The sequence below is a fragment of the Anabrus simplex genome, chromosome 11 (genome assembly GCF_040414725.1).
Source record: "Anabrus simplex isolate iqAnaSimp1 chromosome 11, ASM4041472v1, whole genome shotgun sequence".
Lineage (NCBI taxonomy): Eukaryota > Metazoa > Arthropoda > Insecta > Orthoptera > Tettigoniidae > Anabrus > Anabrus simplex.
Window position 1 is genome coordinate 8,213,758 of NC_090275.1, and position 1,153,433 is coordinate 9,367,190.

General features: G+C 40.9%; 1 protein-coding gene across 1 annotated transcript; it reads right to left on the bottom strand.

Annotated features, from left to right (window-relative positions):
* Window positions 1–67,196: 67,196 nt before the first annotated feature.
* Window positions 67,197–664,986, bottom strand: LOC136883488 (uncharacterized). Its single transcript, XM_067155833.2, has 8 exons — window positions 664,263–664,986; window positions 277,783–277,839; window positions 165,918–165,992; window positions 150,417–150,638; window positions 136,982–137,236; window positions 131,675–131,884; window positions 72,204–72,561; window positions 67,197–70,822 (listed from the first exon to the last, which is right to left on the bottom strand). The coding sequence occupies exons 1-8, from the start codon at window positions 664,404–664,406 to the stop codon at window positions 70,605–70,607; spliced, it is 1,539 nt and encodes a 512-aa protein (XP_067011934.1). The 5' UTR covers window positions 664,407–664,986; the 3' UTR covers window positions 67,197–70,604.
* Between the last annotated feature and the right edge of the window lie 488,447 nt (window positions 664,987–1,153,433).

The window sequence follows — 1,153,433 nt, forward strand, 5'->3', positions numbered from 1 at the left end:
TAAAAAAGTAATGTTTTGACAAATTGCAATTACACTAAAGGATAAAAAATATTTCACATAGCCATAATTCAATTTTTATTTTTATGATGACGATGAGAAAAATCCAATTGCTCCTGAAATATTCCATATATTGTAAAATGTGCATATCAGTTTGTTATTCTGTTGTATCTGAAACAATCTTAAGAGTTTCGAGAAGACTAGTTGAAAATTGTGGCATGAGGAGCATTTTGAATCTTGAAAAGTGCTGGGGGGAAAATCTGAGAAAAATGATATTGAAATTTTAGAGATGAACAACCGTTCAGTACCTAAATCCTTCCTAGTCTCACTAGCAGTTTTTGACAGTTTTAGTTTCCTTTGAACAAATCTACGCTTGTCCCTCAGTACACTAATTGTCTGTCCTCAGCTGGTAACTTAACACTACTGTAACACCCGTAACACTAGCTTTTAGTTTCTCACTTGCTTCACAACCCATCTTGAAATCAGCAATTGCTGATGTTACAGAAATCTCCAGTTTTCTCTTTGTCACAAACACTTCCTTCGGGCATTTAGCTCAAATGACACTATGCCATAAAACATGGCGTATGGCTTTTAGTGCGGGGAGATCCCAGGACGGGTTCGGCTCGCCAGGTGCAGGTCTTTTGATTTGAAACCGTAGGCGACCTGCGCGTCGTGATGAGGATGAAATGATGATGAAGACAACACATACGCCCAGCCCCCGTGCCAGGAAAATTAACCAATGATGATTAAAATCCCCGACCCTGCCGGGAATCGAACCCGGGACCCCTGTTACCAAAGGCCAACACGCTAACCATTTAGCCAGGGAGCCGGACACACTATGCAATGATTCATTGGCATTCTGTGTTTTACCTACTGTGCAGTGTGCTAAAACCTCATTCGAAGCAAGTCTTTGATACACAGGTATTATTATACTACCTGTGGAAATAGTATAGTCTTCATGTTCTACCGTCATGTTTTGGTGAATCTAAGAAAAACAAAACTAAAGCTATTATTTACGAGAATACTACTTGCGTAGGGTCATTTAAATGGCCGCAAAGCGCTTTAAATGGCTGATATTTAAATGAAACAAAGCGCAAAAGAAAGTACAAGGTATGCACATAGTAAAAACGTAAATACCAAAGATGGAGTTTTTCCATCATTTTCACCTTACGTCACCAATACACTGTCTGAAACCAGAATGTCTTCATGGATCAGAAACGCTAATTTTGAACAGGAAAGCAGAGACTAACAAAGGGAACGCAAAATCGTAAGAAAAATTCTAGGCCCAAAACTCGCAGACAATACCGACTCAGACTCAGACAAGAAATCAAACAATACACAAATATTCACAGAGACATCAGAAAACGCAGGCTAAAATTCTATGGACATATTAAAAGAATGCATCCAGACAGACTTACCAAACAAATAGTCGAATTCTATGAAAACAAGAGTAAAACTATAACAGACACAACGAAATGGATTCGCGAGATCAAAACCGATCTGAAACAGGCTGCAATTACACCAGCAGATGTCCAAACCCAAAATTCACAAAGGGCAAGCTGATCAAAGGTAAGACCAAAGAAAATCAAATAAGAAAACTGGAACAACCTGGTCTGAAGACAGAAAGGAAGCCCACAGTAAAAGAATGAAAGAAATACAGTATGGGCAAAAAGGAAGGCAAAAATGCACACATATAACTACTTCGTGTAGTCCTGGTTGGCTTATAAAACTAATCATTGTCGTTTCATACCGTAGAATAAGGGTGGTGGTGGTGGTGGTGGTGGAAGTACAACTGGGATAGCATCTTCTATTAACACTAATCAGAGGGAAGAAAGCTCCCACAAAAGAAAGACAAGGGCCACGAAGGGCGTGAAAGTGACACTTCCTAGCGCTCGGAAAGAACGAGAGTTGACCACAGAAGGTCAGGGAGGAACGAGAGAAACGAGAGGCGTGACACAAGTAAGTAGAAGCCATGCCAGACTCAGCTACTTCCAAGTTGTGAGATCTTGGTCCCACTTTTTAGTCGCCTCTTACGACAAACAGGGGATACCGTGGGTGTTATTCTACCCCACCCCCCAGAATAAAGTGAGAGAGAGTGAGCAAAGTAGAGAGAGATGGTGTTTCGGCTCAGTTCTTAATAATTTAATGATAAGACATGCGAAACTGAAAGAGGCTACAGAGCTAATTGTAAAAAGAGGATTGTGCAGGCGCTTAGTTCATTCACAGAGACTTGCAGACCGAACGCTGATAGGCACAACAGTATGTAATGAAGAAGAATGTCCAAACGTATTTTGATTACGAACGTCGATTCATTTCATTCACAACACGTAGCTTACTCATGAAATATGTATCTTGCTTTTTATTATTAAATCATCTCCTGTACTGTCTGTATCACATCTCATCTCGCCATGTGAGTCACTGACGTAGTGTCCCAGTACACAGTGTAGTACGCACGCAGAAGGAGAGTTCGTTATGGCCAGCTGTCAAACGCCGCGGCAGTGGATGACCTTGAATCCCTCCTAGAGTAATGCAGCATGCGCGGCGAGCCACCCATCGTTAGGATGGAATAAATGCTCATTGGTCCTGGAAATTAAGTGTTTAAATGTGGGCTATGCAAGGTTGATTTTTGATTTCCACCAAAGCAAACAGTGTGGGAATGGGGTAATGGGACACGTGTCAGGGGGAGGGGCATTATTCCAAGGAGCCCGGAAGTTTAACGGACTGATTATGTGATTTGAAGCCCAATACAAAATGGCGGCACAACGCATTTAGCCTAGTTTTTCAAACACGTCTCTTGATCTATAAATTGATTGCTTGTGTTCGTCATGGAGATTTAAATTCAGATGACTGCAGGATCAGCTGTTTTGATTCAGCCAATATTGTCGTGAGATGTTGTAACTCTGTTTCTGAGGAAAAGAAACGAGTGATTTTGTGACTGCCAAAATGAGAAAATTCAGAATGCCACCGAAAATGAATATATGATACCACATTAATGTGCCATTGGGTGTGACTCCTCTTCAAAATGGAGCATATGCATATTACCGTACTCAGAATTGTAAAGTTTATGTTAAGTAGCACATTTCATATTTTATCTGTTTAGAATAATTAAATAAAGAGCCCACTTGGTGGCAATGACCGTTAGGCAACCATCAGCTCTATTAACACTGATCAGAGAGAAAAAATTAAGAGATCCAATCCTTCGAAGAAAGGTGTCGGTAAGAACAACGAACGGCATCAAAATGAAAACTCCCTTCGGGATCGGAAGAGAAAAAATTTGGTTAGTCGAGGTCGGATGGGAAAAATTGATGTGAGGAGACTAGCACAAGGAGTCAGACTCATCCTAGGCCTCTCCTCTTACGACAAGTCGCAAAAGCCAACGAACTTTTTCAAATTTCAGCTATCGATTGTGTTGAATTCACTGATGCCAACTACTAAGGCTTCAAATTTCAAGAATTTGTGTTTCCTTTTGCAGTTGAATGTTCATTGATTGGAATAAAATAGCGGCTGGGGAGAGAATATTCATATTTAGTCAATTATTTTTTCATTACCAATAAAATTATACTTCAAACAAAATAAAAAGATCATAAATATATTTCCTGAAAATATCTTGTTAAAAATAATCGCAAATAAAGTTCGTGAAGCATTAACTAAATCATGAAGTCTAGAATAACTCTCAATATTTACTACGGGCATCAGCTCTCGCTATATCTTCCTCTGATTTCCTTTCACATATTCCCTGATGATATTTCATAATTTTGTTTAGTGTAAAGTTGATTTTCAGTTCTACATATATCTTTCTCATCTAAATAATTATTATTATTTTGAGCTTTCTTGTAACTTCACAACCCATTATTAAGTACACTTCTTGCATGCCTTTATTATGGAATAATAATAATAATAATAATAAAAATAATAATAATAACGTAAATAAAATGGCTTTTAGTGACGGAAGTGTCCAAAAACAACTTCGGCTCGCCTGATTCAGGTCTTTTGATTTGACTCCCGTAAGCGACCTGCGGGTCGTGATGAGGATGAAATGATGATGAAGACGACACATACACCCACACGCCATGCCAGCGGAATTAACCAATTATGGTTAAAATTCCCGACCCTGCCGGTAATCAAACTCTGGATTCCTGTGGCCAAAGGACAACACGCTAACCATTTAGCGACGGAGCCGAACGAGCTTGGAGTATGTGAGCATCTTCAAATACCACCGGACTGAGCCGGGGTCGAACGCAGCAGCTTGAGTTGAGAAGGTCAGCGCTTCTACCATTTGACTCACGCAGCCTGACTTGTGCAAAAGGTATTGCATTTCCTTCCCTTATACCTTTCTTGTTTTATAGCCCTCTTAACCACCAAATAATGATTTTCAAATACCACTTAAATGAAAACTTTTTTTTTATTATATAGTTTTACCCACATTACTCCGACATAGTAATTGAAACAAATATGGGTATGGCCTCCGGAAAAGGCTGCAAGTCTTTCGAGTTAACACCCATGGGTGACTTGTACGTATGTGAGGTTTGTGCCCTCGCTACAGTAGAATGAAACCCTCGGACCAATCGGCATCTAACTGTTAATAACTAGTCCACATTTTATAATTGTTAGAAAATTATTAGAGTAGTAACCAGAAAAAATCAAGTTAACAAGGAAGATATGATTTCTTCTTCTTCCTCTACAATTTGGTTTACGTCGCACCCACACAGATAGGTCTTGAGGCGACAATGCGACAGGAAAGGGAAGGAAGCAGCCGTGGCCTTAAGGTGCAGCCCCAGCATTTGTCTGGTGTGAAAATGGGAAACCACGGAAAACCAACTTCAGAGATGTCGACAGTAGGGTTCGAACCCACCATCTCCCGAATACTGGCCGCACTTAAGCGACTGCAGCTACTGAACTCGGTAGATAAGATTCTAGCTGTTATGACCTGTCGATGTGTTTACTATGTGGAGTTGAGCTGATATATTGTTATGCTAGCAGAGGTTAAGAGATATGAAAAAGTAACCCCACCGTCACCTTCTGGTTAGCAATTCTGGCGTAGAGCAAACAGTAAGTAGCCTCCTTGGTCTAATGTTCATCAAGACATTCAGACGAAAGGTGAAAATACGTTTTTGCACAATACTTACCAAATAAAAAGTTATTTAAAAAATTCGTAGAACTGTTACGTGTGGAAGCTTTACTCACCTTCACATAGGACGACGTTCTTCTGTCTGCTCACGACACGACAACGTAAATCGTTGATATAACTTGTATCAGTGAAGAAATTTATCGTCACGTAAGTGAGAGAAGATATTAAATTATAATTTCATCGAATTTCTTATTGATTTGAAATCATCCTGTCAGTCGTCCATGGCATACTTTATGATGTTTCTTGAGAATTAAAGTATTTTTAAATCATCATTTTGTGTGCGTCCAGTGCCTTCGAACATACGGAGCACTCGAAGTGTACCACAGAACACAAATATATAACGAAGTGTACTGCCAGTGACAAAAGAGCATCGCTCTGCGCGCAGAGAAAACCATATCGCCCTGGATCAAAGAACATCGCTCTGCTCGCAGAGCAAAGAACATCGCCCTGGATCAAAGAACGCTTGCAGAGCACACAACATCGCCCTGGGCCAAAGAATATCGCTGTACGCGCAGATAAAACAATATATACGTGGTCAAATGTATTTCTACATAACGAAGGGGGAACACAACAGTAAAATAAATTATTATTTTCAAAGAAATATCCGCAAACATTTATATTTAATGTCCTTTGGAATGACTTCATAAGCATTTTAAGATTAAACATCGCACTAAGGTGGGTTATATATTCAAACAGTCAATACTGATATGCATTTAGGCCAGTCGCCCAGGTGGCAGATTCCCTACCTGTTGTTTTCCTAGCCTTTTCTTACATGATTTCAAAGAAATCGGAAACTTTTTGAACATCTCCCTTGGTAAGTTACTCCAATCCCTAACTCCCCTTCCAATAAACGAATATTTTCCCCAATTTGTCCTCTTGGATTCCAACTTTATCTTCATATTGTGATCATTCCTACTTTCAAAGACACCGCTCATACGTATTCGTTTACTAATGCCATTCCACGCCATCTCTCCGCTGACAGCTCGGAACATACCACTCAGTCGAGCAGCTCGTCTTCTTTCTCTCAAGTCTTCCCAGCTGAAACTTTACAACATTTTTGTAACGCTACTCTTTTGTCGGAAATCACCCAGAACAAATCAAGCTGCTTTTCTTTGGATTTTTTCCAGTTCTTGAATCAAGTATTCCTTCTGAGGAACCGTACTATGGAACCATACTCTGGTTGGGATCTTACCAGAGACCTATATGCCCTCTCCTTTATATCCTTACTACAACCCCTAAACACCCTCATGACCATGTGCAGAGATCTGTACCCTTTATTTACAATCCATTTAATGTGATTACCCCAATGAAGATCTTTCCTTAAATTAACACCAAGGTACTTACAATGATCCCCAAAGGGAACGGTCACCCCATCAACGCCGTAATTAAAAATGAGATGATTTTTCCTATTTTTGAAACTCACAACCTGACTTTTAACCCCATTTATAAACACACCATTACCTGCTGTCCATCTCACAACATTATCGAGGTCACGTTGCAGTTGCTCACAATCTTATAACTTATTTATTACTCTGTACAGAATAACATCATCCGCAAAAAGCCTTACCTCTGAATCTACTTCTTTACTCATGTGTATGTTTAGTCCTCAGCACGAAGGCCGGCCGGATCCTCAACAGCTCCGCCATCAGCTGTCATAAATGGCCTAGGCATCACTGAAGAGGCGTACTAGGGAAATGAGGAGTGAAGTAGTTTCCCGTTGCTTTCCTCACCGAGCCAGAAGCTGCTATTACATATCAGTCTGCCAAGCCCACTGAAATGCATGCACCAACTGACCCTATGAGCAACATTTTCACACCATACATAGCAGGGACTGGCTGCATAAGGAATGGCATTACTAGCATCACTCATACCTCAGTCACTTTCATCTTGTCAAAGCCAAGGATAAAGCTGAGACAGATCAATGAAAGTAACAAAATTGCTCTAGCCCATACCAGAAGACATAGTGCACTGTAAACACAACGTCCTGCCAGCAAAGGCAGTCTTTACTCATATCATTTATATATATAAGAAATCATAAAGTTCCAACAATACTGCCATGAGGAATTCCCCCCTTATTATTACAGGGTCAGATAAAGCTTTGCCTACTCTAATTTTCTGAGATCTATTTTCTAGAAATTTAGCAACTGATTCAGTCACTCTTTTGTCTAGTCCACAGTCCATTTGACCTCCTGAATCAAAGATATTTGCTATCTCCTGCTGGAATCCTACAAGTTGAGCTTCAGTGAAATAACCTTTCCTAAATCCGAACTGCTTTCTATCGAACCAGTTATTAATTGCGCAAATATGCTTAATATAATCAGAAAGAATACCTTCCTGAAGCTTACATGCAACGCATGTCTAACTTACTGCCCTGTAATTTTCTGGTTTATGTCTATCACTCTTTCCTTTATACACAAGGGCTACTATAGAATCTCTCCATTCATTTGTTATACTGTAGCTCCTTCAACCAAACAATAATCAAATAAGTACTTCAGATAAGGTACTATATCCCAACTCATCGACTTTAATATATCTCCAGAAATCTTATCAATTCCAGGCGCTTTTCTAGTTTTCAACTTCTTTATCTTACTGTAAATGTCATTGTTATCGTATGTAAATGTTAATAATTCTTTAGCATTAGTCACCTGCTCTATCTGGACATTATCCTTGTAACCAACAATCTTTACATACTGCTGACTGAATACTTCTGATTTTTTAAGATCCTCGCATACACACTCCCCTTTTTCATTAATGATTCCTGGGGTGTCCTTCTTGGAACCTGTTTCTGACTTAAAGTACCTATATATACCCTTCTATTTTTCACTAAAATTTGTATGACTGTCAATTATGCTTGCCATCATGTTATCCTTAGCTGACTTCTTTGCTAGATTCAATTTCCTAGTAAGTTCCTTCAATTTCTCCTTACTTTCACAGCCATTTCTAACTCTATTTATTTCCAACCTGCACCTCTGTTCTCCACCCACAATTCTGCCCTTATTGTTCTATTATTGTTTGTTATTACGCTGAATGTTTTGTGTTACTTTATGTATCAGACTACGGCACGTATACAACATGGTGGACACTGGAGTTCAAATCGGACTTATATTAATCCTCATGAAAAATTATACATAAAAATAGTAGTGGTAAAGAGTATTCTAATCTTTTATATCTTTTACTATATTTCGTACAATGAATGATATTTGTAATTTTAATGAAATGCAAGTCGGGGTGTACTGGCCCATAAAATTTACATAAGTAGGCATGACCAAACAAGTGGTTGTGCGATTTGTGTGACGTAGTTATCAGCTTGCATTCGGGAGATAAGGAGTTCGAACTCCACTGTCAGCAGCCCTGAAAATGGTTTTCCGTGGTTTCCCATTTTCACACCAGCTAAATGCTGTGGCTGTACCTTAAATAAGGCCACGGTTGTTTCCTTTTCTATCCCATCGTCGTCATAAGACCTATCTGTGTCGCTGCGGCATAAAGCAGATTGTACTAACAAAAAGGCGTGAATTAACAGAACACTTCCAGACACCCTAGAACCTTAAAACTTGGTGCGAGAGAGTCTCATGCCCACACGGTCCCTAGACAAATCGAAAATCTCCAAAACTCGACGAAGTGGCCGAGCCTTGTGTTAAAAATTGGGGCTAAGGAACAAAAAAGCGTGAGTCCGCAGGTGTAAACATTTTTTCACCCAATCGGAAACTTATGGCTGTGGACATAAACGTTTTCTGAAAGTGCTGAGGGATATTTTTGAGGTAGACTAATAACGAATTAGGGATACATACTTGATCAAAAACGGAAACCCCATTGAAGTGATCCCATGGTGTGGGCGGAGGCGGTAGAATACATCCAGGGGCTGTCATATTGGTTGTATTGGACCCCTATCTGAGCCTGGTATTGTCTCCTCATTTCAATGTCCGCCTAGTATTATTAGCTGCCGTGCTCGGGGGTCCGGGTTCGATTTCCGGTACTGTCAGAAATTTAAAAATGGCACGAGGGCTGGTATGGGGTTAGCAACTCTCCTCCATTGGGGGTGTGTCTGAAAAGAACTGGGTAGGAGGTCACCTCACTTTAATATTTCCAATCGGACCTTCCTTGGTCAACTCTTCTTCTCTTCCTACCTCCGCGGTATTTTGCCGAATTCTGATCGTTCCTATGTTGGATCTCTTCTATATTTTCCTCTAATAATAATTTGATGTAGCCTTCGGAGAGGCCTCATGCAAGGCCTCATAGACAACCTGCTCGTCTTTGACATGGTCCTACCTAAGATGAATTCTAATGTTGAAAACGACACCGACATTCAGCCCCCGAGCCAGAGGAATTAACCATTAAAATTTAAATCGCCAACCTAGTCAGGAATAGAACCCGGGACTCTTTGCAGCAGAGACCAGCTAGCTGATCATTTAGCCATGGATCCGGACAGTTTTTCCTCTGCTTGGTGTTAAGAGAGAATAATTGTCCAGTAGTAGTTCCAAACCAAGCCCCTACTAAGCGACAACCGCTCAGCCCGAAGGCCTGCAAATTACGAGATGAGTAGTAGATCGGCCGTTGTTCTTGGCTTTTTGGTTCGGCCCAGTCGTACTTCCCTTAAACAATAATCATCATCAGCCCGCGGTAGGCATTAGGCGAAGAGACCTGCGTCATCTACATAATAAAAAAATTATGAAAACTAAAGTCAGTCAATCCGACCATTCTAACCGGTCGATTTCCAAAATTTTTATAAACTGAAAGGTATTCATGCAGAGATTTGTCCTCAGGTACTATAAGTCACTTAACTTCCGCCTTCCTCAAATTATTTTATTTTTTCAATTTTTTGTATACTGGAAGCAATCATATCTTTGGTTCTAATTAAGGTACGGAGTTCGTTTTGGCCTAAGAACACTCAGTGGATCAAGCTCTTTCAATTCAGCTCTTAACTATTCAAACTGGTTGATTCTGAGGAAAGTTATGAGTGCACATTCAATTTGTCGTCTCATTTCTTCAACATTTCTCTCATTGAAGCAATCATATCCTTCGTTCTAATTGAGGTACGCAGTTCGTTTTGGTCTAAAAACACTCAGTGGATCACACGTTTTCTTTTGAGGTAATAACTACTTAAATTGGTAGATTCTGAATAAAGTTATGAGTACATTTGTCTTCATGACGAAGATCTTTGAAGGACTTTTTAACAGTACGGCGCGTAGTGTTGTTCCAAGGAACGTTTAATTCAATTTCTTTGTGTGATGTATTTTCAAGTGTTTTGTTGACATAATATTACATTCTATTACCACAGCTGATTATGTGCTTTATATCATTAACTCGAAACTTTGCAAATACATCCGTGAGGATAGTAACGAACAACACCATACTTTGTACACTGCGGGCGGAGCCAGCGGGAAACTGCTAGTTAATATGAATTAAGTCCGGACGTTACTGTCCAAATCAATAAACGTCAGGTTTAATTAAAACAACTCAAGTAAATGGTATAAACTTCACTGGAACTGGGGAACAAAGTGCATGTATTGACACAGAAGTAATATAAGTGCCCGCCTCTGTGGTGTAGTGGTTAGCGTGATTAGCCGCCACCCCCGGAGGCGCGGGTTAGATTCCCGGCTCTGCCACGAAATTTGAAAAGTGGTTCGAGGGCTTGAACGGGGTCTACTCAGCCTCGGGAGGTCAAATGGGTGTAGGTGGGTTCGATTTCCACCTCAGCCATCCTGGAAGTTGTTTTCCCTAGTTTCACAACTCTTCTCCAGGCAAATGCTGGGATGGTACCTAACTTAAGGCCACGGCCGCTTCCTTCCCTCTTCCTTGCCTATCCTTTCCAATCTTCCCATCACCCCACAACGCCCCTGTTCAGCATAGCAGCTGCGGGAGCCTGGTCGAGGTACTGGTCATTCTCCCCAGTTGTATCCAGCGACCCAACGTCTCACGCTCCAGGACACTGCCCTTGAGATCCCTCGCTGAGTCCGAGGGAAAAACCAACCCTTGAGGGTAAGAATTAAGAAGAAGAAGTAATATAAATGCTAGATAAATTCATAGATAAGATATAATGTATATACATACATCTTTAGTATAGACTGTTACGTCTTTCGGCGTACAGACTGCAAGCTTCTGAGAATTAATTAAGCGCCTCCATAATTGTCAACGTGTAACTAGTTGTGTAATTATTTTTCAGATATGACTTATAGAATGCTTTTTTTTTCTCTCTCTCTCTCTCTCTCGTATCTTTCATATGTGTTAGAGAACACGTTATATCCTTCAGAGATACATGCAAAAATCACCCTCACCGCGCTTGAAGTACGTCCAGGTGTTCCGAATCACGAACCTTGTCCTTGAACTTGACGTATGCTCGACTTAAAATGGCTTCCACGCTTGATATAGGTCTACTGCGCAGCAGAGATCTGAAAACAAATGAGTATCACCAATACACATAATCTCTTTGACAACGAACTTGACATGTGCCATCGGGCATCTTGGGAATTCTCAGTACAGCAGTTTCGACTGCAACCTGTTGAACTGTGTGCGTGGGTGTTACGTATATTTTCATGTATTTCTGTCGTGTTCCTTTTCCATGTGTGTTTGTGGTAATATTTTGTTTCATATTGTGAGTGTGTTGAGAATTATACTTACACGGCAAGTGCAGAGTAACTAATACGGTAATCAAAATGTTCCGAGTGCACTGCATCGTCTACACAAAGGTAAAACATATAACCTACTGTATTTCCATTACCATTATAACGTTTAAACTGTTATTAGAATCTTCATAATTCGTAACTCACTGGTGAATTGTACGTGAATGTTTTAAGCTATGAATGTCTGCCATTTCAAAGTCATATTGGACACATGGAGCAATTACTGGCAGGAGGAGAATGATGCTCCTCGCACAAATATCTCCGAATTTGCTCCTTATCTAAACACATTTTTCCTAATTACTGATATCCATGTTGAAGAAATAAGGATTATAACGTTAGTATCATTAATATGCTATAAAGAGCTTAATATTTTTCCGAACATGGTGATAACTCGAATAATAATTCAGCCAGTTATAGATTCTGATGTTGACCGGTAAATGCTGTGCTGACCCACAACTCATGCAACTTCGACGGATTTCTTTCTTCGGTCACATGGCAAATTCTGAGTAAATCCTAAGTTTCGTACGTGGTTTATTGGCTGTCTCTATTCTGACTATATCGAAGGTAGAGTAAAGTATGCATTTCTTTGGTCTTCCAACTTAGAGGGAAACACCATTGAAAGACCGTTATATTTTTCAGTAGCAGCGAATAGGGGGAAGGTGAGGAGGAGGGGAAAAATTACATTTTAGCCACCTGAAACTGGGAACTGTTGAAAATCTGTTGTCTTTTCTGCTAAATCTTTCCTTTAATTTCTTTAATTATTATTGTTTTGTTTAGTGGTGTTATTAACAATTGCATTATATTTTGCTGGGGTGTCATGAAGATAAAATATAGCTATTTATAATTGGAACACTGATTTATGAACTACTGATCCGTTATTAGTGATTATAAGTTAAAGTTACCTTAGGGATAACAGCGTGTAATATTATTTGGGTTCTTAGAGACAAAAAAAAAATATATATTGCGATCTCGATGTTGGATTAAGGAATATGATTAGTTGTAGAAGTTTAATTAATAAGTCTGTTCGACTTATAAATCCTTACATGATCTGAGTTCAGACCGGCGTAGGCCAGGTCTGTTTCTATCTTTATAGTTGGAAGATGTTTTAGTACGAAGGAACCAAATATCTGAAATATTTTTAAAAATGAAAAGTATATAAAAAGTATTTTCTCATGAAAGTTCATTGTATTTAGAATTCAAAAATGTAAGAATATTACAAATAGAATTGACAGTATAAGTGTTAATATTAGGTGTTGTTATATTGATTGGGGTGGTGGCGTTCCTTACTTGTTGGAGCGTAATGGGTCAGGTGAGGCGAATGGCGGAGGACAGCTTCCCTAGAGTAATAATGGACTCTGTAATGGAGGGTTTAAAAGACTGGTTAGACTCAGTTTCTAATGATTTAAAGATAAGAGATATAGAACTAAACGAGGACACAGCACCAGTTGCAAACAGAGGATCGTAGCGGTGGTTAGTAAATTCACAGAGGCTTGCAGACTGAACGTTGAAAGACATAACAGTCTATAATGAAGATGTGTGTTTAGGCAACTATAGTAGTAATGCCTCAGCTGCCGTCGGTTCAGAGGATCCCGCGTTCGATTCTCGGCCTTCATTGGTTAATTCCAGTGGCTCGGGGGCTGGGTGTTTGTGCTGTCCTCAACATCCCTGCAACTCACACACTACACATAACACCATAATAACACGCAGTTACCTACACACGGCAGATGCCACCCCCCTCATCGGAAGTTCTGCCTTATAAGGGCTGCAGCCGGCTCGAAATAGCCACACGAAATTAATAATTCTACCAGATCTCTGTTGACAATCATTAGAAACTGAGTTTCAGAGTATGACGAATTTATTGTTTAGTTCAAAACCTTTTTTCCTGTTAAGAAAATGTAATATACATATACATAAAAATCATTAGTCAGTCATAGATCACCCAACAGAGATCTGGTAGAAAAAGGTCAATAATAGGGGGACGTACGAAAAACACATAATACTGCAGGTCGCTAAATCAGACAGACTTTTGTCCAAAATAGAACCTTGCATATGGAGCACATCATTCTGCATCCTTACTGGAGGAGTTCTTGGACTAGTCGTCACATAGGAGGGGTGAATGTTAAAATGGAAATATGAACGAAGAGAAAATAGGATTTTATATGTAAAAAAAAGTATCAATGGTAAAAATGCGAAGAGAAAATATGAAGGGAAAAGAAAATAACCACGACCCTAATATATGCTCTTGAATGTTCTATGTTACGTCATTCGAGTGAACGGTCTTCTCATTTCGATAGTCATTTGATCAATACGCGCACGAACCACCACAACCGCCACCATCATTATTATCGACATCGTTCGTTAATGACTGAACAAGCTATCAACGCCCCTTAATACTATCAGTCTAGTAAACATTGTTTTGTGTGTGTGTTTTTTTGTTTTTTTCTTTTTTACTTTTGCAAAACTCTCCTGAGGGCGAACCCAGGGTGAAAGGGGAAAGGGAAAGGTAATCCCCGGGTCCACCGCCCAGAGGTTTTTTCACACACACATTCACACAGGCCAATGAAGAAGGTTATACAACGGCGATTTCCATGAAGGATACATGGCCGCTATACCCGATATGGAAATCTGGAGACTCGAACCTCACAAGTTCTCCCCTCCCAGTCGTATAACCAACACCTAAACCGCTCGGCCAAAGCAGCTAGGCGATGGGGCAAGCGAACAGCAGGTACTTAAGTACAACCTGCGTCACTTCAGCGTAGCGCTACAAGAGGGCAGGCTATGCATTTCTCCGCACAGCACAGCAATCAGTTCCGAAGTGTGCTACAATGTGTATGTCTTGGGAAAATAGTTGTTCCCTTATTGATTCTTAACGAGAAGAATTATATGCACATAACATATTATTTTACTCCAAATTAATCGAACCAATTTGTCTTGAAATCTGCGTATGCCAGCGTGCCGACTTCGGGTAATTATTAGCGGGGGGGGGGGGGGGCGGGCGCATGATTAACACGAACACAGGCAAACATTCCTATAAATACACAAACAAACAGAAAACAGAACAATAATAGAGCTTGGTTCTCAAAAATATTTTTGAACGAGTCTTATGTGTACGGAATTTTCAATAATATTCACAAGAAAACAGAAAAATAGAACTTTTCAGAAATAAATTTTTTGAAGGAAAATTTTCTTTGGCGCCAATACTCCTTTATCCTCCTGCTTGCTGCTTCTTTCCTTTCAGCCGTCCATTGTTATTTCTTCTTGGTCGCTGTTTCTGGCTCTAGGAAACCCTTAAATGTGTGTAACTTTTTTTCTGAAGGCGGTTCTATTGTGGATGTCTTGATGTGTGGTGTTCATTTCTTGCAAATCCTTCTCCGTGTTAACAAACCATTTTTCATAAGAGCTGCCTTTCCTATTGGGCTTATTGAAGTGGTTAAAGATTTTCTTGGCAAGTCTGTCATCAGGCATTCTTGAAATATGTCCAAAAAATTTAACTCTTCGCTTTCGAATGGCATCTGAAATCCTACTGCATGTTTTATATATTTCTTTGTTACTGCGTAATCGATATGTGTCAGTACATTTCTTTGGACCGATGATTTTTCTTAGAATCTTTGTTTCTTTCTTCTCAATTTCTTCAATGTCTTTCCTGGTTGTTAATCCCAGGCATTCTGAAGCATACAAGCACTCGGGTCAAATTACTGCCTGATAGTGGTGTAGTTTTGTCCTAATAGAGATCGCTTTTTTGTTGTATGTGTTTTTTTTAAGATGGAATGCAAGCTCCATTTTTCTGGCTCTCTCGCGGTTTGCTTCTTTATCAAGCCCATTAAGTTGTATCATCTAACAACTTTATCTATCTTATCATTGTTTGTTGTTACTATGTATCTTGGGGCTTCGTTAATGTTGGTCATGAAATGTGTCTTTTCAAATGATATCTACATGCCGGTTTTCATTGCTGCCTTTTAAAGTGTTAACTTGTATTATCGCCGATTCAATATTTTCTTATAACAGTACAAGATCGTCAGCAAATGCTAAGCAGTTGATAGTGGTGTTCTCTTTCTTGTATCCTATCCTTATTTGGTCTTTAATGCCTTTTTCTGCGAGTTCTTTTTCCCATTCTTTGATAACTTTATCCAGGACACAATTGAACAGCAGTGGGGATAGGCAATATCCTTGCCTTACGCCTGTCTTGATTTCAAAGGGTTCAGATATCTCTCCCATAAACTTAACCTTTAAGTATGTGTTTGTTAAGGTCTCCTTTATTAGCTGTAATGTCTTGTTATCTGTACCCATTTCTCTAAGGATGTTAAACAATGTGCTTCATAAAAACATTTTCTCAATAAATGTCCTATCACACCAGACGTACGGCCTGAACAGTCTCCACTGGGAAATGTAGTTCTCTGAAGGAATGCATGCCTTCTAATGTCATTTCTTGTTATAAAACCATCTACCACCTTCTCCAGATTTAACACCTTAGCAACTTCCGAAGACTACAAAACTCCGCATATTCAGGGGACTTAACACCTAACAGGAGAATTGTTTGGGGCCACAAAATGGCACTCTGCCCCTAAGATCATTTTTGGGGCGGCAGAAAATATTGTGCCTCAAGTCGGCGCCGCTAACATAGGCACATTCATACTTGTAAACTTTTTATTTATTATTATTCAATCCGTTTGCCCTCCAGGGTTGGGTTTTCCCCGCACTCAGCGAGGGATTCCACATCTGCCGCCTCAAGGACAGTGTCCTGGACCGTGCTTGGTGGTGATGGTAAATATTTTAAGAGGACGCACTGGCATTAACACTACTTGAAGTTCGCTATCTGAAGCACTGACTAACAAGTGTGAGAAATATATATATAGAGACGATGGTTTTTTGTTTTTTACAGTTTGCTTTACGTAGCACCGACACAGATGGGTCCTATGGCGACGACGGGACAGGAAAGGACTAGGAGTGGGAAGGAAGCGACCGTGGCCTTAATTAGGGTACAGCCCCAGCATTTTCCTGGGGTGAAAATGGGAAACCACGGAAACCCATCTTCAGGGCTACCGACAGTGGGATTCGACCCCATTATCTCCCGGATGCAAGCTCATAGCTGCCCGGTGGACGCTGTTCTTCGTACGCTTGCAAAATAAACATAAATAAGAAAGAACTAACTTCGTAAAAGCGAAATCTACATTGACAGTATTTATTGTCTCACACCGTGCTTGGCAGGTTCGAGTCCCGCTGGTCGTCAGAATGTCGGCCAGCAGGAGATCACTAGAATGCGTGCCAAGAGTCTGGATTCAATTCCAAACCTCTCCGCAGCGGAGTGAGGGCATATGATGCTGCTGATGGCGAGTTTAATCTTAGAGCAGATCCCTTGTTGCTCTCCGATATGAGTAGGCTATGTGCCAGCACCTGGTTCCACCCCGTCCCTTTCTACTATCATGTATCACGTCATTGTCCGGCTCCTTGGATGAATGGTCAGCGCAGTACTCTTCAATTCAGAGGGCCCCGGGTTCGATTCCCGGCCGGGTCGGAGATTTTAACCTTAAATGGTTCATTTCCTTGGACCGGGGTCTGGGTGTTTGTGCTGTCCCCAACACCACACATAATATTATCCTCCACCACAATAAGACGCAGTTCCCTACACATGGCAGCTGCCACCCACCCTCATCGTAGGGTGTGCCTTACAAGGGTTGCACTCGGCTAGAAATAGCCACACGAAATTATTAATCACGCCATTTATTTCATCTCATTAACTCCTATGATAACGTTCAGTCACTACTGATCTGCATTTAGGGCAGTCGCCCAGAGGCAGATTCCCAATCTCTTGTTTTCCTACTGTTTTCTTAAATGATTGCAAAGAAATTGGAAATTTATTGAAAATTACATCTCCCTTGGTAAGTTTTTCCAGTCCCCAACTCCCATTCCTATAAACGAATATTTGCCCCAATTTCTCCTCTTGCATTCGAACTTTATTTCATATTGTGATCTTTCCTACTTTTAAAGACACCACTCAAACTTATTCGTCTGAAAATGTCATTCCATTGACAGCTCGCAACATACCACTTAGTCGAGCAGCTCGTCTCCTTTCTCCCAAGTCTTCCCAGCCCAAACTTTGCAACATTTTCGTAACGCTACTCTTTTGTCGGGAATCACCCAGAACTAATCGAGCTGCTTTTCTTGGGATTTTTTCAGTTTTTGAATCAACTAACCCTGGTGGGGATACCATACACTGGAACCATACTCTAGTTGAGGTCTTATCAGAGTCTTTCATGCCCTCTACTTCCTTACTGCAACCCTTAAACACCCTCATAACCATGTGCAGAGATCTGTTCCCATTATTTGCAAAACTGTTATTGGGATTAACCCAATGAAGATATTTCCTTATATATCTATATATAGTTTTGTTTTGTTTTTTTGCTAGTGGCTTTACGTCGCAGCGATACAGATAGATCTTACGGCGACGATATTTCTTTATATTAACACCCAGGTACTTACAATCATCATAGATCATAAGTCACATTCACATATTAATATTAGAAGAATGCTGAGTTACTTCAGAAAATATTTGAGTAAAGATGCATCGGATTATTTATCAGAATTACGAACTGGTTAAAAATTATCTACCGGGAGTGCTACATATTTAATACAGAATCAATTCCGCCACCCACAGTTTATTTCGAGAAGGACATATGAAAGAGGGACAAAAGCACACATTATCAACAATAAAACCCACAACGTATCAATCGTAACTTCTTTCAAATTTTGGCTGTCTGCCAGGCTGAGTGGCTCAGACGGTTGAGGCGCTGGCCTTCTAACCCCAACTTGGCAGGTTCGATCCTGGCTGAGTAGGGGTGGTATTTGAAGGTGCTCAAATACGACAGGCTCGTAAAGGTAAATTTACTGGCACGTAAAATAACTCCTGCGGGGCTAAATTCCAGCACCTTGGCGTCTCCGAAAACTGTAAAAGTGGTTGGTGTGACGTAAAGCCAATAACGTCATTACATTTTGCCTGAAATTTTGTCACTCTCCTTATCGAGATCTACCTGCTTAGTCTCTTCCCCTATGTGTAAAACACAGTTTGATAAACTTAAAATAAAAATTGAACAATACCTGCAAGCCTGGCTTAAATTGATTGGACTAGGTAGGGTAGACTCGTTCCTTTCTATACTGCGAGAAAATACATATTATTTAATGTTACAGGTCACACACTTCTTCTGGATATATCATACATCTTGCTCCTTTAGTCATAAGTCGTTAAAACTAGCAACTGACTATTAAGAGCAACTTGAGAGAATTATTGGTTTCATACCACATTCACATCTGGAATTTTTCCATTCAATTTGATGTATGGTTCATTCATTTATTAATATTAACTGACTAAAAATTACGAGTTTTTAAAATAATTTGTTTAATATTACTGCATAAGCCACTACTTTCTATTCGCGGCAACTTGCTGAGTTAAAATGCAATAACTCTGATACTATTAATTCTAGAAACTTGTGGGTTGCTAGTCCGGTAAAGAAGCCGAACTTCACAAAATTTTTAACCTACCATGTCCAAAGAAGGATCTTAGATGCGAAAATTAGATTTTGCAATTCGTACGTAAGTATTAAATGAAGTCATCTGTCAAGCACTACGATTGTTTTGCCATGGTATCCATGTTGATGATGTCATCGTTCATAGTGCATCCCTTCAACCTGTAGGAGGTCGGCCATGATGAAACTATGACGTCACGAGCCAACACCTGACATTTAAATGTGCATAAAAACACGAACTGAACATTGTATGGGTAAGAGCAGAAAATGATCACTTCACTTCACGAATTTCACACTGATTTTATAAATTCACCATAGAAATGTCAATTCATAGTTGACATGGAACCTGAAAAATACTGGAAATTAAAAATAGAGCAACAGAACAGGAGAGGTCGCTTCGATATCGCTTGAGCAACCATTATGAAGCAATTTACGGACGCGGGTGCATGTTTAGGAATGAGAAAGGTATATACAAACGATATGAAATGATAACGTGAAGCAGCAGTGAGAAAAGGTCCTTCCTTTTTGCTTGACAGGAACCATCCGACCGAGCCGAAGAAATGCTAAAATTAAAACGGCGCCGTTACATTGCAAGTTCACACCGTAGCAAAAGTAGGAAGTAGTGTGTTCAAATGGTACTCACAGGTTACTATAGAAAGTATCCACTGCACGTACTGTCGGAATCGTCTGCAAAGCCAACATACTTGAATTTCAAATCACACGCGAGGTTAGTTCCATTGCACTGTCATACGCAATTAAAATTCACTTAAAACAAGGCACATAAATTCGTTTTGAGTATGAACGAATCATTTGTTAGTTAGTTAGTTAGTTAGTTAGTTAGTTAGTTAGTTAGTTAGTTAGTTACATACACAATACCGCACAATGTGCATACACGAGCCATTAACTAAATAAACATCAAATCTTGAATTGACAGTAATGGTACCGTTATCAGTGACCACTGCTTCCTGAATCTTCCTCTGGATGTTCATAGTTTACATGGATCATCTACTGGAAGGTACACAGTGGTAGGAAGGTATTCAGTTAGGTTGTCATGAAGTAAAGAGTTTGACCTATACCGAGGCATTGCTCTTAATATCAGGTTATGCTGAAAGGCTGCAATCTAATATCTTAGAACTTAAAAGTTAGCCTTTCCAATACTAAATAAACCTACTGCAACATGTAAATAATTTCAAGTATAATGGATGTGTGTTCTCCTCAGGATGTTTGTATAGTAAGTGATATTGAATCAAGGTGCAGCAGTTGCAATCGACAGTATTCTGTAAGTGGGAAGTGTGTTTTCAAACCGACTTTGCTTTATGGGAGTGAAAGCTGGGACTCGCGACAAGTTATAAGTAACGATCGCTGGTACAAACAGGTGGGTATTTGGAATGGGGGAGACAAAGGCGAAGTTGAGGAATGATCTCGATTGGTGAAGCTGTACCAACAGCTTTGGTGGTTAATGTATACAAAGAAACTAGGCAAATTTTATGTTCGCCTGTTTGTCAAAAACATGTCCTTTTGAGTTAAATTTAAGATCAGGCCTGCTCCCTACCGTAAGTTAAAGGGCCGTGGTATGCAAAGGTATCATAATCGTTAGTCTCTTAATTGAAAGTTGGTATGAATGATATGACGAAACGTTAACTGTCTCTTTATAGCAAATAGAATTAAACTCGTGACTCAAAAGGCTTAGATGAATATAAAAGACGAAAACCTTATAGATATTTATATGAGGGTGTATTTGTTTCGGTTAGTAGTGTTATTAACAACTACATTATCGTATTTTTCTGGGGTGTCATGAAAATAAACTTTGTACCATCCCCAGAATGTGACTGTGGAGCCCCTCGCCAGACTATTCCCCACATTGTAAGCGAGTGTCAACTGCGGGCTTATCCAGGTAGTTTGGAAGACTTCCTATCTCCAACAGCGGAAGTCTACAGTGGATTGAAAAGTTGGACATTCAGATATAAGAGATAACACTAATGCCTGAAGTGAATCAATGTTTTTGTTATTGTGTATATATTGAATATTATGGATATAATTTCCTTGCCATTCGCTAATAATGATAATAATGAAGATAAATATAGCTATTTATAATTGGAATATTGATTTATAGATGACTGATCCGTTATTAGCGATTTTAAGATGAAGTTACCTTAGGGATCATAGCTAAATGGTTGGCGTGCTGGCCTTTAGTCAGAGGTTTGATGCTCGGCAGGGTCGGGAATTATAACCATTATTAGTCAATTTCGCTGGCACGGGGGCTGGGTGTATGTGTCGTCTTCATCATAATTTCATCCTCTCAACGACGCGCAGGTCGCCTACAGGTGTCAAATCAAAAGACTTACACCTGGCGAGTCGAACATGTTCTCGGACACTCCCGGCACTAAAAGCCATACGCCATTTCATTTTGTTTACCTTAGGGATAACAGCGTGATATTTTTGAGAGTTCTTATCGACAAAAAAAAACAGGATTGCGACCTCGATGTTGGATTAAGGAATATGATTAGTTCTAGAAGTTTAATAAGTCTGTTCGACTTCAAAATCCTTACATGATCTGAGTTCAGACCGGCGTAAGCCAGGTCGGTCTCTATCTTTACAGTTGGAAGATGTATTGGTACGAAAGAACCAAATATCTAAAATATTGTTTAAATGAAACATATACAAAAATATTTTCGCAGGAAAGTGGATTGTATTTAGAATTAAAAAATATAAGGATATCACAAATAGTATTGGTTGTAGAAGTGTTTAATATTAGGAGTTATTATATTATCTTTATATGAATTGGGGTGGTGGTTTTCCTTACTTTGTTGGAGCACAAGGGGGTCATGTGAGGCGAATGGCGGTGGATAGGTTACGTAGGATAATAATGGACTCTGTCTTGGAGGGTAAGAGAAGTAGAGGGAGACCGAGATGACCCTCGTTAGACTCAGTTTCTAACGATTTAAAGGTAAGAGGTATAGAAATAAAGGAGGCCGCAGAACTAGTCACAAATAGAGGATTGTGGCGGCGAATAGTAAATTCACAGAGGCTTGCAGATTGAACAGCCTATAGTAGAGATAATGTATGTATGTATGTATGTATGTATGTATGGGTTCAGGCAACTATAGTAGTAATGCCTCAGTCACCGTGTGCAGCATTTTGATTTCAAGCCATTTAGGCTGCTACTTGTCAATTTCGACGTTTAGTCTAGCAGATCTCTGTTGGGTGATCTATGACATTGTTGTAAGGCACTAAAATTTTAATGATTTCTTAACAGGAAAGAAGGTTTTGAACTAAAGAATAAATCAGTCATACTCTGAAACTCATTCTCTACTGATTGTCATTAACAGAGCCTTCTACATAGAAAAAGTCAATAATACATAATATTGCAGTTCGCTAAATCAAACAGATGTTTGTCCAAAATAGAACCTGTATCTTTACTGAAGGAGTAATTGGACTAGTCGCCACATAGGAGGGGTGAATGGAAATAGAAAAAAGGTAAAAAAGAAAAGTATCAAGGACAAAAATATGAAAAGAAATGAAAATAACCAAGACTCTATTATATGCTCTTAAAATGTATATGTTACGTCATTCGAGTGAACGTTCCTTCTCATTTCGGTAGACGTTTCATCTTTTTTTTTTGCAAAACTCTCCCTCGAGAGAAACCTCTGAGGGTGAACCCAGGGTGAAAGGGGAAAGGGAAAGCTAATCCCCGGGTCCACCGCCCAGAGGTTTTTTCACACACACATTCACACAGGCCAATGAAGAAGGTTATACAACGGCGATTTCCATGAAGGATACATGGCCGCTATATCCGACACGGAAATCTGGAGACTCGAACCTCACAAGTTCTCCCCTCCCAGTCGTATAACCAACACCTAAACCGCTCGGCCAAAGCAGCTAGGCGATGGGGCAAGCGAACAGCAGGTACTTACGTACAACCTGCGTCGCTTCAGCGTAGCGCTACAAGAGGGCAGGCTATGCATTTCTCCGCACAGCACAGCAATCAGTTCCGAAGTGTGCTACAATGTGTATGTCTTGGGAAAATAGTTGTTCCCTTATTGATTCTTAACGAGAAGAATTATATGCACATAACATATTATTTTATTTAAAAATAATCGAACCAAGTTGTCATGAAATCTGCGTATGCCAGCGTGCCGACTTCGGGTAATTATTAGGTGGGGGGGGGGGTTAGGTATTATTAACACAAACACAGGCATGAGAATTGGGGAACAACCATTTATTAATGCAAACATTCCTATATAATAACAACATTCGCAATCAAACAGAAAAAACACAATAACAGAGCTTGGTTCCTAAATATATTTTTGAACGAGTCCTGTGTGTACGGAGTTTCCAATAATATTCACAAGTAAACAGAAAAATAGAACTTTTCATAAATAAATGTTTTGAAGGAATGTTTTAGTCCGCCTCTGTGGTCTAGTTGTTATGGTGATTAGCTGCCACCCCCGGAGACCCGGGTTGGATTCCCGGCTCTGCCACGAAATTTGAAAAGTGGTGCGAGGGCTGGAACGGGGTCCACTCAGCCCCGGGAGGTCAACTGCGTAGAGACGGGTTCGATTCCCACCTCAGCCATCCTGGAAGTAGTTTTCCGTGGCTTCCAATTTCTCCTCCAGACAAATGCCGGGATAATAGTCCACCGCAAGGCGCCTGCTCAGCATAGCAGGTGAGGCCGCCTGGGTGAGGCACTGGTCATCCTCCCCAGTTGTATCCCCCGACCCAGAGTCTGAAGCTCCAAGATACTGCCCTTGAAGAGGGAGTCCGAGAGAAAATGACCCTGGAGGGTAAACAGATAAAGAAGAAGGAATGTATTATGAAGGATATTCATAAGTAAAAAAAGTAGAATTTGCTACATAAATATTTTTTCTTAATAAATGTCCTGTTACTGTAAGATGTATTATGCATTTCATGATACGAAATATGAAATGCTCTACCAGCAGAACCTGAACCGTCTCCATTGGGAAATGTAGTTTCTGAAGGAATGCCCGCTTTCTAATCTCATCTGTTGATATAAACCCATCTACCACCTTTTGCAGACTTAACGCCTTAGTAACCTCCGAACAACACCAAACTCCGCGTTTCAAGTGGACTTAACATCTAGGAGCAGATTTTTTTGAGGGTGGGTGGAATGGAACTCTGCTCCTTAAGATCATTTTGAGGGGGGGGGGGGGAATGTTTTGCCCCCACCCCCAAAGTCGCCGCTACTCATGTATACACATTAATACTAGTAAACTATTTATTTATTATTATTTAATCCTTTTACACTCCAAGTTTGGATTTTCCACCTACTCATCGAGGGACTTTACATCTACCGCCTCATAGGTGGTAGTGGTGATTATTGTTTTAAGAGGAAGCACTAACACTAAACAGAGGAGAAAAAAATCGCGTGCCAAAGATCTGGATTCAATTCCAAACCTCTCCGCAGTGCTCATATGGAGTGAGGCCGTATGATGCTGTTGATGGTGATTCGCGCGTCGGATGGAGACCTGAAGCCTTGAGAAGACCCTTTGGTGTTATTCGACAGGAGTAGGCTATGTGCCAGCACCGGGTCCCACTCCATCCCTTTTTGTTATCATATATCACGCCGTTCAATCAGTCGCTACTGCTCTGTATTTAGGGCAGTCGCCCAGGAGGCAGATTCACTGTCTCTTGTTTTCCTGGCCTTTTCTTAAATGATTGCAAAGAAATTGAGAATTTTTTAACAACTCCCTTGGTAAGTTATTCCAATCCCTAACTCCCCTTCCCATAAACGAATATTTGCCCCAATTTGACCTCTTGAATTCGAACTTTATCTTCATATTGTGATCTTTTCTACTTTTAAAGACACCGCTCAAACTTATTCGTCTACTAATGTCATTCCACGCCATCTCTCCACTGACCGCTCGGAACATACCACTTAGTCAAGCAGCTCGTCTTCTTTCTTCCAAGTCCTCCCAGCCCAAATTGCAACATTTTTGTACCGTAATTCTTTGGTCGAAAATTACCCAGAACAAATCGAGATGCTTTTCTTGGGATTTTTTCCCAATTCTTGAACAAGTTTCCTTTGTCGAGGGTCCCATACACTGGAACAATACTCTAGTTGGGATCTTACCAGAGACAAATATGCCTTGTCCTTGACATCCTTACTACAACCTCTAGAACCCTCAAAACCATGTATGGAGATCTGTACCCTTTATTTACAATCCCATTTATCTGATTAGCACAATGAAGATCTTTCCTTATATTAACACCTAGATACTTAAAATGATCCCCAAAAGGAACTTTCACCCCATCAGTTCAGTAATTAAAACTGAGAGGAGTTTTCCTATTTGTGAAACTCGCCTGACTTTTAACCTCGTTTATCATCATACCATTGCCTACTGTCCATCTCACAACATTATCGAGGTCATTTTGCAGTTCCTCACAATCTTGTAACTTATTTATTACTCTGTACAAAATAACATCATCCGCAAAAAGCCTTGTCTCTGATTCCACTTCTTTACTCATATCATATATATATATATGAAAACATAAAGGTCCAATAGTACTTCCTTGAGGAATTCCCCTCTTAATTATTACAGTATCAGATAAAGCTTCGCCTACTCTAATTCTCTGAGTTCTATTTTCTAGAAATATAGCAACCCATTCAGCCACTCTTTTGTGTAGTCCAACTGCACTTATTTGTGCCAGTAGTCTCCCATGATCCACCCTATCAAATGCCCGAGATAGGTCAATCGCTACGTCAAGAACGCCACCCGGTCGTAAAATCTCACTTCATACCCCAGCCCTTGGACAAGGGTTGGCTTTTAGTGCCGCGAGCGTCCTGGCCTGGTGCACGTCTGGATATGGGATGATGATAATGAGACGCGGAGAGAGAGAAAACCCGGTGTCGGTATGTAGCCTACTCCTGTTTAATAGCAACAAGCGGTCTGCTCAAGGTTGAACGTCGCCATCAGACGGGCGGAAATATGTCCACTGGACACCCCCTGTCTTTCTGTGCTTTTGCTTTACGTCGCAGCGACACACGCAGGTTTTATGGCGACGATAGGTTAGGAAAGGGCTAGGAGCAGAAAGCAAGCGGCCGTGGCCTTAATTAAGGTACAGCCTCAGCTTTTGCCTGGTGCGGAAATGGGGTACTACAGAAAACCATCTTCAGAGCTGTCGACAGTGGGGTTCGAACCCACTATCTCCCAGATGCAAGCTGCCAGCTGCGTGGCCCAATCCGAGTGTCTGGTTAACTTACTTGGCACATGGAATCGCAGGTAGATGTTAGAGAACTCTAGCAGTAAGTGGAAATAGTTGCAAACTGCTGGCTGGGAAGTGGTATGTTCCGAGCTGTCAGGGGCGAGATGGCGTGGAATTACCTTAGTAGACGGTTAAATTTGACTGGTGTGTTTAAACGTAAGGCTTACCCTCCAGGGTTGGTTTTTCCCACGGACTGAGCGAGGGATCCCACCTCTGCCGCCTTAAGGGCAGCGTCCTCGAGGGTGACAGTTTGGGACGAGAGATACAACTGAAACAAGGACCAGTACCTCGCCCAGGTGGACTCACCTGCTATGCTGATAAGCGGCCTGCACGTAAAATAAATTCTGTGGGACTAAATTCCGGCACCTCGGCGTCTCCAAAAACCGAAAAGTAGTTAATGGGACGTAGAGCAAATTACATTATTATTATTATTATTATTATTATTATTATTATTATTATTATTATTATTATTATTATTATTATGATTATGAAAAGGAAAGGAAGTGGTCGTGGTCTTAAGTTAGGTACCATCCCAGCATTTGCCTGGAGCAGAAGTGGGAAACGACGGAAACCACTTCCAAAATGGCTGAGGGGGAGATCAACCCCTTCCCCTCTACTCCTCCCGAGGCTGAGTGGATTCCGTTCCAGCAGTCTTAATACTTTGAAAATTCCGTGGCAGAGCCGGGAATCGAACCCGGGCCTCCAGAGGTGGTAGCTAATCACCCTAACCACTACACCACAGAGGCAGACAAGTTGGATTTCAAGAGGGAAATTTGGAGAAAATATCGTTTATAAGAAGAGGAGTTAAGGATATAAATAATTTAACAAGACTGTAATTTCAAATTATTTGACGTTATTTAAGAAAAGAGTAGGTAAACAACTGATAGGCAATCTGCCACCTTGGCGACATGCAGGTGAGTCGTGATTGTAGGAATATTCAATAACTTATCAGTACTATCGCATCTATAGGACATAAACTGTATGTAGCATTAATTCTGAGTATTTAAGGCCGCTCATAGAAACGGGACTAGTGGTGGAGATGGTGGTGATTATTGTTTTAAGACAAAGTGCCACCTAGTACAAAGTGCCACCTAGTGCGTGAAAATGAAAGACTCCCTAGGCCTCGCATGCTCTAATACCGTTGGGATAGCAAAAGAACAAGAGAGATCGGTTAGGATACGTGAAAGTAAGGAGCGTGGCACAAGTAAGTGGAAGCAATGCCAGGACTCAACTACTGAAAGGTCACCAACCCACGCTCCCAAGTTCAGAGTCCCAGGGGCCCCTTTTAGTCACCTCGTACGACAGGCAGGGGTTAACATGACGGAGGGACTCACCCTACACGTCGTCCAGGGAACTATACAGCGTCAATTCCCATCTCTTGTAGTCTTGAATTAGCGCAGCATCACTGAACTTGTGATGAGAGGAGAATGAAGTGACACAGGAATTTCCAAAGCCGTAGGAAAGTAGGCAAATCACGGAATATTTCAAGGATGTACACTCGAAAATACAGGACAAGTAATGAAGTGATCGCTTTCAACTACAGTAGTGGCGATTATGGGTGTGAGGTCAATCATTATCCCTCACCCCCCCCCCCCCCCCCACTTTGTGGAGAAAACATTATATTTTATTCCATTTTAGCCGGCTGGAATTTGAACAAGCCCTGTTGTCTTATAAGATAACATTCTTCCCTTTATTTTCTTTAATTATTTACAAAATTATTAGCGGAAATACGCACAAAATGTCGTTCGTCGCGACTAACAGATTTGTACAGCACCACAGCAAGCAGTGGAGACTTTGCCTGTGCTGTGAGGAAGGGTACAAGTTGTTTTACGTCGCACCGACACAGATAGGTCTTATGGTGACAGTGGTGTAGGAAAGAGCTAGCAGTGGAAATGAAGTCCCAGCATTTGCCTGGTGTGAAAATGGAAAACCGCGGAAAACCACCTTCAGGGCTGCCGATAGTCGGGAATTCCTTGTCAAATGATTAGTGTTTTTTATGGCTGAAGTCATGAGCTTCACAGTTACAGGAACAAGAGCAAATTTATTTTGCACACTCTCAGGTGTGTGCAGTATTACCGTATATATCTTTATAGTATTTTACAAAATGCTTCTAGTCGATTAACAATATCGTGAAGCGTTTAGTTATAACGTAGGGTTCCCAAATTAGGCCTATATATTTTAACAAGTCATTTCCATATATTTTACTTTAAAATCTGGAACATTTTTTTAAAGAACTGCACATAATAAATTAAAAGTTCAGAAATAAATCAGTCATGTATCAATCACTAGTGATCTGCATTTAGGACAGTCGCCCACGTGGCAGATTCCCTATTTTTGTTTTCCTGCCTTTTTCTGAAGATTGAAAAAAAAAATCCGAATTTTATTGAACATCTTCGTTGGTAAGTTATTCCAACCCCCAACTCCCCTTCCTATAAATGAATATTTGCTCCAATTTGACCTTTTGAATTTCAACTTCATCTTCATATTGTGATTTTTCCTACTTTTCAAGACACTACTCAAACTTATTTGTCTAGTAATGTCATTCCACGCCATTCCTCCACTGACAGCTGGGAACATACCACTTAGTCGAGCAGTTCGTCTCCTTTCTCCCAAGTCTTCCCAGCCCAAGCTTTGCAACATTTTTGTAACGCTACTCTCAGAACAAATCGAGCTGCTTTTCTTTGGATTTTTTCCCCGTTCTTGAATCCTGGTGAGGGTCCCATACACTGGAGCCATACTCTAGTTGAGGTCATACGAGAGACTTATAGTCCGCGCACCTTTTAGCGACATTTCTTTGTCCGGGGGGGTGGGGGGTGGAGGAAGGAGGGAGTTCTCACGGTTCCGGTTATACTGCCAAAAGAATGGAAATGAAATCTGAATTGAATCGATAATATGATCGATCGATATGAATTTTCTAAACCTTTATTATCTTAAGCCAACAACTGTGTGATACACAATTTATATAACATTATATAACATTTCTCGATGCCAATCTTGTTCCCAGCATGAATTCTATTGTTTGGCTTTGCTGTGTAAAGAACAACAGTACTAGTTCGTAAAGTGCACGCCAGATGTCACACAGCGATGCATAAGCGATTCATAGTTTGTGTTTCAAAGGTTGCCAATCCGAATCTCGAAGATACCCGAGGTCGACCTATTCAGCACTAGGGTGTCCATGTATCGCTAAAAGGTGCGCGTACGGTACGTGCCCTCTCCTTTACATCCTTACTACAACCCCTAAATACTCTCATAACCACGTGCAGAGATCTGTATCATTTATTTACAATCCCATTTACGTGATTATCCCAACGAAGATCTTTCCTTGTATTAACAACTAGGTACTTACAGTCATCATAAATCATACGTCACAACCACATTTTAATTATAAATATGCTAAGTTACTTCAAAATACATGAGTAAAGATTCGTCGGACTATCTATCATACTTATGTACTTGTTCAAGAATATTTATATCTACCTGGAGTGCTACATATTAAAAATAGAATAAATTCCGCCGCCCACAGTGTATTTGGGGAAGGACATATGAAAGCGCGACAAAATGACACATTATCAACAATAAAACCCAGGACGAATAAATAGGAACTTTAGACTGGGAACCCTCAATAATCATAGTTTGAAAATAGAATCATTTTTTTCAAAATTCTACTTTCACATTTTGGCTGAAATTTTGTGTTTCTCCTCATCAACAGCCACCTGTTTCGGTTCTTCTACTAAGTTTACAACACAGTTTGTTAAACATAAAATTAAAAGTGAACAATACTTGCAAGCCTGGCTTAACATGGACTAGGTAGGGGAGTCTCATCATTTCTATATTGTGATTAATTACATACATACATACATACATACATACATACATACATTATCATTATAGACTGTTATGCCTTTCAGCGTTCAGTCTGCAAGCCTCTGAGAATTTACTAAACGTCGCCACAATCCTCGATTTTCAACTAGTGTTGTGGCCTCATTTAGTTCTATACCTCTTATCTTTAAATCGTTATAAACAGAGTCTAACCATCGTCGTCTTGGTCTCCCTCTACTTCTCTTACCCTCCATAACAGAGTCCATTATTCTCCTAGGTAACCTATCCTCCTCCATTCGCCTCACATGACCCCACCACCGAAGCCGGTTTATGCGTACAGCTTCATCCATCGAGTTCATTCCTAAATTAGCCTTTATCTCCTCATTCCGAGTTCCATCCTGCCATTGGTCCCACCTGTTTGTACCAGCAATCATTCTTGCTACTTTCATGTCTGTTACTTCTAACTTACGAATAAGATATCCTGAGTCCACCCAGCTTTCGCTCCCATAAAGCAAAGTTGGTCTGAAAACAGACCAATGTAAAGATAGTTTCGTCTGGGAGCTGACTTCCTTCTTACAGAATACTGCTGATCGCAACTGCGAGCTCACTGCATTAGCTTTACTACACCTTGATTCAATCTCACTTACTATATTACCATCCTGGGAAAACACACAACCTAAATACTTGAAATTATCGACCTGTTCTAGCTTTGTATCACCAATCCGACATTCAATTCTGTTGGATTTCTTACCTACTGACATTAATTTAGTCTTCGAGAGGCTAATTTTCATACCATACTCATTGCACCTATTTTCAAGTTCCAAGATGTTAGACTGCAGGCTTTCAGCACAGTCTGCCATTAAGACCAAGTCGTCAGCATAGGCCAGGCTGCTTACTACATTTCCACCTAACTGAATCCCTCCCTGCCATTTTATACCTTTCAGCATATGATCCATGTAAACTACAAACAGCAAAGGTGAAAGATTACAGCCTTGTCTAACTCCTGTAAGTACCCTGAACCAAGAACTCATTCTACCATCAATTCTCACTGAAGCCCAATTGTCAACATAAATACCTTTGATTGATTTTAATAATCTACCTTTAATTCCATAGTCCCCCAGTATAGCGAACATCTTTTCCCTCGGTACCCTGTCATATGCTTTCTCTAGATCTACGAAACATAAACACAACTGCCTATTCCTCTCGTAGCATTTTTCAATTACCTGGCGCATACTGAAAATCTGATCCTGACAGCCACTCTGTGGTCTGAAACCACACTGGTTTTCATCCAACTTCCTCTCAACGACTGATCGCACCCTCCCTTCCAGGATGCCAGTGAATACTTTGCCTGGTATACTAATCAATGAGATACCTCGATAGTTGTTGCAATCCTTCCTGTTCCCTTGCTTATAGATAGGTGCAATTACTGCTTTTGTCCAATCTGAAGGTACCTTAACAACACTCCACGCTAATTTGACTACTCTATGAAGCCATTTCATCCCTGCCTTCCCACTATACTTCACCATTTCAGGTCTAATTTCATCTATTCCTGCTGCCTTATGACAATGGAGTTTATTTACTATCCTTCCCACTTCCTCAAGCATAATTTCACCAACATCATTTTCCTCCTCCCCATGAGCTTGACTGTTTGCAACACCACCATGATGATTTCCTTTTACATTGAGAAGATGTTCAAAATATTCCCTCCACCTCTCCAGTGATTCCCTGGGATCTGTTATGAGTTCACCTGAATTACTCAAAACACTGTTCATTTCCTTTTTCCCTCCCTTCCTAAGATTCTTTATTACTGTCCAGAAAGGTTTCCCTGCTGCTTGACCTAGCCTTTCCAGGTTATTACCAAAATCTTCCCATTACTTCTTTTTGGATTCAACAACTATTTGTTTCGCTCTGTTTCTTTCATCTGCGTACAAATCCCTGTCTGCCTCGGACCTTGTTTGGAGCCATTTCTGATAAGCCTTCTTTTTACGTTTACAGACTGCTCTCACTTCATCATTCCACCAAGATGTTCGCCTTTTCCCATCTTTACACACAGTTGTTCCTAGGCATTCCCTTGCTGTTTCTACTACAGCATCCCTGCATGCCACCCATTCACTTTCTATATCCTGAACCTGCTTACTGTCTACTGTTCGAAACTTCTCACTAATCATATCCATGTACTTCTGTCTAATTTCCTCGTCCTGGAGATTTTCTACCCTTATTCGTTTGCAGACAGATTTCACTTTCTCTACCCTAGGCCTAGAGATACTTAGTTCACTACAGATCAGATAATGGTCTGTATCATCGAAAAATCCCCGAAAAACTCGTACATTCCTAAAATATTTCCTGAATTCAAAGTCTGTTAAGATATAGTCTATTATGGATCTGGTACCCCTAGCCTCCCATGTGTAGCGGTGAATAGCCTTATGCTTGAAGAATGTATTCGTAACAGCTAAACCCATACTAGCACAGAAGTCCAGCAAACGCTTCCCATTCCCATTAGCTTCCATATCTTCCCCACATTTACCAATCACCCTTTCGTATCCTTCAGTTCTATTCCCAACTCTCGCATTGAAATCGCCCATTAGCACTATTCTATCCTTGCTGTTGACCCTGACCACCATGTCACTCAATGCTTCATAAAACTTGTCAACTTCATCCTCATCTGCACCCTCACATGGTGAATACACGGACACAATTCTTGTCCTAATTCCTCCCACTGACAAATCTACCCACATCATTCGCTCACTTACGTGCCTAACAGAAACTATGTTGCGTGCAATGGTATTCCTGATAAAGAGCCCTACCCCAGACTCTGCCCTTCCCTTTCTAACACCCGTCAAGTACACTTTATAATCTCCTATCTCTTCCTCATTATCTACCCTTACCCGAATATCACTTACTCCTAGCACATCCAGATTCATCCTCTTTGTTGACTCAGCCAGTTCTACCTTCTTTCTTCCATAAGCCCCATTAATATTGATAGCTCCCCATCGAATTCCATTTCGTTCGCCAAGTCGTTTCCAAGGAGTCCCTCGCCTGTCAAATGGGAGTGGGACTCCATTACTCCCATAGGTCCGAGGCTTGCTTAAAGTGTTCTGAGCTCGGTAAATTCATGAAGCAGGATGCTGCCCTACTTGCACATAGTCCAAGTGAGGATCTCTCCTCTAACGGGTTATGGACCACCGGTGAATTGTGTAGTCCTAGCCGCCTGAGCACAAGGAGGGCCACGACTCAGAATATGTCCGAGATGCCCACTCCCATTCCATAGCAACTGGTATCCCGACTCTCAGGACCACTTACTAGGCCACTCAGCCGTTGCCCATGGTTCACGAACTAGGACGTGACTACAGTAACCCACAAACATGTTACATGTCATATACTTTTCTTGGATACATCGTGCCTTTTGCTCGTATTGATTCATAAGTCGTAAAAACTAGCCACTGACTATTAAGGGCAACTTAAGAGAATTATTGTTTTTATACCACATTAACATCTGGATTTTTCTGTTCAATTTGATGTATAGTTCATTGGTTGATAAATATTGGCTGACTAAAACTTGCACGTACTTTTTTAATAATGTGTTAAGTATATTACTGCATAAGCCATTTCTTAGTATTTACGACAACTTGCTGAGTTGAAATGCAATAACTCGGACACTGTTCATTCTAGAACGGTGCGATAAAGAAGCCGAACTTCATAAATGTTTTAACCTAAAGGGCAGATTCTACCATGTGGAAAGAAAGATCTTATATGCGAATATTACACATTTTTGCAATTTGTAAGTGAATATTAAATGAAAATATTTGTCAACGCTACGACTAGTTTGCCATGGTAGCCATGTTTATGACGTCATCGTTCACAGTCAGTGCATCCTTCAACCTGTAGGAGGTCAGCCATGATGAAACTATGACGTCGCGATATTTAAATGTGCATAGAAACACAAACTGAGCACCGTATGGGTTACAGCAGAAAATAATCATTTCATTTCACGTACTGCACAGTGATTATATAAATTCGCCATAGAAATCACACTGGTAATTTAAAACAAAGCAATGAGATCCCTTCCATACCGCTTGAGTTTCCGACCGTTATAGTGCAATTTACGAACGCTGATACATGTTTAGGAATGAGAAAAACATATATTCTACGAACGATATGAAACGATACATGAAGCAGCAGTGAGGTAAGATCCTTCCTTTATGCTTGCCAGGGACTCGATCCACCCGATTACTTATACAGAAAAATTAAAACGGTGACATTACATTGCAAGTTCACCGAGTAGGAAGTAGTGTGTTCAAATGGTACTCACAGATTACTATAGGAAGTTATTATGATGTCCACTGCACGTATTGTCGAAATCGTTATCACTCGCGAGGTTAATGTCATTGCACTGTCATAAGCAATTAAAACCCACTTAAAACAAAGCACATAAATTCACGTTGAGTATGAACGAATCATTTGTTAAATACACAATACCGCACAATGTGCATACACGAGTCATTAATTAAATAAATATCAGATCTTGAATTGACAGTAACGGTACCGTCATCACGAGCACAGGGTAATGGCGAACTCCTCCTTCAACCTCGAGACTTTCTTCAGAAGTACCAACTTTAAAAACGGTTACCACTTGGGGTAGAGGACGCGAAGTCACAGATTGTAGAACGGTGGAGTGTTTTAATAGCATGGAAGTAGAATACAACAAAATCATGCAATGTAATAAGCAGTTTACTCATCTTATTGAGGATACTTGTAAGAAATCCCCTCCTTTCAACCCCTAACAACACTACTTACCTGTTCAGAGATGTAGAAAATTTTAATTTAAAAACTTGATTATTTTTATACGTCATAGCATGCGTTTTTAATAACCCATTACGTGCCGCGGGAATGTGCATATTTAGATGAACCCTAGCTCGTAATGGTTACGGGTGTTACGCCTCCTTCCTTCTGCGAGGAAGAGCTGGCGGCCCTCGCTAACGTCACATTCCCTTACTGCACTGTTCAATGTTCGATATGTCAGGTAATTGTGTGAACACTCAGTATTTTCGCACCTCTACTCGTTCTTGTGCCCTAGTGAATATTTCTAACAGCATTTCACAGGGCCTACAAATGAACTGGCGGTGTTCGGGTTCTGTACCGTAACCCAGAAGGGCATCATAAAATCATTTTTTAAATTGTTCTTTCATATTTTGAGTGAAATCTTGGGTCTTTCTTAATCAAGAGCTATCCTGATTCTGCTCTTCTTCTATGTTTACAACGCAGTTTGAATAAAAATAAAATAAAATATGAAAGTAGCTTGCAATTATTCTGGCTTAACATGGACTAGAAAGAGTAGTCCCAATCGTTTTTTAATGTTACAGGCCATACATTTTTCTTAGATACAACCTACCTTTTGCTCATATAGAGCCACAAGTCGTTAAAACTGGCCATTGAATATTAAGGGCACCTTAAGCGGAGTACTGATGGGGTGAAAATTCCTTATTGTAATCATTGTAAGTACCGACGTGTTAACATAAGGAAAGATCTTCATTGGGATAATCACGTAAATTGGATTGTACATAAAGGATACAGATCTCTGCACATGGTTATGAGGGTATTTAGGGGTTGTAGTAAGGATGTAATGGAGGGGGCGTATAAGTCTCGGGTAAGACCCCAACTAGAGTATGGTTCCAGTGTACGGGACCCTCACCACGATTACTTGATTCAAGAACTGGAAAAATCCAAAGAAAAGCAGGTCGATTTGTGCTGGGTGATTTCCGACAAAAGAGTGAAGTTACAAAAATGTTGCAAATTTGGGCTGGGAAGATTTGGGAGAAAGGAGACGAGGTATTCGACTAAGTGGTGTGTTCCGAGCTGTCAGTGGAGAGATGGCGTGGAATGACATTAGTAGACGAATAAGTTTCAGTGGTGTTTTTTAAAGTAGCAAAGATCACAATATGAAGATAAAGTCGGAATTCAAGAGGATAAATTGGGGGAAATATTAGTTTATAGTAAGGGGAGTTAAGGATTGGAATAACTGACCAAGTGAGATGTTCAATGAATTTCCAAATTCTGTACAATCATTTAAGAAAATGATAGGAAAACAACAGATAGGGAATCTGCCACCTGGGCGACTGCCATAAATGCAGATCATGGTTGATTGATTGATTGATTGATATCTGGAGTTTTCTGTTCAATTTGATGTATGGTCCATTAGCTCATTAATATTGGCTGACTAGATCTTATACGTATTCTTATATAATTTGTTAAATATATTCGTGCATAAGCCATTTCTTTCCATTCTCGAGCACTTGCTGAGTTAAAATGCAATAACTCTGACACTATTAAATCTAGAAGGGTGTGATTTGCCTTCAGTTATAGTGAACATAGCATTGCATAGGTTGGCTGAATTGGCTGCTATGCAATCATTTTATGTTTGGTATACAGCTTGGTAAGGACGTATGGAAGCACTTACGTTTTGTAAACAACATACGATAGTAACTTGACTGAATTCTGGAAAGCTACCTTTTCTTGCAATATTTTCCATTTTCTCAGCAACTAGTCCTTAAAATGTTTACTGATTATTCACATTCATAATTGGTGTACTGTCGATCTTCAAATGTCACCATAAAAATATATTTTATGAAAAAGATAAATATTATACAAGTACCAAAAGTTAACTTGTTTCGTAGTAATAGTATCGCCAATAATATAGATCAGAGAGCGTACAATATTCTACATCATATAGGCCTAACATTTTTCTTACATTATGGTATATTTAACAGTTGCACGGAAGAGGGGATATTAATTTACTAAGTAAAACATTGGTGGTATAAACCTTTCATAATCCTCTTGCACTTTTAAAATATACGTGCAATAAAAGTCAACAAAAGATATCCCTCAGGATGTTCATCTAGGCTACTTTCAGGAGGCAAAATTTAATGCAAAGTATTGGAAATAAAATCAGATCTGAGAGGCTTAGGCAGATAGGAAACAAAAATTTCGAACGACTCTACTCATTTCATTTCGTCATCATCTTCGTGGCCTTTTCCCTCATTATCTGCGGTCGATACTAATGAATAGACCGCAGATGTTTATGCCACGTCATATTTTATTTCTTGATATTATTTCCGTGGAATATACAAGTTAAGCATTATTTTATCTACCGTGAGTAAAATTATACAATTTTCACGGGTCATATAAAGTCATGTTTTGGATCTTTTAACGGTTTTTGTCATTTTCCGCTAATTTTCATATTATGGTCATATTTCCCGGTGAACGTTCATGTTTTGTTCATATTTCTATATTTTTCTTCCATTTTCGCGTACCTGCTTTCAGTCGTCTCAAAGACGGATTTTTCACATCTCGTAATTGTTGTTTGTAATTTCTTACAATTATCTTTCTTTTGAAATGAATTAGGAGGGTAAGCTGTATAGAAAGAGACAGAATAGTGAGCCTCAAGTGAATTGTAATGATTTAACGTATAGTCTAATAAAATCCTGCGATGTTGAGCGGTCATTTTTCCGTTGCAAGTCAATGTTGCGTGAAAATAGGCAATCGTTCCTATATGAAACATTTAAAATAGATGTAATTTGCTATTGCGGTTCTCCCTGAGTCCTCCTATGTGGTGTAGTGGTTAGTGTGATTAGCTGCCACCCCAGGAGGCCCGGGTTCGATTCCTGGCTCTGCCACGGAATTTGAAAAGTGGTACGAGGGCTGGAACGGGGTCCACTCAGGTCAAATGAGTGGAGGCTTGTTCGATTCCCACCTCAGCCATCCTAGAAGTGGTTTTCCTCTAGGCAAATGCCGGGGTGGTACCTAACTTAAGGCCACAGCCGCTTCCTTCCCTCTTCCTTGTCTATCCCTTGCAATCTTCCCATCCCCTTCCTGGGCGAGGTACTGGTCATTCTCCCCTGTTGTATCCCCCGACCCAAAGTCTCACGCTCCAGGACACTGCCCTTGTGGCGGTAGAGGTTGGATCTCTCGCTGAGTCCGAGGGAAAAACCAACCCTGGATGGTAAACAGATTAAGAAAGAAAGAAAGAAAGAAAGAAAGAAAGAAAGAAAGAAAGAAAGAAAGAAAGAATTCTCTCTGATCGCGCGCATGAAAGTGGAACATTTATTTCATTCTGTGAAGAGTCGTGAGTTATCTCTGGAAATGAGTAATTAAATAAATTCAAAATATAATAAAAATAATACTATTACTTGTGTATTATTATTGAATGTTCTAGATGTTCTAGGTATATTTTCAATATAATGTTAATTTAAACAGCGGCTAGTCATATTTTAATACACTTTTAGTTTATAAATGCTTATATATTTCTAATATTTTAGGTCATAAACATCTGGGCCCTACTAATGAAGACATATGACAGTTTTACGGGCGGATGCCCTTCCTGACGTCAGCACTGTGTTAAAGCAGATATTCACTATTGCTTGTTTCTGTGGTGATTGGTTGCATGATGCGTGTTAAGACGAGCACAAACACCCAGCCTACGCGGCTAAAATCCCCGATCCAGCTGGGAATCGAACCCAAGCCTCTCTGAACCGAAACTGTATATAAAACAAAGCACAGAGCGGGTGGCTGCGAGGTTTGAGTCACGCAGCTGTCAGCTTTTATTCAGGAGAAGGTATGTTCGAACCCCACTGTCGGCAGTCCTGAATGTGGTTTTCCGTGGTTTCCCATTTTCACACCAAGAACAGGCTGGGACTGTACCTTAATTAAGGCCACGGTCGCTTCCTTCCAACTCCTAGCCCTTCGCTCTCCCATCGTCGCCTTATCACCTATCTGTCTCGGTGCGACGTAAAGCAAAGTGTAAACAAGAAAAAACTGAAAAGAAAATAAAGCTTAGGAATCCTATATTCACTATACTAATAGATTTCACTCGTGTTTCTGTTCACTGTGGATCCTAAGTACCTCATTAGTTAATAAATAATTACCATGCTTGAACATTACGCAGAATTAATACATTGGCTATCATTCTCAAGCATTCCAGGTATCATGAGTGAGTCTATAATGCAAACCGGTTGTACGCCCTGTACAAGGTTAATATTTACTCTCTCATTCTACTCGGCTTTGCTTGCGTTTTTACGAGAGCGCGGTAGAGTTAGGGTGACGTCAGAGGTGACTGTAACTGGCCGAGAACATCGGTTCATTCAGTCGATTTCAGCCTGAAAGCTTTCTGGAATACCAACCAAAGGAAAGGCCGCTTGTTTTTCACATCTAGACTATATTAATGACTGAAAACTTGGAATTTCAAAGCGGCTAAATATCATGTTTAAAAAAAGATGGATATATTTTGACGTCACCAAGAGGAAAGCACCAAAGCATTATAAGAGGAACCAAGTCCAGAAAATGTTCACGTGAGTTGCGTATTACTGCTCACCTTAGCGTTGGTGTTATATCCAATGGCTTTGAAATATCTGTGTGTGTTGAGCCCAGTTGCTATTCGCTTGCCGTTCGTTATCCGAGATGACAACTGTACTTCATAACTGCCATAACACGGAAGAGACGTGTTCAACTTCGCACAATCTATTGGCAGTTTTCGTTCGGGTATAAATGACCTCGTATTAAATGCAGAACCATCTCCCAGGCTACCAACAGTAGGATTCAAGCCCATCATCACGCGAATGCAAGTTACCATGATCTATACTGCGCAGCTAACTCACTCAGCAACTAATACTTTACGCGCTCCGTGCGCTGCTGGGAAAAATGCACCGCCGCGCTGCGAGTGGCGAACATTGTAAGTTCATGCGATCACCACACACATATCTCTATCGTTTCACAGAGCGTTGCCATGGCCAAATAAATAATAACAGTGGGATTTCAGAGTGTTTTATGCAACAACAATCGGCCAAATTATTCCAAACTTCCAGAAAGTGGTCATGTATTAAATTTACAAGAAAAACTGTTCACAGGAAATAGCAACAGAGCGAATAACTGCAAATATGATAAGAGAAAGAGATAAGAGAAAAACGTTAGTTCACTAGAGACACTACCATTTCACGATAGAGGCAACATAGTCATTTATGTATTATTTGTGGTGATAACGAGATTAATTTTCATGTACACATTCAACAATGCTGTCTTCAGAAAAATAATATTTGGCCTATCTCTAATACGATATCATGTTAGAGTAGGCTAACGTTGGGAGGGAGGCCTTGGTAAAAGAATAAAAAAAATTCCATAAATGTAAGCATATTTCTGCTGTTATTTATACGGTTTATTCAGAACATGTCACCTCGTACTGATGAACTCTGTGAATGGTCTGGACCTCGCATCTCAAAAGCGGGGAAAGAGAAATACAACAGGGAGAAGAGCTTAGAGGAACTTTTCCGATAAAAAGGCACAGATTTGATGTTGGACCAATTGAAAATATCAGAATATCTTAAAGTTGCCAATCAATTATTGTGTCTGGATTTATATTATGATCGCGACCACCTCTGTAATATAACGGTTAGTGGTACTAGTTTCCTTCGTCGAGGGCACGGACTTGATTCCCGATACAGACAGAAATTTAAGATTGACATGAGGGTACATGCAGCTCATGTTCATTAGGGGTTGTTTGAAAAGAGTTGCACCACCTCGGGGCGAGGACAGAACTTTAGGAATGTAAAATGCTGTATTTATGTTAGCTATTGATATTATGTAACGGAGGCCTATTTCTATAATTAGCCTATATTTGTCTACTGCCTTTTTAAATCCATTTCGTGAGGTTGTAACAGAATACTATAAAATTTCATATTGTGGTCTGTACTACAGTACGGTATGTTATTCTTCTCCTTCTTTATTTTGCACACTTTCGTGGTGATGATATTCAAGCAATTGTACAGATTTTAGGAAACCAAAGCAGAATAAACCTTAATTTACACTACAGTTTTACGTCGAATTTGAACCCATAAATTTTCGTACAATTCCAGTCGTGGCAATGACCACCATCTTCTGCATGGTCTTGTAGATGGTGTTGACATCCAACTCCTTCATTATTATTATTATTATTATTATTATGATTATTATTATGATTATTATTATTAAGACTATGTTAATAGAATACAATATATCTGTAACAGTATGATGTCTGTGTGCTTTAAAAAAGAAGGCCTTTTGTAGCTTACTTTCAAATTTAACGTTGCTATAATAATTTGTAATTGTTAACCTTTACACCGTGTAAAGAGTTGTGTGTTAAATAAATGTACAAATCCTGAATCACTTCCTGTGATTTACTGCTAAGATCCACCGTCTTTTCAAATCCATTTCGTGAGGTCGAGAATGAAAGCTCTGTACTACGGTATCCATTAATGCAGCCAAGAACAAGCACATCATTCTGTCGGAACGTTGTGACATCTGAAGACAGCACGGTAAAATAACTGAATAAATGCATGTAAACGTCACACATATTCCAGCTTATTGTGAGCTGTTGATGAAGATGCCCCTGAGTAGTTCTCGTAGTATCCACCCGCAGCAGCACAGTGCTATCCTTGTGCAGATATCTCCAGTGTTCGAATGTTGGGACCTTTCCATTTTATTTTCCCGTCGGCGTTACGAGGGGATGGTTACCCAGATGTTCTTCCAAGCTTATCCAGGGAGAATCCACGGGGCTCCAGCTCAGTCTGGCATGGTTTCCTCACTTTCATTTTTCCTATACGACTTTCATTGGTCAGCTGTTGTTCTTTTCCCACCTCGACGGTCCTTACTGAGTTTGCGAGGTCTAGGAGAAGTCTTTCATATTCACGCCCTTCGTGGTGCATGGCTTAATGGTTAGCATCCTGGTCTTCAGTTCGCGATCGGGCCTGGTTTAGGGGCTGGTGTTTGTGTCGTCTTCAGCATTAAAATTCATGTTAGGTGGGGCCCCATTATCACATACGTTCAAGTGCCCTGTCTCAGCCCTTTTCCAGACTTTCGTCTGTTAGATTACTGCGTGGATTGCACGTATTCCGTGTCCTGTAGTTTGAACGAATGAGATATTCTTCTGTATTTATACATTGTGTTTTGCTAATCTCTCGAAATGTTGATTTTGGCACTTAGCCCCTTTGGAATTTCAAGTACTGTATTCAGTCAGGTCTTAAAAGATCAGGTTTCATTCACTCTATCTACAACATTCACCCTTTAACATTCTTGAAAAATACGGGTACATTATCATGGCAGAAATAATGTCATTAATTGTTGAAATGTAATATTTATTATAAACATAGATTAACGTATGGAGATATATAATACTCAACATTATTCACAAAAGTCTGCCTCTGTGGTGTAGTGGTTAGTGTGATTACCAGCCATCCCCCGGAGGCCCCGGTTCGATTCACGGCTCTGCCACGAAATTTGAAAAGTGGCACGTGGGCTGAAACGGGGTTCGATTCCCGCCGCAGCCATCCTCGAAGTGATTTTCTGTTGTTTCCCACTTCTCCTGCAGGAAAATGGCGGGATGGTACCTAACTTAAGGCCACGACTGCTTCCTTCCCTCTTTCTTGTCCATCCCTTCCAATATTCCCATTCCCCCCACAAGGCCCCTGTTCAGCATAGCAGGTGAGGCCGCTTGGGCGAGGTACTGGTCGTCCTTCCTAGTTGTATTCCCCGACCCAAAGGCTCACGCTCCAGGACACTGCCCTTGAGGCGGTAGAGATAGGATCCCCGTTGAGTCCGAGGGAAAAAGCCAACCCTGGAGGTATAACGGATTAAGGAGAAAAAGAAAGAAAGAAAGAAAGAAAGAAAGAAAGAAAGAAAGAAAGAAAGAAAGAAAGAAAGAAAGAAAAAGAAAGCCAGATTATTCACAAAAAATGAATTAGACAGTTTTTTAAACAACCTATATTACAATTCTGAATAAATTTGTCACTGCCCCCCCCACAGAGGGGTCACATTTTCAGTATGCGGCAGGTAACTGAAAAATGCTACGAGAGGAATAGACAGTTGTTTTGTAGATCTAGAGAAGGCACATGGCAGAGTAGCGAGGGAAAAGATGTTAGCCTTAAGTAAGTATTTCAAGTTGACATCGTATAGGCGACCTGAGGATGGAGCCCTGCCTATGATCATTCTAATGATGAAGACGTCACACACACCCACCCCGGAGCCATCGAAATTAACCAATGAAGATTAAAATCTCCAATCAAACCGGGAATCAAACCCCGAACGCTAACCATTAAGACATGGCGCCGAGAGGTAGGAACTCGAGCAGATGAAGTCCTCTTTGAAGAAGTTGGGTGAACCTCATCAACTGTTCGCATTTGCAACACTCGATCTGCCACGAGAGTTTATTTTTTTATTTTTTTTTTAAGCTACACTTTCATCAGAAATAGCGAAACTAATTTGAATATGGCCTGAAAGTTTATCTAACCATAAATTGTTAAGGATACGTTCTTTCCGGATTTTACAGTATCCGTGATTAGTACCACTAATTGCGGAGCACCACGGCTTACGTTGCCTGTGAGTAGCACCGTAATGTGAGAAACACCATAGGTCTGCGTTACCTGCGCGTATTACATTACCTGTGAGTAGTACCACATTAAGTCTACGTTACTCAGGATTAGTACCGCTACGTGAGATATATCATGGTTCCTAGCGCTGGTACCATTGTGTGCAGTTCAAGCGAAGGGAGCGGGGTAACATCAGCGTTGGTCTGGGTTGTGTGCAGTTCAAGCGAAGGGATTGGGATTACGTCAGCGTTGGTCTGCGTTGTGTGCAGTTCAAGCGAAGGGAGCGGGGTAACGTCAGCTTTGGTCTGGGCTGTGTGCAGTTCAAGCGAAGGGAGGGATGACGTCAGCGTTGGTCTGGGTTGTGTGCAGTTCAAGCGAAGGGAGGGATGACGTCAGCTTTGGTCTGGGCTGTGTGCAGTTCAAGCGAAGGGAGGGATGACGTCAGCGTTGGTCTGGGTTGTGTGCAGTTCAAGCGAAGGGAGGGATGACGTCAGCTTTGGTCTGGGCTGTGTGCAGTTCAAGCGAAGGGAGGGATGACGTCAGCGTTGGTCTGGGTTGTGTGCAGTTCAAGCGAAGGGAGCGGGGTAACGTCAGCTTTGGTCTGGGCTGTGTGCAGTTCAAGCGAAGGGAGGGATGACGTCAGCGTTGGTCTGGGTTGTGTGCAGTTCAAGCGAAGGGAGCGGGGTAACGTCAGCTTTGGTCTGGGCTGTGTGCAGTTCAAGCGAAGGGAGGGATGACGTCAGCGTTGGTCTGGGTTGTGTGCAGTTCAAGCGAAGGGAGCGGGGTAACGTCAGCTTTGGTCTGGGCTGTGTGCAGTTCAAGCGAAGGGAGGGATGACGTCAGCGTTGGTCTGGGTTGTGTGCAGTTCAAGCGAAGGGAGCGGGGTAACGTCAGCTTTGGTCTGGGCTGTGTGCAGTTCAAGCGAAGGGAGGGATGACGTCAGCGTTGGTCTGGGTTGTGTGCAGTTCAAGCGAAGGGAGGGATGACGTCAGCGTTGGTCTGGGTTGTGTGCAGTTCAAGCGAAGGGAGGGATGACGTCAGCGTTGGTCTGGGTTGTGTGCAGTTCAAGCGAAGGGAGCGGAATGACGTCAGCGTTGGTCTGGGTTGTGTGCAGTTCAAGCGAAGGGAGCGGGATGACGTCGGCGTTGGTCTGGGTTGTGTGCAGTTCAAGCGAAGGGATGACGTCAGCGTTGGTCTGGGTTGTGTGCAGTTCAAGCGAAGGGAGGGATGACGTCAGCGTTGGTCTGGGTTGTGTGCAGTTCAAGCGAAGGGATGACGTCAGCGTTGGTCTGGGTTGTGTGCAGTTCAAGCGAAGGGAGGGATGACGTCAGCGTTGGTCTGGGTTGTGTGCAGTTCAAGCGAAGGGAGCGGAATGACGTCAGCGTTGGTCTGGGTTGTGTGCAGTTCAAGCGAAGGGAGCGGGATGACGTCAGCGTTGGTCTGGGTTGTGTGCAGTTCAAGCGAAGGGATTACGTCAGCGTTGGTCTGCGTTGTGTGCAGTTCAAGCGAAGGGAGCGGGATGACGTCAGCGTTGGTCTGGGTTGTGTGCAGTTCAAGCCAACCAAAAATGTACGGGCCGGTTTTTTTGGACCACTATTCATTAGCTGCTAAAGGAAATCCTTGTCCACGGGTGAACTGTGGAACTTTTCCCCACTATCAGCCAACATTGCTCGGTGGAACTAGACGTAGAGTAATGTTTCAACAACTTAGTGTTTTCCCTACCTGGAAGTGGGATAGGTGTTTGAATTAAGTGAGGCAATCGAAGAAGAATAACAGTCTCGACCGTGGAGGGTAAGAGAAGCAGAGGAATTGTGTTTGTGTTTAGTGATTTTTTTTCCAGTCATTGTAAGAGTCCTCCGTCCACCTTTTCTCTCAGACTGAATGCTTTGTTCCTGCCTTTGTTACGCCGATGACATCAGGAAAATGTCTCATTATTCTGCCTTTCCTGATAGGCATCGCACTGCTGTGTTATAAACTCAGACCTACTACGACCATGTGTTGGACTTGGGTGTGTGAATAGACCTCTTTTTTTTTCCCTACCAATTCATTTATTCAAATGTTACATTTTACAATTATTTTTCCGAATATTAAAATAATTATTTATAACTCAGCGGCTTGAAAATACAATGTTCACCATTGTATATGTGATAATCAGCTGCTTATCTATCGAAGACGTAATCTTTTTTAAAATAGAAACTTTAGATCGGCCATTGTTCCTCGGAGTAAGGTGGTGTTGAGTGTCCCCAGTCTCTGGCAGGTTCCCTATCAGATTGTACCCCTGTGTGGGGACCGCGCCTATATAAACACATGCCAGCCATTAAAAAAAGTGTTAACTAGACAATACAATGCTACCTGGCGTGGTCAGTTGTAAATCATTTGTTTTCATTAATAAGAGTCCAACCAACCAACGACCGATGGGCGGCCTTTGTAAACTTGATCTGCCCTTCTTAATTGTATCGTGTGATTTAAGTGATAGTCACAGAGTGCAAGGGGTTAGCGTATCTCGAAGCGTCCCCGTTTACTAACAAAACAAATTTCATTTTGACAAAATCAAGAAATACTTCGCACAAAACAACTCATATTCATAGGAAACTAGCGGATCGTACACCTAGACCTTATAAAAACAGTAGTCAAAAAATGAACAAATATTTTTTTATACTGTTGAACTGCCTCCTCACCCCCTGACGTACACTTGACAACAAAGATAGAATATCACCCACGGTATCCCCTGGCTGTCACAAAAGGGGCTCCAGGGACTCTAAACTTGGGGTTTACCGGGCGAGTTGGCCATGCGGTTAGGGGCGCGCAGCTGTGAGCTCGCATCCGGGAGATAGTGGGTTCGAACCCTACTGTCGGCAGCCTTGAAAATGGTTTTCCGTGGTTTCCCATTTTCACACCAGGCAAATGCTGGGACTGTACCTTAATTAAGGCCACGGCTGATTCCTTCTACCGAACTCGATAGCTGCAGTCGCTTAAGTGCGGCCAGTATATAGTATTCGGGAGATAGTAGGTTCGAACCCCACTGTCGGCAGCCCTGAAAATGGTTTTCCGTGGTTTCCCATTTTCACACCAGGCAAATGCTGGGGCTGTACCTTAATTAAGGCCACGGCCGCTTCCTTCCAACTCCTAGCCCTTCCTGTCCCATCGTCGCCATAAGACCTATCTGTGTCGGTGCGACGTTAAGCAACTAGCAAAAAAAAAAAAAAAGTAGATTCCTTCTCATTCCTAGCCCTTCCCTGTCCCAACGTGGCCATAAGACATCTGTGTCGGTGCGACGTAAAGCAACTTGCAATTACATGGATCTGTGCTCATGAAGGCGGCACTTCACCAGGAAATTGCTGAACAAATGCATCGCGTGCCCATCGAGCAGACTCGCACTTAAAATCACTTTTACATACGAAAATACGGTGTTGCATTAATAACTGTTTCACCATGTTAACAGCTGAGATTCAGACTGGCTATTGATGCTCCTTGCAAGGTCAAGAACTGTGCGCGCGCCTCCAGTACAGCTGCTTAGGTCTGGGAGAGTAGAAACGCCGCTAGACGGTCTTTGTTTTCGTACGAAAAGTTTAAGATGTGTTTTCTTATTGATTGTTAGATATTTTTATTGCTTGATGAATAGAAACGTGCAGGAGTAAATGATTCCCTCATATGAAATGCTGTTCTGCTCTTGGTTAGCTAATGTCAGTGTTCAACACCGAAATAAGTAAGGAATTAATTCGTCTTTTTTCGTGGCGAAGTTACGGCTCGAGGACCTAAATGTTGTCGTTGAAAGGATTGTAAGGAATTATTTTCCAAAAAATACAAAAAATCACTGCATATACTAGAAAGCTGACATGTAAGTTTTAGACAAAGTTAGAAATGTGGCCTCACTCACTCGGAGCTGACGGAGGCGGTAATCACTCTGGAGATACGTTGGCCGTAGCAAAGACCGGTGGGATGGAAACTTAACTACCACAAGCTGTGGAGAGGTGAGTAGTGTTTTTTGTTTCTTTGTCTACGCTTGTGCACTTGTAGGCTCGAAAAATCCATCTCGACAAAAGAATAAATTGAAGTATCGTAGACAGAAAAGGACAGAAACATTTCATTGTGGATGACAGACCTAAAATACAGAAGAATTAACGTCCAACCCATTATAAATAAATAGCGCGTGGCCTCCAAAGAGGCCTGGGGCAGGTCTTTCGAATTGACGCCTTGTAGTCGACCTGCGCGTCTATGAGGATGGGGCCCTGCCTAAGATGAATTATAATGTTTAAAAGGACACACACACACACACGCGCGCGTATCTTTGGAATTAACCAATTAAGGTTAAAATCCGCGGCACGCCCGGAAATAGAACCCGGGCCCCTCGGACCAAAGGGCAGCACGCTAACCGTTTAGCCATGGCGCCTAGTCCCTCATACCACGAAAATCAAAGCTAGCCGTTAGGAGACGAATCAATTTATGTCCAAGGAGTCATTTGATTCGCGCAATAAATAAATAAATAAATAAATAAATAAATAAATAAATAAATAAATAAATAAATAAATAAATAAATCAGAATATATGCCCGTCCATCTGTTCCTTATACAAATCCATATAGTTCCACCAATCTCAAACAAATTTCGTATACTTTTAGGACCCTGCGGGCAGCGCTGTCTACAATGAATTTAACAGTCCTACTCCTAGGCACTTTGGCACATTAACTTAGGCTAATATAGCGGAAATATCGGATTTGTCGTACAAGAACGAGACAAAGCTCATTTTAAGCCTCACGACGCGAAGAACAAAACTCGTTAAGGCCCTAAAACTAACCATTATGGAGATATCGACACCACACTACCCCTGCTCCAGAGATCGGATGAAGCGGCCGTAACCATGGCGCAACAGTAGCGAGATTATGGATGTACCCAGTATGATCCAGAATAGTTGTCACTCAGAATTGGTACGTGTATGACTTATCTGAAAAAAAACTACGGGGGTAAGACATCCACTGCACCCCTTAGGACGGGGATGGAAAGTGGGTGAAGTGTAATAATAATAATAATAATAATAATAATACAAATAGACCAATATTAATGTAGAATCCATAGCTTTTGCGATCACTGAGTTGAATAGTGACACTCAAGATAACGCATAAGTCCAAGTTCAGCCCCATCGGCACGCAGTAGTCCATAATGACAGAGATTACGAATGAATGTGTGTATGTTCCAGCATAGTTCTCAACCAAACTTGGTACAATATGACTTACTATCTGGAAGACATCCCTAGCACCCTTAGGGGAGGGGATAACATATAAAAATAGTCGAAAACGACCGGCATTAGTGTCGAATCCATAGTTTTCAGGATGAACTGTGACACTCTGCATGCCGTTGAAGTCTCCATCCACATGGTGGTTCGGAAGGCGTAGAAAAGAAAGTGACCAAAATGAAAGACGAGAAAAGAATGTTGATTCCATAATCTCTGGGTCCCTGTACGTCATATCTATAGCGCGACTCGTAAACAGTTATAACTTACTTTTCTTAGGTTCGACTAATTCCCAGACAATCTGATGCGCCACAAGGAAGTAGTTTAACACAAAACTAAACAGTCTCGATTAAACTAAAAATTATACACACAATATTTCTAAATCTACAAAAGAGCTTGTACATTATGAGTCAACGTCACAATAAAGATATTCACTTCAAACACGTAATAAAAGTCCTAAAAGTAAACATAAAGAAACGTACTCCAGCATCTAGTACATAGCCTCCGTGGCTCAGGCGGCAAAGCGCGCCGGCCTCTCACCGCTGGATTCCGTGGTTCAAATCCCGCTCACTGAGCTGGAAAAAGCGGAGGCGGGGCAAGTTTTTCTCCGAATACTTCGGTTTTCCCTGTCAGCTTTCATTCCAGCAACAATCTCCACTATCATTTCATTTCATCTGGCAGTCATTAAACATTGCCCCAGAGAAGTGTGACAGGCTTCGGCAGCTGGCACCATTCCTATTCTCGCCGCTAGATGGGGCTTCACCCGGTTGAATGACTCGAAACAGGCTGTGGATTTTCATTTCATATATTTCCACATACATACATCTTCATTATTAAGCGCAACAAACGCTGTGGCCTCGTAGCTTGATACCTCTTATCTAACCATCTTCGTCTTGGTCTTCCTTTGCTCCTCTTACCCTCCATGGCAGAGTCCATAATTCGCGTGGGTAAGTTTGTTCACAGTGTACCCGCTAGGCGCTTTCTTCTGCTCTGGGCTTCAGTCGAAGATTCTCAAACTACCCCCTGTGGGTGGGGGACGCAGACGAAGAATACATCCACGGTATCCCCTGCCTGTCGTAAGAGGCGACTAAAAGGGGCGACCAAGGGATGATCGAATAAGAACTATGAGACTACTTGTAATTAGTACCATCATGCGGGGAACACCATGGGTCGCTTTTACTTGCGCGTAGTACCACTATGTTAGGTACAAAATAGGTTTTTGTTTAGTAGCAAGAGAGTGCGCTTCCGGCTTTTACAGTACCTGTGATTAGTACCACTATACCACTATATGAGCGACACCATGGGTGGGCAAACACCATGCTTCTGGCTTGCTTATGATTAGTAACCATTCTGTGAGGAACACCACGGGAAAGTACGAGTCCCTGTGGTTAGTACACTTCTGTGATGAACACCATAGGTTTTCGTTGCCTGTAAATGGCGCCGCAGGTTTGTATTACATGTGCGAATTTCAGTATCTGTGAATAGTACCATAATGTGTGGAATACCGCGAGTCTACGCTACTTTTGATTAGTACCGCAACATGACAAATACCATGGTTCTACTTTACTAGCGATAAGTACCAACATGAGGGGCGGATGACTTGGATTTTGGACCCCTCTAGACTGCGAGCATCATCGATTCAGTAATATGCTATAGAAGCAATCCCTTGGTCAGCAATACTCTTGTTTTACATCAGTTTCTGTGAATGTGCGGCATTGCGAGTCGGATCCACTGTTTGTTTAAAATTAATTTCCATCCATTCATTCTTCGTCCTCACGTTTTGAATTCTGATCAATGCAGAAATTTGGACTTTTAATTTTTCATTACATTTAGTCTCATGTCGTACCATTAGGAGGCGATGACCTAGATGTTAGGCCTCTTTAAACACCAAGCGCCATCATCATCAACGATTCTCAAACTGGTGTGCTACTATGGTTGCAAGATAATTTTGGGGACAGTTCCAGGCTCTCTCAGTAATATGAATTGTGATGCTGAAGACGACAAACACACACACAGTCCAGAGCCATCGGAATTAACCAATTAAGGTTAAAATCCCCGACCCGGCCGGGAATCGAATTCTCAGCTGTAGAATATACATATTTTACAACCTACTTTACGTCGCACCGACACTGATAGATCTTCTGGCGACGATGGGATAGGAAAGGGCTAGGACTGGGAAGGAAGCGGCTGTGGCCTTAACTAACATACAGTCCCAACAATTGCCTGGTGTAAAAATGAGAAACCACGTAAAATCCATCTTCAGGGCTCCCGACAGCTGCAGAATCCTAGAGCTTGACCAGTAGCTTTGTTTGCATCTGTAACCTGGTTACCTACTGCCGTGTGGCCGGTATCCAATATCACACTTCTTGATCCGAAATCAGGGTAGCGCCGGTTGTCACCCGAACTGCGTGACAACATCCGATGGTCAGTACTTGACGACATAACGCATGACTCTGATGGAATTGGCAATACCCTGCCTTTCTGCAATGAGAATGACCTTTCTACATCAGTATTTTATGCATCATTAGTAGCGATAACTGAAGCAAGTATTTTGGGCATTAAGTGGATGTACTTTTTATTACTTCTGAGTCGATATTTTCTCATTCTTGTATAATAATGTCCTTCAAACGTGCTTTGGACCTTTTGTCGTGGTTTTAATCAATCAAACAATCAATCAATCAATCAATTAATCAACCAACCAATCAATCAATCACCATTAATTCGCGTTAGGGCAGTCGCTCATGTTCAGATTCCCTAGCAGTTGTTTAACTAGACTTCTCCATAAATATTTCGAAGAAGGTTGAAATTTATCCAACATCAACTTTGGTAAATTATTCCAATCCCCAATTCCTCTGCCTATAAACGACTATTTTTCCTCTTGAATTCCACCTTTATCTTCATATAGTGATATTTCCTGCTTTTAAAACTCCACTAAAGCCTATTCATCTACTAATATCATTCCAGGCCATCTCTCCATTGACAACTTAGAACATACCATTTAGTCGAGCAGCTTGTCTCCTGACTCCCAAGTCTTCTCAGCCCAAAATTTGCACAATTCTCGTAACAGTACTCTTTTGTCGGAAATCACACAGAACAGGTCGTGCTTATTTCCTTTCGACCCTTTCCTGTTCTCGAACCAAGTGATTCTGGTGGGGTCTCGTACACTGGAACCGTGGTCTAATTGGGGTCTTACGAGCGACTCCTTTACATCCTTACTAGAACCCCTCATCAGAAATTGAGGAGATCAGTAACGTTTGTTTAATAATGTGAGGTCGTTCCTTCCGTAGACCTCAATAAGTCTGGAATATCAAGAATCTGGATATTCCTGTGGTTCGTTTAGACTTGTGTCTGCATTCCCTTGCATTTTATATGCATTTCCTGAGCCATTTTTTCAGCCTGTCGTAGTCTCTCTCTGTCCAACTCCTTCATGGCATTGATTCTTCCTACTTTTAGTTCTAACTCCTGTAATATATGACATTTGCAATGTTACCTTTATTAAAATTGGACACTGCATCCAGAACTCCAAATCTTAATGTTTTATGCCCATAAAAGTGGCTTTAGGAATGCGAGACCATATAACATTGTTTACCGATTCATTGGGGTTTTGACTTTTGACTTCTCCAACAGCTGGGGACTGGACCTATCTCTAAAAATGGGCTTATTTCCTTCATACAGGCAAGAGGAAGATGTGTTCCGAAAGGACATAGGGAATTATTTCTTATTTTGGTTTTAAATATATGCACCAGTTTTGGCAATGTAACTCATCTCGTTTTCACTGGCATTGGTGGCAATTTTCTTATTGCTAGCGGACATTTAAATTAAATTTATGGCAATTTCTAATCGTTACACTACCATGTATTATACACCATTCTAAGGGGCAGACTTCAGGGATTCATGATGATTTTGACCATTTTAACCGTTCCGTCACATATAAAACAGGAGCTGGGCTTCATAGTGCATCCTGAACTGGAAGGTTTGTCAACTATGGCCTTAGCTGATAATATAATGGTTAATGGAAGAAATGAAGATTCGGCTCAAAGGCTTATTAATCAGGCTATTAACAGCCTGGCTTCAATGGGTTCAGCAGTAAAAAAAGGTTTCTCTCACATTACCTTATTGGGTCCTTAGGAGAAGACGAGATAATCAAATATCTTTAACAGAGAAACATCATTCAGTATTTCACTCTTTGGCATATTCTACCGTATTAAAACCAGATCATAAATCAGTTCATTTGGTCAAGAATAATTTATAAGCTACAGACAACACCTATTGGGGAAAATTACAGAATCTTTCATGGATGATGTGGATAAGACGACTAGATCATCAATTAAAGAAATCTTGAGCTTGTGACATGACTGTCCGAATAATGCATCCAATAATGTGAGGAGTTTCGGCACCTTTAGATCTACCTGGGAAGCCATTTTGCAGCATTATAATATTATCAAATAATTGATTCTAATAGAGGATGTCATTTGCACAAAAGTTGGGACTTCCATGATGAAATTAGATCTGCGTTAATCAAACTAGAAATTGCTTTTAATGAATGAGGATACACTGTCGCAAACTGGACGTCAGTTGAGAAACATCCTTAGCAGTAAAGGTAAAGGTGTAACTGTATACGAGGATGAGCAGTTGAGCAAATCCTGGATTGGCGGTAAACAAGATATGCCGTCTTCGGAATGGACATCTGCGATATCGATGTAGTGAAACACAGCAGCGATACGCTCCGTTCCAGGAAGAACGTCTACTACTACTACTACTACTACTACTACAGTTTCCCAGGATGTGAAGAAGTCGAAGCATTGGGCCATGACCTAGGATGTTGTCCAAAAGGCGAGCGGATGAGGAACACTTGGCATCATGTTGTTCGACCTAGAATTGCTGAGGCTTTGAAAAAAGGCGAAGTGGGTAGTACATGAAGAGGTGCATTGCTTGGCGGAGGACGGCAGCGACAGACAGGTAGAAATTGTAGCCAGACGTGCCAACTTTCAAAAGTAAAATATCAGGATATTTTTTGCGGCGTATCCCGATATGGTACGGCACATCATTGATGACGTATCTTTGAAGAATATTGAACACATTATACTACTCAGTTATGTAATTTATCTTTTTTATTAATTAATTAATGTATAAATACTGAAATATTGCATGTATTTTAGTTTATTATTCATTCTGTCACCAATACACGTTTTCCAAAGGACACAGAATAGCTCACACGTTCTTTGAAAAAATAATTGAATTGCTGGTTTCGAAAAGAAATATCAGTGTACTGAAGGATATGAACAATTTTTGTGCTGTCAGGAGGAAATTAAATACTACGTTTTCCATACAAATGGTTGCGTATTATTGCCACTGAGAATTTTATAATCGTGGAAACAATTTTGCCCAGTCTGTAAAATTTGCCGCCATTCGACAAAATTTCTGGGGATGGTCCGTCAAGCACCCAGAAACAGTCCACTTACTCGTATGTTCATACAACTCTGTAGACTTTCTGGGAGTACGGAATTGTTAACGTCCTGTTTTTCTTTATCTACGTCATCTGGCTGGGAAAGAGAGTCTTCAAACCGTATCGTAGGGTCAATGATTTCTGCTTCGTGTTATCTCCGACTGATGGCAAATTATATCAATACCTCCACCTTGTGCTACACAGTGGACTTCTGAACTGCTGCACGTGTCCGAGCTTTAGAACACATGACTCTACATGCATTTCTCAACTATATTTAGGCTCAAAGCACTCGCCTTGTTGAACGGGTTTTAAGGTTCAGTTTTTCCAGAATTCTTTTTCGGGAAGCTTTGATATGAATTGAGTTTTTATTCTTGTAAATATGCTAAAAAGTAGTCTCACAGCTGGCATTGCTGTTTGGAAATGATAAAACAAAAAGCATTACGTTAGAGATTCTGTGATATGCGAGAACACCATCTGTCTTGCCAGAGCCACTGAACATCAATTCTGTCCAGCTACTTAAAGAACTAGGAAAAAGCTGGGATTTTCAAAAAAATACAGGAATACTAAATCTGGAGATAAGTCTCTGCGATCGGGAGAGAGGGAGGAAGGAAGGACCAAAACAGCGCTTAATAGGCCATTGAAGAGAGCGATGATTCTGGACCGCACAATTCGCTTTGAGAAGGATGTTCACTAGGCTACTCAAGTCTCTCCCGTATTCCTCAGATGGGAGTTAAGAGATCTCCTCTTCGGTGCTCGTGGGGCATGAAGTCGTTGAGTGCCCAATAATGTACAAAAATTCTCAAAGGTATTTTGCAGAGTGAGAGAAAATCCGCCTGATAGCCACCCTTAGGGACTCGAAATATTCGACCTCCTGTGCTTTGTATGAAGAATATTTCATTTATCTGTTGTTTGGGTGTAAGGGGGCTTTGAGCTGGAACTCAAAATTAAAACTGTCAACGAGTAGAAGGATTTTGTTGGAGAAAGGAAATCCGATAGACTACATTATGTTTCAGGTCAGGGAGTACAAAATAATGGGTGTTTAACAATCACCAATGGATTATTACTGTTTTAGCACAGTCCGCTATGGCCTAGATGATGGTATCGAGGATTTTTCAAATGTGAGGAGGTTCAACGTCTCCTATGGAATTGTCCCTCTAGAGCCTATCATAAATCTGTATACGGTAAATAAAGGTGTGGGGGTTCCGCTGTCTGTAATTTCATTTCATTTGCCAGTTTTTCATATTTCAATCAGTTTTAGTTCTACTCAAGACCGTATCAGTGGTTTTCAGCTTTTTGGTCTGTCTGTACGTCTGTTCCACCATAACGGCGAAACGACTGGACAATTCTCGACCAAACTTCACATTTATAGTATACTCGCCCAGGAGCAGTTTTAGATATGTATATAATTTAAAAATCACTGAATAGACTGGGGAATTATACTAACACCAGAACAGGGTTTTTTTTTAAATTTTGTCCTATACTATTGTTTTTCTGTAAAATTCTTAGAACGTATGGGAAACTTCTCTTCATTTTAAACAACTTTTGTTATGTACATAATTTCGCTTACTCTTGAAATGACGGAGAAAATTACTATTTTTTGCCTGTTTCATGCTCTGAATAGAGTTACCGACAACGAACCTACCGGTTACCGGTCTCTGGCTGCTTGTCAGCAGGGACAGAACGTAATGCCATTTCCGTCATTAAACTCGTGTTTGTTCGTTGGGTAGAAGGCGAGAGAGACGTCAAGCTGCTATTCTGTGGGGGTTTTGCTGAATATCGTTGGGGGTTTCAATCGTCTTCGAATAATACTAAGGGAGGCTGTAGGCCATTATTTCATATCGTGAGGTGTCTTATGGCATTTACTATAAATTTTACTGTATTTCTCTCCTACTTTCGTTCTCTCCTTTTCCTTCTTACCTCTGCCTTGCCCCTTTAGGCTTAAGTAGTAACACCATAAGTTATCTTCTTATCTAAGAATCCCTGCGCCTAAATTTCTCTTCTGTTGCCGTTTTCTTAAATCTGTAACTCACATCATTACAATTTAGCTAGGAACATTTTCCCCCTGTGTGTGGGGGCGGTAGAATAACACCCACGGTATCCCCTGCCTGTCGTAACAGGCGACTAAAATGGGCCTGAGGAGCTTCGAAATTGGGAGCGGGGTCCATAGCTGAGTCCTGGCATTGCTTCCACTTACTTGTGCCAGGCTCTTCACTTTCATCTATCTTATCCTACCTCCCTTGGTCAACTCGTTCTTTTCCGACCCCGATGGTATTAGAGCACTCGACGCCTAGAGAGTCTTTAATTTTCACGCCCTTCGTGACCCTTGTTTGCCAGGCTGAGTGGCTCGGAAGGTTGAGGCACTGGCCCTCTGACCCCAACTTGACAGGTTCGACCTTGACTCATTCCGGTGGTATTAGAAGGTGCTCAAATACGTCAGCCTCGTGTCGGTAGATTTACTGACACGTAAAAGAACTCCTGCGGGACTAAATTCCGGCATCTCGGCGTCTCCGAAAACCGTAATAGTAGTTAGTGTGACGTAAAGAAAATAACATTATTATTGTCCCTTGTCTTCCTATGGCCGATATCTTCATTTTTCGAAGTGTCGGATCCCTTCCATTTTTTCCTCTCTGATTAGTGTTATAGAGAGGATGGTTGCCTAGCTGTACTTCCTCTTAAAACAATAATCACCACCATTGAGGGACATATTATTTTTCCAATACATCTGCTTGGTATTTACATATTTTTCCTATCCCGCCGTTCTCAGTTATTATCCTATCTTCAATTAATGCCAACTTTCTTAACTATATTACTTTCTTTCTTAATTTCTATGTATGAGAGTGCGAATCATGAAAACTAGACTCTCTTTCCTTAGAGAAAACAATCCAAGATTTTTAATTGTGTAACTTTTTGGCCCTGAAAAATATCGAAATATGGAGGCAATTTGAATGACGGTGCAGACCTTCGTTTCGGGGAAATTGGTGGCTGAACGGTAAGTCGTATCAAAAAACAGATAGCATGATCGTCTTTCAATATGGAGAGATTTACAACTTTGGTCCTATGACTTTCTTTGCAACTTGCTTTACGTTGCACCGACACAGATAGGTCTTAAGAAAATGGGATAGGAAAGGTCTAGGGGTAAGAAGAATTCGGCCGTGGCCTTAATTAAGGCACAGCCCCAGCATTTGCCTGGTGTGAAAATGGAAAACCACGGAAAACCATCTTCAGGGCTGCCGTCTGCTAGGCTCGAACCCACTATCTCCCGGATGCAAGCTCACAGCTGCGAGCCCCTAACCGCACGGCCAACTCGCCCGGTGTCGCGTCCTATGACTTTTTGTCGTATCTTTATCCATTATACCGTAGTAGAGCTAAATTTCTTGATTATAATCAAATCTCTCCAACTCGATTGTGCATGACATAATGAAATGGGGCTTGTCTTTATAATGAAAACTCCTGGTCTCGATTGTGAATAGCAGTAGGCACGCAAGCCTGCCCTTATAGTAGAAACTCCCGAACTAGATTGTGAATAGCAGTAGGAAACGTGGCCTGCCATTATCGTCAAAACTTCCCGACGCTCACCGTACATCTGAAGCAACGTATGTGGTCTTCCAATGGTTTTTCATGGATAACGCTAAGATACACGCAGTAATTCACGTAGAAATCCGTGTACAATGTAGAATAGCACGTAGAGAAGCACGGGTACATGTGCTAGTACATAAATAATAAAAAATATGCTTATTAAATACATACTTTAAATCACAATTTGAAAAATAATACATGAACTTTTCTGTTGATATGTTCTTTCTTTCTGTTGTAAACAAAGAAGCAGATCTGCACAACACAAATAAAATGTTTATTGTTGATGCTTTTTTACTATGTACAAAATAAAAGTTTCTCTGTCTTGCTTATTTTACTAAATGCACATTAAATCCTTAATCTGAATAAGCTTGAGGATGCTTTAGAAAAAGGATCACATATACAAATCTAACCTAATATGTTCAATAAGTTTCTCGTTGCCAGAACACAATGAAAAATCGATATCCCTATAATTGACTGCCTAAATTGATCATGAGAAGAGGGTTTTTTTTTTTTTGCTATTGGGTTTATGTCGGACCGACACAGATATGTCTTATGGCGACGATGGGACAGGAAAGGGCTAGGGCTGGGAAGGAAGCGGCCGTGGCCTTAATTGAATCGGTGATTGGAAAAAGGAAGAATGTCCAATTTTCTCAAATTTAAGCTGAGATATACAGTTTGCTCGCGATACATGGACGCGTCGATTGGTAGATAAAGGATGAATGTCCGTGTAAAACGCAGGGATCTGTGGGCCATCATAGTTTCGGGTGAGTGGAAAAGGGAAGATTGTCCGGACTTTCGTCTTTGTTCCACTCACTGCCATGAACAGCGCCACTGTACGGGAGCGCAATCTTACGAGGAGAGAGTGTTCTTATTCTGTTGGTGTTGGATGAGTTATTCACTGTCAGTTGCAATTTATTGCTGGTGAAAAACAGTAAGTTTAAAAATATTATAGTGACGAATAGCGTTAAAATGAGCGAAAGTGAGTCTGTTGACGATCAAGTGCTACCAAGAAGAAAAGGCATTAGAAAACAGCTGCTTATAGCAAAGAGAAACGCAAGAGAACCAAGTCCTTGGGCCAGCAATACATTACTTCGAAAGGTGTTATTGTACCGCCAAAATCTACTGGACCTCAATGTCGGTAAGTACCGTGTAGTTTCGTTATTTCAACAGTATCTATAACTCGGTGGTATTTGTGAAACTCGGTTATCGTTTAAAAGGATTTTGCCCTTATGTGTGATAATGTTGTTTATTATGGATATATAGATATAATTTATATGTACAACAACTTTGCTTATATTTCCCTAATATCTTTCTCTTATATGTTTCTTGCAGTTGCCCAAAGAGGTGTTTTGACAGAATTACGGAGGAGCAGCAAATGACTATTATCTCTACAGTGTATGATGGCAGAACTAAGAAAGAGACAGATTTGTACCTTATGGGACTGATAGAGTATACACCAGTAGCAAGAAGAAGTAGAAAAGAGGAACCAAGATTTGTGAAAAGAGGTACATTTAAATTTTATGCTATGAAGGATTCTGAGAAGTTGCCTGTGTGCCGGACAGCTTATTCAAGTTTACATGCTAGAAGTGATAAAGCTATTGTTCGCTTACAACACTACCGGTACTCGTTAATGGTCAGTCTCCAAATGATAATAGGAGACGACACCTCAATAGAGGAAATGCTCCAAAACCAGATGTTATTCTCAAGATAGATAAACATATTAGATCTTTTCCAACTCGGCCCAAACGAGGGTGCACCTTTTTGTATGATTATTTACGTAGACTTCCTGACACAGTTAGAGAACTTTACCTTTTTAGTTATTCCTGTGCTGGACAAAACAGGAACAACACTGTTGTTCGATTTTTGATGTATCTTACCATGATTGGAAAATTTCAAACAATTCAACATTATTTTCCAATACGAGGTCACCCTTTCTTGCCTTGTGACAGGGATTTTTCTTTCATCAAAAGAGTGTTACGAAGACGAAAATGGGTGTATTCAGTTGAACAGTATGTTGAAATTATAGTGAATTGTAGAAAGAAGCCTCATGCATTTCAAGCCAAATTCTTGAAATATGAAGGTATGGTCTAATTTAAGCAGTGTGTGTCCATCATATTTCAAGAGAAGTTGTACTGCCTTGGATAGCGAAATGAAAGTTAAGTTCTCTCTTGCAAGCTATAGACATTTAATCTACAAACCAGAGCTACCAGGCTACATATGTGTATCGGAGTTTATTGATGGAATAAACTTCAGCTCCTTCAGGCTTCTTAAGGGACTAGAAATACCGACAGGTCCTGAGGACAAAGCATACAAAGAAGTAGTTCCTCTCAACCGCAAGAAAATCGAAGATGTTCAGAAAATCATCAAGTACATTCCTTCAGAGTATCAGGGATTTTACAATAATATTGTTCAGTGGTCGACGAGAAGTGATGATCAGTCTGATGTAGAAATTGAATAGGACAATTAAAACAAAATGTTTTCATGTAAGGAATTGCAATTTTGAGTGGTATGTGCCGAGCTAAGAAGTTTTCCTTGTATGTGTTGTGGATTTATATGCAATAAACTAATTGGTTACGGTGACATAAACGAGTGTTTCTCTTAAAAAAATTTTCATTACCTTCGAAATTTTGAATTGTTGGAAAAAGGAAGAATGTCCAAGGCTTTAATCAGTTGTGAAAATGCCCTCTATCTGGCTGTCATAATGTTCCTGCTGCATAGCTTTACAACTTTGCAATGTATCACAAAACTCCAGGACCAATAATATGAATGCTATTCAGTTTTTTCCAGTTTTCTCAAAACAGGGCTGCTTGGACATTCTTCCTTTTTCCAATAACCGATTCAATTAAGGTACAGCCCCAGCATTTGCCTGGTGTGAAAATGGGAAACCACGGAAAACCATATTCAGGGCTGCCGACAGAGAAGAGTTCTAGCAGAAAGCTTTGTAAGTTTACAATCTTAATATGAGTGATGTGAGTAAAGAAAATGTATTAAGTGATAGAGCCTTGCAAAGCAGGTATGATGAGGCTAGAGGGGAAACCTCCCGGCTGACGTTCTGGAAAGTTGATACATTATTTTTCAAATTGTGATTTGAAGTATGTATTTAATAAGTATTACATTGTTTGTTATTTATTATTTCAGTTCGGTGGGCATGTTCAACAGGCATGACCTCCGTGACGTCACAGTCTCGTGAGGGTGCTGGCAGGGAAATACGTCGTTTTCCCGAAGACTCGTTGTGTAGCGCGCTGACTTCACAAACAGGTGAGGTGGTACCACAACACTCCTGTTAAACATAATTGTAGTACTGTACCTTAATTTAATGTTTTATAGTCCTAGACCTCAATGGTTACAGGTACCTTCTTCTTTTCTAGCCGTATATGAACCCATAAAACGGTCATTCTCGAGCTCACTCACGGTCGGCTCGTCTTACTCGGAGAGAATTTGTCCGACGTTCTTGCACCAGATCTAATGGCACTTTAAGCAGCCTCAGCAGTTTGTGCCCTCTTCCTCTCTTCGGTTCTTCAGCGGCACACAGTTTTCTGTACCAAATGGTGTTCATTTCTTCCTCTGACGTGACCATACCAGCGCAGCTGTGCACAACTTTGATAGATTCTCGCACATATTCAAAGCGCACTTTGTCATGCAGTGACTCCCGCCGACCTTCGCAACATCCGCATCTCTGTGACATGCGTTCGATGGTCATGTTTTTTCTGCCTTGTCCAACATTCGGAGCCGTACATGAGGGCAAGTCGACTGGTATCCGCTTATCGCACAAAACACCAGTAAGAGACCGCTCTTTCATCCAACCAACACTGATGCGATGCTTAACGCCTCTGTCGATATTACCATCAGTTGTGATGACTGATCCAAAATATTTGAACTTGTTGGTCATCATCAGTGCTTCTCCAGCAAGGAAGACAGTGTTGTGTAGGCTGCACAAATTTGAAGAACATATACTCTGTCTTATAGCGACTTATTAGTAATCCATTTGCTTCCTGTATTACTCGCCATCGTTCCAAGACTACCTCAACCTCCTGATATAACTCACCAACCAAAGCAATATCATCTGCGTGAAGTATGGTCTTGTCATCAGTTGGCAAGTGCCGATTTTGGCTAAATAAATATACACTAACAGGTTATGAAAGTATGACACATAGCATCGAGTGAGAGCAGAGAGCGAGTTCAGAAGAAATAACAACTGTAAAGGGCGGGCAATCGTAAATCTGTAATGGCTGGCAACCACATATCCGTTGAAATTATCAGAATATTTACACTTCTTCCAGTATAACCCTAGACCTGTTTTGTTTTGTGTAGGTAAGAGCTCGAACATCTTGGATACATCATGACCCGACGATACCTAGCAGATGTATTGCTGACTTGGCTGGCTAGTTGAAACGGATATTTCTTGGGTGTTCCTTGATAGGAGTACCAATGGCTCGGCATGTTTGGTCAATGTATAGCTTGCCGCAAGTACAGGGAAATCCGTGCACCTCTCAGGGTATAATAGTGGGGACAATGTGTCCTTGTTTTTACTGAATGCGAGACCAATTTCGGTGACGATGCCAAACACAGTTTTCTGTATTGTGCTTGCGAAGGATCTTGGCTATGGTACTGTGGACAAAAGAAAGGTCCCCATCACTTCTTCGATCTGTGAGCTTTCCTTAGTCGTCCCACTGGGATGTAGCGCTCTATAAATTCTTACATCGTTGTAACCAATACTTTTAGTATGTTAATCTCTTCCTGGATAGTTGATGGCTCACAAATTCGTTTCGCCCTCGTGGTTAGTGTCGTGAGAATACCCTGTTTCTGTGCTGGATTATGTGTAGGTAAGCTTGCGATAGACGGTGTGCTATCAGGAGCCGTCCGACTACAACATCTAAGAAAGAAAGGAATTCGCGCGACTCTATCTCCATAGTGAAGTTAATTCAAGGATGTTGCTGATTTAGGAGGTCTAGAAAGAGGTGAAGTTTCTCCGGACCTTATGCCCAGATCAAGACTAAACTGATGTCAGTAAGTAACAAACCTACGATGGTTGGACTCACTTTCTCAAAATTTAAAGATTAGAGACAAGGAACAAACCGAGGTTACAGAACTGATTGCAAATAGAGGATTTAGAGTCGCTTAGTAAGTTCGCAGACGCTTGCAGACTGAATGCTTAAGGGCATAAGTCTATAATGAGGAAGTAATTTTATTAAACACATTTCTAGCTTTTGTGAGCACGAAGACTTATTATTCACATGTTTTGTGGCGATAGTTACAAGTGATTTAGTTTGTGTTGGGGTCTTCTGGTTACGTTCGAAATATTTTGTCGTTAACTGAAGTTTCGGGAGCAGTAAATTGTCGAAATGGAGAAAAAAATGTTCTAGAAATATGGCCAGTTTGTTGCTGATCTTCTAGGCAAATTTTGATTAACAATTTATTTTGCATAATGTTTCCGAGTGTGTATTATGTATTGGTATTCACTATTTCTTTTGCGTTATATTTCCTAGTATTTTTCTGGTCATATTTTGATATTTTTCGGGCAAAAATGAATACATATTTCCTGATTTTTAGGTTATAAGAATCCGAAGGTTACTTATTATATGATTCCTGGACTTTTATAATAGGTACACGTGTATCACTATAACCCAGATTTAAAAATATATAATTTGCTTTACGTCGCACCGATACAGATAGGTCTTATGGCGACGATGGGATAGGAAAGGGCTAATTAAGTTACAGTCGCAGGGTTTGCCTGATGTGAAAATGGGCAACCATGGAAAGCCAGTTTGCTCGGTCTGAAAAATGTGAGGGGGTTTCAAAGTAATAATAATCAGTTTCACATTAACTTATTTTTTATTTCTATTTACATTACAAAGACTTTTTATTTTACATTTCAAAGTCTTCTCAATGTTGTGTTTTTGATACAAAAATAACTTACACAGTATTTATATACAGTAATTATGTAAATATATTTACAATAAATTAATAGTAATAATAATAATAATAATCATAATAAGGTATTGACAATGTTTTTGTTAAACATTTTGCTTAATAAACAATCTACGGGCAGACACAGTAGTACATTCATAGTTCTTGGGCTGATACAATAGTCAAAGCTCAAAAGTCTAGGTCAGCAATATTAATATATATTTTGATATTTCTGGATGCTTCTACTAGCTAAATATAGAGATAGTACACAACGGCAGTTGTAGTTTATCAAACAAAAAGTAACAATACTCTGAGAAAACAAACGTTCGGTTTTCTTTGTTAGAGTTGGCAATTATAATGACAATTTATTACACACTAGGAAAGGCTCGAAAGATCTGAAATAAACAATGAAAATTCTATGATATGATAATTTTAACAGGAAATGCAAATATGAAGGCTTTGGATTTACTCTAATAAATAATTATGACCGACTACATGCATACATTAGTTCATAAGTGACACAATCTATCCCGATGAACCAGATGCTATTTCCCTCTCAAGAAAGAAGGATCTCAACTCGTCAGCATGGGTTTTGTCATGAAGCAAGATTATTTCTATACGTGATCTGATAAGCAGTTTTCGGGAATGGAAATACGATAACAAACTGCCGAACAGATTATTATGAGTGAACACTCATTTTAAAGTATACAGCCTGAAAGACTTGGGAAAAACTATTTTTTAGAGGACTGCCGATTTTTCTACATAATTTTTGAATTTCCATTAAGCAGGTCCTAGTTGCCGTGGTGCGCGGCGAGGTAGAATGGTGGCAGCTGCGCTAGTTACAACACCCTCCCCTACGTACCGTGTAGAAGCTTCTATCATTGTGTTTCAATCCAGTAACGTGTTAGCGTACTGTTTAGACGGTAGCGTGAGTTTACTACCAGCTGCCGCTTCAAACTTTGTTATGGAATTACGCAGTTACATTCGCTATATCAAATTTATTATTCAAATAAATATACTGCTGTATCTGCAAGACGACGCTTGCATAGCCGTGGCTGATTCCACAGTGCCTCCTTTGACAGAAATGATAAGCCCGGAGTGATTCATCGGCAATAATTACATCGCAGTTTCGCCCGGTATTCTTCTTCTCCATCTTATTGTTATTTGCAGCATACGTTCATTCTACTGAAAATGTCTTAAATCTGTAAAAGTTAAGGCTTTGTGTAAAATGAAACTACTCGGTGTAAAGAAGAGGGTCACTCGCAAATGACACATCCATTTCTAAAGCATTTTCCTAGGATGCTGTTCCTAAATTTCGAAATTCAATTTTTGTGGAAAACTCGAAGGATATTAAAATCGATTCTATCTTGCAAGCAATGCAACACGCATTTTACAGTGATCCTCTGAAAAACGACTGTACATTCAGTGCTATTTCGCAACCTTCTTCGTAAAATACGGTATTGAGATTTTAAAGAAATCATCATAGTTTTACGTCCCAGTAGCTAGCTTTTAATGGCTTTTGGAGAGACCGAACTGACGGAACTTTGCCCCGCTGGAGTTCTTTTACATTCCAGTAACTCTAGACACGAGGCTGACGAATTTGAGCACCTCAAATATCATCGGGATGAGCCAGGATCGATCCCACGAACACCGACTCAAAATGCCTGAGTTCTACCATCAGAGCCACACAGCCCACCATTTTTATGAAATCGAACTGAAATAAATTCTGATATATTTATGTCACCCGAGTAAAAAATTACTTTTTTCGGCTTGTTCCACGTATTTCTGGGGTCGTTGGAGCCACCCAAACACTTCTTGAGATAAAATTATCGACCCAGGATCGATCGAGATTCGGGAGTGAAGCAAGCAGCACGAGAATCATGTCGTGTCTCGTTCATAACTGCATTATGGGTATACGCTTTTCCTGCCGAGATACTTGACTGCATCAGCGAAGGTTTTGTTTACCTCACCGCATCATTCACACATTGCATGTACTTAGTTGCTTATTATACGGATGACATATGAGCTCACACTCACCGAGCCAAACATAATTGCCAACCCTTGACAGTAGAAAACGGGAAATAGCCCCCATGATACACTGAAAAGCAAATGACAAATGCCTATTTAAAAAACGAGGGAAAAAATCGAAATCAGACATACAAAGGACAATGAATCTGATTTTTATTTTTATTATTATTGTTAAAGCTACAAGGTGAGACCTCTGACGTGGATTAAATAGACAAATCTCTGCACAATGGCGTAATAGCAATATAAGCAGGGGATAATGAATGACATTTAAATCACAATACGTCAGGGGTGGTGGTGGTGAAGGGATGAAAACGTGTTGAATAGAACAATCACTGAGGGATTTCAAATGGGGACATATGAGGGTGGTATTTTTTTTAGGGAATGGTAGAAGGGTGAGAATGTGAAGCAAGCCCTTGTTTGGAAGTCTGAAGGGCCGACTGATTTTTTGACAGGGAGGAGGAAAGGGAGATCAAAATAATGTGAACATGAATTTTACAAGTCATCCATTTAGGATGAAGTATTTGACACAAATTATATTATTTTTGTTAAGCTTTCAAACTTTCATGGGTGCTGTCGTTCAACAACATTTTGACAAAGTTCTATTCCATACATCAGTTATCATAAGACTAACAAATATTTTTTTAACAAATGGATTCTAGGTAATTGTGCATTAATATGATCATCCCCTCCCTCTTATTTGAATTTTTTAAACATACAACACTGGTGCTAAAGAACAAGCAATATTATAATAATGTCTATGGGATTTTCAAAAATTCTATTAATAGAACCTAATGTCAGCATAATTAATACATCATACTGAGGAAATTTTGACACGTTTCCTAGTTATAAACCATTCATCATAGAAAGTACTGTTAAGTTTACTGTCACGCAAAACAATGCTTCACACAGGCACACACCACAAGGATATATTATTAGCAGATATGATTGCAAATTTTTCATTCTTTTTATATTAGTAAAAAAATTCTAATTTAGCTTTTAGTACAATAAAAAACGGGCACCCAAGAATGAAACAACTAATGCACACAATGGATTGATTTGTTCACAGAAAAGAAAATTGACAATTAATTAATTAGGCTAGTACTAATTGCCAAGGACCAGCATTTTTCGCCTTTGCGATAAAACAGATTCTAAAAAATATCCCAAAATGTTTACGAAACAGCTTATAGGCATGATGTATTCTAATAATTCGTAAAGTAAGTGTATTTTTTTCGTGAAATGGAATACCAGTAGTAAACGCGAATAAATCAAAAGTATAAACTTCATTTGAATAATAGCGCGAAATCACGTTGGTCTGATATTTTAAAAAAATCTTCGTCTGCTTCGGTCATTCAAATCTTGTGAAGTGAACTACAAGGTCAGCGGACACGTTTTATGTAGTGTTTGCTTCACAGCCAACGTAAGTTTAGTGGCAGAGCTCCTAAAAAATGAGTGAGGACTGTGACAGTTTCCTTTCTTCCTGCTCAGCGACATCAAAGAAGATAATGTGAACACAATGGCAATTCTCGCCTTTCACAATTAGTAAACGCAAAATTGTGAATTTTACTTTTATGATATTTTGCCTCTTTCAGTGATAGCTGACAAGATAAAAATGCTTTTCATTTATAACAACTCAATGTCATTCAATAAATGTAACGCGTGCAAATTTACCTCTAAAAATCACAAAATCTTTTAAATGTGTCATGACCTCACCGAAAAACTACTTTTTAAAATTACACAAATCACCTTCAAAATATATCCAAATTCACTTAAAAAATAACGTAAAGACGAATGCAATAAAATACCGTTTTTAAACATGAAATTAACAAAAAACGCAGGTCCCTGCCCCAAAGGTTTTTGAAAAGAAGACATCTACAGAGAAAATACATGTTCTATTAATGGCATTCTCTTTTCCGGGCACCCTCTGCATGAATACTGTTACTGACTTCATTGGCTTATTTGGAACATATCAATGCCCTAATCTTGTAATATATATGTACATATACAGTATATATACCTTTATATACTTGGAAGATTCATTGATTACAACACTTTTTCTGTCTCACTCTAGATGATACCATCTCTGTATATTTGAATATGCATTGATTAAACATATTTCTCATGAATATTATATTATATTATCAGTATAATTATTGCGAATTTTATATATATGTACAAAAGTAAGCAAAAATTACGTTACATAGACTGATTTTAGATGATTGTTGCATTTCTTTCACTACACGGTCAGAAAGAAACAGTTTTCTCTGTTAGAAAAAATTCCTAGTTACGTATATTGACCACATGATCACAAAATAGCTTCCAAAATTACGAAGCAATTGGTAATATGTATACATACTTCCATGTACTTTATACGAGCAATATCACTAAAACATACATAATAGTGCGTTTATGTATATTATTTATATATGTACTAAAATCTTTGGAAACAAACAAATTGCTTTATAAATTTTGCAGGCATGCATATAGCGCAGCAATGACTCTTTCTGTACACATTTTTATCTTAAATTGTCACAGTATAGTAATTAGGTTTTTTACGTAGTCGTAAAAGTCCACAATGTAAGAACTGAAACTTATGAAAGTACAAATAAACATGTCAACTAGTGGAGAATTCCAGCTTAAGAAGTTATATCTGCTCTAAGCAGTTCAGAAGTTATTCTCCTGATGGCACACCGACACTTTACAATGTGTTACCTTCCCTTTCCGACAGCTACAGTAAGAACTTGGGCTATTTTACGAGTACCTTATACTCGTTGCTGATACAAGAAAGTAATTTTCGGTTCCTCGGAAATGGAGACTAGACGTCTGAGTGTTTGTTTTCAGGCAATTCACTTCAAACCAAATTTTGCGAAATTTACCGCGACCTCACAGGTCTAAATTATTTTGGAATTATGTCACATAAACAGAACCCTTTCAAATAGGGTGCAAATGGTGGCATGAAGGCTACGAACAAGTAATATATTTTTCATCAACAAAGTGCCAAAAGTTAATAAAGCAAAATATGCACTAAATTAGTTTTAATTTTCTACTATTCCTAAGAGCGATGATATTTAATAAAGCACTGTCAGATGTCCTCATTAATATCTCTCTTAAGAATAAATTGGTCTTAATCGTGATATTGCCTAGGAACCCATTCAGTTTCCTTGTTTATATCATTGTATGTAATGAACTGAGACTCTGACTCATTTCTTAGCACTGCAACTGGAAGTGTACATAGAAAATATGTTGATTAAACTACTTTCATGGGGCTAGAGTCCGTATTAAGCATATCCCAAATATTATATGTGAAAGGGTTGTTCAGATGGAACATAGACAGAGCTGACTGGGCAGCCAAGAGGTGGCAGGACTGCAATGATACGGCTTAGAATCTGGTCAGTCTGAGAACAAACTTCGTTCTTTGCGAAGGGTATTGGAACTCTCTCGAGCTATCATCACTATGCTGACGATGTCCAATATATGTAGTGTTCGGAAGTTTCTAAGCATAATCTCTTTCAATTGAAAAACATCAGAACTATTTCTTATGAGAATGAGTTTAAGTATAACGTTGTATGGACAAGCTCTAGGTATTGTTGATAGTGTGTGTTCGAAGTTGATCATGTCAACAATATGTCTTAACTAAATATCCAACTAAAATTGGTAAAAGCAGACCTAATGTTTTCGACTATATATGACCACACATGATTAATATAGGACGTGATACAAATTCCATGTTTATATTCTAGATCACAAAAGTGCTACATTCAGTATACAACTGACAGCGTAAACTAAGTATGCTGAACAAAGAAACGCACCATTTTACAACTTATTATACAGGCATGAAGTTAACACACATGATGTTTACACCACTTCTTCATGGAATGCCTTACTACACAGTGCTGTAGCAATAACAGATCTACAACTTCCACAAAAAATCTAAAATAAAGATTCCCATACAAAACCGGTATATATTCGACGGTCAAACCGTTAACATCAATTCCATAATAACGATGTTTAAGACTAAAACAAAATCACACCGGTTTTGAACCGCTTCCAATAATAAATCCTTATTCATTTCTTGCATCATGACGTTCGTTATGCTATACAAACTCTGTGTTGCCACTATGCTGTCTAGGAACTGTCTTTATTGATTCCTATTGGTAACACTGTCCAGACAAGCTGAATTATATCCAAGTGATGATGAAAACAAATTATAAAGCAAAACAAATGTTACACACGCTCATACACACACAAACTCTCACTCACAACAAATATTTTATTATTAATGCAATTTTTGTTGAGGAATTGCGACCAATTGAATTTCCTTGCACAATATTTTTATGCGAAATGGAACAGGTGGTAGAATGCAATTATATAGTCGACAATTTCCACAGCAAGAACCACAGCTAATAATAATATTTAATAAACAGCAGTAGCAATGAAGATCTATAACACAAAAGCTGTTTTTCCTTGCCACACACTAACATCTGTTTCGCCTAGGAACATATCCACTGATCCTCCTTTATAAAACAGTCAGACTCTGAATTAGACCAAAACCGCTTCATGTCTGAAATCTGTTCATGTATTCCTATGTCAATCAAATTGATACCATTGATTTCTTTATCAAGCTAGGGTTTGGTCCAAATCATTCCTATTACAATGGCAACACTAAAGGGTGTGGTGATATATTTATTTTGCCTAGGAACTGGTCCACAGAAAGGGCACGGCGGTATCGCTATGACGTCACACTTGTACTTCATTACGTGCTCCTCGCTGAGCTGCCTTAAGGAACCGAGTGGTGGCAGCACAAACATCTTCAGGAACCGCCGACAACTGATGGTGCTGCAACAATGGGTTCGTCACTCCTGTATCGGTACGGAGTTGAGGGTTTGTTGAAGTCGCGGCAGGCTGAGATGGCAGACCTCGACATGCTTTGGCAAGCGTGATCACTGGCTGGATACCTGCAACAGAGAGGAAAGTCATGAATCGAACATGAAATTGCAAGTAGTCGATGCTTAGACTTAAGGTGGCCTTAAAATAATCATAGGACAATCCCTATCTGCCCTGTTTCATGATCATAATGAGTCACTGCCAGCTTCGTGTGCTATGTAAATTTAGTTAGATTTATTGCTTGGAAGACTGGAGTACCTTCCGAACCTCTTCAAAATTTGATCAACAAAGTGCTTTATTGGTTGGAAGCTATTAGGGTGAAACAACCCTCTGTATTCCCTGTAACGCAGAAATATCGCATTTTATAGCTAACATCTATCACGAATGTGCAAGTTATGATACCCAATTTTACTTCCGTGGTCTCCTTACGAGTTATCCCGCGATATATCATCTTGTACCCTTGAAATATGACTCGGAATGCGCAAGATGTATGTTTATTTTATCCATAATCAAAGAATGATTTCTATTTATTTTGATTGCTCCTTGCCATTAGCTCCTTTACTCGGATCCCCATTCCCTTGGTCTTAAAACGCACATAGCGGAAGATACAGCACAGTTGTCATGAACTATGAAACGACTCATGTATTATACACGACGTTATGTTTTGAATCAGGCGCGGCTTGTCGTTATTAGATTCAATGGTACACTAAAGCCCCTGTCACCAAGAGGCCACTTAGTTTTATGATTAGTATTTTCCTAAGAGTAAACTCAGAAAGGTCATTGCTGTTTATTCGGCTTTCTTGGGTCACAGCATAAGGGATCTGTGACCAGCCTAACTGTGGCGCCATTCTGCAAAGTGAACCAGCAAGAGCTTCTAAATAGCCCTAGGCGGGGTACAAGTATGGAAATTATCAAACTAATGCAGAAGTCGCAACAGAAAGTTGTGTCTCATTTTTTAAATGTTTTTTGTTTTTACAATTTGCTTTACGTCGCACCGACACAGAGAGGTTTTATGTCGACAATGGGAAAGGGAAAGTCTAGGAGTGGCAAGGAAGAGGCCGTGGCCTTAATTAAGGTACAGGCCCAGCATTTGCCTGCTGTAAAATGGGAAACCACGGAAAACCATCTTCAGGGCTGCCGACAGTGGGGTTCGAACCCACTATGTCCCGGATGCAAGCTCACAGCTGCGTGCATGTAACCACACGGCAACTCGCCCGGTGTCCCGTATACTCCCATCTCTCCGAAAGCAGTGTTCGTCTCTGTTTTGCTAATACTCAAAAGGGTGGAGGATTGGCCGATAGATATATTAGAAAATTGTTCACACTAATAGTTGTAAGGTTGCAGATTTCTGTTTACAAGTAAAAACCTGTGTTAGCAACACCCTCAGCTTCCTCATTTTTGGCTTAGGTGAGGTTTATTTTATCACCTGAACCCCCGTTAAGAAACACTTACCTGCAGAGGGCAGGTCCTCCACTAGTTTGTGGGGCCTCATTTGCCACGCAGCTCCTCCTCGCCGTCTGCAGTGCCACACCGTGACACCGAGCACGAGCAGGAACAGCAGGATGGCTGCACCGGAGCCAGCGAGCAGCTCAAGCTGTAGTCGCCGGACTCCTCCCAGCTGTTTGGCCTCCATCCCAGCCTGGATATCGTGCTCCTCCTGAACAGCCTCCTGGCTATCCCTGGGGACTAGCATGGACAGCAGGGACGTGCTGGTGGGGGATGATACCACGGGGGGAGCACGATGCGTGTCCAGACGTAGCGACGAGCTGCGCTCTGCGTGACGACCCGCAGGCCGCGATACCAACTCCACCTGCAAACAAACCACAAACCATGAACATCATTTCACACATTTTCTCTACCACAGAATAAGTTCCTTCGGGGAACCTACAGCGCATGCGTATTCTCAGTCGTGGTCAGTTACTATAAACCATTGTGCGAAAAATAAGCTTATTTATGTATTTTAAAACCCATTAAGTAAATAATAACTGTCTCTTAGAATAAAGTAATAATAGTAATTATCATGGCGTGTGGCCTCTGAATAACCCTGGTGCAGGTCTTGCAAGTTGATGCCCTACAGGCGACACGCATGTCTATGAGAATGGGGCCTTACCTAAAATGAACTTGTAATGATGAAGACAGCACAAACACCCATGCCCCGATCCTGAACAATTAATTAATGAAAGTTATATATCCCGTCTTATCCGGGAATCGAATTGGGACCGCCTTACACGAAAGATCAGCACGCTAACCTTTCAGCTATGGAGCCGGACATGATAGTGATCATTACAAGCACAATGTAAAAAGTTATATGATATTAATAAAACAATCGTTCGAGCATAATTATCTTGGGAGGGGATGAGTAAAAGTTCCTTTAAAAAGGAGGGAGGGAAGTAGGATGATAAAATATTATGGTTTGTGCCGTTTTATTGTTATAAAACGTATTGTTGGTACTGAAAATTTCAAGAAGAACTGGAGTAAGGTTCCCTGCAAAGTGGACGTTGCAATTTCATCGTGTTTTGTGTCTAGACTATACCGCAGGTTAGCGACCCACCTCGATTTCAAACGGTAGCAAGTATAGTAATTGTCTTTTAGAATTTGCTTTCACTCGCACCGAAACAGACAGGTCTTATGGCGACGATGGGGTGAGACAGAGAGCGGAGAGTGTGAAAGAAGCGGCCGTGGCACAAGCCCAGCATTTGCTTGTTGTGAAAATGGCAAATCACAGATGAACTTCAGGTCCGCCAACAGTGGGGTTCGAACCCACTATCCCCCGAATGAAGGCTGACAGCGACTCAGACTCGTTCGGTATAGTGACATTTCTTTGTATATGACATTAGTGTCTTTCCTCCTTAAGTACGTCAGTGTGGTTGGCTAGCTGTACTTCTCACCATCAATACAGCACAGGAGGGACGGGGAAACTAACCCCAGTCCATCAGGTGCAGATTCAGTATACTTACGTGTCTATATTTCTCTAACTCTCGGTTCAAGAGTCGCTTTACAAAATAGATCTTCACATTTTAAATCGAGTTCGCTGCTACGGATCGTTTTGTAAACAAAATGTATTTCAATCAATAGGAGAGTGAGAGAGAGATACCTCTTCGCCTCGTCCTCAACAGAGCGCGCGCTAGCTCTTAAAAACTAAAAATTCAGACATAGGGGGAACAATAGCGTAGCATGACACCAGCCCCACCTGTGATTTATGGCACATAACTCACTCACTCATAACCAACACCCGCTCAACTTCGCGACAATACAAAGCACAACCAACACGAACTTGAGGCGTGTTCGGGAAGTTCAAAATTCCTCCACTTACTCCAGAAGTTGTTCTCCAACAGAAGGGAATTTTACTTGTACCTCAGACCAAAACACTTTAGAAACCACGAAAAGGGCAGTTACAAATGAATACAACTATTTTACTCAAATATTAAAGAGCGAATGCCTTCCAGCCGATGGCAGACTCCTTGGCTGAATGGTCAGCGTTGAGCCCTTCGGTTCAGAGGGTCCGGGGTTCGATTCCCGACCGGGTCTGGATTTAATTCTTCTGGCTCGGGGACTGGTTGCTTGTGTTTTTCCTAACACACTGCACTTGCAACCATCACAGAAACACGCAAAAGTGACTACATCGCTCCACATGGGATTTGCGTCAAAGAAAGACATCCGGCTGGTAGGCAGGCAGCAAAACACAAGCAATGGTATATATATTCGCCTGAAAATCTTAGATTTATAAATGGTATGCATTTCCTACAGCAGTTTTACAAGGAAAATTCGTGAAGTGGCTGGTACATTACTGCCATCTTGTGGATATGTGTGAGAATTAGACGCAAAGTTGGTGTTGGAGGTTGAACCACACTGAATTACAGTCTTCATTACGTGAAATACGTGAGGACGAAACAGAAAGTGCGAACACCATTTTCAGAAACTTGTAGACGCCACTATCACTGAAATCCTGGAAGGTGAAGAACTGGTGCAAAGATGATGTAGCTGAAGACTATGTCAAGCTAAGGACGGCCAAGGTCACCAGCTTACCTATCACGTTATCAGAGATATTATGAATAAATGGCACTAAAACATCAGAAACTCAAGGTCATATCAGAGTAACTGGCAATAGCTGTGCATGCTATTGATACGTATAAGGTGGAGGGCGTGCACGGAAGCAAAGAAAATACGTTACATGGTCATGGGTTCGGAAACGCTTCACTGCCATACTAGAACTCTGTACAGTACATTAATCACGGGACACACACAGGAACAGAACGTTCCAGCTTATCACACGACATGTTCAAAATGCCTTCCGAGCCGTCGCATCCTATATTTACTTTTGTGTGAATATTTAAATTGAAAATAAATTATTCTATGTAATTTCTACGCGACTGGTTTTTTAATAATTAATGCGTTACACTAACCCTAAGTAATTTGTAACAGGCATAAACTGTGTTTGTGTTCATGTATTTTTTACCACTTTCGTTGTCGTGAAATGTCTGGTTTAGACATGTCCAAACCCTTGTCCCGTTTTTCTACGGGCTCGGGTATGAAGTCAGTCAGTAGGAGAAGTTCGTCAAAGTTTTTATGAGCGAGTGTTACTCGACAATATTGATATTAACCTCCACAGCCATAACTCTCATGCGCTTATCCATAATTAATTCAGTGCCACAATATTCAATAACATGAGCAAGCATGTCGATAAGAGACATTTCCAGTTGAAGTGATGCCTTTCATGCGCCTGACAATGCTACCTGTGGCAAACCCCAACTGCTCAAATGTGCAAATGTAAAATTCATCCAGTCTGTTCATCAGAAGAGTTGATGAGATGAAATGAATGACCTGATACAGGATAGTAGGAAGGGAGAGGGTGAAATCCAGCGTCTACTCCTGTCCAATAGCACCAAAGGGCATCCGACGGACGAATCACCATCAATAACGTTGTATGTCCTCACTCCATATGAATATTGTGCAAACGTCTGAACTGAATCCAGGCTTTTTGCACGCAATCTAGTGACACCTCTCCTATCCTGCAGGGCAACATTGTGATGGTGGGACTCGAACCGGCTAACCACGGTGGCGGACCGAATAGACTACGCGTCTCAAATCATGGCCAATAAAAGTCATCCTGAACTGAAGTAGTTCGGTAAAGCAGAACAGTGAGTGTTTCATTTGAAACATTAGTATTCATAGTCCTTCCCTATCTTCCGCTGGTATTTCCATTCCCGGAGGGGTTGGGAATCTTCCTGTAAGTGCAAGGATTAATATTACTAGGATCTAATAATCTGAACCTTTTCCCTTAAATAACGATAAATACACAAACACCTTGTTGAACTATCTCCTATTACATTACTTTTCTCCAACTACACTGTTCGGTGAATTTTCATCCTGTCAGTATCTTGCATACAGAATGGGTATGACGCGAGGGATGAAACTGTATCGCTTCTACTTTACAGTAAGAACATATTCAATCAATACATTTGAAGCATGCGTACGAAACGGTACAGGGTATGAAAACAAGGCAAGAAATCTCCTAAGAGGCAAATTCTCTTTCCATTATATTATTCGAAATGTATCAAAATTACCTCTGAAGGTTAACTGATTACAGGCTTCCTCCAATGAACACTCCAGGCAATACAGCAATTTAAAAAAGCAGTCAACAAATTCCCCATTAATGCAGGTTTGAAAACAATAATTGAACTAACATTTGACAATACTTGCAGATCTGCCATAAACCAGCTGGTAGCGCGTGCTGGCGTTGTTGTTCAAATGGGAGCCACAAACTGCAGATAACATCGCAATAAAACACAGCGCTCTTTTAAATATATATTGCTGGCTAGTTTGGTGATCTCCACAACGTTGTTCGTATATACTGCCCGCTTGTATCGAGCCATAGATCAGCTTCGTATCATCATGTACATGAAAAACAACTGTGCTGTTTTAAAATCCTCTTTTACTACTTCAAAATGGTATCATTTGAAAGTGTGTTTGATACCATCGGTGCTTATCCGCAGATGAATGTATGAATCACATCATACATTTAAAAGACGAAAAATATACTTCACGACTGTAACAGAATTCAAGCGGAAGCACGATCCAGATTTTTCACTGTATCACGGATAAACGTAACAGAAGAACCTGGGGTCTAGTGAGGGTCAGAAAAGAAACAGTTCTAGAACAGGGAAAATGAAAAGAAATAGTCCGGAATAAGTAAAAGGCGAATATGGAAAGATGTTCTGGATAGATTGCTGAAAAGTAGGGAGGAAATGTAGTAACCAGACTGTCCTGAAAGTCTGCAATATCTTGGAGTGATGTTGGTAGGGGAGAAATCTAGGATGGTCGGGAACACAACTGAATCATTTCCAGCCCTCGTGATGTGTATTCTCCAAGACAGCCTATACACTCGATGGATGAAATTGTATGTATAAATCGGCTTCAGTGATGGGGGTTACCTACTGAATAAAGGACTCTGCCAAGAGGCTAAGAGAAGTGTGGAAAGAGAGAGAGAGAGAGAGAGAGAGAGAGAGAGAGAGAGAGAGAGAGAGAGAGAAAGAGAGAGAGAGAGAGAGGGGGGGAGAGACTAAGACGATGGGCACAGTACTGTTTTTAAAAATGAATAACTAAGGGGTGTGGAACTAACAGAGGTCATAGAACTGATTGTTAGTAGAGGATTGTGGAGAGGCTTACTTAATTGACACAGGCTTGTAGACCGAACGATGAAAATCATGGCATTGTGTAATGAAGGTATACGTATTAAAATGCATTTCCTTTCGAAATTAAACGGTTTGCCAGGAAACTTACAGTACAGCTGCTCCTCTCGTATACATCAGTATTAATGATGTAACGGCTGTTGTATTTATCACGAATTTCTGAGGAATTAATTTCTTTAGCAGAAGGCTGAATCACCTTGCCACCTTGTGCTGTGTATCCTGCGCTTATTCTCCTTTTCTGATAACGCAATTAGCTTGTCCATTATTTTGGTTTTTATCACGCAAAACTTATACCAAAACGTAAATGAATGTTTTTGTAGGAAACTGAATTCTAATTAACTAGGTAGACTCCAGAAAGTAACAGTTTCCCAGATGTACTTACATTCTACTCTGATTTGCTTCATGAGACAGCGAGCGGTGTTTCTTTGGGACGCGATGGTTCCATCTAACATCCAAACACGGAGTGGCCCAATGTTAGTAACATTGTGCAGTTTTGACTCTCTGAATAATAATGTGAATATATAATATGTGTTCCCTACATAGTGACCTGAAGTAAAGGGATTCTCTTCATTCTGATACAAGTTCCTTAGAGGGATGCCAAGAGAGAATAGTTTAAAAGTTCTAGCAACAGAAGTTTCAGACAGACAAGGAGAAAGATTTGGCAGTTTTAATAACGTTGAGACAGAATATGTCAGAGGCTACATTCAAAAGTAGCTTCCACCGAAGTCTGCCTCATTTTTATTGCTGTGATGATTTCAAGCTGATGAGCTTGTACGTAAGAAATGGGCCCGATGGTGCATCGGTTTACCACCTGAAATATTTCCTGGTTTTCAGACGTGTATTGTAAAAAGTAGCAACTAAAAAAGAAGTAGATTTAAGAAAACGGATTTCATTACGTTGTAAATATGTTGAATTTAAACTATATTTTTGCCTATCTAATTAGGTCTATATAAAGGTTTTATACATACTGTAGAGTACTCTATATATTTTACCATTTACCATACTCTCTTTCTCTTAAAGAGTAGCTGATATTGTCAATGGAATTAATTCATATTACATTTTGCAATATAGTAATTATTGATATATTAAAACTAAAATCGTTTGTATTTGAGGGGAAAATAAAATAGTAATTAGTCATTACGTAACGACCAATTGAAGCGTTGGCTCGGCGATTGCCCAGTTCGTGCAAGCAGCAGGTAGGTGGCCGAAACAGAAGCACGATATTAATGATGACTACGTGGCGATTGGTTGTTCCTTTCTCAAATGGACAACGCGCGGTCATACGCAAAGATGAGAAACTATATGTCACCTTCGCGTGAACCACTTGTTAATTTATGGCAGCTCCGTGCGTTCTGTCGGACACAGTCATTAGTCATCGAAGACAGCCTTCAGAAATTCTTTTGTGCGACTTCAGAGCCTTGTTCCCTTTCTTATTTCGTCTTATGCCTCTGGCTCCTACAGGCTTATTTACGGAGCAAGTGTCCGAAGTCACCTCATTGAAGATTTTATCGCAGACGATTTCGCTACGGCCGACTCTGTTGCGGACCTGATAAGGTGACAACATACACGAACGAGCATGAACACTCGAAATTAAATTATGATCCTCTTCTGGGAACGCAGTTAGAGTTCGTAAGAAAGATCGGCTAGCCTGTGGTCATCTTGCACATGTAGAGATCGATACACCGAGAGAGCTGAATGCGGGGTTCGCATCCTGTAGCTGATACCTTGCATTCAGGCGTTGGTAATTTCAAACCCCAGTGTCGGCAGCTCTAAAGATGGTTTTCTGTGGTTTCCCATTTTCACACCTGGCAAATGCTGGGGCTGTATCCTAATTAAGGACAAGGGCATTTCCATCCCAGTCCTATCCCACTGTCGCCAAATACCTATCTGAGTTGGTGAGGTGTTAAAACAATCCTAAAAACCCAGCGAGACAGTTAACTACCCGTAGTTGTAACAAGATGCGCATGTATTTCCAATGTAGCAGGCTCTTTCACACTATCCAAAACACAGGAATGAACGTATCCTATTTTATTTTGCGGTACATCACCCACAGCACTCTCTTCTTCCTGCTGCAGCATTAAAAATTCTAGCCATAACTCTTACGGAGAGAAAGTGAAAGCCAAGCAACTCTGCTCCCTCGATACAGTTTGTCGACAACAATCTTCAGAAAACAACTAATACGGCCGTCTCAGCAGTATTGGACCTGTGTTTCTTGCGGGGGTAGAATGTACTCCTGCCTGTCGTAAGAGGCAACTAAATGGGGCTGTCATTTTGGAAGCGTGGGCTGGAGACCATGGGGCCCCTGGCTGAATCTGGCATTGCTTCCACTTACTTATGCCAAATACATTCCCTATTCGATCTCACTTGATCAACTCTTGTTCATTTCTAACTCGGACGGTATCGCGGTTTCGAGGCCTTTCCCCTCTCATTTGCCGATACCTTAATTCTTCGAAGGGATGGACCTCATCATTAGTTCCTCAATAAGTTTTAATATAGAGTTGTACTTCCTCTTGAAAGAACAACGACAATAATAATAATAATAATAATAATAATAATAATAATAATAATAATAATAATAATAATAATTGTAACGGTAGTACGGCTTCTCCCTAGTTGCAGACAAACAGAGGCGAAATCTCACGGAGACAACATGAACTACTCTTTCCACCTCCACTTAATTTACCGGTGCATTACAAGATCTCACTACTGTTGTGTTTACTTGATTGAGAATTGTTTCTGTATTAGGTGGCCCATACTGGGTGAGTGTCTTATGTTTTATGTAAGTTGCCACTACTGCCATTAACATCCAATCAGCTTACTCAACACCTCCTAGATAATAAGGCCTCACAACAGCGCTGTGACGTCACGCTACGGAGGCGATCGCAATCCAAAGAAACGCAAAGCATGGTCACACACAAACATGATTTTAATGCTTTTAGCTTGTGGAATAACTTATTTACCAACAAATAAAGTTTAAATTTTAGAGGACATTGAATGATATTGCCGTTATTACCGTATCTTAGAGAGACTGTCATTAAAGATATAAACAACACACTGTTTTAAATCACGGCAGCATTTACAATGTTAACTTACTCCAGGCTGACACTGAACTGAAATTCACAAACATATTTCAATTGGCATAGGCACTGAATAGACAGTAAATGATTTTAAAATAAAAAGAGAACGCATAAAATTAGTTTAGGCCTAACATTTAGACTGTACTACAAAAATATGATACACTAACTTCACATTTATTTACAAACTTCCATTTTGGGAAAATTTAGAAAGACACTGAGTTCATAATATTAAGGAAGAGGAGCATAACATTCACCTGGTCTGTAGGTAGGCCTAGGTCCAAATTATAACATTGGCATTAAAGTTAATAAGATATATATCATCATATATCAAGCATGCTAGTAATGCAAAATGACTTCGATACTTTTGCCTATTACATGAGTACTGTACACACCTATTTTGAGAAAATTACAGACTTTCTTGAATTTGTACAATATTTTGTGGATTCATTAGTTTTGTTCCTGCAGTAGTTATTTATTAGAATAGTTGTACACTTCCAAATAATGTTGTAATACAAATATTCTGAAGTGTGCTCCGTACATTCATTCCTGTCGTCTATACATTCATCAGCTGAGAGAACAATTTGCAGGGTCACATCACTTACATACTTCTTATGGTTATTTAAGCTAAGGAATTTTCTCTCACTTTCTGGCCTCAACATCTTTTTTATGATGACATATGTGTATGTAACTAAGTGTACAGCTGTTTCTGCAGGATATTTCAAATTGCCCCTATTGAGGCTGTCAATAACATTATGATGACTGTTTCTAACAGTAACATCTTTCAAAACTAAGAAATCTGCACGGTAATTACAATTTAATTTCTTGAGAAGAGAATGACAACAATAACCTGCTATGTACGTTAAAACACTTGCAACACCAGATGTGCTGTCAAGATCTGAGTCTGTTACATTGAGCTCGCCTGTAAATGTTTGAAATGAGGAAACTGCACAATAATCATGATCTAACAGTATATCTTCATCAACAATATCATTTACAACAATTTTCCTACCATTAGAAATGGGAAGTTCAATTGAATTCAAGATTCTTATTTTTTTCTCAATTTCAAACACCTGTCTAACAGAAACATGGTATTGGCCACCTGCAAGTTGCCTGTATTCACCAAATCGTGCCTCTAATGCATCTGTCTGAAACTTTCCAGGAAGAAAATATGACCATTTCAGTACTTCAGAACAAAACTCTGTTAGCTGTATAAGGCAGTGAGTTGTTTGAGTAAGAGCCCTATGCGTTTGACTAGACAATTTGCCACATTTCAGACCTAGATTATCCCAGTGATCTAACCACAGAACAAACTTCATTAAAAAACCCTTCCGTTCATCACCAGGTTTGTTGGTGAGAGGCTGTTGAAATTTATCATTAAGTCTTACACCTTTGAAAGGGGTCTTTACATTAACAATCTGCCACCAGGTAGTGATTACTTTTACAAATTCAGCTGTGCCCTCATATGATGTTAAATTGTGCTTTTCTCCTACAACTAGTAAAGCATTTACTATATGGTCATTAAACAACTGACACACATATTTCACATTTTGTCTTTCAAAACTTGAAGGCCATAGAGCTTTGACAGTCAAACCATACCCATGCTTTACAAGGTCATTCCCTTCAGCCTCAAACAAGTCCCTTATAGCTTTGAAAGATGCAACTTTAACTTTAGAAAAATCAACAAAGTCAGGATACACAAATTCCAAACCATTAGTTTTCTGGTTGAGCCAATTATTTCTGATGCATTTAAATAAATGCACAGTGTCAATGAGATAAAAAAGAGACTTGTTAGGATTTCCAGGATTACAATACTCAGTTTTAAGTTGAGGTGGATTTGAAAATTTTGACATTGCTTTGGTGTTGAGAGCATTATTATCGGTCACAACAGCCAGAACATTAAATCCCATAGATTCCAAACCAACAATAACCTTTGACATGATACTGTGTAAATCATCACCTGTTAACTTGGACACAGGGAGAATATGAACTACTTCCTTCTTTGATGATAAAATGCTCTGAATCATAAATACATGTGCTGATGTAGCAACATTGGTAGTGTTAGCACATGAGCCTACAATGTTCCCTCCCTTGAAGTCCATGTATGGTTTAATGTGAATTTCATCTACCATCAATGTTACAAATTTGTCGTTCTGTTGAAAACCTTGAACTTTCTGTTTTATATATTCCAGAAAATATGTAGGGTTCTGTTCTAATATTGGGCTACCATTCAGACTGGAACATACTCTTTTCAAAGTATTAACATGTGGCAAAATTAAATTACTTCTATGTCTCATAAATTTGTAAGCATGAGGAGAAATCAGTTGGAATATTGAACAAATAACAAGAAAATCATTATCATACTCCCTTTTGTGTTTAGGAACTAAGGAAAGTTTTAACTGTGATTTTATTAAATTAAACGTGGGGTCATCTTCCTCAGTGATCAATTCACCCACTAGGCCTAGAATTAACTTATTTGTTGTATCTTTCTGCACACTGTTACACTCATTCCCTGTAATGTACATATGGAATTTTGTAACTAAAGAAGGTACTTAATTTGTGTTGGTAATTTTGTCTACATTAGAAAATTTACACTGCAATAAAACTCCTTTAGAATACACTTTTGAGGTCATGTCCTCTTCAATTATTATATATGCTATGCAATGTGGTTGCTTTAATGTATCCATGTACAGAAAAATTACTTGCATTTCCTTCACAACAGTACACCAACCATCAGGTAACATCAACATGTTTATTTTACTTTTCAGTTGTGTTAGATTGTGGACTGAAATTCTGTCTGTGTATGAGGCATGACTGTTGATACTATCTTCAATTGCTCTGTTTATTGATTCCCTCTCTATTCTACTTCTCTTTTTGTCCGGTTCTTCTCTTGAACTGGTAGAATGTGAAGATAAATATGATGGACAGTTGGGAAAGATACAGGGGACTGCATTCTCTGACGGTCGTGGGCTTGGAAGAGGAGCAGTTAAAGTTTTTCCTGTCTTTGAATCAGTAGCAGTTACTTCCCACAAGACATCACTGGCTTTGAAATGTCTGTGGCATACCTATAAAATAAGATACCACTGTGAGCCAACTTCATGCATTTACAGAGTGAATAGGCCTACATATGTAGACATGTAGTTTAATGTGTATAATAAATCTAATTCGGGTAATAATAATAATGTATCCCTTGATTGTAAGCTAACATAACCTCATATCGTACGAGAGTAAACATACCTACATATCACCAGTTGCTGCGTGTAGTTTAATACCTAATAGGCCTATGTGCATTATGATTATGTGAGAATGTAAAAGTAACAGTTACTCACCACCGAGTATTTAGTAACTCTGTAATCTTGTCTTGGAATTGCACGTAACCATCTCTGCTGCATAACCTCATCTTTCGGGAACTTAAACACATGGACTTTGTTATCATTATCGTAATTTCCCTTGCAGTTGGGCACACAACACTTTAGCACCATTGTTCACAACGATTCGCAACTGGTACAATTAAAATAATTAAAACACTTCTACATAATTGCACCAACACGTTGCCACACTCATTGCTTTCTTAACACTGAGAAGGTTCAAGTTTGCCTCCCGGTAGTGACGTCACGGTAGACATGCCGAACAGTTGTGAGGCCTTATTATCTAGGAGGTGTTGGCTTACTGCATCGAAATGCCATTTTCTACCAATAAGCACCCAGCCCGTCCCTTTATCTACAGCGAGTTTGAGCTTAATAGGACTGTCTTGATCTGATCTAACATAGTGAGTTTTCCTCGTGGGGTAGTGGCAGTGAGAAGGCAGGCAGCAATTTCATCTAAAATCTCAACTTTTCTACGTTTGGCGAAGGGAAGATATCAGCGTTCCCCTCTAGTATGTAACAGTTAGAACGTGCAGCGATTACTTTCAATTTTAATGTAGGGACGTTTTCTAGGCTCTCTACGGACATGGTGTAAACCCCTTAAACGGACCATGTACATTTATGGACGTACGAGCATGTAACCTCCTTTCCCTTATTCACTTTGCTTTCTGGTGACTGAGTTTTCAAACTCTAAATTTATATTGTGTGTTTCGGTCTTAGCCACCTTGTAGTATGACTTATCCTATGCGCCATCGGGCCTTTAAGCCCCATACGTTTTTTTTTTTTTTTTTTTTTTTTTTGAAAAGTCATGTCACGGGTTTGTTTGAGGTGTTCAGCATCCCTTTCATTTTATTCTAGGCCCTTCCCTTAACCTTTCTTTTCCATTTCTTGGCCTATAGTATGAACTTCGGTCCTGTGTTTCTGTATCTTTCGATTCGTTATTTGTGTGTGGCTCCCTTAGAGAATAGGAGTAGCGAGTGTATGAGCTGTGTAAGCTTTTGAGTGTAGTAAAAGGTGTTCTGCTGTGAACTCTTAAATGTGATTTAGAGGTACCGTACCTAAAATGAACTCTTAGGCCTTTAGGCCTCTCTAACTGTAGTTCAGGGTTCGAGACTCTTCTGACATGCAACTCTTGTAATTGAGGGTTCGATTCCCGTCTTGGTAACTTAGTCCTGGAAGATTCCGCTTGTTTTTCATTTTGAACAGTGTAAGGTTTGATACTGTCTGTGCGGAGGAACTTAATTCCTAAAGGCAATATCCCATCTCCTTGTCACCAAAGATTCGGAAAACTTGCAACACGTTTTGGTCCTGTGAAGACTTAGACTTCTTTGGAAAATGGGAGCCCTTTTCTACCCGGTGGTATACTAAGCTAAGCTTCAAAGGTTTTCTGTTATTCATTGTTGTCCCATTCCAAAATGTTATTTCCTGTTGAAAACTCTCTCTTGTTGTCTGAGATGACTATCTACCACACACACACACACACACACACACACACAGAGAGAGAGAGGATTTTCAGTAAATATAGACTACCTTTCAGAATTTAATGTTTTGTGTATGCTTTGTCCAGCTATTTAACCCTCACGTTTGTTTATCTCTGATCCACCAAAACACGGTAATAATAATTGCATTTGTTGACGAACAAGAACGGCTCAAGACTATTCGGACATAGTACTTCACAAGATACGATCAAACTATTTTATTTACTTATTGTGACAAATTCTGCATTCAGTGAGGACGTGCAGTCAGTTCCATGTGTGGCACCGGGCTATTCTTCAAGTGCTCTCTCAATCTCAACTCCAGGAGAATGCTGCATCTTTTCGAATATGACGGCTGTCCCTTAACAGTACCAAAGCGAACGCTTCGATAACTCTGTAGCTTCTAGGGTGAACTACTCGATTACAACTATCTCTACCAAGCGAGTTGGCTACACATAGCTAGAAGTTTACATTCGGGAGATTGCGGGTTTGAATTCCACTGTCAGCAGTCCTGAAAATGACTTTCCTTGGCTTCCAATTATTTTACACACCAGGAAAATGCTGAGTATGTTCCTTAATTACGGCCATGTTCGCTTCCTCCCCACTCGTAGCCTTGTCCTGTCTGTATCGATACAGCGCTGATGGACCTACAGAGTGCGAGGCTTCCCGGTGAGAGGCAGGCACGCGGCGGTTTAGGGCCCGGTAACTAATTCTGCGGTTTTCGAAGACACTTTTACGTGCCAATAAATTTAACGACACGAGACCATCGGACTGAGCTGGGGTCGAACCCGCCAACCTGGGCTCTACCGTCTAAGCCACTTAAGCTGCAGTGCACGGGCGGTAGTCTATGAAGGCAGAAGCTGCTAGCTACAGTAACAGATCTCTTGTGGTCTTGCAGGCCTTAAGCCACACAGAGCTAACTTATCTTCTCGAGGCTACCAATAAACTACAGTACAATTCTAATCGCGGTTGTAATCTATAATGAAGTCTTCTCGAATTGCCCGATAGTTGCTTCTCCATCTTCTCTTGTACTGTATCTTATTGGACTCTCTTATCCCCGCATTCTACCATCCGTCTTCTCACCACAAACCCTGCCTTGCTCCGCACCAGCGCATTCTATATTACGGCACACTCCTCGGATGGGGTCTGGGGAAAATGTGTACCAGCTGGACGAGAAGCCACGATTTAGAATAACAGATTTTCGCCTATCACACAGGATATACGAGTATCAAGAGAAATGTGGCCGAACTGTTCGCGAAATGCAGAAGTCGGCTTGCTCTTCGGAGACAGCGGGTTCGAACCCCACTGTCCGCAGCCCTGAAGATGATTTTTCCGTCGATTCCCATTTCTAGACCAGGCAAATGCTGGGTTATGTACCTTAGTTAAGGCCACGGTGCTACCTTAGTGATCCTAGTTAGCCCTTTCCTACCCGTGGGTCACGACGTGAAGCCCCTAGCGAGGAAAACATGTTAACTTATCTAAAGGCAATACAAACTGCGGAGATTATCCTAGAAGCGAAACCTCTCAACAGTAGTTTGACCTCCTCGTCACATATGAGGGGGGAACTCAAAATAGAAACACTTACTGCATGATGGTCAACAACTTTCTCTGAGGGAATGATTGATTGATTGATTGATGTTTGTTGTTTAAAGGGACCTAACATCGAGGTCATCGGACCCTAATGGTACGAAATGAAACGAAATGAGATGACAAATTATAAGTCAAGAACCCTCCACTGACCAGAATTTCAAAGCGTGAGGACGAAGAATGAATGGATGGATGGATGGATGGATGGATGGATGGATGGATGGATGGATGGATGGATGGATGGATGGATGGATGGATATGAATTTAAAACGATCAGTGGATCCGACCCGCAGTGCCTCACATGCGCAGAAGCTCGCACAAAACAATAGTAATACTCACCAAGGGACTGCTTCTATAGCACGATGCTGAATCGATTATGCTTGTTATCGAAACTGGTCCCTGAGGGCATGGCACAAGAAGAAGAAGGTAATCTGCTAATATTGGAAGTGGCCTGGTTTACAGCCGTGACTTTAAATAGAATAATTTGAAAAGCAGAAGTAAATATATTAATTAATGGTCAGCTATGAAGGAAAAAGCGAATTTTGACACAAACAGATGCCATTTTCAATAATCAGTGAGTTTCATAACGGTTGTGAAATGGCTAAATGGTTAGCGTGCTGGTCTTTGGTCCAGGGTGTCCCGAGTTCGATTCCCGATCGGGTCGGGGATTTTAACCTTAATTGGTTACTTCGGATGGATTGGGGGCGCGACGGTTGGAATCGTGTACATCATATCTACTGTGCAGGGCGTGAATACATAGAGTTATAACTTATATTATTTGTCTGAAAGGATCCGCTACTTCCCTGGCAATCAGGGCTGCCACAAGAAAGTAGTTTAACGCGAAATTATAATCTCAAACTAAAACTTAAAATTAAACACAGAACAATAACTCTAAATTTAAAAAAGAGAGTTCGTACAGTATCAGTTAACGCCACAATAAAAACTCTAAAAAAATCACTTCAAACAGGTAATACAAATATTAAAATTAAACATTCAAAGAAAGTGCTCGAGCAAAGAGACGGGTACTAGCTCGTGACATAAGAATGGGCGTGGAATGGAAGTGAACTATTAGGACTTTCAGTCTGATCTGTCTTGCTTTTAGACGAGTTCTCGTCGGTTAAACGTGTAGCAGATTGCATGCACATGCGGTTACATAACTGCATTTTATTACCCACGGAAGGAAAATACTCCAGCTGCCTGCTCCAAGACATGGCTCCATTTACATTTGCCTAATTGCTCGCCAGCCTGAAAGGATTTAAAAATCTCGACTCTTAAATGTCTTCACAGTACATGCTGTTATGAACTTCACTTCGAATCTTATCGTCAGTGAGAGACTGTCTTTTGTGTCAGTCGATTGTCACAATATCGATTCTGCTATTACTACTTCCATTAGGCTGCTAGACAATACCTGCTACTAGCAAGAAGAATCTTGTTACGCCTAAACGCTTACGTACGCTCTCCGCTAACTCCATACGACATAGACATTTTAAGAGAGAGAGAGAAGACCGCCATTACAATTGAACGCCACATTAGATCTTGCTCTGTTGCACAAGACGACCATCAAATTGTTCTCGAAGACATTTGAACTGAAAGCATTTTACGAGCTAACGATTTGAAATTGCGCTATGTGAAGAGAAGAGAGACTTTTCTTGTAGCCAGACAAAATGTATGTGAAGCAGTTAGCACCTTAACGCTCGTCCGTCCAACTGCACACGTAGGCGTTCTTCCTGAAATGTCCTTACACTAGAATAAAAACAGAGAACTGGTGAATTAACAAGACATATCCGAGGTTTTGCTTCTTAAGGCGTTGGCACCGGGGTTAGCCGGTTCGAGTCCAGTTAGTGGAGAAAAAACTACAGTGAAAGCTCTACAATAGGCGCCTGCTTAATCGACTATTTCGCACAATACGCGGTCCCTGCACATCTGAGGAGGCGTGCGCTCTACCGCCTGAGTTGGTGGGTTCGATCCCGACTCAGTCCGTTGGTATTTTAAGGTGCTTAAATACTCAGCCTCTTGTCGGTAATTTATTGGCATCTTAAAGAACTTCTGTGAAACAAAATTGCAGCATCTTGGCGTCTCCGAAAACCGTAAAAGTACTTAGTGTGACGTAAAACGATTATTATTATTATTATTATTATTATTATTATTATTATTATTATTATTGAGGAGCCTCCGTGGCTCAGGCGGCAGGGCGCCGGCCTCTCACCGCTGCGTTCTGTTGTTCAAATCCCGGTCACTCCATGTGAGATTTGTGCTGGACAAAGCGGAGGCGGGATAGGTTTGTCTCCGGGTACTCCGGTTTTCCCTGTCATCTTTCATTCCAGCAACACTCTCCACTAACATTTCATTTCATCTGTCCGTCCTTTATCATTGCCCCAGAGCGAGTGCGACAGGCTTCGGCAGCCGGCACATTTCCAATCCACGCCGCTAGATGGGGTCTTCATTCATTCCATCCCTGACCCGGTCGAATGGCTGGAAACAGGCTGTGGATTTTCGTGTTCATGATTATTATTATTATTATTATTATTATTATTATTATTATTATTATTATTATTATTATTATATAAAGCCCTTAAAAATACCCCGAATTCTACACTCGAATCCCACCTGTTACTTCATTCGTGGAATATTTTCAACTCTTTTTAATAGTGCTTGGAAGAAAAGTTAAATACTGATTGCTTGTTCTCGCTAGGGTCATTAATCTGGATTTGCAAAGTAATGATCCCGTTACCTGCGCTGTTTGTGCAGAACAATACCTGGACCAGGTTTCTCCGGAGACCACATGGCATCAATCAAATCAGGTAGACACTTCAATATCCACTACAAACAACAATATGAAATTGACAAGAGGCACGTTCTAGAACTATGGAATAGGAATCCGAGTGTGAAGGTACTGTAATAGATTGGGATTAAAGTAATAGGTTTTATTTGTATATTAGTGATAGCAGGTTGCAGACCACCTTCTAGACTGCGGTGTGTGGGGAGCACCGTATTGACACAGCACTGGGTCGGGCCGGGCCAATGGAATAGATTCGATTTTCAAAAGCCAAATCAATTTCTAGAACACCCTTCTCCCCCTCAGACTCCAGAAGACGCTCAAGAAGGAGCCCGTGACGTCAGGCGACCTATCGAGACATTGATCTCGTCCCAGTTCGCGCTCACACCGCGACAAGCGTCTTTATCTTTCTTCCTCTACCCACAGGCCATTAGACACACGTGCTAGGGTTTATTGCCATTGTTTCTTAAGTCTTCAAACAACACTACACCGCGCGATGGTGAAGTTTGTCACTGGACTCAAACACACTAGTCATTGCTCAGCACCACCCACACAGAGACACTTCGCTCTGGCTTATCACGTCATGTTTACAGTCAGCTGTTGCGACGCCAACATCCTCCCGTCTTCACCCTTCTTACGAAACACGGATAATCTCACTTTGTCCCTTCGAACACAACCATTACCGAGCGAGCTGGCTGGCTACATAGCTGTGAGCTTGCTTTCGAAACATGATGGCTTCGAACCCCACCTCCGACTGTCCTAAAAAGGGTTCTCCGTAGTTTCCCATGTTCACGTCAGACGAATGCTGGGGCTGTACTTGAAGATCACCGTCACTTCCTTCCAGTCCTAACCTTTTTCTATCTCATCGTCGCCGAATACCAATCTGAGTTAGCGCGATGATTGAACAGCTTGAAGAATAGAAAACACTACTACTACTACTACTACTACTACTACTACTACTACTACTACGTAAAACCCTATCTTTCATGCACTGGATTTCTGAGCCCAAGTTGGCGGGTTCGATTCCGGCTCAGTCTGGTAATATTTGAAGGTGTCAACGTCGTGTAGTCAGATGTATCGGCAAGTAAAGGAACTCTAGTGAGACAAAATGGTGGTAGCTCGAGAACCTACAACAGTGGTAGTATTTCGAACGGGCCAACCAAGGAGCACATCGTTCAGTTTTTCATCATAGAGTTGGCTTTGATGTTAAGCTTTTCCTTCGTGCACTTCATCCACAGGGTTTCTGTATTTTTACGGGGTGATTTGTCTTTGTCTCAGTTTCCATGCTAAAGGTTACTCCCATACACGGTTCCCTTAGCTGAGTCTGGCATTACTAGTGTCATCATTCCTATTCGACCTCACTTGATCAATTCTCGTTATTTCCCGACCCCGGTGATGTTAACATTTCCAGGCCTGGGGAGACTTTCATTCACATGTCCTTCGTGGACCTTGTCTTTCTTTTACCGATACCTTCGTTTGTCGGACCTCTTCCAATTTTCCCTCCGATAATAAAGACTTGTACTTCCTCTTAAAACAGCAATCACCACCACTGTTACTCCCAGTTTGATCACAGCTGTTAGCCATGGTGCAGGTGAGAAACCAGATAGTCATATCCTTGACGTATGTCCGTAGAAGGTTAAAGGGTTCTTTTTTTTTTTTGCCACCGTATAACTGTACGCCTCCTGTGTGTTCACCATCTACTTTGGTTGGTCCCAGTATCCTGTTCTCCTGGACCTCCAGTGGGTTCGAGTGTCCTGAGGATGGTTTTCTTTGGTTTTTCCATTTCTACTTGCAGGCAAATGCTTGGACAGGCCACAGGCGATTCCTTCCACCTCTTTACCAATTTCATTTCATCCTCATTAGCTCCTCAACTGAGGTTGGCGTCAGGAAGGCCATCCGACCTCATCCCCGAGCCCGTATCAAGAAACGTGGACATACATACATCTGTTCCATTCTGCCTTTTTATTTACAGACGCGCTAAGCAATAAACGAATGAATTATATTGATCCATGGCTACTTTTAAGACTCAGCGAGTTCGCTATGCGTAGCTAAGATGCTGCATCCAGGAGAGAGAGGGAGTTGGAACCCCACTGTCCGGCAGCCCTGAGTGCGGTTTTCCGTGTTTTGTCATTTTCACACCAGCCAAATGCTAGGGCTGTATCTGAATTAAGGGCATCTCATCGTCGCGACGTAAAGGAAATAGCAAAAGTAACTAACTCTTGTTAAAATGGATGATGCCATCTTTGGAACTTTAACCACCTGCACATTTCTTAGCTATGCTTATCAACACGAATTATTACATTCACTGTCCGACTCGTTGGCTGAACGGTCAGCGTACTGGCCTTCGGTTCAGAGAGTCCCGGGTTCGATTCCCGGCCGGGTCGGGGATTTTAACCTTAATTGGTTAATTCCAATGGCATGGGGGCTGGGTGTATGTGTTGTCTTCATCATCATTTCATCCTCATCACGACGCGCAGGTCGCCTACGGGTGTCAAATAGAAAGACCTGCACTTGGCGAGCCGAACCCGACCTGGGATATCCCGGCACTAAAAGCCATACGACATTTTTTATTACATTCACTATAAAAATGTTTATGCATTATGTCTACATCGAATTTTAAAAGAGTTAATATACTGTAAATCCCAATCGCTGTTTTTACATATTTTTAGATATGAGGTTCCTTTTATCATGTGAGTGAACGCTGAAAAATATGCCTTGCTTCTTAACAAAATGCACGTAATATCGACTGAGCTAAATCTCTCTGTTGGTGGTCTAAATAAATAAATAAATAAATAAATAAATAAATAAATAAATAAATAAATAAATAAATAAATAAATACAGAGTTGCCTGCCACTTTCTTTACATAACGGAACTACACTAAGTGCGTATATAAGAGTAAGACAAAAACATATTTTATTGCTAAAAGACGGTAGGAGGTGCGCAAAGCGAGAGCCCGCAAGTGGTCAGTTGCTCACGGTCTTTGCAGAAAGATATTTGTAGTACGGGTACAATAGTGGAATATTACAAAGAGAAAATGTACGAGTTTGAACAGGGAGGATAACCTCAGAGACAACTCAATAGTTCTTTCACCGTTAAACATTATTTCTTCAGGATTATTGTAACGTACCTATGCTAGCATATCGGAGGAACAGGAAGTTTCAGGCATTCTGCATCCGAAACGCTTAAAAGTTCGTGCACTCGGAATTGTACATGCAGTTTCTTCCGAACTCTACAGTTTCGGAAGGGAAAAACTGCTTTTGTTTGTTTATATGCGAACTTTTTCCGAGAACATCAAAATAATGAGTAATTTTTTACAATTTGCTTGACGTCGCACCGAAACAGACAGGTCTAGGAAAAGCCTAGGAGTGCGAAGGAAGCGGCCGTGGCCTCGATTAATGTACATCCCCAGCATTTTCTTGGTGTGAAAATGGGAAACTACAGGGCTGCCGACAGTGCGGTTCGAAGCCACTATCTGCCGGGTGGAAGCTCACAGCCGCGCGACCCTAACCGCACGGAAAATAATGAGTAAACTGTCGGTCCTGTATACACTGTACGTGGACCGCGATACAGATCCGTGGTGCGAGAGAAACTTGGTTATGTTGGAAGGCGGAGGCCAACGAAAGAAAATGTGGAGCAAGCCAAAGGAAATATCCCTGGTTGGTCACACTGAAATGTTCACTATTTCTACCAACAATCTGCAAAATCTAATTCTGGTTTCTAATTCTTGTTCATCTTTGCTATCTGGCCTCTCTTGGTCAACTCTTGTTCTCTATCAATATTCGATTTGCGAGGTCGAGGGGGTCTCATTTTCACGCCTTTCTTTTCCCGATATCTTCATTTTCTTGGAAGGTTGGGGCCTCTGCTTACAGCAATAATAATACTACTTTGGAAATAAATAAATAACGCCGACAGTTAACACCTCTCCTTTCAGAAGCAGCATGTGAATGGTCCTTTGTGTCCGGTGCCGTACGTGCTGTTGTCGTGTTTAGCTTCCTGGGGGTAGAATGGGACATATTTTAGTATTGACACTTTCAATGTGCGGCCTAATAAACGTAACGTGTCAGAAATCAAAAAGAAAACAAGTGTGTGGGTTCCGTATGAGCTATAAAGCGTATTGTGGCATTTCATAAGCGAGGGCCGTAAAACGAAAACAGCGTGACTTGTAATGTGAGACCAGGAGCAGTTCCAGACCGCTCACACACTCTCACGAGGATTGATTACATAAGTTTACGTATTTATTTAGTTCCACAGCAGTGTGATTATTGCTTGAGCAGTTCTGCATTCATCAACCGATCAGTAAAACTTTTGAAGCTCTCACTACCTTTTATACAATGTACAAATAAAAAAATTAATTCATGACCTCCGATTCAAAACTGAATGGTGTGCTTTACGGTGTCGAAGGAGGGGCACTGGAAGCTTCGTCAATGGATCAACTGCAGGTATTTAAAATGTGGATGTATTATACAATGTCATAGTAGAGATACTCCGTCATACCAGCCTGATACAAGCGATCATAGAATGCAAGAGAAACGTTCAACCTTCGACATCCACGATACGACAATTCTGATACGGTACAGAAGAGAACCTTCACGATGGTTTGCAGCATTCTCTGTCCAGTTGTGAAGAAGACACGATATCGTTTAGCTAGAGTGGCTTAGGTTCATACCGAAATACGAATGAACGGATTGATTCCTGCACTCTCCCTGCCAGCCGTGAGACGCGACTAAAAGCTCTCAACTTGGGAGTGTGACTTTATTCAGCGTATGGCTTCTTTCTACCGCCCGCAGTAAAATGACTGAATGTATGTCATTCTTTCGTATTCTTGAATGTTTAATCTATTTACTGTTAAGGGTGAACGGACACCCAGTTGTGGTTCGCCTTAAAACGATATACCACCCTGTCATAAACTGTGACAGAAAATTAAGTATTTACCAATGAGTCCAGCGTCATTCCTTTGTGTGTAATAACGCAGTTCCTAGGTGTACGTAGCATGTAAACTAATACGTCTACAAATATTAAATTCTGCACCCTCACTTACGACTACGCGATGACAATAAACCTCTACAACTGTTAACGTTTGATAGTTAAACATTTATATTTTTTGTAATTACATTTGAATTAAGTCCGCCTCTGTGGTGTAGTGGTTAGCGTGATTAGCTGCCACCCCCGGAGGCCCGGGTTCGATTCCCGGCTCTGCCACGAAATTTGAAAAGTGCTACGAGGGCTGGAACGGGGTCCACTCAGCCTCGGGAGGTCAACTGAGTAGAGGTGGGTTCGATTCCCACCTCAACCATCCTGGAAGTGGTTTTCCGTGGTTTCCCACTTCTCCTCCAGGCGAATGCCGGGATGGTACCTAACTTAAGGCCACGGCTGCTTCCTTCCCTCCTACTTGCCTATCCCTTCCAATCTTCCTATCCCTCCACAAGGCCCCTATTCAGCATAGCAGGTGAGGCTGCCTGAGCGAGGTACTGGTCATACTCCCCAGTTGTATCCCCCGACCAAGAGTATGAAGCTCTAGGACACTGCCCTTGAGGCGGTAGAGGTGGGATCCCTCGCTAAGTCCGAGGGAAAATCCGAACCTAGAGGGTAAACAGATGATGATGATGATGATGATGATGACATTTGAATTAAGCAGCGTACTAAATATTAATGGATCTCAATGAAAATACTTTCTTTAAGAAATAAATAAAATGCCTTTATAACACAAGTCTCTGCGATATTTCAAGAGCTCGTCTTTTTAACATCTCAAGTATATCCCAGTTTTGTTCTAAAACCTAGAGACTCTCGTACTTCAGCGGAGTATCTGGCGAAACTGTGTTGACTTTGCCCCAACAGATGGCACGCAATGTAAAACAGCTTCATTCGAGTGCTACGTTACGGTCGCTCTTTGCTTAATAATTTCTGCAATAATTAACCTCAACAATTTTTTTACCTTAATTACTGTGAAGATGCTGGCAATTTCTTGCAAATGATAAATAAAACCTCATGATTACTTCTCGTCAGCTTTGCCATCTTTCTCCACTTTGCCCTTCCTTAATTATCTTATTTTCTTCCAGTCTCAGTGTCATTACTAGGGCTGAAACATCGCAGAGGGTGCTGGATATGATATACATTATTTTCAACTCAAGACCAACGAAAATAGCTAACGTATATTTTGCATTTTTACTGTCTACCGTTCACTTCTGAGGAAATGTCATTCTTTTATAGCATTTTCTTTCTCTTTAGCTGTCGAAAAGACCTTTTCAAACACTGCTGAAAAAACTATCGTGTAATTTCTTATCTATGAGGTGACCTAATGATGTTAACGCTCCTCGCATACCTACTGTGGGACTTCCCACTGCTTCAATCCAACAGTGCTGTAGTGAATGACAGTTGGTACGAGTGAAGACGTGTAAAAATGCCGAAAGTCTAGGAAGTTTTCTGCAACAATTGTGTCTGAATTCGGAGACAGCGTATTTTTCACAGACGGAAGAATATTAGTTTGTATGTTGTGTGATATTAAAATAAGTGCAGAAAAACGTTTTACTTGCAACATCACATCGGACGTCTCTAGGCCTATACGAGCAATAGAGAGGAAGACATCGCAATTACCGAGCTCGATAGCTGCAGTCGCTTAAGTGCGGCCAGTATCCAGTATTCGGGAGATAGTAGGTTCGTATCCCACTGTCGGCAGCCCTGAAGATGGTTTTCCGTGGTTTCCCATTTTCACACCAGGCAAATGCTGGGGCTGTACCTTAATTAATGTCACGGCCGCTTCCTTCCCAGTCCTAGCCCTTTCCTGTCCCATCGTCGCCACAAGACATATCTGTGCCGGTGCGACGTAAAGCCAATAGCAAGAAAAAGAAGAAAAAGATGTTTTGTCAATTTAATTAAAGCTGAACAGCAAGCGACAGTGAATCGTGTTATGAGCTGTGAAGATTTTGATAAATTTGCAAGCAATGATTTCAGAATGTTACAAAGCGACAGGTCATCATCATCAGAGTACACTTAGTAATGAACGAAATAACCAACAAATAATCTGCAAATAACATTAAATGTTTTATTTGTGTCATATTAATTATGAATTCAGAAATCTGTGTGCATTTTTATTGAAAATTCTATCTGTAAATGGAACTTGTACTACTTGTTTTAAAATCTGAAAACCCATTATTCCTTCCGAGGAAAATGGAACGTATGCACTGAGCGCACTCGGGACTCGAACCCAAAACAATACTTCTTATCCTTATCTCAACGACCACAGCATAAAGACTTAAAATTTTAACTGAGCACTTGGTCACATTGTTTTGCTGTAAGGAAATCAGTCGGTATTGAACATGAGTAAGGTACGTTCAAATTTACTAGTTTGATCTGGCATAAAGCTAGAACAATTCCCCCAAGACAAGAAAAGGACAGCTAGAAATCGAGTTTCCAATATGATGTTTAAAAACCTCTACATCAAACACTGAAGAAAAACGGAAAAAATTGCCTCACACACAATTGCGAGGGTCAAAAAGTCAGGAAAAGAGCAATTACAGGAATATCGACCAGAATAGCACATCCACATGTTATCCAGGAATTGGTAGCCACTATAAGTTCAATCGACAAAGAAATTCATTTTAAATAATTGAAGGGAAATAGAGCAGAAGGTCGTGCGGCCTTAAGACTTTGACTGAACTTGGGAGTCAATTATTTACCAGGAGGAGGCGGAGGAAGAAAAATAAAGGAAAGCTACGTCTTAGGAGAGAGCGAAGTCGAAAAGCGAGCTGGCGGGGAAAGACAAATCTACCAACTCTCACTACAGAAGCAAATGAATCAAAGGAAGTGTGGAAAAGAGGTTCAGGTACTCGAAATAGAAATATTAGTGTTCATGACCGAACAAGTTTGAATTAGAATAATTTAGTATCGATTTTATATGAGAATCAGACAATAAGCTACCTTCTTGTAATTTGTACGTGGAAATGCAAGAACCAAATAGCCCTTGCAATACATTAATCTTAGAAAACTGAGTAACGGTGAAACGGATTCCACGTCCCGATCAAGTTATATTATATGCGTGATCTGTCTCGTCAAAGAGGGTAAGTTTTAGTTCCTGTATTGAGGATGTCGAACCACTCTCTTCGAACACATCCACGTACTTAAGATGAGACCTAAATAGGCTAAGGCATCACGTGATTTCACAGCATAACTGAGTACATCCTCGGTGGTCATCTTTACGATAGGCTAAATTCTTATGTGAAAGGTCGGTTCACTGACGAAGACTCTGTCCACCCTTGGACGCAATGGTGCAGCTCAAGCCAGTGAGATTCGAATCAGAGTTCACGAACGCTATTTCAATGGTATTTCATTTAGGGTGATTCGTAATCTATTACAATGTTAGAACCAAGTAACCATTCCAGTAATGCATTCGGGACACTGAACTCAGAAAGCTGGGCAGTGCTGAAAGGACTACACGTCCCGATCGGGAGGGATTTTCTTTTCGCGACAGCCTATGTATCTTATCGTATCGTATCGTATCGTATCTGGGGTGAAAGAAATTGCCTTTGATTTCATTTCATGCCCTCTTTGACGATCTAAACAAAAATGATTGTTTAAAATATCAGGACTTTTAACACTATTAATAATAAAAAGGAGAGGAAGAATGGTTTCAACTGATCTGGAGGAGGTCAGAGCGTCTCTTGCTATATAGATGTCTCGCGTCTCGGCTAAGCTGACGACGGACGGTCGAGTCTTGGAATTGATTTCCTTTCGCCTGTCTTTGGCGGAATTAAACCGTGTTAAGTGGCTCTAGCTGCTCGGTCAGCAGGACCTTCTTCCTAAGACTTTTCTGCAAAGCCCGGATTAATCTCGGCCAGCCCACAGACTCCGGCTTACGAACGGCTCTGCCGTCCTTCTATTTTATTTTGTTTGTCCGTTCAGTAATCTTTGACTTGACCCCGAGCAGAGCAATACTGATGAAGAATATTACTACCTGAGCTATCGATCACAAAGAAGCAGCACTCCCTGCTTACTGTTAGATGCTTTAATATCCTCATCATTTTGTATACATTCCCACATAAATAGTAGGCTACTACCAGTCAATCTTTTTTCCTGTCTGCTTTACATCGCATCGACTCAGGCGGGGAGGACAAGGAAGGAAGCGGCCGTGGCTTTAATTAAGGTACAGTCTCATTTGTCTGGTGTGAAAGGGAAAACCATATTCAGAGCTGCCGACAGTGGGGTTTGAACCCACCATCTCTCAAATGCATGCTAGCAGGTACAGGCCTCGAACTTCGGAACCAAATTTCTCGATCTCTCTCATGCTACTGCAAGCCACAATGACAAGAACTGAAATTATTTAAGTTTCGAGCGAGTTACAATATTCCGTCGATAGACCGAGAGACAATGGGGCCGAATCCCACTGTCGGCAGCCCTGAAGATGGTTTCCGTGGTTCGCCATTTTCACATCATGCACATGCTGGGGCTGTACCTTAATTAGCAATTATTATGTGACGCTACTTGTAATATTAGTGAATGTGTTATTTAGTGCCGACGTCCACTTGACAGTTGATTACCTAACATTTTCTTAAATGATTTAAAAACGTGGAAATTTATCGAAGATTTCTTTTGGTAAATTATTCCAACACTGCTCGTAAATAATATTTAATGTTAATACTTGTTTGTTCGAGTCCTTTTTCTTCCATGTTCATGTAACTTTGTGTTTTGATAGAGTTTCTTATAATATTTCCATTTTCATGTTATTCCCTTGTATTTTGTTGCCGTTGTGTTGTAAGCAAGCACTGCCACCAGAAAATCCCCCAATTGCAATACATTTGTTGATAATAATAACTGAAGATGGGGCATTAAGCTACATTTCAGATTACACCTGTTCTAATATTATTTTCCTACCATCCGAGCCACCGATTCCACTGTAAAGACCTTTTACACATAAAGTAGATAATAGTTCAGCCTTAAACTTTGAACCAAAGGCACATTTATGATCTAACTAGGAGAGTTCAAACATGAACTACTGGTCTAGTGTTTCATGTTTTCCTTCAAAAGTTTTATTTCAAACATTTCTCAGGAATGAGATAAAAATTTGAAGTGTACAGATAGAATGTATGTATAACAAATTACAGTATATCCTGGCAATGTGTGGCCACTTATAAACTATAAACAGCTACAATTAGGGACTGCCAACTCTAATGTGACTGGATGTGACATGCAAAGATAGAATCGAAAGTAAAATCGTAAAAGTTCCCATTTGAGAAAGAGATCGTTGCGTTATAATCCAAGGTGCAGCAACCCACACACCACCATGGTTGAACTACGGTACCTAGGGCTGCTGCTCGCCTAGGTAATCTCCATGCAACACACAATCACTTCAGAAACAATAAAAGAGGCCTATAAAGCGTGTGTATGGCGGCCTTACTAATGGATGCAATTCCATTATCCCGACCGGCCACTTCTGAGAGACACAATAGCATGTGTTTTTAAACTCATTCGTAATGAGATACTAACTCTATACTGGGCATTGCTGTAGCGAGAGACTGCAGAGTATCGGGTTCAACCTAGCACAATGTTTGAAGGACATCCCAAGTCGTTCTCGGTAACACATTTGATGTTTACTTAAAACTCAGTCATACATCAGGTAGAGTAAAACAGCAGGCAGCGTCAGGCTCACACAGTCATGGCAGAGTAAACCGGCGGTCTGTAATGGATCCACAAAAAGAGAAGTAACTTAATACAGTGCAGTCGAACGAAGTTAGGCGATCCAGATTAGGCAATGAAGTTTTAAAGGAAGTAGATGAATATTGTTGAAGCCGTTCGTCTGGAGCATGGCACTATACGGAAGTGGAACATGGACAATATCTAGCTTAGAAACGAAATAGAAACCTTTGAAATGTGGGGTTCCAGAAGAATAGGCCTACTGGGTAGATCGAATCACGAATGAAGAGATACTGAATAGAATCAGTGTGACAAGAACTATTTGAAAACAATTGACCAGAAGAAAATGTAGAATGATAGAACACCGAGGACTTGTTCAGTTACTTTTTGAAGGAAGTGTAGGCGGTAAGAATAGTAGGGGTAGACCAAGATATGAACATGACAAACAGATTATAGTAGACGTAGGATGTAGAAATGAAAAGGTTAGCACAGTATAGGGTGGCATGAATAGCTGCATTAATCTAATATGAGGGACTGATGACCAAACAACAAGAAATTTCTTACATGGTGCCATCGTACGAAATGGAGCCTACTAACCCTGTCTGGTCCACACACTACCTCTAATCCACGAAGGGAGCCATAAGAGAAAGTTAAACGACCTTAAACAAGAGATCTGGAGATTTAAACAGCAGGTAAAAAAGTTTGCTGTGGACTGTACAAGTTTCTCCACGTTACTGAAAGCCTTTTGCTTGTCGTCTGGTAAATAATTGACTTGCCAAGTTCATTTCGAAACTTTTAAGGCTGCAAATACTCCCTTTCTACTTGTTCTCTCTCTCTGCCTTGAATTTTAAGAAAGGCTCCTTTCTGACCGATCAAACGAATTGGGACACACGTGTACAGAAGATTGGATTGATGTTTTATTTGCCGATTCCTCGTGAATGGCATTTTCTCTTTCTGCGCTCTCCGATCGTACAGAAGGAACATTTACAGTTCATGCTACAGCGGACGTGTGGAGAAAGCCAAGGAATCCGGTGCTTCGTCGTAAAAGTTGACTAAAATGGGAACATCAGGGACTCTCAACTTGGGAGCGTACGTCAGTGACATTGATTTCAGTTACTTCAGTCCCTATGTGACCTCCTTTGGTCAACTCTTGTTCTTTTCCGACACTGAAGGTGTTAGTTTTGCGAGGCTTAGGGTGTGTTTTACCGATACTTGCATTCTTCGACCATAATAATTCCAAACGCGTGGAGGAAATGGAGGTGTTCTATATCCCCGAACTCTTCGTCGGCTTCTTATGTCATTTTCACCAAGAAAATATGTACGTAACCATGCATTTTCACGTTCCTAAAGAACATGTTTTCATGTAATATGTCGGAATTGTCTGTTTGGTACCAGTTTCATTAGCCACGGGTGACTTCGTAAGGAGAGATTTCTTTGCGAGATGATTGGACGATTTGTCGTGGGGCGATATGTCTGGGAAGAAATTATTATTATTATTATTATTATTATTATTATTATTATTATTATTATTATTATTATTTTTCTTATTATTATTATTCTGGATCCATTTTGTGAAAAGTAATCACAGATATTTGTCCCGGGTTGACTTTCCGGAAACCACACCCTCGGGTTGGTTAGAACGTCTCGCTGAACGGCTCAGAGATATGTCAAGTGCAGTTTAACAAGAAACACACATTACATAATATTTTACACTCGTCCTCGGGAAGAGAGAGGATGCAAACTCTCCGTCATGTCCCCTCTCATAACCAGAAGGCACCACACCCTTCAGCCCCATGCCTCAAGGGGGTAGCGCGAGGCTATTGTGGCAAACATGTCACACACATCTGGTGAGAGTTTGTGTGATACCAATTGCTGCAAGCATTGGGGAGAATGAGAATGCCAAGATTCACACAAATCTGATCCAGCTTCTGCATTAATTCTACTCTTTCTATATGATCCTTTGCGCACGCAAATCCAGAAATACAATAGCAATCGACTCCGCCCGCCTGTTTTTATTTCTTGATGGATGCACTATTTTTTCATCCGACTCTAGGTACAAGTGACGGTAAAATGTAGTTTACATTGAAGTGTCTGCTAAGGTGTGAGTGGTGCTGAGTGCAGACTAATGCGCCAACAATACGGGTGGCAAACCTTGCCCGCCGCAAGTGCAGTGCCCGCGCTGTGCATGCAGGCGAAAAGTTTCTTCCCCACGTCGACAGGCTACAGTTACCTGTTTTGGTCTACAAGTATTGGTTGAAACATGCAACTATATAGCCTGTGGCATAACAATTAACACAGTGATTTGTTAGTATGTGTTTGTATTTGTGTACTGCACTTTTGTATAAACACGATTGCACATGCTAATTTTATCGTAGACCATTTCCCCTTTTTTAAGTTAATACAAACATCACGTTTTGCCATAGAAGTGATAGAGTAGCGGTATAGTATTCTGCATTGTCGTGCCTCATAACTGTTCATGTTAAGCCCCTAACAAACTGAACGCCTTTAATTTGGTACTTTATTGATTATGGTAACCTTTAAAGTGATTATTTTCGTGCAAACGCCACGTTGAACATAATTCATTACGTATGTTCTGATAATAAGGAAGTACTGTAGAAAATACCGTAGTTTTGAACTTGTAATGTACACCCCTGGACTAGCGCTCGGAACAGCTGTTTCTCAGGAACGGAGAACTGTCAGTTCGTGCCTGCCGGCCCTGCTGCAATAACTATGCAGGCTGTGGCACACATTGACTCAGCCGGATCAGGCTACCTCATCTCTCGTCATTATTGCTGCTGCTGTTCTTCTTGTTGTTGTCTTTGTTAGTAACAGTAGACTGGACGCGGCGCCACCATCGGTTTTTGCAGTTTTCCTATAACCGTCAATGAATCATTTTGAGGATTCAAACAGCCTCTTCAGTGAAGACTTGACAAGCAATCGATACGCGGTACTTAACTGACAACCTGTACTGTCGTGGTGATTGCAGCTAATCCTTTGTATACAGAATGCGAATGACCGTATAGCTTCAGTTACCGTGATGGCTGCCTGCTCCTCAAAATGCGTTTTATTCCACGCCCACTAGGTGGCAGAGCAAACCGAATCTCTCCTGGGCGTCTACGGCTGAGTTTTAATGATTTCTTCCGGGTTAACATGAAATGTATCACCAGAGATCTTTTATGATATCGAGTGTCGCATGAATTTTTGTCCGCGCTTGCAAAATGAGACTACCTCTGCCGGATTTGAACCCGCGATCTGAGGATCCGGAGGCCGTCACACTGGACTGAGTTTATGGGGATATTCATACTCTTAAATAGCGTTCACCTCGAGCTAGTGTGGAAGAGGCAGATCTTAACTACCTGTCAAAACAGGCAACTAAAAGAGCTCTAAATTTGTAAGCATGCCTTGACGACCACGGGGCGCCTAGCTGAGTCTGGCATAGTTTCTACTTTTGCCTCCATGGGTCGAACCTCTTTGATGTTTCCCTTTGATTGTTAAGGGAAGATGGCTGCCTCGTTGTATTAACATCTCTCAAGTAAAACTAGTGGTCATCTGCTCCCTTATACTGATAAAATGAGCTTCTCAAACTACTCTAACAACTGTAGTTTGATGTACAGCTTTCGCCTCAGTACACAAATAATGGAAGAACTCGTGTTAAAATGATTTTGCCAACAAGATCGAGTTCATGCAGGGAAACAACGGGATAATAATTACTTTAAAACACGATCTCATCTGATGGAACTGTAGACCAGAATTGGCAGCCAATCTGACGTTCCGATTACACTACTATCTAGGAAGGAAATCAAAACGCGACTAGATGGCTTCTGAGGCCGAGTAATAATGTTTTCGGACCGACATTGACTGCGCTCCCGTAAGTATTTAACCTGCCAACGACTAACAGTGTGTCAAGAATTTTTACCATACAACCACCTCGACGGAGATCAAACCAATGGTCTTCTGACTTTAATCAATCAATCAATCAATCAATCAATCAATCAATCAATCAATCAATCAATCAATCTTGTGAACATACAAGGCTCGTCAAGCTTCTTGTTCCTCTTTAAACACCGTACAGCAGCACACACGATGTATGCCGATCGTGGTTTTCATTTCCACATCCCCAGCCCATTCTTGCGATATGCAGCATCAAAGTGCTCCTCTTTCCGTCCGGGGTGATAACGTCTCCTCGCTGATTGCTTACTTACTTCGAACAAGCACTGACCGTTATTTGAACTATTGCTAACACCATATACTGAAGTCTAACACGGTCAGTTCCACCAGCTACATATTCTTGGACAAGAGGACGACTTGCGAGGGCAGCCAGTGACACGAAATCTAAGCCATGCAAGTATAATGCAATAAAAAATCCATCAAAGTAACGCGCTTTATTCTCCACTGAGCATGAAATACGTCATTTAGAAACTCTGCTCTTGGTGCTCGGTGGCGGGGAAGGAATACACAAGATTGGAGGTTTATTCTCCCCTTATCTTCTCCTTCTGACCCTAGCGAATCTTTACTGACCTGAGGCGACGGGAAGATTTCCTTCCCTTCCTGTTCCTGGCCATCTTAGGGATTTCTTCTCCCTTCTGCCCTTAACCCAGTCTAATCATTTCTGCCCGCTCCATTTTCCCCAGTAATCCCATCATATTTCTGCCCTCCACCTCACTTTACTCGTTCCTCTTTATCCCCGCATTTCCTCTTCTCCTTTTTCTGAATTCATCGTTTCTCCTCCAAGTATCATGTCCTCAAAAAAAAAAAATCCTCTTTTCTACCCAACCTCAAATGGAATCTATTTTTTTTTTCAAAAATAGGCTAAATTAATACCAAATGAGAGTGGGCTACATTTATATCGGCCTGACAGATCTGATAGTTGGAATCTATGCACCGATTTTATCCAGCTTTCACGAGCTAAATAAGAATTTTAACGTTTCAGTTTTCAAACTCCAGTTATATGAAAGGATTCAGAGAAGCTTTCTTGTAGCGTAGTGGTCAAGGCGCAGGCTCCGTAATGTAGGATGCACACCATCGATTCGCCAGCCAATAATAAAAATAATAATATACTAGCAGTTTCCCGCTGGCTCCGCCCGCAATGTACAATGTATGGTGTTGTTCGTTACTATCCTCACGGATGTATTTGCAAAGTTCCGACTTAATAAAATAAAGCACATACTCTGCTGCGGTAATAGAATGTAATATTGTGTCAAGAAAACACTTGAAAATACATTACACAAAGAAATTGAATTAAACGTTCCTTGGAACAACACTACGCGCCGAACTATTAAAACGTCCCTCAAAGATCTTCGTCATGGAGACAAATGTACTCATTCATAACTATTCTCATAATCTATCAATGTAAGTAGTTATTACCTCAAAAGAAAGCGCTTGATCTACTGAGCGATTTTAGACCAAAACGAACTGTGTACCCCAATTAGAACGAAAGATATGATTGGTTCAATGAGAAAAAATGTTGAAGAAATGAGACGTCAAATTTAATGTGCACTCATAACTTTGCTTAGAATGAACCAATTTGAATAGTTAAGAGCTGAAATGAAAGAACCTGATCCACTGAGTGTTCTTAGGCCAAAACGAACTCCGTACCTCAGTTACAACCAAAGATATGATTGCTTCAAAGATACAAACAATTGAAAAAATGAAATAATTTGAGGAAGGAGGAAGTTAAGTGATTTATAGTACCCGATGACAAATTTGTGCATGCATACCTTTAAGTTAAAACAAAAATTAAGGAAATCGACCGGATAGAATGTCCGGAGTGACTGACTTTAGTTTACATATTTTTTTAATATATAGATATTATATTAATAATATTATAATTTTCCGGGAAAATAAGCTGCGTCCTCGTGTAAAATATCTCGAAAGTCTCTTCCTATGTTTACTTCGAGGCTACGTACATTGAATCCTGTATTTATTTAGACGGTACATAATTTGCATCATATGTTTAATGAGAGGATTGAAAGTTGTTCTTATGTTCATGTCGAGGGTGCGTAAGTTGCGTCTTGTGGTTCTCTAAAATTAACGTGTGCCAACATTAATTAATTGTATTTCTTTATTTATAAGAACATGCTATATTAATTAAGAGTAATTACGAACATGTATACAATGAGTGTGTCGACTAACGTAAACACCGATAAATTTCATGGTCCAAATATTTGTGCAAGTCACTATTGCAAGGTTATTCAAAATTATATTAACAGTTGATAGTAAAAACCATGTATTCACTATCTCAAGGCGACACTCCGGAGATAAAAAATATATTTTTAACCTAATCCATGGATTTTCACGAAACTTTGTGGGAATGTCACTTACATAAAAGTAGAGATATCACGAACATTTCTTTCGTATACAATTAATAGTTTTTCCAAAATATTTTTTGAAACTTTTAACTCAATTTTTCATGAAATTTAATTAACATGTTAATGTAAATTCGTAATTAGGTAGATAATACTTCTTTTAAAACACTACGCATCGATTTATCTGTACATAATTTATATAAGGAGATATATCGTACTAAATTTTGTGCAATTTTTATGTTCTAAAATTTTGGACTTAAAAATTCGTACTACTTGAAAAATTCTGAAATCAAAAATTCCATACGCAGGTTTCTTAATATAGCTGTGATACAAATACCATACAAATTTTGTCGCATTTGGCAGAATGTTATGGGAAAAAATGGGATTTAAATGTAAAATTACAATTGGCAAACAAAGCATCATTACAGTGATAAACTGTTTGAATTCAGTGGAATAACTTCGGGACAAGAAAAAAAAAAAGAAACTCAATCCTTTCAATTGCATCCGGGAGATCGTGGGTTCGAATCCCACTGTCGGCAGCCCTGAAGATGGTTTTCCGTGGTTTCCCATTTTCACACCAGGCAAATGCTGGGGCTGTACCTTAATTAAGGCCACGGCCGTTTCCTTCCAACTCCTAGGCCCCTCCTCTCCCATCGTCGCCATAAGACCTATCTGTGTAGGTGCGACGTAAAGCCCGTAGCAAAAAAAAAAATTAAAAAAACTCCTTTCAATTTCAGTCATTAAAAAATCACCAAAAGTATCAAAATATCGATTTTTATCTTAATATTCCCTTGTAGATAGACGTAGGCCATCGGCGACAGACTAATGGAGCAAACGAAAGTGGTTGCAAGCTTGGTGAAATGTATGGTTCGCCAACTGTAGTCCGACAAAAGTTTGCACAACGTTTAACGGTTTATAACATCTGTTTGTTGAGAACGGAGCGATAGCGGACAACTACCCAGGAAATTCGGGACGACCCAGACAGGTCGAAGCGACTACAATATTGCCTTTGCGCAGCAATTCCTGTTGAAGGGTCTATGCAAATCAACCACACAGTGCAGTTTGAAAACAGGGATTCCGCAACCTACAGTGTGGTGAATCTTCAAAAAGAACTTCGGGATGCGAACGTATCACACTCAATCCGCGCAAGCTTTTAACAGCTATCGAAATGACGGATATTCAGCCAGACATTAGATATTTGATGACATTCATCTATGAAGCTGGACATGTTAACGTCATAACACTATCTTCTGGGGAAGGCAGGTCTATATAACCCGACAAAGGTGAATGTGACCGTCGCTGGTGTAATTGGGCCCTACTTTTTTCGACACCACAGCAGTGAAGTCGGACGTTCCTTCACTACACGTCCGACTGGCGGAGTATTTGCACCTCCACACTATACCCGTCTTAATATCGACTGCACATTTCCAGGCAGATTGATAGGTCATGGTGGACCACCGGGGTGGCCTCTTCAGAGCCCTGACTTGACGCCGTGTGATTTTTGGCTAAGAGTTATGCCCGAGGACGGGCATAGCAGAAAAGTTCGTGATGGCAATGACTGTGGTACCAAAAATCTCCTTCCCCAGACATGTGTGCCTGGGCTTTAAGGGATTAGTGTTGTTGAATCTGTTGAGAGCATGCAACACATGGCATGTGTAGTATGAATGTTAGTGAATAGTTTCTACCATTAAATGTTAATCGAACTTTGAAACTCGTGGGCACTGTCTCATACAGTATATGATATCGCAATGTGCTTAATAGCGGTAGTCTTAATAAACTGATGACCTGCCATTTGTTGTTGAAAATAAAGCATTTGCTTCCGCGAGAACTGTTTCTTATTCATTCTAGACTTACCTCTTCTCGGTTTTCTTGAACTGCTGTACGATATGCAGGGTGTTTCCGTAAGGGCGTGCAAAAATTTAACAGGACACAGAGAATGCTCCACTGAACAATTTGAAGTAGGGAACCTGCGGTCGGAGAAGTTGGCTTAAGGAGATATGGAAGTAAACTTGTCTACCATTACTCTTTCCCAGCTTATGCGTACGAGTTTACTCGTACTGTGCTGTTTATTTACATGTACATTCATTATTTCCGGCAAGGAAACAAGGAGGACGTCGTGATGCAGGTTTTGTTTACTTCACCTGTCCATAAGGTGGTTCTGTTGTATCGTATTTACATCGTCCCATGACAGAACGTCTTATGAATCACGCATGGCCGTCAGTTTGAGCACATTTTGTAAGATACAGTGAAAATGGCACGTTCATTGTGTCAATCGTCCGACTCGTTGGCTGAACGGTCAGCGTACTGGCCTTCGGTTCAGAGGGTCCCGGGTTCGATTCCCGGCCGGGTCGGGGATTTTAACCTTAATTGGTTAATTCCAATGGCACGGGGGCTGGGTGTATGTGTTGTCTTCATCATCATTTCATCCTCATCACGACGCGCAGGTCACCTACGGGTGTCAAATAGAAAGACCTGCACCTGGCGAGCCGAACCCTTCCTGGGATATCCCGGCACTAAAAGCCATACGACATTTCATTTCATTGTGTCAATGATGGTATTTGCAGTTAACTAATGTAAGTTTAAAAAGTACACAATAATGTGATTGTATACCTAATATCTCCTTACGGAAACACCCTGTATATGCAGTCTATGTGATTGAATGTCTTGCAGTAAGTGAAGTTCGGTATGAAGGGTGAATTCATAATCATAAGTACTTAGTTAGCTTGTTTAAAAGAAACTTGGGACACTTCCTGTCAGATGCAACTTCAGTGCCTCAAATCGTGAAGCCCCTACATACGACACAGCTCACCTGCTCCCGTATAGGAATTTTGTTGTAATGAATGTCGAACCACTGCCGCGAAGACTTCGCGCGATTTCCCGGCACGTACTGGCAGGTCTAATATTTCGCCTCGCTGGAGACATGTAGTGTTCGCGGGTGTCCACACTGTTGGGAACTCTGAGAGATAGACAGCACTTGGGAGCCGGAAACAGAGGGGAGAGTTTATTTCCACATCTCCGAGTGATGTTTACAATGTCAGCGCGGAGCAAATAAACAACTTAGTCTCTCCACACCTTCAGTTAACTGCTTATCAATGCCGTGGAGCTTCTGGTCTTCAACTCTTTAACAATAGAACTTGAACTTTTAGTGAACAAGCAGCTCAAAACTGGGACACGCCTCAGGTTTGTTACATCACGGGAAAACGGCTTAACGTAATGTTTCGAAAAACGTATTTATGGCCGGGCTTTGCACTAGACAATCTATATTTTTATCGAGAAATTGTACATCATACAAGTTGTGTAAAATGTAACTTCCCGTTTTTTACCCTACGAGGAATAATAAAGGAGATACTCGCCATTATTACATTTTTCACAAACTCCCAAATATTTCCGGAAATATTAGTTCAATATGAAAAGTGTACATATTTTTATATAAAATATTTATTTCCAATCCGTTATACCGGATACATTCTTGCCGTATGGGCTATAGCCTAATCATATATGTTGACGAATTTAATTTTGCACCAATGGCGTACTTCATTGATTGTTCAGTTATCATGGTAACGGACTTAGTGGTAAAAATCCGGCACTGATCGGGAGGATTGTGAAGAAGCGATTACTTGAAGAATGAGAAGAAAAGGAATGAAACTGGACCGAGGTGTAAAAAGAAGAGAAACTTAGCAACAATACCATGACATGTAACGCATATCTCCGCTGGATGGGTACACAGTGTACGATTGTGATATTACAGCATACAATTCCGAGAACATCCTTCTACATGATGATGCCTTAAACATCTTAAATGAAAGGGCAGAAACATAGTTTCTTTACTAAAAGGTATTTTTTAATATTTTTTACAATCCTCTTTACGACACACCGACACAGATAGTCCTCTAGCGACGACGGGATAAGAGTGGGAAGAAAGTGGCCTTAATTAAGGTACAGCCTGAGCATTTGCTTGATGTTACAATGGTAAAACACGGACAGGGCTGTCGACTACCCTCAGAAAGCAAGATGATAGCTGCAAGACCCAAACAGCGCAACCTGAAGTCTATATGCTGCGCGAGCTAGTCCTCTTCCACTTCCTGGGTTACGCATTACGAGGACAAGAAACAAACACATCGCCGACCGGTCTATAACTCCCATGGGCCCATTAATACGATGGTACTAGTTCTTCTCGAACCGGTTGTCTATGGAATTTATTGATTGTTCCAGGGAACAGCTCTTTACAATATTTGGTGGCGAACATGACATAAATTAGGACAGGGTGTGTGTCTTCAACATTACCTTCCATTTTACGCACAAGCACATAAAACACAGTTTTCGCTTGTAGGAAATATTTTCGGTAGCTGTAAAATACATGTGGTCTTCCTTCATCTCTTGTAACATCAGACAAATAAGAAGGCTGAACGTTTCAACACAGTCAGTGGTTTATATACTTCGTTCACATCCTATGACTATCAGCACTAGTTCTCCCACCACCCACCAACGTTTTCGAATTTCTTCCTCAATAGCACCGGAAGAATTCAACTGAATCCAACTATAAGGAAACAAAGTATCGAATAACTTGCGATGCTTACGGTATTGTAAAAATCAGCATTTCCAAAGCTAAAATGGCGCGGTTGATAAAACACGTTGCCAAATTAGAAATAAGAAATTGGAAGAGGCAATGTGTTTTAAGGAGGCCTATTTAGGACGAATGTCACGTTCTGCCTGTGGAGTTGAGACGCCTTTCCGTCTGTCAGTATCCCGCTAGCTATTCCGCTCTCACCACCAGTTTCACAAGTTTCGCAGAAGGTCTACAACCACGTATTGAAAGGAAGTACTTCCCAGACATGATGCTTGCACTGTCTGTCTTCTATTCCTTTAAAGATTACCGTCCTGATATTCGTCGTACTGTCCAAGAATGGAAACTAAAAGCTTCGCCAAAGAACGTACTTGAGGGCTCTGAAATGTGTTTGTGATTTGCAGAATACTGAAGATGCGCTGCACAGACCACGTCAGTCATCGTGCCCGGGATTGATGCGAAGCCTTGACCCTCGCAAAAAGCAGGAAGACAGTCACATGTTCTGAATTGACAAACACCTGATCATGGGAGGGAAACGAGGACGACTGTGGTTGGGCATCCACGATACCCTTGATGTAGTCTCCTCGTAGAGGACGTCCCTTCTTTTTAAAGCAACCTCTCCTAAGTTACACTCGTTAAGGAACAGCTGCACTCACTAAATACCGGTACTTAAGCATAGGAAAAGCTCAACGAACAGATGACTGCAGTAATAAAAAAAAGGTACATTCCCTGCATTCTTCTAACGTTTAAATAAGACAAATCTTCTCGTAAATGATTCCTAAAACAGCTGCTATAGATCTTGGTCTAAGGGGTGTTGTTGCACCGACAACGCCTGCGGTCGGGGTACAAAGCGCTGCGGTAGCATTGCCATGAAATGTATTTTCTCTCCAAAGTGAGCGGATGAATCACAGAACCAATCTGCTCTGTGCGTAGTGAGGGGGCGGGATCCAGGTCCTTGTAGTCCCTGTCTGTCTCTCGAACGAAATGTGCGGACACGTCCGCCTTCACCAGAGTGTTCCCAAATTCATGAAAAAAGTGCGTTTTCACTCGGCATGGTGTCGCTTAAACTGTACAATACCACCAGAGGCGCACACAGAATTTCGTAACGGGGAGTAAATGGACTCTACTGGTATTTTAGTTACGTTTCGTGCTACAGCTCAGCGTTACTAACGTACAAACTATTAAAAATAAATTGTTTGAATTACTGGAAGTTTGAAACGCGCTATGTTGGCCCCACCTGTCTCTTACACGGACACTTCGGGTTCGATTCTCGGCCAGGCCAAGGATTATTTTTACCTGGATGTGAGGGCTGTTTCGACGTACACTCAGCCTATATGAGAACGACTGAGGAGCTAACTGACGGCCGAGAGGACTGGTGGTGCTTTACGTCGCACCGACACAGATAGCTCATACGGTGACGATGGCATAGGAAAGGCCTAGGAGTGGGAAGGAACCGGTCGTGGCGATAACGTACAGCCCCAGCATTTGCCTGGAGAACCATTTTCAGGGCTGCCGACAGTGGAGCTCGAACCCACTATCTCCCGAATGCAAGCTCACAGCTGGGCAGCCCTAACCACGCGGCCAACTTGCCCGGTGAAAGTTACTGATATTAACGAAGAATACATGACGGTGATTTCACACTCGATGGATGTTGCTCTATTCCAATATGTCTATTATTGTGCTGAATACAGATGCTTTCAAAAAGTGCCGGTACTTCGTCGCCGAAGCTCGGAATCGCAATGCAATGTCCATCTCTTCATTAGTTCCGCTGCACCGACTCCATTAGGTTTTTACCTATTTGTTTTACGTCGCCCCGACACAGATAGGATTTATGGCGAAGATGGGATAGTAAAGGCCTAGGAATGGGAAGGAAGCGGCCGTGGCCTTAATTAAGGTACAGCCCCAGCATTTGCCTGGTGTGAAAATAGGAAACCACGGAAAACCATCTTCAGAGCTGGCGACAGTGAGGTACGAACCCACTATCTCCCGGATGCAAGCGCATAGCTGCGCGCTCCTAACCGCACGGCCAACTCACCCGGTATTAGGTCTTTTGACGACAATGTGCCAGGAGAGGCTAGGACTGGGAAGAAAGCGTGTACGGCCTGGTGAGAAAACCATCTTTAGGGCTATTCGAGCCCACAAGATCACAGCTACGAGACTCAAACCGCTCGGTCACATCTGTTAACCTTGTATTAGACGGCGTAATGTTAAAACAGATCGTTCATTTGTACATGTTGACATTAACTAGTACGACATCTACAGCAGTTCATCATTCAGTGCTTTATGTTTCAATTACAACTCGATAAGTTCAAATGTTCAGAGAAGGAGGGATTCAACCAATCAACGTGCACGTCACTGCACACCCCTGTAACTCTTGAACCATACGTTAAACTGCTGTACTTCCCGGGCGTGTTGGGGATTGTAGCGGCGTCACAAGGACCATCCTGTATCCCAAATGATCGAGAAAAGGCTAGCAAGAAGATGACACGATCACTTTTAGAGCCTTATTGCTGAATGGCCTGCATGTCCATTGCCTATTGGACGTTTGTGCGCCTTCATCCTGAGTAGAGCCCCAGCCATTAATAAGAACGCGCCACGTTTTCGGAACGAATTGGTAGGTGGAGGCACAGACGGACAATGACTGCAGTGGCGGCTGTTTTATCCACATACATTACGTCTTCATTATAGACTGTTAGGCCATTCAGCGTTCATTCTGCAAACCTCTATGAATTTACTAAGCTCCTCCAAAATCTTCCGTTTCCAACTAGCTCTGTGGCCTCGTTTAGTTGTATAAATAATTAGAAACCGAATCTAACCGTTGTCGTCTTGGTTTCCCTCTACTCCTTTTACCCCATGACCGAATCTATCATCATTCTAGGCAACACACATGACCTCACTACGGAAGTCGGCTTATGCATACAGCTTCATCAGTTGAGTTCATTCCTAACTTAGCCTTTATCGCCTCATTCAGAATACCCTCTGCCATTGTTCCCACCTGTATGTACCAGCGGCCATTGTCGCTACTTTCATGTCTGGAGCTTCGAACTCAGGAATAAGATATTCTGAGGGGCCAATGACTACATGTTAGGTCCCTTTAAACAACAATTACCATCTCATCCGAGTCCACCCAACTTCCAGTCCCGTACAGCAATCTTGGACTGGAAACAGACTCACTCCTCCGGGAGCAGACTTGTTTCTACAGAATGTGTTGATCGCAACTGCAAGCTCACTGCACCTTGATTCAATCTCATTTACTATACTCTACATTGCAGTGAACAAGTTATTAATTACAATATATTAATTGTAGTTACATTTATTTTACATTTGCAAGTATTTAACTAAAACCTTTTTTCTATGTGAGGCCAGTTTCAGCTATGCTATCAATAGCCACATCCATCTATGGCACAGTCTTTTGTTATGGGCTAGATCAAGTTTTACTACTTTAATTTCTCGGTTTGATCCTTGACTTGACTGAGGTCAGTCCCTGTGATGAATGGCTGAAAGACATCATCTTTGGGAATGCAGATGAAACTGTCTTCCCAATCATAATGGGACGACTTGCCAACTGGAACTACGCCGCTGACTGTTCTTGGATTTGTGATAGCAAACAGTGATGAACACACCACAAAGTCTGCCAAGCCCTACTGCTGTAATAATAAGTTTTAATTAACTGTGTGGTGTTAACACAGGAAGCATCGGACATGGACTGTACTTATTTCCGCCCTTCAAAAATCGGACCACTTCTGCCGGGTTTGAACCCGGAGGCCAACAGTGTACCACTGACCCAGCTTCTACTGAACACACTGTACCTGTACCTACTAAGGTAATAATCACGTCACAGACTTTCATATAAATGTTAATGCAGTTTGTGGCAGAGGAATCGCGCTCATATTTCTGAGTTGGGGGAGTTAGTAGACGTGTGATATATTACAAATGCCGCATTTCCGTAAGTCGTAAGATTTTTCTCCTTTAAAACGTTGTAGGAGAAGGCAGAGGAAGAAGAAGGGCGAATTTCACCTTTTTCTTTCGTCTCTCGCAACCTTCTAAACATTGAACCCCTGTAGTACGCCGTCATTATTTATACGGGCTTCATCCCACCTCCACCTTTCGGATAAGACGTCTCTTTTCCTTTATTTTATTTTTTTCCCCGTAAGAAATCTCTCTTTCTCTCTCGTGGAGCCCGCCTGTTCCATTTCTTTAAGCGGGCTCATTCCATAGCGCTGCGGCTTGTTTTAGGGATGACCAAAAGTGCGCCCTCTTCAGGTATGCTGACATGAGGGGGCTTTTTTGGTCATCTGCCCACACCGGTCTACTTCATAGCGGCGAAAACAGACAGAGGAACCTGTCCAGTGCGAGTCATTATCCGTAAGCACACTCGTCAGGATGCTGCCCTTTTTTAAGTTATAACACCAGTCTGTTTCACCTTAACAACCCTTAATAAATAATCCCTGTCTAGAAAACAAAGAATAAGGTCGAGAGGATTCGTCGTGCTGACCACACGCTACCTCCTATTCTGCAGGCCTTCGGGCTGAAGTCTATGGCCCTTCGGGGCTGTTGCTCCATGGGAATTTTATTAAATAAATAAATAAATAAATAAATAAATAAATAAATAAATAAATGTTATTGGCTTTACGTCTAACTACTTTTTTATGGTTTTCGAAGAAATTAATTAAATAAATACATACATACTATCGGCTCTCAGGACAGGCGATGCGTGTAGTCTAAATGAATGTGGCATTCTATTCGAAGGAGAGGTATTATTATACATTTTTATAAGAGCTGCACTTTTAGCCAGCAATATCCTGAAAATATGCTGTAATTCTACTAATAAGCACACTACGACAAAGAAAGACATCTCGTTATTTCACGACAGTCTACTCGTTCGCCGAGAATTGCGAAGTAATTATATCTGCACGAGTTAATAATATTATGAAAATTAGAGGGAGAAGGGTGTATTTTAATATATATATTTATTAGATGTATGCTTGACAAGCTTCTGCCTTTCAGTGTAAGTTGATCATTATATTTATTTGGATGAGTGCGCGGAATGAATAGAGCACGCGAAGGGGGAGGGGGTAGCAAATCAAAATGAGAACCAACCATCTCTCCAAATGGCCCTGAGGTGTGAATTAATTAGTTGAAGGGGAGGGGAGGGGGGATAAACAGGATGTCCCTGACAGCGCACGGGTGCCCCAGGGTACGCTGATGTTATTACGGTGGCCTAGCCTACAGGCGCGTTACTCATTTCGCCGTGGAACAACGAGAGTGCAACGCAACGCAAGAGTTTAAATTAGTCTGGTAATTGGCCGAACCCAGGACAGGGGTCACTTTCACCTTGTAATATATAATAATAATAATAACCGTATGGATTAGAAACACTGCAAATCTAATGAACATGCGCGGTTCATTTACATCAAACAATGCAATGCCTGTTGCGAAAATGCTGAATTCTTGCAGATGATGCCATCGATCAAATCTTCCATTCAATACACAGAAATCACATGCCACATTTCGAAAGTGGAGGTGGAACGCTCACCCCAGATTTCGTAATAATATCCCCAAGGAGAACAGTGACGCTTCACAATCTTAATGGCACTCAGACGAGAAAGGTCATCAACAACTCACCACTTCTTTGAACAGACGAAACTTTATTGAATCCCAAATTATGTAATATATCTGTATGTTCGTGCAACAAAAGTGTATTTTAAATGTTCATTTACTGTAAATATGGCAGCACCTTTACCCCCACCCCTCACAGATTTTCGAAAGTGTCATTTTAAAAATATTTATATAAACATTTCTGAAGAACAATAAACTCTAGAGCAAATTTAAATTATTTAATAACGATGTTATTCTTTACGTCCCACTAAACTACTTTTACGGTTTCGAAGACACCAAGGTGCCGGAATTTTGTCCCGGAGGAGTTATTTTATGTACCAGTAAATCTACCGACACGAGGCTAACGTATTATAGCACCTTCAAATATCACTGGACTGAGTCAGGATTGAACCTGCCAAGTTGGGGTCAAAAGGCCAGTGCCTCAACCGTCTGAGCCACTCAGCCTGACAATTTTAAATATTTAAATGCCAAAATATTGCGAGGAAAACTTGCAAAATGTATAATGACCACTTTCATTATGCAGAGAAACGGAACCCTGTTGGGCAATCTACGGCTGGTAAACACGTAATGAGAACTTTAACACGCCGACATCGTACGATATTAGTGCCGAATGAAATGTTTCCACCTTACCGAGCGAGTTGGCCGTGCGGTTAGGGTCGCACAGCTGTGAGCTTGCATTCGGGACATAGTGGGCTCGAATCTTACTGTCGGCAGGCCTGAAGATGGTTTTCTGTGGTTTCCAATTTTCACACCAGGAAAATGCTGGAGCTGTACCTTAATTACGGGCATGGCCACTTCCTTCTCACTCCCAGCCCTTTCATACACCATCGTCTCCATACGACCTCCCTGTGTCGGTGCAACGTAAAACAAATTGTAAGAATTTCTCTGCCCTTCATAAATGCGACCACCTCTGCCACGATATTGGGATTTGAAGGCAGGCACTCCACTGTAACCCTACTGAATGTATTTAAGCTACATTCTCTACGTTTTTAAACCCCGGCGCTACAGCCCTGATGGATCTCGGCTTACCAAGCCGTTATCTTACGATCACGTAGAAGTGAGTAGACCACAAATCAGCCCTCAGATCCGAGTAAAAATCTCTGACCTGGTCGGGAATTGAAGTCGAGGCAAGGGCCGCCCTGTGGGTGGAAGAAGTTGAATGCATCCACGATGTCCCCTGCCGGTCGTAAGAGGCGACTGAAGATGGATTTCAAGGCTCTCAACCAGGAGCAGTGTGCTGGCGACCACGGGCTCCGCAGCTGATTCTTACATTACTGCTACTTGTTACATCCTGATTGCTTTTATCCCCCTCCATCCGACCCTGACGGTATTAGGTTTGCGAGACCTGGGAGTCTTCAAGTTTAACATCCTTCGTGGCACTTCCTTTTCTTTTGAAGATACCTTCATTCTTCCAAGGGTGGGACGCTTCTATTTTTCGTTCTGATTAGTGTTAATAGAGGATGGTGCGCAGTTGTATATAACTGGAGAAGTGTAGCGAGCGAGGGAGCGACGACGTTCAATTGTGTCCATTATACAGTTAAACTAAACACATTGTGATTCGAACAATGGTTAAGAAAAACAAGAGCTGATGAAACAAAAACAAGAGTAGCGGAGCGCCGAGCTGAATTACATTTCGCATCAAGAATAACAAACTAAGACTGCAAGTAATTTAACGTCAATTTTATAAACAATTAAAGGAGCCACTGCCGGGGAAGAGATGTGGATTTAATAAATGATGTGGAGAAAATGTCGAGGGGAAACTGAATGGGGAACAGAGAGAAAAGAATATTTCTTCACTCGTTTTGGAGCAGCCTCGAACTTTCCGTCCGCGTGGATAACATTTCCAGACGGTTGCCAAATCACATAACCAGAATGATATTTTATGAACTAAGTTTCTACTTTAGGTTGCAAACACCCTGGATGGACATTTCAAATACCTACGAAGCTGCGATATTACTACTACTACTACTACTAAGATGTTTTCATTCCTCTCCTGAAGGGGGAGGCGGGCCTCTTAGACGGTGACGCCGTCTCTCAGGCCAGGGGATTTGTTACGGTGAAGGAGATGCTCGGGGAAGGTGAGGGAGTTGGCGACCGTGGCCTATACTAGGCACTGTCCCGGCTTTCGCGTTAGTGCAGGAGAATGGAAAACCACGGAAAGCCATTCTCAGGACAGTCGACGGTTGGGGCCGTCTTCCGAATGCAGAGGCGTAGATCCCTCTGCTCGGTTGGCCAGTGAAGTGCAGAGCTGTTGGACCACGCACCAGCCGGGGCCACTTGTGGACCGAGACCCACTCTGCATCTATCGGCACTGCAATGCGTGTGTTTGTGATACGCCACCGTGCTGTTGTGTGTTACCTGTGCTTCGAAATGTGAATATATTGCAGAATGTGTCACGTCACCACAGAAGGCCGTTCGACATTCGACATTCACGTACATGTTAGACGCAATCACATGAAATTAACCCATTGCCTTGCAATGACGGAAATTTCCGTCATTGTCCGCGGATTGCCATAAATGCAATGACGGAAATTTCCGTCCAGCCTCTTTACTGCTTTGTTGAGGTTTCCAAGGATACATATCGATATTTCTTTGCAATCCCAACATGTCTACGAGATGTTGGTAATCGTATTTCAGCTATCTTTGCCCTTCAGCTACGTATTTCGCCGCCAAAGTGTCTAAATACGATCGAGTAAATTGCAGCTTTAGTGAAGGTAAAGTCAACGTCATGGCCGAGTCGGATGAAGCTCGAATATTACGTTTTTTGGAGGAAAGCGATGTCAGTGACGGTTTTTCCGATGAAAGTGATACCGAATTACCTTCAAGTGACGTTAGCAGTAGTAATTCCGTAGAATTAGATGACATTATTGAGGAAAATGAAGACGGGAACGCAGGTGGGCGTGTGCATAACCTAGAAAACTGAACGTGTACACAAACAGACAATGTACCAAATAATATGTGGTGTAATCTTCTTGCTACCACAGAGTTCAGTTCTCCAAGGCCCATAGTTTTTCTTCTGCTGAAAGAAGGTATTGATCCGGTTTGTCAGTCTTGTATTTATTATTATTATTATTATTTATTATTATTATTATTATTATTATTATTATTATTATTATTATTATTATTATTATTATTTCCTTATGCCCAACTAATGAGCGCAATTGAACTTATTTAGCTGATGTCGTTGACTTTTCCTTCTCCCAAAATGTCTTCATCTTCTCACTGTGGCTTTTCTTGTGAGGTCTGCTATGACTGCAGAGGAAAAAATCACAAGGGAAAGAACAGGGGTGAATCCCGCTATGAATGTGATAAGTGTAAGGTGGCACTGCATGTATATGAGTGTTTTAAGATCTACCACACTGTGTTGAACTATTGTTAGAATGTGAACTGTGTTTCAGTGTGTTAACTTGCTGTAGCAAAAGTGATCTCTTTTAAGTCAGATTAAATTGCAATCAATGTATATTTATTTTCAAGAAAAATTGCAGTTCAATGGGTTAAAGTAGAATATACGAACATTGTCACCTAATTGCTGCAGCCAGAGTTGTGACGTCACTCGTGCTAAGCTCATATTTAAAGACAATTTTACTATTGAAACATCGACGCACGTTCAAGTGTCGCATAGAATTTCCAATGAATATGTAAAGAAAGACCAAAGGAGTTGCTAAAAGTCTTCTTACTCTATTGTGAATACTTGAATAAGTAGAGACGTCTTATCAGATGGTCTCTTCATTCATTCCATTCCATTTTATTTGAGACTACTTGAGAGGAAGGAAGGAAGGCCGTCGCGAGTGTGAGGAGACGACCATAACTAAAATGATCTCTGTAGACAAGCGCTTTGAGACTCCTTCGGGCGGAAACATTTTCGTAAATGTTCCTCTCTCTTTGGAGAGTCCTAAAGCGGGCGGGCGAAGGAAGATCAAGGAGACGGACAAGGGTCATCACCCGGTATTGGAGTCAATAAAGTGCCTGTTTATTTCCCGCCCCAGGGCTTACGACACTCTCCAGTATTTCTGGTATACGTCTCATGGAATCTCTCGTATTATTATAAAGTGCGAATAAACCCATTAATGAGCAAGTAAAGTGCTTGAACTGAAACTGGGTGAATGATTAATTAGCGTATTCTAAAATTAATGCCAATAATCATTTTGTAGTAAAACTGGATGGCTCGGTGTATTCAGCAGTGTAGGAATATACTCACAGCTCTGTTTTAAAGTTACACAGAAGAACACTTTGTACCGAAAATGAGAACATTATTCCTCGCTCGACAAACCTACTTTACAAGTGCAGTATACGAATACATCAAAATACTTGCGTATCGTTCATAACGGAAGATAAAATTGTGTGTAGTATGCAGTGTTAAACTATGTTTCAATAACCCAAACGAGAAAAGTGACCGATTTCTGTTCAGCATAACTGTGTGCAGCCTATGTAACAGCGATGTTGATCATCCTATCAAATGGCCTTGCAAACTGTTCCCCCACCTGTCGTAAGCGGTCAACGTCGACTACCAGCGTCGTATTGCTTCGACTTCAGCATCTGAGTCTTCTTTAGCCGATACCTTCATTCTTGGAAGGATCAGTCCTTTCCTATGTTTCCTCTGGTTAATGCTGCACGAGGATGGCTGCTCAGTCACTCTTTGTGAGCGTGTAGTCATAAGCCTACCGTTAGTCACGTTTCAAGCAGGACAATTGTCGATCAGTAGTCTTGAATTACGAGAGCTTGCTGACTATAGGCTGGAAATCTTTCAACAAAATAAAAACTTCACTCAAGAAAGGAAGAAAGAGTGTAGAGAACGTAGGACGACGAACACATATAATTATTGAAAGAGCAGACGAAGAGGTATTTAAATCTTAAGATCCCATCTCGAAATCTGACGGGCGTTCTTATTAAATGTTGTTTTCTTTATCTGACTTCGCACCTAGGAACAATGTATATCACCCCTACAACAAGAGGGCGAAGGGTTGAAGAGACAATCCCCCAAAAAACCAAGCCCACCCGCCGAGCACACAGGAGAAATGTAAATAAGACGGCATAAGTAATGCTGGCGAGAACAGGGGTGTCCGGCGCTCGCAGCGCTAAACCAAGAGTCGACAAAAAGTCGAAACAGAGTATTTCTCAATATGCTATAAAAATACAGCCTACTTTAAACTAGAGTCAAGTTGGGTAAAAGGTTCGAAATCATGTTGCCTAGACAGAAGAGATACTTTTTGCTTTACGTCGCACCGACACAGATAGGTCTTATGGCGACGGTAGGATAGGAAACACGAGGAATGGGAAGAAAGCGGCCGTGGCCTTAATTAAGGTACAGCCCCAGCATTTGCCTGGTGTGAAAATGGGAAACCGCGGAAAACCATCTTCAGGGCTGCCGACTGTGGGATTCGAACCCACAATCTCCCGATTACTGGATACTGGCCGCATTTAAGCGACTACAGCTATCGAGCTCGGTACAGAAGAGATAAACTTCGGGGATTTCAGACAGGCAGCTCTTATTGGCTAAAGGATTATCGTCAATAAACACGAAAATGTTGGTAATTCATTTCGGTAACTTAAAACTAACTCACAATTTTACCTTTGATTTTATCCAAATTATAACACGACCTGTCTGGAAAAATATTGAATCTCTATTAAGTACAAATTTCGCACTTCCATCTACATAAAATTAACGTATCACAGTACGCTGACCAGTCAGCCATGCGCCGGAGAGACTTCGTTCTCTTCTCATAAAAAATATTCCTTAAGATGTGCAGATTCGTTACTTTCGCATCACTAAAAAATACTGTTGTTCTCTGCAAATGTTCTGAATGTGTTTGGAAGTGTTTTACAGTAGGAGACTCCGCCCGTCTATTTGTACGCACCAGCTGATACGAATTACCACGTTAATATGGGGATCGTATACCTATTACTAGAGAAAAGTGTAGCTTCCACCTAAATCTCTCATTTATTTCTGTGACAGCATGGAAGCTGCTGGCCAATGATGACGTCTAGTGTTATGGGAGAGGTTTCCTCGTGCAGTAATAGCTCTTTATGGCCCAGTGAGAAACCTCGTCACTCATCTCGCCTAGTATATCGCCATCGAGTTTTACGGCTTAACTTTCGGTGGTACTAACAGGGCTGATAGACCTAACAGGCAGACCTTATACATAGGAGGCAGGTAAAACCTCAAATATACGCTATCCCGGATAATACGCGCTTTTTTTTACCAGTCCCTAGGTTTCCCGTTTAAGACGCCCTTTTTCAAGGGAATATTCTTCGGTTAATTTTTCGCAAAACTGAGAAGTGCAAAGTGTGCCTCCACACCCAAAGAAACCCGTCAATTTTAACTGGAGCTACAGACTAGGTAGAGTATGTTGATATTCAGACCTCGCAATCAGCTTATCTCAATCTCGGCACGTTCAGTCTGCAGTGTGTACAGAATACTGTAGAGGCGAGGAGACTTAGAAACTAGTTGTTACATCCCAATGTAGAAATCATCGACAAAGAAATAAGAGAAGACACCTCCCATCACATCCGTTACTGGTTTGCCTGGCCATTCCTTCCATTGTGTTCAATGTATTCAAGCGCTTTCCTTACACAATACATTAATAAGTTTGCTAAAGCGCGACGACAAAACTATTTAAACCAGAAACAGCTCGCTTATAAACTAGGAATTCTACCGTCTACATTAAGGACGATATTTATAAACCGTGATTCAACCACCGCAGCCGTGACGTCAGGCGAATGTAGTACTCTATCTACAATATGATGTACTGTATTTTATTGAAATAGTATACTGTGTTTCAACAAAATGATACGTTACTATACAGTCTCCTTTATAATGAGAGACACAACATTACGTAATTATATTAATTTATCGTCGCTTAATGCGCCTTATTCATGCGATCCGTTGCACAGAATTGTATCGAGGTTTTACTGTGCATGGGAAAACAAGAATCAGAATGACTCAAATTAGCCAATGGTGCAGTCCAAGATACAGTTGTCAAACCATTTCTTTTTCCCAGTGAACCTGCCAGGAAACATCTGTGAATCCTAAATACATTGCACTGGACTGGATTGGTAACTGATCACGGGTATTACCACCTTATTCGCACCTCACTTGCAATGACAGACTTTTAAACCACCACGACGTCAAACTGATCTCTAAGTATGGATTGATTTTGTTCGTTCGTTAACGAGCGAACGATATTTATACCGCTCCAATGCTTGCGCCGAAACTCTCCTCCTGGCTTCGTTACTATGCTCTATTGTGTTCGCGTACTGCCTTTCTTTTGTTTCTCATTTGGGCGGCTGTAACACCGAGGGAGGACATTAGAACGTGGTCTATATTAATGGCACACAAAAGAATGCCAGAGATTAAAGTATATAAGAGATGGATAATGAAACAATGAAAGGCAAAGAAATTAATTCAAATAAAAAGAGAAAGGTTCGCATTGTTATCAGCGAGTATGAAAGAAGCAGAGTGTAGGAGGAGAAGATAACAGGAGTCCACGAAGTCAAACCTAACCACCTGAAGTCTCCAAATGAACAAGGTGACAAGACGAAAAATATGTCTCGTAATCTGGAGCAGAGTTCTGGACAAAGACCACTCAACTACTATCAAGATTCCATGCTCATACATAAAGCAAAAATATATTACTCTAAACCATAGCTTCCGGTGTGGATCACTGGTGCAACTGCCGCAGGTCCATTCGACACCCTATATCGTAATATCCACTGATACCCAACATAGGTTTAGCGAAAACAAGGCGCAGATGACACTTAGACACGTTAGCCAAGGCCATTTTTTTGCTATTTGTTTTACGTCACACCGATACAGATAGGTCTTATGCCGACGATGGGATAGGAAAGGCTTAGGAATGGGGAGGAAGCGGCCGTGACCTTAATTAATGTACAGCCCCCCAGCATTTGCCCGGTGTGAAAATGGGAAACCACGGAAAACCATCTTCAGGGCTGCCGACAGTGGGGTTCGAACCCGCTATCTCCCGGATGCAAGCTCACAGCTGCGCGTCCCTAACTGCACAGAGTCCATATTATTATTATTATTATTATTATTATTATTATTATTATTATTATTATTATTATTATTATTATTAACTTCGAAATTTTCGCTTTCCCATAACTTTTGAAATACAGGGTCCGTCAGAAAAAAAAAAAAAAAAACGAACAAAGATAGTATCTGCGAACTGTTTCCAGAGTTGCACTGAATTATCTGTGGAATACATAATACGCCGTTTTCTCAACAGATGTCTCTACCCGTACGGCTTTTATGATTTAATGACGTATGATGGTGAATCAAAATGGCCGAAGTACGCTTTAGGAACGTCTGAGGAAGCTCATTTTAAACTGGTGGTTCCGTGAAGTGTGGGGAGGCATTAGTTTGGAACACAAACTCCACACGCTTTGTGATAAGTTTGAGACTTATGGTGGCATTTTCTGATGTGCACAAGAGAAGATCCAGAAGACTTCGCACAGTATAACGTCGCCTCAGAAGTGTGCTATATAATTGCGGTCAGTATCCAGTAATCGGTAGATAGTGGGTTTGAGCCCCATTGTCGGCAGCCCTGACGATGGTTTTCCGTGGTTTCCCTTTTTCACACCAGGCAAATGCCGCGGCTGTACCTTAATTAAGACCACGGCCGCTTCCTTCCAATTCTTGGCCCTTTCCTCTCCCATCGTCGCCATAAGACCTATCTGTGTCGGTGCGAGGTAAAGCAAATAGCAACAACATGAGAAGGGTGCTACACAATGTGTTCGTGAGACAGGAGTTAGCAGTGCGAGAGTACGAAGCATTCTGAAAGTCGTGAAATTAAAATTATTGTTACGTCCCCAGATTATTGAACGTATTAAACGAGTACAATCCTGAGTGCGGAGTGGAGTTTTGCAGAATATGCAGAGACAAAGACTTATTTGAGTTCCCAGCACGCGTGCAAGACTTCACTGCTGTGAACTTTTACCTTTGAGGGACATTGTAGGATACCGCGTATCGCAGAAAACAGACCTACACTAGAGGCCCTTCGTCAAGAAATTATAGAAGCATGTGCAGAAATCCCTGCGGACACATTGACCAGCGTTGTTCAAACAATCATTCGCCGTTATGAATGTGCCTAGTCGCTAACGTCAACCGGAAGTAAGTGAACAGGTGCAGGAAGCTTGTATTAAACCTGTCATATCAGTACTAACATACAATAAAGAATTGTGTTCGTTAAAACTACGCACACATTATTTCGACGGCCCTGTTTTTGAGCTGGACCAACGCACGGCTATCAGATAAGTGAACATTTGACAGAGCAAGAGATGAGGTTCCTCCTAGCACTCTAATTTTAAATCAATAATAATAATGTTATTGGCTTTACGGCCCACGAACTACTTTTAAGGTTTGCGAAGACGCCGAGGTGCTGGAATTTAGACCCGCAGTAGTTCTTTAACATGCTAGAAAATCTACCTGAACGAGGCTGACGTATCTCAGCACCTTCATAAATCATCGGACTGAGCCAAAATCAAACCTGCCTAGTCGGGACCAGAAGACGAGCGCCACACAGCCCGGCATTTTAAAACATCAATTACAGAAATAGTAATTTTAATCCACGCCTTAAAATTTTGGTAATTTGTTCCTACAGCATGGATATTTCGTATGCATATACTTCTAAAAAGCATTTTTAAATAAATTTTTATAAAATGAAGGTACGAGTTCAAGAGGCCATATTACTAGTTGGAAACAGACGACGTTGCAAATGCATATGACCATCGAAGCGTATAGTATATTAGCAGAAAGTTGCAGACTGAATGCTTAAAGACATTATAGTCTATAATGAAGATGTTCAGTATTATTATTTAATACGCTGCTAAATTTGATCTAACATCGGAATGAGATTTTCAGAAAATCATGGTTCCTAGGAGTACGGTATGGCGTGAAGTCTGGAAGATAGAAACGTGACAGTCTTCGAAAACTTTACAGACAGGGTCTGGATTACAGCCTGATGGGACGCTAGCAGCGAAATAAACAAAAAGCTTTATGGCCGAGAGTTGATCCCACGTTCCACCAGTTGGGAAATTGTAAATCAGCCGTCAGGGAACATTCGTGCTAATAAACAAGCAGAGGCCTGCCGTATTCTGGATAATATGTCTACCTCCCACTGATTTCACATTTCTCCGCTCCAGCGAACCATGGTTCAATATCTCACATTTCAGATGATCCTTTCACATCTCTGAACATTTCTCAACACTTCTGTTTGTTCTCCGTCCACAGTCACGAAGATATAAGAGCCCAGCTTCTTGCCAATGCTCGTTTCAGACCAGTAGCACTGTGCACCTACTGAAGTTTCAGACCAGTAGCATTGCGGACCTACTGAAGTTTCAGACCAGTACCATTGTGCACCTACTGAAGTTTCAGACCAGTACCATTGTGCACCTACCGAAGTTTCAGACCAATAGCACTGTGCACCTACTGAAGTTTCAGACCAGTACCATTGTGCACCTACCGAAGTTTCAGACCAGTAGCACTGTGCACCTACTGAAGTTTCAGACCAGTAGCACTGTGCACCTACCGAAGTTTCAGACCAGTACCATTGTGCACCTACTGAAGTTTCAGACCAGTAGCACTGTGCACCTACCGAAGTTTCAGACCAGTAGCACTGTGCACCTACCGAAGTTTCAGACCAGTACCATTGTGCACCTACTGAAGTTTCAGACCAGTAGCACTGTGCACCTACCGAAGTTTCAGACCAGTACCATTGTGCACCTACTGAAGTTTCAGACCAGTAGCACTGTGCACCTACCGAAGTTTCAGACCAGTACCATTGTGCACCTACTGAAGATTCAGACCAGTATCACTGTGCACCTACCGAAGTTTCACACCAGTAGCACTGTGCACCTACTGAAGTTTCAGACCAGTAGCACTGTGCAGCTACCGAAGATTCAGACCAGTACCATTGTGCACCTACTGAAGTTTCAGACCAGTAGCACTGTGCACCTACCGAAGTTTCAGACCAGTACCATTGTGCACCTACTGAAGTTTCAGACCAGTAGCACTGTGCACCTACTGAAGTTTCAGACCAGTAGCACTGTGCACTTACCGAAGTTTCAGACCAGTACCATTGTGCACCTACTGAAGATTCAGACCAGTATCACTGTGCACCTACCGAAGTTTCACACCAGTAGCACTGTGCACCTACTGAAGTTTCAGACCAGTAGCACTGTGCAGCTACCGAAGATTCAGACCAGTACCATTGTGCACCTACTGAAGATTCAGACCAGTATCACTGTGCACCTACCGAAGTTTCAGACCAGTAGCATTGCGCACCTACTGAAGTTTCAGACCAGTAGCACTGTGCACCTACTGAAGATTCAGACCAGTAGCACTGTGCACCTACTGAAGATTCAGACCAGTACCATTGTGCACCTACTGAAGTTTCAGACCAGTAGCACTGTGCACCTACTGAAGATTCAGACCAGTACCATTGTGCACCTACTGAAGATTCAGACCAGTACCATTGTGCACCTACTGAAGATTCAGACCAGTACCATTGTGCACCTACTGAAGTTTCAGACCAGTATCACTGTGCACCTACCGAAGTTTCAGACCAGTAGCACTGTGCACCTACTGAAGATTCAGACCAGTACCATTGTGCACCTACTGAAGATTCAGACCAGTATCACTGTGCACCTACTGAAGTTTCAGACCAGTAGCATTGCGCACCTACTCCTCCCACCTCTCTTGGACAACTCTTGATCTCTTCCGGTGCATGCATTTTAATTCGACGCCATCTGGCTGCCTGCTCGCCAATTTCGACGTTCCGTTTTACTCTAGGCCTAGAACACGGCGTCAATCATTTTATCAGGTAACCACCAAGTGTGTCCGGTATTAGATTTGCGAAGCCTTGTCGATACCCCCATTCTCAAAGTAGTGTTAACATAGGGGGACCGCTCTTAAAACCATCAGAAGAGGAATAACCTTAAAAAGGATACGAACAAAGGAGGTGGCGGTCTCCCCTCTGCATCCAGATCTGTAATCCCAAAATCCACGAACCGTACAACAAATACCATCATTGCAAGCTGACCTGGCATTTGTGATAGTTAATCTTCTCTCTACTACTAGTCCTTAAACCGTCAATAAGGAAAAAGAAACAGAGTGAAGTAACAGGATCATTTTCCACACAATTACATATAAACACAAGAGAATAAAAAACATGGTATCTTATTCCTGAGACAAAGAACAGAGCGGTCTGTTTTTCTTTAATTAATTCTTGACTGTTTATTTTTTCCTTCTCTTTTCTCTTAAAAACGTTTCTGCTCGTCATTTGGTCCATTTTAACAGTCACCGGACAGTACCGCGCAGAGGTCGGGAAGACTAGAAATAGTATAAAGAAAATGAAAGCGTAACAATTTTCCGGTCGAACCCGCCTTAACTTCCAGATCGGTGAAGCGGCTATTTTTTCCCTTCCTTTTTATTATATTTTTTCTTCCCCCTGCTCCACTCTTCATCCAGTCCCATCCCACCGAACTGATAAAGGCTTAGTTCGTTCCTTCTGTTCGATCTCAAATCTTTCATCTTCCGCCCCTCCTCATGCGCGCCACACACACACGTCTTTCTTTTGCTGTCTCTAAACTCGCACTTCTCCTCCTTACCTACCATTCTTCTACTAATTAAGTTTTTTTGGCTGGACTGCTTTTCACAGTATGCTTTGGCTTATTTTTATCATCATACCTCTTAACCCTAACATCCTCTTTAAATTCTCACGTTTTACATTCATTAAGATCTGTGGACTGGAGATGATGATGATGATGATTTTCAGAAACCTTGAAAATCAAAACAGAAGTAATAAATAATAATCATATTCAACCTTTTGAATTATACGGCAGAAAAAGCAAGACTACGAATTTCTTTTGTCATGACAGAATTTATGGCGAACATAACCTGGATGCTGCAAAATATCTTCGAAATACATGAGCCGTTACAAAAGAAACAGATGCATGCTCATTATTAAACTGTTCGTTATGCAGGTGGTAGCACAATTGTCCTAACTTCGCAAGAATCACCGCGGACGGAACAGATGTTTGTAGTCAGGCTGTCAGACTTGACACAGACGCATGCGCGGCAGTCGTGCTTACCCCTGACTTCTCGTCACACGACCATAGTAAGTCCCTGTATGTAGTTGAATGTTCGGTCTCAAACAGGACATACTGAAGAACTAGAAAAGAAAGACACGAAAGTATTATGAAAAGGAAAAATGAAAAGCTTTCGGACAGTATAAAAAAAAAAGGACTTCCTTCCATGACCACTGGTCCAGATGAATCCAGAGAGACTAACGAAAAGAATATTTGAAGATTTCGATAACAATCCCACAAGTTAGATAGGATATGGCTGAGCTGGGTATCACAACAAAGAAGATGTTAAATAGAGCTATTTACAGAAAAAGGGATTAACAAGTTTGGGGGTTGCAGGAGAAAGAAAAGAAGCGAAGTAGATCTCTGTGGACGGAAGAAAGAAAGAAACATAGTTAAAGAATAAAGAAATACTGGAAAGACGGGAAGGAAGGAAGGAGATTTCATGTGGTCTAAAGCTAACCAAGATCTAAGAAATAAAATAAAATTATATAGCGTCAGCTACCGTGTACAGGCTTTTTATTTCAAGCTAGCAGTCTACCTGCGTGCCAATTTCGATGTTCCTTTTTACTCTACCAGATGGCAGAGAAAAGGATCTCGTTGAGCTATCTTTAGCTAAATATAATTAATTTTGTGAGATAAATACAAAATATATCAGCGGAGATCTTTTCCATGTCGACATTCCAAATTGATTTTTTTTTCGCAACTCAAAAATCCGACTCCCTCTGCTTCATTTGAATCTACTATCTCCAGATCCGGAGGCTCCAACCTACCAATGACCCACAGATGCAGCAGATACAGTAAAAGATAAGAGGACGGACTCTATTATTCTATAAAAGCAATATAAGAATGGCGCAAACAAACGTTATTGGCCAAAATCAATCAACCAATCACGTTAGAGACACCCCAATTTACACATCATCGCTTTCATGACAGAGTCCCATACTCTGATACTTGATTTGCAAAGAACAAACACCAAAATAAGGAATTCAAAGAAGGTAGGTAGGTAAGGATTACACCTCCGCAGAGGTGTTCCTGAGCCGGAGTTTACGTGCAGTCGGGTGGCCAGTTCCTTTCCGCTCCTCCATTCCCTTATCCCCCACCAACAGCGCGTGGCAACCCATCCAACTCCTGTCCTCGCCCAATGTTGCTTAACTTCGGAGATCTCACGGGATCCGGTGTTTCAACACTGCTACGGCCGTTGGCAGAATCCAAAGAAAATCCTACGAAATTAAAGGTTATCAAGTGGAAACAGCACATCGAGTGAGTCGTGATATGAACAACAAACCAGTATGCCTGTGTGGAGAGAAAACACGAATTCTGATCAGGAAAGCATTGAGAAAAAATATCCTAGGCCCAAAACTTACGGGCAAACAAGCAATTCACACTCGCATCAGAAGACTCACATTAAAATTTCACGGATATATCAAAAGAATGAACTCTGACAAACTCATGAAAGTAATATGGAAATAGTAATAAAGCTGAATAGACAGTATGAAACTGATTAGCGAATTCACAAACCACTGTAGGAAGAACACAAGGAAGTATCAAAAACAGACAGTTCGCTAGACACATTAATGGGATTTGTTCAACGTTTCACCGACTGATGATAAAGGGCTGGGAAGGAACCGCGTAACTAACTCGCTCGGTGTGTTATTTATACAAAATATTATTGCAATTGGGCGAGGTGATATTAGTGTTTGGAGGAAGGCAGGACTAGATATACAAAATGAATGGAATGTCCTACCTGTATGTGGTAGACGGTATCGGGCCACAAGGAGAGCGTGACACAGGTACTGTCCGTGAAGAGGTTTCCCTTCAAACCTCCGCCGTCCACTTCCCACGTGACTAGGTACACACCACGGCTCACTCTCGGCTCCCAAGCCACCTCGGCGATCACCAACACCTTCTGGTGGATCAGAGACACCTCTCGCAGGTCCCACGAACCAGTGACGGGCTGTAACAAACGACAGATCAACTCCATGAGTGCTTTTCTATATTCTTATAAAACAATGACGATATTTTACAGCAAGGCTCTAGAAACTAACTTTCTGAAAATTTAGTACGAAGTAGTATGGTGTGATTATTTTACATGAATTTCCAAAACAATTTGCTAAATACGACGCTTCTTCAGAGTAATTCAAAGAAACATGTTTACTAAAACAACTTCTTCCTTCCTGAAAAGTAAATAGAAATGTTCAATTTACCAAAAAATGACAGCAAAATCAATCCAGATGAAAATGAAAATTTTGAAAGTTCAGTGTTATAAAAGGAGACATTCATTTCATATGATCTGCTCTTTGCATGCGGAGTCTTCCTTAAGTATAAGTACATGCAAATGTGTTTCTTATTCATAATTTAGAAAAAATCAGAATCCAAACATAATAATTCTTCTTCTAGCGCTGTCTCCTTGCAGGAGGTTGTTGACTGTCATGGAGTACGATTTCCTATTTTGTGTTTCTCGTATTGGATGTTCACGTCCAGGATAATCTTCTCAACCGAAGTCGACGTTCCCGTTCTATCATCAGTTGTATCACGCTGTATTTCTCATTACTTCGACTCTTACATGACAACATGTGTGGTACCAGAACTGGAGAACGTTGTGAGATCACTACTGGTGTAAAGCAAGGATGTGTAACTGCTCCCGCACTATTCTCAATTTTTGTGGGAACCATGCTTCACCTTGTTAAGGGTGAACTACCACAGGGCATAGAAATAGAGCACAGGTGTTTGAAGGAGGTTTATTCAACCTTAGCAGACTGCGTGCCAAGACCAACATTTCTGCTGCCTGCATTATGGAAGTCCAGTATGTAGATTAGAATATTGTTCTGCTCAGCTTAGAAGATCTACAGGGCATCCTAAATGCTTTCATAAAAAAACATACAAGAGCATCGGTCTAAGTCTCAATATAAGAAGGACTCAGATATTGCATCAGTTTGCACCCAAAGCCAATGCTACTGCTCCTATCATCACAGATCACGACGAGATCTTGCAGAACATCCAACACTTTGTTTACCTTAGTAGTCACCTCTCAGCAAATGCTAATATAGGTGCTGAAATTCAATACCGCCTGAAATGTGCTCGTGCAGCATTAGATAGTCTACGGCGAAGGGTCTTTGATAACCATAAGATCAGTACTCAGACACAACTTCATGCATACCAGGCTATTGTGATACCAAGACTCCTTTATGGGTACGAAACTTGTACGACTCTCGGGAGGCCTGGAGAAATAACATCAGCGCAGTTTGATCAGGATCCTTAGCTTTAAATGGCAAGACCACCGAAGTAACATCAGTATCTTGGAAGAAGCCTGTACTATCAGCATTGACCATGAAGTATCGACTTCGTTGGACAGGCCATGTCATTCATATGCGTGATTTTCGCCTTCCAAAGCAAATTATGTATGCTTAACTGAAGGGTGGACACCAGGGTGCATAACAAAAAAAAAAGTTCAGGGGCGTACTCAAGTCAGACATGGTATGACATGGCATGAAGGATTGAAATAAAAGCAGCTAACCGCCTGGTATAGCGACGTCTTATCCACGAAGGTCCTAACAACTTCGAACAACAACGCCGGAGACTTGAAACTGAGAATACAATTGCTCGGAAAGAGCGGGCGTTCCTCAGGATGAATAACGCTGGCACTGTTTGCCACCACTGTGGAACAGCTTCTGACTCGAGGACTAGCCTCTAGAGTCACTGAAGAACTCAGTAACATCCGAGGAAGACAATCATACTCGTCAGCGAATGAATGCCTATCATCACCATTCCTCATTTCAGAAGATATGGTCGAAATACGCTGCTTCCCTGAGTTTTGCAACGGTTATGTCTCGGTTGGATCGAGTAGCACGTGGTCTGCCCATGGCGGATCTTCAAGATCCTGCTATACATTCACATTTCAAACGCCTGCAGTCAGTTTGTTGATGAAATCACTAGCATCGTTAACGCTGACACGGAGATCACAGTTACATGTCTACACCCGGATCCCATTTGTGTGTTAACTTGAAATGTGGCACCCTTTCAATTATTTTTTTTTCCATCAAACACAATATTATCATAATTAGAATGATACATTTTCATCTGTTAACAATAAACGTTTAGACATAGCAATAGAATAAAAATAGTGGATATCTTCATCATCAGAGACATTCACTCGCTGGTGAACATAAAAGTCAGTCACGCTGCACTAGATAATCTGAGGACGACTATGACAGTTCTACAGAACATGCATATCAGAAGCTTCAATTTACTCCAGGATAAAAAATAAAAATGATGTCACTTGAACGGCTCAACTGCCTTGAGGCACTGGCAGTTCACTTACTCGCCAGCATCTCTAGAAACGTCGCTCTCGCCGACTTCTCCATCGCCGAACACCATAGTCTTGCAGCAGGCCTTGCATAGAACAACATGTGTGATTTAAATGACACTGAGAATCAACTACACTCGAGAGTATGTTCCAACAACTATTCCTTATTTTATATAGTTGTAATATTTAATAAAACTCTGGCACTGCCCGATTAATAATGAGCAGAAACTATCCATATTTTAAATACAATGTTGGTATTACTGCACCTCACTCCTTCCCTCAAGCGCAACTCCTGGAAGTTTCTTTAAAGGAAAAATCCATATGATGTTTCAGTCTACCCTATAATGTGTATTCCCAAGTACAACATACTAATAATAATATGTTTGAAGAACTTCAAAGACGACTCGTGTAAATTCAGGTGAGGATGAGGATATACTGTGATGTGGCACTAAGAATAAATATTACGAAGATTTCAGAGAATGTCCAGTAGAAAAACATCTGAGTAAATTATAAACTGTTTTACCACTTAACAGCTTCCCTCAGAGTATTCTTTTTCATTATTAGAGGAGACACCGCGTCGAGCAGTTTTTCACTCTTAAGATCTGCTAGCCGTAAAATGTTCTCATACCATGTGGAATCTTCTTCTGTCACCTCCGTAGTCGGACACGCAGAGGCTCGTAACTAATCCAGTCTAAAACCTACTTCCGTTTTCTTATTCATAGATGAGTATTTACGCACATTACTGTCTCACATCTGTCAACTAACTTCTGAGTACCTCAAGCCTAATAATACCAACAAGACATTTTGTGTTCATTCACATTCTGAGAATTTCTGCAACATCTGGCCTACTAACTGCTCCTACACTAGCCCGGCGTGACACACGCTTTAGAATTGTCTTTAGACGGCATCAATGTTGTCGATGGGTTCCTAGATCAGTAAAAAAGAACAATTTTAGAAAACGCAAGCTGCAATGCTTGAACTACCTTTGCTTACCCCTCAACAGAGTCTCTTCATTGCACCATGTTGTTTTTGAGTTACTGTTAAAGATTTCAACTGTTTTATAATTGCTAAAAGCGTCACTGGTGTGAATTAATAAATCAGTAATATCATTTTAATTTGCGCAGTGAAATGTACCACAAATCTCGCATTGAAATTAAATGTCGTATGGCTTTTAGTGCCGGGATATCCCAGGATGGGTTCGGCTCGCCAGGTGCAGGTCTTTCTATTTGACTCCAGTAGGCGACCTGCGCGTCGTGATGAGGATGAAATGATGATGGAGACAACACACACACACCCAGCCCCCGTGCCATTAGAATTAACCAATTAAGGTTAAAATCCCCGACCCGGCCGGGAATCGAACCCGGGACCCTCTGAACCGAAGGCCAGTACGTTGACCGTTCAGCCAACGAGTCGGACAATCTCGCATTCATAACGTGCTATTTTCCAGCTTCAGTTTGTTTTAACAGGACACTCCATTATAAAATCGCTGCCCCGCTACAGTTTACAAACAGCTAGTCAAGCTGTTGAAATCTCAACAATTATTTTCCATACATTAGAAACAACGTTTGGCCACAGATTTGCAAATCCTATCACACAGTTCTCGTTTACTATCTAAAGTGTTCTCAAGTAGGTTTGGCAGCAAACACTTTGGTAATTCATAATTCCCCCCCTCCCCCCACAGGCCACTAACCAGTACCACGTCTGCCAATCCATTCAGTGAAATTATCATTAAAGAATTCGCGAACGATTAATCCACAGCGCACTGGTGCAACGTTTTGTTGCCAGATGAATTGATGCCTCTGTCATAAACAAGATTGTTGTCTAGGTTAATACTTTTTTGATCTAGCCTCAAAAATACGAACCATGCACGTCATCACTGTATCACCTCTGACACCAGAACACTTAATTTTTCTGACGATTCTGGTCAGAGTAAAACACACAATATCGCTTGTGTTTAATCCTCCGTTGTTGAAACACGCCTTGATAGGCTCTGTCGCTCTCTGGTGGCAGTTATTAAAGTGAGAATACGTCACAGCAGGTGTCAATTCAATGCTAACGTTACAACGGTGTAGCGACGAATGCGGTGCACTATATTATAGTGTGGGTTTACTCTCCATTACGAGGTTTGTGGTTAACAGCCGACCGAGCATCACGGATTCAAGAATGAACGTGCAAACGCTGTTGAAAATGAATAACTTACACAGCAGTAAGTGGACTGTTATATGATTATATCCGTGTCCGATCGAACTACACTTCAACTGCAGCAGCAGACATGGCTACATCACTGGCTTGCACGATATCCTGAACTATACAGAGATGTTCACGCCATGGGCAGATCATCAAATCTTGCACTGCACGCTGCACACAAATCCTCATGCGGTTCGAAGTCCTCTCTCTCTACACAGTCACTGTCGGGATGTTCTAGTAGCCTCTATGAACAACAACCTCTGAAAATATGTCGGTGGTGTTCACTTCAACCCTGCATACAAATAGGAATTAAACCTTAATGCCCGCAGCAGGGACTACCCTCGCTTGATTAGTAAAGGTTTTCATCTCGGAAATATTGACCTTACTTAAATGTTAATTTATAGATACATCTAACTAGTGCTCCTCCACGAGATATTAAGTATGCATACAGCAATTGTTTTGTTAAGCGGACACCTTTTATTCAAGCAACACAAAGGTCTAAAAGGAACATTATGGACCTCCTTGTTGGACCTCCTTGTCTTGTGCACGATTTGAACTTACTGTAACAGGTGTTCTGGCGGTGGCAGGGGTCACCTCAGTATTGATCTTCTTGCGGTGTCCAGCCAGCACTTTGATTACCGCGCTGTCCTCCAGTTCCGGCAGGGTGTGTGTGTCGGGGATGGCGGATCCAGATGGCACTGTGGTTGTCAAGGGGCTGTAGATGGTGACCAGGCCGTGCGGGTCCACCACCAACACCCTCACGGTAGACGGGGCGAGAGAGCCATCAGCAGGCAGGCGAGTGCCCAGTTCCACGGTCTGAAATAACAAAAAGCAAAAAAAACGACCTTTATTACTATTGGTCTCAAGCCTGGTAACTACCCTATACTATCCCACAAAAAGGTTAGCAACTGTTTAAGCACAACCGGCACAACATCTCCTAAATATGAAGCAATGTGTGTGTTGTGGGTGTAACCTCTCACCCTGCGGATGTGCACTGTTTTGAGGAACAAATTTAATGATGTGAATGAGGAGGATATGTGTTGACCAAGAAAGATAGTGGGGTAAGAAACAGAGTTGGAGAGCTTCCACTAGCCTGTTACACGTAGCCCTCAATTTCTCGGCCACTTCATGGTTTAAACAAGTCACCTAACGTAACACAGGTAAAAGATTCCTAGCACGAGGAAACGCAAGTCAATGGAACTTAGTCCGCCGCCCGTTTACATTGGGCAGTACAATGTCTGGGGGATTAGTAAATAACGCGCCTTCAAATCCGCTATCCTGTCTGAGTCTGTAGAACATTGCCACATACCGACAGTAATCGTCTTTCTCCGTACCTTCAGATACTACCCATATGAGGGGCTGCACAAGCTATTTGAGAATGTGAAAGTGATCGGAATCAAATTCTGAGAAACAAAGGTTATCAACACTAAACAAAAGTGAAGAGGGCTATGAAAAAGAAGCAGCTATACAGAAAGGAGTACTCCCCTCCCCTCCTTTTCTGCGGTTATGGAGAACAAGCTATAACGGAAATCAAAGAGGAATTTGGAAAACGAATCACAATTTAAGGAGATGAAATCACTCCGACATTCGCCGATGATACTGAGTCTGTAGAAATCTAGATTAATATAGCCACAATCTTGGAGTACAAGATAAAAATAAACAAACTGAAAGGAAGGTAATGTTATGTAGACGAAGTCAGGTGATGTAGGAGATATTAGCTAAGATAATGAAGTCTTAAAGGAAACAGATGAATATTCTTACACTAACTCAACGATAGTAGAAGTAAGGAGGGCATAAAATACAGACTGATCGATGCAATGAAGGCCTTTCTTAAAGAAAAAAAAATACCGAGCTCGATAGCTGGAGTCGCTTAAGTGCGGCCAGTATCCATTATTCGGGAGATAGTGGGTTCGAACCCCACTCTCGGCAGTCCTGAAGATGGTTTTCCGTGGTTTTCCATTTTCACACCAGGCAAATGCTGGGGCTGTACCTTAATACCACGGCCGCTTCCTTCCAATTCCTAGCCCTTTGCTGTCCCATCGTTGCCATAGGTGCGACGTAAAGCAACTTGCAAAATAAAGAAAAATTGCTTGCTTCAAACATTTTTTTTTAGAATTTGTTTTACGTCGCACCGAGACAGATAGATCTTATGGCGACGATAGGATAGGAAAGGGTTAGCCGTGGCCTTAATCAAGGTACAGTCTGGTGTGAAAATGGGAAACCATCTTAAGGGCTGCCAACAGTGGGGTTTGAACCCACTATCTCCCGGATCCAAGGTCACAGCTGCGCGCCCCTAACCATTGCTTCAAACAAATATGCATTTTAGAAATCCATATTTTTAATACCTTCTTCAAGAGCGTGGCGCTGTGTGGAAGTGAAACATGTACAATAATTAGCCTACTGCAGGAATGAGAAAAATAAAAACTTTTGAAATGTGGTGTTACTCAAGAATACTAAAGAATCGAGTCACAGGTGAAGGAATACGGTACTGTATCGAGTTGGTAGGACGATTTGGCGAAATTGAACCAGAAGAAGGGACAGATTGATAGGACATATCTTGACACATCCAGGACTTGCACACTTAGTTTCTGAGGGAAGTGGCTAGGACAAACTGTAGGATGCACTAATGACGTAGAAATTAAAAGGTTAGCACGGGAGACTACATGAAACCTGTTTATCGCCTGATAACGCTAACAACAGGAGCAACGACAGGGAATATCGGGTCGATCCAAGGGTGACCAAGTAAACGATCGCGTGGACTTCTCTTGAACGTGTTCGCTGCCTCTCGTATCAGATAGCTCAGGAGACTGGGTAAACCTCGTCCCTCTAACTATTTTTACGGGTTTCGAATCGGCCGATGTGCCAAATTTTGTTCGGCAGGGTTATCTTCAATTGCAGGCAGCAACTGAGGAAATCGTTCCTCCCCCTGTGAATGGGGGAAGTTCAATAAACCCATTGTACCCTCTGCCCGTCGTAAAAGGCGACTATAGAGTGCCAAGGGACGTCATTTTGGGAGCACGGGTTAGGGACCACGGGTCCCCTAGCTGAGTCTGGTATTGTGTTGGGCTCCTCGCCTTTGTCTTCCCTTGGCAACTCTAGTTCTTTTCCGACCCCAATAGTGTTAGCTTTGCGAGGCCCATTCTTGGAAGTGTCCGATCAGTGTTAATAGAGGATGGATGCCCACCACCACATAACGTTCCTAGCAGGGGCTAGCTGCAGAACGCCGCAATGCTATCGATAGTGCTAATCGATACTGTCTGCAAGCTACGATACTCGTCCAAATATGTAAACTATTTCCCCGTTTCAAGCAATAAATACTGCACGCCCGCCTTTTCCAGAAGGAAGCCGAGGTATGCAATAAATACTAATGTTATGGGGAATGCAGACAATAAATACATCTCACAGCAAGCTTCGAGGATTGTAGAAAACCTGCCGAGGCACATCCAGAGGCCAAGATCACCGAGCATTCGGAAGACAGTGGGATCAGACCTTGCTTTTACACCAGGCTTTAATTAAGGTTTCCTTCCCACTCCTAGCCCTTTCCTATCCCATCGAAGCCATAAGACCTATCTGTGTCGGTGCGACATAAAGCAAATTAAAAGAAAAAAAGAAGAACCTCCCATCTAGCCAGGCTGAGAAGCTCATAGGGTAGAGCCGAAGCTGGCGGGTTCGATCCTGGCTCAGGTCTGGAGGTTTATGAAACTGACTCGAATATGGCAGAGAACCTCGTCTCGGTACATTTACCAACACGCAACCAAACCCCCATAACACTATGCGCCCTGAGCGCAGTTCAGCCAGAAGGTCCGCAGATTACAGGGCGACGTGTGATCAGCGGGACGAATTATCTCGGCTCTGTAGACCGCGGTCGCGAGCTCACAGTCAGATAACTCCTGAACTGTTCTCACGTAGGCTGACTGCACCTTGAAACAGTTCCGTGATTTAGGTAAAATCCTTGACCTGGCTGGGAATAGAACCCGGGATCTCTTGGGAAGAGTACAGGCCAACTAACCCCACACCCCGGGGCCTAAGTAAAAATATTTCCCTGGTACGAAATTCTGACCCCACGGCGTCTTCGAAAATAGTAAATATTGTTAATGAAACGTATAATAATAATAATAATAATAATAATAATAATAATAATAATAATAATAATAAAGAAGCGCAAGCTGTAGACATTAAACAGTGGTTCTCGACCTTGGAGGACCATGGCCCGAACTCGTAAATACGCTTCCCTTTTCTTTAATGTTCATACCTACATGTAACTAGCGTAACTATTACTAAGTATTGCGTGATGTTAAAACGAACACAATGAATATGATCCGACATTTTTAAAGAAAAAATAAGCTCCAGTGTGGTATTGTTTCTTGGAGCCGGCATCACTTCTTAATTTATGCTAATTTTCATTGACATATTATCCCATTCTGACCATCAAAACATTATAACGCTAATCACTGTGCTAGAATAATGATGTTAGTTTGTAAAAGGATTCTTACTGTACTTCCCCATACAAGTATCGGAGGATCAGCGAAACACTACTCACATGCATTCATTTATGAATCTCAATTCTAAACACAATGATGAAAATCACTGTCCTTAAGAAGTCTCTACTATACAACATTCATTCGTAAAAATGCTTAGAGAAGTAACAAATTCCATAGAATATCTCGCGGTCCGGCGCTATATCCTGCACACGAGCCGTGTTCAGTAGTGTCGTAGTTTCGCGTAACTACCAGCTTCTCCATGTACGAGCCCAACGATTAAAAGGATTGACAATCTTTGTTGCAGTCATATTTTTCAAGAACGGATGCTGTTCTCGGAATGTGAAGCGTTATGTCGCCAGCACCACATTTCAAATCCCTCGATGCCATGTCTCTAATGCATAGGACATAACAGGGAAGACAAGGGTGTTGACAAGATTAGTTATTGAAGTGTTCCACAATGCATCATAGCAATTGGGGGGGGGGTTATAGTAACACCCACGGTATTCCCTGCCTGTCGTAAGACAGGCGAGGCCTCTCAACTTGGGAGCGTGGGTTGGTGACCATGGATCCGTTAGCGCCAGGCTTCTCACTTTCATCTGTTCTATCCGACCTCCCTTGGCCAACTCTTCCTCTTTTCCAATTCCGACGGTATTAGAGCATTCGAGCCCTAAGGCGTCTTTCACGTTCACGGCCTTCGTGGTCCTTGTCTTTCTTTGGCCGATGCCTTCATTTTTGAAGTGTCGGATCCCTTCCATTTTTTGTCTCTGATTAGTGTTAATAGAGGATGGTTGCCCAGTTGTACTTTCTTTTAAAACAATTATCACCACCACCAGCATGCGGCTACGTATCTCCGGCTCACAGTTACCGTTCATCACCTCGTATCTGCCGATGTGACCCGATTCATGTCAAGAACTTGTGGTTTTACAGGCAGTAGCGCTCTCTAACATAGTAGCTCTACAACTGCGCATCATAACGTCGACACCAGAGGAATTGTGCTCAATTTACAAAATATCTTCGGCCTAAATGGATCATAAAGTACGATAAACGCGTTCATCAGGTTAGAGGGAAATATAATAATAATGTTATTTGTTTTACGTCCCACTAACTACTTTTTGGTCTTCGGAGACGCCGAGGTGCCGGAATTTAGTCCGGAGTTCTTTTACGTGCCAGTAAATTTACCGACACAAGGCTGACGTATTTGAGCACCTTCAAATACCACCGGACTGAGCCAGGATCGAACCTGCCACGTTGGGGTCAGAAGGCCAGCGCCTTAACCGTCTGAGCCACTCAGCCCGGCGAGGGAAATATGAGGAACCGAGTAAATCCTAGAAGTGTGCAGCAGAACGTGCCAGAGAGTAACTCCAGATCCTCCCCCGTTCCTTCTGCGACTCTCGCCTCGCGAAATGAAAAATGCCTCCTTTTTCTGGATCGAAGAGGTTCCACTATTCACCTAGACTCACTACCACTGTGACATCTAATTCGACCTACGGGACGGCATTAAACACGTATTTAGTCATGTACATGATTTACTATAGGTTTGAAAGTGCAGTCTGCCCACGAAATGCTCCTACTGTATGTTTCTCGTATCGTAGATATGGTCCAGGGTAATCTTCCCTTCTCTCAGCACTTATCAGGCTGTATTTGTCATTTAAGAAGGAGTGACCGCTTTCCTACGTTTTATGAGGGTTAAGATTTCGCATGATTTCCCAGCTCCACCGACGGACGTGGTTTATTCGCGGGATCTTCAACATTCTGCGAAGACGTTACTGCCCACCCTTCGACACGGTAATTTAGTTTCCACGGTACCAGGCGAGCTGGCCGTGCAGCTGTGGGTTCGAACCCCACTGTCGGCAACCCTGAAGATGGTTTTCCGTGGTTTCCCATTTTCACACCAGGCAAATGCTGGGGCTGTACTTTAATTAAGGCCACGGCCACTTCCTCCCCACTCCTATTCCTTTCGTATCCCATCGTCGCCATAAGACCTGTCTGTGTCCGTACGACGTAAAGCAAGTTACACACACACACACACACACACACACACACACACACACACACACTTCTTATTCTGGTTTTAGTTTCTACATACGGATCCGGTTTGTGTTACGCAGCGTACTTGAATTGCGACACCATTTCAATGGTTTTTGCTTCCAATGTGATAACAGTCTTTGTCATTTTAAAATGACTCTCAAATACCGTGAGGTCAATGAAATGCCTTATGGGTATACATCCTTAGGGCAGGTCATTACGTGCATGTCGCCTTAATACAAATATCATTGCTGATAGCGAGATTATTGTCCTATGTGATCTAAGCTACTTTAGCCAGACACACAAAGCTCGGTTATAATCACAGCCACACAGGAATCTGTTTTAGCCGCCGCTCTCGATCTGAGCAATTTCATCTGGAGTTTGATAAAGTCTTCGGGTTTCTTCCTCGACCTCAGTTATCGATTACTCCCTCTCCTGGAATGTAGACGTAATTCCTTGCTTTATTCCATTTCGAATGAGCGATGGCCTCTATTACGCCGGTGATTGTTTCTTTTATCTCTGATCGTTCTCCCATAAACGACACAAATATTTGCAACACGAAACGATGAATTGTAGCTAGTTCAACCGTGCATAACCCGTTCACAGGCAAAGTAATAACGATAATCTGTAATAAACACCCAAATAAATATGTACACTAATACAGTGACATGCCAAAACGTCATGGGATAGGGGGTGTAGTATCTTGTAAACCCTGCTCTAGCTCGGCCAAGTCCAGCAGCTTGTCGTGGTATCGATTTCATTAGTGGAAGAAACACAGGTGGAGAGATTCTGACCCATACCGCTTGGACAACTACTTACAGCTTCCTAGTATTTGTAGATGCCGGGTCTTCAGTGTGAATGGACGTCGCTACCACTCGCCGATAGCGAGATAATTGTCCTGTGTGAACTAAGCTACTTTGGTCATCACATTAAAGTAAAAAGGCCAGACATACAACGTTCGGTTATAATCAGAGTCACACAGGAATCTGTTTGAGGCGCCGCTCGCGATATGAGCAATTTCATCAATAAATACTCGACAGGAGTCATATCAGACGAACAGGTTGGCTACAGCAGTCGTTAAAACACTCTAGAACGTTCCTTGAACCAAACGTGGACACCTTGGGCCTGATGGCATGGTGCACGATCCTGCTGGAATAGGCTGTGGTGCATTGTTAACAACTGGAGTAAATTGCTTTATGGGGCTTGCACCATATCTGAACCCCTACTGTCAGCTCGAAACTACTCACTGGACCAAGCTGCGCGCCCAGTCCTCAAGGTAGCAACGTCACGCGGTCAGCTGGTGTAGTGGTGCTCCCATATTCCGCTGACATTAAAGAACGCTGCACTGACGTGCTGGATATGCGTTCGGTACTTCCTGCATTGAATGTGAATATAACGCAGCTAATCGCCATCATTGAGCCACTGCAGGTGTTAATGTACTCCCGATACACGCGTGACAACGTTGATCGAGGAATGCTCGGCAATGGCATGTTCAATCCATCCGGCCCCGTTCGAAAGATGCCTTACCACGACCATTCACTGTCGAGATGTCAGATGATACCCGCTACACGCCACGGATTGTTACATTTAAATACAGTTATCCCAGGATTTTTGGCATGTTAGTGTATATACAAACATCGTTCATGTTTGTTACTTCCATCCTGATTCTCCCATTCGGTCTGAAAACCGACTGATGTAAAATAGGTTCGTCCAAGAACTCGCTTTCTTACCGCTGATCGCAACTGCGACCTCACTCCATTAGGTTTGCTGCACCTTCATTCAAAATATATTTTAAACAAAATACAGCAACAGCAAGACAATTTGTTAGCCGATCAGAACTCGACGATTACAGCTACGCCGCCAACAAGTACGGAGAGTTGAGCACTGTAACTGACAGGAAAGCGGGAGGGAACAGTACAGTCACTCTGATACTGAAACACCGCCACGCCTGATGAGGTCTAGCGAGTCAGTTTCAGGGTCTTCCCTTTCTTTTGTCTATAACCTCATTCTTCAAAAGGGTTGGACCCCCTCTGCTTTCTCTCTGATAAGTGTTGTTAGAGGTTGGTTGTACCTCTTCATAAAACAATCACCACCACCACCACGTTCATCCGCCCACTGAATTACGGCTTGAGTTAAGCGAAACCACGAATTACAAGCGACAATACTAACGGAGAAATAGCCGTGATTGTATATTCGCATGCGTCAGAATAAACCCGATACGGTTATCTGCTGCGAGTATATTTTGTTTTTATCAGCGTGATTTGTTGCCTTGTCGTCCATTTAATGAACAAGATATAACAGAAATAGATAATCGAAGGCTATAACAAGCACGAATTTTGCAAACTGCGATCAGACAGCTATACATCAAGCGAAGGGAAATTTTATAACTTCCGGAACCAAACATTTGACCTCCTCCGAGCCAACGTGGTCTTTCCATTTCTTTTGCTAATAAATGCATATAACTTCCGGAACCAAACATTTGACCTCCTCCGAGCCAACGTGGTCTTTCCATTTCTTTTGCTAATAAATGCATATAACTTCCGGAACCAAACATTTGACCTCCTCCGAGCTAACGTGGTCTTTCCATTTCTTTTGCTAATAAATGCATATAACTTCCGGAACCAAACATTTGACCTCCTCCGAGCCAACGTGGTCTTTCCATTTCTTTTGCTAATAAATGCATATAACTTCCGGAACCAAACATTTGACCTCCTCCGAGCCAACGTGGTCTTTCCATTTCTTTTGCTAATAAATGCATATAACTTCCGGAACCAAACATTTGACCTCCTCCGAGCTAACGTGGTCTTTCCATTTCTTTTGCTAATAAATGCATTCTTTAAAGGATTGTACCTCTTCGCCTGATTAGTTGTTAGACCTCTGAAAGCAATCTCCACCTGTCTGTTACAAGCAATAATGGGGAGACACAAAAATCGACGGCGGCCTCCACGATGAATCGTACAAGGCATGCTGAGGAGCGAGGAAGTTTGCCGTTGCTTTCCTCACTGGGTCAGAAAGTGCCATTGCGGCACCAACTTTCCAGACACACCAGCCGTGTTCTGAGTGTAAGTACCGTCACAGCCATAGGCTAAATGGGGCTGAGACTTTAGCGACTTTCGCTCTGGTCTGTGCCAAGACATAACAACACACACCTCCACCACATGTAATGGGAATACTTGGCAATGAAATCGGTCGAGAACAAGAGTAAACTGTTCCATGTCGAGTTTGGGGTTCCACAGTCACTCCGGTCTTAGACATTTTCAGTTATCTTACAACTGGGAATTGTCTCCTTTTACCTACAGTCACCAACAAGAGTCAAACATGTTGCTGGAACCGATATCATAATACCAGAATAGTAAATACAACGAAAAGGCGCACTTGTCAGTATCTTGGGCCCCAGTATCGAAAGACGCACTAACACATCGAAGGTCTTCGGTGTCAGAAGGGTGCGAGAGCGCTAGGAGTGGGAAGGAAGCGGCCGTGGCCTTAATTAAGGTACAGTCCCATCAATTGCGCGGTGTGAAAACGGGGAACCACGGAAAACCATCTGCAGGGCTCCCGACTGTGGGGTTCGAACTCTCTATTTCCCGGATGCAAGCTCACAGCTGCGCGAGTCTAACCCCAATACCACCTCGTTCGGCAATATGGAAAGAAAAACATTCGGTTTGTGACAAAACCAAAGAAATGAAGTAACCTCTTCAAAACAGTTTCCAACGAAGAGTAAGCGTGTTGGACCTCCACAGACCCTGAAGCACTTGAATGCGACGAGGCTTGGTCAGTATCAGATCGTTGAGGGAACTGTCCCACTCCTCGATGGCAGTATCTATTAGGACCTGAATCGTTGCTCTTTTAAGAAAGCTCCAGTTCCATGCCCGGGGAAGACTGCGGATCCCACGTCCCTCGAAGTATTCATTCACAGCTGATTTACGAAGAGGACGAGTGTTATCGATCTGTGGAGTAAACCCTTCTCCTACAGCTTCTGCAAAATAAATTACGATTATACTGCTGCGACCATGTTTCCTTGAATACGAACCAGTAGTGTAGGGCGGCCTGCCGAGAATAGTGCTGGTGACGTTCTACTGACAGGGATTCATTGCAACGTTCTCCTCCTGCGCAGACAATTGTCACCGATTCGCTCTTCATCAGTGAAGAACGTACAGGACTACAGTCTGATATGCGAACGCGAGCCACCCTGCGATGTCGAAGTGCTGAATACAATTCTCCAACATGCGCATAATTTGGATACTTGCAGTAGTTCCTGTGGCGTCTCGAAGCTCGTAGCGCGGAGTAGTAGTATTCCATGTACGGTGACTACGTGCAGATATACCTATATACTGTGGACGGCCCTCGCTATGTCTATCTGCAACTGAGTGGCTGTCTTGGAACATTTTTCACAATCTGAAGTCAACACTTCGATCCCAGGGAAGAACGCTGGCAATGCCAACTTCCCTCATGGTCCGTTCCTTCAAAGTGATTATTATGATGCGATTCTGTCACATACAGCGTATGACAAGGCATTTGAGTACACAATGCATAGAAGCAAGGCGCAATGACAAGCTTGTTTGGACGTCATTTCAGCACTAGTGTACTGGATTTGTTTACCAGTCGTGAGTCAATGCCCCTAGCTGTCAAGACGGCAGTGTTGCCATGATTAAACATTGGTGGTTAATCTCCAAATATCGTGAACTTTTTATTACTGTATTTAGGGACGGTTAAACAAAGGTCCAAAGTAAAGTTGTGGACCAAAACACAGAGACACAAAAATAGGCGTACTCATTTTCAGCAAATAAATAAATAAATAAATAAATAAATAAATAAATAAATAAATAAATAAATAAATAATGCATGAAATGAAGCCTCCATGGCTCAGACAGCAGCGCGTCGGCCTCTCACCGCTGGATACAGTGGTTCAAATCCCGGTCACTCCATGTGAGATTTGTGCTGGACAAAGCGGAGGCGGGACATGTTTTCCTCCGGGTGCTCCGGTTTTCCCTGCCATCTTTCATTCCAGCAATACTCTCCATTCTCATTTCATAGCATCTATCAGTCATTAATAAATCACTTTGGGAGTGGCACCCTATTGTGCTAATAGCCTATATCTGATTCATTCATTACATCCCTGACCCGATCAATGACTGGAAAACATTTCCATTTTCAATACATGAAATGAAACTGTACATGGGAGCGATATTTTTTATGGGTTCTTTCCGCCGTAACTAGGAAGCAGTTGCAGATTATTTAATGACATTTCCTATACATTTAGCGACATTGTTAAATGTTATCCAGTCCTTGTTCCGTTTCTCGACGGGGTCGGGTATAGAGTGAGATGAATCTTCGTAGCAAGTTTTAAGACAGGATGCCCTTCCTGACTACTCACCATCGGCAGCGTCACACGTTGTTAAACTACCATGCAGTGTGTCCGTATTATGCCGAGTCCTTCCACCTCCTTACCCATTTAATGAGGTTGGGATCCGACCTCATCCCTGTTTCCGTACCAAGAAACGGAACTAGGGTAGAACAAGTAACGTCTGACCTTGACCTCTGGCATTTTTCGAACGATTGTAGATAGAGAAAAAAACATCAATGAAAGTTTTTCCAAGGGCAATTGGTAGTGAAACCCGACACTTCATGAATCGATTTTAGACCATGGAAAGGCCTTTTAAGGGAAGTATTTCGAATGAATTATTTCTAAGATTTCGTCTCAGAAAACACTTAGTAAATAAATCCCCCAACTACGTGCAGGCTGGCAGGTAGGAGCCCGTTCATTCAACAGAACAGCTGGTCATGTTAGAAGGCATGGTATTGAGAGGTTTACCAGAATAATTAGGATAATTTATAATATCGAGATATGTTTAATCCCTTCATGTTAAGTCTGGTTGAATCCTAGTAGACTTCAGCTTCCCAAGAGTGAACAACAAGAAAACTGTCACAAACTTTGTTTCCCCTGTATGAGTGGTGCTGGGGCATTTCGCGGCTCAGTTAATACTTCACTCACCCATCATGCTCGCCTCACTTTTGGTTCTTGGACCTTTTCCAACAACTTTTGGTGCCACTTAAGGATGTATCCGCCTCCAAGCTGAACACTTAGCAGGCAAACTTGGCGTGTCCAGATCACGCAGTTAATTCAGTCAGATATTCTGTATTTATTTTTCAGCGAGGGTATCCGCAGATACATGTGATGTTTTAGCGGCCTTGGAGATCGCGGTCCTGAATTAATTCATTTAGCAAGAGCACTGGCGTTTATCTCCTTGGATTGATCGGACCGTTCACTTACTGAGGGTCGTCTCACGTGCCATGCATCAATAACATCATTATTACTATCTTTCTAATTATCTTCAATCTTGATTAGCTTGCTATAATAACAATAATGTTGTATTGAAAGTTAATATAAAATTACAATATAATTAATTATAAGGCACAAAAGAACATGCTGTCACTCAAAGTCAATTTAAGTTTGACGGTCCAGATATCCCCGTAATAGCTGACCCGTCGAGTTAGTGCCACGCTCAAGACTCATAGGAAGTTGACTACTTAGTTCGAGGCGTGTAGCTGTTGAGCTTACATTCGGGAGATGGTGGATTCGAAACTTCCTTCCCAGTCCTAGTCTGTCGTCGCTAGCAAGTTACCGGAGTTTATGGGATGTTAAAGTTTTATTTTCTTGATTATTTATCGTATACCTTTTGGTGCCGGGGACTTCCAAACAAATGCTCGGCTCGTCTGGTGCACGTGATGTTCATATGCAACCTGCGTGTCTAGCTGTGACATTATGACGAGGTAGGGACAGGGTGAAATGTCATGTCGGCACATAACCTACTTCTGTCAAATAACATCAAGGGGTCTGATCAACTCTTAACATCCGTATCCGACGGACGAATGATCATTAACAGCGTCATATGCTTCAGTCCAAATCAACAGTGCGGAGATCGAACCCAGGCTTTTAAACTGATTGCACCCCAACCTCTGCGGATCAGTTGTAGAGTCGTGTTCGACACTCCATATTGTACGATGCTAGCATGTAAAAAGACTCTGGCGCCACATTTAGTGTTCACCCGACAAAATTACTTAAAATTCAGTTCCGTTTCTTTGCCGTCTGGTAGAGTCAGGCTGCCTGCGCATGGCCACTCTTAATACAGACATTTTACAACCCCTGCCGGGTTTTAACCAGCTCCACTGTCGACGCAGCCACTCGGACAGGTTGTGGCTACAACTCGGAAGTGGCCGTGGCATTGATCTGTGTATCGACGCTATGTTGTTTCTGATTCCGAATATAAATATCTAAATAAATAAATAAACCGAGGTACAGTGCCAGTATTTGCTGGTGTGAAAATGGGAAACAACGGAAAACCATCTTCAGGATACTAGCACCTGAACAGAGGTAATGACGACAGGAATGTGTTTACATCTCTCCTATATCTCCAAGTATTACAAATTCTGCTCTTTGACCAGGTTCACCGCACGGCTCGTGGAGCCATGTTAAAGCATATTACACTCACCTGTGCCAACTGTCTCCACGTGTTGGTGCCGGCCTGTCGCTTCATGACCAGGTACACCAGAGGTCTGGTAGGGTCGGTGGTTGGAGGACGTGGCCATCTCGCCGCCGTTCCCGTCACTTGGACCACCTCTTCGCCCCGGGTGTGGATCACCGGCTGGCTCTGCTGAAGTTGTTTGCCAAACGTGTCTCGATGAAACCTACACGCCTCCTGGCAACCAGGGAACTGGAAGAGATAACAAACACCACCTCTATAGAACTCCAGCGGTGCAGTGGGCAAAACCTAGAACAGGCTGAGAGCTGCAAGCATACCAGAGGACATCACAACATGTCAAGATCTACCACCAGTCGACACAAAATGTCCCCAGATAAGATGTACAGTATTTGGTAAGAAAATACCATCTGAGACTACAGCATGCAACAAACAAGTTAAAACATCCCGACACTGAGGGAGTCTTCAACCTACAAGTACGTGAAACAACAGAACACCAAGCATGCCGAGCACCACCAGTCTACTTGCAATCCAATGTTATTTCTCTAACAATACACACTACAAAAAAGTTTCGTAGATTCATTTTGGGTGCTCGTGAAGGATGTCCGCTGTGGCAGTTGTCTTATTAAAAAAGAGACGTCCGAATGCAATGTAACGTCACTTGTTAGGTGAAGGTGAAAGTACATGCAACCCCAGGACAAAACCGAAGAGGGTACGAACCCTTGGGTACAATATGCACGGAACGCAATCTGTAGTTGTTGAGTGTGCCTCATTACAGCATTCGATCGTCCGATGTGTCGCCAAGACCTCCCCGTGAGGAGATTGTCCACACGTAAAACCGCTATCATGTGAAAGAAATGTTAAAGATTGTTCTCAGAGTGGTTACCTGCGGTTAACAAGAGAAGCTGATGACTGCTACTTCTAATGGAAACTAGGAGGGCTGTATCTACTGCGGAGAGCTGCTGAGTGACAAGGACTTAACCGCGAGGTAGGCAGCATGCCAAGAATAATCAAAACATGCTTCAATGCGTGCGGTAGAGTAAGATCTTACTGTGACGCAGATTGTGACTTCAGGTTTTGACAGACGGATACACTTTGCCAAATAATCCGTCGTGTTTCTATGCTCATTATTTAAACCAATCATGTTAATCGTCACAACAAAAAGTGTGTATATTCCTCCCATACTTTCGCTTGGGACGTAAGCAACTTAACACCACAACAATGCAGGTGGTGCGATGCTGTAGAAATGCATGGTGGAAGCTGAAACTCTCCAGAATCAGGGAATAGCGAAGTGCTTGCTTAGCTTCCACGTGGAAGGTTTAACCAAGCAGCATAAGAATAAAATATAAATAAGCAGATTATATTCTTTCACAAGTAAAAATAACACAGGGATTACTTCAAAACAAGAAACTTAACCAAATCCTCTGTATTGTACTGAAAGAGCGTTGACGATACTTTGTAATGTTCAATGCCGTAACGCTGAATGAGAGCGAACCATAAACATACAAACTAATGCGCGGAGAAATCAAGAAGTAGAAAGGAATCCCGAAATGTTGCGTGTGAGAGAACATCAATATCACTGGATCAAGGCGGACTCGATATTTGAAAGCAAATACTCAAAGCCACGCGGAACAAAGCACAAAATTCATTAAAACGAGTCCAGCTAGTGTGAAGCAAGCAGCGTTACGCACTCAACACCACAGCATTAATTAAATGTATGAGATACGCTATTTACTGTGTCCAAAACACACCTGGTGATATTTGAAAGTCATTATTAGGATCATTACCGCCGAAAAAAGATTCATCTCTAATAAATATGTCAAGAAATAAAAGATTCAAGATCAAACGGAAAATGAAGGAAGTTCTAGCATCGGTATTGTCAAACATTGCCAAACGTCTAGACATTTTTAACAAGTGGGGATTTTTTTTTCAACATTCGAAGATTTTACACCCCTTATTAAGGTCCTACTATAAATGTGTTGCGTGAAAGATATTAAAACAGCCCATGACTTTCCTTTAGTGTTGTGCCAACGCCACATTTTTCAAATAATGATATTATTTCGCCACAAATAGTGAAATTTGTCCTCTTACATCCACTACTAATTTATCACTTGAAGTTAAGTTCGAATATCACTGTACCGACGTCTTTGAACTAGTTTCAGCGAGTTCTCTTTTTCTTTTGTCGGAGGTTTTGCTTGTCAATGACTGAAGCAAGTGTCCAAAGTAGTAGTATTTTTGGCAATGTACAACGTGACGAGATTTTAGCGGCAGATACTGGCTCCAAGATTAGTAGCCAACACCTTTATGAACCCTACTAATAGAGACATGGTATAAAGAATGGCTTAAGGTTCCTATAGCCTGTTATACGAGAGTTGTCCAATGATAGACAGTGTTACTGAAAGATTAGTTTGTTGAATACGACATTCGGATATCCTTATAAAATTGGTCACAGCAACGGTGTTTCACTTTCCGACAAAGCAGCAGCAATGTTCATCCATTATAACTTATGTATTTGAAGACCACTGGAATGTGCTTATCAATAGTCCGAGTCCTGGGCAAGGGGCAGTCTAAAAGTAAATAGAAACAGTTTTATCAGAGACAAAATGAACTTGAACCTTGTGCAGCTACAAGGCATGTTGTACAATCCTGAACACCGTCAACACCCGGATGTATGGCTAATTCCTGCAATCCGGTTCCTTGGCTGAATGGACAGCGTTATGGGTTCGATTCCTGGAGTCGGGGATTTTAAGTGCGTGTGTGTTTGTCTTAATACAATTGCCATATACATACAAAACACCACACTACCAACCACTACAGAAACTCGATAATAAATGCATCCCTCCACACAGGGTTGGAGTCAGGAAGGGCATTCGCAGAGGCGGATGTAAATAATAGGTCCACTAGATTCGTGCTTGGGACGGCGAACTTTGACTAATACTACGTATTTGATAATTACTAGAAAAGTACGTTTTGTTTGCTTTGAATTTAGAAGTTAATTTTCTTATTAGGGTTGTTTATAGTCGCTTTAACTTATCGCGACTCTTACATATGATTACAGAATAATAATAATATTGTAATTAGATTTTGGAGTGCAAGCCAGTGTCCTTGAAGTTGATGACTCAGTGCTGGAGAAGCCAGTGTCACTTCCATTTCCTTAGGCATGTTGTGGTGTTGGCTCCAATTGTCATACAGTTGACATTCTGAGAATATATGCTTGACAGTGAGGGAGCAGTTACATTTACTGCAGGTGGGAGGTTGTTTCTTTTCTAGGAGATAGTTGTGGGTGATCTTAGTCGGGAGATTAAGACTTGTTCGTGTCTGGTGATGTTTTCGAGAGGATATGTTCTCGTAAATATCATTTTAATTTTTTGGAAGTTGCAGAAGTTTTTTTTTTTTTTGCTAGGGGCTTTACGTCGCACCGACACAGATAGGTCTTACGGCGACGATGCAGAAGTTATTTGTTTGATCTTCAGCTATCTATTCTTAGAACAACACAAAACCTATGTGATATTATACAGCCAAGAAACGTGACCGTTTTGATTTTGAAGATATCGCTACTGGCACAATCGCTAAAGGGGAGCGGCTGTGACAAGCCGCTGTCTGATTGGTGGCTAAAGTCGAAAACTATTACGGGTGAGATTTTCATCTCTAAGTTATCAGGTTGTGAATACTTGGGTTTTGAGTAATTTTAAATATTATGTGTACGGGGTACCATATTCTCTAGTTATTTTGGGTACTTGACTATTATTCTTGGGGTGGGGGGTCATGGTAAAATTGTGCTTAGAAGTGCAGAAATATTAAATACGCCACTAAGCATCCAGCCGTAACACTGGGTCAAGGTTACATGAAGTGGAGACCCTAAGACATTGTGAAAACGCCAAGAAGAAGAAGAAGAAGAAGAAGAAGAAGAAGCAACTCGCGTCTTCTGTTACAATGTCACCGATATCTTTGTGTGAGTGGACGCAGTGCTACACATGTTACTAGTCCACGTTATTTGTAGGCTTCAAGAACTTGATCTCCGAGCAAGTGGCTGCATGGTTTGGGTCACGTGACTATCAGCTTGCATTCGGGAGATAGTGAGTTCGAATCCTACTGTCGGCAGCCCTAAATATAGTTTTCCATGCGTTCCAATTTTCAGATCAGGCAAATGATGGGGCTGTACCTTAATTGAGACCGGTGTAATCGCTTCCCTGCTAATCCTATCCCATCGTCGCCGTAAGACTTGTCTGTGTCGCTGCGACGTTAAATATGGCCAGCAAAAAGCACAAAATAGCGATTTTGCAGCTTACTTTCCTACACATCTGAAGTATACACACCCCTTGGCTCTTTTAAAAACAATCAACTCGTTCTAGAACATTACCATTCTTCAGAGATTAAAAATATGAATTTCAACGAACCAAGAAAATTGTTCTCAAGACTTTATTTTTAAAACTTATTCCGACGAAATACGAAACTAACTTCATTTTGAAACTTTTACTTGTGAGGCATCTTCAACAAAAATTTCCCTTTAGTTTTACCCTTTATTCTTTTCTCCCCTTCCCCTGCAATTACTAATAAAGTCTCCGCCCGACTCGTAAAGAAATAGGAAAAAACTTCTTTTCTGGGAAGTAAAAAGTCATTAAGTAATACTGATCAATTAATTTAGAATTCAAACCTGGTTCATCACGGACACTTTAAGCGAGGAGGAAACTAATTTAAAAGGAGAGGATGAACCCCTAAGAAAACATACCCCCTACTTCCTCCTTCGTTCTTATGCAGGGGTTGGAAGAAGGAAGTATATAAGAAGAAATTAAGATGAACAGAAAATTGTAGAGGAAAAATATGGAGAACTTTTTTACTGTTCTGCATAGAAGGGAAGAAAGTTGGACGAAGGAGACTGCACATTCTCACACGAAGTAGGAAGAGGTTAGGGAGGCGGGAGTAAGATAGATTGTGAAATGAAATGAGAAAAGTGCCGGCTCGCTAAATTGAAGCTAGAAAAAGAAAGCGAGGAAGAAGAAAGAAAAGAGAAGAGTGGGGGAGGGACAATTCTTCAAGCTGTCAAGCAATTCATTGCCAGAGTCTTCCGCCACCAAAAGATTTGCACTGGAAGTTTAATTACACAAGATAGTCAAGGTTCTCACAACAGCTTCCTGGCTTCTTGCTTCACTATTGCAGTACATTCGTTCAGGGGGTTGCAATGGAGCTGACATCCCGCCTCTCAGAGTGAGTCGGCCTATACTGATAGTGAAATGTAGCCTGCAGCACCATACATGTTTTATCGGTGCCTATACTGCAGTTGTATACCTTCTCTCAGCGATGCTTCCTGTAGGTGGGGGTCGTAAAATGCATTCGCGGTATATCCTGGCTGTTGTAAGAGGCGACTAATACGGGTTCCAGAGATTTTCATCTTGGGAGCGTCAGACCGTCTCTTCTCTTACGATCCCGATGTCGTTATGTTGACAAGGCCTGGGGAGTCTCAATTTCACACCCCTTTCTTTTCCGAATATCGCCTTTTTCGGTCTGATAACAGAGCACAATTGTACATCCTCTTAAAACAGCAATCACCACCTCTCTGCGGTTTTCTGTCAGATGATTTAATTTGTTGTTGAGAAGAGCTTGGCATCACTCACAGAATTTCCGTACCAGTCCAATAAGTGGTCAGAAAATTAATTTGCACGGGTGAGTAGATGCGATCAATGTGCCTATTTCATGCGTGCCTGCACAGAGACTGTTAAACTAACAGTACTTACGAATAAGCCCATTTGGGACTACACAAAGCCGTTTCCTTGCATCACTTTGTGGCCATTTTTCTTCGTGGGCTTCTTTTCTCTGTATGGTCCGAGTTGTTTTCTTCGGACTGTCCATTTGGTACTTCGCTCTTGAAAATTCACTTTGTCAACTTAAGGCCGTTTTCCTTTCCACAGAGTCTGTTTCCGCTTTTACTCATGTTTTCATACAATTAGACAGTCCGTCAGGATTCATTCTTTTGATTGAGTTGGTGAAAGTGTGTATTGTTAGAATTTTTGTCTGAGTTTATCTGCGAATTTTGGACTTTGATTTCGCGTTCTTTCTTCTTAATATTCACCGTTACGATAATTGGGCAAGAAGTAGTCACCACACAATAGGAGTGTGTACATAAAGATGTTCATAAACAACGTGGAAGAATACTTGAACAGTCAGAGCTGGTAGGAATGCCTGGAAGATAGATTACCGGCACGCCAGGAATTACCGCAGCAAGAAAACAGAGCTAAGGAATGTTGAGAACACAGCATTATCTTCATGAAGGACACAACAGCATCGTGGTCTAATGACTATAATGTAATGTTCGAAACCCGGAAATACAGCAGCAAAAGAGATAATAGCATCGGCTTCCAACATTTATATTTAGGCCAATAACCTAGATATTAAGCCTCTTTGAAGAACAAATCACCACCATCATCAATTTTTTCATTGATACTACAGTCAGAAGAGCCTCCGTGGCTCAGATGGCAGCGCGTCGGCCTCTCACCACTGGATACCGTGGTTCAAATCCCGGTCACTCCATATGAGATTTGTGCTGGACAAGGCGGAGGCGGGACAGATTTTTCTCCGGTTACTCCGGTTTTCCCTGTCATCTTTCATTCCAGCAACAGTCTCAACTATCATTTCATAGCATCTATCAGTCATTACTAAATAACTTTGGGAGCGGCGACCCATCGTATTAATAGCCTACATCTGCTTCATTCATTACATCCCTGACCCGGTCAATGACTGGAAAACAGGTTGTAGGTTTTCATTTTCATGTATTCACTACCGTCAGACTACCCGCATCCTGTACATTAAGATTTTCTTTTTTGTATATGTTGGTACTGTAGTGTGGAAACTACATTGTGAAATTTTATAAGCTCTTGTCGCTTACCAAATAACGTCTTTATACTGAGGGTAACAAAACTAAATACTCAAGTTCTAGAGATGAGAGGAGACTCATCAGCTGTCATGGATGGCCTAGGCGACACTGAGGCTCATACTAGGGACACGAAGGGTTGATGTAGTTTCCCGTTGCTTTCCTCACTGAGCCATATCAGCCTGCCACGCCCGCTAACCGACCCTATCACGGTATTCATAACAGGGCTAGCATTATTAACACTGCTCACACGTGAGTCACCTTCAGGTTATCAAAGCTAAGGATGAGACTGAGGCACGCCACATTGTAAACACTGAGGTTTTTGCAGCAAATATTAAATGAGCATAGGTCGGAAACAGATAGAGTTACTGTTTTGACGCGGTGAAGAAATTATCCGACACCCAAAACAACATCATTCCAAAAGTTTACAACACAGAGCTTTTATGCAACATGGGCCGCATCTGTGAACAGTTTTCGCAAACTAATTCGAAATGCAATCGCTAACTCGTTACTATCACAACTATATTTGCCACTGATGGGATTTGAAATAAAAAGCTAAATTCGTGAAAAAAGGTCAGCTTAGCTCGTTGGCTACGGTGAAATCTGACCAAATATAAACGTTTGAAAACTGGAATTTATACTTATTTAGTTATGAACGTTCTTTTCTTTATGTGTTCGGCAAAGATACATCAATCTCTGACTTTTCTTTCGTTTCGGCCTTTGACAAGTTTCGCATTATTTTTAGCCCTTTCTGCCTTTATTCTCTGCCAGTATCTTTCCATCACTCCTCCTACTTCCTTCGTCTGTATAGGATCTCCCTTTCCTCACTAGTGTTTCCTCGGTCTCCTGGAAAACGCTGAGCGTTTTGACGAGTTGTCTATAGTCTGTCCGTTACGTATTTCATCTTCCGTAACCCTCGTCTTAGTCACTTCTCGAAACCTGTCTTCCTCTTTCTGAAGAATTCAAAGTTCCTCTTGGTCATTCTGTTACTATTCATCGTTAACATGTGTCCATGGAACTGTACCCTTGTCTTCCTCATCAATTCAACCATTCCTCCTGTTTATTATTATTATTATTATTATTATTATTATTATTATTATTATTATTATGCCTAAAGTTTGTTTTGTTGTCGGGTAACGAGTCACTTTATATTGTTTAAGTTAATCACTCGTCCAAGGTAATTACAACTTTCACCGGGCGAGTTGGCCGTGCGGTTAGGGGCACGCGGCTGTGATCTTGCATCCGGGAGAGAGTGGGTTCGAATCCCACTGTCGGTAGCCCTGAAGATGGTTTTTCGTGGTTTCCCATTTTCACACCAGGAAAATGCTGGGACTGTACCTTAATTAAGGCCACGGCCGCTTCCTTCCAACTCCTAGGCCTTTCCTATCCCATCGTCGCCATAAGATCTATGTGTATCGGTGCGACGTAAAGCCACTAGCAAAAAAAAAATTTTACAACTTTCTTTGCTGACCTATTATAAAGCGCAAATTGATAGGTAATTCGCGAGCAATCCTCCAGTAACTCTGAATTAACAGGAGTGATTTCTGTTTGTGGAACTGTATATCTTTTAGGAGACTGCATAAGTTGCGTAGCGGAATGTCCTGGTCAGACACACACCACGCGGGTGGTAATAAATCCGAGTGTCGGAGGTGGACAGCAGGCGGAGTTACGGCTGAGCGCTTAATAAGGGGCAGGACGAAGAGGCGGGTCATCATATTTCAAGTCGTGTATCTTATTAGCCCCCACCTCCTCTCATGTACATACTGTTAACAGCACGCATTGCTCAAAGAGCCTCATTTCACATCATTTGCTGCTTCATTACGTCCAAACACGCAGATTTTCCTCGCTGGGTGACAGACACAATCTTCAGCGCTTATACACTAAATATTGTGCCCAAAATATCGACTGGGAATGGAGACTGTCAAGCACTTTAATTTGACTTTCAGTGGTGTTTATGGGTGGTCCGTAGCCACTCCAACTATTTGAGCCAAGGTCTCGGTGAGGTGTTCTTCTTCTTCTTCTTCTTCTTCTTCTTCTTCTTCTTCTTCTTCTTCAAGCCGTCTCAGTCTGGAGGTGGACGATCGAACCGATGACAATCCGCTGAACAGTGGCTGTGAAGGTTACGGAAGAAAGGTTCTCCGTATCAACGATGGAAATCCTCAACCCATTAACTGCCAAACAATTTATTGTAATTTGAACTGTTTATTAGGTTTCATAACACCAATCAGACATTTCGAATAACTATTATCTACGTATTATGAGCCCAAATGGAGACTGATCTTGAGGTAACCCCTGCCAATCCCGAATTACAATAAGAAATAAACTGCGAAAACAGAATGCTATTAGATTAGAAGGAACAAAATAATATCCTAGAATTACCCGAGCTCTTATTACAAGTTAACACTCCACTGCTAACTTTCACAAACACTGCATGTACAGACTTGAAAGTTCTGGACAACCTGAGGATTGCTTCAATATTTCTGCAGCAAGAAATATCCCCAAATGTTGACCAAGGCAGGGAATGGTTAAGCCAGGAATGTCTTCCTCTCGACGATGATTTCACCTCCCATGATGTGTCCTCTATCTGATAGCCGTTAGACGGTCTCTACTTCTAAACATCGGTCTAAGAGCTATTCTCTTCTGTCGAGGATACATCTAGTAAGTTGCTCGCTACGTGGACACGGTCGTTAAGGACTGATAGACTGGTTAGCCGGTTCAAGTCCAGTTGGAAGAAATCACAATGTGGGCCGTCAGGTTGGAGAGATGGTGGTATACAATTTCTAATCACTTGATTGCGTGACCGTGTCCATATGGAGCAAGCGCTCTTGATGGTAATTTGTCCGTCAGATGGGGACGTAAAACCTTAAATAAATCCGTTGGTGTTATTCCACAGAAGTAGGCTATGTGCTGACACCGGCCTTCACCGTCTCACTACATCATCATCATCTCATACACAGACACGCAGGCCATCCATAGGCATCTTCTATAAAGACCTGTACCAGACCTCTACGGAGGCAACGCAACATCATTCAGCGTCCAGCTGACGAAACCACACAGGGAAAATATAACAGCGGACTAGTAAAGAGAGTCCCCATGTTGACGAATAAATTTCTGGCATACTCAGTCCTTTCTTAGGATCACATGAGAGTTCCTAACTTCAGAAACAACGCTTTATCTACAATCTAGTTGAAGATTTTTACAAATCGCGGGTAGTTTGGTCTTGGGAATGTTCTGAACAAAATAATTTATAGTACACTCCCCAGAATATTCAGAGAGTGTGTGAGAGAAGAGAAACAAATGGACACAGAAGTGGTTGTTATACAGCGAAAATTTACTAATACAGAACTTGTAGCTCAGAACACATGGAAACCTTTTGCAAAACTTAACACACTTAAAATAAGGCAGTTGAAATAATAGACGACGTCTTGCACAACAACCATATTTTGTGTTAGTAGCAATTATTTTCGACACGTTCACATTCCCATGCAATACATTACTTTAAAATCAAGTAGTTAAAGAACTGGAAAATAAATAGAGAATTCAAGACAATGTAACATTTACCCACTACAAGAAACACAAATCATTAACAGATGACTTTTTCCCGACGCATGCAACGTTATGTCAAAAATACACGAGACTTTTACAATGTGATAAAGTTTTATACAATTCAAAATTCACACAAAAAGTTCTTCATTTACAAACGTAAGTCAAAAAATTCTATTCTAAATCACATAAATGGACATCCGAGTCCACAACATGAAAAATCATTTTCCTGTATTTACCGACAGACGACTACATAATGTTACCTGAAAATTGAAGAAAAAATAGAGTGAAATACGAAAATATATCTGACAGATAAAGTTTTGACTTCCTGGAAAGAATTTCAAAAGTGACAAATACTGATGTTTACACAAACACACACAAAACTACATCATTCATTACTTTTAAAATTGAAGAACACGATTGTCGATTTAGTTGCATTCACTTGATTACTGAACATCTATATTGATTTCCCTAACATTCACAAAAATTCCATACAAGGAGGTCCAAAATGAATAATGTAATCAGCTAAATAACATATTCTTGGAACTGAATATAACTGTACACATAGGCCTATAAACAAATAACACACAAATAAAATAACAGAGTCCAGTGACATGATTAGTTTGTGAAACAAACAGCGGAGTATTCCCAAATATTTGAAGTACTTTAGAAACCTCATTCAGTGCACTGCCAACGTCACTATGTGATTAATTGCCGTGTTGAGTACAAACCTCCGCTGATTTTTAAATATCCTGCAAAGAAATCTAAATGTTAGATAAATATGTGTAATTGTCTAGAAGTAAAAAATATTAATTTTGGGTGGGGGGGATATATATTTCTTGTTAGCTAATATTCCTTGCAAGCATATGTTTATGGCTGTATTATTTTAGTTTCAGGTCCGCGACGAAGGGCAATGGTTTTAGAAACAACGAAATATACGCAAACTAAATATTTCTATCGCCTTAACTTCGTGAACAGCAACGTACACATTGCTCAGTTTTCGACATGTTTGCAGATTTCACTTACTGTTCTCCTCTTACATCATTACCAAGAATTTTGAAGTCGTTCACAAAGTCATGATAGTGACAGAAAATTGGCCAAGTCATAAATATAAAGTAGTACCTTGCACATAGAAGACAACATTAGTCTCTTATCCGCGATACCATCTTCCCTTTCGTTTTGGTCCTAATCACTTCTTGTCTGATAAAAAGAACATTATGAAAAAACAATTATTTCGAATTAACATCATTGCAAAATGTTAAATCTGTAAGTTTGAAATGCAAAAATTCAATTATTTTAGAATAAACTTCATTACAAAATTTTGAGTTTGTAGGTTAATTGAAAACCAAATCAGTAGATAGATACAAGGACAGATCTTTCCATTAATTTGGAAAATATATTTACTATATTCTTTTCCAATGATTTCCAAGGAAACTTATCAGAAAATACAATTACTAACGTGAATTTCTCCAGAAAGCTATTCGGGATATACAGTGCAAGTGGTGATTCCAAGTGAGAAGATGCAACTCAAAACTACTGAAGAGACACTACAATCACTACAACCACCACCATTAGTCAGCAAGTACTACCACCGCCACCGTACTACCACTACTATCACCACTAACACCATACATTCCAAATGGCATTTCGTTGAATAAAATTCGATGTTTGTAATTTGTTTGCCAGGTGCAAATACGTATAACAACAATACTGATAATGCGATTCATACAACAGATGCTGAAATATTTAACCCTACAAGAATAATTTCACTCACAAGTAATTTTCTTTTAATCATTTACAAATTGAGTTATCGCTTTAAAAAATGTAACCAAAATGTCGTAGGATTTGTGTTATTCTGCTGAGAACAGTCAGGATGATTCTCCGTTCAAGGTTCATGATTTGAATATGTTCCAGAATATCTTTGATATTTTAAACATATGATTTGTGGTGGCTTTTTGAAAAAGTGGGCGAACAATGGGGCATCATTAAATTAAATTTAGTGAGATTAACATACTAATTGTAGTGTATCAGCGATCATTTTTACACAGTAACGAATATTAGCAGTTAAATAATTTAAGAATTTAAAAATAACTTTTATCACCACACGAGCGCGATATTGTGCAGCATAACCTCAAATATCACGACCCGGTGGATATATTTACTGCCTAAGAAGACGAAGTTGGGAGACGACTTTAATCAACCAGGACGGAAACCAAGGAAGTTGCAGATGGTAGGTGTGACACCTGTAAAAAGCCAAGCGGCAGCACTACGGCTGCACTAACGTGACTAAAGGCGAATAGGACATGATAAAAAGAGAGAACTGCAAGCTAATTTGGCTTTGCGTAACCCGTAAACCCAAAATAAGAAAAACACCTGACAGAGAGGAGAAAAAATGAATGAACTTCCTACACATGCATTTTCCGAGTCCATGAAGATCAGCTTGGAACATGAGATTAGAGAAGAAATACACACGAATTTGATCAGACTAGACTGTAATTAAATATAAAGCGCCGAACAATCCAGAGGCAAGTGATGAAAATACTCCGTCTAATGTTATTACTGTCCGGTATAAAACCAGTAAATAGTAATGATTTTGTACCACCTCAAAGGAGAAAAGAGATACGCAAGGTCTCTGTTACCAGGAACAAATCCACGGTAGGTCCGTAGAGCAATAACACTGCAATAAGAAACAATGAGGAAAAGACCATAAATTCCGAAGAACACACCATACAAACACAAGAGACAGAGGAAGAAATTGTAGAATACGGCCCTAAAATATGGGCATATGTAGTGAGATAGAAGATATTATACACGAGGCCTGCTCAGCGAGAGCAGGAAATCGTACAGCGTGGTTATAATCTAGGAAAGCTACACTGTCGACTACAGAGATATCCTGCGTAAGAGAACATGGAATTAGTGAAACTGTGTGTATAAAGTTGGACTCCAAGAGAACTAATACGGCTTTCAAGATTGGGATACTGTTCAGCCATCACCAAGACGTGTCTGCAGTTCCGAGTTCTGTTCGAAAGGGTATAGAATGAGACTATAATTTTCGGTGCTCACACGATAATGGAATCCGACTCAGACTTGGAGATGGGAGAGGATCCAAACGAAGGAACTGACGTACCACTTATGTGTCTGACAAGAAATATAGAAAGTTTAGAGAGTGCAGTAAGCAATTTACCCATAGACTCATTTAGTGGTTGTGATGCTGTAATTTTGAGAGAAACTCTTCACACAGTCGAGTGGTCGGCACATACACTTTACTCTGTTCATATTTCTGCTCAACAACACAACACCTGTCGCCCCTAAACAAGATATATGCTCTTTATCAAGCTCAGGAATGACTGCATATTAGGGCTGACAACCCCGCATGATATAGTTTCAAACAGAACTACAAGATGTTCAGGTAAGAAACAGTCTGACAATGAGTACTGCCGCTCTCCGAGCTTGTAATAGTAGGAGATGATCTAAACTGCAAGACTGACTAAGCCTGAAGGAATCATAAGATCACCGTCAAAGTGATGACAACGTACAAAGCTGTCAAATGGGTAGAAGCACCATCGACACTTTCTTCAAGCAGAACCCTGCCGAACATTACTATCAGGAAAAAAAGGTCAATATTCTTCAGTGCAGTATTAATAAATTAGACATACTGAAGAGATAAGTTTGATTACAAAATGTTACACAGAAATTACCGGGAATGTTAAGTCGCCCCAACACATCGGAGGTTTTCGGCGCGCGCGGATGGGAAAGGAAAATTAGTGGCCGTGGCAGCGCCAGCATTTGCCTGGTGGGATTCGAACCCACCTTTCTCAAATTGAAGCTCACAGCTACTCGACACTAACCGGATGGCCAACTCGCTCAGTATTATATATGGACGACATAAATAAAGTTACGGTGCAGATAGAGAATATTATTATTATGGAAGCTAATATATTTATAAACGAATATCACAGGAAAGAATGTATCACATCTTCACACAGAGACGGACAAACCGGAATAAATTACGCTGTATTAGAGTATGCAGAGCTAAGGTATCAGTATAAGGCCATTGTCAAAGAGCAATTATAGATTTTGCCACAAAAAGGAGAAGAAAATGTTAGAATGGGTAAAAAGAACAATTGGAGTCCTTCTCAATTTTGAAAGAATGTTCGCCGAAGTTCCCAAGATATAATGCATACGAGGTATATTTCTCCTGTGTTTTACAATCTAGAGACAAGAGAAAATACTTTCCAGCAATGTGTCCACAGAAATATTTCAAAGTATACACTCGTACGTTCACAAATGGTGTATGAGATGGCTAGAGAACCCTTCTGTGTAGAGGATGTGAGGTTTGAGATGATGCTACCAACACTCTATTGCAGGTGTTACAAGAAGAGAATAGCATCTTCGGAGGCCATTACTTCCGAAGAGTGGACACACACAAATTATGGAATAAGGCTTACTCTCACACGCTTTGCAGTTCATGGATTTCCCTCAAAGTGCGCTCAAACAAGACATTTCATGAACAAACCCTAGCTTGCCTGTGCGAGAGGTGCGGAAAACCATGTTATAAGTTAGTATCACTGCGTAGAGAGCAAGTTCAATACAGGTGACTTCAAGTGCATGCAATATGCCCGTTGTGCGCTTTGTAATTAAAATAATTGATTTGAAAGAATCTGAGTATATTCTTACAGAACGAAATATGTCATCGATATGGAAACTGTGAATTAGAGAGTTGGCTCCTATCCTTATGTTAATTCGCGCGAAACCCTTTACACCGCCACATAGAATACTAAACGCTGTTTTTCGTACATACCATATACCGACAGGGAAATCCTTCTACCAACCGAACACAAAGAGTTACACTTTCTACTTTTTGACGAAGAAATACTTCTATAAAATATTTTCGTTTAACTTGGTGTGGAAATCATCATTTGTTGGTAGAACGTTAAAAAAAAGGTTGGAAACAATCATTTCTATAGTAGCATAGGATACACAAGTAGCCGAACGCCTTATCTCGACCATGAGAAAGATGTTTTGTGTTGTTTGGGACTTGATTGCAGTCTCGCAGACAAATCACTGGAACAAGAACCGTAAAACAAGTAGGAGTCAGAACTTACACAAATGCTCTTCTCGGAGCACATGGCGCCCCAAACTGGAAAGTTAGACTGCAGCAGCTCGCAGTTCTCCCAACACTGAAACAACAAGAAAAAAGAAAAATTATTTACTGTGCACCACCTGATGTGAAGTTATACAGTAAATTTAGTAAACATCTGCATGAAATGGGGGTGGAAATTCATTCACAGTAAACTGAAACATTCACAAACTTAGTGTTAGATGTTTAAAACCAGATAATAAGAACGAGAAGGTGAAATCAGTCAGAGAAAAACTGACAAGTTACGACTAGCTGTTGTGTATCGGTCATGAGAAAACAGCAATAGTCAGTCAGTGTAATACTGTTATGTTTCAGGGGCTTAGAACACATTTCGTTTTCTTCATGCTCGGCGGTACTAGTGCATTCATGACTCCGTTCGTTTTTCAAGTGATCGTTCAAGCTTTTTCTTATTTTGTCATTCACATCATCCGGAGGTAATGACCATGTCTCAAACATCATCGCGATAACGACCACTACCGCGACTGAACAATATTTACACGTTACCGAAGCTCGCCGTTGTAAAAAAAATCTCAATTCTTACTTAACGAAGTGAGATAAAATAGAATTCCGGATGTCTTCAATACTGCCAATCGCGTGTTGTAAAAGATCGTGTAGAGTCTGCAACATTTTTGATTCTTTATCACTATTTTCAAACGTTTAAGCAAAATACAGTGCTCAAGAAAGTTTTGTATAACTTGGTTTAGTGCAGATTTTACTTTGCTGTGTGTACTTACTCAGTCAAAATTATCGGTAGCACAGCGTGGTTAATATTCCGGACTGTCATGTGGGAGACCAGGGTTCGATTCCCGCCGGGCTGGTGGCCGTGATCGTTAAGGTATTAATTTGAGTCCCGTTGGTCGAAAACATGTTCACCATCAGAATGTTGGCCGGCAGTGCATCACAGATCATCAGATTGCGTGCCAAAAGCCTGCAGTGCTCATGTGGAGTGAGGGCATATGACGCTACTGATGGTGATTCGTCCTTAGGATAGGGACATTAAGCCTTGAGCAGACCTCTTGGAGCTATTCAATAGTAGTAGGCTAAGTGGCGACACTGCGTTTCACCCTCTCCCTTTCTACTATCAAATATCACGTCATTAATTGCATTTTACTAACTCCTCTGATGAGGCTCACGTCAAGAAGGGCATCCGGTCGTAAAAAATCCCTAAAAAGTTTCACCTCCCTTCATACTCGAGCCCGTACAGAAAGGCGACAAGGGCTGGACATACACACTTATCATCTCTCAAAAACATCGTACTATGCAAAAGCAACAGGAACGTAAGAAATGCATATAGTTTGTAACGTAGGAAGAAACTGTCATTCATTATATAGCAAAAGTCGTCTCGGGCCCTGAGGCATGCTTGAATACTCAACACCAAAGATTCGAACTCGTTTTGTGACAGATTATTCCACCCATGGATATCACTTGCTGGATTAGTACGGTGGGCAATGTTCTTCTCAGTTCACCGTGCAAGTTCAACACAGTTCATGTCCGCAGAATGTGCCGGCCATGAGTCTCAAGGCTCGGTAGGGACGAACACCAGCACCCACTAGTGTAATGCCAGTTAAGATCTTGCCACACTGGCAGCAAGTCCTATACCAGACAGGTCTGTTACCTTGGATACGAATTAGAGGCGCACGGCGCCCAAACAGGATCCTACCCCAAAACATGGCGGAAACCCGTTAGTATTGAAAGCTCTCCAGGATCTCTCACCGGATCATATAGTCTTCAGATTCTAATGCTAATGCTGTACGGGTGCCAGCTGGTGGTGATCTCATCGGAAAAGTGCGCAAGGGTCAACTGTTCCTGATGCCATGGCCATGATCTTAAATGAGCTACTCTAAGGTGAGGTTTAAGAGGAGCTTTTATTGACGCAGCCTTCTATGTCAGTGATTCACCTATAATTAGCCCAAAACATTCAGTAGCTTTTACTCTAGGTATTAATAGTCCAAAAAATGTAAATTGTAAATCTAAACAGTAAATCATTTTATGTTCATGAAATAAAATGAAATTGGTTTTTGTGAGATTAATTGTAAATTGATAGTTTCACATATATGTTGCAATTAAATTCGAATCACTCTGGATGTTTTGTTGAAGTTTGTGAATGGTATCACCGGTACCGATATGGAATATATTGATGTCATCAGCAAAAACTGATAATCTACCCCCTAAAATGTAGGTTACCCATATTGTTAATTAAAATAAGGAAAAGTTGTAGCCCTACCACAGAAACCTGTGGGAAGCCGACTGAGATTTATTGTTAGCATTTGTGCAAGTGGCAAACTGTTCCCTGTCTGTAAGAAAGTCTCTCAACAAATCCAACACAACACCTATATTAATTAAAATATCACAATACTGTATCAATTCTGTTTTTTATTTTAATATACAGTATAAATACACCCAAGACGAATTTGTCTGAATCCATGACTTCTAGCGGTTTAATAACAATATTTTCAACAGTATTATTAAATACTTTAATTTTACAATACTTCTCATCTTGTGAAATAACCATGTTTCAACAATTATGATATGTCATAAATTTGGAAATAATTAATTTAGAGAAATGACTGGACTTGTAACGAATACTTTGGGGATTTGCACAAGCAGTTCGTAAGTTATTTCCTCTTTCCACCAGCTTTTCAGACGGCAGAGAGGTACGAATCAACATGATTACGTGTACCATCGGTAGAACATAAGTGCGTCTGAGAACGATGTGAAACATAGAAGCTTTTTTAAGGAGACTTAAGCCGTTGAGCTTTTTTGAGTTTCGGTGCTTTGGGTTACTTGGTGGGTCCCTTGGGGGCCTTCTTAGCCTTAGACGAAGCCTTCAGGTTAGGTTTAGGAAGAGATCATTTCTTCTTCTTGCCAGCTTTCTTGGAGACTGGCTAATAGTCTTCTCATATGAGCAAATGATATACCACCAGTGGTACATGCCGTCGAGACCGTATTCCGTTTATTTGTTTTTAACTCTTTGCTCGGAGATCTGGGGATAGAAGACCTGGAAATTATGACGTGAAGCGACCGTCACGTAGCGCGCGGAATACCTGCCTGTAATTCGTTGTTTCACGTCTTATTACGAAACTACAGTATCAGAGTTTGACCATGCCAGGATGCAAATGGCGTTCACTGGAGTGATGAGCTCCATATTCTGATCAAACACGGGAACTTTGTCAACTTGAGCTGGTCGGTGCGAGCTCCGCGTCTCCCAACATTCATTGCGAAGGACAGCGAACCTCCGCAGCAATTTACTTCCGCACCTCTACTTTAATGGAGAGAGGGAGTGGGATGGGGCGATGGCGCTATCAAGGCCTTCTCGGATTCAATTCACAGCCCCTTACTGACGATGTTAGGTGACAGATGTGTTACCCCTGCGGGTCGCACATCCAATATCTTGTCTCCAGGGGGCGACAAACCTGATCACCTTCACACTGGTAGTTATATGATAACAGTAGAATCAGATTTTTACCATCAATATGTCAAGAAAATGTCACACTGAAACGCACTTGTAGAATAATAATAATAATAATAATAAATAATAATAATAATAATAATAATACAGACAGACTGACAGAATGCTACTTCCTTCTGGTGCCGTCTTTTCGCAGAGGGTGACCAATACGGAGTAAGATATTCCCTAACAGACTTGTTATATCGTGATATTGAACCATTGTCCGAGGTTCATATCCATATGCACACATACCTTCTATGATCAGTTGTATCAGGCTGAAGATGTGACTGAAATACGCTTCCCTGAGTTTCTGGAGGGTTAACACCTCCTCGCTGTTTGTGATGCATCGACATTTCAAAGGCCTGCGGTCGTTTCATTCACAAAGCCTTTGCAGTCTGAGGCTAGTAAAGAAATGAAATAGCGTACGGCTTTTAGTGCCGGAAGTGTCCGAGGACATGTTCGGCTCGCCAGGTGCAGGTCTTTCAATTTGACTCCCTTTGGCGACCTGCGCGGCATGATGAGGATGAAATGATGATGAAGACGACACATACACCCAGCCTCCGTGCGAGAGAAATTAACCAATGATTGTTAAAATTCCCGACCCTGCCGGGAATCGAACCCGGGACCCCTGTGACCAAGGGCCAGCACACTAACCATTTAGCCATGGTGCCGGACGCGACGGGAAGACTGGTTTCGCGGTATAACCTTGACTACACAAAGTCTCCAGAAAGGGAGGGGAATATCCTCACATAGGCGCATTATACCGTCGGAAATCAAACACGTACACACAAAGATGGAATAACATTCCACGTGTTGAGACATTTTTGTTGCGCATACGTGATATTATTTGTGCTTCATTAAAATTTACTGCAGTCAGAATTTGATCTACCGCGTTTGTTCCTCACGGACACACAAAAGAGGCGACAATTCGCATATTAATGCATTTTAACAATTATCAGACATAGAAAGGGCGCGATTATAATAAAAATAGAATATAACAATATTTTATAGAATATTTATTGCATTTTTATTGTTGTTTTTTCTTCTCCCCGGAACTTGAAACATGTTTCCAAACAACTATTCAAATGTAAAAGTACTGCAACTTTCTGTCTTGTTTCTTTCCCCTCTTAGAGACGCTTGGCGACAACTCAGCACACGTTCACACGCTCTCGTGAGCAGAATTCTAAATGTTCCTTATTATATCGCGATACACCGCCTGAAGAGTGGAAAATGGCATTCTGTCACTTAAGTGTCGCACTGCAGTTCGTGTTTCTTCGTCGTTGTCACTTACGTCTTGAATGTATCCTGAAAAAGACCAGCGTTACCGCGGGAATACGCAAATGTTCCTCACAAGTGAAGAAACTTTCCGTCTTCGGACACGGATAATGAGAAGGACGAGGATACATTATTCTTCCATTATTATTATTATTATTATTATTATTATTATTATTATTATTATTATTATTATTATTATTATTATACTGTGCGTTGGGCTTCTCGGCTGAATGGTCACCGTAGTGGCCGTGGGTTCAGAGGGCCCTTGGTTCGATTTCTTGCGGGGCACGTCTGGTTAAATTATGTATCACGAGGCTGATTCTTTCATCTACACAAAATACATCACACTACGAACTACGGCAAAAAAAAAAAAAAAAAAAAAAAACAGTGAATGTATCCCTCCACATAGGGTTGGCGTCATGAAGAGCATCCGGTCGTCAAAGTGACCTAACAGCCTCAGGCAGGGAAGTTTGCAGTTTGTCAGCGAGGATGATACGAAGTACTGAAGCATAGCAGTTGATGGGGCTTCTTGGTGTTCTCTTCCTCACTTCAGTTACTAGGCCTGTCTTTCTAATCAATATGAGCTGATGATCATGCACTCTACGGATGTGTGTGTGTGTGTGTGTGTGAGTGAGAGAGAGAGAGAGACCCGATGCCGGCGTATAGTCTACTCCTGTCGAATGACACCAAGCAGTCAGCAAAACGTTTCACGACGCCATCCGACGGACGATTCACTCTATATGAGCACTGAGGAGAGGTTTGGAATTGAACCCAGGCTGGCAAGCAGTTTTCCCGTCACGTTCACAAGCAAACAAAAACAAACAACCTAAAGCAGACAGACAAATATTGAACTGAATAAACTTTCCACTTTTACATACCTAGTCGGAGAAAGAAACGAAGTAAGAGGCAAAAGTTTGAAGTCTGCAGATAAAATTGCATTTCTATTTATTTGCTCTTGCCAAAATTCGTCTTTCTCTAAGCCGCTGAATGGTGTTATCAGATATCACAGCCATTCTGTAAGCATATACTTGGAATTTTGATGTTAAGACTTCCGAAAGATCATTATAGATCAATGGGCCGTATTCCAATACAATCTTCCCTCTCCGACTTCCCTTATTCTGTACTTTTTCTCATACATTTCGAGGCTACTAGGTTTAGCAGACCTACGGTGTCTCATTTTCACGCCCTTCGTGACCTATCCCTTTTTCCCCCCGCTTATATCTACATCCTCTGAAGGATCAGACTTCTTGCTTTTTCTCCTCTAATCCGTGTTAATAGAGAATAGTTGCCCACTTGTGCTTCGTGTTAAACAGTAATTACCACCACTACCACCGCTCATCCAGGACGTTGTGCTCCTGATACCGGAAGTCCTTACCACATTTCATTGAGGTGGCCCAACTTCTGACACCACTTGTGCTAATCTCCACATCTAGCAATGCTCATTAATGGCATGCCGTGATATATCACCTCCTTGACTATAGTAATCACCATACCATAGGGCCATACAGGAAGCTGATTGGTCAGCTGATGCTGGCTCCAGATTACATCAATAGCCAATAACTAATTCATTCCGGAAATAGACATACAGTATATTTTGTGCTGATAAGACCGTGTCAGATTACATCCCGTATCATCCTCCAACTGAGCAGATTATAGATTATCACAAAGGGAAAATTGCTAATTGCATTTCTGTGTACTTTTGTGTGAATAAACAAACAGCGCGATACGGCTGCTAAAACGTACCGCAGCCGGGTTTATAAAGTGCGATAAACTGTTGTACGGTCTGTCGTTCCTGATATAAAACAGTTTTTCCCAGTTAATCACGGATAAGGATCTGCTTCAAACTTGGTCATAACTTTCACTTGCCTAAGTTCCTGAACACAAGTCACAAGATTGAAGTATGTATCTTCCTGAATATAAGTTTTGTCAAGCCGTATCCCGCTGTGGGTGGAGGCGGTAGAGTAACACGCACAGTACTTCCTACTTGTCGTAAGCGGCGACTAAAATGGACACCGGGGGCTCTGAATTACGGAGCGTAGGTGGGCAACTACGGTTCCTCCAGCTGCATCTGAGACTGCTTCCACTTGTGTCAGGCTCCTGGCTTTAACATTTCCTATCCGACCTCTCATGGTCAACACTTGTTCTTTTCTGAACCGACGGTATTAGGTTTTCAGGCATAGGACCCTCTCCACCTGTGAACCAGGCTTGCTTGGTTTTCTATAGCGGAAGAGCACGTTGAGATCAGAGCAATATCGCACAGGTCTAAAACGAAAGCCAGGTCAAAGAAAAGCACTTTGAAATTTTGAATATGGAATGCAGAACATAAGTGTATTTGTCGAACAGGACGGGAATAAACAGATTTATTTATCGATCATTTGGAAGAACAGACTAATGAAACATATATCAGCCAACCTCTAAAGAACGGCAAGTTACGCAATGTCAATGAAACATTGACACACACAAACCGTGACGAATAATTGAACAAAAAGAAAGTCTAACAAGAGAATTACTTTTAACTCCCGTAGGAAAGAGAATTGTAAAGAACTATTACAAAACAAGGCAAGTCAAGATAAAAAGTGTGCCGCGTGACGGGGAAGTAAATATAGCATGAGAGAGAGAGAGAGAGAGAGAGAGAGAGAGAGAGAGAGAGAGAATTCAGTAAAAAAAGAAACAAGGAAAGGGTTCCACATACGGGACTTCTACCACACAATTACAAGCCCAAACTGTAGCTTTCGATTTGATAAAATATTACACTAGCCTAGGAATTTCGATTTCATGAATACTGCGTAAGCGAAATACGTGATTTCACATGATACTGATGCGCCAAATTTGAACATCGAACTCGGTTTTTGCTATCACGTACGGAATGTTGGAAATGCACGACGTTTTATTCAACATAAATAATTAAAACATTATTTGTCTGAATCCACACCTTTAAAATAAACACAGATTAAATGAAACAAAGAATCTCTTGAAATGTGTGCTAGGCTAGTCCATATATCTTAATCAGTATATGTCTATCAGAGCGTGAGAGACCAAGTGTTTAATGAACATGAACCCAGATGATGAAAGTGGTTTTCTTCAAGACAAACGGAATTAAAATGAACCGTTTGTGAACCATGCTGCTGAAACATAAAGCACAAAGGTATATGAAACAAATATAGGAACACATTGACATATCAGGAGGGTAGAAGAAACAAGAATTGCAAGAGCAATGCTCGAATGGCAGGAGTTGTTGCTATACCGAGGGTATTCAGAGAGAAGTGGTGGAGTTACAGGTTGCTGGTCCATAATCCTACTCGACAAGGATTAGGTTAACGTGAGCAGAAGAACATTTCAGTCTGATTTCCAAGGTGTTCATCCTGAAAAAACCTGCTCAATTTTGGCGTCATTACCTGAATAAAAACCAATCATAATATTGTCATGTTGTCAATGTGGATTTGCAGAAGTTACAAACATTTTAGTAAATTCAAGCCCAGTGTTAAACAATCGGTACGTGGTAGAATACTCTGGCCCTTAAGGTGAGGCCTACACAGGGGCGTAGCCAGAGGGGGGGGGGGGTTACTGGGGGTCAGAACCCCCCCCCCCACTGAACTTTCACAAAAAGAAAATAAATAGAAACTGACAGTAAACAATAAACTTCTTTTATGTGATCAAGATAAACTCCCTGCAATCTACTGCTTGTTGAGAGTGTTTGCCACCCTACCTGTCACCACTGCAGCCAGTGAGAGATCATTTTCAACATTAAGACGCCTTAAAACCTACCTCAGAAATACCACAAGTGAAAGTCGACTCAACGGGTTGGCTCCCTTGAACATTCACAGAGACATAGTTGTAAAACCAACAGATGTGTTAAATTTATTTTCTAGGAAGCCTCGAAAATTAGATTTTAGATTGTAAACTGAACATACCGTTTTTAGATAAAACTGCTGACCTCGATCATATTGTTCTTGTTCTGTATTTTAAAGTAAGAATTTTGTAGTGTATTGCAATCTGAATATCACATACAGTAATTCACTCTTGTATCAGTATCCTTATGACAGTCATGCATGCGCGTACCAGACACGCACAAGCACAAGCACTTTCATTATGTTATATCTTAATTTTGTAACTGTAAACCCCCCCCCCCCATTGGCCGATCCTGGCTACGCTACTGGGCCTACAGATATATACATTTCCCAAGTAATGAATTCATCGCAAATTAAACTCTAAAATACAAGTTGCATTTTGTGTGAATATTATTAAAATTATAAATTTGACTTAAAAACTTTGTCACATAAAGACCTTAGGTACCATCGGTTCAAAGGCGTATGTACGGAAACAGCAGGGAATACGTTCAATGAAACTTACCACCGTAGATGACGGGCTAAATGTATGGGGGTGGGAGTGAAATGTTTTCTTGCTAAGATTTCGAAAATCAGCTTCATTTAGAAATGTTTAAAACAAATGTTACTTGTAGACATGATATAGGCTCTTCCGTTTGGCAGGGAACTTTGCTAAGCCCAAAAGAACGGGCCGTGAAAGCATCAATGTTACTTGTTTTCTATATGTTTTACGGAGCGGGTGGCTGCGCAGTTTGGATCACGCAGCTGTGAGCTAGCATCCGGGAGATAGTGGGCTCGAATCCCGCTGTCTGCAGCCCTTGCATTTCCATTTTCACACCAGGCAAATACTGGGGTTTTACCTTAATGAACGCTACGGTCGCTTCTTTTCCTATGCCATCGTCGCCGTAAGGCCTATTTGTATCGGTACGACGTAAAGCAAATTGTAAGTAATAATAATAATTTTCAATATTTTGTCATGCCAGCCTCTTTGATATTTTGTGAGATCTGAAGCCATTTCTTTTCCGAGTATAATACTGTTGCTATATTTTATTTTACAGCCAGTTTATACGTTCAGGCCCATCACCCAACATTAGCTTCTTTGACAGTCAAACATAACGGAGATATCTGCTAACTGCTGATATCTTGGAAATGATATATTTTTAGTAGAAAAGTTTCAAACGAAAATTACTTTAAATTGAATTTTGAACATTTTACGTCAGTACAGCTTTTGTGGTGGAGTCAAACCTAACAGAGATACTAATGCAAATTTGTAATGGGCTATGCTAATATGATCTTTGTAAGGAAAATATCAGGAAGGTAAAGAACATGATTAACGCCTATCGAAATGAGAAGAAACACGTCAGTATCGCGGAGCCGGAAGGAAACAACACGTAATGTTGTACAGCTCACTGTTGGATGCCCCACACAGCTCCAGTCAGAGTCGCAACGCAGCAAATGTTTTCGACATTTTAAATGTGAGACGTCTCCTTCTTATAAAAAGAATAAAAACTTTAGTGAAAAAAGAAACGACGGTGTAAACAAAATTAACGAACTAAGAATTATAAAAAATACATATTTAACAACAAAAGTTTTTCGCTACTTGCATTAAAAAATAAGAGGATTTCCTAAAGGAGACAAAGGAAACATCCTCCCTTCCTCTTTCCTTATCCGCGTTCTCTCATTTCCCTCTTCCTTCTGAGACGTGAAACAAGTACACAAAAGAAGAAAAAAAGCATTACCCATCTGAAGCAGCTCCTTCCATGGAGCAAGCAAGCATACCAATTACAAAGTCCAAGTTGTAATTATTTCTGCAGAACATACACAGCGAGAGGAAGCACACATGTTAGTTGGGTGGCTTGCCACAAGGAGCTCCTACACAAGACCAGGGAATATTTTTGTAAGGACAATTTACTTTCAGATGCTAAATGGCTCCCTGTTCGCTTCAGTGATTAAAAAGGAAGCAAGGTGTAATTAATATTGAGGTCATAAGCCACGGCACCGACAGTTTTACGTCAAATCCGAAGCACCAGGGCGTAAAATTTCGGAATTAGGACATTTCTTCGATTTGCAGCTGCCAAGGAATTTCTATTAAATATGCATAACTTCCAGAAATATTTTAAGCAGTACCACACACTAATAAAAATGTTAAAAGGCAAGAAATAATATTACAGTTTATTGCTTTAACTCCTCTAACATGGGAACCATCTGGGTTGCAATCAAACCCGGTATGATGAACAGCACGTCAGAATGAGTGATTCTCAACAGGAATCCTGGAGTTTCCTCGGTTGTGCTAATATCACATTAAGTAAAAAGCAAAGTCATCTCCGTACAGGCCATCAAGGCCCTTGGAGGGGTGAAGATAAAGGCTTCCACTATCCATAACCTCGGCACTTGATGGGGTAGAGTTGTTAGCTGTATGTATGCTTCCCACCCCCAGGAAATAACCTGGTAGCCTACTCGTATTTGGTGTAGGCTGCGTTAACCTCAGGGCCATATGCAGCTCCGAAAGCGGAAATGTCCTTTCTTAAATATTTTGACTTCGTGACAGGAAATCGAACCCACTTCTTTCGAGGTAAACCTTGGCCACGCCTGTATATATGTGACCTATGTTCCTTACCTAGAGATTTTTATATATGTTTTATAATATTTTACCAGCCGTGTGTGCCCTAGAAGCCCTAAGATTCGACTCCCGGCCAGTTCAGTGTTCTTGTACATCTACGTTCTGAAAAGCTAACAACAACGGCCACAACGACTCAATCCGCTGAGCAGTGGTAGTCCAGGGAATCTTTTTATATGATTATAAAAGATAGAGAAGAATTAAAACTGTCAATATTTTGATAATTCCTACACAGTACTATACTTGATAGTAAAATAGGGTATAGAGCATGATATTTTTTGGCGTCGTCAAAATGTAATTTTCAATACAAAAGTGTTCTATTTAACTTTAAAATACAGTTACTGGTATATTTCTAGAGTGCATACGCCGTCGTCATTATCTAACAGCTCCGAGCTGCCCAGGTTTTTCCAGTAGTTAATTAGAAATCTAACGTTGATTTTACAGCAAAATGGTCATTACCTTTAAATTCAGGATCATTCAGCGAAGTGCGCAAAGCTCAGCCACTGTCCTCCTCACCAGTAGTAGAGTACTCGCTGATTAACTGGAACGAGCTGGTGGCGGGTTACGCGTGAGTATAGATTTAGCATTAAAGGTAACTTTATTATTAGCTCCAGTACGAAACCTTAAGATTACCGATTAGACACAAGGGAAGAAGCGACTACAAGAGGAGATTAAAATCCACCGCTACTTTCTTTGGTAAAAGTTACATCTTTGCTCAGAGTACAAAAGCGGTAAAAGAACCTACGGATAACAAGCTGAGAGTAGCCTACATCGACCATAAAAGGTAAGTGGCGATATTAAATACTGAACACTAATTAAGGATTGGCTCCATGAATGAAAGGTTCAGAGGGTCCAAGGCTCAGTTTGCGGCTGGGTCGGTTAATTCTTATGACTCGGAAATTTGTGTGTTTCCCAGGTAACACACTAGCTCAGAAACACAGTACATCCCTCCGTAGAGGGCTGATGTCAAGAAGGGCATCCACCCGTAAAAACAGGGACGGTTCGCACCGGGGTGAGGGAAACATGGCCTGTTATTTCAGCACGGGGCTCCGAGCTGACAATATTAGATTTGCGAGGCCTGCGGAGTTATTTCGGTTTGACGCCCTTCATGACCCTAACCCTTCTTCACTGTTTCTATTTTCCTCTGGTTGGTGATAATAGAGGATGGTTGCCCAATTGTACTTCTCTTTAAACAATAATCATCACCACCTGGTGTGCTATAAAGATGATTCCAGCTGGTTACTGTACTGCTCGCATAGAATAAAGTAAAACCAACATTCCGAAATGACTGGTAGAGCCGAGTAGAGCCTGGAAACGATTCCACCAAAAAGAAGACTACGGAACATTACAGTGTGTGGTTAAAACGAGAGAATCACTACCGTTCAGAAAAGAATAGATGAATATCAACGATGTTTTCAATGAATATGGATCATAATGGCAGTAACTTAATTACTGAGCAAGGGAGGTCCAGGAACAGCTACATTGAGATCACAAGAGGAAGATAGAATCTTTAATTCCATACCTGGGAACAATGTAACATGCAAGCCTTGTTTCACAAAATTAAAAGAGGAATTTCAAAGCATTCTACTAATTACTATGAGAAACTTACTCCAATGAATATTAAGAAGTGCATTTCATACTTAAGCTGAAGATTCTCAACCCGTGACGTCTCGAACAATGGCGGTGTCGATGCCGGACTAAAATAAGCTGCTCCCTAAATCTCAAGATTCACTCTCAGTAATAACAAAGAGTATGTTTGTTTAATCAGCGAGCAGAAAATATCTTTAGTTGTAATCACACTTGTTGCGAACGTCTTTGGAAGCTGTCACAGCGCATGTGCGCATCACAAGAATGGGATCCAGATGCACACATCGAAACCAGAATCTATACTGTAAGAAGTGTGTCAAAATATCTTGTGTTCCGGCGGAGGCCGTGAACCTCGCACAGTGGTTCGACATCACGATACGGTAACTATGATACAGGAAAATAACTCCTTGGTGGTCGTCAATCTTTTATGAGGTAGCACAAGAAGAAGAAATAGAAAAGAGGAATAAGAACTTTCTATTTACAAATCAAAAGAAACGGGACAGCCCTGCCTTACTGCTTTCTCAACAGATATTTCTCTATCAATATAATTTTCTCAAACATCACAATGCATGAAACTGCTCCCGAACCATAAGGCGAGTGCTATCTAATACACAGTGAATAGCGCAGCCGCCGGAAATGGACAGCGATCAAACTTTCATTCTACACTTCGATTTGCCCTCAGACCAGACACACCTCTAGCTTCAACATATTGCTGACCAGTATGTTTTATTCATCCGTTAAAGATGTTCAAATCGTTTATAAAAGTGAAGATGGAGGACAGCCGTCTGAATCACGTAAATAGGTAAAGTTTTACTGTCGCTTCTGTGAGTTCTTGACTACACGTGTGAAGAATTGAGAACACAAGTACTCCGCTCTCACACACATACGACATATTTTATTTCATGAAAAACTTGCTCCGGGTCCGGCAAGGCAGTTAATTTCACTAGATGTTTCAAGCGGAGATGCCCAGGTGCTACTCGGGAATATCTGACTTATAATAATCGAAGTTGGTTTAGTTCGAACAATGTCAGTGTAGTACAGTGCTGTAAAGTCTAGTATTCCGATACCCAAAAACAATATTGCAATGGCTTACTTTGAAACATAATCAATGATGATGATGCCTGTTGTTTAAAGCGACCTAACATCTAGGTCATCGGCCTGGAATGGTACGAAATATAATGACAATTTTGAAGTTCAAAATCATCCACCGACCAGAATAAAAAATGTGATGAAGAATGAATGGATATGAATTTAAAACAATCAGTGGGTCCGACCCAGAAACTGTTATATTACTGACCAAGGGACTGCTTCTAAAGCACAATTCTGAATCAAGGATGCTTGTTGTTAAAGGGGTTCAAAATCCAGGTCAACGGTCCCTCATAATGGCAGGTACTTATCGGTAGTAAAGTACAACCATGGTCGTTGTCATTTTGCGGTACTAATCAAAAGTAGCGTAGAATCATGGTGTTCCACACATTATGGTACTACTCACCAGTACTGTACGTCACACAGGTAACGCAGACCTATGGTAATAATAACAATGGCGTATGGCCTCCGGAGAGGCCTGGTGCAGGTCTTTATTACTACTACTGGATTAGTACATATCCTCTCAAAACAAACTAACAACTGACATAAATGTCATTAACTCCACTCAAGTTATTGCCTGAGAACGGCTAGCGGAAGTAAGACTATTGTCTTCAAAACTATTTCTAAAAACGTGTACCACTGTTGCTCATCTTCACAGAGGAAGGTATTTAACGTGGACAACGTAAGGAAGGCACGAGGGGGGGGGGGGGGCGGAGTATATTATTTTCCTTCCTACGAAAAGTCAGAAAAAGTGACGTAGTTTCTTTCTCTACTGACCAATTCAATTCAATTTTACTCTTGGGGGAACTGCTTGTGATATATAAATACGTAAGATTTTTTTCGACAGATATCACACCAGAAAGAGTACAACGTCCTCACGAAAATAATTAAGCTCTGTAAAAGTCGTGCTCCGTTCTCCACCACCAATTTAATATCATGACCCAATGACTACGTCTATAGCAGACAATGCTGCACCCTAGAGCACTGACGAACCAGCCTTACGCAGAGCCTTTCTTTCCTCTCCCGTCTCATTACAAAACCGAACACACTCGCCTGGCGGCGAGAGAATGAATTACGACGAGAGAGAAAAAATGTCACTGAAGCTTGGTGTGGGTGGAACACAATGCAATTATATCAGTCGCACACTGTCCCGCACATACAATAGACACTCGTCCCTTGAGTCCGCCAATATCCCCAAGGGAAAGCCTCTGCCCTTCCTCACGCCAGTCATCATGGACAGGCTGTATAAGGCAATCTGTCGACTTGCACATCGTGTGGTTTATGATGACGCGTTGTGGGTTCTTCTTTCAGCAGGGAAAAAAATGGAAAGGAGAAGTAAAAATGTGCGGTTCGTTTGTTATGCATGAGAGTTAGTCGACAGGCGAGCAGCTCCGGGACTAGGAACAAGGGTGGTAATGTTGAGCCCAACAAAACTGGCTATTTTCTTCCTTTTGGCATACATACGTCAATCGTATTGACCCCCTCGGTAAAAATCCGTGTGTAAAGACCTCTTTCAAATGATTTCAAATTTATAAAAAAAAAAAAAAAAAAAAAAAAAGGAAAAATATAATAATCAGTTGAAGAGACGAACGCCCAAAGAACGTATGGCGCATATGGTGAAATCTGAGCTCAGTGCATGCACTAAGATTAGTATAACTCGAGACCGCCAGGTGTCGTTTGTTCCATCTACGCGAGATCTATCGATGGATGATATTTAAGAGGAAATCTTGAAAAAAGTGTGTGAACAATTGTGAAATATTTGTGCATTTTGTGGAAATTCCGAAATATGTCTTATTGTTTAAATAAGGTCGAAGCAAATGAAAGAAAATAATCGAACGACTCTACAATATTAGACCCCAGCCTGGTAGCCGTGATCGTTAAGGCCTGACACCGAGGTTAGCCTGTTTGAGTCCCGCTGGACGAAAACATTTTCACGATCAGAATGTTGGCCGGCAGGGTAGGGGAGGTGGTGGTATACAATTATTTATAATAGATTAAGTGCCAAAAGCCTGGATTAAATTCCAAAGCTCTCCGCAGTGCTCATATGGAGTGAGGGCATATAACGCTGTTGATGGTGATTCATCCGTCGGATGGAGACGTTAAGCCTTGAGCAGACCCCTTGGTGCTATTTTATAGGAATAGGCTACGTGCCGACATCGGGTTTCACCTTCTCCCTTCCTCCATCACGTCATTCATTTCACCTCATTAACTCCTCTGATGAGGTTGACGTCAGGAAGGGCATCCGGTCGTAAAAAACCGCCACGACAGATGCATCTCACCTCACCTCATACCCGACCCCGTAGAGAAAAGGGACAAGGGTTGGAGAAACTAACAAACGTACAGAGCCTTTAGACAAGGTAGGAACCCCAAGGAGGCACAACTGCGTACGTCTAGCCCGAACGTGGAAATTGGAAATATATTCACAAGAGGAGAACCAACTCTTCTAACACCTTATGATCGACGCTTCGACATACGTATTGCTGCACAACTACCTCTTAGCATTAAAATATTAAAAACTAAGTCTTATTCTCCTCCATTCGCCTCACACGACCCTACTACCGAAGCCGGTTTATACGTACACCTTTATCCACCAAATTAATTTCTTTTTTTCTATTGGCTTTACGTCGCACCGACACAGATATGTCTTATGGAGACGATGGGACAGGAAAGAGCTAGGAGTGGGAAGGAAGCGGCCGTGGCCTTAATAAGGTACAGCCCCAGCATTTGCCTGGTGTGAAAATGGGAAACCACGGAAAACCATCTTCACGGCTGCCGACAGTGGGGTTCGAGCCTGCTATCTCCCGAATACTGGATACTAGCCGCACTTAAGCGACTTGACCGTATCTCATTTTCAGTACACTCCTACTATTCACATCTATCATTCATACATGTTCAAGAGGAAAGCAATGGCAAATAGCAGGCCTCATTTTGGCGCTGCGATCTGCTTTTGCGGTTTCCTTATAACCGCATAGCATTTGGTTGTGTTATATGAGGATCCAATCAGCCTCTGGGCTGATAACCCTGTCCCGTGCAGCAAGTCTGTCTGAAAACATGCCCATGTAAAGATAATTTCGTCCGGGAACTCGCTTCTTTCTCGCATAATATGACAAATGTGAGCTCACTTTGTCTACTATCATGCTGGGGGAATAGGCTACATATTGTAAACGCATTGAATTTCATTTTCGATATCTCCGCAGTACTGGACATCTCCTTGTCACCTCCAGTGAGAACAACCCTCTTATGCAAATGACCTCGTTCATTGTTCATTGATTCCATAAGAATGTATTTTAGTAATATTCCATTGTGTGCAGGTATGGAAATACAAAGCAGGCTACATTTCTCGCGGCTAAACGAATGATTTGTACTTTTTCTTTTGTTGTCTTACCATTGTGTGGCTGAAGGAGGTTATTGAACAAGTTTTGCACTGAATGCAGACAATCGTAGGCGTGTTGGCAATCATTAAGTATGAGTCATCAGATAAACTAGCACAGTATTGAACTCATCTCTCAGTAATGCGAAGAATAATTCAAGTTCTTGGCACTGATGACAGAGGCTTCACCCATATCATCCGTATCTCATCCACAGCCCGAAGTTCAACGTCGCGCTAGCAATCGTGGAATAAGGCGTCAAACCTGCACGTTTCCTACGTTCTTTGCTCACCTTTTAACTTCAGTAGAACAAAATACATGCAAAATATCAGTCTGTCTGCCTAGTCCGGCTACCAGGTTTGATTACCGGCCGGATCGGGATTTTAACAGTGTGTGGTTAATTCCTCTGGCTCTGTCTGTCCCTACACACTCTTCATATTCACACAACACACACACGGCATGAAAGGAAGCCCGCGACCCTTCTAATCAGGTATCTGACGAACACTTTCTACATTCTTCAATCCCAGCCAGAGAGGTACATATACTGTTAAATACACACAAATAACGTGTTTCGTTGAGACGTAGCATTATATTTTATTCTCACGTCATTTTGTATGGATTCCAATTATTTTAAATTATTTCTCGATTCAGCGAACACTACGTACACTCGTAAGAGCTTTCTCTCACCATCGCCTCGGCTTTAAGAAATAAACTGCTCCACTGCTGAATTTCTCACCAAGAAATTTCAATCTCCCCTAATTACACTCTCTTTGCAAGGTAGTTTCATCAACCCAACTATGGCATTTATAATTAGTGATATGGATTAAAAGTCGAGATATCCAGTCAAATAAATATCAGGTTCATTATTTTCAGTAGTTAATGTTACCTGAGCTTACCACCCCCCTCTTTTCTCATTTCATACTTGCTTTCAATTAATATCTAAGATTATTTATTTTTACTGCTATAGAACAAACAACATGCTTTCCACATTCAGTGACTGCCAAAAGACAAAGCCTACCATATATTAAGATTTCGTAATTTAAAATCAGAGAGTTTGGAAAAAATCATTAAAAATACTTCGTAGTTTAGGATTCATTAAAATTACTGCGAAATATTGTAACTAAGTCTTTGAAAGCAGTAACTGACGCACATTGTCCTTGCAGAACTTCGTGAACAAGCCTGGGATCGAACCTCTCGCACCGACCATTAAGCACGTTTTATTTCATATCGTCCTTCCGGTACTTCATTTAATCTCTTCTTAAAATGTTTCTCCTCACCAGATTCCTTACACCTTGTATTTTTACCTTTTCCCTACTTGTTCGCACCGAGATAAATACGTCTTGTACCGACAATGGGATAAGAGCTGGGATTGGGAAAAAAGTGACCGTGGCCTTAATTAAGATACAACCCCAGTATTTGCCTGGTGTGAAAATGGGAAACCATGGAAAAATCTCTTCAGGGATGCCAACAACCTTGAAGACAGTTTTCAGTGGTTTCCCGTTTTTATACCAGGCGAATGCTGGGGCTGACGGCCACTACCTTCCCGTTCCAAGCCCTTCCCAATCCTTTCGTCGCCAAAACCCTTCCGTGTCGTAGAGCGACGCTAGCACTAGGCCTACCCGTTTATCAGAATGTCATTGTGTATGTTCTTATAAAACCTTCATTATCACTTAACTTAGCATGAGATACAACGAGAATTACATAATCCCTCCCCAAATACAAATCGAGAGCCACTTTCCCTTCTTTTCAGAATATTGAAAGGTTGTCGCTCTTCATCCCAGGACTAAACAAGCTTACTGAGAGGAATAATGCAATCCACCCCAATTCTTGTCACTGCAGAGAGACGGACGATATTTGTCGATGACTCACCCCCTACAAATGGTTAAGCTAAACAATTTAGGGACAGTAATATACGCGTTTGTCCCTCAAGGGCTTCTCTATTTCTCACATTTTCGCCGCAAAAGGCGAAAGGGCTGAATGAAAGGGGAGTGCAGAACGCGACTGATAAGAATAGACGCTCCACCCCGGCACAAGCCCTCCAGGGAAATTGGCGTCGTGTGCGTCCGCTCTCCTCTTGGAGCAGATAGCAAAGGGAGATGAATGTCCATTGTGTATTCCGGTAGTCAAACTGTGGCGCACGTCTCGCAGGGGGAAGAGAAATTTAAGAAACGGATTTCCACTAAGATTCTGACATCACACAGGACTTAATGTAGCGACAGTAACAATGAAGGAAGGGAAATCTTTTGTCATCCACTGATCGACGATCGGCTGACACACACACACACACACACACACACACACACACACACACACACACACACACACACACACACACACACACACACACACACACACACACACACACACACACACATGAATTGCATATCAGGAAAATACTGACGAGCCTAAAATGGCACTAGCCGGAACAGGGAACTTACACGATAAAAAGAAAAAATCCCTCTGCCAACACCGTGTCGCAAGCGAACCGCTGGCGAGACGATGGTGAACGTCACATGCCATGTGATACTAAATGTTCCGTAAAGGCACAAGCTACAAGGGAGAAAAGCGAAAACTACATACATCAATAGCTTTCCAAAGTAATATACCGCGAGACGACTTGTCCCTTCCCACAATCCCGATGCGTGGACGTGGAAGCTGCATGTTTCCAAAGGCTATTCTGTAGGATCATACCTCAGAAACTACTCCTTCCAGGACTAACAAATTGGCTTAATACGCAAAACGTGCATGCATAATATAAACTTTATCAACCGGGATGCAACCAATCACACTCAAAAATTCAAAATTCTTACACAGATATTATTGCTTTACGATATATCTTTTTTTTTGTTTGTTCAAGTTACTATCATTAGTCCCTACAATAAAGACTTGCAATTTTATTCAAGAAGTATTTTAATGGCTCTCAAAAATAAAATAATTTCCCCTCAAACATTTAGAGGCTGTTGGTGTCCTACATCTTACATTTTAGGATACAGTTTGATACTCTTTCTTGTAGCTCTTACGCAATTAAAAATGTATTGAGTTTGACTGCTCTGCCTCTTACGCTTCCTACAAAAAGTGGACCTAGAGATGGAAATGTAATGAGGGACGGTGGAGTCGCCATATTTAAACAGCTGCTGTTACAGGAACACCCACACATTATATATTTTTCGATTCAGAAAATCTTACTCTCTTCAATTGAATTTCCACGTTCAAGTGCCCTAAGAAGGAACATTACCTCTCGAAGCGACGCTGTAGGAGCAATACTGCCTGCACCCACTCTTGGGGCAGAAGCAAGGACGCGATAGTAGGTTTTCAGGGAGATTTATGATATTACAGTATGCTATCCTATTTTAAAGTTAGCCCCAGTGTTTTTCACCTTGGTGAAGTGCTGACACATCATGGCGGAAAGTTTTTAATAAATGTATGACCTATTTTTTGTACGGATTAAGATAAATATGTGACAGGTGATTTATCAAGTTTTTGGCTCCGGCTGGGAAGTTGCTGCCAGTGTGCAACGACCATTAGCATGCGCTGTTTGGCCGGAGGAAGAAAACTTGAACATCAAACTCCAGTAGGATGGAATCGAAACCAGAACAAAATGCCTTTTTTAAAAATTAAGACTTCTAGTGTTTTTTCTTTTTATGCACAATGCTATTTATACATCAACCAAGTAATTTTCCTATTATGTGAGTATGGGACACACTTTGAATACAAAAGTTGCGTTTCGGAAACAGTACTTCCATTTATCAGGAGCTAATGAAAATCACAATATGCAATGGAAAACTCCATCATAGCAGTATAATAAATCTAACTAGCATGCCCTAGGCGTTTCCAAATTAGCACAACGAAAGGATATACGGATGCACTTCTCTTACAAAATACTCAGTTACCGGTCTGATTTTTGATTTGGTATTGGAAGCCACTGTAGTGTTGTAGAGCAAATGGTTAGATACTTACCAAAACCTTGATTTTAAATATGCTAAAAGCATGCCTTTTATAAAGAAACATCTATTTTGATTGTTTGTTAATTTTTAATCGCTCATGTCACTTATCAGAAAAGTAACAAGCTTATTTTATCAAATTGTGTGTTGTTGACATTTCAGGAAAAAATAATGAACATAACTGTGCAAGTAATAGAACGTATAAGTTAAAATTATTTCTATTTTGAAACTCTTCTTATGACATAACTCTCCGCAAAATGAAGTACACGAAATAGAATTCTGAATTCAGAGATTTTTTTTTTTTTGCTAGGGGCTTTACGTCGCACCGACACAATTCAGAGATTTAATATGTGTCATGTTCATGTACCAGCATCTTTAAGGGAAAACTTACATTAGGCTGCCCAATATCACCACCGGAATTTGGAATTTTTACCCACCATCAGTATTCCCGTCTCCCTTTAGGAGGTCATAGTGCTAAATAACTGGTTTGTCCGACTCATTGGCTGAATGGTCAGCGTTGAGGCCTTCGGTTCAGAGGGTCGCGGGTTCGATTCCCAGTCCGGTCGGGGATTTTAATCGCCTCTGATTAATTCTTCTGGCCCGGGGATTGGGTGTTTGTTCTAACACTTTCCTCTTCATATTCACACAACACAATATACTACCAACCACTAGGGGCCAATGACCTCTGATGTTAGGCCCCTTTAAACAACAAGCATCATCATCATCATCATCATCACTACCAACCACCACAGAAACACTCAATAGTGATTACATCCCTCCATACAGGGTTGGCGTCAGGAAGGGCACCGGCCGTAAAACAGGGCCAAATCCACATGTGCGACAGAGTTCGCACCCGCGACCCCATAGGTGTGGGAAAAAGCGGTAGAAAGAAAGAAGAAGAAGTGCTAAATAACTGGTTTCAAAACCGGAGAAGCGAGATAGGTTTAGTGAGATGGGGGTGGCGCATAGACAGCTTAAACAGAAGATAACACAACAACGAACACCGCCGTCGTCTGGATGCGCGGTAAATGATCTGTGTGCCTAAACCAAGTTTTGAATGAATATCGCGGAGATTATGAAAGACAGAAAAATGTCATCCATTCCAGTAATATCGTGTGTTCTTGTGAGGTATAAAACGAAAACGCGCTTGCTGAGAGTGAAGAGAGTTGTATTTAATTTGATTACCATCATCCTCCAGCCAAGTATTAGAGCAGGGCGTCTCAGAGTGCACTGCGCGGCGCATGGTGCAACAGACGACTGTTAGGTTGACCACAGTGCAGACTCCCACTCCTGGACTTTAAGCAATAGCGCTGTATCTCTCTTTCCCTACGCCTGTCTCCCCAGTCCGAGTCACCCCGAAACAAAACTCTGGTCCGAACCGAGCCTAGTCGGGCCGATGCACGGTGCACAGAACCTCTGCGCATCGGTTTGCACGCGTGAGATTTTGGGCGTTTTAGATGCCCTGTATTAGACCATATGGTCAATTAGGGTTTTATCTTTTCATCGCACTCCAATACATATTTTCTCCAATGGACATGTAGCCTATTGTAGTGTTTGCTCCAGTTCCAACATGTCTCTTCCAGTTTGGTCTCCAAGGCTCTACGTTCAAAGGAAACCCTGTTTTACTTTTCAGGTGAACACATATGAGTGTAAATAAATAATTTATTTAGTTCCATGTTTATTTAAATGTTTTCAACATATTGGATTTGACTGACACTTTGTTGACGTATGCTTATTGTTTAACTATTTCAATTTACAGCCTTGTTTCAGTCACACATCATATTTTCTGTTAGAACTGGTCACTATATTACTGTGAATTTTTAAATCCTCTCATTATTAAACTTATAATCGAATTCTATGTCTTATGACTTAACCTTAGTATTACAATTATTCACCACAGTTCCGATAACAGAAATACGGACGAAGTAGTGAAATAGGGCAAGCCGATACCACACACATTCGTTCAATATTTGATTTACTGACGCACACATTTACTTTCTAGAACACTTTGAAGATGTTTAAAACATGCCCTTTGAGACTGCATTGTGATTGATGATATGCTCAATTATTATGACAGTTTCTGCTATCTCTGTAGGGCAGAACATACACAGCAGTCTCTATTATTCATGAACTTCGAAGGAGCATCTCGTGCATGCCAAGAAACATTCGCAGCCTACTTGTTCTATACTTCCTGTATTGGAATATTGGTCAGTGGTCTTTAAAGATCTTTCGAATGCCCTTAACATCAACATTTAACACACAGAAAGCGGGATTCAGATTAAGTCTTGATATCCGTAGAAATTGTCACGTAACATCATACTTTGTTCAACTCCAGTGGCTTAAATAAAGAAAAACCCAAATGCTGGCAATATCAATTTTGATTAGCGCCACTATGGACCGCGGAATAACAACTTCAACACACTTCTCTTTCCTCCATTGTCTTCGGCTGCTATTTCTTTTCTTCGCACTTCTCAAAGACTAAGAAAACCCTTTGAGATTTTTAACCGTTAAAATCAATTTTTAACTGCATCAATTCTTAGTGTTTCATACACATTTTCTCCATATCCTTATGGGCTGTTTTCTTACGACGAAAATCTAAAAATAAGAATAAGTTTTAAGATAACCGATTCCTTTGAAGATATCTTAGTTTTAATTAGAAAAACAATTATCAAATATCAGTATTTGTGGCAATACTTGACTTTCCACAAATATACTAAAACAATGCTTGCAAAATGCGCCATTAAAGGTTCCTCCAAATTGTTAGAAATTACCCCTCTAGTACTGCATACCAACACTCTCCACTATCATTTCATTTCATCTATCAGTCATTAATCATTGCCCCAGAGGAGTGCGATAGGCTTCGGCACCTGGCACAATTCCTAACCCCGCCGCACGATGGGGGCTTCATTCATTCCATCCCTGGCCCGGTCACTGACTGGAAAACAGGTTGCAGGTTTTCATTTTCAGTACTGCATACGGGAAGGATTAACTTCAGAAAACTCTGCATGGTTAAACATACATTCAATAAAATGTGTGTCAGATTTAGGCAGCCTATCACTGTAGGAAGTACAAATAAATAATAGCACGAACTATCCTGGCATACAGCGCGAGACGCTTGACAAGTGAAAAACAACTGAGCATATACGAATAATTGTGAGCAAATGATAGGCACTATTCGCCTCGTGAAGTGTCGTATTATATATTCATGAAAATAACCATATGTCACACTTGTAACACGTACGATAGATGAACACACAAACCAAATGCCAACTTATAACTGATTACCACATTAGGGATGAAGCACCTCCTGGCACTTTGGAGAATAAACGCTAAACTTAACTATTGAATTCTACGCACAACAGGTGGACTACAATATTGTGAAGTAATTTTGACATCAGGGTACAAGAACTTCAAGCTTGATAAATTACTGAGCGTAAATTGAATTCCCAGTTATTTACATTCACCGCAAACCTCTGAAGACAACTTTGTCGAATTCTATCTTAGAAATTTTAATACCGAAAGCAATCCTCATTATCTTGAAACTTACAAGGTTCGATCCTAGCTCAGTCCGGTGATATTTGAAGGTGCTCAAATACGCCAGCCTCGTGTCAGTAGATTTTTTTTTTGCTAGGGGCTTTACGTCGCACCGACACAGATAGGTCTTATGGCGACGATGGGATAGGAAAGGCCTAGGAGTTGGAAGGAAGCGACCGTGGGCTTAATTAAGGTACAGCCCCAGCATTTGCCTGGTGTGAAAATGGGAAACCACGGAAAACCATTTTCAGGGCTGCCGATAGTGGGATTCGAACCTACTATCTCCCGGATGCAAGCTCACAGCCGCACGCCTCTACGCGCACGGCCAACTCGCCCGGTTGTCAGTAGATTTACTGGCAAGTACAATAACTCTTGCGGGGCAAAATTTCACCACCTCGGCGTCTCAGAAAACCGTTAATATAGTAATTGCGACGTAAAACGAACTTCCCTATATTCTTCTTCTTCTTTTTCTTCTTCTTCTTATTATTATCATTACAATTACAAGGAACTAAACAGATCTCAGTGAATCTTGGGTGAATGATCAATTAACAAATACTAAATTTAGTCGTACTAATCATTTTGCCGTGAAATCAACGGCAGTGACATAATTTGTGTTGAGAATTATATGCTATAAAATCCCAAAACTTGACTTGACAAACTGCTATTAGCGACAGAAACAACGCTTTCTATTTGTAATGTAACAATCTGTGATTTCTACAGTGAATTTAGCTCTGTTTCTTTAATGTAAGCTGGCTACATCGTTATCTTTATCTACCAGAACGCAAACATAAAATAGCAAACTTTTCTAGCGTTTATTTTGCGTGTTCGTGAATAGCGTCGTGTGTGCAGTCATGTCTGGCGCAGTGGGCATCCCTTCCTAATTTATATATCTGTGTAAAAGTAGTTGAAGGTAAAGTATTTTGTAAATTTCAATTTCGCAGCAACTGAAATTCTGACCAAGAGTTTGTGCGCACGCGGATGTTGGTTGTTTACTCCTATGTGAGGCAAGTGCATGTTACTCTCAGTAGCATTCTTATTATTTCATTTGAAGGTGTCGTTCCATGTTTTGGAGCAAATACTTGGGGTATGCCCCACATATGTTTTCTTCATTTTTCTGTTCATGTTTTCAATAATCTTCCTAAAACTGGAGTTGATTTAAGTAAATATTTGTATCAATTTATCAACTTATAAATTAGTTTCAACTGATAATCAAAAGAACGATTTTGTACAATAGCATAGTTAAATACTGTAACTTATACATAAATATGGACTGTTTGTACCTGCTGAATTTACCGGCGCGACCAGTAGAACAATCACAGGCCGCCACTGATATATACACGAACAAACACGTTTCAATCGTCTTAATTCAACTTAAAACAGGTAATTACCAAGACTGAACACGACATGCGGCTTCTTTAAAAAATATGGATATGCAGAACAACGGTTATGATTAATAGCTGGGCGGCTGAGAGCAGTTAGCTGATGACTACGTATGCATTACTAAAATATATCAATAGTTCTATTTTTAGTTACATAAAATACTTTATACCGAAAATGAGATTTCGACGACACTAACTGAATTTCACGCAATACAAACCTGTTTTACTAACTCAAACAGTATATGAATCTAATACTTGATTGCCTTGAAATGCCGTCGTAATCGAACCCAGCGACTTAAAAGAAGTTAGAGTAACAACAGACTTTCAATGTCACTTTAATTCTAAATCCTACATTTAGGCTCCTTTTTCGATACCATTGACAGGTTACCGTTGTTTTGGTAAAGCAGGCAACAAACTGTTGGCGTTAGGAAATACAACACATGAACAGCCATTGTGTAGAAGACTCGCTGGGCTCGGACTAAGAGGTCAAGGACGCACACATTTAGACCTACAGCAACTGAGAACGAATTATTGAGTGATTTGCCCTCCGTATACAAATAGACTAGTGGTTGACCCAGTCGTTGACAGGTTAGGTTTTGTAATTGCTTTCTAGCGGAGAAGAGTGGCAGGCGAAGAGGAAGAGCACTTCTCAGAGTAATGTTGGTGTTGATCAGTTCCTAGGTCATCGGGCGAGTCGGCCGTGCGGTTAGGGGCGCGCGGCTGCGAGCTTGCATCCGGGAGATAGTGGGTTCGAATCCCACTGTTGCCAGCTCTGAAAATGGTTTTCCGTGGTTTCCCATTTTCACACCAGCCAAATATTGGGGCTGTACCTTAATTAAGGCCACGGCCACTTCCTTCCCACTCCCAGGCCATTCCTATCCCATCGTCGCCATAAGACTTATCTGTGTCGGTGCGACGTAAAGCCACTAGCAGAAAAAAAAATGTTCTTAGGTCAAGGGAGTCTTTCATTTCACCACTTTTTTCTGACATTGGTTTTCTTGGCGTTTTCCTTCTCAATTTCATTCTGATCTTAATTATATTCGTGATCAATGTTAGGTCTTGACCTAACATCACCATTTTACTCGTTAGCATGGCGACTAAACAATACTTCCATGTTCGGCGTTGTTGGAATTAGCGCTAAATTCGTGAAAATGTTTAATATGGAGCGTGCGGTAGAATTATCGTTTCTATAATTTCGATTACGAACAGTCAGTCAAAAAAAAGAAGAATGAGGGCATGTGTATCGCGAGTACACATTGCTCAGAAACAACTGAACCTGGGTATCCATAGGATTAGTATCTGCATGGGAGGTGAATTATATTTTGATTATAATTAAAACTGCATCTGATAAAATATTAATGCGAGGAACACACAATACCATGAGCTCATTTTCTTTTTAGTGACTGTTCACATATTTGAAAATACATGAAAACGTCTTGCGAGGTAAAAGAGCACAAAACATAAATGGTCAGAAACTGTGTTATACACAACTTTTATAATGTACATTAACTGAGAAGTCTGATTTAAAAATAAAGTATGAGGCAAACATTTGGAGCGTAAGACTGCAGTTTATCACGGGCTACACGGACCACGGCGGTGACAGTGGGTGTCACACATTCATTTGAAATAATTAGGGACTTTAAAGACAAGCATGTCATTGTCCCAAGAACCTGTCGTGCGCGCGAGACTCTCACAACAAAAGCTCTTCTTACACCAGACCGATGTGGTGATTTATTAAGCGTCTCGCATGTGTGAGCGTAGACGAGACGAGAAATTCCCGATAACTCAGCCTGGAGCACGTAGAGCCAGCCTTCCCTTTTCTATACTAAATCCCTCAACTAATAAATTGTCCGCCAAGGTTCTTTTCATCCCCCTTCTTTTCTCCCTTGCCCTGGCCTTCACATAAGAAGAAAGAGAGAGAGACGGATGAAAGAAAGGAAATGAGCCTAAAGAAAAAGACACAAACATCTATTTTGGGGAGGTCTGAGGTATTTAGAATTTTTCGGGCCAACGCGTTTCAATGCTCCTTCAGAAAGAAAAAGTCAGCGGCAGGCATACAAACTACCTTCCAACATCATTGTACGAGGTGAGGAAATATCGTTAAGAAGGCGGTGGGTTCAGTTGACACCGCAGGTGCTGTTTTACACTTACGAGCCTATTTCACAGAACGAAAACTCCGGACAAAAGGCCGACCTTCACGTCAGATATACGTACACAGTTCTGTGATAAGGTAGAATTTAAGTTTAATATTCCTCGTCATCATCTGTGTCCTGGTGTGTTACCGTCAACAATCTGGAAGCGTTTGATCACACGTGTACTTATTAACTACCGTCGCACCGTCACGAACAGCTATTATGGCGATGATGTCGGCTAGGACTGGGAACGAAGCGACCGTGGCACACTCCCAGCATTTGCCTGATGTGAACATGGTGACCATAGGAAATCATTTTCAGGGCTGCCGACAGTGGGCTTCGAACCCATTATCTCCCTAATGTAAATTCCACAGCTATTTAAATCAAATCGCGTAGCCCACTCACTCTGCATACTTAATAACTGGTGAGAAAATCTTAAAAGCTTGTTAGTAAATGAGAAGCTGTTTATGATTTGTAATAACTTCCTGATATTCACAAATATTGTAATTACAATAGGAAAAGAGAAAAATGTATATTTTACTACCCACTGACACAGGTCATTTGCTCCACCGTTGAAATTGTCGATGTTTGCATTAGTTCATAGGCGGTTATTTCAGATGTAAGTATTTATTTTGCCATTCTGAGTTACGCTTCCATCCAGGTTTCGTAGTCCCTGCTTCATCAGTTAGGCATAAATACATGAAAAATATTCTCGAAGGGTTCCAATGAAGTAGGGCAATCACTCTTCGTGAAGTGACCGGCGCATACGTTGAACATTTATAGAGTTAAAAAACCAAATACCTGCGTGAAGCTGGTTTCGGACTATCAACAACGATCTGTGGACTCTAATCGCACAATTGGTGCTGTTATTAAAGTTAATGTTATTGTCATAATACGGGCATTACAAAACACATGTCACAAAAAGTAACTGAAATATGCATGCACTTTCACAACTATTAGTTCTTAATTCTTTTAAATACCGATAATCGAAGTTACTTCGATGAAAATTAGTATGCTTTCAGTGTTTCTGTGCAATTCTAAACTGGTGTAAAATAAACAGAGTGCTTATTGAAATCATATTTTATACAAAGTCATATTTTATACAAAGTTTCCATAATTATGGCCATCGGGATATATCATTCCTCGTCTCAAGTATTCGACCAATTTTACACTACGCCAGTATATTCTCCGCAAATGTGTCGCAATCAACTCTTCATAAGTCAGACGTAATACTGTACCGAACGACTTGGTTATGACATCCTCGCCAACAGACGCTCTTCTGATCTCTCGAACGACAATTATTACCAAATACGAGTATATTTATAACTTCGGCGAGCTACACTGAAGTATTTTTTTCTCTTGCCGAAGGTGAAACTAACAGCGGACACTTTGGATTTAAGACCAGCAGAACGTATTCAGCAAATTCTAGCCCTCGCCAACAGCTACAAAGAATTGAAATATATCATACTCTTTGTGTTGAGCGATACCTCCATTCCAGGCTTGTGCTATCCATATAAAATATCTCTTCTTCGACGTGCAGGATTCTACCTCCCTGACTACAAACGCCACTCCAGTAAAAGGAACAATAGCATAACAGCACTCAGCCAATAGATCTGGCCCAATCGACGGTGCTGGATATGCTTATCACTGCTCTACTCTGAATATTTCTGAAAAGCACTCACTACCCTAGGAGACGTCCATATTTATGGCAGAAATACTCGCTGTTCGTGCTGCAATCGTCTCTGTACTTACACAGCATTCACGAGGAATATTAATTCTTATGGATACCCAAAGTGTTGTACAGCGACAACACCCTTAGTGGACCGTAAAATGGAATCACTACCTTTTCGACATTTAGCAAATGGTATACAATGCAAAAACCGGCGGCATTTCCTTCGGCTGTAAGGGCACGCTGGCATAGAGTATAACGAAACATTAGATCAACTTGCAAAGCGGAGCTTCTCAGATGGAATCTACAACGCTATGGCGATTCCGTACACGGACTTCATAACATTACTACGCAGCGAATCTCGCAATGATTGGTTGAATAATTGAAACATAACGCAGGAGGTTAAAGGAAGACACTACACTTCTCATCAGCCTCACGCCCCTGGTTTGACAAATTACGTCTTAGTAGGAGACAGCTTACGTCCATCATATGCCTCTCTCTCGGTCATGGCTGCTATCCAAATCATCATCATAATCGAATTCGAATAGTGGATTCTCCTATATCCGACAAGGAGCAAGAGGAAATTACCGATCTTAATCACATCATTTTCGGTTGTAGTAAATATCGACATGCACAAAGTGTGTCTCATGTCCCTTTTCCTACCAGTATAATAAGTTTACTACGAAGATCTAAATAAGACATTTCTTTGGCGTGCTGTGAAGTGAATAAAATTAGTTGTATTTCCTTTTCTATTGAGACATTTAATCTGTTTCATGTATTATAGATATGTTATTTTATATATGGTATGTACATTTTTGTATTTGTACATTATATTTTGCTGGCTGCATGGCTACTTGCCGAATGCCAAATATATATTTTTAAGTCTCAAGTATTCAATTGCATCAACTTTCACGCATTATTCAAAAACCGATTATCAGACAAGTACCATAGGTTGATGGTCAAGTATTTGTAGTCCTTGAAGGATATTCTGATATGTGTCATTGAAAAGGACACCATTCCAGTTATATTTTATGAGAAGGCTACCGCATCATTATAATGTACTCATCCATTTCATAAGCTTCCGTTAAACTCAGCCGTGTGAGATGGCTGTGATCTATATGGAATTCAGCTTACGTTAAACTCAGCAGTGTCAGATGAATATGATCTGCATGGAATTCAGCTTAAGTTAAACTCAGCAGTAATGATGAGATGGTGTATGGCTTTTAGTGCCGGGAGTGGCAGGTGCAGGTCTTAAGATTTGAATCCCGTAGGCGACCTGCTCGTCATGATGAGGATGAAATGATGATGAAGACGACACAAACAGCCAGCCCCGTGCCAGAGAAATTAACCAATGGTGGTTAAAATTCCCGACCCTGCTGGGAATCCAACCCGGGACCCTTGTGACAAAAGGCTAGCACGCTAACCATTTAGCCATGGAGCCGGACAACTCAGCAGTGTCAGATGGCTATGATCTGCATGGAATTCAGCTTACGTTAAACTCAGCAGTGTCAGATGGCTATGATCTATATGGAATTAAGCTTACGTTAAACTCAGCCGTGTCAGATGGCTATGATCTATATGGAATTCAGCTTACGTTAAACTCAACAGTGTCAGATGGCTATGATCTATATGGAATTCAGCTTATGTTAAACTCAGCCATGTCAGATGGCTATAATCTATATGGAATTCAGCTTACGTTAAACTCAGCAGTGTCAGATGGCTATGATCTGTATGGAATTCCGCTTACGTTAAACTGAGCCGTGTCAGATGGATATGATCTGCATGGAAGTCAGCTTACGTTAAACTGAGCCGTGTTAAATGGCTATGGCTATATGAAAAATCAGCTTACATTAAAGACGGCCCTGTGGTTGCCCACTTGTATATCCTCATAAAACAATAACCACCATATCGTTATTATCTTTATCACAGTTAATTTGAAAGCTCAGATGTATCCCGGGGTAATGAACAAACTCAAAGATAATTCGTATGTATTCGTGTTAGAATCGTTGATCACCATAACCTTACGCTGTTTAAACTCACAGCTCATTACAGCTAAAGACGAGTTTGCCTTCATTACCCATGTAAGAGAGTAGCCTGCGGTAAATTAATGATATCAGACGTTATCTCACGTAGTCAAACATGACAGGAGGGCTAAACTGAAATTCACAGACCATCAGAAATTTCATCTGGCTAATACTTTACGACCATATTAAATAAAGACTCACGCAGGGGATGGTACAAAAGGGAACGTGACAAAGTTAATTCATTTAAAACAGAATCCATTCCGAGTTCACGCGTAACTGGCTCTAATGTGGACTGAAAATGGTCAGCTGTCATATCGACTGTGATTGGGGTATCTGTTTCTCGATACAAGTGACAAATAATTGCTCCCCCTGGCATAAAGAAGTTTCACGCCATTTCTCGTCCTGAATAGAGGCCGAGGAGCGGTCCCTACAGGGCGGATAACACTGTCATTGTGCACGGCCGGTCTTTACTCACTCCAAACAAGAAACACCTGGCCTCCCTTTTGAACTACATCTGCCACAACGAGAAACTCCTAAATACCCCCCACAAAAATGTCACCTACTGTGAAGCAGCGGGGACTCACGGCAATCTGCCAGTATACAATAACATATTACTGATTGACGCGTCCAAAACTTGATACTGACGCGCTACACACTCGTAGGAAATCATCTTTTCAAGAAGAAATTAAGAAGAGCAAGCAAAATAATAATGATAGCATGACCTTAGCATTTTGATCTGACGCCATCTAGGGTGTCTTCGTTCCGACTTACTGTATCAGATGGCAGAGAAACCTATATATGTGTCACCAGAGATCCTGTACATACCGACATCGTACGACGTGGAGTCCGACTACATCTTAAGATCGGAATGCCAGGACTCTGTCACTGATGCACAGCGGTATTTAGTGTTTCGCATTAGCAACAAAAGCAATAAAGTAACCATTAAACGTGGGGGAAATTTACACAAAAGTTGTTTTGTGGCGAACAGATAATTTTCGTGAAAAGAATTGGAATGGGGCCGTGTCGAGGTCAGGTAGTCAGTATGGGTTTGAAATGTTATTGTCGACATCTAAGAAAATGTACACCTCTCCAAGGCCATGAGTTCCAAATGATTTTCCACGTCAGCGGTAGCTGATACTCCAGAAGCGCGGAACTCGCCTCACGACACTCTGCCACCTTAACTCTGAGACCTCCCGACAAGCCTTCTGGCGCTTCTTCTTGGAATTCTAACAAACCACTAGAATTCGATTTCGCTAATACTGAATCGATTTATTGTGTATCTCCTGCACCATTTCACGAAAGGATTCCCCTTCTTCCCCCCCCCCCCATTTCTTTGCACTCAATTTTCTCAAATGTTCACTAGTTATTTGTTCCAGTGTAGAACCGACTGAGACAGATGCAACGATGTGGCCCGGCCATTTTAGTAGCCATCTCTTGCTGCTCTTTACATTGAGATACTGTCGCCGCAACATATTGTTAATAGAAGCCGTGCGACAGAGGGAGTGAGAGTTATGCCGCCAATCGCCTTCTTGTGCCTGTACAATGAGGTTTACTACCGTGGACAGTTGAGGTGGTGGACATCTCTGGGCGTTCATCCTGCAAGTCCATGTGAATTAACCACTTGGTGGGTATATACTGTGTGGAGATGAGAAGAATGCAAGAATGAGGAATGTGGCCTGCAAGCACGAACTTCCTGCTCTGCCCAGACAGATCGGCTTTTATCTGCTCTTATCTGCTACACGAAAATATTTGACTCAACTGGCAAGAGCGAAGAGCTGCCAATAGAAGACAATATAAAGTCGCCTGGGTAGTAGCGGAGTTGCTATGGTAACCGTTGCTGGTTAAAACCCCTTCGCCCGTACCTCACCGGGCATGTGCATTCTTCTGATCTCCCAACAATACACGCGTTCGTGCGACAGCTGTTTGCAAGATTGTAGTTGGAACGCATTTTTTCAACGTTAAAGAAACTGATGAATACCCAAGAACTGCGCATGGTCTAGTCTCCGTCACTGTTTTTATATTGTCCACTTACTGTCTGAAATTTCAAGACGCATAGCAAACTTTATTTCCTCTGTTGACAATAACACCTTTCATCCACCACCCTCGTGAGCTTCCCGACTTTTATTTGAATATGTAATGTATGAGAATACAGCTGGCAGCAGCCAACTGTACCTGGAGCCAACAACACTCAACTGATGGTACAAGACCGATGGATGGATGGATGGATACTCGTAGATGATAAGTGGTACAGATCGGGCAGCCTTGTCAAAAGACGGCTGTATCATGATCGCGTATCAATTCTCGATACAGATACGCTGATCTGATACAAGTGTGGACGCACCGTTAGGGAGAGCTGGTAATGCTGAGATACGAGAAAGTTAATAAAAAGGGTGGTGTGTGCGACAGGCAAGGTTTGTCACCGCACGACATATGGGGCGGGAAGGAGTGCTCACCACAATCCAGTTAAAATGGAATTGAGAGAAAGTTCTCTCCGTGTGTGCTACGGGTAATTCTATTTGCAGTCTGGAGCTCACGAAACACAGCCACAAATGTACTCCAGTTCGAGGAACGTACTCCTCGTTTAGAGAAACAACCATGTTTTCTACTTCGTACAAAGAACGCTGCTTTATTTCTGGCTCACTCTTATAAAGTTATTCGAGGATTTATGATAAAGTAAAGCGAGTATCTGGAATTCTGTTCGTTAAACACCTCTAACTCATCAGTGGTAGAAACGAGGGTGCCTCATGAAGTTGCCGTTCACGGCGCCACTTGTTGATCTTCCTTTCCGTATTCAGACACATATCTCCTGCGAATTTTGGCGAGTTTTCGTGTTTTAAGCCAACAGCCGTGTTGAAACACCGGATCCCGTGAGATCTCCGAAGTTGAGCAATATTCGGCGTGGCCAAGATTTGGATGGGTTGGCGGAAGGGAACCGGCCACCCTACCGTACGTAAACTCCGGCTCTGGCACACCTCTGCGGAGGTTCGGACCTGCCTTCGGGCAGAGTACACCCTTACCTTCGTGTTTTAACATGCGGTGCCCAGCTCACAGTACCAAGGTGCGCCTGTGCGATGGGGACGAGTTCTTCACAGCAAAATAAGCAAAAAATGTTGCAAGAACTGCATCCAAGTTAACAGTCACAGTTTAGCTCGTCGGAACATACACAGTATATGAAAAGTCAACAGTCACCGAGAAGTCGTTACGAAGGTGCGATGTCCACGTTCCAGAAGGAAAAACAAGAAAGGCTTCTTCTTAGATTTAATATCGTGATCCGAACCAGAGGATCGTCACGTTTCATTTCAATAATATCCCACTTGCAAACTACGGGTACTCTTTCTGAATCACATCAACGAAGTAACCAACAAACCAGAAAACTAAATTAATGTAATCTCATACGCTGTTATCGCCCTGGATCTTCCCCTCCCATTCGAAACTCGTAAAAGTGTCCGGAGCTTCACTAAGAGCTTCGCCAGTGCACCTACTGCAGAATTTCGAAGATCACGTGTCACCAACAAGTAGGTTCTACTCCGTCGAGCCGGGATGACACAACTGATCAGGAGGGCGACAACCGTTCGACATTACGACACGACACAAAATGATGGTCTCACCAGACGATATGTCGGGCTCCCTTAATTTCTCCAGCCACGCCATCCACGGGCAAAACCGTTTGAAAGAAACAGTGATATTAATGGAATATGTCTTTCGAATGTTAAAGCTGGAGAGAGCAGACCTATATTAAATTTTAATATTTACACAAGACATTTGAATACGCTAGATATTATATTACCTTTTACAGGAAGGGTAAACAAAAGGTAAGCTTTACTCTGACCAAGCGAATTCATCTATAAAGACGAAGGAGGGAAGAAATGAGCAAGAAAAGGCACGAAAAAATATTTTAATATTACAAACGCGCCGAGATTACTTCATCTCATTCAGTTTGATTCCGCCTGTCATAAAAATCTCTCTCTCTCCTACTTTTTTTATTTCCATTACGTCCCTTCATTTAGTCTTCTATTTCCTCCTTCCTGTTCTTTGCCCTCATTTCCTCCATTTCCACATAATTTCCTCACAGCTCGCAGCGCCCTCCCTGGTGTAAACACGTATGAGCCGAGCGAAGGTTAACTCTGAAACTTCATTAACAGCGAGAATTAATGATGTTTAAGTCTGTGTCAACTTGGCGTTCGCTTCTTCAGGCGAGTTTAGTTTCAATTACATACACGTAATAGGCAAATAGCTCGCTTTTAAATGCGCTATCAATTTATCACGACTTTCGGAACTTCTGATTGATAGTGCATCAGACAAGAGAGAAAAAGTTTAAAGGTGCGCGGTCATTAATCTGTAAAAAGATTCCTTTCACAGCTATGATCCTATTCTGTGTATTATTATTATTATTATTATTATTATTATTATTATTATTATTATTATTATTATTATTATTATTATTATTATTATTATTATTGGGTGAGTCACGTATGGACTAACGAAGTTTATCAAACGATTTGCAGCTTAGGCTTTCGGGGCTATTTGTGGTTCTTGAGTGCTTTGTCCTTGGCCCTATCTCTTTCATTACTTGGCTTTTTTGTTGTTTAATTTCTACAGACTTCTTTGGTCTCAATCCTTTCTTAAACTCGATTTGTGAGTTTTCTTGCATCACTTTTCGGGAAACTTTTCTGTTATATATTAGTGTTTCAGGGGTACTGAAGATATTTTTTCACCTGTTTGTACCAAAGCGAAGTTCTTTTCTTATGTGAGCTGGCTCTGTGGATTAAACTTATTAGCCTTGATTCTTCCATACTTTCTAGGTGCTTATGAACAGTTGAAATAATAATACAGTTGCTCGTTCGCTCAGTGGAACCATTTTCCGTTTTTGGGCCTATCATCTTTTCAAGATAGTTTATTGCCTGGAGCCGCAGTTTCCACTTCAGCTTTAATTACCGTATTACAAAGTTTGTTTTGCATTGCTTTATATGGCTGTATTGCAAATCTTCCTGTATAGATGATAGCCTGAATGCTCCAGAATGTCTGAATGAAATTCACTTGTTGCTTTCTTTGAAAAGTCCGTACATAGCTAACCCGGATTTTAAAACAGGCGCTAGATCTAGTTGACATCACTTTCTTTGTAGTACTCATGCCAGAGAAGAAAATAAAACCCAGACCTAACTAGCGAGAAACGGCAAAAATTGAAGTAAGTAGGCGGCTACCAATGAATTTAATTTGATGGTGAAGTGTAAAGTTCCCCTTCAAGGCTTGCCTGGCTACGAGCTTGGGTGTAAGAAAGCAGAATCGATGACTGTGCCATTTTATGGGTCTACTGCAGCAGCTACGCTATAAAACACTGTGACATTTATAGATTGTGAATGTTAAAAGTCTCATGTCACATTAACAGCAAAATTTAGTATTTACAATAACTGCAATAAACACACAAACGCAAACACACGTGCAAAAATATGAGATTAAGTACACTTGAGGTGACGGAGTAACTGCCGCGGAACTGTGACACTTGTTTTATGACATGTATCTTGGTGGAGAGTATGGCCGTACCTCCCCCTGGAATCCCTTTAGTGAGGCGTTGTGTAGGTCAAAGCTGGTACCTTGGACTGGCTAAAATATACTAACGACCAACTGAGTTAGAGACAGCTGCTGAGATATCGTGTAACAGGTGAGACATGAGACCTCGGCCAGATTGTCGGTGCCGTACGTATGGGCTATTCCATCTCCGGCGTCGTGCTGCTCCTCCATGGGCCACTGTGTCCAGAGTGTACCAGAGTACATAGAATTGGTCCAAACCAGAACCGTCAGGGGTAATCCTCGACTGATTTCGATGGTAAGAGCGGATAGACGCATCACAGTGCAACAGATTACCCGCGAATTCAGTACTGGATAACAAGGAAGTGTGAGCAGCCACACCATCCAGGACCACCACCTCGTTCCACTCGGCACGTGACACCGCTGAACTCTCAGAGCACACAGAAAGGTCCCTGCTACTGCTGCAAGTTTTCATTCCGTCCCTCAGTCCAAGGAAATTTGATTTGGAGTAGGTGAGAGGATTGACGGCCGTCGCCTATGCTAGGAACTCTCTTAGTGCAGGACAGGGCAGCCAACGGTAGGGACCAATCCATCTCTGGTCGGTCGGAATGCAGAGCTGTAGAGCCAGAGACCAGCCGCCTACCGTTCGGAGCGCCAGACTAAAAGTTTTGAGGAGATTCTGCATGTTGGGGTGATGTGAAGGAGCAAGTAGAAGGGGAGTGTGATGTGTAATCGTGAAGGAGATGGAGAGACCTTCTTTCTGACCTCTTGGCTAAGAGCTTTATTGACATTTCGAAGTTGGACAGTTATCAGAGAGAAGCTTGAAGTAGAATATTGGTTACAGATGTTACATTGACTGGGGATGTTAAAGATATTACAGTGATTACAGACATTACAGAAGTTATATTGTTGTTAATTACAGAGGGGCATTTTATAATAGGTCTGATAGGCCCTATTTAAAGAGTGTTTAGAGTTATCATAGTGATACAATTTTTTACGTCTTCATTTCTGACTAAAAATAAACAAATGTACACATAAAAAATGAGGTAGGATATTGGTTATAGACGTTACGGCGGTTAGAGGCAATGCAGATATTACAATGGTGGTAGTTACCGATTACAGATGTTAAGTTACATTTTTATTAATTACAGGAGTGTGTTGTTACAAATAGATTGAATAGCCTTCACAACTGAATGTCTAATTGTCGTCACTGAGACACTCCGTAGGAGTGGAAACGGAACCGTACACTATATAAACCCTGATGCAGTAGCTCCCAACTGAAATAGTTAATAAAGATAATCTCGTAACTCTTACACCCCATTAACAACTACCTTTCTACCATGGCCTTCCCACCCTGTAGCAGTGCTATGACTGGCCTCATGGCGAGAAGATATTGTACCATCCCTATCTCTACCACCAGTCACTACCCGCTGGCCAAATGGTGTATAAACAAAGGCCATTACTGTCAATATATATAAATTTTTTTAAACCAAACCGTACAAGACGGTTTATCAGACTGAGCAGTTAACTTCGTCTGGTGGATCCAGAGAAATAATAATAAATAATAATAATAATAATAATAATAATAATAATAATAATAATAATAATAATAATAATAATAATAATATGGTTTCAGCTAACGAGTAGCAGACCTTTGCAAGTGTTGCTTTCTAGGCCGGGCAGCCTCAGCCGAATGCCCTATGACGTCGAAACAGAAGTGCCCGATATTGTGGAGCGGACGCCTTATCAGTGTCGACCCGTTGCATTACTGATCATGTTTGTTCATACTTAAACAGATTAAATTTACACTGATGTTAACATTATTTAATATACCGTGCTTTAATTTCAAAATTTCCCTCCTTGAATAAATGTAGTTCTTATTGAGTAAAACACGTTAGTTTAGACAGGGTACGTAGCATTGATCTTGAACTTCCCCTCGAACATTGAACTGACGTGTTTTACCTCAACAATAACAACAATACAAAAATACCTTAAATTTATTCAGAGGGGGAAGTTTTAAGATGAACGCCCGGCATATTAAGGCTAACTAACTATTTCCAGTATCAACCAAATTAATTATTTTACAATTGCCATTACACCAATATATTCAGCAATTTCAATAAATAGATAAATAGTTCCCCATTAATAATTCAACATCCTTATCTTTTATAAACTTCATACATACCCAACTCTTCTCCTTACAACCGATACTAGTTTTGGTTCTTAACGTTAAGGAGAGAAGAAAACTGAATATAGTGAAGAAATATATTTTAGAATTCGATTGAATTCTTTCATATTATAATACACAAGCCTACAGGCGATGCCCGCTCGCTAACACAGAAGGTGCTGCCCGCTTTTCCTCGAGTTGAGGCGACCTGGCTGGTATAAGACCGATATGCTGCAAGTGGCAACGTTTCTCCCCACAGCACTTATAAACCTCGCTCCAGATGACTATCGAATGAGAAGAAGTAAGTGAAGGAACGAACACTACAAGAATGAGGGGGAAAAGGAATCTTTAAGGAGGAGGGAGGGGGGGGGGCGCTCTAATACCACAAAGCAGGAAGACAAACTGTCACGGCCTACAGTGTCCTCCGTCTCTTTCATAGATATGCCGTTACTGTTAACAAAAACCTAACCAATCAATGACGTGTACAACGCAAGTCCTGTTCCTAGTGCTAAAATTTAGTCACAAAAATCGGACGAAGCACCGTGTGACTCTGCCCTCAGATTTCTTATAATTTATATTGTTGAATCATTCTGTACATTTCAGATGAAGACCATACTTAAACAAAAAGGAAAGTCAGACTTTTGCAGCATACCTAGGAATATTTCAATTTAAATTCAATCAATCATTCTATGAATGAAACTGTTCTGAGACGTTCGGCAAATAAAGAATTAAGAATCTGGCATCTAAAAAAAGAGAAGACAGAAGATAATCCTATACAAAAGGAGAAACTGAGCCATTCAAAAGAAGCAACACACCCTATGAATTCATTCCTTACACCAGTCGGAGATAATATTTTCCTTCACCGCCTGATAATTTCGAAAAATCACACATAAGGAATGATGTAGATGCAATGATGACGTTCGATAGCTCACCGTCAGAACGCATTAGAGAGCGTTTAAACCCACGCACACATCGTGAGGAATAAGGACATTCAAAACATACAAAATCCAATTCAGAGAAGAAAATGTGTTCGTGAAAAGTCGAGGCCGCCTCTTTAACGACCTTCTCAACGCATGAGCACCTGACTTCTCGCGTAGTTTTGAGATAAAATTAAATTATGTTTGCGTAAAAAATAACAAGCACAGTAAAGCTAAAAGAATTTTTCCACGATTATGATATTTTTGAAAAAAAACTGAGGCATACTTGAAACATGAGCTCCAGAATGTTTCGTTGGTTTATATTCTTCTCTGCGTGTGCGTAATTTGTTAGCTCAGAAACTACCTTTTGTTGAAAGTATTATGCTTCAGAATTCGTTCTCCGATAATGCTGGTAATATTCAGGGACATCTTTTAACGCTCCGTGGCTAAATGATTAGCGTGCTGGCCTTTGGTCATAGGGGACCGGGTTCGATGCCCGGCAGAGTCGGGAATTTTAACTATAATTTGTTAATTCCGCTGGCACGGGGGCTGGGTGTATGTGTCGTCTTCATAATAATTTCATCACGATCATGACGCGCAGGTCGCTTACGGGTGTCAAATCAAAAGCCCTGCATCTGGCGGACACTCCCGGCACTAGTAGCCATACGCCATTTCATATACCACCGTAAGGTAGAAATGTAATATTGGAACAGGCGCAATCTGATATGTAGGTCAGTGGAAGGAGAAGCAGGATGCCAGAGATTAATACTGAACCAAGGAGAGCCAACAAAAGGTGATTTATTGAGAGAGCTGGCAGCATTCGGGAGATGCTGGTTGCGAACCTCAGCGCCGGCAGCTCTGAAGAAAGATTTCCGTGGTATCCAATTTTCGCACCACGCAAATCTGGGTCTGTACCTAAATTAATGCCACGCCCGCTCCGCTGCCAATCCTAGACTTTGTCCACCCTGGCAACGTTAAACTACTTGCAAATAAATCAGTTTACAAAAATGTGGGCGGATATGTACTTAGCCGCAAACGTATAGGTAAAGAATACTCGTAACTGAAGAAATAAAGGCTTAAACGTGTGTTCTGCTTCACGGTTTACAATTTAAACTAGCACTGTATTTCCATCAGCTTTGCAGCTTAGTAACATTTGATGGAATGAACCAACATAAATGTTATGCATACCCTTGTCCTTAATGTTTCTAGACTTTTTGAACGAAATGTAACATTAATACGTAGCGATCTTGCTTTCAAATCCAGTTGAAATTTATCGAAGGACTTCTTTTAGTAGGAAAAAGTGAACTTTGACCCCCCTTGTATTTTGAGATAAATAGTCCGGTTTTTAATTATTCCGATCAAAGTTTCTTAACATTTCGCTCTCCTTTTTTCCAAACGATACCTCATTCATTCCGATGTCATAAATAGTGAGAAAATTATTGAGTCTCATGCGACCTTGCGCCAGAACCTCTCACACAAGGACTTCATTTTAAAAAATAAAATAAATACACATATGACGGATTCATAATGTCTATTTTCAAAGCAGCCAATATCTTTTCTATCCACTTTTTTAGTTTGAATGGTTACTGAAAATGGATCTATTCCTTGTGATGATGGGAACACGTTTACTAAGACCCTTCAGCTTGTACTGTTGGCACTTCCTAACCTTTTACTGGTATGTTTAAATCACATCGACTGTAAGGCTTTTCGTGATAATGGGATAGGAAAGGGCCAGGACTGGGAAGAAAGGTACAACTCCAGCATCTGCCTGGTGTTAAAATGGGGAAACCACGTAAAAATACACCTTCAGGGCTGTCGACTGTTGGATTCGAATCCAGCATCTACCGAATTCAAGGTCATGTCTACGTACTTTGATCCGCGTAGCTAAATGGCTCAATTTCTTAACTTGCTTGTTACGGTGGTGAATAGCTCTCCTTGATTTAAGAGTATCTTGCACATCCGCAGTAATTCTTATTATAAAAGTACTTCGCATATTAACAGTAAATCGAAAACAAGGCAACGGAATTTAAATATAGTATTACGTTGTAAATCAGTGTGTGGTTTTAGTCACGGAGTCCAACGACACTTCGGAAATCAAAATCTCTCGACAGACCGCACTTGTGTCGACATCCTCTATATTATATCAGTCCAACCACAAGCCACAGGTGTTGCGTGGTTCTATTTGTTAATATATATATTGTTAAAAAAGGGGATCATGATTCACATGTCAACTGTATACTGGTAACACTGATGAGGCAAACCTCGTGTTATATAATAATAATAATAATAATAATAATAATAATAATAATAATAATAATAATAATAATAATAATAATAATTAGACAAGGCCTACCATGCCTGCAGAAAACTATGTTCCTCAAAGAATTTGTCAAAGAATGTAAAACTGAGACACTATAATGCAGTAGTCAGACCATCAATCCTCTACGCAGCAGAATGCCTATCCCTAACTAAAAAGATCCCAGTGAGAGCCCTGGAAGTGCAAGAACGGAAATTCCTGATAAGAATAATAGGGCCAAGGATCCTATCAGATGGAAGGCGATGGTACAAACCCAACAATGAGCTCTATCAGCTCCAGGAAAACCTCATAGATGGCATCAGAAGAAAACGTCTGACTTTCTATGGACACCTATACAGAATGGATCCTAATAGATTATCCCATAAGATCTTCAAGGTTGCTAACAAAGGCAAAGCTACTGGATTCCCCTGGACCAAACAAGTGAACAAAGATCTTGCAGAATTTAATATTAATCAAGCCGCCATTACTAACAGGAATGCGTATCGTTTAATGGTCAAAACTAAACCTTTCCTAACATCCCTTACATCAGCTAGCCACAAAGGAGCCGGGAATTGGTCAGAGGAGCGCAGGGAAGAATTCAGCGAGAAAATGAAGGAGTACTGGGCCAAGAGGAAGGCTCCACAGGCCGCTAAGAACACAATCCAGTACGCCAAAAGGGGCAGACGACGACAAAAACACAGCTAGAACACAAGCACCGTGGTCCATATATGGCGTAAACGCAAAGAAAATAATAATAATAATAATAATAATAATAATAATAATAATAATAATAATAATAATGAGATGGCAGAGGGCACCCATCTGCTGCAGTCCCCACCAGGATCCAATTAACACTCATCTCTGTCCGGAATGACAATAACCGGGAAGGGAAGGGAAGGGGGGGGGGGGGGGGAGGCGTGCATCAGTTTCCATCACGTCTGATTCTCACACGCGCTGATCCCATGGCAAACGTTATCACAACGGGCAATATTAATTTACCAAACACCGAGCCCCCTCTTATATCGATACAACGGTCACGTGACTAAGCCTTCATAAGCCCCCCCACCCCCTCCACCATCCGGTCCCCGGCTACTCCCCTGCCACTACGCGTAATAAATTATAGGAAAAGGGATTTTGTGCAGGAAGTCGGTTGCAATTCAAAAGGATTTGCCGATGTGGAGCTCAGGAGATCAAAACATGCAATCACCGATCACAGCTTCTCCCCCACCCCACCACTATCAATCAACATTTAATTCTATAGTCGGCCGAGGTGGGGGTGTGAGGGCCTACCGCTACACTTCGTGCGCAAAGGCGCCTCATTTCCTTCCGTTTAACGTTCGCCTTCATTCCCACTGTCCGCACTGTTTGAGACATGTCAACCTAATATACGAGGACGAATCAAAAAGTTACACCTGATTTTCGTAGATCAAGAAACTTGTGTTGAGGTATGATACCAGTAATATATGTGTAGTACTGGTTGAAAAAGTAAAATCTGTAGTCTCTTACTGCGATCTAGCTGTTACTGTTTAAAACTGTGGCTGAGATGGTACGGTTCCATTCTATGTTTGACTTCAACATGACTAATCCGCGATAACTTTTTTAATTTGTTTACGTCACACTAACACAGATAGGTCTTATGGCGACGATGGGATACGAAAGGGCTAGGAGTGGGAAGGAAGCGGCCGTGGTCTTATAAGCTCATAGCTGCGCGGCGCCAATCGCACGGCCAACTGCCCAGTCTAATCTATGATACAAAAGAGGTATTACCACTGAGAAATCTCGAAACACGGTTTGAGTCACGACGGTCTGAGCTTGCATTCGGAAGATTGTGGGCTCAGAGGTGAACCTTAATTAACATCGTGGAAGTTTTCTTTCGATTCTTAGCGCTGTCCCATCTCATCGTCGTCATTACATCTGCCATGAGTCGTCGTAACGTAAAACAGGTAGCCTAACAAAAAGGAGGTATCGGGCAAAAATTGCAAGCCCGCTTACAAAAAAGACCAGTTTTATACGCACAGTCCCGTATGCTGGTGGTGGTGATCATCGTTTCAAGAGGAAGAAATTCTGAACACTAGTTAGAGAAGATGAGAGAGGTTCGATGCTTCGAAGAACGGTATCGACACAAGAAAGAGAAGCGCCATGGTGGATGTTAAAATGAAAGACATCCTGGGCCTCGCAGCTAGAAGAGAACAAGAGATGACCAAGGGAGGACTGATAAGAAAGACGTGTGGGTGACAATAAACACCTGTTCCATCCGCGCTGACTTGCGAACTAAGGTGGTGTTGTGTAACTGTGCCTTACTTACACATTTACTGTACTTACTGCATAAGGAACAATGCAATAATGAACATGCATTCATTTCTTCTGACACGGCCAATGTTTATAATGAGTGTAGACTTCTCGTCAGGTGCAGGCACAGTTAGATGTACTGTGGTCGTCAACCCAGGACCCACCCCAATGTATGTAAGGAAGGATATGTCCTCATCCACAGGCGTTTCAGTTCTGAAATTAGCTCGCTCTAGAAGGTTGAAATAATAATAATAATAATAATAATAATAATAATAATAATAATAATAATAATAATAATAATAATAATAATAATAATCGTAAGGCTTCAGTTATTTTCTCCAAGCATTTTAATTTGCCGCCACTGCTTCAGTGTCAATGTCAATGTCGACGTTCAGTTTTACTCTATCAGGTGGCAGAGAAACCAACCTATGGCTGAGTTTGAATTAATTTTATCAAATACCAGAGATCCTATGACATGGAGTGTCACCCTTCAAACATTCCTCTCTCTCTGCCGGGTGTAGACCCGCGATATTGAGATCCTGATGCCGACACACCGCTAATTCGCAGATGGAGCTTCAAGAAACGTTACTAAACTTACATACTCAAGAGAGAATCTTGTGATGTTAGCCATGCAAGTAGACTCGCTCCCATCAAGACGTCTTATAAGCCATCATAAAATGCCGAGATATTGTATGTTGCTGGCTCACGAACTAGACTGCAGGATCATGTTCCTTCAGACTGCCAATAAGTTATACTGCGACAATAAATCTGTCACGGGAGCCCCCTCACAACAATAAAACTACCCCACGGCTGGGGGGATGATGACAGGAGAACTGTCTGGGGGATACAGGGGTGTAATGAAGTCCCGACACTTCTAGTGAGAAGACGTGATGTATGAACAGATATAATGAACACACTCATCAAATTTCGCTAGCCCTCTTCTCAAATCAAAATTCTCGTCTTATTCACTGAGAGTGTTTTAATGATCTGCATTTAACATAAATATTGTAATCATATAGTTCCCAGTATTATATTACAATGAACAGGCTTCTGTTCCCCGCTGGTATTCTCTTATGTTCACATCCTTCGTGGCCCTTGTCTTTCTTTTGCCGATACCTTCATTTTTCAAAGTGTCGGATCTCTTCCACTTGTCCTGCTAATTAGTTTTGGGCAGTTTTACTTAATAATCATCTCCTTATATACATCACAGGGACATTACAAGATAGTAACAAATCCACTACTTAAGGCTAGTTTTTATTAGTTGCAAGGGAAGAGACAAAGAGACAAAATACGACCTAACACTCAGCTAGGGCAGCATTTGCTCGTTGTGACTGTAACGGATTTTTCAAGAGCACGTATTTGATTCAATAAATATAACATGATTATTAATAATACAATGTACATTCAAACGAAACTAATCTATAGATTTTCTAACTTGAAGGAGTTTTTCCTTCAGTGGCAACCAATTTTCTATCCCTTTTCCTTTGTCACTTGACCATGTCTCAGGTTCTCTGGGATACACTGGGTGGTGCGCCCTAACACAGGAGTAAACTACAGTGTTCTATAACCAGAAGCAGTGAGGGACATGTTACTACACCCTAAGCATGTGTCGAGGAAGAAGGTTTACAGAGTTGCCGCCTTTCCAGTAAATCATCTGTTTGTGCATTTTTATTAGTTCATTATTTCTCTGATATTCTTGAGGAATTATTATTACAGTATTATTGACCTGCAGCACTTATTTATTTTTAATCCAATACCACAGACATCAGTGAAATGAAATCATAACACAAACAGAACATTATACTTTTTATTGTAGACCTGTAAACGTCCCTGTATAAGAACTACTCTCCCTCGTCCGAGCAAGCCGACCAATGATTTGCGTACATAGTATTTTATCATAATCAAAAACAGACTGAATGTTCGTAAAACTATCTGCTACAATGGAATCTAGCCTCTTCAAGGTTTTATTTTCACCTCACTGCGAGCACGTCATCCAGCAGTCATTGGTCGACTTTTAAGTTTGTGTGATATCATTTTGCGACCATACCATCTCAATTGGGTTGAGAACGTAGGTACATGGGAACAATGTGAGGCATAATATACACCGCCAACACCACCATCACCTTCAACAATGATTGCGACCATACCATCTCAATTGGGTTGAGAACGTAGGTACATGGGGACAATATGAGCATAATATACACCGCCAACACCACCATCACCTTCAACACTAAATAAATACGATACTGTTCCCGTTCGCACAGCAGTATACATAGGCGTACAGTACCGATAGGAACTGAGGATATATTCCTAAAGGAGAGAAAACTGACAAGGTGGCTGGTGCTACAGTGACAGCTCTCTCACTATACAGTGATACGAAATTAGCCTTCTTCAAATTTCCATTCCTAGCCACTACCGTGAATAAAACACAAAAATTTCAGTTGGCAAAAAATCTAGTCAATCCCTTGAACTACTCGTATTTTCCAGGGTTTTCTTCACGGACTTGATTTAAAATGAGTTGGAGGAGTTAATAATCCTGTGGACCGCTCTCTATGTTGTTCACAGCGAACTGAAAGTACGAGCCCGGACACCTAGCAGTATAGCGGCACGGCTTTAGTAAGGCTGTGTTATTTATCTCCTCTTGTAATTTCTCTGCACTTGCACTCGCTGTGGTGTAGGTGTCTGATACACGTGTCGGAACATTCTTTCAGAGAAAGAGATATCTTTAAATCTGTGAGATTTTACCGGAAAAATTATTCCGGCATACATATAAATAAAAAGAGTTATAATTATGTCTATACACTTGAATGTTCGCCTCATATTTCGTTTTTATATTGGGTTAGGTATACAGCAGTCAAAAGCGAGTTCAGCTCAGGTTTTTAAAAATCTGATTCACGTCGCATCGACACAGACAGGTCTTATAACTACTAGGAGTGGGAAGGAAGCGACCGTGGCCTTAATTAAAGTACAGCCCCAGCATTTGCCTAGTGTGAAAATGGCAAACCACGGAAAACCATAATGAGGGTTGGCAGTTAGAATTCACTATATCCCGAATGCAAGCTGATAGCCGCTCGCTCGGTCAATTTTTGTTTTCGTTTGCGACAGTAAAACGACTTCACAGATAGCCGGGGCACTGGTCGTGTTTTGCCATACGCCGGACGTCTCGTCAGTGAGTGGAGGTGACACTGCCCTCATCGTTTCGGCCTGCATCCTAGAGGTTTAATTCTTCCCCAGTACTCCCGGATACGCTTTCTGCGAGTGTCCTTTCCTTCAGCAGTCCACTTGCCTGTTTTCAACTTAAAGCATTCCAGCGATTCTAAGAAAGCCAAAGTTCCTTCACAAGAAGAATACGTTCCTGGATGTCTTCATGTGTGATCCTTAGTTCTCGAAGGTCTTTTTCAACTTTTTTCATTACAAATTGTTATGCCTTTCACCGTTCTGTCTCAAAGCCTTCACAATTCTCTGTCTGCAACTAGCTCTCTGGCCTAGTTTTATTCCGCTTCTCGTATCATTAATTATATTATTATTATTATTATTAATATTATTATTATTTCGTGTTTTTCTTTCACGAACTAAAGCGAATATCTCTTGCTCATAATAATAATAATAATAATAATAATAATAATAATAATAATAATAATAATAGGTTTTACGTTTAACTTTACTGTTTTCGGAAATGCCACGGTGCCGAAATTTTGTCTCGCAGGAGATCTTTAACGATGTATGTATCTACAGACACGACGCTGTCGTATTTGAACACCTTGAAAAACGACCAGACTGAGCCGGGATCGAACCCGCCAACCTGAGGTTAGAAGATCAGAGCTCTACCGTGTGAGCCACCCAGCCCGGCAGGTGATAAAATTTATCCCTCTTCTTTAATATCACGCAGAACAGAGAACGATGTTAAGTTATTATTTGCAACTCACAAATTGACCAACTAGGGACCACGATAAGTTCCATGATACATTCTGGCGTTTATTCAATTTTCGTTTGATCCAGAAGGTTTTCATCCGACCACTTTGCACCAGTTGTCCATTTCTCATCCTGGAAAGTCCCGAAAGTCACGATGCTTGTTCAGAAAAGGCCTAGTTTGTGCGCGTCTTCTGGTCGTAGGCCCATTTTTTCGAGGCCTTTCTCGATGTTAACGTACCGGGGATTTATTATTATTTACGTATTTATTATGTCACCTGGTGGCGTCGGGTCTAGACTATATGGTCTGAGGAGGTTAGCCAGTTCGAGTCCCGCAGGTGGAAAAAATATCGGCATGACAATGTTGGCCGGCAAGTTAGGATAAGTGGTGGTATACAATTTCTGTTTTTCTGTTTGTTAGTCCAACTCTTGTCCCGTTTCTCTACGGCGTCGGGTATGAGGTGAGATGAAGCTGTCATGGAGGGTGTTTATGACCGGATGCTCTTCCTGACGTCAAACTCATCAGAGGAGTTAATGAGATGAAATGAATGACGTGATGTAGGAAGGGAGAAGGTGAAACCCAGTGCCGGCACGTAGCCTACTCCTGTCGAATGGCACCAAGTGGTCTGCTCAAGGCTCAACGTCTCCATCCGACGGACAAATCACCATCAACAGCGTGATATGCCCTCACTCTATATGAGCACTGCGGAGAGGTTTGGAATTTAATCCAGGCTTTTGGCACGCAATCTAGTGGTTAGGAATTATATACCACCACCTCCCCTACCCTGCCGGCCAACATTCTGAAGGTGAACATTTTTTCGACCAACGGGAATCGAACCGGCTTACCACGATGTCAGACCTTAACGATGATGGCTACCAGGCCACTACGCAATGTTCAAATGGAGTAACGCTACTGATGGTGATTCGATCGTTGGACGTGAATGTTAAGCCTTGAGCAGTCTCATTGGGACAGAAGTAGGGTACGTGCTGGCACCGGGCTTCACCCTTTCCCTTCCTACTGTTATGTCACGCGGGTTGCAGAACAGGCTTCGTCCTGCAAGTGGCCACGGCTTTACAACCGAGCAACCGAGCAGAGGAGCGGTAGCAACAGCTCTACGCCTCTGCATTGGGAGATGGATAGGTGCTGATCTCCACCGCCGGCTGTCCTGAGAATGCTTTTCCGTGGCTTTCCATTCTCTTGCACTAAGGCGAATGCCAGCACAGATCGTAGCATAGGGCACGGCCGCCAACCCCCTCACTTTCTGGGAACATCTCCTTCACCGTAGTAAATCTCCCTGCCTGGGCTGAGAGACGGCGTTACCATCTAGGGGGCCCGCCGTCCCCTTCAGGGAGGGACGGAAGGAAAACTTATGTTGTAGTTGTCATGTCTTCTCAAACTTCTTTGATAAGGTTTCTGTCAAGAAAAGCATCCGGGCATAAAACCTCGCCACTTCATTACCGAGCCCGTATAGAAACGGGGCAAGGAATGGACATTACTATTATTATTATTATTATTATTATTATTATTATTATTATTATTATTATTATTATTATTCGCTTAAATATATCAAACCTAGCTCGTTATCCAATGATGACAAGATTCAAGTTTCACATTGGGTCGCAGAATCTGCTGAGCGAGCGCCTGCCATTGGTAACTGTGCCAAGTTCTTGACAAAATAGCTAGAATGAGAAAGGCACTGCAACTGTTGAAAGCCCTACCCTAATCTCTTTCTTGCCCCTCACAAGGGACAAATTCACCCCCACAGGTAGCCAGCCACTCCAATGTCAAGGAATATTTCTTCCTCCTGACAAATTTAGTAGAAATTGCAGGTTTTGTCCCTTCAACCTGCCTTTTCAAAACAACAAAGGGTAAAAACCATTCACTATATAGTAAGTGCTATTCTGTGGCACGCTGAAAGGGAAGATTTTAAGTATGTTGAAAAGAGAATAATGTTTACAATCTCTTCCCGTTCTTGTGTTGTTTTTATGTCTTTAAAAGTTCTCTTTTCATCGGACTGCCGGTATAAACGTTTATAACCCGAGAAAGGTCACAGGGCTAGCCAAATCACCGTCACAGCCACTGTCTGGGCCGATTGTGATCAGCGAGATCGCGGCTCACATCTTCTGGTTGTGCTGGAAGTTCATGTGAAGTCTTAACCGTCGCAAAGCGCAAGAAAGTAGCCTATTTAGATCATATCTACCGACTGAATGCTCAGTGCTCAGTCCTGTGGTCCAGAGACACCGGTATGATTCCTGTCTACGTCTGGGACAGAGTATTTGTCCCAACATACCACAAAATAATACACCTTCACAGAAACATGCAGTAGAAAATACATCGGCATTAGGACGGGCATCCAGTTGTAAAACAGGGTCAAGTCCACACAGCTTGCACGGGGGTGTGCGAAAAGCGAAAGTTCGACAAGTTGGATAAGCGAGGATTCAGACAGACATTTGAACAGATACAACCTCACCGAGCGACCCATCAAGGGATGTAGAAATCACTCCCCTACGACAATTTAGTGGCTCCATCGGCTAACAGCTGAGAAAATCCACCCCTAATAATTCTCGTCCTCTAACCAAGTCTCGTAAGAACCATACAAAAATGTACTTACAGTATAGGAATAATTCTCCATTGGTTCCTTGTACACCGAGCTCGATAGCTGCAGTCGCTTAAGTGCGGCCAGTATCCAGTATTCGGGAGATAGTAGGTTCGAACCCCACTGTCGGCAGCCCTGAAAATGGTTTTCCGTGGTTTCCCATTTTCACACCAGGCAAATGCTGGGGCTGTACCTTAATTAAGGCCACGGCCGCTTCCTTCCCACTCCTAGCCCTTCCCTGTCCCATTGTCGCCATAAGACCTATCTGTGTCGGTGCGACGTAAAGCAACTAGCAAAAAAAAAAAGGTTCCTTGTACTGAAGAGAACTAGTCATTAGCATCCTCACGACCAATGAATATTACACATCAGTCTTCAATCTAAAAGTTATAAAGTTTGGTTTTTACAAATACTTACTAAGCAAGATGACCGACACACAATAATGTTCTATGAAAATTCAAAAGAAACATACAATAACTTATTCGACATGGCGAAGAGTGAGAGAAAAGATGTTAATCATCTTCTTCCCGCCCTTTTCCCCAATTTATTGAGGTCCTGTTTTACGGTGAGATGCTGTTTCTAACGTCAACCCTATGTGTAGAGATCATGTGTTTCTGTGTTTAGTGTCGCTGTGGTGTATGAACACTAACACCTACTCCCCAGCATCCTTTCAGGTATCGAATGTACGGCCCTCGACTATTCGGCCAAGCACCTGGACTAAAAAAATGCATTTTTAACAGTATACTGAAATATAGTATTGTATCCGATGGTAGACCTATCCACAGTCAGCGGACATTTACCGCAAAAGAAAACGACTTTTTTTTTTCTATTTGCTTTACGTCGCACCGACACAGATAGGTCTTATGGCGACGATGGGACAGGGAAGGGCTAGAAGTGGGAAGGAAGCGGCCGTGGTCTTAATTAAGGTACAGCCCCAGCATTTGCCTGGTGTGAAAATGGAAAACCACGGAAAACCATCTTCAGGGCTGCCGACAGTGGGGTTCGAACCTACTATCTCCCGAATACTGGACAAGAAAAAGACAAGCGTCCAAGTGGGCTAGATGCGTGACGTGGGAATTATCTTCCTTACGCGTATGAACTAGGCTAACTGCCCGAGCAATGGCACATTTCACTTCTATCCGACTCATGATCCACGAGCAGGTTTGTAACCTAATGCATACATACTGTACGTCGTACCGACACAGATAGGAGTGGGAGTGGAAAAGAGCAGACCGTAGCCTTAACTGAAGTACAGCTCTAGCATTTCCTTGGCGTGAAAATGGGAAACAACGGAATACCATTTTCAGCGCTCGAACCCACTAACTCTCGAACACAAGCCGATAGCTGCCACTTGCTCGCTAAACCGGACATTCCTCGGCTGTCGACATCAACAAGCAAGCTCCGGGCCCTCTCTTACGCATATCCACATATCAATAATATACAAGTGGTTAAAACTTACAATAATAAGAAATACACTGTTATTTAAAAATATTAACTGCAAAGCAATAACTACAACAAATTGAAAAGAAATACTAATAATATTTTTTTTAAATATTCCAAATACCCGGATACAGACTACTAATTTGTGAAGTGTGCTTCTTTTGTTACCGTAGCTTACAGAACATTTCAAATTAACAGATGCATGCAGATTTTTATTTAAATTAATTTTATATAGACTAGGTCTATTATTAAAAGATCAAAACACATTCGAAAGAAGAATCGCGCAGTCAATCTAGTTGAGACACAAAAATACCAAATACTGCAGAACCAAACTTTTATTTCAGATACTGTATTGTGATGTGATGGCGTGTGGCCTCTGAGTGAGTGTCATGATTATGTCCATGAGGTGGGGAGACGCTGAAACCCGGTGTCGACACGCAGCCTACTGCTGTCGAGTAACACCAAGGAGTCTGCTCAAGGCTTTACGTCTACTAACAGCGTATATGCCTTCACTCCATACGAACACTTCGGAAGGGTCTGGAACTGAACCCAGGCTTTTCGCATGTAATGTAGCGATTAGACATTCTACACCGCCATCCCTCCTACCCTGTCGGCCAACTTCTGATGGTGAACACATTTCCAGTAACGGGACTCGAGTCAGGACTTTGAGCACCACCGCGGGATAGATACTGAGTGTTTTGTCTAACAACATTAGGAACTGCTGGTGGTGATTTTAACCCCTTTATTTGATGCAGTTAGTTGCAGAACAAAATCATAGACGATTATCGAACAATTTAAAGGTAAAAAATTCAGACATGCGTATATCTTCATTATAGACTGGCACAAGACAGAATTTGGGCTGAGAAGGTGCCACGTACTAACCCCTGGTGTGGACTGAGCAAACTCCGGTAGCAGACAAGTGAGAGACGACCGGCGTCTTTCAAGATAAGCGAGACAGGCACTTTACAGTGGACGGTCTCATTAGAAAGGTTGTGTTAACTCACAAACACCTCAAGGATATACAAATCAGCTCCGCGTACTCTAATGAACTATCCTAACACCACTTCCTGTCTACATACTCCATAACCTTTGTTATCTTCAATCTTTTCTTCCTCTCCGCGGCGGTCCGCACACCACCGAGCAGCTATCTTGGTGGTTGTTTGAACGCAAAATGGATACGATTATCGAACAATTTAAAGGTAAAAAATTCAGACATGCGTATATCTTCATTATAGACTGTTATGCCTTTGAGCGTTCAGTCTGCAAGACTTCGTGATTTAACTACGCACTTTCAGAATCCTCTAGTTGGAACTAGCTCCGTGGTCTCCTTCCTCGTCTCCTCTTACCCCCTATAGACGTCCTCCATCCATCCATCTCATCTCATATGATACAAACAATGAAGGCGATTTATTCTCTTAATTTCATCCAGCGAGTTCAATAGTGCTAACTTATTTCCTCATTTCGAGTAACCTCCTGACATCATTCCTACCTGTTTATATTGCCAACAATTCTCGCCCCTTACTTCTAACTTACGAATAACATATTCTGAATCCACCCAGCTCTCACTCGCGTACAGGAAAGTCGGCCCGAAAACAAACCGATGTAAAGATAGTTTCGTGCGGATGCTCGCTTCTTTTCTACGAGTACCGCTGATTGCCGTAGCTTTGTTATTCCTGGATTCAATTTCAATTCGTACACTACCATCCACGGAGAATACAACTGATCCACCTGTTCCATTTCAGTACCTGACATCTAATCCTCTCAGGTTTAATTTATGTAGAACTTAAAATTATACTAACTCCAGTGGAATGCCTTGACAATATTAAGAAGTAAAAAGGAAGTCATACAAAACTTAATAATACACTTTCTTTCAGTAGCATAATATCGACAACCTAACACCATGTTACAAATATTCAGTTAAACATGCACAATTGTAAACCTGCATTATTACCATGATTTTGTGACATTATCGAAGATGATGAGGCAGAGGGTATAAATGGAAGTGAACTAAAACTATCAGCTTAACAATAAGAGTCAACAGAGTGAGATTTTAATTTAGAACAGAAAACAAATAGGTTATTTGCTTACGTTGTTCTGCTATGGAAGAGTATGCTGCTGCAAATTTATCTAGGGTGTATTCATTGTTGTATTTATTACATATTTTCACTGACTTTAACACTGATGAGATACAATGTTTCTGGCTTCTTGATCTTTAGCAGTGCAAGGTAATATATTTTTGCGGTGTAGATGGATTTGGGAGAAGTTGAACAGGCAGAGCAAACTAGGGCTACTAATAAGATTGTTAAATAATTTATTCCCTGCTGTGATCACTTGGATCGTAGAAATACAGTAGTAGTTTTCGTATCATACTCGCTACGCCTGTTTCCAAGTCTGAAGTTATAGCACAGTCTGCTATTAAGGCCACACTGTTTATTGCATTTCTATCCATCTGAATCCCTTCCTACCATTTCATATCTTTCGGTGAATGTTCCACATACAGTGAGAACCCTATCTGACCACTGTAGGCCTAACTACTTTGAACCAACAACTCGTTCTCTAATCAAGTTTTATTGTGGACCGACTGACAACATAAATGACTTCAGTTACCTGTAAAAACGTACTCCTAATCTTTATAAACTGTACTATGAACTATATTAGTTTTTAAAATGTGTCACAGGTACAAGATCCAGGTGAAATGTGCAAACTAAGCTGGTTTACTTCTACCTGATAAGCACCGAGTAGTCTTATCACTTCCATACGTACCTGAAACAAAAGAGAGATAGGAATTTTAAAACTGTTGTTTTCGTAATTTATCAATATTAGCACATAGCATATGTTCAACAACAACAACAACAACACAATAATAATAATAATAATAATAATAATAATAATAATAATAATCTACATATTTAAAACACTAGGCTGATTTTTGTGACCCAGAGTGTGAGAGAAGAGCTAAACCGATTGACGTCGCAAAGCATTCTGAGGAAAACTCTTGGCCTATAGAGTTTCAGAGTGTCTTTAAATGCATAAACTTTTCTCGTTTATTTTTAAATTATTAAAGAAAAATGTAGCATTCTGCTTGGCCAAAGCGCTCGCCAGTACTTCAAGGCCACCTGAACCGTGAAAGCGCTGATCAGGTTGCACGATAGGGGAAGTGGTAAGCACGCATGAGCAGTCCAGGTCGGCCGTACCTAATGGACGAGAAAGCCGGTGTTTTGCTGCCCAGCGGTTGAACAGTACACATTACATACATTTTTTTTTGCTAGGGGTTTTACGTCGCACCGACACAGATAGGTCTTATGGCGACGATGGGATAGGAATAGCCCAGGAGTTGGAAGGAATCGGCCGTGGCCTTAACTAAGGTACAGCCCCAGCATTTGCCTGGTGTGAAAATGGGAAACCACGGAAAACCATCTTCAGGGCTGCCGATAGTGGGATTCGAACCTACTATCTCCCGGATGCAAGCTCACAGCCGCGCGCCTCTACGCGCACGGCCAACTCGCCCGGTCACATTACATACAAACTTCCTCTAAATGTAAATGAGTGTTCGGTTTCTGGATTAAAATTAAATCCCAAAGCAGCTGACAATATTCGATTACCACGGCTCAATATGAGATAAAGCCCCAATGAGAAATAGTCATTCATTAGTGTGTGTGAATCGTCTTCTAAACTAGGCATAGGTAACGACATTACATTCCTTGTGGTGGAAAAATGTTTGTTCTTACACTTCCATTTTCTTTCAAGAGACATCAATTTCCAATTAGCTTGGCATTTTATGTCAGGATCAATAAACCTCAAGGGACGTGAAGGTCTCGATTTACCTCAGCCATGGCCAGTTAAATGTTGCAATGTCAAGAGGGCGATATTTAAAAATTGTAATAGTGCCAAAAGGTAACTCTACAAGAAATGCACCGAGCAAGTGGTTTGGGTCCGTAGCTATCAGCTTGCATTCGGGAGATAGTGGGTTCGAACCCCCATTCCGGCAGCCCTGATTTCCCACTTTCACACCAAGCAAATGCTTGGGCGGTGCCTTAATTAAGGCCACGGTCGCTTCCTTCCCACTTCTAGCCCTTTCCTGTCCCACCATCGCCGTAAGACCTGCCTGTGCCGGTGGGACGAAAAGAGAATGTCGCATATAAAGAAATCCTTCGATTAAATATTTACCCCATTGACCGTCATGACTTGACGTGTTTGAGCTAATAATATTAATAATAAAAATGCGAAGTCGAAGAAAACTTGTTGGGCTTAAGCTCACAGGCAAACAATAGAGGAGATCAAACAGTATGGTACAGATTTTTACAGTGTCACTAGAATTTGTGCCCTGTAATTTTACACACACACATCAAAAGAACGAACTCTAACAGACTCATAAAATAGTCAAATTCTATTAAGACAGGGGTAGCGGAAGCAAAGACACTATGAAATGGATACGGTAAATCATAAAAAGAAATTAAACTGGCAGGAATCACTTAACAAGACATCCCAACCAGGGAGATTTATGTAACAAAAATTCGCAAATTGTAAGTTGACCAAGAGGACCAGATCAACTTGGAGCAAAGAGAGAAATAATGAAAGAAATATGGGCACAAGGGTAGGGACACAAACATGGATAAGTGCTTTGCGTAATACTAAGGAGGCTTATTCACTAGTTCGCACTATGGAAAGAAAGCAACAATTTTGGTCTCCAAAAATACAGGTAGAGTGTCTCAAGTAGAAGTGGAGACATGTCCTTCGAGACAACCGCGAACGTAGGTGTAAAGCAGGACCACGGTTTAACCACTAAATGCGTGATTTTTGTTTACTTTGACATTTAAAATTACTTTTGTTTTTCCTGGAAAGTGAAAGTGGAGTGAAAAATTATATAAAATTCCAAGCCGGTAATTATGTTACAGCATATATAAAGTTTCTTTTCACAGTCGACGTGTTACTACGTGTTATTTGCTACAAATTGAGCGTGTTCACTCTCTGACAAAACCAGTAGATGAACCCATGTTCCAGCCTAGATTTTCGGTTTTAGTTTCTCTCATCTCTGGAGACAAAAGTAGCGTAATCACTCGAGGCTACAGGTGAAAACGTTTGTAGCAGTTCCTGTGTTTGTTCGAACAAAGAAACACTTCACATTTTGCGGAAGAAACTAATGTGAAACCAGCGTATCTTACGTTGGTTTAGTTTGGTATTACTCTTGGGCCAGTGGTCACTTAAGTCTTATGTCTTTTTTGGGAGGTAAAATGAATTCCAAACTTGATCTAACCTCGTCCCGCTCAGCAGTAGATATCGCAGAAAACCCTGGAGAAAAAGTAAGTACTCATTCCCTCCAAGAGGCCCCCAAAATAATTTTTCACATATGCTACAAGGGTCATGATTCACAATCTAAATATGGCATCAAGTCCGTCATCTAAAGCAAATATGGTTGGGATAGTTTGTTTTACGCAGGTGGCAATATGCAGCAGCCTGACTTTACAGGTGAGAGGGCAGATCTTTGGAATGGGCTGTACTCCCTTCCCGATCTGCATACTCAACGCAACACAAGTGCTGCCTTCATGAATACTAATCCACTTTTTAATTTTAATTCTTTTTAATTTTCAAAAACTCTTAATGCATTTGTATGTGCTGATTATACGGCGAGCTGAAAACTAAGACGGATAAACAAGTGAAGGATGCACTGCACTTAAGACATTATATGATGTAATGTCATTACAACATGCCGGTTCAATTTCTAATTTACTCTTTAAATATCCCCTGGGCTACATAAGTAATTGCTCTGTCGTTATTAACAGTGGCCAGCTATTTTAATACCAAAACAAGGAAGAAACGGTGTGACGAATTGACAGAGCTGCCAACGCACTATCAAACTTGATGGTTTTTAAGAGAGAAGCGGTAAGATATACAACTTGCCTCAATGAGTATCTGCTGATTGTTTATTGGTATTTTAATAATAACCATTATGTCAGGAAAATCTATGACCCGACGAGACAAAATGGAATCTGGAGCGAGATCTCGTCTATGTGGGGTAAGGGGTGTTGCGCAAGCGCCAATCGCAAGTCTCAAGGCCTTACAATAAACATCGGTTCCGTCCGCGGTGATTCCAATGCAATTGCGCTTTAGTTACTCATTTACTGTAGTACTGGCGCTTCTCTTTCACGGAGCTCGCACTGTTTATCACGACTAATACCGTTCGCGACTTCTGGCGAGACGCAGATAGTATACGGTGTTCTGTGTGTATTGGGACAAAAACACCCAGTCGTCGAGTCAGAGAAGTTAACAAGACCGGACCGGGGATCAAACCTGGCACCCTCGGAACCGAAGACTTCGACACTGGCCGTTCACGCAAGGAGCCGGACAGTGTAAGAGAGAACCTACGCAAGAGACTCTTGTGATTGTACGGACATAATCTACAGACTGTTATACAGCAAGATTACTAAAACCAAGGCCTACCAGAAAAGAACATCACAGCAGACAAGCTAAGAAATCGTAGAGTCTATGGAACATTAGTAAGTGAGCACAAACTCACGGGGAAACCTGAAAAGGAAAACCGGTGACAAATGATAAGAAGAGCGTAAGAAATAAGACAGTGAATTAATGAAGACATTTTGGAAGGATAATAAGGCGAAAACCATCAGGTCAACTGACATGTTCCAACGCACTCTCTCGATGGGTAAGGCGAATAATAATAATAATAATAATAATAATAATAATAATAATAATAATAATAATATAACAAACTACTTTTCATGGTTTTCATAGACAATGATGAGCCGGAATTTTGTCCCGCAGGAGTTCTTTTACCTACCGACAACAGGCACCTTCGAATACCACCAACTTGGACTCAGGAGACGGCCAGGCAAAGAGGAAGAGAGAATAACGAAATTAGGTAAATAGAAGAGCTACAAAGACCACAAACCTCGGTGTCTGAGGAGAATAAGTGGCATAGCTAAGTAGAAGAAGTAACAGACTCAGCTATGGGCCCTGTGGTCACAAAACCACATCGCCTACGATGACAGTATTAGACTTGTGTTGGCTTACACTTTAAAACAACAAATACAGAATCTAACAAGGTATTTCATAGTCCTCCCCAATGTATTCTATCGTAACGCTTGGCTTATCAGCAATCACGGAATCTTGTGAACCCACCCAGCTTTCATTTCACTCCGGAACACTAAAACGAGTAAACACTGCCTTATTGGCATTCAAACAAAACCTTCCCTTGTGCACTGAAGGAGATTTTTCGTGTTTAACAATCAAACGTGTTTGTCTTTGACTACTGGCGTCATGCTGTGCGTTCTTGCTGTCATCCACCATTTTCTTAGAACCTTTAGACATTTCAGAATTTTCAGCATTTCATAAAGGAGGCAGATTCATGTTATTCATGGACTTCTACAGTAGGCTTTTCTTTGTTTATTTCTAGTGCTTAACGTCGTGATTAACTCAGATTTGTTTCCGCGGCACTAGAATGGGAAGGAGGTGATCGCCAGGGCTACCGATGGTTAGATTCGAACCCACTATTTCTCGCCTCGGTCAGCAATAGCTGTGGCCATCCAAACAGAGTTCGACTTTTTCATCAGGAAGATGTATTAACTTGCAGTACGTACCGGGATTATTTTCGATTATGTAGCTACGGAAATAAAACACTGCCAAAAGCAATTAATACCGTATTCAGAACTGAATGCTACTCTTTTAAGTGCGCACAATTTAACTATGAAGAAATAACGATCCCGAATATTATTAGAAAAGGAACGCGTCACACCATCCTCACGAAAATAGATGCTGCATATGAGAAAACAATCCCTTTCCACAACGAATTATGACCCCGTAACAGTACTTCTTCCATGCGATTGAAGTACCATTTGTCAGATTATGTTTCACAAGTCGTCTCACCCACACCAACGTAATCCCCAGCGCGTTCAAAACAAGGAGGATATTATGCTCGGACTGTACCGCGGAGAATTTTAAATAAAAGAAAGACAGAAGAGGTAGCGCGCGCTCAGCATGTACGGGCGGCGCGCTCTCGCCAAGGTCACGAGTTTGTAAACCACGGGCCGCGGGCCGGCAACGGTCCTCTACACTGTGTGTGGACCACGACGTACGTATCTCATTCCATACGGTACAGACGAAAGTCCGTTCTCTATCTTGTGCGTCTTCTTTTAACTGACCATACATCCCACTCCTTTTAAATCTGTTATTCTTCATCTTTCAGCCCTCTTCCCACTTATATTCCCTTTTATACTAGTCTTCTGTATCCGCCTAGCTCTACTTTTCCTACCGAGCGAGTTGGCCGTGCGGTTAGGGTCGCGCAGCTAAGAGCTGGTATTCAGGATATAGTGGGTTCGAACCCCACAGTCGGCAGCCCTAACGATGGTTTTCCGTGGTTTCCCATTTTCACACCAGGCAAATGCTGGGGGCTTGATTAAGGTTTTATGGCTTTAAGGCTTTGATTTATGACTTCTTCATTTCTTGTTTTATCTATCCACCCATCGTCATAGCCACATTTCGAAACTTTCCAGGTATTTCTCTTCTGTCTTTCTTAACGTACCGTATAAAACGACACTCAATACAAAACATTTAGCACATCTTATTCGTAGCCTTAAATTGAGAGTTCTTGCAGCATTCTGTACAGTTTGCACTTCATATCTCTGTGTGGATATTGTGGAGAGTTTCTTCGCTTTAGATTCAGTCTTCATTCCTTACTGCTCAACGTATAAACTGAAAGACGAAGTGAACTGTGCGAGTTTCAGAGCTTTGTATGTCACTGTTCGGGGCGCGTAGAAGACATCCACAGTGACTCCGGCGCTAGGCTCCACTTTCCTTACTCAACTCGTCCTTTTCCGACTCCAAGCGGTGGCTCCTCTCTCTCTCTCTCTCTCGCCAATACTTTAATTTTTTCTAAGTGTCAGACCTCTTCTGATTGGTGTTAAGAGAGGATCACCACTTGAATGTCTGCTGATGTCGTTAATGAAGTCTAGGCATCTCCAGTTTCCTAGCCACTGTGATTTAAACTTGCACACGCACTGGGTGGCATTTGCAGCTAGTGATCATGTCATCATTCACCACGCCCCCTTATCGTTTTAAGGCTACCGGTTATAGTGGACATCAGCTCCCGATACTACGTGGTCGAAGAATGAGGTTGAAGCCCCAACACTAATAATAACTAATGGCGTATGGCCTCCGAAGAGGCCTCTGGTACAGGTCTTTTTCTAGTAGACACGGTCTATTAGGCGACATGCAGGTCTGTGAAGATGAGGGCCCTACCTAGGATGATTTCTAATGTTGAATACGCCACACACACACCCAGCCCCCGAGCCATTGCAATTAACCAATTAAGGATAAAATCCCCGACTCGGCAAGGAATCGAACCCGGGACCCTCTGAACCGAAGGCTGACCATTAAGCAAACGAGTCGGACAGCCCCAACACATTAACGTGAAGAAACAGTAACCGGGCGAATTAGCCGTTCGATCAGGGGCACGCGGCTGTGAGCTCGCATCCGGGAGATAGTGGGTTCGAATCCCACTGTCGGCAGCGCTAAAGATGGTTTTCCGTGGTTTCCCATTTTCACACCAGACAAATGATGGGGATGTACCTTAATTAAGGCCACGGCCGCTTCCTTCCAACTCCTAGGCCTTTCCTATCCAGTCGTCGCCATAAGACCTATCTGTGTCGGTGCGACGTAAAGCAACTAGCAAAAAAAAAAAGAAGAAAAAAAAGAAAGAAAGAAAGAAAGAAAGAAAGAAAGAAAGAAAGAAAGAAAGAAAGAAACTGTATCTTCAGTAACGTCGCGATTATTTGTGAGGAGATTGTTCGAGCAACCTAAACATAATTTTGAAAACTTACCGCAGAGTACTCTATTTCTTCAGCTTTCGAATTTAGTTGAGTTGTTAAGAAATGTGGGTTTTATGACGACAGGAAACCTTGCACTGCCTGACATCTCTGCGAAAAATTCACTAGTTCATCAGTACGCATGATCTTCATTTTCATCTCGTCATGACAGAAAATTGGAAGTTAAAGAAACATTCAAGAAAGCGTATGCTGCCAAGGTGGCGGTGATTTACAAAATACAAACGATCCGCCATTTTAAGAAAAGCAATGCAAACTTGGAAGATTTTGTGCGGCGCTATTAGTCGTGGTGGACCTTCAAAACGTACAAAGATTAAAAACTCCATTCTTGCCATATCCTAAAATACCATATTATGTCGCCAATAATTGAACTGGATTATCCGGGTTTTTCGATTTTCCTACAGGTTCTCTCCTTAATTAGGCAAAATAATGGAGAGTTTATTGTATCGTTTCTGTTCGTTTAGCCAGACGGTATGAATCGTGGGTGAATGTGACAATGAACGACTTAGTACAAAGTCACGTAGATCATCAGACACTTATGGAACTCTAGAACCAATGGGGCATATTAAGTCGTACGTTACTTTTTGTTATCGTTAGTATCGCCCTTATTACGCACAGAATTACTTTAGTCAGAAAGTAATCTTTTTCCTAGTGTAGACCTAATGTTAACCTATCTGTAATCAAGAATATGTTTATCCTTAAGAGGCTCAAGAGCCTTCACTTCGCTACTTTAGGAATACATTTTTTGTTAAATGATATTTTAAAATCCTCCTTGGTCTGCGACTTCTTTCTACAAGTGAATGCGATGTCATCCCCCAGCTACACAAGGAATGGCAGGGGCTTTAAAATGAACGTTCGTTTCGACTGTCCTTGTCCACTATTCAATCAAATTTTTATGTTGGCGCCTAGAAATTTGCCGAGCGTATGGATGGCGCAAGGGAAATCTTGATGCGCCATTAGCTGTTTGTCCAGGAGATATTTGATTAGCAGAGTGTTGTTGACGTTATATAATTGCTTGATGACCGTCCAATAGCATGAACGTCCCTCCTCCGGCACGGCACGGGCTTTATCTTCGGGACGAGCAAACAAAGTTTTAATTACAGACTCAACCAGCTGTTCTCACTGAGGAGAGACATATTTGTACAAGAAGAAAGTTTAACGCGAATTAGATATCAAGAGAGACTGTCTCCATCGGACTGGGGAACGGATTACTTCACGAAAGGGAACTGTGTTTTAGCGTGGAATAAATGTCTTATTTTTCGTGTACTCTGCTGTGCTCATAGTCACCACAAAGCACTGTTGAGGGGACGGTATTGAGATAAAAATCGATATTTGGTCATTTTGGTGAAAAATATTTATGGCTGCAACTAAAACGATTAAGTTTCTTCTTTCTTTTCACGAAGTTATTCCGTTGAATTCAAACGATGTTGCCTATCATTTTAATAATGCTTTGTTTGTCAGTCTGCACACAGCATTTGTTTTCACTTTCCCACCAATTATAATTTTTCATATTATTCCCATCTATCTCCCATAATATTGTGCCAAATGTAACAAAACGTCAATGGTATATATATCACACCTGTATTAGGAAACCTGTGAATGGAATTTTTTATTGCACAATTTTCTCAAGTAGTAGAGACCATTAAATCCAAAATTTTTGAACAAAATTTATACAAACTTCAGTACAATATATCTCCTTATATAAATGATGTACAGAAAAATCAATATACAGTGCTTTTAAAGAAGTATTATCTGCCTAATTCCAAATTTAAATTATTATCTCAATTTAATTTGAGCCTCCGTGGCTCAGGCGGCAGCGCGCCGGCCTCTCACCGCTGGGTTCCGTGGTTCAAATTCCGGTCACTCCATGCGAGATTTGTGCTGGAAAATTGGAGGCGGGACAGGTTTTTCTCCGGGTGCTACGGTTTTCTCTGTCATCTTTCATTCCAGGAACACACTCCAATATAATTTCATTTCATCTATCATTCATTAATCATTGCCCCAGAAGAGTGCGACAGGCTTCGGCAGCCGGCACAATTCCTATCCTCGCCGCTAGATGGGGGCTTCATTCATTCCATTTCTGACCCGGTCGAATGACTAGAAACAGGCTGTAGATTTTCATTTTCACCTCAATTCAATTTCATGAAAAAATTATTATTTGGAAAAACTATAAATTACTGTATATATAAAATCAATTTTCGTTATACCCCTACTTTTATTCAGGTGACATTCCCACAAAGTTCCGTAAAACTCCATGCACTAGGTAAAAATAGCTATACCTCCAGACTATCCCCCATGTTTGTTTGTTTGTTTGTTTGTTTGTTTGTTTGTTTGTTTGTTGAGTCTTCAACGCGAAGGCTGTTATGGTCCTCAACAACTCCATGATCACTTGTCCTAGATGGTCTAAGTGTCACTGAAGAGGTGAAGTAGAAAAAGGAGGTTGAGATTGAGCCAGAAGGTGCTATTACACATCAGTCTGGCAGCTCGCTGGCACGCACCAACGGAGCCGTAAGAGCAACACTCTCACACGATTCATCACAGGGGCTGGCTGTGAGTACATCCGAGCTAGCGAAGTCCGATAGTAAAATATTATCAATAAAAATGCATGTTCGTGCCTTTTCATAGTTCTAAAAACCCTGTTCTACGTACGATGTTGCCATGCAAACTATTACACTTATTTGATAGTGATTTAATGTCCCACAAACTCGGATATGTTTTCGGCGACGATGGGATGGAAACGGTTGGCCGCTGCCTTGAGGTTCAGCCTCAGCATTTCCCCGGTGTGAAAATGGAAAAGCGCACCATGCTCAGGGTAGCCGACGATAGGGGTTGAAACCACCATCTCCCGAAAGCAAGTTCAAAGTAACGCGTCCCATTAGTCTCTACTGATCGTGGCTAAGTTAGGGTTCCGGGCCTCTCTTAACCACAAGAGCTAAAAAATACATGTGAACATAATTTTATAGTAAAGAAACGATAAACAGTTTACTCTACATACGCTTACATGTAGATAAGGTAAATGCATGGTTACTGATTAGCATGGAATTGAGGAAAACACCAGTTGTTTGTTTGTTCTCTCTTTTGTTGTTACGATTAAATAATCAGAAGGGACTTTATTAAAATGATTACAAAATACCTTATTTTTTGGCAAGGTTTGTAAGCACTGTTCCAACTGTGCCATAAATTATTAGATACGTTTTATCCGAGATATCACCATACACAATTAGTACTCTCGGAGGAACAGACTTTGGTCTGAAGTTCTCAGGTTCGATTCCGTCTGCTGTAGGCCTGTCATTGTTGTGGCGCAATCCGTGTTATCAACTCAGTCGATCTTTCCTGCCTATCTTCCTCTTCGACGCCTGAGGGAGCCATCCACGTTGGGATTTCCATTCTTCTTGCAGAAGGATTATCGCCAACCTCTCTTGATTCATCATTTTGATGTGTTCATAAAAAGTCAGTCTTCTTCCTCATTTGGTTATTTTCTCGGCGGTTTCAGAAACTTCTTCGATCTCAACCGGAAAGTGAAATGATCTCTTGGTGACTTTATTGGCCCCTATTTTTTCGAAAGAATCTGCATTCTCTTGTTTCTTCCAATGTATTATTGGGCGTTCCAATGCAATCAGTATGATTAGCCAATGATTCAGTTTAGATGCCATAAGAAGCCATCGCTGGTCACCACAGTGTCGCACGCAGGGTGGAGGTCACACTTCTTCGACGTTTCAGTATTAGCTACAAGATGACTTTCTTTCTAAAATGTCCTAGGTTAAGAGTAATGAGCAATAAAATGTTGGTTTGTTGCACCGACGTCCGTGAAGGGTCGTCCGTAATTAAGCAGGCTCTGCTGGTTCAATCTTCACCACCGCAGAGAATTGGATTAGGTGGCCTTTATCTCCCTGTTAATCATACTTATGGAAACTGTAAGCATCCCTATTTGTACATTAGTACGGGGCGTTATAAATGGTAATGAAGCGGCAGGGGGCGGGGGCAGAATTACCAAGTTGATTATAATAATTCAAAGAGCTAATTGCTGTTTAAGCCGGACCACTCCTCTGTCTATAACTGGGCGTGCTCTCCCTAAACTACCTTCGTCCAAAATCAATTTCAAAATGTTCCAACGACAGTATTGGTGGGAGACGAACGAAAATATTATAGAGAAAAGAATCGTAATAAGCTCTTATTAGCCATCTTAAGTACGTCAAGGATGGTATTCACATTAATACAGTGAATATTAATCCTTTAAAGATTCTACCAAATGCATGCCGAGAATATATCGTGTAAATGCGTGCAGAAAATCTGTCCCATTCCCGGAGTTTCTTCTTCCGTAAGATTTCCACAGTTATTATTATTATTATTATTATTATTATTATTATTATTATTATTATTTCAAATACTTTACTATTGGCAATACTTACTTAGAATAGTATAACAGCGAAGAAAAATTAAAACAAATAGTATAACAAATTCGAACAAAAAGTTAAAAGTTTTAAATTAACTTTAATAATAATAATAATAATAATAATAATAATAATAATAATAATAATAATAATAATAATGTTATTTGTTATATGTCCCGCTAACTACTTTTCGGTTTTCGGATACGCCGAGGTGCCGTAATTTTGTCCCGCAAGAGTTCTTTTAGGTGTCAGTAAATCTACGGACACGAGGTTGACTTATTTGAGTACTTTCGAATACCACCAGACTGAGCAAGGATCGAACCTGTTTTGTTGGGGTCAGACCTTCTGAGCCACTGAGCCCGGCGATATTCTTCTCCCCGATCCCCGGATGCCCAATACGTAGGGGCTTCAAAAAGTAAGTTACACATGCCGTCCTATGCTAAGAACATTGCGCAACAAGAGTGGCGCATTGTCCGACCTAGCCGACGGCGCCCCTGGAAAACACCTTCTACACCATGGCAGTTGACTCTTCCGGCGGAGGTTTTCCTTGAATACAGACACTCACGTTGCCCAGTTGGAAAGCCGTGGTCGAGTCTCATGTCTTACCGTTACTCACCTGGCCACCATCAGATCTGGCGACATGTGCTACATCATTCGCCGGGACATTAATCCAAAGCGGCAGCGATCCCTAATTAAATTGTTAATCATTCTACATGTTAAGCTAATAGCAAGTTCAATCTCCTGTAAATCGTAGTGTTAAGGCGTTGGTATCTTTTTCTTTTACGTCGCGCCGACACAGAGAGGTGTTACGACGACGATGGGATAGGAAAGGCCTAGGAGTGGGAAGGAAGCGGCCGTAGCTTTAATTAAGGTACAGCCCCAGCATTTGCCTGATGTAAGAATGGGAAACCACGGAAAACCATCTTCAGGGCTGCCGACAGTGGGGTTCGAACCTACAGTCTCCCGAATGCAAATTCACAGTCGGGAATATTTAAGTTACCTTGAATTTGTATGTGATTGACTAGTGATTATTATTTTGGTACAATACTTGCAATGGAATATTTGGGGCGAATTTCTCGGTGACTGCGTTGTACTTATGTTATCCTGTGCATACTAAAGGTGGGTAGTAAGAGCTTGACACGATTCTCTTCTCTATAATATTTTCGTCCCTCTCTCCCACAAATACTGTCGTTGGAACATTTTGAAATTGCTTTCATTTAATTTCTCTGCTATTGCTTTTAACAAAATACGGCTTACACTGTCAGCAGTTCATTTTAATTATGTTTTCCTATTGTTTTAATGTACCTACTGTACTTTTTATTCATCTTCTGTTATCGTGAATTCTTTCGTCGTGTAAAATTTCGATGAATTTTTGTTTGTGATTTTCTTGTAAGGACAAATAAAACCCACCATTTTCTGGTCTACAATGACCCAATATCAACATATATTAGGTTGGGTCTTGTCTTCGGACACTAAAAAAAGGGGGGATTTTTCTCAACTTCCGAGCCCTAGGCGTAACATACGAGGTAAGAGATGGCGGTGTTGGTTCATTTCAAGCAATTACATTGCATATTCTGTTAAGTCTTCATGGAACGATACAGAAACGAAATAATAGAACAATATTTGAGACACAAAATACAGATACCAGGTCTACATTCTTAAACAAAAATGTTATGGGCGCTGTGTCAACGTGCATAGCACCAACAGTCTGCCTCGGTGACAAATGTTCCATCATATTTTTATAGAACACGGCTAAAGTTAATTGTCTTCCAGCGTTTCAAAATCAGGAATTGGGAAGGAAGTTTTGGATACCTGTCTCAGGACCAAAATGTGAAAACATACAACCTGTCAAGAGGCAGAGAGAGAGAGAGAGAGAGAGAGAGATTGCGATAATGGAAAGGAGGTCGGAGGGGTTAGGAAGCATAGCGAGCTACGGCTGTCTTACTGGCTGAAGATGTCAAACTACCTCTTGATTGTAGAAAATAAGGGAAAACGTGGTAATTATTTCATTAATGAACATCACCTGGCTGTTTGTGCTCGAAGATGTCCTGCTAATGAAGCCTGCGTTGTTAATATTTCCTCAAGGCCATTTTTTACCGTTTCCTTTGTGGTTGCTCCGTTTTTAGGCTTGTTATATCCTTCCCGTCGTGAGTTCGGGTTTGTCTCCACATTAGCGTCCAGATGGCGAAATTAACATGTGTTAGCATTTCTCATTAACAGATGCCTTGTCTAAAATGAGTTTCTTGCAAGTCTCCCAGCTCATGACGACAGCAGCGTCTGACAGGTTGAGAGTTCATACCCATTTCGCCAGTCTCGTTTCTCAGCCCCAAAACGGCCTCCGTTCGTGTAACTTCCACTTCAGGTGACATGCAGCCGATCTGAGTTGCCACTCGCTGGCCTCTATCCACTCCATCACATTCAAAGATCTTCTCCACATTCTCCACACTTGGCGCACAATGACCCCTTCTTGAGGTTGGTTGCCTAGTTGTACTTCTTCTTAAAACAATAATCACCACCACCTTCCACAACAGGGTAAGTAATCACCCGCCTGGCCGCTATCATCTATATGCTCTGACACCGTGGTTAGCCGTCGGTTCGAGCGCCGTTGGTGGAAAACATCAGAATGTTGACCGGCGGTGTAGGAGAGGAGCGCAGCGAGGGATCCAGTCGGCCGTGAGGAGAGATAGTGTATACAATTTTCAATCACTAGATGGCGTACCAGAGGCCTGAATTCAATTCCAAACCTCTCCGCAGAGTTCACTATGGAGTGAGAGCATACAGCAGGACGCTGTTGATGGTGATTCGTCCGTCGGATGGAACGTTAAGCCTTGAGCAGACCCCTTGGTGTTATTCGGCAGGAGTAGGCTGTGAACGGCACCGGGTTTCACCTCTCCCACATAATCATTCAACACCCAGGTGCGTAGGTCGCGCATGCGCGTTCAGTAGAAAGACCTGCACTAGGCGAGCTGAACATCTCGAGCAATCCCGGCATTTATTTACATATACCTCATTTTGTTTGATTCTATTATCATATTCGTTAATTCGGCAGTACAAGCGACAAGTGGTGAATGCAGTGATGACGGGATTGGTACCCCAGAGGCATGGAGCCGAAAACCCGAAGAAGAAAACAAGTGATCGATAATTCCGGTTGCCCTTATTATTCAGAGTTTTTCCTTATTATGGATTGACATTTTTAGTAAAATATGAATATTGGCGTTGACACTTGACCTCATTCTTTCAGAATATGCTTGTGGTTTCTGAACATGTTCACGAAAATTGTGTACAAAGTGATTTGAAATAGTCCTAAAAGAGCATTTCTGGAATCATAATAACTGCGGAGACGTCTGCGTCTGGGGGCCTAGCTGGGATGATTTCTAATGCTGAAGACGACACAAACACCCAGCCCCCGAGCCACAGGAATCAACTGATAAAAAGCTGAAATCCCCGACTAAGCCGGCAGCTCTTTTGACCACAGGGAGTCGGACAGGGTTACTAAGGGGAGCTGAGACTATTATAAACTCCCCAGATTCCTGAGCACGATCTGCATGCCCCCGAAGATAATTGGAACCGTAGCTTTAAGGAGGTTTGGGGGTTCTTCTTTCACTCTGATACACCTGTAACAATGACTGACTCTAATGATGCTGCACCGAGACAAAACTAGGCCCACATTGCATGTAGATAAACATTCTTTCCTCCCTATTATTAAAAATCGGAACGCGTTCATCGCTTTTAAAACGCTGTAATAATAGAGGGCTATTTACGCGTCACTTCTTTGAGAAAGTGTTTTTTCTTCTGTCTAGGTGTTTAAGATTTGTGTCTCGTCCTAGCGAGCACATATAATACTAAACAGCTCAGTCCGGTGTAGCCAGGTGTGTGCTACGTTGTATGTTGAATAGCCGGTCTCTTTTGTTGGGAAGTCAGCTCTGGGTGCGACAAATTGCTAGTTGCATGTGTCAAGGAGGTCCTGAATAGTGCCGTCTGTCTGTCCGTCTGCCACACACCCTATGCACATACACTGAGCTTTGTATCCTGGGTAAATATCGCAATATTTAAAATAACAAGACTTTGTGAATCGCCTCACCTGCTGTAACTGAATATGACTGTTACTTGTTTTCTTCGGCATCACGAGTTTCGGTACTGAGAACTTATTGAGAAACCTCTCAGAAGCTTTAAGCAAACTGGCAAAGTTACACGTCCTGATGTCTCGGAACTTCCGTCTAGATGTTACAGGACAAAGTGCAGGCTGGGTGGACTCAGCATACCACATAGGAAGTAACATACATGAAAGCAGCGAGAATGACTGCTGGAACAAAGTGGTGAGCAGATAAAGGAAGACCTTTCAGTGTTCAGTCTGCAAGACTCTCTGAATGAAGTCCGCTAGCTCAGCGGCCTCGTTTAGTCCCAATCCTCTAATTGAATACATTGAGTTTAAACATCGTCGTGTTGGACACACTGTACTTTTCTTACCCTCTAAGGCCGAGTTCATTATTTTGTTATAGGTAACCCATTCACCTCACAAGATCCCCAACAAGGAAGGCAGTTTGTACATACAACTTCATCCATCGAATTCATTCTTACCTAAGCGTTTATCTCCTCTTTCATATCTATTACCTCCATCCGTAGCCCACCTGAGTTTCACTCCCGTACAGTAAAGTCGATAAGAAAATAAAGCGATGCGAACATAGTTTCGAACCTAGGGACTTTCTTACTGTTCATAGTAACTGATAGCCCAGGAACACGAAATTAAATTAATAATTTTAGAAAAAATGCAAATATTTCTGGAAGCAGTTAGTTTTGTAACCACCAAGAAAGTTGGTCGTGCAGCTGTGAGGTTACATTCAGGAAAAGTGGGTTCGAACTCCATCGTCGGTAGCCTTGAAAATGGTTTTCCGTTGTTTCCCATCTTCACACCCAGACCCGACGCTGAACAGCTGGAAGGCAGAATGTAAATGCGTTAATAAATGGCCCGGCTTTGAAAGAAACAGTAAACTGCTGGCGCCATCCAGGCTGCCTAAGGGATCCCTGCTGGGTCAGAGTTCTTCCACTAACATGATGAGCCGAATGGACATTTTTACGACCCCCTCTGGTATGTTCGAACCCGCGATCTTAGGGTCCGTAGGTCCAACTGATCCACAGATGGAGCTTTCAATAATTAATTAGCGAGTTTGATAACGCCTATGCCAGTTCACAAATACGTGATTCTATTATAAACATGTAATATTATTCATTTAATAAGTCTCACTCTTGGACAGGTAGTGGGGGCTGAGCTCGTAATTTAAAATGACCAATATATATAAAGGCTGTCGCCCCACCTACCACTATTACAAATATTATTTTTTCAGCAACGTTTCAGAATAAATGAGAAGATTTCAACAGAATTCACAATTGTACAGTACAGCATGTGCTACTTGGTCTAAAGAGAACTTAAATATGTAACAAAATTATTTCCTCCGACATTAATTTACAGTACCTCAAAATCATTAAAAACAAGCTTTCCCTTTAAAAACTGGCTCTGTGCTTCAGTAAGCAGACACTCAAGAGTCCACAGTGAAAAGATCTATTGGACTCGCACTGACAAGTTTTAATGTCTTATGTATTTTAATTTCTCTTTTGACATTCAGCACCTGGACAAGGGAATGGAACAGAAGAATATTTAGAAAATCGAAATAATTTCTAAATAAATCACGTGACCACAGTGTTCAGCATCTCATCGTAGCCAACATGTAGTATGACCTCATGAAGTGTTGTGATAGTCCTTGAGGTACTAAAATCGCCGTGCCGCGCGGCTAAAAAAATAGTATTCTTCTGGACTCCTTCGTGGGAGCACGCTGAGCGAGGTATCTGTTGATTCGTATCCGTGAGTTCTACACTAAAACGGCGGAAACAAAATCAAATAGTAAACATTTGAGATAGTTATGGTGAGAAGAAATGCGAAAAATATATCGACCATAAATGCTTAAAAACGCATTGATAAGAATAGAGCGGCTTGTCAGAATTCATCAGCAGCGCCCAGCGTCAAAAGACTTCTTGGGAGTGACTAAGGCGGCCGAGCACATTACTGCCCCAATGGTGGAAAGTGGTGTGTGATACAAAGGTATATTTAACTTTCACCCGTCTGATCTCTCATGTCACAGACCCCTGTACAACGACTTTATCTTGAAGAATTGAGAATTAAGAAATGAAATATTAACGATTAAGTTTGGAACTCGACACCCGACAGCCCCACGAGCTTGGGCAGCACTGCCTTAAGACGATCATCAGTCAGACGTACGAGAGTCAAATTTCCACTCATTACAAACTGGCGCCTTGGGATTGATGGCGGAGCAGAATGGACATATTGAGGAGGAAATTATGAGTGGACCTTTTTTAGTTTTATATTCCACCTCCTGTTTGCATTATTTATAAAGGAAGGAAGAGAATGCCGGCAGCTGTTGTCTATTGGTACAGGGGATTGCGTACCGCCCAGTTAGAACCCGCTCTTTAATAATCATTTGCGTCCGATGTGTGTGTTTCATGCTTTTCAAATTGTTTAAATCCATCATAGGAATCTCTCTCTCTTTATTTTGTTGTTTTAATTTGCTAAGTGAAAAGCAATACCTTGTTTTTCTAGTTATGCAGATGAGGTGGTTCAGTGATGCTGGTGATAAATTTGGCAACGTTGTTTTCTTCTTTTTCTCTCTGAAGGTTATAAAGATCGGAGATGTAGATGCTATGTTTAACGTATAACATCGAGTCTTGCTGTCAGATGTGTCAATATTGCGGTCTTTATTGCAGCCGGAATTCATAAAGTCACGCCTTCAGTGAAGGAAAGTGTCTTCTACACAACTACAGTAGGTGGGCGATCAATCTGGATCCTTTACTCAAAAGAGCATTCACTGACAATGAAATTAATTATTTCTTCAGTATAAAACAACTTTCAGATAAATAACTAAACAAACTGAGCAGCTCAATCCTGTCTTCGCTAACTGGACTCTCACGTATCGAATTAATAATATAAAGAAAGCATTATTATTCTTCGGCTCCGTGGCTAAATGGTTAGCATGTTCAAGGGATCCCTGGTTCGATTCTCGGTCGGGTCGGAGATTTTAACTTGCATTAGTTAATTCTTATGACTCGGGGACTGGGTGTTTGTGACGTCTTCAGCATCAGTTTTCAACTTAGATGGGGCCCCATTCTCATGTCAACTCGAAATATCTGTACCAGGTTTCTACGGAGGACATACGCCATTATTTTATTATTATTAGTGAATAACGCCATTTATATCTAGAGAAAGTACTTTGTCTGCCTTCCTTTGTGCCTTTAATCCTTTCGTTTTTATACCGTGCGCTTCTTTTTCTCTCCTTCATCTAAGCTGCCCCGGTCGTTTTCGTCAGTTTGTCCTGTGGCTCTACAGATTTTTCTGATTTGGGTATCCCCTAGCGTGACTCCTGCCGAGTTACGATCGTTTTTTGACATTTCATACTGTCAGCTGTTTGCTTTACTACCGTGTTCATAGAATTCGACTCTTCTGTTTTGTGAGTCTGTCAGCGTTTCATTGTTATAATGTGTCCATAAAAACTTTAATCTACTTTTTCTAATATCACGATGTAGGCCTACTGTATATTGTTTGATCGTAGTCAATTCTAATATCTTAGTTCTGTGTGTTTTGGAAATTATGTTTTGTTCTTCATATATTGTTTAAATATATTTTTGGCGAGACGATATACTGAATAGTGGCCGCGTGATGGTACGATGCAGACTAATATCAAAGCTATGTGTAGGAGGTCACTATAGCAACACTTATTTTTCAAATTATTCGTCGTCATGTTGGCAACACGTATGCCTTCCTTCCCTCATGAGGAAGCTTAAAAGATGCGAGATTTTAGCGCGAAAGTGTAATGAAGAGAGTAGAGGAGGGCGTCAAACAGAATAGCTGAGTAGCGCCAGACTTTCAAAAGAGTTCTGATTACTAATTTACAACATAGTACACACACGCGTGCCACGAGTTAGATCTCCCTTAAGACTGCTGATGGATAATCAAAACAGTTTGTTATTAATGATGAGTTATCGCTGATCGACTGCCGGTAGCTTACTAGACAAACGCACTCTTTGATTCAAATTACTTTTTCCCAATCAGATTCTAATTCAGTTCCAAGAAAGACTCTTGATCTCCTTTTACGTCTAAACCGGTTGCTAGTTCTTGTAGTTTCCTCTACGGTTTATCTCTACCATTTAGAATGAGAATGTACCCGTTTTCTCCAGTATCCTACAATTTTTCTCTTCGGGTACTTGCATATTGAATAACACTTAACGCACCAAAATGATGTACCATGTTAAACCTCCCCCCATAACTAAAGTTTAACAGCTAACTGGAAATGCTCAAAAGCTGTACTTCTTATTAGGGACATTCATCTTCTCACGACAAAGTTTAATTATTATTCAAACCTGGCAGAGTTTCAAGATTCCAAGTGGCAGAATTTTACATAGAATATACGTTCATTGTACGATGGAGTTGCAACACTTCTTTGGTAATTCAAAGACCTAGTACACATCATCTTTTAAATATCTTTATGCACAGAAAGCAAGAACATATACGAAACCTATTGTAATTGCTCTGTTACTATCCAAAACACCAACCTAATTCCATAAACTGGACGACAGAGGAGGAGGAATTCCGCGTGCAATCAAACAAGAGCACCGCCCAATAACAAGCCAATGATTTAGGAAAGGAAAATGGACGGAAGACAGAAAGTTATTTTAAAGAGTTCACTAAAGAATTCAGTGTTGAACAAAGAGAATATGAGTAGATTCTTGAAGAGAGAGTAATCTAGAAGAAGAGACCAGAATGCAATGCCCGTGTCTCCTCTAGTTGTAGACATCTCGGAATACCTTCTAACAACTAAAAGAAGTAATATATACATTATATTTAGCGCGCAGAGCACACAGGTCTTATCTTTTATTCAAAAAAGAAATTCATGGTATCGAATATAGTAAGAATAATCATGATAATTCCAAGGGAAAATTATGAAGTTCGGTAGAATTCATCTACCGGCGGGACGTTGATAATGGAACTCCTTTATTAACTGTGCTTTGTTACCATAAAGCTGCAATGCAAATGACTATCGCGTAAGTCTTGGTGTAGCAAGAGGAGGGATTTTGTTATCGCAGGCAGAGATTTGCGAGGAAACCTAGCAGAGTAAAGCCGTGTGGGAATCTTGCAAGCCTCATGGAGTGCTAAAGTGGGGCGTGTGTACCAAACAGCACAGCACAGCAGAGCCCATGGCATGATCAGTAAACTCAATTCCGGAAGCTTCGCTCTATACTACATTAGAGGGCCTAGCGTAGATCCCTGTGGGACCCCTCAGACGGACCAGCACGCACAACCTTAACGCACTAAAATTTAACAGCTGGTAATACACAATGAGTACTGAAACACTTTAATGTTGCAGAGATTATACAAGGAATTGTCCCTTAACACTTCCTCATCTTGTGGGTCTTAGGAAACGCAAATAAAAAGTCGGAACCCATCGACGCAACCAATTAAGAGTTGTAATTGCTGATCCAAGGAGCAAAACATATCACAAGACTACAGCACTTGGCAAGGATGAACATAATAAGTAAGTTAAATTTTCGCGGGTTACGTCAGTGAGACCAAATTTGACATTATAAATATTGCAAACTCTTAGTAAGTGAACAGAACCAATCATCCATTCACTCGTTTAACCGAATTCAGTCTGCTCTCTCTTTCCTGTATGGCTCTGTTAGATCGTCATTCCCAAAGGATGATATCCGAATTCTTTGGTGATTATAGGTGTTTCAGGACTCTTTCTTTCTTTTCTATCTACATAGCGTGAGACCAAGAGTGGGGTAAAACAGTCGTAACCTTATCAAGAGAATACATTTTGTCATTGATGACAATCAGCAAGCAGAAAATTAGAAACGCTCTCATCACCCTAAACGGAAACAGCCTCGTTTCAAGTACCTGAGGATGCTGGTTAGCACAAGAATATCTGCATCATAAGAAATGACTGACGTGCAGTATGCTTTACAGTGTGGAAGGCCGACTGCAGCAGGCCTTTGAAATGTGGATGTACCGCAGAATGTTCAATGTCCTATGAGAAGAGCACGCCAGTAGCTGCGGTAAGTTCGACCCTCGCCAATCAGAGGACAGCAGCCTATTTCGGTCGCATCTTCAGAAATGGCAAATACAGCCTGATACAGTTGAATATAGAAGGCACGGGCAAAACCCTTGACAGTGGCTCGACATCCATGATACTGAAATTCTGATAGTGGAAATACAAAATAGGAAAACTTACCCCATGACGGTAATCCACCTTCTGTAAGCAGTATCCACATATCCTACAGTACATCTTTTCTGTTTACACTTTAGGTTTTACTACCCTTCTACGCTCATGTCGTGGGGTTGAGACATTCTCACAAAGACGTGCTTGTAAAATAAGGAGAAGGGTAGTTCTATTATTAAATAGCCGTATCTCTTTGATGATTAAAACACTTAGACGTGCTGGCTCTAAAAAATGCATGAAGCGTCTTCTCTCTCTTCGTTGATATAAGAGGGGGTTTTAATAAAGGACTTGACGTGTGATAGTACCTTTACAAAATTATCTCAGCGCTTGCATATTTTAAAAATAAAGTGAAAAGAAGTAGTGCACGTATAGGTAGCCTTTTCTCTTCCTCTTTCTCGTATGTGAAGCGTTATGCCCCGCCCTGGTGGTCCTAGCGATAAAATTAAGCTCTTAGTTAAGCTACTTACTTACCCGTTCTTTGTTGACAATACCTGCACTGTAGTGCACAGTACGCGCAAGAAGAAAGAAACCCTAACGACTGAATGAAGTAGTCGAGCTTAACAAGACTGCACAGGGCAATACAAAACCCAGCGAATCAAAGAAGATGCCTTGATTGAAATGCCTGTACCTTAGAGCAGGGCGTGAAATTTGCGTTCGTCACGAGTAAGAATATGTAACGGGGAGCCAAGTTTTAAAATGTATTAAATATTGTTTGTTTACGTTTCTTATAATGTGTTCCCGAATTAGAAATCCCGTTTCTCTTCCTGTATTTAGAAAGTATTTAATATTTTGTCAGCGATACTTTTCGCGAGTTGATGTTCAGTGAAGTCGACAATTATTTCAATCGTTTCAACTTTTTATATACTTAGCAATTACGTAGGTCTCATGAAAACACACCAAAATGATTTTCTGTCCTTTATAAAAAGGGTTAATATTAACATTGAAGAATTTGGTGATGAAAGGACTGTATCCCACGTGCAAACGAAATGAGAGTGAAGAGGCCTGCAATAGCTTTGAAGTAGGTTCCCTTTCCTGCTCAGATTATAAAATGCGAAGACGGGAAAAAAAATCGTTTGCTGTTTAAAAGAAATTCAACAGAGGTTCATTAGACCGTTTTGCTATTTGTTTTACGTCGCACCGACACAGGTAGGTCTTACCGTGACGATGGGATAGGGAAGGCCTAGGAATGGGATGGAAGCGACCGTGGCCTTAATTAAGGTACAGCCCCAGCATTTGCCTGGTGGGAAAATGGGAAACCATGGAAAACCATATTCAGGGCTGCCGACAGTGGGATTCGAACCCACTATCTCCTGGATGCAAGCTCACAGCTGCGCGCTCCTAACCGCACGGCCAACTCGCCAGGTATTTAAATATTATTATTATTATTATTATTATTATTTACAGAGGTGTTGACTCGAAAACTGAACTTCTTTCTTTCTATGGGTTGAACGTCGCGCTAGCACACGGATAGACAAATTAACGCTCACTATATACGTGCATAGATTGTCAGTATGTACTCTGCTGTATGTATAATTGTAATAACGCCCTACTTATTTTAGTATATAATTTATATATTGCTGTATATCCCAATGTGTTGCCATATACTAAATAAAAAAATAAGCACTCCGAAGGTTTTCAGTGACGTAAGGACATAAAAGGATTAGAATTGGAAAGGAAGCAGCCGTGGTCTTAATTAAGATACAGCCCGAGTTGAGTCTGGTGTGAAAATAGGAAGCCACGGAAAACCATTTTCAGGGTTTCCGAACGTGATATTCGAAAAGTATATCTCCCGAATGCAAGCTGAAACTGTACGGTATAGGCAGGCTGTACGCTGACAGTGAGATGCGAAAAGGGTGGAAACTGGAAATGAAGGAACCACAACCTTACCTAAGGTGCAGTTTCAGCTTTTTCTGACGTGAAAACTGCAAAACCACAGAAAAAACATCTTCAGGGCTAGCCCTAACTGAAGTAGTCTGGCATTAGGAAATGAGAGAGCAGCCAGCTTCACGGAGCACCCCAATCCACTTCTTTCCTTCCTCCCCCATCAAAGCACTGCTGTTAATCTCTAATTTATAAGCATGATGCACGGGAGATTGAGAAGTAGGAGGGAGGGGGCAGATATTAGTTGAGCAAAGAGTAAACCAAACTGTAGAGAACGTAGCATCTTTTTGAAAACAGCACGCGGCAGATGGTACAGTAATAAGAACAACAGCAAAGAGAAGGGAATATTGCAGGAAGAATTAAATAAAGACAGGATAACTGACGGCAGAGGAAGGGAGAAGAACAAGACAATAGACTTTAACTTACCATGATGGATAATAAAACAAAGAGATGCAAGGGGAAATATGGACAGTATATACGGAGTAGGAGGGTAAGGAGAAGACTGTAATTAAAATCTACTTTGTTGCAAGCCTTGATGGCTTTCCAATCTGTAGCCAAGCAAGTTCCTGCCAGTAAGATTAGCTCTGTGGTTTGTTTGCTCAAGACCACGGGGAATCTCAGTCAGCTGTTTGGATAGAGACGAGAAAGAGATGCATTCCACAGCTCAAGCGCCAAATAAAGTTTCGAGTAGTCTCACATGTAAAGATAGGAAACCAGTTACGTATTTGTTGTGGACACCGACAGGTAACACCGTTCATAGTGCAACGACAAACATTTAAATGAAAACGAAACGTAAAGAATTTTCACCTTGTTTTTTTACAAGCCCACGGTCCATGTCTCTTCAACTGTGGATTAGCATGTGCCTCTCAAGTCTGCAAGTCTGTGTGAATTAACTAAGCGCCTCCACAATTTTATAGGTCAGCGGCCTCGTTTAGTCCCGTAGCTTTGCTCTCCTCTCCCCCTCCTATATTCTCCTCGCATGACGTCCCAATCGAAGCTAGCTGATAGGTACAGCTTCATTTCTACCTTCGCATTTTGCTAGCTAATGCTAGTCTTAACCCTCTTCCGGTCACAACTGATAGCAGACGACATCCACAATACAACTCTAACACGGGCAATAAATACTGTAGATACTCCACGATGGTCACCGACCTTCAACTGTCATATTTTAGAGTAGATTTTTGACAAATGTATTTGATAGTGAAATGCAGTACCAGGATGAACCAGTCTTGGAGCCAAGTGTACGATATCCCCCGCCTATCGTAAGAGGCGACTCTCAATTTGGGAGCGTGAGTTTGCGACCATGGCGGGTCCCCTAGCTGAGTCAGGCATTGCTTCAACTTACGTGGTCATCTCTTGTTCCGACCCTGGATGTAGTAGGCCTGCAACGCCTGTAGAGTCTTTCATTTTCAAGCCCTTCCCTTCATTCTTGGATGTGTGGGATTCCCTTAGCACACCTAGTTGAACTTCCGCTTAAAACAATAATCACCACCAAGTATATTCAAAATGGCTGGTAGAGAGTACTTCACCCCAGATGACCCAGGTGCGATAATAATGAGAACTAAGTTGCAGATTGACTCATCTGTCCATTGTGTGAAGAACAGTAGACTGCTAACTGCTGATCAAGGGCTTTAATGAGATGTTTGGTCCAGTCATCCTCCACTCGGTATTGTACACGCATCAAGTGTGTTTAGAAGGGTTATTGCCAGTCATGCCGCACACAATACACCCGCAGATTCCTGCATTGTTGATACAAGATCTCTGCCGTCAATCACACTTCTTTTATTTCCTTTCTATCGTCTTACTTCATCGCTAACAGCGTGTAGTTTGCCAATTCTTGAGACTGTCTGCTCGAACAATAACGGAATAGCAGTCTCCCTATTGTTATGCTAAGGAATATTCTTGACATCGCTGTCGCTTCATTCATTCTGTAATTCACTTAATAGAGTAGTAATGGAAAGCGCTCCCGTCACCAAAAAGGCGCCCAACTCGACTACTGCAGATATTACATTTTCCTATTAAGTGACTTTTTCATAACGCAACATATGATACACGTGCTGCCTACGGTAGACGAGTACCTGCGAACAGTACAAGTTACGATTCTGAACTGGCCAGTACTTTACCATCTTGGCATGAAATAGGCTGAGAGGCAAGGAAGCATCGAACCCCGTTCGTTCTTTAGGACGCCACTAATTTTCTTATTTAAAAATGAGAAACCTATCAAATTTTCGATGTTCGAAGGATAATCACAGCTACCGTGGTCTTCCAGATACGGCAGAGTAAACCGGATCTCTGCTGAGCGATGTATGGTTGTGCCGGCTAAAAACCAAGTCGTGTCTGTTCATAACTTCAGCTACCTCTCTACAGTGAACCACAAATAAAGCGGGTTATGTATTATTGTCGACTCTACGTAATGTGCAGAATCTAAAACCGCATATACTGTAGCCTGCAGAGGGATGAAACCTCCAACCCTCCCATCTCAACGTTCGCTCAGGTGTACATGAGGCAGGGGGTTCGAAGATTAAAAACCAAAACAAACAAAAAACACATACGCACGAGAAAGTCTGTTTAAAATGTTAATGAGGTACTCGGCCAAGCTCGCCGAAATACAATTTATTTCAATAACATAGCTGTCAGAGTGGTGAGCACTTGTTTGTTTCTTGACTGAAGTCTTCATCCGTGGACACGCCCACCACATCAACTGTTCGACCTCACAGCTGTTCTCGCGAGGACCTCCAGGGAGTTCAGTCACTAGGTCTTCTCTCATTTCTTATCGCTGCAAAAATGAAACATTCTGCCACTGAGTATACTGATTGTCTTTCGATGTTGAGGTCGATGCTGCAACTCTGGATATGAGACCAATTCATTTTGCTTCGCGATTCTTGTTTGTTTGTTTGTTGCTTTATTATCAGAACTTTCGCGAATGACCGAGATGGTAAATATAATGGAATACATGGAGTCTTTTAGGGAATTTCTAGGATTGCTAATCGGTGCCAGAGTAATTATGATAAAATTCTGTGTCAAAAAACTGCGAAATCTGGGAGTTCCCAATAGTACCATATGAACATGGGGATACGTCATCATAAGACGCAAGCTGACGATGGCAGCACGTAACTTAACGAACACTGTATGACAGATTGTTATACTTTATCACATTCGGCAATCCAAAATCAAAATCCATGGCCCTACAACCCTTGAAAGGCCTGCAGATTACGAGGTGTCGTGTGGTTAGCACGACGAATCCTTTCGGCCGTTATTCTTGGCTTTCTAGACCGGGGCCGCTATCTCACCGTCAGATAGCTCCTCAATTCTAATCATGTAGGCTGAGTGGACCTCGAACCAGCCCACAGGTCCAGGTAAAAATCCCTGACCTGGCCGGGAATCGAACCCTGGGCCTCCGAGTAAGAGGCAGGCACGAGGCCGGCATTCGGCAATCCATAGAAAGTTAATTGACGACTTGCATCTTGAGACGTCAACTAGTGCAACGTCACGCGACAGAAATGTAATCATGTAAGTTAATAATGTTTGTGCGAGTTACATGTTTCCTATTCATCTAGAAAGGCACGAATTCGTGTCTTACAATTTGAAGAAAAACTGTTCTTCTTAAAGGTTGTATTCTCATCAAAATTCTTCGTGTAACAACTCGAAAAGACCTGCGTGAGTAAGTAAAAATGTTAATTTGATATAACTGCAGGATACCTCACGCCGCGACACGAGTTTCTAATTGCGATATAACCAGGGCAGCGCCGATGAGCCCAAGAAATTTTGCGCATGTAGATCTATTTCCTCAAACTTTGGTATGTACGCACCTCTAACAGAGTACTGAGCGGCTTAATGGTTTCCGTCCTGCTTCTTGGTATTATAATCGTACAGTTCTCAACGGCCAGAGCGGTATGACGGACCAACTGTCGTCGAGTTTGAGATGATCGTGATTCTCAATCCCTACAAGAGCTGAAAACTTTCTTCCAGCTGAATAACTTCAAACTGGCGTACACAAATCTTTTCATGGCAAATACATTGAAGCGTGCGACGACGCGAAGACAAAACCCACAAATCAAAACAAAATCGAATTCCTTAGGTGACCCCGAAAGACCCTTGTTCTACAAAGCGACCGCTACTCTGTCAGGTCTACGCGTGGTCAGCGAAACGAATCCTCTCGGCAGTTAATTCTTGGCATTCTAGACCGGGACCGTCATCTCGCCGTTTCCAATTGTAATAATGCGGGCTGATCGGAATCGAACTAGCCATCGGGTTCAAATGAAAATAATCATGTTCTGGTTTGGAATCGAACCCGGGCACTCAGAGTGAGAGGCGGCCACGCTACACCTCACCACCGGACTGGCCACCTGCAAAACAAACTACTTAGCAGTTAAATCCGTCATAAAAAAAACGTATCCCGATAGCTCTCGTTGAGACCAAAGCAGTTAACAATGTGCCCAACATTCGTTCGTAATGCGAAGAACTACAACTCTAGGACTCTTTCGAACTGGTAACATGCACTTACTGTAAAGAAATGCGACGCATATTAATTAAGGGGTCTGGTTCACTGGAGTAAACAAGGTTTTACAAGAATTGGGGATCTTACGTGATGACACTTTCAACGTGATTTTTTTTTTTGCAACAATTGGCTTTACGTCGCACCGACACAGACAGGTCTTATGGCGACGATGGGACAGGGAAGGGCTAGGACTGGGAAGGAAGCGGCCGTGGCCTTAATTAAGGTACAGCCCCAGCATTTGCCTGGTGTGAAAATGGGAAACCACGGAAAACCACCTTCAGGGCTGCCGACAGTGGGGTTCGAACACACTAACTCCCGAATACTGGATACTGGCCGCACTTAAGCGACTGCAGCTATCGAGCTCGGTCGTGACCTTTTAAAGAAGAAATTTGAATGAATGTCTACCTAAAATGATGACATACTGGGCGAGTGTTAAAGTTTAAGATAGACATGGTTGAAATGGCGTGGTCCATAGATGGCCGAAACGAAGGAGAAGAAAACTTTCTACAATATGCCTTAGTACATACTTCTCGTATTTCGTGACATATAACAGTCTTGTGGAAGTATCAATACAATAATTTTATCATTATTACTGAATGATTAAAATATTAGTAAATATAAATACATTTCATACCCTACTTAATATCGAGCAGATTATTTTCATCCCCGGTGTATATATTTATGTCTTTGTTTTTATTCAACCGCGCGCCAATGTTTAATGCATGTTTTAATACATATTTAATGATGTAAACTTAATATTTATGTGATTATAAATTTTAAAATAAATAACTAGATAAAAATAAATATTATACATAGCGATACACGAGTCCAGTTGATCGATTGGAACTGTCCGCACGTGGCTGGTTGTCACCCGTAAATTAGTGTTCAAACAAGCTCTGTGTGTGTAAACTATCCAGCTGACATTTTTAGCACAAAACAGGGGGAGGAATAACTGTCGTCATTGTCGTGCTACTGAGATTAAGTCTTCTCCATTTGGTTTAGTTTTGAGCAACAGGTTTCGCCTCTTTATATCTTCACAGTCCGACTGTATTCACGAAGGTCCTTCCCGGGGGCGCTTGCGTTGTATTTTACCCTCAATCATTTCAGTCATCAAACTGTCATGCCGAAGCCTATGGCTAGAGGCATGATTTTTTTCGCATTAACGATAAGCGCGACAAGAAATATTTTGAAGCGATTTTGAGATATCTTTACGAATCAAAGGCTATGATTCTAGTTAAGAAATTAGTGATTTTTTTCGCGAATTACACCGACAGGGCCTATTTAAAGCGAAATTTACTTATTTTGCGGTAAGTGCGAAAATTCATGAAATTGTATTCTAATATCAGGTGTGTGAAGGGAAACAGGAGACGGAATAAGATTTCTCATTTAGACACAAGTATATCTGCGTATTAATATTGTATAAAATCCCTTAAAAGTATGGCCGCATAAGGTGAAAGGGTAATTTGTTATGTAATCTTGATTAGGGCTATATTATAATCTCATCAAGATTACATAAGGAATAATAAATGATTATCAATATTGTTTCTCTTTATTTATCTTTCACATGAATAATTCAGAGATCTCACAAATTAAAACTTTTATGAATAATTTTAGGAAATGATTAACGCGAAATTAAAGCGATGGAGTCAGCCCTATTACGCGAAAAATTGTTTCCTTTTCGCGAAATCCAACATAAATTAATGCCCCTACCTATGGCCTATCCACATAAGCTGTTACTTCCCAATGTGACTCAACATCTCTCTTGTGCCTTGTCCAACATCAAAGTATCATCATCCTCCTTGTCCAACTTACTGTCTGGTTTCAGTGCCAACACCTCCAGGCTCTTGGTGTCCTGCTCACCGACCGTCCAATATTCGGCACAGTACAACGCAACAGACCAAGCATATAGCTTCATTAGCCGTTTACGTACGCTGAGGGACATAGCACCTTGGTATCTTCGCATAATACGGAATGCTTCCTTTGCCATTGCTATTCGAGTCCTAATTTCTTGAACGACAATGTCAATGTTCTGCGATCATCTGGACGAGGTACCTGCTATACTTGCACATGTTACGGGCGCAGATTCTTGGTTTTTTTTTTTTTTTTTTTTTTTTTTTTGCTAAGGGCTTTACGTTGCACCGACACAGATAGGTCTTATGGCGACGATGGGATAGGAAAGGCCTAGGAGTTGGAAGGAAGCGGCCGTGGCCTTAATTAAGGTACAGCCCCAGCATTCGCCTGGTGTGAAAATGGGAAACCACGGAAAACCATTTTCAGGGCTGCCGATAATGGGATTCGAACCTACTATCTCCCGGATGCAAGCTCACAGCCGCACGTCTCTACGCGCACGGCCAACTCGCCCGGTCAGATTCTTGTTGAACACCATTACCTTTACCTTTACCTTTACTTTACATAGGTTGATTTTCATTCCCTAGATTCTGAACTTCCTAATAAATAATTAATTAATTAATTAATTAATTTGTTTTACGTCCCAGTAAAGCTACCGACGCGTTGGTGACGTATTTTTGAGCACCTTCAAATACCACCGTACTGAACCAGGATCGAACCTGCCAACTGGGACACTTCTACGGTATGAATCACTCCGAGCATGAAACTAAAATACTACCGCGAACTTACATCTGGTATTTCATGATTCTGTTAGAACATCCTAGCCGTACATCTTCATTTTTCTCGTATGTTAAAATAAATACCCTCCATTTAAGATTTTCATTTTTAATTAATACACACACACACACGCTTCATAATGGAGATCATTTTAGATCATTATGCTAGTCGCGTTCTTGGGCTCGCCTGTCAGACTGCTGTAAAATATGACCAGCCGAGGAATTCACTTAAACAGTGCCGCTCGTGTCCTGCCATGCAGCTTTCGTAATTCCGTTTATCGGAATATTCATTCCATTAGAATATTTAAAATAAAGAATTTCCATTCACCCGAGATGAAAATGAACCTCTTTCTCCTGTGACCATCGGCACTCTGGAATCCTAACGTCTCCAAGTGTTGTTTGAGTCATCAGTCCATAGACTGGTTTGATGCAGCCCTCCATGCCACCCTATCATGTACTAACCTTTTAATTTCTACATAACTATTGCATCCTACATCTGCTCTAATCTGCTTGTCATATTCATACCTTGGTCTACCCCTACTGTTCTTACCACCTACACTTCCTTCAAAAACCAACGGAACAAGTCCTCGGTGTCTTAAGATGTGTCCTGTCATTCTATCTCTTCTTCTCGTCAAATTTAGCTAAATCGATATTCTCTCACCAATTCGATTCAGTATCTCTTCATTCGTGATTCGATCTATCCATCTCTCCTTCAACATTCTTCTGTAACACCACATTTCAAAATCTTCTATTCTCTTTCTTTCTGAGCTAGTTATCGCCCATGTTTCACTTCCATACAATGCCACGCTCCACAAGAAAGTCTTCAAAAACATATTTCTAATTCCTATATCAATGTTTGAAGAGAGCAAATTAATATTCTTCCTTGCTTGTGCTAGTCTGCATTTTATGTCCTCCTTACTTCTGCCATCGTTAGTTATTTTACTACCCAAGTAACAATATTGGTCCACTTTCTTTAAGACTTCATTTCCTAATTTAATATTTCCTGCATCACCTGCCTTCGTTCGACTGCACACCATTACTTTTGTTTTGGATTTATTTATTTTCATCTTGTACTCCTTACCCATGACTTCGTTCATACCATTCAGTAGCTTCTCTAGATTTTCTGCAGTCTCAGATAAAATAACAATATTGTAGGCAAATCTCAAGGTTTCGATTTCCTTTCCTTGGACTGTGATTCCCTTTCCAAATTCCTCTTTGATTTCCTTTACTGCCTGTTCTGTGTAAACACTGAAAAGGAGGGGGGACACACTGCAGCCTTGCCCGACTCCTTTCTGGATAGCTGTTCCTTTTTGAAAGCCCTCAATTATTATCACTGCAGACTGATTTTTATACAGATTGTAGATAATTCTTCGTTCTCGGTATCTGATTCCAATCACCTTCAGAAGTTTAAATAGCTTGGTCCAATTAACATTATCGAATGTCTTTTCTAGATCTACGAATGTCATGTACGTGGGTTTGTAGTAGTAGCAGCAGTTATTTCATTTCAGATATCGAAGGCCGTTATTCCTGGCTTCCTACAGGGGGTCGCTATCTCACGGTCAGGTAGCCCTCAGATTCGGGTAATCAAACTCAGGGCCTGAGACACGCTCCCTACCCCCAGACGTTGTTCGACATGGAAAGCCGACTACCTCTGCCGTATCTCTCTGGGATCCGATGGCGAACACTCACCGCTGCTGAAATGAATTGTGAATCTTCCTCTGGGAATCGAGAGAATGCCACTTGTAGGATATCCTCAACGGGCTGAGACTCCGCGGTACAGTCGCGCATCAAACTCAAACCATTTGGGAGGGCTGCTGATGTAGACTAGAGCAGCGGCTTGCAAAGTACAGTTTCAATGAACCTCACGATTGAAGAAAGAGAATGGCAAACAACTGAAAGATTTCAAACGTAAAATCTGTGCGGTCGGAAAGGAAGGACGATCAGACGGAGAAAGCAGACAATACGAGTTAATTCCTCAGAACATGTCAAAATGAGCATCTTCTTAAGTAATGACAACAAATAAAGTATGCAACTCCATGGCGTAGTGATGTTTCTTAGACCAGAATGTAATCATATATAAATGGCATAGAGGCAGCAGAGAGAAACGGCAAAAGCCACCAACGACACAGATAATCGAAACTTTAATTTAAATTAATTTTACCGATAGATAGCGTGCCGGGACAGCTGCTGCAATCCGTGTGAAGGGAAATTAATATGTGCATATCGTCAAAGACAGGGCGTCACACTCAGCACGAATGTGGAAGTTATTTTAGAAGAGATTGGTGAAAATCTGCTTCTTCTTTTAAATTATCAAGGTACTGTTTCGAAACAGCCATGGTCCATAAAGCCTGTTGGAAAGAACCACTATGAGAGCTGTTTGACCTTCTTCTCGCAGGTACGTTGTGTAGTATGAAACTTTCAATATCACCTTAGGTAATAGGAATATGCGACACCGTTCATTCTGTATGGCGGCCCACCGGCCCGGTACTCCCAGCAGGTGTGCACGACTTTCCATTCTCTTCTCTCGAAAAGTGCCTGAATTTTCAATTCTAGGCGAAGTTCCATTAGAAGACAGTACACCCTGGAAAATACTGCAAGTCCCATACAGTAAGTGACATGTTCAACGGTTTAAGAATCATCCGATGTGGCTTACTCTGCAGAGCTTGGATTTCTTGCTCCCCCTTTTACAAATTCCACATTTATAGCTTTTGTGAACACGATGACACGTGTCACAAATCCATATTTCAATATATGAAGTCTTATTTGACCACAAAATGGCACAAGAGCAAAATTTTGGTCATATGTTGTTTTATCCGCTCTCCAAATTTACATGTTATGTGTTGATAATGTCAAGTGGTTTTGTGTTTGGTTATTTTAGATTTTCTATCCTTAGAAATACAGCATATTGTTAAAATACAATTAAAGATAACGGGTTTCGCGTGCAGGACGAAATAATGTTACCAACATGGTCCGTTTGCTGCTGGTCGGCCTCGCCTACAACCTCTTTACCCCTCCCAAGCAATCACTGGTTCCAACCACATAGTAATTCTATGACATTGTTAACATAACTGTTGTGCAGAGGACAGTTATTTCGACATTTTTCTACTTTTTTTCCCCTCAAAAATAGATTTGTCTATTTTACAGTGAAGTAGTCTACATTCCCTTGTTTCCACGGGTAAAAAACTTAATTGGTCTAACAGTGTGCTGAAATGGATAAGAGTTAATATTTACAATTTCTTTTTGCAGAACAGTGAATCAAAACAAATGTTTTCTAATACATTTTTGGACAATATTTCGGTTTTCTAGCGTTCTATTTCTAAGATTGTATATGATATTTTGATAAGCCTATGTCACGACATAACTTGACGCATATTTCCAGAGGTTTTAGGTAACACAGCCCTACTGATGAGAATCCAAACCTCGTTCCCAGAAATGAACTGCCAAGACTTGTCAGAGAGCATATGAAATGCTACATCTATAACTTCAGTTCTGTCACAAGTTTATTCAAGTTCCGCTACAACATGGGAAGAGTACACTGTTCATCCTCCACCAGAAACCAGTGCTGAAGAGAACTTCTTAGAATTGCAAGTCGTAAGATGTACAACGAATGCGAAACTAGAAGGATATATATATATGTATATACACAGAATAATACAGCTCGAGTTCACAAAGAGAAAGGATAACATAAAGATGGAAATATCTTGTTCTGCGATCCGCGACAAGAAACTAGAACGGATGTGAATGGAATGAGGGGAAACTAGCTGGAATAAGATTCTCCTTGTTCAACCTAGATGCATTTTTGTTTGCTAACAGGCTTCACAGAGCGGAGTCACGTTTATTTCAATCCATCTCGGATTTTCTATCAAGCTCACAGGAAGTACTGGGTAAGCAGAATGTAACGAAGATCATGATCTCTGAAACCGATAAACACAACCTGTGTGTTCAGTATGAGATAGCAGCGGTAACGTATGTATACAGACAGACGGTGAACGGCCATTCCTTGTGAGTCAACTACTACTCTGACTTATGTCTCTCACATTTAAGGAGGCACTAACCGATGTTTTCCACATTAGAATGTAGAAAAATATAGTACTGTCATTTTTAAAAACCATGAATTGTTCTATTTGAATCAGCTGGGTTTTCGTTGCGTGGTTTTCAATAATTCGATGCTCTAGCATTTAAATACGCTACCTTCTTCCACTTTACTCCTTATTTCCCCAATATTTTCGTACAAATGGGACTTTTTCTCATAAATATAATAAATATAATAATAATAATATAATAAACATTATAAATCGAGAAACAAAATTTTGATCAGATTACGCTTCGCCAAACCGGCGGCTATCTGTAATTCGATTATTAATTAGTGTCGACTCGTTCTTCATCCACCAAGTTCATTCGTAACTTTATTTTCACATTCCGTGTACCTCCTGCGCTTGTTCCCACCCGTGTGTACCAGAACACATTCTCGCTACTTTCATGAACAAGACATCCTGAGACAGCAAAGTCGGTCTGACAGTAGACTACTTTGTACGAGAATACCGCAACTGCGGGCTCTCTGCATTAGCTCTGTTGCACCTCAATTCCATTTGTTCCAGTTTTGTATCTTTCACCTAAATGGAGAATTTGCCATTGTTATTTGCTTTACGTCGCGCCAACACACACCAGTGTTAAGCCGACCATGGGATGGGAAAAGACTAGGGTTGGAAAGGAAGCGACCGTGGCCGTACTTAACGTACAGCCACTCATGTGAAAATGGGAAACCACGGAAACACATATTCAGGGCTGCCGACAATGGGATTCGAACCCACCATCTTCCGAGTGCAAGCCCACAGCTACACGACCCTAACCGCAAGGCCAACTCGCTCGTTAACACACTGTTTATGTGGAAACTGGAATCTGCTCAACCTGTATATTGCATTTGATAGCTTTCAACTTCTACGTATATACATATTTTGCTTTAACGCACCAAGACAGATAGGTGTTATGGCGAAGATGGGAGAGGAAAAGGCTAGGAATGGGAAAGAAGCGGCCGTGGCCTTAAGGTACAGCCCCAGCATTTGCCTGGTGTGAAAATGGGAAACCACGTAAAACCATCTTCAGAGCTGCCGACAGTGGGGTTCAAAGAAACTATCTCCCGGATGCAAGCCCACAGCCGGGCGCCCCTAACCGCACGGCCAACTTGCCTGTAACAGTGTCAGTGAAAGGGAAATAATAACCTGGCGATGTATCACAAAAACGAGAACATCCACCGTGAAAAGTAGCGGTCAGCTATACTAGAATGGTATAAAAATAATTGCAAGTCCTCTTCCGAGACTTGAACTGGGATACTACTACTTTATTATATTATTATTTTGTTGTCGTTGTTGTTGTTGTTTAGATCATCCATCAATAGACTGGTTTGATCCAGCACTCCATGCCACCCTGCTCTGTGTTAACGTTTTCATTTCTACGTAACTGCTGCATTCTAAATCTGCTCTAATCTGTTTGTCTTTTTCATACCTTGGTCCACCACTGCCGTTATTACCCCATACATTTTCCTCAAAAACCAACTGAACAAGTCCTGGGTGTCTTAAGATGTGTCCTATTATTCTTATATTTTTCTGGTCAAATTTAGCAAAATCCATCTCCTTTAACCAATTCGATTCAGTGCCTCTTCATTTGTGATTCGATCTACCATCTCACCTTCAGCATCCTTCTGTAACACCACATTTCAAAAGCTTCTATTCTCGTCCATGTTTCATTTTCATACAATGCCACGCTGCAGACGAAAGTCTTCAAAAACATCTTTCTGATTCCTGTATCAATGTTGGAAGTGAGCAAATTTCTTTTCCTAAGAAAGACCTCCCTTGCTCGTGCTAGTCTGCATTTTATGTCCTCCTTACTCCTGCCATCATTAGTTATTCGAGTGCCCAAGGTATTATTATTATTATTATTATTATTATTATTATTATTATTATTATTATTATTATTTGGCCACAACTACTGTACTAAAAATCTCGGGGCAAAATTCACTGAAGACAACCACCGTTCTTCGAGATCGAACCAGTGGACTACTACTCTTCAGTTCTAATAAAATACAGTGACTTATCGCTCTTGCTTGTAAAGTTGGCATGCATTTCACCGTTCGCTGAAGGGTCGTAGGTCAAGTGTAGCACATGGACTCTTCTGTCTTATACTCAATTTCTCAGTTAGAAAGACGAGTGTCACCAAATCATTCGATCCATCAGACCATCAAGCAACTGCGTGCAGCGGAGGCTCGACAAAAACTTGTCCGTCACAGAAAGAAGGACGGAGAACTAATGAAAACAAAATAAAGCAAAGCAAAAGCAGGCGAGGAGAAGTGCACTGAGCAGAAACAGCTTCGAGAAAAATATCACATTTCAAAGATAAGAGACCACACTAATGATTTTAATGGCAGGAGAGGAGCAACTAGCAAACAATCGGGACGGTGTCGTGACAAATCGTTCTATAAACCTGAACCCGTCCTGGCCAGTGCAGCCAACAGTTACACGACGACTTTATGTAGTTTCTTAGTGATGGAAGAGACCGTGTTCTAACCATTCTATGTCTACATAAAGCGAAGGAAGGTGTTCCCTCTCCGAATCCCAAGATCACGGGTTCAAATCTGGCTAAATAGAGGAAACAAGTTCATTCCTCGTTCTATGTAAGCTATCTCTCTCTGGTGACAAAATGTGTTAAAATTCAGTACAACAGATCCGGGTCATTTTGCCATTCGCCAGAGTAAAACGGAGCTTCGAAACTGACGCACAGAGTGCCTGGATGACGTCGTCTAAACACGGCTGCTGGGGTCGTACGATTGTTTAGGTTTGTATTATCATCATTACCTTCCTCGGAATTTTAAATCCTTTTCGTCCGCTGCATGAACTCGTATTTACACATTTCTGTGAAGATTCGTTTCATATCTAGGGCCTAATCAGTAAAACTGAAAAATGTTAACTAACCCTCTTGCCCCTAGCACAAGAGCTAGAGAAGTTTCAATCGCATGCATTACGTAATTTCCCATAATTCGTGCACGAAAGATGTAAGATATTTTTCCTATATATATATACAGTCGCTTTTTTAAAATTTTGCTGTGCCCCCACGCTCTTGTCCCAAAACCTTTAACTGTACGTGATGTCCAGGGCACCGCCGCGCGTGGGAAATTTTTTAGCACAAATGGTGAGTCTGAAGAACGAATCTACACTACGCTAATGAATAACTTAATTACATGTACATGACAAAATGGCGCTGTGGATGGCCTGGCGAATGTAATGACTTAGATGTAGTCACACTTCGTACTGCCCGGTTGATTAACAGGTGAGCAAAGGATGGATAAGGCACGTTCGATAGCGGTCGGGTTGCAGATGCAGAGCCGTACGTATTGGCTATTCCATCGTCCAGACAATGGGTCTTCCATGGACCACCGTGTACAGATTCTGCGATCACCAGGATCAATTGCCGTGGAGTACAACGTTTGTAGGCAGGGGGCGACAGTACAACAGATAACTCCCGAATTACAAGAAGTATGAGCAGCCACACCTCGCAATGAGGTACAGAAGCCACAGTCCCACTTCGGTACCACAGCTCACCGAACGCCACAAAGCACGAAGAGCACAAGAACACCACCACAGAACTCTACAGGAAGACTAGTGGTACCAGTTTGCACACGCTGATGGCGTGGTATGAGTGCGTCACCAAGTATTCTTGTCAACAGGGTAGAGTTTATCATCGAATGGGGATTATTTATATGCGATGAAATAGGACCCCTGGCACATCTGAGAACGTCTATCACCGACAAACGATACAGGAAGCTGCTGTCACAATGCAGGAGGCCTGTACGTACAGGAAGACAACGCACCGGTCCTGAAGTGTGGTTGACTTTCTATGAACACTGCAAGGGCACGAGGATGCTGTTGAGACCCTGCTCTATACATTACGGGAGGTTGTGCAGTGGTCATGCAACAGTATGACTTCCCATGATCCCGCTATCTTGTGGAGTTCCTATCAAGCCGCATTGCCATCGCCATCAGGGTGAAAGAGGGTGACTCTAATGCAATTGTTCATCAGTGAAAGTTGTTTTTTGCATTTCTGTTAAGCCACAGCTCTGTTCGCTTGATTCCGATATTGATCTCTAGTTTAACCTGGCGATACTTTACATGGAATGCACACTACTGATAGCCGAAATTACCGAGCTCGCTAGCTGCAGTCGCTCAAGTGCGGCCAGTATCCAGTATTCGGGAGATAGAAGGTTCGAACCCCACTGTCGGCAGCCCTGAAAATGGTTTTCCGTGGTTTCCCATTTTCACACAAGGCAAATGCTGGGGCTGTACCTTAAGGCCACGGCCACTTCCTTCCCACTCCTAGCCCTTCCCTGTCCCATCGTCGCCATAAGACCTATCTGTGTCGGTGCGACGTAAAGCAACTAGAAAAAAATAGCAGAAATTTCCTATTAAACGGAAGATAGAGGAAAAAATTAACTTCGTCGACAGTCCTGAAAATGTATTTCCTTTCCACATCAGGCAAATGCTGGGCCTGTATCTTATTTAAGGCCACGCCCACTGCCTTCTCAATCGTAGCCCTTTCCTCTCGACGTTCAAAAAAGTAGCGTAAAACAAAACAACTGCGCGTCGAGTTTAAGACGGTACGTATACTGTTTGAGAAGAAAATAAACTGGATGTTGTATTGAGCAGTGAACAGCTGCCTAGTTCCCAGATATACCTCCACTCAATTGTGACAAACATGCAACATTCAGGCAATTAAAGGTAGGCCTCATTAGGCATGGAGTTAATTACATTTACCATTCATATACTGACTGCCCTTTTTATGTTAGATTATAGTCATATATAATAAAGAAGCAGGACACTTCACTTTTGTCATCAATATATAGTCCGACTCGCTGGCTGAACGGTCAGCGTTCTGGCCTTCTGTTCAGAGGGTCCTGGGTTCAATTCCTGGCCGGGTCGGGGATTTTAACCTTAATTGGTTAATTCCAATGGCGCGGGGGCTGGGTGTATGTGTTGTCTTCATCGTCATTTCATCCTCATCACGACGCGCAGGTCGCCTACGGGTGTCAAATAGAAAGACCTGCACCTGGCGAGCCGAACCCGCCCTGGGACATCCCGGCACTAAAAGCCATACGACATCAATATATATATATATATATATATATATATATATCGAAATTTAGATATTGTTACAGTCCGCTTCAGAGTGATCATGCGCATCTATTGAGAGGTCGGAAATGGAAAAAAAGCAGGCGAGTCCGGAGAAATTAGCACTCAAAGTTTCGCTATTAGGAGAAAGAACTAGGGAAGTCAAGCACAAAGCTTGCTTTTTTTCAAGTTGTACAAATATTGACTCTCCTGTTAGAAAGAACTAGGGAAGTCAAGCACAAAGCTTGCTTTTTTTCAAGTTGTACAAATATTGACTCTCCTGTTTTTTTTTTTTTTTCGCCTGACCCTTCAAATATCCATTTCGGAACCTTCTTGATTCAAAACAAATGTAAAAACTTTAATAAAGGAATGCAAAATTCAAAAACCAAACCCCATGGCACTACAGCCCTTGAAGGTCCTTGGCGTACCAAGCGACCGCTGCTCAGCCCGAAGGCCTGCAGATTACGAGGTGTCGTGTGGTCAGCACAACGAATCCTCTCGGCCATTATTCTTGGCTTTCTAGACCGGGGCCGCTATCTCACCGTCAGATAGCTCCTCAATTCTAATCACGTAGGCTGAGTGGACCTCGAACCAGCCCTCACGTCCAGGCCGGGAATCGGACCCGGGGCCTCCGGGTAAGAGGCAGGCACGCTACCCGTACACCACGGGACCGGACTACCAATTGCCATTGGATGCAAATTATCCACAGTGTTTCCTGTTCCTTCTATAATTACAAATAAAGGGCCATTATCAGTGTTAAAATAACGGTTATTTTGACTACGACGGGGTTTCAACTGGTTAAGCAAATGGGGAATCTCACCTGACTGAATATTATTCCCACATTCCATTCGGTCCATATTGGCAGGTTCCAAACTACCAAATTCAAGTGTTCCATCTGGGACTATCGCTGAATCTACTAATGATTTGTTGGCACGAAAACGTTTAGGTTGATGGCACATTTGATCACATACAGTACATCAGATGGAGAAAGCACATTACCTGGCATTAGGTCCGGTATTAGTCGTGTTGCTTGTTATATTTCATAGTGGTCGATGAATTTCATTTGACGGTTCCATTGGGGCGGCTGTTTGTTCATACAGAAGATGTTGCACTTCCATTTTGCTTGGCCGGCTGTACGCTGTAGACCGTGCTGCAATGAATTAAGGCCACGGCCGCTTCCTTCCCATTCCTAGCCCTTTCCTATTCCATCGTCCCCATAAGACCTATCTGTGTCGGTGAGTTACTTGTAAAAAATGCAATGATTTCACGGACTGCGGCGGAATTAGCCATAACATGCTGTGGAATTTACCCGGACCGCTGCGGATTTAGTCCAAGTATTACAACTGGATTACTAATAACTGAAAAGTAAATTATAGTATTGGTTTGAAGTAGTACATAAAACAGCGTAAGGGACAGTTGTTCCGGGGTATAAATTCATTCTCAAAGAGAGTCATCTTCCAATTTTGCTTTAATGTAGCGGATCTAGCCAACTCTTCCCTACGGCTTATGGAATGCTCGATGTGAACTTAAGTATTACTTAATGCGACTATGAATACCAGCCGAAGAGGAGCACAATCTGATAAAGTGTATGAAACCATTCCAAAAGTAGGGACAAGTAAACCGACCGAAGGCTCTATAGCCATTTAGACACATCACGATAAAGTAAGGTTTAACTTTGCACAAGACGTCCTACTATTGTCTTCAGACATTCCCTTATTTGCTCTCGTGTTGACATTAAGATTATTTTAACTTCTATATATTTACAGCTATCCTATTCTCTATTAATGATTATTTATATGCTGAAACAGCTTAGCACACAAGTACTATCATTAATGACCTCACGTCATGCTTCATGCGGCTATAGAAATATTAAAATTGTATGTACTTTTACCTTAAAAATCTTTATGACCTTTAAAAGTATAGTAATAACAAAAAAGAAGCATTAAAACGATCGAGTTCTTTGGAAACAGTTGAAGCGCAATAGCCATTGGAGATCATATCAATGCACTACAATGTTGAAAAGGAAACAAGAAAATAAAATAAGTTGGAGCAGTTTTGTAGCGCGCGGTCTCGAAGAAAAGAGAAAGAAGATAACCAAACAAGAAGAGGAGGCAGGAGCAGAAAAGGACGGAAGAAAGAAAGAATGAAACAGCTTAATCACACATCACTGTAGCGGAGTCAGGCTGCACGATGGAATAGTATCCCTCGTGGTTAACCCCTCCCACAAAAAACAAAATATAGATTTTAACAATGCACTTTTAAAGGAACATAAAAATATTTTCCATACACATTTCTTTCGTGCTCGAGAACAAAATAAGTCAATGCCATTTTAATGATGAATAAAAGCATTCATTTGTTAGGTAATTTCTCATCATTCCTATTCTATAATACCCACGTCATTTGCAAATGAATTATAAGTTTTTAGTGGAGTCCAAAAAGATTAAAGAGAACCTCTCGTGAACTCTGCAATCCGGGTCTAATCACGAGTGTAAAGGCAGGACACTTAAAGGATCCGTGATGCAGTACAAAGAATTGTATCAACCTAGTTTTATTTTTCTCATCACAGAAAGGGAAGGCTGGTAATCATACAGAGTTCAAAAGATTTTAAAAATATATTTTCTCACGAGTAATAACGGATAGTAAGCCCATAAATTCTTCAATTTTTTACGCTTTGTAGAGAAACATGAGAAATGAAGCATAAAGAAATCATTCCATGAAAGGAATTGGGGGGAACAATATGAAGGAATGTTCACATCAACGCATTAATCTGGCATTCTTTCGGCACTACGAAGAAATGGCGTAAAAATGTGTTGTATGTTCACGACTCACTCTTCCAGTAATTTTTTTGTTAAAGTTCAATACTTTTTCTTAAACTAGCGACGCACCATTTTGAATTTATGCTAGGATTTCCTTGTAGACGACGTTGACACAGACAGCTCAGTGCTGCTTTCTGGTCGAGCGACATACTGAGGTGAATAAACAATTACGTGGTTCATATCAACATAAGGTTCCCAATTTTAATGTAGGTTTTACTCGCTAGTGTAACATGAAATCGGTTATTGAAGGCTACGTTTTACGGATGGACATACACAGTCGGGAACTATTTTGAAGAGCTTTTTATGCTTAATTTGTGTACACATTCTCGGAACCTACTATTGACGGTTTAAGCACCGTAAAGCCAAACAAAACGCCCCTTGACTTTCTTCACTGTTCGGTTCCCCTTAATATTTCATACACATATAATTCCAAACAGCGTTGAAATGCACATCGATGGGTGGTTGTCGAATGAAGCCCACACCTACCGAGGACTTCATGTCAACTCGTCATATCAAATGTACTAGTTGATATTCCAGGAGGAAGGCAACATATTATTTTCAGATCATCGCTCAAATGAAAATTCACTACCGTCTTGATGCAACCATACTTACATCGCTGTAGTGCTTTCAAGAGGGGCGGTAGAAAACATCTGCGGTATCCCCTGCCTGCAGGAAGAGACGACTGAAAGGATGGACTGCAATATTGCTGACCGTGGGGCCCCTAGCTGAGTCGGTGATAGCTCCCGCTTACTTGTGTCAGACTTCTCAGTTTCGACGTTCCTCAGACCTTCTTTGGTCAACCCGTGTTTTCTTCCGACCCCGACGGTTCCAGGTTTGCACTTGGTGGCCCTGAATTTTATTTTGCCGATACCTTCATTTTTCGACGGATTGAATTTCTACGCACTGATTAGTATTAAGAGAGGATGGTTCCCAAGTTGCACTTCCTCTTGAAACAACCACTTTAAACATCTTCTCGAGTGGTCAGCCTCAGAGAGATCTAAAATAGTAGAAACGGCTGAATTCAGTCATAGTAAGCTTAAAAACTTGTCGGTGATAAGACAACAGTTGTTACAGACCCCCATGTCCGCGCCCCAACATTTATTGCAGAAGCTGCTCAAGTAACGCCGTTCTTATAATTAACAAACAAAGACGCCGAATACGTCCTTGTAGCATATTCTTTTTAGAAGAATGCTTTGTAGCAGAAGAAAGAAGAAAAAAGGAAGAAGATGCATTATCCCATGCAAGTTCAACGTTTTTCAATTATACATTATAAAGAAAGCCAACATATTTACAACAGATAGAATCTCCTTAATGGTACACCCATTACTGAAGCTTTACAATAAAATTGTTTCCTTGCCAGAGGGCAATAATATACCTTGAAGCTAATCCGAGACTGAACATAACAATTTAAATAAGATATTACACAACTTTTTATTGTTCTCAATCTTTAAATATTCAACGCTTCCGATATGTACAGTTGGTCGATAGCTGTGGTTATCTGTTCACGGTGTTAATAATCGTATTACATTCACCATGGTCTGACACACAGGGCGCTGGCCTGGGGCGATGAGCCAAGATCAAGGCCATACGGTTATAACATTATCAACTGAAAACTATCGAATTAGTCTGTCTCTCTCGGCGGATCACTTCACTCTCCACTCCTTGTCAAAGTCGCCTGAATACAAACACAGCACACTATCGGAGAAATTGCTCGCTTAGTTATTTTAGGTATTATTATTATTCTCGTTTAGGGGCATTACAGACCGCGTCAAGTAACTATGAGACATACCTGAAAGCCTTTTTTTTGCAGCCCAGAAACGTTGCATTCTGTCTCCTCTCTTCTGTCCAACCGCTGTTCTGCTATTGCTCATCGTGGAAGACCGTAACGTTGTTGATCACTGATCTGTAGTTTGATCGGTCATGTCCTCCTGATTCGGTCCCATGCTCTTGAGGTCCTTCCTTACATCCTTGGACCACTTATGCGAGGCGTTAGGTCTATTGTCCAACACATTAAAAATCTGCTTCGTTAGTCGGCTTGCATCCACCTGAACAGGTGTCCATAGAACTTCAGTCCTCGTTTCCTTACTGACTTTCAGCCGTTTATTATCTCTGTATAGCTCTTCTCTTCCCCGGAGTCTGTTATCTTAGGACCCACTATTTTGCGAAGAATCTCTGCTGCTCTCAGACCAGCCTTTCCAGTCATTCTGGGGCATTCGCTTGCGTACAGACACTCGGGTTTGATTACTGTGCTATAGTGCCTAAGTTTTGCGTTCTTTGAGATTGCCTTTTTCTTGTACATCTTCTCTCGCCTGCTCTTGTTAGCTTCTTTCTCACTAGGTTTCATCTCCACTATCTCACGCCGTTTCTTCCGCCTGCAATGTGAACTTTGTTCAGTAACACTTTTCCGACTTTATGTATTCATTAATGCAGGAATTCTTTATTACTAGCAGAACATGGTGTTTGCTGAAGGTGTTGATGTTAATCCAGAATACGATCTTTCGGAGGAGCTACTTGGTGAAAAGCGACGCCGGATAGCTTTATCAAGAGTGAACATAGTTAACATAAACCGCTGTGAAGTAGAAAAGTGAGAAAATTAAGCCTATGTTTCATTTATCTACTGGGCTACACTTGTGTATAATAATTATATGCACAGTTATGTGTCGTGGAGAAAACAAGAACTTCCTTGTTAGTTGATATTTGGCGTAAGTGACAGTTTCTCTAAAAAGGAGTGGCAATTTCCACGTAGCCTACATTTTATATCCTTTCATTGTTATTAAAAGAGTATCTGTGGATCTTGTTTCCCAACAAAATAAAAAAGGTTAAGAAAGCTTTTCGCGCATAAAACATGCCCAAGGTGAGTGAGTATCCCTGGAACGCGTGCTTAAACACGTACAAGCGTAATTTCCTGCAGAAACTGCATATTACGTGTTTTGTAGACAACTGCATTTTAAGTGTGACGCTGGGCTAATTATTTGCCTATTATCCTTGGTTTACCAGCGGACGAAAAATGCACACGTTCAGTACGTAACCACACATAAAAGGATGTCATCTTGGAACGGGGCTAGATATTCAAATGAAAGCATGTCTATATTTTAAGCGAACGTACCAGTTATATGCTTATTAAGTTTGAGTTCCATCGTTCGCGTAGTTTTTACATGAAGGAAAAACAAACAGACCCACATACCAAAACTACATTTATGCTACCACAAAATTTCTAGACCCTCAAAAAGGAAAACACAAATATATTATATTGTCACTATAGTCGTGCATCATACAGGAGTGCGACTTCATACGGAAAATGATTCGTTTATTAAACCGTAGCACTGTGTAGGTTGAACAGGTCTACACCACCCGCTTTCCCACATAAGTTACTGCTTAAGGAGAGTAATGTTGTATTCAACATCCAGTCTATATGGGACAGCAACAAAATAACCAAACGCGCAATAACATTCTGCATTCGGCCATAAAATGTAAGTTGATTTTTATTGATATACATACATGCACACGTTGTAGATAGTGTGAATGGCTGGATTATACTGGCCATTTATTGCTATATAGCGTGATCAAAATACTGGCCGCTATTACTATGCGAACATTTAAAGACCAATAATATCCAGGCACTAATACAAACAACAAATGGTGGGGACAATACAGTAATGAAAAACAATAAAACTTTGTATAATTAATTAACGCAACAACAAAAAATTAACATGACACAAAGTATTCCTTGTATGGATCCACAACATGGCTACAGTTATATTGCCGTTATAAAACTAGATTGCTATCCGCTTGTGTGTGTGTTTTCGCACAACTGCTGTGTTATTCGAGAGGAGTTACCTTTATTCTCATTATGCGCAATCATTTGCAAGCTAAAAGAGTCCAACATCGGCTTCAGCTAGCGAGGTAAGACACAAGACGCTAATATTCTGTGGATGTGAGATCGTCCTGAAAGCACTTACATTTTGTGTAAACGATAATTCTGTCCGACTTAAACAACTGTTCATGTCTGTCGTTACGTTCGTGCATCACATGAAAACTGGACACACAATAGCTTACGAGAGCCGTACGTTTCACAAGATGTTCCATCGTCCCTAAACGTGATGCCAGATTAATTTCATTTCCAACGGAACTTCGTTTACTTTTAAGTTGCTTTACGACGCACCTGCACAGATAGACCTTGCGGCTACGATGGGATAGGAAAGGGCTAACAGTGGAAAGGAAGCGGCCGTGGCCTTAATTAAGGCAAAGCCCCAGCATTTGCCTGGTGTGAAAATGGGAAACCACGGAAAAGCATCTTCAGGGCTCGAACCCACTAACTCCCGAATAGCGAATACTGGCCGTACTTAAGCGACTGCAGCTATCAAGATCGGTACAATTGAGTGGACATTGTGTACCACTATCTTAGAGACTAGAACAGTGGTGCTGTTCTCTATGGCGAAAGTGTGATAGGTCGTCAGAGTGGAGCGAAGTGGGGGGGAGAGTGATGATGGCTCAACGGCCAGGACACCACATTAACAAAAACACTTCACCAACTCTTGTTCTTTGTTAGGTTTGCGAGCCCTACGGAGTCTCTCATTGTCACATGACTCGTTTCCCGGTCTGATAGGCGTTAACCAGCAGCAGCAACAATAACAAGTGTATCTAACCATTTAGCTATTGCTTTAAGACTCGCAACCTTATGTTTTCTTTGCCTGGCCACATTTACTTTTATCGCACTAAGTGCAAACTGGACTTGGAGCACTACTGAATACAAATAACAATTTCCCCCTCAATCACCCGGTAGGCTCATGTAACACGGTGAAAGTGCAATTTTCTGGCGAGAAAAATGCATTGGTATATTTGATAAGAAATTCCATTCTAAATCCTGTATGAAATAGTTTAGCCGTTTTCGGTAAATCACGCGCCCAAAACACAGAAAAGCATTTTGCAGTGATAACAATAATTTCGTACAAAATACATAAATATTACTGATGGGCTGGATTGTTTGGACCAACTTTTCAAGGAGCGTATTCAATTTTAAGGGCCGTACACACAATTTTTCAGGCCTGCTACACTTTTTTTAATACTACCTCCTCGTCAGATAAGCTAGCAGTTCAAAAACAGCCGAAATAGAAATTGCATATATTTGCGAACTTCAACACCAGAACTATCATTCCGGAGAAAAATTCCATGGCGCAACAGGTGCAAACGAGGCCTGTACTTTCAGATTCTGTGCAGAAAGATCTTCCGTCAATCCTGCATTGAATCCCTCTTAGCATCGCAGTATATAAATGATATAAAATCTTTGGCCATTTTTGTACTAGTTTGTTGGCAATATGCCTGATTTATCTCCTTCCTTCCTCATTTGTATCCTCTTGATCAGATTATCCTGCTCCACAAACAGATAAAGAGCAATTTAGTAACCTCTTGTCGTGTTCAAGTATGTACATATGGCGTCTCAAGTCTTGTATTTAAAATTTCAGTATAGATGTATGTCACATGTTTGCTTTTTCCGTGTCATGATAAATTAATTTATTAATTTACTATAATTTTTTCGCTGAGGCCATCGACGACCATGTTAAGTCTTGTTACAATTGGCAGTGAACTTTGCTTTCACTTGAGCCCAGAATTCCCTCTTTCTTTCTTTCTCTTTCGCGACTTGAACGTTTAGACGTTAGCTTTCCATCGGCGACACCTGTGGTCTTACGAAGAGGAAGGGGTGATCCGAGATGTATGCATAAGAGCCACGAGGGACGCTTCCACGCTCCGCTAAGCCCACGTCAAGGAATCCGGCCGTAACAACCATTCTTTAAAAGTTATCTTCTCTTTCCTTGTAATTTAACTCAAGAGAAGAAGATAGTGCAGGGTACACAAGAAGAAACCACCTTAGGTGCAACACCACTCTACATTCGATTAGTAAAGGGTCAGAGTTTTTTATCAGCAGAAGCAGCATCCATAAAGTTACTATACCATGAAATTACCAACAATATTGAGCTTTAAACATGACGGCAATAAAGTGTTTGAGAGCGCGCTGGTTTTGTTACCAGAGAGTTGGTAATAAAATAGACGGAAGAGACATTGGCAGTATTACCAACCTTTAAAATGGTTATTATGAGGAGCAACGAAGGTGAAAATTGTATACAATATCGGGTGGAGGCTGTAATAAGAAGATTGTGCGCTCTCCCGCTAATGTGAAATAATTAGATTTGCGACAGACTTTCATGAAGTCTCTCATGAGACGAGAGGTCGCACCCAACACACATTCTGTGTCACTTGTTCCAGATCACGTCCTTACCTATCAAGTCTCGCATGCAATATACACGTACATTTTATTTACAGACTGTGTGGTAACACATGGCAAGTAGCTCACCTCAACGATCCTAACACTAGAGCCATACATTCAAAGCATATTTTAATCTTAATAAATAAGGAACCTACAAGAATTTGAAGCCACGTTGGGAGTACAAAACTGGAACAGGTAGGTGATTTCAAGTATTTAGGATGTGTATTCTCCCAGGAAGTGAGATTGAATCAAGGTGCAGCCGAGCTAAGGCAGTGAGCTCGCAGTTGCGGTCACAGTATTCTGTAGGAAAGAAGTCAGCTGCCGGGCGAAACTATATTTACATCCGCCTGCTTTACAAGAGTGAAAACTGAGTGCACTGAGAATATCTTATTCATAAGTTACATTTAACGGACATGAAAGTAGTGAGAATGATGGCTAGTAAAACAGGTGGGAACAATGGCAGGAGGATGCTCGGTGTGAGGAGATAAAGGGTAAGTTAGGAATGAACTCGATCGGTGGAGCTGCATGCATAAACCGGCTTCAGTAGTGGAGTCATGTGAGGCGAATGGAGTATAAGAAAGCACGACTACGATGGTTAGACTCATGGTTAGACTCATTTTCTAAAGATTTAAAGGTAAGAAAGAGGTGTAGAACTAAAGGACGCCAGAGGGCTAGTTACAAACAAAGGGCTGTGGAGGAATTTAGTAAATTCACAGTGGCACGTAGACTGAGCGCTAAAATGCATAACAGTCTATAATGAATATGTACGTATGAATGAATGAATGAATGAATGTGTAATAAGGAACATGGCCTAAAAACTTATGGACGAGGAGTTAAGCAAATCTGTAACATGAAATTATAAAAAAGAAATCCAAATGGACAAGTGCAGTCGTGATGATAATCAGAAGGTTGTAGCAAATAAAACTCTTCACTTACCAGAACTTCAGACTGAGGATGTCAAAAAGGAAACTTCTAAATCCATGTCGCTATCAACGCGGACTCAGAAGAACTGAGGAGAGATTGAAAGCATTTGAAATATCTTGGTCAGGAAGAAATAAGAATAACGAAGTACTAATGCAGTAGAAACTAGATGTAACGCGTTTTTTAAAAAACATTTTGTCATTTCGTCCGTAAGACCATGCTACCAGCTCTGTACATTTAGAAAACTGAAAGATCAAAGAGCGACATGTTTACAACACGACCTTTCATGGCACTGAGACTAACTGGTGATAGAAAGCCACGGTACAGGAACTTGGATTCGATGAGGACATTTTAAATACAGACTATAGAACAAACGTACCACAATGTTAAATTGGCTTCACTTAAAAATTTGGCTATTGCTTGATATATACGTATGCCATAGCTTCTTAACAAAGACGAAACGGAAGTGGGAAGTGGAACTTTGAGGTGTATAAGCGTTTGATTGTTGTTTGTATCTAGTGCATCCTAAAATTGTATGGTTGAAGTCTGCTTCTTGACTGGGGTCAGAGGGACAATTTGGGGAGTCTATAACTTTGAGTCTGAACAGATGACTGGGATAAGGTGCATGTCCAAGTCACATTCTGATAATTGATGTGATATGGCGGCGAGTTAGTAGATTGAACCATGGTTTCTATGGGATGAGTCTCTGGATAGCGGCGATATACTTACCTTTGATTAGTTGAGTTGTTGCCCAGTGATTTGACCATTCTTTGTAAGCCTGTTCCTTGATGTGGCTTTGGAAGTCCGTGTATGGTAGGGGTACTGCTTGGAACTGGCCTTCTGTAATGCTCTGCTTTGCCAGTTGGTCTATTGTCTTAATATGTATAATTCCAGTGTGCCCTTTGATGCACATAACATTAACTAAATAAACAATGTATTTTAAAAAGGATTAAGTGATTAATCTCAGAATATGATTTCCAATTTTAAGGTCTACGTCTTACTACAAACTACAGCAAAATCGCTTACTGAGGGCTAGCTTTTACACATAGGTACAAATTTCTATACTCAACAATTCTCCCACACACACACTTGGGGTCTATCGTAATCCAAGAAAGCCCTTGCATGACCTTTTTTCTTTGACTTCCTTCAGTAAATCGCCAATGTGCGGCGCCCTTTCGTCGTAGATCAATACATAATAAATACTCCATACAACGACAAAAGCTGCGTCAAGTCGGTTCGGTAAGAAGGAATGGTGGACCGTGTGGTTATCAGTGACGTTGCCCCTGTAGTTTAGTGGACCTCACTTAGACGGTCGAATAACCGGTCTGAAGCTGGTATGGGATGGTGCAGCAGATAGGCTGTAAAGTGTACTTTGTGAGTGATGATAGCAATCATTAAGTATAAAGTCAGCAAGATACAAATTGTTAACGTTATGTCCCAACATTACGAGTAGTTCGCTCTCAAGGTTTTAAACCCAACATGGTGTTTATGACGACTCCATACTCGTAAACATGATAAGGACTTTATCAAGAGAACATTAAAAGTGTTTCTCATTAAGAGTTTTATAACCCACGATATTCCATCGGCGAGTGCAGAACTCAAAATGTCAGCTGTCGGACATAAAAATAGATGTGATTTACAGAGAATGCTTCTGCTACTTAAAGACTTGTCCCGTTATGAGTACCTCGTTCATGAAATGTTACACTGCAACAGTTGTATCAACCCTCAGGTGAAGTAGTTTAAAGTTGAAGTGAAAATGTCTCACCCGACCACTGTGTAAGGGCCTGGAAAGTATTAAATCTATTTCCGATTGGAAGAGCCAACATCACTGAACAGGGTCACGGCAATTGCCCGATAGATCGTTAGAGATTCGGGTGAACAGTCGTATTACGTCCTCAAAGTGAAGGGCCCCCACTCTGACCAATATCGAACTTCGAGTTTAAAAATCGATACAGCAAAAATCAAGAACAGCGGGGATAGCCCACCGAGGTGAACGGTGAACGGCAGCAGCGGATGTCATCGACATCGAACCGCCAGTGAAAACAATCTACTGTGTGCTGTAAAGGAGAACCACTTTAATTACAGGCGTGAATAAATTACCATTAAATAATTATAACAACTTAAATATAAATATCGGTAATCATTACACTCTCGTGTCGCCTGAAAAATATTCTAAACTTGAAAGAAAACTTGAACTCAGAATTTCGGACTTATAAACCATAGAAGAAAGCGCTACTGGGAGGAGGGTGAAACATACAACGCACGTCCTATCTCGGGATGACGACACGCGAATTGTTTTGATATATGCATTTCATAATAATCGTTATTACAATGATTTGCGCCTATTACCATGTGCATTACAAATTGTAATTACATCCCAGTAGTGTTTTATTTCTTCTTTGCACGTTATCAAAATTGTTAAGTCCGAGATGACAAATAATATGATATATACTAAGACAGACATGAATCCTACCATTAATTGTGCACTTTACTGTTTGTTTTATGTTTTATTATATCAAAAATAATTTTGACGCCTTCCCCAGTTGATAGATTAACAAGGAATTTCTTCTTCATTTCTGATTCACTACCAATATATTTGTTTCTTGGTGTCGCTAATTACACAAATTCTAATAATGATCCTCGGTCTTACATTCTGGCATGATTCTCTATTTCTCAATACCTCTTACTCTACCATTTATCTTTCAAATTCTATATTTTAGAAATGGTTCCGTGCAATGCACTATTATATGTGCAAAACACGGTAATCGTGGACGTGAGTCATTTCTGGAACAGAGAAGAGGCCGTACCAGTTGGTTCTGTGCCACTCCTAATTACCTATGTATACATGATGCATATAAGTTGGCTCAAATGTTCGTCAACAGATTCATTTACGGGAAGACTAATTATTGCAATAAGGCTTTACTGACTACATATATCATATAAGAATGCTGTTGCTGCTACTTCTTGTGAGTTGCAGCTGGAAGACTGAGTAGTAAAACACAGGTAATTGCATCGAGCAAAAGCTGTGCTACTAAGACGTCATGCCAAAGAAACCGATGTGCTTTACGATTACTGCTATAATGTTGATGTACTACCGCAGTTACCATCAATTTGCGAGACTCAGAAACCACATTTCTTCCATTAGCGATTTCCGATGTTCGATATCAGACGCGGCGTATACCGATGTTTTCGAAGCACTTAACTGGAAACAAATATTATATTTTAAGGGCCTGTACTACAACAGCCAAATAAAAGTGCGGTATGAATTTATTGGACAGTTTGCACATTTATCTAGAAGTTAGGTTGAAACGCGTTCTACGACTTCCGTTTATGTGCAATCTGGGAGAATATTCTCGAGGTTAGCTATGCCGAAGTGGTAGAGGCAGTTCACGCTCCTATCGGGGACGCTACTGTAAGAATCAAGATGGCTATTGGCTACACATCAAACTGAATCTACTTCTGCATGATGCTGTACGAAATTAAGTTCTTACAATGTAATCTATGTATATATTTATAAAGTATGCCATGCTTCCTGTCCAGCTGTCAACGAATTCTTAAAGATTTCCCATGCTAGCAAGTTGTTGCTACTGATTATGTGACTTGCACACAAGCAACATAATAGCGATCTTCACGGGTAGCCGTGGTCGTTAGGGCAACATCGTTTACTGCTATGCAGCTTTTCGTGGGTTCGAGTCCCAATAGTCGAACATTTTTTACCTTCTAAATGTTAGTCGGTAGGGTACTAGAGGTGAGAGTACACATTTCCTAATAATTAGAATCTGTGTAAAAAACGTGGGTTCTATTCCAAATCTATCCGCGACGCACGTATGGAGTAAAGGTATACGACATTGTTCATGGCGATTCGTCCGTCGAATGAGGATGTTAAGGAGGTTACGGTATATTTCTTTGACTTCATGACAACTTGCTACTAAGTATGTATACTAAAGTGAAATAAATGCTTGCCAGTTACGGTACTATTATAACAATGTATTGAAAAGAAACGCCGCCTCTGTGGTGTAGTGGTTAGCGTGATTAGCTGCCACCCCCGGAGCTCCGGGTTCGATTCCAGGCTCTGCCACGAAATTTGAAAAGTGGTACGAGGGCTGGAACGGGGTCCACTCAGCCTCGGGAGGTCAACTGAGTAGAGGTGGGTTCGATTCCCACCTCAGCCATCCTGGAAGTGGTTTTCCGTGGTTTCCCACTTCTCCTCCAGGCGAATGCCGGGATGGTACCTAACTTAAGGCCACGGCCGCTTCCTTCCCTCTTCCTTGCCTATCCCTTCCAATCTTCCCATCCCTCCACAAGGCCCCTGTTCAGCTTAGCAGGTGAGGCCGCCTGGGCGAGGTACTGGTCATACTCCCCAGTTGTATCCCCCGACCAAGAGTCTGAAGCTCCAGGACACTGCCCTTGAGGCGGTAGAGGTGGGATCCCTCGCTAAGTCCGAGGGAAAAACCGAACCTGGAGGGTAAACAGATGATGATGATGATGATGATGATTGAAAAGAAAGCACCTAACTACTTACCGTATTCAACGAGCAAACAATAAATTGAATCAATAATAAAATTAATGATCCCACGCTGCATCAGTGGCATTAAATACGAATATAAAATTTACTTTCAACGTAACGCGCATCCTCGTAAATAATACTAGACAAAAAAAGATACATAACCTGAATCTTAACTTTTGCGTCCAGGTTACATTTTTTTTAGTCTTTTTATTTCCTATAACACCGGGCGAGTTGGCCGTGCGCGTAGAGGCGCGCGGCTGTGAGCTTGCATCCGGGAGATAGTAGGTTCGAATCCCACTATCGGCAGCCCTGAAGATGGTTTTCCGTGGTTTCCCATTTTCACACCAGGCAAATGCTGGGGCTGTACCTTAATTAAGGCCACGGCCGCTTCCTTCCAACTCCTAGGCCTTTCCTGTCCCACCGTCGCCATAAGACCTATCTGTGTCGGTGCGACGTAAAGCCCCTAGCAAAAAAAAAAATTTCCTATAACAGTTTCAGGTTCGTTATATGGTTAATTAATCTTAACATTTCTACGTATGTGTAGATTTCAGTCCTGATTCTGTTTTTGACCTCAACTTACACATTATAGCTTAATAAGTGTCTGATATTGGGTTCTAGTAATACCATTTCAAAAGCAATAGAGCTAAACGAACGAAAATACCAGGGAACACGCATACCACCGCGCTAAATTTCACTATATTTTCAGTAACCGTATTAGCAACCCAATAAAAATGTTACTACATCTTCCGCATTACAATACGGTCGTTAAAATCCGTTGGTAGTACGCAAGAAAATATTTAACTTCTAGTCTGCAAAACTGCAGCCTACGGATCTGGCTGTTTACCTGACAGTCGTGGTACAGGCCCTAAGAATAAGATGTGTCACCGTCAAGATTAATAGCTTTTGTTTCTACCTTCCGTAACCGTTTATAAATTATTTGCGTAAACAAGAAAAAATGTATCAATAACAGCTTTAATGGGTGTAAATATTTCACCTAATAGATTCACATCATCTCAGAATAAAAAAAGTACTCATCATTCACTATGCAGATGACAACGTGATATTTACTGACATTTTAGAAGACCTTCAATTTCTTTTGAACGGTATCAACGAAGTAATCAAGGAGTATCGCCTTAAAATAACCATTAGAAAATAAAATAGATGATAAGCAGCAAGCAATAAAGCACCACAACGCGTTATTAACCTTTGAAACTGCGTCATGTTTGAAGCCGTTAAGATGCTTGCTAACACAAGAAATCAAAATTTAAATAGGCACTCCGGCAAGTGCGCAACGTGATGTCCGATTGGAAGTTACCAAGTGTTGTGTGTAAAGAGATGAGGAACCTACTGCAGGTAGACCAGATCACTAACGGGCAACTACAATCTCATACAACTGATGACAGAACGGAGATGATAATCCTGAATGTGAAACTCCAAGATGGCCTCTAACATCACAAGAAGTCGTTCCTGATAGCGTGCTCAGGAGAAATAACCAATGTGCTAATAATCTGAAAATATCTTAATACAATGCTGGAAAGGCAAATCAAACAGGTTTGCCCAAATATGACAACTAATATATGAAGGGAAAAAAATAAGTAATGCACTTAAAAATAGTTAGTAAGGAGTAAGTTACTCACCATGAAACAGTCGGGACCTTGCAAACACAGCGATCCTCGATTTGGGCCATTGGAAAACTGCAACAAGGAAGAAACACATCATTAATATCTATTGGTAGCAAGTATGTCAAATCTACCGACACAAAGCAAGGTATTAGAGCACATTGAGACAGGACAGAGTTCACTATCGTCTAAGTGTTCTCGTCTGAGGAGACGAGGATAATAATAATAATAATAATAATAATAAATAATAATAATAATAATAATAATAATTGTACCGGCTGGTACACCTCTACGCCGCACATTTGAATTTCCGCCTTAAAGTACTCCTCTACAACTGTATCAACTCATAAGTTTTCTCAGAAGATGTCACTACCGTAAATTTTGTGATTACGAAGTTGTCAGTACTGTGTGGAGTTCAACTTGTTTTGTTTTGATCAAGAAGTGTGGACATTCTCTGATAGATGGATCTACAAAAAAAAACTATGACCATGCACCCTGGTGCGAAGTGGAAGAACTTTATTTGAAGAAATCTTGTATTCATAAGTTTGTTCTTTACTAAATTTCGTTCTTTCATTTGTGGGTTGGCAATATAAATCTTTTCTTTCCGCCAGTTTTGAAGTTAGCCAATCAATTATTTCTGTAATTAATTTTTGACCAATCGTGTCTTTCTTCTTCAATTTTGATGTGTAACTTTTAGCCAGCCAATAAATGACTGTCGGTGTGCCTTAATTATTCATGAAAGGTCTCGAATCTTCCCCGAGAGTATAAAAACTGCTGATTTTCCTGTCTCTCGGCCACTCGAACTACATCTAGCATTGTGTATAGAAGTGTAGAAGTGTAGCAGGAGGCGGGAAGCGCCTCTTTCATCCGACAGCAGCTCTTCAACAAGGTAATGGCCACTTAACCATCTTTATTTCTTGCTAGCTCAGCAGTTTAACCCGCGGGGATGGTCCGAAACCTTTATTACGTAACCTATCTTGAAAACAAGTAATTTGCCGTCGCTTTGGTAAAACTTCACATAACTTTACCTGTAAATCGGGGATAGAGAGTGCTTTACCCTCTCGAGCTCCCTTTCATTTTTGCCTTGAGGTGACTATGTTTTGGTAACTTTTTCTTCCTTAATGTATTAAATTTTCTTATACGAGTCACCTCCATAGTTTGGGAATAGCCCCTGGTTCATCGGCCTAGTGCCTCTTAGGTTTTAAAAGATTTCATGTAGGAGTGCAAGTACTCGCCTCCATTCTACTTGGTGTTGCGGGCCATTAACTTAACCTATTATTTTTCTACTACGGCCCATTATGTTGGGTACAAGATACCCCTGTTTCTTTGTAAGTGTGCCTTGAGGGCAGTTAATAGTAAAGTCCGTTGTGGCCTTTGATAGGCTTGAAATATTGAGAGTGGGTCAGCTCTTTCTTGTGTTTGGATATGTGCCTCTAGGAGGCCTGACAGTGCTAGGTGGGAGCAAGTGCTCCACGTAATGAGGGGATTTCTGCCGTTTGGTAATATGTGATTGTGAGCTGAGTGCTCAGAAATTGTAAAAATTAGGGCTTGTGGCCCAGATTGTTAAAATATCTCTAAATCTTGGCTTTCCTGGTATTGTACCTGATTTGAGTTGTTGTTACTCGTTAAAATCTGAACTTTTATGTGAAAATTGTTTTGCTCTTTTTGAAAATATAACCTTTAATGCAATTTAAATCAATATCTCAGCTTTGTAAGTTATACCCATTCCAGCGCGCACCTTCTTTCACCTCTGCATTCCACGGGTAATCCCGTAACAATAATAATAATAATAATAATAATAATAATAATAATAATAATAATAATAATAATAATAATAATAATAATAATAATAATAATAATGGCGTATGGCCTACGGAGCGGCATAGTGCAAGTCGTTCGAGTTGACGTCTGCACGTCTATGAGGACTGGTTACGATGCAACACAAGACCCAGTCTCCAAGCCAGAGAAAAGAACCCAGCCGAAAATCGAACCCGGGACTCATCGGGTCAGAGGCCAGCATGCTAAGCAGTTAGTCGCGGACCCGATCGCAAACCCAAGTAATCCTCGGGGACAAAGCTGAGTTGGAATCGCCTCGAAATGAAAGCCACTACGTTGTGCGAAATTGTCGGCTGAAGAAAGTCGGCACATTAGCGTAAGTTTTGTAGGCCTACTACCCGAGCCAGAAAAAGGCCACTAGCCTGACCATTCGCCACGAACTGCCTAGTGTTTGATCAGGTATCTGTGACGTAAGCACCTTCTGCTAATTGAATGAAGGAGAAAAAAGAACCAAGTCGTCATACCTGCCTGACGAGAACTGACCACACACGATCTGATCTTTTGTGTGTGTCTGCCTTATTTTACACTAGGTCATCAGTGATAGGAAAAAAACCTCACAGCTCTAGTCAAATAATCTTCCTCCGCTGAGGATTTTAAGTACATAGAATAAAAAGTATGCCTTTGTTGAGTTTAAAAGCTTCAACAAAATTAATTGCATTCCTGCTTTTCATTGTCCCATTAATTACTAATCGCTGTGTTCCCCTGTTTCATGAGCTGTGGGCTCTGGCAGTCGCCCCAGGGAACTGTTTCTGCTCTACCATATTCTACCTACACAAGACACAAAGCTTCTGCACTGCGTCATTTACACAGCAGCAATTTCACAGAAGTCGTTTCCTCGTTCTCTTTCGACGACACAATTTATAACAACTTCTTTCTACACCGTACTGGCCCCGTGGCAAGCCTGCCTCTTAAGGGAGGCCCCGGGTTCGATTTCCGGCCAGGTTCTTATTTATTTAGCGTATGGCTTTTAATGCCGGGAGTATCCGAGGACATTTTCGGTTCGCCTGGTGCTGGTCTTGACATCCATGGACAACCTGCGCGTCTGGTAGTGGTGGTGGTAGGAGCCGGTGAAGTCTGTTGTCGGTACATAGCTTACTCCTGTCGGATAACGCCAACAGGTCTGCTCAAGGCTCCATCAACAGCGTCATATCCATCAACCCTGCAGAGAAGTTTGGAATTGAATGCAAGCTTTTGGCACACATTGTAGTGATTATAAGCTCCACCAATCCGCCGGCCCACATTCTGGTGGTGATTTTTTTTTTATCAACGGGACTCGAACCGACTAACCACGGTGAAGACTTTACACCACCAGTGCGGTTCCGGACCAGGTAATGCATACAAAAGTTTCTCTAAAAGGAGTCTGTACAGTCGAGTCATTAGGTATTATTATAAATAGTATTTCTCATGTAGGGCCTACAGGTTTGTAGCGTTTCACTGTTTTAAAAACTTATTAAATGATGCTTGTAAATATCTTTAACATTTCACAACTAAGCGCGGAAGTACGAAGTACTCGCATGGGTAGTTATAGGTGTATTAAGTAAGCATTTTCTAAGATGTTACGCAACGTAATTATCAATAACTATTTGAGAGAGACTTTGAAATCCAAAGAGAGGCAGTGGGTTTTTTTTTTTTTTTTTGCTTCACGTGTAACATTATTTAAATCGGACAATAATAATCCTACATATTTTACATCCCACTAACTACTTATTTTTCGGTTTCAGTTTTCGGGGACTCCGACGAGCCAGAAGTTCCTCCAGTAGAAGTTCTTTCACGACCCGTTAAATGTACCGAAACGAGGCAGACCTAGCACCTGACTGAGTCAGGGTCGAACCTGCCAATTTGAGCTCTACCGTCTGAGCCGCTCAGCACAGACAGCTGAGCAACAGTGTCAACATAAAGTAAAGACTGCACATTTACGGCATAAACAGGGTCTGAGCTCTTCACAGAGTTTATGGCCCGCTTTATATTCTGTACCTTTTAAAGACATATTTTCATTTGATAAATTATAAAAAAACAAGTCTTCGAGACTCAGGCGGCAGCGCGCCGGCCTGTCACCGCTGGGTTCGGTGGTTCAAATCCCGGTCACTCCATGTGAGATTTGTGCTGGACAAAGCGGAGGCGGGGCAAGTTTTTCTCCGCGTACTCCGGTCTTCTCTGTCATCTTTCATTCCAGCAACACTCTCCATTAACATTTCATTTCACCTGTCAGTCATTAATCATTGCCCCAGGGGGGTGCGACAGGCTTCGATAGCCGGCACAATTCCTATCCTCGACGCTAGATGAGGCTTCATTAATTCCATACCTGACCTCGTCACTGTTGGTTGTCGAGAATTACTTGAAATTGAACCTCTTTGTTATGGATATACATTTTGGAACATTGCAGAAAGTGCGCTTTGGAAATCTGCGTCTATTGTACGTCATCTTACACCTTCAAGCATTTTAGGTCAAAATACCAATTTCTTGATAACTGTCCACGTATAGCGATTTTCATCAAGCTGGCTGATACTATGCAGCTTCACATTAGTAAAGTTCGTAACTTAAACAATTCACATTACATAGATTTGAGAGCTCTCTAAGTGATTCTACTCATATGTTTTATACATCATTTTTAACAATGGCTTCACTATATAATTTTAGGCTCAAGTATTTTAACTTTAGAATGGTATGGTTTGGGCTTTGTTTATTTCATTTAAAATATGTGGGTTTTTTTTCTCTTTACTTGTCACTACGTCTTCTTTTTCCCTGTCCTCTTCCCAGATATATAGGGTCGTCACCAATATAGATTAGGCCTAAGCTTAGTTTTACGGCGCGCTGACTTTCCTAAGGCCAATCGTATGAGGAGGTATGTGTTGTAGGTTGCGAGTAAATAGAGATTTGTATTAACACGACCACAAACACCCAGTCCCCGAGCTAGAGCGTCCCTGCGAGATCCAACCCGGAGCCCTCACCTCGCTCATCAATCAGAGGGTGTTCTCATCTTCCCATTCGAAATACATTTTAAAAGATGAATGCTGAAATTTAAAATTTTCTTGGTAGCACCAGAGTAAAACACATTTTCGATAATAGCTCTTCATGCTTACAAGGTTGCTTACCCCTGGTCTGAACGAAAATGAAGAAGAAGATTGATTTGCAGTACGTAACTAAGACATGATGGGTCGAGTAATGCACATTTGATCCTGTAAATATCGTCGTAATGAACAGAAAGCCCTGGTGGAAGGCCGGGGGAACTCGAATGAAACGCATGACCTCTGGGGGAAGGATTACATGTCTAACAAGAGAAAGAGGTGGGCTATTAAAGAAAACAAGGCAGGTTTTTGGTCAGTATCAAGATGAGCTCACAATGGATCATAATATCCATTGTCTTGAGCCAGGCCCGGTTAGTATTAGTATTAATAATTATCCTAAATGCTCCGGGATATTGTATGTTATGTTACGCGTGTCGTCCCAAAACTCACGAGTTTCAAAACTCACGAGTCTCAAAACTCACGAATTCCAGGAAAAGGATTTATAAGAGCAAGTTTCTCTACCTTGGCCAGTCTCAAAACTCACGAATTCCAGGAAGAGGATTAGTAAGAACAGGTTTCTCTACCTGGGCCAGTCTCAAAACTCACGAGCAGGGCCAGTTCTTCTTTGAATGGATAAACGTCCACCCTATTAGTGATGGGATAATGGAATACTTTTAATAATCCAATAACTTCTATCCGATTATTTAAATAATCGAATGAATAATCGTCCGCCTCTGTGGTGTAGTGGTTAGCGTGATTAGCTGCCACCCCCGGAGGCACGGGTTCGATTCCCGGCTCTGCTACGAAATTTGAAAAGTGGTATGAGGGCTGGAACGGGGTCCACTCAGCCTCGGGAGGTCAACTGAGTAGAGGTGGGTTCGATTCCCACCTCAGCCATCCTGGAAGTGGTTTTCCGTGGTTTCCCACTTCTCCTCCAGGCAAATGCCGGGATGGTACCTAAGGCCACGGCCGCTTCCTTCCCTCTTCCTTGCCTATCCCTTCCAATCTTCCCATCCCTCCACAAGGCCCCTGTTCAGCATAGCAGGCGAGGCCGCCTGGGCGAGGTACTGGTCATTCTCCCCAGTTGTATCCCCCACCAAGAGTCTGAAGCTCCAGGACACTGCTCTTAAGGCGGTAGAGGTGGGATCCCTCGCTGTGTGTCCGAGGGAAAAGCCGACCCTGGAGGGTAAACAGATGATGATGATGATGATAATGATGAATGAATAATCAAATCAAATAATGGAATGAGTTTCAAATATCATTCAGTTATATGCGCCATGAATAAATTTTTCTCTTTAAGTGTGTCGGGTAGATAATCGACTGAAATAAGCGAATAGATGAACTCTTACGAAAAATAGAAACACGCCTTTTTTCCAAATGAATCTCCAAATGTTGAAACTAAATGAGTGAATTAACTGTCTTGATGTATATCTCTAAATAAAATTCCTTATTAAAGTAAATGCCGCCTTGGCCGCATAATGAATCTAAGCCCCAGTACTACCAACTGACAGTTTCTTTTTACTGACAGCGGGCAATATACCTACTTTAATTTGATGTCGTCCGGCTTTATTCATGAACAGCTAGCATGCTGGCCTTTGGTCCAGGGGGTCCCGGGTTCGGTTTCTGGTCAGGTAGAAGATTTTAACTTTCATTAGTTAATTCCTATGGCTCGGGGACTGGGTGTTCGTGCCGTCTTCAGCATTAGACTTCACCTTAGGTAGGGCCTCATCCTCACAGACGTGCAGATCGCCTGTACGACGTCAACTCTAAAGACCTGCAGCAGACCTCCCCGGAGGCCACACGCCATTATTATAAATGGCTTTAAGACAACAGCAAAATATTTTTTTAAAAAAAATAATAATTATACACCTCTGTCTCTTTCATTTACCACCCATTATTTTACCCTGTGGGTTGGGGAGGCAGAATAACATCCACAGTACCCCCTGTTTGTCGTAAAAGGCGACTAAAAAGGGGCCCCAGGAGCTCTTAAATTATTTAAGAGAAGATTAGATAAACAACTGATAGGCAATCTGCTACCTGGGTGACTGCTCTAAATGCATATCAGTAGTGATTGGTTGATTGATTGACTGATTGAGCAAGAGAACGTGGGTTGGCGACCTCGGGGCCCTTTGCTGAATCCGGGAATTGCTTCCACCCACTTGTGGCAGTCTACTTGCTTTCATCTATCCTTAGTCAACTCTTGTTCTTTTCCGAACCCCTACGGTATTAGGTTTCCCGTTAAAACAGTAATAACCACCACCAAGTCCGGCTCCATGGCTAAATGGTTACCGTGCTGGCCTTTGGTCACAGAGGTCCCGTGTTCGATTCCCGGAAGGGTCAAGAATTTTAACCATCATTGGTTAATTCCGCTGGCACGGGGACTGGGTGTATGTGTTGTATTCATCATTAGTTCATCCTCATTACGACGCGCAGGTCGCCTACGGGCGTTGAATCAAAAGACCTGCACCTGGCGAGCCGAACACTCCCGGCACTAAAAGCCATACACCATTTCATTTTACAGTACCACCACCAACATTCATTGTTTTCAACCCTTACTGATTTGTATTGACCATTTACACTTTTTCTTGGCGTGGGAAAGAACCAAAATCACTAAATATCACCATCATCATCGATCTGGAGTCTCTTTGAAGTTATTTAGCGAAATCATTTCAAAGATAGCGACCAACGACTTCGCCATAGAAAATTCTGACGCATTTTAATTTACGACTTGAGAAATTTGGTGAGCCAAGTAGCCAATACTATAGCATTGCACTTCGCGTAACGGCGTGGGCGCGTGATGCAATATATTAATCTTTGCATTTTATGTAATGTCATCTGAGTGCACGACTCATTCATACGTGAGCAGCATGAGTTCGCTTTATTCTCGGAAAGCTTATCAGAGACCGTTCGTCCTACCCGTGCAATTCCTTTAAGGGGGTGGAGATAGGTGATTTTGAGATTGATGAGTTGATGACGTTAGAATTACTTTTCGTGCCATTATTTCGAAAACGTTCACTATCTATTTGCCCTAGTCATTCGAATGGAATTTCAAATGAATAATCGAAAAAATAATCGAATCGAAGAAATACTGTAATTGAATAAACGAAAAATTAAGCAAATGGATTAATAGAATAAAATTAAATAATCGAATAAGCGAATAATTTGCATTCGATTTTTCAATCACTACAACCTACCCACATAACGACTGTAGATATTTGAAAATTTAATCGGAATTTTGTGACAAGGTCCATTGTTAGCGCCAGCCGGAACTGCGTGCCCTCTTGTAATTGGCACCTCTCTCATCAAGAGGTGGGCCTGTCGTGTAGCCTCATACAAAGTATACGCGACAGGGGGTTGAGAAACCCACGGACGCCATGGACCCGCGCGGATAACCGCACTCGGCCTTTCAAATGAAGGCCTAGTTCCATAAGCCGCTGTAAAGCTTTGTCTTTTTCAATGCATTTTATGTTTATGTATTTTTATATTTTTTTACTATTTATATATTTCTGTCAATTGGTTTAGTATGCTTAATTTGGTTCAATTGGTCTTTTTTCACTATTTCCATTACTTTTATCTACATATTTACATGATTAATTTAACAAGAAAAGATTTACTTTCTGTCTAACCCATCTTAAGGATGAAGGAAGTGACTCTCAGAAATGCACCTACATCTCTTGTCTCCTCATATTTTTTTGTGTTTCGTTCGATCCTCTTATCAAGTTGGTAGTATTTCTTTCTTCTTTTTAAACCCTCTAGGTTCAACTCAATCCTCATAATCTTCTTATCTGATTTCTCAGCTTCTTGCTTAAGCCCTTTTATTAAGTTTTTTATTCGAGGGTGAGGTCTTCCCAGAACATTGTTTATTTGGTGATTCCACCCCTCCACAGAATTGTTTGTTCTGTGTCTTCTGTTATAGCAGTTCCACGTTTCCACTGGAACTAGTAGATTTTGTAGCCAATGATCGACAAAATAGTCAAAAAATATCGTCAACATTTGGTCTTCGGGGGCGTTACTATGAATGTAGATCCACCCCTCGTCTACATCCTCAGGCGGTAGGAAGGCAAGTGCCGCACACATTGTAATTGTTTGTCGGACTTCCTGATTCGTTTTGTAGGCTTCAGTGAGGCCGACTTCCTGAACCTTTCGCCAGAGACTTTGACATAAATGGAAGAAGCATCCTTGCACTTTGATAGAAGGAAATACTTCTTTTATTGCTTTGATAGCGGCTGCCTCAAAGTCGACGTTTATTTCATTTGGGTTCCATTCTGGGATCTCATGTTTTATGATATTAAATAATCTAGCGTATGTTCCCGTGGTCTTATTAGGGAGAAGAGCAAATATGACAGGTGTTATGTTTGTTTCCTCGCTGGTGCTTCCAAGATCAGCATGTATTGTATATAGCTGTGAAAACTGGCTGCTGCAACTTTTGAAAGTACCATCCATTAGAAATGTCCTATGCGCTTTGAGACATTCTCTTCCCTTTGCGCTTGAAAATACTAATATTCTTTCTCCATCCCTGTTGTCTGCAAGAAGAAATGTACTGCCATCGGTCATGCGTAGAGTGTCTTCATCTAAATTAATGTCGTTTCGATGTTTTGGCTCTTTTTGGACTCCCTGGGCTTTTTTTTCGGTGCCTGTAGAGTGATGATTTTATACTGGAAAATTGAGGTACCCTGGTGATAAATTCATATCCTCTTTGCTGCAAGGATTCAAATTCTTCTGTGTAGACCTGTAACAAAAAATATTATCCTTTCTTTCTTGTACCTAACTTACAGTAATAACCAATAGTACCAATATGTCTTAAGTACTTACTTACTCGGAACAAATATAATTTATAAACCATTTCTATTAACGCTTGTTGTTTGAAAGGGCCTAACACCTAGGTCATCGGCTCAATTTCTATTGAAACGACACAGATAACAGGCTGTTAGCTACAATGCACGAGCAGACACGCGCGCGATTTTTAACGGTCTTTAATTTCGTCTGCGGACTCTTCAAAAATAAAAACGAGTGAGTTGGCTGCGAGTTCAGGGGCAAGCAACTGGGTTCGAATCCCTCTTTCGGCAGCCCTGAAGATGGTTTTCCGTGGTTTCCCATTTTCAGACCAGGCAAATGCTGGGGCTTTACCCTAATTAAGGCCACAGCCGCTTCCTTCCCACTCCTAGTTCTTCCCTATTCTATCGTCGCCATAAGACCTATCTGTGTCGGTGCGACGTAACCAACATGTAAAAAAAAAAAAAAATGTTTAACTTACCTGTGTAACTGATGTTTCATGTTCTTCGCGAACTCGTTTCTTGGCCTGGCTGACTGCTTTGTACACATCGAGGCTTGCTTCATCAGGTACACACTGGTGGACTGTTTCACTAAAAACACTATTGTCACTTGCAGTTATCACTTTACCGGCACACGCGGATGACAGTCTTTTATAGCAAAACCATACTGTTTCGCCCGACTTGTTCTCTCGTTGCTTGTAAAACCTATAACCATTGTACACTAAATTTATTTTACCTCTTTGTGAAGAAATGAATTGCATGTTGTGCACTGTTCGATGGCACCAAGCAAAATAACTAAATAAAGATCAGTGTTACACTTGGGGAATTTGATCTTTGGTAGGATGATAATTCCTGTTAATAGTACGTGGGAAATACCATGCTAAAAGTCGGTGGAAAAACATGGGTTGAAGGGAAGCGTGATTCATCGCGCAGCTCGTCCCTCCTGCGGTCATCGCAAGCACCTGCTGTCCGGAGTCGTGAATTTTGAGACTCATTAGAATGTTTACTTTAGTGACCAGTTTGTATTCGTGAGTTTTGGGACTCATTAGAATGTTTACTTTAGCGACCAGTTTGTGTTCGTGAGTTTTGAGACTATTTGTTACTAATTTTAGCCCGTGAGTTTTGGGACTCGTGAGTTTTGAGACATAACCATGTTACGTCTACCAGACAACCCGCGCTGTTATTTGCCTGACAAGTAGAGAGAGGGAGAGAGAGAGAGAGAGAGAGAGAGCAGGCCAAGTTCCGAGAAGAGAACCTCTGAGGCGCTTCAACACGCAGTATTCGCAATATACAGTAGATACAGATATTCCAGGGCTCCTCATCATCGACTCCAGATGACGGTTCTGAAAGCCACGACAAGTTCCTACCTCAGTGGGCGTCCTTTGAGTCGCGCGATCTCCCTGTGAACAACTCAAACCGTTAAATGTGTTGATCTCGTATCAGCTAGGACTTATCCGTTGAATCAGTACCTATGTTATTAAGCTCTGAGTACGTCGCCACAGGAGTGAAAGCTGGGAGGACTCAAGACACCTTATCCATAAGCTGGAGGTAACAGACACTGCAACATTGACAAGATGTTAACTCAGAATAAATCATGAAAGTGTCACTTAAATTTTGTTCCATAGGTGATTACTTCTCCGGGTACTTCGTATGTACATGTGACATGTCAACGTATTTATGTGTGTTGTTTAATGAATGGAAACTCGCATTCGTGTGGGTCAGAATCTATCTAAACCTGGGGGTCGTGTGGCTAGTGATCACAAGATAAGTGCCAGTTTTTTTTTTGTTTTTTGTTTGCTATTTTCTATACGTCGCACCGACACTAATAGATCCTATGGCGACGATGGGATAGGAAAGGCCTAGGAATGGGAAGAAAGCGGCCGTGGCATTTGCCGGGTGTGAAAATGGGAAACCACGAAAAACCATCTTCGTGGTTTCCCATTTTCACAGACTATCTCCCGGATGCAAGCTCACAGCTGCGCGACCCTAACCTCACGGTCAACTCGCCCGGTAGTTTGCTTTTCGTCCTAGCAAGTGATGGCGTAGACTGCTAGTAATATAGCACAGTCAGGAGTGAAGCAGTGCTCGGGTGGTGGGGTCTGTGATAATGGTAAGAGAAGCAGAGGGATTAACGTGATGTTTTAATGGTTTAAAGATAAGGGGTGTAGAACTAAATTTACACAGAGGATGAACGGTAGACAGTGTCTACGTGCATTTGGTTGACGGACGGGGAGAAAATCAGCTCACAAGGGAAGTCTTCCAGGTGTTTTCAGTACGAGTCTGCTGAACGTTTTACACGGACGTCGAGTACATTCCGAAAGTTAAAACCCCGTGTGCCCAGATTAATATTTAGTATTTATTTAACGTTCAAAGTGGTGAAAATGCGTGCGAAGTAGCTGAAGTAGGTACTTGTAGATCGGACGTTCATTCGCCGACGAACACCACATCGAGTTTAAAACTAGAAATTGTATATTTATAATGACATTTCAAGACGTGAAGATGTTAAAATCCATGGAACGCTGCTCTCTGTTTACAACACTGCTTCCTGCAAAGTGACAGGAAGGTGCTTTAGTGCAGGACGATTGCCCGAAGCAATTTTGCTTGTAAGAAATCTCATTGTGAATCATATCGGCGGCAGACACTCGCTAAATTGGCAACGTGGAGAATCAGGAAAGAGAGGAGCATACGGAAACTTTCCCTGAATGTGTTTTCCGTGGTTTCCCATTTTCACACCAGGCAAATGCTGGGCTATTGTAATCTATCAGTTTCATGTCCGTATTGATACTTGGTATTTACAATCACAAAGAATGGGTACTGTCCACCTAATCAATACTTTATTATATCTTGTTACTAAGCAGTACCGATTTCGACCTTCACAGAGGTCATCCTCAGCTGGTCATAAGATCTAAAGTTAACTTAACATATAATTTTAAAACATGATCGTTAAGGCGCTGAAGTCTAAAACGGTCTAACACCGAGGTTAGCCGGTTCGAGTCCCGTTAGTCGAAAAAATTTTCACCATCAGAATGTTGGCCGGCAGGGTAGGGGAGGTGGTGGTATACAATTTCTAATCACTAGATTGCGTGCCAAAAGCCTGGATTAAATTCCAAACCTCTCCGCAGTGCTCATATGGAGTGAGGGCATATGACGCTGTTGATGGTGATTCGTCCGTCGGATGGGGACGTTAAGCCTTGAGCAGACCCCTTGGTGCTATTCGACAGGAGTAGGCTATGTGCCGGCATCGGGTTTCACCCTCTCCCTACTATCATATATCACGTCATTCATTTCATCTCTCATCAACTCCTCTGATGAGGTTGACGTCAGGAAGGGCATCCGGTCATAAAAAAACCGCCACGACAAATTCATCTCACCTCATACCCGACCCCGTAGGGAAACGGGACAAGGGTTGGACAAACAAACTAATATACAATGATACGTTGTCTCTTAGCACTCACATCATGTGACATTCTTTATTAGGTTTAGTAATGTTTTAAAATTATATGTTAAGTTAACTTTAGATCTTATGACCAACTGAGGATGACCTCTGTGAAGGTCGAAACCGGTACTGCTTAGTAACAAGATATAATAAAGTATTGATTAGGTGGACGGTACCCATTCTTTGTGATTGTAAATGCTGGGCTGTACCTCAATTAAGGCCTTTCCCATTCCTGCGTCGCCGGTGTGTTAGTGCGACGGTTAAACCACCCCACCGGGCTGAGTGGCTCAGACGGTTTAGGCGCTGGCTTTCTGACCCCAACTTGGCAGGTTCTATCCTGGCTCAGCCCGGTGGTATTTGAAAGTGCTCAAATACGACAGCCTCGTGTCGGTAGATTTACTGGCACGTAAAAGAACTCCTGGGGGACTAAATTCCCGCACCTCGACGTCTCCGAAGACCATAAAAGTAATTGGTGGGACGTAAAGTAAATAACATTTTAAAAAAGTGAATCCCTTTTTATGAGGATACTGGAAATGAGGAGATAAACCCTGAGTTGGAGGTGAACACGACAGGTGGGTCATGTGAGTCGAATGAAGGAATGAAGAGGCGATGCTTACACTCACTTTCTAATAATTTAAAAATAAGAGGCATAGAACTTAAGTGGTGGTTGTGGTGGTGATCATTGTTTTGAGAGGAAGTACAACTGGGCAACCATCCTCTGTATAACACTAATCAGAGGGGAAAAACTGTCAGGGATCCGACACTTCGAAAAATGAAGATATCGGCCAAAGGAAGACAAGGGCCACATAAGGCGTAGAACAAGAGTTCACCAAGAGAGGTCGGATAGGATAGATAAAAGTGAGGAGCCTGTCACAAGTAAGTGGAAGCAATGCCAGGACTCAGCTAAGAGCCCCGTGGTCGCCAACCCACGCTCCAAAGTTCAGAGCCCCTGGGGCCTCTTTTAGTCTCCTCTTACGACAGGCAGGGGATACCATATGTGTTATTATACCGCCGCCATCCAAAGGGGGAGCCGAGAACTAAACGAGGCCTCAAAACTAATCGAGAACTGTGGTGGTTTAGTAAAATCACGGAGGCTTGCAGACTGAACAATGAAAGGCGTAACAGTCTATAATGAAGATGTATGTATATATGCTTTCTTAGAAGGGTCGGAGTTAAACTTTTTTCTCTTTGATTAGTGTTAATAGAGGATGGCTGTCCAGTTGTACTCCAATCACCACCATCTCCTTCTGTGGATCAGTGGCAGAGTGTCGTCTCCAGATCCCAAGATAGCGGGTTCAAACCCAGCAGAGTTAGTCGGATTTCTGAAGGGCGGAAAAAAGTGCTTTCGATCACTCCATGTTGCACGATGTCGGCGTGTAGAAGATCTCTGGTGACACATTTGGTGTTCACCCGACAAAATTAATTAAAAATCAGCCATAGACGCCCAAGAGAGATTTGGTTTATTCTTTCTGCCATCTAGTGGGCCTAGAGTAAAACGGGACGTCGAAATTGACGAGCAATCCAGCCATATTCTTGCGCACAGTAGCTGAGGTTATAAGATTATTATTATTACCATCACTATTTTTCTCCTGTATAAGAAGTAGACACTAATTGTGTATCAGTAACAATGCGAACACCTTCTCCCCGTAACAAAAGGTAATGGTGGTGTTAGGCGAGCTCTGAAACCGCCCGTCTCTTCGACATTTTCCCTTGCGCTCGCGCGTGTGTTATTTACAGTAATTATGTCCCAGTCTGTTTGTAACACTGGCTTAATGAGAGGCGACATCCGCTCACACACACACACACACACACACACACACACACACACACACACACACACACACAATCGATATGAACGTCCGGTCTACTGTTCTGTTCCTTGTGTCGTATCCCGATGGTAGAGATTGAAGATCACGGAGCGGCGTGAAATCATAGGGATAAATTCATAAAAGCACGCAGGGGCGTAGATGTCAAACTCGTGTGGTTTCCCGTTTAAACTTGGAGACAAATGCCGGGTCAGTTCCTATTCACAGGCCACAAACGATTCATGCCACATCCTTAACTTTCATTCACCATGATTCATTTCATCAGGTCTCACCTGAGGTCGGCGTCAGGAAGGGCATCCGGCCGTAAAACATGTCAAAATTCCCCCTCACCTCATCCCTAACCCCGTATCAAGATACGTGGCTAAGGGGCAGACATATAATACAATTCCCGAGGGACACTCAGTGTGAGAAAATGATGCCACAAGTCGTCAAATCCATTCTCTAATACCTTAGAGAGAGATGTAACTGTGCACACGCTTGTACCTCAGGGCAAAACGCAAACGTTGGTAGGTATGGAGCAACGAAGACATCTGGAATCATGGAGAGCAGACAGTCTTGCTCAGTCATAAAGTTTTCGAGTGTCTCATTCACGAGTAATTCAATTATTCGTGTAATCTCGCAGCTTCGCTTTGTATTTGGGCCACGTCACTGCGGGGTAACTAATGATCTCGCTAAAGAAGATTCGCCCTCTGCCGAGGAGATAACGTGTGTATAGTCCCTTCAACTGCTATAGCACTGGAATAATAATAATAATAATAATAATAATAATAATAATAATAATAATAATAATAATAATTTGAAATCATTCATCATTTTACCTCACACAATCTCGGTTCTCATATTGCATTTTCCTTTGCTACAATTCACATCTGCTAATCGCCTGCCCGCAGATGACATCAATTATAATAGATTTTATCACGAATTACCTAGCATTGACTTAGGTGTAGACAATATTTTGCCCATTGAGCTAATTTTACTGAATATGCCTTTCTGTTTCCCATTCAAATAAATTATTGAATATCGTCTAGAAGTGTTCTGTCACGTTCCATTTCCTCCGAACGCGGTTTGTCCACAGAAATCATTTATTTAAATTATGATTTGCCAAACAGCCAATCACAGAAATGTAATGCTGTGTTATGAGAGGACAATATATTCATGTGACGATGCTGACATTTTAGTTTGATCTGGTTGGTAAACAAACCAGGTGAATGTTATGATGTTTCGATTCATGGGGTTAGTATTTTCAGTGGCGGAAATAACAAGGGAATTAATCCTGGGAAGAAACATTAAGATGAACGACGAAGCTGATTAGATGAAGTTAAGATTAACAAGTAACATCCGTGTTTTGTTTGGAACAACGAAACCTAATTTGTAACTGGGTAATCTGAAAGTTTTCTCTTCGTAAACTTACATGTATGATTTCCGCATTGAATTAAAAATGTTGTTCCTTTCTTTCTGTCCATTATTTAGTCTGTTTTCACCGTTCCCATGTCAAAAATAGTTTACAGGCCTTACTTAAACTTGATACAGCCTATATACACCAGTTAAGATCAATCCAGTTCTGCTACTTCCAGAAGTCCACATTTGTTTATCTGCGAACTCCAATATATGTGACAAAACACGAATCGAATGTTTGATTTTCAATACATACATACATACATACATACATACATACATACATACATACATACATACATACTTCGTTATAGACTTTCATGCCGTTCAGAGTTCCGTCTGCAAGCCTCTGTGGATTTACTATTTACTAATCGTACAATATACAATAGGAGTCCACCCAGCTTTCACACCCATAGAGCAATGTTGGTCCGAAAACAGACAGGTGTAAAGATAGTTTAGTCCGGGAGCCGACATTTTTCCTTACGGAATACTGTTGATCGCAACTGACTGATTCTCAGTTATACTTAACATTCTGAAGTATATTTTTTGAAGGTTATTTCTTAATTTGAACACACTTGCTATTTAAATGTTTCAACTTAAGTCCCTGAATATTACTAGGTCTGTTACATATTTCCAGCCTTGTTTTTTAAATGGAGAGTTTTTGAGATTATTTGCCAGTTTATTTGGAAAATTTGGCACTAGTACTACTAATGTTTTCCCTCCATATGTATTTACTGAAATTGTCGGTACACATTCAGCAATGGGGTTTTGGGAAACTGCAAAGACCAAGTCGTGCAGCATACACACAATAAAAATTGAAAGATTGGATAATAGGAAAAAGCAATAAAAATACTGATGTGATTCGGCCTACACTTAAGGTTGAGCACGGTTATCCGTGTGAGTTGTAAACTCCACTCTCGTGAAGAGTGGTACGCCTAACTCGTGAGAGCAAGCATTCGTAACTGGTGCTAACTACAGGCTAGACTTCATAGCCCGATTGTTAAAATTAAGCTGTCAAATGAATCTGATCTTCCCCAAGTGACTGGTGAGTGAATTGTCTCTCTAGTTTATCCTTCCCTAGGTAGTTACTTGACCGGTAGTTCGAAGACATCCCTGTTTCGCCATATATATATAGTCCGGTATATAAGGGGATAAAATTCGAAGTACATAGACGAAATTATAATTTTATTTAGATGAATAGCAGAAAAGTCATGAAGGTCTCAACTTCTTCAGACATTACCTACAGCACTTTCCCACACTAATTTGCTATAAACACAAGGTGCTGATGGAGGATAAGCGGAGATCTTTTACTGATGGGTACAGGAAGGGAGATATTCTGTTGGTTTTTTCTTTCTTTACCGAGGGATGGGGTGGATAAATCGTTCTACTTGCGTGACGTATTTAAATCTGATTTATGTATGGCTTAAGAGCTGCACTGAGTTGGGTACAGATTTAAAGAGAGAGAAGAATGTATTGCTCTGGGAGCGTCAACACAATAAAATAAAAGGACTATCCTGGGATTAGTCACTGGGAAGTAAGCTCCCTTTTGTCTTTTAGGACGTTGTCAACAACCCTTACGGAGGAATAAATCTATTGCATCTCCAAAGTAAATAACAATAATATAAAAAAATACGCCGTGGAAAGGGATTACATGGGAAAAGCCATTTTACATTTCTAGTTAATGCGCGGCAGGCAAGTGGAGAACAGCGCTGCTCTACACAGGGTGGACTAATTTCGCGTGGTGAATCCTGTCAGGATAAGGACCAAGATGTGGGATATTCTCGTGAGCAGTCATGTCTCTGCAGGATTTGTTTATTATTATTTATCATATAATGAATGTATATACATATATATAGTTTCAGGATAAATGTGAATAGTCACAAGTCCGTACAATACTACAGCTCTAGGTCTAGTTTTTGACCCAATCAGCTGCATTACCCGATGTGCAGTGAATGCCCATTAGCTTTCCTTTGAAAGCTCGAATTGGGCAGTCAGCAACAATGTGGTGGATTGACTGAGAAGTGCATCAAGGTGGATTAACCGGCGCTAGTTCTTTTAACAGTCTTACTGGCACGCTTGAGCAAGACTGCAGGTATGGCTCGGCAGGTAATAGAAGATCCCGGGCTGACACTTGCCGAATAGTTAGAGAAGGCTGCTCGTAGAGAAGGGGCTGCCTGGCCGAGGCGGTAAAGGCCTGCTCGGTTCGCGCGGAAGGACGTGGGTTCGAATCCCCGTCAGAAGTCGTAAAATTTAAGAAACGAGATTTCCACTTCCGGAGGTGCATATGGCCCTGAGGTTCACTCAGCCTACACCAAAAATGAGTACCAGGTTAATTCCTGGGGGCAAAGGCGGCCGGGCGTAGAGCTAACCACTCTATCCCATCACGTGCCGAGGTTAACAATGGTGCAAGCCTTTACCTCCCACTCCTCCAAGGGCCTTCATGGCCTGTACGGAGAAGACTTTGCTTTGCTTTGTGTGTAGAGAACGTGAGTAAAAACGAAAGCGATGAAAAAGTGGACTGTGGTGTAGTGGTTAGTGTGATTAGCTGCCGCCCCGGGAGGCTGGAACGGTGTCCACTCAGCCTCGGAAGGTCCAATGAGTAGAGGTGGATTAGATTCCCACCTCAGCCATCCTCGAAGTGGTTTTCCGTCGTATCCCACTTCTCCTCCAGGAAAATGCCGGAATGGTACCTAACTGAAGGCCACGGCCGCTTCCTTCCCTCTTCCTTGTCTATCCCTTCCAATCTTCCCATTCCCCCACAAGGCTCCTGTTCAGCATACCAGGTGAGGCCGCCTGGGCGAGGTACTGATCATTCCCCAGTTGTATCCCCGACCCAACGTCTCACGCTCCACGACACTGCGGTCGAGGTGAGATCCCTCGCTGAGTATGACGGAAAACCAACCCTGGAGGGTAAACAGAGTAAGTATGAAATTCTTTAAACGAAATTTTCAACAGAAGATCCTGAATGCTATAGAAATAATTTGCCAGTGACAGAAGTCACATCTATTCAAGCATCTCTGTTCTTCGAGAGATTGCAGTACAACACCCCCATCTCAATAAAGAAAAATTACAGTTCTTAAGCTACTCGGAATTTTTATAATTTACAATTTTCTTTGAATTTCGTTTCGCATTAATTTTAATTAATTTAATTTTGAGCCAATGACACGACACTACATCGTGTGAACCTACTGGCGAGGAACGTGAAACCTATCTACACGTGCCAAGGATATCCCTCTGAACCGGTCTGAGTGGCTCAGACGGTTGAGGCGCTGGCCTTCTGACCCCAACTTGGCAGATTCGATCCTGGCTCAGTCCAGTGGTATTTGAAGGTGCTCAAATACGTCAGCCTCGTGTCGGCAGATTTTCTGGCACGTAGAAGAACTCCTGCAGGACTAAATTCCGGCACCTTGACGTATCCGAAAATCGTAACAAGGTAGTTAGTGGGAAGTAAAGCAAATAACTTTATTAATTATATCCCTCTGCAAATTGGAATGCCAAACACTAAAGTTGAACATTAGTGAATCCATGAAAGTGTAACATGTTGCTGTACTTTCTGGCCTAATACTCCTCTTTACAGCCATTTTTGCAGGCTGCCAGGCTAGCAGACACTGGTCTGAAGAATTCTTATGCTATTTTTGTGCTCTGGATGACTTCACGAAGTTCCCAAGCACGCTTTGTGATGATCATTGCAAAGCCTGTAATGCCTGATACGACAATGCTAAGACATAAATACCATTCCTGGAATAGAACTACTTTGTCTTGTCTTGCAATCTAACACACTGGGGCTTGAAAAGAGAAGCGGTATGATAGGGAAATTAGAATTTCCACGATTAAAGTGATGTCCGCAGAGAACTGCGTGTACAAAATTGGAACAGGTGCATCGTTTCAGATACTTAGGAAGATTTTCTCCCAGGATGATGGTACAGCAAGTGAAACCAGATCAGGCAGTAAGAAAGAAGCGAGTTTACCGTGTGGCTTCCGAAGAGCCCCATAGCTGACCAATGAAAGTTAAAATCCCGGACCCGGCCGGGAATCGAACGTGGGATCCCTTGCAACTAAGGTCAATACGCTAACCATTTAGTTATGGATCCGGACAATCATAAATTGGAAGTAAAAGAGATGAAGGCAGCGAGAATGAAGGTGGGAATAATAGTAGGAGGGTACTCGTGATGAGGAGACGAAACCATGGGTGCAAATCCGATTCAGGTGATGAGGTCATATGAGGCGAATGGAGGGAGTATGCATGTAAAAATATTCCTATGAATTGGGCTTGTAGTCATTCAAATAAGAGAGAGAAATGTGGTGAATTACTGATGGTCTTTCGGGAAACAGTTATTACCAGTTACTGAAGAAAGTGAGTTATAGGCGACTCACTATGTATTTCCAGGATCGAAGCGTTCGTGATGATGTCCATTAGTCGATCATCAGTGGTAGCTTAATGTGTTTCATATGGTAGTTTGGACCTTCCCATCAGCAAGCACGAAAGAGAGAATAAAATTTAAAAAAATTAAAGGGACGCAATGGACGGGCACGCTGAATATCTCCGACAACACTTTGGATGAAAGCAATTTCCACAATTCCTCCCGCATAACAAGTTCCATTAAATGGCTCCCCTCCAACCCCACCATGCGGACCACTCGCGTCGCACTTGGAAATAAAATGAAATAAAAAGTATAAATGCGCAGCCATTTTTAATTACAAGAATTATTAACGGAAGGAAATCAGGGGTTTGAATTAGCAACAGTGAGAGCAAAAATACTGTAAAATAATCACAGCCAGCTCAATAACACGACATGCTACCCCAGTTGTTTAGTTCGGGCTGCAGTTTTGTGCGAGTATGTGCCGCTACCGAGCAATGTTAGCGACAGTCCTTAAGATCGATTTCCGTGGTTTCCCATTTCGCAGGATGCCAATTATTGCTGAGCGTGAAAACGTACAGAAAAAAGTCGGACTCGTTGGCTGAATGATTAGGGGCGCGGCTGTGAGCTTGCATCCGGGAGATAGTGGGTTCGAATCCCAGCCCTGAAGATGGTTTTCCGTGGTTTCCAATTTTCACACCAGGCAAATGCTGGAGCTGTACCTTAATTAAGGCCACGGCCGCTTCCTTCCCATTCCTAGGCCTTTCCTATCCCATCGTAGCCATAAGACCTATCTGTGTCAGTGCGACGTAAAGCAAATAGAAAAAAAAAACAGTATTTGTTGTAATTTTTTTCATGAAATTGCTTGTTGTTCTCTAGTTGTTGTAGCGGTGTTCTTGGGTAGTTAAGATTTTACTTTACTTTACTTTACTGTCACTTGTAATATGAAGCCTGCAGTAAACTCAACCTACAGCATTCAAAACCGCAGTGTTAAGCACTTGGATATACTTTTAAGTTGTGTGTGAATTTGTTATATGATGATGCTGGATTTAGAATGTTAAACTAGCAGTAATTTCTTGTAACATTTGTTGTTGGGTGTTATGTTTTAACTTTACTCTATTATCACACTACTGTAAGTGATCGTTGTCACCGTGATATTTCCCAAATAATAATGTTATTTGCTTTACGTCTCACTAACTACTCTTTTATGGTTTTCGGAGACGATGAGATGGCGGAATTTAGTCCCGCAGGAATTCTTTTACGTGCCAGTAAATCTACCTACACGAGGCTGACGTATTTGAGCACCTTCAAATACCACCGGACTGAACCAGGATCGAACTTGCCTTGTTGGGGTCAGAAGGCCAGCGCCTCAACCGTCTGAGCCACACAGCGCAGCTGATATTTTCCAATGGCGATGTATTTGTTAATAATAATAAAAAAATATTCATGTCATACAACACCAGCTCAGTAAATTGAAATTGAACTCTAAGACTGAATTCAATATTTGTTGTTTCTTCTTCAATTTGCATTTTTGTATCAAGTGGTGCGAGATAAAGACTTTACGACTTTCCTGCCGCCAACCCTATGAAGACGATTACGGGAGCTCAAAAGGTCAGGACTAGGGTACATCATACACTCCACGACCTACAAAGTTCTCTTATGCTCATTTTAGTCGATATTTTCAAAGTGCTGCTGGAAGCACGGCGAATGTTTGCGGTACTGCTAGTGAAGGAGGACGCAAATTAAACGACGTACAGTCAGACTTGAAGCAAGCAGGGTGGGGTTAAGACGAGAGACAATGCGAGCGAAGATCTGCAGCGGTGAGGCACAGGGTGTTTGTTAACAAGCGTGTCGCTACCGGGTGTGGTTACGTAATGTAATGTCCTATGAGCCAATGGACGGACGAACAAATATAGAAACAGATAAAGAATATCCGATAAACGGACGACACCGTGGATTGCCAGAGATGTAGAAGAAATGACACAGCTTCTGGGCCGTGCCAGAAATGAAAATAGCAACTTGAATTCCAAAAGACAACGTTGGGAACTGATAATGCAAGATTGAATGTATTCGAATAAAAACAGGAAGGGACATAATGACGGAATTATCTCGTATTTGGAAGGATGGCTCCATTTCAGTAAAGCTTGTATTATTTGTCTTCCTCGACGGTGCTTGAACGTGGACATCACGACCTATAGATCTGAGAAGGGTGTAAAGCATTTCGTACCAATGGGACTGTCCTCAAGGAAATGAGCTGCCCACCACGAAACAAGTGAAACTCTATTTACAATGCGTTCAAAATATAATTGGCTAATGATTAGCACCCTTTGCACGATGTCTGACAAATAGAGAAGGCAAAAATTAACTTCCATAAATCTTCTACATCCTCGTTGTGCGTTAGATACTGTCGTTGTTATCACTACGAACTCTATCGTTGCGTAACTTTTGATCGGATAGAGGTATCTTCGCGTTGCTATCATTCATACCGTCGAGTTCTCTTCATAAAGCAAAATATGTTGCAAATGTTCAGTCACTTATCACAACTGTACTTGTGTTCAATCACTTAAGTTTACTATGGTGTATATTTATGATCAAAACGAGACCATTGTGCTGCCTAGTGTACAGAGCGCCCCGCGGAGAGAGGTTGATACTCGCGCTAAATTAATCGTTGCGACATTCAGTTGAGACCTTGAGTTACCTCGCGATGTCGGACTGTCAAATGTATCGCAGGCAACTTTCCCTGCATGGAGGTCTGCGGTGTGCGATGCTGCCACGGGTTAATCAAGAGACGGCTACTCTTGTATGAAGATGAAGGAGGAAGTAACTGGCCGATAGGGAGAGATGATTCCAACTTTATTCCATTCCCACTTCAAGCGTTGGGGGGGACGACGGTTCCAAAGTCAAAGAAACAATATCCTGCAGTCAACTATGACGAGCAGCAGAATGCAGAACATCGGGTTCGTTCTCGTAAGCCTAATGGAGACCAATAATTATCCACTGTACATTAATATCGAGGTAGTTTTTATTATGAATTTACAGCGAATTACATTTAATTAAATTTAACATTTAAACTGTCAGTCGCTGTCTAACACACATACATGGATGTGATAAGCAGGTTTTATAAACTGATCATATATCCAGTGGCCCCAGGCAACAGACCACTTGCAACATTCCAGAGAATACACACGCAAAACATGGATAAAACAATTCTCTCTCAGCCATGACCCGTGTTGTAATCTTAAACGATATCTTCATTTTTAAACCCCTTTGGTATGCCATCAGAGCAATACATATTTTTAATTATGTTTGAGTGTTTCTACGATTTTCCCTGGAACAGAAAACTACAGTCGTAGCAAGGGATATATTACGGGCCCTGCTGACCAACGTCACTCCAAGGGGCGCGGTGCAGGGATGCAAGGAAAGAAGAAACAGAGAACATAAAAAGGATGACCTACCTCAGGAATCTGACCTTCGCTCTTCAACATCTGCGCGAATGAAAAGGCGATTACTGATTATTAGACAAATATCGATTATGGTTTGTATGTACTTCAGACGAAATACAACAGATAATACATTTAAAACTTTTATTTTTAATTAATCTTATTTTACATGTGCAATTACTCACTCAAATTTGATTTATTTCAGTTAAAGCTATATTCAGCTGCGGCAACAAATGTTTGTCAGTCAAACATTGGACAACGTTACCGACCCAGACGTTTAAAAATAGCATAACTTTTCACTGGTATAAATTCAAGTGTAAAATACATTCCTACCTTTGCACTTTAGAACCTAACAGGCAAAGGGAACTGTTATTCCCAAATTTGCGATTATGAGCTCATTTCGTTGCCTTTGAATGTCCCATGACTTGCCGGGCCGCGTGGCTCGGACAGTTGAGGCGCTGCCCTTCTGACCCCAACTTGGCTGGTTCGATCCCGGCTCAGTCCGGTGGTATTTGAAGGTGCTCAGCCTCGTGTCGGTAGATTTACTGGCACGTAAAAGAACTCCCACTGGACTAAATTCCGGCACCTCGGCGTCTCCGAAAACCGTAAAGGTAGTTAGTGGGACATTAAGCAAATCACATTTTTTTAAATCATTCTTTTCGAACTGGAACTACAGCCCTGCCCGCCACTGACTGCTGTTCCGAAAGAGTGACTGACGGACGAATGGACATGAAATGAATTAGTTGTGGTTCAGAGCTGGTGACATTATTATTATTAAACACTAGCGGGACCTCTCATTTGCCATGAAGGTGTTGATATTTCTCAAGGACTACAAGAACTTAAGAACCGTAAATAGCAGCTCAGTGAATTAACCGCTCACCGCGCCAGACGCCACGTTGTGCCACTGAGCAAGATTGGAAGAAATACGAGAGTGGTAGTTATAAGGATTGCAGAACAAATCGATCATTACAGTAATAATGTAGTACTCTTAATGACAAAAACTCGGGTCAGAAGGCGAGGAGATTTCATTCAAGTGAGAGTGCAGACGAAATATGTTAGTAATGCCATGCAGCGCGATGGAGGCCACTCCTAGACTCGCCGCAGAAACCCATCACATTCTTAATCCTTCACCAGACAATGGCAATGAACATTTTCGTTTCTGTTTTGAAAACAGCCTCTGTCAATGAAAAAGTAGGACCCATCATTCACGGTAGGTAAAAGGTAGACCTCAGAAAACTGTTTATGGCAAATATTAGTTTGAAAATCGAGGAATACTGATAATTGGAATGCATTATCTGCACATGTCTTCTGGCATGTATGATGCTTCAAGAAAAGACTCCAAAACCCTGTCAATTTTATATAAATGTTTAGTGATGCTAAGTCGCTGTAGAGCTCAATCTACTGGTTTTTGCTTTACGTCGCACCGACACAGATAGGTCTTATGGCGATGATGGGATAGGAAAGGCCTAGGAGTTGGGAGGAAGCGGCCGTGGCTTTAGTTAAGGTACATTTGCCTGGTGTGAAAATGGGAAACCACGGAAAACCATCTTCAGGGCTGCCGACAGTCGGATTCGAACCTACTATCTCCCGGATGCAAGCTCACAGCCGCGCGCTCCTAACCGCACGGCCAATCTACTGTTAACCGTAGTGTTATGGTTTTGAAAGTGTTTAAGATAACGTTATGTCAAATATAAAGTTATCTGTAAATTTCGTATTAATTTCTAAGCGAATGTTTCTATTTTGTTACCTAGATACTCCTAAATAATTTTAACTCATGTAGTTTTATTTCACTTTTATCATCATATTTTGTTATCGTGCCCGGCTCTGATTAAGTTGCGGAACGCACTCTGTCCTGATGTGGATTACAGTTCTTTGACAATTTGAAAGTAACTGAGGTAACATCATTCCTTACGCTGCCAGTCTTTGTGACAGTGTCATTCATACGGTGGATTGGTGCGTGCACATCAGAGGGCTCGGTAGACTGATATGCAACAGCAACTTCTGGCTCGGTGGGGGAAAGCAACAGGAAACTCAGTCTTCATTTCCCAAGTCCGCCGCTTCAGTGACGTCTAGGCTACTTATAGCAGCTACTAGTGAATCTGTTGAGGATCCAGCCAGCCTTCGAATGAGGACTCCACAAACATTTTTCGTTATCATGAAATTACTTGTTTAATTTAATTGCGTTACTATACCTCGATGAGCAGACATTGGAACCGGGATGTCTCCATTTGCAATATATTTATAATAATTACGATCCCCAGGTTGCTGTTTCTTTTTGCTGTGATATAAGTTCTGATCTCCTGTTCTAAACGAACAAGAAAAGCAATAAACCGCTTTTATTAAAAGCAGAATTAGTATCGAAACTGCACATAAGCACCTGCATGGCGATCTCAATTCATACTGCACGAGAATATCCACTTGAAATTCCCTAAGATGACTGTTCTACATTTCGTTCAGCACGTAAAATTTAGCACTGAATTACCTCGTAATCTCCGTAATCAATGAAAAAAAAGTATTATGTAGGCTATACTTACAAATTGCTTTCAAATATAAAATATATAGTAAAATAGATGAAATTAGCTCTTAATTTTGTGCTACTTGATCACTTGTCTTAATAATTCAATTACCAGTTTCGAAATCCTTAGGGTTAAATACGTCTATGAGCAAATAGCTATAATATTTTTTTCTGCTGTGTGCAAAGAAAGTTCCCAGTCCACGACTGAAGTTCCTTACTGAAATTCAAGGCCGGTACTCATGAGCAGTTTTGATTCAGGAGATGAATTCGTAAGTTTCTGATGTTGCATCACTGGAATGAAAAAAATATTGCAAGTAAATCATGCTTATTAGCCATTAACGTTCATTCGCTAAAATAAATCAAGGAAAGATATTACGCTGGATGAATAACGTTCTTTTTGCTCCCTTTTTGTTGTGGAAACTAAAATTGAACATTTCACTCTTGTATCCATTCTGCAGGCCAAGCTGTTATCAGTTCATTCAGTGTAGCGATAACATTTGTTATTAATGTTATTGTTATTGGCATCATCATCATCACAGAAAGTGTTTTAACTGATTTCGTAGAACATAAAACCGACAATATTAAAGAGCATACTTGGTTATAATTTTGTTACATTCGTGAGTATTCTCACTCACGTGATTGCAGAAAACAGTCAAGTCCTTATCCTACTAACTACAGCAGTACAATCAATGGTGATTTCAACAAGTTTTTCAAGTCGTATCAAAAATGTTACTGCGATTAAGGAAAGGGAAAATAATTATATTCTTTCAGATTCTTTCGAAATTGCACTCTATGAATTTAAGTCCTTTCTGCAATCACAGATTCAATTGTTATTCAGTTGGCAGACTTGATGTAACTAATTCATTCCGGTGGAGTGGCGAGGAACACACGGCATATGCGGAAAGGGCATCTTGAAGTGAAGGGCAGATGACCCACACCATAGTGGGCATTGGCCTGCACGCCCGAGTAACGGTGAAAAAGTGTTTGTGAGAATATGAACTGAGACAATGCCGGAGATTGGCAGCCCAGGCCACGCTAAATGCTCCAGCCGGGAGTCAAACGTGGATCTGGTGTGGTCACGGTCCGTTGCCACTACCGGGTACCACCTGCAACGCTCGGATTCAGCAAGGTCACCGCCACCTCTTCTTCACTCACTATGCTTCTACTTCAATGTTCGCCCTCCAAGGGAAAAATGTAACCTATTTCATTTGATCACATGAACATTGCCCATTCCGACCTGTGTAAGAGATATAAACGTAGTGTATTCTATCAACATTCACATTCCTTGCAACAAAAGAAGTAATATTTTAATACACTCGGCGTTTCATAAGGCTTCGTTACATTTGACATGCAATACAGTGATAAGACAGACAATTGTCGCCGGGACGTTTGCTTTCTTCACCTACACCTCTGGAGTACTGTTTCCAGACACTCACATACGTCTACAGCAAGAGATTTACGAGGCTACTGTAAAGGTTACAGATCCCTTGATATGGATATGAGGGTATTGAGGAGTTGTAGTAAAGATGCAAAGGAGAGGGCATATACGTTTCTAGAAAGGCCATACTTTAGACTATGGTTTCGATTATGATGATGATGATGATGATGCTTGTTGTTTAAAGGGGCCTAACATCTAGGTCATCGGCCCCTAATACTACGAAATGAGACGAAATGGAATGACAAATTAAAAGTCCAAAATCTTCCACTGACCAGAATTCAAAACGTGAGGACGAAGCATGAATGGATGGATATGAATTTAAAACAATCAGTGGATCCGACCCGCAATGTCTCGCATTGCCAGAAACTGACGTGAAACAATAGTATTAGTGACCAAGGGACTGCGTCTACAGCATAATACTGAATCGATGATGCTTTTAGTCTAAAGGGATCCAAAATCCAAGTCATCGGCCCCTCATAATGGTACTTATCGCTAGGAAAGTAGAACCATGGTATTTGTCATGGTGCGGTACTAATCAATAGTACCGTAGACTCGCGGCATTCCACACAGTATGGTCCTACTCACAGATAATGAAATCCGCACATGAAATACAGACCTATGGTGTTTCGCACATTGCGGCGCCATTTACATGCAACGAAAACCTATGGTGTTCATCACATACGTGTACTAACCACAGGGACTCGCGCTATCCCGTGGTGTTCCTCATATAGTGGGCACTAAGCACAGGCAAGCCAGAACCATGGTGTCGCTCTTAAAGTGGTACTAATCACAGGTACTGTAGAAGCCGGCAACGCACTCTGCTGCTACTAATCGCAAACCTATTTGGTATCTAAAATAGTGGTAACACGCGCAAGTAAAAGCGACGCACAGTGTTCCCCGCATGGTGCTACTAATCACAAGTAGTTTCATGGTTCTAATACAATCATCCCTTGGTCGCCCCTTTTAGTCGCCTCTTACGACAGGCAGGGGATACCGTGGGTGAATTCTTCGTCTGCGTCGCCCACCCACAGGGGATAGACTATTGTTTCAGAGTATGAACACTTGATTCGTGAAGTTAGAAAAGATCTAAAGGAAAGGAACACGGCTTCTTCTAGGTGCTTGGGAGTAGTGTTACGAAAATGTTTCAAACTTTGGACAGGGAAGACCTAGGAGTAAGGAGAGGAGCTGGCGTGGAATGACATAAGTAGGCGAATGGAGTTTTTAAAAGTAGCAAGGATCTTAATATCAATATAATGTTGGAAATTAAAAGAAAAAATTGGGACGAATGCTCTGAATTAGGGAGTGGAATAATTTATCAAAGGATACGTTCAATAAATTTCAAAATTCTTTGAAATAGTTTAAGAAAAGCTTAGGTTAACTGATAGAGAATCTTCCCCTGGGCGACTAAATATTTTCCTTTACACCTGGCCATATACTCAGCAAGAAAGGGATCATTACCTGATGTCTAGGCTCATCATAGCCCGCCTGGTGGTCACGATCGTTAAGGGTCAAGTCTATACGGTCTGACACAGTGGTTGGAAGTCCCATTGGTGGAAAAAAAAATTCACCATAAGAATGTTGGCCGGTAGGGAGGTGGAGGTGGTGGTAGGTTATACAATTTATAATCAGTAGATTGCGCGTCAGAAGCCTAGATTCAGTGTCAAACCTCTCCGCAGTGTTCGTATGACGCTGTTGATGGTGATTCGTCCGTCGGATGGAGACGTTAAGCCTTGAGAAGACCCTTTGGTGTTATTCGACAGGGGTAGGCTGCACACCGATAGCGGGTTTTCACCATCTCCTTATTTCATCATCATCACCATCCCACACCCAGACCGCCCATGGGCGTCAAAAACAACGACCTGCACCAGGCGAGCAGAACATGTCCTCGGACGCTCCCGACGTAAAAGCCATGCGATATCGATATCTTACTTCTAGTGAGAGAATTAGATTGAACCACGAATAGTTTTATGATCCGTGTCGATAAAATCCCAAATGAGAAAATTTAGCTCAATGTGGGTCACGGGAGATGAGGCGGTGTCAACTGAAAATACTAACGATCCTTACAGAAGTAGATACTTGAAAAGATTTATAATTTCAATTTAAGGGGGTCGGCGCTAAATGACGTTCCCTTATGAAGAAGGGCATTCGCTATTATGAACGACTATGGTGATCATCAATGACAACAGGTGGAGCAAAGACGAATAGCACTTCCTGAACAGGCCTTTAATAATAAAAGAAATATTTTAATCAGTGCAAATTTAGATTTTGGAATTAGGAAGAAATTTGTGATTTCTTTTGTATGGAGTGTGCTGTTGTATGGCTGTGAAAGTTGGACAATCAGAGTTAGGACTCGAAACAACTAGAAGCTTTTAAGATGTGGGTCTGGAGAAGAATCCTATGGATTGAAAAGAGAACAAACAAAGGCGTTCTGCGAGAAATTCCAAGGGAAGAGAAAACTGATGTTAACGATACAGAAAAGAAGAGATAAATTCACTGGCCACATCTTGCGATACAATACCTTTCTTACCAATCTCCTGGAAGCAAAAATCCCTGGTAAGAAAGGCCGAGGGCGACCGAGGAAAAAATTCCTTTGTCTTGACACAGAGTCTCCATTATGGTTCTTATTATGAAATGAAACGGGCATCTGAGGACATGAAAGACAAGGCATTACCTTTACACACTGATAATAGTGCATCTGATGTAACAAACTGAGATAAACGTACGTTAAAACAGCAATTAACGTGGCTGCAGAAAGGCACAGCCCGATACATAATAGATCTGTATGTCTGGTTCAGTCTCTAGTGCATTACCCGCGGGACTCAGATCGTGTTCCACTGCGCCAGCCAATGTTTTCTACATGGGCGATTAAGGGGAGTCAAATACTGCCGTATCATTCCTCTCCTTTCATTTTATACGCTTAGATATCACGGTCAACGGCCTATGGACTTACTGGGTACAACATGAATCTCATAGCCAAAGAAAGTGGGCTAACAGCTGAAGAACAAAGAAAGAAAGAAAGAAAGAAAGGTGTCACAATGGAGGAGCTACACTAAGGTGCATCAAGGTTTGGAAGGTGCCATATCTTGTTCATCATGCATTTTCCTGGCATTCTCCGAAATTTGAGTTGAAAACCAAGCACCTCTAGTATGGGTAAAAGCAGCATTCGAACCTACTTGTACACTCAGTTGCGTTAATTAATGAGAATGATCGTAATCAGTCTCATGACATAATTTAAATAGTACAGGGCTGAATCGACTCGGGGACGGGGAGCCAACTACCAACACTCAATTTCTAATGTTATGGGTTTCACCATCGTGCAGAAAACGGAGGAAAATTGGGCTAATGCTGTTAAAGTCTTAAAAACTGTCGAATCAGTGTTTTTCTATCTCACACAGAATCGTCACTGTAACGGAAACTACTGTTCTAATGTGGAATGTTGTGGTTCAAAAAGTACTAGAAGTCTTCTGCAGCTGCAGCTATTCACTATATCGTCGTCGTCAGAAAAATACCAGCAGTGTCTCTTTTCGATAGTGTCCTACGTGCATGCATCCAGCTCCACGCCCGAAACGTAGATAGTAGATTCGGTTCAGAGAATCCCGGATTTCATTTCCTGTTACATCGAGAAATTTAAATGCGCATGATCGGGGACTGGGTATTTGTTCCACCTTGATACACTTCTCTTCACCTACACGCCACACTAATAACCACCGCACAAACACGCAAAATGAATAAATCTCTCAAATCGAAGGGCACAGGGCCGTATAACTGGGCGACATCCCCAAAGTGCCGACCCTACTTGCATGCAGGTCTACCTTAGATCCGTGCCTTCATCACTGTTGTTCAAAAACACAGGTGGCCACGTCGATCTCTGCACTATTCCAACTGGCGAAGGAATTTCTTCGGTTTTGTCGTGCGTGTAATCGAAACCAAACCCCATGGCTCTATAGTCCTGATGAGCGTTGGCCTATCAAGTGACCGCTACTCAAATTACGAGATGATGCGTGGTAAGCGCAATGAATCCTCTCGGTTGTTATTATTGGCTTTCTAGACCGGGGCTGCTGTCTGACCGTCACGTAGAAGCAGGAATCAAAGCCGGGGTCTCCCGATTAGAGGCGGACTCACTACCTCTACGCCACGGGGCAGGCTGTGCTAGTGCTGGAGGATTTAGAAATGTGTGTCAGTGAGTGAATAATAATAATAATAATAATAATAATAATAATAATAAAACAAACTGTATGGCGTAAGTTACCAGACATTGTTATTTGTCATCTAGGCCACCTGTTCCATTTCACTCTATCAGATGGCAGACTAAACCACATTATGTCCGAGTTTTAGTTCATTTTATCGGATGAACTCTCACTGCTTGCACAGGCTATCTTGGGATCCGCAGGCCGCTACTGTACCACTGATCCATACAGGGAGCTACGACAGCCACACACTAAATCCACCACTTCGTATTTTACATAGCCTATTAATATCAATTCTCTGCATTTTTAGTAAAATTCTGAACAGATTTGTAGAAATGTCTTTTTCACTCAATTATCAGAAATGTAGAAATAAATCAACCTAAAAATATATCGTCGAGCCTGAACCACGGTTCACTCAATCAGTTGTATAGCTCTTTCATTTATATTTACATTCACTAATCTCTTGAATAATAATCGAAGCCGGGTCTAATGATTAAAGTCCGCTATGTATTCCACAATCTGAATATGCAATCCCCGTGCATTCATTCATGTTCAAGTAACAGGATATTAATTGATGTAACACATCGTAGCTAATTCGATTATTGTCTGGAACACCTCATTTGACCAACACAATTCCTATATTTAATTCTTTATAATCCATGAACCACCAACTGAAATGTTTTATACACTCAAAAACATAAAAGAAAGTACTTGTTGTATGTACTTTCTATGCACGCTGTATTTCATAACGACTTTTTATTAATCTTTTTTTATTTTATTTTCGCTAGCATGGAACGACATCGGAGAGCTGAAAGAGAATTCTAGTATATTAATATTGGATATTATACGTGCATACTGCCTGTGAATATTGCTTAATCTATACAGATTTCAATCACGTTAAAAAGCTCTATTGTATCGACTGCAGTGTGTAACTGCCGACCGAAATATATTAGACAAACTCATAAAAAATTAGTTATTTTCGTGTAATGGATAGGTAATACTTCCCGGGGAGAATTCAGACCGTTGATGCTGAATCGGTGATGTACAAAGTGGTGTAAGTCTGAAGTGGAGAACTGCCAACAGCACACGAAATTCTGACTATACTTGTTGGGGATAATTCAGACTGCTGACGAAGCATTGGTGATTTTATATATCGTATGGTCTTAGTTACTGTGTTTGTGCAGTTCGATTTGAATTCATTCAGGCTGCTCCTTTTGGTTTGGTTTTAATTAATTTTATGAGGTGGACACCGAAGGTAACTTTTATATGCCGACAACATACGACATGGATTGCCGAAGCGAAATTCTTTCCGTCCTTCAAAACTCAGACTACTTGAACCCGCCGACACTCTACTACTGATACACGGAGGGAAAGACCATGAAGGATTCACGTTTTAAAGCGAACTTACTGCACACCGTGTAGCACACGATCTGTGTGTCACGAGCTGGTCTCCATTGCAGCCCATAATTAAGCAGTCCAGTGTTCATCCTAGCTGCCTGTGGGCGGCCAATGTAATGTCCGTCACGACATATGAGAGCATCTACTACCTGGCGTGCGATCCCCACGGAACGTCGGTAAAACTGCAGAATACGTCGCTGTTTCACTGTTCATTAGACTGACACTGACAATTCTCTTCTAGATATTATTATGGTGTGCTAACTCACCGAAGTGGGAGCATGAACCACCGGTATCAACATCACAAACTGCACCGTACTTTTAGTCAACTCTGATCTCGATCATTTTTCCTCGGTCACAGGCATTTCGCCATTCGTAGCTGGACAACCGTAGGATTTACACAGGTTGGCTTATTACAAGCAGCGTCGTTAAAGAGTTAGTGTAACCTTGGCATGATATTTCTTTCTTTTGCATATACAGGCATTTCTTTCGTTTATATTTTGAGAGTCTACAAGTCAAAACAACAACAACGTCAACGTGTGTCACCAGAAATTTAGGAAGATAAATGTCAAATATAGCTGGTTGTACTGTTATATCATTAACGTCAATCGCTATAAGTATTCTTCGCTAATAACTTAAGGCGCTGTGTTCAGTTTGACGTTTGGCTTTAGAGACAAATGTATTCAGTCCTGCCATGTACAGAGAAAATAAAACGTTGGCGCACCGAGCGAGGGGCTGCGTGGTTTGGGTCACGTAGCCGTCAACACTGGGTTCGAACACCAGTCGGCACCCCTTAAGATCGCTTCCTCCTCTAAGCCTTTCCTATTCCATCGTCGTCTGAAGACATATCTGTGTCGGTGAAACGCAAAAAGAAAATTAAAAACCTACCTTGGCGCAACTTCGAACTGAATGATGCCGCTTGTAGAGAGGAAACACGTGACAACGGTGCGTGATGCAGGTCATGGAAGAAGATTCTGCAAGAGGATTGTGGGACCTGGCTGCCCTAAACAAATCTGCGTGTAAATCGAATTGTAAACACTATCAAGAAAATATTCAGCAGCCACCTGCGGATGAACGAAGTCATGCAGCTTGAAATACTGCACGGTCTTCTTCTCCTCTTCACAGAAGGTTGGCGACCATCATGAAGCGAGATCTGCTGTTCTGTTTCTGGTATCAGAAGTTCCATGTCCATGCCACTCTTCTTTGATCAGTTGTACCTAACACACTGTTTTCCTGCGTTTTCCGAGGGATACGGCCTTCCCATGATTTCCCGCAACGACGTAGTACCTCCTCTTGCACATTTGAAGTCGACACCATAGATTAGCACCGGTAACACACACCGCTTCATGGCAATCCAATGAGCTCACGGTAACACACAACTCACAAACGAACTTCTTGTAATGCTGACTTCTACAACCCCCTGCTTACAATCTGTAGGCCATTTTTTCTTCTCTACCAGAAGCATACAGAACCAAAATCAAGTTTAACTCGCATTAAGCAGAAAAAATGTTGGAGCTTTATGGTTCTGAAATATTATCCAATATAGTCTGACGGCGAAATTAGCTAGGAACTGAGAATGATGGCGTCCGATATTAGCTCTCGTATGAAAGGCTATAATAAAGCTCCCTTGTTCTCACAGGATATATATTTTTCCATGCATGTTAATACTCTCACATGTATTGTATTCTCCTCCATCAACTAGGGGTCACAGACACACACGTTGGCGATATGCAAATTCTTGGGCGTGTTATAAAACGTCGCAAAAATAAATACCGACCTTATATTGCACCCTGAGGGCAGACTACCCTCATGCCATACATGTCGTTCTCGTTACAAACACACGTGTTATTTGTTCCAACAGCCTCTAACCGCAATATAGTCCTTTCCTCGCTCCCCTCGGTATTAAACGATCATTACAGCAGATTGTATATTAACTCGGCAATTTATTTTGTAACACTAGAATAGATTTTTATTCATAAAAATAAAGTCACTCAGCTGCATAACTGACATTCTTAAAGTCATGAGTTAGTAAGCACTAGAATATTGACCAGAATAGATTATCCTGCTGTATCTATGGCAGAATGCTATTGCATTTCAAAATCGTCCCGTATGGGCCGGTAGCATTGTGAATGTCCCAGCAATCTCTATTATTGTAATGTCCGCGTGCATATCCCTGCTGATCGGGCTCTATGGGCTTTCATCTGCCTGCTCTGACCTCGACGTATTAAGTTTGTGAGGGCGAAGGTTTCACGCCCTACGTGACCCTTCCCCTCATTATTTTCCGAAGTGTCGGACCACTTCATTATTTCTTTTGACTAGTGTTAAAAGAGGATGGTTACCTAGTCAACCACCACCCCCACTTGTCACACTGACTAGTTACGATTCTCGGAGGCAATGATGTGCCGCAAATTTTAACGCACTGGTTGAGGTCGAACCCGCCAACCTGAGCTCAGTGTGTGACCATTCAACCCGGTGCACACATGAGACTGATGCCCAACGTGTTAGGGAATCTTAAAACAAGTGCTTTTTCAGTTTCTGGAGATGGCTCTCTGAAACTCGAGAACATCGAGTCAGTTATTTCAATTTCCTGAGCCTAAAATGTGACTTTGTAAGCAATGCGCTAGTTGCGGTGTGCAGTCAATATAGATGAAGTTGACTTTCGGTCATGGTTTACAGTCCATTTTAATCACGGTACGAGGCTCAGTGTGCTGGGTAAACCGGCTGTAATATATGTAATGTGTGCAGAATGCTGTGATACGTGACTCTGTGGTCGTGTCGTTCCAAAATTATTTTGTTGCTACCCTTTCAGTACTCTCTCTGCCCATCACAGTCACGAACTACGCTCCTACATAACCCTTCATCAAACGAGCTCTCGTCTAAACTGACACCCTCATTTTCAATTTCGTTCCTCGCTTGAACTTACGTACGGCAGTCCATGTCCTGCCGCTACATTTAAAGTGGAAAAAATTATCGCCCATTATAAAGCCATCAAGTTTTTAAAAGATATAATGTTTAGTTCATAATTCAACTAAGTGAGTCTGATGTGAAAGCCTAACAGCCTTAGCTGGCACATCTCATATCGAGTAGCTGCATTATAATAGAATAAGTCCTCACAAAATGCACCTGAATGCACACCACACGGTGGTGCAATGTTCGTACCGGCATGACCGACTCCAAGCTTATTCTAAATACGAACTCGCCCCCAACTAAAACAGACGTACCTTGTAGGGACTTTGTGTTGTTTTGGGGTAAATTATCCAAAGCGTATATTAAGACAAATACATAATCACCTGGTCCTCGACCTCTAGGAATGAAACACATGCGGCTAAGATTCTCGACCCGGACATAAAGGCCATTTAGTCCGTAATATATTAGCCGATTTTGATTAAATTATAAAAAGCCAATTCTTACCCGAGAATTAGATAAATGCCCTCTCGATGTCCCAAAAATAGATCTTTGAGAATTTATACAGATCAATGGTGTGAACTGTCAGTCGACGAGCCCATAGTATAGAACAAGAGTGTGAGATATTTTCTCCCTCCCGCAGATGGGAGATGGGACAGGTGGAAGTGCTACGATACAGGTAGCGCAGAACTTGGTTAGAACGACATCTGATGGACCTGATAAATTGTGTCGATGCAGGCGAGATTTATGTTAACAGTCGAGTGAGGTGGAAAATGATATAGCGCAACATTTAATTAGGGTTATTGAAGACTGCATATGTTTACTTGATATGAAAGTGCACCTCTGAAGTTCACACAATTAAAAGCACAGTGCTAAGTTCCATAAAGGAGTTTTGCTCGTACAGTATTCAGCAAGCTTCTTCATTCAGGAGCAATACAGAGTAAGTTCCTAAATTACGTTCTATGTTCATAATTTGCATCTCAATTCGCTGCACCTTTGCCTGTCTTCGTGAACATGTTCACAACTCTGATGCTTTCCCTCACTGCTGATATATGCCACAGTGAATGTTCCACAGTTCGCGGTGGTTCACAATATCCGGCAAATTATGATCACTGCTATCGATGTCATCTTCAGTGGCATTTTTGTCTTAAATTAATAAAATTCCTGCATATTGGAAATCCCAAACCTAATGGAAGTTTAAAGGCATGTAACATTAACCAAGGGTGAAAAGCACTTCACTTGCGAGGAAGCCCGCCACGGCCGTTTCCTTCCCACTCCTAGGCCTTTCCTATCCTGTCGTCACCATAAGACCTATCTGTGTCAGTGCGACGTAAAACAAATTCTATTAAAAAGCTTGTGAGGAATATGAGAATACCTGACGCTACAGACGAGGTGTCGCTAAAACCAGCCTCTCTATATTTAAGAAGTGGAACTTTCTTGTAACGGTTCCATATTATCTTTAAATTTTTTCACGTCTCATGGGAAATAGAATGTAGTAACGAAGCACGTAAACGCGCGCGAACTCTTTCTCGAATTCATAGGACCTGTTTCATGTCAGACAGGCTCCAGTAAAAGCTACCAAGCGAACACCTCCCTGGCTTTTAAATTGTTAGTCCAGAGTTTTTTATTATTATTCCGAGCCCTACAAATTAATACCGCATCTCACACGAACGATGTAGTTCAATTGTAATGTGTCGGTGATAGTTTTAATTAAACCGCTCCCACCCGTCGATGTTAACACCATAGTTTGCCGTGTTCCATTTCATTTATCCTCTCGTGTTGCATAATTCGTCGTTGCTATCGATCCAGAGTTCTCGGACACACAAGCCTATCTTCGCCCCGCGCCATCCTTCACAAAGTAGAATTAAATATCTCTGTCTGAACACTTCAATATTTTGTCCTCATACGTTGTTAATTCATATCTCGAATTAGGTATACGAAAGTTGAACGCAGGCTGTTTGTTTGTTTGTTTGTTTGTTTGTTTGTTTGTTTGTTTGTTTGTTTGTCGCTTCGCTGGAAAACTGCTGCAAAGAATTTCTCGAAACTCTGTATTCAAATTTTAGGGTAATCGCATTGTGCACTAGGCTATATACTTATTAGTACACTGCAATATTAAGGGAGCCAAAACAGGAAATGTTAAGTTTCTCCGTTAATACCAACTGCGTCGGAAAATTGCTGATAAGAAGGTTGTGCAAAATGCAATTTCCGATCTCTGATGTTCCGTGTGTTTTCATAGCACATGGCTCCTATGTTCAGTCCCTATAGTTCAGGAAGCAACGATCACTACTCTGTCTCTTCCGCTGCCACTCTTCTTCGCTATATTGCACTAGTGCTCTAATTAGAATTACAAAACACTTTCAAATAGTTTTTAATGACACAAGCACACGCCTGGTAACCAGAGCACTACTAAGAACAATCCAATTTGGACTAAGTAATTCAATTACTAGAACATGATGACGGCGAGTTGACCTTGATAACAACAATGGTTCAAATCGATCGCTACAACAATTCAATTCCAGCCACCAAAATTCTATTAGTTCAGGCTAGAATGGCCTCGTTAACAGCGGAGTACCGGGGTCCCTTAACAAAATAAATATCGTTTGTGTGGTTACCTGTTTATTAATGAATAGTGGCTGTCCGTTTGAAGTACTCCAATATCCTGTATAACACATCAATGCTTTCCCAGTTTATGAAGCTGGTCCTGATTGTGAAGGATATTTTACACACACACACACACACACACACACACACACACACACACAGAGAGAGAGAGAGAGAGAGAGAGAGAGAGAGTGAGTCTTACGAATATACATATTTTTATTAGAACATCAGCACAGGTACTGTGTGTGACTACAAGGATCCTCAGTTTTACAAATCGCCAGTAGACGTAAAGATACAATTAGAAAAAAAATAATTTGTACGCACAAATAAGAACTGCTTGAACTCATACTTCATGGAGAGAAAAAGCAAGAGTTTCACTGGGTGAGGTGCCCAGAACTTCATAGGCAACCTCTGAAATGGCAAATGGTAGCTGGTCACCAGTTGTAAGCGGTTATTTATGGTGGTGCTACCTCTGGTCTTCCGTAAGAGCGTTCAATGGGGGATAGGCGTAGGCCACAACCCTGTGGTACAATTATTTTTATAGGTTCGTGTTGTTAACTCTTGCTAGATGCTAATAGCATATCTGTTGTAGGAATTCATCGTGGCGTAGTAATCCTAAAAGGTATGCACTGTTTACTCTAGAACCTTTCCGCTGGCTCAACAACCTGTCAGTGTGTCAGCTGTGAAAGTGTTATGTACCACTCGAGGCCTAACTCAGTGCAGGAGTGCATGGAACGAATGAACGTTGATCTAGTCTAGACCCAATAGCAATTTAAGAAGATAATCGTTTTACTAGAAGGAAACATTGAACTGTTGTGGATTTTTATACCGTATGATTATTTAAAGATTTAACCACACTTTGTTGGTATATTGACTGCTGCCTTCAAACACCTCATGAAGCATTGCTCTGTCTTCTAGGAGTACGACAATCGCACACAGTAGGCCTACTTGATATCATGTACTGGAGTTACTCCAGAGTAGACCTGCCTCCCGGAGCTCGTGTTCTCCAATATAGTAGTCTGAATTATTTCCATTGATGTCAGAAACAAAGAACATTATAATGTGCACTAAGCACATAATTACAGTTCTACATTCCATAATAATAATAATAATAATAATAATAATAATAATAATAATAATAATAATAATAATAATAATAATAATAATGTACTGCGTCTCGTCCCCCACACGTACACAAACTGTCTTCGATCTTCGCCAGGTAAGAAAGGCACTGGACACTGTGGACATCATTCCTACTGCGCGGGGCTCTACGACAGCCCTCAAATTTCCCTTGTAATATTAGCTATAGAATATGGCATCTCTTTCCTCGCATAATGATATCGAAATATTCCAGTTTCAGATTTCCAGTTCTTACTCTTCCTACTATATCAGTATTTGAAAAGTTTTGGCTCCATGAGATACGGAGCATTTCGAAAGCTTGAATCAGGCCCGGGTACCGACCGAAAGTAACTCATAGCCATACTCTGATGCATCTTAAGTCCGATGTTATCATTGTAAATTAGTGATCTAATGTGGTTAAACCTTGCCCTTGCTGTTTCCATTCCGCAGCGAATTTCACGTTCACATACAAGTCTGCTGAAATGACGCATCCCACACACTCACAGGTATTATTTCAACAGACTGCCCATTTGTTTGCAATGATACGTCTCGGTACGGTTAACGGCTGAAAAACATTAACTTCGTTTTTGTTGAACTGATGACAAGACCTGTGATACTGGCGTTGTTTAACAAGCTTTCCAGATGATCGGCGTTGTCACAAATACTGTTTAATCTGTACTTCTTAACGAGTTTACGAAAACTCCATATACTATTGCAACCAGCTCTGAATCCTTAAGAGTACTTTTGAATATTATTATACACGCAATATTCAGCTGATTTATGTCTTAACAGCTCGATAGCTGCAGTCGCTTAATTGCGGCCGGTATCCAGTATTCGGGAGACCATGGGTACGAACCCCACTGTCGGCAGCCCTGAAGATGTTTTTCCGTGGTTTCCCATTTTCACGCCAGGCCTTAATTAAGGTAACGGTCGCTTCCTTCCCAGTCGTAGCCCTTTCCTGCCCCATCGTCACTATATCAGTGTTGGTGCAACGTAAAGCAACTTTAAAAACAAGTAGGGGGCTGACCATCATGACGTCAATGTTGACAACATTCTGAAATTACAGCCGAGAATTTCTAAACTTCTACGAACGATGTGAAGATTGAGGGTGTAGTAGATACGGAAATTATTCTGGTCAAATCAGGTGAAGAGCAACTTTTACAAGACTGTTAATTTAGAGGAGACCTGTTTTAAACAGAGCACAGCAAAGCAAAAGGGAATGGTAAAGCAGAGATGGCAGAAATGGCGCAACCACACACTGTGTAGAATATAGACCCGAGAGTGTGTTTTCAATTTTATATGTAACACAAAGAAAGACTTATCACCATTCTCTATTACTTTTTATTAAACACTTTATTTTATTTTCCTCTCCGCACATGCACAACCCAAAGCGAACACATCAGACATGTACATACCACGCAAATGAAAGAATAACCAGGAACAAACTCAACAAACAAAATTGTGCTTACTGATGCTCCTGCGCGCGGTAATGCCCCACATCCCTTTGTGTATGGTTAATGCAAACAGCGGCGCGTATGCAGCAGTCTCTAAGTGAGGCCCACAATATTGTAATACAACTTTCAGAAAGGCGAGACAAGTTCGACTGATATGAAGAGATCAGTTTCATAAACGAATTGCAAGTATCTGAGTGGTAAAACTCATAGCCTTTGGGTAGCGTATTAAATCTAACAAAATGGAGTTCTTGTATGGACAGTCACCAAATATTCACATTTTTATTTTTTGCTTCTTTGAACAGAGTAAGCTTCTCTGAATTCAAAAATATACCCACTGGGTCAAAATGTAGCCTGTAGAGTTGTCGAAATGCACGACCTTTTTAAGATGAACGTGCAGTGTAGTATGAAACCCTGCGTTAGGACAAGCCTGGAAATGTCAGGGACTGCATAGCGGACGATGTATACGATTATTTTCCTGAAAGGTGTATGATACGAATGAAGTGAGAGTCGTGATAGTTTGCAGGCCTACTTAGTACAGCCATGCGCTGAGAACCTTTTGAATTACCCTATGTAACTGTCTAGTTTCGTGCAGCCAAAAATATGTTTTAAATGACAATATTTAATACTGAGGCACCACTGTCTGTCTGAAAGTGGCATTCTTTCAATTTTTAGGTTCACTTTTTTTGGAAACATAATAGTTAAAACAATCGAAGTCAGTACACTTCAATTCACTAAGAGCTACAAGGAAGACTTTGTATGTCGCTAACAAGAAAGAGACAGCTTTTGAGAGCCCATTTTAACAGGATAAAATACTGTAAAATAGTGTAAGTACTAGGGCTATCGACTTCCGCAAACAAGATTTATGATAAAATAATATCTTACGCGAAATTTGTACCTAAGGTTATGGTTTAACGTCGCACGAACACATCGAATGTTTTCGGCGACGCAAGAATGGAAACGTAAAGGCAAAGTCCTGGTGTAAAAATGGTAAACCACGGAAAACAATCTTCAGGGCTGTCGACGGTGGGAACCTTTAAATGTGGCGATTATTGTTTTAAGAGGAAGTAAAACTAGGCAACCATCCTCTATATAACACCGATCAGAGAGACAAATGGAACGGATTCGACACCTCGAAAAATGAAGGTATCGGCCGAAGAAAGACGAGAGACACGAAGGGCATGAACATGAAAGACTACCGAGGCCTCGAGTGCTCCTCAGTTGGCGGCTAATGAAGATCAAATGAATGATAGTAAAGAGGCGGAAGGAATCCGCTGTGGCCTATAAATGGGAACTGCCCCGGCATTTACCTGGAAGTGAAAATAGGATTCTCAGAACAGCCGACAGCGGAGTTCGGGTTCGAACCAACGGCTCACGGCTATCGTGTATCAAAAAAATATCGTTTACTCTGTCGGGATCAACACAGCTTCTTCTATCTGACAAATGATATCCAGCAACACTAAAATTCGTCTTACTTGCTGCTCTAGATACAGGAATAGAAAATATCCTTCGTGAAATTTTTGCAACTTTGGGATAAAAGGTACAGTATTTTTTTTCACAACTTACGTGGACCGTCGTCGTCAATTGCATCTCTGGCAAGATAATGGTCAAATTAGTGTACTTATTGATTACAGGAGATAACTGTTCTCACAGATTTCGATTAGTGACTTCCTTACACTGTATTCGTGACTTACAAGTTTGTCGTCCAGCTAGTTTGCTAAGCAACTATCATCACGCGTGTGCCTCACTCGCTCCTAGTTCACTGTCGGGCGATAAAGCCTCGCACACTAGCTAAGTTTGTCGTCCAGCTAGTTTGCTAAGCAACTATCATCACGCGTGTGCCTCACTCGCTCCTAGTTCACTGTCGGGCGATAAAGCCTCGCACACTAGCTCCATCTAGCGGTGTAGCAGTCAACAAAGTTACCCCTTGCTCACGCTCAAGCAGGGCTCTAATACCTTTCGCTAACTTAAATGATTTTTTTAACAACTAGAAATGCTAGTTAAACAAAACTGTGCAGGCTTAACATTAATTCGTTACCATTCACGAAATAAAGTCAATTATTTTTAAAAGGACAGTTACAGGCTACCTGTAAGAAGTGTATTAAATTGCACAAACGTTTGGAGCTAAACAGGGGCTTACATTATAAATTCTACAATTCACTGAAATATTTACAGGACTGATTTTCAGAAACGATCTGCTGAGTTGTCTGAACAGCATACTTTAGAAACTCCGAGAGATTCCTTCAAAGTTTCTCTCTTAAAATGTCTAATATTTGCAGTACCTACTAGGATTTTTCTTTCTAAAGTTATACTATGTTTAAAAAAAGCATATATATATATATATATATATATATATATATATATATATATATATATATATATATATAGAGAGAGAGAGAGAGAGAGAGAGTGTAAATAAAATATATTACCATGGGAAATTTTATGAAAATTTAGAACTGAGGACGTAACTTTGTTTATACGAGGTTTTGTTTCAGATACATACAAATATAGTTCACGTTTCGCAATTCCCGGTAATAGTTTGAAGAGAACAATAAACCTTCCTTCTGTTTCATCATTTATTTAGCGGTTAATGAGCATTTCGCAACGTAAATTGCAAATGAGAGTGGAGTATATTTATTTTACTGCAGGCCGTGTTTGAATACTCACTAATCACGGGTAAGTAAGGACCATATTGACAGAAATAAAAGACTCCAACAAGCCCTGTGTTTCGATTACAACAGTGAAGTGGCCTTGTGTTTATTAAATTGAAATGCTGTACACAACGCATGTTTGTTCCCAACATGCTCATTCTGTTTCCAATGGACTTTGTACCTCTCGGACTATAAAGTTCGCTCTTGTTTTTTGTTCTGTTTTTTTCTCCCCCACCCTGATGTCAAAGGGGTTTAAGAGCGAGAGGACGAATAAAGAGTGTCGTACAACGAATTGGGAAAAGCTAACATACAAACTTAACGAGTGTCAAAACATGCACTGAACACTGTCCCCAGTATACCTATATACAATTTTGTCTGCCGCGCCAAATGTTTGTCTCCGCGTGGAGAGACCAAAGTTATGTGGTCGTGATTTCTTTCAAACCTGGGAAGTTGATTTGCGTCAAAAACAAACAGATACGTGTAGATGTTGGCAACAACACGTCAGTGTCTTGGATTTCAGTCTTTTTCTTTGTTCACGAGGACTTACTGTTATTGATAAAATACGAACTGTATCACAACAAACCTCATGGGCTAAACATTGCAGGCCATCACATTTATAAGTTAAAAGGGTCTCATTTCCTACGCCTTTCATGATTCCAATTTCTTTCATCTTCTTCAAGTTAATGGGCATTTTCATTATCTTCTTGATCATTGCGGGATTGCGATCATGCAGTTCTGCACCGCCAGTTAACTCGTAACCATGACGACTGACATATCTAGAGATTATCTCTGCTATCTTAGCCCGGATCGTTAAAATGAATGATCAGAAATTGTAGTTTCCGTAACTTTTATTAGGCAGAGTCTTTATTGTTGAAAATATGTCGAAGTTTGTGAAAAATATAAAAGCCGTAAATTTCGCCCTTATTATTCCTATTATTATGGAACAAGAAAGATTGGAAATCACATTTTCCTCAACTTTGATGATGCAGCTATCAGTAATGAATAAATCTGACAAATCCTGATTTGAACCCCTTAATACTGTTAGTATCCTAATCAAATTATGCAGCTTAGTGGACAATGCGGCTAACTTGGAACTTCAGTACCGAATCTACTCACGACTTTTCTACATGTAATTCGACAAAAAATGAAACCAATATATGAGGCAAAAGTTTGAAGAGTACAAACAAAACTGTACTTTTGTTTAAGTAGACAAGCCACTAACGAATCTCAGTTCAAGACGGGGTAAAGAAGATAGTGATCGCGGTGCACACAGTAGTGATGCCATTCAAGTGATCACTCGTCCCGTGTCCGTGTGATTTCTATTATATTAGCATTGGGACATAGAGCGCCCGCGGATGTAATTCAGTAACGTGTTTAAAACACAGCCACATGAACAAATTAAATGGGAACAGGGCGGCGCGTTGTAGCGTACAACATTACGACTGTTTCTGGCCGTACAATATGAATGTTGTAATGCTAGGAACGTTAACATCCTGAGTTCAACTCCCAACAAATGTGATATCAGTTACTGTAAACAAATTTAGTGCAGCCAGACTAATGAATATGTTCAACTCTGACTAGTCTATCTCTCTCGTGCGCACAAATTCCATGTAAGAATCTTCCATATGTGTCACACTCCCGGCACTAAAAGCGCCCTTTGGTACTTCCCTATTTAAGAAAGTACGCAAAATAATGACTCGACACTTCACTTTAGATCTCATGTGAGCTATCTTACTACAGCAGTTCCAACAGACGGAGTTTGGTGGCCCCCTGAACTGTTCTTGTTTTACGTGTGTAACACAAACGTCGACATAAAGCGACTGTAATCGCTTGAGTAAACATTATTTTCTTTAGAAGAAATATGTGCTCTTTGCATGTTACTATTAATTTTATCGAGCATAAGCCTACAACATATTACCAATTTCAAGGAAAAAGGACATTACATCTTTTTGCAGAAAATGTGATTGTATTTTGTAATTTTTCAAAGAATAAAAAATGAAAATGCCTGAATAAGAGAGTTAAGCCTGTCTAGTCGTTAACAATACGTCCAGCTCAACAAGGAGTTATGGAATAAATTATACTGTAAACATTTTTGTACCATTTTGTTAGAACGAATATCTTGAGTAGCCTATTTTGTATCATTGTAAAAATCAACTAACAGCATATATTAATTAGTAATGATTGATATGTAATAGCAACGGCTGGCTCGGTGAGGAAAGCAACGTGAAACTACCTCACTCCTCATTTCCCTAGTACGCCTCTTCAGTAACGCCTGGGCTATTTATGACAGCTATTGGCGGAGCTGTAGAGGATCAAACCAGCCTTCGGGCTGAATACCCAACATACATACAATAAATTAATAACCCCCCCCCCCCCCAGCTGCAGCTCATCTCTGACTGGAAGAGCAGCATTCACTCATTCCTGCCCGTGCAATGTTGATATGAAAAACAGCTTCAAACCTTTCCATTATCGTCTCATTCGAATTTTAATTGTCGACCTCGGCGATATCCTTTTCACCATTGTGTTATCCCGTTCTCCATTTATGAACTTTAGATAAATTAAACACTTTCTAGCTTTTGTAAACAAGATAACGAAGGATTTGATTGGTCACATAAATGCATAGTATGTAAATTTTGTCATTTAGGTTATATTTATTGCATAAACACTTATTGTTGGTCATGTTGTATTAGTTTAAATCGTTCTCCATGTGTTATTCACATGTTTTGTGCCGATAATACCATGTGTTTTTGTTTGATATTTTGTAATTCCTTTCCTTAGAAATATTTTGCGATTAAATGATGTTTAGGGAGCAAAAAGTAGTCAAAATAGGAATATCGCCAGTTGCCTGTTGTCTTCTAGGCAAATTTTGGACAGTATTTAATTTCCTTCGCGTCATATTTCCCAGTTTTAATGTGATATTTTGGTATTTTAGGACAAGTACATGCATATTTCCAAAGTTTTTAAGTCATATAAATCACAGCCTTATACTAATTTATTTATTTAGCGTATGATGCTACAGTTAACAGTAGAAAAAGGACAATGTACAAGTTCTTGACACACACACACACACACACACACACACACACACACACACACACACACACACACACACCTTAAACATATATATACACACACCTTAAACATATATATACACACAAAGTGCACATTAAAACGGTTAATGTGGAGGGCTTCCAATCTCTCACAACGAATGTCCAACCAAAGGAGTCCCTCAGGGTCGCACGATGTACTGTATGTCCTCGATGGAACCAGCATAAGCTCGCAGAGGGCAGTGCACGATCGTTTGCACTTACAGCCCCACTGATGCAGAGCATAACCACTTCTTCCGACTCCGCAGCGCATCATGTTAAGTTATTTAATTTGCACGATATCCCCTTTATCTTGTAAGTGCTGTCAACAATAGCTAGTCAAAAAGAAATGTCATGGGCGCAAATATTGTAGGATACGTACCACGACACTGTGACTCCAGTAGCACGGAACTCGACGCTCGACCGCCCTGACTCTCCTGATAAGCCTTTTGACGCTCAGCAAGCCGCTCTATCCTCACGAGTTCGGTTTCAATCATTTTGAAGCCATTTACTATCCATATGTCACGACATTTTTCGCAATTTCTCCCTTCAAAATGTTCTCAAATATTCATTAAATTGATTTTTCACCCCCGCAGTATTGACGATGTATCACGCCGGAATGTTGTTTAGTACCTCAAGATGGCAGCTCTGACGGCGTACCGAGGTCAGACTCTTCTTGCAAGATACAATGGCCCTTTCTCTCTAAAACTCATCGTTTTTCACTAAGTACACCGGGCAAGTTGGCCGTGCGATTAGGAGCGCGCAGCTGTGAGCTCGCATCCCGGAGATAGTGGGTTAGAATCCCACTGTCGGCAGCCCTGAAGATGGTTTTCCGTGGTTTCCGAATTTTACACCAGGCAAATGCTGGGGCAGTACCCTAATTAAGGCCACGGCCGCTTCCTACCCGTTCCTAGACCTTTCCTGTACCATCGTCGCCACAAGACCTTCCTGTGTCGATGCGTCGTAAAGCAAATAGCAACAAAAAATGTACTAAGTACGCTTCACCCATGATCAGATATTTTTCCTTGCATCCTGTTTCACGATCGCGTGCTCTTGACTCATTGTTTAAGGACAAGACAAGAGGAGGCCTTCGGTATTCTGCAGACCCCAAGGGGACAGCACGACACACTGTGTGTGTGTGTAAAAATTCAGTTATTGGTTGCCATGGCAACCATGAAACCGCTCAGGGCCAATTCACTTAATGCAGAGCACCAGTATATGCCATTTGTTGGAGTACACACCAATCCAAAACGTTAATAACAAACTGGAAGAAGCAATCAGCAGGAGGTTTACAATTACTGCAGCTGCTACAGACAACAACATTTACTTCTTGATTTGAATTCCGGCGAATGAATACAATGGCGTCCGTCCACTCTGTTGGTAACAAGTTCATTAAGGAGGTATGTATTACTGTTTAATAATTGCATATGTTAACTCGGCTGTTAAACGGAAATTTGCAATCGTAGATGAGGATCAACTAACATTAAAAACTCATTAGGAAGAACGTAATTATTAGAAAATGAGAGGAGGTTCGATGGTAGGTCAACGCTTTCAACCAGGTACTTTCCCAGGGAGGGCAAACAAATTTAAAATGACATTTCAAAGACGGAACGGCTTAATATCAGAGCTCTTGGAATACCAAAGCCCTGGGTTCGACTCCCAGCTAGATGAGGCATTTTTATAAGATTTTGAAGGCTGGCTGGAGGGGAAAGGAAAAATACCCATATTTCAGCAAAATCACATCCATGAGGTACACTCAGATTTCTTCCTCTATCAAGATAACAAAAAGTTTTAAATGTGGAACACGTTTTCAGAAACACCATCTTCATGAAAAGTGACTTTATACCCTTCACCGGTCGCGCTAGCCGCTACCAAGTAACAATGTATGTATGGTCGGTCCGTCAGCGATTCCGCTGGTGGGATCCTCAACAGCTCTGCCATCAGCTGTCATAGATGGCCTAGGTACCACTGAAGAGGCGTACTAGGGAAATGGGGAGTGAGGTAATTTCCCGTTGCTTTCCTCACCGAGCCAGAAGTTGCTATTACATATCAGTCTGCCAAGCCCACTGAAATGCATGGACCAACCTACCCTATGAGCAACATTTTCACACCATTCATAGCAGGGACTGGCTGCATAAGGATTGGCATTACTAGCATCGCTCATACCTCAGTCACTTTCATATTGTCAAAGCTAAGAATAAGACAGAGACAGATCTATGTAAGTAACAAAATTACTCTAGCCTATACCAGAAGACATAGTGCACTGTAAACAATAGGTCCTGCCAGCAAAGGCATACCAATTAACAATAGTGTGTCTTTATTTCTTAAATATAAATCGTGAAGTACGTTATAAGTAGGGAACGGATTTTTATGTAAATACATGTTTTAAATAATTCTGTAACAGGTATAACATGTATACTACCATTTTTCTTTATTCTAATTTTTTAATTCAATTCTAACAGAAGACCTTTTTTTTAAGCTTCCCAAACATGATGTTTGCAACTTCTACAGTACATGGTTTACACAGAGTATTTGAGGCGGTACGTATCTTATATCCCGAAGTTGACAACATTAATGTCGTATAGCAAAATGCTCCGACAAGAATAAAATTGTTAAAAGCCAAAAACCTTGATCTTGCACTCCTACCTAGCCCAATAATTACTCGTTGAGGGTTAGAAGCAGTAATGTATTATGCAAACGACTGGTGAGTGAACTTTTTATAATGCATACTTAATATTTTTTAAATATTTAAACGAAGTTTTTACTGCTTAAGAAATCTGATACCACATATAAAAATTATATATAAATATATATATAAATATATATATATATAAATTATATATGCGCTCTGTTCACAGGTCGATACCAGTGAATTTAGGAACCCTTCTAAGTAAAACAAAGAAACCACTGCCTTAGCTTATAAATCAACCAGAAGTAGAGTCCATTTTTCGTCAGTACAGTATGGAGAAAAAGTTCATGTTTTCGGCATAAAGAACGGACACCGCAGCCCGAAGAGGTGACGCGTGATCCTCTCGGCTGTTTTACTCTTGGATTTCTCAACGGGGACTGCTATTTCCAGTGAGATACAGTAGCTCCTCAACTTTTCGGTGGACCTCGAACTAGCTCAGGTCTCATAAGAACCCCTATCCCGGAGTCTCCGGGTAAGAGGCAGACTCGCTACACAGCGTGTTCTCAAATATGCCGGGCCCACGGTGTAGAGGTGCCTGCCTCTTACCCGGAGGCCACGGTTTCGATTCCCGGCGAAGTCAGGAATTTTTACCTGCATCTGAAAGCTGGTTCGAGGTCCACTCAGCCTACGCGATTACAATTGAGGAGCTATCTGACGGTGAGACAGCGGCCCCGGTCTAGAAAGCCAAGAATAACGGCCGAGAGGATCTGTCGTGCTGACCATACGACACCTCGTAATCTGCAGGCTTTCGGTAAAAATCACACGACTTCTATAATTTAAATATATCGGTTAAGCAATAAGAAATAGATACTCACTTCGACAATACACGTCACGTGGATCGCATTCAACGTCAGAACACGCCGCGACACAGTTTCGTTCGAATTTGTTGTGACGACCTCTTGCACCAAACTCTCCAACTGCCGACCCACTACTGCTAAAGATCCTCAGCTCAAAGAAAATAGAGCGGGAGTTCTGAGGAAACATCTGTATCGATAATCGACATGGGGCGGTGTGTTCTAACCCATGGGAGTAAATTACAGGAAGGTGTTCCCAGTGCGAGATATGGATAGCACGGTCACTAGGAAGAGCAGCAATAAATTTGTTTGTTAGTTCATTTAAATACGGAGCATTCATCAGGCTGAATTATCTGCGGCTATGTCTCTTCCTTCACACAGATACACAACCACTTTTCTGCCCTACTTCAGGCGAGCTGGTGGCTAAAAACCGGTCTCATTATGTCCTCGCCGATAAAAGCAGTCGCAGCAATAAACCTCGTGGACCAAATGACACGATATTATTATTATTAATTATTATTATTATTAAAGAAGAATTACCAAAGCAGTCATCGAAGACATTGAGAAAAGGGAACAGAGAAAAATTCTAGGCTCAAAAATTACATTCGAACAACAGGCTCGGAAACAAAATATAAAAGGAACACTACCAGACAAAGTTAAAAATTAAATTCCCGGGGAAACGTCAGAAAGTTACAAAAGAATGACGCAAACGAAAATCAATCGATCAGACTAGGCATAGGAAAATCAGAAACAGGTTTCCTAGCATTTACAGAAGATCAAGCAATTTTAACTTGCGACATCCCAACGACCCTAAAACAGATTTTCTTAAGGAAACAGCAATCTTCAGGTATCATTAGGAGAAATCTACAACAAAGTAGCACATGGGCACAAAACACGGTAAAAATCACACGACTTCTATAATTTAAATATATCGGTTAAACAATTCAGATAAACGGAATTGAAATTAAAGCCAATGAAATCAGATGACAAACAAATGGAAATACAGTTCACAGATATTTACTGTGACATAAGAAAATACAGAATAAAATTTCACCACCGCATCAGAGTAACAACTACCGTATGTCCGACTCCGAGGCTAGGGTGCTCGCCTTTGGTCCAGAGGATCCCGGGTTCGATTCCCGACCGAATCGACATGGCGAATTCGTCCTTCAAAACTTCAACTAGATCATTCCGGTTTCAATATGCGATTTTGGGATCCAGAGGCCAACAATTTACCACTAATCCACAGAGAGAGTTCCTATAATAATAATAATAATAATAATAATAATAATAATAATAATAATAATAATAATAATAATATAGTCCCTCAATGCCAGGGTTAAATACCGACAAAGTCGGTGGTCAAACACTGGGTCTCTCGAACAACTTGCAACGATGATCAGCGAAAGAACGAAAGAGAAGGGATATAGCTTTCGCTATTTATCCATAGTGGCTGAGCGCTGGTTGGCGACCACGGGGCCTTTAGCTAAGTATAGCAATGCTTCACTTTAATTGTGCTATCCTCCATCTTTCATATCCTAACCCGCATTATATTCTTTCTTCTACTGATAAACTTTTTTTTTTTTTTTTTTTTTTTGCTACTTGCTTTACGTCGCACCGACACAGATAGGTCTTATGGCGACGATGGGATAGGAAAGGCCTACGAGTTGGAAGGAACCGGCCGTGGCCTTAATTAAGGTACAGCCCCAGCATTTGCCTGGTGTGAAAATGGGAAACCACGGAAAACCGTCTTCAGGGCTGCCGACAGTGGGGTTCGAATCCACTATCTCCTGAATGTAAGCTCACAGCCGCGTAGCCACCCAGGTTTTGCTAAGCCCCCTGTAGACTGATGTGTTTCTTCGAGTTCTAGGAATGCCTCCCCGTCTCCAAAGATTACGACAACAACGCTCATTCATTCAGAAACCTTTCCCAATGTGTAACCCAACTCTTGACGCGTCTGGAGTTCGTCACGGGGCTGGGAGACATTATCTTGATGGCTGTCGAGCAGTCCTAGGGCGAAGGGTCACCCCATCAGTAGCAGCACTTAACCCACGAGCAAAGGCAGAAAATCAACCATCCACCTGAAAACATCTTTCTTGATTTCTTCCCCTTGAAAATATATATTTGGAATGGGCATATGATGTGAAAAACAAAAAAAATACTAAACAGATTATTTCTTCCCATTATCTGACACAAATGGCTCGTAATTATTTAAATTTTCGCAGAGGGAATACCAAATAAAACCAACAAATTGCAATGAAGACAATTTTAATGTAATTGGAGGAATTTATAAGAAAAGTATTCAGTGCGATGTTCCATTCCTCGTGCGGAGACACACACTTTACACAGCGAGTTTTTATGGTTAACAAACACACTGTACGAGAGCAGCACAATCATTGCAGTCTTACCTCGCGCGCCATATGCTTTAAAATAATTTTCTACGTCATTTAACATAGCAAACTGATGGGGAAGGGCTCGGAAGCAGGACTGGTGAGGTGAAGTCATCATTTTGTTGCAAAAGTCAAATATATCTTATTTTATTATTTAAACAACTGTTTGATCCGATTCAGGTTGTACTTATCGGTAATTTTGTATTACAGTTTGAGAATAACACACAGGAGACGTCACTGGTGGACGAGGACAAGAAAGTGTCAGTCACATCCCAAGTTACAAGACACTCAATTTCATTAAACGGGCGACTTAACAGATCGTCATACTCGAAAGAGAGAACAGAGGTTGGCATCACATCATCCGAACTTACGACCAGCCATGGAATATTTATTCCTGGAAACTTGCCACTGAAGAACTAGTATCAATGCATCGGTCTGTGAACAAGTTAAATTAAGTCTACAAATATCATTACTGTCATGAAGAACTTCTTCAGCAATACATTAATTTGGCAATAAATATAGAACTAGGTTATAACCCCAACTTTAATCAATAATTCTTCATACAAAAATATTACCTCAGCTCCAACCGAGTGAAGTAAACACGATATCGCTCCCTTCCAAGAATTCCTTTAACTCAAGGAATACAGGCCAGAGAACGGAGCGGTAATTCCTGCTCGGCCTGGAAGTACGCCTGGCGATCATTTCGAATTAACACTGCCATAATCATCAACATTGCTTCTATATTTTCGAAGGCAATCAAGGAGGGGCACAAAGCAACTTGTAACTTTGATAGTAATATGATTTCTGAATTTAAAAGCAGGCAACAAAGTGCAAAGTGATTAGAACCAACGCTGAGTTGTAACGTGAACCAAGAAACTTCAGTACTTATCCTCTTCACTGTGTCTTATTTCCAGTGCGTTTAGCAATGAATTCTCAGGAATTAGCCATAGCAGCCTGCTGGGCACTTAGTCCAAGTATTACAACTACAATTAGGTGAATTAATTGAAAAATAAATTATAATATTGTTTTGAAGTGCAAAATTAATATATATTCAGTAACAGTTGTTCCCGTGTATGAATATTATTTTTATAATCACTCACAAACGCGTCATACTGCCCTACTACTGCGTACTCTCACCTATAGGTGAAGTAGGTGACTTGCTTTTTTTTTTTTCTTCTATGGTTCGTATAAAATACTCAGCCGAAATTCTTTCAACCAAACCAAACACCATGGCGCAACAGCCCCGAAGGGCCTTGGCCTACGAAGCGACCGCTGTTCAGCCCGAAGGCCTGCAGATTACGAGGTGCCGTGTGGTCAGAACGACGTATCCTCTAGGCCGTTATTCTTGGTTTTCTAGACCTGGACCGCTATCTCACCGTCAGATAGCTCCTCAATTGTAATCACGTAGGCTGAGTGGACCTCGAGCCAGCCCTCAAATACAGGTAAAAATCCCTGACCTGACCGGGAATCGAATCCGCGGCCTCCGGGTAGAGGCAGGCACGTTACCCCTACACCACGGTGCCGACGCCCCCAGTAAATCACGGAAGGCAGATATTGCGAAGTGTTATGTAAATTGCTTTTCCAAATTTGTATTCTAAGAAATTAGTTTGTTACCTTGCGCTGTTTGTTATTTATTTTATTTCTCGTACGGCTCAAGTATGAACAGTTAACGAGTACAAAATAGTCTTCCTTAAAATAAGCATCCAAAAACAACATTCATGGTAATGAGCCTGCTATCAACAATGACAGTGTGTTCTTGTGAAGTGCTGATACTCACTCAAGGTTTCGACTGAACTGTGGGTGTGTCGCCGAACGTTCGGCAGACTACGTCACAATTGCTCCACACAATTTCTCCCTAGGAGACTATTCTCCAAAGTTTCAAGTTCCAGACCTCTAAAGGTACAATCTACAGTATTCGCCAGAGCTGAGGGCTGGTGTTCAACCTCCATTCTCAACTACGCTGGGCATTTGCGTTAAAATAGTTCTGTTTCACTGACAACAAGTTGTTCTAGTATTCTCCAAAATGAGCCACTTTTCTGCGTAGATAAAGAGGCATGATATTATCGAGGACTGAAAGCCAATGTGTGGGAGTCGGATGCTGCCCGACTCAAAATGCGCGTGTTCCTATTAGGAAACCATACCTTCGAAATATAAGTTCCCCAAAGGAAGCCATAGTTTAATTTCATCGATTGCTTGAATGCTTTAAACTATAATTTAATTCTTTCGATTGAGAATATTAAATCAAACAAATGGACGGATATGTCACAGAATACGACTCTATCGTAGTAAACGCGTTCATGGTAGTTTATGATCGATTGATGCGAAAGAAATTGAAACGTTTTGCAATTCCACTATTCAGTTGACCTTGTCACGAAGTTATGGAAATTATGGTGACCAATGGCAGAGACAAATGTAACTGTACTACACAGTTCAAAAAAATTGGCGGAACATATTTTTGAACGTATGCCATGCTCCACAAAACAATACCTCACATCCAGGTATATTATCAACTAAACCTCTTTAGCGTTGAAGTATAGAAACGAACATCGATGGATTAGCGTTCATTTTTCAGAACACAAACGGAAATGTCCAAATAGGGAAGAAAACAAAGTGATAACAGTCCTCCAGGGTCGATTTTATCACAGTTGGAGAGCTTCAGTATGGTGTATGTCCTCCACGAACATTTATCACAGCTTGACACCTACGTGGCATGCTCCGTTTAAGTCGACGGAGGTCACGTTGCGATATCAGGTCCCATTATTCAATGAGAACCTGTTCAAGGTTTTGGAGAGTCTGAAAAGGAACAGGACGCCCACGAACCTGTTCCTTACCGCCTATCCCACACATGCTCGATGGGATTAAGGTCGGGACTCAATGCTGGCCATTCCATCTCCTGAATGTCCAGCTCTCGCAAGACAGCTCTGGTGATGCGCGTTACATGAGCCCTGGCATAGTCGTGCATGAGTAAGAATTTAGGGCCAACATCGTATGCAGCAACCAACACATGCTGCAGCAGTATCTGCTCGATGTGCCCCTCAGCGGTAAAATTATCACGAACGACGACAAGATCCGTACGGCCATCAATACTGATGCCACCCCATCCCACATCATCACAGAACCTTGTCCGAATCGGTTGCCTTCCTGGTCAACATCTCGCATGTACTACTCACCACGGCGTCTCCATACACGTTGACGTCCATCACGCTGTGTCAGGGGATATCTGGACTCGTCTGTGAATAACACAGGTCTCCATTGGCGAAGTTGCTAGTTAACGTGCGTACGGGCAAACAGAAGGTGAGCTGCGCGATGTTGCTGCGTTAAACGGGGCACTCGAACGGACGTCTGGGTCGTAAGGACACTTCTCTTAACCTGTTCCTTACTGTCTGGTCAGACACTGTGACTCCAGTGACCCTCCTGAGGTCTTGTTGCACTTCCTCTGGCAGTTGCTGAACGACGCCGCAACGTACAGATGGTCAGATATCGGTCATCCTGTGGGGTTCTTATGCGTCCACGACCTTGTCCAACACTCTTTGTGAACTGGCCTGTCTCATTATAGCGATTCCACAAGTGGTGAATAACTGACGAAGAGACATTGAGATCCACTGCAACACGACAAAAAATCCATCCTTCCTGGATCAAAGTAACGGCCCTGGTTTACGTACAACGTGCTCAAATGACCACAGTAGTCTGTGGACCTCACAACGACACACGAACGCGCCGCTGTTCACTTTGTTTTGAGGGGTCACCTGACAGTTTAATTAATGCATGGCGACGCCTACAGATGGAGTATAACTTCGATTTGACATACCCTGCGTAGCTAAGGTCTCAAGGTATGCTGTACGAACACTGGAACCCCATCTACCAATTTTTTTAAAAATTTTTTTTTGCTAGTTGCTTTACGTCGCACCGACACAGATAGGTTTTATGGCGACGATGGGACAGGGAAGGGCTAGGAGTGGGAAGGAAGCGGCCGTGGCCTTAATTAAGGTACAGCCCCAGCATTTGCCTGGTGTGAAAATGGGAAACCACGGAAAACCATTTTCAGGGCTGCCGACAGTGGGGTTCGAACCTACTATCTCCCGAATACTGGATACTGGCCGCACTTAAGCGACTGCAGCTATCGAGCTCGGTATCTACCAAACTAACGTTCACACACCAGACATTACAAAACATGTTCTCCTATTTTTTGAACTGTGTGTTTGCAAGCCTACCTTGGCAAGACTCTAGCACTACAGAGTCGCGGGCTATTCTCATTTTCTGCGTCCCGACAATCTCGATTTCAACATACAGTAAAATGACGGATGCTCCACCACTCTCCATGACGTCACCCATTACCAAAACTAATTTCGAACAATATTTCCATCCTTCGGTTTTTTAACACTATATTAACCAATTAGTTATTATTTACAGTTGCAAAGTTATGAAGACAAATTTACTAAACATTCCTGTGTGGCGCACAAAATTCTACACGAGGCTCGATGGATGAACCCAACGAAAGACGTACTCCATGTCAAATATGTAGGTTATTCGATCGTAAGAATAACCAGTGTGACATTGGGTTCATCAGTTAGATGTTACACAGGGGCGAAATGCAGATCATTTTTTACCACTGAGTAACGTATTTTTAATTATGTGACGGTTATTGAACAGAACAAGGGCGCAGAGAACCTTAACCCCACGTGCTTGGCTGTGCGACGAGTGAGCACATGTCTTGATGTTCTTATTTAATTTTGTAACACTTAAGATAACTGCACAGCACATTAAGATTACAAGAATATCATAAACAGGACTCGTTGGAGTACAGCAGACAGACACTGTTGTGCATTCATCTGGGGCTAGCTGTAACCTGAGATTCAGACAGGAGCAGGGCTTATCTGCCGCCCAAGAGAAACCTCTTAAGACCATGATCACCGGACCAGGGTGAGCGGCACAGCTTTCAAAGGTGTCGAATGTTTCTTCTGCCGGGACAAATCTTTCCAAGAGGCTTCCGTAATGACTACCTCCTCTTCATCTTATCGTTTTTAAGAGCAAAAACCTTTTATTTCTCTTTCCTGTCCTGGAACCAGCGCTCTATTTGGTGAAGGATTTGGGTTCAAATAAGGAGCGACATCGCGTGAAATTGGATTTCAAGAGAAGGGCGGGTAAAGGAAAGTATCTTAGCGAAGATAGTTGAGGTAATTTCTCGAGAGTGCAGAATTTCTAATATAAGGTGCAATTTCCTAGTGAAATTCAAGTGATGAGTTATGACTCGAAGTAGCTATTTTATTTCAATTCAATAGAGGGTACAAACAAATCAGGCATGGCAGTGGCAAACCATTCTCTAGTAACACTAAAAAGAAGAAACACGGAAGAGTTCCGAACCTTCTGTGTAGAAAACGAACACCGTGGGAATGACCAGCGACATCTTCCTACTTTAAAACCCTCTATTGAAGCTTATTCGTCAACCGATGTTGTTCCACGCCATCTCTGAACAGACCGCTTAGCCGAGCAGCTCGTCTCCTCACGTCTAAGTCTTCCCATCCCAAACTTTGCAACATTATCGTAACAGTACTCTTTTGCCGAAATCATCCAAAACAAATCGAGCTGCTTTTCTTTGGGTCTTTTGCAGTTCTTGTAATTCTGATGAGGTCCCACAAACTGGAAGGCGACAGCTCCTAAATACCTTGACGAAGAGATCTCTATTTTTACGTCCAACCTCGCTGCAGATCTTACAGTGATCCCTGTGAGGTACTTCGCCCATCAACAGTCATTAAAATTAAGAGGACCTTTGCTCTTGGTGAATCTTACAACCAGGCTTCTCTGCTGTCCAAATCACAACTTTGTCGAGCTCGTTCTGCAGTCGCTCACAAACCTGTCACTTATTCATTACAACATCCGCAAAAAGCCTTATCTGTGATAACGCATCTTTACTGGTATCATTTACAAATTTTCTGAAAACACTAGAAGGGCAACATACGTGGGAAAGAAACCAGTTTATAGAAAAAACCATGTTGGGGCATTCTGTTGTTAATAAACCCTTTTCTTTTTCACATACGTGCTATTATAGTGTTCCCTTAAATTTATACAGCGCAGTATCGGCATCTTATTTGCTTAAGTTTAAAAAAAGGAATTGCGATTTGTTGCGATTTACTGCCTTCATAGGTTGGAAACGCAGACAGAAACAGAAGAGGTGTTTACTTCCGATTGTTCCCAATGTCAGATAATCAGTTCTATATCCATTCTGTAAAATGCAGGTGTTCACGTGAGTTTTGAATTAATCTACATCAGTGCAATCATTGTTCAAACTAAGTCAAATAGGTAGTTACTTTATGCCATGAGTAAAATTAAGGAAGTCAGAGGAAGTAGAAATTGTAAAATTTACATGTGATCCTGTGAAACACAAAACCAGCACCAAAAATACAGGTGGGGAAGAGGATCACTAAGACCGAATAACTACGGGTCAAAAGGGAGCAGATTCTGATACTGACTGGCCAGAAAGTTGGACAGTTTCATAACAAATGGCTTCTGCGAGAGAAAGGAGTGGATGGTGATGACGAGGGTCTGTAGAAGTGTGGGCAGCTACATCGTAAGTGCCGGTACTTTTCTCCTTAGCAGAGCAATATATATCAGGAAAGAACCAACAACCAATAAATGCGCAAATCCCCTCCTCCTAATAACTACAAGCTCTAATGCTTCAGCTACTCTTATCTTCTGAAATATTTTCTACAAATTTATCCAAGCAGTCCCACTCCCTATGCTCGGAAGAGAACAAGACATGACCGAGGGAGGTCATAAAGGAATAGAAGAAAGTGAGAAGCTAGTCATATCCAGCCCTCACGCAGCACAGCGCAATAGAGGAAAGTTGTCACAAGCAAACATAAGAAAATGAAATACGACATCTCTTCGCCACCTGGACAGATCCTGCCGTGTGCAATTCTCCGCGGTTTGTTTGTTACGTTGGCCACCCTGACTGATCTTGTCACCGATGCCTCCTGCACGATGTAGCCCCACACAATACACATTTCATCAGATAATGGTCAGAGATTACGACCGACTAATAACAGTCAGGCCCTGCTCTTAAATTTGCTATTGAATGCATATTTAAAAAAGAGAAGGATGCCTTCCTTAAAGGGCCCGATAACAACAAGTAAATCATCTTCCCTAAAATTGGAGAGAGAATTATTCCTTCGTTTTTATTTTTTGTTAAGTCAGACAAAAGCAAAAGTATCGTTTAACCAATGTAAGAAATAAATGTTAGTCTGCTTTTGTATTCAAGACGATGATGATGGGTATCGCACAATGGGCCAGTAACAATCGAACATAACATTACGGGAGGGACATACGCCCACGCGGATAGCCCGAAGCTAAAGGTACACCCATGCCACAGGACTCTCATATTGGTAGCAATTAGGTCTACTCGGAAAACAAATATGCATTCAATTGAAATCAATAATAACAGATGGTTAGCAGATATCTCCTCCTCACGTTCGATGTTCAGACAGTACAGATGGTATTTGCCTGCTGGATCTATCTTTAAGAAAGGTACATCATGTAATTGTACGTCCCAGCCAGCAATTCGTCAGCAAATGCAAATAAATGTTACAAGCAACCTCACAGGGAGATACAGAGCTACAACAATACGTGTAGCATCCCGAATTTGAAGTGTTTGTAAAAATGGAAGCCATACTTTTTCGCGTCTACTTGGTTACTTCAACCTTTAAATTTTCACTCTGTCGAATACACGATACAATTTTGTGAAAACACTAACAGGTCTACATACGTGAGAAATAAACCGGTTAATAGAACGAAACCTGTAATTATATTGTTAATAAAAATTTTATTTTTCAGGAAAGTACTAATATTTCAATAAATTTGTATCTTTTGTTCGGCAGACTAAAAACATAAAGGTTATATTAAGATTAACAAAGCTCTCATCAGACTACGGTCCGTTTGAGAACATCGCCTTTAATTCAGTAGTTAAAGCATTGGATGTAGTCGTAAGTAAATTTACATTATTATTATTATTATTATTATTATTATTATTATTATTATTATTATTATTATTATTATTATTATTATCGGAAAGCCAAGCTATACTGCAAACACTGCAGTGCGAATGATGATGAGTGAACAGACGAGTACACGGTTATAATTGGTTGACACAACAGGTAGGCAGCAGGTGAAATTCTAGGATAGCGTATCAGCCGAAACTAGTAGCCACATAGAGATACGGACTCTTACTGCGTTAAGTAATCGCTGACTTTTCGTAACCTCCGTTTTTTTAATCGAAACCACGAATTCTTTTCAGCATTTCAGCAGAAGAATTTAACCGGAGCAGAATCAAGCTTGTCTTTCATACCGCATCACCGTCGTCTACACGAGTTGGCCCTTTAGTTTAGATTTCGCCCGTTTCATTGGTTGCAGCAACCGACGTTTCCTGGACACATTTTATCATTACATCTTCATTTAAAATCTGAAAACCTGAATTAGCATCGATATGCATCTTCTTCACCACAGTCTTCTACTCCTGAGAAGGATGGAAACAAGTCTCTAAATTCGGGGCCAGTCCTTTCGGTTTCTGCCGTTGATGAGAGATTATGTGAGTTCGGATACTTGACGTTCAACTGTACCTCCTGCCCCTCGCACTCGGGAGACAGCGAAGTTGCAACTTCACGTCATATTTCACAGATAAGGGATACGAAACCACTCAAAGCAAGACGAGTCCGGCCAGAAAGTTTATAGTTATCTCGTCGTTCTGTTTAACATTCGAGATATCTAAAAGAAGCCTTTCAGGACGAGATGACAGGAAATAAATATTTTTTACATATCATGGTGTTTTATCCTCCAGTACCTGGTCTAACAACTAATTATGTTAAATCGATATTACTGGTTTAGAAACTCAACTAAATAGCTCTGAATTCCATTTGCAATTTAATGAAATTTCACGGAGGAGTTTTAACGTATAAAGAAAAATTACAACAACTTCTGGCTGCCAAGTAGGACGGAGGAACATAAAGGTTAGGGCCCCAATGCTGTGATAAAACGCTAGCCAATTAGCGTACTTCTCTTATCGAGCTACATAAAAGTCTCTTAAAGTTGCTTTGTGTGTTTCGTCAGACGGAAAACTGGAGTGACCAACCACGAGAGAGTATCTCAAGTATTAGGAGAGCTTTATCAGAAAGTGGGGAGGCTACCACAAGATCCGTTCTGTGTCCTACGCTGCATTAGTTTTATCAAAGCATTCATTAATGTTCCTTTCTCTATCCTCTTTAATGATTGCCTTAAATACGTCTCTGAGACGAACGGTAGTCAAAATATTTGTCTCAACTGTCACCGCCTCTGTCTTTTCCATTATGATGTCGAGAGAGAAAATAGAATCGAGACATTATACTCAAAAAACAAAGTAAGAAAAACTTCAACAGCTTTTCGAAATTAGGCTTCTCCGTAACGTTGAGCCAAAACTTGTTAATTACTTCGAGTTGTTTTTTACTGCTTTATTTAAATATCAGATGTTACATCCGTGAACTTATGTGAATGAAACGTTTTTCTGTCGAGCCTGCAATACCGAGGGTAACGTAATGCTGAACAGTCGACAAATACCGGCGTATGACACGGGAGGCCGTAAGTATGGGTTCACCGATTTCGTTCGAAATTCGAGAAAATCTTTTTTACTTGCTTTACGTCGAACCGACACAGATAGGTCTTATGGCAACGATGGGAGAGGAAAGGCTTAGGAATGGGGAGAAAGCCGCCGTGGCCGTAATTAAGATACAGCCCCAGCATTTTCCTGGTGTGAACGTGGTAAACCACGGAAAAAATCTTCAAGGCTGCAGACAGTCGGGTTCGAACCCACTATCTCCCGGTTGAAAGCTCACAGCTGCGCGTCCCTAACCGCACGGCCAACTTGTAAGGTTTCGAGAAAATCATCAACGTATAAACATAATTTAAAAAATCAAATAGGTGCCGGAGGATAAGCTTAACGAGAGAAAAGCGCTTTCAATGTACCTCTTGGCAATCTGGGTGTATCTCTAGGACGCTGGTCTAGTGCTGACCATCCCTCACTTCCAACTGGGTGTCTCGGGTTCGAAGCATGACAGCGCTTCATTTTTTAAACTTTTATTTTCACTCTGCTATATTTTTCCCGTTTTAAATTTCATCTGGTTTTTTTCTTTGTCCATCCGGACTCGGAAATTCGCATGTATTTGTTTGAAGATCATAGATGGTTGCCATATGTCAGTGTTGATTCGCACGAATTTATTCCATAAATAATGACGATGGTTTATGAACCTCCCACGAAAAGATATGGCATATTTACATATTTAAGATTATAAATAAAACTGTTGTCGCAACATTCAAAGTAAAAGTGTTTTCAAATTACTTTTATTGAAGTTTAGTTCCCCTCTCTCTATCATATCACAACTGCAGCAGCAGCCATGAACGGCAAAACGGGACGATAGTAAACAACTTTATGACAGACTACATTTAGTCTGTGTGATGTGTGTCCAAATAAGAGACCGGAAAAAGATAAACGAAAAAGGGAGAAGAAAAGATGAAGTAAACATGAGGTTTCGAACCACACACATCGACGTGGAAATCAGCGGGGTTGAACACTAGGCCAGCATACAACAGCATGCAGGCTGTGTAGATCATATCTGCTCAGAATTTGCGCTCAGAGCTCCCACTAATTCGCTCGCTGTCGCCTGGTACCACAGGTTACTTCGCAGATCGGTATTCGAACGCATTTTGCGGAGGTCTCATTATTGTAAATTTCTTTTCTTCGCATTCTGCACTGAATATCAGATCTTTAAATTACGCATAATATAAGCATATTACGTATAGATAACGGTCTCTCTTTTGTAGATATTTACGTTATGTGTTGATATACATAAACACACTACGGTGATCCGTGCAATCGAATGGTTTATATTTAAAATTCTTTCTAAATCGGGAAGAAGAGCCCATGAAACCGAAAGTCGCACAATGGAACTGAGATTGCCATCTGTCAGAGATGCCCGCAATCTAGGCTTGATGAACTTTAAAGTAAAAATTGCAACAGAACACAAGGGTACTTTTGCCACGCCCTCATACAGTCCCGGATACAATTACTGAATTTACCCTTAAACTCCTGCGAGGTAGCAGAGCTGTTGAACCTAACTTTCAGCACTGTAGTTATACTAGTTACAAGTGCAGGGTTTGCGGTACCTCTTCGTCTGACAAGAAAAAGGTTCGAAAAATAAATAATGAGTGGCCTTGAGTTCTGTCAAAACAACAAACCATGTGTACATTTTTTCGTTCCTGTCTTTTGATTATAATGTTCATTTAAATAAAATTTACAAGGCCACATAACAGGCACTTAGCGTTTCCGCAATGTGGAATGAATTAATAATTTTCGCCCACTTTATTTGAAGATCGACGACTCCACTTCTCAGTTTCTTTTCAAGACTAGCCATAATTGAAACGCTACGATCAAGTTTACATCATTCACCCTATCGCAAGCGCTGAGCAAATGGCAGGTAATGAAGGGAGAGTTAGACTGGCCCGTGCGACACTTGCGCGCCAGCAACGCTGTTTGCACCGCCATGATGTAGATCAACCCCTCGAAGTTTGACTCCATAGCTGCGGCTTCCCTTGTGAAGTCGAATTCCAAGGCTTGGCCCGCTGTATACAGGGACGGTAACCAACCTGTACCGGAACTCTACTGGTGTCCCCAGCATCCTGCAATGTTACTAGTTGTACGTCCGACTAACTACATTTACAGCTTTCGGAGGCTTAGAGACTTTGGCCTGCAGGCGTTTCTTCACGTGGCGGTAAATCTGTCATGAGACTGGGGTATTGGGGCACCTTCAAACACCACCGGTATGAGCCAGGATTGAACCCTCCGACTTCAGCTCAAAAAGACAGCTCTCTACCGTCTGAGCTACTCAGCCAGGCTATTATTATTATATTACACTGATGGCCGAAGCATGATTGACAGATTAAAACCGTGAAACAGTTCACGCGGTAGTGCGTATCTGTCCTCGAGTGTACAGGTAGAATGTCTCATTGAAACTAGTTAAAATGTCCCAAGTTCCCTTTCCAAGCCTCCTGCGAAAGAATAAACAACTTTAGAACAATGCGAACGACTTCAATGCTACTTTTGTTTATGACAAGCATGTTACTCTGACAACTTTATTCGAGGATATTATTAGTGTTTTGCTAAAAATAAGCGTGATTCTAATATAAATACGTCGAACGCAAGATGAAGATCATCGACAGAGATTCGTAAGGCAAAATAACTCCATGCATAAAGCAGAGGAACAGGAAAGGAAAGTAAACACACTTCCTGACTAAGGGAAGTCGCCTTGTTGAGAAACAAATAATATTGTTAGATCATATTACTCTCAATATTCTAAGGAAATAGCAAGAGAAAATCGAAAATGTGCATGGGTAGTATCACAGGTAGCATTTGTATTTTCTTCAAGAAAGAATAATATTCAAGAAGGAAATTATCAAATACACCTTCACAAATCAACCTACCAATTAAAATGCATTGTGTGTGGTAAAAATGTCGTGCAAATCAACTGCAAGGTTGTAGAGATACTAATGTTCTTCCGTTAATAAAATATGTTATTTACCTTTGCACCTACGATAACCTTGTAAGTTCATGTGACGAGACCATAAACTTGGCTACACGTCAACCAAATCCCCTTCTCGGATTGTGTGAAGAAAGAGAGAAAGACTGTTCCACAAAATTTAATAGTATTGCTACACAATAAAGTAAGAATCTTCCAGTTGTAACTCGCTGTTCTGTTCGTCTCAAGATACACACCACACATACACATTTTAATATTTCCTCCTACTGAATGCCTGCTTTCGTTCATTCTTATTCTGGGAGTGGTTCATATTTCACTCTGTTTACTGTGGCAGAGGCACATTCGCTTGGCTGCCTTCCTTGAGTTTCATTTCGTGTGCTCTCATATCCGCTTCCTTCCTCATTCTGCTGTGTGTGTATCGCTCCACTTTGTGTGTCAGTTCATTTTTTCGCGTCATTACGCACTAAGTCACATATCTTATAATGTTTTCTTCTTTTTCGCTTCAACTTTATCTTATGCTCCCTTTCATTTCGTGTAGGTCTTAATTCAAAGTTATTCTCCCTCATTTCTTTAAAGCATGAAGGCCCTTTTTGGTAAGCAGAGGTTTCATATCGTATTTTCTCTCCCGTTTTCTTTTCTTTCCTTTCCCTTACTCAAATCCTTAATAATCTCAGCCATCAGTTACGCCCTCACATTGTGTTTTCACTTTTGGACCAACTTTAGCAGAGCTAACTTCGCCTACTATCTTAGCGAACAAGACTCTTACTCTATTGTCCGTCCATTTCCAATTTTAGGCTTTGCTTTTATCTCGGACGACGTACATGATGATCAATTCCAACTTTGGTTTCATCTTTGTTTTTGTTTGTTTGTTTGTTTGTTTGTTTGTTTGTTTGTTTGTTTGCTTGCTTGTCAAAGTATCACGCCAAATCTACCACACTGATTGCCGTGAAAGTTGGTATTTAAGCAGACGAATAAGGGAAAGAAAACTATTATTAAATTATTCCTAAGACGGGTTTTTTATGGAGGTAATACTAATTGTTATTTTTACACATATTTCTACAGGTTTATTGTTTTTTCGGAAAAGAGTGCATGAAACAAATGTTGTAAGAAATATTTCGAATAATTTTCCTTCAATTTCTTACTTCGCTATTTCTTAGGCGATAAGTATATGCACATTTTCAGAGTTATTAGATCAATTTCTTTCTTAGCAGGGCGTGGAAATAATGCTGCATTAACAGGCAACAGTATCCGACAATTTTCACATTGAAAAGTGTAGAAATAATAATAATAATAATAATAATAATAATAATAATAATAATAATAATAATATACTGCATCCACCAAGGAACAGCAAAGGGCTATGAAAACCTGTACATAACAAAATTAGTAGATACAGTACGGCCATTTCACATCTTTTGCGAGTATATCTTATGGTAACGAACCTATTTTCAATTTTCTTAAAATGCTAACTCCCATGAATATCTAAATGGGTTGTCACACAGTTTCGAATAACAGACGATTTTTTTTAATGGAACAGATAGATGATGGTGAGTATTTGAGAGCAGCCAGAGTGCTTTCTAGCTGACTACCAAATCTCCTCGGCGAATATTTCCTGCAATTAATTAGCGTGAACACGTAGGATTCTCCATGAAATCGTACGTATGAGTGATTTCGTCTTTTCGCAGTTTCAAAAACTTGAAAACAATGCTCTCACTGTACCTTACGATTATAAAAAAGCTGTAAGTCCAAAATTTACGAATATCGCTAATGCATACAACACGTCCACAAGAGACACACAGTAGAAGGTATTGTATGACATGTCTCGCTTTAGAAACTCAGAACACGATGACACGATTCTTAGTGGGCAGGTAGTGCGTTACCATACTTGGCCAAAAATAGTATATGAAATTACATCGTTGGTCACAATGGTTTTATCCGTTCCCTAAGTGTTATTGACATGATAATTCCAAGCGATTTTGTGTTTGGTTATTTTTGAAATATTCTGTATTTAAATTAAATCTGTGGGTAACGTGTTTCGTGAACAGTACGTTGTGAAACTGAACAGCAAGAATAATATTACGAACGTGGGCAGTTTGTCTGACTAAAAATGCTTTCTAAGCAATTTTTGTAGAAAATGTTATTTTTCTTTTGTGTCTTTTCCAATTTTTAAAGTCATATTTCGATATTTCTTAGGCGATAAGTATGTGCACATTTTCAGAGTTATTAGATCCCTGTTATCGCATCTAGGCCTGCATTTAGTTTCAAAGCGGAAAGGAGCCGTGCACATAGAACTAGACGGATGACAACCAATATTGCTAACGACAGCAAATTTTGAACAAGCTAACTGTAGGACGCTGAGTGCAGTATTTACAATTCATCAAACATAACGCATCACTTGATATGCTGTGGGCGGATTATCACTGATTTACGGTTTGAAAAATACTGGATGTGACGCACGCCCCCTCTGCGGGATCAATATCTAGAAACAATCATTTCGACTTTCACGTAATCGCTTTAACGAACTGTAGCAGTGAGGTTGTCAAGGGAAGCGCATGAACTTCCTGCTTAGGATTTCCACCGAACACTCGCAGTTGAGAAACACAGCACTACACTGCAACATCCACGCAACCTACATAATTGTGTCGTTACAACCGAAATGCATGCTACCAGTCGAGTGAGATGTAGAATAATGTACAACAAAACTTCGTTTGGTTTATTTTAGATTGTACATACTCACTTTTAAGTCTGACGTGAAAGTGCAAAAATGAAGCACAACCAAAAATACAGAATTAGATGTCATAAGTAGTGCTTAATCTACGTCGCCTCGCTTTCAATGAAGAGTAGGATAGAGAATTTGCTGCAGTGATTTCCGAAAGTCAAGAGTTGAGTAACGATTCTGACTGGACGCCAACACCTCAACCTTCACGTCTGAATGTACAAGCGATATCTTAAAATGCTCCGATTCCTAGAAAATCCTAATCCTAACAGAAGTTAAAAATGACATAACCAGGTAGACCCATGTATGTTTCACGTATTAAGCAGGGCTAAAAACATTTTCCTTAGGAAGAACATGTTAGTACTTGGAGCTATAGACGAAGTAGCTCTGAAACCGATGACGCTATAACTAAGTTCTCTAGTCTGTCGAAACACTACACGAAAAACAATCACAGTCTTCGTCCTACAAGAGCATCCTCAGATTCCACTTTTAGGCATGCGTATATCTATGTGCGATATTGTTTATGTTGCGTAAACTTGTCAATGGTTGTGAACTGGTGATATTATGAACAAGTGAGACAAATTACATGAATGCAGAAGTCCGTCACTGCCACCTCAGTAACTTTGTTAAAGATTTTTGTCCTTATCTTAAATCACGTTTGTTACCTCCAACGACAACAGATTGAATCCAGGTGACTTGCTTCGACAGATGCTTATTAGTAAAAACTTTTCTGAATAGGAGATAGTTATAACCTACCTATGCATTTAGGCAGCGGTTCACCATTCGAGCCAGTTCTGTAATCTATTAATTTTTCACTAAAATGAAGACATGTAAATACTCTTTTATTCACTGCTGCACATTTATTTTCCCCAAAATCATTATCATGCATTCATTTTTAATACACGTTCAGAAAAATAGACTACAGCCACGCAGTACTTCCCCCTCTCCGCCTGCCTAACGCCCATGAGTGCAGATCGAATATGCAAAGCAAACGAAAGAAAGCAGCCTATATGAAGTTTCTGTAGGCGAAATATTTAAAGAAAAGAGTTACGAAGTAGGAGAAAAATGATGATGTCAGAGATTGCTTGAAAACGTTCTTCTCCTATTTGCAAACACTTGAATAATTAAAGGAAAGTTCATAGTTATACATAAATGTAAATAATGTTTGAATAATGTACATTCATAGACATAAAATGTAAACAGTTTTTTAACAATGATGGAGCTAACTCTAGGCTCGATAATTATTGAGGGTACTTTATAAGCTCATCTTAAACTCGCCTAAATGACCAAAGCGTATTTTTTTCCATTTAGCTTGTCCAAAGTCTGGATGAAGTGTTATGGGAATAGCACTTTGACAGGTACGGATCGCATTGGGCGCTATTCACAGGACAACACTCTTAGTCATACATTTTACTGACAGGTGTACGGTAGGTATACCGACCTCCTCAGCTTCACTTACATGGGTGTGATTTACAGTACGCCACAACAAAGTTCTATTCTATGGATCAGAAACAAAGGTGGAGTTCTTATCTACATATGGATAAGTAAAAAATCGAAGAACTATAACGATCTGTTCTTTCTTACCGCGTATAAAATAACGACGAGTTTCAAAATTTACTGCGAATCTACTTCCAAGCAAGTAAACTGTTCATTTCCAGTGCGTGAAGACGGTGGATTTAATGTTTGTTTTTGTACGAAGTCTAGCTGTTCTGGAATGAACAAACCAATATTTGCCAAGGTCACGCCCTTCGTGGCGCTTCCCTTTTCTGTTTAACACTTGGAAGGCTTTCCTCTATGATGGGAAAGGGCTAGGAATGGGAAGTTTAGGGGTCGTGTCCAGCATTTACATTTGCCTGATGTGAGAATGGGAAATCACGGAAAACCATCTTCAGAGCTCACAGCTTCGCGACCCTCAGCGCACTGCAATTCTCTCGTTCTGTGCCAACATCTAAAGCTATGCGGGTATCCGCGAAGTTAGTCGCTTAGCGGAAGCAGTGCGGATAATTTAGCTAATAATTTCTAACCCGCACGACGAATCCTCCTGGCCGTTATTCTTGGCTTTCTAGACCGGGGCCGCTATCTCACCGTCAGATAGCTCCTCAATTCTAATCACGTAGGTTGAGTGGACCTCGAACCAGCCCTCAGGTCCAGGAAAAAATCCCTGACCTGGCCGGGAATCGAACCCGGGGCCTCCGGGTGAGAGCCAGGCACGCTACCCCTACACCACGGGGCCGGCAATGATTTCTAAATAACGAAGTTTATTGATTTTTACTCAGGTAATAGGTCCATCCTTTTTTGTTTGTGGTTAGGCGACCCTTGACACAGGTATGGTAGAATGGTGATATAAAGAGCCTTGAGACCATAAAGCCGAATATCTGAGTTAAGCCTAAGTGGCTTCGGCCTGCAATCAGTGCAAGGAAGTAATAAAGATTCCGAAAGGGAACAGCTCAATATGTCTGTAGTTGTCTCAGGAGGAAATCTCTCATAAACCAGTGGCTGTAGGGGGTCTGGCCTGCTGCACTATATTAACAGATCTAACCGTCAATACCTTAGGTCTAATATGGTTAAATATTCGCGGATAACCATTTGCGGATACGGATAATATTTTGTATATACGCGCAGGGGGGTCTATCAATATCTTCATTCTTTGATGTGTCAGGCCTCTTGAGTTTTCCCTCCGATTTGTGTTAAGGAAACATGATTGTGAAGTTGTACTTCGTCTAAAAAACAATAATCACCTCACTCAACGGTAGTGTTATAATTAAATCGTGAAAAATAGCTGGGCAGCTCGGGGCATCTGGCTGATGACGTATGATCTAGACATATACCGATAACACTTCATACCGAAAATGAGATTTCGACAGCACGAACAGAAGTGCGCGCTCTAAGAACCTATTTTACTAAGGGTCGGTTTTATAATAAAGGCTTAAACTGAAGATCGAGTTAAACCTTAACTAGAGTTTAAACCAATGTTGAGTCTTACATGTCCTGTTTAAGTTAAACCAAGCTAACGAAGGATAGATACGATGTTGGTAGCACTGACTGCTGAGAAGAGAAGATTTTGTTTACTTCCGGTAACAAAAATGGCGGGAAGAAACAATAAACGTTGTCCAAATTTTACTTGCAAGGAAATGAGGAACTGAGTAAGGAAATATGTTCTGCCTTGTGATATTTCCATCCACTGTTCATGTTTATTTACAACAGTTTCTATATCGCAACTGTGGAATCGTGTGTTATAGGAAACTGCCAATCTGAGAATCTTAAAAGCTGACATCGAAATTCGAAGTGTTATTTTGTAATAAGAGTGCATTCCTCTTTCATTCACTAGAAAGTCTGTAGTTTGATGAAATGCAAGCGTTCCTTTGTTTTTTAAATTTACACTCTTGATATTAACAGTATAAAAACGTCATCTTGCATTGTTATCTTTTCGTTGCATATTTTATTCTAATTCCGATTTGTTGAAATGTAGTGGCAAAATGTTTTGAAACTCAGCTCAATCCATATTATGAAAATTGCGTGTCCTTGATCGAAAAAGTCCTGGTGGGCGAGGTCGTTCAATAATTTGAACCACTTCTTCATACCTCGAAAATGTCCTCAAGATACATTTGTGCTGTCATGTTGTACAGTAATGTATTCTTAAACTGCAGTTTAAACGGTAGATTAGTGCCAGTGAAATTAATCTCCAGTTAAACGGAAGATTAAGTTTTAAAATTCGCGACTGACAGATAAATCTCTGTTATAATACCGGCCCTAAGACATAGGCGTAGAAGATATCAATATAGAATACAGCGTTAGGGTTTTAATACCACTGTGTCGGAAACTAAAATACACGTAGTATCAAGTCTTAGTCATCTACAGCATATGCCTATATAAATGTAATATTTCATCAGCACAAACGAGGAAACTTATGGATTCCTGTTCAGAATAACTAATTTCGCCGTGCTGTGGTTAGAGATGACCATGTTTCATTACAATTCAAACTGTTTCAATGTAGTTGAAGCTTCACAGCGCAGAGCTGAACCGTGATCTCTCCTGCTATATTTCCGTATCAAAGTATCCTTCCCATCCAGATATGCGAGCACCATGAGGACAGCACACTTTAGCTCGTTGTAAACGTTTATTCAGGCCACAAGTGGGGCCCGCACATCAGACTTGAGGCGCCGTACCGCTACCATAGATTGAAATGTAAATAAACATCGAAGAAAAAGAAGAAAAAAGGGCAAGTGTTGTATTTTTAAAAGGCCGGGTGCTGCGTGTTAGAGTGCGGATTTAGCAATGCATTGTCTTGTACAGCGCGATGGAGGAGGGAGGTGGTTTATTAGCTGGAGGCTAGGTGTGCGAGACAGCAGGGCTGTTTATAGTGGTGATGGTAGCCAAAGAGCAAAGTGGGTGTGAGATATAGGCGAGGGGTGTTCCAGACACAAGTACTAGTGTTGGCTCTCCTCGCCAACCAAGAGATGCTTTCCCAACCACCTTTCTCCCTCAGCTAAAGCAAAAGAAAAAAGAAAAGCCTGCATAGAACAGGGGGTGGCCAACCGTGCCACTATTCACCTTCAGAGTTCCGAATGCACCACTTCACCTTATCGCAACGCCAAACAAAAATCCCAGAAACTGGTGTCGTTTTAATCAGCCAGCCGTGAGCATGCCTCTTACCCGAAATTCGATTCCCGACCGTATCCAGGTACTTTTACTTGGATCTGATGACTAGTTCGAGGTCCACTCCGCGTACGTGGCGGTGAGATATCGGCCCAGACAGCCAAAAGGATTCATCGCGCTGACCACCCATTACCTCGTAATCTGCAGGCCTTTGGGCTCAGCAGCAGTAGCACCATGGGGTTCGGTTTCTTTGTAATTATTTAAGTCTGTAGGATTACCATTATTATTATTATTATTATTATTATTATTATTATTATTATTATTATTATAGTATTTGATTTATCGCGACGATGCGATAGGAAACGGCTAGGAAAGGGAAGGAAGCTACCGCGACCTTACTGCACAGCCCAGCTTTTGTCTGGTGTGAAAAATGGGAAACCACGGAAAACCATCTTAAGGGCTGCGGACGGTGCGATTCGAACCACAGTATCTCCCGAATGCAAGCTCACAGCTGCGCGCCGCTAACCGTACGGCCAATTCGCTTGATTCTGTATGATTAAAATATAATAGTAAGTAGAGAAAAACAGTTAGGGCCTAACTTACATTTGAATCAAAGACCAAATTCAATACCAATTAATGATCCGTGCATATTTAATGAAAAGTATATTTGCCTCATAAAACTAGTTATATATTAAAAAATACCTTCAAATTAAATAACAGCCGGGCTGAGTCGCTCAGACGGTTGAGGCGCTGGACCTTCTGACCCCAACTTGGCAGGTTCGATCCTGGCTCAGTCCGGTGGTATTTGACGGTGCCCAAATACGTTAGTCTCGTGTCGGTAATTTACTGGCACGTAAAATAACTTTTGCGGGACTAAATTCCTGCAATTCGGCGTCTCGGAAAGCAATAAAAGTAGTGAGAGGGACGTAACGCCAATATTATTATTATTAATTAAATAAGACATTTGACATTAACAGCACTCTCACTGTCCAGTTCTTTAATGGTGGGGTAGCTGACAATGTGGACAGAGCGCACTATTAACTGCCGCGAAGCCTTCCGATCGAAACTTAACACCCAGTTTGACCCGTCTCATACAACTATGCTGGGGGTTCAGAGAGAACCCACATATGGCTGCGAAGTAAAATGTAAACATACCGAAGGATATGCATGACAAAGGGAATCTCGTGAAAGAAGAAACGAAAAACCCGACAAACCCCACGATTACTCGCTATGACTGTTTACAACATCAACAAAAGCCAAAACAACGAGTTTCTGCAACCTGAATAGTGGAATGTTGATATTTCGTTGTTGGGGAAGCGATCGTGGACTTGTCTACTGTCGAAATGGAAACCTTCAGGGCTGCCAGCACAGGGGTTCAAAACCGCTATCTTCCGAATGCACGCTGAGAACTGTACGTGTCCAACTCGCTGGGTAGTGCAATGTTATCTGCCAGTTTCAATTTAGCATAATGACTGTTAACCGCATCAACAATATGCAGGCAGTCCTAAGTCGGTGGAAAATGGTAAAGGGAAATGAGTGACTCACATCGCGGAATCTCTAAAACCCGATAATCAATTCGAACAACTCTGCATTAGCAGCCAGGAATCAGTTCCGATGCAGCAGGTTCGCAGTACCGAACGTGCTCTGTGGCACACACGATCACAGAATGTTCTCCAAGTGCCAGTAGTGGCCTTGGGCTGGTCATCCCTGTATTAGGAAGAAGAAGGTGGAGTTTTCTGCACTTTATTACACCACTCCCTCTGCTCTTTTGACTAATAAAGCTTTGCTGATGCAGAGATCATCTGGCGATGGACCCGTGTCCATTCTACTATCGATTTTGCCAAACCAGAGCAATCAGACCACACCAGTGTTCGCTGTAGTTTTCAAATGCGTTGGAGATTTCTAAGGGAAGCTGTTTTACCCGTTGTTGTATTGACGTACTGCAGCACACCTACAGCCGTAGAATAGGCCTAAATAAAGGAAATCCATGAGTAAGTTCAAACTCCTGTCTGCAGACCAAGCGACAAGTCATGTGGCCCGTCCTTATCTTGTAGACACGAAAACAGGAGTGGACCATGAGGCTCTGATAGCGAGAAGAGACTGCCTTGCTTAGTGACCATTAACGTCCCAAATGCATTAAGATTTATGTCCCGACATCAGTTCGTATATCTGGTGGACACGCCTCGTTCAACGTTATGTATCCACAGTTTGGGTCTGTGAGTCTGTCTGCAACATTTTCCAAGACACCGCGACGTGACACGCGACGGCATTCGATACCGGAGTCTTCAGCGCCTAATCAGGGAACTGCGTTAATGGTAGGTAAATAACCTGGTATATCGCCTCGAACTGAATGCTGAGGGGAGAAATACTGACCCGCACCACATGGTGCAGTTCATGCACTGAAATCACACAGTGGTTTTTCTAGGCTCAACGACGAAATTATTTTGTTTGTGAGGTGTTCTTGTAACACGGTGTATAAAACGTCAGGCACTAAATAATAATAATAATAATAATAATAATAATAATAATAATAATAATAATAATAATAATAATAATAATAAGCCTCAGCTGACGAGTTACAAACCTTGTAAACTGGTGCCATCTAGACGGTCTGTCGATCGATTTCGACATTCCGAATGTACTGCTATCTAACAACAAAAGAAGACATTTCCAGGAAGGTTCCTTTAATTTTGATCAGATGACATTGAGGATGGTTGCCCAGTTGTACTTCCTCTTAAAACAATAATCACGATCAGATGAGACTGACTGCGCCACCATGTCAACACTAATGACATGGAGTGTCAACATTTTAATCGCCCTTCTAGAAATTCACTAATTCGCCGGGATCGAGCTCGCGTATTTTGTAAGAGAAAGAGAGCTCAGAGAATGGACGTAACATCTAGGTTTCGATAGAGAGACTGACGTACCTTGAAACGCCGCAGACTATTCAGTCATAATATTAGACTACTTGTGGTGGAAATTTTGTGCTGGAAAATTCGAAATTATGTATTTCTCTTCAACAGATACATTTTTCTCTAGTAGTGTATAAAAGGGTCGTTTTCAGCTCCATTAAATATGAATGGCACTGTAGCAATACTTGGAGTAACATGTATGACTGGTAGCTAAGCGAAGTGTCGTGTTCCTTCAGCTACAGTGCCGAGATAGGCTACACTAATAATACTAATGTTAATAAATCTTAATAAACACGAGGCGGCTTTGTTTCGCCAATCTGTTCTCATCAGACGAACAATGAGGTGTTCTCCCGAAAGGCAGGCGCCGCGGCGCGCTGTAGTCACCACAAAGGCGCCGTTGCATGTGACAAGTATATTGTGCGGGGAGCAGATGTCTTGGGGACTATAATATATGGCCACAAGGGTTCCTTCCTATGTGTGGTTTCTGCTACATGATAGCAACATTCAGTATTCTCAACCACAACAGATATTCGGCTGTTTGTCACAGACGGGACTCAAAGCGTCGGCCTCAAAAGCTGCTGACGAAGGACTCCCACTCCATCTATCTTATAGCCCTGCCAAGAAACTCGTACGTGAAGATTTTCTTGTTAGCCAATATATTTACTGTATCATCTGTAGATAGAAGAGTACTCACTCAAATGGTGAGAAATTAACAAATCAAATCAGGTATTACTCATTGCATTAGGGCAGGGCGGCTCTAGTGTTTGATGATCACAGTGAGCAGATGGCAGCGGGGGCAGGGCGGCGCTAGTGTTTGATGATCATAGTGACCAGAGGGCAGGGCGGCGCTAGTGTTTGATGATCATAGTGAGCAGAGGGCAGGGCGGCGCTACTGTTCGATGATCATAGTGACCAGAGGGCAGGGCGGCGCTACTGTTCGATGATCATGGTGACCAGAGGGCAGGGCGGCGCTAGTGTTTGATTATCATAGTGAGCAGTGGGCAGGATGGGGGCAGGGCGGCGCTAGTGTTCGATGATCATGGTGACCAGAGGGCAGGGCGGCGCTACTGTTCGATGATCATGGTGACCAGAGGGCAGGGCGGCGCTAGTGTTTGATTATCATAGTGAACAGTGGGCAGGATGGGGGCAGGACGGCGCTAGTGTTTGATGATCATAGTGACCAGAGGGCAGCGGGGCAGGGCGGCGCTACTGTTCGATGATCATGGTGACCAGAGGGCAGGGCGGCGCTACTGTTCGATGATCATGGTGACCAGAGGGCAGGGCGGCGCTAGTGTTTGATTATCATAGTGAACAGTGGGCAGGATGGGGGCAGGGCGGCGCTAGTGTTCGATGATCACAGTGAGCGGAGGGCAGCGGGGGCAGGGCGGCGCTAGTGTTTGATTATCATAGTGAGCAGAGGGCAGCGGGGGCAGGGCGGCGCTAGTGTTTGATGATCACAGTGAACAGAGGGCAGTGGGGCGAGTGACGGGCACGTCAGTGGGCCGAGTACAGCCAACAAACGTGTCTCACATCACCGACAGGAGAAGATAAATATTAGAGTGCTTAATTGTAAGGCGAAAGTAATGTGCGTTGATCGCTCAGTAGCTTGGCGACTGAGTAGTCTGTGCTAGTTAACAGCCGTTAGAATTATGGTGAATTGTAATTAGATATAAGGAACAAGTGTAATTTTTTCATCTGCTCAATTTTTAGCAATCGTCTAATTTTATCGAACAATTGTGAGTGACAACGAACAAACCACTCGCTTCCCGCCTGATGTGACACTGTGCTTAGCCGGTTCATGTCCCGTTGGAGGAAAAAATCACCATCAGAATTTTGACCATGAGGGCAGAAATCGTTGTATATAATTTCTAATCAGAATGGGTGCCAAAAGCCTGGATTCAATTCCAAACCTCTCCGCAGCATTCATATGCAGTATAACATAGTATTAAACACATTTTATCAGTCCTCAGCAAATGGGCTGTGTCCAGCAGGTCATGCCACAGTGGCGACAGATGCACCTTTCGTCCGGAACATGGAATCTGGAGTTTAGACAAATCCTTCCATGGAATCCGTGGACACCAAATCTTGTGAGGACGTGGCGTAGCTTGTAGTGTGGTTCTCTCCATTCGTTGCTTCTCATTACTTCTGTTACATAGAAGCCTTCAAGAGTCTGCTGGACTTCCTGCCGTCTTTCTTCCAGCGCAAGTATTGATGCGGCAGTGTCAGGGTTCGCAAAAGTGAGTTTTATATCTATAATACTTTTCTGTGACTATTGTTAGCCTGGTGCAGCCCTTGTGTGGCAGACCCTCCGACTATGGTGGGCGGTACCTGTCATGGATGATCGGGATCAGATACCGAGAAAGAAGAATTATCTACAATCCGTACACAAATCTATCTGCAGTGATAAAAAATGAGTGCTTTGAAAAAAGGAGCAATCCAGAAAGGGTGAGGCAATGCTGCAGTTTGTCCCCTCTGCTTTTCAGTGTCTACATAGAACAAGCGGTAAGAATAATAATAATAATTTCGTGTGGCAATTTCTAGCCGAGTGCAGCCCTTGTGAGGCAGACCCTCCGATGAGGGTGGGCGGCATCTGCCATGTGTAGGTAACTGCGTGTGATTGTGGTGGAGGATAGTGTTGTGTCGTGTGTGAGTTGCAAGGATGTTGGGGACAGCACGAACACCCAGCCCCCGGGCCATTGGAATTAACCAATGAAGGTTTAAAATCCCCGACCCGGCCGGGAATCGAACCCGGAACCCTCTGAACCGAAGGCCAGTACGCTGACCATTCAGCCAACGAGTCGGACAGAGCAAGCGGTAAAGAAAATCAAAGAGCAATTTGGAAAATAACATCAATTCAAGTATACAAATTCAAAACACTCATATCTGCCGATGATATTGTTATTTTATCTAAGTGTCCAAACGATCTGCAAAAAATGATGAAGGCAATAGACAAAGTCTTGGAGAAGGGACACAAGATGAAAATGAAGAAGTCTCAAAACAAAAGTAATTGATTGCAGTCAAACGAAGTCAGGTGTTCCAGGAAATATTATATTAGGGCATGAAATCTTAAAAGAAATAGTAAAATAACTAACGATTGGAAAAGTAATAAAATGCAGACTAGCACAAGCAACGAAGACCTTTCTTATGAAAAGAAATTTGCTCAATTCAAACGGCCTAATTTCTATATTGTATGGAAGTGAAATATGGACGATAACGATAAGTAGTTTAGTTTCCAATTTGATTTACGTCACATTGACACAGATAGGTCTTATGGCGACGATGGGATAGGAAAGGACTAGGAGTGGGAAGGAAGCGACCTTGGCCTTAAATAAGATGCAGCCCCGGCATTTGCCTGGTGTGGAAATGGGAAATCACGGAAAAACACCTTCAGGGCTGTCGACAGTGGAGCTTGAATCCACTATCTACCGAATGCAAGCTCACAGCTGCGTGACTCTAACCGCACGGCCACCTTGCTCGGTTTTGAAATGAGGTGTTACAGAAGAATGAAGGTGAGATGGGCAGATGGAATCACGAATGAACACATATTGACCCGAATTGGCGAGGAGATCGACTGGGCTGAATTTGACAAGAAGCAGAGACTGAATGACAGGACATTCAACACTTGTTCAGTTGCTTTTGAGGGAAGTATAGGTGGTAGAAACGGCAGGTTAAAGCAGATGTGGTATTCCGTAGAAATGCAAAGGTCAGCACATGATAGGGTGGCATAGAGCGCTACAACAAACCAATGGACGGATAACCAACAACACAACAGCAATAATAATAATAATAATAATAATAATAATAATAATAATAATAATATACACATCTAAGACCAAAGTCGATGGAGAAGAAACTTACGACGATTAAATGTCAGGTCGGGAATACAAAACTGGAACGGGTGGATTATTTTAAATTCTCCAAGAATGGCAATGTGTGGGCTCGCAGTTGTGGCCAATGGTATTCTGTAAGAAAGAAGCGAGTACTCGGACGTAACTACTGTATGTATGACACAAACCACCACCTTTTGAGAGCCCATTTGGGTACTTCTTCAGATATACAGCACTAGTAAGTCTTCATTGTAAGTGACAGTGTTATTAAGTTGCGCAAAAACAAGTGTGATTTATGAAGTCGTGTATTATCTGGAAATTGCAGCTGTTGTGGCACTTTTTATTTTATTTTTTGTAACTGCACCCCTGTGGATGCAGCTGATAAAGGTGAACATATTTTGGAAGTCTTTCAACATACAGTTTCTTGTACATGAACATTCGAAATGGGCTACGTCAGGTGTCCTGTAAGGTGCCCTCCTGTATCGTACACCTAGACGAGTAACTACGGTCAGTTCTTTGTTCAAATTAATTAGTGGCGGTGGCTGTTTATTGGACAGTTCACCGTGACGCCTTGGAAACGCTCGTCTATTCCGGCCGCGTCCACGCCGCTTCATTGAGATGCAGGGAGGCTCTTGGTTGAAGGCCTGCAGCCATGCACTCTGCCGTATAGGGCGGGCGTTGGTAGCACAGGGGTGTGGCACGAAAAAATCCTTACTTACATTCTTTGATATATAGCAATGGTACCGTGCCACCTGTCGCAGGTGTACAAAGGCTAGCTCTTTCTTGTGTCAAACTGCTTCATTTTTTAATTTCTTCCAATTTATTAACTACTGTAGGAACCTGTGCAGTACCCGCCCCCACTGAAGTCAGTAAGCGAACACTGCTGCTAGCAGTAGATTAAGTTATTTCTGATCAACTTCTCTGCTCGCACATCAATATTACCGCGTCTATTTCGGATAAAACAAGCGCCCAAACGAAAATAAAAAATCCCCCGGAAAACTGCTAGAATTATGAAGAAAATGTATAGAAAAATTTTCAGGAATTTTATTCTCATGGCGACGACTTGGGTCTTAACGGCAGACACTGTTTCAAAGCCTGCAATCTTATCTTGGAAAACAGAAGACAGGTGCAGATAGAATCGTATGAAAACGAGCATTTCCAAGATCAAAGTGATGTCAGTAGGGTTAATTAATAGGCATAGGCCAGCAGAGAAACTATTATCGTGGATGCAACGCTTCGCTTTGAAAATAATGTTCAACAGGCACGAGAAACGCGCGCTGCATTTTCCATGTATTCCTCACGTTTCTGTTTGGTGCTCGTGGGACTTCACGTGGATAAGGGCTAAACTACAACGTCTGGGAATGACAGATCAACAGTCCTATACTGTTATCAGATGAAGTTTATAAGATTCTGATCTTATATAACATAACTACTTATATAATTGTTTGTAAGATGGTAATGAATTGTTATTCTGGTTGTCCATGGTCTCCTTATACAGGGGGGTTCCGTACTGTTCGGAATGAACAAACAAGAGGATTGAGTAGGAGGTCGAAGAGGTACATCATTTCGAGTGTATTTTCCCAAGATGGTAGAGTGAAAGCGAATGAAAGTACAGCAGAACTAATGCAGTGAGCTCGCAGTTGCGATCAATGCCACTGTAAGAAATAATTACTTGTACACCGGCCTGTTTTCAGACAGACTTTGCTGTACGGGAAGGAAAACTAGGTGGACTCCCGCAGAAGTAACAGCCATGAAGGTAGCGAGAAATATCGCTGGTACTAAGAGAGGTGACTAATACTAAAGAAGTATGTAAAATTTACAGTTAAGATACAAAAGTTTAAAACTAGAAAAGCGGCTGGAATTTATAAGATTTCTAGGGATATACTACAGACAATGGATTGGGATATAGTACCATATCTGAAGAACTTATTTGATTATTTTTTGCATGAAGAGGTATACCAAATGAGTGGAGAGTTGCTATAGTAGCCCCTGTGTATAAAGAAATGGGTGACGGACATAACGGCAAGCTGAAAATTACAGGCCAGTAATTTTGAACTGCATTGCATGTAAGGTTTGGGAAAGCATTCTTTCTGATTATATTAGACATGTTTGCAAAATTAATAACTGGTTCCACAGAAGGCAGTTCGCGTTTAGGAAGGGTTATTCCCCTGAAGCTCAACTTGTAGGATTCCGGCAACATATAGCAGATATCCTGGATTCAGGAGATCAAATGGACTGTATCGCCAGTGACTTATCCAAGGCATCTGATAAGCTAGAACATGCGAGACTACTGGCAAAAAGAGTGCAACTGGATTAGACAAAAGAGTGACTGAATGGCTGGCTATATTTCTAGAAAACAGAACTCAGATAATTAGAGTAGGCGAAGCTTTATCTGACCCTATAATAATTAAGAGGGCAATGCCTCAAGACAGTAGCAATGGATCTTTATGATTTCTTATATATGTGTAAAGAAGTGGAATAAAAGATAAGGCTTTTTGCAGATGATGATATCTGTGAAGAGTAATAAATAAGTTACAAGATTGTAACCAACTGCAAAATGACCTCGATAATGTTGTGAGATGAGCAGTAGGCAATAGTATGTTGATAAACGGGGTTAAATGTCCGGTCGTGAGTTCCACAAATAGAAAAAGTCCTCTCAGTTTTAATTACTGCACTGATGGAGTGAAAGATCCTTTTGGGGATCATTGTAAGTACCTAGGTGTTAATATAAGGAAAGATCTTCATTGGGGTAATCACATAAATATGATTACAAATATAGGGTACAGATCTCTGCACATGGTTATGAGGATATTTAAGGGTTGTAATACGGATGTAAAGGAGAGGGCATGTAAGTCTCTGGTTAAGACCCCAACTAGAATATGGTTCCAGCGTATGGGATCATGACCAGGACTAACTGATTCAAGAACTGGAAAAAATATCCAAAGAAAAGCAGCGCGATTTGTTCTGGGTGATTTCCGACAAACGAGTAGCGTTACAAAAAGGTTGCAAAGTTTGGGCTGGGAAGACTTGGGAGAAAGGAGACGAGCTGCTCGTCTAAGTGGTATGTTCCGAGCTGTCAGTGAAGATATAGCGTGGAATGACATCGGTAGACGAATAAGTTTGACTGGTGTCTTTAAAAGTAGGAAAGATCACAATACGAAGATAAAGCCGGAATTTTGGAGAACAAAGTGGGACAAATATTCGTTTTTGGGAAGGGGAGTTAGGGAATGGAATAACTTACCAAGGGAGATGTTCAAAAAATTCCAATTTCTTTGCAATCGTTTGAGAAAAGGCTAGGAAAACAACAGATAGGGTATCTGCCACCTGGGCGACTGCCCTAAATGCAGATCAGTAGTGATTAATTGATTGAGATGGTAATAATGGCAGGAGAGTGCTAGGAATAAACAGATAAGCGAATAGACTGTGGATGAAGCCGTAAGCATTAACCGGTTTCGGTGGTGGGTTCGTGTGAGGCGAATGGAGGAGAATAGGATTCCCAGGAGAATAATGGACTCGGTCATGCAGGTTAAGAGAAGTAAATGAAACCATGGTGAGGATGGTTAGAGTCACTTTCTAATGATTTAAAGGTAAGAGGTAGAGAACACTGTGAGGTCACAGAGCTTGGAGGATTGCTGGGCTGAGTGGATCAGACGGTTGAGGCGCTGACCCCAACAAACTTGGTAGGTTCGATCCTGGCTCAGTCCGGTGGTATTTGAAGGTGCTCAAATACGTCAGGCTCGTGTCCGTAGAGTTACTGGCACGTAAAAGAACTCCTGTGGGGGCTAAATTCCGGCACCTCGACCTCTCAGTAAACCGTAGAAAGTAGTTCGTGGGACCACTAACATAATAATAAATGGAGAATTATGGAGACGTTTAGTTAATTCACAGGGGCTTGCAGACTTAATATTGAAATACATAGCGGTCTATAATGAAAATGTATGTTTAATTCTAAATCTTGCATGTACACTGAATCCCGTTACAGCGGTTTATATCGAACATAGCCTGTGCCAACACGCAGTATTTGAAAAACAATACGAAGTTTTTATTTTTATAACGTCACCTATCAATGACACAAGCACATATGATTCGTCATTTTTAAATACGATCGCTCTTGTCTTTGTTCTCGCATTACTACAATACTGGCTCTAACCAAATACTGCATAAAACGTGTTGGCAGTTCGCCTCAGGCGCTCACATTGACGCCCGGCTGAAGGAAGTGAACCACGAGAAAAAGTTGACAACGAACTTGGTGGCAGAAAGACTTTAAGAAAGATAAACATAGTTCAAATGTTGTGATTACGCGCTATTATTCCCTACTGACTAAAATATGTTAGGACGATAACAAGACAAACCAGTATCCTGGTATTTCCTATCGCCAGGTATGGAAAATATAACCAAGAATGGATTTTAAAATGCACAGAACACACAATAAGAAACAAGTACATTTCACAGCATAACTACTGACTGTATCAGACTAATATTATTAGGCCTGCATACTTCTCAAACTTTATGGAGAATTGTGAAAATATAGCCAATATAACATGTATATGGTGATTTTAATTTTGGGAACAGGAAAACATAGTTCAATATCACAATGAATATCATATAAAATCTCGGACTATATCATTCTTCATAAAAACATCAGCTTTCAACTTATTATTTGCAATCACTGAAATTTTTTGAAGAATTACCACTTGTAGTGTTAGGAGAAAGTGTGCTTACGTGATTAAAAAACTGAAAGCTTAGAAACAGCGATCAAGTTCCTAATGGCGTGGCCATATTAATGCAGCAGCAAATATAACGCAATTTTAAAATATTTACTTCTCGTTGAGGCACAAGGTTGAAATGTTCACACAGTTTAAAGAAAAGGTTATTAAACCAGAAAATATAATTTGTTGATACACTACCACTGATGACATTCTTCGGCCTCATCTGACGAAGATGACGGTGCATGGGAAGGTACAAGAAAGTCCCAGCAGCGAAGTATCAGCACATGGGTTGGAAAATTACTCCATGGGTTGACGCAGCTGGCACACAGTGGAGTTGACTATCCAATAAGACATCACATCACACACCCTGTCACAGCCTAAGCATTCTGAGGTAAGTTGATCGGAAATGCAGAAAACACAGGTGTCTTCTAAGTCCCTTACCAGGATGAACCTCGAGACTCTCTTACATCTGGCTCGCTCGGACATGATTTGCAGGAAGTACACGGCTTATGATTTACGGTTCTCTTCTTCAGTGGCCCGTGAAATACTTCGCCTGAGGATCGTACGTATGATGTCAGAGTCCGCTTGGGCCGAGCTGGTAATCTACACTAAAGGTGGGAGAATAAGGGCGAGCCTTGCACAACCGTAACACAGTTCTCTAAACAACGAAGTGGCTACGTCCGTGATCGAGTGGTTTGTATCATTAACCACGAGACATAGGTAACCACACATCAAGTATGATCCATAATCGTGTTGTGTTAACTCTCCTGTAAAATGTGCACCACTACTTCAACCTCAGAGCACTTCATGAACACAGGCTTTACACTAAGTGGTACATGTAGGGCTAGCCGAGAACAACGCCGCTCCTAACGTTCACCAAATAAGAAGAAGAAGAAGACGAATAAGGTACCAACTGAAGAACAAGTAATTCCACCAAAGTTGTGAAAGACATATTCCGGCTCAGGAAGAAGAAGAAGAAGAAGAAGAAGCAGTGACGCGTTCCATGTGTTCGACATACCGCCTTGAGCACACGCTAGCGAGAATTTCATGGGGCTGATATTTATTTTTCCTATTGTTGCTGTATTATGTAGCTTCCACCGAAGTCTCAGTCTCATCCATGACTGCGTTGAGCTGTGTAACATCATTCGGAGCACAACTAAATGGGTCTGGATATCATACCAGGTGTTACTCATACGGTCAGTCGTGCTGTAATGACACTTTCTTGGTAAATGAGGAAAGCAATGGTAAACTACCTCATTTTGGCGCTATGGTCTCCCTACAATCTGAGGATCCATGAAACTTAGCACACACATCGGGTTTACGTCGCTCCGACTCAAACACGTCTTATGGCCCGGTGTGAAAACGAGATCAACCGAAATCCATCTTAAGGACTGCCAACAACGGGGTTCGAACCCACCATCTCCCAAATGCAAGCTCGTAACTAGATAACCAGAACAGTGCAGTCAACTTGTTCGCTTCTTAATAGGTGAGCGCAACGTCTCACGTCTTGAACAATCTCTAGCCCATTATGACTGCCATGAAACTGAGAACTTGACTTTCAGCAGAAAATTGGCTTGGCTTGTCGGATATCCCAGTTCCAGTGTTAAATATAGTTGGACAGACGCGTGCGGGCAGAGCACAGATCAATAGCGTATCATCATTCTTTTTTTGTTAATCGTTCTTTTAAAATTAAACTTGCACACGGCTATTTCCGACCAGATGTTAGAGAAGAAAACGCAGCGTTTGATGGGGGGACGAACTCTGTCTGAAAATAGGCCCCCGGCCACACACGCAACCCAACTAACACACAGGCCGATCATTATCCCGTTACGTCACCCACTCCAAGTTCCACAGACACAGCGGTCCCATATACCTCACACAAGATTCCTCACGAAATGTTTTCCAAGTTCCGCGGCAACGCATCGAGCAGGAAACTAAGAAACAGACCCGAAAAAGCAACAACTACTGCCAACTGTTGGTAAAATATTCAGAAGAACTATAATAATTATAATGGGATAATGATCGGCCTGTGTGTTAGTTGGGTTGCGTGTGTCGCCATGGGGGGGGGGGTATTTTCAGAGTTCGTCCCCATGATTATTATTATTATTATTATTATTAGTAGTAGTAGTAGTAGTAGTAGTAGTAGTAGTAGTAGCAGAGACTATATGTGAAATTCTCCACGAAATGTACAGAAACAACACGGTTCAACCCGGAATAAAACTAAATAATTAGAGACTTTCTCAGCTGTGGCCTGGCAGATTCTCTATCTCCTTAAATGATTTCAAGGAAGATGGAAATTTATCGAACATTTCCCTTGATAGATTATTCTATACCGGGCGAGTTGGCCGTGCGGTTAGAGGCGCGCGGCTGTGAGCTTGCATCCGGGAGATAGTCGGTTCGAATCCCAGCCCTGAAGATGGTTTTCCGTGGTTTCCCATTTTCACACCAGGCAAATGCTGGAGCTGTAGGTACCTTAACTGAGGCCACGGCGGCTTCCTTCCAACTCCTAGGCCTTTCCTATCCCATCGTCGCCATAAGACCTATGTGTGTCTGTGCGACGTAAAACCACTAGCAAAACAAATTATTCCATTTCCTAACTTCTCTTCCTATAAACTGATAATGCACCAATCTTCGAATTCCAACTTTATCTTCCCTACTTTAAAAGCTCCACTCAAGCTTGTTCCGAGCAGTCAGTGGTGGAGCAGCTCGGCTCTGTACTCTGGAGTCTTCCCAGCACAAAGTCTGCAACACTTCTCTTTTGTCGAACACCACCCAGAACAAATTGTGCTGCTTTCCTTTGGATCTTTTGCAGTTCTCGTGTAAAGTAATGGTCGTGTGGGTCCTATACAATGATTTAAAAAACCAGCAGAATTTCGAGGCAAACTCGCTTTTTTGAAAGGTAGTTGCAGAAATGATGAATAGTCCTGACAAATAATATGCTAGACCAGTGACCAGCTGTACAGTGCAATTCACCTGCTAAACCTCCTGCTGAAAACAGATTTAATTAAGGATATATAGTGGTCAGAGTCAATCGCTTTGACATTCATAATTTCTTTTTGATTGTTCTTGGAAATAGCCACATGATCTATCTGAAATTCTCCCAAGTGAAAATTTGGGGATCTCCAGGTTTTTTTCTTGTATGGAAGCGCCCGGAAATGTGTTGACATTAATTTGAGATCAAAATTTTTGCAAAAGCCAATTAATCTTTCTCTATTTTTACTAGTCCTATTGTGCGCTGGGTATAGTCCTACAATGGCCCTGAATTTCTTTTCTCTACCAATTTGGGCATTAAAATCTCCCAGAAGAATTTTTATGCGATGGTTTGGAATTGTGGCTGTAGTTTCTTCTAGCAATTCCCAGAAGTCTTCCACCATTTGTGGATCTTTTCGATTGTAGTTATTGGTGGGAGCATGCACATTAATCAATGTGTAAGCTTTGTTTCCTGATTTAATAGATAACATTGAAATTATTTCAGAAGGTGAAGAAAAATTTTTTTATGTATTGAGTTAATAATGCTTCTTCTTACAGCGAATCCAATGCCAAATTGCAATGCCTTCTGATAAGGGGATATTGGTGGCTTGCCTTTATAAATTCTATAATATCACGAGTCAAAATGACTTTTATACGTGTATCTGGTTTCCTGAAGTGCTAAAGTTTGGATGTTTTAGTTATCTGAACATGTCTGTTAATTGCTTTAACTTCCCAGTGCCTGGGGTAGGTTGAAGGTATTGGGAATATTGATTGTGATCTCCCTCAATGTTACAAGTAAGGTACTGAGCCTTACAAGTTGTTCTCTGGCTGTCATTTTACGGCACTGAGCCAACCCTCCTCCTTTCCCCGGACTTGGAACTGGCAACAGCTACTCAATCCACCCAGTAGTCGTGCGATAAGAGAGTAGAGATGGCCATGCGGTCGCTTGCACTGGGCTGAGCTGTACCTGCTGGTCCAGGCCCACCCCGTACGTCTTTCCTCTCGTTTATTGATCTCTGCCCTGCCCTCGTCTCTCCCTTCTCATGTTTATTCCTTTACGGCCCCCATATATTTTAATTCGGCTTTCAGTGTTATATATTGCTCCATTAAGGTTTGGACCTGGAGTCGTCTTTTGTTCGAAGGTAATTAGTGAAGGGAGGGATCAGGAGGCGAGGAGCTCGTGAACTATCGACAACAATCCACATTCCCTGACCAGGCACTTGGCTAAAATCACACTTAAAACAGGGTCATACCGGTAACTGTTATGAGAAGAAACCTGGGCCTAATGTGTTACCCATCAATTCACCATACCCCGTCATTTGCCAAATTTTAAAGCTGAAAACGAGTGAGTTTTCGAAACGATTTAGACACGGAAAGTAGATACATACTTAAGTAGCGGTATGCTACAAACTTGACTTGGCTGCTGAACGACTCTCACGGTCCTGTGTCGGTAGATTTAATGGCACACAAAAGAAATCCTGCGGGACAACGTTCCGGCACTTCCGCGGCTCCAAAATACGTCAAAGTAGTTACAGGGACGAAAACCATTTTTATTAAAGAATGTGGCCAATTAGAGACGGGGTCACAATCTGCGATATGCTGTTCTGCTTGCAACATTACTAGAACACAGCTGTTGAAATTAGGTCCCAGATTGAACAGGCAAGAGAATGAGCAAACTTCTCCGTAACAGGGACTTTAAGATCAATCTCCGTCTCCGTTTACTTCGCTGGTATGTATTTTCTGTCTTATTTTATGGTGCCGAGACTTGGACCCTAACAGAGAACACCACCATAAAACTTCGATCTTTTGAAATGTGGTGCTATCGACGCGTGCCCAGAATATCAAGGGTAACACTAAAGAGCTAGACGTTTTGCACAACATCAAAAAGAAGAAACTTAGTATTTTGGCCATAAATATAGACTCCTTCAGCTTATCTTACAAGATAAAATTGGAGGGAGGAGAAGGAGGAAAATATCTCGGCTACGAGAATGGTATGGGCTGAGTACCCCCCACTCTTTTCCGAGTTACTGAGAACAAGAACAAGATCGCCCTGATGACACACAATGAGGATATGGTACATGAAGAAGAAGAATTGCATAGACAGTTTAGAACGTAACACTATGATACAGTATTTTCACTTTTTTCTTCCCAGGCTCTGTTCCTCCGACAACTCTCTCCGAGCTTGACGTCAAACTTGCAAAAGCGAAATATCCGCTAGAAGTGTTCTGTCGCAGGAAGTCCACCCTGTTAGTTATGATGTAGTCCCACTGCATCTCTTTGTAGCCAACCAGTGGTGTGCTTTAATTGGGAGATCTCATCGAAGATCTTCTTAGATAGTCATTAGCTGTTCATTCCATTTTAACTGATTCTGTAATTTTCTCTATAATTGCGGTAGAGGTCTTCATATTCTCTCTTCAACCAAATATCTTTATTCTTTTGGGGTTCCAAAATTTTTCAAAGTATTTTTCTTGTGTAGTGCCCGATTTTTGCCTGAAACGATATCGATTGTTTGCTGTAACGGTATTGAGTTCTGAGATGCCGAGGTGATGGAACGTTGTCACAGAGAAGTTACTTTCTGTACCGGTAAATCTGAATCTCTTCGGCACTTAATGTTGCAAAATCGCAATAATTCCTTATTTGTCGGTTGTTCGTTTGTTCTTGTGCTCTCGGATATAATCTTCTCTCTGTGTAAGACTCTTGGGATGCTCCAGTAACTTTCCACTCCACTCTTAGAGCCTGGCCACAAGCAGGCTATCAGAGGTGGAAAAGTTTAGCTCTTTCTACCTCACAAAGTGAAGGTACAGTAAATGTTCGAGTTCGAGAATCAATACACAAGCTGGAAGTTGTAAACTGAAATTTGTTCGCTCCGCACACACACATGGCCCTCTAGGCGCGCATCATGGCTCCAAAATATTATCTTTTTCTATTCATTCATTCATTCATTCATTCATTCATTCATTCATTCATTCATTCAACTTCGCTAATCGGCCAACTAGGGACCACGATAAGCCTCACTTTACATTCTGGTATTTGTTCATTTTTCGCTTATCTTTTTCTATTATTATTATTATTATTATTATTATTATTATTATAAAAAGAATAATAAGAAGAATAAGCGAGGATTGACGACCATGGGGTTTCTCGCTCAATCGAACACCCGATATTATTTATTTATTTATTTATTTATTTATTTATTTATTTATTTATTTATTTATTTATTTATTTATTAAGCTTACGACAAGGACAAGTCTTCCACTTTCTTAGCCCCCCTGGTGGCCATGCTCGGCGTCATTTCTATAGTATATGGTCTGATACCGTAAATAGTTGGTTCGAGTCCCGTTCGTCCCAAAAAATGTTCAGCATCAAAATGTTGATCGGCAGGGTAAGAGAGGTGATGGTATACAATTTCTAATCACTAGATTGTGTGCCAAAAGGCAGGGAGAGAGGGCATATGACGCTGCTGATGGTTATTCGTCCGTTGGAAGGTAACGTTAAGCCTTCAGCAGACGCCTTGGTGCTATTCGACAGAAGTAGGCTATGTGCCGGCACCGGGTTTCACCCTCTCTATTCCTACTATCGTATATCACGCCATTCCATTTCATCCCACTAACTCCTCTGATGAGGTTGACGTCAGGAAGGGCAACCGCTCGTATAAACTCACTGCGGAGATTCATCTCAGTTCATACCCGACCCCGTAGAGAAACGGGACACAAGTGTTTGTCACACACAAGTCTTCCGTTCATTTCAGCCAGACTCCTAACTTTCAATGAATGAATGAATGAATGAATGAATGAATCAATCAATCAATCAATCAATCAATCACTACTGATCTGCATTTAGGGTAGTCGCCCAGGTGGCAGATTCCCTATCTGTTGTTTTCCTAGCCTTTTCTTAAATGATTGCAAAGAAATTGGAAATCCATTGAACATCTCCCTTGGTAAGTTATTCAAATCCCTAACTTCCCTTCCTATAAATGAATATTTGCCCCAATTTGTCTTCTTGAATTCCAACTTTATCTTCATATTGTGATCTTTCCTACTTTTAAAGACACCACTCAAACTTATTCGTCTACTGATGTCATTCCACGCCAGCATCTCTCCGCTGACAGCTTGGAACATACCACATAGTCGAGCATCTCGACTCCTTTCTCCCAAGTCTTCCCAGTCCAAAGTTTGCAATATTTTTGTAACTCTACGCTTTTGTCGGAAATCACACAGAACAAATCGAGATGCTTTTCTTTGGATTGTTTCCAGTTCTTGAATCAAGTAATCCTGGTGAGGGTCACATACACTGGAACCATACTCTAGTTGGGGTCTTAGCAGAGACTTATATGCCCTCTCCCTTTACATCCTTACTACAAGCCTTTCCTGTCCGATCTCCATGGCTCCCACCCCGACTGTTTTAGGCCTAGGGAATCTCATTTTCACGCCCTCCGTGTCCGTTCCCTTTCATTGGCCTAAAGTATCATTCTTCGAACCGTTGAAATAATTCTATCCCCCCCCCCCCTCCTTCTGATTAGCGTTAATAGAGGATGGCTGCACACTTTTAATTCCTCTTAAGACAATCACCACCACCGTCATAATAACGAAGAAATTGTATTTTTTAATCGCAGTTAACAGCAAACTAATATTGTTCATCATCTTAAGGTCATTCTTAATTTTGAAATTTTGAATTCAAATGTCTTCCTTTCTCATCTTTTTTTTCACCTCCCAAATCTTTAGTTTTTTCTTAATACAATTTAGTTTCTGTTAAATGCACATTCAGTAGTTTCTGCATCTCTTACTTGGGCGGTTAACAACTGGAGGCATCTCAAGTTTGAGTTTGGAGAAGAAAGTTCGAAGATTGAGTGGACTGAAAAAGAACCAATCAAAGTGGTGTCCTGAAGAAAATCCGAAGTGAAAAGAAACTAAGAGAGAAGGGCTGCTTAAATTTATATTTAAATATCCTTCTGCAACTGCGATGAACATAACTTTTCTGTATCCACACCATCATCAACAATTGAAACGACTCCGCAGAATTTATAACGAACAGCCATTGCCTGGAAATAGAAAATACCTTGCACATGTTTAGAAATGTCTTTGGAATAGTTCCACGGCTGCCGATAGTTAAGCCGTATCTTCACCACCAAACACGAAAGAACAGAAGCTGCCTTCAATAGGCTTATTTACTTTTTTATAAAGACGCAGACTGTCTCGGATTCATTCGAGATATCTTGTATAAATGCCTCCCATTTGGCTTTGACATCGAATGTTGAAAGCCGCCACTGAGTGCATCTCAAACGACACTACTTGTTCATCCACGGATAACACTACGTGATGGCAGAATATTTCATTATTCTACACCCACTGTACATCGTTCAGACGCCTTGTCAACTGGCTACCACTCCATAGAACACTTAGCCTTTTCACTTCACTAAGTTCTTAAACAAATAAAGAAGAACCCGCTTACAAGCCTGTACTAAAGTAATAAATGCGTTTTTCGCAAAGAATAAGTTTTACTAAATAAAATACTTACACTCTTGTAAGAACTCATCAGTCGACTTGAGTTTGTGAAGGCTGTCTTGTTAATTCCAGTCTGTTTAAAAACTCATCATTTAATGTTTCAAGACGACATTTTTCTAACTTAACCAGGCCAATAATTCAACTATATTTTTAACAACACCAGTAATATGTGCCAATATAAACACGTAAACCTACGTAGGCCTATTACAGTCAGTCCGAAGTCTGCAAATGGGAACAAACATGTGGTTACAGTGGCGCGTGCACGTTCACCCACTAAACTCATGTAAACAGCAAGCAATTTAAGAACCGTAACTCATGTAAACAGGAGACGATTTATGTACTGTAGCTCATGTAAGCAGCAAGCAATTTAAGAACCGTAACTCATGTAAACAGGAGACAATTTATGTACTGTAGCTCATGTAAAGAGCAAGCAATTTAAGAACCGTAACTCATGTAAACAGCAAGCAAGTTAAGAACCGTAACTCATGTAAACAGGAGACAATTTATGTACTGTAGCTCATGTAAAGAGCAAGCAATTTAAGAACCGTAACTCATGTAAACAGCAAGCAATTTAAGAACCGTAACTCATGTAAACAGGAGACGATTTATGTACTGTAGCTCATGTAAGCAGCAAGCAATTTAAGAACCGTAACTCATGTAAACAGGAGACAATTTATGTACTGTAGCTCATGTAAAGAGCAAGCAATTTAAGAACCGTAACTCATGTAAACAGGAGACAATTTATGTACTGTAGCTCATGTAAGCAGCAAGCAATTTAAGAACCGTAACTCATGTAAACAGCAAGCAATTTAAGAACTGTAGCTCATGTAAACAGCAAGCAATTTAAGAACTGTAGCTCATGTAAGCAGGAGACAATTTATGTACTGTAGCTCATGTAAAGAGCAAGCAATTTAAGAACCGTAGCTCATGTAAACAGCAAGCAATTTAAGAACTGTAGCTCATGTAAGCAGGAGACAATTTATGTACTGTAGCTCATGTAAAGAGCAAGCAATTTAAGAACCGTAGCTCACGTAAACAACAAGCAATTTAAGAACCGTAGCTCATGTAAACAGCAAGCAATTTAAGAACCGTAACTCATGTAAACAGCAAGCCATTTAAGAACCGTAACTCATGTAAACAGCAAGCAATTTAAGAACTGTAGTTCATGTAAGCAGGAGACAATTTATGTACTGTAGCTCATGTAAAGAGCAAGCAATTTAAGAACTGTAGCTCATGTAAGCAGGAGACAATTTATGTACTGTAGCTCATGTAAAGAGCAAGCAATTTAAGAACCGTAGGTCATGTAAACATCAAGCAATTTAAGATCCGTAACTCAGGTGGGCATCAAGCAATTTAAGAACTGTAACTCGTAACCAGCAGACAGTTTAAAAACCGTAACTCATAAAACAGCAAACAATTTAAGAACTGTAGCTCATGTAAACAGCAGACAGTTTGTGTATCGTAGCTCATGTAAACAGCTGGGAATTTTGCGTACCGTAGCTCATGTAACAGGAGGCAGTTTATTCCTTTCTCCGACTCGGGGAGGCAATTTACAGTCTTCAGAATAAAATTTCAGCTGTGAATAATCGGAACAAGACTTACTTAGAGAAATACAAGAGTTGGACAGCCAGTAGAACACGCTACAGTGTTGAAGGAACATGTAATCTTCACTTGTATACACTGAATTACTTCATACAGAATCGCTGAACGTGGACCTTGTTCCTGAATCAATACAGAAGCTTTCTCTGATACTAGTCAAAGTAGACAAGAACGGAAAGAATATCCGACAGACGGAACAATATGGGTCTTTATACGCAGCCAGTTGAAGAGAGATGGATTCACTGAACCAAGAGAAACAAGACGACGGACTAAACCGCTTTATGAAGAACTCGTCTGCGATAAGGAACCATTAATCCATCTCTTATGGACTAGAAATGATTTACCAACAATAAACAGTAACCGAGCCTTTCCGCTGCCTTTCTCCAATATTTCTTTAATAGCATAGACCAACCCGCCACCTGTTCCTCCGGTCTCAAATTACAGTCTGAGAGAAGGAAAAACAAAACTGTTCTCTTCAAATAGCGTCATCATCTCAGTTTCCGAGTTCGACCCCAACCTTCGACACAAAGAGATCTTATCGTAACTCTTCGAGAGGGAAATGCAATTATGTAATTTTAACGCCAAAGTGTTGAGATTCTGACAGAGAAAACAAGGTACATTATAAAAGGTTTTTAGCATAAAGAAGCGAGTCACGGAGATATGAAAGATACAGTTTCGATAATCGACAAAATCGCCTGTAAATTTCCTCAGATGAACGTACCGCTAGGAAAGTATAGTGGATAAAGTAATCATTAGTTCAATAAATTGAAGGGTTCAATCCGAAGTTCATCTTACGTAACGCTATGCAGTAATGTTTACAAACTGTTGGTACGTGATGGACAGTTCAGAGGTACACGGAAAACGGAGTGTAAAAACTGACTTACGTATATAAATCAAATCCGCAAATATTAAAAGAAATTGTAGAACAACAAAACCGAAACATTTCGGAAGCAAAGGTCCGCGTTTAGACGCTGCAACGCTTGGCACGAAGGGAACGGCGAATATTTTCGGGATCTTCTTTGCAAACGCAAGTAACGTGTAGGCCTAATTCATTGTCAATTGGAGAAAACCTTTTCTTCTTAGCACATTCTTAAGGCAACAAACTAAATGCAAGATCGGTTCTAAGACTGTGACTAGCATTGTTTCAGCCTGATTTCAAGAAAGTAAGTGCACCAAACCGTGTTGCCAGATGGGCCTCAGAGTTTTTCCCTACTAAAGGAAGAGAATCATTTTCTCTACGATTATTCCCGCCACCTAAATTTCCTACAGCTAGTATTATAAATAGCCTTAAATATAACGAAATATCACGATTTCATAATGCTCACTTTAATACCTAAATATTGTATTACACCATTGATTGTTTTATTTAAGTTGCCGCGGCAGGAAATAATCTTTCAATTGAATGTTTACACATATGCAGATGAAGTTTTCCTATATTTATAGGGGTTTTACAAAAATGTTCCTTCTCTTCCCTTACTCAGCAATGTTTCCCTACACCGAGAGAAATTTCCCTCCATCTAGCAGCTCTAACAATGTTTCCACTGGCAGCATTGCCAACCTCACCAATGCTGCGTACATCAGAAACTCTTTTCTTGGTCTTCCTCTTCTCCTTCTGGCCTCCATCAGATTGATGCACTAGTTCCAGTATCTTAGTAACTGACCTACGAAACTATTACTTGCACTTTCTAATCTTTTTACCAGCTGGCATTTTTCATTCAAACTTTTCAGCACTCCTTCATTGCTTATCCTACAGCACTGGTCCAGGATAGTTTTAACATATGGTGCCAACACCACATTTCAAAGGCCTAGATTTTCCTTTTATCCCTGTCCATGACAACCCAACACTCCATAGAAATATTTCCATGTATTTCATGCGAACGTCTATGCTCGTCGCCTTACATGTCAGCAATGATGTGCTCTTATGGAAGGCTTCCTGGGCTCGAGCTATTCCGTTTATTATCTCCTTTTTCGCTTTTTCCATCAGATGAAATTAACCCAGCCAAGCTGACTTCTGCATTTCCTTCCCCATTTGTGCTACATTTCATTCATTATCATCATCATTATCATTATCTAAAGGCTTTGCCTTGTCGCTGCAACCACTGGTCTCTTCTCTCAGCGACCCTTTTCATCTCTCCATAACCTTGGCATCCCATCATCTCAACTACCTCTTCAATGATCTTCTTCCGTGATTTCCCTCTGCCTTCTTTTCCGACCACCTTCATTACTTCTGTTTTATTCCTATTTATTTTCAGTTTACAATTTTCGTTGACTTTTCAGATAACACAGGTAAGATTAGTAAATTAAGAGTTTGTTCAATTAGTATTTAACGTGAAGCTATTCCCTTCCTCGCCGCCCATCTTGCCTCATTATGGGCCGGCGGTTTTTTAGGTTTCTCCGTCACCGCACAATGATGGTGCTGTTTGAGGATCCAACCAGCCTCCGGGCTGAAGATTTCACAGACAGCCGACTTATTTCTATGTTCAATAATTAAATTTGTACTTCTAGTGTTATTTTCTTTCCCAACTCATAACCCCATTTCTATTCTTTTCACATAAAGGTAGGCGCTGAACATAAGTAATAAGATCTAATGGTGTTAAAAAGACAGGTACTATTTAAAAACAAGAACAATAATTTATAGAAATCAGTTTTGAAAGAGCACACCTCTGTGGGAAGTTTTGATATTATGGTAGAAAAATAAAAATAAATAGTGGTGCGAGCACTACGCGGATAAGCACACTCATGGATACGTTTTTAGGCTTGAGAGAGAGAGAAAGAGAGAGGGGGGGGGGAGGCGGGAAAGATTCTTTGGTTGTTCCCCTTTTAGTAGCCTCTTACGACATGCAGGGAGATGCAGAGTAAGGCTCGTGAACTGTAAGAAAATTCAAGACATGCTGGACCTCGTGAAAGTAATACTACCTCGATTACATTTTACACATTTCATATGGCAGTTTGTAAATACAGGAGGTTTGGTTTTTTTTAATAAACGGAATTATCATCAGCTATCCCTGTTGTGTGGAGGCTGCGTGCCTGTGCCTTATTTCAAGGCATTGGGTTCGTTTCCCAGCCAGTTCAAGGATTTTAATTCTGGACTGAGGGGTAGAACGGTGTTGTGAAGCTCTTGGTTACAGGAAGAAAGCGCACAGTGAGATGGACATGGATGGCGCTATTTCCCACAGCCTGAAAACGTATCCATGTTTAAAGAAAGCAAGAAACTGTGAGAAGCAGCTTACCACTCGTATCTGTGATGAGCTTCAACTTACCTGCAACAAAAGAGAGAAAGCATTCATTAGCATCAACACGAATACAATCACATTTAACAACACTTTATAACAATAATTATTATGAGTTTCACAGTTCGATCCCAACTTGAAGCAGTCGTTCTTATGCCACATTAACTCAGTCACACAAGTCCCGGTGTAGAGTAGCGTACCTGCCACGTGGTCCACTCAGCCTCGTGAGACCATTTGACAAGTATGAAAGGTAGCGGACCAGGTCAAGTGGGCTCAGATTTGTGACACTGTAGGCTGTAGTGACACTTATTTAGCGTACGATTCTATTTACGCACAAGAAAAAAATAGAATTGACAATATATTTTTAAAGTGTATATAAGAAACTGCACATTTAAAAAGGTTAATGTGGAGGGCTTCCAACCAGTGGTCACACGATGGAACCAGTAAAAGCTCGCAGAAGGCAGTCCTTAAGAATGTGCAGGCTGGTTTGCACATCAGCACCACAGTCACAGGCTGGGCAGTCTCCGCAGCGTATCATGTTCAGTGTGGTCCAGGTGGAGCAAGGAAGATTGAACCAGGCAAATTTGTAGTTGGATCCCTGATGTTGACAATACCGTGAGGGTGAGACTGAGACCGTTTATGTTTCGTCAGGTTTAAAATGTCAATTAACTAATTCCTTTGCCGTCTTCCAGACAGGTTTCCCTCATTTCGGTCCCCTGTATCCTGATGTATTGGGAGGTATCCTCGTCCGCAGTCTAACAAGGGCGCTTTGCCGTTGTAGTGTCACTGAACTCCCACGGTTCTGTGATGTAGTGCGTTATCATGTTTTCTTCTCAATTCCAATGCGGATATTGCGTTTTTGCTCATTTACACTGAACGTTTGTCAAATACAGAGCCCATGGGATCTCCATTTAGTCGCCTCTTACGACATGCAGTGGATGTAGTGTACCACTCTCATCCACGGGAGGACAGTGAAATAAGTCTCCCTGTTCCACGCATCTGGAATGAACAAAGAACAGACAAGATATGGAGCAGTAGGACAAGCAGAGAGATAATCGTATAGCTTCAGCAACAGTTTGCAGGCGTTTTAATTTGACTCCATCTGACTGACTGCTGGTTTTGAACCTGCTATCTTGGGATCCGCGGGGTCGACACAGAGGGAAGTAGTAGAGAAGTCATAAACGGTTTTATCTGAGGCTTTACAAATCCTCTAGAGAACATTATTTAATAACTCTGGTTATATCTTAACTCTCCCCAACTCCACGTTCTTCATCTCTTGTACTCTCCTCCTGTGCAAAATTTACAGCGCAATATTAACAAGAAAACTTTTTGCGTAAAAAGCTGGAAAATCCCGCGGGATCCATCTTGGTGGTTGTAACTCTCATGAATTTAATTTAAAATTACGGCAGTAGAGTTCGTTAGCGAACAAAAGTTTAATCATCTTCACTGCACGAAACAATGGACTCCGATCAGAACACGAGACCTGATCTCGCACGTCTACTCAAAGTGCTAGATTTTGGAACTTGATAATTACAATGTTTACGTTATTGTTGCTCCTCTTAGTGTACAATAACAATCATAATATAACAGTTTGAATATACCTCAGTACGCACTCTGTTCTTCACTTTGTTTTCCTACAGTCTCGATAGCGATTGGGACAAGTTTCTCGATAACTCCCGTGTCCAATCCGCTGCGCCCTTCACCACAGTTCTGACACAACACCGCTTCGAAATCTACAGTATGTCTCCAAAGATGTTCTAGAAATCCCGAAAGAGATAACACTTGATGCTAGATCAGGACTAAGAGGACTAAAACGAGGATGTTCCGAAATCTCCTATGGAAATTCGCAGTACCAGACTCGGTCGGCTCATATCACAGACCTGCACGAACAGACAATGAATTTTCGCAACTGGTGTATTATTCGCGTTAAAGTTAGAATAACACAGGAACTCCCTGCTTGGATCAGTGGTTCGGTAGACACTCTATCTTCAACCACCTTCTGTCACTAATACTGTGGTGCACTATTTTACCAACCTCTAAGGAAATACAAATGAAACTTCTTGAAAATTCCGCTAGAATTTCATTCAGTCCAGCATCATGTTTACTGATGGCAAACTGATTGAAAACGTATTTTTGGGACGACTCTCGTATGTGGTGAGATAAACACCCATTCACCGAACGAGAGGAATTAACCAGTTGGCTACATAATTTGAGTCACGTAGCTGAAGAGTCTGCATTTGGGAGATGGTGGGTTCGAACTCCACTGTCGACAGCCCTGAAGATGCTTTTCTTTCATTGAGGCTATGGTCGCTTATTTCCGTGTACTACTCCACCGTCGCCATAAAGTCTGTGTTGAAGCGACATAAAACTAATCCATGCTTAAAATCCGAGCCCCGACTGGAATCGAGCCTAGGACCCCTTGCGCCGCTGACCATTCAGCTAAGGAACAAGACTGAGATATGAAAGAACTGGCATCTAATTCGAGCCTTTCCTTCAGTGGGTCATGAAGAATCGCTGGAGGACGAAGATGAAGTGGTGAACTGAACCGCTTCTACTACACGCGTAATTAATTCTTAGGTGTGGGAAGGGGCGAGAACGCAACAGAATACCTCTATATATCCTCTGGAACAGTAAACTTGATATGGTCGTAAACTGAGGGATGACCTCATTTCGGCCAAGAACAATTCTTCACTTATTTCTCTAGCTAATAAAACTCCGGGGTCAAACACAGCGATATTACTGGGAGAAGCAGGCAGACGTGTGGGAAAGACGACAGGCGCAAAGATTATTTGTAAAGAAACTAAGACAATGAAGTAACATAGCGAATGATAGGTGGGTATGTAGGGTAGCTGAAACACTACACAATAGTCATCCGCCGGGAAGTCCCGTATGCCACGTAGCGTATGTCACTAAATAGAAAAGGCTCGATTAGAAAACTGGAAATAAGAGAGAGAGAGGAATTCTTAGAAATATCCTAGGCCCGATACTGGATGATGAGGAATACCGGAGAGCTATACTCCTATAGAGAGGTTCTCCGATTGTAATAGGATCTTCTTCTGGGAAAATAAGGAAGTCCGTACCACAGAGCTGAGGAGGATATAAAACACAGGAGTTGGCAGACTTTAAAAAACTTACACAAACCCTGTAGAAAATTCTTGGTTTTCAGAAAGAAACCTCTGAAGAAGAAAGGTACCGCCCAGTAGGAGAAGTGAAAGGAGGTACACCGGGAGAACAAGCGTGGTCCCCAAGTAGGCGTATTCGAAGAAAAATAATCACAGAAACATGCTCGCAGACTGCCAAAACGGATCTGGAAGTTACACGCGGTATCACTTTGAATGTAATATGAGGCACGCGTACCAGGCAGGAGTACATCGCACTTCCAAGGTTCCGAATCACAACATTGCAACTATCTACTGCTATATCATAAAATATGGACATTTTCATAACAGATTAGTGTATATTCGGTTGCGTTCCTACTATTATCATCACGCTATATGATACACGCTGTCCTTGATCCTCCCGAATTACTTATTTTATCAAAACATTTTTTAAATTTGATTTTTGTTGAACAGGCATTTCTCCCCACTTCCAAAATAAATTCCATTAATAGTTTCCCAAGCTATAAATAACTCTTTTTATTTCTTTTAATATTCTAAAATAGGTTAACTAAACCTACGAACTACGTACAGTGCGTGTGCAGTTATCACCTAATGTGCGTCAGTAAATATGCATTTAAAGTGAACTAAAGCTATGCATATAAATGATATAGAAAGACAAGTATTTAATTTAGTTCCCTTCTAACTGACCGTAAGACATAACTCTCGTCTTCAAATATACTATTACTGCTTTCATTCCTCCCCTGGAGGGAAAGGCGGGTCCCTCTCTCACGCCAGAAGATTTGTTACGGTGAAGGAGATACTCGGGGGCCGTGGTCCCGACATTCGCATTAATACAGAACAATGGAAATGATGGTGATGATGATGCTTGTTGTTTAAAGGGACCTAACATCTACGTTATCGGCCCCTAATGGTACGAAATGGTATGACAATTTAAAAATCCATAATCCTCCACTGACCAGAACTCGAAAACGCCAGGACAAAGAATGAATGGATGGATATGAATCAGTGGATCCGACCCGCAATGCCCCAGATTTCCAGAAACTTAGCGTTAAACAATAGTATTACTGACCAAGGGACAGGTTCTAAAGAACAATACTGACTCATGACACTTGTAGTCGAAACGGGTCCAAAATCCAGGTCATCGGCCCCTCATAATGGTACTTATTGCTAGAAAAATAGAATCATGTTATGTGTCATGTTGCGCTACTAATCAAAAGTAGCGTAGACTCGCGATATTCCACACAGTATGGTACTAGGCACAGGTAATAACAATAATTTCGTATGGCTATTTCTAGCCGAGTGCAGCCCTTGTAAGGCAGACCCTCCGATGAGGGTGGGCGGCATCTGCCATGTATAGGGAACTGCGTGTTATTGTGGTGGAGGATAGTGTTGTGTGTGGTGTGTGAGTTGCAGGGATGTTGGGGACAGCACAAACACCCAGCCCCCGGGCCATTGGAATTAACCAATGAAGGTTAAAATCCCCGACCCGGCCGGGAATCGAACCCGGGACCCTCTGAACCGAAGGCCAGTACGCTGACCGTTCAGCCAACGAGTCGGACGGCACAGGTAATGAAGTTCGCACATGTAACACAAACCTATGGCGTTCCTCACATAAGTGGACTAACCACAGGGACCCGCACTATTCCGCGGTGTTCCTCACAGAGTGGGTACTAAGCATAGGCAAGGCAGAACCATGGTGCCGCTAATCCCATAGTGTTGCTCATATAGGGGTACGAATCACGGGTACTGTAAAAGCCGCCAGCGCACTCTATTGCTACTAATCACAAACCTATTGTGTACTTGTGGTACTACGCGCAAGTAAAGGTGACCCATCGTGTTCCCCGCGTGGTGGTACTAATTACAAGTAGTATCATTGTTCTAATTTTATCATCCCTTGGTCGCCCCCTTTTAGTCGCCGCTTACGACAGGCAGAGGATTCCGTGGGTGTATTCTTCGTCTGTGTTCCCGGTGGGGACCAGCCCTCTGCTCGGTCGGACCGAGTGCAGAGCTGTCGGACCACGGACGCCGAAACCTAATATGCCCACACATTGATTAGCTGACACGTTCTGTTTAAATATAAATTCGGAGTGTGATGTGTACTGGACCTTCTAAATTACTCGTAGAAGGTGCATACAGGAACTACATCAACGGGAAGCTCTAATTCGTTAGAAAACGCAGTAATGCGTGCAACTCACAGGCTTGGTGTAGTTTTTGTTCATAGTGATAGGTGCAGTGTCATCTTCAATCGATGCCCATGGCGCAAGATAAAAGATCTGACCACTCTGTGAAATATAACACGCATCTCCTGTACACCGTATTCCTATTCGGAGGCTGGCAGTTTTCGCACCATGGAACGTTCTTCTGGAGACAAAGGGACTATTGCGAATGCGAACTCAGAAGATGAACGACCGCTGACCTGCCTTGTCGTAATTACAGCAAAGAGGGCTACGTTCCCATTCCAGAAATCCTACAGGTGAAGACTAAACAGGTAACTAAATCACGTTTGGAGTAAGAACGCCGTCGAATAAAATAACTACCGGATGAATGCATAGGTTTTATTTCACACCATTTAGGCTGCATGTTTGTCAGCAAAGTAATCCGGATCTCGGTGGCTGAACATTAAAATGCTGCCGAGTAAACACCAAACATGACACCAGAGAATTTTACCAGTACGAAAAGAAGTATCGAATGCACTTGTTTTCTGCCAGGATTGAACCCGCGATCTTGAAATCCGCAGGCGAACACCAACCACTTGTCGGGCTAGCAACTCCATCTACAATGGTGAATCGTATCCAGCGGGTCCGGCCAGCATCCCTTGGAGAAAGAAAGGTAACACTCATTTTAGAGGTATAAATATTCATGACTCCCATACGTAGTCTCTGCACACGACCCCAAAACTATTTTATAATCTACCTCTAATATCACATCCCCCTCTATTAAGGGCGATATTTAGCAATCTCTTGTATTTCTACTAAATATTCGGTAATTGCGCTAATAGATTTTTTTTCGAACGATTAGGCAGGTGTCCTTTTCATGTTCCACGCGTGATTATGGAATGTTTCTGCTTTAATTGGGGTAGTTTCCTCCCTCCAAGAAAGGTGGAGGAATAACGTGTTTCGGTTCATCCGACCTATCGTCATAAAATAGGTCTTGATTTCCGGATCAGTAACCCCACCAGGTAAAAAACTCGATTAAAAAGATTATCAACCTGGTGCTCGCGAACAAGACGATCGTAAGGCAATTCTTTCAATACAAACTTTGTTGTACGAACCGGAATAATAGTCTAGTATTTCTTTTCCATCTGTTATAATATGTTGGCGTTTATACAGGATGTTGAGTCCTTAGCCCTACCGCTGCCACAGATGGTCTCGGTGTCACTGAAGAGGCGTACTAGGGAAATGAGGAGAAGTAGTTTCCCGTTGCTTTCCTCGCCGGGCCAGAAGGTGCTGTTACACATCAGTCTAGCAAGCTCATTGAAATGCTCACGCCAACAGACTCTTGTGAGGCACACAATACACAGACTGGCAGTATAAGAATGACTTCACTAGCCAGCATCGCTCTTAAACTCATTCACTGTCATATCATCTAAGCTAAGGATGAAACTGCGACAGGTCAGTGAAAGTAACAACATGCCAGAACATGGCCCACTGTAAACACAAGGACTCATCAGCAAAGGCCGGTTTTTTTCTTTACGTCGCACCGACACAGATAGGTCTTATGGCGACGATAGGATAGGAAAGGCCTAGGAATGGGAAGGAAGCGGCCGTGGCCTTAATTAAGGTACAGCACCAGCATTTGCCTGGTGTGAAAATGGGAAACCACGGAAAACCATCTTCAGGGCTGCCGACAGTGGGGTTCGAACCCACGATCTCCCGATTACTGGATACTGGCCGCACTTAAGCGACTGCAGCTATCGAGCTCGGTGAAGACAGTTTTAGCTGCTTTACAGTTAAGTTGGCAATGCTACCAGTAGTCTATTGTTACTTACAACTGCTGGTGCGGAACTTCATTTGACAGATCTCCCTCTAGTCCTCTTTAGCGCTGAAATAAGTGTTCCAAAAGGAGTCCAGAGCCCTTCGGAGAGCAGAAGGTTCCTTGTGCACAGCGTTTCTCCGCAATCTTTGTCTATGTTCAGGACGACCTACATGCGCGAGATGGCTTTCGCAGTAATGAAATCCCTCAAGAACGAAGTACGATCATGACTGACTGATTTACATCTGGCAGACTGTTTTACGTGCAGGCGATGTCCACGAGTGTACGTACCACTGGTCAACCTGTGATCTCCTTGCTCACAGTTCGTGGATCGACCTGGGGCGACTTCAATGGCACCGTCTATTTGCATTCGTCTCCAAGTACTTGTTGACGTTAAGAAGAAGCCGTACTGGAGAGGGAGTTGTTCCATTCTTATTTTTATTTGATCGTATATACATGGAAGAATATGACGACAATGATAAACTACACAGCTGCCAAGTGGTGCCTTCACATAATAAATATTTAGATTATTCGATTCCTGGTGCATGATGATCATGGAGTATATCGCGTGCGTTGTACGAAGATACAGGTGGAAGAGAAGCTGGAAAACTACAGAATGGCTCTTGAAGACAGAGGGCTAAAGATTTTGGATGTGGAGTGTCCGATGACGAGGATGGAGTGGAGCAAGGCTGAGGAAGTGCAGAAATAGCTCAGACAACACAGGTAGCATGGATTAACTCAGTAAACGACTGAGCACTAAATGTAAGGGAACAGCATTCTAAAACTGTGGTTAGATCTGCAATGCTATACGAGGCAAAGTAATGAGAATATTAAAGGCAGTTTACATTGCGCTGGTGGAAGAGTATATGAAATGAACGTGGATATGGATAAGAGAGAGACGGAGAGATGGTGGATGGATTGTTTGACAACAGATTGAGAGAAGATGGCGTTTGGGGCGGAGGAAAATAAGGAAACAACAAGACTCCCGACAAAATGACCGGAACTTCTGTTATTACCTTTTCGCGAAGAAACATACCTGATAATAAATCAGCTATGAACTCGGCCTGTACGATCATTTGCATAGTGAATGTACAGGTGTGCTGACTTATTGTCTAGTCTAATATTATTCAATCTCGAAATGGAATAAATATCTTGCTAATGTTCACTAAGAAGTAGATACAAGGAACAAGAACCGGGCAAGCAGAACAGTGCGCGCTGTAAGACTAGTAACGAGCACTCACTGAGGCTTGTTTGAAAACCAACTCGCAAAACTCAGAAAACGGTGAAGTCAAAACAATCAAAACGAAATTAGTAAAGTTTGTTTCGCGTTTTCTTCCTTAATTGTTCATTTTACAAGGTCTATTTAATTAATCTATATTTGCCCAAGTTTTCTATTATCTGATTCTGAGTAAAGATAAAATCTAGTTTATTTGTGATTAGTGATTACTAAAGACATTTAATGTATGTATTACAAGGAACATCTCGGAATGTGAAACATTTTCTTGGGAATGTACTGCACGTTATATTAATGATGCATTAAGCATATTGTGTCTATACACAGGTTCTCCCCTCGCCATATCTCTTTCCACAAAAATATTAAAATTATATCTATTATTTATGCACATTCGCAATAACTTTAAGGGGAAAACATTTATACAATGATGTTTACTCTGTCATATTCTCCACGGGGAAACACTCTGTGAATGAACATATTGTGTTTAGTTTTACATACAAGGTTACATCATGTTCACCCAGAGCAAAGTACGTCATCCCAACAAGCTTGTCGCAGTGATGATACTGTTTCTTTTGAAGTAGTTGCTCTCCAGCTGAACGGATAACACGGCATGACACAAGGAAACTGTTTGTGTTGGACCCGATAAATGTCAATGAAACTTGTTGAATGGATAATGAATGCAATGGTAATAATCATTTTGCCAAAAAAAAAAAAAAATCAACGGCAGTCTCGAAAATATCTGAGTGGCTCGGACCAGTTAGATGATGACGTATGCACAGTAGAAGACGTCTTCTCTATCTTGTTCTATGTAGGTGAGACCTGGACCCTAAAGGAAAGGGAAATGGACAGATTAAGAGGCATGTGAACTATGGAATTAAAGGATACTGCGGTTGAGCTGGACAGATAAGGTCACAAATAAGGTAATGAGTCGAATGGGAAAAAGAAAGAAAATACTGTCAGCTGCAGTATTTCGGTCATGTCATGCGAGGAGAGAATAATGCAGCTGGTCATTCAAAGAAAGATACAAGGCAGAATAAGAAGAATAAGAAGAAGCATTTCTTGCTCTTCTAATATAAATGTTAATATGTAATTATTAGAACTAGCGAAGAAACTGCCGGACTTCTGTTCAGAGTCGTTCACTTTGTAATGCTGCAGCCAGCCTCTGGTCATCCTACAAAGTTTCATTGAAATCAGTCTGGCCCAATCAGACAGTTCCACCAGCCGGGATAGAACCACGAACTTGGGATCAGAGTTCCGCTGAGTAACGTACTGTAAGGTATACAGTGTTGGTTGTTCCAGTTCTGACTGCAATATATTGATCAGTATGAAGGGAAGCAGACACGCAAGGAAGAGCTTCACACTACGGCAGTGGGGCAGATAATAAGCTACGTAATATTGTGGAACTAATGAACGGTTAGACTCAAGATTACCGGTTCGATACTATCCTCAGGCATCCTTAGAATTAGCGTGCTAGCAGTGCACTCAAATGTATGTTTCGAATTGAATCATACGGATTACACACTGCTATAGAAATACAGAGGTCAGCAGGTAGAGCATCGCTAATGCTAGAGTTGGAAGAGTTAAGATCACAGTGCTGCCAATCCCGAAACGAGTGGCGCTAGCCTCCTCTGCTTATGGTCAATGGTACAAGCATCGTCAGCTATGGTGAGTGACTGTAACCAAACGTAGGGTGGTGACCTGTCTTCCGCTGCTACAGAGGCTAGGTTAGTAGGAACAGTAACTAGTATGGCGCGACACACGTGGCTCCAGAACAAATCGCGCAAAACCTTTTGCAGATGGATACGATGCACTGCCACAGTTCTTCTTCTTCTTCTTCTTCTTCTTCTTCTTCTTCTTCTTCTTCTTCTTCTTCTTCTTGATTTCGCCTCATGTCTTCACTATCGCGAGCTGGCTATGGCCACCGAGACTTTGCACGACAGAGGAACTTCAATCTGAAGCTAGTTCAGAATCGACATCTTCGTGCGACAAGCTGTCTATGGAATTCGGAGCATTTCCTTCCAGCATCATATTTCTGAGCCTTCTATTTGTGCACTATCGGTCTGTGCAGCATAGAAATAGGCTGGGAAGACTACAGACTCACGAAGTTCATATTAACAACTTTGCAAATCTTCTACACACGGACGATTGCTACCTTTTGCTATTTAGATTTTTCGTTTTATCCGTGAAAATGAACAATAAGGAGCCTAGATGTAAGTAATGGTTTACAATTTCAAATCCTGCAATCTGCTGGTTGTGTACTGTTGCTCTCACAATCATGACCTTCGCTTTCTGCCAATATAGACGAAATCAAAATTCCAGTATAGCCTCGTTTCTTCAACTCTATCGATGAGCTGTTCCTTTGCAGTGATGTCATTAATAATGTTCATTATATGATTACAGTAGCATGTAGGCGCGGGTTCTACCCCATGTCTTGTATCAATGTCTTGCCAAGTTAATCAAATACACACGAACTGTTATGGTAATACAATGTAATATTATGTCAACAAAACTTGAAAATACATCACAAATAGAAAGTGTACTAGTTTTTTTTCCTGCAGTTTGGTAACTTTTGAACTTACTGCGAATATTTTATACCGATTCGTTAAGTTTGTACACCTTTTCTAACTGCGGGATCATTAATCCAGTTCCGTAGGATGAACACACACATTGATGTAATACAATCTCAGAAATCGACAGCAGTTTCTACTATTGAAGCGAAAGATTTAGAGCAGACTTTCCAATCTATAACTACATCTCTACAGGCTACACTGAACATAGTCAAGAAAATACCTATTAAAGTCATCGTTTAAGAATCAAAAAGCGAACAGGAATGAAAAACTAAGGTGCATACGATTGAAGCAAGTAATCCGCACCTGAGAACAATAAATTATTTCATTCTTATTCGTGGAAGCGAGATGAGTTTTCCTGAGAAGATGTCGCTAGATTGTATCATAGATACCCCTTGTATTTTACTGTAATTCTATATTGTATCATAGAGCAAAATCCGCCACCTGTAAGCAATCATTTGATACTCACTTATGAAGCTCAGGTTAATTTTCCAGAGAATAAATAGCTACATTGTACCTGAGATATTACTTATTATTTTAAGTTCCATGTAATTCGTTCGTCCAGTCTATCCGTTAAGAGTGTTGGTATCAAAAATGGCGTCAACACATAAAACCCTCTACATATCGTGATCAATTTTATTTTACTGAATCTTTCTCGATGTGACTACCTCTACGACCCGTCATGAGCCTTGGTGCAAATTTTTGTACTGATCAGTGGAGGCGTGTAGATCTGTATAACAAACAAACAAACAAGCAAACTTACTTTTGATTTCATAGACAGAAGATAATCCGGAAGTTTTATACACAGCAAAGCAACAGTTAAAATACAATCTCCTCGGCTTCAAAATATTTGAGATGAGAAATTGCTTAGACAAAATACTGCCAAGATGTTACTTTGTTAATTTCTTTTCGTTTGAATAACTGAAGGTCCTTAACAAAAAACTATTTTCATACGATCTATCGACTATATAAAATACAGTTAAACTCAAGAAACTTGCATGATACTTTTACTCAGCATTGTTTAAAACGAATTGCAATTGTCGTCCTGTCCACCACTGTGCTTGAAGCTCACCCGTACGTCAAACTCTGACGATGCCTGCACAATCCGTTCAAATGTAGGTAGCAAAATGAGAGCCACAATTCTGAAAAAGTGGCAAACAATCTGAACCTCAGATATCGTTTGAGAAGAACAAATACGCCTACAGCACTAACACAGAGCAAGGAAAACAACAAGGTTGCTAGATTAAAATATCTGGGCGAAATAATTCAGATCAATGGACTAGATAACGAAGTAAACAAACCAAGAACAGGAAAACTGGAACTGGCTTAGCCACCGAAAAGACGATATGAAAAATTTCTCAAACAAACCTGAAATCACACTATAACTTAGTAATCAAGTCAGACTGTCTCTACGCCCAGAACGTACGTTATGAATGAAAACACGAAAAAAACTGAAGGAAACTTCTGAGGAAAATCTGGTGACCACTGAAAACTGAGAAAGGAGAGTTGAGGCACAGCAGGAATGAGGATCTATATGACGGCGAAGAAAACTAAAAGATATCAGACTATCAGAAAGATGAGAACAAAGTTCTGTGGTTAACAACAGACTTAGAAAACGAATCTTCAACCACGTTCGCAAGAGCGAGAATGGGGAGCAAGACAGACACAGCAGTAACCAGGATAACAGGAGAGAAAACAACTTTCAGGAGACTGATGCAAAACTCTTAAGGGTTTCCAGGAGGAAGATGACGTAAGAAAGTAACAACAATAGTGAAGCCGTGACGAGCTATTGGAAATCAAGAAAAGAAGCTCTGACATGCATGCGGCCTATGCTCTTGAAATAACACCAACGCGGCTTCAAAGTACTGACTTAGTTATGTTAGACCAGTGATAGCAATCTGAATGCGAATGACGTGAAGGTCCCTTATTTGAATTTGTGAACAAAATTGCTTGTAATAATTTAACATTAAAAAAAACTGACCAGAGGTGAAAGTTCAAAAGCTTTATTATCACACCTTTAGGAACCTTGTGCAAGACTCTGGACGTAAGGACCCACGAGACTTGACACTCCCGGTCCATTGGAGCGAGTTTTGTTGAGATACACACTGGCATCTGTCTGTAATTTCTAAGGAAGATAAAAAGAAATGTTCGAAATTGTTTTATATTTTGAAATAATGTTCTGATAAGGCATAGTAATATAAATGCATATGAAATTCCAAACTGAAAAGAGTACAGGCCCCAAGAATGAAATTTGTGGTGGCATATCACAGCGATCTCCACCAGCTTCAACAGCCTCCCCTCCACCCCTTTACGAAGAGATGACGAACTTCGATAACTTTCGATCATCTCAATATGATAATTTTTGATGGCTATTATTCAGATTTGGACCATTAATGGACCGTCCACATCATCTTAACTTTTTTATTATTACAAACTTGGTCGTTCAGTATTAAAATATTCATTGCATCTAAGGCCTAATTATAGACGGGGTGATTTCCATACGGAGGCGCCAGGTGAGACGGAAGGTAGTGCCACAAGGGAAATGGCATTGGGCAGCGACATAACACACATTTCGGTGACCTATTGGACAGCCAGATCACAGAAGATGTGAAACTAATTAGAGAGGAGAGTTGAGAGATTATTTAACATTGGATTTTGATGTTGAAATCCAACTTGCTTTGCACTGTCTCTTCGGGAGAAGACATCAATCTGAGAAGAGCACCTGTCTCATCGAATTGCCTTCATTCACTAAACACTGACAGGGCTCATTTATCCACGGATCAGACAAAACATGAGAATGCTTACTATGTCAGAATGGCTCTGCTGGGCGAACCAAAAAAAAAAAAAAAAAAAAAAAAAAAAAATAATACCAGCTAAAAGCATTTTCGTACGGTGTTTAGCTTAATACTTCATAACTCGTCTCTTGAATCTATTTTCGTTGTTTGCGTTCATCTTTTTGACAATTTAAACTCAGCTGACTGCCAGATCAGGTGTTTTGTCTCAAAGGTAGTGTGTGATTTTGTGACTGTCGCAGTTGTGGAACTCAGAAATGTCATTAGCTGCGAATTCTTTCTTCAAAATGCAATAAGACAGGATTCCTTACTAAGTTAGTATTTACCATTAAGTAATAATTTCCATAATCTTTTAATTGTTTTGAATAATGTATTAAATTACAATTCTTAAGAAAAACAACAGATATTCTTACGTCTGTATAAATTACGTTTGGTACTTTGTGGTGAAGTTGAGAAAGAGGGAGCCCGCCACAAATCGCCACTACTCCACAGTGGCATAAGTTCCGAAACCTTGTATGCTGCTGAGTGCTTGGCCCCCACTCACACCGGCGAAATAGGGCGGATTTGCAGGAAATTCTAAGAAAGTTGCTCGGCCCACGTAAAAATTCTGAGGGCGAATATCGCCTGAGGTCAAATGCAGAGCAGAAGTCTAAATGTGGAAAGCTCTCACGACGAAGCACCGTCTTGTGTCAATCAATCATCACTGGGGATTGTTGCGCCCATTTTCACACCAGGCAAATGCTGGGGCTGTCAAGCCACGGACACTACCCTAGCCCTTCCATGTGTTAACAAAAACAAAAAAGTACTGTTGCCCAGGTGAAAGATTTCCCATCAATTTTTTACCTAGTTATTTCAAATAACTCTAAAATATATCGAATATTTCCCTTGATAAATTCCTTCATTCCTCTGAATGAATGTTTGTCCAACTTTATCTTCATATTTCCTAATTTTACAAGGCTCCACTCAAGGTTGGTCGTCTACTGATGCAATTGCACGTCAGATTCCATTGACAGTTCGGAACATATCACTTAGTCGAGCAGCTCGTCTCCTTACTCTCAATCTTTCCAGCCCAGAGTTAGCAACTTTTTTCGCAACACAACTCTTTGGTCGAAAATCAATGCGAACAAATCGTCCTGCTTCAATTCTCGTATCAAGTAATCCTGGTGAGGGTTCATACTCTAGTTGGGCCCTTACCAGAGACTTATCCGCCCTCTCCTTTATAACCCCCAGAGAGCTGTAGCCTTTATTTACAACCTCGTTTATGCAATTTCCCCAATGAAAATCATTCCTTATTTCAACACCTAGGCACTTACAGTGATCCATCTTCTCATCACTTCGGTAACTACAGTAAAGAAGATTATTTTTCACACTATACAACGTGTCTGCCCTTAGGCAGGCCTTCACGCAGCCATTCTCCATGCAGTCCTGTTTACAAAGATCCTCTCAGATTCTTCGTAATCTCCTGGTATTTTGACAATGTCCACCATCTGGTACCTTCTTCTTATTCTTCCAGAGCTCCCATCAGCAAACACACCCTTCGTAGCCAGTTCCTCTTTCTTGTAAGGATGATTTGTAATAACTTCCTCTTTTCTACACAAGTCTTCAAGTCGCACCGACACAGACAGGTTTAATAATAATAATAATAATAATAATAATAATAATAATGAACGTCATTTGCTTTAAGTTCCACTAACCACTTTTACGATTTTCGGAGAGGCCGAGCTGCCTAAATTTAGTCCTGCAAGAGTTCCTTCACGTGCAGATAAATCTACCTACACGAGGCTTCATATAACACTGGACTGAGCCAGGACCGAACCTGCCAAGCTGAGGCCAGAAGGTCAGCGCCTCAACCTACTATCTCCCGGATGCAAGCTCACTGCTACGCGCCCCTAACGACACGGCCAACTCGTTCGGTGAGGAGGATGTGAGAAGAGAGAAGTAAATTCAGGGCTCGAGTACTCGGGATAAAGGATCTTCTGGATTGATCTGGCGCTAAGCGATCCGTCCGAAGAGCGAACTGCAAATCTAGAGAGTGTTAACCGAGGTTCTCAGAGGCGTGTTCATGTTAAACGTAAATTCCTGAGAAAGTACAGGTACAATACAATGAATATGTAAAGAATACAGGCCTAGTTCGTAAGACACCTAGAAAAAATGGACCAACAGATTATCAAATAAAATCGACACACTCCTGAGAAACAAAACCAATAGACCGAATTTGTACATTCAAACAGAAAAAAAAAATCTTCAAGAATTGGGTTCGCCAAATCTACAGGACCAGGGAAGTAAAATGCGAGAGTTCAAGCGAGAAGAGAGAAAGATCTCACGACACACATAGTCGACCCTGTATTGTTGATTCTACATGGTTCTAAGAAAAGAATAAATCATTTTAGAGATGGGCCTCGCTCAGTATTTCTAAGTCTAGCTACCTGCTGGACCACTCTAGTCATTGTGTTTGAGACAAGCAAACTCGACTTCACTTAACCGAACTGTCCACGATGATCACAATGACGAGAATCGTGGAGCTCGGAACTTGTACTACTGTACAGCCTTATTTTTAAAAATATATATAACATTCGTAACACAATCACGTGAAGCAAAACCAAGGCATCAACTCGCAGTATGAGAGATTGAACGACTGAGTCGAGTTGCATAGCAAGATCGCCTTGGCTCAGCAGTGTCTCCGTGTTCGTTCTAGCAGAAAGTGGAGAATGTGTTTTAAGTCTTTCATTGCGATCCACTTGTAAAGAAGAAAAACTCCATGTCGCTATTGCCAGCCTAGTGCAGTCTTTGTAAGGCAAACCCTCCGACGGGGGTGAACAACACCTGCCGTGTATGGGAAACAGCGCTTATTGGAGTGGAGGATAGTGTGTGTGTGTGTGTGTGTGTGTGTGTGTGTGTGTGTGTGTGTGTGCAGAGATGTTGGGAACAGTACAAACACCCAATCTCCGCTGCAGGGAAATTAACCATTTGAAGTTAAAATATCCGAGCAAGCCGGGAATCGAAACCAGGGGCCTCTGAATCGAAGACGACTACGTTGATCATTCAATCTAGAAGGTAATAATAATAATAATAATAATAATAATAATAATAATAATAATAATAATAATAATAATAATAATAATTCCAAATCACCACATATTGTGCAGGTTTATGTTGGACAACCCTAGAAGAGGAGGTCGAGTGACGGTAATTCCAGCAGACGTGGAGTATAAAAATGGTTAATAAGGCTGTGATGTTCGCACACTATAATTCTCGCTAACTGCAGTCGCTGGCGGCTGTCCAACTGTGGAGGTGACCAGGGGACAGAATTAATATGACATTGTCCTTTGTGTTAAGACAGCATTGATAAATATTCAGTCGTGTTAGGCTTCGTCATGCTCACACACAATACAGATATCACAAGCAGCTACTAGTGCCCTCGTGCCAGGTTGTGGTGTACAACCATCATAACTTTAACAATGTCCACCGAGCGAGTAGCTACGTACGTGTCAGCTTGCATTCGGGAGATGGTGGTTTCCAAGACCACTGTCAGAAACCCTGAAGATGGTTTTCCGTCGTTTCCCATTTTCACACCAGGCTAATGCTGGGACTGTATCTATTTCTCTTTCCTATACCATTACCGCCATGAAACCTACAGTATCTGTCCGACAGATTGTTCAGTCAGCGTCTGTCTGAAATGTTTTTGGACACATTTATCTAAACAAATTCACACATCTTGAAGACAAAGTGGATGGATGTACAATGGGTCTGTGGTATGAAAAGTAACATGCATGTGGTAAGAGATCGATGTCAATACATTTCTATTTTTCTACCATCCAGAATCATGGGAGCCATTTCATTATCACCAGGGGGATCCCACTTTCCATCATGACACCAGTAGATGTGCTCGGCTGGACGACGCTCCGCCACCTTGACTGAGCCGCTCCCGTAAGCCCTTAAAGCCAGACATTGGTGATACTGAACTTTTTGGAATACTGACAAAAGCGTGTTAGATAATTTTGATGCCATTTACTGCCCATATGCGATGGTATTTATAAATGATAGGAAAAGATTCACCCTTCTTCACACCACAATTCCCTCAAATACCCATTTTCGTTGTAGTAACTGTTACCTGCGCGGTGATTTTAGTACCTCAAGATGACAGTCTTGTTCCTGAATGCATTGGTCCTTCCCTTATATAATGAGATACTGAACATGGTCGTCGCTCGAGATTGTTTAGAAATAATTTTGATTTCAAAACTTTCGTGTTTTTGGCACAGGCTTGGGAAGTTACAGTAGCAACCGTGCAGGCTGTGTATCGCCTCAGTGACAATGTTGAGGGGAGAAATACTGACCCGCAGCTCATATGCAATACTGAACCTTAGATGACGTGCAGCGACGATTTTCGCAAAGAGAAATGTGACGTCCAATTATAGCCATATTCTACGTCATAAATGGTCAGGCACTTCCCCGGACGAAAGTACAGCAAACCTAGATGGACCACGAAGGGCGCTGAAAGTGAAACACAGTCGAGGCCTCGTTGGAGTCTGAAAGGAAAAGGAGTTGATCAAGGGAGATGAGATAGGAGACATGAAAGTGAGTGACTGGCACAACCCACACTCCCACGCTGAGAGACCCTCAATCAGCAGAGGTAAATATTCACCTTCCCTTGCATAAAGCTGTTGGTCTTTCTGTTTAGTCACGTGAATTTATGTGGTTTTGCTCATGTAAACTTAATATATATCTGAACAAGGCGATCCTGAATATTTATATGTACATTTATAGGCCAACATTGGGCCACTCCACAAAGGTAAGATGGGTATCAAACACTCCATGTCCGCATGTAAAACATCGGACACATTTGCAACACCATAATAAATAATAATACTAATACTAATAATAATAATAATAATAATAATAATAATAATAATAATAATAATAATAATATAATCATGCCTATGCTATCTTGAGCAGCTGTTTTAATTTGCCGCCATCTGGCTGCCCCCTCGTAAATGTAGACAAAAATAGAATGTCGAAGTTATTCATGTCGGTGCCATGCGATCATGCACGTGCAAATCAAGAATGAAAATAAATTACACAAACACGTTGATTGTTAAATTTAAAAGAGAGGCTCCTCGATTCTACGTTCTCTCTGGCCATTTTCGGAACCCCTGAAGCTTTGACTGTAATCTAAGGGAGAAGACTTTAGCAGGAAGAACCTTTTTCATCCCGCAGTCGGTTTTCAGGTGGGGATCGCAAAGGCAGTGGTGAATTCCGTCCCTATACTCACAGAATATTCCTCCCCATTTTTAAAAACTTAGGAATGCCTGTAAATTACTTTTCTACCTATAGGCCTTTGCTGGCGAGATGTAGTGTTTACAGTGCACTATGTCTTCTGGTATGGGCTATATCAAATTTGTTACTTTCATTGACCTGTCTCAGTCTCATCCTTGGCTTTGACAATATGAAAGTGACTCAGGTACGCGTGATGCTAGTAATACCATTCGTTATGCAGCCAGTCCCTGCTATGAATGGTGTGAAAATATCGCTCATAGGGTCGGTTGGTGCATGCATTTCAGTGGGCTTGGCAGACTGATATGTAATAGCAACGGCTGGCTCGGTGAGGAAAGCAACGGGAAACTGTCTCACCCCTCATTTTCCTAGTACGCCTCCTCAGTGACGCTTAGGCTATTTAGGACAGCTGTTGGTGGAGCTGCAGAGGATCAAACCAGCCTTCGGGCTGAATATCCAACATACAACATACTTATATTATTACAAAAAATATGAGATGGCGGTGTGTTGCAATAAATCGTTATCAGCTAAACATACAGCCCACACACTACAAACCTATGCCTCAGCCTGATGACTGAAATAATACTTATTAATACGATTTAAAATATGTTCATATCTCTGAAACCTCAGTCATTTTTTTTTGTTATCTTAATTGAAAAAATGCGTGAAACAGCCTTATCAAATAGGAATCTGCTAATTTATCCTTCGTGCAGCTCCATTTTAATGATTTCACACTCCAAATAAAGCTGGGAACGGAACTTCGCTTGACCGAACGCCTCGATCCAGTATTTTAAACGTTTTTACGGGGACGGAAGTGATAGTCTGCATATGCCAGCACATGTGCAGACGATGGATGTGAGAGACTGTCGCGACATGTGCGGGTATCTCGTAATGACCCCCCCACACAGAAATATGAAACCTCTGCTTGGTCACAAGTGACATCAGTTGTTCTTGGAACGGATGCCGCCCCACACAAGTTAAGCAAAATATTATTGCAGTCGACTGTAATTTTTTCGCAGTGTCTCTTACAAGTAACCCACTGGAGTGCAAAGTCAAGTTAGGACCCTTGGAAGGTACCAGTGCTAACAATGCTGGAAGCCACATATGAGGAACTAATACTGTGCTGGTGCTAACAGGACGCCCACCCACGCTACCCCCAGCAGAAAGAAACATTAGCATATAAACAGGTGTGACTGTTTGTTATATAACCTTTAAAGAACCGGAAAGGCTGCAGGCTGACATTTATTCTCGATACAACGGATTCTTTCTTTTTTCTTTATTGATAGCATTGTGCTTCACGGCCGTATTTATATGTCACCGCTTCCTGTGCTTATCCACTCTCAACAGCGGCAAATTTTAGAATCAACAGCTTTGTTGATTACTGTGCGCCGTTGTAGAGCGGGAACTCTCACTGATTGTTGTTCTAAAGGAGAGGGGGACGGGCAGTCGTCCTCTCTTGGCTGCGCAGTTTAGGTCACGTAGTGGTTCGAACCCCACTGTTAGCAGCTCCCCATTTCACACAGAGAAATGCTGGAGCGTCCTACCCTATCATCGTCATGAGACCTGTCTGTGTCGGTGAGACGTAAAGAAAAAAGGGCCAGGAAGGGCGTCCACAAAACAGACTCCCTATGCCTCACAAACCTAATGTCGTTGGGGTCGGAAGAGAACAAGAGCAGACCAAGAGAGTTCGGACGGAAAGATAAAAAAGAAGTCGTTCGCGGAGACACGAAACCACAAGTTAAATCCTTTTTTAAATGGTGTGCCTTTGAAGAAGATGACGGTGCTTGGTGTTTAAAGCGGCCTAACATCTAGGTCATCGGTCCCCAATGGTACGAAAAGTATTGTACGTCGCACAGGGAACGCAAATCCATGGTGTTCCCCGTATAGGTCTACTAATCACAGGTACTGTAAACCCACAGGGAACCACTCTCTGCTGCTATCGTGTACCAAACATAGCGCTACTACTCGCAAGTAAAGGCGACCCATGGTTTTCCTCGCGTTAGTACGCAAGTAGTTTCATGGTTCTAATACAATCATCCCTTGGTCGCCCCCTACGACAGGCTGCGGATACCGTGGGTGTATTCTTCGTCTGCGTCCCCCACCTACAGGGGGTCTTTGAAAAAGAGTTATTATGCACAACTCGATAGTTTACGTAGAAAGACCGCTGCAATTCAAGACAGTTCCCGTAGATCAGCTTGTGGAACAGACAACGTGTGTCATTTTTCTTAAGCCTCTTTACGGAGCTGGCTGAGAAACTTCTCTCGAGGATGGCTCCTCGAGACTATTTATTCGAACTTTTGGAAAGCAGAAAATTTGGTCGTTTCCTGTAACTGATATTGAACATTTTCCAGTCCGCAGACGCATTCAGCCGAAAGGAATGAACGAACTGTCGGCAGCTCTTGGCTGCAACTTGAATTTACTAAGTAGATTTTTTTTTTCAATTTGTTTTACGTCGCACCGACACAGATAGGTCTTATGGAGACGATGGGATAGGAAACGCATAGGAGAGGGAAGGAAGCGGCCGAGGCCTTTAGTAAGGTAAAGCCCCAGCATTCGCCTGGTGTGAAAACAGGAAACCACGGAAATCCACCTTCAGAGCTGCCGATAGTGGAGTTCGAACCCACTATCTTCCGGATGCTAGTAGAATAGCACATTCTACATAAATCAGTCAGGTGCTGATGCGCGTCAGCCATCAGAACAACGTCGAAGTCTCGCCAACGAACCCCAGACATGACGCAAGCATCGTCTCGACGGCGGGTCGAAACCGTAAATCCAGTGATCAATTTCCAACATCGTCCAGGTTAAGCTGTTCATTATCATACTACTACTACTACTCGTATGGCCTGAGCTAGCATATGGAGGAGTTTTAATTTGACGGAAATTTCAACCGTTTATGTGCAACCACGGTCACTGATTCGAAGCTTGTTGGTGTGTTGTGAAGTGAACTATTGGTGAGGAAGGATGGGCACTAATGAACGAACTGTAGGAGCAAATCATATGAAGTCTTAACCTTCGCAAAACAGAGGAAAGCAACTTGCTTTCGTCACTACTGCAGCCTGACACAAGTGATCATAGGAAGAAAACGCGGACGTGCGCGAAAACGATTATTCTGGGCGACACGGAAAACGCTTAATAGGAAAAATAACCCCACGATGGTCGCCATGCGAGGAAGAACACTAACTGAACCTTGGCAGCCGGGCCGCTACGCAATGCTAAGAGAGAAGATATTATGAAGACAGTAAGAGATGCACGGTAGCGAGATACACAACAGGATACACCAATGATAAGTGCAGACTATACTGTGTTATCACTGCATCACAAGACTCCGTCACAATTTTATGACGATGTGTCCACCATGAGTGGCAATCTCCAAGGACCAGGACGTCTTCAACACAGTTGCAATTCTGAATTATACGCAACAGCTTCTCGAAAAATCCCAGGATGGTAATTTTATTGAAATGAGTATTTCATGTAGAATCTTGCTTTTACTTGATGGAAGAGGTGTTTTTACATCTATCTGTCGGCAAAATGCAGCTTCCCCTGAGGTCTCTCTCATTTATGACTGTGACAATATGGAGGGTGCTTAGTAACGACATTCAGTGCATGACTGTGCGTCTGGATGTTGTGAAAGGTGCTACTCGCTGCAGTATCACTTTTTGGCTCAGGATACGGAAGTAGAGGCAAATTACGTTACTCCTCATCTTGTCTTGTAAGCGCCGCCGTCGATTCTTAGCGCATGAAGTTTTATATCTTTTGAATATCCAACCAACCTCCGCATCCGAAGACTTGAGATACATATTTTTCTTTCCAAAAATGGTTTTAACTGAACTGAAAACATATGATACTCAAATTACAAACTTACTTCAATCTGATTAAGTGAGCACGTGAAAACGAAATTTAAATATTGCAAAATTATAAGGAAGGGTAGCTCGTGGTTTGGGACTACTGTACTCACGTCCTAGTTCGTAACCACGTCAGTGGACCTGAGAGTCGGATACCTGCTGCTATGGAACAAATTTGGCCCTCCTTGTGCTCAGGCGGCTAGGACTACACAACCTACCAGTGGCTCCTCAACCGTTTAGGAAACAAAAATCTCTTTGGGACTATGTGTAAGTTCGGTAACAACCTACTCCATAGAAAGTTACCGAGCTCAAGATGTTCTAAGCAAGTCTCTGCCCTTTGGGAGTGACGGAGTTCCACTTCCCTGACAGGCCAGGGTCTCCTTGGAGAACGAAATGTAATTCGATGGGATACTCTCGATATTAATGGGGTTTACAGAAGGAAGAAAGTAGAACTGGCTGAGTCAGCAAAGAGAATACGGCTGGATAAGAAACTAACGGGCACATAATTAGCCAATTTTAACATATGAGAGACTAGCTACCGCACCTGCCTTAAGACATGATGGTCATGTATGTGATTCAGGTAGATGGAGAAAAGCAATCTAATTAGCAGATGGAGTGACAGATTGAAGTATCTTCTTCCCTGACCTCAAATATTAACTTCCATAAAATTCCGATCAGCCACTTCCTCGTGAGGCACATACATACATGAGAGAAATTCCTTAACGTGAAAACCACACAAATACTTTTTTTAAAATTCTAACCAAAGTACAGATAAAACTAATTTTATTTATACAGACCGTACTTTGTAACACCATTTAACCCTAGAACACGAAACCTACTCCAAGAGTACGAAGATCAAAAATCTCGTAATATTTAGACATGTACTTTGCACTTACTACAGACACATTACCAAACACAAAAGCAATTTCTTCAATCATAGCGATCTGTCTATACTCTCCCTTTTCAGAAAATGACTGCGCCTCCTAAGTAGCAGGTATATGGTAAATAATGTCCTGTTTATGCGACTGGGTCCAGCTTTCACTTCAGAAAGTCCACTTTTAGACGAATTCCCAGGATTGTTCACACACACGCACGAAAGATGCATACTGCTCTATTTAAAAAAAGTACCTGTCAGTAATTGTACTACGTTAATACAAAAGCTCGTAAAACTGACGAAGTGATGCGTATTACTACTCTTATAAATCTGTAATCTTATAAATTAGATCGCAACAACTTCTCTGACGAGCTAGGAAGCTACAACCTGGCGCGCGATGAAAGTGCAAACAATGAAGTGCTATCAAATCTCCGTCGTCAAAATTATGAGGTTTTGTGTTCCAGGTTTGGGAGGTATGACTGTGACAGGACAAAGAAAATAATGAATCTGTCGTAAACAGATCAGTCTGAGCTCAAAGACCTCCAGCATGAAGAACACACGAAGGGCGTGAAAAGATCTGCATTTGGAGATGGCAACTAACCTTTACAAAGGCTACATGATCTTGTGCACCTTCCGAGTCGAGTCACGAGGAACAGAAGTGATCTGCTATGTCCTTGTAGCTTCACAGACAGGAGTCTATAAATCGTGATCTACAACTGGCACGCGTTCAACAGGGAACTAGGTTCGAATCCCGAGAAAAACCGGTCTCTGCATTACAAATTAATACCCCATATTAACATAGAGAAATGAATAAAACAAGGACCTTTTATAAATGCTAATTATATACTGAGAGAATTATAGTCCCTACCTCCAGAAATGAAGATTTATGAGCTCATACTCAGGAATGTGAGCATCTACTGCAGTCTAGAAAACTTTGTAGCAAAAAAAAGTTACGTCGCCATAACTGAACAGGTCCCAACTCCTACAATAAATCAACTAAAATATGAAATTCACTGTAAGTCTGAATAATAATAATAATAATAATAATAATAATAATAATAATAATAATAATAATAATAATAATAATTCTTGCCTGCTACCATTTCTTGATCGGTACAGTACTTTTGTATCCATCCCTTGGCACAGGCTAGAGTAAAGTGTAGCTTTCACCGAAGTCCCAGTCTCATCCATGGCTGTGACAATATGGAAGCTGCTGGGGTGTGGGTGGTGCTGAGTAATGGTATTCAGAGCACGACTAGTGCATCTGAGTGTTATGAAAGGTGTTGCTCATAGGGTCAGTCGTGCTGCAATAGCGCTTTCTGACCCAGTGAGGAAAGCAATGGCAAACTACCTCACTACTCGTCTTGCCTAGTACGCCTCATATTGGTGCTGCCATTGGTTTTTGCGGTTTGCTCAAAACCGCATAACCTTTGGTGGTGCTATTTGAGGATCCAACCGGCCTCTGGGCTGATGACCTAACAGACAGACAATAATAATGCATCCGGGAGATAGTGGGTTCGAATCCCACTGTCTGCAGCTCTTAAGATGGTTTTCCTGGGTTTCGCAGTCCCAGTCCTTAAACCTTCTCTGTTGGCACAGCATTAAACCACTCGCAACCGACGACAGCTTCAGTTTGATTCCCCGAGCTAACGTGGACTAGGGAGCCTGCCGCACCGCGAGGTCTGTGAAGCCGAGCGGTAACCGGTTCGAGACTAGAACTTAATTATGCCGGTCATGGCCTTATGTAACATTAATTAATTAGTTGATTAGTTTTTGAGACTTGAAATATGGCAGAAAGATGCTAATTAGGAACACGGACCCTTTCTACTGGCCAGATGACGATGTTCCACCAAATACTCGGCCACATTGCCCAAGTCACTCCTGGTTTCGAGGATCTAAGAGAATTACGTCAGGAAGCGACGGTGGGCAAGATGACAGACAGTTGTATTGTGTAATCATCACAACCATGGTGCGTCTAATTTTACAAGAAATCCGTTGCCGAGAGGTTAGAATTTTCATTTTTAAAAACAACCGGTCAGGTCGAAAGGCTAGTGATGAGGTCTCTCGGCTATCATGTTCCCATAAGGCGTGAACACCATCATTACCTCTCGACACCGTGACGGCAGGGTTTATCCCTTTAAGGAACGAAATAAACGCTGGTAGGCAGCTACAATTTTAAATGTGTTTCAAAGTTGTCCTGATGATACATGAATAAATTAATTATAAGACTGTATCCCTTTCAATCTCAAATCTAGCGCCTAATATCAATGGTCAGCGTACTGGCCTTTGGTTCAGAGTGCCGCTGATTCGATTCCTGGTCTGGCGGGGTATTTGTCCTAATGCATATCTTAACAGTACCAACCAACACAGAAGGCGCAATAATGAAGACATCCTTCTGCACAGAGTTGGCATTGCCGACCCTAGATAATTGAGAAGAACAGATCATCAAAAAAAATCTGAAGACCATTTTCTCAGGAAAATGTAGAAATATCTTCAGCAGGAAAATACCATGTAAATAATTGTGTATATCTCAGATTCCTGTAAAACTGGAATTCAAATTTAAAATTTTAAACCCATAATGTCTTCATCGATTTGTATTCATACGAAAATTAAGGTATAAATGATTATTTTACGGATAACTACCATCTCAATATCGTGCCGTTTGAGGACATAGCACTGTAAGATGTAGGTTTAAAACTGCATTAGTCGAATGAATCTGAAATCAAGATTTCTCAACAGCACTAACTACCGTATTGTAACGCGATAATATTCAAGGTTTTTCAAATCCGGCGGCATTTTGTGCTATAATATCGTTATATTTGTATCCGTTATCGTAAATACAGAGAAGTTAAAAACTTAGGAGACATTCAATCGAGGAGGACCTTCCTTTCGAATTACATTATTTAGTAAACCTTTGACCCAGTCCGACTCGTTGGCTGAATGGTCAGCATCCTGGCCTTCGGTTCAGAGGGTCCCGGGTTCGATTCCCGGCCGGATCGGGGATTTTAATCGCTTCTGATTAATTCTTCTGGCTCGGGGACTGGGTGTATATGTCCGTCTCAACACTCTCCGCATCATATTCAGACAACATACTACACTACCAACCACCACAAAAACACGCAATAGTGCTTACATCCCTCCATAGAGGGTTGGCGTCAGGAAGGGCATCCGGGCGTAAAACAGGGCCAAATCCACATGTGCGACGCAGTTCGCACCCGCGACCCCACAGGTGTGGGAAAAGCGGCAGGAAAAGAAGAAAAGAAGAAGAAGTAAACCTTTGACCCAATTTGTGGTTTTTAGCAGACGAGACAGGAATGAAACAGCAGCATATGGCAAGACAAAAAGGACAGAAAAACAACAAAGACGTTATTTGTTTCCTCTCCGTCTTACGGGGGAGGGGCGGGGGGGGGCGGCGGCATATAACAGCAAGTGAATAATTAATCCTGTTTATGAGCGGGGACACGTGATAGAACATCATCCCGCAGCCCTGCAACTGACAACAGTCCGACAACCCCTCAGAGGCACGCAACGGACATCTCAGCTAACAAGTAGACCTGGCTTGCTGAAGAAGAGAGCAAAGTTACCAACCACGGATTACGAAAGTATCTCACCGAATCTTAAAAATGGAATTTTTGTATCAATACTATCGTACAATTTAGAAAAGAATACGTCCTTTAACAACATACAAATGAAAATATTTAAACATTTTTATTTATAATATTATGTTATTATCATACTTTTTTACAAATTGCGTTTACGTCGGACCGACAAGATATGTCTTATGGCGAGGATGGGACAGGAAAGGCCTAGGAGTGGGAAGGAAGCGGCCGTGGCCTTAACTAACGCACAGCCCCAGGAAAATGGAAAATCACGGTGAACCATCTTCAGGGCTGCCGACAGTGGGGTTCAGCCTCACTACCTCCCGAATACTGGATACTGACCGCACTTAAGCGACTGCAGCTGTATTATCCTACTTAAACCACGCCTTTTTGGAGGATATTTCCCTTATCTTAAGTATAAGTGATTTTCTTCAAACATTTTATTTTCCTACTACACACTTTTAACGGCGCAAAGTATACAGCCGCTACATCGAGGAAGTGTTTCATAAATATATCTACGACGAAGGGATTAAACTGAGACATTATTGTTTTATTAATGCCCGCCTGGTGGCCATGATCGTTAAGGCGCTGAAGTCTAAAAACGGTCTAACACCGAGGTTAGCCGGTTTCGAGTCCCGTTGGTCGAAAAAATTTTCACCATCAGAATGTTGGCCGGCAGGGTAGGGGAGGTGGTGGTATACAATTTCTAATCACTAGATTGCGTGCCAAAAGCCTGGATTAAATTCCAAACCTCTCCGCAGTGCTCATATGGAGTGAGGGCATATGACGCTGTTGATGGTGATTCGTCCGTCGGATGGGGACGTTAAGCCTTGAGCAGACCCCTTGGTGCTATTCGACAGGAGTAGGCTATGTGCCGGCACCGGGTTTCACCCTCTCCCTACTATCATATATCACGTCATTCATTTCATCTCTCATTAACTCCTCTGATGAGGTTGACGTCAGGAAGGGCATCCGGTCATAAAAAACCGCCAAGACAAATTCATCTCACCTCATACCCGACCCCGTAGGGAAACGGGACAAGGGTTGGACAAACAACAAACAAACGTAACTATTTACAGTGTGCTTGTAACTGCTGCTACTATTTTACTAGAAAAGGAAATTAGCATTTGTCCTATCAGTGTTTAAAATGCACAAGAGATAAACGAAATATGGTGTCAAATTTCCCTTCGAAAAACCAAATCATATGATTAGCAATATGTGTCTCATTCATGGCCATTCATCACCGGTTGCTAGGTAACACCCCACTCTAGCCAAAAGGTTTAACAGTTCTACCTGTGACCACGACACTTTGTTCCAAGTTGGTCCAAAAAAAAAAACGTATACCACATAATAATAGACGTATGGCCTCGCTGCCGTGTGCAAACATATTTATTTAACGCCATCTACACTGCGTGCGTGTCAGTTCACAAATCTCTGTTGCCCGAATTGCGACTGAATTTTAACTAATTTTGTCAGGTAAACACGAAATGCGTCACGGGAGATTAGTAAGTTTACGTTCTTTAATACGAAAAGCGGTAGGCGTACTGTCGTTACTTATGAGAGCCACCATAAAACATACCACCAGAAACCTGTTAAAAACATTGGCTCATGCTCGCGAGTCACTGATAATTATAACGTGTTCACCAAATAGGCTAAAAATAAAGAATATTCAACACACAGGAAATAACGTAATGAGGACCAAGTTTTTCTCGTGTTCTTAACTCATACATAAAACCGCATTTCCGGCCCTTGCAATATGTTTATTCTCGCCCTTCACCCGGCTGGGCAGTTCAGGCGGTAGAGCGTTCGCCTTCTGAGCTCAAGTTGCCTGGTTCGATTCCGGCTCACTCCGTTCGTATTTGAAGGTACTCAAATTCGACAATCTCGTGTCTATAATTTTACTGGAACATTAAAGAACTCCTGCGAGACGAAATTCCGTCACCTCGGCGTCTCCAGAAACCGTAAAAATGTTGGAACGTAAAATTATTATTATTATTATTATTATTATTATTATTATTATTATTATTATTATCTCTTCTTTCAAAAATTCAACCAGCGATCCGGAGACTGACACTCGATCACTGATCGTCAGAGCGAGTTTTAAAAAGTATATTCTAACAGTACTAGATAACAAGGAGGTCCAATTTAATTTGATCCCCGACCTTGAACTCTGTCCACCGTAATGAAGACAGCCCGCACTGTAACTCACCCCTGACGGAACTGTGATGAATTTCAACTCGCTGTATGTATAATCCAGCAGTAGCTGCACTCTGCAGTGACCGAAGTGGCAAATTATACGACCAGTTCTCCTCCGGGACACCGGAATGATATATAACTAGAGAGACTGGCTCGCTCTCAAATAAAACAGCAGGAAGAAAGGAGTGGGCTGTTATTGCTCCGCGGGTTCGAACCCAGCCGATCTCTACTGACGCATTAGGTATTTGCCGTCCAATAGAGATCTGGTAGATTAAAATGACGCGCAGGTGGCCGCACGTGTGGTCCACACCCCCAATAGAGGTGAACCGTACACCAGCCCTCCAGCCAATCTTACATTTCCGACAGAACCAGAAATTGCACACGGGTCTCTGAAGATTTCAGACCTCGGATTTTAGGCTTAAATATATTTTATTCCTGAAGAGATCACGTAAAATAAAGTTGTATTTACACGTTTCCTATATTTACAGGGTTAGAAACGGTACCTAAATTGACGCTAGTCTACATTCCAATTCCAATTTTAGCCCTTAACTTAATTCCCTAAACTCCTGTTGAGGAGCATAGGGCCGAAACAAGGTTTCACCATCTGGTTCTGTGATGTGCCATGTGTTTCAGCTTTCCCCATGTATACCCAAGCTGCTCTCCTCTGCCCCTGGAGATTACACTCGAGAGCTTGTTTAGCTACGCAGTGTATCACCAATCCACTGCCAATTTCTTTTCTAAATCTGCTGTTCAATCGGTAACTGGTGCGTTCTCTTCCACAGTTCCTCATTTGACACCACTTCTGACCAGTATATCCCTGAGATGTCGTCCGTGTCAAAGATTTGGTCACCTTCCTGGTTTCACACGCATAAGTAGCACAGACTTAACATTGCTATTGAAGATGCACAGTTTTGTTCTCGTACTGAGTTCTTTAGACCTCCATATGGGACGGAGTGGCGCGATTGCACCCTTCGTTCTGTTCACATCTTCATCTGCCCCTCCGTTCACCGCTACGAGCTTCCTAGGTAGCAAGAGCTATTAACTCTCTCTGTAACATGCCCATCCAATTGCAACGGAGTGTGATTTCGGTTTCTCAATCGCATTTCCTTTGTTTTCTTCATGTTAATCCGAAGTCCAACTTCCTGTGCCTCAGTCTCCAGGTCTTTAAACTTAATTTCCATATCTTTACAACTAGGAGCAAGTAAGCATAGGTCATCGGCAAAGTCCAAATCTTCCAGTCGTTGAGTAAGATTCCACTGGATTCCCAATAGTCGATTCATTGCACTGCTCATGACATCAAGAGTCATAAGGAACAGTATGGCTGAAAGTAGACAACCTTGTTTCACACCAGTCTTAAGTTCAACTGGTTCCGTCCACCTGGCATGTACACTTATCATACATGCACTTAATGAGACTGAGGATCTTCTTTGGAATGCTGAAGATCTTCACTGCTCTCCAGATCTTAGCCCTAAAAATTCTGTCGAAGACCTTCTCAAAGTCAATAAAGAGCAAACACAAAGATGACTGGTATTCTACTGATTGCTCTGCAATTATCTGATCGGCACAGGAGTGGTCTTCTCGGAACCCAGCCTGCTCTTTTCTCAGCTTAATGTCCACATACACTTTGATTCTGTCGAGAATGACTCGTGAAAGAACCTTGCTGGGCGCACACAGCAGTGTGATACCACGCCAGTTGTCGCAAACTGGCAGGTCCCTTAGGAAGTTTGACAAACAGCCCTTTGTTCCATTCTTCTGGGAAATTCTCATTTTCCCAGATAACAGAAATCAGTGGCAGCAGTAAATGTGCAAATACCTCTGGATTTGTTTTCACAGCTTCAGATATGACATTATCCAGTCCTGGAGCTTTGCCATTTCTTAAGTGTTTGATGTATTTTACTATTTGATGCTTTCTTGGTGGCTCACTGCCGATCTTTCGGTATAATAGTATATCTTCATCCTCGTGCTCTGGTTCCTCAGTTTGTTTTGTAAAAATCGATTAAAAAGGCTTTTCATTTATTCCTAGAAACTAAAATATTTGCGACTAGTTTTCAGTATCTTGAAATATATTTGAAACAAAATCTTACAATCGAGAATCTGTAAACCACACTCCTCGGTGTCAAAGAACCTCCTGCCGTGCACGCCCGTACTTTGTCACGAGTGTCAACTTCCAAGTCGTTACAGGAGTTTCCCCACGTTACATCGGATGGTAACATTACACTAGCAAACGTGACTGATATTTGTTGTATATTTACACCTAGAGAGTTATTATAAATATAGCAAAATAAAAATGTTTTTCTAATTGAGGAATGCTTATTAAAATTTGTAAAATTGAAGCTACCTATTATATATATATTAGAACCTATTTTTTCACAACTTATTTCAGGCACGTAAAATAAAAAAATTAGCACCTAAAAATCCGAGGTCCACTAATAACGCCATGGTATTGGTGGTGGTGATTATTGTTGTTCTAAGAGGAACGACTGGACATGGAACACTAATCAGAGAAAGAGGTCTCCAATGAATGAGGGCATATGTCAAGTAAAGGGAAGGCTATGATGGAGGTGGAAATAACACTTGCCGTAGCTAACAGGTGAAACCATCTTGTGCTTTTGTGAGTACAACTTCGAACATTCAGTCAGACTGGTGAACAAGTAGCTTAGTTCTGGCGAGCGAAGCACGTTCAAGATATTCTATTTTTCGACAGTATTTGTTGGATTTTGAAAACAAGCACACACCTGAATTTGCTAAGTCAATAACTCTAATGCTAGGTGTAGAAATCTGTCTAGTTGCAAGTAAGAAACACAAAAACAAATTTGGTACCCTTACCTCGGCAATTAATGACACCCTGGAAAAGTATTGAGGAGTCCCTTGGTAACATTACTGGAGATGAACACATCTTTTCAATGTTTGTGAATTATCTGAAAAGAACATTTAAACTAACTCACAGTGTATATGGTAAGGGTAAACTGTTGTCTGAGACATTGTATCTACTATTGGTAATCACGCGCGCGCGTGCGTGTGTGTGATGCTATCGTGAGATATTCCATTTCAAGTCCATTAAAGTTTGTTTATACAGAGTCAGGTAGAACGAGGTATACTCATTACGTAATTCGTAAGTCCGTGGGAAACTCTCTTCAGTGTAATGTAAACTTACCTGATACATTTACTAGCTTAAATCTTACGTAAAGAAACAAACAAACAAACAAACAAACAGTATTTCCCGATGCCGTAGCTTGTAACTTCTACTTGCTGATATGCGAATAGGCGAGCATTCAGACACTGACCGGCCGCAAGGTCAGTTTAAGTGGACCTGAACGTGAAGCTTGAATGTTTTAAGTTCCATTTTGTAGGTCCCTATCTGAAGAACTGGTTGTTCCAAGACTAGCAAACGTAACTCACCTTTAATTTCAACTAGGACAAAATACTTCCGTAATATCAACAGGGATGCAAATAACAACAAATGACATTTAAAAATTAAAATTTCTATCACAACTTCAGGAACAAATTTCGCGAAAGATGTTTACTTTTAGTTTTTTCATGTTACAATAAAGACTCTCCTGTATCCAAAAAAATGTATTGTATGCCATTCTCAAAAGGAAATATTTTGGAAATGATGAAGTTACAGCCATATAACTTGCATTTTAAGTGAAACAAATTTTCTGCAAGTCGTGGCCTTTAGGTAATTAAAGAAATGTATACAGTTTGATTGCTCTGTAGCTGATATGCTTCCTGAACATAGGGGGCAAATCCTTAAAAGTTTAAAAATGAAAATTTCCCTCGGCCAACGAGAGTGTTCCAAACTCCATATGCCTACTGAAATAGTGTTAACCAATTTAGGACAAAGTACTGGGAATGTTCTTGATCATCGAATTCACATGTTCTGGACTGTTTTTAGTGCGAGAGAGGCTACTTTTCTGCGAGACCTAGTCGGGGTGCTAGTTTCCTGCTTCTGGAAATAGACATGGCATGTACTGCCAGTGTTGGCCTCATTTTTATTGTGAAGCTACTAGATCGTAAATGCCACCGGAGGCGAAATATTAATATACGGAGAGAACATGTTTATCTTGGCACCGTGCCGTCTGAGTTCCATTGGCCAAACAGTTCGTCGATGGTAAGAACTAGCTAAGAATTTGGATGAAGGATGAGAATTTAACGCCCCCATGATCAGTCGAACACAATAATTCCCTTATCTACCATTCTATATTACGAGGGTAACACGCCACCAAATATTGCCGTACGTATTCGTTTTCAATGATACAACAGAGGAGGTTTGCTTATGGTAAGAGAAAAATTTAACTGAGTAGGAGTTTAACTACATTTTGTCCAAGGTTCCAGTTTATTTTTTCAAGCCATAGAGGGCACTTGTTTATTACACATGTACATAAAAACATTCATGAAATAATATGCTTCGGATCTTTATGTTGTGGATTGATATTCATTAATCCATTCACTCCCGCCCTCACTTGAATTGTATGGTAGAGAAGAGGTCGCAAACGATGTGGCCTTGTGGGACATACCCTCGAGCGGTGTTTATATGTCGGTTTCGAAACCACGAAGACGTTCACGAACACACGTAGCTCGGGTGGAATGGGATGAGCTTTTCGTTTACCATTGTACGCTGCCCACTCCAAAACACCTTTGTAAAAAGAAAGAATAAATATAATATTGGTTTAGTCTTACAAATGGAAGGATTCCAAGGGAGGAAGGAAAAGAAAACAGGCACAAAGTGGACTGAAGACAGCAAAAAGAAACATAGTGAAACAATGAAAGAATACTGGAAGAAAAGGAAAGAACAACTAAGGAGGAACAATTGAAATTGTAACGTGGTCCTTAGAAGGCCGGAACGCAAGAATGATAATAATAAATGGTTTAGATCATTTAAAAAAAATTGCTCCATTTAAATACCCACTTCTCGGGTCATTTCCTACCAGAATCGGAGTTTGTGTTCGCGTCTGTCTCATCTGTGAGCAGTTTATTTCAAAAATTAACATTCTAAAATCACGAGCGAAAACCGGTTCAACAGATGCCAGCCTCCATGAGCAATCACCAGTGGCTACTTAAGAGGAAACCCCTAATTTTGAAAGCCTAATGAGGTACGATGCGTGTTCCAGTGAGAACGACTAAAATAGACTAAAAAAATAAACAACAAAATATGTGAATACATACACAATGTTGTACTTCTAGGTCGCGCGGTTTGTGATGTTTTGCAACCTCTGTGACAACAAGTGTTTAGGGGCAGGTGGTATAGAACAAACGATGTGTTATAGGAACTACGTAATGACGGGGGAAATTAGATATGAGAGAATATCTTTCCTGTCTCCTCTTCGTGCACATAAATGTGAGAACCAGATGAAAAGCCGACACACAAAATGTTTGGTTTTTAACATGTTTCATGACAATTGCACCATTTCGCTATACAGCTCGAGTTTATGTCCCGCAGGTCTCATTTTCCGCCATATTATCGCTGTGACGTTTGTTCGTGCTTGTATTAGATCCATCCCCGTGGGCAACTACAACTGCTTGAAGAGAGATATTCACAAGATGAAAGGGCCTAAAATTGGCCCCTGAAGTACTGGCCGTTTGTATGTCCGTCTGTCTGTTAATGAGTTGGTACTCAAAGGAACACTACAAATACAAAAGGGAAGCGGTATTCCCCCCACCCTCTACGGTAAGTGCGTAAAGGACAACAAGGGAAGATGCTAACCGAAGATCGAACTTCACAAAGTTCCTGGTACAAACCTCTGTATTTATCTGACACGTGGTCCAGTAGAATTCTCATCTAGATAATTATGTCTTAAGGACGTGTCAGTCAAAATAATGCACTAGAGACCTCAACTGGTTTGAACACTTTCCTCCATACACTGTACCTACGTGTTTTTAGTGTTGGGGTTGTTACGAATGTATCAGTCGACTTTTCACAATTCAAATGCGATTGATGATGATGATAATAATAATAATAATAATAATAATAATAATAATAATAATAATAATACACAAATGGGAAGCCAATATTACGTTGCTGATTCCCAGCATACGATCACTCAGGACTTGTTCATTATAGCCTATTGTTTTCTTCACCTGGTTATACGTTTCACCGACTCAGACAGATCTTATGGCGACGATGACCCAGGACTCAACAAAGGGGATAATTTGGTGATGACAGGAATATATAATAATGAAGCAATGAGACAAGAATAGAAGGAAAATTCATGTTTCTATGCAATAAAGATATGGAAGTGACAACTACAAAAAATGAAAAGAAACATGAAAATCAGAGAAGGCTGTACAGATGAGATGATATTGTTTTCCTTCCAATATTCTCTAGTAGTTCAAAACTGACAACGAATGAATTGATAGGCGTTCGTGCACACAGTGAACTTGCTCTTGGAGCTTCGAGGTTTCAGTTTCCAACTGCACCATCACTTCAACACATTGTCATGTAGAGCATGCTGGAAAAAATAAAATAAACTGTACATTATGTCGTTCCCAGATTTGCTCTGACGCAGAGTTTCCTCATACAATATTCACTACCGGGCCACATTAAACTCGAGCATTTGTCTCCTGAAAAGTTCACATTCTTGGTCATATATCGGTAACAATTGCATTTTTATGGCATGCGTTATATGTAGAGCTCAGATCTTTAGGCAGTAATAGGCTAGAACGCAGTGGTCTAGCCCGTTCTTCCGCAATGTAGCGTCTAAGAGGGTTCTAATAGGCACTACCCATAATCTCACAGAACTGTTGTTCAGGGTAGAGTACACGAGTTCAAATGCTGCTGAAAGCTTTCTCGATGTTGTGTCTCTACATCCCCAACCACCATGGATAACTCTCCGACCAACATTCAAGGAATTCAATGCTGCTCTCAGTACAATGAAACCTAACAAGGCTCCTGGCCCAGAAAACATTCCTCTCGAACTGATTCAAAACGGAGGCCTACCTCTAGAGATCAGACTTCTGAATTCTATCCTCTTAATATGGCAAACATGCGAAGTACCTGGTGACTTTAAAAATGCCACTATCGTTACTCTTTTCAAAATAAGGTGATCGGAGTGTTTGTGGCAGTACCGTGGCATATCACTGCTACCTATAGCAGGTAAAATTCTTGCTAGAATTTTTCTTAATCACCTGCACTCTTAACAAATTCGTTCTACCTGTGAAAGAACGTGCATGTTTCTCTTGCGCACAGTCACTCTTCTCTAGTCACAAAATTAAAATTTGTCCATTCTTCTACAGTTTTCTGCTGGTCTGAAAGGGGATATGCTTATTTGTAACCAAAATTCATGGTAGTTGGTCGGTGAAATGGGCGATATTGATGAGAGGAATATAACTCCGTGCCGCAAAGAACGAGGTGTAATGATTATACACAGTACTCATAAACCAGGTATGGGAAGTTCCAGGACCTAACACAACAAGCAACTGAAGCCAGTTCAGGCATATCTCAGGGGTGTGATATCACAAACTAGCATAAGAGCGTAAAAAGACAAATCCACAAATCGTAGCCGTTACTTAAAGGAATACGAAGAAAAGTCGAATAAAGAGAAAAGGCAGAAACAGCCAGATGAAGAAGTGAGTGAACAGTGCGGTTTTCGAGCACTTGATTCAAGCCAGTGTTAAGGGATTACCAGCAAGTGGGCCAATGTTGCAGGGGAAAAAACCCTAAAATGTGTTGCTGATCTAGGTGTAAATTCCCCCGGAAGTAACGGGTGGTTGGACAGACTTCGCCTCTGACTCAAAGTAGTAGTAGTAGTAGTAGTAGTAGTAGTAGTAGTAGTAGTAGTAGTAGTAGTAGTAGTATGGCATGGTATACTATAGCCGCGTTTATACCGATCTTACCAAAGACGGTTTACCAGCTCGTCTTAGCAACCAGTCAGACTTCTATTTACGATGTTACCAACATTTCTCTCCCTCCTCCAGCGAGTGACACAGCATCGTTTCCTGCGAGTGTTTTGGTAACGTGCCTCTTGTGTTGAAGACTTCTTGTGAATAACATTTCTGTACCGGGAAACACGTTGCTAATGTAAGACGTTTATACATTCACAAGCGTTTTCCGAAATGTTGGCAACATGTATTAGCAGCACCGGAGTACGCGCGGCTTAATTTCCCCGCACCTTACGAGCTCCCATTTTCCCATAAAATTGTGGAGGAGCACGACGCTATCAGCTATTTGGACAGACTCTGCTGGGGCCGATGACCTAGCCGTTGGGCCCCTTTAAACAACAAACATCATCCGTTATTATAGTTTTGAAATCACTCACGCATACTGTAATCGTGTGAATACAATGCTCGTTGCAGGGAAGTGGGGGTGCTCAGTGTGAGCCATGAGGACAATCCTAGGCGTGACTCCCTCTGTAATAATCATGTGCAGCTTCATTTACATTGAATGATCACTCGAGCAGCCACGACGCCACCTCGGCCAAGGTTGAATGGCCTTTACAGTTACATATTAGTTATGCTAAGCAACACTTCTCAGTAAATCACGAAATTGGTGTTGTGTTATGTTTTGGAAACTCTCCACCTCATGATGCAGGGATGTGGAGCCAGCCAGAGTTGCTATGTAACGAACAGTGATGGACAAAAATATGACTCTTGAGGCAAGCTTATTCCATAACGGGTCTAAGCATCCCTCCGGATGCTCCTCCTTCTTGCGAGACTTTCACCAAAATGCATAGGATCTACATTACAGTCTAATCCACAAGATAATCCCCGCACATCCATGGCAACAGATTATTTTTCCTTGCCATGATTTGAAAGTAAAAAATGCCTTCTTTCATACATAATTAAAATCGTGAAAAAAGTTCCTCGGACAGAGAGAAACAACCACAATCATCCGAAAACTTACATAACTTATACCCTGTCATACGATTCCGGTTACTGGACGGCAACTGTTAAGAAGTCATTTGCAATCAGATGTAGGGACATCTGTCGGCATTACTATGCGCTACAAGGGTATTTGCAACATACGGTGACCAAACAACCAACTTATTACCACACAATCTGTTTGAAACTCTCCATTATATTTCGAAAATGGAATTTTTGTCTGTCCAACCCATGTCACATTTCTCTACGACGTTAGGTATGAGGTGAGACGAATCTGCCGTGGTGAGTTTTTATGACCAAATGCCCTACTTAAGGCTAACCTCATCAGAGAAGTTAATGAGATGAAATGAATAACGTGATATATAATAGTAGCGTGAGGGTGAAACCCGGTGCCGGCACATAGCCTACTCCTGTCGAACAGAAGCCAGGGGTCTGCTCAAGGCTTTACGTTCCATCCAACGGACGAATCAGCGACATATGAGAACTGCGGAGAGGTTTGAAACTTAATCCAGGCTTTCGGCATTCCATACCACCACTTTCCCTACCCTGCCGGCCAACATTCTTATGGTGAAAACTTTTTTGACCAACGGGACTCGAACCGGCTAACCACGATGTCAGACCGTTTAGACTTCAACGCCTTAATTATCACGGCCACCAGGCGGGCCTTTTCGAAGACGGAATGATATTTTTGAAATGTAAAATGACGTGCCTGTGGTCCGGATTTCATCGTAAAACTGGAGGTTGGTCCTGCTATCGTCAGTCACAAAAACTTCAAAGTTGCTTCATTTATTCAAAATCTACTTAATCATTTGTTCATCAGCTGTATAACTCCCACTGTGTATCAGCTGGCATTCACCTGCAGACAATGTAAATCCGTCCTTCGGTCCGAGCGATCTCGGGTTCGATTCCCGACCAGGGTGTAGGATTTATATAGTTAATTATCAATTCCAGCAGCTCAACGGCTGAGTGTCTGTCTACGAATCACACACAACATATAACACGTACTTCCACTACAATTACACAGAAGATATCGCACGGCAGAAGCCGCCCGCCCCACACGGGCTGTATCCATACCACAATAGTCACATCAAATAATATAGATATTTCCTCCCTGTCCATGGGTCTGATGTAAAAAGCAACTAAAAGGGTTGATGACGGAGCGCATTTTGAACATTTCACAAACGAATTTCATGTTCCTATGTTTCCCATGATTAATGCGCTGTGTAGAGTTGTAGAAAATGTGTTTTAACATGCAGCTCCACGTAACATATTTTCTTCCTTTGAAAGTTTGACCATATCTTATTCTTACACTCTATTTATTTCGTTCATCTACTTTTGCATTTAAGGGGCTGCCTGGCCGAGGCGGTAAAGGCGTGCTCGCTTCGCCCGGAAGGACGTGGGTTCGAATCTCCGTCAGGAAGTCGTAAAATTTAAGAAACGAGATTTCCACTTCTGGAGGTGCATTTGGCACTGAGGTTCACTCAGCCTACACCAAAAATGAGTACCAGGTTAATTCCTGGGGGCAAAGGCGGCCGGGCGTAGAGCTAACCACTCTATCCCATCACGTGCCGAGGTTAACAATGGTGGAAGCCTTTACCTTCCACTCCTCCAAGGCCCTTCATGGCCTGTACGGAGGTGACTTTGCTTTGGTTTTACTTTTGCATTTTAGACACTGTTGGAATGAAACGATCATAGTACCAGTGAAGTTCCTCGGTAGTTCATACTTAGGATAACTGCCGAAAGGAGAGAGTAAACAAGTTTTTTAAAAAATTACATGATTATAAACGCCGTATTCTATTCCTTATTTCATGAAAACGTTTCAAAAAAAAGTCTGTCGACATTTTCAATCGATAAGTCGCAATTCCGTATAAAGGTCGATCGAGAAAGAAGGAAACAAGTAAAGCCTCTTTCGACAACAGACAAAGCAATTTAGAACTCTAGTAAGCTGTTCACACTAACTCCTGTGTTTACTGCGATGAGCTGAGAGCGAATGGGTAGGTTTCTTCGGCGATAACATAAAAACAGAAGTTTGTTATGTAGGTAGACGATGTTCGATTAACTGATAATATATCGCAATTCCAAACGAGGATGTCGTCTACATTTAACAGACATTAATGTCGGATAAAGGAATATAAACGACGGAGAACATCGTGTACATTGCGCTCTTCCCAAGACCGAGTTTATTAGGCAATATTCCCTGAAACGGTTATAACACATCAAGGCAGCAAGTATTTATAGGACACATCGCAGGATATAGTAGAAACAAAGAATGCTTCTTGAGGCTGCCCAAGAATTTCTAACAACCGGTATTATTTCTTCTCATGGGCTTCTTGGGAAGAAGAAAAGAAATAGCGATATTGCTACTACGAGATGTGCTCGGTACGAGTGTTTCCGAGCTAGGAACAAGGCGGCGATCAGTCCACAGCAAACTCAGCGCTTGAGCTTACTGGACACACACAACAAGAGTGCATTACCGACAGAGATTTCCTCTCTGGGAACTGACAGCACGCCTGGGTACGCTAGTGGCTTCCTTCTAAACTACAGAGGTTTTGTTTGTACTTGTAAGACCTCGTGTCGGCAAATTTCTCCGAATTAAAGTTTTATTATTTCGTTCTGGTTGCACGAAGCCTCCCGATCGTTCTTTGAATACCGCATAATAAAGTATCCAGGAGAAATACTTAAAATGAAGCAAGATCGCATTTCGTATATTATAACACATGTCTACAGGTACCTCGTAAATGCAAAGTAATAAATCATATTTTTTCAGTACCTAATCAATATGGTTGTCATAACTGATAATTAACTGACAATTTTCTTTTCCATTTTCAACCATAAGACTGGTCTTTCGTTCTCCTATAAAATCAGGTTCCTGTTACATCGCAGGTCTCATTTTTTTTCCCCCTTGCAAGTTGCTTTACGTCGCACCGACACAGATAGGTCATATAGCGACGATGGGACAGGAAAGGGTTAGGAGTGAGAAGGAAGCGGCCGTGGCCTTAATTAAGGTACAGCCCCAGCATTTGCCTCGTGTGAAAATGGAAAACCACGGAAAACCATCTTCAGCGTTGCCCACTATCTCCCGAATACTGGATAATGGCGGCACTTAAGCGACTGCAGCTATCGAGCTCGGTTCTGCATTACTAAGGGACGATACAAATATTCCGTTCCTGGAAATAAACATACATTCAACATATTTAATGGACAGCTTCTACAACATAAAATATACACACACTATTCATTCGATAAAATTAACAATATGACACGAGGATAACTTGTGGCTTAATAATAACCGTTAGAAAGTATTTAATGAGTAAATCGAATTTTAGAACTTCCGCTTGTTAGTCTCGTTATCACCGAGCTCGATAGCTGCAGTCGCTTAAGTACGGCCAGTATCCAGTATTCGGGAGATAGTAGGTTCGAACCCCACTGTCGGCAGCCCTGAAAATGGTTTTCCGTGGTTTCCCATTTTCACACCTTAATTAAGGCCACGGCCGCTTCCTTTCCACTCCTAGCCCTTTCCTGTCCCATCGTCGCCGTAAGACCTATCTGTGTCGGTGCGACGTAAAACAACTAGCAAAAAAAAAAAGTCTCGTTATCTGCAAGACGAAATCCAATGTTATCCCGGAGCCAGATGTATTAGCAAATGCAGGCCAAAAATCGGACCCGGCCGGAATCGAACGTCTCGGAGCAAAGGCCAGTGAACTACAGTCGCGCTCGAAGACGATGAATGGTACGTTCACAACACAGTTATTGAACACATACAAGTTGAAAGGTGTGAACTTATGCCCCTTTTCAATAAACTCAAACTCCAATGGAAATGAGAACGGAGAAATCCAGGTAACCAACTTATCAAAGTACTTTCAGATAGTCACAACCATGGGTCCGCGGTGAAAGAAGGACTGGCACCCGTAGATCCAAACAGAGGGCCAATGAAAATATCGTTTTGTTCTAGTCTACAAAAGATGTGGGGGAAATTCTGAATGGTAAATTAATGCAACACAAAAGTAATGGAATGCAGTGGAACGACACATTAGATTACGAAATGAAGACTTAAAGAAGTAGATGAATACTGTTATTTGGATAACGAACGATGGACGATGTGAGGAATACAGACTATCACAAGCACAGAAGGCCTTTCTTATGAAAAGCAATTTGCTCGCTTCAAACACTGATAAACAAATTAGACTTTCACCTGGATCGTGGCATTGTATGGAAGTGAAACATGGACAATAACGAGCTCAGAAAGGAAGAGAAATAAGTTTGTGAAATGTGGTGTTACAGAAGAACACAGAGCGTGATACGGGCAGATCGAAACACGAATGAAGAGATAATTAATCGAATTGGTGAGCGGAGAACGATGTGGCGAAATTTCACCGGAAGAAGACACCTTAAGATACCGAGCACTTGTTCAGTTAGTGTAGGAAGTAAGAACAAACAGATTAGAGTGCATGTAGGATGTTGGATAGGGTGGCATGGGGGACAATATAATAGACTCTAAATCGTGCATATTACCAACCCTCCGCAAATCGCGACAAAAAACCGAACACACGGACGGACACTGCATTCTTATTGCATTAGAAACATTACTATGTAAATAATATGATCATGATGCTGTTGTTGCTTAAACGGCCTAACATCCAGGTCATTGGACATTCTGAAATACTACAACCCTAAGCATTATATTCATACGAAACATGCTAAAGAAAGATGTGGAATACCGGGTCTTAAAGGGCGTGGCACGGCTATGGATGCCGACGAGCAGAAAAATAAAGATACCGAAGTTTTAAGGTAAAGAAAAGACTGCGAACAAGTGGTGCAGTTAGAGAGGAGGAGACAGGCGTCCTGGTAATGAAAGATCGTCAGCCAATCAGAGTAGAGAACGGTCGGCGGCATTGTTTTAATATGACAGTGATTGGGGAAAGAAATGGTAGGGGGTAATGTGCGAGAGGGGAGGGTATGTGAAGGGTGTCTTTGTTAAACTACGAGAGGGAGAGAGGAGTAGTAATTATAAGTCGGGGGAGGTAGAAATATGAAGCCGGCACTCGCGTTATGATGGTTTGTAATTTCACCAGCTTATGCAGAGTTCTTGGGCAATTAGAACGGAGAACTATTCGTGATTTGCTAAAGAATGTTGTAGCAATACAAGATAAACTTCCTTCCTGGTCAGTCCCCAATTCATTGGGGTCAGCATTTCTAAATTTGGTCCAGTTTTACGGGCGGATGTTATCTAAACCGTCAGCAAGTAGCAATACGTCATTCCTCCCCGAACTTCAAGTGCAATTCGCAAAATTGCTTCAGAGTATAAGTTAAAAACCCTGGCGTGGGCGGAAATCGAACCCAGGGCCATCTGAACCGAAAGCCAGCGAACTGACCAATGAGCTGAGAAGTCGGACAGACCCAAATACTTAGTGTATGGGCGAGTTGAGGGGCTCCGTGTTTAGTTAAGCAACATTTCCTTTTTTGTTCACCAGACGTGAATCCCAGACTTTATAATCCACTAAGCATTACGAAAGTTGAGGGGCGGACGGTACGAAAATTAGTATGAACACATAAAACATAAAAACCACTACACCCACCCACCCTTCTTCGTTAAGGGCGACATGTGACACACATCCCATTTTCAACGCTACATAACAACAACAAGAAATATAAACAATTATTTACGATACATTCATAAAGAAGCGAGGAATTCACTGCCTTACACAATAATATTATGAATACCCCATTACTTCAAAACTAGACGCCCAATATATTGTTGTGCGGTGAAATACGATCCATTGTATGCGTTAAGAATGTGTGCCAGGTAATGAGAGAGATTTGTTTTGTCACCTGTGATGTGTGGGTGGTGGTTCTCGGGAGTAACAGTAGCTGCAATTATCCTGCTTTAGAATGGGATTTTTTAATGAGCACAATTCTTAACAAAGTACAGTCAGGTTATCGTAAGATTTGTGTGAGCCCGTATATTTCTGGATACAGTTCAGCAAACGGGTTATTGGTTCGTAACCAATGACAGAGACTTTATGGATTGGATTAAAATCCACTTAAAAGATCCTGGCCTTTCTATCATATTGTCTTGAATGGCTGAAAAATTATAAACATAAACCTGTTATCATCTCAGATGAGCATTCTGGTTCATTTCCTTTTACAGATGTATCGCAGCAGACTGGAACAAAATGTAGACTTCAATGTTCCGAAGTTATGATGATCGTCATCATCATGATCGGATCACAAGTAAAGACATCGAGGACACTGGCCCGCTTATACTAAGAAGAAACTTCAAGCAAACCGCAGTGTTACCAACTCATTTTCTAGTATGTCCCTACGAACCATTCAAAACAACCTTATATTATTCAAAGTCTGCAGAGAATTGAATGAGTATGTATGTAAACAAAATACAGTATATAAGAATACTGAAAAAAAACCAAGAATAATACACGTATCAGAGGAAAAGCCCATAACAGACACTGATATATGACGAACCCTCGTTATCGATATGGGAGCTAGACATTAAAGAAACTCAAGATAACAACCATTAAATTCCTCATCTCCTTTTGAGTTTCTCTAAATTGCTATTTTCTGATTTGCTTCTTACTTCTTACAAGTGCTCTCAGTAATTCTCTTTTCCTTTTCGCTCTTGAAACCGTAATTTTATTTTTTTAAACTTAAATACTAACTGAACACTCCATACCGTACGAACTGCTTATCAGGTTAACACAATTCACTGCTCCGTTACTTGATGTAAAACATTGCAGGTATGAAGGAATGAAAGGATTCACCTACACACATCTCTACACATTATGAGATCATGTCTACCAATTATCCACACAAATTTCGTAGAAAGTTGGCGATTGATAGTGAAAAGAATTAATTTTATTTCATAACTGAAAGTAATGAGAATGATCGGTGGTTTAAACAGATGGGAACAGTTGCAGGAGGATACTAGGAATGAGGACATAAAGGCTAAGTAAAGGAATGCACTGTACGCATAAACCGGTGGGGTGACGTGAGGCGAATGGAGGAGGACATGTTACCTAGGAGAATAATGGACATGGTCACGTAGGGTAAGAGAAGTAGAGGGAAACCAAGAAGACGGTGATGAGACTCTGTTTTTAATTATTTAAAGAAAAGAAATATGCTCACTTCGAATACTAATATAGGAATTAGAAAGATGTTTTTGAAGACACTTATCTGGAGCGTAGCATTGTGTAGAGGTGAAACATAGACAATAACCTGCTTAGAAAGAAATAGAATATAAGCTTTTGAAATGTGGTGTTACAGAAGAATGCTGAAGGTGAGATGGGTAGATCGAAGGACGAATGAAAAGATACTGAATCGAATTGTTGAAAGGAGATCGATTTGGCTAAATTTCGCCAGAAGAAGAGATAGAATGATGATGAACGGTAGGGATAGACCAAGGTATAAATATGACAAGGAGATTAGACCATGTGTAAGTTGTAGTTAAGTAGAACTGAAAAGTTTAACACAGGATAGCGCGGCATGGAGAGCTTTTTATGGACAACAACAAAGAAGTATGGAACTAAACGAGGCAATAGTGAGGATTTTGGACGTGTTATTCGCCCCTACGTCCCTAATTTATAATGAAATAAGCCACACATCCCTACAGTTGGCAACAATAGCACAACGCGATTTCCAAGAAACGCCGAAACTAAAAAGGGAAAAGGCGTGGACTGGGGAGTGAAAGGAACTGGTAATAGTGTGGTAAAAGCGCGAGGAAGGAGACAGCAGTCTTTGGCGAGCATCACGGAGATTGTGTCTCGTTCAGGCAAATATCAGCCCTCTGGCAGTACTGGGCTCTTACGGAGGTAGCATTACCCCTTATAACTCGGAATAACAGACCATAGTTTTTTACATTTCAGTACAATCAAGTTCCGTCTATGAACAGGACAGTGGTAAACATTGTTGTCTTCTCGACTTCTGTTCAGTTTCATTCACTTCCTGCTTTGTTTTCTTTATGGATAATCCCTATTATCTGGAAAGCTAAACAATGTGTTTTCATAAGAGGATAGAATATAATTTCAGAAATCGTGCAATGTTCCCCTTGAAATGCAAGATCCAAGGCACTTAAAACCATACCAATGCCCTTCCTACCCGCTGGATGTCATTTTACAGAAAGACTCGACATAAATTAAAATTGCCGAAACTGTACAGACCATGAATTTCAGATCTTCATGGTTAAAGCAAAAGAAAGCCAGTGGTAAATAATGGGAACATAGATCATTGAATAGCCGCGGATTCTTAAAAGTGTACCTAGCCTATTTATGTCATTAGCTTTACGAGATTTCAATGCTTGGTAAAGCAAGGAAACTCCAGGAAGTAAAGGATGACGTACTAATCACCTCACCCGACTCTCTGTGAATTTGAAAGATGTCGCTTACCTTGACTCCAGGGTGGTCTTAATGCTTAGGAGTTCGACTCCCATTCGTGGCATTTCAACATGAGAACAAGTTTACGACCTGCTGTAAAAGGATATACCGAGATCGTAAATGATAACGATCTTCTAGCATGCCAGGGTCGCGTTGAAGGTTTGTATTCGTGTTACAATTAACAAAAGCAAATGCACGAAATTAACCCCTGAAGGTAAAGGAAGGTCAGCATAGGCCGCCTCTGTTTCCTTCTTCTCAGTAAAATGCAAAAGGGAACAATTTTATTACCATTGAACATAACAATATCGTCTCTAGTTTTAATAATAATAATAATAATAATAATAATAATAATAATAATAATAATAATAATAAGTTCGGTTCACGTAGCTGTAAGCTTGCATTCAAAAGATAGTTGGTTCGAAACCCACTATTGGCAGCCTTGAAGGTGTTATTTTCAAATTCTGGGACTGTACAGTGGCTCGTTCTTCCCAATCCCAGCGTTGTCAAAAATCTATCCGAGTTTATACAAGAGAATAAAAAGGAAAAATCTATAAACGTGAGGGCGCTGCAGCCATGATGGATCTTAAGGTATGCAGAACGAGATGACGCATTCTGCCGGCCATTATTCTTGCTTTCCTCGATAGGGGTCACCATCTCACCGTCAAATAGCACTTCAATTGTAATCACGAAGGCTGAGTGTTCTCAGCGTCAGGTAAAATTCCTGGACTTTCCCGGATTCGAACTTGGGGTATCCGGGTAAGAGGCAGACATACTGCTCCTAGACTGCGCAGCGGGCAAGGGGCAGACGAAGAAAAATACTGTGAAGGGTCTCTCTTAGCCTTTAAAGTGAATGATGACCAGGAATAAATTCGAAGCAGCGACCACCAGAAGAGAAGTAGCAGTACTTTAAGAAGAAGCCTACTGCATACACTCAAATGATGTAATGCCATACATAAGAGAAATGAGCTCCCTTTGTGCTCAATAATTCCATTACCCTAGTCCTAAGAGCAGACACGGTAATAGCATTACACATCCATTTAACAAAGCTCTCTCCATTTCCCGGGCTAAGTCTTTCATGGACCTTATTTTGACTCCACTATTGGATTTCTCTCCTTCACTTTAAGGTCGCGCGATAAGATCGATACCACACAGTGTTTAGGGAATCAATTGCGAAGTTCTATAATAGGAGAAACAGGGCTGTAACTTGTACAATCATTTTTAGCCTGTTAGTATATTGATGGATGCAGTATTTTTGTCTCTTGGTACAAGTCATAGCAAACTGCAGCTTCCACTGAAGTCTCGGTTAGATTGATGGAAGCTGCTGAAGTATGAGAGCACGACTAGTGTGCCTGAAAGATGCTACTCATTGGGCCGGGCATGCAATAGCACTTTCTGCCTCAGTGAGGGAGGCAATGGAGGCATTCCTCATCATGACACCGCCATCCGTTAGTGTTGTTTATCTATAACCGTATAACCTTATATGGAGGATCGAACCAGCCTCCCAACTAAACATTCTACAGACACAATAATTTTCAGACTGATACGATGTCAGCTTATACGATACTGGATAATTTTGAAAAGTGTTTATAATATCATCCACACTTTTCATTAGAAGATTTCCTAGACTGTATTTGGAGCTGCCTGGTGAAGTCGCTGAGTATGGAATAGCCTGTACTATCGAACAGTGACTTAAGTATGTCGGCGTTAGATAATTACGAATGTGTTTTGCCTTATAAGATATATTGTGCCTTGTCAGTCCGGTTTATGAGATAACCGAATGATTAATGACAGTTGGATTGAGCTCTTGGCATGATCGGTCTTCTTATTTGATGCATATGAAATAGTATCCGTTCTAGTGCCAGGAGCAGTTCGAACCCACAGAACGATGTTCCGCGTCAAGAATTTAGCACAGAAATATCCTGTTTTCTTTAAACTTTGTTGAAGCTTTGCTCTGGATGACCGAATATACAAGAGGAGGGAAATACGGAAAGGAAAATCTAGTGAAGATGAAAAATAAAGTAAAAAATGAGAACACATATACATAGGAAAGAGAATAACGAAGTAAAAAGTGCTATCTGACAAATAATAAATAAGAAAACAGAAAGTGTCAAAATCAAATAAATTAATTTCTCTATATCGACAGTTTTGAGCTGTTAAGCTACCTTCGCTGTTTATAACTGTGATGGATATCTCCCTCTGTACTCCAAAGTCGTCGGTTCAACCCGGCAGGTGAGGTCTGTTACATATCGTAAATATTCAAAATGATCCACCTGTTACGGCTTCGTATTCCGTACCTAACATTCAATCCTTTAAAGTTTCTTCCCTTTCATCGCTGTGCATGCATTGAAGCTCCAAATTATTAAGCTAATAAGAGCAAGATGTAGACACAGGCCAAATTGTTTACTACAAAAAAATCTCCTCAGAACGCACACAGTTTTCTAAAATGTTCACGAGTACCGAATGTTTGTGTCGGCGGTACACAAAGAGGAAGAAGTAATAATCGCCAACTTGCCCGTTATTCTTCCTCAAACGGTAAAATCACATCAACATAAAAGATTGGGAAATTATACTTTGCACAACAGTTATCAATACAAGAAATCTGACATTTCCAGTTTTGACGCTCCTGAAATTGCTATGCCACTGGATAGGCTATTAATTACCGATCCCGTGGTCTAGAGGTAGCGAGCCTGCCTCTCATCTCAAGGGTTCGGTTCTCAGGGATATTTACCAAGAACTGGAGCCAAGTAGCTAAGGCCCATCAGGGTTTTGGTCTGGTGGTTGTAGCCTAGTGCTCAAGCCGACTATCTCGAGTTGCAAGCATTTGTGTTGAGCCGTTTTCCCCAAAGGTCTTAACAAACATTGAACTGAATCTATTTTTGACTTTTTTATATGCAAACTGAATAATTGGCTCTATTGGCGGGACATAATGTTTATAGTCTCCTGATGAAGGCTCATCCTTGACTTTGATAAATAGGCCTACGTCTTTATTGGCGAAGTTGGGGCCATTAGGCCCTCTTTTACACTTATACATAAGAATCATAATTAATACTAACTAAAGGATAGTTAAACACAATCAAAATATAACTGAAACTCCACCGCAGTGACACATACATATTTACAATAATAATAATAATAATAATAATAATAATAATAATAATAATAATAATAATAATAATGAGCCTCCGTGGCTCAGACGGCAGCGCGTCGGCCTCTCACCGCTGGATACCGTGGTTCAAATCCCGGTAACTCTATGTGAGATTTGTGCTGGACAAAGCGGAGGCGGGACAGGTTTTTCTCCGGGTACTCCGGTTTGCCCTGTCATCTTTCATTCCAGCAACTCTCTCCATTCTCATTTCATAGCATCTATCAGTCATTAATAAATCACTTTGGGAGTGGCGACCCCATCGTACTAACAGCCTATATCTGCTTCAATCATTACATCCCTGACTCGGTCAATGACTGGAAAACAGGTTGTAGGTTTTTCATTCAATAATAATAATAATAATAATAATAATAATAATAATAATAATAATAATAATAATAATGTAATAGCAGCACGATCAATGATAGACCAGAAATGTACAGTTCACTCGCATCCTGCTGTACCTCTTAAAGCTCTTTTAAATTACGCTACCGGGCGAGTTGGCCGTGCGGCTGTGAGCTTGCATCCGACAGATAGTGGGTTCGAATCCGACTGTTGGCAGCCCCAAGATGGTTTTCTGTGGTTTTCCATTTTCACACCTGGCAAATGCTGCGGCTGTACCTTAATTAAGGCCACGGCCGCTTCCTTCCAACTTCTCGACCTTTCCTATCCCATCGTCACCATAAGACCTCTCTGCGTCGGTGCGTCGTTATGCCAATAGCAAAAAAGAAAAACAATACGTTATGGTTGGTATTTTTCTGACGTCATCCAGTAACTGTTCCATTCTCGTGAGGCAAACAGAAAATGAGCTGTTATATGCGGCAGTTCCATGGTGAGCTGAGCCCTTATATCTCTGCTATGAACGTTTGAGAAGTAATGGAAACGCGAAGAAAGGTACGATGGGGAAGGTGGATGAGAGATGTGGAGTCACGACCACTCTAGTCGTAGCGAAGATACAAAGTGAGCGAAGTAGTGAATGGTGTGAAATGTAACACCTAATTCTCCCTCACTTTAAACGATCTCCGACTGCTGGTGGGGGATGTCAAAAACTTGCATAATGCGAAACAGGAATGAAGCACGAGGCAAACTTAGGAAGTAGTTTTTCCCTAAAGATTCACGGAATAGTTTTTAAGGTGGTCTTTACTTGGTGTAGAATGAGTTTGGCGAACGCCGGGCCCACTCGCATTAGTCGCAGCAAGAAGCATGCTGTTGGCTATATCGAAAGCTATTAAAAGCATAATCGTGATTAAATTTAATAAGCGGCTGTTACAAGCAAGGCCTCAGATGACACCCCTGGACTGCATGGTCGGGGACAAGGCCCTTCGCGAAGGACAGAGCGTTTTTCCGCCTGATTGAACTCGGCCCGGTGCGCCTGTAAAGTAGGCAGCCAATCTCTCTACGACAGAGTGGCTAAAGTGGCTTGAGACTGGTCCCGAAGATAACGTAAGTGGAGAATTTCAGCAACAGGCAGCTGAGATGAGACTACCCCGCTAGGTTTTTCTAACATTTGATAATTTTAGAAATGTTCACGTTCACCTCTGCAGCGCTCTTCGGAAGCCAGAATTTGAAGACTGGTAGGAGGGCTGGTACGTGCCCGAGAGAGCTGCAATACACCGTCACTGAATGTAACTTCTGTCCTTACTCTCTGCGTAAGATTGCCTATTCAACGATACATTACGAGTCGGGATTTTTTCATGCCAAAGTCAATATGAAGCATATTCTCACATTCTCGACTCCCATATCGATGTATTTAACGGTCGTTGTAATACCAGGACTCAGGGAGAGGTTTCAAGGGGTACCCCATGAGCAGCTGGACAAATAGCCTATTCTTTAAAAAGCAAATTCCAGCGCCAAATTTTGGTCCCTTCCCTTGTCATTTTGTTGTGCGAACGCAAGTCATTAAATGCTTCATCCTTAAACTTCGGAGTTATTACTCGCAAAGCAATTCATATACCTCAAAATAGTCGCTATTTTTAGCCTCCTCCCGTGTCGCACATGTCAAAGGGAACAGTTCCTCAATCATTCCCATTGAATGTTTAATTCCAGAGCTATGAAGCGGAATGTGAGCACATTATTGGGGAACTATGCCCTATAAATAGTGCTTTCTGCGAACAATACTCAGACCACTGGCTCAACATTCACAAATGAAAGGACAGCTTCAGCAAGAAAAGCAAAGTATCACATCCGGAAAACGCAAAACCTTTCAGTAGAATGTGTGCTGGCTCTCTTCACACTTGCAAACTATGGAATACGCGTAATCTAGAATTAACTCACTGTATCGAACCCCAGTAAACTACAAAAACAAACGAACAAGTCATTTGAAGCGAATGCTAAATATTTCTGAATTTTCTAGAGATAGACTGCCTATGTACAGTACATCCTACCTCCAGCCCTCACACTTAAAGGATAGGTACCCATACCTCCCGGTCATCGAGGACAGGGAAGAGGTTGCGACACAAGTACTAATGAAAATCTACAACAGAAAATCCCTCCAACATACCAACATCCAGCTACGACATATTTACTCGAGGTTTGCTGTCCACGATTTTTTTACTTTTGGAAAGATCAGCATGACCAGTGGATACCATATACCAGACGATACCTGCAAATACAAACTATGCGATATGAAATGCTCGACAAGTCAACTGAAAAAGTGTACCAAAAGAAAGCTTCCCCTTACTGAATATGGAAGTCTGAAGACTGGTACTAATACTTCCAATGCACACATGTGTAAAAATAAGGCACGGACAAACTTCTGGAATATGTTCCTTTCACGCAGGAGAAGAAAATATGTAATGTGGACAAATGTTCAAAATGCCCTCCGTTAGCAGTGATACGGGCACGAAGATACTCTGCATCTTGTACCCGGATTCAAATGGGACGGGGGGACATGAAAGAGTGATCACGGTGTGGCTCGTATAAAAATATGAAGAATATAAAGAATGCGTTGAAATTAACGGCTGCGAGTGCTTCGGTATTAGTTGAACTTGCATACAGAGAATGGGGGAGGTAAAGATCCGTTATGAAGCAGCACCGAACTGTGACACAATTACATTTTAATACAGTGTATATCTGGGAACCTACTTCCTCCATAAACATTACGCATTCCTTTCCGTTAAACACTTTTGCATACATATTATAATTAAACCTAAGGTCGGTCGACGTTTTGAATTGTTATACATCCTTTTGTTGAATTATTTTTGCAGATCCACTGCCACGAGTCTTAAATATGCAGGCACTGTACTATTAGACACTAATTCTATAGACCAGCCGACTGTGATCTGCCACGCATTACTGCTGATTAACGAGTGGACAAAATATTAGTTAATATCATGAAAGGCTGCGGACTGTTTGGTGTGCACCTCCCACCAGCCCTGCCGCATATGAAGACACTTTTTTGACCTTTATTCGATATGCGGTGGGATTCCAGCTTCGGATGTCATTGTTCATGCTGATTGCCAACTATTGTTCTCTTCAACAACATTTCTGAGGGGGAAAAATGTACAGCATTGTGTATCTGTGTTCTACAAGAAGGCGGGAACAAAAATGCTGCGCTGCAAGCTCTCGCCTGCGATCAGCATCTGAATTTCATTAACGGGACTGCATCAAGTTTTCGGCCAGGCGCTGCTGCGAAACACATTCCCAGAGTTTCGATATTCTGCCGGCTCAGTAATAGTTGGAAAAGAATCAGGACAATAATAATCTGGGCCTAGGATTTATATACAATAGAAATTACTAAATATGTATAGTCCCTCAAAACAAGAAGCAGCATATGATACTGTATGTTTCTCGCATTTAATATTTTATTGGACTTAATTATCAAAATCACCTCCAATCCAAGCAGAAACCCTGCGAATATGCACAACAAGCAATTTATCTGCAGGTCCAAATGTACCTGCGAGCAATACCATACACTCATTCACTCTTCTCTGAGCGACTACTTATATGGATTCAAGATTCAAAATATGCAATATATATATATATGTGGACTAAAATGCTCATAAAACGCTAATGTAAAGAATGCCTGTATAGTGTAAGTTTCGTACTTACAGGAAGAGTACAGTTAAAGATGTATTGCTTAAACATGAAAGTCACAGGGGGTTGAGTGACAAGGCCAAAGGTAGCATAGAGTAAAACTTGTTTTCCACATTCCATAGAAATATCAGAACCTAGCTCTGAAATAAAAATGAAATGTTGAAATATGTAAATATGTGTGAATTTTCTTTTGTCGTGTAAAAATATAGACCCGAATGGAGGAGGATAGGTTACCTAGGAGAATAATGGATTCTGTTGTGGAGGTTAAGAGAAGTAGAGGGAGACCAAGATGACGATGGTTAGATTGAGTTTCTAACGATTTGCAGATAAGAGTTATAGAACTAAACGAGGTCACAGGACTAGTTACAAACAGGGGCTGTGGAGGCGTTTAGTAAATGCACAGAGGCTTGCAGACTGAACGCTGAATAGCATAAAGGTCTATAATGATGATGTATGCATGTGTGTATATATGTAAAAATATGTCTATACTTGGAAATATAGAAAAAATTGGAAAATAATGTTTTAATCGTTCCAAATATGCTAATTCGAAAGCATATGCTTTTTTTTTACCAGAGTTAGTGAAAAACAAATAAACATTTACATCAAAATCCCAGAGCTGGCATTAACAACAACAGTGCGGTTGTTTGTCTGAAAGTCAGAGCACTCGCTTTCAGTTCAGAGGGTCCTGCTTTCGATACCCAACCGAACCCGAGATTTTCACTGTGGTTATTTCCTACGGCTCAGGGACTGGATGTATGTATTAATCCCAAGCCACTAATGTTCATATTCAGACAACAAAGTAAAACTGAATACATCCCTCCACATATGGTTCGTGTCAGGAAGGCCATCTGGGCGTAAAACCCGTCCAGATTCACATATTTGCAGTCGCTGCCCCACAAGTGTGGGAAATGTGGTAGAATAGTAATATACGCGGTCGGTGCAGGCACTGACGTCAGTTGGGCTGCCTGCGTATCGATTTCGACGTACTGTTTTACCTCACCAGTTCGCAGAATAAGCTGGTTCTCTTTAGGCGATCTATGCTTCCATTTACATTTATTTTGTGGGATGAACACCGGAGATCATCACAAGATCTGCTACACAACAATGACCCGATCTCGAAAGCTGCAGTCGCTTAAGTGCGGCCAGTATCCAGTATTCGGCGGATAGTGGGTTCGAACCCTCCTGCCGGCAGCACTGAAGATACACTGACTGACAGAGCAAATGCAACACCAAGGAGGAGTGGTTCGAAAGGGATGAAAGTTGGGGAAAAAACAGAGACGGCACGGACGAATAATTGATGTTTATTTCAAACCGATATGCAGGTTACACAATGCGCACGGCATCGACTCAGTAGGATGTGGGACCACCGCGAGCGGCGATGCACGCAGAAACACGTCGAGGTACAGAGTCAGTAAGAGTGCGGATGGTGTCCTGAGGGATGGTTCTCCATTCTCTGTCAACCATTTGCCACAGTTGGTCGTCCGTACGAGGCTGGGGCAGAGTTTGCATACGGCGTCCAATGAGATCCCACACGTGTTCGATTGGTGAGAGATCCGGAGAGTACGCTGGCCACGGAAGCATCTGTACACCTCGTAGAGCCTGTTGGGAGATGCGAGCAGTGTGTGGGCGGGCATTATCCTGCTGAAACAGAGCATTGGGCAGCCCCTGAAGGTACGGGAGTGCCACCGGCCGCAGCACATGCTGCACGTAGCGGTGGGCATTTAACGTGCCTTGAATACGCACTAGAGGTGACGTGGAATCATACGCAATAGCGCCCCAAACCATGATGCCGCGTTGTCTAGCGGTAGGGCGCTCCACAGTTACTGCCGGATTTGACCTTTCTCCACGCCGACGCCACACTCGTCTGCGGTGACTATCACTGACAGAACAGAAGCGTGACTCATCGGAGAACACGACGTTCCGCCATTCCCTCATCCACGTCGCTCTAGCCCGGCACCACGCCAGGCGTGCACGTCTATGCTGTGGATTCAATGGTAGTCTTCTGAGCGGACGCCGGGAGTGCAGGCCTCCTTCAACCAATCGACGGGAAATTGTTCTGGTCGATATTGGAACAGCCAGGGTGTCTTGCACATGCTGAAGAATGGCGGTTGACGTGGCGTGCGGAGCTGCCACCGCTTGGCGGCGGATGCGCCGATCCTCGCGTGCTGACGTCACTCGGGCTGCGCCTGGACCCCTCGCACGTGCCACATGTCCCTGCGCCAACAATCTTCGCCACAGGCGCTGCACCGTGGACACATCCCTATGGGTATCGGCTGCGATCTGACGAAGCGACCAACCTGCCCTTCTCAGCCCGATCACCATACCCCTCGTAAAGTCGTCTGTCTGCTGGAAATGCCTCCGTTGACGGCGGCCTGGCATTCTTAGCTATACACGTGTCCTGTGGCACACGACAACACGTTCTACAATGATTGTCGGCTGAGAAATCACGGTACGAAGTGGGCCATTCGCCAACGCCGTGTCCCATTTATCGTTCGCTACGTGCGCAGCACAGCGGCGCATTTCACATCATGAGCATACCTCAGTGACGTCAGTCTACCCTGCAATTGGCATAAAGTTCTGACCACTCCTTCTTGGTGTTGCATTTGCTCTGTCAGTCAGTGTATTTATCTGTGGTTTCCCATTTTGCACCAGGCCTTTCTTAAGGCAACGGCCGCTTCCTTCCCACTCCTAACCCTTTCCTGTCCCATCGTCGCCATAAGGCCTATCTGTGTCGGTGCGACGTAAAAAAAATCAACAACAACTTGCGTTAGCATCGAAACGTAATAAATGAATCAGTTTTCCTGCTTGGCTCTATACCAAACGCAGCAAGACAATCAATGAGAGAGTAATACTTCACTGGTTTTGAACAATGGCCTCATTTGATGAGAGACTCATCATATCCTTGCTTATGTGACAAAGGAGTAAATCTAATAAAAATGGGGCTTTTAAAGGAAACAGGTATTTGCTCTTTCCCCGTGGTTGGGCACTTCACTGCCGCACTTATATATGATGAATATGATGAAGAACGCAACAATTCCAACTTTTATGTGAATGCGCTGGTACGAGGTTGCATTCTCCCACGTGTAGCCGACCAAATATGGTGCAGTAGACAGTGTCTTATATTACGCGAAACAAAACCAAACTGGGTGTAAAAGCGACACAATACAATATTCATTTAACCTTGGTTGAGTGACAAGAATGGAGGGCATCAACACTTGGTCTGCCCCATTAACGATGCAGGTCATGACTCGGCACAATACAATATGAAGAAACACTTGGTGGTGGCGAACAATGCAAGGTTCATTTTCTATTATACTGTTGAAAACTCTAGATCAATCTGTGCTGTTCTCTTCTCGTACCGGAATGGCATGTTTGAAATTACTAGAGGTATCAGCGACACAGTCCTCTGTAATGCTGCTCTCCCGATCCCCAACATCGTGGTATAAAAGTTGCTAGGTGTAGTCAGACTTTTGGGGCAAAGATAACACCACATCGGCGTGGTGATGCCAATTAGACAAAAATATTTATTATGAATATCTTTTTTACCGAGCTCGATAGCTGCTGTCGCTTAAGTGCGGCCAGTATCCAGTATTCAGGAGATAGTAGGTTCGAACCCCACTGCCGGCAGCCCTGAAGATGGTTTTCCGTGGTTTCCCATTTTCACACCACGCAAATGCTGGGGCTGTACCTTAATTAAGGCCACAGCCGCTTCCTTCCCAGTCCTAGCCCTTTCCTGTCCCATCGTCGCCATAACACACATGTGTCGGTGCGACGTAAAGCCAATAGCAAAAAAAATGAATATCGTTTTAGGAATTGATGTTTTTAACACAAAATATAATAATAATAATAATAATAATAATAATAATAATAATAATTGTTTGTCCAATCATTGTCCCGTTTCTCTACGGGGTCGGGTTTGAGGTGAGATGAATCTTCGTAGAGATTCTTTTATGACCGGTTGCCCTTCCTGACGTGACCTCATAAGAGGAGTTAATGGGATGAAATGGAATGGCGTGATACACGATAGTACGAAGGGAGAGGGTGAAACGCGTTGCCGGCACGTAGCCTACTCCTGTCGAATAGCACCAAAGGTTCTGCTTAAGGTTTAACGTCTCCATCCGACGGACAAATCACCATCAACAGCGTCATATGCCCTCACTCCATATGAACACTGCGGAGAGGTTCGGAATTGAATCCAGGCTTTTGGCACGCAATCTAGTGATTAGAAATTGTATACCACCACCTCCCGTACCCAGCCGGCCAACATTCTGATGGTGAAGATTTTTTGGACTATTGGGAATAATAATAATAATAATAATAATAATAATAATAATAATAATAATAATAATAATAATAATCGTATTTTCATTTGCTCCTATTTAGGCTGCCTGTATGTCAATTTCTACGTTCGGTATCGTAGCTCATGGAGCAAATTTTCACATCCTTCAAAAATCTAAATACCTGTGTCGAGTTTGAACCAGCGATTTTGGAGTCCGGACGCCAACACTGTACCGCTAGGGCGACCACCTAGGTGAGCAGTAGCAAGGAACAGGGGATACTGCAGCACGGCATAAAATTGTGAATCGTAATACAATCCTCTTTCTTCTCTTCCCTCTCGTGTAGGATTTGTTCTATACACGTAATTTTACAAAACACAGACAGACTACTGAAAGACAAATGTGAGTATTTGATTTGCAAACATATTTTTAGAATCACGTACGATATTGTATTAGTTCCGTTTCAATTTTCACAAAACCGCAGCATTGACAGTGTTCATAGCCAGAGCCAAAAACACCGCTGTGGAAACTTATAATAATAATAATAATAATAATAATAATAATAATAATAATAATAATAATAATAATAATAATAATAATAATAATATTTGCTTTACGTCTAACTACTTTTACGGGTTTGGGAGACGCTGATGTGCCGGAATGTAGTCCTGCAGAAGCTTTTACTTGCCACTAAAACTACCGACATGAAGCTGACGTATTAGAGCACCCTCAAATACTACCTGACTAAGCCAGGATCGAACCTGCACCTCAACAGTCTTAGTCACTCAGTCCGCCATGGTAAATTATGCTGGCGATATTAATTTATCGGCTTACCACATCCAGGTGGTAAGTTTCCTAACCTAGATTAGAATATTGGACACCGTATTATTGATGACCGTTGAATACCTTCGTAAGAACTATTGGGGGCAAGTGGCCACAACTAACTTTTCCTCATGAAGAATGCCGAGAGAATGCCTGTAGTTTCGGTCAGCTTGTGGAGACCAAGCTCGCACTTTTTTGTGCTGTGAGCGAACAAACACTCGCTTAGGCCATTAGAAGTTCAGTCTTAATGACCAGCAGGTAGCAGCTGTGGCTCAGTTCTAAAGAAACAAACATTTTCCAGTCGTATTTATCAATGTCAGCAGGCTCAACGTCTTCGATACTCCACTGCAGCGATACTTTCAGTAAATATTATTTTATGCCAGAATGACTATTAGCATTAAATTAATTGATCATCCTACCAAGTCTTGCCCAAGCTGGCGCGAACTGGGCGAGTTTTTGAAGACGCTTCTGTGTTTGTTTCGTAACCAATTCCTAATTATTGCATCTGCGTGCAGTCGACCTTTCTAGTCAGGGCTCCATTTCATATCCCCAGAGTTTCTGCATGCTACATATTAGGCCATAACCTTTTTCCTTGAGGAGGGCTGAAGAAAACAGCATGTTTGCCGGTAGGGATCATATGTAAGGCTAGTCCATATGTACAGGAGGTTTACACAGCCAGCCAGAGTCAATATAATACAGGCAAAGGGAGTGCTCAACAAATGAAGGCAGCTCTTTCACGTACACACCGACCAAAAAACATAAAATATTGGCCTCACACTGCGATATTCAGAGACCAGAGAAGTGCGATATCTGATAGCAAAAAGAGTGTTTTTAAATTTTTGAAGGAACATGTTTGAAATATGAAGTGGTTGGAGATCTTCATTTCTGCACAATTCTCTGTTCAACAGTCTTCATTATATGAAATTTTGAATACGCTACATTTCGCCGAGTCAGCTTTTGTCAGAAATATTATGAACAAACTGATAAAAGTCATGATCTTCATTTCTTTACGTAGTAAAGTAGATAGAATAGAGTAACAGCTTTCTTATTCACATGCCCTGAAAAGATATTTATTAAATTGGATCTACCGGTACTTCCCAACATTAAGAAAAGTCGCTAATTCCTGCAAAGGTGGAGACGGCCTGCGTTTACAAAACTTCGAGGGTCTTCCTGTAATTGTAAGAAAGTGATTTATGTTGCGGCTCAGTTTTCGATACTCCCGCCTTAACGAAATGCTACCAACAGGAGCTGCCCTCTACGTGCTTCAGCTAGAAACTGTCTCACCATAGTAGTCACTGTTATATAATAAGCTGCTGCTTCCGAGAGAGCCCTAGTCGCAATTTCTGGCAATCATAATTAATTATTGTTATTATTTTATTTTGTAGGTCTGTATTATATGTAGTCCCATTACTCTGACAAATTTATTCAACTATCGAAACTAAAAGCATTCATGTATTCAGATATATTTTCATTTTTGAATAAAAATATAATTAACAATTTGAAGATTATTTCGAGAATAAAGCGCATGATGCTCATATCACACCGGCCCATATTATATGAGTGAATATAAAATATCATTCAAAATTCTACTTCCGTAGAAAAAGACAGTATTATACGATAATTTTATTTTTTTCTGCGAGTTCTATTTCATGAAAATATTTTAAAGAATCATGATCTTGACGCTTTCCTACACCAATTTTTAAACTGAGATTTTCACAAACATTTATTTTACAGGGTTTTTTCTCTCCGGTTTGACTTGTTATGTCAAATACGCAATGCTTTCAAAGGACTGACTTGCATACTAAGTGACTGCAGAATCCAGAACAATGTATGTCCATTAAATTGAAGGAACGTAGTTGCTCCATAAACAATGAGGAAATAAAGAATTTTCCATACTGCGTCTGCGGCAGGTAGTAAAGTTTCGGCCTCGGGATCCCATGATCGCGTGTTCTAACTCTGTAGAGGGTGGACAAATGTCCAGTATGCACTACACGTCGTATGATGTTGGCATTCTATCTGACAACATCAATTATTAAAACTCTGACACAGATTGTTCAACGCACTGTCATCTAGTAGAGTAAAACAAAACGTCGAAATTGGCTCTCAGGCAGACTAAATAGTGCCTGCACACACCAACCCTGGCCATACAACTGCGATTATTATTATTATTATTATTATTATTATTATTATTATTATTATTATTATGTGGAAGTTTAAAGTAAGCTTGTAATCTTACTCGTATTATTTTTGTAATTATAAACCACAGGAATGAGGAAAGCAATGGTAAACTACATCAGTCCTCTATCTTGACTTAGTATGCCTCATTTCGGCGCCGCCGGCTGCTTATGCGGTTTACCTGTAACCTCATAACCTTCGATAGTGACACTGCAAGGTCCAATCAGCCACGGGCCTAATTACCTAACAAACAGACATTTGCTAGTGGCTTTACGTCACACCGACACAGATAGGTCTTATGACGACGATGGGATAGTAAAGGCCTAGAACTGGGAAGGAAGCGGCGGTGGCCTTAATTTACAGCCCCAGCATTTGCCTGGTATGAAAATGGGAAACCACGGAAAACCACCTTTAGGGCTGCCGACAGTGGGGTTCGAACCCACTATCTCCCGGATGAGAACTCACAGCTGCGCACTCCTAACCGCGCGGCCAACTCGCCCGGCAACAAACAGACAAGCCACAGGACGTAGCTTTGCAGAAATTTCAAAAACTTCACTTGCACTAGCCAAGATTCTAACCGCGGCCGCCTTAGTGATGAGCTACTGACGACGTCTTTAGCTTAAATTTGGCACACGTGTTCGTACTTCCTAACACATGTGCACCCGGTTGATGCCCGCTCCGATAAGCTGAGAGAACGGGCTTTAATGACAGCCTGCGAAGTATACCACCCAAAACACATTCATATGTAATAGGCGAGGTGGACCATGGGAAGGTCTTTGATTGGGTCGAAGGTTTTCAGAATACCAAGTAGTCTTGTGATATATCTATACGTGCGCTACACAACAAATACTCATATGGCTTTATTTGTCCACCACTGTCGTTTAAAACGATCAGACTTCGGAACGACGTTGCTTGTGAATTATATTAGTGTGTCTTAAAGTGAAAGGTAGTACTAACCACAGAGAAAAAAACATCACTGAAACACTAATACACGTCATAAAAGCTTCCCGAAAAGTGGTTCAAGAAAAAGAAACGGATCATACCAAACTAAACTCAAGTAACGAAAGAGATACGAGCAAGAATGTAAACTACCAGAAACGCACGAGTAGCTCCAACAACCTAAGCTCGAAGTGTTCTGATTATTCATAGCTGGCTCATTCGGAAACAACAATAAGAAGAAGAATATATAGCAAACTAAAAGTAAGCCTCGAAGTTAATTAACCGATAGCTTTACGCAGAGGACAATTACGGACAGATTGCCTACATTTATAGACAACCTAGCAATCTCATCTCGTGACATCCGAACAGTTCAAGCACGCTAAAAACAAACAGCAGAGAAAGTCTGTTTCCAAGTATCATTCGACAAAACAGAATACACTAGCAGCAAGCAACACGCACCAAAATCCAGTCCCGGCACTTGATTTCAGTCAATCACTACTGGTCTGCATTTACGGCAGTCGCCCAGGTGGCAGATTCCCTAGTCTTTTCTTAAATGATTTCAAAGAAAGTGGAAATTTATTCAACATTTTGTTGAGAATAGGACCGTAGGACCTCCCAGCTAGCAGTCCTGACTAACTGCGAAGAAACTCACCATAATTTCGATCACTGTTCCCACTCCAGCAAATGGCGTATGTTCCGACCAAGGAGAATCAAACACAGCTTCTGTTGGTGAAATATAAATGGCCTGGTGTCAAAATACGAGGATCACAAGTAGAAGATGACGATACCATCATTCTAAATGACTCGAGATTGTTATCACACTGCCGTCCACCCACGCAGGCGCACTAAATTTTATTACACGTCAAAGAGTAATATCCTGATAGAGAGTCTGATTCAAATTCTCAAAGCCGTAATATAGCCGTCAAATGTATGACAATAAAAATATAGAAGAAAGAGTTCCATAAATAAATATGTGAGATGAATTTCTCCTCCCTGTCCGTCAGACGTTATCAGATGCTACTGGCTGCCAACTGTCATCCTTCACACGTGACTGCGCGCGGCTACTGGACTTGCTACCAGCATCAGGCACTCAGGGGGCCTCTCTTGTTCGTACACTTATCATCACGTACAGTAGATATGAGAATATTCTAACATCGACATAGACACACAACGTAAACTGGAAAACCATCTTCACGTCTGCCAACAGCGAGGTTTGAACCCACTATCTACCGAATGCCAGCTCACACGAATTAAGTCGACACGGAAAATTATGGCTCCCACTTTAGAGAAGAAAAAATACTTTCCAAGAGACATGAATGATGTCCCCACCCACACGCCATCGCTCTTCCCGTTACGGCGACGGCTCACCTCGACAGGACAATCAGCAACACGGGAGAGAGCAGTAGACGTCTTCCTGCACATCCAGCTGTTACTGCGTGGAACAGAACTCGTCTAAATATAGAAAGAAACAAGAGTCTTTATTCCAAGACTGTTTTTCCTTTTACATTTCTTCGTTCTTTCCTAGGCTCTTTCTGTCATTCTATGTATTGTTATACAACTGCGTTTTTGCTTTATTATCTTAACTGTCCATTGTTGATGGTCAAATGCCCTCAGAATAAAGCCTATAAATAACATACACATACGGCAACGGCAAGAAAACTACTTACTGGGTGAATAGGACAGTGTTGAATTACCTCATCGTGTCCTTCCTGCATAATTTTTGGTAATAGTTCCACCGAAGTGTATAGTCGCTGCAGGCATAACTATTGTAGACACGACTTTCGTATCCTTAACTATGAAACTGCCGGGCTGAGTGGCTCAGACGATTGAGGCGGTGGCCTTCTGACCCCTATCTGGCAGCTTCCATTCAGGCTTAGTCCGGGGGTATTTGAAGGTGCTCAAATACAACAGCCTCTTGTCGGTAGATTTACCGGCACGTAAAAAAACACTTCTTGCGGGACTAAATTCCGGCACCTCGGCATCTCCGAAAACCATAAAAGTACTTAGTGGGACGTAAAGCAAATAAGATTAATTAATTAACTATGGGACTAATACAGATGTTTCTATACAAGGTAGAAAATCTCAGTTATGATCATGACGAACAATGACAATTTTATTATTATTAGTAGTAGTAATAGTCGTAGTATAAGTATTATTATGTGAAAGTCATTTTACACTCAAAATTATGCACTTTATATATACGAGGCGTGTTCGGAAAGTTAAGGTAGAAAAATGACTGAACATACTGTTTTTTTGTTTTTTTTTTTACTATTGGCTTAACGTCGCACCGACACAGATAGGTCTTATGGCGACGATGGGATAGGAAAGTACTAGGAGTGGGAAGGAAGCGGCCATGGCCTTAAGGTACAGCTCCAGCATTTGCCTGGTGTGATAATGGGAAACCATGGAAAACCATCTTCAGGGCTGCCCATAGTGGGGCTCGAAACCACTATCTCCTAGATGGAAGCTCACAGCTGCTTGCCTCTAAGCGAACAGCCAACTCGTCCGGTCACATACTGTTTAGCTGAGAGAACTTCTACTGTAAGTTAATTGCCGGTATATACCATATTATCGCACTTATCCAAATGTCTATGTAGTAGCTTCTGCATCCTAGAATCATCCAATTATCACGTCATCCATGCCTTGATTGATTCTTTTTACTAGTCTTTGCCGTCGGCTAAGGAGCTTCTTCGAGTGAATACAGAGGTGAATATCTTTGGGCACAAGATCAAAAAAGCCTACGGCTCATCTGTTCGTCAAGAATAACTATTCTTGATACCACCTTGTCAGTTCATGATACTGCCATAAGCACCAATAATTTGTCAAAGAATTTTCGCCAAGCGCTCAATTTTTATGGTAAACAGAGCCATATGACGGAGCGCACCAGAGATTCTGGTTTAGCGCAGCCATTTCCAACACGTGGCATTTGACCAAACGTCGGCGTACCACTACCCGATCAACCCAATAGGAAAGTGAAAGGATCACGGTCAAAGCCAGTGTAGCCACAGTACGCATTACAAATGTAACCCGGGCAGGTCTCGTAGGCAGGAAATAGAGCAAACCACTGATACGATCACTGATTCCACAGCAAACTGTGAAGTGTAGAAGTTGTCATGAAGTCCTCCAGTGATCCAGTCTGCTACGATGTTGGGGATAGTTCGATTCGCTGCTCCGCAGTCTCGTTCGCGTATTCCTTTCAAAAAGCGGCACATCGTCCGTAACTGATTCGGATTCTGTTTAAGGCAACCCAATTCCTTCACCGAAGATAAAAAAACAACAAAAGCATTTCGAGGATGGCCGACGGGGAATTCGAACTCACTTGTTCGTCGCTATAAGACCTAACTGTGTCGGTGCGACCCTCACTTGTCTCCCGTGCAGCATTACATTGAAGTAACCTGTCTGGTCCTGCAACGATGTCCCAAAGATACTCCGTTACTAGCTCTCACTCTTGGAAGTTCGATGATTCAGCAGCAGAGAGGATTTAGCTGACGGTGCATATGGCGATGTTGATCAGCTGAACACTTGGGCTGTTCAGCCACAGTGAACCTCATCGCTGATCTTCAGAGAGAGGATGCACAACGATTACTGTACCGATGAAGTGGGTGATTGAAAGAAATAACTACCTCGCGGATAACGAAAGACTAATGTTAGACTGAATTTGAACCCTAACATCAAAACGGCGTAGCCTTCCTTGTGTCTCAGGTACATTTCCAGCTGTTCAGACCGCTGCACGCTCCTTCAACATCACAAGGACTGAACCCATCATTCTCGGTAAGCAAGGGTGTACGACATCAATTTAATCCGAGTCTATACACCAAATTATCATAGTAACGGGACCTCCAGTTTTAAGTGTTTCTTGGCATCGCATAATAATAATAATAATAATAATAATAATAATAATAATAATAATAATAATAATAATAATAATAATAATAATAATAACGTATCCTCGCCTGCCATGCGCACGCATTTTGTTCTGAGTCACCTAGGCAGCTTCCCTTTAATCTGCAATATGGTAGAGCAACGACGTCTTTCTGGGCGAACTATAGTCGATTTTAGAAATAAAATTCAGGAAACTCAATCGTCAAAAGTTACCAGTGTTTCGCCCAGAGTGCGGCATGGGCTCATCAGTTGGATATCGCACCTTTTCCAAGACGATTGAGTTTCCTGAATTTTATTCCTAGCTATCTCAATCGGAAGGCATATTTTGGTCATGCTAGCCCGGGAGGGCAATATAGCAAGTGGAGATGCAATTCTCCCCTAGTACGTCGGCACTGCATTGTGCTTATCACATGTATGGCTTGCAGTGGTGTCGCTACCGGCGTGCTAGCCGGCCAGTATCCAACTGATGAGCCCATGCCGCACTCTGGGCGAAACACTGGTAACTTTTGACGATTGAGTTTCCTGAATTTTATTCCTAGCTATCTCAATCGGAAGCCATATTTTGGTTATAGTCGATTTTAATCGATTTTGTGAAGTAAACACGAAATATGTCACCAGATATCTTTAACATGTCGACATCGAGTGTCCAATGGACTTCTTTCAGTCTTTCAAAAATCCGAATACATCTGCGCTCTACCACTGCTCGACGAGGGTGCTATTTCACGCGGAATGAGAAGCAGAGAGATAGGAATTTTTATTTCAATAATCCCACACGCATTGGTCGGGAGTCTGAACTACGGAAAGCCGCTGAATACGCCACGGGGTTTTAGAACATAATTCCTAGACACTAAAAATTCTAAGTGTACTTCCTGCATTTCTTTGTTAATTGTGTTCCGTAGCAAGCTGGAACCCATCCAGTCCGTGGCGTTCTTAATGGGTCGACTTCGTGAAGGTTTAGAATGTATCAGAGTGAAGGAGGTGAACCTTTAACCTTTGAAGAGTCGTGGATTTACTGTTAGCTTCTCGTCACCTGAAACAATGCATCGTGTCCAACTAGCCAATTCATTACCTCCCCCACTAGACTACCAACCAATCAACACCTCTTTTGTTGCCGTTATCACAGCCGTGCAATAGCGATTCATTGCCGACGACCGATTCTAAATCGTTGCAAACAGACTTAGGAGTCATTTTTTTTTCCTTAATGTTATTTTACGCGCTGTGTATCTGAACATGTATTAATGTAGTTTAACCAAATGAAATTCCTCTCTTGAGCCTTAGCCAGAAACTGCAAAGAAGAAAGTTCAGCAATCAAAATGACCTCGTGTGGATATCACCAAAAAAACAGACCGGAGAAAAACTCACATATGCAATGTCAAAAAATAAAAACCTCAAAAACTAACTATTTAGAAAATAAACTCACGACACGGAACAAGCGGGAAAGGAAAACACAAAAGAATTTGGAAAAGAAAATCACAGTTCAAGGAGAAATTAACCAAAACTATTTAAGATTTGCTGATATTAATACCTTATCCGAGTTTTGCACAAGATCTGGGTAAATTGCTGAATGGTGCGAACATGGCCTTGGAGAACGGGTACAAGGTGAAAATAAATAAATAAATAAATAAATAAATAAATAAATAAATAAATAAATAGGTAAGGTAAGGGTTATTCTGCCCGAAGGCAGGTCTGAACCTCCGCAGAGGTGCTCCTGAGCCGGAGTTTACGTGCGATAGGGTGGCCAGTTCCTTTCCGCTCCTCCATTCCCTTACCGCCACCAACAGCGCGTGGCAACCCATCCAACTCCTGACCACGCCCAATGTTGCTTAACTTCGGAGATCTCACGAGATCCGGTGTTTTAACACGGCCGTTGGCAATAAATAAATTAACTAATTAATTAATTAATTAATTAATTAAATAAATCTAAAACACTAATTTAATGCAGTCTAACGAAGAAAGGGCATGAAGAAAATATCAGTTTAAGATGTGAAAGATATAGATGATTGTTTTAAATTATACACTGTTTCCAAATTCTACTTCCTCCAACTGGAGGCTGCTATGTACGAAGCACATCAAAACACCAAGGATACAGATATGAAAAATATAACTGAGAGAAGAATAATTTTCTAAACATACAACCATTTGACCCAAACAAAACCACATCTGAAATATCTCTCCTTAAAGTTGTTGAGACCGAGCTCGATAGCTGCAGTCGCTAAAGTGCGACCAGTATCTCGTATTCGGGAGATAGTGGGTTGGAACCCCACTGTCGGCAGCCCATTTTCACACCAGGCAAATGCTGGGGCTGTACCTTAATCAAGGCTACGGCTGCTTCCTTCCCATTCCTAGGCATTTCCTGTCCCATCGTCGCCATAAGACCTATCTGTGTCAGTGCGAAGTAAAGCAACTTTGATAATAATAAAAAAAAGTTGTTGAGCATGGTTTAGGGACCATAACAGTCCTATTAAAGATGTGTTTTCAAAATGAAAATATAAAAATACGATGAAATAAGACAGGCTTAAATATTTGATGAAATCACATGCTGCCACCAGATCTAGGCTGCGAGGCCTTGGAAAGCTCACAGTTCACACTGTACAATCATCGAACTGAACACAGAATGAATATGACAACTACATGCAAAAATAAAATCTATATTTTTCTGCCCAACTGAGTTAATGAAACGTGCTAAAATGTTAGAATAATGACATATTTCTGTATCAATGCCATTTTTAAAGGTATACTGTATATCCTCGACCTGTTCATTGTGTTAATCACAATGCAATGCAAACAGAGAGAAATTTAATATTTGTTCACAGCTGTGCACACAAAAAGAGATTAACGTATCTAGAAACAATACAAGCAAAGAGTTGGAAACACATAACCTATTTTGTCGACCAATCATTTGTATACAAAGAGACAGGCGTACAGATTGAAAATACATCATTTCGAACTGTTTACAGATTTGTGGAACAACTGCTATATTTCCACCACTTAATTCTGGCAGAGTGGCTGTTTGGCGAAGTAGGCACTAAACGATAAGAACAAAACTTCGTCAAACTTCCCCGTACATTAATAACTATTTTGATAGTTTAACGATTTTGAAATATATTTGTGTACGTTTTCATTTCCTATGTGTTTGGTGCGCGAGATATGAAATTTCTCGCAATCGAGTGCATTTTCATTTTGTATTATTACCGTATTATTTAAATACAAATAAGTTATAAAATGAACATGCCCCCGGCCCCTTGGCGTAGAGGTCTTCCGATCAGGGGCACCTGTGTTCTATTCCTAACTGAGTCGGAGATTTAACTTTGGTTAAATTTTGTATTTCATAAACAGTTTAGATTGGATTAGGAGAAGAACAGCGGACCTCTTCTCATGACCTGACAGGTTCACTGATGCCGTACGCAAGAGACGCCTGAAATTATATGGCCATATCTATAGAATGGAGAGCGACAGAGTGACCGAGAGATTATGTAAAGTAATCAACTGTACGAAGGTGAAAATAAACTGGCTAGAAGAAACTAAAGCGGACCTCCAAAAAATGAATATAACGGACATCATAGAAGATGGTGGAACCTTTAGTACAATAGTAGCCAAGCACAAATTAGTGGAGAAACCTGAAGAGAAAACTGGTAGGAAGTGGCCCGCAGAACGGAAGATGCAACACGCTGCATTCATGAAGAGATTTTGGGAGGATAAGAAGGCGAAAACAATCTGGCCAACCAACAAGTTCAAGTGCGCTGTTTCAATGGGTATAATGAAGAAATAATAATAATAATAATAATAATAATAATAATAATAATAATAATAATAATAATAATAATAATCATAATCATAATAATAGCAGCAGCAGCAGCTTTCAGACGCTGCTGGAAATGCCTGCATCCATTGCTACTTGGTTTCATGCAGACTGCAGTATCTATATGAACAAGGAAAGGAATATAAAGGACAAGATCTGCCTATGCCCGTCCATTGTATTCACACGCGCTCTGAGCTCCCATAAGTCAACAACGTTGCGGTGGTTTCCTCGCAGGTATTAAACATTCCTCTACCTGGCTGCAGTATTACATACATCGCAAACACTCGCGAATGTCAATAAGACAAGGAGGAAGAACGGTGCATTATTTATGAGCCACACTGTATGTATGACTGACGCACGATCCATCTCCTTCCACATTTTCTTCAGATACGTACCTGAAATACCAAATTCATAGCACGGAAATTTTGTTAAAAGAGTTGCACGATAACTTATCGCAGTTACAAATATAAATGAAAATTAAATAGATTGTACTATAATAATAATAATAATAATAATAATAATAATAATAATAATAATAATAATAATAATAATAATAATAATAATAATAATCATAATATGGCTTCAGCTGCCGTGTAGAGGTATTTTGATCTGACGCCATCGAGGGTGCCTGCGTGACAATTTCGAAGATCGTTTCAGTCTACATAATGGTAGACAAACAGATCTTTGCCGGGCGGTGTGTGACCAACAAACGTGTCACCAGAGATATTTCACATGCCACATCGCACGTCATGGAATGTGAAATGGTCTTTTTGCCACCCTTAAAAGATCCGACTACCTCTATCGCGTTTAAACTCACAGTCCAGGGAACCGGAGGACGACATTCTACTGGGGAGTGGGGGGGAGCTTGTACTGTAATGCTATTATTATTATTATTATTATTATTATTATTATTATTATTATTAACCATCAGTGAGTTTTCTTTCTCTAAACACATCTCATTTCAAATATGTCACTGGGTTGGCCAGCTACTGCACGAGTTGAAACACTCCAAACTATCGCCGCTTTTAGAGAAATAATGTATTTCGTCGCAAGTTTTGCCACTACGATGATCGTTTGTCAGGTGTGGAATTAGATGTTCCTTTCCCTTCGATAAACATTTGCTATACTTCGCTTCGTCCACTGAGCGAGTCTTCGAAATGGTTAATTTTACTCCGAAGAAAACAATTCATCTCGAACATCTGACTTGGCCTCAGATTAGTTGGCTGACAACAGTGCACGACAAGAATCACTGCTGAGATAAATTCACTGAATTTTCTTGTTAACTGTGAACACAGCGACTTAATTGCTGCACTTCCGTCGTTTATTTTGTACAGTACTTTTCGATTGAATTCCACATTGATTATTACTACTGAAATAGCGAAGATTCAACTTCTATGCGAATGCGTACTGTGGTAAAGTAATATACAATGATAAAAGAAACTCGTCCCTCAAAGCCGAAATAACTTGTTTGTAATAGAGGTGGAAGTTATCACCTTACCTTAAAATAAAAACGGAGGGTAGACGCCAACAAGACAGAATGCCATTCCATTCACTTACCTAGAAAAGAAAAATAAACCATCATTAATAAACATCGCACATATGCAGAAATATGAGCAGTGAAGGCAATATAATGTCCCTGAAGATTCTGGTATTGAATACATGACAAATTCAACTAAATGTCCAGCTGAGCTGTGCTGATTGTTTAAGGAGTTGTTTGTCACACAAATTACGACATTTGGCAGAAGTTTACGATGCGTGTCTTGGTTTCAAGTTTCTACAATCCCACGACAAAGTCACGGCCACCTCTCGACGTCCACGCGCCATAAACATCGGACAGTTTCCTGCTGCATTTATACTTTTTTAATTTTTTATACAAACTTCATAGTTCGAAAGTCGTGCTGAAATCTAACGTCGCGAGTTTTAATGTGCTCACATTTAACGTCTCGGAAGGTGAGCGAGTACAGTGCGGCAAAAAGCGTGCGAGCAGTTCATGTTTCAGAATACAAGTGCAACCTCCAATTCGGTATTTAAAATAACTAAATAAAGAAACTGAACTAATCTGTGGACCGGTTAAAATATTACATAAACATACTATGTAAAGCATTTTATGAAAACGCTATGAGGGAAAACCTTAGAATAATGTTGAAGAGCTCAGTTAAGTTTTCCTCAGTTACTATTCTTAAACTTCGGTTAAACAAAACCCGCTATTTAACTTTGTTTTATTTATGAGTCACTCACATTTAAGAAATTAATATTAACATAATTTGGTGCACTAGTTTCTGATCAACATATTATTGATCATGTTCATGTGCAGCATAAGTCGATATAACGTAGACATACCCTTGGAAAGTATACTGGTACATTTCTGCTTCAATCTCTGCAAATTATTATTGATTTCATTGGACCATTTCAATCGTTCCATCCTCACTTTATCTTTGAAGTTTGTACTGTTTGGTTCTTGTGATCTGCCCAGCACTTTTTCATTCGTTCCGATCGCAATTGTCTCAATTCATCTGAAGTCTCTATAGCCCTTCTACGAGTCATTTCCGCTGAAAATTTGCGAGTCTTCAATCAATACTGATCTGCATTTAGGGCAGTCACCCAGGTGGCAAATTCCCTATCTGTTGTTTTCGTAGCCTTTTCTAACTTCCCTTCCTATAAATGAATATTTGCCCCAGTTTGTCCTCTTCTTTCTCCCAATTCTTCCCAGCCCAAACTTTGCAACATTTTTGTAACGCTACCCTTTTGTCGGAAATCACCCAAAGTGAGAAGCTTGTACAAAAGTCGTAGAAGTTTTGGATCGCTATGAGAAAGACGAGCGTATTGTTGACATTCAGCGTCTTATGAAAGGTGCTAATTTTATTTTTCTTCTCTGTATGTTCTATCCCAAGTCTAACTGCTTTGAGATAGCTGCTGACTGGGTCAAGCTTTCGATAGACAGTTTCCTTGAGAAGAAATCTCCAGGCTCCTTCGAATTGGTGTGTTAATTTACTTATGTAAATTCTGATTAACGGTATGACGCTCGAGTTTCTCCCTACTATAAACAATTATCTTAGTTACGACTAGACGACAGGCGTAAACTACATTCAAATACTCTTATGTACCAGCTACTTTCGGAAGACATCCCTGCTTATCTCTCCAGCAATTTTCGTACCTTGGTTCTTTTACGTCGCTATGATACTCGCTCAGTGTCCCTCCTAGAAATACCTGTCCACCGAACAACCACATACCATCGATCATTTACTATCACCGTTTCGGGATGGTGGAATGCTCTTCCCAAAGACATCAAGGATGCTGCATCAAAAAGTATATTTAAAACCTCTTACCAGCAGTTCCTCGTTAAGTGCTTCCGGCAAGGTACAGTACCTGTATGAGTGGAACGAGTGATTGTGTGTGAAAATGATATGAGATTATTGTACATTAAAATAAAATATTGGGTTAATATGATAATTTAAATTAAATTAAAACATCCGTACTGTATTTACGAAGTAGAAGTAGCCTAAACATAGCTAGTAGTAACTGTATTTTACTTAGATGTAGTATTGCAAGGATACAATTAGTTGAATTTCATTTAAAAATTTTATTAAGCTTACTAGTATTTTTATGTTCGTATTTCTTTCCTTGTGTATTGAAATGAGTATTTTTCAAATCTGTATTATGTAGGCAGTTCCTCCTTTTCTTTTCCTTTCTTTCATCTTTGCGTGTATATATTCATATTTTTGTCTTAAAAATTAGTGTTATTTGTAGTTCTTAGTATTTTAAGTTAATCAGTGACATTTTATTAACAAATAATAACGTGTGTGTGGTTAAGTGTAAGAAAGGGCCAAGAGCCCTAACTTCGCCACAGAAAATAAAGGCTTTTATCTATCTTATTTATCTATCTATCTATCTATCTATCTATCTATCTATCTATCTATCTATCTATTATTATTCTTTTAGTTTTGAGTAGCTGATCAGTTCTTTTTTTAACTTGGACAGGGTTTCATGAGCATAAGTGGCTTCTGGCAGAGTTACAGTTTTACAGGGATGCATCTTAATATCTATTGACAGGCATTTCTTACTATACTTTGACCAGGTAAGAAACTGGGCTTTTTTTGTTTCATTTTGATAGTTCTATTTAGCCATGCTTCTTTCTCGTTTAAGTTATGTTTGATGATTTATCGAATATATTTGAATTGTAGAACTATGTTAACTTTTTGGTCATTTATGAAGACTTTATTTGTGCTCAGGGGTTTCATGGCCATGGTCTTAGTTTTCTCGAAGGATATTTGTAATCTTATTTTAGGGCAATATTTTGGATACTGGTGATCTGGGCACGAACTTCTGCCATGCCAAGAGCGAAGTGAGCTAAATTGTCCGTCAACTACAGGCAGTTTGTTCTTATTGAGGGTTTTGCTCCAATTTTGATTTTAAGTGGCCTAAGTTTAACGATGTAATCGAGAGTGATAACGAAAATGTTAAAAAGCAGTGGCTATGATCCGTCACTCTGCCTGAGGTGGTTTCTTCTTGTAAAAGCTCCTGATGCGCCTTCCCTGAACTTTACCATGGAATATGCGTTGGTTAAAATTAGTTTGATGATTTGTATTAATTTGGAATGAAGACCGCATGATGTGAAGATTTTTTAAATGAATACTGTGAATACTACCATATGCTTTTTTTTTTTCAAATATATGAATAAGATTAGAGATGTTTATTTCTGTATTTTTAACATTCAATTATTTGTTTCAGGCTGAGAATTTGGTCTGGGCAGCTTTTGCATAAGCGAAATTTCCCTTGGCACTTCCCCAAGTTGTGGTTCCAGAGCATGTTTCGATCTTGTTGTAAATTGAAAATAAAATGAAAACCTATAACCTGTTTTCCAGTCTTTGACCGGGTCAGGGATGCAATGAATGAACTAGTTATAGGCTATTATTACAATGGGGTCGCCACTCCCAAGGTGATTATTAATGACTGATAAATGGTATGAAATGAGAATGGAGAGTGTTGCTGGAATGAAAGATGACAGGGAAAACCGGAGTACCCGGAGAAAAACCTGTCCCGCCTCCGCTTTGTCCAGCACAAATCTCACATGGAGTGACTGGGATTTGAACCACGGTATCCAGCGGTGGGAGACCGACGCGCTGCCGTCTCAGCCACGGAGGCCTTGTTGTAAATTATGCCAGAGAAAATTTTTGTGTATGCAGTCCAGAAAGGCTGTTCCTCTGTAATTACCTGGGTTGTTTTTATCTCCTTTTTAAAATAATGGATGAATTATTCTTGCGGCGCAGTGCACCTCCGCAATCCACTAGTTCTGTGACCTTGTTTAATTCCAAACCTCTCATTAAATAATTTAAAAACCGAGTCTAACAATTGTCACTTTGGTCTGCCTCTACTTTTCTTACCGTGCGTCGTGGAATTCATTACTCTCCTACGTCATCTATCCTTCACTCGCCTCACATGATTGTAGCACCATAGCCAGTTACCCTTAAGCTGCTCATTTCAAATATAATCCTATCAGTGTTCCCACCCGTTTGTATTGGCAATCATTCTCACGATCTTGACGTTCGTTACTTTGACCTGAATTTACCCAGCTTTCACTCTCGTACAAAGATAGCTCACTTCTATCTTGCAGAATACCGGCCACCCCCCACCTGCTGATGAGAGAGAATTCACGAGAATCCCCGAACAACCACGAGTGTCAACAAACCGTGAACGTTCCATCAATCACACGCACACGCTATGTCGTATGTCATACCGGGTGGAGCCCCAGACTCACACACGCAGTAATGAGGACCCGCCCAGAACAACCTTACAAGATCGGTCAGTAGCAATCGATAGCAACCCTCAACTTCTTCACAAGGAGCGTTGGAGACGGCAAGTCGACTTAAACTGAGGAGTGACATTCATTACACAGTGGTTGAATACTGCCGGTCGCTAGAAAGATGGAATTCCTTGGTACGTTCAATGTGTCTTTTATTGTACGCTTTCCCGCAACTTTCGTAAGGTGGAAATCGCACCATATGAATAGGCACCTCTCAAATTGCCTCCGGTTTACATGACAGAGTCAATATCTTCCTGCAACGCATAATTCGCACAAATTACTTGTACGGTTATAAATGTGGTTAAATATTAAAATATTGTTCATCTTCAGTCAGAGAAACTTCGTAGCAAAACTTAAAAGTAGTTTAAAACTGACTTGTTTAAACAAAGGGGAATGTAAAAGAACCATTTCATGGCAAAGCGAACGTAATTCATGTTTTATTATTCGTACAAAAACCCTCATGTCACTTGAAACCCCACCTCGTAGAAAAACAGGACAAGGGTTGAGCATACAGTTATTTGTATAAAACAGATTAATTGCCTTTGCCCAGGCTTCTGAGAGATAGGGTCCGCTCTGCGTTTGTTTTTAAAAGGCAATGAATTTATAAATATTTCGATGACTGACGCTGAAAAGACTTAAGTTTTCTATGGAATGGTTCGCAGTTGTTAGAGGTTCGTCTAATCTCTAACGGGAATCAATGTATGCACTCGTAAAAATATAAAAGAAGCAATTTACAGCATCCACAGCGGCCTGTGGGCCCCACGCCTTTCAGGGGCTCCAGGGCAACGGAACCAAATAACACAACTGATTTTGTAAAAAAAAAAAAAAAATACAATCAAGGCTTCGCAAATTGTTTCCAAAAGACAGAAGAAAAAGAAAAAGAGGAAATGAATCAAACTAAAGAAAGGAAAACTTGACTCTAAATTCTCTATACAAAATATAGAGGATCAATTTAAGGAACATTAACAATATTATTAATATGTTTGGTCCTGGGATTCTGTCTCTTACTGCGAGGCTCCAGATTCGATTCCCTGCCAGGTCAGTGATTTTCTTTACTTCAGTTCTACCGGTTATCTTCATGACAACTGAGGAGCGTCTGAGGGTGACCTCCTACCTATTCCCTTCAAAATAAGCAGCGGCCACTTGGGAGGCCAATACAGTTGGTCAGCGGTAAGTTCGCCCCTGACGACATCGTGCACAAGATAAAAAGAATCCACCACAAAAATGAGGAAAGTGATTGAATGAAATTTTGCTGACTTAAACAAATCAATATTGTTATTTTATGTCGAATAACATTCTTTATATTTAACAGGTCTAATATTGAGTAAATGTTGTTTAAAAAAACATTAATACAATTGATTTTCTGAAATTGTTTCTTGGCAAAATTAAAAGCGCACTAGGTCATGCTTTATGAGTGGCTTATGTTTTTGGAGACGCCAAGTTGCCGGAATTTTGTCCCGTGGGAGTTATTTTACGTGCCAGTAAACCTACCGACGCGAGGCTGACGTATTTGAGCACCTTCAAATACCACCAAACTGAGTCGGATTCCAGCCCGCCAACTTAAGGCCATAAGGCCAGCTACTCAGCCCGGCACCCTAAGACTGGCCCCTGGACAGAATATACCCGTTAATTTTACTTTACGCCGCTTATCTAATGATCTTTTGAGCTATCACTGCCGCGGAGACAGCGTCTCCTTCTGACTGTCAACATCGTGTTCACAGTTGTGTTTTCTCCTGTGATGGCATTCAATTTTGAAATTTAAGAGAATTTTATGCAAAATAATGTTCCTTTGTTTAGAACTAGCTTCAGACAAACAGCTTCATTCCCCAACAATTACGAGATGTCATTTTTCTTACGAGAGAATAATGCAATAAAACTGCATGTAATTTCTACATTGTTTTTGTTATAACCACCAACCAAAAGAAGACTTCATATCAACAAACGTGGCGCGCCCATATCATAACTTTTCCGAAGTTATGAGAACACTAATTGAATAATCGCAACCTAGGGGATTAAATCCGCGTCCTCTGGTCTGCATTGTAACATACCGTTCTATTTGGGAATAGTGTGAACTGTTTCGGCAGCACAGTGGTCAGACCTCCCGCTCAGTTCTCACGTGCGCGTCTCGTCTAGCCACCAGTCAACACAGATTTATACTCGCTTCGAGACCGACAACAACGGCAGCTCTTGACAGGAGTCTCCCCACAAAGAAGAGAACGCCGCACAAAAACTTCTAAATAATTGTCATCTTATTCCGTAATAGCATAGCTCCAGAGTCCGTATAATGGTCTCTACATGTTCGGGCGAGCATGTCTGCGAGTGGAGACACATCACAGATCAGCTTCGAACTGAAATTGATGGCGGTGCCCACTGCTGTAGAATCCGCAGAAATGATGGCCTGAGTTTCTCTTTCCAAACTAGTTTGATCCGCAGAAGCCTCGCATTTATTTCGATAATACCAACATCCTAGTGTAGGAGACCGTTTACATGATAATTATAACCATAATCTATAGTAATGCATACATTACAGACTGTTGCGGCCTTCAGTGTTCAATCTAACGGTAAGTCTGCACAATGCTCCTTTTGCAACAAGTTCACTGGCAACGTTCACTTCTACACCTCTTATTTGGCCTCTCTCTACTTCTCTTACCCTTCATGTCGCAATCCGTTAAGTAAACCAACTTCCTCTACTCGCGTCACAAGCCCTCACCATCACAGCATACAACTGGGCCAATACATCCCCACTGGCAGTAACCTCCCGCTTGTTCCACCCCGGAACTCGTCCTTCAAACTGAACACATATGGTCACAATTGCGAGCTCAGTGCATTAACTTCACTTACTCATTCTGGGAGAACAGGCATCCTAAATACTTGAAATTATACTTATACCTCTTCCAGTTTCGTCAGGGTCAGGAATGGAATGAATGAATCCCCCATCTAGCGGCGAGGATAGGAATTGTGTCATAATGCACAAGTTATAGACAAAACGTAATTAAAAACAGAGATTTGACTCGTTCACTGCTGGAAGATTACGAAGTATGAGGGATAAACGCGTGAGATGACCGCTGATGTAAGGCGTTATCTATCAAAAGCTGTCGGTGTCACATTACAGCCCAATGTCTCGTATTTCACGGTAATTTGCATAGCAGTTTGCGCTGTTACTTTATGAGTAACTATAGGATTCAAGGTATAAAAGTCTTTCATTTTATGTGTTAAATTAAAATCATTTCTCTCGTGGTACTTGATTTCTTGACTTTTTTTTTTACAAAAACAAGTCCTGCCAGGGTTATTTTAAGCTAATTTATTACAGAAATTATATTATTTTTAAAGGCAATAAATCTACATAGAAGATTCTCGTACCGCAAGTGGCTGTAAAACAGGTTTCTCAGAAATGTAGCAGCAAGCAAGAGCTTTTAATTTTTGCAGATATTAAAAATGTATTCTTAGAATCTCGTTATTACACGGGGAACTTTTCGTTAGCCTGCATCACTGTATTCTGACTGCAGTTTATTTTTCCCTGCTAATTGCGAACCAAGTTCTCGACTACGGGAAAGAACAGCTCAACTCCACATAAGCACGGAACAATCTATAATAATAATAATAATAATACCGGGCGAGTTGGCCGTGCGCGTAGAGGCGCGCGGCTGTGAGCTTGCATCCGGGAGATAGTAGGTTCGAATCCCACTATCGGCAGCCCTGAAGATGGTTTTCCGTGGTTTCCCATTTTCACACCAGGCAAATGCTGGGGCTGTACCTTAATTAAGGCCACGGCCGCTTCCTTCCAACTCCCAGGCCTTTCCTATCCCATCGTCGCCATAAGACCTGTCTGTGTCGGTGCGACGTAAAGCCCCTAGCAAAAAAATAATAATAATAATAATAATAATAATAATAATAATAATAATAATAATAATAATAATAATAAACGTGTGTATCAGCTACCGTGTGCAGGCATTTTGAGTGACGCCATCTACGGTGACTACGCATACATTTCGAAGTTCTGATTTACTACACCAGATGGCAGAGAGTAAGCCGGATCTCTATGGCTGTCAGGTAAACACCAAATGTGTCACCATACATATTTTACCTGCGGACATCGTACGACATGAACTTACTCTGACAGATGTTGAGCGTCGGACGTCCACACTTCAGCAAAGATGAACAGGGGGAGCTGTTATGAAGATGATACACCACAAGAACATTTATTGTTGCAGGTATTTCGACCACGGACACAGTGTGGCTGTATGAGCTACCACCTTGTAATGATTATCAGGTGGACACGAAACACACCCTGCTCCTTTTCACCTGAAAGTCTCCCTGACGCTCTTCCATGGAACAATCAGCGTCAAACTGCGCCTGCTGTGACTATGTTGTCGGAGAAATACTGACGCACGACACAAGGGTATAGTAATTCGCACGATATTGAACCTCAGAAGACATTTAACCATGTCCTGAATTATGGCCTTAGTTTCTTGTCTTACTTTTAAACAATACACACCCTGTGTAGTTCTATTACCCAGAATTGCGGGGACTGGGTGTTTGTAGTTCTGCGCACAACACACAAAACTATCGACCATCACTGAGACACTCAATATCGGATTGTCGTCAGAACGGGCATCCGGCAGTAAAACTGAACTTTATCCGACCTGGCTAAAGACCAGGAACAAGAAGATAGTCTTTCACGTCACATCCACCAATGTGGCGCTCTAATAATGCCGCAATTATTCCGCCTGGATTTGTAACCTTCTGTTAAAAATTTCTTCCGGGATTTAGACGTAAAGTAGCTCTATAAAAGAATAAGCGCAGGTTCAGACTTATCAAAACATAAATCTAGGGTGGTAGGGAAAAAGTGCATAAGTCATAAAACACACATTTTCAGGAGGGCAGAACTATTGTTACAATAACAATTTCAAGCCGCTCAGTTCTTTAGATATCATTTCTGAACCGTTATTAGGTATGTCTGCAAACAAGAGTTATTTTGTAAAATAATTACATGACTTATCACCTTTCAAGTGACCTTGTTCGCTTCTTACATGTCTTTAAGCATGGATATACCGTGACATTTCCTGGTGAATAATCGGTACAAAGCTACCCAAAGTTAAGAATAATACATTGTTGCACCTTATGAATAAAATACTTTCCAGAGTATTATACTGCATGGTTAGAAGGCTTTTATCCCTTAAATTATGAAATGGGAACGTCGCATTACACTTTATTACCACATTTTATACTACTGTCTTCATCTGTTTTCTTGAACAGCATTTTGCAGAGCGAAACTACTGAACTTTATGCGAACTGAAAATATGTCCATTATTACCCTTAATCCTTAGCACTAAAGAAGGCTACAGAATGCCAGAAGGTGAAAATGGCTCAGATCAACCACTTGCTGTTTATTGTTTTTGGGTCCAGTGTATCCCTAGTGTTGAAATGAGAAACCACGGAAAATCATTTTCCGATTGCCAGCTCATAGCTAGAGCTAACACCTTTGTACAGCTCTCAGACAAACACTTAGCTCCTCGTAGAGTCTTCCCAACGATACAAGTTGGAAGAATAACGTTGAACAGTTGTGCTGTTTTATCGTGAACTGAAATAATGACATCTAGAATGCAGGTTAGCAATAACAATGATTAAATCTCATGGAGTGTACGTGATTGGTATTAAGCAGAACTCGGGTTGTCTGATCACCAGTCTTTGAAAAGTCTGGTTATTATCAATTTGGAAATTTCTTGATGTGATCTCAAGTTAGTTGTATACTACTTTTTATCTAAGACGAAATTCTAAAACTAATTAAATTTTATTAGGACCACCTACTCAATACATTTCTGACACTTATTAAATGGTCTGTTTAAAAGCTACTGTACATAGTTGTTCAAAATACATTGGACATGTTTCGGCCTGGCTTAGAGGTCATCATCAGGAAAATAGCAAAGAAGAAAGACATATGACAATAGGCATATGAAAAACAAAAAGCTGTTGACTTATGCGCTTTTAATCCAGTACCATATCGCCTTTTCAAAAAAGAGTTAACGTGTTTTTTGGCCTTTTAACCCCCGGGTACAAACTCCTTTTCATCATTTCTTGATTTATTCGCCTTTTCTGTAACACGCCTAGAATCCCCCTCCCATGAATATACAAACCCTGCGGATTCGCACAACAAATTATATCTGCAGGTCCAAGTGTTCCTGCGGAAAGTGTACCTGTCTGCCAGCAACTTATACATTGCCAAGCGCCGTTTGTTTTGAGAGACTCTACATTGTCGAGAAAAACAAACTGTTACATAAATACAATGTTAGTAACGTCGCTACTTTCTGAAGGATCCATAAACTAGGTTCATCTGTGAACTATTATTATTATTATTATTATTAACACCCACAAACACACGAGATGCTAATCTTAGTCTCCCTCTCACACGTATGAAAGGGGGAGGGTGAGATGTCTAATTGCAAGGCACGGTACATAGTGGTACGGAAGTGACGTAAGGGCTGACCTGGCGCTAGGGGGAAGATGAACGACGGAGATAAGCAAAGGGGTTAGCAGTTCATTTGTACACAAGTAGGTTACTGTGAGGTGTGGACTGGAAGGTGGAGCAGTGCAGAAGACACATTGAAAATTACACACAAGTTTTGTCGTGCTGTTATTCACGGACAGTGATTTTTTTCAACCTTTCACGAGGTTAATGTACATACATGGTTACATAATCAAGGGTTCTCTCCCGTAGTCAACTTTCATTCCCGTCTCAAGAATAAAAATTGTAAATTCCCAATTGTCTCCTTGCCAGAAAGAAGCAACAATATTTAAACACCCGATTACCTCCCATAAAACGTTTCTTTCTATCATAATCCTATAGTATGTCGTTAAGTAAAAACTGAAGTCGAAAAAAATGATGGCTCAGTTTCCAAAATCCGCTATAAGCCAACATTGAGAGATGCATTTAAATCATTTTTGGTAACACTGGGTTAGTTCGGAATGGGCTAAGACTAGGAATGTAACGGGCGCCGGCTTCATTAAGGCAAACTGCCACCATATTTAAAAAAATGAGGAAACCACGATGAATCGTCTTCAAAGGATGTAGACAGCGGACTTCAAACCCACCATCACCTGAGTACAAACTCACAGCTTCACGCTCAAACCGGGTAGCCAACATACGCGTTCATTATCCATCTAGACGGAATAGACATTATTATTATTATTATTATTATTATTATTATTATTATTATTATTATAAGGTTAAGAGACATCAAACACCGAGGAAAAAACTCCATCGCTTGATGTAACTGATCATAGCCACGGGAGCTTCAGCTTAGGCCTACGTGAATACCGATATCGTGATCATAGCTACGAGACATCCAGTTTTATGAGACTGTTGATATTGTGATCATAGCTACGAGACATCCAGTTCTATGCAACTCTTGATATTGTGATCATAGCAATGATACATCAAGTTCTATGCAACTCTTTATATCGTGATCATAGCTACGAGACATTCAGTTTTATGAGACTGTTAATATCGTGATCACAGCTACGAGACATCCAGTTCTATGCAACTCTTAATATTGTGATCATAGCTATGAGACATCCAGTTCTATGCAACTCTTGATATTGTGATCATAGCTATGAGACATCCAGTTCTATGCAACTGTTGATATTGTGATCATAGCTACGAGACATCCAGTTTTATGAGACTGTTGTTATCGTGATGTGGTGGAATTCGAACTGCGTTCTCTTTGGTAAGAAGCCAACCACCACCCTAGGCTCGAACACAGGATATAGCGGACAAGGGGAACGTAGAGGCAGGTAATGTGAACGAGACAGCAGATAACACTCATTTTATCTGGAGTGCACAAGTGTTGTTCCAAGTAACATGCATTGTCGAGCCAGTCTAAACAGAGCCGTTATCTCGGGGATAAAGTGTATTTCCCATTATTCACTGAATCCTCCGTTATCGCAACACCGCAGCTACTGCACGGGTTTTCGAACCAGAACAACACTCAGCGACTTCCATTTTCTAGCAACTTGATAAGCCGGTAGGAGTGAGACGTCGCACACCCATCACTAGTACAGTGCCGGTTGTAAAGGACTCCTACGTTCACTGGTTCTTCAACTGAAACTGCCCATGGTTATTAATTGAAATTGTACAAGATCTAGCTAGCAGAAGGCAGATAGGAGACTGGCAGCAGTTTCGTGTGAATTTGATCCTGGGTAGTAAGCCGAGGGACACCAAGTATTTCAAATAGAAAAGTGCATGTAGGTTTTCATCAACAACAGACCTGACATTCCTTTGTTCGTGCCCACCGGCAATCACCTCCCTACTCGTGCCGTGCGGTAGGTATTCTATCTCACTCGGTTTTTTTTGTTGTTTTTTTTTTCGTTTGCAGTAGTCTGATTTAATACTCCGAGAGCATTATTCGTTGAAGGATTATGTATATGCCTAGAAACAATACAGGCACTTACGAGCTTCAATTGTATGTAGTCCAGAGGGAAAATATATAGCTTCATCATCCCCTCTGCCGTGTGTAGCCTACTACCCTTAACACACACACACTTGTGGAGGAAAAATACGCCGGGATGAAAAACGTCCCAGCTACCGCAATGAATCACCCCGTTTCGTCCTGTTAAAAAGTCTAATCCCACTTTTTATTGTTGACGAGCAATGAGAAGGGCGAGGTTTTAATCCCCCACCTCTCTCGTTATGTACGATGCAATTACAATCCTACATCATTATAAGCACTAAGTAGGGTTATAACTGTTCGCACTAATTCCACCTATGCCCCTAATGTAATGTCCTCGGCAACCAGTGCAACGCTTCGGGAAACGTTACTTTAAGGTCCTAAAATATTTGTATACTTCGCCGATTATGTCCATCACCACTGGCTACCTATAATACTTGTGAGGAAGTCCGGCCTATGCCGACGACTTTGTGGTATTGGCAGACTGAGCTGAAAACTACAGTATCTAGTATTTTGGAGCTTGGGTCCTGAAAACAAGTACAGCGAGTATGATATGAAAATTAATATGTCCAGTCAGTAGGGAGGAGACCAAAGAGGATGCGAACACGAAACTGGAATTCTCCTAGGATGGCAGTATCATAAGTGAGACTGAATGAAAGTGAATAAGTGAGCTCGCAGTTTCGAACAACGGTAGCGTGTAAGAAACAAGTCTGCTATCTTCAAATCATTTAGTTTACACACCGACTTAGCTGCGAGGAAGTGAAGAGTGGGTGAATTCACGATGTCTTATTCGTAAGTAGCAGGCACATGACTGCTGGTCCAAACAGGTGGGAACAATAGCAATGCTGCTTGGAGTGGGGAAAATTAAGGTTAAGCTGGAGATAAACTCGATGGATAAAGCGGTATGCATGAACCGACTTCGGCGGTAGGTGCATATGAGGCGAATGGAGGTGGATAGGCTACCTAGCAGAGTAACGGACTCGGCCACGGAAGGTAAAAGTACACAGAGACATCAAGGCGATGATGGTTAATGATGAGAGTTATGGAAGTAAACGAGGACAGAGAGCTAGCTGCAAATTCAGGATTGTCGAGGAGCTCAGAGACACGCAAACTGAAACGGTGAAAGACATAAGGTCAAGTCCAGCAACTCGTCTTGACATCGACTCCACGAGAGGAAGAAACTTTTATGGAGGGATGCTGACCCATGCCATTTGGAAAACTACCCACAGCTTCCTTGTATTTGTAGGTGCAAGGTCTTGGGTGTGAACGGACCTCACAACCACGTTTCATAAATGCTCTAGAGCAGGGCCTCTCAAACGCCCAAAATCTCACGCGTGTAGACAGCGGCGCAGAGTTCCTGTGCACAGTGCATCGGTCCCACTCGGCTCGGCTCGGACCAACTCTTCGTCTCTGGGCTACTCGGCTAAGCTCGGCTCAACTCGGCTCGGATTTGGAGCGCTACGGAGCAAGTGAGGAAAAGGGAGAAAGGGGAGCGAGCGAGACAGACGTGGGGAAATAGAGAGACAACACTATTGCTCCAAATCGAGGAGTGGGGGTCTGCACTCTGGTCAACCATGCGCAGTCATCTTTTGCACCGTGCACCCTGAGAGGCCCTGCTCTAGAGGGTTCATATCAGGCGAACGAGGTGGTTACAGCAAGCGTTCAAACTCTCCAGGACGCAATTCTGGACAAGTTGAGCCCGATGACACGGTGCATTATCCACCTGGAATATCTCGTTTTTGCACGGATAAGTGAAGGGCCGCAAGTGTTTAACGAAGCGGTCACAGGTCGTCGAACTTTACATGTAGAGCAGCGAATCCAACCCATGCCACATGAACATACTGCATGGTGCCTTGTTGACAACTGCGGCACACGACTTTATGGGGCCGGTGCCACATCCAAATCTTACCATCAGCTCCAAACAACTGGAACTGAGATTCAGCGGACCAAGCTACATGTCGGCAGTTCTCCAGGATCCAATTAGCAGCCTGGTGAGACGCTGTGCCCTGTGGGGGTGGCGTTAACAACGGCACTCTGAGTGTTCTGCTCACATATCCCATTGGCGTTAAAAAATAGCTGCATTGACTTGCTGGATATGCATCTGTTACCTCCTGCAGTGAATGTGGATGTGATGGCTTGTCTGCCGCTGATCACGATCGTTAGCATCCATGGTCGGCCATTACGCAGTGCATTGTGGGTGTTAATGGCTTCCACGAGGTATTCCCGATGCACGCGAAACACTGTCGATCAAGGCAGGTGAAATGTCCGCACAACTTCGACAAAGGAATGTTCCATCCATCTGGCCTCCACTATCATGGCCCATCGAAAGACGCCCATCACAAGATGTCACGTCACACCTGGTACAGGTCTGGGCACTTCAAGACATCGCGGTACAGTTACGCCATTTAAAATCTGCTATCTCATTGCACGTCAGCGTAATGTATGTATGTTTGTTGGTAAGACCATAAATGATAGCTCCACAGCTCTGCAGCAGGTGCATTCTCATTTTAAACTCGCGTACGCGAAGTTTTGAACCAGAGGTTGAAGGCAAGCCTAGTCCAGATGAGTCACGTAACTTGATCAATTAGGGAGAAATATGCGCGGTAACACACTCTATAGAGTTGGTGATGGTGATTATGGTTTAAAAAGGAAGTAAAACTGGACAACCATGGAGGAGAGGAAGGGAAGGGAAGGAGCACAGAGGACCTACTGTCGGTGTCGAGTGAACCAAGACCAGATAGGTCTTATGTCGACGATGGGGCAGGAAAGGCCTAGGAATGAGAAGGAAGCGGTCGTGGGCTTAATTAAGGTACAGCCCCAGCATTTGCCTGGTATGAAAATGAGAAACCACGGAAAACCTCCTTCGGGCTGCGACAGTTGGGGTTCGAACCCACTATCTCCCGGATGTGAGCTCACAGCTGCGCGCTCCTAACCGCACGGCCAACTCGCCAGGTGTTAAAATTATCAAGGGAAATGTTCGATACATTCCCAAGTTCTTTGAACTCATTTAAGAAAAAGAATAGGAAAACAACTGGCAGGGAACCTGTCAGCTGGACGACAGATTAGTGGTGAATGACTGATGAATTAAATCACCGATAATATAGATTCATTCTCCAGCCTTGACGTATTCGAGATTTCTGTCAATTATAACAAACAAACCCCAGCTTGTTGAAAGTTTATTATGCGGTCATGGTGTTTTCATTTTTCTTTCCTTTCCTTTGTTTCTGTGTTGAATTTTTGTTTTGGCTCATTTCTTTAAGTTGAGGCTATACGGTCTTCTGGAGTTATATATTTAAAAGCTTTCAGTTATATATTTTGTGTCAAGAAGGTACTCTGATGGACATTATGCCCATGTACTTTTATATTAAATAAATAAATAAATAAATAAAATTACAAGCACGGTCAGGCTCAGCTAAGAATCCCGTGATCACCAAGCCACGCTGAGAGACTCTAAGGTTTTCCCCTTTCAGTCACGTACGACAGGCAGGAGACACCGCGGGTGAATTCTACCGCTCCCACCCCCAGAGGGCATAAAAGGAAGTTAATTTCAGTTTGTTTGTTTGTTTCGAGATCGCGGGAAGCAGAATCTCTAGAAACTTGGTATTTAAATCATGGATAGCACTAGAGTGATTAGTAAACAGTAGCGGAGCAATATTTAGGGGACCTAAACAGGATCTGTCTATTTCTTTCCGAAGAAGTGTAGGACAGGTTTGTCCTGTGCTCTGTTATAACTCACGCAGATCTGTAAAAATGGGGATTTTTTTTAAACCTACCTTTTCATCATAACTTTCCCAGGATTCTCTGTTAAAACCCCTAATATTTGATCTATCACCAAAATATTATTTCGTCATTTACATTGCAACACTATAAAGGAAATAAGGCAGTTTCTAGCCTCTGTATTTTAAAAAGTAACAGTATAGTACATGGAGTTATTGTTAAAAAACTATTGGCTAGCATACTAATGTGATATATATATTAAAGATTTAAATGATTACAGATTCAAAATTAGGACATTTTCATAATTAGTGGTGTTCCGCATCCCGTTAAGTTTTGATGCAATAACCAACCAAACTCCCAACATTTGCCTACAAACAGTACATGCAAGGTAGTTGACAGTTTGCCGTAACAGCCGGCGGAACACGATCGCAGGCGGTCCCTAAACATTTAATGTCGTTCGTCCAGAACTTTACAACATGCCAGCAGGCTACGAAACCGCAAACGGAAGGATATAGATGGCACGGGAAAGGTTAAAATTATTGAAGGATCGAAAATCCACATTTCTATCCTTTCAGACAAGCAACTCAATGTTGAAAGCATCCTAGGGATATGAGATACGAACTTCAGGTAAATATAATATACTATTTATTTATTCCTAAAAACTTCCATCCTTTTCTTGATCATCGTTATCATGTCCATTAGATTAGCATTTTGCCTTCTTCTACCACTACGAGCGCTAATATGGGTCGATGCATTGTTTCACTTAAGCACCACTACGAGCGCCAATATGAGTCGATGCATTGTTTCACTTAAGCACCACTACGAGCGCTAATGTGAGAAAATGCAGAGTTTCACTCAAGGAACACATTATAGAAAGAATTATATAACCAAGTTGATTTGGCTAGGATTTGAATAAAAAAGATAACGTGTAAAGAAAGAAGCTGTTTTTCCGAAACTACATCTAGGGCGGAAGTGATTTTCGAATTACTTTTTTGTTTGATAAATATTTCGGGACCCTTTAGCCCATCAACTTTCGGCACAATCGAGGAAATTGCTTAATTTTACGTTTTTCGTAGTATGGAGAACCCTACTTTGTCTGTTAAGAACTGTTTTCAACATTAATCAAGCTCTCCAGCTTTCAGCCAATCACAAATACATTCTCATTTTAAATCTGTCTGTGTTTAAACCTTTAGAAATGACTTATAGCCTACCCCGGCAACAACGTTCAAGAACAACTGCTACAAGATAACTTCCGATCAACTTGATCTTCGCTAAATCGTAGCAACTATTTTGAAATTGCGAGTCAAAAAGCATTTCGGCCGTCCCCTTTTTTTGTTTGTCCTCGTATGGGTTGGGGCAAGCATCTCCAGCCTTAAGAGCCAGTGGGCTGGTGATCACAAAATCCCTTTGTTCATCCTCACACCAGGCTCTTCACTTTCTTCCTTCCCATCAGACCTCGCTTGGTCAAATCATATTCTCTTCCGACTGTTACTAGGCAACGTTACCACACAGCGGTTGCTATCGCAGTACCGGGATGTATTCGCGTATGAAGAAATGAAGCGTGAAAGTATTGATAAATCTCAGCAGTTGGTAAGAGTGGGATGTTATTAGAGCTCCTGCTATCTACAGTCTCCTCTCCGTTCATGAGGCAGTTCATCATTTAGAAGATTAGATCCAGCCCAGCTCGGTGTAGAACCAATTGCTAAATGTATGGACACACAACAAAGATGTATTAAACGCACTTCCACTTTTTTTGTACCTGTAAACACTGCCAGGCGGGTGTCCAAATGCTACGGGCGAGCGCTCTGAGAACGTGACCTCCAGGGCTGTAAGCATTACACAGCCCCTCAAACGGCCTTGTGAGGTTCACCAAACCCTCAACTGCCCTCAAGTTTTCTTTTTCCTACCGTAACGCCTGGGAACATTTATTTGCAGGCCAGGACACTTCTCTAAATCCTAGGCTGCTCTTCCCAGATAATTCCATTTGAATTCTGGACACAAGGAATTGCATTTACATTGTTACAGACACCAAAATAGCGTCAGCCTCGTGTCGGTACACTTGCTGTTACGTTAAGGAACTGATGCGGGACGACATTCCAGCACCTTGAGGTTTCCGGAAACGAAACAGTAGTTAGTGAGATGTAAAACCTATACATTATTATTATTACTATTAAAATAACGCCACATACTGTACTTAGAAGTGAACTGTGACCCTAGTTTTACCTGCCCGAGGAGACCTATTTCCTATTAGCGTAAGTCATTTGTTTACAAAATAAGTGACAGAGCGTGACTCCGTAGTCAAAGTGCATGTCTACATCTTTTCGACCGTCTCAATTACCTATTCTCGTATGGTGGTGCAACCTCCACACCGGACGTGCCGGAACTCAGGGGTAAGAGGGCCAGAACAGGGACGGTAAAGGCGTGTTCGGTCCACCCGAAAGGACGCGGGTTTGTTTCCCCGTTAGGAAATTGGAAATTTGGGGAAAAACCTACATATCCACTTTCGGAGATACACATGGCCCCGAGGTTCACTCAGCCTACACCAAAAAATGAGTACCAGGTTAATTCCTGGGGGCAGAGGCTGTCGGGCGTATAGCTAACCACTCTACCTCACCCCGCGCCGAGGTTACGGATAGTGCACCCCCTTCCCCCTCCCCCGCCGTTCATCATGGCCTGTACGCATACGACAAACTTTTCAGTAATATAAAGAAAACCTTTCATTAATTATAGATTTGGCCGTAGTTCGCAAGTTTTTACTTGTTCCCCAAGACTTGCCGCTCGGAAGCCAATTAGCTTAATTGCACCAATACACATTCATTTTGCCCCAATATGTAATAAAGCTCAGGCCCGTGCGGTATGGCTTTACGATCTGCTAACGATAATTGCCTGCCGTGATTATTATAAACCGTCATGAAGAGGATTTAAAACAGATAGTAACACCTGAAGTGAGCCCTTCACACGTTCATCAGCTCCCTTTCTGTAGGCGGGAAATGTATTCGTAAGTACCGTAGTCTCCCTCAAGCACACAAAGGCTTTTTAAAAATCCCTTTTCAATTCTTTGAATCGAGTCTGCTTTCTGAATCAAAAATGTCTACGTCACTGTAAGAAAGGCGTGTTTGAAGCGGCTATTTAAATATGACTCAGCTGAGAGATAGTATTATATGTCCGAAAGACACACTTACACTTTTCTCAGTAACAATAAGAACTAGGGCAGTCAAACTAAGTGAACTTCTTTAAATGTCTAAAAGCAAAAAGTATATTTAGTATGGCACTAACCCCGTAATATTTTGAGAAGAACATACGTTAGTTTCGAGAACCCGTTTTTAACCGGGTAAAATACATTTTGTACACGGTGTTATTAAAACCTGGCCACCCGGAAGATTTCAGACACTTCGAAAAATTAAAGTATTGACGAAAGAAAGGGCCACAAAGGACGTGGAAATGAAATACCCGTAGGCCTCACAAACCTAGTGCCTTCGCGGTCGGAAGAGAACAAGAAATGAGCAAGGGAGGTCAAACAGGAAAGATGAAAGCGAGGTGCATTATATTAAAGTTATCAATACCTAATAATAACTTATTTTACCGATTTCGGAGAAGTCAAGATGGCAGAAGATCTATTACGTACCAGTAAACATACGGACACGGGGCTGGTGTATTTGAGCACCAGACTGACCCAGGATAGAACCGGTTAACTTGGGTTCAGAAGCCCCTCGGCCTGGTGAAAATGAGGAGACTCACTCAGTTAAGGGCACCTGTGGTCGCCAAATCCACGCTCGCAAGATGACAAGCCCTTAGTAGCTTCTTACGACAGACAGGCAGGGGATACCGTGACAGTATTCTAGCGCCCCCAACCACAAGGGTAAAATATTTCAAAATAACTCAAATCTGTGGAAAGCAGGAGATCGGTTTGAAAGAGAGATGTACTGTACTTGAGTCGAATTTTTAAATATCAAAGCATGAAATGGTATATGCCTGCCTTCCGAAATGTCTTCAAGCGCGGAATTTCATGCGATATTCTCAGATGGAACTATCACATTAGTATGTTTTATTGACGAGAAAGTATATTATTTGCGAAATTATTTACAAAAATCGCGTAACAGCTTAATATGAGCTGTCGCTAGACTAGTTGAGCCTATCGTTAAGCGTTTCAAAATGGTGTATTTACTGAATTCGCGCAAGTTTTATTCGCCAAAAAAAAGAAATAATGGAGATCATCAGTCGTGCACTTAAAAAAGGTCAGTTTTCTTTCTACTGCACCAGAAAATAGTAACATTACTTTCTTACTCTAATGGTTATCCAGGAGATTACGTTCTTACGATAATATTACGCTGACTGGCGTTGTTGTTGAAGTGTGCACTATCTCTACTGCTGCCACTCCTCTCCGTTAGATAGCAGTACAGCAGCTACACCTCAATAAATGTGTTACTACCCTTCTTCCCCTGAATCTAGCCTTCCCTTCCATCTCTGAAAGTGGCTCCACCGTCAGACCATGACATCGCGGTAAGCTACAGTATTTTGGCAGCCCGGCCTCTACTCTGTACACCCCTCCCCGTGCGAGTTCTTGGTTTTTTTCTCCCAACAAGCTTGCTCGCAGCCGTTAATTTCCAGTAATCCTTCTCCAAGGAACATTTTGATATCAGTAGCAATATCTTTAAGACGTGATTATGTTTCTCGGGCCAAGTTTGAAATACTTCCACATCTGGCTAACCCTCGATCAACAAGCAGCATCGCGTACGCGAACTAAAAATACTGATGAGACCACTTAAAAGAGTGAACGATGCGAGTATAAACATCCGAACAACCACTCAGGGGTACTGAGTATGGCCAGTGGGCTAGAAAGTAATAATGATTTCAGATTTTTAACCCAAGAAATAATTCAAGGATGTCTTATACGGGTTTAAAAACCCATTCTCCCTATTAATGTAGACCTCTTCCATTATTTTACAATCAGTTCGGTGATGAGCCGCCTCGTGCCAAGGTGTTCTGCTCCTTTCTACACATCAAACCATCCCTTCTGTGGTCTTCCTACAGGGTCCATCTGCTGGGATCTTGTCTAGCCACGAGCACCACGCATTCCATTTTAATCTTGCAATTCTGTTCCCTGAGTTCTTCTTTGTATGTCCTCCAAACGGGAGAGAGAGAGAGAGTGTGTGTGTAACTACTTTATTTATTTATTTATTTATTTATTTATTTATTTATTTATTTATTTATTTATTTTTGCTATTTGCTTTACGTCGCACCGACACAGATATTTCTCATGGTGACGATGGGAGAGGAAAGGCCTATGAGTGGGAAGGAATTGGCCGTGGTCTTAAGTAAGGTACAACCCCAGCATTTGTCTGGTGTGAAAATGGGAAACCACGGAAAGCCATCTTCAGGGCTGCCCACAGTGGGGTTGGAACCCACTATCTTCCGGATACAAGTTCACAGCTGGGCGACCCTAACCGCACGATCAACTCGCCAGGTAATTACTTTAGTAACATTCATATATTGTACCCCTTGAACATGTATATCCTCATTCGTAAGAGTATTCTATGTTAATTGTGTTAAATTACGTTTGGCATGCTCATATTGAAAATTTTGTATTTCTAAAAGTACATTAAGCTGGTAGCACTGAAACAAATGTGACTGTCTAGATGTTGGCATTTCGTTTGTAATTGGCGGATTGGTTACGTGAGTTTTGGCACTAAATTACTTCGACCTCAAGTATCTATCACAGAAACTACTACACCGAAAGCAAACAGAAATTCAGAAACTGAGCAAAACAATCAGGAGAAGGCACCGACATAAAATAAGAAAAAATATCACGTATTTCTTGAATAAGACAAATGTACGGTATATAGTGCTTCTGTTGTAAACTGTTTTAAAATTATAAAACCAACATTAATCTTAGCTTAATCATAAATAGCACCCAATGAATTGCTCAGTAAACGTAAAAGCGGTTCTAGTATTGTTAACAAATAATTTGGGTATTCCAGCTATCCGTAGGTACAACATGAGACGGAAAACTGTCATCGATAAGGGTGGTTTTGGTCCAGGTGTACCGCCTCACCACCTTCCTGACGCCAAGCGAATATACAGTATAGGGATGTATTCACTATACCGTTCTAGTGTGGTGGTTGGTAGTGTAGAGCACCCGTCCTGGTCGCGAATCGAACCCTGAACCTTTAACTCTGGCCTTTGAGCCAAGAAGCCGGACACTTGGCAGTTTACCAACTGAGTCATTCAAGAGCAAGACGGGCGGAAAAGCTTAGCAAAAGACGTATTGTCGTTCTCTGTTGGTCGAGATCATCATTTACTGCACGAAGATGATGTATGCGGCCCCTCACAGAACAGCTAACAGATACAGATTGTGTACTAACGAAGCGCAGCAGACATCACTGATGTAGGTAGTCAGAATAATATTTTTAAGCTAATTACGTTAATGATGGAGGGAAGATATTATTTTGCTTGGCTCTCCACTGGGTTGGCTGGCGCAAGGAATGTCGCGGAGTATTTATAAATGGTTGTCGTCCCACACACCCACCAAGGTAGAAGGGCCACCGGTGTGTTCCAGTGTCGAGAAAGAAAAATGTCTTTCATCTTCACCGCAGCGCTGGCCAATGTACGCTTCCAAATAATTATATTACACTGGCTGCCAAGAAACTGGAACAGCGTCCACAAGAAGAGTAGCTCAGTACACCATGTTCCTGCAAACTGATCTTCCATTTGGTTAACCTCATTCCGTTGTCCAATTTAACAATTTTGTCATTCTAATGCAACCAAAAGAATAAGTCGAGTACACAGGTCATATAACACGCAAACGCCCTTACGGATGCATTTTACCTACTAGGACGGCAAGCTCAGTCTTTGACTGGCTTCATTCCAATTAGACCACACACACAAGTATATTAAACTGTCTGTTTTAATTATTGAACAGAGAGAGAGAACTAAGACAGAATCGTTTAAATCCTTTGAGAAGTTCAACAAAACATAATATGGACTTTATAAATGTCACGCTGAAGAGAATTTGTTAATCAAATTTAAAGTAAATGAATGCAATTCAAGTACTATTTCAATTTCACGGTACGTAGAGAAGACGCAATTTCCGGAACTGTCTCTCAAGACCGCCACAAGAGCAATAATGTTCCTTAGCTAATGAAGCAAGTCTCTAATTAAGACTATTGAGTTCCCTGGCGCTGTAGCAGGGGCACGACCAAGAATACAAGATCGCTAATAGAACGACTTCTATGTAATTACATTTCTATCCAACTTGTGTTTTGTCTTGTCTTAAGACGGTTTTACCATTACAAGTACACACTAACTGCTACGTGAATCTGCAAGCATATTCGTTCACCTAAGACAGATCAGTTGCCATGAAACATTTCAAGATTGTCCCCGGGTGTCATTTAGAATATGTTTAGGGAAGGTATTTCTAGGTCTTCCTCGTGATTATTTTCCTTCACTGAAGCCTACTGTCACAGTTCTAATAATTAGATTGGAGTGCCACACTGTGCTACCTCACCTTGCAAGTTGTCTGTTCTGGATTGTGTGAAGGACGGATCTCCGCAGGTTCACAGTGTCTACAATCCTGTCCACGTCACATTATCATCTTAAGACAACACCACATCTCGAAGGCTTCAACATGGTTCTTTTGATTATTATTTACCGTCTACGTTTCAGAGGCATACAATACAACTAACTGTCCATCAGGGACGAAGCGTGGATTGTCACGTTGGGTAAGCTGACATTTTTATACGTCGAGATATATGAACTTCCCGTCACGAAACATAATTTGTGTCCTGCCAGAAAGGAAATTGTCGGAATTAATAGCTTTACTATGCGTTCATTGTGGTGAATTTCCTCACTACGCCTTATGGCATCAAGACGTGCGACTTCTGAAAGTACTTTTTCCACATTCATTAGATTCAACAGGTGTGGAAGCATCGTATTCAATTGAAATTGCAGTAATATTTTTGAACTCCTTCCCAATGTTTAATTCACACCATTCTGAATTTTCTTTCCCAAAAAGTAAATTATAAAACAAGAGTCCATTTCACTTCAGACTGGTAATTAACCAAGGCTTCCTTGCTCGAAACATTCCGCTTAGTCGAGCAGCTCGTCTCCTTACTTTCAAGTCTTCCCAGCCCACCGTTTGCAACATATTCGCAACGTAAGTCTTTTGTCGGAAATCTCCTAGAACAAACTGTGCTGCTTTCCTTGGGATCTTTCCCAGTTCTCGTGTCCAGTAGGCCTGGTGGGGGTGCCATACACTCGAGTCACACTCATTACCACTGTCCTTATAACCTACTGCGATCCCTAAATACCCACATAACCATGTGGAGGAATCTGTAACCCTTATTTAGAGCCCCGGTTATCTTCCCTTATATTAACATCTAGGTACTGACATTGATGTCGGACTCGTTAGCTGAATGGTGAGCGTACTGGCCTTCGGTTCAGAGGATCCCGGGTTCGATTCCCGATCGGGCCGAGGATTTTAACTTTCATTGGTTGGCCCGGGGACTGGGTGTTTGTGCTGTCCCCAACATCACTGCAACTCACACACCACACATAACACTATCCTCCACCACATTAACACGCAGATACCTACACATGGCAGATGCCGCCCACCCTCACCGGAGGGTCTGCCTTACAAGGGCTATAGCCACACGAAATTATTATTACCACTGATATTGATCTCCACCAGTACAACGAAACACAAGGATCCCTTTACTCTTAATACTGTCTTTCTGCGATTTGCTTAACGTCGCACTAAGACAGACAGGTCTTATCGCTAGGAGTAGGAAGGAAGCGGTCGTGGCCTTAATGAAGGTACAGCCCCAGCATTCGCCTGGTGTGAAAATGGGAAAACACGGAGGGGGTGCCGACAGTGCGGTTCGAACCGACTCTCCCCCGAATACAAGCTCACAGCTGCGCGACCCTAACCGCACGGCCACTTGCTCGGAAGGCTTAATACCACCGGAGACTAAGAGAACTAATCTTGACCAAGAGGAGTTTAAGAAAGATCAGAAAGAGTCTTGGTACAACAATACTCAGCTGGGACCCCGTGGTCGTCACATACATCTCAATATGCGAGTTCCAGGAGAGAGAGAGGCGGTAGAGGAAACTATCAATACAGTGCACTACGAGCTGAAAGTTGTAAGACCAGATCCAGACATGGCCCGAGACCGAATTAAATGGAGACAACGAATCCACACAGCGGACCCTGCCACCAGGCGGAACAAACGCTGAAGAAGGAGAAGAAGGAAATGGTTTTACATGTCAGTAAATGTACCGACTCGAGGCTGGAATGAGCTGGAATCGAAGCCGCCAACTTGGAGTGAATCACACAGCCCGCAAGAAGAGGAAATGAATGATAGGTACGAAGCGTAGCAGATGTACAGAAAGTGTGGAGTGTAAGATGTGTTCGCTAGGAGGCGTATCTGACCTACAGCGAAGGTTCTGTATTATTACAGTTAATGTCACAGCGGCAGGAAATGAACAGGAGTTGTTTGGGCGCGGTTTTCTGTCACATTGCACATACAACAAATATCAAGGGCAGCGAGTGGCGAGGTGTGAAAGTTGTACTTTGTTAACTGATACCCTCAACCTGTTTGTATCCACTTTTATCAAACGCAGCCGCGATTCTTCAACGGTTCAGCACAACATTGTCGCTTACTAAAAGAATTAGCGAATGGTACTGTAAATGCAGATCACTGATGATGGACTGAAGGTAGGAAGTTGAAATTCAAATTGGGGCAAAATGTTCCGTTATAGGAACAGGAATGAGAATGGAATAATTTATCAAGGGGAATATTCGATACATTTTCAAGTTATTTAAAATCATTCAGAACAATTAATAGGGCATCTGTTAGCTGGGCGACAACAGATCAGTGATGAATGATTGACTGACTCTCAGTCACTTTCATGTTGTCAACAGGTCGATGAGTGTTACAAATTTATTTTAGTCCATACCAGAAGACATGGTGCGCTGCAAACACTAAAGTTGGGCCCACGAGAGTTGAAGTCTTACATTTGAGCAGCGAAAGCGGTAACTATGAAGTACGCTGCGTTGTCATAGTTACCTCATTCTGCGACATATCACTCTTTCATACAGGCTGAATATATTTAATCAACTACGTTAGCCTAATGCAATTCAATAAACTCTGATCCGTTCCTAAGCTCGTACTAATAATTCCAGCATTTAAGAGAGAACACGACATTGCCAATAAATACAAGATTTTATATTCACTAACCTGACAATAACCTCAACAAATGTACATATCAAATAGAGAATAGAACTGTACAACTAGCCACTGACTAATTTACAAAAAAAAAATAACGAAAATAATATTCAGGAAACAAACATGTTAATAATTACATAAACCAGCAACAACTAACGCAGCTAACACAGTACCACTCCGAATAATTTGACAAAAGCGACTGAGAGCAAGCCAACCCACGTGGCGATAGCGTTCTTAAATGTGGCATCTATGTTATCGTTGCCGTAGCAACAGACCATCTTCGAGTAGCGTTAGTCAACTTTCTCTCGCTGGTGGCGCTAAACGCCATACTTCAACTCTCGTGGGCCCCACTACAGCTCTCGCCCAGCAGTAACAAACGAATAACAGAACTGAACTTTTAATGCCCTTACGAACAAATACAAGGATTATGCTTTCAGCAAGTCCGCTGTAAGTACTATGAACTACGTCAGTCACGAAGTAAACCTCTATTTCGACACTTTCATCATTTTCGTTTTGACAGAGGACACCTCTAGCGTCAAAGCATTGTACTGAAACTTATTGATAATACGAATTACAGATCAGGTATCGCAGAAAAGAGAACTTCCGTTATACTTTGTTCTCTTTGTAGGGAACAAACTGCACGCAATGTTTAGTATCCGGTTAATTATTATTGTGCACCATACTACTGGGCATTTCATGAGGCAGGAGGACGAAGCGAACTGCTCGGAGACGAGAACATGAAACTGCTGCCTGCAAGAAAACGTGCACAAGGCGGGCGGGCGCTATAAGAAGTTGCCAAGACTGCAATGGTATATTTCTCTTCCACACACTGGATAGGTAAGAGCCTCCAACGACAGACAGTTAGCAAACAAACGCTGTACACGAAGTCAGCATGCTCAGAGTGCTCAACCTTGTAATCAAAATACGTATCAATCTTGTAATTTCCAAATTCGGCAGACTGTCAGTAAAACACTGAAAGGTTACGTAACTTACACAGCAATCAAAAAATTATGAATGATCTAATAAACGTGATAATACAAAAAAGAGCAACAGGCTTATAGTTCACGTCAATATTAATCTTGCGATCAAAATCCGCAGGATAATGTGCTTTGAGAATATAGTGATGGTGGTGCTGGTGGTTATTTCCAGAGGGGAAGCAACGTGGTTATCAGGCTTTCGTAAAACATTAATGAAAACAAACGTCATTGAAGAATTGGGATGGAGAGGGGAGAAATTGAATATCTGATGAAACTGAAAGGGAGTTAACGCAGCAAAGCGGAGTACGCAGTTGAAATTTAAAAGTACTAAAGTCCATAAAGCGAATGACGAGATCAGCAGTAGTCTACAGTTACGGTCTTAAAGATCGACTCACTCAGTGAGAAAAGGAGCCACAGTCATTAGCAGGTAAAATAGTACACAGACCTTCCCTGTGGCCTCTCTCGATGACGGCCGCATCTGCGAGTGTGAAGATCACAGATTAAATGAAATAGCCCGATGACTGCCGAGAGTGTGTTTGTGGTGATAGAGGAAGCACAACTAGGCAACCATCCTCTATATAACACTAATCAGAGAGAATGAAAGCCCAAAGTAAGACAAGGGACATGAAGGGCGTGTAAATGAAAGACACCCTAGGCCTCGAGTGCTCTAATACCGTCGGGGTCGGAAAAGAAGAAGAACTGACCAAGGGAGTCCGGATAGGATAGCTGGAAGTGAGGAACCTGGCACAAATAATTGGAAGCAATGCCAGGACTCAGCTAACGGCCCCGTGGTCGCCAAATTATGCTCGAAAGTTCAGAGCCCATAGGCCCCCTTTTAGTCGCCTATTCTACCGTCCTCACCCACAGGGGAACGTCTGTTGTGAAGCAGTATTCCGTACCATAACCGAGTACGAAATATCCGGCCGAGTCCCTCTATGTTCGGTCCTTTCTGCCTATGTGACATGTCCTCCTCCCGGTTTTCTTTCTTTGAATCGTACCACCACCACAACAGCAACAAATCAGTCACACAGCGTCCTGATTTTCCTGCTTTAACTGCCATTATCAGTGACAATATCATTTGGCTTCAAAAAAATAATGTGAAACCACGTTTCCGTGCCAGCTCAGCACAAGACCTCCCACTTCGTACTCCGTCCGTTCACAGAAGTTCACAGTTTTCTACAAATTTCTCAGCTTCTGACGAACCCTCAAAGCGCGGAAATCTGTACAAATTACATAATCTAATATGACTAATCAGCATATTTCGCCAGAACCACCACCTTAAAAATTATGCTCAGATGGCATTATTGATACGAAGTGCGGTTTAATAGCCGTGAGGGGAAGTGGTGGGAAAGGGAACTGAAATAAGTGACACTTGCTGAACAACCTAGGCTGTATGCCTTAATGAAGATAAACACGGTATAACCACCAAAGTATCCCACGCAGTTTTGAGCATGTTGCAAGCTTTTAATTGAAAGATCGTGCTCCAGCTCAATGTGGCGATATCGAGCGTACCTCATCTTAATGAGTCTGTAGCGCAGGTGTTGGCCGCACAGTGTGTTTAGAAGTTAGGGCATTCCCAGCCTGGCTAGCCACGAGGAAAAATAATAAGGTCAAAGAGGTACTAAATGTTTTTAAATTCCTAATATTAGTGTTATTTTAGAATTGGTAGTAACAGACCAACAATCGTTAAACATGCTTTAGGACCGATGACCTAGATGTTAGGCCCCTTTAAACAACAAGCATTAATCATCAAAAATGCTTTACTTCTAATACAGTAAGTCTGAATAGTCCAGATGGTTAAAAACACAGCTTTGCTGTTCAAAATTCTGCGTTCTTGTTAACAGTCACTTCAGGTTATTCGGGTATCAACGCTGCAAAGCTTTATGAACTGAAATCATCTTCATACATAGCGCGCTATTTTGAACAATAAAGCGAGAACCATTATGAAAAAGTTATTATTTTAACCTACGCACATACTGAAGTATGAAGCATAACGAAAACACCACTCGAGTATTGAAATAACCGAAGCAAGAATTAGGGCATTCATCAGGCATGAAGATGAACTCATTAGAGCGGCAGAAAATACTTTCCATCGCATCGACACAGGTAGGTCTTATGGCCACGATGGGACAGGAAAAGGTTAGGAGTTGAAAAGAAGCGGCCGTGACCTCAATTAAGATACAGCCCCAGCATTTGACTGATGTGAAAGTGGGAAACCACAGAAAACCATCTTCAGGGCTGACGACAGCGGGATTCGAACCCATTATCTACCGGATGCAAGCTCACAGCTGCGCGCGACATTTTTAAAACACGGGTAATCAACTGTTTATATTACACATATACGAATTCATTAATGCAATTTCTTATGAAACCTCAGGGGAAATTTTTATAGGTTTCCATAAAACGTAATGAGTACTAGATTTACTGCGGCAACTGTTTGCCATCACACCGCCTGAGTCTTCGTGGTGGCATTAAAGTCTATCCGAAGCGTCCCGGGGGCTGCGTGTGAGTCGCATATCATCTCTCACCCGGTCCAGCCAGTGTATTTGTGGTCGCCCTCCAGGTCGGCGACCCTACACGTTCAGTTGAAGGGCAGTCTTTGCAACTCAGGTTTCGCTGCTGCGGAGTACGTGCCTATACAATCGCAGGTGTGATTTAGGCTTGGAAATTTATCAGTTGTGAACAATTCATCAACTGTAAGAAAAATAATGAGTTCTGATGTCTCGAAAAAATTTGTGTCTGTCAACAACACGGTAGCGTCTCGGATAATGATAAAAGCGAGGGGCGCGGAAGGAGTTAGATACCCGGTACGTCAGTATAGGAAAAGTCTATTGGTGATCGAGAGAGATCGCCGGTTGTGAGAAAGTCTGTAATGACAACTGCAGCAGTAACGCCATTTAGCTAAGATGAGTGGTAAGTCAGTTTTACTGGCTTGAGACACTGTAATCCAAAATAATGTTTTTTTTTTTTTTTTTGTTCCGACTCTGTGATATCAGAGCATCTGCGGCGTAAGGGATCCCCCATTCGATTGCTCGATCCTTCGCGTAGTTCTTCCCGTACGATAGTCTTCTTCTTGATTACGATCTCATGACAGCGAAGTTCGCTGTTGATGTGGCTTCTCTGTGGCCGAGAGGCGGTATCTTGCAGTTATGAATATAATTTCTCAGCTCCTACTAGATGGACTGAGGTAAAACCAAGTTCAAGGAACTCCAGAATGTCTAAAAAAAAAGTAGTACTTTTTTGATTATTCAGTTCAAGCAGAACGCCTGATAAAGAAAATTTACAAAAATGATGCATGTCATCTCCACATCGTGTATACTGTATTACCAGCAGCCCTCTCTAAACGGGCGTACATTCTTGTTATAGCAGGATAGCTCAGCTGCTCGGCCTAGCTTGCGGTGTGTTCTCCCAGTCAGAACCTGTGGTTTCCTCGGGATCCCACACAACCTCGGCGCACCTGCTCCCGGAGAACTCCGCTCGCAAGTTAGATGGGGATTGAAATAGTTTAGGGAAGTAAGGAGCTAGCTGTAACAGTCCATTAACTCCGGGACCGTCCTGACAACACATAGTTATACCATCCTTGAGATCGATCCTACCCTGCAATATACAGTGTACGCTTCCAAGACATTTTGTCCAAACATAAGCCTCCGAAGAAATTCACCAAGAAGTTTTCCATTGAAGACACTTTGCTCTACATTTTCGTCCAAAAACTAGACTAACAAATACAAAAATGTCCCACATAAATGTCCAAGACATTTTCATATAAATGTTACTTCGCCGAATTTAAGCGCACCAATAACATCGTCGAAAGTTGATACTCCGGATTCCAAAACTGATTTCACACATTTCCGTTTGGAAATTTCTAGACAATGTACAGAAAGAATTACGCGAAAATGCAATTATGATCATCCAAGTAGTAAGCAGCCAGAGAGTCGTGAAGCGACCTAGTAAAAAGATGCAACACTTAAATTCACGCTAAACTGAAGCAATTGTCAGCGTATCATGGCAAAGAAGGTCATCTGACAATACCTGCGCCCCATCTCTTACAAGCTGAAGCTGTAGAAAGGAGATCAAGATGCTCAACAGTGTTGCCAGGTCTTCCGAAATTTCTTCTACTTCAAAGTTAAGGAAAATGGAATAATAATGATTAATGGTTAATGATTAATATTTGGGCTAAAAAATATCTTTCTTCGTCCCACTGCGTGACATTTTACCGATAACATCACTCGTTAGATAAATATTCATATTCATTTTTGCTCGAATTACGTAATATCTCCTCCCTCTTATTGAACACAAAACTCAAGGGAAATCCCCGACTTGCACATAAAATATAAAATCTGAATCCTGCTGCAACTTCAAAATCGGTACAAAATTTCTATGCCTGATGAATAACTGCATCTACAGAAAAATTGTGGGGAAAGAGAAGAAAAGAAGAAGCATGGAATGGCTAGAGAGTACGCGTGAGTGAAATTGTATATTTTTCTTATAATAACTTCACATGACATAACATTTCAATGCTCGAGAAACTGCCGAAATTTTCATTAAAACTCTCGAAATTTTTACGTACAGTCTACCGATTTTTTATTAATAGACCTGGCAACACTGATGCTCAATACACACAACCTGTGGGGGAAGGCGGAAAATCGATCAAGTGCTACCAAAGTAAAGACTTTATTTAGTAAATCATAAGAGTCCTTTCATTTCATTAAGTTCTAAATATTAATATCCTTCCCACAACCTGAAATTTATTGAACTAAACTGTTGGTGACGATGTTTTGAACAATGTGTCCTTAATTGGGAAAGTAACTGGACGATTTTTTTAATGTTGGACGAGCTTCTACCTGACCAAAGAGCCGATTGGACAATATGTAGCCTGCATACGGAAAATCGGTACGTGAATATGCCCATACCACGCAGGACTGAGAGGACTCATATCTCGTCCCTCATCTTTCGTTATAAAATAGCAAATATTTTGTTCCGAGAAGAAAATCATAATTTAATTTCACTGGCCGAAAAAGTAAAAAAAAGTTTTCTAGGCTTTTTCAATCGTGAAATAACCACCCCAGTGTGAAACAGTGTTGCCAACTCAGCGGATTTTCCGCTAAATAAGGTAGATTTTTAAATGGAACAGCGGAAAAAATTTCATTTAGCAGACGGCGGATTTTTTGACGGATTTTCAAACTTCTATTAACGATTTTCAGCGGTAAAAATGTCGCCTTTCATCGCCATGAAAAAAATAATATAGAACTTACTACGATATCATAGTCAATACCGTTGTATTGAACTTATGCTGCATACTCTCACTCGTTTTCTACACCAGCTCTGGCCCACGGCCTCGCTCAGAATTTGTTACTGTACTCTTGATGAGCCGGGTGGTGTGTTTCTTTTGACATTAAGTTCTTTTTGGTACGGTACGTCAATATGTCGAAAGAAAAGGTTGAAAAGTACTGTCAGATATTTCGTAAAGAGTGATTAACTAATTAAACTTTAAAACACTAGTTGGTTGAGCTTCGCAGTGATGCCAAACACGGACGGCGCATCTATTGGCAGTGCCATATAACTGCGAAATTGTTTGACATTATTTCTTTCCGCACTTATCATAAACAATGAAAACAGTAATGAAAGTGAAAATAACTTTCGAAATACATTTGAAAATTTCCGTATGTGCTTTGCTGCTGTGAACTGCCAGCATCTATTTTGAAAAAGAATAGTACCATGTGGCTTCATGTGAAACCACAGGATCTCAACCCAGCACGTCTGCTTAAGACGATACAGTGCTGGGAGGAGAAGATGATGACCTCCTGTTTTGAAACTGGCGAGTGTTGAGATAATTTACTCTGTTAAAACAGCTGGTATATGCTATTTTGGTTCAGTTAGAAATTTAGCGGAATTTACCAGATCTTCATCTAAAATTTAGCGGCCAAAAGGTTTGTGGATTGGCAACACTGGTGTGAAAGCGTACTCATCACCTGGATTGTTACACCTCTCAAAGGCAATGAATGGCGCGCTATTGAGGCACCACTGTAACCCTCTTTTGAAGCTACGAATACTAATATTAACAATTATTATTATAATAATTTTACGCCCTCTTAAATTGTTTCAAGTTTGTCGCCAAAATGCCAGAATTTTTCTCGTAACAAGAGGTTGGCGTACATGAGGTCTTACCGTAGCCGAAGTGCCGGTATTTGGGTTTGAAGTGAGACATTTAAGCATACTTCATGCCGACCAAGTGAGTATCCAGAAGCCTTTGAGCTGACCACTCCACCGCCCACACTTGAACCAACTAACATATTCCCGGTACTGTTTGCTCAAGTGGAGGGCTTTCTTCAGCCACTAACACGGCCAGCCTAACTTGTTGAACTTTTAAAGAGCCCTCGTCCAGTAAGAGAATACCTACTTCTTGTTTTGTTTTTTTGCAATAACGTAAACTTGAAACTTCTGATACCAGCGACGGAGTAAGCGAAGAGGCATTACAGGCAAACTCAGCCACTGAAGGAGGGTATATTTCCCAAGAACCTTAGCGAAGGGTGAAAACCTCTGGCTGCCAAGCACAGCATATACAACACAAACGCCGTAATTCCTCGGCAACCCGACTGCGGTACCTTTTCGCTCTTAAAAAAAACCTCCGTTTATGCCTCACGCCATAGTCAGGCTTCGGTCCTCCGTTTGGATTGCCGGTCGCGTCGAGGGATTTTAATCTTAAAAGATTAATTCCTTTGGCTCAGGGACAGACAACACTATCCTCTACACTGCGATCACTCTTGTCGGACGATCGGCCTCATCAGCTACACGAAATTTTCATGATTATTATTATTATTATTATTATTATTATTATTATTATTATTATTATTATTATATTATGTACTAACATCGCGGATGAACGCCGACACTGCAGTAGTTTAGCTCATCAGAACACTTGAAACCGATGGGCCTAATATGATTTCGCTTCTAAATCGAACTGTTTATAGCAACCTAATCAATGATGTGATTTGAGAAACTTGCCTTAGAAGTTACGTACCGCATCCTTTATCTGGCAATGAACGGAGTTCTCGTTAGCGACTCGCCGACATTAGTAGCTATGGCACAAAGACATTAGCAAGCAGATTCGTGGTGTATTGTAAGCTCCTTCCTCTACAAAGTTCTTAGGGACGAGAAGTCATTAAACTTGGCGCAGTCCTTGTTAACCGAAATGACATTGGACTTCCTTTGCCGTACTCGCTACTAGTTAAATCAAATTGTCTTTCAAAGTTCTTTTGTTTGTATTGTGACTGGAATTCAGAGGACATTCTTCCTGAACTTTACGATTTTTGAGAAGGTAGTGATCTTCGAATTTCTGTACTCATGTTTTAAACGGAAAATCTATTTTGTCAAAGTCGTACAGCTCATGCGTGTATTCTGACGTGCTCGCAGTCAGCATACAGTAAAGTGATCCCAAGGTAGCGGCTTCAAACATGGCAGAGGTAGTCCGACTAGTGAAGGGCGGAAAAGTATACTTGACACACTTTGTGCTTACCCAAGAGAGAATCCATTTACTCTGTCACCTGAAAATGAAATGAAAAGATGTGAAATGCAGTATGGCTTTTAGTGCTGGGGTGTGTCCGAGGCCTTCGCCTCGCCAGGTGCAGGTATTTTGAGGTGACGGCCGTAGGCGACTCGCGCGTCGTGATGAGGATGAAATGATGATGAAAACGACACACACACTCAGTCCCAGTGCCAGCGAAATTAACCAATGATGTTTAATATTCCCTACCCTGTCGAGAATCGAACCCGGGACCCCTAACTATTTAGCCATGGAACCGGACACTCTGGCACCTAACGAGCCTACAGTAAAACGGAAAGTGACGAGAGGCACACGGTAGCCTGAGGCCATACGTTTATTATTATTATTATTATTATTATTATTATTATTATTATTATTATTATTATTATTATTATTATTATTATTATTATTATTATTATTATTATTGAGGATAGGAAAATTAAGCCTACACCGACTATTTTATATGTCTTTGGCAGGTTTACAGTTCAGGGAAAGAAACTGATTCGCGACTGGAGTGAAAGTATACAGATCTGTTTGTAGTAAAATGACAGCCTCCGTGGCAAATAAACCAATCATCTAAACATGAGAGTACCGTAGTGTAGACGGTGTGAAATACGCTGTAGGTGCTATTTAAGTTGTGATCTACCAATGCTGAGTTCCAGTGCTGCAATGATCCGCCCACAGACAACGGCGAACACTGCTCAGTAAATCAATCAATCATTGATCTGCATTCAAAAGTGTAAGCTTATTTTCTGCATAAAATTACGCATCAACTACTTAATGTTACCTATCTGACCAAATGCGTAATGCAATAAATTTTGAGAGGTTAACAGCTAAGTTGTGTCTCAGAAGTGATAAAGGTTCTTCACATTCTCTAGCCATATAAGTCGTTATTTGTTTCTCAAAGACTTTCATAACGGAAGACAACACACTCCATAACCGCCATGATTTGAATTCGGAGCCAATCGATGACTACGTAACTACGTTTGATGTAGAAACTGTGTAGAGACGGTCGCAATGTACATGGTCCGTAGTTCCCAAGTAAACGAAGAGGCTGCGTATCACCCTCGCTCTGTCTGACCCAAAAGAACAGCTCATCACCTTTTGCCAGCGGTCATTAAAGCTCTCACACAATGAGCAATAACCTAGCAAATGAACCAAGCAGAAATAAAAAGGATAAGAACTGAGAATGGAATGCAGCAACCTTCAGATCTCTAAGTAGAACGGTTAGTTTTAATTGACTACATATTACCCGCAGATCGCCCTCCTGAACACTTGTTTGTACCACGCGATGCAGTACATCTGCATCTCAAGACAAAATGTAGCTCACATCGAAATTGCAGTGGATGCGACAGAACTGTTACGGTGGTGGTGATTATTGTTTTAAGAGAAAGTACAACTGCGTAACCATCATCTCTTAACACTAATGAGGAGAAAAAAATGAAGAGGACAGACCTTTCCCAGACTCAGGGTATCGGCTAAAAAAAGACAAGAGCCCTGAAGAACATGAAAATGACGGACCTCCCTAGCCCTCGCAAACGCAATACCGTCGGGTCGGAATGGAGCAAGAGTTGACCAAGGGAGGTTGGATAGGAGCCTAGCACAAGCGGAAGCAATACCAGGCCGCTTACACTCCCAAGTCGAGAGCTTCTGGGATTGTCCCTTATAGTCCCCTCTGAAATGTCTACTCTCACAGCGGCCACACTCTTGAAATGTTCGTACTTGAGGACATTTAGCGCCACCGTGATTGCGTTATATACCATCAAAAATCGGGAAGGAACAAAGGAAAAACTTTCTTGAACACACACACGGGTTAACTCACCTCAACGAACTGGGGCAAGTCGTGTGGACTCAGCAAGAAAAACTAAAAAGAAGGATGTACCACAGAGAAATGACAAAGCTAACAAGACAACAGGGACTTCGTTGAATTCCAACATGTTTACGCGCGTAATTGAATGAAGGAACGACGGAACTGAACCAAGGAGGAAGACTTGCGTGTAGTAAGCAAGAAGTTGACTAAACAATTAATTGAGATGCCAGCCAGCAAGTTAGCGACTGTGCAAACAATGGCATAACGAAGAGAACCAAAGCTCTTGATTGTTAATTTGTATGTTCAGGTTAAGTGAGACATTAGCAAGCGCACACACATACAGGCAGAACACTGTGCACTGCCTTCGATCCCAACATTCAAAAACAAACCAGTGGGCAAAGTTGCAGGCTGCACAATACGTGAATCTTGTTAACTGAACAACACTGACTGCGAGAATAAAGACAAGCTCAATAATAATAATATTAATAATAATAATAATAATAATAATAATAATAATAATAATAATAATAATAATAATAATAATAATGGCGTTACGTCTCACTAACTACTTTTACGGTTTTCGGATACGCCGAGGTGCCGGAGTTCAGTCCCACAGGAGTTCTTTAATGTGCCATTAAATGTGACGACACGAGGCTGACGTATTTGACCACCTTCAAATACCACCGGTCTGAACCAGGCCAGCGCCTCAACTGTCTGAGCCACTCAGCCCGGTACAAGCTCAAACTTCGGTCCTTTCCTTCTCGGAAATTGCAACATTTTATTTGCTTTAACCAAATTCCTGTTCTCTTTTTCTTCGTGGCCCTTTCCCAGGCACTCTGCGGGGATTAGCAGGATGCCTATCCTCTGCGGAGGAACATGCAGTATACAGGCTACTACGGTGTGTTGTGTGTTGTAACTGAAGATGTGTATTAAGACCAACACAAACACCTAGCCCCCGACCCAGCCCGGAATCGAACCCAGGTCCCCCTCAAACGAAAGCCAACACGCTGACCATTCAGATAACGAACTGGACAATCAGATTTTTTGTAATAAGTTACGTAAATTCATTCAATTTTAAGTCGTCGTCTTCGGTGCTGCAAATTCAAACTCAAGGGTCGGAACCTCCTCGACAGGTACCAAATGTAAATGGCGGAAAACGTTCAATCAATCAATCAATCAATCAATCAATCAATCAATCAATCAATCAATCAATCAATCAATCAACACTCGTCTGCATTTAGAGCAGTCGCCCAAGTGGCAGATTCCCTATCTGTTTTTTTTCCTAGCCTTTTCTTAAATGATTGCAAAGAAATTGGAAATTTATTGAACATCTCCCTTGGTAAATTATTCCAATCCCTAATTCCCCTTCCTATAAACGAATATTTGCCCCAATTTGTCCTCTTGAATTCCAACTTTATCTTCATATTGTGATCTTTCCTAGTTTTAAAGAAACCACTCAAAGATATTCGTCTACTGATGTCATTCCACACCATCTATCCAATGACAGTTCGGAACATACCACTTAGTCTAGCAGCTCCTCTCCTTTCTCCCATGTCTTCCCAGCCCAAACTTGGCAACATTTATGTAACGCTACTCTTTTGTCGGAAATCACCCAGAACAAATCGAGCTACCCACCCCCAGTTTTTGAATCAAGTAATCCTGGTGAAGGTCCCATACACTGGAACCATACTCTAGTTGGGGGTCTTACCAGAGACGTATATGCCCTCTCCTTTACATCCTTACTACAATACCTAAATACTAAATGTGCAGAGATTCTCGCCCTTTATTTACAATCCCATTTATATGATTATCCCAATGAAGATATTTCCTTATATTAACACCTAGGTCCCAAAAGGGACTTTCAACCTATCAACGCAGTAATTAAAACTGAGAGGAATTTTCCTATTTGTGAAACTCACAACCTGACTTTTAACCTCTTTATCTCCATACCATTGCCTACTGTCCATCTCACAACATTATCGAGGTCATTTTGCAGTTGCTGACAATCTTGTAACTTTTTATTTCTCTGTACATAATAACAGCATCCGCAAAAAGCCTTATCTGTGATTACAATTCTTTATTTTGAGTCTACGAGTAGATGCACGATCGAAAGAAAGGAACATATCGTTACAGACATTTCTTGGGAATTTTCAGGACAATGTTACATGGTAACTTTCTCCACAAACTGCCCTAATGCATCTACACATATGTACTCGGCAAGTGTATGTTAACGAGCAAGACAAAAACCTTAACAACATTCTGTTTGAAGTGATGATTATTGTTGTTATTTAAAGGGCCACCATCTAGATTATCACACTGTACGAGTTGTGCTTCAGCACTAATCACCGTAACATAAATTCATCCAAAGGCTTGGACTGTTAATTACTGAATCGTCCTCGTACATCCTCACCGTCCTCCCGACAAATGCGGAAGGTACACAACAGAGAACACGGCAGTGACGCGAGAATGTTATACAGCGCGGACAGACAAGGTTTCTATATCATTTCTTCCAGGAAGTCAGTACCACACATCTCATTACCGTCCAGAAAAAACTACCTGTAATGTTCCCGCCGCTAACAGTAATGAACGCAAAACGAGGAAAGAAAGCCTCACAATTAAATAACATTAAAAAAGTTCTGCGCCAGGATCGTCTTTTGTGTGCGCCGGTAAAAGCACAAAGGAATTAAATAATTATGTCTGAGTGCCAGCGGTACACCATCCACCATCACACACATCCCAGACACAGAGAAATCCATATCACATTGTACAACAGGAACGCACTTCGTTCTTCGATTAGGGCGTCGAGACATCGAGGTAGAGACACCCCGTGTTATTATCAGCACTATCATACACTACAGCAAACAGTCCTCGGCTACCTGCGCGCCGATTTTGACGTTCCGCTGTACTCCACCAGGTGACGGATCTCTGTTGGATTTTCAACGGCTGAGTTTTAATTTTGTCAGGTAAACACCAAATATGTCATCAGAGATATTTTTACATGTCAACATCGTACGTCATGGACTGTTGAATGGACTTCTTTCCGCCCTTCAAAAATTGCGCTACCTCTGCTGGAACCGAACTCCCGATATTAGGTTTAGGAAACCAACACTGCACCACAGATCCACACAAGGACCTACAATAATACATACTACTTTTACGTACCGGTAAATCAACCGACACGATCACCTTAATACCATTGCACTGAGCCGGGATGGAACCGACCAACTAGTCCAAAATAATTAGTCAAACACACGTGGGGTTCAGGTGCGCTGAACTCGTGTTGTCAGTCTGATCTTAATGAGGCCAGCAGAGGTCGCACACCATCCACTGCACCTGTTTGTATCAGAAAATAGATCCGCAATCCTACCTTCTCTCTCTCGTTACCATGGTCCAGCTCAGCGGTTCAAAGGGGCTCGGGTTCGATTACCAGTCAAGGTGGCTGGGTGTTTGTGTTCACCTTTACACACAACACATCAAAGTTCCAACCACCAGGGAGCACGCAACAGTATATACATCCACCCCCCCCCCCCCCACACACACACACATAAGTTTGATGTCAGGAAGGATATGTGACTGTAAAACTTGGCGAAATAGGATATAGGTCGCATCCTTGGCGCCATCAGAATGTGCAAAAAGCGGAAGAACAATTTTTAGCCATCTATCTACCTACCTACTTGCCTTCTTTCGCCTGCTGTAGTCAAGCCTATGAAGCCTTCTCTTACACTAAACCAATGTTAACAAATAAACCGAACGCACAGTGCTACAACCCCGATAGTCCTTCGCTTACCATCCAACCTCTACTCAGCTCGAAGACCTGCAGATTACGAGGTGACTGTAATCCTCTCGGCCTTCTAGACCATCAGATAGCTCTTGAATATTGTTCTTACGTAGGCTGAGGGACCTCGAAACAGCCCTCACATCAGTCACTATTATTACTATTGGTAATGGTTAAACTAAGAGGTAACACATGAAAGAATTTTGGCGACCGAAGAATGGGAAAGGCAGTGGCCGTGAACTTCATTAAGGTACAGACCCAGTTTTTGTCTGGAGTGAAAATGGGAAACCATGCAAAATTATCTTGAGGACTGCCGACGGTGGGATCTGAACTCAGCATCTCGGGAATGTAAGTTCACAGATAAATGTGCGGCCAGCTCGTTCGATATTGTGTTTGCAACCTAGAGATTTAAAAAGACAGTGGGCGACATTTCTTGCTTTCCATTATTTCCCAGCAAGGCGGAGTATCCCCTGCGATATGCCCTCATTTCAAAGGCTTGTTCATTGACAAAGCCTTTATTACAATTTGTAACACCTTTAAAAACGTCTCTCTCTCTCTCTCTCTCTCTCTCTCTCTCTCTCTCTCTCTCTCTCTCTCTCTCTCTCTCTCTATCTATCTATCTATCTATCTATCTATCTATCTATCTTCTTTGGCGGCCTCTCTATGCTTACACGAACCATCGGTGTCCTTGACTGCAATAACAATCAGAGGAACAGGGAATGGGAGATAATAATAAGCATGTGGGATAAGTGCAGAAAAATAAGGCTTTATTCCTCGCAAAAGTAACCAACTTCAACTCTGAATAGACTTTTGTCTCAGTATTCCCAGACAGGTGATGTCTGTGACCCCGGTCTTTAACACCTCGCAGCCCGTGGGTAGGTTTGGATGGTTGTAACATAAAAGTAACTCATCGGAGGCGCACCATGACTAAACGACTCATTACATAAAGAACCAGCCGTCATAAGTGACAGCCACATTTCCCTGGACAAGTCATTTACGTTATAAACACTGGACCTACCCTAAAACAAACTCAAGTGAAATATTCTCCGGTACAATCGTTTCTCTGTAACATTATCACACTCAGGAGAGTTGTTACTTTCTCGGAACAAGTTTAATTTACCAACAAACAAAATATTTGTTCATTGAAGGATGTCGCGAGCCCTTGAGGCTGAAGCTGCATTCACAGGTGAGGATCAAAGCATCTATGTCCACTGGGCGAGTTCTACACTTTTAGAGCGTACAGCAGTCTGAGATACGCAATCAAACAAGGTCCTAAAATAGGTAAATGCTAGCTTACATCTACTGCTTAGGTTGCGCAACCATAATTGCCAACACACTATTTCATCAAATTTGTAGCATGCTGGTTAAGATTCAAATGTTGACATCCAACGTTCAGAATGAACGCTGTCATGTTTAAGCAGTAATAGGTTAGGATGCGAACCTTCACAACGGTTATGGTAAGAGTTTTGCATAAACATTAGGGGTTCGTCTACCTCTCGCTACATTACGATACAGAGGACTAGACGACTCATGTGCGCTGTACGTTAACAAATCCTGTACTTATCGACCTTTACAGTCTGTCCATTGTTGTGCTCGGAAAAAAACATAATCACAATTCCTAGTGAACACACGCGACGACAGTATTCAATGCCTCGTTTTAAAAAGGAAAGACCAGAATGTATCCAACAGCAAATGTGTGACCGCGGTATGACGCCATGGATTGATACAAGAGCGCTGCCATCTTGAGGTACGAAAATCGCCGCACCGCGCGGCTAAAAATCTAGCTCTGAACTCCGGCATCGTAGCAGTAAATTCTACGCGCACACAAGAAATAAAGCAGTGAGCATTTGAAAAAAACTGTGCTGTGAGAAAGTGCGAAATCAACAGACTAAAGCGGCTTCTCAGAATACCTTTCATCATTTGTCGTCGTCTAGCAAGTGCCACCTGACCGGGCCCCACTACTTGCCCACGTGGTCGCTGAGTTTCCGGCAATAAGTGTAGCAAGATCGCTATGTGCTCTAAACCGTTAGTTACACGGCTGACGGGAAGGTAAGTCTACTATTCAGCTTGTGTGTGTGAGAGAGAGAATGTTGCACAGCCAACTGATTAGAGACCACGGGCCGCTACTACATGACTGTATTATTGTATTAGTAGTAGGAATGCACAGAACAGGCACGCAACTTATTCATCTATAGAATGCAAAAAATGTCCAATATTCACAGGCCGCGGGAAAGGGGAACGAAGACACGATCCAACCTCCTCAGTTTTCATCCACACTGAACTGTGGCGGGTAACTTACTGTCCTTTAGATGCAACCCATAATTCAAACACCCCTCGAAATTCCGTGAAAGGTATACGCGCGACGTTCTGAATCATGATTGTGTTATTACGGTCGCCAGGATTCATGAAACTAAGAACCGTCGAACTTTCGTATTAATATAGATCGATCTCGTGTAGACTTAAAGGTTTCTGAACTGAGGATAGAAAGCACCTCTATGTGATCATTCAAGTTCAATTTTCAATAATAACAGGCCTGTTTAATTTTTTCAAGGTCACAAATAAGGCTCAAACGAGTCAAAAGGGGCTGTCAAACAATTACAATCCGCCCATACTGCAAGCGGTGGTGAAAAGCCAACATATGGAGCAGACATTTCTTTGTCACCCGCCATTAGCATTCACTTTTTTCTGCTTGCTCTGAAGAAATACACAACAAGGGGAAAGAGGAAATATTAGTTTAATGTACTGGAACTGAAATAATTAACTTCCAAGTAATGACACGTGAAGTAGGGATGGAGACACTAAAAATAAGGGGGACCCACACTCATATCTCTCAAATCACCCATAAAATAAGACAGCAGCGTCTCTGTTTGTCAACTTCAACCTTTCCGAGAGACAATTTTCTCTAACGCAAACAAATCTTTCATCAAGGTATCTCTCAACGAAAACAGAATAAACCAGGCACTGTAATTCATCTACCGTACTTCCTTTGAACCTGGTAAACGGACGAACACTTTGGATATTAGAAGAAGGTGATGCGCCACGGTTGATAACGTTTTTCCTGCTTCCCCTTCAGCACAGCCCTTACCATCGACCCAAAGTGCCCACAATGAAGTCTACATACGTTGTCCCAGCTGTGTTTCGGTGGAAAAAATGAACTCCCGACTTTATATTACTTACTTTCCAAAGTTTTTGCCAATACCAACAAAGATTACTACTCATATCAATGTAAGCCACAGCCTTTTATGACAGGTGACTTTAGAAATAGGGCCATGTGGGCTAATTCAGTCCACGGGAAATTTCTGTCCATCTCCCTTTTCACCTGTAGAATGTGTGCGAAAAGTTAAAATAGGCTTACGTATGAGTCTTCATATCCATTGTAACAATACTAACTGAAGATAGCAAGTTGTATACACTGTAAGGGGGAAAATGAGGTAGAAAATACTCCATTTCCGGAAATACCCAACCTGGGCCTACAAAGGTTTCATTAGCAGGAGGTTAAAAAAAATGGCGTACTCTTGACTTAAAATAAAGGTATAAAAGGAAAACACGATTCACGAACGAGGATAACAAAACATAAGGGGATTCTTAAGACGGATATGTTTGTGGACTGGGATATGAGCGTCATCAACTTCCCGTGTACAGGTACATTCGCTAACTCAGTGCGCTAGCTCGAGACAATCTCGTATCGACTGAATCCTCTTCTACTCCTTAGCCCCAAATTAAAATCCAACTGGCCAGAAAACGAACTCAGGGCCTTGAAATAAGAGACAGGCACGCCACCTCTATATCACAGGACTGAATACTACTACTACTACTACTACTACTACTACTACTACTACTGATAATAATAATAATAATAATAATAATAATAATAATAATAATAATAATAATAATAATAATAACTGTAAATTTGGATTTGAAACAAAAGCTAATGAAATTAGATGCCAAAAGTTGGAAACTGCACATCGACTAACCCACAATATCTATAACAAAAAATGGATCGCCAAACATACAAAACTGAGACACTACAACACAGTCATCAAACCAGAATGTCTTTATGGATCAGAGACGCTAATTTTGAACACGAAAGCAGACATTGAAAACATTGAGAAAAAGGAACACAAAATCATAACAAAAATTCTACGCCTCAAACTCACCAAGGACAATACCAACTTAGAGGCAGACAGGAAATCAAACAATACACAAATATTCAGAGTGATATTAGTAAACGCAGGCTAAGATTCTATGGTCATATATTTTTTTACTAGTGGCTTTACGTCGCACCGACACAGATAGGTCTTATGGCGACGATGGGATAGGAAAGGTCTAGGAGTTGGAAAGAAACGGTTGAGGCGTTGATTAAGGTACAGCCCCGCCATTTGCCTGGTGTGAAAATGGGAAATCACGGAAAACCATCTTCAGGGCTGCCGACAGTGGGATTCGAACCCACTATCTCTCGGATGCAAGCTCACAGCCGCGCGTCTCTAACCGCACGGCCAACTCGCCCGGTATATGGTGATATTAAAAGAATGCATCCAGACAGACTTACCAAACTAATAGTGGAATTCTATGAAAATAGGAGTAAGGCTAAAACAGACACAATGACATGGATTGGCAAAATCAAAACCGATTTGAAACAGGCAGGATTTACACCAGCAGATGTCCAAAACAGGGTAATCTTCAGATCCAAAATTCATAAATGGCAAGTTGACCAAGAGGAAAGACCAAGAACCTGGTCTGACGACAGAAAGGAAGCGCACAGTAAAAGAATGAAAGAAATATGAGCACAGAGGAAGGAGATGCGCTCCTCTAAGTACTTTGCGTAGTCTTAATTGGCTTATTCGCATGTATAGGCCTATAATAGTAAATTAGAAGTAAATACTCCGTCCGCTAAGAACTAGAGAACTCTGGAAATCAAGAAATGATGAAATATAGCGGAACAAAGAAAACGTAACAGAAACAATACGGAAGATGAGATTGATTCTTTGACATTTATACAGAATGGCTGACAACAGGTTAATCAAACAGATCTTCAAATATCTTTGGAACAAGAAGTCAACAACAACCAGGATTCATAAAGTCAAGGAGTTGGAAATAAACAACATAAGGGAAGAAGAAGCAAGAAACAGATTTTTAGAAATAAAGTGTTAAAAATGGAGGGATTCCAAGGTTGGGAGGGAAAGAAAACAGGCTCAAAATGGTCCGAGAAGAGGAAAATGAGACATAGGAACAGATGAATGAATATTGGAGGAAGAAGAAGGAACAACAAAGGATGAAGCCATGAAATTGCCTCGTGGTCCTTAGAAGACCCTAACGGAGAAATAATAGTATGTCTCATTTTCTCACAATTCATGAGCTCTACCATTATTTTGTGCACATACTCATTCTTCTTTCGATTTATCGGAACTCCTTACCTCCCCAGCGGCTGGTACATCTTGCATTCTGTAAGAGACTAGTAAGAGGGGAACAATCTCTCGTCTTCTCAGCCTAGAAACATATCCATGATTCTATGCTATTCCGTGTGCCGGAGAAAATAAACGACCGCGAAGGCTGTTGTGTGTGGCGTAAACATCTATTAATGCCCGTATTTTCTATTTTCTGCGCTGCACCTCTCCTCCATGGGTCAAGACTGTTTACTCTAGACTAAAGCGACGGAGAGTTGGACGAGAGTTTCTTTATTACTTTCCAATCATGTTCCTGTTCCTATAATTACTATCCATGGTGACCTCAGGTTCATAAAGCGCGCGTGGGTTCCATTGTGCATTGTATATCCTCGTAACATTGGCCTAGACCGAGGTTTGAACTGGTACGCCAAGGTCAAGAGAGAGAGTGAACTACCTACTGGCCTACTGCTCTTCACTGGTGAAGAGGGCAAAGTCATGAAATGAAACTTAAATTAATAAGAAAGTTTTTAACTACTGATCGTAATCGTCCATTATTCTCACATTCGAGGACGAGGTGATAACCTGACAGACAGCCACATTTTCTGTTACTTATAAGACTTCCCCTGATGTTGGCTTGAACATTTGAAATTTGAAAAGACGTTGAGTTCTCAGACGAAATGTTTATATCGATCTGCTTTCAGACTCTGCTGTACGGGAATGAAAGCTGAGTGGATTTAGGAAGCCTTATTCGTAAGTTACAAGCAACAAACATGAAAGTAGCGACAATGATTCCTGTTACATGCAGGAGGGAACAATGGCAGGAGGATACTGCAAATGAGGACATAAGGGCTAAGTTAGGATTAAACGCCATGGATGAACAAACACGCGTAAACCAGCTTCGGTACTGGGGTCATGCGAGACGAATGGAGGATAAGTTGCTTAAGAGAATAACAGATTAGGGTTTAGAGGGTAAGAGGTCTACAGAGAGACAAAGGCGACGATTGTTAGACTTGGCTTTAGAGAAGGTGGGGAAGAAAAAACAAGCTAATTGCAAATAGAGCAATTTGGAGACGCTTATTTGATTCACAGAGGCTTGCAGACTGAACGTTAAAAAGTCTTAAAAGTCTATAATGAACACGTATGCATATCTAATTCAGTAATTATTATTATTATTATTATTATTATTATTATTATTATTGTTATTGTTATTATTATATAATAAGTATGATGGGTTTGATGCCAATGTCTTTAAATGTGATGGTCCGCTAAAAACCGAAGACAAAAATGAACCTATCACAGCACAAAAGTTAGCATTCATCCCGTTCTGAACTCCCGCAATGTCCTCATTTCTACGTCTACTCTCAATGAAAGCCGTGTAATCTTTCTTTCGTCGCCCTGTTGCGTATACTGTACTACATTTCTTGCTGACCGAACTATTACGAATTTAGTCTCTTCGCAGTCGTATCGCTACACCTGAACGCTACGAGCGAGAGGATAAAATTCTTCCACGGACTGTAGGTGTGATAAATCGCTGTTAAGTTTCCGAGTGAGACTGTGTGAGATGTATGTTTGCGTGTGTAAGGAGGAATGGGAAAAAAGAGAGGAAAAAGTTTAAAGAAAACTTGGAACGGTCGGAGAAAGGTAGTGAGTAAAAATAAAGTAAAGATATATATTAGTGGTGGTAGGAGAAACACATCCTGGAATATGCTAACGTCTCTTTGTCTCGGTATAAATGGCTAGAGTGCCTGCAGTTGACACTGTCATGTTAAAGTCCAATATCTCGTCCTGTAGGATACTTCTCTAACTCTTAATTTCTTTACTTAGCGTCTATTCCCGGAATGACCAGTAATTATATGAACACACAGGCCCACAAGTGTGTACTGCGCATTAATAATAATAATAATAATAATAATAATAATAATAATAATAATAATAATAATAATATCATCTTCGTTATTCAGGGTGCTTCAAAAGTCTGTGCAGGGACTGAAGTAGCCCATAGACGGGTCGAAATAATGTTTTTGAATAGATAAATATTCTAGGACAAACCCTGTATCAGTGCAAATCTGAGGTTTTTGTTTGTTAGATTGTTTGAGAAGAAGGAAGTCATTCTTTTCACAGCGACACAATTAACATATCCTTTAGGTTTGTCAATCTGTCGAAGCAAGAAACATAAAACACAATGGCGTATCTCGTTCTAAAAAACATCCTCAACTTGTAATACGTGAACATTTACTGACGTTTGTAATTTATTAAAAAATTGTGCTCTCCTTATGTAACATTCACATACTGTAACTCGAAATGCTTTTCCGCGCTTCGATTATTATCACTCTCGTAAATTTAAAAAGCGAAGAGTACTGTACTGTGCTGATAAAAGTTCAAACGCGAAGTAGGACTAATTACATCAAATGGTATCCCACACCTCTGCCGATATCAACAGCGGGCAACACATTTACATTATAAAGGCACGGTTGCGTATTACCAATTACCCACTTATGAACTGATATTACAGGGATTACTCTGTACAACGCGAACCGAATTTTAGATTCACCGTCAAAAAAAAAAAAAGTCGGCTGTGTTCAATCTACAGTGAGTTCTTAATCTAACAAATGGCTGCTCTAATATTTGTATTCCCAGGCACGAGCAGTGCATATACTAGCCCAATACTGTTGCAGTCAACATCTACTCTAATTTGTCCGCCATGTCCATGTCTTAGATTCTTTCTACTGTTCCTGTCTCCCTCTACTGCATTCCCTCTTTAGGGGAGATGTAGGCAAAATATGCTCCAAAAATGCAGTTTTTGATAGTGGAAGATTTAATCAGCATATTCCCCAATCTACGTGGGGAAATTGTGTATTATTAAGTCCCCTGAAACAATAAAATACTACCCGCGAGCAATGCTGCTGCCTCGTCCATCTGCCATGCTTTGCTTCAGTCAGTACCTCATTTCTGACAGACAATTATACGTTTGAGAACAGCGACATTTCTCGCAGTGTTCTTATGGGGCAAAGCACGGGAGTGCATCTAGCAGGCTGTGGATGTACTCGTTTACGTTCTACGATTGTAGAGCAATAAGATGACTATAATATGTTATTTGGATAAACAGGGTGTTCCTTAAATTTCTAGAAGCGCCAGAGAGCAAATTAATATAACCTCAAAAAACAAGACATTCGTAACAAGTGAGGTTACCCCTGATGTAGCTGCCGGCGAGTCTACAGAAAAAGTAATTGTTATAGAAAGAAGAACTGCAACAATAACTGCATTCCGTCAAAACTTTTAACTCGGAGGGTTAGAAAACAGTGCAGTGTGACGGAAACAGTGCTTTTAGGTTAATTGACAGTGCACTTCTATCTGTTGCTATAATACTGCACATTGTTGCGAACAGTGTGGTAATTTTCATATTTTTCTGGAAACATGATTTTCGAAATCGATGTACCTTTTCCTCAGGAACTACTGTACATTTTGCAAAGAAATTTTGTACAAATGTACATTCTTGTGCGCTGAAGGTTTTGGTGTAAGCATTTCTTTATGGACTGAGGGGTGCTCATTTAACAGTAAATAACACAGTAACTTGAAAGTCCCAAGAAACGTATTTTTTAAATATTTCTGAAATTAGTTTTCATAAAACAAATACCTGACACCAATGTGTATAGATGCCTTTGCTAAAACTGAGCAAAATCCAGGAATTTTATCATCAGTAATATCCCAGGGAAAGTTACACGATTTTTTAAGAATAAAAATTAGTTTGTCATTTTGGCTGTAAATAATATGTCACGAAAGTGAAAATTTTATTAAAAGAGTTTTATACAAGCGTATCGTTCATATAACTTCCAAGTTTCATTTGTTTTAGTTTAAAAAATTAGTCAGTAGAAACGTTTAATTGTGGAAAAGCAATTTTGCGAACGGCTCCCTTCAAAACTACAACCTCGATTGTGCTAACGCTATGGATGCCGGTGGAAACATTTTGTTATTATTCAGAAGTGGAAATGAAATTAAATGGCGTATGGCTTTTAGTGCCGGGAGAGTCCGAGGACAAGTTCGGCTCGCCAGATACAGGTCTTTTGTTATGACCCCCGTAGGCGACCTACGCGTCGTGATGAGGACGAAATGATGAAGACGACACATACACCCAACCCGCATGCCAGCGAAATTAACCAATTATGGTTACAATTCCCGACCCTGTACGGAATCCAACCCAGGACCCCTGTGACCAAAGGGCAGCACGCTAACCATTTAGCCATGGAGCCGGACATTCAGAAGTAGGGAGAAATAACAACAACCTTTTCAATTTTGACCTCAGAAGAACGCCTATACAATCAGGCTACAAACTATGTGCTCGCATTCGGGTTTATAGCTCCAGAACTTTCGATCCGATCCTAATGGTTGATAATTTTTTTGATAGTGGCTTTACGTCGCACCAACACAGATAGGTATTATAGCGACGATGGGATAGGAAAGGCCTAGGAGTTGGAAGGAAGCGGCAGTGGCCTTAATTAAGGTACAGCTCCAGCATTTGCCTGGTGTGAAAAATGGAAAACCACGGAAAACCATCTTCAGGGCTGCCGACAGTGGGATTCGAACCCACTATCTCCCGGATGCAAGCTCACAGCCGCGCACCCCTAACCGCACGGCCAACTCTCCCGGTGCCTAATGGTTGAGATCCGATTGAAAATACAGGACATGAGACAAAATGTGACTTTCGGTTGGTCTGAGTTAAATAAGCGAGGTTGTGTGTGGATTAAAAATAAGTGACGACATGATCTGCTTTGTGAAAATCAACTCCGAAAACAAAAAAAAGACAAATGAAGGAGGTTGAGGTGACCAAAGACAGAGTATTTGATGCCTTATATACGCTTAAATGCTCCGAGTTCTAAAATGATAACATGGCAAGGGAGGGCTCAAAGTTTGAAGCTGGAAATCTGTTGACTGTCTGAATATCAATGCAAAGACGCTTAGGGAGAAAGTTATGTGGGGGTCAAAAATTTGAAATTTCTTAATTTGCTTCGTACCGGAATTTTGGCGGAACAAACGGTAGCTAGCGTCCACACGTAAGGAACAGTAAGGCTTATTGTGTTTTTGGTGAGCAAAAGGAAAAACACTGGCTGAAATCCACAGGGAAATGTTAGAAATGAATGGTTCTGATTGCCTGGATCATTGCAGTACAGATTCTTTGTGGACGGGTGAATAAAGCGTGTCCGTCAACCTCACTCCGATCGATCTGTGACAGTTTCAACACCACAACACCACCCAGTGCTTTTGGGGACCTTGGCACAAAAGATTAACATTTCCGACGGTGCAGTTCACGAGATTGCTGAACTGCTTCGGTGTTTCGAGACGCAGAAAAAGCGAGTTATATTATTCTGTATGCTGAAATCTCCGGCAGATCTGTAGAAGGACGACAATCATATAGCACAATCCTAACATCGGATTACGACGGCCGCACACCACAGCACAATATCGCCATTCAGAGAGTCCAGCATACCTTCTCCAGAAGAATTATTAGTTCAGTTGCAAGAATGAAGCTTGCTGTCCCAAAAGCTTCGCGGCCAGTTCTGCTCTTGTTCATTTGATTGTGTAGATAGTTTTACACACTCTGTTATTTTAAACATTTACTAAAAACAAGGGATATCAATTTACAGGAATCTAAGAAATTTCAAGCAGCTTACTTCACAAAAATATGAGGTCAAATCAGAAGACGTAAAAAAAAAAGTTTTGAGAAACACAGCAATTGCGGAGGTGAAGAATCTGGTGGTGCAGTTGATGGTGGTGGTGGTGATGATTACTGTTTTAAGAGGAAGTACAACTGGGCAACCATCCTCTGTATACCACCAATCAGAGAGAAAAAATGGAAGGGATCCGACAGTTCGAAAAATGAAGGTATCGGCCAAAGAAAGACAAGAGGCACGAAAGGCGTGAAAATGAAAGACTCTGTAAGCCTCGAATGCTCTAATACCATCGAGGTCGCAAAAGAACAAGTGTTGACTAAGGGAGGTTGGATAGGATAAAAGAAAGTGAGGAGCCTGGCACAAGTGGAAGCAATGCCAGGACTCGGCTAAGAGCCCCATGGTCGTCAACCCACGCTCCCGAGTTCAGAGCCCCTGGGGTCCCTTTTTAGTCGCCTCTTACGACAGACAGGGGACACCGCGGGAAACTACATCAACCGTCCCGTTTCCTCAGCAAGTGTAGAATTGTCTCCCAAACCCAGCCTCCTTACAAACCGCACGACGTTCGAATGAACACAGCTGATTTATCTTGTATACAGAACAGGAGAATGTGTCCCCACTTCTTGGTCGGCGAGTGACTTATTCGACGCACTTAACTGAAAGATGTTAAGATTGAAAGGAGAGGGAAAGAACAAAGTGGAGAAATGAATTGCTGGTGTCATTTTTAAGCAAATCGGTCCGATATTTTACACAGATCGAGGACAAACTACATTCGTCCACAATAACATCAGTAACGCTACGTGTACGCTGCTACTTAGCGTAACGGGGCCAGCCTTATTACAGTGATGTTGCCATAAAATATTTACCAAATTCTTTTCACTTTACCCCAGCTATCTCTAATTCCTATTATGTCTAGCATTCGTTTTGCCTTGTTAAACATCGCTAAATACAGCATTTCTCTTCTGTTTTTCCTTTTCAGTGTCAGCCAATATTGCATTACAGGTTTAGCTACACTGAGCGACACGAAAAACGCAACACCCAATAAATGATGTGCAATTATCTATTTAATCAAAGGGAAGCACTTCAGCCATTTTTTTAAGACGGGGTATATTATTGGCGTTGCTTTGCGAGCAAACAATCAGCTAGACTAAATTGTTTTTTACCCGCGCAACCTGGTAAACACCATAGAGTTAGTAAATGATACACTAGAGGTAGCATTGGGGCCATCGTCTACGAGAGAATCAGTGTAACGAGTGGAGCATGTTGAAATCGCAGCTGTTTGGCAAAAAGCTCGCTCCGCTGTACGCATCAATGTAGACAGAGGACCTTTAAAACTGTGTGGATATAGATAAGGTTTAAACTTCTTACTTGTAAATATTCTCAGATACTACAGTATACTTGCGATGCTTCTCTCCAGTAAACAAGAAAGCCCAAAACGCATGAATACAGGATTAAATGCGTGATAAAACAGGACGGTGTTCAGGTGCAGTTATGTAGCACCAATTTGCTGATGATGATGCTTGTTGTTTTAAGGGGCCTTTTTACTGTTCATATTATAATTCTTCTAACAACATACGTTTAGAAGGAGGGCACCTACATTTCGCTCTTTTTTTGCGTAAAAGATCAGAAATTTTGTGTAATTCTGCCCAACGACCGAAAATCTCCTCTCTCGTACGAAGCGGATGAGCGAGTTTTTCGGCCTAATTGGCGAGTTTTTGTAGACGGATTTAGCGGCGCATGAAAGAACTCCCGTGGGAAAAATTTCGACACCTCAGCGTCCCCCAAAAAACCATGTAAGTACTTAGTGGGGACGTAAAGCCATTATTATTATTATTATTATTATTATTACCCATGTTTTCTAAACGTGATTACAAGTGGAAAAATGACACTCGGTTGTGGTTTCAGCCTATTATGGAGTTTTTATTTAGTTTTTCCTGAAATGTATGTATGGAAATTGATTTCCATTAGTGGAAAGGGAGAGTGGTAAATTATATGATTGAAGAGAACTGAAAAAAATACTTACATCGCACCGACCCAGGACTAGGAATGGGAAGGAAGCGCCCGTGGGCTTAATTGAGCCCAGCATTTGCCTGGTGTGAAAATCGGAAAGCACGGAAAACCGTCTTAGGGGCTGCCGACAGCTTACAGCTGCGTGACCTTAACCGCACGGCCAACTCGCTCGGTCAATAATTTATTATGCTTGTGTATGGTCCTATATGACATTTAATGGAATAGTGATACTGACGAAAGTAAAGGACTCAGATGTTCACATAGCGTTGCACGTCTAGTCTCTAAATTGTAAAATCAGGTAAGGTATGAATGGGGACTGCTACACGTACTGTACGAAGGGAAAGCAACAAATTGTAGGCTAGGTTAGGTTAGGTTGCTCATATATTGGCACGACGAATAGGCTTGTCAGCACCAGGGTGAAAGAACACATTTGATTGGTAAAGAACGTCGCTCTTTCATCCTCCACGGAGAATGATATAAGCCAGTCTGCCATACCAAACCATTTCTACAGTACAGACCATGAAATCCTCTTTAACCAGGCGAAGGTCATCGGGCCTGTAAAATACTTCCATGCTCGACTGGTAAGGGAAGCCATAGAGATAGAGCTGCGCCCAAATAACAACAATAGGGAAGACGGCTTCAAGTTATCAAATACATGGAAACCTGTACTGCAGAAATACATGCAAAACACCACCATGGAACAGTAGGACGCACTCAGGAAACCATCGATAGAGGGCGGTGAATCACAGCACAGCGATCCTCGAGTCCAATTAGTGAGGAAGGCCGTGGATAGTACGGCCATGACTTCCACGTTCCTTCGAATTTCTTTGCTCACTGTCGGAAGCAGAACTTAACATGTCTCGATATACGCCAATGAAATTTGGCTGAAAGCTCGACTTCATTAAATATAGTGGCTCTAATCCAGTATTAATTAATTTACGTTAATACAATGCGCCACGAAAACCTACTTTTATTGCAAACTTTATTTGGCTGGGAAGACCTGGGATTAAGGAAGCGAACCGCACGTCTAGCGGTATGCTCCGAGCTAGCATGAAATGACATTAGTACACAAAAAAACTTGAAAGGAGCTTTTAAAGATAGCAAAGATCACAATATGAAGATAAAGTTGGAAGGACAAATTGGGGAGTCGTTTATAGGCAGAAGAGTTGGGGGTTGGAATGTTTTATCAAATCATAATTTCTTTGAAGTTATTTAACAAAAGACTGGGTAAACACGTGATACGGGATCTGCCACCTAAATGCAGGCCTACATCAGTCTCGGAATATTGTACAAAAAGTAAGCATTCTTGTAGTAAACTGGCATCGTGTATCGCCATTGTCGAGGACTATAATTTAATTTCAGAAAATTCCCACAAGTAAATTATGAAGACCTTCCACGTTATTTACGAGCGCTTCCTCTCGGAGCCGCATTGCTAGTAAATTCTTTAGAGACAATGACGCTTAGTAAGAAATATGAGTTTTAATATTAGACCGAGCAGGGAGAGACGAGTGACTTCATTTCAAATTGGCCGGCAGGAGTGCTGGCATCGATCTCCAGCCTTGACACTCGCAGCTGCTTCGCCATCATTCTAGAGGACGTCGCGGTTGGAAACCACCGCCAAGTAACTCTCCCGGGAGACAAAATAACGATCTTCAATAGAAAAAAAAATGTATTATTTCATTAACAGCCTAAACATCAATCACATTTACACTTTTCCGTACAAAACGCACATTTTTCTCTGGAAGTAGCAGTTCTTTAACATGAAATATTCAACATGAGTTCTTTAATAGTTGTGCTTCAAACTGAACTCGAAAAATAGTATTAACATAAACCATTTCGCGACATGAAATAAAATGTAAAAGAATAGAATAAACTGCATTTATTAAAATATATTCTTCTGAGAAACAAATCATTCTATAAATCAGGTTAATCTCCACGTTCTGAGGATAGAGTAAAGCAAATGACATCACAACTACGGGTGGTTTAACAGAATTATGTTTTGTAGTCCCGCATCCAAAATACTAGGCTATGAAGGAAAGAAATCATTAAGATAAAACTTCGAAAATTAAGCTACCAATTGCTCCATAAATGAACTGTACTTGCTAAACATTTCATGCAAATCAAGTTCAAGGTTCCAGAGATATTGGTTTGTAGAATAACACCCACAGTATCCCCTACCTGTCGTAAGACGCGACAAAAAGAGGCCCCTGGGGCTCTCAACTTGGAAGCGTGGAATGGCGACGACGGGGTCCTCAGCTGAGTCCTAGTACTGCTTCCACTTTCCTGTACCAGGCTCCTCATTTTCATACATCCTATCCGACCTCCTTTGGTCAACTCGTGTTCTTTTCCAACCCCGATGGTATTTAGAGTACTTGAGTACAACGGAGTCTTTCATTTTTCGAAGTGTCGGATCCCTTCCATTTTTTCTCTCTGATTAGTGTTATATAGAGGTCCAGTTGTACCTCCTCTTAAAACAATAATCACCACCACCACTATCCAACACTGTCAAAAGGTTGCTATGGTTTTCATTCCAACCCGAGCACCACAGTTTCGTGATGAGGCCCGCCTTATATCCAGCTACCCGCTCAACGAGGATAATCGATAATATATTTTTACTCAAGTTATGCAAGGAGCTCCAGGGAATAAGCGTGCTGGATACGATGAAATAACTCCCTTACTACAAGAATTACATCACATCAACCCTGAGCTCACTGAATATTGCTTCTGGCATAGATCATTAATTACTCTTTGAAATACTGGGAAAACTTATCTGCGCGTAGCAAAGAGAAATATGATGAAATGGGAAAATAATTGGATCTCGTCAACTGTCAACAACTGACGCCGTGCATCGAGATAACAAGACCAAATGCAAAAGAGATGATTGCGTGCCTTTATAGGACACCAGGATTCTGGAGAGTGATTTAATTATTATTATTATTATTATTATTATTATTATTATTATTATTATTATTATTATTATTATTATTATTATTATTATTATTATTATTATTATTATTATTTCGACTAGCTATGGGTCATATAAAATAACTTCATGTTTTTGTCTCCTTTCTTGATCTTCGGTCTCTCGAGCTTTTCTCTGTCCTTTTTCTGTGTTCTATTCTTCTTTCCAGACAATTGCACGTTTTGCCTTTTACCCGAAAACCCCGGAAGTTTCTAATGCTACTGCGAAATGCAGGCGTAACTAGAATTTATATCTTTATAATCCTCATTTCTGATCACTCCTATTTTATTTCCATGAACCAACTTATTATAGTTTTGGAAATTTTTGACAGTCCTCCCGACTTCCTTCGCATTAAGTTACCATTAAGGATGTACTTTTTCCAGTTTGGCTATAGATTTCTTTATTACTTATCATTCAAGTACTGCCAACTTTTCTTAGTCCAAGTGCAGGGACATTCTTTTATCTATGCAGGGGATTGTACCTCGTTCTGTAGCCAGCGCTGGTAGCTTGTTTCCCGCCAAGCACTTTGCCGTAGTGCGCTGCTCGGCGCCTCCTTTGCCATCTGCTGAGAGCTTTATCATTAAGGTTCAGTTTAATCAAGTGTTCACGTGTATAATGCTTACTCTACTGTTCTAATGACATGTTCATTACGCGACGGGTGTATGTGCATAATACCTTCATAAGATACAGGAAATCTTGTTCGAAACCACTCTACGACTTAGTGCCGGGCGAGCGCTGGCCGCATTACGGCAAAGTGCTTGGCGGGAGACAGGCTCGCAGCGCAGGCAACCGGGCGGGTGAGAATCCCCGTTATAGATAAAACAATGCCCCTGTATATTCCTTAGTACTGTTCTTTCAATTGTCTCTAATTCTTCAATTTAACGTTTTTCATTGTTTGTTTAGAACTCAACATTCTGCTGCATTAAGGCATTCCGGTTTTGTGATAGTGTTGTGAACAGTTTATTATTTTTTTAATTCGTTCCTGCCAGCTACGGACCACATTATTTCAACCGCTTCTTTCCTTGAGCTTTAACGTTTTCCCAGAATTCCCACATGCATTTTTGGTAGGATATATTTTCTTCCTTCAGTCCACGTCTTTTCAGCTTAGGATTCTCCTAGAAAGCTTGGTTCATTCCAAGTTTCTTCCTGAGAGGATTACGTTCCTTTCCTTGTTTATAAAGTAGCAGTACTACTACTGTTTTCCATGACACTTGGAGGCAAAGGCGGAAACAGCTACACTCAAGAGAGAGGAACTACTGAGCAAATGAATAAGTTTTATTACCTTTGAAGACTTATAACGGAGCATTTGCCCATTGTAAAAGTGGGAACAATTTACAGGAATGCCGACCGTGGGGTTTGAACTCACCATCTCTTGAACTCAAGCTCACAGCTACGTGACTCGAACCGCGAATCCAACTCCCTCAGTCGCTTTCAAATTTCTAAACCCAAGGATGAGACCGCAACAGCAAAGAAGACAACGTTCTGTAAACACATATCAATGGATTTACACATTCTGACCACCTCGCCGAAAATCTGTCGTGTAGGGCTCGTTTTCCGCTGTCAGATGTCAAAGCAATCGGATCGTCGAAACAAACTGTTACGCGCACCCTTGCATCACTGGAGGTATCGTGTGCACTGATGCACGTTTGAAATTCTAGTTCTCCTTTACGGTGACCACCACCCATCCACCCTCGGACGAGGTGCACCAAGAGATCAATAAGTACACGGGACGGAGTGACAGAAGAAATAAAAGGCGAGCTAGTGACTGCGCCCATGTTCTAGCAGTTCCAGAATACGTCTAATTGCCCTGCTTCAAACAGAGTTTCTTGGAGCATCTTAGACCCAATGACATGTTCTATATTTTTCTTCGTTTCCCCACACATCTGTGGGATTCACACGTGCTACATGATATTTCCATTATGTACTATGTTTGATGATTGGCTCAAGTACAGGTTCCACTTGGAGTTGTAGGTGGGTGCCCTGCCTATTTCCCCTTGTAATATCAGATGTAAGACTTGGTACAAAAGTTCATCAATCTTTAATTTTGTAAGTTAATTCACTAACAGAAGGAAATAATGGAAATAAAATTGTGACGCTAGTGTACGGCTGTGTCTATGACGACCTGATCACTTAGACATCGGACTGACGGTTTAGTTTTAGTCAGGATATGTGGGCATTAATCCCGAAAACTGACAAAGGAAGAGATCTGATTCTGGAAGTCTGCGATATCAGGTTAAGTAAACGTAATGTTGTGTGTTTCGCGTCTCGTTAACTCTATCGATTTAAAGAAACTTCACTGTACGTGTATTTTTCGCCTTAAAATAGGTTCTTTAAGGTTGCAATAAATCAATTGGCATGGCTCCCTGCTTCTTAAGCACCCCTCAATGCCAACAGATTGCTGCAAAAAACTGACATGGGTCCTTGGTTTTTAAGATCTCTTAAATGCCAACTGACTGCCAAAGGATTCGAATCCGGAGCCCTCAGAAAAGAAAGTCAGTATCCAGCTAAGCTACACAGTCGGTTCAGGGCAAAGAATGAAACAAAAGGAACCTGTTATGGAGGACGGCAAAATGAGAAATCTCCGCCCATCGAGGTCGAGAAAGGAAAGAAGTCTTCCTGAAGAAAGAGGAGACTTGCAATGATAGGAAAACAATATCAGGCTCAATAAGTACCGAGCTCGACAGCTGCAGTCGCGTAAGTGCGACCAGTATCCAGTATTCGGGAGATAGTGGGTTCGAGCCCCACTCTCGGCAGCCCTCAAGATGGTTTTCCGTGGTTTCCCATTTTCACACCAGCCAAATGCTGGGGCTGTACCTTAATCAAGGCCACGGCCGCTTCCTTCCCACTGAATGAGAGCACACAGGAAGTTTGTCACGAATTTCAAGTTGCCATCAGCACGTATCACACTATAACCACAAATAGGCTGACCTCCTTCTCAAATAGATAACCTTGAACAACGATCAAGTTTTCTTATAAATACGTGTCGAACAATACTCAATGAGACACCGAATGCGCTGCGGACTAAAACACGGTTCAATTTCTATAAAAGGCGAGGGCGAAGGTAATTACACTGTAATGTATGTGGGCATATAATGTACTACTACAGCATGCGAGTTTTCAATATTCAGGGCCAGGGTCACTCGTTATCAAAGCAGGGATGTTCATTCACTTAATACATTATGCTGCACGTCTACTGTTACATAATAATTACGGATTTGAAGTTAACCCTCGTCAATAAACTTGATGTCCATACAGGGCCGTCACCATCGAATACAATTCAACTTACCTAAGAAAAACATAACTAAAAAGGTTCAAAGATATTGCATGAATTATCTAAAACCTATACCGTACTGACATGTATTATGATGCGTCTTCATTACTATAATGTCCGACTCGTTGGCTGAATGGTCATCGTACTGGCCTTCGGTTCAGAGGATCCCGGGTTAGATTCCCGGCCGGATCGGGGATTTTAACCTTCATTGGTTAAATCAAATGGTTCGGGGGCTGGGTGTTTGTGCTGTCCCCAACATCCCTGCAACTCACACAGCTCACATAACACTATACTCCACCACAATAACACGCACTTACCTACACATGGCAGATGCCGCCCACCCTCATCGGAGGGTCTGGCTCCGGCTGCGCCCGGCTAGAAATAGCCATACCAAATTAGTATTTTTACCATAATAGGCAAGATACATTCGACTGAAATTAAATATCTCAACTTTTGAGCTTATGCACTGTATTTGTTAAGCGATTATTGCGACAGGCGGCAGGCATGAGATATATTGACCATGAGTGTTCTCGACTAATTCAACAGATTATGTCGACGATTCTGGAGAGCATCCACCGTCCCCTGTACTGCGGTATGCGCCCGCTAGGAGTGTGTACCTCTCTGTGACGTTACCGAGTGACTCGGAAGTATAAACTGAGAGTACAAAAAATAGTTGAAAGTCAAGTGTGATGCGAGTTGTTTCACCCTGCATTACGATAATTGTGAATGCAATATCGGACAATCCCTCATAGATTGCATCCATGAAGCAGGGCTGAGATTTGGAGATTTTATCCTCAAAGCATGACGCATGAAAACCCATGAGTGTTCCCGACTAGTTCAACAGATGACATGAACCGACCATGACTGCAATTTCGATATTTTGACCTCAAATCAAGACACACAAAAAACACAGGTAATGAAATCGATCTATTATACTACTAGCTGTTATCCAGGGCTTCGCTCGCGAGGCTTTCGTAATTTTAAAAAAATTATTGTTCCTCTGTACTGAACCAAGACATTATCTGAAAATCCCTCAAGTATAAAAACTCACCGCAAAATTGTATTTCATTTGCCCCAGAACCTCTTTGTAAACCACCTTTGTGGCATTGGCTTTTGCGGCTAAAAATGACCAGGCTTCTGGCAGAGCTAAATCTGGAACATGCGACATGGAACTCTACATGTGAGAAACAGTCCTCTTTTAAGTCGGAAAAAAACCGGGTTTCTGTATTTCTAAAGGAGATTCCCATTACCCATTTTCACGTCTGTAACATTTTAGTTTTGAGATATAAGTATCCTCATAAAGAGAATTTAACTCCACCTTCACACATTTTCGAACTCCAGCTTAAGTTGATTTTCCGAAAACAAAAAGTACGTTTTACTTTATTTTTAAAGGAGATTCCAAATACCAAATTTCATGTCTGTAACATGTTACGTTTTGGTGATATATTGTAGATAATCTGGCTGCTGTAAGAATCCTGGAGCTGACGTTGCCAAGGTTATGGCAGTTCATTTCTGTATCCGATTCATAGAGCAGGGGTAGTGCGGTGCCAATATCTCCATAACGGTTGGTTTTAGGGCCTTAAAACATGGTTTTCGGACCGAAGGGCTTACAGAGTTTGGTTCTTTGCGTCAAGGGCTTAAAATGAGCTCTGTCTCGTCCTTGTACGACAAAATCAATTTCGCCTATATTAGCCTATTATTTTTATATTTTCATATCCCCCCCGTCGCCCCCTCCCTCGAATTGTTTTGAAAATAAAATACAGCCCATGTTATTCACTGGCAATGTAGCTTTCTATAGGTGAAGTAATTTTTAAAATCGGTTCAGTAGTTTTTGAGTCTATCCGTTACAAATACATATACAAATTTTTCCTCTTTATAATATTATATAGATTAAAATTAACAAACAATTGCTGCGGGTGTTAACGCAGAACGTCCATGGAGCTTAGCTTTGAATTGAGACTAGGTTCGAAGCCCACCGTCGCCTGTCCTGAGAATGGTTTTCTGTGGTTTCAATTCTAGGCAAATCAGAGATGATTCCTGTTCACGGGCCGAAGTCGACCCCGTGTCAGGAAATGGAACTAAGGCACAGTACTATCCAGTTTGCTGGGGAATGGAGTGATTAATGTTTATTTCAGTGTTTTGTTTATCAATTGAGGATTGTTCTGCGTACCAGAAAAATCGATATCGGATATGTTTAGTTGGGAATCGATAGTTGGAACAGCAACGGTACGTCATTAAGATACAATTACGTCACATGCAATTAGCGCATTATAGTATGGTCGAACTAAAAAGTCACGAGGCTTATATTAAAAAATTAAACATTTATTTAAACTTTGTACACAGAATACCTTTGTGTAACAATGGAACAATACATTCTTCCCTGTTCTCTCCCCAGATCTCTTGCATGGGCACAAAGGTGGATTAAGCACAATTTTATGGAATAAGCCCAATTTTACAGCCAGATGCCCTTCGTGACGCCAACCTTATATGGAAGAATATATTTTCCCCATTTGTTTTCGTCGCACCTTCACAAAAATGTGTTCTGGTCGGATAAGGCAGGGCTGCGACTTAACTATTGTCTGGGTTAAAAATGAGAAATTATGGGAAACCATATCCGCGGCTGCAAAAGTGCGGTTCGAACCCACCTCCATCTCCCGCGTAGTCAACCACCACTGATCTGCACTTCGGGTGGCAGATTGCCCATCAGTCATTTACCTCGACTTTTCTTAACTGATTGCAAAGAAATTGGAATTTTATCGAACATTTTCCTTGGTAAACTATTTCAATCCCTAATTCTTCTCCTTATAAATGAATACTCCTCCCTATTTGTCCTCGTGAATCCCAACTTCACCTTTGTTTTATGTTTCCTACTTTTAAACACTCCACTCAAACTTACTAGCCACACCCTCTCTCCACTAACAGCTCGGAACATGCCGCTTAGACGAGCAGCTCGTCTCCTTACTCCCAGCCCAAGTTTGCAACATTTTCATAAGACGAAACTTTTATTGGAAATCATCCGCAACAAACCACGCGGTTTACCTTTGGATATTATTTTTACAGTTCTTAACTTATCTCGGTGGGAGTCCCATACACTGGAACTAGACTCTAATTCGGGTCTTACAACTCACTTACACGCCCTCTTCTTTACGTCCTTAAATACAACCCCAAAATACTTTCGTAACCATGTGTAGAAACTTAACCTTCATTTACAATCCCCTTTATCTGATTATCCCAAGGAAAATGGTTTCTAGGTACTTACAGTACTTTAACCCCATACAAACAGGTTGTAAGTTTCACCAAGAGGACACAAGACCTCTGACACTCACTCTGTTTACCGTCATACCATCCATAGTCTTGTCCATCTCACAACGTTGTCGAGGTCTTTCTGCAGTCGCTCACAGTCCAGTATCTTATTTACTACTCTATACAGCATGACAATGTCAATTCTTTACGATCATCAAATACAACGGTCCAATCACACTGCCTTGCGGAACCCCTATATTTATCATTACGGGGTCAGAATGGAGGGATGTATGTGGTGGTTAGTGGTGTCATACGATCTGTGTGAATATGTATTAGGCCGATCACGAACACCCAGCATCCGAGCTAGGGGTATTAACGAAATCGAATCCGGGGCTTAAACCGAAGATCTGTGCGCTGACCATTCAGTCAAACAACCGGAAGATGCAAACACGTAAAATGTACATTTTATTTATAATATTTTTTTCCATTTCATTCACTCCTTTCTATGCGAAATATCACTTATCCCAAATATCAACTACCAAGCGATTTAGCTCCGACATTGAAATTGCCTAACAATTTTTTTTTATTTTTTTTGCTAGTTGCTTTACGTCGCACCGACACAGATAGGTTTTATGGCGACGATGGGATAGGAAAGGCCTAGGAGTTGGAAGGAAGCGGCCGTGGCCTTAATTAAGGTACAGCCCCAGCATTTGCCTGGTGTGAAAATGGGAAACCACGGAAAACCATCTTCAGGGCTGCCGATAGTGGGATTCGAACCTACTATCTCCCGGATGCAAGCTCACAGCCGCGCGCCTCTTCGCGCACGGCCAACTCGCCCGGTCCTAACTATTTTCAATGTGTTCATAATTACTACTGTTATTAGTATCTTAATCTAAGGGACAGAGTTTAAACTATATATATATATAAATGAACTAAATATGCAATATATAAATAGGCTTATATTTCTCACTCTGAAGTTCTACTTAACAATACTTTATGGTAACTATCACCACGGCAGAGTACACGGCTGTTGATAACGTCAGTGTGCCGCTTATAACCAAGTAGCTCATCCGAAAAGAAAATTATTTGCATTAAAATTGGTTAAGTATTGTCAGATACGAATTTGCAAAATAAACCAGGATTTCTAGAGTTAACAGACACCAGAAAACATCTGACAGTCATATTCCTACATTATTGCTTCATCAGAAACACTGTATAGCATTTTGGAAAATGTCAACTGAGTGGTGTCCGAGTAGTTTCTCTTGTGAATATTATGGTTGAGAGTTTTCTAATGTTTACGTTTCCTTATATGACAGAGTTGCTATCGATTTGTCCCGGTACTTTGAATGAAATCTACGATTAAAGTAGAATGTTACAATCCACTTGGGCATGTAATATGGCACTATCAGCCGTGTAATGTTTGAATAAAACGTTCTGAGTGGGCGTCGAGATCTGAAATTGAGGCATCCGGTGTATTATAAGAAGGGCTGCTTCAAGCCACTTGACTTTTATGAGTTGTGATGGAATATTTCGGTAGGTAATATGGCATCAATTGGAATATTGCCCGCAGATACACTCTCCCGGAGATAGGAATCTTCGTCCTGATTTACAACTCAGCCCGGTGTGAGACTTGATGGGAGGCCTCAGCCCTGCTCTTTCTTTTAAGGGGTAAGATACACCTTAATGGATACAAACATTTAACACATTGCATGAAAACACCATTCGTAGAATACGTTATTTTTACAGCAATGAAACGACCAACTTAACTTACTGTAGTTCAAACTGATGAATAACTAAGAAAGAACATATGCTGTAGTTCTTTTGTTAAAGTAACCGACACTTCCAGAGAAAACGTCGGAAAAGAAGAGGTAAAGTAAAACTACAGCATCAACTTCAGGAGCAAGAAACATGAAGACCTTAGATAACACGTTTATTAAATAGGGCAATTTATTATCTTTCAAGTATGAAAATAATATTTCTCTTCGCTATTTGAACTGGAATCTCAGCTGACGCCCCCCTAAGTAGGCTCTTGCACACAAAACTTGTCTAATGTTTACGTTTCCTTTTATGACAGAGTTACATACTATCGATTTGCCCCGGTACTTTGAACGAAATCTACGATTAAAGGAGAATCCAGTTGGGCATGTAATATGGCACTATCAGCCGTGTAATGTTTGAATACGCGAAAATTCACTGCATTTCGACACATTAAAGAAAGCGAAGCCTTTCTGTCGCTGAGTGTGTCATAAAGTCTCAACAACTATCAGCATTACATCACACCAAGAGCATTTTCTTCTTCGGAAAATATCAATCAGTAATGCTCAATTACTGTGCGTTATCCTTTCAAAAATATCCTTTATGAACCTGAAGAGAGACTTGCATCTCCGAGCGTCACTGAAATTCTATCTTACTGCGGCGTTAATTAGCTCTCTAAATGTCATTATTTAGTTGTAGACGAAGGATTGCATTTTTTTAAAGTATTTGATAGATTTTAATTAAGCAGTAACAGTGTTAACCTTCCCTACTTTATCCGTGGAGTTATTTTGCCTAGGAACGTCTGTATAGCTTCCATTAGAGTTTGACATACACTGCAACTTGCGCACCAGCTGCATTTCTTGCGTAGTTTGTGCTTGTTTTCTTGACCGCCGCCACATTCTACATTCTACTAGGATATTTTCTCAGTCTTCCATCATTAATATTTTAAGTAAATGTGTGACATCGGATTCGTTCATGAGACTAACCTGCCGGGAATAAAAGAGAGAAAAAACCTCTCTTGATTGGAAAAAAAGACAATCTCCTGCGTCTCGGATTGGAACCATATCCTCTTTTTGCAAGCCTCCTAATCCACTCGTGGCGCTTTTAACTACAACAGTTAAATCCTGACTCTCTTAGTGCGACATTCCATCAGTCCGTTGACAACCGTTCTTGTCTGTGATCAGGTCTGCCCTGCCCAGCACACACACACACACACACACACCACACACACACACAATCTCTCTTAACCCCCGTCCTTCTCTCTGCCTTATTGCTACACTCGAAGCAAGCCTAGTGCATATTAATGATTAGATTTGAATAATTTTCTGTATAGAGGCTGTACGATGTCCCCTCTATGTAAAATGTATGAGCCCCCGCCCCCCCCCCCCACCCTCCTGGAAGTGCTGGAACTGATCTAGTATGCCCTCACCGAACGAGGAGGTACACCCACAGTCGGAGTGCTGTAGACACAGTCCTTCAGCAGAGAAATTCACAGATTAGCTGGGGTAAATGAAAGAGGTCGTTTCACCCCCAGCGCTTCTGTACAGAATTGTGGAGCTATACGGCTCGTTTCTTTGATTGGATGACACGAGCAATGCGCAATCCATACGGATGTAGTGGTCACCAACTTGAACTCCAAACGACAACTCGTGACACAGCCGTGACCTGCGACACATTCTCAGCTATCCTATTTCAAGTGATCAACTACACTCTCATGGTTTCGTGGTACCTGGGCCAATGATTTACCCATAATTGTGTACATAAATTATCCTTTAAGACCATCCTTAGAACCTCTCTCTGTCTGGAGACTACGACCTACATCACCTACTATCAATGAACATCGAAAAATCGAAAAGTCCACTTCTATTCGTTGCAACAATGGGCTCAGTGAGCTCCGTCTGTGAATCAGTAACGATCTCAAGGTCGCGGGTTCACACCGGGAAGAAGTTGTCAGATTTCTGAAAGGCAGAAAAAGTCCATTCGACACCATGTCGTACGATGTCAGCATGTAAAAGATGTCTGGCTATACATTTGGTGTTTAAGTCAGCCAGAGATCGCCCAACGGAGTTCCGGTTTCCCCGCCATCTGGTAGAATAACATGGAATGTCGAAACTGACACTTAGGAAACCTACATGGCGTCAAATCAAAATATGTGCAACATGGTAGCCGAGGCATATGAGTAGTAGTAGTAGTAATAGTAGTCACGAATATATATTTACCTGGCACACAAGTTACGGGGGTTATTAAACAATGTAGCGTCACTTGTCTCAATTCAATTTTAAACAGTATCTTGAAGCGATGAGTACTTTACTTTTCATACTTATGCAATTTGCCTTGTATGAAATACACGGTTTCCGAAGGTAAATTCGTCACAACTACAGTCACAGGGACGGACACTGCGTACAAAAACTCTTACTCTATGTAGATCCTCAGTTACTGGAACTTCCTAAAGGTCGGCAACACTCGAAAAATTAAAATAACACAAAAATTCGCACAGGCAAATTAGAACCAAATCCTTGCAAACTTACTTCGTCAGTATCATTAAGAAATTCTTATACGTAATACATTCCAAAAATAGGTGCATTTTCCCATCTATTCTCCAGTATCTGTATTACTGGTGATAGTCACATAGCAAACAGTGGATTATAAAAGCACTGACTATCAAACTTGAACACTCATCTCGTGTCTACCACTCATCTCAACACGCCGCTTTGTCTGTTAGAAATTTGTTAAAGCAATCCTAACCTTGAATCACATACTTTTTCTTTTTAATTAACCAAGGACGCTGGGTCTCGGGACTATGCGGTCAGTACTTACACATTGAGAGAACATACAACAGATCTTCGTATCTGAAATAGATTCATACCTTAGTACTACAGTCTGATAAATATTGAAAAATTGCTGCACATAATTGTGGAATTGAGTTTGATACGCGGATGATATCTGAGGTATTTAACTTCACTAGATAGTTCTGCTGTTAAGAATACGTCTCACATGACAGAAGGATGTGGTTCAAGTCGAATCACATTCTGCCAAAGCCTCCTTAAATGAATATGATTCGCGGCCTACTAGATCACGTGCAGTTCTCGTTTACCGAGAAAATCTAGTGTTCAATGTGGTGGTGTTCGCTCCGCAGAAGCTTCTAGCAGCTCTGTTCTGCGCGGGAGAGTCAATCCGTTACGGATTTCAGTATATAAACAGAGAGAGAACATATAACTTTTCTGTGTCCAGAACAAAGTTGATAAAAATGAGAGATAGGTATTTCATTTAGTAAAGCTTGTGTGACCGAAAGGAGATTACTGATTGTCATAAAGCAAGTTGGAGAAATATTACAGTGGAGTTTTGTATACAAACATATTCTTCAAATGTACAACGCTGGAAGCTTTAGAAACTGATCTTGTTTGCATTGCATATCAATTATCGGTCTTTCTCCTTCCTATATGCTGTGGGGAAATGCTACAGCTTCAACAACATACTTAAAAAGTTTTGATTTTTTTCTTTTGAATAAGCAACGAGCTAATAAATAACACTAGACAGAAAAATGTGTAGTTGCTAATGACGAAATGAGACAGAGACGTTTATTTTAGAGTAAATCTCAGTGCAGCATTAGAGAAACATGAGATGCAGCATTTAATCTGGACCACACATGGTGAAGGTAAACATGCCCCAAGGCGGCGTCATAGGATTACAAATGCTCTGTACAGCATCGATTAAGCCTAGTGTAGTCGCGCGCACTTTTTCATGGAATTTATTTGAATAGAAATATAACAAATTTTGATGCATATTCATTACGTGTGTTTTTTATAATGAACTGTACAGCTATCGTATATATTAGCTACACCGTCAGTCTCCTGTAATATCTTTATATGGATATTGTAACCGAAACTGATATCGATCAGACTGTTGATTATCATCAGTTTAAGACCTTGATTCTTCTGAACAACTAATTATATTTTAATATGAGATCATATTTAAGTTCATCATGCCTAGTGAAATTTTAAAAAAAATACCACTTTACATATATTCTAATTTAACTGGTGGCATAGCGCACCGACAAGGGAGGTACGCGAAACCTAGGTTAGGTTGAACAGTATTTTCCTAAAACAAATCTGTATTCTGCTTTGATTTCAGTGAGGATAAATATTAATACTGTTTATGATCGGCATGTTGAGAAACTAGTTCTTGTATTGGGGAAAATTGGTGTGAAATTACCCTCTTTTTTTCTTGTCAAGTTTTCTTCCTCCGCCGACATTACCTTATTAAACAATAATCATATTTTCACACATGGACGTGCAACTGAGGACAGCGTCGTGAAATCTTGAATCAAAACTGCTTGTCGTTCGTATTTTTTTCTTCTCTGCCGTCCGAGATAAATCAAAACAAGGAAACTATACACAAACCAGATCGCTATATGCAGTATAGCAATGGTTCTTGGGCATGCGCTATGAAAACCCCTTCTCTCGCCATTTGTGAACTTAGAGTAGAGCGTGTTGAAAGAGTAACTGTGCAGTGCACAGGACGACAATGGTGGTTTCATCGCTCAACATTCAATGACAACCCTCACGAGTGGAAGGAAATGTCTTTACCCGATCAGAAGATGGGACCTTGAATCCGAAGCGTGTTATTGGACCAATTTTCTTCCACGGCACCATCAACGTGGGACAGTATTCCACTAAAATTCTGGAGCCTTTCGTGACCTACTTCAATGAGCGTGAGATTCAAGAGGGTTCATACCAACGAGACTGCACCATGCAGAAAGTGTTTAACAATGCGTATCGCCGTGTGCATAGAGATGGCAAACGAATATCGACATCGATATTTTGAGGCCCGATATATTGTCGATATCGATATTTTGTGCCCAATATATCGATATTTCTATCTAATATAATACTTTTGGCTACGAGTTGATTCTTTTTCAGACGCTTTCAATATTTACATGCTATAGATACGAAATTTGAATTTTCATTTCTCAATTCACTTCGGTTAATACAGTGATAATATCAAAACTCATTAACCGTGCATACCTAGAGCATTATAGCGACCTCTGGCCCAGGAGAGAGACTGTTTTCAAAGGTCGGTAACACCATTACGGAAAAGAGAAACCGATTAAATGGCAAACTCGTCAAGCTGCTTTTTCTAAATGGCTTACCTAAGACGTATTGAAAATTGACCTAGGATCTCATCATGTTTTCTTCACGAACAAATGGAATTGCAGTGCTGAGGAAGAAGTTGGGAAGAAAATGTTTTATTATTTTATAGAGCTCTGATAATTATCAGATGTACTTCGTACAGAAATTATACGTCTGTAGTTTTTTCAAATGATTTTTCGGTGTAAGTTATTAGCTCGTTACTAGACACCTTGTATATACAGAGTCCTGGAGGGGCGTGCCATTCCAGCTGATGAGTCCAAATGGCACGTCTGGACGAAACTCTGCATAATGCACACGGCCTAACCACCCAAAAGCTGGTTCTATTCTTGTATATACTGTTTTTCTTTGTATCGTAACATCTTTCAGTTGTAAATGTTTTTATAATGTGTCATTGTAGTGGAAAAGTTATCGTACTTGGTCACTGTTTTAAGCTTGTTTTCTAATCTGTGTCAAGACTCATTAAACCTAATGAATCCTTTAATCACTGTGTTAAATGTAAAACTAGATAATAATGGATAATAGCACCAAATTTTAAAAACGCATACATCGCCGATATATCGATATTTTGAAGACCGATATTTTAATGACATCGATATTTTAATACCGATGTATCGAAAAACCGACATATCGATATTTTGAAAAGTTTTGGCATCACTACGTGTGCAGACATTCTGACTGTCATTCCCAGAGTTATTTGTTTACGTTGTTGTACTGTGCAAGAGTACATAGCTGCAAATATATCTAGACTGAAATCGTTGTTATATTTAATACAAGTTTTCAATGACTTCCCGAATTAGTTACTACGTTGCTGCGTTGCTGCGTTCTTGATCTTGAGCAGTAGAAGGTAACGCAGTGTAGTTTGGGAGCGAAGATAGATTTGAGAGAGAGTTTCCACCTTACACTTTCGTAGTTTACCATGTTCACACCAGGCAAATGTTGGGGCTGTACCTTGGTTACGGCCACGGCCGCTTCCTTCCCACTCCTAGGCCTTTCCTATCCCATCGTCGCCATAAAAGATATCTGGTCGGTGCGACGTTACGCCAATTGAAAAAGACTTACACTACATATGCGGAACGAGTTAAACTTCAGTAGGGCCAGTCAAATTCGATACTATGTTTTTAATTTGCTTTACGTTGCACCGACACACACAGGTCTTATGGCGACGACAAGATAGAAAAGGGTTAAGAGCGCGAAGGAAGCGGCCGTGGCCTTAATTAAGGTACAACTCCAGCATTTGTTTGGTGTCAAAATGGGAAGCCACGGAAAACAATCCTCAGGGCTGCCGACAGTGGAATTCGAAGCCACTATCTCCCGAATGGAAGCTGGCCGCTACGTGCCCCAAACCACGCGACTACTCGCTCGGTAATTCGAGACGAGACACACTATATTATGTCATCGTGGTACTGACTGGTTGAGGCTCACTTAGGACCTTCTTGCATTGTTTTCCCTTTGATTACTTGCGTTTAAGGATCTTGCAGAAATAGTCATAATTATTGTTTCTGAGAGGTTAACGTTTGAAAATGTAAAAGTCTGCCCAGAGATTGTATTACCACACAGCTCGCAGCAGTCGATTCCAGTCGTGATATACAACATTCTTATATGGATAACAACTTTGCAAAAAGTGATATAGAATGTTGTTTTGGGGCACCTTTCACATATTAAAAAAATGTCGTTCTCCCAAAAACAATTGCAATCAATATGGTAACTCAAGGACAAGAATGTTTATCCGCTGTAGCATTGCTAGAAAATCAGGATACTTGGGATAGCGGCAGCAGAACATAGACACACAGCCCGGGATGTGCTCCGATATTAACCCCTGCCTATTCATGTAGCAGTTGGCAAAGCGCAAAGCAATTAATGTCTTCAAACTACACTGCGGTTTAATCAGCTACACCAGTGCACAGTGCGGTCTGAGCGTCCAGAGACCAAAGCGTTCCTTTGATAAACACTGGGGCGAGATGTGCATACTTCAATATAATAAGCTGGGCTATGATATAAGAAGGTGCTGGTAGTGCAACTGGTCAACCATCCTGACGAAAGAAAAACGGCATAATATGTGTATGTTCCCGCTACAACTTATGGTGGCATATCTTACGCACACTTTCTCAGTAGCTAGAACAATCAAAATCAATATACTTCTTTTTAATTCCGTAAAAGCTACAAGGAAGACGTGCGAAGAGTGTGTCTTCCCTTAAAATATTAGTAGTATGGCAAATATCACCTCCAAATTTTGGATGGAATATATTTTCCTTTTGAGAGCCCGTTTTAAGACGGTAGCATTGGTTATAGACACTCTTGTAAGTCTTAATTACAGGTACTAGAGTTAGTAACTTCAAATGCCGGGACGAGTGGCCTTCTGACACCAACTTGGCAGGTTCGATCGTGGCTCAGTCCGGCGGTATTTGAAGGTGTTCAAATACGTCAGCCTCGTTCGGTAGATTTACTGCCACGTAAACGAACTCCTGCGGGACAAACTTCCCGCACCTCGGCGTCTCCGAAAACCGTAAAAGAGTAGTTAGTGGGATGTAAAGCATGTAACAATATTAATAACTTCAACAAAAATAATTATAACTCGTGTAGTAATATCTTCCAAGTAAACATTTTAAGTTACGGCAGAAATTTGATTGATCTTAAATAGGATGTGTTGCTTTTTCCATCACTGCTAATAACTAAAGGACATACACAGTTGATATTAAATACGAATATGTATTTTCTTCTCGCTGATACTAAAAGCTTACGAAAGTTTAGTAGTCTTGAAACAAATCGTTTTTACGTTATGTTTTCAAACATGCAGATTTCACGTCCTCCCGCTCCTCAATCTTTTACCATTGATGAGGCAAGGCGGAGATTCATGTTTTTGCTGTCGTAATTCGCTGGCTCCAAGACGGCGCACCGTCGCTATACCCGGGGCTGGTCTCTTCCTCGGGGTGTCTTGCCATTAACCTTTCTCTCCGCCACAAGCCTCCAGGGAGCCTGTTTTTCTAGCGATGTGGCCGAAGTATTGGAGGTAAGCCTGGCTGATCCGCTCGAGAAGTCGTCTTCCAACTCTGACCCATTCGTACTGTGTTCAGTCCCTCTTGCCTCCCTGTTTGACTGCCCAGGTTTCAGCTGCATACCTGTCAATAGAAAACATCAAGGAGTGAGCCAGTTCCAGTTTCAGTCCGGTCCTGTGATGGCCTTTCTTCTCTTGATTTCGTCGGAACGTCCTCCTCTATCTGAAAACCTTACCAGCTATATTCATAACAATGGGTTGACTGGCTTTCTGTCTGTCGAAAATCATCACCTTTGCCTTTTTTCTGCTGGTTTTCAGGCCATCAGCATTACGTCCAGCTGCCTTATATAACCTATTTCACCTCGGGTGGAGTCCGTGTCCGTCATGTAACGGTTAGCAATATTAGCTGCCGTCTTCGGGGGCACAGGTTCGATTCGCGGCACCGACAAAAAAAATAACAATGGTAGAAAGGCGGGTATGTGCGCGCAGCTCACATCGGTTGCGGGTGACCTCGGGGTGAGGACATGAGTTCAAACTCGGCGAGAGACAAAAGGAATTGTCCCTGGCAATGACTATGTTTTAATTGAAAATGGTAGAACTCCATTTAAAACATTAAATGTAAATGTGTAATCGCCAAAGTACGGTAAGAGCCTCAAAAAGTACTACTTACCACAAATGTTAAAGATGTGTCGCTCCTCGTTCGTAAAGAGAATTTATAGAGCAATAAAACATAACAATGCTGCCTACTTTAAGAACGCATAAAATTGTTTATAGTACAATTTAATTTGCTATTCTGAAGGCAGCAGAAGTATAACAGGATAATAACAGCATAGCGACTACAACTGAAGAGCATCGAACCGATGATCTCGTAAATTATATTTTTTCTCAAATGATAAACGACTCTCACATTTTTCCCAGCATACCAATAGCGAAATTAGGCAAATCTTCCTCTTTATTGTCCAAAAAAAGGGTAGCTAAAGAACAAGTATCCTGGCAAGATATCAAAGATTGGTGGTATTACATATCCATCAGAATATATAATGAACAAACATCCGGACGTGTTTATAGCCTTTTCCAACATTCATTTTATATGTAAACGTATTTCCTGTTCTCTTCGCTGTTTATGAGCTGCAAACCTCAGCGGAACGTAGAACAAGAGTAGGGCCCAAACCCTGTTGACTGAGGCGACCAATCAAATAATATATTACCTTAATTATCAATGTGAATTTTTCGAAACATCACTATTCTACTCACTACGAATCCAGAACGTGTCTCAGCCGACTCTTGTTATTTTCTGACTCCGATGGTATTAGATCGCTGTGGGCTGGGGACTCTTTTCATTTCCACGATCTTCCCTTTAGTGTGTTGGGCTACGGATTCAACCATGGTAGAGGCAGTTGGAATTTTGAAGGGTGGAAAAATATCCTTTCAGCACTCCATGCCGTACGAAGTCGGCATGTAAAAGATTCATGGGCCCTATTACACAGTAATTTAAATTCCTTTTCGTTTATCGCGTTATTTCACTTTTATGACGAACGTAGCCCCTCCTTAAACACAGTACCAATATCAGCCAATAGTTCTTCCACTTCAAATGCAATCTAAACGTATGCTGTCCTCAAATATTGAGTTAAAACGGAAACACATGCCTACTGTCATCACTTTCACTACTGCTAGTACATCACATATTTCTTTAAATTACACAAGAATGTGCTTAAAATGCACTGCTACTTGAAGTTTATAATATTTACTTAAAACAGAATGACTTACACTGCAGTTCTATCAGTCGCGTGCACTGAATCCCATCTACCCCAGCAGCGCTGGGGTAAAGAACTGTGTATTAACATTTTCTAATTATTCCTTAGAACGCTTTTTATAAAGTTTAAAAAACTGCGAACATCTAAGCCAAGCCAAGTACAGATGTCTCGACAATACTCTCGCACTACCGCAGTTCAGCTTCTCCAGCGAGCTGCGTTTCCTTGCCGGCGCGGTAGAGAGCTACCCCAGCGAAATTTAAAGTCGCTTGGGTGACGCATGCACTTGAAGCTTCCTCGAGGCGGAGCTGTGGCCCCTCCCCCGACAGCAATTTACGGCGACAGGCCAGCTGGCTTAGGTAAGGGGTGTTAGTTTTAATACTTGACACTCGAAGTCTTCAGCGCCACACACTAGAGACTGCAAGAAAAAGTATCAACATCTTAACAGTATAGCCACTTGCACATTGTCTTGCTAATAAAAATAGAGCCAGTATATGAAACCAATTGCAATATAGAAGAATATATTTTCGTTTCAGGTTTCGGCATGTATACAGTTTTTTCGAGCAATTCATCGATGGCACGTGTACAGTAGGTGTTCCAATAGCCACAGAAAAGTATTTACGTTGGCCAGCATGAACACATCACAGAGTGTGATGGTGGTATATAGTGAATTTTTGTAGTGTTCCTCTTGGAGTATAGGTGAATGTTTCGCGGGTTCTGTGACATTATTCATGAATATAAAGAGTGTTATACGTCGTGGCAAATATTTTGCCTCGTTTGTCGTTGATGCAGGCACACTCAGTATGCGAGTGAAACTATAAAATTTCAGCGACGGTAAAATACCACTTAACTTTTGCTGATTAGTTTAGATTAGGCGTTTTAAGTAAAAAAACAAATAGTTAGTTCCAGTGTATTTTTTGTGAAAAAGCATGACTGTACTAACGAAGCGTCACCGGAAGAAACTGTAAGTACATTGTTTAAAATCTGCTATAGATTAAGTTATGATGGTGTCGTCACTGCCATGGATATCAATTTGAAAGTATGTGCGAGCGCGTGGTTGAAAATATCCTTGAAAGATCTTTCTCAGGTAGACCTTTCCACGAAAAACGCAGCCTTATAAAATGGTAATGTTGCTTTAGAGAGAGTAGTGGGGCTACGATTGTTTGGTAACGAATATGTTCACCGCACGCCACTGAGTTCTATTAAACTAACTTTGTGATCCTGCCTTTTAACGGCGACACGTAGCAGGCAATCAGCGCCTTGCTCTGTTCGCATCAGCCAGCATACGCGCATCTCTCTGATCCACGAAGTCTACTGTAATACTTCATGAAATAGAATAACGAAAATTCGCTTGTACAGTCTGGAGTAACAACAAAACTTTGTAGAACATTATTTTACTAATGTTATTTGGGTCATCAACCCGTAAACTGGTTTGTTGCAGCTGTCCATGCTACCCTATCCTGTACTAACCTTTCCATTTCTACGTAACTATGAACTATATTTTGAAAACCACGTAGGTCGCCAACTGAAATACGCTACTGATTCTCGCCGCACAGTTGAGCGTGAAATGAAATACTTTGATTCTGCTATTAAGTTTATTAGCCCCAGGCTAGGCGTTAACTGTAATTTAACTGCAACAGCAACAACAACAACATGTATCACCTATCACAGAAGAGGCTCTTGACTATTTCTATCCTCATTACCATGTGTTGTATTTTAAAGAACAAAAATATTGTAACAATTTTTTCGGTTATTGTGGAGCGGTTCTTTAATGTTTCGACGGATCTATTCGGAACGAAATATTTTTAAAAACCTTTACATTTCCAAGAACGGAGTCATGCTAGAATTTCTTTTATATTCAAGAAAAATGGTATCCCAGTTGTTCGCAGGATATTATTTAATGCAACTGTGAATCGCATACAATTCAAACAAGTGCGGAATAAAACTTTTGAAAAAGAAATGCGGCCACGGAAATGAGCGTCCTATTAATGAACTGCATACACACTAACAACATTAGCAATTAACTCTACAAGATAAATATCAGTAGCTATATGAAATTAAAATTTCGAGAACTTTTCTTCATACCCGACTCCACCTCTAATATCACTACAAGAATATTCAAAAATAGCACAGCAATATTTGTTGACGGTGCGATAGAAGAAACAGGTTTTATTTGCATTTATTTCTGGAAGAAAATACGAAAAGGCTGTGGTATTAAATTTAAATATTAATGACATCATGTTTTATCACTCATACCACACAATATTGATTCTTCTGAAGGATGCCAGACGCAGGTCACAAGCTAGGTTCGTTATAATGCAAATTTTACTGAGTCCTTGATTCTACCACCCACGGCGCCCGTGTAATAAAAACCAGTTTCAATATTCTGTTTATTATTTATTTGTGTCTTATGTCATCGCCTGATGGGACTGATACCTTCCAGACACGGCAGCGCGAACTATCTTGGTAGTTACCATGTATAAACACCGGGGATGAGTCAGTACTGGGGGATAAAATTGAGTCATTATGTACGCAAGATTAAGATCGGAGCCATACGGGAGAAGACCTGCTTGCAGAGGTCCTCTTCGTCTTACCTCTGGACTACAGTTTCGCGCACAAAATATGGTCATCAATGAAAGTGACATGTCATTGGAAAAAGTAGTGTTCAATAAAAATTAAGTAATGATACTCTGATCCCGCGATCTGGTTGGAGGTGCACTCATCCTACGTGAGAAGTATCGCGACCTCGGACTAGAAAGCCACGAATAACGGCCGTAAGGATTCGTCGCGCTGACCTCGCAAGGTTGAAGCGACACGAGGCGAGTTCGTCTGGATTTGCGAGTAACTCTTGAATCACTCAGATATAAACATATTCTAACACACTCACAACTCTCTTGTCCTATCGTGTCACCAAAAGCATTAAAATGGATTACAAACCCTCCAAGGCAGAAGTTTTCTCGAAGACACTGTTTGGCTTACGCTCTGAATTTGTCTTGAAGATCGCTGAACAGGATCAGAAGAGATTATGGCATATGTGCGGACCTGTTTTACAAGCGCGGAAAAACTGAGAGTCTAACTTGTAAATACCAATTTCCCAGTCAAACTAATATTATGATTTCTTGTCTTTCTACTATCGAAATTTTCTAGGTTTCTTGGGTGTTACTGCTTAGGCTGTAAATTGATGAATAATTTAGATAATTTATAACTTTCTTTTTTTTACCGCATTTTAATAACCAGATACATACACCAGATAAATACATTTATCAAAAGGAATTACCTAGATAAATATTAGTTCATTTATTAAAATAAATTACCTAGATATATCCAGCGCATTCTCTGTCGTGAACATTTTGGGGTTCTCCTCTTAGTAGCCTCTTACACGACATACAGGCGATACGGATAATGTCTTTTGACTTCTCCCACACGGCAGATAAAAAGTTCTCATAAGTCGAAAGGAAACTGAGTGAACCCACAAAAGAATAGTTAAGCTCGTGAAGTGCGAGAAAATGACATTCTAGACTTCGTAATAATAATAATAATAATAATAATAATAATAATAATAATAATAATAATAATATGATTTTACGGCCGCATTGCACCACTGTAGTCAATTTTTATCCGGTCTTCTATGATGTTTTATGTTTTTTATTTCTTTTCTTATCTTCCAGTATTTCTTCATTCTATCTGATCTTCGTTGTGGTTCTTCTTCTGAAAATACCCTTTTAGTTGTTTCTCTTTTATCACATTTTGGTAGGAATCTAACTTTACTATTCTTCAATTTATTTACTTTGTTTGATTTATTGTTTTATCCAGACAGGTTGTTGCTTTTGTTTCCAAAGCTTTTCCAAAATTCTGCGTGTTATAACCTGTTTTGAGGTGTTCTCAACAGATGACCAAATAATGATATTCTCTTCTTTCTCATGAAATCCGTTATAGGCTCTATTCCCTGATATACTACTGAATTTGGAATGATGTGCCATTCTCCTTCTATTTGGTACTTTTTATTAATGAATGTTCTTACTATTCTTCTTTCTATTTTTAAAATTTTGTCTATATTATTCTTCTGCTTTAGTTTAAATAATGTTTCACTTCCATAAGTTATTTAAGGTTGTACTACAGTCTTATGTTTCAATTTTGAATTTATTGACAAACATTTCTTGTTGTATGTATTTCTGGTTACTTTTTGGGCTCTCGTTCTCTCTGTGCAAGAAATGTTTTCATTTAAATTGTATGTTATAGTTTCTCTAAGGTATTTAAACTGTTTTACAATTTCTATTTCTTTCCCACATATCAGAACACTGCTTATTAAAACTGGATCCACTACCATTATTTTAGTTTTTTCAAATGAAATTTTAATCCTATTTTTCCAGCAATAGTTTGGAGACTTGTGATTTGATTCCGAGCTTCATTAAGGTTATTAGCTAGTAGTGCCAGATCATCTGCAAATAATAATAATAATAATAATAATAATAATAATAATAATAATAATAATAATAATAATAATAATAATTTGAAATAAGATCTGGTGTACGACAGGGAGATGGTCTGTCACCTCCACTGTTCGATTGTGCATTAGACAAGGTAGTTCAAGAATGGAGGAAAGCCAACAATACTGAAGGTGTTGGACTAGGAAGAGATCCAAATAAAATCATTATAGATTGTTTAGCTTTCGCAGATCACATGACGTTAATTACAGACTTATTAAATAATGCTCAAGAACAAATACGAGAATTACAGAAACAAGCGGCCAAAATAGGATTACAAATATCATTTGAAAAAAACAAAGTTCATGAACAACATCATATATTCCCCTCAAAATATCACAATTAACAATAACATAATATCCCGGACGGATTGCTTTAAATACCTGGAAGAATGGACAATAAACAACACAAAAGAAAAGGTAGCTATTGTTATAAGTGAACAAAACTGAAAGGATGTTTCATGTGACAAAAAATATGTACAATAAGAAATTCTCTCCTGGAACACGACATTATCAAACAGTGGCTCGGCCAGAAATATTATATGCAGCAGAAACTCTTAAACTTACAAGAACTGGGGATCTTCAAAAATTAGAAAAAGTTGAAAGAAGAATTTTTTTCTTGCTAAGGGCTTTACGTCGCACCGACACAGATAGGTCTTATGGCGACGATGGGATAGGAAAGGCCTAGCAGTTGGAAGGAAGCGGCCGTGGCCTTAATTAAGGTACAACCCCAGCATTTGCCTGGTGTGAAAATGGGAAACCACGGAAACCATTTTCAGGGCTGCCGATAGTGGGATTCGAACCTACTATCTCCCGGTTGCAAGCTCACAGCCGCGCGCCTCTACGCGCACGGCCAACTCGCCCGGTAAGAAGAATTTTGAGAACAATACTGCGACTTATAAGAAACAGCAATGCCGAATTTAGACTACGATCAAACGGAGAGCTATATTTAAAAGTTGAAAAACTGACAACTGTAATGAGGAAAAGACTCCAGTTTTTTGGACACATTTATAGAATAACAATAGACTAACTAAATAATTCTTCAACTTATTGAACAGTTACACATCCAAGCCAACGTGGTTCATTTAAATTGAAAAGGATATGAAAAACACTGGAATTAAAATAGATACGATAGAAAACAGAACACGTTTCAGAGAAATAACACGAAAGGCAGGATTTCCGGAGAGAGGAAGAAATTAACAACTGGAAGAAAATGGACTCAAGATGAAAAGGAAAGACATCCTCAGAAAATGAAGGAAGTTTGGGAATGAAGAAAGTTAAATGCAAAGAAAAGTAACCAAAGTTGATTTATCGTACCTTAAAAAGGGTTATTCGAAAAAGGAGAAGAAGAAGAATGGCCAGTCCTGTGGTGTACAGACAGCGTGCCTGTCTCTTATTCCAAGGCCCAGGGTGCGTTTTCGGCCACGTCAGTGATTTTAATTCTGGACTGAGCAGTAGTGCGGGGTTCACTTGATACAAGCTCAAGCGCACAGTGAGAAGATGGCGCTACTGACCTAGTGTACATAGACCAACACTGGTTGTTATGGTTACAGTCGTGTCGGGGAATTCCAGATACCCTCACAGCTCATGTTTAAATATTCTGCATTGTTAATAGCCTATAAGTTGTAGGCTAACAATAGCATTGTGAAGTTCTAAAATGGGATCCAGATTTAAGGTCTATCCTCAGACTGAATGAAACTCCTACCTTGTCGTCGGAGGAAGAGATGACATCACGTACTTAAGACAGTACTCACCTGGAAAAGAAATTAATCATATCAACACAAACCTCCACATTACCCAGAATACAAAATACAAATATAAAAATAACTCCTAGCAACGCTATACAGTTTCAAAAGGACGCCAGTATAAACAGCAACGTAACCTAAGAGGTACATTAGTACGAAAACTTGATACACTCAGCAAGTACAGTATGGATTTATTCACAACACTCCGACTAAGGCGTCAACTTCTCACCATCATCAGACACAACATGTCAGACAGAGCTTATTATTTTTAAGCAATTCTATTGGACATACTGTAACGTAGCATCCATAATTCAATGAGATTTAACTTCGTGAGTTTAATACATATATATCAATATACCTACTAAATATAGTCATTTCAGTGAATATTTAACATACTATATATAAGGCGAACATTCCATAAAGTCATAAGATGTCATGTTTATTGGGTGTTTCCTTTCCTGTGGGCATTTATATATTATGGCAGCAATGCAGTAACATGGTACGGGCTTGTAACGAACTTCAATATTCTAGGAGTGACAGTTTGTGAGAAAAATGCACTTATGTACCAGAATCGTGTAAAATGAGAAAGAATATTGACGTCATGAACATCCAAGTTCAAAACAAGGCTTATATCTTTCAGTCTGCTCACCATTCTTTTCTTCCTGAGATTAGGAGTCGCTAAAGATCGTAATTTATCAGTATTGATGGCTTATAAATGAGGCGTAGTAATTGCACGGATTAATTTAAATGTAATTATAAAGAGCTTTAAGTAGTCAAAAAGCATATAAACTATAAATATTCTGATTCAGGAAAATCTCTTCTTTCATTTACAATAAAAATTAAAAATACATTTTTGACACAAGTTCACGTTCAGGTTTCCTTAACTCCTTCAACTAATTCGTTTATCACCCACTGGCAATTGCCCTTGACACGGCCTATTAATACGGTACCACAACTAGTCCTACACATACTAGGATACACAACAAGTCAACTCGTGTCCTCATCCCGAGGTTGTGCATCTCTTTTCAGGCACACCCCCATTGGAGGTGAGCTGCATGCACCATTTCAACCACATACCAGGCCTCCTGGCAGTACCGGGAATCGAACCCGGGCCCCCGAGGAGGGCAGCCAATAACGCTAACCGTTACGCTACGGAAGAATACACATAACCGGACTCCCATGGCGCCTTATTTCGTCGTGCAGGTCTCATCTGTGACTTAGAAATTACTTGTCAACGACTTTATGCCTATGCTAAAGAATATCCGAGTTTTTGAGTGATAAACATTCATGCTTCCGGGGCTTACAAAGAAATAAGATGCGGTTGTGCCCACGTTCAATAGTGGAAAATGAGATACACCAACTAACGAGTTCCCTCACCCCCCTTCTCTCGCTGCTGTAATAATACAGGATTGCAAAAGAACTGAAGGAAAATAACAAAAAATAACGAATTCTTCTTCCGAAGGAGGATGACAACTTTCCAAGAAGGAGAATTTTTGATAAAGCTCTTTAATGATCTTCGCTTTTATGCTAAAGATTTCTCAAACAATAGAACATTTTTGTACTGAGATTAAAAAAGGAAGAAGAGATAAGGAAGTTCCAAATTATTTGCTTTGAAAATCAAAAAACTCCTCCTCTAGGCTTACATTCATATCCACCCAGAAATAATGAATCGTAAATTGGAAACTTAAGAGTCGACTTGTTGAAGGAGAACAGCGTGAATATTTTAACCGCTCTGAAGGGGGGGGGGGGGGGAATAAGAAGAATATCTTTGGGCTGGTTAATTGAATCTTTTACCAAGAAAGGATAATTAAAATAAAACAATTAAATGGGCTCTCTGATTGTGTGTTTTGGCATATGTTGTGGGTGGTTTCAATCTGACCGCTGCCTCGGGCGCTACGTCTCGTGTTCCTTCGCTTGATTATGATATGGAGAATAGCTGCGGTGTGGAGCCAGGCAGTCGCTCTCAACTCAAGACAGCATGTAATAGTTAACTCTGATACTAGAGTTCCTCAGTTCCTAGACATCCACGATATCCCCTGCAGGTGGCTCTCAATTTGGGGATTGTGGGCTCGCATTTCCTCCTGTCAACTTTTGTTCTCGGCGGTCTCAGATTTGTGACGACTATGGAGTCTTTCACTTTCCCTTTCCCTTTCTGTTGTCGATAGCTCCATTCTTGCATTTCTCCACTTGACCGAGTAGAAATACCGAGACACACGATGGCGGTTCTTGAGTGCTGTATTATTAGGTCACCTATGTTCCGTGAACTGCGGCGCCCGCTGCTTATTTTAGAGAAATGTTTGTCTTTCTGTGTATTGCACAAAGATGTCATTTGTGCGGAACACAGCTGTGGTTGGCTCGCTCTGTATTCCCAACGTGTGTCATAGAAACCGCTCAATTCTTGGAAGTAATCTTAGTTCCCTAACGATGCTATTGTTCTTGGCTATAGAACTACTCGTCTGTAAACTTTACTGTACCTCTGATGCTCTATAAGGGGTACCAACACTACAAGGAGAAAGGCACTCATTTTAAATTCTATGTCCTCCAGGAAACACGGTATGAAATCGGATTTGTTGAATATTCCGTGGAAATGAGGCGGAGAAGGCCTCTAGTGTACACAAATGAAGCACGTTATCCACAAATGCTGCACTCGAATTAAAATTCATCATAGCAAGTTGTCCTGTTGCCAACGTAGCAGAATCTAATACGACGTCTTTTTAAATGTACATGTTTCTGATAATGGTATGTTCTGCTCAGAAAGGAATAACAAATCTTATTCAAGCCATAACGGTCACTATTCTAGTTCGGTTGCACAGTAGTAAATGGCAATTACGGATATAAATACGTCTGCGTTTTTCCGGCGGAGTTTTTATAGATACTCGATTATAATTTTCGCAATTTTAAGTTGGCAGAAAGAGGACATTCCAAATTACAATGGAACTGTTTGGGTTGAACCACACCGACTGCAATGGAACTTGGCAGGATGATCAATTAAGAAATCACGGTCTCAATGGTAATATTCATTCTGCTTCAAGTGATGTTTTACCTTGCGAAAATTTCGAAACGAATAAGGTAAACGGATCACTTCAGTGGCAGCTGCGTAAATAACTCCATACTACGGCGAATTTACGAGTACTTATTTTGTGACACGTCACCACATGGACGATCGAGGCGGCCGTGACCTCGACCTGAACAAACGAGGAACATGGAGAGAAGTTCAAAACTCGAGATGAAATTTGAACCAGGTAAGTTGTTTGTAAGCGAACAAGAGTTGAAGCCACCAAGGAACACGTTTTAAATAGAATTATTCGGTAAGCAGCTACTGAAGTGTAAAGTGGCATTTTCCGTACATTTATGAGTGCGGAAAGAAGTCAAATTCATATTACTATGGAATATAATAGTATTGACGTACCTCAGTGTCTAACAGCTCACAGCACTGTCACTGTATGTAACCAAGGTACTGTAACTAAGAAAATAACTATCGGGAAACAGACGCAGCCATGAACGAATAAATAAAATACATTAATTAATTAATTATACAAAGCAGCCGTACTGATTTACATGATACTGCACAGCTGACATTCAAATCTAATAATGTTCAAAGATTTAGATTAAATCAGTTTCCTTTCAAATGAGGTAAAATGTTGAACGATATTCATATATATGATTCCTTGCTCCTGTGGATCGGTTTATGTTGGTCAAACACGTAGGAAGGTAGCAACCATCGCAGGCACTTACGTCTTTGCCAGCCGGAGAAGTCTGCTGTAGCAGAACAAGCCATACATCATGACCATCAAATTTTTGATGCAATTTGTGTCATTTGTAAAGAGAAACATGTTATTCCTAGAAATATTCGTGAGGCGATAGAAATTGCTAAACGCCCGAATAATTACAACAAAGGTGACGGCTATATACTGAGTAGATCATGGCTACGCTCCATAGTTAACTCGTCAACATCTTTCTCCGTGACTCTGGAGGTCCTGGAATGAACTACAGTATATTTCTAACAGGATCTCTCTATCTTGAGTCTGGTTACTATGAAGTACAGTTGCCATTTTGCTTTGTTATTGCTCTGAAGACGATCCTGGTCGCAGGATCGAAACGAGTCAGCTGGTATTTAATATTACACGACCTAATATCCCCAAATAATTATCATAACTATTATGTGGTTTGTTGGCGCAGTTTTAAACGGAATGCGTTATATCAAAGACGTCGATTGCAATGAAGCTTAGACGGATGATCAATTAAGACGGTTGTCGCCACTCAAATCACGCACGACAAAATGAGTCATTCAGAATAAGAATCCTGCAGTTTCGTCTTTTGTGCTAATAAATGGCAAGCACGTTTTAGCATAGATGATCACGACAGCCTTCTATTATAAACGACACAGAAGTATTAAAACCCTAACATTTGATATATCTATATCGTGTACGTGTCAGTAAAATAGGTCTATATAGAGTGAAATTTTGTTCGTGCTATTAAAATCTCATTTTCGGTATAAAGTGTTTTATGCAACTTTAAAACAGGCAACTGGTCCGAGTGGCCCACAGCCTCGATAGGTCGTCTGGCCCGTTCTTCTGTAAGAACGAAACTTCTAATACGCCAGGCTCCTAATGTTTACGCAAATCTCAAAACAGAACTGTTGTACAGGCTAGAGTATACATATTGTTATTCGCCTCAGTAAGTTTGCATTCTTAACATTCGTGATCTAGTTTAAACACTCCCGTTGATTTCACGGCAAAAAGATTACCGTTAAATTTAGGATATATTAATTGATCATTCAGCCAAGTTTCATTTAATCTGCGTCCTCTCTTGTTAGTTTACATCCTCAATCAGCCAATGCTATTGTCAACTAACCCATCAACGATACTTTTCCAGCTATTTCAGCATGTAAAGTGTTACTACCTGCATACGCCAACATCTTGCAGTTGCTTGCACAGCCACGAGCTAACTTGATACTACTGTATTCTAAACTAGAATATTTCACCCCCTTGGCTGTACTGTTCATGTTACTCCCCAGTGAGCTCTATTTTCACAGCAGTAATTACAGAATTCCAACAATTCCACCGCAGCAGCGTTTTATACACAGGGCAAGTTCATTATGCAATGAAATATCACGAGGATGACAACATTCAATCTTAACATGACGGCAATTAAGAGAAAGGAAATTGAGGACACATGAGGGAGTCGGGTGATTCTTTAGAGAAGAATAATTAAAAAGGTATGAGAAGGAAAGGAAATAGAGTAGTGAAATATGAATAATGATGAAATAATAAATTTGAAGGTAGAGGTGTACATTTCATCCTCAACAGCTTAGTGGTACATACAGGTTATTGAGGATGGTAATAATAATAATAATAATAATAATAATAATAATAATAATAATAATAATAATAATAATAATGGCATAAGTCCCCAACAAGGCCTAGTGCAAGCCTTACGAATTGACACCGATAGGTAAGATGCGTGTCTGTGAAGATGAGGCCCTAGCTATGGTGAATTGTAATTCTGAAAATGATACATACGCCCAGCCTCCGAACACCGGAATTAACCAATAAAGGTTAAAATCCCCGATTTGCCCGGGAATGGAACCCGAGACCCTTTGGACTAAAGGCGTGGACGCTAACCATTTAGCCATGGAGCCGAAAGGTGAAGATGGGGCTGGCTGTGGGGTGCCGTAGGGTTAATGTATAACTTCCTAACCGGATTCGCTATCTCTCACATCAACCATCTCTTCGGACAATCCCACAAGGTTCAGTAAACCGTGCTTAAATCCTCGGTCCATGGTTAGAATAGGTGATATTTCTTTCTTCACCCCGCCGATAGCAACAACGGGCAGACATACCAGGAGTGCAGCATGCCCCTACCACAGGCAACTTCGGAACACCAAGGACTTCACATCCGTGAACAAGGAAATATAACGTAACCCTACGGCATTCTACAGACTACGACGACGCGTTGACAGGACGTTTGCGAGGATCGGGAGACGTAAGCCGACGACGTGCTGATACGGGTCTCGAAACGGAAACAAGATAGACACCGTTCATTACCGCAGCTCGAGTACGGTCTTGGAGAATCTTGAATCCCTACGAGCGACTAAGAAGCAGAGTGTGTACCGCCTGCCGTTCGCCGAGCACAACGTGTGTTGCACAGTATCAAACAACATCATACCGCCGGGCAATTTGTGCACATTAGGGAATATTCCGTGCCGCTGTTATACAATTTTAGCAGGATTTGTCTCAGACCCACAGGTCCCGATTAGTTCAGAAATGATTCTCAAGCTAAGGTCAAGTTCAACTCATCGTCTGGCCTGCTCCTATCGAGAACGTGCGGGTCGAGTTGAAGAACCTGGTCCAATACGAACGATTCTCTCTGGGATGTTGTCAGTGCGACCTTGGACGGGATGGCAGGTAAGAACAATACGTATGCTTCTGCCCCAATGAGCCACACGCCAGTAAGAGGTCGTGCACAACGGCGATGCATGATCCTCTTGCTGAGAGGACCTTCTAACGGTCCTTTCCAGTGTCAAAAATAAACCCACTCACTGTCAATAATGACATGATAAAACTCGTCTCATAAGTTAGTGTAGGAGACTAACTCTTGACACCAGAGTCGAGCAGCAGAACTCGCGATTTAGCACGCACGGCCACCGCCTTGGCTGACACTCTGCACGTCACAAAAATATAACACGACCGCCGGATAAAATTTAGTGCATACATTACCACTAATGTGGCCTCTGGACGGATATAACATACGTATCCCAGGCCGAGAGATCTAATAAGCAAGCCGCAAAAGGACAACGAAACAGAAACCAACTCGGCGAGGCCTTCCATGTTGCTTGTTCTATCCTCACACCTGTACGTGTTGCGGGCAACCATGCCTCCCGGGGCTGATTACTTTCTATGTCGGCAAGTCTACTTGTTAATGATTTTTTTTTTTTAATCGGGTGCGGACTGTCCCGCTGGGAGTTCGTGACAACGTCGCCCGGCGCTACTCTAATAGTAAATTCCGTTCAGTTCAGTTGTATTTACAAGTGACTGATAACGACAATAAGAAACGAATTGTATCGCAGTGGACAACTGTCGCGTCAATTAATGAAATAAACCCAAACCTATTAACTGATTTTATATTTACCGCTGTTGCGTTACCTACCTGCTCGCCTGGAGGCGCGGATAGCTAATAATTGTACAGCTCAAGCAAATGTTTCAATACACGTGGTACTTTACAAAATACCGTTCACCACGTAACTCAGACTACCACAAGAGTGCCTTATGTACGGCGTACCATTATCTGTTCAATGGCACACACAAACGTTATGACGCAAATTAGGAATTTTTCACATTTCCGACCCCAAATACCTGTGTCCTTGTCTCCGAGCTTAGAGAGAGCTTTCTAATGGTATCCAGCGAGGGGTCAGAAATCATATTCAGCCGATCAAAATGCCAATTTAAAAAAGTGCAAATTTTCAATGTCCACAAAATGTACTTATTCGCTATAATGTCAGTTATACATGGTCGTCTCCCCAACCCAAGAAAAGTAACCGAAACCAATTTTTGATAATGTAATTAATTAAATGCATTTTTGTTACAGATCTGAGGAGTTATCACTGCCATAGCGGAACGCGCCTGGTCCGCAGTTATGGTGCTGGACCATCTGTGCAAACTGTGTTGTCAGGTTTTGATGAGACGTTTCGCAGACCCCCAGCATATCTTCACTGGGTATAAATGTTCAGAAGAACAGGTAACGCAGATAATCATAATGAAGGAAGGTCTGGAAGGTCAAGAAGCACAAGATCTAACGGGTGATGGAAAACGTCCTACGTCGAGGCACGGTATCATTGGGCCATGTTTCATTGATGATGAACACGACCACTGTCACTGCAAGGAGAGCAAGTTATTCCACGTTTACAAGCTACAGTACACAATCCTGAGATAGACAAGCAACTGTTTCAACTCGACCAGGGAAGGGATGTGTACGACAAGAGATATTTTACGGTCGGTTGATTCCTAGACGAACAGATTTTCGATATCTCTCACGAAGTCCTGATCTATTAGCGTGTGATGCATTTTTGTGGGGATTACTGAAAGAACAGTGCTTCAGACACACTCCATGTAGTTTGTTTTTACGAGCTGCTTTACATCGCCCCGACACAGATATGTCTAATGGCGACGATAGGATAGGAAAGGGCTAGGAGTGGTAACGTAGCGGCCGTGGCCTTAATTGAGGTACAGTCCGAGAATCTGCCTGGTGTGAAATTGGGAAACCCCGGAAAACCATCTTCAGGACTGCCGAAAGTAGGGCTCGAACCCACTATCCCCGCTCGGTACTCATCTTCGGGAGAACATCGAGACAGTTCTGCAGAATATGAGTGGGAAACGGTATGGAGCTACCGTTACGAGGATCGATAAGTGATGTGCTAAATGTGATTTCAATTCCTGTCTATTTGCAAAGAAAGTGAGACCAGAATCTCTGAAATCAGCCACGCGTTCTGAAGGGTACCGAACGTCTAAGCACGAGACCCATGCTGAGAGCGGAGTTGTGGCATTTAGCTAATACCTTGAGTTATCTAGCAATGTATATCAGAAATATGTAGGGAAGTGTGGTAAGACGTCACCACGCCAAACAATAACGGGTGAAAAATAGCATGGTTAATACAAATACCCTCTAAAGCTTCAAGAAAAGGAAAGGCCAAGACAGATGTACAGCGAACTTGAGCTGCACTGCTCATTAGCGAAGTTTCACTTAATCTACATTTTGCATGTTTTGAACCGCAATGCACGCCAGTGGTGGGTCAACGGATGGTGGTACGTGATACCTGGGCAGGTTAACCGACTGTTTACTGCTCTGTCTCAACTCTAAGCTAAGACTGGGTTCATAAAACGATGATATCCCCGGTTTCATGTCCTCGGGACAATATAATTTAGTACGACGACTTGACTATGTCTGTGCAGGCTCATCTGGAGAACAACGGAATAGATTTTGATGCGGTTTTCAGCGTCTTATAAAGCACTTATTAAGGAAGGTTTATGTGTAAGAAACTGTACTGTTCGTCATATCGGAGCCGATAATGGCCATTTTACGGAAGTAAGTCAAAGAGAAAATTGCAATCCAAGTACTCTCTCGCCTTATTCCGCATAAACCGTGAATGTTGGACGCAAGTATTTGTGGATTTTTTTTTCCTTAACGTCGCACCGACTGGATAGGTCTTACCGCGGCGATGGAATTGGAAAGGACTGGGGTTGGAAGAAAGCAAGCGTGGCGTTAATTAAGATACAGCCCCGCCATTTCCATACTGTGAAAATAAGAAATCACGGAAAACCATCTTCAGGGCTGTCGACAGTGGGGCTTTAGTATCAAAAATTCGCACTCGTACATTTTATACGGAAAAAGCATAGAATCGTGAATATAATTTTGAACACAGAAGACAAGGGAACGGGTCCATTCTATCCTCAAAGTAAGAATAGCTTTATAGAGTGGGGAATTAATTTGAAGAATGAGAAATTCCGCTCGATACAACCCTCCATAAGTTGTACGTCGGTGCGAGTAAGGTTTGCTGTATCACCGGTGGTTTTGAACGTGGTGAAGAAATCTTCGGTCAAACGGACAGGCATAATTTTCATCCCCATGTAAAGAAACAATGCTCGGGCTTCACGAATTTCACTCGCAGCCATCATAAACTGAGTGACGTGCTCAATCTTGAATATTGGCGGTCCTCTGCAGTATAAGCCTGTGATCCCACAGTATTTTTGTTTTCGAAGAATTTTATGTGTATATGTATTATCTCTCCAATGAAATGCTTCTCGCTCCTGTACAATAAATAAATAAATAAATAAATAAATAAATAAATAAATAAATAAATAAACGAGGTAGAAAACTGTTCCGCCTGTTGGCCGTACAACAAACAGATCGGTTTTTGTGCCAGGTTCGATGCGAGATCTGAATACTTTGCCTCCGTGAATTTCGAGTGTAATGCTTAGCGAGAAGCAACTCTTGCAGAAATTCGTAATCGCCTGGAATCGAACTAAGAGCCTGAGTTCTTATAGCAACGTACAGATGACGCTACTGACGAACACTGGTTGCCATGGTTCCAATTCCAGATAGACCCCCAGCCCCGCGTTAAGTCTGGGACGTATAAATAATTATCTGCAAAAGAAACTCCGTAAGAGATTTTTCTATGTTATAATTCAACATTAAAATAATTGGAAGACATATTTCGAGACTCATCAAGTTATCAATCACCAAAAAATACACTTTTTTTTTTTTTTTTTTTAGTGAAAGGACAGGAATGGTTGAAACATCGCATGGAGGGAAAGGGGGAGCTAGCACACGCTGTTGCAAATAATGACCATCGTCCTCGAAACAAAGGTTGTATCGGCGGAAAAAAAAAAAAAAGAAAGAAAAAAACCTACGAAACACTCGCATCTCCACATCTGAAATTTGCTAGAAGTTCAAGTTACGTGGATTGTTCTCGTCTAATGGAACACGTCACCCTACAGATATCTAACACAACGTTCAACAACAACAACAACACTCGCAAACTAAACATTAATTCAGTACGCTTACTGCTAAGAATGTTCTCTGCACTCCATCCTCACCACTCGGGAACAAAGCAGCCATCCCCCAAGTCCACCTGAGCGGCAGCACCAGCTGAAGTATCACCAACTTTTAGCTGCGTCTCTCTGCATTATAATGTCGTCTACACATTCGGATTGCCTTTGCTGGCAGGACCTAGTGTTTACAGTGCACTATGTCTTCTGGTATGGGCTAGAGCAGTTTTGTTACTTTAATTGATATCTGTCAGCTTTATCCATGGCTTTGACAAAATGAAAGTGACTGAGGAAATGCCATTCCTTATCCAGCCAGTCCCTGCTATGAATTGTGTGAAAATGTTGCTCATAGGGTCGTTGGTGCATGCATTTCAGTGGGCTTGGCAGACTAATATGTAATAGCAACATCTGGCTCGGTGAGGAAAGCAACGGGAAACTACCTCGCTCCTCATTTCCCTATGACAGCTGATGGCGGAGCTGTTGAGGATCCCACCAGCCTTCGGGCTGAGGACAAACATAGACATTCGGAATTGGTCGCGAGTAACGCCTGGGTGGACCTCTAGGCTGCTTTATACAGGGCCTAAACTTCCAGGCACAAGAATTGATCACCTGAAAATTTCTAAATGCCGAGTACAAGTATGGCCCGGAAGGAAAGAACTAGTTAACACAGGAGGTTTATCTACACTTTACCAATAAAAGTCTAGCAATCGCTATAAACGCTGCTTATCATTATCCTCACAAAATAGAACCAAACAAACTGGTTAGTGCACAAATGTAGGGAAGAATTTGTAAATTCCATCGCAACTCAAATATAACATTATTGCGCTTTACCGCAGCGTGAAGAGAAGGTCTGATCGGCTTATTGCGTCCTCTAAACATATTGTACTCTGAAGGTAAAGGTTCTAACTGCGATGGTAGTGTCAAGAATCTTCAGTATTCATCCTGTTTACAACATTTACTTCTTTAAAGTAAGTACGTCTCCAATATTTATTACTACTTTCGTGTAATAATATTAGCAGTGATATTGACAATGAATTCACAGAATTCCCGGAACTCCTGTACATTTAGCCGAACTACAATTAACTGGAAAAGTAAATTACAATATTATTTTGTAGTAAATAAATATAAGTAACAGTTGTTTCAGTGGACAAATGATCGTTCTTAAACTTCCAATTATGCTCTAAAATGGCGAATGTAGCAGAATCTCTACACTAACGAGGAAGACAAGAATCATTCCCGTCTACACACATTCAAGAGCAGACAACTGTGAGAAACTTCTGCACAACTCGCAGCGGTAATGTAAGCTATAAATTAAATTATTGGGCATCATGTCTCGGCGATCGACGTTCTATAAAAGAATAATAGTATTAATAATAGGATGTCAGTAAGTTAGAGTGCCGTAAAACCGTATTAACCGGTTAAAGAGGAATTTTAATGTGTAGTTAAAAGTCTTAATTGCGGTCGGTGTGCTATTTAATGGCCGACATAAATCAAGCATATAACATTGTATGCTTATGATGGTGCCTGCGTTATGGTTCCCCTCCCGACAATACGAGAAGACAATGTGTATAGACCCTAAACACTTCATGTACTGAATATTGTATCGTGTTAACAATAGTGATGGCCAACAGCACGGAGGAATCATCTTTGTGAATGCAGTAACACGTACACGGGACAGCAAACAAGAAGAGCGGTAGCATCAACTCATGTGATGCATTAAGGCTAGGAACAGTATTTTATGGATCTCCTGAATGGGTGAAATGAGTGCATACTATTTGGGTCGTATCAAATTCATACAGCATACCCACAATTCTAACTGAGCCAAGCATTAAAAAAAGGGTGAAGTACTACTGATGTATATGTATACGTATAGAAATCCAAGAATAGTTCAAACTGATGCATAGGGAAAAAATAATTCCACAAAAAAAAAGACTACCCAGTTACATAAGGAACAATATTATAATAATATAATGTTATTTGCTTTACGTCCCACTAACTACTCTTTTACGGTTTTCGGAGACGCCTAGATGCCGGAATTTAGTCCCGCAGGAGTTCTTTTACGTGCCAGTAAATCTACCGACACGAGGCTGTCGTATTTGAGCACCTTCAAATACCACCGGACTGAGCCAGGATCGAACCTGCCAAGTTGGGGTTAGAAGGCCAGCGCCTTAACCGTCTGAGCCACTCAGTCCGGCAGGAACAATATTAATACGCGAGAAAATTGTTGGCAGACTGTGGAAGTCTATAAGCAGGTAGGAATAGCACTGTCTTACAATTTTTCCCAAGAACAAAGAAAATTGACAGTCCACCTTGACAATGCTTTCCAAGTGTATAATTTGTATTATAAATATGAAATCATAATACATTGCATTGGACACAATCTCAATATATTTCAAAATTACTGTTGAGGATATTTCTCGATGTAGAGGCATAATCTGATCGCTTTAACATGTGAGGCATAGGGCTTTCAAACTTCTCTTAAATTGTAATGCTGTTGGATCAGTGAATAGGATAAACGCGAGAGGATGATCTACAAATATTCGCTGCATCTCAATTTCGCCCCGAGTTTTGAGGTTAAAATTTCACTCTGTAGTCGAACATATCGACAGCTGGAACAGTGGTTTCCCTAAAATAAACTGAACTGCTCCATTCCGAACAGTGACTGCAACTACTTCAGAACTAACAGGAACTTGCATTTGCAGGTACCTAAGTCAGACAACAAGGAAAGGAATTCCGTCCTGCGAAGTGAAACTTGGTGTGCGAATTTAAGACAGTTTTAGTTTGCTCCATAAATTTTAATGGAAGAGTCTGGAAGGCGAGCAGTTCGCATACAGTTTCCAGCTAATTTCCCTCACGGGAATACCTCGGGTCACGGAGAGGAACTGTTTGTCCAAACTCCTGTTTATATTAACGATCCGGAACGCTCCTGGAACGAGGTTACTTTTCTTTTTTTTAAACAGACTGACTGTTCCATCCCGCCACCCAAGTGTATTGCGGTGGGCTCGGCAAACGTGTCCGTCTGATGAACAGCCCCGCGTCCCGGCCGTTGTACTAGTCCAAGAAGCTCAAAGCTATCTTAACGGAAAATAGTCTTTTGCGGGATGAACTACAGTATTTGGTCACAAGCGACACACGGACGACTGTACTGCTCATGATGTGCTATGCCATAAACCATCATTAAGAATCCGGCACTCGCGTTGTTATTAAAAGTACAACAATAGATTGTTTCATGGAATAAAAACAAAAATTATGGCACTGACTTATTTATCTTACACACCTATTCCTGAGCGAGACTCCCCCCTCCAAACTCTCTACAACTTTTCATTCAGAGAATAAATTAAGATTAGGATGGTTGCTCTTTAAAAAAGGACAAAGTAACACAGTGGACAAAATGCGGAACTCTTCAACGCGGTCAAAGGCAAGAGAAAGAACATAATAACACTTTAATTTGTGCCCAAGCTCGCGAGAGAAATTCCAGCCAGTGTCAGCTATGGTATAGAAAACACGTTGTCTCTTTCTCTCTCGCTGAGAGGCGGTATTCTCGAGTTTTCAGCTCCATTGAGAGAAAATTCTGAATGTCTCTACTTGGACAAGTCTGATGAAACAGGGTCAGCAGTTTCTGCGTTTATCAAACCAACTGCGGTACAAACAAAAAACTGTCAAAAACTATTGAATATCACCTCGAAATCGTGTCAAGTCTCAAAACGGTGGGAAGAAAAACGCATGTACGGACAAAGACTGCATTCCTATCAAGTAAGATGATGATGATGATGATGATGATGATAGCGACAGTATGGCCTCAGCTACTTTTGCAGTCATTTCATTCGACGGTAATTTCGCTGGCTGTGCGGCAATTTCGACGATCTTTTTGAAATTGGCAGAGTAAAGTGAATCTCTCTTGGGCGACCTATGGCTGGGTTTTAATTAATTTGATCACGTGAACACCAAATCTATTACCAGAAATTCTTACATGCTAACACCGTACATCATGGAGAGTAGAGTCCGGCTCCATGGCTAAATGGTTAACGTGCGGGCCTTTGGTCACAGAGGTCCCGGGTTAGATTCCTGGCAGGGTCGAAAACTCTAACCATCATTGGTTAATTCCGCTGGCACGGGGCTGGGTCGTCTTCCTCAACACGACTCGCAGGTCGCCTACGGAAGTCAAATCAAAAGACCTGCATCTGGCGAGCCGAACATGTCCTCGGACACTCCCGGCACCAAAATCCGTACGCCATTTCATTTTATCGAGTGTAGAACAGACTTTTCTCCGTCTTTCAAAAACCCGACTACGTCTACAGGGATTAAACCGAAGACCTTCTATACAGGCAATGCAACACTAGTACGAGTACTTTCGTAGGTCAAGTTACCCATAGGATAGGAATGCAGGATCTGACTTACATCATGCTGGAACTCGGTTCGCCTCTTGTACGCGCGGGCCGCTCAAAGGAGACAAACCACCACCCTCCTCCCTCCCTGCCCTCCTGCTCGTCAAACCGCTGAATACTGCAATATTAGCCTGTTATTGAGCTATAATCCAGCTTGCGATAATACCAGCTCGGATATGATATGGCCACGAAACCTCTATTGATGTAATGTATGTTGCCCCACCACGGACCAGAATTCAGTAGAAATCAGGAGAAACCAGCACAAATAGTATGGAGTAGTCTACAGAAACAAATGGATGCGGCTAGCGGGATATACTCGTTGTGTCTCCGAAAAAAGTCTATGAGAGATATTTTTGATCAGCACTTCAATATTCTGCCAGTTTTGCCAACGAATTCTCGGTCTCGCGTGAGAATGTCTCCACTGTCTGCAATCCTGAAGATGGTTTTCCGAAGTTTCCCATTTTCATACAATGCCAACTCAGGGGTTGTACCTTAATTAAGGCCATGGCCGCTTTCTTCCCACACCTAGCCCTTCCCTGTCCCATCGTCGCAATAAGACCTACCTGTGTCGGTGAGACGTACAGCCAATTGTAAAAAAGCAATTAAGAATTACAAATTAACACCCAATAATTTTAAAATCCTGTATATCCATAACATGCGTTTGGAATGTTATATACAGTACTGTATAATAATAATAATAATAATAATAATAATAATAATAATAATAATAATAATAATAATAATAATAATAATAATAATACCGGGCGAGTTGGCCGTGCGCGTAGAGGCGCGCGCTGTGAGCTTGCATCCGGGAGATAGTAGGTTCGAATCCCCCTATCGGCAGCCCTGAAAATGGTTTTCCGTGGTTTCCCATTTTCACACCAGGCAAATGCTGGGGCTGGACCTTAATTAAGGCCACTGCCGCTTCCTTCCAACTCCTAAGCCTTTCCTATCCCATCGTCGCCATAAGACCTATCTGTGTCAGTGCGACGTAAAGCCCCTAGCAAAATAATAATAATAATAATAATAATAATAATAATAATAATAATAATAATAATAATAATAATAATAATAATAATAATAATAATAATAACTTGGTGAAAAAATCTGGAGAAGAGAATCGAATCTCAAAAAATACATACCTACAGCAAAGAAGGCATTTCCGAACCCATAAAACAACGTCATTGGAATACGGTCATTAAACCAGAATATCTCTATGGATCGGAAACACTTACTATTCTGAATAGTGAATAATAATAGTAATAATAACAACCGTATGGCCTGAACAGGAAAGTTGACATCGGAAAGAAACAAATAATGCAAATCACGAGTAAAATTCTGAGCCCAAAAATTACAGACGAACAACACAAACCCAGAAACTGACAGTACACAGACATTCACAGTTACATTAGAAAACGCACTTGAAAAGTTCGCGGGGGTCGCATAAAAAGGAAAACCCTGATATTCACAAGACAACGAGGAGTAGAACTATAAGAGACCATGCGAAATGGATAGACGAAATCAAAAACGATTTCAAATATTGTCAGGGATCACACAAGAAGACACCCAAAACAGGGAGACCTTTACGTCCAAAACTGACATATATCAAGAGGACAAGCCGAAGAAAATAGCCGAACAACTTGGACTAAAGACAAGAATCCCGCAACACAAGAATTACAGAAATAAGGGCACAAAGGAAAGCAAACAAATGCCTCCATGTTGTTTGTATAGTCCTAAATGGGCTTATTCGCTAATAGTGACAGAATATTACTTTGAAAAACAGAAATATTCACCAATAAGCTCAAGTGACTGGATATGTCCAATATTACAGTCGTGACAAGACAATGAGACTAAACCATCACAATTAAAGCCGTAATTACATCTAATTCATGAACTACACAACAGAATCAAACCTGATCATCTCACACGACCAATTATCGACTGTGGTGGAAGAAAAAGAGGTTGTAATATTCGTGAGAGTCATTGTCTCATGGGTTCGATGCCCGCCTGTTTTGATTAAAGAAAAAACCAGAATTAAATGGGTTCTGAAGTCACGGTGGACGCTACTACATGAACAAATATTAATTAAATTAATACTAGTTGTGCGGCCGATACAATCTGGACTCATGATACTCGCTCGTTAAAAATCTAAATCCGGATTACATGGCCACGCTTTTTGCTGCCAAAATGTTTAGCTACTTTTATTGTGTTTACCAGACAAGGAAGAGGTTCGTAGATGTTCGAGTTTCCAGAAAATTAGGTAGGTATTTGTTTTAATTCCTGCAATTCTAATTTACAGAATCTGAATCGCGATTTCTTAAACAGGCATCATTTTTCAGTATATGAGTATTTATGAAATTATGTTAGCAGAGCCATCGGTGACGGCAGGTCATTATGGTATGACACCGTGTTTATCTGATTCGAGTCCCGCTGGTGGAAAAAGAATCACCATCAGAATGTTGGTCGTCAGGGTAGGAGAAGTGGTGGCATGCAATCTCTAATTACTAGATTGCTTGCCAAATGCCTGGATTACCGGGCGAGTTGGCCGTGCTGTTAGAGGCGCGCGCCTGTGAGCTTGCATCCGGGAGATAGTGGGTTCGAATCCCACTGTCGGCAGCCCTGAAGATGGTTTTCCGTGGTTTCCCATTTTCACAGCAGACAAATACTGGGGCTGTACCTTAATGAAGGCCACGGCCGCTTCCTTCCAACTCCCAGCCCTCTCCTCTCCCATCGTCGCCATAAGACCTGTCTGTGTCGGCGCGACGTAAAGCCACTAGCAAAAAAAGTTAGCAATTATCAAAATGTTATTGAACAATAGTGATCTTTAAAGTATGAAGGCTTTCACGGCCGGTGTCAATATAATAAAATTCTTCCGGGCTGTTATGCCGTGGTCCACTCCTCTCGCTTCTCCCAGACGTTTCGACTACTGCTGCGGTAGTCATCTTCTGTGGCGTCGTGTAGATACGCTCTCCTGTATCCCGCTAGCCCGGAAGAATTTTATTATAATAGTGATCTATTTGCGATTTGCTTTTAGAAGAGGCTCCCGTAGTGTGTGAAGAAGTGCATAATTCCTCAATATTCAGTTGCAAAAACTTCTACATTTGTAACCCTTGTCCCGTTTCTCTACGGGGTCGGGTATGAGGTGACATGAATCTATCGCGGCGGGTTTTATGACCGTACGCCCTTCCTGACGTCAGCCTCGTCAGGGGAATTAATGAGGTATATGATAGTAGGAAGGGAAACGGTGAAACTAGGTGGCGGCACATAGCCTACTCCTGTGGGATAGCACCAAGAGGTTTGCTCAAGGTTTAACCTCACCATCCGACGGACGAATCACCATCAAGAGCATCATATGTCCTCACTCCATATGAACGCTACAAAGGAGGTTGGAATTTAATCCGGGATTTTTTCGCGCAATCTAGTGAATTAGAAATTGTATACCACCATCTCTCCTACCCTGCCACCCAACATTCTGATAGTGAATTTTTTTTCGACCAGCGGAACTCAAACCGACTAACTACGGTGGCAGAGCATATAGATTTCATGGCCACCAGGCGGGCTCGCGGAAACTGACTCGATGCCGTTATGCGCAATAGGTCAGCTTGTGCATTCGTTCTTCTACTTTCAAATAATATGCAAAAATCATCCCATATATACTTTCTAAGTTATAATGTTTTGAAAAGTGTGATGAAAAAACGTGCCTTTGACCTTTCGCTTGAGACCCTGCAACCCCATCTGAAAGACATTTCAGGTCGAAACAGAAAAAAATAGTTATGAATTATCCGGAAAACGGTAACAGTGACAGGTTGATCTAGCTTCTCGACCCTACGTTCCCTATCTCCAAATGTTCACTATTTCAACATTTCAACATTTAAGACAAAACACCCGACTGCCGATGAATAGGAGATCTCATAATCAATGACAAAATCATCAGCTGCTGATGAGTGCATCAACAAATGCAAACACATCCATCAGTCGGTCACACGGAACATACGTTAAAACACGGAATAGAACACTAACCATATTTGTGCAATATTTATTACATCACCCCCACTGTTAACGGTAAACATCAAGAATAAAACTAGGAAAATTACAAACTAGCCACTGATTAATTAACAACAATAATATTCGGGAAACAAACACGTAAAGCGACTGAGAGCAAGCAAAGCCGCGTAGCGACAGCATCGTTGCGATCGTTGCCATGGAAACAGACTCTTTTCGAGCAGCGTCAGACTAACTGTCGTGGGTCCCTACTGCACCCTTTATAAATAGACGTACGTGTCAACTAAAAATGATCGCCTCGAATAACTCGTACACTGTTCCAGATAGCGAAACTTTTAGTTATGTTACCAAGGGGCTCATGATGAAACGTGTGTAGTGCTGATAGTAACTTCATATATTTAAAAGCTCTACATTGTTTTCTATGCCTCGTATTAGACACATGAGCCTTGCAAATTCAGAGGTGTGATTGTTTTCAAAATCTAACAAGTACTTCTCGAGAAAACTCCGTATCGTCAAACATGCTTCATTCGCCAGATATGGAATGAGACCAAAAGTATACATCTGCGGCTGCGGGGGCGACGCAAACTTGAGCCTATTATAAAATCAAATTCTTTTGTAGAGCTTTCATCTCTTACTTCTCACACCAATCACCATTGTATTGCTCAATTATTGATAGTTGCCAAGAAAACAAAATATCCAAATGAGAACTTGAATGACCATGATATTCACTTTTCCTTCACCTGTTATAGCAGTGAAAGAACTCGGTACGTAACTTTTTAATTGTGGTGTTACAAAGGAATGCTAAAGGTGACGATCACAGATGAAGAGAGATGGAATCCAGTTAGTGAGAAGAGAACGAATTCGCGAAATTTGACCAGAAGAAGTAATATATCCATATAGCAAGAGGCCGCACTTTTGAACAGTTTATGTACAGGATCACAATTGAAATGCAATACTTCCCTCCTCTATCACGTCAAAAAAACCTTCATTAGCAACTTCCGACCTAGAAAACATACCTGTTTCGTTTCTTTTGTCACCATTCAATTTTGTTACACAGACCTGCATAAAATACAAGCAGCCTATCCCGGAGGACCATCCAGAGAATGGCTGAAGTATCCTGTTACCCTCACCAGTGCAACTTTTCAAACATATTTTACTTAATAACTACGCTCAAAACTTCCATTCACGAACTTGTTTACTGAAATTGTAGAAGGTAATTAGTTCGAAATCAACTTCGACTCTGTTCTAATTTAAGTCTCTGTTTACAGACTTCCTCTAATTTTCAGTAATAAGCTGCATTAATCTCAACATGGAGAGATCCAAGCTAAGACCTACCCACAAAACTGGAGTTCAAGTTCCAGGATTCTCTTTCCTGGGGAAGCTGCAGATTAAATTATTAACTCTGTGGTAGTATTTCGAACCCAGTACTGAGCAAGAAGGCGCGCTAAATGCTCACTTCACCCTACAGGCAAACATCCCCAAAAGCCCTGCAGGTTAAGTTTTTGGATGAATATTTCGTCTCGCATTTGGTGATGTACAGTAACGTGGCTAAATGGCCAACGTACGTTCTTCGAGTCAGAAGGCCCCAGAGTTCGATTCCCAACCAGATCGTGGATTTTTTCCACATTTGGTTAACTACCCCTAGCTAGGGGACTGGGTGTTTCTGCTCGTCGTTATTCACATATCTTCGTAACCAACCTCAACAAAACACGAACCAATTTTTCTTCACTATCACGGAGCACATCAGCCTGCACCGACAATACCAACAAACCACGGGGTCCCTAGCTGAATCTGACATTGCTTCGACTTAGATACTCCACGACCTATCCTAACTCCCTTAGTGAATCCTTGTTCTTTTCCAACTCTGAAGATATTAGATTTGCGTGGCCTGGATAGGTTTTCGTGTACACGCCCTTCCCATGCTGATCGGAGTTTTACTGCCTCCTAAAACAATAACAAGCACCAAACTACTGTTTCCTCGACAGTTTGTCCTTCTACACTACACTAGATCTGGCCAAGACTTTAGACAAACTTAGGAGTTGAGTTAATCCAGCTTCACTTCATTAGGTGTGAGCTAGTCGAAGTTTCACGTTCTCTCAGTTAAAATTACGTTACCAACTCTGAAACGAGAACATTTCGAACCCAGAACTGTATACATACGAGACCATACTTCAGAAGCTCAATGATTACACGGTGCATCGTGTCTGGCTTGGGATCGGCATAGCGTGGGTGGGGTCGCTGGGCTGCCAGCTAGAGCATCACAAGACTATGTACCAACAAAATATTCAACATACTTTTCTTTTAGGCTTGAAATAGCACCAAGCCGGAGTAAGGTGTGAGCTTTTAGAGCTGGCGATTATCCAGAAATCGTGCCATGTAGCAAAGTGCGTGACTCAACGTCAAGATTGCGGGGCAAATCACAAATGTAATGGAATGTCATACAGTATTATTCAAACAAAGTCAGAACAAAGCCCACATCAATTTGTTGAAGAGATCCGAAAACTCATTTCTGAGATATGTTTAATGTATCCTACATTTGCTCTAATCTGCTTGTCATATTCAAAGCTTGGTCTACCCCTACCGTTCTTACCGCTTACACTTCCCCCCCACAAACATCTGGACAAGTCCTGCGTGTCTTAAGATGTCCTGTCATTCTACCTCTTCTGTTCAAATTTAGCCAAATCGATCTCGTCTCACCAATTTGATTCAGTATCTCCTCATTCTCATTCGTGATTCGATCTAACCATCTCACCTTCAACATTCTTCTGTAACACCACATTTCAAAAGCTTCTATTCTCTTTCTTTCTGAGCTAGTTATCGTCGACATTTCACTTTCGTACAATGCCACGCTCCACACGAAAGTCTTCGAAAACATCTTTCTAATTCCTATATCAATGTTCGAAGTGAGCAAATTTCTCTTTTTAAGAAAGCTCTTCGTTGCTTATGGCATATGCTAGTCTGCATTTTATGTCTTCCTTACTTCTGCCATCGTTAGTTATTTTACTACCCAAGTAACAATATTCATCTACTTCCTTTAAGACTTCGTTTGCTAATCTAATATTTCCTGCATCACCTGACTTCGTTCGACTGCACTCCATTACTTTTGTCTTGGACTTATTTACTTGCATCTTCTACTGCCTGCCCAAGATTCCGTCCATACCATTCAGCAATTTCTCCATATATTCTGCAGTCTCAGATAAAATAATACCATCACCAAATCTCAGGGTATTGATTTCCTCCCCTTGGATTGTGATTCCCTTCCCAAATTCCTCTTTGATTTCCTTTACTGTCTGTTCTATATAAACACTGAAAACGAGGGGGGGGTAACTGCAACCTTAACTCACGCATTTCTGGATTCCTGCGTCTTTTACAAAGCCCTCGATTCTTATCACTGTAGACTCATTTTTATACAGACTGTAGATAATTCTTCGTTCTTGATATCTGATCCTGATCAGCTTCAGAATGGCATGTGTTATCTCATCCAAAATTATTATAGCATGCCTTCTCGAAGTTGTTTCTATGTGACATGTAAGGTATTTCATTTTGATGTTTCCCCCGAACATAGCAGAAAATCTGGCCCATTCCCACAGTTTACAACAGATTTTCCTTGCCGTTCCCCTCGCTGACTGGCTTGACGGAAATTCGGAGAAACAAAAATAAACCAATGAAAGGTGTTGCATTCGGTGTGAAATGAAGAACAGGCCACCCTTAGTAAAACATGTTATAACTAGAGTAACTAAGAGATTGGCAGTTTGAGGTGGAGGGGCGGGGTAGGTAACTTGTCCATTGTATTGACAGAAGTTCGTGAGACAGGGAAGGGGACTGACGGAGGAGAGGTCGACCTAAATGGCCATTCGTATACGGCGCACATTTTCTGCATGCAAATGTAAAATATATCGAAGGTATGTGGCCCATCTTACAACCCATGCAATGTTCATGATCATGGACAAAGGACGGTAAAAGTCAGATTCATGGCCATCTTGAAGCAGGCCGCGCGCGCTACAGCACACAGCCTGCTGTACGATGACCGAGTAAGCGAGCGGCCAGGCCCAGCGGGCACACACAGGTAATCACAGTGGTTAGTGCCCAGCGGTCACTATCACAAGGCCGAGACGTGCGGCTATGTGTGTGGAGCACACTGCACCTGACACGGAACAACAACACATCCGTCAATCAATGATTGGATAAAAATAAACTTTGGACCGCGAGTCTACGAGATACTCGATCTATAGCCTTTTCCAAATTTCTTGTGGCCGGCACTTCCTGTGTGGATTTGGCTCATTTTTACAGCTGGATGTCCCACGATACTGTAATGGATGGCTATGTAGATATGTATTGAAACGAGCAACAATCACCCAGTCCCCGAGCTAAAGGAAGTAGCCATATGCAGTTAATAAACTCCACCAAGCTCACCATTCAACCACCAAGCAGGACTATATACATAACGAATGATGTACATAACCGAAATAGAACTAACAGACAAAGATTACTGGTACGAACAGGTGAGAACAACAGCAAAGTTGGGAATGAATACAATGGATGAAAGTGAGGCGAATGGAGGGTAGGAGACTGTGGCCACAAGCAACGCACAACGCTATGAAGACACGTTGGAGAAACTCAGGCAAGCCATAAGTAAAAAAGCCCAGGAATGCTAACAAACGCCATTATACTTGTTCCCATAGACCGCCTCGATCGTCTTACACCGTGGTTAACGGGTTCGAATGACGTTGCTGGAAAAAATTCACCATCAGAATATTAGTCGGCATCTTTTCGTAATCACCACTGATCGTGACAAAAGCCAGGATTGAATTCCAAACCTCCCGCAGACTTCATGTCGAGTGAAAGCATATGACGCTGTAGAGGGTGATTCGTCCGACGGATGGAGACGTTAAGTCTTTAGCAGACCCTTCGTGTTATTTTAAAAGAGTAGGCAATGTGCTGACCACCCTCTTCATTACCCGATCCAAGAGGCGCAGGTTTCCCATACATGTCCAATAGAAAGGTCTGTACCACCCGAGCCGAACATGTCCTCGGACACTTCCGTTACTAAAAGCTACGGCTGCCCCCACTCTGCCACCTCAGAGAGAAACTCTTCAACAATCTGCCTACAGCCCAGATCTGTCCCCAGCAGCTAAAGAAATACATTCGTGGACATCGGAACGACGACATGTCCACCAGCTTGACCGTGTCATCATCCAAGTAACAGTTCTACTATATATTTTAGAAGGTGACCCGTTTCCATTTGACCGTCTCTAGCTCGACGAAATCCGTATTCGCCTTGTTAGTGGTTAAGCTCCAACTGAAGAGCAAATTTTCTCGTAAGTACGAAACGGCGAGGCCTCTTGACAGTACACAATACTCGTTCCCTTATGCAGAGGGATATTGAAGAACAATGGATAGAGCGAGATCGTATTATCTTCACTACGAGAATTGCAATTTAACGGTAGACAACATTCAATGCATACAAAATACAGGCGTGTCTAGCCATATCACAGCCCCTCTCTTTCCATCACGTGCTGTGATGGTCTTTGGCCTACAAACCTACCGCTGCCAGCCCGAAGGTCTGCAGATTAAAAATCCTATTGGCTTCCCAGGCCGGGTCCGCTATCTCACAGTCAACTATTCTTACGTAGCTGAGTGAACCTGGAACCAGCCCACAGATCCAGGTCGGCATTCGAACCCAGTGACTCTTGATCTCGTTACCCCTAGACCTCGTAACCAGCATAAAGATTAGGCAATCCTCAACTGAGTTCCACTTCCCAGACCCTTTGCGTCGCTATGGGAATTTAAACCGAAGAAACGATCGTATCCAAGGCTTGAGCTAGCTCAGATGGTAGAGGCGCTGGCTCTCCCAGTCAAAGTCAGAGGGGTTCAATCTCGGCTTACGGAAGTGTTTAGGACATTCACTCGGGAAAGTAGACAGTGCCATTGAGAAATAAGTACTGGACTGGAATCCCCAGAGTTCTCGGAGAAGGTGAAGGACTGAACATGAGAGTTAGGAGAGAGGTGAAGAGGATCGCTAGCATTAGAGAGAGATGGCGCAGTTCCGTGGATGCGCTATGTTCGAGTGAGAACGACAGGATTTAAGTTACCGGGCGATTTGCCCGTGCGGTTAGGGGCGCGCACCTGTGAGCTCGCATCCGGGAGATAGTGGGTTCGAATCCCACTGTCGGCAGCCCTGAAGATGGTTTTCCGTGGTTTCCCATTTTCACACCAGCAAATGCTGGGGCTGTACCTTAATTAAAGCCACGGCCGCTTCGTTCCCACTCCTATGCCTTTCCCATCTCATCGTCACCATAAGACCTACCGGTTTGTGTGTCGGTGAGACGTAAAACAAATTGTAAAAAGAAAGGGTTAAGTTAGTCTTTTGGTATTTGAAGTTACTCAAATACGCCAGTCTCGTGTCTGTAGATTTACAGCACGTAAAATAATTGCTATTTCCGGCACCTCGGCGTCTCCGGAGATCGTGTAAGTAGCTAATACGGACATAAGGATATTAAATAAGGGGATTTTGAGACACGAGGTCCTGCTCATATTTAACGTGAAATCTCGTATTATCTTACAAGGAGCCCATTCCAGAAAGCACTACGCAATGTCTGGTTCACGTGCGCAATATCAGTTGCCAATTGAAAACCTTGTACACATGGACAGAGTGCGGAAAACATCTGAACAGGAAAATGGGAGATACATTTCACAAAAAGGTCATCTATGAAGGTCATGAAGTGATCCAAGCAGACTTTTTTAGAACGCAACATCTGGAGCGAACGGAGAACGAGTTACTTCAGTGATCACTATAGTTCGCTCAAAATAAAAGGGGGGCGGGATTCGGGACGAAAATACAGATATGGACAAAAGTATTGATACTCCAACCCATCCAAAACAAAATGCTTTATTGATAGACCAATACAGAGTACAGATCAAAACTACAAACCCAAACGTATACCTTGTACAGCAGTGTACATTAAAAAGCACAAAATAAAATGGAAGTAAATAACAGTACATAACAAAGCAACAAATTCGTACTCCATGACACTACTTGTCTGGAGATAAGTATTCATACCGTATCCCGGAAGAGTTCACAAATCAATGAAGAAACAGATATTACCAACTCGATCAGTAGCGCGCTTGTTTGCCTTTCGTGTATATTATTTGGGCATTGAGAACACCAGAGTCCGTGTTAGTTCAGATGAAATGTTCCCCCATTCTTGTTGTAGTAACTGTTTCAAGTGTGCTTTACTTGTTATGTGGTGTTTTCTTAGTCTGGACTCCAATTCACTCCATAGATGTTCGATGGGGTTGGAATCCGGTGATTGGAGAGGTGTTTTTAGTGTGTGCGGCGTGTTGTAGAGTACCCACAAACGAACAATTTCTGCCGTATGTTTGGGATCATTGTCGTGTTGGAAGTAAAACTCATTGCAAATCCCAAACTTTTCGGCGCTTTTCGAAAGTTTTCTTTTAGGATGTCCAAATATTGATATCTGTCCATTGTCCCCTCGACAAATACCAACTCCCCAACACCTGAAGCGGGCATTGAGCCCCACACCATAACCCCACCCCCGCCGTGCTTCACAGTGGCAACGAGGTTCTGCTCATCGAGCTCTGTGTTGGGGCGTCTCCACACTAAAATGCGTCCATCACTTCGGAAAATATTAAATTTACTCTCATCTGTAAACATCACTGTCGACAAAAACGCATTATCTTACGCCACATATTCTTTTGCAAATTGTAGTCTCTTCCATCGATTCACTTTCGTTTTGTGCGGTTTATTTCTTTGGACCCTAAATCGATACCCAGCACGATGAACGACCCCCCTTACTGTTTTGTGTGACACTGCATGATAGAAATATTGTGCCAGCTGCGATGATATTGCCGAAGATGTAGTGTGTGGTTGTTTTTTAATTGTGGTTGCTATGAACCTTTCTTCTACTGTGGTCAGTTTCTTCGGACGTCCACTTCTTTTATTGCTTGTAAGAACATCCTGTCCTTTTAACCTTTGTATGATGCTTTGCACAGTTGTTTTACTTCTTCCAATGATGTTTCCGATCTCAGAATACGATTTTCCTTGGTGGTGAAGGCGTACAGTAAGTCGTCTCTCTTCAACGGACGTTTCCCTAGTTTTCCTCGCCATTGGACTACTACCGTCTCTGACCAGCTGATCAGTCCGTCTCTGTCCGCATCTACTACACAACTAATGCCACGGAATAACGCAAGTTTCTGTTTACTCGTTCAAACCCCATTTTTACACGTAAGATATGAATACTTATGTCCAGACAAGTAGTGTCATGGAGTTATTTACTTCCAGTTTATTTTGTGCTTTGTAATGACCACTGCTGTACAAGGTATACGTTTGGGTTTGTAATTTTTACCTGTACTCCGTATTGGTCCAGCAATAAAGCATTTTATATTGGATGGGTAGGGGTATGAATACTTTTGTCCACGTCTGTATCTGTATAGCGGGGTGTTCCAATATGCATTCTTCAAGATGGCGATGCTGATTAATGTCTTACAGGGAAGTAGGCTAAAATCAAGTAACTTTCCCAATTCTTCAAGAGTGATTACACAACAAAAATGATGAGCCTCCCAATGTGCCGAGGAAGTCCATTAGGAACCGATAAAATTTACAAAATGAGTTGGCGAGGCGGAGTCTCAGGAAGTGATCGAATCTCGCAAAAGCTGGTTCGGTCATGATACGAGGAGATGTGAAGAACTTGTAACACGGAGAGTGGTAACCATCTCCACAAAAACCAGGAAATGTGGTAGACCTTGACTTATCGGGAGTGCTTGTTCAACCCAAACCTTCAAAACGCAGAGATTACTGCACAGACGACTCAGAACCGTTCGGGAATGGGAGAAGGCGAGGATGAAAAGGTGTGCGAGAAGAAGAATGCCAGGCCGGTGGGATAGCAGCTCGCCCGATTAGTGTCTGATCCTAGAGATACGAGAGGTCCAAGCAGGACCTCACATTACTCGACACACCTATTCGTTCCACACTACTCAGACTATACAAACTATTGAGACAGAAAGTTGGAAGCGTGACCAAAATGTTCAGCCATGTTCGGCGTCAGCTAACTATTAGTTGCATGATCGAACTCGCCATTCTTACAGCTGCAGTAGGCTGTCGCTGTTAGGCATACGAGTTTATTTTACAGGCTCTTTGACTGAATGCTGAGTGTACTGGCCTTCGACTCAGCGGAGCCCACGTTGGATTACTGGCAGGGCCGGAGAATTGAACCGAGTATCGTTAACACTTCTGACTCGGCGACTGGGTGTTTATGTCTGTCCCAATCCACCCATCTTTACGTACACACACCACACCACAGAAACACGCAATAGTGATTACATCGCTCCACATAGGGTTGGCGTCAGGAAGGGCATCCGGCCGTAAAATGGAGCCACCAGAGTCTGGGCAGCAGAGGATAAGAATTCATTCCTCACCCCTTCAAGCTTGTACCAATGACTGTTGGAGAGTTAATGATTGAAACATCTGCGAGTACAAAATATCTAGGAGTGACACTTGACTCCAAGCTCACATTCTGGAATCATATTCAGAGAGCGACAGACAAGGCAGTAAAATACATGACTGCACTTAGCAGATTAATGGGAAATATTAAAGGTCCGAAATCCAGCAAACGACGTCTTCTCATGTCGACGGTTCAGTCAGTGCTCTTATATGGCTCTGAAATCTGGGCTGAATCCCTGAGATTCGCTTGGTATCGGAGAAGGATAGCTGCCGTACAACGGAGAGCGGCTTTACGTATTGCATGCGCATACCGCACGGTCTCCGAACCTGCAATCCTCACGGTGGCAGCAATAGCCCCAATAGACCTTCTTGCATTGGAGCGACATGAAATCTGGCGAACCCAAGGAGAGCTGGGAAAGAAATGTGCAAAGAAGCGTGCCTTCAGTCAACGGATGAGGCGATGGCAACTCAGATGGGAAAGTGACCCTCGAGGCAAATGGACCAAGCGACTGATACCACGCTTGGATATCTGGGTTGAAAGGGCCCATGGTGAAGTAAATTACTACCTCACGCAGCTTCTAACAGGGCATGGATATTTCCGGAAATTCCTGCATAAAATGGGCAGAGCGAATGACGCAGCATGCATATACTGTGATGACATTGACGACGTATTTCACACCTTTTTTGTATGCGGCCATTGGACGATTCAGAGAAGATGTGTGGAAACTGAACTAGGAGAATTGACAGCAGATAATATTATTTCGGTGATGCTGCGAAACCAGGAATCCTGGGATCGCGTGGCAGTGTACGTGGAGAATGTCCTTGGTCAGAAGAAGAAGGATTTGGAAGCATACGAACGTTCGTAAAGGAGAAATTAAGAAAGAAGACGTCTGAAAGACAAAGCACGATATCACCCTGAAGTAATGCGAGAGCGGTTCCGGGGTGATGATACACATCGTGGGAAAAGGGTGTGTGGTTTTTAGTGGGTAAGAATCCCACACACTTGTGGAGTGCGGACCCTTCACAAGTGTCTTTTGAAGATTTTCCACAATCCCTCGTAAAAAAAATATATATTATTATTATTATTATTATTATTATTATTATTATTATTATTATTATTATTATTTGCTGTACGTCACAGCGACACATAAGTCTTATGGCGTCAAGGGGACAGGAAGGGACTAGCGGTGCGAAGGAAGCAACCGTGGCCGTAAGTACAGCCACAGCATTTGCCTAGTGTGAAAATGGGAGCTCACGAAAAACAATCGTCAGGGCTGCCGACAGTGGGGTTCGAGTCCACTATCTCGCGAATGCAAGCAGATAACTACGTGACCCAAACCGCGGATCCGCTCGCTCGGTAACTAACGTTATAAAGCGACAATCCTCATAATCTGCATGAGACTGTTCCTTTGCGACATTCCACTCGAGATTTTGGAGTATACTTTCCAAGGGACGATTTGCGTTATATCGGTTTTGGCGCACAAATCTCTTGCGCATGAACATCAACAGATGTAGGTCAGAAACCCTCCACTGTTAATGTAGGATGCTGCAACACAACGCACTTTAAGTGAATAACAGCTTACACAGCTTAAAAACAGTTTCTGTTTAAATGAAGTTTGAACTCTGAACTATACTGAGCTTTCAACGTCATTCAACGTTCTTTCCTTATAGCATTTTCATAACGTACTTTGCAGTATATTATATTATATTATATTATATTATATTATATTATATTATATTATGTTATATTATGTTATGTTATATTATGTTATGTTATGTTATGTTATGTTATGTTATGTTATATTATATTATATTATATTATATTATATTATTACCGGCCTATACTGAGGAACAACGTTTCCTTGGTTTCTCAATTTAAAAATAAGACGGAAGAATGGATGCCCCGGCGGGCCCCAGGCTCACCGTTGTTTTTCAACGCCGCCTCCCCCCCCCCCTCCCACACTAGTGGAGCATTTTCTAGCCATTTGGTTCGTGATTGCGAAGACAAAATCAATATATTGCAAAAATAATTTATACTTCTTTCTTAAGAAGCTCTAAATTAAATTTCTATATCAGTATATTAGTGTATTTATCCAGATATATTTACCGTGATAATGACACGTTATTATCATCAATATTATCAAACAATATTGTGTTTTTTAAACAATCTTCCCTCCAAAAAGCGGGCACGCGGAGAGGAACACAGATCCAATTCCCTGATAGCGATGATGGTGAAGGCGGGAAGGCACTAAAACTCCCATTCCTCTGTCACACTGCTGGATGGCTGTAATTATCGATAAAAGGAAACGATCCTATCGAACAGAACGAACGGTGTTGTTGCGACTGTGTCACGAATAAATGGACTCGCCATCAATGAGCTTGCGATGAGAATATTACTAAAGGAGAATGTCACGTGCTTAGGAACAATGGCTTTCCGCGAGGTGGATTATTGTAAACCAGGAATCGAAAGAAGCTCATAGCAACAGTAAGAGAAACTCCACTACTTAAAAATGGGCCTGATTTCCAAGTGATTCAAGGACATTATTCTCGTCCGTACATTTCTGTAAGGAAACGTTGTTTCCATTATAAACGTAACAAGATGGTCTTGTGGCTGCTAACACGTGAAAGGGGTTCTCAAGTGTTTCAGATTTCGGTGATGGTATTAAGTAGCTCACCCCATGGTCAACCCATGATATTCAAGTAACCTCCTACATTAGATGTTCTCAAACTCGCTCTAAACGAGCTGCATTCAAGAGCAAATTTGGAAAAGAAAAAAAAATGGAAAGAAATACGAAGAAAGTGATACTTTTAAAATCCTCATATCGCTGATCGTGCCATTAAGTTTGTGGGCCGTTTTTTCAATAACGTATCTAGATAAAACACGCTTTCATCCATGGCCTACGTAAAAAATAAGTTCGGCACTAGCGAACACTCAGCATTTAACTATTCTGAACTTCGTATCAAAAGTTAGATCTCTACTACAGAGTAAATGCCTCATTTTCGTGAACGTGGGTCTTGCCTTTCCTATCCCCGTTCTGACGTCAGTCTCTCCTGAAGCGAATGCTCATTTAGATTACTTCCGAAGTAGATCATGTTCCTGGCCCTTTCAATTTGTTTTCTTATCACCAGAAGTCTACTCTAGTTGTAGATATATTAATGACTATGCTGCTGAAAAAATTATATCAAAATAAATGTAAAGCAACCCGATCACACGCCTCAACATAATTATCTGTTTGGCCATATGGCCTTCAGCTCTGACACAGAAGGCGAATATCGTCCCTGGGCAAGGGAGACCTCGTAACTCCTTCGGAGCGAAGTTTACAGAAGAAGTCCAAAAATGAGCGGTCAACAATGGCCGAAGAACTGTTCCTGGCATTTTCATTGCTTAATGTAGGCCCCATTATTCGAGCATTGGAGTCTTCTGTGCAGGCCCCGCGGCAAGCCTTCACAAAACAGGTGGAGAAACGTGGGTTTTCTCGTAAATGGAAGTACCGAGATTTTAATCGTCTAACAACGATATGCTGACACTTTATTTTTTTCATAATATGCAGTTAACGTGTGAATTTTCTTCCGTCCTTCCCCAGGCCTTCGACTGAAATTGCCAACGGCAATACGAGTACATATTTCCAAATAAACAGAATTTGGTACTTCCAAGGTTAGGAAGCCGTTCTCACTTCTTAACTTTACCGTGTTCTTAAAAGGGAGCTGTTTGGCTTCCACCAAACTGACAGAGATAAAACTTGGTATGATGATTAACTAAGACATCAGATCTGATGGTGATCAGGAATCCATCCACCACTTTCCTAGTTTGTGCTAATAACATATTATGTTAATAGCTTGCACGTTTGTATACCGATGACTAAGATAACAGACTGCGTAATACTTTGGCTTCCATCATAAAGGACTGTCAAAACATTAACGTTTTTAAATATTCATACATGTGTGAATTAGTAAAATAGGTTTGTGGAACGAGAAATGCTGTTCGTGTTGTCAAAATTGGTCCGAATTGTTTTATGTGACATTAAAACAGACCTACTGAGCATACGTCACCACCAGCTAACTGCTCCTAGCTGCTCAGCTGTTTATTTTAATACTATCGTTGATTTTACGACAAAATTATTATTACTACCATTACATTGAGGACTTTCATTGATTACTGAAATCCGTCTGGTTCACCCAAAGAGCTGTCTCGTGGTCAGGCTCCTTACTATACAACTCCTGCACACAAAGTCATTTAAAGTGAATTTTTTCCATGAACGGTAATTACGTCAATGGAACGTTGCACCACATTTTTTTTTTCAGAGATATTCGCGGGGAGATTTTTTAAAACCTGGAAATGTGAATATGTTTACATTACCGTGACAGTCTGTCGTTCTAAAACCTGCTCTTAGCGCCTCCGTAATTGAATAACTGTCTCCGGCAGAACAGACAGTTTTATGAGAGAATGTACAGCACAACATTCACTAATCATGTCTTCATCAAAAAACACTTATATACGTGCAAACATCTTCCTTTCAGTGTTAAGTCTTCAAGCCCCGGTGAGTTAAGTAATTGCAACCTCGTTTAGAGCTACACCTCTTAGCATTAAGTCATACAAAACTGAGTGATCTCTCAGTGTTTTTCATACACTCCATGACACAGTCCATTTTTCTCTCAAGTAACCATCCTCCTCCATTCGCTTCACATGAAAACTGGTTATACGTACATCGAGTCTATTCCTAACTTAGCCTTTATCCCCTCATTCCGAGTACCTTCCTGCCAATGTTCCAATCTGTTTGTATCAGCAATCATTCTCGCTACTTTCATGTCCGTTAATTCTAACTTATTAATAAAATATCGTGCGTCCCACCAGCTTTACTCCCGTACGGCCAAGTTGGTCTGAAAACAATACCACTGACCTAATCTGCACTGGTTTTGCTGCACCTTGATGCAATATCTCTTATTACACTCCTCCATCCCGAGAAAATACACAAAGTACTTGAAATAGTCGACATTCTCCCTACCTACCATTTTCTCGGGGTTTCTTCCCTACTGACATTACTTAAGTCATAGAATCACTAATATCCATATCGTACTCGCTCCCCCTCAGCACCGCCTGACGCGGGCATGGACCAAACTGCTTGTGCACAGCAAACTTATCGAAATGCACAGTTGGTAATTACACTTCACACATCAGTCTGGCCTAAACAGAATATAAACTGCAAATGGTGTGAAAGGATTCTTTCGGCTTATATGGAGGTTCTAGATTCGGCTAAACGTTTGGACAGTAGTGTGTACCCAATACACTAGAACACCCGATGGAATAATTTTGACTCCTCAGTCATTTTCTAAGTTCGCTGTAGCCCTTAATCTTCAAAATTCTGCTCAGAGACTTTTCATCATTTAAGGGGAGGATGATAACAACACCTTGTTTATTTCCCTTCGTTGCATTCTTCAAATTTACCTTAGACACCCAATGGAGTCATTTTGACTCCTAGAGAGAGATCCACACAAATTATACCCTTTTTCATGTCACTTTGACTTACATTAGTAAGTAATCGGGGTGTAGAACGTAACATTGCAATGGATTAGTTCATATTGTTTAAGATGACGTTACAGTGTTGTGTTTTAAAACCATAAAAGATAAACTCTGCTCAACAAAACTCTACAAGAATGATATGACTCTTACTGTGTATCAAGGTAAGCTTCTGAACACACTCCACCCAGACGTAGACATCTCTGACAATGAGAAGAAAACACCCTCTAGAGTGACATGCTATAACGAGAAAAAGTAAGATGTCGATATCGTCCACATTTTTCAGAACATGTTTGATCTGGCTGCAATAAATGCCTGGATCCTGTACAAGGAAATAACATTAGAGAAAATAGCAAGATCACAATTTTTGCAAATGTTAGATGAAAAATTGATAAATCCTTACATGAACAGTAGAACAGTTTGTTCATATCAAGCGAACAATCCGACAGTGGGTCATTGACAAAGTACTGTCAAGTCAAGGAAAGTTGCAGGATGAATAGGACAGTAGGAAAATGTTGTACATGCAGTGCACATGTACTAGGAAGTGAAAAATGTCAGTGGCCTCTAGCAGTATGTTGAGCGGTGCATACATAATTTATTCCTTTCTACAGTACATTTAAAAGTATAATGTATGTAACAATGTTTACAACTAGGGTTCTATACCAAATTATTGCTATAACTATTTTTTAACACTTCCTATTTTTATGTTTCAATAAAATGGTTGCGCATTATTTAATTTCTTGTCCGGCTCCATGGGTAAATGGTTAGCGTGCTGGCCTTTGGTCGTAGGGGTCCTGGTTTCGATTCCCGGCAGGGTCGGGAATTGTAACCATAATTGGTTAATTCCGCTAACAAGTTGTGTGTATGTGTCGTCTTCATCATGATTTCATCCTCATCACGACGCGCAGGTCGCCTACGGGAGTCAAATCAAATGACCTGAATCTGGCGAGCCGAAGATGACCTCGGGCCCTCCCGGCAATAAAGGCAATCCACCATTTCATTTCATTTGATTTTTTGCACTTATCCTTTTCAAAACCAGAGTTTGAAAACCATGCAATGTCTTAAACTTCGCCAAAACTACCAAAAATATAATGTTCAAGTTATGAAAAAATCACAGAAAACAGAATAAAACAAAAAATCATATTCATACACAAACTGGGTTAAGATCATGTATGGAGTCAAAATGACTCCCTTTGAGCGTGCTAGTGTTAAGATAAGGTCTGTAGTTTGTAGTTTACTGAGGCTATCACGGCTAAGCAAACTCGCGGTAATTTTAAATACACGCCATATAGTTCGGATCTTTAACGCAACTCAGCTACCAAGGACGAAACTCTTTGTGATTTAATATCTTTATTTTTGTATTTGTGTGGGAAGTGAAGTAGGCTACACTACGCCGACACAGTGCCAGTTCACCTCAACAGCATGAGGTTCAGCAGAGTAGAGATGGCTGGTGACCTGCAGTTCGCCATAACAATCGTTATCCCTGGATTCTGCGACTTCAGCTCGTTATCTATTCCCCGTGTTCTTTTGGTTCCACCTTTGAGTTCTTTATTTCTTCCAGGTGACTGACGCTGTCCTGCTGATGCTTCTGTGGATGATAAGCTCTTCAGCAAAAAGTGGATGCGAAATCATTACGGATGATTTACGCCTTTCGACAAGACATGGAGCTAGACAGTGAACTTTGAATCTTGCAGCTTGGTTTGTATTAATGTACAGGGATTGAATTATAAAGGAACATGAGCACTCTACCCCAACACAGTTTCATATACCACGCTCGGAGAGATCGTAGAGGCCGGTTATTATCTAAGTTCATGTAATGGCATAATAAGTGGACCATCTGGCCATGAACGTAACCTGCTAGGTTAGGTCAGGTTTCATGGCTGATTGGGGTCAGCTCATGACTTGCTGTAGAACTTGACATTGCATTGGCCGGCCAAGAACAATAGGTTGTGCTACCAGCCACTGGCCATCCAGGGCTTGGGTTCGACACCACTGCAGGACAAAGTACCAATAGCTAATTACATCAGATCTGTCCGAGAGTGGACCGCAGTAGTAACACATACCCTAAACAGCTTGCTACAGCGTGTTCGGACAAAAAACAATGGCATTTCAAAGCAGAATACGTTGTTCAGAGGACATACTTCGTCAGATGAGTGTTATAAACAGCCGTGATAATAGTAACAATAAACCATTCTTAAATAGAATCCACAGTGTGGAAAATAGCCTATTTTTATGTTACATAATTCGTTTATGTATTGTGAATTTTATACACAATTTGGGTAAATAATAATTGCCTGCCATAATAATAATAATAAATGCTCTACGTCCCACTAACTACTTTTACGGTTTTTGGAGACGTCGAGGTGCCGGAATATTATCCCGTAGAAGTTTTTATGTGCTAATACATCTACCGACATGAGGCTGACCTTCAAACACCACCGGACTGAGCCAGGATCAAACCTACCAAGATGGGGTCAGAAGGCCAGCGCCTTAACCGTCTGAGCAGAAATAGTAGTAGTAATTAAAATCACTTCGAGCTCAATCCCCTGGTAGTTGATACTTGACATAAGGGTAAATTCCTGTCAGATAATAAAATATTAACAATCAAATGTTTAACTTACATATTTCTTTTGTTCAGTTATTTTGTTTGCAAGAACTCCATGTACATAAAGACTGGAATGTTTTATCACATATTTCTGAACCTGTATTATTATTTCTTTCTTTCTTTCTTTCTTTCTTTCTTCATTATGCCAATTTACAGAGCGCATTGGAACTTGTTATTGATGGTGGTTTTTCTTTATTCTTCTCCTCCCAAAATCTCTTCATGAACTCGCTATGCTGTTTCTTGCGTTCTTCCGTCCATTGTTTCCCTCTGGTTCTTTCAGCCTTTTCTGTGAACGTGTGCTCTGCAACCAGAGTTCCAAAAGCCTTGCGATCCCTGATGATATCTTCTGCGATGTTCATTTCTTTTAAGTCCTGCTTTATTTCCTCTAACCAGCTGATTTTGATCTTTCATTTAATTATACAGTATATATTTTTGCATTTCTAGAGCCGTCCATTCTACAGAAGTGGCCATCCAATTTCAATCGTCGCCTGCGTACGGTACCGATGAACTTGTCGATTGCTTTGTACAAATCTAGTTTTCCTTTTTATTCATTATTATTATTGCCGTCCCAGTGACCTAGGACAAGCGAGCCTGCTTACCGGAGGTCTCGAGTTCACGGTGAGATAGTAATCAGTTATCAGAGGATATCCTTAGACGATACAATGTATATCTTAACATATATTATTTTCATTACAGAGCGTTTTGCCTCTGTGAATTAACAAACCTCTACTGTATGTAATTAGCTCTATGGCCTCATCTAGTTCAACAATTTTCCTCATCATTGTTCGGCTCTATGGTTAAATGGTTAGGATACTGGCCTTTGGTATGAGGGGTCCCGCATTCGAATCCCGGTCATCGGATTTTAACTATAATTAGTTAATTCCTATGGGTTGGGGGCTGGGTAATTGTGCCGTCTTCAGCATTAGGTTTCGTCTTAGACCGCATCCTCACGTCACCTATACGGCGTCAACTCGGAAGATCTGTACCAGGCCAGTATTAATGCATTAAAAACTGATTCTATCCATTCTCGCGTTGGTCTCCCTCTACTTCTCTTGCCCTCCACGACCGAGTCCGTTATTCTACCATGTATTTATCCTCCTCTAAACGTCTCACATAATCCCATCATTGAAGCAGAGTTATGCGTATGGTTTCATCCATCGAGTTTTTTCGACACCTTTTATCTCCTAATTTCGGGTACCCTCCTACCATTGTTCCCGAGTGATTTTACCACCAATCATTCTCACTACCTCCATGTCTATAACTCCTGCTTATGAATACAATATTCTGAGTCCATCCAGATTTTACTCCTGTACAGCAAAATCTGTCTAAAATCAGAATTTTCTTCTTTCTTATAAAGAGAACAGCTGATCACAACTGCGAGCTCACTGCATTAGATTTCCTCTATCTTAGTTCATTATCCCTTAATATACCACAATTACCGGGCGAGCTGGCCGTGCGGTTAGGAGCACGCAGCTGCGAGCTCGCATCCGGAAGATAGTGGGTTCGAACCCCATTGTCGGCAGCCTTGAAGGTGGTTTTCCGTGGTTTCCCATTTTCACACCAGGCAAATGCTGTACCTTAATTAAGACCACGGCCGCTTCCTTCCCATTCCTAGGCCTTTCCTGTCCCATCGTCGCCAAAAGACCTATCTGTGTCGGTGCGACGTAAAACAACTAGCAGAAAAAAAAATGCCACAATACTAAAGACTTGAAATGATCCACCTGTTCCAGTCATGAGTACGTCATCCGACGTTCATTCCTCTTCCCTCCTGACATTACTGGAAATGCTAATTTTCAAGCATCTATTTTCAAGTTCCAAGATAGGCTTTCAGCACAATCTGCCCTTAAGACAACTCAACGGCATAGACCAAACTGCTTACTATATTTCCACCTTCTTGAATCCCTCTGAGCCACTTTATACTTTTCAGTAGATGATCCATGTAATATGTGAGCAACCAGTCAAGGATAATTGAAAAATTACAGGACTCCCCAACTCAGTAAATTAGACAAATAATCCTTTTGAATATTTCCTTACTATTAGTCGGAGATTATTTAACATAATGATTAAGAAACGAAGTTAATTAACTGAGTTAAACTTCCATTGTTTCTATGAAGATCGCTTGTTTTACAGTTCATCACCAAATCTCGTCTTGCTCATAGCCTGCAGACTTCTGGACTTTATTCACGCCTGCTAATGAGGTTAAAATAGCAACATCGGGCTGAAAGAGAATCAAAAGCAATTCATTGTTTATAATTAACAATCTCTCGGGCGCCCAACTCTTGAAGGAGGCCATGGGGAAACAAAGGTGAATGTATTTTTACAGCGCTCGTTTATTTTCGTTCAGAATGGGTACGTTCAGGAATGTGTGAAACTACCTCGTTGGTAATGGCGATTGATGAGAGTTTTCTGCGGCAATTCACAAGTCGCACGCCAAGATCAATGCGAATGAAACTGTAAAAAATAGCTCTATGCTATTTTCACTCCACTAACTTGGCTCAAAAAGATTCCCGATCTATTCACACACACACGCGTGCGTACAATGAACCTCTCTTTCGGTCCGGAAGTCTATAATAATAATAATAATAATAATAATAATAATAATAATAATAATAATAATAATAATAATAATAATAATAATAATAATAATAATAATGCTATTTGCTGTACGTCCCACTAACTACTTTTACGGTTTTCGGAGACGCCGAGGTGCCGGAATTTTGTCCCGCAGGAGTTCTTTTACGTGCCAGTAAATCTACCGACACGAGGCTGTCGTATTTGAGCACCTTCAAACACCACCGGACTGAGCCAGGACCGAACCTACCAAGTTGGGGTCAGAAGGCCACCACCTCAATCGTCTGAAACATTCAGCCAGGCAATAATAATAACAGAATATGACTTTTCAATACACGGAATGCACAATAAAATTAAAACGAACTCTGGACACACTCAGTTGCCTGATGTGTTAAAAAGAGGGAGTATTTCGGCTGTCCTGCGCAAGCGTAAATTAAATACTCCTTAGTGATGTGCCCACACTCAGTCTGTAGAGAAGAAATTCGCTTCCATTTGAAGAGAAGGACCCCACATACTCCATGTTTAGTCCGTGAGCGATTTAATGTTGACCATGTTTAGATCAACCCTCGGGCGACTTACTTGCGCCAGGCTCCTTACTTTCATCTATCCTTCCCGACATCCCTTGGTCAACTCTTGTTCTTTTCCGACCCAGACGGAGGCCTAGAGAGACTTCCATTTTTCGGACCCCATCGATTTTATTCGCTCTGATGAGTGTTAACAGACATGGTTGCCTCGTTGTACTTCTTCTTGAAACAATAATCACCATCACAACGTTCCCAAGATGAGAATATTTGCATATTATCATTTCTGTTCTCTCTAACACACTGCCCATGTTTTTACTCAATAATTACAGACAATAAACCTGCAAGTGTACTCTCAAACTAGCACAAAACTTCTCCAGCTATGAAAACAACTCATGGTTGAAACAATGACTACGATACTAAACTATGTACTCTCTACTGTGTAAAGACGATATTCGAACCGAGAGCTTTCCGCTAGATCAGAGCCATTGCGTCGAGTTGAAAGGCAGGCATGCCGCGGACAGTACAATAGCTAGCTGAACAACACATGCAACACCAAGATCGAAACCAGACTGTCTCATAAAGCCGAGCACAAGATATACAAAATATCAACAGAAATATCTGACACATACCGTGTGGAGGCATTTTAATGTGTCGCCATTTAGGCTGCATGAGTCTCAATTTCGACGTTTCGTTTTACCCTACCAGTTGGCAGAGAAACGAACCTCTACTGGACGATCTATGCCTGAGTTTTAATTAATTTTCTTAGGTAAATACCAGAGATCTTTCACATGCCGACATCCGAATGCACTCTCTTTCCCTCCTTCAAAATTACCTCTCTTGGGTTTGAATCCGCGATCTTTGGATCAGAATGCCGACACTCTACCACTCATCCAGACAGAAGGCATCCGTTACTCAACGAGAGACAACTTGTCCAATAGAGTACTAGACCCATGACGGAAAAAGTAGCAACTTTTGACAAATCTCAACGACTTGAAAAATAAGGTTATCGGGTAAAGAGGAAAAAAAGCGGATAACAGCAGCACTGTGATCTGCCCCGCTAATAATGGGAACACATATTTTGTTCACTGAATCTATTATCAACCCTTACAATTCTTATGTTCGAAGCAATTCGAAGCTATCACCGTTATACACCATTTTACTTTAGTTACTCTTCCGTACAGAAATACTTTTTTGGACATTTTTCGAGCAGGCAAAGATATTTCAATTTTCCTTGGAGCAGTATAATCCTGTGGCTCTATATCCAATTTGTGTGTAATTACTGATTCCCCCAGCTCTGTGATCCTTACAGCAAGAGTTAAGATGGTTAGCATTAGTCCCTGATCCCTTCTAGCTTCCGGGAGGCTTAAACTGGCAGAGGGGCTTCCTCTCTCTACCTGGCCACAAACATCCTCCTCCCTCTACAAGCTGACTTCACGCCTCTGCGAGAAGAAAGGTCAGCACAGCATATCACCCGGAATGTTACATCGGGAAATACTTTAAGTAAAGTTCACAGTTCGAATCTAGCACTACAGAAGTATGTTTTGGGGTAGATGCAGGGCGGATTACAATAGAAATTAAAGGAAACTTAACGGGAAGAGTTTCTTTAGTTTTTCTTAAATGTAGCTATATTTTCATCTAGACTTTCACGGCCCGTGTAACTATTAATGATGTAATATTTTGGGGATTATGTGTAGCTATTGTTATATTTTCTGCTGGCGATAAAGCGGCCATCACAACGCAAAGCCCCGAACGTTATCAAAGTCGGCGATCTCCCGCTAAATCTAGCTTCCTTTTAAACATGGCCATGGAGATATCAACAGGAAACAAGGAATCTGAAGATTTCAAGTATTCAGTTGGCGGTTCTCTTATAAACTTAGCTGTTAAAATGTATGAGTTTTACAGACAATAACACCTTTGGATTGCTATCATGTGTGTGGGGAAAAAGGGAGGGGGGGAGAGGGGAGTATTAAGGTATTGTTTTCAATCAAGGAAAATGTTTAGTACGTTTTTATTGTAAATAGGACTTATTAGTTTAGAGCCCTCAAATGATTTTCTGGGGTAACAATTAACTTTTTCTTAACACTTCCACATTATTTGGCTGACATTCGTGAAGCTGGACTCTGTAATTCAAACACTGGCACTTCTATCAATTGTGCCCTACCTTCTCGTAATAGCTGTCGTTCTTTGCCGAAGTATCGCCTATTCCTATAATAATTTAATGGTTTTAACTCCCACTAACTACTTTTACGATATTCGGAGGCACCGTCCCGTAGGAGTTCTTTCACTTACCAGTAAAACTACTACACGAGGCTGGACTGAGTCAGAACCGAACAACCAACCTGGGCCTAGAAGACCAGCACTCTACCGTCTGACCCATTCGACCCAGCTTTCTCTAGAGAAAGAAATGCTTTGTTTCCGACCTGCACATCTCGGGACGAGGACATGAGTATACTTGCTTTTACCTCACATCAAGTCTTTCTTCACGTAAAGAGGTACCTACCGCAGCAAAAGCTGATTATCTTTACGGTTATAAACATGCAACCAAACAATGAAAACACAATAAATAGCATAGCCTATGAAGCAGTCTCATAGCAAGATTTCTTTATAAACAATGTTTTTAGCGTATAGAGTGCCACTGATTTCACCTTGTTCACATGTTTTTTAACAATAATCCTCTTGATTTTTTACGCGGCTACATGTACATATACAATCGTTGCCCGTGTGTGAACACTGGTTTGGGAAGACAGGTTCCTATTTTCTTGAAAGTCTGTCCTTATTTTGAAATTTCAACTTAATAAGTCACATGGCTTTGGAGGAATTAATATTTATTTATTTTTGTTTTGGGTCTTCGCCTCCATTTAACCCGTTAAGAAGCAGAATGTTTTAAAAACTATATTTTCATCTAAAACATAAATATCGAAGACATAAAAGAGCAACCATTAGGTGAAATTTCATCGCTGTATGACAACGGTTTTGGAGGAATTAACATTTTAATTGTTGGGGCTTAATCCCCATTTCATTCCTCTAAGGGTGGAATATTTTCACTCTATTCACGAGCACTGAAGATACAGTATAAGGGCGATTAGTGTTTGAAATTTGAACTTCCTACATTACGGGGTGTAGGTGATATGGTTATTAATGAGTGGTAATTGATTTAACATTTATTTTAATTTTTAATGTTTTAAACAAACATTCTGAGTTTCTAACTTATTTTGCACACTTCTTGAGTTTATAACGAATAGAATAAAACATCTCGCATCACTAACGCCACTACAGTAATATCTTAATACACCGTACGGTTTATGAACGTCATTTGATTTTAAGGTTTTCTAACAGTTTTCTGGAACGCATTTTGCTAGTATTTTCAACCCATAATGCCGATGTTAACTCAACCCGTTGACAACAATGGAAGCCACGTAGTTCTTCGAGCTTCCATTTTGTTCTTCCTGTCCGAATCGTCTCGTTCGCATTCCACGGCGACCCAAGTCAACAGTTCTTCAGGACAGTAGCACACGCGAGAAGAGCGGATAAACTTAGCATATGAGTCTGCCGTTTAAAGGAAATGCACCGTCTGCTCAAATAAAACAAGAATGTATTCCAACTTGTTTACAATATCACACCCGATATCATTGTAATGTTTAGCGCTATGGTGACCGTATTACTGCAATTACGAGGTTACAGAATGAACTGAATCAGCCCACATGCTAAACCACATTTTAAAAATGTTTACACCTACCATTTACGTGGTATCCATTTGTCATTAAAATTAACTAAACGTAGCCCGCAGAACTTTCCCCTCTGGCGAAAGCATCAAAAAAATATGTTGCATTGAAATATATTTGCTCCATGCAAAACCAAAATGACGTCAGCAACAAAATCTGTTGATATAATCATCATCTGATCCTGTGCAAAACACACTGGGCAGTAAGTTTCCTCCACATGTTTCGGTTAAGTGCAACAGTAGTAATATCGTCCTAGGTGTTGAGGTCCTCTTTCATTGTTTAACGCCAAGTTCTTTTTCTTCTTACCACCGAGAGGTGTCGGCAGTCAGGCAGGCTCTAGATGCGGTGAACTAACCTCATTCGACACTCAGACGCAGAGACCGAGATCTTCGTAATACTATCGGATCGCGATATGAGCTGCTGCTTAGTGAACATCCATGTCCATGTACATGGTTAATGTAAAGTGACCAAACATTGAATTTCGAACGGGACAGTACCTGTTTTCAACCTGTTGTCCCGGTATCCCCATGGGTTTTTTGGAAAGCCTCGTTGTCTCGTTTTGGAAGAAAAGGTAAATTTTATGTTTACAGTAAATACGTAAACTGTCAAATAACGTATTTACGTGAATAATACCCGCACATTAAAAAAAAAATGATGCAGGAAATAGGGGTGTGGGTTTTATTTGCGTCAATGTTGGCATTTTTTTTCAAAATCAGCCTTCCCAAAGTTAGGGTGCGGGGATTATTCGGTGGCGGGGATCATTGGCGTAAATACGGTACACAAGTGTTATTCGTTAAGTGTTGTAATAATTTTGCCGTGTGTTTATAGCAAGTAGATAAACAGATCCATGGAACAGAGTGGTTTTCTTTATTACTATATTAAATTCGCTCTAGTAACCGGCGCTGTCCGAGTATTCTTCTGGGTGTTTATTTATATATAGGTTATATAGGATCTATATTACCTGTTAATTATGTGTAAAGTGATTTTTGTAGATTTCTTTATTATGGCGTTGAGTAATATCTTACGAACTGTTTTGCAATTGTAGAGTTATTGGTATATGTTTAATTTTAAGTTTTATATTATCTTGTTTTGGGTTAAACTTTGTCCTTGTGGTAACCCAAACTGTCTTTCAAATAAATATTAAAAATAAGTAATGGCTGTATGTACTTATAATGTTTACGATTCCAAATGTCATAGGACTGTCACCAGTCAGCCTAGCGACGCCGAAAACTGTGGATCTCTGCTCGTTTTCAATAGAATGCCAAAACTGGGTTGGTCGTCGCCCATCGCACAACAAAGTCCACGTGGAGAAGAAACAAGAATGGTGACAAAGTACGTGCTTGCCTCACTCCTGTAGCAATTCTGAGCAAGTCCTCATTACCAGATTCAATACCCACACAACAGATGAAATATAAATATAAACTTCTGAAGACGATGAAGAAACGCTCAGGAATACCATTGATCCTTGCAATACTCCGTAACGATTCTCGATTAATTGAATCAAAGGCCTGTTTGAAGTCAATAAAATTAAACTTGCTAACTCCATTATTCTATACAAGCCTCGTTTCGTTACTAAATCACAACGCTGCTGTTCCCTCTTCTCACAGACCAGTATGTTAACGGGATAGCTCAGTTCTTGTAGCAGTAATAACATCAACGTTAAGAACTGGTCTATTTGCCAAGCCGGATATTTGAATCCAAATTATTACCAAAAATGGCCCATTAAAAATGAAGACCTAAAACACAACTGATTCGCAGATATACTGACTTAATGTATACAATCTAAATATGTTTAAACCGCAGTTCTAAATTAAAGCATACACGTGGGGCAGTCATTATTGTAAGGGTCGCCATCAAAGATAAACACAGACAGAGTTTCTTCGGCCATAATTACGTCAACAAAGAAAAAAACAAGGACGCCGAGCGTGCCTTACTAGGCGGCACGGTAATTCCCCCCAAAACAAACAAACCCACATATCAAGTATATACGGAATTTTAAATAAGGAGACATGTACGTCAATCAATGAATTATTTATAAAACCCTTAAAAAAAGATACTACTTCTTCCTCGCTCGTCAAGTAATTTGCAACGCGAAGGTCGGCGAATAAATTTACAATTAATAAAGTGTCAGTCAAGTCAGTATTGTTTGCAAAGCAATTTTCTTGGCTAACAAACGGGTTTTATATTATTATAATTGTTGTATGCTCATTATTGTCTTGTCTTGTTGGGAGGGTCGGGCCCTTCAAGGTGCTATTGTGTTGTAATGGCCGCCCTGCCCAAAAGAGATCTCACCTCCTTGTCGCCACAAAATTTCGCATTCCTTGAAGCAACAAAAGGGACATCTCTTTTCAGAGAAAAATGTACTTTAGGTTGGTGGTCTTACGATGCCAGCAATATATGCACACATCTAATCTACAAAACCAATAATAATAATAAGAATAATAATATGGCCTCAGCTACAGTGTAGAGGCATTTCAATTTCACTGCTTGCTAGTCAACTTCGATGCTCCGTTTCACTCTAAGCGTACTAAATGGCGGAGTAAACCGAATCTCTCATGGGCATCTATGATGAGTTGTTAAAAAAATGCTGTCGAGTAAACTGCAAATGTGTCACCAGTGAACTTTCACATGCCTACATCGTACGACATATGGAGAGTCCAATGGTGTGGTTTTTTTTTTTTTTTTTTTTTTTTCCCGTCCTTCAAAAATCAGACTACCCCTGTCGGGTTTGAATCCCACTAATCCACAGAGGGAACTATTCAGAATCTGTCTCATTGTGCCGACTTCGGAAGTCACTCCGGAAGCATATTTTTTTAAAGAGAAAGAGCCGCAAGTTGCTGCTGGACTGTAGCCACGTCCCGCGACGCTTCGTGAACCTCTGATGAAAGATGATTGTGCTTGATCATCGATGCGTACACTGAACAGAGAGTAGTGTATTTTGTGAGGGTCAGCAATGCGTGCGACAGCTACCAACAACAAATACTCACGAGTTATGGACATCCAGGGATTGCACTGCATCCTACTGAGACTTCAACCAAGACGAATAGAAAAAAATAGTGTGACGAGTAGTTATGGTTCCTTCACTACGTGGCGGTAGTATAGCCTACCTAACTGGGACATATTCTACTGTGAATGAACATGTGTTTTTAAATGAGATGTGAAGTGAATCTATTCGGAATGGCATGTTTAAATTATTTAAAATAGTGTATTCATTATTGTGGTTTTCCAGGATTCTATAATTTATTTACTGGCCAGTTACTGCATTTTATTTACGATATGTCAACTATGCAAAATACGATACAACATTCGTCTTTTCTAAAGACATTGGCACAGAACGAGGAGGACATAATTTACAATTAGGAATCACAATGCCTAATTTCAGAAATTAGTTCGTCACTAAACGTTTCAGTGTGTTGTTGTGATCTTTCAGTAATTCACCGTGAAAATGATTGCATATCACAATCAGTTGCAATGAGAAGCTATAACTTAAATAAGAGAGATGTTAACTGCTTCGGTGTACATGCAACACAGTACTGCCACATATACCACAAGCGCTACAGACTAGAGTAAACCACCATTGAATAGTCATGAGTAGAAGGAAGATCTGAGTTGGTTGCATGACATTGATATGAAGATTCTTTTACTAGGATCTTTAGTGATAAACATTTGGAAAGATTCTGGACGGTTGTGGGATCCAGTTTCACTCCGTCTCGGAATTTCCACTTTTTCGCCAATGATAAGGGAGCTCACAAATTTGGGTAGGTTCGGCCACAAAATGCCATTTTAACACTTACAGACGATCATTTCGAGAACAGTTAGATCATTCGGATGTAATAGGAAATTTCGTTTTTCACTCGACTTCATCGTTACCTCGATTTGCAACGCGGAACAAGCATATTCATGTGCGGTAGTTATTTGAAAAGTATGCCGAAGTATACGTCCTGCTCCTCCTGCGAGAAAATACAGTATAATTTTCATTTCACGAACAGATAACGCCAGATTTTTCGAGTAGTTGGGAATGTTTACACACACACTGCCGCTTTAAGCGCTGCTACTTGAGTTCGTGGCGACAGCAGCGCTACGGGCGGCGAACGTCCACGACATGCCTTCAGGAATCGCCACGCTAATCATTTCTACTCGTCCTACTTGAACTGTGTGCGTGTTAGAAGTCGAGAATTTTAAATAACTTTCTTGTTGTTCAGAGGGGCTTAAAATTAGTGCCTCACATGGCCGGACAGAAAAATAAACTAGTCATTACTCCTCACATCTCTCTCGCAGGGTTTGATCGTCTATAGTACCTTCCTGGTTTAATCAGGCAAATGCAGCCGTTAGTATCAATGTGGCCGTGATAATAGCACAGAATCTGCATTTTATGCCGACTGAGAATCAGCAATAGTGTTATTCTATAGACAACAGACGGAACGACATGAATATTCAAGTTACTGTTCGGTAGCTGAAACAGCACTTAAAATAAGAATTAGTTTTAACTCCTGTTCATATTTTATTCTCCAGAGCAACATGTTTGTCACTGATACCTCACGTACACGTTAAAACTGTCAAGATCTTTTAGTCCCTCTGCAGCCAGAACTCTGACATTCGCAGAGCTGCTTTAAGATTATTTTTTTTTAAATCTGCTGAAATAAAATTGTGATATATATATTGACTAAATAAGATTAACGTTGGATTATTTTACTTCAAGTAATGCTTAACAAAAAACAACACAAGTTCATCTAATTCGAGAAGTGAGTCTGTGTTAAGATTTTGGTCCATTTTCTTCAGTTATATATTTGAAAGAAAGTACTGGCATGCGAAGTATTCAAAGGACGAACACAAGAAAGTAAGTAAGTCAGTAAGTACGTAAGTATAAGTAAGTACGTAAGTGTTTAATTTTACCTGGCAAGATTAAGACCTTCAGACTTTCTCTTCCATCTAACCACGCAATGAAATATGCTTATTTTACATTACAATAATTACATTAAATACAAATTAAATTAATAATACAAAATATAATGATAAGCAATGAAATCAAATTGAAATAACTTAAATAAGAGGAGGGGGGGGGGGGCAAGCCTTGATTAACGTTGAGTGCACCAGTACAAAGTTCGTCACTTACATCTTTCATATCTACGATGACCTGACATCCCGGAAAATCTGAATCGTTCCTGTTTTGTGTCCAGTGTTTTGGAGTCCCGGGGAAATTATTTCGGGACGATATTTTGTCGTGGTTTCTCACTCTCCTGTGTTTTATTTGAGTTCATCCGATGTCTTTTGTATCCTATTTCATAAATCATAATACTGTAACAATACCCCCACCCACAATCCCATAATAGTCCTGGTGTTGGTAGAAGTGACCATGTCCTATTCAAATCGTATCTCATCTGTATATTAAAACCTATCGGTGAATCATGCGACATTCATAGGTCTCAGAGTTCAGCCAACGTTGAGTAATCATAAAATCAAATCATTCAATGATCACTCCAATAAATGCAGTCGAAGGCTTACCCTAAGCTGCAATACATGCTAAGCGACTAACACTGATAATATTCTGCTCCTAAGAGAAAAATGTCTACGTACGAACAGACCCCATCATTATCTGGGAACACCTATCGAAGGATAACCTAGCTACACTAGAAAGAGTGAAGGCCTGTATCTCGAAGTTCAGTGCCTGGCATAAAACGCTCCTTCGAGACTAATCTATGAGCTCACAGTACAACCGTTCTGTGTAGAAGAACCGTCATTGCCTTCTACGACACAATGCCAACATTTACTTCAAGAACTGCAGGATAAAAAAAAGCGAATATATGGAGAGAATTTTTTACGCAAACGGACGACATGATGACGTCAGAATGGATGATTTCTGAGTACGAACTGCGTCATACCATAACACGCTTATTGTTAAATGTTCATAAAACCATTTCAGACAAAACAATATGACTACGACAAGACCTGCTGCGGAACAGCACGGCACGGGTCTTTTAATATTCCATGTAAGATACGCATACATATGAGACATTTTCAGAAGGCGGTGACTTACTTAGAGAACGCCTTCTTCACGACTGGTTTGTTTTGGCACGACTGCTTTGTTTCCGTGAAAAGAAATTGATATATACTATCATTATTATTGTGCCTTTTATTATCCGGTGCTTGAATTTCAAAGAAGGATGTCATCAAAACGCTCTTGTAAATATAAGGAAAGTTATACTGAAGACTGGCAATTGTATTTTGAGGGTTCAGATAACAAAATTCAAGATTGGTATTTTTATGACGCAGGAGTGTTCCGGGTTTTGTGAACTGGATCACTCTAATCATGTCAGATCCCTAAATGATCTACCATTATTTGCTGCAACCACACAATTCACAAGGACCTTTAGACTAAGTTCATTCAGAAAACAATTGTCTACAGACTAATTATTTGAAAAGGCAAACCAATATCACTTCACCTGTCAAAGTGGAAAGGAAGCACTTTGTAGATACCGTACGTGCTTTGCGTGACAATATTAGAACAAGACAGGTCTAACATCATTAATCATTGATAAAGGAAGAATATGAGTCATCTCGTAGCTGACATGACACAATTTTATCTCGGCACTGAGTTGGCTCGACACGAAGCACGGAGTAGCCTCGCCTTGGACACAAACACTAGTCTCTATGCACGAACCTAAAGTAAACACTGAAAACATGCTGATGCTTACATTTCATTTATTTGGTCACCCTGAATGGAACATTCCACATCAAGTCGGACAAAAACTAGAAAATAACGTGGCTTACTTTTAAAATAGGTGCTGAAAAGCTTCAGGATCAAGATTATGTAGTGTACATACTGCACACTAATATTTTCCTAACTAATAGAGCTAAGAATAAATAGTTAAATGTATCGTTCCAATATTTCAGCTGTCCTTACAGAACTGAATGAAGTTGTATCTTCAAACATACACACTTGAATGATACATTATCGACGAAATTACTGATATAAACATTAACATGTTAGTTTGATTCCAGAACGGAGTATACTAGAATACATGAATGTTTTAATTTCGACAGTTCAATAAGTCGGCGTCAAACTTACGAGACCGTGAATTATAGAGGAAAAGCTATTCGGCGAGTGGGCAGCAATTCAGCGCGTGTTCAAATGAATTGTGCAGATTGCTTATTTTATGCAGGGTTGAATAAAGACGCGAATTTCTAAAAGTGGAGAAATAAATTCACTTCGGCACAATTGCAGGAAGACCTCTGAAGTATTATTAATGCAGTGTCTTCTCTGTTTTGAAGAGGAAACTGTTGAGACTTTCAAAATGATATTTTGAATGTCGATAAGTTGGTCTAAAGAGATCTTTCTAGAAGAAGTTACAAAAATAAATTCTGGGTAAGTATTGTCTATAAAATTATAAAGTAGGTTTCTATCTTTAGTAATTTGTTCATAACATTTCTGTAAAAAAGTTGACTGTTGGAAAAATACACTACAGTAAAAAATTAATATAATGAAGGCTGCATGAAGATGAATTCCAAACACGGCACAATTCCAAGCTCTACGAATATATACAGAGGCTCTCTGACTGTGCTAGGAAAAGGAGAAGGGCCATATAGCAGGACTGGCTCCCAAAAAGACTGGCCAATCGCCTGTTCATCTTCTGGCAGGACTAGAAGATTCGTAGTACTTGCCTGACAGAAACTGAGAACACTGAAGAACCGGGAATTTCAGATCTTCACGACAGACGGTCTGTACGACATACCCTGAAAGAAGTCCATGGATTTCAGGGGGGAAAAACCGGAAGAAAGTACCCGTGGACAGATGTGAGAAAGGAGTTTCACCGGCAGAAAATGCGACATACTGGGAAAAGATCAAAGCCCAACAGTTGAACAAGCGTGGTCCAAATTAGGCCCACTCGAACCAAGAGGTGGTGATGGTGGTGATTGTTTTAAGAGGAAGTAGGCTACAACTAGGTAACCATCCTCTATATAACACTAACCAGAGAGAAAAAATGGAAGGGATCTGACACTTCGAAAAATGAAGGTATCGGCCAAAGGAAGACAAGGGCCACGAAGGGCGTGAAAATGAAAGACTCCCTAGGCCTCCATACGTAATACCATCGGGGTCGGAAAAGAACAAGAGTTGACCAAGGGAGGTCGGATAGGATAGATGAAAGTGAGGATCCTGGCACAAGTGGAAGCCCAACGCCAGGACTCAGCTAAGGGCCCCGTGGTCCCCACCCCTCGCTCCAAAGTTCAGAGCCACTGGGGGCCCTTTTAGTCGCCTCTTACGACAGGCATGGGATACCGTGGGTGTTATTCTACCGCACCCACCCACAGGGGGACGAACCAAGAGGGGGAAGGAGGAGAAGAAGAGTGTAGAGCAGAGGAAGTTGGTATTGCGCAGAAATAAATATATCCAACACCTTTGCTTTTCTAAGATATTACTTCAAAATTAAAATTTACTCATTTTGCCGCCCGATTTCACATGGAATGTCTTGAACACGACGTACGGCGCTAACGTTGCCAGCAACATTTAACCTCAAGGTGATTTGTTTAATTTACGAGAACACCAGGAAGTTAATGTTCCCCGACTTCAATAAGGATAACTATTTAGAATTGTGGAACATGTTTCTTTACTAACTGTTTTACGTCGCACCGACACAGACGGGGACGACCGAGCTAGGACTGGCAAAAAGCTACTGTGGCCTGATGTGAAAATGGAAAACCAAAGAATTATAGTAGGCGAAGCTTTATCTGACCCTGTGATAATTAAGAGGGGAATTCTTCAACGCAGTATTATGGACCTTTATGTTTTCTTATACATATACATGATATGAGTAAAGAAGTGCAATCAGAGATAAGGCTTTTTTGCAGATGATTTTATTCTGTACACAATAACAAATAAGTTACAAGATTGTGATCAACTGCAAAATGACCTCGATAATGTTTTGAGATAGACAGTAGGCAATGGTATGACGATAAACGGTTTAAAAGTCATGTTTTCAGTTTCACAAACAGGAAGGAAATCCCCCTGATCCCTACCATTTTTCTCTCTGATTAGCATTATATAGAGGACGGTTGCCTACTTGTACTTCCTCTTCGTTTGTACCTTTGAAAGGTGGTATATTATAACAGAGAAGTAAAGAGACTAAGAAGGAGGTGCAAGCTGGGAAGAAACAGAATTACAAAATATGGCAGTGGAAGTAAAGAGGAATTGAAGGAACTTACCAGGAAATGTAAATATATATATCATCACCACCTGACAGGAAATTTGACATGCTAAACCTAGAACAAAAAATCTAAGAAATGTTCTTACTTTTAGAAACTATGGCGCTATAGCCCTGGTGGGACTTGGTCTATGAAGCGACCGCTGCTTAGACCGGAGCTTCTCTCTCGCCGTCAGGTATTTCGGTTCCTCAAATGTTCTCACGTAAGCTGAGTGAACATCGAAGTAGTATAAATACTTGGCCTGGCCGAGAATCGAACCCAGAGGCCTCCGGGTAAGAGGCAGCCTACTTACCGCAAGAACGCAGCCGGCGTTATTACTTTCACAGAAACAAAATTTTCTTTTAGCGTGACTTGCATTTCATCATGCATTTTTGTGATGCAACTTTTCAACCCTTACGAAACATGAAAACAATCCGTAATTTCACGATCAGGTTGCAGATGTCGGCCATTCTTCGTCGTAGTTTACCATCCCTATGAATGGTGATTACATTATTGGCAATCATGTGGGATTCTACCTTCACAACAGCTACACCAAGGCACTGACATATCAGAAATTAATTTGGCAACAACTGTGCAGAATAGTAACATGTAGTCAAGGACGAGAACACATGTATTAAGTTTTATTTAGATTATGTTTAGTCGAGCGGCCTACATATAGTGCAAAGGCAGCACAATATTCTCACAGCTTGGCACACATTCACATGCCCAGTTGGCTTTTTTAAACTCCGACCTACGAACCGCGAAAATTATGGCTGTGGAGGCCCCGCATAGCGCACAGGTAAGCTGTTTTAGATTACCACACAGACACCTTCCGTAAATTACCGGATTATAGACACCCAACAGAGAAAACAAAACGTTTAATTATGCTCTGTACAGATGGCTGATCAAACAGCGCGATATTCAGATACACAAAAGCGAGCGTGTAATCATAAAAATTGATCAACAATACAGCACAATCTAGTGGTCGTGGTCATTACTATCAAACTCGCCTCTCTTTGTATCTCCTGTTACATCTGTTATGATATACTGCCTGCGGCGGCACTGCACTAGAAACACAAACAAAAGCTCAACAACGAATGTCACTACTGGTGTTCACCTTCTCTCTCGGAAAATAGCATATACTGCTACCGAACCTACGTCGTAAGAAACACACAGTCACAGTGTTGCCAATCCACAAATCTTTTGTCCGCTAAATTTTAGATGAAGATCCGCTAAATTCCGCTAAATTTCTAACTGAACCAAAATAGCATATACCAGCTGTTTTAACAGAGTAAATTATCTCAACACTCGCCAGTTTCAAAACAGGAGGTCATCATCTTCTCCTCCCAGCACTGTATCGTCTTAAGCAGACGTGCTGAGTTGAGATCCTGTGGTTTCACATGAAGCCACATGGTACTATTCTTTTTCAAAATAGATGCTGGCAGTTCACAGCAGCAAAGCACATACGGAAATTTTCAAATGTATTTCGAAAGTTATTTTCACTTTCATTACTGTTTTCATTGCTTTTGATAAGTGCGGAAAGAAATAATGTCAAACAATGTCGCAGTTATATTGCACTGCCAATAGATGCGCCATCCGTGTTTGGGATCACTGCGAAGCTCAACCAACTAGTCTTTTAAAGTTTAATTAGTTAATCACTCTTTACGAAATATCTGACAGTACTTTTCAACCTTTTCTTTCGACATATTGACGTACCGTGCCAAAAATAAATTAATGTCAAAAGAAACACGACACTACCTGGCTCATCAAGAGTACAGTAACAAATTCTGAGTGAGGCCGTGGGCCAGAGCTGGTGTAGAAAACGAGTGATAGTATGCAGCGTAAATTCAAAACAACGGTATTGACTATGATATCGTAGTAAGTTCTATATTATTTTTTCTCATGGTAATGAAAGGCGACATTTTTACCGCTGAAAATCGTTAATAGAAGTTTGAAAATCCGTATTTAAAAAATCCGCTGTCCGCTAAATGGAATTTTTTTTCGCTGTTCCATTTAAAAATCCGCCAAATATAGTGGAAAATCCGCTGAGTTGGCAACGCTGCACAGTCGTCGTTAAAGAGCGTTAGATTATTATTATTATTATTATTATTATTATTGTTGTTGTTGTTGTTGTTGTTTAAATAGGCCTAACAGCTAGTACATCAACCCCTAATGGTACGAGGTGAATGAAACGAAAATTAAAACTTCAAAATGTATCCCCTGACTAGAATCTAAAACGAATGGATGAAAAAATGATTATGAAACAAAACAATCAGTGGAATGCCTTCATTACTGGGATGATACTCATTATCTAAAGGGGTCCAAACTCCAGGTCACCAGCCCCACACAATGGTACTGATCACTCGTAAAGCAGAAACAGGGTGTTCCTCCCATAGTGGTACTACTCATGGGCAATGCACACCCATTCTGAACACAGTGGAGTGTACACGATGACCCGTATCACAAACAATGCCCAGACCGTTAGTGTTTCTCGTATAATGGTGCTGTTCCTATGGTGTTCCGCACGTAATGGTACAAATTACAAATATTCTCATGGTTCCATTTTCATCATCCCTTGGTCGCTCCTTTAAGTCGCCTCTCACGACAGGCAGGGGATGCCGTGGGTGTAATCTTCGCCTGTGTCCCCCATCCATAGGGGGTAAAAGCGTTGGAATGTGCTGTCCAGCCAATGGCAGAACTGCCAAAATTATATCGCTGTACCACTAACCTAAACTCGATCAGGATTCGAACATTATTATCAAACTAGTTTCCCTTTGTATCTCATGTTCCATCCCTTGGTTCTGACTGGAGGTGTTCTTTCCTGACACTACACGATTTTTTCGGTGAAAATTCCAACCCAAAATCGTCAGGGCGGACAGCCAGCAGCGAAGTTGCTGAGATTGCCGTGGACTAGTAACAGAAAATCTTGGACCAGGTGGGAAAGAGTACAGTTACGTATAGTTTTTGTTACCTTGGCCACATAACGAGAATATCTCCTTGGAAAAGGACGGCATGTTCGCAATAAGCTGAATGGAGACACGTGATCAATAGGACGAACGAGAGACAGAGAGACAGCATATATCATATAAATGAGTCTGCCTGCAGCAGTAAGATTTTGATATGATTTTGGGTTAGTAGCTTAGTTTAACTATCTCACAGCGTTGATGAAAACTGCAATACTATTTGCGAAGTAGGTAGAGTATATAATGTACTGAAAGTGCCAGATGCTAGAAACCGTGCTCAAAGTAACTCACCAGGAATATTCACCACAACCAAACACCGTGTGCAGCCATACTCGTTACGGTAATGTAGCTTTATTTACAAATTCGTGATGATCACGGCGTTCTATGAGAATTAATTTCTGAAAATACAATGATTTCACGAGAAGTTGTGACTTCCCCTCTCGGAGAACAATCATCAAATGAGAAATGCAACCAAGCAAGCAAAGGGCGCCAATCTTTAAGTTGAGGACTTAAAGATAAAATTTATAATCAAGCTTGGACAGACTCTTATCACAGGGGTGAGGTGATAGTACACTAATCATTAAGCAGGAGAATTAGAAATCAAAAGGCTAATTAAGGCAAATTGATTAAAGTAAACTAGAAAAATACTATTTATTATATTTGATGAATGACGACGGTTTAACGAGAACTGAATTTAACATAGAAAATGAATTTAACAAAAAATTGAATGACTCTACTTCGCGAAAACTTGCAATATCTTTAACTCGCTTGCTCACCATGTCGTCTTGTTCTGCTGGTCCTTGGAAAGCTTCCCTCCTTGTAGCGGGAACATCACCGTCCGTCTTTGATATCTCTTCATCTGCAGCTCAGTACCATTCCTGCCTTGCCAATTGCACCCACCACTAATTGGAAGATGACTTCAAAACTAACACTCCCTATTATGCTTTATCCCATAGATTGGAGATAAGCCCTATGTCACAGTTAGAAGAACCACCTTGGGTTATATGGAGAGGATACTCAATTAAGAATCCTTCCAACTTTACTGAAAATGTTCTAGGAAGTTTCATTTCTATCTAGATTAAAACTATCTATTGACTTAGACTGGTTCAAACCGGTCTTGCAGCCGTGCTGTACGTACTTCCTCATGAGAGTGGCTATACACACCTCATTCAGAATTTCTAAGTATCGAGACGCAGAATCAAGTAGAAAATCAAGTAGAAGCCTCGTAGAAGATCGTAGAATAATGTAGAGAGACTCGCAGAAGCGAATAAGACGTTGTAGAGAGACTTGCAGAAGCGAATAAGACGTTGTAGAGAGACTTGCAGAAGCGAATAAGACGTTGTAGAGAGCCCCACCAGGAGCTACAACACGCCCTCTTATAACCTTCTCTCGCGCTAATTACAGGCCGCTACACGTGGTCCAATCAGATGACACTTCTCTCCCCACTCTAGATTTTAGAGTAGATGGGTCCCACACAAGATATCAACTGTTCTACTATTCGTCCTTTCAATCAGTATCCATGGCAACATGACGCTCCTTTGAAAATATAGGCGTTGATCAGTTCGAATAATTCTGGTCGAAATACGGTAGCTTACGTTAGGACGCGTGAACACGTGCTCGCTTTTCTCAGAACTTGATGTCTAAATTTGTCCTTCCTTCCTCCTCGGTGATGTGGCAAGATAACTGAAATCTACTGCAAGTTAATTTTAACCGACTGTCGCAAGAATCTAAGTGAATATTAGGATATTCAGCCCTCGTTTATAAGTCGTAGTTACAAAGTAATGAAATGATAGTGAGCAAATGATTAAACATGAATTATAATACAATTACATACCAAAATAAATATCATGACGTTAAATTCCTGAATTAATTACACATAATAAAATTAACATAATTACACTGTAACGTCTGGAACGTTACATAGTACGTAAAAACTGCACTACATATTGTGTACATTCTTCAAACTAATGTACTTGCAGCACAAACCCGATGGCAGTACAGTTCTGACGCTGCTCAGCCCGAAGACCTGCAGGTTACGCATGACGCGTGATCAGCGGCACGAATCCCCTCATTCGTTATTGTTGACTTTCTACACCCGGGCTCCTATCTCGCCGGCAGACTGGGCTCCTTAATTGTTCCCACGTAGGTTGAGTGGACCACGAATCAGGTAACACTCCCTGACGTGGCTGGGAATGGAACCCTGGGCCTCCGGTTAAAAGACACGCTCGCTAATCCTAGACCGTGGGCCTGGTGAAAGAGTTATTTACATCCTTACCAGATGGCTTCACCGCGTCTATCTGCACTAAGTACAGTTGGCCCTGAAGTGAGCATAATGCATCCATGTTAATATTATTTAAACCGAAATATAGATATTCAACTTAGAACGAAATGAAATATTGTGCGCTACACGGGCCAAAGTAATTCGCATCTCAACTCTTACGTAAAACCTCTCTTTCTTCTGCCTTTGTGGCGTATTAACTCTAAGTGAATAAACATCAAAGAATGGTTTCTGGTAAGTTTCTCTTAGAATTCGGCGATATAATTTACGACGTTCCAAGTTATCCTGTAGGATGAAGAACTAAAAGCTAGTTCTCTCTCTTGAAATACAAACCACGGGATTTTAAGTTTGTATCTTGTATACCTGGTTCAGAACTTTATGATGCATAAAGTGGAATCGACCGGATAGAAATATAAGAACCCTTCACCGTAGTAAAGGGCCACGACAAGGCTGCGTTCTGTAGCTAAGACTGTTCAATGCCTATGGCGCACCGATAATAAGATGAGCTTTGGGGACGTGTTTATAGGAGGTCAGGCGCGAAATAATGTGCGATATGCCGACAAAACGATAGTACTGGTCAAGGATGCTACTGAACTTCAGACTACTGAAAGTGGTCATCTTGGACTGGAAATGAACATGAAGAAAAACAAAGCTAATGATTGTCGATAAGGCTAACACACTCCAATTGCCAGCACATATTGAAGTTTGGATTATTAACTTCTAGCTAGGGCGGCTGCGAGGCAGAGATAAAGCCTATAGCAATTCCCCGAATCGCAGTGGTCAGCATTGTGAAGATATTGTCGCATGAACAGAAAATAAACACCACAAAGGAACGACTTAAGGAAACAGTCGTGTTCAGCACTTTTCTGTACGGTGTTAAATCACGGACGATGAAAATATCGCATATAAACGACGCCTTTCGAATGTGGAGCTGGCGTCGAATGTTCCGTATTCCGTGGACGGGCAGAAGAACCAACATATCCATTTTAAATTAATTATAAATTCAACACGGGCTATCCACGCATTTAGGCATGTGATTCGTTGTGATTGAACTAGTAGCCGTCCAAGGAAAGGTGGACAGAAAAGGGCCCAGACAGCAGTTAGATGACTGTACTTCTCCAGAATACCTCTACAGACCTCTGTCGGCTGAATGCAGAGAGCTTGTCAGGAGATTCCTCAGCTATGAGGCTCACGAGTAAGGAGTAGTTTGCCCACTATGGTTAGTTTTCATATACAACATTACACTCCTTCCTCTGAATTATGTCGCTGGTTCCCAACGTCCTCACTTCGTCGGTACCTTCAGTGTTATCACAAAATTGAGGAAACGGTGGACGAAAATTCCCCACATAACCCCCTAATTCAAGACACAACAGGGACTCAACAGTATTCGAACACGACAGGGGAAGTGTGGCTACAAACTGACAAAGAAAAAAGAAGGGTTGCTTGTGACTACAGAGCGCAGGAGCAGACTATGACGTTTGACGGGCTTACAGGAAGTGACCCCCTGGTTGTCAAATCCAGACATTAATTTATAGATTTTACTAACAGCCCCATGACAATAAGTTGGTGGTGACAGTATTAAGAAAAAAGCAGACCGTTGTGACATTACCTGAAGAAATACGAGAATTACAATTCCTCCAATAACGGAGGTAGGCCTGGCTGCTGTACGCTTGCTGTGGGAGATGGTGGGTTCGAATTTCACAATCAGTGGCTTAGAAGAAGACATCCCATTGTTTCCCATTTTTACGACAGAAAAACGATCTGTATCTTAATTAAGGTCACGCTTACTTCCCAATCCTATCGTCGAAACCCATTTCAGAGATATTCAACAGCAGATATATTGGTCAAAGAACGCCCTTGCAGGACAAAATCTCGCACGTGAGCATCTTTAGTATCTAAGTGGTCGACAATATACCGTTTAAGTACAGTGTTACTGGTTTTACAGACCACTAATTACTTTTTCGGAGTCGAAGTGCGGTAAATTTGCCCCGCATGAGTGCGGGTAAATCTAGCGACACGTGCTTGAGAACCTTCGAATACCTGCTAACTTGAACCACTCCGGATCTCAAGATCATTAGTTCGAACTCGACGGAGGGAGTCTGATTTTTGAAGGGTGGAAACAAGCCCATGCGACGCTCCATATCGTACGATGTCGACACGTTTGGTGTTCACCCGACAAAATTAATTAAAACTCATCCAAAATTCGCCCAACACAAATCCAGTTTACTCTACCATCTGGTAGAGTAAAAGGGAACCTCGAAACTGGCGCGCAGGCAGCTTAGACGGCGTCAAATAAAAATGCCTACACACGAATCCATATTTTCAAAAACAACCGTGATGATGCAGAACGAAGGAAAGAAAGAAAGAAAGAAAGAAAGAAAGAAAGAAAGAAAGAAAGAAAGAAAGAAAGAAAGAATACCTTGCGTAGAATTATGAAGAGGAACGGAAGGAAAGTCGGGAAAAAAACACACAAAAGGTAGAGGAGTGAGAAGGGAAGGAACAAGCAAATCAAGTTAAAGAAACGAAGCCGTTTTCCCCCTTTGTGTGTTAATTATAAAATTATATGAACAATAGAAAATATTCTCTCGCGTCTTTCACAGAACTGTGAAGGAGAACTGGAGAGTAAAAACAGCTCCGCAATCTTCTCGCCCTCGCGATCATTACATTCTGCAAGTTTCGGTTCGCGCGATTACTTTTCTCGATATCTTCTTTCTGGTTCCGCTGGGACGCCATAAATATGTAAGTCAGTCAGAAGAAAGTGACAGGCCCATCTATCCCACGGGAAGAACACTGCCACAAGATACGACACATCTTTGACAGTCGAGTTTTATTTTGGCAGCGGAGTTGTCAGAGTAATTTTAACAACGCGTATGAGCTGTCGCGCTGATATTCTAGAACTGCAGCGCAAACGGGAAATAGAACAAAGCTGTGCCGATAATTATAAACCACCTAACTACGAAAAAAGAAGATGGCAATATTACGAGTGCGAACGGCTGCTACCTGGACGTAAACGACATCAAGAAAACACATTGTGAGTTTTCACTTCTTTGAGTACAGCAAGTTTTCTTGATATGTGTATGATCCTGCTGTGCCTGCCTCTTACCCGGAGGCCCAGGGCTAGATTCCCCGCCAGGTCAGGGATGTTTACCTGGATCTGAGGGCTGGTTCGTGGTCCACTCAGCCTACGTGATTAGAATTGAGGAGCTCTCTGACGGCGAGTATAGGCTCCGGTCTAGAAAGCCGTTGTTGTAGGAGAAACAAATCCGTGGTATCTTCCTCCTCCCATTTTTGAGCACCTTGTACACTTAAGGCGTGCAGCTAAAATGTCGCACTCTATTCCCACAGTAAATTATCGTAGCAATTGAACGTAGTATCTTATTACATGGAAAGAAATGGGAACTTCTTTAACAATGTAACAAGGCCAGAGGGACCATCAGGCAGCCAGTTCTGCCAACATGCTGATTTTTATTTATGATCCTCGTCCTTGGAACAATAAACAAGGAAGAAGGGAGAGTTTATTACCGATCCCCTCCTTTAATTGACAACTACTTTAGCCAACACTGATGAATGACTCCTGTCGTACTATTCATTGCAAGGCCCATTCCTGGATACGAACCCTTGTCACACACACACACACACACACACACACACACACACACACACACACACACACACACACACACACACACACACACACACACACACACACACACACACACACACACACACACACACACACACACACACACACACACACACACACACACACACACACACACACACACACACACACACACACACACACACACACACACACACACACACACACACACACACACACACACACACACACACACACACACACACACACACACACACACACACACACACACACACACACACACACACACACACACACACACACCTGTGTGGAAGGTCCTTTCAAAGGAGAAGAGGACAAGGAGGAGATGAAGATTGCTTCGAATCAACCAGGTGACTTTCTCTGAAGCACTACGAAAACCATTCATTAAAACCTAAAGCAACGATTTTCCTAAGGATTTATCCTACACGATTTGGAAACTGCGTTGTCGAATTCATGAATCTCGGTCAATAAATATCTTACCATCTTACTCTAACGTAGGTTAAGAAAGTGAGACGGCAGCGAAACAGTTCCTTGACAAACAAACTGCAAGTTAATCTTACAGTTTTTTTTAATGCACGATATCTGTACACATAAAAGTGTATTCCTGTTTTTATTTGGAACTACCTGTTAAAACCGTCGTTGACGGCAGCAATTATGCCATCTAGCGGAGATGAGTGGCACATCTCAATCGTCAACAGACACATTGTAAGTCACCTTCTTCCCACTGTCCTGAGGTCAATGGAGGGTTTCATTTCCCCCCTATTCACGACAACATTTTCACGTGTTAGTTTCCTTGGCGTTTTCCTTCTCAAGTCTATAAGTATCTTCCTGATTAACATGTAGATCTGTACAACGATCATCATCTCGCTACCATGGCGATTAGAGAACAGCCATGTTCGCCGTTGATGATGGCCCTTGCATAAGGGGATTGTGAAAGAGAAACATGTGAACTTTTTGACATTTGACAACAATGTTAAGGGGACACTCCGGAAATAAAAATCGATATTTCGGTCATTTTAGTGAAATTTGTTTATGGCTGAAATTGAAAGGATTGGGTTTCTTTTTTCTTGTCACGAACTTATTCCGCTGAATTCAAACTAATTGTCACTGTAATAATGCTTTGCTTTGTACAAGTCGGCAATTCACACTCCACTAAATATGGATGTGTTTTTGAAAATTGTGCCTGTGTACAGGAGACTGGCATCAGAATCCATTTTAGCAAGGCGTAGTTCTGCGAAGACACAAAATGCTAATGAAAATCTCCATAGTGTTATCTGGTCAAAATGCCCAAAAGAAATCTTTGTTTCTAGGAAGAAAATTGTAATCGTTGTGTCACAAACAATTTCATTGCTCAACCAAGGACAATATAGCACAGAAGTTGCCAAAACTTCAGATGTGCGAAGTGAAGGAACTCCTTGAAAACAGAGGGATCGTCGTAGAGTGAAACAAAGTGTCCTCCGTTCTTTGGAGAAGGAGAACAAGAGACAAGCTTCCAGAGTTACTAATAATCGTGAAGAAGCTTCCAAGAAAGAAACGAATGGAAAAACATACAGTTCTGGTGACGTTTAGGTAATGGATCAGGAAGAAAATGTCACTATAATTTCGCTTTAATTTTGCTGCCAGTTGTAATTTAACATTTAAATCCCATTTTTTCTCCCATAATATTCTGCCAAATGTAACAAAATTTGTATGGTATATGTATCGCAGCTATATTAAGAAACATCAATATAGAATTTTTGATTGCAGAATTTTTTCGAGTAGTACGGATTTTCAAGTCCACAATTTTAGAACGTAAAAATTACACGAACTTTAGTACGACATATCTCCTTATATAACTAGTGTACCAAAAATCGATAAGTAGTGTTTTTAAAAGAAGTATTATCTACCTAATTACAAATTTACATTAACATGTTAATTAAATTTCATGAAAAAATGGAATCAAAAATTTCGAAACAAAATTTTAAAAAATATTCTGGAAAAACTATTAATTGTATACGAAAGAAATTTTCTTGATATCTCTATTTTTATGTAGGTGACATTCCCATAAAGTTTCGTGAAAATCCATACATTAGGTAAAAATATATTTTTATCTCCGGAGTGTCGCCTTAAGTATTTCCTGAGTAAAATAGTAGCCTATATAATTTATCTGTGTGAGACCTTTAGAAGTATTTAATTTTTAATGCTATACAAGCTAGTTGATTTTGGACATATTTTCTTTGTATATGGATATCTTTGAAACTACTCCGCGTAGAAGGCTGTGGTTTTCACCTATCAATAGAGTAGAGTATTTTGAAAGCCACTCTATATGGATCTAGTTAATCCAGACCTCGGAATGTGTCTGCATGAGCGCATTACTCAGAATCGTAATGAGTCCAATAGCATTATCTGGACTCGAGTGCCTGAGAATGTATTTGTGCGGTAATAAGCTTTGAAATGGGGGGTCAATGATGCTTTGTTAACATTTAATGATGGGAACGTGGGAATAATAAGAAAGATAATGCATTTCGCCAGCAACCCTGGCTGTCATATCGTTATGGGACTGCAACATTCAGACAAATTAAGAATTGCCAAAGCACATCGTGCAGCCAAGTTAACCACCAAAGAAGCAAGGTGAACCCGAAGGTGTACAAAGGTGAGGATCCTGTATGTGCTGCTGGGTGATTTTGAGTCTTCGTATAAAATATGAGTAAATTGTCGTCATTTTAAATTTTTACTTGGTATTCTCAAATATACTTTTTTACACTTAATATTCCTGTAACTGAAACACTACTTCTAATAGCTATATGAAACTTTGTGACTTGCTTTATTGTATTTTACTACCCCTACCCAAGCATAATTTTAGCATAGATTTGCATAGACATTGAGTTAGGGGTTTAAATTTACAAATATTTTGTGTGAAAAATTGCACCTTTAAAAAATTAATATATTTGGTTCCTTTGTATCTTATTTCTTAATAGTGCTTCAGCACACAGAAATAATATGCAAAAGTCAGCTGCAAAAATTTCGGAGTCTTATCTTCATTGATCCGAAAGATAAAAGAACATAAACTTGGCTTATTTAACACTGGCCGGATGGACCTTTCAAACTCCCCTTAAGAATCTAAATTCTTGAATATCTCTCTCAGCATAGCCTGTGCGGTAAAAATATATGAGACATGCATGAACAATCGGAAATTGTAATTTCTATAACTTTTGTTGTGTCCATGTTTAAGATTTAACGAATAGTTCCGAAGATATTAGGAAGTTTGTGAAAATTATGTCTATTTTTATTATTATTATTATTATTATTATTATTATTATTATTATTCTTGATTCGTTATGCCTAACTAAGAAGCGTGTTTGAGCTTATTAGCGCTTTTCTTTGTTTTTCTTCTTCTCTTCCCAATATCTCTTCATCCTCTCGCTGTGTTCCTTTATACGTTGTTAAGTCCATCCTGTTTTTAGTCGGGTGGGCTTTACAGAAAATTTATGTTTGTGCATAAAGTTTCTGAATGTTATTATGTCTTGAATGGTTTCTTTATTAATGCAAATTTCATTGAGGTCTTCACTGATTTCTTTTAGCCAATTATTGTGATTTTTCATTGATAAGGGTAAGTTTAAAATTTTCTCTGTGGGCCTGTTGTTATCCATTCTATGTAGTGACCATACAATTGTAACTGCCATTTCCTGATTGAATCTCTGATGTTTTCTGTAACTTGATAGATTTCATGTGATTTCTTTTTCATCCAAATTCTATTTTCGCACTTTGGTCCTAACATTTTCCTGACGATTTTTCTTTGCTGTTTTCCGATCATCTTTATGCGAGATCTGCCACCAGTTAGAATACTTTCAGATGCTTCTGTCTTAACTACTGTGTTATGCTGACGTAATTTTGCATTTCATTGATACAGTTCTTTTATTGTATCTGTTACAAGTTGGGCGTCAACTGATGATTATTATTATTATTATTATAAAACACAAAAGATCGGAAACAGAACGTTTGTAATGTACAACCAATCAAGGAAAAGTGATCTGCATTTAGGTGGCAGATTTCCCCTCAACTGTTTTCCTACGTATTTCTTAAATGATTTCACAGAACTTAGAAATTAATCGACATTTCTTTGATAAATTACTCCAATGCCTCATTCCTCGTCTTATAAATGAATATTTGCCCCAATTTTTCCTCTTGAATTCCAACTTGATCTTCATATTATGATCTTTCCTACTTTTAAAATCTCCAGCTCTCCACTGACAACTCGGAACATACCTCTTAGTCGATCAGCTCGTCTCCTTACTCCCAAATCCTCCCAGCCCAAAGTTTGCAATATTTTCCTCGGAAATCACCCAGAACAAATCGTCCTGCTTTCCTTTGGATCCTTTCTAGTTCTCGTATCAAGTAGTCCTGGTGAATGTCCCATACAGTTTTACAGTACGGCCAATCTTTCCTGTTTTAGTCCCCACTCTCCGGATGTCCCACTCGAACAGTTTACACGTGACTTTGGCACAAACAAAAATTTTACTGAACCTGTTTCGTCTTTTATTTATCTCATTCGAAATGAAAAAGAAGTATGACACAGAATTATGATTTTATTAGTATCCCCAAGACGAGGTGTGTGAGATGTAACCCTGGACAGTTTCTTAAGTAGTTTTGATTGATACGACCGAAAGACGCTCAAAAGAACAATGAGCGCATGGTACTGTGAAACTTCCTCGTGGCTACACTTTTCTCAGGAACAATTGAACCTGGTGGATATATGTTTGTTGTTTATAGGCAATGAGTACTTATGTAAATGAAGGTTGAATGTAAGCCGAAACAAGACTACAGTAGCTGCCTAACCGTGACCTATAAGTGTATTTGCAGATCCACCATCTGAACCACAAAAACAAAAAGAACCTAATTATCTGGCAACCACTTGAAGAAGACTGCAGGAAAAATGAGGTCTAGAAACTTTACGACACTGACTAGGGTTCTTCCGGCGTTCCAATGTGGTTCAACAGCAGATATATAAAACTTGTCGTCTATGTCCACCCGAATCAGGCAAGGAGGATCATTCTACAGTCAAATTTACACCTACATTTTGGCCACCAGCAATGAGTAACAACCCACCAGCTGAACTCAGACGTAAGCATACCTTGGTTCAAGAGTAAAAGAAGATAACTGCCAATCACTAGCTGCGAATTCGCCGCTGCCGAAACCAGTAGATTGCGATTCCGAAATCCACCAGTCGAACCAGCAAGACAACTCAGAGCGACTTCAACCTACTACAGAGCTGGAAATAAAAATTGACCCAAACATCTCCATCCCGGTTACAAAGTGTCGCAAACAACATCGCAAAACAAAGTGGTTTCAACTTGCCTCGAAACACGTAGCTAACTCTAAACAGGATTAGGACACATTACGGCAGATGTGCAGATCTCTACACGGTTGTGGAGCTCCCAAGCAGACCATCTGCCATGTAGTAATGTCCTACAAAGGTGAACCCAGGGATTTTACAGAAACAGGTCCAGCTGTGATACAATTTTTATTAACAACTTAAAAGTTAAACTATAAATACTTTAAACCGTGTATATTATATAACATTTAATTTATTAATATTAGTGATATGTAATACCGTCCGACTCGTTGGCTGAATGGTCAGCGTACTGGCCTTCGGTTCAGAGGGTCCCGGGTTCGATTCCCGGCCGGGTCGGGGATTTTAATCGCTTCTGATTCATTCTTCTGGCTCGGGGACTGGGTGTATATGTCCGTACCAACACTCTCCTCATCATATTCAGACACCACACTACACTACCAACCACCACAGAAACACGCAATAGTGCTTACATCCCTCCATAGAGGGTTGGCGTCAGGAAGGGCATCCGGCCGCAAAAACAGGGCCAAATCCACATGTGCGACGCAGTTCGCACCCGCGACCCCACAGGTGTGGGAAAAGCGGCAGGAAAAGAAGAAGAAGTGATATGTAATACCAAACGCTAAATAAACATATATAAGCAATGATGGTTGTGGGTATCGACATATTTTCTGTCTGCATGGAAGCTGAACTGTATTTTGATTATAATAAACATTAAGTCTGATAAAATATTAAATGTGAGGACCATAGAATGCAGTCATTATTTCTGAATGACCTGACTATACAATTCACATCTTTATAAATTGCAAGCCTGTCGTGTTTCGAGACTCAGATCAAAAGTTCAACGTTCACGTACTTTAGACGAACTAATATTTAACTCAATAAATGTGGAAAGTAAACTCTTAGACATGGGCGAACAGAGAGCTAAAACCTTCATTACTTCCCTCACTACGTGACGGAAAGGACACCACATTTAGTGAGACATTCAGTCCTCGGGCTACGCCAACTGTCGCCTTCAGGAGAAACGTGCAGACTATTGCGTCACCAGTCTGGTTGCCATGGCCACAGGAACATTATGGATATCTGTAGTTCCTCATGAAGCATACTCCCACTCAAGAAATTATCCTCCTTCGACTTAACTCTGTTTATCTCATTCGCGTCTGCTCCAGACACACTGAGAATATCTGCGCAGATCAAAATGAAACTCTGTGCACCTACATAAGGCACAGAGATTGTCCATCAGGTCGCAGGTTTTCTGGACCAGATAGATCCTCAGCCGAATTCTCTGCTGATTCGTGAACAATAAAATCACACTCGTACATTTTCTCCTGGATGTGTTTTTGGGCTTAGAAAACGAAACAGCTAGTCCATATGCACAATTCAATGTTTTTCCGTACAGTGTCTGTAATACATTACCGGAGTACAGAGGTTCAATGAAGTATTTTCCAACTCCAATAGTGATGGGTTGGGTTGTGAGTGGGTTAAGGGAAACGGAAAGTGTGAAACGATAGATAAAATGTAACTTCCGATGTCTAGCTACATAACTCATGTATTTCGTTGAATATTCTTTTCATATATTCAGAATACATTCCTGGTTATATGAGTAGAATATGAGGCTTCTATGTTTGATGTTGTGTGTCAGAAAGAACATAATAAAAGTAATATTTAAAAAAAGTTGTTGAAATTCCCCCCAACTGATGTACCTTTTTCTGAGAAAATACTCAAAGCAGACCCAAGAAACTTTGCAGGCATAATATTTAAATCTTTTTTGAGATGCTGAGCAAAATAATTGTCCTTTTGTTTACAGGAGTTGAGAATTTTGTATATCCTTGTAGAAAACTGAAATTTTCTGTAAAATTGTCATTGCTCATCAACCTGGCGTCCATGAACTAATAAAGATATCTGATTAAATTTACTTCCACAAGTAGATATATACAGTGTCTAAGGGGTTACCAAGTTTCAAATACATTGGTGTGATACTTTCTGAGAAAATGGTACACAAAGTTTTAAAAAATATGACTTACGCATGACTGGTAGCTGGCATCTAATGATATTAGGCGTGCAGAGTTGTGTTTAAAACTAATTTTACTGCCTCAAATATAACTTCAACATAATAATTGATACAACAATTATTCAGGAAAGATTGGAGATATTTTTAAGCTCAAAAACGAAAAATGACAATTTTGAACCTATCACACTTCCCGGTTCCCGTAAGTGGCGACTGAACGGAACTTCGGTGCACGTAACTACTCCTCACAGTGGAAGTGGCTGGGTCATTGTTTAATTCGAGGGCGAACGTGTGAAGAAGAGAAACTTCAGGTGGATGTTCAAATCACCCCCAAGTACGATAGTAGCAGTTCTAGCAACGTATAGATGACGCTACTGACCTATACATACACGAACACTGGTTACAATTGTGCAGGGTAACTGAAGATGCTAACTTCAGTTGAAGCTTGGACTTTGAAAACGACCACCATTAAAAGGCTGGAAGCTCTGGAAATGTGGTTTCGTAGAAGCATGGATAGAGCATGTCTCTGATGAACAGATGATGCCGAGAAAGCTGCTGACCACTATCAAATGCAGAAAAATTGCGTACATGGAGCATGTGTTACGTGGTGAAAACTATGCAAAATTGAAGGACAGCGTAGATCGGCAGAAAATCACCGTCATGTCTCCAGAACGTTCAAGACTGGACTGGAATAAGAACCGTCAAACAACTCTACCGTGTTGCTGGAGATAAAACAACACTGTCCATATTGATCGCCGACGTCCGGGAGACCGGGCAAGGCATACAGAAGAAGAATTCCACATAGACCCGCAACCCAAAAACATATCCGTGTTTTAAAAAATGTGATGTTGTTTTGTTACTGTATTTCGCGTCTAAACCATGACAGGCATTTATGGAAAAGTCATAGACGTTATCACATTTGTGTCCGACTCTTATTATTATTATTATTATTATTATTATTATTATTATTATTATTATTATTATTGGCCTCGGCACTTTGTTTTGGATTAGCCGAGTTTTACGGCCGGATACCAATCCTATGTAGCGGGGTGTATTCTCTACTGTGCTTCCGTGGTGGTTTGTGGTGTGATTTATTTTATGTAAATAAGGATGTGTATTAGCACGAACACTAACACCCAGCCCCCGAGCTGCACGAATTAACCAAAGAGTAAATCACCGATGCAGCCGAGAATCGAATCTGGGGCCCTCTAAACCGAAGGCCACTACGCTGACCATTCAGCCAAGGAGGAGGAAAAGGGGCAATTCAGTACGGCCAAGATATTCGACTATACACAAATACAACAGACTAGGCACACCGTTACCTGTTTTGGAACTTAACTGTACGCATATACAAACCTCAAACAACAGCTAACCTCCCTCCTGTCTCAAATGTGTTTCGAACTGAAGTTTATCTGCCAAACGTTTCCTTTATTAGGCGATTAATTTGTACCAATCATATCTTATTCACTCTGAAATATTGCTTGAATGCCTCGCGTTCCCCATGTCTGATATTAAGATACCGTCTTTCTCTTAATGGAAATAGATATAATTCCTCAGCCACATTTACTGTTTCTATTCATTTTCCTTCTCCCCAATGCTATCAATTCTAATTATTCTGCATCATCGACCGAGGACGACTCGAATTATACCAGTATATACGTCCATGTTATACCTTCCAACTTATGAAAATGAAAATAAAGAATATATTATTTCGCGTCTAAACCATGATAGGCATTTATGAAAAAGTTATAGACGTTATCAGTCGTTCAGTCGTTGATAGCTGCAGAGTTTTTCTCAACGGAATTTCGGCTTAGTTTTCGGAACGTAGTTTTTCTTGTAGGTATATACTGTTTATACATGAATAATAAAAAATTGACAAATTAATAACCTCAAGCGAACAGCTAACTTCACTCTCTCTCTGTCTGTGTGTGTGTGTGCGTGCGTGTGTGTGTGTGTGTGTGTGTGTGTGTGTGTGCGTGCGTGTGTGTCCGGTCTAATAGGTTAAGTTTAGGAAGTAAGAAAAAAGTTCTCTAAAATCGCCACGAAACACTAGGATCTTAATATAAGGCGCCGCTTTGAAACTTAACCGCCAATGTAAATCCCACGTCTATTTGAACACGACGTATTCTAGTTCACTTATGCCTTAGTATAAAAGGAATACCAACTCATTTAAAATTCAAAGGCTACTAAGTCCTCTCCTGTTAATTGCTTTAGAATGAAGAATCATCGTTTCCTGTTTCAAGTAATTAGTCCATGCCCTGCGTGTAACTCGTTTCTGTAATACAGAGCACTTCCGTATTTTCATTCTAACTTCTAAGTATAATTAGCCTGACGGCAATACTTGCTTTTTGTGTAGTAAATTACAAGAATATCGACCAATGAGTCATCTCCACTAATGCGCTCGATATTGCGTGTTTTAAGTGTTCCATAGCCGTTATTTTACATAAAAGAATGGTGAATTTCCACCATTACTGGCAAGTGAATATTTTAACCGCCAATAGTTAGGCAATTCTGTAAGGGTTTGTAAAATGAAATGTCTGAATTCTTCCAACATAATAGCAGAATATCTGCTGAAAATAATAATATAAATAAACTTACGCCATTAAGGTAGGGTTACAGGACATGTAGAGACTCACCGTACTCGTCAACGTGTTCCCCAACAGGTCTAGAACATTGGATTCTTGTAGGAGTTATCCCCCCTATAGACACTGTACTGTGCTCTTCTATTGCACTAACAGGAGTACTGTTTCAGTTGAATCACACCGATTGCAATGAAACTTGGTAGGATCAGACCATTGCTGCACGACTATCGTTATACAGGCTACACACAACAAGAAGATGAGGGATTCTGAACAAGAATGCAGCAGGGTTCTCATCTGTGATAATAAAAGATTACACGAATAGCATGAAACAAACCTGAGAAGGCTAGAAAACCAAGGGTAGATACTTGAAACGGATCCTCTGATTTCAATAAATACGGAAAATAGGGTTTATGTATGTTCGAATTTTCTTTCTCTATTTGTTTTATGCCATACCAACAAAGACGGGTGTTATGGAGACGGCGGGAAAAGGACTAGCAACGAAGCAACCGTAGCTTTAAGGTACAACCCCATTATTTGCCTCGTGTAAAAATGGAAAACCACGGATAATCAGGAAAGCCACCTTCAGGGCTGCAGACAGTGTGGTCCAAACAGGGCTTGGAAAGGCACGCACATGCGCCCTAAAATAACGGAATATGAATTTAAAACTTGACAACATGATACATAAGAAACTGCTTAGACAACTTTTTAAAAATTCAGAGTGCAGACCAAACTAGCCACATTTCTAACATTATCTTTTTTTTACAACTGACTTTACGTCGCACCGACACAGATAGATTTTACGGTGAGGATGGGATAAGAAAGGACTAGGAGTGGAAAGGAAGCGGCCGTGAACATAATTAAGGAATATCCCCAGCATGTTCCTGGTGTGAAAATGGGAAACCACGGAAAACCATCTGCAGTGCTGCTGATCGTGGGGTTTGACCCCACTGTCTCCCGAATGCAAGCTCACAGCTGCGCGCCCCTAACCGCACGGCCGACTTGCCCGGTAAACTTCCTTTCTATTTTCACAACTTTCCGCTGGCGAAATCTTAGCTCCGAATTTCATTTAACCATAAAATATTTCTAAGAAAATGAAATCGAAAATAACCACAAACAAAATGAACTGGAATCATCGACATGAAACACGTCTTTTGCATATTCTGATTTAGTTCACTTTTTATTTTGGTTCATAAAAATTAAATTAAGTAAAACATAATTTTATATAACAGCCCGCCTGGTGGCCAAGACCGTTAAGGCGTGAAGTCTGACACCGTGGTTAACCGGTTCGAGTCCCGCTGGTCGGAAAAATTTCACCATCAGAATGCTGTCCGGCAGAGTAGCGGGTGGTGATATACAGTTTCTAATCAGTAGATTGCGTTCCAAAAGCCTGGATTAAATTCCAAACCTCTCTGCAGTGCTCATATGGAGTGAGGGCATATGATGTATGGAGTCGTAAAGCCTTGAGTGGACAGGAGTAGGCTATGTGCCGGCACCAGGTTTCACCCTGTCCCTTCGTACTATCATATAGCCGTTGTGACAATGTTGAGGAGAGAAATGCTGACCCGCGGCACATGTATCACTTAGAGCGAACATTCGACGATGAGGTTGACGTCAGGAAAGGCATCCCGCTCACTTCATACCTGACCGCGCCGAGACACGGGACAAGGGTTGAACAAACAGTGAGTGAAAGTAAAACTCGTAAAACACTAACTAGTATGTGTTTATGTGGACAATACATTATGTTCGCATTTTATATGTGGAACAATAAAGGAATGTCTTGAATTATTAAGTCACCGCAGGCTAGTTAGCGTATCCCTTAACTTAGCGAGACGTATATGCTGCTGGGGCACGTCAAAATGAAACTCATACAGTCCTACATGGGCACTACAAATGCTGTATGTTTGTGTTTAGACAGCACGTTCAGTTTGTTGTGACGAGTTGTGAAGTAAAGACACGTTCCGGCGCTATCATGGGGGCTCAAAGAGGACAATCTTCGAAAGAAGGAAGAACTGATGATTTTTCACCATAAGAGAGGAAAATCACTTCGAGAAATCGGTAAACTTATAAAGAGGAAAAATGCACCTGTACGGTGCGTTATAAATAGATATCAAAGTACATGCAGCATTGAAAATAAAGACAAAGTGAGTGGGAGAAAAAATGTCAACCTCAGGGAGGAACGTTCGATAATAAGACAAGTGAAGAAAAATCCAGCGATTATTGCTCTGAAAGTGGCTGTGATGGCTCAGGAACATAATAACAAGACAGCGAATCCAGAAACTAAGGAAATCTAACAGGCATGGACGAATAGCTAGGAAAAAGATTAATAGAAAGAAAAGGTTGAGCTTCGTTAAGGAGTATATAGAAAAAGATTTGGACATCTGAAAGACAGTTATTTTTTCAGATGAAAGCAAATACAATCCCTTCGGATCAGATGGAAAGTTTAATGCCTGGAGGAAACCAATTGAGGAGTTGAAACCTAGCAATCTACGTCCAACTGTCGAACATGGTGGAGGTAGTGTAACTGTCTGGGCATGCATGTCAGCTAGTGGATCAGGAGAGTTGACTTTTAATGATGGGACCATGGATCAACACGTGTATCTAAATATACTAAAAGAACATTTACGACCTAGTGGTAAAAAGGTTGATCGATTTAAGTATTACCAAGATAACGACCAGAAGCACAAAGCGCATAAGTACAGATCTGGCTGCCGTACAATTGCCCAAAGGTATTCGATACACCTCCACAGTCATCAGACTTAAATGTGATATAAAATCTATGGCATTACTTGGAAGTAGCGATAAGAAAATACCAGATTTCGAACAAAGATGGTCTGAAAATGGCTCCATGTGAGGAATGGCAGAAAATAGATCCATCTTATTGCAAAACATTGGTACAATCTATGCCTAACCGTTTAAGAGCCGTGAAATGAAATGAAATGTTGTATGGCTTTTAGTGCCGGGAGTGTCCGAGGACAAGTTCGGCTCGCCAGGTGCAGGTCTTTTGATCTGACCCCGTAGGCGACCTGCGCGTCGTGATGAGGATGAAATGATGATGATGAAGACAACACATACACCCAGCCCCCATGCCAGAGAAATTAACCAATGACGGTTAAAATTCCCGACTCTGTCGGGAATTGAACCCGGGACCCCTGAGACCAAAGGCCAGCACGCTAACCATTTGGCCATGAAGCCGGAATTAAGAGCCGTGAAAAATGCTAAAGGGTATCCAACAAAGTATTGACTGTTAAAAATATTGTGTTATTAGAGATCGCTGAGGAACTACTTGAAGGTGTATGAGTTTTACTTTGACCTGTTTCATACATGTTTAAGAATAATGTATTAATTTTCTTTGCAAGTATAAGAAATAGGAGTTAATTTACTTTGTACCTTAGTAGATAAATGTGTATTTGTAAAAAACCAGAACTAAGACTAAAATAAAGTAATGGCTTTTTTTTTTTTTACTCCAAATAAACAAATAAACAAGCTTTCCTCTAGTGTATGAATTTAATTTTGACTCACTGTACATACTTTTACATAACCAATACAAACTTTGTCATCCCGTTCACAAAAGCTAGAAATGTGGTTTACTTAGGTTTGTGAAGAAAGATCACGATTAAAATAATGACTTGCAATAGAAATCTGAACCCTGATTATCCTTAACCCATTATAAATGCAGGTTGTGCTTAATAATAATATTTTAAATAATAATAGTAATAATAATAATAATAATAATAATAATAATAATAATAATAATAATAATAATAAACAAAAAGTCTCTCTCAAATCAGACATTATCAAACTGTAATTACGCAGCGGAATGTTTAACACTTCGAACAGTTATCCTGATTAAAAAACTGGCAATGAAGGATAGAAGGATTATCCCAAAAATTATTGGTCCCAGTCTCAAAGATGGTGCTTACAGACTTCAAAGCAACGTAGAAATATACACGCACACCGAAAATATATCAAGCGTAATCGGGAAAAGGATAACTTTCTACGCTCACCTCTTCAGATTGCCAGCTCAAAGAATCTGTGAACATGTGTTATCCTACTTCAGAAGTCGGAAAACGATTCCTCCTTGGTTGGTGGAGATCGATAAGGATATTTAAAGTATGGAATCACAGAAACATACATTCAACTCCGAGAACCACTCAAAAACAAACTTAGACAGGTTCAACAAGAGGAAGTTCCAACTCGGCTGAAGCATGTCCATTCCGATGCATGGAAGAAAGTACACTCCGAAAGGATGAAAACCTGGTGGGCCCGCAAGCAGAGAAGCAGTTGAGATCTCGCAGTCCTTAGTAGCCCTAACGATGAATAGTAATAATATCGTATGACCTCAGCTACCGTATGCAGATTAATTTGACGCCATTCGGCTGTCTGTTCGTCAATTTCGACGTACCGTTTTACACTAAGCCTTTTACATGACAGTGTGAGCCTAGTTCCTCTAATTGGGGAAATATTCCCTGCTTCTTATATTTTCTTTGAACCTTTTGTTCCTGCTTTAAATAATCGAAGGGGTTATAATAACACTGTAAGCGCACAGTCATACGCATTACCTTAACCATTTTCGAGTGCTCTGAGAACGCAAATCTCATAGACTGTGTCGTTTAAGTGTTGTAACAACTCTACTTATTCCTAAATCGTTTTAAATAGGTGATTCATTATCTACTGTCACTTATTCATTTGTTGAAAAGAGAGGAGTGTTTTCTTTTCTCTGTTCCCTCGTCCTAGAGACCCTACCGATTTTACATCCTGTCTGCCATCACAATGATGATGATGATAATAATAATAATAATAATAATAATAATAATAATAATAATAATAATAATAATAATAATAATAATAATGTGAATACTGCGGAGTCTAATCCAAATAAATTATCTTTTTGATAGCATATTTGACGTGGAAAAGTATAATCTAAAATATTTATACATCAAAGATATGAATTTCACAATGGAATTTTCTGCGGGAAGTCATGCAATTCAGTTCATTTAGATGGACGAAACCAAAGGGAATGCAGCTGTACATACGGCCGTCTGGAACTGCAGCTGTGTATGAATGACTGGTAGATAATTACATTTTCTTTCTATTCCTTCAAAAAAAAAAAATCCTTATCTACAGGCAGACACATTTTGGTAGAACTAATTATATAAGCAAAATGAAGCGCTCTCTTTTTAATACCCACCGTCTCCCATACTAAAAGTTAAATCCTGACTTCAGTGAAGAGTCATGATAGTACGTTTAGAACTGCTGAATTATTCGTACGGTAGCATAAATAAGACGCACGGTGTAAGGATGCTAAAGGCTGGGTGGCCGTAATGTTAAGACGAGTCTAGATATAACTTTACGGCGCACTTCCTGTTCCTCCGTTAGCTCGTAAGTGCCACTCAGGCGGGAATATGAATTCCTTTCCTCCGCACACTTGACGTTCAACCACTCCTCAAATGTGAAGCTTTAATTCATTAACTACAGGAGATTCTTAGGGCCATCATCGTTCAGCTACCCTATTGCGCAATCTAGTACACTCCATGAGAGATTTTAAACTCGCAATTCACGCAAAATGAAGTTGGTAATTTGCAAGAAGATGCTTCGATAAATACCATGCTTGATGTGTACGAGTAATATACAATTACAGCTGCACAGTCATTAGCTTAACATTTTAGCCTACAAGCACTAACTTTCATTTCACTCATAAGAGCACTAAATACGTATTGTTAAATCCCATCTTTAATATGTGAGCTATCACTTGGCCAGGTTGCAGAAACCTAGTCAAGCAGTAGAGGTGGGCCTAATGAAAACCTACCAAATTAATCGAGAATGATCCTAAAATCAATGGCACTTGTTGGAATTTTATTATAAATACAAGAAAATTATATTCTACGCTGACACTGTCTTTCAACATCGTCAGTGAGCACTGAAGATGACACAGTGAATTTAAGATGTAAAACTTATGTGCAACAGCGAGGCCGATGTATGTCAAGACGTCATTTGGTGCTCAAAATCAATAAAATCGTAACTGCAAATATCACTACAAAATATAGTTTATTTTTCTTCATGAAGAAAATAAAATTAGCCATATTTCAATATTTAGTCGATACGTACATAATTATCCTTTCAAAACATATAACTCCAACTTCCCTCAGTAACAACATTTAAGTCCCGGTACTATCATTAGAATCAATCGCGAATTGTAATTTTCTACGATTAAGCTCGTAAACAATGTGCATATAAGGATGAAATATGATATTCCATTCCGATGGGAGAGAATAAATGTATTTTAAATAATTTCCAAACAATACTTCATTACATAACTGCAATAATTTCAACGTTCACAATATTTTCAAATTACAGAGTACAGGTTGTTATTTTTCAAATTTGTACACTATTAGTCTGGCTGTAATTATCACAGCCATACTCAGGGGAACGTCTCACAACTTAATTTATGCAGATGAACATAAATCTATTACAGTATAATTAATGAATAATTAAATGAGTATTAACATATACAAATACGTCCCCAGTGATGCGCCGCAGAGACCTCCAGTGCAGCCAACTAGTTGAGCATATATTTGTAGTAGATGGGTTGTTGTGCCGATAGAGAGCCATGATCTGTGTTCCACCACAAACGAACATTGGGATCGAGCGTTCGAAATTACATGTAGAACACAGAGCAAGAAACGGTCTCATGAAGACCTACCATGCTGCCACGATCTCAGCCTGGACCTGAAGGGGGGGTCAGTAAGATGTTATGACTTTTCAATACTATTATATGGTGATGAAGCGTGGACTGTTCCTCCAAAGTATAAGATCCCATCTTTGGAAATGTAGATGTATAGGTGGATTTTGAGGATCTCGTGAAACCCACATCATAAATTTGGATGGAAGTTCTTTGTCAGCCTTAACTGGTGCAGTTTATTAAAAAGAAACAGTCTGGAAGAGAAATGAGCCAAAATATCGCCTTCATCATAATAGCCCTAATGAATGCACCAAAAATCAATCCAAACGTGCTTTTAACGTCAAGATACGTCATTATAATAACGTCAACACGTCCGCGCATCATGTGTTCAAGTTCTCACACATGTTGATGAACACTGTACATTCTAGTAATTCGGTACATGCTGAAATAATCTCACCTAGAAATGTTCCCGGATTACGAGACAATCTACAGGGCCAATAATGTGAACACGCAGTGTACACACTTTGCCGTTACGATATAATGATGTGTCAGAGCATGTTTGTAATCTCAGTAGGGGTTGCTTTGCGGCATGCTCTACAAGGAATATTGGGAGATAGAAGAATTCCCTGCTTGGCAAACTTACAATCTGAACTCCAATCAACTCTGCAAAACTGAGCTCGACAAACCAAAGACAGCCAACGTCCGGAATGGAGAAGGTAAACAAAGAACACTAAGAATGTCGTGAACTGTACCAATAATAATTCGGAAATAATATGTCATGAACATTTACAGCACTGAAATTCAAAGAGAATCTGCCAACACACACTAGACTTACAAGTTGTTTTCCCTTTCTAACTAATATCATTCTCATGATCTATATTTCAACAGCTCCTATACTGAATCATTTAAACATCAATTTTAAGCTTTTTACAGTGTTAAGTCAACATATGAGTTGATTGCGATATCAGAAGAAACAATTCTTAGATTCTACTGATAAAATTATCGGACACTGAAAGTGCTTGAAAACCAGCTCGTCTACTCCTCGTTGACCGGTTAGCTTTTGCACAATTGCATAAAATACGAACGTTATGGCATAAATCATGGCAATTCTTTATTCCGCAGGAATACGGGATCTACCAGAAAAATGGAAGTACTTAGATGGGAGTGGGGAGAGTAAAGTACTGTGGAATGTATGATAAATGCGGTCAGCCATAAACTCCTTGTGCTACACAATGTTCAGTAACATTTACGATAAACCCCGAAAGCAGTCCCCTAGACTGTCCACAAAACGTTGCCAACGACGCAGATACCAGTCACCTCACCCATGTTTCAAAGCGTTGGCAATGTCCTCTCGTGTCTCCCACGCAATGGCTCTTTCACTTTGGGGGACGAGGTCGAAATCGCACGGAGACATGTCAGGTGAATACGGAGGCCGCTCCAGTACTTCCCACCCCCACCGCTGAAGCTACCTCTGCTGCATGCAGACTGGCGCTGTCACGAAGAGGATGCCGGTTTCGGCTTGTAACTCAAGCAGTGTCCATCTTCTCTCCTCATCCATGTACTGGGTAGGCCTAATTAGTACACTAAGAAGTTGCACGTCGCTACTTGTTTCACGTCCGTGTTGAAATGCTGCCAATCACGCAACGGTTCCGTACGTTAAGAAAAGGCTGGGGAATCAATTAATACGGAATTCGCCACCCGGGCGACAGTCCTAAATGCAGATCGTTGATGACTGACTGACCGACTGACTGACTGACTAGTTAGTTTCGTTAGTTTACTGGAAGTTTGTCAAAAATTTCGCAATCATGAATTCCATGAAAAGTGCAACCTTGGCATGTTTATGTAAACTATCAAAAAATAGTGGTGTATTAAACTATATGAACAGTACATATTATAAATATCCATATCTAGCAATGAACATATTTTAAAAATAATTAATGAAGTTTAGATGCAGTTTTTGAACTTTCAAAATGAAAAAAAAGTTGTAACAGTATTAGTGCTAGATATTGTCTTAAGTTTGTTTCTAATTATAAATATGATTCTAATGTGCATTTAATAATATAAGTAACTATTAAAGAAAATAACTTTCAAAATAATTTTCAAGAAGTCGTTAAATTTGTTCACGAGCTCTAATGCTTAATTAACTAATTTAAATAAACAATCTTACTACAATGTCTCCTTATATACTACTATCTCCTTTAATCTGATAAGCATTTTGCCAATTTTGCTGAGTTATAACGTTTTCTGTCAACTGTGTAACACCCGTTAACGTAGTGAAATAACAAGATAAACAGTGATTGTCCTTTTTTTAAAAATTATATGCATAGTTTTTCTCGAGTTTCTTTTGTCTGCAACGAAATTTGTAAGTTTCTATTAGCTGACATCTCAGAGTTTATTGATTTTCACCACCTACCTTAACAAGTGGGTTGCGTTCGTGTAACACCCGTAACAGTACATTTTTTCAATATTTCAAATACTGGGAAAAGTTTTATTTCAGGAAATAATCTTTTGCAACTGATGAGATTTTGATCAATCATTTCATTCTCCAAATTTGTCTTTTTAACTGTTGAACTGTAACAAGCGTTACAATGGAATGCTTATAATCGCTAACATCTCCGTTATTATTCCTCGTAGGGTAAAAATGTACTAAACATAAAAGATTCTGTATAACTTGTGCATAACTGTTTTTTGGTAATATTAACGGAGAAAGTTGACATTTCTTGTTTTGACCATCTTGTTATAACTACAGCGCTGTATGGCAATAGAATACTGTGTAGCCGAGTATACAAACAGGCTATAACTGAACCTAAATACCGATTTTCCGCAAGTTGTGTTGTTTTCCAGTGATGTAGGAGGCAGACATTGAACTGAACCTACATTCGACTTCTGTACTTGATCAGAGATAACAAATAGAGTATGCAGCAAGCATCAGAAATCCGTCTGTCCGTCCAGAGACTGGTTGGATCTATAGATGGCACCGCCAGAGGTTATGCGGTTAGAGACACCACAAGAACTGACGGCGGCGCCAAAATGAGGCGTACTAGGCAGGATGAGGAGTGAGGGAGTTTGCCATTGCTTTCCTCACTGCACCACAAAGTGCTATGGGAGCACGACTGACCCCTATGAACACACCTTTTATAACACAGTCGTGTACAGACAAAATTATGACTTTATTCAATACAGACGAATGCTGGAAACTAACAGTACCTCAGAAAATGAAATCTGTGCCATGAATATCAGCATTAAGGTGTAAACTTCGATATTGCCGACTGTGTGTCATTCCAGCAAAATGCCTAAAACAAGGATGATTCCTAAGTAAGCCAGTATGTCAAACACAAAATTCGGAATCATCAGCAGCTTGGAGCAGACAGAGGTCGATGTTCTTACACCAATCCTGGAGTTCTGAACACTGGTTCTTTATCTTTATGTCCGGCCTTCCAGATATTACCGCATGTCCGTTATCCGACTGTGCAGGCCACAACACAACCCCCGCACGGAACACCAGGTCAGAGGTACAATAAAGCAGTGAAAAGGAAACGAAACTGAGGAAGCCAAAGCAATGACATCAGGTGTGAAAGTTAAAAACAAAAAGTTATAATAGAATTAATTTTGATCCCTGAACTGCGAAGCCTTAAAAACTGGCTGTCTGGCCCTACTTAGGGACAATCCGATTAACTTTGAAGGAATAAAATATGGGATATAATTCATTAAACCTCCCACCTCGGCTTGTAAATCAGGTAAGTCTAAGTCCTTCCTATTCCGACGATGTAAGGTTTGGGCGCTACGACGTTGACAGCTCCTAGTTTATGTCAAGTTTATTTCTTTTCGTCAACTTTAATAGGCCTTGCTTAAAACATCCTGAGCGTCCTTGAACTAGCAGTCCAAGCGAATGTTTCCACTAATGGTTTAGGGACCACCGGAGGATTTCATAACGTACGTAAGACTACGATTCAGAATATGTCCGAAATGCCACTCCTATTCTACAGCAAGGACCACTTACTAGGCCACTCAGCTGTTACTACATTAACCCACACCACACCACACCACACCACAACACAAGCAATGGCAGATGGGTACTCAGAATGAGGAGATGAAGGATAAGTTAGGAATCAACTCGATGTATGAAGCTGTATGCATAAACTGGCTTCGGTGGTGGGGTCATGTGAGGCGAATGGAGGACAGTAATGCACTTTGCCGTGGAGGATAAGAGAACTAGTGGAGACGAAGGTGATGATGGTTAGATTTAGAGGAACCGGGCGAGTTGGCCGTGCGGTTAGAGGCGCGTAGCTGTGAGCTCGCATCCGGGAGATAGTGGATTCGAACTCCATTGTCGGCAGCACTGAAGATGGTTTTCCGTGGTTTCCCATTTTTACACCAGGCAAATGCTGGGGCTGTACCTTAATTAAGGCCACGGTCGCTTCTTTCTCATTCGTAGGTCTTTCCTGTACTATCGTCGCCATAAGACCTATCTGTGTCGGTGCGACGTAAAGCAAATAGCAAAAGAAGAAAAAAGATTTAGAGGTGTGGAACTGAAGGATGAGTCAGTGCAGGCTAAAAACAGAGGTTTGTGCAGGCTCTACAATGATGATGTGTAACAGGGTACTGTTTTTCCTATTAGGTACTATTTTCTAAATATCACAAACGTAATTTCCATACCAAAAGTGCTTTGTCCTCAACATACGTCCCGTGCTCAAGTGAAACTGCCACTCGTTTAACCCTCTTACGTATTCTTCTCTTTTCTCTCATTTCTTTGCAGTCGTTTAGTAGGAGTGCCATTTCTATATGTTGAGAGCATCATATGTATCGTTTTCCTTATTTCCTTGTCTTATGGTTTTATTCAACGTCTTCTGTAACCTACAAACCATGAGGCTCGTAGAGTCGGCAACGTGCAGAACGTAAACAAGAACAGCTCGCGTGTTAATATTTATTTTCTTAACATATAGTTTAATTGAATTTGATCGCACCTAAAATCAAGTTTACCGGGCGAGTTGGCCGTGCGGTTAGGAGCGCGCAGCTGTGAGCTTGTATTCGGGAGATAGTGGGTTTGAGCCCTGAAGACCGTTCTCCGTGGTTTCCCATGTTCAAACCAGGAAAATGCTGGAGCGGAGAAATTAACGTCTAAGAGGATGGCTGCCTTCTTGTACTTCATCCTAAAACAATAATTACCACCAGAATCAGCATGATCTTGAGTGGAAATGAACGGACTGAAATTTGATAACAGAATCCCTTGCATCCACGTCGATGAAGGCTGCATGTTTATGACCATTCTTTATGTTTCCAATAAGTCTTACAATGTCTAACAATGTACACTATAATCTTGCGTGGTATCTAAAAAGTTATTATTGTTCTTGGAAGAACTAAATGGGAGCCATTAGACACGAGAGACAGATAATAAAACTTCAATAAAATGAAGACGCTTTTCAATATTATCCCGCAGTAGCTAGCTATTACTCACGGTCCTCTTTAGTATGTAGACTGGTACACGAGGGAAATTGCGTAATTGTGATTGGTGTATTTACCTAATAACCATTTACTGTCAAACAGGCGCCGTAAAGCATACAGCGTGTCCCGTCAATACGGTACTCTTAACCTTGGCCAACGAGCGGAGTATTACATAACTACTTCGACATTTAGATTGATAAAATACAACATTAAAACGACAGAAACCGATTTCAATACTACCTTCGAACGATTTTAGCCTTATTTTTGATAGTGCTTAAAGAGACACGGAATATCGAAATTTATCAAAAATAACATTTTTTTAAAATTTTCAACTTTGAACTCCTTTAAATCGGGTGTAAATTCTAGTAAACATATCAACTGAAAGTAATTTAAATTATATTTTTGTAAAACAATGCACGTGTTCCTTCCACTAAAGTGTAATTTCAATAGCAATTTCCAGTAAGTTATCTTTTTTAAATACCCAATATTTTCTCGGCCTCTTTTAGACTTCCAAATTTTCTTTATATTAATGACATTTAGAGTTTATATTTTTATGATAGGTCAAACAGAGATTTTATCAAACACAAAACTGAGAAACCATATTGAAAATATCGACATTCAGAAAAAAAAATCACAAATAAAAAAGTAGTCCCTTTATTTTCGAAATCAGTCATTTCCGATTCAAACTAAGATATACATGCGTAAACTGTAAACATGTTAAATGTCTCACCTCAACAGATCCTGGGGAAATGATTCTTAACTGTTGCACGATTTAACAATGTGAGCATGTCACCTTAAAGTACATTCAGGACCGTAAGAACAAATATTGAGCTCATGGCGGGAAGAGAAATGCGAGGTCTCCTAATCGTATTTCCTAATGTTCAGTAATAATAATAAATAAACTCAAGAACTCACTCCTTCAACCCTCATGTCTCCCCGTAACAAAACTGTCATGGAGTTACTTCCCTACCTTATGATGTGGAAAAATCATATATTATAGATGGTACTATAGGGCGCATTCATTCTTGGGCATTCCATCCATGAAAGTTCCTCGAGAATTTAAAAAGGTGTTCTCCGAACCATCCAAAATTGAAGACCAATCACAAAAATTGTCTTACCTTGACATAAGAGAGCAGTAAATATTTCAAGTGGGGTAGCATTTCGATCACTTACCTAGAAGAAGAGAAAAGCAATTAGTAAACGCAACGAGTGCGGGAAATTTGAAAGTTTATAACATTATCATATCTGTTCCAAAATCATTAACCATGCCTTGTGATTGTGTGTGGTATAGGAGTACACATGGCACACACAGATGCTTTAAGATATCTCATAGTTCTTACCCCTTTAAATCGGAACGTTTCCAGCCCAACAGTGCTGTCGGGGAATGAAAGCTTGGTGGATCGACCACATCTTATTTAAAAGTAGGAAGAAACTCACATGAAAGTAGCATGAGTGATTAATGGTATAAACATGTGGGAACAATGACATAAGGGAATTCAGAGTGAGCAGATACAATGAAATAAATAAATAAATATTCAAATAAATAAATAAATAAATAAATAAATAAATAAATAAATTCGACGGATGAGATGTACGCATACTGCCCTTCAGCGGTGGGTGATGAGGTGGTGTTTTTTTTTTAAAGCTGCTCTACGTCACACCTATACAGTAAGTCTAATGGGATAGGAGTTGGAAGGAAGAGGCCTTGGCCTTAATTAAAGTATACCCCAGCATTTGCTTGGTGTGAAAATGGGAAACTACAGAAAACCATATTCAGGGCTGCCGACAGTAGGGTGGGAACCACTATCTCCCAAATACTGGAATTGAAATTAAATTACATAGAAGGATAATAGACTCGGCCATATAAGATAAGAGAATCAGAGGGAGAGTCGGTTAAGAGGAGGCCACAGTTAGTTGCAGAAGACTGCGGAAGCGGTTGGTTAACTCAGAGGTTTTGCAGACTGAACGTTGAAAGTTATCATTAGGTACAGTTTATCATCAAGACGTATGTATCTGACTTTTCTACCTGCATAATCCTGGTAATTTTCTGGAATAGTGCTGAAAGACGTAAGAAGTGCCATGACTCGGGACATAATCACAGAACTTTGTCGTCTGAGTCTTCTCGCAGTACTCCAGAGTCATTTTTAAACAGTACGAATCCTGAACTAATAACAAAAGCGCAGTCAGTTTGTCATAATATCTCAGCAAAACCATTTCTCTGTTCAAGACAGACCTACTTCCCATCCTACTTAAAATAAAGTATGGAAAAAGTTTCGGTAACAATGGTGTCACCCGGTAACGTCTTGTTAACTTGTTCGCGTGTTTCCGTGATCAACATCCATCGTTCTCTCTTCTTATCTAATTTCCTTGGCACACACTACACTCCTCGCCTGCGCTGTGCAGACACGCCTCCAGCGACGATCAAAATACCTCCACAGATAGTGCCATACGCCCACAACTCAAAATGCCTCTTTAAACATCGAAAGTACTCACAAAACTGAATTTAGTTTGCTGAAATGAACTAAAAACATCAACGTTGTTCTTATTAACAGGACCTAGTTGATCAAAAGCTACACATGGAGAGCGTTATCAAGAGCATGCCGCATGCGCGTATTGTGCCGTGGTCGCAGTTACCATAAGTCAACTTCAGAATTTGGAAAATATATCATTTGATTCATTTGCCTATTTTGTTCACTTCAAACACTGTTTGGGCAAATAATAGAATATAACAGTAGTGCTAATTATAAACATACTGTAAACAGTTTAACAATAACGTGTGGGTTTAATCCCTCGACATACTCTAAGGGACAGTTCCTCCAAAAAGGAGAGAGTGAAATCTGATAATCAAAAATATTTTTTTTTTTTGCTAGGGGCTTTACGTCGCACCGACACAGATAGGTCTTATGGCGACGATGGGATAGGAAAGGCCTAGGAGTTGGAAGGAAGCGGCCGTGGCCTTAATTAAGGTACAGCCCCAGCATTTGCCTGGTGTGAAAATGGGAAACCACGGAAAACCATCTTCAGGGCTGCCGATAGTGGGATTCGAACCTACTATCTCCCGGATGCAAGCTCACAGCCGCATAATCAAAAATAGAATTATTTCTTTTTATCTACACGTTTGTGTCACTTCACTGTTGAAATGATGTTTTCATGAATACTGTTCATGTTCTTGTTGTTTCATTATTACTTTGTCAAATATTTTGGATATTGCGCGGTTTCGAGCAATACCATGAAGTTTGCGAAAATAAGTTTAGTATATTTTTGGGAAGGTTGAGAAGAAGTGATGTCAGCTCCGGAAAACGAAACCGGATCATTTCAAGTACTAAGTATTCAGGGTATGTAGCGACTCAAAAATTACCTATAAGAAGCTGGAAATATATTTTATTTCATACTGTGTTGTAATTGCATTATTTTCGTACTCAAAGGAATATGGAAAATGATACGTTAGCGTACTAGCGTACGGTTTTGTTAGAAATAGTCTGACTGGTTGAACTCCGCTTCACAGCAATGTAAACTCGGATAGTCAGAGAGATTATGAATTATGAGCATTGTTCAATTGTTTCTCCGTCTGATTACACCAAAAATGGTGTCTCTGCCTTCCCAGCCCTACTAACCTGCCGCCATCACCGTGTTGACTAACGTATATGTTAATCCATTTCCGACAGATATAAAATATATCACTGTGCATCATTAAGTTCTTATTACCTTCATTAATCCAGAACCAGAGGATCATGTTTAGGACTCTGGTAGCTTAGTTCACTGCTTCATATAACATTAATTTTTATGTTTTATTATCACATAACTCCATGTACACATTACTGATTATTTCATAAGTAAATTCACCATAGCATGAAATAAAATACTGTACGCAACATACACTAAAGAGGCAAGTTTCGAAATTTCGTCCGAGCCGCATCTCACTTTCCGTGGCTGTCACATAAGAACTAATTTAGTCCTACTTTCGCCTATCGAGCCACAATGTAACTAAGTTAAAGTCTGTCGTAAGTTCACTGATTTGCCAAGAACAGAATTTATATCACTATCGAAAAGTCATAAGATAATTCTAAAACTGAACTGGCATAAAACAACGATCGACGGACCGTCTTGAATTCTTCGTGTTAGACCAAACGGATTTCAGTGAAACTCGGGTGAATGACCAATTAACATATCCTGAATGATACGGTTAACGATCATTTTGTCGTACGATGAATGAATGGTAGTTTTGTCACTGTTAATTCTTGAAAAATAGCTGGGTGGTCCGGAGCAGTTAGCTGAAGATGCAGAGATATACTGATAGTTGTAGATAAAATATTTTATACCGAGGATCATAGGAACAGTATATGGATATATCAACATATGAGGGTATTCTGTATAGACATTCTACGAAAAGTAAAGGCAACTGATTCCTTAAGGACACGTTTTTGGACTTCGTAGTGTCACTTGGATAATGATGTGTAGCCTACTATCTGCAATACTGAAAAAATCAAATCTTTAACATCTAGAGTTTGTATGTATATCTACCCATTAATCTCACTTCATCCTCGACCCCGTATGGGGAAACGAGACTAACTTCTATGTCATGTTGTTGTTTTGTGTGGTTTTTTTACACCCGGATGCCCATCTCGGTTGAGGTAAAAATAAAATGAATGATGGTGAATGAAACTGGGTAACGAGGTGTGGCCTATGAAGAGGAACTATCCAGGCATTTGCCTTGAAGTGAAAATGCGAAACTAAAGAAAACCATTCTCGGAACAGCCCACGCTGGGGGTCGAACTCACTCGTCTCCCAAATGCGGTGTTTGGCTCCATAGTCGCTAGGTATCTGGAGTTTACTGATCATAAATGTGCACGCAATTAATATGACATTGACATTATTACAAACTAGGAAATTGTCGGATTTCTCTGCAGAACCATACATTACCGTTGTGTTGCGATGTTGTGATGTCTTAACTGAGCATCCTACAACCTCAATGTTCCGACAGTGCGCGTTGGCTACGTGGTTTGTATCACGTAGCTCTAAAGCTAACCCAACTGTCGGCAGCCCTTTCCGTGTCTTCGCATTTTCACAGCAGGCAAAAGCTGGGGCTGTACCTAAAGTAAGGCCAGAATAACTCCTATCGTTCCTTGAAAGCCCTAGCTCTGTTCTATCCCATCGTCACCATTAAGAGTTTTCTGTGTCGGTGCGACGCAAAGCGAATATCAACACCATGTTCCATTTAAAACTACAGCAACCATTGTTAGAAGGTAATCATTATTTTGGTGCAGAAATGCCGTCGTCATTAAGTTTATCATATCTAAACCAAGTTCATTGCAGTCGCTCTCTTGTCTGAAGGAATCCCACGCCTCTTACGATAACACTCGCCAAAGTTGCATTTAGAATAACGCACTTCCCAATGTATATGCGAACAGTAAGAGGCTCTCTCACTTACACAGGATGCTTCACTTTAGTTCCGCATTAACTCGCACCAGTGTCAGCGCCCTCAAATTACAGCTACAGGATTTGCCCGGAAGTGTTGTTAAATTACGACGATTTATAAACAAGAAACCTCTCTGAGAATTCTCCACGCGATATTATGCGTAATCTAGACTTCAAATCAAATAACTTAAGTTGAAACGTGCAAAGAGAGAAGTAGTTAAATAATACACACAAGAGACTACATCTCACGACTTCTCAAGTGCTCTGTGTTCGATAGCGTCCTCCTCCACCAAATACAGAAGCTCTCATTATTCTTACATGCTCTATGTAACTTCATTCCTCAATTCTACTTGAGCGCTGACACCTCACGAAAACTGACTGTGAATGGTGCATTTAAATAAGTAACTGACGGTTTCGGAATATGAAATCGAAAGGAAATAAGAACATTAAAACTCTTGTGAGGTCAAAATCATATTATGCATCTGTTATAAGAAAGCCATGTACAAATCAAAAAAAAAAAAAAAAAAACTGGCAAAAAAGTTCGAAAGAAATTCTGACGGTTTAGAGACAGAGAATTGCATGTATTTCTGCTCCCCCCCATTTGGAGGCTGCCAAAGAGACAACGTTTACATGAAAAGTTGATTGACAACTACAAGGATCGTATAAAATGTGTCTATAAATGATTGGTTACTATATTAAAGCTTACTTAATAAAAATCGTATCAGTCAATAATTTTGAAATCCATTAGGAATTCCTTATAGAACAAAGATATAGCTGAGAGTATAAATGATTTTCTACTATTGTTAACGATCCTTTCAAGGATGCTAATGCAATGTCCTTAATAAATTGGTTATCCAAATTAAATTTCTTACGTAAGTTGTGAAATGTGAGTAATGGTGCCTCTTGCTCCTACCAACAATCCTAAAACATCTATGGAGTCCAGATGATATTTCTCAGCGTAATATGGAATTATGGGTTCATATGTATCACATTTCTCCTTGCGTACATCATATGGCTCAGAGGATGATCCCTCGGTTATATTGTGAACTTTTTACTTGGGCCCGGTGGTATAACTATCATGTCAATCCGCTGGCTTGACCCAGTCTGAGACAATCCATGTACCTCATCCTAGACCGTATAACAATTTCTAATCACTAGATTGCTTGTCAAAAGCCTACATTCAGTTTCAAACCTCTCCGAAGTGCTCGTGTGGAGTGATGGTGATTCGCCCGTCGGATGGCGATGTTAAGCCTTGAGCATAGCCGTTTGTGCTATTCGACGGCACCACGTTTCATCCCCTCCCTTCCTACTATCACATATCACGGTCATTCATCTCATCCCATTAGTTCCTCTGCTGATGTTCACGTGGGTAAGGGCATCTGATTGTAAACATCCGCTACGAAGATTCATCTCTCTTCATATCCTACCCCGTAGAGAAACGCGACACGTATGACTGCATGCACACGTTACGAAGGCATGTACAACAGATATACGGTCGAAAATCTCTGGCGTCGTTCTAGCACTGTCACTGCTGTCGTGGAAAGAAGTATGGACACCCTAATTAATACGTTAATAAAACGTTTATCCTTTGTCCCACATGGAAAGATGTTACACCAACATTTAGCTTACCTTATTCTACGTTTCATTATGAGGAGTATACATTTTTATCGTACCGAGTTAAAATTTTCACGCAAGTTGAACAAAGTAAGTGCCATTCCATTTCCAACGGAGTGGTCACTTTGAAAATTCATAAGTTTAAAAGTATTGATCTGATCGTTACCAAACTTTAATAAGTCTTAATGTAACTTATTGTTAATGTGTATACCAAGATTTTATTTCATCTTATTATATTTGTGAAACAGGTTGTTGTAAATTTTGTGAAACAACATTTGCTCATAGCCGTAAAAACATTCGGCTTGTTATGAAGCTCATGTAAATGACAGGCTAAAATTAAAACGGCTTTCTGCGTGCATGAAAATATTGATATTATATTGATTTATATTTAAATGGGTGGTTGTGTGAGAAGACAGCAGCCTACCGGCCGGCAACTCTAGCGACATTGCCGTGTCGAACATTAATGGGGCGTTCCCTGTTGTACAATAAGTGGGTGTTTGTTGTTTCGTCAGTTGTTTAAAACCTTTATTGGACTAGGGCTCGATATACCAACGATAAAATTACGTAGTATACTTCGATTTTCGCCGTACGTTCCGGCTTATGAGAAGGACCTCTTCGCCTCGCTAGTGATTAATACATCAGTGTACTTCGCAAAATTATTTGGAAACTTATGGTACTTTCCCTAGAAGTAGATAAGGCTTTGTTTCTTCAAGTAGTAGTAGTAGTAGTAGTAGTAGTAGTAGTAGTAGTAGTAGTAGTAGTAGTGAGTATACTTACCAGGAGCTCTTTTCAGTCGCTACAAGGGTATCTCATTGTCAAACAAGACTCTTCCCACAGCTCCACAAGAAGGAATCAAGAGGATCAGATCTGGCACACGACGTGGCCAAGCAACAAGATCTCCTCTTCCTATCCACTTTTTCGGGAACGTTTGATGAATTGTGCTCGAATAACACGGGGAAAGCGGACTGGGGCCGCATCATGTTGAATCCACAAGCATTGACAAACCTACAACCTATGAGAAACGGCGTTGGCCTATAAGATGCAACTGAGGCGTTTACGGACCGGTGGTCCCTATCTCAAATTGATTCACGTGCACTTCTCCGGCATTCCTGAAAGTCTCCATCGTCGTCATAAGAACACGCTTTATAAACAACTGTTCCGGCACAAAATTGTATATAACATGAGATGGTAGAGATATGCTAACCAGAATAAATTTCAAAATAATCTAACTGCGTAGCCGAAAATATTTCTACAGCATTAGATTGCGAGCAAATTAAGAACCTATCATATTTTCGTTACTACGCGTCGTAGGGCATCCACGACTTTGGTTTCGGAGTTACTAATCGCGTACAAAATCGTGTCTCCCCCACCCTCGCGTATTTCTCTGAGGTTCATCCAGGTTCGTACAGGGTCTTTGTTTATGCTTGGCAGGGACTTTATCGCTCGAACTTGGCGCCGATGACAGGCCGCCACCGGCCGCTGGCGCGCGCGGTTTCCGCCACTTCCTGGAGTTGCCGAGAGCTGAGCTCCGAGATAGTAGGGTGTTCAATGAAGCTACTGCGTCTTGTACGTCGTATTGTATAGTCTTTTACTGTGATTGTGTATAGTGCTGTAATGTATGTGAAATATTCTTTACGTGAACTTGTAGGCCTATATCTGCACAATACTTACTTTAAGTGCAGAAAATCATGCGCTAGGACAAGACAAAAATTTTGAGCGAAATTTCCAGGGAGACCCATTCCTATCAATCGGATAATAAAACAACTGGCCAAGAGATTCAAACCTACAGGTTCAGTAAACAATAAAAATAGACGTAAAGGTCGTTATCTCGTTAGTGAAGCGTGTTTGGCACGAGGAACATAAGTAAAAATCTGTGGCCCCCTCATACCCCAGATTTAACGGCATGTGATTTTTATTTGTGGGGAATGTTTAAAAATATTTAGTTTATGGCAACAATCCTCACACACTAGATGAACTTAAAGACAATATAAGAGCTGCAATTGCGTCCATCGGTGCTGAAGAACTTGGCAGAGTAACCGAAAACTTCATTAGGAGATGCGATTATGTTTGGCAGCGCATGGGGAACATTTTCAGCATAAACTGTAAAAATGGTGAGTAAAATGCATGATAATGATTTTGAGCACCGTATTCTGCCGTACATACGCGCGCGATAGCCGGCAACTGAACCGTCACTGGCGGCCAAGGTCGAGCGAGAAAGTCCCTGCCAAGTATAAATAAAGACCCTGTATTTCCCCATCATGCCCACATTTACAACCAAATGGTACCTGAACCATTCTGATCGAACTTTCGGTTCCGGAAGGTTGGAATCTATGTAGCCTCATGGTATAGACGAACTGACAGAACAATCTACAGTGTACTAAAATCGATAAAAACAGATCACAAACGAAAACGGAAGGCCTAAATTATAATATAAAAGGCGATGTACCATGCTGTTGCGCGCCGTCTTCTTCCAACACTATCAACATGGCCCTTTCTCATAATAAGAATATAATTGGTTTTGTTTATGCATAATGCATAACAACTGCAAGTGCATTTGTGAATGTGGTATCTGATGTTAATTCTGCATTCTAGTGCTGGACAGTCGAGAAAGAAATAACAGTCTTACCCTTGCAGTGATGTCAAACATTATCCGCAGAAGAAAAGAAGAGTACCGGGCGAGTTGGCCGTGCGCGTAGAGGCGCGCGGCTGTGAGCTTGCATCCGGGAGATAGTAGGTTCGAATCCCACTATCGGCAGCCCTGAAAATGGTTTTCCGTGGTTTCCCATTTTCACACCAGGCAAATGCTGGGGCTGTACCTTAATTAAGGCCACGGCCGCTTCCTTCCAACTCCTAGGCCTTTCCTATCCCATCGTCGCCATAAGACCTATCTGTGTCGGTGCGACGTAAAGCCCCTAGCAAAAAAAAAAAAAAAAAAGAAGAGTAGGCGAATTAATTTACTTTCATGTCATTCCCTTAGTACCCCCACCGTGTCTATAACAGACTGACACATTTAGGGCGAAAAATAATCAACAACTGCCACACTTAGTTTGCGCACAATGTTGCAATGCGGGAAAAAGTTGAACAAAGACATTATATTTAATTTGCAAACAGTGAAATTACTAGAAGAGCAGTGGAATGCGAACAAGGTGTTATTATCCTCGCTTTAATAATGCACGAGTCCAATAATGAGAACTGGGTGTGACCCCAGTGCATTCAAGATTCATAAACATAGGAAGGTGTCGCCCATATCTCAAACCGCGGTAACGTCAACGGCTCCAACCAGTTCATCTGTAATTGCCATCACTGCGCCTGGCATTCTGATGAGTTTGATTAAATATACATACGTGTTCAAATGGAGTGAAATTTATCTTTTCATAAATTGTTAAATTCATCACTTTATTTGCAAAAATCGTGCTTTTATCTAGAGCTCATAAACTACTATTTCTTCTTCTCCTTCTTCCTTGTCTTCAGATGGCCATTTCGTTTTATAACACCCCGTTGGTAATGCTTTTAATTAAATCAGCTGATGTCATATGAGACCACTGGCGCATGTTATTCAAGCATGAAGTTCGAAGTTCGTGTTGTTCTAAGTCCTCTTTTGCCTTCCATTTCCCTTCAATAGTAAGTTTGAGGAAATAGTATTTCTCATTCCGCATTATATAGTCAAAGAATGCCTTTGCTGGCGAGATGTAGTGTTTACAGTGCACTATGTCTTCTGGTATAGGCTATATCAAATTTGTTACTTTCATTGACCTGTCAGTCTCATCCTTGGCTTTGACAATATGAAAGTGGCTGAGGTATGAGTGATGCTAGTAATACCATTCCTTATGCAGCCAGGTGGCAGACTGATATGTAATAACGGCTGGCTCGGTGAGGAAAGCAACGGGAAACTACCTCACTCCTCATTTCCCTAGTATGCCTCTTCAGTGACACCTAGGCTATTTATGACAGCTGTTGGCGGAACTGCAGAGGCTCAAACCAGTCTTCGGGCTGAATACCCAACATACAACATACATACATAGTCAAAGAATGCCTTTTCTTCTTTTCTGGACAGATTTAATAGCATTCTTTCCTTTACTGATATAATGCATTACTGTTTCATTCGCAGTTTAGTATATCAATACACACAACATACGGCGATAACAGCACAGCTGAAAAGTATCTATTCTCCTTATTGTCTTGTACGCAAGCATCCAAGCTACACTCCATAATAGTGCCAAAAACACATAACATTCCAAAATAGTGGTTCACAGGCGAATGGTAATTATTAGGTTTAACGTATCCACAAAGGACACACACGAGATGCTGTCAGTTGGTACAAATATTTTTATTTACATGTATTTACAAATTAAACACACACATAACCTTTATCACTGCTGTCACAACAAAACACTCACATCTCCAAGTCGCCATTTTGACAAAAGCCAATCGCTGCATCTGGAGATTACACCCTCGGAACACAAATAAAACAGTTGACTGCTTTAAAGCATGTCCACACGTGGTCACAAGCATAACCTTGCTACACCATGACTCTTCAACCAATAACTTCCAAACAATAACTCTCTTCCAACAACTCACTTAACAGTAACTAATTTCACCGTCAAGATTGTCTCTTTATATAGGTATCCTGGCCAGGCTTCCAGAAAGATACATTATAAGCAATACCTTCTCGAAAACTCGAGAGTGCATAATACATAGATTATAATGCATGGAATTTCTTAATCGTTCTCGTGCCTATTACCATTCTGGAAGTTACAGTGTGTTTCACAATTATGGATTACAATTTATATATACAAGTAAGAATAAATTATAATATTAATTTACAGGTGTTTACATTAACTGATATGAATATTTATATATAGCACATGTTTCATGACATAACCTCACAAACAGCGCGATTATATCGTATGTACATAGTATGATGTAATAATAATAATAATAATAAAGGATGTAACACTTCACAGCAATAATAATAATAATAATAATAATAATAATAACCATAATTGTAAAATAATAATAATAATAATAATAATAATAATAATAATAATAATAATAATAATAATAATAATAATACTTGTATTAGTTACCCATGGGTGAGAGAATATTGTTTTCAAGTTATAACTGTTTATCACACTTGCGTCAGGTTATATAAATAATATTTTATACTTCAAAATACGATTTTTAATTTCTTTAGAACGACCCCAATTGTTAGTGAGTGCACGTCCCAAGTATGAAATAGTAGTTCGAGAACTACTGTTTGTTTGACACTTATTTTTGGAGTGAAAATGCGATTTTCACCAACTGCTTTCATTTTTGCTTTGTCTTGTTGTTTTTGCAGTAATCTTCATGCCATATTCTTCACATACCGATACTTCTTCGTTGTTACCGAAGAGGACACTATCGCCTGCGTACAGTCTACACTACACTATCCAATAGCTACAACCTCACCCATCAATGCTTACAGAGAGGGAAGTGTTGTCATGTTTACAGAACGATAAGGAGGGTGTTCACCATTTCCGATAACTCCTGTTATCGCTTCTCGCCGGATAATTCGGACAGGCTGGAGCTGCCGCTGTAATTGAGGGGTGAGGGGGGACTGCAGGTAAGGGGAGCCTCTAACTGCGGGATATAGAGTATAATTGTGAGATAATTTATGTTTCACACCGCTACTTGGGGGAAGGGTGCATCCAAATGGCCTTTACAGCTCCCGTATAGAGTAGCTACACTACCATTATAATTTTCTCACTCTAAAATACTATCATCGAACAGAACAACGTTACTAAGAACCAAACATTACAACTGATATAGAACTAGAAGGAACTGTGTTTACTAAGTACCAGGAAGTAAAGTCTTTAGAAAAAAATCACTGTTTGGTCTTCTACTTCCTGAATCCAAAAATGTATTCTATAATGTGTATATGTTACTTTAAACACAAGTGTGGATCACTGTTAGATAACATTACAATTCCGAAAAATATCTTTTTTCTCTCTTTTAGGAACCATAAGAGCTGAAGCAAGCAAACCCAATACACTTCATTTATTGCCTAAAAGCTTAGAATTCTGACCAGAAAGGTTCTGCCATCTACAGGTCGGTACTGCACGACCTGCTTCTCCGACAACATTGTCACATAACCGTATTTCGAGGCCTAAATTTTTTGAGAGCTTATGAGTTATTAACTTGCACAAAAGGAATGAGTCATTACGTAATTTGTTGTTCTCTGCATCCCTGTTAATGAACTAAGGGAGAGAGACTGTTGATATTATGCATACATTTCGTCCTAGTTGGTGTTAAAAGGTGAGAAAGTTTGTTAGTGTCCGAACAAATAGTTTCCTAGAGGTGAATGTAAAAAAATGGACCTTAAAAATATGTAGGTTTAACGTCGGGTGACCATCAGCTCTCGATATCGTCAAAAAATCGAAATAATCCATTCATTCAACTGGGCAATCTATCTTCTATTGACACTAATAAGAGTAAGAATGAAACAATTAAGATAACGGCAAAAGACAGGGGAAGGGCCACAAAGGACGTGAAAATGACAGACTCCCAAACCTGACATCGGCGGGGTCGTAAGGGAGGCCTCAGTCTAACACAAGTGTGAGGGGGTAGTAACCATTTGAGGGGTTTTCTAGAAACTTAATCAATATAAACAATATCGTCGAGTGTTTCGTACAGTGTGAAAAAAGAGCAAACGGCTTTTCAAATATGTTGTTCCCATATTCTTCAAAATTTACTATGTCGCGGGAAGTGCAGCACAGGTATTTCTTTTCACTCATCTTGGAAGCAGAGGTTTCATTTAGGATGAACGACCTTGAGATTAATGGATACATTAAAGTAGGTTTCAGAAATATTCTCATTTTAACTTTTAAAATTACACGATATTTTTAATGGTCTTTCGCCTATAACCGTTTCACTTCTTTAATAATTGTGGCCATTTTGTTTCATTCTCGAGAACAGATGCATCCGATTAATTCTCCAGACTTTGAAATGAGCTATCCAGCTCAAATACGAGGAGGAAGAATAGCTTGATTCTTTAACTGTTAGAGTAAAAAATGCAACTCAAGCAACAAACGTCATGTGAGTCAAGATTCCACGCCAACTATTGTGCCTGGAACAGACGCTTCTTCACTAAAAGGTCAAATGCCAATCCTTAAAAGAAAACTGATTTTTTGCATGAAGATCAGTATAACGATACAGGAAGACGAGTTCTACCTATCAAATGAACCTAAATTAAAATGTATGAAGTCCATTAATATCACATTTATAAGAAAAACTACAGCTCAATCTGCCAAAGAATACATTACTTAATGCGATTCCTCTTGCATTCGAGACAGTACAGCAGAACTCAATGACTCCGTCTGTGGATCAGTACCGGCCTTCGGATTCCTAGATCGCGTGTTCAAACCCACATACCTAGTGTGATTTTTGAAGGGCGGGAAAATGGCCAATCGACACCCCATGTCGTTCGATGTCTGTATGCAAGAGATCTCTAGTGAAACATAGTTCGTTCTACAGAGTTCTAGTATACTCGGCCATCTGACAGAGTAAAACTGCCGCGCAGGCAGCATAGACGGCGTCAAATTAAAACGTATGCACACGATAGCTGAGGCCAGAGACAATTATTATTATTATTATTATTATTATTATTATTATTATTATTATTATTATTATTATTGTGTTGATGCGTGTTGTTTTAAGGGGCCTAACATCGAAGGTCATGAACCGGTATTGAACACGATGAGAAAAAACATATAGGCCTATTATTCTTTGGACATATCAGAATACGTGATACCAGAATTAGCAGAAGAATGATAGAAAAATTATAGAATAGCAAGTCCAATAGATTAAATGGATTTAAATGGATTACAGAAATAAAGGATGATATTGAAGAACTCTAAATAACAAGATCTTCAAATGATCTTAAGAACAAAACGTACAAGCTTACGATACTTCAAGACACATTCACCAGGCTACAGACCAAGATTAATAAAAGGTCTAATGGAAGGCTGTTTTCAATTGAAGAAAGGAAGGAAACATCTCTCAGAATGAAAAAATATTGGGCTGAAAGGAAAAAAAAAATCTTCTGTATAATTGGCTAGACCGGTCCAATGTAGGCCATAAAATGTGAAATGTAAAGTAAGTATTATTATTATTATTATTATTATTATTATTATTATTATTATTATTATTATTATTATTATTATTATTATTTAGCAAAACTCAATTATTGATAGGACATGTCTACTATTCCTGATCAGAAAAGAACGAAGGACTGCATGACGCGACGGAAGGCCGCTAAATGCAATGGAAGAAGCAAGGAATATACGTGGGTACTCCTCGGCACAACAAATTTGTTCGACTCGCCAAATTCTTCTTGTTCCGCACCACTTGCTCCTTTTGTTTTTTTCTACATGGTCGTCTCGGAGAAATTACCAGGTCTGATTGAAAATTTCAATCTGTAGTCTGGTGCGATGTTGATTCAAGATTCGGCTTTGTTTGCGGTGGTAATAGCGAAGCTCCTAGAGCAGGAAAAGGCCTGTATTATTAGAACGAGAGAGTTTATCGTTAGGAAGCCCATCATCACAGGGCTAACACTGTATACATGGTTAAATGGAAGGCGATAAAGCGCACTCCTAATAGTATTTATGGTTTCATTGTGATGCTCATTTTAGAACTGATACTAATGAATTTTCCAATACAGTACGAATCAAGGGACCAATGGAATTGGCTGATGACCGGATACAGATCCTTTTCAGAGTCTAAAAATAAATGTATATTCACATCGGTCTTTTTCAGTAACAGATTTAGCAATCACTCTGAAAGCCTCAGTGAATGATATTAGCGCTTCTACTGTACAATAGTCTACTTCAAACTAGATCGTTGGGTTCATTTAGTTTTGCACCTCAAAAGTAACGGTAAAAAAAACTTTCCATTATCAACTAACTTCAAATAAAAATTAAATGGACTTAAGAACGGTGAACTAAAATTTAGCTGGACGAAGAAAAATAGGTGAACAGTTTTCATGACAGCATCGTGCGTAGAATAAGGTCTATTAAAATCAGCATTATCATCTGATCTGCATTTACGGCTGTCGCCGAAGTGGTAGATCTCCTATAAACTGTTTACCTAGTTGGAAGTTGGAAAGTAATCGACATATCCCTTGGTAAATTACTCAGATCTCTAGGTCCTCTTTCTACAAATTAACATTTGCCGTCCAGTTGAGTAGCTCAGACGATAGAGCGCTGGCCTTTCGAGCTCAAGTTGCGGGTTTGATCCCGGCTCAGACCGATTGTATTAAAAGGTGCTCAAATACGCCAGCCTCATGTAGGTACACTTACTGGAAGGTAAAGGAACTCCTGCAGAACAATCTTCAGACACCTCGACGTCTCCGAAAACAGAATTACTTAATGGAAGAAGAAACGAGGAATCTTGAACAGGCCTACAAGAAATGGTGTAAACTTTCAAAAAAAAAAAAAGGAAAGGAAAGGAAAGGAAAGGAATAGAATTATATCACGAATATACACCTGGTTCGACAAAAGAGGCCTCACATCTTCAGATGTAATACCTGTAAGTTACGAATTATTCCAGGCAGATCCCAGGACGGATCCCGTTGCAGACACGACGCATGTTCTGGGATCTTGTCGTCACGGAGAACTTCTGAAAAACGTTCGTCATCACACAGTCAGGATGATAGCGAATGCAGGCAAATGGATTAAAGGAATCTGGTTTAGAGGTACATGAGGAAGTTCACTGTCTCGCTACAGGAGGTTGTGTGCGTCGACTGGACATTATTGCAGTTGACAGAAAGAAAGGATGTGGTGTTGTAGTTGATCCGACAGTTAGGTTCGAGGACAATGCTGGGCAGCCACATAGAATTAATCTCGAGCCCGTAGTTCCCTACCTGAAGGAAAATATGGTGTTAGTAGGAATATCGAAGTTATAGGATCAATGAAAGGTGCCAGAGGATCTATTCCAAAAATGTTAGTGATATTTTTAAAATATACAGAATTAGTCTAAATTTAATATCAAATATAGTTATACATATATATTGAAAGCCTCAATATAATTAATGCGAAACCATTTATACTGGACTTAGCGAGGAATTATCACTATAACTAATGCTGAAAAAGGAAGTTGTATAATGATCGAATATTTGTCCTCTTGAATTCCAAATATTCATTTTAAGATCTTTCCTAACTTTAAATATCCATTCTAGCTTATTCGTCCCCTAAAAATGATCTTAGAGGGGCAGAGTGCTTTCCCCACCTCCACCCAAAACGTGCAGTTTAGTAATCTTCGGAGGCTGCTAAGGCGATAATTCTGGAGAAGGTGGTTGATGGTTTTATATAAAAAAAAATTAGATTAGAAAGTGGGCATACCTTCACAACATTTCCCAATGCCGACTGTTCAGGCGGCACGGTAGAACATTTCGCATAATATGCAGTAATAGGACATTTATTAAGAAAATGTATTTATGAAGCAAGTTCGATTTTTTTAACTTGTGTTTATTTTTGAAAGCTTCGTACATAAAACATTCCTACAAAATATTTACTTATGAATGAAGTTCTATTTTTCTGTTTACTTGTGAATATTATTGAGAACTCCGTACGGTACATAAGACTCGTTCAATGTGTTTATAATTACCACTATTTTATTCTAAAAAACAGTGTTTAAAATGCACGTACATGTAAAGGAAACATGTAAAATATTTATCTATTATTTTTCACACTCTGAAGTTATACTTGAAAATAACTGGTAACCGATTGATGTCATGCGGCCTCCGCAAAGGCCTTCCTATTTCACGCCATGTCTGGCTCCATGGCTAAGTGGTTAGCGTGCTGGCCTTTGGTCACAGAGGTCCCGGGTTCGATTCCCAGCAAGGTCGGGAATTTTAACCATCAATGGTTAATTTCTCTGGCACGGGGGCTGGATGTATGTGTCGTCTTCATCATCATTTCATCCTCATGACGGGAGTCAAATAGAAAGACCTGCACCTCGGACACTTCCGGCACTAAAAGCCTTACGCCATTTCATTTCTTCACATCAAGGGCGTCCGTGTGTGTAATGACGGTGGTGATAATGCAGGGAGAGGGCGAAATGCGGTGTCGACACAGCCTGTTCCTGTCGAATAACACCAAACGGTCTGTTCAAGGCTTAAAACCTCCCATTCGGAAAATGTTTCTACCATGGGGACTCAAACCAGCTAACCGCGGCATCAGACCGAAACGACAAAAGTCAAAAGAAAGTCGAAAAGCCTTAGTGATCTTGGCCTCTAGGAGGGCGTGGGAAGCATGAACTATACGGTTGTTGATAATGTATTAACTAGCAGGGTCCTGCAGGTAAGCATCTTACGTACATTTCTTAATCGTGTGAAAAGTTCGATTCGATTCGAATAGTTATTGTTGACATGGCTAACCAATATCGGTTTGGCTTCAGTTTGTTATGTAACGATATTGTTCAAATCTCTGAAGCAGCTCACTAGCATGTGAAACACGTTTAAAAAACCATTAGTTTAGAATTTCAAGCTCTCCAACTAAGCCTACTAGTATTGTAAATACAGGTGTGTTCCGTTATCATGTTATGGCAGGCCTTGCAACAGCACAGAACATTTATACATTCCATTTCGGTACAAACTGAAAATGGAAGTAGAGCGGTTGTTTTCGTGAGGGGCTGGCCTTATCTTCTGTCAACATGTGCTATGTACTTTACAAAGATAAATCCGACCAAATGCTTGCTTCTCCATATTAAATTACGTTGTAAGAGTTGACTCTGTATATTCGTTCCATATGCCATTACTAACAAAACAGATGGTGCTTGGGGAGGAGTCGTTTTCTCCTTGGCCTTTTTGAACCCCAGGAATGTCGGGGTGTTTTAAAAATGGCTTGCATTATTAGCTGATTCTGATACCTTCACAATGGTAGAGACTTATTAGATTGTTTGGAAACTCAAACAATTCTACTGCATCCAGTCAGAGAGAAGTGCGGTTTGTTTTCCGAACCTTACAGCTTCAGCAACACTGCTCTCCCAGGCACTGGGTGAAATCAAATGAGACAGGAAGAGAAAAAAGAAGTCTTAAAGATAAAAGTGGGAAAGACTGTAATTCAGGCCAGTTGTGGAAAGTTGTCTTTGGGTCGGGATTGAATGTTATGAGCAGGTGTACGACATTACTAGGCCTCTTATTACTTCAATGTCCGACTCGTTCGCTGAATGGTCAAAATACTGGCCTTCGGTTCAGAGGGTCCCCGGTTCGATTCCCGGCAGGATCGGGGATTTTAACCTTCATTGGTTAATTCCAAGGGCCCGGGGGCTGGGTGTTTGTGCTGTCCCCAACATTCCTGCAAATCAAACACCACACATAACACTATCCTTCACCACAATAACACTCAGTTACCTGCACATGGCAGATGCCGCCTACCTTCATCGGAGGGTCTGCCTTACAAGGGCTGCACTCGGCCAGAAATAGCCACACGAAATGATTATTGTTACTCCAATGACAAACACCAAAATATAATAGGAGTATTGAAGTTCCTATAGCAAGAATATTACAGATTTCAACAGTAAAAAATATTATGTGTAAGACCTTCATACTACTGTAGTTTACTTCATTGCTACGCAAAGAATTGCGAGCACATTATTAGGAAGGAAAGTTTTGGATAATTTATCCTGCAAGGCATAGACCAAATTAAGCACAGTGAAAATGCTCCCTTACAACAGTGCATTAGAACGATAGAAAAAACTAGAACTTTATAGCACATCACAAGACGGATTAAAACATGGTCCAAATTTCACGATACTCGAATAGGATGATCGACAAAGAAGACTTCAAAGGAAAAACTTCAATAGTCATAAACCTAAATCTGTAACAAAAAGATTAACGTAATCTGAAGGGATCGCACTATTATTATTATTAGCGTATGGTAACGTACACAAAACAATACAAAGATTAAATATAAATGAACAGTAAGCACAAACCATTATATACATAATTATAAGATATACACATAACATTGAAAACAATCATAGGGATCGCACTTAAACTACAGGAAACAAATTCTCTATTTTTATTTCAATCCGCTTTACGTCGCATTGACACAGATAGGTCTTATGGCGACGATGGGATAGGAAAGGGTTAAGAGTGGAAAGGAAGCGACCGTGGCCCTAATTAAGGTGCAGTTCCAGTATGTGTCTGGTGTGAAAATGGGAAACCACGGAAAACCATCTTTAGGACTGCCGACAGTGGGGTTCGAACCCACTATCTCCCGAATGCAAGCTGATAGCTACGTGAGGCAAACCGCATAGCCACATGCTCGGTCAATACACGTAATGAAAACATTCCTAGGTGGCTCGTCTGATCGCAAAAGAGACTCTTCAGCACGCCCCGAATTACGAAGTAATTTTACGTGTACTTGCGGCAACCTGTGCTCAACAACACGCATGACGATCCACAGGACCGCACAAGAGTGCACATTCTGCACCGACACAGACAGATACGTGTCGGCGTCGTCACCTCGCATATTTTAATGATGTATCTTGGATATTCATATCATGTTTGTTTTGCCGCATAGCTACTCTATAATCGAAGGGACAAGAGGAATACCCTGGATTCAGAAAATTGGATAAAATTGTAGTATTGAAGAATTTTACAAAATAAATTTTGATTGAATTAAGAATAATGTGTCTGTGTCTGTAAGCAATAATTATCTTTGTAATTCAAAATGTAAATATTTCTTGGCATGTTACTAACGTTCCGTTTTTCCTATACAAAAGTAAGCTTGCTGACTCAAGAAATTATAGGGCGTATTTTGGAACTTTTAGTGCGTGTAATTCTCACCATCAATATTTTATCATTATTATTATTTCCATTTAATTGTAAAAATGAAGGCCAAAGATAGGGGCGACTGTTTGAGTAGACAGAAGATGATAATTACCCTGCTGTACTTCAATATAACTTTACAGAAGAACTCAAGATTGACAGCCATGCATGCGGTAGGCGATTAAACAGTTCACAGCTGGACCATATCTGATAAAAGCGAGTCTGTGTTAACATGATGCAAGTATTTGTGATCGTTCGATATCGGTAGTTTCATGAGAATGCTCAGAAAAACCCTTTCCGCGCAGTTCACACTTTTTCTCCCCTATAAATCGAACGTGTCGGCGCGTTCTCTTTATCTCGTTAGCCCAGAAAATTCCATGAATACCGATATAATGCTTATCGCGATAAACTTGACTGTTCTGTCCACATACCAGCAAGATTTATTATATCACGCCAGTCAGCAGCGTGATATTGTACACGAGGCTGAGAGGGGAGAATGCACAGGGACAGATTTGAAATCAATACTAAAACGAAATTCCTGTAAAACTAACGAGAACTCAAAATTTAAATGAATAGAAAATTGAGTAGCAGCAGAGGACACTGCTTGCAACGGGCTATCAGAAACAGAAAAGAAAGTTAGTTTCTAAGAAAGATTCTGGAACTCATCGTCAACGAATTTAAATTCTGCACGAGACCAAACCAAGAGTTACTGTATAAGATCTCAACCTCAATGAAGAAACGGAGAATAGCTTTCAAAATATGGCCACGTCAAAAATATATATACGGTATATTTGCAACCAGAAAGGATAGTAAACAAGACCTTAGCCTTACACGAGACAAGTTGTATGGGTTTAAAACGTCCATCAAGTTCTAGATAAGTGTGGGGTTCAAGGCAGAAAATACAGCGGAGAAGTGCTTAGGAGGAAAACTGCGGCGTTGAAGAATCTGTCCGAAGAGAAGCCAGGAATAACAAACAGGGTATTCTCTGATGATGATGCTTGTTGTTTTAAGGGGCCTAACATCGAAGGTCATCGGCCTCTAAACAGGGTATTCACGAAAGAACAAGCCAGAGAAAGAGCAGTAATGTTGAAATGGGAAGGGAAAGAAAAAGACTAAATAATATGAGAGAGAAGTAAATTGTGTAGTCGAAGCCCGCAGTTGGCTGAAACAAATAATAATAATAATAATAATAATAATAATAATAATAATAATAATAATAATAATAATAATAATAATCCTTAAATGAGCTCAGGCTCTGCAGAATTAATAATAATGGTCGTTCTTAAATGCGGCTAGACTTTGCAATTTTTTATATATATATTTTTTTTTTTGCTAGTCGCTTTACGTCGCACCGACACAGATAGGTCTTATGGCGACGATGGAACAGGAAAGGGCTAGGAGTGGGAAGGAAGCGGCCGTGGCCTTAATTAAGGTAAAGCCCCAGCATTTGCCTGGTGTGAAAATGGGAAACCACGGAAAACCATTTTCAGGGCTGTCGACAGTGGGGTTCGAACCTACTATCTCCCGAATACTGGCCGCACTTAAGCGACTGCAGCTATCGAGCTCGGTATTATTATTATTATTATTATTATTATTATTATAAGAGAAGAAGAAGGAGAATCGAGAACTCAGAGTCTGAATCCTAAAATAAAAACTTTTTTAAATTTTCGCCCAACAAAATATAAAATTTCGTAATAAATTTCGTGGAGTTTATGTTAGAAAACGCACAAACAAATGTATAAAGTTTCGTAAGTTACAGTTTAATACTACTTCATTTTACTTGGTTCAATTGAACCACTTCCATTTCCTAAACCAACTGATATAAAGTGCTTAGGATTTGAGTAACTTGCAGTTGCATTACAAACATGACTGCCTAGAGTAGCAATTACATGCTTAATTCCCTGAGTATTCATAAATTACTTCCAACATTGATTCTAGCTTTTTTAAATTTTTTTGTTATATAAAAAAAGTTTTTGTTAGGGGCGTCGACCCACGTGGATCTTTAGCCCCTACTGGCACCATATTGTATCAACCTGCGGGTAATTGGAATGGCGGTAGTGTGGAATGTTGTGTGTAAGGAAAGGAAGATTAAAGACTTCACAAATACCCAATCCCCACGCCAGGGATATTAATAATTACCATTAAAAACCCCTGACCAGGCCGGAAATCGAACCCGGGACCGCCGGGTGACAGGCGGACGCGTTGCCCCTAAACCACGGGGCCGGACTGATTCTAGCTTTCTCCACTAATTTTGCTCCCTAGATATGTAGAAGGGGTTTTGGTAAAATGGCCCTAATTTTGATATTGGACGACCGTTCACTGACGATCACAAATAATTATTTCTGTTTCTTTTCTTTTTTTTCAAACTACATGCTGAATTTTGTACTCAAAATCAGGTCCGTATCTGCTCAATGCACAAGTATTTCAGTCAAACAGGCCTTTTCAAAGGAATGGCGAAGTTCTTCGACAAACAGCTGACGAAACTAAGTGAACTTTACTTTGTAAATTAGTAAATTAGTAGCCCATTATTCTGACTTGTACCCAGATCTGATAACCAAGTTTTTTAAAGGATATCTCAAAGAATCCAACAATGTCAACAAGTCAACAACCACTTAGGGACTAAAGAACAATATTCCAGCGGAAAATGAAGCGTTACACCTTCACTAATATTGTTTTATAACGTTGAAAATGAAAACCTACAACCTGTTTTCCAGCCATTGACCGGGTCAGGGATGTAATGAATGAAGCAGATATAGACTGTTAGTACGATGGGGTCGCCGCTCCCAAAGTGAGATATTAATGAATGACAGATGCTATGAAATGAGAATGGAGAGTGTTGCTGGAATGAAAGATGACGGGGAAAACCGGAGTACCCGGAGAAAAAACTGTCCCGCCTCCGCTTTGTCCAGCACAAATCTCACATGGAATGACCGGGATTTGAACCACGGTATCCAGCGGTGAGAGGCCGACGCGCTGCTGTCTGAGCCACGGAGGCTCCTTTTATAACGTTATTTACTGCAATAAATATTGTTTGTACAGTAACAGTTAAGGAGTCAAGTCTATAAGAAATGACACCGTTGATGGTTGGTTGGTGGAAAAAATTCACCATCAGAGTGGTGGCCGGCAGGGTAGGAGAGGTTGTGGTATACAATTTCTAATCACTGAATTCCGTGCCAAAAGCCTGGATTCAATTCCAAACTTCGCCGCAGTGTTCATATGGAATGAGGGCATCTGTTGATGATTCGTCCGCCTTAAGTAGACCCCCTCGGTGTTATTCGACAGGAGCAGGCTATGCCGACACACTAGGTTTCACCCACTCCCTACATCATCAGGTGCAGGTCGCCCATGACCGTCAAACTGAAAGCCCTGCATCAGGCGAGCCTAACATGTCTTTGAACACTCCCGGCACTAAAATAAATAAATAAATAAATAAATAAATAAATAAATAAATAAATAAATAAATAAATAAATAAATAAAATTCCCCTTGTTTTGTCCGCAAAAGTTTTAATATTCTCCGTAATAAATATGAACAGTAAGAGTGGTAAATCAATTTGTTACAGAAAACTCTCTATGTACAAATTCTAAAAAATCACATTTGTAGGAATTCTTAAATTAACTGATTCATTTGTGTGGAAGGGGAGAACAAAGAGATAATTATGGAATGCCGTGAAGATTTTTCCGATTTCTATAAACAGAATTGTTCTAAAGTAGTAATACAAAATTCAACCCGAGATAGACCAAAGGTGATATTCTGACAGCCCAAACTGAGCAGTGGAATAATAAATGAGACCACTTTGCTCTGACTTTCCACTTCACGAGCAGCTGCTTGGCATACGTGAAAATGGTCGAACTATTTCTAGGTCCTGCTATAAAAGAAAGATAGATGAACTTGGCATCAAACTTGCTTTTAGTCTTGTTCATTATAAATGAATGCGTACATCACGGTAATTGTATGAAGGATTATTCTGAACACAGTCCACCAAGTTGAGCATTATGTAAAGTAAAAGCAACACTACAAAAAGCAAATATCCGTTTGTATGAATGTATTACCAGCAGCAGTTTTATAAGGGAACACTCGGCTACCAATTAAGATATCCTATATTTAAGCGTTGATGAACTCTGAGGTGGTTTATGGTCTCTTTGTTGCAGGCAGCACTGGCGGCCTCCAAAGACCATCGAAAGAGCTTTATAATCGATGCGACGATCGGATTCGAAACATCTGAATGAGGTTCATTACAAAAGAAAGCAAAATATGAACCCGCCATCCCATTCTATCAATGGAAGTACCATTGGATGATACCGATGCCATTGCATTGGCGCTGGAGGCAGGTGCTTTAACCTGAATCACGCATTAATAACAGGAGTTGCAGTGACCGCCTTGAAATATTACATCCAAATCCTGAAGAAGCATATCTCCCTAAATTTTTGACGAAACCACACATTTAAAAAGAACATGTTCATAATGTTGCAATTAATCACCATGTAATCAACTCCTCACAATTACTTATAAATTCTCTCTTGCTTTTACTATATACTTTGTCCTTAGGGGCAATATTAAACTGGGGAAAGTTAAATAGTAATTTTGTCGTAAGATCAACGGTAATGTTATTGCTGATAATTGCTGGGCGGCTCGGAGTAGTTAACTGATGACGGCATGGAATTACCTTGAGTCTGCACTGTAGAAATATACACAGAGATCTACTGTAAAGTGACATAAAACACTTTGTCCTGACAATGAGATTTCTATAACACAAACAGAATTTCAAGCTCTAAGAACCTACCTTTGAACACGTACACTATGTGAATATATCAGAATATTAGTTTTGGTATTTCTGTACCTGAAGCTAAAATATTATGTTCCTTGAAAGCTTGGGTTTCTTTATATAAACGAGCATGCTATTAATATAATTTTACCGAGCTAGTTGCAGTTCATAGCTGTTAGGGTTTAGTGGCTTCGATAACCCTGAATATGGTTTCCCGTCGTTTCCTGTGCCTTAATTATGGCCACGGTCGCTTCCTTCCTGATCCTAGTTGTCGCCTGCCTGTGTCGGTGCGACGTAAAATAAATAACGAACTATCTATATAATAATATAATTGCACAAACTGGCTGGTTCCTGACGCTGCACAGATGTTGTGATATCTTAACTGATCATCCTACGTATTTTCATTGAGATTTGGTCTGGTCCAATCCAAACAGTTCCCCCAAAACATAAGATAGTTCAAAAAAAGACTTCGATATCCTGGTAATTCTACACAGGTTTCACTAAGTACGTTCAGCTTGTAGCAGTCGCTGTATGGCGGTAAATCATAGTCTTGAAATTAACTTGCCTAAGTATGTGTGAATTTCTAAGTGACTGCGTTGTCATTTCTGTTGTTGTTGTTGTTTGAGTCATTAGTCCATAGACTGGTTTGATGCAGCTTCTCATGCCATCCTAACCTGTGCTGACCTTTTCATTTCTACATAACTGCTGCATCCTACATCTGCTCTAATCTGCTTGTCATATTCATTCCTTGGTCTACCCCTATCGTTCTTACCGCCTACAGTTCGCTCAAAAGCACAAGTCCTGGGTGTTACATCATTTGTAATGAAATATGTTAACGATATTTTGTAAACCTTGCGTGAATTACTGCGTAACCACGTTTTTACTCGAAACGGAATGCCTTAAGTGATATTTTGTATAAATTCCTATGCAACTGAGTGCAATTATGTTACTCTAACCGTGTATTTTTGGTCCTCTTTCAATATCATGTAACTTCTTGTTTTAATAGATTCTTCTTATAGTCTGTTTCCATGTAATGCTTTTCTTGCTTAATTCTGTTTCGTTATTGTAAGCAAGCACTGCCAGCGGGATATCTTCCTATTGCAATGTAGTTGTTAATAATAGAAAGTAGAACTCTAACTACGTAAGCAAAGAGCGCTCGAATGCAGATAGGCCTACAATGGCGGTGACTACAGAGATCGCTTCAGGTGTATGCTATCATGGTCAAGAATTCTCGTATGTAGTCAGCCAGTTTTATTGCTTACGTCATTTTATTTGTAGCCGACAGAACACGAAATTCTACTGCTAAGCAGTGGCGGATTTAACATTTCTCCGCCCCTAGGCACAATTCTGACATGCGTACTTAAAAATCAATAGTCAAGTACTTGTAATAACGACAGAATATGGTACACCGAACAAACAATATTTATAATTACACAAAACCAGAGTATCTAGAAGTTGAAATGTCGTCTCAATTTAACGGTAGTGAACTTGACGATTAAATTTTCCTAGTTATCGTTTTACATTTGGTAGTAAAATGTTGGACAAGTCGCTCTCACCGACATAGCCAGTAGGGATATCTCGAGAAACAGAGCTGTCATAGTGAGTATTAAATGTATGTTTCGTAGCTGTCAGAAATACAAGGTCACTCAGGTATTGTGTTATATTAAGAATAGATAGCGAAAAATGAAAGCAGTACTTCTAACTGTAGATAATTATTCAAAACATACAAAAATGTTATTGTAGGTTTTAACAAAAAAAAAAATTGTATCAGCCAAAATTTGTCAGCGCCCTTAGGCATGTGCCCAATAGTCAATATTACAAATCCGTCTCTGCTACTAGGAAAGAATGAATGAATGAATGAATGAATGAATGAATGAATGAATGAATGAATGAATGAATGAATGAATGAATGAATATAATACTCTTCAACTGTGGACAAAGTATTCTGACAAATCAATGTAGCTTTTATAATATAAAATAGGCCTGCTGCAGATACTGCAACCAACAAAATTTTACCTAAAATAATTCAAAAGTAGTTTACTAATCTATATATATAAAATAGCTTGTCCTGACTGACTGACTGATTCATCATCGCCGAGCCAAAACTACTGGACATAAAGAAATGAAATTTTGGCGATATATTCATATTATAATGTAGGTGCTCGCTAAGAGAGGATTTTTGGATATTCCGTCGCTAAGGGGGTGAAAAGGGGGGTGAAATTTTAAAATGAGTGTGTCTATATCTCAAAACTTTAAAAGTTTACAGATGTGAAAATTGGTATTTAGAATCTTCTTTAAAAATAAGGAAACACGTATTTTTTTGTTTTCAGACAATCCCAATAGGAGGGGTGAAAAAGGGTGAAAAAGGGGTTGAATGCCTTTAATCAGGATACCGCTACTTATATCTCAGAAACTGAAGATATTACAGACCTCAAAATTGGTACTTTCGATCGCTGTCAAAAATAAAGAAACACATATTTTTTAATTTTTGGAACATCCAATTAATGCGAGGGTGAAAGGGGGGTGAATTTTTAAAATGAGTGCATCTATATCGCAAAAGTTTTAAAGTTTAGAGATGTAAAAATTGGTATTTAGAATCTTCATTAAAAATAAAGGAACACGTATTTTTTTGTTTTCGGAAAATCCCAATAGGAGGGGTGAAATAGGGTGAAAAATGGGTTGAATGCCTTTAAAGAAAATACTTATATCTCAGAAACTGAAGATATTACAGACCTCAAAATTGGTACTTTTGATCGCTTTCAAAAATAAAGTAACACATATTCTTTGTTTTTGGAAAATCCAATTAATGCGAGGGTGAAAAGGGGGGTGAATTTTTAAAATGAGTGCATCTATATCTCAAAAGTTTTAAAGTTTAGAGATGTAAAAATTAGTATTTACAATCTTCATAAAAATAAAGGAACACGCAGTGTTTTGTTTTCGGAAAATTCCAATAGGAGGGGTGAAAAGGGGTGAAAAATGGGTTGAATGCCTTTAAAGAGAATACTTATATCTTAGAAACTGAATATATTACAGACCTGAAAATTGGTATTTGGGATCTTCTTTAAAAATGAAGAAACAAGTATTTTTTCGTTTTGGGAAAATCCAAATAATGGGGGGTGAAAAGGGGGATGAAATTTTTAAAATGAGTGAATCTATATCTCCAAACTTTTACATTTTGCAGATGTCAAAATTGGTATTTACAATCTTCATTAAAAATTAAGAAACACGTCTTTTTTTGTTTTCACAAATCGCAATAGGAGGAGTGAAAAGGGGTGAAAAACGGGTTGAATGCCTTTAATAATGCTACTTATATCTCAGAAACTGAAGATATTACAGACCTGAAAACTGGTGTTTGGGATCTCCTTTAAAAATAAAGAAACACATATTTTTTTGTTTCTGGAAAATCCAATTAAGGGGGGTGAAAAGGGGTAATATTTTAAAATGAGTGTATCTATATCTCAAAACTTTTAAAGGTTATAGATGTGAAAATTGGTATTTAGAATCTCCTTTAAAATTAAAGGAACACGTATATTTTGTTTTCGGAAAATCCGAATAGGAAGGGTGGAAAAGGTTGAAAAAGGGGTCCAATGCCTTTCATGAGTCTACTTATATTTCAGAACCTGAAGATATTACAGACCTGAAAATTGGTGTTTGGGATCTATTTAAAAGTAAAGAAACACGTACTTTTTCGTTTTTGGAAAATCCCAATATTGGGGGTGAAAGGGGGGGTGAATTGTTTAAAATGAGTGTGTCTACAATTAAAACTTTAAAATTTACACATGTAAAAATTGGTAGTTAGAATATCCTTTAAAAATAAAGGAACACGTATTTTTTGTTTCCTGTAAATCCAAATAGGAGGGGTGAAAAACGGGGAAAAATGGGCTGAATGCCTTTAATGAGGATACATATATCTCAGAAACGAAAGATATTACAGAACTGAAAATTTGTATAGGGGATCTCCTTTAAAAATAAAGAAACACGTATTTTTTAGTTTTTGGAAAATCCAATTAATGGCGGTTAAACAGGAGTGACAAATTGGGGTGAATTTTTTGAAAGACGATATCTACAGAATATCTTGGAAACGTAAAATGTTACAGGCGTAAAACGTGGGTGTTGGAATCTCCTGTAAATGTAAAGAAACATAGGTGATTTGTTTTTGGAAACTCCACTTAAGGGGAACTAAAAAGTGGTGAAATTTTAAAATGAGATATTTTACAGTATATGTAAAAAAACTTAACATGTTACAGAGTGAAATATGGTATTTTTTATCTCTATTAAACATAAAGAAACGTGTATTTTTAGTTTTCGGAAATACCACTTGTGAGGAGAGGGGTAAAAGTGACAGAAAATGGTGTTGAATTCTTTTAATTAGGCTACTGATATCTCAAAAATGAAGATGTTACAGACTTACAGACGTGAAATTTGATATTTGCAATCTGCTTTAAAAGTAAAGAAACACGTATACTCGGAAAATCCAATGAAAGGGGGGGAGGGGGCTGAAAGAATTGAAAAATTAATTGACTTAATTGTATGAGAATACATACATCTAATAAAAACTAAAGTTGTTACAGACGTGAAAATTCGTATTAGGATCTCCTTTAAAAACAAAGAAAAACGCGTTTTGGGGGAAAACCATCTTGGAGAGCGAGAGTGTAAAGGAGTTGAATTCCTTTCATGAGGACACATAAATCAAAAACTGAAGAAGTTAGAGTCGTGATAATTGGTATTTAGAAGATCGTTTACTATTAAAGTTTTTTTACGGGAAAATTCACTTAGGGGGGGGGGGGGTAGTGTGAAATGAAGTGAAAAAGTAAATTATTTTTATGGGGATACTTATATCTCAAAACTGAAGGTAATAGACGTGAACATTGGTGTTTGGAATCTCCTTTAAACATAAAGAAACAAGCCTTCTTTTAATTTATTTTTTTTTGGGGGGGGGGGCGGTAAATAAACTTAACGGCGATGGGGTGTAGAAGGAGGTGAGACCAATTGATTTTACTGTTATTAATGTACTTATAGGGATCCTTCGTTGCTCAGGCGGCAGCGCGCCGGCCTCTCACAGCTGGGTTCCGTGGTTCAAATCTCGGCCACTCTATGTGACATTCGTGCTGGACAAAACGGGGGCGGGACAGGTTTTTCTCCGAATACTCCGGTTTTCCCTGTCATCAGCCATTCCAGCAACACATAATAATAATAATAATAATAATAATAATAATAATAATAATAATAATAATAATGTTCCGGACCGTCGTCAAATGTGCGGATCGCGCTGGAAACGGCTCCTGGACGGGTAATGACTAAGAATGCAGTCCGGCCGTGGGTTCAGTGCCGCCAAGGCACCCAATAAGACACCACGCCCAATCTCCTGAAGGATTTTATCCATATTAAAAATGATTACAGGAAAAGATGACAATGATTTACGGACCCAACTGACCGGGAGGAATACCTGAGCCTAGCCCGGGAAGTACGAAATCGATTGCTGGAAAGGAAGATTGAAAAAATGGGAGGAAACGTGCCGTAATCTAATAGAAAACGAGTCAGATCGGGTATTTTGGTGGATTCTCGCAGAAAACGAGTTAGATCGCGAATTTCAGCGGATTATATATCTAAAACAAGAAGCATTCAATTACAAATTTCAGTATAATACCGTAGCGAAGCACGGGTATCTTGCTAGTATATACATATAACATACAATGTTGATGTCAGAAACAAGGCAATAACGCAAATAAGATGGAAATGAGACGTACACTAGGCTATCCAAGTAAAATTATCTTGTCTTAATACTGATAACGGATCATTCAATCAACAATAATAATAATAATACTTGTAGGATATATCTTTAACAGATAGCTTAAGATGACTGATGTACGGCTGTTTCCGAGACTTGAATTAAGGGACAGAGAATAGAATACCTTCTTACTACTAACTACAAACATCTCTGTTTTCTTCTTATTTATATTTCTTTTCCCACATTCCTCTGATCAAATATTTCACACTTTTGCTGCTGTATCTGGTTCCTTCCATTATCTGTCAAACACTTTAACAAGAGTGGGAAGTTCAGGTTCATTTTCAATGTTAACCCTCTTTCCCATCCACTGTATATTTTTCTTATTTTTCCTCTTTCTTTACAGTCCTTTGGTAGGCGCACCATTTTCATATCTTTATTCTAGGAGCCTCAAAGTTGATTCTTAAGAGTCTAAAAATCCTATGTTAACAGAAGAGAATTTCATTGGTATTTATTATTTTCCTCGCTTTAAAAGCCATTATGAATTCGTCGACCTTCCTCATCTCTTCAATAATACAAATTTCAAACGGAAACTAGTTTTTTCCTTTGTATTTACACCTCATGCATATATACAAAAATGATATGTCTGTCTGTTTACCTTCTGAAATGGCATCACATCTAAACTGCTCGCCGGAATCTTATGAAATGCTGCTCTAACATTCTAAGAGGAAATGTCACATGACTAATTTATATTTTACTACCAGTTACCCGCGGCTTCTCTAACGTGGATTTTGTAATTTGATAAAAGTAATCGTTCCTCAGCATTATACTAAGACATTATCTGAAAATCCCTAAAGTATAAAAACTCACCGAAAAACTGAGTTTCATTTACCCCAGAAACTCTTTGTAAACCACGTTTGTGGTATTGCCTTTTGGGGCTAATATGACTTTGAAACTTAGAACTGTACACGTGAGAACGTCTCCCAAGTTAAAAAAAAAGTTTATTTTTAAAGGAGATTCCAAATACCTATTTCCATATCTGTAACATCTTCAGGTTTTGAGATATAAGTATCCCCATAAAAATAATTCAACCCCTTTATCAGCCTTTCCTCCACCCCCACCTAAGTGGATTTTCCGAAAACAAAAATGATATGTTTCTTTATTTTTAAAGGATTTTCCATGTACCTAGTTTCATGTCTGTAACGTGTTAAGTTTTTGACATACACTGTAGATATTCCGATCTCATTTTAAAAATTCACCTGCTTTTTCAATTCTTTTCAGCCCCTTAAGTGGTTTTCCGAAGACAAAAAATACGTGTATTTGTAAAGGAGATTTCAAATACCAGTTTTCATGCCTATAACATCTTCAGTTTTGAGATGTAAGTATGCTCATAAAAAGTTGAAGTTCTTCGTCACTTCTTTCCACCCCCCCTTCTCAAGAGAATTTTCCGAAAACAAAAAAAATTACAAGTTTATTTATGAAGGAGCCTCCAAATACCAACTATCACAACTGTAACATCTTCAGTTTTTGAGATAATTGTATCCTCATGAAAATAATTCAACTCCTATTTCTCACACCCCACCCAAGTTGATTCCCCCGCCCAAAATGCGTGTTTTCTTATTTTTAAAGAAGATTCCAAATACCCATTTTCACGTCTGTAACATCTTTAGTTTTTTTAGATATAAGCATCCACATACAAATAATTCAACTAATGTTTCAATCCTTTCATCCCCCTTTAAGTGGATTTTCCGAAAACAAATGAATAAGAATTTCTTTCTTTTTAAAGAAGACTCCAAATACCTATTTTTACGTCCGTAATATCTTCAGTTTTTGAGATATCAGTATCGTAATAAAAATATTTCAACCCCATTTTCAGTCCCTTTTTACCCCGACGTTAAGTGTTTTTTTCCAAAAACAAACAATACCTGTTTTCTATTTGTAAAATATTAAGTTTTGATACATACTGTAGATATGCTCATCTTACAAATTCACGCCAATCCACTTTTCAGTCCTTTTACCCCCACTCCCATAAATGATTTTTTTTTTTTTTTCGAAAACGAAATAATACGTGTTTATGAATACTGAATTTTCACGACCACATTGTAATCGAAAGCGACTTTCAACCTATTAGGTCGTGTCACGTACATTTAGTACGTGTTGAAGAGATGTTAAGTACAGAACAAATATGGCCAACCCACAACCTCCCGATTCGGATCCCACTGGTGTTTATAACATGTTAAGTTTTTGAGATATACTGTAGATATGCTCAGGGATTGTGTGTACCAATTTTGGTTTGCAGCTATGCCGGAACGTAAACGCATAACCTCGCTGCTGCAAAATCCTGGAGCTGACGTTGCCATGGTTACGGCAGTTCATGTCTTTATCCGATTTCTACAGCAGGGGTAGTGTGGTGCCAATATCTCCATAACGGTTGGTTTTAGGGCCTTGAAAACATGGTTTTTGGACCCGTAGGGCTTACCGAGTTGTGTTCTTTGCGTCAAGGGGCTTAAAATGAGCTTTGTTTCGTCCTCGTACGACAAAATCGATATTTCGCCTATATTAGTCTAATATTTTTATATCTCCCCACGTCGCCTCCCCTCGAATTGTTTTGAATATAAAATATAGCCTATAGCATTCAGGGATAATGTATCTTTCTATTAGTGAAAGAAAATTTAGAATCGGTCCAGTAGTTCCTGAGATTAGGCATTATACAAACAAACTTTACCTTTTGATATAGGGCCTATTAGTATAGATAAGTATAGATTTCAAAATATTGACCTGCGAAGTCAGTAGGAAATCATAAAATAGCTTAAGATGAGATGATTTATGTTTCTTTCTCGCTCAACCATGGCAAATCTACAAGACCAACTGATATGATATTTGGTATAGATATATCTCCGAAGTTCAAGTTCAAATACAAGTCTATTCCGATTTTTCAATAATTGTTCCTTTTTAAATGACGGCCATTAATATGTACCGGTAGATATTTATTGAACTTGCATAAGTTATATCCACTTAAAAAAGGCTAGCGTGTGGACTTAAAATTCCGTTTTCTACAGAAAGGGTAATTAACATATTGTTTGGAACTCTATTGATTCTCCAGGAAATTACACCTTCACATGTTAAAACAGAGGCTACAAAAATAATCAACAGTAAAATTTCAGTGACTGATGATTAGTTAGTCACTCAACTCCATCAGATGATAGTACTGCTGCAATAACACACATCCAGCAGCTCCTTTCCGAGACAAGGCAATAACATGGAAATGAGACGACCAATAGGCCTATACCCAAGTATGATTATCTTGGCTTAATACTGAAAACAGATCTTTCAACGAGCAATAAAAGAACATTCTTCATATCTCATATATATTACTGTAAGAAATATAATTCGCAACATGAAACGCACCCCGAGCGCAAGAATAAAAGGGCATTACTTTTTAAAACCCACCAACAGAAGAAAAGGATAAAAACAAAAGGTGTAATATCTGGACATTAAGTACGATGTCTTGAGGAAGTTTTCTCCGGATAAGCAGTGCTAGTGTAACTTCTAGTCTTGTATTCTACCACCACGTTTAGATTCTTGGCGCAATTCTGTCAAAATAACCGTTTAATGAGGATTTTCTACGCTCGAGGTCCTGAGATTTTGATGCCCTAGAACGAGGACTGTCCAGGTCGTTACAGCTCATCCTCTAAACTGTCTTCTAATGAGAAGAGAACACTTAGTCGTTATATTAGCCAGGCAGGCCAACCATTTACAAGAACAAATATGAAATAAAGGCGATAAACAACAGGTTAAATGATAAATTTACTAATAATACGGTTTGAACCCGGCTATTTTCTTTTCAAAGCATTAGCTGTCTCTTTAAACAACTGCATCGCTAAAATAGCAGGTTATGTTTCAATTGAAGTAGGCCTATATAATGCTACAAACGTAATTCAGTGTTTCTTCTTTGGTAAAACAAAAATAATGTAAAAATAGACCTACCATATTGATAATTATTGTTTTACTATAAGTTGGGAATTTTCTACATTAGTCTTTTTTTTCTTCAACCCACATATCCATGTACTTTCTTCCTCCACAATTCTCGATCTTTTGCATTTTCCTCATTTTAACCTCTTCTATGCGTGCTCCTCCGTACATCATTCACTCACTTTTCCAGTTTCCTTTTGCCCTCAGTTATCTAGTTTAGTATCATCTAGGAAATTCTGTCATCCTTTCCACATACAAAAACCATCTTATCTCCTTTCTTCAATCTACATTCTTCTCTACCCCCATGATTTCTTTTTGTGCCTAAATTTTGAATTTTAATATCTCCCTGTTTGGATGTCTTCTTCCGTCATTCCTACCAATTTAATTTGTTTTCCTTTACTTTGGTTTGGGCCGGTTAGTTCTGCACGTCGATCAGGGTTCATTATTTTGATATGTCCGTAAATATTTAAATCTGTGCTTTCGAAAGTCGCTGTGAATGCCCATGATGCTCTGTGTAATTCCTTGTTTGTATACCACTCTGTAGGCTCTTGTTCGCCTGTGAGTTTGGGGCCTAGAATTTACGATATGATCTTGTGTTATTTCTATCTCACTGTTCTCGATGGCAGCTTTTCAGTTCAAAATTAACGTTTATTAATCAAAGAAATTTGCGTGAAATAGAGAATATATGAATACAATGTGGCCTGAGATAATTTTGCATATCAGTTTTAATCCTAACTCAATAATAATAATAGTGGTTTTATGTCCCACTAACAATATACATTTAAACTAAACGTGTGAGATAAAGAAAGGTACTTAGTTCCTTACGGAAACTGCACTCTCACATTGTACAAGATGCTCTTCGAAGAAGGGAAAGCCCATAACTAAGCAAATGGGGAATTCTGGATTATTCTATAGTTTGGCAAGACAAAAAGAACACAGCTGAGGCTCATTGCTTCACCAGGATACTCCTCGCATGTCCGTAACACTATCTGATGGTGAAGAGGCTATTACGTCCGGGTCTCGCCGAGTAGCAGTGAGATACATCAACTGGGAAGTATGGATGTAGACATCTCAGAAACACTGACGTATTACAGGAGAATAGAAAGTTCTCTCACTGTCTGAAACTCGTTCAGTTATACATTTCTGATAACAGACACCTCGGAGCCATGTGCATATCATTACCACCTTCAGCTTAAGAAAGCCAAGGGTTAGTATGATGCCAAAATTAAATTAATACAAAGTAAGGAGACTGTTTACTGCTCTGATATAATAATAATAATAATAATAATAATAATAATAATAATAATAATAATAATATTTGTTTTACGTCTCACTAAATACTTTTACGCCGAAGTGGCGGAATTTTGTGCCACAGGAGTTCTTTCACGTGCCAGTAAATCTACCGATACGAGGCTGACGTATATGAGCACCTTTAAATACCACCGGACTGAGCCACGATCGAACCTACCAAGGTGGGCTCAGAGCTTACCGCCCAAGCTACTCAGCCCGACAGCTCTGACAAATATTTAAAGACGAACTTATCTTATTGACAAGTAACAAACCAACTAATATTAGTCACTGGCATTTAATCTTTTGTAACTAATATAAATAAATTTGAATGCCAAATAGCTATTGGCCATTAGAAATTAATTGAAATATGTTAGTAATTTCTTAAAGGAAATATATTTTAGAGAAAATTCGAGATTTCTGGATACTAAAACTATTTTATATCAGCTGTGTTTAGAACGTAATTGAACAAACTGGGGAAATGGCCGTCTAAGCGTGATCTCCGACAATGCGAAGTAAAATGAAAGGCGGAGAAGAAGAGAAACTCGCTCAAATCTTACATGTATAACTCTTGTCAGAGGCTGCTATCGCCATTTGTTACTTCCAAGACATTTCCTCAATTTTTCCCTCGATCTGCATCCAGACATCGCGCTCCCCCTGCTCCAGGATTTCCAGTTATCAACTTCACTGCAAAACGCCCTCTCAAGTGGCTCAGGGCTAAGACTCCCCACAGTCAATCATGCACTTGTCTCGCACGCATACCGATTGGCAGTCTTGGTGTTAGCAGTGGATAGCAAGCGAAATTCTCTAAAAAATGTTACCGTTATTGATGTTTGGAAATTTCCACCCAGGGCGACTTACTTTCACAGAACGACGGACTACCAATATGTCGGCTATTCGCACCATGTCAATAAGTTCATGTCATTGCTACGCATACTGTTTTCCAGCTATTTCAAGAAGTTAAACAGAGATTAGCAACTTCGCTACGTCGTTTATTAAACTGGTTATATCGACCAAGAAGCCTAACACCAGATTTGAGGCCTTTGGCTGACGTAACTAGTCTTCGGATAGTTCTGCACTAAAAAAACCAGCAAATACGCAGTAAAATTTTCGTGAAGATGCACTTAAATATGCAATTAAAGTAACAGTTCAATGACAGTTTGTCCGAAAAATGCTTCATTTACAGAAAAGGTGTTAATTTCTCACCTAAACTCATAAAATGTAAGTGTCAAGTACACAGAAATGGCACTGTTTTAACTACGAAATGGTGTGACAAGTTTTCAAACATAAAGTCACTACAGTTGTCCATCAGAATATTGTTGGATTGTGAAAACACTCTTTCAACATCACAAGAAACAACAGGTGCATGCGAAAACTGTATTATGTCACTGACTTGATATTTAATCAAAAGAGCTTCAATATATTCGAGGAGTCCGCTGATTTTCTTCAGTTTTTCTATCAAAATAAACACGCCTAGGTTCTTTAAACAATTACGCTGACCCTACGTGATGTGGGAAAAGGCTGCGATAAAGAAGACTTCTTTACACAGTCCATCCTACTATATCCCACACTTTCGGCCTCTTCTATATTGGATCCTCACCACACTAATAATTAGAAAGTGTATCATAAGAAGAAGGAGACCTTTATCAAATAAATCCACAAATTACCGATGAGGGGGATTCTCCTCTGACTTGGAGGAAAAATTTTAAAAAATTTAATTAACTTTTTAATTAATTTAATTAAATTAAAAATTTTAAAAATTAAGAATTCCTTCTTCCGTACATGAATATACAAGATTCTGGCGCAAGGTCGTGAGAGACACTTTTCGGCAATCATGTTCCGTCAATAACTTTTCAAATCTAAGATATCCAAATGAACGAAGGGTCATTTGAAAGACGAATATCCAAATGTTAAAACAGTCTGAGAGTGGAATTAACATCAGACCACTGGGTCTCAAAAGACAAAGTGTCAAAGTTCACCTTAAAAAAGAAAAAAAAGGCAGTCCTTCGATAAATCTTAACTGTACTTGAAAGATAAGATACATAATGTTATACTGTTGGCAGCCTTGAAGATGGTTTTCCGTGGTTTCCCATTTTCACACCAGGCAAATGCCGGGGGTGTACCTTAATTAAGGCCACGGCCGCTTCCTTCCAATTCCTATGCCTTTCCAGTCCCATCGTCGCCGTAAGACATATCTGTGTCGGTGCGACGTAAAGCAAAAAATAATAATAATAATAATAATAATAATAATAATAATAATAATAATAATAATAAAAAAAATAAAGAAGCTCTGAGTAATGATCTTCTGATTGATAATAATACATGAGGAAGATATTTCTCGGTACCTCGAAGGACAACCTTCAATAACTCAAAAACGGAAAAAATATCTCAAATAGCTAAATTCAAGTGTCTAGGAGAAATCATTCCATATTCAGGATTACATCGTGAAGGAAAGAGAGAATTTCTAAATTTAACAAAAGCCTATAAAATCACTTACACATCATAATCAAAGCTGAAGCACTACACCAACAGGAAACATTAATAGTTGTTGGCATATCACTAATTAAAGACATACAAAGGTAAGAAAGAAAAAATGGTGACAAATTTCCCTTTGAAACTAGAATTGATAACGATTAACTTAACGAATCGTTTTCAAGAAACATCTGTATGGAATTTGGAGTCTACAAATGTACGATTCAGTGCATCGAAAGTGGGGCCTATGATGAGATGAGTCTCTCGGTCGTGGTCACTTCACAGCCTGCACATTCTGTCTCGCCTTTGCTGGTGAGATGAAGTGTTTACAGTGTCTTCTGGTATGGGTCAGAATACTTTCATTGACCTGTCTCAGTTTCATCCTTGGCTTCGACATTATGAAAGTGACCGAGGTATGAGCGATGTTAGAATTACCATTCCTTAAGCAGCCAGTCCCTGTTAAGAATCGTGTGAAAATGTTGATGCATGCATTTCAGTGGGCTTGGCAGACTGATATGTAATAGCAGCTTCTGGCTGGCCCAGTGAGGAAAACAACGGGAAACTACCTCACTTCTCATTGCCCTAGCGTGCCTATTCAGTGGTACCTAGACTACCTATGACAGCTATTGGCGGAGCTGTGGACGATCAAACCAGCCTTCCGACTGAATACCCAACATGCATACAATTATTGCAGGTGACCCCTAGCCATAGGACACAGCCCGGAGGCATTCAGAAAAGGAAACATCGGAGACTCTTTCAGGCAAAGGCGATTGAAATTCTCAGAATGAACAATGACGAAATTAATTCTCAGCCTTGCTCTCCAATTGAAATAAAGAACAATTGGGAAGTTGAAGGAGACTTCCGGGCAAAAATGTGCGGTACAGACGTACGTTCAGAACACGAGTAGACAAACGCAAACCAGAGCCAACAATACCTGGACTGTAGGACGCGAGAGAAATTTCAGCGGAAGATATTTTGGGAAAAGAAGTTCAACAGCGCTCCTCCGCTGGACATAAAAGGAAATGTTATTGGTTTTACGTCCCACTTACGGTTTTCGGAGATGCCGATGTGCTATCATTTTGTACCGTGGGAGTTCTTTCAGGTGGTGGAAAATCTACCGACACGGGGCCGACGTATCCGAGCTCCGAGTGCTTCTATATTTATAGTTACCCAATCAGCCCTGAAAGGAGGAAGTCCTAAACCAGTAAGAGGTGTACACAGCCCTAGGGATAGTACGATATCCACAACCCATCAGGGGAGCACTCAAAAACAAAGTGTAAAGGAAAGTACTAATGTAAGCAATAGTTTGAACAGGGTCATGAGAAAATAAAAATGGCTAATCGCTATGATATTTTTCAAAAACGAAATCAAGTGTTTCAAACCCTCTCTCCTCAAGATAACTTCTACCCAGTATGTGGCCATTGAAAGATCGGAATCACAACATTTAATAATTTACATGATGATATATCTGAATATTTCCTCCCTCCGATTAACTGAATTTGGGTCAGATTTCAACGTCTAATCCTTGCAGCCACCTCTAACATCAGACACATTTGAAGTGGTATGGTGTGAAAGAAGCGATGGAAGTACAAGATAAAAAGTATTCGGGCTGAATTATAATTACCTTACGGAATTATTTACTTTCAAATCAATTACAAATTACTTTTCTAACAAGTAATCAGTAAAATTCAATCACTTTAGAAAAAGTCAGTCTTAAGGAAATCGCTAGCATTTAATTTGCATGATGCCGAAGTTTCCAATGGATAATATATTACTTCATTTTGTGAGAGGCTTTTGTTTAGCACAAATATCATTAAGTGAAACTGAACATTATACCATGGAACTTACAAAATTAATTTTTCCCATAATTTTTAATATAGTTAGTGACTTTTAGCATTCCAAATTATTTGCTATTTACTTTGCGAAATCTTCTGTCATGCATAGGCCTTAACATTAATACTAGTACAATTTCGGCAATTGAAATGAATTGAGGCTAATTGTCGCAATCTATTTTACGTCTAGGATCAGGAGAAATGATCTCATCCATATAGAGCAGTGGAACTATTAAATATTTTGGCTGCACATTTAATGATCTGCTTCTGTTCAATAAAGACGCTCGTATGCCTTCTCATACAAATCGTGAGAAATCGCCTATACTAAAACCCAATCAGAAACACAATATAATCAATCCGTACATATTTCCTGCTCTTGTTTACCCTCAACACGCAGCGCCAATGACAGAAACCCCATTGTTAATCCTTCATGGTCCAGATGTTATAATTCGACGAACTGTAAATGAAATGATTGGATGACGATAGATAATAGCAATATGTTGTACGCACCTAGAATATTTCGTGGTCTGGGGTTGATTATCTGTAAATAGGAAACGTCATTACAGCATTTCTCAATTATAAATAAATAATCCAAATGAAAACACGCTCATTTTATTTGAAACTGGTCGTTAATGCTATGACAAGTTTTGTATTGAATGGGCGGACGACTTGTTTATAATATTTATCTTAAATATTCAGTATTTGATATATGGCCAATGCGGGATAATTGTTATTATTAGAAATGAAGCTGTTAAAGCCTGTTACATGTAAAGTAATAGGGGCTTCTCATATTTGCAGCAACTACGCCCGAGAATACTATCTTCATTTCATCAGAACTAACCTCTCTCATCAAACTAAACGTGAACTACGCCAATCTAAGAGTTCCTGGTAATGACGGTGAAAGGAATGGGTCATCCTTTTGTCGTAATTGTACGAAGGAAAAGAAAACTCCGAGCCATGTGCTCGTAAACTGTCCCTTCAAGTCCCTGCTCATTAATCAGAGGTAGTACAAAGTACAACATCAATTTACCAAACTCTTGATGAATGAGTGTTAGAACAGGTCCACGCACTGGATGAACATGGCTCCAATAGATCTCTTGCTATTGTTGCTTTCAAAAAGATTCTCGCGTGGAATATATTCTTGGGCCGACAATTCCTTATGGAGCAAACGATACAAACCAGTCTGCGCAAGTCGATCAAAAGAAAAAGAGCATTTATGAAGGGTGCATTCCTTTCTTCAGAGAGAAATATCGGGAACGCTACGGGAGTAGTCAGGTCGTTGTTCATGGCCTTCTGTTCGGCGCGCGATGAACTATGTATCACCCCCTGGCCCAAGTTCTCGCAACATTGGGTATTACACGTCAAGATATCAACTTTTATAGAGTGCACCATCGCCGACTCCGCGGCCAACATCCACCATTATGTGAAGAAACAAGTTCGAGAAAATACTTTACCATGTTTTATGAATTGTAAATCAAAATGTGTTCACAGCAGATTGTCAATGTTGACTGAATTTTAGTATACTGTGCCCTGTGGCAACTAGATGAAAATATAGTAGTGCATGTTCTCTCTCTCTCTCATCGGTAAGCCTCGACCTCTTGGAAGAAAGTACCTCTCTACTATTGCGGGACCGGTATTTAGTTTTAAGAACATCCGCAGCAGAGATGGATATTGTAGGAAGTACTGGAGAGGTAAGAAGGTACTTCATCCAGGACTGGTGAAGCTACGGGTTCTGCTGAAAACTTATCTTCGTCATCATTTCATTTTTCCCAGTTTCTGCTTCCGTGGGATTACTAGCATGTAACGATTACAAGTAAAAAAATTAATTTAAAAAATATTCATTACTAGTAATTTGTTCTCAATTACTTTCAAATTCTGGAAATATAGCTGCCTCTGTGGATCAGAGGTAGAGTGTCGGCCTGCGGATCCGAAGATAACGGGTTCAAACCCGGCAGAGGTAGTCGGATTTTTGAATGGCGGACAAAAGTCTATGCGATACTCCATGTCGTACGATGTCGGCATGTGAAAGATGCCTGTTGACACATTTCGTATTTACCCGACAAAATTCATTAAATCTCAGCCACAGACGCTCAAGCGTTTCGGTTTACTCTGCTGCCATCTAGTAGGCGTAGAGTAAAACGGAACGTCGAAATTCACGAGCAGACAGCAAGATGGCGTCAAATTGAAATCTCTGCACACGGTAGCTGAGGCCATACGATGATGATTATTATTATTTTCTGAAAAAACCGCAATAAAATCAGTCTTGTACAGTAAAGATATATGTCTATGTGTTCAGCGACAGCGATCAATGCACTTCAGAATGCAGACACGCTATAGTCGACAAGACGTAGGCCATCGACGCTGCATTCCACGTTCATATCTCTGTGACAATGTGTAGAATTTGCGCTGAGGAAATGGCGGCGGGACAGTCAATTTCATTCCATCACTCCAGGGGTCAAGCTGATCCTAATTGGGCGATCACACTTACCTTCGTAATACCCGAACATAAAGTATAGTTATAATGTAATTTATATGCAAGGTGTAAGGCCGTCCCAGGAACGACTGATAAAAGGAATCCGAACAATTGGGGCTAGTACAGTACGAGGCCTACGGTCCAGATATTCCTCGAAATGGCTCGTGACAATACCCCACGACGTTCTGTATCACACTAGCTGTAGTACCCGTCATATAGAACATGGCTGAGGAACTTATGGGATTGGACAGGACTAGATTCCAGTAGACTGATGAGGGCAGTCGAACATCGTACAGACTTCGGTGTGATTGTGACCAACCTTCAGTAATGGAGAAGACACTACAAGAAGATTAAGAAAGTTGTCTAAATCCCCAGCTACTTTCCGCCAATATTCAGGCATGCTGTTTTACTAGGGACGCAGCAGTAATCCCATCTAGCGGAGATGAGTGTCGGCAGAAGAGACAAAGCACATCACAACAAACAATGGTCAATGTAATGTTGCTCTGGGCTTTCGATATTGTAGGCCTTCACATTTAGTTTTCTTCCGACTCTGGGATATCAGGGTAGCCCTACCTTATTTCATGACTCCCTCTTTTCTTATTCTTCAAGCGGTCGTTCCTTTGCCATTTTTCTCATTTTTTATTACCATCTTCACAATGTTCCATGTTCCTATGGACCGATGACGACGCAGTTTTACACCTGAAGACAATCATGACTAAAACCACCGCCAGTTAACAGATTAAAGAATATTTCCATGTTCGGCGTGGATATGGACTAAGCAACAAAAGACTAAATTCATGAACTCTATTATTTCTTATGTAATACTTTTCAATACGACCAATAACATGTATTTAAAAAAAGATTGTTGGCACCTTCCCCTAAACTACCATTTCATCCAGCGTGAATAAAATTATTTATAGCTTAATATGAACTATCTTATTCGCAGACTTTAGATGCCGGTTTTCATTAAATTATTTTCACCCATTTTCTCGTGGTTCGGCATTGATGTGGACTTGGCAACAAAAATCAAAATTCATGAATATCTCTTATCACAGCCGGCACGGAAAAAATTGTAAGACACAAATGATTGTAAATTTAATTCTATATAACTTTAGTTATATAATGTTTATCGATAGGGCCATTAATTAATAATTGAGAATTACATTTTAGGACTTCCCCTAAACTGCCATTGCACTCAGGGTGAATAAAATTATTTATAGCCTAGATTGTAGGGCCCCATTTCCCGACTTTATATACCGATTTTCATTAAATTATCTTCAGCCATTTTCTCGTGATGCCCGTACATACATACATACAAACAGAGAGGACAGAAAATTAAAAAGTGCATTTCCTTGTTACTGTGGACGCGACCGATACAGAAATATCATAATTTTAAATTCTGAGCAATATCCAGACTTATTTTATACATTTAGATTTATGTTGCCAAACCAAGATTTAGCGCGTCTTAAGGGGGTACGGAATGCCCTATGCTTCCAATGATAAAATCGGCTGTTTATATTGTACTTTTTCTCTGAAACCAATGAAAGTAAACACTTCAAATTTTTACAGCTTATAGTTTAATACCTTGGACTTCTACTGAAACACGCATAATTTTTATAAGGATAAGGAACATCAATATCAAGACGATGAATTTTTGCTCGAATACAATACTTCCCACGTTATCACCATCGTTGGAAAGCAAACAAAGCTATGGTGCTGAGCGCAAGTCCTGCCTTACTTTGGATGTTAAGAGGTGTCCCGACCACCTGAGCACTGCCTGTAAGACATCATCTCTTGTACACCCAACAGACTTAGAAGAAACTCTTTGTGTCGAACCAAACCGACTGTTATGAAAATTCTTAGGACGGTCAAGTAAGACATCAGAACATCGCAGCACACAGTCAGTCCAAAACACGACAAATGAGTAATCATGAACAGGAATCCGGCAGTTTCCTCGTTTGCGCTAATAAAATAGTACATAAACATGCTTGAGTTTAGATTTCATACTGCATAATATTTTAGGTTCCATGATAAACGCTACAGAAGTATTAAAACTTCAGTAATATTCTGATATATTTTTAACAAAAATTTAATTCAACTGAAAGTTGTCACAATGGAGAAAGCATAATGAGATACATTTAATAATTTCGGCTTACGATGGCGATTTATTGTATTTTTAAAAGAATTATAATCAACAGCAATGATTTTTCAGTAATCATACACCACTGGTCTGCATTTAGGGTATAAACTCAGGTCACAGATTCCCTCTCGGTTGCTTACCTAGTCTTTTCTTAAATAATTTCAAAGAATTGCCAAATATCTCCTTTTGTACGATCACCTTGGCAAATTATTGCTATCCCTAGCTCTTCTTCCTATAAATTAATATTTTACTCAATTTGTCCTCTTGAATTCCAGCTTCATCATCATATTGTGTGCGATCTTGCCAACCTTCAAAAACACCCGTCAACCTTATTCGTCTACAAATGTCACTTCACGCCATCTCTACACTGACAGTTCGGAATAGACTGCTTAGTCGAGCAGCTCATCTCCTTACTCCCAAGTCTTTCCAGTCCACAGTTTGCAACATTTTCTTAACACTACTCTTTAATGGGAAATCACCCAGAATCAATTGTGCTGATTTCCTCTGGATGTTTTCCACTTCTTGAATGAAGTGATCATATGCTAAATGTGGTCTTACCAGTAACTTACATGCCCTCTCCTTTACGTTCTTAATACAACCTTTAATACCTTCATAATCATATGAAGGAATCTGTAACCTTTATTTAATATCCTGTTTGTGATTGCCCGAATGAAGATCTTTCCTTATATTAACACTTAGGTATTTACAGCGACCTATATGAGGTATTTTCATTCCATCAATCCAGTAATTAAAATTTTGAAGACTTTTCCTCTTGGCGAAACTCATAACCTGACTTTTCATCCAGTTTAACATCAAACCATACTCTGCTGTTCATCTAACAGCCTTGTCGAGATTTTTGTGTAGTCAGTCACTTTTTTATTACCTACTCTATACAGTTCAACATCTGCAAAACGCCTTTATCTCTGATCTCAGGTCTTTACTCATGCCATTTATATACAAAGTAAAACAAAGGTCCAACTATACTGCCTTGAGGAACTCTCCTCTCAATCATTACAGGATCAGATAATGCTTCCCCGAGCTTTATTTCCTAGAAATTTAGGCACCCGTTTAGTCACACTTGTCTTGTAAAGCTAAGTGTGATATAAAGTAGTTAAGTCATTATGGAAAGTCTAAATCAAACTGCTTGCAGAACTTTATTACGAATCGAGGACTATTCGCTTGAGCCCTGCCATTAATGCTATGACTTCACTATGTCTCAATCCGAATTTATCATAGGATATGTTCAATTCACACATCAGCTTCTTTTCCCTATCTACGTCTTCTGGCTGGTCTGTGGAAACTGTGGGCTGTATTACATCCTACACCGTCCGATTCCTTGTAGCCTGTCCTACTGTTAGCATTATCGGCAAGTGTCCGGGTTCTTCTTTGGCAACCCTATATGGGTTTTTTTTCTCAGTAAAACAGGTTTGTAGAGCGTGAAATTGTCGACATCTCATTTTCGATTTAAATGCTTTTGCGCAACTTGAAAATAATCCATGGGAATACTTTTACAGTGCATACGCAAGGTCACACGATGTCATCAACAGCTATGCCACAAATGCAAAATGATTATTACCATCAAATTTAGGATATGCTAATTGATCCTTGATCCGAGTTTCAATATGTCAACCCAAACAGTTCCTTTGCTAGTGCTGTTTTGTCATAAATACAACAAAATGTTTACTTACAAGCGGTGAAAAAAAATCTGCAACGTCACGCTTCGTAGAAGGATAAATATGAAGTCACGGTGGCAAGTCCCTTTGGCAGTTCACACAAGGAAAATGCCGAATTTGAAAGAACGAACTAAGTAACCTTATACCCAAACATTTTGTCCTGTATTACCAAGAAGCAAGTGTCCTCAGGTCAGAAGTGGCCCCTTAAAATACTTTACACCACAATATAGCAAGTGAAGTATTTCAAATACCTTGTTTTCATTTCCAGCATATCCTCCTTCCTAAAATAGGCCTACATACTAAATTCACTCATTACAAGTTTTAAACATATTAACAATGCAAGAGTTTAACAAAGTAAAACTATTAAACCAGGACAATAAGTTTAAATGTGAAATCATTCCTCTCAAATGTTAATAGAACTAATGACATGGATGATGAGCCTGCTGTTTTACATATTACACTTCTAATACCTGGACATGTTGCTGAAAGTTCCAAACTGAGGTCAGGCTTGACATGAAGTCCATTTCTATATTTATTTTTCAAATACGCAAGAAATGAGAGCACACCTTCACACAAATGAGTTATAAGAGCTCGTTCGGCTATTGCTGGGTGGTCTACTTCTACTGCCTTTCGTGCCAGAAATCTAACCTCAACAATGAAAACTGATCGGCAATATTCAGGGAACAGGTAGGAAGGTCATGTGATTCAAAAATTTGTCACTAAATCAGCTCCCGTTTGTTCAAGTCACGATCATGAACATTTTCAGCCTAAGCTGGTAGCAGATTCGGTGCTCTTGAAATCAGACCACATTTTAACATATCTTCCATGAATTTTCTGGCATAGACCTATCCTCTACAAACCTTATGCATACCACGACTGGCGCACGTACCAAACAATGAAAATACCAGAAGTGAATGATAAATAAATAAACCTATGTATATGAAAGTGTGCAAGGTGCCCGTAGTCCTGTCGATATAATGCAACTTATTCAAATTCTTCTGATCGTACAGATGAGTGTGTAAAGTTAAGGCATTGTTCCCATACATTGTTATTTTATTTTCAACACCCACAGAGCCCCTTCCTCTCCCAAGCTACCTCCCACAAACACATCTCCCGCAGAGCCGAAAGCCTCTTTACCTTCAGAGCATGTGAATGACAGTAAACTTAGTAATATGCAGGATGAATTTATAGTTCTGCAGAAACATCATACATTTTCGCTGAATCACAGATAGAAGTTGAAGGAATTAAAGCAATAGGACTATTCTATTACATTTCCAGCTTATTGGAGTGTGTTAATCGCCGAGCTGCACCATCCATCGGTAGGCATTGATTTAAGTCACGCAGATCACATACGACGTGTAGGTCTTTCAAGAAACGACTCTGCCATACAGTAGGCAACTTGAAAAATATCTAACGACCCGGAAGTAAAAAGAAAATCCTCATAAATCAAATGTTCATAATGCTACTGGTTTTACGTCGTACCAACTAATTTTACTGTTTTCGAAGGCATCGAGGTGTTGTAATGTTGTGTGAAGTTCTCCACACGAAACACATAGCCTAATGACATCGGACTGAGCCGGGTTCGAACTTAACAACTTTATTTTTGTTTGTAGCTCACCGGTGAAACACACTTTATGAACAAACAAAAATGCTAGATTTTACGTAAAGTGTGTTTCGTACCAGCCCTGTCACAATTCTTAAAGATTGCAAGAAATACAAAGGTACTTTGCAATATTTTCATACCTAATACAATTGGGTCTTTTAGTCAGTTGATATCGGATAAACTGTCAAATTAATTTTGAAGGTGTGACAGAGGGAGGCAGAGAGAAATGCCATAATTTAAAACAACATAGAAACACTAAAGCTAAGGAAAATGAAAATTGTTTGTCAATCTCCCACATTTGTCTTTGTCATTCGCTTTCTTATCGGTTATCGAAACAATATTTTTCTTAATTTTAGATTTAATTTCCATAGAACGAATAATTAATCACCCATCCAAAATTATCTGACCAATATACAAGTGAAACTAGGGAACAGAAAAAAATACACAGACAATCTCCTTGTTACGTCAGGAAATAAAAACATTTGTGAAAAGAGATTTTCGCTTGTGGACAGGTACAGGACCCTCAGGTTTACTCAGCCTACAGCAAAAATCAGTACCGGGTTAGTTCTCGAGGACGAAGGGAACCCTTCATTATTTATTTACCATAAACATTTACAGTATCTATGGAAGGCTTCTCATTCCGTTCGTTACGTAGATCTACAGCATTTTCACAGTCTTGTCAACTTTTCAGTCCATCTAATCACCCTCACTTCACCTAGAGAAACCTAGCTGTAATATTAACATTCCTACATACAAAATAAAACACGGGCACGTTTCGAACAAAGCTCCATTTTTGTCACCAGAAAAACTACATTTAAACAACTGCAATGTATTTATTGAATTGAAAACCAATTATTTTCATAAATTCCAAACAATTACGTGGACAATCAGTAGTGCAATTAATGTTGGATTACTACCAATCTGATCGGAACGACTTGAAATATACACCGGCATGGCAAAACACGACGGCATTGGAACAGCATGAAATACCGCCACACGGCTACTCCAGACGGGCACAGATCAATACCCCAAAAAGTTTTCAACTCGCACGCATTGCCATGTAATCTCAGCTCTCTAGACCTTCAAAACCGTACTGTCAGCTCTATCATAGTGCACAAACACTTTACCCCATCACTCAGTACCAGAAAACACGTCTCCTAAAACTCAAATAGGGCATTAATATGAATATCCCCCAGTTGAGTGGAATTAGTGCCATACAGTAGGCCTACTCTCTCCATACTAAAAAATAGCGTGTATTATAAACCAATTATTAGGTCGTCACTTCCGAGGAATCAACGTAAAGGATATGTCCTTGAAAGACGGATAGGCATTACCCAATATCTGCAAGCACAGAAATACCTGGAGGTTTTTATGACTACCTCGGATAGTTCTTTAAAAACGTTTAAGGAAAAGCCAGGTAAACAACTGACAGGGAATCTGCCACCTGATTGATCAGTTTCCAATGATTTCCAAGCCCATTCTGTAATGAAAATAAAGTGAAGTGTCCTGAAATATTGATATACAACGGAAATATTACTCCCTTCCCGAGAATGGGCGAATTTGTTTACTCTATACGTATTCATTCCTTGAACATGAACCTTAACTGACATCCTTACAACATCCACTGTTATACAGTATACTGTAGACCGACTTCGCTGATACATCCTAGCAGGTATTTCTCTATAGCTCAAACTGAACACTATCGCTTAAAAAACCAAGAGAGTTTTAAGTTGAAATTGTCGGCCCTCTAAAAAATGAACTAATCTTCACAGAAAATTATATGACAGCACTCGCCCGGAATCATGAAAGTATATGGCATTTAATAAGTTAAAGTGTAGTGCTATTCACAAGGGCAAACAATATAAAATAAATATGTAACAGACGAATGATTCGATGCAGTTTAATAACAAACAGAATGAGTGACAATTTCTGCCACGGAACGCAGGATATTTAAGAGTCGAGGTCACCGGATTCGACAGTAAAACGTACAGCAATGTTTGCATAGCCAACACCGGTGTTGGTATTTTTAAAAAAAAAAGTGCGACCAGTGTCCAGTATTTGGGAAATAGTGGATTCCACAGTTGGCAGCCCTGAAGATGGTTTTCCGTGGTTTCCCATTTTCACACCAGGCAAATGCTGGGGCTGTACCTTAATTAAGGCCACGGCCGCTTCCTTCCCACCGTCTCCATAAGAACTATCTGTGTCGGTGCGCCGTAAAACAACTTATTAAAAAAAGGTATAAAAGTGCCTGTGTAAAATGTTAGTGGCTAGGAACGTGACTGTCCTAGCAATTTCCTGGATCGATTAACCCATTGCCTTGCAATGACGGAAATTTCCGTCATTGTCCGCGGATTGCCATAAATGCAATGACGGAAATTTCCGTCCACCCTCTTTATTGCTTTGTTGACGTTTCCAAGGATACATATCGATATTTCTTTGCAATCCCAACATGTCTACGAGATGTTGGTAATCGTATTTCAGCTATCTTTGCCCTTCAGCTAAGTATTTCGCTGCCAAAGAGTCTAAATACGATCGAGTAAATTGCCGCGTAAAGCTTTAGTGAAGGTAAAGTCAACGTCATGGCCGAGTCGGATGAAGCTCGAATATTACGTTTTTTGGAGGAAAGCGATGTCAGTGACGGTTTTTCCGATGAAAGTGATACTGAATTACCTTCAAGTGACGTTAGCAGTAGTAATTCCGAAGAATTAGATGACATTATTGAAGAAAATGAAGGCGGGAACGCAGGTGGGCGTGTGCATAACCTAGAAAACTGAACGTGTACACAAACAGACAATGTACCGAATAATATGTGGTGTAATCTTGCTACCACAGAGTTCAGTTCTCTAAGCCCCATCGTTTTTCTTCTGCTGAAAGAAGGTATTGATCTGGTTTGTCAGTCTTGTATTCATTATTATTATTATTATTATTATTATTATTATTATTTCCTTATGCCCAACTAATGAGCGCAATTAAACTTATTTAGCTGCTGTCGTTGACTTTTCCTTCTCCCAAAATCTCTTCATCTTTTCACTGTGGCTTTTCTTGCGAGGTCTGCTATGACTGCAGAGGAAAAAATCCCAAGGGAAAGAACAGGGATGAATCCCGCTATGAATGTGATAAGTGTAAGGTGGCACTGCATGTATATGAGTGTTTTAAGATCTACCACACTGTGTTGAACTATTGTTACAATGTGGACTGTGTTTCAGTGTGTTAACTTGCTGTAGCAAAAGTGATCTCTTTTAGGTCAGATTAAATTGCAATCAATGTATATTTATTTTCAACAAAAATTGCAGTTCAATGGGTTAAGGAAAGCCATAGAGTGTTCCGAGACAGAATCCTAGCGTTCTCAATTCAGGCACAAGTATCGAGGTAGGCACCATCAAAAGCAATGATTCGTGCTGATCCGCACTTGCTGATATGAAACAGAGCCAGCTGCGTCTTAGTAAAATCAACACGACACCTCTCTTCCACTGCCAATTCAAATCGGGAAACTAGACTATTAAAATGCATGAAAACTAACAGTATATAGCTATTAAATTAATTTGGTATATACAATAAAATCATCAGGAACATACTCAACATTTCGCTATTAGGGCAAGGTTCTGACATCCGCATCACTGGTTTCAACGCCCTACTTTTACGTCGAGATGTCGAAATTCTTGTCCCGCAAGATTGTCGGTGAATCTACGGATACGAAGCTGGCAATTGAAGAGCACCTTCAGCTACCAGGTCGAACCTGCCAACTTGGGCTCAGAAAGCCAGCGCTCTGCCGTCTGAGCCACGCAGCCGGAATCGAAATGTGTATCACTTTCTTTAATTCCTAACATTCTCCTCAACGAGGTGAACAAATCCCAATGCGACAAACTGCGCAAAACAGCGGGCCACATCTAGAAACAAGGCTACCGTGGTCACTAGTTTGAAAGCAGTGCGGCAGAGGGCATAGCAGTGGCTACTCACCCTTTGGAGACATCCAGCGCGGCATTGGGCCACTCTCAAAGGCGAGCCGATCTCCTCGGCGACGCTCAGGACTGTGGCCGAACACAGAGACACGAGCAGCGCGGCCCAAACCATGCCCGAACCTTCCAGCAGTGCGAGCTTCATGGCAGCTTCTTACAAACACACACTGTTCTCAAGTCTAGACACAACCAAACTTGTGTATCATAAATATTCCCGAAAACTTTCTTGGGTACAGCACTGTCACAAAATAGTACGCAGCAGAAACAACTCTAATCGGACACTGGTCTCATACTACAACTGTAAAACCGTTCTATTAACGATTCACTGTTTATTTAAATTGTGTTTAATCAGAACTCTTGTGCCCCTAAGAGGTAAAAACCACTTGTCACTCTTTATCACGAACACTTTTTTGTCATCATTACTTGTTATCACTATATTCTGCTTTCAATTTACCCAGTGAATACTTTATAGGGGGTAATTAAAATGAATACAGAGAAATATTTTGTAAACAATACCCGACCGAAGAAGTCGAATGTTTTGCAAAAGAACTCAAAGCTAAAACATGTTTGCGAATATCTTTAACAAAATGTAATAACTTGTCGACTGTTTTGAGAGTAGACACGAGGGCTGATGACGTAGTAAGGAACACACGCAGTACCGACGTATCTCGCAGCGCACACACGAGGACACATGCAGTCGCAAGAAGACCCCGCACTGAACTAGTTTCTCAGTCCCGCCTTGCCATGGAGCGAGAGTAAAGCGTACTGAAGTACACTCTATGGCTTCCCTCCCTCCCCTCCACAAGCGCTCAACTGCCGGGACGTAAATCCCCCCTTCCTCGCTCCAGACTCCCACCACACCCCTCCACAACACCGAGAGGCCGTGCCCCCACTCGACTCACTCACACACACAGAGCGCCATTTTACCCAACTGGAGCAGTGCGCGCGCCATAGCGGCCGGTGTAGGAACTACACACACTACCTTTATCAAAAGAAAAGGAAGAAAAAATATATTCCATATCCTGCTAACACACCCCTTGAAGGTAGCGCATAATACAAACCAGAGGAGATCTGGTAAGGGAGTAGCAAAGTTTCTTAATATTGTTAATTTACTTTCATGTATGCTGCTGGATACTGAATTCTTCTTTCAGGATGTGGAAGTACTGTCATATTTTGTCATTCGGTGTTTTATTCACACATTACATTTTTGCCTGACACTGTTTCAGTTGCACATTGTGTTTTTGCACACAGTGTTCAACCATTCTAGTGTCAGCGTTCATTCTAGCCACATTTTTAATTCAACATGTTGAAATTATGAGTGATAAAATTCGTTTCACAGATTCTGGACGGGGTGGAAATTTTTAAAATCTTATGTTTACTGAACACAGATCACAAAAATCGAAATAGTTTGAATGTGCGATTATCCCAAATAAATTATGTATATATGTATTTTGTTAAATAATTTATTAACAGCATGCTCCAATACAGAAAGTAATATTACTTGCTTGTATTACATGTATTATGACTGCGTTAAAACATTAAGTGATATTTCTGGCTAGTTTAATAAATACTTTCATTGTGATTTAATTGAATAAATATTTCAGAAAGCACATTTTTGCTTCACATTTGACGTAGTTATGCTCTCTTCTGAACTCTATTGTTTGGTCGATGAAGTGACAGGAAAAAAACGCGCAACGACCCCAAGATCGAAGAGTACGATATTGCTCTACTGAAGCAGCCGAGGCACACGACCAACGATGGAACGGTAAGTTTAAGGGTTCAGTAGAATAATTTATTAATTTATGAACAGCATGCTCGATTACATAAAGTAATATTAGATGTTTGTAGCCTATATACCTACATAATGACAGTACTAAATAATAGGGCGTAACCTATATACAATTATTTACCTATGACTTATTTCAATTTACCCTTAAGTGCTATCTCGTAATATGTCAAAATTTAATTAGGGTACAAATTTATAAATATCCTTTAGGTGTAGGCCTAGTGCGTATTTCTCCACCAGCCAGTGGCCCACTGACTTTACAAAACTTCTACAAAGTTTATCTCTCGCGCAGTTGAGTGTTTGATGATTTGTTTCACCACACACACATGTAGGGTGCTTTGTTATTTTGAACCTAAAGAAGTATTCACCAATTTCACCGTGGCTTGTTGTCATATTATGACTTAGGTTTAGTTTAATTTCTGTCTACTTCGTACATCATGATTGTGTTATTCCAGTATTTTCGCACTCGCTCTGGGGTTTTCCCTCAGCTTTACTTTGATTGTACAGATACAAAAGGTGTTCCATTGTAAACGATTTCTATATGTATGTATAGTCCTCAGCCCGAACGTTGGTTGGATCCTCCCCCAGCTCCACAGTTAGTTGTCATAGATGGCCTGAGCATCACTGAAGAGGCTTACTAGGGACATGAGGAGTGATATAGTTTCCCGTTGCTTTCTTCACCGAGTCAGAAGTTTATATTTCTTGTCAGTCTGCCAAGTCCACTGAAATGCCTTCACCATCTCGATCCTATCACACCCTTCATAGCAGGACTTGCTACATACCTCAGTCACTTTCATATTGTCAAAGCCAAGGATAAGACTGAGACAGATCAATGAAGGTAACAAAATTGCTCCAGCTCATACCAGAAGACAGGTCTCGCCAGCAAAGAATATCGTTGTATGATTTCTGTTTTACATCACTGGTGAAGCCTTGTGAAGGGTCCATCGAATCGAACAGAACTGCCGACCGAGGCGACTGAAATAACGAATGATATTGAAAAAATAGAAACTGGGTACTCGGTGATAAAAGGTGAAGAAAATATATTCAGATGGAAACAAGCATCTCTCGTACGTGGATAATTATACCAATTACTATAAAACCGGCAACAATGTTCTCGGCTATGTGCGGGCCATAAGCCTTAACGTAACAGGTCTCTACTTCTTCAATGATCCATCCGCAGCCTTCTGGACGGTGGCGATCAGTACAGCTAATGCTTTTCGGTGTTCTGCAAAACGGTGCAATTATTCTTCACTGCTCTTTATAGTGTTGGGCTTCTTCTTCTTCTTCTTCTTCTTCTTCTTCTTCTTATTATTATTATTATTATTATTATTCTCCTTGGTCCTTCAATTTTTCCGTGTCGAGCCCAGAACATTCTTCTATGTAGGCGCATTAAGAAGGCTCACAAGTTGTGTGTGTCCGTGTCTCGACACCCTAGAGCAGGCTGGGTCACATATAGTGCTGTCGAAATTTTAAATTGAGAAAATAATTACATAACAAAGACTTAATTCTATTAAATGTGCTTCGAAATATTTCTATAGGGTCTTGGTTTTCAAAAGCGTGAGTGATCCAGCCAACAAGGCACTTCCTTACTTGTTGGGTTGAATGCTGCTTAAATTTTAAAATGGCAGTCTTGTTCTTTATTTTGCTGAAAGTTTTGTTTTGTCAGCATTTATTTATGTAACCCCATTTCTTCACCAGTATCATTCAGGTGGTCTAGAAATAGCTGCAATCTCTCAGTACTCTCACTTTTTGCTTTACGTCACACCGACACAGAAAGGTCTTGTGGCGACGATGGGATAGGAAGGGCTTAGGAATGGGAAGGCAGCGGCCATGGCCTTAATTAAGGTACAGCCCAGCATTTGCCTTGTGTAAAAGAGGAAACCACGGAAAACCATCTTCAGGGCTGCCGACAGTGGGGTTCGAACTCACTATCTCCCGGATGCAAACTCACAGCTGCGCGCTCCTAACCGCACGGCCAACTCGCCCGGTAGTACTCTCACTACCGTAAAAGTAGTTAGTTGGACATAACATATTATCATTATTCTTTCTTCGTTATGCCCATTCAAAGAGCACGTTTGAACTTGTTTTCACCTCCTTATCCTCCCAAAATCTCTTCATGAATGCACTGTGTTGAATCTTGCGTCCTGCCAGTTCTGTCTTTAGGTTTCTCCATGAATGTGTGCTTGGCTGCATTGTACTACAGTAAAGGCTCCACGCGATGTTCTATGATGTCGTCCGTGATATACATTTCTTGGAGGTCGGCCTTAGTTTCTTCTAGCCAGTTTATTTTCACCTTCTTTGAGTTAATTACTTTAAATATATTTAGGTGACTCTGCCGCTGACCATTCTGTAGATATGGCCATATAATTTCAGGCGTCTCTTGCGTACGGCATCAGTGAATCTGTCAGTTAATAAGTAGAGGTCCGCTGATCTTTTCTTAATCCACATTCCATTTTCTCTCGTGGGACCACAAATTTTCCGGAGAATTTTCCTTTATTGCTTTTCATTTTCTACAGTTTTAGAGTGACCTCCAAGGATTATGATTCATGAGGCGTATAACGCTTCCGAAAAAACAACTGTCTAGTAGTGACGTGATTTTGCATTACGCGAGATGACTCTCTTTTGTTCTAATTCCACCTTAGCCTGTACGCTTATGGAGTTTAGTCACTCTTTCTATGTTGGCTCTACTGTCTAGTCCCCATGATAGTATGATTTCTCCAAGGTATTTGATGGAGGACACTTGTGAAATTATGCCGTTTTCCATCTTTAGCGGACTTTGTTTTGCTATGTTGATGTAGATTTTCTATGTACTGGTTTTTATCGTATGATATCTGGAGGTCTGTCTTTGACGGTACTTATATTGTGTAATCTCTGTACGCCAAACTGGTTTCATCTCTGGTCTTAGTAATGATTGCTGTATCATCAGCAAGGGGTAAATATTTCACCTTGAATTTGCTTCCCAAATTTCCGATGCTCACGCCTTTGATGTCCCTTTCCCATTTCCTAATAACTTTGTCTAGAACCAGGTTTGACAGAATAGGGGAGATGCCGTAATCTTGCCAAAAGCCCGCACATATTTCAAACGGCTCAGAAATTTTTCCAAGGAATTTCACTTCAGAAATCGTATTCGTGAAAGTTTGCCGGATTAGTTGTGTGGTCTTCACTTCACAGCACACTGAAAAAAAAAGAGAGAATCTTCGGCGATAAATGTCTCATTAGGTCAGTTATATGTAAAAACTGGGCAAGTACTAGGTAAATGTTGTTATCAGATCATCTTAGTAAAAATATTATACTGGTAGGAAAAGGGACGTGAATAACGGCCAGTGTACTGTATGTGACCGATTTAAACGGTGTAACCGATGACTATTTTTACGTGAGCGTATCCACCGGAGACGAGATGTACTGGACCACTTATCCCAAATATCTGAGTCCATATTCATGCTCCGACACGCCTGGAGGGATATATTCAATTAAATACCTAGTCCTCGAGCTAAAGTAATTAGCCAAACGCGCTTAAAATCAGAGAAGCAGATGAGTTTAGTAACCAGGTGAATGCAACACAAAAAGATGCTCACGGTAAAAGAGCATGTGATCACTATGCGAAGCACGATTCGTGGAAAACCTGTGTTGAACTGTCTGCGCGAGAGTTTAAGACTCGAAAATCTCAAATAAAGACTGAAATGCGCAACTTTGCGGCAAAATGGCGTGAAATGGGCTCCGTAGCGAATGAAAACCGTAACTATCCGAAATGATTTCGAACTCCAGAAAACAAGCGTGGGACAAAGTCCGACGAAATATGAACGCCGTTTCTCTGTGCAAGTGGGAATTAAGAGCTCGTAGAATCATCTGCGTCCTTACAAATTCACTGTTGTGCATGCGTTAAAGAGGAGTTCCAATGGCCTGCCTTCGTAATGTTAATATCTGAGAACTTCATGTTCCTTTTTTGTCGAAACTACTTGGTAGGTAACATTTTAGTGCCATACTTAATGATTATTTCTGAGTACTTTAACACGGGCGTTTCGTGTTTCTGTTATTGTGACCATAACAATACTTTTATCTTTAACATGAACATTCTCGTTTTAAAAAATCCTAAAGATATTGCTTTTTCAAAATGTATTTGAGTTAGAACAAAATACTTGTGTTAAAATAGCATGTACAAGTTATGCTAAAGGTGCTAAAAATTTGAGACATCTGTGAAAAGTGACAACTTAAAAAATGGTGCAAATATAAGTTCTGAGAAAATTCCTGTTAACGTTTAGTAACAGGTGATGTACCTTTTCTGATGTAGCTAATGCATCTCTGAACCATATGAGAGGTTATCTGGATCTTCTCTTCAGAAAACTGTTCCAGCTTTCTCTTTGCTATGCTTGTGTCCTTTCGGGCTTTCTCCTCTGCTTCCTGTGCCATGCGTTCAGCTCTTCTTGCACATGCCGAATCATGACTGAAATACAGTACGGTGGAATCCTGGTTGAAGTCCAACTGCGTTCATAACTATGCATTTCCCTTTCAGAATCTTTCTATAGCTTCATTCACAGGATTCTGACACCAATAAATGTGATTTTGGGTAATCTGTACGAAATCATTAGGATTTTCACTCGGGCCATGGACATCCTTCTTGAGCGGTTCAGGGTGAGCCAAGCCTGTAAATATTGGTTTCGTCTCAGTCATAACGCTCTCTGGAAGATGAGAATGTTCACTATGTAGCTCTGGCCTACAATTCTGCCTTCTGGTACTTGCACCAACTAGCCTCTCGTCGTGGGCACAGTATATGTCAGCGGCTGTCATCAGAGCAGGATGTTGATGACGATGATGATGGAATTGGTGTTGCATTATTTACCTCTGTTGTGCACTTTGATATTCCAACATTTTTTTCTCTTCTTGCATACCTTTGCACTTCTAGGCCTTTTTGGTGTGATTTTAACTATTTACATACTACAGAAAGGTACTAAAATAATGGGATAACTACACAGAACAGAAATATTGCATACTTTTTGACTTGTGGCACACTGCATATAAATAAAAGCATGTGACCATGAAAACAGTACTGTAACGAAGTAAACAAATAAGAATCAATAGTATTACAATTTAGCCACCTCCATATATATATATATATATATATATAAAATAAGAGTTTTGTCTGTACTTTGCTCAGAATTTTAAAAGAATGGTATTTCCGTATCGGTCATGTCCACAGTAACAAGAAAATGCACTTTTTACTTTTCCGTAATGTCTGTCTGTCTGTCTGTCTGTCTGTACACGCATCATGAGGAAACCGCTAAAGAGAATTTAATGAAAATCGGTATGTAAAGTCGCGGGATGAGCCACAACAATCTAGGCTAAAAATCATTTTATTCACGATGAGCGAAATGGTAGTTTAGGGGAAGGCCTAAAACTTAATTCTCTAATATGTATGTAATTAGTGGTCCTATCGATAAATACTACATAACTAAAGTTATATAGAATTAAATTTCCGATCATTTATGTCTTATACATTTTTACCGTACCGGCTTTCATAACAGAGATATTCATGAACTTGGATTTTTGTTGCTAAGTCCACATCAACGCTGAGCCACGAGAAAAATGGGTCAACAGAATTTAATGAAAATCGGTAGATAGAGTCGGAGAATAAATAACTACAGTCTAAGCTATAAACAATTTTGTTCACCCTGGATGAAATTGTAGTTTAGGGGAAGGCGCCTAAAATTTAATTTTTAAATACGTACGTTTTTGGTCCTATCGGAAAGTACTACATAACAAAAGTTATAGAGAATACAATTTCCGATCATTCATGCTTTATTCAGTTTTACTGCACCGACTATGATAAGAGTGGTATTTCAGAGTCGGAATAAAACAATGTGAATGCCTACAATACCGAAAGTACATAACATTGATCAACAATAGCATTACATTCACCATTGTTTGGTGTGATGATCTTCGTGTCTTTTGCTGCCACTCAACTACGATAGATGGGATTATTGCTGCGTACCGAGTATAACAGCCTGACTGAATATTGGCGGAAAATAGCCGGGGAGTTAGAAAACTTTCTTCTTTAGCATGCTATTCCTCTGGTTCATACATTTCTGATACTGGTTCATCATGATATTCTAGCTATTCGATCCCTACTCTGACGCGCTGTTTTGAATGAGCAGTGTGCACATTTGGCAGAGGCTCACTTAGTAGTAGTAGTAGTAGTATGAACTGGTCTAGAATTCCAATTTAGGCCTATTACGAATTATAGCACCACAATTCACTAAATAACTCAAAATTCAACCCAGAAAAGAGCCGTTTCTTAAGGCAAGCATCTTCATCTTCACTTTTATTTAATTCTACATTCATTTTATTCCAAATTAGCGGTGAAGAGGGGGTTTCTCCTCTGGCTCGGAGAAAAAATTTGCCTCCAAGTCAGATAGATTTTTCCGCCGCCAGTGTAGTAAACTGAGATTTTTCGACTCATCGGATACTCCTGGGAAACAGATCAGTAAAAGAGCATAGTTTTCAGCCCACACCCCTCCTCCCGCCGAAAAAATATGAAGAGTGTTCACGGATCACGGCTGTCTGCGGCTTGGTCATTCCAGCTCTGGAACTTTGGACTGTTAGATCGGTAGCGTAGTACTGTTCGTTATAAGTGAGAAAATGTGTGGTTTTTCACTTGATCGAGTATTTCATATGAGAGCATTGCTTTTAATCGCGCTATTCCTACTGACGTCATTGTAATGACCTATGTTCATTTCAGTTGGGAAAACCACTAAGACAGTCTTTCTGAGGATGTAAAAAGGCAGGTGGAGAGTGAGTGTCTGACACGATAATGAAAAATCCCCATCCTGATTGTGATTGATGGTAGGCAAGCGGGCCTACCAATACAATGAATATTCCCTAACCCAGTCTTCACATTAAAAAAAAAGACGTTTGGTGACTTCTCCGTCACATATCTGGGGAAACGTTAAGAGAGATGCAATTTAATACAATCTTGCTCACAACGTGTACAGTACGTAACCTAGAATTCTGTATATAATGTAGAATTTCGTAGCGAAGCACGGGTACTCCAGCTAGTAAAATATAGAACTCCCAACAAAGGATAATTTCCCATCATATAAAAAAATCATCAAGGAGACTTGTACGTTCAGTTTTTCAATGCTTTCTAATGCGCACTGCATTATTTAAAGAAATAGTGCACATGTTTTGCAAATTCCAAGTATTATATATCATTTTAAACGTCAAACTGCCAGCTTAAAGATTATATAAAAATCTGAAAATTTGTATTTTTTCACATTTTATCCATTGGAACGAACCTTCGCGTATTGACTTCTGCGGTGGTTTCTGAGAGAAGTAGAGTCAGAATTTTGGATCCACGGTATTTCATTTCTTCAGATGAGGCCATTTCCAGAAACTTCTGTGATGTTCATTGACAAGGGCCAATCCCGCGTCAGTCCTATTGTAAATGCTTTCCAAGTCAGTTGCATTTTGCCCACCCGGTATGTGCCTTCTAGGCGATATTCAATATTCACGGGCCCAGGTTGCCAAGACTGACACTTTCACTAGGTGTTAGCGAGATAGGTAGGGATGTATATCGCTAGTTCGTAAAATATGTATTTTTTTATAATTAGCGAATGCTTTGTCCAAGAGGGGAGTTCGAAATTGAGGGCGATGTTTGTGAGGTAGGTAGTTGTTTCGTTTGCTCCTCGGTTTATACCATCCGCCGTACCATGCTTCAGGGAGTATGAATCCGTAAGTTGTATGAAAACATTCTACGTACAAGGAGCAAACTTTTTCATACTAGAAAATGGTGTTAACTAGGCCTTTGTCAACAAAGCCCTAAATCGTTTATCATTAAATACTACCTGAGCTACAAACATCGAATGTTTAACTTTTTTTTTCAACGAGGACATTATATTGACGTCATATACAGGATGTCCCAGGGGGGACGGTCATTATCCAAGAATATGGCAGGAGCGATTATTCGAAGCAAATCCTTCATATGGACATATGTCTTATTCTTAATTGTTTCCGAGATAGAACACTTGTTTCGGGAATAGCGGGGCACACGTGTGTGTCTTACGCACCCAACCTCTTCGACGTTCTGAAATGGGCACAAGTTTTTTGCATGTAATGTTGAACATATTCATTACCCCAGCTGCAAAAAAGTTTTAAAAAATATATAAACAATCGTATCCCCACTACACTCTCTAAAGTCAACACTACCATTTTATAAGGCTGCGTTTTTCGTGAAAAGGTCTACCTGAGAAAGATCATTCAAGAATATTTTCAACCAATCGCTTGCAAATATTCCAAATTGATATTCACGGCAGTGACGACACCATCATAATTTAATCTACAGCGGATTTTAAACATTGTAGTTACAGTTTCATTCGGTGACGCTTCGTTAGTACAGTCATGGTTTTCACAAAAATGCACTGGGACTAACTATTTGCTTTTTACTTAAAAGGCTAATCTAATCAGCAAAATTTAGCTGCTATTTTACCGTCGTTGAACTTTTATAGTTTCACTCGCATACTGAGTGTACGTGCATCAACGACAAACGAGGGAAAAAATTTTCACGGCGTATAACACACGTTATATTCATGAAGAATGCCACAGAACTCGCGAAACCTTCACCTATAATCCAACAGGAACACTACAAAAATTCACTATACACCACCATGACAGACAACCATTCGCGCTTAACTCTGTGTTCATGCTGGGCAACGTAAATACTTTTCTGCGGCTATCGGAACACATACTCTACACGTACAATCAATGCATTGCTCGAACAAACTGTATGCATACCGAAACGCAGGACTAAAGTATATTCATCTATATTACAACTGATTTCATATACTGGCTCTATTTTTATTACCAACACGATGTACAAGTGGCTATACTGTTAAGATGTTGATACTTTTTCTTGCAGTCTCTAGTGTGTGTTGCTGAAGACTTCGAGTGTCAAGTATTAAAACTAACACCCCTTACCTAAGCTAGCTGGCCTGTCGCCGTAAATTGCTGTCGGGGAGGGGGCACAGCTCCGCCTCGAGGAAGCTTCAAGTGCATGCGTCACCCAAGCGACTTTAAATTTCGCTGGGGTAGCTCTCTACCGCGCCGGCAAGGAAACCCAGCTCTGAGCTGAACTGCGGTAGTGCGAGAGGATTGTCGAAACAGCTGTACTTGGCTTGGCTTAGATGTTCGCAGTTTTTTAAACTTTATAAAAAGCGTTCTAAGGAATAATTAGGAAATGTTAATACAAAGCGGCTCTGGGGTTGCGGTGTTCGTGGGATATTGATACGTGCTGCACTGTGACGTAATGAAAGTAATTTTGCAGTTCATTAGTGAACTTGCCATTCCTTTTAGGAATAACAGGAATAGAAACATGAAAAGTATATAATAAATTAAAGCAAAAGTGTAAAATCAACCCAGTAAAGAAATCCAAGTACCTCGGCGACTGGACTGAACCCAATCGTCTAGAGAAAACAGCCCTCATAGGCAGTTAAGAAGCTGGAACTGGCATATCGACTGACTCACAATACCTACAACAAGCGATGTCCTTCACGCAATCTGAAGATGAAACACTACTCTACAGTTCTCAGCCCTGACGCCCTGCACACCACAGAGTGTCTGTCACTAAACAGAAACTACTTGGCTCAATTGTCGAGAGGAAGAACTAATACCCTCAACATGTCTGCTTTGGAAGAAGAAATGTTGGAAATCATTTCTTTCTGTGTTTGCCAGGAGATAACTAAGTGCTCACCTTAAGTTCAGAACTGGAATTCGATTGAAAGCACCTATACAGGGACACAACCAGCAGGAGTCAACAACTCCTGTTCTTCACGACTTCTTGAACACAAAGAGAAAGGCCTCTGGATTTGAGCTTCCTCCAAAAACTTGGGTAACTCTAAAGAGAGTGAGGACAATCCATGCAAGATATGGCTACCTCTTACACAAGTAGGGCATGCGATTGTGGAGCGGCTCGACAGACTCTCCAGTACACAGTACCCTCAACGTTTGTATGCGCGACTTTTTGGCTACTCCATCGACACTTCAGTGGATCCCCCTTTAAATTCTAATCGTTTATTTTTATTACCCTGTACTTTCAAAATGTTATTTCATGAGTAATACCATACGGTAAATAATAACTAATAACTTGAATGAATAACTGAGAGTCAGACAGAGATCCAAGGCCCCGTACTGGAAGATGCAATACCGGAGACGTCACAGTTCGGAGCTCTACTTCTCCAAATACCGCGCTTTTAAGTTTCTTCAGAATAAAGAGACCTGTGTATTGCGGACTGGACAGACTTACAAAACGCACTGTATGAGACAGGTGGTGAAGAAAATCCATGGTTTTCAGGTAAACGTCAAGTGACCGTGCGGTCAGGGTAGCGCAGGTGTGAGCTTGCATTCCGGAGATAATGGGTTCGAACCCCACTGTCGGCAGCCCTGAAGATGATTTTCCGTGGTTTCCCATTTTCATAACATGCAAATGCTGGGCCTGTACCTTAATTAAGGCCACGGCCGCTTCCTTACCCCTCCCAGTCCTTTCCTATTCCATCGTCGCCATAAGACCTTTCTGTGCAAAATTCTATAAATGAAAAGAAAAAAGGAACAAGAAAAAGGAGCCACAGCGGAAGTAAATGCGAGAATACATGACAAAGATTAAAGCGCAATGGCTGAACAACCGTGATCACAAGTAGGCCCATCCCAAAGTAGCAGCAGAAGAAATTCATCATATGTAGTTTCGATAAACAGACACTCATATATTTTTAAAGAAGAATATCTCTTATCTGTGTATTTTTTTAATTTATGACATGAAGTGGATTAATTTCTAATTTTAACATGCCCTATTTTCGTACAAAAATTCCCCAGTTTTTGAAATAAAAAAGATTGGAAATGTCCCATTTTCAGGAAAATACTTAATGGGTACCCTACCCTAGAGATAGCAGTTTAAATCAAGACTCTAAATATTACGTAATATTTTTATTAGCCACGGATGTGTATAATGTCTTATTATGGTTCACACACGGTAATTTACCTACTGACCACTGTATTATAAAATGTAAGCAACTCACGAATTATATCGAACAATATCCAATAAAGTCATGTTAATAGCTGGTTTAGTACGGATTCTCTCTGTAACACAATCAGTTTCTTTCAAAATACAGCTAGCATCATATCAGCTGAAATGATGCGTTTTACGTAATGAGTTTATTCCGATATAAATGAGAATGGAGTACAGGTCAATTCCAATGTTGTTATTTAAAAAAGAACAACTCACTTTCCAAAATACAATGGCTGCCTAATGTGAACTTTAATCCAATATTCACAGACTGTTTCCGGTGACAATATACAGTTAATGGCAGTTCTGTTTTACTTCTTCATTATTACCTCACGCAGCACGCGTGATCGAGGAAATTATACAGTACAACCCTCCAGTACTAAACTGTGTGAGTTATCTGTGCGGTGGAAGCACTGTTCTGTTTCAAACTTTGCACGTAGAACACGCCTATCGTCTCGTTTCCTCGGTAAAAATCAATGTTTCCCCAAACAGCGTATTTATTACAAAACAATAAAATATAACCAACAACACTACTTTTCCTTTTGCGAAAATCAAATATGATCATAAATGTAGCTCACGATCATGCACCACCTGTATACGGAATAACAATCTGCGTTTCCGCAGCCCGACAATGGAATCCTACCAGTGGACGTCAGAAGCATGTCCAGCAACTCAGCTTTTAAACATGGTTGTATTGAAATACTAGGTAAGCATGAATGAATCATCTACTTGTGACCTCAAAACACCTTCTCCTACTTCCTCTTCATCATCATTTCCCTCTTCTTTTCATAGATTTTTTCCTCTTCTTTGTACCATTCGTTCTCTTCACATCTCTTTTGAAGGCGGTATTTTGGTATCTTCTTGAAATGTACACTGACTGAGCAAATGTCATGGGATAGCGGAGCACTGATGCGCAGGTGTGTTGTTTGCGCAACACACGCCCCCTGTGCCAGCGGTAGTTATATAAGAGACCTTGTGAGCGGTGACTGTGCATGTGACAGGTGTAACATGGAACGTCGTCGTGAGCTGACACCGTTCGAACGGGGTATGGTGGTCTGTGCCCGACAGATGGGAAGTGCGATTTCGGAAGTGGTGCGGGAATTCGGCTTCACACGATCAATCGTGTGCAGGGTGTATCGTGAATGGTTGAATGCGGGTGTCACCGTCCACAACAGACGAACGACCGGCCGTCCAGCCACCCTCGATGACCGTGAGTGGCGACATCTGAGACGGATTCTCAATAGTGACAGACGGGCAACCATGCAACAAATCACAGCTCAATTCAACACAGGCCGTGCTAGACACGTCTCCCAGTGGACAATCCGTAGGGATATGGGTTCTATGGGGTATGGGAGCCGGCGCCGCACACGGGTGCCACTGTTAACCCAACGTCATCGGGCACAACGATGCGCATTTGTCGCCAGTCACCAGGGATAGTCACTGAAACAATGGCGTAACGTGATATGGTCGGACGAATCACGATTTCAACTGCACGATGCCGATGGGAGGCACCGTGTATGGCGCAGACCACACGAAGCGATGGATCCCGCCTGCCTCGAAGGTGTGGTCCAGGGCGTTGGTGTCTCTGTTATGGTCTGGGGTGCATTTTTCTGGTATGGAATGGGCCCTCTAGTTGTTCTGGAAGAGACTTTGAATGGTACGCGGTATGTTGAGCAGCTCGGAGACCATCTCCACCCATTTTTGACCTTCCAGCGCCCAGACGGTTCTGCGGTGTTTCAAGATGATAACGCGACGCCACATCGCTCCCACGTCGCCCGAGAATGGTTCCAGGAACATGCAGCGGAGGTCCAACGAATGCCATGGCCACCCAGGAGCCCCGATATGAACCCTATCGAGCATATCTGGGATGTCCTGGAACGCAGGCTCCGTGCCATGGATCCTTCACCCACGAACAGACCAGCATTAGCGACCGCTCTGCAAACGATTTGGTGTCAGCTGCGTCCAGAGGACTGCCAGGGACTTGTCGACTCACTTTCACGGCGTCTCACTGCAGTTCGCAGGGCTAGAGGAGGCCCCACACGCCATTAGGTGACTATCCCATGATATTTGCTAAGTCAGTGTATATCTCTTTGTAATAATGTTATAGGCTTTACATCCCACTAACTATTATTTTACGGTTTTCAGAGACGCCAAGGTGTCGGAATTTAGTCCCGCAGGAGTTCTTTTACGTGCCAGTAAATCTACCGATACGAGGCTGACGTATTTAACCACCTTCAAATACCACCGGACTGAGCCAGCATCGAACCTGTCAAGTTAGGGTCAGAAGGCCAGCGCCTTAGCCGTCTGAGCCACTGAGCCCGGTTATATCTCTATGAAACGTTCCTTCAATTAGTATATCTAGTACGTACAATGTGTTTTTATCATATCATTTGTTTCTTGTATACACGATATGATTCTTCCTTAAGTCCGATTCCTTGACTGAATGGTTAGCGTTGAGGCCTTCGGTTCAGAGGGTCCCGGATTCGATTCCCGGCAGGGGGATTCTAGTCGCGTCTGATTAATTCTTCTGGGTGCTTGTGTTTCTCCCAACACTTTGCTCTTCATATTCAGACAACACAGTACACTACCAACCACCACAGGAAGACGTAATACTGATTACATCCCTCCATATAGGGTGTGGTCGGGAAGGACATCCGCCCGTAAAACAGGGTCAAATTCACGTGTGCTACACAATTCGTACCCGCGACCCCACAAATGTGCGAAAAGCGGAGGAAGATAATTATGAAACATGAATATCCACAGCCTGTTTCCAGTCAATCGACCGGGTCATGAATGGAATGAATGAAGCTCCCATCTAGCGGTGAGGATGGGAATTGTGCCGGCTGCCGAAGCCTGTCACACTCCCCTTGAGCAATGATAAATGACTGACAGATGAAATGAAATGATATTGAAGAGTGTTGCTGGAATGAAATAGGATAGGGAAAACCGGAGTACCCGGAGAAAACCCTGTCCCACCTCCGCTTTGTCCAGCACAAATCTCACATGGAGTGACCGGGATTTGAACAACGGAACTCAGCGCTGAGAGGCCGGCGCGCTGCCGCCTGAACCACGGAGGCTCTTCGGAAGAAGATATGATTCTTCCTTAAAAATATGTCTAGGTTTGATTATTGTATTAAAACTGTACCGGAAGGTACGCCTCAACCCCGCACATTTAAAAGAAGCGCCTTAAGGAACTATCGTGAAAAAACTCTGCGGTGCAACTAATGCATGAAGTTGGGACATTGACCAGAAGATGTCACCATTGAATTATTGAGTAATGTGTTATTTTGGAGTTGCCCAAACTGACTGGATTTATTTGTTTTGTTTTGGTTTACGTCAAGAAGTTTGAACTTTCTCCATAGATGTCATTACAAAAAACTGAGGTAATGCACTCTGGTGCAAGGTAGAATAATTAGTGATTTAAAGAAGTTTTGTGTTTATAGTTATCACAACTAAACTAACTTTCATTTATTTCTATATTTCAAGGTTTGCAACACTTCCTTCTCATTCTGCCAGCTTTTGAATCTGGCCAATCACAAATATTCCGTAATTATTTTTCAGCCAATAATACGCTACTTGTACCTTTTTATTCGGCCAATAAAAATGAGAGGGTGTGTCCGGATTTAGTCCAGAACCTTCTCGACCCATCCCCTCGGGTATATAAACTGCGGCTTTTTCAAGCTACCTTGTCTTATTGATCATCGTCTTACTGAGTGCCTGTGTTAAGAGCGGAGGCGGGGCGCCTCATTCTTCGCCAGGCAGTTCACCAACCGAGGTAATGGCCACCAGTTTTATGTTTCTGTAGCTAGCTCCATAGACTTACACGAGGGGAAGGTTCTAACTATGTAACCACCTGTTTTCTAAAATGTAAACCTTCTTTCGACTAATGTAAAATTTCATAAAGGCTTAAATTGTAAAGCGGGGATAGAGAGTGCGTTACCCTCTCGAGTTCCCCTTCAATTTATCTTGAGGTGACTACGATTTTGTAATTGTTTCTCTTTTCTGTAAAGCATTAAATTAACCTTCATTCTAGTCACATCAGTAGCTTGGGATTAGCCTCTCACCATCGGGTCGCGAGCCCAATTAGGGTTTTATACTTAATTTTCTAGGAGCGCAAGTGTACGCCTCCATACATTTGGTGTTCGGGGCAGTAATTTAACCTGTTCTCCTTTCCACGAAGGCCCAGTAGTTTGGGTAATAGATACCCCTGTGTAAAAACTGTAAATTGTAGGTTGGGCCTAGAGAGGCCAGAAATTGTAAGATTTTTGTGTAATGTTGCCTTGAGTAGGCTGTACAAAATCGGGAGCCAGTCTCCTTTGTTTAGTTCGGAGATATTGTAAACTCTTTCTGGTTTTTGTGTAATACTGAGTGGGGCCTTTGGAATGCCGTATTTGTAACCTTTGGAGCAAAGTGCTCTTGAAATGGGAGATTCTCTCCTAAACGCAACATTTGCGATGTTGTAAATTTGGAGCTGGAAGCTCAGCACTTGTAATTTCCAAACTGCTATTTGCACCTGTAACCTTGTTATTTCGCCAAGTGAAAAGTTTGTTGAGATTGTGATTTGAAAAGAAATATAACCTTTATTTAAAGTTTTAAGTTAATCTTTGATATAGTAGAAAGACCTATTTAGCCCGCACCTTCTTTCACCTCTTTGCGATCCACAAAAACACGGTAACAAAAACTATTAGTTATAATTGCTAAAAAATAAATTGTGTGCAGCATTTAAAAGCATTAGTTATTATTAAAAGTGTTCCAGGTTAAGAGCCGTTAAGTGTAAGAAAGCGAGTACATCCCTAACTTTGGCAGGATAAATAAAACGTACTATCTTATCTCTCCCCTTCCTTGCTCAGTATCAAGCACTCTGAACTACTATGCATTATTATTGTTGTACTCCGTCCTGATCGACAACTATACCAACCGAACCGAGACCGCTAACTGATCGTAAATTTTATCACATAACTACCAACGGCCTTTCCAGTGGTTATATGGTAGCTAGGATCAAACCAGCGACCTTGGTGACGACTGTCAGACGTAGGTGGTGTGTCAGTCTCTGAGCACAAAAATGTTAATTATCATATCCCGTCCCAGGGTCCGTCCTTAATTAGGCTCCAGAACAGGTTTAAGTTGCTCCATTATGATCGTTTTAATTAATAGGCTGATCGTATATGACAGCAAGATGGATCGGCTTATCAGGCAGGGGACAGTCTGAGCTCTCTAAATTTACATACATACATACATACATACATACATACATACATACATACATACATACATACATACATACATACATACATACATAGGCTGACGTAAGGACCCTGTGCTTGAGGGGTCCATCAATACCCTCCTAGAAAGATAACACCTCACGATAGCTGAGGCCATACGATAATAATAATAATAATAATAATAATAATAATAATAATAATAATAATAATAATTTTACCGGGAGGGACACCCACCCGATTATTTAAATCAAGCGCCTTGGAAAATGCCATCTTAAATCTAAAACTCGTAACCAACTACCGCAAGAAGTTTGAACTTTTGTTAACAGATATCTCGACCAAAAAAACTTATGTTACGCCCTCTGGTGCGAAGATGGACCATTACAATTGTTAAGTAATTTTATTCTCCTAGGTTTCCTAAACTGAGCTGGTTATTCTTTGTTTGTGGTATGTTAAAGTTTACAACACTTGTAGCTTCTCCCGCCAACTTTGGATATTGGCCTATAGAAAATATTGTATATTTATTTTTCAGCCAATCATATATATCTTGTATCTATTTAATTACCCAATTGAAACTGGGGGGTGTGTGGGGCTGTAGCCCAGAGTTTTCTGGATCTTTCCTCTCGGGTATGAAAGCTGGCACGTTTTTCGACCAGGTGGTCTTATTCATCGCTCCAGTCTAGTGTGTGTGTTTATAAAGGAGGTGGGGAGCCTCGTTCATCGCAGAGTGATCCATCAGCTCAAGGTAATGGCCGTCCTATATAAGTGATAGTCTTTGAAAGCTAGCTGGAGAGGAAGGTTTCCAATCTCTACTAATGTACCTTTCAAACAAGTCAATAGATCTTAGCCTAAATCAGGGAATAGAGAGTGTGATACCCTCTCGCATTCCCTGTGAACTTAATTTTGAGACTATGACTTTGTAACCGTTTTCAGTTTGAAATCTTCATAATTTAAGTATCTCTCCATCTATTCACCTCAGTAGTACAGGCTTAGCCTCTGTAACTTCGGGCCATACGCCCAAATACGGTTTTAATCTTTTAATTGCAAATTTCAAGGAGTGCAAGTGTCCGCCTGCAGTAACTTTAACCTGTTGTTTTCCACAAAGACCCAGTAGAATGGGTATTCGATACCCCTGTAAAATTCAATTTCATTCTTTTATGTTAAGAGGTTAGGCTGTTAAGTGTCTAAGACAGTGAATACTGTTTGAATTGTGAAATGTAGGTTGTGCCTTCGATAGGCCTGGACCTTTTTGGAACTAGGTTTCCAAGTGTGAAATTGTAATGGAGCAAACACGATCCTTCTCTGTAATGGTTAAATGGTGCCTTTGGAAGGCCTGTATGGTATAATGTTCGGAGAGTAGTCTCCTAGATAATTTTGTGGAGCAAAAGGGTCTCTTGAAACATTGTGTAAAAGAAATTGGGAGGTTCGTCTCCTTGACTAAGGAGCCGCAGCGTTCATGGAGAATGTATAATTAGGGACCTTAAGCTCAAGGTGGTTGTTATTCGATATTCTAAAATTGTTGCCCTGTCTTATGGACTCTCGTACCTGAATTCTAAAGTTTGTCTTTGAAAAACCAAAGGATAACCCAGAAAACGCTAATTTTAAAGTTTTTAATTAATCTTTTCACTGTCTTAGATAAACCCATTCATGCCCGCACCTTCTTTCACCTCTGTCCACCACGGTATCCCCGTAACAACAACAACAACAACAACAACAATAATAATAATAATAATAATAATAATAATAATAATAATAATAATTGGTCGGCGCTACAGTCCATGCAGGTCCTTAGCCTCCCTAATCACCTGCCTCCATTCGTTCCGGTCCTCGGCTTTCCTTGTCCAGCATTTAACTGCGATATTTCTAATATTGTCCTGAAAATCTTCAATCCATCTCTTCCTGGGCCTTCCTCTGCTCCTTCTTCCTTCCAGTTTTCCTATAAAGACTTTTTGGACACTACTGGTTTCTGTCATTCTCTGAACACGACTAGCCCAACGAATTCTTCCCTGCTTAATTTTAACAACAATATCTGGCTGCAAAACAATCCTTGCAGCTCTGCATTTGTCCTCATTCTCCATCCATCCTGATCTCGAACTGCTCCAAATACCTTTCTCAATATCTTCCTTTCCCACCGTAACAGCCACTGTTCTTCTCTAGTAGTCATCACCTAGCATTTTGAGCCATACATCACTATAGGTCTTAGTACTGTTGTGTATATTTTTATTTTCATATTCCTACTGACATTCTTGGATTTAAACGTTTTTTGCAAGGCGTAAAAGCATCGGTTCCCACTTTGTTATCCTTCCCTGTATTTCACCAGAGGTGTTTTTGTCTGCAGTTATTATTGAGCCTAGATATTTGAAAGTTGTAACTCGTTGATATTTCTTCCCATGTATTCCCACTGTGGTCTGTCCTCTTGCTCCCTTCATATACTTTGTTTTAGCTATATTCACTTCTAGCCCTAAGTCCCGTGCTTTCTCTTCTAATAAAGCATAGTTCTCTTCAAGAGCCCTTTCGTTTCGTGCAATAATTGCCACGTCATCACTTGTACTAATCTGTTCAGGATGGTTCCCCCTGGGTTGATGGGTAGTTGGCGTATTACTTTCACCAGTCCTAAATTGAATAGAAGCGTGGACGGAACATGCCCCTGTCTCAACCGCTTTTCAACTTAAAACGCCTCTGACAAATCCTGTTCCACACCTTGCATACTGTTGTTTTCAAGGTCCTTTCCGTCAACCTAACCAATTTCCTTGGGATTCCAAACTCTCTCATAATTTTATAAATGTTGCCTCTATCTAGACTGTCGTATGCCTGTTTAAAATCAACATACAGCTGGTGCAGCTGCTTATCATACTCATAAAATTTCTCCATTAATTGTTGCAATATAAAAATGTGATCCAGTGTAGAGCGATTTTTTTCTAAAACCTGCTTGGTAATCCCCTAAGTATCCTTTCCATCCATAATTCCAGTCTTGAGGCTAATATCTTACTGAAAACCTTGTAAGTTCCATCCAGCAAAGTAATCCCTCGTTAATTTCCACATACTGCCTTATCTCCTTTCTTATGTATTGGACATATTATGTCTCTGTCCAATCCTTGGCCATTTCCTCCTTCATCCAAACCTTCTTTATCAACTCATGAACAGTCTTCTCTACTCCTCCCCCATATCTCAACAGTTCTGTCTCCATCTCATCTTCACCTGGGAGTTTGTTATTCTTTAATACTTTCATTGCAATCCTGACCTCTTCTAAATCTGGCTTTCCTATGAACTCTTCATTCGATTCTCTTTCTTCCCCATGATCACTGATGTTTTCTTGTTCTCTATCATCCTTATTATTCCCATTGAGTCCCTTGTTAAAATAATCCTGCCAACTTTCGAGCACTTTGCTTTTGTTGCCGATGAGCTTTCCATCCTCGTCCTTAAAGAAAACAGCTCTTGGTTGAAATCCTCTCTTAAGATCTTTTGTTCTCTCATAAAACTTTCGTACCTAATTCTATCCTTCAATTTATCCAGTTCTTCGATTCTCTTTCTCTCTAAAGCTCATTTTTTTGGATCTACGTATCGACTCTTCTCCGCTTTTCTGTATACTCTTCCACTGCTTGCCTTGTCCTCCTTTGAAGCATTCTTTTCCTAGCTTCATTCCTCTCTTACCGGGCGAGTTGGTCGTGCGGTTCGGGATGCGCAGCTATGAGCTTGCATCCGGGAGATAGTAGATTCGAACCCCACTGTCGGCAGTCCTGAAGATGGTTTTCCGTGGTTTCCCATTTTCACACCAGGCAACGGCCGCTTCTTTCCCATTCCTTAGCCTTTCCTATCCCATCATTGCCATAAACCTATATGTGTCGGTGCGACGTAAAGCAAATAGCAAACAAACAAATAAACATTCCTCTCTTGAATTAGTGTTAAGCATTCTTCATCAAACCATTCTTCTCTCTTTACATGTTCCGTCTTTCCCAAAGTACCACCTGCAATTTCACTGATAGTTGTTCTCAGTATCTCCCACTTACTTTCCACTTCTCCTTTCTCCCATAACTCCTTTCTTATTTCCGAAAATTCCGCTATTTTCTTCTTGTATTTCTCTTGTGATTCCTCATTCTTAAGACCCTCTACATTATGCTTTGTCTTTCTTCTTACTTTTTTCGTCCTTGCCAAGTCTATTTTTTGTCTGTATTTTATTCTTACAAGATAATGGTCTGAATCAGCAGTACCACCTCTACAACTTCTAGCATCCATGGTGTCTGATGCATGCCGCCTGTCTATAATAACATGGTCTGTTTGATTTCTTGATATCCATGTCTCCTTCTTTATGTTTTTCCGAAGATGCCAAGTACTTTCGATTATCATCTGCTTCCCACTCGCAAAGTCAATTAGTCTCAAACCATTATCATTACTGACTTCGTGTAAGATTTATTTCCCTACTATGTGTTTATACACCTCTTCTCTGCCAATCTTTACATTTAAATTTCCAAGGATCATTTCCATGCCATGTCTTTGAACTTTGTTAATTTCAACCTCCAATTTGGTGTAAAATGCACCTCTTTCCTCCTCTTTTGCCCCTTCTGTAGAGTCATGCACAAAAGATTGTAACATTGAAGATTTTTTCCCGAAGTCTCAAAGAGCACATTTCTATCGTTGATTGCAGTAAAGCTGATCACGCTTTGCTTTACAGACTTTTGTATGAGGAATATTGTGCCATTACTGCCTTCTTCTCCTCCACTGTACATCAGGATACGTTAACCAAACATTATCATCCCTTGCCCTTTCCATCTTAGGTCCTGCAATGCTGCTATTTTCAGTTCATACTTATCCAGTTCATTCCTTAATCCTTCGACTTGCCAGGTCTCTTTAATGTCCTTATATTCCACGTTACTACTAATGATGTCATCAATTTTCCTTCTCTTAAGCCGTTTTTTCTCGCCGGGTCGTCACCAAGTTATCCGTTTTTTCTGTAGTATGGTATCCGTAACATTTGTCTTTTTATGAGGTAGGGGAGTTAACCCCCAAAGTGGAGGACCAGGGCATCACTCTTCGTCTGGATCATCACCTTAGATCTGTCCGGCTTGGGTGGCTTCCGCCGGCATAGCTGTAAGGATCATTTGAACAAGCAAGCCTCCTTCGGGAGGAATAATAATATCGTATTCTTGTATTATTATTATTATTATTATTATTATTATTATTATTATTATTATTATTATTAATATTTCGAATAACTCATTTGGAGGGTACGATGAATCAATTTGGTTACTTTTCATTGTGTTCGCTTTCCTTTGCTTCCAAATTTCCTTCATCCTTCGAGAGTGTCGTTCCTTCTCTTCTTGAGTCCACTTTCTTCTAGTTGTTGGTTTCTTCCGTTCCTGAAACGCTGCCTTTTGAACTGATTCTCTAAAAAGTGTTCTGTTTTTGATTGTATCTGTTTTAATTCCATCATTTTTCATGTCATTCTCAATTTCAGTGAACCATTTGGGTTAAGATTTGTAACTATTCAGAAGGTTGAAGATGAGCTTGGTTAGTCTGTTGTCATCCATTCTGTAAACGTGTCCAAAAAATTGTAGTCTTCTTTTCCTCATTACGTCAGTTAGTTTTTCAATTTTCAAATATAGCTCTCTGTATGGTCTTAACATGTATTCTGCATTATTATTTCGTGTAACTCCCAGTATTTTTCTCAAAATTCTTCTTTCACCCTTCTCTAGTTTTTCGAGATCTTCAGTTCTTGTTAGTTTAAGTGTTTCAGCCGCATATAAATTTTCAGGTCTGACTATTGTTTGGTAGTGTCTTCATTTTGTGTTCCAGGATAAGGATTTTTTGTTACATACATTTTTTGTCATGTGAAAACATCCATTCGATTTTGTGCACTCTAGTCTCTATAGCTGTTTTTTCTTGTGATATTATATTATATTATATTATATTATATTATATTATATTATATTATATTATATTATATTATATTATATTATATTATATTATATTATATTATATTATATTATATTATATTATATTATATTATATTATATTATATTATATTATATTATATTATTTCTTTCTTTCCTTCTTAATCCTTGAGGGTTGGTTTTTCCCTCGGACTGAGCGAAGGATCCCACCTCTACCACCTCAAGGGCAGTGTCCTGGAGCGTGAGACTTTGAGTTGGGGATGGAATTGGGGAGGAGGACCAGTACCTTGTCCAGGCAGCCTTACCTGGTATGCTGATCAGGGGCCTTCTGGGGGCATGGGGAGATTGGAAGGGGCAGGCAAGGAAGAGGGAAGGAAGCGGCCGTGGTCGTAACTTAGGTACCATCTCGGCATTTGCCTGGCGGAGATATGGGAAATCACTTCTAGGATAGCTGAGGTGACATCCCGAGGCTGAATGGACCCCGTTCCAGCCCTTGTACCACTTTTCAAATTTCATGGCAGAGCCGGGCCTCCCGAGGGTAACAGCTAATGAGACTAACCACGACACCACAGAGGCGGACTATTATTATTATTATTATTATTATTATTATTATTATTATTATTATTATTATTATTATTATTATTATTATTTAGATCTATAAAAAGCATATCTCTTTCCCTTCCTTTGTGACTTCAGTTCTTTATTCTTCGATCGCTTCTTTTCTTTGCTTGGTGCAAGTAGTTCAGGTTTGTTTTCTCGGTCAACTTACCATCTTTTCGATTTAAAGTCGTTTATAATTTCACCGATCCATTTCATAGCATCTGATTTTTAAAAAATTGTTTTACGTAGCACCGAAAGGGCTAGGAGTGGGAAGGAAGCGGCGATGGCCATAATTAAGGTACAGTCCCAGCTTTCGTCTGGTGTGAAAATGGGAAACCACGCAAAACCATCTTCAGGGCTGCCGACAGTGGGGTTCGAACCAACTATCTCCCGAATGCAAACTCATAGCTGCGCGCCCCTAACCGCACGGCCAACTCGTTGTGCGACTAAGGGAGGACTCCTGAGGAATCTGCTATACATCGGCAGGAATTGACTGGTGTGAAAATGATAAACAACCGGAAACGAACTTGAAGGTGCATTTCGAACCCAGCATCTCCTAGCTTCACGGCTCGTACCGTTCAGATTCACCACCAACACCACAGCAGCAATGAAGGATCAAATAGCCACTAATTGCGCTCAATTTTTTTTGCAGGCTTCGTGCTGAAAGGTGTAACATTTTAAAGCAGAAATCTGAAGATACTTACTGACCTCGCATTTACTCAAATAAATGAGCAGAATTTCCATAAATACATTACAGTTTTAAATACTGCATCAAAGAGATCATTGAGTGTGCTAAATAATTTCCATACGGTACCTCATACTTGATGTAAACCGACAGGAACAAGCCTGAAGTCTGTGTCAATGTTCCACTTGGTTTGATGTATGTATGTAAATTTGAGTTCCTGAAGTGGAAGTCGAGGATTTGCCAATGATTATAAAAGAGAGAAAGATGAAAAAAAATCAGAAGTATATATATCAATCGGTTTGCCGTACGTTTGCCCACTTGTACACACACATACGCGCCGGCATTGTGGACCAAGAGCACTTCAAACAGTCGGCGAGCTCTTTAGTTCAAAGTACTTACTAATCATGATCCGCAGTTGAGAGGTTCTAGTGGCTGGAAGTCCGTTTGTGAATGCCGAAGACCTGGAGAATACAGTAGCCATTGTTCGCGATCAACAAGTAAAGTTCGTTCTATGACTAACGACAGTATCTAGCGGGTTATAGGCAGTGCCTATTTAGGTCTTCAGGGCGACGGTTTCGTTAACGTGGGTTAAACCTTGCCAGTTTTATTGACTATTCATTCTGTTTCATCAAGGAGGGTTAATTTCAACTCTAGGTTAAAACCGGAGTTAAGTTAACCTCACCTTTCACCTGGGTTAAACTGTTAACTCGAGGTTAAAAACAAAATGGCCATCGTAAATGATGCGTTTGATGCAGAGTTGCTTTATTTAGATTTATTAAATGGTGTTCCTAACAGAGATAATAGAAGGAACGACTTTCAAAATCTATCTGAGGAACAATTTCTGAAGAGGTATAGACTGTCAAAAACCGTCGTCAGTAAAGTTGTCGATAAAATTCGCGAGAGGTTAGAATACAGGCCTCTCTCTCCTGTACTAAAGATATTGATTGCATTAAAGTTTTATATCAGAGGGGCGTTTCATATAATAGTCCGAGAGAACAAGGGTTATTTTTCTGTCAATTTTCAAGCAAACAGTGATTTTAACCCCAAAAATTCGTTATATAGTTGCAAGATGTCCTGTAACGCTATTAAATTCCCCTGTTATTTTTCCCATGTGTCCTCCTTTTGTTTTAATTTTACACCGCCTGTCTTCTTGCGTTCTGTAAGTTTAATGCTTTAGTTCTTGGTGGCTAAATAAGTAATGTGTTTTCTAAGGTAGAAACATTTCGTGCCCCTATTTCTCTTCTGAACTTCTTCTTCTTTCATTTTTCGATCACTGCAGTCAGTTCTGTCACGATAACGAAATAATAATATCTACCACGGAAGTGAGGCAGAAATCTAAATACCGCGCAAGAAATAAACAAAAGAACAGCGCAAGAAGTGTGTTCATAATCTCTGATTTTTTGTCACTGCCTCCTTGATCGGTACGGCAGCTATTTCCGGCGAGGGTTAATACGATGTTAGTTAACCCTCTGCCGAAATACTTTGGTGAACCGCGTGACTCGCAAGACTGAGTTAAAACGTTAACCCTAGTTAACAAACCGAAGGTTAGAGTATATTTAACCCACGTCGATGAAACTGGGACTAACGCGGCGGTTTCCAGGAGGGTTGCTCGTGTTCGTCCGTGACACAGTTATCAACAGCCGTATAGCGCATGTGTCCCCTACCCTGGCCATAGTTACCATAAACCACTGTTAAGTACCAGAGTGTGGAAAATAAACCTCGTTATTTATCCTATAGTCAAGCTGAATGCCAGCTTGAGTAGTCGTATTTAGGCACTTATAATGTGGCGTTGGAGACGCCTTGGACAAATAGAGTCAGAAACGCAGAGGTACTCATTCGAGTTGGTGAAGGAAGAATACTGCTTGGACAACTTTGTGAAATACGACTCGCCTAGACTGTAGTGTTTGCTACTCAGTGTATGATTCGAAGCAGTGCATCGATTCATTCAACTGTCCGAGTGAATCGGGTCCCAGGAACGGTGAGCTCACGGCACACGATTCAGCTGACTCGCATCACGGATCAGTGAGATAACACACATACACACGCGGTTCATTATCGGTACGCTGGACATTGGCGGGGAGCCGAAATACTTCCGCTGCAGCGATACATACAGAGCCATGACACACTGAAAGAATCGTACGCTACAACAGACTCCCGCTCTCAGCTCATTTGAAAATAATACCCACTTACATTCTCTGTCCTCTTCTTACAGGAAGGATTAAATTATAGCTGGATTCATCTGCAGTGTTAAAAAGGTCGTCAAAACTTAATTCCAAAGTAGCTAGTAAGTAGGTGGGCTATTAGGCTATTACAATTATTAGTTTAATTAGTATTATAACTTAGTTGACATTCACCAGATAATTCAACTCAGCTCTCTAGCCTACCCTATGACTATGAGTAATGCTCATGACCACTGAAAATTACCTATTTTATATTGTGAAGAACCGCTCAGTATTCTCAGTTCGTATGTCCCGTCATTGCACAAGATTTCATTCATCGAATCACCGAGACCACTGGTGTACGTGGACAGTAAATACGTGAGCTGTCTGACGCAATAACTTAACCAAGAAGACGTTGAATTAGAAAACCGTGAATTCAGTAAAATTTCCAAGTTCTTTGAAGACTAGGCAAACAATTGATAGGGAACTTGCTACCTGGAAGACAGCACCAAATACAGATCATTGATGAATGTGTGAACTTATATTATTCATCTGATTCTATATAGGCTGACTTATTTTGTGGAGTTGTCACTGTGGGGAAAGGCTTTGTAACATCAAAACTTGATGCGAAGATGTGGCTGCAGGACAAACCTTCTTCTTCTTCTTTATAATTTAATAGGCTTCGGTGAATCTGAATCTGAAAGCTCGACGACCCATAGGAAAGCAGTTCACAGAATGAAGACCAGATGGCAGTTGCTGCTGTCGTATCAGTTCACACTACACAGATGTGATAGGAACGGTGACTCTAATGCGCCGTGAATCGGATCACTGTATCGATTCAGTAACGTGAACGGAATCAAATGAATCGATTCAGTGAAATGAAGAAGGAAGAAACAAAGAGGAAGGCTACGGCACACTTTGATTGACCAACTGAAAGAAGAAGTGTGAGTTCGCACTTTTGGGCACACAGCCGTGAGAACTGGAGAACTATTATTAAAGGAGCAAACTAGCCAGATGGCTGATTCACTATGAATGAATATGTTTAATAATCACTGGGACAAATAATAATTGTCTATTAGAATAAAATATTAATAGAAATTGCAATATGAATAAGGCTCCTCCGTGAAGTTAAAGTTGTGTCTTCTCCGACTATGCATCCATCTCTAATAAAAACGGGGAACTGTGTGAAATCATAGTGGTTTTTCCCTTTGAGGACTTCATGTCTCTGATATCAATATTTCAGTGCAATCTGGGGCTGATATCCCATTACTAGTCATGGAAAATATTTGTATTTTGAGGTTGTACGAGCTGTCTGCCATCTATTGTTTATTTTAATTCTTCGAAGTTATCAAAATTGCAATTAAAATAAAGCGCCCATATACAGGCGTGATATCAAGTTAATCAACCTATCATAAATGTTGATATTTAAACCTTTTAACCCAATCAAAAGGATGGTTATTTAAAACATCTAGATTATTCTACCGAATCACTATATACCGTAAGAGTATTGTCTGATCATGGACAGCTTTATTATGTGTTCCACGGACGAGGATAGGGGAGATCTCCCCAGGAGATGAGAGGTGGGCGTTTTGGTATCATGACATCTTTATAAACAAGGTACGGCAGTCAACTACTGCGTGTGAAGCTAGGGAACATTTCTACGCTTCCCTTAGTATGTAATTGAGAGGTCGCAGGCTCTTTCCTCAAATAAAATCTAGCGTTTTCTGATTTTCTGAATAGAATATATCTTTCAGTCTTCGGACGTTCATATTTTTATTTCCTCATGGGAGAAAGTTGAAATGTAAGGAAACACGAGTGGTTACCCTCGTTAACCTTCCTCTAAATTAATGTGGGGTGACTAAGTTTACAAACACCGGGTGAGTTGGCCGTGCGGTTAGGAGAGCGCAGCTGTGAGCTCGGATCCGGGAGATAGTGGGTTCGAACCCCACTGTCGGCAGCCCTGAAGATGGTGTTCCGTGGTTTCCCATTTTCACACCAGGAAAATGCTGGGGCTGTACATTAAGTAAGGCCACAGCCGCTTCCTTCCCATTCCTAGGCCTTTCCTGTCCCATCGTCGCCATAAGAACTATCTGTGTCGGTGCGACGTAAAGCAACTTGCAAAAAAGTGTTCAAACCTTCTGTATTTCTACTCGTTTTTCGGCTTTAAATTTCTCTTCTGACTTAGTCACCCGGAAGCATAGGATTAGCCTCTGTTTCACAGGGCCTTAAGCCGACTTAGGGTTTCTGTTTTAAAATGAATTCGGCGTGCTTGTGTTTCTTTGTTTGTTTACTTTCGGCGTTGTAAATATAACCTCCTTTCTCTTTCTATGGCCGCGTGGTGTGGGCCTTAGGCCTCTGAAAAAGTATATTCTTCTGGAGGGTAGCGTATGTAATCAGGTATTTAGAGGTGAGTGTACAGCAGTGTACCTACTGCTTCAACTGTGGCCATGTATGGGGTCATGTATGAAATCTCATAGCCCACAGAGGGCAAATTGTTCTCTAATGTAAAGTGGACTCACGGGGTTCGAAACCCTATGTGTTGTAAAACTTACAGGAAGTCTACGCTTCTTTGGCTAAGTTTGTAAATTTCGAAGTGGTTTCCTCCCCGTTGCAAGATCATGCAGACCTGCGGGTCAGAATTCTTGACTGTTCCACTCAAAAAGTGAGTGATAATCAATTTTGTAAATACTTATTCTATTTTTATAAATAGGCTCTACCTTGAGCATACGTTGTATAGTGTCTGAGTTAACCGAGATTCTCGGCTCCTTGGTGAAAGAATTGAAGGGACTGCACTTATATTCAAAATGTTTAACGCCACACGAAAAAAAAGAAATAAACTTCAAACGTGATTTCGCTAGATGTATGTAAATTCTGGTTAATCCTTGTCCATCCATTCATCCCTCAAGCTTCTCCCCCCCCCCCCCCCCCCTTCTCTGCTCCAAGGAAATAAAGTGTATCATTAGTATTTCTAAAACAGTGTAAATAGTTAAGTAATATTAATAACAAAAACGTTACTAAATATCCTCAAACAAATAAGTTGTACGCATCTTCTCTGTTTTCGCCTTCTTTAGATGTATTTTCCCTAATGTTTCATTGACCTACTGGTCTGCGTTTAGAAGCAGATTCCCTATCAATAATGATTTACCTATTTACCTACTCAATTTATTATCCTTATTCATTCTCTGTTTAATTAAAGTGTACAGTTCAGCTTCATTTTCACGTCTCTCTTTCCCATCAATATATTTGTGAGTTTGGGCGGTGTACCTTGCTTGTCATAAGAGAAGGGGGCTGTCAACTTGGAAGCGTACGTTAGCAACCACAGGGTCCGTCGTCGAGTCTGGCATTGTTTCCACTTAGGATACTATTGTCTGACTCTTCATTGTCATCATTGCTATCCCATCTCCATTGGTAAATTCCTGTTGTCTTATGACACACAAGATATTACATTTACGGGACCAAGGAAGTCTGCAATTTTCATTTTTTCATGGCTGAACCCTTTCTTTTACTGGTACATTTATCCTTCAAAAGATCGGTTCTCTTCATTTTCGTCTCATGATTAGTGTTACCAGAGGATCACCACCATCATTTTCAAAATTACTTCAAATATTCTTAAAATCAGTCACTCAATCAGGTGGCAGATATGTTTATCTAGTCTTTTCTTAAATTGTTTCAAAGAAATTGGAAATTTCCCTTGATAAATTACTCCGATCGCCTTCCTGTAAACTAATATTTGCCTCAATTTGTCCTCTTGAATTCCAACTTTATCTTCTCTCCGACCTGTGAAAAGTTCCACTCAAACGTATTCTTCTACTAATACCATTTCACGCCATCTCTCCACGGACAGTTCGGAACATACCGCTTAGTTAGCAGCTCGTCTCCTTTCTTCCAAGTCTTCCCAGCCCAACGTTTGCAAAATTTTCAAATCGTTCCGGAATTTTTTTCTTTCGAAGTCAATAGTCTTATTAACAACCTGAACCTCAGCCGTTAAGATATTTGAGCTGCACTATGAAGAAGAAATGTAACTTAGAAATTAGGGTGTATTGTTAACAGAAAAGTTTTATAACTAACTTTCTGAACATTGAGGTTCAGTTTGTGGACAGCGTTAGAAAGGACAGTCAAGTACCTGTAAAACTATAGAAGTTATGACGTAGATGATTCAAAAGAAGAAACCGCTTTTCCCTTTGCGAAAATCAAATGATAATAAATATGTCTTCCGGTCATGGCCATCCATCAACTGCTCCTAATTTCAGCCATAAGACAGCCTGGATGGTTGCTAGGTAACATTACCTTACAACTCAGCCTATACGGTTGCTATGGTTACACTTCCGTCACACATTTTGTCGCGTTACGTTAACAAATATCAGTTTTGAGAGTGGTGGTGAATATTGCTTTAAGAGGAGGTACAACTGGGCCTAACTCTAATCAGAGAAAAATGGAAGGGATCCGACACTTCGAAAAATGAAGGTATCGGCCAAAGGAAGACGAGGGCCACGAAGAGCGTGATAATGGAAAACTCCCTACGTCTCGAATGCTCCAATACCATCGGGGTCGGAAAAGAACAAGAGTTGACCAAGGGAGGTCGGATAGGTTAGATGATTGTGAGGAGCCTGGCACAAGTAAGTAGAAGCAATGATAGGATCAGCTAAGGACCCCGTGGTCCCCAACTCACGGTCCCAAGTTGAGAATTCCTGGGGCCTTTTTAGTCGCCTCTTACGACAGGCAGGGGATACCGTGGATGTTATTCTACCGTCCCCACCCACAGGGGGATCGGGTTTGAAGATACAATAAATGTAGGCGTGGCAGGATGGAGTTAGTTTAAATGTGCACCTTGGAGTACATTTTCATTCGTAACTCGTTCTATTTTATGGACGTCTGAACAAAATTTAGAGATATGAAAATGCATTTGACTTTAATATGGTAGAAATGAAAAAAAAATATTACTTTACCCTGGCGTCCACCGCAGTCATCACTACCACGTTTAAAGCCCGACGAACAGCTTTGCACGAACTTGTTTTCGCAGAACTCAGGTTTCATTTTAAAGCCAGCATTATTCGATGATGGTCATAAAAAATTACTATGCAAAAATCTAGGGCCTAATGATCCCATTTACCTGCGTGGTACTTCCGCTCGTGTGTGCGCACTTCCTGCTTCTGGCCAACAAAAGAATGTAAATGATGAAGTTAATTGACGGTGTTGGGAGCTGCATGTTTAACGCACCTCATCAATGGCCTATTGTTAGTCAAACATCTCTCGATATCGATGTACCAGGACAATGCAGTCCTCGTTATATTTTATCCTCAGGATAGGACGTACGCAAGGTCGCAGGGCCGAGAGTTAAAACCCGCCAGATGTAGTCGCACTTTTGACAGGCAGAAAATGTCGAACCGGTAATCCATGTCGTACGAGTGATCTCACAAAGTAATTTATAAAAAGTTTTCAGTGTTTACAGAGAAAGAGGAATTTAGAAAATGGGCCTTAATTCAAGGTGAGTAAATCAAAACTCTTAAGATGTGGCGATGATATTGTTATTTTATCTCATTCTGCAGAAGAGGGCGGGTCTTGGAGAAGGAGTGCAAAGCAAAAGTGCAGTTTAGGAAATTAAGTCTTAAATATTAAGGTTGTTGGTTTTCGTCCCACTAACTAATTTTGTGCTTTTCAGAGACGACGAGGTGGCGGAATTTCGACCGCAGGAATTGTTTTACAAGCCAGTAAACCTACCGACACGAGGCTGGCGTATTTGAGCACCTGAAAATCCACCGCATGGAGCCAGGATCGAGCCTGGCAAGTTGTGCTCAGAAGGGCAGAGCCATTCAGCCCGGCCTGCACATTGTTACTTGTACAGTAGAATAACTAATTTTATGGCAGAAGTAGGGAGACTAGCACAAGGAACGTCACTTCAAACACTGATAAAGGAATTAGAAAGACGTATTTGAAAACTTTTCTCTGGAGCAGACGTGAATCATGGACATAACTAACAAAGAAAGAAAGAAAGAAAGAAAGAAAGAGAATAGAAGCTTTTGAAATGTCGTGGTACAGAAGAATGCTGAAGGTGAGATGGGTAGTTCGAATCACGAATAAAGAGATATTGAATCGAATTGGTGAGAGGAGATTGATTTGGCTGAACTGGACTACAGCATTTGTCGGCAGCCCTGAAGATGGTTTACCGTGGTGTCCCATTTTCACAACAGGCAAATGCTGGGGCTGTTCCTTAATTAAGGCCCCGGCCACTTCCTTACCAATCCTAGCCCTTTCCTATCCCATCGTCGCCATAAGACCTATCTGTGTCGTAAAGCAAATTGCAGAAGAGATAGAATGATAGGACACGTCTTAGGACACCCTGGACTTGTTCGCTTGGTTTTTAAGGGAAGTGTAGATGGTAAGAACGGTAGAGGTAGACCAAGATATGAATATGACAAGATGTAGGATGCAGTAGTTACGAAGAAATGAAAAATTTAGCACATGATAGGATGCCATGGAGAGGTCCAGCAAAGCAGTCTATGAACTGATGATCGAAACAAAACAACTATAAGGTCATCAAGTAGAGTTCCTGTGTTTCTGACTTCAAGCTAAATGGCGTCGCAGCGCTGAAAGCATTCCTATTCTTCATCCTCAACTTCTCTCCAATTTATTGTGGTCGTCACGTGATGTATATTCGGCTCAGTTTTACGGCTTTGTGACGCGAATTCTGTGACGAAGGGATGTGTTTCAAACACCCAGTCCCCGAGATAGAGGAATTAACTACTTGCCGACATGAAATAGAACCCGAGACACTCTAAACCCAACGCCACTACGCTGAACATACAGCCAAGGAAACTGACCACGTAGCTACCACTTCATTTCTTTCTCTTTGTGTAGAGTTTCCTCTGTATTCCGTCGTGCCTTCCCTGGCTTGTTTCCATTGTCCACGCTCATCCGGTGTTTTCAGTTCTACCACCCAGCGAGTTAGCCGTGCGGTTTGGGTTGCGCAGCCGTGAGCTTACAGTACACTCGGGAGAAAGTCGACTCGAATCTCAATATCCGCAGCTCTGAAGATGTTTTTCCGTGGTTTCCTGTTTTCACACCACGCGATTGCAAAGGCCAGAGCCGCTTCCTTCCCGATTCTATCCCTTCCGCATCCTTCCATCACCGACAATCTTGGATGCGATAGTGCAACGTTAAAAAGGTATCCTTCGGCTTGAAACCTTTACAAGTTTTTCACTGTGTTCCTGCAAGTATTTCCGTCTAACAATTGGAGCTCTGAGATCTTTAACCTTGCCATATTTTTCCTCCTTAACTTAATCCAAGCTATAGTGGTCGTTTTTCAGGAGCAATAAAATTATTATAATATATATTTTAAATATTTGTTTCGGCCCTCTATGGCCCATGTTTGACAATCTCTGCTTTCTCTCTCTGCCGGTATATTTTCATTCTTCCTCCAACTTCCTTCTTCTGCTCTCCCGAATAGGACCTCCCTTTCCTCTCTAGTGTTTCCACAGTCTCCTGGAAACTACGGAACTTTTTGGCGAGTTGTCTAAATTGATTTCTGTTCATGATATAATCTTCCGGAACTCCCATCTCACAGCTCTGTGTTTCTCTTCCTGAAGAATACAAAGATTCTCTTCGTTAGTCTGTTAGTGACCATCCTCAGCAAGTGTTCACGACAACAGCACACACACTTGTTGTAGGTGAGGGCAGTACAACAGACGTAAAGCTCACGCACTACAAGGTACCAGACGAGTTGGCCGTGCGCTTAGGGGCACGCAGCTATGAACTTGCATTCTGGAAGATAGTGAATTCGAACTCTACTGTAGGCAACCCTGGAAATGGATTTCCGTAGTTTCCCATTTTCACGCCAGACAAATGCTGGGTCTGTACCATAATTAAGGCCAAGGTCACTTCGTTCCCACTCCTGGCTCTTTCCTATTCCATGCTCACCATAGTACCTGTGTGTGTCGGTGCGACGTAAAGCAACTTAAAAAAAAATACCGCCACTAGCGGGCTAACTGGTTAGGATGCTGGCGTCCGGGTTCAACTCCAAGCCGCGTCGGGGATTTTAACCTTCATTGGTAAATTCCGATAACTCGGAGGCTGGATGTGTGTCCAGTCTTCATACTTGGAATTCATCATAGTTAGGACCCTATACTCACAGACGCGCAGGTCGCCTATATGGCTTCAACTCCAAAGACCTGCACCACGCCACACGGCATTAAATTATCGCCACCACTTGGCAAAATTGGGAATTAGAATGTTCTTTAAATTATTCCGCGCGAATTGCTCGTCATCTGGACGAGGGTTCCCACAACTCTATCCGACAAGTTTGCCTTAGTTATATATTAGATGAGCTGAGATGTCATCAAAAGGAAGGGTCAAGTGGTTGCCGTCTAGAACGTTTTAAAAAGAGACGGCTCATTAAAAGTCCTGCCAGAAGAGAGAGAATATTCCATGAAACGCAGCACAAAGCAGGCTGCATTTGAAGTTCAGCATCCTTGTAAGTTAATTTTGAAATCTTTAAGCAAGTTCGCTCTGCGGGAAATAAAACATACTAGCATTGTGAAGGCTTACTTATAATAATAATAATAATAATAATAATAATAATAATAATAATAATAATAATAATAATAATAATAATAATAATAATAATAATAATAATTGTACCGGGCGGTACACCTCCACGCCGCTAATTTAAAAATTGCGCCAGGTGAAACTCCTCTGCTGGAGGAAGTCTGAACTTTATCTACGCTGTTAATTCTTTACCTTCTCAGAAGATGTCACCACGTGGAAAATTTTGAGTTTTTGAACTGTGTCATTTTTGATGTATTTTTGTTTCGCTTGAAGTAAGAAGTGTAAACTTTCTCTCCTAGAGGACACTACTGAAGATCAACAATAGTGCAACCTAGTGCGGAGTCAAAGAACTATTTTGTTGGAGAAAATTTAATTTTAAGAGTTTGTTCTTTGTTAAATTTCTTTCAGTCATTATTTAAGTTGGCAATATTCACCCCTTCTTTCCCCTTGTGTGGAACCTAACCAATCCCGAATTTCTTAAATTAATTTCTATCCAATCTGATGTATCTTCCCCCAACTTGAATATGTTGCTGTGTCCTACCCAATAAAGTGTTTGTGGGAGGGTGTTTTCATTCCCCTAACGCCTAGAAACTTCCGCGAGAGTATTTAAACTGCTGATTTTTGGGTCTCTCGGCCACTTCTGTTCCATCTTTCAGTGTATTAAGTACATAGCAGGAGGCGGGAAGCGCCTCTTTCCTCGGCAGCGGTCAGCAACAAGGTAATGGCCGATTAATAAATTCTTTCTTTGCTAGCTCAGCAGTTTAACTTTCGGGGCGGGTTCTAAGCGTTCCACTATGTAACCTTTTCCTAAAATGTAACTTCTCTTTTCATCTATTCTCTTGTAAAGCTACATACTGGGATAGAGAGTGCTAACCCTCTCGAGCTCCCACTCACATTGTCTGGAGGTGAACTTATTTTCTCAACCAATTCTTCCGTAATGTAAATTGTTATTTTCTTAAGTCACCTCTGTAGTATGGGATTAGCCCTTGCACTAACGGCCTAAGGCCAAGTAGGTCTTAAACAAAGTGTATTAGGAGTGCAAGTTCGCCTCCCCTCAAATTGTATTTTAGAGGTCATGTATTAACCTTCTTGTCATTTAATAGACCTCAGTAGGTTGGGTATTTTACCCCTGTGTATATGTCCTTTGAGGACAGCTTAAAGGTGGAGTTTGGTGTGGCCTGGGAGAGGCTTAAAATTGAGAGCGAGTGGCTCTTTTGAAAATTGTATATTGTATGCCTCGAGGAGGCTTTTCTGTGTAATTTGGAGCAAGGGCTCCTAGGTATGAATGGGGTTTTCTGCCCCTCTGTTAAAATTGTGTTTGGGGTAAAACTGAGCTGATTGCCCAAGAATTATGTTTCTGACTTTTGAAGCCCCAAATGGGGTAACTATGTAAATGTATTTTTCAATCGTGTTTCGGCTACTAAGTACCTGTTCTATTTGTTGTTACCTAATTTTGAAAAGAAAATATAACCTTGTTGAATTTTAAAATTAATTTCACTTTAGTAGCTTGAGACCTATTCACCACCCAGCACCTTCTTTCATGCATAACTACCACAAAAACACGGTAACAATAATAATAATAATAATAATAATAATAATAATAATAATAATAATAATAATAATAATAATAATAATAATAATAATAATAAGTGCTTTCCCTAGTGCACCGTCACTGCATTGTCCTACGTAAGAGGCTTGCAGTGTCTCAACCGCGCACTGGCCACCAACGTCTTGGAAAGTAGTAGCATTCCAAATGATGACCCCACTGCTACGCTGGCGCGAAACGCTCGTAATTTCACGATTGGAAAAGCCTAAGGACCTTGAATGTCTTTAATAATAATAACAATAAATTTGAGAAGAAGATCCTCCACAAGATAATGGATCCAACGATCGTGGATGGCCAGTATAAGCTACGAGGAAGGGGAGAAGTATACCAAGAAAGTGAAAGATTGATGCAGTCAGTGCAGAAAAGAAGACTCATATGTTATGGAAATAGCTTAGAATGGACGAGAAGAAGCTGACAAAACAGGTTTTTAAATCGCTTAACTGTAGACCTAAAGTTCCCGACAAATCATTCAGGGAGCGAAAAAATGATCTTGAGCTGTCTGGATTAAATGGGGAAGACATCCTGAACCGAGAAAAGTATAGATCAGTGATCAAGAGCTTCAGAGGCTTCCATGACGAACAGAAACTGAATTGGGGATGGACAGAGGAAAGAAGAGAGACTGCAAGAGAAAGAATGGGAAGATTTTGGGCTGCAAAGAAGGCTGGCGGTAATGTGTGGTTGTTGCCTAACGTGGTCTCAAATGGCCGTAAACGAATATAATAATAATAATAATAATAATAATAATAATAATAATAATAATCGTACGGCCTCAACTACTGTGTGGACGCATTATAATTTGACCTAATTTAGGCAGCCTGTGCGTCATTTTAATGACCTAGATAGCGTTCCAGAATTGTAATCAATTGTTTTCAGGTAAACAGCCAATGTGTCACCAGAGATCTATTACACGCCGACATCGTGCAACGTGGAGTATCGAATGGACTTTCACCCGCCCTACATCTGCGCAGGTTTAAACCGGCGATCTGGAGGCGGAAACACTACCGCTGATCCTCAAAGGGAAAACCATGGCCTACCAAGCGACCGCTTGGCCTGTGTCGTGTGGTCAGCACGACGAATCCTCTCGGCTGTTATTCTTCGCTTTCTAGATCGGGACCGCCATCTCGCCGTCAGGTAGCGCCTCAATTGTAATAACGTAGGCTGAGTGAACCCCCAATCAGCACTCAGATTAAGGTAAAAATCGCTGACCTGTCCGGCAGTCGAATCACCGAGTAAGGGGCAGGCACACCTCCCCTAGACCACGAAGGCGGCAATCCGCCGAGGTAGGCCAGACAAATAACCGCCTCCCCTGTATTTATCTTCATGTGTTTTATTTTTGCTAGTTGCTTTACGTCGCAGCGACACAGACAGGACTTATGGCGACGATGGGACAGGAAAGGGCGAGGAGTAGAAAGGAAGCGGGCTTGCCCTCAATTAAGGTACAGCCCCAGCATTTGCCTGGTGTGAAAATGGGAAACCGCGGAAAACCAGTTTCAGGGCTACCGACAGTGGGGTTCGAACTCACTATCTCCCGAATACCGGATACTCGCCGCGCTTAAGTGACTGCAGCTATCGAGCTCGGCCACTTACTAATTGTGGTGAATGTCCGACCCGTTGGCTGAACGGTCAGCGTACTGGCCTTCGGTTCAGAGGGTCCTGGGTTCGATTCCCCGCCGGGTCGGGGATTTAACCATAATTGGTCAATTTCAATGGCACGGGGGCTGGGTGTATGTATTGTCTTCATCATCATTTCATCCTCATCACGGCGCGCAGGTCGCCTACGAGAGTCAAATAGAAAGACCTGCACCTGGCGAGCCGAACCCATCCTGGGATATCCCGGCACTAAAAGCCATACAACATTTCATTTTCATTGTCGTGAATTATATAATGAAGGGCAGCGCAACGAACACAAATCAGTTCGTTGATGAAATTGTGCTTTGACGTCAGGAAGAGTTCAAAAAGGAAATGGCAGGACAAGGAGAATCGAGATAAAACTATGGAGAACTTTCAGTAAAGATAAGCTGAAGTAAAGTGGAGTTCGACATTAAGTAAGGATATGAAGCTTTCATGGTCAGTTCATTTTTAATTTCCTTCTTGTTTTATAGCGACATTCGACGTCTGTATCGCACTGCCTTCCTCTGGTTCATACTGCAAGTCATAATTAATTTACTAGAGACAAAATATATTATTGACTGGTGAATTAGTGGCCAGTGGTGTAGATCCTAGTTTTCTTTGTGGGGATATGAATAATAATAATAATAATAATAATAATAATAATAATAATAATAATAATAATAATAATAACAATTCCGACGTCGCTCCCAACAACAAGAAGTTCCAACCCGCAGAAACAACTTAACAGTGATTAAATATGGGAATAAAATGAAGGAGAAAACAGTTTTTTTCTGACACAAACTGTGCAGCTCTATGGAAAGAAGATATACCAAAAGAAGGCTAAAGTAAATTACTTATCTATAAAGACTTAAAAAACTGTGAAATGGTTAATGATGCGAGCAATATAGAAAATGTTCTGTGTTCAAATTCGAGCCCACGCCGTTTCCAGTCACAAATATCAAAAAGAAAACTACTCAAGATCCTTACTTTCATCTTCCCTGTCTGACCTCCCTTGGTCACCTCTTTTTCTGTTCCTACCCCGATGGTTTTAGCTTTGGTAAGCATAGGGAGTCTTTCATTGAGGCGCTGCCCTTCTACGCCAGGTTCGATCCTGGCTCAGTTCGATGGTATTTGAAGGTGCTCAAATACGTCAGCCTCGTTTCGTGTCGGTAGATCTACTGGCACGTAAAAGAACTTCTGCGGGACAACTTCCGGCACCTCGGCGTCTCCGAAAACCGTCAAAAGTAGTTAGTGTGACGTAAAAAATCCATTATTATTAAGAGACGTTTAAAAAACCTGCTCTCCAAACGATGCCGTTGTAGAAGAGGCCTGCTGTAATGACAGAGCCGGGTAGTTCCCTGGAAGAAAACAAGGTACACAGTTCTCTGATTTGTATTTCCGAATGTCCTGTCGTTGGAAATAATACAACAACCATACCAACGTTTCTCTAGGGTAAATAGAATAAGGACATTCCTGAGAAGTGCACTGTCAACTGAAAGGGGAAAAAATGCGCTGGCTAAAGAAAGAAGAGTGTATCTAAAATAAGTATTAATGATGAGGTAAGAGTTTTGGCATATTATTCGTGTCTGAATTTGAACCATAGCGTGACCCTCCTATATTAAACTTCACGAGCCCCTACTGGTTGGTCATGTTGAGACAGGAAGAAAGTATTTCACGTGGACAAAGCTAGCGTGACAAAACCGGGCGTAATTTCGCGGAATTGTAGTATTTCCTTTTCGTCATAAGAGAGAAAACGTCTCCACTAAAGTAGCTTAATTATCCTTCTGAACAATCGACTATGTAAATTGCAACTATGCGTTGCTTAACGGCACTGAAATGGTTGTATAGTGTGGAAATTTGAAGGACTTAGTTTAGAATGATATTTCTTTATTCTGTAATGGTTGTATAGTGTGGAAATTTGAAGGACTTAGTTTAGAATGATATTTCTTTATTCTGTAATAGTGAACATTACACTAATTCAGTGGCGTTCGTAGAAGGGGCATAGGAGTATATACCCGCCCCCATTAGGCCCTTGTACTTCTCATTATAAATATATACTAAAACATAATAAGATAATAACAACATCCGTTTAAAATCTGTTTTATTATTTGTATTTTTACTATTCATATCTCCCCTCCCCCCTCGGAAGAGCGTCATTGGCTCAGGCAGCAGTGCGCTGGCCTCTCACTGCTGGGTTCCTGGTAACTCCATGTGAGATTTATGCTTGACAAAGCGGAGGTGGGGCAGTTATTGTCTGGGTCCTCCGGTTTTCTTTGTTATCTTTCATTCCAGCAACACTCTCCAACATCATTTAATGTCATCTGTCAGTCATTAACCATTGCTCAAGAGGAGTGCGATAGGCTTCGGCAGCCGGCACAATTCTTACCATCGCCGCTAGATGGGGGCTTCATTCATTACATTCCTGACCCAGTCAAGTGACTGGAAACAGACTGTGGATTTTTATTATTCACCCCTCCCCCCCGTAAATTGTATTTAAAGTAGTAGTATTGATTCTACGTCCCAATAACTACTTTTTCGGTTTTTGGAGACGCTGAGATGCCGAAATTTTGTCCTAGTTATTTTACGTGTCAGTACTACCAACACAAGGCTGACGTATTTGAACACCTTCAAATACCACCGAACTGAGCCAGAACTGAACCTGCCAAGTTGGGGTCGGAAATTATTATTATTACCGTAATCATTAATATTATTACTCTTATAATATATGCTAATAAGCCCATTAGGAATACGCAAAGCATTTAGAGGCGCGCATTTGCCTTTCTTTGTACCCATATTTCTTTCATTATTTTACTACGGCTTCCTTTTTCTTGTCGTCAGACCAGGTTCTCTTCTTCTTTGGAATTTCCTCTTGGTCACCTTGCCATTTGTGAATTTTGGATCTGAAGATTACCCGGTTTTGGACATTTGCCTGTTTCAGGTCGGTTTTGATTTCATATTGTGTCTGTTTTGGCTTCGCTCCTGTTTTCGTAGAATTCGACTGTTTGTTTTGTAAGCCTGTCTGGGTCCATTCTTCTAATGTGTCCATAAAATCTTAACGTGCGTCTTCTAATGTCACTGTGAATATGTGTGTATTGTCTGTCTGTAAGACGGCATTGACCGTCGGTGAGTTTTGGGCCTACAAGTTTTTTGCGTTCCTTTTTTCTCAATGATTTCAATGTTTACTTTCCTGTTCAAAATTAGCGTTTCTGATCTGTGACCGTATTGCAATGTCTTATTTTTGTGCGGTTGGTGATACATTTCCTGTTATAGATATCTTGGATTATTCGATATGCAGTTTCCATCGTTTGGCATGTAGTTTCATTGGCTTTTGTTTCGAGTCCATTTTCCTTAATTTACTTAAATTAATTTACTTAAATGTTGATACTCGTTTAATTTTGCCATATTTTGTCTCCATTAAATGTTGGTACTTGTTTGTTGCTGGTCATGTATTCTGCCCTTTCAAAAGATATCTGAAGGCCGACTTTTTCCGCAGTTTCTTTCAGGAATTTGAACTGAGCTTGGGCTGTTGAAATGTCTCGGGTTAATATTGCTAGGTCATCCGCAAATGCTAAGCAATCTATCGCTAGTTTACCTCTGCCTAAAGTGATTGGTTGCTGAATTTTGAGGACCAATTTCTGTTTGCACCATTCTCGTGTCACTTTTTCAAGGATGCAGTTGAAGTGTAAAGGAGAAAGTCCAATCTCCTTGTCTTACTCCCGTTTTGATTTCAAAGGGATCTGAGGTTTCCTCTATGAATTTAACCTTGGACTTCTTATTCTTATTCTTCTTTCTTCGTTATACCCATTCGGAAAGGACGTTTGAACTTGTTCACTGGGCCTCATGGTTTTCGCCTTCTTATCCTGCCAAAATCTCGGTGATGAATGCACTGTGTTGCCTCTTGCGTTCAGCGGAAAACTTCCTACCAGTTTTCTTTTTAGATTTCTCCACGATTTTGTGCTTTGTTACTACAGTATTGTGCTAAAAGTTCAACGTGGAATTGTTATTATTATTATTATTATTATTATTATTATTATTATTATTATTATTATTATTATTATTATTATTCATATCCCCACAAAGAAAACTAGGATCTACACCACTGGCCACTAATTCACCAGTCAATAATATATTTTGTCTCTAGTAAATTAATTATGACTTGCAGTATGAACCAGAGGAAGGCAGTGCGATACAGAGGTCGCTTGTTCGCGTATGTAACAGGACAGCATTTTTGCATCCTTTGAGCTCTGTTAATATCCAGTCATTGTTCAAGTATGGAGTGCAGCAGGCTGCGCACAACAGCCGTCATGTATGTCACATGTTCCTGTCATCCCCTGTCACTTCCGGTGGTCTGAGCACGGCAGTCATATGGTACAAACAGACGAGGTAATAGCTACCACACAGAAATCAATGGCAGGGCCAAATGACCGCTATTACGTCTAATCATATGACACAGAATACCAGCAGAAAACCACTTGCGAGGGATTGTTCTGTGGTTTAGATTCTCTCTCCCTGTTATTAAGCGCCAAAACACGAGCACACAGCGTATCTTAGTGACTGCAGACCAAGGAGCTACAACTAATGTACATACAATGTTACCAACACAAAATATCGAAATATTCTTACAGCGCAACTTGGCTTATCATTAACCTATGATAACAATAATTCTGCATTAAGGGAAGTCGTAAAGGTCCAAATTGGCAACTTTTGACATTTTATTAACGCGTGAATAATTCTGTTTAGTGTGGCATGTGTTTCATTCAAATATTCGAAGATTTACTATTTTAAATCATTTAATACATTCGTGCACTTCTATTTCAAGACATGTTTTGTGAAATATATCACTGCTTTATACATATCACACTCTAGAAGGCTGTGGTTTGGCGTGTTTTATTATTTGGTCAACCTGCTCGAGCTGCAGTGTTGTTTTGGCGGAGGACTTCTAAAGCTTCTATTCTGCAGCTTTACCGAAGCTTTTACTTTTAAATGCGTTTTTCTCAAATCACTTTTTCGGAACAAATGGTCCCTTTTCTCAGAAACTACTGGGTGCATTTCCTTGAAAAGTTTAGCGAATGTTTATGATGCTGCTGTGGTAGTACGGATCTACTTTGGTTGACATTTCTTGAAAAGTTTATCTTTTTTAATAAAATGTCTGAAGAAAAATGAAAATCGGGGAATACTTTTTTAAAATCATAACTTTTTTGTAGAACGTATTTTAAAACTATTCTAGATCAGTGAATGCAAAAGACATGAGTTGACATCATATTAAAATATCATCTTTCTACATTCAACGGCTGCTGAGAAAAAGGTCCATTTATTCAGCTGTTTTAACATTGACGAGACGTCTGCCCTTAAAATAACCCAGTCGAAATCGTTTATTGCAACATCGCTTTTAAGGACGTATTTTCATCACATTATTATCGGAGAAATGTATCGACTATTACGATTATTGTTTGTTACACGTACTGCAATGTAAACGTTATTTTCAAATCAGTCTGGATGTTAAATAGTCAAGGCAAGAATCGCTGTGAAGAAGTCGCAAAAGACAGGGAAAGTTACAAAAATAACTTTCAGGGCCGTAGATGTTAAAATCTTGGGAATAGAACCAACTTTTGGGTGGTTAGGCGATGTGCGTGTGCAGAGTTTCGCCCAGACGTGCCATTTAGGCTCATCAGTTGAATTGGCACGCCCTTCCAAGACTCGGATTAGCAGTGGTCGACCAACTGCGTGGTCCCCCCGCGTTAACAAACAGGGACTGCTAACCTGCTAAAGGAAAAGTCAATTCCCCGTTTTCAAAAATATGTACTTCCCATGGAGATACAATTGAAAAAATGGCTTTCACGGCCGCATATCTGGTTCTCTTCTCGTGATTTTAAGACAGGGAAAGTGTTTAATATTGAAGAAAGGTCATAAATAATATGGCCATTAAAAATGGGGGACAAACCTGAGCGTCGCCAAAGAACTGAGTGCATCATACGACTTGGGAGGACCAAGACCGTGTGCGACATTATTGCTACTTCTTTGCTCACTTATCACCTTACATTTTGTCGAGTTATCCCGCAGAAAAACCTGTTCCGACTCCGCTTGGATGGAGTGACCAGGATTTGAATCACGGGACCCAGGAGTGAGAGGCTAGCGCGCTGCCACGGAGGCACCTTAATCAGTAAATATTTATGTATTAAATAATAAATTATATAACATCTAACAAATGATACACAACAAGAAATCCCTTTCATGGGGCTCCAAAATTAAACATTATAAAACGGTGATTAAACCGGAAGCACTCTACGCAGCAGAAACAATGAAATCAACGAATTTCAAACGCCAGATGGAGAAACATGAACTAGAAGAAAAGACCAAAATTGCAAGATAATAAGATAATATGCATCAAGAATGAAACACTCTACAAGAAAATGGAAAAACTCTCACATACTATGCAAAAAGATAAATTTTTTTACGGTCATCTTCTCAGAATGAACTCTAATATGCAGTATTAAGCAAACACGTCTTTGACTTCTTCTGTAATTATGGTAAAGAAAATTCACTATTCCATCGAACAGCTAAAGTTATAACTAAAGACGAAACAACACAGTTCAAAAAAGAAATAGCTTCCTCTGTGGATCAGTGGTAGAGTGTCGGCCTCCGGATCCCAAGATAGCGGGTTCAAACCCGGCAGAGGTAGTCGGATTTTTGAACGGCGTAAAAATGTCCATTCGGCACTCCATGTCGTACGATGTCGGCATATAAAAGATCTCTGGTGACACATTTGGTGTTTACCCGACAAAATTAATTAAATCTCAGCCATAGACGCCCAAGAGAGTTTCGGTTTACTCTGCTGCCATCTAGTGGACCTAGAGCAAAACGGAACGTCGAAATTGACGAGCAGACAGCCAGATGGCGTCAACTTGAAATGTATGCACACGGTAGCTGAGGCCATACGATTATTATTATTATTATTATTATTATTATTATTATTATTATTATTATTATTATTATTAAAAAAGAAATAACGAAATATGTTGTGTAACTTTTGGTATGTATGTTCAGTCTTCAGCCCTAAGGCTGGTTGGATCCTCAATAGCTCCGCCATCAGCTGTCATAGATGGCCTAGGCATCACTGAAGAGGCGTACTAGGGAAATGAGGAGTGAGGTAATTTCCCGTTGCTTTCCTTACAACCTTTGGTATGCGACCATTAATTTGATTGATGGGGTTCCAATGATTGTACAGCATACCTTAAGACCTTAGCTACTCAGGGTATATCAAATCAGAGTTATACTCCATCTGTAGGCGTAGCTATGTATTAAACTGTCAGGTGACCCGCAAAACAAAGTGAATAGCGGTGTGTCGTTGTGAGGTACACAGACTACTGCGGTCACTTGAACACATTGTCCGTCAACCAGCACATCCCATGAGACATCTTAACGAGGTTCAAGTCGCAAGGGCCGTCACTCCAGGAACGATGGACTTTTCGTCGTGTTGGTGTGGATCTCAATGTCTCTCCGTCAGTTATTCAACGCTTGTGGAATCGCTACAACGAGACAGACAAGTTCACAAGGAGGGTTGGACAAGGTCGTGGACGCATGACAACCCCACAGGATGACCAATATCTGACCATCTGTGCGCTGCGGTGTCGTTCAGCAACTGCCAGAGAACTTCAACAAGACCTCAGGAGGGTCACTGGAGTCACGGTGTCTGAGCAGACAGTAAGGAACAGGTTAAGAGAAGTGTCCTTACGACTCAGACGCCCTGTTCGAGTGCCCCGTTTAACGCAGCAACATCGCGCAGCTCGCCTTCTGTTTGCCCGTACCGACGCGACGTCAACTGGCAACTTCGCCAACGGAGACCTTTGTTATTCACAGCGGAGTCCAGATTTCCCCGCACACAGCGTGATGGGTGTCAACGTCTATGGAGACGCCGTGGTGAGCAGTACATGCCAAATGTTGTCTAGGAAGGCGACCGATTCGGACAAGGTTCTGTGATGATGTGGGGTGGCATCAGTATTGATAGCCGTACGGATCTTGCCGTCGTCCGCGGTGATCTTACCGCTGCGGGGTACATCGAGCAGATACTGCTACAACATGTGTTGGTTACTGCATTCGGTGTTGGCCCTGAATTCGTACTCATGCACGACAATGCCAGGGCTCATGTAGTGCGAATGACCAGACCTGTCTTGCGAGAACTGGACATTCAAGAGATAGAATGGCCAGCAGTTAGTTCCGACCTTAATCCCATAGAGCATATGTGGGATAGGCAGTAAGGAACAGGTTCGTGGGAGTCCTGTTCAACCACAGACTCTCCAAGACCTCGATCAGGCTCTCATTGAAGAATGGGATTTTACACCGCAACGTAACCTCCGTCGACTTATACGGAGCATGCCACGAAGGTGCCAAGCTGTGATGAATGCTCGTGGAGGACATACACCATACTGAAGCTCTCCAACTGTGATAACAATCCACCCTGGAGGACTGTTATCATTTTATTTTCGCCCCTATTTGGACATTTCCGTTTGTGTTCTGAAAATGAAAACGAATCCATCGATGTTTTTTTTGTATACTTCAACGGTAAAGAATAAAGGTTTAGTTGGTAATTTACCCGGGAGTGAGGTGGTGTTTTGCTGAGCATGGCATTCGTTCAAAAACATGTTCCCTAATATTTTTGAACTGTGTATAAGGTTCCAAGACAAATCTACATTAAAAACCAAAGCTATTATCTTGGAAGATGAGAGGAAACGGAGATCAGAAAGAATGAACAAATACTGGGAACTAAGAAAAGAACGAAACACAGATAAATGATTGATTCAACGTACCCCAAAGAGAGTGAAATAGTGATTTGTTGCCAGTGTTCAGTTTCACTTACTTTTTATTGTTGAAGTTTGATCTTTCTTCTGATAATTAACCATGTAAGAGTGCAGCCGAAAACTTGCAGATATGGCATTTTAGCAAGAAAGAAAAGGCTGCTTTGTGCAACTATTGCCTTCTCCGCAGAGCCTCCCTTATGTTACACTTGGTTGACTTCTCAGTTCTCGTGTTGTTTTCCCTGCATGCCATTCTTTCCCTTCCTTTATCGTTCCATTAATACTATTTTCTTGTGTTCTTCCTCCTCCAGTAACCAATTATTTGACAGAAATATTAACACTACAGCCACGTCTTGTAAGATGTCTGTCTGCTCTCATCCCTCCCGCGAGGGTTGAAGGCTGAAATTGGCTTCGCTGCCACCCCTTGTCACACGGAGGGTGAGTTTTTGCTAATGGTTATTGCTTTAGAGTGCGGGGTGGCTTTATGACTCGTGTTTGGGGTAGCTGTTAACTCATAAACCTGCCTCTCGCTCTTGTCTGGAGGACGAATGTTTTCTTTGCTCAAACCAGCGGTTCATTCCTAATATAACAGTTCACTGACAACGGAATCTATACAAAATTTATGACAGACACTGAATAACAAGTACAGGGTGAAGCAAAGTTCGAACGACAATAATGATGAAAGTAAACACCAAATAAGCAAGATTAGAACTTTGTAGCGTAACGTGCAATCCAAATCATGGCGACGTGACTCTAAGGCCAGGTTTATTCAATCTCAGTTAAAATAACACTAACTCACTGTTTGCTAACATAGCGTTAAAAATTTTAGCAGCATGTTATGATTCTTGCGTATATGCAAGCATTTTCTGGCAAATATCAGCTGGCACGGTGTTACCTCACGATCAAAGAGAATCTAAAAGGCAGTGGCAGTTTTTGAGCGCGCTCCGATGCGCTTTCCTTTAAAAACAGCTGTAAACCAAGGCGCGTGAAGTCAACGTTTATTAGAATTTTTCGTCTTGACCGTGAATTTCCTGTTGCTCTATACACAAATATGAAAAACAGCCGAGAAGATAATGCGTGGTTGAAATTTCTCTTCTCTTGGAAGTTATTTCCAAGTATATACCTATTATAGAATGCAAGCAAACTCATGGATGCGTGCTCAAAGCTAAAGGCGACGCTTGGCAGAAAATTTATAGTGAATTCAATCTGCGTACTGACGTTAGCGAATGTACAAGACTGTATAATATGAAAGATCCCGAATGCCTTATTTGTGATCTGGTCATGTTTGTGTGTTGTAGTAAGACGCCGTGATGGATCACGTAATGGAGATAAATCTGTACAGAAACATGTGAACTTTAATTTTTGCACGAAGAGTTGAATTTTATGGCACCGAATTAAAAAATATGCCAGAAAATTAAGATATATTATACTTAAGGAAAAGGTGAGGTGGGGTGAATTATGGCACCGCTATTAGTGAAGAGCCGCTTCTGCTAGGGCAAGGTGTACAGTGTCACATACGACCCCACCTCATCATTTGAGCTTACAATTAACAGTAGTTTATGGTAACTATCGCCACGAAAAAGTTGTGCATCACTTGATCATACCAGGTCCTCCAGAAAAACGCGCACTAATAACTTTTTTTACAATTTGTTTTACGTCGCACCGAAGTAGATTGAATATAAAATAATCGCTTATTCCATTATTTCATTTGATTCGATTACTCGATTATATTTCTCATTCGATTATTATTCGATTATTCAATCGAATAGTGAATTTTTCCATTCGATTCATTTTTCGATTATTCATTCAGAACTGTGAGGCAATTAAACAGTGAATGCTCTCGAAATAACGGAATAAAAAGTGATGTTGTTAAGAGAGATAATTCACTCACTTAGTTTCAACATTTGGAGATACTTATGGAAAAAGGCGTAGTTCTGTTTTTCATAAGAGTTCGTCTTTCTTTCTTTCTTAATCTGCTTATCCCCTCGGACTCAGCGAGGGATCCCACCTCTACCGCCCCAAGGGAGCGTGAGACATTGAGTCGGGGGATGCAACTGGCGAGAATGACCAAAACCTCGCCCAGGCGGCCTCACCTGCAATGCTGCACAGGGGCCTTGCGGGAGGATGGGAAGATTGGAAGGGGTAGACAAGGAAGAGGGAAGGAAGCGGCCGTGCCCTTAAGTTAGGTACCATCCCAGCATTTTCCTGGAGGAGAAGTGGGAAAATCACTTCCAGGATGGCTGTGGTGGGAATCGAACCCACCTCTATTCATTTGACCTCCCGAGGCTGAGAGGACCCCGTTCCAGCCCTCGTACCACTTTTCAAATTTCGTGGCAACGCCGGGAATCGAACCCGCGCCTGCGGGGGTTGCAGCTAACCACACTAACCACTACACCACAGAGGCGGACAAGAGTTCATTTATTCCCTTATTTCAATCGAGTATCCACTCGTCACACTTCAACCCAAAAATCGATTCAGGACGCATCCAAATATTCTATGCGATACAACTGGATGATATTTGAAACTGATTCGATTTATTCGATTATTTAAATCATCGGATGGAGGTTAATCGATTATTAAAAGTATTCGATTATCCCATCACTAGAAGCAGATAGGTCTTATGGTGACGATGAGATAGGAAAGGGCTAAGAGGTGGAAGGAAGCAACCGTGGCCTTAAGTAAGGTACAGCCCCAGCATTTATCTGGTGTGAAAAGAGGAAACCACGGAAAACCATACTCAAGGCTGCCGAAGTGGGATTCGAACCCATTATCTCCCGAATGCAAGCGCACAGGGACTTGCTCGGTCGTCGTACGTTTAAAATGAGTACGAGTCTTCAAATGACAACTGAATTATTACTGTGTTAGTTGTGTGGAAATGTCGGGCTTTCTGCTTTCCAAGAACCCCTAACGGGGATTGGTCCCGTGTCCTGCAATAAACAAACACTGTAAACCGAGTGATTTATTGGTGTCTCTAAGCTCCTGCTGTGTTCCCGTCTTCCTCCCTTTCCAGGAAGGATGACGAAGAATTCAGGTAGTTCACAGTCCAGGTAGAACTCATCTACTGGACTGCCAAATACTGCAAGTACAGGGAATATTGCGGCGAACAAGTGAACTCCTTAGAGAATTCAGATTGCAAATAACATGTACCAATAAGGGATGTACAGTACTGATGAAGAGTTCTACTTTTGTACAACTTGCTTTACGTCACACCGACACAGACACGTCTTATGGTGACGATGGGATAGGAAAGGGCTAGGAGTGGGAAGCAACCGGCTGTGGTCTTGATTAACGTACAGCACCAGCATTCGCATAGTGCTGAAATGAGAAACCACAGAATATCATCTCCAAGGCTGCCGTCATTCGGATTCGAACCCAATATCAGTTTTCCGAAGTTCTAGATAAATACCGCTAATGCACGTTGCAAGTATTGCCAACAGTTTTTCGGTTAAACGTGGCACACGCCCAGATTTAAAAAAAAAAATCCTTCCAATTGCAAATTATCTCCGCTACACGGAATAGCATAGAATCATGGATATGCTTTTGGCCGTAGCAGAAGAAGAGAGAGAGAGAGAGAGAGAGTGAGAGAGAGAAGGCTTGTGAATTCTGAGAAAAAGAAAGACATTGCACACCTCGTAATTGTGACACTAATATTATTATTATTATTATTATTATTATTTTGAAAATCTTCTCAACTTAAGAGGAAATCTCCCTAGTGGTGTCGCGAACAACGGAGCTCATGCGGAGGAGGACAATGATGATGGTGAAATTATGCTTGAGGAAGTGGAAAGGATGGTAAATAAACTCCATTGTCACAAAGCAGCAGGAATAGATGAAATTAGGTGAAGTATAGTGGGAAGGCAGGGATGAAATGGCTTCATAGAGTAGTAAAATTAGCATGGAGCGTTGGTAAGGTACCTTCAGATTGGACAAAAGCAGTAATTGCACCTATCTATAAGCAAGGGAACAGGAAGGATTGCAACAACTATCGAGATATCTCATTGATTAGTATACCAGGCAAAGTATTCACTGGCATCTTGGAAGGGAGGGTGCGATCAGTCTTTAAGAGGAAGCTGGATGAAAACCAGTGTGTTTTCAGACCACAGAGAGGCTGTCAGGATCAGATTTTCAGTATGCGCCAGGTAATTGAAAAATGCTACTAGAGAAATAGGCAGTTGTGTTTCTGTTTCGTAGATCTAGAGAAAGCATATGGCAGGGTACCGAGGGAAAACATGTTCGCCATACTGGGGGACTATGGAATTAAAGGTAGATTATTAAAATCAATCAAAGGCATTTATGTTGACAATTGGGCTTCAGTGAGAATTGATGGTAGAATGAGTTCTTGGTTCATGGTACTTACAGGGGTTAGACAAAGCTGTAATCTTTCACCTTTGCTGTTCGTAGTTTACATGGATCATCTGCTGAAAGATATAAAATAGGAGGGAGGGATTCAGTTATTTGGTGGAAATGTAGTAAGCAGTCTGGCCTATTCTGACGACTTGGTCTTAATGGCAGATTGTGCCGAAAGCCTGCAGTCTAATACCTTGGAACTTGAAAATAGGTGCAATGAGTATGGTATGAAAATTAGCCTCTCGAAGACTAAACTGATGTCAGTAGATAATAAACTCAACAGAATTGAATGTCAGATTGGTGATGGAAATCTGGAACATGTAGATAATTTCAAGTATTTAGGTTGTGTATTCTCCCAGGATGGTAAAATGGTAATTGAGATTGAATCAAGGTGTAGTAAAGCTAATGCAGTGAGCTCGCAGTTGCGATCAACAGTATTCTGTAAGAAGGAAGTCAGCTCCCGGACGAAACTATCTTTACATCGGTCTGTTTTCAGACCAACTTTGCTTTACGGGAACGAAAGCTGGGTGGACTCAGGATATCTTATTCATAAGTTAGAAGTAACAGACATGAAAGTAGCAAGAATGATTGCTGGTACAAACAGGTGGGAATAATGGCAGGAGGGTACTCGGAATGAGGAGATAAAGGCTAATTAGGAATGAACTCGATGGAGGGAAGCAGTACGCACAAAGCCGCTTCGGTGGTGGACTCACGTGAGGCGAGTGGAGAAGGATAGGTTACCTAGGAGAATAATGGACTCTGTCATGGAGGGTAAGAGAAGTAGAGGTAGACCAAGACGATGATGGTTAGACTCAGTTTCTAACGATTAAAAAATAAGAGGTATAAAAGTAAATGAGGCCACAGCACTAGCCGCAAATAGAGGATTATGGCGACGTTTAGTAAATTCACAGAGGCTTGCAGACTGAACGCTGAATGGCATAACGGTATATAATGATAATGTATGTATGTATGCATAAACAGAACACAATACATAATGAAGTAATACATAAGAAAATTATGATTTTTTCTGTATATTTAAAATTTTGGTTTCATGTTTCGTATTTATATCGGATTAGTGCACAAAATTCAATAAGTTGAAAAATTATGACCGCTGTAAAACGGCTGAAAGCTCTATAATGTTGACATTATTATTATTATTATTATTATTATTATTATTATTATTATTATTATTATATTAGCCAGCACTGTGGCGTTCCTATCTCTTATTTCACGATGCCAGGTTCGTTTTTCGGCCAGTTCAAGGATTTTATTGCTGGACTGATGTTTACTTGATACAAGTTCTTAGCTACAGGAAGAAAGCGCACAGACAGCAGTGTACAGTGGTTGCCATGGTTACTATCGTGTAGGGAAATTGACGACCCTGATTCTAGATGAACCTCGGCCCAAAAACATAGCCACGTTATTTCGGTTCTCGATTTTTCTTTCTGTTTTTATAAACAGAGCTCAGCTCAAATTTGCTACTTTTCCCCGTCTTTTTCACGTTAACCACGATGTTACTGAGCAAGCTGTTGCGGTCAGCCTTTTTCCCATGGTAGTAGTACATATGGGACATGTGCGCAACAAGAGTAATACGTTCGTTTGGGATTGTCTCAAAGTCAAGAGTCTGTCAGGACTATTGTCTTTTACAGGCAAGGATTTTTAGAGCCTAATAGATTAGAATACAGACGGACTTAAGCAAGTCGTAAGTATATATTGCCTACCCCACACGATGGTTCTAGAGTGACATTTGATTATCTGAACCCCTAAAATGTATGCAACTCGCCTACATAACTGTAGAGCGGGCTCGGCAGCTTTATCAGCATTTTGAAAAGATCACCGACACCATCATGAAAAGACGATTAAAGTTCTATGGGCACATTCTCAGAATGAACAACGACAGGCGCACCAAGAACAACTGGCTTAGCGAAGTAGATAAAAGACCTTCATGAAATTGGCATCCTACAGGAAATTATTCAAGATCGACTCCAATTCAAAAAAAGCACTCAACAACAATCATTTTGCTCACAGAATGAATACCAACGCTATGGACTGAAGAAGGGGGGGAAAATGCTCAGTGCCCAGATGAAGAGATTTTGGGAGAACATGAGCTAAATAAGTTCTATCGCGCTCCATAGATTGGTATAACGCTATGAAAATGAACACAAGTAAGTAAAATTAATTCTAAAGTTAAAGGGAAAGGAATGGATGGAGAATTAAACCCGGGTTGCTTGCACTAGGGATCCAACGCCTTGACCACTGTACTACGAGAACGCCGGCTTTCATGACGGCTTATTACTGCTGTTTGAAAACCGAAAGGCTAAAATCTCGAAAATTATACTCCATTTGAGAGAATTATTAACTGTCTCGCGGAAGCTGGTGCATACTTCTCCTGTTAGTTATTGTACGTGCGAACTGACGTCACCGCGCAGTAGCTAACAAATCCAATGTGAGAGTTTCTTTCCCCGTTTTGATTACACTCCAGCTAAATTACCACGGTTTAGACAGAGACGGGTGAGTATTGGCTGGTCAGATAAACTGCCGTAATGAAGAAGGGAGGCGCGATCAAACAAAGGGCCATCTCACCCTCTGCTCGTCACTTCGCTGATACTTCTGGCATCTCACCCTCTTCCTCTCCGAGGATTCATTTATTTTGATTGAGCCACGCTGGAACACAAAGTGTAATTTTGTTTATCTGTTCGGTCCACGCATGGCGACCTCTCTCACTTTCCTCGCATGAAGTTCGCTCGTACTCAGCTGAGATCACCAATAGACCTTGAGATGTGTTCTAATTAGTAATGGTATAGTATTTAAAATTTCAAGTAATTCGACAAATATATAGGAATAGACGGCTAAAACGTTTTCAAACCGGGCGAGATGGCAGCTGTGAGCTTGCATCCAGGAGACTTAATTATGAATATGTGGATGGATCATTTACTTGGGTAAGGGAATCTCCATTATTGACACTTACATTGAGGTTAGTTTGTTGATGGTTATGTCTCGCAATGTTAAAATGTAACTAGTCAAGTTGGCAGGAGTGATGAGCGTCAATAGGGCGGCGATAGCGACTAGCTGCCTACTATAAATAGAAGAGCACTGTTTATCATCATAGATACCGACATTGCAAATTGAAAGGTGTGATTACCTTCAAAATGTGAGTAGCTTCTTCATCATCCCTATTGCAATGATGTAGCACTCGTTGGCTGAACGGTCAGCATACTGGCCTTGGATTCGAAGGGTCCCGGGTTGGATTCCAGGCCGAGTCGGGGATTTTAACCTTAATTGGTTAATTCCTATGGCACGGGGCTGGGTGTGTGTGTTGTCTTCATCATCATTTCATCGTCATCACGACGCGCAGGTCGCCTATGGGAGTCAAATAGAAAGAGCTGCACCTGGCGAGCTGAACACGTCCTGGGATATCCCGGCTCTAAAAGCCGTACGACATTTCATTTCATTGCAATGATTGTTGTGCCGTCGAACTCCTTTCTTATGGAGATATAAAGGTTTTAAATCGTATCATGCAATCACGGTGTTTTTACAGGCACAGTTGAAGGAATACCTGAAGACTTTCCATTTTCCTGAGAACTACTAGTCAGATATTGAAAGTAATCACACCCATGTATATGCACAATCCATAACTCCAATGTTAGGTGTACAAGACAACGGAGTTTCGCTTTAAAAGAAGTGAATATCATGATGGCTTCTTCAACAGATATTGACGCCCTGGAAAAGTACTCCAAGTTCAATTATTACGGGCCCCTTGGCTCATAAAAGTCCTTCTCTAAAGGGAAGTCCGGCTCCATGGCTAAATGGTTAGCGTGCTGGCCTTTGGTCATAGGGGTCCCGGGTTCGATTCACGGCAGGGTCGGGAATTTTAACCATCACTGGTTAATTTCGCTGGCACGGGGGCTGGGTGTATGTGTCGTCTTCATCATCATTTCATCCTCATCACGACGCGCAGGTCACCTACGGGTGTCAAATCATAAGACCTACACCTGGCGAGCCGAACATGTCCTCGGGCACTCCCGGCACTAAAAGCCATACGCCATTTCATTTCATTTCTAAAGGGAAGAGTCTCCTATAAAAACTCACTCCATGAATTCAAATTCTCGAATCTTATTAATTGAACAGAACTCAATCGGCCAGTCCTTAGGTATAAAATAATTGATGGTACAATATATGATAGTGATTTGCTTGTTAGTGTTGTTGTTTCGGACATCAGTCCATGCAGTTCTGATTGTGAAAATGATCGTTGTTTAAAGCTGTCTAACAGCTAGGTCATCGGCCCCTAATGGTACGAGTTGCAACTCTATCCACTGACTAGAATGATGATGACAAATGACCATGAATCCAAAACAATCAATGGATCCGATTCGCAATGCCTTATTGTCTGAGATGATGCTTGTTGTCAGCGGCCCCTCATAATGGTACTAATCACAAGTAGTCTCATGGTTCCAGTTCCATCATCCCTTGGTCGCTTCTTTTAGTCACCTCTTACGACAGGAAGGGGATACCGTGGGCGTATTCTTCGTCTGCGTCCCCCACCCACAGGGGGTTGATGCAGCTGTCCGTGCCGCCCTATCCTGAGCTAAACTTTTCATTTCTAAGTAACTAACATTTCCTACGTCTATTCCTTGTATTACAATAGAAATGCATCCTTTTACTGACAACATAAAGGTAAAACACCTTTTAGCTAGCCAAGAAATACGCTCCTTTGTTTGCAAGATCGGCTGCGCAGTGTAAGGGTTAGCACTATTATTCACCGTTCTCCGTGGCTCGGGTTCAATTCCCGGTACTGCAAGATTTATGAACGGCACGAGGGCTGGTATGGTGCATGCAGTTCACCTCCATCGGGGGATGTGCCTGAAAAGAGCAGCACTTTACTGGCTGGCGAGTGTAATTTCGTCTTCCAAAAGCCTCTCACGTGTCACCGATTATCTGTTTTTATTTGTCTGAACAGACACCTCTGCTCCTTTTTATCGTTCTTTTCTACAATTTATCTTACGGGACTCGTCCTTTCGTCGCTGCCGTTCAAAATGCCCTGAACCCTCATGGTCAAAACGTCCGCACATCGGCCAATCAGACACTTCATCCTCCCAGTTGCCCATCCTTGGATCGCTTGCTCATTTCTGGTGTTGAGATGTCCATTATTAAATTGAGAATACACCACTTGCTTTGGAAGGAGTCTGTTACGTAAGTGGCTTGATTTTAGGTAATCAGAGCCTCAGTGCTAGTGTGTTATATCAACTGGAGTTGACAATGGCATGTCCTTGTTTGCCTTTTAATGTCCTATTGATGGGGTTCATTTCAAATTGTTGCCTCTCTTTTACAAAATAAATAAATAAATAAATAAATAAATAAATAAATAAATAAATAAATAAATAAATAAATAAATAAATAAATAAATAAATAAATAAATAAATAAATAAATAAATAAATAAATAAATAAATACAACGGAATTTTCACAACCAGGAATTTGGTACTTTTTGAAGAGAAATTTGTCCCCCTTGCCATATTAGCAACATCGTCTGTGCCACCCAACAAGCATAGAATAAGAAGCGATAGAACACCTCACCCACGTGCGGTCGGAATTGAAGCCAACGTACACGCGTGACCGCCATATTGTTTGGGCTACCACATCATACACTGGTTGCTGTCTGTTATTGATTAAGTTACTATACTTACAGTAAATACGAGTATTCATTATTATTATTATTATTATTATTATTATTATTATTATTATTATTATTAGGCCTATTTAAGTTTAGTAAGATACTGAAAGGAGTAGCAACAAAAATGGAGGTACGGACTTAGGAAAGAAATCATACATCTACGTATAAAGGCCGGAACGAGTTTGACTGTGGTAAAGCGAGACAAAATTATTGTTTATGCAGAAATTCGGATGCGCTCAGCTTCTGGAAGAACGTGTTTTATGCCAAGAACAGATTGGGAAAATTTGACATGCCAGTGGTTTTAGGCGGAGACAATTTTCTCACAGGCAACAAGGCATAGGGATAAACTTTACATAGATTTGGGATGAATCTCTCCACTCCATGGATACCTATAGGGCTATGCACTGTAGATTTCTCCAGAGTTTCCAGATCCATAGTACAAGTGCCATCGACGACTCCACTCAATATGGTTCATGAGGAAATTTCATAATTCCTGTTACTATTCTATACAATTGCCATGAACGTAACTTTTGTTCTTAAGACATATTAGCACATTCATTTCAAATTTCGAATTATTTTACATATATTAATTTTTTCTGTCAAAGACAGGCTAGTCAATACATAATGTTACGTAGCAACCAGCTGCCACTGCGGATCAGTGATAACTTCTGGACCCCAAGGTAGCGAGTTCAAACCCAACAAACGTAAACTGAGTTTTGAAGGGCCGAAGAAGCTCCATTCGACACTGCATGTCGATACGAAGTCGCCATATAAAAGATCTTTGATGACACATTTTGGGTTTACCCGACAAATTCATTTAAACTCAGCCACAGACGCCCAGGAGAGATGTAGAAAGCCTATAGGTAAAACGTCGAAATTGACGAGCAGGCAGCCAGATGGCGGAAAATTAAAATGTCTGCACTGCTCCTTCATTCCTTCCCGGTGTTGCTCTTTTCTTTCCTCCGTCCATCTTCAACTTTGGCCTTTCTTGAAAACCCTGGTGGTTTCGTTCTTATCTTACCATTTGCTTTACGTCGCACAAACACAGGGGGGTCTTATGGTGTCGATGGGATAGGGAAGGCCTAGCAGTGCGAAGGATGCGGCCGTGGCCTTAATTAAGGTATAGCCCCAGCATTTACCTGGTGTGAAAATGGGAAACCACGGAAAACCATCTTCAGGGCTGCCGACAGTGGGGTTCGAACCCATTATCTCCCGGATGCAAGCTCACAGCTGCGCGCTCCTAACCGCACGGCGAACTCGCCCGGTCCATTCTTATCAAGTGGCCATAAAATGCAATTCTCCTTCTTCGCATGACATCAGAGATCTTCTGGACATGACTATATTATTACTACTGGTTAAATCCAAGCTTATTTCTGTTCCTTTGTGTACCTAGTATGAGAGTACAGAGTGACGCCAGTGTAGAGCCACACTGTGGCGCAGTCCCTGGACAGCCCGCTATTAAGTCTCATCAAAGTCGATCAAGCCCGGATACTTGACTGTTCGGTTCCAGCCCTCGGGATAGACTAAATAAAGATTCCAGCGGACTTCGCAGAGAGAGAAATAAATCCCATCGATATTTCTTCATATTTGCCATTCTTGGGAGAGATTCGCATTTCCTTTGTATTTGTTCCTTTTCACATGAGAACCGATACCCGTTAATTCTAAACCAGTATCATATTCCCCGCCCCCTCATGGATATGGGCATAAATAATGTATGACTATCTCGTTCTTTAACAATTAAAAAATACTGTGAATTATATAACTGAAAATCAAATCCACTGATGTAAAATAAATTATCTACATTTGTAATGTAGATCTCTATACAACCAACAATCTATAAGAGCTCTCTACTTAATTCCTTATGTTTATGAAAGATCACTAAAATTGAACGGACGATTGTCTCTATTTGCTGAGGACATTAACATGTTTTACACGAACACTTGCCGGATAACCTTGAAATCATGATAATTATAATTTCGTGTGGCTATTTCTAGCCGTGTGCAACCCTTGTAAGGCAGACCCTCCGATGAGGGTGGGCGGCATCTGCCATGTGTACGTAACTGCGTGTTATTGTGGTAGAGGATCGTGTTATGTGTGGTGTGTGAATTGCAGGGATGTTGGGGACAGCACAAACACCCAGCCCACGGGCCATTGGAATTAACTAATGAAGGTTAAAATCCCCAACCCGGCCGGGAATCAAACCCGGGACCCTCTGAATCGAAGACCAGTACACTGACCATTCAACAAACGAGTCGGACGAAATCATGATGCTATCCGATATTACTTTTGGCTTCTCGTAAATCGTTTAACTATTAATCTGACTAAAACAAATTATATGTCATCTTTCATAAACCAACAATTACACTCCAAATTTTTGACTGCAAAATACCTAGAGCTAGGGTTACAAAGTTTTTAGGATTAATTCTTGACGAATTCCTTTCTTGGAGTGGTCAGGTTGAGGCGATATGTAATAAAAATATACCAGCCATTGGTGTTTTTAGTAGACTTTAATAGAAAATGACTCACACTTCACTAAATAATATTTATCACGCTTGTATTCAAATTCATATACTTTATATGGTGCATATTTGGGCCTGTTGCAGTAAAGAGCTATTGCAGACAGTTGACATTCTACACAGAAGAGCATTAAAAGTAATTTTTCAGCTACCTACACTGGCGGCAACAGCTTATTTATATAAACTTTGTAATATTCTTTCACTTGAGGGTTTACGTCAGAAAACTTCAGCTGTGACGGTTTATAAATTTACGACTGTTTTCTTCGTTCACGTCAACCAAATGTGGAACGTCTATTTCAGTTAAGGCCACGGCGACTTTCATTCCTGCCCAGGTCGTTTCCTATAGACCACCACCTGTACGCGTTAGGCTTACCCCGGACTGGCAGCGAGCGGGAAGCGACCCAGTTTCTATCTCACTGACCTACCCTTCACTTACAAAGGGATGTACTCCGCAGTAATGGTTATTGCAGGGGTATACAGCTAGGGCTTTATGTCCCTCATAAAACTGTCCGCCCTGCGTCTACCATCAATAAATCTGGCTGACCCGTTGCTCTGTCTGTCTCGATAACGGTTCGCCACGATCTTCCGTCGCCTCGCAGAAACACGCATTTCCCGCAGTGGAGAAGGTCCAGGAATTTATTGCTCGTACCAGAACACCACCGACTACGAAGCTAAGTTCATATTCAGGTACACAACTGACAAGAAGATAAATCCCCCTTTAGAAAGAAGATCGATGCTGGCTGACATTCGCTTTATGTAGCGCCTTAAATGATGTATTTAATTCACATAAATACTTCCTTCTTTAATTCCCAATAATGATGATTGGAATGGAAGAAAGAGAAATATACACGAAACAGTTTTGAGAAAACACGCAGAATTCTACTATGTAGATTTCATATGTTTTAAAAAATAACGTAAATTGAATTATAACAAAAACACTACACACACAGTACAAACCGGGCGAGTTGGCCGTGCGGTTAGGGGTGCTGAGCTGTGAGCTTGCATTCGGGAGATAGCGGGTTCGAACCCCATTGTCGGCAGCGCTGAAGATGGATTTCCGTAGTTTCCTATTTTCACACCAGGAGAATGCTGGGGCTATACCTTAATTAAGGCCACGGCCGCTTCCTTCCCACTCTTAGATCTTTCCTATTCCTATCCCATCGTCGCTATATGACGTATCTGTTTTGGTGCGACGTAAAACAACTTAAAAAAGAAAGAAACCACGCAGCACACAATCGTACATGTTGTTCAGTTTTATTTATTTATTTATTTATTTATTTATTTATTCACGAAGAACAAGATACAGCTACCCTGAGCAAATTTCACTTGTACTGTCAGCAGACTAATTAACAAGTGTAAACTTTCGTGATGAAATATAACAAACATAACAAAGGACAACAAGATCAGGTACACAGCCTACTAATAACAATGGTCCAAATCGAAAACGATTTGTCGTTGTGGGTCAAGATGGCGATATAACCACTTCACATCAACTTATCCTTAAGAGACTATTTACACCCCTCTCGAATACGGTCTTGTCTCCTATTAATATTGTTAAAGCGAGTTGGGAGGCGGATTAGGTAAGATAGTTGAAGTATTGAGTGCTGAGTGTGGGAATGTGGAGAAGGTCTTTGGTTCTGGTGAAGCGGGAAGGAACACGGAGGGAGAAGAATGAGACAAGATGTTCCGAGCGGTAATGCCCATTTCACATCCCGTGGAGGAAACTCAGGTCAGCTACCTGTCGTCTAGTGTGCAGCGGTGATACATTTATTGCCCTTAATACTTGATGCGTAGACATATTTCTGAGCTTGGGGTTTTTGTTCCTAACAATTGCAGCAAACAAGGACACTGCTCTGTCTAACTGGTTAATATTGGAGGGGGAGGCTTTTGTCCAAATCGGAGTGCAGTAGTTCAAAAGAGGTTGAATGATCGTGAGGAAGAAGTGACGAAGAGCAGTGGGATCAGAAATTTCTGTGAAGCGGAAGAAAATAGCTAGTAATTTCATAGCCTTGGTTGTATGTTTCTGTACGGTTCTTGGATTGTAATTTTGCATCGAATATTACACCTAGGTCACGCTGTTGCGTAACTACAGTGATGGGCTTGCCGAGTAGGTAATATGATGTCGGTAGAGGAGATTTACGTAGTGTTATGGTCATGTGACTGCATTTTTCTGGATTGGGGATGTTTCCAAGTTCGGCACCAGTTCGAAAGGTCGTCAAGTGAGGACTGTAGCAGAGCTGCATCTGCTGCATTCCTGATATCCCTAAATATCTTGCAGTCGTCAGCAAAAATGAGGGTATTTGCTGTTTCGTTGAGTTCGGACGGCAGATCGTCCATAGACAAGGAAAACTGCAAGGGGCAGACATGCCACAGACGATGATTTCGGGTATCTGAGAGCTGCTCGATCTTGAAAACGAATAAGACACAATGTTGGACTTTGAGTAGCTGGAGAAGAGATATTCTAAACAGCCTTCATAGTTCGTTCGTTCTGCCACACCCACTAAGTATCATGCTACAGGAATACCGAGCATTTTAGCTGCTGATCTGGAAACCAATTAATCATATTTATATAGTAGCCAACTCTTTACAATCAATTATTATTCAAATAGATTTGATGTCATTTACCTTGCAAGGCTTTTGTAATGATAGACATTATGTGCTCAGGAAGCTGCGGAATTCGCACATATTCGCGACTTTCATGCTGGTACTCTCTTAATTGTAGTAAACTGGTTCGTACATCGTGGGTCTTCTCTTCATACCTCAGCTTAACACTGCCATGTTTTGATGCCGCAATAATTCCAGAATGGGGCGTGTTTCGATTGCGGTAAGGCATGATCTTGCGTCCATACCGTCACTGTATCCCGCTTTGCGTCTTGGGTAGTTGAAGAAGAACTCAATGTCATCGCTTGTTAGGTTCCTCGTGAATACATAATGTAAATGTATGCTTATGAGGCATTTTACGTAGGCCACAGTGAATTGGGTAGTCAAGATCAATGCCTGATACGCTTCCCGCGTGAATCTTTTCACTTTTCCTGAATGCTTATTAATTTTTCTTAATATATGACAGGAAATCATTAATTAATCAACTGAGGTGTTCATCTTCAGTGCTAAAAACGCTCGTTTGTTCTCATTCCTGGAATATGTCTCAAGTGAGGTGTTGCACACGTCATGCGCATCGAACAATTTCATAAAATGCTCCATGACACAAATGGTTTCTTTTAAACTGTCTCTCTCTTTAAAGCTTTCGGGACAAACCACCTCTACACTCTTCAAAGCAGAGATTGTTCCAGGGAAAAATACAATTTTAGCTCTTGCTACATTCATTTTCTCCAAAGGTGTCGGGCAAATTACTTTTCTGGTTAGTTTCTTTACAAAAAAAAAATATCCAGTGAAAAATTTTGGGATCGCACGATTTTTATAACGTAACTGGGATGAAAACTTAGGAACAGAGGCCTAGTTTCATCAGCTGGAAGTCGTATCTCATGTGTAATGCTTCCTCCACATAATGTTTCGAAAACTGAACATTCACTGGAAACTTGCGAAATTAAATTCCGCTACGGTACCTTTAATTGCTCGTGATTAAACCATAACTGGAAGTATGACTGCTTAACATCAGATGAATACACACGTTCACAACCAACTCATTTAATAAACACGTTTATAGGCGTGAACCTGTTAGACAGGGGGCAAGAGAGCGATCCTAGCGGCCCGCCAATGAACTTCAGTGTGACCTCTTCGATAGCGTCTTACGGGCTCTATTTCAAGGCCTCGTATTGTAACGTAGGCAACGGTTTATAGTATCAGCTTTTATTTTGTACTTTCAAGGCTAATTTAACTGGATAACACGCAGTCAACAGATCAGAGAAATTTAAATATCATAGCGAATGGATCCAAGGGAAGAGCCAGAAAGATGGAGTTAGCCTATACAGTAGATTAGTACATAATAGATACAATAAAAGAACGGTATGTCGCACGGTAAAGATAAGACGCTATACCACGGTTACCAAACCAGAGAGACTTTACAGTTTAGAATGTCTGGTATTAAATCACTTTCTTTTTCCACCGCTTTTCCCACATCTGTGAAGTCGCGAACTGTGTCGCACATGTGATTTAGCCCTGTTTTACGGCCGGATCCCCTTCCTGACGCCAACCCTATATGGAGGGCTGTAATTACTATTGCGTGTTTTTGTGGTTGGTTGTGTAGTGTGTTGTCTAAATATGAACAGAAAAGTGTTGGGACAAATACAAACACCCAGTCGCGATTAAACTCCCCGACCCCACCAGGAATCGAACCCGGGACCCTCTGAACCGAAGGCCTCAACGTTGACCATTCAGCCAATGAGTCGGACAATGTATGGCAATGAATAAGAAAGGGGATATGGATAAGCTACAGAAGAAAGAAGATTTTTTCTTTTTTTTTCCTGCTAGTTGCTTTACGTCGCACCGACAACTTCCTCCATGGAATATCTCCTCTTCCATGTATCACCCTTTCTTACATCGGGTCCTAAGATTTTTCTCACAGATCACAGACACCACACGTAAGAGGAGACTTAAGTTTTATGGGCACCTCACAAGAATGAACGAGAGTCCACTAACAAATAAAATCTTCAACTACATCATCTAATTAAAAGCAACAACTAAAAGGGTAGAAGAAACAAGAAGAGACATGGAGGAAGTTGTCATCAATCCAAAATAAATCTTTAATAGAGAGATGTTTCGGAGCTAAAATTGATCAGTTTTAGGGGTTCCAGTAAAAGCTAAGTGAAACGATGAGGAAGAGGAACCACAGTGAAGTGATGAAGTTGTGGGAGAAGAAAGAAGATGATTAATCCGCAAGTCAATTGTTTACAGCGATCCAAAGTAGGCCAAAATAGAAGAAAGAAGAAGAAAATATAAATAAATAGTGATGTTAATCAGTAATATTCTTCCATCGTGCCAAAGTGAAAGATTTTCCAAGATATTAAATTATTCTGAAAAGGAAGCTTGGGAACAGATTACGGAGGCCACTCGTTCTATCGCGACAGAATAAAGCAGTGCAGTCACTAAGGCCTAACGTAGCAACTCAATGTTGAACACATCGTAGGGATATGAACTACGAATTTTACGTAAATAAAATATAATAAAGTAGGTATATTCTTTATTTATTCCTAAAAATTACAATCCTTTTCTTAATCATTATTATCAGGTCGATTAGATTAGGAGTTTGCCTTTCTCTACCACTACGAGCGGTAATGTGAGTCAATGCATTGTTTCACTTAAGCACCACTACGAGCGCTAATGTGAGTCAATGCATTGTTTCACTTAAGCACCACTACGAGCGCTAATGTGAGTCAATACATTGTTTCACTTAAGCACCACTACGAGCGCTAATGTGAGTCAATACAGAGTTTCACTTAAGCACCACTACGAGCGCTAATGTGAGTCAATGCATTGTTTCACTTAAGCACCACTACGAGCGCTAATGTGAGTCAATGCATTGTTTCACTTAAGCACCACTACGAGCGCTAATGTGAGTCAATGCATTGTTTCACTTAAGCACCACTACGAGCGCTAATGTGAGTCAATGCATTGTTTCACTTAAGCACCACTACGAGCGCTAATGTGAGTCAATGCATTGTTTCACTTAAGCACCACTACGAGCGCTAATGTGAGTCAATGCATTGTTTCACTTAAGCACCACTACGAGCGCTAATGTGAGTCAATGCATTGTTTCACTTAAGCACCACTACGAGCGCTAATGTGAGTCAATGCATTGTTTCACTTAAGCACCACTACGAGCGCTAATGTGAGTCAATGCATTGTTTCACTTAAGCACCACTACGAGCGCTAATGTGAGTCAATGCATTGTTTCACTTAAGCACCACTACGAGCGCTAATGTGAGTCATTGCATTGTTTCACTTAAGCACCACTACGAGCCCCTTATAACTACGTTCGGTGTGGAATTTTTAAAAATCAAAAAACGCCTGAGGGTATGAACCAAGGAACGCATTACATAAATAATATAAATAAGTTAATTTGGCTTGGATTTGAATAAAAAATAACGAGTAAAGAAACAAGCGATTTTAGGCTGTTTTTACGCAACTGCATTTAGGCCTGAAGTGATCTTCGAAATTTCTATTTTTAGTTTGATAGAGCTATCCAAGACTCACAATTTTAAACCTTTCCAGGCCCTTCAACTTTCAGTACAATGGAGAAAATTGCTTAATGTTATGTTTTTCGTAGTATGGGGACCGCTACTTTGAAAGTTCTATTTGATTTGAACAACTCAACGCGTAACTGAACTGTACCACCACATCACCCAGCTGAAGACATTATAACAGCACCTGATCTAATGATAGGACATTACAAGGCCACCTCTCTTCAAACATGAAGCGGAAATGACGATGCAGAGAGATTACACACTCTCTAAACAGTTAGATTGTATTCAATGTTTGTCTAAGTAATGAAATACAAGACGATTCTGAGAACCTTCAGAATACACAGGAGATTATAATATGTTGTTTCTTAATATTATACAAATAATAAGAATTTTAATTCATGCCAGGGCTTGCGAAGAAAGACTTCCCGAAACTTTCTAAACGTTACAACGAAATCATTAAGAAATACATTGCCACCGGGATATTTCACAGTTGCGTTGTACGGTTTAGAAAGTTTCGGGAGGTCTTTATTTACCTAGCCTATTTGCTGTAAATTGTTGACCTTTTTTTTTCTTTTTTTTTTTTCGAAATGAGGGAGACGCTGATCCGAGATAATGACTAATATTAGAAACCATGAAAAATTCTCAAAACAGTTCCACAACATTACGTAAGAATATTACAAACTGCAGAGGTACTGCTTAAAACTGCATTTTTTTTAGATTTCTGACAGCGGTCTGACGTTCATGATTGCTCTTTACATATTTTCCAAACTTTTGACCTGTGCAGTCAAATTAACACTCTGTAACTCTCTTTCATTAGATTTATTTTGTAACGGTTCCAGAAGATCACATTAAACAACAACAATTCCCTGGCACGTTATATGTGTATGTTTAGTCCTCAGCCCGAAGGCTGGTTGGATCCTCAACAGCTCCACCATCAGCTGTCATAGATGGCCTAGGCATCACTGAAGAGGCGTACTAGGGAGATGAGGAATGAGGTCGTTTCCCGTTGCTTTCCTCACCGAGCCAGAAGTTGCTATTAGATACCAGTCTGCCAAGCCCACTGAAATGCATGCACCTACCGACTCTATGAGCAATATTTTCACACCATTCATAGCAGGGACTGGCATTACTAGCATCGCTCATACCTCAGTCACTTTCATTTTGTCAAAGCCAAGGATAAAGCTGAGACAGATCAATGAAAGTAACAAAACTGCTCTAGCCCATAACAGAAGACAAAGTGCACTGTAAACACTAGGTCCTGCCAGCAAAGGCACGTTAACGTCAGGAAAGACCTCGAAGAAATGGACCTACGAGCAGAAGACGCGCACAAACGAGACCTTTTGAGAGCAAGCATCGTGATTTTTTGGGACTTTCCGAAATGTGAAATGGACAACTGGTGCAAAGTGGTCGGATGAATCGGAAACTGAGTAAAACGCCAGAATGTATAAGGAAACTTATCGTGGTCCCTAGTGGTCCGATTAGCGAATAATAAATAAATAAATAAATAAATAAATAAATAAATAAATAAATAAATAAATAAATAAATAAATAAATACTCATCATATGCCTTAAGCTGTCATATCCACACATTTTAATAAGACTCCATCAGGCTGCCGATTCATTGCTCCAGATGGCAGGGCAGCGGATCTCTGTTGGATGACCAAATGTGTCACCTTGCCGACAGTGTACAACATGAAGTGTTGAATGAACCTCTTTCCACTCTTCAAAAATCCATAGTTATAGTCCTTCGGGTAAGCAACTCAATGTTGAAAACATTCTAGCGATATGAGCTACGAATTTTAAATAAATGAAATGTAATAAAGTATGAGAATATAGTCTCTATTTATTCCTAAAAATTACAATCCTTTTCTTAGTCATCGTATCCGGTCGATTAGATTAGCAATCATGCATTGTTTCACTTAAGCACCACTACGAGCGCTAATGTAGGTCAGTGCAGAGTTTCACCGGAGCTATCTAGAGCGATGCATCAAGCTGGTCGTGGTTTCACTTAAGTCGGGTTGGCCGTGCGGTTAGGGGCGCACAGCTGTGAGCCTGCATCCGGGAGATAGTGGGTTCAAACCCCAATTTCTACAGCCTTGAAGATGGTTTTCCGTGGTTTCCCATTTTTATAGCAGGCAGATGCTGGGGCTGTAACTTAATAATTACGACCACGGCCGCTTGCTTCCCACTCCTAGGCCTTTCCTATCCCATCGTCACCATAAGACCTATCTGTGTCGCTGCGACGTAAAGCAAATTGTAAAAAAAAGAACTTTCAACTACATCCGGTGTGGAGATTTATCAGAAAACACCTGAGGGTATTGGACTAAGGAACTCATTACATAATTAATTATGTAAATAAGTTAATTTAGCTGGGATTTGAATAAAAATAAAACGAGTAAATAAACAAGCGAGTCTAGACTGTTTTCCCGGAACTGCATTTAGGCCGGAAGTGATCCGATTGTTTTAAAATTTGATAGAGCTACCCAGGACTCACAATTTGAAACCTTTTCCGGCCCTTTCTCCCTTCAACGTTCGGCGTAATTGAGGAAATAGCTTAATTTTACGTTTCACGTGGTATGGTTTGCTAAGAAATGCCGGGCTTCAAACCTTGGACACTTCGCTCACAAAACTGCACCTGAGACTGGTTGTTCCAGTAAGTACTTCCACAGTGGTCAGTCAGGGCGAGAGCAGCGTTGGCAAGTGATTTACCTCCTGGTAGTACAAGAATAATATAATCTGTTGGGATCTAAAGGAAGGAGTTGTAAGAGGAAACTGTGAAAGTAGACATCTGTTAAGTACGATTTAGAAAATCTAAACGTGGCCCTTCTAATGATAAATACTTGCAGGTAAGAAGTGAGGCAGCTGTATGGAGAGGAGATCCGAGCCAGGTAGCCACAAACCACCGTCCGTCCCGGCTGATGATCATAGCCTCATTTACCACGCTCACAAAAACGCTCAGCTTCTATCGGGAGAATGAAATTACAGACGTAGAAGCAGCTTGAACAATGTTAATCCATTTTCCATGCTTTGTGTGTGTGTGTTTCTCTTTTTTTATTTTATAGAATTCGTCTCGGTCGCTGTGTATCATTAGACGGCAGCCTGGGGCCTGGAGCACAAGAGGCCCAACCTGTTATGTTTATAATAGGAACAGTCTTCGCGCCCTTCAGCTATAGGTAACTCGCAGAGCAGGTTCAATACTGGATTCCATTATTATTATTATTATTATTATTATTATTATTATTATTATTATTATTATTATTATTATTATTATTATTATTATCCCGGGTTAGTTTTATTCAACTGCAACGTTGAATAGTTTTAGAGGCTCTGAAACGCCACCTTTCAAAACATAAAACCGTAATTTCCTGGAGAATCATTAGATTTATAAAGTCACGTGTAGCCGCATGAATCAAAGTCGCCTGTTGTCGCCTAATCGCGTATAGTCGCTTCCAGTGGACGAGCAGCCTTATGACTGGGGGTCACATAATTAGCGGTGCAACGTGCGATGTTACCTAGCAACCGTGTGATGTGAAGTACTGATGGATGGCCATGGCTGAGAGACATATTATCAAAGAGGGGCGTTGCATTACAGGTGGTCGAAGTGATCTTGCAGGCTGTGATGTGAAGTATTGATGGATGGCCATGGCTGAGAGACATATTATCAAAGAGGAGCGTTAGAGTACATATGATCAATGTGATATTGCAGGCTGTGATGTGAAGTATTGAAGGATGGCCATCATTGAGAGATATATACAAGGCTCTTTCATCAAATACGCCTAATCTAGGGAACTGACTGTTTCATTCGCGGTAGTTTCATAGAGCCACTTTCGATGTCCTGAATCCTACCCTTGTCGACTCCAAATTCCGTCCACATGTCTCTCGAAAGCGATTCGTTATCACTTTGATTTTCATTTACTGAAGACACATTTATGATCATTTGACTTTCGCAAAGAGAAAATTGGTTCCTTTCTTTTATTATTTATGTCGCACCGACACTTCTAGGTCTTACGGCAACGATGGGACAGGAAGGAAACGGTCGTGGCTTTAAGTAAGATAAAGTCCGAGCATTTGCCTTCTGCGAAAATGGGAAACCACGGAAAACCACCTTCAGGGCTGCCGACATTGGGGTTCGAACCCACTCTCTCCCGAATGCAAGCTGATAGCTACGTGTTTAGCTACGTGAACCAGTATCTGAGAACCTCCTTCACTGCAGGTAGTAGCAGTAAAGAAATGTCTACTGACGTCTAAGCGATGTCCTTGACCACACGCAAGAGATTTATAGCATCATACTTATGGAGCGCGGCTACACAGTGTTTGTTCTGCCGGCATTTATCAGTTATCTAGGTCAGCTGGGAATTATTCATGCTAGCGTGAAGGTTAATTACCAATTGCTGACAGAACGTCGTACTAACATCCGAAGAAAACACTACTAAGTGCAATACACAGTACTGGAATACATGTCAAGTACAGATTCCCTAGGAAAGGCTGGGAAGGGTAGAATAAGAACATTTGAGTTGTGGTGCTGGCGACATCTTGGACAAAAAGCAAAAGGAATGAAGAAATGCGCCTCATAATACAAGGACAGTACAGACTCGCCACGCTACTGGGAGAACAGCGCTCGGTCTCTGAGATATCAGTGAGAGAGATTGTGGCAGGACGCAGGAAGGATCAGGCTCGATACGAGCAGTGGCTAAGTGCGGCCAGAGTGCCCCACTGGCGGCAGCCCTGAACATGGTTTTCTGTGGTTTCGTATTTTCACACCGGGCAAATGCTGGGGCTGAACCTTAATTAAGGCCAGACAGCTTCCTTCGCACCCCTACCCTTTTCCTATCCCATCGTCACCATAAGACCTATCTGTGTCGGTGTGACGTATAGAAACTTGAAAAAAAAGTGGCAGGAAGGAAAAAGCGGGAGGCGTCATTGTGATTTGTTTGTTAGGTTATCAGCCCGAAGGCTGGTTGGATCCTCAAATAGCACTATCAAAGGTTATAGGGAAACCACAAAAACCGATGCACCGGGTGAGTTGGCCGTGCGGTTAAGGGCGTACAGCTATGAGCTTGCATCCGGGAGATAGTGGGTTCGAATCCCACTGTCGGCAGCTCTGAAGATGGTTTTCCGTGGTTTCCCATTTTCACAGCAGGCAAATGTTGGGTCTGTACCTTAATTAAGGCCACGGCCGCTTCCTTCCCACTCCTAGGCCTTTCCTATCCCATCGTCGCCATAAGACCTATCTGTGTCGGTGTGACGTAAAGTCACTAGCAAAAAAGAAAACCGATGCAGCGCCAAAATGAGGCGTACTAAACAGAATGAGGAGAGAACATGTAATTTATAATATCAGCTTCGCATACATGCACATGTGTTCACTTTTTCAGCAAAACAAATAACACCGTGACCTTAGATGGAGGTCTATTAGTTTCGACTGTTCTATGTTCGGGGCAACGGCTCGCGATACTGAGTTGCGCATCTTGTACTTGCCGGGACTTGGTCAGTTTTGTAACTCAACACAACATAACAGAAAAGGAATCGCGCAGGTTGTTTTTATGAAACGGGCAGCTAGTTTAGGCGTGACAATGTCTACGTCGCGAGTCTAGTAACAAAGAAACTCATTGTTCCCTCTGTATTGTTGCAGCCACACTGGACGAGCGAGGCGTGTCACAGGATGACGGCGTGAGTTACGTCATGTCAGAGTCGGACGTACTATGACCGTATTCTTGGGTGCATATCTCTTGAATAGATAGAGAGATCTCGATGATTCTTTCACCATCATCTTTGGCTTGATGAGATCTATCTAACATCTCCATATAATAGTAACGGAGGGGCAGGCTTCGACGATCACTTTTAGTCCCAAGGTTCAACTTCCACGCGGAATTAGTAACACAACATTGAAACAAATAAAAGAAACAGCACATCAGCTGACAACAGCCAATCAAACGGTACTGGGCGCACCTGCGGAGGGAGGGGGAGTTAATGGGTGTGTTTCAAACGACTGAGGCATCGAGTCTACGGTATAAGAACAATTGCTTTGTGGTTTACAGTAGGCTGTTATAGTGAGGTTTATTTTCGTTACACAGTGCTTCACTACACATACCTCTTCGAGTGAAGACATTGTCACGTGAAAAGAAATAGAAACGCTGGCAAACAAAGAACCTGAAAATTGAAAGAACGTTAGCGGCTTGTGTGTGCAATGATTTTGGGGAGCATTTTATAAAAAGAAACTACTTTTCCCTTTGCGAAATTCAAATGATCATAAATATTTCTCTCGGTCATGTCCACCCATCAAGGGATGCTAATTTCAGCTGACCACCAGCCGTAAGACATACACCCTCAACAAAAGCTTGCACTACCGGTTAAAGGAAAGGATACATCAAATCAAACCAACTTTTGTTTTTATACAGAATAATTCATTTGAAATGTTAAATATAGAAAGGGCTTGATCTTACTCCTGAAATATGTGCTGACCCGCAACACATTTACGTCAATGTTCCGTACTTCTGTTGAGGTGTATATTTATGCCAAATTGGTGGACATGTCGGGATTGTAGAAATTTGTACTTAAGCTGAGAGAGATTGGAAGGTTTCTCAGACAAGAGCAAGAACGGTCTGATAAATAAATGGAAGTCAGTCTTGAGCCTTCCAAAGTCTTAAAACCTCTTCGAAAACAGATCAGCTGACAGACTAGTGAGGCGATTGTGCTGCTGTCGTGCGGCCAGGCTGTTAACCTCAACATCAGGCCATCTGTGCGCTCGGCGCGCAACGCAGGAGCGCTGTCTGCAGCAGCATCAAGCACGACCTCACCAATAAATCAATGAACAGACCGGTAACTAGATTTGACGGATTCTGAATTGGTGCCATCGTGGTGGCCTGCGTACCTATTTTAATATTCCTGTTAGCCGCCATTCAAGAAGGAAAGGTGCAGTGAGGTTACCAAAGTGTCCTATTGTCAGAACGACTTTACTATACGTGACGGAAGAAAAATACACATTCGGTATGGGCAATTTTTTATTTATTTTTATTAAAATGGAGTTTGCTGGGAACAATAGCAAGAGAGCAGGGTGACTGGGAATTAATATGTTGGATGAATGTGTCTGAGAACCGACTTCAATAAGACATGGACTCACCCGTAGAGTGACGACGTAATGTGTATTTAATGATTCGAAGGTAAAAGGCGTGGAAGCTGAAGAGCGCTCTCAGTGTGAATAGAGTTGGGCAGTTCATTCTTAGGGGCTTGAATGTGAACGTCTGTGTTTCACTTGCTGCTGATTCTTCACGGATTCACCTGTCTCTTGGCGCAGTGAACTTGTAACGTCTACTCAAGTGTCAGTCTAATCTCAATAGGTTAGTTTTTAAATCCGCAAGGCAAAAATTGTAAACTCGTGGGAAAGAAAAGAAATTATAATTAACAACGTAAACTATATTCATATTGTTTTTTGCTTCTGAAACTCAAATCTTGATTAAAGAAGTCACGGAAGCATATAATGTACTTGTCCAATAAATTACAAATCTTGCTAAACTGGTTAAATGTTCATAACTTATTAGATTTATAAACCTAATTAAGAATGATTAATGTATTTAAATACACATTCAGTTCACTTTACAAACTGTCGTTTTACATTGTTTACCTATTCAGAAAATGATTCACATTTCAGTTATTAATAAATAGATTATGTTGAGAAACTTATCAAAAACCCACCACATTTCTCTTAGCGAAAATCAAATGATCATAAGTATGTCTCTCAGTCATGGCCATCCATCCATACCTTACATCACAGCCTGCTCGGTTGCTAGGTAACAGTGTCTGGCCATCCATCCATACCTTACATCACAGTCTGCACAGTTGCTAGGTAACATTGTCTGGCCATACATCCATACCTTACATCACAGCCTGCACGGTTGCTAGGTAACATTGTCTGGCCATACATCCATACCTTACATCACAGTCTGCACAGTTGCTAGGTAACATTGTCTGGCCATACATCCATACCTTACATCACAGCCTGCACGGTTGCTAGGTAACATTGTCTGGCCATCCATCCATACCTTACATCACAGTCTGCACAGTTGCTAGGTAACATTGTCTGGCCATACATCCATACCTTACATCACAGTCTGCACAGTTGCTAGGTAACATTGTCTGGCCATACATCCATACCTTACATCACAGCCTGCACGGTTGCTAGGTAACATTGTCTGGCCATCCATCCATACCTTACATCACAGTCTGCACAGTTGCTAGGTAACATTGTCTGGCCATACATCCATACCTTACATCACAGCCTGCTCGGTTGCTAGGTAACATTGTCTGGCAATCCATCCATACCTTACATCACAGCCTGCTCGGTTGCTAGGTAACATTGTCTGGCCATCCATCCATACCTTACATCACAGCCTGCTCGGTTGCTAGGTAACATTGTCTGGCCATCCATCCATACCTTACATCACAGCCTGCTCGGCTACTAGGTAACATTGTCTGGCCATCCATCCATACCTTACATCACAGTCTGCACAGTTGCTAGGTAACATTGTCTGGCCATCCATCCATACCTTACATCACAGCCTGCTCGGTTGCTAGGTAACATTGTCTGGCCATCCATCCATACCTTACATCACAGCCTGCACAGTTGCTAGGTAACATTGTCTGGCCATCCATCCATACCTTACATCACAGTCTGCACAGTTGCTAGGTAACATTGTCTCGCAATCCATGCACACCTTACATCACAGCCTGCACGGTTGCTAGGTAACATTGTCTGGCCATCCATCCATACCTTACATCACAGCCTGCTCGGTTGCTAGGTGACATTGTCTCGCAATCCATCCATACCTTACATCACAGTCTGCACAGTTGCTAGGTAACATTGTCTCACAATCCATCCATACCTTACATCACAGCCTGCTCGGTTGCTAGGTAACATTGTCTCGCAATCCATGCACACCTTACATCACAGCCTGCACGGTTGCTAGGTAACATTGTCTGGCCATCCATCCATACCTTACATCACAGCCTGTACGGTTGCTAGGTAACATTGTCTCGCAATCCATCCATACCTTACATCACAGCCTGCACGGTTGCTAGGTAACATTATCTGGCCATCCATCCATACCTTACATCACAGCCTGTACGGTTGCTAGGTAACATTGTCTGGCCATCCCTCCATACCTTACATCACAGCCTGTACGGTTGCTAGGTAACAGTGTCTGGCCATCCATCCATACCTTACATCACAGTCTGCACAGTTGCTAGGTAACATTGTCTGGCCATCCATCCATACCTTACATCACAGCCTGCACGGTTGCTAGGTAACATTATCTGGCCATCCATCCATACCTTACATCACAGCCTGTACGGTTGCTAGGTAACATTGTCTGGCCATCCATCCATACCTTACATCACAGCCTGCACGGCTGCTATGGTTACTCTTGCATCACGCCAACTTCCGCGACGCAAGTTTCCAAAAGATCCCCAGTCATTTGACATGTATGTGCATGGAACTTCGTTGGACATGTTTCTCAAATGAAACCCAGTTAGAAGCAAATTTTAAGAATCTTTGAATTTCATCATCGAGAAGGTATTTTTCAGACGCTTTTCTCGTCCACATACCATGTACTCACCAGACTTGCGGTAGTTATATACAGTATATTTACAATGTACTTCACGTCGCGCGAACGCAGAGAGGTCGTGTGGCTACGATGGGATAGGATGGTGCTAGGAGTGGGAAGAAACGAAAACGACCGTGCTATTCCAGCATTTGGCTGGTGAGAAAATGGAAAACCACGGAAAAACATCTGAGAACTGATAAGTACGTGAATCAAACCACGTAGCCACTTCCTCGCTGTGATAATTCTACATTGAACGATGAGAGTACGTTGCAAATTTCGTTTCCTGGTATAAAATGAAACTGAGAAAGTGGGCGACTTACGGGGTGACAGTATGGAAGCTGGGTGATTTGAATTCCGGAGATAGTGCGTTCGAACCCTATCGTCGGCAGCCCTGAATATGGATTTCCGTGGTTCCTCATTTTGGCACGAGCCAAATCCTGGGGCTAAATCATCATTAAGGTCACGATCGCTTCCTTACCGTTTCCTATCCCATCGTCGCCGAAAGACCTGCCTGTGTTAGTGCGACGTAAATCAGATTATAAATTATAATAACAAAAAGAAGAAGAAAAAGTAATTTTTAGTTGGGTCAAAACGTGACAACTTCCACTCTCTCGCCCATCGCCAAATAAATATTACAATGAACACCTGTTTTCTTTCATATTTATTGTGTGTGAAAGTGTTGACTCGCTACCCCTGACCGGCTTTAACAGTATCCAATATGAGCGGGCCTGAATTTACATTTAGACGGTCAAATCATCCGTTTTGTTCGAAATGTTCAGAATCGCTTTTTTACAAATTATGTTAGTAGGCCTAGTCGCTACAATATCGCGGGGAGGGATTGCATCATGGAGTTTAAAATTCAATCGCTACTTCTACTAAAATAGCCTATTTTCATTCCTCCCATGAAGGGGGAGGCGGGCCTCTTATACGGCGACGCCGTCTCTCAGGCCGGGAGAGTTGTTACGGCAAAGGGGGTTGGTGGCCCTGGCCTATACTAGGATCTATCCCGGCACTCGCCTTAGTGAAGGACAATGGAAAACCACGGAAAACCATTCTCAGGACAGCCGACGGTTGGGCCACGGTAGAGCCGTGCTCGGTTGGCCGGTCGGAGTGCAGAGCTATTGGACTACGGACCAGCCGTGGCCACTTGTGGGCCGAGACCTACTCTGCACCTGCCGACCCCAATTTAGTCAGTCACTCAGTGAAGCATCTCGTCTCCTTACTCCCAAGTCTTCCCAGCCGAAAGTTTGCAATATTTTCCTAACATTACTCCTTTGTCAGAAATCGCCCAGAACAAATGATGTCCCTTTCTTGGATCTTTTCCAGTTTTTCTCCGGGCGGGCTGAGTGGCTCAGACGCCTGAGACGCTGGCCTTTTGACCCCAACTTGGCAGGTTCGATCCTGGCTCACTCCGGTGGTACTAGAAGCTGCTCAAATTCGTCAGCCTCGTATCGGTAGATTTAATGGCACGTAAAATAACTCCTGCAGGATAAAATTCCGGCACTTCGACATCTCCAAAAACCGTCAAAATTAGTTAGTGCGACGTGAAAACTATTTTTTTTTTCGGTTTGTACTGGCCTACTAGGGACCACGGGGCTTGTCTTAACTATGGTGTTCTGCTTTTCCTTGGCCTAGGTCGCTTTGGCTGTGTGCCTGCTCCCTCCCATCCGTCCACTTACAGTAGGTCTGGTGGTCCCTCTACTCTTTTTTTGCTTATGTGCGACAGTGGGAAGACTCCCTGTCGGATGGCCTGTCGGTTCTCTATGCTCTTTAATGAGATCTGCAGTTCCTCCAGGCCTGATTTTACTGAGGTGATCTACTTCGTCTTGGAAGCCTTTCCCCTACTTGTCACTGTGAGGACTCTGTTGGTGAGCCTGCAGGGTTCCAGGCGGGTCATGTGCACGCAGAAGGTCAGCCGCCTTTTCCTCATATCCTTCTTCTTCTTCTTCTTCTTCTTCTTCTTCTTCTTCTTCTTCTTCTTTCTATTCGGCCATCTAAGGACCACGTCTTGCTGCATAGAGCACTTTCGATACCTCTCTTCAGTCCACTTCTTGCCTGTTGGAAACATCGGTGTCTTGTTAGTTTCTGTTTAAGGAGGGCAAGATCCCAGATATCGCTGTCTGTAATTCCCACTTCCTGTCAATCTTTGTCCACCTCAGTGAACCAAGCTTCCTTGGTCTTCTTTTCGAGAAAGTAGGGTAAAATCCTATTTGTCAGTCGCAATGGATTCATTTTTGTTATATGACAGTGAAAGGTAATTCTCCGTTTCCTCCTGGTGTCAGCTCTTCTTTCTACATGGGTGCAAAGTTCGTGGTTGTGCCGTCACCTATATTCCCCGTTTTCTTTTATTGGACCCAAAATTTTCCTTCGAATTTTATATTATTATATTATTTTCCAGTTCTCGTATCAAGTATTACCAACGGCCGTAGCCGTGTTGAAACACCGGATCCCGTGAGATCTCCGAAGTTAAGCAACATTGGGAGTGGTCAGGAGTTGGATGGGTTGCCACGCGCTGTTGGTGCGGGTAAGGGAATGGAGGAGCGGAAAGGAACTGGCCACCCTACCGCACGTAAACTCCGGCTCAGGAACACCTCTGCGGAGGTTCGGACCTGCCTTCGGGCAGAATAACCCTTACCCTTACCTATCAAGTATTCGTCGTGTGGACCCCATATACTGGAACTACGTACCATACTGTAATTAGGTTTCACCAGGAACGTATACGCCCTTTCCTTACTACAAGTCCTGAATAATTTACTTTATTTTCCGGGTTGAGCCGTGTTGTTGTTTTCTGTACATTACGTACACTTTGCCTACGTTTACTGCCTGGAAGACTGATTACCTCGGATCGAGTAGGGGTATTTCAGTCGCCTTGACAAAGAATACTGCAATGTATTCGAAACGTCGGCAAACTCTACGTGATGTACAGAAAACAACACGGTTCAATCTGGAAAACAAACTAAATAATTCTACACACCGTGGAAGCTTCACATCTAAGCCCTGAATACTTCATAACTATGTGAAGAGATCTGTAGCCTTAACTACCTTGTTAATATGGTTACCCCAGTGAATATCATTCCTAATATTTAGCTGAGGCTTCAGTTACCTGGTGGTATCGGAATATCAGCTTGCGGAGTGAGTACTTGTGTCGATCCTTGTTATTCGCGCAGGTTTCAGACGAGTAGGGAAAATTTGTCATAGAGGTGGGGCATGAAACAAACCAGTGGCGTGCACCAGACGTGGAATGTTAATGGCGATCTTCTACCGTGACGTGAGGTCTCCATTCGATAAGCTATCAAGATGAGGATAGCTCTAAGTCTATAATTTGGCTCCACAGCTGACTTAAAGTGAGACGTCCGACTGCGTTAATGGGAACTATTAGGCTGACATCCCGCGATACGCATTGGGAGCCATTAACACTTCACGTCTCTTACAGACGTTAATTCGCTACTTTGCGTCCCTGGGCGTTCTCTACGGTCCAGTGAAGTTCCCTATGAAAAATTGACATCTTTTATAACCAGATCCGACATCTGGGTGCAATGATCTGTAGAGTCGTACGTTGGAGGACTGCATAAAAATACACCAAACACTATTTTGATAGAACAGGCAGTAAAGTAAATTCGAAACACAGAAGAAGCTGATGATGCTATCATTACTTTTACCCATGTGTTCGAAGACTAACGAACATTCTCTCTCTAGTTCTCCTCAACCTGATGGTTGGTGGGTGGCATGACTGTCCTATCCTGCACCAGCTGCTTGATGGCCCTTTAATGCCATCGAGGAACCCTGTTCTTGGTCGTCCTCTTCTACTCCTTCCTTCAAGCAATGCGGTGCACCATGATGAATATCGGAAAAAATCACCTGTCCAACTACATCTTTCCTGATCATTTTCTCTAGACTGATGGTTTCTTCAGTTCTCTTGAGAACTTCGTCATGTTTTAGCCTGTGAGTCCAGGGTATTCGTAACATTCGACGCCAGCACCACATTTCGAATGCATCTATTCTTTTCTTATCAGCCTTTAATAGAGTCCACGTTTCAGATCCATAGGTTGCAATGCTCCAAATGAAGCTCTTAATGAAATGCTTTCTTACTGGTAGAGATATTGCCTTGGAGGTCAACAGGCTTCTTTTTTTATTGAAAACTTCTTTAGCCTGGGCTATTCGAGAACGGACGTCCTTTTCACACCTCCCATCAGATGTAATGGTGCTTCCCCTGATTTACTTGAGCCAATTCTTCTCCTTCCAACCAAACATTAACACCCTGTTTACCATCCGGAGTACATTTCATTATCTTGTTTTTTTGTTTTTTAACATTCATGTTACATTTTAGTATTAGTAGATCATTCAATTTCTTTAGTGAGGTCTCTATCTCGTTCTCAGTTTCAGCTATGATGGCAATATCATCCGCGAAACATATTGTTTGGTATAGTTGGCCATTTATTTTTGTTCCATAGGTGGAGGTGCCTGAAAACTCTTTGATTGCTTCTTCTAAATACACATTGAATAATAGACATACCACATCATTGCCTTACTCCTTTTGTTATTTTCGAGTTGATTTTCTCCTTACCTATAAGCGCTGTCTGGTTCTTGTACAGCTGATAGATGATTTTCCGATCTCTGTAGTCCACTTGCAGACTTCTAAGGGCTTTAAACATAATATTCCAGTGAACATTATCAAACGCTTTTTCTATATCAATGAAAGCAATTAGGATGTTCTTATTGAATCTTAGGGTTTGTTCAATAATTTTTCTAAGGCTCAGAATTGCTTCTCTTGTTCCTCTGTTTCTTCTAAACCCGAATTTATCCTCTGAAACATTTTCTTCTGTTTTTTTCTCCATGTGATGGTAAACAATTCTTGTAATAATTTTGGAGGTATGTGTTACCAGGACGAGACTTCAAGCCTGGGAAGTGACTTCTGAAGGTTCTCATCCAACAATTCCATCTATACATCTGTTTGTGAAACCGAATTATGTAATAGCTGCCCTAAATTACCCAGCATGGGTACAGTACCATCCCGGCATTTGTCTGGGGAATAAGAGGATAACCACGGAAAAGCAACTTCGAGGATGGCTGAGGTGAGATCCGAAACCCCCTCTACTCAGTTGACCTCCCGAGGCTGAGTGGTCCCCGTTCCAGCCCTCGTACAACTTTTTCAAATTTCGTGGCAGAGCCGGAAATCGAACCCGGGCCTCCGTGACTGCCAGCTAAGCACACTAACCACTACACCACATAGGCGGACAGATATTACATTATGAGCCATTATTCTGTGTATTACAATGTAAGCGTATCCACATTTTATTTCATCGTATTCTCTCAGAAGGAAATAATTTCCCTTGACAATATGGAAAGTTTGTTTCATAGTACTTAAATTTCAGTGAAATCAAAAGATTAAGAACTATCACGTTCGTAAATGTGTTGTCAGCCGACAGCTGAGTGGTGCCATTTTTAAGTAACCATATAAAGTACATTTTTGTCACACCAACATACACATGTTATGTGTTTTTAAATCCAGGACAAGGTCACTCTATTCAAAGAAATGAAAAACTAAAATATGAATTTTCATGACTTTACGTCCAGGTACCCTTAAAGTTGACAATCCGCCAACATCAGCACGTATATTAATATATGTACTGACTTTCTTTGGCTTTGTATATCCTCCTTATCCCTACTATTCGGCATTTCATGGATAATCCTTTGTATTCTCTCGAAATTAACTTAGCACTCATTAGAATAACTAGGCTGAAAACATTCGCTGTTAATGCTTAATAGTGCTACACTGATGACAACAGCTTAGTGCCTCGTTCACTTGGACTGTTGGCAGCAATGCACGGTAAGCGTTTCTCGACCATCTAGGACTTTGCAGTTCGCATATCTTGGCGACAGCGTCATTTGCTGGCCGCTGTGATAATTTATACTAACTTCCAATTAGTACACTGGCCCACACGATTACCGGAATTTAACCTTACTGAGCACTTACATGCAGAACTCGCCGAACACCCTACATCGACACCCTGCAATCGAATTACGAACACATGCTAGACCTATCAACGCAATGGCATCGTCGCGTAGCCGCTATTCGACATTCCATAAGCATCTTTATTATTACGGTTCTTTACAGTAAACTAGTGAACTGTTCCGTTCATCGAGGTCTAGACGGTGTTGTTTCCTTTCCATGCAGTAAGATAAATATGATCCTTGAGAGTGGTGGAGTCTGATAGCGCTCAAGTCAAACAAATATTGACAGTCTAAGCCGTCTGACCCCGTATTTCCACCGTCTAGTTTCCGTATTACATTCTCAAGTCCAGCGTTAAGAGAAATTGTGTTCGTAGAGCAAATTCTATTTCTTATTTCCGTGGAGATATGGAAATACGGGCAATTCAATAATTTAACTTGTCAGTGTATTTTATCCCCCAGTTTTAGTAATATTCATATGTCTTCATTTCTCGCTCTGTATGTTCTTATCTTTGTGAGGACCAATCCTATCATCTACTGGTAAAAGAGCAGGTAACTTACGAACCCCCTTCCCCCGCCGGTTACTCCACTCGATGATATTCGCTACCGCCAGCATACATCTCACCTACCTTCTCAACTTGTTGTTGTTGTTGTTGTTAAAGTAGAAACCATTTTAGTTTCATTTTTTACTTAATATATAATTTTGAGTTTTTTCAGTGAATCGAAACTAGTACATGGCTAATAAATACTGGAAAATACGGAAACACATCATCCAACCAATCGCAAGCAGCTATTCATTTGGTCTTCATTGGAGTAATCATATTAATGAAGTTGTTAAGAAAGATTACGGATCTCTTCACATGGTTATGAGAGTAATTTTTGCAAGTTGCTTTACGTCGCACCGACACAGGTAGGTCTTATGGCGACGATGATACGGGAAAGGCCTAGGAATGGGAAGGAAGCAGCCGTGGTCTTAATTAAGGTACAGCCCCAGCATTTGCCTGGTGTGAAAATGAGAAACCACGGGAAATCATCTCCAGGGCTGCCGACAGTGGAGGTCGAACCCACCATCTTCCGGATGCGAGCACAGAGCTGCGCACCACCAACCGTACGGCCAACTCGCCCGGTATATGAGAGTATTTAGGGCTTGTAGTAAGGATGTAGTCCACCTCTGTGGTGTGGTGGTTAGTGTGATTAGCTGCCTCCCGCGGAGGCCCGGGTTCGATTCGCTGCTCTGCCACAAATCTGAAAAGTGTTACGAGGGCTGGAACGGGGTTCACTCAGCCTCGAGAGGTCAACCGAGTAGACGGGCGACCGTAGTCCTCCTGCAACTGGTTTTCTGTGGTTTCCCACTTCCCTTCCTGGCAAATGCCGGGATGGTATCTGACTTAAGGCCTCGCCGATTCCTTCCATCTTCCTTGTCTGTCCCTTCCAATCTTCCTATCCCCCACAAGGCCCTTGTTCAGCATAGTAGGTGCGGCCGCCCGGGCGAAGTATTGGTCGCCCTCCCCACTTGTATCCCCCAACTCAAAGTCGCACGCTCCAGAACACTGCCCTTGAGACGGTAGAGGTGGGATCCCTCGCTGAGTCGGAGGGAAAATACGACCCTCGAGGATAAGCAGATCAAGGAAGAAAGAAAGAAAGCAAGTAAGTGAGGATGTAAAGGAGAGAGCATATAAGTCACTGGTAAGACCATAACTAGAGTATGTATCCAGAGTATGGGATCCTCAGCAGGACTACTTGATACGAGAACTGGGAAAAATCCAAAGAAAAGCATCTCGATTTGTTTTGGGTAATATCCGACCAAACAGTACCGTTACAAAAATGTTGCAAAGTTTGGGCTGGGAAGACTTGGGAGAAAGGAGACGAGCTGCTTGACTAAGTGATATGTTCCGAGCTGTCAGATGCCGTGAAATGACATTAGTAGATGAATACATTTGAGTGATGTATTTAAAAGTAGGAAGGATCACAATATAGAGTTGGAATTGAAGAGGAGAGATTGGGAATCGAGATCGAGGAATGAGGGCTGGAATAAATGATCAAGGGAAATGTGCGACAAATTTCCAGGTTCTTTGAAAATTTTTAAGACAAATCACTGATAGGGTATCTGCCACATGGACGACAGCACTAAATGAACGCGCTCTTAGTTGCCAGTTCGAGAGGAATCGCTCTTTTGTATCTTCAATACTTTGTATTCATCATACAGTTATATCTAGTAGTCATGAGTAGGCAAAGGGTTCTTAGCCACTAACAGGTAAACGTCTCAGGGGTGCTGATAGTTCAGATGGCAAATCGCACTGCAGGGCCGTTGTGCGGGTAGAAGCACTTGCGCCTTGGTTAAATACGTTTCCATTCTGACTTATTAGTGCGGAAAATTCATGTCCCTAGTCATGACATCAGGGGAAATGTGCAATTCACAGTTTTCGAAGTGGAAAACCTGACAGCAAAAGCAGCGGCGAATGTTACTGCACATGGCAGAAGGAATGTTGTACACTATACAGAAACGTTGATAGATGAGACGTGGAAAATGACGGCGTAGAGGAACACTGTGTCGAAAATTAAGTCCCGTGTCTAGGAACTGGCGATAGTGACAGTGATCTATCATTAGAGGTGTTCCAGTGACTTCATCTTCCTGTGCCAGCCATTAGCGGCGCGTAATTTGCCATTTCCTCATTCTCTTTGATTCTCGATAATTTACCCTTCCTGTTTTAGCGGCAGATATTGCGTGCATAAAGTGTGCTGTCAGTTTCTGTGAACTTGTTTCGAACGTGTTCTTGTAATTGGACACCTCCTTGGATGATGTTATTCTGCATAGAGTAATAAATAAGTTACAAGCTTGTGAGCATCTGAAAAATGCCCCCAATAATGTTGTAAAATGGACAGTAGGCAATGGTATGATGATAAACGGGGTTAAAGGTCAGGTTGTGAGTTTCACAAGTAGGAAAAGTCCTCTCAGTTATAATTACTGCGTTGAGGGGTCAAACTTCCTTATGGGGATCACTGTAAGTACTTAGGTTTTAATATAACTAAAGATCTTCATTGGGATAATCACCCGAATGCAATTGTAAATAAAGGGTACAGATCTCTGAACATGGTCATGAGGGTGTTTAGGGGTTGTAGTAAGGATGCAAAGGAGAAGGCATATATAAGTCTGGTAAAACCCCAACTAGAGTATGGTTCCAGTGTATGGGACCCTCACCAGGATTACTTGATCCGAGAATTGGAAAAAATAAAAAATAAAAGTAGAAAAAAGCAGCTCGATTTGTTCTGGGTGATTTCCGACAAAAGAGTATCGTTAGAAAATTGTTGCAAAGTTTGAACTGGTAAAACTTGGGAGAAAGGAGACGAGCTGCTCGACTAAGTGGTATGTTCCGAGCTGTCAGCGGAGAGATGGCGTGGAATGACATTAGTAGCCAGATAAGTCTCAATGGTGTTTTTAAAAGTAGGAAAAATCACAGTCTGAAGATAAAGTTGTAATTCAAGAGGACAAATTGGCCCAAATATTCGTTTATAGGAAGGAGAGTTAGATATTGGTATAACTTACCACAGCAGATGTTCAACAAATTTCCAATTTCTTTGCAATCATTTAAGAAAACGCTAGGAATATAACAGATAGGGAATCTGCCACTTGGCGACTGCCTTAAATCCAGATCAGTAGTGACTGAGTGTTTGAAGGTTCTAACCAACACATTTTTGAAAAGTGTGACTCCAGTGAAAACAGGCTGTGGTGCCACCTTGTCTTAAGTGAGTATGTTCAACCCTTCGAAAAATGAAGGTATCGGCAGGAAGGGCCACGAAGGACAGACTCCCCAAGTCGTCGGGGTGGAAGAGAACAAGAGTTGTCCAAGGAAGGTCGGAAAGTGAGGAAGCAATGCCAGGTGACCTGGTTTTGCCGGTTACTCAAGACTGCAGATCGCCCGCCAGCACTTTGCTGCACACAACATTACGAGAGTAGTGAAGTTTTACACTGATTGAGTGCGGTGATTGGTCAAGCCTGACTTGCTTGAGAGACCCATTCTCTGGGCGTGGCGACAAATTGCCGAGAACCTAACAGGCTTTTATCGAACACCCTCCGCAGAATATCGACAATTTAGAAACGTCGCTGTAATGACTTCTACCGGCCTTGGCTTTCAAGCGCTCTTCGCACCAATCTGTCCTCCCCCTTAGTAGCCACCTCTGCTGTTGTGTATGATACTTAATCCGTAATTGGGGGTGTAGTTCTTATACAGTGTCATCCAGCGGAGATGGGCGCCAGCACACAGCAGTTTGTGGATCTGATTTATTTATAACTACCTGTAATACCCGATCACATAGCATGCACAACACTCCGGTTACTTTCCGCCAATATTCAGGTAAGCTGTTTTAGTCGGAACGCAGCAGTAATCCTATATATCGGAGACGAGTGGCCACAGAAAATCACAACAATGGTCAATGTAGTGTTGTTGTTGTATGAGCTTTCCTACGATTCCGACTGACATACCATTTGAATTTAAAGGACTGCAGTTTCCAGTGCGACTCGCTTTTGCTATGACCATAAATAAATCCCAGGGACAGTCATTGAGTGTCTGTGGCATTAATATTGAAAAACCCATGTTTTTCATCCATTCAATTGTATGTTGGAAAACCATAAACTTTGTTTACGCGCTACGCAATCAAACAAAAATATCGCGTACCTTAAAGCTTTACATTGAAAAATATCTTTATAGTGTTGACTGGAATCAATGTTTTCTATGATAGTTATTTCCTACGAAGAAAGAGGAGTAAGTTTTGCCACATTATCTTCACGCCATCAACTTATAAAATTACTTGATTTGCAACGGGGGATAATTATGGCTCTGTGATGGATTTGAAGACCTGCTGAACAGTTCCCATCTACGTTACAGTCAATCAGGGTTATTCTGAGTAGTGATATGCTGTGACCTATTTCAGCATTTCCTTATTCACAATCAAGATATTAATAATGCAGGTATTGAAAACACGTTTTTCCAGTACTAACTTTCAGTAGCAGTAGAAAATTAACTCATTCGATGTTGATAATGCAGTCTTTTGCATTATTCTGATTTTTGCGTACAGTACAGATTGAATTTGAGTTCGTTCCATTGTCATTTATTTTTGACAGAACGACGTCTGTCGAGTCAGCTAGTGCATAATATAAATAAGTATTGAAATCGGTCGAACTTTGCAATATTTTTTAAAAGTTCATTAATGTTAAAAGTCAATACTGAACCCACAATGAAATTTATAAGTTACATTTAGTTTATTAAGAAAAGATAATTGCCAAGTTGTACTTTCATCATCATCATCATCATCATCTGTTTACCCTCCAGGTTCGGTTTTTCCCTCGGACTTAGCGAGGGATCCCACCTCTACCGCCTCAAGGGCAGTGTCCTGGAGCTTCAGACTCTTGGTCGGGGGATACAACTGGGGAGTATGACCAGTACCTCGCCCAGGCGGCCTCACCTGCTATGCTGAACAGGGGCCTTGTGGAGGGATGGGAAGATTGGAAGGGATAGGCAAGGAAGAGGGAAGGAAGCGGCCGTGGCCTTAAGTTAGGTACCATACCGGCATTCGCCTGGAGGAGAAGTGGGAAACCACGGAAAACCACTTCCAGGATGGCTGAGGTGAGAATCGAACCCACCTCTACTCAGTTGACCTCCCGAGGCTGAGTGGACCCCGTTCCAGCCCTCGTACCACTTTTCAAATATCGTGGCAGAGCCGGGAATCGAACCCGGGCCTCCGGGGGTGGCAGCTAATCACGCTAACCACTACACCACAGAGGCGGACAAGTTGTACTTTCTCTTAGAAGAATCACCACCACCATAGTTGGCAGTGTTGATAATGGAACTCCAAATTATTTTTAACAGTTTGGTACGATTGGACTCGCGTGCCCTAGGGATTCTGTATTATAATACTTCTAAGTAAGTGGCAGCGTTTCATCTAGGTCGTGCATCGTGAGAGGGCGCTGCATCTTACACTCTGGATAACGGTATTACGTTGTTAAAACGTACAGCTCATCAGGTAAGCTCTAGGATTTGTTGAGAGAGTGTCTTTGATCTTCTCGTCTAGCAAAAAAGGAGTAACACGAGGAGCAAGTACAGAATTACCTACCCCAGCTCTAGTGAAAGGAAAGTAACAGCTTATCCAAGTAAATTAGCAGAGTAAACACAACAGTCTTATGCACAGTAGAATGTTGCTCGCTGAGAAGGCTACTGTACCGGTAGCTGTGGGTGGACTTGAATGACGTAAGAGCGCTCTCGATATAATTACAAATTGTTAATGGAACTGGGACACACAGCTCATGCTGGGCGTTACACCTGCTTCTAGAGCAAACTTTCGCAACAGACAGCTACTTGTGGACAAAGTAACACGCCACAGTCGCGTGAGGTTCATTGTCTGAGATCGCGTTTACGAAGCAGCCGCGACGAAAACGATGAGAATAATAACTTAATCGTTGGCACTCAAATACGAGAGACTTATACAAGTCTTCATTAATATTTCGCGAAACATCGCTGTTATAAAAAATTTCCACCCCTACTCATAGGCCATTATTTTGATAGCATTTTGTAGTTATTCATAAGTTTATATTTTACAATTACTGTACCTATGTTTAATGTGTAAGTTTGCTCGCAGTAGAATTAAAATTTCTTGTATTTAGCTGCGTAAGATACGTCTGAACAAAATGGTACTTCTGACACCAACAAAGAAAGTTTCTCTCTCGTGATGAGGGTGCTGAAGGGCAGCAGTTCGCAGGCGCGGGGCTATATTGTATATAAATCATTAGCCCCGTCCTGGAATGTGGGGCAGGGGTATGGGCCATACCAAACAGGACTCATTAACGGACTTGAGATGGTACAGCGAAAGATTTGTGCATGAAGATTTCAATCTCTGAAGTTGAGTGACGAGTATGATAGAGAAAAACTTGGGTGGGTGACACTGGGGACTAGAAGGAAACGAAGACGTTTATGTGCCATGTATAGTGCTTACACGAATAAGTCAAGCTCGGGGAGAGTTGAACAGTCGAAAGCGAAAGGTAGATCGCAGAAAACTAACTATGGTAAATATTCGTTTGTAAATCGGGGAATTGATTGGAATGCATTACCTGCAGCTGGCTTAGAGCCTTTATAAAAATAAAAAAAATGTAAGATACTTCAAGAATAGACTCCAGCATTCTGTGTACATTTCTATGTGATGATACCATGTTTTAATGCAACGCTCACCGAGTGCGGCCAGTATCCAGTAATCGGGAGGTAGTGGGTTCGAGCCCCACTGTCGGCAGCCCTGAAGGTGGTTTTCCGTGGTTTCCCATTTTCACAGCAGGAAATGCCGGGGCTGTACCTTAATTAAGGCCACGGCCGCTTCCTTCCAATTCCTAGGCCTTTCCTATCCCATCGTCGTCATAAGACATATCTGTGTCGGTGCGACGTAAAGCAAATAGCAAAAATAATAATAATAAATGTAACGCTCAACGCACTGTAAATTGTAGTATTAAGGCAACTCAATTATTGAAGGTATGTGTGTGTTTTTAAAACTTGAGCGCGCTGGTAACACCAGCGTAAGGAAACAGGGATATACTGTATACAGCTGTTCTTCTCATTGGCACTTTCATTGTAATGAATAGATACGCCACGCTTGCAGCAAATGGATATCTAAATAAAATCATGTTAAATGTTGAATATATATATATAGTAGAGTGTCCAGAACATAAGATGAACGTGCAATACTAACAAGGGGGCATTCCCAACTCGTCACCACCGATTTCGCTCAAATGTATAGAACATGAGGGCTTGGCTAGAAATGAAAGTACCGGAAGCGGGAACTCAAGATGGCCTAGCGTATAGAAAATAAAAATAAAAATGTTGACGCGGCTCTCGCACGGTGTAAGCCACTTACGTTAGTGCGCACGCCGAGCAGTTATTGACGTAGCGATAAGAGCTCGGACTGGTAATTCGATGGTCGTGGGTTCGACTCCCCGTGTGGGGACTGGCTTTTTTTGAAACTTTTATATTATTCATTTTCCGACTAATCAAAGAGCTGAATAACTCATTTTATTTATTTATACGCACAAGTCATAGAAAAGGTAAAATATTGGGATTTCATTGTTAAACTTTTTTCTTCTGTGAAAACAAATCTTACAGCGAAACGACTATTCACATTTATGGCACGTTCTCCAAGGAGGGGAGAGAGCCAATAAAGGAGAATAAAGAAGAATTTCTGTTTGAACACGTTGGGAATGTTCACAACTCCAAATTTTCAACAATTGTGCGCTCATTAAAAAAATTACGTCCAATATGCCTTTTGCATCTTATATAAATTTGAGTGAAATCGGTGGTGACGAGTAGGGAATGCTCCATGTAAGTGGACCGCTCAATCTAGTCATAGTGTAAAATTTTGAAATACGTTAGGTACTTAAGAGTTTGTACATCATGCGGCTGGATTTAGAATGTTAAACTAGTAGTATTCCTCGTATTGCTTTGTTTCCATGGAATTGCTTGCTCTACTCTTGTTGTAGTTTTGGTTATTATCACAGTACTGTAAGTGACCACTGCCATTGGGACATTTCCCAATTGTGATGTATTTGTTAACAATCATAATAATAATACTATTTGAGTGTGAAATTGACTACCACAAATGAAATAAACAGTTCTCTAGAGTAAGATGAGATGAGGCCTGGTTGATACAAGAGCCTGTTTATGTCTCTGTCATGGCCACCCATGAATACTTCACATCACAGCCTGCACGACTGCTAGATAATATCGCGTCTCACATCCTGCATCGCTAAGTGCATGTGACTACCAGCGTCAAAAATACAAGTATAGACCCCCTTCCCTTTTCCCCCCTCCGATTAATGTTAATAGAGGATGGTTTCCTGGTTTTACTTCCTCTTACAACAATATTCACCACCATCACATAAGTATGTGGCAAATATTTGAAGTGTACGGAGAAAATTGACAGCATCAAATGGACTTTAAGTAACTTAGCAACGACCCGGCTTATACTGAGAGTTGCATAGCAACGAGGGTTGCTCTTAGCGGCTATGAACTACTAAACATTGCTGTTGTTGACATTACTGCGAGGAGGAAATCGTTTCTGTTAAATCACTCAAGAATCCAGGGGAGAAGAGCTGGAGAGAATTAGGGCTCTGTCGGTGTTTTTGACGGTAAATCCCGTAACTGGAGTGGATGTCAGGCACCTGCGCGGCCTGTCACTTCATTTGTCAAACACCTTGCTCCACCCTCAACTCATCCTTCATCTCAGCGAGCAGCTGTTGCGATCTGTGGCTGCCATTTATCTCGCCTATAGACATGCCATATGGACCAGTTAGCCTCTTACAAGTGGCCTTCTACATGCTGTCGCTCGAAAGAGGGTAACATCATATTATTATTATTATTATTATTATTATTATTATTATTATTATTATTATTATTAAATTTACTCCATTTTGCCCAAGTGAGGAGCACAGTTAATTTTTTTTAACTTACGGCCGTGACCTACCAAACGACCGCTCCTCAGTCCGAGGGCTGCAGATTGTTGGGTTGTACCTGGTCAGCGTAACGATTCATTTCGGACGTTATTCTTGACGGGGTCCGCCATCTCCTCAATTGTAAACCTGTAGGTTCAATACACTTCCAAACAGCCATCAGGGGCAGGTAAAAATCCGAGGCCAGGTCGGGAATCGAAGCACCAAACTCCAGGTGTGAGATAGACGCCTTACCCTTACACCAAGGAACCGTCTAATAATAATAATAATAATAATAATAATAATAATAATAATAATAATAATAATAATAATAATAATAATGTCACATAACACTTGTTCATTTTAAGAAAGCCTTTGATCTAGGTGACAAACAGAATTCTCAATCTAATGGCTGGGGGTCATCCGAAAATTAATGTAACGCGCAGAATGTGTGACGGAAGTGACGTCACATTAGTCCTTGGTCGGCAAAGATGCTCTGTGAAGTGATGCAAATAAGTCGTTCGATATCAATATTTGAGTTTCATTTACTGAAAGACATATTCATGATAATTAGCTTTTCGCAAAGGGAAAAGTTGGAAGGAAGCGGCTGTGGCCTTAATTAAGGTACAGCCCCAGCATTTGCCTGGTGCAAAATGGGAAACCACGGAAAAACATCTTCAGGACTGCCGACAGTGGGGTACGAACCCACTATCTCCCGAATACTGGATACTGGCCGCACTTAAGCGACTGCAGCTATCGAGCTCGGTACGGAAAAATAATCAAGAACATAATAATGAAAGAATGCTGGAAAGAAATAGATGGCAGGAAAGAAGGACAATCCAAATGGAAAACGACATGACGAGAATATTAGAGCCGGAACCGTCTATGGACAAGATGGAGACGTGCATGAGCGAGTCAGATTCAACAAGATCGGGAAAGCCCAGTACGAAGATCTACCGCAGTACCTACGCAGGAAGGACGCAAGCACGACGGAATTATCATTGACAGGTTCAAGTGCGGGAACGAAGCTTTGGGCTAAATAAGATAAAAAGAAAGGCAGAATCTAGATAGAAAGTGAAGAAACAATGACACACCTGTTATACGAGTATACACGAACGAAGAGGAAAGAAGAAGGAAGAATTCATCAAGAGGACGTATTGAACTAAGGACGGGGTGGAGAATGTGGATGAGAGAAATTTTAAACCAACGAGTGGGGAATGTAGGGAAGGGGAAAGGGGGGGGGGGGTGCATAAATTATTTCAATTTTTGTATATGTAAGCATCGGGTATTATTTAAAGATCGCAAGTACCGGACTTAAGTGTATGCTCTGTAAGGCTTTAATTGGAATATATTCCATGTCGAAAGGCAAGAAATAAAACTATACGACTATTAATAGATAACGTATACAAGATGTACAGTGACGACCTTATTGCAGTTTACTTATGAAAACATGAGACTGAACGTGAACCAGCCACCAGATGTGTGAGACAAGGTTGTGAACTCTCTCCTGTGTTGTCCATAGCCTAATCTAAAGAACACCATAATACAGGAATTGAGGCATAAAAGCCATGGCTCACACCTCCCATTTCCCTAATAAATGTTGCACGTCTACCATCATCCTGGTGGTCAGTTTAATCTACAGAAGATCTCTTCAAAACTGAACATGATCATTTTCTGGAAGAGACCAAAATGATGGCCTTCATGTGCAAGGACCATGTCCCATTAAGACATGTTTAAATAGTATCTAGACTCCCAGTTTTCTGCAGTAATACGAAAGCAGTATAAACTAATTTGGTTCTTAGGAAGTGACGTCTAGCCTGCTCCTCAGTAATGTAGCGAGAGTAACCTAAGGTATAGGGGTTTTGATGGGCCGTGCCCTTAATATTTACGCAAAACTCATAGCATAACCGGTGTGCAGATTAGAGTATATGTGTTACTAGTCTACTAGTCTACTGTCTAAAAGTCCGTGTTGTGAAAATATTTCAGAAAGAGTCAAAGAATTGAATTATCTTGGATAGTATTTATCTTACGCCGGCCTCACGGCCGAGTTCCGTGGTTCAAATCCCGGTTACTCCATTTGAGATTTGTGCTGGACCAAGCGGAGGCGAGGCAGGTTTTTCTCCGAGTAATCCCGTTTTCCCTGTTATAATTCATTCCAGCAGCACTCTCCAATATCTTTTCATTTCATTTCATCTGTCATTCATTAGTCATTGCCCCAGAGGAGTGTGACAGGCTTCGGCAGCCGGAACAATTTATATCCTCGCCGTTAGATGGGGCCTTCATTCATTCCATTCCTGACCTGGTCGAATGACTGGAAACAAGCTGCGGATTTTTTTTTTTTTTTCAGTATTTATCTTAACATATCCGAAGAAATAACCAAATATACCTCAACAACACGAAGCCATCTCTTGGCCAAACCACGCTCGCTTACATCCGTATAACACTTTAGCCAGACCAGTGCTTTGCAACGGCAGCGAGACATGAACGAAAAGAACTCAGGACATTTCCAGAATTACAGCACGTCAAATGAAGTTCATGCGGCGAACAGCGGGCTGTATAGAATGGCATCATAAAAGAAATGAAGATGTGCTTAAGGAACTGAATGTGAAACCAATAATCAATTAAATCTGCGATTACCAGAAACCTGGAAACGTCACGTTCAAAGGATGGAATTTGGAAGACTACCAAAGGGGAAACAGACTTATAGGACATCGATAAAGCGACGGAGAGGGAATGCAAGAACGTAACGGGCACTTGGGAGCAGGAGGATGATTGATTAGAGTCTGCATTACGCCGCATCGATACAGAGAGGTCTTATCGAGACTATGTGATAGGAAAGGCAAGGAAGCGGTCGTGGCCTTAATTAAGGTACAGCCTCAGCATTTGCCTGGTGTGAAAATGGGAAACCACGGAAAACCATCTCCGGGGCTTGCGACAGTGGGGTTTGAACCAACCATCTCCCGAATGCAAGACCAAAGGTACGTGAAACTAACCACACGGCTAACTCGTTGGGTGAATAATAATAATAATAATAATAATAATAGACTAATAATAATAATGTTATTGTATTTTATGTTCCATCAACTACATTTCTACGGTTTTCGGAGACGCCGATGTACCGGGTTATTGTCCAACAAGTGGTTTTTACGTGCCAGTAAATCTACGAAACGACGCCTACCTATTTGAGCACCTTCGAACACCAGCGGACTGAGCCAGGATCGAACCTCCAAGTTGGAGTCAGAAGGCCAGCGCCTTAACCGTCTGAGACACTCAGCCCGGCGGTGTGATGATGATCATGATCATTATACCTTCTGCAGACATTTTAATCTGACGCCATTTAAGTTTCCTGCACGTCAATTTGAACGTTCCGTTTCACGCCATCAGATGGCAGAGTAAACGTATCTTTGCTGGGCGACCTGAGGCTCAATTCTAATCCACTTTGTGCGGAAAACACCGAATTTGTTACCAGATATCTTTTTACACGTGGACACGGAGCGTGGAGCAAGTGGGTGCGCGGTTTGGTCACGTGGTTATCAGCTTGGATCCGGGAGATAGTGGGTTCGAACCCCAATTTCCACACCAGGCAAATGCTCGGCTGTACCTTAGTGTCGCTGTGAACACAAAGTAAATTGTAAACAGACTTTCACCATTTTGAAAAAAAAAAAAAAAAAAAAAAAAACGGATACCCGACCGACCAATAATGGAGGTGAGATGAGTGCCACCTACCATTCTTACAAGCTTCTTTACGTCACACCGACACAGACTTGTTTTACGCTGACGGTGGGATAGGAAAGGGCTAGCAGTAGGAAGGAAGAGACCGTGGACTTAATTAAGATACACCCCAATCATTTGCTTGGTGTGAAAATGGGAAACCACGGAAAACCATCTTCAGGACTCCCGACAGTGGGGTTCGAACCCACTCTCTCCCTGCAAGCTTGCACAATCACCTACCGTCCTCCTTTTCAATTGTAATAATGTGAGAGGACCGGGAGAAGAACCTAGGGCTGTGAGGACGGGAGCTATTACAGTGTGCCACTTGACTTGAGACAATTTGTCGGTTCATAAATTAAGTTTATATACTCCAAGCCAGTGACATGTTAAATGGAGAGTTGAAAGTTCTGTACACCTGCTGGAGACACACCTGAACATTACAACACACACAATCGAGAGCAAGTGATCTGTACAACGACCGACAGGGGTGTCCAGCCTGCGGTGCACTGGCCGGAGAAGAGAGATCCAAGACAACTAAATGGCATAATAATATATTGGGGAATATTACGTCATGTTCTAATCATAATATGTGACCCGTTGTGGGGAAAGGGACCAAATCGGCAATGGATATTTTACAGTAGAACTGAATAAAAGTGTCTGTCGTGTAAAAATTGGATTTCTATGTTTTTACCTCTTACGCTACCTGTGGGTCTTCTTAACAAACTAAGTTACCAGCACTTCGAGACTTCGCCAGCGAAAAGTGTAATTGAGTTTTTCTCAAATACAGTTTTCTTAACAAGAGTCAATAATTAATATCTTCTGAAGTATTGCACCTACAAGTATGAAGACTTTTCTAAAACGATGTGTATCTTATGGCAATTTTAAGACCACAAAAAAATCTCAAAAAATCAAAAATCCTACTTCAGGTCTCTTTCTGCGCCACGGATCAAGTATACAAGATTCTGATGTAGAAAAATGAAACTGATCTATAAGAACTATTACCCCATAGCAATTGGACTCAGGATAAAAAATCCCTATCTGAAGTGCAGTTGATTCCAGGGTGTCCACAGTCAACAAGAAGTTTGATGAAGCATGTTCTACTCAGTCGTCTTTGTTAGAAGAGCGAAACGCGTGAGCTTATAAGGCGACTCCCATATAAAAGGTTACTGCAATCATTTTGCTGTAAGATGCGATTCGTGGGTAACGCGGTAAAACTTCTCTTTCTTGGCGACTCGATTCTACAGTGCTACATTCCCGCAGAGTTCAATAAAACAACTACTAGCACAATTCCATGGCTAAATGGTTAGCGTGTTGGCCTTTGGCCAGAGGGGTCCCGGGTTCGATTCTCGGCAGGGTCGGGAATTTTAACCTTCTTCTAGGCCTACTTCTACCGCTTTTCCCATACCTGTGAGGTCGCGGGTGCGAAGTGTGTCGCACATTTGGATTTGGCCCTGTTGAACGGCCGGATACCCTTCCTGACGCCAACCTTATATAGATGGATTAATCACGATTGCGTGTTTCTGTGGTGGTTGGTAGTGTAGTATGATGTCTGAATATGAAGAGGAAAATGTTGGAACAACACAAACACCCAGTCCCCGAGCCAGAATAATTCATCAAATACGATTAAAATCCCCGACCCAGCCGGGAATATAACTCGGGACCCTGTGAACCGAAGGCCTCAGCGCTAACCCTTCAGCCAATGAGCACCTAGAATAAAGCAAAATTAGTGCCAAAATTCACTGGACACGTTAAGTGGATGGCGTTTTTGCTATTAGAGATTCGGATATCAACGATGGAGATAACGTGCTCGAACAACTTAATAATATAGATCCTTATATAAAATTTACTGTGGAAACTGAACACAACAATACACTTAAAAACCTTGATATATTTATGACATGCGATCATAAGAATAAATTATCCTTTGATCAATCACTCACTTCTGATCTGCATTCAGGACAGTCACCCAGGAGGCAGATTCCCTATCTGTTGTTTTCCTGGCCTTTTCTTAAATCATTGCAAAGAAATTGGAAATTCATCGAACATCTCCCTTGGTAAGTTATTTCAGTGGTCGGGAATTTTAACCATAATTGGTTAATTCTCTTGGCACGGGGACTGGGTGTATGTGTCGTCTTCACCATAATTTCATGCTCATCACGACGCGGAGGTCGCCTACGGGAGTCAAATCAAACGACCTGCACCAGGCCTCTGCGGAGACTACTCGCCTTTTCCTTTCGGCACAATTCCTTGATCACATCTTGTGCAGTGGATCCTTTACCTTCATTCATTGAGAACACCAATCACCACTTAGCGCTGTCGTCTAGCTGCCACATTGCCTATCCAGCACTTTTAAAATTATTTCAAGGAACTCTTCTTCCTCTGCCTAAAATATCCTTTTGAATTCAAACCTTTATCTTAATACACTCGAGCTTATTCTCTCTGCGCCGTTTCTCCACCGAACATTCCGCTTAGTCGAGCATATCGTCTCTTTACTCCTAAGTCTTCCCTGCTCGAAGTTTGAAACATTATTGTAACTACTATTTTGTGCTGCTTTCTTCTGGGCATTTTCCAGTTCTCGCATAAAGTAATCCTGGTGAGGGTTCCCACACACTGGAAGGGGATCTAAGCGGACACTTACATACCTTCTCCTTTACACCCTTACTATAACCTTTTCTATACGCAGAATGCACTGTACCCTTTCACGCTAGTCTAAAAGACTATGAGGTCTATACTATTTCTTTCTTCTACTCATCTTTGACTGCTGGCGTAATCACCTGTGCGGTTATACAGCAGTGTTTGGAAACATGTGGGAAGTAATAGGAGGGCGGATAGTACACTAGGAAACAGCACAACAAGTCCCTATAAACATTTGCCCTACGTTCGATAGTTTACGAGTAACAGACTCTTCAACTTCGTGCGTGAACTGTTGGTAACAGCCTAACCTGACACGTCCTATGTCGAGTAGCTGTTGCCATATTGTTGTTCCAGCAGGGATACTGCAGTCTTATACAGGTAGTGCTCAGCATGTCCACGATGCCCCTGAAAACACCGTCTCATTGATTGACGAACACGTTTCAACACTCCAGCCATGACGACCTTGTCCCACACGGTGGCGAAGTACTGCCACGTCCGTAAAGACATGCTTCACTCCAAACTGAATCCTAAATACCAACTGTTCCCCAATCCAGACTTACCTCTTATACGATTGATTGTAGGTACCATGATATAGAGACTTCCTTATTTTGTTTTAGTGTAATATGCATCTTGGGAACACCGCGTTCACTCTGTCCGTTCGGAAATGATTTAAGGAATACCCGACCCACAAGAATGGACACATGACGGCTGGCCATCTCAAAGGTCGAGGCTACAATGTCTACAAGGAAGTGACTGGATTGGTGGTAAGTGGAAGAGCAAGGCGAATAGTTATCATAGCCCGTGAATTGTAAAGCAAGAACGAACTGTACCATTTGAATCCCAATCTGGTAACCGGAAGGAGTGGGCTTAGAGAAGAAGAGTTTTTAATATTTGGGATAGGAAGGGGTTGAGAGTGGGAAGGAAGCGGCCGATTGCCTTAATAAGGTCTTAGCTTGTGCTTAGAGTGAAAATGGGAAACCACGGAAAACCATCTTCAGGGCTGCAGACAGTGGGGTTCGAACCCACTATCTCCCGAATGCAAGCTCACAGCTATATGACCCAAACCACGCAGCCGACTTGCTCGGCAAAAGAAGAAGAGTTCATCAGTCAGAGATTTGATGGTGGGAGCCCGGGGGACAATTCCTAAATTCTTATCCCAGTTTCAACATCTGTTGACAAACATAGCAGCAGCTGCTATCCGCCTTTCAATATTAATTTGGTAAATCATTTATGCTGTGAATAATACCGTGTGTTCAGTACTCTTTGCTTCTCAATTCCTTTTTCTATTTTATGAGAAAGAATGTTTCATATTCAATGCTGATATGATTTACTAGATGGCATCTTTTATGACCTATTAAGCAGTCATGATAACTTGTATATTGGAAAGTGAAGTATAGGCCCCCACTCTGTCTTAGAGAGAACCCTATAATAAAGGAAGTTTTAAAATACAATAAAAAGTACATTCACAAGACCTCTTACAACATACATGGAACAATATCGTGGTAAGATATCAAATTCAAGCCAGCAGGTTTGAGATGTATATGTGCTAACATAAAAGTATAATCGTCACAGATACCGGCTTGCATCAGCCCATCGGGGTGTGCTTCCACTGTGTCAAATAGTATCAGTGCGCACCTGCAGTGCGACGACAGGGTATCATTAAACATGTTTATAAAAGTGAATTGTATTAGACAATGAGAGCATAATTCTGTTTTTTGGTATAAATATGTCCTATGGTTGGGTGATCATCCGAAAATTTGTGTAACGTAACGCGACAAAGTGTGTGACGGAAGTGTAACCATAGCAACCGTGCATGATGTGATGTAACGTATTGTTACCTAGCAACCGTGCCATCTGAAATTAGCAGTGTTGATGGATGGCCATGACCGGGTGACATATTTACGATAATCCGATTTTCGCAAAAGAAAAGGCGTTCTTTTTTTGATACCTATTTCTTTTGTGTGTGGAATAACACCTGGTGAAACAGCGAGATAAAAATGTAGATCTTACCAGCAAACATGGTCGAAGTGCCTGCCTCGGCTCACTCTTATTTAATATTCTCATGCTGTGAATTAGCGACCTTATTAAAGGAAGAGATAGTTCCAGACTGTTTGTAATTTATCACACCAGAACAACAGCCTATATAATTATCAAGTTTTAGGTTGGACTCGAGAAGACTGGTTCAAAAAAAGGAAGCTTACAACGCGAGTCAAGACAGCGACCTACCTGTCAAGATGCGAAGATATGTGTGGATTTCCGCATAGAACACTTCGACAGCACGAATCTCTAAAGGGAAGGAGCCCAAAGAAAAGAACCAGAATGTCACCATTGCCATAAGGACAACATGAAACAATCATGAATTCCAGAACCGGTAACTAGAGTATTTTGTAGACATGTTCATGTAATGTAATATGTAGACCTTACTGGACTGATTCGTTTACAGTAGCATCTAGTTATTTTTGTGTATGCGAATAGACAGCTAATTAGTTACAACTTCTTCTTTAGATTATCTATTATAAATTTGATATCTTGGTCGTAGTATGATTCATTTCAAGGTGGTTTTGAGATGATGTGATAGGAGGAAAATGGAGTCCGGTAACTGAAATCGAAAACCGGAAAATAAAATTTATTGGTCACATTCTGCGGCATGAGGAGTTCCTTAGGAAGAATTGCAGGGAAAAGAGGAAGAAGACGACCTAGACTGTTTCAAGAACCTGCTTCTGAGGATGAACTGCAGGACCTAGCTGAGTTGAAAAGACTGGCTCAAGATAGACATCTATGGCTGCGGTGAGAAGACAACCTTTAAATTACGACGACGATGATGATGATGATGATGATGATGATGGTAATTTTATGTAAATTAACAAGTTCATATACCATTTTCAATAATGTACATTTTTCCATATTCTAATGGTAAATATTTAAAACTCATATTCCCAATCGTTTAAATAAGCAATTAAACTTCGTGAAAGAGCTGATGGAGCAATCATCTGAAATAATCCCCTAACTCTCGCTGCTATGGAACGGCAGAGGCAAAATAATAATAATAATAATAATAATAATAATAATAATAATAATAATAATAATAATAATAATAATAATAATATGCATAAGATGTTAAATGAGGGACACAGTTCTTGGACACTGTACTTTGATTTTCATGTATTTTGTGTGACATTTTTACAATTGATTGTGTTGTGATAATTGTGGCACGATTTGAGTATTCCATGTCATTCGTTGTCCAATATTGTGTGGTCAGGCAACGTTATTGGTTGCTTTTCTCTATTGCCACATGCTACTATTGTGTCTTGCTCAGTTTGATTTCTTGTAATTATATTGTTATGCTCATGATTTTGAAGATAACTCAGTTTGCGAATTATGTTCCAATTTATTTCATTCAGCCGGGTCTGCGTATAGTATTTATTTTGCAAGCAAACGCCACCTTACATTCTTTACATTCACTTAAAGATCAAATGGTAAAATGATATGTATTCGAATTAATTTATCTGTTGAATAATTTTTCTTTTCTTGTCGAAATATTCAAGAGCTTTCAGTTAACCCTCTGTGTGGTAAATTTTAAGTAAAATCCAATGTTAAAATCTGCTCTGACCGAACACACAGCCCGCAGATAGCGATGGTAGCAAGAGAAGATTCCGCCTCTATGGTTTAGTGGTTAGAGTGATTAGCTGACACTTCGGCAGACCCGGTTCGATTCCTAGCTCTGCCACGAAATTTGAAAGGTTGTAGGAGGGATGGAAAGGGGTCCGCTCAACCTCGGGAGGTCAGCTGAGTAGAGAGGGGTTTGTTTCCCACCTCAGCCATTCTACAAGTGGTTGTCAGTTGTTCCCCACTCCTCCCCAGGCAAATGCTGAGATGGTACCCAACTAAGGGTCACGGCCGCTTCTTTGTCTATCCCTTACAATCTTACCATGCCCCCCACAAGGCCCCTATACAGCATAGCAGGTGAGGCCGCCCGAGCGAGATACTGGTCCTCCTCCGCAGTTTTAATTCCGACCCAAAGTCTCATGCCCTTGAGACAGTAGACGTAGGACCCCTAGATAAGTCTTGGGGGAATATCAACCCTGGAGGGTAAACGTATTAAGAAAGAAAGAAAGAAAGAAAGAAAGAAAGAAAGAAGAGATTTACGTCTCGAAAATTCTCAAGACAAGATATCAGTTACTCTGTTGGAACGTCAGGCTTGTTGGCTCAGTATGAGCGTTATGGCCTTCGGTGCAGGTGTTTCTGGGGTCGATGCCTCATCAATTCAATTATTTTAGCCTCGTCTGAAATTGAGACGCAAGCAGCCTAATTGTTATGAAAGCAAACAGTTTGCACTCGCTAGCTGAGAACAGTTCCTTGACGTCGTGTGTACAGCCCTGGAGCAGCGACTTTCTTCGAGGCCCGAGGACAAACTGCTGTTGCGGTCAGCAGAGGCAATAAGAACGTAACAAGTAGACTTATTAAAACTGTTGGTAAGAGAGCGGGCAGCTCAAGAAATCGCTAATAATAACAGCAGTGATCAGTGTCAGCTTGTCCCACACCAGGCGGGCAGTTACAGAAATATTTCATGTGAGCCGTTTCAGCGCGGAACTTACTGTTACTATGTAATGAACTCCCTGGCACTTTCAGATCGACCCCCACCTAGTCGCCACCTGTCTTACTGAATACAGGAAGCTCTCGCGTTCAAGTCACACTTCATTAGTGTTGTACACTTCTGGTGACAATAGCGAACAGCTGATCACTATCCGCCATCTCTGCTCTCTACTCCATGTCTGGGTATCGTGCGTCCACCAGCACTTGCCACTGTGCACGATTCTTCTGATTTCCTGATTCTCACTCGAAGAGGTGTATCCGTCTTCTGGGAGCTCTTCCTCGGGGCCTCATCCCGTTTACCTTTCCTCGACAAGTTGTTCAAAGCTATTTCCTCTCCTTAATACATGTCCAAAGAAGTGGAGGGTTCTTCGTCTAACAAGAGTGGAAATTCGATTCGGGAAAATCACTTCCCGCCTAAATACTGTTCCGCAGAAACAGTTTATAATGACTTGCTTCTTTACTTGATTTTTTCATTACAAATCCTAGCTAAATTAACTTATTTACATAACTGTTTCTATAATGTGTTCATTGGTTCATTACCCTCAGGCGTTGTTTGATAAATGTGCACACCGAATGTAGTTATAAGGGCTTAAATGAAACTCTGCATTAACTCACATTAGCGCCCGTAGTGGTAGAAAAAAAGCAAACTGCTAATCTAATCGATCGGATAACAATGATTAAGAAAAAAGATTGTAATTTTTAGAAATAAGCGAAGAATATATTTTCACACTTTATTATATTTTATTTACCTAAAGTTCGTAGCTCATATCCCTAGGGCGTTGCTTGCCTCAAGGGCTAGAACTGTGGATTTTTCCGTCCTACGTATTCGTACAATCCTCCGTCTGCACCACATTTCAGATGCGTCCATGTACTTTCTGTCCTTCACCTTCATTGCCCGTTGTTAAGAGCCAGAGGATAAGACAATAAATTGTAGAAGATTTATTTTATCTAACGAGAATAAGGCCATTAGCCACTCTCTTCCAACTGAACAGAAAACACGATACTTACAGTTGCAAATTAAAATAAACAGAGTACAATTGAAACATCCTACAACCACCAAACAAAACAAGTATCTCCTCATATAGAGATCTATATGGTCTTCTCGTCTTTTATATTCATGCCTTTTGACTCACAAGTTGAATTCCACTTATTGTAGAGTTAGTTTCCTTAAACCATTCATTCCAGCCTTTAATTAAGAGACTAGTGATTATGCTACCTTTGCAGGGTCAAAATACCGCGGCCCTTTAATTCCCATCAGGCAAAAGGCCCGACCTTAAATTCAACTCAAAAGGACATGATTTTAATAAACATGCGAAGATTAAATTTGCCTAGTTCCTTTGTATAAATTACCATCAAACAAACGTGCCACATTCCATGTATACTAATTTTTATCATTATTACAATTAAACCGAAGTTTAATGTTTCACTCCAATACAGTACTTATGGTGACGATGGGATAGGGAAGGCCTAGGAGTGGGAAGGAATCCATGGCGTTAAGTTAGGTACAATCCCAGCATTTGCCTGGAGAAGAAATGGGGGGGGGAAACACGTAAATCGACATCGAGGATGGGTGAACCGGAAATCTAACCCCCTCTACTTGGTTGACCTCCCGAGCCTGACTGGACCCCGTTCCAGTTCTTTTGAAATTTCATGGCAGAACCGGCAATCGATCACGGGTCTCCGGGGGGGGGGGCGCAGCTAATTACGCTAACCACTACACCACAGAGCGCCATAAAATGAAACGATTATTAGAAAATAAATAGGCTATACAGTTTTCTGAAATATGTTGATGTAGGTCAAACCCTCTACAATTAATACTCCCTTTTTAAAACTTGAAACTTAGTCCGAAAATGCAGCTACTTTTGACTCGTACCCGTCATCCCTCGAACGAAACATATAAAATCGTCTGTCTGTACCACTGAACATCGAAGTGATACTTAGTTGTTACAATGAACAGTACTAATAAGTTAGATAGTTAGTTAGGTACTTAGTTCGTTAGTTCGTTCGTTAGAACACCACAGTAAAACGGACATGTGGAGTAGTTTATTTAAGTTTATGATCAGGGCAAATAGCACCTTAGCGGTATTTTGTTCAAATAGTTTCACCAGGAGAGCTGAGAGCCTGAAACGTAAATATCTCTCTTAAGACTGGTTTCTACAGGAAAGTTGCTCATGAAATTTATTTAGAAGAACATTTAGAAACATTTTTGTTCAATACTTTTTCGATACAGTTAAAAATAATGGGAAATATAATTTTCAGTCATGTGGAAAGAACCTATAGCTAAATGCACGGATCACACCGCAAACATTTTAAAGTTTTTTTTCTTGCTATTTGCTTTACGTCACACCGACACAGACAGGTCTTACGGCGACGATGGGACAGGAAAAGGCTAGAAGTGGGAAAGAAGCGGCCATGGCCTTAATTAAGATACAGCCCCAGCATTTGTCTGGTGTGAAACCACGGAAAAGCAGCTTCAGGGCTGCCGAAAGCGGGGTTCGAACCCACTGCCTCCCGGATGCAAGCTCACAGCTGCGCGATCCAAACTGCACGGTTAGTCCCATTTGATAACATGAAAGTGACTAATGAGACACCATTTATTGTACCGGTGGTGAAGGTGTGACTTACAGGTCCGGTTCCTGCGTGCATTTCAGACAGCTTGGCAGAGAGCAACTTCTCACACGGAGAGGAAAGCAACAGGAATCTCTCTCTCTCCTTATTTCCCTACTACGCCTCTTCAATGACACCGGAGCATTGAATAACAGTTGATCATAGAACTGCTGGGGATCCGACCTACATTCGGGTTGAGCTGCTAACCGACTACTGTTTAAAACGTTATCGGTTTTACGTCTCACCACATTAACTACTTTGCACGGCTTTGAGAGACGCCGAGGTGTACAGGAGTCTACCGACACGAGGCTGGCTCCTTCAGATACCAGAGGCTGAACCGGGACCGTTGGTTCAGAAGGCCAGCGCTCTGTCGACTAAGCTACTCGGCTTGTCCACACTACACGTGATCCTTCTGAAACGAGGGTAAAGAATAATATTTGTTGTTTTCCTAAAATAAAGGAACTACTCCAGAGTAAGACAATAACTATTTTATTGCTAGAGATAGAACGAGGGGAACGAAGTTCCGTACAACAGTCCCTAATTTTTTGTGGCATGGACTGTACATATCAACTTTCAGGTTATTGACAACAGAATTAATTAAAGATCGAACAGACTGGTCTACAGCAGAACTATAGATATCGCGACATGAACATAACCGTAGCACCGTCCAACTTTTAAAAGTCAATGGAATCACGTTCAATTAGCAAGCTAACCCGACGAGATATTTTATTCCGTAAAAGTATATTATATACAGATATGACAGAGGACACGAAGTCTGTTTTATGTAGTCAGGCTACACCTGCTGTACCTAATAAAGCCAATTTAAATTGTCACACGATACAACACGAGCGCTGCCAATTTGGGGAAGTCAGAGAATGCTCCATTTGTCTTGTTGCGGGGAGAATATCGTATAATTTATTTATTTCCTATTCCTACTTAACTATACGACTTTGTTAATACGACTAATTAAGAAAGAATTGAAATTTTTCGTAAGTAGACCAAGACTGCGGAATCAAACCCAGGTGACATAGGAATTTTGAAAGGCCTAAGAAAGTTGCTTGGCCTCTCTATGCGCTATAATAAGACACATGACCTGAAGAAATTACTTAAAATTCAGCTCCTTGTCGCTCAATAGGTTTTCATCTCCCCTGACATCTGGTAACGTAAAATGAAGGTTGAAATTGACACGTAGGCCAACTAAATGAGCTGTGCCCACCAAAGCTATAATTGCAGCGACCCTGAACTTTCCAACAAACTATGCTGAATCCACCCATTTAACAAATTTTGGGAAATATACTGCTTGCTTGTTGTTTTAAGGGGCCTAACATCGAAGGTCATCGGCCCGGGAAATATACTAACCTCATTCAAAATCTTAAACATGAGTTCAACAGCAGATGTGTCGTTTGACCAGCCTATGTAACTACTACATCATACTTTAGTTTACCCCTACCGTTCTTACTGCCTACACTTGCATAAAAAAACTAATTGAACAAGTCCTGGGTGTTTTAAGATATATCCTATCATTGTATATCTCCTTATGGCCTCCCTACTGTCCATGTTTCACTTCCATACAAAGCCACGCTCCAGACGAAACTCTTCAAAAACTCTCATTCGTACATCAATGTTCGAAATAGCAAATTTCTTTTCTTAACAAACACCTTCCTTGCTTGTGCTAGTCTGCATTTTATGTCCTCCTTACTTCTGCCATCATTAGTTATTTTACATCCCAAGAAACAATATTCGTCTACTTCATTTCCATGTTGATACAGTGATGCAATTCATTTATATTCGAGGTAATCCTGAGTTAAGAGCGACATTTGGCAGTAAATCACTTCTTGAATTTTACGTACTCTAATGAGCCATCTAGTAACCAGGCTGAAGAGGTGAAAACTATATTTGGCAACACCCAAGTCTGTGAACAATCATTTAACGTGATGAGACATTTCAAATCCAAAGAATGATACAACTTTTTCACAAACACTTGAAAAATAAGTTTCTCAATTATTGCAATATCGAACACTGAACCCGCCATTGAGAACTTATCAAAACTTAAGGAGTGACAATTTTCTCAATCTGTGACTATCTGAAGTTTATGTAAATTACATCAATCGTTATATTACCATCAGATCGATTATTAGAAAGACATTTATGTATTCGTACATTTATTTCTAATTATATGTGACATTAACAAGTAATTGCTTACGGTGTACAGAACGAAACAGCAAGGTACAGCCATTCTTTCAGGCACATTCTCACACATAGAAAAAATAAAGTATTCTGCATATACTTCCATGTTAGAAATCATTCTCAACACAGTACACAGAATTTAGAGCTTGTGACTCCCCAGATCTCGCAACCTGATAGTATCGGGGTCCGAAAAGAACAAGAGTTGACCAAGCGAGGACGGATAGGAAAGATGAAAGTGAGGAGCCTGGTACAAGTACTGTAAGTGGAAACAACGCCAGGACTCAGGCGAGGACCCCAACTAGAGTTCAGAAGGCCAACGCTACTCAGCCCACTAATGTTGAGGTGTGAATGTTCCAGAGCCTCTCAGCAATAAGTAAGTCGTACACAAGATCTGACGATTTGAATATGGAAGAGGGCGAAGACTGGAGAGGGTGTGATCCCCTCCTAAGTACTTTGTCACATACCGAAAATAATTCACTCTCCCCTCCAGCAGTTCGGGGATAGAATTTCTTTCCCCTCAGGAACGTGACGCTCTCTCACCAGAGTGAAACTCGAGGTATTCGTTCCCTCGTTTGTAGATTTCTCAGCTTCGCCTTCTCTAATGATTTTCACTTACACTGTGCGTACCGAGGGAGTTATCGCCAACATTACGGCAGTCTTTCTAGAACATGTTCGCTCTTACCGTTATGTATCACAAGAATTGATAAGAAAAAGTAAAGTTATATTGAGATAAATAGCGTAAAATTATTTTACCTTCAGTAACAGTACTTGTCTATTCTCTTTCTTCAACAGTTTTCGAGATTCATACTACCCCCGCTCTAGGAATTTGTTCAAGGAAGAAACCACTTTTCCCTTTGTGAAAAACAATGATCACAAAAATATGTCTCCCGGTCAGGGCCATCCATCAACGGCTGCTAATTTCAGACGAACGCCGGCACGGTTGCTAGGTAACAATACTTTACATTACTGCCTGCGCCGTTTCTAGGTTACAGTTCCGTCACACATGTTGTACCCTCACGTTACACAAATTTTCGGACGACCCCCAGCCATAAGACATATTTCTGTCAAAACAATAACTGACAAATGTTAAATATCTGAAGCTTTTGATTTTGAAACACAAGTCCTAAAATGAGATAAACTACAGCCATTATTATTCAATTGTGTACTGGGGAAAGTAATGAAGTCCTGGAAAAACGAAGTAAGAGAATAACTATTGACAAATTATTGAAATACAACATTCATGCGGAGTGTCTGGCCTCCACAGGTGACCTAACAAATTTTCCTATGACAGGCTAAAAGCAATTCACTCTCTTGAAAAGATCAATGGAATTTTAGACATAAACTGTCTCCAAATTTCATATGAAGGAAGCCAATACATGGAAGGATTCCCATACTACCAAGATTGTCAGTATATGATCGGTCGACACTAAATTCAACTACTCAGGAGAAACAATTCAACTCTCAGCATTAAATCGTGAAAAAATAAAATGGAAAATCTCTAAATTCAAAAAGCTTACAGAACCATGGCGAACAGGTATAGCGAGAAACCAAGACACTATGGCACAATAATCAAACTTGAAGCATTATATGCACCGGAAACCTTGATCATTGGAGTCAGACCACTAATCAAAAACACAGAAGATGGGGGAAGGAAAATCAACGGCCAGTCTAAACAGACGGAGTCGGGACGAAAACGAATTCTCATGAGCTTTATCGGTATTCTGTAAAAATCTCAAATACTTTCAGGAAATTCTACGAGCTCATTGTCAAAATGAACAACGATAAACTGACCAAAATAACTCTCAATCTCACTCTCTCACCGACAGTCAAGTGCAATCGGCCAATTGAAATTGAAAGAGACCTGCAGAAAATAAACATCGCAGAGGAAACTCCATACCCACTGTACATTCCACAAAGTAGTTGACAGGCACCGGCAGCAAACCTAAAACTAGAAACGACAAAACCTGGACAGAAGAACACAACAAACCTGAAACCAGTAAATGAGGTTAAAGAGGCATATTATTAGAGAGAGAACTCATCTACACCTCGCGTATACAGAAGTTAGTTGCTGAGTCATACAGGACATTATGATTTGCGATGACGAATATCAAACCCTGTAAATGCCTACTAACCTGTATACACCTGTATACCCCTCTCGTTAGGGCCAAAGTAGAATACGTAAGCGTTGTATGGATCCAGCAAATAAGATATATATTGCACAGATCGAAAACAATCCAAGAGAAATATTTAAAATACTCACATTAAAAATAAATGGTAATTATCCACATATAGCATACAACAAACTTCTTCTATATCTTGCACTGGAAAACTTGGAACTGAGGAGACAAAAGGATGACATGAAGTTTCTGTACAAAACTGTACATTCTGTTATTGACGACCCTGACTTTTTATGCCTCTTGAGCTTCCACGTGCCCCGCTTTAATGCGGGGACAAATGTAACTTTTCAGAATTAAAAAGTTAGAATAACCGCTCACAAAATTTCCCCACTCTACAGGCTATGCAATGTCTACAACAGTGCAGTTCAGAAAAATAGTTCTTTGGACTTCTGTGTACCTCTAGACCTCTTTATTTACAACAATTCACCATCTCCGTGAAAAGTCTCCAAATAACTTTTAATGCTGATTTGAACCACAAAATGTACTTCAAACTTTCTACATTACGCTCTATTCGACAATAAGTGTTAGAACTAGAGGAAAATAATTGTTTAAATATGAAATTATGTTTTTTACTTTATTATTTCTTATAAAGATTAAGTGTCCGCCTCTGTGGTGTAGTGGTTAGCGTTATTAGCTGCCACCCCCGGAGGTCCGGGTTCGATTCCAGGCTCTGCCACGAAATTTGAAAAGTGGTACGAGGTCTGGAACGGGGTCCACTCAGCCTCGGGAGGTCAACTGAGTAGAGGTGGGTTCGATTCCCACCTCAGCCATCCTGGAAGTGGTTTTCCGTGGTTTCCCAAATCTCCTCCAGGCAAATGCCGGGATGGTACCTCACTTAAGGCCACGGCCGCTTCCTTCCCTCTTCCTTGCCTGTCCCATCCAATCTTCCTATCCCTACACAAGGCCCCTGCTCAGCATAGCAGGTGAGGCCGCCTGGGCGAGGTATTGGTCATTCTCCCCAGTTGTATCCCCCGACCCAAAGTCTGAAGCTCCAGGACACTGCCCTGGCGGTAGAGGTGGGATCCCTCGCTGAGTCCGAGGGAAAAGCCAACCCTGGAGGGTAAACAGATTAAGATAGATAAATATTAAGTTAGAACAGATATGAAATATTATTTCTTTTTCATTGTAAATATATTATTACAATAATTTAAATATTAGGTCATTAGACTAATTTGAAGCATTGAAAAGTGAAGCAAACACAAGAGCTAAATAAGTTCAGTCGCGGTGCTCAATTGTATAATAATAATAATAATAATAATAATAATAATAATAATAATAATAATAATAATAATAATAATAATAATAATAATAATAATAATAATAATAATAATTACACCCCTTGAAAACTCCTTGTGTTCAGGAATACTGCATAGAAACCAGGCTACTGTTCCGGACACGGTTATGTCTAGAAAGAAGTGGGTGGACACATAAGTAAGAAGTGTGCTGTAATTGTTCGGGTTACGGTCAAGTAAGTCCAGCGAATTACAGCACTCAGCTGGGACTCGCTCCGCCATTGGCAAGTCTTGTCTACGCCCCGTCCGCTACGCTCCGTAGAACATAGAACAAAGAAAGAATGGTCAATAAAAAATATCAGGGCAAACATTTAAACTCTTGCATTTTGCAACTTTCAATGCACAGTCTTAGATCCTGTGAGGTCTCTTCCCAACTCACACTACTGTGTTCAACCCTGCTAACTGGCCTTCTGCGTCCCCGTTGGAAAGTTCAGTGCGGTTCTGAGATACGTCAGCCTCGTATCGGTAGATGTATACACTGCACGAAAAATTCTTCTTGATGATGCTTGCTTTTGAAAGGGGCCTAACATCTAGGTCATCGGCCCCTAATGGTACGAAATGAGACGAAATGTAAGTCCAATATACATCCATTGACCAGAATTCAAAAGGTGATAATGAAGATGAATTTAAAATAATCAACGGATATTAAAACAGTAGTATTATTGACGAAGGAACTGCTTCAATCGGTGATGCTTGTTGTCTAAAGGGGGTCCAAAATCGAGGTAAACGGCCCCTCATAATGGTACTTACCGCTAGTAAAGTAGAACATTGGTATTTTTCATGCTCCGGTACTAATCAAAAGTAGCGTAGACTCACGGTGTTCCACACATTACGGTACTGCTCACAAGTACTGTACGTCACACAGGTGACGCAGACCTATGGTGTTTCTCACATGACGGCGCCACTCCTACGCAACGCAAGGCCATGGTGTTTCTCGCGTAATGGTACTAATCACAAGTACTTCTAATTCAATAATTCCTTTGTCACCCCTTTCAGTCGCGTCTTACGACAGGCACGGGATACCGTGGGTGCATTCTTCGTCTCCATTCCCCACCCACAGGGCTCTTCTTCTTCTTCTTCTTCTTCTTCTTCTTCTTCTTCTTCTTCTTCTTCTTCTAGAAGCTTGGCGACTATCATGGAGTATTCTGTGTCTCCCACATCAGTGTTGCTGCACTCTGAATGTCGAACCTCACGTTCAGGTTCCTCTTCTCTGATCAGTTTTCTCAGACTGTGTTTGTCGGAAGACTGAAATAGGCTGATTTTCTGACTTTGGTGACGGATAGGACTTCGCATAATTTTCTGGCCTCATCTAGCCAGAAATTCTTTATTATTGTTTGACACATTCGGTTGACTGACGAAGGACACCTTTGGACAAAATTTCGGTACGTCAGCGTCCGTGAAAATATCAGTAATAGTTAGTGGAACGTAAAGCCAAATTATTATTATTATTATTATTATTATTATTATTATTATTATTATTATTATTATTATTTGAGTCATCAGAACATAGGCTGTTTTGATGCAGCTCTCTATGGCACCCTATCCGGTGCTAATCTTTTCATTTACCGGGCAAGTTGGCCGTGCGGGTAGAGGCGCGCGGCTGTGAGCTTGCATCCGGGAGATAGTAGGTTCGAATCCCACTATCGGCAGCCCTGAAAATGGTTTTCCGTGGTTTCCCATTTTCACACCAGGCAAATGCTGGAGCTGTACCTTAATTAAGGCCACGGCTGCTTCCTTCCAACTCCTATGCCTTTCCTATCCCATCGTCGCCATAAGAGCTATCTGTGTCGGTGCGACGTAAAGCCCATAGCAAAAAAAAAAAAAAAAAAAAAAAAATCTTTTCATTTCTACGTAACTGCTGCATCCTACATCTACTCTAATGCGCTTATCATATTTATAACTTGGTCTACCCCTACCGTTCTTAGCCCCTACACTTCCTTCAAAACCCATCTGCACAAGTCTTCGGTGTCTTAAGATGTGTCCTATCATTCTATCTCTTTTTCTAGTTAAATTTAGCCAAATCCCCCCACCCCTCCACCCCCACTAATTCGATTCAGTATATCTTTATTCGTGATTCGATCTATCCATCTCACCTTCAGCATTCTTCTGTAACACCACATTTCAAAAGCTTCTATTCTCTTTCTTTCTGAGCTAGTCCATGTTTGACTTCCATACAATGCCACGCTCCAGACGAAAGTCTTCAAACACATCTTCTTAATTCCTGTATCAATATCTGAAGTGAACAAATTTCTTTTCTCAAGAAAGGTCTTCCTTGCTTGTGCTAGTCTGCATTTTATGCCCCCTTTACTTCTGCCATCGTTAGTTATTTTTACTAGCCAAGAAACAATATCCATTTACTTCCTCTAAGACTTCATTTCCTAATATAATATTACCTGCATCACCTGACTTCGTTCGACTACACTCCATTACTTTTGTTTTGAACTTGCCGGGCTGAGTAGCTCAGACGGTTGAGGCGCTGGCCTTCTGACCCCAACTTGGCAGGTTCGATTCTGGCTCAGTCCGGTGGTATTTGAAGGTGCTCAAATACGTCAGCCTCGTGTCGGTAGATTTATTGGCACGTAAAATAACTCCTGAGGGACTAAATTCCGGCACCTTGGCGTAAAAGAGTAGTTAGTGGGACGTAAAGCAAATAGCATTATTATGTTTTGAATTACATATTTTCATCTAGTAATCCTTACCCAAGACTCTGTCCATACCATTCAGCGATTTCTCCAGATCTTCTGCAGTCTCAGATAAAATAACAATATCGTCGGCAGATCTCAGGGTTTTGGCAGCTAATCACAGAGACGAACAGAACTGTTTCTTTTTGAAAACCGTGCATCCATAGTGTACTTACCAACACCAGTGACTTTATCACATCGTGTTACTTTACAGTAAACATCACCAGCATCTCGCCTCAGTGTCGGGCAATGGCCTCAACCCATTGTCCCATAAGTAACATTAGCGGCTGGTCTCATTACCGAGCTCCGGCCATTAAGATAGCTTCAATCAGATCTCATTAGCTGCAGATTGGATGGGACCGGAGTCTCTAATGCTTTTGACCGGCACAATTCATTCTCCAGCAATTATTTTTGAAGGAAGACGCGTGGCTCGCGAACGGACCGTCTTAACAGTACGTGTCAGTCTGGGTGCCTGAATATACCGCATATAGCATGCCACACAGGTGACGGTGGGGTAGAAAAGCGCTGGGAGTGGCAAGGAGTGGACCGTGGCCCCTGCAATTTCCTGCTGTGAAAATCGGAAACCACGGAACACTATCCTCAGGGCTATCAACGGTGATACAGCACTCTAGATAACTGATTATTTCATTGGTGTTAGTTTCATAGGCCCTGAGTCAATCACTCCATTCAATGCATTGAATCCTAAACTCGACTGCAAATTCCATACAGATGTTTCACCAAAACAATTCGTTACATCAAATAAATTAATCGACCGAACAACTGCCTGTTCCGTATGGGCCACGAAGCTATCAGCTTGCATCCGTGAGCTAGTAGGCTCGAACCCCACTCTCGCCAGCCCTGGAGATGGTTTCCAGGCTAATGCTAGGGGCTGACCACGACCGCTTCCTTCCCACTCTACCCCTTTCCTATCCCATCGTCGCCATAAGACTTCCCTGTAACGCTGCGATGTAAAATGGATTAAAAATAAGTAAATTACTCGATTAAATAATCGTTGTCAGTTTTAGTTTAATTTAGCGACAGACATATTAATGATCATTACATTTTCCTTAAAGGAATTTTTTAATATAATTTTTTTACATGGTTAATATTGAAAAATGAGGATAGGCCTGTGTTTGAAATTAATATCTGAAATATATCCATTCTACTGACCGACAGAGAAACACACACCATCTCATTTTCTGCTATTAGGGGATTTCTAAAACGATTCTATAAATATTACATTAGTTTGAAACAAAACATTGTCATGTGGAAGTTTACTTTGGGAATGTTTCTGCGAACTTTCGTGAAATTTTGGCTCGTAGTTTACACGTGATGTCGCATTTCACTTTTAGCTGGAGATGTTACAGAACATCTTTTACAAATACCAGTCAAAGGAAGGTCGTAACACAAACGGCTGGTCTCTCTGCGTCGTGCAATGAAGACCAAGATAATTACCAACAAAGGAAGTTCTTTAACACATATTTTGTCAGCGGTAATGACAGTTCTCTATTTCTGTGAAGACGAAGGAACCCGCTAGCGAATGGAGGCAGACGAGCTCTCGGCTAATTGGGCAGCCAGCGCTTGTAGAATATCTGCACACTCGAATGGACAGCTAAAAGACGATAGACAAGATGACAAAGGGAACACACAAAGACTGATTCGTTCAGAGTAATGGCTCGCTCTGTCCGGACTATTAGCTTTGTCATCGGACGGTACACAAGATGCAGTCTAAGGTAATTGAATTTTAAAAGCGAGGAGTAGTTGCCTCAAAGACAGAGAGAACGAGGATGGAAGTCAGCAACATTTTATTATAATTGGGCAGGAAAAGTAACTCAAAAGAGAGCATCAACAGCTCTTACTGACTAGACACTATGCTATAGGTGTTTCTACCGCTCTTCCCACATTCTCGTGGGGTCGTGATCACGTCTGGAATTGGCCGGATGCCCTTCCAGACGCCAAACAATCAATCAGTCACTACTGGTCTGCATTTAGGGCAGTCGCTCCCAGGACGCGGTACAGCGCTAGTGTTCGAAGCGGAAGAAGACGGAATCAGTCTGAGAGGTTCACATAAAATGTGTACGCAATATGAAGGTATGACATTGACACAAGCCTGGAATGAAACATCTGGCGATGAGGTTTGTGTGAACACATGTTATGTGACCCTCTCAGACTGATTCTGATGGTTCCGCGAGCTTCCGCTTCGAACGCTAGCGGCATATCGCATCCGGGGAGCCATCTGGTGACGAATGAACGTACCATTTCCACTTCCATTACAACGTCTAAATTCAAAAACCTCATTGTTTGAGAAGCCTTTCTCGTGGACAGTCGAGATTTTCTTCTGATGACGCAGAGCAAAGTTCTCTGCAAAACGTAAAGTATTTCACCTTATTTTCTTGACACGGCATAAACCCAAAAGCCTATATCATGTCTATAAGTACGGGCCGTGAAAGCATCAACGGCAAAACAAAATATTATTAATAACGTATATTGCCAATTTTTTTAAGTTGACACACCTCTACGGCGTCCCTGGAAGTCATTGAAGTCGTCCCGCAGCGTCACGGCGCACCGGTTGAAAACCTTTGGCGTACGGTAACTATGACAACGTAAGAGTACACGTCTACGCAATTCGGCCATTGATAAAGTTGTCAGTGTGTGTCTTTTAACCGAAAAGGACTTATTCCACGTAGTCCGATCCCAACTGGCTGTGATGCACTGAGGCTCTAGATCAGGAGAAGCAGTGGAGGTTTCTAGCAGTGAGCCTTTTATTTTCCATTGTTGCATGTAGAGGAGAGGCTCTCCAAACACGAGAGGGCCCGTCCTTATTAAATATTGCCTGCGGAGTGCAGTATATTGCCCGCTGTAGCCACAAGTACCGGCCAACATCGGTCTCTCCACCGCACATACATTTAACACACAATGCTCTCCGGAGAAATGTCTTCCTATCGCCAATTTTACCAAATGAACTGTCTGCAGAGGAATGGTTCACTGCCAACCCCTTTCAGGATAACACAACCCTCCAGCAGAACATCCTGCAAGGCTGGTAACTTTGGCAATTTATGATGGTGATGATGTTTGTTGTTTAAAACAACTAGGTCGTCGACCTCTAATCGTACGAGGTGAACAAAATGAAAATTAAAACTTAAAAATGTATCCACTGACTAAAATCTAAAATGCATGATGATGAAAAAATGATCGTGAAAGAAAAACAATTCACAATGCCGTAATTACTGGGATAATGGGTCCAAAGTCCAGGTGTCCGGTCCCTCCTAATGGTACTAATTACTGGTAAAGCAAAACCATGCTGTTCCTCCTATAGTGATACTAATCACAGGTAACGTAGACGCATGGTGTTTCTCGCATGGTGGTACTAATCAGAGGCGATGTAGATCCATGGTATGTCACACACAATGGCACCACTCACAGGTAACACAAAACCATGGTGTTTCGCACATAAGGGTACTACTCACAAGCAACGCAGACCCAAGGTGTTCCTCACTTAGTAGGAGTAATCACGAGCGCCGGTATTCCTGTGCTGTTTTTCACATAATGGAACTACTCTCCGGAAACGCAGACCCACATAGTGGTATTAACCACGGACGCCAGCCAAACCTGTGATGTTTCTCACAAAGTGTTACTAATCACAGGCAACGTAGACTCACGGAGTTTATCAGAAAGTGGTACTACTCATAGGTAGCGCAGACCCAATCTGAACACACGGGGGAACCGACACATTCCAGCGTAGCGTTACGGCACGTGGACATTAGTCCGCGCAGCCGAATGCCCCCCCCCCCGCCCCATTAACCACGGGCAACGGCCAGACCCGGTGTGTACCTCGCATAACGGTACTACTCCTAGGTAACCTAGATCCATGGTGGTACGAAGAGCAAGAAAACTCGACCCATGGTGTTCTTCAGGTACTGTAGTGTCATGGTTCTAAAATCATCATCCCGTGGGTGTATTCTTCGTCTAAGTCCCGCACCCACAGGGGGTTTACGTGACGTGTGTTAAGTTACAGAATTATCACCGCGACCTCGCGTAAGGTATTTTTATAATCGCCATGAGGAAGGGGTGAATCATGCAGGTCATATTGGGTCTCGCCGGTAATACAAAAGAAGAAACGCGAGGAAGGGGAAGGATGACATTGATAGAATGGAGATTGAACAGGAAACGAAAACGTAGGAGATTTAGGAGACGATGACAGATGGGCTACGTGATCTGGCAAGGAAGTTGGCCTTCCCTGCCTCCATTTAAAGGGGATGTGACTTGGCGGGTGTTAGGTTCATCTGACAGCTCCTCATCCATATAGAGAGAACGTGGAATATTTTAAGCCTCGTACTGAGTGTTACAATTTAGAATAATAATAATAATAGTAATAATAATAATAATAATAATAATACGCGAGTGAATGTCTAGTACTGAATTAAAAACTGAATAAATTACAAGAACTGGAAAGAAAAATTATACAGAAAATGCTCGGCCCGCTAAGAACTAGAGAACTCTGGAAATCAAGAAGTAATGATGAAATATACCAAAACAAAGAAAACATAACAGATACAATGCGGAAGATGCGATTGATATTTTTTGGACATTTATACAGAACAGATGACAACAGGTTAACCGAACAGATCTTCAAATATCTTTGGAACAAGAAGTCAACCACAACCTGGATTCACGAAGTCAAGAAGTGTTTGCAAAGAAACAACATAAGGGAAGAAGAAAGAACAGAGAGTTTTAGAAAGAAAATGTTCAAAATGGAAGGATTCCAAGGTCGGGAGAAAAAGAAAACAGGCTCAAAATGGTCCGAGAAGAGGAAAAGGAAACACTGTGAGCGGATGAAAGAGTACTGGAGGAAGAAGAAGGAATAACAAAGAATGAAGCATTGCAATTGTCACGTGGTCCCTAGAAGACCCTAACGGAGTAATAATAATAATAATAATAATAATAATAATAATAATAATAATAATAATAATAATATAGGGTCCATACGTAAGTTCGTGCGGTATTCTTTTCGGTTGGCAATAATGGGGCGTGAAGGGATCGCTTATCGTTATTCCGTTGTTTTAACTGAGTTTGGAGTTTGTGTGTCGTGAAACGCAGGTTTTCTTGATTGTGAACGTATTCTTTGTGTATATTTCAGACAAACAGATATGGAATGTCAAGTTGAGACCAGACACATTGTACTCTTTGAGTTTAACCGAGGATCCAGTGCAGCAGGAGCCGCGAAAACTATTTTCGAAGTGTACGAGAATGAAGCAATTGCTGAAAGAACAGCACAAGAATGGTTTTCCCGCTTTCCAGCAGGACGGTTGATGATCCACATTCTGGAAGACCTTCTGAAAATCGCTTGAATGAGTTGCTTCATGAGAATCCACGTCAAACAACGCGGGAAATGGCGCAAGTTTTTTAATGTGATCAGTCAACTATTGTACGTCGTTTGCATTCGATGGGTAAGGTACAGAAATAGGGTTCATGGGTACCACATGTGCTAAGTGACAGTAACAAAAATCAACGAGTAAACATCTGTTCGTCATTGTTTACTCGGCACCGGTTGGCTTGTGATAGGCACGAAGCATTCCTTTCGAAGATTGTCACCGGTGACGAGAAATTGTGTCTGTGTGTCAACATGAAGAAGAGAAAGAGTGGCTCAGGGCATCAAAGAAAGCAACTCCGCGTGTCAATGATAGTGCCCATCCACTGTGTTTGGTGGAAGAAAGATGGCATCTTCCCCATGAACTTCTTCCGCAAAACGAACGATTACCTCTGCTGTGAATAGTGACCAGCTAAGACGGCTTGCCGTTGCTATTGACAACGAAAGACAAAGACAACAACCAGTCTTATCGCTCCATGATAACGATCGTCCGCATACAGCGCAATTGACCAAAGGTGTGATAGCTGAACTTGGCTGGGAACCTCTTCCTCGTCCTCCGTATTTCCCCGACCTTGCCTCTAAGATTTCCATCCTTTCCACTCTCTTTCTAACCACATTAAGAGGCAAGTGTTTCCTGATGAAGCTTCTCGTGACCAATGGCTAACAGGTTTCTTCCAGTCAAAATCAAAACAGTTCTACAGGCGAGGCATTCAACTGCTAGCTGAACGTTGGCAGAAGGTCATAGAGAGTGGAGATGAATACATCACAGTGATTGTGAGTTACAGTGACAGTAAAATAAAATAACATATAAAATATAAGAACCGCACGAACTTATGCATAGACCCAATAATAATAATAATAATAATAATAATAATAATAATAATAATAATAATAATAATAATAATAATATTAAACGTGCCCGTCCAGTGAACATTGAGTTTCACAGTACAAAAGGGCAGATGGTTCAAGCTGCAAAAGAAGCAGCAGATGTTAAAATTAGGAAGAAACACGCTGGTGAAACGAAAGTTGCGCACAAGCCTTGATGGATCGTCTGCGTACCTGAAAAATGTACTACACGACCAAAAGCGAGAAAGATTGGAACCTGTACCTAACCCAACAGGCGAAAACGGCGAAAATAATACAGTGCGAGAAATGCAAGTACGAAAATAAATAAATAAATAAATAAATAAATAAATAAATAAATAAATAAATAAATAAATAAATAAATAAATAAAAGAGACTGAATGAAACTTCCAGCGAAGTAAGTTCTGAAAATATTACAGGGATTATAAAAAGAAGATACAAGGGTACAATCCTCCCTCCCTGTGCTTTCAAAGGCAAGATGGAACTTCAGCAACATCAAACGAAGAATACTGTAAGGCCCTTGGCGAATAAGATACTACAAAACGTTTCTAACTTTTGAAAAACCACTTAACCCCGTCAGAACCTACAAACCAACATACCAACACCTGCCGCCTTCTCCCCCGAATGGCGATGAGATCAAACACCGCATAGGCAGGCTGAAAGACATCAAGGCCTCCAGTGAAGACTGCGATATTGGACCTATGGGAATAAGCCCCGGAAGAAGCACTTCCATAAGACCATCAATGAGATATGGGACAAGGAACAGCTTTCACAGGACTGGAAGACAACTTTAATCCATCCTTTAGATAAGAAAGGAAATGCAAAAGATGTAAATGCCTGTCGTGGTGTCCGGCTCCATGGCTAGCGTGCTGGCCTTTGGTCCAGAGGGTACTGGGTTCGGTTCCGGGCCGAGTTGGGGATTTTAACCTTCATTGGCTAATTCCGATGGCTTGGTGTCTGGGTGTTTGGGCTGTCCCCAACATCCTGTAACTCACACACCACAGATAACACTATCATCCACCACAATAACACGCAGTTCCCACCCTCATCGGTGGGTGTGCCTCACAAGGGCTGCAGCCACACGAAGTTAAACTCTCATTTATCCCAGTGGCATGTGAGGTTCTATCGTTAGAACGACTAGAAGACCAAATTGAGCGCTCGCTTGAAGAATACCAAGGAGGTTTTGGGAAAGGCCGATCAGCAGCACAGCAGATTTACAATCTTAAAACGATAATAATATGTCATATATTGAGAGGCTCACCATATGTGTGTACATTTCTAGACTTGAGAAAGGTGTTTCCGATGGTCTAGACCCATATTCTTCTAAGTCCCATTTACCTCATTAAAGTAGAAGTGATTTCATTTTTGGACAATCAATTTATACGTTAATAGGTTGACATTGTGTCTTTATTAGGTTGTTATGTAATGAAATGGCGTATGGCTTTTAGTGCCGGGAGTGTCCGAGGACATAACCTATTCGGCTCGCCAGGTGCAGGTCTTTTGATTCGACACCCGTAGGCGACTTGCGCGTCGTGATGAGGATGAAATGATGATAAAGACGACACATACACACAGTCCGCGTGCCAACGAAATTAACAAAGGATGGTAAAAATTCCCGACCCTACCGGAAATCGAACCGTGGACCCCTGCGACCAAAGGCCAGCACGCTAACCATTTAGCCACGGAGACGGACATTATGTTCCTATGTAATTATAAGATGTATTAATGAACAAACCATTCCAAACACTGGAAATTTATAGGCGACATGGAAGTGATGGTGATGGTCATAGAACGAAATGGGTTACAGAAATAAGATTTATTTCAGAGATGAAGGCCATAGAACATTCACATTAGTTATATTCAGTTTAACAAATAATTGCAATACTCTGTTATTCTCAGTTTTGACATCATTGATACAAGTTTCACTTCAGGTAACAATTGCATACCTCTTCGTCTTCTAATGAGAAATACTTGTAAAAGTGACTTAATGTCCTTTATATTTTTGATTAATTTTACGCCTTGCAGTGAAATTACTTTTGATTTTGGTAAATTTATAGTAAAATTAGTGGTAATGCAGGCAACTCTGACTAATACCAAGACCCAAGTAAAAACCCAAGAATGATTCTGTGCACCGTTTGAGATTAAAACAGGAGTTACACAGGAAAATAGACTCTCACCACTCTTGTTGAACTGCGTGCTGGAAAAAGTATTCAAGGAACGGCTATCAGATACTACAACACAGAACTTGTTCAGACTTTTAAAGAACACAGTTGAAATGCGATAATGATAAATAATTTTAAAACTGCGACAGAAGAAATTACTGTGCTGAACGAGGTAGCAGAACAAACGGGCCTGCAGATATCCTTTGAAAAGATGGAAGTTATGTGAAACATAAAACACAACACCAACTAAATTAACACCAAGATGGAACAATAACTCGTGTGCGTAAGTTTAAATACCTTGATGAGTGGATCCAATCAAACGAACTACACAGAGATGCCTTAGCGACCACATTAAATAAATAAATAAATTTATTTATTAACTTGAATGTCGTCCGCCTCTGTGGTGTAGTGGTTAGCGTGATTAGCTGCCACCCCCGGAGGTCCGGGTTCGATTCCCGGCTCTGCCACGAAATTTGAAAAGTGGTACGAGGGCTGGAACGGGGTCCACTCAGCCTCGGGAGGTCAACTGAGTAGAGGTTGGTTCGATTCCCTCCTCAGCCATCCTGGAAGTGGTTTTCCGTGGTTTCCCACTTCTCCTCCAGGCAAATGCCGGGATGGTACTTAACTTAAGGCCACGGCCGCTTCCTTCCCTCTTCCTTGCCTATCCCTTCCAATCTTCCCTCCACAAGGCCCCTGTTCAGCATAGCAGGTGAGGCCGCCTGGGCGAGTTACTGGTCATACTCCCCAGTTGTATCCCCCGACCAAGAGTCTGAAGCTCCAGGACACTGCCCTTGAGGCGGTAGAGGTGGGATCCCTCGCTAAGTCCGAGGGAAAAACCGAACCTGGAGGGTAAACAGATGATGATGATGAACTTGAATGTCTATAATATTTCGAATATTTCGATTAATGCAAAATTAAGAGAACAGAAGTACTTAAGGGGTTAGAAATTGCGGAAGGAAATATTATCAGGAAGACACTGGGCCCGCGAAGAACAGAGGACGGTCAGTTTAGAAGACGAGTGAACCAAGAACTCGGACAAGAAGGAGCGTGTTCTTGGGACACATAACACTGCGAATAACACAGTTTCTTGTGAACGAGAGAACCAAAATTCAGGCTTGCACAGGTTTTCAGGACAGAACCGGGCCCTGAACAAAATCGTCATGGACAGAAGAGCGAAGAAGCTTGCTAAGTATGAGAATGAAAGAATACTGGACAAGGAGAAAGACGAAGAGAAACGAAGATGATACGAATTAGCGTGGCCCTCAGGTGGTCAAAACGGAAAGGAGGAAAGAAAGCTAGGTTACCTTGAATATGTTGTTGCAGCATCCACTACGAAGTGAAATAACCATTGACGACGTCGCCTTTAAAATGAAATGCCTGACAACGAATACGTGTCTCATTGACTGGGCCGACATCGTAACACCGTCTTCCCTTATACTGTAGTTTCCTGCCTTGTTGCATTATTCCCGTTACCGAAGTCTTTTCTCGACACTCGTAAGCGTCTTTCATGTCTTAAAACACTAACATTTCCGTAAGTTCTCCATGTTTAGTTGGCCAGCGGCACTCACCATAAAAACTTCCACAAACCAGCGTCACATCCGTCCAAATGTTCGTAAGAAGTTCAAGTTAAATACGCACAGATAAATTTAGGATTAAAAGGAAAAGAGATGGTGAGCCAGTGACAGCAAAAAATGTGAGAACGAATGTGACTCTCATGAAATGAAACAAGAGGAACTTCTGTTCCTTTGTGTATGCGTTAGTCTCCAATTCACCATGAATTGAGTTGTGCAAGAAACTACAAGTTCAAGTCCCTCATTAATAACTCAAATTAATCATTTTTGAAAAGTGTAAACTATCAAATCCTCTGTAAAATAAATATAAGCTCTTGAATAATATTTTAGTGACATAATTTTAACAGCAATATCACAAAGCCTCTGAAGTTTCTATTACAGAAATATTTAAAATAGTTTTACTTGAGTCCGCTTTGTCAATACACTTGATGAAGGGAGTGGATGTGTTTCCCGAAACATGTATGGTAAAATAAATAGTTTTCTATTATTATAAGGTGTATTGACAAGGCGGACTCACGTAAAACTATTTTGAATAATTCTGTAATACATTCCGACAAGTCAATACAGGATCAAACATAATACCTATTATGGTTAAGTTTATCAACAGCCTCTGAAGCACCAACATCACACTGTCCCACGTAAGCACATTTTCGACTCGTTCCCCTCACACAGCATTTTAGTGCCCTTCAGACGCAAGTTACCCGTTGAAGGGAGCGATATTTAAAGATGACAAAGTCTTTCATTTCACGCAGATTGCATTACAGGTTCTACGTAGGCTTACATAACGAATGTAATTTGCAATTAGACAGAAACACCAGTTTAAATTCAAAAAGGAAATATTAAAAATCACGACTCTAAAAGATTATGTCTTGCAAATAAAACTTTGCAAAATAGTATGTTTGTCCAATCGCCATATCTCATGCGAGTCTACACGACCTACGTGTGTTATTGCTGTATGTCCCTTTACTGCTGAAGAACAAGAACAACAGAATGAAAACAATGAATGATGACAGATAAATAAGCCCCTCTGTGTAGAGTTCGACAGAATAAAATAAAATGTGTTTTCCTGTTGAATTCGCCCTTCCTTCACACAACGCCTCATCTTTAGGAACAGTTTTCAGGTCTGTATAATGAAGTCAATCCATGTGAGCCTTTAAAATGTTCTCTCCATAAGTAAAAGAAAACTTTGTGTAACTACAGATCGTCTTGAGACCGTCATTAGACCCGGTGCAATAGCTGACGCAAAGTTCAGAACAATGGTTTAACATGACCTGTTGTTGAATTTGAAAAGGTATTATTTAGAGCAATAGAGTCAGAACACAAAGCAAGGTAAATGTGTGTTATGTAGCAGTCTAAACACGCGAATTAATTCACTAACACTCACAATAGACCCGAAGTGCATTCTGAAATCAACACCGAACAAGAGGAAAATAGTCTAAATACTAACAATTTACACTGCTGACAAAGGCCAGACAAACTGTGAAGTACTTGTAAATGAATTCCGACAGGACTTTAAATATTCATCGTACGCACGATGGAGTAGAAACAGGCAAATAGCAGTTTAAAAAGTGGACTAAACAGTTTTGAAATGGCAATCGACGCTGCGATACAACACCCTCGTAAGCTATTCAAGGGCAGCGCCTGATTTTCTGGTAGCACTTGTTGTGGTAACGACGTGTAAGTCTCGGGTAAGACCTCCAGTGTATGAGACCGTCACCAGGACTACTTGATACGAGAACTGGAAAAAATTCAAAGGGACGTAGCATGATTTCTTCTGGGAGATTTCCGACAAAGTAGTAGTGTTACTAAAATGTTGAAAAGTTTGGGCTGGGAAGACTTAGCAGTAAGGAGAAGAGATTCTCGACTATGCTGTATGTTTCGAGCTGTCAGTGGTGAGTTGGCGTGGAACGATACAAATAGAAGAATAAGCTTGAATGGAGATTTTAAAAGTAGGAAAGATCACAATATGATGATAAAGTTGGAATTCAAGGGGACAAATTGGGGCAAATACTCATGTATAGGATGAGGAGTAATGGACTGGAATACATTTTCGTTGAAGGTGTTGAAGAAAATGCTAACTATGTATACAAATAGAGTTGTAGGGGGTCGTTTACTTTGCCAATTTTACAGATATTTATCCGTTGTAGATCAACTCAAGACCGTATCGATGGGTTTTGTCTTCGTGTCTGTTTGTTCCACCATCACGGTGAAACGGCTGGATAGATCTCGACCAAACGTCATATTTAGAGTATACTCATCCCAGAGAAGGTTTTGATATGCACGTGATTTAATAATCTTTGAATAGACGGGGGGCTTATAGGATAACAAGAACCGTTTTCCTCCATTGTCACTTATACTATTGATTTTCTGTAAAATCCGTGGACTGTATGTGAAATGTCTCTTCATTATAAACAACTTCTGTTATAGATTCACAATTAAGTATTTATTTATTTTCCACCTAGTCGATACAATGATTGCTTAAGGCAATTTTTAATGGTCAAAAGTGGTACATGTTTCGTATATTATCAACATCTTCAGCCAACGTGATTTTATGTAACTTCTGTTATGTTCACAATTTAGCTTACTCTTCAAATGACGGAGAAAATTACAATTATTTATTTACCGTCCAGGGTTGATTTTCCCCCGGACTCAGCGAGGGGTTCCCTCTAACCCCCAAAGGCCAGTGTCCTGGAGCGTAAGACTTTGGGTCGGGGATACAACTTGGCAGCAGGACCAGTACCTTGCCCAGCCAACCTCACCTGCTATGCTGAACAGGGTCCTTATGGCGGGATGGGAAGACTTGGAGGGGTAGACAAGGAAGAGGGAAGGAAGCGGCCGTGGACTTAAGTTAGGTACCATCCCGGCGTTTTCTGGAGAAGTGGGAAACCAGGGAAAATCACTTGGGGGATGGCAGAGCCGAGAATCGAACCCAGACCTCCGGGGAGGCGACTGAACACACTAACCAGTACACTACAAATGCGGGAATGTATGACTGCGAGGGTGTTTTTAAGTCAATAAAAAGAAAGAAAAGGTTACGAAAGAAAACTAACATTCAGCAAGTAACGACCAAGGGTTTCTTGAGTTACGAGGCAGATCTTGCGGTACGATGGGATAGAAAAGTGCTACGATTGCATTATACCGTGGCTTTAAGACAGAATGCAGCCCAAGTTGGTGTAAAATAGGAAATGACGGTAAACCATATTTAGGGCTGCTGACAGTGGGGTTCGAACCCATCGTCTTCCGAACACAAGGTCATAGCTACATGACCCAAACCGCGGGGCCAAGTTGCTCGGTGCTGTTAGTTTCAGCCTGTGTGTAAATGTTAAGGGAGGCATTAATAAACTGCACTGTGATGTCAACGTAATAATAATAATAATAATAATAATAATAATAATAATAATAATAATAATAATAATAATAATAATAATAATAATAATAATAATAAGCGAAGTCAGTAACTTGTAGAACACGATTTCCTCGATCGCACGTATTTTGATCTGACAGCCCTGCTCTGTATAGAGCCTGTTGTTAATACAGAAACCTCCAATGAGAAAGGAATTTCTATTCATTACTTACTGAACCTTGAAGTAAAAGCAAGAAAATATGGATGTATCACAGAATGTTGAAGATGCACATGACCAATCTCAGTGAAATCTGCCGACATCGGAAATGGGAGCTGTGACTGAGAAGAGGCTGCGTTATAATGAGACCTGGCTGAGTCAAAGAGCACTACACCACAGACTACGGGCGCGAAATGAAATTTTAGAACATTAAGCCCGAGTTATGTGTATATATCACAGCCATTCATATTCGGTCTAATATTCCCGAGTAATTGCTACAAAATTAATGACATGACATAAACCATCTGTGCTCCTTTGAAATATATTAGCCGCAAAAGTAATTTCGTTAAATTTTAATTCAAGATCCCTCCCCCGCAACATACAAAGAGCATGTGGAAACCGCAACCAGTTGAGTAATGGGAGAGGTCGCGAGTTCACTTCCTGTAACCGCACAAATGTATGTATCTTCCTGGTGGAACTAGGGCAGAGAATAAACTATTACTATAATAATAATAATAATAATAATAATAATAATAATAATAATAATAATAATAATAATAATAATAATAATAATAATAATAATAATTTCAGAGCCATTCGAAATTACAACAGGTGTCAGACAAGGCGATGGAATATCACCACTACTATTCAATCTAGTTTTGGAAAATGTGGTTCGAGAATGGAAAAATGAACTAAAAGGATGAATTATTGGTAGACTTCTCAAAAACAAAGTTCATCTTGATTGCCTCCCCTTTGCAGATGACTTGGCAATCCTCTCCAAGAACAAACAAGAAGCATTCCAGTCCGTACAAAAACTTCATGAAATAGCGGCAAGAACAGGTCTGAAAATGTCATATGAAAGGTACAAAATCAGGATTCAACAACTCTCTTTAATCACTAGATATGGGGACATCTCCCAAGTAGATAAATTCAAATATATAGGCGAAATTATACAACCAAACGAAATAAATAAGCAAGCAAACAAAGAAATAATTACGAAATTACAAAAAGCATACACAATTGTCTGCAGCAGATACAACAGAAAATCTATATCTCAAAACGCAAAATTACGACATTACAACACAGTTGTCAAAGCAGATGCACCAGAAACTCTTATAATTGGAGGCAGATGAAAAGTTTTAAAACCGGGCGAGTTGGCCGTGCGCATAGAGGCGCGCGGCTGTGAGCTTGCATCCGGGAGATAGTAGGTTCGAATCCCACTATCGGCAGCCCTGAAGATGGTTTTCCGTGGTTTCCCATTTTCACACCAGGCAAATGCCGGGGCTGTACCTTAATTAAGGCCACGGCCGCTTTCTTCCCACTCCTAGCCCTTTCCTGTCCCATCGTCGCCATAAGACATATCTATGTTAATGCGACGTAAAGCCAATAGCAAAAAAAAAAAGTTTTAAAAAACATCGAGAAACAAGAGGCAAGAAAATTCTGCGGCCTAAATGCGAAAATGGTATTTAGATGAGAAGGAAATCTATCAAGTAACAGAAAAAATCACAGACACCATTCGAAAAAGAAGATTAAAATTCTAGGCTAACAAAGAAAATACTAAATCTTGCAGTATCACTAAAAAATCACAACTGGTTTACAGAAACAAACAAAGATCTTCAGGAAATTGGTATAAAGGAAGAAATCTTGCAAGGCAGAGAAAAATTCAGAAATCTCATAAACAAACATGAATTTGCTGATCAACCTAAAAGACAAGCTACAGGATCGACGGAAGAACGCAAAAAGCAGCACAGCGAAAGGATGAAGACAAGTTGTGCTAAATAAGTTCACACGCGCTTGGTAGTTGGGCATATCAAATCAAATTATCATTATTATTATTATTATTATTATTATTATTATTATTATTATTATTAGCCGGAACGCGTCAAAAGACGACGGTCAATGTGGTAAAGGCATTAGTATTACATTCTTTGTACAATTATATTTTGGCAGTATTACCGATATTCTTGGCTTTCTGGAGTAGAGCCACCATCTCACAGTCAGATAGCACCTCAATTGTTATCACGTACTCTGAGTGGACCTCGAACCAGCCCTCAGATCCAGGTAAAAATCTCTCAATTGGCCGGGAATCGAACCCGGGGCCTCCACGTAAGAGGCGGGCTCACAGAAGTTCGACCTCTCGTTCCTCTCAGGATCATTCCCCGCCTGTAAAAGATCTCTAGTGACACATTTCGCGTTAACGTGACAGAAGCACTCAAACACAGAGTTCCGGTTTCCTCTGCCATCTGGTAGAATATGCCGCGCAGATAGCGAAAATTTGAGTTTGGTTCCGTTAAGAAGGATCTCATACTCTCCTGCTAATATCAAGATGTTTCGAGTGCTTGTGAATAAAATGAGATTTGAGGCGTTGAGGGCCAGCTGAAGTGACCTCTGGGAGGTGAAGTGGTGTCCCGGGTCTTGTAAATCTCTGTCCACTCCACTTGTGTACTTAGCAGATTAACTGGGAGTCTTAGTCGAGTCCAGTAATTGAGTCCCTGTGGTCCAAGGGTAAGTAAGTGGCGGTAAATTGACCACATCTACACGGCGAGGTCGATAGGCTTAGGCCAACCGGCGGGTCGCTCCACAGTGCATCCCTCTGGCACTCTCATACACACTGAGACTTTCTTACGGTGAACAACACAAACATTGGCGGTAGGATGTCACTATTGTTTTTCGCTGTTTCAGCTAACCTCCAACTGAGAGCGCGAGTCAACACAGCGCCATCTTATAACAGAGTATGCGCGCGTGACGTCACATATTTTACCTTAGTTTGAAGCGCTATTTCATGACAGTTACATTTCAGATTTTGTAATTTTTTTTACAACGGTTATCTTCCCCTTTTATCTGTCAATTGAGACATTAAACACAATCGTACTCTCGGTGATGTACGCGTTCACCCCAAGAAAGACATATTCACGATGACTAGCTTTTCGCAAAGGGAAAATTTTCTTTGTAGAAAACGGTGATACATTTTTATGCCAGCCTTCCTCCTGTTTGCTTTATTTCTAATCTTGTCCTTCCTGGTCTGGTTTATGGATCTGATGAATTTCATTTTTCATTCATTCATCATCTGTTTACCCTCCAGGGTCGGCTTTTCCCTCGGACTCAGCGAGGGATCCCACCTCTACCGCCTCAAGGGCAGTGTCCTGGAGCTTCAGACTCTTGGTCGGGTGATACAACTGGGGAGAATGACCAGTACCTCGCCTAGGTGGCATCACCTGCTATGCTGAACAGGGGCCTTGTGGGGGGATGGGAAGATTGGAAGGGATAGACAAAGAAGAGGGAAGGAATCGGCCGTGGCCTTAAGTTAGGTACCATCCCGGCATTTGCCTGGAGTAGAAGTGGGAAACCACGGAAAACCACTTCCAGGATGGCTGAGGTGGGAATCAAACCCACCTCTACTCAGTTGACCTCCCGAGGCTGAGTGGACCCCGTTCCAGCCCTCGTACCACTTTTCAAATTTCGTGGCAAAGCCGGGAATCGAACCCGGAGCTCCGGGGGTGGCAGCTAATTACGCTAACCACTACACCACAGAGGCGTTCTTCATTTTTGTTGACTGAATTTCATTATTAGCCTTGTTATATCCATAGGTGAGAACTGGAATGAAATAGGAATGAAAATGTTTAATTTTTCTCTTTGGGTATTTCATCTTCCCCCACTGCATTTCTCACTTGAAAACAAAAATGAGGCTGTTTTTAAAATCCCATCAAGTATTTCTTGTATTATTGTGTTATCTTTTGAAATGGTACTTCCGACGTATTTGAACTTAGAAAAACACTGTACCGTGTTCCCCTCCACCGAAAAAAATGTTTGAATCTGTGTCTTTTCTACCGAACGTAATTTCGACAGTTTTTGTTTTACTGATTTTTCTTTAAACTTGTCACTCCAAAATATCTAGTTTCTCCTGCACTTCTGCTTCAGTTTCTGCCCAGATATTAAAATGTTAGGCCCTTTTTAATATTCTTTGATAGATCTTGATATCTGACCAATGACAATGATAAAGAGGAGTGTGAAGGTACATAATAAATTCACAGAGGCTTGCAGACTGAACTCTGAAAGACGTTTATAATAATAACAATAATAATCACCTTAAGACAAATTTTAGGGATTTTTTTCTATATATTTCCAATATTAGGTCAGGGTTGGAATATGGTACCAGGATCTGGATATCATCCCAACAATATTTAACTGACTCACTAGAGGGAGTGCAGGTAAAATTCATGAAGTGGGTGAATTATAGCGGCTTCGGAATTAAGATGACCTCCTCATTATATTATCAGTTTTGCCAACAGCTGTAAATGGAGAATTTACTGCTGCGTCGAAAATTTGCTAACGCAGTGTTCACAGTAAAATTCATAACAAATAGAATAGATTGTCCGCAGCTCCTGAAGCTAATACCACTTCATGTTCCGGCACGAAAAACAAGACACAGTCAGTCACCTTTCATGAGATCAAGTGTAGAACTGCACACCATGCGGACACTGAACAGTGTTGGGTGCTTCTGCCCTAATATAAAGACAATTAGAAAAGCAGTATCACATATGGCAAAATAATAGATCTCTATGTAGTATCCTAAGATGTTAATTTTTGAACATTTTTTTGTGATTATTTTGTAAAATATATGTAAGTAATAACTAATAAGTTAGTTGTAGGAAATACATTATAGGTGTAGTACGCCCTCGGTAATTGGGAGTAGTCTGTTGGTGGTTAATAACTCTATATATCTAATGATCATCATCTAAACGACCGTCAAAGCAGACAAGGAAAATAAAATAGGAACTGGGTTATCTCGTAATGCACGGTGAATGGTGAGAATTCCAGACGACCATTTTCTTCACAAACTCGTACATTCCGATATTAGGTCCAGCGCTCTGATGTAGCACACAGATGAATTCATAATGAACCTCGCCACCCGTGTCACAGCAGACAAAGGCGAACCATTATTTTTTTCTCTTAATATGTAAATCATGACCGCGCTTTATTTCCTGGACATCAGCACGTGAGTAAAAGTTGTTCGACGGATGGGAATGTGACAGGGCATTCTGCAATCAGCTACTTCGTTGTGGGGGGAGCACTGCTAATGTGAGATTCCAACGAGGACGTAACGGAAAAAAGTGCAGCGGAAGATATGAAAGCTAATAGAATGGGAAGTATTTTCTGGACGTCTGTGCTAGTATGCGAACAGGATAAGGCTATCATAACCGGATTTGAATTTAGAAAATCTGTTACAAGTGTACGGGTATTCCCGGAATATTTCGAGACCAGTATCTGTTGTACTTTGAACTAAGTATCACGAGGCCTACCTAGAGAATGTGAAGTCTGTTAGCAGGCGGATAAAGCAAATCAAAGCAAAGTCACCTCCGTACAGGCCATGAAGGCCCTTGGAGGAGTGGAAGGTAAAGGCTTCCACCATTGTTAACCGCGGCACGTGATGGGGTAGAGTGGTTAGCTCTACGCCCGGCTGCCTTTGCCCCCAGGAATTAACCTGGTACTCATTTTTGGTGTAGGCTGAGTGAACCTCAGGGACATATGCACCTCCGGAAGTGGAAACCTCGTTTCTTAAATTTTACGACTTCCTGACGGGGATTCGAACCCACGTCCTTCCGGGGGATCCGAGCACGCCTTTACCGCCTCGGCCAGGCAGCCCCTAGCAGGCGGATAAGGGTAGAAAATTTCCAAGCCTTAGAAATTAGACAGAAATAATGGAAATGAAATGTGAAAAGTTATTTATAACATTAGAAATAAGAAATGGAAATGTTCTGTAAGTGGGCAGAAATGTCCGTTGAAAAATAAATCAAACAAATCAGATAAATTCTAAAGAATAGCTTCTTAGCGTAAAAGGCAGGCTTACAAAACATGGCTCTGAACAAGAACCGAGGGGGCGAGTTGGCCGTGCGGTCAGGAGTGCGTACTTGTGAGCTTGTATTCGGGAGATAGCGGGTTCGAACCTCACTGTCAGCAGCCCTGACGATGGTTTTCCATGGTTTCCCATTTTCACACCAGACACTTTAATTAAGGCCTCGGCCGCTTCCTTCCCACTCCTAGTCATTTACTCTCCCATCGTCACCATAAGACGTGTCTGTGTGACGTAAAAGGCAATTGTAAAGAAAAAAGAAGCATACACACAAGAACTGATGTAGGTAAGGAAATATTCACAGCTGAAAGAGTTTGAAACAAGTCATTGACTAGTTCAAAAAAAATCATGGATTGGAAATAGCGTAGAAAGGCTTAGTCAAGCCATCGGAAAACCTTTCTGGACTGAAATCAAGAATCCTGGAGAGCGAAAGACACGAGTTTCTGTGGATGCCGGAGCCTAGACGATCACCACTGATGCCGGAAGAAAGAAGAGGCTAGCGAGGGCCGCTCCCACACTTTATCGCCGTGTCCCATCTGAACCGCGCGAAACGGCCAGGCAGGCAGCCGGGGCAATTAAGGCAATGCTGGCTGCCAATACATCAGCCAGGTATGGCGGGTCGCACACTGATAACATCCAGAGCAGCGCAGCATTCACCGGATACCTTAGACATCAATATTTAGCGGAACGCCATCTCTGTTACAGATGTGCTGGCGAGCTGAACCCAAACTGGTGGGTTCGACCCTAGCTCAGTCCGGCGGTATTTGAAGGTGCTAAAAGACAACAGCCTCGTGTCACATTTATTGAATCCTGCGGGACAAAATTCCGGATCCATTATTATAGCCCGCCTCTGTGGTGTAGTAGTTGGAGTGATTGGCTGCCACTTCCGCAGGCCCGGGTTCGATTCCCGGCTCTGCCACGAAATTTGAAGACTGGCTCGAGGACTGCAACGGAGTCCGCTCATCCTCGGAAGGTAAAGTGAATAAAAAGGGGTGGTGGGTCCATTTCCACGTCAGCCATCCTCGAAGTGGTTTTCCGTGGTTTCGCACTTCTCCTCCAGGTAAATGCCGGGATGGTACTTAACTTAAGGCCACGGCCGCTTCCTTCCCTCTTCCTTGTCAATCTCTTCCAATCTCTCCCCCCCCCCACGCACAAGGCCCCTGTTCAGCATAGCAGGCGAGGCCGCCTGGGTGGGGGACTGGTCCTTCTCTCCAGTTGTATCTCTCCGACCCAAAGTGTCACGCCCCAGGACACTGCCCCTGAGGGTGTATAGGTGGGATCCCTCGGTGAATTCGAGGGAAAAACCAACCCTGGAGGGGAAACATATTAAAAAGTAAATAAATAAATTATTTATTATTGTTTACATGAATATAAACGAACACACTGGAATATAAAGCGTGACTCAAAAGGAATGCGAGAACGCTTAGTATGCTGTGCGGGAAAGCGAACTGATCGTTTCCCAAGTTGTGGTTGTGCGCTCAATGGATTTTTGTGACAAGCTGCTCCTTTGGTGATACAAGAGTCCCGTACACCACAAACAATAAGGTATCTGGCCATGTGCAGCGTCGATGAAGGTTCCGTAATCAAGTTAGAGGCCGACAATGCGAAGCCCTTCCGTAATTTAATGCACGACGTGATGCTCTGGTTGGATTGGTGGACGTTTCTTGGCCAAAATCCAAGTCCATCACATTATTCGAAGCATTTTCAAATTTTAACGCCCTCAGCGCGCAAACCATGCTTTTCCAGACATGCCCTCGTCCCCGCCTGAAGAAAGGAAACAACTTTTCTCTTTGCGAAAATCAAATGATGATAAATATATCTCTTGGTCATGGCCATCCATCAACAGCTGCTGATTCCAGACGACCGCCAGCCATAAGACATAGCCTGCACGGTTGCTAGGTAACATTACTGTACTTTACATCATAGCCTGCACGGTTGCTAGGTAACTATACTGTACTTTACATCATAGCCTGCACGGTTGCTAGGTAACTATACTGTACTTTACATCATAGCCTGCACGGTTGCTAGGTAACATTACTGCACTTTACATCATAGGCTGCACGGTTGCTAGGTAACTATACTGTACTTTACATCATAGCCTGCACGGTTGCTAGGTAACTATACTGTACTTTACATCATAGGCTGCACGTTTATTAGGTAACTATACTGCACTTTACATCATAGGCTGCACGGTTGCTAGGTAACTATACTGTACTTTACATCATAGGCTGCACGTTTATTAGGTAACTATACTGTACTTTACATAATAGGCTGCGCGGTTGCTAGGTAACAATACTGTACTTTACATCATAGCCTGCACGGTTGCTAGGTAACAATACTGTACTTTACAACATAGGCTGCACGGTTGCTAGGTAACAATACTGTACTTTACAACATAGGCTGCACGGTTGCTAGGTAACTATACTGTACTTTACATCACAGGCTGCGCGGTTGCTAGATTACACTTACGTCACGCAAATTTTCAGATGGCCATAAGACATATTTATTTCAAAATGATTAATTTACCGTGCCGGATAATACCGTATACCTACTAAGCGTTGTCACATTCCGTAAGAATCACCCTGCATGAAGAAACAACGGGCGTCTATGAAATTATTATTATTTCCGTCAGGTACATAAATGAGTAATTTATCTGCATTTTCTTATTTCAATAGTTTCAATTTTATACTGTTTACGACCTCGTATACGACTTCCATTGCTCAAATACTATTCTGCTTGAATACCCAGACTGAGATGATGTTAGTGATTACTGAGTTAAGAGGAACTTCAACTGGACAACCACCCTCTATCACAGACGTTCCAAAACTTCTGTAAGATCACACTGGACAAATCCTCAGGCTGTGCCTTAATTAAGGCCGCGGCCCCTACTTTCCCAACTATCTGTCGCCGAAAACCTTCGATGTTTTGGTGCGACGTTAACTAAGTAGTAAAAAACATCTGTAAGATTGCACCCCTCACTCATGACTTGAAGTTCAATGTACTGCACCCGATAGCGTAATATTTAAAAAGGGTACAGTACCGCGACGAAAAAGTAATCGATGGTTTCCCATTTTCACACCAGACAAATGCTGGGACTATACCGTAATTAAAACCACGGCCGCTTCCTTCGCACTCATAGCCCTTTCCTATCCCATCCTCGTCACAATACCTGTCTGTGTCTGTAGCTGCTAGCTACGTTACCGAAATCGCACAAACAATTGCTCAGTAATAATAATAATAATAATAATAATAATAATAATAATAATAATAATATGCCAATAAAGGACTCCTCGAAGAACTGGAGAAAAAGGAACGAGGAATAATTGGGGGAATCACGGAATCCAGCTACAAGAATGGCATCCACCAAAAAGTGATCCAATAAGGAAGTCTGTAACGAAATAGAGAAAATTACAGAACGATCCCTAAAAGACAGACACGATTTTACGGTCACATCAAACGAATGCAAGCAAACAGGTTGACCAAACAGATCTTTCACTTGTTTGATTCAAAACCTAAATCCACGACATAGTTACGAACGGGCTAAACCGAGACGAACAACCGAAAAGAAGACACGGTGGCCCTTGGAGAGAGGAACGCAAACAGGCTCACTCAGAAAGAGTGACGGAATTCTGGGCTCAAATGAAAGCAAAGTTCATTGTCAAATGAAACAAGACTTAACGTGGTCCTCGTTGGCCCCAGCGAATAAATAAATAAATAAATAAATAAATAAATAAATAAATAAATAAATAAATAAATAAATAAATAAATAATAATAATAATAATAATAATAATAATCATCATCATCATCATCTTCTGGTGTTGGTAGAGACGCTGGCCCTCTCGCTCCTTGAGAACGAAGTATTGTGAACATTCACTGGCGCAGAAGAGTTCTGAAGCTCCTTTCACGAAGAAGACACGGCTCGACTACTCGAACAAGACAGGCGGAAAAAAATTGTAACATTCATATTCTGTGAAGATATTTGAGCTCATCTCAATATTCGGCTTGACGTTGAAGAGTAATTCTTCATGCTCAGTCTGTTCAGGTGAGATGGAGAACTTCATAGAAATACAAAACCCTGGGTGGGCGAACTAAATTTGATCGTTTCGTAGCCCCCTCCATTTTAACAAATACCTTTTGTGAAGCAAAGTTGTTCCATCACGGCTTGGCGCTCTAAGTACCTTCTGGCTGCCTGGAGTTACGGCGGTGGTTCAGCTCTCTGCTGAGTTAACAGCTGCAGAGGTAGTAGGACTTTTGTTGTACGATGTTGGCTTGTAAAAGATCTCTGGCGACATATTTGGTGTTTATTTGACAAAATTAATTAAAACTCAGCCATAGACGCCCAGGAGAGACTCGGTTTTCTCTGAAATCTAGTAGGCCTAGAGTACAACTGTACGTCGGAATTGACGAGCAGACATCCAGATGGCGTCTGCACACGGTAGGTCAGGCCAGACGATTATTACTATTGTAGTTCTTTTTCTTGTTTCGTTATGCGCATTCATAGAGCGCGTTAGATCTTGTTCATACCGAGGTCGATAGCTGCAGTCGCTTAAGTACGGCCAGTATACAGTATTCGGGAGATAGTGGGTTCGAACCCCACTGTCGGCAGCCCTGAAGATGGTTTTCCGTGGTTTCCCATTTTCACACCAGGCAAATGCTGGGGCTGTACCTTATTAAGGCCACGGCCGCTTCCTTCCCACTCCTAGCACTTCCCTGTCCCATCGTCGCCATAAGACCTATCTGTGTCGATGCGACGTAAAGCAACTAACAAAAAAAAAAAAAAAATCTTGTTCATTGCCTTGATGACTTTCGCCTTCATGTATGTATGTTTAGTCCTCAGCCCGAAGGCTGGTTGGATCCTCAACAGCTCCGCCATCAGCTGTCATAAATGGCCTAGGCATCACTGAGGAGGCGTACTAGGGAAATGAGGAGTGAGGTAGTTTCCCGTTGCTTTCCTCACCGAGCCAGCCGTTGCTATTACATATCAGTCTATTCTTCCAAAATCTCTTCATGAACTCACTGTGTTGTCTCTTTCGTTCTTCCGACCACTTTGTACTAGTCCTGCTGTACGTTTTCACCAGCCGCAGACCACCAAGTGGCATCTCTCTACCTCAACAATCGAGTTGTAATCATGTGATAATCTAAACTACTTACTTTCAACTAATCGGGGCCCCCACGGGTTGGCAACCACGAAACTCTTAACTGAGTCCTGGCATTGCTTTCACTTACTTGTGTGAGGTTCCTCACTTTCATCTATCCTATCCAATCTCCCTTGGTCAACTGTTGTTCTTTTCGAGGGCTAGGCGCTAGGAAGAGTCAACTCTACGCCCTTCGTGGCCCGTGTCTTTCTTTGGCCGATACCTCCATTTTTCGTAGTGTTGGTTCCCTTCAATATTTTCTTCTCTGATTAGTGTTAATGGAGGATGGTTGCCTAATCGTAATTCCTCTTAAAACAATCACCACCATCACTTTCAACTTGTGAACCTGGCATGATGGATCGTATTCGATTCTTCTTCTTCTTCTCCTTTCTTCGTATCGGTCTTCTAAGGACCACGTTATTTCTTCTCTGGGCTTTGATCTTTGCCCAGTGCTCCTTCATTCGTTGCCGGGGTTGCTTTTTTCTTCTTCTTCTCCTTCTTATCACTCTTAACGTTATTTCAGAGTATTTACTTGGTCATAAGCGTCAGTGCTATCAGCAGCTGTATAGCGCATAAATGTTAAAGTTAGCATAAAGCCATTGTTAAGTTGAACTTCAGTGTGTGGAAAATAAGCCTATTTATTTATTTTATGTGATGTCTCGTTTATCTATTTGTGTATTTTAAACAGTGTGAGGGAAAATAATTATAGCAGTAATAATTACGACTTATGTGACTTCTTTCGACGGAAAATGGCTCTTTGTGCTTTCCGTACACTTTTATTTAAAAAGCGCCTCTAAATTGGTTGAACTCCGGTTCGCTTACCAACAGATTCTGTGATTGGTTCAAATGTTTTCTTGAGTATTGATTTTCTGAACTTTCCTCTGTGTTTATCATTTGTCCACGTACTGTGTTATTGATCGTGTCGATCACGGCCTTCTCGATCATGCATCATTTGGGTGGCGACGTGTCAAAATTATTTATGATAAAATATTTAAATCTGCCATAATCTGGAATAATTTATTGTACACATGAGCCACTAAAGTAAGAAATTTGCCTTATTCGTTTCGAAATTCTGGCTCGGACGGAAACATACCTCAAGTAAAGCACCATTGCGTGACTGTTGTGTATAGTATATTAACGTCCGAGCTTAATCCCTGCTAGTTGATACTTGAGATAAGTGAAAGTTCTTCTGAAAAGGAAAGTCAGTTGAAGTTTCATATACTTGTTTGTTGACGTTAAAGACGAGGAAGACTGCGACAGTCCCTTGCACATCGTAAGTGAGGCCCCGGTAAGAGAAGAAGAACGTGACTGAAAAATGATGGTGATGATGATGATGATGATGATGGAACGAGGTGCAACGAAATTAAACGATAATTCAACTTTCAAAATATATCCACTGACTCGAAGCTAAAACGAATAACGATTAAGACTGACCATGAATCCAAAACAATCAGGGATCCAATTCACAAATCATTCATTTCAGAGATGTTGGCCAAAGGAGCCCCTCTTAAGGCCTAATGGCACCACTCACAAGCAACTTAGACCGATGGTGTTCCTCACAGGCCACGTATACTCACGCTGTTTCTCGCATAGTGGTACTACTCACAGGTAACGCAGACCCATTCCGAACACAGTGGAGTGTACACGATGACCATTATCACAAACAACGCCCAGACCTGTAGTGTTTCTCGCCCCATGTAACGTGGACCTATGCCTTTCCTCGCCAAGTCCCATTACTCGCAAGTAAAGGTCGACCCATGGCGTTCCGTTTGTAATGGTACTGATTACAAGTAGTCATCATTCCTTGGTGTCCCCTTTTAGTCGCGTCTTACGACAGACATCGGATTCCGTGGGTGTATTCTTCGTCTGCGTCCTCCATCCACAGGGGGTAAGAAAAGATGAAGAAGAAAAAGAATGGTTCTGCAGTCTTGAGCGTGAAAATGCAGGAATCAAGCACGTATGCTAAACATTGCGCTGTCTCCACAATCGCGGAGACCTAAGGCGATAAATTGCCTTGAATAATTTCTTGTCTATCTAGAGATACTGCGGCTCATTTTAAGACTTAGCAGGATGTCCCTTCCCGACATCACGTGACTTTACAAATAGAAATTCCAGCATTCGAACCTTGTTCATCGAGGTAAGAAGCCATTGTGTTAATCACGCCTCCATAATACAATAATGACGGAGCAGCATATCGCAGTCCGTGATGCATAACGGCTTATGACTTGCACAATTCTCAAGAACAAGCAGCCCACACAGTGAGCTGATTGATTGTGCCCTTCCTCTCTACACAGTTCTCATTGGTGAGCTGCAAATATACTCCACCACACAAAATTATCACTATATTCCGGACACTCCCGGCACTAAAAGCCATACGCCATTTCATTTCGCCACGATACTGGAATATTTCCCAGTAGCATCTAACTTTTTGGCAGAAGGTTCTAAGACTGCTGCAGGTCACCGTAGTGGCCTCCGATTCAGTGAAGCCCGGGTTCAATTCCCGACCGGGCCGGAATTTTAACTGCTCAGAGATTGCTGTTTTTGTTCCACCTCACACAAGTCTTCATTTACATACAGCACACTACACTGCTAAGCACCTCAGAAACACACAGTATTGTATACATCCCTCCATATAGAATGCGTCAGGAAGGCTATCCAGCAGGTAAAACAGCACAAAATCCAAATCAACTGCTCATTCCAATAAATGGGGAAAAAGAAGAAGCATTCGCGTAGTGCCTGGAGGAAATTTGTTCATTTTTTTGCATATTTTATTCTTAATCGTCCAGTAGCTGGCAGTAACGCAAGTTGCCCACAACTGCAGGCAGGCAGGCAGGCAGGCAGGCAGACAGAAAGGTACTGTTCCAACTGATGCAACGCCCCTTGTTCAACCTCTGGATGTATATATTTTGACATAAGTAGGCCTATGTCTTATGGGTGGCGGTCATCTGAAAATGTTCGTTATGTAAGTTAGCGTGATGGTGTGAAGAAAACGCAGATGTAACCTAGCAAACGTGCAGGCTGTGAAGTAAAGTATGGATGGATGGTCAGACAGTGTCATCTAGCAACCGCGCAGGCTGTGATGTAAGATATGGATGGATGGCCAGACAATGTTACTTAACAATCGTGCAGACTGTGATGTAAGATATGGATGGATGGCAAGACAATGTAACCTAGGAACCGTGCAGGTTGTGATGTAAGATATGGATGGATGGCCAGACAATGTTACCTAACAATCGTGCAGACTGTGATGTAAGATATGGATGGATGGCAAGACAATGTAACCTAGGAACCGTGCAGGTTGTGATGTAAGATATGGAGGAATGGCCAGACAATGTTATCTAGTAACCGTGCAGCCTGTGATGTAAGATATGGATGGATAGCCAGACAAAGTTACCTAGGAACCGTGCAGGCTGTGATGTAAGATATGGAGGAATGGCCAGACAATGTTATCTAGTAACCGTGCAGGTTGTGATGTAAGATATGGATGGATGGTCAGACAATGTTACCTAGCAACCGTGCAGACTGTGATGTAAGATATGGATGGATAAGTAATAATAATAATAACTTAAATGTTTCCACCTTTTCAATACAATATATTCACAAAATTACAAAATTATACGGTACTAGTTTCGACCCGTCTAGGGGTCATCATCAGCCGTATTGGAGCAAAGATCATTTGTGGCGAAATCCTAAGACAATATTATTTTAAAGAATAACAAGTGAAATGAGATGTTATGGTAATAGTTAATAATACAAGGAATATACATAATAAGAGGTTTTTAACAAAGAATAAAGTATAAATGGGGTGTTGTAAAAATTATAATCATGGAAATCAGTAAGTTCTTGTATTGAAATGAAATATGGCTTAGGAAGAGGGCTTAAGGTGGGGCTGAAGGGTGCGGGAGAAAGTGTAATTGTCTTGGAAAAGTACCTTTGATTAAATTTAGGATTGAGTTTAGGTTGGCTGCATTATTGTTTCTGAGGAAAGTGATAAATACATCGAAGAGTATGTTGGGTTTCTCTGAGATTTCATTGAGATTGTGACTGGCATTAAAGTATTGGTCTAGGTGTATGTAGTAATTTTCCATTATGTTCAGTAAAGGGCCCTTGTTTGCTAATACGAGGATGTCCATGTCTTGTTCAGTATTGGTGAAATTATGGTTATAATCTTGCATGTGTTGGCCGATGGCTGAAAACTTGTTGTATTTTATTGCGTTAGTGTGCTCGTGGTATCTGATAATGAAGTTTCTCCCGGTTTGCCCGATGTAGGTTTTTTTACAGGTGGTACATTTGATCATATAAACTCCTGATTTTAAAAAACTGCTGGTCTTGTTGATGTGTGAAGTATTGTATAAAACATTCATGTTCTTATTGTTGGTTTTGAAGGCTATTTTAACGCCTTGTTTCTTAAAGATGTTGGTTAACTTGTAGATATCATTGTTGAACGTGAAGGTGGAAAATGTTAGAGGTTTGGTTATTTCTTTTTTGAGGGTAGTTTTTGGGCGATGTTTGTGTTTATTGATTATCCTTTCTATAAAATGATTGCTGAAGCCGTTGAATTTTGCGATTCCGCGGATTGTGTTGAGTTCGTTTTTTAGATCTTTATTGGACATAGGTATGCTGAAGGCTCGGTGAACTAGGCTGTTGTATGTGGCTCGTTTGTGGGACTGGGGGTGCACTGAATCTTGGCGAATGGTGGAGGCTGTTTGAGTGGGATTTCAGAAAATTTTATAACTGAAAGAATCTGAGTTTCTAGTGATGGTTAAATCTAGAAAGTTGATTTTTTGATTTGATTCGGATTCTAGTGTGAATTTGATATGAGGATCAATATTGTTGAGTCTTAAGAGGGTGGTGGGTGCGTTAATTGATTTCTCATTCATTATTACAAAGACATCGTCGACATATCTGGCCCAAAAGAGAATGTTTTCGAATTCGTTGTCAATTTTGGTGTATTCGAGGAAGTCCAGGTATATTTCTGCTAAGATACCTGAGGCCGGTGACCCCATTGCCAAACCATTTTGTTGATATATGACATTGTCAAAAGTGAAGAAGTTATTGTCGATGATAAGTTTTAATATTGTGATAAAGTCTTGTATCTCTAGTTTGCTTAAGTGGCTGTTTTTGTTTAAATTGTTTATAATTATCGGAATTAATTTTGATACTTGTATGCTTGGGTACATGTTTACAATATCGAAAGAGTGGATGGAGTGATCCGGTTGCAAATTGAACTTGTTTAGTTTTTCTACTAGCTCAGATGTGTTTTTAATAGACTTTTTGGATAAGAATTGATCATTTTTTCTTAAGAAACATTGGATGAATTGTGATATTCTGTATAAGGGGCTCGGTCTATAGTTGATAATTGGCCGGATGGGAATTCCGGTTTTGTGAATTTTGGGAAGAGCTTTAGCAGTGGGGAGTCCTGGGTTCATATGTATGAGTTTGGATTTTTCCTGTTCGGTAAATAAAAATGAAGTGTTTTTAAGAGTTTGTTTAAGTAGTTTTTGAATTTTTTGGGTGGGGTCTTTTTTGATTATGGAAAATGAGCTGTCTGTGAAAAAGTTTTTTGTTTTTTCAATATATACTTTTTTATCCATGATAACTGTTGCATTGCCTTTGTCAGCTTTGGTATCTTAGCAGAAATATACCTGGACTTCCTCGAATACACCAAAATTGACAACGAATTCGAAAACATTCTCTTTTGGGCCAGATATGTCGACGATGTCTTTGTAATAATGAATGAGAAATCAATTAACGCACCCACCACCCTCTTAAGACTCAACAATATTGATCCTCATATCAAATTCACACTAGAATCCGAATCAAATCAAAAAATCAACTTTCTAGATTTAACCATCACTAGAAACTCAGATTCTTTCAGTTATAAAATTTTCAGAAAACCCACTCAAACAGCCTCCACCATTCGCCAAGATTCAGTGCACCCCCAGTCCCACAAACGAGCCACATACAACAGCCTAGTTCACCGAGCCTTCAGCATACCTATGTCCAATAAAGATCTAAAAAACGAACTCAACACAATCCGCGGAATCGCAAAATTCAACGGCTTCAGCAATCATTTTATAGAAAGGATAATCAATAAACACAAACATCGCCCAAAAACTACCCTCAAAAAAGAAATAACCAAACCTCTAACATTTTCCACCTTCACGTTCAACAATGATATCTACAAGTTAACCAACATCTTTAAGAAACAAGGCGTTAAAATAGCCTTCAAAACCAACAATAAGAACATGAATGTTTTATACAATACTTCACACATCAACAAGACCAGCAGTTTTTTAAAATCAGGAGTTTATATGATCAAATGTACCACCTGTAAAAAAACCTACATCGGGCAAACCGGGAGAAACTTCATTATCAGATACCACGAGCACACTAACGCAATAAAATACAACAAGTTTTCAGCCATCGGCCAACACATGCAAGATTATAACCATAATTTCACCAATATTGAACAAGACATGGACATCCTCGTATTAGCAAACAAGGGCCCTTTACTGAACATAATGGAAAATTACTACATACACCTAGACCAATACTTTAATGCCAGTCACAATCTCAATGAAATCTCAGAGAAACCCAACATACTCTTCGATCTATTTATCACTTTCCTCAGAAACAATAATGCAGCCAACCTAAACTCAATCCTAAATTTAATCAAAGGTACTTTTCCAAGACAATTACACTTTCTCCCGCACCCTTCAGCCCCACCTTAAGCCCTCTTCCTAAGCCATATTTCATTTCAATACAAGAACTTACTGATTTCCATGATTATAATTTTTACAACACCCCATTTATACTTTATTCTTTGTTAAAAACCTCTTATTATGTATATTCCTTGTATTATTAACTATTACCATAACATCTCCTTTCACTTGTTATTCTTTAAAATAATATTGTCTTAGGATTTCGCCACAAATGATCTTTGCTCCAATACGGCTGATGATGACCCCTAGACGGGTCGAAACTAGTACCGTATAATTTTGTAATTTTGTGAATATATTGTATTGAAAAGGTGGAAACATTTAAGTTATTATTATTATTACTTATATATTGTTCAATACGGACCAAAAACATGAAATTCATAACCATCAATGGATGGATAGCCAGACAAAGTTACCTAGGAACCGTGCAGGCTCTGATGTAAGATATGGAGGAATGGCCAGACAATGTTATCTAGTAACCGTGCAGGTTGTGATGTAAGATATGGATGGATGGCCAGACAATGTTACCTAACAACCGTGCAGACTGTGATTTAAGATATGGATGGATGGCAAGACAATGTAACCTAGGAACCGTGCAGGTTGTGATGTAAGATATGGATGGAATGGCCAGACAATATTATCTAGTAACCGTGCAGACTGTGATGTAAGATATGGATGGATGGCCAGACAATGTTACCTAGGAACCGTGCAGACTGTGATGTAAGATATGGATGGATGGCAAGACAATGTAACCTAGGAACCGTGCAGGTTGTGATGTAAGATATGGAGGAATGGCCAGGCAATATTATCTAGTAACAGTGCAGCCTGTGATGTAAGATATGGAGGAATGGCCAGACAATGTTATCTAGTAACCGTACAGGTTGTGATGTGAGATATGGATGACCGAGCTCGATAGCTGCAGTCGCTTAAGTGCGGCCAGTATCCAGTATTCGGGAGATAGTAGGTTCGAACCCCACTGTCGGCAGCCCTGAAAATGGTTTTCCGTGGTTTCCCATATTCACACCAGGCAAATGCTGGGGCTGTACCTTAATTAAGGCCACGGCCGCTTCCTTCCCACTCCTAGCCCTTCCCTGTCCCATCGTCGCCATAAGACCTATCTGAGTCGGTGCGACGTAAAGCAACTAGCAAAAAAAGATATGGATGGATGGCCAGACAATGTTATCTAGTAACCGTGCAGGTTGTGATGTAAGATATGGATGGATGGTCAGACAATGTTACCTAGCAACCGTGCAGCCTGTGATGTAAGATATGGAGGAATGGCCAGACCATGTTACGTAGTAACCGCGTCGGCTGTGTCCTATGGCTCGTAGTATCTGAAATTAGCAGCCGTTCATACATGGGCATGGCCGAGACACATAAAAGACATGTTTATGATCATTGGATTTTCGCAAAGGGAAGAATGGTTTCTTTTTCGTCAATATAAGTAGTATGTCGAAAGTTTTTGAGAGAGATTTATGCGGGACAACATTGTTATTGACCTCCAGAGCCGTAACGCTATAATCAACCTCCATGAGCTTATCCATAATCGTTACCTACGCCCCCATATTCAATAACATGATTAAGCACGCCTTGAAGAAAGCTACATTTCCAGTTGAATGTGATACCTTTGATGCTCCTGACAATGTTTTCTGGGACACTCAAGACTCCAAGTACTCAATTCCTAACTGCACAAATGTATCATTCATGCAATGTGTTTATTGTCGTGTATATTTCTGCATCAAGACCTACAAAAATGTTTAGTTATACGTAATGGCAGCTCTAATTTCACATTTTTGTCGACCTGACGAAAGATATTCGTGAACGACGGTTTCATTCCTACGAAGAAGTGAAAGATTGGGTGAGGATGTGTAACCTTCGACGACCTACCAATCAATCAACACTGATCTGCATTTAGGACAGTAGCCCAGATGGCGGAAACCCTATCTGTTGTTTTCCTAGTCTTTTCTTAAATGATTGCAAAGAAATTGGAAATTTGTTGAACATCTCCTTTAGTAAATTGTTCCAATCCCTAACTCCCCTTCCTACAAACGATTATTTGCCCCAATTTGTCCTCTTGAATTCCAACTTTATCTTCATATTGTGATATTTCCTACTTTTAAAGGCACCACTCAAACTTATTCGTCTAATGTCATTCCACGCCATCTCTCCACTGACAGCTCGGAACATACCACTTAGACGAGCAGCTCGTCTCCTTTCTCCCAAGTCTTCCCAGCCCAAATTTTGCAACATTTTTGTAACGCTACTCTATTGTCGGAAATCGCCCAGAACAAATCGAAATGCTTTTCTTAGGATTTTTTCCAGTTCTTGAATCAAGTAATCCTGGTGAGGGCCCCATACACTGGTACCATACTCTAGTTGGGGTCTTACCAGAGACTTATATGCCCTCCCCTTTACATCTTTATCACAACCCCTAAACACCTTCATAACCATGTGCAGAGATATGTACTCTTTATATACAATACCATTTATGTGATTACCCCAATGAAGATCTTTCCTTATATTAAAACCTAGATATTCACAGTGATCCCCATAATGAAATTTCATCCCATGAACTCAGTAATTAAAAATGAGAGGACTTTTCCTATTTGTGAAACTCACAACCAGACTTTTAACCCCTTTTATCATCATACCATTGCCTGCTGTCCATTTCACAACAGTATCGAGGTCATTTTGCTGTTGATCACAATCGTGTAATTTGTTTATTACTCTATGCAGAATAATATCGTCTGCAAACAGCCTTATCTCTGATTCCACTCCTTTACTCATATCATTTATATATATAAGAAAACATAAAGGTCCAATAATACTGCCTTGAGGAATTATTATTATTATTATTATTATTATTATTATTATTATTATTATTATTATTATTATTATTATTATTAATTGTACCGGGCGGTACACCTCCACGCCGCTTATTTAAAATTTGCGCCAGTCGAAACTCCTCTGCTGGAGGAAGTCTGAACTTTATTGACCGTATTAATTTTCTACTTTCTCAGAAGATGTCACTACCTGGAAAATTTTGGAGTTTTAGAACTGTGTCATTTTTGATGTGTTTTTGTTTTGCTTGAAGTAAGAAGTGTGAACTTTCTCTTCTAGAGGACACTACTGAAGATCAACAATAGTGCACCCTGGTGGGAAGTGAAAGAACTGTTTTTTTTGGAGAAAATATAATTTCAAAAGTTTGTTCTTTGCTAAATTTCTTTCAGTCATTGGTTAAGTTGGCAATATTAACCCTTTCTTTCCCCTTGTTTTAAATCTAGCCAATCCCGAATTTCTTAACTTAATTTTCCACCAATAATGTGTTTCTTCTTCATCTTGTGTAGGGGTTTCTCTTTTTTCTCCAATAAAGTGATTGTGGGCGGGTGTTCTCATTCCCCTAACGCCTAGAACCTTCCGCGAGAGTATATAAACTGCTGATTTTTGGGTCTCTGCGCCACTTCTGTTCCATCTTTCAGTGTGTAAAGTACCTAGCAGGGGGCGGGAAGCGCCTCTTTCTTCGGCGGCGGTCAACAACCAGGTAATGGCCGATTAATTACTTCTTTTCTTGCTTGCTCAGCAGTTTAACTCTCGGGGCGGGTCCGAAGTTTTTCCATTATGTAACCTTCCTTAAAATGTAAAGAAACTTGTATCTATTCCATCTTTTAAACTGCGTATCGGGATAGAGAGTGCTTAACCCTCTCGAGCTCCCAATCATATTGTTTTGAGGTGAACTTATTTCTCTTAACCTATTCTTCGTTAATGTAATGTAAATTGGTCTTCTCTAAGTCACCTCTGTAGTATGGGATTAGCCCTTGCATTAGCGGCCTACAGCCCGATCAGGTTTTAAACGAATGTATTAGGAGAGCAGATCGCCTCCTCCCAAATTGTTATTTTAGAGGCCATGTAATTTTCCTTTTTTTAATTAATAGGCCTCAGTAGGTTGGGTATTTTACCCCTGTGTCTAGGTCCGTAGAGGACAACTTGAAGGTGGAGTTTGGTGTGGCCTTTGATAGGCTTCAAGTTGAGAGCGAGTGGCTCTTTTCGAAAACTGAGTGTTGTATGCCTCGAGGAGGCTTTACTGTGTAATTTGGAGCAAGTGCTCCAGGGTTTGATTGGGGTCTTCTGCCCCGTTGTTGAAATTTGTATATCGTAAAGTTGGGCTAGTTGCTCAAGAATTGTGTTTTCAGGGCTCGAAGCCCAAATCCTGTAAATACTGTAATTGTACTTTGTTACCTTGCTACTCCGTACCTGCCATTCTTGTTATTTCTGAATTTTGAAAAGAAAATATAACCTTATTAAATTTTCAAACAATTTTACTGTAGTAGCTTGAGACCTGTTCACCACCCCGCACCTTCTTTCACGCATAACTACCACCAAAACACGGTAACAAGTGGTAGCGGAGCGTGGTTGAATGGGTCTCATTTTAGCCCCTTTTGACGGCTAAATATTGTTTTGTTCCGAACTCTAACAATTTTCTCAGTTGCTGGAATTTTCTGATTTTTTCCAAATTGTTCTGTCATCATGCCCGGCCCTCGCGATGTTCTCCATCTTAACTATTTGCGCAAGGAGGAGTTGATCTATGAATTGACTATTAGAAATGTGCAATCTGGAGGCACGGTTGCGGTAGACACAAACAAGCTTAGAGAGTCCCTTGATTTGCCCATTTCCATCCCCACCTTGGGAGAGAAAGAAGTTGACGACTCTCTTTCCACGATCGTCGAGAATATTACTGGGTTACCTTCTGTAGTTAGTTTTTTTGATGAAAATGATCCTTCTCCTAATCAAATTAAGCGTGTGCAAGCCAGGCTACATCACTTTTCAAATAGAGTTAACGATCTGTTGTCTCTGAAGTTGAATGACGTTCAGAGGAAAGAAGCTAATACGCTGCTTGAAAATATTTCTGAATTATCTAGCAAGGTCACTCAATTGTTAACTGGCGAAATTCCTTCCAAAAGCGATCAACCCACCACAGTGAATGTAGGTAGTGAGGAAGAGCCTCCTAAGGGAGAAGTCAATAGAATAACCGTTGCTGCTCAAACTATCTCTGCCCCATTGGACAACGAGTCTGAACGCCGTACATCGTTGAATAATGTACGTGCTGAATTAACTTCCTTGCCATTGAAACCTTTACTTACTATGTCACCCGGGTTTAGTAGCTTGCCTCATCCATTGGCAATGTTGCTCAGAGGTATCTCTAAGTTTTCCGTTAATACCACCAGTGACGTAATTTCATTTTTAAGATTTCTAGTTGAATTTCAGGATCATGCCCTTGTGTTTTCTCTTTCTCCATGTCAAATTTTGCAAATTATCTATCCTTATGCAATTGGTATTCTCTCTGACAAAATAGTAAGAGCCATAGCTGAACAGTCATCTATTGAAGATTTTCATGCACACTTGCTTGCAAATTTTATTCCCGCCCGCGCGAGGTCATCTCTGATTCAGAAGTACTGTTACCGTGTACAACGCTTGGATGAAAACTTGGCTGATTTCATACAGGACATTAAATTTTATACTAGGGTGTTTGCTCTTCACTTCCCTGAGGATCAGATTGTACAAGCCATTGAGGAAGGTATCTCACCATCCTATAGGTCATATTTGTGTTTCGCGGCGTGTCCGCAAACTTTCTCTGAACTTGAAGCATTGGCCGTCTCAGCGGAAGGAGTTAGATACGCCGATTCCTTGTGTGTCGCGAAAGAACCCCCACCTTCCTTTAGTAATACTCGGCCTCCACCTCGCCGACCAGTCACACCCCGTAAATGTTTTGCTTGCGGGTCGCCCGACCATCTGCGCAATAAGTGTCCACTGATCAAGTCTAGTAGGGCAAATAATGGAGCTGGTTCATCACAAGGCTGTTTTAAATGTGGGGCTTTCTCACATATCGCCAAGAATTGTCCCAATTCGAATAGCACCCCCTCCTGCTCAACTTCCGGTGCAACTTCCAATAACAATCAAAAGTGACTAGTAGCTTCGGCTGAGTCGACTAATCCATCTTCCCGAGACTCAGCCCCGGGTAAACAGGTCGAAAATTCAGGGACAACTCAATCTTCAGTGTTATTTTTTGAATGCCCCAATGAGTGTCTTAGGATTGCGGCGGATACCCCCGCACCTGTTCCTTTTCTTAAAATTGAGTTAAATAATGAACCTGTAACAGCTCTATTAGATTCAGGCAGCGTTTGTTCTGTTATTTCGGATCAATGGTATTCTAAATTGAAATCTGTTTGTAAACTACCTGACTATGGCTCATCTCCTGTCCAATATGTTTCGGCTAATTCTTCTCCATTAGAAATTCTCGGTTCTGTAAATGTCAAAATTCGTATCTTTAAATTTACATGGAAAATTAAATTGTTTGTGGCTAAGCACCTGTCTTGCCCCATCATATTGGGAGCTGACTTTATTTCTCACACTGGTCTTGTGCTCGATCTTCAGAGTAGGTCGTGCACATTCAAATTTGCGTCCAATTGTAAAATTCCCTTGTTAAAATGTAATTCTGCATCATGTTCATCTATTTCGCCTACCCAGGATGAGATGTTGTTAGACCTTAGACATCTACCTGAGGAGCAGGCTGATAGTATTCGTAAATTATGTCAGTCGTTTCCAGAGGTGTTCTCTGATACTCTTGGTGTTACTGACCTTATCGAATACAAAATTGAGGTCACGGATTCGATTCCTGTCCGTCTTCCACCTTATAGGCTATCTCCACCTAAAATGAAGGCTCTGAAAGAAATCATCGATCAGATGTTGAAGGATGGTATTATTAGGCCCTCTAAGTCGGCGTATTCGTCGCCTATTTTTCTAGTCCCGAAACCCCAGGGGGGCTTCAGGCCTGTCATTGATTATAGGGCTCTCAATCGGAAGGTGGTGTTACAATCTGTGCCCCTTCCCGACCTTCATTCTTGTTTTTCATGGTTTCGTAAGGCCAAGTTCTTTACTATCTTGGATTTGAATCAGGCCTATAATCAAATTCCCCTTGCCGAAGAGTCTAAACATCTTACAGCGTTTGCCACGGATTGGAATTTGTATGAATACAACCGCGTGCCTTTCGGGCTCCCCACGGGAGCAGCTGTACTCACTAGGCTGCTAGATAGGGTCTTCTCCGACATCAAATTTGAGTACTTGTACCACTACTTGGATGATGTCGTCGTATTTTCAGAGACTTTTGAAGAACATCTAGATCATCTGCGAGAAGTTCTCGATCGCCTTCGTAAGGCTGGGTTAACTGTCAAGTTGTCCAAGGTTGCCTTTGCTAAGCCCTCTATGTCATTCCTAGGGCATATTGTGTCACCTGATGGTGTAGCAGTCGATCATTCTAGAACACAGGCCATCCGTGATTTTAAACCTCCCAAGGACATTAAAGGTATCGCCAGGTTCATTGGTATGGTGAATTTCTTCAGGAAGTTTATTCCTAACTTCGCTAATAGAGCGGCGCCCTTAAACGTTCTTCGTAGGAAAGGCATCAAATTCGAGTGGGGTCCTTCTCAACAAGCCGCTTTTGAAGATCTTGAATTAGCTCTCTGTAATGCCCCTGTCCTTGCTATGCCTGATTTCTCAAAGAAATTCATCGTCCAAACTGACGCGTCGTCGTCAGCAGTAGCTGCAGTCCTTCTTCAAGAGACTGAACTAGGGAGGCGACCCATCGCCTATGCATCTAGGACTCTATCGGCTCAAGAAGCAAAATACTCCATCTATGAGCTCGAAGGGTTGGCAGTCTTATTTGCCTTAGAGAAGTTCCGTCTCTATCTGGAACATGTCAAATTCGACCTGGAGACAGATAATCAAGCCTTAAGCTGGGTCTTAGGTAGGCCGCGTCGTACTGGTCGTATAGCCCGTTGGGCCATCCGTATTTCTGCCTTTCAATTCGATGTCAGGCATATCCGAGGCACCGAAAATGTTGTCGCTGATGGACTCAGCCGTATGTTTTCCAACGACGTCGAAACCCATGAACCGGTCAACAGTTCATTACCTTCCAAGTCCATACTATCTGAGGTTAATGCTATCCTAATAGATGCTCCCATGCTCTTTAGGGATATCGAGAAATACCAACGTGAAGATCCGACGTTGGCTCCGATAATGGAAACCCTTTCTTCTGGGGAACATGTTGTCCCTTATGTTCTGAGGAATGGTGTTCTATGTTGCCCTTCGAGGCATGATAAGATGATGAAAGTTGTCGTTCCAGCTGTTCTTGTACCTATGATCTTCAAGTACTATCATGAGACCCCATTGGGGGGGCATCTTGGTATCTTTAAAACTCGTGAAAAGATTCGTGAAAGGTTCATCTGGAAAGGTATGGACGGTGACATCCGTGAACTAGTAAAAGCTTGTAAATCTTGTTTGCTTAGTAAACCCACCATGTCCACCAAGGTAGGCCTTCTGTCTTCGCATCAAGCGTCGCGCCCCATGGAACGCCTGTATATTGATTATGTAGGACCCTTCCCCCAGTCGAAGGGAAATGCCAACAAATTCATCTTTGTATGTGTAGATGGTTTTACAAGATTTTCCTGGTTATTTCCGACTAAGCTGGCTACCGCTCAGTCCACCATTACTTGCCTAAATTCTATTTTTGCTTCTTTTGGTCCGTGCCAATATATTGTGTCTGATAATGCTAAGGCGTTTACATCAAATCTTTTTCGTAAATTCTGTTTCGACTTGTCCATCTCTCATGTGACGACCTCTGCTTATTACCCTCAACCATCTCTGGCTGAACGGGTTAATCGTAATCTGAGGTCCGCGCTTATTGCCTATCATCATGAAGATCATTCTAGGTGGGACACGTCCCTGCATTGGTTAGCCTTTGCTTTGAATTCGGCGGTTCATGAATCTCATAAGTTTACTCCAGCTTCTTTGATGTTCAAGTTCGTTCCCAACACGCCGCTCTCTAACCTCTGGTCTCTGAATGACATTCTACCCGAGACAATAGATCCGGACAACATTAAAGATCTTTGGAAGAAGGCTAAAGCCAATCTTAAGGTGTCTCATGAAAAGGTTAGGGAAAGATATGATCGTGGACGGAGACCCACCCCTTTGAAGGTAGGTGACCAAGTTATGGTCAAGAACTTTGTTCCCGCGGGCAAGCTTGCCCCCAGATTTCATGGGCCTTGTATCATTCTCGATTTTATTACGCCGGTTACCTTGTTATTAAGCAATCCAGCCACCGAGAGGATATTTAGGGCTCACTTGTCACAGGTGAAACCTGTATAATTTCTGTGTTAACTTGCTTCATATTATTTTGAAAGGAATATGAAGGTTATATTTTTCTTGAGGTTTCATTTTTCAGGCATTCTGCCCCTTCTATAATATTTTGTTTCATATTTAAGCATTTTTGTAAACCTCCTCCGATTAGTTAAACTGCCATCCTGTCCTTACCTCGGCCATTACCACGCTCCCGTCTCCTGCTTCACTACACACAGTGGCTGGCTTATATTAATACCATGGATATCTGCACGCCGCTGGCCCCTCAACCTCTCCACAAGCCTGTGCCCTCAAAAAAGATGATGGTCCAACAATATTCTGCCGCCTAGCTTTAATGTTTCAGTGCCCCCGCAGCCGCGCGGCGCTGTGCCGCGACTGGGTTTGAGGATGGGCCCCCTCGACCCCAGCGAGGACGACATGTGCACGGCGAGCCGGAGCTCTCCTCCCGGCCAAGGCTGATGTGCGGCGCACGACCTGCTTTTTGCCCGCAGCCTGTATATCTTCACCGCGGGCGCGGCGTGTTTCTACACCACTGCTCCCCTCATAGTGCGGGCGAGCGGTATCTCAGGGTACTTGAGGGGTCCGAGCGGTCTCCTCTGGACGCAAGCTGCAACGGCCGGTCTGGCCATCCAACTTAATCAACAGCAACTACATGGACATTCCAGTTCAACATTACTACATTTTCTTGGATTTTTCTGCAATACCTGGTGGACTTAGAAAATTTTTCCTCAACTTTAAAAACTTAAGTTTATCTTCTGAATTCAACTACTACAAACATAAAGACTTTACTTCACCAAGTCACAACAAAAATGTTTGAAACTGAATCAAACCAAATTAAGAAAATCTTATAAATGCTTCTGCAATCAATCTTCATATCCACTTCATAACTTGGACTTTGTTTCAAACAGATTTCATGTGTCACCCCTGGAGGAACTTTTGGGGGGGGAGGTCTGTACCGGGCGGTACACCTCCACGCCGCTTATTTAAAATTTGCGCCAGTCGAAACTCCTCTGCTGGAGGAAGTCTGAACTTTATTGACCGTATTAATTTTCTACTTTCTCAGAAGATGTCACTACCTGGAAAATTTTGGAGTTTTAGAACTGTGTCATTTTTGATGTGTTTTTGTTTTGCTTGAAGTAAGAAGTGTGAACTTTCTCTTCTAGAGGACACTACTGAAGATCAACAATAGTGCACCCTGGTGGGAAGTGAAAGAACTGTTTTTTTTTTGGAGAAAATATAATTTCAAAAGTTTGTTCTTTGCTAAATTTCTTTCAGTCATTGGTTAAGTTGGCAATATTAACCCTTTCTTTCCCCTTGTTTTAAATCTAGCCAATCCCGAATTTCTTAACTTAATTTTCCACCAATAATGTGTTTCTTCTTCATCTTGTGTAGGGGTTTCTCTTTTTTCTCCAATAAAGTGATTGTGGGCGGGTGTTCTCATTCCCCTAACGCCTAGAACCTTCCGCGAGAGTATATAAACTGCTGATTTTTGGGTCTCTGCGCCACTTCTGTTCCATCTTTCAGTGTGTAAAGTACCTAGCAGGGGGCGGGAAGCGCCTCTTTCTTCGGCGGCGGTCAACAACCAGGTAATGGCCGATTAATTACTTCTTTTCTTGCTTGCTCAGCAGTTTAACTCTCGGGGCGGGTCCGAAGTTTTTCCATTATGTAACCTTCCTTAAAATGTAAAGAAACTTGTATCTATTCCATCTTTTAAACTGCGTATCGGGATAGAGAGTGCTTAACCCTCTCGAGCTCCCAATCATATTGTTTTGAGGTGAACTTATTTTTCTTAACCTATTCTTCGTTAATGTAATGTAAATTGGTCTTCTCTAAGTCACCTCTGTAGTATGGGATTAGCCCTTGCATTAGCGGCCTACAGCCCGATCAGGTTTTAAACGAATGTATTAGGAGAGCAGATCGCCTCCTCCCAAATTGTTATTTTAGAGGCCATGTAATTTTCCTTTTTTTAATTAATAGGCCTCAGTAGGTTGGGTATTTTACCCCTGTGTCTAGGTCCGTAGAGGACAACTTGAAGGTGGAGTTTGGTGTGGCCTTTGATAGGCTTCAAGTTGAGAGCGAGTGGCTCTTTTCGAAAACTGAGTGTTGTATGCCTCGAGGAGGCTTTACTGTGTAATTTGGAGCAAGTGCTCCAGGGTTTGATTGGGGTCTTCTGCCCCGTTGTTGAAATTTGTATATCGTAAAGTTGGGCTAGTTGCTCAAGAATTGTGTTTTCAGGGCTCGAAGCCCAAATCCTGTAAATACTGTAATTGTACTTTGTTACCTTGCTACTCCGTACCTGCCATTCTTGTTATTTCTGAATTTTGAAAAGAAAATATAACCTTATTAAATTTTCAAACAATTTTACTGTAGTCAGGTTTGTGGGTTACTGTAGTCACGTCCTAGTTCGTGAACCATGGGCAACGGCTGAGTGGCCTAGTAAGTGGTCCTGAGAGTCGGGATACCAGTTGCTATGGAATGGGAGTGGGCATCTCAGACATATTCTGAGTCGTGGCCCTCCTTGTGCTCAGGCGGCTAGGACTACACAATTCACCGGTGGTCCATAACCCGTTAGAGGAGAGATCCTCACTTGGACTATGTGCAAGTAGGGCAGCATCCTGCTTCATGAATTTACCGAGCTCAGAACACTTTAAGCAAGCCTCGGACCTATGGGAGTAATGGAGTCCCACTCTCATTTGACAGGCGAGGGACTCCTTGGAAACAACTTGGCGAACGACATGGAATTCGATGGGGAGCTATCAATATTAATGGGGCTTATGGAAGAAAGAAGGTAGAACTTGCTGAGTCAGCAAAGAGGATGCATCTGGATGTGCTAGGAGTAAGTGATATTCGGGTAAGGGGAGATAAGGAGGAAGAGATAGGAGATTATAAAGTGTACTTGACGGGTGTTAGAAAGGGAAGGGCAGAGTCTGGGGTAGGGCTCTTTATCAGGAATACCATTGCACGCAACATAGTTTCTGTTAGGCACGTAAATGAGCGAATGATGTGGGTAGATTTGTCAGTGGGAGGAATTAGGACAAGAATTGTGTCCGTGTATTCACCATGCGAGGGTGCAGATGAGGATGAAGCTGACAAGTTTTATGAAGCATTGAGTGACATCGTGGTCAGGGTCAACAGCAAGGATAGAATAGTGCTAATGGGCGATTTCAATGCGAGAGTTGGGAATAGAACTGAAGGATACGAAAGGGTGATTGGTAAATGTGGGGAAGATATGGAAGCTAATGGGAATGGGAAGCGTTTGCTGGACTTCTGTGCTAGTATGGGTTTAGCTGTTACGAACACATTCTTCAAGCATAAGGCTATTCACCGCTTCACATGGGAGGCTAGGGGTACCAGATCCATAATAGACTATATCTTAACAGACTTTGAATTCAGGAAATCTTTTAGGAATGTACGAGTTTTTCGGGGATTTTTCGATGATACAGACCATTATCTGATCTGTAGTGAACTAAGTATCTCTAGGCCTAGGGTAGAGAAAGTGAAATCTGTCTGCAAACGAATAAGGGTAGAACATCTCCAGGACGAGGAAATTAGACAGAAGTACATGGATATGATTAGTGAGAAGTTTCGAACAGTAGACGGTAAGCAGGTTCAGGATATAGAAAGTGAATGGGTGGCATACAGGAATGCTGTAGTAGAAACAGCAAGGGAATGCCTAGGAACAACTGTGTGTAAAGATGGGAAAAGGCGAACATCTTGGTGGAATGATGAAGTGAGAGCAGCCTGTAAACGTAAAAAGAAGGCTTATCAGAAATGGCTCCAAACAAGGGCCGAGGCAGACAGGGATTTGTACGTGGATGAAAGAAACAGAGCGAAACAAATAGTTGTTGAATCCAAAAAGAAGTCATGGGAAGATTTTGGTAATAACCTGGAAAGGCTAGGTCAAGCAGCAGGGAAACCTTTCTGGACAGTAATAAAGAATCTTAGGAAGGGAGGGAAAAAGGAAATGAACAGTGTTTTGAGTAATTCAGGTGAACTCATAACAGATCCCAGGGAATCACTGGAGAGGTGGAGGGAATATTTTGAACATCTTCTCAATGTAAAAGGGAATCATCATGGTGGTGTTGCAAACAGTCAAGCTCATGGGGAGGAGGAAAATGATGTTGGTGAAATTATGCTTGAGGAAGTGGAAAGGATAGTAAATAAACTCCATTGTCATAAGGCAGCAGGAATAGATGAAATTAGACCTGAAATGGTGAAGTATAGTGGGAAGGCAGGGATGAAATGGCTTCATAGACTAGTCAAATTAGCGTGGAGTGTTGGTAAGGTACCTTCAGATTGGACAAAAGCAGTAATTGCACCTATCTATAAGCAAGGGAACAGGAAGGATTGCAACAACTATCGAGGTATCTCATTGATCAGTATACCAGGCAAAGTATTCACAGGCATCTTGGAAGGGAGGGTGCGTTCAGTCGTTGAGAGGAAGTTGGATGAAAACCAGTGTGGTTTCAGACCACAGAGAGGCTGTCAGGATCAGATTTTCAGTATGCGCCAGGTAATTGAAAAATGCTACGAGAGGAATAGGCAGTTGTGTTTATGTTTCGTAGATCTAGAGAAAGCATATGACAGGGTACCGAGGGAAAAGATGTTCGCCATACTGGAGGACTATGGAATTAAAGGTAGATTATTAAAATCAATCAAAGGCATTTATGTTGACAATTGGGCTTCAGTGAGAATTGATGGTAGAATGAGTTCTTGGTTCAGGGTACTTACAGGAGTTAGACAAGGCTGTAATCTTTCACCTTTGCTGTTTGTAGTTTACATGGATCATATGCTGAAAGGTATAAAATGGCAGGGAGGGATTCAGTTAGGTGGAAATGTAGTAAGCAGCCTGGCCTATGCTGACGATTTGGTCTTAATGGCAGACTGTGCCGAAAGCCTGCAGTCTAACATCTTGGAACTTGAAAATAGGTGCAATGAGTATGGTATGAAAATTAGCCTCTCGAAGACTAAATTGATGTCAGTAGGTAAGAAATCCAATAGAATTGAATGCCAGATTGGTGAACAGCTAGAACAGGTCGATAATTTCAAGTATTTAGGTTGTGTGTTTTCCCAGGACGGTAATATAGTAAGTGAGATTGAATCAAGGTGTAGTAAAGCTAATGCAGTGAGCTCGCAGTTGCGATCAGCAGTATTCTGTAAGAAGGAAGTCAGCTCCCAGACGAAACTATCTTTACATCGGTCTGTTTTCAGACCAACTTTGCTTTATGGGAGCGAAAGCTGGGTGGACTCAGGATATCTTATTCATAAGTTGGAAGTAACAGACATGAAAGTAGCAAGAATGATTGCTGGTACAAACAGGTGGGAACAATGGCAGGAGGGAACTCGGAATGAGGAGATAAAGGCTAATTTAGGAATGAACTCGATGGATGAAGCTGTACGCATAAACCGGCTTCGGTGGTGGGGTCATGTGAGGCGAATGGAGGAGGATAGGTTACCTAGGAGAATAATGGACTCTGTTATGGAGGGTAAGAGAAGTAGAGGGAGACCAAGACGACGATGGTTAGACTCTGTTTCTAACGATTTAAAGATAAGAGGTATAGAACTAAATGAGGCCACAACACTAGTTGGAAATCGAGGATTGTGGCGACGTTTAGTAAATTCTCAGAGGCTTGCAGACTGAACGCTGAAAGGCATAACAGTCTATAATGATAATGTATGTATGTATGTATGTTTTACTGTAGTAGCTTGAGACCTGTTCACCACCCCGCACCTTCTTTCACGCATAACTACCACCAAAACACGGCCGCTTCCTTCCCACTCCTAGCCCTTCCCTGTCCCATCGTCGCCATAAGACCTATCTGAGTCGGTGCGACGTAAAGCAACTAGCAAAAAAAGATATGGATGGATGGCCAGACAATGTTATCTAGTAACCGTGCAGGTTGTGATGTAAGATATGGATGGATGGTCAGACAATGTTACCTAGCAACCGTGCAGCCTGTGATGTAAGATATGGAGGAATGGCCAGACCATGTTACGTAGTAACCGCGTCGGCTGTGTCCTATGGCTCGTAGTATCTGAAATTAGCAGCCGTTCATACATGGGCATGGCCGAGACACATAAAAGACATGTTTATGATCATTGGATTTTCGCAAAGGGAAGAATGGTTTCTTTTTCGTCAATATAAGTAGTATGTCGAAAGTTTTTGAGAGAGATTTATGCGGGACAACATTGTTATTGACCTCCAGAGCCGTAACGCTATAATCAACCTCCATGAGCTTATCCATAATCGTTACCTACGCCCCCATATTCAATAACATGATTAAGCACGCCTTGAAGAAAGCTACATTTCCAGTTGAATGTGATACCTTTGATGCTCCTGACAATGTTTTCTGGGACACTCAAGACTCCAAGTACTCAATTCCTAACTGCACAAATGTATCATTCATGCAATGTGTTTATTGTCGTGTATATTTCTGCATCAAGACCTACAAAAATGTTTAGTTATACGTAATGGCAGCTCTAATTTCACATTTTTGTCGACCTGACGAAAGATATTCGTGAACGACGGTTTCATTCCTACGAAGAAGTGAAAGATTGGGTGAGGATGTGTATCCTTCGACGACCTACCAATCAATCAACACTGATCTGCATTTAGGACAGTAGCCCAGATGGCGGAAACCCTATCTGTTGTTTTCCTAGACTTTTCTTAAATGATTGCAAAGAAATTGGAAATTTGTTGAACATCTCCTTTAGTAAATTGTTCCAATCCCTAACTCCCGTTCCTACAAACGATTATTTGCCCCAATTTGTCCTCTTGAATTCCAACTTTATCTTCATATTGTGATATTTCCTACTTTTAAAGGCACCACTCAAACTTATTCGTCTAATGTCATTCCACGCCATCTCTCCACTGACAGCTCGGAACATACCACTTAGACGAGCAGCTCGTCTCCTTTCTCCCAAGTCTTCCCAGCCCAAATTTTGCAACATTTTTGTAACGCTACTCTATTGTCGGAAATCACCCAGAACAAATCGAAATGCTTTTCTTAGGATTTTTTCCAGTTCTTGAATCAAGTAATCCTGGTGAGGGCCCCATACACTGGTACCATACTCTAGTTGGGGTCTTACCAGAGACTTATATGCCCTCCCCTTTACATCTTTATCACAACCTCTAAACACCTTCATAACCATGTGCAGAGATATGTACTCTTTATATACAATACCATTTATGTAATTACCCCAATGAAGATCTTTCCTTATATTAAAACCTAGATATTCACAGTGATCCCCATAATGAAATTTCATCCCATGAACTCAGTAATTAAAAATGAGAGGACTTTTCCTATTTGTGAAACTCACAACCAGACTTTTAACCCCTTTTATCATCATACCATTGCCTGCTGTCCATTTCACAACAGTATCGAGGTCATTTTGCTGTTGATCACAATCGTGTAATTTGTTTATTACTCTATGCAGAATAATATCGTCTGCAAACAGCCTTATCTCTGATTCCACTCCTTTACTCATATCATTTATATATATAAGAAAACATAAAGGTCCAATAATACTGCCTTGAGGAATTATTATTATTATTATTATTATTATTATTAATAATAATAATAATAATGATAATTTTATTTGTTTTACGTCCCACTAACTACTCTTTTACCGTTTTCGGAGACGCCGAGGTGCCGGAATTTAGTCCCGCAGGAGTTCTTTTACGTGCGAGTAAATCTACCGACACGAGGCTGACGTATTTGAGCACCTTCAAATACCACCGGACTGAGCCAGGATCGAACCTGCCAAGTTGGGGTCAGAAGGTCAGCGCCTTAACCGTCTGAGCCACTCAGCCCGGCCTTGAGGAATTCCCCTCTTAATTATTACAGGGTCAGATAAAGCTTCGCCCACTCTAATTCTCTGAGATCTACTTTCTAGAAATATAGCAACCCATTCAGTCACTCTTTTGTCTAGTAAAATTGCACTCATTTTTGCCAGTTGTCTTCCATGGTCCACCCTATCAAATGTTTTAGACTGGTCGATCGCGACACAGTTCATTTGACCTCCTGAATTCAAGATATCTACTATGTCTTGCTGGAATCCTACAAGTTGAGCTTCAATGGAATAACCTTTCCCTAACCCGAACTGCCTTCTGTCGAACCAGTTATTAATTTCGCAAACATGTCTAATATAATCAGAAAGAATGCCTTCCCAAAGCTTACATGCAATGCATGTCAAACTTACTGGCCTGTAATTTTCACCTTTATGTCATCACCTTTCCGTTATACACAGGGGCTACTATAGCAACTCTCCATTCAATAGGTATAGCTCCTTCATGCAAACATAATCAAATAAGTACTTCAGATATGGTACTATATCCCAACCCATTGTCTTTAGTATATCCCCAGAAATCTTATCAATTCCAGCCGCTTTTCTAGTTTTCAACTTTTGCATCTTATTGTAAATGTCATTGTTATCATATGCAAATTTTAATACTTCTTTAGCATTAGTCACCTCCTCTATCTGGGCATTATCCTTGTAACCAACAATCTTTACATACTGCTGACTGAATACTTCTGCCGTTTGAAGATCCTCACATACACACTTCCCTCGTTCATTAATTATTCCTGGAATGTCGTTCTTGGAGCCTGTTTCTTCCTTTTATGCTTCCATTTTTCACTAAAATTTGTATGACTGCCAATTATGCTTGCTATAATGTTATTCCTAGCTAACTTCTTTGCTAGATTCAATTTCCTAGTAAGTTCCTTCAATTTCTCCTTACTTCCACAGCCATTTCTAACTCTATTTCTTTCCAATCTGCACTTCCTTGTTAGTCTCTTTATTTTATATTAAAATAAGGTGGATCGTTTTCATTCCTTACCACCTTTAGAGGCACAAACCTGTTTTTACATTCCTCAACAATTGCTGTACACCCATCCCAGAGTCTTTTTACATTTTTTTTTTTTACCGCAGTCTTGCCTAAGCCACGGACGAAGGAGGTCGCAGTGAGCTGTGGGTCCCGAGAGGGGGAGTGGAGTTAGAGAGTGTGAAGTGCTGGAAGGTCGCCGAGAAGTGGGCCGATAATGATTGGCATAGAGCAGTACAGAGTGACGATAGGAAGATGGCAGAGGAGAATGAAGAAAGAAGAAAAGAAGCCAGGTGGGTGTAAAATGGATATGGAGAGGAAAGGAGAACTATTGTTATCGGCAGCAGTGATTATAATTTTATTATGTATTGGGGGGGTCGAGTTGAACCCAGGCCCGTCATCTGGTAGAAATGAGGATAGGGAAAATATGGATGCAATCAAAAGAGCTGTAAGGGAGGTGTTGACAGAAGTTTGCCCTTTTGGGCAAATAAAAGAGATGATTGAACAAACCAGTAAGATTGAAGAAATGGAAGTATGGATAAGAGAAAAAACGGACGACATCGTTGCACAGGCGAGAAATAACACCGAGGAAGTGGTAGCATTAAGGAAAAAAGTAGGAAGACTTGAAGAGGAGAATGGCAAGTTGAAAGCAGAAGTGGAAGCAAATACTTTATACAGAAGGAAGAAGTGCTTGTTTATTTATGGAGTGCCTGAGGAGTCGAGAGAAGGCAAAGTACTTACTACTTATAAAGTAGTGGACCTTATACAGGGGAAAATGAAAATAAATTTTAGTGAAGTAGATATTGACGATGTGCAGAGAGTGGGGAGAACTAGAGGCAACAGGCCTATAAAGCTACAATTGTTTTCAACGTTGATGGCGGATGTTGTGTGAACAAATGCGGGAAACGTCCAGAGGGAGAAAATATGGATAAAGAGAGACGTTGGAAGCGACGCGATCAGAAAAGAGAGGATTCTCAGAAAACACAAGATAATGGCTGTAAAACAGGGGCTGAGGGCAACTATTAGAGGTCAAAATCTAGTGGTGTCAGACAGAAGCTGGAAGAGGATCTGGTCTGCGGATAGATTGATGGAGTTAGAGAAGTCAAGACAGGCCGAAGAAAAAGAGTGTAGTGCAGCGATTAGTGGAGAGGATAGGCAAAATACCAGAGGTAACAGTGTACCGTGTGAAGAGAGGCAGGGAGAAATGACAAGTGCTAACGGCAAGGAAAGAGCAGTGGACGGACAGTGCAGTCGAGAGGCTGAAGAACAAATGGGTGATGGGGGCAAGAAGAGTGAGCAGCAAGAAGCTGAGAGAGCCGAGTGTAGTGGTGTAGCAAGACAAGATCAGGGTAAAAAAGTAAGGTCAGTGTTAACCCGGGAGATTTTCGAGCAGAATCAGAGTTTTAGCGGAGGGAGGAATAGAAGCTTAAGGGACATGTGGAGAGTTGCGCAAAGTAATGAGGGTATTGTAACAAGAAGCAAAAAACAATAATATAGCGAGTAAGTAAATAATGTAGTGTTGAGGAATGAGTGTTTGGTATTTGTAGGTGAAGATGAAGTGATATTTTGAAGGTTGTGATGATGTATGAGTGTATGGTATATGTAGATGGAGATTTATTTGATGGTAGACGAGTGTGTGCTAGAGCTGAAATGTGGTGTTGGAAGTAGAGGTGGTATATGTTGAAATGTGGTGTTGGAAAGGTATGGAGAAGTGAGGGTGTACTCATGAGTAAGTTGTATCTAATGTGATGGTATATGAGTGGGTGGTATTTGTAGATGTTGAAATGTGGTGTTGGAAAAGTATGAAGATGTAGTGATGTAATTTGGCTATTTGTATGTGGAGTTGGTGTTGTATGAGGTGTTATGTGGTGTGGGAGAAGTGGTGATATAAGATAGTGGAAGGCAGAAGGTGAGTGTAATTGTCGGAGAAGTAGAAGTGGTATATATAGAAATGAGGTGTTGAAAATGTGGTTATGAGGTGATGTATGGCTTGGTATTGAGATGGTTTATTTACGGCTGAATTCGTAGGAGTTGGGAGGTGGTATTATTGTATTGGTGTCTGGTATGAGTATTGAATTTTTGGAGTTGGAGAGAGATGATTTTATTATCATTTTGTAAATTTTGGTTTGTTTGTGTAGAAGGGACGAAGAAATATGATGTTGGAGAGGTGTTGGTGTATGATTACCGAAATTTTTTGGAGATGGAGAGGTAATTTTATTATGGAGTGCTATGACGGAATGAAATGAAATGAAGCAATGTTACCGAGGATTTGTAAAAGTTGTGGTATGGTGGATTGGAATGTAATGACGGAATATTGTTGTTATTATGGCTGGTTTGGTATGCAATCGTGTAATGTTGCTGTGGTAGTTTATTTTGGAGTAGGTCAGGGAACAATAAAGGTGATGAAAATGCTGAAGGTAAACATAGGCATGGTTGGCCTGAGCACACCAAAGCAGAGTAGGTCAAACAGAAAAACAATGGCGGTGTGGGAATGTGCTGAGTAAGAAAGGAGAGTCGGTGGAAGGTGTAGTCTTGCTCCGGGATCGCATATGTGATATTTTAAGTTTATTATTTACTGCAAGTAAGGCAAACGGTTCATAGAGGGAATCTACCGTTGGCCAGTTGATTATTAATATTATTATTACTTTATTATTATGATTATTATCATTATTTTATTATATTATTATTATTATTATTATTATTATTATTATTATTATTATTATTATTGACATCACTATTATTATTTTATATGTGGGTAGGGGGTATTTTATATTTAGTTATTTATTTATTTATTCAAATAATTATTTATATGACGTGATAGGGTAGAGTGGCTTAGGAATTGAGTATTTTTTAGAAGGGAAGCATGGACGTGCCATGGGGAAAAAAGGATGGCTGCCGTGGTGACCTATATTTGAAGGCACGTTTCCGGAGCATCTGATGGACTCCATGGCGCGCCCAAAGGAGTGCAGGATGGCATGTGGTTTTCTCTCCCTAGTCATGTATAAAGACGGAGTGGGGGTGGGCCCATTCCAAATGAAGAAGGGGGTGGGAGGGGCCCACGCAGATTAGAGTTAAGAAGATAAGATGGGAATAGAGGAATAGGAGAAGGGAGCGGCGCCAGTGAAGTGGATGGGCCGCATTGGATTGGTGAGAGGGAATCACATTGTCACCTGTGAGGATTATGGGGGTCCATAGTTAGACCCCAGGGAGAGGGCCGGCCATGTCATCGACGGGAGGGTGGCCTTTCTCTCACCAAGGGTGATGACATGGCCGGACAGTAGTAGTAGTAGCTAGTTAATATTATGCTCTATTGTGAACATGTATTGGGGCTAATCGCCTGTGTTGTTCATTAATAAATAAACCAATAAACCAATTTTTTTTACCGTTTTCCACCGATCATAGTTACTTTTTTTAAACTCCATCATGCCTGCTTTATCAGGCACTTGATAGTGCCTAATAGTCCTACCTTTAAGACCTTCCTTTCTGATCACATTTATTTTTAACTACAACAAAAATAGCTTCATGATCACTAATACCATCTATTACTTGGGTTTCTCTATAGAGCTCATCTGGTTTTACCAGCACCACGTCCAGGATATTCTTCCCTCTAGTTGGTTCAATCACCTTTTGAATCAGCTGTTCTTCCCATATTTGCCATTTGTTGGTCATGCTTCCTGTCGTTCGCATTACCTTCCCAGTTCATATTTGGTAAATTGAGATCTCCCGCTACAATCACATTCCTTTCCATGTCGTTTCCCATATAGCTGATTATCTTATCAAATAATTCTGAATGAGTGTCAGGGATACCCTTTCCTAATATGTACACTCCCAAGACATCAAGTTGTCTATTTTCTTTAGAAATGAACCTTACACCTAGAATTTCATGTTTGTCATCTTTAACTTTTTCGTAGCTTACAAATTCTTCTTTCACCAGAATGAATTTCTCGCCCTCCTGCCATTCCTATCCTATCTCTACGATACACATTCCAGTTCCGTGAGAATATTTCTGCATCCATTATATCATTTCTCAGCCATGATTGAACTCCTATTAAAATATCTGGTAAGTATATCCCTATTAAATTAAATTAAATTAAATTAAATTAAATTAAATTAAATTAAAATTACTTTCCTTTCTTTACAATACTCTACAGTTCAACACTAACATTTGTATGTCATCCTTACTTGACTTCCAGATCCGCGTACCCTTATTACCGCTCGCTAGACCACCCCGTTTGCCTTCATGTACCTCCCTATAACCCTTCTAAACAAATTTCCTAACTTAAACGTACCACTGCGGTTTAAGTGAAGGCCATCTGAGCGCAGATCCCTATATTCTAACCTCTTTCTATAAAACTGGAATAGATCGTATCGACTCCCAGTGGGATAAGTGTATTAATGCTTTTGTTAATTACTTTTGAATAAAACCATTCAATAGTCACGTTGTGGCAGATGTTCGGTTTTCATCTGACTGCTCCTTATCGTGGGATAATGATTATTTATAGCCGAGTTTCCTCTCGCATTCATTATTATACCAGTAACTATCTAAGCTCATGAACCAACTGTACATCGACGATCAGTGAATTTTTGATTGCAGAGGTGTACATGTTCTCCGCATGTTACTATTCCCAGATTAGCGCCGTGATGCACAAACCTTGTTAATAGCTGCCCCTCTACTTTTACCACAGCACAGATAATGTTAAATATATGTAGCGGTGTATTCGCCAGGGAGTGCGGCGGGATGAGGTTTTATGTGCGCTAACGGTATCAGTGTACTCTCAAAATTAAAAGTTAAGAACATGGCTTTCAGCAGCCGGGTGCCACGCACTTTGGGGTGAAATACTTTTACTCCCAAGCAACACTGTTTGGATTCTTTGTAATTTATAACTAACTGCTTGTGTGTTGGCAAACCAAGTAATAACAGTATTCCTCCTCTGGAAGAACTAGGAATCCCAGATGTCCCGTTTTATCCAGATCAGTCTAGTTCTTAGGAAAACTGACCCGGTATCTCAAGAAAGAAGTAACTGGGATGTGAAATAATTCCTTTTTGCACACAAAAAGACTGTTTTATAATATTATCCCTGTGAAAGTGTTTGTAAGGTACAAAAATCCGTCCCTTTGCGAAAAGCCAATATTACCATCATTTCACAGAGTATCTTTGACGACCAAGGCCTACTGTAACAACTGATGTGACGTCACTTCCGTCACAGATTTAGTCGCGTTACGTTACACAAATTTTCGGATGGGCCCCTGCCATATGACGTATCCATGTCAGAAAAAAAGATGAAAGTCATGGATATGTTTTTCAGAGTTGGAAGATGAGATAGAGAATTCTTAATGACAATGCTAAGCTTTTCCGTGCCTGCAATTGGTTTCAGGTTCAATTAAGTATTTTTCGTGGAGGAAGGAGCTTACGGTCTTCTAGCAATGTATGGTACTGACCTACTATACATCGGTCACGAAGACTGATAATCTTCGGTGACGTTACCGTGAGCAAGGGGCTTTGCTGTGACCTAGACGAAACAAAGACAGTGGAAACGGCGCTATTTGTACCTACTGTATATAGAAGGCAGTGTAATAACGTGAGGAAGAAGAGGTTGCCTGGTTACAACACTGTCTGTTTTCTGTCCACGCCAATTCCAGAGAAAGTCCCAACCCAAAAACTACAACTTCTTCTTCTTCTTCTTCTTCTTCTTCTTCTTCTTATTATTATTATTATTCTCAACCCTAAGGTTGGTGGTAACATGCATGTCTTCCAAGCCTTTCCTTTCTTTTGCCAGCAACTTCAAGTTGCTTGTCTTTAATGTTGTAGACTCTAGAACTTCCGTTGGTCCTTCTACCTTCCATTTTCCCTTCCAACAGGGTCGTGCACCAGTCAGAATGACGAAACTATTTCTCCTTTTGTTCAAGGTTTCAACCAAGGTACGTGTCTCATTTCCTCGTTTGAGAGCATCAGTCCAAGGTATTATGGCGACGATGGGATGGGAAAGGGCTAGGAGTGGGAAGGAGTCAGCCGTGGTCTTAATTAAGGTACAGCCTGGTGTGAAAATGGGAAACCACGGAAAAAACATGTTCAGGCCTGCCGACAGTGGGATTCGAACCCACTATCTCCCGGATGCAAGCTCACAGCTGCGCGCCGCTAACCGCACGGCCAATCGCCCGGTCCAAGGTATTTTTAATAGTCGACTCCAGCACCACATCTCAAAGGCCTTGCATGCTGAAATCAAGATTAGGGCAGTGAATCTTAAAGTTTTACATCAAGATGACAAGAAAGTAGGGGAACGTTTAAACAGGAATAAACATATTCAAGGGTTGTTATCGTGCTTGTGACTGCGCGGCTCAAAATAATGCTCTCGCTGAGACGATCAGCTTGAGAGCCAAGTAAAGACTGTCGATTCGAATTTGTTTTTGAAAACATTTTAGAGGGAGCTTACATACCTGAAGTTCTTTAAAATAATATCTGACTTATCAACTTGCAGCTTAGCTGGGAATGGTGGACTGGCAAGCACTCACACTGACGGCACAGTTTCACACCATTCATATGCTGGGGTTGTACCTCCTTCCCAGTGTTATCCCATTGTCGCCATAAAACCTATCTGTGCCGGTGCGACGTAAAATAAATACATCTAAGGATAGCTTCTTACAGAATACCGTAATGATTGTGTTGCAGAAAGTTCTCGAGTGTATGCAGATAGAATCCCACGACTCGGCTGAGAGCCACGAAGTCAGACAACAGTCCGCAATAGGTATGACTGTGCATCATGCCTCCCCTGTTTGTTGTGTCACTTAGCTCTGCAGATGAGTGTGTCCCTCTACATCGTATCTCGACATTGTATTCCCTCCATTTGCCGGGCAGTGCCCTCCTCGGGTCGGTGTTAGGACACCGTCTTTTTTCTATTTACATTAATGGTGTGTCCCAAAACCTAACGCACTGCAAATATCACATTTACGCTGATGATGTACAAACGTACCTCCACACATCTCCAGATCCAATATTTTTGGCCACAGACAAAATCAATTAGGATCTAACATCGTTTTCCTGTTGGTATTTGAGATGTGGTCTTACGTTAAAACCCAACAAAAATGCAAGCCATCATTCTTGGATACCCGAAATTACTCGCGAAGGTCAATCGATTCCATCTATAAGGCTATGTACCTTGCTTTTCCCTCATCTCGACTATTGTGACGCGATTTATAGAGACGCAGATTACAACGTGGTCAAAATGCATGCGTGACGTACGTCTGTAACCTACGGTACTATGACCATGTAACTCCTTCATATAACCATCTAGCTTGGCCCCGACTAGAAATCCGTCGCACTGTGAGTCCCCTATGCCATCTCCATAAAATCCTTCATTCTTCAGAGCTATTTTACCTTAGTTCATATTTCAAATACCTCTCATCTTGTCACCGCATCTACTAATAATTCCATGCTTCCCTTACCTACCCATAGAACTGTCATCTAGGATAATTCAATCACAGTAATTTATTTGTTTATTTATAGCAGGCTTACGCCCAAATACATGTTCATCATACCCATAAAAACCAAGTATACTATTCCTCCTACTACCTCCTACTAAATATGACTACTATTAACCCAACATAAAACTAATAAAACAAAGAACTGTTTCGCTCCTAATCAGAGACTTTGGCAGAACGGCAAAATACTCACAGTAATTGCCTGCCATGAGTGCAACCTCCTTCCCGAAAGTATCACTTTCTATGAAGCACTTTGGAGACATTTTGTGCACCAGTAAGGATCATCTGTAAACTTGATGCTACTCACAACCATTCTACTGTGTAGAGATGAGAAGAATGCAAGAATGAGGAATGTGGCCTGCATGCACGAACTTCCTGTTCTGCCCAGACAGATCGGCTCTTATCTGCTACACGAAAACATTGACTCACACTTTGCAGTTTGATGGATTACAACTGACAAGAACGATGAGCTGCCAGTAGAAGATAATATAAAGTCGCCTGGATAGTAACAGAGTTGCTATGATAACCATTGCGTCACTGGCTCTGCAGGTTAAAACCCCTTCGCCCCGTGCCTCACCGGGCATGTGCATTCTTCTGATCTCTCAACAGTACTGTCATGGATGCTCTGGTAGAAGATTCGTTTAACATTCCTAACAGTTTTGTTTTTTCAAATGTTATAAACATGTTATGTACTACCTCTTTTTTAAATGTAGGGTATTACTTTCAAGATTTTTCTTTTATCATATCTAATTATTTCACCTTTAATTTAATCTCTTCACTCATCATTCTTGTATTATTAATCTAATTTGTCTTTAATCTAATTGGTGTAACGTAATACAATGTAATATTCCAGTGCCTGGTTAGGTACAAGAGAAGGCCTTAATCTTGCCAGGTAAAATAAAACATTAATAAACTACTGCGTCCCACATCTGCTGTAGTCTACTTGTCATCTGTTTTACGTCGCACTGACACAGGCAATTCTTATGCTGGCGATGAGGTAGGACAGGGCTAAGAATGGGAACTGGCCGTTGTCTTAAGGTGCAACCCCAGCATTTGCCTTGTGTGAAAATAGAAAACCACGGAAACCGTCTTCAGGACTGCAGGTAGGAGAGTGCATTTAGACACACAATGCCACGTCGCCTCCGAAGAGGCCCCGTGCAGGTGACTCCGTATGGGCGACCTGCGCGATGTGAGGATAGGGTCTTCCTATTATGAAGACGGCACACACACACCCAGCCCCCGAGCCATCGGAATGAACCAATGAACGTTAACATCCCAGGCCCGGCCGCGAAGCGAACTCGGGACACTCTGGAGCACAGGCCAGGCATGGAGCCGCGCAAGTCTCTGGTTCCAGTGCGTGGGACTGTCACCAGGATTACTTTATTCGAGAAGTGAAAACATTCCAAAGAAAAGCAGCTCGATTAGTTCTGGGTGTTTTCCGACGAAAGATTAGTGTTACGAAAATGATGCAATCTTTGGTCTGGGAAGACTTGGGAGTAAGGAGACGAGCTGCTCGACTAAGTGGTATGTTTCAAGCTGTCAATGGAGATATTGCATGGAATGGTATTAGTGGACGAATACGTATGAGTGGAGTTTTTAAAATATATAAAGATCACAATATGAAGATAATTTGGCATTGAAGAGGACAAACTGGGACAAATATTCCTGTATACGAAGGGGAGTTAGGGACTGGAATATTTTACCAACGAAGATGTTCAATAAATTTCCAAAATTCTTTGCAATTGTTTAACAAAAGACTAGGAAAACGGCAGAAAGGGAATCTGTCACCTGACTGAACAAATCCTATCATTATATCTCAAACTCGATTCACCCATATCATCTTCGATACTCCCCTATAACACCACATTTCAAAAGTTTTCAATTTCCTTACATGGACACGTCATATGGTGACGATGGGATAGGAAAGGGAACTGGCCGTGGTCTTAAGGTGCAACCCCAGCATTTGCCTGGAATGAAAATGGGAAACCACAGAAAACCATTTCCGGGATTGCGGACAGTGCGGTTCGAGCCCACTACCTCCCGAATGCAAGCTGACAGCTACATGACCCGAACTGCGCAGCCAGTCGCTCGGTGAAAAGCGTCTATTCTCTTTCCTTGCGAGCGAGTTATAACTCATGTTTCCACTCTCCAGACAGTGTTTTACGAGGCTCGGTGCATTCCGAAGGACATAGGTTCGGTTCCCCGTTAGAAAATCGAAACATTTTAAGAAACGAGATTTCCACATCCATGGCCCTGAGGTTCACTCTGCCTACAACTAAAAACGACAGCAAGATAACACTAATAGAAGTTTGCAAAAATAAATGAAAACATGGCTATAAGAACGCAAATGTTAACAAAAGGGGAAATGAGAGCAATAATTTGGTGGTTGATGGGAGCTTTCAGAGAAAAACATGACGAAAATAAATGTATTTTATATAATACGCGTATGGAAGTCGCACAAGAACTGTAAAGAAACAATAAATATCGGAAAGAAATACATAGATGGGAAATAGATAGGTAAAATGTTAAATGAACGAGAACTTTACACACCTGCTAAGGTACTAAACAGAGAATGGAGGAAACCTGTAAAACAGCCAAATTACTTAATATTATTATAGGAATTTGGGGAAATGAATGTAAGGAACGTGAAATCAGGGAAACTTAGATTCCGGAAAAGTGCGAACACATCATTAAAGCGAAAATTCGCGCACACTAGGGATTACTGCTACCTGACTAGGGTTTCCCAGGTCTTGGTAAATATTTATTTGCCGAAAATATGCGAACACTATCCTGAGAATCCCACCTACCCTGGATTAGCTTTCGATTTTAACATTTGCAACCTCCCATACCATGTTCCTCACGTCTACCAGGTAGTTTTGTAAATACTGCGAAAAATTGTGGGGGTTTCCGTTGCGGGCGGTTCGACCGCCGGTTCGGGGTGCATACCCGTACTTTTGTTCACTTAGTTTTAACCTTCATAGTGTTAGTTTGGAAACTGTTACCACGATCAGACGTAGGCCCTCCGCTCATTATAATGGTTACGCGTACCGTAAGTGTAGAGAAACAAAAGCAGGTGGCTATGTTTACGTCAAAAGTCAAAGAATGAACAAGTACTTTATGTATCCGAACATTTGTGTCGACCACCTGATGGCGCCACTCTAGAAGTGAAGAAGCAAGTGTGTAACGCCAAGAAGAGGGCACGAGAAGAAACTACACAGTTATGTGAGATGTACACCGATGAAATAGGAAACCTACATAATAAAGGTTAGTAAAGAAACGCCCTTATTTATATTACAATAACTTTCGTATTTTATTAGTATCAAGTACACGTGCCATATGGTAAAATAAAGCAAGAATGAATTTTGTATTACAAATTACATTATAGGTCAATAAATAACAATACGAAATTTATATTTACGAAAATTCATATATTTACTACTGGTGGGTGTGCGGGTTCGAGTTTCTTGTTTGGGAGTGTTGCGTATTGGTGGTTCTTGTGACTTGAGAGCAGGTTTATTTGGCATAACCTGTACATACGGAAAAAATGTTGGAGCTCTTCTACTCTCTTGACGAAAAGTGTTTTTTTGTGATTTTTAGCTTTAGATGGTACTTAAATGCAAATTTTGATTGAAAAAAGTGATAGAGCTTAATAAACCTACGAAAGTGATTATGATTTTTTTGAAAAATGCATCGTAAGGTCACTAATGTGAAAAATAATTACGAGACAATATACTTTAATAATATACTGTATTTAAGATTTTTAGTTAATCAATATGGTCGTTTCAGGTTATGACTTTGTGACAAAAGTGCCGCACACATAATCGTTGAAGAGGACCTTGCGTAATCAGCGGAGTAACGAGCGTGGAAATCAACAAGAGCCGAAATAACGTGGTGACATTTTTCTCAATGAAGAAACATTGAAAATGGGCGATGGTAGCAGTTTGCTCCTTGTAGATGACGGGCTAGAAGAGAAAGAATCCTAGTTTTCAGTGGAGACAAAGGAAAATAAAGTTTAAAAACACCTACACAATTTTAATGGATGGTGCATTTAGGTGCTGCAGTAAACAGTCTGTTCACGCAGAGCTAGGAGGCCGGCGCGGCGAAACAAATGTGCTCACTGTGGTATTTGCCCTGCTCCCTACACTCGCCTGTTTCTTCTATTAAAGAAGTAGTTCCATAGTGGTATTCCAGTAAAGTCGATTTTGAGGCAGCTGCAATATCGGCTCTACATAAAGTTTTCCCGCAACTCTAGTAGTCTGGGTCTACAAGAGGAGTACCGTCAGAATGAAAAGTTAAGACTCCACGTCGCCATGTGTGCGGCACTGGCATTTTTGAAACCGGAGGACGTAGATGGCGGATGGCTCCAGATTCATGCGGAAGCTCCCGACAACTAAAAACTCTTCGAGTTTTTCGACTATGTTGTGGATACATGGCTACAAACTGAAGAGATGTGGAGTTGCTACGGTAAGAGACACAGAACCATGAATGCTGTAGAAGGATGGCACACTATCGTTCGACACCCTCACCCCGGAGTCAATATGCTAGTGGAATGTTTGAAGAAGGAAGCGGAACACACAAATTGCATGTACATGAGGCTAGAAATAAATCTTGAAGGGAAGAAGAGAAAGAGGAAATACTAGAAACTGGGCGACAGAATTGAGAAAACCATAAAAATATATTATGAGACAAGAGACATTAGGTCCTGCTTAAAAGCCATTTGTCATATTCAGAAATTGGACTAAATTACGGTAACCCACATGTAAATATAGCCTATAAGTATGTAAAAATAACGAATCCTATAAAAGACGATTTTAAACGAAAAATGTATGAAAAAATGATGAAGTGAAGGCTGATTTTAAACATGCCAAAATGGTAAGATGATAATTATCATTTTGACAGTCCAAAGCCGGTGTAAATTGTGGTGGAAATCAGTTTCAATAAGTTGTACGGATTACATATTGTTTTATTTACAGGAGTCGCTTACATTACATGTCTTGTTTCCTTTTTCGAAGATAGTGTTCCCAAATTTCCGGCAACGAAATATTTACCAAGACCTGGGAAACCCTAGTAAGGTAGTAATAATCCCTAGAGTTCGCGTATTTCTGCTTTAATGATGTGTTCGCACTTTTCCGCACACCGAGAAGCTTACATGCAGTTAAAGAACAGGTATTCTGGACTGGGTAAGTTAGTTAATATTCAGGATATACCGCGTAAGGATAAGCTTGTCTAACTTTGAAAGACATACCTAAATAAATATTAAAGAATATATACTGTAGCAAAAATTATAGTTCAATTATGTATTATAACAGTTTCTTTGTTGGAATAAGTCTGTTACATTTTAAAAACGAACAAAACCAGTGGCATGTGATAGCGATGATTGGTCTCTCCCCCGATCCGTGACTGGGAGAGAAGTGTATTCATTCAACAAAAATGAGTACCAGGTTAATTCCGGGGAGCAAAGGCGGCCAGGCGTAGAGCTAACCACTCCACCAAATCAAGTGTCGAGGTTACGGATAGTGGAAGTCTTTACCTTCCACCCCTCCAAGGGCCTTCATGGTCTGTATAGCTTATTTTTGTTCCTGATACGGTGTTGGAGATGAGGTGACAATTTATATGGCATATTTTTTGCGGCTGGATGCCCTTCCTGACACCAACCTCAGATGAAGAGCTAATAACAATTGAAGAAATGCTGGGGAATGAAATTGAATACAAAGATGGAAGGGATCTGCTGTGACCCATGAATAGGAACTGTCCCAGTATTTCGCTGGAGGTGAAAACGGGAAACCATTGTCAGGACAGCCAACGGTGAGATTCGAACCTGTCATCTCCCGAATGCCACTTCGCTCAGCCTTTGTTTGATGTGAACAAATTTACTTTCTATTGAAATACCTGCTCTGCCATTGTTAGTTATTCTGCTGTCCAAGTAGCAATATTCATCCACTTCATTTCCTAATCTACTATTTCCGCCATCGCCTGACTTGTACTGCTCCAAGACTGTGTCCAAAGTACTCAAAGATTTCTCCAGACCCTCTGCAGATCGAGATAAAACAACAAAGTCATATGCAAATCCCTCCTTGAATTGTGGTACGTTTTCCTAATTCCGCTGTTTTCCTTTGCAGTTTATATCCTGGAAATCTTGAATAGGAGAGGGGACAAACCACAGCCCTGCCTCACTCCTTTCTGGATTGCTGCTTCTTTTTCATAGCCCATTGAGGACTGACTTTTGTACAGATTGTAGATAACAGTTCTTTCTTGGTATTTGACCCGATTACCTTCAGAATCTCAAATAGCTTGGTCCAGTCAACTTTATCATGGAACTCCGTATCAAGACAGAAAATATCTTCCCAATCAAGTGGAAACCGTTTAAATCAGCTCTTCTTACGGAACGCAAGTAAATAAAACAGAAACTTCACAAGTGTAGCCATCCGGGTAGAAATTTCTCCAACTTCCGGGAAAGGGGGGTTTAAAATCAAGAGAGAGGGAGGGACAGAGGGAGAGAGACGAATTGGTAATGTGTTACGGAGGAATGAAATAGAGCAGTGCGTCTTCCATTAGCCAGATTAGGGCCGGCCTAGTGCGATAAATTTCCTGCTGTAAGGCGGCCAATACCAGCCTCATTAGTGGGAGATCTCCTAGAAATATTAACAAGACGACCATATTCTACGGGAGGATCTTTATGACCGTATACAGATATTAAAAGAGAAACCACTTTTCCCTTTGCGAAAATCAAATGATCATAAATATATCTGCCGGTCACGGCCTTCCATCAACGGCTGCTAATTTCAGATGGCAACCAGCCGTAAGACATAGCCCGCACGGTTGCTAGGTAACAATACTTGACATCACAACCTGTACGGTTGCTAGGTAACAATACTTGACATCACAGCCTGCGCGGTTGCTAGGTAACAATACTTGACATCACAACCTGCGCGGTTGCTAGGTAACAATACTTGACATCACAGCCTGCGCGGTTGCTAAGTAACAATACTTTACATCACAGCCCGCACGGTTGCTAAGTAACAATACTTTACATCACAGCCTGCACGGTTGCTAAGTAACAATACTTTACATCACAGCCTGTACGGTTGCTATAGTTACACTTCCGTCACACATTTTGTCGTGTCACGTTACACATAACCTACGACTTGATCTTAACGCAAGTGGTAACATTACGACGACAATCCAACGTGCACAGGAAACTGCAAATGATGTGCGAGCTGCAGAATGTTGTTATACACCGAGCTGAGGGAATTAAGTGTTCTCGATTGAAAATTCCCACCACCAGGACGAGAATCGAACGCGGTATCGTGAGGCCCGAAAGCAAAGACACGGACCAGACTGGACAAGTTAGATCAACGAACTCGCAGGTACGGATCAAGTATTGGCAGATTATGAAAAAGAGAAGTATTTCTTGTCAGATGTCACGTTGTGACAGGGAGACACCACTATACCATTTAGCAGCTATCTCTTATCAGTAACCACTTTACAGGGAATTAATTCATCGACACTGTTAGATCCATCACGAAGCAGCGCTACTTTAAATCTTAGTTATTATACAAAGATATGAGAGCATTATAGCTTTGTCACATACAGGATGTCACGTTAGGTAAAATTTTGCGTAGAAATAGGAAATACGTTATATGTACATGGGTCTGAAAATGATGATGATGATGATGATGATGATGATAATGGTGATTGTTGTTTAAAGGGGCCTATCAGCAAGGTCATCGCCCCTAATGGTGCGAGGTGAACGAAATGAACTTGAAAGTGTATCCACTGACTACAATCTAAAATGAATTATGATGAAGAAACAAAACAATCAGAGGATCCAATTCACAATATCTTAATTACTGGGATGATCACCGGCACCTCTAATCACTGGTAAAGCAGAAGTGTTCCTCCTACAGTGGTATAATCACAGGTAATGTAAACACACAATGGCACCACTCGCAGTTAACACAAACCCATGCGTTTCACAGGTAAGGGCACCACTCACAAACAACGCACACCCATGGTGCTCCTCACGTAATGGGACTACTTACGGGCGCCGATATACCCGTAGTGTTTCTCGCATGGTGGTACTCATCACAGGCAATGTAGACCCACGGTGTATCACACATTATGGTAACGCCCAGAGGCAACACAAACCCATGATGTTCTTTACATTTTGGTACTAATCACAGGTAGCGTCATGGTTCTAGTGTCATCGTCCCTTGGTCGCCCCTTACGACAGGCAGGGGATATCTTTGTGCGCATCTCCCACCCACAGGGGCTCTGCCTAGAAGTTTGGCTATTGTTACACCCTGAATACCTCACAACCAGATGCTGCCATCATGTCCGGACCAATGTGATCCATTTCAGGCCAGAGGAAAAACTTTCGCCGGTTCACATTGCAAAGCACAATTTCCACCCAACTTCAAGACATAATTTGAATATGTTGAGTGTTTCTCCACAAGATCAGCACTTGATGCATCACAACAAAACACGCAGTGCAACGAGCAAGCGTGCTCTACTTCACAAGCTCATGATCCACGGATAGAATATTTGTTGTTGTTTTTATAATCGGTACCTTCTGGTTCATGTAGCAATCGGTAGACAACTCTTTCAGCGATGTATAGCGAACTCTTGCTAGTTGCTTTACGTCGCACCGACACAGATAGGTCTTATGGCGACGATGGGACAGGGAAGGGCTAGGGGTGGAAAGGAAGCGGCCGTGGCCTTAATTAAGGTACAGCCCCAGCATTTGCCTGGTGTGAAAATGGGAAACCACGGAAAACCATTTTCAGGGCTGCGGACAGTGCGGTTCGAACCTACTATCTACCGAATACTGGATACTGGCTATAGCGAACTCTAAACGGCAAAGAAGAAATATGTGGACTTACTCTAAGGTGTGTAAAAAAAACCACTTTTCGTTTTGCGAAAATGGAATAATCATAAATATGTCTATCCGTCATGGCCATCTATCGACGGCTGCTAATTCAAGATGGCAACGAGCCACAAGGCATAGCCAGCACGGTTGCTAGGTAACAATACTTTACATAACTACCTGCACTGTTGCTATGGTTACACTTCCGTCACACATTTTGTTGCGTCACTTTACACGAATTTTCGGAGGATCCCCAGCCATAAGACATATTTATGTGAAAAGATTTTATGAATGCTTTGCTGACAATTCTTTAACCAAAGAGGAAACAAAAATGGCTGTGTGCTGGATCAGCTGTTATATTGTTGGACGTACATTATGATGCTACAAATCGCTTTCGAGTTATTTCCGCTGCGGGTGAAGTGAAAGGAGGTATTTATTATCTGTACTCGGTCTCTCGTCTTCTAAGCCCAAAGACAACTCCATGATTCTGTACTTTTCCTTGAAGTGGAGAAATTTAGATGTACTGTATCTCTTTGTTTGTTCCTTGACATCGGATATGTTTATCGAAATAATGTTCACATTTTACCTTGTTACAACCGTAAGGTTCACTCAGCCAATAGTAACAGGTTAATTTCTGGGAACAAAGGCGGCCGGGCGTAGAGCTAGAGTCCCCCATATAAACTAAGACCGAACGCACCGTGTTTGTACTTTGCACTACGGCAGTTGCCTCAGCCGATTTTATGTAGCGCACCGCTGTCCTGCTTGTATACAATCTTACCTTATAAAAGACGCTGGAAGTGTCGTGCTTCTTGGGTTATACAGGTATTGTACCTGGTAACCTCACTTTGGTTGACGCGAGTTAGTTCTGCCCCTGTATTGTTTCTGATTTCATTCGTAATGTTCTCTTTCAGTTCCTCCAATGTGTGAGGACTTGTTCGATACACTTTTTCTTTCAGTTTATCACACAAGTAAAAATTTCACACTTTTAGATCTGGAGAACGATGGGAAAACAGACCAGCACTGATCACTCTGTCTGTAAACACTTCTGCTGTATGAGCAGGGGCTGAATCTTGTTGAAACCACCCACGCGATTTTTCTTATTGCGATAAATGATGGAAGATCGGCGTCAAAATGTCATCTTGGTACCTCTCTGAACTTACTGTCGTCCCGAAAAAAAAAAAAAGAAAACAGGCCCAGTTATTCGTCTTACACTAGCAGCACACCAGACACCAATCTTCGTATCATAATGAGGGACTTCACAAACACCATCAGGATTTCTTGCACACCAATAGCGAGAGTTCACACGACCATTAAGATGAAACGAGGCTTCGTCTGAAAAGAATACAAACTGAGGTCACGGCCATGTAAACCTATGTAGCAGCTTTGTAGGTCTGTGTGCAGAAGAAACCGAAATCCCTACTAGTTGTGCTAATTTTGTAAGCGATGTATTCAGCAACCGTTGAAGATTCGCACCGATGTCATGTAGGTTTTCCTTTGTTAAAACTGTTCGTGTGCGAGCACTGAGCCAGTAGTTTCTAATTTATTTACAATTACGTTAATCTGTTCTCGTGAAGGTGGCGCTTCACCAGGAAATTGCTGAACAAATGCATCGCGTACGCGTCGAGCCGAGTCGTACGTAAAATAACTTTTACATGCGAAAATGCGGTGTTGCAGTGATAACTGTCTCACCATGTTAACAACTGAGATTCATACTGGCGACTGATGCTTGCGAGGTCAACACACGCACGCTGTTTGCAAGGTCAAGAACTATGCGTGCGGCTCCAATACTGCAGCTTACGTATTGGAGGGTAAAAACGCCGCTTCGACGGTATTAGTTTATATGAGACACCTTGTAGTATAAGCTTTTATCTTCCAGGGCTTTCGTAGCTTGTATGGAGATAGCTCTGCTTTTTCACGGAAATATGTTTTATGGCTGGAGGTAATCGGAACATTTGTGTAGCGGTGACGCGAGAAAATGTGTAACCATAGCAGGCTGGTTGCCATCTGAAATTAGGATGGCCATGACTGGAAGACGATCATTTGATTTTCGTAAAGAGAAAAGTGTTTCTTTCACTCTATGTTAGAAATATGATTAACTGTGTCACAACTAATTAAGTTACTATAGCTGCTTCACCCATCCTGAGCCGGAGGTTCAAACACTATTTGACTTAGCACGGACATGAGCTTCTATTCAAAACCCCACCTACTCTGACCCCCAGCAAGCCCTAATAGTAATTTCGGGGCACCCTGTATCATAAACAGGGAGTCTATGCTGTAGACCAGTGGTATCCGAACATTTTTAGTTGGCGTTGCCCCCAAATTCAATAATTTTACCTTCGTACCCCATAATTATGAGTCTGTCTGTTAGATCATCAGCCCAGACGCTGGTTGGATCCTCAAATAGCATCACCAAAGGCTATGCAGTTATAGGGAAACCACAAAAACCAATGGCAGAGCCCAAATGAGGCGTACAAGGCAACATGAGGTGTGAGGTAAGTTGCCATTGCTTTCCTCTCTGGGCCAGAAGGTGCTATTGTAGCACAACTAACCCTATGAGCAACACCTTTCATGACACTCAGACACACTGGTTGTGCTCTGAATGTCATTAATCAGCACCACCCATACCCCAGCTCCATATTGTCACAGCCATGGACGAGATTGGGACTTCAGTGGAAACTAGACTTTGCTCTGGCCTGTGCCAAGAGATGGATGCAAAAGTACTGCATCCATCAAGAAATGACAGCAGGCAGAATTATGAGTATACTGCGATTATACCAGAAATAAGAAATGACTGTTACTGGATGCCAAATGATATTAACTGTATTCATCATGATCATCACCATCATCTTCCGCTTGATTCTGAGGATTGAAACAGTTAGGGCCGGGGATTTAAGGACGCATGGCCTTTCTGACACCAGGGGATTTTCGACTGAAAATCCCATTTCAGCAACACAAGGAATCAAACTACGGTCGCCTGAATGACACGCAAGCAGGTAAGCCGCTACACCACCCTGTTTCCCAATAATAACAATAACGTATTGTATATAAATCACTGCTGGGCAGTGGAAACCACCTTCGGACTAAAGTATACAGACGAAGCCCAGGCATAGTTCATTGCTTAATGATAGCCCGATTATTCGATTGCTCAAGTCTTTTGTTCCGTTACCAGGCAACGCGGCAAGGCTGATGGAGCAACGATCATATAATGTAACAATAACACTGCTGAAGTGAATGAACTGATTCCGAAATAAAACATTAAAACAAGAGCGATGCAGCATAAGAAAGAATTTGTACATCCCTGGTCGATAGAGGGAACCTCGATATCTCGAATCACATCGGGAGCTAATAGAAATTTCGAAATACAGAAATTACCGATTTTGAGCATATACACCGCATAATTGAAGCCATACGGGCTTGTAGGCTACTGAATTGGGTATTTTTTTACAGTATTTAAAAATATACTAAAAAACTCGTATTTTAAAAGATAGAATGCAGTACATACAGGAGTGAAACACGAAACATACCTCTATTAACCCCTTTGGAAAAAAAATCCGTTTGTCTCTTCTGTTTTTACTATTGACCTTCTTTTCTTCCGCATACTTTTCAACAACATTTATTGCCGTGAGAAAACTGATTCTGTATGTAGGTTCGAAACCACGTAACCAAGATTCGTAAATGGAGCTTGCCACTCGCGACTTCCGGGGTTGCTTTCGTACGTGACAGGTCATGAATTCACATCCGAAAAACAGCGAGACAGACTTTTTTTTTGGTTCAAGGTAGGACACGTTTGCTTCGAGAAATCGAGAAATTTGTGTAACCGAATTTCGAGTAATAGGGAAATAAATACACCTGAAGAATAAGACAAACAGAGCCCGGTATTGTTCAACATTGTAGTCAACTACCTGACGGAGCAGCTGATGACAGACCTGCCGTGGACCGTACTTTATGCAGACGATATTGTTTTGGTTGGCGAGTCATGTCAGGAGGTTGAGGTAGTCTTGGAACAATGGCGAGTAATACTAGACGCAACTGGATTAAGAATAAGTCGCAAGAAGGCAGAGTCCGTGTTCATCAACTTTGCGCAGCCAGGGCAAGTGGACCCATACAACACTGTCTTCCATCCTGCAGAACCACTGATGATGACCGACAAGTTCAAATATCTTGGATCATTCATCAGAACTGATGGTAATATCGGTGTTGGTTGGATGCAGTGGAGTTCTGTGTGATAAGCGGATGCCAGTCTAATTAATGAGAGAAGTGTACAAAACCACTGTCCCGTCTGCCGAATGTTGAGCAAGGCAGAAAAAGCATGACCAGCGAATGCTTGCGGATGTTGCGATGGTCGGCGGGCGTCACTCTGCATGAGAAAGTGCGCAAAGAACACGTGCGAGGATCCTTTAAAGTTGTGCCCATCAGCGACAAGATGGAGGAGAAACAGCTCCTCACGTCAGAAGAAGAAATGAACACGTTTTAGTACAGAAAGCTCTTGCCATCCAAGAGCCGAAGAGAGGTAGAGGGCGACCTAAGGTGACATGGAAACAAACTGCTGAGGCTGCTTTAAGGAAAGTGAAGTGTCATTAGATCTGGTGCAAGAACGTCGGACCAACTCTCCGAGTAAGACGAGCCGACCGTGAGTGAGCTCGCGAGTGCCCGTTACGACCAGGAAAGAAGAATACGACAAACGGCCGGGAAATTGAAATTACTTGGAGTAATGGATATCGAGGTTCGATTGTATTTTAGAGTGAATAGTTCGGAAAGTGGTCTCTGTGCGGAGGTAGACAGAAACACTGAATAAAAATAAGATTTTATAGAAAATGATCAGGCTGAACTGTTTTCTGAACAGCTCACTCAAAACATTTAGAAGCTACGATATATTTAGGCAACACCTGGTGGTACGTGTACCACACCGCTGTAGACAAGCCACTGTCTCAAGCTTTAGACTTCCTGCAGATTCACAGCGAAAGTAAATTACCTCCCGTAAGAGATAGTGCACGATGCTTTGAGCAAGTCTTAGCGAAGATTATGAAGGAAGAGGTGCTGAGGAGATTGAAATTAAATTACCTGCCGTGATCGATAATGAACATGTTGTGTACACTCTTACGTTTATCGACACGATTCCTGATTACGAGAAAATTGAATCGCGCTGTCAACATCCGCCGAGAGTGAAGAGAATACAAAATTAAACGAAAAACGAATATCACGAAGTTAAGGAGCAAGACTCATCGAGAGAGGTCGGATAAAAAAGGGAGCGTTAAATAAGACCAAAGAACGAGTCCTGTTCATAAAGTAACCTAGATTTGAAAATAACCCTTTAAGGGCAACCAACTCCTTCCTGCTTAAAAAGAGCATCATGTCCGAAAAAGTTCAAAAATGAGATAACAGATGGCGTAGGCGCCACGTTTAATTCATTGATGTCTAATCCGTTCTTAAAGCATCATGTCCTTCCAAACTGGCAAAACGAACAATCTTTCATGTCTGCTTTCTATCACAATGCCATATATTCTTGACAGTCAATAGGAACGGAACAAAGAGCTTTCCAAAATTCTTGAAATTAATAAGGAGTTTGAAGTGGAAGACACTCTTGTTTCAAGCCAGAGCTTGGCTTCTACGGACGTATAATTCATAGCACTCAAGGATTTGATGATTAGCTAAGACAGTGAACAATTAAAAATGAAAAGATTGTTCTATTCTAGTCTCATTTTCCCATCATATTTTGTTCTTAGTTTTAAAATCGTTCATTTGACATTCAAACTTCGCAATTATTTAAAGCCATATATTTATAATCAGTATGTACGAGGGACGTACTATATTCTTTAACACTTTATTTTTTGTACGTCCGGGTATGGTTCACATTTCACTTCTGGAGGTGGTGACGTGTAACTGGTGTCTTAGTCCACCGTTTGGTAGCAGCACATGCACAGGAGCCAATCCGAATGAACTCCTCATAGCCATTTCATAACAACACTGTCAGCGTAGGAGCAGACAACATGGAAAACAACCGCCAGGGACAGCGCTATACGACTTGGTTCGTATGTGAGGAAGGCGTGACCACTGTAGAAATACATCGGCGCTTGGTGGCACTCTGTGGAGAACATGCGGCGTTATGGAAAACAGCCTACAACTGGGTGGAAGGTTGGAAAAGAGGGCGCACATCGACGGGCAAGGGAACCAGTTCTGGAAGGAATGTGGTAGTGTCAACACCAGCCAACATTGCCCGGTCGAACAGGCCATCCAAGGAAACAAATGCATCACATTTACGGAAATGGAGGTAGCCACGAGAATTAGCCGAAACACCCTGCAGCGGATGGTGCACGGCCACTTACAGCTGGGGAAGGTGTCATCCACGTAGGTGCCTAGACTCTTGTCTGTAGACGAAAAGCAGAGGCGTGTGGTCGTGTGCAGAGAACTTTTCCAATGCGATGATCAAGATCCAGCCGACTTCATGGCTAGGCTTGTGACTGATGATGAGACATGGCCCTATTACCATGAGCCACAAACGAAACAACAATCGATGCAATGGAAGCGTAGGGGCAGTCCACCGCCAAAGAAATGTTGAACAGTGCCATCAGTTGGCAGAAACTTGATTATCATCTGTTCAGGAACATGAAGAAACCTCCGCGTGGTCGCCGTTTTGTGGATTTTGCAGAACTGGACACAGCTGTCAAGGCATGGGTACGCAGCACTCCGAAAGAATGGTTCAGGAAGGTCTGGAGAGACCGACAAAAGTGCATACAGTTACAAGGAGATTATGTTGAGAAGGTGGACGTAACAACTGATGTGTAATGTACTTCATTTGGGAAAAAAAGCAATATAGTACGCCCTTCGTACTGTATGTAGAGCCTCCGTGTCTCAGATGAAAGCGCGGCGGTCTCTCATCTCTAGGTCTCATGGTTCAAATCCCACTCACTCCATGTGAGATTTGTGCTGCACAAAGCGGAGGCAGGACAGGATTTTTCCCGCATACTCCGGTTTTCCCTGTCATCTTTCATTGCAGCAACACTCTCCAATATTATTTCATTCCATCTGTCATTCATTAATCATTGCTCCAGAGGAGTGCGACAGGCTTCGGCAGCCGGCAGGGTTCCTCTCCTCACCGCTAGATGGAGGCTTCGTTCATTTTATTCCTGACGCGGCCGAATGATAGAAACACATTGTGGAATTTCATGTTCATATATTGTGTGTGTTAAAGTGAACGTTGAAAGTGAACGACTATGTATAAAAATAGACGTCAATGTCCGTATATTTCACTTTGCAGCCACAACTACCCACCGTAGACCACCGGCGATTGTGTGCGTTAGTAACCTCGAGTCACCCATCCTGCACTATAGTGGTTGCGTGTCGGAAGCTATGGTGGTGTGGGAGATGTGGGCCTTGACTGTATTAAAATGAGTGAGAATGTACTCTAGAAGGCTGTAGTGTGTACTCCTTGGTTTTATAATTTATCTGTCAGGAGTATGGTGATCACAGAACCATAACAGTTTTCTCCTTGAGTATGTAGTGAAGTAGAAAGGCTCCTTAATATCCTAACCGGCAAAGACAAAGGAAAATCTGTTTTCATACCCAGAATTCCATTGATATCAAATGATTTGTCATTTTGTTTGAAACGATTACAATTTCCAGTGATATTAGCTTTTAGTATAACTATCAATAAAGCTCACTATTGCGGAGTTAATTACAAGCATTCCTCTTTATTACACGGTCACCTCTACGTTGCTTTCTCGCGTGTCAGACATGCAGAAAATCGGTTTGTGCATGCGCCAGACAACAAGAATGTATTTTTATGAAATGGCTTAGTATTTATATATCCAGAAAAAATAATAAAAATACAAGAAGAAACGGAAAAAGAGTGGTCTTTTAATGAATGATTCGTTTGTTTCTTTATCCACTAAGTTAGGTTCTCCGCGACGCCAGAATTTTGCCCCCCCCCCAGGAATTATTTTACTGCACGTGCCGAATAATCTGCGGACATGAAGAAAGAGGACAAAGACGATGGGTAAGATGAGGCCACCGCGCTCTGAGTTCCGTGGTTGTCACGCCCCAGAATTATGTCTAAAGTGGGATAAATGAATTAAAGAGGAACAAAAAGAATCAATGAAGGCTTAAGGAAAGAGTAGAAATGGTCAGCCCGATACTCACATAAATCCCTTTCTGCCCAGATTTTGTTTAGCAGTCCTCGAATTTACGCCTATTTTCTTCCTTTGTCTTCTCATTTACCGCTTGTGTTTTTTCTTTGTTTCTAGTTCATACCCTGGCCATATTTTATAATATGTTATTGACTTTGTGTTTCACATAAATTACTTTTAATTCCAAACAGGATTTGTGTGTTATCGGCGTGTAACAAGCAAGTCATGCGTAGAAATATAATTTTAAAAGGAAATATGCATTTTGCGCAAGTTACGACTTCACGTTTCGGTCCAGCCGTGCACCAGAACGTGTGAAGTTCCCGCCTTATCAAGATGTTGGTGCGGTTATGTTTCACAGGAGGCTGTGGCCATGGCCTCCCCAGCGTCTTCGTCGGGAAGGAACTTTCGTCTGTTTTACGACCAGAAGCTGCATTCTTATTAACTCTTTAACATGCGATTATTCATTTCACAGAGCGTCTAATTTCATAAGTTTATATTCTTAAATGATGTGGGTACTGTAGCTACAACAATAGAAATAGTGCTGCAGTTTAAAACGGAACGTGGTGTATCGAAGCTGTCCATTCCATTGAGACTGGTCGTATTTGAAGGTACACAGTTACATCAGCCTCGTATGGAAAAATGTACCGCTACAAGACATTGGCACGTGAGAGTCTCCGAAATTCTCAGTGCGTCGTAAAATAATAATAATAATAATAATAATAATAATAAAAATAATAATAATAATAATAATAATAATAATAATAATAATAATAATAATAATAATAATAATAATAAATTGTACCGGAGAGTATCAAGCAGGATTTAGGAAGGGAAGTTCATGTCTCGGACAGATATTAAACCTAAAGAACATAGTAGAAATGAGGAAAATCAGGAACTTGAAATATGTAGTTACTTTTGTGGATTTTAAGAAAGCCTACGATTCAATTGACAGAAATGCACTAATTGACATTATAAAGGAATTAGGACTCGATAATAAAACAACTGAAATAATTAAAGCAACGTTAACAAACACAACATCCAAAGTAAAATTTAGGGGCGAACCCTCAAAACCTTTTGTAACAAAGTCAGGTGTAAGACAGGGAGATGGTTTGTCACCTCTGCTTTTCAACTGCGCATTAGAGAAGATAGTTCGATACTAAAGGTGTTCAACTAGGAAGAAATCGAAAAAAAATCACTGTAGATTGTCTGGCTTTTGCAGATGACATGGCGTTAATTACTGACTCACTGGATAATGCTCAAGAACAAATCAGAGAGTTAGAAAAACAAGCATCTAAAATAGGACTACAAATATATATTTTTAAAAAAGTTCGTGACAAACATAAGTGATGCCCCGCAAAATATGACAATATTCATGACAACACAATATGTAAAACAAATTGCTTTGAATGCTTAGGTAAGTGGATAACGAATGACACGAAAGAAAAGAAAAAAAAAACCAGCTATAGAGACTAGAGTGCACAAAATGGAATGGATGTTTCACATGACAAAAATGTATATAACAAAAAATCCTTACCCTGGAAAACAAAATGAAGACACTACCAAACAGTAGTCAGGCCTGAAAATTAAATGCGGCTGAAACACTTAAACTAGGAGATCTCGATAAACTAGGAAGGTTGATATAAGAATTTTGAGAAAAATACTGGGAGCTAAACGAAATAATGTCCGACTCGTTGGCTGAATGGTCAGCGTACTGCCCTTCGGTACAGAGGATCCCGGGTTCGATTCCCGGCCGGGTCGGGGATGTTAACCTTCATTGGTTAATTCCAGTGGCCCGGGGACTGGGTGTTTGTGCTGTCCCCAACATTCCTGCAACTCACACACCACACCTAACACTATCCTCCACCACAATAACACGCAGTTACCTGCACATGGCAGATGCCACCCACCCTCATCGGAGGGTCTGCCTTACAAGGACTGCACTCGGCTAGAAATATCCACACGAAATTTAAAAAAAACGAAATAATAATGCAGAATACAGGTTAGGACTAAACAGGGAGCTATATTTGAAAATTGAAAAACTAACTGACGTAATAAGGAAAAGAAGATTGCAATTTTTGGACATGTTTACAGAATGGATGACAACAGACTAACCAATCGCATCTTCAACCTTCTGAATAGTTAGAATTCTAAACCCAAAAGGCTCGCTGACATTGAGAAAGACATGACAAATGCTGGAGTTAAAACAGATACAATCGAAAACACTTTTTAGAGAAGCAGTTCAAAAGGCAGCGTTTCAGGAGCGGAAGAAAGCAACAACTAGAAGAAAGTGGACTCAAGAAGAGAAGGAACGACACTCTCGAAGGATGAAGGAAATTTGGAAGCAAAAGAAAACGAACACAATGGAAAGTAACCAAAGTTGATTCATCGTACCCTCCAAATGAGTTATTCGAAAGAAGAATTGTTCCGGAAGTACACCCGCCCCGTGGATTTAAATTAAGCGCCTTTGAGAAGGCCATCTGTAACTGGGACATCAAACTTTGTGGTAAAAGAAGTTAGAAAGTTTTTCGACAGAGGTATCTACTGTCAAACTAAGTGCTCCGTGTTATGAGAGGTTCGACAATTAAAATTGAAGATAAATTTGTTACGGTATTCATTAGTTGGTAAAACTGAATTGTTTTGGTGTTCTAAAGTTATCAACACTTCTATTCCTTGTTGTTTAAAGGGGCCTAACATCGAAGGTCATCGGCCTACTTAATATTTCAGCCAATAAGAAATTTTGTACATTTATTTAAGCAACCGATCATGGTTTTTTGATATTTATTTGATTGTCCAATAAAAATTGAGGGTGTGTCAGGGTTTCGGCCCACAGAAATCTCGAACCTTCCTCTCCACTATAAAAGTTTGGACCGTTCGAGCCATATTGTCTTTGTGATCGCTTCTGTCAAGAGGTTTAGAGTATGTTCGTAAGGGGGAAGGGCTACCTCGTCATCTCCGAAAGATCCACCAGCTCAAGGTAATGACAGACTCTGTGTAATCACGTAATAGTCTCGGAAAGATAGCTCGAGGGGAAGGTTTAAAGTTTTTTGTAATGCATATTTTATTTTCTTAAAGTGAATTTCAAACTTTAAATGGAATCAAATAAGTTTGAGGACTCTAGTCTAACTAAGGGAATAAAGAACGGTATCCTCTTGTATTCACTTTCAACTTGGTATTGAGGTGACTATGTTTTCGTAAATCTTAACTGATCCCGTAATTTTGTAACTTAAAAATTATCGTTTCATCTAGTAACCTCCGTAGTATAGGCCGGGCCGCAGATAGTTTTAGTGATGTTCTGGTGAATTCCAAAGGAGTGCAAGTGCTCGCCGCCTAACATTTTGATTTTCGGCCAGTAACTTTAACCTTTTCTTTTTTAACTAAGGCCCCGTAGAACGGGCGCTTATTGCCCCTGTTCAAGTTCACTATTCGTTTGTAATTTCCACTGTTGAGCAGATAAGACAGGGTCTACTGTTGGGTTTGTTAAATGTAGAGTGCGCCTGTAAGAGGCCTAAATCTGTACATTTTGGGAGAAAAGTCTCCTAGTGAGTAATTGTGTGGAGCAAAGACACACTCGTTTTATCATTGAAACTTCTGGAAGTCGGTCCCCTTGAATGTTGGTTGAAGGGAGCTTCCAGCTCATGTTGTTAAATTGTTGTCATCTGATTATTCTAGTATTGTTACTCAAGCTTACGAGCTACGTGATGTTGTTATTTGCTTAACAAAGTGTAAAGTTTGAAAAGAAAAGAAAAAAGAAAACCACAGAAAAAAATACATCACAGTAATTAAAGTTTTAAATTACCACGTGACAATTTCAATGCTTCATCCTTTGTTGTCCCTTCTTCTTCCTCCTCCAATACTCCTTCATCTGCTCACTGTGTGTCCTTTTCCTTTCCTCGGACCATTTTTGAGTCTGTTTTCTTTTCCTCCCGACCTTGAAATCCTTCTATTTTCAACAATTCCTTTGTAAAGATCTCTCTCTGTTGCTTCTTTTCCCCGTATATTGTTTCTTTTCAAATCTTTCTTGACTTCATGAATCCAGGTTGTTGTTGACTTCTTGTTCCAAACATATTTGAAGATCTGTTTGGTTAACCTGTTGTCATCCATTCTGCATAAAAGTCCAAAAAATATGAATCGCCTCTTCAGAATTGTTTCTATGTTCCGGTATCATTACTTCTTGGTTTACAGAGTTCTCAGCGGCCGAGTACTTTCCGTATAATTTTCATTTCTGTTACTTCTAACATATTCACCTTGTAATGACATTCACTGGCGTACAGGCATTCCGGTTTGACTACTGTGCTGTAGCGTTGTATTTTGAGGTGTAGAGATAAAGACGTTTTTGTTGTAGATATTCCTGGTTATACCGGATGCTCTTTGCATCTTGTGTATCCTTTCTTCTACAGCGGACTTTTTCAAACCATTTTCCCGAATTGTTTGTCCCAAATATCTGAATTTCTTTACTTTCCTTATACGACCAATTTCTGTTATTAGAAATTCTGGAGCATTTTTTTAATATTTGTCATAAATCAGTTTTTTCCTACAGAAATTCTTAAACCTGAAATGAAATGGCGTATGGCTTTTAGTGCCGGAATGTGTCCGAGGACTTCATCTCGCCAGGTGCAGGTTTTATATTTGACTCCCGCAGGCGACCTGCGCGTCGTGATGAGAATGAAATGATGAGCACGAAACATACACGCAGACAAATTAACCATTCATGGTTAAAATTCCCGACCCTGGCGGCAATCGTACCCGGGACCCCTGTGACCAAGGCCCAGCACGGTAACCGTTTACCTATGGAGCCGGACATTATTAAACCTGTTCTGTTGGCTACTTCTTCCAAGAGGCTGCATTTTTCAGGTTTCCTAAGAGTACGGCGAAATTGAACACTTCTGTTCTATCCTACCAGTGTTATTATTATTATTATTATTATTATTATTATTATTATTATTATTATTATTATTATTATCATTATTATTCGTCATGCCCAACTAAGGAGCGTGATTGAAGTTATCTAGCTGACGTTTCCTTTTCTTTCTCACAAAATCTCATGATCCACTTGCTGTATCTTTTCTTGCTTTGATAATAATATTAATAATAATGGTACCGTGTTGTAGGCATTTTAACGCCATTTAGACTGCTTACGTGTCAATTTTCACCGTCCATTTCCCTCTACCGTTTGTCAGAGAAGTGAATTTGTCTGTGGCACCTATGTCGTGTTGACAACAGATGTTTCACCAGAGGCAAAATGCAAACTGTGTTTGCTGCTCTTCAAAAATCCGACTACCTCTGCGAGGTTTGAACTCGGGTTCTTTGAACCCGCTACCCGGCCGCGAATCGAATACAGGACTCTCTTACCCGAAAACTGCAACGCTGAGCAACCAATCAAAGAGCTAGGCTGAAATAAATTGAACACTCTGTGTATTTTTGTGTTTTCAGGGAAATGTTTCTGCAGCGATAACACTTTTGTTCAGCGGTGGTGGTGTTCAGTTCTGTTCAGTTTCGACTCGGCGCACGCACAACCTTACAGTGTGACTGCCCATCATGATTGATCATTTTCATTAAATTGTCTGCACTTCACTCGCACTGATTCACGATAGTCGGGACTGTAATTCCGACAAAACTTCACAACCAAAGTTTTGACCAAAAATATTTATTAAATAATTCACAGAAATGTGTATTACGTACACCGCAGGTATCTTCAAAATTAATGTATTTCTTCTTATCTTTTGGTTACTAAAATAATTACACTTTTTCAGCCCTTCAAGTTTATTCTTTACTATTTCTCCCAGACACAGGTTTTTATAGAAAACACAGAAAAGACTTTTAATTCTATTGGTTTTTTTTTACATTTTTCTCTTATAAAATAATAACACAGATCTAGAACTGACCTCTTCTTCCTTCCCCAGAATATCTTCAGAATCGCTGTGCCCTTGAACTCTGAACAAAAGAGTAGGTCGGTAACCACATCGTCAGTATTTTCTGGCAATAAAAAGGAAGCTGTATTACCACAAAATTAACAGTAAAAACTTTATGCCACAGTAGTAGAGGAATATAATTGCGGAGTACTAGCAATAGTAAGTAAATACTTGCCTTTATCTTCCGTTGAGGGATGGAAAAATAATTGTCGCTTCTGCTCGCAAGACGGCAGCTTGACAGTCACCGTCACTGACATGGTAGGGAGTGGTGGACTGGTTGGAATCGAACTCCGGCTAGCGACGAGATGACTAACTAAGGAATACCTGCCCTCCCAGGCGTTTCTCAACTCTCTAGAGAGAAATGTGCGGCCATTCTGCCAACTGCACGAGCGGGCGAAGGTTACCAATACTTGGAAATTAAAACGTTCATATGAAAGTTGCGCCTTTTGAATATTAAACTTGATTTTGCTTGAAATTCATTGTCCTCCCCAACAACACTTTGGATCTTGAAGTGTCTTGTCTTTTCTTCAGAATATTCTGCGATATATCTTGCTTCTGTTTCTCGGCTTAAAATGTGAAATCGTGGGCGAATGATTCTCATTCCATCCAGTGGTTTAATCCCCATTTTAATAGAAAAATCTACAAAAAAAGTTCTTGGATTAATTTATTTTCGAGAGTAAAACTTTTGGAATAAAATCTAGCAAGTTGTGCGTGTGTTCCCTCTCCTTGCTATCTGTGTTATTATAATAGGATTTTTCCCTTTGATGTTTTTTTTTAATGGGGAGTTAGGTTTGTTAGAAGTTAATTTGAGACCATTTCAGGGCTTTGATTCAGAAGATGAAAGGGACAAGGATGGAGTGGGGAAGGAGAGAAGATTTCGTCTTTGGCAGTACTTGAAAACAAAGTAAGCAGGCGTGACGAGGACGGGACATTAGCCTTTCAAATCTCTGAGCTTTACCCTTTGATCTCGTTGGCGCATACCAAGTAGTACGGACAATGTTTATCTGCAACCAAGATTGAATTTCTACAACAGGGAATCACAAGCATCAGCAAAATCAATTTCTAAATAAATGAAGTTCTTAGCATTGCAATGAAGTCTACACTGAATCTTGGTTTCGTCTGCCTGCAAAGTTTCCTGCGCGCTAGATAAACTAATCAAAATCACTGTAACTTACTTGTGGTAGTAGTCGATATTACTGAGGTTTATGAGTAATGTTTTAAACAAGCTGATGCAATAGAATCAGAGAGTGCACCGAAACTGTCATCTCTTCACCATCACTAAAGAGAGAAAGTTTACCAGCTCGCTGCTGTGCGGAGGCTAATATCGGGGACCATTTAGCTTATTTCCCTCATCTATTTAAATTAAATCGTAACCACCGTGTGTCTCTACATTGACTATATCGGCGAAATTTCCGTTAAGTTATACGTTTCAGGTGTAATAATGACCATCTGCATACATTTTGGCTTTGGTGTCTGTTTGTCTGAGTTTTGATTGATTGATTGATTGATTGATTGATTGATTGATTGATTGATTGATTGATTGATTGATTGATTGATTGATTGATGTTTGTTGTTTAAATAAAGGGGCCTAACATCGAGGTCATCGGCCCCTATTGGTACGAAATGAGACGAAATGAGATGACAAATTAAAAGTCCAAAATCCTCCACTGACCAGAATTCAAAGCGCGAGGACGAAGAATGAATGGATGGACGGATAAGAATTTAAAATGATCAGTGGAACCGACCCACAGTGCCTCACTTGCACAGAAGCTGGCACAAACAATAGTATTACTGACCAAGGGATTGCTTCTATAGCACGATGCTGAATCGATTGCAATATGCTTGTTACCGAAACGGGTGCAAAATCTAGGTCATCGGCCTTCATAATGATACTTATCGCCAGAAAGGTACTAATCAAGAGTAGCGTAGACTCGCGGTATTCCAAACTTTATGGAACGACTCACAGGTAATGAAATTCGCACGTGTATTACAGACCTAATGTGTTTCGCACATTGCGGCGCCCCTGACAGGCAACGCAAACCTATGGTGTTCATCACCTAAGTGTACTAACCACAGGGACTCGTACTATCCCGTGGTGTACCTCATAGAGTGGGTACTCATCATAGGCAAGGCAGAACCATGAGTTCCTTCATCCCATGGTGTCGCTAATATAGTGCTACTAATCACGAACCTATTTGGTACCCAACATAGTGGTACTACGCGCAAGTAAAGGCGACCCATGGTGTTCCCCGCGTGGTGGTACTAATCACAAATAGTTTCATGGTTCTAAGACAATCATCCCTTGGTCGCCCCTTTTAGTCGCCTCTTACGACAGGCAGGGGATACCGTGGCTGTATTCTTCATGTGCGTCCCCCACCCGTAGGGGGTAGTGTGTTTGGTCCGCGAGAGGTATTTTATTTCCCTCAAGTCCGCCGGCAAGCCAGTTAGGACCCCCCTATCCACCACCTGGGACGCGCCACGTGGGAGTAACACCTCCCCACCCCCCCCCCCCCACTGCTACGCCAGCGTAGTAGGTTCGTGGAATTGTGTAATTTAAACCAGAATAATAATATATGTGAGATCTTGAACAAAGATACTCAGTGTAAAACGATCATAAAGTTTTTAGACAAACAGATCTATTCAATGACATGTAATCACTTTCTGATCAATATGTACTGTTGTTATTTTTGCAATTGTAACTCTGTGTAATCAATGTAATAATCCTGTATGTATAATTATGAATGTCACGATATGGCTTTCTAAGTTAAAGCGACTATAAATAAATTTAAAAAGGATATGATAAATAAACATTTACAGAATATATTAATTTTATATCTGATTAGAAAACTGACACTCTTTATTATTATTTTCTTTTTTTGCAAGTTGCTTTACGTCGCACCGACACAGATAGGTCTTATGGCGACGATGGGATAGGAAAGGCCTAGGAGTGGGAAGGAAGCGGCCGTGGCCTTAATTTGCCTGGTGTGAAAATGGGAAACCGCGGGAAACCATCTTCAGGGCTGCCGACAGTGGGGTTCGAACCCACTATCTCCCGAATACTGGATACTGGCCGCACTTAAGCGACTGCAGCTATCGAGCTCGGTGAAGACTGACACGTTCTCTATTGTACTAACGTGGAGTCGGTGCGATTCCTACATCACTTCAGACATTACTTCAGCTCAATAATGACCTGTTGCGTGATTGCTTGAGACGATGACGGAAGATGGTGCCAGCAAGGACAAGGATGTAAGCGAATGGTCTGAACGGAAACAAATGATTCGTCTTTGACGAGAGTCTGTGATACTACACGTCAGTAGCTGGGGGTTAATACTATGTAATTCCACCTCTAGACTTGACAACCGCCTGGATTCGCTTAGGAAGTGAGTCCACAAGGCTGTGCAGGGGCGAGTCACATGTCCGCCCAGCCCAATGAACTTTGCTGTTTACATCTCGAAAAATCGGGGTATCAATAACATACTCACCATGCAGATGTTGACTGAAAGGCAACACCTGATCATCAGAATGTTTAAATAAACATGCTGGTTCACCTCAGTGAGCGGGCCCAATCTTTGAAACGAAAATCACCCCCCAAAGCATCGCAGACCAACCTGAACCTTGCACATGTCCAGAATGAAATGCTTCATTTGGTCTTCGGTGCAGTCGACGATGTGAATGTTCGTCAGACCACATGACATTCCACGTTCGATGACTGAAGACGCGCAGCTTATGTGCCTGGGTTACGTGAACGCTACTGATCCACGAAATATCACTGTAATATTTGTCACATATGAAAGGTAATCATTGATTTACTCAAATAAAGTCTAAAATCCCAGGTAGAGTAAGAAATAATGGAAATATTTAATTTTACAGAATACATACTTTACTGCCTTACAGCTATATACAATTTTTTCTGCGTCGCAGGGCTTCCGTGTTTTGTTTGTGTGTAACACAACACTTTCGTGTGTCATGTCTTTGCTCACGGTAATGCTTTGGTGTCGTGTCACTTCAACTGTCAATTGTGCTGTTCCTTTAATAAAGTAATATATCTGTTGGTCCAGGGATCATGCTATTTTCCGGTTGCTTCGGCACGAGATTTAGGTCTTGTAATTTCCTTATTACATGGTGATTTTCGTCGTCAAAAAAAGCGATAACATCCTTAATGTTGTTCACCTCCATTTTGCTTTTTGAACTGTCCGCGCTAGACAAATGCACAAAGATAATAAGAATTCACAGACATGGCACTCCCATTCATCGGTGCCAGCCCTGGACCTCAAGAAACAAACAAAAGACGGCGCGAGCAGCGGAATGCAACATGATGGACTCCTGTTTACAGCTCATAAGTACGTATTCATATTTCTTGCTAGTAACGACGGTATTTCTTAATCTACCTGGGATTCGAGACTTTATTTGAGTAAATCAATGATTACCTTTCACATGTGACAAATATTACAGTGATATTTCGTGGATCAGTAGCGTTCATATAACCATGTGCCTGAGTGAGCAATGGCAGTGACCGACTCAAAATCTTCATTGCATGCAGTTCCCGTCGCAATGTTCTCTCGCTAGCAGGACCTTCATTCACTGACTGCACCAATTCCTGTCGCCGTGAAACGCGTCTCTGGTCCCTCTCAGTAAGGATTTCTTTCCGATCACAATTCTGATGTCGTGTTTTACGGCCACTGCTTGTGGACACGCTGCGAAACACAAACAAATCCAGCCACTCTGTCATCTGTCCTACTGCCTTTTTCTCACGTAGAGGCAGTGCGCGTCCGGTTGAGCTGCGCCATCTGTACAGGCTTGCGCACTAGGGTGACTAATTCTGTGTCCGGCGCGCTTACATCGCTTGCTAAGGAGCAGGTGTTATTCATATGCCTTTTTGTGTCCAATATTCTATATTCTAGATGTTAAATTTTGATTAATCACAAAACTGAAGAGTAGATAATTTAAAACTGTGCTTTTCAGCTACACTACGGTGAAATGCCCTCACCGCATTGCATTTCCGTTTTATGTGTCATTCATTCATCTCCTTTCCGTGTGAACTATGGACCAAGTCATCTCAATTGTCTGTCCTTTGACACTTGCTCAATACTTCCGAATTCGTTTTCGGTGTTGTTTCTAAATCTCCTTTGTCCATGCCTTTCCTGCTTTTAACTTCCGCTTTTTCTGGAACTCATGGCATGCTGAAGTTTCTTCTTGAGTGCGACACGCTTCAGAATGTCATTATGCGTGACCTCCAGTTTTTCGACATCTCTTTCTACCTCAGTGGCTTCATTCGCGCCCCCTCTCTATAAAAAGTGATGGGTCATTTTGAGATGTTGGCTGTTATCGGCTCCATACGGGTTTAGGCGTATAGTTAATCGATATACTGTCTTCTGTACGGACTATTTTCTTCAGCAGGGCCCCAGGTTTTTCTCAAAATCTTTCTCTTTCTTTCTTCCGTTTTTCGCCCAGCAGACCTTTTTCAGGGTATAAGAACACTGCAGTAGCGTCTCAGCTTCGCACTGAACGATATTGAGCTTTTGTTGTTGATTCCCTTAGTTATCTGGTTTTACAGTTCGTTGATTATTATTATAATCATCTGAGTTAGACTGTTTTGATGCAGCCCTCCATGCCACCCTATCCTGCGCTAACCTTTTCATTTCTACATAACTGCTGCATCTTACATCTGCACAAACCTGCTTGTCATATTAATACCTTGCCCTACCCCTACCGTTCTCACCGTTTACACTTCCATTCAAAATCAAGCGAACAACTTAAGGTGTGTCCAATCATTCCATCTCTTCTCCTGGTCAAATCTCGTCCCACCAAATCAATTCAGTATCTGTTAATTCATCTCACATTCACCATTCTTCTCTTAACTCAACATGTATTATTATATTCAAATGAGACGCAAGTTCCTTTAGAAATTGACATGAAAAATTCAGGATGATGTTCATGCTTGTTTAAACGGGCCTAACATCTAGGCCATCGGCCCCTAATGGTACGAAATAAGACTAAATGCAATGACAGTTTAAAAGTCCAAAATTCATCCATTGGCTAAAGCATAAATATGAATTTAAAATAATCAGAGGAGCCAAATCACAATACTGAAAGTTAAAAAATTTCCAAAATCGATCCACTGGCTAGAATTCAAAAATATGACGATGAACAATGATTATGAACTTAAAACAATCAGCGGATCCGACCCGCAATGCCCCGCCTTCCCAGAAACTACATTGAAAAATTAGTGTTACTGACCAAGGGACTCCTTACAAAGCGCAATTGGGTCCAAAATCCAGATCAACGGCTCCTCATAATGGTACTTATCGCTAGTAAAGTAGAACCGTAGTATTTCTCAAGTAGCGGTACTAATCAAGAGTAGCGTAGACGCACGATGTTCCAAACCTTATGGTACTATTCACAAGTACTGTACGTGGCACAGGTAACGCAGACCAATGGTGTTTCACACATAACAGCGCCACTCGTAGGCAACGCAAACCCATGGTGTTTCTCACGTTGGTCTATTAATCACAGAGACTCGTACTATCCCGTGGTGTTCCTCACATAGTGGGCACTAACCACAGGCAACGCAGACCTACAGTGTCGCTCATATTGTGGTACTAATCACGGGTACTGTAAAGCCATAGTGACTCACCCACTATTGCTACTAACCACAAACCTATTGTGTACCTAACATAGTGGTACTACTCGCAAGCAAAAGTGACCCATGATGTTCCCCGCGTGATGGTACTAATAACAAGCAGCTTCATGGTTCTAATTCAATCATCCCTTGGTCGCCCCTTTTAGTCGCCTCTTACGACAGACAGGGGATACCGTGGGTGTATTCTTCATCTGTGCCCCCCGCCCACACGGGGTGAAAAATTTAGGTTCTGTCTTAAATTTCACCGAAACATGCTTTCAGATTGCCTGGTTATCGGGAGAAAGTTTTTTTCAGTAACACGAGATATTACGTCCGAAACAAACTGCGTCATAAATGTTAGGAAGTTTTCCGTCAATGAAAGTATTATTACTACAAGTTATATAAACATGAGACGCGGGAAAGTCGCGGGGTTCCCTTGTAAGTTACTTCTCTCATGATGAAGTAAGTACACAGAACAGACTCACTTCAGAGTTATTACGCCGTTTTGTTGTGTTTTCCGTGTTCTCACATACGCGGCCGATAAAGCGGGCATGTTAATCATAGCTCGATATCTAATTCTGCCAATATCCGCACATTCTCGAGCCGAGTGTATCATTCAAAAAGATGATGAGATTCCAAAACAATTTCCTCCCAGCCTGTTTTGTCCAACACAACACGATTGCGGTGATCCAATTCGCAATTTACGACATCATACGGCCGTCTCCGAGCTGATAACAGCTTTTTTGTCACACAATCAAAAACATACAGAACGGTTCCAATTATTCTTCCTATGTAGAGTACATTTATAGAGAAACACATTTAAGTTTAATATGTTTCAAATCACTTAGTATACTGCGAGTTTTTAATTTATTCTGTATTGGAAAAGGTTTCTCGATTGATACGGACATAATCGAAATACGTTGGTACCTCTTTTGAACTGAGCGGCTATTTCGGATTGTGACTCGTTGATAGTTTTCTACAATGTATATCGATACTGCAGCTTAAATAAAAACGAGGTTTGGGGCATAACTCATGGTGTTTTCGCACAAATGGGGGATCTACCAGACAAATGGGAGTGGGGAGCCTAAGATGCTGTCGAATGTACGAAGTAGTTCCCTACACTGTCTACAATACACTTACAACAATCCCACTGCGAGAAGGTGTTTCGATCTGCTGCACTATCCGTTCTTAACATGCGATCTAGCGATCCCTGGCAACACACACGACGGTGGTTCTGCCCTAGTCCATGTAGGCCTACTTACGGTACAGTTTTGACACAGTGGCCCGTCGAAAACCCGGTCAGGACGAGGTCTGACGACATTTCAGTGAAGAACCCCGACGCGTTGACTACAGCGATTTTGCCAAAACGGTACTTATCTCTAATTCATCTGCCCACTGGGAATATTACATTTACCTGTTAAAATTAGCTGGAATAGAAAAACTGAGGACAACCAAAGTTGTACAAAATCTCCCCTTTACCGAGCTCGATAACTGTAGTCCCTTAAGTGCGGCCAGTATCCAGTATTCGGAGATAGTAGGTTCGAACCCCACTGTCGGCAGCCCTGAAAATGGTTTTCCGTGGTTTCCCATTTTCATATCAGGCAAATGCTGGGGCTGTACCTTAATTAAGGCCACGGCCGCTTTCTTCCCACTCCTAGCCCTTCCCCGTCCCATCGTCGCCATAAGACCTGTCTGAGTCGGTGCGACGTAAAACAACTAGCAAAAAAAAAAAAAAAAAAAAAACTCCCCTTTTCGACTAGCTTTTACTGTGAGAATAATAATAAGAGAGATTCTTATGTTTTTGAGCTTGCGTGGCTCAGGCGGCAGCACGCCAGCCTCTTACCGCTGGCTTCCATAGTTCAAATCCCAGTCATCTTTCATTCCTGTAACAGTCTCCAGCATCATTTCATCTGCCAGTCATTAATCATTGCTCAGAGGGTGCGGCAGCCAGCACTCGCCGCTAGATGGGGGCTTCACACATTACATTCCTGACCCGGTCGAATGATTGGAAACATGCTGTGGATTTTCATTCTCGTATTTTATCACAAACTTTCAAATGGCCGTTGCGCCTGCGGAAACGGCTATGTGATAATATTGTGGGAGAAATACTGACCCGCAGCACATGTATCACGATACTGAACATTAGACGACAGACCCAAGAAATATTCCGGAAATATTTAAAAAGGCAAAAAGTAGTGAAGTAAGTACGGATGGTAGAAGTAAGGAGGACAGAAAATGTAGACTAGCACAAGCAAGGAAGGAAAATCCCATTCTTATGCTTAATACCAAGCTATGAAGGCACTCGGGAGTCGAGTGGGTTCGAAGCAGTAGAACAAGGATAGATCGCAATTATCGGCAAAAGAAAGGGAGGGGCGAGAAAGTGAAAGACTCCGCAGGCCTCGTAAACTAATACCAGAACAAGAGGTGAGATACGAACTGAGGAGGCTGACGCGAATACAAGACTCAGTGATGTCAAACACGAAATACCGCCCCCACCCACTGGGGAGTTATGCCAAATAATTTGGCAGTGTCAATGAAATGAGTGCCCGGAAGTGAGGTCGGCAGCAGGGGGCCGCCCTCACAATGGTCAATTTGTCACCTCAGAGCTCATCCTGAAACAATAGAATGCGTCTGTTATGGTCAAGTGCGCAGTTCACTGAACACAGATTCCAGCCGAGCAGCGAGACGGAAAATGACTCTTCTTCATATCCAGCTCCAGCCTGGCCTCACAGGACCAGGCCGCGAGCTTGGCTACCACTGCATTTCTTCCACTCTGACCTCAACGAGGCCCAGCGAGTCTTTCATTTTTCATGCCTCTCGTATCCGTCCGTTTCTTTTCCTGATTGATTTATTCTTTGTAGGATTGGACATCTTCGTTTTCTTCCTCTGATTAGAGAGAACGGTTGCCAACTCAGAGCCTATGAAACTGCAGTGAAACCGCTGTAAATTGGACAGCTACAGATCCTTAAAACTTTGAGTAGATATGAAATTCAGTGTAATGTACTGTATATAATATCAAAGAAAAAAAGAAAAAAACAAGTCCGTACAGGGCATGAAGGGCCTTGGAAGGGTGCAAGGTAAAGGCTTCCACTATCCGTAACCTCGGCACGTGATGGGGTAGAGTGGTTAGTTCTATGCCAGGTCGCCTTTGCCCCCAGGAATTAACCTGGTACTCAGTTTTGGTGTAGACTGAATGAACCTCAGGACCATATGCACCTCCGGAAGTGGAAATCTCGTTTCTTAAATTTTACGACTTCCTGACGGGGATTCGAACCCACGTCCTTCCGGGCGAACCGAGCGCGCCTTTACCGCCTCGGCCAGGCAGCCTCTATAAATTCAAAGAACCAGTCTTTTTATTATGTGTGTACACTAGCTCCGAGTTTTTCCTTTTCTGCACTGTGAGTGTACGTTTGAAATACTGTACACACACCCTGTAGACTGGACACATTTTCAAAAGAAAAGCACTACAGTATTTTTTTATGTTTTATTTTTTAAATTGTACTGTTAAGTTATTTATTTATTTAGCATATGGTAAATTACACAATATAATTATATAATCGGAGAGCCTCCGTGGCTCAGACGGCAGCGCGTCGGCCTCACACCGCTGGATACCGTGGTTCAAATCCCGGTCACTCCATGTGAGATTTGTGCTGGACAAAGCGGAGGCGGGACAGGTTTTTCTCCGGGTACTCCGGTTTTTCCCTGTCATCTTTCATTCCAGCAACACTCTCCATTCTCATTTCATAGCATCTATCAGTCATTAATAAATCACTTTGGGAGTGGCGACCCCATCGAACTAATAGCCTATATATGCTTAATTCATTCCATCCCTGACCCGCTCAATGACTGGAAAACAGGTTGTAGGTTTTCAATTATATAATCGGATAAAATGACAGTTTGAGTAATGAAATTGCGTATGGCTTTTAGTGCCGGGATGTGTCCGAGGAGTTCGGCTCGCCAAGTGCAGGTCTTTTGATTTGACGTCCGTAGGCGACCTGCGCGTCGTGATGAGGATGAAATGTTGATGAAGACGACACATACACCCAGTTCCCGTACAAGGGGAATTAACCAATTATGGTTAAAATTCCCGACCCGGTCGGGAATCGATCCACGGACCCTTGTCTGCAAAGGCCAGCACGCTAACCATTTTACCCATGGAGCCGGATACAGTTTGGGTTGTAACAATCTAAAAAGGAAAACAATCAACTGGACACCGGAAATATTCAAAGATTTATCTAAATTGTCCGGCCACTCTATAGGCATTCTAGAGGATTGAGAAAAGTCTTCCAGCGAACCCAAGTACGCCCTGTTACGACATTCTGTAACAATACGTCGGATACTCTGTTTTTCCGCACCACAGTCACAGTTAAGTGAAGTTCTCGTGCTCCATTTATACAGTAGCGAGCCACATATCCCATGGCTGGTTCGTACCCTGTTAAGGGCAACCCACGTTTTACGTGGCAGATCAGAACCTGCTGGTGGATGTTGTGTATTAAACAGAGAATCGTTCTTTCGTAATCTGTTTACCCTCCAGGGTCAGTTTTTCCCTCGGACTCAGCGAGGGATCCCACCTCTACCACCTCAATGGCAATGTCCTGGAGCTTCAGACTATGGGTCGGGGATACAACTGGGGAGAATGACCAGTACCTCGCCCAGGCGGCCTCGCCTGCTATGCTGAACAGGGGCCTTGTGGAGGGATGGGAAGATTGGATGGGACAGGCAAGGAAGAGGGAAGGAAGCGGCCGTGGCCTTAAGTTAAGTACCATCCCGGCATTTGCCTGGAGGAGAAGTGGGAAACCACGGAAAACCACTTCGAGGATGGCTGAGGTGGGAATAGAACCCACCTCTACTCAGTTGACCTCCCGAGGCTGAGTGGACGCCGTTCCAGCCCTCGTACCACTTTTCAAATTTCGTGGCAGAGCCGGGAATCGAACCCGGACCTCTGGGGGTGGCAGTTAATCACGCTAACCACTACACCACAGAGGCGGACTAAACAGAGAATGCTACGTTAAACCCTCTGTTGATCAGTTCTTTCGCTTTGAGTATAGGCGGGGAGCGTGAGTTCAAACGGCTACATCTACGAAGCATGTCCTCATGTATGGGAAGACCGACGTTCGCTGATATTTTTGTGTAACCGGAAAAGAGGAATAGCGTGAAACTGGGTGCTCTTGCTAAGGTAGTTAGAATTACATTTCTATTACTGAACTGAACATCAGCACTTGGCGACCAGACTATCTCTAAAGTTCTCCTGGTCAATGATACACAAATAAATAGTCTACTGTTAAGTACTCACCCTTTACTGCTTAGCGAAAAAAAAAAAACAGTCACAAGACGTTTTATTTTACGACGTTTGTACGGGCTCATTGTGATCCAATTTCCCTACGTTATCGAAATAGAGTTTCAATCTTTTCTGGATGCCTTTGCTGGCGAGATGTAGTGTTTACAGTGCACTATGTCTTCTGGCATGGGCTATATCAAATTTGTTACTTTCATTGACCTGTCTCAGTCTCATCCTTGGCTTTGACAATATGAAAGTGACTGAGGTATGAGTGATACTAGTAATACCATTCCTTATGCAGCCAGTCCCTGTTATGAATGGTGTGAAAATATCGCTCATAGGGTCGGTTGGTGCATGCATTTCAGTGGGCTTGGCAGATTAATATGTAATAGCAACGGCTGGCTCGGTGAGGAAAGCAACGGGAAACCACCTCACTCCTCATTTCCCTAGTACGATGCCTAGGCCATCTATGACAGCTGTTGAGGATCCAACCAGCGGAATCGCTGACGGACTGAACATACATACAAATTTTACAAAACACAAAACAAAGAATAGTTTTGAACTTGTCCAAACAGTCATTTAGACTGTCCAATGTCCAGAGTTAAGGGGTGTCCAATATACAGATAATTTTTAACATGTAAATGTATAGGGAATTAAACGGTGCATTTTATGTATAGTCGAAAGGGGTGTCCAGGATGTAAGCGTGTTTTAAAAGTGAGGGGTTACACTCTGCGCAGAATGAAACAACCAGTTTTCTAGAGTATGGTCACAAGAGCATTCTACAGTATATGTCTCTCAATCATGGTCATCCATCAGTGCCTGCACGGTTGCTAGGCAACGTCACTTCACTCATTTTGTAGATCTATTGCTAAGTCAGACGACCCGCAGCCGTAAGACATATTTATATCAACGCATGTGACAACAGTGTTCAATATCTCATTTTAAAGATGGAGGCTCAATGTGTCTGTATGACGTCATCGACTGTTTCTACAGTGCCGCCATCTTGAGGAAGTAAACTCGATGCGCAGCCCAGCTAAAGCCTGTTTGTTGTACACAATAAAAACTTTGTCAAATTCAAAACTTCACAAGAATGTTCAATACTCCACAAGTTTACTTGTCAAATTGCCTGCAATACTTGACAAGCCTTGAGAAATCTTCAGAAGTCTTGAACGTGAATTAGAACCTGTTGTACCGGGCGAGTTGGCCGTGCGCGTAGAGGCGCGCGGCTGTGAGCTCGCATCCGGGAGATAGTGGGTTCGAATCCCACTATCGGCAGCCCTGAAGATGGTTTTCCGTGGTTTCCCATTTTCACACCAGGCAAATGCTGGGGCTGTACCTTAATTAAGGCCACGGCCGCTTCCTTCCAACTCCTAGGCCTTTCCCATCCCATCGTCGCCATAAGACCTATCTGTGTCGGTGCGACGTAAAGCCCCTAGCAAAAAAAAAAAAAAGAACCTGTTGTAATCGATCAAGGAACTGCCGCTAGGCACGCTGGGATTTGCGGGACGGGAATCAAAACAACAAAAATGGTTGTTGATGATGTTGATGCTTGTTGTTTAAACTGGCCTAACGTCTAGATCATCGGACCCTAATGGTATGAGGTATAATTACAATTTTAAAATGCATCCACTTTAAAACAAATGAACGTCATCATACACTAAAGGCTAAGGATTCGATTGTCTTCTCCGACACTTTGATCAATGTACGCGACAACAACAACAACAAAAACATTTAGCTAGTCAAGTTTTTATATGCAGTGTTAGGTTTCTACATGACGGCAATGTCTGATTTTTACAAAGGTACATCTTGCTTCTCCTTGTTCGGAATAAAACAATCTGATCATTATTTTACTAGAATTTTGTGAGTACTTCTCTATTTCGGTGCTAATGTTTTGAAAGCTCTTAAACTCTCTTATATTAATATTCAGTAGATCATATCCTTCGTACGGATGTACTCCACACATTTTCGACAGCCCTGCTGCGAGTGTGTGAGGCAGAGGGAAAGCATTCTGACGGCTCAATCCGCTGTGCTCTTCCCCACCACATTTGCATGGTTATGGAATTCGAAGACTGACTGACTTGACTTCCCGTGTGTCAGGGGCGCTGTTTACACCCTACACATCACGGACCTGATTGGATCGGGGACTGCGCCCCCATTATGACAAGTCCCCGTATAATCAAGGTCGAAAGGGAGTGTGGGGTGAGTTCACATGATTAATTCCAGGGAGCTTCTGCGATTAATGATCGGGCTTACTCGTCACAAATTAACACCCCGTCTAACAATGAGTTACCTTAAACGAGATTACAGTTTCTGAACGGCAGATTAGCTCGGCTATGTTCCTTGCTGTACGAGGGCAGGCAGGGTTCTAGATTGATAACATAATTGTAATAACTACAGGATGGAAGTTCAGGCGTTTATTTTGGCTAAAGTAGGCTATAAACATTTCAAACTGACGAGACTTTGCACTAAAATAATGAAAGGTTCAGTTTAAGCTACTTATTCCACATCTGCATCATATTTTAGTCTTAATCTCACATAGCAGGCTTCCTCTTCACCAGATGGCTTGTGTTAGTGGGGATCTCAGTAGAGATTTGCGTAATAACGTTCGTGTAAATGTTACATTTAATCTTGTAAACACTTCTTAGTAGACAAAGTAGAGGTCCCCATAATACGAAAAACGTCATATTAACCAATTTCCTCAATTGTGTCGAAAGTTGAAAGTATAAAGGGAACAAATCCTTCAAATTGTGAGTTATGAATAGCTCTATCAAACTAAACAAATACATTTCGAAAATGACTTCCGGCCCAAATGCAGTTCCGGAAAAACAGCCTAAAAGCGCTTGTTTCTTCGCTCGTTTTCTTTTAGCCAACTTAACTTATTTACATAATTCTTTCTGTAATGTGTTCCTTGATTCAATACACTCAGGCGTTTTTTGATTTATTGAAAAATATCCACACCTAATGTAGTTATAAGGGCTTAAGTGAAATTCTGCATTGACTCACATTAGCGCTCGTAGTGGGAGAAAAAGGCAAACTACTAATCTAATAGATTGGATAACGATGATTTAGAAAAGGAATGTTATTCTTAGGAATAAATAAAGAATATATTCTCATGCTTTATTATATTGCATTTACCTAAAATTCGTAGCTCATATCCCTAGCATGTTTTCAACATTGAGTTGCTTGCATGAAGGGATAGACTGTGGATTGTATCTATTAAATTAAAATAAATTGTGTGTTCTCTTCATTATAAATGCCATACATTGGAATTAGATTTCATTTTCTTTCCGCTGATTAGTTTTAATATGTCCATAATAGCCCAGTCTAGAAAGCGAAGGATAACGCTCGAAAGGATTCGACGTGCTGACCTAGTAATCTGCAGGCCTTCAGGCTGAGCAGCGGTCACTGCGTACGGCTGTTGCGCAAACGGGAAATAAATGTGTAAACAGTAGCAGAAAATACCCATGACAACTCAAAAAGGCAAAAAAGGAAGTCATTAAACTTTCTACTAACAATGGAAGCTAAAGTAATAATCGGTCTTGTATGTATGTTTAGTCCTCAGCCCGAAGGCTGGTTGGATCCTCAACAGCTCTGCCATCAGCTGTCATAGATGGCCTAGGCATCACTGAAGAGGCATACTAGGGAAATGAGGAGTGAGGTAGTTTCCCGTTGCTTTCCTCACCGGGCCAGAAGTTGCTATTACATATCAGTCTGCCAAGCCCACCGAAATGCATGCACCAACCGACCCTATGAGCAATATTTTCACACCATTCATAGCAGGGACTGGCTGCAGAAGGAATGGCATTACTAGCATCACTCATACCTCAGTCACTTTCATTTTGTCAAAGCCAAGGATAAAGCTGAGACAGATCAATGAAAGTAACAAGATTGCTCTAGCCCATACCAGAAGACATAGTGCACTGTAAACACTGGGTCCCGCCAGCAAAGGCATCGGTCTTACCGATTTTAATCGTGTCTGATTAATTCTTCCGGCTCGGGGACTGAGTGTTTGTGTTTGTACAACATTCTCCTCTTCAAATTCAGACAGCACACCACACTACCAACTACCACAGAAATACGCAATAGTGATTTCATCCATCAATATTGGGTTGCTATTAGCAAGGGCATCCGGCCTTAAAACAGGGCCAAATCCTTATATGCCACACTTCAGGTGTGTGAAAAGCAGTAGAAGAAAGAAGAACAGGCTCTACTGTTTCCAAGTGTAGCGAAATACGTTTATCTCTATTAGACTTTGAGATATCCATCCAGATAAAAGAGGCATTTTGCCTAACCCCCTGGTCTAATGATAACAGTACATAGTTTTCTCTGAGTTTTCTGTTGTGAAACAGCTATCACAAGGTCCATCGAAAAAGAAACACCCAATGGCGCACGTAAATTTAAAATGCACAATAATTAAATAAAAATAAGGGTTTTTAGGCTGTAAAATGCAGCAATAGGTCACGACCGGTAAAAAAAAAAAAAAAAAAAGACATTTCATCCACCATATAATCTCTACTTTGTATACAATGTGAAGATATTAAACAACTTTTAATTCAGCCTAAAATACGAGGTGTAGTTATTGCCCTTTTAGACGAAATAAAACCAAGCGATCTAACTTGAAACACAAAGATATTGACTCACTAATGCCAACCATATGATTCATCACCTACAATGAAATTTACTTCCCTCATCTTCGTTTGAGTTGTGTAAAGGGGAACTTTTGGCTTTGTCAGCCCTTAGTGTTCAATGTCCCAATTATGTTTTAATATAGTTGCTCCGCGCCTCTACAGCTAATCAGGTTGTATTATTTAGTGAAATATTACTGTACGATTCAATTTTGTCCATGTTTGGGAAAGTAATCAGTCAAATGCTATTGGCTGACCTTACGCGGTATTTCATAATGTGGGCATTTTTTGGTACTGTTTAAATTTAATCTCGTTATCGAAATCGCAGAAAAAACACAAAGTACTTTTATTTGGTGCTCACAAGACAGTTGAAAATGCATCTACTATTAAACGACATTCAAGCTCTAAAGTCCTTGTCGGTCGCTTCGCCCCGGTGTAGCAGTGGGCTCATCAGTTGGATCGCCACACCTTCCCAAGAAGCTACCGGCTAGTGCGCCGTTAGAAACTACTACTACTATTACGGTGAGCGTTGACACATTTAAACAGATATGTACTTTCAAGTGCTTGCAGCAATCACTAAGCATAAACCGACCAAGTTCGACGTAAAGTAAGCAAAGGGACTCAAGAAATACTTGCCGGTGCGGGGGGGAAGAGGACTCAGCAGAGCAATGCGCAGGGAAGGGCGTAAAGTGAGGTAAGACCAATATTTAAATGTCGTGTCTAGAATAACCAGATAGCAGTGATCACATCCCAAATCAAGTGGTATTTTCAATTATGGGGCCTTTCCCCAGAGGAACTATCGCGGTAGGGACACGTGGAAAAGGGGGGGGGGGGGGAAGGAGAACACTCAAGAAAACTCCCACAAGCACAGGTTTCAAAAAATGAACACATATATTAAAACAACTCCAAGAAATAACAATTGTTTACACTATAAGAATGAGAACTCCGACCATTTGATACACCATTAAAGTGGGAAATTGTACAAATTATCAACAGGTTTTCTCTTCTTTTTTTTTGTTTAGTGTACGTGTCTTAAAGGGGTAATCACCAAACCACAATAGAGCTTGGGGGGGGGGCAAGCACGAAACCAGAATAAAATTTTATACCAATGTTCACGCGAATGCCACGAAAGTGGCAAGGAATTATGGAAACAGGAACAAGAAAATTAACATTAGTTAAAAGGAATTTTTCCAGTGCTCACAAAGGCACGTGATAAAAGAACAGGCTATCCCCCTAAAACTAAGGCACACCTTTTTTTTTTTGAAGCAAGTAAACACCAGAATAATCGAAAGGCACACGCCAGATGAAGTGTAAAAATTTAGCAGAGCACCAAGCTACAAATTTATTAATATGTTACTAGAGGTACGAAAGGTAGACGAAAAGAAGGAAAAATCGGGAAAGAGATTCAAGCAGGGAAAGGGAATTGACCAGGGTACGATGTCCGCTCCAAACGAGAGAAAAGGTTCCAGTACAACTGTTCAAAACTTGAAGCCCAGCACGCTTCCTCCTTCATATTTCCATCATAAAGTCAAAGTCAATACCTTGGCATCGTGAAATTTCGCTGTGTCCTGAAGGGACGATAGTTCAATATCGAAGCGTTATTCAAGCCCATATGATGAATGGGAGGGCGAAATTAAAATGAATGGTAAATGATTACAGTAAAAATCTGCTCACCCAACACGTAACGGAGAACCAAGTAAAGTCCAAATGCACTCGGACCAGCCGGTGCAGGGCTTGAGCTCCCACTGCCGATTACAACACCAAGTCACACCTGATCGCCGGACAGGAGAAAGCGGCGAGTATATATACACGGAGCGAAGCGAGCTCGAGAACACACTAGAACTAGGTGACGTCACGGAGATTGCGCGTGGCGGTGTAGCAGATGAAGCAGTGGTGAGACAGCATAGCAAAGAGAAGGTTCATAGAGCAGCGCAATATAGTGTGCACTAAATCAAGACGGAGAAGCAGCCATAAGGTAGGCGAAGTTGAGCTCGTAACACTACTGATATTGTTTCCATTCTACACCCTAAATTTGAATTGGCGAGGGTGAGGGGTTCGGCGGCCGTGGCCCAGCATTCGCCTTAGTGTAGGAGAAAACCATTCTCAAGACCGCCGACGGCGAAGACCAGCCCTTCGTCTCCCGAATACAGAGTACCAGAGACCCCTCCTCTGCTCGGTTGGCGGGTCGGAGAGCAGTACCACAAGCCTCCTATAAATGACAACGCAGTGACAGTGCACTAGGCGAGATATGTACATAGACTTGAGTAAATGCCTGCCTCTGTCTTTTGTATCATAAAGTAAGCTCCGAGAAGGAAACCATCATTTAATTTCCACGACTGGAAATGCTACAAAGCATCAAGCTCTTGTTTTTTAATCTCTTCTATTTTATATACATCTGTGCTGTTTGTAAATCACCTGCATTGTTTCATTAAGCAAATAGGCTACAATAAAGCATTTTATTCCCCTTCGATTTCTATAAGCAAAATTTATTGTCATTGTTGATCTTTAAGTGCTACTCAACGTGAAAAATCATCAAAATAATCCTATTTTTGTATTTTCACTTATTTTAATAGAATAAGCTCTTCTGTGTCCAAAAATATGTCTAACAAGGATTTATTTTAAATAGTTATTTAAATAAGCCGACGCCCCTGCTGTCCCCAATGTTACATAAGTGACATGTATTAATCTTTAGCTACACTTTCGTCGGCAACCAAGTCAGTAAACTTCTAAAATGTACAAGGAAGATCTGCAAAGAGTGTATTTTCCCCTAAAACATGACTAGTATGGCACCAACACCTCCGAACTTTTTACGGAAAAGAGTTTTTCTATGAGAGCCCGTTTTAGGGTACTATACTTTCTGGATACACATGTAAATTTTAATTATAAGTACTACTGTAGTATCATTAACTAGTACAAACAAGAATTACAGTTCCTAGAGTAATATCTTCTGCGAAAATTATAACTAAAATCGTGGAAGAAAATTTAATTTTACATTACATTTCTTGTTATTTGCAACCCTGTTGATGAAATAAGGAGATAAAATGTTGATGATATGCACGCATTTTTGTCTAGAAAGATGAGTGTCCGGAATGTTGAAACGATTTCAAGTTGGACTGGTAACTTGTTAATGAAGAACAAGGGGATAGAATAAAAGCTGCCACATTAATTTCGTTAAACAAGAGGTAATACATTACAAGTTTTGTTAACCCGTTACGTTTCAATAGTAGTGTTTTGTTAATATCGACCATAAGTAAAGAACTGCCATCACTTCTGCTAAAAGCACCGCTTGCTCGATATGCATCCGATTGCAGCCATTGGATGCATATCGAGCAGGCGGTGGTAAAAGTTACTGATTAATTTCATCACATTCCGCCTATGGCGTTACAATCACTATGACGCCACGACACTAGTCGTCTGACTTCAAGTTGGCCATGACAATGAGCAAAGGTTAGTAGTCTTGGAACAAACAGATTCTGATATATGAAACTACAAAGGGGGTTGATGAGGGCTTAAAAACACACAAGTTGTATGTTTAGATGCCATTTAATTACTGGTCTGTTTAGTAACCTTTGGGTGAGGGCAGCTATGCCTTGAAGACTCTCTTTCTATAGTATCAAGCGTGTGTTACGCGGTTTAGCATACGTAGTTTTGGAGTGTGGATTCGAGAGAGTGTGAGTTGGACGTTTCACATATTCACAGCAGTCAAATGCTGAGACTGTACATAAATTAAGTACTCTGTCGCCTCCTCCCCAGTCGTAGTCCTTTCGTATCCCTGCGTCACCATAAGATCTGTCTGCGGGTGCGATGTAAAACAAACAGTAAGGCGGTGGTAGTGATTACTGTTTTAAGAGGAAGTATAACTGGGCAACCATCCTTTATTAACACTAATCGGAAGGAAAATGGAGGAGGTGCGATAGTCCCTTGAGCGAAAGTGTCGGCAAAAGATAGACAAGAGCCATGAAGGGCGTGTAAATGAAAGACTCCCTAGTCCTCGTAAACTTAATACCATCTGAGTCGGAAAAGAACAAGAGTTGACCAAGCGAGATCAGATACTGAGGAGCCTGGCAGAAGTAACTGGAAATAATGCCACACTCAGCTAACCAACACTCCCAAGATGAAAGCCTCGGACTGCCCTTCTAGTCGCCTCTTACGACAGCTGGGGATTCCCGCCCCCACCCACAGAGGGAAACAAAAAGTAAAACAATCTTTGTCAAGTTTAAGCATTCAATAAGGACGTGATCTTTGCTGAGACACAAAGCACTACGTTAGTAGGAGCGATTCTGGTCCGAGTTCTTGGCAGTATAATGTATCTGCTGTATCTAGATGGTACTGAACTGAATGCAATTGTTTGTTAATCCAGGTCTGTCCAGTCTAGAGGGGCTTTACCTACCTCCGTGTCTCCGAGATAAGACGCGACCTACTTCCAGAGCCAGCACACACGGGCAATAGAATAAAGTAGAGAGATGTTCAAAGCACCGCCAGCAAAGTGACAGACTTTTTGTTCCTGACCGTACAGAGCCGTAGGATGTTCTCGTTTGCTGAGAAAGACGTCTAGGCGATGCGTGATGTCATCTACAACTACTCCCTGTCTCCCGAGATTTGGTAACGTAATGATGATGATTGTTGTTGTTTAAAGGGGCCTAACTGCTAGACCATCGGCCCCTAATGGTGTGAGGTGCAACGAAATTAAAATTAAAGCTTCAAAATGCGTATATTGATTAGAATCTAAAACGAATGGTGATGAAAAAAGATTATGAAACAAAAACAATTAGGGGATCCAATTCACAATGCTTTAATTTCTGGGATGATACATATTATCTAAAAGGGTCCAAAATCCAGGTCACCGACCCCTCATAATGGTACTAATCACGGGTCAAGCAGAACCATGGTGTTCCTCGTATAGTGGTACTAATCACAGGTAATGTAGACTCATGGTATGTCTCACGTAATGGCACCACTCACATGTAACACAAACCAATGGTGTTTCGCACATAAGGGTATTACTCACAAGCAAAGCAGACCCATGGTGTTCCTCACATAGTGGTACTAATCATAGCCACAATGTATCACACATTATGGTAACGCCAACGCACGCTCTGAAATTTAAAACCCCTGCTCCCCTATATTCGACAGGCAGGGGATAAACTACATGTATTCTACCACCCCCACCCACAGGGGGTATCACTAAATATCTTTGTCCGTAGAGTTCACATCCACTACATATAACTTATCTGAAGCAGAATTCACAAGCATCAAGGCCTATAAATTCAATTGAATGGACTTCAATGCAGTTTTCATGTACGCTAATTTCGATATAACATGTCATCGTGTTCAGTAAATACTCCATAATATTTGTGTTTTTAAAATGTCAATGCATAATTTAATTCACTTGAAAGCTTTGTCAATCTAGGCAACCTTCAATTATGGGGAAAACAGGATACAGTTTATTCGGCGGCTATATAACGAGAGTTCCAGAATGTATTTAGAGAATTGTTTATTTTGACTATTTAGTTAACGCCTGCAATATTAAGCGAGTAATTATAATAAAAGTACTGAACGCTGCTCTCAATTTGTTCGCTTCCTACCTCCATAACCGACGATAGTGTGTTGTCATGAATGATAAGAGAACGGAGTGGAAGTACAAAGTTAATGGTGTGCCACAAGGTTCTATACTCGGCCCCCTGTTATTTATTTTATATTTGAATGACATCTCTTCTAAGTTGAAAAACTGCAACTACCATCTCTATGCCGACGACCTTCAAATTTACTGCCACACAAAAGTGAATGACATCAATGCAGCTATTGAAAATATGAACCGAAACTTAGAGCAGATCAGCTGTTATGCAGCCGAGAATTCTCTCTGCATCAACCCAACGAAAACACAAGCTATCATACTAGGGCAGAGAAAACTGCTTGCCCATTTACACAGTCTACAAATTCCAGTCATTCAATTAAATGGCGTTGCTATCCCATTCTGTAAATCAGTAAAAAGCCTTGGAGTCACTATAAATGAAACTTTAAACTGGGATGAGCATGTCACTAACGTATGCAGAAAAGTTCATTCATCACTTCATCCCCTTAAGATTCACCAGACCGTATTACCTCTCAACTTAAAAATAAAACTGGTTCAGACATTGATACTTCCAATTTTTAACTATTGTGATGTTGTGTTGTTGGATGCTACCAGTGAACAAAATAGGAAAAATAGGAAATTGCAGAGAGCTTTAAAACCCTGCATTTTTTTCATTGAATTTTGCCTCGCATGTATCCCCTTTTTATGCACAACTTTCTTGATTAAAAGTAGAGCAGCAGAGAAATTACCATGTATCAACCCTTACCTATCGACTCTTGACTGCAAATATACCTGAATATCTCTCCAGTAATTTCCGTTTTCTATCTTCCTTTCATGACCGTGACACGCGATCTGGGTCAACAATGGCAATACCTCCACATCATACATCTGCCTTCAGTAATTCTTTCCTTGTGTCGGGCGCTAGAATATGGAATGCTTTACCCCCTGAAATTAGAAATTGTTCCTCATTAATTACCTTCAAAATAAAACTGGTTCAGACATTGATACTTCCAATTTTTAACTATTGTGATGTTGTGTTGTTGGATGCTACCAGTGAACAAAATAGGAAATTGCAGAGAGCTTTAAAACCCTGCATTTTTTTCATTGAATTTTGCCTCGCATGTATCCCCTTTTTATGCACAACTTTCTTGATTAAAAGTAGAGCAGCAGAGAAATTACCATGTATCAACCCTTACCTATCGACTCTTGACTGCAAATATACCTGAATATCTCTCCAGTAATTTCCGTTTTCTATCTTCCTTTCATGACCGTGACACGCGATCTGGGTCAACAATGGCAATACCTCCACATCATACATCTGCCTTCAGTAATTCTTTCCTTGTGTCGGGCGCTAGAATATGGAATGCTTTACCCCCTGAAATTAGAAATTGTTCCTCATTAATTACCTTCAAAAGACAGTCTAAAGATTTGCTCTTGAATACGTAGGCTATATCATGTAGTTATGTGTGAATGTGTGAGTGAATGTTTGGAGAAAATAGTTCCGAAAAGTTTACTTAAATTACTGTTATATTATATGAATTCCTCCTAGAGTAGTTAATGAATTTATTTTTCTAATTTTAGACTTAGGATGTAATCTTTTAGTTTTAGTCTATATTAAGTTATATCATTATTATTATATTATATACAGTGTGTTAAGTTTGAATATTAAGTTTGTATTCAGTATTAAGCCACATAATGTGGTTAAGTGTAAGAGAGGGCCAAGAGGCTTAACTTCGCCATAAATAAATAAATAAATAAATAAATAAATAAATAAATAAATAAATAAATAAATAAATAACAAATCAAATACATAATCTATACAGAGAACACAATTTTCAGCACGGTAATACAGTAAGTAGACTGTACTCCTTCACATTTTCACTTAAACGCTTTGCGTCACAGTCTACAAATATGTCGCTTGTCGGCTTCATGAGAATGAATGGTTGGCTAGTAACTGGAGCCAAGAGCTAAATAGTGCACGTAGTCAAAGCCCCCTGTGTGAAGCGGTTCTCGGGCAGGATGGGCAGCACTGTTATAGTTATTTACACCGAAAGTGATAGTTTACGTTACGAGTGAGATGTTTACGGAATTTCGAAACGAATAACGTTAGCTTGGCTCTTGTGAACAACATTTTATTTCATTCCATGGTGAATTTACTTTAAATTATGGGTTTGTAATTATAAATGAGGATGGTGTTTCCACTTCCAAAAAATAAATCACTATTTCGTCCTCATGCATTGCAGTAGTTGAATATCGCCATAAGCAATCCAGACCATAAAGATGTAATTCCTTAAAAGTTGTACCAAATTTGATCATGGGTACTTTCCGTGTCCTTTCAATGTTGAGAACATTTCTTAGCAGAGGAAAACATTAAAATTAAGCAACTTCCCTCAATTATTCCGAAAGTTATAATACGTAAGTAACCCGAAAAAGTTTCAAATTGTGAGTTCTGGATAGCTATATCAAACTAACAAAACCAATTTGGAAAAATCAGCTAAATTCAGTTCCGGAATAAGCCTAAAATCGCTTGTTTCCTTACTAGTTTATTTTTGTATTCAAATCGTAGCTAAATTAACTTATTTACATAATTATTTCTGTAATGCGTTCCTTGGTTCAATAAACTCAGACTGTCCACACCGAATGTAGTTATGAGGGCTTGAGTGAAACTCTGCATTGACTCACAAAGGCTCGTAGTGATAGAAAAAGGTAAACTGCCAATCTAATGAACCGGATAACGATGATTAAGAAAATTATTGTGATTTTTAGAAATAAATAAAGAATATATTCTCGTACTTTATTACATTATATTTACCTAAAATTCGTAGTTAATATCCCTAGGATATTTTCAACAATGAGTTGCAGGAGCTAGAAATGTGAATTCTTGCACTTTTGCCACAACTTTGTCAAGGTGGAAATAGCACCAAACTCTGGAATAATTTTGATTTTCTGCCAGGCAAATCGTCGTGTTTGATCCATGAATTGATGTTTTGTTGTTCGTGCCTTGCTATTAACGATGTAAGAGGTGCGCGTATGTTGTAATAAAACATGAAAGCTAATGCTATTTTAAACGGCGAACATTCCACTAAGCTACCAGAGTCGTAAACATGGTTCTCTGCTCCTGGATTAATGAACGTAATATGAACTTTATGATGGTATTTATCTGTTGGAAATGCATTAGCCATTATTGTGTTGGCGGCAGGTTACTGGAGGGACAGTTCAAGAAGGTTAAGTTCGGTGTTTCATGATCTCTCTTCCTATTCGTGTTTAAGTTAGTCTGAAGTGGAATTCAACTAATCAGAAATGAAAGGGCGTACAGCTTTTAGTGCCGGGAGTGTCCGAGGACAAGTTCGGCTCGCCAGATGCAGGTCTTTCGATTTGACTCCCGTAGGCGACCTGCGTGTCGTGATGAGGATGAAAAGATGATGAAGACGACACATACACCCAGTCCCCGTGCCAGCGAAATTAACCAATTATGGTTAAAATTCCCGACCCTGCCGGAATCGAACCCGGGACCATGTGACCAAAGGCCAGCACGCTAACCATTTAGCCATGGATCCGGACAACCAGTCACAGACGATTTCTAATAAACTAGTGTGGAAAGTAACGCCAGTACGGAAAAGTGCCATTTTCCGTACTCTTTTGAGTGCGGAAATAAGGCAATTACGTCACAGTACGGAATGAGACGTAGCAGTCTGCCGAATGAACTGGATCATTATAATGACCTTCGAGAAAAAACGAAGTAAGCAAATGAGTTACTGTATTTCAATCCTGCCCATAATTCGTAGGCGGGCAGTTCTTGAGGCCATGGGTTTGAGAAATTGTATTTACAGAAATATTTAATGTATGTGTTGTAAATACGTAATGGACAGTTATGGAATGTCCTGGCGCAAGCACCACAGCAATCCCAAATGGACCCACTTCCCGCCCACCCATAGTTCACCCTGGTATCTCCCGTTTATTGTCAAAAAACGTTTACATTTGATACACTTACGATACCATAGAAGATGGGAAGCAAAATGTAAATATATGTACAATTGTTATAGACAGTGCGTATTTACATATTTATTTAGCATTCTTATTATTGATTATGGTATACTGAAGAAATTGTTCATTATTCTGATTATGATGATGATGGTGATGATGCTGATGATGATTAAAGAAGCCAAACATCTAGGTCATCGGCCCGTAATCGTACGAACTGTAATGCCAATTTAAAAGTCCAAAATTCAACCACTGACCAAAATTCAAAACATGACGATCAAGAATGACTAGATGAACATGAATTAAAAATAATCAGCGAATCCAACTCACAAAACTGAAAGTTAAAACTAATTCCAAAATCGGTCAACTGACTACAATTCAAAAAGAAAACTATGAACAATGATTATTAACTTAAAAGAATCAGTAGATCCGACCCGCAATGTCCCACATTCCCAGAAACTGTCTTAAAACAATAGTATTACTGACCAAAGGACTGCTTCCAAAACACAATCCGGTTGTCTAAACGGGTCCAAAATCCAGGACAACGGCCCCTCATAATGGTACTTATTGCTAGAACCATGGTATTTCGCATGTAATGGTACTAATAAAAAGAAACGTAGAATCACGGTGTTCCACACATTATGGTACTACTCACAAGTAATGTTCCTCGCACAGGTAACGCAGACCCATGGCGTCGCTCATATAGTGGTACTGTAAACCTACAGTTAACCACTCTCTGCTGCTAATAATCACAAAGATATTGTGTACCTACAGTAACATAGTGGTACTAGTCGCAAGTAAAGGCGACCCATGGTGTTCCCTGCCAGATGGTACTAATCACGAGTAGTTTCATGGTTCTAATTCAATCATCCCTTGGTCGCTCGTTTTAGTCGCCTCTTACGACCGGCAGGGGGTACCGTGGTTTATTCTTCGTCTGTGACCTCCGCCCACAGGGGGTTTCATTGTTCTGAGTAAGTAAGGGGTTGTTTGAAATCTTACGGTTGTGATAGGCCGTTCTTGGGTCATTGTATTTAGAAAATTTACTGTTTAGGAATTTCAAGTTTAGGAAAGTGTGTGTTGTACATACGTAGTTTAAAACTGGCGGATGTTCTGGCGCAGGAATAACAGGGATACGAAGGCGTCGTACTTCATTTCCGCTGCTCCTCGATTATTTCTTTCAAGAGAACATTACACAGAATGATTGCAAGTTTACCGAGTGGGTAAATAATATAAATGAAAATAACAAAGTCCGCCTCTGTGGTGTAGTGGTTAGCGTGATTAGCTGCCACCCCCGGCTCTGCCACGAAATTTGAAAAGTGGTAAAACGGGGTCCACTCAGCCTCGAGAGGTCAACTGAGTAGAGGTGGATTCGATTCCCACCTCAGCCATCCTGGAAGTGGTTTTCCGTGGTTTCCCACTTCTCCTCCAGGCGAATGCCGGGATGGTACCTAACATGAGGCCACGGCCGCTTCCTTCCCTCTTCCTTGCCTATCCCTTCCAATCTTCCCATCCCTCCACAAGGCCCCTGTTCAGCATAGCAGGTGAGGCCGCCTGGGCGAGGTACTGGTCATTCTCCCCAGTTGTATGCCCGACCAAGAGTCTGAAGCTCCAGGACACTGCCCTTGAGGCGGTAGAGGTGGGATTCCTCGCTGTGCCCGAGGGAAAAACCGACCCTGGAGGGTAAACAGATGATGATGATGATAATGAAAATAGTAAAAGTATTTCTTGTATTACTGTTCAGCACTTCATAATATCTAATCAAGAACACATTTAAAGGTATTAAGGGCGACACCTACTATCCAGAAGGAAAACAAGTGAACTATTAGTAGAGATATGCCAGAAGTAGATAGGCCGTGTGGTTCGCTCCCCAAACATTCATCAGCGCACGTCCTCGGAGCAGTTCTTTGGGACCAAAATTCGATTTGCGGGAGCGGCGAAGGTGAGATAGAGGGGGCTGCAGTATGCCGGGCACGTTCTCGCCAGATTGCGCGTCCCACCGCCAGGGGCGCTGTCGGAGCTGGAAATGAGGAGGGTGAAAGGAAAAGTAGAAGAGGAAGAAGAACACGAAGAATGGTAATAATTCAGCGAAGTTGGGAAGAAAAGGGATGGAGATAGAAAATAAAACTTCTGTAGAAGAGTGAGTAGGTGGAGGAGGAGGAGGAGGGTGGGAGGGTACATGAAAATGGTGCGAATGAGTTTCGCGGAGGTGAAGGCGAGACAAAGGGAGAACAAGAGGAGAGAATCTTCCAACAGTCCTGACATTCGCTCGTCATACAAGAGTAAACAACATCCCTGTACTAGTGATGGGATAATCGAATAACCTCCATCCGATTATTTAGATAAGCGAATAAATAATTGAATAAAATAATCAGATGTGTTTCAAATATCATTTGGTTGTATCGTATAGAATATTCGGATGCATCATAAATCAATTTTTCGATTTAAGTGTGTTGGATGGATAATCAATTGAAATAAGCGAACAGATGAACTCTTATGAAAAACAGAACAAAATGGCCGTCTCATCAAGAATTGTTAACACTAACAAAGTGTTAATACTTCTGTTGGATTAACATTTTGTTTATTTATTCATTAATTCATTCCGTAATTTCTGTCTGTTGAAGAAACTGGGCCTACAGTACATATTAGTCATGACAAACATACAGGAACACAACGTATCATCATACCACATGAATATATTAATAATTATTATCTAAATAATAATAATAATAATAATAATAATAATAATAATAATAATAATAATAATAATAATAATAATAATAATAATAATAATCCCAAATATAATATTTTAACGTCCCACTAAACTACTTTTTAAATTTTAATTTTCGGAACTCCAAAGTAGTTTTTACGTATAAGTAAATTTACCGACATGAGACTGACGTTCAAATACCACGGGATTGAGCCAGGATCGAACCTGCCAACATGGGATCACAAAGCCAGCGCTCTACCATCTGAGCCACTCAGCCCGATGTTGACAATAAAGCTCTTGAGACAGTACTGAAGGAGCGTGTGTGCAGATGTGTTCCCATTGTTAACGTACCCTGTAGAGTTCAGAAAATGAATCCTTACATGGAAATAAAGCGGTACCGGACGCTTGCATATACAGTATATTATCCGAAAATTTGTGTAAGTAACGCGACAAAATGTGTGACGGATGTGACGTCACAATAGTCCCTGCTGTGGTCGCCAAAGATTCTGTTCTTGATACAACATTGAGAGTGACATGATAATTAGCTTTTCGTGAAGGGGAACGTTATTTTCACGTGGCACAGACACAAGTAAGTCTTATGACGACGACGGACGGGAAAGGGCTAGGAATAGGCCGGAAGGGTCCGTGGCCATAATTTATATAGGAGACCATGCAACACCATCTTCAGGGCTGCCGACAGTGGGATTCGAACCCACTATATCGCGAATATAAGCTGACAGTTACGTGTTCAAATCGCGCAGCCACCCGCTTGGTTAACATATTTTCTTCTTCTACGTGATAGGAATGTTCATCCCATGATCTACAGAGGAGCTGCTGTTTCCCAACCAGTAGACAGTATGAGCCATCAACACCCCGCATGAAACTTTTGTACGTCCAAATTTTGTGCCGTTCTTCTACGGAGTCGGATATGAAGTGAGATGAATCTTTATAGCGAGATTTTATGACTGGATGCCCTTCTCGACGTCAACCTCGTCAGAGGAGTTAATGAGATGAAATGGATGACGTGATTTATGATACTAGGAAAGTAGAGGGTGAAACCCGGTGCTGGCACATAGCCTACTCCTGTCGAATAACACCGAAAGTCTGTTCAAGGCTTAACGTCGCCATCCGACGGAAGGATCACGATCAACAGCGACATATGAGCAGTGCGGAGAGGTTTCGAATTTTATGCAGGCTTTTACCACGTAATCTAGTAATTAAAAATTGTATACCACCACCTCCCCTGCCGTGGCGGAAACATTTTGATCGTTCCTAGGAGTAACATTTTGAAATAAGGAATTCAGCCTCGTTACTTGTACGTTTAGCATTCTCTGTCTTTTATAAAGTTGTTATTAAGCATTTTATACAGCTTTGGAGAAAAGCATAAACATTGAGTTAATTCTGATAAACAGAGGACGGTTTTGATAAAATGAATATGAAATAAAAATCACATTTGCATAGCGATAACAATACAAAAAAATTCGTGAATAATAAAATTACAAATTTTTGATAACACAGAAAAACGAACTAATTTATGCTGTTGCAAAATGATAAAGAGTTCTTTTAGAGGAAAATATCCTACGATATCAGGTTCGAACCCACGATCTTGCGATCTATAGAGGAGCTGCTGATAATCTTGCTGTTTCCCGACCAGTAGGCAGTATCGATCTGTTGCTCGCTTTATGAGGCAGAGTTCAAACGCGGCGTGGCGGCATGGTCGTCAGTGATTTGTTTATGTATGAGGCCTGCCTGGAAACCCGAGCCTTTGTGTCCGACGAGCTTATTTATTGTAACACTACGTCTCCGGAGTGGTAACCTTATGTAAATTCACTTCTTAACTAATAGGATCGCCTCTCTGGACCAAGACACTGCACTTCATCTTCTGAGTAAACTATATTATCATCGATACAGGAACTCGCCCGTCCTCCGCTTGAGCTGGACCACAAACTTGGCTGAATGATCAACTAACATGTCCGTAATTTAATGGCAATAATCAACTTTACCGTAAAATGAACGGCAATGTTATAATTAGGCCTCAGATTTCAAGTAGGCCAACCTAACAACTCTGGAAATATGCATGGACTTACATTCTAAAAAACACAAGTGAGAGATGATATATTTAACTAGGATTTCAGCCTTCTTACTTGTACGTTTAGCATTCTCTGGCTTTTTTTCTGTCATATCTATCAACGTGTACTTAACCAAATTTTAACTGGTTGACCATGGTTTGTTTCTGTTGTAGCGGTTGCTTCTCAGTAGCAATGTCTTTAGAAAATGGAGATCGATCATTGCAGGACTAACACTGAGTTCTCTGTGGAGAAAACAGAAACCTTTTCCCTTTGCGAAAAGCTAATGATCATAAACATATCTTTCAATAGATGAAACTCAAATACTGATAACGAACTTGTAGCTGCAGCATCTTTGGCGACCAAGGCCTAATGTGACGTCACTGACGGTACACTTTCTAGTTCAACACACACTATTTGTTCAACTCCACAGCCGCAGCATCTTTGGCGACCAAGGCCTAATGTGACGTCACTGACGGTACACTTTCTAGTTCAACACACACTATTTATTAAACTCCACAGCCGCAGCATCTTTGGCGACCAAGGCCTAATGTGACGTCACTGACGGTACACTTTCTAGTTCAACACACTCTATTTATTAAACTCCACAGCCGCAGCATCTTTGGCGACCAAGGCCTAATGTGACGTCACTTCCGTCACACATTTTGTCGCATTACGTTACACAAATTTTCGGATGGCCCACAGCCATAAGACATATTTATACGCAAAGGTGCGGAAACTCTTATTTCCATGTTAGAACTCTACATTAACAATTAAAGATCAGATTTTGTTACGTCGGAAGTTTCTCAGTCCTTCACCGTACGAGCGTTTTCCAAGGACGTGAGCTTGAAAATATGACGTAAAAGAAATTTAATATTGTCCAAAAATCGCTCAGGAATGCTTTTTATTCAGACTAACAGCAAACTGGTCACATTGTCACTTCGTTTCTATTTTAACAATTTATGCTTATGTTAGGCTAAATGTTAGGAATATAATACAAATGATTCACGTAATGTAACTTTATTTCAGGATCTTGGAGTTTTATACAACAAATATAATTTTGCTTATGTTTGCCTTTTTCAATGAATAATGCGTAAAAGTGCCTATCCTGTTTCCTTTTTACGAAATTAACTTCGACTACCCGGTTCTGGGCAAGGCCAAGCTGATTACATATACGAAACCACCTAAGCAGGCCTTCCTGCACATCAAAAACACAATTGTTCAGCAAGTGCCGCCTTCAAATATGTTGGGACTGTAGTGACTGAGCATTGCGATACCAAGAATTAAATCTTATCCAGGATTGGGGAAGCCAAAATGTGTTCAACAGTGGGAGAGCCCTACTCACCAGTAGAGATCAGCTCCGAGTTTGAATGTTCCGATGGTATATTTTCCCACCCTTGTCTATGTACGCTCAGCCGTTAGCTGGAGATGCGGATTGAAGTTTTCGAAATATACTGTACTTGTACAGAAGAATGCTTTGAATGTCCTCGACAGAGAGGAAGACCAATGAGCTTGTTAAACTAGAAAAAAAGCTTCTAAAACAGCCAAGGAACGAAGCTCATGTTCATCGTGAGAGGTGAAATGAAATTTCGTATAGCTTGTAGTGCCGGGAGTGTCCGAGGACATATTAGGCTCACCAGGTGCAGGTCTTTTGGTTTGACGCCCGTACAGGTGAGCGGTATGAACTTCTCCAATCATCATCGACGAACAAATTTAAGGAAAATGACCTGTGGGGGACGGACTTGCAGCGCTGGTATGGGCGAACCTCCATTGAAACCTTTCGAGCTGCTGCTTCAGGAGTTATCATAATCAACTGGACCGTCAACCTTCGCAGGGAGAAGAACAACCCTGTTCTTGAAGGCAGGATGGCACCGTCATATTCGAAGGGACGTTGGCCAATCAATCCATTACTGATCTGCATTTAGGGCAGTCGCCCAGGTGGCAGATTTCCTATCTGTTGTTTTCCTAGCCTATTCTTAAATGATTTCAATGACATTGGAAATTTATTGAACATTTCCCTTGGTAAGTTTTTCCAATCCTTAACTCCCCTTTCTATAAATCAACATTTGCCCCAATTTGTCCTCTTGTATTCCAACTTTATCTTCATATTGTGATCTTTCCTACTTTAAAAGACGCCACTCAAACTTATTCGTCTACTAATGTCATTCTACGCCATTTCTCCGCTGACAGCTCGGAACATACCACTTTTTTTTTTTTTTTGCTAGTTGTTTTACGTCGCACCGACACAGACAGGTCTTACGGCGACGATGGGACAGGAAAGGGCTAGGAGTGGGAAGGAAGCGGCCGTGGCCTTAATTAAGGTACAGCCCCAGCATTTGCCTGGTGTGAAAATGGGAAACCACGGAAAACCATTTTCAGGGCTGCCGACAGTGGGGTTCGAACCTACTATCTCCCGAATACTGGATACTGGCCGCACTTAAGCGACTGCAGCTATCGAGCTCGGTATACCACTTTTTAGTCGTATTCTATTTTTATCCTACAACACCCTAACAGATAAAAACTACTGTTAATTACTGAATACCGAAAGGAATACACAAAAATTACACAATTATATACTGCAGTTAAGCCTGTCCTAATTAAAACAACAGAATTTTAATAAGAGAGTTTCTACAGATACCTCTACTATACTACACAAAAATTTTACAATAATAAAGCACGCCTATTTCTAATAAGATATTACTCGTATACTATTGTACGGTACACTACCATAATTTTAAAATACGTTCGGACGTATCCTAATTACAATACCGGTACCGTGATGTGACCGTTCATCACCATGCCATAGGCATGTTAGGAGGTCTAGTCAATTATATATGCCGTTTTCCGCAACATTCTGTGACATATAATGTAGTAATTAGCAGTCTACATGCCGAACCGGGATGTGATTTGCGATATCCCAGCCCGAAGGGAGCAGTTTTCTGCGCTGTAACGAGAAAATGATAGCGCATTACCGCTGGACCTTGAAATCGCGCTCTCTTTCCGTGCAAGTGAGGAGGAGAGATGACGCTACGCGTGGAAATGTAGGTTGCTGGAGACTGGGCTGAATTAAGGTGTGTTAACTCTTGATAAATAAATGTTCTTTACTAATTCAACATCGCATTCATTGGTGCCACTTCACTATAATTTACTAAAAAGAGGAAGAAGAAGAACACCTTCACCTGAAATAATTTTTGGAAATTTATGAGTCAGGTCTCATTCGAGCCGATGTATTTAATGCTAATTGTTGATGCATATAAATGCAATACTTGAATAGTGGATCGGTAATGACGCCTGCCATACAGTAGTACGCAGATTAAAGATGACTGCTGAAATCTGATAACGTGTGGAAGAAAGTGGGAGGTCTTGCATGATGAACCATGACGCGTGAATTTCTAAAACGACGCTTTTGAGATTGTGAATGATCCACTGATCGTTTCAGGTTTATATCAGATCAGTAGAAAGTAGGAGTCACGAACTATTTGATTGTTTTCACGTCGCTGAAAGACTCCGATTACCGGACCTTCATTTTGAGCAGGAGCGTGATTTATCCCCCCCCCCCTGACCATTTTGTCCGGATGCTATAAGTAGAACCGGGACCTAGATACAGGATCCCATTGTCATTTGTGTAGCCGCAGTACTCACACGTTAGGAGTGAACTTGGATATCAGTGTATGAAGTGTTGTGTCAAGGAAGAAAAACACATCAGTGCGATGTTAAATATCGCGAAATAAGCCGTGTGGTACAAGATAATGTACAGTATTGATGAATAGATGTCTTATCTCAACTTTTTATATCTTAAATATTAACGACAGTCAGTTGCGGCTCATGATACAATCAAAGGTCAAACACGTCAGGTTGTTTAGAGGTAGTGAACAGCTAATTACGTTCAGTAAAATTAAAGAACTATTCCTAATAAAATTAGCGTCTGCATACTCCATAGACACTCGTGGTGATAGACTGTGTAATTAATGGGGAAATGAACAGTGATTTCTACAAACTTTCCACTATTTGCATTAATCTATTTAAAGTTATTAGTGGAAATTATCACCAGTAGATTCCTTTGAAAGTACATAAACAGTGTTTACTAACTGGTTTCCCATTTTGCCTGTATGTTCGTGAGTGGTCGTCGAACCCCGAGATCTGGAGCCTACAAGAATCGCGCCTAAGTGCCTGCAGTCATTTCTACATGGAACGTCCAGAGACTCAACCAAGAAGACCACAGTTCGAGACATCGATCGTGGTAGGATGACGAGGAACCCAGGACTATCAGAGAGAAGAACACTCATCATGACGGAGTAAAAATCTTCATATTGTGATCTTTCCTACTTTTAAAGACACCATCCAAACTTTTTCGTCTACTGATGTCCTCCCACGCCATCTATCCACTGACAGCCCGGAATATACCACTTAGTCGAGCAGCTCGTCTCCTTTCTCCCAAGTCTTCCCAGCCCAATCTTTGCAACATTTTTGTTACGCTACTCTTTTGTCGGAAATCGCCCAGAACAAATTGAGCTGCTTTTCTTTGGATTTTTTCCAGTTCCTGAATCAAGTAATCCTGGTAAGGGTCCCATACACAGGAACTATATTCTAGTTGGGGTCTTACCAGAGACAAATATGCTCTCTCTTTTACATCCTTACTACAACCCCTAAATACCCTCATAACCATGTGCAGAGATCTGTACCCTTTATTTACAATCATATTTATGTGATTACCCCAATGAAGATCTTTCCTTATATTTATACCTAGGTATTTACAATGATCCCCAAAGGGAATTTCACCCCATCAACGCAGTAATTAAAACTGACAGGACTTTTCCTATTTGTGAAACTCACAACCTGACTTTTATCCCCGTTTATCATCATACCATTGCCTACTGTCCATCTCACAACATTATCGAGGTCATTTTGCAGTTGCTCACAACCTTGTAACTTATTTATTACTCTGTACAGAATAACATCATCTGCGAAAAGCCTTATCTCTGATTCTACTTCTTTACATATATCATTGATATATATAAGAAAACATAAAGGTCCAATAATACTGCCTTGAGGAATTCCCCTCTTAATTTTTATAGAGACAGATAAAGCTTCACCTACTCTAATTCTTTGAGTTCTATTTTCTAGAAACAGAGCCACCCATTCAGTCACTCTTTTGTCAAGTCCAACAGCACTCATTTTTGCCAGTAGTCTCACATGATCTACCCTATCAAATGCCTTAGATAAGTCAATTGCAATACAGTCCAATTGACCTCCTGAATCCAGGATATCTGCTATAACTTGCTGGAATCGTACAAGTTGGGCTTCAGTGGAATAACCTTTCCTAAACCCAAACTGCCTTCTATCAAACCAGTTATTAATTTTGCAAACATGTCTAATATAATCAGAAAGATGCTTTCCCAAAGCTTACATACAATGCATGTCAACTGACTGGCCTGTAATTTTCAGCTTTATGTTTATCACCCTTTCCTTTATAAACAGGGGCTACTATAGCAACTCTCCATTCATTTGGCAAAGTTCCTTCTTGCAAACAATAATCAAACAAGTACTTCAGATATGGTACTATATCCCAACCCATTGCCTTTAGTATATCCCAGAAATCTTATCAATTCCAGCTGCTTTTCTAGTTTTCAACTTTTGTATCTTACTGTAAATGTCATTGCTGTCATAGCTAAATTTTAATACTTCTTTAGTATTAGTCACCTCCTCTATCTGGACATTACGCTTGTAGCCAACAATCTTTACATACTGCTGACTGAATACTTCTGCCTTTTGAAGATCCTCGCATACACACTCCCCTTGTTCATTAATTATTCCTGGAATGTCCTTCTTGGAACCTGTTTCTTCCTTAAAGTACCTATATATACTCTTCCATTTTTCACTAAAATTAGTGTGGCCACCAATTATGCTTGCCATCATGTTATCCTTAGCTGACTTCTTTGCTAGATTCAATTTCCTAGTAAGTTCCTTCAATTTCTCCTTACTTCCACAGCCATTTCTAACTCTATTTCTTTCCAACCTGCGCCTCCTTAGACTCTTTACTTCCCTGTTATAATATAGTGGATCTTTACCATTCCTTACCATCTTTATTCTCCCGTCACCGAGAGAACCGAACGTGATGTAAACAAAGAAAAATGTGTATCCGTATGTATCCATCCGCGGTCTAAACGCTGATTGGAGAATCACTGGGCTACTCCCGGACACATGGCAGGAACCACGTGGGCAGTCTTGAAACTGTCGTTACTTCGCTTGATTGCGGCGATTACATCAGGATTAGCTCTACATAGACTGTTGCCGGATACCACTGACGTCAACATGTACAGTAGTTGACAGACAATTGTGATGCGGATTACGGCACAAATTATACTCACTGTCCGTGAAAAATAAACAACAATGAATGATAAATGGCATCTCGATATTTAACATATCAGAAAAGAAAGGTAGATTTGAATTTATGGCCGAAACGTAAATACGTAATAAATCAATCATAACAGCGCATATAAGTAAAACTTCACACATTTAATATTCTAATCAAGTAAAATTCTAGCGAGGAACTTAGAAGAGGCAATATTAAAACAATAAAATATACAGTACCGGTACTTTACCTAATCAGAATATGATAAAGGACGAACGCCTTCCAAGTAAGCTCTTCTTCGATTTCCCAGGTGTTCTTACCAATCCTTGGTGCAGTCCTTCGCTGCGCGATACTCCACTCCGAAACACAAGTGAACTCAGATGTCAGCTTCGCAAATCCTTTAAAGCTAAATTCGGGTATTTCTTACAAAATTTATGAAACACATTCAATGCAATTGCCTTCTCGCCACTTTTCAAAGGTTTCCCTTTGCGATGCTTAACGAACTCAACTCGATGATCCAAATTGCACAAGAACAAGTACTGTCTCTCTCACTCACTCACGCACTGTACTGCTTGCTTCCTAAGCTCACAGCTTAACAAAATGGCGGGTCATGCATGAGCGAATGCGTCCATTGTGCTCTTCAATTTGAAATGCTTGTTTATATTAAATAACACTGAATACAACAAGTTTTTTGTATATTTCTCCGACTTAAATTATATTTCCGACATTTTGCACCTAGGATCGCATTAGCCATGATGTGGCTAACGAACTAGTTTCATGTCTCCGCGTAGGTGTCCCGTGGCAGCACTAACCAATAAACGTTAACTCAAGCACGTGCTTATGTTTACATCACGACTGGTTCTCTGGGTGAAATCTGTTCTTTTGCTAGTTGTTTTACGTCGCACTGACACAGATAGGTCTTATGGCGACGATGGGATAGGAAAGGGCTAGGAGTGGGAAGGAAGCGGCCGTGGCCTTAATTAAGGTACAGCCCCAGCATTTGCCTGGTGTGAAAATGGGAAACCACGGAAAACCATCTTCAGGGCTGCCGACAGTGGGGTTCGAACCTACTATCTCCCGAATACTGGATACTGGCCGCACTTAAGCGACGCCAGCTATCGAGCTCGGTGGGTGAAATCTGTATAAATGTACAAGCCTATTTTCACATTCCTCAACAATTACTTTAAACCCATCCCAGAGTCTGTTCACAATTCTTTTTTTATCGTTTTCCACCGATCATAGTTACTTATTAAACACTCCTTCATGCCTGTTTTATCAGCCATATGGTACTGCCTAACAGTCCTACTTTTAAGACCTTCCTTTCTTTCATATTTATTTTTAATTACCACAAAAACTGCTTCGTGATCACTAATCCCATCTATTACTTCGGTTTCTCTATAGAGCTCATAGGCCTTTACCAGCACCACATCCAGAATATTCTTCTCTCTAGTTGGTTCCATCACTTTCTGAACTAGGTGCCCTTCCCAAATTAACTTATTTGCCATTTGTTGGTCATGCTTCCTGTCGTTCGCATTACCTTCCCAATTGACATTTGGTAAACTGAGTGACGTCACATTAGTCGTTACCGAACGCCTTGGTCGCCAAAGATCCTGCGGTTGTGGGTTTGTATAAATAGTGTGTGTTGAAATAGAAAGTGTACCGCCAGTGACGTCACATTAGTCGTTACCGTAGGCCTTGGTCGCCAAAGTTGCTGTGGCTGTGGTATAGAATAAATAGTGTGTGTTGAAATAGTGACGTCACATTAGTCTTTACCGTAGGTCTTGGTCCCCGAAGATGCTGCGGCTACAAGTGAAGTTCCTTCGACGTAGAATTGCTGTTCGCTTTGATGTAACATTGAGTTCATTTATTAAAAGACATACATTATCATTAGTTTTTCGGAAACGGAAACTTCTTTTTAACAATGTGCTTTACGTCGCACCGACACAGGTAGCTCTTGTGGCGACGATTGTTTAGGAAAGGCGACCGCGGTCTTAGTTAAAGGTACAGCAGCAATATTTGCCTAAGGTGAAAATAGGAAACCACGGAAAACCATTCTCAGGGCTGCCGGCATGCGGGACTGAAATATATTTACATCGGTCTCTCTTTAGACCGCCTTCGACGCACGGGGTGGATAATGGGTGGAGTCAGAATTTCTTATTCATGAAGTGAAAACAAGATGCATTGAAGCAGTGCTGGAACAAACAGGTGGGACTCGTACTGAGGAGGTAAGGGCTAAGTTAGGAACGTTCTTGATGGCGTGTGACCTCCGGGGAGGCCTTGTACAGGTCTTTCTAGTTGACTGTCTGTGAGGATGGGACGCTACCTAAGATGAAATAGAAAATAGCCATAGGAATTAACTAATGAAAGTTAAAATCTCCGACCCGACCGGGAATCGAACCCGACGAAAGGCCAGCATGCCATGGAGCCGAATGAATGAAGCTGCACGAATAAACTGGATTTTGTGCTGAGGTCATGTGAGGCTACGGCCTCCTTTACAATGAATACTTAAGACACAGAAGCCATCCCTGATTATCTAAACAAGAGTAGTTTCCAAGAAGCTGTTAGTGGCCACCCTGACCTCCTTGGCGACACTACTGTTAAATTGGCTGAACTAAGTGCAGACCCCAATAGCTACAATCAATTTTCCGCCTGCTCCACTGTGACATCGTCGCCCCCACAGGTAGTTACATTCCACCTGCCTGCCAGGAGGGTGTGGTATGTCTCTGTGTGGTCATTCTACCTGCCTGCTGCCCCGACTAATGTTTTGTTAGCGGCCCGCAGCCGACCTGCTCTACAACAGTTAAACTAGGTTCATATTCAACCTATAATGCCGGGGTTCGTTGCCAAGCTATTACTTGAAGATCCCGAAGTAAAAACCGGCTAACCCCAAGAAACTCGACAAATAAGGTTTTAGTGTCACCTGGTGTCTTTTTCGAATACTAGAAATGCTCTCAGTAAGATAGAGAAAATGTAGGTCAATTAATTGATTAAGAGCAATTAAAGGTCCGCCTCTGTGGTGTAGTGGATAGTGTGATTAGCTGCCACCTCCTGCAGGCCCGGGTTCGATCCCCGGCTCTGCCACGAAATTTGAAACGTGGTACGAGGACTGGAACGGGGTCCACTCAGCCTTGGCAGGTCAACTGAGTTCAGGATGGGGTGGGGGAGGATTCGATTCCCTCTTCAGTCATCCTCGAAGTGGTTTTCTGTGGTTTCGTACTTCTCTTCCAGGCAAATGCCGCGATGGTACGTAACTGAAGGCCACGGCCGCTTCCTTCCCTCTTCCTTGTCTATCGCTTCCAATCTCCCCCCCCCCCCCACAAGGACCCTCCTCGCCATAGCAGGTGAGGACGTTTGGGCAAGGTACTGGTCCTCGTCCACAGTTGTATCCCCGGACCTAAAAGTCTCAAGCTCCAGAACACTAAATTTGAGGCGGTAAAGGTGGGATCCACCCCCCCCCCCCACTATTTTACAGGACCATAACATTAATAACGAACTTTGTGTACTCTGGAAAATGTACTTATGGGCAGTTATGGACTTCACTATTGTGAACTTTGTAGTTAACCTGTTTACCACTCAATATGTTGCAAATGTAACAAAATTAGAATACTTTTTGTAAAGTGTTTTGGTATCACCGTTAATATAATCTTGTATGTACATTCAATTGCAAAACTAATCTCCACTGATCAAGCACGAAAACTGAAGAAGCTATGGCGTTGCAAACTTCAAACTAAATCGCTCTTGGGTTAGCCAGTTTTTCTTTGGACTCTTCACTTCATTTCCCGTCCTGGAGTAAAGACAGGTGAAGTTAGTCAACATTACAGTAGTGACATTGTTTGAGTCTAAAGACTGGTTTGATGCAGCGCTCCATGCCACCCTATCCTGTGCTAACCTTTCCATTTCAACGTTACTACTGAGTTCTATACCTATTCTATTCTGCTTGTCATATTCACACCTTGGTCTACGCCTTCCGTGCTTACCGCCGACAGTTCCTTCAAAAACCCTTTTTATTTTTTTTATTTTTAGAATTTGCTTTACGCCCCACCGCCACAGATAGGTCTTACGGAGACGATGAGATAGGAAAGGGCTAGGAGTGGTAATGGAGCGAACGAGGCCGTAATTAAGGTACAACCTCAGCATTTGCCAGGTGTGAGAATGGGAAACCATGGAAAAACATCTTCAGGGATGCCGACAGTGGAGTTCGAACGCACTATCTCCCAGATGCAAGCTCTTAACCGCACGGCCAACTCGCCCGGTCCTGAACAAGTCCTGGATGTCTTCAAGATGTGTCCTTTTATTCTATCTGTTCTTTTTCGTTAAATTTATCCAAATCTATCTCCTCTCACTAATATGATTCAGTACCTCTCCATTCGTGATTCAATCTACCCAACTCACGTTCGGTATTCTTCTGTAACACCACATTTCAAAAGCTTCTATTCTCCTTCTTTCTGAGCTAGTTACGGCCCCCATACAATGCCATGCTCCAAACAAATGTCTTCGAGTGATATGTATAGTACTATCTGTGAAAAATCTAGCGAAAATGAGTGATCAACATGTTCTTCATTGAACACTTGAATGCTTAAATGAATTTAATTACGGTAAGTAATATTGCATTAACTTTTAATGAACATGTAAATTCTAAATATAACACAGTAAGAAATTAATGGTTTTCACCGTGTACTGGCATACTTTTATTACCACTCCAGTGAAATTATCAATGAAAAACTTTTTTCTTGCTATTTGCTTTACGTCGCACCGACTCAGATAGGTCTTATGGCGACGATGGGACAGCAACGGCCTAGGAATGAGAAGGAAGCGGCCGTGCCCTTAATTAAGGTACAGCCCCAGCATTTGTCTGGTATGAAAATGGGAAACAACGGAAAACCATCTTCAGGGCTGCCGACAGTGGAATTCGAACCCACTATCTCCCGGATGCGAGCTCAAAGCTGTGCGCCCCTAACCGCACGGCCAACTCGCCCGGTAATTAAAAACTTGTAGGCTTAATTTCTTAAAATATTGTCAGATGACTTACGCACTATGTTCTGAGCCACTTATTTGTCACAAATTACAATATGTTCCTTGCTATCCGCTGAGATACATTAGTCACAGAATCTAGCCAGTCTTTGGTGAAAATGTTTCAACCTGCCTCTTAGGCTATTCCTGCTACATCTCTTAACGTCAGCTAAGGATATGACGACCGGTGTTGGCATTCTATTTCATAGGTTCACAATATGTAACTCGTCCACCAAGCGAATGCCACTCATTAATTAAAACTTTTTCGTGGCCGAAAGTGTAGCAGCAGTGTTGTGTGTAAACGAGCAACAAGTGTGAACAAGTAGTAGATGATGTAAGAAGTATTCCTTTCTTTCGAATTTGTTCAGTGGAGAAAAAAACATGAAAAATTACGGTCAATTCCGAATGTCTGGCCAGAGTATATACACTTGGGGATAAACGTTGAGCTTACTCACCCACTCCTTAACCCAACAAAATTAAAACGCAATGTGTTATCCGTAACAATGAAATAAAAGCGGTGGTAAACTTGTTCCTTAGGCCGATGACGGTGTTACCGAGGTGACAAATGTACCGTTGAAGGGACTAACAACTCACTATCTCAAGCGAAATATGTACATTGCCAGGAGAAAATGTTAGTGCCACTCCACGTCAAACACAAACTGTTCGTGGTTCTGTTTTGTGTCCGGACGAGTGTACAGCTTCATTATAGGACCTATTTGCGAATGCGTTTATAAGTTAGATTCTAACTATTGATTTCCTTCGGACGAGTTTACATTCCCCCTTCAGCTGACAATCGATGTGGAAAAATGAAACTTCCAGAATGTTTCACTCGACGACCGACATAGATAAATGATAAAGTTAAGTAGAGACATTCGAACTGGGTGACTATGATGGATCGCACGGATGGAGAGATTTGATTCACTACCTTGACGATACTGTGTTTTGTTCACATACAGTGGAATAGAGACGAGCTTCACGTCATAGCCTGCCGTATCGTGGTAGTTCAGAACGTCCAGATGCCTATACGCAGGTGTATACGAGTACATTAAGATCAGCAATAGAGTAAATAGAAATACTGAGAGAAAACGGAATCAATGGGGGGAAAAATTGATGTTTTACGGACATTTAGTGAGAATGATTGATAATAAGCTAACCAAGAAACTATTCAATCACTTCGACAACAACCCAAAGAGAAAGTGTACCTGGATACTAGAGATATGTAACAAATATGAAAGAAACCAACATTCTAGAGGGAAACGTAGAGAACCGACTAAGGGGTGGTAGTGGTGGTGGTGGTGGTGGTGGTGCTGATGGTGGTGGTGGTGATGGTGGTGGTGGTGATGGTGGTGGTGCTGATGGTGGTGGTGGTGATGTTGGTGGTGGTGGTTCTTCTTCTTCTTCTTTTCTTCTTATTTATTTGATTTTTCGTCCCGTTAAGTACTATCACGGTATTCGGAGACAAAATTCCGGTACCTTGGCGTAACTCTTATAATGGTAAATGAACTAGGCTGTCCGACTCGTTGGCTGAATGGTCAGCGTACTGGCCTTCGGTTCAGAGGGTCCCGGGTTCGATTCCCGGCCGGGTCGGGGATTTTAACCTTCATTGGTTGGTTCCAGTGGCCCGGGAGCTGGGTGTTTGTGCTGTCCCCAACATCCCTGCAACTCACACACCACACATAACACTAACCTCCACCACAATAACACGCAGTTACCTATACACGGTAGATGCCGCCCACCCTCATCGGAGGGTCTCCCTTTCAAGGGCTGCACTCGGCTAGAAATAGCCACACGAAATTAATTATTTATTAAACTAAGCTTACTCATATTTGAACAGCCGTCAAGACAGGTATGTGTCTAACTAGCTGGCATCAGTTATCAAGTATCAGAAACATTTCTCCAATATCTACTGCAGTTTCAAATGTTGACATACAGCACTCCGAGTAACAATTCAAACATAGGAAACTAAGAACCAACACAGAGTTGCATCTACAACGGGACACAATATTGTCCTAAAGAGAAGCATTAAATGTCACTTACTGATACTCGGGCTATGTGTCATCTTTACCTGGAAAAGACAAAACAAGCAAACATTGCTGACTGGATAACAACGGTTGTAGCTACATCCAAGTCTGAACGACAGTTGTCCAAGAGCCGAACAGATTTAAGTGATGAATGATGATGAGAAACACTCATTTTGCACATGTCTACCGGCGTTATTTAAGAAATCATGCAAGCATAAATTTATTTTTGCAGAGAAGATTCATTAATCATTGCAATCTTCTACTTATGAAGCTTGTTCGAGATATTTAAAACACTTTCATTTTGTGTGTGTCCAGCACACTAAATACGAATTTACAGTAGTTATGCCTGTATACTTCCCGAAGTTAGATTTGCACTGTATCGCACAAAATGTAACTACTCTTACTTATACTCACCTCGGTAGTTCATAAATAATTAATGATGACAAAAATGATCGTAACACCAATGTATTTTCAGCCTCCTGAACATGACCATCCCGTTTACCATGAATTTTGGTCATAAATCAACAATATACTGTATCCCGTTCCAGACGACCAGAAAACTGTTGACAAAAAATATTTACAACACACTATAGCGTGCCCTTACATTGGAATGTGTGATCCAGTTGTTACAAAAGAGCGGTGAGTGAGCTTAAGCCAAAAATGAATGTTCTTTGTGCCACAAGAACGAATTCTGTAATCAAGTAAAACGATAAAGGAATGACTAACTATGATATAGCAAAAAAATAAGGTCAAGTGTCGAAAAATGTTATTATAGTGGAATTGTTCGAAGTTGCCTTTAAGAATATCTCCCTCTAAGAGATCGATTTGTGGTTATTTATCGTGTGGTCGGTTTAGTGACGTTTTGTTGTAAGGGAATGGGGAAATTACACCTCACTAATTTCCCAAGAGGTTGTAAATGAACTTGTCTTAAACCTCGGAAGTAAATCACACTCTCAATCATAGAAATTATAATATGAATCCGGAAGATAAATGACGCCAGATATGGCTGGCTACTGTATCGTAAGATTCTATCTGGATCTCGTGTAGAGAAGAAGATATCTGCAAGTACTGGACATGCCAGAGATAACACCACGTTATGCATCGGCTAGTGTCCAGTTAGTTCGCAATAAACACATTTCGGTAATATAACAAACGTCTCAACCCTTTGCGATAAACAAATGATCATAAAAATGTCTCTCGGTCAATCAGTCACTACTGATCTGCATTTAGGGCAGTCGCCCAGATGGCAGATCCCTAGCTGTTGTTTTCCTAGCCTTTTCTTAAATGACTGCAAAGAAATTGGAAATTCATTGAACATCTCCCTTGGTAAGTTATTTCAATTCCTAACTCCCCTTCCTATATACGAATATTTGCCCCAATTTGTCCTCTTGAATTCCAGCTTCATCTTCATATCGTGAACTTTCCTAGTTTTAAAGACACCACTCAAACTTATTCGTCTATTGATGTCATCCCACGCCATATTTCCACAGACAGCTCGGAACATACCACTTAGTCGAGCAGCTCGTCTCCTTTCTCCCAAGTCTTCCCAGCCCAAACTTTGCAACATTTTTGTAACACTACTCCTTTGTCGGAAATCACCCAGAACAAATCGAGCTGCTTTTCATAGCCACCCACCAACGGCTGCTAATTTCAGACGACCACTAGCCATAAAACATAGCCTGCACGGTTGCTAGGTAACAATACTTTACGTCACAGTCTGCACGGTTGCTAGGTAACAATATTTTACATCACAGCCTGCATAGTAGTTGCTAGGGTTGCACCTACATCACGTTAACCTTCGTAACGCAAATTTTCAGATGATCCCCAGTCTTAGGATATATTTATATCGGATTATATTAATCGCCTTTTTATTTACTTAATTTTAATAATTTACTGTCATGAACAATGGCACTTGTAAACAACATTCTACGTAATTGACTACATAACGTGATTTTCAACATCAGACCTGCGCTGGGTGACTTAGTCACTGGGACAACGCCACCTGTATCCTTTTTGAAGAGCGCTGTACATTTGGAATGTGTTCATACAAAACAGATAGCAGTAAGGTCAGGTTCCCAGTTTCACTGAAAGTTGTATTTCTATAGATCGTCACTCCCGGCTTCTTTACAAACAGAGCGGTCTGGTCCTTCCATACATTTGCGCGACAGAGCCATTGTAGCCAATTTCCTGCCAGTATGACTTCCTCTTACAAACCTCCGTCAAAGAAATATCACTCTCCCTGCGACCAGCACATTGACAAATCATTGGTCACGCTTTGTATTGTGTGGAAACTACCGCAGCTCCGTAAGTCAAGATTAATAGTGCTGGAGGCAGTTGACAGCTAGTTCTCAGGATTAGCGATCCGACTTACTCACAGGACGCATTCCGAAGTCCTTCCTCTTTGTGTGCACTACAACGATAGTGACATTGTTCGTCTTAAGTCACGAAAATATATGACATATTGGACTACTGGATTATCTTTTTGTTGTTTGATTTCTTTGTCAGAGTGATTGGAGATACTATTTTACCGATGGGTTCTGGATAGATCGAAGTCTCGGGAACGTATGGAGGACACTGATGTTTCTGCATATGACAGATTAGTAAGGGGAAACATATGTACTGAGGGATTAGGGACAGGTTATTACAAACAATCGGTCATTTATTTTGACAATTGACATTGAGAATTAATTGATGCCAGAGAGGTTTTAGTTCAATGTAGTTACAGAGGTTAGAAAAGGCTGTAATCTTTTAGCTTGTTCTTGGGGTAGCCTCTACGTGGAACATCTACTGAAAGAAGTAAATTCGTAGTGAGAGCTTCAGTTGAGGGGAATGTAATAAGCAATTTGCCCTACTCCGACGACTTTGTCTTGATGGTAGACCCTCCTACTTGAAAAGAGATGCAGTGAGTATGATATGAAAATTACAATTTCCCAGACTAAAACTATATCAGTACGGAAGAAACCTCAGGAGATTCACTAATAAGGAAAGTTCTCTCAGTATTTATTACTGCGTTGATGAGGTGAAATGTCCTTATGGGGATCACTATATCTAGGTGTTAACATAAGGGAAGATCTTCATTGGAATAATCACATAAAATGCATTGGAAATAAAGGGTACAGGTCACTGCGCATGATTAATGGAGGTATTTAGAGGTTGCAGTACGGATGTAAAGGAGAGGGCATATAAGTCTCTGGTCAGACCCCAACTAGAATATGGTTCCAGTCTATGGGATCCTCATCAGGATTATCTGATTCGAGAATTGGGAAAATTCCAAAGAAAAAATCAGCTCGATTTTGTTCTGGGTGATTTCCGACAAAATAGTAGCGTTACGAAAATGTTGCAAAGTTTGGGCTGGGAAGATTTGGGAGAAAGAAGACAAGCTGCTCGACTAAGTGGTATGTTCTGAGCTGTCAGTGGAGAGATAACGTGGAATGACATTAGTAGACAAATAAGTTTTAGTGGTGTGTTTAAAAGTAGGAAAGATCACAATATCAAGATAAAGTTTGAATTCAAGAGGACAAATTGGGGCAAATATTCGTATACAGGAAGAGGAGTTAGGGACTGGAATAAATTACCAAGGGAGATGTTCAATTAACTTCTAAATTCTTCGCAATTATTTAACTAAAGACTAGGTGAACAACAGATAGAGAATCTGCCACCCGGGCGACTGCCCTAAATGAAGATCAGTGTTGATTGATTGATTGATTGATTGATTGATTGATTGATTGATTGATTGATTGAATTGAATTGAATTGAACTGAATTGAATTGAACTGAATTAAATTGAACTGAAGTCGGGAATACAAAACTGGAACAGCCGGATCATTTCAAGTATTTACAGTGTGTGTTTTGAGCTCGTCTGATGGTCTTGATCGTTATGATGTGACACTGTCGTTAGCTGGTGGAATGTTGGGCGCTAGGATAGGAGAGGTGGTGGTACACAATTTATAATCACTAGATCGCGCGCAAAAGGCCTTTATTCAAATCCAAACCTCTCCGGAGAGCTCATACGGAGTGAGGGCATATGACGCCGTTGAAAGTGATTCGTCGGTTGGATGGCGACGTTAAGCAATGAGTAGACCCCTTGGTGCTATTCGACAGGAGTAGGCTATGTCCCCACATCATTCATTTCATTAACTCCTCTCATGAGGTTGACGTCAAGAAGGGTATCCGGTCGTAAAACTTCGTTACAAAGATTCATCTCGCTTCATACCCGACCGCGTAGTGAAACGCGACAAGGATTGGGCACGCACACACACACACACACACACACACACACACACACACACACACACACACACACACACACACACACACACACACACACACACGCACACACACACACAGTGAACTGCCAGGACGGTAACGAAGCTGGTGCCGTGAATTGGCAGCTGGTAACAACGGTATTCTGTAAGGAAGAAATCAGCTCCCAGGAGAAATAATATTTACATCGGTCTGGTATCAGACTGACTTTACTGAACTGGAGTGAAAGCTGGGTGGATTCACGATATCTTGTTCATAAGCTGAAAGTAACACGTGAACTTAGTCAGAATGGCAGCTGGTACAATGGCAGGAGATGAAGAACTCAACGGATGAAGCTGTACGCATACATCGGCTTCGATGGTGCGATCATCTGAGACGGGTGGAGGAGAATAGTGGGCTTGGCCATAGAGGGTAAGAGAAGAAGAGGGACGTGTGCACTCGGCTGTTATAAATGGAGGATTGTAGAGGCGCTTATTTAATTCACACAGGCTTGCAGACTAAAAGGGGGGAGGGGAGGCAAAACAATATAGAATCTTCTTCTTCTTCCTTATTTATTGGGGTTGGTACTTGGTGTGAATTCGACCTAGTTCTACTGTCGGATGCCTTTACTGGAGGGATGGCTTCACTGTCATGTGTATGTGGTGGTTGGTAGTGGGGCGTTTTCACTATGAATGAAGATGTGTAAAGACGATCAAAACTACCCAGTCCCCGAGCTAGGGGAATTAAGCAAAAGCGCATAAAATGCTCGTCCCGGCCTGTAATCGAACCCACGGCCAAGGCCACTACACTTAAAATCCTACAAGTAACCAGACACCACAACAGTCGAAGATTTATATCGTTTACATGAATATGATGATAATGAAGACTATGATGATGATGACGATGCTGCTGATAATGACGGTAAGGATAGTGCGCAATTCACCCAATTACTCTTCCAGTCAAATTTAATCTCTCCTCTTGATGAGCGTCTGTAAGCCCGTAGCCAGGCAACATAACTGTATCCAGAACCTGTCATCTAACAGATTGGACAGTCCTAGATACATTATTTTTCGCATGTGCTCTATTTTTAATCAAAACTGCCTCCTCCCCAGAAAAGCTGCCGTACCTCGTATCTCACAATGCTCTTCCTGACCATTATTTTCCTTAAGACTGGTGGATTTCGTAATTTGTTAAAAGTAATCGTTCCTCAGTTCTGTACTAAGACATTATCTGAAAATCCCTGAAGTATAAAAACTGACCTAAAAATTGAAATTCATTTACCCCAGGAACTCTTTATAAACTATGTCTGTGGTATTGCCTTTTGGGACTAGGATGACCACGCAACATAGACCTGTACATGTGAGAAGAAGTCTTCTCTCAAGTCGGGGGAAAGAAAAGAAGAAACCAACATGTTTCTTTATTTTTAAAAGAGATTAAAATACAAATTTTCACGTCTGTAACATGTTAAGTTCATGAGATGTTCTGTAGATATTCTTTCTCATTTTAAAAATTCACCCACTTTTTCAGTTCTCTTTAAGTAGATTTTCCGACAGTAAATTATGTATGTTTCTTTAATTTTACAGGATAATTCAAATACCAGCTTCCATGTCTGGAACATCTTCAGTTTTCGAGATATAAGTATCCTCATTAAAGGTATTCAACCCCTTTTCACTTTTTTCACACACCCTTAAGCGGATTTTCCGAAAACGACAAAATACGCGTTTTAAAGGAGATTCTAAATACCAATTTTTATGTCTGTAAACTCCCTTAGTGGCGGAATATCAAAAACTCCTCCCTTAGTGAGCACCTGCACTCTAATATAAATGTATCCCCAATATTTAATTTCTTTATTTCCAGTCGTTTTGGCTCGGTGATGATGAATCAGTCCGTTAGACGGTTAGTGCATGTTACATATATATATTCAGTCCAACAGAACAATTTTCCTTTTGTTCATTTCTCTATGCTAACATGTAAAGTAAAGTGAACCTTAATTACGTCATGCAAACATACGAGTACATTCCTAGAGTGCGGTACGGTAACGTTCATTTACCTTTACACGTAAGCATAGGAAAATGAACACAACGAATGTTGTCCTGATGGAGTGAATATCCATCTGCGGCAGGCAGAAGTGATCAGTCTTACGGAAAATAATGGATAGGAAGACCATTGTGAGGTACGAGGTTTTGCTCGAATAGCGACCATATATCCTATATGTAGGCCTATCGTATAAGCTTCCTAATGGCGAGATAATTTTTCCCAGGATTATCCTCAATACACAGACGAACTCACTTTCTCTTTCTAATATTAGTATATAGGTTTAAATTTCAGCCGGATATGTGGGCAAATGATGAAATGCAGGGCATGACTGTCCTAGACTGCCGAGATTTTAAACGTCATTTGCTGGCATTAAACGAACTATTTGGGCCTCTACCTGGAGCCGAAGGGAGAAGTGAGGCTGTGGGAGGATCCTCTACAGCTGATTGTGATCAGCGCCCAAGTTTCCGCCTCGTTTAATCTGGGATAACACTAAAGGTAATTTATGAACCACTCCATCACGAACGCTTCTCGGGAACTCTGAGCTCATTGGGAACAGGAAATGGCACGATACAACCTTTATAGTGCTGACTGCGAATTCATGGAACCCGACCGTCTGGGGGCGCGGGGTGACTAACTAAGGAACAGTGAGAAGTTGAAAAGGAATAGCGACTGTTACGGGCAAAGTGGACATTACCAATAACGCCATCTAGCACACTTCAACTAACAACAATAGTTAGCGTAACATTTTTCATTATTGGTAATTTTGGAGGCTTAGAACATGTTTACGTCAACACATTTTGTTTTTTTGGCTGCTCGCTGGTATTTAAATATGGGAGGTCTAGGCTTTCATCCCACAGCCTCCTTGATGATACTTTTCTCTCCGAGAAGTCGTTCCTTCTCTTCTCGACTGCCAATTTCCTTATCTTCCTGAAACAGAGGCTAATGATCATGTGACTTCACAGCTAATAAACCCAGTTAGTTCATTACTATGACTACAGAACAGTATCTCCACGTCAGCAATTATGTTCAGTTTCTTAGAACTAATACACATTTGCTCAGATATTTTAAATTTTGTGAAAAATCGTCATTATCCTTAGTAATGTTCCCCGCATCGAAAATAAATGATCGGAATTGCGATTTTCGCAAGTTTTAATATGAACAACTTTGACATAAAATCTTCATGGCTGGGGGTCGTCTGAATATTTCCCCAAGTGGGTGGGGGTGGTAGAATAACACCCACGGTATCCCCTGCCTGTCGTAAGAGGAGACTAAAAGGGGCCCCAATGGCTCTGAAGTTTGCAGCGTGGGTTGGCGACCACGGGGCCCTGAGCTGAGTCCTGGTGTTGCTTCCACTTACTTGTGCCAGGCTCCTCACTTTCATCTATCCTATCCAACCTCCCTTGGTCAACTCTTGTGTTCTTTTCAGACCCCGACGGTATTACATATGGAGGCCTAGGAAGCCTTTCATTTCCACGCCCTTCGTGGCCCTTGCCTGCCTTTGGCCGATACCTTCATTTTTCGAAGTGTCGGATCCCTTCCATTTTTTCTCTCTGATTAGTGTTATATAGAGGATGGTTGCCTAGTTGTACTTTCTCTTAAAACAATAATCTTACCGAGCTCGATAGCTGCAGTCGCTTAAGTGCGGCCAGTAGTATCCAGTATTCGGGAGATAGTGGGTTCGAACCCCACTGTCGGCAGCCCTGATGATGGTTTTCCCTGGTTTCCCATTTTCACACCAGGCAAATGCTGCGGCTGTACCTTAATTAAGGCCACGGCCGCTTCCTTCCCACTCCTCGCCCCTCCCTGTCCCATCGTCGCCATAAGACCTATCTGTGTCGGTGTGACGTAAAGCAACTAGCAAATAATAATAATAATAATAATAATAATAATAATAATAATAATAATAATAATAATAATAATAATAATAATAATAATGATGATGATTGTTACGGAGTTATCTGTGGTAGTTAGAGGTGAAAGAAGGTGCGGGAGGGAATAGGTCTCAACTTACAAAATTAAAGTTAATTTAAAACATTAACAAAGGTTATATTTTCTTTTCAAAATCAACAACTGACAACAAATAACAAAGATGTAACAGGTACCAAGTAGCAAGTTAACAATTTAAGAATTTACAGAGCCCCAAGATTAATTTATGAGCTCTCAGCTCACCACCACAATAGTTACATGGCAGAAAACCCCTAAGTACAAGGAGCACTTGCTCCTAATTACAATGTTAAGATGAAAAGAGCAGACCCGCTCTCAATTTTACCAGCCTGTCAAAGGCTAAAACAACCTTTATTCCTAACTGCCCTTAAGGTACACATACCGTGAAACAGGGGTATCTTGTACCCAACCTACAGGGCCTTCACATGAAGAAAACAAACACAGGGTTAATTAAATGGCCCAAAAAACAAATTGACTGGAGGCGTAGCTTGCACTCCTACATGAAACTTCTTAAAACCTAGGTGGCACTCGGCCAGTTATACAGGGGCTAATCCCATACTATGGAGGTGACACGATAATAAAATTTTATTACATTACGAAGAGAAGAAAAACGGTTATGAAAACGTAGTCACCTCAAAACAATATGAGTGGGAACTCGAGAGGGTTAGGCACTCTTTATCCCAAATTGTAGTTAAGGAGACAGAATTTTACCAAATGTCTATTACATTTTAAAGATAGGTTACATGAGAATAGTTTCGAACCTGCCCCGAGGGTTAAACTGCTGAGCTAGCAAGAAATAAAGTTATTAAACGGCCATTACCTTGTGGATGAACTGCTGCCCGAAGAAAGAGGCGCTTCCCGCCCCTGCTATATATGTTCACACACTGCGAAAGATGTTACTGAAGTGGCGCCGAGACAAGAAAATCAGCAGTTTATATACCCTCGTGGAACATTCGAGACCTTTCATGAATGATAACAACCCGCCCATAAATTTTTATTGGTCGGCTAAAGATTACAAGTCAAAACTGAAGAAGACATCTAGGATTGGTAGAAAATTAATTACAGAAATTACTCATTGGTCAAATTCAAAACTGGCGGAAAGAGAAGGGTTATACTGCCAACCCAAAAAATGAATGAAAGAAATTTAACAAAGAACAAACTTATGAATACCTAATTTCTTAAAAAAAACCAGTTCCTTCACTTCGCACTAGGGTGCACAATTATCGTTCTTAAGTAGTGCCATCTAGAAGAGAATGTCCACACTTCTTGCTACAGAGCAAACAAATACAAATCGAAATAGACATAGTTCAAAACACTTCAAAATTTACAGTAGAGGCATCTTCCGTGAAACTTTTGATTTAATACAGATTGTTAAAGTTCAGGCTTCCTCCTGTAGAGGTATTTCAACTGGCGCAATATTTGAATTCGCGGCGTGGAGGTGTACCGCCCGGTATAATAATAATAATAATAATAATAATAATAATAATAATAATAATAATAATAATAATAATAATAATAATAATAATAATAATAATCACCAGCACCGTCTGAATAATTACTGTCAAAAATGTGCGATGGAAGTGTTACCTAGCAACCGCGCGGGCTGTATCTTGCGGCTGGCAGTCATCTGATGGCTGGCCATGGCCGGGAGACATACAAGACATATTTATGATCATTTGATTTTCCCGTAAGGAAATTTGACACCTTTTTTTAAGGCAGTAAATATTAACGGAGAAATTTGACATTTCCAATTTTGGTCCACTTAATATAACTACGTTGCTGTATACCCTAAATGTAACCTAGTGCACACTCTGGTTATCCCTGAACTTAAATGCGGAGTTTGAAAAAATTCTGTTGAGCCCTAAACCTACTTTCGAATTTTGTATAACTAATCCGAGATAGAAACGTATGAGGAAAAAAGAAAAGAAAGAAACCTTCCCTTTGCGAAATGAAACTCAGATATTGATAAAAAAACGATTTATTTGCATCATTTCACAGAGATGTGTACAGAGGTTCTTTCTTCTCTTCAAGGCGCCTTGGTGGCATCTTTGGCGACCAAGGCCTACGGTAACGACTAAAGTGATGTCACTTCCGTCGCGCATTGTCCCCCAGCCGTTAAGTGTATAGACAAAATTACATTGATTTATTCTTTCGTGTCAGAAGTACAAAATATGAAACACGAAAACATAAAAAAGCATGAAGTGTACACAAGTACACAAATATGTGTTCATCGAGTAACTTCAAACAGTTCCCGCCGAAAACTTAGCCACTTCGAGAGCACTTGAATTAGCTTGAGTCAAATCACTCATTGTACATCTCAATAAAAGGTCGCCAACACCTACAAAAAGCTAAGGAAAATATATAAAAATCAAAAACACAGAAAAAAATGCAAAAAAGGACAAATAAAACCCACCATTTTCTGGCCTACAATGACCCAATATCAACATATATTAGGTTGGGTCTCGTCTTCAGACAATCGAAGAAAACAGGACTTTTCCTCAACTTCGGAGCTCTACTTGTTAAACTACCTATATGCGAGAATCTCAGAAGTACAAGTGACCGAGCAGTCTAGACTTGTTGTGTGTGATATTTGACCACCACTGCGCTTATCTCATCCCGAGCATCAACAATAAATCGCAATGAGTTATACGAGACTCTCGAATTGTATCGCCATGTTCCTGGAGACGATGTCCTACATTAAATGAAGTGGAAACATGCTGCAAGCTCGTTGTATGTCGCGGGATCTAAGATATATGGAGACTCGGCCCTGACTGTGAGAGAACAGAAATACATAAGCAGAAAAATCATCGCCTTTCATAGCATTCACGTACCATTGTACCCATACTTTACCTGTCGGTTTCCATACCTTCTTTTCCACACATACTTCTTAAGGCATATAAACTGCCTTCCTGTCAGCTCACTTCGAATTTTAACCAAGAAATCGCTTTTTTCGGCAGGACGTGCTTTCTCAAAGGCGACAGCTGTACAACGCACGCATGTATTGTGTCGTGGCCTTAATTACCTTAAACAATAATTTGTTTACAACTTGATTAACGTCCACTAACACAGAGATCTTATGGCGACGATATGACAAGAAAGGGCTAGAACTGACGACAAATTAAAAGTCTAAAATTCATCCGCTGAGCACAATTCAAAACGTGATGAAGAATGAATGGATGAATATGAATTTAAAATAATCCAATTCACAATATTGAAAGTTAAAAATAATTCCAAAAATTAATCCACCGACTAGAATTTAAAAAAAATGAGATGATGAACACTAATTATGAACTTAAACAATCAGTGGATCCGACCCGCAATGCCCTACCTTTCCAGAAACTATCATAAAACAATGGTATATACTGACCTAGGGGCTGCTTCCGAAGTAAAATCCTGAATCGAGGATGCTTGGTGTCTAAAGGGGTCGAAAATCCAGCTCAACGGCCCCTCATAATGATACTTATCGCTAGTAAAGTAGAACCATTGTATTTCTCATGTAGTGGTATTAATTACAAGTGGTCTTCCTCACATTGTGGTACGCAGATCCGTGATGTCCACAACTAGATGCTAAAACATCCCAATGACGATAGTCTCTTTTTGCTCTCCTTGGGGTGTTCAACCGAAACTGGACAGAAGGGAGCGGATACTATACACCGGGCACTGTAAACCCATAGCGATCCACTCACAGATCCAGCGTATTCCACACATAGCAGTACTAATCGCAAGAAAAGTCGACTCATGGTGTTCCTCGCCTGATGGTACTAGTCATAGCTAAGGTCATGGTTCAAAATTCAGCATCCCTTGGTCACCCCTTTCAGTCGCCTCTTACGACAGGCAGGAAATATCGTGGGTGTATTCTTCGTCTGCGTCCCCTACCCGCAGCGGTTAGCAGCCGTGGCCTTAATTGAGGTACAGACGGATCATTTCCTTGGTTTGAAAATGGAAAACCACGGAAAACCGTGTTCGTCGACACATCTCGAGTTTTCATTTCCTCTGCTAGGATTGTGATTCGTTTCGCAAATTCCTCTTTGCTTTTTTTACCGTCCGATATATGTAAAGAATGAAAAGAAGAAGGGACAAACATGCAGTATTATCTCGCTCCTTTGTCGATAAATACTTCTTCTTCTTCTTCTTCTTAGAGCTGTATCAGGCAGTCAAAATGGAAATAGCAATCAACCCTCTAAATAGCAATTTTCATCCAGTGCCAACTAGCTCCTTGGCTGAATGGTCAGCCTTCAGTTCACAGAGTCCCGGGTTCCACTCTTGGTCGGGCCACGAATTTTAACCACGTCCGGGATTAGGTGCTTGTGCTCGTGTCAATACTTGTCTTCATTTAAGCACTACACAACACGATACACTGCCGAGCACGCTATTTTAATACATCCGTCCACAAAGGTTAGGCATCAGGAAGGGCATTCGGTCGTAAAGCTGTGGTTACACACACACACACACACACACACACACACACACACACGCACACGCACACGCACACACACACACACACACACACACACACACACACACACACACACACACACACACACACACACACTGATCCCAAGTAATTGGAATACGAAGAAGAAGAAGAAGAAGAAGAAGAAGAAGAAGAAGGTCAATTGGGCTGATATCGTTTAAGACGAGGTATACACTGTTGATGCCTTGACGGACGTCTTAAATCCCAGTTATATCCCAATTTCTCCGGCCATGAAACGTCGAAAAGTGTCCAAAACCGAAGGCGGAATTTTTGCACGAATTCAATATTTTCTTTACTCCTATCGTAATTTGAAAGTAAATATTGAACTGAATTCGTGCAACATGATCCTAGAGAACCGCACTTGAAAAATTATAGCTACAAAACGTCTGGAGTGCAGCACTGTATGGAAGTCAAACATTGGCGATAACTAGGCCAGAAAGAAAGAGAATAGAAGCTTTTGAAATGTGGTGTAACAGAAGAATCGTTAAGGTGAGATGGCTAGATCGATTAGGAATAAAGAGACACTGAATCGAATTAGCGGTACGAGAACGAAGAAAAGGCATCCAGGACTTGTTCAGTTGATTCCTGAGGGAAGTGTAGGCAGTAGAACAAGGCGTGAATATGACAAACAGATTAGAGTAGATATACGATGTAGGACAGGGTGGGATGGAGGGCGGCGCCAAACGAGTGTATGTAGGCCCTCTATCTGTACAACAGACTGCCCCTGCCTCCTTGTATATACATCTCTGTTTTGTTTCTTACTTTGCAGGAGTGCATCATCATTCCTCATATCATTGTTACTAGCGCGAGTGTTACTTGTTCGCTCCATTTCCTGTACTGCAGCTGACTAAATGCCGTGTTGTACAGCACAGTTCGTCCCGAGATGGAACTCTGCAGTAACATAAACATACTCTTCCATCTAGCCAGACAGGTACATCCATCCTCCACTTTCTTTTCAGACAGCAAGACATCGCCTGTCACAGTTCCGCGTCGCAACATGAAATCAGTATTTCAGACTGAAAACTGAATTTTTGAATTACTGCAGGTCGGGTATTTCTACATCAAAGAACTCCTCTAATTGAACGTAATGTAAAGATAATTTAGAATGAGATTATATCGTCAAAAGTCGTCGAAAATGAACTAGAATAAAGGATACGTCCACAGCGTTTCCTTTTTTGGTAGTGGTTTAACGTGATACTAATACATTGAGTCATCTCAAAAGGTTCGCAAATTTATCTTAAGTTCTGTTCACTGTTCTTTCGGGCCTTATTTTGCCTCATTCAAACACAGAAATTGAGCGTGCGTTCAGTTAGGTTACTGCAACATCGTTAAAAAAAAAAAAAAAAAAAACCTTTTCAGCTATTTTCAAGTAAAGTTTCGATTAAGCCATCTTTGTTTTGACATGATTATGACTTATGGCTGGTTGTTACCCGAAAATTTGTGCAACGCAACAAAACATGTGATGGAAGTGACGTCACATTAGTCGTTACCGTAAGCCTTGGTCGCCAAAGTTGCTGCGCCTGTGGATTCGTATAAATAGCGTGTTGTAAAATAGAAAGTGTACCGTCAGTGACGTCACATTAGTCGTTACCGTAGGCCTTGGTCGCCAAAGTTGCTGCGCCTGTGGATTCGTATAAATAGCGTGTTGTAAAATAGAAAGTGTACCGTCAGTGACGTCACATTAGTCGTTACCGTAAGCCCTGGTCGCCAAAGTTGCTGCGCCTGTGGATTCGTATAAATAGCGTGTTGTAAAATAGAAAGTGTACCGTTAGTGACGTCACATTAGTCGTTACCGTAGGCCTTGGTCGCCAAAGATGCTGCGGCTACAAGTTCCTTTGACGTAGAGTTACAGTTCACCTTGATATAACATTGAAATTCATCTACTGAAAGACATGTTACAATCATGATCTTTTTACAAAGGATAGGCTAATGTTTCTTTTTTCATTTGAGATCCTGTCGAAAGTTCTTCAGTTTGTTGGAACAAGTGCAGAAAATCAACCAGGATCCGAAGTGGAAGGGATTTAGTTGAAGGGGGCTGAGGATGAGGGTGATTTACAGTTTTGTTAGGCGAATTCAGTAATCCTTTAAACAAATGTTGTGTTTCTTTTTCTCTTCCTCCGCAAACTGTGTGTGTGATTCTACACTGTCTTGTGATTTACATTCACGCATATAGAGGCTAATTGCAAGCTAATCCAAATATTTAGCCATTTCTAGCCATTTTAGCTACTTTTCGTCATCAAATATTGGCAACAGTGGTAAGAAGGGAGAAAGAGACATCCGTGTGACGGCACATAGTCTCTTTCTATCGAATAGCACCAAGTGGTCTGCTCAAAGCTTAACGTCTCCATCCAACGGACGAATCACCATCGACGGAGTCATATGCCCTCACTCCATATGAACACTGCGGAGAGCTTTCGAATTAAATCCAAACTTTTGGCACGCAGTGTAGAGATAAGAAACTGTATACCACCACCCTGACGGCCAACATCCTCATGGTTAAAATTATTTTCACTGGCGGGACTCAATGTCAGGTCAGACCATATAGACTTGACCAGGCGGGTTTAAAATAGCAGACACTAGTATGAGGGTAACATTTAATGGAATATGCGTGTGGATAATTAAACTTGCTGATCAAGCAATTTTCGCTGGGAGTTTATCATCCTTGCAGTGTTAGCGTGAAGGAACTGCCTCAAAAACTAAATGTAGGCCGAGCAATCTTCAGCTTAAAGTCAATGGAACAGATATTCAACAAATAAAATAATTTACGTACTGTACACAGGCCGAAAGATCGTGGAAGGTGGTAGGTGCTCAACTACCTGCAAAATCAGATGCTGGATAGCTCAAGCCAAAAAGGAACATGGTCTGAATTTCCACCATCAGACCTTCGCTATTATTATATATATATAATTCGCTGGGGCCATCAAGGACCACGTTAAGTCTTGTTGCATTTGACACTGAACTTGGCCTTCTTTAGAGCCCAAATTTCCCTCATTCTTTGTGAGTGGGCCTGCTTACGCTCCTCTGTCCAAGGGGCACCGTGTCTTCTCTTCGGTTGCTCGTCTCGGTTTAGCCCGTTCGTCAATATTCTCTTGCGGAAGAGATCTCTGTTAAGGGCGTCTTCAGCTGAGATATGTAGCATTTGCAGGTCTTCTTTGGTATTTCTAAACCAGGGAATTGTGGTTTTGGGGTTTGAATAAAAAAAGTGAAAGATTTCTTTAGTTAACTTTCTTCCGTCCATTCTTTTCAGATGACCGTAAAATCGTGCTCGTCTTTTTCTGATTGTGTCGGTAATTTTCTCTATTTTGCTGTAGACTTCCTTGTTGGATCTCTTTTGATGGATTCCATTTTTGTACTTTGATCCCAAGATTCCTCTCACAATTTTTAGTTCTCTTTTCTCCAGTTCTTCAAGGAGTCCTTTGTTGGCATTTAGAGACAGGGTTTTGGCTGCATATAGAACTACTGGCTTCAGAACTGTTTCATAGTGACGTATCTTGGTGTTTTAGGAAAGGCATTTTTTGTTGTAGATTGTGCGGGATGTTTGGTAGGCTATTTCCAGTTTGCGTACTCGCTCCTGAGGTGCTTCTTTGTCCAGTCCATTTTTCATGATGATCTCACCCAGGTATTTGAATTTGTCTACTCGGCTGATGTCCCCGTATTTTGTATGGAGTTTTGGTGGAGCCTCTTTGATGCTAGTCATTACTTGTGTTTTCTCAAACGATATCTGCAAACCAGTTTGTTCGGCAATTTCCTTTAAAATTTCAACTTGAGCTCTAGCGATTTCTATGTCGTTTGAGAGAACAGCAATATCATCGGCAAATGCTAAGCAGTCTGTTGTGATTCCCTTGGATTTGGTTCCTATTCTCAATGGACTGTAGTTGGTTTCCTGTAATCTCACCCGCCAGGTTCTGATGATCTTTTCAAGAACACAGTTGAAGAGTATCGGGGATAGCCCATCACCTTGTCGGACTCCTGTTTTGATGTCAAAGGAATGCGAGAGACGTCCGTGGAACTTCACCTTGGATTTTGTATCGGTCAGGGTGGCTCTAATTAATGCCAGCAGTTTCAAATCAACTCCAAATTCATTTAAGATGTTTAGCAGGACTTCCCGGTCAATGGAGTCGTACGCTTTCTTAAAAGTCCACAAAGACAGACACATTCTGCTTGGACCTTAGTGTACAATATCTGATGATCGTTTTGAGATTTTGGATCTGTTCAGCTGTTGAGCGACCTTTTCTGAACCCTCCTTGGTATTCACCTATTTGATGTTCGACTTGTGCTTCCAAACGCTCCAGGATGACAAGTGATAGAATTTTGTAAGTCACGGGTAGCTACTATTATTATTATTATTATTATTATTATTATTATTATTATTATTATTATTATTATTATTATTATTATTATTATTATTATTATTATTATTATTATATACACCAGAAACTTGGACATTAAATAAACTGCTATTTGCTTTACGTCGCACCGACACAGATAGGTCTTATGGCGACGATGGGACAGGAAAGGCCTAGGAATGGGGGAAGGAAGTGACCGTGTCCTTAATTAAAGTACAGCCCCAGCATTTGCCTGGTGTGAAATGAGAAACCACGGAAAACCATCTTCAGGGTTGCCGACAGTGGGATTCGAAACCACTATCTGCCGGGTGCGTTGGACATTAAACAAAAACGACACAAGCAAACTTGAGGCACTTGAAATTAACTAATTCCCAAGTCTTGCAAATGATGAAGCAGAGGAAATAGCCGCCGAAAACAATTAAAGAGCGACGCCTGTTATGGTGGCTATAGATGCTAATAAAAATAGTAGCATGGTCTACGTTACCGGAAAGAAACCAAGAGGTGACCAATGTTTATTAAAGAGATCATGGCGGGCACGGGCATAAATAATTAGCGAACTGCCAACGATCGTGCCATGCAGAGTAATTTCATGCAGTAGACGCCATGAGCACCAGTACGAGGCGGCCATGACAATGTAGCTGCCCTTATGCATGGCCTGCGCTCCTTTCATCTTCCGCTAGCCTTTGATCTGGCACATTCCTACCTGCTCTTAGCACACCGCAGGCATGTCGACATACTATGATTACAAACTCGCTAAAATGCAGTTAAAGACTGCACTCACCCCCGTCCGCGCTTTTATTAATAATAACAAAACATAACAGATGTACAGCGCATCTCCCCTCGCCATGTTAACACATACTGCCCCAAGGTAAACAATATTAACTCTTTGAAGTTAGGCGAGCTGGTTAAACCGCGCGCTTAAGGCAGGAAGAACGACGTTCTAAATTCACTTTGAGCACAGACTGCAGGGTGCCCAACCACAAACAGCACGGCCATCAGCTTTGTGTTTTTAAAGCCCATAGTCGAACAGATATTTTTGAGACTTTAAATCTTGTCGTGGAAGATATCGAAGCGGTACGTTCAGAGTCTTAACGTTACATTTCAAACACACCCAACAACCCACTTAGAACGAACATGATAGGTTTACTTTATAATAATAATGATAATAATAATAATAATAATAATAATAATAATAATAATAATAATAATAATAATAATAATAATAATAATAATAATAATAATTGTACCGGGAGGTACACCCGTACGCTGCAGTTTTAAATATTGCGCCAATAAATCCTCCTCTACAGGAGAAACTCCGAACTTTAAAAACTGGATTAACTTATAAGTTTCTCAGAAGATGTCACTACAGTAAAATTTTGTGATTACAAAGTTGTCAATACCGTGTGGATTTCAAAGTGTTTTGTTTACTATTGATCAAGAAGTGTGGACATTCTCTTATAGATGTCTCTAAAAAAAAAAAAAAAAAAAAAACTATGGTCATGCACCCTGGTGCGAAGTGAATGAACTTTCTTGAAGAAATTCCGTATTCAGAAGTTTTCGTCTTTACTAAATTTTGTTCTTTCATTTGTGGGTTGGCATTATTAATCTTTCTTTCCGCCAGTTTTGAACTTAGCCAATCCCGAATTTCTTTAATTAATTTTTGACCAATCATGTCTGTCTTCTTCGATTTTGATGTGTAACCTTAACCGACCAATAAAATGGAGGGGGTGTGGCTGTTTTATTCATGAAAGGTCTCGAACTTTCCCCGAGTGTTTAAAAACTGCTGATTTTCACGGCTCTTCGCCACTTCAACATCATCTAGCTTAGTGTATGGACGTGTAGCAGGGGGCGGGTAGCGCCTCTTCCTTCTGGCAGCCGCTCTTGAACAAGGTAATGGCTGTTTAACATCTTTATGTCTTGCTAGCTCAGCAGTTTAACCCGCGGGGCAGGTCTGAAACCTTTAATATGTAACCTATGTCTGGAAATATGTAAAATTCTTCCGTCCTTGTAAAACTTCATATATCTTTAACTGTAATCCGGGGATAGAGAGTGCTTTACCCTCTCGAGCTCCCCTTCATTTTTGATTTGAGGTGACTACGTTTTCATAACCGTTTTCTTCTCTTCCTTAATGTGTTAAAATGTTTTCTTATATGAGTCACTTCCCTAGCTTTGGAATAGCCCCTGTGTCATCGGCCTAGTGCCTCTTAGGTTTTAAAATGTGTGTTTAGGAGTGCTAATTCACGCCTCCTTTCCTTTTGCATTTAGGGCCATTTAAATTAACCTATTATTTTTCTTTTAAGGCTCTGTAGGCTGGGTACGAGATACCCCTGTTTAATTCTTGTAAGTTGTGCTGTGATGGCAAGTGATTGTAAAGTATGGTATTGCCTTGAATAGGCTTGAAAGACTGAGAGCGGGCCAGCTCTTTCTGGTGTTTTGAAAGGTGCCTCTACGAGGCTTGACATTACTAGGTGGGAGCAAGTGCTCCATGTAATTAGGGGTTTTCTGCCCTTTGGTAATTTCTGGTTGTGAGCTGAGAGCTCAGGAATTATAGAACTTGGGGCTCGAAGCCCAGATTGTTAAATCGTCTTAAATCTTGGCTTTTCCTGGTCTTGTACCTGATTTGTTGGCTTGGTGTTATTTGTTGAAATTCTATGTGAAATTTGTTAAGTTTTTCTATTTTGAAAATATAACCTTTATTGAAATTTTAATTCATCTTTCGGCCTTGTAGTTAGACCCATTCCAGCCCGCACCTTCTTTCACCTCTGCTTTCCACGGGTAAAGCCGTAACAACAACAACAATAATAATAATAATAATAATAATAATAATAATAATAATAATAATAATAATAATAATAATAATAATAATAATAATAATAATAATAATAGATGATGGGAAAAATAAACTTGAACTGGCCTTCCAACCAACAAGAGATACATACAACAAGAAATCCCCTTCATGGGGGTCCAAAATTACACATCATACACCAGTGACTATGCCAGAAGTACTATAGGCAGCAGAAACACTGAACATAAATTTCAAAGGCCAGATGGAGAAACTCGAGGTAAAAGGACAATTTTAAGAAAGATCATAGGATCAACATTTCTGGATAATAAGATAATATGCATCAAGAATGAAACGCTCTACAAGAAAATGGAAAAACTCTCACATACTATGCGAAAAAGAAGGATACATTTTTATGGTCATCTTCTCAGAATGAACTCTAATAGATTATGCAAACAAACCTTTGACTTCTTCCGCAACCGCAAAACAAAACCCAACTGGCTTAAACAAACTGAAAAAGACCTGGTAGAATTTAAAATGAGAGAAAATTCACTAATCGATCGAACAGCTAAAGTAATAACTAAAGACGAAAATATGTAAGGTTCCAAGACAAATCTACATTAAAAGCCAAACCTATTTTGTCGGACGACGAGACGAAACGAAGATCAGAGAGAATGAAGAAATACTGGGCAGTAGTAAAAGAACAATGCACAGAGAAATGATTGATTCAACGTTCCGCGAAGAGGGTGAAACAAAAGAAGAAGAAGAAGAAGAAGAAGAAGAAGAAGAAGAAGAAGAAGAAGAAGAAGAAGAAGTTACAAGGGTAGGAGATGGGAAGAAGAGGTAGAGTCGAAGGGTGGACAAATAATGACCACAAGTTCAAAGTAAATTTTTATTGTGTTTCCTAAACCTTATTTTTCCTCCTTTTCCTTTCTCTTTTTTTCTTCAAATAAATTACAACCAATAACAATTTACGTACCAAGTTGTACCAAGACCTATGAGTCTTCACAAAATGGACTCCGTTTGATTCATCGACCTTTGGGTCTTTACGAACACACCCCTTTTAAATAATGTTCCAGAGGGAGATTGAACTCCCATCCTTCCAAGTCTTAAGACTCTGATATTAAGTTTTAGGTACTTTTTAAATTTATTCCTCAAAATAGGAAACAAACCTTCAAAGCGAAATGCTGCTTCCCTTACTCCACTATCAGAAGATCCAAAACAAACAGGAGTCGAAGCTCAAACTGCTAGTTCTAGAGAAAAATTAAATGTTCGACAGGAAATAGGCCAAACACGAGGAGAATGCCAACGTTTATTAAATAGATCATGCAGGACACCGACATAAATGATTAGAGAACTGTCAGCGACCGTGCCATTTGGATTCTACTCCCTGCATTAGACGCCATGAACACCAGTGCAAGGTGGCCATGACATGGTCACAAGAAACCTAATGGAGCAGAACTGGATAAACCATACTACATTGCGACTAAGAAGGAAAAATTAAGGAACGAACATGCAAGAAGTGAAATATTAAATGTGGAAAAACATAGTCACAAGGAACAAAAAATGAACAAGAGGTCCAGACTCGTGCTTCCTTATGACATTACACCCACATGAGTGGTTACATCCATAGCTCGAAAACTTTACGAAACCTATATTTTACAAATGTAAATGAAGTTACAAAAGCCCTACATTAAAAAAAGTAGACACGGCACAACACTAACCGTTGCATGCTAGAGAGGAAGGCTGGTATGTTCCCGTCGCCAGGATGAAGAAAACTACTTTAGATGTTGCCCCAGCACGTCAGCTGCCTTAAGTGAGGAAGATCCTCACGCGTCGGTTTACCAGTCAATCATATAAATGAGATTGTAAATGAAGGGTACAGATCTCTGAACATCGTTATGAGGGTATTTAGGGGTTGTAGTAAGTATGTAAAGGACAGGGCATATACATCTCTGGTAAGAAACCAACCAGAGTATGGTTCCAGGGTATGGGACCCTCACCAGCATTACTTGATTCAAGAACTGGAAACAATCCAAAGAAATGCAGCTCGATTTATTCTGGGTGATTTCCCACAAAATCGTCCATCTCCATGGCTAAATGTTTCGCGTGCTGGCCTTTGGTCGCAGGGGTCCCGGGTTCGATTCCCGGCAGGGTCGGGAATTTTAACCATAATTGGTTAATTTCGCTGACATGGGGGCTGTGTGTATGTGTCGTCGTCGTCATCATTTCCTCCTCATCACGACGCGCAGGTCGCCTATTGGCGTCAAATCAAAAGACCTGCATCTGACGAGCCGAACTTGTCCTCGGACACTCCTGGCACTAAAAGCCATACGCCGTTTCATTTTTTCCCACAAAAGCGTAGCGTTACAAAATGTTGCAAAGTTTGAGCTCGAAAGACCTGAGAGAAATGAGACGAGCTGCTCGATTAAGTGGTATGTTCCGAGCTGTCAGTGGGGAGATGGAGTGGAATGACATCAGTAGACGAATAAATATGAGTGGTGTCTTTAAAAGTAGGCAAGATCACAATATGAGGTAAAGTTGGAATTCAAAAGGACAAATTGGGACACATATTTGTTTATAGGAGGAGTTAGGGATTGGAATAACTTACCAAGGGAGATGTTGATTAAATTTCCAATTTCTTTGCAATCATTTAAAAAAAGGCTAGGAAAAACACATATAGGGAATGTGCCACCTGTGCGATTGCCCTAAATGTAAGTAGTGACTTATCATTGATTGGTCAAGATGGTGTGTGGTAGGTCGAAAACGGCCATATTTAAAATGGCCAGCTAGGCGATTATTGGTTGATTTAAATTGAAAAGTTTAATAGGGCCCAATCAAGAACTAAATAAATAAATAAATAAACGAGGCAGTGCCAATCCCTAACCATTATAATATTCTCCTAAAAGAAGACAGTAACCGGAAAGTTTAAGCAGTAGCTCCTAGGTGGCACCCCTAATCAAAATAGTCACATCCTTTGGCAGACTTCAGAATTTAGCCGTGTTAAAGTTCAGCTTGTCTCCACAAGATATTTAAAGTGTTGCCTAACACTAGAGAGAGGCCTCCTTGGCGTCTCAGTAATAATAATAATAATAATAATAATAATAATAATAATAATAATAATAATAATAATAATAATAATAATAATAATAATAATCTTCATCAGAACAAAATAATTCTGATACTTATAATTATGATTTATAACTAAGTACAATAATATCTGGTGGTGATTATTGCTTGAACAGGTAGTACAACCATGCTCCTATTAAGGGTCGGTGGATGCAGAATGGGTCTGGTCCAGTAGCTCTGCACTCCGACCGGCCAACCGAGCAGAGGAGGGGGGGTCACGACTCTACGCCCCTGTATTCGGGAGACGGAGAGGGACCGGTCCCCTCCGTCAGCTGTCATGAAAATAGCTTTCCGTGGTTTTCCATTCCCCTGCACTAAGGCAAATGCCGGGACAGTTCCTAGTATAGGCCACGGCTGCCAAACCCTTCACTTTCTCCGACAATCTTCTCAGACATGAATCTCCTGGCCCGAGAGAAATCGCCACCCTCTAGGAGGCCCGCCTCCCCTTTCAGGGGAGGGGAGGAATAAAATCATTTTGTAGTATTAGTAGTATCTTCCTAACACTGAAGGTCTGATCCTTCGAAGAAGGGAAGAGTCGGCCAAAGAAAGGACCACGAAGGGCTCGCTGGGCCTAGCCAACCTAATACCGCTAACTAGCACAATCAAGCAAGTGCTATCAGGTGCGCCGATGACAGTGAACTACAAGAACTGTTTATTGTCATTAAAGAAGCCAGCAACATCGTGCGCATGAGACTGAACCTAAAAGAAGACAGAATGGTTGGTTGTCAGCAGGAAAGCGGGTGGTATTCGAGGCAGTCTCAAGATCGGCTACGATAGGCTTGGGAATATGGTGTCATTTAAATACCTGAGAAGCCACATAAATAATGACAGCGAATTCTCTCCTGACGTCCCGTGCATAATTGAGCAGGCCAGAACTTCTTTTGACAAGTCGGCATCTGCCCTCAAAATATCGTACTAGACTATTTCAGTGTTACGTCGTTGCCTACGAGATTAGTAATAAGGCCTCGGCATGGCACGTACGTTCCAGTTCCAGAGCCGTCGCTAGACTTGGTGTTGCCCCTCCACTGTTTAACAATGACGTATATGGAAACTGTGATGAAAAAAGTTAAGTGTATAAGTTAAGTATTTAAGGTTAAAAATGGAAAATTTTGAAGGAACTTTAACAAAAAAAATGGGAATATGTTTGTGGTTGTCAATTGACTATTTTGTTTCTCGCGTATTTTGTTGGACAGGGAAGAGACTAACACCGGCGTACTGTGCCCCATCTCCTGTGAACTCCACGATCCGGACTACACCAGTGCTATTGAAAGTTTTCGGTTGGCGTATCCCTAAAGTCCAATTGCTTTACCTTCGAATACGCGAAGTACGAGTATATTGCGATCATATCAGAAATAACAAATGCTTGTTGCTGGATGCCAAATAAATAAATAAATAAATAAATAATAATGTAAAATCCCACCCCAACAAACCACTGTGGCCGGGATGACAGCCATGTAGCCGCCCTGTTCCCCAGTAATAACGATGTGGTATACTCCATATCGTCGCTGGACAAAGGAAACCTCCTATTTAACTCCTTCGGAGTAAAGTTTACAGAAGAAGTCCAAAACTGGGCGGTCAGCAATGGCGGGAGAACTGTTCTCGGCATTTTCATTCCTTAATGATGGCCCACTTTTTCGATCATTGGAGTCTTCTGCTCCCTTCTCGGGCAACGCGGTAAGCCTTAACAAGGCAGATGGAGAAACGTGATATTCTCGTGAATCGAATTACAAGGTTATCATTGGCTACATAGCAACAACAACACACACGCGAGTATAATTATCAACGCAACAATTACTATCGTACTATACACACTGCCACTGACGAAAATTTGAGTGGTTGTGTGGGTTTCGGAACAAAAAATTAAAAAAGAGCAAAGCAGCACAAGTAAGCATTTTTACATAGCTAGTCAATGGGAGGTACACAATGACATATTCTAGAATGAATAGTTTGGAAAGGAGACGCTGTGCAGTAGTAAAAAAAAACACTAAATCAAAACAAAAATTGTATAGAAAATGACCAGGCTGAACTCATTCATGAAGTGCTCACTGCAAACAGTTAGAAGCTACGATAAATGTGGATACCCCTTGAGACTACCCCGCTTACCCGTGGTGGTTCTAATACCGCACTTTCAATTCGACTGGCCTACGCTATGTTATAGCCTACAAGGCCGGGAAATGCAAGCAATTTGGCGCCAAAAATGTACCCCTCTGAATTCCGTATTCGTGCCTGTTTAACTCAATAGTGGCATTTAAAAAAAAATCGTCATGCGCAACTAAAGAGTGCATATGAACTTAGAACTTTTTTGTTTTTCTTCTCCTGTTCCCAATATCTCTTCATCCTCTCGCTGTGTTCCGTTTTACGTTGTTCACTCAATCCTGTATTCACTCGGGTGAGCTTTACATAAATTTTGTGTTTGTGAATTAAGGTTCTGAATTAGATTCTATCTTGAATGGTTTCTCATTATTGTCAATTTCATTTAGGACTTCACTGATTTCTTTCAGACAGTTATTGTGACTCCTCATTGATAAGGCTAAGTTTAAAATTTTCTTTGCGAGCCTCTTGTTATCCTTTTTACATGAGTGACCATAAAATTGTAATCGCGGTTTCCTGATGCTATCTGATTTTTTCTGTAACTTGATAGATTTCATGCGATTTCTTTTTCATCGAAATGGCATTTTCGCATTTATGTCCTAAGATTTTTCTCAAGATTTTTCTTTCTTGCTTTTCAAATCATCTTTATTCGGGATTTTCTACCAATTATAATAGTTTCGGATGCATAAAATGGTTCTCTTTTAACTACTGTGTTATAAAGTCGTAATTTTGCCTTTTTTGATATATTCTTTTATTATATCTGTTCGAATGCTCTTAGAAGTTTTGCAGTTCTTTCTTTGTTAGCTTGCTGATTTAACGCTCCTGGTTCAATAATTTCACCTAGATACTTAAATTTATTTACTTGAGCGATATTTCCATAGCTGGCAATTAATGATTAACTGTTGAAACCGGATTTAGTCCCTTCCATATACTTTGTCTTTTCGTAAGAAATTTACAGTCCTGTTTTTGGCTGCTATTTCATGGAGTTTTCCCACGGACTGAATTGCTTCCTGACAATGTCATCGCTCAGCAAATGCGAGGCAATTAAGGTGAATTTTGTTTTCGAGACATCTACCAGTATATATACCTTTTCCTCGTTTCGCGAAGTCCTAATCACTTTTTCCGGAACTAAATTAGACAGTAAGGGAGATAATCCATCCCCTTATCTGACTCCTATTTTGGTGTCAAATGGTTCAGAAATTTTTCCTAAAAATGTTACTTTCGATTTTGACACCGCTAATAGTGGTTGTTTAATGAGAACTTCAGTAAAGTGGTTTACTACTTGTGTTGCGCTTTGTACATCTCTGAGGAAAACTGTTAATCCATTTTGTTTCATAAGTTTCCTCTTAATCTAGAAGTAAGTAATACGTGGATTTGAGCTTCTTTATGGAGAGAGTGATAAATCAGGTACTGTGAGGACTTCTTCGGGAAGATCGACAGTTTGTAGTAGGCATTTTAGAGAAGACAATTACAATTGGAAGGTTTCTCCTGCGCAATTACGTTCCTTCAGTATTCACGGACTTTCGTCAGCACAAACAAGTAATAGCACATCTAGGAAACATCCGAACCAACGACAGGCTCAAACACGCCCTTGCTGTAATTAAAAACCCCGATGAAGGTAAATTGTTAACTTACACATTTGTTTTCCTTGCAGTGCATTTTTATCTTAACAGAACTATTCTTTTTAGCAAATTAGCTTTGTTTCAGAATCTCTAGCTATTACATCCAGCATAACGGTAGCAATTGTGCGAGAAGCAGAAGAAAAGTACTATCTGAGAACGTTGTTTATTTCTCTTCCTGCGAGTAAAAATGCGGCCCTCAGCCTCATGCGTTTTCAAGATGGCGGAGGGACCCTAAAACATAATTTGTGGCGTTACTAGAGCAAGTAAGTTACGCAGTTCATCTCCCGTGTCGTCCGGTATCTGCCTCGGAACAACTTGCTCACAAAGTGTATAATTTTATTGAAAGATAAGTTCTTTTAAACAATGAAGTGTGACAAATTCACCGATTCTGAACTTCTGATTATTATTCTGAAAAACAAAAAAATCATGAAGCCGCTTCTGGATAACCCAGCCTTTATTCGCACGAACAGGAATGAAGAGAATTGCAAATTCGCATAAAGCCTCTCAACAGAAAAATAGGCTTATAAATGAGTGACTGCGTATTTATGATCTTCCTGCGAGTTTTAGATATTAATGAGAAACCTTAAAGTTGTAATTATCCATACTCTCATGTCTAAATAAGTCCATATGTCAAACCTCATGGCGCAACAGCCCTGAAAGGCCATGGCCTCCCAAGGGACCGCTGCTCAGCCCAAAGACCTACAGATTATGAGGTGTCGTGTGGTCAACACAACGAATCCTTTCGGCCGTTATTCTTGGCTTTCTAGACCGGAGCCGCCATCTCACCGTCAGATCGTTCCTCTATAGTAATCACTATCAGTAATCACGAAATCGAACCAGGCCGGTAATCGAACCCGGGGCCTGTTACCTACCAACCGTGCAGGTGTAAGGGAAGGGCCATGAAAGGCGTGGAAATGAAATGACAGACTCCCTACGCCTCACCGTCGGGGTACGAAGACAAGAAGAGTTGACCAAGGGAGGTCAGATGGGAAAACATGAAAGCAAAGAGCCTGGGACGAGTGAAAGCAATGCCAGACTCAGCTAGGGGAACTGTGGTCGCCTTTCACTCACCTCCTACGACAGGCAGGTTGTTTTCTACCGCCCCCATCCACAGGGCTTCTCTCCCGGAAAAAACTAGTCTCCAACAATTGACTTCATTGTCTTCAAATGCAGTCCAGCTCACGTTCCGGATAGTCTCTTCTAATTCACGTAACTTGGAGACTTGCACACTTTAAGGCTGTGGTCACCATAAAATGTTCAGGCGAAAGAAACTGGTACCGGTAGTTATGTCCGCCCTCATTAACATTCCTTAAAACAGTTACATCACTGAGTTCAGCTTCCTTTCACGAGAGAATTTCTTTTTAACGAATCTGTAGGCGAAGTTTGTAATTAGGCAAGGAACCTATTGGCATGGGGAGTGGAATATGGAGCATGCTCTGCAGTGCGGCCCGCGAGATCAAAGGATGAACCCTGGGGCTGATCACGTGTCGCTTCTTCTCTAAAGTTTTAACATAGAACGCAAATTCCTCGTGCTCTTGCTGCCTGCAGGCGCTATAAGGCTGATTGCATATTGCGCCAGACTTCACAAGGTCCGGATTTCCATTTGATATTTATATAAGAGCCCTGCACTACATTATACGTTTTATACAAGGAGCCATCAAATCAGTGTACTGTCATTGTGGGGGCGGGGGATGAATCAGATAACAGCAACCACTCAATCGATATAAGCATGTTAATGCAAATGTGGAGCGGGGAATTCCGAAACGAGATAAGTACAAATGGCATTTTTCAGAAAAACACAAAAATATGGTATTTTAATCAATACTGAATTTGTTTTATTTTGCACCCAGAGATATGAAAGCGAGGCAATACACGAAAGCCTAACCGAATAAATTAGTTATTTCTTTATATTTATTGAAGTTCTAACACATTACTCCTCGTTTATTCAATCTCAGTTATAATCTAGTTGCTTTACGTCGCACCGACACAGATAGGTCTTATGGCGACGACGGGATAGGAAAGGCCTAGGAGTGGGAAGGAAGCGGCCGTGGCCTTAATTCACGTACAGCCCCAGCATTTTCCTGGTGTGAAAATGGTAAACCACGGAAAACCATCTTGAGGGCTGCCGACAGTGGGATTCGAACCCGCTATCTCCCGGATGCAAGCTCACAGCCGCGCGACTCTAACCGCACGGCCAACTCGCCCGGTCTCGGTTAAAAGAACACTAACGCACTGTTTGTTAAGATTCTTGCGTTTATCCATACATTTCCTGGGAACTGTTAGCTAACTCTCGCAAGAGTCACGATCAGTGAGAATCTAGAAGGCAGTGGCAGAACCATGCCGTTTTTGAGCGCGCTCCGATGCGGTTTTGTGTAAACCAAGGCGCGTAAAGTCACCATTTATTAGAACTGTTTATCTTGATCGTGAACATTCTGTTGCTCTATAACTTAGACCAATGTTAAAAAAAAAACCGAGAAAAGAATGCATGGTTCAAAATTTCTATTATTTTGGAAATTCTTTCCAGGGATGTAGGCCTACTTATTATAGAAAGGAAGCAAACTAACGTTAGCCAACGTACGATCAAGCAACTGAAACAACAGTATGAAAATCAGCTCTTCTTTTTTTAACTTTTTCTGGAAAGGGCCTATCATATTCTAAATGTTCAAGATACAGAAGTTCTGCATCTAATACACCTGCCATATTTTGAGCTAACAGAAAATCACTGCTTGAACCTGGGCAGTTAAATTTTAACTGAGGTTGAATAAACCAGGCCTAAACGTTGCATGTATCAGCTTAACTAAGAAAACAATCAAAATTGAGATTTTTGGCATTTTTATATGTTTACAGTGCAGAGAACACGAATACGTTGAAAAAATGTAATTATTATGAAGTATTACAAACATCAGATGAAATAAAACCTTGGTATATAAATTAACAATAAGTTACTTTAAGACGTATTAAAGTTTGGTAACGATCAGATCAATACTTTTAAAGTTATGAATTTTCAAAGTGTGCGCTCCGTTGGAAATGGAAAAAATACCGGCACTTAACATTTTAACTGGGTACGATAAAAATTTCTAGTCCACATAATTAAACACAGAATTAAATAAGCTAAATTTTGGTGCAGCCTGTTTCCATGTGGGACAAAGGATACACTACGGTGTCCATACGAGAGAAAAGCTTTTAATGAGACTACTGTAGTTCATCTGTATGTTTTAGTGATAAAGAAAAGATAGATGAAAATGTTACACCTTTTGTAGAGGGACAGAATCTTCAGTAACTGGAAGAGAAACATTGTGAAACTCAGACACAGGTTAAGTTTCCCTCAAAACTGGCAAGGAAGACAAGAAGAGCTGGGTTACATGAGAAATGTGTCGTGCTCACTCTGCCAACGATTTTTATATTTAAAGTAAGTAAGTCAAAGTTGCGCAAGTGAATTTGATTCTAACAATGCACGAGTTTAACTAATACTTACAAAAGAGGACATGATCTCATTTTATCGGATTTTCTTCGGATGATTGAAGAGTTGCAAACCAGTATACCGAGTCACAGGCTTGCTGGATGTCAACACCACATCGTGACTTACATACAAGGCTATATTTTATTTTAATTAGTTCCAAGCTGGTCATCGGATATAATTATAATAATTAATTAACGCGTGCTCACTACAACATTTATGACTACTTCTTCGTGTTATTCTTGTCCGTAACGAATGTCCCTACAGCTTGTTGGTCTGTATCAGCAATTTATCTCAACGCTGATGTCAATTTGTTTACCTTTCTATTCTAACGCAAAGTTCAATGATCTCGCTCTGAAGTTCATAAATATATTTTGTTAAACAAATAAGTCAGCATTGCCTTCCAGTGTCCAAGTCGAGCAGGCCGGGCTGAATGGCTCAGACGGTTGAGGCGCTGGCCTTCTGACTCCAACTTGGCAGGTTCGATCCTGGCTCAGTCCGGTGATATTTAAAGGTCTCGTGTCGGTAGATTTACTGCCACGTAAAAGAACTCCTGCGGGACTAAATTCCGGCACCTCGGCGTTCCCGAAAAGCGAAAAAGTAGTTAGTGGGACGTAAAGCAAATACCATTAAATTAGTCGAGCAGGGTAGTTGCATACGACTGACCTGTGTTACACGGACGGAAGTGAATAAATAATCGTAGAGGCCAAAATAGATAATAATAATAATAATAATAATAATAATAATAAATTAAATAGACAATCCAAAGCTCGCTGGCTAGTGGATGCACAAAAGGACCTCGCAGAAGTCGACGTTGATCCAATGGCAACCACAAGGAATGCTTACAGACAAAAGATCAACAGCCATAAATTTGCACCCAGAAATCCATCTGAGAAAAGGTTGAAACTCAAAAACTCATGGACACAAGAAAGACGGCAGGCCCATAGTGAAAGGAAGAGGAAGTTTTGGGAAGATAAGAAGAACAAGAAGATGAAGAATACCAGTGCTATTTAATGGTTCCACGAGCACCTTAAGGGGCTAAACGAATGTGCATATATATATAATAAATTAAATAGCAGACAAGACAGGATTCCAAATTTCTCACGAAAAGACAAAGTACTGTTTATGGAACGGACAAGATCAGGTTTCAGCAGCCAACCGTTCATCATCAAATATGGAAATATCGCTTAAGTAGACAAATTTAAGTATCTAGGTGAAAGTATTGAAACGGCAGGTTAAAATCAGCAAGCTAACGAAGAAAGAAGTGCAAAACTTCAAAGAGTATAGTAAATTACCTGGGGCAGATACAATAACAAAACTACATCAAAAAAGGCAAAATTACGACATTATAACACAGTAGTTAAAACAGAAGCACTTTATGCACCTGAAACTATTATAATTGGTGGCAAATCTTGAACAAAGATGGTCAAAAAACAGGAAAGGAAAACTCCTCAGGAATTTCTTAGGACGAAAATGCAAAAATCGAATTTGGATGAAAAATAAATCACATGAAATCAATCAAGTCACAGAACAAATCACAGATACAATCAGGAAACGGCGATTACAATTTTATGGTGACTTGTATAGAAAGGACAATAATAGTCTCACAAAGAAAATGTTAAACTTAGCCTTACAATGAAAAAGCACAATACCTGGCTAAAAGAAATCAGTGAAGACCTAAATGAAATTGGCGTTAATGAAGAAACCATTCAAGACAGAATAAAATTCAGAATCTTAATTCACAAACACATATTTTCTCTAAATCCCACCTGACTAGATACAGGATGGATTGAACAACGTTGTAAAGGAACAGCGAGAGGATGAAGAGATACTGGAAAGGAAAGAAAAACAAAAATAATGTGCTAATAAGTTCAAACGCGTTCCTTAGTTGGGCGTAACGAATCAGTAATAAGAAGAAGAAGAAAAGAAGAAGAAGAATCTACACACACACACACACACATATATATATATATAAAATAACATGTACTGACTGACTAACCAATTCATAATCGCCAAGCCAAAAATCCTGGACATAAAGAAATGAAGTTTTTGGGATACATTTTGTATTACAACATAGGTGCTCACTAAGGGAGGATTTTTGGATACTCCGTCACTAAGGAGGTGAAAATGTGGGTGAATTGTTTAAATGAGCATATCTATATCTCAAATAATTAAAAGTTTACACACGTAAAAATTAGTATTTAGAATCGTCTTTATAAATAAAGAAATACTTAAATTTTTGTTTTCGTAAAATCCCCTTAACGCGGGGTGAAAAAGGCGTCGAGTACCCTTTCTCAGGATACTTATATCTCAAAAACTGGAGATGTTACAGACATGAAAATTTGTATTTGGAACGCCTTTAAAATAAAGAAATACGTATTTGTTGTTTTTGGAAAATACACTTAACGAGGGATGAACATAAGTGGTAAAGGGGGTGAATTTAAAAACTATATCTAAAGTATATCTTAAAAACGTAAATTGCTACAGACGTAAACATTGGTATTTAGAATCTCCTTTAAAGATAAAGAAACATGTTTTTCTTTCTTTCGGAAAATCCCCTTAAGGGGGGTAAAAAAGTGAAAAATGGGTTGAGTACCTTTTATGAGGATACTTATATTTAAAAAACTGAAGATATTACAGACATGAAAATGCTATTTTTAATCTGTTTTAAAAATAGAGAAACATGTATTTTTTTGTTTTTGGAAAAATACTTCAGTGGGGGGGGGCGGGAGTACTGAAAATGGCGCTGAATTCTTAATGTTATTTATCTTATTTTGATTTACGTCCCACTAATTACTTTTTTACAGTTTCCGGACACGCCGAAATGCCGGAATTTAATCCCGCATTAGTTCTTTTACTTGCCAGTAAATTACGGACACGGGGCTGACGTATTTGACCACCTTCAAATTCCACCGGACTGAGCGACGTCGAACCTGCCAAGTTGTGGTCAGAAATCCAGCGCCTCAACCGTCTGAGCCACTCAGCCCGGCTATTTGAATTCCTTTTATTTTTGATAGTTATATCTCAAAAATCTAAGATGTTACACGCATGAAAATTTGTATTTGGAATGTTCTTTCAAAGTAAAGAAACGTATTCTTTTGTTTTTGGTAAATCCACTTAAGGGAGGGGGTCAATGAATTTAAAAATGAATTGAATTATTTGTATGAGCGTACTTATATCTCGAAAACTAAAGATGTTATAGAAGTGAAAATTGTTATTTGGAATCTTCTTCAAAAATAAAGTAACACTTTTTTGTGTTCGGTAAATCAACTTAATGGGGGGGGGGGGAGTGTGTGGTGAAAATAGGTAAAGAAGGAGTTTAATTCTGTTTATGAGGATACTTATATCTCAGAACATGAAGATGTTAGAGGCGTGAAAACTGGTATTTGGAATTTGCTTTTAAAAAAGAAACACGTTTTATCGGAAAAACCACTTAAGGAGGTGAAAAGAATTTTAAAAAGCGGGTGGATTTTTAAAATGAGTACCGGTATATCTACAGTAAATGTCAAGAACTTAACAGACGTGAAATTTGGTACTTGGAAAGTCCTTTAAAAATACAGGAAAATGTATGTTTCTGTTTTCAAAAAGACACTTAACGGGGGTGAAATGAAGTGATATAAGAGTTGAATTATTTACATGAGGTTACAGACGTGGAAATAGGTATTTGGAATCTCTTTTAAAAGTAAACAACGTGCACAGTTGTATAGAGCATGGTCACCTTAGCCCGGAAAGGCAATACTTCAAACGTGGTTTACAAAGTGTTTGTGGGGGTAAATGAAACTAAATTTTTCGGTGAGTTTTTATACTTTAGGGATTTTGAGATAATGTCTTAGTACCGTACCGAGGTAGATTACTTCTAGCCGCGGGTAACTGCTAGTACATTATATACTTTTAGAATAACATAATTTAAAAAAATGTCTTGCAGAACTTAGAATAAAATGTTTCTTTTTTCACCAAGAATGAATTCAGAGAAGCCGCAATGGACATCCTGAGGAAAGAATTTGAAATTAGTGGGTTTATGGGCCTACTTGAAGCACGTGAGATCTCCCTCTACAGAAACACGGACATCATAATTTTCTCCTTTCAGTGAATCTTGCACATTAAAAAAATTAGGAATCAAATTAAGGACTAGATTAATTTCTTCATTTCATTTTCCCTCTTTTCAGATATCGTTCAAATGTATGTTGTTACTAGAGAACATATATTTTAAGAGGTAAAAATGTAAAAATGTAGTCGAAAGAAGGTGACACGCCGTTAAGACCTAAATAGGACCAGTAACGCTGTAAAAGGCAGAAAAGGACAAATAAAGCCCACCATTTTCTGGCCTGCAATGATGCAGAATGAACATATATTATGTTGAACCTTGTCTTCGGACAGTAGAGAAAAGAAAGGATTTTTCACCCACTTCCGAGCTCTACTAATTTATATATTTATTTATTTTCTGCACACTACAGGACTTAGTGTCCCAATTACAGTGGCAACTACGTCAGATAAACTTCAATTGACATGGTGATACTTATATCTAAACTATATTCTACAATTTTATGTAATCTCCTATAATATTGATCTAAAATATTAAATTATTTTTCTACAAACTAAAGAACCTTATGTTAATATGATGGAACAACACACGACAAAGTAAAATGACAAAATAAATGAAGCAATACACTATGGCCGGGATGTTTATGACCTAAAAAGTATTCAAATATTACAATAAATATGACTTAAAAGATTTTTGGTCACATTTTCGAAATCTTCGAAATCCTGCCACTGTTTAAATTAGCATTATACTGAGAACATACTTTTAAAATCTAGAACATTAAATATTAATATTAATTTTATTATTATATTTTGGATTTAGGCCTATTTAATTATTCTTTCTTTCTCCATTCTGCAGAGAATGAAATAAATGTCACATTTTGATGGGCGATCAGGAAGAATTACATAGACTTTAAGGTTTTCATATAGGAACGATCTTCTATTTTCACACAACGTTGACTTGTGACCGCTGAACACTGCAGGGTGTTACTGGCCCATATTTGAGGCTCAGTATTCTGTCGCCTTATACGCACCCTGCCCTCCTACTTCATATACAGATATATTTCTAAAAAATATAATGTAAGAAATTATAGACAACAATTAGGAGAAAATTCACGGTGAAACATGACCATAATATGAAAAATTACCGGAAAATGACAAAAACGTTAAGAGAGTCAAAATATCACTTTATATGACCCTTAAAAATTGCACAATTTTAGTCACCGTACATACAATCATGCCTACCTTGTATTTTCCAAGGACATAATGTAAAGAAATAAAATATGACATGCCATAAAATCCGGGCGCTACTAATAACCCAACAATGAGGTGTTTCGTGCTGAAAGAGAGCAAGGAGTAAAGACATGATATAGTACAAAATGACGTAAGAGGAATCGTGAAAGGGGAAAAGAAGGCAGGTAAGTGCCAAATGCCCCGACCTGGGAGGAGGTGAATAAGGGGAAAGGAGGAACACATGACGACAGTTGGTCTCAGGAACGGCATCCGGCCGTATAACACGGCCAAATCTAAATCAGCGTAAACCCCAATAAACTCGTAAAAATATCAGGAGGGGAAAAAGAAGAAGAACACCCTGTATTTGAGTTAGGATTGACCAATTGAGAACTCGTTACCCTTTCCATTATCTCATGTGAACGTCAGAGGCTACAATTTCCTGCTGAGCCGGAATTGTAAGTTTCAGCTCCGTAAACTAAAGCTACTGCGTCAATTTTTGTAGAGGTGGTAATCTTGGCCATTCTCTGCGCAATCAAAGGCGAACCATTGCTCTTGTTAATCCTCTACCTGTTAGAAGTTCGCTGGTTTGGTAAAAGCGAGCGTATTTGTTCAACCATTCATTAACTGTGTGTTCTAAGTTGGCGGAGGCTAGAAAATTAAAACAGTATTCACTCTCCAGTGCTTTTAGAGGTTTTATCCGAATGAGCGAACTGCAACTTCATTACACTGCAGAGTTGTCTGCCGATAGAAGAGAGACCTCTTTACAGGCTTCACCGCCCCCGAGGGGCTGTACTACAAGAACACACGGGATGTACAAGATTTATTGTACCTAACATAAGTAATTATTAGTCGCAGATTTTATTGATATAAATAATCGGCAAGGCATGAGACTGCAGCGTGCCCTTTTTATAGACTGGTATCTTGGTTACGACTGAACGTCAGGCGGAAACTGCATGCAACGTACCATAACATGTAGGGTGTATGAAATAATACCGACAAGGAAAACAGGGATGTTCTTTGTGTTACGTAAGGAATGAAGGCGCAATAAAATTGGCGGGCTAAACTTTTCCTTTGGAGAAAATTAGGCTTTTAGTGACGGGAGTCTCCGAGGACAAGTTCGACTCTCCAGATGCAGGTCTTTTGATTTGACTCCCGTGATGAGGATGAAATGATGACGAAGACCACACATATACCCAGCCCCCGTGTCAGGGGAATTAACCAATTATGGTCAAATTTCCCGACCCTACCGGGAATCGAACCCGGGACCCTTGTGACCAAAGGCCAGCACGCTAACCATTTAGCCATAGACCTGGACAATAGGTAAGGAAATATACCAGAACAAATAAAATATAACAGAAACAATAAAAAAAAGGAGATTGCTATTTTTGGACATATCTCTAGAATGGATGATAAGAGACTGACGAAACACATATTCAACAACGAGGTGAATACAAGAGGTCAAGAAAGATTTAGAAAGAAAGAAAATAAGAGAAGAGAAATCTATACAAAGAGAGAGAGTTTCAAAAATAAACTTTAAGAATGGAAGGATTCCAAAGAACAATGAAGAGGAAACCCGGTGCAAAGTGGAGAGAAGAACAAATCATAGAGCAATGATGAAGGAGTAGTGGACAGAACGGGAGAGAAAACAGGAAGGAAGGAGCCGTGTGATTAGCTGCCACCCCTGCACACCCGGGTTCGATTCCCGGCTCTGCCACGAAATTTGAAAAGTGGTAAGAGGGCTGGAACGGGGTCCACTCAGCCTCGGGAGGTCATCTGAGTAGAAGGGGGGTCCATTGCCTCCGCAGAGTGGTTTCCCACTTCTCCTACAGGCAAATGCCGGGATGATACCTAACTTAACTTAAGGCGACGGCCGCTTCCTTCCGTCTTCCTTGCCTATCCCTTCCAATCTTCCTATCTGCCTACAAGGCCCATGTTCAACATAGCTAGGTAGTGGTCCTCCTCTCCAGTTGTGCCCCCCGTCCCAAAGTCTCACGCTCCAGGAGGCTGCCCTTGAGGCGGTAGAGGTGGGATCCCTCACTAAGTCCGAAGGTAAAACCAACCCTGGAGGGTAAACGGATTAAGAAATAATAATAATAATAATAATAATAATAATAATAATAATAATAATAATAATAATAATAATAATAATAATGCCGGGCTGAGTTGCGCTGGCCTTCATACCCCACTTGCCAGGTTCGATCTTGGCTCGCTTCGGTCGTATTTGACGGTGCTCAAATACGTCAGGCTCGTGCCTGTATATTTACTGGCACGTAAAAGAACTCTTGTGGGACTAAATGCTGGCTCCTCGGCGTCTCCGTAGTAGTTAGTGGGACGGAAAAGGTTATTATTATTAATATTATTATTATTATTATTATTATTATTATTATTAATCCGCAGTCCAGCGAGAGAGTGGCTTCGCGATTTCAGTCACGTAGCTGTAGAGTTTGCATTCGGGAGATAGTGGGTTCGAATCCCAGTGTCCTCAGCTTTGAACTTAATTTTCCGTCGTTTGCCACTTTCACTCCAAACAAATGCTGGGACTGTATCTTCCCAATTCTAGCCCATTGTCGGCATAAGACCCGTCGTCTGTGTCGCTGTGACGTAGAACAGATAGGAAAAACAAAACTAAACCACAAACCGTGGCCGGGGTTGGATTCAAGACCAGTGTGCGGACTATCGGGACAGCAAGAGTACGAAACGTAATTAATGGACGTGAGTCGGGAAGTATGAGAAAAGGAAGCAGTAGATATGCTATTGGCCCTCAATAACTGTGAGCCCATGGGAGATTGTGACATACAGTGAGGATCAGTGTCTCTGGCTTCCACTTCAGGGAATTGCGTCCATTCCGGGTACGTCTGCGACACTTCCGTTGTCTTGCGAATAGGTAGTGAAAATTGCAGTAACCAGCCAATCATCTTCAAGAGCATTTCCTGTTTCCTGTGTATCTTCAGGATGATCCATTCACTGATTTCTTTACTCGGTCAGTTTCTAGTCAGAGCAGTTCGTGAAAATGGCTCGTGTACTTCTGCTAGTGGCCGCTGTGTTCGTTGCGTGTGTTACGGGGACGTCGGAAGAAGACGCCCAGCTAACAGCGAAGTGCAGGGTGTCCTGTGTCGATGAGGTAAGAGATCTCACTTTATTTCATTTTGCAATGGATAGAGAGAGAAAGTGACATGTCCTTAACCGTGCGTTACCTCGAACTACTGTTCGGTAATAAGTTGAAAGGTAAACAATCGCACAGTAAATACTTAATCGTAAAGGCGGAGGAAGAGTTTTAGTCTGCTTTTCAGTAAGATGTCGAGAGTGTCTGTTAACTCAATTTTTGTAATGATCTTGCGTTTGAAAAAAGTCTGCTGAACAAGTGAGGGGCTCTCCCACGCAAGTCCTGTGAAGTTAAATGAAGGTTACCTTAGATAGTCTAGTCCAATGACGTAGGCCAAAGGCGGTTAGTGGGGGTCGGACACCCCTCCCCCCCCCCCCACCTTAGCCATGGAATATAAACATAAACTGACAATAAACAAGTGAAGATGGACTCCATGAGGTGAACATTCACAGAGACATAATTGTAAAACCAACAGATCTCCTGAATCTGTTTTCTCAGAAGCCTCGAAAATTGGATTTCAAATTGTATTCAGTCGCCGTAAAACTATTCACCTTGATCATATTGTTCTTGTTCTGTATTTTAATGAACCAGTACTGCAATCTTAATATCTTCAACTTGCATTATGTCCTTATAATGACACTCATGTATGCGCACAAGCACCCTCATTGTGTTCTATCATCATCTGTAACTGTAATTCCCCTATCGGTCGATGCTGGCTACGCTATTGATCTAGACATTTCGATACAGTTTCGACATGACTGGGGGTCGTCCGAAAATGTGTGATGGAAGTGACGTCACGTTAGTCGTTACCGTAGACCTTGGTCGCCAAAGATGCTGCGACTACCTGTTAAGTTCCTTTGACGTAGTTGCAGTCTTCCTTGATATAACGTTGAGTTTCATTTGCTGAAACCCTATATTCACGATCAGGACATACAATAATACACAGAATAATACATAGCGTTTAAAAAAAATGAAAGATGATCAATCAGATTAATCTTCAAAATTATATAGGTTGTAATTAACTATGATAAATGCCATGAACTCCACATAAATGCCGTCGAAGAATCGAGAAGGAATATTTGATTACTGAGACAATTATCTCATCTTGCAGATTTCCTATGTCACGAAAGATGTGGGAATTGTTCCCCTCCTGAAGTTGAAGTTATGATGGAATTCCTATTTCCAATGATACGAAACATTACCAAATATTTTGAGGTTATTCAATTTTAGAATTCTTGTATGTAAATCACGCCGGCCTCTCTATGTGAGATTTGTGCTGGACAAAGCGGAGACGGGACAGGTTTTTCTCCGGGTACTTCGGCTTTCTCTGTCATCTTTCATTCCAGTAACTCTCTCCAATATAATTTCATCTCATCTGTCAGTCATTAATCATTGCCCCAGAGAAGTGCGACAGTCTTCGGCAGCCGGCACAATTCTATGCTCGCCGCTAGATGGGGGCTTCATTCATTCCATTCCTAACACGGTCAAATGACTGGAAACAGGCTGTAGATTTTTATTTTCATCATACCTTAATTATCTGCTTCTGTGGATCAGTGGTACAGTGTCGGCCTTCGGATTCCATGACAGCAGGTTCAAACCCGGCAGATGTAGTCGGATTTTATTATTATTATTATTATTATTATTATTATTATTATTATTATTATTATTATTATTATTTCGAATGGGCCACCAGAGGACCACGTGGCAATTTCAATTCCTTCTTCTTTGTTCTTTCCTTTTCTTCCAGTACGCTTTCATCTGTTCACTATGTTTCTTCTTTCCGTCTTCAGACCACTTTGAACCAGTCTTTTTTACTTTCCTACCTTGGAATCCTTCTATTTTCAATACTTTTTCCCGAAAGCCTTCTCTATTATTTATTTCTTCTGTTGTTATATTGTTTTTTTCTAAATCCTTTCTTACTTCATTGACCCAGCTTGTCGTTAATTTCTTACTCCACAAATATCTGAAAATCTTACTGGTTAATCTACTATCTTCAATTCGATATAAATGTCCAAAAAACATAAGTCTCCTTTTCCTCATTACATCTGATATATTTTCTATTTTTATATATATTTCAGCATTACTTCGTAATTTCCAACCTTCTGCTGTGTTTTGTGGGCCTAATATTTTCCTCATGATTCGCCTTTCTAGTATTTCTAGTTTATCTAAATTATAGTTTAATGCCAGACACTCGCTTGCATATAGGCATTCTGGCTTCACTACTGTGTTGTAATGCCTTATTTTTGCATTTTTGGATAGGCATCTTTTATTGTAGATATCTTTGGTGACACCATAAGCTCTCTCCATTTTATGTACCCTCTCCTCTACTGCAGATTTTTCTAAACCATTTTCTTGGATTATTTCCCCTAGATATTTGAATTTTTTTACCCTCTCTATTTGGCCAATATCTGTTTTCAGAAATTTTGGTGCATCCCAAATATTTGTTAAAAATTTTGTTTTTTCTGCAGAAATTCTTAAGCCAGTTCTGCTGGCGATTCTTTCCAAGGCATTTACTTGGGTTACAGCAGATGTCACATTTTCAGAAAGTATTGCAAAGTCATCTGCAAATGCAAGACAATTTATTTCAATCCTTTTGTTTCCTCTTCCTAACCTTATCGGTGAAATGTTGAGTTCAATAAGTTTTTCGTTCCAAATTCCCACTATTTTCTCTAGGACACAATTAAAAAGAATTGGGGATAGTCCGTCGCCTTGTCGTACACCAGTTTTTATTTTGAAAGGCTGTGATATCTCTCCCAGAAATTTCACTTTAGAGACTGTGTCTGTAAGTGTTTCACGGATTAGATTTGCCAGTTTAGACTTTATGCCAAATTCTCGAATTATTTTATATATATTTTCTCTGTCAACAGAATCAAAAGCCTTTTTGAAATCTACAAACATGACTACAATGTCCTTTGAATTAAGTAACCTGTGGCGAATTATTGACTTAAGATTAAATATTTGTTCTGAGCATGATCTTCCTTTCCTGAAAATTATTATTATTATTATTATTATTATTATTATTATTATTATTATTATTATTATTATTATTATTATTATTATTATTATTGTATTTACGAGGTCTAGAATGTATGTCACAGTTCACAAGCCTTATTATTCATTTGTGCATACAATAATTTTCCTTTCGATTTATAGGAATTCTTTATCTCTCCTGTCGGTGGCCAAAGCGACACATTATCTGTATCCGTGCATGTTGTAAGAGACTACGAAGAGGGGAGCAACCAAGGAATCTGTACTCGCTCTCACGTATTAGAACCCCTAAAACATATCCTTGATTCTGTGCTTTTCCGTGTAACGGAGAAAATTTTCCAGTACGATATATTTTTTTTTTTTTTTTAGTTTGTGTTTTTGTTTTGAACGAAGTTTTCTAGAGCCTTCTCTTTTCAACAATCAACATCTTTGTCTTGCGAGAAGTCTCTTTCAAACCTTGTTCTAGGCTCGATTACACAGATCTATTCCGCTTTCTATCCAAAAGTAGCAGTGACATTAAGTAGTGGCAGTCAGAAGTCAAACAAATTCTCAGGTTAAAGCCGCTGGACGGTACACTTTCTATTTCAACACACAAATCCACAGCCGCAGCAACTTTGGCGACCAAGGCCTACAGTAACTAATGTAACGTCACTTCCGTCACACATTAGGCGCGTCACACAAATTTCCGGATGCCCCCAGCCATAAGATATATTAATGTCAAAAACCGCAGTAGTAATATGTACCAGTAACTACTTCTGCAGTTTTCTGTGACTCGGAGGAGACAGAATTTTGTCCCGCAGGAGTTTCTTACAAATACGAGAGCACCGCCGGATTGAACCGTGATCGAACACGCCACCTTGCGTCAGCCCGACCTGCATTATTGCGATATCTGCTGTATGCAACAAACGTGCATGAGTTGGAACTTCAACCCCAGTATTCGTTCAAACAACGCAGTAGGAATATTTCCGCACGACCCACCTAAATAAATTCATTACAGGCCACAGTCCGCACGGCTACACTTGGTTCTCTTTTTAGGGGAGAGTCTAATTGTATCGTCCAGGGAGGACTTGGGGGAGAAAAGAGGAAAACGTGAGAAAAATTGCAAATGGAGGAATATATTAAACGATAATCGATTACCTTCAGTATTCCGATCACTTGGCTGTTCACTATAGGGGCTACCAATTCCTTCCTTCCAACCCTACATTCATCCCTTCATTTCAGTCATACTCTCATAGTCCACAGCAGCTTTTCGGATTTATCTGGGAGTTTGTTCGAAACCAGTCTCGCTTTTTGCTTAAACCACAATTACAGCGCTCCCGTAGTGTATCTGGGTTACTTTACATACAAGGCTGGGTTCGACCAGATCTATTGCATTGCATTGAATCTTGATACGATGATCAAAGAACAGGCTAGCCACAGCGTCATCAAATCAACGACTCTAAACAGGAATCCGGCAGTTTCCTCATTATATTAGTTGTCTGCACAACCAGCGCTTTTTATTTGGGAGGAGGAGGGGGGGGACGGAGGTACGCGTACCCCTTAACATTTGGAAACTTCATACAAGAAATACATTTTCACAGTTTTGAATTTGCTGCCAATCAAAGTACTAAGATTGGAAGAAGTTATACGCTGCTCTGTAAAATTGGGAACTTTAGTATTATACGTTGGGTGTACTGTTTATGAAACTCCGATTAACGCAACCATGAGCCTGGGACTCCATTCGTTTCTTTATGAAGTTGGGCATTGCTTTATTAAAGTAGCGCATGTTTTCTGTGTGATTTTCAGTTCTACTTTGTAGAAACGTTTGAAAGAAGTATTCAGCTGAGTTGAGATTCTGAACACGTCATAAGAAGTAATATAATGCTAGAAGCTGGCATGTCCATAAACGAAGTCGTTGAAAGAAAAAACCTTCTGTACCGTGTATATCATGCTTGTACGCACGAGGTCTATGGTAGTGATGGGATAATCGAATACAAAATAATCGCTTATTCGATTACTTTTTATTAGATTTTTCGATTATATTTCACATGCGATTGTTTTTCGCTTATTCATTCGAATCAATGAGGCAATCGTCCGGCTCCATGGCTAAATGGTTAGCGTGCTGGCCTTTGGCCACAGGAGTCCCGGGTTCGATTCCCGGCAGGGTCGGGAATTTTAACCTTAATTGGTTAATTTCCCTGGCACGGGGACTGTGCGTATGTGTCGTCTTCATCATCATTTCATCCTCATTACGACGCGCAGGTCACCTACGGGTGTCAAATCAAAAGACCTGCATCTGGCGAGCCGAACTTGTCCTCGGACACTCCCGGCACTAAAAGCTTCATTTCAATGAGGCAATCGAATAGTGAATTTTTCCATTCAATTATTTTTCGCTTATTCATTTGAATGAATGAAACAATTGAATAGTGAAAATAAACTATTTAGCATCTTCCCAGACAGCGACATAGTGAAATGTAATTGAAGACGACCAAAGTCCAAGAAATGACGAAGAAACAGCAACAATGTTGTGTGATAATAAAGTAGACAATGACAGACTGCCTGTTCGGAATTTGTTGTAAGCAGGACAGCGAAAATATACTTCACCAGTTCTTGTTTACATCTGATTTTCAGTTCACTGAATTTTTAATATGTAATTTTTTAAAGGTGTCCGCCTCTGTGGTGTAGTGGTTAGCGTGATTAGCTGCCACCCCCGGAGGCCCGGGTTCGATTCCCGGCTCTGCCACGAAATTTGAAAAGTGGTATGAGGGCTGGAACGGGGTCCACTCAGCCTCGGGAGGTCAACTGAGTAGAGGAGGGTTCGATTCCCACCTCAGCCATCCTGGAAGTGGTTTTCCGTGGTTTCCCACTTCTCCTCCAGGCGAATGCCGGGATGGTACCTACCGTAAGGCCACGGCCGCTTCCTTCCCTCTTCCTTGCCTATCCGTTCCAATCTTCCCATCCCTCCACAAGGCCCCTGTTCAGCACAGCAGGTGAGGCCGCCTGGGCGATGTACTGGTCATTCTCCCCAGTTGTATCCCCGACCAAGAGTCTGAAGCTCCAGGACACTGCCCTTGAGGCGATAGAGGTGGGATCCCACGCTGTGTCCGCGGGAAAAGCCGAACCTGGAGGGTAAACAGATGATGATGATGAATTTTTTAAAGGTGAGGATGTTCCGTTGAGTTTGTAATTAAGAGTACCCCTTAAAATTGTTTTAGAAAGAACCCAATATTTAATCTTCCATTATAAACCGTAACATTTTGATAGTCAAGTACTTTTGTAATAACTGAAGCAGTCTATTTCCAGTTTCACTAAGTTAACTGTCAGCTTCTTAAGTATACTGAAACTAATTTTGAGTAAATGAATTCATAAACTTCCTGAAAAAGAAGCAACTTAATCAAAACAGAATTACGTGTTTCTTTCTTGAAAGAACATCATCAGATTCTATTAAATAATTCTCAAAATGTTTGTACATTTCTAAATATTTTTGAGTGCGATTTGACAGAATCACCTAAGCTCCACGGAGATCTGTCCGCTCTGATTTGATAGCTATGAACAGTGCTCAAGCTAACCAAGCGCATCAATTTATTCCTCGACTTATTTTTATGGCATGACTCAGAGAGAAACTAAAAGATCCGAATTAATTATCTAATTAATTACTTCACTGAACTTAAATAATCGTTGTAAACAAAACAAAACAAAAAAGAAATTTCTGACACTGTAAGGAAAAGTTACATACAGTGGAAACTCGGTATGTCGGATCACCTCGGGAGCTACATTTTATTTCGAGTTATCGAAAATTCGACATATAGAGAACACCGTTTTCGAACATTTTAACGGTCAATAGGCCGTCTACTAGAAAAAGACCTGCACCAGGCCTCTCCGGAGGCCATACGCCGTTATTTAACAGTATTTAACAATATACAAAATATCTCTATTTTACGGCATCACTTTAATTGTAACCCTTATTATAGTAACTTTTTAGAAGACAGGATGCAGCACATACAGCAGTGAAACAAGAAACATACCTCAGTTAACACCTTTGGAAAAAAAAAACAAAAAAAACGTTAATCTCTTCTGTTTGTTACTGTTAAGCTTTCCTCCCTTCACGTTGAAACTTCTCGTCAATACCACGTAAATGGAGCTTGTCATCCGCGACTTTGCTTTCGTATGTGACCAGTAGTTAATTCACATCAGAGAAACAGCGAGGCTTCGCCGATTTTCCAATTATTAGAAGTTTTAGTTTTTCGGTTCCCGTCATATTAGCTCCCAGAATTACTGTAAACATTTCACAAACCACAAGCTCAACTAGTAGGACTCCAGCAAGATGTAGCAGATATCTTGGATTCATTTGCAGATGATGTTACTCTGTACAGAGTAATAAATAAGTTACAAGATTGTGAGCAACTGCAAAATGACCTCGGTAAAGTTGTGAGATGGACAGTTGGCAATGGTATAATTATAAACGGGGTTGAAAGTCAGCTTGAGTCTCACAAATAGGAAATGTCCTCTCAGTTTTAATTACTGCGTTGATGGGATGAAAGTTCCTTATCAGGATCATTTAAGTGTTTTGTTTGTTGGGTATTCAGCCCGAAGGCTGGTTTGATCCTCTGCAGCTCCGCCAACAGCTGTCATAAATAGCCTAGGCGTCACTGAAGAGGCGTACTAGGGAACTGAGGAGTGAGGTAGTTTCCCGTTGCTTTCCTCGCCGAGCCAGCCGTTGCTATTACATGTCAGTCTGCCAAGCCCACTGAAATGCATTCACCAACCGACCCTATGAGCGATATTTTCACACCATTCATAACAGGGACTGGCTGTATAAGGAATGGTATTACTAGCATCACTCATACCTCAGTCACTTTCATATTGTGAAAGCCAAGGATGAGAGTGAGACAGATCAATGAAAGTAACAAATTTGATATAGCCCATACCAGAAGACATAGTACACTGTAAACACTACACCTCTCCAGCAAAGGCATATCATTTAAGTATCTAGGTGTTAATATAAGGAAATATCTTCATTGGGGTAATTACATAAATCGGATTGTAAATAAAGGGTACATATCTCTGCACATGATTATGAGGGTATTTAGGGGTTGTAGTGAGGATGCGAGAGCCTCCGTGGCTCAGACGGCAGCGCGTCGGCCTCTCACCGCTGGATACCGTGGTTCAAATCCCGGTGACTCCATGTGAGATTTGTGCTGGACAGAGCGGAGGCGGGACAGGTTTTTCTCCGGGCACTCCGGTTTTCCCTGTCATCTTTCATTCCAGCAACTCTCTCCATTATCATTTCATAGCATTTATCACTCATTAATAAATCACCTTGGGAGTGGCGACCCCATTGTAATAACAGCCTATATATGTTTCATTCATTACATCCCTGACCCGGTCTATGACTGGAAAATAGGTTGTAGGTTTTCATTTTCAGTAAGGATGTGAAGGAGAGGACTTATAAGTCTCTGGAAAGACCCCAACTACAATATAGTCCCGGTGTATGGGACCGTCATCAGGATTACTTGATTCTAGAACTGGAAAAAGTCCAAAGGAATGCAGCTCGATTTTGTTCTGGTTGATTTCCGACAAAAAATAAGCGTTACAAAAATGTTGCAACGTTTGGGCTGGGAAGACTTGGGAGAAAGGAGACGAGCTGCTCGACTCAGTGGTATGTTCCGAACTGTCAATGAAGAGATGGCTTGGAATTACATTAGTAGACGAATAACTCCGAGCGGAGTTTATAAAAATAGAAAAGATGACGATATCAAGATAAAGTTGGAATTCAAGAGGACAAATTGGGGCAAATATTCGTCTAAAGGAAGGGGAGGTAGGGATTACAATAACTTACCAAGGGAGATGTTCAATAAATTTCGAATTTCTTTGCAATCATATAAGAAAAGGCTAGGAAAACAACAGATAGGGAATTTGCCACCTGGGCGACTGCGCTAAATGTATAGTAATTTCCACGTAAGGAAATACCCCAGAAAGTAAATATCGCCACCCGATGCTCTTCTTTTCTCTTTTTTGTAATGGCTGATCACTGCTGCCAACCTGCCTGGTTACATATTAAAATCACCAGACATAACCATAACAAACTAACCTCAATGTAGGAAACACCGATAATCAATGTTTCCCTACCCTAGTAAATGATAAAAGATAAGATCAAATAAATCAAGATAATTATGAATATCTCGTCGATTTCCACGCTCAATGAGGAATTAAGGAAATAAACACACTTTCTCACTCAAATTATCCGTCTTTATTTTGATATACACTAGGCGTACTATAACCATATTCTTGACAAGAGGGGCGTGTTAAACGATGCAATTTATTTAATAAGTCTTTGCAGTGTGATTTTAGAAAGTTCCAGACATCCAATGACTTCCCTTTCTTTTGCGCGAACATTTCCTTCTCTCTTCAACACCGGTAACCAGTAAGGAGAGAAATTATTGGGCATATTTTCAGCCTGCAGGCTGGTTATATCTTCAAGCTTATCAGGAAACATATAGGAATACAAATGTGCCAAGCTCCGTGAACGGAAATTAGGTCAGGTTTCAAGTTCACTGCGGATTTGAAAATAATAATGTTATAAGTTCTACTGCCAAAATTTCGTCCCGCAAGAGTTATTTCGTGTACCGGTAGATCTAGACATGAGACTGACGTACTTGAGCACTTTAATCATTTCACGCAAACAATGTTAATAAATGCATTATCCGAACATGCCACAATTCTACTTACTTGGTATTAGCCAAATAGATTTACAATCCCACAGAAAAAGAAAATATGCTTTAAATATTCTCGCAAATGTATCACTAGTGACTTTAACGGCGATGCGGTGGCAACACGCAATTCATGCTAGAACAGTGATTGAACGATGCCAACGTGCCAGATTAACGGTTAATGTAAGACGTCGTATCGGCAAGCAGGGTCCCTAAACTGTATGGTTACCGACACTGAAAAAGTCCTGCAAAATACCCAACAGCAAGAAAAGTAACTATAAATCGATACCTTAATATTACAGGGGAGAAAGGGTAAGGTTGCACCCTTAGGGTACGTCCTTACACGGAGAGGACTATAGATCGGTGGTGATAGGTTGAGTTTGGTGATTGACACCGAATCTGGTGAAATGAGGCAGTTCTTGAGGAGTGGGGCCATTCGGGAAATCCTGCTTCTGCCAGCCACCCGTCGGTCCACTTCAACCGCGACCTTTCGTTATGGAATGTTTTGACCGTCGGACTGCTCGTGGTTACACTATTTGGGGATTACAAGTGTAAGATCCCTTCTGAGATAACTTGGTGTGCCTGTACGTAGCATGTTGTGTAGGTACAAGCGAGACCAAGTGAAGATTTCTTCCTTCTGCTAAATCTAATGCCCATGCTTACTAAGCTGCAGTTTTGTTGTTTCGGTCTTCTACCACCTAATCACGTTAGCCGAATATTCGAAATACAGGATAAAATAGAAAGAGAACGTTTTTTACATCTTAGTTTTTCACAACCATCCTCTGTTAACAATAATGAGAGGAAAAAGTGGAAGTGGTCCGACACTTCAAACAATGAAGTATCGGCCACAGAAGGCCACGAAGGTAGTGATGGGATAATCGAATTTTTTAAATATTCGAATAACCTCCATCCGATTATTTAGATAATGGAATAAATAATCTAATGAATTTCTAATATCATTTAGTTGTATCGCATAGAATATTCGGATGCGTCATGAATCAATTTTTGAATTTAAGTGTGTCGGATGGATAATTGATTGAAATAAGCGAATAGAAGAACTACGCCTTTTTCCAAACGTATTGTCCAAATGTTGAAACTAAATTAGTGAATTAACTGTCTTAATAATATCACTTTTCATCCGATTATTTCGAAATCATTCACTATTCAACTGCCTCATTCATTTGAATTATTTGTTTGTTTGTTTGTTTGTTTGTTTGTTTGTTTGTTTGTTTGTTTGTTTGTTTGTCCAACCCTTTTCCCGTCTCTCTACGGGGTCGGGTATGAGGTGAGATTAATCTGTCGTGGCGAGTTTTTATGACCAGATGCCCTTCCTGACATCAACCTCATGAGAGGAGTTAATGAGATGAAATGAATGACGTGATATATGATAGTAGGAAGGGAGAGGGCGAAACCCGGTACCGGCATATAGCCTACTCCTGTCGAATAGCACCAAGGGGTCTGTTCAAGGCTTAACGTCTCCATCCGACGGACGAATCACCATCGACAGCGTCATATGCCCTCACTCCGTTTAGACTTCAGCGCCTTAACGATCATGGCCACCAGGCGGGCTATTCATTCAAATGAATAATCGAAAAACAATCGAATGATAAATATAATCGATTAATCGAATAAAACGAAATAATCGAATACGCTATTATTTTGTATTCGATTACACGAAGAACGTGAAAATGAAAGACTTCACTGGCATCGGAAAGTCCACGCCGTCGGTGTCGGAAAAGAATAAAGGTGATCAAGGGAGGTCGGACAGGATAGATGAATGTGAGGAGCCTAACACAAGTAACAGTCAAGTTAAGAGCCCCTGGGATCCCCTTTTAGTCGCCTCTTACTACAGGCAGGGTATACCGTAGATGTCCGCCGCCACCCAAAGAGAAAGAAGGAAGAAACAGAATCAATAGACGGAACAAAAGAAGGAATTTACCAGATATGAACGTTTGTTTTGCGGTTTATCAGAACTCACTGTCTCTTCATTAGCAGAGCGGATCATTACTAACTGCTCGCCTCCTTTTGTATACCAAGTGGAGATGCGTCTATCTTTTGTTTCATCCTCTCTGTTTACCGACCACCTGTTTCTTTACCAGACACACAGCATGCGGATTATACAACCGAGCATACAGAGGTCAGTTTTATAAAGTTGCCAGACTTCCTTTAAAATCAGTATGACCTGAACTTGTTATTAAAGTCTCCTTTAAGAAGAGCATTCTAAACTTGTGCATGACAAGGAATAAGTGTATTCAGGTAAATACCTCCATCTTTACATAATAGTAATGCGACAAAATACCGCATTACCCCTTTATTGAATGCGGTAGTTTGAAGATGGATCTGTGACTTATGTTGTGAAAGCAGCTTGAAGTGTTTATTAACCATGGTGAATCATTCGTTTACTTCTGTGCATAATATTCTTAGTTACTACCGTTTTACCTCTACTAAGCAAAGCATATTGACGTAAGGATGTGAACTTGAACATCCTTTTGACGGCCTGTTTCAAACATTTTCTACTGAAAGGAAGCTCTATTTCTTCTATAGATACCAGCGACAATTGTTCCCGTTTTTTTTTTTTTACCCGATCTTGAGTTAAACTGATATCTGTCTCTGGAATAGTTTCTAATAAATTGAATGTGTTGCTCGTAAAACGATTCCTCAATGTAGTCTATTATAATGTCTTCCGCAACATTTCATGGCTTTTGATCTAGTTCATTTTGTGTGTGTAATGTTTTGTAGTGGTTTCCGTCTACTTAGCACAGGGTATACTGTGTTTCGTAGAAAAATTCTCATTTCATAATTATAATTCTCAGAATTCGGATTTCTATTGTGTACTGTTGATGTGGGAAAAGCAACCCTCTTGGAGGCCTTCATTGTCAAGATGTCCGTTCTGACAACGTGACTGGCCGCTTAGAGCCCCGTTTGATACCATCAGAATGTTAGATGACAGGGGAAGAGATGTGATAGTATACGATTTCTAATCACTAGATTGCGTGCCAGAAAACCTCTCCACAGTGTTCACATGGAGTGAGGGCTGTTGATGGTAATTCGTCCGTCGCATGGAGGCGTTAAGCCTTGAAGCGACAGGGGTAGGCTATTTGCTGACACGGGATTTCACCTTCTCTCTCCCTCGTTATCTGATCTCACGGCCAGGTCGGCTATGGACGTTACATAGAAAGATCTGCACCAGACGAGCCAAACATGTCCTCAGACGCTCCCGCCACTAAAAGTCAAAAGACAAGTAAATAAATAAATAAATAAATAAATAAATAAATAAATAAATAAATAAATAAATAAAATCTCTACGAGGAGACGAGACCAAAATTAAGTCGATGGACGAAGCTGTAGACATAAACCGGCTTCTGTGATGGGGTCATGCGAGTCGAATTGAATCTGCTACCAGCACGACTGTCCTAAATACAAATCAGTGGTGACATTGATTGAATGGAGGAGGAAAGGAGAATAACTGATAATAAATAATCTTATTGTTTTTTACGTGTTGGTAAATCTAGCGAGGCTGACGTATTTGAGCACCTTCAAACACCACTAGACTGAGCCAGGATCGAACCTGCCTCAACCGTTTGAGCAACTCAACCCGGCGAGAATAATAGACTCCGCCATATAAGGTAAAAGAAGTGGAGGGAGACTAAGATGACGACAGTTAAAGATAACACCGCTAGCTCTAGATACACGACTGTCGAGGTGCCTAGTTATGTCACACAGGTTTGCAGACTGAACGCTGAAAAGTATAACAGTCTATAATGAAATTTTGTATAATTGTCAATTTATCGGTTTCAAGTCCGGCTCTACGGCTACGGCTTTCCATAGAATTGCTTGTTGTACTCTTGTTGTTGTGGTTCTTGGATAGTTATGTTTTAACTTTACTTTATTATCACCGGGTGAGTTGGCCGCGCGGTTACGGGTGCACAGCTGTGTGCTTGCATCCGTGAGATAGTGGGTTCGGCCCCACTGTTGGCAGCCGTGAAGATGATTTTCCGTGGTTTTCCATTTTCACACCAGGCAAATGCTGGGGCTGTACCTTAATTAAGCCCACGGCCACTTTCTTCCCATTCCTAGGCTTTTCTTCCCCCATCGTCGCCATAAGACCTATCTGTGTCGGTGCGATGTAGAGCAAGTTGTAAAAAAACCTTTACTTTATTATCACTTGTAATGTTAAGCTAGCAGGAAGTTCAACCTCTAGTATTGTAATCCGTAGTGTTAACCACTGGAACTACTTAAGTTGTGTGTGATTGATGCTGGATTTAGAATGGTAAACTAGTAGCATGTCTTGTAATATGTTCTTTCCATGGAATTGGTGTTGTACTGTTGTTGAGTGATTATGTTAACTTTATTATTACAGTACAGTAACTGACCATTGCCACCGGGATATTTCGTTTGATATGTATTTGTTAATAATAATAATAATAATAATAATAATAATAATAATAATAATAATAATAATAATAATAATTGGTTATCGTCCTGACCATTGATTCAAAGGATCCTAGGTTCGTTTCCTGGCCGTGTCGGGAATTTTAACCTTCATTGGTTAATTCCTCTGCCTCGGTGTCAGACTGTTTGTGCCGTTTTCAGCAGTAGAATTCATCTTGGTCAGGGCTCCAACCTCACAGATGCGCCTATACGGCTTCATCTCGAAAGTCGCTGCACTAGGCCTCTTCGGAGGCCACACGTCATTATTATTATTATTATTATTATTATTATTATTATTATTATTATTATTATTATTAATCTCATTGCTCTGTGGTTGGTGATATATCAATGTTAATATATTCCACTAAATTATTTATGTCACCAGCGATTTTACAATTACCTTCAACTGAAGGAGAGAATAAAAAATGTGCTACAAGTGACAAAACGAATTAAAATAGTTTTGTCAGATTTATGCGATCTCTGATCTCAAAATCATTAAACTATGGTAGAAAAGATATAAATATAGAAACTATATTTTTAAAATGTACTATGTGAAGTATACGAAGTTGTGTAAAGTATCTTTAGACATTCGAAATGTGCTGTTCCATAAAAATCATTAAAGTTTCGTGGATAGATAAGGTGTCAAATATCAAGCTACTCTACAGAGTAAGTCAGAAGAAATCTCTGAGAGAAATGGTTCCCAAAAGGCATCCTTTTTGGTTGGGCTACACTTTGCGTCATTCTCAGCTGATGACAATTATTGTAGAAGAATTCATTAACGGAAAGCGACCTCGAGGAAAACCAAGATACACATACCTCAAGCAAATCCAGGAAGATACCGGAATGGGTAACTACGTAGCAATGAAAAGAGCAGCAAACAACCGTACAAGTTGGCATCATTTTGTGACAAGTAAGCAGTCTTTGGACCGAATATTCGATGAATAAGAAGTATACAGGAATTTTCGGAAGCATTTTTCACATAACTTCTATTACGGTTTAAGAAGCTCTTCAGTTATAAACGCCACTGCAATTCATGACCACTATTTTATCTACATTTGCTGTTGTGAACTATCCTACAAACGACTTATTACAAGGTCTTTGCAAACAAACCTCACCCATAATACCGCATTCTAAAGTTTTATGTAGAACAAAATTCCTTCTCAGACGTTCGTATCATAATCGATATAGAACAGACCAGGGCTTCTTCATTGGTAAACGGTATAGGATCGAATTTAACAATTTTTATGCCATGTGGATTCTCTGGTTGATTAGATTTTTAAAAAAGCAGAAGAAGAAGAAAATGAGAACCTCTTATTAAAGTTACGTAGGCCCATTTAAACGGAACAATCATAGGGAAAAAGTAAAAACCTAGAACTCCTCAACAAGCATGTTGAATCCATAGTTCCGACTCGTTGGCTGAACGGTCAGCATACTGGCCTTCGGTTCAGAGGGTCCCGGGTTCGATTCCCGGCCGGGTCGGGGATTTTAACCTTAATTGGTTAATTCCAATCGCACGGGGGCTGGGTGTATTTGTTGTCTGCATCATCATTTCATCCTCATCACGACGCGCAGGTCGCCTACGGGAGTCAAATAGAAAGATCTGCATCTGGCGAGCCGAACCCGTCCTGGTATATCCCGGCACTAAAAGCCATACGACATTTCATTTCATTTTGAATCCATAATGGCTGATTTGAAGAAAAAAAACATTCCCTCTGTTGTCAGTGGGATCGGGCATGCAGACTGTGACGTAATATCACGTGACTACGACGTAAGATGAGGTCCTATAGAAAAAATATTCAGTCAGTGTGCTTTGAGCTTGCTTAGAGGAAGATGCGATTTGCACGAGTTTCAGCTTAAAGAGCTAAGAAATAAAAGAAACGTTTCCCTTTGCGAAAAGCTAATGATCATGAATATGACGTTCAATACATGAAACTATCAAGGAGAACTGCATCTTTACTTCAAAGGAACTTAACTTGTAGCCACAGCATGTTTGGCGACCAAGGCCTACGGTAACGACTAATGTAACGTCACTTCCGTCACGCATTTTGTCGCGTCACGTTACAGATGAGCGCTAGCCGAAATATATATTCATGTCAATAAACGTAAATTACGGTACTTGAAAACTGGATCATTTATTCATCTAATGGGAATTTACAGCTCTTTCCGTATTAGGAAACCTACTATTACTTGCATATTTTCGGTTTACAGTTAAAGAAATTGTGTCCTTGAGTAGTTGTAGTTTTTCCATTGCTTGTTTGATATAACTAGTTTTAGTGTAGCCCGATAGAAAAGAATAGGCTGCTACTATATTTTGGTAAAGTGAGCCATTACATGGTAATGATTGGCACGCGGTGGCCTGTGAGAGGTTCATTGTTCCACTCTCAATGGCTCGTTGTCAGCTGGTGGTAATCTTACACATCTCACTAAGTCTTCAGTCACGAGCGAGCAGTCTCGCAAATCACAAGCATTCCTACCGGACATGTAGAAACATGATATTGCCGCTCCTCACAGCGCCACCTTCAAGATTCCAGGCTACAGTACTCATACCTGGCGGTGGATGTATCAACACCATAGAATGTTACCACGAATACCCATATGTCGGTATAAAATGTTCAGATAATCATTTCACTCAAACTTAATGGGGACCTTGACGTGAAAAGGTCATCATAATATTCACATTTTGGGTTTTCATATCTTTACAGTTTTGCAGAAAGGATAATCTGAGCTTTCTTAAAAATGTTCTACTACTACTACTACTACTACTACTACTACTACTAATAATAATAATAATAATAATAATAATAACATACCGGGCTCGATAGCTGCAGTCGCTTAAGTACGGCCAGTACCCAGTAATCGGGAGATAGTGGGTTCGAACCCCACTGTCGGCAGGCCTGTATATGGTTGGCGTGGTTTCCCATTTTCACACCAGGCAAATGCTGGAGCTATACCTTAAATAAGGCCAGGGCCATTTCCTTCCCAGTTCTAGCCCCTTCCTGTCCCACTGTCGCCATACGACCTATCTGTGTCGGTGCGACGTAAAGCAACTTGTAAATAATAATAATAATATAATAATGGAAATGGCATTTCATCCGACAAGGAACACCTACAACAAAAAGGTTATATCTTGTAGGGCTAAACTGAGGCATCTAGGCATTGTTGTTAAACCTGAGTGCCCTTATGCAGCGGAAACATTGGACATGATTGGAAAAAGTGAGCATGAAGATATTCGGAAAAGAAAAAGAAACATCTTAGGAAGAATTCTAGGTCCTAATGTACACAATGGAACGAGATTGCTCAAATCTAACAAAGAATTGTAGTAACAAACAGAACGAGTACAGTAGTTGGATTGATGAGAAAGAGCTTGTTTAAGTTCTATGAGCACTTGTTGAAGATGGACAATATCAGACTAACGAAGAGAATCTTTGAATTTTCCAGGAAGAGGAAGCCAGAGCTCAAATCGTTTCGAGAAGTCAGAAGATGGGGATTCCGGAATATTACGTCATGGACAGAAATCAATTCAGGCAATTTGTCCAAAAGTTCCGTGGTTTCCAGTAGATTGGGGAAACACTAGTGAGAAGAAGGAATTAGGAGAAAAACCTGAAAAAAAGATACAGGCAGAGAAGGCTAAAAATGCCGCAAAGATGGCCGAAACGAAGGAGAAAAAACTACGGCAGAAGAAGCTGGAATTACACGAGAGATGACAGAAGGGTGTTCAGAAGAAGAGTCGACAGTCTAAAATCATTTGATAAGAAATTACTAAAAAGGAGACCCAAGTGTATCATTTCGTAAGAGGATAGAAAGTGAGAAGCCAAATTCGAAAAATATACTAGTAATAAAGTTTTCTTCAGATTACCTCGTTTTGGCCTTTTCTTTTTTACGATATGCTTTACGTCATACCGACACAGACAAAGAAACAGCCCCAGCATAAGGGAAGATCTTCACTGGGGTAATCACATAACTGGGATTGTAAATAAAGGGTAGGCTACAGATCTCTGCATATGGTTATGAGCGTCTTTAGGGGTTGTAATAAAGATGTAAAGGAGAGGGCATGGAAGTCTGTGGTAATACCCCAACTAGAGTATGGTTCCAGTGTATGGAGCCCTCACCAGGATTACTTGATTTCCGACAAAAGAGTAGCATTATAAAAATGTTGCAAAGTTTGGGCTGGGAAGACTTGGGGGAAAAGAGACGAGCTGTTCGACTAAGCGATATGATCCGAGCTGTCAGTGGAGAGATGGCGTGGAATGGCATTAGTAGACGAATAAGTTTGAGTGGTGTCTTTAAAAGAAGGAAAGATCACAATATGAAAATAAAGTTGGAATTCAAGAGGACAAATTGGGGCAAATATTCGTTTATAGGAAGGGGAGTTAGAGATTGGAATAACTTACCGTAAGATGGTCAATAAATTTCCAATTTCTTTGCGCTCATTTAAGAAAAGGCTAGGAAAACAACAGATAGGGAATCTGCCACCTGGGCGACTGCCTTAAATGCAGATCAGTAGTGATTGACATTTCCCTCGTGTAAACGTGGGAAGCCACGGAAAACCATCTTCAGGGTTACCGAGAGTTGGGTTCGAACCCACTATCTCCCGAATGCAAGCCAAACCACGCATCCACTTGCTCACGTTATTATCTAGATGAAAATCCGGAATCCACCGGATAGAGAAGGTTTTAGGAGAAAGTACTACTGCAACTTTAAATAAGCCTTGTCGCTGTGTCAAAAGTACTAATTATATAACACAGATAACATAGGCCTATCTGTAAAAAAACACACTATTAAACAAAGAATGACATGTTTCGTTCTATAAGAACCTCCTCAGATTCTACTACATCACTTTAAATCAAGCGTACAGTATATGAGTACAATATTGTTTACGTTACGTAAACCTACAAACGACTGATAATTGGCAATGTTATGAACAAGTGAGACACATACCCATGGTATCCCCTGCCAGGCTCCTCACTTTCACCTATCCTATCAGACCTCCCTTGGTCAACTCCTCTTCTTACCGGGCGAGTTGGCCGTGCGGTTAGAGGCGCGTAGCTATAAGCTTGCATCCGGGAGTTAGTGGGTTCGAACCCTACTGTCGGCAGCTCTGAAGATGTTTTTCCGTGGTTTCCCATTTTCACACCAGGCAAATGCTGGCGCTGTATGCCACGGCCGCTACCTTCCCACTCCTGGGCCTTTCCTATCCCATCGTCGCCATAAGACCTGTCTGTGTCGGTGTGACGTAAAGCCAATAGCAAAGAAAACAACGTCTTCTTTTACGATGCTGACGGTATTAGAGCATTCGAAGCCTAGGGTGTCTTTCATTTTTACTCCCCTTCGTGGTCCTTGTCTTTCTTTGGCAGATACCTTCATTTTCAAAAAGTAGGAGCCCCTTCCATTTCCCTCACCCCCTGATTAGTGTTAATAGAGGATGGTTGTCCCGTTGTACTTCCTCTTAAATCAGTAATCACCAGCACCACCGCCATCGCCATAAATTATGATTTTAGTAGATCTCCGTTGTCTCCTTAGCTGCTAATCGTCAGTTACCTCCAGCCAGTCCGTTTGGAAGTAAGGCCAAACTCATGTCTCCAATCAACGCTCGCAAGATGAAAGTCCTGGGTCACCTTTTAGGGGCATTTTACGTCACGGAGGGTATACCATGGGGGGTAAGTAGGAGCTCTGCAATAATTTGTGTTACTTTTTTTTTTTTTACTATTTTGTTTTACGTCGCGCCTACACAGACAGGTCTTATGGCGACGATGGGATAGGAAGGGCTAGGATTGGGAAGAAACCAGCCGTGGCCTTAATCAAGATACTGCCCCAACATTTGCTTGATGTGAAAATGGGAAACCACGGAAATCCATATTCAGCGCTGGTGACAGTGGGGTCCGAACCCACTATCTCGCGCATGCAAGCTCACAACTGCGCGCCCTTAACCGCACGGCCAATTCGCCCGGTGTGTTAAAAGTAAATACGGCAGACCTAACTTATGAAAATCACTATTTTCACTAAAGAAGACCGAGTCGGTATCTCACAAGTCGAGATCCCCTGCTGCATGTTGTCGAGATTCGTTAAGAATTCGATCGTCACATACTGTACGCATCAAGTCATTAAAAATTCCAGAAAAGATCTTTAACAGCTTGTTATTAATTGTTAGGAATACAAAGAGCTATTCTATGTAAATTAAGAACGAGATCCACAGAGCAAACAATTACTTGGCGTTTTCTACCGCTTAAGAAGGCTCAGCAGCATGTTACGATGTACTGAAGAATAGCTTTATAGCTGTGTGAGGACGTAGAGAATACAGATGGTGATAACTACCAATGGTATAGCCTCAGCTACCACTGTCAAATTCAAAGGTATGGATACATGAGTTTAAATAGCGGCAGAGGAAAAGGAATGCGGGTAGGGACAGGTGAGACTGTGACAACGTAGCCCGGCACGAGTGAAGTGAACGACACGTTACAATTTGTGACTTCCCCGCTCGGAGAACAATCATCAAATGAGAAATGCAACCAAGCAAGCAAAGGGCGCCAATCTTTAAGTTGAGGACTTAAAGATAAAATTTATAATCAAGCTTGGACAGACTCTTATCACAGGGGTGAGGTGATAGTACACTAATCATTAAGCAGGAGAATTAGAAATCAAAAGGCTAATTAAGGCAAATTGATTAAAGTAAACTAGAAAAATACTATTTATTATATTTAAGATGAATGACGACGGTTTAACGAGAACTGAATTTAACATAGAAAATGAATTTAATAAAAAATTGAATGACTCTACTTCGCGAAAACTTGCAATATCTTTAACTCGCTTGCTCACCATGTCGTCTTGTTCTGCTGGTCCTTGGAAAGCTTCCCTCCTTGTAGCGGGAACATCACCGTTCGTCTTGGATATCTCTTCATCTGCAGCTCAGTACCATTCCTGCCTTGCCAATTGCACCCACCACTAATTGGAAGATGACTTCAAAACTAACACTCCCTATTATGCTTTATCCCATAGATTGGAGATAAGCCCTTTGTCACAGTTAGAAGAACCACCTTGGGTTATATGGAGAGGATACTCAATTAAGAATCCTTCCAACTTTACTGATAATATTCTCTGAAGTTTCATTTCTATCTAGATTAAAACTATCTATTGACTTAGACTGGTTCAAACCGGTCTTATAGCCGTGCTGTACGTACTTCCTCATGAGAGTGGCTATACACCCCTCATTCAGAATTTCTAAGTATCGAGACGCAGAATCAAGTAGAAAATCAAGTAGAAGCCTCGTAGAAGATCGTAGAATAATGTAGAGAGACTCGCAGAAGCGAATAAGACGTTGTAGAGAGAGAATAAGACGTTGTAGAGAGACCCTCCAGGAGCTCCAACACGCCCTCTTATAACCTTCTCTCGCGCTAATTACAGGCCGCTACACGTGGTCCAATCAGATGACACTTCTCTCCCCACTCTAGATTTTAGAGTAGATGGGTCCCACACAAGATATCAACTGTTCTTCTATTCGTCCTTTCAATCAGTATCCATGGCAACATGACGCTCCTTTGAAAATATAGGCGTTGATCAGTTCGAATAATTCTGGTCGAAATACGGTAGCTTACGTTAGGACGCGTGAACACGTGCTCGCTTTTCTCAGAACTTGGTGTTTAAATTTGTCCCTCCTTCCTCCTCGGTGATGTGGCAAGATAACTGAAATCTACTGCAAGTTAATTTTAACCAACTGTCGCAAGAATCTAAGTGAATATTAGGATATTCAGCCCTCGTTTATAAGTCGTAGTTACAAAGTAATGAAATGATAGTGAGCAAATGATTAAACATGAATTATAATACAATTACATACCAAAATAAATATCATGACGTTAAATTCCTGAATTAATTACACATAATAAAATTAACATAATTACACTGTAACGTCTGGAACGTTACATACGCCCCCATGAGTTCTTAACAAATATTACATGAGTTGAGAACTCACACACTTACTCCCACATTGACTTGAAATACCTCTATTACCTGCCCATAACGAGCGACATTATTTTCATACACTTAATTATATCTCACTCTTTCCATATCTCTCTTAGACTGCTTCCCATTGCGACTGTCTGTTATTTCAGTTCATTTTGAGGTTTAGATGCTAAGTTCTGCCCATCATGAGCAACTTTTCACTTTTGTAAGAAAAAACAAGATTACCCTAGAGAATATAACATAATATATACAATTCAGATTACAAACTCTGCCGAGTGTCTATCTGTCCTTTTCCTCCCCATCTCTCCGACATTCTTTGCTAGATAGCAGTAACACGTTCTCTTCCAATCTTTTACATTAAAAAATTGAAAACATATGATACAAACAATTTACACTTTTATCACTCTTTCGAATGTTTCAGCCTTATCTTGAAGCATGATGTAAGACACTTCACACAAATACACACGTGATTTAAGCTCACGGTAAAATTATTGCAAGTTAGAAATGCACATACGGGAAAATTAATTATTTGCCGTCGTCAGCTTTAATTAGCCTTCTGTAACATCTCATAAAACCAATATATAAAATTTCATGGCCTCACATACAGAAAACAGATGATCTATCGTCAGTGAACGAGCGTAAATCTACCGTCACACAAACATCTCCCTTGTTTACAAACACAACTAGGAAATACCACCACAATTGAGACGTAAACACATACCGCTCGTAGTCTGACATAACAAGTAGCAACTTCCCCGAGTTACTGACCTATATCTCACAATCCGGTTCAGCCACCTCACACGACAGGTATCTCCTTAAACTACTAATGTTGTATGAACCATTCATTACGCTCTCGCCATCCGCTAACTTGTAAGCACAGGGTCCAAGTTTACGATGTACTTTATAAGGGCCTTGATATAACAGGAAAAATTTCTTAGTTACCTTATCCTCACTACTTGACAACATGGGAACTCTCACCAAAACCATATCACCTACCTCAAAGTTATCCAGTACCTTACGTTTTTGTTGCCTTTTACGTTTATCTCCAGATTTAATCAGGTTCTCCCGTGCCAGTCGGACGAAAAAATTCAGCGTTACGAGGGGGTTCCTCAGGCAAACCTAACACTCTCACTACGCTCTCGCATTCAATACACAGACGTATTGATCTATCAGACTTAGGCACGACAATTAAGGGATTAACATATTGACTGTTTGATAATTCAATCACATCGTCTGCTAACATAGCTTGAATTTGATCCTCTACGGCTTTTGCATATTTGTGTGGTATCGGATATCGCGGTCCGCTGAATGGAGTCTTATCCAGCACAGAAAAAGAATGTTCATACAGATGGGTAACACCAGGTTTCTCGGAGAAAATCTCCACGTGTTCACATAACACTTCAAATAACTTGTCCTTCTGGACTTCATTCAACTCATTTCTACTTACGGCTTCTTTCAAGCCACATATTTTATCCTCATGAATCCACAACTGACACAACTTCAGGCCCTCACTAGCCTCTTCATTTACTTTAGAAACCTCTCTCATTCTCCACACTGTACTAACTTCCGTTTTCCTCTGAATTTCCTCCTCAAACTTGACCTTAATATCCTCATTATTCCACCTCAAATTTAGCACTAGATCATTGTAATTTAACTGAGCCAATTTTAACGTTAACCAGTCAGATCCCAAGATAAGATCAAATATTAAATGCGGAATTACCAAACATATCTGAACGCTAATAAAATTATTAATACAGATCGGGACAGCTACTTGTTTACAAATTTGCTTAGACCTCTTTCCAACAGCCGTAATGATGAAAGTAGACTTAACAGGCATTTCCTCCAACTGAATACCCTGTTTCACTAATGACTCATACCACTGAGAACTAATACATGATATTTGGCTACCAGAATCAATCAAAACTTTAACCCACGCCCCCCAGACTTTCAATTTAACCACGGGATTGACTACTTTATTACTTGAATCTCCATTATTCTGCTCGGGTTCATACAACAAATCGTCTCTAACATCGAGGTCATATGGTAACACTTTCATGGCAAGACACTTCGCTACCTTCTTACTAGGCTGGAATTCTGACCTAACATTACAGCCTCTCGTTAGTTTAAAGGTTCCCTTTGTGTATTGACGTTGGACTCATTAGTACATTGCTCTGGCCTCCGTTGGGAATTTCCTGTCCTATATTCAGCTGCTCCTCTCCTGCTGTTCTGCTGAGGTCTGAACTGATTGCGAGCTTCGTGATTCTGTGTACTACCGTTATGTCTCATTCCGTTGTGATGACTAAAGTTCTGAATATTCTCCGTTCTACTTCTAAGGTTACCTAATGCATCAAAACTGCCTAGTAGGTTCTCCATCTCCTGAATAGTTCCAACTTTTTGCATACAGGCCGCTTCTCTCACCCTGTCCGGAAAATGTCTTAAAAGTAGTCTTACTACATCAGACCCTTCGGTTATACCATCTAAGTTCTGACAAATCATGACATGTGCCAGGAAGTACTCGGTCATAGTAACTCCCTCATGCTGTTTGTACCTTCCAAATACCACCCTTTCTCTCTCCCTAGCTTGTATCGCTTCATTCCAGAATTTCTCTCTAAATTTATTTCTGAATTCTTTCAGGTTCGTCATCGTCTGCCTATATACCATGAACCAAGACCGAGTTTCTCCTACAAAAGCATGGTCAATATTTTCCATAACGTCTTCCCAGTCCATAGACCCTTCCTCTAGACGCTTTTCAAACCGTTTCTCTATCATCTTAAGGAAATCTAGCGGGTTTGTTTGTTTCCCATTAAATTTAGGTAGTTCAATTTCCCTAATGTAGCTATTTCCTAGACATTGCCTTCCCGTGAAAACCTGTTTATCCTTTGCCACCTGTTTTAACTTATTTTCTGCTTTCTCCATCCGGCATTCTACATCTCTGTCTCTCCTATCAATTTCTCTCTCCAAATTAACCTGCTTCTCTTTCAATGTCCTAATTTCAATCTTATTCTCTTCAGCTATCGCAAACCTTTCTTCACTTGCCCGGGTCTCATCTTCTATTCTAAGCTTTACCGTGTCAATCTCTTGTTGGACGTGGTCTTTAAATACCCGTATTTCCCCTCTTTGAGTCTCAACTCTCTTATCAATACTAGTGACCTGCCTCATTACTTCCTCCCTAGTAGAGTTGTTTTCCTTCCCCATTAATTCCAGGAATTCACTTCTCTGTTCCGCAAACTTTTCTTCTACCTTTTTCCCTTGCCGTACATATTCACTTTCCTGGTCCTCTAATCGCTTATTAAAATGTTCATTTTTTAACACCAGATCGCGTAACTGCCTACTGTGTTCGTCCATTCTCCGATTCGCTTCCTCCTTATTTTCCCTCATCTCCCTACTTAATTCAGCTTTAGTTTGCTCTAACTGTTCTTTAAGTTCATATTTAATACTCTCAATTTTAGTGTTATTTTGTTCTACATCTGTTTTAATTTGTTCCAATTCACTTTTAAGCTCAGATTTAGTGTCCTCTATCTTACTTAACATTAACTGCATCATTCCCATTAACTGATCATTATTATTACTTTCATTGTTAGTGTTTACTTCCGCTTCGCCCCCCATCCTACTATCATCTGACTCCATACTGACTTCTTTCTGCTTGCCTTCACTCTCCATACTACTTACACTTCTATCTTCAATTTCCTCTACAAGACTACACAACTCTTCCTCTGAACTCACTACGTTATTGCCTTTTATCGCTCGTCCACTGCGCAACATCCTCTCCTCTTTCGTCTGATCAGCCATGACCCTTCCCACAATCAAACACTCTTAATGAAACGTGGATATCCAAATTTTGCCCATAATACGAATTCTGATATTGTTACTGTTATTAACTGCTCCGTACTTAATGATTTTCTCGCCACACGTTGGAGCGGCATTTATGTGACTTCCCCGCTCGGAGAACAATCATCAAATGAGAAATGCAACCAAGCAAGCAAAGGGCGCCAATCTTTAAGTTGAGGACTTAAAGATAAAATTTATAATCAAGCTTGGACAGACTCTTATCACAGGGGTGAGGTGATAGTACACTAATCATTAAGCAGGAGAATTAGAAATCAAAAGGCTAATTAAGGCAAATTGATTAAAGTAAACTAGAAAAATACTATTTATTATATTTAAGATGAATGACGACGGTTTAACGAGAACTGAATTTAACATAGAAAATGAATTTAATAAAAAATTGAATGACTCTACTTCGCGAAAACTTGCAATATCTTTAACTCGCTTGCTCACCATGTCGTCTTGTTCTGCTGGTCCTTGGAAAGCTTCCCTCCTTGTAGCGGGAACATCACCGTTCGTCTTGGATATCTCTTCATCTGCAGCTCAGTACCATTCCTGCCTTGCCAATTGCACCCACCACTAATTGGAAGATGACTTCAAAACTAACACTCCCTATTATGCTTTATCCCATAGATTGGAGATAAGCCCTTTGTCACAGTTAGAAGAACCACCTTGGGTTATATGGAGAGGATACTCAATTAAGAATCCTTCCAACTTTACTGATAATATTCTCTGAAGTTTCATTTCTATCTAGATTAAAACTATCTATTGACTTAGACTGGTTCAAACCGGTCTTATAGCCGTGCTGTACGTACTTCCTCATGAGAGTGGCTATACACCCCTCATTCAGAATTTCTAAGTATCGAGACGCAGAATCAAGTAGAAAATCAAGTAGAAGCCTCGTAGAAGATCGTAGAATAATGTAGAGAGACTCGCAGAAGCGAATAAGACGTTGTAGAGAGAGAATAAGACGTTGTAGAGAGAGAATAAGACGTTGTAGAGAGACCCTCCAGGAGCTCCAACACGCCCTCTTATAACCTTCTCTCGCGCTAATTACAGGCCGCTACACGTGGTCCAATCAGATGACACTTCTCTCCCCACTCTAGATTTTAGAGTAGATGGGTCCCACACAAGATATCAACTGTTCTTCTATTCGTCCTTTCAATCAGTATCCATGGCAACGTGACGCTCCTTTGAAAATATAGGCGTTGATCAGTTCGAATAATTCTGGTCGAAATACGGTAGCTTACGTTAGGACGCGTGAACACGTGCTCGCTTTTCTCAGAACTTGGTGTTTAAATTTGTCCCTCCTTCCTCCTCGGTGATGTGGCAAGATAACTGAAATCTACTGCAAGTTAATTTTAACCAACTGTCGCAAGAATCTAAGTGAATATTAGGATATTCAGCCCTCGTTTATAAGCCGTAGTTACAAAGTAATGAAATGATAGTGAGCAAATGATTAAACATGAATTATAATACAATTACATACCAAAATAAATATCATGACGTTAAATTCCTGAATTAATTACACATAATAAAATTAACATAATTACACTGTAACGTCTGGAACGTTACAAATTGGCTGAGGTGGTTACATTGAATAGCATCGTAATGACATAATTAGTAAATGAAGCGAAATAAATAAAAAACAATTAACTGATTTTAATAATAATGTTTCAATGAATATTTCATATTAAACACATTGTGTACGTATGATTATAAAAATAGAGAAAATTCACTGTCAATACAAGGTTTCGCCTTCAGCATAGTGTTCCTTGTGTACAGTCGAACTGGTATGTGAGTCGCAGATTTCACAAACACAGTAGCTGGGTACCTGGTGAAAACATTTCTTTTTACAAATACGGTGATGAAACCTATGAATTGCTCCTCTCGTATAGAGGTGACGTGGCTAAAAAAAACTGGCTGCTTTCCATTCATCATTGTTCATGGCAGGAGTCTGGCTCTATTTCTGCAGTTTTCTGGAGTCGTTGGTCCAGTAACGTTTTGGTAGCTGGGGTTGGTGTCAGATTATAAGTTGTCATCATGTCTTCTATGGAGGAAGATGGCCCTGCCAGCTGGTATGCAAGTCGATTTGGTGAAAACTTTGAGATGAAAAGTGCTATTTTCATGTATCTGTCTTTCGTTCTGTCCAAAGTTTTAAGATTTCTGTTTTTGGTTTGACTGAGGTCAGAAGGCCAGCCAGCGCCTCAGCCATTCAGCCCGGCCTCTTCGTTTTACTTTCATTCTTTACTTTTCCTCGTTCTTTTCTCTTTGCTGTTATGTTTATTGCTAACTGTTGTTATCTCGTTCGTTTTTAATTTTATTCCGGAACTTTTGTCATTAGATTATTTTTCGTTGTTCTTTCATTTATTTGTTTGGTTTTGCTTCGTGCTACCCCATTGCGGAACTCTGTAAGTCGGCAATGTTTTGCACTGTTTAGGTTTCTCAAATAAATAAATAAATAAATAAATAAATAAATAAATAAATAAATAAATAAATAAATAAATAAATAAATAAATAAATTATATTCTGTGACGTTTGCAGCAAGGAAGAAAGTGAATTTCAATTGATAAATGCTTATTAAAATACGTAAAATTGAAGCTGCCTACAATATGTTTTTAGAACATATTTTTTTCATAACTGACAGCCTTTTTTATATTCGTACGGAGAATTTCTGACGGCAATGTTCCCTGTTTTCAGCTTCTTTCTTCAGTCTGCTGTGTCTCCTCCCATCTGCCATGTGATCCAAATGTTGAATTATTATTCTTCCTCATCCTGCAGTTCCTTTGATCTTCCCTTCGATGAGGTCGTGTATGAGCCCTTTGTACTGTATGTATCCGATCCAATTGGCTTTTCTTCTCTCCTACTCCTCTCAGTACATCGTCGTTTGTCACCCGACCTGTCCACTTGATCTTCTCTATTCTCCACCAACACCACATTTCAAAACTTTCGACGTATTAGCCTGCTTTACGCACCTAAAAATCCGAGGTTTACTTACTACGACACGGAGTATTTGTGACTGTTCCAGTTGTTAGGTGCACTCTCTGCCAATATGCCTACAGTAGAGAAGATTCGTACATGAAAATCAACATCACAATAACATCGTCTGCGGCGAAATTTGACAGGGAACAGCACTTCAGCACAAATGGCGAAACCGTCAGATGTAACGTATGCCACATAGAACTCAAGGGAGTTTTAAACATCATGTTAAACACAAGGAGCATGTGGCATTGTTAGAAAGAAACAATGAGGAAAGCGGACCTACAACCTCCTCAACTACATATCGCAATTTTTCGAGCATCTGCAACATACGCTAATAAGAGCGAATTTTGCTTTAAAAAGAAGCACAGCACCCTGGTTTCGTAGCTTTCGTAAACCAATACATAGGGTGTGTTGAAATAGAAAGTGTACCCTCAGTGACGTCACCGTATATATTACCGTGCCTTCGGAAAGGAATACACAAAGAGTCTTTGAAAAGTGCCTTATACTATAAAAGATGCAGTAGCAAAAGAAACATTTTCCCATCTATAAACGAAATTAAAGATGCCGCTAATTAGTCAGTCACTAAGTTGTTCTAGGAACCCTGATGCCTGATAGTCCAGCCTGATGGTCTTGGCCTCCAAAGATATGGAGGAGGTTAATCATTCTATACTCACTCGCTTGTTTAATTATTTCTTGTCTCTTATGCACTGCCCGTGTTAAAAAAGAAAATGTTTTGCTGCAGATTATGGATGAGTTTTCATGTGTAAAGCAGGCTACCACAGGAGTAGCACATTTAATACATTTAGCCCCGGTTTCATCAACGTGGCTTAAATATTCTCCAACCCTGGGTTTGTTAACTTACGGTTAATATTTAACTCATTCTTACGAGTCACGCGTTTCGGAAACAGCTGCCGTACCGATCAAGGAGGCAGTGACTAAAACTCAGAGATTATGAACACACTTCTTGCGTGGTTCTTTTGTTTATTTCTTGCGCAGTATTTCCTTTTCTCCCTCAGTTCCGTGGTAGATATTATTCTTTCGTCATCGTGACAGAACTGATTGCAGTGATCGAAAAATGGAAGAAGTTCAGAAGAGAAATAGGGGCACGAATTTTTCTGCTTTAGAAAAAGCATTACTTACTGAATTAACGACCAAGTACCAAAGCATTATAGAATGCAAGAAGACTGACGATGTGAAATTAAAAGAAAAGGAAGACACATGAAAAAAAACAGGGGAATTTAATAGCGTTGCCAACGTTACAGGCCATCTTGCATCTATATAACGAATTTTGAGGTTAGAGTCACTGAGTACTTGACAATTGACAGAAAAATAACCCTTGTTGTCTCCGACTATAATATGAAACGCCCCTCTGGTATAAAACTTTAATGCAATCAATACCTTTAGTACAGGAGAGAGAGGCCTGTATTCTAACCTCTCGCGAATTTCATCGACAACTTTACTGACGACGGTTTTTGACAGTCTATGCCTCTTCAGAAATTGTTCCTCGGATAGATTTTGAAAGTCGTTCTTTCTATCTATCTCTGTTAGGAACACCATTTAACAAATCTATATAAAGAAACTGGACCAAACGCATAATTTACGATGGCCATTTTGCTTTTAACCTCGAGTTAACAGTTCAACCCAGGTGAAAGTAGGCGTTAACTTAACTCTGGCCTTAACCTAGAGTTAAAATTAACCCTCCTTGATGAAACAGATGATTAGTCAAGTTTAGAGTTAAAACTGTATAACTCGAGGTTAAGGTTTAACCCACGTTGATGAAACTGGCCCTTAATGTGTAAGCAAAGGACCTTCATCGAGTTACGGAAGAAATTAGAGCCTGTTTCCTGGTCGTGGATACTTTTACAGCCAACGTGAAGAAGATATTTCGCAACGGAACATGAAGAATCGAAATATTTAAGGAGATGGCAGCTGAAAATTCCTTGCCTCCACAAGAAATTGTAACTCGGTGGGGGACATGACTACAGGCTGAAGTATATGTGCTGAATATTACGACAAACACAATTAATGTCCCAGACGAAGAAAAACAACCGATATACGTGCAGTGAAGGCAATAAATTCACCAGCTTTGTTTGAAGATCTTCCATATATTCATAATAATTTAATTATTATTGCAGCTACCATAAGAAATTTACAATCATGTACAGTAAAAAATGCCAGAAGCTCTTGAGGCAACAGAACAGGTTTCAGAAACACCAGTCAAGTACCAGCGGGACTGTTAATTAAAAGTATTCTACAGAAGAAAAGTGTAAACGGAGGTTCGCGTTACGTAGTCAGGCCATTTTTTATATTTTTATATTTGCTCGTATTACGTAGTTTTCAAAATATAAAACCAGTCCACGTGTTAATCGCATGCCTTTAGGAATTCGTTACACCAATACCTGAAATGAATAATGATGTAGCATTATTATAAACTACAAATAGCTTTCCTTAATTCTCGTCTTACTTGCTTTCGCAGCACGGTGTACTTCCTTCAACTGTACGTCATGCAGAGAACAATGCAAGATCACAGTCGTTTCTACCGTCCCTCAGTGCGTTCGTAACTTTATGGTCTACTTACTGAAACTCCTCTGCCTGTCTATTACGAACTAACCTGTCATATTTCTATACAATTCGTATTGGTATGAATATGTCTTATGGCTGGGAGTCGTCCAAAAATTTGTGAAATGTAGGGCGAAAACATGTGTGAAGGAAGTGACGTCACGTAAGTCGTTCCCATGGGCCTTGGTCGCCAAAGATGCTGCGGCTGTAGATTTGTATAAATAGTGTGTGTTAAAATAGAAAGAGTACCGTCAGTGACGTCACATTAGTCGTTACCGCAGGCTTAGGTGGCCAAAGATGCTGCGGCTGTGGAATTGTATAAATAGTGTGTGTTAAAATAGAAAGAGTACCGTCAGTGACGTCACATTAGTCGTTACCGTAGGCTTTGGTCGCCAAAGATACTCCGGCTACAAGTGACAGATTCATGATCATTAGATTTTCGCAAAGGGAAAAGTTTATTTTTGTCAAAATTTCCTACGCGATGTAACTTCTGCCCTGATAGTCCCAATGATGTCGTTATGTCGGGTGTAAGATTCACTATTCAATGATGGATCATAGGTTGGAATTTACATTCACAAGTCGATATGAAGCAAATTACGGAATTTTTACAGTTAACACCTCCGTATTACTTTGTCGGAAGGATAGTAAGGGCAACCGTTCTGGTTCCACCTTCTCAGGCTCAGAGAGATATATATTTTTATATAGATAGTTTGATACATTTATTTAACCCAATTATAGATGGTCCAATAAAACATTATATAAAACAAGTACCCCTTAAATAAATAAAACTAATTTCCTAAAATAATTATCAAGTTTAAACTAACTCTAGAGACGTTTCTATACACTTATGTATATATTTTACATTGAGGACCTTACATTCATGAGGTCATTAGAACACGTCTAATTTTATACAGGGGTGAGTGAAAAACGTCCACTGTTTCATCCACCTGATTCAGTTCTCACTTTAGGCACATGGAAAATACACCTTTTTCTAGGGACATGCAATGGAAACAACTCCAACAATGTTGAGCAATCCAGTCTATTCATCGGACACTTTTAAAAATAGAGGGTATTGACACGTCTAATTTCTAATGGAACCCTTGCATGAAGGGGCTCGATTTATATTTAGGAGTTATAGCATGTAACTAACTGATTACGTTCTTATAACAATGTATAGATGACGCTACTGACAGATGACGAGCACTAGTTGCCATGGTTACGATGGTGCCGGGAATTTGCCTACGCTAACTCCAGATACAGCCCAACCCAAAAACATATCCCTGTTAAGTGTTTCAATTTAAATCAATTTGATTTACGAACTTCCCGCATATATCTTCCACTCGAAAATTTAAGCTCGAATTTTCAGAGAGAAGTGCGATATATACGGAGGTAAATAAGGTTAATTGATCGAAGGCAGCCACATTCATCGATGTAATTAAGTTCAGTCTCACATGGAGCACGTGGCACTGTCAAGAGGACAGGGTACAGTCACAGTAAAGAGCAGATTGACCGCATGGTACTCGCATTTAATATTTTACCAGACTTAATTGTAATTATTATTAAAAATAATTTCCCTCCCCTGTAGATATAAACCGTATGGACACCCCTAACAAACAATTAAGTTCAATTCTACCGAGTTCGATAGCTGCAGTCGCTTACGTGTGGCCAGTACCAAGTATTCGGGAGAGAGTGGGTTCGAACCCTACTGTCAGCAACCCTGAAAATGGTTTTCCGTGGTTTCCCATTTTCACACCAGGCAAATGCTGAGACTGTAGTTAATTAAGGCCACAGCCGCTTCCTCCCCACTCTTAGGCCTTTCCTGTCCCATCGTCGCCGTGAGACCTATCTTGCGTCAGTGCGACGTACAACAACTGGTAAAAAAATAAATTCTGTGGCTCGTTACTAACAGGGCCAATGAGTAACAGATACAAGAACATTATATCCTGGTCTGCATCATATCAAAAGGCTCAACGTTTCTGATAAATATCAAACAAACGGTTAACGTTCAATTTAATAAGCCCTCCCAACAATGTTAAATTACTGACAAATTCGACATCTCGGAATGTTTAAAGAATAGAAACATGGAGTATTTAATCAGTGGATTTCACAGAGAAAGTGTAAACTTTTAAAGAATTAGTTGTTGAAAAAAATTATTTAGAAAATTATAAGCAAAACTTGAAATGCACATAGCTCGAGAACATATATATATTGGTATTGGCCGTTTTAGAACCAAGCCACAGAAATGTTTCAGGGACAAGTGTATCGGCCACGAATATATACAATACCATAAGCTCATTCTTTAATGTCTTGATGATGATGATGATGATGATGATGATGTTTGTTGTTTTAAGGGGCCTAACATCTAGGTCATCGGCCCCTAATAGTAAGAGGAGGAGAACGAAACGAAAATTAAAACTTAAAAATTTGTCCACTGACTAGATAGAATCTAAAGCGAATGATGAAAAAATGATAGTGAAACAAAAGCAAACAGTGGATCCAATTCACAAATCCTGAATTACTGAGATGATGCATTATTATCTAAAGGGGTCCAAAAAAGTCGGCTCGGGCCTCTCATATTGGTACAAATCACTGGGAAGCAGAACCATGGTGTTCCTCGTATGGTGGTACTAACCACAGGTATGTCACCACTCACAGGTAACACGACAGGCACGGGATACCGTGGGCGTATTCTTCGTTTGAGTCCCGCACCCACAGGGAGTTGTGTGTTTGGTCCGCGAGAGGTATTTTATTTCCCTCAAGTCCGCCGGCAAGCCGGTTGGGACCCCCCTATCCGCCACCTGGGACGCGCCACGTGGGAGTATCACCTCTGCCCCTGCTACGCCATCGAAGTAGGTTCGTGGCTTTCTGGAGTGCTGCTTCTTTTCCAACGCCCGCGATTCTTATCGCTGCAGACTTCTTTCTTAGTGTCTGATCCCGATCACCTGCAGAATCTCAAATTGTTTGGTCCAGTCAACATTGTCGAATGCTGTTCCTTGATCTATTATTATTATTATTATTATTAGTAGTAGTAGTAGTAGTAGTATTGCTATTATACATGAGTTTTATAATAAGGAATCCTTACTCCAGTGACCGAACCTCGTCACACACACATTACAGCCAATCACGACGCGCGACAATTAGCACCTTCTGTCCCTGTTTACTTCAACCTGCTCTTGTCCACCGCGCTGCAACTCACCTCCGTCCTGACATTTGATGTGGATCAACGGATAGCGTACGTTTTCTCACTTGATTCAAGTATGAACCATTAAGGTGCTGTCTGAAAACCGACAATCCTTTATACCTAAGAACCTGGAGATTACTATTTTCATACGCTGCAAAGCCAACTGAGGTAAGGTTTCCCAATTCCAATTTCTGAATCCCTAGTGTCGTTAAGATAAATAGGATTCCAGTTATACTGATTTAAATTTCTTTCTCCAGGAAGTGCATTGCGGGTTCGCTGAATTCATTCTAGATGGAAAACATATTCCATTCTTAATTTTCAAGTACATTCTTTAACCAACACGGGATTCTGTTTTTTTTTTTTAATATATACTGTCTGAAAGATGAAGTATTTCACTTTTATTTCCGCAATGTAATTTAAATTTCAAACACTATATTCCTTCATTAAAATATAATTATAACTAAAATTATGAATGAATATGGATCGCTTTTTACGTACTTTTTTCCAGCTTTTAGAGCCTTTAGGTCTTTTTTACAGGAACATTTTTAGGCAATTTATAGTTCTTCAACTTTCGAGCCCTAGCTATAACCGAATTAGTTTACACTAACCTGTTAGTACGTAAGCTCCTGGGGTCTAGTCGTGAGCTAACTGCCGCGAGCTACCCAGCTATTTTTCTGCAATTCGTTATATACTGAGTGGCCGAAAGTCATGGGAAGACACTGGATGTGATGTTAATAACGAGTTGCTCCTCAAAACGGCGCCAGTACGGAGAGGCATCAACTCTACAAGGGTTTGGAATCGTTCTGGAGGGATCCGAACCCACGCATCTTGCACTGCTACCCACAACTGTTCTTATGCAGTTGGTACAGGGTTCATGGAGCGTACACCAGCATCAACAGCATCCTATAAATGCCGAATTGGATTACATCCGGGGGATCTGAAGAGCCAATCCATTGTCGTAACTTCACTGGAGTGCTCCTCAAACCACCTGCGTGCCATCACAGAGCGGTGACATGTCGCATTGTCCTGTTGAAACATAGCATCTCCATCAGGGTACTCTATGGTCAGAAAGGGATGCAGTTGGTCTGAAAGAATGTTCACGTAACGTGCACATGTAAGCGCTATCTGCAGCCGGACAATGGGGCTTAATTGCGACGATGAGAGCGCCGCCCAGACCAGAACTGAGCCACCTGCCGCCAGGACACAACCTTCTTGACACCCAGGATCCATAGCCTCATGGGGAATACGCGACACTCTGACGCGCCCATCAGCTCGATATAACTGGAACTGAGATTCATCGTACCATACCACACGCCGCCACTGTTCCATGGCCCACTGCGATGTTCGCGGGCGCATTCACGTCGTTGAGCTCTGTGTCGAGGTGTGAGCAAAGGGACACGAGTTGGTTGTTGGCTGGTGAAGCCTATACGCTGCACTTACCTCCTTACAGTCCCGGTAGAAATGGGTTGCTGACTCCCAACAATCAAGTGGGCGGTGATCTGTATGACCCATGCGCCGCGCGCCGATGATCATCCCACGTTGGAAGTCGGTGGTGTCTGTGACAGAATGCTCAGCTACACCGTAGGTAGCCGCAACGCCCAGAGGTCATGCACGGCACATTTTCTAATAGGACACGCCTTCCCGTGACCTTTGGCCACTCAGTGTAATATTGCCGCGATTTTACAGCAAAATTAATATTATCATATAATGTAGGATATGTTAATTGATCGTTCACCTAAGCTTCAGTGGAGTACGGTATGTCTGCTCCAACCCGAACAGCTCCCTTTGTAGGAGAAGTGTGTTTGACTACTATGATAGAAGACGGCTTGTCTATCTTCTACTTTTGATCTCCGCCAGTTTCATTTCACGTAGCTCCAGAAACCAGGAGGCAGAGAGACGGTGGTGGTCCTTACTCCTTATTACCTCCAGTGTCCAATATTATTCATGGCCCGACTTAGGAATAAGAATCACGTGCTCATATGAAACGTAAAGAAGTTAATTTACAAGCGAGACATGCCCTGGCGCAGCGTAGCGAGAAAAACACACGCTCTCCGCTTTTATTATTCCATAAGGGAAGACGTGCTGAATAAATAAGGTGGCACACAGCTTAATGTCACATACTTTTACTTCCACAAGTAAACCGCGTCGCTCCAGGATGGAGAACTAACAGAGAGGACGGACTCACTTCACGAAGATCCTAAGTGTACAAGAGGAAGTACCACTGCACTGCCTTCGTTTGATAACCTTGATAATTCCCGACTCAGGAACGAAAAGTTAGGACAAACCATAGCCCTATTGGCTCTAAGAGGCTCTCTTCATATCTTAAGAAATCATCTTAATTTCGAAGTAATAACTTTACGATTTAAAATTACAGTTATTTTATGGCAAGTTTTACAAAATTGGCAACCCATCATAAATAAATAAATAAATAAATAAATTAAATAAATAAATAAAAGCCAGTAGTTATGTATGCAGCCGAAACCCTATCTCTAAATGCCAATGAAGAACTGCAGCGCAGAATAATTAGGGGAATCATGGGATCCAACTACAAGAACGGCATCCACCAAAAGAGATCCAATAAGGAAGTCTATAACAAAATAGATAAAATTAGAGACACGATACGTAAAAGACGGGCGCGATTTCTCGGTCGCCCCAAACGAATGGACGGAAACAGGTTGACCAAACAGATCTTTCACCTACTCAGTCTCAACTCAGTCACCACTGATCTGCATTTAGGGCAGTCGCCCAGGTGGCAGATTCTCTATCTCTTGTTTTCCTAGCCTTTTTTTTAATGATTTCAAAGAAATTGGAAATTTATTGAATATCTTCCTTGGTAAGTTATTCCAATCCCGAACTCACCTTCCTATAAATGAATATTTTTCCCCAACTTGTCCTCTTGAATTCCAACTTTATCTTCATATTGTGATCTTTCCTACTTTCAAAGACACCACTCAAATTTATTCGCCTACTAATGACATTGCACGCCATCTCTCCAATGACAGCTTCAAACATACCACTTAGCCGAGCAGCTCGTCTTCTTTCTCCCAACTCTTCCCAGTCCAAACTTTGCAACATTTTTTTAACGCTAATCTTTTGTCGGAAATCAATTAGAACAAATCGAGCTGCTTTTCTTTGGATTTTTATCTAGTTCTTGAGTCAGGTAATCCTGCTGAGGATCCCATAAACTGTAACCATACTCTGTGTGGAGTCTTATCAGAGACTTGTACACCCTCTCCTTTACATCCTTACTACAACGCCTAAACACCCTCATAACCATGTGCAGAGATCGGTACCCTTTATGTCATTATCCCAATGAAGATCTTTTCTTATATTAACACGTGGGTACTACAGTGATCCCCAAGAGGAACTTGCACCCGACCAACGCAATAATGAAAACTGAGAGGACTTTTCCTACTTCTGAAACTCACAACCTGATTTTAACCCCATTTATCACCGTACCATTGCCTACTGTCCATCTCACAACATTATCGAGGTCATTTTGCAGTTCCTCACAATCTTGAAACTTATTTATTACTCTATACAGAATAACATAATCCGCAAAATGCCTTATCACTGATTCCACTTCTTTACTCATAACACCGGGCGAGTTGGCCGTGCGATTAGGAGCGCGCAGCTGTGAGCTTGCATCATGGAGATAGTGGGTTCGAATCCCACTGTCGGAAGCCCTAAAGGTTTTCCGTGGTTTACCATTTTCACACCAGGCAAATGCTGAGGCTGTACGTTAATTAAGGCCACGGCCGCTTCCTTCCCTTTCCTATCCCATCGTCGCCATAAGACCTATCCGTGTCGGTGCGACGTAAAGCAAAATAGAAAAAAAATATTCATAACATTTATATATATAAGAAAGCAACGATCCAATAATATTAGGAAATGAAGACACGGTCTCTCTCGGACAGAGGAACGCAAACAGGCACACTCAGAAAGAATGAGGGAATTCTGTGGTCAAAAGAAAACAAAGTTCACTGCCAAATGTAACAAGACTTATAGTATTCCTCGACGGCCTCAGCGAGCAAATAATAATAATAATAATAATAATAATAATAATAATAATAATAATAATAATAATAATAATAAAATAAATACTTAACGTTGCCATGGCCATATACGGTATCTTAGTGTTAAACTCTCTGTAAACACCGACCTTAAGGGCGCCAGGGATGTAATGCCCATTTTCAAGGTTATCGTAAATGAAACGGAGAGTTGTGTCCCATCTATGGTAACTAATTTACAAATTCGCAGCAGCATTACACTTAAAGGTTGGAAGCGAATCTAACTTCGGGACTGTGAGCGATTCTTAGCTAGAACATCTGCGAACGGTATATTAATACCTTTTTCTTTCAGATTCAAAATACTCTTATTTCGAAATGATCAAACGATGAAAGTAGCGTGATCTCGCCAAGATAAGCGTCACATGTTTCCTTAACAAAAGGAACGTAAGGCCAGTATAGGATTTACTGCAGATAAATTCAGGACCAGTCATTAGGGGACTTCCTAGAGATGATTTATAAATAAGGTACCCAGTGAGTTAGCCGTGCGGTTGGAGTCGCGCAGCTGTAAACTTGCATTCATGAGATAGGAGGTATATAAAGTTGGAATTCAAGAGGACAAATTGGGGCAAATGTAATTTTATAGAAAGAGGAATATTAGGATTTGGAAAAATTTACTCAGAGTTCTTCTTTAAAACCAATAAAGAAGACCAGGTAAACAACTGACAGGTAACAGCCCTATATTCAGAGCAGTGGCGATTGATTGATGAACATCGAAACAGTAGTTTAGCCTACTAAAAATTGCCTCTCAAAACAGAACATCTTACCTCCACAGTTCAGAGGTGGCTAGTGCCATACTACATGTCTTAATGAAAAATATACTTTTTGCAAGTTTGCCGGCCCAGTGGTGTAGGGGTAGCGTGCCTGCCTCTAGCCCGGATGCCACAGGTTCGATTCGCGGTCAGGTTAGGAATTTTTCTCTCGACCTGAGGGCTGGTTCGAGGTCCACTCAGCCTACGTGATTAGAACTGAGGAGCTATCTGACGGTGAGATGGTAGCCCTGGTCTCGAAAGCCCAGAATAACGGCCGAGAGGATGCGTCGTGCTGACCACACGACCCCTCGTAATCTGCAGGCCTTCGGGATGAGCAGCGGTCGCTGGGCAGGCCAAAGCCCTTTCAAGGGCGTTAAGTGCCGTGGGGTTTGGGTTTTGCAAGTTTCCTTCTAACTTTCAGGCAATTAAAAAGAATTGTAGCGAGTTTGTTTGCTCTAGATCTCATGATTTTTGAGAAACCTGTAGCTAAAGATGGCCAGTTTCGTTGATGTACTGTAATGCCACCATATTCAAACAACCATGTAATATAAACCCTGGTTGAAGGAGCAGACAAATATTATATACATTTGGATGCAGGAGAGCTCACTATATTCAAGTAAGTGAATGTGAATTTTTGGTGACTTTTCACGTCCAAGTACCAATAGGATTGTCACAAATAAAATGATCCGAACTTCCTGGGCAGTAAACCCCACAGTCATATAAATGAGTGTTTTCACTACTTTTGCCCAAAGCATAAACGCATAACTTTTTCATGACTGGTAGCTTCTTACATGTTGTATGTTACCATGTAATACGAATCCACGTAATGTCTGCTAATATAGAGACAAATTGTCCCCGTGTCGATGAGTGGTAGTGTGTGTGCCTCCTGCTCAAACCCGCCAGAGATAGTCGGACTTTAAAGGACTACGATGTCGGCACGCAAAAGATCCCTGGTGGCATATTTGGTGTTTACCACAAAAATAAAATGGTGTAAAATATCGCTATAGGAAAATTAAATTATCATAGATACGTCTTAAATGTCTCTCGGTCATGGCCCTCCATCAACTACTGCTAATTTCAGATGACTACCAGCCGTAAGACATAGCCAGCACGGTCGCTAGGTAACTGTACTTTACATCACAGCCTGGACAGTTGTCCGTCACACATTTTGTTACATACTGTATTTCTTTACACACATTTTCTGATGATTCCGGGCTCTAGGATATATTTATATAAATGAAAATAATAAATCTCACTCATTAATCGCGGACAGTGTTCTAGATTCTCTGCCGGGTACGTGGACATTGACGAGCAGGCAGCCTGGATGCCTGCAACATACTGTCTTATTCCAGCTCGAGTCCTCGCACTATTCGCAAGGATATTTAAAGTTTATAACTCACCTGGCGATGTCTGTATGAAGCGAGGAACATAAAAACAGGTAAATTAAAGCTAACTGGCGATCTCCCGCGGCTCGTCGCCGGGTGGGCTGAGGTGTGACATCGACTAGCACTGTCATTCATGTGGGACCTCGGCAATTGCCATTAACTCTCGTGGCACCCTCTGAGTTTGGACAGTTATATTTTCGTGAAAAAAGAGCAGCTTTTCTAAGAGTAGTGTTATTTCTTCCAAGAAATGTTTATAAAGCTTCCAGAATATGTAAACGTGTTCTAACATTAAGTACCCGATAGGTGTCTGTGTCTGTGCGCGCTTTATCTCGAGAACGACCGAACAGATTTTGATGCGGTTTTCACTGGTATACAGAACTCAATACTCGTCGACAAAGGTTTAAGAGCTTAAAACATTACTCTGAAGTAAGAAAAAAAGAGACCGAGAAAATGCAAATTTAGTGAAGAAAGTCGAAGAAAAACAACCCACCATGGGATTTCTTTCTTAGCTTACGTTCCCTAAAATATCAACGATGGACACGTAATATGTATCCACAGCCAATTTCCAGTCATTCGACCTCGTCATGAATGGAATGAATGAAGCTCCCATCTAGTGGCGAAGACAAGAACTGTGCCGGCTGCCGAAGCCTGTCGCTCTCCTCTTGGGAAATGATTAATGACTAACAGGTGAAATGAAATGATATTGGAGAGTGTTGCTGGAACGAAATTTGACAGAGAAAACCGGAGTACCCGGAGAAAAACCGCCTTCACTTTGTCCAGCACAAGTCTCGCATTCAGTGACCGGGATTTGAAGGCACGGAATCCAGTGGTGAGAGGCAGGCCCGCTGCCGACTGAGCCACGGGGGTTCACGCTTTGCTTTGGTTAATTCCTGAACGGCAAACGTAGGGCTAGCTGCTGTGCATTATTTACTATTATTGTTATTTCAGTAATTATGCTGTCTTTCTTAGCGGAATGTAACTATGTTTCTACGCTGATGTATCATGTGACGAGGCAGTCCAGCAGAAATACTTTACCGTCCGTATAAGAGCGTCGTGTTTTAAAATGAGCTTTCATCCACTTTACTGCGAGATTGCACAGTTCATCATGACTAAAGTTTTAGCGGTGTATTCCTCGCAAACTGCTGCCTGCGACTTGTCGTGACGCGAACATGGAAAGACAAGACATGTTTCATTACTAAAAACCATCGCACACGATGGGATGAGCTATACAATGTTTGACTCTGAGATTTTAGTACAAGAGTCCACTTAGTATCTAAAAGGCTAGTAGACACCTAGCGACAAAGTTCCGGGACATTGTATGGGGACAGTTGCGAGACACTGTCCCTAGACTGTTGCGATACAATGTCCCGCGTCCACATCTATAGAGCCAGTTGCACCAGAGGAAACGGCGCGAAATGGTGCAAGAAATTGCTTTATGTGCTTTTACTGTTGTGAATATTTTTCTCCATCTCGTGAATGGACATAGTGAACTTTGCTCCATTGCTTCCCTTCTTTTGCCCCGGTTTTTATACTCGGTAGACATGACATCCCAAAGACAAGGGAGGGTGTGTAAATCCTCAATGATTTTTAGAGTAGTTTCCATCGCAAAACAACAAAACACGAAACACAACACCAACACGTGGCGGCTATCTGCAGATTGTCTCGCGACACGTCCAGACTACATCATGTTGCGCAACATTCGTATCATGTATCCAATTTCGAATGAGAGACCTGCGACATGCAACTTTTGTATCGTGACAGTCCCAAACACGGAAAAAATGTCGCAGGACATCCCTGGGACTTGTCGCGATACACGTGTTCCGCAACTTTGTCGCTTGGTGTGTACTAGCCTTAAGAATAATACTGTGACTCTGTTTTGCTCTACAAACCTGTCCTTCAGCAACTCAGTATTGACGTAGGATAAATTTGATAATGGCTTAGGACCATCTGAAATTATCGTTGCAAAATGTGTAACGCGATGTAACGTAGCAACCGTTCAGGATTTGATGTGAAATATTGATGGAGGGCCATGACAAGCACACGAAGAAAGCTCTCAGTCTGTAGCACTCTAGAGAACTGACTATTTCATTCCTTGTAGTTTCATAGGCACTGAGTAGTCTACCCCTATCGACTGAATCACACACTTGTCGACTCCGAATTTCTTACAGATCTCTGTCGAAAACGAGTCGTAAGATGCAAATCGTTATCGGTCTGAGTTTCATTTATTCAAACACATGTTTATGATTATTTGGAAGTTTGACACTCCGTTGTTTTAAAATGTTCTTACCTTCTTTCAATAAACGAAACTTAAGTGCGGCCAGTATCCAGTAATCGGGAGATAGTGGGTTTTCCGTGGTTTCCCATTTTCACACCAGGCAAATGCCGGGACTGTATCTTAATTAAGGTCACGGCCGCTTCCTTCCACTTACTAGGCCTTTCCTATGCCATCGTCGCTATAAGACCTATCTGTGTCGGCGCGACGTAAAGCAAATCGCTATATATATATCAAGGAAAACTGTAACTCTATGCTAAAGGAACTTAACTTGTAGCCGCAGCATCTTTGGCCTACGGTAACGACTAATGTGACGTCACTTCCGTCACACATTTCGTCCCGTTAGGGATGACGCCCAACCATAAGACATATTCATGCCAATAAGCGATTTAGAGCAGTTTCCTCGTTCGTGCTAAAAAAATATTATATCAAGCGATGCGTGTGTATATATAGGGCCTACATGATCGAGATTTCGTAGCACATAATATTTTAGCCTCCATTATAAACGATGAAGTAATAATACCTTAATATTCTGATATACTTCGCCTCTGTGGTGATTAGCTGCCATCCTCGGAGGATCGGGTTCGATTCCGCCTCGACCACGAAATTTGGTAAGTGGTACAAGGGCAGGAACGGGGTCCACTCAGCCTTGGGAGGTCAAGTGAGTAGAGGCGGGTTCTATTCCCACCTCAGCCATCCTCGAAGGGGGTTTTCCGTGGTCTCTTCCGCCTCCCCCAGGAAAATGCCGGGATGGTACCTAACTTAAGGCCACGGCCGCTTCCTTCCACTCTTCCTTGTCTATTTGTTCCAATCTTCCCATCCCCCCACAAGGCCCCTGTTTAGCATAGCAGGCGAGTCCACCAGTTGTATTCCCCGACTGAACGTCTCACGCTCCAGCACACTGCTCTTCAGGCGGTAGAGGTAGGATCCTTCGCTGAGTCCGAGGGAAAAACCAACCCTCGAGGTTAAACAGATTAAGAAAGAAAGAAAGAAAGAAAGAAAGAAAGAAAGAAAGGCAATATTCAGATATACAGTATTCATATACTGTACGTGTCAGTAAAATAGGTCTGTACCTACAGCGTGGAATACGAGTAGTACTCATGTTGCCAACATTTCAGTTTGCGTATGCTGAACTGTCGCCATATTTCTACAGTGCACACAGGTAACTACTCCGGACCGTCCAGCTGCTTTTCAGGACTTCATTTATTACAACACTACTTCTGAATTTACGACAAAAATCATTATTAAAGTAAATTTAGAACATGTTATTTGATGATTTACCAAAGTTCCATTGAAATCTGCCAGGTCTAGTCCAAGCAGTTCACTTGTGAGTGTTTTGAAGAAGTATGTTGGGTGAGGAACGAATAGCCGCAGGACTACGAGCGAAGAAGCGACGCAGATGATGAGAAACGATGTTGCAACAAGGAGGACTTTTTAGCTTCGTCGTGGACGCCCTATAAGAGCTAAGTGACACGGATGATGAGAAATGGGCGTTGTGGCTGACAATACAAGACGGCAGCAGCGTGGTCATGTTGTGTCTGAGTAGCTGGCTCACCGCGTGACGAGACCCCCTGTAGAGGGCCATGGCTCCCGCCTGGACTGCAAGGTAGGGCCTGGCTGAAAACATCAGGTCTGTACTAGAGTAGCTGGCTCACCGCGTGACGAGACCCCCTGTAGAGGGCCATGGCTCCCGCCTGGACCGCAAGGTAGGGCCTGGCTGAAAACATCAGCTCTGTACTATTGTAGCTGGCTCACCGCGTGACGAGAGCCCCTGTAGAGGGCCATGGCTCCCGCCTGGTCCGCAACACAGGGCCTGGCTGAAAACATCAGCTCTGTACAAGAGTAGCTGGCTCAGCGCGTGACGAGACCCCCTGTAGAGGGCCATGGCTCCCGCCTGGACCGCAACACAGGTCCTGGCTGAAAACATCCTCTCTGTAATAGAGTAGCTGGTTCACGGTGTGACGAGACTCCCAGGAGAGGGCCATGGTTCCTGCGTGCACCGCAACGCAGTATCTGGCTGAAAACATCAGCTCTATACTAGAGAAGTGCCTCCTCCGTGGACCACAAGACAGGATGTGGCTGAAAACATCAGCTCTTCACAGACATATTAGAGAAGTTGACTCACCGCGTATTGAGTAACCTGTATAAAGGGCTATGGCTCCCACGTGGAGGCTCTATCACAGATTTGTAGTAGAGAATTTGATTCCTCTGTGGACCCCAACAGAGGATCTGGCTGAAAACATCAGCTCTATACTAGAGAAGTTGGCTCCTCCGTGGCTGAAAATATCAGCTCTTCACAGACATATTAGAGAAGTTAGCTCAGCGGGTGTTTAGTCTCACTATAGAGGGCCTGACTGAAAACATCAGTCCTTAACAAACTGTAACGGTAGGTTGCTAACACACGATCTCGTCCTACTTTCTAGCTGGGTTTCGAATGAAAACCTGACTGGGCTCGTGAGGACGAGGAGCAGTGTGACCACGAACAAAAGATGTACAACCAGAATAAAACCAATACTATCCTAGAAATAAAGGTGCTCATCAAAAGGAATTTCACTCTACCCCACCAAGTGCCCGAGTTATGGATGGTGGAAGCCTTTGCCTTCCACCCCTCGCAGGGCCTTAATGGCTTGTACGGAGATTACTTTGCTTTAATCAAAAGAAATGTGTGTGAGTAAACGACAGTTCTCTCGAAACATATGGGAAAAACATTACTAGAACAGTTTTGTTAAGTTTACTTCTTTAAGGCAAGGGAAGTTGGAGAACTGGCAAAAATAGGAGCTAGAAAGGATAGAGACGTAAAATTGTGAACAACGGTGGAGAACTGAAAAATGTAACAAGGAAGTTTCAACGCGGTGTATATGAATCCATCTTCTTCATCCATTCGCTTTGCTGTACCGCTATTTTGTGCTTTATTCACTTGGGGTGAGTCAGTAGTTTCCGTGCCGTACTTGAGGCGGAGAGGGTGACAAGAAAAAAATTTTAAAATTAAATTATTTCTAAATAATAAGTGTTCAGTACCTCAAAGGACAGTGTATGACATGACGTGATGCAAAAGCACCGCCATATCCCCATGGCGCGCGGGTAACATTTAGCGCAGCTCAGGAGTCCGGCCTGATAGCAAGTCTTGCGAGGTGTTTGATAAGCTTCAGTGAGTTCTAGAAGAATACATAGTAATTGAGAAAACTGGTAGAAAAACGTGCGAAAAGTATATTTTATTCATAAAGTGCAGTAACACACGGGTACTAAAGGAGAATACACTCGGCAGGATGGAGAGGCTCGTCAGAATTCCAAACAAGTCAAAGTCGAGCTTCAGAAGGCTTACCATACTTTGGGCTGGGAAGACTTCGGAGTAAGGAGACGAGTTGCTAGATTAAGCGGTATGTTACGGACTGCCAGTGCAGAGTGACGTCAGTAGAGGAATAAGCTGGAGCGGAGAAGACAAGAGAGCAGCTTGGAGCAAGTATCATTTATAGGGCGAGGAGTAATTTATCAGGGGAAATGTTCGATCAATTTCCCAGTTCTTCGAAAACATTTCAGAAAAGAGTAGGAAAACAACTGATAAGAAATCTGCACGCTGAGGCCAGTCCTAAATCCAGATCCTTGATTGATTGATTGATTGATTGATTGATTGATTGATTGATTGATTGATTGATTGATTGATTGATTGATTGATTGATTGATTGATTGATTGATTGATTGATTGATTGATTGATTGATTCATTCATTCATTCATTCATTCATTCATTCATTCATTCATTTATCGGAACCTTCTCAAAGTTTGTAATTTTCTTGTTCTTTACGTCGCACCGATAGAGATAGATCTTACGGTGACGATGGGATAGGAAAGTGCGCAGTAAGTAAGCTACAGCCCCAGCATTTCCCTGGTCTGAAAGCACGGGAAAGCCAACAGTGGGGTTCAGCTCGCTCTAAGGAGACGGAGGCGAGCACAGTCACTGTGGCGGAAAATTATTTAGAAGTCGCGACGTTCAAAATGGATAAATGCATTTAAAATAAAGAAATACAAATATTAACAATAACATTTCATATTTATACTGCGAAGATATTTATTTCGGCAACACCTGTATTCGACATCAACATTTGTGGGCACATACGAGGTGTTTTTAAGTCCTCTTTATGTTCCAGGACGGAGATTTATCTTTCCGCTTACCTTATCTTGTTATATTCTTCTTTGCCACATCTTTTCATAAAGAACACTAATTTCGCTGTCTTTTCCGGCGAGATCCAGCCTTTCTTTACTATTTTGGAAATTGTATGGAATGTTTTTTCTCTCTCTCCGTTTCAAACTTAGTCACTGTCACATTGTGAGTGGTTCTATCTCTTTACAGACTCTTAAAAGATGTTCCTCCTACATAGCTGAGTGGTCAGAGTATTGGTCTTTTCCAGGGTTCTATTCCCAAGGATTTTTATCTGCAATGATGAATTCCTTTAACTCGGGAACTGGGGTTTTGTCCTGTCTTGACATTCTTGCAACTCGTACACCACACATGGCACTAACGCAGTTCGCAGGTCGCCCATAACCCTCTGATGGCACCAGGAGCCAGCTGTTCTGTTTTGAACCGGAGATTACAGTTTTTAGGGTATTTGTCCCGTTTCCGTTTACAAATTCAAACCGGATGCAAAATCTCCGGTTACAACAAGATGACACAAATATGTCTTATGACTGGTGGTCATCTGAAATTTGCAGCCATTCATGGATGGCTGCGACCGGGAGACACTTTTATGATCATTTTATTTTCACAAGGGGACGAAATGGTTTCATTTTTCAGATATGAGATGAGGTATAGATCTTGTACCAGAGTTCTCCAGTTCTTCTTCCGCTTTTTCCCCGTTGCGCACATGTCGATTTGGCCCTGTTTCCTGATGCCAAACATATGTTTCTGTGGTGTGTTGTCTGAATATGAAGAAGAAACTTTTGGGACAAACACGCCATTAAAATTCCCGAACCGACCGGGAATCTATCACGGGACTCTGTGAACCGAAGGCCTCAACGCTCACCATTCAGCTAAAGAGTTCTCAGGCTCATTCCTAACAAAAGCAAAAGTTAGTTCTGCGAAACATGCAATATATTTCTAGGTCTCGAATAATACGAACTACAAGACGATTCAGAACAAAATAGGTACACCATTCATTGGAGGCAGACCCCTTGATTAATAATCCTTATATTTCTGAAAAAAATAATGATACGCTGCGCTACAAGATTTAATTAGAGCTGAACTCTTGAGTGAAATTTTGCAACATATTTGATCTTTTTTTTTTTTTTTCAATATTCTGCATAGACCTACATGTTCAATTTGAATTTGTTAAAAAAATAAATTTTTCTTGTACGTTCATGCCAATGTGAGATTTACTGTATTTCAAATTCAAATGCCAGGTATTCTCAAATGTTTGTGTTGCCAGCCCTACTAGCAATAGCCGCACGGAATTATATATTATTATTGTTACGGAAATATCGTGGAACAGAGAGGTGTAAGAAGGTGCCGAAGTGATGGGCGGACAAGGAAATGACCAGAGCATAAGTTAAAGCACTACATTTTAACATTTTTTTCTTTCCTCCTTTTTAAAATTTGATTGGTAGAAGATTTGGATCAAACAATAACAAATGAGCTCGTCAGGTCTGATAACAGTGGACTGTAAGGCCAAAAATCAGGTACAAGAACTAGAGAAAATTATCAACACGATAACTTTAAGGGATGAGCATTACAGCTCTGAACAGGTACACTATTTGCTCCACACGCTTACATAGTCTGGGAGTTGATACAGTTAGGCCTCTCAGAGGCACATGTTGTCTTACACGGGCATGCCTGACAGTCGCTTCTGCTCAAACAGGTTGTCACACATTGCTCTAAGAATAATTGCAATTTAAACGGTGGTAATAAGTGGCCGTTCTAAATGGGCGCATTGTGACAGGAAAGGGTTTGACATGATCGGCCATAAACAAAAGGATAGGAGGCGAAAAACTTGCACTCCTTTTAGAAAAACTCTTAAAACCCTAAATGGGCTTATGGCACGAAGTTGCAGAGGCTACGCCTATACTACAGAGGGGTAACTAAATGCCAAAAATGAGTTAGGAATGTAGAGGTTTAGAACACTTTAGTCACCCCATACCAAGTTGAATGGGAATCAACAGAGGGTAACCACACTTGTTCCCTTAGTTTACATGTTTCCCAACGGGGATTTGAACAGAGTCCTCGGACTTGCCGAAAATATACATTTAAACCTTCCCCTCAAGCTATCTGTCTGGAGCTATCATGTTAAGGAATTTCTACCATTATCTTCAGTTGTTAGTCCTTGCGAACGCCGACCCGCAGCCGCTGCCTCCGAATAACACACCGCACTCACTAGACCGGAACGATGAAGATGACAAGCGCCCAGCTTTTATAGAATTTCCGAGGGGAAGTTTCCAGAACTCTTTACAGATAAGCTGGATGTCTGTACACACCCCCAAATTTTATTGGCTAGAGAAAATATTCCAAAAATTTCTGAATGGTTAATAACTAAGGAAGAGGGAAGCCGTAGGTGTGATGACAACTTTGACACATGAACAAAACAATCTTTACAAACTTTAGGTTTGCTGCCAATTTTTAAAAAATCCCTTAAGAATTAATTGTCCTTAATGCCACCAGTGGGGGCACCTAGGCCGATGGCAGAGACATCTAACAGTCGAAAATCGAAGTATCTTGAATAACGTTAGTTCCAGTTCCATAACATAGATGGCCTTACAGAAGGCGCGCAGTTTAACTAGACAGAGAAGGTGTGCCCCTATACAATTATTATTGACGTGTTTTTTAGCTGAGGGTCTATCTCGAATTAGAGTCATAAATTTCCGGTCACCATTGTAATCATGGCAACCAATATTAGTGTACAAGGTGAGTAGCGCTTTAAGAACCCAAACTCTTACTTTGCGAGATCATCAATAATTCTAGCACACGGTGAGTTACAAACCTGATTTAAATGGAAAAGCATGGAATATTGTAGATATGAACCTGTTCTCTCCTCTTCTAAGCCCCCCTCCAAAAAAAAAAAAAAAAAAAAACATGATTCCCTGTAGGAAGCAAAATGTACCAGTGGGAAGACTTTTAAAAATTGTCATCATCTTGCTAATTTGGCAGAATTCTACAAACATTTTCTTAGTATCCTTTACTCTTGATTTTTACCAGATTTTACTTAACATCTTTTCTTCATCCTGAATTTCTTTATCCCAGCAATCAGACATTCTGTTCTGCCTAGCACACTTGTCACCCAGCAACCATCGCATAAGATCTGTTACCTCCCCATAATTCCCTTATTTTGATTTCTTGGGATAAGAACCGGGGCTGTCTTGCGAGTGATTACTTCATCACCTATAGTAATTGTAGTGTCGAGGAGGTTATCAGCCCCGTGAGCGGGCTCCGACCTCGCAAGCGGAAGACTCAAACGGATTCTCCTCCTCTCGAGATGTTTACTCAGCTCTCGGTCAGCATAGAGCGGAGTCACCCACTGTTATTGTCAGGACTTTGGACGCGCACACATCTGTGCAAACCGGAGGTGACCACCACAACAAAGAAACTCTACAATGCTGAGAGCCATTTAAAATATTCATCATTCTGTAATTGTAGAGTTTTCTTCTTGTCAAGAGCTTTTGAAACGCTAGAAAAATGTGGACATTTCGCCAAGGACTGTGCCACGTCAAGAGGTAGGCTTGGAGATCTACGTGACGGACAATTTATTCTTGCAAAATACTCTACAATGCTAAACAATTCAGTTAGTGCACACACGTGAGTTAGACACTACGGACAGAATTCTGTTCGTGCATTACGTCGTTTCTGACAATTCACACAGACGGAGGGTTTCCTCCTAGACCGTACGTTCGTATTCAAAATTATTTGTATTTTGAACTTCGATGGGCTACATCACCCTGTAAACGCTTGCAATAATGTGGAAGAAATAACCTCAATCAATCAATCGATACTGATCTGCATTTAGGGCAGTCGTCCAGGTGGCAGATTCCCTATCTGTTGCTTTCCTAGCCTTTTCCGAAATGATTTCAAAGAAATTGGAAATTTATTGAACATCTCCCTTGGTAAGTTATTCCAATCCCTAACTCCCCTTCCTATAAATGAATATTTGCCCCAGTTTGTCCTCTTGAATTCCAACTTTATCTTCATATCGTGATCTTTCCTACTTTTATAAACGCCATTCAAACCTATTCGTCTACTAATGTCATTCCACGCCATCTTTCCGCTGACAGCTCGGAACATACCACTTAGTCTAGCAGCTCTTCTTCTTTCTCTCAATTCTTCCCAACCCAAACATTGCAACATTTTTGTAACGCTACTCTTTTGTCGGAAATCACCCAGAACAAATCGAGCTGCTTTTCTTTGGATTTTTTCCAGTTCTTGAATCAGGTAATCCTGGTGAGGGTCCCATACACTGGAACCATACTCTAGTTGGGGTCTTACCAGAGACTTATATGCACTCTCCTTTACATCCTTACTACAACCCCTAAACACCCTCATAACCATGTGTAGAGATCGGTACCCTTTATTTACAATCCCATTTATGTGATTACCCCAGTGAAGATCTTTCCTTATATTAACACCTAGATACTTACAATGATCCCCAAAAGGAACTTTCACCCCATCAACGCAGTAATTAAAACTGAGAGGACTTTTCCTATTTGTGAAACTCACAACCTGACTTTTAGCCCCGTTTATCAACATACCATTGCCTGCTGTCCATCTCACAACATTTTCGAGGTCACGTTGCAGTTGCTCACAATCTTGTAACTTATTTTTATCACTCTATAGAGAATAACATAATCCGCAAAAAGCCTTACCTCCGATTCCACTCCTTTACTCATATCATTTATATATATAAGAAAACATAAAGGTCCGATAACACTGCCCTGAGGAACTCCCCTCTCAACTATTACAGGGTCAGACAAAGCTTCACCTACTCTAACTCTCTGAGACCTATTTTCTAGAAATATAGCAACCCATTCAGTCACTCTTTTGTCTAGTCCAATTGCACTCATTTTTGCCAGTAGTCTCCCATGATCCACCCTATCAAATGCTTTAGACATGTCAATCGCGATACAGTCCATTTGACCTCCAGAATCCAAGATATCTGCTATATCTTGCTGGAATCCTACAAGTTGAGCTTCAGTGGAATAACCTTTCCTAAAACCGAATTGCCTTCTATCGAACCAGTTATTAATTTCACAAACATGTCTAATATAATCAGAAAGAATGCCTTCCCAAAGCTTACATACAATGCATGTCAAACTTACTGGCCTGTAATTTTCAGCTTTATGTCTATCACCCTTTCCTTTATACACAGGGGCTACTATAGCAACTCTCCATTCATCTGGTATAGCTCCTTCGACCAAACAATAATCAAATAAGTACTTCAAATATGGTACTACATTCCAACCCATTGTCTTTAGTATATCCCCAGAAATCTGATCAATTCCAGCCGCTTTTCTAGTTTTCAACTTTTGTATCTTATTGTAAATGTCATTGTTATCATATGTAAATTTTATTACTTCTTTGGCCTTAGTCTCTTCCTCTATCTCGACATTATCCTTGTAACCAACAATCTTTACATACTGCTGACTGAATACTTCTGCCTTTTGAAGATCCTCACATACACACTCCCCTTGTTCATTAATTATTCCTGGAATGTCCTTCTTGGAACCTGTTTCTGCCTTAAAATACCTATACATACCCTTCCATTTTTCACTAAAATTTGTATGACTGCCAAGTATGCTTGCCATCATGTTATCCTTAGCTGCCTTCTTTGCTAGATTCAATTTTCTAGTAAGTTCCTTCAATTTCTCCTTACTTCCACAGCCATTTCTAACTCTATTTCTTTCCACTCTGCACCTCCTTCTTAGTCTCTTTATTTCTCTATTATAATAAGGTGGGTCTTTACCATTCCTTACCACCCTTAAAGGTATAAACCTGTTTTCGCATTCCTCAACAATTTCTTTAAACCCATCCCAGAGTCTGTTTACATTTTTATTTACCGTTTTCCAACCTTTCTAATGGTCAAAGAATACTGGATTGATTCCAGAGATGAGGCTCCGTAAACAAATTAACTCTCACATTTCCTCTCAATAATATTAGTACAGGTAGCTCTCACTGTCGACAAGCGGTACGCTCTCCGCCTATGGATCTATAAATAAATAAATAAATAAATAAATAAATAAATAAATAAATAAATAAATCAATCAATCAATCAATCAATCGATACTGATCTGCACTTAGAGCATTCGCCCAGATGGCAGATTCCCTATCTGTTGTTTTCCTAGCCTTTTCTTAAACGATTTGAAAGAAATTGGAAATTTATTGAACATCTCCCTTGGTAAGTTATTCCAATCCCTAACTCCCCTTCCTATAAATGAATATTTGCCCCAGTTTGTCCTCTTGAATTCCAACTTTATCTTCATATTGTGATCTTTCCTACTTTTAAAGACGCCACTCAAACTTATTCGTCTACTACTGTCATACCACGACATTTCTCCGCTGACAGCTCAGAACATATTACGCAATCGAGCAGCTTGTCTCCTTTCTCCCAGTTCTTCCCAGTCCAAACTTTGCAACATTTTTGTAACGGTACTCTTTTGTCGGAAATCACCCAGAACAAATCAGGCTGCTTTTCTTTAGATTTTTTCCAGTTCTTGAATCAAGTAATCCTGGTGAGGGTTCCATACACTGGAACCATACTCTAATTGGGGTCTTACCAGAGACTTATACTCCCTCTCGTTTACATCCTTACTACAACCCCTAAATACCCTCATAAACAATGCGCAGAGATATGTACCCTTTATTAACAATCATATTTATGTGATTACCCCAATGAAGGTCTTTTCTTATATTAATACCTAGGTACTTACAATGATCCCCAAAAGGAACTTTCACCCCATCAACGCCGTAATTAAAACTGAAAGGACCTTTCCCATTTGTGAAACTCACAACCTGACTTTTAACCTCTTTATCATCCTACCATTGCCTCCTGTCCATCTCACATTATTTATTTATTTATTTATTTATTTATTTATTTATTTATTTATTTATTTATTTGTTACACATGTCTATAACACAGTTGCGCTCCAATCACAACGAGGTCATTTTGCAGTTGCTTACAATCTTGTAAGTTATTTATTATTCTGTGCAGAATAACATCATCTGCAATAAGCCTTATTTTTGATTCCACTTCTTTACACATACAGTATCATTGAAGAAAACATAAAGGTACAATAACACTGACTTGAGGCATTCCCCTCTTAATTATTACACGGACAGATAAAGCTTCGCCTATTCTAATTCTCTGAGTTCTGTTTTCTAGAAACATAGCCACCCATTCAGTCGCTCTTTTGTCAAGTCCAATTGCACTCATATTTGCCAGTAGTATGCCATGATCTACCCTATCAACTGCCTTGGATAGGCCAATCGCGATACAGTCTATATGACCTCCTGAATCCAGGATATCTCTATATCTTGTTGTAATCCTAAAATTTGAGTTTCGGTGGATTAAGCTTTCCTAAACCCAATCTGCCTTCTATCAAACCAGTTATTAATTTCGTAAACATGTCTAATATAATCAGAAAGAATGCTTTCCCAAAGCTTACATGCGATGCATGTCAAACTGACCGGCCTATAACTTTTCACCTTTATGTCTATCACCCTTTTCTTTATACACAGGGGCTACTATGGCAACTCTCCATTCATTCGCTATAACTCCTTCATGAAAAAATAATTAAACAAGTACTTCAGATATGGTACCATATCCTAACCCATTGTCTTTAGTATACCCCCAGAAATCTTATCAATTCCAGCCGCCTTTCTAGTTTTCAACTTTCGTATCCTAGTTACTTTTATATACAGTCGCATGAGACAGCCTTGTACACTACTTATATTATATAGACATCATCCTACTGTGTTTTATTGTATATGACAAGGTGGAATTTAATTCCATGCCACCATCCATCAATTTTTAACATATTACATTGTACTTGTCAACGTTTTAGATTTCTTAAAGGGGGCCACTATTTTCACCAGGTATTATTGTATGCACGAATTTTAACTTAACTAGCTGAAGAAGAGAATGTGCATATTCTCGAAACATGTACTAGATATAATGTAAATGTGAAAGGTAAATATATTTTTAAAAATTTAACACATTGTATTGAATAGGCGGAACATCCATCTCTATATTTACTATCCTATTGTAAATGTCATTGTTATTATATGTAAATTTTAATACTTCTTTAGTATTAGTCACCTCCTCTATCTGGACATTATCCTTGTAACCAACAATAGTTACCTACTGCTGACTGAATACTTCTGCCTTTTGAAGATCATCGTCTCTCTCCCCTTGTTCATTAATGATTCCTGGAATGTCCTTCTTGGAACCTGTTTCTAGCTTAAAGTAACCATACATACTCTTCCATTTTTCACTAAAATTTTCATGACTGCCAATTATACTTGCCATCCTCAGCTGACTTCTTTGCTAGATTCAATTTCCTAGTAAGTTCCTTCAATTTCTTCTTACTTCCACAGCCATTTCTAACTCTGTTTCTTTCTTACCTACACATCCTTCTTAGTCCCCTTACTTCTGTTATAATATAGTGTATCTTGGACATTCCTTACCACCTTTAAAGGTACAAATATATTTTCACATTCCTAAACAATTGCTTTAAACCCATCCCAGAATCTGTTTATATTTTTATTTACCGTTTTCCACCGATCATAGTAACATTTTTTAAAAAACTTCCTCGTGCCTGCTTTATCAGCCATATGGTACTGCCTAATAGTCCTATTTTAATACCTTCCTTTCTTTCACATTTAATTTTAACCACCGCAACAACAGCTTCGTGATCATTAATACCATCTATTACTTCGGTTTCTCTATAGAGCTCATCTGGTTTTACCAGCACCACATCCAGAATATTATTCCCTCTGGTTGGTTCCATCACTTTCTGAATCAGATACCCTTCCCATATTAACTTATTTGCCATTTCTTGGTCATGCTTCCTGTCGTTCGCATTACCTTCCCAATTGGCATTTGGTAACTTGAGATCACCCGCTACAATCACGTCCCTTTCCTTATCGTTTCCCACATAGCTGATCAAATAATTCCGAATCAGCGTCAGCGCTACCCTTTCCCGGTCTGTACACTCCAAAGACATCAAGTTGCTATTATCTTTAGAGATGAGCCTTATACCTAGAATTTCATGTTTTCCATCTTTAACTTTTTCGTAGCTTACAAATTCTTCTTTCACCAGAATTAATACCCCGCCTCCCACAATTCCTATCCTATCTCTACGATACACACTCCAGTTCCGTGAGAAAATTTCTGCATCCATCATATCATTTCTCATCCATGATTTAACTCCTATTACAATATCCGGTAAATATATATATCCATTAAATTACTTAATTCTATTCTTTCTTTACAATACTTATGATCGCGGCTTCAAACGCAACAGAAGAAGTACAGTTCAAGGGGAGAAAATAACAATTCGACAAGCTCTCTGGTGACACATTTGTTTTTTACTTGACAAAATGAATAATTAAAACTCAACCTTAGATCACCTTATTATTATTATTATTATTATTATTATTATTATTATTATTATTATTAACCTTCTCCTTCCTCGGTGTTGTTTTGTTGCGTCCATTTACTATCTGATTTCTTCTTGTTTTTCTCTGGGAATTTACCATCAAATATTGCTTACCTAAATTTTTTTCTATTTGCAATTTGTTCTTTTTTAATGTTGAGTAGTTCCAAATCTTCTTCGGCTTCTTTAAAAATGGCGAGTTTTTTTATTTGCATAGTGTTCAAAAATGTATTTAGTTAATCTGTCTTTGTCCATTCTGTGCAGGTGAGTAATGAATCTTGATCATCTTTTTCTGATACTTTGTATACATTTTGTCTCGTCTCAGTTTGCATATGTCATTCTCCTAAATAGATCCTTTAGTTTTCCTTAGGGTCCTCTTTTCTGTTTTGCTTATTTTTCTATCTGAGAAGGTATTCAAACACTCTGTTGCTTATAAAGCTGCTGGAAGGATTACAGTTTTGTAATGTCACCTGGATAGGTACTGGATTTTTTTTTTTTTTTTTTTTTTTTTGTATTCATTCATCGTTGCGTGATGAACTTCTTCCATTCTGTGAATTCGTGCCCTCAATGCTTCCTTTTGTACCGCTGTTACTCTTATTACTTCACGTACGTATTTGTTTTTGTTGGCTGTTAATTCTTTTGTGTTTGGATATTTGAATTTGTGCAGATGGATTGTTGATACTAGTGATCCAATCTGTTCTTTTCACAGCAAACTTGTAAATCTATTTTGGCCGCAAACTTTTCAAGGTCTTCTCCGGTTTTTGCTAGTATGACTACATCATCTGCAAAAGCTGAGTGGTTTGTTACAATTTGTATAACGGTGCCATTATAGGCCTAACTTATTCGTACATTCCTTTCTCTTTCACTATTTCAACCCATTCTGTTCGTACCTTTCCCAGTTCACAGTTGAATAGTGTCGGAGAGAATTCATTCCCCTTGTCTCAGAACTGTTTTTTAAATTTCATTTGCTTCTGCCATAGATAGTCGTATTATTATTTCCAGCAACAGGAGCACTGTATTTCGAATGTCGAAAAATGAAATGTATCATCCACATTCGCCGTCCAACGGTTAACACTATTAATTGTCGTCTTCCATGGTATGCGTTCGATTCCCGGCATTGCCAGGAACTCTAAAATGACAGGACATGCCGCTGTGTGGGTGTGACAGAATAAAGCTGCATCATGTGTCCAGCTCCGTGCCTAAATGGCCGGCCGAAAAGATTTGTGGTTCGATCCCCGGTCGGGTTAGAGATTTTAACCTTCATTCGTTATTTCTTCTGGATCGAGGTCTAGGTGTTCCTGCCGTCTTAAAGATTGGGCTTTCATCCTAGGTATGGGCGCACGCACACACATGCGCAGGACACCCATGAGCATGCACGAGGCTCCTTCGGAGACAACACGCCATTATTAATATTATTATTGTTATTATGATTATTAAATTTTCAGGCGAGTCTTGAACCTCAGACAAGCAGAAGGCTTCATATATTTGTCGGCGACTGTACAGCAGCTAGTAAGGCTACCAAGGCATTATCGAAAGCTCACTCTGACAAGAGACCTCCCGCGGTTCTGCGATAGTCCTCCTCCGGACATCCAATTATGATGTACGGGATTGAGTAATGATACAGGCAGCTCTTCTTGGAACTTCTATTGATTTATCCAAAGGTGCTTCATTAGGAAGTTAACGAACATTGAAAGATACTGATGTGACTGGCTGCCAGGCGACAAGGACGCAAGAATTGCACAGTAAGTCTCGCAACTCTACTGCCTGTATTTATTTATTTACAGACTCTACTATCAAAATCATAAAGCAGCAGGAATAGATGAAATTCCACACGAAATGGTGAAATAGGCTATACAGGAAAGCAAGGACGGAATGTAATAGGATTAAGGATGACATGCGTTACTTTGCAATTGATGTCCTCCTCATCTCTGCCGTCGTTATTCTACTGACGTGATCTCAGTCTTAGTCAGGTGTCGCCCAGGTGGCAGATTTCCTATCAGTTCTTTACCTAGCCTTATGTGAAATGTTTTCAGAGAACTTGGAAATTTATCGAACATTTCCCTTGATAAATTATTCCAATCACAAATCGTCCTCTCTTATACTTGACCACACTTGCAATACTTTTGTGCAGATACATTACATTTACTAGAATTACATTATGCTAACACACGGTATCACTCTCACTCACACATAATAAACGTATATGTTACACAACTGCCGACTAGGTCTACATATATACCAGAAAAACAGAGTCTATCGTCATTCACACACTCATTCCTAATTATATTCGTATATTCCTTTTATTATGACTTATGGTTATGATATAACACAATAACGTTGTTTTATAACAAAGTCCCCATTGTTGCTATAAATAATTTATATAGTCTACAGTTTTCTAATTTTGACAGTAGTAAATAATCAGATGTACCGAGCTCGATAGCTGCAGTCGCTTAAGTGCGGCCAGTATCCAGTAATCGCGAGATAGTAGGTTCGAATCCCACTATCGGCAGCCCTGAAGATGGTTTTCCGTAGTTTCCCATTTTCACACCAGGCAAATGCTGGGGCTCTACCTTAATTAAGGCCATGGACGCTTCCTTACCACTCCTAGCCACTTCCTATCCCATCGTCGTCATAAGACCTATCTGTGTCGGTGCGACGTAAAAGCAACTTAATAATAATAATAATAATAATAATAATAATAATAATAATAATAATAATAATAATAGTAGTAGAAATAATCAGATATTTTAAAATGATTATATACTCTGTAAATCGCGGATTATATTACACAATGTACTGTTGTAGCTAATTTCCTGTTGGCCTCATGCCTTGAAAATGAAACAAATAAATGTTACTCCATAAAGTTAGTATAGAATTTGTCTTTAAACATCCCCATTAAGTACCACAAATAGCACGATCACATTTTTTTATCCTGATACGCAGTGTGTCACCCAAGTACTCCTGTGAGTTTTCTATAGTGATGTTTTGGCGCTGATCAAACAAAATTACCTTGAAGTCTGAAAATTAAACGAACTGACACTACTTTTAAACTTTTCTTAAATAATTATCTAGATTTTATAAAAATAAAAACTAATAAAACATAAGTTAATATGTAAAATGAAACACAGGTATAACCATATCAGAGCCACTATTCACCAACATTTTTGCTTGGAATATGTAAAAAGATAAAAATCCGGGCCCTACTCATAACGATGTGCAGAGATTACCCCAATGAAGATCTCTCCTTATATTAGCACCTAGGTATTTACAGTGATTCCTATGAGGTCCCACCACCCCATCAACACAATAATCAAAACTGAGAAGACTCTTCCTCTTGGTGAAACACAGAACCTTGCTTTACGATCCGCTGTCCATCTCAAGGCATTGTCCAGGTCCCGCTGAAGTCGCTCACAATTCTGTAACTCATTTACTACTCTGTACTTGATGCCGTGTGTGTGTGTGTGTGTGTGTGTGTGTGTGTGTGTGTGTGTGTGTGTGAATGCAGAGAGTAGATCATGTGAGACTGCTGGCAAAAATGAATGCAATTGGACTAGACAAAAGAGTGACTGAATGGGGGATCTATATTTCTAGAAAATAGATCTCAGAGAATTAGAGCAGGCGAAGCTTCATCTGACCCTGTAATAACCTCAAGGCAGCATTATTAGACCTTTAAGTTTTATTATGTATATAAATGATATGAGTAAAGAAGTGGAATAAGCGATAAGGCTTTCTGCGGAAGATGTTATTCTGTATGGAGTAATAAATGAATTACAAGATTGTGAGAAACTGCAAAATGACGTCGATAATATTGCCATATGGACAGTAGGCAATGGTATTATGATAAACGGGGTTAAAAGTCAGGTTGTGAGTTTCACAAATAGGAAAAGTCCTCTCAGTTTCAACTACTACGTTGATGGGGTGAAAGTTCCTTTTGGTTTTGGGAATCATTGTAAGTACCTAGGTGTTAGTATAAGGAAAGATCTTCATTGGGGTAATCACATAAAGGGTACAGATCTCTGCACACCATTATGAGGGTATTGAAGTTGTAATAAGGATGTAAAGGTGAGGGCATACAAGTCTCTGGTAAGACTCCAACTAGAGTATGGTTCCAGTGTATGGGACCCCCACCGCGATTTGTTGATTCAAGAACTGGAAAAAATCCAAAGAAAAGCAGCTCGATTTGTTCTGAGTGATTTCCAACAAAAGAGTAGCGTTACAAAAATGTAGCAAAGTTTGGGCTGGGAAGACTTGAGAGAAAGGAGACGAGCTGCTCGACTAAGTGGTATGTTCCAAGCTGTCAGTGGAGAGATGGCGTGGAATGACAACGGTAGACAAATAAGTTTGAGCGGTGTCGTTAAAAGTAGGAAAGATCACAATATGAAGATAAAGTTGGAATTCAAGAGGGCGAAGTAGGGCAAATATTCGTTTATAGGAAGGGGAGTTAGGGATTGGAATAACTTACCAAGGGAGATGTTCAATACATTTCCAATTTCTTTGCAATAATTTTAGAAAAGTCTAGGAAAACAACAGATAGGGAATCTGACATCAGGGCGACTGTTCTAAATGCAGATCAATAGTGATTGGTTTGATTTGACTGAGAGTGAAATCTACGATGTCAGATAGTGCACTCCAGTTGAATATCACGAAGAAGTCTGCCCAAGGCTTAACGGACGAATCCCCATCGACAGCGCCATACACCGTCGCTCCATATGAGCACGCAGTGTAGTGGTCACCACCCTTCCTACCCTGCGATTCGAAACTGTTTCCACCAATGGGACTCGAACCAGCTAACGACGGTGTTACACACAAAGACTTCACGCCTTAACGAATATGGCCACGAGGCGTGTAGTAACAATACTACATCACATTTGCCTTATTCGACTGCCTTATTTTAGTCTTGTACTCCTTCACGACGACTACATCATTACTTTTGTCCAGATCTTCCATAGACACAGATTACCTCTCTTTGAACTGTGATACCGTTTCCAAATTCTTCTTCGATTTTCTTTACGGAATGTTCAATAAAGACACTAAAAAGAAAGGGGGACAGGCCCGTAGAAGAATTGTAAACTTAGGTCTAAGTCGTTAAAATATGAAGTAATATTAAGTCGTCTTCCGATGTTCCTTACGTAACTGGAAATAATAACAAGAGAAGTTACCGAGCATATTTGCATTTAAATTCTATTTTTCTTTGAAATACGAAAAATGCTCCTAATCATGTCTCCCTCTACACGGTGCTCCTTTGTCTTCAACTCAAGTCTCATTTCCGTTACCGTCCTAAAAAAACAGGTCAGACGTAATTTCGTTCTCCCATAATGGCTCATCCCTTATTTAACGGTTGGCTTTGAACAATTTACCGGTACGGTGCAGAGCAGGCTCGGTTATTAGGCTACCAAACAATTTCGAGAATCATCCGCTCTCGCATTATTACGGAGTCATCATCCCCCAATTTAACAGGTACACACTAATGTCCAGTCTACCTCGAGCCCTTAGGCCAGCCGCTTAGCGCCACTTCTGCGAGCTTCAGTATAAAATACATCCCGAGAAGACACAACTTCTGTTAGGGAGTTTTATCTTCTTGCGGACAAGTATTCGAAAGCATGAATAATAGAGGAGTGTTTGCGGGAAACGGTACGAGTGTCATATTATATTTTTTCAGAAATGTAAAAAAGCATCTTAAATGTCATTTAGTATTGAACTGCTTCTAAAACGTGTTTTTCTAGATCATTCATATAAAAATAACAAGCACGAAGAGAAAAACTACCTGTTTTGTTCAAAATTCAATTCAAAAATTTTGTTTCACAGAAATTGTCAATCGCTCCACAGCCGAATATTTTTGTGAAGCCTGTGCAATTTTCTATCCATAAAATCGAACATCGACAAAAAATCATCCTTTTTTATTCACAAAATTTGTTTATTGGAGGTTAAATTAATGAAGATTCTCTAGATAAGTCAGGTGCTGCGGTTCAAGATTGAATACTTATTCCATTCTTCAATTTCACTGAAGCTTTTCTTGGATACAATAATGAAGACTGTTTAGTAAGCTAGAGCCGAGATGTGTTGTTGAATTTTTCTGCTTCTGCTCTCATATCGAAGAAGTCCTCTCGTTCCATGTTAAGGACTGTAAAGGAATTTTACGGTCTGGCTGATTTGATAACTTACTGAACTTTTTGTATTCCCTTTGTCTTTTTTAAATTACGCCAAAATCTCTATCCAAGATATGTATCTATGTTGTGTTACAAGGAATTTTATATATCCACACTGTTAAAATATCCTGTAAAATATTAGATTCTGTACTTTTGTGCATCTTAATGCAAGCACACACCGTACCGTATCTGACTTCTACATTAGGCACGCGTACCTTCTCTGGTTGACTTTCTTCCGTGTTGCACCTTGTCTTATTTTTCTGAACAACCTTCTTCACTTCCGATGCTTTTATTTTGGACATAAGTCTTTTGTTTATTTTTCACAGTTCGAAACCGCAAGTTCAAGTATTTTCCTTATTGGACTTAACAGTATTTTAGCTTTTCGTTATCTTTTTACTCCATAATATACCATAAAATTGTCGGATTGTACTTTTTATTGATTTCATCGTTACATCTTCCGTCTGCAGAAACGTTTACATGCAAATACTTGTTAACATTTTGTATTTTCGATTCAGTAAACATTGGATTTGAGATCAACATGACTCTGATAAACTTTAGAGGTTAGTTATGGTTATGTCTTAGAAAACACTGGAGTTCCGAAAGTACGCACTAAAATTGAGTCTTAACGTGTTAGGGTCGTCCACAATTCTATCACCCTTCCAATATTAAGCAGTGAGCCTGTAAGTAGACTGACCAAAATTTGATTTCCACACACCAGGACGCTGACGAAATATGTATTTTCCAGACGATAATCAATATTCATAAGACCAGGTTGCTAAGCTTAACAGGTATGTACAGCACAATAACTAACATGAAATAGTACATTATGCAACTCGCCTATAATGGCAATAATTAAGACACGAGCGTGTTTATAAAACAAGCAAAGTGTAATTATAAACATACTCATGTCTTAATTACCATTATAGGCGAGTTGCGTATGACTGTTTATGCTCGACAATAATTATAACTCTATTTTTTAAATATTCAAAACTTCTGTCGAGATGTCGCTTGATAGTTGAGTTTACTGAACAGAGCGCAGAACGCATGCCCGGGGTTATTGATTTTCCGTGAGTGGATCAGAGACCTTGACATTTGTTAGAAGATTATCATAACCTAGCTTTATTTCAAATACGAATTGTTTATTGTACAGTTGGTGACGTGAATGTGCCATGTGGTTGTGGAATATTGGAAGTAGAAGGGGCACTGTGTGTCCGACATGTTTTATTTTAGAAACAAGTGCGAAGCTAGTGCATTGAGCGCAGGTGCGATGCTGTCCTTACCTAATTGGTCAAACAGTTGTATCATGTTGAAAATCTGAACTATGATTGGTGGATAACCTGTATCATAATGAAAATCTGAACTCTGATTGGTGGATAACCTGTATCATAATGAAAGTTGAACTATAATGAGCCTCTATTCTGGCATATAATATTTATGTTTTCGGCATCGTCGAGCAAAACATATATTAAATTTAAGTTCGAATCCCTGTTAGCAATGACAAAATAGATGCAAAGCACAATTATACCAAACTAAAGCAACACCGGCGGCATATGTGAATGGACGAACATAAACATGTCATTACATTCTACGAGCGCAGGAGTGGTCTAACCACCATCTTGGTGGCCGTGAACCAGATCGATTACAAGTATTCTTTTAACGTAGAATCAGAACGAAGTGTGACTAGTTGTGCTGGTTGATGTATTCCTTGACTACGCGGAGCTGGTGTAGATGTATAGGGATAAGTGACTCTAAATTAGTGTTCCTAAATGGGATTTGATGTGATTTAATTCGAAGTATATTGTTTAAATAAATGATTTAAAACCGTGTGTTCATTATTGTGATGTTTTAGGATCGTGCATTGTGTTTACTGACAGATGATTGTGTTAATGTGCATGCATGTTAGGATATAGTGTTCCTTGTTTTGAAAGTAGTCTGTGAAAAATGCGTAGGAAATATTTTACATTTAGTAATGACTTAAGGAAATTCCTTCAGAAATCGGTTCGTCAGTATCTTAACGAATATCTCAAACGTGCATGTGTCTAGTTGAGCTGTGATCTGCCACGAAACTGACTGCATAATATCAAACTCAGTTGCAATTTTAAACAAGGAAAATGGCATCTATTTAGTGTACATGCTATATAATAAACTGTAATACACACATTAAATCTCTACAGACTGCTACATGATTGTTATAAATACATGTGTCATACTTATGCAATTCCTACATAACTACTTAATTTATATGTTGACATGTTCAACTCATTAAATCTTTCTAGCACTTAAGCCCCGCCTCAGTTAACTGGTCATTTTCCGGGTATGTTCTGTAGTCGTGCAAGCTTGTACTTTTTTTTTTCGGAAATAGAATCGGCATCTCATGTAAGGAAAATTAAATTGCCTTCAAACACTTGGAGAACAGAGTGGGATGAAAAAAGGAGTTTTTCATTCGACTATTTATCGTAACCCGACTTGCAACCCGCGACATAGCAAGTTGTAGGCATATTCACATGCGGTAGGAATTTGAAGCATATGCCGAAGTATATGTCCTACTTCACAAATACTTAATATTTTTCACTTTTCATTTCACAGAAAGTTAACACCAAAGTTAACTACCAATAAGACGAGAAACTGCTTATACTCTTCCGTTTTAAACCGATAAAATGTGTGCCTTTACATCGACGGCAGCGCTGAGAACATCTACACAGTGTCTCTTAACAGAGCCTTCACAGTATTCGTCCTAGTAGAATGCCGCCTTTTGCTATTCCTTAGTGTTTGCAATACTTCATCTGCCTCTCAACAGAGATCAGGGCTAAATGTAGCTCTCAACGAATGCCTGTCACAGTGCAAAAACTGCTGACGTATGCTGAGTAAAACATTTTTTTTTTTTTTCTGCTAGTGGTTCAACACAGGAAAGGTTTCCCGCGACTAAAGGATGGAAAGTGTGGGATGTTAGTCGCGTTATTTGCCTGGTGCGAAAATGGGAAACCACGTAAAGTCATCTTCCGAGCCGCGGACGGCGGGATTTCAACCCGCCACCTTCCGAATGCAAGCTCACGGGACGCATACTGTACGCGGTACTAACAACATTCGGCGCGAGATTGGTGGGTCTTAAAGTTATGTATGACAGGTGCTAGTCACAGGTCCAGTCGTGCTGCAGTAGCAGTTTCTGGCCAAGTGAGGAAAGCAATGGCAAATTCCTCATCATGTCTTGTTCACCTCATTATGGCAATGCAGTCGGTTTTCGCGGGTGTGCTATTTGAGGACCTAACCAGCCCGTGAGCTGACGACTTAACAAACCATATTCGACCTACTTCGTCAAAAGGGACAGAATTACCAACAACTGTATAGCGCATGCGTATCCTGATTTTCCTGATGTCCAAGTTAATTCTTTTATTACGTTTTCGCGTGACAATTCGCAAACCCACTGGAACACCAAGATAAACTTGTGTGAACCCATCTGAGCCTACCTCAACTATCCGACATACTAGACTACAATGCCTAGTAAAAGGGCTAGTTTTCAATATTTTAAAACCATTGGGTAAAATAGGAAGCCAGCTCCGGACAGAGCGCTCACAATGAAAAACAAGTGACAGTTCACGGTCCATTAATAACGCGGACTGTTAAAGGAGGTCACGACATGATAAACTACCGCCATACATCGAGACATTGCCGACTGAATTATGTTCATCAACAGAGGCTCATCCGTCAACATTCGTGTGTGCGACAATGCATTATGTAAACATGTATATTTCACACAGGCAAGTCATGAGCACACTGTTCTTACTGCGTGAGTCTGAACTAACAAGGGAACTGTTTCGGTTGTACCGGACAGATCTCAATGAGCAACTATCACGCCCGAAATTTAATGGACCTAACCATTTTATCGTTAAAAAAAAAACACAATAGAAATAGAGTATGGCTTTTAGTGCCGGGAGTGTCCGAGGACAAGTTCGGCTCGCTAGATGCAGGTCTTTTGATTTGACTCCCGTAGGCGACCTGCACGTCGTAATGAGGATGAAATGGTGATGAAGACGACACATACACCCAGCCCCCGTGTCAGCGAAATTGACCAATTATGGTTAAAATTCCCGACACCGCCAAGAATCGAACCCGGGACTCTTGTGACCAGCACGCTAACCATTTAGCCATGGAGCCGGACTTTATCGTAAAGTCAACGGCAATGTTATAATGAATTAATGAAACATGTCTGGGAGGCTTATAACTACAAGTGGAGGAGCGGAAGAAGACATCAAGAGCCGTAACAAGAAAGCAAACGGTGCCTTTGTTCAACTGCACCCTGTTCGGAGGAACAGGAACATTTCTAGAAGGACTAAGTTACGACTTCTTAACACAAATAGTAATTCCATTATCCTTTACGGTTCTGAAACCTAGGAAATCACCCAGAAGACTAGTAAACAAGTACAAGTCTTCATAAATCGTTACTTAAGATTTATCATTAACATGTCGTATCAAATGAAAAAACTATGGCAGAAAAAAATCAGCAGCCAACTGAAATCCACATAAAGGAGCCATCGAAAAGATAACACTCGACTGGACCCCCAAGGTGCTCGAAATTGTGGCTGTCGGAAGAAGACCATTGAGGAGGGGTACCTAGGAATGGTAAACTCTTGGATGCTGGCCAACAATAGGACCAGATGGAAGGGTTTCTCTAAGAGGAGTCATCTAAGAAGCTCGGGGCAGTTAGCTGTATGCACAGTAGAAATATACCGATAGCTCTAGCCTATTATAAAAGTTAAATTAAACACTTCATGCCTCAATTGCGATTTTGACAACAAGAATAGAATTTCACTCGCTACCATACAGTGCACGAGTATTACGGTTTTATATTTCTGTATCGTTCATAATGAAAAATAAAATAGTGTGTGGTATGAAACCTTGGTCATTACCACAAACTAGGAAACTACCGTGTTCCAGATCAGGATGACTCATTTTGTCCTAATATTGATCCAGTTCCATTACAGTCGGTGTTTTTGATACACTACGTTCCGTTTAAGAGTGCAGCAAAATTGACTTTTATTAAGTTCTAAATATCACTCGTATTTTACGGCAGAATGACTATTACCTTTTAGTTACCTTCTGGAGTCGATCTGGTCCTACCCAAACAGTTCCCTTGTAAGGCGATAGGATATCATGTGAAGTCTTAACCCTCGCAAACCTAGAAAAGGTCACATCTTGCATACAGTCTGATACACCTAATCATGGAAGGGAAACGCGGAAGTATATGGACACGATTATCTTGGACGTGGCCGACATCACGATACGGCAGCTCTGATACGAGAAACACAAAATACGAAAAATTACCCCAGGATGGCACCAATCTTGTGTGAAAAGAAGACACTAGAAAAAAATTGTTTATATTACACAATGACAGAACCCTCCGTGGCTCAGACGGCAGCGCGCCAGCCTCTCACCGCTGGGTTCCGTGGTTCAAATCCCGGTCACTCCATGTGAGATTTGTGCTGGACAAAGCGGAGGTTTTTCTCCGGGTACTCCGGTTTTCCCTGTCATCTTTCATTCCAGTAACACTCTCCAATACATCATTTCATTTCATCTATCAGTCATTAATCATTGCCCCATAGGAGTGCGACAGGCAGCCAGCACAATTCCTATCCTCGCCGCTAGATGGGGGCTTCATTCATTCCATTCCTGACCCGGTCAAATGACTGGAAAAATGCTGTGGATTTTCATCTTCATTACATGATGACACCTAGTGTGATATAAACAATTAGCCATTCTAAGAATAAAGTGATATCGCTTGGAAGGAAATCTAAGAGATTAAATGTCAGGTAGGGAATACGAAAATTGGTGGAGGATGAGTTTTCTTCCAGGATGGCGGTAGGTGCTACCATCGCCGCCTGCTATGTGCTACTAAGCAGAATTTAATCAAGTTTGTGGAAAGCTAATGCAGAAAGCTCACAATTGCGATCGACGGTATTCTTACGTAATTGTCTTAAGCAAAATCAAGAGTAAAATTAGGTGAGGCTTAATAAATATGATTATTATAACAGAAATATACAGATATACATTATTGTGTAAGAAGTAGTTGAGCATCATCTAAATTATAAAAGACTGGAATACACCCCAATAACCTTACCTACAAAAGCAAACGCTATCGTTTAATATTGAGCATGCTTTAATAAGTAAACATGGTTTAGTTCATTGTAATTAATATAACGAGCCACATGCCGCCTTTACTGATCTAAAACTTCGTATTTCCAGGATTTATTTATTTATTTATTTATTTATTTATTTATTTATTTATTTATTTATTTATTTATTTATTTATTTATTTTGAGGAAGGGAAAAATATTCCTAGACCGTAACTTTTGATAAGAAAAAACCAATGTTATGCAAATAATTAAACATTTAAAATGATGAAAGATATAATAGAAAGTAGTATACGAGGTATCATTGCCATATCATTTGGAGATAAGAGGTCTTGTGACAAACTTCGTATCGAGGTCATCAATTTACGAGATTTATGTAAACGCGTTCAATTATTACATTTTTTATGTCCAAGACAAGAATTTACGAGGTCCATTATTGACATAAATATGCAAATTACTATGTACATGGGTTTTCCTTTTCTGTTTGCACCAAACTTCCATAGACACCTGAGAGTCGACATTTTAAATTCAGTACACTCATAATCTCGATTTCAATGGCGCTGGAGTTACGAGGTTCTGGATTAATAGTAGCAATACTCATAATGTAATTCATTCAGCAAATCATCGCCTGCCGTCAGCTGGCCTTAAGTACGGGAGCACGGAACACCTTTAGTTGAAGGTGCAAAGAAAACCAGGGTCCAACTCAGACTATCTGAAACGTGCGAAACTTGAAGAAAAACTGCCCCCTGACTAGGAGGAATCCTGGATTACTGTATGTGGAATTCATTAAACAGTCTACGAGTTGGAACTGCGAGATACAAGAACAAGCTAAAGAAATGCGACTTCCTTGTGTGACTGTGGTGAACATGAGAAGACTGCCCTCTGTCCCCATACCTCCCCCTGTGGGTAAGGATGGTTGAATAACACCCAAGGTACCCCCTGCCTGTCGTAAGAGGCGAAAAGGGGGCCCAGAGGCTCTTAACTTGGGAGCATGAGTTGGGCATCACGGGACCCTTAGCTGAGTCTTGGTACTGCTTCCACTTGCTTGTGCCTGGATCCTCACTTTCATCTCTCCTATCCGATCTCGCTTGGTCAACTCTTGTTCTTTTTGGACGGTATTAGGTATCGAGGCCTAGGAAACTTTCATTTTCACGCCCTTCGTGGCCTTTGTTTTTCTTTGGCCGATACCGGTACCTTCATTGTTCGAAGTGTTGGACCCCTTCCAGTTTTTCTCTCTGATTAGTGTTAATAGAGGATTGTTGCCTAGTTGTACTTCCTCTTAAAACAATAATCACCACCACCACCACCAGCCTACTGTAAATAGGTGTAATTTTTGTTTTCTTGCCGTAATTTTTATATATGATGTTACTGACGGGAATGAGGTAAGGAAGAAGCAAAACTCTTCAATGGAAAGGAATAACCTTTTACCGCGATGCTGAGAACGAAATGTGCGCCTTCATGCAGGCGTGAACAAGACACAGAGTGTTGTCACCACTGGAACACAGCGCAGACGAACCTCGGGGGAGAAACTCAATTTAAATTTCTCTCCATGGACAACTCCAACCCTCACCCCCTTCTCGCATAAGGTATGCTCTTAAAAAGAAGCAACTTTCAGCAGCCAAGCCCTGGGCTAACCTCAGGGCCTCCTTACTTTAAAATGTCCTTATTAAGCGACAATTACAGGCTGCCTTCTTCTGTCCCTTCAATTACAGACGCTAATGTAATATATGTTGGTTGGGCCGCATACTTTGCTATTCCGTGCCTAGTTTGGAGATTGGCCCGAGGGGGAACACGCTCAGCCCCATTACAGGGGATGAAAATTGCGAAAATTACTACAGCACAAGAATAGCTTATTTATTTACGTGATTACCATTCAGTGCACATCGTTTGATTTACAGCACTCAAGGGCTGCTCTCAGGAAACACAAAAGTGAAATTTCGCCTAACGCAGAAAGCTGTTGCACCTTCTCGAGAGACAATGTATAAATAAAAATAAAAAATCCTTTCCGAGCAATACGCAGATAATAAAACAATTGTTAATGCTTTTCATATGATCCATTACCGACGTAGTCTACAGTTTTTAAAACTACCTGCTCCCCTCATAAGCAACCGTTGCAGTCTTACGAATAAACGGTCCGGCTCCATGGCTAAATGTTTAGCATGCTGGCCTTTGGTCACAGGGGTCCCGGGTTCGATTCCCGGCACGGTCGGGAATTTTAACCGTAATTGGTTAATTTCGCTGGCACGGGGGCTGGGTGCATGTGTTGTTTTCATCATTTCATCTTCATCACGACGCGCAGGTCGCCTACGGGAGTCAAATCGAAAGACCTGCATCTGGCAAGCCGAACTTGTCCTCGGACACTCCCGGCATTAAAAGCCATACACGATTTCATTTTTTGTTTCACTAATAAACGGTATATAACTTTTATACAAGGTTTATACACCGTTTATGTCCAATTTGTTACTAATAAACCGTGCATAAGCCTCTTCTGTATATAATCTGTTACAGTTAGTCACTGAATTGCTTATGCAGACCAGGACCCTTGTATAAGCGTTGTATAGGAGCGAGTGACTAAAAAGAAACAACGACCGATCAGTGTATTTTAGTGGTATTTACTGTCTGCAGTAATATAAAAGTGTTAAAATATCCAACTTATCCCTTAAGTACACAAGGAAAGAATGGAAAATAACGTTGATGATCTCCACGATATTTGTAACACAGTAAGCATAAAAGATTTAGAGGTTATAGGGGCTGGACATGTAAGACACGGAGTGACCCATTTCTCCTAGATGACGAAAGTTTTAAAATAAAATAAATAATTATGAAAAATTATGCTCGAATTGTCATTACCACAAACAGAAATCATTTAATGAAAGTTCCAAGAAGTGGCTCTTTATCGTGCGAACTTCATGTAATCATAGCACTACGGACATGAGCGCGGAATAAGCTTATAATTATTAACAGTGACATAATTATTAATGGTGAGAATAAAATAGTGCTGAAATATCTTGCGACTTCTTGAAAGGTTTTGCTCCTAAACAACCAGCAAATGCGATCATAAAGGCAGTGAACGTGAAGAAATACGTCAGTGAACTGCAGGAAGAGATTCCTACGGCTTGGAACGAGTGGATACGTGCAGTAGAGTAATACAATACAATGCGTATACTATGTTTATTGGCAAGAAAAATGTGCAACGCTTGTACGAGCTTTATTCAATGTATAACCATGCAAGTGTTAAACAACTGTATAAGGATTTTTTATTAGTAAGACTGTATACAGTACCCTGTATAGCTTATAATAACCTGTAAGAGATTTACTTCTAACAGTGAAACAATTACTGAAATCAGTTGCGTTGTTTCCAAGATTACCCACCATAGAAAAACATTCTCTCTCTCTCAGTAGAGATTATTGTATTTTCCAGCATTACAAAAGTCCATAAGGAAAACAAATCTGTCAGCAAAATTAGACTACAACACGCGAGAGAGGTTGATCAACGATTTTTGCCTTTGTCTGCTGGTCAAGACGTGCTAACAAAGAGTCACACAACTCCAAGTCGCAACAAATCTCAGTGAAACAAATCTGGAGAAGTTAGGGCCTACTCTTATTTTTCCGGTTTGAACCGCGTTGTTGCTTTACGTATCCGGGGAGACTCGTGATACATCAGTCACCTTCGCAAAGAATGCTGCAAACTGTGCATGAAACAACCCGGAAAAGAACTAAATAATAATTTAACAGACCGTAGAAGCTCCACATCTATGATGGGAAAGGAAGAGCTACGGTAAGGACTAACAACTTCTTGCTGAGAACAGTCGCAGGAGAGAACACTCCAACTAACAAAAACAAGCGAAATATGGAAAAAGAAGTATGCAGGTCGTGGACTTTTCTCAGCACAGATTACAATTACCGTAATCTTAAGAGGGTTACGTCGCGCATTCCTATCTACGAAATGTCACTGTAAAATTTGTCACAAATGGAACATAATAATTGCTTTTACTTAAATGAAGTGAAAAATCTGCGGTAAAATTAAGAAATACCGTCGTTATTAGAGAAATATTAATACATACTTAAGGCCTGTAGACAGGACTTCTTTATGTCGTATGCCGCTGCTGGTGCCGTCTTTTGTTAATTTCTTGAGGTCCAGGGTTAGCAACGAGGAATGGGAGTGCTATGTCTGTGGATTCTCATTATCTTTCTCCATATGACTAGAGCGGCCAGTTCAAACAGCAAAATGGAGGTCAACAGCATTCACGATGTTATTTCGTTCTTCAATGAAGCAAATGACCATGTTATAGTGATGTGATCGGAAAAACAGCTAAGGACGCATTCAAGAACTTGGTGCTGCACATTATAGAGTAATATCGTAAGTACCACAGAAATTATTTTTGTTGAAAGAAAAATAGCATGATCCCTAGACCAATAAATATCTTTTTAAAATTTTTGTTCGAACCTGGACCAATAAATCACTAGTCCACAGAATTCTTCTTATGTACATTGGCCATAGCTTTTTGTCGCCTACTAAATCTTGCATATCGCAATACAATTCAGGAAATGATGTCATTGACAACTTAAGCAATGAAACGAAAGCAAAGGACTTCAGGGAACACAGACATCACACACGAAATTGTAGAAAGTGTAAGATAAACAAAAGACATACGTGTGTTACTGAGAGTGTAGCACCAAAAGTACTTGTAAAGTAGTAAAGTAGGTATACATAATATTCTCCAAAAATGAAATGTTTCTTAATTTACTGCAGATTTTAGACTTCAACTGTGTAAAGGCAATTATTATGTTCGATTTGTGACAAATTTTACAGTGAAATTTCGTAGATAGGAATGCGCGACGTAACCGAAAGGGCGTGCCTGTCTCGGACGTGAACATTTGGTCAAGCTTTTGTGTACACAGCGGAAAGTTACGATGACCTTTCCATACCCCCTCAAGACAACTTGTTGCCTGCACGCGCGCCTACAAAACAAGCGACCGGGTTGCTTTTTAGCTCCTATTAGTCTCCTAGTTGTCTTGAGTTTGATCCAAGTGCTGTGATGTCACACACAAAAAAAAGGTTTACTCTGTGGGTAACAAATTGAACAATATCGATCGTATGAAGAACGGAATGTGTAGGCCTATTTCAGGTAGAGGACCTTTCATACAATAATGTTCTCTCGCAGCCGACTATTTTTTCCCCAACGTTCTGTCACACTGCAGGTCATTTATTCAAATTGGATATTGAAAATTACATTTCAGCCAAGCATCCTTGGGTTTTATCAAATCAGTCACTACTGATCGGCATTTAGGGCAATCGCCCAGGTGGCCCAATCTGTTGTTTTCCTAGCCTTTTCTAAAATTATTGCAAAGAAATTGGAAATTTATTTAACTTTAATTAGTAAATTATTCCAATCCCTAACTCCCTTTCCTATAAATGAATATTTGCCCCAATTTGTCCTCTTGAATTCCAACTTTATCTTCAAATTTTGATCTTTCCTACTTTTAAAGACATCACACAAACTTATTCGTCTACTAATATCGTTCCACGCCATCTCTCCACTGACAGCTCGGAACATACCATTTAGTCGAGCAGCTCGTCTCCTTTCTCCCAAGTCTTCCCAGCCCAAACTTTGCAACATTTTTGTAACGCTCTTTTGTCGGAAATCACCCAGAACAATTCGAGCTGCTTTTCTTTGGATTTTTTCCAGTTCTTGAATCAAGTAATCCTGATGAGGGGTCCCATACGCTGGAACTATACTCATACAACCAGTAAATACTCTCATAACCATGTGCAGAGATCTGTACCCTTTATTTTATTTTGCCGCGGTTAAACCATAACGCGGGTTAAAGCAGGAACCGCATTAACTCGAGCTTCTATTATAATTATAAAAATAACAACATTCTTCTTACGGCGCTGTCTCCTTGTCGGCCATCCTGGAGTAATTTTTCGTGTTGTATCCGAGGTTCACCGTTCTCGTTTACGTTCTACGATCAGTTGTATCAGACTGTATTTTTTGACCGATATGCGTTTCTTTCCTTAGTTTTGCGAGAGTTAACATTTCACATGCTTTCCCCGCTCACACTGATTGGACATTTAATTAAACAACCATTGTGCTAATGTGTAAAGTATCGAAAAGTGACTGTTTTACACAGGACGTGATGTCCAGCGAGCCGACCACGTCGAGTGCCTAGAATGCACTTTTCAGACGCGTTGCATACAATATTTTTCTGGCAGCCCAATTACATTACTACTCTAGCAAAGATAAATTCACTTTTTGTTCACACGTTGTTATAGTAGTAACGTTCTAATGAAAACTCATTGCTACACACTTCTTTTACGTAGATTGGTACCGGTATGTTCGACACTATTAAACACTAAACCTTGTAGTAAGAGAAATGTATCCAGATTCGATTGAAATGGAGCGAAGAAGGGGAAGAAAAGGGGTTAGTTACATCTGCAAATGCTAATCTTTGTAACTTAATAATTCGTGTTGTGAATATTTATAGTAAATATGCACATCTTACGTAGATAATCTTATGCCATTCAGTCTTATACCATCGTCACCTAACCGTGTCAGTGCGACGTACAGCCACATTAAAACATTCGCACAAGTCCTAGTGAGTTAACTAGGCGCTTCCACAATCCTCTATTTTTAACTACCTCTGTGTCTTCGGTAAGTTCGACACCTCTTATCATTAAATACAGACTTCATACATCGTCATCTTGGTCTCCCTCCACTTCTCTTACCCTCCGTAGCAAAGTGTATTATAATCACCCCATGATCCCAACACCGAAGCCTGTTTTATAGAGTATAGTACGCGAACCCTTTCTTGATACCAAGTTCCCATTCTCCACTAGGGAGCTCAGAAAAGGTTCGCGTACTATACAGCCTCATCCATCATTAGCCTTTACCTCATCAATGTGAATATCCTCCTGCACTTATTTCCACCACTAATCGTTCTCTTTATTTTCACGTCTGTTGCTTCTAACTTATGAGCGAGCTATTCTGACTCCACCTAGAATTCGTTCCCGTACAGTAAAAGTCGGTCTGGAAACAGACCTGTACAATGATAGTTTCGTTCAGGACCCGACTTATTTCTTACACAATACTGTTGATCGCAACTGTTGTAGTAGCCTTCCCACGCCTTGATTCAGTTTCACTTAGTACACTACATAATAAATGAAAAATTAATTCCATTTTCAATATTTCAAATTGTAATTAAAAGTGCGTACAAATATTAGGTCATTTAGAAAGTAAAATGACCGATTCTATCGTCACTATTATAATTTTATCGTCTAAAAACTGACTTTTAAGACCTCAGTTTGTAGGAGCGTATTTAACAACAAAATATCGAACAGCATTTCAATCAGTGATTTGCATGCTTGAAGTTTAATGACCTGAATGATTCAAAGACCGAGTTTATTTTTGCAAATCTCTTTTTGATGGAACGGGAACTGTGCTTCCGGTGACTGAGCCCCAATTTACACAAACAGAGCGCAGTAAATAAACAAAATGGGCCGAACCAGAACAAAATGAAGGTTTATCGAGTAACGTCCTATGTTAACAAAAGGGACTGGCCTTCCCTCTCTTTGTGTTAGTCCGTGTTTGGATATCAGTTTCACAGTCATCGGTATCATCAGCGCCAAATTCCCTGCCCTCAACACAAAAAACAAATTGGACCTCGGAATAAACATGTAAAATATTTGCCTCTATCTTTCCTAGAGAAGAGCTTAAAATATATAGATATTCTTGCGTACATAGAGCATGGCCCTCGACACAAAAAACAAATTGGACCTCGGAATAAACATGTAAAATATTTGCCTCTATCTTTCCTAGAGAAGAGCTTAATATATATAGATATTCTTGCGTACATAGAGCATGGTTGCCAAGTTGTACTTCCTCTTAAAACAGCACTTTAAACACCACTGAATAGCCACTAAATAATGAGATTTAAAAAACCAGAAATAAAATATATTGTATGTAATATACCTATAAGAATAATTTGTTCTCGTTAGCCCCCCGTCGTTAAAATTCCCTCTATCCCCCCTTCACTTATTCGTCGTTTATATCGAGTTACGGCGTTAGAGCAGGAGTGCTGTAGCTCTCCACTACATCCTTCGATAGCGACAACATTTATTCCAGACATGATATAGGCTTATGCTGTGTCAAGGTGAATTTTTTTACGTTTTACAAAGAACTTTGCTCTGCGTCTTCAGAAGAAAATCTCGACGGTTCTGGAGGAAGACTTCTCCATGGGGATGGTGCAGTACATCCACGGGATCCTCTCCCGTTCTATGAGACGACTAAAAGGGGATCCAGGGCCTTTCATCTTGGGAGCGTGGGTTGCGACCACGGGTCCCCTAGCTGAGTCTGGCATTGTTTCCACTTACTTGTGCCAGGCTCCTCACTTCATCTAATCCATCCGACCTCCATTGGTCAACTGTTGTTATTTTCCGACTCCTATGGTATTTAGTTTGCGAGTCTTAGGGAGTATTACATTTTCACACCCACCACCACCATCACCATCCTAAATAGCCTGCAATCTCTGAATGTTCACTCCTTTTCTTATTGAATGTCAGATTGGTGATACAAAACTGGAACAGGTAGATAATTTTAAGTATTTATGATGTATGTTCTCCCAAGATGGTAATATAGTGAGATTGAATCAAGGTGCATTAAAGCTAATGCAGTGAGCTCGCAGTTGCGATCAATAGTATTCTGCAAGAAGGAAGTCAGCTCCCGGACAAAATTATCTTTACATCGGTCTGTTTTCAAACCAACTTTGCTTCACGGGAGCGAAAGCTGGGTGGACTCGGGATATTTTATTCATAAGTTAGAAGTAACAGACATGAAGGTAGCGAGAATGATTGCTGGTACAAACAGGTGTTAACAATGACAGGAGGGTACTCGGAATGAGGAGATAAAGGCTAAGTTAGGATTTAACTCGATGGATGAAGCTGTACGCATAAACCGGCTTTGGTGGTGGGGTCATGTGAGGCGAATGGAGGAGGATAGGTTACCTAGGAGAATAATGGACTCTGTTATGGAGGGGAAGAGAAGTAGTGGGAGACCAAGACGACGATGGTTAGACTGAGTTTCTAAGGATTTAAAGATAAGAGGTATAGAACTAACTAAGGCCACAGCACTAGTTGCAAATAAAGAAGTATGGTGACGTTTAGTAAATTCACAGAGGCTTGCAGACTGAACGCTGAAAGACATAACGGCCTATAATGATGAGGTATGTGTGTGTGCATGTGGGTGAAAACTTTCTCCTTATCAATATTGGGAAGTGAGAGGAGGAACATCAAAACTGTCCTATAAAATAGCTGCGGTTACACGATCCGTGTCTGGATATATCTCAAATATACCGGGAAACTATACCCCCTCCCCCACTTCTTCTGCGCGAATGGGTCACTTAGGACCACGCTGAGCTTTCCTTCTTGCCCAATAGTTCGATTGTTGTAATTTCTGTTCCTCCGACCAAGTTTCTGGTCTTCCTCAAATCCCCTTGTGTGAACATTTTCTTGTTCTGTAGATTTGGTGATCCTAATTTAGTGAGGCCTTTCTCTACTTGATCTCGTACGTTTGATTTGCAAACATTTGTGTATTTGATAAGTAAGTCTTCTTTCAAAATGGTTTATAAATTGAATTCGTCGCAGTCTCAGGAAGTATAAAGTACATTTATGAGTTGGGTTTGCATGGCATCACTGTATAATGCCATCTCGGACTAAAATTTCATAGCGTATCTCACTTCGACCCGTTTAATATGAAGATGACCTTTTCACGGACGTCTATTGCAGGAACAGTGCGGGGACTATAAGAATAACCATCATAATTTAGACATAAGGCCAAATGCACGACAGCAGATGAGATTCAAACTGGCGACACCTTGCGTACAGAGCACTTATTTTCCCCATGGACATTCGACAAATAGGACTCTGTTTTGTTCTAACTAAAGGTGCGGAGTTGTAGCACAGCGAGGCCTGTGTTCCTGTTGGAAACTTTCCCCTTATTCTGATGGCGTTGGTCTGCTCTTCATTTACCCTCTTTGTGGCTCCCTTTGTACACACTTCAGATTTAAATAGAATTAAGCACAATATGTTAACGGAAAGTGAGCACAAAATCAGCATGTGGACAGCCCTATTCGCAATGGGCTGTCCTGTGCTTACTAGAGCGAAATATGGAGGTCAGCATTTGCCCACGTATGTAAATTAGATGCCAAAAACGCCTTCGAGCAAAGACTTTCAGACCAAGTTCTGAAGTGGATGTAGATGTTTCTTTCTATTTTATTCTGGTTATTGTTAACATGTGTGTACGGTGATGAAAGACACCTCACGTATCTTATAATGTACTTCGGACCGGGCGAGTTGGCCGTGCGGTTAGGAGCGCGCCGTTGTGAGCTCGTATCTGGGAGATACTGGATTCGAACCCCACTGTCGGTAGCCCTGAAGGGGGTTTTCCGTGGTTTCCCATTTTCACACCAGGCAAATGTTAGGGCTGTACTTTAATTAAGGCCACGGCCACTTCCTTCCCATTGCTAGGCTTTACCTGTCCCATTGTCGCCATAAGACCTAACTGTATCGGTGCGACGTAAAACAAATAGAAAAAAAATGTACTTCCGAAATGTACGCGTTTTTATTTTTGTTCGAGGTGTCCGAATGTTGTTGTTAGAGTCATCAGTCTTTAGACTGGTTTGATGCAGCCTCCACGCCACTCTATCCTCTGCCAACCTTTTCATTTCTACGTAACTGCTGCATCCTACATCTGCTCTAATCTGCTTGTCATATTCATACTTTGGTCTACTTTTACCGTTCTTACCACCTGCACTTCCCTCAAAAACCAATTGAACAAGTCCTGGGTGTCTTAAGATGTGCCCAATCATTCTATCTCTTCTGGTCAAATTTAGCCAGGTCTATCTCCTCTCACCAATTCGATTCAGTATCTCTTCATTCGTGATTCGATCTATCCATCTCAACTTCAGCATTCTTCTGTAACACCACATTTCAAAAGCTTCTGAGCTAGTTATCGTCCATGTTTCACTTCCATACAATACCACGCTCCAGACCAAAGTCTTCAAAAACACCCTTATAATTCCTATATCGAAGTGAGCAAATTTATTTTCTTAAGAAAGGCCATCTTTGCTTGTCCTAGTTTGCATTTTATGTCCTCCTTACTTCTGCCATCGCTAGTTATTTTACTACCCAAGTAACAAGACTTCATTTCCTAATCTAATATTTCCTGCATCACCTCACTTCGTTCGACTGCACTCCATTACTTTAGTTTTGGACTTACTTATTTTCATCTTGGACTCCTTACCCAAGACTGTCCATACCAATCAGCAAATCGCAGGGTTTTTATTTCCTCTCCTTGGATTGTGATTCCCACCCCAAATTCCTCTTTGATTTCCTTTATTGGCTGTTCTATACATTTCTTTTAATCACTTGTAAGTAAATCAAATTCTTATTTTGTCTGTAACACTCGACATATTTGCTTCACACTTCGTTTAGCTTTCGGATAAGGTGGACAAAAGCCGATTGCAGGCTCAGTTCAATTTTGTGTATTACACCATCACTAAACAGTGTTTCTAGAAAGTTTGTGTGGGAATTGGAGTGATACCGAACAGGTTAGCTCTGCACTCGGGAGACAGGTCGGCCATAATCGAAATTGTTTCCCGTGGTCTCCCAGTTCATCTCCAGGCAAGTGTCTTTCTCAAGGCCACGACCGCTTTCTTCCCATTTCTAGCCCGAACAACTGAGGCGGTCGATGTAAAAAGGGTACATAGGTGGAGAAAAAAGGAAATGAAATATTTGTCTTTATTTCTCTTCGGAGTTTATTTCTTCTCCATACTGTAGTGTTTGTTATTATTAAATGATTTAATTCATCATTTAATTCGGATATGAATAATTCATGTAAAACATTACTTAAATGGTTCACGAATTAAGTAATTAAGTATTTTTAAATCAATTGTGAGAGCTGTTTTAACGCATACAGAATTTTTGGTGGTAAAATTCAATAAACAAGACTTAAATGCAGTGCTTTACATTAAATGTAATTCAATATTAATACCAAGGAATGAGTTTGTGGAAATTTTAAGTGGCTACAATACATCAACATTGTCAGAGAACAGAATTTTTGGTTCACTCTTGGTTGATTAACATTGTCAGAGTATAATGCCAAACGGCTCATGGTTAGCGTGCTGGCCTTTGGTCACAGGGGTCCCGGCAGGGTCGGGAATTTTAATCTTAATTGGTTAATTTCACTGGCACGGAGGCTGGGTGTATGTGTCGTCGTCATCATCATTTCATCCTCATCACGACGCGCAGGTCAAATCAAAGAAGACGTGCATCTGGCGAGCCGAAATTGTTCTCGGACACTCCCGGCACTAATTTACTGTTCAGTCTTAGTTTATCATTCTCTCAATAAATGCAACATCGTCTTCAGACAGGCTTCTTACATCCTTCACTTTCTTTTGATTGATGTCCACGGCAGCGGTGAAGTTCTTTTTGTCTGTAAGAATATTTCCAAATGCGAAAAGGTTAAAATTTGCAGTGAAGGTGTAAGAACACAACACAGGACCACCTCTCATTTTGTTTGTGACCACACACTGCATTATTGTGAACTAGCTGATGTACCCGTGCTTCGCTACGGGATTCTCAGAAAGACTGACTTCTTGGTGGTTTTCCTAATTGAATTCAACATAGGTCATTACAAAAACATCAGTAGGAATGTAGCGATTGAAAGCAATGTTATCATACAAAATACTCGATCAAATTAAGAACCGCACACTTTCTCATTTTCAACGAACAGTACTACGGTGCCGATCCAACAGTCCAAAGTTCCAGAGCTGAAATAACCAGGTCGCAGACTGCCGTGAACACTCCTCTGTCATTATTCCGTTAAATATTCACACTACTCATTCCAATCAGTGCCTCAGAGTAGGGATTGTATAGCTCGAATACTATGATGAACCAGTGTGTTGCGTACCAGTAATACCACGAATATATGAACCAGAGGAATGGCATGCTTAAGTTATCTAACTCCCCAACTACTTCCCGCCAATATACAGGCAGGCTTTTACACTCGGTACGACCAGGCGAGTTGACCGTGTGGTTAAAGGCGCACAGCTGTGAGCTTGTATCCGGGAGATAGTGGATTCGAACCCCACTGCCAGCAACCCTGAATATGGTATTCAGTGGTTTCCCATGTTCACACCAGTCACACCAGACTGTACCTTAATTAAAGCCTAGGCCGCTTCCTTCACACCCCTATTCCTTTCCTATCCCATCGTCGCAATAAGACCTACCTGTGTCGGTGCGACGTAAAGCAAATTAAAAAAACCTCGGTACGCTGCAGTAATTCTATCTATCGGGGATGAGTGGAAACAGAAGACAAAAAGCACATCACAACAAACAATGGTCAATGTAATGTTATTGTTGATAAAGTTTATGAGCTTTCTATATTGCACGCCTTCACATTAGTTTTCTTTCAACTCTGTGATATTAGGGCGTTTTACAAAATTATTTATATCATAGACTGTAGTTCCTTATTCTCAGACTTTACATACCTATTTTTCACTAAATTCTGTTTACCCATTTTCTCGTGACTCGGCGCTGATATGAACTTAAGTAACAAAAGTCCAAAGTCATGAATATCTCTGTGATTATATGCGGTACGGTAACAATGTATTAGACATAAGAGATCGGAAATGTAATAACTTCTTACATAACTACTACTAACTTACGACATAACTAAAGTTATGTTATTTATGTAGTATTTATCGAGACGACCACTAATAACATAAATAACTTATTTGAGAATTACATTTCAGGCCTTCCCCTAAACTATCATTTCACTCGGCGTGAATAAAATCATTTATAGCCTAGATTGAAGTGGTTCATCACCCGATTTTACTTACCGATTTTCATTAAATTCTCTTCAGCCGTTTTCTCGTGCGTGGACAAACAGACAGACAGACAGACAGACAGACAGACAGACAGACAGACAGACAGACAGACAGACAGACAGAAATTACGGAAAAGTAAAAAATGCATTTTCTTGTTACTGTGGACATGATCGATACAGAAATACAATTCTTTTCAAATTCTGAGCAATGTACAGACAAAACTCTTATTTTATATAGGCCTATATAGATTACATTTCAGGCCTTCCCCTAAACTACCATTTCACTCAGTGCGAATAACATTATTGATAGCCTAGATTAGAACGACCTATTCCCCGACTTTGCATACCAATTTTCGTGAAGATACGACCACTAATAAAATAAATATTTGACAATTAAATTTTAGGCCTTCCCCTAAACTACCATTTTTCTCAGCGTGTATAGCCTATATTGTAGCGAATTATTTCCGATCTTTGTCTAGCAATTTTCATTAAGACACGGCCACTAATAACATAAATATTTGAGAATTAAATTTCAGGTCTTCCCCTAAACTACCATTTCACTCAGCGTGATTAAAATAATTTATAGCCTAGATTGTAGCGGTTCATCACCCGACTTTACATTCCGATTTTCATTAAATTCTCTTCAGCCGTTTTCTCGTGATGCGTGTACAGACAGACAGACAGACAGACAGACAGACAGACAGACAGACAGACAGACAGACAGACAGACAGACAGACAGACAGACAGACAGACAGACAGACAGACAGACAGACAGACAGACATTAAGGAAAAGTAAAAAATGCATTTTCTTGTTACTGTGGACATGACCGATACAGAAATACCATTCTTTTCAAATTCTGAGCAATGTACAGACAAAACTCTTATTTTATATATATATAGATGAGACTTTATTTCTGGATACCGGCTTCTTCAAAAAAATGGAGATAAAAACCTATCCCAGTCTGGTCCACATCCACTGTAACTTCATAAGTGGAGAAGGGTTTCTGCGGCACATCACTACAGTGTTGGCATTCCCAGTCACTTCTTTCTGGTTAATATAGGCTACTGTATGATACGTCCGAAGTTCGTATTACACTGTGAGAAGCTGTGACCACGAACTGAGAAAAGTTGCGCGGCTAACTTTAAACAGGTGTAACTACATCAGTTTTCAACATATCCCGCTGAATCTTTCGCCAATATGAACTAGAGAAAATGGAGAACAAACCTATATATTCTGCGTAAAACGGACCCCTAGGTCAATGTGCCCTTTTCAGTGGCGAAGCGTGAACTAAATAAGGGCGTAGACAGAGATTTTTTCTATTTAAACTATTTTAATCACATTATATATGGAATTTTGTTTTCGAGTCATACAAATCTGAATTCAATATTCTATTAATGACTCTGAAACTAAGACAACCTCTATAACAACCTATAACGCTACGTGCACACCCACGTTTTATTTTTAAATATAGACTAAATAGGTGGCGGTAGTTAAATAACAACATACTTTTAGAACAAAAATAGTAATATATTTCATTGTTATGTAGATTTAATAAAAGAAATAAAAATAAATAGATTTTCGTCACCCTAAACAATATTTTTGTAAATGAGTTCAATCCGCCTGTCCTTCACTTCAGCAAATATATCTATTACTCTCTTGAAGTCAGGCGTCTTGCTAAAATGTCACAGCGGTTCCTTCTCCATGGCTGGAGTTCCCAAGTTGGACAGTTTCTGGTTGGTCATCGAATCCCTCAAATAGGTTTTAATTCGTTTCAAGGCACTCATAATGTGTTCACTAGAAACTGACGTTAACGGAATATACAGCATCAAATTAAGCAATTTGTTGTTTCCGTACACAAACTCTGGAGTTCATTATTAAGAATGTAAGCCAATAGTTGTTGGGGTTATAATACCGTAACTAATATTGGCGGGCAAGAAAATGCATGTACTTGAAGGATTTTGATGCTGTCATTCATTTATTAGGAGTAAGTTTGCTATATTTCGTCCTTGAATATTATTATTTTATTTTTAGACGTGTCTTATAATGAAGTAAATTCAAATTAATTACATTAAAAGCATGTCTGAGATGGTAGCCAACCTTTACAACTGAGATCCAAATACTAGCCAATGAGAGCAAGAAGAGACTCTGGTAAATCTGTCTACTGGGCGGAGAGATCTCGCTGTAGGAAATGCATAGTTCTACAGACAGCACCTACAGATAGCGTTAGTGTTGCTCTATCTGAAAGCGTTGAAAATCAAAGGGAACATACACAGAATGGACAGCGTCTACTTTCGTCTACGAGTTTCGTGTAACTGACGCGAGCCTAGCATTGCCGAAGTGAGACGAAAATAAGAAAAGCGGGGAATACAATACTGTCATGTATATGGACATCATTAATGTTCTAAAAAATAATTGAATTAAGTAGACAATATTTCATTGACAAAATGGTAAGGGCACACGCTGTCTACGCTGTCTACCCTAACGCTTCGCCCCTGCCCTTTTTACGTCGACCGCTTCAATTACAGCTACACCTACACTCACACAGCGCTTCATATAGCTCAGCCCCATGCGGTGTAAAGGAGAAAGAGGCTACAGTACACTGATTTGTCGGTGGAAATTAAAGCAATGTGGAGAGACAAGAAGGTTATCATAGTGGTGATAATCACAGCGTGGAATGGTCTTATTCCAAAGACGTTGCGCAATAGCCTCAAAATTTAAATCTGCACACACTCACTTACACAACTTGTCACATCGTTCGGAAGAGTTTGGAGATGAAATCAAATGGCGTATGGCTTTTAGTGCCGTGAGTGTCCACCTGTGACACCTGTAGGCAACCTGCGCGTCGTGATGGGGATGAAATGATGAAGACGATACATACACCCAGCTACCCTGCATTAACCAATGATGGTGAAAATTGCCGACCCTGCTGGCAATCGACTCCGAGACTCCTGTGACCAAAGGCCAGCCCGCTAACAATTTATCCATGCAGTCGGACTTTTGGAGATAAAACATCGATTGTCTTACTCCGCCATATAAATGACTGTAATGAGTATGTAAATATGCATATTATTATTATTATTAGCAAAGAAAAAGAGTCGTGTTAGCGTCTGAGCAAAAAACAAACAAACAAGTCACATACAGTTCGGGTAAAAATAAATATTTCCGTTTAAAGACAGCGAATCATTTAATTGTTGTTGATTTTTAGATCTGTGACATTTATACCAAAATATTTCTTTTTTCCAGTAAAAATACTGTTATTCACTTTCTAATTTACGAGTTTATTTCCTCATGAAAGTCTAGATCTAACAGACATGTTTGGTTTTGCTTGGACGCTGGTCAATTCATAGCAGAGTGAAGAATCGAACTCGGGGTGATCTGGAAGATGAGCTACAAGCTCTGGCCGGCTATTAGAGTAGGTTGGCAGCACTTGAAACATTCTCGAACAGTTGTTAGGCCTTGTTCTACCAGTGACACCTGAAACAAGCTCTGTAACGAGGTATGCGCGTGTACAACTGAAAATAATTGGCCGTTCAAACATGACAATGAACATTACCCACATGTTTTATATTGAAATTGTTTCCCTCTCTTATCGACTTCAAATCTGTTCTTAAACTTATATATAGCTCGCGTGATGCTTTCTGACATTAGTGAGACACCAGTTAAGGACAACTCCCAATTCCTTCTCTTAATGACCAGTTTAAATCGCTTATCCCACCGCAAATAGGAAGTTCGTCCAATGCGATCGAGACAGTAATGGTAGTTCGTAAAGAAATACGCTTCAGACAACTTTTATATGAGGCGTAGTTAAGTCCCCGCTCACTAACTTTCAATCGAATACAAGTGAAATATTTATGTCCACTGGATTCTTCATGCTTTATAACTCCCTATGAGTCAGTGGTGGAGTGACGGCCTCTGGGTTCCAAGGTCTTGGTTTCAAACCCGGAAGAGCTAATCGCATTTTTGAAGGTGAGAAAGAAGTCCTTTTGACATTCAGGGCGTACGATGTCTGCAAGTAAAATATCTCTGGTGACACATTTAGTGTTTACCTGAGAAACTCACGCACAGAAGGGAGACAGGATCTATTCTACCGTATTGAAAGTGACGCTCAGGCAGTCTGGATAGCGTCAAATTAAAATGCCTGCTTATTATTATTTCTTCGCTAAAGCCTCCGAGGTCTACGTTAATCTTGTTCCATTTGGCAGTGAACTTTGCTTTCTTTGGAGCCCAGAATTCCCTCATTCTTTCCGAGTCGGCCTGCTTGCGTTCCTCTGTCCAAGGGACACCGTGTCTTCTTTTCGGTTGTTCGTCTCTGTGTAGCCCCTTCGTTACTATCTTCTTCTGAAAAAGAACTCTGTGAAAGGCGTCTTCCGGTTTGATCTATAACATTTGAAGGTCTTCTTTGGTGTTTCTAAACCAAAGTGGCGTGGTTTTAGGTTTTGAATCAAACAAGTGAAAGATCTGTTTGGTCAACCTGTTCCCGTCCATTCGTTTGATGTGACCGTAAAATCGTGCCCGTCTTTTGTACATCGTGTCTGTAATTTTCTGTATTTTGTTGTCCGGCTCAATGGCTAAATGGTTAGCGTTCTGGCCTTCGGTCACACGAGTCACGGATTCAATTCCCGGCAGGGTCAGGAATTTTAAACATCATTGGTTAATTTCTCTGACACGGGGGCTGGGTGTATGTGTCGTCTTCATCATCATTTCATCCTCACACGATGCGCAGGTCGCCTACGGAAGTCAAATCAAAAGACCTGCACCTGGCGAGCCGAACATGTCCTCGGACACTCCCGGCACTAAAAGCCATACGCCATTTCATTTTCTATTTTGTTTAAGACTTCCTTGTTGTAGCTATATCTCATGATACCCCTCATTATTATTATTATTATTATTATTATTATTATTATTATTATTATTATTATTATTATTATTATTATTATTATCATCCTGGCTCCATGGCTAACTTGTTAGCATGCTGGCCTTTGGTTCAGGGATTGCGAAATCGATTCCTGGCTCTCGGACTGTGTATCTGTGCTGTTTTGTAAGTAGAGCTCCATCCTCACAGACGCACAGGGCGCCCGTGGACGTCAACTAGAAATGCTAGCACAAAGCCTCTCTGAGAAACATACATACACCACTAATATTAGTATTCATTTAACCTATAAGAGAGCTGAATAGTTTTTATTAGTCGACAACGAGTTTGCACTGACAGTCCACCCTTCGAGACCCGTGACAGAGAAACTTGGGTAGGAAACGCCTGAGGCTAGGCGGAAAGCAGCTCCGTTTTGTGCCGTGAACAATGCCTGTACGAATAAGCCAGCTTGGGGAAAATTGAACAGCCGACTAGAAAAGCCGCGTTCCATAAACAGGGCGCATTATTGACATAAGGTAAAGGGTAGACCGCAGAAAAAATACGCTGAATATTCGTTTATAAGTCAGTGAACAGGTAACTCGCTTGCTTTACTTCAGCTGCTTTAGAGCCTTTTCGCAAAAAGATAAGATGCTTCAAGAAAAGAGTTCAACGTCCTGATAATCTTGCGCAAATGTCTGATGATGAGGGTGTAAGCTAGAAGTAAGTCAACTGCATCGCTCAAACTAATGCAAATCGCAGGGTTGTTCAATTGAATTTCTATGGAATAGCGTTGTTATTGTTATTATGAAATGCTGTTTTTATGTAATGTAATTTCCATTCAATTCACCTTCACGGATGAGAAAGTTAAACTCTCAGTATAAATAATAGAAAATGTCAAGACTATACTTTTTTTTCTTCAGAACATAAGGACACATACTTTATCTACAACTTCAATTAAACTTGCGCATTTGCATAGTAAATCCGTAGCCTGTTAATAACTAATGCGGTACTTTCTCTAGAAACTGCGTGGCGCGCTCGGAAAAAGGAAGAGAGGAACGGCTTTAGGCCGGAGTAGAGGAAGGCGAAGGAGGAGGAGTGTTAATGGAATCAGCTAAGACAGTAGAAGTGTGCGGTAAGCTGATCAGACGAGGACTGCGCTACGCTACAGGATCAACCGGCTCGCTCTGGCTTTGATACAACTAACACTTGTGTTCGGGTCGGAATACCTCATTGCATAATCACTAAAGCTATTTCTGCAACGACTAGTTCGACTCTCTCTCTCTCTCTCTCTCTCTCTCTCTCTCTCTCTCTCTCTCTCTCTCTCTCTCTCTCACACACACACACACACACACACACTTACTTCTTGCTCGGCGGTCTCTTTAAAGAAATGTCTTCTCGGAAGAATTACTTGGTTCAAAGCGACACAAGGACAACGTTATCAAGCGCATGCGTGTGTACTCTGCCGCGGTCATAGTTGAACTTATATACAGTATGTCATGTTTCGTTTATCTATTTGTGTATTTCAAACGCCCTTACAGCGAACAATAACTATCTATTAGAAAAGAATGGTAAAAATACATTGTAAATCAGTCATGAAACATTAACGTCATTTGCTAGCCGATACTTGGGATAAGGGAAAGTAAAACTCTCATAGTGAAATATAAATCTTTTGACATAAATATGTCTTCTGGCTGGGGGTCATCCGAAAATTTGTATAACGAGACACAAAAAATGTGTGATGGAAGTGTAACCATAGCAACCGTGCAGGCTGTGGTGTAAGGTATGGATGGATGGCCAGTCAATGTTACCTAGCAACCGTGCAGGCTGTGTTGTAAGGTATGGATGGATGGCCAGACAATGTTACCTAGCAACGGTACAGGCTGTGATGTAAGGTATGGATGGATGGCCAGACAATGTTACCTAGCAACCGTGCAGGCTATGATGGATGGATGGCCATGATCGAGAGACATATTTATGATCATTGGATTTTCGCGCAAAGGAAAGAGTGTTATTTTTGTCGTGTACAGTCGCTGAAAAGAAAAAAAAGTCCGAGTTCACGATATTGTAGCTCCTCGCATTCAATGTTTTACCAGGCTTAATCTTAATTATTATCAAAATGTAATTCATCTCCCATGCAGATTCAAACCCTGTGAATATCAAAACATTGTATCTGTTAAGATATGGAAAGAAGTTTATGAGTTGCAAATTTTGAAACATTTTGAGAACGTATAAACGTACCCAACTTTTGGATGTATAGGCCACCCTGTCAGAAGGCCAGCGCCTCAACCATCTGAGCCACTCAGCCCGGCACAGTCATAAGGCTCCACAGAGTTAACAGCAAATCAAATCGAAGGTATCCCTTCATTCTAGCGGGGCAGTGATCGGATATTAATGTATTCTTAATGCTGCAGAGTAAAGATAAGATCAGTAATTACAAGAAACCGACACTCACAAATCTACATTAGCCTCTATAATGAATGTTACTGCATATTGGATATCCGGTAGAACGAGATTGCATTCGTGTAAATAATACTCGAACAGGCACTTATATAGCGATTGTAGAAATAACTAGATTTATATACGTATGCAATGGATTTCTACGGAAGGCTTAATGACGAGTGTTAGGACTGTGGTATGCTGTTGGCAATTATGATCACATCAACTAGTTAACTTCATAATAATAATAATAATAATAATAATAATAATAATAAAAATAATAATAATAATAATAATAATAATAATGTAGGATAGAGGAAGTGAAGTCTGTCTGCAGACGGATAAGGGTAGAGAATGTGGAGGATGAGGAAATTATCAGCGAAGAAGACAATGCGTTTGGATGTTTTTAGGTGTTAATGTTCGGTTAACGGGAGGTAACAAGAAGGTCATAGGAGATAATAAGGTGTTATTAACAGCAGTAAAAAGGGCATCAGGGACAACACAGCATGAAACGGTTTCTGTCAAGCACGTAGAGAATTTTAAATCTATCCGCAGATGGTTAAGAGTAGAAAAAATCGGGGACGAGGAAATTAGACAAATTACAATTATTGGAAAGTACCAAAGTATAGGACGGGCAACTAGTTCAGGATATAGGAATGATGGGTATCGAACAGGGATGCTAGGCCTATATAAAGTAAGAATTTTGTATATACATTGCTCAGAATTTAAAAAAGAACGGTATTTCTGTATCGGTCGTGTCCACAATAACAAGGAAATGCACTTTTTAATTTTCCGTCATTTCTCTCTGCCTGCCTGTATGTATGTATGTATGTATGTATGTATGTATGTATGTATGTATGTATGTATGTATGTATGTATGTATGTATGTACGGGCATCACGAGAAAATGGCTGAAGAGAATTGAATGAAAATCGGTATGTAAAGTCGGGGAATAAAGCACTGCAGTACACGCTGGATGAAATGGTAGTTTAGGGGAAGGTGCCTAAAATATAATTTTTAAATACCTATGCTGTTATGCAATTTAATGAAATCTTTTTGACAGCATGTACACGGCTTCATCTAGAGTTCTATGTACAATGTAGAATTCCGTAGCGAAGCACGGGTACACCAGCTAGTCATTCAGTACGTTTACATGCAGGATTCAGATAGATCTGAGTACACTTCCCGTATTGAAAACGCCATGTAAACGGAGACTCAGTTCGGATTGAGTCTCAAGGTCGATACGGTAAAATCTGGGATCGTATCGTACTCGGTTCGAATTGAGTTGCATGTAAACGCCGATCGTACTGAGATCGTATTGAAAACGACTGCGCACACACTCCATGTTTGTTCTGACTCGTTCTGACGAAATAACAAATATAATAATCCAGTAAATATATTTACCTGTATAAATGATCAGCAACTGCAATCATATTATAAGACGGCCAGCCCTTGAGATTAACAAAACACGATAACCTTCAGTTGGGGGTAAATTTGAAATTGCGTTCCACCTAATGCACCAAATACATTTGGAATACCACACATACTTTCAAAACTGAAAGTTATCTCCTGGGTTAATACTATTTGCTTCTACTGTACTGCATTTGCCGTTTTAAATTCTAAGAGGTGATACCGATTTTACTACAATTATGCATCGTTCGTATACGTCGATGTTGCCTGGCGGATTCAATACGATACTCAACTACATGTAAACGGGGATTGTATTCAATACGGTAAGTGTACTCAAATCGATCTCAGTCCCCATGTAAACGTACTGATTACAGAATCCAAGAAGAAAGCATCGGAATATTTTGGTAATAACATGCAAAACCTTGGTCAAACGGTAGGGGAACCTTTCTGCACTGTAATAAAGAATCCTAGAAAGGGTGAAAGGGACGGAAATTAACAGTGTGCTGGGTAAATCGTATCTTCCCAACATAAAAGGAAATATTTCTGTTTAATTCTACAACCCTCGAGTTCAGAAATGGAAAATATGACAAATAAACTACATTGTCACAAAGCAGCAAAGATGGATGAAATTAGACCTGAATGGTGATATACTGTATTGTAGGATGATAGGGACGAAATGGCTTCATAGAATAACAACATTAGCATGGAATGCAAGGTACTTTCTGACTGGACGAAAGTAGTAATTGTAGCTCACTGCAGGCAAGGAGACAGGAAGACCTGCAACAATTATGGAGGTATTTCATTGATTATTATACCTGGCAAGGTGTTAACAGGCATTTTAGAAAAGAGGGCGACATCAATGGTGGACATTAAGTTGAAAATCATTGCGGTTTCAGACACACGGGCTGCCAGGATCAGCCTTTTAACTGTACTTCAAATAATTAAAAAAGCAGCGAGAGGAATAGAGAATTATTATTTTTCGTTTCGTAGATCTAGAGAATGCATAAGATAGAGAAGCAAAAGAGACGATGTTGGACATGCTAATGGACAATGGGATTAGTGGTAGTTAATTACAGGCTCGATTAAGAATTGGAATTGATGGTAGAATGAGTTCTTGGATCAAACTAGTTATAAGTGATTAGACGAGTCTGTATTCATTCAACATTTTTCTATTTTAATGGATAATTTACTGAAAGAGATTCATTTGGATGCAAATACAGTATAGTAAGCAGTTTGGCCTATACCGACGACTTGGTCTTCATGGCAGAGTGAGCTGAGAAGTTGCTGGTTGAAGAGAGGTGTGCTGCGGGTATTATATGAAAATTGACATCTCCAAGACCAAAGTGATATTCTTAGGGAAGGCGTCTAAGAGGATAGAAAGATAGGGAAAATAAAACTGGAACAGGTAAATCATTTCAAGTATTTGGGATGTGTATTGTAGTACCTACGTGAAGTCTAATCACGCTGAGGTGAGCTTGCAGCTGTTATCAACAGTATTCTAAAAGAAAGAAAGTCAGCTCTCGGATGTTAAGACAGACTTCACAGTAAGGGAGTGAAAGCTGAGTGGATTCTGGACATCTTTTTCATAAGCCGGAAGTAGGAGGCGTGAAAGAAGAGAGAAAGTTTGTTTAACTTTACATTTTATTTCGGAAACTAAAACAGCGAGATGACGAATTACATAGTTCCGCAGTGAAAAAAAATTAACAATAGAGTAGCAAAATGCAGACTTTAAAAATATAAATGAAAGAGTAACGAAGAAAAATCTACTCTAATCCCAATATTGAAAGATGCGTTCTGACAATTCTTATGCCTGGTTTTGTAGCAAAACCAATCAAAGTTTGACCGGAGTTTCATTGGCAATCAATGTGGGTTTGATTGGCAATCATCCTATGTGAGTTGCAGAAACAGCAACCAGTGTTTGATCGACGATGAATCTCCCATCAGATTTCACCAGCAAATTCATGTTGATCATGTACTGATTCTCCAATAAGTGCTTGCATTGTTTAAACTCAAGGATGTTTTTCTTTCATTAAATACATCTGATTAAACGTTTTAAATACCGGGCGAGTTGGCCGTGCGGTTAGGGACGCGCAGCTGTGAGTTCGTATCCGGCAGATAGTGGGTTCGAATCCCACTGGCGGCAGCCCTGAAGATGGTTTTCCGTGGTTTCCCATTTTCACACCAGGCAAACTCTGGGGCTGTATCTTAATTAAGACTACGGCCGCTTCCTTCCCATTCCTAGGCCTTTCCCGTCCCATCGTCGCTATAAGACCTATCTGTGTCGGCGGGACGTAAAGCAAATAATTTTATAAAAAAGTTTCAATGATAAATAAATTCAAGTTCATGAAGAAAGTGCGATCTATGTGACGTACTATTTTGTTTACCGTAGTAATTATTCTCACATACAACCTCAATGTTGAACATGGAACGAGTTCATTTATATAAACAAAATCTTGATATAATTACTTATCTCTGGCATATTAATATACATGTAAACCCAGACATTTTGGATTAATAAGCCAAGGTGACAAAACTTCAACCTGTACGCAGCATGCTTGTTTACTCTTTTGTATTTTTTCGCACCGTGCCGTACTCCGATCGTGCAGTGTATCGTGGACTGTTCGCCAGTCACTGAAATCAGAAGCAATTTCCTTCCAAGCTGTCTCTTTCTGTTTTGCCCACACAGCATCCGTTTTTTAAAATTATATGCAAGTATCCCTCAACTTCATTAAGAAAGGGGGCTCTATCATTCAATGAAAAATTTGGCCCTCTCACTTTCTTAGTGGGGATATCACTCATATCCTCGAAAATTAAATTAAAGGAAAGCCTCAAAATCCGCTCATTTTTTCACCTTTCTGAAACACGATAAGGATCAGCTGTTCCCTGACACACTACCACTTTGATGTCTCTGTTAGACACCAAAGAGGATAGAATAGACACCATCCTTAACGAATCAACACGGCAGTGTCAGTAATTGCACTGTTGCCAGATTTATTTCGTGCTCGGATCTTCAATCAGTAAATTGGAGAAAGTTGATAGCGACTTAAGTATTCTGCGACGCACTCTAAAATTAAAGTTGATTGGCAATCAGCTGATCTGATTTGATGGACCTTTCTGCAACCGGGCATTAGAGGAAGGTCCGGTTAACTCCCTGCCTGGTTGGTTGGGAAGAAGGAAGTAGGGCGGTGTGGTTGCCATGGAAACGTGGGTGAACCCACAGCGGTTGCCATGGAGATGAAAATGCTGGCCGACGCATGTTGCTAAACCTCTCACTCCTGAGTTACGTACAAAAGAACACAGCGGTCTGGACGAACAATGAGCCGGAAGCGAGGGGAAGGAGAAAGTAATGTGGCAACACCGTGCAGTGCTCCTCCCTTTAGCTCTATCTGTCAAAACGCTTATTTTAATATTATGGGTATAATACCAAAGTAGCAGAAGAAAATTAAAATCTAACATGATAAATACAGGGGATGAACAATATTCAAAGTGGACCATAAACTCGTGTGAAGCAAGTGGGTGAATGACGGAAAACCATTTACAGAATCTCTAGAATGAGGTTTTAATGCGATTTTCTCACTCGTTTATAGTGACTCTGTTCGAGTTTTTAAAACATATCTGCATTATTTTTCGACGAGGAAGGTGAGATGAGTGGAAATCTCATTCCTGGCAGAAGGATGCTGGGATTCGAACATATTCGACGTCTTCACAAACAGTGTCTGGGATGTCGGGAGGAACCAAGTGAAGTGGCTGGGAGCTAGAGACAGTCTTCAATCTGCGTGGCGAAATCCCCGACGATTTATAAGAAAATCAAACATTTATTTTTCGTTCTATCTTAAAATATGATAAAGCAGAACGTGACTGGCTACGTTGACTTAGGAGGTGGCGAGCTAAACCTGGGTTAATTTGGCTTCGATATGCCGCACCATGGACCACGTGTGTGCACAGGAGAAGAGACGAGAAGAACTTCAACTTGAGACGGTGTCCTCGCTAAAGTAAACTCTCTAACTAGAGCCTTTCCACTCTCCCTCCTCCTACGGCACTGGTTATCAACTCTCTTCCTTTCGGGGAAGTCTTCAACTTGGGGAACTCTGGCTGACTGATACGTATCTTGCCCTGGATTAAAATATAAAATAGTTTTGTAGAGCACGCGAGCCAAACTGCATTTTCAATTACATTTAGAACAGTATTTATTTAATACCCTTCTCTTTAATGTCACAACTTGCAAAACCCAGTATTTTTATAAATGGAAGTATTCCAGATGAAGACATTTATATTATTTCTGTAAAGCATTTTTAAGGATTCACTTTCAGTTCATAAAGTAAACAATTTTAATTTTCTTGATAGTTCGATGAGATATTTTGACTTGGTGAGAACTGTGGCAGTCAAACACGAAATTCTCCTTTGACGGAAGGATTCCCATTTCATTGTTTAGTTTTATGGTCGTCCAACGTGAAAACAGGTTGTAATAAGTAAGATGTGGATAATTGGAGTAATATGTCGAAAGCTATCTGCGACATTGCAGGACTCTTTACCACCGAACTACATTACTAGAAACATTTAAGAACTTCAGGCTCTTTTCAATCGTGAAATCACCACCTTTCGCCCCAGTATAGCAGTGGGGTCGTCAGTTGGACTGCTACAGCTTTCCAAGACGCTGGCGGCTAGTGCGCCACTACAAGCCTCCCATGTAGGACAATGCAGTGACAGTGCACTAGGGGAAGCATGTGGCTCCACTTGTATGAATGCCAGCCTTTGGCCTTTATATCAAAAATAAGATTCCTAGAAGGAAACCATAAACAAGTTTTGGCACGTGCAAGGAACCTTATTTTTGATACATTAGAAGACTTAATTGAATTTGACTTTCAATGTCCCATCACAATTCAGTTCAGCCGATTGCTCGTCTTACAGGCAGAATAAATTATCTAAACTGTTTAGGAGTAGCATGCCTGCCTCTTACCTGGAGGCCTCGGGTTCGATTGCCGGCCAGGTCAGAGATTTTTAGCTGGACCTGAGGGCTGGTTGGACGTCCACTCAGCCTACGTGATTACATTGAGGAACTGTCTGACGTTGAGATGGCGACCCCTGTCTAAGAAAGCATGAATAGCGGCCGAGAGGTGATGGCAATGATTATTGTTTTAAGAGGAAGTACAACCGGGCAACCGTCCTGTACATAACACTAATCAGAAGGAAAATAAAAGACGTCCGACACTTTGAAAAATGAAGGTACCGGAAAAATAAAAGTCCCAAGGACTCGAATGCTCTAATGCTGTCAGTGTCGCTGAAGAATAAGGGGTCCGATAAGAAAGATGAAAGTGAGGAGCCTGACACAAGTAAGTGGAAGCAATGCCAGATTCAGTTAGGGCAACGGTGGTTGCCCAGCCCAAGTTGAGAGATGTTGGTTTCCCTTTTAGTTGCCTCTAACGACAGGCAGGGGTTACTGTACTGTCCCCACCCTAGGGGGAAGTCGTCGTAATGACCCTGCATCACCCCATAATCTGCAGGCTTTCGGGTTAAGCAGCGATCGCTTAGTAAGCCAAGGCCCCTCGGATTTTCACTGCCATGGGAGGGATGGTGGGGGCGGCTAGGTAGTCGATGAAAGGGTTCCTGATTCAGTCGGATTATGTCAGACCGGGGAGATTTTCAAGCAGAGGTTCGAGATGATCTGGAAACAATAATATATTCATGTTTGTTTGAGTCTGCAACTGAGACGGGAGGGGAAACATTACAAAATATGTTTATACATTTTTACGGGACCTATATAATGGTGTCGTGGAGCCCCGATGGGAATCGTAACGATGAGAATCAGTTTCATACATTTTGAAATTTGAAACATACATGTCAAAAATACCTTTGAATTAGGCGCTATTTACAAAATAGTAACTAATTATTCATAGCCTTTACACGCTTACCAACACCGAAGACATTTTATTACACTTCATACGTATGATTTAAATACTTATCCTATGTTGTTTTCCATTTAAACAAAACATAGGGCACGTTATAAATGAAACACTTCGATAATGACTATGAGTTGCATTTGATACAAACCTTCAAGCTGACAAACTTAAGGCCTCTGTAGGCACAATTCGGTAAGCAGTGATCAGTGGCACTTACACGCAATAATATGCGCTTTTTCTAGGTATCGTTTATAACAATTATTACTTACCCCTTACCGGATTTTATGTCCGCCTCCGTAGTGTAACGGTTAGCACTATTAGCTGCCGTCCTCGGGGGCCCGGGTTCGATTCCCAGAAATTTAAGAATGGCAGAAGGGCTGGTATGTGGTGAAAATGGTACATGCAGCTCACCTCCAATGGGGGTGTGCCTAAAAAGAGCTGCACCTCCTCGGGGCGGGGACACGAGTTCACTTCACCGGATTTTATATGCAGAGGCTTCTTAAAAATTTCTATGTTATTATTAGAAGAAATTCATGCAAAAATATTATTTCCCACTAAAAGGAAACGTTCAAGACGTTTACTTTGCTATCTATAGTTATCTATAGCTATTTCGTATTCCCTTACATTCTATCATGTATTATTGTTTTATTCCAAAAGGCAATCAACTCGCTTACGGCCCTACTGATGGTTCTGACTCATTTAACTGAAGTCAGAGCGGTCAGAGCTGTCACCATCATATCCTAGTAGGGTTGTGCTTTGCGCATGAATTTAAAAACATGTCTCGAGGAATTCGACGGTCAAAATTTCTGCTTCAATGAGAATTTCACTCACCAAAGAGAACACATCATCTGAATTTGCTCTTGAACGATCTTGGTTTTCTTCTATTCGTACCGAAGCACAACAGGGTTTTTCCTGTACATTGCATAGAGCAGCGAGAAAGGAACTCGTTCTCGATCGTGCTGCTCTTCTTCACGGTTTGTGCCTGTAGTCTCCACAAATCTTTCAGACTACAGATAACAATCCTACACAATATAATCTCCACTCCATCTCTCGTCAATACCGTAAACTAATAACATTTCAGAGATAGTGACGTCAGCTTAGGTCAGGGCAGGAGGCGTGTAATGTCTTAGTGACTAATGACTTTAATTGTCAGTACAGGATGTCTGTTAAGTAACTCGATCGGCGGTACCAACCGATGAAAAAGTACTCTCAGATAATATAACTCTGCAATCTTCTGATCTCAGAATCAGCAAGAAATGAGAACCTTGTTTCGTTATCTTTTGAAGTGTTGCCTTAGTTTCCCCTAGAACTTCGCCTTCACTAGAAAATTATTACGTCTTAAAAAGTTTCCTTCTTTGACTTGTGACTATCAGGTTCTTCCCTCGTTTATCTGTTGAAGCCTCTTCATTTGTTTTTCTTTCCATGCAGCTAGGCTATATTTATGTCCATATTTCTACTGCCTCTAACACTCCCTGGGAACTTACAGTTTTACGCTTGCTTGGACTATAGAAACAACTTGAAACAGAAGTATACACCTCTTAAAATATGCTTAAACGTGATGCTATCTTTACAAAGAAAATGCTTTGGTACAGTAGTTTTAAGTATCAATGAAATCTTCGATTATATCAAGATATTCAACTATATTTGGTACTTCGGGTCTTTACGCTAAGACTCATTTGTTTCTGGACGATAACACACGAGTCCAACCACACCTTTCAAGAGGAAGAATAATAATAATAATAAGAAGAAGAAGAACATTTTCAATAATATTATGGAAATTACTATATGTTTTAATCATTAAACAAACATAAGGAGTTTGAAATTTTCGTGCAAATAAAATTAAAGAAACAGAACGTATTTACCAGTTGTTTAAACAGGGCTAAATGTTCGTACTGACATCATTAATAGGTGTTTGTAATTTTTGAGTTGTTTAATGATACAGTGCCATGCACATTTGAATGATTTCTTGTTTCGACATAATCTGCTGTCATCGTAACTTAATGGACTACCTAAAAAGTAGGTATAGTTTGGAATTCCTGAATCATGCAAGTGTGATATTTTTTTTTTTTTTTCGAATTCGTGCTTAACTCAGTTCTTTTTCTTGACCCTCCAGGTTTGAATTAACAACTTCTGCTGTATAACATAGCCTATAATAATCTGTAATAAAAAGTATGTATAATGGTGAAAGAATTAATGAAACTGAGCGAGTGGCTAAACGGTTTGAATCACGTAGCGGGTGGCGACCACGGGGCTCTCAGCTAGATCCTGGAATTGCTTCCACTTACTTTTGCCAGGCTGTCCGACTCGTTGGCCGAACGGTCAGCGTACTGGCCTTCGGTTCAGACGGTTCCGGGTTCGATTCCCGGCCGGGTCGGGGATTTGAACCTTAATTGGTTAATTCCTACGGCACGGGGGCTGGATGTATGTGTTGTCTTCATCATCATTTCATCCTCATCACGACGCGCAGGTCGCCTACGGGAGTCCAATAGAAAGACCTGCATCTGGCGAGCCGAACCTGTCCTGGGATATCCCGGCGCTAAAAGCCATACGACATTTCATTTTGTGCCAGGCTTCTCACTTTCATCAATCCTATCCGACCTCCCTTGGTCAACTCTTGTTCTTTTACGACCCCGACGGTATTAGAGCCCTCCAGGCCTAGGGAGTCTGATTTTCACGCTCTTCGTGGCCCTTGTCTTTCATTGGCCGATACCCTCATTTTTCGAAGTGTCGATTACTTTCATTTTCTCTCTCTGATTAGAGCTATATAGAGGATGGTTGCCCAGTTGTATTTCTTCTTAAAATAATCACCACCACCACCCTGTCGCCAGCAATGAAGATGGTTTTCTGTAGTTTCCCATTTTCACACCAAGAAAATACTGGTATTAATTAAGGCCACGGTCGCTTCTTTCACACTCCTAGCCCTTTCCCATCCCATCGTCGCCATGAGATCTGTTTGTGTCAGTGCGACATAAAACAAATTGGTTAAAAGAAAGAATAAAGAAAAGGACTAATGAAAAGGGCTAAATATTTCGCGAGATACAAACTCACAAACATTCTTTGTTTATAAGACCAGTATGGATAAAGGTTTAAAAATTTGCTAGCCTATGTTCTAAAAGTATGTGGTCTAAATGACAATACGTAGGGATTATTTAAAATTTCTCGTTTTCCAATCTATTTGACCTAAGCTGAAAGTTATTCCAATGCAATAGCCAGTCAGCGTGCGGTGTGTCCAAACAGAGTGCGCTCATTACAGTATTCAATATTTAACGCATGCAAATATCGCATGGAGCCTGTACCGGTAATGTATTGGCAGCAATCAGAGCTTGGCTCATAACTCAATACCCTGCCTGGCTTTGATTGATCGCTGGGACTGGACTGTCCTATACATCAGAACTCGTTGGCTGTCACTGGTCTAATGGCCAGACCATAGTCCGGCAGGTAGTCTTCATTAAACAAGGTTCTTGTTCAGAGACCATCGTAAAGCAAACATACTTCAGCAATAGCATCCGTGACGCTGATCACCTCTGTATGACCACCCGTCTCAATTTGCCGCATTTTCATGAAATTTACAAATTCTCATTTGTTTAGCGGCTTCGCAAATGGAACACTAAAAACTGCGCAAAAATGGGTTCAATTCAATATTTTTGAAAAAGGAATTATAATTCAAGCAGAGAAAATAAAAATATTCGATATGTTTTGTTATTATTAAAAAATACATCGCAGTTGGGAAATATCCCGGAGTAAAAACATAATTACCCAACAACAACAACAAGCAATTCGATGGAAAGTAAATATTGCAAGAAATACTATCAGTTTAACATTCTAAATACAGCATCATATACAGATTCCCACACAGTTTATTTCCAGTGCTTGACACTACGGCTTACAATACAATAGGTTGAGCTTCTACTAGCTCAACATTACAGCACCGTCATATACAAATTCACACCTTTAAGTATTTCAAAATTTTACACTATGACTTACAGTAAAGTGAGCGGTCCCATTTATTATCTTAGCACTGTATATACAGCACGTTCATATACAAATTCACTCGTACCTTAAAAAACTCAGATGCTTTCATATTACAATTTTCAGAGTGTTGAGCGTTGCATTAAAATATGACACCATCACATACAAATTTACCGATGTCTGAGTCTGCAAAAGATCTGGAGTAATTGCTCAATGCTATGGGCACAGTCTTGGAGAAAGAGTACAAGATTAAAAGTAGTTCAGTCAGGTGCTGCAGGATTATACGCTACGAAAGGAAGTACATGATTGCTACTTGGGTTGTAGATAAAATAAGATGGCAGAAGAGAGGAGAACAAAAATACACACTAGCACAAGCAAGGAACATTTTTCTCAAGGAAATAAATTTTCCCTCTTCAAATATTGATATAGGTGGTAAAATGAAATGGCGTGTGGCTTTTAGTGCCGGGAGTGTCCGAGGACAAGTTCGGCTCGCCAGATGCAGGTCTTTTGATTTGACTCCCGCAGGCGACCTGCGCGTCATGATGAGGATGAAATGATGATGAAGACGACACATACAACCAGCCCCCGTGCCAACGAAATTAACCAATTAAGGTTAAAATTCCCGACCCTGCCGGGAATCGAACCCGGGACCCCTGTGGCCAAAGGCCAGCACGCTAACCATTTAGCCATGGAGCCGGACATATAGGAGATGTTCACGCGCTTTTTTTTCTAGAGCATCGCATTATATGGAAGTGAAATGAAATGTCGTATGGCTTTTAGTGCCGGGATATCCCAGGACAGGTTCGGCTCGCCAGGTGCAGGTCTTTCTATTTGACTCCCGTAGGCGACCTGCGCGTCGTGATGAGGATGAAATGATGATGAAGACAACACATACACCCAGCCCCCGTGCCATTAGAATTAACCAATTAAGGTTAAAATCCCCGACCCAGCCGGGAATCGAACCCGGGACCCTCTGAACTGAAGGCCAGTACGCTGACCGTGCAGCCAACGAGTCGGACATATGGAAGTGAAACATGGACAATAACTGGAGAACAGAAGTTTTTGAAGTGTGGTGTTGGTGAGATGAGCAGATAGAATCACTAATAACGAGATCCTGAATCGAACTGCAAAGAGGTGAACCAAGACCAACTACAATAGCTCAGACCTTAACCGACCTATCGAAACTGTCCATAATGGCGGCAATTGAGTGCTACCTTGTGTTTGTTATGATTAGTGGAATTCGTGTTACCAAATATGTACGGGAATTTGAATATTTTTAATCGAAAATTATACTTATTTATAAGGCCATATAGCATCTTTCAGTGCCGTAAGAATCTGTTTGTTCTTAAAAAGCTTATTTATTCGAACAGTTCCGGTGGTGATAAGATTATTGTCCTCATGTTCTTCTCATAACCTGTTTTCTTTATATTTTCACTTACCTGTGCAGTATGTTTATAATTTAATCAGAAGGCTCGTGCCTGAATGAGAGTTCTATTATAGGGGCAAAGTAAAAGCTTCAGTGTTCTAATTTCCAAAAGACCTAGTATTAAGGTAAACTGGTTAGGTGTATTCTGTTGTATGTCCGGCGCTCCTTTCTCGCTCCACCAGCCAGCTGCACGCGCGCCTGTGTATCATTCTGCTAGCTTCGACGCGCAGCCCTCAGTGCGCGTGCCTGACCATCGAGTGTACTATAAATAGGAGCTCCCTGCCTGCTCACTTGCCCACTCGCCCCGGTGTCCAGCTCCAGAATACACCCTACGTCGAGCACGGAGGCTACTCCTCTTGAAAATGTGCTTCGACCAGGTGGACTGAATTTCTGGCAGTACGAGGTTTCACCTCTGGTCACCGCTCCCTTACCTGTTTCCGCTGCCTATGTTCCGTAATTCTTTTACAAGCCATTGTCATTCCCTAATTTACGCAAGCTCCCTTAGTTTCGCTAGGTGGAATTTCTTCAATCAATTGAACTTGCTTTTTAGGAATTCAGGCACTTCCACAAACAAGGACTCTCAAAGACATTTATGTTAGTGTGCCAGATAGTTCTCGACTATCAACGTGTCAATTCACAAAGACTATCTTTTCAAGATAGGAGTGTATATAAAGACTGTAAACCTGTACATATTGTATAAAGACAGACTTTTCTCAAGATTCAATATTCCTTTTTGCTTCAAAATAAATTTCAGTTATTTGTGTAAATATCATAAAGTGAAGCAATAAAAGTTGTGTTTTGTAAACTTCAACCTTGGTTACAACACAACTCTATGGCGACGAGGTAAAAAGCAACCAACTACAATTCTTCGACCCCAGTTGCCAACTCTATAGCGACGAAGTAAAAAAGCAACAAACTACACGTCATCAGCCCAATCGCCAACTCTATAGCAACGAGGTAAACACGACACTACAATTCAACAGGCCCAGTTGTCAACTCTACGGCGACGTGCTAAACAACAACGACACTCCAACCAGTTCTGACACACAGCTTACCTTACTCTTTCTTGCACGCATCTCGCAATGGCTACTGCGGAACAACTCGCTACGGTCTTCCAAGCCTTACAGCAGCAACAACAACAGTTTATGCAACAACAACAGGCAGCATTAATTCAGGCTATTCAAGCTATTTCTGTCTCTACACAGCCATCAGCTATTCCTCCGTTCTCTGCTTTTGATCCGGCTAAGGAAGAATGGTCAGTTTATTTAGCCCGTTTACAACAGCATTTCATCTGCCATTCTGTCACGGATGATCAACGCCGCCGCGCACTATTTCTTAGTTCGGTTGGCAATGCTACGTGTGAATTACTACGTAAATTAAGTCCGGAAGAACACTTATCTGAGGTACCCTTCACGCAGCTCTTGGCCCGTCTCACGGAACACTATGCCAAAGCTCCTCACATAGTGGCTGCTCGCTATAAATTTTTTCAGTGCAGAAAGCAACCCCATCAGACACATACTGAATGGATAACTGAATTGCGTGGTCTAGCTAAACCCTGCCAGTTCATCTGCTCCACGGACGGTTGTGGTTCATCCTACACTGATTCTCTCATTCGGGACATGATAATTTTACATACTCCTGAAGACAAAATACGTTTTGACGCTGTCAAGCGGAGTAACCCTTCTTTAGAAGACGTCCAGCGTATTGCTACGGTTTATGAGCTTACTACCAAGACTGCCGCAGCCATAGCTTCTCCACACGAAGTTGCACAAGTCTCGCCTCAGGCCCGCAAGTCCTCTGCTACAGTGAACCGTACGGATAAGGCGCTCTCCACCAAGCATTCTCGCCAGGTTCCCTCTCGTAATGCTACACGGAAGCCCAATTCTAAAAGCACCTCGAAACTCCTGCCTTCCTGCCGAGGTTGTTTCAAGCATCATGAACGTCGTGACTGTCGTTTTTTCAAAGCTACTTGTGAACGATGTAATAAACTTGGACACATTAAGACTGTCTGTCAAAGTTCGCTCCGCCCTGCTAAGACTACTGCAGCACGCCGGAAGCATATACAGCCCCGCCAAGACATGGAAGTTGATCAGATCAATCTTATTCTTCCCACAAAGGATTCTCACAAAATCATCATTCCTCTCTCATTCTCTGATCGATCTGTCGATTTTCAATTAGATACTGGATCACCTGTCTCTATTATTAACCTGACTACTTACCACGACTTAGGTTCACCTTCATGCTCTCCAGCTGACATCCAGCTCGTGACATTTAACAAGAAGAAAATTGACATCAAAGGTCAAATCAAGCTTCAGGCTAGTTACAAAGGAATTCAGAAGGCCATTCCTCTTCTCGTAGTTAACAACTACACTGCATCAAACATTATGGGCATGGATCTATTTAACTTATTTGGTTTCCAGATACATGACAACATTAACGTCGTATCTACATTGCATCCTACTTCTGACGTTACCGCTCTCCTAGCGCAGTTTCCTGAAGTCTTCGACTCTCAGCTCGGAACAGCCAAAGACTATACAGCTCACATACAGCTGAAATCCGGAGCTAAGCCTCGCTTCCTCAAAGCTCGTCCAGTACCCCTAGCACTTCAAGACCAGGTCACGAAAGAATTAGAAAGATGGATACAAACTGGAATTGTTGTACCAGTTACTTCTAGTCAATGGGCTACTCCACTCGTGGTAATCAAGAAACCTGATGGTAATGTTCGACTTTGTGGCGATTTTCGATCTACAGTCAACGCACAACTCGACACAGATATCTTTCCTATTCCACGTCCAGAAGACTTATTCCGTCGTCTCTCTGGTGGACAATTCTTCTCTCGAGTTGATCTTAAAGAAGCATATCTCCAGCTACTTTTAGACGAAGAATCAAAGAAATTTCTCACACTCAATACTCCTCTCGGACTGCTCCAGCTCCAGCGGCTCCCATTTGGTGTTTCATCCTCAGCGGCTATTTTTCAGCGCTATTTGGCTCAACTCACCGCCTCCATTCCCTGTTGTGCTAACTACCTGGATGATATTATTGTTACTGGAAAAGATCATCAGGAACATCTAACCAATCTACGCCTCCTTCTCCAGAAATTGAAAGACAATGGCCTACGAGCGAATCTCGCTAAATGTACCTTCTTTCAGCCTCAAGTTCACTACCTAGGACATATACTTGATAAGAATGGAATTCGTCCTAGTACACAGAATGTCTCAGCGATAGTAAACATGCCAGCACCTCAGAACCTCAAGCAGCTTCAGTCCTTCATAGGCAAAGCGAACTATTATAATAAGTTCATTCCACGCTTCGCTACAGTGGCAGCTCCATTAAACGCTCTACGTAAAAAAGGTGTTAAGTTTCAGTGGACTCCGCAATGCCAACAGGCATGGAAAACAATCAACAACGCCTTAATTCAAGCTATACAACTCACTCATTTTCAGCCCGACAAGATCATCACGCTAGCTACTGACGCTTCAGACTACGGTGTCGGTGCCGTTCTCTCCCAGAAGGATCGTCATGGACAAGAACGCCCCATCGCCTTCGCTTCGAAAACACTTAATGACCATCAACGTCGATACTCACAGATAGAGAAAGAAGCTTTAGCCATCATCTTTGGTATTCGCCGTTTCAATGAATATCTCTATGGCAACCATTTCCTGATCATTACCGATCATAAGCCTCTCGTACACTTATTCCATCCTGGTAATAAGATCCCAGAGAATTCCCTCAGAAAGCTTCAAAGATGGTCCATGTTCCTTTCTGATTATTCCTATCAGATTGTATATCGAGCCACATCCCAGCATTGTAATGCTGATGCCCTCTCCCGCTTACCCGTTGGTCCTGATACTGCCTTCGATTCTCAAGAATCTGAATGTCTTCAGTTGGACATAGAACTTGAAGATACTGTATCCAGTTTTCCTATTGATGCTACCTGCATAGCTAAAGCTACGGATAAGGACAGTACACTTGCTACTGTACGTACTTACATCCGCAACGGTTGGCCTCTTCAGAGCACACTTCCTGCCCACCTGGCACCTTATCATCGTATGCAGCATCGTCTCACGACTCGTGCCGGAGTTGTATTACTAGAAGCAGGCACCATCTTCCGAGTGGTTATCCCACTTAGCCTACAGAAACAAGTTCTCGAATTATTACACCAAAGCCATTGGGGTATATCCAGAACAAAGCAACTCGCCCGTCAACACTGCTACTGGCCCGGTATTGATACCGCCATCGAAAAGCTAATACGTCATTGTGAGCAATGTCAAACGAATCAGAACGCCCCGTCTTCTGATCTTGCTTCATGGCCTCCTGCTACTACTCCATGGGAACGAGTTCACATCGATTTCGCAGGTCCTTTCCTCAATTCCATGTGGTTAATAGTCATCGATTCACTGTCAAACTTTCCATATGTCGTGGATATGCATTCGACTACTACAACCGAAGCTACCATTCGTGCTCTCCAGAAAATCTTTACTACAGAAGGTTTACCGCAAGTACTCATTTCAGACAATGGACCTCAATTTACAGCTACTGCTTTTCAGAACTTTTGTACACATAATGGCATTCGTCATATCCTAGCACCACCTTTTCACCCTCAATCTAATGGTGAAGCTGAACGCTTCGTACAAACATTTAAAAGAAGTATGAAGAAAGCTGTCTCTTCAGGCTTAACTAAAGACCAAGCCTTGCTCCAACTCTTAAACAACTACAGAACTCTACCCGGCGCTGATAATCTCACTCCTGCACAGAAGCTCCATGGACGACCTCACAGAACTTTACTTTCTCTGTTACAGCCTCTCCCGGCCCAGCATAAGCCCTCACCAACGAAGTTCTCCCTCAACGACAAGGTCTACACCAGGACATTCAAATCCAACCCACTCTGGATACCTGGAGTCATCTGCAGATCTTTGGGTCATCGTCTATACGAGATACAGACTACGGAGAAACGTATCTGCCGCCATCAAGATCAGATACGTCTGCGCTACCGCCCCTGTCCAGCTATTGATGCTATTGCTAAACCAACTAAATCTATTGCTGAACGCGCTTTAGATCATTTAATAACAATGGGTTCCTTTCAGGACGAGACAGCGCCACTCCGCCCAGTTCCAGCTCCGGACAATACAACAGAGAAATCAGCAGCTCCGCCCCAGCATCGCAGTCGCCGCCAGCGCCGCCGCCGTTTCACGCCGTACCGGCGTATTTAGGAGGGGAGGGTGTTGTATGTCCGGCGCTCCTTTCTCGCTCCACCAGCCAGCTGCACGCGCGCCTGTGTATCATTCTGCTAGCTTCGACGCGCAGCCCTCAGTGCGCGTGCCTGACCATCGAGTGTACTATAAATAGGAGCTCCCTGCCTGCTCACTTGCCCACTCGCCCCGGTGTCCAGCTCCAGAATACACCCTACGTCGAGCACGGAGGCTACTCCTCTTGAAAATGTGCTTCGACCAGGTGGACTGAATTTCTGGCAGTACGAGGTTTCACCTCTGGTCACCGCTCCCTTACCTGTTTCCGCTGCCTATGTTCCGTAATTCTTTTACAAGCCATTGTCATTCCCTAATTTACGCAAGCTCCCTTAGTTTCGCTAGGTGGAATTTCTTCAATCAATTGAACTTGCTTTTTAGGAATTCAGGCACTTCCACAAACAAGGACTCTCAAAGACATTTATGTTAGTGTGCCAGATAGTTCTCGACTATCAACGTGTCAATTCACAAAGACTATCTTTTCAAGATAGGAGTGTATATAAAGACTGTAAACCTGTACATATTGTATAAAGACAGACTTTTCTCAAGATTCAATATTCCTTTTTGCTTCAAAATAAATTTCAGTTATTTGTGTAAATATCATAAAGTGAAGCAATAAAAGTTGTGTTTTGTAAACTTCAACCTTGGTTACAACATATTCATACGGAAAATATCGAACCAAGTGGTACTATTCTTATGTGCATTAATCATTTTAATATCAAATTTATTGTTAAACCCTTAAAAAGTGTTAATCCAGTTCGGTGCAACGCATACTTCCGAGTTACCTAATTATGCCGCTCGTAGCATTTTCCCCAAACAGCCAACGTACGTAACTAAAACTTAAATCAGTCGTGGAGATATCTGAAAAATCGTAACCCAGAGTTACGACTGACATATGACGATAATACTGCACGGGTACAAGAATGATGCAATTGAATAATTTTCAGTGTTTTACAGCGGAGGTACGTAAACGAAACCTAACCCCATTCATCGTGAGTTCAAATGAGGATTACCTCCTTTTTAAAATTAATTAAAAGATGATAGTATGCCATCATTTCCGGCGAATTTTAAGCGTAGAACTTTTATTCGAGAAAAATATTTGTTTGCGTTTTACATAATGGACTTTGTTTCATGATTATGTTGCATGGTATTTCTGTGGTAGTGGTGATTATTGTTTTAAGACGAAGTACACCTGGCAACCATCCTCTATATAAAACTAATCAGAGAAAAGGATGAAAGGGATCCGACATTTCGAAAAATGAAGGTATCGGCAAAAGAAAGACTAGGGCCAAGAAGCGCGTGAAAATAAACGACTCCCTAGCCCTTTCAGTCCTGAGAGATTTTTTTTCTGAATTTTTCTGTATAATACATGTTTATACCCATTGTTTGGCACGCAGAATCAGGAGCAAATATTTTTAAAAATCCAGAATTGATACTTTCTTCAAGACTTAACTAGCACATTTGTGCTGGTTAGGTTTTATTTAATACTACTTAACCTGCTTAGCCTAGTTAGGTGTGACATCATACTTACAAAGCTGACAGTCAAAATACGAGCAATAACATTACGCACATTATGCAGCAGTGGTGATAATTATCCCCCTCCACCTTACACACACACACACACATCTCCTAAAATTCTTCAACTTTTTAACCTTATGTGGAACAGTCTAAAACAATTTTTATCCTTTGAAATGCACAAATATAAATCACATTTAAGGCAACGGGTTCTTGTTCTACGTGTACAAGCTTCGTCCTGACAAGAGCGCGGTGAAGCTATGTCATCAACATTGAGCCAGTGGTCGTACTCGTCATATCTCTTTTCATAGACAGACTTAGCAGATGGTATGTAGATTTTCGTCTTCTTTCTTGCAGGTTGCTCTTCATCTTCTTTTCTTCTCCTTCTGTCTGGAGTAGCTACCAATGCTTGCCCTACTGCCATTCTAAAATTGAGAAGATCGAGAATCTTACTTTTGGGAACTTTGTTTGCTCGACAGTCCTCCCGGTACTGTAGCCAACTATTAGCAATGCTCATATCAAGGAAGTGGAGAATCATTTTCAAGGTCGATTTCTTTGTTCTGGACCATGTTCGTTAGCATTCTAACTATTATTGATTGCAAGTATCTAGCTACTCCCCTCATGTGCTCATTGCAATTCTTAATCAAAATGGGCAGTCGACTTCAATTTGTGTTCAGTTTTGAACCACCTTCTTACGTTGGCTAAGGGTTCAATCACAGCACAAGTAGAAGCAACAACAACTCCTTGAGAGTCTTTCCATTCCACAACTACAATGACATTGTCAGAACGCACATATTCGTGACATTCGCCCCTACTCATTTTTCCTTCCTTCAGATTTACACTTTTCATGCGATTCACCATTATTATTCCCGTGGCTTCGATACCGTTTTGTCCCAATGTCTCTAATAATGGTAAAATACCTACCAAATTAAACAAAACTGCCATGTGGCAAAGTGCGAACAACTCGCATTACAAAAGCTGGTCCCAGACCTAGTTGCCTGTCAGACAGTGGAGTAGTGTCAGCGTGATCCAAGACCATATCCTTAGATGAACAGAGGACGAAAATTTTTAAGCCTACAGGCCTCGGCTTGTTCTTAACATACTGATTTAATGCACAGCGTCCAGTGAAGGGAATTATCTGTTCATCTACTGAGTAGTAGTACTGGCCACTTGGTAGTTTTTCACATTGAACCCTAAATGCATCAATCACAGGGTGCAATTTCCACAATTTATTCCCTACATCTGGGGGTGACTGAATATCCACAAAATGTAGGTTTATTCTTAATGAAAGAAATCTATCTCTGGACATACAATCACTGACCAAGGTCACATTGATTCCTTTCTGCCAGTACATTCTTAAACTAGGGAAGGGGATACAGCCCATGATTAATTTCATCCAAAAAAATTTCTTTAACTCCACTATAGTGGTTCCCAAAGATTTTCCCGTCTTTAAAACTCTGTAAAGATTGGTCAATTCTGCTCCTCTTTCATACAATTGGTCACTGAAGTAGTCTGTAAAATATCGCAGAGGTGTTCGGTTTTCTGGTGGATTCTGAAAAATTAAAAAAGGGAAACTTACTTCGAAACCTTATACAAAATTAAAAACTTGCTACCCCTATTAATAATTGACATCATTTTTAATTTTGAAATGAAAGATACTGACCTGGATGGTATAGTAATCCTTTGGGGCATGATAAGCTTTTGCAACAAATTCCTGTCGTTTGTAGATTAATCGTTTACTTGCAGGCCTAACTGGTTCACACATTTCTTCCACTTCCACAGTATTATTATCATCATTATTGCCACCCCATCCAAGCACTAGCACCAACAAAACCTGGGCAGAAGATCGCAAGAAAATCCACAGCGAGAAAATTAAGAGATTTTGCGAGAAGAAAAAAGTCAGCATCGGGTAACTAAGTTCAATCGCGTTCCTTAGTCGCGTATAACGAAGAAATGATAATAATAATAATAATAATAATAATAATAATAATAATAATAATAATAATAATGCCTCAGCTAACGTGTGCAGTCAGTTTAATTTAACGCCAACTGGCTGCCTGCTCGTCAATTTCGTCGTTCCGTTTTACTCTAGACCTAGTAGATGCCATAATATCTCTTGGGCGGTCTATGGCTGATTTTTAATTAATTTCGTCAAGTAAGCACCAAATGTGTCACCAGAGGTCGTTTACATGTCGACATCGTCTGGACTTTTTTCCGCTCTCTGCTGGGTTTGAACCCGGTATCTTGAGATCCGGAGGTCGTCCTACCACTGATCCAGAGGCAACTAAATGATCTAAATGTATATCCTACATTACACATGGAGAATTTTCTTTCTTTCTTTCTTTCTTTCTTTCTTTCTTTCTTTCTTTCTTTCTTTCTTTCTTTCTTTCGTTCTTTTTTATTTCTTTCTTGATCTCCTTACCCTTCCCTCAGATTCAGTGAGGGATCCAACCTCTACCGCCTCAATGGCAGTGTTCTGCAGCGTGAGACTTTGGGTCGCGGGATACAACTGGGGAGAAAGACCAGTACCCGCCCAGTCGGTCTTGTGGGGGATGGGAAGATTGGAAGCGATAGATAAGGAAGAGGGAAGCAAGTAATCGTGGCAGTAAGTTAGGTACCATCACGGCATTTGTCTGGAGGAGAAGTGGGAAACCATGGAAAACCACTTCGAGGATGGCTAAGGTGGGAATAGAACCCCCTCTACTCAGTTGATCTCCCGAGGCTGAGAAGATCCCGTTCAAGTTCTCATACCATTTTTCAAATTTCGTAGCAGAGCTGGGAATCGAACCCAGGCGTCCGGGGGTGGCAGTTAATCACACTAACCACTTCACCACAGAAGCGGTCATGTGGAGTCATTTGTTGAAGTTCTGCTCTGTACTTTTTGTACACCCTGTATTCATTCAAGTCAGGCTTGTACTTTATAACGATTACATGAGCCTTACCATACGTTAGTAGAGCAGAGTGGAGACAGACTAGATTAAAAGATTTTTAAATATTCCTTTTCAGTTCCGCTGAATCTGAGGGAGTTCCAATGGTCAGCGGTGAACACATTCAATAATACAGGAGTCTTGCTGCTCGTTAATTACGGCCCAATAAAGTGGATGCTAATCCGTCCGCTTTCAAAGTGCGAGGATAAGCTGGCTAATGCCCTTAATAAAGAGTCTGTAGCACTTAAATTTGCATTCCCAACTACAGTCACTCACTACATTTGCATGTATGAGGCAAATTAATTTATCAGCGTTTGTAAACTAGCCAGTCAAAGGTGGAAACTCGCTGACCCTCTCGCCCCCGATCAGTTTCATCCCTAGGGACCTGCCGGCGAGCACTGGACCGGAGAGGACGAGTATCAAGTGGCGGTGATTGTTTTAGGAGGAAGTACAACCGGACAACAATGGTATAGTGTTAAAAAGGGGTGGTTGCTCAGTTGTTCTTCTTCTTTCTTAACTGAATTCAGTATGGGAAAGTAAAACAACATGTATTTTCTCGACTGTAGCATAGTTTGAAACGGAATGTACTACCAAAAAAAACCCCATGGCACTACAGCCCTTGAAAGGCCTTGGCCTACCAAGCGACCGCTGCTCAGCCCGAAGGCCTGCAGATTACGAGGTGTCTTGTGGTCAGCACCACGAACCCTCTCGGCCGTTATTCTTGGCTTTGTAGACCAGGGGAATGTACTATCATTGGGATAAAACGTGAATCGTAAGTTTTTACGAGAAAATCCTCCTCTTTCACCCCTACGGCCCGGTTTCATTAACGTGGGTTAAATATACTGTAACCCTGGAATTGTTATCTTAGGGTCAATATTTTAACTCATTCTTACGATTCACGCGTTTCCAAGTTATTTCGGAAACAGCTGCCGCATCGATCAAGAGGGCAGTGACTAAATATCAGAGATTACGAACACACTTTTTGCGTGGTTCTTTTGTTCATTTCTTGCGCGGTATTTCGTTTTCTTCCTCAGTTCCGTGGTAGATACTATTCTTTCGTCATCGTGACAGAACTGAGGTCGCAGTATGCATTATGCTAATTAGGGGTGAACTTCGATAGTACGACCATGTCTAACGTGTACGTCTGATAGAGTCCGTCATAAGGACATCGAAGAGCAATGCCAGAGAGGTCATACAGTAATTTCCGACTAAAAGATCGTCGGTCTGAAGCCCAACGACGTACAAGTCCGTGCAAACTTTCGTTCATTGACCCAAAAAGTCGCCCCTTCGGCAGCCCAACAACGCGAGTGGTAGATGACAGTGACTTTGTGTGTCCCTACTTAACAATTCTTACGTTATGCTGTCGTTTTGATAGAGGTATGAGACCAGTCAATGTTTGATGATGATGATGATTGTTGTTGTTTAAAGGGGCCTAACAACTAGGTCATCGGCCGCTAACAGCACGAGGTGCAACAAAATGAAACGATAATTAAAACTCAAAATATATCCACTGAGTAAAATATAAAACGAATGATGATGAAAAAATGAAAATGAATCCACAACAATCAGGGATCTAATTCACAATGCCTCATATTCTGAGATGGCGCTTGTTGTCCGGCCCCTAATAATTGTACTAATCTCCGGTAAGGGAGAATCATGGTGTTGCTCTTATAGTTTTACTGATCACAGGTAATGTAGACCGATGGTGTTCCTTGCATGGTGGCAGGCCTACTAATCACAGGTAATGTAGACCCATGGTATGTCACACACAATTGCACAACTCAGAAGCAACGCAGACCCATGGTGTTCCTCACTTAGTGGGACTAACCATGGGTGCCGGTATTCCCGTGGTGTTCCTCCTTTAATGGAACTAATCACAGGCCACGTATATCCATGGTGTTGCTCACATACTGGTATAATCATAAGCAACATTATGGTACCACCGACAGCCAAACAGACCCATGTGTTCCACACATAGTGGTATTAATCGCGGGCGATGCACAAATCCGTGGTGTTCCTCACATGATGGTACTGATCGCAAGTAGTCTCATGGTTCTAATTTCATCATCCCGTGGTCACCCCTCTTAGTCGCTTCTTACGACAGGCAGGGTATAACGTGGGCGTATTCTTCCCCACCCACAGGGGGTACCGACCCTTGTAACTTAAAGGCATTGAGCCGTATTAACATGTTTATTGATGTGCAGTGTTCGCACAGAGAAACAGCAGCACAAGAAGCGACAGTGAAACTTGGAGAGCAGAACATTTGGATGAATGGTGCGAGAAATCCCTCCTCTCCATGTCCGGTACGTGGTTTCCTACCCAGTACTGGTAATTCCCGATAAACTCGTACAAGTGAAGCACTCCCCGCGACCCACAGGGCGGAGGATTGTCGTGCGCGGCGCCAACAAGAAGACCTGTGAGCGCGGAGTCGCATAGGACCACCGCCCCGATATCGTCCTGACATGGGCCGTGACCTTCCTTCGTGATGGTGCACAAGTTGCGGCTGTAGAGCCTGCCATTTCCGAGGCCACACTCGTTCGGTCTCTTGGGGGTGATGAATTGATGGTTCAACACCGCCACACTTGTGGGAGATTCCTTCTTTCCCCAGCCCACAAGGAAGCAATCATATGCGTACATTTTAGGCCATTCCTTAGCCATTCCCACACTCGCCTTCTTCACGGTGTAAGACACGATGAAGGCTTTCTTAGTCTCCAATAAAGCTATGTCATTTTCGTAATGTGTCTTGTTAACAACTCGGAATCCTGGATGTAAAAATATTTTTGCAACGTCTCTGACAACAGAGCCGTTCTTATCAAATGAGATGTCCCCGTGTCGTACAATTCCAGCTATGGCAGTCACATTGTCAGGGTGCGCATGGTGTATGCAATGGGCCGCCGTCAGAACCCAGTAGTAACTAAGAAGAGCGCCTCCACAGAATTTTGGCGAGTCCAGACCTGTATCTATGTACACCATGAAGGGGAACTGCCCTTTCCTGGAATGATTGACTCCAGTCAGGGTAGGAGCATCATCCTTACTATCTGCATCCATTACTATTATAATGGTATAGAATAGTATGAAGTAAATCACCTGTCTAAACTTTGTCATAATGTACCACTCGAAAAGATTCGAGTGACTTTTTGCCACATGAGTCTAGTTTACCCCTTGAATTTGGGAGAAATTAAGTTTTTTATTTCAGGGCATTCTGTTGTCTAGTCGGAAAATATATCTAGTACTTCTTACTTCAATCATTTAGAAATTTTAGCGTTTTTCTCTCCTCCTTTCACTTGGATGGTTGATTTACTTAGGACATCGTAAAAAAAATTGATTCGTTCGTTGCTAAGCAATGAACGCAGTAATGAACTATTTAATGGTACAGTTTCCTCCATATCTTTGAGGTAATTATTGTCGAATACCACACATTCAAGGAGTACGTTCACTGTTGTGTTTGCTGACTCTACAAAGACGTCCATATAACCTTCCCCATAAGAGAACTTGCACTTGAAACCTGCATGTTTCAAAGCCTGGTAAATCTTCAACTCTCACTAGCGAAAGTCCCGCTGTTGCATGTTCGTTTGTCGCTAGGTACGTCGGTAGGGCGCGCTGTTGAAATGATTCGTTGCTATGTCAAAAAATAAATTACTAGTTGCTGTATTAATCAATATTGTATTGCTAAATGCGGATGTTGTGTGCGAAGGTTGCTGCTTAAAGATGACTGATTTCAAAACAGCGTTTCCCAAACGTTTTGTCTCCGAGTCCCGCTAAACATGTCCTAGGACCTAGAACACAATACTGGCACTCAGTAAACAAAATTACATGATACCATGTTTGATTTTAATCATATGATTTAGGACTAATATTTACCTGTTTAATTTAACTTCATCTACATGAAGATAGCCAACGGCCGTAGACGTGTTGAAACACCGGATCCCGTGAGATCTCCGAAGTTAAGCAACATTGGGCGTGGTCAAGATTTGGATGGGTTGCCACGCGCTGGTGGTGAGGGGTAAGGGAATGGAGGAGCGGAAAGGAACTGGCCATCCTACCGTACGTAAACTCCGGAGGTTCGGACCTGCCTTCGGGCAGAATACACCCTTACCTTACATGAAGATACTTATAAATGCAAAGAAATCATAAAACAATGTGACACTTGGCTAATAATTACAACAGTCTGTATCCGGAAACTTACTTTAAAAACTTCGGGCATTGCACGAAATTGAGTATTAGGCGAGGGAACTCGCATGCCTCCCCATTAAGGTATGTGCTACTTTACTGCACTTTGGACTTTGTATACGTGTGTGTGTGAGAGAGGTAGATAGATAGATAGATAGAGAGAAATAATTTCTCATTATTCGCTTTTTATGGACCCATACTACTACCTATTACAGAATTTTGACTAGCCCTGGACCAAATATACGACTTATTAACAAATATGGTTAGTCCGTGACCAATTGTAGGAGAAATAAATAATTTTAAGTGACAGCAGCGCAATCTATGCTTAACAGCGTCAAGAATTTCAGTTACTCATACGCTTCGTTTCCTCTGGGCCAGTCCCACTATTTATTCAAAATGTACTGCTGGCCCTGGACCATTTAAAAATTATTTCTAACAGTGACAACAACAGCGCAATCTATGCTTTACAGTGTTCAGATTCTTAATTATTTAATGCTTGTGGTACACAATCAATTTTTTCTTCCTATTCAGGGCTTCACAAGGAAAGTTTTCAAATCTTGTCAAAGATTGTTCAAGATTGCTGAAGGTTTGATAAGATTTGGCAACGTTTGATAGCGTTTAGTTTTTACATGGAGGAAGGCAAACAACAGCTGTGGGTTCTTGAACTAGCAGTGGAATACATTCTTTAAAGGAAGAGAAACGCGCAGTGAACCATAATTGATGATGATGATGATGATGATGATGATGATGATGATGATGATGATGTTTGTTGCTTAAAGGGACCTAACACATAGGCCATCGGTGCCCTAATGGTACGAGGTGAACGAAACAAAAATTAAACCTTCAAAGTGTATCCATTGACTAGAATATAAAACGATCTATGGTGAAAAACTGATCGTGAAGCAAAACAATTAGAGGATCCATCAACAATGCCTTCATTACTGGGATGATACTCATGATCAAAAGGGGTCCAAAATCCAGGTCACCCACCCCTCACAATGGTACTGACCACTGGTAAAGTAGAACTACGGTGTTCCTCCTATAGTGGTACACACCGCAGATAGCATCGACTCATGGTGTTTCTCGCATGGTGGTACTAATCATAGATAATGTAGACCCATGGTATGTCGCACATAGTGACACCACTTGCAGGTAACACAAACTTATGGTGTTTCGCACAAAAGGGTACTATTCACAAGCAACGCAGACCCGTGGTTTTACTCACATAGTGGTACTAATCACGGGCGCCGGTCAAACCCGTGGTGTTTCTCACTTTGTGGCACTGATCACAGGCAACGTGTACCCATTCTGAACACAGTGGAAGCGACCGGTGGAGAGCACACGATGACCATTATCACAAACATCGCCCACACCTGTAGTGTTTCTGCCATAATGCTACTGCTCCCATGTAATGTAGACCTATGGTTTTCCTCGCAAGGTGTCCTAGTCGCAAGTAACGTCTACCTATTGTGTTCTGTACGTAGTGGTAGTAATCACAAATATTCTCATGATTCTAATGTCATCATCCCTTGGTCGCTCTTTTTAGTCGCCTCTTACGACAGGCAGGGGATACTGTGGGTGTAATCTTCGTCTGCGTCCCCACCCACAGCGGGTTAAACCATAATTTTCATGGGGAAAATATTAACGTCGTTATCTTCAACATATTTTTTGCAAATGCATTTACTGCCATAACACCATTTGCAGAGGTTATGTTATATTGCATTTCCTCACATTAATATAGCAATGCAACGGAAATTCATATCTTAGTACATGAATATATTTTGGGAATTCTATAATAATAAAAATAAAATTCCTTGGAGAGCTATCGGAACCGTTTGGAATCAAGGCAGATGTGAGGCAAGGACATGGCCTCTCCCCCGTCCTTTTGAACTGCGTCTTGGAGAAGGGGATAAGGGAATGGCGATAAAAAATGGTTAGCAAAATATCCCGAATGGAATCAAGAGAGGACACAAAAAGGCTGGACTTAAATTTGAATGTCTTGCATTTGCAGACGACTTAGTGTTCTTCGCTGAAAAGTCTAGAGACTGCGACTACACAGATAGAGGTTTTGCAAGAAACAGCAGAAAAGGCAGGACTGCAAATATCCTTTGAGAAACTAAGTACATGAACATAGATCCCAAAGAACCAAAATGGAGAATGAAGACCAAGTATGGTGTCATAAAGAGAGTAAAAATGTAATCCCAATTCTTTCATCATTTTAGTTTTAATTACATATTTAATGGAGGAATGTAATGTATTAAAATGCAAAATTCTGGTGGTATGCAACAAACTATAAAACATGAGTGAAATACTTCTTTCAGACATTATATATTTTTAGATAAACATAATTTTAAAAAGGAATTTCGTGTTTGTTAAATAAAAGGTAGTTGAAGATTCTGGAATGACTTTTTTCCCACCTAGAATGAATTCAGCGAAACCGCAATGGCCATTTGGAGAAAAATAGAAAGTAGTGTAACTGGAATCATAGGGTTACAGAAATTGGAATTCGGACACCTTGCCTCAGTTGGCTTTGCAGTACATCTCCAGGTTCTTAGCGGTAAAGGATCGTCAGTTTTCAGACAGCACGTTGTGAAACATCCAGAAACTTCTCTTCACATCAACGGATGTTAAGTGTTCGTACTTGAAGCAAGCGAGATCTCCCTCTTGAACAGCACTCACATCAAAATATTTTCGTTTTAATTTTTCATTTATCTTCACATAATTTGATAACCCTGATTTTTCCAAACACTGCTTTTATTTTTACATTTCATTTTCTTTCTTTAAATGTATGCATTTACTAGAGAAACAATGTTTTAGATGAACTAATGATGATTCGAATTGAGACAGTGAAAATATAGTCGAAAGAAAGTGAAGTTGCAAAAAAAGCCGTGCTTTAAGAAAGGGCCATTGTCTATAAATGCTAAAAAAATGCAAAAAAGGACAAATAAAACCCATCATTTTCTGGCCTACAACGACCCAGAATGAACGCATATATTGGACCTCGTTGCAAACACTCGAGAAGAAGGATTTTGCTCAACTTCTGAGCCCTAGCCATTACATAATTCCGCATTTCAAATACTTAGGAATTACACTTCAGACGAGTGGAGATGTCTATGGCCTTCACATAAAAGAACGAACCATCGCAGCAAAGACAGCAATTAATAGCATAAAGAACCTAAGACAACTATCCTTATCCACAGCTACCACACTGTTTCGCTTAAAAATTGCTCCCATCATAACATATGGACTGGAAACCATCTGGACACACCTAAAGAAGAAAAATTTCGAAGACATAGAAAAGGTCAAAGCCAACTTCCTCAAAAGAGTACTATGTCTGTCAAAGTACACATTATCCCGACTTACATATGTACTGGCAAGAGAGCAATTTTTCATCGAAGACCTCCGCCTCGACCTGCTTCTACCAGCTACCAAAGCCTACTTTGATGTACTGCAGGAACTCAGTAAGAAGAGGCAAGAGATATGGCCAGCGTTTTATTCAACGGATGCGATGATATATAGGGAATGGACACAAGCCAGATATGATCTACGCCATGTAATGACAAGATATGCCGTACACGGTTTCCATCATTGGATATGCCTTACAGATAAATTCCATGACCCGGACGATAACTCCAAGTGTAAATTATGCGGAGCCTACTTTGACCGATATCATCTGATATTGTGCAACAAAAGACAAAACTCTTTGTCAAGTTTATGTAAGAACTAAGTGCACATCGTGCGAAATTTATCATATTATTATTACATGATGAATTAATGAGTCACAAAATGAGACACACTATACTTACTCTCTGGGCACGCCCCCGACTGAGCACCCCTGTGACAGAGGACAGGGCAGCGCACCGTGATGGACGATAAATGGCATGAATGACGTTTATTGGAACCCTGAATGCGCTCAGTAATTAGGACAGCTAAGTGCCTGGACCACTACAGATAATTGATGTCCAGCGCTCTTTGAGTACAACAGCCATTAACGAGAACACAGTAAATGGGAGATTTACCAGTAATACAAGAACAGTTCCTTTATCGCCATTCTTTACTCACAGATGTCGAACTGAACAGAATACATATTGGATCTAAACTACATATTTTCCTCTAAATGGTCTTGTTAATTTTTATACAGAGTGTTCCCAAATTGTGGAAAGTAATTGAGGCGTGAATTATACACCCAAATAATGCCCTTGGTAGGCTGTACTAACAGTGCGTGAAAAGTCTACATGCACATTTTTTTTTCCATTGGAGGTTTTTAACATTGAACATGTTTCTTAGATTACACAGTATAGGGCCGCACTTTAGCAAAAACGTAAAGTTAGCTAGTTCACTCAATTGTAACTAAGTATTGAAGGTAGAGAAATAGCGAAGGTGTAAAAACGCGTGTTTTGGAGAGCTCTATCAAATGGAAAAGGAAAATTTTGGAAATCATATCCGGTCCAAATGTTATTCATGAAAACCCATAAAAAGGGCAATATTTAAAAATGAACTGGTTTCACAATTATTACCGGATGTTCATTTTAAATATTTCAATACATAAATTGATCCCTTGTTAAAAAATGTATGTTCCATATTTTTCAATTTCGCAAAACTAAGGTCTCCAGTTCGAATTGAATGGCGTCGTGTATGATGTGACTAGCGGTAGAGTTAGTCAACCAATGAGTTTCCGGTGTGAGGTTACGTTATCTAACAATGAATCACGTGAGCAAACGTCGTTTGGTTGCAAATAATAAGTTAGAAAAGTGGGAAAAACTTAACGTGGTGAAATATAGTGATGAACCAGGACCGAGTGGTCGTTCAGATCTTAGCCTACAAGGAATACAAAGCCTGCTCATTCGCAGTGCACTCTTCAGAAACAGTGTCCGCCTGGCAGTGCGCGTCTTGACCACTGCAGCGCTAGTATACCACCTCACATCAGCACTCACTAGCATTGATAACGGGAGTTGAAACTAGCACAAATTTACCTCTACACTACACTTCCTGTATATTATATACGTTACTGAGCAGAATGAAGTAGAAAATAATAAATGTTCACCTTTTACCCTTAGCTGTGTATTTTCATTTCAGATAACACACGTAACTGTCGAAATTTGTGTCTGGCATTTAAAAGGACATAAGGTCTACACTAGATATTTTTACTACCGCACCGTAGATTTTCAGTGAAAATGAACGACTTTAACCATTTTCCTTGATATTTTCTCCTCATAAATCGTTTTTCTCCTCAAGAAGTATTCTCGGCGATACTCATATGTAATGCCATTAGCATAGTTAGTGACAGAGGGGCGTAGATACTTCTGCAGTATTATTCTGCTTAGTTCCTCAGGATGATCACTTTTCCCACACCGCAGAATAGGATTTTTAGCAACACGTGGTAACAGTATTTCGGTTAATGTTTGTGCTATTTTTGGACTGTCCAGCGTTACCGATAACATTTCGTCCCTTATTTGCCTCAGTTTTATCAGCAGTGAAACAAAACTTGGCTTTGGATACCTGAGACGTGAGACCACCTCCGTCTTTAATTTTTATTAATGACGTTAGTGGAGATGGACTCTGGATACTACTAATTTTATCAACACACTCTTGACATGGCATGTGGTCTTCGACAACTCTTATCAAATACCCTCCAATATATGCCATTGCAGCACTCGACGGAGCGGTCACTAGTGTTCCATAACTTATCCTTGGTACTTGGTACCACCTACACAACAGAATAAGGACATTATTATTATTATCAGAACAGGAGCAATAATAATAATAAGTAACCTAATTTTTGCCATCACAGGGTCTGCGTATTTTCTGTACCATACACTGTCTGTTTATTGCTTTAATCCATAATTCCCTAGTTGGCTCTTGGCAAGGGAATTCATGGAAAACTTTATTTCTAGAGCCTTGTTTAAAAAATGGCACACAGCAGTACACCATTGTAATATAATTGACGTATTTTAACAATACATTTTTCCCGTTTGGTCAGTGTGTGAATTAAGCCGAAAGTGTCAGGTTCCAAGTTGTCCTCAATTTACAAGAGTTTCCCCATTTCACATTGGATGGTAAAATTATATTCTGTGACGTTTGCAGCAAAGAGGAGAGGGAAACTTGTTTTATATTTCCCCGTAACGAATTATAATCAATTTAGCAAAATCAGCATGGTATTTTAAATAATGCATATGAAATGTCCGAGGTCTAGTAATCACTATATCAAGTTCCTGTGCTGGTTGGAAGTGTAGTGTGTTGTCTGAATATGAAAGGAGAAGTGTTGGAACAAGCACAAACACCATTCCCCGAGCCAGAAGAATTAATTAGACGTGATTAAAATCACCCATTTGGCCGGCAATCGAAGCCGGGACCTTCTGAACCGAAGGCCTCAATGCTGACCATTCAGCCAAGGATTCGAACTAAACAAAATCATTATTGTGTTTCATTACTTCTATCAGTATTAACATTCAACTGTCGTAGTAAACGTCACCAGTAAGCATACAACGTGTAGAAATACCGCCAACCGAGGTGTTAATGTGAGGTTGAATTGCAGCGCCTCTAGCGGCAAATATAGCATCCACAGGGCGGACAGCTATGAGTGGCTATTGGGCAGGCTTTGTATTCCTTGTAGGCTAAGTTCAGATGAAGATGCCTTGATAGCAGAGCGATTAACAAAGACGATAATCGGCCTTCAGATCTGTATACAAACAAAAGAAATCACATATTGAGGATGTACCAATCACCATTCCGGCAGCTGACGAGACCAGCGACGTTTATTATGCACATCATTAGTGAGAAGTTCGAGAAGCAAGCTAAATCGTTTGAAAATAAATACATCTGACAATAGATGCATATATTTGTACCTAGCTATATAATAATAAAGCCGGCCCCGTGGTGTAGGGGTAGCGTGCCTGCCTCTTACCCTGAGGCCCCGGGTTCGATTCCCGGCCAGGTCAGGGATTTTTACCTGGACCTGAGGGCTGGTTCGAGGTCCACTCAGCCTACGTGATTAGAATTGAGGAGCTATCTGACGGTGAGATAGCGGCCCCGGTCTAGAAAGCCAAGAATAACGGCCGAGAGGATGCGTCGTGCTGACCACACGCCACCTTATAATCTGCAGGCCTTCGGGCTGAGCAGCGGTCGCTTGGTAGGCCAAGGCCCTTCAAGGGCTGTCGTGCCATGGGGTTTGGTTTGGTATATAATAATAAATATTGTGTACATTGTAAGGAATCCTTTTCCCACATTTCGTGAAGGTACATTTTCAGTGTTCAGTTGCTTGTTCAAAGGACTAGAAATGTGATTTTTTAAAAATTTTCAACAAGGACTAAACCACAATAATTCATTAGCTACAAACATAGTCCATGACTTCCCTCCACCTGTATATAATTTAGCTGCTTTCCTCTCAGTCACGTCCAGGGTCCGGAATGTACGGTGGATGAGGAAGAATTGTCCACCTACGTAAGATTTGTGATTGCTTCACGGGTGCGCAGGCTTGTGTCTAGCCTTGCGTTATGGTGACGGAGGATGTTGTTGATATCGTTATGGGGACGAAACCGCCTGTTCGGGTTTTACAGATTCTCGATGTAAACTTCTGACCATCAGGCAATGTGTCAAACAGAATCTCAGAAGACCTTGTCAGCTGATGGTCGTTACTTGACTTTTTCTTTCCTTCCGGGAAAAATTTCTGTGACGCCACTCCATCGATTGTAATAGGCTAATAAAACAAAAGACCAAGAAGTTTCGTCAAAAATATGTTTTAACTCCAAGTTTCAATGGTCGACATTTTTGACCGTCCGATTGCTCTGTAGTATAGAGCCGTAAAATTCGACGATTACAGACGGCGATTTTATGATTATCAGAGATATATAGTAGTATTTTTTGAACTAAGTTTTGAAGGTATGGATTGGGGGTGGACCCTTTTTCTTTCTAGCCTGCTTGACTTTTCGTTTCGTCATACTTTGCAATCCAAGTATGTGCTATTCTCCTTGGAAACTGATGATTTTAATGCAATTTATGGAATCTTTTTATAAACATTATTATTAAAACATTAACATATATATACCCAGGATTATTCCGCTGCACACACGGCTTTCTTTGCCGGCAATCCACTTTAACGAATCGTCTTTTGTTTCCTGTTGAGGTACAGGGCTGATAGAAAATAATTTCGAGTGTTATGTGTGCGAAGTCTGAGCATCTTTGTCCAGATAGTGTTACATATCACCTCCTGCAAAACTGTCTACTAGATGGGACTACTTTGGAACTGAGGCTATGTTGCTGTTAGCCACAGAGATGGAGAGGCTAGAAAGTCATGGTTGGATATAGCAAGAAACACGGAGGTGCAAAAGAATGCATTGAACGTGACAGTGGTTGTGATAGTTCTATGCGGAAATACAACTGGGCAACCATCCCCTACAAAGGGGAAAATTGAAGGAATCCAACACTTCGAAAAATGAAGGTATCAGCCAAAGAAAGGCAAGTACCATGAAGGGTCTGAAAATTAAAGACTGCCTAGGGCTCAAATACTCTAATGAGGTCATAAAAAGAACAAACGTTGACCAAGGGGGGTCGGATAGAAGGGACGAAAGTGAGGAGCCTGGCACAAGTGGAAGATATGTCAGGATTCAGCTAAAAGCCGCGTGGTCGCCAACCCACGCTCCCAAGTTAAGATCTTCTGGGGCCCCTTTTAGTCACCTCTTACAGGCATGGGATACCGTGGGTGTTATTGTACTGCCACCCACCCACAGGGGAACGTGATGAAATAAGAAGACTGAAATATTTCAGACACGTGAAAATACTGACATAAAATAATTCCCAAAATGATGCTAAACTGGAAAGGTGAGGGTAAGAGGAAACGGTAAAATCTAAGGAATATTAGTTTGATGGTGTACGAAGAAAAATGATTAGGAGAGGCTTAAGCGAGGATGACGCAGAATATAGAGAATTGTGTTACAGTAACACTGCTACTTAAAAACATTTATTATTGTTATTATTATTATTATTATTATTATTATTATTATTATTATTATTATTATTATTATTGTTCTTTTTCGTGTGGCTATTTCTAGCCGAGTGCAGCCCTTGTAAGGCAGACCCTCCGATGAGGGTGGGCGACATCTGCCATGTGCAGGTAACTGCGTGTTAATGTGGTGGAGGATGGTGTTATGTGTGGAGTGTGAGTTGCAGGGATGTTGGGGACAGCACGAACACCCAGCCCCCGGACCATTGGAATTAACCAATGGAGGTTAAAATCCCCGACCCGGCCGGGAATCGAACCCAGGACCCTCTGAACCGAAGGCCAGCCAACGAGTCGGACATTATTATTGTAACCTGACACAAATCAGGCGAGACAAACTGAGGGTCATCTTGAGTTATGAAGACAGCTGTTCTTTATCTGAGAGCCCTACAGCGGAAGAATTCAGGCGTATTGGGACAAGTTCAAGACTGTTTACGAAGTGCCCCATTTTCTTCCAAACTTTTGTCCCCATAATCACATTGTCCTCTCTAGTTTCCGTTACCTCATCCACAGACCGTAATTATCTTAAGTTGTTTGTTCCAGCATCCAAATCAGTGTAATTGGATTGAGCTAGCAGATATGACAAGCCACTCACTTAACCTGTGTCGATTGCTCCTGGAATGCCTAAGACAGTTCTGTTTACTTACTAAATAGAAGACAAATTCTCCCAGCAGGCATGTTGACACATTAGAGGCCTCGGGGCGCACTGCATCTAATGTGGAGGAGTTTGACAGACTGTAAATCGTGCTGTAACCCAGCTAGCAAACATTTATGCTCATAAGTTTATACCGTACGTACCCAGTCATTTCTCTAGGTTTTCCTGTTTTCTTTCAAGCGACTTGGCTTTTTTATGAAGCAAGGCGGTGACTTCTTGTTTCCCAATGGTTGTCTTTTCCGAATGCAGACGTTTCTATTTGTAACAAGGCTTCAGTCTTGCTGTTCAAAGCGCCTCGGTCTTCGCGAGACAACATCTTTAACACCAAGCTACACGCATTCGAACCTCAGTGCAACGAAACATTCGGGTTTATAACTCCGAACGTAAAGATCTGATCAGAATGGTTGAGGTAGCATTTATTGGGAATGTGATACTTGAGCGAATATTTGCTCCATCTGTAGGACCAAATATTTTGAGAATTAATTTGTGGCGACTGTTCATAAGACTGAAAAGTACTTAATCTTCGTACTCAATATTTTCGTCATGTCTTAAGAAGGCAGTGAGAAAAAAATAGACTCTCGAAAAATAAAATAGAAGATATTATTGTGGAAGGAATAAGACAGATAGGTCGAAGTGATTGATAAATGTTACCTGTAAGTTACAATTACTTCTCTAGCAATAAAATAAATACATAGCTTAATACAACCTACACTGAACTATTATTTCACCAAGCGTGAATATAATTACTAATAGCCTAGATTGTAGTGCCTTCTCCGCAAAGAGATTTTCATTAAGTCCAGTCACTTTCTAGTGATACGGAAGCATAATACAGAGACAGACAGGACGAAAATTTAAAAATGGCATTTCTTTCTTATCCTGGACGTGACCGTCCCACAAATACCAATTTTTAAAAATCCCTCATGAAGTAGAGACAAAACTGCTGTTTTATTTATATCCTATAAATCCTAGAGATTACATACGTATGATACATGTTAAAACCGGGTCATTACTTCATATGGAGTTAGGAGCGTACATATACCTTTGCTGGTCCGACAGTAGCACGTTGTAATCAAACAGTCCATCATTTCCATTAATTTCCCACTTGTGATCGAGTGCTGCTTATGTAAATGTTCACTATTACGTAAATAGCGAGAGGATGTTTAGTGAGTTATCTAGAACTGGCCAGACCAGCGCAGACCGGTAAATATTTGAACTGCCTGTCAGAACCGGGGGAATATTTTGTTTTCCGGTATCGTTGCTTGCTTCACTACAAATAGGCCAAATGACTACACGAATCCGCGTATCCTTTTCATTCTTTAGCACAAATCTTTTATCATAGCCTGTATTCGACAAGAGGATATGCTTTCAGAATAAATGCCTTCAAATCTCTTAAACAGTAACTAACCAGAGAATGAATGCCATGAAGTAACAACTTTTAGCTCTAGGCGTAATTAGAACTATAAAGGTGACAATACCCTCTAAAATAGAATGTAGTTACATGAGAATGAATTCCACAATCTCCATTTCTGTATAGATTATCTGTAACCAACACCGTCCAGATGCCCGGCTCCATGGCTAAATGGTTAGCGTGCTGGCCTTTGGTCACAGGGGTCTCGGGTTCGTAACCATAATTGGTTAATTTCGCTGGCACAGCGGCTGGGTGTATGTGTCGTCTTCACATCATTTCATCCTCTTCACGACGCGCAGGTCGTTTACGAGCGTCAAATCAAAAGACCTGCATCTGGCGAGCCGAACTTGTCCCCGGACATTCCCGGCACTAAAAGCCATGCGTCATTTCATTTACCATCAATCAATCAATTAATCAGTCACTACTGATCTGCATTTCGGGCAGTCGTCCAGGTGGCAGATTCCCTATCTGTTGTTTTCCTAGCATTTTATTAAACGATTGCAAAGAAATTGGAAATTTACTGAACATCTCCCTTGGTAAGTTATTCCAATCGCTAACTCTCCTTCCTATAAACGAATGTTTTCCCCCAATTTGTCCTCTTGAATTCCAACTTTATCTTCATACTGTGACCTTTCCTACTTTTAAAGACACCACTCTAACTTATTCGTCTACTGATGTTACTCCACGCCATCTCTCCACTGACAGCTCGGAACATACCACTTAGTCGAGCAGCTCGTCTCCTTTCTCCCAAGTCTTCCCAGCCCAAACTTTGCAACATTTTTTTAACGCTGCTATTTTGTCGGAAATCACCCAGAACAAATCGCGCTGCTTTTCTTTGGATTTTTTTTCCAGTTCTTGAATCAAGTAATCCTGGTGAGGGTCCCATACACTGGAAACACTCTAGTTGGGGTCTTACCAGAGAATTATATGCCCTCTCCTTTACATCCTTACTACAACCCCTAAATACCTTCATAACCATGTGCAGAGATCTGTACCCTTTATTTACGATCATATTTATATGATTACCCCAATGAAGATCTTTCCTTATATTAACACCTAGGTACTTACAATGATCCCCAAAAGGAACTTTCACCCCCATCAACGCAGTATTTAAAACTGAGAGGACTTTTCCTATTCGTAAAACTCATGACCTGACCATCTAGATAATTATTTAGATGGTGTTGGTGTAACCAGAAGTGCAAAGAATAAGAATTAGAGCTTCGCACTCAATCGACGTCATTAAGCAAAGGAGAATGAATGATGCTAGGGCCCAAGCTATTCACTTCAGCTAGAACCAGAGCCGCCTGATATAGAAGAGCGTTCACATTAGCTGTATTTTGAGGGAATAGGTGAAAGGGCAGCGGTATGTTCTTCCGTGTAAGTGGGACAGGGAGAGCAGGAAATAAGAAACAGAGATATACAGTATGTTAACTCTTTCTTATTAGTTATATATTTTTTGTCAAACTTTAGTCAATTTTACAGTTTTTAAGAAAAAATTAAATGTAGAGGGAATACGTATGTAAAGGAGTTGGAACTTTCTCTTCGGGAATTCGGTAATAATTCTCCTCGGACAGATCCACAGCTGGATATAAAGTGACATCGATTTTATACATAGGTTATATACCACCACTCATTCATTTCAAAACACCTAAGAATTTGCATGGAATTCCCTGTAAATTCAGTTAAACCATTGGTTATGGTTGAGTTATTGAAGGAATAGTAAAACATTTGTAAAAATGTAATTTTTGTGTCTGTGTCCACCTAGATGGAATGTCATACAAAACGTATGTTGTGGACATAAACAACAGCAACCTGAGATGGTATGTTCGTTTACCTGGTTGAAGACCGAAGGAACATTCGACACATCTGTGTTGTTCTGTGTGGTATTTTGAAGTCTACGTTGAACATCAGGCGTTGCTAAGAGTCATTCTACTTTGTTGATTGCATTTCAATCCCTTAGTGACATTTGCAGGGTGTATGACTCCAAGAGAGGGGATATCCACAGAAAAACGTGCTGCAGTTGTCACACTTGGATAAGTGGGTTTATCAACTCGTCAAATTGCAATAATGTGATGTGTGCATCTGCGTTCAATACGCCCTCAACATCAGAAGACATTGGGCTGTAATAAGGACAACCTCGTAAAATAACCAAAAGTGATTATACATTCACCATTATCGCTAGTAAGAGAAATAGATTCAAAACTTCGCCACAAATACGCGCAGGATTTAGTAGAAATGATCAAAAATAATGCATCTATTACAACAGCAAAAACAGAAGAGTGTCTGAAGACGGCATGAAAGGACGTGTAGCAGCAAGGAAACTCCTTCTGAAGCCGATAAATAAAAAGAAGAGAATCAAATGCGGGGAGAAAACACCGTAATTTGACACTTGAAGATTGGAAGGAAATGCTATTCACAGATCAATCGAAGTTCAAAGTGTTTGGTACCAGGATATTTGTTCGCCGAGGTAAAGGAGAAAGAGTGGCCCAGCAGTGCTTTCTACCTGCAGTTAACATGGCGGGAGTTGTATTATGGTCTGCAGAGGATAGAGTAGAAAATAGAAGGACGTGACATACGAACACATACAATACTTCAGTATCATGCAGTAGCGTGTGGAAAGGAAAGGATTTTTCTTGCAACAGAATAATGGCATCGGTCAGTAATCCCATCGAAATGATCTGGGATGAAGTGGGCAGACGTATCAGGGAAGTTCCTATAGTAAGCAAGGAACTTCTCTGGAACGCTGTGTGGAATCACAGACTTAAATACCTAAGAAAACTGATAAATCTAATGCCTCGAGTTTGTGAGGTAATAATTAAATCCAAGGGAGGGAACTTTGATGAAAGCAATTTATTTTCCTATTTGTATTGTACATGTTAAATTTGGCGGAAGATGGTTTTCGGTGGCCGCCCATTTTCACACCAGGCAAATACTGGGACTGTACCTTAATTAAGGACACGGACGCTTCCTTCCCAATCCTAGCTCTTTCCTATCCTAGCGTCGACGACAACCTCCAGTGTGTTAGTGCGACGTTAGAACACTAGCAGAAAAGATTTTTGGAGAATTACATTTCTTTTCATGTTTATATTTGAAATACCAGATAACTTTTACAGTGTATTGATTTAATGAACGGTAGTATAGGGCCCATTTATTTATTTGTCTGATTCATTGGCTGGATGGTCAGCGTTCAGGCGCTCGGTTGAGAGGGCCCCGGGTTCGATTCCCGGCCTGGTCAGGGATTTTAATCGCGTCTGATCAATATTCTTCTGACCCTAGAACTAGGTGTTTGTGTTTCTTCCAACACTTACCTCTTCATATTCAGACAACATACCACACTACCAACCACCACAGACACACGCAATAGTCATTATATCACTCCATATAGGATTTGCATCAGGAAGGGCATCCGGCCGTAAAAGAGGGCCAAATTCACATGTGCGACACAGTTCGCACCCGCGACCCTGCAGATGTCGAAAAAAGCGGTAGAAGAAGCATATTTATTTATTTATTTATTTATTTATTTATTTATTTATTTATTTATTTATTTATTTATTTATTTATTTATTTATTTATTTATTTATTTATTTATTTATTTATATGTCTGCCGAGCGCAGTGGATTTTAGTGCCGGAAGTGTCCGACGACATGCTGGGCTCCCCTGATGCAGCTCCTGGGCGTTCTGCGCGCCTGGATGTGGAATTATGATTATGTAAATGAGGCAAGGAGAGGGTGAAACCCGATGTTGGGTATAGTCTACTGCTGTCGAATAACACGAAGGGGTTTGCACAAGGCTTACCGTCCCCATCCGACGGATAAATCACCACGACGTCTTCACACAATATGAACACTGCGGAGAGGTTTGGAATTGAATCCAGGAATTAGACACGCAATCTCGTGATCAGTACCATCTCTCCTATCTTACCGGCCGTCATATTTTCTTCCAACGAAACTCGAACCGGCTAACCACGGTGTCTTAACGATCATGACTACCGGCGGTTGTGTAGATGGTTAATTGGAGTGGATCAAGAAAACCAGTTCAAAATACAAAGCAAGTGTGATATGAATGAGGCGCGGGTTGCTGTGTATCCTACATAACAACCCGGGATGCAGCAGCTGAAATCTCTTTGAACCCGCGCTACACTCACATTTACTCTGTGGACGTTATATAATTGGTGTTTATTCCCTTGCGAATCAGTGGTTGCCGATGTGATGAGTTAATATTATATTCTTCAGCAAATATTTATATTAATTATCGGTGCTTCAAATTGGGATTAATCATTAATTAATAATTATTTTTACACCACAGTTTAAAATCGGCACTCTCAGGTGTATTACATTAATTACGAGCCAATTAATTGTGGAGCAATCACGACATTGCACTCGTACTAATCCCATTATTAAATGGGGATTGTAATAATATACTTTTTTAATCTGCTGGAATGAACATTCGAGAACACTTTTAAATACACAATATAACAAGTTATTTTTGTTCCATCAAAGCCTCCGTGGTTCAGATGGCAGCGCACCTGCCTTTCACCGCTGGGTTCTATGGTTCAAATCCCGGTCACTCCATGTGAGATTTGTGCTGGACAAGTTTTTCTCCGGCACTGCGCTTTTCTCTGTCATCTTTCATTCCAGCACACACCCCATTATCATTTCATTCCATCTGTCAGTCACTGATCATTGCACCAGAGGAGTGCGACAGGCTTCATCAGCCGGTACGGTTCTTAACTTCGCCGCTAGATGGAGGCTTCATTCATTCCACTCGCATGACTAAAGATTTTCATTTCCATTCCATCACCATTGATCTGGATTTAGGGCAGATTCCCTATCTGTTATTTACTTAATATTTTCTTAAATAATTGCAAATAATTTGGAAATTTATTGAACATGTCCCTTGGTCAATTATTCCAATCCCTAACTCCCCTTCCTATAAACGAATATTTGCCCCAATTAGTCCTCTTGAATTCCACATTCATAATGTGATCTTTCCTACTTTTAAAAACACCACTCAAACTTATTCGTCTGCTGATGTCATTCCACGTTATCTCTCCAGTGAAAGCTCGAAACATACCGCTTAGTCGAGCAGCTCGTCTCCCAAAATTAGCAACATTTTCGTAACGCTACTCTTTTGTCGGAAATCACCCAGGACAAAATCGAGCTGCTTTCCTTAGGATTTTTCCAGTTCATGAATGAAGTAATCCTGGTGAAGGTCCCATACACTGGAATCATACTCTAGTTGGGGTCTTATCGGAGTATTATATGCCCTCTCCTTTACATCCTTACTACAACCCCTAAGTACCCTCATAACCATGTGCTTGTAGCGTTTCTTGCAGTGCTATTGCACATCGTCGTTGTCTTAACCATTCTCATATGAAAGTTTCAAGAGGAAAACTACAATTTCCCATATTAAGGAAACGGAGATAACCGTCGTTTTTCAAGAAAGATAACATTGCCCTTGCGTCGGTGGAAGGCTACGTAGTGTTAGTGTGCTGTTTGTATTCGCGGAAGCGAAGTGACGAGTACCATTTGTCCTGAAGTCGTCGAGAATTGCCCAGCGTCGGCTATTCAGTTTATGTTATTATTAAACACATTCTAAATAATCGTATGTATCCTGAGTACTCATCCAGAAGGTTGGTTGGATCCCCAACAGCTCTTTCCTCAGCTGTCACAGATGACCCAGGCGTTGCTAAAAGTCTTACAAGTGTAATGAGCACGGTGATTTCCCGTTGCTTTCCGCACAGAGCCAGAAGTTGCTATTACGTATCAGTCCGCCAAGCCCACTGAAATGATGATGATGATGATGATTCCTTAAAGGAACCTAACATCTAGGTCATCGGCCCTAATGGTACGAAATGAGACGAAATGTAATGACACTCACCAGAATTCAAAACATGATGATGAAGAATGAATGGATGAATATGAATTTAAAATAATCAGCGGATCCAACTCACAATACTGAAAGATAAAAGTAATTCCAAAATCGATCCACTGACTAGAAATAAAAAAAACCGTCAAATTTCCTTTGTGAGAATGTGCGTCGATGAAGAGTTTCTAATTGCAGTTAATGCACTTTTGGAGTCAGAACAAATTATAAATGAAATGGAATAGTTTGTTTATTTGTTTGTTTGTTTGTTTAGTGATCAGGGTATATGATGGCACAACCAGTTTTTTCGTTGTTTTTTAATTCATAAGTATAACTTAGACTGTATTTTGGGTGTCCGCTCCAAATCTCATTGAATAATTGTTGATGAACAGATTTATTAGTCTAATCCTTAGGGTTGTTGATTAATTCCAGGTTGATTGTAGGCAGAGTCATTTTCCAAGGAGGTAACTTTCTTTTGTGAGAGTTACGTGTTCTAAATAGACAGGGATTCTAGTTATAGGAAGGATAATTTAACTTCAGGGTCGTCGTCTTGTTCCATTCATCAGTAGTTAGACTGGCTTGATGCAAATGTATGTACCATCAAATTTGACCTAAATTACTAACTTCCACGAAACTACTGCATCCTACATCTACTGTACACGTCTTGACAAATTCTAATGGTAAAGTGTCAGCCCTAATGACAGTTGTATGTCCCTCGCATTTAATATTTTATCAGACTGTGAGCACGCAATTGAGGTTGACACAGAAAATATAGACATTTATGAACCACTAGTGCATACATAAACTCATGTTTCGAATGTCGAAATTACTACCTATAAAGTAATTGGAAATTATAAATGGACTATTAATATATCTTATGAATAAAAGTTACACTTTCCAGGTTTTATGCCGCATTCCAATGGAATCAAAACAGGTATTGTAGTATTTCCTTAGACACCATATTGAGTGCAGTTGTACCGCGGAGTTGTACTTCGACATCTAGCGTACTCTTGGGAAGCTACAAACAAACTTTAATGTTTATGCTGGTTTTACTTTCGTGTGGCTATTTCTAGCCGAGTGCAGCCCTTGTAAGGCAGACCCTCCGATGAGGGTGGGCGGCATCTGCCATGTGTAGGTAACTGCGTGTTATTGTGGTGGAGGATAGTGTTAAGTGTGGTGTGTGAGTTGCAGGGATGTTGGGGACAGCACATACACCCAGCCTCCAGGCCATTGGAATTAACCAATTAAGGTTAAAATCCCCGACCCGGCCGGGAATCGAACCCGGGACCCTCTGAACCGAAGGCCAGTACGCTGACCATTCAGCCAACGAGTCGGACTTTATGCTGGTGACTTATTCACTGTGACAGAGAAGGCTAAATTTAGAGGAAAATTGAGTGCATTCAAGAACGAATGGTATACATATGTGCTAAATCTATTCTTGGATTAAAACACTTCCTTTCTGAAGCTGAGTCTGTCTGAATTTCTGTATGAACAATATTTTTGTCTAGCTTCCGTAAATTCAATATCGTTTCTTAGCACAAACCAGGTTTATTAACTTCATTAACATTATGGATTCAATGAAAATTTAGCTTATTTATTTTGCTGACAATTTTCACTAAACAGTATGATGGTCAACATTGCATTATTCTCAAAACCCATGCCGGTACCCGTTGGAAGGCAACAGTAGTCAGGATGTACGAAGTTCATTTTATTTTTCTTCTAAAGAAGACATGCAAATCTATAACTGGCACCAATTTCAGCTGTTTAAACTTTCTCGTTGTCTCAATATCGCTGTGAATGACAGACAGAGTTAAGCATTATATATATAGATGCCTCCCGTATTTAAACAACCATTACAACATCCGAGTTGGAAATTTGTCAGTTAGAGGATTGCTGTTTGGTAGCAGATGTATTGTAAAATACACTTGGAATATTTTTAAAGGGTAAGATATGCCTCTAAAATAAACTCACAATATCATGATAGGCATTATCAAAGACTCGTTCAGCATTATGCAACACCGCCTCTATTTTTCGTAGTCCATACTGTGTAATAATCACCCTAAGGCCGGGATTCATTAACGAGGGTTAAATATACTCTAACCCGGGATTGTTAACTTCGGGTTCATAATTTAACTCATTTTTACGAGTCATGCGCTTCACCAAGCTATTTCGGCAGAGGGTTAACTAACACCTTATTAAGCCTCGACGGAAACAGCTCCCGTACCGATCAAGGAGGCAGTGACTAAATATCAGAGATTACGAACACACTTCTTGCGTGGTTCTTTTGTTCATTTCTTTGCGCGGTATTTAGTTTTCTTCCTCAGTTCCGTGGTAGATATTATTCTTTCGTGATAGTGACAGAACTGATTGCAGTGATCGAAAAATGGAAGAAGTTCAGAAGAGAAATAGGGACACTAAATTTTGTACTTTAGAAAAAAACATTACTTATTTAATTAGCCACCAAGTACCCAAGCATTACAGAATACAAGAAAACTGAGGTGCAAAATAAAAAGAAAAGGAGGAAACATGGGAAAAATTAACAGGAGAATTTTTTTGACAATCTATACCTCTTCACAAATGTCCGACTCGTTGGCTAAACGGACAGCGTACTGGCCTTCGGTTCAGTGGGTCCCGGGTTCGATTCCCGGTCGGGTCGGGGATTTTAACCTCAACTGGTTAATTCCTACGGCACGGGGCTGGGTGTATGTGTTGTATTCATCATCATTTCATCCTCATCACGACGCGCAGGTCGCCTACGGGAGTCAAATAGAAAGACCTGCAACTGGCGAGCCGAACCCGTCCTGGGATTTCCCGCCACTAAAAGCCATAAGACATTTCATTTTTTCTTCAGAAATTGTTTCTCAGATAGAATCTGAAAGTCGTTCTTTCTTGTTATAGACCTATTTCTGTTAAGAACACCATTTAACAAATCTAAATAAAGCAACTTTGCATCAAACGCATCACGGCGGCCATTTTGCTTTTAACCTCGAGTTAACAGTTCAACCCAGGTGAAAGGAGGGGTTAACTTAACTCCGGCCTTAACCTTGAGTTAAAATTAGCCCTCCTTGATGAAACAGAATGAATACTGAAATTCAGAGTTATAAGTGTATTACTCGGGGTAAACCAGCCCTAAAAAACTGTTGCATTTTCCTCCCATGAAGTGTGAGTTTTTAATTGTGTTCAAGCAGTTCGTTATTTGTGCATACGAATAACTTACTTATTTGTTCAAATTGACAAGTACGTCTTAATGGCTAAGGGCCATCTGAAATATTACCGCCACAAAATGTGTGACGCATTGTTACCTAGCAACCGTTAATGGATAGCCATGGCCGCGAGACACATAGCACTTATCATTTGATTTTCCCACAGGGGAATTTGACATGTATTTATTTTTTATGGCGCTTCTTACGGGAAACAAAATATAGGCCTAGGAAATGTTACTTCGATCTTCTGTGCAGAAACTGCACGAGGTGCTTTCAACTGCCCTGCTGAGTACTTGTCGAAGGGTTTGGGAACATCGGCAGAGGCTGTGAGATGTGGCTCGGTCAACAAGCTCTTGTATACACCAGCAGGACGAGCAGCTCATCTTAAAAGCCGAAATCCTACACCTTCAGATATTTGCTTACACTTCTGAAAACAGGGAAGGCATTAAACAACTCGGCAAACGGTGAGACATTCTTGTATCTTGGCGGCGGAGATGAAATCTGAGGTAGGAGCAGGGATATCCAACATAGCAACGCGTTTAGGACACGGTAGTTCGCCCGGCGAGTGGTGTTGGAACACAAGAAAAACACGTCATGGACATCAGTACTTTGGCTGAATGGTCAGCGTCGGTTCACGGGGTCCTGGGTTCGACGACTGTATGCATCATCACTAAACGCGTTCCGCTACCAGCCACCAGAGAAAGGTGACTGAGTGAAACACTTCTTCTTTCAGATATTATATACTTTTAGTTCAACATAATTTAAAAACAGGAATTTCGTGTTTGCTAAAAAAGTACCTGCTGAATTTAGAATGAAATATGTTTTTTCCACCTAGAATGAAATCAGCAAACCCGCAAAGGACATCCTGCAGAACGAAATTGTAATTAATATAACTGGAATCATATTTGGCTTAACCACACTATGGTTACAGAAATTGGAATTCGGAAGCCTTACCTTTGCAGCATATCACAAGTCATTTCCAGACAGCACGTTGCAACATCGAGAAACTCCTCTCCACAATGGTTCATACCTGAAGCAAGTGAGATCGTCCTCTTCAAAATGTTCTCTTTTCAATATTTCACATAATTTGGTATTTTCAAGTATCAGTTTCATTATTTCACTTTCCCTCTTGCTACAGAAAAGATGTTCAACAGGTGATGGATGAACTGATGATGATACGAATTGAGAATGGACAGTACAAAATGTAGTCGGTGACGTTGAAAAAAAAAGCCGTTAAGATCGAAAAAAGGCTATACCAAAAAAAAATGCCAAAAAAAGGTCTGATAAACACACCATCTTCTGGCCTACAATGACGCAGAATGAAGATATATTATGTTGGCCTCGTCTTTGGACAGTAGAGAAAAAAGGGTTTTCCTCAACTTCTGAGCTCCACTAATCAGAAATGAGAAGCATGAGGTCCGACCCTTGGAAGAATGAACAAAGAAAGAGAAGCGACGAAGGGCGTGAAAATGAAAAGACTCCCTAGGACTCGGAAATCTAATGCCAGGGTCGGAAAAGAAACGTCACCAGACACTTTTTTTTATTAAAATCTGTCTGTAGAAGACTTACCAAATCCTCTAGATTTGGTTAATGTTACTATTACTGTTCGCATTAGGGATTATATGCTTGTGTGTTAGATGATTTCTCGAAAACCAACTCTTTGTTTTTCAAGACATCATCAGTCAGGAGTGAGTGTGTGTACTAATATTGGAGCCATGCCATGTCATCCCCCTGTTCGTTGCATTGAGCCGTATCGGTCAATGCGTTAACTTCGTAGCCCGTCGACCGGGTTCGGGTTTGAGTGCTATATCTGTAATTTGTTGATCCCATGTCTGTAATTCTGTTCGATTAATGGGGTTAGAGTGCGAATGTTAGTCACTCATTGGCCAGAGTGTGGCCGGGCGCATGTGCGCTGTATGTGCTTATTTAGCATCTAACCGAGCTCGATAGCTGCAGTCGCTTAAGTGCGGCCAGTATCCAGTATTCGGGAGATAGTGGGTTCGAACCCCACTGTCGGCAGCCCTGAAGATGGTTTTCCGTGGTTTCCCATTTTCACACCAGGCAAATGCTGGGGCTGTACCTTAGTTAAGGCCACGGCCGCTTCCTTCCCACTCCTAGCCCTTTCCTGTCCCGTCGTCGCCTTAAGACCTATCTGTGTCGGTGCGACGTAAAGCAACTTGCCAAAAAAAAAAAAAAATTAGCATCTAGTAGTGGCCAGATTGAGCAGTAAGCTTTTATTAATTCCCAGTACCGGTTTCGCTTTAGCGATCCTCACCTGGGCTGTTTGGAGAATAAGTATAGAGTAATAATGGTTATATGTTAGTGATAGTAATAATACTTGCTAATTGCAATATGGCATTCGTAAGAGAATCGGTTTATTATTGAATTTAACTTAGTCTGATTGAACTTGAGTATTGCACCGTGACCGTGTGTTCGTTTTTAGTGAGTTGTGTTTCAGGGGCAGGTGGTAGACCTGGCTGGTCACCCAACTGGGTACTGACCATGCCCAATGTTGCTTAACTGCAGTATCAGCATCAGTGGGCCCTGCCGCTGTTGTTGCACGAGAGTATTATTTGTCTCGTGTGCCGGTTGTTATTGGCACTATACATTTTGAAAAACGTACATCATAGAGTTTGCGGCTTGTGGGCATCCCGCCTCGGTGGCTGTTGGTTTCTAGTGCTTCTGTAGAGATGTTGCTGGTTTTATGGTGGATTTGGCTATTTGGTTGAGGTTTTTCCTTTGGTATTGTTTAGGTATGATTTGGCTAGGTAGCGCAAGGCGCTTGTGAGAGTGAAGCAGAAGTGCGGACGTTAGCCACCCATCCTGTGAGTGAGCACGGCCGATGTTGCTTAACTATATGTAACTGCAGTGCATCTGTTCCAATGCTTTAGAAGAAGATGAAGACTAAGATGATGTTGGGAAGTGAGAGTTTGCAAGGCGTCTTGACGGGTTTGTACTTGTTTTAATATATGGTGGGTAGGACTGGGGCTGGCCTGTTATGGTTTGTGAGGAGGTTAAGTAATAGTAGCTGGAGTAAGTTGTTAGGATTTTGACTTAGGTTGGGTGGGGGAATTGTTGGAGTTACTGGGTTCGAGGGGGCGGAATATTGAGGTGTAGGAGGGACGGGGGATTGGTATTTGTGCAGGTAAGGTGGCGCTGGTGTCTGTAATACCTCCTAATAGCCTTTTTAAAATAACGGCAGCCAGGAAACGAAGCTGCATGACTGCCATGGCAGTTGGCGCACTTCGGCTCGTCCCGTGACACCTTACAAACAGAGTGGTAGTGAGGGCCACCACGTCAGTTGCAGCAGTTAGCTGCAGAATGGTAGAGCTTTAGGCATTTGAAGCATTCTGTGACCAGGGTGGGACGGGAAGGTGTGTGGGTTCGTGTCTCTGTGTTAGTTTTGTGCGTTGGTTGCAATCGTGACTTAGGGGAAGGGTTGTTACACCTTCTCCTAGTCTGTGTGCTTGTGTTGCCGGATATTGGGCTGAATTCGGAGGTAGATCAGCCTCTATCCTGACTTCTGTTTGTGTTTGACTGGTAGTAGGCGAATTGTTGGGGCCATGACCATGAATTTACATTAATCAATAATTCAATCCCATGGAAGAAAGAGGGATGGGCTATGAGGGATGAAGGCTGAAGACCTCGCAGCGTATATGCTAGTTTAATCCGAAGCACGTGACACTATTTCTATTTGTACAGATAAGGGACGGAATTCTCATTCCTAGTCTGTGATTTGTTTTTGTCTTCCTACACCGGTGACCTCTAGGATAGTACTGACAAAGCGTTTATTTCACAGCTTGCACATAGCCTACGAGGCTCTGCCTTTCCACCGTTCACAATATTTCTTTACCTACAGTGCCGCATCTATACTGTTTGTGTTCCCCTGCTCCTTTCATTGGAAGATTTTCTCTATACTGGTAAAAACATGGAAGGCAAATCTTCCCTAATTATTGAGTGTCTATGGTGAATTTTATAATATTACGTGAATATGAATAATTAAACATTACTTTCGTCTAAACCAGGAACGTTTCATGCTCTTCGAACTCATGCGTTCCTCGAATGCAGAAGATGGCTCCACGGTCACTCCGGTCGGTAGATAAATAAACAGCAAGTTGCTTTACGTCACACCGACACAGACAGGTCTTATGGCGACGATGGTAGGAAAGGGCTACGGGTGGGAAGGAAGCGGCCGTGGCCTTAATTAAGGTACAGCCGCAGCATTTGCCTGGTGTGAAAATGGGAAACCACGGAAAACCATCTTCTGGGCTGCCGACAGTGGGGTTCGAACTCTCTATCTCCCGGATGCAACCTCACAGCTGCGCGTCCCTAACCGCACGGCCAACTCGCCTGGTAGATAAATAAATATTTGCAGCATTCTGTTGAAGGTTGCTCACCCCTGTCGCGGGGCAGCACAGGTGTGTGCGACAGGAATTGTCCAGACTGTCAACTTAAGCTCTTCCCCTGGGGGATTAGGTCCGGGGTACTGTCACACAAACACACAAATGTATCGAATTTCCAAACTTTAAGCAGCTTTATCTTTTCAGATATCAGATATAAAAGCACTTTTTTTTCCAACAGCGGAATAGGATTTTTAAGTGAAAAATGCAAGGGTTTTATAAACCGTGCCGTTTAGCAAACCGTGACAGGTACGGCGAGACCTTCTCCACGGGTTAGAGGTCACTGTAACTCGCATCTAGGTCAGCGACTGCCACTTGTGTTCTCCAACAAGAGATATGGGCCACCGAGAGCCTGATCTGTGTCAAAAATAATCAGAGGATTTATGCGATTGCCCAACATTTCAATTAAACAGCACGCATAGCTGTTGGCAACTTGTACGTATATAAGGGTCAGCATGGCTGTCTCGGGTTCGAGCTCCCTAGAAGAACTCCGTCACGAAATATCGGTAGTTCAAACGTTAATACACATCCCATTTTAGTGCTACAACAATAGCAAAATCTGGTAAAATAATATCCAAACTTATCATCCCAGCAATACCTCGTCTTCGAGTGCAGTAGAACTGAATTGTTCGACACCCTTGAGCACCTGCAAGTTCCCTTGCAGCTGTTACTGCGTGCAATAGCTAAATACTGGAAGAAAACAAGTGTGTATTCTTATTTTACATTAATATGACTTATGGATGGGGGTCATTCGAAAATTTCTGTTACGTGTCGGGACAAAAATGTGTGACGGAAGTGTAACTATAGCAACCGTGCAGGCTGTGATGTAAGGTATGGATGGATGGCCAGACATTGTTACCTATCAACCGTGCAGGCTGTGATGTAAGGTATGGATGGATGGCCAGACATTGTTACCTAGCTATCGTGCAGGCTATGATGTAAGGTATGGATGGATGACCAGACATTGTTACCTAGCTACCGTGCAGGCTATGATGTAAGGTATGGATGGATGGCCAGACATTGTTACCTACTAGCAGGCTGTGATGTAAGGTATGGATGTATGGCCAGACAATGTTACCTAGTAACCGTGCAGGCTGTGATGTAAAGTATGGATGAATGGCCAGACAATGTTACCTAGTAACCGTGCAGGCTGTGATGTAAAGTATGGATGGATGACCAGACAATGTTACCTAGCAACCGTGCAGGCTATGATGTAAGGTATGGATGTATGGCCAGACAATGTTACCTAGTAACCGTGCAGGATGTGATGTAAAGTATGGATGGATGACCAGACAATGTTACCTAGCAACCGTGCAGGCTGTGATGTAAGGTATGGATGTATGGCCAGACAATGTTACCTAGCAACCGTGCAGGCTGTGATGTAAGGTATGGATGTATGGCCAGACAATGTTACCTAGCAACCGTGCAGGCTATGATGTAAGGTATGGATGTATGGCCAGACAATGTTACCTAGCAACCGTGCAGGCTGTGATGTAAGGTATGGATGGATGGCCAGACAATGTTACCTAGCAACCGTGCAGGCTGTGATGTAAGGTATGGATGAATGGCCAGACAATCTTAAATAGCAACCGTACAGGCTATGATGTAAGGTATGGTGAATAGTCAGACAATGTTACCTAGCAGGCTGTCATGTAAGGTATGGATGGATGGTCAGACATTGTAACCTAGTAACCCCTTATCAGAAACAGAACAAATTCACTTAGTAGTTCACTTAGCAGCACTAAACAATGAAGCCTAGTGGCTTACAGAATGTGTTTTGGCCCTCCAGTTTTAAGAACGCATTAGACCTGGTATTATTGTTTAACACGGCCCATTCCGTTGCCGCATGCAGTTATCAAACTTCCTTCTTAAACCTCATTGTCGTTGACACGAGTCAATTCTCAAAGCTTTTGTTGGTAAGTACCGAAAAAAATTACTGCAAGAGTTTTTGACTCCTAGTAAAGTTGTGCCAGATCTTATAGATATGCTTTAGAATAACTTGTAGCCTAACTCCTTCAATGTATTCAAGTCATTCATGTGGCTGGATTTACGGCACCATTCTCCATAGCATCTGAAATGAGAAACTTGAATTAATGTAGGAATTACCCTGAATTTAAGAACGAAGAAACTGGGAGAAAAGAGAAGGTGCACATAATATCTGGCATGGTGGGCTTCCTCGAGTACTAACATGACAGAGCTCATTAGGCAACTAAAAGCAGCACCGAACAGTGACGAAAGGGGTAACTACACACAACAGTGATGGTGGTGAAGTCTAGTGGCTGTTACAAGGAACTATGAATATTGGCTGCCATATCTCCAGCTGTCTCCTCAACACCGTAAGACATAAGGAAAATTAATAATAATAATAATAATAATAATAATAATAATAATAATATACCGAGCTCGATAGCTGCAGTCGCTTAAGTGCGGACAGTGTCCAGTATTCGGGAGATAGTAGGTTCGAATCCCACTGTCGGCAGCCCTGAAAATGGTTTTTCGTGGTTTCCCATTTTCACACCAGGCAAATGCTGGGGCTGTACCTTAATTAAGGCCACGGCCGCTTCCTACCCACTCCTAGCCCTTTCCTGTCCCATCGTCGCCTTAAGACCTATCTGTGTCGGTGTGACGTAAAACAACTAGCAAAAAAAAAAAAAAAATAATAATAATAATAATAATAATAATAATAATAATAATAATAATAATAATAATAATAATAATGGAGATAAATTACAAGGCAAGGCTGCACACCTTTTGAAGTGGTGGCATGCACTTTCGATGTTGCCATGCTCCTGACATCTGACAGAAAAAGCAGCGTGCTGGTTTCTAGGTTTCTAAAATTGTTCATTTTTGGTGGAATGGGCGTCGAGTGCGTTTCGAAGGAACTATAGCATGCCAGAAGTAATGACAATGTAACACCCTTGAAAATCTGTGTACCGGTAACTATTGTATCCTTCGTGTTACAGTATTCTAATAAGTTTATCGTGCACATGCCTTGGCCTGGTCCGACCTCCTGGCCAAATGTTTCAGAGGATCCTAGCTTGGACTGCCGGCTGGGTCCGCGTGTGGTTAATTCCTCGGACTCGGGGAATGAGTGTTTGTCCGAAAGCATCTCACTACCAACCACTACAGAAACGCATAATAGTGAACATCATCATCATTAGTCGTTGTGCTCATTACTGAGCGTCGTGACCTCATAACTCCATCATTTCCTTGTTCCAACCTTGACAAGATGTCTCCATCCCGAGCGGTTTTCACATTTCGTTAATATGACCTGAAGTGGTAGCCCGGTGATCTTCTTCGCCTGATCTATCCATCTGCTTGCTGTTCTTCCTCGTGGTCTACTGCCTTCAATATACCTTTTCCAAGTTCTCTCCGTCTCGTCTCAAAATGTGGCCAAGGAACTGGAGGTAACGCTCACTCACACGGGAAGATAAGCGTTTCTTGATGCAGAGTTTATCCAGAATGGAAACATTAGTTCTTCTTTCTGTCCAGGGTACACGTAGCATTCTCCACCAACACCCCATCTCAAAGGCATCAATGCGCTTTTTGTCTTTAGCATTCACGGTCCAGGTCTCACAGCCGTACAAAAAGACGGAGAACACTAGTGATTCTACCAAGCGCATCTTCGTGGCTTTTGATATTGCCCGGTTCTGCCAGATCTTAGTAAGTTTAACCATTGCAGCACGTCTTTTTACCTCTTTATCACAGCTTCCCGTGTCATGGTTATTACGTAAATCAGGAATACCAAAACGAAGGAAGAAATAAACTTAAAATGTTGTGACAACCTCACATACCGAAGAGCAACCCAATCACCTCCCAGCAACTGGCGAGTATATGATACTTTTCTTCAAAGTTTTCTCGTCTTTTTTCACCAGTAATATTGTAGCCATACTTCACAGAAACATCTTTCTAGAATTCATATAGATTGACTAAATGAGGTGATTAACATGTCTTTTCCTTAAGACAGACTTACCTGGGGTCGGCTACTGTACGTTAATATCGATATTACTTCAACCGTTACTACTCGAGCCAAACCTCATGGCACTTGACTGAGAACCCAACCCAGGGCCTGCTAGCTACCCCCGGACTCTCAGTCCTGTTTCACCTACTGTAAGACTTCACTTCCCAACCTGATATTTTCTGTATCAGCTGACTTCGTTCGACTGCATTCCATTATTTTTGCTTTAAATTTAACTGTAAACCTCAAAATTAGCGCCTAATCAATTCAGTGATCTCTCCACGTTCACTGCAAGCTCAGATAAAATAAAGATTTGTCTAAAGGATGTCGTATAGAAGAAGTGAAACAGAGGAACCTGACAAGCAATACAAGTTCCGACTCGCGTTCCGTGAATACTGAAAGACTGGGAACTCCGATATTTCCCGAGGTTCATTCCATAATCATCCTTTTATACTTGCTTGGAAGGATGGTGTTGACTCTCGTACTTTGTTTTTTCTGAACTCCTTAAATTCCTCCATGTCATTTCTTATCTCCTCAGTCGTCTCCTCGGTCTTCTGCGAACTGTATTCGTAACCTTCTCTAACGTTTCGTTCAGATCCTCCACTTTTTCTATGCACCATCTGTTCTATCCGAGAATCTTCCTTAAGGTTTTTTTTAATTTGCTTTACGTCGAACCGACACGTAGATCTTATGGCGACGATGGCATAGAAAAGAACTAGGAATGGGAAGAAAGCTACCGTGGCCTTAATTAAGGTACAGCCTCAGCATTTGCCTGGTATGAAAATGGGAAATCATCTTTAGGGCTGCTGACAGTAAGATTCGAACTCACTATCTTCCCAATCCAAACCGTGGAGCCACTTGCTGCGAAGTTCTTTATTTCTTCTTCTCTAGTCGCACCATTTCTCACCTTCTTATTCAGCTCCTACGTCCTTCTGCCTCACTAGTGTGTTATTATCTCTTATTTAGCTGATGTGTTCGCTTTCTTCTTCCTCAAAAAAATCTCTTCATCTTCTAGCTGAAATATTTCTTGTGTTCCTCTGTCCAGATTTTCTTGGTTCCAGGCTTGAGTCTGTCAGTAAATCAGTGATTGTTGACTACTGTTCAGAATGTGGATCTCTCCTGTAGTTTCGCCTGTGATATTAATTTTCTTGGAGATCTGCTTCAATCCCCCCCCCCCCTTGTCTATTGAGGAGGTAGAATAACACACACGTTATCCCCTTCGTGCCCTAAGAGGCGACTAAAAGGGGCCTCCGGAGTTCTTAACTTGCGAGCGCGGGCTGGCAACCACGAAGCTCTTGTCTTTCTTTGGCTCATACCTTCATTTTTCCGAAGTTTCGGATTCCTCCCATTTTTTTCTCTCTCATTAGTGTTGTATAGAGGATGGTTGCCTAGTTGCACTTCCTCTTAAAACAATAATCACCACCGCCACCACCGTCCTTCAATTTCCCAATTCTTGTTGATTTTCTGTGAGAGGACATGTCTGAGAATTCTTTTGGTCAGTCTATCACTCTTTATTGTGAGAAAATGACCGTACAAGTGTCTGAGTTTTCGGTATACCGATATAGTTGATGAGATTTCCGTTTCATCCAGATTCTCTCTATGCAGACTAGGCCAAAAATTTTCCTTAGATCTTTCCTTTCCTCTTTTTTCTGTGTCTAAAATTAGTGATCTGCCTCCAATGATCACCGTTCCCGAAGCGTAATGGTGCGATCACTCTGTTATAATGTCTTGGTTGTAAGTTGCAAGTTACTGAAATTTTATATAGACCTATCTTTTCCGGGTGATTCTACAGACTTATATCGGGATTCAATTTCAAACTCCTCCGCAGTATTCAATGGGAGTGAGGGCGTATGACGCTGTTGATGGTGATTAGTCCGTCAGATGGGGACGTCAAGCCTTGAGCAGATCACGTGACGTTTTTCGACAAGGGTAATCAATGTACCGACACCGGGTTTTGCTCCTCCTCATACCGAGTGAGTTGGCCGTGCGGTTAGGGTCGCGCAGCTGTGATCTTCCATTCGGGAGATAGTAGGTGCGAATCCCGCTGTCGGCAGCCCTGAAATTGGTTTTACGTGGTTTTGCAAGTAAAGGACAGGGCGTATAAACCCCAGTTAGTGTATGGGGCCCTCACAAGGACTACTTGATACGAGAAATAGACAGAACTCAAAGGAAAGCAGCACATTATGTTCTGGGAGATCACCGACAAAGTAGTATTGTTGCGAAAACGTTGCAAACTTTGGCGTGGGAAGACTTGGGAGTAAGGAGACGAGATGCTCGTCTATGCGGTATGTTTCGAGCTGTCAGTGGAGAGGTGGCGTGGAATGACATAAGTAGAAGAATAAGCTTGAGTGGAGCTTTCAAAAGTAGGAAAGATCATAGTCTGTACATATAAAACAGAATGACTGTCTGTCCGTCTGTTCCTTACACAAATCCATACCGTTCCACCAATCTCTACAAAATTTTGTATACGTACCTTTTAGAAGCCTGCGGGTAACCCCATCTACAAGAAATTTCAATAGCCCTCTCCTTTCCCTAGATTTAGACCCTTTGGCACATTAACATAGGCTAATATAGGTGAAATATAGAATTGGTCGCAGAAGGACGAGACAACGCCCATTTTAAGCCTCACGGCGCGAAGAACGACACCCTATGGGCCCCCAAAACCATGTTTTAAGGGTCTAAAACTAACCGTTATGGAGATATTGGCATCCTCTACCCCGCTCTAGGAATCAGATCAAAACTGACCGGCCGTAACCATGGCAACGTCAGCTCAAGGATTCTACAGTAGAATACAGGCCTGGTGTTCGAAGTAGGCACATGCGAAATGTAGGCTAGGGCAAGGCGAGATTCTGGTACACATACGACTGACAGTCTTGAAGAAACGGTGGAAGTGGCATAAGTTATAAATATAATCGAAAATAGTGTTGAATCCATAGATTTCGGGGTCGCTGAGATGAAGAGCGACGCTCCACATGACGTTTAAAGTCCAAGTTCAGTCGGCATCAGCACCGGGGATGGGCGGGGGTGCGAAGGTGTAAAAAAGTTCAAAATGGCCGAGATTATTGATGTAAATGTAATAGAAAATGACCAGTATGAAAGTAGAATCCATAGGTTTTTTTTTGCAAGTGGCTTTACGTCGCACCGACACAGATAGGTCTTACGGCGACGATGGGATAGGAAAGGCCTAGGAGTTGGAAGGAAGCGGCCGTGGCCTTAAGGTACAGCCCCAGCATTTGCCTGGTGTGAAAATGGGAAACCACGAAAAACCATCTTCAGGGCTGCCGACAGTGAGATTCAAACCCACTATCTCCCGGGTGCAAGCTCACAGCGTCGCGCCCCTAATCGCACGGCCGACTCGCCCGGTGAATCCATAGTTTCCTGGGTCGCTGAGATGAATAGTGGCATTGCAGATGTAGTTTAAGTCCAAGTTCAGCCGCATCGGCACGGTGGTGACAGAGTTTAAAAAGGAAATATAAAACATAACCTAGAATCAAAATAATTTATAAATAAAACTTGAAATTAAACACATAACAATAAGTCTTGAACTAGAAAATAGTTCCTAAAATATCAGTCAACGTCACAATAAAGAAATTACAAAAATTTGCTAAAAGTAAGCAATGAATAAAGTACCCGGGCAGCTCCGGGTAATGCAGGTAGTATGAAGGCAAAGTTGGAATTCAAGAGAACAGATTGGGGCAAATATTCGTTTATAGGACGAGGAGTAATTTATCAAGTGAGATGTTCGATAAATTTGCAAGTTCCTTGACAATATTTAAGAAAATGCTCAGTAAACAAGTGATAGGGAATCTGTCAGCTCGGCGACAGCCCTATAGCTCATTCCACGTTACGGATCTACAAGGAGTGAACACACCCCCTCTGAGACATCCATAATTCATCATGATTAAGGGATACTGTACTTTGTAATGTATTATGAAAGATAGTTAAAAAGGATGAGGCAGTTTTGCCCCTGAGTTATTTTAATAACTACATAACATACATTTGTAGGGAGGAAGCACAATGGTGGGAACAGCCATCGCTTCGTTGCCTTACGCCATTTCCTTCTTCTGTGCTGCTCTGGTACAAGCCTCGTGTAGTCCCTCACTCTGTGAACCGCCGGCAGCTCGATTCTGTAGTGAAGTCATCTACAGTGTTCACTTGTGTGTGTGTTTTTAGGCTTTAAATTAGTGCGTAATTGTCTTGTGTTGAGTGAAATTTATGTGCTAAGCCTACGTGTGTGATTTCTTTAACATGAATACTGTGATCTTTTGTACAGTCATCTACAGTATTTATTTGTTCCATCGGTATTCTAGCCTTTATTGCCTGAAGAAATTTATTAAATGCATCCTTCACCCCTCGAGCCCATAAAAATTATTTGTCTATTTTCTCCCCCAATCTGCCTTATACTACATTGGTGAGGTTTTTAGGTGCCATAGTTTACCTCTGATTCTGTACAAACCAAAAATAGCCCGTGTAAACCCCTCATCTACTTTAGTTCATAAGAATAATTTGTAGCTCAGTTTCTACCACTTTTTGTCTGAATTTCACAAATGTGTTGCCGTTTTCCTGTGATGCTGTTGAGCAGAGCCGTTCGATATGGCAACCCTGTTGTCATAAGAGCAATACTGTTTTCTTCGTGGAATGAGCTATAAAAGCAGATCATCGATGGCTGATTGATTGATTTTCATACCAGGCAAATGCTGGGGCTGTACATTAATTAAGGCGGCGGCTGCTTCCTTCCTACTCCCAGCCCTTCCCTATTCCATCGTCGCCGTAAGAGCTATCTGTGCGAGTTCGAAGTATAGCGAATTGTAAACAAAAGAAATCTCCTTCTGCTCATCATCATCATCATCATCATCATCACACGCAGACGCGGATGTGAGCCATGAGCGTCAGCTAGATAGGCCTGCACGATTCCTCTAAACGACAACACCCTTATCATCGCACATTCTTGGTTAACCACACTGTACGCAATTTCAATTTAAATGGATGTGTCGTCGTGCGAGAAAGGAATCAAATCTCGGGTGGAAATGCGCAATAAAGCAGGCAGCACACAAACCATTCCAATCCGCTCGTGTGTATTCTCTAACGTGGCGCCACATCAAACATCAGATATATCGCGCGCTCTCTATGACACGAGATTTTTTTTTTTTTTTGAAATACATTCCTACCCTGCCACTACACAGAACACGCGTTCGAGTGGGTTTTAAAACCCCAAAATTTGCATATCCAGTATCTCAACGCTCACCAAACACGTATCAGCAAACAACATTTGATTTTCTTCCTTTTTATCCGATATTTTGTTTCAGGCTGCGGCTATGACACACATTAACTCATCACAACGCCGTGCTGCTTGTATTGCAGGATATTCACTACATTGCTTCATATTCAACAATTGCTTTCATTTTTACTTTTATCCGACTATATTTGAATATCGTTTATCTTCATTAATAACTCAAATTAATAAGAGGCTTGAATCACATACCGTAATTATCTAAGACCAGATCCTCTGACGTTTCTCACAGTGATAACGTCTGACAAGGAACTCTCCGATCCTGCATGAAATCGAGTGCAATCAAACTTTGTAGGATGATCAATCACGATATCAGAACATCACTGCACAGAGGCTGCCTATAGCATGACAAAGTGAGTGATAATCCGACAGTTCCCCATTTTCTGTTTAAAAAAATCATATTAATAGCATACACGTCTATACATAGCTGACGAAGATTTCATACTTCATAGTATTTTAGCTTATAAATAATAATAATAATAATAATAATAATAATAATAATAATAATAATAATAATAATAATAATTCGTCCCATTAACTACATTTGGACGATTTTCGGAGACGCCGAAGTGCCCGAATTTTGTTGTTGTTGTTGTTGTTGTTTTACGTCCCAATAAATCTACCGACACGAGGCTGACGTATTTGAGCACCTTCAAATACAACATACTGAGCCAAGATCGAAAGCCACCTGAGCCACTCGGCCCGTCTTATTACAACCCTTATACAGGGCGTATCAAAACTATACTGACAAAAATGATTTACAAAATTTAAAAAATCAGGGATGATCTTCGTGTTAAGAACGATGCTGCGATCTGATTGGTTGACATTTATTTTTTTCCTTTTCGAGAAAATGGCGCTACTGTTCTTTGTTACTTCCGGACGCGCGATTCAAATTGACGAACTTGCTCTATTTGCTATGGTATGATGCAGCTTCCATGCCACCCCAACCTGTGCTAACCTGTTCATTTCTACATAACTGCTACATCCTACATCTGCTATTCTCACACCTTGATCTACCACTACCGTTCTTACCGCCCACACTTCCCTCAAAAAGAGTCCTGTAAATATGTAAACGACATGATGAATGAATAAATACTACTACTAAAAAAAATCAATTCAACAAGTCCTGAGTGTCTTAAGATTTGTCCTGTCATTCTGTCTCTTGTTCTCCTCAAATTTAGCCAAATCAATCTACTCGCACCAATTCGATTCCGTATCTGATGATGATGGGTGTTGTTTAAAGGGGCATAACATCTAGGTCATCGGCCCGATTCAGTGGCTGTTCATGCGTGATTCTATGTCTCCATCTCGCCTTCAGCATTGTAATGTAACATCTCATTTCAAAAGCTTAAAGGTTCTCTTTCTTACTCAACAAGTTATCCATGATTCATTTCCTTACAGTGCTGTGCTCCGGACGAAAGGCTTCTAAAACATCTTTCTAATTACTATATCTGCACCAAGCCTTGGGAGGTCACATGAAATAAAGAAATTAAATAAATAAATCGTTTGTTCCATGTAAACATTGAAAACTACAGCCAACCCTTACTACTACTACTACTCTGGCGTTCTAAAGCCAACTTGATAGTTTCGATCCAGGCTCAGTCCGTTGGTATTTTAAGGTTCTCAAATACGTCAGCCTCGTGCTGGTAGACTGAACGAATGCGGTACTAAATTCCGGCAGATCGTCGTCTCTGTAAACCATAAACATTTAGTTAGTGGGACGTATATTCAATAATATTTTTATGATATTGTTAAAAACTTTATGCTACCAGATTACAAACTAATAAACTACTGAGGCTGGACCACACGGTTTTCACCTCACGTAACGTTGTTGCACTTAAACCTCCTCGACGTTTGCTGTGGTAAAGTAGCGTTCAGAGGGACGAAATGGAACGGAACAGAGTGTCCAGAAACACGGCGATTATCACCATTCTTCTTTAAATGTGTACTTAGTGGATGTGTTTGTCGAGTCTGTATGTCAGAGAACTTGACCACTTTGTACACCTCGTCGTGTATGAGTCTTTCGTAATAAAGTATACTTCTCTTACGTCACACACACAGATAGGTGTTACGGCGACGATGAGATACGAAAGGGCTAAGAATGGGAAAGGAAGCGACCGTGGCGTTAATTAAGGCACAACTCTAACTTCTGCGTGGTGTGAAAATTAGAAACCACGGAGAACAGTCTTCAGGGTAGCCGACAATTGGATTCGAACCAACTATCTCCCGAATGAAAGCTGATAGCTACGTGAAATGCCTTTGCGCGCGAGACCTAGTGTTTATGATCTGTGTCAGTCTCATCCTTGGCTTTGACGATATGAAAGTGACTGAGGTATGACCGATGCTAGTAATGCCACTTCTTATGCAACCATTCCTACTATGAATGGTGTGAAAATGTTGCTCTCAGGGTCAGTTAGTACACGTATTTCAGTGAGCTTGGCAGACGGATATGTAACAGCAACTTCTGGCTCAATGAGGAAAGCAACGGGAAAGTACCTGACTCCTCATTTCCCTAGTACGCCTTTTCATTGATACCTCAGCCATCCATGACAGCTAATGGTAGTGTTGTTGAGGATCTAACCAGCCTTCGATCTGAGGACTGAAAACACACACACACGTGAACCAAACCTCACAACCACTTACGCGGTATTATTATTTTCATTCATTCATATCATTTTGGCCCTTATGCACAGGGTTTGAACTCGAATATCTCATGATGACAATTTTCACTTCTTCCCTTTCTTCCTCTTCTCTTCCCAAAATATCTTCATCCTTTGGCTGTGCTCCTGTTTCCTTTGTTCTGTCCACAATGTTTCTGTCTTCTTCTCATTTACTATAAATTTTGTATTCCTAATTTTGTTTCTGAATTCTTTTCTGTCTCCTATCATTTGCCTGTTGATCCCCACCTGCCTTAAGTCTTCCTCTAGTTCATGATACCAATTTGTTTTCTTGCTTGAACTGTTTACTACATCAAAGATTTTCTTTGTAAGTCTGTTGTTCTCCATTCTCTGTATGTGCCCAAAGAAAGTTAGTCTGTGTTTCCTGATCATGTCTGTGAGTCTGTCAGTGTGCTGGTACAGCTCTTCGGTAGGTCGTTTCATCCATATGCCATCTCTGTGTATTGGTCCAGACATTTTGCTGAGAATTTTACGTTCTATTTTTTCTGCATTTGCGGTATTATTATTATTATTATTATTATTATTATTATTATTATTATTATTATTATTATTATTACATCTATTAAGTCCGACTAACTACTTTTGACTGTTTTGGAAGACGTCGAGGTGCTGCAATTATGTCCCGCATGAGTTGTTTTACGTGGCAGTAAATCTACCGACACGAGGCTGACGTATTTGAGCACCTGCAAACACCACAGGACTGTACGGAGACACAACCTGCCAAGTTGGGGTCAGAAGACCAGCGCCTAAACCGTCTGAGCCACTCCGCCGGGATGTTGTTATTTTTACGAATTTAGCCAATTGTGAAGCACATAGAACTTGGCCTTTCTTCTCTTCTCTTCCCAGAACCTCTGATCTTTATCTCCTCCGTTCGGGCCTCCTTTTTGGTGGTTTCTCTTCAAATGATTTTAGACTGACCGAGCTCGATAACTGCAGTCGCTTAAGTGCGGCCAGTATCCAGTATTCGGGAGATAGTGGGTTCGAAACCCACTGTCGGCAGCCCTGGAGATAGTTTTCCGTGGTTTCCCATCTTCACACCAGGCAAATGCTGGGGCTGTATCTTACTGAAGGCCACGGCCCCTTCCTTCCCACTCCCAGGCCTTTCCTTTCCACCCTGAAGCGTACAATCCTTTCGGTTTTATTACTGAGTTGTAATGTCACATTTCGGCCTCGTACGGTATTCCCCGTTCGTTAAACCTGTTCTGTGTTAGCCTGTAGGTCAGATCTAATTTTCTGGCTCTTGCCTCTTCTTCCATTTGCCATGTTTCATCTCCGTATATCTCTCGATTTGGTGCCTGTACTCCATATGCTCAGTTTATTATTTTCTTTATTAGTGGTTTAACATCGCACTAAGATATAGAAGGATTCTGCCTACGCATGGATGGGAAAGGGCTATGAAAATGGGAAACCGCGGAAAGCAGTCTTCAGTAGTGTTCGAACACACTATATATGCGCGAATAAGCCCATTAAGACTAAGGAAAGCACTTAGAGGCGTACATTTGCCTTCCTCTGAGTCCGTACTTCTTTCATTCTTTTACTGTGGGCTTCCTTTGCGTCTTCAGACCAGGTTCTTCGTGTTCTGAACATCTGCTGGTGTAATTCCTGCCTGTTTCAAATCGGATTTGATTTCGCCAATCCATTTCATTGTGTTTGTTTTAGCTTTACTCCTGTTTTCATACAATTCGACTATGTATTTGTTTGGTAAGTCTGTCTGGATGCATTCATTTGATATGTCCATACAACCTTAGCCTGCGTTTTTTTTGTCTCTCTGAATATTTGTGTATTGTTTGATTTCCTGTCTACCTCTAACTTGATATTTGATTTGATTTGTTTATTTATCATCAACAGAGTTATTAATTCTCCAATTACATTCAAATAATAACAATATTAACAGCACTTACTACTACTGTACTACTAATCATAACTAAGCAATATATAATATATACATATTTAGAAAATACATAACGAAGAAATGAAAACAGAAAAGTGTTTATACATTTAATGACCGAAAAGTATAACTTTCAGTTACCAAATGCACAGAACAAAATAAAAGGAACACACTGTCTTTGAAGAGTCCATAAGATGTCTGCGATTTTCACTAGCTGCCGAGTGAAACATATCATCCATCCCGACAATTTCGTTCAGGGATCTTAGGGCCTGCATAAACCAAGAGTTCCTGTGTGATTCCGTTCTGCACCTGGGTAAGTCATAGGTGACAGCCTGTCGATTGTTGAGGGAAGGAACATGAATTGATAACAAGTGGAGTAAATTGGGACAGTCAAGGTAATCACCGATACATTTGTATATGAAACGTGCGTAGACATACCCACGCCTAGTTCTTTTTTTTTCTTCTGCTATTTGCTTTACGTCGCACCGACACAGATAGGTCTTACGCGACGATGGGACAGGAAAGGTCCAGGAATGGGAAGGAAGCATCCGTGGCCTTAATTAAGGTACAGGGCCAACTCGCCCGGTGCGCCTAGTTCTAAGAGACTCAATACACATGTTTGTACAAAACAAATCATAATCTGTCGATGACAGCTTGATACGCAAACACTTTTTACTGATCCATTTTGAGAATCTGGTCTGTACTCGCTATAAGGCATTAACTAAGTATTGCTGTGAGGGGATCCACACTTCAGAGCAGTACTCTAGACTAGATCGTATAAGCGAGAAACACAGGGTTTTCAATGGGACAACATATTTAAAACTCTTGCAATTTCTTTTGAGGAAGCCTAACGTTTTAAATGCCTTGTTAACGATATTTAACACTTGCTCATTGAAAGATAGACCATTTTGATTGTTAGAAATATTACCAAGATTGTTAATTTTATTAACACGCTTCGCTTCCAAATCCTGTAAATGATAATTGAATACATTGACTTGCGATTTTCTCTTGAAGGATATTGCACTGCACTTTGAAATATTGAGGGTTAAATGCCACTTTTTGCACCAATCACTAATATTATTTATATAAGACTGTAACAATTCACAGTCAGTCATCTTTTCAATTACCCTGTCGAGTTTAAGGTCATCAGCATAGAGCCAGGTAGTTGTGGAATGGATTTGTGATGGCAGATCACATTAACAAATAGAAGGAAACACAAAGGTCCGTTGGTGAGTTTTGGGCCTAAAATGGTTTTTGTTTTGAGTCCATTTTCCTCAATTGTTTCACCAAGATACTCCAACTGTGATAGTCGTTTAATTATGCCATATTTTGTCTCCATGAATTTTGGTGCATGTTTGTTGCAGCTCATGTATTCTGTCTCGAACATATTATTATTATTATTATTATTATTATTATTATTATTATTATTATTATTATTATTATTATTATTATTATTATTATTATTATTACACACTCGCTGGTGGAAGGTTTTGCTGCAGATCCGTTACAGATCCCTGTTGCTGACAGCTGGTGAGTGAGGAAGGATAGGATCTACCTGCGCGCTGCACTGTTTACTCTGGGCTCAAGGTAGTTTGGTGCTGAAGCCAGCTGCTACTAACTGGTGTTTACCATGCATGACCCAGCCTTTCTTAGTCTTCCCTCTGCTGTTTGCTCTGGTAAATGGAGAGAAAGACGGTCGCCTTCCTCCCTTCTCTCAGTGTACAAACAAATAGTAAGAAAACGCGATTTATTTGGATTACGCCGAAGCTTTAATGGTGCGACGGTAAGGAAGGAATCTGGTCCTCAGCCCCAGGGTAGTGATATCATCTGTCTAGGTGCTTTCATTGTGTGTTATCTCCTAGGAAGCCAGCAACCCTCAACGCAAAATACACAACTAAATTAATTATCTTCAACGTTCATAATGATTGGATCATTACAATAGTTGTACTACTTATGGTTAGTTAATAAACAACGTTAACGAAACAAAGTTAATAAACGATGCTAATGAAACCAGCAGCTCGCTTAACCAATAATCTGATAGCGAATTTATTTTTCCACAAACGGGCTCGAACCGCCTAATCATGGCGTCAGCCCATAAAAGCCTTACGCCTTAACGGCCATGACCATTAGTCGAGCAAATAAACTGATAAACTTAATGTAACATTGAAGTTTTCAATCCGTCGAAAACACTACTTATAACACACATATCATCCTAACACACCCATAGGAAAATACTATTAAACAAAGACATGTTTCGGTCTATAACAACATCCTCAGATTCTATCAAATCACTTTGAATCATGCCCATACTGTATATTAGAATATTATTTACGTTGAGTAAACTTGTCAATGATGATGATGACAATAATGGTATTGGCTTAACGTCCCACTAACTAATTTTACGGTTTTCGCAAACGCCGAGGTGACGGGATTTAGTCCCGCAGGAGATCTTTTACGTGCCAGTAAATCTACTGACACGAGGCTGACGTATTTGAACAAATCCAAATACCACCGGACTGAACCAGGATCGAACCTGCCAAGTTGGGGTCGGAAGGCCAGCGCCTCAACCGTCTGAACCACTCACCCGACCAGTAACGTAGACTCATGGTGTTCCACACATTATGGCACTACTCACAAGTACTGTACGTCGCACAGGTAACGCAGACCTATGGTGTTTCTCACATAATGGCGCCGCTTACAGGCAACGCAAACCCATGGTGTTCCTCACATAGGTGTATTAATCCCGTGGTGTTCCTAAACTTGTCAATGATTGAAAGTTGGTGATAATATGAAGAAGGACTTCCTTTGACTGAGTTACTAATCGGAAGTCTACCAGTGATCTCCATTATACACACGTCAAACCTAAAAGGGTTCTAGTAACTTGTTCTCAGCCTCAACTCGGAAATGTGTCTGCCGGCAGTAAATCGCGCTACATCTCTTTATAATTCTGTAGCCACACTGGTCGGGCTCGACTAAAATCCCGGGCTAAGTCTTGTTGAAAGACGAGCAGGCAATAAAGCAAGATTTGAAGAGAAGATCACCGGAGGAAGTAGGTCACATCAATTTAACATTGTTAGGTCACTATAACCCTTGTTCTTCTCTCAATGGAAGAAGTGGCGCAGTCATTTTTCAAGCTTTTCGTGCGCTATCTTCCCCTGCTGCCGTCTCCCTTCACATCCAATATCTCACGATACACGCGACCACAGATAGATGGCGCTCTGTACAGAGCTGCGTCAGCTGTTCGCGAATATTAACTTCACTTGTTGGCAGGACATTCTGAGGGATTACATTCTTTCAAAAGAAAGAAAGAAGGAATATTGCTAGCCTGTCACGCGACGTGATAATATCAAACAATAGCTGTTGTTGTTGTTTGAGTCGTCAGTCCATAGACTGGTATGATGCAGCTGTGCATGTCACCCTGCTACATCCTACCTCTATTGCCATATTCATACCATGGCTAACCCTGCATACATTTCCGTCAAAAACCAACTGAACAAGTCCTGGGTGTCTTGAAATGTGTCCTAACATTGCCTCGCCAAATCGATCTCGTCTCACCAGTCTGATTCTGTAATTCTTCATTCCTAATTCAATCTACCCATCTGACCTTCAGCATTCTTCTGTAACACCACATTTCAAAAGCTTCTATTCTCTTTCTTTCTGAGCTAGTTATCGTCCATGTTTCACTTCCATACAATACAATGCTCTAGACAGAAATGTTCAGAAACTTATTTCGAATTCCTATATCAATGTTCGAAGTGAGCAAGTTTCTTTTCTTAAGAAAGGCCTTCATTGCTTGTGATAGTCTGCACTTTATGCCCTCCTTACTTCTACCATCTTTAGTTATTTTACTGCCCATGTAACAATACTCAACTACTTACTTTAAGACTTCATTTCCTAATCTAATATTTCCTGCATCACCTGACTGCACGCCGTTACTTTTGTCTTAGATTTATTTATTTATTTATTTATTTATTTATTTATTTATTTATTTATTTATTTATTTATTTATTTATTTATCTGTATCTTGTATTCCTTCTAAAAGACAATGTCCGGTAGAGATGATATTGTTGCATATTCAAACACCTCTATACGTGGCATAATTATTGACCCATCTGTCCAATTCATGGTTAGTCTTCAACAAGCTGAAGAGGTGGATAAAGAAAAGAAAGGTATCTACGAACCTATCGTTAATTATTTCAAAGACAGGTAAACGCTCATGATGTAATAGGTCTTACTTCCTCAAACCGACCGAGTTGGCCTTGCGGTTAGGGCCGTGCAGTTCTGAGCTTGCATCCGCGACATAGTGATTTCGAACTCCATCGTCGGCAGTCCTGAAGATAGTTTTCCGTCGTTTCCTATTTTCACACCAGGCAAATGCTGGGGCTGTACCTTAATCAACCCTACAATGCCCGGCGTGACAAATTTGTCACACGAATTTCAGATGCTATCAGAAGCTATAATACATCTCTTATATTCTTCCCGGACCACAGTTAAAGAAATATCCACCAGAGTGTGTTCACAACTGTGTGACAAATGTGCTACACTGGGCATTAAGAATAAAAGACATGTACTATAGCTTCTGATAGCATCTGAAAGTCGTGTGACAAATTTGTCACGCCGGGCATTATAGGGTTAAGGCCACGGCCACTTCCTTCCCACTCCTAGCCCTTTCCTATCCCGTCGTCGCCGTAAGACCTATCTGTGTCGGTGCGACGTAAAGCAACTTGTAAAAAGAAAAGCTTCCTCTTACAATAATAATCACCACCACTGTCATAGGTCTACTCATAGGAGCACTAGACGCTATACGTTGTTTTATTTCGGAATTTCGAAAACAAATGTCACATTCCAACTTCCGTACGAGATGAGGTAGTCACCATAGTACTAAAGAAGAGTTGTCAAATTCTGAATCACCTCTTAAAACACAGCTCTAGGTGTCATATAACTATAATTTAATACTGTAATTATAATTTTAATGTTAATTATTATTGCCATGTGAGTATACTGAGTCCCTTGGGGCTTCCTCCACTGGGAACAAAGACTGAAGCCTTGGTGTTGGATACTGTTTGTAGGAAGACAATACTAAGGGAGATCGGGCAGGTAAAATTGAAGTGTGGAGCTTGCCACAAGTACTCTAGTTCGAAGCTCTACCGGACCCATCTTGAGGCCCTATGTTTACTAATATAACCTCCCCGGTTGAAGGTCATGAAATCTAATTTAAAATTTATAGACCGTTACAGAAATATTCCATCAGTCCATGAGGATGGGAACAAGCGTCTGATATGCACATTGCCCTCCTCATTACCATAATAAAGAGTATTACAGCTCATCAGAAATGCATCGATTGAGCAGGTTCCCTCGAAAAGACATCACCTGACCACAGAAAAATGCACTTCCGCCCCTAACGGGAAACTATTCCCGCACCGGACGCTCAAATTTAAAGAGTTGCATCTGGCCTTTCGAATTCACACATATTGCCTCAAAAGAGATAACGATTAGTTATTTTTACAAAATACTTCATTTTGAACAAAAACCAATAATAGAATTTCCTCACAGGCCTATCAACAATAAACAGTGGCATCTGGCTTCCTGAATTCACACAAATTGCCTCAAAAAGGTGAAACGATTATGTATTTTTACAAACTAGGTGATTTCGAACAAAAACCAATAATGGTATTTCCGTTCTTGTGAACGCGAACAGTTAATAACAGTGTACCGTACTTCATTTTGTGTGTGTGAAAAATGCTCTTCCTAGTTCATTGTTATTCATTTCTTTGGTTCTTGGTTCAGACGCTTGACAGTTTAAGTGGTTTCCCACTCCGACTTCGGAATCCACCGACGCATTTCCTGTAACAAGTTCTCAGGGGTTGTTTTATTGTTTTCTCTTCTACAAGACAGGGATGGCCAGTGTTCCCTGCCCTATCAGTGGCGTCCGTAATTATACAGTGCGTTCTGCTCGCTCTTAACAGCGCGTCTCAGTCGATAATATTCTTCTTTTGTTAATGATCTTTGTGACACGAAATTCCGAAGATCTTACAAGGGGAGGCTGGAGCTACAGGGTCAGGCATTCCGTTCGAACTTGGGGAGCTTGAAGAGAGATTTTGTCATTGCCTCTTGTTTCACGAGAATTTGGTCCTTTACAGCTATATGAGCGTCTCTAGCACCTTCCGTCTACTGCTGAGTATCCCTGATTTCCATCCGGTTCTAGGAAAGGACGCCATTCTTATTGACATGTATTCATTGATCGGAAGAGTACAAGAAAAAATGATGATGATGATGATGCGTGTTTAAAGGGGCCTAACATCTAGGTGATCAGCCCCTAATGGTACGAAATGGGACGAAATGTAACGACAATTTAAAAGTCCAAAATTCACCCACTGACTCGAATTCAAAACGTGATGATGAAGAATGAATGGAAAGTAATCGGCGGTACCAACTCACGATATCCAAAGTTACAAATAATTTCTAAATCGAACCACTGACTAAAAATCAAAAAGACGACGATGAACAATGATTATGAATTAGTGGATCCGTCCCGCAATGCCCCGCCTTCCCAGAAACTATCTTAAAAGAATATTATATACTGTCCAACGGCCTGCTTCCAAAGCACAATCCTGAATATATGATGCTTGTTGTTTAAAGGGGTCCAAGATCCAAGTCAACAGCCTCATATAATGGTACTACCGCTACAGGTAACGCAAACCCATGCTGTTCCTCACATAGTGGTACTAATCTCGCGTACTGTAAGACCCATGCTGATTCACCCTGTATTGCTACTAATCACAAACCTATTGTGTACCTAACAGAGTGGTACTACTCGCAAGTAAAGGTGCTCCTCGCGTGATGGTCTCAATTCAATCATTCCTTGGTCGCCCCTTTTAGTCCCCTCTTACGACAGGCAGAGGATACTGTGGGTCTATTCTTCGTCTTCGTCCCCCACCCACAGGGAGTTGCAACAAAAATGCTGATTGGCCTCAACGAAGTTACCTGAGAAATATTTTATTATACTTTTTCTCCTTTTCGGCCGTCTATGGACAACAGTTGACAATAATTGCGGTATTTTTAGCCTTCTCCGACTTCACCCGGTGCCAGTATCTTTTCATCCTTTCTCGTACTTCCTCCTCCTGTTCTTCAGTATACGTTTCCCCTTTTTCTACTAGTGTTTCCGCAGTCTCCTGGAAATCACGGAACTTATGGACAAGTTGCCTAAATCGATTTCCGTCCATGATGTAGTCTTCCGGATCCCCAACCTCACTTCTGGCAACCAATTCAGCTCTGTCTTCCTCTTTCTGAAGAATTCTCTTCGTTAGTCTGTTACTGAAGTGATGCTGACACCAAGCCACGTTGGTATTGCGGGAAATGAACTTGCGGATGAAGCTGCAAAAGAAGCGCTACTTTTACCTCCAAGACCTATGAATGTACCTGCTAAAGATACATGTCCTGGAATCGGAGTGGCTAGCTATCCGAACTCTCAACAAGCTGAGAACAAATTAAAAGACAACTACCGTGTGGCGGTCCTCTTCCCGGCCTCCACGGAGAGAGACTGAGGATAGATCACGGAGCATCTACGCACTCTTATCTCCTGAAGAAGGAAGATACCTCCAGCAAAGTCTGCAATGCAAAGTTTAGTGGGAAGATGGCGTGAAAAGGGCTCTGTACCGAAAACATTGCTCGAGAGACGGAGCAACGCCGTTTATCTGTACAAGTGGGAAATATGCTTACAAATTTACTGTTGTGCTAGCGTTAAAGCGTCCAGACGTCTTGAGTTCTGTCAGTGGTTTCTGACTGAAGTGGAGTCAGGACTTTTTTATTTCTTCAGATGAGGCCATGTCCAGCGTCTTCTGTGACGTTCATTAACAAGGGTAATCCCACATCAGTCTTACTGTAAATATTTTCCAGACCAGTTTTATTTTCCCGCCCGGGATATCAATTATTACCTGGTGGAGACGTAAGTCCGTTCGCATTCTAAATCCATACAGCAGGAATATTCAAGCCTGGGTACACCCCAACCCGCTCTACAGCAGTGATAACACGGGTGTCCTAGCTCTGGAATGGCTACGAGTTAGTCGGCAACTTGTCCGTCCACGCCGTTAAGTGACAATGCATACCTTCCAGGCGTTCTAAAAGGTGATACGAACAGTATTTTTTCTCCGCCAGATTGTAAGTAATAATTAAATTGTGTAAAAAGAAACAATTACAAGTATAAACTACTCAAAAAGTATTTGTTACAAGTAATTCGATTAATTTTACTCAGTTACTTCCCAGCTGTGTTTGTATTACATTGACCTATATGTGAACATTTACACACGATCGTCTCAAGTTCTTGAAACTAACTGTGACGGGAAACGCTCCCACATCCTTGGACTAAGGAGGAGGGCGAGTAGACTGAAGTAACTCATTTGCTATAACAGTTTTAATCCTACCTCCCGTAGCACCAAATCTCCAAACATCCATCTTCTAGCAAAATCGTTCCACTTTAAGGCGAGTGTACTTCTCTTGGAGAGAGCCTCAGGGAAATACGGAATACTCTATCTCGAACCAAAGGAAAACTGTGATTGAACATTTTAGAGGAGTGCGTCTCTGAAACACGCAGTGAGATGAGCACGAGCTAAAATATGTAGGAGCTACAGCATTGCAGAGAGAAGTATGTTTCAACTTTCAATGACCCGCATATTTCTTCGTACTGGACCTGCCACGCACCTTTATATTTCTCTTTATTATTATTATTATTATTATTATTATTATTATTATTATTATTATTATTATTATTATTATTATTACTATTATTATTCTGGGGTATTTGTGGACCGCAGAGGTGAAAGAAGGTGCCGGGAAAGATTATATTTTCTTAAATTCAACCTTAACAAATTTCCATAGCAATGAAACGTCAGGTACAATGACCAATTTTAGACAAGACAAGAAAATTCAAAATTTTGTGATAGTTTAAAATTCTGGGCGTCAAGCCCCTCGCTTTACAGTTCTTGAGCTCCTAGCTCAAATTTACAAAAGAGCACAAATTTACTCAAGTGCAGAAATCCCTCAATACATGGAGCACTTGCTCCCAAAATACAACATCTAGCCTTCAAGAGGCATGCAGTAATCTTACTTAGAAAAAGAGCTAACAGACTCTCAGTTTACCAAGCCTATTCAAGGCAACATCAACTTACAAATTCTGGCCTCTGAAGGCACAACTTACAATAGGAAAATGATTATACCGGGGTATTTAATACCCAACTTACTTCATGTAAAAGGAAAAACGGTTAAGTAAATGGCCCGAACACAAAATGAATGGAGGCGAATGCTTGCACTCCTAGATATGAGAACTTAAAACCTAATGGGCACTAGGCCGGTGAAACAGGGGCTATTCTCAAACTATTGAGGTGACTCGTATAATGATAAATTAACGCATTACGGAAAGGAAGAAAGCCAGTTACAGACGTAGTCACCTCAAACCAAGATGAAGGGGAGCTCGAGAGGGTACATCACTCTCTATCCCCGATTTACAGTTAAAGATTTTATGAAGTTTCTGCATTAGCCGGCAGAAAGTTACATTTTTAGGAAACTGCGGAGCTAGCAAGAACTAAAGATGTCATGTGGCCATTACCTTGTCGAAGAACTGCTGCCTGATGAAAGAGGCCTCCCGCCTCCTGCTTTGACACACACACTCAATAAGATGACGATCTAGTGGCCAAGAGACGAGAAAATCCGCAGTTTATAAACCCTCGGGGAAGGTTCGAGATCATTCATGAATAATCAAGACACACCCACAGATTTTTATTGGTAGATTTCAAAAGTAACTCTCAGGATCGAAGAAGAAGACTGTGATTGGTAGAAAATTAATTACAGAAATTAGGGATTGGCTAGATTCAAAACTGGCAGATAGAAAAGATAAATATTGCCAACCCAAAAATAAATGAACATCAATTAGTAAAAAAAAAACTTATGAATACAAAACTTCTTTAAATTAAAAGTTCTTTCACTTCGCACCAGGGTGCTTGATCATAGTTTTTTTGTAGGGGCATCTATGGAAGAAAGTCCAAACTTCTTGATGAGTGGCAAACAAAACAAGTAGAAATACAGTCAGTTCAGGAAATTTCACAATAACAAAATTACATCAAATTTTTGTGGTGACATCTTCTGAGTAAATTTATAAGTTAGTCTAGTTTCAATTTTACGGTTTCTCCAGTAGAGGAGTTCTTTTAGGCGCAAGGTTTAAATGCACGGCGTTGGGGTGTACCTCCCGGTACAATTATTATTATTATTATTATTATTATTATTATTATTATTATTATTATTATTATTATTATTATTATTATTATTTCTTTCTTCGTTTCGGCCTGCTGTGGACCACGTTATTTCAACCGTTTGCATCCTTGAGCTTTAATTCTTCCCCAGTACTCACGCATTCTCGTTCTGTGAGCCTTCTTTCTTTCATCAGTCCACTTCTTGCCTGTTTTCAACTTTGGCCTTTCTTGGAACCTCTTGTATCCCTGGAGCTTTTTCTGGAGAGGAGCACGTTTCTGGATGTCTTCGAGTGTGATTCCTATTTCCTGAAGGTCTTTTTCAACTTCGATAAACAAGGGTCCCTTGGTTTTCTTGTTAAGAAAGTAGGAAAAGATCCTATTGGTCTGTCTCTGTGTGCTCATGCGTGCTATATGGCCATAAAAATGAATCCTCCTTTTCCCAATCGTGTCCGTTATCCTCTCCATATGCTGGTACAGATCGCTGTTGTGTCGTCTCCTGTACTCACCATTTCCTTTGATTGGTCCAAGAATCTTTCTCAGGATTTTTCTTTCTTTAGCTTCTAGCTTCTCCATCAGACCTTTTCTGTTCATTGCAAGGCATTCTGCTGCGTACAGTGCTTCCGGACGTACAACCGAACAATAATGCCTAAGCTTGGCGTTGATGGACACTGATCTTTTGTTGTAGACATTCCTAGTCAGCTGATATGCCATCTCCAGTTTGTTGATTCTGTACATGATTGCTTCTTTCTCAGAGTTGTTAGGTACTATCCACTCACCTAAGTACTTAAACTTTTCCACCTGCTTGATTTTTCCCTGTTCCACAATGAGCTCTCTGGGAGCTGGCTTGATGTTGGTTATAAACTCTGTTTTTTGGAAAGAGATTTGGAGGCCAGCTTTTGCTGCTTGGATTCTCAGTTGGTTAATTTGTTTTTCAGCAGTATCTAGGGAATCAGAAAAGATCGCTAGGTCATTTGCAAAAGCTAGGCAGTCTATTATAAGATCATCTTTCTTATATCCTATTCTAAGGCCATTCTCAACCTCTTCCTTGCACATCTCCTTGCGCGTTTCCCGAATGATTTTCTCCAGAGCGCAGTTGAAGAGAAGGGGTGATAGTCCATTTCCTTGCCTAACACCAGTCTTGATTTCTAAGACGTTCGAAATTTCTCCCCTGAATTTCACCCTGGACGCAGTGCTGGTTAAGGTCTGTTGAATGATAGCTCTCGTTTTGCTGTCTAAGCCCATTTCCTTCAGAATGCGGAGGAGAGTGTGTCGATCTATGGAGTCATAGGGTTTTTGGAAGTCAACAAAAGTAACTACAAAATTCCTATTCCTGGATTTTAGGTACGACAGGACAGACTTAAGGTTCATGATCTGCTCTGCACAAGATCGTCCTTTTCTAAAGCCTCCTTGGTATTCACCCAACTGTGAATCAAGTTGCTCTTCTGCCCGAGTTTGAAGGGCTTTGGAAAGAATTTTGTATGTTACTGAGACAAGGGAGATGCCGCGGTAGTTGTTTACATCTGTTTTCTCACCTTTCTTCTTCTTCTTCTTCTTCTTGTTATTATGATGATGATGATGATGATTATTATTATTATTATTATTATTATTATTATTATTATTATTATTATTATTATTATTATTATTATTATTATTAACGTTTATTCTATTTTCGTTTGATCGATCAGGTTTTCATTACCTTGCTGTGTCGAGCTTGGCGTTCATCCGACCACTCTGCATCACTTGTCCCAAAAGTCACGATGCTTGCTCTCGAAAGGTCTCGTTTGAGCGCGTCATCTGGTTGTAGGCTCATATCTTTGCGATCTTTCTTGACTTTAACGTATCACGGCATTTTTTCATTCGGTTTTGAGTAAAAATTGTTTAATAATTCGCTTTGTCCATCGAGAGTCGTCCATCCGTCGTAGGTGACCGTAGAAACGAGCCCTGCGTTTGTACATTGTGTACGTGATCTTCTCTGTGTTAGACTAGATTTCTTGTCTGGATTTTCTTGTGCACATCCCGTTTTTGTAGTTAAGGCCAAGTATGTTGTGGAGTACCTTTCTCTCTTTTTGCGCTAACTTATCGAGAGCACATTTCTGAGAAAGGATAAGGCATTCTGATGCATAGAGATCATTGTTATTGATGTTCGTTTTTAAAGGGGCCTGACAGCTACGTCACCGGCCCATTACTATTTTATTTTGATTGGTTTTTAAATGTTCGTTTCGGCCCTCTATGGACCACGTTTGACAATCTTTGCAGTATTTTTAGCCTTCTCTGCCTTCATTCTCTGCCAGTATCTTTTCATCCTTTCTCCTGCTTCCCTTCTTCTGCTCTTCTGCATAGGACCTCCCTTTTCTAGCTAGCGTTTCCCCAGTCTGCTGGAAACCTCGGAACGTTTTGACGAGTAGTCTAAACTGAGTTCTGTCCATGATATAATCTTCCGGAACCCCCATGTTCGTCACGTCCAACCTCCCTTCTCGAAAACATTTCAGCTCTGTCTTTCTCTTCCTGAAGAATTCCAAGATTCTCTTCGTCAGTCTGTTACTGCCCATCCTCAACAAGTGTTCCTAGAACTGTAACCTTCTCTTCCTCATCAGTTCAACCACTCCTCCTGTTCTTTGATACATTTCTTTGTTAGATTTGAGTCTCCTCTCCCCATATTTTACATTTGGGTCCAGAATTTTTCTTGGCAGTTTCCTTTCTCTCCTCCGCATATCTTCAAGTCCACCTTTTCCAATCATGTCCAATGTTTCCGCTGCAGTATCCAAGTTCGATTTTCCATCAGTAAGACAAGAATTTACGAACAGGTTAGTTCACGGAAGTGCTGATATTACAGATGGTGGAAGTCTTAACCTTTCATTCCTCTCGGGGCTGTTACGTGAGTTGTGGTATTGCTTCCACTTGTGCTAGGCTGCTCACTCTCATCTGTCCTATTCGAACTCCCTTGGTCAACTCTTGTTCCTTTTTGACCCCGACGGTACCAGTACTGCATGCGAAGCCCTAGGGAGTCTCATTTTTGCACCCTTCGTGGCCCTCGTTTTTCTTTGGCCGATAACTTCAGTTTCCGAAGTGTTGGGCATTTTCAAAAAAATTTCCCTCTCCGATTAGTGTTAATAGAGGATGGTTGCCTAGTTGTACCTCATCTTAAAACGACAATCACCACCGTCACCATCACCTTCCATTCCTCAAGGGACCTTATGGCCTGTAATTAGATGGCTTTGATTGACCACGCTTTGGATGACGCTTGAAAAGGGGGTCATTTTCATGGGTCATGTCAACAAGGCCTTTTTTTTTCGTTACAAGAAATTGTACAAGACACGAAATTGCTTTTCAATTGAATATTTACGTATAAGTAATGTTTAGGGCCACTCTCGTTCCTCGTTGTCTTGAAGGTCAGTTTTGAAATCTTCAGCAATTCGGAGTTGCATCTATCCATCTGCACTTAGCAGCACGAGTTTCTGTGCTAATAAAACGTAATTAATTACATTCATAACGATGTCCTACAAATGTCTCCAATTTCGTGGATATTTGTTGACGTAGGATTTTTACCGAGTATTTGAACGCCTGTAGGGTCGACAGGTGAGAGTTTAAGAGGAGATGGCTTCTGAAGTGTTACCTATTTTTAATGCGAATGTGTAAGGTATGAGGAGTTACAGAATGTTCCACTCTAAGACTGCACTGACTTCAGTCTGACAAAACCAGTGACCTTGCCCAGTACGCGTCAGTCAGCCACCCAGAACCTTGATGACCTGCGTACTAATGGCTCCAGGAATGGGCCGTCATCAAGATCACTTTTTGTGATTATTCAACAGTTTCGTGTTACATTAAGGAGACAGTTATCTTTCGATGTTAAAGCAGAAATGAAATGAAGAATGCTGTAACACGTTGTTTTTTGTAATGAAGAGTAAAGCTATGATTGTGATAACTAGGGCTCGTATTTTTATTCACTATCAAAGTGATAAATATGTGCTCGATATATTAAAAGAGTTTACTGAAAACAGCTTCGGCAAATCCGTCCTTCCGTTCTGCTGGATCGATTTGCTCAATTTTTGTGTTATTCTCTCATGAATTACCTCCCGTGAATCATGAGACATTGATAGTTCTCTAAGTTCAGCCAACTTTGAGTAATCATAAAATGAAATCATTAAATGATCACTCCAATAATTGAGGATGGTTGTCTAGTTGTACTTCCCCAAGAAACAATAATCACCACCACCACTCCAATAATTGAAGGCGAAGGCTTACCCTAACCCACAATACATTCTGTACTTAGCGCGTTGCTAAGCGACTGACACATTCATTAATATTGATGATGATGATGATGATGATGATGATGATGATGATGATGATGATGCTTGTTGTTTAAAGGGGCCTAACATCGAAGGTCATCGGCCCCTAATGGTACGAGATGGACAACATGAGATGATTAATAAAAAAATAAAAGTTAAAAGATTAAAATGCATCCACTCACTAGAGTTTAAAAGAAATGGTGATGAAAACATGATTATGAGATTAAAACAATCAGTGGATCTAATTCGCAATGCCTTATTTCTAATAAAAGGATAGAAAATAAGAGGTGATAATGGAATAAGGCGTTGCCTGTACAGTCAGAGATATATATGTATATATACATATAATTCATGGGATGAGTTAAAATAACACATTAAAATACGCAACACGAACTAAAATAGAGTCAATGGGTAAAAGCGCAGTCGACAAAAAATACACTAAGATAAGAATAATTTTACATACGAGAAAAAAGACCACTGTCCCTCATAAAACGGATGGCGAGGTCTGCGGACTGCTCGTCATTGCGCAGGATGAGGAAGATGGTACGCGGGAGTTTTAGACTACGGCGCAAATCGACCAAATCCACGCACTCCGTAAGGATGTATACCACGGTAAGATGATCGCCGCAAGTACACACCGGACGGGGTTCTCCTTTCAATAAGTGGGAGTGCGTCAGGATACCGTGGCCGATCCGAAGACGACATACTACCACTGCTTCCCTCCGAGAAGCCCGAAGAGAAGTCCTCCATACCTTCGTTGTACCTTTTATCGCTCTCAGCTTGTTTGGAAGAATTTCCCAATGGGACATAACCAGATGTCTCAGCTCAGAACGAATATCACTTGCTGGAACCTTGTACGGCAACGCGGGCAGTGTAACTGCCTCCTTGGCGGCCTGATCTGCTAACTCGTTTCCCTCTACACCCATGTGGCTTGGGAGCCACATAAACGTGATTCTGGTGCCGGCATCCGAACACACGGCCAGCAGGTCCTGGATCCGCTGCACCAGAGGGTGCCGAGAGAAACAGGTATCAAAAGACTGTAGCGAACTCAAGGAGTCAGTACACAGAAGAAAGTGTCGAGGCTCATCGGACAGTGCGTACCGCAGAGCGTAGAGCTCTGCTGCGTACACACTACAGGTTTCCGGGAGAGCAAAAAGAAACATATCAGTATCGACAACGAACGCACAGCCCACTTTCATGTCTGTTCTCCAGCCATCCGTGTAAACGACGACTGAGCCTGGATACGGCCAACAACGGACAGAAAGAGCCTCCGATAAATCGAAAGGTCCGTGTTTTCCTTCGGGCCAGTGTGCAGATCCAGGATTATTTCAGGACGTCGTATTACCCACGGAGGTACCCCACTTGGTTGCCTGACAAGGCAAGGAACCGAAGGTACGTGAAACAATCTGTAATTGCTATCCAAGCGTATTCCAACCGGCCACGTTGCTCGAGGACAAGCAGCGTATAGCAAACGGTTGACATTGTTGAACACGCAAGGATAGCTTGGATGATGTGGGATCTGTCACACATTTGCAGCATACAAAAGTAGGAGCTGCTGGCGCCTCAGGTGTAAAGGCGGCACACCAGACTCAGCGAGCAGGCTGGCAATGGGGCTTGTACGAAAAGCTCCCGTCGCCAATCTAACCCCCTGTGGTTGATGCTTTTCAGCTTCGCAAGGACACTTGGTCTTGCTGAGCCATATGCTGCACAGCCGTAGTCTAGCCGGGATAAAGTATGTGCCCTATAGAAACGTAGGAGCACCGTGCGGTCAGCACCACAACGGGAAGAACGACATTTCCGAAGTATAGCTCAGGTTGCGGGTGAAGAGAACGGAGTCGACAAAAGTGGACAACAGAGGACTTTGCAGTGGAAAACCGAAAGCCATGTTCTAAGGCCCACTGTTCCACTGTCCTAATAGCTTGTTGTAATTGTCGATCTGCGACTGCCATATTACGCGAGGTATAGTGCAGAGCAAAATCGCCCACATATAGCGACGGTATTACTGCTGAACCAGCAGCAGCAACAATACCGTTTATGGCAATCGCGAATAGAGTGACACTCAAGACCGATCCCTGTGGACCCCCATGTTCCTGAACGTGGTATTGCGAATATGTCCTCCCTACTCGGACACGGAATAGACGGAGGGACAAAAATTCGCAATAAATACCGGCAAGTGACCACGGAATCTCCATTGAATGCAGGACGGAAAGTATACCATATCGCCATGTGGTGTCATTGGCCTTTTCGAAGTCAAAGAAACAGCTACGAAATGCTGTTTGCAGAGAAATGCATCCTGGATAGAGCTCTCCAGGCGTACAAAGTGGTCAGTGGTCGAGCGAGCTGCTCGAAAACCACATTGGTACTCGGAGAAGAGTCCTCGTTTCTCCAGACACCACACAAATCGGCGATTTACCATCCTCTCAAATAGCTTACACAGGCAGTTTGTAAGACAAGGTCTGTAACTTCCTGTATTCTTAGGATCTTTGTCAGGCTTGAGGACAGGAATGACTATGCCCTCTCGCCATTGAGACGGAAACTCACCCTCTATCCCGATTCGGTAGAACACACGAAGGAGATATAGTAGATTATCCTCACTAAGGTGTTTCAACATCTGGTTATGGATATTGTCCGGTCCAGGAGACGTGTCCTTGCAAAGCGCTATGGCGCTGCGGAGTTCCCACTCCGTAAAGGGCACGTTGTAGTCCTCTGAAGCTTGAGTGATAAAACTAAGGTGATGACGTTCAGTCTCCCGCTTCAGAGCGAGGAAATCACGATGATAATTTCCGGAGCCAGATACATCCGCGAAATGACTAGCTAGATGGTTAGCAATCGTGAGAGGGTCAGTGACGACACTGCCTGCAATGGAAATTCCCGGTACAGAAGATGATCCTTGGATACCCGAAATACGTCGAAGTTTAGTCCACACTTGAGATGATAGAATATGTGACGTCATAGACGACACATATCTCTCCCACGAAGCTTTCTTACTTTGGTGAATAAGAACTCGCGCCTTAGCGCGGAGTTTCTTAAATGTTACGAAGTTGGCCACAGTAGGCTGTCTACGGTAACGTTTATGAGCGCGACGGCGTTCTTTGATAGCTGCTACTATTTCTTCGTTCCACCAAGAAACGAGTTTTCGGCGAGGAGTCCCCGAGAAGGACGGAATGGACTCCTCAGCAGCAGCAGGAATAACTTGGGTGATGTAAGTTATTTCCTCGCCGACGGTTCGCCTGATATCGTTGTTAAAGACAGCTAGTAATTTGTACTTTGGCAAATCAGCATGTTTAAGAATCCATCGAGGCAGAGACTCGACGGATTTTTGTTTCAACAAAGTAAGGATGATGGGAAAATGGTCACTGTCACAGAGATCATCGTGTGTATTCCACTGAAACAGCGGGACTAACATTCCGCTGCACAGACTTACGTCTATGCGAGAATATGTGCCATAACATGCACTAAAGTGAGTTGGTTCCCCTGTGTTCAAAATACATAAATCCAGCTCTGTTACTAATCTTTCCAGCTCTCGTACCGGGGGCAAGGTGTCTCAGAGCCCCACATGGGGTGACGGGCGTTAAAATTACCCAATGATAGGAAGTGAGGTGGAAGCTGATCTATAATATCAGTGACACCATTTATGTTAAGAGACTGGCCTGGTGGAAAATAAACGTTACACACTGTTGCTATGACAGGCACCGGTACCCGCACCGCAATTGCTTCCAGTGGGGTCCTTAGAAGAACCTCTTCGCTATAAGTATCAGAACGGACAAAAATACCCACGCCCCCAGACGCCCGGTGTGCATAATATCGTTCTGTCGAGTATAGTCAGAAATTTCTCAAGACCGTATGATGACCTGGTCTGAAGTTTGTCTCCTGAATGCAGACTGTACTCGCTGCGTACTCACTAATGAGCTGACGTAGCTCAGCAAGATGCCTGTCATAACCGTTACATTTCCACTGTAACAGTGCCATAGTGCGGGTGTGGTCTTCTAAGGTTTAGGTTAGAAGCAGCGTAATGCTACCTAACCTACACCCACGTCCCCATCCGAAGGTGGAGATAAATGCTCCATGTGCATCATGGAAACATAGAAAATGGTGGTCGTACCAAATAGTGTACTTGAAAAGGGTTTTGAGAGACCGTGGAAGGCTTTAATTTTCCCGCCTTTTATAAACCTATTTATTTGTATGCTTCTCTTAAGATTACTGGTAAGGATACCTGGACGTAAAACCTGCATGTTTTAAGGCTCATTCTGCGAACTCATATCTAAGAAACTATTTGTTCCAAGATTACCAAACTCTACTCACACTTTAATGTCAAGTGGTGATGGTGGTCGTGATTAGTGTTATTCATTTCCGTTCATCGATGGGGATGCAAATAACGACAAATCACACTGAACATCCAAATTTCTGTCAGAACTGTAGGTACATTTTTTCACGGAAGACTTATTTTAAGTCATCATTATTTTTGTGGAAGTTAATAACACTAGTATCTACAATAAATATTTACAAATTGCTTTACGTCGCACCGACACAGGTAGGTCTTATGGCAGCGATGGGATTGGAAAGGGCTGGGAGTGGGAAGAAAGCGGCCGTGGCCTTAAAGTACAGCCCCAGCATTTGCCTGATTGGAAACCACGGAAAACCATGTTCAAGGCTATCGACAGTGGGGTTCGAACGAACCCACTATCTCCCGAATACTGGATACTGGCCGCACTTAAGCGACTGCACCTACCGACCTCGATAAAGATTTACACACAAAAAAGTACTTTACGCTTTAGAAAGAAACATAGTGCCGTATTGCTTATATTTGAGGAAAAATGTACCTTTTTAAGTATTCCTTGTAACTCTAGGCAGTTGAATGGGCTTATTATTTTTGATTCGTGAGAAATGTAGTACCTAAATATTAAAAGGGGTCTGCTTCGGAAATGTAATGTCAGCCGAGTGCCGTCATATTTAAAGACTCATTTAAAAGTTATTTTTGTTACAGAAATATTCATATACTGTATTTGGCTTCAGGAAAGTGAACTTGTAGTGCAATGAGCCTGTGAAGGTCGTTTCCCCTGGCAAGGCCGTTGGCTACTCTTGAGCACCATGAAGCACGTAGCTCATCTGGACAACACACGTATGCATGTGGTCTGATGAAGATAGCACTAATAATATGGAGTGGAGTGGTGTCTCTGTGCTTGACCACACACAGTTCAGTCTTCTCTTACGCGATCGCTATCTTATACTGAGCCAATGAGCGAGTCGCTCTGCGCTAATGAAATATAGCGACCCGATACACGGACTCATAACATTTATGTCCGGTTTCTTCAACTCTGTGTTAAATTTTATTCAACAAATGTTAACTAACACGTGTTATTAATTGAACATTTCGATTAAAAGTCCGAACACATTTCCAACATTTGTTACGAAACAATTGTTAAAGACAAATCAACACCTATCCGTGAAATTTCTGAGTGGCAGTGAGCGTCTTTTGTTTCTTTACATAGAGCACTCAGAGTGGAATTATATTTTGTCCAGTGATCTCAATGATTTTGTCACGAGCCCGCCACGATCATTAAGGCGTTGAAGTCTAAACGATCTGACACCGTGATAAGCCGGTTCGAGTCCCGTTGGTCAGGAAAATTTTTACCATCAGAATGTTGGCAGATAGGAGAGGTGGTGGCATACAATTGCTAATTACTAGATTGCGTGACAAAAGCCTGGATTAAATTCCAAACCTCTCCGCAGTGCTCATATAGAGTGAGGGCTTATGACGCTATTGATGGTGATTCGTCCGTCGGATGGAGATGTTAAGCCTTGAGCAGACCCCTTGGTGCTATTTGACAGGAGTAGGCTATGTGTCGGCACCAGGTTTCGCCCTCTCCCTTCCTACTATCATATATTACGTCATTCGTTTCATCTCATTAATTCCTCCGATGAGGCTAACGTTAGGAAGGGCATCCCGTCATAAAAAATCCGCCACGACAGATTCATCGCACCTCACACCTGACCTCGTAGAGAAACGGAGCAAGGGCGGGACAAACAAACAAACAAACAAATAAGCAAACAAACAAAGATTTTGTCAGACATAGTTGACATTATATGTTATGGTCAGCGGAGACCGCTAAGACCTATACATGTCCAGTAAGAGGCAACAAAAGCGTTATTCTAATGAATGGAACACAAACGTTCTTTTACATTTAATTTCAAACTATGCGAGTGTGCTTGAAAGATAAAATAACGGACGGTTGTATCACAATATTCAACATATCCTTGTATGAGTTCAATCTAAGGCTCCTACAATACCAGAAAAATCTGATAATTGATATGTCTCCAATGATTTTTCGGACATTTTACTGCGAGGAAAATAATGTAATGGCTTGCCAATGCTGCAATGGGAGCAGAAACTCTTTGCACAATTAATCTATACTCTCTTGTCTTCCATCCATGCCTACAATTATATAGAGAGTCTGAAGCATAATATCTAAGAACTATAAGAAATTGCTGCTATATGTGTGTAACTCTACCCTAGGCTATTTTCAATTTCTTCTACTACCTTCTTCATTATGGCTTTGGTAATCAGGTATGTTTGTAAAAATGCTTTTTTGATAACTCTAGAAAGTAGATTTTTCTTAATTTCGATCGTCCCTTGCCTTCTTCACTTTATAACTATTCTTCATACAGCAGCAAAGCTTCAAATTTATATCTTCTAGATGCTACCATTTTGAAATTGTCACAGCTGTTAAGAGAATTACACTAGGCTGGTATCATCCTAATTAAACTCAAGTATTAAGAATTTGTTAGTGTTAACAAATCTTGATGAGGCGGTCATTTTGCTAACTTGTGTGTCAAGTCCACTTAACAACACTTCACATCACCGAGCTCGATAGCTGCAGTCGCTTAAGTGCGGCCAGTATCCAGTATTCGGGAGATAGTGGGTTCGAACCCCACTATCGGCAGCTCTGAAGATGGTTTTCCGTGGTTTCCCATCAGGCAAATGCTGACACTGTACCTTCATTACGGCCACGGCCGCTTCCTTCCCACTTCTAGCTCCTTCCTGTCCCATTGTGTCGGTGCGACGTAAATCAACTTGTAATAATAATAATAAAAAAGACACTTAACATTCGTTGATTAAACCACGCCTAAGTTGTTTTCCACCTGATGCATGTAGTGCGACGGTTTTCCAAGGCGCGGTCGCTCCTTTCTTCACACGTGGTATTATATAAAATCATTCCTGCGCTTTCGCTGAAACGACGATAACTCCTACGGCACATATGCAAATTACATGCTATAAAGAATATTTTATCTTTAAAATATTGACGCGAATGCGCAATTTCTTTCGATAAAGGTTACGCAGTTAATCTCGAAATGTGATTACGGTTTGTAAAGTTGGTATTTAGCTGCAAACTGTAATATTAAAACATTTATTAAGGGCTAATTTTTGCAGTCGACAGGTTGCCATTTCCTGATGGATGCATTGATCATAGCTAGATTAAAACATAGCTTCCATTGAAGTCTCAGTCTCGCACCCCGCAGGCTGTTTTTTGAGCTTCAAAGTAGTCAACTGAATCCCTATAGATCAAACAGGTAGGTAAGGCTCCCACAGAACTTAATGCTAATCAATGCACGCAAACCAACAGGTGTAACTACTGTTTAATTGTCGAAACCAGACCCTTTCTAACATCTCTTAGAGAAGCTACTTACCCTGAGATCAGGAAATGGTCCGAGGAACTCAAGATAGAGTTCAGCAAAAAAATGAAGGACTACTGAACCAACAGCTCAGGAAAGCTCAAGGAACCGCCAACTACACCAGAAGCGACAAAAAGGAACAAGCAGAACAACACAACTGAAACGGAAAATATCGTGGTCCAAAGGCGGCCCGAACAAACTCGAAAGTAATAGCAGAGCTAAGTCATCTCCGTACTGCTCAGAAAGGCTTGCACTATCCGTGACGTCGGCACTTGTTCGGTTAGAGCGGTCGCCTTTACTCCCAGGAATTAACCTGGTGCTCATTTTTGGTGTAGGCTGAGTGAACCTCACGGCCATGCGCACCTTCGGAAATGCAAATCTGGTTTCTTAAATATTTCTATTTCCTGTCGTGGAATCGAACCTTCGTCCTTCCGGGGCGAACACGCCTTTACCACCTCCCGCAGGCAGCAATAATAATAATAATAATAATAATAATAATAATAATCGTAGGTCCTCGGCTACTCTGTGCAGACTGAACGTTAAAGCTGCCTGCGTGTTAATTTCGAGGTTCCGTTTTACTCTCCCAGATGGCAGAGAAACCCAAAATGTGTTGTCGGGTTAACACCAAATGTTTCACCAGATATCCTCTACAGACGAACATGCAGCGTCGAATGAACTTTCCCCGCACTTCAATAATCCGACTACCTCTGCCCGACACTCTACCCGCGACCTACAGAAGGACGTAGAACGGAAAGCGATGTGGTGCTCAGTGAACTTTTTCGTCCTTCCCTAGTGGACCACCGCGTTTGTAATAATGAACCTAAAACGTTCGATCTGCCGAGACTGAAGTTCCCCCTTTCGTGATGTACAGTAATAGTCTACCAGGTGGAACCATCGCCCACCTCACGCCCTTGTGCAACAGTACTGCACCTTCCAGCCGTTGTTCACATATTCATCGCCACCATCCTTGGATCTAACTTGGTCAAACTGTCGGCAGGAGCTAAAAGTGTAAATATGATGTGACCGTATCGGTCATATACATGATTAATTAAAAAATTGGTTTAGGTAGTGGAAAGTTTTGTCAAGCTCTTTTATCCATGTCAAAGTAAAGTTACATCAGATCGCACACCACCTCCGACTTGGTGGTGTAAACACAAGTCCGTCATAGCTGGAGAAATCCCCAGAAAGAGAGCGACCTATGAAAAATGGCCGAAACACGGTAATGCCAACGTGCAAGCTTGGTTTCTATTGTAAGATTTTGAGATAAGTGTATTAATTAAAAAGGGAAACCTCGGTATTTCATATGTTTTTAGAATAGACTTCTGCCAAAATTAATAATTGTTTATAGAATTTCAACGTGTGAAAAATTACGCCACCAGGAGATTATATAAGCACCAGTAGCGTACCCACGCTAGCTGAGAACGCAGACTCCGGATGGGGGATCCCCGAAAAGGCATTGTATTTGATATAAATATCAGATAAACCACCGATCGATTTGTTTTCCACCCATAACAAAATTACTTAAAAGTCTGAGTCACACATTTGACGGCATCACCGATGTTACACAACTCGTAGAACGGCTGATATGCAAAATGTACTCACAGCACGTTGGGTATGAAGTGAGATAAATCTTCGTAGCGAGGTTCCTTATTATGACATGAAATGAATGACGTGATATATCATAGCAGGAAGAGGGTGAAACCAGGTGCCGGCACATAGCCTACTCCTGTCGAATAACACCAAGGGATCTGCTCAAGGCTTTACGTCTCCATCCGACGAATCACGATCTACAGCGTAATTTGCCCTCACTCCATATGAACACTACGGCGAGGTTTCGAATTGAACCCAGGCTTTTTGCACGCAATCTAGTGACCACCACCTCTCCTACCCTGACGGCCAACATTCTGATGGTAAAAATGTTCTCGACCAACGGGACTCGAACCGGCTAACCACCAGTTAGACCATGGCCATCGGGCGGTTTGACGATATCTATCAATGTACTGTACATAAAGTAATTGCGGTTTGTGTTAAGCTCTACTTCTGCCCGAGGTTTTCACCAGCTTCCCAACGAGCTAGGAACTTGAAAAACTGATACGAATTCCCCCGTAGACTGTAGTTTTGCTCAAAAATCTCGAAACTTCCAACAGTTTGACGGAAGTTTAAATAAGAGAAGGTTTGCGAATATCTCTGTTCTCTCATTTCTCGCTTACACGCAAGCAAAATGCTTATTTCCTGAAACTACAGGCGGCCCTGGTCCTTTTTTTTTTTTTTTTTTTGCTAGTTGCTTTACGTCGCACCGAAGATAGGTCTTATGGCGACGATGGGACAGGGAAGGCCTAGGAGTGGGAAGGAAGTGACCGTGGCGTAATTAAGGTACAGCCCCAGCATTTGCCTCGTGTGAAAATGGGAAACCACGGAAAATCATTTTCAGGGCTGCCGACAGTGGGATTCGAACCTACTATCTCCCGAATACTGGATACTTTTTTGCTAGGGGCTTTACGTCGCACCGACACAGATAGGTCTTATGGCGACGATGGGATAGGAAAGGCCTAGGAGTTGGAAGGAAGCGGCCGTGGCCTTAATTAAGGTACAGCCCCAGCATTTGCCTGGTGTGAAAATGGGAAACCACGGAAAACCATCTTCAGGGCTGCCGATAGTGGGATTCGAACCTACTATCTCCCGAATACTGGATACTGGCCGCACTTAAGCGACTACAGCTATCGAGCTCGGTGGCCCTGGTTTTAGCTGAAGCGACTAGCTTCGGGCCTAGCAGCATTCATTCTTCTTGCCTTAATGACGTCGATTGAGTGCGTGGCTGCAATTCTTATTCTTTTCACTTCTGGTTACGTACATGCAGAATTGACGGTTGACGCTTTGTGGTATTCATCTATTGAAGAGGATATTTCCATTTGTTTTATGACGGACCGAGACAGCCCTAATTCTTACATTTTTATAGACCTGATTACGTATGTAGTCCGTGTAGAATCAAAAGTTGACACTTTGTGGATCTAGGCATACATTCTTTTGAAGAGGTAGGAAGTATTTATTTTGGAAGCGCTAAGCCCTGACTTAGACAGGCTGTCAGTATTATTTTGCCATGAATATGTCTTATTTACATTATAGCTCCTTCTGTACACATCTGATTTTTAATTTTAAGTTGTCGGCGTACACATACTTTATAGCGGCATTATATGGAGTATTCAGGGTACTTTAAGCAGAAGAAGAGATGTGCTTTTATATGACTTCAAAGATTCTATTTAAGATCGACAATTCTTGTATTTTTATTTATAATTATTTGGTAGTAGGAACTATATTGTTCGTATCGAATCAAGTCCGCAGATTATTTGGTGAACATTCGGTCGCTGATGAAGAGAATTAATGTGGTTTTTGAAACACGTTCAACATATTAATGAATATGGTTTAATTAGTTTTTAATAGTACTGACAAGGTGGACACACGATATCAGCGGCGACTTCTCGGTGTTGTGATTATTCGATAAAAGTCAATACGGACTAGAAATAAACTATAACGGTTAAAATAATAAATTCTGCGCATGGATCGCAGAATTTTGAAGATTCTATGAGTATATCACGTCATCAACAAGTACTCCATGGTGCCAGGAAAACGAGAAAAGTATTAGCCTCCGCAAAACGCACGAAAGCGGTCCATTTCAGAAATGACAAATAAAGACATCACGGAATGGAAGGGAAACGCGAAAAAGATAATGCTGGGCGCGCAACATCCAACAGTGAGAAATGGAAGAAAGAGAAGAATGTTTCTGTTTTATTTTAAAGAATCGTGAAACGCTGGGGGCGTGAGTGACTCAGTGGCTTAGCTATATGCTTCCCCATCCGGAATGGTGAAGTTCGAATCCTGATCGATTCAGGGTTAAGATTTCGATATCAAGATTCACGTGTCGTCAGGAAGGGCATCCTAAAAACTCCCTCTGAAAAATCTAATTATTATAAATGCGTGTGTCGGTCATGTCCATCCATCCATACCTTACATCACAGCCTGCACGGTTGCTAGGTAACACTGTCTCGCCATCCATGCACACCTTACATCACAGCCTGCTCGGTTGCTAGGTAACATTGTCTCGCCATCCATCCATACCTTACATCACAGCCTGCACGGTTGCTAGGTAACATTATCTGGCCATCCATCCATACCTTACACCACAGCCTGCACGGTTGCTAGGTAACATTATCTGGCCATCCATCCATACCTTACATCACAGCCTGCACGGTTGCTAGGTAACATTGTCTCGCCATCCATCAATACCTTATATCACAGCCTGCACGGTTGCTAGGTAACATTGTCTCGCCATCCTGAACCCATAATTCTACGGTGAGAAAAATATTTTTTTCCTCCAATATTTATCTGGTATTAAGAAAGTACTTTTATGTCTGAGGGCAGCCATGTTGCGCTCCTAAGAGCCCCGATGTCGCGTGGGAAGGTTCTCACTCACGGCAAGCTCGTGAATTGCCGGGACACCTCGGTGGAACTCGAGTGCCCGACAATTCTTTAAATTCATGGAATTCTATACAACGAGGGATTTTGGCAATATAGTAAATAAAGAAATGAATAAGCAAAATTATTCGTACACCCTCCGTGAAGATAGAGACACCAGGGAAAAACTTAAATGTAGTTAAGCCTAAGTACATGTTAGCGTGAGATCAGCGAACCGGCTACACGTGCCAAGGTCAGGGGAGGAAGAAAACGCGCGAAACGCACGGGCAGAAATAATTTATTTCCCCTGTTGTGAGTGTAGAAAAATTATAAATTTAACATCTAACATAAGTGCAAGTCTGTCCGAAGTTCTGGGACAAGCCTCATCAAAATAGGTCTATTAGACGCAAAATTGGCAGATTACACAATCAAGCCTCATAGAGGGGATAGCGTCCCTCCTGAGATTATAAAAGAAACCCCCCCATCGTATAATTTTCAGTGTCGATCTGGAACTTGAAGCCGCGGGAGCTTGTGCCCGTCGTCATTGGAAATTCGCGCCAGATTGACCGACAAATAATTAAATACATGTCCGTGGCTAAGGTCCATATCCTTGGTTAAGAAGAAAAAGTGATTGGAAAAGTTCTGAACGTTTGCCGACGAACTAGGAAAGTGTAGGCTGGTTGAAATATACACAGCAAGTTTTATTTATATCATCTCATGTACGCTTGAAAGTGACGAGAGTTTGGGGGAAGCTATTCAGAGTAGTTCTGCTCCCTTTATCTGCTGAACACCTGTTTTTATTGAAGTAACGGAGAGAAACCACTCTGGGAACGCATCAGACAGTTGTAGTCGACTGCAGAACGAGGGAAGCTCGTGGTGCAAATTACAGAGAAAGTGCCTGATTTATGTGGTAATTTTAATATCGTGTGTGTGAAGGGTAGTGTTTGTATGAGTGAGATTTTGGAAATGAAAATGTTATCTGTGAAAATGAGCGGCTAAGCCCGAGGTCAGCTGGTGACGATGTAACCAGAATGCTGGGAATGTCACCATTGTGCAGGTCTGTATATTTTATATTATGTTGTAGTTAGTTAGTTATTGTTCTGTCCCAACAAACTTTTCCAGATGATTGTCGGGTTGATATTCGTAATTATCAGGCGAAAGGTGTTGTAATTTTTGGTCAGCGTGTGAAAATTTCAGTGTGTAAAGTTCATGTCAAGAACGGTAAAATGCGACGCTTAAAATTTTGTGTTGAATGTTCGGTGAGATATCATCCAAAGCGTGGATTTTTGGAACGTTATAAGTGTGAATTAGTCGTGGCGAATATCTTAATCTCAGATGTCAGTTGAATTCAGAAATGTTGGTCGATAATAATAATAATAATAATAATAATAATAATAATAATAATAATAATAATAATAATGTCTACCGCGGGATAAGGAAATTTTTCTATGTTAAAGTGCATTTAACCAGTATATTTTTACAAGGATCGCAGGCATATTTAGATGATTTCGGTGAAATTTGTTAGAGTCACAGTCATTAATGGGAAGGAAATTTTGAGACATCGTGTATATCAATGATACGAAAAGTCGCTGGGTGCTCTTGGACTCTCGAGGTTCGAAAGTCGTAATAATAGTAAAGTAAGAGATGTGTTTAATAATGGTTGTCGTTTTCACCAGGGGATCGAAGTATGAAAAAGGGTCTTGAAGGAAAAGGGATTGAGAGCGACGAATTTATATGTATGTGGAGATGAGAGAGATGGATGAAATGAAGCTCGGATTTTAAGTGATACCGCTGGAATAAAGCGAGGAGAAGGAGTTTGAGACAAGCTATATTTTTGAAGAGGAAGTATTTAGGAAACAGGCTGTGTTGAGGCAGGCTGTATTGTTTTCCGCAATCAATTCGAATTTGATACGACTATGGTGTGAAGCATCGTAAATTTATAGAAAGATCCCAAGTGAAAACGACTCTAGTAAAATATTAAAGTCTTGGTAGTAAACATCCAGTGATTTTGTTACGTAAAGCCCGTATGGATAATAAGATAATGAGCGACCTCAAGGATGAAAGAGCACTTTGGACACACGGTTGGTGTTGTATTGAATTTGTTCACTGGATAGGTCACTGATAAAAATGGTTGGAATTGATGATAGGTGATTTGAGAATTTCGAATGCGGTAGTGATGATTATTATTTTGAAGGCATCCACTAAATGGTAAACGTGTGTTGGGAATTTTCATTTGCTTCCCTAACACTTCAGTGCACAGGTTGAGATTGTGTTCGAGGTGGAGAATCGTTCGCCACGTATATTTATTTTTGAGTTCACGTATTGTAATGGTAGAGACTTACTGTGTTTTTCGACTTGCATTCATTTGATAGTAAGAGACGTGGTTCCGTCGTGCGTATTTTGTCTGACCAGATTTAGTATTAAATGTCGGAGGTGTTTGAAATTGCTAGTTCGCCTGATAGGTTAAGGGAGGCGTAGTACGACCCACTTTGACGCCCGACGATAGGATTAGGACGTCAGATGTTACCCTTGGTGTCACTGATGATGAGACGTCCTAGGTGACGCCCGACGATAGAATTTGGAAGGCATCATGTACATAATGATTAGTGTTAGGATGTACAGATTTCAAGTGAGCCCGACGATAGGTCTGGGATGGTAGCTGTACACACTCAAGTCTCAGTTTAGATGTTTCTTTTGTTTTTTTTGTTGAAGCGGCCTGGAGAAGGTAGCAGTTACAGTACGATATGATTTATGAAGAGGGTCAATGCGTAGCTCTCCATTGAGATAACGGGACCGCTATCAACGAGTGAGGGTTGTCCAAGTGTTGGGTATCGGCCGGATGGAGATTTAATATTTTTACTGTGATTCTCCGTGCGTGTTAAGCTTTAATGACTTCGAGATGTTAATTTATTTTTACGGACTTTATTGTTTTCTCGTTTTAACGTCCGTTCTCGTTTGATAGTGTGCATATTGACACTCAGTGTATTAGAGTGAGACTTGAGTTGCGAATGCGGTTTCGATTCGTCAGCCAGTATTTTATTTTATTTTCAATCTTGTCGTACTTTCATTTTTATTCATAGTTAAAGTAAGTAAGTAATCACTTTACAAGTAGTGTGTTGGGACAGACAGTAAATAGAGAGATCTGTACTGGTAGCATTGTTTTTCAAGGGAAAGAATTCCTTAAAGTTGTAGTAAATTTTAGCGTGGACTGGTAAATTTATTAAGCATAATAAACCCATTTCTAACCTGAAAATCGGTTCGATAATAATACTTTTCAAGTGACTTTCCACTTTTAATTATCTTCAGTGTTTGGCATTTCTTCTAAATGCATGATTAGTAATTGTTTCCTGCATTTCGCAGTTTTGTTCCTTTAGAACGACATAACGTAAGATCCTCAAGGATCCTGTTGTTGTTGGTTCCTTCTGAACAGCTGTTTTGGGTGATGCACATTTAGCATCGGGATTACCTTATCACTTAAGGGTGTCATGAATGACAAATACATGGTGGGATTTTATTTCAATTGTGAATGATGCTGTTAACTTCTAGTGAACACCATGCTTTCCCATAATATTTCGCAACCTATCCAAAGCAACTGATAGTCAGTTTGGTTCGATTAAGGGTCCATTCGTCGGGTGTTCCGTATCCGTGAAGGGTATTCGACTGGTGGATAACCTTAATTGAGAGAAAATCAGGCGTTCTACTTGTTGAAAGTCAGATTTTCCACGGATCGTGTGGATTAACTCTCAGTTCTCGTTTGGAATAATAGGTGCCCGGTTATCAGGTCTTCCCTTTTCCAGTTTTTCAGTTTCGCTGTCCACTAACATATTAGCTTCTCTGAAGCAACTCTTCGACATTGTAAGAAACAAATTGACGTTATGTAATGTGACTGTGTTTGGAACATTCAAAAATCAATAATTTATATATTTTTTATTTTATTTTGCAAGAATGCATATTAAATTAATGATGTTATCGTGCTCTTTCAATTTAATAAAGGTTAGTAAGCACATTTTTGCTCCTCATTTCAAGCAGTTAGGCTCTCTTCTGAACCCCATCGTTTGGTTAAGATCGTGACCGAATTTATTCCCGCAACGACCCATGATTTAAGAGTTCTAAATTGTTCTACTGTAGCAGCCGTGGCCGACCAACGATGGAATGGTAAGTTCAAGGGTTCAATCCATCAATACCTTATATCACAGCCTGCACGGTTGCTAGGTAACATTATCTGGCTATCCATCCATACCTTACAACACAGCCTGCACGGTTGCTAGGTAACATTATCTGGCCATCCATCCATACCTTACATCACAGCCTGCACGGTTGCTAGGTAACATTGTCTCGCCATCCATCAATACCTTATATCACAGCCTGCACGGTTGCTAGGTAACATTATCTGGCCATCCATCCATACCTTACATCACAGCCTGCACGGTTGCTAGGTAACATTGTCTCGCCATCCATCAATACCTTACATCACAGCCTGTACGGTTGCTAGGTAACATTATCTGGCCATCCATCCATACCTTACATCATAGCCTGCACGGTTGCTAGGTAACATTATCTGGCCATCCATCCATACTTTACATCACAACCTGCTCGGTTGCTAGGTAACACTGTCTCGCCATCCACCCGTACCTTACATCACAGCCTGCACGGTTGCTAGGTAACATTGTCTCGCCATCCATCCATACCTTACATCATAGCCTGCACGGTTGCTAGGTAACACTGTCTCGCCATCCACCCATACCTTACATTACAGCCTGCACGGTTGCTAGGTAACATTGTCTCGCCATCCATCCATACCTTATATCACAGCCTGCACGGTTGCTAGGTAACATTATCTGGCCATCCATCCATACCTTACATCACAGCCTGCACGGTTGCTAGGTAACATTGTGTGTACATCCATCCATACCTTACATCACAGCCTGCACGGTTGCTAGGTGACATTGTGTGTACATCCATCCATACCTTACATCACAGCCTGCACGGTTGCTAGGTAACATTATCTGGCCATCCATCCATACCTTACATCACAGCCTGCACGGTTGCTAGGTGACATTGTGTGTACATCCATCCATACCTTACATCACAGCCTGCACGGTTGCTAGGTAACATTATCTGGCCATCCATCCATACCTTACATCACAGCCTGCACGGTTGCTAGGTAATACTTCCGTCACACATTTTGTAACGCTATCTTCCGCAACGCAAATTTTCAGATGACCCGCAGCCAAAAGGCATATTTACATCAAATGAGCTAGGCTGGCTGCATTAACACCAGAAGCAAGTGCGATAAGCTGAAGAACGTTTTCAAACGTGGACAAACTTCACGGTATTACAAATGTGGCCTTTAAAATTCAGGTTTAGCAGTAATTCTCCTAATGGAGAGCGGTCGTGGTCATCTAGCGTTAACAACAGATTCCGGTCGATGTGATTTTGATCGATATCCTGCCTGGGACGACCCTGACAGACTAAGCCTCCGCGTAGGTTTTACTTCCCCCAAATCCTGTCACACCTGGGCTTTCAAAGTTGGTCACTCCATCTCTGATACAGTGCCCGGTATGGGATTACCTGTTGTTCGAAGAGAATGTAGTACGGTCTGTTGGCATCGCTTTGAAACCTGTGACACGTTCAGTAGCTAACAGAATGAATGAACAAACAAGTACGAACTATATGGTAAGTTTTTTTTACATGGTTCAGACGTTGAACGTATGATGCTAGAGGTAACGTTTGCCCATGGCGAATACGACATACAAGCGTGCGGACTTCTTCTCACACATGTTAATATTTAGGACGCCTATGTTTTTGCTGCCTTTGGCGCTGCTGCTCACCGTTGCTGTTTCTCGTCTTCTGTACTGTGTAAAGTGTTTCACGAACCGCGAGGGAAAGGCGCAAGTGTCATCTAGCCGCTCGACATTGGTGTCGGTGAGTTGCATACATATCAGGGGTGCTGATACTTCAGATCGCTAATAGTTATCGAAACCTCAATGCAGAACTGTTGTGCGGGTAAAAGCCCCTTGCGCCTTGGTTAAATACCTTTGCTTTCTGACGTGTTCGTGCGGACAAATTCTTTTCCTAGTTATAATATACCTAATACACATTGATGATGATGATGATAATGCTTGTTGCTTAAAGGAGTCTAACATCTAAGATCATCGGCCCTAATCCACATTACCGCGTCAAGATTTGCCCTTAACCGACACAAGCTCCGTCCCTTGTGTCACATGTGAATAAGGCTGCAGCATTGAACATACGCTGAATATAATTCCGAAACTTATACAGTATTCCACTTCATAATATTTCTGTTCTTTCAAACTGAAGAATTATTCAGGAAGCAAATTTTCAAACGAATAAATCCTTTAAAATGCTTAAAAATAAAAAAATCGTACTAAATACTTGGTTCCAAACTTTCTGTGATTGACTAACAGATGCCCACTCTCTATTCGCGTGAACATTTTTCTTTGCATATTTCCCTGAAAGTTTATTTAGAATATTGTGTTCCAAAGTATTATTTGGGGCGGAAAGTTTAAGGTGCTCCTTCATTAAAAGAATATATCTGAAACTCAATTTGCTTTTATTAGGCCTAATTTGTGTACCTTTCCTTATTTGCTTCGTACTTACAGATTTTAAGAGCCTAGTTTGTGGTGATTAATTAGTGATATCTATAGGTGTTATGTATCTAGCGTATTCCTGCAGATTGATTACATCTACTTAAGCCTGACACTCTCAGTCCATTAGCACAAGTTGGCCTACATACAGTATATTCCTGACTGTCAGTTAAATGTATTTGAAAGCTACAAAGAAATAAAATATTGCAGTAAAGTAACAGTTTACTGTTAAATAAATAAAGTAAACTTGCTTTCACTGGGAACCGCAAATTGTTCACTTTTGTTTTATATCATTCGTATTTGATAATAATGATACTAAAGTGTGGATTGATAACAGTGGTCAACAAGCAAATAGAATTTGTCCGTTTCCTTAACAGAAATAGTCAATTCCAAGAAAATAGGGATGAAGGGACATGAACATGACATCAAAACACTTATTAGCTTTTTGTTTTAAGATTGAACTCAACCCTATGTACTCTTTTCCATTTACCTATTCACTGGTGCGTTTCTGTTTGTTTGATTTTCGTTTGTAACACTCTGTGAACTTCTAAAGCATCTCTCATCACATTACGATAATTAATTAATGGCGTGCGGTCTCGGAAGAGCCCTGGTGCAAGTAACCCCGTATGGGCGACCTGCGTGTCGATGAGGATGGGGCCCTCCTTATGATGAATTCTAATGCTTAAGACGGCACACACACACCCAGCCCCAGAGCAATTGGAATTAACCAATTAAGGTTAAAATCGCCGACCCGGCCGGGAATCGAACCCATGACCCTCTGGACCAAAGGCCAGCACGTTAACCATTTAGCCATGAAGACGGACATTCCAATAATAATATGCTACCATATACACTGACTGACAGAGCAAATGCAACACCAAGAAGGAGTGGTCAGAACATTATGCCAATTGCAGGGTAGACTGACGTCACTGAGGTATGCTCATGATGTGAAATGCGCCGCTGTGCTGCGCACGTAGCGAACGATAAATGGGACACGGCGTTGGCGAATGGCCCACTTCGTACCGTGATTTCTCAGCCGACAGTCATTGTAGAACGTGTTGTCGTGTGCCACAGGACACGTGTATAGCTAAGAATGCCAGGCCGCCGTCAACGGAGGCATTTCCAGCAGACAGACGACTTTACGAGGGGTATGGTGATCGGGCTGAGAAGGGCAGGTTGGTCGCTTCGTCAAATCGCAGCCGATACCCATAGGGATGTGTCCACGGTGCAGCGCCTGTGGCGAAGATGGTTGACGCAGGGACATGTGGCACGTGCGAGGGGTCCAGGCGCAGCCCGAGTGACGTCAGCACGCGAGGATCGGCGCATCCGCCGCCAAGCGGTGGCAGCCCCGCACGCCACGTCAACCGCCATTCTTCAGCATTTGCAAGACACCCTGGCTGTTCTAATATCGACCAGAACAATTTCCCGTCGATTGGTTGAAGGAGGCCTGCACTCTCGGCGTCCGCTCAGAAGACTACCATTGACTCCACAGCATAGACGTGCACACCTGGCATGGTACCGGGCTAGAGCGACTTGGATGAGGGAATGGCGGAACGTCGTGTTCTCCGATGAGTCACGCTTCTGTTCTGTCAGTGATAGTCACCGCAGACGAGTGTGGCGTCGGCGTGGAGAAAGGTCAAATCCGGCAGTAACTGTGGAGCGCCCTACCGCTAGACAACGCGGCATCATGGTTTGGGGCGCTATTGCGTATGATTCCACGTCATCTCTAGTGCGTATTCAAGGCACGTTAAATGCCCACCGCTACGTCCAGCATGTGCTGCGGCCGGTGGCACTCCCGTACCTTCAGGGGCTGCCCAATGCTCTGTTTCAGCAGGATAATGCCCGCCCACACACTGCTCACATCTCCCAACAGGCTCTACGAGGTGTACAGATGCTTCCGTGGCCAGCGTACTCTCCGGATCTCTCACCAATCGAACACGTGTGGGATCTCATTGGACGCCGTTTGCAAACTCTGCCCCAGCCTCGTACGGACGACCAACTGTGGCAAATGGTTGACAGAGAATGGAGAACCATCCCTCAGGACACCATCCGCACTCTTATTGACTCTGTACCTCGACGTGTTTCTGCGTGCATCGCCGCTCGCGGTGGTCCTACATCCTACTGAGTCGATGCCGTGCGCATTGTGTAACCTGCATATCGGTTTGAAATAAACATCAATTATTCGTCCGTGCCGTCTCTGTTTTTCCCCAACTTTCATCCCTTTCGAACCACTCCTTCTTGGTGTTGCATTTGCTCTGTCAGTCAGTGTATGAGTTCAATTGCTGGGGCAGTACCTTAATAACGGCCACGGCTGCTTCCTTCCCATTCCAACCCCTTTCTTGTCTCCATAAGACCTATCTATAATACTAATAATAATAATAATAATAATAATAATAATAATAATAATAATAATGATAATGATAATAATGCCGTGGTAACTTCTCTCAAAGCCTTTACTGGCGAGATGTAGTGTTTACAGTGCACTATATCTTCTGGTACGGGCTAGAATAAATTCGTTACTTTCATTGACCTGTCTCAGTCACAAACTTGGCTTTGACAATATGAAAGTGACTGAGGTATGAACGATGCTAGTAATACCATTCCTTATGCAGCCAGTCCCTGTTATGAATGGTATGAAGATCTCGCTCATAGGGTCGGTGGGTGGATGCATTTCAGTGGGCTTGGCAGACATTATATTATGTAATAGCAACTTCCGAAGCGGTTAGGAAATCAACGGGAAACTACCGCACTCCTTATATTCCTAGCATGCCTCTTCAGTGATGCCTAGGCTATCTATGACAGCTGTTGAGGATCAAACCAGCCTTCGGGCTGAATGCATAACAACTTCTCTCAGTCGCTAAAATGCCCTAGTTGAAATGCTTTCTATGCTCGTCCTCAAAGTGTCAACTGCTTGAAAGAAGTCTAGATAACAGTGAAGAAAGTGCATCTTCAGTGACATCTAACTTTTCGGATATCCTCAGCCAACCACGAAGATTTACTGAAAATAAATTACAGACAATGTGTGGTATCCAGAGTTTATCCGTATTTGTTTTACAGTCGAAGTAATAGTAATATGCAGTTTCATTAATAGGGTCATTTCACGCCTACATAACAAAAGTTATCCGCACTATTTACACATTTACGCGGCATCTTGAAGTTTAAGTAATCAAAATTGAAAACCAAATGAGAAATTAGCTTAATATATTGTAGCTTATGAGTATTCCTTTATGCATTCCCGATAATAAATCAAGGTGTATGCTAGTGTTGCACCCATCGGATGAGTCTGATTGGCAACATTTTAATAATTGGATTTGTTAATAAATAGTAATAGCCAGCATTCTTAAACAAAGGGACAGCATTGGAAATTTCTGGTAGCTAGCTCGTGAGAATGAAGCCTTGATAAGAACCCACGCTTCGTTCTCTGCTAAAAATAAATTATTGGGACACCTGTTATTACATCATCTTTTGGAACTGCGTAGTTAGAGTGGAAAAGTACTGGCAGGAGTGACTGAGATGGAGAATCATGGTTTTTGATACCCGAATCCCCTTATTCTGGAATGAACTCGTCCGTATAGATGAACAGTGGAGTATGTGCTCCAATCAGATTGCTGCATTTAAATAATTTCAAAATTAGCGCGACTTAATGACAGGTGGCTTGTAATTAATCCCTGTCAGTATTTAAGGAAGATTATATCAAAGGAGATGTCAGTAATTATTGTAATAATTCTGAACTAACTTATTGGTTTGTGGCAAATGGATTGGAGTATTGTGTATCCAGATGTTTGTTATCACCGGCAGTGGGAACCCCTTGTCAGCGCGAAGAGTGGTTTATCAGCGCGGCAGAAGATATAGTCCAGCCAACGCCTACTGTATTGTAAAAGAAATTACGAACAATTTTAGAGTCACGATGCATCATGGTAGTAACAAGAATTGATGCAATTTGTGTGTATAAAACATTTCATGTTTTGGTAACTTTTGTTTTGGAGTTACCCAGCATTCCTTTGGTTGGGATTTTTAGTGGCAAGAATTAGTGTTCCTACGCCGATTAGTGCGCCCAACATCCCCCGAGTAGTGGCTTCTCACTAGTCAGTCATCATTAAGAGTCTTGTGGCGGACAGACATGTCTTAACTTTGCTCCGTATTTGAGTACAAAGGTATAGGAAATACTCTTTATAAACAGTAGTTGGGTTGTTAAGGTATTTAAAAACACCCAAGTGAGTGGAGTATCAAATTGACAGATTTTACGAGTGTTCAGTCCATGCAGGGCGAAGACGAAACTTTGAATTATGCAGTAAATTGCATCTGAGGTGAAGCAGCTTGAGTATGTAGCCTGCAGAATAACGCAGACAGTTTAATATATGTGTAAGCCGTAAGTAGTGGAGAACAATTGGCCTGCCACAGCGGGGCTGTTAATGTGTTTGAAACATTTGAGCGGAGGAAATACTCTCCCTTTCTATAAGTATTTAGGTCGTGTGGGGGTGGACACTTTCTCTCACGGCTAGGTCTTTACAAAGGAAAACGTTTGAGCCTGTGCAAGATTTTGCTACGTGAGAAGCAGTAGTGTGTTAAAGCAGAGTACTTAAAATCCGACCTAAGTTCCAAATATCTGAGTACTGCGTATGTGTGTATATATGTATTGTAGTGTAATGTTTAGTTTTAAAACAAGTTATTGTGTTTAAAATTATGAGTGGGAAATAAACGTGTGCAAAGTGTCAAGAGAGTGGAAAGTAGTAATATAAGCCAATGCCGGATACATCAAGAATGGTCAAGGATATTAACATGTTGGTCATGAATCTGTAAGACAACATGGCTGCCTTTAGTCCTGGCGATCCCGAAGTGCCCTCAATGTGAGTACACAATCTCATGTTTGATTTAAAATCTAAAGCTTTCCTTTGATAATGGTATCTTTATTTAGACGGGTATGCGAGTGACGATGATGTAACTATAAACCCGAGTACACAGCCAGAAAATTAGGATAATTCTGTTTATGAATAGTGTAAATATTATTATTATCATTATCATCAGTCGTGCGTGTACTATTTTGTTCTGTATTGACCAAGTTATATTTTTGAGGCAATTATAACGAGTGATTCGCCTATACCTGCACTATTATTATTATTATCAGTAGCATTGTCAGTATTGCCTTTAGGCGGAATTTTATTTGTTTCACGCAAGCACAGTTATCGTGGGGGAGTAGTGATGAAGTCAATTAATGATAATCAAACATATATATATATATATATATATATTCAATAGTTACTGTCGAGAATTCTGTTGGACGACAGTAACACTGATACATCCACATGTTGGTTGCTATGGCAAGTAACGCGGTTAGACAGTTGAGTGAACAATGTTAAATAAAAGGATTTATTTTTGGCTCAGGTAAAATCAAGGTGTTGTCAAATAATAAGAGCGATATTGAGCGACGGTAATTTATTTGAGATGTTTGAAGGTCCGTAGTTGAGAGTATATGGTAACACATGGGGTTATTTACCTGAAGATAATTATGGAGAACAAAGAGTATGGTGAACAGATTCTCAATAAAAAATGGAAATATAAGTATCAGCATGATAGCTGAGAGGTAATAGAATTCGTGCAGAATAAGAAATGATGATGACGTCGTAAATGAATAAATGTGAGGAAACAAATAAGCCAGTTAAAGAAGGTATACGAGTTAGAAGGATAAGATGATACATATAAATGGTTTAGCCGTGTCACAATATCGTTCTATTTAGAGAAAGTTATAGTACGCATTTAAATGATATTTCAAAGTTAGGTTGGTAACATGGATCACGCAACTGGGCTGGTGTGGATGCTTGCCAGTAGGAGCTATTTTATTGGTTTTAACAGATGATTATTATTATTATTAATATTAAATATATTTATTACTTTATTTGCCTCGTATCAGTCATCATTTAGGTACATTCTTTTATTGTCTGTGCATTGTCTATGCATTTTATTCTGAAGAAACCACAGTAACATTTGCAATGGGTCATGGCTACATTTCAGCGAGTTATAATATGTTGAGACGCTGAAATAAGTCAAAAGTGTGGTGTGTGCTGATGACAGAGTTCATCTATGTATATATTAGTGGAATTTTAAGTATTAGGTTAGGATTTCTGGCTGCGTTACCTCGCTTGGTGTACATATTAGCATAAGTTAATGTATGTTTCTTTAAAGTAGGAGAGTTTGTCTTTTCCAGATTAATTTTACGATATCTAAGTAGTGGTCACTCGCATATATGAAAGCAAAGCTTTAGATTTTTGTATGCAACAACAACCAAGGTCCATTATGTGAGACAAAGTTACTGAATTCTCAGGTTAAAGCAAGTATTGTTTATTGCACCTGGAAGGAAGATATTGTAATTATGGGAACTCAGTAACAGTTTTGATAAGAGAAATATTATTATTATTATTAATATTGGTGAACTCTATTATGAGAATTTCATAGTTATGCCTTTACACAGTGGATTAGGTATTTCATTGAATTATGGCAAACATGGTTTTATAGAAAAAGAAAAACAATAAGCACTGTTAAGTAAGATTATATTCCAATGGTGTTATTCATGGCAAATGAATGTTCTAAGATAAATGATATAAACACATTATAACTTATCAGGATGGTGGATCAAGAATACTGTAATTACAGGTCATGTTAAATTACTATTATTGTTATTATTATTATTATTATTATTATTATTATTATTATTAATATTGAATATTATTATTTAACATTTTACCAATGCAATTCACAAGTAATTAGGGAGTCTTGATGAATACCATATTAATCACTTGTGTCAGTCAATTGTGGATTTATTAATTAATTAAATAATTTACATTTTATATTTTTTTATTATTCAATTTATCTACGATTTGGTTAACAACAGTATTGGATTTTGGTAGGCGATTATAAATTCTTTAGGACTTTTCTTTATGATATCCAACATAGAAGTAACATTCATTAAGTGATATTATTATTCTCGTTTCAATTATTATTATTATTACTATTATTGTTATTACAATATTATTATTATTATCATTTCGATGCAGTGTAAATTCATTAATATCACTATATTGGAGGATTTGAGTCACAAGACAAGGATTTCCAGTGATCAGTTAGGCAATTAATTGTGTAATCAATAAAATTTGAGTACAATCAAATTAGTAAAATTAATTAATTGTTATATTATGGTAACTTTTGGTATGTTTGTTTGCAAACTTATTTCACATATCTGAGAGATTAGTAGGGACATTTCTAGGTTTTGATCTACGCAAAAAAATCGTCGTATTATTTCAATTATTATTATTATTATTATTATTATTATTATTATTATTACTATTGTATTACATTTTAGGTTGGTTTTCCACACTTCAGATATGTATTTGGGATACACTGTGGAGACTTTCCTGTATTCTTTTAATTGGTTTACAATGTGATTCAGTGATATCAAAACAATTTTATTAATTAGTTAATATCGATATTTTATTTATTTTTTTATATCTATATAAAACAATTTTATCTATTATAAATATATTTTACTGATGGCAAGTAGTTTTTTTTATGAATAACTTGATTTGGCTATACAAAAATTTATTCATATAAATATTATTATTATTATTATTATTATTATTATTATTATTATTATTATTATTATTATTATTATTATTATTATTATTATTATTATTATTATTATTGTTATCATCACTAAATGTTCTCATGAGTATATTGTTATTCAATTGATCCACCTGGTTTATAAACAACATTATCCTAGTAAATATGTAGAGTTACACCGACATTATATAATTGGATGAACAAATATGGGAAACATCATTTAAAACAAAAATTTATGGAAAATTACAAATATTATACTTTAGGGATTAATCAGGTAGTCATGTGTGTCATTAATGAGAGTTCTAGCTGTACAGTCTCATATGATAATAATGTAACATTAACAAGTCTATATTTACATTTTAAAAATTTTATTTACTTTTCTCTTTTGATTTATCAATAAAATTTTATACACATATTTAAACTCAAATCAGTCTGAGTCATAAATTATTGTAGTCAATAGTTTACCGAATGCACTATCCCTATGCATCCTGATTCGACGACAGGGACTGATCGCGCCTGAGAAGAGGACCTCACCACCTTCGGTAAGTATATTTTTTTAGGGCAGCCGAGGCAACATTGACATCTAATCTACACCGAAGGAGCTCTGCAAGGGTGCATAGGTAATCAGTAATGAGTTATAAAATGTCACCCAACGCTGGGGCTTGACTGTCGTCTATAAGGGAATGGTAAGTCAACGTTAGGATTATTTAAATGACCAGACTGAAACTTAGAACATTCATTGAACTTGCAGTAAAATGAACACTGTGTAAAAGGCGAAATTTCATATATGTGATACATATTGAATATATGTTATTAATGTTTATTTATGTAAAACATGGGACATTTGTTGTTGTTGTATATAGCACGTAAGGTCACCTAGGCATAGAGGCAGACTTTTATGCATAATGGTTATAACACAGGAGCAGTGGGAGCAGTTAGTTACGAGCATTAATATGCTCAACACCAAGGTAGAAACTGTACAGAGTGAGATGAAGGAAGGACAGGATGAAATTACTAGGAACTTAGCGGAAAACTTAGAGAATAGTCAGGCAGTGCTTAAAGATGAAATCACTAGGAACGTAACTGAAAGTTTTTCCCAGAAACTAGAGGATACGCGGGCTATGTTGGAGACACTCGATGGTAAAATTGTTAGTAGTCAGGGCGAACTGAGAAAGGAATTCCTAGATAACCAAGAAAAGTTATTAAGGCTCTGCGAGACTAATAGGGCACACACTAAGCAGGAATTGCATAGTTTAGCCGCTGCACATAAGCAATTAATTAAGCAGATAGGCGATGTAAGCATATCATTTACAAAAAGTTTGCAAGAAACCAAAGAAGAAGTGCAAGCTCAATGTGAAAAGATGTCACAAAAGATCGTTATGATCGAAGATAGGGTCAACCAGGTGGAAACGGAGACACGTGATAACCTTACGGCGGTTAGCGCTAAAATGCAGGAAACCATGGAAAGGTTGGACCAGGGATTCAAAACGGTCGAGGCCAACCGGGTAGCAGACCAGGAAAAGGTGACACAACAATTCGCTGACATGAAAGAAGATATAGTTGAATGGCAGGTGGACATGAATAATAAATGGGAACAGTTAGATAAAGGCTTGATCTCTAGTGAAGAAGGGGTTAGAGAAGAGGTGAAAGAAGTCCTAAATAAGGAAATACACCAGTTGCAAGTACAAAGTGACAACTTAGCAACATTAATAAAATTTGTGACAGAGGAGCAAAGCGAAATTAAGAAACAGCTGGCTCAAACCACGACATCACAGGTAGTGACAGATGCTAATCCGTTCCGGGATTTGTTGATTAACAAGGAATCCAATACTCCATTAACTTCAGTTGGAGGTGGACAGACAGTTGCTGCACCGGCAAGTCTCATAAATGTGCTTAAGATTACCGATGAACAACCGAGAAAATTTAACGGGAGTGGGTCGTTAACTCCAAAAATGTTTCTGAAAGATCTTAAGGCCTACTTTAGGGAAATGCGGGTACCTGAAGAAAAGAGGTTGAGAATTGCAGAAAGATACCTCGAGGGCTCTCCTAAAACATGGTTTATTGGTTTCCGATTTTTATTTGAAACTTTCGAAGATTTTGAAAAGGCATTTCTGAATCGGTATTGGGGAAGCGACGCTCAACAGAATTTAAGGCTTGAGTTATATTCCAGAAAATACAATTCCAGTATGCCTACGAGATATAGTGATTACTTTTTGAACCAGCTGGTCAAGATGAAAGAGCTAGATAATCCTCCTTGTCAACAAGAGTTGGTTCAAGCCATAGTAAAGCAGTTTCCTCCAGATGTACAAAGGATGATGATTACCGCCAAAGCACAAAGTCCTGAGGAAGCGGAAGGAATTTTGCGACAGCTGGACAACACTGTAAATATGAGCACTCCGAGGCAAGCCAAGGCCACAGAGCACAGGGCATTTGTAGTTGACACGGTGAAGGCAAATGATAAACAAGATGAAAAGGGACGTGTCACTGGTACAATTTCAAGACGACTACCGAATGAGAGGAATACATCAAGTGGTCGGGAATTTTATGAACATCGGCAGTATCAACAGAACTACAATTATCCCAGGTCATATTCGAGAAGATACTGGAACAAGGAGCAAAATAGATACCAAAATAGGAATAGAAGTCAGCCATATCAACGGTACAGTCGAAGAGGAACGTGGAGTGATCATCCATCGCAGAGATCAGGCTACAGGAATCCAGAATATCGCAATTATGAGAAAAAAAGGTATGTGCAGGAACTGCGGGAGCAACAGCAACAGCAAGAGCAACAGAAGTGGAAGCAAGCGTTGGATAGACAAGACTTAAATCCCGATCTCACTGGAGCAGAGAGTATAGAATTTCAGCGAGCAAGGGAGCAGGATGGTCGACGCCAACAATCACTTAATCCAATGGCTCAAGCTTACCCACCTGGGGGTAACAGTCAAGAAAAAAAAAACCGTCAAATTTGAATTGCTAAATGCATCTAAATGGAAGGATACTGGCTTAGTGGATGAAAATGCAAGTGAATGGGTGGTAGCACAAGTAGACTCTTGGGTTGTTGAACCATCAGATCTGCTAGAGGATCCAATTAAAAGGGAAGCAACACAAGTTAGGAAACTACCTGTTATTAATGTTCGAATACATGGCACACAGGCAAGGGCATTGGCTGACACCGGCGCCACGATTAGCATTATTTCTAGAACATTATTTGAGGATTTGAAAGAAAGGCACAACCTACCAGAAATACCTGTATCGGCTGTAAAAATTAGAGGAATTGTGCCGGACAAAACTACAACTTGCAAGTCACAAACACTTTTAGATATACAGATTGGAAATTCATCCTTTTCACATCCGTTTGTCATCATGTCGCGGATGAATTACAATGTCATCCTGGGAGCAGACTTCTTAAGGGAAACTAATGCTGTAGTAGATTTGGCACGGAACACTATTAAATTTCGCAAAATAGATGGCAACGAATGTATACAAATGAGTCAAGAGGTCGGAAGGAATGAGGAAATTAACTGTGTAGATCAGGCTGACGTGGAACTTGTAGAGATAGAGCATGTTTTGGATCATGAGGAAATTTTTCAGGATATTTTTAATAGTGAGATTCAATCGGAACTAGAAGAATTAATTGATGTCAAGGTGGCTGAGTTTAGTGGTACGAAGGAACAAAAACAACAGCTGAGGGATATGCTGATAAAGTATCAAGGAGTTTTCGATTCAAAGGTTGGGAAAATTCCGAATTTTGCCTACGCTCTCAATGTAACAGATTGGCGTCCGTACAAGAGAAAGCCATACCCGATTCCCGAAAAACATTATCAGGAAGTAAAAAGGATTATAAGGGAAATGGAAGAAAATGGGATTATAGCTAAAAGAGTTACACCTTTTGTAAACAATTTAGTCACAGTTGTCAAACCAGATGGGTCGCTGCGCATTTGCTTGGATGCACGACAAGTAAATGAAAAACTCATTCCAGAAAATGATAAAGCGCCTCCAATTAAGGATATCATCCGTCGTTTCAAGGGGATGAACATGTTTACGGGGGTAGACCTGACCTCTTCTTTTCATCACATCCAATTAGAGGAGAAGTCAAAATTACTAACTGGCTTTATATTTGACCAGCATACGTACACCTTTGAACGTTTACCCTTTGGCCTGAAGAATAGCAGCGCAGCATTGATAAGAGCCTTGGACAGGAACCTGACTGACGCTGTCAAGGAATTTACAACCAGGTTTATCGATGACATTATCCCAAGCACATCATTCGAGGAAAATTTGCGACGAGTCAGTCTATTGTTCCAAAATTTAATTGATACGGGATTTAAGGTCAATTTAAAGAAATCTCATTTTTGCCAAACCGAAATACTTTTCCTAGGGCATATCATAGATGGCGTAGGAATCCGACCCAACCCACTAAAATTAGAGGCCATCAATAACTTTCAGAGGCCTAGGAAGATTAAGCACATCAGGCAATTCTTGGGTATGTGCCAATTCTTTGCGGACCACTGTCCTAATTATACTGAGGTGGTGGCTCCATTGCAAGAATTGTTGCACAAGAATAACAAATGGCGATGGACGGATGTAACGGAGATGTCTTTCCAGCGAACAAAGGAGTTGCTTTCCAGAAGTATCAAGTTATCTTATCCAGACTTTGAGTTGCCATTTGTATTGCAAACGGATGCTTCCAATGTTGGAATTGGTGCGGTATTATTTCAAGAAGAAGAGCACCCACCAAATGCCAAAAGATATATTTCATTTTACAGTAGAAAGTTGAGGAAACATGAAGTCAACTATAGCACCACAGAATTGGAAATGTTGGCCATAGTTCAAGCGCTGCAACATTGGCAGAAGATAGTATATGGTTTCCCAGTAAAGATCAGGACCGATCATAAGGCGCTCACATTTATGTTAAAAACGGCTGTTTCTAGTCAACGAGTCTCACGATGGTCTCTATATGTGCAGCAGTTTAATTTCACAATAGAACACTGTCCTGGTAAAGAGAACATCATTGCAGATATTCTCAGCAGAAACCCTAATGAAGAAGAGGAGCAAGCAAATTATGTTGACCTCGTACAGGAAGACCAAGAAGTTTTGCTTCATTTGAGTCAATTAGCTCGCTATCAACAGGCAGATGCTACTTTGAGTAGATTAATTGACTTTCTCCAGGGAAGAATTCAACAAGGGGATCCTAACTATATAGAAATTCAGAAAGAGGCCGAGGAATACCTAATTGTAAATAATCTTTTGGTCAGATATTTGGACAAGGATCATACAAAACTAAGGGTGGTAATTCCATCTCAACTCCAGGAAGAGATCATTTGGCACGTTCACCGGATTACAGGGCATGGAGGAATTGACAAAGTAGTGGCTACTATTCAAGAGAACTTTATTTGGAAAAACCTTAGAAAATCTGTAAGAGAAGCAATTATTACCTGCGACATTTGCCAAAGGGTTAAGGCAAATTCATACCTTATTAGGCAAATGCCTATTCCGTTGTTGCCAAGTAAGCCCAAGGAGTTGTACGCAATGGATATTTTTGGTCCAATTCCGAAGTCCACTAAGGGAAACAGGTTTATCTTGGTGACGATGGACGTATTTTCAAAATTTACCACCTTATTTCCCATGCAAAAGGCAAACACTAAACTTGTTGTAAGATGCCTCACTCGGAGTATAATTCCTGGTATGGGAAAACCGGAAAGTTTACTAACTGACCATGGGCCTCAATTTACAGCAGCTCAATTTAAAGCGACTCTACAGGAGCTAGATATTAAGCATGTTATGAGTTCTATTAGAAATCCTCAGAGTAACCCCTCTGAGAGGGTTATGAAGGTTATTTCGAAATTTTGTAGGATTTATATCCCTAATGAGCATGCCAAATGGATGAAACTTTTGCCAGTGATTACTGATTGCATCAATAACACAATCCATGAAGCAACAGGATCTATACCATCAGTGGTTCATTTAAATCAATATCCCGCTAGACCTTGGCACGCTGTCGTGGATAGCCCAGTGGATGCACAACCTGCACCAGAAATAAGAATACGAGAGGTAGCCGAACATCTGCAACAACAAGCACAGCGTCGCTTGAGGAGAGTTCAGGGAAGAAGATTTCATCGTCCGCTGAGAGTGGGAGAATTTGTATTGGGCCGACGTCCAGCTACTTCAGTACCTGCAGCTAGATACTACGCTAAATTCGCACCACTTTACATAGGCCCATATCGTGTCACTCAAACCTTTAACAACAATGCGTACAAGATAACAGATCTGGACGGGAACAACGAAGTCATTTTCAATGCTTCAAATTTGAAACTCTATAGACAGCCACGACACGAGGTTCCACCACAAGTTAACATCGTCGAACAGTGGGGAAAATCATCAGAAGAAGATGACGTCTGTTCCGAGAAGGAAGAAGAAGATGGGGAGGACACGGAGCCGTCATCAGATGAGGAGGCGACATCCCTTGTTTCCGAGGAGGAAGACGACAACATTTCGGCCCAACGCCAGGGAGAAGAGAGAAGAGAATGCTGCCCAGTATGTCTGCAAGAACGAGTGGAATTGAGGAAAGTTTTACTAACTATAGCAGAACAGTTAATAGAGGAACAGAGACGCCTTCTTCAAGAGAATCAAGAGCTCCGGAGTAACTTGCTTAAGTCAAATAGAGCATAAAATAGTACAGACTCACAGATGGTTGCAAGTGATGCACACAAGTTACATTATCAACATGGAGGTGAAAAAAAATTTTCTCGATACTCTCAAAAATTTTATTTAAAGTGGGAGAGTGTTGCACCCATCGGATGAGTCTGATTGGCAACATTTTAATAATTGGATTTGTTAATAAATAGTAATAGCCAGCATTCTTAAACAAAGGGACAGCATTGGAAATTTCTGGTAGCTAGCTCGTGAGAATGAAGCCTTGATAAGAACCCACGCTTCGTTCTCTGCTAAAAATAAATTATTGGGACACCTGTTATTACATCATCTTTTGGAACTGCGTAGTTAGAGTGGAAAAGTACTGGCAGGAGTGACTGAGATGGAGAATCATGGTTTTTGATACCCGAATCCCCTTATTCTGGAATGAACTCGTCCGTATAGATGAACAGTGGAGTATGTGCTCCAATCAGATTGCTGCATTTAAATAATTTCAAAATTAGCGCGACTTAATGACAGGTGGCTTGTAATTAATCCCTGTCAGTATTTAAGGAAGATTATATCAAAGGAGATGTCAGTAATTATTGTAATAATTCTGAACTAACTTATTGGTTTGTGGCAAATGGATTGGAGTATTGTGTATCCAGATGTTTGTTATCACCGGCAGTGGGAACCCCTTGTCAGCGCGAAGAGTGGTTTATCAGCGCGGCAGAAGATATAGTCCAGCCAACGCCTACTGTATTGTAAAAGAAATTACGAACAATTTTAGAGTCACGATGCATCATGGTAGTAACAAGAATTGATGCAATTTGTGTGTATAAAACATTTCATGTTTTGGTAACTTTTGTTTTGGAGTTACCCAGCATTCCTTTGGTTGGGATTTTTAGTGGCAAGAATTAGTGTTCCTACGCCGATTAGTGCGCCCAACATCCCCCGAGTAGTGGCTTCTCACTAGTCAGTCATCATTAAGAGTCTTGTGGCGGACAGACATGTCTTAACTTTGCTCCGTATTTGAGTACAAAGGTATAGGAAATACTCTTTATAAACAGTAGTTGGGTTGTTAAGGTATTTAAAAACACCCAAGTGAGTGGAGTATCAAATTGACAGATTTTACGAGTGTTCAGTCCATGCAGGGCGAAGACGAAACTTTGAATTATGCAGTAAATTGCATCTGAGGTGAAGCAGCTTGAGTATGTAGCCTGCAGAATAACGCAGACAGTTTAATATATGTGTAAGCCGTAAGTAGTGGAGAACAATTGGCCTGCCACAGCGGGGCTGTTAATGTGTTTGAAACATTTGAGCGGAGGAAATACTCTCCCTTTCTATAAGTATTTAGGTCGTGTGGGGGTGGACACTTTCTCTCACGGCTAGGTCTTTACAAAGGAAAACGTTTGAGCCTGTGCAAGATTTTGCTACGTGAGAAGCAGTAGTGTGTTAAAGCAGAGTACTTAAAATCCGACCTAAGTTCCAAATATCTGAGTACTGCGTATGTGTGTATATATGTATTGTAGTGTAATGTTTAGTTTTAAAACAAGTTATTGTGTTTAAAATTATGAGTGGGAAATAAACGTGTGCAAAGTGTCAAGAGAGTGGAAAGTAGTAATATAAGCCAATGCCGGATACATCAAGAATGGTCAAGGATATTAACATGTTGGTCATGAATCTGTAAGACAACATGGCTGCCTTTAGTCCTGGCGATCCCGAAGTGCCCTCAATGTGAGTACACAATCTCATGTTTGATTTAAAATCTAAAGCTTTCCTTTGATAATGGTATCTTTATTTAGACGGGTATGCGAGTGACGATGATGTAACTATAAACCCGAGTACACAGCCAGAAAATTAGGATAATTCTGTTTATGAATAGTGTAAATATTATTATTATCATTATCATCAGTCGTGCGTGTACTATTTTGTTCTGTATTGACCAAGTTATATTTTTGAGGCAATTATAACGAGTGATTCGCCTATACCTGCACTATTATTATTATTATCAGTAGCATTGTCAGTATTGCCTTTAGGCGGAATTTTATTTGTTTCACGCAAGCACAGTTATCGTGGGGGAGTAGTGATGAAGTCAATTAATGATAATCAAACATATATATATATATATATATATATATATATTCAATAGTTACTGTCGAGAATTCTGTTGGACGACAGTAACACTGATACATCCACATGTTGGTTGCTATGGCAAGTAACGCGGTTAGACAGTTGAGTGAACAATGTTAAATAAAAGGATTTATTTTTGGCTCAGGTAAAATCAAGGTGTTGTCAAATAATAAGAGCGATATTGAGCGACGGTAATTTATTTGAGATGTTTGAAGGTCCGTAGTTGAGAGTATATGGTAACACATGGGGTTATTTACCTGAAGATAATTATGGAGAACAAAGAGTATGGTGAACAGATTCTCAATAAAAAATGGAAATATAAGTATCAGCATGATAGCTGAGAGGTAATAGAATTCGTGCAGAATAAGAAATGATGATGACGTCGTAAATGAATAAATGTGAGGAAACAAATAAGCCAGTTAAAGAAGGTATACGAGTTAGAAGGATAAGATGATACATATAAATGGTTTAGCCGTGTCACAATATCGTTCTATTTAGAGAAAGTTATAGTACGCATTTAAATGATATTTCAAAGTTAGGTTGGTAACATGGATCACGCAACTGGGCTGGTGTGGATGCTTGCCAGTAGGAGCTATTTTATTGGTTTTAACAGATGATTATTATTATTATTAATATTAAATATATTTATTACTTTATTTGCCTCGTATCAGTCATCATTTAGGTACATTCTTTTATTGTCTGTGCATTGTCTATGCATTTTATTCTGAAGAAACCACAGTAACATTTGCAATGGGTCATGGCTACATTTCAGCGAGTTATAATATGTTGAGACGCTGAAATAAGTCAAAAGTGTGGTGTGTGCTGATGACAGAGTTCATCTATGTATATATTAGTGGAATTTTAAGTATTAGGTTAGGATTTCTGGCTGCGTTACCTCGCTTGGTGTACATATTAGCATAAGTTAATGTATGTTTCTTTAAAGTAGGAGAGTTTGTCTTTTCCAGATTAATTTTACGATATCTAAGTAGTGGTCACTCGCATATATGAAAGCAAAGCTTTAGATTTTTGTATGCAACAACAACCAAGGTCCATTATGTGAGACAAAGTTACTGAATTCTCAGGTTAAAGCAAGTATTGTTTATTGCACCTGGAAGGAAGATATTGTAATTATGGGAACTCAGTAACAGTTTTGATAAGAGAAATATTATTATTATTATTAATATTGGTGAACTCTATTATGAGAATTTCATAGTTATGCCTTTACACAGTGGATTAGGTATTTCATTGAATTATGGCAAACATGGTTTTATAGAAAAAGAAAAACAATAAGCACTGTTAAGTAAGATTATATTCCAATGGTGTTATTCATGGCAAATGAATGTTCTAAGATAAATGATATAAACACATTATAACTTATCAGGATGGTGGATCAAGAATACTGTAATTACAGGTCATGTTAAATTACTATTATTGTTATTATTATTATTATTATTATTATTATTATTATTATTAATATTGAATATTATTATTTAACATTTTACCAATGCAATTCACAAGTAATTAGGGAGTCTTGATGAATACCATATTAATCACTTGTGTCAGTCAATTGTGGATTTATTAATTAATTAAATAATTTACATTTTATATTTTTTTATTATTCAATTTATCTACGATTTGGTTAACAACAGTATTGGATTTTGGTAGGCGATTATAAATTCTTTAGGACTTTTCTTTATGATATCCAACATAGAAGTAACATTCATTAAGTGATATTATTATTCTCGTTTCAATTATTATTATTATTACTATTATTGTTATTACAATATTATTATTATTATCATTTCGATGCAGTGTAAATTCATTAATATCACTATATTGGAGGATTTGAGTCACAAGACAAGGATTTCCAGTGATCAGTTAGGCAATTAATTGTGTAATCAATAAAATTTGAGTACAATCAAATTAGTAAAATTAATTAATTGTTATATTATGGTAACTTTTGGTATGTTTGTTTGCAAACTTATTTCACATATCTGAGAGATTAGTAGGGACATTTCTAGGTTTTGATCTACGCAAAAAAATCGTCGTATTATTTCAATTATTATTATTATTATTATTATTATTATTACTATTGTATTACATTTTAGGTTGGTTTTCCACACTTCAGATATGTATTTGGGATACACTGTGGAGACTTTCCTGTATTCTTTTAATTGGTTTACAATGTGATTCAGTGATATCAAAACAATTTTATTAATTAGTTAATATCGATATTTTATTTATTTTTTTATATCTATATAAAACAATTTTATCTATTATAAATATATTTTACTGATGGCAAGTAGTTTTTTTTATGAATAACTTGATTTGGCTATACAAAAATTTATTCATATAAATATTATTATTATTATTATTATTATTATTATTATTATTATTATTATTATTATTATTATTATTATTATTATTATTATTATTATTGTTATCATCACTAAATGTTCTCATGAGTATATTGTTATTCAATTGATCCACCTGGTTTATAAACAACATTATCCTAGTAAATATGTAGAGTTACACCGACATTATATAATTGGATGAACAAATATGGGAAACATCATTTAAAACAAAAATTTATGGAAAATTACAAATATTATACTTTAGGGATTAATCAGGTAGTCATGTGTGTCATTAATGAGAGTTCTAGCTGTACAGTCTCATATGATAATAATGTAACATTAACAAGTCTATATTTACATTTTAAAAATTTTATTTACTTTTCTCTTTTGATTTATCAATAAAATTTTATACACATATTTAAACTCAAATCAGTCTGAGTCATAAATTATTGTAGTCAATAGTTTACCGAATGCACTATCCCTATGCATCCTGATTCGACGACAGGGACTGATCGCGCCTGAGAAGAGGACCTCACCACCTTCGGTAAGTATATTTTTTTAGGGCAGCCGAGGCAACATTGACATCTAATCTACACCGAAGGAGCTCTGCAAGGGTGCAGTATATTCATTTATTGTTTATCCATGAAATTCGAGTAATCTTAGAACTTCGAATGTAAAACATTATATTATTGATAAATAACAGCAGATAGGTTTTTCTAAGCACAAGTGACATTTATGTAATGAAAATGACTTATCTGGGAATAAAATATAGTTTTCTCAGATGTTGACAATCTATATTTGTAACAGAAGTTATTTACTAAACTTAGGCAATGTCCATGTATCATAAAACAATTTCCTGCTTTTTCAGGAGAATGAGAGGTAAATAAGCGTTTCAAACATCACATTTGCTTATTTCACATCGAAATGATTAGGAATTGACTGATTTAAGTCGGAAACATATTTACTGTTTAGCAGTGTAAATGAATAAGTTGTGACAAACATCATCACCAAGGAAGCAACAATATTTTAATACCTTGATTGACGACTGAAACACTGACAACTTCACATCTCACTTATTACTTGTATTTGCTATCACGGACTTATCGCCCGACGGCGGTACAGGAACATACAAAACAAAGCACACTTTCTCTTCTCTTAGTCGTGGTTTGTTTAATATTTCTCAATGGCATTAAACAATACGGAGTGAAAATGGCGGATATATGTTTTCAAGGTTATATTACATACGAAGGCCATGACAAATTCAAACGTTATTCCACAGGCATTTGCGCTGAATCTGTTGCGTAGAAAGAATACCATTTCTGAGGAGCGGCTGAATCTTTGACGGCCCTAGCCAAGACCATCTACAATAGTATAAGACCTTAATACAAAATCAACATGGCCGACGCATCGGTTGAGTTGAGTGTAAACAAGACTGTGTTCTGATTATCGTATTGAATTGCTAAGTTGTCAATAATAACATACACATTTCAATACGTCATGTTGAGTTAAAATAACAAAATAACGAGGTCCATCGGCGCTCCCGATAATTAAAAAATTAAAACCTACAGGGCTTTCGGCTGATGAAACAGGGGCTAGTCCCAAGCTACTGAGGTGGCTCGCATGGAAATTACTCCAATACATTACAACAGAAAACAGTTATCAAAACGTAGTCAGCTCACCAAGATGAAGGGGAGCTCGAGGGGGTAACTCACTCACTCTCTATCCCCGATTTACAGTTACAATTTTATGAAATATTTACATTAGCCGAAAGAAGATTTACGCTTAAAAAAAGTTTTGTTACATAATTAAAGATTCGAACCTTCCCCTCGGATTAATTGGCAGATAAAGCAAGAAAGATAGAATTTATGTGGCCATTACCTTGTAGATGTTCTGCTGGCCGAAGAAAGAGGCCTCCTGCCTTAACACACACACTCAGAAAGACGACGATCAATTGGCCGCAACTTATACACCCTCAGGGAAGGTTCCAGACCCGCCCTCTCAAATTGTATTGGTAAATTCAAAGTGAACAAGAAATGCGGGATTGGTTGAAAATTAATTACAAAATTTTATGATTGGCCCGATTCAAAACTGGCGGAAAGAAAAAGAGGTGTTGCCTATCCAAAAATAAATGAACATAGATTCAGTCATAAAAACCTACAAATACGAAACTTCTTTATGTTCTTTCACCTTGCACCAGAATGCATGACCATAGTTTTGGTAGAGTCATCTGTGGAAAAATGTCCAAACTTCTTGATGTATAGCAAAACAAAACAAGGACAAATACAATTAGTTTAGGAAACTTCACCATAACACAAGTACTTAATTTTTCAATGGTGACATATTCCGATTAAAGTTCCAAGTTCAGGTATTATCAGTTTCACCTTCTGGTCGATAGGGAAGTTTATAAAGGCGCTTATTTTGAATGTGCGACGTTGAGGTGTACCTCCCGGTACAATTATTATTATTATTATTATCATTATTATTATTATTATTATTATTATTATTATTATTATTATTATTATTATTATTACGGGGTTACCCGTGGACTGCAGAGGTGAAAGGAGGTGCGGGCTGGAATGGGTCTAACTACAAGGCCGAAAGATGAATTAAAATTTCAATAAAGTTTATATTTTCAAAAATAGAAAAACTTAACAAATTTCACATATAATTTCAACAAATAACAACAACTATCCACTAATCAGATACAAGGCGTAATTTTACAAATAAGAGCACGAGAGCACAGTTTTCGGGACCCTTACATGTTCTGGGCTTCGAGCCCCAATTTTACAATCCTTGAACTACTAGCCCAACTTTACCAAGGCACACTTTTTTTAAAAGGGCAGAAAACCCCTTCATACAAGAAGCATTAGCTCCAAAAAAAATATATATCAGGCCTCCTAGAGGCACTTTTACCAAGTCAGAAAGAGCTGACCCGCTCTCAATTTTATCAAGCCTATTGAAGGCAATACCATACCTTACAATAAATTGCCATCAAGGCACAACATACAAGAATTACACAGGGGTATCTCGTACCCAGCCTACAGGCCCTACATAGAAAAATAATAGGTTAATTTAAATGGCCCTAAATGCAAAAAGGAATGGAGGCGTGAATTAGCACTCCCCAATACACATTTTAAAACCTAAGAGGCACTAGGCCGATGACACAGGGGCTATTCCCAAACTAGGGAGGTGACTCGTATAAGAAAAATTTTAACACATTAAGGAAGAGTAGAAAATCGGTTACGAAAACGTAGTCACCACAAATCAAAATGAAGGAGAGCTCGAGAGTGTAGAGCACTCTCGATCCCCGAATCACAGTTAAAGATATATGAAGTTTTACAAAGACTGAAAGAATTTACACGTTTCAAGAGATAGGTTATATATTAAAGGTTTGTGACCTTCCCCGAGGATTAAACTGCTGAGCTAGCAAGAAAATAAAGATGTTAAACGGCCATTACCTTTTGAAGAGCTGCTGCCCGAAGGAAGAGGCGCTACCCGCCCCCTGCTACACTTCCATACACTAGGCTAGATGTTGTTCGAGTGGCGAGGAGCCGTGAAAATCAGCAGTTTTTATACACTCAGGGAAGATTCGAGACCTTTCATGAATAATTAAGACACACCCACTCAACTTTATTGGGTAGCTTAGAGTTACACATCAAAAACGAAGAAGAAAGACATGATTGGTCGAAAATTAATTAATGAAATTCGGGATTGGCTAAGTTCAAAACTGGCGGAAAGATAGATTAATATTGCCAACCCACAAATGAAAGAACAAAATTTAGTAAAGACGAAAACTTCTGAATACAAAATTTCTTCAAGAAAGTTCATTCAGTTCGCACCAGGGTGCATGATCCCAGTTTTACAGTAGAGACATCTATGAGAGAATGGCACACTTCTTGATCAATAGAAAACAAAATACGTTGAAATCCACACAGTACTGACAACTTCGTAATCACAAAATTTCCGGTAGTGACATCTTCTGAGAAAACTTATAAGTTGATACAGTTGTTAAAGTTCAGAGTTTCTTCTGTAGAGGAGTACTTTACGGCGGAAAATTCAAATGTGCGGCGTAGAGGTGTACCAGCCGGTACAATAATAATAATAATAATAATAATAATAATAATAATAATAATAATAATAATAATAATAATAATAATAATAATAATAATAATAATAATAATATAATTATTCAAATATTAATATATTATTATTATTATTATTATTATTATTATTATTATTATTATTATTATTATTATTATTATTATTGTACCGGGTGGTACACCTCAACTCCACACATTCAAAAGATGCGCCTTAAAGAACTCTATCTATCTAACGAAACGTGAACCACCGAGCTCGACAGCTGCAGTCGCTTAAGTGCGGCCAGTATCCAGTAATCGGGAGATAGTGGGTTCGAGTCCCACTGTCGGCAGCCCTGAAGATGGTTTTCCGTGGTTTCCCATTTTCACATCAGGCAAATGCCGGGGCTGTACCTTAATTACGGCCACGGCCGCTTTCTTCCACTTCCTAGGCCTTTCCTATCCCATCGTCACCATAAGACGTATCTGTGTCGGTGCGACGTAAAGCAATTAGCAAAAAAAAAAAAAGCAAACGTGAAACTGCTACTACATGAAGTTGGAACTTTAATCAGAAGATGTCACTACTGAAGTATTAAGTAATGTGTTATTGTGAAGTTGCCTAAACTGACTGGATTTATTTGCTTTTTGTTTGTTTACTTCAAGAAGTTTAAACTTTCCTCAATAGATGTCATTTCAAAAACTCTGGTCATGCACTCTGGTGCAAGGTGGAAGAACTTATAATTCAAAGAAGTTTTGTGTTTTTAGGTTTTCATAACTGAATCAATGTTCATTTATTTTCGGGTTGGAGACACTTTTTTTTCTTTCCGACAGTTTTGAATCTGGCCAATTAAAAATTTCTGTAATTATTTTTCAGCCTATCACAGGCTTCTTGTCGCTGTTTGAATTGTCCAATAAAATTGAGAGGGTGTGTCCCCGGACTAGTTCAGAATCCTCTCCAACCTCCCCTTCGGGTATATAAGCTGAGGCTTTTCTGGCTATCTTGTCTATTGATCGTCGTCTTTCTGAGTGTGTGTGTTAAGGCAGGAGGCGGGGCGCCTCATTCTTCGGCAGGCAGAACAACAGCGAGGTAATAGACACGTAAATTCTATCTCTCTTGCTGTCTCCGCAAATTTATCCGAGGGGAAGGTCCGAATTTCTAACTATGTAACCAGCCTCTTCTAAAATGTAAATTTTCGTTCAGCTAATGTAAAAATTTCATAAAATCTTTAACTGTAATTCGGGGATAAAGAGTGCCTTACCCTCTCGAGTTCCCCTTCAACTTGTTGCGAGGTGACTACGATTTTGTGACTGTTTTTCTTCTTTTCTGTAATACCTTAAAGTAACTTTCGTTCGAGTCACCTCAGTAGCTTGGGATTAACCCTTGTATCACTGGGTTGAGAGGCCCGTTAGAATTTTGTTCTTCATTTAGGAGTGCAAGTGTACGCCTCCATTCATTTTGTATTCGGGCCAGTAATGTAACCTGTTCTTTTTTTTCACGATGGCCCAGTAGGTTGGGTACTAGATACCCCTGTGTAAAACTATTTCCCTCGTAAATCGTGCCTTGAGAGGCTAGAGATTGTAACCTTTTGATGCAATGTTGCCTCGAGTAGGCTGTTTGAAACTGAGAGAGTTTTTTATTATATTGAGGAATGCCTCTGGAATGCTAACTATTGTAAATATTGGAACAAGTGCTCTTAAATGGGGATATTTCCGTCCTTGTCTAAGCATTGAGATTTCGCAAGTTTGTAAATTGGATCCGGTATCACAGAATTTGTAAACTAAGTGCTTGAAACCCCAAATCTGTAAAAAGTCACTAATCTTGGATTTTCCAAGTCTTGTTTCAAGATTGCTATCTGTACCTGTAACCTCACTATTTCACTGAGTGAAAGATTTGTTAAGTTTGTGATTTAAAGAGAAATATAACGTTTGTTAAAGTTTAAATTCAATTTCTGATATCGTAGTTCGAGCCATTCAACACCCGCACCTTCTCCGTAACAATTATTTTTATTACTCAACTGAAACGAGGCTGTCTTCCAATAGGCCTGTGGTAGCGACACCGACTGAGAAGTAGTGAAGTGGTTGCCGGTTCTAAACAATAAAGAAGCTGTTCGATCGTGCGCTCCGATATGAGCTCATTAGAGAACATTCCCTTCATGTGTCAAGGGTGCGCCTGGCTGGGTCGTCCTGGTTCTGGTTCGTTAAGTCCTTGCTTCGAAGACTCTAATCTA

Coding starts and splice junctions, on each gene's coding strand:
- LOC136883488 (XM_067155833.2), bottom strand. CDS start 664,406: ATGAAGCTCGCACTGCTGGAAGGTTCGGGCATGGTTTGGGCCGCGCTG. Junction 277,840..664,262: donor GCGCTGGATGTCTCCAAAGG/GTGAGTAGCCAC, acceptor TCCTTGTTGCAG/TTTTCCAATGGCCCAAATCG. Junction 70,823..72,203: donor GGAGGACCTGCCCTCTGCAG/GTAAGTGTTTCT, acceptor TCTCTGTTGCAG/GTATCCAGCCAGTGATCACG.